The 960,400-nt window shown below is 40.2% G+C and overlaps 5 protein-coding genes, 3 long non-coding RNA genes and 4 pseudogenes across 56 annotated transcripts; 9 read left to right on the plus strand and 3 right to left on the minus strand.

The window, feature by feature from the left end:
• Nucleotides 1–42,144: 42,144 nt before the first annotated feature.
• On the plus strand, nucleotides 42,145–43,035 carry LOC145513839 (cleavage and polyadenylation specificity factor subunit 7-like; annotated as a pseudogene).
• A 51,653-nt stretch (nucleotides 43,036–94,688) lies between these two features.
• On the plus strand, nucleotides 94,689–108,205 carry TMX1 (thioredoxin related transmembrane protein 1). The gene is made up of 8 exons (XM_081507326.1): nucleotides 94,689–94,914; nucleotides 97,707–97,822; nucleotides 99,395–99,440; nucleotides 101,460–101,588; nucleotides 103,478–103,523; nucleotides 103,624–103,725; nucleotides 103,840–103,906; nucleotides 106,585–108,205. The coding sequence occupies exons 1-8, from the start codon at nucleotides 94,763–94,765 to the stop codon at nucleotides 106,761–106,763; spliced, it is 837 nt and encodes a 278-aa protein (XP_081363452.1). The 5' UTR covers nucleotides 94,689–94,762; the 3' UTR covers nucleotides 106,764–108,205.
• Nucleotides 108,206–207,179: 98,974 nt separating this feature from the next.
• Nucleotides 207,180–210,520, minus strand: LOC145512816 (uncharacterized). Its single transcript, XR_014058814.1, has 2 exons — nucleotides 208,144–210,520; nucleotides 207,180–207,373 (listed from the first exon to the last, which is right to left on the minus strand). It is a non-coding gene; the product is annotated as an uncharacterized LOC145512816 (long non-coding RNA).
• Nucleotides 210,521–212,106: 1,586 nt separating this feature from the next.
• FRMD6 (FERM domain containing 6) lies at nucleotides 212,107–596,608 on the plus strand. 43 transcript variants are annotated; one of them, XM_081507304.1, is made up of 24 exons: nucleotides 212,107–212,165; nucleotides 214,327–214,768; nucleotides 227,708–227,820; nucleotides 248,741–248,885; nucleotides 292,722–293,082; nucleotides 329,237–329,303; nucleotides 338,535–338,602; nucleotides 339,268–339,347; nucleotides 426,651–426,714; nucleotides 488,550–488,624; nucleotides 495,411–495,525; nucleotides 554,442–554,686; nucleotides 561,487–561,577; nucleotides 564,423–564,502; nucleotides 565,481–565,557; nucleotides 567,946–568,132; nucleotides 571,693–571,848; nucleotides 575,802–575,867; nucleotides 576,749–576,817; nucleotides 579,477–579,651; nucleotides 584,152–584,487; nucleotides 585,212–585,343; nucleotides 589,580–589,671; nucleotides 592,021–595,007. In XM_081507304.1, the coding sequence occupies exons 12-24, from the start codon at nucleotides 554,588–554,590 to the stop codon at nucleotides 592,303–592,305; spliced, it is 1,845 nt and encodes a 614-aa protein (XP_081363430.1). In that variant the 5' UTR covers nucleotides 212,107–212,165; nucleotides 214,327–214,768; nucleotides 227,708–227,820; nucleotides 248,741–248,885; nucleotides 292,722–293,082; nucleotides 329,237–329,303; nucleotides 338,535–338,602; nucleotides 339,268–339,347; nucleotides 426,651–426,714; nucleotides 488,550–488,624; nucleotides 495,411–495,525; nucleotides 554,442–554,587; the 3' UTR covers nucleotides 592,306–595,007. The 43 variants fall into 43 exon arrangements, with proteins under 43 accessions (XP_081363430.1, XP_081363446.1, XP_081363411.1 ...); XM_081507320.1 differs by lacking the exons at nucleotides 292,722–293,082; nucleotides 495,411–495,525; nucleotides 592,021–595,007 and adding an exon at nucleotides 595,095–596,608; XM_081507285.1 differs by lacking the exons at nucleotides 214,327–214,768; nucleotides 292,722–293,082; nucleotides 495,411–495,525 and adding an exon at nucleotides 230,506–230,652 and having other exon boundaries at nucleotides 564,423–564,526.
• GNG2 (G protein subunit gamma 2) lies at nucleotides 595,185–807,746 on the plus strand. 7 transcript variants are annotated; one of them, XM_081507330.1, is made up of 6 exons: nucleotides 595,185–595,246; nucleotides 613,098–613,190; nucleotides 624,502–624,607; nucleotides 706,076–706,116; nucleotides 784,166–784,279; nucleotides 804,488–807,746. In XM_081507330.1, the coding sequence occupies exons 5-6, from the start codon at nucleotides 784,193–784,195 to the stop codon at nucleotides 804,614–804,616; spliced, it is 216 nt and encodes a 71-aa protein (XP_081363456.1). In that variant the 5' UTR covers nucleotides 595,185–595,246; nucleotides 613,098–613,190; nucleotides 624,502–624,607; nucleotides 706,076–706,116; nucleotides 784,166–784,192; the 3' UTR covers nucleotides 804,617–807,746. The 7 variants fall into 7 exon arrangements, with proteins under 7 accessions (XP_081363456.1, XP_081363459.1, XP_081363458.1 ...); XM_081507333.1 differs by lacking the exons at nucleotides 595,185–595,246; nucleotides 613,098–613,190; nucleotides 624,502–624,607 and adding exons at nucleotides 674,315–674,414; nucleotides 691,713–691,869; XM_081507332.1 differs by lacking the exons at nucleotides 595,185–595,246; nucleotides 613,098–613,190; nucleotides 624,502–624,607 and adding exons at nucleotides 686,290–686,429; nucleotides 691,713–691,869.
• Nucleotides 601,149–641,848, minus strand: LOC145512814 (uncharacterized). Its single transcript, XR_014058812.1, has 4 exons — nucleotides 641,824–641,848; nucleotides 631,041–631,198; nucleotides 629,844–629,962; nucleotides 601,149–603,693 (listed from the first exon to the last, which is right to left on the minus strand). It is a non-coding gene; the product is annotated as an uncharacterized LOC145512814 (long non-coding RNA).
• Nucleotides 807,747–845,007: 37,261 nt separating the features above from the next.
• RTRAF (RNA transcription, translation and transport factor) lies at nucleotides 845,008–860,767 on the plus strand. The gene is made up of 8 exons (XM_081507327.1): nucleotides 845,008–845,163; nucleotides 846,873–846,997; nucleotides 850,086–850,185; nucleotides 855,272–855,361; nucleotides 856,231–856,319; nucleotides 858,366–858,434; nucleotides 860,286–860,334; nucleotides 860,447–860,767. The coding sequence occupies exons 1-8, from the start codon at nucleotides 845,103–845,105 to the stop codon at nucleotides 860,599–860,601; spliced, it is 738 nt and encodes a 245-aa protein (XP_081363453.1). The 5' UTR covers nucleotides 845,008–845,102; the 3' UTR covers nucleotides 860,602–860,767.
• Nucleotides 860,768–860,891: 124 nt separating this feature from the next.
• On the minus strand, nucleotides 860,892–946,653 carry NID2 (nidogen 2). The gene is made up of 20 exons (XM_081507256.1): nucleotides 946,320–946,653; nucleotides 945,380–945,688; nucleotides 936,526–936,758; nucleotides 929,724–930,409; nucleotides 919,057–919,206; nucleotides 918,384–918,629; nucleotides 916,935–917,135; nucleotides 915,393–915,623; nucleotides 881,545–881,688; nucleotides 880,722–880,850; nucleotides 879,669–879,812; nucleotides 872,215–872,334; nucleotides 868,625–868,846; nucleotides 867,835–868,004; nucleotides 865,841–865,970; nucleotides 865,297–865,468; nucleotides 864,484–864,641; nucleotides 862,753–862,876; nucleotides 861,887–861,996; nucleotides 860,892–861,610 (listed from the first exon to the last, which is right to left on the minus strand). The coding sequence occupies exons 1-20, from the start codon at nucleotides 946,542–946,544 to the stop codon at nucleotides 861,600–861,602; spliced, it is 3,915 nt and encodes a 1,304-aa protein (XP_081363382.1). The 5' UTR covers nucleotides 946,545–946,653; the 3' UTR covers nucleotides 860,892–861,599.
• LOC145512815 (uncharacterized) lies at nucleotides 861,565–866,744 on the plus strand. Its single transcript, XR_014058813.1, has 2 exons — nucleotides 861,565–861,632; nucleotides 865,094–866,744. It is a non-coding gene; the product is annotated as an uncharacterized LOC145512815 (long non-coding RNA).
• LOC145512439 (NADH-ubiquinone oxidoreductase chain 5 pseudogene) lies at nucleotides 901,558–903,108 on the plus strand (annotated as a pseudogene).
• On the plus strand, nucleotides 904,431–906,138 carry LOC145512440 (cytochrome b pseudogene; annotated as a pseudogene).
• Nucleotides 907,511–914,026, plus strand: LOC145512441 (NADH-ubiquinone oxidoreductase chain 1 pseudogene; annotated as a pseudogene).
• Nucleotides 946,654–960,400: the final 13,747 nt, after the last annotated feature.

Genomic DNA, 960,400 nt, shown 5'->3' on the forward strand with positions numbered 1-960,400 from the left:
TTCAGAAGACCTTTTTTGGGGTAAGAGACTGACAAGCTGACTCTAAAATCTACTTGAAGATATGAAGAAGTTAGAACAGCCAAAAGTATTTTGAAAAAGATACAACTTGAAGATTTATATTAACTGATTTTAAGACTTACTATGAAGCTACAGTAATTAACTGTTGTGTTAATGGCTTAAGGATAGAAATATATATCAATGAAACAGAATAGAGTTTAGAAATAGATTCATATGTATGGTCAATTAATTGTAAATAAAGATTATAAACAAGCTTATGGAAACATCTATTTAAGTTAAAAACATCAATAAAGTTAAAAAGTTTGAAAAGTGAGGAGAGATGCTAGCTTAGTCTTTATATACTGTTCTAGGTTATTTCACTTTTTATAACAAGCATGTGTTATAACTTGAAAATATCTAAAAGATAATTCTTAGAAGAAGTTCAAAATAATTTCTGAACGAGTGTGAGCACTATTACTTGGAATTCCCTTTCTCTTATCTAGTCTTCATTGTTACATGCCAGAATTAAAAAAAAAATCTCATGTTCCTGATCTTAAATTTTGGAAATCTACTTTACATATGCTGTTACAGTGTTAATCTGACTTTATATCATTTACTGTATCCTAATTAGAAATCAGAGCTATTAATACTTTCTCCTAAGTGCCTAATACAGTTCTAATGCCATTGTTCCCTGTGATGTTCTCTGGAGGTGTCTTCCTGCATAATTTCTCTACCTTCTATAAGTTTTCAAATATTTTACCCCTGTCTTTAAGAAGCAGATAGTTTTTAGGAAAATTAACTTGTCCATAGAATTTTTCTTTAGGTGTTCGTAAACACTGCCCCAAGCTCTTCTCTGTTTAAGCCTCAAAGTCAGAAATCATTCACAATTTCTTTTACATTTAGCTGTTACCACTTTTGGTAATGCTGGAGGACCAATATAGGAGAATATAGGATATAGGAATTCTTCTGTTAGGATTTTGAATTTGGGAAACCGAAAGACTGAGCATGTTAATTGGAGGTGCTAAACAGAAAGGTCATGAAGTGTACTAGAGGCCAGATTAGCCGATACAGTTATATGGAAGCTAGTTTCAAGGAACTTGTCTGGGGGAACAGATGTTACCAGTGCTTAATAATACCTTTTACTTCCTGGATATAGGGGAGACTATGAAACTTTTTGTTTTTAGGCAAGACTTTGTTGGCCAAAGAAATATGTGCAGAAGTGATATATGTGACTTCCAGACTGAGTTCATAAAAAGCTCCCACACAAAGTTATGGAAAATGCGTTGAGATATTATTGAACCATGGATCAGAGCTGCCTGGATCACTGAATCTGCATACAGAAAACAGCTGTCAGAACTGGTGATTCACTGCCTAAAGAACAACTAAGGAAAATTGGCTTTTGCAGTGTTAAGCCAGAGATGTGAGAGTTGTGTGTTACTATCACACAGCACAGCCTAACCTGACTAACACAGCAGTGAAGAGAGATGAATGGAAGAGATAGGCAGAGACAAGTCATGAAGATAGCCTTTGAAAGAGACACTTAGTGCAGAAACCTGTGAGTTTTTGAGAGATTTTTCTAGCCAAGGGAGCATGCTCAGCTGAGACACACGGGAAGGTTGGGGAATTAATGCCCCTGGAAACAGCCCCAACAAGTGATGCTGGGTGGGTGAGGGGTTGGTGGATAAATATCTAGGTTCCTTACATCTCTTGGTTGAGATCATTTTGAGACTTGCTTCACACTGTCTCCAAGAGGTCTCCAGTGGGATCAGTTCACCTGCCCAAGTGAAAGTGAAAGTCGCTCAGTTGTGTCCGACTCTTTGCGACCCCATAGACTATACAGTCCATGGAATTCTCCAGGCCACAATACTGAAGTGGGTAGCCTTTCCCTTCTCCAGGGGATCTTCCCATCCCAGGGATCGAACCTAGGTCTCCTGTATTTCAGGTGGATTCTTTACCAGCTGACCCACAAGGGAAGCCCAAGAATACTGGAGTGAGTAGCCTATCCCTTCTCCAGCAGATATTCCCGACTCAGGAATCGAAAAGGGATTTCCTGCATTGCAGGCAGATTCTTTACCAACTGAACTATCAAGGATGCCCTACCTGCCCAAAGTGGCTTAAAAATTCACCCTTTAGTGGGTAGCTTCTTGTCTTCTTACTTCATTTCCTCAACAGTGTTTCTTAGGATCATCCCCTAAATAAAATATTTGCACTTAAATTCATGTCTCCAGATGTGTTTCCAAACCAAAATAACCATTTTGTGTGCATAACTAGGGAATGAAGGGAAACCTCATCTCATGAAATTGTCACTTACTCCTTCATTTCTTTGTGAAGTTAGGCCTGTTCTTCCTTTTTTATTACCTAATTTCAACTTCAGTTGGTTCTTCTTTAGTTTCTATCTTTGTTTATGCATTGTTTTGTTCATACATCATTTTCCTGATTTCCTTTAATTGTTTATCTGTGTTCTATGCACAGTGAACTACTTTTGAATTCTTTGTCAGGTAATTCATAGATGTCTGTTTTTTTTTAGGGTCAATTTCTGGAGATTTATTTTGTTCTTTTGATTGGACCATATTTCCCTGTTTATTTTTGTATGCCATGTAATTTTTTTTCCCTCTGAGAGTTGGATACTTGAAAAAACAGCCACCTTTCCTAATCTCTATGGAACAGTTTTGTACAAGGCAAGAACTTTCCAATCAGACTGATCAGAGATTCTGGGAACCTCTCAAACATTTCCAGGGAATTCATGTTCTATGGGCTTATGCAGGTAATTTCCCAATAAGAGAGGTTTTCTGGCTTACTATTTAGGAGCTTGTAATGACTATGCCAAAGCCTTTGACTGTGTGGATCACAATCAACTGTGGAAAATTCTGAAAGAGATGGGAATACCAGACCATCTGACCTGTCTCTTGAGAAACCTGTATGCAGGTCAGGAAGCAACAGTTAGAACTGGACATGGAACAAGACTGGTTCCAAATAGGAAAAGGAGTACGTCAAGGCTGTATATTGTCACCCTGCTCATTTAACTTATATGCAGAGTACATCATGAGAAACACTGGGCAGGAAGAAACACAAGCTGGAATCAAGATTGCCGGGAGAAATATCAATAACCTCAGATACGCGGATGACACCACCCTTATGGCAGAAAGTGAAGAACTAAAGAGCCTCTTGATGAAGGTGAAGGAGGAGAGTGAAAAAGTTGGCTTAAAGCTCAACGTTCAGAAAACTAAGATCATGGCATCTGGTCCCATCACTCCATGGGAAATAGATGGGCAAACAGTGGAAACAGTGTCAGACTTTATTTTTTTGGGCTCCAGAATCACTGCTGATGGTGACTGCAGCCATGAAATTAAAAGACGCTTACTCCTTGGAAGGAAGGTTATGGCCAACCTAGATAGCATATTTAAAAGCAGAGACATTACTTTGCCAACAAAAGTCCGTCTAGTCAAGGCTATGGTTTTTCCAGTGGTCATGTATGGATGTGAGAGTTGGACGGTGAAGAAAGCTGAGCGCCGAAGAATTGATGCTTTTGAACTGTGGTGTTGGAGAAGACTCTTGAGAGTCCCTTGGACTGCAAGGAGATCCAATTAATCCATCCTAAAAGAGATCAATCCTGGATGTTCATTGGAAGGTCTGATGTTGAAGCTGAAACTCCAATACTTTGGCCACCTCATGCGAAGGGTTGACTCATTGGAAAAGACCCTAATGCTGGGTAGGATTGGGGGCAGGAGGAGAAGGGGACGACAGAGGATGAGATGGTTGGATGGCATCACCGACTCGATGGACATGGGTTTGGGTAAACTCCAGGAGTTGGTGATGGACAGAGAGGCCTGGCGTGCTGCAATTCATGGGGTTGCAAAGAGTCGGACACGACTGAGCGACTGAACTGAATCACTTGCTCAGGCTTCCCAGGTGGCTCAGTGGTAAAGAATCCGCCTGCAGCGCAGGAGACGCAGGTTGGATCCCTGGGTCAGGAATATCCCCTGGAGAAGGAAATGGCAACCCACGCCACTATTCTTGGTTAGGAAATCCCAGGGACAGAGAAATCTGGTGGGCTACAGTCCATGGGGTTGCAAAAGAGTCGGACACGACTTAGTGACTAAAGAACAGCAAGAATCTCTTGCTCTGTTTGTGGTACTGCAGGTCTGGTGCTGCAACAAGTCCCAGAGTTCTCTTTTCTTCTCTCTGAGCCCCAGGCATCCAAAATATCAGGAAGACAGAGCCAGTCCCTTGGGAAGCCTTGAGAACTCAGAATGTTAGATGTACATTCCATGCCTTTCTTTCCCTCCCAAGGGAGAAGCCACGAGTTTGGTGTTTCCTCCCTACGAGCTAAGCTGTGCCAGATGAAGTGAGGTGAGACTGCAGAAAGAATGCAATGGCTTTCCTTACCCATTTCAACATGGCTGTTCTTGGTTTCGCACTCACCCGGAGTACTGCAACTTCTTAACTGGTTTCTGGAGTTTTCATGAAGGCATTTGAGTCCATATATTTTTGTTGAGTCAGAGTCTCTGTGTGGGAATGAGAACTGGAGCTTCCTATTCTGTTATCTTTCTGATGTCATTCTTATCTTACATTTTAAAAATAGAATCTAACTGGTTTGTATTTCTACCCCACATAATTTTTGCTTTTAATTCTTAAAAACCTTTCAGGAGCTCACAGAATAATAAAAGTGCCTGTTCACTCCAAACTATATGATTTAATAGAAGATATTCACATTCATTTTCTAAATTATTAAAATTCTCTAAAGTAATTCAGATAGGCATCTTAATTTTACAAAAACTGGGACTTAAAAAAACCCTAGTGACTTATCCAAAGTTATGGAGCAGAGCCAGGACGTTAAGTCAGGACTTTTTGCATCTGGTTCAGTTCTCTTTCCCCTATGTCGAGCTAGCAGAAAAGCCAGAATTGTTGTTTGTTGTTTATATATTTTTTAATGTTGGTAAGGGAAAGAACAAGGTAAGGCAATTTGTAAAGATCTTAGACTTGAATATAAAGACCTAGATGTACTGATTCTTTCAACTTGGTTGCTGCTTGAAGAATAAAGCAGATTACACTTCCAAAATGAGATTTCTCAGGATTGTATGAGCTATATGATCTTGTGCATGTCCTACACTGTGTGGGTCCTAAATTCCCAAGTCTTAAGAATGCCTAGATGGTTCCTTGAAGCTCTATGGAACTCTGGCTTTAGTATCCACATTAAATTTCTGGGAAGAAGAAGGAAGGAAAAGAGAGGGGGATGAAGAAGTAGTATATTGAGGAGGGGTGAAGTGGGAGAGGAGGAGGGGGGGAGGAGAGGAAGGGGAAGGAGGAGGGGGAGAAAAAGAGAGAGGAGGAGTGGGAGGGAGGGGGAGGAGGGGGAGGAGAAGGAGAGGGGAGGGGAGGAGAAGGAGCACTTGCCCTTAGTCTTCAAGGAAAAAATGTTTCAGATCATTTTCTCCTCAGGCTGAATGAGAATGAGAATAGGCTCTGGGGGACACTTAATGCTTAAAGCATCCTGTACAAGTTTTTGCAATAAGTGAAAAATAAGAACCACTTGTTACATGATGACACCTAAATAAGATAAAATAGAGTTCAAACTCATTTGGTAGAAGAAAGTTGCTAAAATATGGCTGTAGTACTACTAGACATTTCATTATTAATTTCTGTTCTTTGATATGAAGTTTTACTCAAATGTCGAGAAGAAAATATTTATGCCTTAAAATAAAATACAAGTTTAATATAATAACCATATTGATTTAATATTTAAGCAGAGAATAAAACAGAATAATACACATGGTATGGTACCTATTTTTTACAAACACCGTCTGTATTGTCCGCCTGCCAATGCAGGAGATGCAAGAGACCTGAGTTTGATCTCTAGGTTAGGAAGATCCCCTGGAGAAGGAAATGGCATCCCACTCCAGTATTCTTGCCTGGGAAATGTATGGACAGAAGAGCCTGGCAGGCTAGTCCATGGGGTCGCAAAGAGTCAGTCATGATTGAGCATAACCCTGGTAAGTGACTTTATAGACACAGAGATGCTTAAAGGTTAAGCGGTGTGCCCAAGTTCATGAAGATGGTTTTGGGGTATAGCTCAGTTCATATACAGGAGTAGCCAAGCAAGCTGGTAAGATAATATTTTGTTGGTCTAATTTCTAATAGCATGCTACCATGCAACCTTTTCTTAGCTTCAGTAACATTTATAGGGTAGTCACATTGAGATGCCAGTTTTTATGAAGTGGTTAATATTTATTGCTCTATATTTCTCTTCTTTGATGCTGCCAATGAATACTATGTTAGAAGATTTCTGTGTAGATTCTGGGATAGTTCTACTTACTGCTGGTTTTTGAGCCCCGGATTTTCCAATTTTACTGATCTACTTTCATGCACTGGAGAAGGAAATGGCAACCCACTCCAGTATTCTTGCCTGGAGAATCCTAGGGACGGTGGAGCCTGGTGGGCTGCCGTCTATGGGGTCGCACAGAGTCGGACACGACTGAAGTGACTTAGCAGCAGCAGCAACTTCTGAGGAGAGCCTGAATGAGCAAGATCATTTTTCTTGCTCCAAATCCATGATTCCAATCTCTTTGAATTGCTTGAAATCACCTCTTAATTGATTGGCTGTTAAATTATTTTATAACACTTCACAAATTTGGATATATGTTTGGTTCTTCACTGCGACCTCCAATTATCCTGGAATAATTATTTGTGCAGTGTAGATGACAAATAATTACTTACGGGCTGAATGAAAGCCCTCTTTTACATTCTTACAGATTCAATAACTGTAACACAGGCTTTTATTTGAGTGGCATGTTTCTTTGTGGTTTTGAAAATAGCTGATTCTCTAAAATGACAGTTTAAAATAATCTGAGTGGAGATACTTATGGGCTTAATTTTTTAAAATAACACAATCAATTAAAATATTTATTGCTCATTTGCTGATTATGAGAGACCAAAGGAAGACATCCCTGCCCTCTCAGAGTGAATGTTTACTAGAGGATAAGACAAAATCATTCAAGATCACAGTATGAGACTATGAGTCCTATGAAAGGATTCCATAGTGTCATGGGGGTCAGAGGAGGGAGCATGTGTGGGTGAGGCTATGAAGCCTTCATGGGTTGGATTTCAGAAGAAACAGCTAGGATGGGGAAGAAAGAACATTAAGGAGGGAACATAGTAAGCAGAGAAGTTGGAGTTTGGGGCTTTTGAAGATAAAATTTGTAGTGAAAGGGAATCAAGCCAGAGTCATTATTTTAGTGTATAGGACACAAAAATATATGAATGAAAGAAGGAGAGGGATTTTTCTGAAAGGGCAGAAACATGTCCATGAGTCTTAGCTTCCTCTGAAAGATTCAGAATAATTCCTTGCTAACTAACAAAAATCTGATTATCTCCAGAGTCTAGACAGGAAAGTGGAATTTATTTTAAGTAAAAAATAATATAGGTTAATTGCTTAAAAGAATAAATAACTTAGAACCAAGAATTGAAGTACTCTTACTTTTGGGGTTCCTTTTCTATTTTATTGTAGGGCCAAGGCAGGGTCACATAGCATTTATTCAAGTTATTCAAATATTGTAATCTTTTCTATTTGAGTATCTCCATTCCAACTGCCATGTGAGGTGAAAAAAACCATGAATATTGGGATCAGATGGATACAGATTTAGACCCACTTACTAGCCAAAAGAAAATGGGCATAAATTCCATGAGGACACCGTTTTTCTCATTGCTATATATCCCCAGCATGAAAACAATGCTTGGGATATAATGTGTGCTTCATAAATATTTGTTGGATAAATTAATGATCTTTTTGAACCTCAGTTTCCTTATTAATATATTGGGAAACACAATACCTAACTCAAGGAATTGTATTAAGAAATTAAATAAGAAAATGTAGGGGAAATTCTCTAATACAGTATACAGCTCATGTACCAGGTTTCTAAACATGACTTTCTTTTCATCTTCAGATCAAGATATACTAATTGTATCTTTCATTAATTAATTGCTTTTTTATTTTAATGACTGTATATCTGGTTTTTAAAAATATGTGGTTTTCAATGACATGATCGATGAGTTTAGATTTACAAAAATGAAAGCAGGCCAGTTGATCTAGACTTTGTCCATTAATGCAGCTCAAGTTAGAAATAATTCACTTAAAGGACTAGCTCCTTTTCTTCAAAATAGATAAGACTCTTATACTAATAATTCCACTGAATTTTATTCAATCCAATAAAACGTGGGCCAAGAACTATGCTAGATGCTAGGGACACAAAGACAAATAAGAAACTTCATTCTGTTTTTAGATTCAGGATAAGATTGTCAAGTGACAAAGAAGAAATAGTGAGGCTTTGCCTGTGTAGGTCAAAAAACCTTTGAGAATAGTTAAGATATGCCCACAAAAGTGGCTACAGTTAGGCCCATGACTGGATAGGCCTCTGAGCAGTAATAGGTTGGCTCAAACTTAAAAATTAAAATCTCTATCACCATATCTTAGATGATCAGGTCAACCTCCGGCTCTAGAGAAAGGAGAAGTCCTTCCTCACGCTTATTGCAAGAACCACCTCCATTCGTATTCAAAGATGCTTGGCAGTGTACTGTTCTTTCCTGTCTTTAGAGACTGACAGGGAAGCAGCCATTCCCTTTAGGCATAAACAGGAAAAAAATATTCTTCTCCTGCTATTAAGGGCAAAGATAGACCTAATACATTATTAAACTGAACACTGAACATCTCATTTGGAATTTTGTGCATTCTAGTTAATGCTGACAAGGTGGTTTTCTACCAAACAAAGATGAGTATTTGCTTAGTTTGGAGAATTTCATGAAAAAAACCTGTTCCATGGCTAAAGAAAAAAGAACTATCCCTCTTCAATGATACTTCCCTAGTTTAAGTCTCCATCACCTGCTGCAGAAACTGATTAAGCCGCGCATCATAAGTGTCTGTGATTTATCAGTGACTGCATATCTGTGAAGGTGCAAACCGGAGTCACATTTTGGTACCTCCCTTGTCTCATAGTCTGTTAATGAGTATCTACTAATTGCTTATGAGGAGCATTACATTATATTCATTGCTTTTAATTTCATGTTATTCCTTTAGTTATTATTCTAAGGGAATTTTGTGATTGAGCTAGTCATAATTATATTCTCTGGTGGGTTCTTTTGCCTGTATAATATAATAGATCTGCTTATGAGAGCATATGAAGATTTTATCAGGTCCTGCAAGAGACAGCACAGGACATTCATGGCAGCTGTCACATCCAGTTATATCAATCCAAATTCCTCTGTGAATCACTAAAAAAATTCAGAGGATTACACTACTATCAGCTTTTGTCTTCTTTCATTAGTATAACCTAAAAGAATTTAAAAAATAAAAACACACTCAGTGGTTGATAAAATTGACTGATAAATTACAATGTGATGAAAGCAGAGCCAGTCAGTACAGAATAACATACAAAATCAGTGATGTAGGGAATCACTGAATCAAAGACTATTGGTGTGCACTTGCAAACCAAATTTACCCATGCATAGCTAAGGTAGTCTAGGGAGTGAGGTCACTCAAATGATTAGGGAAGCTTCTTAGGGACTGAAGGATGTAACCCAAAGAAAATCAAGTGTGGCCCTGTCTTCCACCCTCATGTTTCACTATAAGATTTAAACGTGGAGAGGCTGAGCTAAATGGACCTATTGATTTATCATTACTTAAGAAAAGCAGAAAACAAATACACCTTTACTGAGTTCAGCAATTGAGCAAAAATATATATGCAATAAAATTTCAGGTATAGCATTTGTAAAAACTACAAGTCAATTTTTCTTCTCTCTTCTGCTAGACAATGGGGAGATGTCAGGCTAACAGGAGCTTAGGGAACATGTCATTGTGGTAATTTCTGTTCCAGTGGAGATGTTGAGAAATGGTTTTCTGCAAGACTCATGTAAAGAATTATTTACAATAGAGAATTTCACTTGAATTCAAAGGCGGTTACTTACTTAGCCTCTTCTTGGGGAGAAAATAGAAGTCTAGAATATAAAATTTCTATTTTTCTTTTGTTAGGTTACTTCTTCCAGGATTTTAATGTATATTCATTTTGGGTGAATTTTGTTACTATTATTATTTTGGCTGCTCTGGGTCTTGAATGCTGAACTCTGACTTTCTCTCGTTGCCGTGAGCGGGGGCTACTCTCTAGTTATGGTACGCAGGCTTCTCATTGAGGTGGCTTCTCTTGTTGCGGAGCATGGTCTTTGGGTTGTGGTGTTCAGGCTTCATTGGCTCGCAGTATGTGGGATCTTCCTGGACCAGGGATTGAATCTGTGTCCCCTGCATTGGCAGGCATATTCTGAACCAATGGACTGCCAGGGAAGCCCCATTTTGGGTGAATTTTAGATTTGGGGAGATGCTAAATTATCAGGCTAGTGATATACTCAATAGCCAGGCTCCAGAGGCCTGATATTAAGAATGGGACCTGGTTCTCCCCTCCTTTCAGCCTCTCTAGTCAGTATTTCTTGTGCCTGTTGCACTGTGATAAGCTGTATTACACAAGGAAATAGATGAGAGATAGACAACTCATTGAGGAGGGGAGGTGTAGTGGACCCTGGGTACCAGAGAACAGATGAGTGAGTCTTGAAAGAGGAACGAGGAGGGCAAAACAGAACCCAGAACTGTGGGATGGGTAGCATTATGGACTCAAGATTAATGAAAGAAGATATCTTGTGCCAGAGTTGGGGTAGAGAGCCAAAAAAGGACAGATCTCTGCTGTTGAGAAGGAATGGCCAGCATAGACTGTGCACACTGGGAACAAGACTCAGAAGAAGGCTACCTCTGGTTTTATATTTTGGCATTATGTGCCTGGTGTTTCAACATCAGCTTTATTTCCATTTATAGATAAAAGCATAGGAAACACCTCGAAATATTCAGTAGATGCTAATATACTTACATCTAAACTCTCAGAACCCAGAGGTCCAACACAGCTCTATCCCTGCTTCTCTCAGGGATGCCAGGCATCAGGACACATCATATTGCCAGTGTAGATTGCCTTGTGGAAAAATAGTTTTAAGTGATCTGTTTCATTACCTTTTTTTTTAAAAACTGTGGGGTCAGAGAATGGTATCAATTTTAATGTTGTCTCCCTTCCCTATGTAGGGAGTTTTGATTGCTAGAGAATCATTTATACTAAAAATAACTTAAATGTTAAAAGACAGAATGTTTATTTGAAATTTAATGTGCCTGACCTGAAACCATAGTTATTAAATAACTGTCCTCCAAGTCAAGACATTTACCTAAGACCCTTCACTTAAGAGGCCTTCTCAGAAAATTAGGAACAAGCTACTTCCATATTAGTATAAATTGTTTAATAAACTAGTGGTTTTAGCATAATCACTCAGTTATTGAAGTTTAAATTTTATTTAATTTGTTGGTGCAGACTCTTATCTGTTTCTTTCATTGCAGGATGGATTTTCCTTATATTTTCCCATAATACTTGTCTATATTTTGGAGATCAAGACCACACCTGTAGCTTTTGATGCCAACTGTACGGGAATTAAGGGCCACTTAGGAGTGAGAAGCCACCATTTCAGTGTGATCCAGTAACAGATACTTTTTGAGTATCTGTGGTGTAAAGACAAGTGCTGTACTGAAGTACCCATTTTGTTCATCTGTATTTAGTTAAAATTCTACTTCAATAATAGTAATAATTGTACTGATGAAGTGCTAAGTGCCAGGTACCATGTAGACACTGTGCTAGCCAATAATGTATTTGTCTCATTTAATCCTCATACTCAAATGTCCTTCAATAGAGGAATGGATAAAGCATCTGTGTTTACATACATACACTGGAATGTTGGCCATAAAAAAAAAAAACAAAATAATGCCATTTTGCAGCAACATGGATGGACCTAGAGACTGTCATATTGAATGAAGTAATTTAGAGAAAGACAAATACCATGTTATCGCTTATATGTGGAATCCAAAAAAATGGTACAAATGAACTTATTTACACAAAAGAAATAGAGTCACAGATGTAGAAAAACAAACTTTCAGCTACCAGGGGGAGAAAGGGGAGAAGGGGTAAACTGGAAAATTGGGATTGACATATACATCTACTACTATGTATAAAATGGAGAGTTTCCCAGGTGGTGAAATGGTAAAGAATCTGCCTGCAATGCAGGAGACCCATGTTCGATCCCTGGGTCAGGAAGATCCCCTGGAGTAGGAAATGGCAACACACTCCAGAATTCTTGCCTGGAGAATTCCATAGACTGAGGAGCCTGGTGGGCTACAGTCCATTGGGTTGCAAAGAGTTGGACACTACTGAGCGAAAGAGCAAGCATATATAAAATAAATAACCAATAAGGATGTATTGTATAGCACAGGGAACTCTATTTAGTGCTCTGTAATGGCCTATTATGGGAAAACAATCTAAAAAAGAGTGGCTATGTGTATATGTATAACCGACTGACTTTCCTGTACACCTGAAACATTGTAAATGACATTGTAAATCAACTATACTCCAATACTACTTGTATTGGTCTGCTTGGGTGGCCATACCAATATACCATACACTGGATGGCTTACACAACAAAAATTTATTTCCTCACAGTTTTGGAGGCTGGACATCAAAGATCAAAGTGTCAACAGAATTGGTTTCTTCTGATACTTCTCTCCTTGGTTTGTAGATAGCTGTCTTCTTGTATCTTCACATAGTCTTCCCTTAGAACCTGTCTGTGTCCTCACCTCCTCTTCTGATAAGGACACCTGTCACATTGATTAAGATCCACCCCAGTGATGTCATATAACTTTAATTACTTCTTTAGAGGCCCTATCTCCAAATACAGTCATATTCTGAGTTACTGGGGGTCAGGACTTCAACATATGAATTTGGGGGGAACACAATTCAGCTCACCTCTTTTTAAGTCATAAAGACTATGCATTGCCTATACGAGGAAATATTAAGCCACTAGTCATTGATACTCTGGTATGAACTTGTTTTTCTACAACTAATTTCCTACAGAAAGATTTTGATGATGAAACTAACGCAGAAAGTTGGGGCACTGGATCCTTTAAAGAAAGAAGAAACATGAGCGAGAAAGGGGACCCAGGGATATTAGAAAGCTGGCATCTCCTAATTTTCTATTTTTGGTAGGGCCAGATTTATGGAAATAAATTAAACACAAGTGTTACTTTCTGTTTTTATTTCTATATTTCATCTTTCTAGCTTCTTAACATTTTTTTTTTTCTGAAAGTGTCACTGCTATCCATCCAAGCCAGCAGGCTCTTCAGCTCTTGGGAAGGCTTCTCAATAACCTCATTGTCACTTCTAAAATAGTACACACACACACACACACACACACACACACACATACACACACACACACACACACACCAGTTACAATCTGCTTGGGAAGGCTTCTCAATAACCTCCTTGTCACTTCTAAAATAGTACACACACACACACACACACACACACACACACACACACACACACACACACACACACACACACACACACACACACACACACCAGTTACAATCTGCTAGATTCTCTAACATTTAAAAGTAAATTATTAAAAAATTATAGTCCTCCATTGATTTGATTGGAATTCAGAAGTTGTTAGGACATATTTGGAATAGTTAATATAAATTCAAAGGGAGCCAATCAGGGGGGATGAGTTTTTCCTGGTGAGTTCCCAGTTTCCATCAGAGCTGTTTCAGGGAAAAGAATATATCAGAGGGTAAATCTGAGCACTGCTCATACCCTGCCTTCCAGAAGCCCTGATTTCTATCAATGTAGCCTCTTGGGAGCCAAGCCTAATGGGAGGGGGCAGGGCCTTCCCCACTACCCTCATCTATCAAGGGCAGGTTCTCCCACTACTTCTCCCACGCTAGTGAGTTTGCCTATGGATGCATCCTGCTGGAATTGCCACTTTTCCGGAGGCAAAATTAACTACCAATTTACTTTTGGACACCAAGTTCAGAGTTAATAACCCTGCCTGACAGCCTGTTAAGAGCTTCCTGAGTCAGGAAGGACTAATAGGTTTCAGTTTGCATGCCAACTCCAGATGATTGATTGTTACTGACTGTCTTAGAGAGGGTGGTGTTATATGAAGGTTGTGAGGCCATTTTTAAGAAGAAAGAAAGGCTTAATCAATTAGTGAGGTTTACTATTGGGAGAGAGACTAGTGGCACAAATATAAATTCATTTCCATCATTAATCAATTCAGAGCTGCAATTTACTGAGAGCTTACCCTGTGCCAGGCACTGGGTTTAGCCCTGTACATTCATCATCTCAGTGAATCTTTACAACTCTGCATGATAGGTGATATATATCCTCTTTGTAAGGGTAAAGAAACATAGGCATAGTGAAATCAAGTAATGAGCCCAAGCTCACCAGGCTAGGTAGAACCAGAGCAGGAATTAGCACCCTAGCAGTCATAACATAGACTCCCTGAAACAACACACCAAATGTGTGGATTTGTATTTGAACTGAGGCTGTCACAAGCAGAGGTGCTCCAATCATCACTAGACAATCACCAGCAAGGCCCATGGAGTGTCATTTCCTTATGTATGTCCTCTATACAGCCTTCCTGGTTTGTTGATGGACATGGAGATAAAGGTGGGATTTGGTAGAGAAGAACTTGTCTTTCTCTAGTTAAGTCCACACGTATTTGATGAGCACCTACTTGGTGGCAAGAATTTGGGGATACAGCAGTTTCCTGCCTTCAAGGAGCTTATGCCCAAGTGCAGAGAGACAGCCAATAAACTTAAATAACTTCAGACTCTAATAACTGTGATGGAGATGCTTAAACAGGGTTACAGGGTGGGACTGAGTAGGGGATTACTTTAGCCAGGGATGAAGGCCTCTTGAGTAAGGGGAGGAAGACAGCTAACGGAAATCTAGGGACAAGCACCCCTAAACAGAAGAAGCAGAAATTGCAAGGCCCTGACATGTAAAGAACTTGCCATGTTTGAAAGAAATAAGGCTCAGCTATTTGCTATTACCTCATTCAAGACTAAAGACATGGCCACGCTACAAGAATTGTCTGAAGTTTCCCCACACAAAACCGCTTGATAGGGGAGACAGAGGCAAGTGATTTGCCTTCTGTTTTCTCCCTTTCACACTCTAAATGTGTTATGTTGATAAATCAGTGAGAGGTCACACATGCCAAAACCTTCAGCTTTGGGAGGGATTAAATTCATTTGCTTGGAGAAGAATATGAATTACTGTATGCCTTGCCTGTAGTTCCTAGTTGATTTTTCACATACCTTCCTTTGTTTTACCCTTGCACTTGTCTTTTGAGATAGTTATTGGTGGTATCCCCATTTCACAGATGAAGAAACTGAGGCTGGGAGAGATCAAATACTCAAGACAACTAGTAAGGGACAGAAGCAGAGTAGGTCGTAGTTTAGACCTTGGACTCTGGAGTCAGACAGATTGGGTTTTTATTTTTGGTTCCAACTCTTACTAGTTTTGTAAACTTGGGCAAGTTCCTTACCCCTTCTAAGCCTCAGTTTCCCCATCTGTAAGGATAACAACAATGCCTTCTTCCCATAGGTGTTGTGTTAAATGAGAAATGTACTGAAGATGCTTACTAGCCCAGGGCTGGGACCACAGCATGTACTGAGTGAACATATCCTTTGCTATGAGGAGGCAGTGAGCTGGGACTGAATTCCAGCATTTCCAGCCCCTCAGTACAAGGCCCTTCGTGTGTGACTGTGAATGAGTTATTCAACTTCTCTGTGCTTCCGTTGCCTCGTTTGTAAAGGAGGGATAATATTAGTGGTTACTCACAGGCTGATGTGAAGACGCAGTAACTTACTACACATCCAATGCTTAGAACAGTGTGTGCACACAGTAATCTCTCTAAAGCAATGTACTCATAAAGGCTGAAAGATGGAGGTGGGGTGAGTTTAGCTAGCAGGCTTTTTCCAAGCAGCACTTGTCACTTCCATCCTGATGGAACAAATACCGGCAGGAACCTACACGTACATCATGCTCATCACCCACCTCACACTGTTGGGGGCGGCATTGAGGCCTGATTTGCAAACCTACCTCTGCCGCCTCTCTTGCACCTGTCAAAACTGTAGGGGCTGCTCAACAACACATGAAAAATCTAATTTGCTATAAAGTCATTTTTTCCCCCAAATACATCTGTCCATACTTGAAGGTGGCAAAAACACATTTGAGAATTTGCAATCCCGCATAGAGAGTATGAACTTGTCAGCTTGTTCTGTCAACAGGCTTATGTCTCAGCCTTGTTGTCATCACAGAGCGGCTTGTTATCTGCCAAGCCTGATCGTTTCTCTCTCAAGGGGCAACTTGAAGGTTCTCTAATGGGAGGAAAAAGCTTTACCAAGCCCTAGAGATAACTAAAAGTCACAGCCCTTGACTATGGAAAGTGGAAGGTTTGACCTCTGTGTTCTCAACTGGTTGAACTCTCAGGCCCTAAGGCTCTTGCCTGTTTCTCTCCTCGTCTCTCCACCTTTCCTTCTCTTTCTTCCCTTCCACGGCCTGCCTAATGGGGGTGGGAACTGGGTCAACCTTGTTTGCCACTCTGTAAGTTTCAAATTAAGTTTCTATTTATTGTACATCTATCAGGTGCTTAATACATGACCTTGTTTAGTCCTCAAACAACCCCTGAGGATTTGATTGGCCTACTTGATGTCAGAGCCAGGAATTTAAACCACAATGCTTCCTCTGAGTCTATGCAAAGAGCTTGCCTCTCTTGCCTGTTGAGTCATTGAAGTTTTGGGTTTTGTAATAGGGGACTGTAGTTTAATACTATACCTATATTTTGGACAACTGAGAAGGGTCAAATATAAGCAAATAGTAGATTAAATAAAAAAACAGGAGAAAATAATCCCAGATGCAGAAATTAAATTAGATGCATCTTGATGGCTTCTTGTAAGTGTCATTTAAGTGAAAGTGAAAGTATTAGTCGCTCAGTCATGCGGCACCCCACTCCAATACTCTTGCCTGGAAAATCCCATGGATGGAGGAGCCTGGTAGGCTGCAGTCCATGGAGTCACTAAGAGTCGGACACGACTGAAGCGACTTAGCAGCAGCAGCAGCAGCAGCAGCAGGACTGTATTTAGCCTACCAGGCTCCTCTGTTCATGGGGTTTCCAAGGAAAGAATACTGGAATGGGTTGCCATTTCACTTAAATAGATTTTATTAAAATCCGACTGGATAATAAGAAGGAGGTAGATCTCTGGCTGTGGGATCAGACCCAGGTGGGATCATATTTGAACTCTATGTGTTGTCTCGGCAAGTCATCTAAATAAGCTAACATGTGTAAAGCATCTGACCCAGGGCTACTCCTAAGTTAGTTTATACTTCCCTCTGTTTGAATCATACTTCTCTTTAGTGGATATAAAAGGGAACTTTTTCAACAACTTAAAGAACCACAGGATGAATGTAATTTTATGATGAAAGAAACAATAATCTTTAGCCATGACCTGTCCAGATAGGTTAAAAAAAAACTACTTAAAAACTAAAACTAAGGGGACTAATGAGGCCTATAGATACAAAATCATGACATCCTGTCACTGAGTAACAGTGGGTTTTGGCTTCCATTATAGCCTTTCAATTAATTTTTTTGGGAAACCATTGCTACATAGCAAAAAAGAAATTGAATTAAATGAATAGAATTTTCAGCTTCTTAGAGGAAGTTTCATTGGTATACAGCATAATTGCCAGAAGAAAGAAGGGTACGTTTTGAATATAGGCAACGACCTCAGGAGATCCAGACTGGACATAGAGAAAGAAATGGAAACTTAGGTCCTTTTGCTCTGAGAGATTCTAGTTTCTTGTACTTGATGTTACTCATGACCAGGTCCAGTATCATGGAAAATAAATGATGCAGATGTGGGCATCTTTTTGTTCCTTTGTTAGGTATAAAAAGGGCATGTGGACAAGTCTCTTTGGTAACCCAAGCGTCATAAAAAAGTTACTGGGGAATGTTACTTTTTCCACAGACTGACTTAGGGAGGAGTTGTTTTGAAAACCATTCTCTTCAAGCTGTTTAATAATAAGTGAAAATGTCAATTAATTTCATGGTGAAAAAAGAAACTTTAAAACAAAGATATGTTTAATGATGATTCAAGAAGTATTTTTCTTTCATTAGAGTGACTGTTCATCTCTTCCTCTTGGCAACTTCTGCCATGTCAATTTTAGTAATAACATATGGATAAATATCAAGTTCCATCCATTAGGTAAATGTGATTTATCCTTTAGCTTTTTTAAACCACATGGTTGGTGGTTTTCACAAAGGGAGATGTTTTGCTCTTGCTAAATGACTAATGGTACACTTTGTTTTATATCACAAGAAGAGGAGAGTAATTGACTTAAATGCTTGTTTAGAAAAGATTTTTGAAGAAGCCCTTCATCTTTTAAGAATGGGGCACCTGAAGCCTGAAAGAAGGTCCCAATCAATTCTCCTTTGTTTCAGAAAATTGAAGATTGTTAAAAAAAAAAAAAAAAAGAACAAAATGTAAGGAAAAGACAGAGATTCTAGAAAAGGTATTGAGCAGAAAGAAAAGCTGACGGATTTAAAAGTTAGGGATTTAAAATGTTAACACTGGCATCTTCTTTTGTAGTATCTGTTTTCTGTTCAGTTCAGTTCAGTCGCTCAGTTGTGTCCGACTCTTTGCAACCCCATGAATCGCAGCACGCCAAGGGCCTCCCTGTCCATCATCAACTCCAGGAGTCCACCCAAACCCATGTCCATTGAGTTGATGATGCCATCCAACCATCTCATCCTCTGTCATCCCCTTCTCCTCCTGCCTTCAGTCTTTCCCAGCATCAGGGTCTTTTTCAATGAGTCAGCTCTTCGCATCAGGTGGCCAAAGTATTGGAGTTTCAGCTTCAGCATCAGTCCTTCCAATGAATATTCAGGGCTGATTTCCTTTAGGATGGACAGGTTGGATCTCCTTGCAGTCCAAGGGTCTCTCAAGAGTCTTCTCCAACACCTCAGTTCAAAAGCATCAATTCGTCTGTGCTCAGCTTTCTTCACAGTCCAGCTCTCACATCCATACATGACCACTGGAAAAACCACAGCCTTGACTAGATGGACCTTTGTTGACAAAGTAATGTCTCTGCTTTTCAATATGCTGTCCAGGTTGGACATAACTGTCCTTCCAAGGAGTAAGTGTCTTTTAATTTCATGGCTGCAATAACCATCTGCAGTGATTTTGGAGCCCAGAAAAATAAACTCAGCCACTGTTTCCACTATTTCTCCATCTATTTGCCATGAAGTGATTCACGACCCAGACAATCACGATGGTGTGATCACTCACCTAGAGCCAGACATCCTGGAATGTGAAGTCAAGTAGGCCTTAGAAAGCATCACTACGAACAAAGCTAGTGGAGGTGATGGAATTCCAGTTGAGCTATTTCAAATCCTGAAAGATGATGTTGTGAAAGTGCTGCACTCAATATGCCAGCAAATCTGGAAAACTCAACAGTGGCCACAGGACTGGAAAAGGTCAGTTTTCATTCCAATCCCAAAGAAAGGCAATGCCAAAGAATGCTCAAACTACCACACAATTGCACTCATCTCAGACGCTAGTGCAGAGAAGGCAATGGCAACCCACTCCAGTACTCTTGCCTGGAAAATCGCATGGACAGAGGAGCCTGGTAGGCTGCAGTCCATGGGGTCGCGAAGAGTCGGTCACGGCTGAGCAACTTCACTTTCACTTTTCACTTTCCTGCATTGGAGAAGGCAATGGCAACCCACTCCAGTGTTCTTTCCTGGAGAATCCCAGGGACAGGGGAGCCTGGTGGGCTGCTGTCTGTGGGGTCGCACAGAGTCGGACACGACTGAAGCGACCTAGCAGCAGCAGCAGCAGCAGACACTAGTGAAGTAACGCTCAAAATTCTCCAAGCCAGGCTTCAGCAATATGTGAACCGTGAACTTCCAGATGTTCAAGCTGGTTTTAGAAAAGGCAGAGGGACCAGAGATCAAATTGCCAACATCTGCTGGATCATCGAAAAAGCAAGAGAGTTCCAGAAAAACATCTATTTCTGCTTTATTGACTAGGCCAAAGCCTTTGACTGTGTGGATCACAATAATCTGTGGAAAATTCTGAGAGATGGGCATACCAGACCACCTGACCTGCCTCTTGAGAAACCTGTATGCAGGGCAGGAAGCAACAGTTAGAACTGGACATGGACATCACGTCATGGCAAATAGATGGGGAAATAGTGGAAATAATGTCAGACTTTATTTTTCTGGGCTCCAAAATCACTGCAGATGGTGACTGCAGCCATGAAATTAAAAGACGCTTACTCCTTGGAAGGAAAGTTATGACCAAACTAGATAGCATATTAAAAAGCAGAGACATTGCTTTGCCAACAAAGGTCCGTCTAGTCAAGGCTATGGTTTTTCCAGTAGTCATGTATGGATGTGAGAGTTGGACAGTGAAGAAAGCTGAGCGCAGAAGAATTGATGCTTTTGAACTGTGGTGCTGGAGAAGATTCTTGAGAGTTCCTTGGACTGCAAGGAGATCCAACCAGTCCATCCTAAAGGAGATCAGTCCTGGGTGTTCATTGGAAGGGCTGATGTTGAAGCTGAAATTCCAATACTTTGGCCACCTGATGCAAAGAGCTGACTCATTGGAAAAGACCCTGATGCTGGGAAGGATTGGGGGCAGGAGGAGAAGGGGACAACAGAGGATGAGATGGCTGGATGGCATCACCAACTCAATGGACATGAGTTTGGGTAAACTCTAGGAGTTGATGATGGACAGGCAGGCCTGGCATGCTGCGATTCATGGGGTTGCAAAGAGTCGGACACGACTGAGCGACTGATCTGACTGAACTGATGGGACCGGATGCCATGATCTTAGTTTTCTGAATGTTGAGCTTTAAGCCAACTTTTTCACTCTCCTCTTTCACTTTCATCAAGAGGCTCTTTAGTTCTTCTTCACTTTCTGCCATAAGGGTGGTATCATATTTTCTGTAGGCTTTTAAAATTATGGAATAATCTGAGAAGTCTTCCTGAAGGAGGAGAAAGTTATATTGTGGGAATGAATGATATTTAATAGAGATACAGTAACTTACATAGGTTGTTCTATGATTTCTCTGTTTCAATCAATGACGATGTATCTATGAATCTACAAATTGGTCTATCTTGTGTATTTATACACACAGACCATGCAAATATACTTATAAGATGCAGTCTTAGAAATGGAATTGCTAAGTCAAGTAGCTTTATAAATTTTTGTAGATATTGTCAAATTGTCATCTAAACAGTTCATAGAAATGTATATTCCTACTAACAGTATATGAGATTGTTTTCCTCATGTTTATACTAGCTATTATAAAAGTTTTAAATCTTTGCTAATCTAATATGTGAAAAATAGTGTCTTATGATTTTTATTATTTTTTTAGTTATAAAGAAGATTAAGTTATAATATTTTCACACATACAGGCCACCTGTGTTGGGGGGTTCTGGAAGGGGAAAACATGTACACCCATGGTGGATTCATGTCAATGTATGGCAAAACGAATACAATATTATAAAGTTAAAAAAAAAATTGTCAGTTCATCTCTTCACTCATATTTTTTTTAAAAAAATTAAGGCTAGCTTTTGTTAATTCTTTGGCTTTTAACTTTCACTGTTGTTTATTTTAACTTTTGACCTTTATTTACTTTTATAAGTAAATACTTATAAAAGTATTGTAAAATAATTCATACTATTTTCATGTTAGTATTTTTCATCTTTACTCCAAAATAATCTCTTGTGTTTTTTTCTATGTAAATTTATTTATTTCATTCCTTTTAATTTTTAATTCTCTTATTTTGTAATTAACCTTTTGGTTGTGTTCTCCCCTTAACCACTGAACTTTCCTATTTAACTCAGGAAGGCAGGGTAGACTGGAGGTCACCTCTGCAGCTGCCCTGTTACTGCTCTCATCCCCTTCATGAACCTCTTATGCTTTCACTTTTACCTGGGAACCTTGAAAAATAGCTGCGCTTGCCCAGGACAACTCTAGTTTTCTCTTGGACAGATGGCTCTCTTGTTTTCCTGCAATGGTGATAGTTTTGATAACTCACACTATCTACAAACCATCTCCAAAGATAACTTCTGAATAGTAGCAGAGGGTCTGTGAATGGGAAAGGAGATGAGAACCTGTCCTTTGTACTTATCCTTATCTGCACTGTTGGAGGTGTTTCCATAACCAGGTAGTATTTTCATAAAATAAAAACTAGGAAATCCTGTATTCTTCAACATCTGTAGGCAATGGCCATGGGACAAAGCATGTCACTAGTGACCCACATATGGCATGAGAATTCTGGCCTCTGCTCTGATGTTGGTAGAAATGTCTTGATAGATACTCCTGGAATGTGGCACTACTGAACATCTGTACACAGGTGGAGGATAGACCCTAAATTGGCCCCCCATGACCCTGTCTTCTGGTATTCATGGCCTGTATAAACCCCTTTCCTTGTGACTGAGACCCAGGACCTGCTTCTAACTGACAAGATATGGCAAAGGCAACGGACTGGCAGTCCCATGACTGTGTTCCATTATACCAGATCACACTCCTTGTTGTTGACTCTCACTTCTGCTTTTCTGCTGCCTTTATAGAAGCAAGGAAACTTTGCCACTCCTTCACCATCCTTCCTGCATCCTTGTCCCTGAACTCCTGTGGCTACAGTTTCAGGTCACTGCTCTGGCTTCCACTGACCTCCTTTCTGGCATCAAGGGGTGTCCCTATTTTGTGTATGTGTTAATTTGGCTTTTCATTTATAAGAATTTTAATTGTATTTTATAAACCGTTTCTAAGAGTTGCAGTGGGAGGGTTTTCAGGTTTCTTAATCTGCCATATTGCTGAAACCAGGTCACTCAAAAGTAAATTTTTCTAAAGTTGTAAGTCATACTTCCTATCTCTGGAGGCCTTAAAGTTCTGTTTGGTAACAACCACTTCAATACCTTGAAGTGTCAGCATCACCCTGAAATCTTCACTCAGCATCTCTACTGTCCACAAATCACAAGAATCTAGACACCACTTGATAAAGTCCCACCTCTGCTCACCTTCAAATGCAAGTCCATGTATGAACACATGCTTACACATATGCATGTCTTTACCCCCTCTCAATAGAGTTTCTGAAAGTGTTAGTCACTCAGTTGTATCTGACTCTTTGCGACTCCAGAGACTGTAGCCTGCCAAGTTCCTCTGTCCATGGAATTCTCCAGACAAGAATACTGAGGAGTGAATACTGGAGTGGGTTGCCATTCCCTTCTCCAGGGGATCTTCCTGACCCAGGGATTGAACCTGAGTCTCCTGAATTGCAGGCAGATTCTTTACCCTCTGAGCCACCAGAGAAGTGGGGACACCAATGGACCAGAAGGTAGGCAGTGAGTTGTATCATAATGAACTCTCCCTTGTTCCCTGAGAGTGCCTTGTTCTCTTGGATGTTCTTTGAACTTACTATTCCCTACTTGGGCTATTCTCCTTCCTCCTACATGGCAAACTCCTGTTCATCATTCAAAACCCAGCTCAGTCATCCCTTCTGCAGAGCTTTTCCTACCCCTTATTAACTTGCATATCCTTCTAATTATTGGATTCATTACACTACACTTTTGCATTTGCATGTCGATCTTCTTCACTTAGCTTTGAGGTCTTTGTATCTTTAATGCCTAGCATGTTTCTGGTTCATAGCAGGCATTCAACAAATGTTTACTGACTTTAACTTACTAAGATTTCAGTGTGACATCAGGGAAATGTATTGGCAACAGGGATGGCAATCTTCCCCCATCACTTCAAAATTTGGGAAAGTGACACAAAGGTTATGTACTTTTAAAGGCATTAAAAGGGGGAACTTGATGTAAAATGCTACAGCCACCAGGGGAACCAGTTTGGTGGTTTCTCAAAAAGTTAAAGATGGAATTAGCATATGACTTAGCAATTCTAACAGTATGAACAGTATGAAAAGGCAAAAATATAGGACACTGAAAGATGAACTCCCCAGGTCAGTAGGTGCCCAATATACTAATGGAGATCAGTGGAGAAATAACTCCAGAAAGAATGATGGGATGGAGCCAAAGCAAAAACGATACCCAACTGTGGATATGACTGGTGACAGATGCAAAGTCTGATGCTGTAAAGAGCAATATTGCATAGGAACCTGGAATGTTAGGTCCATGAATCAAGGCAAATTGGAAGTGGTCAAACAGGAGATGGCAAGAGTGAACGTCGACATTCTAGGAATCAGCGAACTAAGATGGACTGGAATGGGTGAATTTAACTCAGATGACCATTATATCTACTACTGTGGGCAAGAATCCCTAGAAGAAATGGAGTAGCCATCATGGTCAACAAAAGAGTCCAAAATGCAGTACTTGGATGCAATCTCAAAAACGATAGAATGATCTCTGTTCGTTTCCAAGGCAAACCATTCAATATCACGGTAATCCAAGTCTATGCCCCAACCAGTAATGCTGAAGAAGCTGAAGTTGAACGATTCTATGAAGACCTACAAGACCTTTTAGAACTAACACCCAAAAAGGATGTCCTTTTCATTATAGGGGACTGGAATGCAAAAGTAGGAAGTCAAGAAACACCTGGTGTAACAGGCAAGTTTGGCCTTGGAGTACAGAATGAAGCAGGACAAAGGCTAATAGAGTTTTGCCACGAGAATGCACTGGTAATAGCAAACACCCTATTCCAACAACACAAGAGAAGAATCTACACGTGGACGTCACCAGATGGTCAACACTGAAATCAGATTGATTATATTCTTTGCAGCCAAAGATGGAGAAGCTCTATACAGTCAGCAAAAACAAGACCGGGAGCAGTCTGTGGCTCGGATCATGAACTGCTTATTGCCAAATTCAGACTTAAATTGAAGAAAGTAGGGAAAACCACTAGACCATTCAGGTATGACCTAGATCAAATCCCTTATGAGTATACCGTGGAAGTGACAAATAGATTTAAGAGTCTAGACCTGATAGACAGAGTGCCTGATGAACTATGGACAGAGGTTCGTGACATTGTACAGGAGACAGGGATCAAGAAAATCCCCATGGAAAAGAAATGCAAAAAAGCAAGATGGCTGTCTGAGGAGGCCTTATAGATAGCTTGGAAGAGAAGAGAAGCGAAAAGCAAAGGAGAAAAGGAAAGATATTCCCATATGAATGCAGAGTTCCAGAGAATAGCAAGGAGAGATAAGAAAGCCTTCCTCAGCGATCAGTGCAAAGAAATAGAGGAAAACAACAGATTGGGAAAGACTAGAGATCTCTTCAAGAAAATTAGAGATACCAAAGGAACATTTCATGCAAAGATAGGCTCGATAAAGGACAGAAATGGTATGGACCTGACAGAAGCAGAAGATATTAAGAAGAGGTGGCAAGAATACACAGAAGAACTGTACAAAAAAGATCTTCATGACCCAGATAATCACGATGGTGTGATCACTCACCTAGAGCCAGACATCCTGGAATGTGAAGTCAAGTGGGCCTTAGAAAGCATCACTATGAACAAAGCTAGTGGAGGTGATGGAATTCCAGTTGAGCTATTTCAAATCCTCAAAGGTGATGCTGTGAAAGTGCTGCACTCGATATGCCAGCAAATTTGGAAAACTCAGCAGTGGCCACAGGACTGGAAGAGGTCAGTCTTTGTTCCAATCCCAAAGAAAGGCAATGCCAAAGAATGCTCAAACTACCGCACAATTGCACTCATCTCACATGCTAGTAAAGTAATGCTCAAAATTCTCCAAGCCAGGCTTCAGCAATATGTGAACCGCGAACTTCCAGATGTTCAAGCTGGTTTTAGAAAAGGCAGAGGAACCAGAGATCAAATTGCCAATATCCGCTGGATCATCGAAAAAGCAAGAGAGTTCCAGAAAAACATCTATTTCTGCTTTATTGACTATGCCAAAGCCTTTGACTGTGTGGATCACAATAAACTGTGGAAAATTCTGAAAGAGATGGGAATACCAGACCATCTGACTTGTCTCTTGAGAAACCTGTATGCAGGTCAGGAAGCAACAGTTAGAACTGGACATGGAACAACAGACTGGTTCCAAATAGGAAAAGGAATACGTCAAGGCTGTATATTGTCACCCTGCTTATTTAACTTATATGCAGAGTACATCATGAGAAACGCTGGGCTGGAAGAAACACAAGCTGGAATCAAGATTGTCGGGAGAAATGTCAATAACCTCAGATATGCGGATGACACCACCCTTATGGCAGAAAGTGAAGAAGAACTAAAGAGCCTCTTGATGAAAGTGAAAGAGGAGAGTGAAAAAGTTGGCTTAAAGCTCAATGTTCAGAAAACTAAGATCATGGCATCTGGTCCCATCACTTCATGGCAAATAGATGGGGAAACAGTGGAAACAGTGTCAGACTTCATTTTTTGGGGCTCCAAAATCACTGCTGATGGTGATTGCAGCCATGAAATTAAAAGACGCTTACTCCTTGGAAGGAAGGTTATGGCCAACCTAGATAGCATATTTAAAAGCAGAGACATTACTTTGCCAACAAAAGTCCGTCTAGTCAAGGCTATGGTTTTTCCAGTGGTCATGTATGGATGTGAGAGTTGGACGGTGAAGAAAGATGAGCGCCGTAGAATTGATGCTTTTGAACTGTGGTGTTGGAGAAGACTCTTGAGAGTCCCTTGGACTGCAAGGAGATCCAATCAATCCATCCTAAAAGAGATCAACCCTGGGTGTTCATTGGAAGGTCTGATGTTGAAGCTGAAACTCCAATACTTTGGGCGCCTCATGCGAAGGGTTGACTCATTGGAAAAGACCCTAATACTGGGTAGGATTGGGGGCGGGAGGAGAAGGGGACAACAGAGGATGAGATGGTTGGATGGCATCACCGACTTGATGGACTTGGGTTTGGGTGGACTCCGGGAGTTGGTGATGGACAGAGAGGCCTGGCGTGCTGCAATTCATGGGGTCGCAAAGAGTCGGAGATGACTGAGCGACTGAACTAAACTAGCAGTTCTACTTCTAGTATATACCCCAAAGAACTGATACCAGAGACTCAAATAGGGACTTAACATCAATATTCATAATAGCATTATTGACAGTAGCCAAAGATAGGAACAACCCAAATGTCCATCAATAGTGGATCAGAAAAACATAATACATATACAACGTGCGTATGTTGAAGATAAATACAATGGAATATTATTAGGCCTTAAAAAGGAAGGAACTTCCGACACATGCAACAACATGAATGTACTTTGAAAACACTATATTAAGAGAAGGAAGTCAGACATAAAAGGACAAATATTATATGATTTCAGCTATATATAGTATCTAGAATAGGCAAATTCATCAAGACAGAAAGTAGAATCGTGGTTGCCAGAAAGTGAGGGGAGGGAGTAGTGGGGAGTTACTGTTTAATGAGTACAGAGTTTCTGTTTGGGATCATGAAAAAGTTCTGGAAATGGATGGTGGTGGTGGTGGTTACACAGCATTCTTAGTATACCTAATGTCACTCAATGGTACACTTAAAAGTGGTTAAAACAGTAAATTTTAAGTTGTGTATATGTTACCATAATAATAAAAAAGTAAGTTGGTCTCCCTGTGATGGGGGAAGGGTAAAATTAATCTAGAGAAAGGATCCACATCTGAGGGTCTAGCCTCCTGTCCCAGGGAAGAGTTGACATCTACAAGCAGAGCTTAACTTTGCTCTGCAAATTACTTGGGAATAAAGAGGGAAAGGAATAACTCTTTATTGCTTTTTCTGAAATGAATTTAGATTCAAATATTTCTCTTTACCATCTGGATTAACTCTTAATATTTCCAAGTAATACTATAGAGGTCGAAACAGCTTTGCTACTTAATCAATCACTCTGTATTTAGAAACAGGTAAATGTTACAGTATAACCAGAAATTTCAGCCAACCTGGTTAAGCCTAGGTCAGTGATTGGCTTGTGCTGCATTTCTTGCACAAGCTGGGGAGAAGGGCTTAAGCCTTCTTTGTTGCAGGTTAACTTGAAGACCTGGGTCAGAGAATGATCACACTTGCCTCGCCACAATTTCACCAGATAATCATAATGCAAACTGACAGAGGGAGTTGGAAAACACACTGTATTTGTCTTCATTTGGCCTGTGTTAAACACAGACAGCATGTGATTGCATTATAAACTCTTGAGACAGACCTGCTTCTGGAAACCTTTCCAGTCCTGTTGCTGCTGCCATGGCAACTGCTGGATCTTTCTGTTTTAGCCCTTCCTCCAGCACTTGACCGTGAAGCGTGACTTCTGGTTAGTGCTCTAGGAAAGTCCAATTTTGTAGACTGCTGCAGTCTCTGAATATCATAAGTGGAACTATGTCTTCTTGCTGCTCAGAGCAAAGTTGCTATTTGGGGTCTGAGCCTCTCTCTGTGGATGCTGCTCAGAGAATCTGGGTTGCTCCTTTTGGGTAAGTGCTTATGTAACCTGGAGATGTGATGGGGCCTGATTCTCTCCCATTGTGTGACTCCCACAGTAGAAACATAATCACAGTCATGGTGGTGAGTAACTAGGGGAAAACACAAAGAACTGAATGATGTGCTCTCTGGCATGTGTGACAGTTTTGAGGGGGAGATTCTCAAGTGGTGATGTCATTATAGTGCTTCAGGGTAGAAGCAACAGCCAATATTGAAAAATATCAAGCAGCAGTTCCGAAAATGTTGATTTCAATCTCCAATTTCATTAACACAATTTTCTAGGTTAGTGGATTAAATAGAATGGACAACCTAAGGAGTGGATTTAAAGCATCTTTTTAGACTTCGTCTTGATATACAGTATTTACAGGTCATTGTGGCATGTGACTGACAATTGTTGAGGCTGGAGGACCATTGTTCACTAGCAGTTTTTCGTAAAGAGAAATAATTTTGTAAGAAATTAGAAATAGACCTTTGTATTTAAAATGACTCCTTTCTTCCGGTTTTCATTTGTACATAATTAAAATTCAAAGAAGTGCGTAAAAAGCACTTTTTTGGGTCTAGAGATGGTCAGATCTTAATGTAGTAAGAAGAAATTAGTTTTCTGCATAGTAAGGGCTTAGGAATTTGTAATTTATGGCCTTATCACTTTGCTGTGCCTTATATTTTTGCATTGCTTATCACTGTGTATTAATGAATATTCATTAAATCCCTATGAGCAAGATCCCTTGAGTTAAAAGACTGATATCATCACTGTCTTACCTACTTTGTCAGAGGAGAGAAATGAAGATGGATTGAGCTTGTTCTTTCCTTCCTAGAGGAATTTGGTTAGAATAATAATTCACTTGCCTAAAACTGGCTGGAAACATGGGGGGGAGATGGACAGGGAAGAAGAAAGCCTCTATGTTTTAAAATTTGACTTATATTCTGACTCCCTGGAGATGTGAAGGAAGGCAAGGCTCTAGGCTTCATCTTGACTTTGGATCATGTTGCTTCTGCTGATGACTATGTAAATGAATTCATAGCACATAACACATGCCAACTAACGTGCCTCTTCTGTTTTCTTCTCACCACACTGCAGATCTGCTTGTTTGTGTTCTCTTGGTCTCCCTGGGACATTTGCCTCAGATGCCCTAACACCAAGGAGTCCTTTGATCAGAATAGTGGAGAGTGCAGCCCAGAAGCAGATGTCTGGGCTCAGGGAGATGCTCAGCAGGGAGAATCCCAGAGCACCTGTTCCCAGTCCAGAGGTCACTTCACCTGCTACACCATGGACATCCATCACATGACCCCTGTGAGCAAGGGCCAGTGCTCACAAAGCAATTGCCATCGTGTACCATGAGCTTCTCAAACCCTCTAAAGTCACCATCGCTCTTCCTTATTGACTTTTCTCTTTGGGTTCAACTTTTTGTGGTTAGTTTTGTTTACTAAATCTTTACTTGATCACATTCTATATCTGAGTAGAGTATCTCTGTTTTGAAATTGAAGTTCTATTTCATACTTTTCATATAACATTTATTCCTACAGATCAGATAAGCACATGTAGCAGGAAAAAAAATTGTTATTTTGAGGTTTCATGGAGAAATTAAGGAGGTGCAGGTAAAAGAGACAGGAGAGAGCAGTCTCTTTAGAGAGTGGAGAGAAAGAAATCAGACCTGTCAGAGATGGTAGGTGACTTTAACAACAGTGAGGTCTGATTTATTTATCTATACAATTATATGTATATATATAATTTATATGGTTCAAAACTCAAAAATTGGGATCTCCTTCCCACCTCATCCTCAATTCATCCAGGCCATCTCTTCCACTTTCCCTGCCCTAGTAACAACTGTTATTTTCCAGGAAAGTTTCCAGAGTTTCTTTGTGCATATCCAAGTAAATATGAATAAATCTATTTATTTATGTTTATTTAACAAATTATCAAGTGTTCCAGGCAAAAAACAGAGAGATTCCTGTCCCCCCAAAGATGACATTCTAGCTGGAATTTATAGATTAAATGTATTAAATTTTATAGATAAAAATCTTAAACTCAGGTTATGAAAACTGGTCAAGGTCACAAAGATTCTAAGGTCTAATTCTGAAGCTGAAGGTTCTGTAGTGGTTTAGGCTCACTGCAGTCTTTGCTTTGCAAGGTAAATACCAGGCAGAAGAGTCATGAGCCTTTTGTCCTTCATGTTTAGAGTAGGTGGGCCATGACTTTGAGTAGCACAGGTAAATGTGTATGTAATACATGGAATGCTATCATTCTGTGGTTGCTTACAGAATGTGTGATACTTGGCATTCAGCTTGGTATTTTTTTCCCTTTTGCTATAAAATATCATATCGAATCCACCCCTGTGAGGCCATCAAATGTCCTCATTGGCTGTCAAATTTCTATGCTTACCTGCAGGTTGCTAAGGTGGTTTTAAAATGAATTGCAAGGTTCCCACATAAAACTCATAGTCATTGTTTTGTTATGATGATAAAATAGTATAGCTGTCATTTAAAAGTTTTTAAGAACACATAATCTCACATAGCTTCCAGACCACTATTTGTCAGGTGACCAAATTCCTTGATTTGTTGCTGACTGAATTTACAGGAGCGAGAATAAGTTTTCAGTCAAGTAGATTTGCTTTAGGAAAAAAATAGATCCCGCTCACATGAATTGTAATGTAACGTAACTTACATTACAATTGTACCTCTGATGTTCCTATCTCTATCTGAATTCTACGAAATCATTAAACTCAAGAAACGTAACATCTTTATGGGCTAAAACCCACTTCTAGGCCAATGTCAGCTGCTTCATTTAAGCTACTGGAGCTGGACTGTCAATTCTGTAATTAATGCAGCAATATTCAGTCCTTCAAAATATGGTCATTTTTCTGTTCTTCTATCTTTCTCTTTGATTCTTAGAAAGCAAGATCTAAAATAAACTTAGCTTGTAACCTTGATAAGGAATTGACCCAAATACTTCTCCTTGTCATTGAAAATGTATTGATACTTTAGTAAGGAAACAATCATCCTTGGAAGTACTCCATTTTGCAGAAATGAAAGCTTGAGAAACTGCTCAGTTAAGATCTTTTTATATGTGACTAATTTATTAAGGTGGTGTAGTGGTAAAGAAACTGCCTGCCAAATGCAGGAGATGCAAGAGATGCAGGTTCTATCCATGGGTGGGGAAGATTCCCTGGAGTAGCAAATGGCAACCCACTCCAGTATTCTTGCCTGGAAAATTCCATGGAGAGAAGAGCCTGTTGGGCTACAGTCCAGAGGGTGGCAAAGAGTCAGACATGACTGAATGACTGAGCACACACACACTATTTATTAAGCAAATGCATCTGTGATTCCAAAAACATAATTTTAAGAAATACATCTAGTTATGGTTTCTCAATATGCCACATATTTACTTAATTTTTATGTGCAGGCTATTGGTCACCTTCACATAACAAATGGCTTTGTTCGTGCTCATTCCTGCTAAGTTGCTTCAGTCATGTCCGACTCTGTGTGACCCTATGGACTGTAGCCCACCAGGATCCTCTGTCCATAGGATTCGCCAGGCAACCATGTGATACATAGGAACGATATATGAAGAACAGAGATAGAAAAGAGTTTCTGACATTCTGTTGTGTTTTAAAAATTACTTAGAAGCAATACTCAGAAATATTCACTAAATAGTTGACAGCTTCAACATACATTTTGCAGTAAACTCCAGTTAGGTGACCAAAGATACCTCTTTATGGGAGGAAAACAAAAATCATAAGTGTAGAACCACTTGGCACTTTCTAAAAATCCTTATAAGCTGCCAAACAGTTCTCTCCTGTAGTGTATACATCAAAACAACTGAAATCAATCATATGGTTATAAAGGCAAAAATGTCATTGTTATTATGATTATTGATACTAAGTCTAGGAAAACTGCTTTCTATTGGCTTTAGGTGCAGGCTATTGGTCACCTGCACATAATAGATGGCTTTGTTCATGCTCATTTGTGCTAAGTCGCTTCAGCCATGTTCGACTCTGTGTGATCATGGACCGTAGCCCACCAGGATCCTCTGTCCATAGGATCCTCCAGGCAAGAATATTAGAGAGGGTTGCCATGCCCTCCTCCAGGGGATCTTCCTGACCCATGGATCAAACCTGCATCTCTTACATTTCCTGCACTGGCAGGCAGGTTCTTTACCACTAGCGCCACCTGGGAAGCCCAATTGATGGCTTGATAACCATTTTTTTTAAATGAATGAATGAATGCGATGTGTACGCTTATGGCTGAAATGGGAAAAGAGTTGGAGGATCTTAAACATCAGAGTTGCTACATCAGTTAGCATTACAACCCCCATGCTAAAGAGAGTCTTTCAGAATTATCTTTTCCCAAATTATTTCTTGCATGAATCGTTCTAAAGCTCTTTCAGACACAGTGGGACTCCCAAATGCCTATGATGTAAAGCCTCGGCAATGTGTGAATGTGTAGGAAGTGTTTGTAAGATTTTCTTTCCCAATCATCTTGCTTTTTGGCAGATGACACAATTGAGGTGCAATATGTAGGTGGACATTTTCTAAATTATAAAATATAGGAGGCTAGTGGGTGACTGCAGAGGCAATGACATTCACAAAGTAGAGAAGATCAGGTTTTTTATCTTTTCTTATAAGAGTCTGAAAAGGCACTTATTCTTCCACAATTAATAGAGAGCCATGAAATGTGATACTAATAGAAAGGATAAAGGAACCAAACATTCACCCAGTACTCTGCAGGAAGAAGTGCTAGATTGCCTTATTTTTTTATCCAAAATTTTCACTTTGTATGCTCTTCCACTAACCCAATCTCCTATTTTTGGATTTTAAACACACACACACACACACATACACACACACACACACACCCTTACATACAAAAGTATAGTGTAAGCAAATGCAATTTACAAAACAAAATTAGAGCATATAGGACCTTCTCAGTACAGTAAAAACTGGAAACTGTCTTCTTCGTGGAGGATTCTATACAGTGGTATTGAATGGTTCAGTCCTAAGTCACTGAGTTAGGGAGCTTGCCACTGCGAGCTTAGCAGCAACAGAAGCTTGATTCTCAGCCTTGGAGGCTGAGACCTGAGTTTGTTGTTACACCAAGAGTGGATCCGGAGATTGATGTGTAAAATCAAAATGCCAGTTTCTTACTGAGCCATGAAACAAAACTGTCACAAAGGCAGGAGTCCTTACATTGACATGTCCAGCTGGTTTTCTTCCTATAGAAAATCAACAACGGAAGTCAGACTGGGACTAGAAGATTGTAGGACGAGCATGGATACAGTACACAGGAAGTAAGACCAGCTGAGTAGCTGAAGGTATTAAGCTGGGGGCAGCCAGTGCAGATGTGTCCAGGGGTCTGAGAGGTAAATGAGCTGAGTGAAGATGCTGGTGGAGGCTATGGATGGCGGGAGCTGTCTGCAGGGGACAACTCTTACACAGTTCTAGCTGACTGTTGCCACATGGCAATGTGGGATTTTTCTCAAAAAAAGTAATAAATGAAGAATTTTATATAAAATATTTACATTTTAAAAGTTTCCAATTAATTTGAATATTGGGCTCCCCAGGTGGTGCAGTGGTAAAGAATCTGCCTGCCAAATGCAGGAGACACAGGTTCGATCCCTGGGTGGGAAAGATCCCCTGGAGTAGAAAATGGCAACCCACTCCAGTATTCTTGACTGGAAAATTCCATGGACAGAGGAGCCTGGCAGGCTACAGTCCAGGGGGTTGCAAAGAGTCAGATATGACTGAGTGACTGAGTACACACACATATAAACACACACACACACACACACATGAAAAAAGAACCTAACAGAACCAGACAAATCCAGCTGGGAGCAAGTTTAGGTGTCCATACTCCAGTCTGTGACCTCTGCCTTGAGTTTTCAAAGCCTGATACATCTGGCTCATGTTAGGAGTGATCTTTCCATGAGACTCAAGTAACTTAGAGCCATTTGTTAAGGCTGTTGTGCCCAGAACAGTGCGTAGACACACAAAGACAACACTTGTCTGAGCGACACTCTTTCCTATATTTCTATGATGGATCAGCATCACCTGCTCCCACACACTTTGGTGAACATACCATTTAGGTATCATAATATATTCATTCTTTCACAGCCCAGGCTTGCTGACCTGACAGCTATCTGGTTTTTAAGCAGTTTTGTATTCTCAGCTCTTATCACACTATATTGATTATAGAGTTTAACCCTCAAGCCAATCTTTATTTCCCTCATTTTCAAGTTCCAGGGAGATAAATCACTGTACATTCATGAACCTACAACACTGTCTTATAAAAAGTACATCATTTTGTCAGAAACATATTTTACTCTTAGTGCTGGGATAAATTATTTTCCCTACCTTCTAATAAAAATGGTCTCCCAGGTTGCTTATTTAAAAATAGAACCCATCAGTGGGCCATCTGTATGATATCTGTATTGCAGTTTTGAAAAGATAGAGTAACCTCTGAGAACTGTTTAGGCCAAAAGAAACTGCAGAAATGATTATTAACGTTTTCCCGTCTAATCACAGCTGGCTCATTAGCAATGCTATTTTTAAAAAGCAGCAGCATGGTCATAGAAACATTTTCTTCTCAATTTGCCACACCAGTAGGCATATGCTGCTGATGTCAGCATGACAAAATCGAGGCATCAAGGCCTTAAAAAACAACCCATATTATTAAGTTTTACTTTTGGTGCTAACTTGAGATTGAGCAGCTGTTCAAAACTTGTGGGAGGCATTTCAGAGACAGATTTTTGGTCTGGACCTGAAATTCTGCAGAATGGAATGGAAGGTTCTGTCCTATAGGTTACCAATCTGGGCATCAGCTCCTAGGCAGGACAGGTACTCAATGGAGCCTGTGGTTCACAGTCCCTAGCTCTCCACAGAGAAGTGAAAGTGTATTTTATTTGGTCAGTCTGATCTGAAAGAAGCATTGAGATATTTGGTATGCAGGGATATTTTATCTGACAAATGACACCTAGTCCTGAAGTCTTGGTTGACTTAAACAGTTAAGTTTTGGTTGACTTAAACAATTGTTCCATGGAGGGAGAATTTTCAGAGCAGTTCATTTAAGAGACAGAGAGCTGTCTGAGTCAACTGCACACAGGAACTTAGGGGTCCAGCTTTCTTTTGCTTATGAACTATTCATCTAAATCATGCCAGTAACTGTTTGCAATAGCCAGGACATGGAAGCAACCTAGATGTCCATCAGCAGACGAATGGATAAGGAAGCTGTGGTACATATACACAATGGAATATTACTCAGCCATTAAAAAAACACATTTGAATCGGTTCTACTGAGATGGATGAAACTGGAGCCCATTATACAGAGTGAAGTAAGCCAGAAAGAAAAACAACAATACAGTATACTAATGCATATATATGGAATTTGAAAGATGGTAACGATAACCCTATATGCGAGACAGAATAAGAGACACAGATGCATAGAACAATTTTATGGACTCTGAGGGAGAAGGTGAGGGTGGGACGTTCTGGGAGAATAGCATTGAAGCATGTATATTATCATATGTGAAACAGAACACCATTCCATGTTTGATGCATGAGACAAAGGCTCAGGGCCGGGGCAATGGGATGACCCAGAGGGATGGGATGGGGAGGGAGGTGGGTGGGGGGTGCAGGAAGGGGAACACATGTAAACCCATGGTTGATTCATGTCAACGTATGGCAAAAACTATTACAATATTGTAAAGTAATTAGCCCCCAACTAAAATAAATAAATTTATAAAAAAAAATCATGCCAGTAATAGAAATTACTTTTTATGGAAAATTTCAAACATGCACAGAGGTAGATGAGATAATATAATGACTCCCCCTATGTATTCTGCAACCAGTCTCACAAATTTTCAGCTTTGGCCACTTTGTTTCATTTATACACCTACCTGCCATTTCTATTCCCAATGTATTATTTTGAAGTAAATCTCAGGCATTATGTAAAATATTTCGGTGTACATTTTTAAATAATAAGATCTAAAATTAACGTCTTTAATTTGCATCTAAAATTAAAAGATAATACCTAAATATCATCAAAGATCTATTCAATATTCTAATTTTCCTGATTATCTCATAAATAGCTGATAATTGGTTTGTTCAAATTAGGATTCAAACAAGGTCCACAGATTGCAGCTGGGTGTTGTGGCTTCTAAAGTATCTTTCTCTCTTTTAAAACAATTTTATTAAACTATAAAAATAAAGATAGAAAACTACACAAAAATATATGACAGCTTATTTTTTATAAAAGTGAACAGTGTTGAAACTACAACCCCAGTCAGAAAATACAACTACCTTCTACTTCAGAAGCCCTGTCCACAAGACTCATTCCAATGATGAACACTTTCTTCTCAATTACTTCTACAGTAATTGTTACTTTGCAAATAACTTTATCACCCAATTGTGATAAAATGCCCCTGGATATTATAATTTAGTCCTATCTATAAAAATGTACTTTAATGACTCAAATGAACTCATTTACAAAACAGAAACAGACTCACAGACTTAGAGAATGAACTTATAGATGCCAGGTGGTTAGAATGGGGGGAAGAAATAGGGAGTTTGGGATCAACATGTGCATGCGTGCGTGCTAAGTCACTTCAGTCGTGTCCAACTCTTTGCAACCCTATGGACTGTAGCTCACCAGGTGCCTCTGTCCATGGGATTCTTCAGGCAAGAATACTGGAGTGAGTTGTCTATTCCAGGGGATCTTACCGACTTAGGGATCAAACTTGAGTCTATATGTCTCCCACAATGGCATGCTGGTTCTTTACCTCTAGTGCCACGTGGGAAACCCTGGGATTGACATGTACACACTGCTATATTTAAAATGGATACAAGCAAGGTCCTACTGTATAGCACAGGGAACTCTGTTCAATGTTATGTGGCAGGCTGGATGGGAGGGTAGTTTGGGGGAGAATGGGTACATGTATATGTATGGCTGGGTCCCTTTGCTGTCCACCTGAAACTATTAAAATCATAACATTGTTAATTGGCTATACTCCAATATAAAATAAAAAGTTAAAAGTGTATTTTAAGTTTTAAACTAACAGTCCCTTTCGTTTCCTTACATCTTATCTGCATCCTTTGACCAGCAGGGTTTCCCATTCTGGATTCTGCTGATTGCACACTTGTGGTTTTATTTCAACATATTCTCTGTCCTCTGTATTTCCTGCAAACTAGCAGCTGGATCACACTGATCCTGTTGTCAAGGCAAGGAGGTGTTGGGCACTTCTGTAGGGCACATCTGGTTGTCTCCTCTGGGGTGATGTCAGTAGCCACTGATGATGATTACTGTCTATATCTAGCCGTTCACTTGGCTTGAAGAATGCAGATATTCTAATTTTAATAATTTCTATTTCATTTCTTAGTTGAAATATTATTACAAAGAGATACTCCCCCTAATCTATTATTTGGTTACTCAGTTCAGTTCAGTTCAGTCACTCAGTCGTGTCCAACTCTTTGTGACCCCACGGACTGCAGCACACCAGGCCTCCCTGTCCATTGCCAACTCCTGGAGTTTACTCAAACTCATGTCCATTGAGTCAGTGATGCCATCCAACCATCTCATCCTCTGTCATCCTCTACTCCTCCTGCCTTCAATCTTTCTCAGCATCAGGGTCTTTTCCAATGAGTCAGCTCTTCGCATCAGGTGGCCAAAGTATTGGAGTTTCAGCTTCAGCATCAGTCCTTCCAATGAATATTCAGGACTGATTTCCTTTAGGATGGACTGGTTGGATCTCCTTGCAGTCCAAGGGGCTCTCAAGAGTCTTCTCCAGCACCACAGTTCAAAAGCATCAATTATTCGGTGCTCAACTTTCTTTATAGTCCAACTCTCATATCCATACATGACTACTGGAAAAACCATAGCTTTGACTAGATGGACCTTTGTTGGCAAAGTAATGTCTCTGCTTTTTAATATGCTATCTAGGTTGGTCATAACTTTTCTTCCAAGGAGCAAGCATCTTTTAATTCCATGGTTGCAGTCACCATCTGCAGTGACTTTGGAGCACCAAAAAATAAAGTCTGTCCCTGTTTCCACTGTTTCGCCATTTATTTGCCATAAAGTGATGGAACTGGATGCCATGATCTTAAGTTTTCTGAATGTTGAGCTTTAAGCCAACTTTTTCACTCTCCTCTTTCACTTTCATCAAGAGGCTCTTTAGTTCTTCACTTTCTGCCATAAGGGTGGTTTCATCTGCATATCTGAGGTTATTGATATTTCTTCCGGCAATCTTGATTCCAGCTTGTGTTTCATCCAGCCCAGCATTTCTGATGATGTACTCTGCATATAAGTTAAATAAGCAGAGTGACAATATATAGCCTTGATGTACTCCTTTCATTATTTGAAACCAGTCTGTTGTTTCATGTCTAGTTCTAACTGTTGCTTCCTGACCTGCATACAGATTTCTCAAGAGGCAGGTCAGGTGGTCTGGTATTCCTATCTGTTTAAGAATTTTCCAGAGTTTGTTGTGGTCTACACAGTCAAAGGCTTTCACATAGTCAATAAAGCAGAAGTAGATAGTGGTAGAGTTCAAATAGGAAGGCAGGATAGATTCTTTGTTTTTGCTTAAACCAGATATAAAGACAATACATTGATGTCCTATTACATTCTGTGTGTGAAAATCAGTCAGTCGTGTCTGACTCTTTGCGACCTCATGGACTATATGGTTCATGGAATTCTCCAGGCCAGAATACTGGAGTGGGTAGCTGTTTCCTTCTCCAGGGGATCTTCCCAACCTAGAGACTGAAACCAGGTCTCCCTCATTGCAGGTGGATTCTTTACCAGCTGAGCCACCAGGGAAGCCATCACATTCTGAAGGTGATTAATTCTTTTTGAGCTGATAGATTTAAACATATTTGATTTGCTTTAACCCATCAAAATTATTATTATCATGACTGAAGCTCCAACTGTCCCATCTTTGCCCAGTGAAATCTTCAGGTGGACTGGGAGCCTTTTTGAGATGATCCTAACAGTCTTTGATAACTTCCTTGGTATTTGAGAGACAATATATTCTAGGCCCTTCTTATCATTTTCTGCTACAGACTTGGAATCAGCCATTTTTTCCGCCAGAGTCTCTGGTTTCTTTTAGTGAGAAATAGTATTTCAAGACCACAGTTTGGGTCCTAGGAATGCTCACTGCTAACAGGACAGTCATTGTTTCTACTCTCAGTCTCTTTGTCTATTTCCATATATTTACTTATATTTATATATGTTTATAACTTTCATATGATACATATAATGTAAATGGTTAAAAATATTCCTTCCAAATCATTTAATAAGTTGCAAACAACATGATGTGTGCTAAGTCGCTTCAGTTATGTCCGACTCTTTGTGACCCACTGGACTGCAGACCGCTAGGCTCCTCTGTCCATGGGATTCTCCAGGTTAAAATAGTGGAGTGGGTTGCCATGCCCTCCTCCAGGGGACATTCTCAACCCAGGGATCGAACCCACGTCTCTTACGTCTCCTGCATTGGCAGGCAGGTTCTTTACCACTAGTGCCACCTGGGAAGCTCAAACATCATGATATTTCACCCCAAATGACACTCTCAATGACTTTCCACTCCTATTATTGTCATTCATAAGAAATTTAACATTGCTTTGATAATGTCATCTAACATAGAGTCCATTTATCTTCAAAATAGCATATACATATTTTTAAAATCCAGATGTATGCTTTATACTTGACATTATATCTCTTTCATTCTCCTTAATATAGAACACTATCTCTCCATCTTTTCTTTTTTCTTTCCTGACACTGACATTTTGAAGAATCTGAGTTGTTTTATTGAAAATAGCACAGTTCTAGATTAGTCCTAATGATTTGATTCATGTTAAACATTTTGGCAAAACTACTGCGTAAATGTTATTGTGCATTTCCCCCTATAGCTTGTGAGAAAGAGGTACAGAATATAAATTTGTTCTGTTATTACTGAGAAACAATTTGATCACTTGGTTAAGATATGTCTGCTAAATATCTTCACCATAAACATATATTTTTTCCTTCTTAATTGAAAAAGAATCTGTGGGGTAAAGGACCTGTGGAGTGATAACTATCTTGTTCTCCAACAAACTTTCACCCAATGATTTTAGCATCCTTTATTAATCCTTGCCTGAATCAATTATTATCCGAGGGTTACAAAATGATGATTTCTAATGAAATGATTTTGTTTTTATACCTTATGTCCTTCTCTGTAAGTTACTCTCTATAAAGAAGATCTTTTCCTCTTTCTCTTGAGTATCACTAGGGGAATCATGGATTTTTTAAATGATATTATTTAGTATGGCCAATGGCAACACTTTTGAGCTGGTTCCTTCAAAGAAGGAGTACTTGGTCACTACCAAGTATACTTTTTGTTTTTATGAATTTGGCTACTTTGATAACTCATATAAGTGGAATCACATAGTATTTGTCTTTTGTTTTTTTTCTAACAACTCACATCCCATTTCTCATTTTAAAATGTGTTGTTACAAAACTGAAGAAACACAATGCAGATTAAAAGACTGACAGCATCATCAAGTTTCTTACACAGTTTTCAACCTACCAGAAAGATAAATAGTGAACAACAGCAGGACAAGACATCTCTCCCCATTTGCTATCAGTAGTAATTAAAACTAAAAATTATATCTAGTAAAAACAAAATAAAGATGGGGTGAAAAAATCCTCTGGGTAAATGGTTTTTTCAGCCATTTTCTATTTTTTTTCTTGAATCATCACCTTATTTGATTATCTCTACATTTTAAAAAGATCCCCAGAGCTGCCCTTGAGGATAAGCACATTGTTTATGCCACTGGGCCAGTTGACAGGTACCCTGTCTTAAGGGGAAGTGAGGATGGGGTTGGGAACAGAGAGAAAAAGCTACAACCTGTAGCCTCTGACCCAAGGCAACATGGGTCTTCAACCCTGGAGAGACTCCCTCAGTGATTGATTAAGGGCTATGTTAGAAATGTTCAGAGAACAGAGGAAGAATTCAGTCCAATTTAGTCTCTCCCCACTGAGCCAGAAGGGTCTCCAGTGCCTCTACCTGCCACAAGCCAAGTCTCACCTTACATGCCCTGTCTCTTCTCATGTTAGATGCAGCTTGTCTGAAGATGCATGAAGAAGAATCACCCCCAGTGGGTACTGCAGGACCCTGTTGCCACGCCTCCTTCAGCTGGAACCACATCACAACTTGGATGTTATGGGAAAAGCAACCCCATTCATTGATATCCACCTCATAGCCCTCAGATGACAGAAGCAGCAGTACTGAGGCACCTCCTCCTGTTCACCAGGAGTCAACTCCAAGCCCAACAACGTCCTGCAGGTAATTCTGCATACCTACAGTGGCTGGAGTAATAGACAACCTGCTGTCCATGTGAGTGGGTTCTCCTGGTGGACTGTAGACCAGGTTCTGAGCCAGGCTATTCCCTTTGTAGGAGTCTGTGATGTGCTGGGGTTGAAATTTGCAGAGGATGGGGAAAATAGCCAGTGGGGGTATGCTGAGGTGGTGGCAGCCTCTGAAAACCCAGTCCACAAAATTATTGGAAACTCTTTCCAGAAAAGTACTTAATGGAGAAAAAGTGGACATGGGGTTAGCCACCCGGCAGACCTGTCATAATTTGAGGCAGAGGCTCAGAATGTGAATGCGTTTGAGTCTTGAGAGTGGAAATAGGTATAAAGGACCAACGTAGTATTCTAGTAATTCTGCTGATGGTTGGGCCATACATCGAGAACCTTGTACTCATATCTGCCTAAAAGGATAAGCCCCGCCATGTGCTGCCTGACTTTAATCGCTCTCCTTCAGTCCTTCACCTGATGAGTCTGGTCCCAGGCCCAATTCCATCCCTATAGCCTCTCTCAACATTTGGAGTCTTCCTCTTCCTTCTGGCATCTCCCATGAGCATCTCCCACCCATCCATTACCTCCGTTTGTAGCTGTACCTCCACCTGGGCCATTCCACCCACCCTTTGCCTCAATCCAGCCTTATATCCTCCACCAAATGCTACAGTGGGACCTCCATCAGATATTTACATGAAGGCCTTTGACCCCTCTATCCACCTTGGCAGCCAAGATTTGGGCTTTCGACCCTCAATAGTGAGTGAAGCTGAATTTGGAGAGATCATGAAGTAAACCAGTGCAATGCCAATTCCAAAGTGATTTCTGGAGCCAGCACAGGGGATTACAGTGACTCGACTGAGATGCTGTGCACAGCTATTGCTGTTATCAAACAGTCTCAGGTCACCAATGATGAGTGTTGCTGTGTCCTCATCTCCCTTGAGCGGTTCATGGCACTGAAGCCAAGTCCTACAGTGTGGGTGCCAGCAGGAGCTCTTCCAGGAAAAGACATCTGTTCTGGGAGAAATCGTCTAGCTAGTCCCAAGAAAGCAGCAGGACAGCAGGAGGCATCGGGACCTGCTTCTTAATAATGATCAGCATGTTAGTTATTTCCAAGAAAGGAACCAGGAGCACAAGAGATACCAGAATAGAGAATGGGGCTGCACTTCTGAGAAAAGAATCTGGTTGGAAGCTTTTTTTTTTTTTAATGGACTTGTATCTCTTCACCTTCATCAGGCATATTTTGTGGATGTACCTGAGAATTTCAAAGCCCTGGATTTCTCTAAGTGGGAAGAAATACTCCCCTCCATCTTCCTAGAGAAGAGAAGCTCCTCTTTGCCAACAGATGACACAAGGCTTCATCTGAGGTAGATGGAAGATGATACTTGTGCTTTTCAAGATTAACCCCATCTTCCATCATTGCCATCAGATTTTTTAATTGAAGTATAGTTGATTTACAATGCTGTATTAGCTTCAGGTGTATAGCAAAGTGATTGAGTTACACATATACACATATTCTTTTACAGATTCTTTTTCATTATATATTATCATAAGATATTGAATATATTGATAGTTCCCTGCGCTATACAGTAGGTCCTTATTGTCTATTTTATTTATACTGGTGTGTATCTGTTAATCTCAATCTCTGAATTTATCCCTCTCCCAACTCTATTTCCCCTTCGGTAACCATACATTTGTTTTCTTTATCTGTGAATCTATTTCTGCTTTGTAAATAAGTTCATTTGTATCATTTTTTTGGGTTCCACAAATAAGTGATATCATATGATAATTTGTCTTTCTCTGTCTGACTTACTTTACTTAGCATGATCATTTCTAGGTATATCCATGTTGCCTCTTTTTTATGGCTGAGTTGGACACGACTGAAGCAACTTAGCAGCAGCAGCAGCAGCAATATTTCAAATTATATATATATATAATATGTATATAATATACATGCACACATGCATATACACACACACACATACACATCTTCTTTATCCATTTATCTGTTAATGAAAATTTACGTTGTTTAGAGTTACCATCTGACCCAGCAATCTCACTCCTTGGCACATAGCTGGAAAAGATAAATCTCTTATTACAAAAGATACAAGACCCTAATATTCAGAGCAGCATTATTTATAATAGTCAAGACATGGATGTCACCAGATTTTAATAATTTGGGTCAGCTCTCTGTATAGCCCAAGTAGTCCCTGTGGCGGCAGCAGACAGCTTTCCTACTGGAAGAACTTCAGGATCTCACTAAAATGTAGTGACAGGAACATGTGTGGGATCTTGAGTGTGTTGGACGGAGGGAGGTAGAGTGTGGAGGGGAGCATGGTATAGGGAGCATTTATCAACCTAGGAGCACACTCCCAGGGTTCAGGGTCTAACTTCCTGGCAAGGACACTTAATAGGTTGCTGGCTGGGTTCTTTGTTGGTTGGACATAAAAATAGCTTACAACAAATGAGGCAGAGATGCCACAACTGCCTGGGTGAAGTGTGGAGAGAAGAGTCAGAGGGCCTGTTAGCGCTGGTTTATGACAGGACACTGAGACCCTAACCAGTGACTGTGCTTCCCAGGAAGAGGGTCCAGAAGACAGCCCCATGACTGAGGCAAGAAGGAATACTAGTGAGGGTGGCAGTGGCAGAGGCAGCAACGAAAAGTCAAGGCACTGTCCTCCGTAGGCCTAACTGAACCCTCGGCTCATCTGGTTCCAGCGCAGACCTCAGCAGGGGACCCTGAAGCTGGTCAGTGGACAGTCCCTGTGAGTGACATGTCTCACCTCAGGCACGTGCCTGCCCATCTCTCTGCTCTCTGCCTTGGGACTTTCTCCAAAGTCTGCTTGGTCCACATGGACGTGACGTAGAAGCGTGGGAGTGTTAATGCCTTAGAGGAGGAACTTTGGGGAATGAGGAACAAGCAGTGAGTGAATGACTCCCGCCACCCACCCCCCCACCTCCCCACCTCCCTGCCCTTCAGCAGGACAATCCTGGGACACGTTGGCCACAGTTTCTCTGAGGACCTGTGATAAGACAAGTCCTTGATGTCCAGTGGTAAAAACTCTCCCTGCATTGACCTCAAATACAGGCTGCTCTAAAGTCAAAAAGTCATCGTGTATTATTCTTTTTCGTATTCTATTTCCCTCTCTCAGCAGCCACACTCCTGCTCCTTGGGGCCACCTCCCAATTCAACTCCACACCCCAGTCTGTGTCTCATGCTTTGCTTTCCAGGGAGCCCCATCTAAGGTTCTTCTTCTGTGCTTGAACTTGAAGTTTCTAAAATTCATGTCTGGGTAGCACAGTATACTGGGAACCAGTTAGCATATTATTATTATGTTAAAACATTCTCAGTTGGAAAACATATCCCAGCTTAGCATTAACTGATTATTGGTGATACTGGCAATCTCAGAGCTACATTTCACTTTCTCCACCCCAAGTTATTTAGGGAAGAAGCAGTGTTTTTCCCATACCCTTCATGCTGTCCTTGATGGCAAAGCCAGGTAAAGCTCACAATACACTGTGGTGAACAAAGAGGCAGAACTACTGTATTTTATAGAGAGCGGTTGTTATTAAAAGCAATAAGGGGGCCTAATTAGGTCTAGCAGATCTGAAAGTAATTGCATTTTCTCCTGTAAGCATTTTAGTGTGTCCAAGTGCTTAGCCTTAATTCTCTACACTCTCACTGCTTGTTTGCTCTGCTATTTGCTAAGACCTGCCTTTTCTAAGTTATCATCCCTGTTTATTATGAATCTGTATTTTCAATCTGTAAAACATTAGATGGCTCTGCTTCCACCTTTACCAGGAAAAAGAATCTTTCCTGATGAAGATCCCAGATCTTGAAATGTTCTCTCTCTGGTAGACCCCAAGCCTCACCACTGCAATTTGAAAAGCTTCCAGAATCCCATTTCCTTCACAGATATCCCTCTGAGGAGCACAATATTGCACTGGATCCAGCCTCTGGAAACCTGGAATTATCCAGAACCCCTCTTTCCTGAACTCCCCGAGAGGCCCTCAGCACCTGGCAGGCACTGAGACCCAGATGGGTTGTTACATGCTCTTTTGTCCTCATTGTCATGGTTTTTAAACTAGAAATTCCTTGACATAAAAAATAACACTTTTCTAACTCAGTTCCTAGTACAAGGTCATGCACAGTGAAACACGATATAGTCTTTTTTTTTAATGAAGGTAGAGTCAAGAGTAAATTCAGGGAACACAAAAGAAAAAATTTCAAATGTGACATTTTAATACCTAGCAAGTGAACAACATTTTGATTGGGTTAATATTAGAAGGCTCAGTGAGTTGGTTCACAGAGCTATAATATAGTTCTTAATACTTAGAAGCCTAAAGTGATTTAAAAACAGACAGCAATAAGTTATATGTGCTGGAGAGAACAGCGTCACAGAGCCAATTATATTCCTATATAATTTTGAGTGTTCTCTATGGTATAAAGACAATATAGTAATAGCCTAGATGCATCATTATCATTTATGTACGTTTGTGTCTTATAGCCCTAAAGGGTATAAGAAAAATTACAGAACCAGAGAGGAACTAAGTCCACTAATCGAATATTTAAGAAATATTAAACACAGATGGAAAGATGGGATTATCTCATTCAACTCCTTGATTTTACACCTTGGTATTGTCAGAAGGATACAGGCCCAGCAGTGAGCCTTTGGTATCCTTCTAACACGCTGTGTGAATGCAGGAAGAAAGCTTGTTGATTCTCCTCATCTGCAGGTTTATCAGGAAGCCAGGAAAGGCTTTTAGGGATCTATATAGAAAGGAAAAAAACCCCACCAAACTGTAAACTAAAGCTTTATGAACACATACATTCACATCATAGGCTGTTTACAATAGCCGGGAAGCTAGAAATTACCTGAATTCTAATAGTAAGGTAAGAGTGAAGTAAATTATAAGATAACGCACAATGGAATATTGTGTATACATTAAAAGTGTTTCATTAAAAAATTAATACCATAGAAAAAAGCAGGATACTAAATTTATATAGAGAGTATTATCTTACCTGTGTAGATATCAATGCCTGCATAGAAAAAATACAGACAAAAGCATCCAAAATGGTAACTCTGGCTAGCACGTACCTTTGGATGCTGAGATGCTGGTGATTTTAATTTTTTAAAATAATGTTCTGTACTTTTCATAATGATTTCTAATGGGAAAATTTTTTAAGCAGGAACACATAAAATGATTTAAAATATATTAGTTAATAAAAACTATAAATTTTACATGAAAGATAGTTTCAATATCTCGGCATCGATCTTTTAAAAAATTTTTTATTGGAGTATAGTTGCTTTACAATGTTGTGATAGTTTCTGCTGTACAGCAAAGTGGATCAGCTGTATGTATACACATAACCCCTCTTTTTTAGATTTCCTTCCCACTTAGGTCACCACAGAGCAATGAGTAGAATTCCCTGTGCTATACACTAGGTTCTCATTAGTTATATATTCTGTATCAATCTTCGAATAAGAGAAAGTACATGTGGGAAGAAGCAAGACTTTTTCTCATAGTAACATGCTGCTGTGGATAGTTCTGACATGCAAAATACAAAGAGAAGTAACGTCACAAAATTTTACAGTGAATTTGTGACTCTTACAAGAAAACTATTAAAGTTCTAGATTTGGGTGTTTTGTTTTATTACTCTAGGCCCAGCATCAGGTTTTCTTGATTTTGTTTTGGGTGGTAGTGTAAAATCAAGGTCATTGTGAGTTCAAGTCCTCCAAGAAGTAGATGCCAAGATGGGGTAAGATGTGCAAAAGAGGGTAACAGCTGTAAAGGACAAATGGAGAGAGAGCAGGAGAAGGGAGAGAGAGCTTTCAGATGGAAACAAAGTCTGACTCTCATGGAAGGAGATGGGTAGGAAGGTTGGGTGGTGAAAGTCTCAGACTGGGTGTGGCTCCCAAAGAGGTTCAGCCAAGCCAATGGGAAGTTCTCGAACTAAGTTAGCCATTGAGGGTGTCTCTGGATGAAGCACAAGCTGGAATCAAGATTGCCAGGAGAAATATTAATAACCTCAGATATGCAAAAGACACCACCACTATGGCAGAAAGTGAAGAGGAACCAAAGAGCCTCTTGATGAAGGTGAAAGAGGAGAGCGAAAAAGCTAGTTTAAAACTCAACATTCAAAAAACTAAGATCATGGCATCTGGTCCCATCACTTCATGGCAAATAGATGAGGAAAAAATGGAAACAGTGAAAGACTTTATTTTCTTGGGCTCCAAAATCACGATGGACAGTGACTACAGTCATGAAATTAAAAGATTCTTGCTCCTTGGAAGAAAAGCTATGACAAACCTAGACAGCATATTAAAAAGCAGAGACATTACTTTGCTGACAAAGGTCCATATAGTCAAAGCTTTGGTTTTTCCAGTGGTCATGTATGGATGTGAGAGTTGGACCAAAAAGAAGGCTGACTGTTGAATAATTGATGCTTTTGAACTGTGGCATTGGGGAAGACTCTTGAGAGTCCCTTGGACTGCAAGGAGATCAAACCAGTCAATCCTAAAGGAAATCAACCCTGAGTATTCATTGGAAGGACTGATGCTGAAGCTGAAGCTCCAATACTTGGGCCAACTGATGCGAAGAGCTGACTCATTAGAAAAGACCCTGATGCTGGGAAAGATAGAGGGCAGGAGAAGAAGGGGGCAACAGAGGATGAGATGGTTGAATGGCATCACCTACTCAATGGACATGAATTTGGACAAGCTTTGGGAGATGGCAATGGACAGATAAGCCTGGTGTGCTGCAGTCCTTGGGGTCACAAAGAATTGAATATGACTGAGCGACTGAACAATGACGTGTTTCTTAGGAACAGAACACATTTGATCTTCATCATGCTCAGTCACTGACTAGAAGCAGCCTGTGGGAATTGTGGTGGTGGTGGTTTAGCCACTAAGTCGTGTCCAACTCTTGCAACTCCATGGACTGTAGCCCACCAGGGTCCTCTTTCCATGGGATTTCCCAGGCAAAGAATACTGGAGTAGGTTGCCATTTCCCTCTCCAGTGGGAACTGTGACCTTGGCACAAATGCGTAGGTACATTCAGAGGGGAAGCTAGTAGGGCAATACTCAACTATGCTCTCATAGGAGATATCTGAGCAGCACAAGTTCAGGGCCACCACAGTCATTAAGATGCATGTTACAAGAAGGAATAGTTCCCTAAGTCTTTAAACACAGAATGACTGACCTTGACGTTTTCTTTAAGTTCATCACTATAGACAGATGTGCCAAGAGGCATTTGTGGGCTGTTAATGACTATCACTTTCTAAGTACCTCACAGATATAGAAATACTGTGTTTATATTTAACTTCTCTAGATGAACTTTGGTTGGGTACAAGCAGCTCATCTATTCTGCTTTACCTGTGGCTTTGTTTTTGCTAATTCCCTATTTCAGGTAAATATAATAAAGATAATAATATATTGTAAATGAAACACCAATTCAGAACATTTCACAGCATTTCCTTTGGAAATATTGGCTCAACAGAGACTATAATTACTGGAAAGCAGAAATGCAATGCTGTCATACAAAGTGAAGTGTTTCTACTATATCTCTGAGGCAATTTAGTCAATTCAGCCAAAGCAATCAACAAAACCAGTTGTTTATTGTTGGAATTCCAAATCACCTAATGACAAACTGGGTTTCTTCAGATTTAATTGACGAGATGTTGAACTGCTGTGACAATATAAATTAGCATACCCAAATGGTCTTAAGGTGGCAAGATGGCAGAAAATGCACTATAGCTGATATTAATGAGTAAAACTCCTTCCAATTATTTTACACTTGAAACAAAACACTATTGCATTGTAAAATGGTCAAAGTAGCCAGGAAGTATGGATAATGTAATAAGTGCTAATTAATTTTTAAAATCTCCTTGCTATGATAACTGAGAGGTAATTGTATATTAAATCTTTGTCTCTGGGATCTTCTTTACCAGTGTGCCTTTGCATTTCTGGGACAGAACAATTCCTATACGCCCTGCTCATGCTATGAGTTCAATGACTAGTTCAATGACTACTTTTTTGTTTGTTTTCTTTTATTGTGGTAATAATATTTCGTATGAGATATACCCTCTTAGCAAAACATTCTCATTGACTATAGCTAAAGTGTTGGTCTCTAGAGCTTATTCATCTTGTTTAACTATGACTTTATGCCCATTGATTAGTAAGTCTCTATTTCTCCTTCTTCCTAGTCCCTGGAAACCACCATTCTATTCTTTGATTCTATTAATTTGATTACTTTTGATACCTCATATAAGCAGATTCATGCAATATTTATCTTCTATGGTTGGCTTATTTTACTTAGCATAATATCCTCCATGTTGTCACATATTGCAGAATTTTCTTCTTTTTTAAGGCTGAATTCAATTGTATATATATACCATATTTTCTTTATCCTTTCATTTGTCAATGGATATTTAGGTTGTTTCCATATCTTGGCTATTGTGAATAGTGCTGCTCACCCAGAAGTTCTAATAGCTCTTTGAGATTCTGATTTCAGTTCTTTTGGATAAACACACAGAAATGGGGTTGCTGGGTTATACAGTAGCTCTATTTTTAATTTTTTGAGTTATCTCCATGAAATGAGGGCTGCACCATTTTACATTCCCACCAACAGTGTGCAAGGGTTAAAGTTTGTCTACATCCTTGTCAAAACATGTTGTCTTCATAATAGCCATCCTAACAGATATGAAGTGATATCTCCCAGTGGTTTTGATTTTCATTTCCCTGATGTGTAATGTCATCGAGCATTTTTTCATACACCTGTTGGCCATTTACATGTCTTCTCTGTGAGAAAGGTCTGTTCAACTCCTTAGCCCATTTTTTAAATTGGTATATTAGGATTTTTTTCTATTGAATTGTAGGAGTTCCTTACATTTTTTGGAGATTAACCACTTATCAAATATGTAGTTTGTAAATATTTTCTCCTATTCCATACATTGCCTTTCTGTTGGTGGTTTGGGGTGTACAGAAGATTTTCAGTTTGATGTAGTCCCACTTGTCTATTTTTATTTTTATTGCCTGTGCTTTTGATGTCATATTTATGGAGCACTGCACAGACCAATGTCATTAAACTTTTCCTATATGTCTTTTCCCAGGAATTTTATAGTTTCAGGTCTTACATCTGAGTCTGTATTCCATGTTGAGCTGATTTTTGTGTGGTATAAGAGTCCAATTTCATTCTTTTGTCTGTAGATATCCAGTTTTCCCAACACCAGTTGTTGAAGAAACTAACCTTTCCTTATTCTCTATTTTTGGTGCTATTGTTGAAGATCAGTTGGCCATATATGTGTGGATTTATTTCTGGGATCTCTATTCTGTTTCATTAGTCTATAGGTCTGTCTTTGTACTGGTACTACATTGTTTTGATTATGATAGTTTTGTAATATATTTTAAAACCAGGAAGTGTGATGGCACAAATTTTGTTCCATTTCAAGATTAATTTGGCTCTTTATGGTCTTTTATGCATCCATGTGAGGTTTAGAATTGCTTTTCTATCTCTGTAAAACATGTCAGTGGAATTTTGATAGTGATTCCTTTGAATTTGTAGATTGCTCTGGATAACATGAGGATTTTAACATAATTAAAGCTTCCAATCTATGAACATAGGGTGACTTTCAATTTGTGTCTTCTTTCATTTATTTCATCATGTTTTGTAGTTTCACTATACAAATAACTTCCTTCATTAAATTTATTTCTAAATATTTAATTGTTTTTGGTGCTGCTGTAAATGGAATTTTTTTCTTAATTTCCTTTTCAGATTGATTATTATTAGTGTATGGAAACACAACTGAATTTTGTATGTTGATTTTATATGCTGCAACTTTACTGAATTAGTTTATTAATTCTAAGAGTCTTCTTGTGGAATCTCGAGGGTTTTCTATATATAAGATCATGTCATCTGCAAATAGGGACAGTTTAACTTCTTCCTTCCTGATCTGCATGTGTTTTATTTCTTTCTCTTGCCTAATTGCTCTGGCTAAAACTTTTAGTACTTTATTGAACAGAAGTGTCAAGAGTGTACATCCTTGTCTTATTCCTTATTTTAGAGGAAATCCTTTCAGTTTTTCACCACTAAGTATGATGTTTAAATGTGGGCTTTTCATATTTGGTCTTTATTTCGGTGACTACTTCTTGATCTGATTTGTGTTACTCCAGGAATTCTAAAGAAAATCAACCCTGAATATTCATTGGAAGGACTGATGCTGAAGCTGAAGCTCCAATACTTTGGCCACCTGATGCAAAGAGCCAACACATAGGAAAAGACCCTGATGCTGGGAACAATTGAAGGCAGGAGGAGAAGGGGATAACAGAGGACGAGATGAATGGATGACATCACCAACTCAATGGACAAGAGTTTGAGCAAGCTCCAGGAGCTTGTGAAGGATAGGGAAATCTGGCATGCTGCATTTCATGGGGTCGCAGAGTCGGACACGACTAAGCAACTGAACAACAAAAACTCTAGGAAAAGAAGGAAGGAACCAGACCATTTCTGTCTGTGATTCACTTTCAAAATGTGGTTCCTGGACCCAGCAGCATCAGCATGTGCCCAGGAACTCATCAAAATGCAAATCCTCAGGCCCACCCCAGACTTACCAAATCTGAAACTTTGAGAGTGGGGCTAGTAATTTGTGTTCCAACAAGCCATCTGGGTGATTACAATGCATGCTTGGAGGATGTCTGACTATTTCCCATGGTGTAATATTCAGAAAAGTATCAGAGACATATTAACAAGTGTTATGCAACAGAAGATTCCTTATTTGAATAAGGTTGGGAAATCTGGAGCTAAAAAGGTTAAGCAGAGCCTATGGCCCATGCCCCTTCACAGAAGTCCCCTATAGGTCATTCCTCCAGACCTGCCACTATGTACATGTGCCTATTTATGCCCCACAAATAGCACATCCCTTGTTCTTTCTCCAAGAGGCCAGTGCCCCATCTCTCTTAGCCACACACACACACACACACAGAGTTCCCTTTTCCTTGCTTCAAAGCCCAACTTTCTTTTTTCCACCCTGGTCTGACAGACAGGAAGGAATCTCAGTGTGGACTGATGCCCCACCCACTGCACTGCAAGGCAGTCACAAAAACAGTCAACATATTAACCAAAGTGTAGGTTGTGGCGCTTGCGCTTAGTCCTGTCTGACTCTTGTGACCCTATGAACTGTAGCCCGCAGGCTCCTCTGTCCATGGATTTTTCAGGCAAGGATACTGGAGTGGGTTGCTATTTTCTCTTTCAGGGGATCTTCCTGACCCAGGGATCGAAACTGCATCGGCTTGCATCTGCTGCACTGCAGGTGGATTCTTTACCAGCTAAGCCATCAGGGAAGCCCAAAGTGTAGGTTATTCAGTCCTAAATAACTATTCTTTGGGGACACATTCAGTGCAGTTCAAATATATATTTAGAAAAAAGGCATATTTTTACTGAAAGGACACAGTCTTGCTAAAGACATATCCAATTCCTATTTCTAAACTGAATGAAAACATTTCAATCTGAGGCATCTATATTTGTATTATTTCAGTGGTTCAGGGCTTGCTTTTCCAAAATTAATGTGGGATTATTTGTTTTACATCTATCCACAATGCAAAACGCTTCCCTGCAGAATAGCTTCTGTTTCCATTTTAATATGCAGAAATTAGTTATGAACCCCTAGATAGCTTTCAGTTTTGGCAACCTAAAATTCAAAATTAACCTCTAGCAACAAGAAGAAACTGCAGGCAACTTAAATATACAGATTTGTCTCTGAAATTGTGGTTACTCAGTAGGACTAAATGAGTGAGTCCAAATTACTTCTTCATCTACTAAAAAAACTAAAATACCCCAAAGCTTTAAAATTTTACTTTGTTACATTGTTGGGTCATCATTGTAAGCCAAAGAACAGGAGAACAAGCATGGAGAAAAAGGGATTACTCCAGCCTCTAAAGAAAACAATATTGCATTTCTTGCCTTCTTTTGCATCGGTCAAGAAATATCCCCACAGGATGAGCTAACTACAAATGTCTAGTGGTCATGTGTCCAAGAAATCTTCCAAAGCCTGGATCTTGAAAAAGCAGATAAAATCTGGGCAACACAGAACTTGGAGATTAACTCAAGCATGATTTGAGATTTAAAACCTCTGAAAGGAACATGCCAAATCATGCCAAGTTGCTCACGCCTGCTCATAATGAGACCAATTCAGTTCTGAAGGAGAAAGGGCGTTAATATAAGGGTTGCTGGCAGGGCAAACAATAGATGACGTCTCATCCCATTATATCCTATAATAAGTGTGTGTCATCCTAGCCTTTCCTCTAGTTCCTCTGACTCAAATTCATGCATTGTTAAAAACTTATTAAAATGCATTGAATCAGAGCTCTGCACACAACAAAAATAGAGGGAGTTTTTGACGCCAAGCCAAATAATTTTGGCTTTTCTTCCCAATGTTCATGTAAACAAACTGTCAAACACCCATACATATGAATGGAAAATTATTCATGAAGGGGGATGTTGACTGAGATTCTCAGAAGAGATACGACAGGGAACTAATGCACTGACGTGTTGTCTGTGGAGGGCTGTTCCTTCACTAGTGTCATATCTCATGAGCAGATATTTCACTTCACATTGTCCACCACTAAACACAAAACTCATGTGTAAATTACACTTATTAAAATTCAGGTCTTTCTAAGTAAAAAGTACTTAGATTTCCCAAGTACTGATTCTTCTTTCTCCATGAGAGAAAAAAAGAAAGAGAGAAAGATGTGTGGAATAATTGTTCTGAAAGTTTGGAGGTCAGATCTTAGAAAATGATCACTGATAAACCAATTACATCTATTTCACATGGAGCAACAAAAACTCCCACAGGAGTTTGAAGAACCGGAATCTAGCAAGATGACAGCAGTAAAAACATAACTAGACTTTGTGCTAAATAAATATATGCTAACGGTTGTGTTTTCATTGGATGAGGGGTTATAGATTCTAATTAACTTTTGAAGCAAGTCAGAAAATAAAATTTTAGTTGTTGAAGAGACTTCTAAATGCTTCCCATTATCTACCCTCCCCATTTTCTACAGTCATAGGATTTGAAGCTGGGTACATAGTCTCCCCTTGTGGCTCAGGTGATAAAGAATTCTCCTGCAATGTGGGAGACCTGGGTTCGATCTCTGGGTTGGGAAGATCCCCCGGAAAAGGGAAAGGCTACCCACTCTAGTATTCTGGCCTGGAGAATTCCACGGACTGTATAGTCCTCGGGGTCGTAGAGTTAGACACAACTGAGTCACTTTCACTTTCACGTGGTCTCCCAGTTTGTCTACATATCCCAGGCTCCCTTATAAGCCAGGTGTGACCTATGGCAAACTTCTAATCAAAAAGCAGGGAGAAGTGATTTGTGCATCTTCAGGGCTGTGCTCCTAAAGAAAAGGGGCATGCTCTCCACTTCCTGTGCCCCCCTCCACTGGCTGAAATGTGGATGAGGATGTAGGTTCAGGTGAGGGCAACACCTTAGCGACCAGGACTAACAAGATAGGATCCTAGGTCCTCGAACTGTGGTGTTGCCTAAGCAGCCCCTGACTGCTCACATATAATTAGAGAAATAAAACTATCTTGTTTTGGGCTTCCCTGGTGGCTCAGACGGTAAAGAATCTGCCTCCATTGTGGAGACCTGGGTTCGATCCCTGGGTCAGGAAGATCTCATGGAGAAGGGAATGGCACTCATTCCAAGTCTTGCCTGGAAAATCTCATGGACAGAGGAGCCTGGTGGGCTGCAGTCCATGGGGTCGCAAAGTGTTAGACATGACTGAGTGACTAACACACAACACAACATATTTATATGATCTTTCACAGAAGTTAAATGTATATTCTAATAAATGCAAAGTATGTTTGTTAATGAAGAATATAGAACTCCCAATCCTCTACAAACAGGGTTAGTAAATTTCAGGCACAGGCCAAGTCTGGCCTGCTGCTTGTTTTGTAAACAAAGTTTTATTGAAACACAGCCATGCTTATTCATTTGGGTATTGTCTCTGGCTGCTTCACACTCTAACATCAGAATTGAGGAGCTGTGACAGAGACCATATGGCTGATAGGGACTAAAATATCTATTATCTGGTCCATAACAGAAAAATTATCCTTGCTGTAGAGGGAAGAAAAAGAAGACTTCATTCAGAATAAGTCAAGAAAGAGGGACAAACAAATCAAATAGAAAAACATGAAAAAGAGAATTTAAAATATAAAGTCAAAAATATGACTAAATATACTAGTGGTGAAAATAAATGTGAGTGGGCTAAAGTCCTCCACTAAATATGTTAACATTTGTCAGGTAAGACAATGAGTCAAGCCTAGAATTGTTAGGGAATTTGGGGCATTTAAATAAAGAGTGGGAGAATGTCAGAGAAGCAACAACAGATGAGATCTGGTGTGGATAAAATCTTCCCCAGAAAGGGAGGACTTGACTTTCAAGAAATTGTGTAAAATCCCAGGTAGCTGTTAGGAATCTGACCATGAGAATCAGAAATCAATTCAGCTAAGAAGGAAGAGACCAAGAGAAAGCAGCCTTGGGCCAAAGAGCACGTGATGAAATGTCCTCAGAGCCACATGGTTATAGGAGAGGTAGGGGTGACCTACAGGCTTCCCAGGTGGCACTGGTGGTAAAGAACCTGATTGCCAGTGCAGGAGACATAAGAGACTTGGGTTTGATCCCTGGGTCTGGAAGATCCCCTGGAGAAGGGAATGGCAAACCACTCCCTTGGACATTGGAAATCCAATGGACAGAGGACCCTGGCAGGCTATACAAGTCCATGGAGTCACAAAGAGTAGGACATGACTATAGCGACTTAGCAAACACAGGTGACCTAAAACTAGAGTCCACCGAAGAACACATGCCAAGTTCAATTGAATGGGTCCAAGTGCTTGTAAGTCATCTGATTAGTATATACTGTAGCCTCTACCATTTCCTTACATTTAATACAAAACTGTATGTTTCAGTATCTTATGGATACTGGGAAGGATATTAGAGAATTATAGAGAAGGACCCATGATTCCAATGATGAGTAAAGAGAAACCTCCATTCTCTGATTCTGTGAGGAAGCCTTCAGTCTTTGAGCTTCTCTGAGCTTGTTCCATTTTTGTGCTGCCGGAAGGAACATGCCAGTATTCATGTCACTCATTCCCGTCTGCCGTGCCTTCTTTCTGGGGCCGCTTGGCTGGACTTCCTTCTAATGCCAGCACCTGTTATGATGTCATCTCCCCAGCCTCAGCCACTTCTACCAGAAAGGATTACACAGACTCCCCAATTATCCACAGAACCAAATAAGAGGATGCTGACATGAACTGAGCAGCTGCTGAGGAAGGCATGGTGAGGGGGATGGGGATGCAGAGATGAGACTTCACCTCCTCTCTCATGTCCCTGTTAGACACAGCAACACTCTTCAAATCCAGTGCCAGGGTAAAATTTTTTCTGGGATGTTAGAGGTTATACTTTGAGGAAATGGTCTTATTATCAGTTCATTCAATACGTCCTAAGTGTCACCTGTATGTAAGCTATTGTGTTTGGTACTGGGGATAGAAACGTGAATAAAAAGTGTCCCCTGTCTTTGATGAATCTACATCTAATGGAGAGAAGAAAAAAAAAACCTTCAAGGGTAAAATGTGTTTTGACTGTAAAATGTTTTATTGCACTACCTTGGTAGCTTCACTGCGTCTTACTTTGAGGTTTTAACCTTAGATTTTATCAAAGGTCAATATTATAAAATGGTTCTGGGGAGAATGATTTTGTATCTTTTCATAAATTACTGTTGAAAAAAGTCCATTCCTCTCTTTCTTACATAGACGTGTCCCTTTTAAGAATTTAGTATCAGAAAAATGTCTTCTGACAAACTGGTATCTTTTAACAGGAGATAACTATAATGAATCATTAATTTTAAAACTTATTTGACTTCAAGAAACTTGTAGTTCAATCAATGTTTAAGCATAGTCTATGTTTGGGGCATGTTTATTTTTTCTTTTCTGTGGTCTCTATATTAATGGTCTTAGGAGAAATGTCTTTTTTTAAATTATGGACCACATAATGTTTTCCTAGAAGCAAACAGAATATAAAATATAACTTTGATTAGAACATCTTATTCCTCCCAGAAGTATAAGTAATTTCCTAGAATCAGACGGAAGCAAATGACAACACAAAGCAGAGGTCATTATGATAATTTGGGGCAGGAAATAGCATTGGGGTAGATTATTTTGGTTGGGTGGTCTTTCAGAGTCCACCGAAGATCATTCCCAGGGCACAGTTTTTACAGGCCTACCCGCTGGCCTTGGCCAGGGGTCTCTATCTGTTTTGACTGTGTCAGCAAGACAGAGTTTGGTGAAAATCTCCTGGAAGCTTGGATAGTTATTCAAGATAAACATGAAAAGTGTGTCATTTTATAATCTTGTCTAGTCTGGAAGGTTATGCAGGCTAGACTCCATAAGGGGAGGAGGAGGGGGAAGGAGGACTTATCAACAAATACCCTGGATATAGATATTCAAACCTAGTTTTCATTGGTCTAAGTGCTATTTCTGTATCTAAAATGATGCCCTGAGGGAAAAAAATCAGGGCAACTAGGGCATGCCTGTGAACACCTGGGACTTTATAAGCATTCTAGGTCTAAGTAAAGGTTCTGTTTCTTTTATTCACCCACCCACCTCCCAACCTAATTCCTGGCTGATTCCCACTTAACTTAGAAGAAAACCTGCATTTAAAAAACACCTTCACTTTGGATCTCCTTTACATGATGTAAAATGGCCTCTTTTAGGATTTAATTCTGCACAGCTGGACAAGCAAGGGGGGGACGATGCAGGTTGCCAGAGAAACTGCTGTTGGTGCTAGGATTCTTTATACTTTGCTCCTAAAAATAAGATGTAAAATGTACCGAGGGTGTGATTAACGCAGCACAGAAGGGAATTTCTAAAAGGAGAGCCAAACCTCCCGCCCCCACTGGAACGGGGGTGTTCTTCATAGCTGGAAGAGAGGACAGAAAACTGGGAACAGATGCCCAACATGGTTCTTCCCGCAAAAGGTGCAGGGAAAGACAAATGGGGAAACTGGCTTTGGAAGAAGAAAACAATCTTCAATCAAGCATAATTCATATAACTTTCAAGGTTGAGATGTCCTGAGATTACCCAGGAAAGAAATAGAACTGTTCTCTGCAACCTACATAAAAGCCATAGAAACATGGCCAAGAGACAGAGTGAGACATTGTAGTCTGGTGTCTTGCCCAGAAGACAATGCTGTCACATGCGACCTTCGTCAGGTGGTTCCCCAGTCAGCTTGGACACGTTCAGTGATCTTTACTTTCTTTGGAGACATCTGACAACTGGACTTCTCTCTCTAAATGTTGTTGCACTCTGCCTTTCTGTAATTTCCACCCATTTGCTTTTGTTTACCTTCTGCAGCAAACAAGAAAAGTCAGCTGCCACTTTTTTTTTTTTTGTCTTCATATGATAATTCTTCATTTACTACTAAATGGAGCAATTAGCCCAATGGTCCACTCACAGCCTAGGTAGGCTGACTAAACTGACAAATCAGTCCATTTCATAGATATTGGTGCAAAATGAAATGGCATTAAAACTATCAACTCATGGTCACATACAGAAAATGTGTATGTGTTTCTAAGCACATTCAACAGCTACGACGGGCCAGGCACCAGGCTAAGTGCATATATCATCTCATTTCATCCAGTTATATGAGGTAAGTAGCTTTATCATCCCTGTTTCATAGAGAAAATCCAGTTCAGTCTGAATGGCAGCAGCCTCATGGGTATGTGCAGAGTACAGTGGAGGACACAGACTTCAGAGTCAGAGGGGGTTGAGCTTGAACGCAGTTCCTCCACTTGCTATATTTGTGATACTGGAGAAGTTATGTAACCTCTTTAAACTGGGTTGCTTATCTCTGAAAACTAGGATAATAAAATGTCATGAGTTAGTAAATGGAAAGAAAATTATATGCTTAAAATGTCAAGCACACAGTGGGGGCTCAATAAACCCTAGTTTTCCTTTCTTTCCCCTGGAATCCTGGAGGTCTCTACTACTGCGGTACAGAAGGGCTGTCAGTAGAAAGTCACCATATGCAATCAAGCCTGGAGAAGCAACCTGTATAGGTATTCAATCGTCAGACTGAGCAAATGAACCATTAAATGACTAAACTCTTTGCAAGCAGAACATCGTGAAATGATGCGAGCTATTAACATATAAGAACTACCTCCCTCAAACAGATGATAGGGAGATCTCATTGACTATTAAAATGGAGGGAAAAAATAAATATGTACACACTATCAAGGCAAAGCCTTAAACCATCCTTATGCTTGGTCCGAAATACCCTGTTGTGACTGCTATTTCTCATCCTTCTCTTTCTCAGTCTTCCCTGTGCCTTGTCTGTTGTTTATATCCCTAGAGGGACAGCAAGTCGGTACCCGGGCTCAAAGCTCCTTGGTCCTTCTGTCCTCACTTTCTTCCTTCCTGGCTGGACCCCATAGAAAGCCTGTTCAGTGAGACTTAGAATCCTTCTCTCGTGACAGTCTCCCTGGACCCCAACTCTAGAGACAGTGTCACAAACTTCCTACTCCCCTGATGGACTCATTTCTCTGTTAATGAGAGGATAAGGGAGGCCTGGGATAGAAAGGCCCCCTCCTGACCTTCAAGGGAATCTAATAAATTAAATTCTCAGGGATGACAATATCAGTTAGGACCTTGTTATTTTTATGTAAGTGTGAAACTTGTCTAAAGAAAAAGACATTTAAAATTTGAAATTTACACATCATTCTATTGTAGACAGATTGGGTTAAATCTTAATTGTGACACCCTGAGTGGAGCCTTGGGTCAACTGCTTCATCTATCTAGGCCTCAATGTCTTCACATGAAAAAAAAAAGAATGAGTCTAATACTAGCAAAATGTATCAGTTCAGTTCAGTTCAGTCACTCAGTCATGTCCGACTCTCTGCGACCCCATGAATTGCAGCACGCCAGGCCTCTCTGTCCATCACCAACTCCCGGAGTCTACCCAAACCCATGTCCATCGAGTCAGTGATGCCATCCAACCATCTCATCCTCTGTCGTCCCCTTCTCCTCCCGCCCCCAATCCTACCCAGCATTAGGGTCTTTTCCAATGAGTCAACCCTTCGCATGAGGTGGCCAAAGTATTGGAGCTTCAGCTTCAACATCAGACCTTCCAATGAACACCCAGGATTGATCTCTTTTAGGATGGATTGATTGGATCTCCTTGCAGTCCAAGGGACTCTCAAGAGTCTTCTCCAACACCACAGTTCAAAAGCATCAATTCTGCGGTGCTCAGCTTTCTTCACCGTCCAACTCTCACATCCATACATGACCACTGGAAAAACCATAGCCTTGACTAGACGGACTTTTGTTGGCAAAGTAATGTCTCTGCTTTTAAACATGCTATCTAGGTTGGCCATAACCTTCCTTCCAAGGAGTAAGCGTCTTTTAATTTCATGGCTGCAGTCACCATCAGCAGTGATTCTGGAGCCCAAAAAAGTAAAGTCTGACACTGTTTCCACTGTTTCCCCATCTATTTCCCATGGAGTGATGGGACCAGATGCCATGATCTTAGTTTTCTGAACGTTGAGCTTTAAGCCAACTTTTTCACTCTCCTCTTTCACCTTCATCAAGAAGCTCTTTAGTTCTTCTTCACTTTCTGCCATAAGGGTGGTGTCATCCGCATATCTGAGGTGATTGATATTTCTCCCGGCAATCTTGATTCCAGCTTGTGTTTCTTCCTGCCCAGCGTTTCTCATGATGTACTCTGCATATAAGTTAAATAAGCAGGGTGACAATATACAGCCTTGACGTACTCCTTTTCCTATTTGGAACCAGTCTGTTGTTCCATGTCCAGTTCTAACTGTTGCTTCCTGACCGCATACAGGTTTCTCAAGAGACAAGTCAGATGGTCTGGTATTCCCATCTCTTTCAGAATTTTCCACAGTTTATTGTGATCCACACAGTCAAAGGCTTTGGCATAGTGAATAAAGCAGAAATAGATGTTTTTCTGGAACTCTCTTGCTTTTTCGATGATCCAGCGGATATTGGCAATTTGATCTCTGGTTCCTCTGCCTTTTCTAAAACCAGCTTGAACATCTGGAAGTTCACGGCTCACGTATTGCTGAAGCCTGGCTTGGAGAATTTTGAGCATTACTTTACTAGCATGTGAGATGAGTGCAATTGTGTGGTAGTTTGAGCATTCTTTGGCATTGCCTTTCTTTGGGATTGGAAAGAAAACTGACCTTTTCCAGTCCTGTGGCCACTGCTGAGTTTTCCAAATTTGCTGGCATATTGAGTGCAGCACTTTCACAGCATCACCTTTGAGGATTTGAAATAGCTCAACTGGAATTCCATCACCTCCACTAGCTTTGTTCGTAGTGATGCTTTCTAAGGCCCACTTAACTTCACATTCCAGGATGTCTGGCTGTAGGTGAGTGATCACACCATCGTGATTATCTGGGTCATGAAGATCTTTTTTGTACAGTTCTTCTGTGTATTCTTGCCACCTCTTCTTAATATCTTCTGCTTCTGTCAGGTCCATACCATTTCTGTCCTTTATCGAGCCTATATTTGCATGAAATGTTCCTTTGGTATCTCTAATTTTCTTGAAGAGGTCTCTAGTCTTTCCCAATCTGTTGCTTTCCTCTATTTGTTTGCACTGATCGCTGAGGAAGGCTTTCTTATCTCTCCTTGCTATTCTTTGGAACTCTGCATTCAGATGAGAATATCTTTCCTTTTCTCCTTTGCTTTTCGCTTCTCTTCTCTTCCCAGCTATCTGTAAGGCCTCCTCAGACAGCCATTTTGCTTTTTTGCATTTCTTTTCCGTGGGGATTTTCTTGATCCCTGTCTCCCGTACAATGTCACGAACCTCTGTCCATAGTTCATCAGGCACTCTGTCTATCAGGTCTAGTCCCTTAAATCTATTTGTCACTTCCACTGTATACTCATAAGGGATCTGATCTAGGTCATACCTGAATGGTCTAATGGTTTTCCCTACTTTCTTCAATTTAAGTCTGAATTTGGCAATAAGCAGTACAGTGCTTAAATAGTACCTTTAAGCCAGGTACTGTTCTAAGCTCAGGTTAAAAACACGTATATCTAATCCTTGTGATTACTATAGTATTTAGAGTAAAAGCCAGAGTTGCTGTGATAAAGAGCCCCAATGATACAGAAGCTTAAAAAATAAAGACACTATGATGGTTAATTTTATGTGTTGATTGGGCTAAGGGACGCTCAGAAACATTATTTCTAGGTGTGTCTATGAGAGTGCTTCTAGAAGAGATTAACATCTGAATCAATAGACTGAATAAAGAAAATCTGCCCTCCCCAATATGGGTGGGCATCATCTAATCCTTTGAGGGCAAATTCTGTAGAGGGAAAATTCTCTCCTTCCACTCTTGAGCTGGAATGTTTGTCTTCTGCCCTCCCACACAGCAGCCCGTAATTCTCAGCTCTTGTACTTACACCAGTGTGTCCCCTCATCACCTCTCATCTCCCAGCCCCTATTCTAAGGCCTTCAGATTTGGACAGAATTACTGCAAACTGGTTCTCTGCTTTGCAAACAGTGAAACTGAGCATTCTGCAGGACCCTCCTGGGTATAAAAGCCCTGCTATGTCCCCCATTTCTTGTTTATAGAAAAAGGCTTTACTTTTGGAACTTACTGATAGTTAATGATGGAATTTTGTAAAGAAATGAAAAGCTAATTCACCTATAAATAATGATATTAGTACAGAAAACTATTACATGCTAGTGCATTTCCTGTATGCCTTCTCTGGCCCTGCAGTGCCAAGTCTTTTATACTATGCATATCTATAGTCTTAATTCTTTGGGGCATCATTGTCATGTAGGATCACCTTGAACTATTCATCTTTATGGAGAAAAGTCTGAAAGCCATTCACATGATACTACAGCCTTCCTCCTCAGAGTCTTGCTAAATATTTAATAAGCAACAAATTGTTAAAAAGGCAATAAGAAAAAAAAAAAAGATAACAAGGCTTTAATCTCCCAGGTCTTCCCTGAGTTCCAAAGAGCAGACACAAGTACTTACTAATTAGGGAAGTGAGGGAATGCAAAGAACAATAAGAACAATCAAGCAAGAAACGCAATGATAGTTTAAACAATTTCAGCAATAAGCACAATCACAGGACCCCTAGTTTCTCCTCAAGGGATATCTATAACAACCTGAAACATATCTTAGCTTTTCTGCAGAAATTAAGACCTCTACCCAGGTGAATGATAGTGAGTACATATTGACCACGAGCACGTAGACTTCAGACTGCTTGGGACCATAAGGATGATAATTAAGATTCCTAAAACAGTTACCTCACCACCAACCAACCAGAAGAAAGTCTTTAAGTTTATCATGCATGCTGCAACACTCACTCCTAATGTTGCCTTTAAAAGTCTTGCCCTGAAAGCAGCTGGGGATTTTGCATCTTTTGAGCATAAGCTTCCCATTCTCCTTGCTTGGCACCTGTAATAAATGCTGCCTTTCCTTCACAACATCCTGGTGTCAGTAGACTGGCTTTGCTGAGTGGCAGGTAAGTGGACCCAAGCTTGGTTCAGTAACAACAGCATTTGTCATTCTCCATAATTGTGTGAGCCAATCTCCACAGGAAACTTCCTTTAACATATCTCTATGTATGTATGTATGTATCTTTCTGTCTGTCTATCTATCTATATCTCTTACTGGCTCTGTTTCTCTAGAGAACCTTGACTAATACAGACACTGGTTTCTCTTACAACACTGCAATGCTAGTAGAATGGTTGTTCTGCTCTGCAGAGTCACCCATGAACCCAGGTCAGCAGGATAGCCCATCCTCAACCTTAAATGTCACCATCACCATTCATCACCTGTAACACCATTTTCAAACAAGAGGAAAGGGAATAAAGAGTGTAAGTCCAGAATAAGGAATTTCTTTTTAATCCAGTAAAGCCAGGGTAGTGCACATTGTTTCTGCTCTCAGGGCAAAACTCTGAGGTAAAGTAACAAGAATATTTGAGAACAGTGCTGTGCAAGGTAGGCATGGGCTATGTACTGAGACTGATTTGTGACAAGATAAGTATAGAAACTGAGCCAAGTCTTAGATTTTTTTTATAGTAACTTAATTTTGCTGATATCCAGTATCATTTTCTAGTAATTCATTTTCATTGTACTTCACCAAAAAGTTGGTCTGTGACAGTAGGGAAATTTTTTAAAAATCATCATTCACCACAGATACTTTGAGAAACACTAGTTTATAAGTCTCCTGTTGAATTACAGGATACACTTGGAAGTCTTGATTAAATAAGATGGTGAATGAATTGATGAATCTGAAAACATACAACATGGCTCAGTTTGAGGAAGGAATGAACTAGAAGCTGCCAAAGCTGATTAAACTAGAATATAACATGTTGTGGTAGGGCACTTTTAAACATCAGATTCTATCCTGGAACAAACTTGATATGGTTCTCCAAGTGTAAAGCTTGTTAACATGGAGAAGATCAAGATGTATTTAGATGGCTGCTTTCATTATTGTTGTTGTTCAGTCGTTAAGTTGTGCCTGAGCCCATGGACTGCAGCATGCCAGGATTCCCTGTCCTCCACTATCTCCCAGAGTTCGCTCAAACTCATGTCCATTGAGTCGGTGATGCCATCCAACCATCTCATCTCATCTCAATTTCCTTACCTGAAGGTAACAGACTAGAAGATCACCCCTTGGGAACAGTGCTCACCTTATATTCTTTTTATGGCGCAGAATATAATTAATTGGAAAGCTACCAGGAATAAAATTAGTAATATATGGATGGCTGTGTGCAGAGAAGAGTAGGAGGGACTCAGGGATCAATCCCAGAGCAGTGGTAACTGGGGTGACTAAGGCAGTGTATAATTGAATGCATTTTTGACTGAATTAGAAGATGAATGAAAGCGTCAGTCTCTAAGTGGCAGGGATTTCTTTCTGCCCCAGTTTTAGTTCTGATTCTCCCTCAATTCTTCTGTTGTCGAAATCTTAAACTGGTTTGGCATTTCCTTTTCAAAAGTGCCACCAGTCATGATTCAAGTAGCAGCTTAACTCCAAAATGCTAACTTTCTCTATGTTAGAACACAGCATAGAAAGAAAAAATATTTATCTCAGGGGATTTTAAACCTGTGACTTTTATCATTTTAAATGTAGATATTATGAAATATAACTATTAGTTATCTTCATTATTCATCCATTCACTTCATACTTTATGGTGTATTAGGAAATAATCCTTTGGCAAATGAATGGACTAGATGGATAGAAAGTAGATTGGTATACATTTAATTCTGAGGAATGCAGGATGTTCTTGCCTGTGGGAAAGGGGGGATTCCCCCCACCCCTCCTTGAATCTATTACACTTGGAAACATCCATTGTTTCACTTGAAAAATCCATTGTTCTGGATATTCCAGCAGTCAGTAGGCTAAAAAATGTAGGTATTCGGGGGTCCAAATGCTTTATGCTTACAATGTTTCTTATGAACACGGGCATGTTTTACTGGCTTTTTGAAAAAGACGAATCAGAGTTATTTCTTACGTAATCACAGGCACTGTAGAAAACATTTTGAACTGATAATCCATTATCCAACATTCTGCCTTAGTCAAATCGCTACTATGTCATAAACCAGACTGCAATATTTTAAATAAAAGTTATATTAAGAAAAATCTTTTTATTAGGTAGCTACCTCATGACCTTGTTCAACATCCAGTTTCATTGTATAATCAATCTTGCCTCCATGAAATTCTTTCCGTGTCTAGCTTGAATTTTTCCAGTAATTATTGAATCCCTCTTTAGCTTCTTTCAGGAATTACTTTGGTAAAACATGGCTATAGGACAGCATGTAGGACCCACATTCACAACCATTTGATAGTTTTTTGACTGAACTTGAAATTTGGACTTTTCTTACCCATTTGTATGATACAGGAGGCAAAGCAGGACTTTCTTGATGGGAGCAAAGCAGAACCTGAGGGAAGAGACAGAAGGAAATAAAGATGGTGGAGGTGGCTGTGCCTCCTGGAGCTTAGTCTCCATGGAAGGTTTTACATCTCCAAGGTTTCTTATGGTTAATCCCATGCTCGCCTGGAGCTAATCACTTCTGCCTATTTATCATATATTATTTCCAGAGAGAACATTGCTCTAAACAATAAATTCCAAAATTTATTAAGAGAAAGACTCAGAAAAAATGGCAAGCGGGTGAATGTAGAAGTTATTAATTACTCCTGGTGAGGTGAATTGTGGGTGAGCTTAATAAAGTCTTTCAACACTAAATTTCAAATGGCTGATAGACTTCCACAGGCTCTGTGAACACAAATGCACTTAGTATTTTCATTGATCATAACTTATGGAACTCAGCTTTCAAAAGTATGCAGCATAATCTACTGAACATAAAATACAGAATTCTTTCTTCCCATTAACTAAGTTAGAGCTCTTTTATGCACATAACCTTACAGTATTCTAATTTTGTGGCATTAAATGGCACAATAAGCTATTATACAATTTCCTTCTCTCCCAAAAAGACATTGAATGTTAAGGTATATCAATATTATTGATAGTTGTCACCAGTTAACTGTTGGTTTGAGGCTCTACAAAACGATTTATGTAAGTTTTCTCTCCTTACATTTCAAGAAAAAAAATTATAGGTTCCAACATTTGTGTAGTAGAAAGTTTGACTTTTGGCTTTTGTGACCAGGGAGACTGGAATTCCTAAGTATGTGTGTGTGTTTGCTCAGTTGTGTCCAACTCTTTGCAACCTCATGGACTGTATGTAGCCCACCAGGCTTCTCTGTCCATGGGATTTCCCAGGCAAGAATACTGGAATGGGTTACCATTTCCTTCTCCAGGGGATCTTCCGGACCCATGGATCGAATTCTTGCATTGGCAGGTGGATTCTTTACCACTAACCCACCTGGGAAGCAGAATTCCTAAATAACTGCACTCAATTTTGACATGTAAAATCTTATTTAATCTTTATTTTGTGTTATTACTTTTTTGTTACCTCTATTTTTGTTCTTGAAAATTCAACCTTTGAGTCCCCTGTGTACTTGGATTAAAACAATATGTAAATATTATATTTTACTAAAGATACAGTATCTTAAATGGTATCTCACTAAAGGATGATTACCATACTTATATTTCTTTTGATTAATTTAACTGCTGTCTGTCACTATTGGTATTTTGTAATACTTAAGTATAGAGATATCATTTTATTACATTTGTTGTAGTTATAGAAAATGGTGCCATTTGTATTAGAAACTTCTGAAAATTTTAATGAAATGCATTTATAAAATACAAAATAAATTTCACTTCTCTATGAAAATTCTAAACAGAAAGAAGTATCAATGAAAACTAAGTTTAATCTAGATAAATTTCCTTTGTCATTTAAGAAAAATAATGTCATTTAAGAAAAATAAATTCATGCATTTATCACATTTGAAGTCTGGTGCTTTTTTCCATAATGGGAAAGAAATAGTACTTATTTTTCTTGGCTAAACAATTTTGCATACAGTACTCCTTTAAAAAAAAATACCAGAAAGCCTGGCTTCATGGGCATGCCAAGCCTCTGGGTGGTCAGCTTATAGCTACCTGTATGTGTTCCCTAGTTTCAATGGCATTTGACCTCAGCAGTCCCCTCTCAGTGGAAATATGGAAAAGTGAAGACTTCTTAAAGCCATGGAGGGAAAAATGTGCATCTCTCCTGGGATGAAAACCTCCATGCATCCAGCACACATGACAGAGGGTTGGGAGGCCCAGAGTCACCTGCTGGCTTGATCCAGCCAGTCTCCCTCAGAAGGAGCTTTGCCAAAGGCAGCTCAAAAGTAGGGGGAGATCCTATGGCAAAAGCAGGTTTGTTCCATTCTGCTGGAGCTAGTTCCTTCTTTGCTGTTTTTTTTATGAAGTTAACATATGCTGCACCAGTGGCCACATGGGCTGGTGGTAGCAGAGGAGAAGGCTGAGACAAGAGAAGATGAGTGAAGTGATGATGAATGATTACATGTCCACTCTGTCCAGGAAAGGTGTCTGCAGGGCCCTACTCAAAGAACAGGGATAGGCTCTGCATTTCCTGTTAAACTGCTGATGTAAGATCAGAGACAGAACTCTGTGCTGCCCCCAGAACTGAGTGCCAAGGGATGGTATCTCCTTGATCTCAGAATCCAAATTCCAGATTAAGAAAAATTACCATGTCCTTGAATCAATTTACATGACTCAATTTACATGTTTGCAAACTTGAAAGTTCAGGGTGGCTCAGAGACCTCCTTTGAGTGAGTGAGTTTTTTTATTGTTTTCCTTAAATATATTGAAAACATACAAAGACAATATAACTTTAAGTTTAGGTCACTGGTGGAATTTATGTATATTGGGAAAATAAAAGGGTAGAGACTTAATTAGTTATGGTCATCTGAATACAAAGAGCCTGAAATGAGTATCGAGGACTTTAAGGTATCTTACCTATTTATCTTTCGCTAATGTTTCAATTTGATTGGTTTGGTTCCTGAATTTTAATAGTCACCATTTTCAGCTGTTTCATTGATTGTCTCTCATTTGTTTTCCAGAAGCCATGTTTTCTTCAAAAGCACCTCATAAATCACTTTTTCCTATTCTCCTTTCAAGCAGGGTATGATCTTTTCTACCCATAGATATTGTGGTATCATTTGTTCTGAATCCAAATGATATAAAACAGGCTGTGAGCCACTGCTCAAATTTCTATTTTTGTATCTGCCCCTGCTTTTTGTAAAAGATACCTCCTGTGAACACAGCTCAGATTTCTGTTCTTAGTTATATTCACACAACATCTTAAGCTTAATTTTTTTGTTGTTGTTGGAAGTATTTTCAGTTTATCTAATTTTCATAATCCTTGCATTTCATCAGGGTGAACCAGAAGTTCTGCAGAATCATATTACTTAACAAAGGAGTAGCTAACAAACCCTTAAAATGTTATTTTACTTCTTACGGAATGATAATCATCTTTAATGTTGATTGTCATCATAGGAGGATGCTGCAAGAGGAAGCCCACTGATGCACTGGCAGACTGTTGCACTTTATAAAGATGAGCAGGTCTTGAGTTTGGGAGTTTGGGTTTTAATTTATGCAAGGAGTGGCTAATGTGCCAACATCCATTCTATACATCTGGTCTGACTGTAAGAACTGCCCTTCCCTCCTGTGTGGGATCAGGATGGACTCTTGCCATGGATGGTGGCTGCTTGGCCCATGCTTCCTGTCTCCTTTTCCTCCTCTCTCTACACCCCAGCTGCTGCTCCCTGAAGGCCCAGACCAACTGTGTCTTGAGGCCCATACTAATCAGATTGGAGCCCATAAAGCATTTAAATAGATGGACAAGATACTCTTCTCAGTTTGCCAGAACCCCAGGGGTCTAATCCCAGTTTCTAAGCCCTTTGCTAGGGGGAGAAGGAGAGCCCCAGACTATGACTTGAATTTTGAGATGGAACTTGCAATAGATGTTCACAAACCAACAATATAACCAATGATGCTTCTGGTGTCCAGGACTATGAGCACATTATTACAATTTACCTGTGTAATTCCTACGACAACTGGAGAGATCCGACAACGGAAAACACAGAAAACTGTGCTCTATTTTCATGGAAGACTTCTATCACGAAGAAATTTTCTAATCACACTGAGGATTACCAAAAGCTGTCAATGTATTTACAGATCCAGTTGCTCCTAAGCGCAATTTATATTTCCAAGCCTATTTCCTATGTCTAAATGGTATTTTCCCTTCAGAAAGAAACATTATAATCCAATTATAAGATTTTCTCTGATAGTTGTAAGGTGTTTCCTTCAGTTTCTGTCACCTGTATTTCAAGATGGAGAAAGCTACTAGTAATTTTCCAGCCTGTTTGAAAGACATAAGAGTAGCAGACAGATCACTCAGATAACACATAACATACTTCAAAAGCTATATAAAGGCTGCAAATGGTTCTACACCTACTCCCTTCAAAAATATGAACAAGAACTTCTATGAAACAAAAATGTCATTCAAAGGAAGTCAAGGCAAAGTAATACACTTTAGATATATACTACATTCATGAAAGAATATTAAGCTCTGGTAACACTCTTAAAAAGTTCTGGATTAACGATGGAAGAATCTTTTACTAATGAGATAATCTGATCTTTGGGGATGTGATTTTGAGTAGAATATTGTCTGACTGCATTATATTTTGTAGAGAAGATATTTTACATTTTGAAAGATTCATTCCATTGGATCTTTTCGGTATAAAAGAAGAAGTAGCAGGTTTTACAGTTTTACTAAGTAAGTGAATGAAAAGCTTATCGTACTCCCAAATATAATATACTTAAATCTCACATTAGACCACACCAAGCAGAACAAACAAGTTACAGATCTTCGATTTTAATTTCAGCTTCATACCATACCGGGTACCATTCCCTACAAGCATAGTGTTAATGTATTTTATGTGAGGTATTAATCAATGACACCCTGATGTGTCAGGCAGCCAGTTACACCCACCAGGTTCCTACAGCCTAGCAGATGGCCCACTATTCAAACACATTGCAACAACTGTTCTTTAGGGGGCTTCTCACCCAGGCTTTCTCCCTAAACTCAAAGAAAACTTTTTTCAACACTTGTAGAAGTCATTCCATTATCTTTTATTACACAAATAGATGGTTTATATTTCAGATCTCTGTTGGTTTGGGGAGAAGAGCCGGAAGAGAATGTTCTTGAGCCCCCAGTAGAGAGGTTTTCATTTGTTTCTGATTCTGAAAGCTTCAGAGAGTTGTGCTGTGGCCTATAAGCAGATGAAACCATGGGGTGGGTCCCCAGGAGCTACCCTCTGCTCACTGCACCATCTGCTCTGCAGCTGCGACAATATCGGGGCAGGTCAGACAATTAACTTACCCTGCCGAAGGCCACCTTTAACCTAAAAAGCAACTACTAAATTGCCCCAGATGGTGGATTAATGCCAGTACATGGCCTATTTAAGATGATATGGGCAGCAAAACCTTGAGATAAAGTGTTTAACTGATTTTTTTGGAAAAAAAAACAACTTTAAGGGACTAGTCATTAAAGGTCTTACTTTAGAGTTTCACTTTTAATCTACAATTATTTGAAGATACAACTGTACATATTTAGATAAAGTATTCCCAGTGGCATAGATAAAAGAGCCAGTTATAGAACCTTAAATTATTTTGATCATGAGGAGCACTAGGAAGATCACTGGGGGTTGTGGCAAAAGTCAGGCATAAAAATCCCATGGAGGAAAACGTAATCCCTTGGATGATTCTCTAAAATTTGGACTCTATAACTGACTCTGTTTACCAAAAGTAAAATCATAGGCAGTAATTATTTCATTGTTATAGCAAATCAGTATTTTTACATGTTCAACTGCAACTCAAAATTCGTATGTTACTGGTAGTTTGAATTAGGGCAAAATGGTAACCTATACTTTAAAATAGAAGGCAGCCAAGACATGGTAAAACTAAATCCCAAAGATCGTCATTAAAAGGCAAATTAATGAAAACAGAATTAGGCCATGAGGCAGAGGGATATCTAATTGTAAAATGAACCACAGCAGGTCATTAAATTGACAAACAGGATGAATATCTGATTCTCAAAACCAGAGCCCATTTGACAACAATCGCTACATGGGAAAGCTCTTGACTAGGCATATAAAAGAGAGACAAAGGGCAAAGATGAAGCTTCCAGAACTGGGGACAAATTAAAATCTTAGTAACATTATTATCTGCATACTTCCTCACAGAATAGTCTACTGCTGTTTACAGTTTCTTGAGCTCATTTAATCAAATATATTCTCTAGAAAATGTTCTAAACCCTTGTAGTGGATCGTAGGAGTGGTCTGAGAAGGGCAACAGTGTTGAAAAGCAACAGTTTGTAGCTGTAGCTTTGACTTTCTAGAACCAAATGGGTCATGAGAGTGTCAGAGTGAACAGAAGGAAGACTGCAAATAAATGGGGTTCTGGGGAACCAGTGTTAAGTCAGATGTATCCAGTCAGTGACCTGGTGGGGCAGGGCTTAAAGTCAAGTCAATAGAGATGAAAGGGAAAGAAAAAGAACCTAGAATGGTTTCCAGTTATTGTCATATCTCCCCATAAACCCTACTTTGGGTGTGGGAGTGGGGGAAGGGAAAGAGAGAGGAGAAAAAGAAATAGAACTCAAGGAGAAAGGGAGGAAAGAATATAAATGTGAAAAATGAAATAAACACACCTCAGAGATACTAATGGCTAACACATTTTGACAACTTACAGTGCCAACCATGCTATTTTGGTTTTAAATAGGTACACACATATTTAACATACTTACATTAATATATATTATAAATTGAACTTATTCTTTAGGATGACAAATCCTAAAAACAATATGAACTGGTGATGTACTGGTGTACTAATTAATGTTTAACAACCAACACTCAAAAAAAAAGGCCTGAGTTGTAGTGTTTGCCTATTTCCACGTGTACATACACTCCACCACAGCCAATTTCAAGCGACCAATCTGATATCACTGAATATGGGACTTGGTCAGAAATTCACAGTCGCCCACCCTTATATGCTATTTGCACCATATAGATTAAATAATTGAAATAATCTCAGAAATATAGATAAATGTAAAACTTAGTAAAATAATTAAAAAGTAATAAGTTTTGAGTATTTGCTACCATTGATTTAATATGTTATTTATTAAATTATATAAAAAAATTTTAATACAGGCTATCTTTAACAATAACTTGCACAATTTCTGAAAATGTAACAGTTGGCTTTTTCACGCCATTGCTTATGAAATAAGTACTCTTATTATCTCTGTTTTATGTTAATAGAAAAATGACTCAGAGAGAAGTTTAGCGATTTGTCCAAGTATCCTTAATTTGTGAATGACTGAGCTGAGAGGTAACAAACTGGCTCCAATGCTTTTCTGCTTCTCTGCTGGGGAAAGTGTAGACAAAACAGCCCCCAGTGACCCCAAATTCATCTCTATATACATGCTAATTACTGGTTGTGGGAAAAATTATTTTGTAGCGCTCTAGTGGGGAGGGTAGTTTTAAGAAGGGTTGGATGACTCTCCAGCCTGGATGGTTAGAAGGTTGGTGAGAGGGAATCCCCAACTAGCTAAAAAGGACTGCTTCTTTCCTCTGCCCCCAGAAGCAGGCTGCATCTGAACTCAAGCTACGATGCAGAATATTGTTGAATATTCTTTGAGGAGAGTAGCAAAGTAAACATACATTTCTTCTTAAATTAACGTAAACATGAGATGTCATTTCTGGCTAAGATGAATGAATTTATAGAATTATAACAGCCTTTTGGGCTAAAGCCATATTTTCTCCAGAATCCTCACAGTGATTTCTGAGAGGGTCATAATTCTTAATGAGAAAGACACAATATTTAGGGGTGAGTAAGGAAATGTTACCATTCAAGCAAAGAATTTGTTATGAGAATTAAGTAAACAAAGATGGTCATCACTATTACCAACACTAAACTGACAACAGTAAATTACTTTCATTCATGACTTTTGATGATTCTCATTTTGTGTATATATTTTGAAATTATAATTATTATTTCAAAATTTAGAACAGAATATATATATCTTATAGAATAAGTCAAATACTTTAGAATAGAGCTCTAATATTAAGGTTGATATTATGTATAAGATTTTCTTTTCATTATAACTGCACATTTTAATGATCTGTAGCTCATAAAAGCAATTTATATCATTAAACTGCTTTTTTGCTATGACATTTTGTGATGAACTAATTAATAACTTTAGACTCATAAAATGAATATCTCAGTGAATTAATTTTGTATTTATAACCTATGATCCTAGGCTGCATATTTATGAAACTTAAGCAAGTAAAAAAATCCATATTCATTTTTTGACAAAAATATAATCACTTCAAAAATTATTTGAAGTGAATACATATATAAAAACATTCATTGCTTGAAGGATAATTCATTTGTATTATGAATTTATGAAGATTGTGCCTCCTGTGGTCTCCATGGTAACAATAATAAAACAAGTTAACTAAAAGAGGTTTCTCTTAATCTCCATAAAAGGGGTTAAGGCCCTTTTATAACATATTCAGGTTTGAAGCCATCAAATCAAATTTATATTCAGTCAGCTTCAAAGATTAAAAAGGTGATCAATACACTTGAATGTGATTTTCAATAACCAAACAACACAATTATCAAATTCAGCACTAGGCATGTGTCCTTCATAGAATAAGGATAAAAACAATGTTGTAATCTATTTCAAATATCACTAAACTATTCACTAGTACATTTGCTTAATGAGCCTATAGCCTCATTAATTTTCTTATTCAGGTTGTCAGTTTTCATTCTACTAATGAATATTGGCCACATTGATTGATCATGAGTTCTCTGGCTGCCAGAGGTGGAGGCCAGGTCATGCTAAAGGCAATGCAAAGTGAACCCAAAAGAGAGTTGTAAAGGTGGCAGAAGAGCTTTCACTGTGGTATCTAGGCAGTGCCATCAGTGGACTCAGGTAAATCTTAGCCCCTGCTTCAGCTACTGTATATCCATTTTTCCTCTTTCATGCCCATCCACAGCCAGTGTCTGCTCTAAAGCCTTACAGAGCCATGTAACATTTGAGACGTCTCAGTAACAGAATTTACTAGCCAGGCAAGGGCTGTTTCATGATCAATAAAACCTTTTCCTTTACCTCCTGGTTACATGGCTAAGCCACAGTTCCTCATCTCCCTTGAACATGACTGAGCTATGGCCAAAAGAGGGCAAAACCATGCTGACCATTTCTAGGCCTGACCTGCAAACTTTCTATGTGATCATCCGTACACATTTCTATGTGAACAGAGAAATCAGATCCTAGTGAATCATAGCCACATGGGGGAAGCAGACCTTGAATGACCACACTGAAGGCCATCTTCCAATCCAGAATGCCCTCATTAGATTTTAAAAGAGAGCAAAAATAAACTTTTCTTGTGTTAAGCCACTGACATTTTGAAATTTGACTGTCATAGTAGTTAGCCTTATTTACTCTAGTGCAATGAGGAAGGGGAAGTAGTTTTATACAATATGAACTTTTTTATTCTTGATGCCTTTGGCAAGGCTACTCCCTTTTTGTTAAAGCTACATTACTGTTTTCAGTGGAGTGATGACCCATGACACTTAGCTAACCAATAGCTATTTTTAGTAGGAAAACAAAAAGTGTTACAAAGGCCCAGTGAAGGTGAAAAAGGTACAGATAAAAATACAAAACATCTGACTTTTGTGATTGCATTGCATAATAATACATATACAAGTCATGAGAAACATAAAAATACAGCCTGTAAATAATGAATAGATAAATAGAATCCAACATTTAACTGGTGAAATTTCCACACAAAAGTTGCTGCGATGAGTTCACACTCCTTTCCAGGGGCTGAATATTTTAATGTCATCCATCTAACTCACAAGACTCTTGAGAGTCCCTTGGACTGCAAGGAGATCAAACCAGTCAATCCTAAAAGGAAATCAAGACTGAATATTCATTGGACGGACTGATGCTGAAGCTGAAGCTCCAATACTTCGGCCACCTGATGCGAAGAACTGACTCATTTGAAAGGACCCTGATGCTGGGAAAGATTGAAGGCAGGAGAAGAAGGGGATGACAGAGGTTGAGATGGTTGGATGGCATCACCGACTCAATGGACATGAGTTTGAGTTTGAGCAAAATGGCATCATTTTCTGATAGTGAAGGGCAGGAAAGCCTGGCATACTGCAGTCCATGGGGTTGCAAAGAATCAGACAAGACTTAGCAACTGAACAACAACAGAATATAGAAAGGAAACACAAGTAAAAAGATATTTAGGAAAACTTTATCAGTTAGAAGGAGGTCCAGCCCTATGAGATTTCCTATGAATCATGTAGCCCTGTGATATTTCCACATGATCACTGCCCCATTTCAGATATATATAAAAGTCACACACTGCCACAAAGCCTAACATTAACCAGTATTGCCTCCATAATCTCTCACTTTTCCCATTATATCTTTCAGACTGTTTTTAAGTTTTTTTTGTTTTTTGTTTTTCTGAAATAAGGAAAAATGCTTCTTTGTTAGGATGGATGCCTTCTGCTACTTTGAGGCTTTAGATAATAGCATCATTTTCTGAAGATGAGCATTTTGGATTGCAAAAACCAATTTTTTAATGACTCATCTGATTTCACTTTATTTTCTACACATGTACATTGACATCATTATAATATTATTCTTGTCAATTACACAGCGACAGGGGACTTAATTTTCTTTTGACTAGAGAAAAGTCTATAAAACACTGGTGAAAATTTGGCTTTCATTCATAAATTATCTTTTCTTGACATTCAGGCACAATGGAAAGAAGGTTTTGAGAGAATGGATTAAACATGATAATTTGGAATTAGGTTCAAATGGTGACTAAATGGAGAAAGAGATAAGAGGCTGGGTCAACACATCTGTTAAATCCTTAATAAACTATTTCATAAGGCCTGTAAGGACTAAGCTCATAGATATTATAATAACATCTAAATCATGATATCATAGAGTGGTTAATTCTTCTTAAAAAATTTAAATATTTTACCAGTTCTGACAGTCTGTGGAATGAAGTTGTTAATCCCCAGGTGCTAAAATCCAACAGACCTGGTTTGAATCTGGTTTCTGCTGCTTATCTGTGTCTTGGGCATTTTGTTTCTTCTCTTTCCAAGACTCAGATTTTTATTCTGCAAAAAGATTAACAGTGTTTGCTTCCTCTGGCTGCTGTGAAATTTAAACAGCACAATATCTGGACACCTCTTCATCTGATGTCTTGTACACAGTTATCATACAATAAATGGGTGTGGTTTTTATATTATTATTATTGTTATTGTTACTATAATATAGGCAATCGGCCAAAATTGCTACCTTCAGGGCCATAGGATACTAGTAACCTATGAAGTGAAGCTTTTTATGTCTTCTAAAACCTGTTTCCACCAGAAAATATTTTTCAGGCTTTCCCATTGTGATAAAAAGAAGCATCCTCTGCCACCTAGTGGCTCCTTATGACCAGTCAAGAAAAAACATAAAAAGATACCCTCCAATCCCCACAAGAGCCACCATATTTATTTTAACAAAGGAATCACGCTGTAGATTTTCGAAAGAAGCAAAACATAGTAGAAAAAATTTAACATATTAAGTTGAATTGATTGAATTTAATATATTATTTCTTCTTAATAATTTTCTATTGATCAAATTGTGTTTCATTATTTAATTGCTAACAGTATCCCTGCAGAATGACTGGGAGCCTTTATGGTATTTAGGGGCACAAGTAAATTCCCCGGTTTCTTCATGATAGAGGTGGTACATAAACATAAGGATTTCATCTTCAATGCTTTTAAAATACAAATATCACAAATGCTGATTTTGTTTTTTAAATATGGAGATCTCAGGGGACTTCTATTTCTATTTCTTAACCTGTAAGAACATGTTTTTATTATTATTATTCTTCTTTAATTAAATGTATCTGTTTTACGCAAGAATGATAGTTCACTGGCAAAGGAAACAAGAAGAGTCATCTAGGGAGAGGGGACGCTGGAAGCAAAGGCAGTATTTGTGTCACAGCAAGTTCTGGAAACTGCAAGTAGTTCTACATGTTCTACATGTTCTACATGTGGGCTGTAAGGTTCGTAGTGAAAGCAGTGGGTTGAAAGGTAGGTGAGGCCAGATTCCCAAAGGCTCGGCATGTGATGTATCTGGATTTACATCTGTGGGATATTAAGATGCCACCACAGATCTTTACAATAGAAATTGTTCTTGTTGTTTAGCTGCTAAGTTGTGTCTGACTTTTTGTGACTCCATGGACTACAGGCCTCCAGGATCCTCTGTCCATGGAATTTTCCAGGCAGAGTGGATTGCCATTTCCTTCTGCAGGGGATCTTCCAGAACCAAGGATTGAACCCACACTTCCTGCTTGGCAGGTAGATTCTTTACCACTGGGCCAGCTGGGAAGCCCCACAACAGAAATTAGATGAGGCTAACACTCCAGTGTTCTTGCCTGGAGAATCCCAGGGACAAAGGAGCCCAGTGGGCTGCCATCTATGGGGTCACACAGAGTCAGACACGACTGAAGTGACTTAGCAGCAGCAGCAGCAGCAATAGAAAATATTGATAAAGACAAAAACTACCAGTGAATAACTACCTCCTGTATACCAGACCCCTTTTGTTCTAAATGTTGTTTCAATCCTTAAAATAACCCTTGAAAACTCCTCCTCCACTCATTTTACTTCATGGAAAACTGAGGCTCATGGAAGTTAAGTAACTTATTTGAGATCACACAGCCAATAAGATAGGAAGTTTGAATTTAAAGATAATCTATCTCTAAAGAATGAGTCCATTCTAGTAAACTAGAATATGCCATGCATCCTGAATATGGTCACATTTGTTTTAGGATAGTAATTAGTGTTCTCTTAGTTTGATTGACTTTTTGAGAATTGAGGAATATACTTTTAAGGTAAGGGTTGTGTCTTTAAACGTGTTTGTCCACCACTGAACACAGTAAGTGTTCAAATGCTTGCTGGATGACTCAATACTAGTCTCTAACTCTAGAAAGGGCAAGTGGAAGGCATCAGAGTGAAGCATTCTCAGATGTTACTATATATTCACCCAGTTGCTCATAAATGCACAAGGAGGCATTGTTTGAACAAACTTCCTAGGTTTTCTGTCCCCCTCATATAATAAATCCTGTGTTTTGAGTATGTATTGCATATATTAACTCATATAAACCTCACAATAGCCCAAGACTGAAGCACCGAGAGATTGTATAACTTGCCTAAGGTCTCAGGTCACTGACTGGTAGAGATAGGATTCGAGGTCAGGAATCTGACTTTCAAACCCTAACTCTTAAGCACCTTGCTATGCAGTCCCCACTGTGCTAGACTGCCTCTCAGTCAAGACTTGCTCTGCTTAATAGGATTCAGCAGGATAGTCATCTCCCAGAAGGACAGCAGAAACATGGGTGGCCTGTGGGCAGCACAAAGGAAGCAAAGATTTCCACTGCTCACTACTGTGCTCCAGGGTTTCCAGCCAAAGGCTGAGTGAGGCTCAAATTCATCTTGTGTCCTGCAGAACACAAGACCCTGCTGTCTCTGCCAAGTCAAGTCCCCTGCAGGGCTTCCTCTCCCAGGAGGAAAGGTTTCCATTTCCTAATTTACCAGACAGGCACCAGACACGCCAGCAGGCCAGCATGAGGATCTGACTTGCCAGGGAACAGTGGGTGCAGACAGAGGTAGAGTGAGTGTGTGGAAGAAATGACTAACCTTCCAGGAGAATTCCAAAAGTTGAAAAGTCATAAAACACGATCTTCTGCTTCAAAATTTGGCCTAGAAAGATCCAAGGCACTGCTCAACCGTTAAAGGCTCTTTAAAAGTCAAATCTTGAATGAACTTAAAATGACCAGTTTATAATACATTTACCTGTCCTGAGGGAAGCCTATTCATTTGGTGGGGAAAGACCAATTTTCAGGTAGGGCCCTTCAAAAAAAAAGTCATTTATAGGAGACAAATCCTCCCCTTGCACTTCCCAGTTTCATTACTTGTCAGAGCATTTCAATTATAGCTCCACAATCACAGCTTTGCTTTAAAGTATTACTGTCTATTTCCTATAAATGACAAAAGAATTTGAGAAGAGTCAGTACCATATTCCAGGTGGTGCTGTGGTGAAGAATCCGCCTGCCACTGCACGTGATGCAAAAGACTTGGGTCAGGAAGATCCCCTGGAATAGGAAATGGCAATCTGCTCCAGTATTCTTGCCTGGAAAATTCCATGGACAGAGGAGCCTAGCAGGCTACAGTCCAGGAGGTCACAAAGAGTCAGACATGACTGAGGGGCTGAGCACACACACAAAGCTCCACATACATGTGAGATATTTAGGTGGTCAGGGATGATGGGAAGGATGTAGATGATGATGACTGACATCAGCTAGGATTTATTGAACTCATGATGTAGTGGGTCAAGCAATGTGCTGAGTAACTTGTATGTATTCTTTAGTTTTTAAACAAATATTTATGAAACATGTACTCTAAGCCAGGCATACTTCTAAGCATTAAGGATAAGGTAGTCAATGAAATATAGTATTTATGGACTCACATACTAATGAAAGAGAGCCACATAAATCAAAATAGGCAAACAAATATATAATAAAATGTCAAATAGGGATAAGCGCTATAAACAGAAAAATAAAGGACAAAGGAATGAAAGGAATGGCCAGGAGGGTCTCTGGGGAGGTAACATTCAGGTAGGGATCTCAATGAAGTGAATAAATGATCCATGAAAACATACAGGGAAAAGATGTTCCACATAGAGGTAACAGCAAGTGCAAAGGCTCTGAGATAGGAGAGAACTTAACATGGGTGAGCAGAAAGGAGGCCAGTGGATAGAGTGGAGTGAGGAAGGGAGGCAAAGAAACCAGATCAGAGCTAGATTAGGTAGTGGTGGTGCTGGTGGTGGCAGTAGTAGTAGTAGTAGCGGCTAAGTCAGTTAGTAGCTAGGTCTGGATCTGATAGACTAGTTAAATTCCAAGTCTATGGGAAGCCACTGGAAGATTTTGAGGTATAAAATGACATGATCTGACAGAAAGGACTATTCTGTGATCATTAACTCATTTAATGCTCATAACAAACCTACGGGATGGATCTACTATTTCCATATAACAGATGAGGAAACAGAGGATTAGAAAGAGTAAGTAGGTAGGCAATTAAAAAGAGAATGCTTGTCTATCCAATCCCAGAACCAGGTTCTTTGCCATGAGATTTAAGCCATTATGACCATGAAAGTGGAGCTATTAGGTATGGTAGTCAGCCTCCACAATGGCCCCCCGTGATCCTTATCTACGTGTATAACTGTCTTGTATGATTCTCTCTCACTATGAATAGGTCTGTCCTTTAAGACCAGTGGTATATTGCAGAAGCAACCGATGGTTAGTGGTCTCTGAGGCTAGGTCATAAAAGGCATCACTGGTTCTGGCTTGCTTTCTTGGATGGCTTGCTCTGGAGTCATGAGTTTATGGACAGACTTATGTGGAAAGATGCTAAAACCTCCCACCAATCATCACCAACTTGCTAGTACATGAGAGCCACTTGAGAAGTGGCTCTTTCAGCACCACTTAAAACTTTCAGATGACTACCATGGTCAACAGGTTGTCAACAACCTCATGAAAGACTGAGCCAGAACCACCAGGAATTAAGCCACTTATGAATTCTGAAACTGTGAGACATATACAGAAACTGTGCGAGATCATGTTTATTGTTTTTAAGTTACTAGTTCAGTTCAGTTGCTCAGTCGTGTCCAACTCTTTGTGACCCCATGAACTGCACCACGCCAGGCTTCCCTGTCCATCACCAACTCCCAGAGTTTACCCAAACTCATGTCCATTGAGTTGGTGATGCCTTTCAATCATCTCATCCTCTGCTGTCCCCTTCTCCTTCTGCCCCCAATCCTTCCCAGCATCAGGGTCTTTTCAAATGAGTCAGTTCTTCACATCAGGTGGCCAAAGGATTGGAGTTTCAGCTTCAACATGAGTCCTTCCAATGAACACCCAGGACTGATCTCCTTTAGGATGGTCTCCTTGCAGTCCAAGGGACTCTCAAGAGTCTTCTCCAATAACACAGTTCAAAAGCATCAATTCTTCAGTGCTCAGCTTTCTTTATAGTCCAACTCTCACATCCATACATGACTACTGGAAAAACCACAGCCTTGACTAGACAGACCTTTGTTGGCAAAGTAATGCCTCTGTTTTTTAATATGCTGTCTAGGTTGGTCATAACTTTTCTGTCAAAGATTAGCGCCTTTTAATTTCATGGCTGCAGTCACCATCTGCAGTGATTTTGGAGCCCAAAACAATAAGATCAGCCACTGTTTCCCCATCTATTTGCCATGAAGTGATGGGACCAGATGTCATGATCTTAGCTTTCTGAATGTTGAGCTTTAAGCCAACTTTTTCACTCTCCTCTTTCACTTTCATCAAGAGGCTCTTTAGTTTTTCACTTTCTGCCATAAGGGTGGTGTCATCTGCATATCTGAGGTTATTGATATTTCTCCTGGCAATCTTGATTCCATCTTGTGCTTCCTCCAGCCCAGCGTTTCTCATGATGTACTCTGCATAAAAGTGAAATAAGCAGGGTGACAATATACAGCCTTGACATATACCTTTCTTTATTTGGAACCAGTCTGTTGTTCCATGTCCAGTTCTAACTGTTGCTTCCTGCCCTGCATACAGATTTCTCAAGAGGCAGGTCAGGTGGTCTGGTATGCCCATCTCTTGAAGAATTTTCCACAGTTTATTGTGACTCACACAGTCAAAGGCTTTGGCATAGTCAATAAAGGAGAAGTCGATGTTTTTCTGGAACGCTCTTGCTTTTTTGATGATCCAGCGGATGTTGGCAATTTGATCTCTGGTTCCTCTGCCTCTTCTAAAACCAGCTTGAACATCTGGAAGTTCACAGTTCATGTATTGCTGAAGCCTGGCTTGAAGAATTTTGAGCATTACTTTACTAGCGTGTGAGATGAGTGCAATTGTGCGGTAGTTTGAGCATTCTTTGGCATTGCCTTTCTTTGGGATTGGAAAGAAAACTGAATTTTTCCAGTTCTGTGGCCACTGCTGAGTTTTCCAAATTTGCTGGCATATTGAGTGCAGCACTTTCACAACATCATCTTTCAGGATTTGAAATAGCTCAAATGGAATTCCATCACCTGCACTAGCTTTATTCATAGTGATGCTTCCTAAGGCCCACTTGACTTCACATTCCAGGATGTCTGGCTCTAGGTGAGTGATCACACCATTGTGGTTATTTGTGTCATGAAGATCTTTTTTGTATAGTTCTTCTGTGTATTCTTGCCACTTCTTCTTAATATCTTCTGCTTCTGTTAGGTCAATACCATTTCTGTCCTTTATTGTGCCCATTTTTGCATGAAATATTCCCTTGGTATCTCTAATTTTCTTGAAGATATCTCTAGTCTCCCATTCTATTGTTTTCCTCTATTTCTTTGCATTGATCACTGAGGAAGGCTTTCTTACCTCTCCTTGATATTCTTTGGAACTCTGCATTCAAATGGGTATATCTTTCCTTTTCTCCTTTGCGTTTCACTTCTCTTCTTTCACAGATATTTGTAAGGCCTCCTCAGACAGCCATTTTGCTTTTTCGCATTTCTTTTTCTTGGGGATTGTCTTGATCCCTGTCTTCCTGTACAGTGTCACAAACTTCTGTCCTTAGTTCATCAGGCACTCTGTCTATCAGATCTAGTCCCTAAAATCTATTTGTCACTTCCATTACATAATCATAAGGGACTTGATTTAGGTCATACCTGAATGGTCTAGTGGTTTTCCCCACTTTCTTCCATTTAAGTCTGAATTTGGCAATAAGAAGTTCATGATCTGAGCCAGTCAGCTCCCAGTCTTGTTAAACCTTAGGTAATTTAAGGCAGCAATAGATAGCTAACATATTAGAGAAAGCCAGGGCACAGCCAAAAATAAAACTAAAACAAAGCAAAACAAAACAGATACTCCTATGCTACTCGGTCCAAATATTATCTAGAATGGAAAAAGAAAAGCATATTGGCATATGGACTTGTCTTAAATTTTTTTTTTTTAATGACAGTCCTAGTCTGTTCAGGCCACTGTAACAGAACACCACAGACTTTATTTAAATATTAGGCATTTCTTTCTCACAGTTCTAGAGATGGGGAAGTCTAAGATTAAGATGCCAGCAGTTTGGGTTCTTGGTAAGGACCCTCTTCCTGGTTTGCAGATGGTTGCATTCTTGCTGTTATCCTCACATGACAGAGAAAACAAGTTTCAGTCTCTCTTCTTCTTCTTATAAGGGCACTAATTCCATCAAGGGGGGGTTCCATCTCCATGATCTCACTTAAACCACTTATTTCACAAAGGCTCCATCTTTGTGGGTGGGGCAGAGTGGGGTGGGCTAGCGCTTCAACATATGAACTTTGGGGAGACACTCAGTCCATAACAACAACAAGTGGTCATTTTCCATAGTTACTGAATTTCAGAGTGAGATTTACATGTAAGTATGATATTTCTGTGTATACATATAAAATTTGATACTTATTATAATTAATATGATAGTTAAAAATAAGTTAAGAAGCAATGCTGCTCTATATTAACTGCCAGCTCTCACAGGCAGGGCAACTGTGAGATCCACGGTATGCTCAAATAACCATTTCTGTCCTGATTTAGTTCAAGCATTTCTTGTTGTCGTGAACTGCATTACTTATGATCCTTTCTATGCCTTGAGCCATCTATGTGGGAAAAACTGCTACTTGTGTCAGAGATTTTAATGCTAAGTGAACACACTTTCTTTCTCCTCCTCAAATTAGCCAGACTTCAGAATTTAACTCTGGTATCTATAGCTTTAGCTTTCCTCACACTTTTGGACAATTGCAATAACATATATTAAGCTAACCTTGAGCTACAAATACTCTGTGACTTGCCAAGTAATTATGTCAGTGATTAGTAACTCCTTAGGTGGCCAGATCTTCATTTGTTAACTCTAATTTAGGGTTTCACATGACAGTACCCCTTTGAAAAGCTAGAATTTTCTCTAGCTAGGTTGAAACATTTTATGCATGAACATTATAAAATATTTAATAAGCTTCTTTAAAGTTAAATTTTAAAGCCAACCTCATAAATTTAGAATAATCCTTACTTTTGCCTCTCTGTATCCAGATGGGAGAGGAGAATAATTAATCTTCTTAATCTTGACTTAAAGAGGTGTCAGACCATCTGAGGATGTTAGCTCACTGTTAACGTATCAGTAGTTGTTGGAGAGTTTGACTAAGCTACTATATAATATTGCTGCCTTGGCATCCATTTTGTGTCACCCAGCAGCCTGCAGGGGCCTTGAACTAACACTAGCCCCTCCTGTGAATGTATGCCATAGATAACAACCCTGAGGGTGACAAGTGAATGTAAGTTACTGATATGACCCCCCTCCCAGTGGCTCTTGTGATAAATAGTCCCATTCATCCTCTCAGGGGCTTCACTGTGTACCTCTTAGATAAGACCCCTGTGAAGCTTACCAAAACCATGCTCTTCCTAGTTTAAATTGCCCAGGAATTCCAAAGCACTCTACCCATTGACCCTCCTAAAAGTATGTGTCCCAAGTCCTGCTTCTCTCTGCCTGCACCCTGCCTCGCCGTTCCTGTGCGGGCCCTCAAGGCATGTTGCATATTTCCTTCAGGACTTGTGAATAATAAACTTCTCTATTTCCATTTCCTTAGTGGTCTTTGGTTGCACAGCAGCTATCCATCCAACACCCCAGAAACTCTAATAACAAAATCACAGCAAGTGGCTCCACTAATATTAGACAAAACAGACTGTAAAAGAATGTTGGTAGATATAAAGAGGAAAGTTTTATAAAAGAATCAATCCATCAGAAGTACATAACAATTATTAAGATATAGAAAACAGAGCCCACAAACACATGAAATACAACTCTCAGAATTGAGAAGACAATAGTTGAAGACTTTAATACCCCACTTGCAGTAACAGAAAGAACACTATTAGGCAGAAGGTCAGAAAGGAATTAAAAGACTTGAACAACATTATACACCATCTTGACCTAACAGACATCTGTGGAGCACTCTGCCCAATCGCAGAAAAATGCAAATTCTTTTCAAGGGCTGGAACATTCTCTGGAATAGATCATATACTAGGCCATAAACCAAGTGTCAATAAATTAGAAAGAAGTGAAATTACACAAGTATGCTTTTTGATCACATTGGAGTGAAACATTAAATTAATGACAAAGAAATTTGGGAAATACAAAAATATATGGAAAAGAACAACAAACTTCTAAATAAACAACAGACAAAGAGATATCAAAAGGAAAATCAGTAAATAGTTTGACATGAATGACATGAGGGACACAATATAACAAAAATAACAAAAGTTATGGGATGCAGTCAAAGAAGTGTTGAGAGGAAACTCAGAGGTTCAAAGCCTACATTAAAAAAAGGAAGAAACATTGCAAATCAATAACCTAGCCTTCTACTTTAAAATACGTTAGGGAAAGAGGAAAAGCAAAAATAATTTAAAGCATGCAAAAAGAAGAAAATAATGAAAAAAAGAATAAAAACATTGAGAAAACCAACAAACCAAAAAAGTTGGTTCTTTGAAAGCATCAACAAAATTGACAAACTTTTAGCTAAACTGACCAATAAAAAAGAGAAGACTCACATTATTAAATTTAGGAATGAAAGAAGAGACATTAATATTGACCTTACAGATATTAAAAGGATTATAAAGGAATATTGTGACTACTTCAGGCTAACAAATTAGAAAATTCAGATGAACTAGACATATTCCTAGAAAGACACAAACTACCAAAACTGACTCAAGAATAAATAGAATATCTGAATAAATCTATAAGAGATAATCCACAATGAAAAACTCAGCTCCAGATGACTTCACTGCAGAATTCTACCAAACATTTAAAGAGGAAGACAACAGAAATTCTTCATGAATACTTTCAAAGAATAAAAAAGGAGGGATCATTTCTCACCTCAGTCTATGAAGTGACTGTATCAGTATGAACTAATACAATCTAGTATTAGCCTGATAACAAAATGAAATAAAGACATCACCAGAAAACTACAGATCAGTATCTTTTGTGAATACAGATATAATGATTTTCAACAAAATGCTAGCAAACTGGATCTAGCAATACACACACACACATATCCCCAATACCATACCCCTAAATACCATAACTATAATAGAGATGAAGAAATCTGACTCCATATTGGATCTGCCTCTTTAATCTTTGTATTCTATTGTTTTTGCCACAAGTTAATCACTAAAGGGATTTTGCTGATAGCTTAAAGTATACATAATGGCCCACCTTCAGGGACTGCACCTCCCATGCCTGAATGTCAAGCTAAAATTCCTTTGTTTAAGCTCACAGTAAACATGCTAACCAGACCCAACTGTGAATGACTGTAGGAAGTTCAGTTCAGTTGCTCAGTCGTGTCCGACTCTTTGTGACCCCGTAGACTGCAGCACGCCAGGTTTCCCTGTCTATCACCAACTCCCAGAGCTTGCTCAAACTCACGTCCATTGAGCTGGTGATGCCATCCAACCATTTCATCCTCTGTCGTCCCCTTCTCCTCCTGCCCTCAATCTTTCCCAGCATCAGGGTCTTTTCAAATGAGTCAGCTCTTTGCATCAGGTGGCCAAAGGATTGGAGTTTCAGCTTCAGCATCAGTCCTTCCAATGAATATTTAGGACTGATTTCCTTTAGGATTGACTGGTTGGATCTCCTTGCTGTCCAAGGGACTCTCAAGAGTCTTCTCCAACACCACAGTTCAAAAGCATCAATTCTTTGGTGCTCAGCTTTCTTCATGGTCCAACTCTCACATACTGGAAAAGCTATAGCTTTGACTAGACGGACCTTTGTAGGCAAAGTAATGTCTCTGCTTTTTAATATGCTGTCTAGGTTCGTCATAGTTTTTCTTCCAAGGAGCAAGCATCTTTTAATTTCATGGCCGCAGTCACCATCTGCAGTGACTTTGGAGCCCGCAAAAAATAAAGTCTGTCACTGTTTCCACTATTTCCCCATCTATTTGCCGTGAAGAAATGGGACCAGATGCCATGATCTTAGTTTTCTGAAAGTTGAGTCTTAAGCCAGTTTTTTTCACTCTCCTCTTTCACTTTCATCAAGAGGCTCTTCAGTTCCTCTACACTTTCTGCCATAAGGGTGGTGTCATCTGCATATCTGGGGTTATTGCTATTTCTCCCGGCAGTCTTGATTCCAACTTGTGCTTCATCCAGCCTGGCATTTTGCATGATGTACTCTGCATATAAGTTAAATAAGTGGTTAACAATATATACCCTTGACATACTCCTTTCCCAATTTGGAACCAGTCCATTGTTCTATGTCTGGTTCTAACTGTTGCTTGTTGACCTGCATACAGATTTCTCAGGAGGCAGGTCAGGTGGTCTGGTATTCCCATTTCTTTAAGAATTTTCCACAGTTTTTTTGTGATCCACACAGTCAAAGGCTTTGACATAGTCAATAAAGCAGAAATAGATGTTTTTCTGGAACTCTCTCTCGCTTTTTCTATGATCCAACGGATGTTGGCAATTTGATCTCTGGTTCTTCTGCCTCTTCTAAATACAGCCTGAACATCTGCAAGTTCACAGTTCACATACTGTTGAAGCCTGACTTAGAGAAGTTTGAGCATTACTTTGCTAGCATGTGAGATGAGTACAACTGTGCAGTAGTCTGAACATTCCTTGGCATTGCTTTTCTTTGGGATTGGGATGAAAACTGACCTTTTCCAGTCCTGGGGCCACTGCTGAGTTTTCCAAATTTGCTGGCATATTGAGTGCAGCACTTTCACAGCATCATCTTTCAGGATTTGAAATAGCTCAAATGGAATTCCATCACCTGAACTAGCTTTACTCATAGTGATGCTTCCTAAGGCCCACTTGACTTCGCATTCCAGGATGTCTGGCTCTAGGTGAGTGATCACATCATCGTGATTATCTGGGTCATGAAGATCTTTTTTGTACAGTTCTTCTGTGTATTCTTGACACCTCTTCTTAATATCTTCTTCTTCTGTTAGGTTTATACCATTTTTGTCCTTTATGGTGCCCATCTTTGCATGAAATGTTCTCTTGGTATCTCTAATTTTCTTGAAGAGATCTCTAGTCTTTCCCATTCTATTGTTTTCCTCTGTTTCTTTGCATTGATTGCTGAGGAAGGCTTTCTTATCTTTCCTTGCTATTCTTTGGAACTCTGCATCCATATGGGCATATCTTTCCTTTTCTAGTGTGCCTTTAGCTGCAGGAAAGAAGTTAACACATTTTCTCTGGAGTCCAGCTGGACCCAGGAAATATTTACAACTTATTTTGTACGACTTTTTTTTTTTATTTTAAGTTTACTTCCTTACCTCCCAGTCTTTGTTCTATAAGAGAAATTAGCATCCAAACCTGGGCAAGATAGTTCTTGGGGGCACTCGTTCACCACCTTCTTGGTCTGCTGGCTTTCCAAATAAGTCACTATTCCTTGCTTCAACAACACATCTCGAAGTTTACTAGCTTGTCATGTGGCAAGCAGTATGAGCTTAGACTCAATGGGATTGATATAAAAAATGCAAGGTTGGTTTAACATTCAAAAATCAATTAATAAACCATGTTGATAGAATAAGGACAAAAACTACATGATCATTGCAATAAATGCAGAAAAAGCATGTGATAAAGTTCAACATTCCTTCAGGATAAAAATACACAACCACCTAGAACAGAAGGAAACTTTTCAACCTATAAAAGGCACCTTTAAAAAACCTATACTCATATCATACATGTCACATTCATCATACAATAAAAGGCTAAATGCTTACCCCCTAACTGTAGGAACAAGACAAGGATGTCTTCTCTTGCTGCTTCTATTCCAACTGTATTGGAGGGTCTAGCTAGGGAAATTATGTGTGTGTGTGTATGTGTATGTGTTTCAGTCACAGTCGTCTCTGACTCTTTGGGACCCCATGAACTGTGGCCCATCAGGTTCCTCTGTTCATGGAGTTTTCCAGGCAAGAGTACTGGAGTGGGTAGCCATTTCCTCTTCAGGGGATCTTCCTGACCCAGGAATCAAACCAAGGTCTCCTGCATTGCAGGTGAATTCTTTACTGTCTGAACCACAGGGAAATTAAGTTAAGGGGAAGTTAAGAAATTAAGAAAATTAAATAGAAGGCATCCAGATCGGAAAAAAAGAAGTAAAACTATCTCTATTTGTAGATCACATAATCTCATTTATAAAAAATCCTAAGGAATCCACTAAAAATTATCTAATAATTTATTAGCACTAATAAACACATTCAGCAAACTTGCAGGATACAAATGAATACCAAATTCTACTGTAATTCTATATAGCAGCAATGAACAAAACAAAAATAAAGAAAACAATTCCACTCATATTAGCATCAAAAAGAATACTTAAGAATAAACTTAATAAAAGAGGTGCAAAACTTAGAACTTGAAAACTATAAAATATTGCTGAACAAAATTAAGAAGACCTAAATAAATGATAATACTTCCCATGTTCATGCGCTGGAAGGCTTAATATTGTTGAGGGCAGTATTCCCTAATTTGTTCTGCAGATTGCAAAACCCCAGCATGCTTTTTAATAGAAATTGACATGCTGATTTTAAAATTTATATGGACAGTCAGGGATCCCAGAATAGTAAAAAAAAATCTTGAAAAAGAACATAGTTGGAAGACTCACACCTCCTCATTTCAAAACTAAAGTAATGAAGACAGTGTGCTATTTGCATTGAGAGATGCACAGATCAATGGAACAGAACTGAAAATTCAGGGGAAAATTAAACCTCCTCGGATATCTGTGGTCAATTTTTGACAAGGGTGTCAAGACCATTCAATGGTGAAATAATAGTCTTTTCAACAAACGGTATTGGGACAACCAGTTATCTACATGCTATGCAATGAAGCTGGACCTCCATCCCACACCATATATAAAAATTAACTCAAAATGGACCAAAGCACAAATGTATAAGCTAAAAGTATAAAACTCTTATATGAAGACACAGGTTACCCTGGATTAGGCAATAGTTCCTTAGATATTGCACCACAAGCATTTCCATTTCAAGGTGTGAGCCCACGAGAACATCATGTCCCAACAAGAATTTGTATATGAATGTTGATAGTAGCATTACTCATTATAGTCAAAGAGTAAAACAGATCAAATGTCCATCAATTAATGAATTGATAAACAGATATATTCATAAAATGCAATGTGACTCAGCAATCAGCAGAAATAAAGTACTGATACATACTACAACATAGATGAACTTTGAATACATTATGCTAAATAAAAGAAGTTAGTCACAAAGGATCACATATTAAAATATTCTATTCATATGATGTGAAATATCTAGAGTACACAAAACCAGAGGCAGAAAGTAGCTTGGTGGTTGCTTAAAGCTGGGGAAACCGGTGGTTGGGTAGAAATGGGGAGTGACTGCTAATGAATATGGGTTTCTGTTTAGGTGATGAATATGTTCCAAATTTGATTTGGGTGCACAACTCTATGAACATACTAAAAACTGTTGAATTGCACTCTTTAAGTAGGTATCCTGTACGGTATATGAGTTATATACCAATAACGATGCTACAAAAAAAAATAAAGAAACTCTACAGACTCCAGGAAAAAAAAGATGATGACATATATCCAAGCTGTGATAACAGATTTTAGATCAGTTTAGGAGTTAGCATGCACAGGACTTGATAACTTAGTTGATTAGTTAGGAGGGTTAATCTGATTTTAGTGACTCAAATTTGATAATATTTCCTTGAGGACTTTCATGGTAAGATGGAGCATTGATGAAGATCATCAATGGCTCCTCCCCCTAAACCTAATGAAATAAAACAATGAAAAACTAGTTGGCAGAGATAGTTATTCAGTTACATTGTGATAATAACGTTACACCAGTGGCTAAAATACTGAAATACTTTCATGATGGTTGGTGAATAGCTGCTACCTGGAGCCACCTACTTTCACCCTCCACACCTCAGCTCCTATGAAATATGAGCACATTAGTTGTGATTTTTAAAGAGTAGTTTATGTGCACAGAAAGTTCTGAAATTATACAAAAGAAAATGTTAATAGCAATTGCTTAAGGGGTGCAGAATCTGGCAGGAGATCTAAACAGAATCTAGAAGATATTTCTTTTCACTTTCCAACCTTTTGTACTTTGCACTTTTTAGTCATAAGGCTGCATTTCTTTTGTAATATAAATGAAATATTAAAATGAAATCGTCAAAATAAATTGTCATGAATGATTTAGTGTAAAGAGAATATTCATGAACATAATTCATTTTATAATTTTACCAACTCCATGAGGTATAAATGGCAGGTATTGCTCCATATTACATATAAGAATATATTTATGTCCTTTTTACCAGTGCAGCCCATACATTACAGCAAAAGCACAGTATATCTATAGTTATAATTTTCCTCATTAATTCATTCATTCAACAAATATTTATTGGACATTTATTATGTGCCAGGTTCTAATGTGACTTGGTATTAAACCTTGTAGGTTACAGTAATGAACAAAACAGGGAAGTTTCACGTCTTATTGGGTGAGAAAAGAAACTAGAGAATAAACACAGATGCAAATCAGTTTAATACTATATAGAGAATTACCATGGACAAATATGATGGATAATGTGATTCACAGGCTGATCAGTTAGAAATCTATTATTGATTGAGGCAAGAGATGATAGAAATTTGAACTAACCAGTCTGTGGAGATGTAAAGTAGAGAAAGTAGAGTTCATTGGACTTGCTGATGGAGTACATAAAGAATGTGTGAAAAGAGAGAACAATAATAAAGAATTAAAATGTAAATTTTTGTCTTGCATAACCAGATGGACCTTGGGGCTCTTAACTGAAATGTAAAACTAGGAGGAGAATCTAGAATTTTACTTTTTGATCCTGTTATATTTAAGCTATGTATTAGATATCCAAAAGATGTCCAGCAAAGAGTTGAATATTGTTGATTAAGAAATGTCTCAAAATGGAGTTATTTGTCCCCGTGACAGCAAACCAGACTTAAAGAGGCAATCTCAAGATAAAAACCTTGCCAGTTCTTTTCCCCTCAAAATGACCTGAAAAATAATACTTTACTTTTGCTAACTCCCTCCTCTCACCCTTCTTCCTACGAAAGCCTTCCATTTTGTACAACTTGAAGGAGAGCTCTTCTAGCTGCTGGACAGGATGCTGTCTGGTTCAAGAATCACCTAATAAAGACAAGTGGATCTTTAAATTTATTTGGTTGAATTTTGTCTTTTAACAATATACATGTCTGAAGTACCAAGAAAGGTGAGAGCTGGAACAACAGACATACTGATGGCTTTTAAAGCCAGAATTAAGGTTATCTGGAAGAGTGTGTGGATATAAAAAAGAGGGGGCCAGTACAGCATCCCACAGCAAGCAAATGTCTGGAAGTCAAGTACAGAAGGGCTTCCAAGAAGTTTCAGAAGGAGCAGCTATGAGAAAAGGAGGGGGGAAGAAAAAAAGCAATTGAGGCACCACATTGCATCTTTCAAGAAAAGTATGTGACAGAATGCTGCTGGCAGTCAAGTAAATTACTAGTGTCCTACAAAGGGCCTTGCACCGAAGGGGGGCGGAAATTAGCCAAATGAATTGAGTTTAGGAGAGAATGTGAGGCCAGGAGGTGTAATGGCAATTATTCAATTATTTTCATTTGACTGATTAATACTTTTTAAAGACAGCGCTTATTTTGATTTGCATTTGTATTTACAAGTGCTTGGTAAAAAATCTTAAGTATTTGTTACAAACCTATATGTCTTGTCCCATTTTGAATTCCTGATCTAGTATTTCTGTAACTAATGATTTACAAAAAACTGAGGGATAACATACATCCTAAAGTGCATACAAGTGCATGAAACATGTACAGGTCGATGGTTTTTAACATATGTGTACACCCGTGTAACTACTTTTCAGACCAAGATATACAATATAAAGGGAACCCATGAAGTCTCCCTTATGCCCCTCCAGCCTCTCTCTAATCCTCCAGAAGTAAACCGATATTCTGACTCATATAAACATCCATTGGCTTTCTTACGTAAATTTTCAAATCAAACAAAAGAAAACTCTGACGAGCATTTAATTGGAAACTGCTTTAGTGTAAACTTACCAACAGTATTCTGTAAGTATAAATGCCAAACATTTGGCGCCAAAATCCTGATGCAAACTTTTAAGCCTTTCCTCTCCAAAGTCCCGCCCCATTTTGTACACCACGCCCTCGGTTCATTCTTCTTGCAAAACGGCTCTGGGGCAAAGCAGAAAGTAGGAAGAGAAGCTTTTCTGTCATGCGCACTAGGGGCGCTCCCTTTTTCTTTCCTCAACCAATCCACTCGGACCCAGCTTCGTCCTGCGCATTGCGCATCCGCAAGGCGCGCGCGCGCGCGAGCCTTGCCGTGCTCATGCGCACAAACTGATCAGCGGGCGCGGGCGGAAGTGAGGAGCTGCGGCGCGGAGGTGGGGGCCTCCTCGCTTGCTGTGGGTGGGCGAAACCGCCGACATGGCGCCCTCCGGGAGTCTCCGGATCCCGGTGGCAGTGCTGCTACTGTTGCTTTGGGGAGCTCCCTGGGCTCACGGGAGGCGGAGCGACGTGCGCATCATCACGGACGAGAACTGGAGAGAGTTGCTGGAAGGAGAGTGGATGATAGAATTGTGAGTGCGGGGCTGTGGTCTCGGGGCCCCTCGGTGGGCTGGGGTCCTAGATCCAAGTCTGGACCCCCCAGTATCATCCTCATTCCTCATGCGGATCCCAGGCTGCCCGGGACTGCGACTCTGAGCTGTGGGGCGGGAGTCCCCCGACTCCTCGAGATCCCCTGACTCCTGTTGGGATCCTCCACTGCATTGGTCTCACCCTCTCCTCGTTTCTTACTGGGGAATGCTCTTAAATTTCCTCTAAAGTGCATCCTAGTTTGGTTGCTAGGGCTGAGGTGCGTCTGTGAGGTTATGTTCAGCTTTGAATTCTGTCAACTTTTCTTCCTGGCTTTGGGGTTGGGGGAGGTGGGTCTCTCTACTTCCTATGTAATTATTTATTTGAGAATGAGTCTTCAGAGACTCACAGACTTATTTCACCAAACTCTACAAAAGAGGGAATTGAACTGAAGTCGCCTCTCCTTTTCTCTAATTACCCTTAAAAAGTAGTCCACTTAGAATGTTATAGTTGGAAACTTTTATTTTAAATTTTATTTTATGAATTAGGCATATTTTAAATGCCAAATAAGTTCAAGTTGGGTTATTTAAAAAAATCCTCATTTCCTTTATCATTGATTTTTTTTTTTTTTTTGCTTTTCTCTTCCCACATCTCATTTTTTCCTTTGGGTGTGTTTTTGCAACGTACTGAATGTTATGGGTTGTTACTCTTATGTATTGCATTAGTGGTATTGCATTAAACATATTGTTTGAATAAAGTCGTGTCTGTGCTAATTCCGTTATAATAATGTCCCTTTTGTATCGGTAGATAATAAACTATTTGCCTTTGTTTTTGTCGCTAAATTGGTGGTGACAGTATTACTGATATCAGTGGTATTAGTGATATTAGTAGAAAACACCCATCTTGAGTGTTAACTGGTGATGGACAGGGAAGCGTGGACTGCTGCAGTCCATGGGGCCGCAAGGAGTGGGACGTGACTGAGCGACTGAACCAAACTGAAACACTTCTAAGCACTTTACATACATTATCATATTAAATTATTTACAAATTCTGTAAGATAGGTCTTATTTCCTGGATTTTACAGATGAAAGACATAGCTTTAATTAATATGTTCAGGTATTGCCATAGTGGCTTTCTTTTTGTCTCCAGAAACTAACACAGTGTAGACATGCAAAGGTTATTAGAACAACCACCTTCCTTAACAAGGTTCAGGTGGGTGTTTTCTGTAAGGTTGGGTTGCCAGTTAAGGAGGGAGGTGGCGGTGGACAACCGCAAGGGAGAACCCGGAAGGCCAGATCAATAACTCAAGTCGTAAAATCAAACAAGGCATAGAACATTAGGGGAAATGTTTATATAGTATGCATATAGTTTGTAACTCAGCGAAACAATTTTCAGAAACTGTTGAAGATGCAGGGGTTAGGAAATATAACCAGGGACAGCATTTGTTTTTCATTGTCCTCAGTAACTTATTTGAGATTGTGCCCATAAGATACTCAATAATTTCATAAATAATGTGTTGAGCAATTGTGAATTCATATGCAAATTACAATCCAGTATTACTCAAGGAGATTTTTTTATCAACTTAATTGATCAAACTGTATCAATATAGCAGTCAAAAGTGAAGTATTAGGGGATTTGAATTAGAGCATCTGTATGAAATAAAGAATACATATACCATAGTATTTTTTTCCCTTGGCTTACTGAATATGAAGTTAAACCTTATAAAAAGCACCTAAGAAACAAAAGGAACTTGAAAAAGGGTTTAGTATTTCAATAATAGTCTGCTTTTATTACAGGTTAGTTTTCTACATTAAATCTATCTTATCAGGAATTATATTACAGACATGCTTTGATTGTAATTCAATTTATTGTTGTGGACTTTGGCTTTTGTGTGTGGTACTAGTCTTTTCCCACAATGCCAGTTACTTTTAGAAGTTTTATTTTCCTAAAACAAGTCAAGAAAATAGAAAATGAAGTACAGAAACTGTATTTTTATTTTAACAGGTATAGATTTTATTCTAACTGGTTCCATTAAAAAAAAACGGTAAATTATGAGATAATATACAATATGGGAAAAGTTGAAAGATTCAGGGCCTTTCAACGGAATACCAGAAGAGTAATTAAAATGCTTAGTGTGCTTGGCCACAGATTTGAAAACCCGAGGTTGACCAAGGTCTGGCCAAAGAATTTCATTTGGCCTGACTAGTGTTTGTGTCTGGGTTAAGTTTTGAGGTAGCATTTTTACATAAAAATGAGGATTTTCAGCTCCTTTTAAATTAGAATAGCCTGCAGTCCTGGGCCTGCTTCCCTGGGGCCAGCTGTTCCCCTGACAGTCAAGCTGGGTAGTGTTTCCCTCTTTAAAATGAGGCACGTGTTCCCTATTCACCACAGCACTGGGTGCTTCCTTTTTTTCATACTGGCACTTTGCATTTGTGACTCTTGCACATAAAATTATTAAAACTGATAATCCCAAATTCGGCTTTGAGCTTTCTGGCCCAATTATATAGAGAAATCCAAAGGTTTTTAAAGAGCTGTTTTGCACATAAAAAAGTCCCCTTGTGTCTTAAGAACTTATTCTCAGAATTACTTTTCTGTGATTAGCATTATCAATTCATAGTTCTTGATTTCCAGAGTGTTAGATTCACACTTAAAACCTTTTCATCTTCACAAAGTTAAACCACTTTGCTATCTTGTTTTTAATATAAGATTTTCTTTACAAGTTATACATTTTAGAATTTTTATCCCCAAATGCTCATATTAGAGTGTTTAACTTTTCTTTTTAAACTGTATTTCTTAGTTATGCTCCATGGTGTCCTGCTTGTCAGAATCTTCAACCAGAATGGGAAAGTTTTGCCGAATGGGGAGAAGATCTTGAGGTTAATGTTGCAAAAGTTGATGTCACAGAGCAGCCAGGTACTGTAAGTCTCTGGTTCATTTTGTTTCTTTGCAGGTTGGGATGTGTGTTGACCCTGTTTTCCACATTACATGGTCTTAACTTGGCCTTTCATGGGTTTTATGAACAGCTGGTTAAGCTGATTTACCCACCTCCACACTGAGGGTTCAGTGTGAAGTGTGTTCCCTGGTTGTGTACGGCAGCTTAATTCTTTTTTGTATTTCTCTAAGGGAACTTGGAGGCATCTCCCTCCCCTCACTCTTGCCCATGTAACTACCTCTGATCTTTTTTCCTTTGCATCCCAGGCCCCAGACAAGTATGTAAGACATCTGTGAGAAGCCCTAGAACCTTGTGGCTCAAGTGGACCTTGGTCACCCCAGCATTTACATCTGTACCAAGCTTAGAATAAGGAGCATGCGGTTGAAGTTCTTTGTAGAGTCCAGGGCACATTCCCTGACAAATTATCTAAATCTCTGCAATTGGGTTCCAAATTTAATCCGTTAATAATGATTTGAGGATGTGGGCTCTTAATTGCAAAGCCCTCATGGTTGTGGCCTCCTGACTTGGCTCCCTGGACAGGTGTCAAGCTCTGCCCTTACGTGATGCTTCCTACCTGTTCTTGGCCACAGTAAACTTGGATTCTTGACTCTGCCTCTATCCCAAATGGGAATAATCTCTACTATTTGGTGAGCACTCACTATTACTATCGGAGAAGGCAATGGCACCCCACTCCAGTACTCTTGCCTGGAAAATCCCATGGATGGAGGAGCCTGGTAGGCTACAGTACATGGGGTCGCTAAGAGTCAGACACGACTGAGCGACTTCACTTTCACTTTTCACTTTCATGCATTGGAGAAGGAAATGGCAACCCACTCCAGTGTTCTTGCCTGGAGAATCCCAGGGACGGGGGAGCCTGGTGGGCTGCCATCTATGGGGTCACACAGAGTCGGACATGACTGAAGCAACTTAGCAGCAGCAGCACTATTACTATAGGAACTGCTCCAAGTGTTTTGCGTTTATTTTGTAGTCCTTACACAACCTTGTAGGATAGATAATATCCCAGTTTTACAGATCTGAAAGCTGAGCCATAGATTGGTGCTTCGTCATTTTAGTGTTTAACACGTGGTTAATGTTAGCTGATATTGTTGCTGCCCATTTTTTGAAAGAGTCATAACATTTTCCATTTTTAACAATACTTTAGAAACTCTGTGCTTGTTTTTTGATTATCAAATGCAGTTTCATTGGATTTTAGGCATAAGACTAGTGATATTATGCTGTCCGATGACTCATTGCTAGTAATCTTATAATAGTTTAATTGGCCAAATGTTTATTCACAGATGTCTTCAATATTCAGATTTTACATACTTTTAAATTAAGATAATGTATAGTATTTTTTTAAGTTGCTTTAAATATGTAAATGAAATTTCTTTCATTGTTTATGTTATACAGCTAAACTATTTTTAGGTGTAATTTCATTTTCTTTGCCTATTAGTATTTAAATAATCGAGTCAACTTTTCAGTAGTAAAAGATCGGCCCATGTAAAACCTGTGTGTTCTTTCTTGTATTTAGTTCTAATCTTTCTCATTTGTAGGATTAAGTGGACGATTTATCATAACTGCTCTTCCTACTATTTATCAGTAAGTATTTGAAGATTCTATAGTTATGAGGGATGATGCCTCATAGCATAATCAGAGTAGTAGCCTCTAGCCTTGATCATGTTTAAAGAGCATTATATTCAGTAAGTTTATTAGAAGGTTTGTTTTGCTTAGTGCTATCTTAGGTGCCTTTAGCTGGATGAATGAGGTATGAAATGATCCGTGATCTCAGGGATTTCTAATTGTCTTAGAAAATGAAGTGCATAAGAAATAGTGGCATAAGTGATTATGAGCCCAGAGTTGTAGTAAGTACTGTAGGAAATTTGTTAAGGGGGGAAATCACTGCACTGGACTGGTTCCTGGAGAATATGGAGATTAAACTCAACCCTGGAGGTAGAATTTTTTTAAGAGTGCAGAGTAAGTGTTCCATCTGAGGATTGTCTCATAAATAGTCATAAATAGGAGCATGGAATGTCCACACATTAGCTCAGAAAGTGCTGTAGCTCAGCCTTGGGAACAGTGGTGGGTGAAACAGTTGTTAAGTTAGAATAAACACAATTATGTAGTCTTCAATGTAGGCTCTTTAGTTTGTCTTTATGTTCTAAATTAGCCATAAGAAATCTTAAATCTCTGTATCTGCCCTGAACCTTAAGCTGATGTGTTGACTGCCAGGAGGCAGTTATTTCCTAAAACAAGAAGTCAGCGGTTCTGTGTGTATCTTGATTTTCCTTGTCTTTTTTTTCATATTCATATCTGTTTTCCCTTTTTATTTCTGCCTTGTATCTGTTTAAATACCTGTTCTCTATAAGTACTTCTCATCCTTTTCATGCAGTCCTTTTCTCCACATGCCTCTTAATTGGCTAAGTCAGTCTCCTGCCTTTCTCAACACTCCCTGAAATTTTCTAGAATTTCCTGCCCTTTTCTTTTAATCACATTGTTTATCATGCCCATTCCCCTAATTTCTGCCTGTTGAAATTGTACTTATCCTTCAAAAATAGCTCAAATGCCATTTTCTCCAAAAATCTTTGGTTTTTTGATTGGGGGCTAACGTGTAATTTTTTGGATGGATAAAGGGTCCTGTAATCTTACTATAAGTAGTGGGGAGTTTTAGCACTTAAGTGATCAAAACAGAAGTGTTAAGTAAGTAGGCCTAGACTGGCAGTATTATTTAAGGTAGATTGGAAATGGTGAAGATATGGGAACAGGGAGAGCACTTACGATCCTGTGGCAGAGCTCCATACGTTGGAAATGAGAAGGAGGAGGTGGGTGTCAGGAAGAACACAAAGCAGACTGTAAAATAGAATCACTGCACTGCACCAGATGCCTCCAGTGACTTAAAGCTTGATGGCTGAGATGATGTGATTATGATTGAAAAGACCAGAAAAATGCCTCAAATTGTTTACCTCTAGTTTAATAGTAGCTAATTAATAAATGTTAGACACTATTCTAACCACTTTTTCGTGAAGTTATCTTTTTAATGTGTGTATTGTGGCTTAAAAGTAATTTCTGAGATATACCTTCATACCAAATTTCTTTTTCTCCTCAGTTTTTTACTGAGATATAATTGACATATAGGGTCTTCTTTGGTGGCTCAGCGGTAAAGAATCCACCTGCTGGTACAGGAGATGAGGGTTTGTTCCCTGGTTTGGGAAGATCCCCTGGAAGAGGAAATGGCAACCCACTCCAGTGTTCTTGCCTGGGAAATCCCATGGACAAAGGATCCTGGAGGGCTACAGTCCATGGGGTTGCAAAAGTTGGATGCAACCTAGTAACTAAACAACAAATTGACGTTTAACTATTAATACTTACTGTGTTCTACAGTTTTATTATTTGGAAGAGTATAATAAAGTCTTAAAGCTTATGATTGTTTAAAAATAAAACCTCAGTGGTTAATGAAATAGGGGGCTAAGATGTCAAGGGTAGGTAATTAGTGTAATTTGCTACTTGTGTATTGCTCATTGCTGATTTTGAGTATCAGCATTGATTGTAAAATGAGGTTATAGAAATAGCAAAACAAAGTTTATTTATTCAGTGCTAATATTTACTTCTGATCTTCATTAGTTGTAAAGACGGTGAATTTAGGCGATATCAGGGTCCAAGAACTAAGAAGGACTTCATAAACTTTGTAAGTGACAAAGAGTGGAAAAGTATTGAACCCGTTTCATCGTGGTTTGGTCCAGGTTCTATTTTGTAAGTATAAAAGGTTTTTCTCTTATTTATTTCAGAATTAATTGGATCATGTATTTCATGTAAATAAAACATTTATACTTCGTTTTAATTCTAGGACTGTTACAATATATTCAGATTTACTATGTGATATTTTTAGTTTGACTTTTATCTTTCTAAGTCCAACGGGTAGTAGTGTGGTCTTTTTTTAAAGTAGAGAGAGGCATTCTATAGAATTAAGCTGAAAGTCTTGTTGGGAATATTTTAGCTCTGTAAATATGGTCATTTGTATCATCAAAATAATTCCTCTAGAAGTGACATAATAGGTAAAGCTATCATTCAAGCTTAATATTTGAATGAGAAGCCCCAACCATATACTGACTTGTGCTGCTTTTAGATTTCACTTCTTGTTTTAATGTGATTGAATTATTCCACCTGTCTGATAACTGCTTGTGTGAATAGTATGGATGAGCATTGTCTATGGGGCAGTAAGGATTGGGCATAGCAAGAAGGTTTTCTGTTACTTTCTTGGGGAGCAAGGCCTCACAGGTCATTTGAGAGACCTCTGGGAATATTGAGTTTTTCTGAGGCCATCGTGGACTCATCCTAGTCCAGCTAAGCTATCTCTTCCTGTCCTCTTACCAGTCGTGTCTTTGGAGGATGGAGAATTGGAAATACCGGTATATAAGAGAATGCTCTGGATTCTGGGAGTGCAGGAAAGTTTATCCCTAAACAGTGTTTTAAAATAGAAGTTTATCTTTAGGACCTTTTCCTTATACCTCTGAATTGAACTGTTAGAACCCCCCCGCTGAACCACCATCCCCACCAAATCCAAGTAAGGTACCTAATGTTCCTGATAGAATCTAATTAGCACAGGCTGCAGTGAGCCTGCACAATGATTTATGTTTTGGTTCCTTGTTCCTATTCCATTTTGTGTTTTAAACAACAGAAGCAACATGATTAAAGTATGTTTCTCTGTTGGACTGAAAATGTGACTGATTTTATTTGAAATCTCGTATCATAAATGATTCTTGCCCTTTCTCATCGAAGAAGTGGGGGTTGCTTGGAAGTCTCTGTTGACTTCTCAGGGTAGCAGTTCATACCGTTCTTGTTAGACTGAATAAAGGGTACTCCTAGGGTCAGCTTGGCAGGGGCGCACGCCTCCCCCGCCCCCGGACTGGTGATTGGATTAGGCCATTCTGAGTCCAGGTGCTCTGGCTTATGTGTGAATTAGTATGTGTTGGTGGTGCCTCTTATGCTAGAGAGAACCCACAAACCTAATTTTTGGAGCATACCTTTTTTCTGACTGCCTATCAAAACTACTTGGATTTAAGTATGTGAAAAGTTATTTTTACTTCTGTGGTGACTTATTTCTTAGGTAATTATTTTGTTGTTATTAAACTGTATCAAACTAATACTATTGTCAGTTCTATTTAATTTTAATATGAAAGGAGGGTAATTCTTAGGTGAGAAGGATCAACTCAGCAAGTGCTCCCAGTCTTCCTTCAGGCTCCCTTCTTTATGTGTTCTTTGGAGGATTTTAAGGATGAATAAGAGTTTCCATTTGCTTATAGTGTGCCTAATATCAAACTAGCTGGTTCCATAGAGCTCAACCCTTATTCACAGTACATTGGAGAAACCATCAGGTGAAAGGTTAAAGGCAAAACAACAGGAGAAAAGAGAAAAAGATAAAGCGTTTTGTTTGAGGGTATTACATAGTGGCAAAAATTCAGAAACTGTTGATTTTCACTAATAAGCCTTCTTATGGGCCTGAAATCACTGATGTATCACAAATCTTGAGTAATATCACCGTTAAAATCTGTTGTGTTGGAAATTACAGAGTAAAAGAAAATATAGATAACATACATGTATTCTACTTCAGAGCTGTGTATCTGACTTGGTTTTTATTTTAGGATGAGTAGTATGTCAGCACTCTTTCAGCTCTCTATGTGGATCAGGGTAAGGGCTAAAATTTATTTCTATTTTAAACATTTGGACACTGTCACTTTTTAAGAAATGGCTATGGGTTTTAGTTTATTTTTTCTTCTTTTGATTTTAGACTTGCCATAACTATTTTATTGAAGACCTTGGATTACCAATTTGGGGATCATATACAGTGTTTGCTTTAGCAACTCTGCTTTCAGGACTATTATTAGGACTTGTAAGTTCTTCATTTTTAGAGTACTAGGAAGAAAAATATTTTAGAATTTTGTAATTTAATATAATTGCTCTAGCTTTTTATTATACATTCAAATTCTTATGTTTATTATTGCAGTTCATGATATTTGTGGCAGATTGCCTGTGTCCTTCAAAAAGGCGCAGACCCCAGCCATACCCTTCCAGTAAGTATATTTTTTTAATGTTTTTTTATTCACTGTAATCCCATTCATTTCTGTAATAAACACAATCACACACATAACAGGTTGCCTTTCTAGCTAGAGTTTCTAAATTTGGAGTAGTGGCAGAAGAGAGATATATATTTCATGTAAGAATGACATGACAGCCCAGTACATTTAGGAACATAATAGTCATTATTTTGGTTTTTATAGTGTGGAGAATTTTAACACTGCATGTACCTTAACAGATATTTGATAACAATTGATCTGATGTCAATTTGTTTGAAAATTCCACAATATTCAGGGACCCGTTTGAGTATCTTTGGGTCAAAAAAAAGTTGAATATATTCCAGTCTTGAAGTCATCTCATTGGTATAGTGACCACATTTGAGGCTTTTTCTTTGTATGTTGATCAAGTCTAAGTTTTTCTGTTAGGATATTGGGAAAAGCAATTCCTGTCATGGCTTTAGGATTCTCGTTAGCTGTGTATTTTACTACAAGGTGGGAATCAGAATATTCACTGGTATTTGTCTTAATATAATTTTACCTACCTGTCATTTATTTTTAATTTTGAAAATTATGCTGTTATGAAGGTCTTATTTACTGTTTGTAAAGAACTTTCACTTTCTGTCATCCCATTTGCTTTTCAGCAGCTCTTTAAAGTAGACTGCATAAGTGATACACTTCCCATTTTGTGATTGAGAAAACTAAAGCTCTGAGAGATGAACTGTGTTTCCAGGTTCACACAGAAATGACAGAGCTGAGAGTAGAACCTAAATTGAACTCTTAGCCTGACATTTCTGTTGTGCCGCCTTCATGACTGAGGACTTAACTGAGGTCAAAACTCCTGAAATGAAATAGAGCAAGCGCAAAGTCATAGAGAACTGAGCAATTTAGAAACATTTCAGTGAAGATGGCAGTACAGTATTCATTGTTGAAGAACTGATAGGGTTTTTTAAAAAATTTCTTAGATAATTGCATCGATATCAAAAAGCATGCATGGAAGAGGGAATAATTTTATCCACCAAGGGCCACTGACCTGTAGGAAAAAATACAATAAGCACAGATTGCTTATTGGACAGTTAAGTCGGTGAATGTATGTTTTATTTATGTTTTTTGCTTAGAAAACCTTAAACCTAACAACAGATTTGTCTTAGGTAATCTGTTACACTGCTGATGTTAATCCATACTTTAATGTGATATTGCCCCTTCTATACCAGGCTTCTGGATTTGAGTTGTTTTCCATTTTGTGTTTTTGGCTTAGATTTTAAGTTGCTGGGAAAAGACCCAACTGAGTGTAATTTTAAGCAAAATAGGAATTTATTGGTTCATGTAGTGGGGAAGCCAGAGGGCAGAGTTGACTAAATCCTGGTGCTCAGATGTTTCTGAATTGCTCAGTTCTCTATGACTTTGTGCTTGTTCCATTTGGGGCTCTTTTTAGTCCTGAGCATAGAATAACTATAGAAAGCTGTAGCTCATAATCGCCGAGTAAGAAGGAAATATACTTCCCTCTGTACTCACCTATCTTTTGAAAAAATTCTGGTGTACTCTGCTTGTGTAGAGGGCTCACTTTGTTTTTTTTTTTTTTTTACTGTAAATCAGAATTTCACAACATTGACACTGTTGGTCTTTTGAGCTGGGTAATTCTTACTTGTGACAAACTGTCTTTTGTACATTATTGAATCTTTAGCATCATCTCCCTGGTTGCCAGTAGCACTGCCTCTCTCAGTTGTAGCAATCAGAAATATCTCCAGACAGAATCACCCCTGGTGGAGAAGCACTGCTCTCAGCTGTTGTTTATACTCAACTACAACTGCATGGGATGGGGCATAGGGAAGGAGTTAACCCAATAGAAAGAGATAGGCCAGACAGATCAAACAACAGATTGTCCACTGGATGGGAATTCCTTCCTGTGGTCTCTTCTACCTTATACCCCCATGTTCTTCCTGCTCCATTCTGTATCGCGTAGGATTAGGGATGGTCTTGGACCACTGAACAGAGAAAAGCTCGTTAGCCAGATTCTGTGTTCTGTATCTCAGTAACATGGTGTGTTATAAGTGTTGTAAGTTTAAATTAACTTGCAATAGTTCCTATTAACAACTGGGGTGGGGGGTAGTGTGCGTATGTACATACTATAAAAGTGATTGAGCTGTATACTTAAGATAGGTATATTATGTTGTTTGTAATTATGCCTCAGTAAAATTATACATATGGAGAGGAGGAAGCACATTTATGAATCCAGTTAAAAAAAAAATCATGTCTAGGAAAATAGCTTTCATCTGATTGCTGTTTGTCTGGGAGCTGAAACAAGGGTACTATTGAAGTTTGTCTTAGTATCTTTATTAGCTAGAAGATTTAATAGTAAATTAATATAGTTTTATTTAATGCAGTCTATTTTCTATAGGCATCCATATTCTCAGCGTTAATTCTGATTCATTAATTTCAGTTCAGTTTATGAATAGGTGGGTAATAAGAATGAATTTGGTAAGTAAAATGGACCTTCCAAACCAGTTATTTTTACAGTATCATTTGTTCTTGAATACAGCTATTTCCTTTTGGAAATCCAAACATGATTGATAAATCATTGCCAAAGCAGTTCATGGGCATACAGATTGTGTCTTGATTGTACTCTAACACAACTCTAATACATCAACAACAAAACACTTCTGGTTTTTATCTTTAAGAAAAATTACTACCAGAATCTTCTCAACCCTTGAAAAAAATGGAGGAAGAGCAAGAGGCTGATGTAGAAGATGTTTCAGAAGAGGAATCTGAAAGCCAAGAAGGAATGAACAAAGACTTTGCACAGAATGCTATAAGACAACGCTCTGTGGGTCCTTCACTGGCCACAGATAAATCCTAGTTAATTTTTACAAATATTTTCGTATGATTTTGGCGAAAACAGAAGATCGATCATTTGTTTTGGTTTGAAGTGAACTGTGACTTGCTTGTACATTGCAGGATTCAGTCTAGATTGTTGTTATGTTGAACAGTCTACCTTCGGAAAATAAAAGTAGCACTGTGAAAAAATAGGATTTGAAAACAGTATGGTGGTTCAAACAGTTCTTTCATTTTTGGAAAATCTGGTGCCAAGCAATAAGATTTCTGTATGTTTGTTTCAAGTCTGAGTCGAAAAATTACATTTCCCAAGTATTGCATTATTGAGGTATTTAAGGAGATTACTTTAGAGAAGAAGATTTCTCATTTGATATAATTTTTCTCAGTTTCACTGTGTGAAGAGAACATATTTCCCATTAATGGGAACTTTGCCCATTGTCTCAAGAAATGTGTATTTCAGTAACAACTCTGAAACCCTTTATCTCCTTTAAAGTCCAAAATTTATTCATATTTTTAGATTATGCAACTAATAAAAACTACCTTACTTCAGTTACAGTTTTCTACCCATGATAATGCAGGATATGTTTAGAAAGTTTATAAAGGTTCGTTGCCCTTTTTGTTCTCCTGTGTTCAGTGTATGATTTGTATTTTTCTTACCATGGGTTACATTTTTTATTTTCCAAATTGGATAATTTCCTGGAAATGTCTTTCATGTTTTAATAAATTGTTTCAAACTGAAGTTTACTGAAGAATACTTAAAGTGAAGAGCCATCTGATAACTTAAAATCTTGGCTACTTGTTTCAGATTTTACATCATTCTTGTTGAACCTGTACTTGAACTTCTTTTTTTGGGTGTGAAGGTGAGCATTCCTGATTTTTATTTGGTTTTGTGGAAAAGCCTTGGTATTTTCTATTTTGAAAATTCACAGAAGCTTAATATGATATAAAGTTAGCATTCTACTCAGGAAAAAGCATCTTATAGTGTGTGTTTTCAATGTGTATTTGTCCTCATCCAAAAAGTTCTTAGTTGATTGTACAAAGTCAACCTATGTTTGATGATTTAAACTCATAAAGGTTTATGTTTTTGAAAAGACAAACTGTATTTTCTACTTTCTATTGTGGTATTTCACAGATGAGTATCAGCAAGATGGGACATTTAATGTATTTTTACTCCTTAAAGAGAATAGTTTTCACCTTACAGCAAAAGAGGAAGTGGGCGGAGTTGTGGGGCAGCAGTAAAGAAATGTATTAGCTGCAATAAAAGGAAAAACCATAGATACTCTGAATGGATCACCTCTCTGTTATGGTAATAGACAGTTTCTATAATGTCCCGTTTAAAGGCCTCTCCTTTAGAATATTAAATATTCTACCACTGAAGAGTTTGGATGTGTAATAATTTTGTGATGCTTTAGAAAAATCTAAGCAAAAAATAAACTTGTCTAAGTGCTTCACTGAAGCTGAAGGCAACTGTGATTTCTAATTGATGCTTAATTAATATTTAATATTTAAATATTTAATTGATGCTTAATATGTATTTAACAGTGTTCAAGTGAATAGTGTCACTGTATACGTACTCGATACATGTAATCAAAAGGCTAGAGTCATATATCTCTTTGTTATCTGAAGTGATAGAGAAATGCTGCTCATTGATTAAGCATTCTGTTTTTCTAGTCTTACACATCATATATTTTTAAGTATTTAAGTGATTAAAAAATCCAGTATGTACAGAAAGTTACAGGTAGACTGAACATGTAAACTTGATATTTCAGTAAAGAAATGTATCTTGTATTTCTTCAGGATTGTCACTGCAGATACCTGAATAGTCCATTTTCTCTCACACCAGAGGCTTACTTAGAGAAACTATTGGCATCATTTTACTTTTAACAGACCCCTTTTGTTTCTGCATTGGTTTAAAGGGACTCCACATGGCAACTTAGCTCCAGATCATCTCAGGAGTGAATAAGACGCGGGATCAGCATCCTGGGGAACCCTGCTCCCCTCCCTGCCCCGGGCATTCAGCTCCATCATTGAAGTATTGAAATCTGATCACTAGAAAATACAGCATTTACTGTGTACTGCCTAAATACTTAAATGAGCAAGACTGACAAAAGTTTTTAATGATTCCATAGGTAACATTTTTCATTCATTGATTATTGGAGTGGTGCTATTTTTCTGTGATTATTTAGTTTACTGCAGTATGTGATAGCTGAGCCTTATATGTCATTCAGTTGAAGGCTCAGAGAATTGGCAGAAATAGGTAAAATTTGAATCGACAAGATTTCAAGTGTTGTACTTTTCTTCAACACTTCAAGTGTGAGTACTGCACGTCTAGCAATTTATATATGAAAATACAATTTAGAATTTTACTCCTATCAGAATATTGCAACAAATGCTATTAAGAAATAACCAGAACTCAGTACTTGCAGTCCTGTGTCATTGAGTAATATATAAAGAAGGTTATTACAGTAAATTATGCTCTTGAAAGAAATTTTCTCTCAAGGCAGTTGTGTCTTTATTGAACCCAGTGCATAAAAATGCATAGTTCTGGACTTGTGTGAGAGAAACATTTTTGAATGAACATTTTAACTCATTTTAGAGTTACCTAGGATATTCTGATTTATCGTGGTAGTTAGAATTCTTTCAGTAAGTTTTTTCCCCAGCTTTATTGAGGTATGATTGACAAATTACTTTTGATATGAGTCTTTTATTCATAATTGTTAGGGTTTGAAATTTAAATGAATGGTCATATTGAGTATAATTGTATAACCCTAAAAGTAAATTTTACATTGACTATCCTACTGCAGTTTTAGATATGTTGGTGTTGCACACCCAGCAACTTTTGTACCTGTTTAGAACTACTGAAACTAGAAAAACATTAAGTTTAAATTGGAGCTTTGATAATCTGTAGGTAGTACTATTTAATTACATACTTGAACTAACATCTAAACTGTTCCTTCTCCTTTAATGATTTTTACATACTTGAACTAACATCTAAACTGTTCCTTCTCCTTTAATGATTTTTTTTTATGTTGATTCATTCATTACAAATGGTGATAATACCAGTACTGGATTGTGGCCATTAATAGAATCAGCTGTCCTTCCTTTGTACCCATTTGACTATGTGTGACATTAATTATAAGCTTGTTTTCATCATAATATCACAGCTCAGACTGGTTGAATCTTGAAAATGAAGTTGGTTGACCAATTAGAGGTTTGATATATAGAAAACTTCTTTTAAATCTAAGTATAATTGAGAAAGTCCTGTTTTAAATTCATTGAAAGTATGTCCACTTTGAAGAATAACTTGTATTTTTTTAACTTTTCTAAGCTTCAGTGTTCTAATAAAGCATATAGTAGAAATAAGGTTGCTAGTGGATTAGACTATATCAATTGAAGTAAGTACTTACAAAGTTTCAACATGCTGCTACCAAGGCATTCCTAAGAAGCTTTCTTTAAACTTAGTCTTTTTGTTTCACCAGAATCGAGTATATACTTGATTGGAAATTTTAAATGCTCTTAACTCTGTCTCTCCTGCCCCAACCCAGCTAATGTTCCTGAAACTTCTTGAACAAATGAAGCTATTGTTCTGTGAGGCTATCTTATTACATGTTAGTTCAAGAGTCAGCTCAAATCCTATGAGTCCTTTCTGGCCCACAGTCATTTATTTCATAAATAAGCTATTTTGCAATTTTTACCATTTTAAATGCCATACTACTTTCTAGTATTTCTTCTCTTGGATTTATTTATACCAATTAACTGACATTGAATAAATCACAATACATCTCTAGGCCTCAGTTTATGAGTAAAGTGATTTCTGAGGTTCTCTACCTTGAACAAGATAAACATCGCTGTCATTGAAGGTGAGTCTCTTTCTAATAACCAGCACCTTAAGAAGTATTAGACTATTTTAAAAGCTACTTATTTTGCTAACTGGTCTTAATTGGACTTTGGGCTGAGAGTTAGAACCCTTACTGTATCCAAAGCACTAAAATCATGGTCCACCCTCAAAGCATGTGTGTGTGTTAAATCACTTTGTTGTCTCAAAAACCTGATTGTTACCCCTTTGAGGCCTGACACTTAGTTTGAGACAAAATACAGTGTTAATGGGGAGACTTCTGGGCAGAGGTCGAGCGACCTGGCTCCAGATCTTGTCTCTCCTCCACATCATCAAGGGATGTGACTGCTGCCTTTCTGGACATTGATTTTCATGTTTGTGAAATGAGGGTGAGTTGAGTAGTCTAGTATTCCCATAAATGACTTGGGGAAATTCTTGAACATTGACATTATTTGTAACTTCAGCTTCCTGGGCAAGTTTCGTAGAATATTAATGCCATTTGAATGAAGACAGTCAAGTAGTAAAGCTGTTAATGTTGACTGTAAGCTGTGTGAGTGTCGCTAGGAGCTAACTTGGGTCCTTAGTCTACTGAGATGGGGGAGCAGGAAAAGAGAAAGACTCTCCTGCCTTTACTCTCACAGTTAACACTGATGTCATCCTTCACACCAGAGCCCAGATTTTAAATTCTCCATTTCTTCGCATCCCTGTTCTTGAGAGGAAGCAACTCCAGCTTCACGACGGGCAAGTTTAAATCCTATTTTATTTGGATTTTGTGTTTAGTGAGCATATTCTTACATGTCATTTTTGACGGCAACTTGAGTCTTCTACTGAGAATGGGAGCAGCGTAAGTTTGAAAGTTACGAGAAAGAATTACTTGGGCTTCCCTGGTGGCTCAGACAATAAGGAATCCACCTGCCATGCAGGAGACAATACACAGCCTTGATGTACTCCTTTCCCGATTTGGAACCAGTCTGTTGTTCTTACTAGTATGTTGTTAAAATATAATTAATATTATTATATTAATTATTAAATTAATTAAATTTAAAATTAATTATTAAACTAATTATTATTAATAACCAGTCTGTTGTTAGTATAATAACTTTTCCTTTATCATGCTACTCTAATTTAGTATGGGATTTTTGTATGATACCTTATAATTTAAGCTTCCTACTCTATTGTCCTATGCTTGCTCCCTGAAAATACACCAGAATCATCCTGTTAATAAACCAAAGTTGAGTTTATTGCTACTATATTTGGTAAAGACAGTCATTACAATGATAAGTCTTAGTAGTGTCTTGGATAGAGTCAGGTTATGGCGTTCTTTTGGGATTCTTTTTAAGGTGTTTATTTTATGTCTTATTTGAGGGCTTGTTTATAATTGGACATACTAGAGATTATTTTCAAAGTGAATCTTACAAAGTAAACAATCATCCAGTGCCATTTATTGTTCTGAGAAGGAAGTACATACTTTGCTGAGGGTAAGTTGAGTAATCTAACATTCAGGTAAATGACATTGAGGAAGTTCTTGAACAGTAAAGCTATTTGCAACTTTAGCTTCCTGGGCAAGTTTCCTAGAATAGTAATACTATGTGAATGAAGACAGTCGAATAATAAAGCTGTTGATGGTTAACAGTAAGTTATTGGTTTCAGTTCTCAGTATGGTCCCCTTACTGCCATTCTTTGGCCTGAATTGAAGGATTCACAACTGGGAATGTGATCTCATGATCTTAACGGCAGAACTTCAAAACTATTTGTAGCATCATGGTCACGTGTCAAGTTCCCCACATGGTTGTTTCAACATCCATAAGTTAGATTTTTCTGTTCTTCTACTGGGTCATTTTTTAAATCATGTGGTGGATGTCAGCTGCATGTCATCTGTTTCATAGATAAAACTTGAGGTCTGTAAAACTTGTAGTCACCCATCTGAGCCACTATATAATTTGTAGAATTTGTAGTGCTAATGCATGAGCCACAGCAGCATATATCCCAATGCATGAGCCAAGAGTGCCCCAATTTAAGCTGAGAGAACAGATGTCATTTCTGTTGTAATGAGCCTGCAGTACCAGATATGGGATTATTAGCCAAATTACCCAATTTTGTAATTTTTTCATTAGCTTACCAGATCTCTTCAGTAGTAATAGTGATGCCAGAAAGTTTTACATGGATATAAGCTTGCTGTTATGCCCTGCCTGCCCCAAACAGGACATGCTTCTTTTCAAGACACCACTTATATGTATCTGATGGGCTCATTCCATTCAATTTCCTGAGCCTTTTGGATGAGTTCCTTGGTGGAACTTTATAGCTTTGGTGGCTTTATTTAGCTCACCTGTGTCTGCTTTTCTCTGAACCATAGCGTGTAAGATGTCTCCCTACTTCTAGGCCTCTTGGACGGTGAGGTAAAGAGTCTGGAGGAGAAAAAAAGCAATCCAGAATTCCCCAGGAGTTGTTAGGGTTTCAGTTGTCCAGTCAAGGCCCGATTTTCCTCTTTATTAAGTTACCTAATCTCTAAGAGGGAAATTGATGAGTCAGAATGAACCCTGGTTGATGTCAGGCTATCCTTAGGGTAGGCTTCCATTTAACCAAGGCAACTACCCCCATCCATAGAGTGCAGGTTGTAGCCAATAGGCTTTTGTGTTTAAGAAGTAATTGTGTTACAAATTGAATTTTGTGTTACAAATCTAGTCATTGGTGGCTACCCAGTCATCTGTTTTTCCTCAAAATATCCCTATGAGTTGTCAAGTAGTTTCTTTATAGTTTGGAGGCCACCTATGAAGACTTGTCTGGCTCCAGGTGTTAAGGGTCAATAGCTTTTTCTTTTTCACTTAAAGAAGATCCTTTAACACATCAGGTAAGGTCAGTATCAATAAACTCTTGTTTGAGAAGCTCTTTTATCTTTCCTTCAATTCTGAATGATAACCTTGCTGGGTAGAGTATCCCTGGTTATAGGTGTTATTCCTTTAGCACTTTAAATATACATGCCACTCCCCTTTTGACCTGCAAAATTTCTGCAGAAAAATCAGCTGATAGACTTATGAGGGGGTACCTTATATGTGGCTCTTTGTTTTTCTCTTGCTGCCTTTAGAACTCTCTTTAACTTTTGCTATTTTATTTATGATGTATGTGCTTCCTGTACCTGGGTATCTGTTTCCTTCAGGTTTGAGAAATTTTCAGCCATAATTTAATCAAATACATTTTTGACCCTTTTCTCCTTTTCGACCCTTATGTAATGCAAATGTTAGTATGCTTGATGTCACAGAGGTCCCTTAAAGTTTGTTTTTCTCTTTGCTGTTCTGATTCAGTGATTTCTATTCTGTCTTCCAATCACTTATGCCTTCTGTATCACCTAATTTGCTATTAATTCCCTCTAGTGTATTTTTCATTTCAGTTATTGTACTCTTTAGTTCTTTTTGTTTTCTAGTTCTTTGTTAAAATTCTCCCTGTGTTCATCTACTCAAGTAAAATTATCATTCTTATTACAGTTGCTTTGGACACTTTATTACGGAAATTATCTCTGAGTCATTAACTTTTTTCTCCCAGGGTTTTTTCCTTGTTGTTTTGCTTGAAACATATCCCTCTGTTTACTCATTTGAACTTTTCTGTCTCTAAAATTAGTTAAAACAGTTGCATATCCCAGTCTTGATGGCATGTCCTTGTGTGGAACCTCCCTATGTAGTCTTCACGTGCCCAGTGGCTTTAGTGAGAGAGCTGAACCTGGAGTGAACGCTGACTGCATCTCCCCCTAGGGTGTGGTGGCAGCCACAGTCTTGGTAGGGGGTAGGGCTAGAGTTGGAGGAGCTAGAGCTAGAGCCAGGTGCAAGCTGGGATTTCTCCTAGGCCATCACCATCCTATGGAGGAAGGGGGACTGATCAGTGCCTGAGGTTCCGGAGCAGGAGCCCTGACGGAGTTGGGTTTCTCCTAGGTGTGATGGCAGTGTCTGCCGTGGTTAGGGGCGTGACGGGCACTGAGGGCTTGGGTCTGCATTTCTGTGCTGGTTTCCTTTACTCCCAGTGGATGTGCCTTGGTTAGAAGCTGGATTGGGGCTGGAGGGGTTGGTACTACGTTACTGAGCTGGTTTCACTCCCTCCCAAGTATATTCACTGATGCACACACTGGCAATGGCTGCTTCTGTCCTGGTCAGAGGCAGGGCTGGGTCCAAGCAAGCTTCATTTTCTTTGACTGTACACACTTCCTGGTAGCCTCCACCTTAGTGGAAAGCAGCACAGGAGCAAGAGAGGATGGAGGAGGAGCCTGTTGTGGGCTGGGTATATGATAAGAGTGGTCCTGGGAGGCAGGCGAGAGAGCCCCAGGCAGTTTTTAGTTTCTTGCATCCACACTGTGACTGTGAATAACCAAGTCTGTGCACATGCCCTTGTGGAGTTTTGGTTTTTTACCGCCCTCCAGTAAGTCCCACTCATTTTCAAACCAAATAAGGGGGCTTGTCTTCCTGGTATTGGACCTTGTGGCTGGAACGCCTAATAGGTGGATCGAACTTCTCGCCATCCTCCACCCCACCCAGGAGGATCCTTGAGCCCGTGATATATCTCTCCTTTTCTATGTCCCATACTAGGGGTATGGGTCTCAACCAGACCCCTTGCCCTTCCTATGAGACTGTGTAGATCTTTCTTTACAGACTTGGTTATAGAAAAGCTGTCCTGCTGGTCCCCAGGTAGATTTTAGTGAGAGTCCCTCTATATGTAGTTGTAGTTTTGAGGTGTTTGTGAGAGGAGGTGAGCCCAGTGTCTTCCTGATCTCTCCTATAACCATGCATGTTCTACTGGTCCTGTTTCTTTGGAGGACTCTGACTAATATAGGAACCAACGTTGATTCAGTCCAGTGGCCACAGTGGCCAATATTTCCTTACTGTGGTGAGTAATTTCATGTAAACTACAACATTCCATGCTGGGAATACCAGAGATGATCCTTAGTTCAGTTCAGTTCAGTCACTCAGTCGTGTCCGACTCTTTGCGACCCCAAGGACTGCAGCACGCCAGGCTTCCCTGTCCATCACCTCAAACTCATGTCCGTTGAGTCAGTGATGCCATCCAACCATCTCATCCTCTGTCATCCCCTTCTCCTCCTGCCTTCGATCTTTCCCAGCATCAGGGTCTTTTCAGATGAGTCAGTTCTTCCCATCAGGTGGCCAAAGGATTGGGAGTTTCAGCTTCAGCATCAGTCCTTCCAATGAATATTCAAGACTGATTTCCTTTAGGATTGACTGACTTGATCTCCTTAAAGTCCAAGGGACTCTCAAGAGTCTTCTCCAACACCACAGTTCAAAAGCATCAATTATTTGGCTCACAGCTTTCTTTATAGTCAAACTTTCACATCCATACATGACTACTGGAAAAACCATAGCTTTGACTAGATGTACCTTTGTCGGTAAAGTAATGTTTCTGCTTTTGAATATGCTGTTTATGGTGGTCATAACTTTTCTTCCAAAGAGCAAGTGTCTTTTAGTTTCATGGCTGTAGTCACAAAATCTGCAGTGATTTTGGAGCCCATGAAAATAAAGTCTGTTGCTGTTTCCCCATTTATTTGCCATGAAGTGATGGGACTGGATGCCATGATCTTAGTTTTCTGAATGTTGAGTTTTAAGTCAGTTTTCACTTTCATCAAGAGGCTCTTTAGTTCTTCTTTGCTTTCTGCTCTTAAGTGTGGTGTCATTTGCATATCTGAGGTTGTTGATATTTCTCCTGGCAACCATGATTCCAGCTTGTGCTTCAACCTTACATGATTTGTGTCCAGATTTCTCCCAGCACCTCTTTTCAACTCTGAATCTAATTGCTGAAATTCTGTAATAGCCTCTTTGAGCTGCTCCAAAAATTGGGTCTTTGGGGATTTCATGGATGCTAGGATCTTAGCAGGAGATGCCTGTGTCACACACTGGCCAGCCGGGTTGTTTTGTTGAGGGTTAGTCATTTTGGAGATGGGTCCCAACTGTTTTAATAACCAGCACCTTAAGAAGTTTTAGACCACTTAAAAAGTTACTAATTTTGCTAACTGATCTTAATTGGATTTTGGTCTGAGGCCAAGAACCCTTATTGTATCCAAAGCACTCTGAAACATGGTCTACCCTCAAAGCATGTGTGTGTGTTCAGTTGTGCCCGACTCTTTGCAATCCTCAAAGCATATCGGCTGTCAACTTATATATCAATGCTCTTTAAATACGGAGAAGGCAATGGCAACCCACTCCAGTACTCTTGCCTGGAAAATCCCATGGACAGAGAAGCCTGGTAGGGTGCAGTCCATGGAGTCGCAAAGAGTTGGACATGAGTGAGCAACTTCACTTTCACTTTTCACTTTCATGCATTGGAGAAGGAAATGGCAACCCACTCCAGTGTTCTTGCCTGGAGAACCCCAGGGACCGGGGAGCCTGGTGGGCTGCCGTCTATGGGGTTGCACAGAGTTGGACACTACTGAAGCGACTTAGCAGCAGCAGCAGCAGCTCTTTAAATAACCAAGAAGCTCTGGTGAGTGTAATGAGTTCTGCCATCTAGGCAAATTTTGCCTCTTGCAAGGGGTCATATTCTGGAGATGAAGTGAGACCTGTTATGGTGTATCTCTGTTGGTATTTTTTTTCAATGTAAGTCTTAATATGTGACCCACCAACAGAGAAAGTTTAAGTTTGGATTTTCTAATGAATTAATTTGGAGAATAGATCGTTCACACATAGAGATTAAATAGTCATGAATTTCTCCTTCTCCAGGTAATAGAAGAGTTGTGTTGTTGTTCAGTTGCTAAGCTGCAGCCTCATAGACTGTAACATGCCAGGCTTCTCTGTCCTTCATTACCTCCCAGAATTTGCTCAGATTCGTGTCCGTTGAGTAGGTGATGCTATCTAACCATCTCATCCTCTGCCACCCCCTTATCCTTTTATGAAGGTAAAAGGCATCAGGAACTAGCATCAGGATCTTTTCCAGTGAGTTGGCTCTTCACATCAAGTGGTAAAAGTATTGGAGCTTCAGCTTCAGCATCAGTCCTTCCAATGAATATTTGGGGTTGATTCCTTTAGGAATAACTGGCTTGATCTCCTTGCAGTCTAAGAAAATAAGAGCAGCATCATTTAAAATCTTGTAACAATGAATGGAACGTGTGGAAGAGAAAATAATAGGATTTCATATGGGGTAAGCCCACTTGCTCAGAAATGTGTGTTTTCAGCAAGCAACAAAGATTATGCAGCATAAGACACATCACGAGGCTTCAACAGTACATGAACCGAGAACTTTCACGTGTTCAAGCTGGATTTAGAAAAGGCAGAGGAACCAGAGATTAAATTGCCAACATCTGCTGGTTCATTGAAAAAGCAAGAGAGTTCCAGAAAAACATCTACTTCCGCTTTATTGACTATGCCAAAGCCTTTGACTGTGTGGATCACAAAAAACTGTGGAAAATTCTTCAAGAGATAGGAATACCAGACCACCTTACCTGCCTCCTGAGAAATCTGTATGCAGGTCAAGAAGCAAGAATTAGAACCAGACATGGAACAACGGACTGGTTCCAAATTGGGAAGGAGAACGTCAAGGCTGTGTACTGTCACCCTGCTTATTTAACTTATATGCAGAGTACATCATGAGAAATGCTGGGCTGGATGAAGCACAAGCTGGAATCAAGATTGCTGGGAGAAATATCAATAACCTCAGATATGCAGATGACACCACCCTTATGGCAGAAAGTGTAGAGGAACTGAAGAGCCTCTTGATGAAAGTGCAAGAGGAGAGTGAAAAAGCTGGCTTAAAACTCAACTTTCAAAAAACTAAGATCATGGCATCAGGCCCCATCGCTTCATGGCAAATAAATGGGAACAATGGAAACAGAGACTTTATTTTCTTGGGCTCCAAAATCACTGCAGATGATGACTGCAGCCATAAAATTGAAAGACACTTGCTCTTTGGAAGAAAAGCGATAACCACCATAGACAGCATATTAAAAAGCAGAGACTACTTTACCGACAAAGGTGCAGCTAGTCAAAGCTATGGTTTTTCCAGTAGTCATGTATGGATGTGAGAGTTGGACTAAAAGAAAGCTGAACACTGAAGAATTGATGCTTTTGAACTGTAGTGTTGGAGAAGACTCTTGAGAGTCCGTTGGACTGCAAGGAGATCAAATCACTCAATCCTAAAGGAAATCAGTTCTGAATATTCATTGGAAGGACTGATGCTGAAGCTCCAATCCTTTGGCCACCTGATGGGAAGAACTGACTCATTTGAAAAGACCCTGATGCTGGGAAAGATTGAAGGCAGGAGGAGAAGGGGACGACAAAGAAGGATATGGTTGGATGGCATCACTGACTCGATGGACATGAGTTTGGGCAAGCTTCAGGAGTTGGTGATGGACAGGGAAGCCTGGCGTGCTATAGTCCCTGGGGTCACAAAGAGTTGGACACGACTGAGCGACTAAACTGAACTGAAGACACATCAAGTTTAAAGGAGAGCATGAAACAAAATTCACAGAAGCCTTCACTGGGTTAAATGCTATAACTGTGGCCCTTATCAGAGCAGTAGGTTTTGCCAATAGGTCAAAAAGAAGATTGTGGTAAACCTTTGACCTCTTGATTCCCATGAAATTAAGTCAAGAACATTAAAAGCTTGTACACATTGCTCTTGTACAAATAGATTTATAGTAACTAGGAAAACCTACAGTGAGACACTGTAGAAGAGTTCAGCTTTGCTGTTGTAGCACAAAGAGAGCCTTGGACAGTGTGTAAAGCAAGTTGTGTAACTGCATTCCAGTAACGCAGTATTTATAAAACAGATGGCTAGATATGGACCTTTTATTGGAGAATATAGTCCTTTAATATTTATTGTTGTTACTGATATATTTGGATTTATCTCTGCCATCTTATTTTGTGCTTTGTAAGTGTCCTGACTTTTATATATAAATTTTCTCTTTTCTTTTGGATTGATAGAGATTTAAGAATTAAAAAAATATTCCACCTTTCTCCTTTGTTGAATTTGATGCTATTTTAATTTTTTGTGGTCCTAACAAGCACGGTTAACTTAACAAATTCAAAAGCACTATTTTTGCCCATCTCCCAAATTATATAATTTTAAAATTTTAGTTATCTATATTTAACCCCACAATTTAGATATTACTGTTGTTGCTCTCTTATACAGTCAATGTTAATTTAGATTTTTCCACATCAGTTCAGTTCAGTCGCTCAGTCGTGTCCGACTCTTTGCGACTCCATGAATTGCAGCACGCCAGGCCTCTCTGTCCATCACCAACTCCCGGAGTCTACCCAAACCCATGTCCATCGAGTCGGTGATGCCATCCAACCATCTCATCCTCTGTCATCCCCTTCTCTTCCCGCCCCCAATCCTACCCAGCATTAGGGTCTTTTCCAATGAGTCAACCCTTCGCATGAGGTGGCCAAAGTATTGGAGCTTCAGCTTCAACATCAGACCTTCCAGTGAACACCGAGGATTGATCTCTTTTAGGATGGATTGATTGGATCTCCTTGCAGTCCAAGGGACTCTCAAGAGTCTTCTCCAACACCACAGTTCAAAAGCATCAGTTCTGCGGCACTCAGCTTTCTTCACCGTCCAACTCTCACATCCATACATGACCACTGGAAAAACCATAGCCTTGACTAGACGGACTTTTGTTGGCAAAGCAATGTCTCTGCTTTTAAATATGTTATCTAGGTTGGTCATAACCTTCCTTCCAAGGAGTAAGCGACTTTTAATTTCATGGCTGCAGTCACCATCAGCAGTGATTCTGGAGCCCCCAAAAATAAAGTCTGACACTGTTTTCCACTGTTTGCCCATCTATTTCCCATGAAGTGATGGGACCAGATGCCATGATCTTAGTTTTCTGAACATTGAGCTTTAAGCCAACTTTTTCACTCTCCTCCTTCACCTTCATCAAGAGGCTCTTTAGTTCTTCTTCACTTTCTGCCATAAGGGTGGTGTCATCCGCATATCTGAGGTTATTGATATTTCTCCCGGCAAACTTGATTCCAGCTTGTGTTTCTTCCTGCCCAGCGTTTCTCATGATGTACTCTGCATATAAGTTAAATAAGCGGGGTGACAATATACAGCCTTGACGTACTCCTTTTCCTATTTGGAACCAGTCTGTTGTTCCATGTCCAGTTCTAACTGTTGCTTCCTGACCTGCATACAGGTTTCTCAAGAGACAAGTCAGATGGTCTGGTATTCCCATCTCTTTCAGAATTTTCCACAGTTTATTGTGATCCACACAGTCAAAGGCTTTGGCATAGTGAATAAAGCAGAAATAGATGTTTTTCTGGAACTCTCTTGCTTTTTCGATGATCCAGCGGATATTGGCAATTTGATCTCTGGTTCCTTTGCCTTTTCTAAAACCAGCTTGAACATCTGGAAGTTCACAATTCATGTATTGCTGAAGCCTGGCTCGGAGAATTTTGAACATTACTTTACTAGCATGTGAGATGAGTGCAATTGTGCGGTAGTTGAGCATTCTTTGGCATTGCCTTTCTTTGGGATTGGAACGAAGACTGACCTCTTCCAGTCCTGTGGCCACTGCTGAGTTTTCCAAATTTGCTGGCATATCACGTGCAGCAATTTCACAGCATCACCTTTGAGGATTTGAAATAGCTCAACTGGAATTCCATCACCTCCACTAGCTTTGTTCATAGTGATGCTTTCTAAGGCCCACTTGACTTCACATTCCAGGATGTCTGGCTCTGGGTGAGTCATCACACCATCGTGATTATCTGGGTCGTGAAGATCTTTTTTGTACAGTTCTTCTGTGTATTCTTGCCACCTCTTCTTAATATCTTCTGCTTCTGTTAGGTCCATACCATTTCTGTCCTTTATCAAGCCTATCTTTGCATGAAATGTTCCTTTGGTATCTCTAATTTTCTTGAAGAGATCTGGAGTCTTTCCCAATCTTGTTTTCCTCTATTTGTTTACACTGATCACTGAGGAAGGCTTTCTTATCTCTCCTTGCTATTCTTTGGAACTCTGCATTCAGATGGGAATATCTTTCCTTTTCTCCTTTCCTTTTCGCTTCTCTTTTCTTCCCAGCTATTTGTAAGGCCTCCTCAGACAGCCACTTTGCTTTTTTGCATTTCTTTTCCATGGGGATTGTCTTGATCCCTGTCTCCTGTACAATGTCACGAACCTCTGTCCATAGTTCATCAGGCACTCTGTCTATCAGGTCTAGTCCCTTAAATCTATTTGTCACTTCCACTGTATACTCATAAGGGATTTGATCTAGGTCATACCTGAATGGTGTAGTGGTTTTCCGTACTTTCTTCAGTTTAAGTCTGAATTTGGCAATAAGTAGTTCATGATCTGAGCCACAGTCTGCTCCCGGTCTTGTTTTTGCTGACTGTATAGAGCTTCTCCATCTTTGGCTGCAAAGAATATAATCAATCTGATTTCGGTGTTGACCATCTGGTGATGTCCATGTGTAGAGTCTTCCCTTGTGTTGTTGGAATAGGGTGTTGGCTATTACCCGTGCGTTCTCGTGGCAAAACTCTAGTAGCCTTTGCCCTGCTTCATTCTGTACTCCAAGGCCAAACTTGCCTGTTATGCCAGGTGTAAAAACCTATTTTTCCATACAGGTTCCATTTATTTTGCCCACCGTTGGATTTTGCATCATGTACCATGATTTTGGGCCTATTTTACTTCTTCCTGAATTTTAGAAGCCAGTTATTAGACTAATTTTTTAAGGGTAACTTGTCTTTTTTCCTCTGCATATATGACCTACCTTTTGTTGTTCTGTGATGTTTAGGTGTGAATCTCTTTATTTAAGCTTTTCGGGATTCATCCAGATTCTTAAATCTGAGGATTTGTGCGTTTTATCATTTTTGGAAAACTTTTCAGCTGTTATATCTTTGAATGTTGCTTCATCCCTATATTCTCTATTAGCTCATTCTTACACTCTTATTAGACGTATGTTAAGCATTCTCCCTCTGTTCTCAGTATCTATTCCCTCTTAAATTTTTTGTCTCTTTATTATTCTTTCCTTATTCGAGTATAGTTTTTTCAGACCTATCTCCAGTAGTAATTCTTTCTTCAGTCATGTTTAATCTTCTGTTTCATCTCTTCATTGAGTTTGTAAATTCAGTTATATTTTAATTTCTCTATACTTACAAAATCTGCATGTTCATACTTTAAGTACTATCTTTTAAACATATTCAGTGTAATGATTCCCAGTCATTGTGAGTCAGATGCACTTGTAGTCTGTTGAGTGTCAGTCGTGCATGCTAATTTGTTTCCTTCTGTGCCTAAGAATTTTGATCTCTAGGTCTTATTTATCTGTAAATCTTTGGAGGCCTGGCTTTCAGATATGTTCCTCTAGGATCTGCCTTTATTCCTGCCCGTCAGTTGGGGTGTTAAAGCTAAATTCTCACCATGCATTTTTTTCCCACGTAAGGGTAGTACAGAGTTGTGCCTTTGTGTGCAGGGCCAACATGTGGATGGAAAGTTCCAGAGAAGACTTTTCCTTTCCCCCAGAGTGAAGGTGAAATAGACACGTTTTCTGACGATGTCTGTGTTCCCCTTATCTCTGAGGGAGCTGTTGGCAAGTCTCATCTCATCTGACCTGCCATCTTAGGGTTTTTCTCTGGTGCCCCTGTTTTTATAAAGACCAAAATACTGGAAATCAAACCTCCCAAAGGTGGGCAGAGGCTTCAGTGTGAGTTGTTAGCTGTAACACTTAGCTCTCTCATGGATTCAAGTCTTTGCTTTATGTTTGGCCTGCGAAGTGTTTCTCCTTAAATGCCCAGCCAAAAATTTAAAGAGATAAAAAACATTTTGTCTGGACCTTTTAGATAACTGTCTTAGGCGTTTTTCTTGAGTTATCCACTCCACTGAATTGTATAAAACAGGAGTACTCTCCTGTTCTATTTGATATTTTGTAGATTTACACTTAAAAAATCTCTTTACCATTACTTTAGCAGTGTTTTGAGAAAATTAAAGATGAACAAAAATGTTTTGTTGTGGAAGATCATTTAATTACAACATTTGGGGCCATCTTTATGCTGAAGCATAAGGGTGATGTCACAAAAAACAGAACTGAGTTTAAATTTATAGATGCATTTATAACTGTGTGATGCATCAGTTTGTGTGATGCTTTTATTCTTCCCTTTCATTGTTAAATATTATTATTAAATCAGTTGGGTTTGACAGATGAATGTACGTATCTAAGGAATTGTTGCTGTACCATTTCACTCAGTTAAGCTGTGCTAACTGATAGTTTCAAATGATAAATTCTACTAATTTTAGTGAAACTTTAAAATCATACAAAGTAGATATCAGACCATGGGCTTACGAAGAGTAGGGCATGACTTACCAACTGAACAACAACAAATGCTTTCTATTATATCAGCTCTTTATTAAATTTATAAAGGTCACAGAGTGATCTTTCATGGGACAGAAGAGAAATTGTAGAGAGAAGAGAGAATACTTGGAAATTATTGTGTTAAAATCTAATTTAGATAAAAATCTATCTTTTGCAGCAGAGAACTAAATAATTAATTAACTTGGTAAAGATAAATTTTGTTTTCCCTTGAAGAAGGCACATTTGTAATTAGTTTTGTGCCTCGGGTTGGATTGACTCAGCAACAAATTGTCAATCCTCGTTGTTTGATGCGAACCTCATTTATTTGGATAGAAATGAATAAAGCAGGAATTCTAAACTTGTGATCTGGGCCTCAGAAAGTTTGAGATCCCCTGAAATTACAGTTTGTACACTATATATTCCTACAATTTCTTGGGGCCAACCAGCCCCTTCCTTGGCCCTCACATCCCCTTGGTACATTTGTGCAGTGCAAGCTGTATAACTGTATATGGTGGTTAGATTTCCTAAAAGCTTGCATCCTATAGTTTGAGAAACTGAAATAAATGAAAGCAACATGATTTGGCATATTGAGGAAAATTTGTCTCATGGGGATGATAAATCATATCTATAGAGTTTAAGTTTCTAAATCAAACTTAAAAGTTATCCTCATCAGGTGTGTTAAATATGGAGATGATAAGAGTAAACTCTCAGAGTAAAACATCATTTTTTTAAAAAATTAAGGCATAGTTAATTCACAATGTTGTGTTAGTTTCAAGTGTACAACAAAGCTCCCTGTGCTATATAGTAGGTCCTTGTTGTTTACCTATTTATATATATAGTGTGTATATGTTAATCCCAAACTCCTAATGTTTTATTAGGATGTATAAATAATGTATAATAGCATTATTTTTTATTTGTTTATACTAAACTCCTTTGTACATGTGTTTACCACACCTGGGAGGAGCCATTCATCCCAGGAGAAGTAGCTGTCTTACAAATCTTTAAAACCTTGCTGGATTTCTTGACCAGGTTTAAGATACAATGTGTTGAGTAGTTGACTGTTTTTCCAGCTGAAATTTCAGATTGGCAAGGAACATGGTTACCACAGTCTTAGTTCACAATTCCTATTGTTTCTTCCCAAGGGGAGTACCTAATACATCTTTTAAAGAAAGCAAGCTAATGTATTACTATAAAGAAAGGAAATTCAGGGAGAAAAGAGCAACAAAAGTTTTGTGTTCCAAATATAGAATAATGTGACTGTGATTGGCATAAATTGATAGCCAGCTGTTTTGTTTAAAAAACTGTTTTAGTATCAATAGGGCTGAATTTATTTTTATAAACAGGTTGGATGGAAGTTTTGCTTAACTATTTCTTTTAGGATCCTCTGACTTTTTTGTTCCTGAGTAAAAAAACCAAGTATTTCCTATCTGGTATTCCACAAAAGAAACCCGTCCCTTTAAAAACTTGTAGGACTTATATAAACAAGTCAGAAATAACATCTTTTTCCTACCCAGGTCAAAATGTTCTCATTTTTCATCTTTGCTGGCTAATAATGGACTTCTTTCAAAGCTCATGTACATAAAAAGTCCTTGAGCAGTGTTGGTGAAGTCTTTTGACAGTCTTGTTTTCCATGTGGCAAAAAGAAATCCGGTTCCTGAGTTGTCTCTCCATGGATGAGGAATGCCCTTTGCTTATTCTATCACTCTCTCAAAGAGTTATTACTCCTTCAGGGATCAGTTCACAGCCTCCCTCCATCTGGAACAGATTGTTCACTGGGTAGAATTCTCATTATGGACATCTTTATGACTGTTTTATGTACTTGGTAATATACTCCCACTGATTGGTGTCCGTTTCATACTTGTGTCTGCAGTTTATACTTAAAGGTAAGCCCATAACTTTTTAGCTTGTGTCTCTACCATCCCTTCCTCCACGCCTCCCTCTCACCCTGTTCTCCCTGACCCCCAAAAGCAGAGCTCAGGACAAAAACTGGTGAGTAAGTAATTTGTTTGGAAGTGATCCCATTGAGCAAGGATGGGGAATCAGGGGAACTGAACAGGAAAGGAGAGAAAACTAATACAGTGAAACACTATCAAGTTTTCCATTCCTGTGGGTCAATGGTGCTCAGTATTGATAGGAGATTCTTTTAAACGTGTCGCTGAACTACTTGCCTGGGAAGCAAAAGGGGGAAGCATTTGTTCACTGGTTTCTGCCTCCTGTTGGTTCAGGCTGACCCATGCAAGTGTTAACTCCATAAGGTGGGACCAAAAGGATTTACATCAGTGCATAAGAAGTGTTCGTTAAAATTTCGCAAACCTAACAGGCCCCAACTCAGTTTTGAGTGCATAGCATGCACTAGTGACTACTGGGTTATATTTCTGAAAATATGGAAATAGCACAAATAGCTCATTATTATTCCTAGTTCCCCAAATCTGCTAAATAAACAAATAGGCTCTATTTTATTTTATGATTTTTTTTTTTTTTTATGTTCTGCTGATGTTTTCTCTGGTGTCCAACATTCTTCCTACAGAATTTACATATTATTATCTGCAGAGCATTTAAGGTCAGTAATTATGGAAAGGTGTTACACATGTAATACCCTTCAGAAATGTGCCACACGGACATGTTTTCATTTTACAGCATCACTTCTTAATCCTTTAAAAAGCTTTTTTTTTTTTTTTTAAATTGTAGACCTACAGAAAAGACTTGTAAAAATAATACAGAATGTTCCCATATAACCTTCCTCCAGCTTTCTCTCAGGTTTACACTTATTCAACAGAAAAAATAGGAAATTAACATCGACACTCTGCTATCAACTAATCTATAAACCTTATTCACATTCAGTAATGTTCCCACAAATGTTGAAGAAATTGTTCTTCTGGTCCTGGGTCTAGTCCAGGATCATGCATTGTATTTAGTTGTCATATTTCTGTTACCTCTCTAATATTCTTAGTTTTTCATGACCTTGACACTTCTGAGGAGTACTGGTCAGGTATTTTGTAGAATGTCCCTTGTTTGGGTTTGTCTAATGATTTCTCACATTTGGACTGAGATTTTGCATTTTTTGGTAAGAATATGGAGAAGTTACGCTGTGCCCTTCTAACTGCATTCCCTCAGGGGTGCACAATGTCACCATATCTTATTACTGGTGATGTTCACGTTGATCACCTGATTAGGATGTTGTATGCCAGGTTTCTGCACTGTCAGGCGACTGTTTCTTCCTTTGTAATCCTTAAGTATCTTGTAGGGAGATACTTTGAGACTATGGAAAAACCATGTTTCTCATAATACTTTTTGCCTACTAGTTTTATCATCCATTGATGATTCTTCTGTGTAACAGTTATTAGGTATGGTGTTTGCCGAACCCTGATTCTCTATTTCCATCATTCCTTCCACATTTATTAATTGGAATGCTGATTTTCATCAATTGGAGTATAATCAATCACTATCATATGGATTGTTGCTCAAATATCAAAATGTGTGTTGTTCCTGTCTTAGCTCCTTCCAGTTGGCTCCTGCATCCTTTCAGCACACCCCTGTCATTCTTTGAGCTCTCCTTACTTTCTGGCACCAGGAAATGTTTGAGGTGCATCTTCTATTTTTCCTGTCCCAGGCTTGGATCCTGCCATTTCTCCAAGGAGCTTTGGTTCCATTCATTGGAGAGTAGTATTTGCAAACCAAAATCGTGGAGTGAGGTGTGCTCCTTCATTGCTTCTAGGCCCTCTCAGAGGATAGAGCTGGAAAATATATGTATGTATATTAACCCATGCACACACACACATTTTCATGTATTAATATTTTCATAACTATCCATCTGTACACATATTAAAAAGTATGAGTTCATATTGACACCTCCAATTCCAGTCCAATTCCATAGGATTCGTTTCAGCACTTCACCTCCAGTTCCTTATTTGCAATGTCTTTGATAACAAGAAACCTGGCTCCTATTCATAATATATTTACTTGTTTGTTCACAACCAGTATTCACAACTTTACTAAGTGTAGAGTACAATATTGTGCACATTTCTTTTTACTTCTTTTTGTAGTAGATAGTCAAAATACTGCATCTTAGGATAGTTCTTCCTTTTCCCACCTCCTTCAAATGGGCACATTATCCATCTGTAATCTCGTTAAGTTCATTTGTTATTGCTCATTCCATTTGGGTTCTCCCCACCTCCTAGTTTAATCATTTATTTATTTTTGGGTATGTGAAACATTACGTTGTTTTAAGTATCAGAGTTATTTAAATCAAAGTATACCCAGAATACTTCCACTCCTCCCATCACTACCCTGTTTCTCTTTCCCCATTTGTTTCTGCCCTGTTCCCAATCACTATAGGTAACCAATATCACTAATTTAGAGTTTATTTTTTTGACATTTTCTTTGTACAAATGAATATATATTGAATTCTATAAATGAGTATTTTATATATGTATATAACTTATTTTCTTTCATGAAATGAGATAAAAGTGTTATGCGTGTGCATGCTCAGTCGTGTCTGACTCTTTGATTCTCCAGGCAAGAATACTGGAGTGGGTTGCCATTTCTTCCTCTCCAGGGGATCTTCACAACCCAGTGATCGAACTTGCATTTCCTGCAGCTCCTGCATTGGCAGGTGTATTCTTTACCACTGAGCCCTGGGAAGGCCTAAAAGTCAGTTATTCAGTTTGGATGAATTTTTCAAAGAGTGCGCTCATGTTTGCTCAGTTGTGTCTGACTCTTTGCAACCCCATGGGTTGTATTCCACCAGGCTTCTCTATCCATGGAATTTTCCAGGCAAGAATACTGGAATGGGTTGCCATTTCCTACTCGGGGGATCTTCCAACCAAGGGATTGAACCTGTGTCTCTTGACAGGTGGATGCTTTACCACTGCATCACCTGGGAAGCATATATATATATATATACATACACCGCACAAACACAGCCGATATATATATATAAATATTCCCATCTGTCTTATATGGAAGATAGCATACTATAGATATTCTTGCATTTTGCTTTTTAAATTTATATTTTCTGAGTGTCCTGGAAAGAAATCACTCCATATAAATTGATCTTTATTCTTTTTTATAGCTGCTTAGTACTTCATTGTATGGATATATCATAGTTTATCCATAGGAGACTTTAGCCACTCTCTGATGTATGGCATTGAGCTTCTAGTATTTTGCAATTAGTGTTGCAGTGAATAATCTTGTAAACATTTATTTTGTATTCTTGGAGAGTTATCTTCTTCGGAAGATTTATCTATCAGTAGATTCTGTTAAGTACATGTATAGATTTTGTTATTGTCCAGTTTCCTTCTAGAAGAGTTGTACCAATCTTCATTCTTACCAGCAATGAGTCTTGCCAACCTAATGTATTACCATATTTTCTCCTTTTTTCCAGTCTTATAAGAATTTCAGTATTGTTTTAATTTCTCTAGCTATAATTTTTTTCATATACATAAGGGCTGTTTTATATTTTTTGGGTGAATTGTCCTTTCTTCCTTGATTTTTAAAGAGCTCTTTACATATTAGCGGTATGTCTGTTGCAAGGATTTTCTCCCATTTTGTTAGCTGTCTTTCACCTGTGTTTAAGGGGTGGTATTTTTCCCCCATGCTTTATATTTATTTTTGTGTGGTCAGATCATCTATCTTTTCTTTTATTGTCTCTGTATTTTAGATCATTGTCTCAACACTGAGATTGAAGAGGAATTTACTCATTTTTTTGTAAAACTTGCATAGTTTTATTTTTTATATTTTATGTTTATATAAATCTGATACATTTAGAGTTTATTCTTTGGTATGACATGAAATAGATCTAACTGTACCATTTTTTTCCTAAATGGTTACCCATTTTTCCTGACACCATTAATTAAAAAGTCCATCTCTGCCTCAGTGAATTAAGACATCACTTTTTTCATATAATAAATTGCTCAGTGTCTCCTTTAAAAAATTCATGTTTGTTCTTTGTCATGGTGTGGCCTGTCTTATGCCGTCTGTTCATTGCCTGTGGCCACAAATAGCATCCCAGATTGGTGTTTGTTCTTCTGAAAGTATAGTTAATTGTTAATTATTGCACCAGTAATCTTCAAAGCTAGAGAAATGTACCCTCTGGCTATGTATTTATAAAACACTGTTACCCAAATTGAACCAAAGCTATGAGATGTTGCTCCTTCTGTCCGTATGTATCAGTATCTGTTATAATGTAAAATCATGAGGCTGAAATGAAGCTTTCTAAAATTACTTTCAGTGCTACTTTGGACTCACTGTCTTGAAACCTTGAAGAATGACCTCAGGAGCATCAGCTTTATTAAGGTTTGTTGTCTTTGGCTCCTTGACTTGTTTTCTTAATTCAGCTGCTGGATCTAGGTAGACAAACTGTAACACTGCGATTACTGCCAGAGTAGAGTCATTAGAATTATGAGGTCATTTTAACTTTTGTGTGCACCTACATCTGGAATCCAAAGTTGCCTGGCAACAATGATATCCTTGTTAAAATACAGAAAACCTGGAACAAAATCCAGACATTGTCCTTCCAGAATGACATTAACATTGAATTGAGGAAGAATGCCATCGGACAGACTCCTGTTTTCAAAATAAACAATGAACAATTTGGAGAAATAGATTAGTGAAGGCTGATGCAATATTATAACCTTTCCCCATTTTCTAAGGTATTTGATTAGTACTGTAGGTCTGGCTTTGCTTACAAAGCACCCTGAATTCTTGGTCTTCAAATTTCAGAGTATGAAGAAAGTGCTGGAAAGCTAGAGGAGCCTTAATTTCTTGTCTTTGTTTTGTTCTTTTGATACTGACTTCTTTATTTTTTTCCTTCTATGTTTTGGCCACGCAGCATGCGGGACCTTAGTTCCTCAACCAGGGATGGAACCTGTTTCCCCTGCAGTGGAAGCACGGAGTCTTAACCACTGGACCGCCAGGAAAGTCCCAGTACTGACTTAAAGTGAAGGAGAAAGGCACAGTGAAAAATGAAGCCATGGTTCCTAGTACAGTGAATTTTCTTTTGCAGGCATGTTATTCATGACCTTGACCTCCAGAGGGAGCAAGAGGGTTATAGTTAAGTAATACTGCCGCTGCTGCTGCTGCTAAGTCGCTTCAGTCGTGTCCGACTCTGTGCGACCCCATAGACGGCAGCCCACCAGGCTCCCCCGTCCCTGGGATTCTCCAGGCAAGAACACTGGCGTGGGTTGCCATTTCCTTCTCCAATGCATGAAAGTGAAAAGTGAAAGTGAAGTCGCTCAATCGTGTCTGACTCTTAGCGACCCCCTGGATTGCAGCCCACCAGACCCCTCCGTCCGTGGGATTTTCCAGGCAAGAGTACTGGAGTAGGGTGCAATTGCCTTCTCCGTAAGTAATACTAATTCCTGAAAAACAAGAGTTCCTCTTTCTCTTTGCCTCCCATCCTCTCTCTCCTCTCTTTTTCTTTTTTCTCTTCCCTTTGTCTTTCCCTTCCACCCTGCATTTTGAAGAATGATGTCCAATTCACCATTTTCTATTTTCCTGGTACTTTTATGTGACATTCACATAGGTTTCCCTAAACCTCTATTAAGCCTGTCTGTCTCCAGGTTGTCAGACATCCACTTCCTGATGGTGGAGATCTCTTACTGTTTCAGGAGAGTGATTCTAAAGGAATCTAGATGGAAATGGGTTTCCGTAGGTAGGGCTATTTCTTTGGAAACAGTATATTCATCCTTTCACCCCATCCCTCCACTCTGCCAGCTTCCCTTATTTAGTGAGAGGAGGCCTATGCATTCTTCTCCCCTTGTTCCTACTCAGCAACAAAAACGTATGAGTGTATGGTGAAAAACCAGACCCAGCGCTTAGGTCTTTTTCAATAGTTAGACAACCCAGCCTCTAGGTAGCTTCTGGTTGAGAGGTTGGTGCATAACCATCTCCTTTTTGAGAAAAAAGTCGGGAGAGAGTGCTTTGTTTCTTGTTGGTCTCCTGCTTGCACAGGGCATTTGCTCCATGATGATAGGTCCCAAATGTATTTGTTACTTTCTCTGGGATATAAGTCTATGCAGAATGCATGGCCTAGTTCCAACATACACATGCTCACTCTCCTCTGTGGTTATCGCTAAAATCAAGTGGGTTTGTGGTGCCTGCATCTGCACCTTAAGTGTTATGCTGCCTCTGAGAGCTTGCCTTGAGAGAGATTTGGATTGAGTCAGGATTTCTCCTCCCTATCCTGACATGGCTTGGCCTACAGAAGCTTCCAGCCCTGGTATAGTCGTTCATGGACCGAGCCTTTTTTCATCCCACGGTTGGGCTTTATGTGCTATCTGTATGTTGTTGATTTCCAAATTATTATTATCATTTCTGACCCCCCATTCTGAGTGGCCTGTTGAACATTATCTCTTGGATGTCTAACTGAAATTTCAAATTAACTAGATGCAAAACAACATCTTTGACTTATCCCACCCTGAACCTGTTTCTTCCCCAGGATTCTCCATTCCAGAAAAGTGGACCACTGTGTCTGTTACTCACATAGGAGTCATTCTTGGTTTCCCATTTTCTTCACCCCTTACCTTCCAATCCATCAGCCAATTCTATTAGTTCTCCTTCTGAAATATTTTCCACACCTGCCTACTTTTCTCCCCCTTTCCTGCTCTCTCCTCCACTTCCACTAGGTAGCAAGCTGTACTAACATCTCAGCTAGACCATTAAGATAGCTTCTTAACAATGGAATGTAATGATGGGCTCTCTGTATCCCCTTGAGTTTCAGCTAAGATACCACCTCCTCAGGGAGGCCTTCCCTGACTGCCTACCATTGCACTGCCCACGCCTGCATCCTGCCTCCTGCCTTTCACTCTTTGTTGTTTTTGTTTAATCACGAAGTTGTGTCTGATTCTTTGCAACCCCATGGACTGTAGCCCTCCAGGCTCCTCTGTCCATGGGATTTCCCAGACAAGAATACTAGAGTGGGTTGCCATTTCTTTCTCCAGGGGATCTTCCCAACCCAGGGATCAAACCCGCGTCTCTTGCATTGCAGGCAGATTCTTTACCACTGAGCCACCTGGGAAGCCCACCTTTCACTCTTTATCACAACGTATTTTTAATTTCTTGCATTACAGTGACCATAATCTGACCTTGTCTTTTGTTGTTTCATGTTTGTCTCTTCTAACTAGGTTTTAAGCCAAGAGCAGAAGGAATCTTGTCTGTTTTATGCCTCACTATGTCCTTAGCACCCAGAATAGAGCTTTTATGTAGTAAGCAGACAATAATTGTTTTTTGGAGAAATGAATGAACCAATTTTTCTGGCTCCTGAGAAGCCTGGATCTCAGGGTTGACATGTGTGTGGAGGTGTCACCAGCAAATCAGGAAGTTGTCTCCTTTCCTTAAACCTTCATTACATCAGGTGCCAAGAATATTTCTGAGGTACTATTTGTTAACTAGCTCAACCACCAATACAGGAAGTAGAAAAGATAATAATTGTGTTTCAGATCAAGCCGTTTTATTGGAAACATGGAAATGCATCCTCTCCCTCTGTTGCCTTTAGCTTAGTTCAGGTGTATCCAATCTCAGCTGAATAAGGAAGCTGCTTTGTATTTCTTTTAAATCCTGAGACCATGGAACTGGGGTTGGTGCCAAAAGAATAGAAAAAAACTTCTTTCATGCCAGAAAATGGAGAGTGGGCTCTGAGAGGGCTATGTTGAAATGCTCAGGCTGTGTAAAAATACTAAGATGAGTGCTGGGCAGTGTAGTTCTCACCATTAGCTGCTGGTCTGAATCACTTGTGGAACTTAACATGGCTCTTGGGCTGCTTCCCAGGCCCATTGAGTCATACATTCCAAGAGCTGGGTTCAGGAATCTGTACCTTTTAAGTTCCACAGAACTTGTGGGACAAAGCCAAGTAAGAGTTCCTGGACTGGTGCAAAGAGGTTGAGCTCTCTATGTCATGTTAGTTGCTCAGTTGTGTCCAACTCGATGTGACCCCATGAACTGTAGCCCTTCTGGCTCCTCTGTCCATGGAATTCTCCAGGCAGGAATACTGGAGTGGGTTGCCATTTCTTCCTCCAGGGGATTTTTCTAACCCAGGGATCCAACCTGGATCTTCTGCATTGCCGGCAGTCTTTACCATCTGAGCCACCAAATTAGTTCCATAAATTCAAGGAGCTAATTGTGTTTTTTATCCTAGCTTCTAATTTTTTTTAAATTGGAGTACAGCTGATTTACAATATTGTGTTACTTTCTGCTGTGCAGCAAAATGAATCAGTTATACTTACACATATATCCACTCTTTTTTTAGATTCTGTTTCCATATAAGTCATTACAGAGTATTGAGTATAGTTCCTTATGCTATACAGTAGGTTCTTATTAGTTATCTATTTTATATATAGTAGTGTGTCTATATCAATCCCAATCTCCCAGTTTATCCTTCTACTCCCTACCCCCTTGGTAACCATAAGTTTGTTTTCTACATCTGTGACTCTATTTCTGTTTTGTAAGTAAGTTCATTTGTACCATTTTTTAGATTCCACATATAAGCCATGTCATATAATATTTGTCTTTCTCTGTCTGACTCACTTCATTTAGTATGATAACCTCTAAGTCCATCCATGTTGAAAGAATAAGTTGCTCTATATAAACTTGGAGAGATTCTTAATATTTTGTTGCTGTTATTGTTTTTATTGTCCTTAGGTGGGGAGATGAAGATGCAGATAAATATCTATGGTAGGTTCCATTTTCATTAAAGGAATGTTAAACATACTGCCCTCCAACTTCCAGTTTGGTCTGGACAAACTGCAGCAGTTTCAGGAGATCAGCAGGTGGGAGGAGCGGGAGGTCAGGGGGTTACTCCCATACCACTGCCCATCGCCTCCTTGCTTGGCCCTGGTTTAGGCAGCTGGTCACAGCTCCCACGAGGCAGCCTCTCTCTCACAGCCGTGAGCCTGGTAAGGTTCTGACAAGGTGACACCATTCCTTCCTGTTGCCCCTTAGGCTTCAGGGTGGTAAATGTCTCCTGCTATTTCCAGTTGCTGGTTGTCTTACCATTCTCTTACCCCTGCCCACACCTTTTGTGAAACCACACCGTTGGTAAGCTAATAATGCTCAACCACTCACTACCCTATACCCTGCTTTTTGGTGCTGGGCTGTGACTTTGCAAGTTACACCCTTATTTGGGACAGCTCCCCACCAGTTCTATACATGTAGGCTGCAACAGGGAGCTTGTAGGAGCCGAAGGACCTGGTCTTCAGTGGCCTCACAACAGCCTGTTTCCCAGCAGCAGGGTCCAGCCCTCTGCCTCTTTCTGACACTCCCAGGACTGTCCTCAGTGCTTTCAAGTGCTGGGTTATAACAACCCCAGGCTTTACCCTTCATTCCCTAGCCCCAGGAGTGTCAGCTGCTTTTTTATAGCTACTTTTCTGTGTTACCTCACAGAGTCCTTTCACATATTCAGATCTCCAGCCCTTTTTTTCTTTTTATCGTGGTATAAAACACAGAAAATTTATCATCTTAAACATTTTTTTTCCGTCTTAAACATTTTTAAGTGTCCAGTTCAGTGGCATGAAGTAATCTGTTTCCCATTGTTGGAAAACACATCTCCAGAACTTCTTGATCTTTTAAAGCTGAAACTCTGTGTCCATTAACCAATAACTCCCCTACCCTACCTCCCCCAACCCTTCAACCACCCATCTACTTTCTGTCTGGATGAATCTGACTACTGTAGATACTCCATGTAAAGATTGACTCTTTAAACATTCTCTTTATTAAAATATTTGGCCCTGCTTCTGTTGTCCTGATTGGACTCGGACATATCTCTGGAAACAGTTCCTTCTTTAAATAATTTTCAATTAAACTCGTTAAGTGTTTCCCAGATGGCACAGCGGTAAAGAATCCATTGCCAACACAGAAAACGCAGATTTCATCCTTAGGTTGGGAATATCCCCAGGAGAAGGAAATGGCAATCCACTCCAGTATTCTTGCCTGGAAAACTCCATGGATAGTGGAGCCTGGTGGGCTACAGTTTATGGGGCTGCAAAGAGTCGTATACGACTGAGCACACACGCACAGACTCCTTAAATGAGCCCGCTGATTCCTCCTGGGATCCTGACTGATATATTTTCATGGTTGGATAACAGTTGTTAAAATAACAGTAAAGGTGAAAGCACTTTTTAAAGTAAAAAATACTATGTGTGCTAATTTGCTTCAGTTGTGTCAGACTCTTTGCAACCTTATGAACTATAGCCCTCCAGGCGCCTCTGTCCATGGGATTCTCCAGGCAAGAACACTGGAGTGGGTTGCCGTGCCCTCCTCCAGGGGATCTTCCTGACTCAGGGATCGAACCTGTGTCTCTTATGTCTCCTGCATTGGCAGGCAGGTTCTTTGCCACTAGCGTCACCTGGGAAGCTCCCCAAATGCTGTGTATTATTACTAGTACTAGCAGGGGTAATATTTCAAAAGAGGCCTCTCCTGCAGCGTCCCTTGAAGCACCAGCATCCAGGGAAGAATGATGACAAATACTAGAACATGACTGCAGTCTCAGAGTTTCGATAGACACTTCATGGCACTAGGCCTGAAGGTCAGAATGAAAAGCCAAGACAGGAACTCTGTCCCCTTTGCTGAGAGGGTGTGGGGAACATAACAGAAGTTTCATATTTATACTCACAAATTAATGTGAGGAAGAAGCCGGAACGTCTGTGTCCTTAAGTGATACTGAGGCTCTGGCTCCAATCAAGGCAAGGCTCTGATCCCAGATGTTGGTCCCCAGTGATTCAGTGACACTTCAACATCCTGACTTAAAATGAACAGTCTGGTTGCTTTTCCAGGGTAATAAATGGCTGGAAAATCCCCAAACACCAGCCAACTCACAAAGGCCAGAAAATCCTTGTAGCCATATCCCTGGCCAGAGATTTCCCTGCAGGGTGAGGTCCCCTAGCCTCTTTAAGAAGAACCCTCCTTTCTGCCTGGGTCAACTGCTACAATGAAGCTTCAGTGTCTCCCAGGGGCTGTAAAGGGATGAGGAGGCTAGGCCAGGAGGTATCATGGGCCAGTGCAGTGAGGAGAGGCTTGGCTTCCTAGACTAGAGTGCCCTGGCTGGCTGGAATACAGTCATCCTCTGCCAGGAAAGAGGGCCTCAAATCACCAAGTTGGAGGGAGAAGAGTGAGGTGTTTCTGGGGCATCAGTTAATCAAGAAAACCTGGGCAGCAAGGGCAGGCTCTTGCTTTCTTCTGGAACTGTTTGACTGGCTTGGTTGGTCTTTTTGTACTTGGATGGGGTAACCGTGAGAAAAAGCTCATATATGTGAGTTTTGTGGCCGGATGTTATAGGACACCCACGTGAGCTACTCCTCCAAAGTCCAGGAGCTCTATTGTTGCTGTTGTTGTGCTGTAGCTCAGTTGTGTCCTACGCTTTGCAACCCCCTGGACTGTAGCCCGCCAGGCTCCTCTGTCCATGGAATTTTCCAAGCAAGAATACCAGAATGGGTTGCCTTTCCTTCTCCAGGGGATCTTCCTGATCTGAGGATCAAATCCACGTCTCCAGTATCTCCTGCATTGGCAGGCATGTTCTTTACCACTGAACCACCTGGGAAGCCCCCAGAGTTCTATAACCCCCCGAAATTATTTGCAAAATTGTGTGTGTGTGTGTGTGTGTGTGTGTGTGTGTGTGTGTGTGTGTGTGTGTGTGTGTGCATGGGCATTTGGAACAATTTTCTGGGGCCTATAAATGTCATCTGATTCACAAAAGGGTCATTGTTGCTTCTCTGCCTCTTTCCCCAGCCCCAGGTTAAGAACAGCCCTAGATTATGAGTCCCTAGAGGGCAGGCCATGACTTTCATCCTTGAATCTCAAACAGCATCCTGCGTGGTATGATCTGTGCATAGTCTTTTTTTGTTTTTGTTTTAAAAATAAAATATAGATTTTATTTGCCTCTGGAAATCTTAGTATTTTGTATTTCTTTTTTCCCTGGAATTGTTAGCTATATATAAAGTTGAAAAATGTTATTTTTATGAAAAATCTTATGGGCAATTGCAAACACTTTTGTTTATCATTTAAAATGTAATTATTTTTATTGAAGTGTACTTGGTTTACAATGTTGTGATAGTTTCAGGTGTATAGCAAAGTGACTCCGTTTTTTCAGATCCTTAATTTGTGCAGCCTTTTAGTGAGTATTTGCTAAATTGAGCATATTTAGCAAACTTCAACTTCTAAGGAATTCACAATAAATACTTTTCATCTTGAGGGTGGACTTGTGATGGGAGGCCCTTTCCAGGGTCACAGTAACAGGTTCTTCTGTCTGTGAAGTGACTGGTCCAACGTGAGTCAGCATCAGAGGACATAAACCCTAGTGTGAGAGGCTGAGTGCTAGTACTGGCTTCTCCACCAATACTCCATGCTTTTAGTTTTTCCTACTTTCATCATCTGAAAAATCATAGTCTCTTCCTGTTTCTCTTAGTACTCAATCAAGTTTTATGAGGAATCATGATAAAAATGAGAGGAAGAAATTTTATTTTAAATTCAAAGTCATGGTACTAGCCCAGATACATGACATAGAAGTCGGGTACTTGCTTTTACTTCCAGGTTATCAGAGAGGGAAAAAAAAAAAAAGACAAATTGAGGAAGGAAAAAGAGGTGTAGTGAGATACTGTCACTAAGACAATTATAAAGTAACATGATATAGTGTAGGTGAGTAGGGAAGAAAGATAGCTTTGAGTCCCTCACTTTAAGATAAAGCAGTAGAAATGAGTCAGATTAGTGAAAAGACTATATATATTTTAACCATTATCATCTTTTGATTGGAGTTATTTTCTTCCTCTTTTTAGTTATGATTCCTGGTCTAAGTGAAATGTTAAGATGATGGGATGGGATAGGGAGTGGGCACCATATTTCATTGATTCTAAAAGGCACATTTTCTACCTTCTAGCATCTCTAGGGATCAGTTGATGGTGTCAGCTGGGCTCAGTGGAGATGCAGTTGTAAACAGTGCTCCAACTTGGACATAGTCGCTCATGTTGCCATCCAGTCAGTCTAATTAAGTTCACTATTGTTACTGAAGGTGTTGAGTTGACATTTAAAAGGTCCTTAAAAAGATTACACTATGACTTGGCATTGAAATGAAAAATTACCATGTGTGCAAAAATTTGTGGAAACAGAGCAACAGGTCTTTGATATGGGTGAAGCAGATATGCATGGTTGGAGGAATGAATACAAACTCATGGTTTTTGCAGAGCACCCACTGAGCGCTTTCTGGATGCTAGGAGAGGAAGAGCCATCCCTGAAGTAGAAGACACGGGTACTGAGATCCATAATCGGGTTGCCATCACAAGCTCAGCTGAGCGACAGGAGACAATATCAACCCTTCTTGAAGGAAAACAAATGTCAAAGCAAAGACAGGTTTGCATTAACTGTGGAGTCTATCGTTAAGCCATAGTTGAATGGACAGTGTTTTTTCCTTCGTGGTACATAAGGAAAGATGTGTCTTAGAATCAATGGTAAATGGTACAAATGCAGGCTTAGGATGTTCAGGGAGTCACTATCATTTTACAGAAAGGGAAGACAGAGCCCCAATGCCTCCTTTGCTGGTGGGCTCACTGTTAGGAGATTTGACACAGAGATGGGAGACAGTTGGCCGTGCCTGTGAGAGTCAGGGCATCTGTATGTGGGTGGCAGTCCGGGTGGCTAATGAACAGGAGATAGCATGTCTCTCAAGTATGGAGGGCAAAGAACCAGTCCTCCTCTTAGACATGTGACCATGAGATAGATGAGGGATTTAAAAAAAAGGCGTGGATTTTTATTTAAAGAAAATGTTAACAGTTCTGAGGGTACTTACAGTAAAAATTAAACCTAAACACTTAAAACAGTGTAGTAGTTTCACACCCCACCACAAATATAAACTATTTTAAAGTCAACTCGACCAGTAAATATTGTTTTGAAGATGATGCTTTTAAATTTGCCAAGCATGATTATGTATGTGTGTGCATGCTAAATTGCTTCAGTTGTGGCCGACTCTGTTTAAACCTATGGACTGCTGCCCACCAGACTCCTCTGTCCAAGGGATTCTCCAGGTAAGAATACTGGAGTGGGTTGCCATGCCCTCCTCCAAGGGATCTTTCTAACTCAGGGATTGGATCTATGTTTCTTATGTCTAACCTGCATTGGCAGGTGGGTTCTTTACCACGAGTGCCCCCTGGGAAGCCCATGATTATGTATAACCAGGTTAAATTTTATATAGTTAGTCCATGATTAATATCCCCCAAGTAACAAGATCACTTCAGATTAATAAAAGCACAAGAAAATTAATTATTGCACATACCTACATTTCTGCCAAATGTCTATTAGCAAACAGAACATGAATAAAAAGAATGGAGACAACTTGTCTCCTTATCCATCAAAAAACCCATCCCCACCTTGACTTTCCTCACATTTGGATGAAAAAGCCTCGACAGTTCTGGTTCTTAATCCTCCATCATGTTTATGATAGTTCTTAAGCTGCGGCTCAAGAGCAGAGGTCCATGGACGGGCTCCAGTGAGCCTGTGTGCCTCTGAAGTTATATGAAAAATCCTGAGTATTACGTGCATTTTGTTGGTATTGAGTAGAGGAATTCCGGTTGTCATCAATTTCTCAAAAGTGTCCATTTTTTGAAAAAGAATAAAATAACCCATGAACTGGTCAGCATTGTGGGTCAGTTGTGACCTGGCCCTGGGCCCCTCATGACTCTGGGCACTTTGGCAGGAGTTTTGACTCAGCAGGAGGCTGGGTGAGACCCAACAGCATCTGAGGGTGCCTCTTGAGACACAAGACACCTGGAAGACGAGCTTTGTGATTCTGTCTTGATTTGGGGAATTTGGCTGTTCAGATGTCCCTGCTCTTCCTCAAAATAAACAAAGACAAACCACTGCATTCCTGTGCCATCCAGGTCTAATCTGGTACTTTGAGCTATTTTAAGTGACAAAAACCAGGTCCTAATCCTTTAGTTTTCCTCTGGCAGGTCAGAGATACCCTGACTGTGATAAGGAGAAGCTTGTGGGTGCTGAAGGGGCAGAGATCCAGGCCACTTGCCAGGGGTGGTGACTTTTATGCTCCAAATTGAACATGTAAAAAGGTTAGTTTGGATGGATTCTCATTGAGTTCCATGGAATTCCTCTGTCTCCTGGGCCTGGTCTGGCTTACACTGATGCTCAGCCTCTGAAAGTTCCAGGTTAAGAGGGGACTTGAGAGCTAAGACTGACCCACACTTAACCCAACATCAGAAATTATTGAAGAGCTGGTTTTAAAACACAGATTTCTTGGATCACCCCTAGAGATTCTGCTTTAGTAGGTCTAGGGTGGAGTCCTGGAATTGTTAAATTTGTTTTATATATATATTTTAAGTTTATTTGTTTTTGTCTGCGCTGGGTATTTTGTTGCTGCATGCAGGCGCTCTCTAGTTTGTGGCAAGCAGGGGCTACTCTCTGGTTGTGGGCTTCTCACTGTGGTGGCTTCTCTTGTTGTGGAGCATGGGCTTTAGGGCATGTGGGCTTTAGCAGCTGCGGCCTGCAGGCTCTAGAGCACAGGCTTAGCAGTTGTGGTACATGGCTTAGTTGTTGCCTGGTGTGGGATCTTCCCGGACCAGGGATTGAACCTGTGTCCCCTGCATTGACAGGTGGATTCTGAACCCCTTGACCACCAGGGAAGTCCTTATGTTTGTTTTTAAAATTAGTATCTCCAAGGGATTTTGAGAAAGGGACCCTGAAAGATTTTATTCTTCCAAATGTTGTGAGCTGGAATGAAGAGAAGGATATCTGGGCCCTCAAGCATTTGGTCCTTCTTTGATTCTGTTGGGTCTGGGAGCTCTCCTGCTTGTCTTCAGAGAAGGGAGCCCAAGGCCTATTTCTGCCTTCTCCCAGATCTGATGTGAAAGCCAGGATGACATAGGTTCTGGGGCCATGGCTCCCTCAGGGTCTTCAGCTGGGAAGCTCCTGCTCGGCCCTGCCACTTCCAAGATTTCAGCTCTTCTTGCCACAGAGAAAATGCCTCCCCAGGAAGGGCACTGAGTATAGCGTGAAACATCGTGGCTAAATCCATAACCAAGATTTGTCTGATGGGGGCTGCCTTTTTCCCGGATCCCACCGAGGCTGTGCACTGAAGACCGAAGAAGAGAATGTCCTAGTCAGCAGTTCCTGTGTAAAAGCACCAGTCGCAGAGTGCTGTTGTTCATTCATTCACTGAACAAAGACTTAATTGCTTACCATGTGCTAAGCACTGTGTTAGATTCTGAAATTCAAGGGTGAACTTGACATTGTCCATGCCTCCATGGAGTGCTTACCCTAACAGTGTGAAAGACACTGAAAAACAACTCTGAAGTTTCTACAGGGGCAGGGGCAGGGGCTCCAACCTGATTTTAAGAGAGAAAGGGAGTGGTGTAGAGATATATCTTGACGATGATTTTGGGTTGCAAAATGCCTGGTCCCCTCTCACTTTGTTTATTTGGGGTAGGTGGAGAGGAAAAGCTGATGGGGACTGCCCAGTGCCCCCCTCCCCCAACATAACACTGAGCCAGCATCAGAGATTATCTAATTTATTTAATCAGCCATTCAATCAATCAAATGGTTAGTTAATGACAGTTGTAAGTGCTAAGAAGTATCCAGCATTGTGGGAGTTCTCAAAGGAATCCTTTAGGACTCCCAGGACTCCATAGGACTCAAGGAAAAAAATTCTTCAACAGGTAACTTTTAACCTGAGACCAGAAATAAGAGGTATGAAGTGGAACAGATTGAGTGGTATGTTGAGGCCTGGCCAAAGGGGCTGAAGCTGATGAAACACGAGGGCTAGGGTCATTGTGAGGTTAGGGAGAAGCAGGGTAAGATCCTGCAGGGGCCTCTGGAGTTTCGTCTTTCTACTTGTTGGTATGTGATTTTGAGAAAGTTTCCTACGTTCTCATCTAGAAAATGGGGGACACATTCAACCTGGCAAGGCTGCAGCAAGGATGGAAAGCTGCCTTGTAAAAATTAGCTTTCCAAAAACAAAATGGTATGAGTCCTCAGGATCTGACAGGTCAGTTGACTCACTTGAATGTGACAGACTATTTGGGCAGGAGCCCAGGTGGGCCCCTCCTTCACTTGGACCTTCCTTCACTCCCAAAGCCTTTCTGTGTCAGGGAAGGAGGCAAGTCTGCCCTGTCCCCTCAAACCTGGCCCACGTCTGCTCAGGATCATCCCTGGGCTCAACCAGAGGTGGCATTTCCTCCAATAGGCTGACCAGCCTCTGGAAGTTTCCCTTGGTTCTGGGTGTGCTGTTGCTTTCATTTACTTTTGTGATTTCTCTGACTTAATAAGATTGTAACTCATTCATTTTGCTGATTTTTAAAAAGTAAGTTTGGGTAAACAACAAGGACCTGCTGTATAGCATAGGGAACTATATTTGATACCTTGTAATAAACTATTATGGAAAAGAATCTGAAAAAGAATATATATATACATACACACACATATATACATATATTTATCTGAATCACTTTGCTGTACACCTGCAACTAACCCAAGACTGCAAATTTACCATGCATTCTTTGAAAAAATGGTTAAAAAAAGTAAGTTTGGGAATAACAACCTGTGATTAAACAAGCCTGCATTTTTTATAACTCAGTAAATCCATATTAATGGAATCTGTGGACATTGATGAAGCAACATGACATTTGTGGCATCATGGAACAGGAACGGAACCTAGCATTTATTTAAATTTTATGTATTAAATATCACATGGAATACAAATGGTCAGTGGAAATGTTTTGATGAAATGAGGATCTGTCTGCTCTTCACTCTCTCTCTTTAACGATTGGGTAAATCCACACATGCAGAATTTCTAGATTGGACCTGATTGTCTACCCTGAAGATCTTGTCAACTTTATGAGGGTTTATATAACACCTCTCTTCCATGAACAGATGTACCCTCCCATTAGCAGTTCTCCTTCTTGATTTCATATGTGTTTACTAAGATTTAGTCAGGAAGGAGATTTCTCTGCCTTAATGATAAAGGGGGCATAGGAAAACAAATCTCTGGGCTGAGTCAGGGGCCCTGAGTCCTAATGTTGGCTTAGCCACCTGTATGTGTAATACCACTGGGATGCAATTGACAACAAGCAACAGAAAATTCTACAAGTGGCATCTTACACAAAGAGAGATTAATTTTTTCCCCGGAACAAGAAGGCTAAAAGGAAGAAGTAACTGCTCAACTCATCTACCAGCTCAATGATTCTTCCAGGTACCCCGTGTATTTCCTTTTTACAGTCCTTAGCATGTGGACTTTTTTTTTTTAATGAATGCTTCAGATTTTAAACATTTTCTAGCAATTCAAATTTACTTTTTTAAAATTTAATTTTAACTGGAGGATACTTGCTTTACAAGGTAGTGTTGGTTTCTGCTGTACAACAAAGTAAGTCAGCAGTGTGGGGACTTTTAATCTTCATGCTTGTAGCTTTATTATTACAAGATGCCCACCCCCGCTCTAGACTACTCAGGCAGAATAAACAGAGACTCTAATGTCTGGCTTACATTCCCAAGGAAACAGTTTTCCAAGAAACCCTCCTGGTAGATGCCACTGGTCAGAACTGTCAGATAGAGACTCAGCTGCAAGGGAGACTGGGAAAATGTTTGATTGTTTCACCTTGTAAAGTGGAAATATCAAGGGATGAGGGGGCTGTATAGGATTAGTCAAGGGGCAGCCTCTGCCCTGGTGTCCTTGGACAATTTATGTCATTTTGGACACTGACTTTCTCAGCTATAAAATGAGGTGGTTTAACCAGGATCTAGGTGATCTCTGGGGCTCCTTTTAGTTCAAAAGCAGGAATTCTCAAACTTTAATGTGCATTCAAATCACCTGGAGATCTTGTTAAAATTCTGGTTCCAGGGGTGGGGTTGTTGGGGTAGGGTGCCCAAGAGTCTGCATTTCTAACAGGCTCTCTCTCAGGTGATGGCTGGATCACACTTTGATTTGCAAGGTTCTGTGAATCCTTAGATACCGTTCTGCTTTCCTTAGTAGACAAGCTAGCTTAAGGCAAAGACCGTACAAATTCCTTAAGTTGCCTAGAATGACTTTGAATTCTCAGAACTGTGTGTGCACATTCCTCCTGTTTTTTTCTGCTAGCATTTCTAGATACCGAAGAAGTGAAAGAACTAGAGCCTCCACCTTAAAGGCAGTATAAGTAGTTAGAATAGAGACTAGGGCAGAAGAAAGAGCTTTTCTAATTGAATTTTCACAATAACCCTGTGAGGTCAGCGTCATTGCTCTCATCTCACACGTGAGGAATCAGAGACTCAAGGTAAATTACTTTCTTAAGATTGTGCAGCTGGTTTGGATTTTAACCCAGGTCTCTGACTACAAGGCCATGTTGGTACATTTCACTATGCAACTTCTTACAGAGGCCCATGTGTGAGAGACAAGGGTGAATACAAGTGTGCCGCCAATTAATTGATGATTAGCTTGGTACAAACCAGTCTGTGCTGCTTAGTCTCCATTTTTCTCTCCAGTCCCATTCTCCACCATCCTCTGCATATCTGGGGAGACTGACCTACGGCCTGGCCTCTGGCCTGCAGTTGGGACTGACCAGTAGAATCGCCTCCAAGAGACTGGAGTGTGGAAGAGAAGGAGGTTGAGATATATTTATTCACCCCTTACCCCGTGGTTTGGCAGTCGCTCTTTCTCAACTTTAAAGCCACAAATCGGGTGCCCACTTTTGTGCCTCTCACTGGTTCCTGGTAAGTACTCCCTGCCCCATGCCCTCAGGCCTGGGGGTAACGGCTTCCCCCTCCTGATGGTCCCTGGGTGCCTCATTGTCCCCTTCTGTTTCCCTTTGCCCTGCCCACTCCTCTGTAACTAGTCCCTTGATTGCCTTTTTGAGGTGCTGCTTATTTTCTGATGACATTGTGATTCACTGACTCATTTCCCAAAAATGTCCAGGTAGTGGTGTGTGTGTGTGTGCTTAGTCAGGTCCAACTCTTTGAGACCCCCTGCACTGTAGCCCGCCCTGGAATTTTCCAGACAAAATTACTGGAGTGGCTTGCCATTTCCTACTCTAGGAGATCTTCACGACGCAGATATCCAACCTGCATCTCCTGCATTGGCAGACAGATTCTTTACCACTACACCACCTGGGAAGCCCCAGGTAGTGGTAGAGATGGTCAAATATTTACTACAGACAGTAGCAGGAGATTTGGGAGGCTGCAACAGGCAGACCTTGGGGAGAAGGCAGGGCTTCCCCTGGGTAGTGGCAGGTGGGGAGGATTTGTGGAAACAGCGGAGACAGAATATTTGAGAAGAGTATCAGGCAAAGGCAAGGATTAAAGGGGCCTGGGGAGCTGCCTGCGTTTAAGGATCAATTGTATAGTAAGTTGCCTGGGGTGAAACCAAATAGGAATGGCTTATAGTAATAAGAATGCTAACATTCTGCAAAGCTGTGTGTCACTGTGTTCAAAGTGCTTTACTTGAACTCCCTCATCTCCAGCAGTCCCAGATTAGCCTTGTTTTTAGAGAGGAGGAGGAAGTGAGCCACAGAGAGGTTAAGAACCAGTACAAGGTCACCCAGTTCCAGGATTTAACCCTTGGTGGTCCGGCTGCAAGCCTGCCCTCGGAAGCACTAGGCTGCGGAAGGCACAGATGGCATTGACTGTTTTGCAGCAGGGATGAAATCTGAAGGGAGCTGTGTCTAAGAGAGGGAACCAGGGCATGCGGGGGAGCAGGGGAATCAACTGTGCTCTCCCCTTCCCAGAGGGGAGTTTCCGCAGAGCCTTCAAGTGTCAGGGCAGCTGGCTCTGGGTTGCGTAGCAATCAGATTGGTTAATGCTTTTCATGCTGCCGGTTTCTGTATGTGATGACAGAAGTCTGTCTCTCCTTTCCACGTGCCCCAGATCAGAATCCTGTTTCTTTGCCTCGGTGGCAGGGACAGGGCCTGGAGGAAGACGATGCCCCAGTCCTGGCAGAGCTCCTGTGTCTGCTTTGTGGGGATTTAGAGACAGCCTATTAGGTATTAGCATAATTGCTTTTGTTTTTAATCTGCTTGGAAATGAATTTCTTTAGCAGCCTAAATAGCTCCAATTGGCCAATTTGTTCTCTTTCTAGTTTCCATGTGGGAAAGTAGATTTAACCCGAGGCTAATTTTCTCCGTCTGTAAAATGGTGGCAGTAACACGCACCTGCTGGTCACATGAGTACACGTGAAGGCCACATCGCAGAGGCTGCCCTAAGGGAGGAGTTCACAGATGTTAGTGGTAAGTTCTGCCCCAATCCACCTTCATTCTTCCCATTTAGTCATTGTGAAATGATAGGAAAGGTATTGGAGGGTAGTTTCTCTCCCTTCCATCCTCTCCTTCCTTGACACTCCTCATTGGTGAAAACTTTCGAATATACCTAAATCTAAGGAGACAGTGAAATGTACCTTCCTTCTTATCTAAATTTAATGATATTCAGTGGCTTGCAACTTTTGCTTATCTAGTTCATTTTTGTTAAAGTATTTAAAAAACAATCTCAAATGGCATACATTTCACTTCAAATATATCAGCATGCATTTCTAAAAAAGAGATTATTTTCTTAACTTAATACCATTAATACACCTAACAAAATGGAACAATAATCCCTTAATAGCAAGTCATACCCAGACCGTATTCAAATATCTCCAGTTGTCTCGTAGTTGAATTGAGTGTCTCAGGATCCCAACAAGGCAGGGCACAGAGCAAAGAGCAACCAGTGACACAGGGCCCTGTTTACAGTTCTGAGAGTTTAGGAATTTCTTTGCATTTTGCACAATGACTCAGCGTTGCTGGTAAAGTGCACCCTAACATTTGTAGTTTTGACTGTCTGGAAACAACTGGAGATGTCCATGACGTTTAGCAGTGTCTGTCCAGGCATAAATTTTAGCCCTAGACCCTTGTGGGACTGTGCCTGGAGAGAGTGTCCAGCGAGAGTGTGCCTAATTGGGAGCTGGCACTTGGCATTTTAGTGATGCGTTGTTCTCACTTCTTGTTCTTTCCTGATTTAGGATTTCACAGATTGTACCAATGAAAAAAGATTGGAGTCATACATAGAATGATTGGGGTTTTATTTTGCCAAGTAAGGTTATTAAAAATGATCTCCTATCACCCATTATTTCATAAAAGGGCTTTCGAATACTAAAAGAGCAGGACTGATATTATCTCAAAGGGTTGTCTTCTCTGGGAAATGATAGTTGGCCACCTGATGTTGAGATATATATGTATATGTATATACACATATATCTGTGTGTGCAATGTGTGAACCACACATTCCATGGTTCTGGTTTTCCCATTTTCCATTAACTGGTGAGGACTTTGTCATAGTTTGGTATTTGGGAAACATTCTTCTACTCAAAAGTTAGAAGAATGGATAGTAAAAACTTGTAAAATGATAAAAATGTCATTCTTATTTGAAAAATAGTCCTTGAATGGACTTTAGTCCTTTAGATGAAACTTGAGTGAAAGTTGAATACAAAGTAAGCTTGCAATGTGGAGCAGGCACAGGAGAGATGCCATGTTTTTGAACTGTGGTTTGGGGAGCATGTTGGAGCCAGGTGTAAACATTTCCATATTGTCCAATAGTTCTGGTGTTGGATCAAGGGCTGCCGAGAATTATTTTCTTAAATCATTACACTTATTTTGGCTCACAAACATTCTTGTTGATCTTGCTCACATTTTCCAAACCTACATTCCCATCCTAGTTCTGTAATATACACTCCTTATCCCTTGTGTGAGACCCCAGCCATTTCCTACAACCCTGAACCTCTCCTACAGCCCAACGCTAGTACTTGGTGTGTATCTCTCAGCTACTCTGCTCTGAGCTTCAGACCAGTGATTCCACTTGCCCTTCCTCTTCTCCACACAGAGCTCCTGCTCAGCTGCCTCAGTCTGGCTCCTCCTCTTGCTTCCCCACGTGCTTCTGCATGAAGTGGAGAAGTTGCTCCTGCCAGAACCTGGGGGTTCTTTCTGACACGTCCATCACCCTACATCCACCCTATTACCTAGTCCTGAAACAATTACTTCCAAATATATTCCCAGTTGAGTTGGTTATGCTGTGACCACTGCTACCACCTCAGTCTTGGTCACTGTTACCTCTTGCCCAGGTTACTGCAACTGTTCCTCTTAATCTCGAATCCCATCAGTCCATCCTTCACACAGTAGCCGGAATAACTTTCTTATAATGGAAATTATGTCATGATGCACTCCCTGTTCAAAACTCTGAGGACATTTGGGACAAAATGAGAAAAAGAAATCCCTAACAGGGGCTACACAGCTCAAGTGGTCTATTTCCCAACTCTAACCTCATCTCAAGCTGCTTTCCTCTCCATTTATCATGTTTAATTGACACCTGCTGGACTTTGATTGCCTTGAACACTCGAGGCGCTTTCCTGCTTCAGGGTAGGAACACATGCTATTTCTACTACTTTTAAAGTCTCCCACACCCTCCCCACTCTCTGCTGTTGACCCTCTGCACTCTGCTTGCTGAGGGCAGACCCTTGACTCTTCCTCTCAGTAACGAATAGCCAACATCTAGCATAGTCCTAGGCAGGGGGTGCTTGGTAAATCTCTGTTGACTGAGTTAATGACTCTTCCAATTAATGCCAAAATTCTTCCCTCCCTATAAAAGGACAGGAAGGAGATGCTGAATGTATTTTAAAAAGACAAAACCCATATCTTTGATAGATCGACCAAATTGGTATTGGGCCTTGAGTATTCAGGCCAGCATTTATTTTTATAGTTATAATAATGGATCTTTCTGTAAAATAAATCATATTTTAAGTGAGTGCTAACTTCAGTTCCATTTAATCAGCATTCCCCAAATTGCCAAGGTTCCTGTAAAGCTCCTATAAAGGATGACCTCTCTGTCTTTAATAGGGTGCTAAATCCATCCATTTCTCTGAGAGACAGAGACCTATAATACATCCATTTAAAAAATCAGAGTGCCTTATTAGTGCTGGTTATTGGGAAGGCTAAAATCAAATATACTTAAAATGGCCCTGTAACTTAGGTTCACACTTCTATTACAGTTTTAAAAGAGAAGACTCAGCATATTTGTAGAACCATTTTCTAGAGTATTTTTCAATAGATTATATAATTTAAAGTTTTCTTTTATATATCAGAAATGAGATGTCCTCTGAGAACTGTAGGTCCACACTGAACTCCCCCTTTTCTAATTCCCTTTTAACACTTTGTCTGAGAGCACCATATCTTGTTTGCTGGTTATCTCTACTTTCCGATTCAGCTTTTCACTACATGCTACTCTAGTCCCCATTTTTATTTTGTGGGTATGATTTATCTCCTCAACTATATTATAAGCTTCTTGTAAACAAGAAGTTTGTGTCTCTTTTTCCTTATGCACCCCCAGAATAACAGCCAGGGTAGGCTAAGACATGTAGCAGTAACAAAACATTCCCAAATCTCAGGGGATTTATTTCCTACTCCATTTGCACTCTAGTGTGGGCCAGCAGGGGGCTTCAGATGATGTGGGTCATGGGTCTCTCAGGGACCCAGGCTCATGAAAGACTTCATCTTGACACTTGCTTGCCTGATGAAAACATAAGAAACCATACTGTTGGCTTTTAAAGCTTCTATCAGGATATAGGACATATCATTCCATAAGCATGTCATTGGCTAAAGCAAGTCACGAAGTTTTGCACACCTAACTTCACAAGGGGTAGGCAAGTGAAACCTGACTGTGTACCTGGAAAGAGGCAAGTCAGAAACACCAGAGGGGCTGCACTCAGTACCTGCAGAGCCCTGCTCGGTTCCAGGCTCATGGTGGAAATTATATGTGTTTGACTGAAGATTGAGAGCATCTGGAATACATGTGAATACAGATTAAGGAGAAGGCAGTTGCTAGTTAAAAATGAAGAAAGTATTGTTTCAGTGTATCCTTTCTCCTAGTTTTAACTCCCCTCTTAACATCTGGAAATAAGGAACGCCCTGGGGAATATTTCAAAATAAAGGACCCAAGTGAATACCTGTTATTATGCAGCCAATAGCCACGTACTGGCAAGTGATCTGGTCTGCCCCCTAACCTTGTACACTTCTCTGCCAGTGATTTGAAGGACTGCAGATGCTGACACACAGAAAACACTTGCCAGCAAACACCATGAATCTGGGAGTGGGGTGAGGGATTTGGTGAAAGAATTATGATCTAAAACTGGACTCATGGGTTAGAATAATGGGTTCATTCTAAGGGATCATTGTGTGAAGTTTGGGTCTAAAGACTAGTTTTGCATAACTACAGGATGGCAGAGCTTTGAACAGCATGTGTGAAAAATCTTCAAGGCTTTCTATTGACATGAATCGTACTGTTATTCATAGTGGAATGGGGTTGCCAAATGAGCCAATGGAATGTCAGTTTGTTGGCATGGACAGGACAGGGCAGGGACTCAAGGATTCTACACAGCTAGAGTGTGGAGGCTTGAGCTCAGTTTGGGATGTCACCATCTGAGTAACCTTGGCAGATGAGCTTGCCCAGTGGAGAGTAACGGGGTTACCATTGGAACAGGAACACTCAAGGACTGGATGGAAAAACTGATCAATTTAACCTAGAAAACAGAGAGATTGGATTGGGGGAGTACAGGATAAGGGAAGGCGAGGACTACCAAGGAGAAGAGGGAATATACTTTTGTTTTGCTGATGAAGACAGAATAAGGGTAGTTTATAGGGACACAGATTTGACTCATGATTGGGAAAAGAACCCTGTGAAAATTAAGTCTCTTGTAGGTTATATCCTTGAGGAGATATATGGATCCAAAGAGAGGAGTGAATGGCTATCCCAGCTTGCCCAAGACTGAGATTTTCAGTGTTAAAATCAGAAAAAATCTGAGGCAAACCTGGATGAAGAGATCACCCTACCAAAGAGGATCACCCTTAATGTCATCTCAGGTCTCTTTCCTCTTAGAGGTTTTGTAATTTCTGGGATAGACGGTATGTTGATTTTCCCAGAAGAATTTCAGGCAGAGCAATGAAATACAGTATTTTTGGTTTCTAATCTCTGATTAACTTAATCACATAGGACTTTTTCGTGCTCACTGAACAATTGTCCCACACTTGTATTTAAGATTTAATTATTGCTGCTCAGTTCATGCCCTAAAATTGCATCACATAATCAGGTGAACATTTCCCTGCAAGTTCAAGGTCATTCATTACATAAGTGAGCATTTCAGAAACAAAGAGCTGCACCTTTCTTAGGAAATCACAGTGGATAATTTCTTGATTGTTTGAATTGTTGTTATTTTTAGAAAAACATGAAGGAGGTGAACGGAAGTGCAGGAAGTTAAATATTTCCATTATAATAAAATTTTACTTAGCTTATGCACAATGAAAGAGCTGTGTGTGTTTAACACATCCAAGTAAAATGCTTATTCTTTTAATCATTTATTGGTATTTGTGCTTCTAGGATAAGTTTGTGAAATCAAATCCCAAACTTGCAGGTTTGTTTATTCTTTGGGGTTCAGTGTTTGTGCATTTAGGACCAAGAACTCTGCCAAGAGGTTCTGTAGGTTTCTTGTGTTATTCTTTAACGATGTGCTACCTACCCATTCTAGCTGTTTAACGTCAATAAAATCATAAGTGATAGTTACCAAGGTGAGCCAACTTTCCTGTCTTTTCGCTTTTAACTCACTTGATAACACTCTGTAAATAGAACCCTTTGAGAAGAGAAGAGTAACTGGTGAATGGGCTCTATTTTTGTCTGTTTGGTATTTTATGGAGAAGAGGAGTCCTTTCAAGTTCCTGGCTTTGCACCCAACCCCAAAACAGAAACCCACAGAGGTGAGAGGATCACGGAAAGATTCTTGATGTGGCTTAAGGGAAATGGCGATTAAAAGAAAAGAGGAGAGTAGTGGGAGACCATCTGCTCATTGAAACCCATCCCAGCACATGCTCCCTCCTGCTTTGGTTTGGCATCATGCCTTCTGGGAATTTTCCTTGAGTATGCACCTGACTCCTCTCTGCCTCTTGAACACACATCACCCTCTGTTCTTGGACTTGGTGCTGTTCATTGTAGGTTTTGGTATAGTAAGTTTTAGACTACAGAGCCAGGAAAAACTTGTCATTCATGATAATAAAAGCAATAATGGTGAGTATGGTTTTGGATATTCTACTCCTTTAGGTGTCATCCATGCAAGTGAGGCACACACCATCTTTTTTGTGTAGCACAGTGTATACTGTGTCTCTAGAGCCCCTGAAACTCTAGTTAGTAATATGACCTGAGTAATGCCATGAAGAAGGACAGTCATGCATCCCTTGGAAGGCCTCATGGAGTAGAGATACATTTGTTACTAGAATCTTCAACCCTACTCACAGTCTCAGCAATCTGTTATTGTTCAGTCTCTCAGTCATGTCCAGCTCTCTGTGACCCCATGGACTGCAGCATGCCACACTTCCCTGTCCTTCACTATCTCCCTGTGTTTGCTCAAACTCAAGTCCAATGAGTCAGTGACGCCATCCAACCATCTCATCCTCTGTCACTCCCTTCTCTTCTAGATCTCAATCTTTTCCAGCATCATGGTTTTTTCTAATGAGTGTCAGGTGGCCAAATTATTGGAGCTTCAGCTTAGCATCAGTCCTTCCAATGAATATTAAGAACTGATTTCCTTTAGGATTGACTGGTTTGATCTTCTTGCAGTCCAAGGAGCTCTCAAGAGTCTTTTCCAACAACACAGTTCAAAAGCACCAATTCTTAGATGCTCAGCCTTCTTTTTGGTCCAACTCTCACATCAGTACATGACTACTGGAAAAAACATAGCTTTGACTCTATGGACCTTTGTTGGCAATCTGCAATCTGTTAAATTCTCACAAAGAGCATTCTGAAATATCAAACTGGGCACAGAATTCTATGCTTACCTTGTGCAGACTTCCTATTGATTTGTAAAGAAAGTCGGGACTATGAATCTTTTGAGTGAATTCTGCCCTTTTGATCCAACATCTCTCTGAACTTTTTATAAATCAACCTAATGGTAAATTTTGGAAATCCAGAAAAAGGCTCACTACAGGTAAATAGATAGTGTGTTCATCAGTGATCATTAGCTTTATTTTGTTCTGCAGTATTTCAGCCATTTTTAAACACTCATGGGAATGTGATTGCCCTTTTTCTGGTGTGTCTCTGAAGTTGTCTTTATGCAATAAAGATGGATTCCACCCCCCCGTCCCATTCAAGTGATTGCTCACTTCTCTCTTTTCTCTACTCATTTCTCCCTGGATTCACATCCTTGTTTCACACTGTTCATGTTGAGGGAAGGTGAATTTCTTTTCCCTATTACCCTTGATTGGGATGGAGATGACACTTGGTTGTGTCAATAGAATGGAAACCTGCTCTCCAGAGTGGTAACCCAAGGTGTGAAAAATTGAGAAATAGTTTATTTGTGGGATAAAAGAGTATGAGAGAGACTTCTAAGTTTTGGGTCTGAAAACATAGGATGGGGAGGATGATGTGGATGAGTAACTCGTTATCACAGGATGGAGCAGGATGGTGGTGTGTCCCTTGTGGCAGCCCCTTCTGTGGACCCGTTGTGGTGGGCTGTCACTAACCACCTAATTGTGATCCCCATGTCTCTTCCCATAATGGATATAACATGATCTTAGGTTTACTGTGATTGTACTTTTCAAAGGACAGTGTTTTAAATTTATGAATTTATTATGAAAGACAATGGATTGAATTTATACCACCCATCAAGAAGTTCTCCTTCACTACTATATATAAAACAGATAACTAATGAGAACCTCCGTATAGCACAGGGAACTTGACTCAATGCTCTGAGGTGACCTAAATGGGAAAAGAATCTAAAAAAGAGTGGATATATGTATATGTATAACTGATTCACATTACTGTACAGCAGAAACTAATACAACATTGTAAAGCAACTATGTGCTAAGTCACTTCAATTGTGTTCTGCTCTTTGCGACACTATAGACTGTAGCCAGCCAGCTCCTCTGTCCATGGGATTCTCCCAGCGAGAATACTGGAGTGGGTTACTGTGCCCTTCTCTAGGGGATCTTCTTGACCCAGGGATTGAGTCTGTGTCTCTTATGTCTCCTGCATTGACAGGCAGGTTCTTTACCACTAGCACCACCTGGGAAGCCCTGAAGCAGCTATACTCCAGTAAAAATTAAAAAAAAAAAAATCTCCTTCCCAAGTATTCAGGGCATCACAGAGCTCAGTTATCTCCATGCCTAACTGCTTTTCATATCTGCAGTGTTTTCCTATAGGCTACCTGTCAGTGTGATGCTTACATGCCACCTGTCCTGTCATCTTTAATCTATCCCATGCCTGAATTGCACTATCAGATTATAAATCCATCCAAAGGTTCTTGTTTTATTCAAACTGGCATCAAGGCAGAATTATCTGAAGACAGCCAAGCTGTTTTTCCTTTCCTTGCTTTCAAAAAGCTTTATAATATAATAACATGCATGGTTTACATTTATAAATTTAGTTATTCTAGGAGGAACAATCTCCAAGTTATTGTTTGTTTTATAACTTTTTCCCTCACAGCGTTATCAGATGCCTGAAATAAAGAGCTAACAGCAGCCTGCCCTTTTATTTCCTATGTGATTTTGTCTGGGTTCCCTATATGATTCTCAAGCACTTAAAACAAGTTCATGCTCCATCTGTCATTTTCATTAAACCTACAAAATCACTGCAGGTGGCGTTTTCTCTTGTACACTAAAGTTTCAAATGAGGTATTAGGTCCAGCGTCTGAGGCAGTCAACACAACCATGCTGATTCCTTTTTAAAAAAAGAATGCCTGCAGACTGCACAAAGATCGGCCTCTCATCTCATTTGTATTTATTATTACACATGAAGGTTTTACCAGAGACAGCAAAATTTGCTTAACACAGTCTCTTTGGTTCAGAGAATGAGTGTGTGTGTGTGTGTGTGTGTGTGTGTGTGTGTGTGTGTGTATTTTAACGTAAAGAGAAAAAGTAGTAATGAGAAGAGAAAATTTTCACCGAAATCATTTGGAATGTAATAAGCCGATAGTGTTCCTTAACATAAAGCATATCATACTCTGATATGCTATTTTCCTACCACATCCTAGAATGGCTGGGTTGTAAACTGGGATTATGTTCTATTGATTTTGTGATCATTGTTAGACCCTTATCCTGATAATTAGCATTCTCTCTATGTGTTTGTGGATTGCAGCTTTAACCCTGGACATATTTCTCTTCAGATGAATTACTTTGGAGTATAAAGAAGAATTTCTCTGATTATGTGTATTAAAACCTGTCCTGCTATCACTTTTCTTTTTAACTAGCAAATACTTATTGAGCTTACTCTTGCACATATGAATGTAACATATGGGGAGAATCTAAAACCCATGATTTGTGGTGTGCTCATGACGTTTCCACATGGGTTCACATACAGATTAGAGGCACGAATATGAGGTTATTAAAAAGAGGCATTTTTAAACTTGTCAGTGAAATGTTTCTGCTTCCTGTGAACAAGGACAAAAACAGACACTGCCAATGAATAAGTTAAATAAACACATTTAGTTAGGTTAAGGTCATATGAAAAGTTTGTTTGTGCATATTCTTTGTACAAACACACATGTGTATATGTACATGCACACACACACAGTTATTTAGATCAGTAGCTTTCAAACATATTTTATCTCTTAAAGTAGTAAAGACTGGCCGAAGGGAGTGGGCAGCAGAAGTCTTACCCTTGAAGCTCTTTATGCCACTTCCTGTCTACATCAAGTAGCCTGAGCTTAAACTAAAAAGCCCTGGCTTGGACTGTTAGATATACAAACATTTATCTTAAAATATTAAATTACTACAGAAACTTCCCTGGCATCCAGTGGTTAAGACTCTGCACACTTCCAATGCAGGGGGCAGTTGTTTGATCCCTAGTTGGGGAACTAAGAAACCCCATGCTGTCTGGCCAAAAAAAATGTACATTAAACTATTACAGTTGCGATTGATTTACACAAAGATGATTCAGTACACAGACTTGAAGTAGTCCTAGCGGTTGATCGCCGTGTTGCTTAAGTAATCTTGGTTCTAATGTATTTGCTGCTCCTCCTTAATTCAAGCCTTCCACTCATTTGGTCTTCAAATTCTGCTGTCTCTGACAGTTGATGTTTTGGGAGCACAGCAGTGATGATGCTTTGATCCCTGGATTTCCATTAACAGCTATTGTAACCTACTCTTATCTCTTTGATTTTGGCCCTTTCCTCACCAATCTCTTAAAGGTTTTAAAACTTTTTTTTTCTTAACTTTTGCATGGAGTCAAAAATATATACTGTCAGAAGTAGGATTCTTTTGTCATTCTCTTCAAATTGCTAGCTGTTCTCCACTATATGAGAAAACTCTATCAGAGAGCTTGGCACAGTGGCTAGTACCTTTGCCAAACCTGATTGTAAATGGGAAGTTATAGGTTGTAAGATAAGTAGCTTCAGTGGGACTTGGAAGGTGATAAGAAAGAGTGGTCTAACTTTGTAAAGGGCATGAAGGTAGAATTGTTGTATTTTCAATGTATTTCATTATAAAATACTCATTATGGAAAATTTGGAATATACCAAGAAGTGGATAAATAAAAAGAGATGTAAAAATCAGATAGTCCTACCACATAAACAACTACTTTTACATTTTGGTTAGTCTTGATGGGAGAGTAGAGAGCATGTGACAGATGAACACTGTCAATAAAAGTTGACTTTGGTGGAGAAGAAGGTGAGGTATCTGTGATGGGAGTTTGAGACTCTCGCCCAATAGATGCTCAGGCAATATAAGGCAAAATTAGGAAGGAAGTTACCATTATAGTTTAGAGGATTCATGTGCTCAAGATGATAAGTGAAGTGGCTGGGATTTTAAAGCCCAGGGCAGGGCACTCCCCAGGTGGTCCAGTGGTTAAGAATCCTCCTTGCAATGCAGGGCGTTCAGGTTTGATCCCTGGTCAGGGAACTGAGAGCCAACATGCCATGGAGTAATTAAGCCCATGTGCCAAACTAGAGAGCCCGTGTGCCAAAACAGAAGATACCACCTGCTGCAACTAAGACCCAATGCAGCTAAATACATAAATAATAAAAAATAAATGCATGCCAGAGCACTGAACCAGGGCTGAGGAGAGAAAGGAATTTGAGCAGAAGCAGCTGATTTGGAAGAAGGCTTGGATCCAGGACAGGAATGTCTCCTCCACAGAATTTCTGTGGCCAGAAAGGGGGGATTCAGGTAACAGTAAGACAAAAATATCATATAAAAAAAGGCTGACCTCAAGGTCCAGAGAGAATAGGCAGTTTCTTCTCTGATAACCCAAAGTATGGCCTCCAAGGTGCAAGATGGTGAAGTCATCTGGGGGGAAAAAGAGGACTCCAAAGAATGGTGTCTAAAGTAGGACATTTGGACTAGAGATTCAGGGAGTTGGAAGAGGGGAGTAACTCTAGGTCTCTATAATTTGCCATCCAAATTAGGACACTCTTGGGAACAAAGGAGTGCTATTAATAATTGTATCAGGACAACTTATTTTGTCAGTTAAGTACCTCAACCATTCACAGTTTATGACATCACTATAGAAAGTTTTGTAACCAAACTGGCTTTTGGACTATACATACCTAATTTATTTTCCTAATAAATAACTGTGCTCAGTTCAAGATCTCATCATTTTTTCTTCTGAGCTTTTAGAAGAACCTCTGAACTAGCTGTCCATTCTCTAAGCTGATATGTAAAGCCATCCTCTTACTCTTTGTTACCAGAGGGCTATTTCTAAATCATTAGTCATGTCTTGTTCCTCTCTGCTTAAAATTTAGTGCTTTGCATAGTCCTTGAGATAAAGTTCAAACTTAGCATGGTATACAGTTCAATGCGTTCGGTTTCTGGTGACATTCAGAATTCAGGAACCATGTTCGAGACTGCAGTCCTTCCTCTGACCTCCTCTCTCTGCTCATCCCTTTGTGTGTGTGGAGTGATGTTTTGCAGCCTCCATGCCTTGGTACGAGCTGTTCCTTCTGCCTGGCACAGCCTCCCACGTGCTTGGCTCATTCTACCTTTTTTTTTTCTTTTTAAAACTCAGCTTAAGTTTCACTTTTTTTTTTTTGTTAGAATCATTTTCTGATTGTTCCCGGACTAAGGGTACTTCCTCTGTGTTCTCCCTCTCCACTGAGCTATATATATGTGCCAGCATATATTTTTTGTTAGAACTGTATTGCACTGATTAGTAACAATTTTCTGTCTTCTCAAAAAAATGTATCCCTTTGAGGTTGGGGCTATTTCCTGTTTATGTTTTTTCCCCCTCTTTATTATACCATCTAGCAAGATGACTCTTCTATATATTTTATTTTTTTAGAAAAGTATGAGCTTGAACCTATCTCAGTATTAATCTCTGAGAGATTCCCTTTGTTATTAACTGAATGTTTGTGCTCCGAAATTCACATGTTGAAGCCCTAATCCTCATGTGATGGTGTTTGGAGATGGGGCCTTTGGGAGGTCATCATGATTAGATGAAGCCATAATGCCCCTGTGATGGGATTAGAATTTTATAAGAAGAAAAACCAGATAGCTGTTCTGTCTCCATGAGCAAGGAAACACCATGTGAAAATCAGGGAGAGGGTGGCTGTCTGCAGACCAGGGAGGATCCTCACTAGAACTCGGCCATGCTGACACCCTAAATCCCTCCTTAGCTTCCAGAACTGTGAGAAATTAAATTTCTGTTGTTTAAACCACCTGGTCTATGGTATTTTGTTATGGCAACTGAGCAGACTAATACATCTTCAGAGGAGGATTCTGTTTTACCATTTTGTTTGCTGTCTTGCTGTAGGAAACATTTCTTCCAGTTCCATAACTCAATATGTAAAAACATTTTTTCATTAATTAAAAAAGTAATATATGATCAATGCACAAGATTTAGAACATAAACATGTACACACACACACGCGCGTGCGTGCACACACACACACACACACACAGGTGTCTCAGTTCAGTCGCTCAGTCGTGTCCGACTCTGAAAAATCCCCCAGAACCCAGTACATAGAATAACTGTTAATATTTTGGGGTTTCCTGAAACTCCTAGAGGAAAACATAGGAACAGAGGTCCTTGATGTGGATCTTGGGAATAATTTGGGGATATGATACCTAAAGCACAAGCAACAAAATAAAAAATAAACAAGGGCAACTGCCTCAAACTAAAAAGCTTCTTCACAGTAACAGAAACCATCAACAAAGTGAAAAGACAACCTATAGAATGAAAAATATGTAAACCATATATTTGATGAGGGGTTTATATCCAAAACATAAAAAGAAATCATAAAACTCAATAGCAAAAACACCAACCCAATTAAAAACGTGCAAAGGACCTGAATAGACATCTTTCCAAAGAAGGTGTATAAAAGGCCAATAGGTACATGAAAAGATGCTCAACATCACTAATCATTAAGGAGATGCAAATGGATACCACAATGAGATATATCTCACATTTCTTAGAATCACCATCATCAAAAAGACAAGAGATAAATGCTGGTGAAGATGTGGAGAAAAGGGAACCCTTGTGCACCGTTGGTGAGATTGTAAATTGGTACAGGCACTAAGGAAAACAGTATGGAAGAGCCTCAAAAAGGTAAAAGAACTACCATCAGTCAGTTCAGTTCAGTCGCTCTGTCATGTCCAACTCTTTGTGACCCCATGGACTGCAGCACTCCAGGCCTCCCTGTCCATCACCAGCTCCCGGAGTTTACTCAAACTCATGTCATCCAACCATCTGATCCTCTGTCGTCCCCTTCTCCTCACACGTTCAATCTTTCCCCACATCAGGGTCTTTTCCATTGAGTCAGTTCTTCGGATCAGGTGGTCAAAGTATTGGAGTTTCAGCTTCAACATCAATGAGTATCCTTCCAATGAATATTCAGGACTGATTTACTTTAGGATGGACTGGTTGGATCTCCTTACACTCCAAGGGACTCTCAAGAGTCTTATCCGACACCACAGTTCAAAAGCATCAATTCTTCAGCACTCAGCTTTCTGTATAGTCCAACTCTCACCATATATGACTACTGGAAAAACCATAGCCTTGACTAGACGGACCTTTGTTGGCAAAGTAATGTCTCTGCTTTTTAATATGCTGTCTAGATTGGTCATAACTTTTCCTCCAAGGAGCAAGCATCTTTTAATTTCATGGCTGCAGTCACCAACTGCAGTGATTTTGGAGCCCCCCAAAATAAAATCTGTTACTGTTTCCACTGTTTTCCCCATCTATTTCCCATAAAATGGTGGGGCGAGATGCTATGATCTTAGTTTTCTGAATGTTGAGCTTTAAGCCAACTTTTTCACTCTCTTTCTTCACTTTCAACAAGAGACTCTTTAGTTCTTCACTTTCTGCCATAAGGGTGGTATCATCTGCATATCTGAGGTTATTGATATTTCTCCCAGCAATCTTGATTCTAGCTTGTGCTTCATCCAGTCCAGAATTTCTCATGATGTACTCTGAATATAAGTTAAATAAGCAGGGTGACAATATATAGTCTTGACATACTCCTTTCCCTATTTGGAACCAGTCTGTTTTTCCATATCCAGTTCTAACTGTTGCTTCCTGACATGCATACAGGTTTCTCAAGAGGCAGGTCAGGTGGTCTGGTATTCCCATCTCTTTCAGAATTTTCCACAGTTTGTTTTAGTCCACACAGTCAAAGGCTTTGGCATAGTCAATAAAGCAGAAGTAGATGTTTTTCTGGAACTCTCTTGCTTTTTCGATGATCCAATGGATGTTGGCAATTTGATCTCTGGTTCCTCTGCCTTTTCTAAATCCAGCTTGAACATCTGGAAGTTTGCGGTTCATGTAGTGTTGAAGCCTGGCTTGGAGAGTTTTGAGCATTACTTTACTAGCGTGTGAGATGAGTAGAATTGTGTGGTATTGTGTGTGAGTTTGAGCATTCTTTGTCATTGCCTTTCTTTGGGATTGGAATGAAAACTGACCTTTTCCAGTCCTGTGGCCACTGCTGAGTTTTCCAGATTTGCTGGCGTATTGAGTGCAGAACTTTCACAGCATCATCTTTTAGGATTTGAAATAGTTCAACTGGAACTGCATCACCTTCACTAGCTTTGTTCATAGTGATGCTTTCTAAGGCCCACTTGACTTCACATTCCAGGATGTCTGGCTCTAGATGAGTGATCACACCATCATGATTATCTGGGTCATGAAGATCTTTTTTGTACAGTTCTTCTGTGTATTCTTGCCACCTCTTCTTAATATCTTCTGCTTCTGTCAGGTCCATACCATTTCTGTCCTTTATTGTGCCCATATTTGCATGAAATGTTCCCTTGGTATCTCTAATTTTCTTGACGAGATCTCTAGTCTTTCCCATTCTATTGTTTTCCTTTATTTCTTTGCATTGATCACTGAGGAAGGCTTTCTTATCGCTCCTTGCTATTCTTTGGAACTCTGCATTCAAATGGGTACATCTTTCCTTTTCTCCTTTGCCTTTTGCTTCTCTTCTATTCATAGCTATTTGTAAGGCCTCCTCAGACAACCATTTTTCCTTTTTGCATTTCTTTTCCTTGGGATCGTCTTGATCCCTGCCTCCTGTATGATGTTATGAACCTCCATCCATGGTTCTTCAGGCACTCTGTCTATCAGATCTAACCCCTTGAATCTATTTGTCACTTCCACTGTATAATTGTAAGGGATTTGATTTAGGTCATACCTGAATGACCTAGTGGTTTTCCCTATCGTAAATTTCAGCAATTCCACTTCTGAGAATACATGCAAAAGTAACAAAAAGACTAATGAGAAAAGATATCTGCATACCATTCAATCCATCACTATTTACAATAGCCAAGACATGGAAACAATCTGAGTGTCCATCAATGGATAAATAAACAAGTTGTCCTATATATGTACAATGGAATATTATTAACCAGTAAAAAATGATGAAATCTTACCATTTGCAACAACACGCATAGAACTTGAAGGCACTGTGCTCAGTGAAATAAGTCAGACCATGACAATATATGATGTCGTATGTGGAATCTAAACAGTAAAAATATAACTCATGGAAAAAGAGATCAGACTGTGGTTACCAGAGGTGAGGGAGGGGGCAGGTAGGGGAGGGGCAATAGGAGAAAGGCAGACAAAAGGACAAACTTCCACTTATAAAATAAATGCTAGGGATGTAATGTCCACAGTTAGTATTACTGTATGATATATAGTGAAGTTGAGAGTAAATCCTACGAGATCTTATTACAAGCAAAAAATCTTTTCCTTTATTCTTTCTTTTCTTTTTATTGTAGCTAGATGAAGATGGATGTTATCTGAACCTACTGTTGTAATCATTTGACAATATACGTAAACCAAAGCATCATGCTGTATACTTTGAACATATACAGTAGTATATATCAATTATTTCTTAATAAAACCGATGTTTGGTTTTTAATATTCCATCATTATAATATACATATGTTATATATTATGTACTTATGCACATATTCCACAAAAGTGAGATCATTCTCTATTTATCACTTTGGAGACTGCTTTTGATCCATAGTGGATATTGACATTCTTTGGCAACATCATTTTGGCTACATAGTTTTCTAACCGATAAACATGTAACTCAACTTTGGAATTAATTCTTGGTGTATATTCTTCTCTAAAGTGATTAGAATTTTATTAGTTTAGTAGTCTCCCCAATACAATGGGTTTTTCTATGCCCATAAAATTTAGTTTCTACTAGTTTAAGTCTGGCAGTTTTTAGCAAGAGTATTATGGAGAATCTTAAAAATAATTTGCTCATTCACTGATTAATATACTGCATAGTAGTAGTATGGTTGTATTTCTGGAGGAAAAAAATCAGCAGTATGTAGCAAGAATCCTAAAAATATGCATTATTTTTGTTCCAGTTATTGTACTTTTAGAAATTGATCATAAGGAAATAATCATAGATGTGCTGTAATTTATAATCATTACAGCATAGAGAGTAAAAGAACGAATGTGACATAAACCATCACCAGTGGAGAAATAATTGAAATAATTGTGGTCCATCCATAGGATGCAATAGTTTTCAGCCATTAAAAGCACTGTTTTCAAAGAGTATTTAAGGATGTGGCAATTGCTTAGGATAGAATAAGTTTTAAAAAGTTTACAAAATTATGCATACAATATATGATCCTAGTTTTACACAAAACCAAAAGTATGTCATAGAATGTAAGACAAAACACCAAAATAATGATAGTATTTTCTCTAATACCTGGATTCTCACGAGTTTTAAAATTTTTCCTTTATCCTTCTCTGAATTTTCTAGGATACCTATGGGAAACTGTTTTACTTTCATGATTTAAAAAGTTTTAAGTAATTAAAAAACATTCAGGATATTTTATTAATTTTTGAGAAATGGAGCACCTTGTATTAGAATCATTGTTTCATTCTGGTCAGATGAAATGCTTCAAAAGCAAATTGAGGACTTGCCTATATTTATATATCTATTTATGTATAAATAAATATATATATATATACTATACACTTGTCCTTCAAGCTCCAGGTTCCGGGAAATTTTCTCCACACCCTGCCCCAGCACCACAAGCACAAATCCAGTTTACCACCAATCACACTGCATCGCAATGATATGTTTCTTTTCCTTCCTGGTCTATGCTGCTGCTGTTAAGTCGCTTCAGTCGTGTCCGACTCTGTGCGACCCCATAGACGGCAGCCAGCCAGGCTCCCCCGTCCCTGGGATTCTCCAGGCAAGAACACTGGAGTGGGTTGCCATTTCCTTCTCCAATGCATGAAAGTGAAAAGTGAAAGTGAAGTCGCTCAGTCATGTCTGACTCTTAGCGACCGCATGGACTGCAGCCTACCAGGCTCCTCCGTCCGTGGGATTTTCCAGGCAAGAGTACTGGAGTGGGGTGCCATTGCCGTCTATAACACTCAGTAAAACACTGAAAGCATGAATGCAAAAATGAATGACTCATCGAATGCCAGTGTTGCTCAGTCTCTCTTTGAAACACCAATATCTGAGCAAACCCAAGCTAGCACTTTGGACTTGGTGGAGTGATATCAACTTTGCCCAGGAGAAAAGCTACTCAAGGTAGGATAAGGGATGGATCGTGGCATTACAACCTCAGTGAATATTTTTCATTCGTGCTCTTTATCCTTACTCTCCCTAGCTCTTGCATTCCCTATATGAGCCTTCACCTTTTTTTTAAAAAAAAATATTAATTTATTTTTATTTTTGGCTGCACTGGGTCTTCCTTGCTGTGCAAGCTTTTCACTAGTGGCGATTTTGGGGGCTACTCTCTCATTGCAGTGTGAGGGCTTCTTATTGCAGTGGCTTCCTTTGCTGCAGAGCTCTGGGCTCTGGGGCTTGCCAGCTTCAGTAATTGTGGCTCCCGGGCTCTAGAGCACAGGTTACATAGTCGTGGCGCAGAGGCTTAGTTGCTCAGCGGCACGTGGGATCCTCCCAGTTCAGGGATGGAACCCGTGTCTCCTGCACTGGCCTGCAGATTCTTTATCACTGAGCCACCAGGGAAGCCCAACCTTCACCTTTCTGAAATGAGAAGTGTAAAGCAGAGAGGAAGCTGCCTGCTCTGTTGGTCAACTTCCTGCGTCATTTGGTCTTTGGCCCTGTAGTAGAGCTAATCTGTGTTCACATACCGAGTTGTCATTTCCAAGTGGGTCGAAGGAGGCTGCTGGGGTCCCTCAAAAGCGTAATGAAAGAACAGTCATATAGGGACTTCCTTAGTGGCCAGTAGTCAAGACTTGGCATTTCCAATGCAGGGGACATGGGTTCCATCCCTGGTCAGAGAACTAAGATCTCACATGCCTTGTGGCCAAAAAAGGAAAAAAAAAAATCAACAAAAAACAGTCATATAGTATAGACATTGGGAAGAGGGGCTACTGACTAAGGTGGTTTTTTTTTTTTTTTTTTCTGTGACAGCATAAAAAGATAGGAGTAGGGCCAAGAAGTAGGAACCTTGCTAACAAACAGGGAGCCCTATAGAGCTCTGGCTGCCGTTCTCATGTGAAGAAACAGGAGTCAATGAGCAGATGGCTGGAGCACAGGACTCTTTCTGTTAGCTTCAAATTCCATTCCTATGGTGTAGGACTGATTAATAGGACATGGGTCACATTCTGGCTACCAATGCCATGCCCACAACTCCTGCTGGTATCAGTGGGAATGTGGGTTCATAGCTGAGGGCAGTTTGGTTTTCTCGGATCGAGAGCGAGAGAGAGAGAGAGAGAGAGTGTGTGTGTGTGTGAGAGAGAGAGAGAGAGGGAGAGGGAGAGAGAGAAAGAAGAAGGGAGGGAGGGAGAGAGAGAGAGAGAAATACTGAATATTAGTCTTCTTCAAGAGGAAGGACTAAAAGACATCCCTGTGTGTTTGGGATGGTCCTTTCTTTGCTGTTGTGAATGGTTCTACTAATAGAAAGAATTAACAAATATTCCATCTGTCATAAATCTCATTTAATATTCATGCCTGAGGAACTGAGTTCTTGCCCTAATCTGGCTTGCTGTTACTTTTCAGCCCCAGGGAAAGGGCCATCCCAAAGGGATCTCTTCCAAATTGGAGAGAAGAGGGTGGGCGTGGAGACAATGAGAAGATTGAGTCTGCCTTCCAAGGAGTTTAATTAATGCCCCTGCCCTCTAGCCCCGAATTGCTTTGTGGCAAATGGCTCATCTTGGTTTTCTGAAGCATACCGCCTCCTGTTAACAAAGGCCATTCAAGGTCACCATGATTGGCCTTCTGTCTCAAATATCTTTCTCTGCTCAGCCAGGGCAATTCTCAACCTCTATTTTGTCTCCTGATAAGGCTGCCTTTCTGCATGGGATTCTGAAAGACTCATATTTGATACTCAACTCTGGCCTGGAGAATTCCATGCACTATATAGTCCATGGGGTTGCAAAGAGTCAGATAGGACTGAGCGACTTTCACTTTCACTTTACAGATTATCGCTGAGAAGCTATTTCCATTGTCCAGACAGAGAACTGACTCCTTTTTCTATTTAGTTTAGGAGCTTTTTGTGGAGGGTAGTGGAGAATTCAACTTTATGACTTGGCAAAAACAAACTGACAGTAGATTTGTTGTCAGTACCCTGAGGCAATGTAGGGCCTATAAAGGTGGTCCAGGTGAGGTGTCTCCCTGTCTCCCCTCCCCAAGGTGAACTTTAGCGTCAAGAACTTACTTTCTTAATTAGTATAACTTGAAAATAAATTTTATCTTATAGGAAAAATGCCTACACCTTGTTTTTCTTCTTTAAAATTGTTTTAGATATTCTTATTCCTTTGTTTTTTTTATATTAATTTTAAAATTGTATTGTCAGGTTACAATTAAAATTATTTTGGGTTTTGATTGCACTTTTGTCAAATTTATAGAAAAATATGAAGAGAGTTATCCTCTCTAGGATATTAAGCTCTCCTCTTACATGATAGATTACTCCATTTATTTAGTCTCCTTTCATATTTTTCAGGAAAAGTTAATAATTTTCTCCATGAGAGTCTTATTCTAGTGAATAATTCAGTACCTGGTACACAGCAGATGCTTAGCACATTTTTACTGAATGTATATTTTTGATGCTATTGTGAACAGAATGAGTTCAACAATATTTTTTATACTGATCTCATATCTAGGAATCTTTCAGAAGTGTCAACTCTAATATGGTACATTTTCTTGCATTTTCTATGTATATAATAATATAGTCTGAAAATCAGAAGTTTGTTTTCTCTTTCCAATCCTATGTATGTAATTTTCTTTGTTGACTTATTTTACTTAATATGATCTCCAAGTCAGTGTTGAATAGAAAAGATGACAGGGAATCTGTTTCTTTTCAGATACTTGGAATGATAATTCCCTCATGTATTACATCTGTTGGCATTCCCTCTTGGTAGTTTATCCATTTCATTTGTTGACTATAATACTTTATTTTGAGCTCATTATCACCAGGGGTGTTTGCTTTTGTGTATGTTTTCTTATGGGACATCTGTGAGCCTAGGCAATTTAAATGTCTTTACAGGGAATAGCTAGAACATGTTTTCAGCAAAGTTATGTATTTCTTGAGATGGGTTATAACAGAGAAGAAAGAGCTCGCAGTAACAGAAAGACAGGTTCCAAGTGAGAGAGGACAAAATTGATAGCGCAAGATCCTGGAGAAAGTGAGAAGCTAGAAGATGAGGAACCCAGGTATAACTTTATAAAATATAGTAAGACTATTTCTTTTTTGTAACAGGAGGGAAGATTAAACTGGTGAAAAATACAGAGACTTTTCTGAGTAAAGAACTTGAGAGAATCTCAAGTTTTCATAAAGGTAAAACATAAGCTTGTCTTTACAGTTAAGTCAGTCAAACAGACAAATGTCTGGGGAGACGAATGCTATTAGAACTGGCATGTGACAACAGGAAACGTTAACAAGAAAGACTATCAGTACGGGGTTAGAACCCAGCCAGGGTTTCGAGAAAGTGGCCACATGGGTCACTTTGGTGATTTGTCCACATCGCTATGAAACAAGGGGAAGAAAAGGTAAGAGTGTCCCAGACTGATGGTTGACAGTCCAGCCATAGCTTGGGAAAGAGCAGTTTTCAGGTTCTGGAAAGTATCTTGTTTAAATAATTTTCTCTGGAGTCCAGGATGGGTAGGGGGCAAATGGAGCCAGGACACTGATGAATGAGGACATGCGAGAAGGATCTAGAGAATGGAGGCTCAGAGAAGCTGGGGACAGATGCAGCAGGCATGAGAGAGCTGTCAGATGATAAGTCAGGAAAATTTAGGGCAGGAAGAGGAATTTTTCAGCTTGAGGTTTTGGCGATGGAGCAGGTCACAGTGCCCAGCACACCAACAATTATTTGTGGTTCCTTTATGTCCTAGATACTTGCTATCTGGAGGAAAAGTTAGTTGCTCTGAGCTGCAGTATAGGAGGCTCTCAATTGAAATTTCTTTTTCTGAAAAACGTGGGAATAACCAGGCTTGCAGAACTACTATTCTACCTTAAAAAAGAAAGAAAGAAAGAAAGGAAAACAAAGGTATATGTTAGGTGCGCATCAGTTTACAAAAATCTCCAAGGATTGTGTCTAAAATCTTCATAGCCTTTGAACCTTGGCTTTTCAAGCCCTTGCTCGTAATTCCTGGAATCTCTACCTTCTGGTTGAGGTCTCGGTTGAGGACATGTGGCAGATGTTAGAGCCACTCCCTCAGAGCAGCCCAACCTCGCCTCCCCTCAGCCATGACTGACTTTTTCCTCAGTGAGCCAGCTGTCCCTTCTGCAGCTGCCTTTGGAGCGCTCCTCCAGAGTGGTGACTGTCATTGGCAACCCTGTGGCTTGGCTGTTGTCAGTGCCAACTGTGATTGCATCTGCTCTCCTTTTCCATAAGATGTACTGGCTGGTTTGGTACTTTACCAAATTGCAGTGGGCTCTGTGGGTCCCTGTCAGCATTTCTTTCCTATTTGTCCTCTTGATCTCCGTTGTTTCTGGGAGGGGGTAGAACTTTGTCGCTGAGTCATAGCTGGCTGTGATGCAGTAAGTCAAAATAGTTTTTAACCTTTTCCTGTTAATTTGTAACCCCTACGTTACCTCCCTGTGGAGCTCTGAGGGTGCCTTGAGGGGGAAGATTCATAGGAAGGAATTGATTTAATGAGGAGGATAATAGCTGGGGATGGGATGTAATTCCTCCCAGCGCAGGCTTTCTGCCCAACTTGCAGTCGACTAGCTCAGTGCTGCTTCACTGGGACTTGCTTTGGCATCAACGTAAATGAGATACATGCAGGAAATGCAGAGATGAGATTGCATTCATTCTTGAAAAATTGTTTATTTGTGACTGACCTACTTAGAAAAAAAATGGAGTAGAAAAAGAAGGGAAGTTTTGATGCAGAAAGAAAAATAAGATAATGGAAGGTAGAAATAGAAGACCACAGTGAAAGGCCAAGCAGATGGGCTGCGTCAGTTTGAAAATGTCCCTGGACAGAACTCCTGCTGGCCGTGCCCTGGGTTTTCCATTCCTGCTGACATTTCCAAGTCGTAAGTTAAGGGGACGTATTCAAAGAGCCATCTGATTGTGCTGGAATGTGCATGTCCGGGAAAGCCTCTGGGTGGGGTAGGCTTGAAGGTACTGAGGTGGCAGGGTGAGAGTGGAACAGCAGGGAGGGGTATTGGACAGGGTGGCCATTGCCTGTGGAGTCCAAGATCTCTTTTTTTTTCCAAAGAAACTTTGGGGTTTTGGCCCATGAAGGACAGCCTGGTGAGTCACTTCTGCTGAGTTGGGGGTGGGAAACTGCAACTCTGTGCTCCCTTAGGATTCTAAAAGTCTTTAGGAAATTTGCAACCATAGATGTTTTTTATTCCCGCTTTATTTATTTATTTGTTTAAACTTCACAATTAACAAAACCTTCCCCATTCTGTCCCAGGAGGATCAAATCCTTTTTCTCTCCTTTAACCCACAATAATCTTTATCACCATCTAGGCACTTTTCAGATGAAGAAGCTGTGGACTGCCCTCAATCCTGCCCCCAAAGTCAGTTTTTCCCCAGTTTAGGACCAATCCCTGATCAACAGCTTCACTGTTTCAGGGCAGTCATGGCTTCATTTTTGCATGTCCTGACATTTGACATGGACATTCGTCGGAAGGGCTTTCTCTCTGGAGCTCCTTAGGACGATTCTTAATTACTTATTGCCAGATGAGAATTAATTACGTGATTCCCAGTGGTAAAGAATCCACCTGCCAATGCAGGAGATGCAAGAGATGTGGGTTTGATCCCTGGGTAGGGAAGATCCCCTGGAGTAGGAAATGGCAACCCACTCCAGTATTCTTGCCTAGAAAATTCTGTAGACTGAGGAACCAGGTGGGGAGGGAGGTAGGTAGAGCCATGGGGCTGCAGAGAGTCAGACATGACTGAGTACACATACCCAGACACAGTGTTTTTGTTGTGACCGTGTGGCATGCTAATCTCTAGATATCCATAGTTTAATTTTTACACCCCTAATGAAGCAGGGATTATTATTATTATTCTCATTTTATAGAGGACTGAAATGAAGTTCAAAAGTGTCATGAAGGCAACCCAACGTCATGCAGTTTTAAGTGCCCAAGGCAGCCTTTGAACTCAAATCTGTCCTACACTGAAGCCTAAGGTCCTAATCCCTCTGCGGAAAACTCTCAGTCTAGAGTCTGTGCCTCTGTCTCCCCTAAATTCCATGTGAACTTTTGTGTATGTGTTTTTTTTATGGGAAGAAGAATTATGGCCTATATAAGATTTTCAAAGGGACTGTGGTCCCACAAGGCACTGAATTATTAGAGTTGGTGGATCAGTTAGGATGTTCTTGGTTGCAAACAAAAGATAATCTACCTCAGGCTGGCCATGTGTCAGTTTTCATACATGGTTTCATTAGGATTCCTGCTTCATTTCTCTGTTATGCTCTTGGTTCTGCCCTTCTTCATATGTTGGCTGGTTCCTCTGGCTCCTCTTATTGGTACCAAAATGCCTGCAACAGTTCCAAGTACAATGCTGTTCACCACTGGAGCGTCTCTCTCTCCCCATCATCCTACACCACTTGTGAACTTCACTCCGATTAGACCTTCTGAGGTCATGTGCCCCTTCTTACCTGTTCACTGGGGTGGATGCTGCTGCTTCTGCTGCTGCTAAGTCACTTCAGTCGTGTCCGACTCTGTGCGACCCCGTAGACGGCAGCCCACCAGGGTCCCCCATCCCTGGGATTCTCAAGGCAAGAATACTGGAGTGGGGTGCCATTTCCTTCTCTAATGCATGAAAGTAAAAAGTGAAAGTGAACTCGCTCAGTCATGTCTGACTCCTAGTGACTCCATGGACTGCAGCCTACCAGGCCCCTCCATCCATGGGATTTTCCAGGCAAGAGTACTGGAGCGGGGTGCCATTGCCTTCTCCAGGGTGGATGCCATGCACTAATTCGTTGAGGCCTGTGTTCCCTGCCCATTCCTGCATCAATCTCATTTGTAAAGAGAATAAGATTACAGTGAGTGCCTGAGGCCACTGAGAACCCACTCCTGGGGCTGGGGAAAGGGTCATTGTTACTCAAACTGAGAGGGTAACAGGCAGGAAGGCCAGGGGTCTCCAAACGGGGGAAATAGGCTGCAAGTGTCAGACATTTTTTATCTCTCTCTTAAGCAGCAGGAGGAAACAAACTACAAATGTCAGATTTTTTGTCCTTCTCTATACAAAATTAAAAGGAGGTTTCTCTTTTTCTTTTCTCAAGCCTTGGGCTGATAATAGCTCAACAAACCAGTATTCATATCAATTGTTTTATAGCTGGGGGATGACACATCTCATGCCATCCTCTCTCAAAAATGCATATTATGAGAAAGGGGCCTGGTGAAACTCCCTCAGCCTCGAGGTGTCTCTCTTATCTGGTTAATAGCTTTCTAACAGACATAAAACATATGGCTAAATACTAGCAGGGGGGCATTCTTTCTGCCCCCTTTGATGTCTATGTCAGAAGCTTTGTCTATCTCTTTTACACTTTAATAAAACTTTATTACACAAAAGCTCTGAGCTATCAAGCCTTGTCACTGGTCCCAGGTTGAATTCTTCTCCTCCAGAGGCCAAGAAACACGGTGTCTTTCACAGCTCAGCAACAACCTTTCAAAACCACATTTCTGTTTCATCATGGTCCAGGAAAGGGTGAAATTGATGATGGGTTGTCATCCAACAATGCTGATACAGTTAGTATTCTTCCCTCGATATCTCAAAGTTCTTAGAACGAGCTCCCTAATCCAATGGGTCAGGATGAAAGCAAATTCAGCTTCTAGGAGGAAATGTTTTGGCATTTCATTGTTCTCTTTGATTTGAGGAGTTTAATATCCTGCCTTCTCCCATCCCCAATCAGAGTCTATTTAGTGAGACAGGATGCCCCTACCAACTCGGAGATATTTCCTTTTGATGCACTTCTCATTAGAGTTGCTGCTTCTGAGAAATGCTTTTATGCCCTGAGTAATAGAATCTTTTGGCATATTTTCTGACTTGTTTAAGAGTGTATAGTCTCGGACTCCAAAGGTGGGTGGGAAAGAGGAAGAGCATTTGAAAATGAGAATGTGAAGGAAGACAGCAGTCTTTCTATGAGAAACCAGAGTGATGACTCCATGTGTCTGAAAATATAATTATCCTCTTTTGTTTGCTTGATAGAGTTTTGATAGATAGAATCTTGACAGCTCTGTTATGAAATGTTAAAATGTAATTTAGGTTAAAAAATCATAATTATTTTAAATTATAGTCTGAAATCATTTTCCAGGCTTTGATCCTTTTATCGTGTGTGAAACAGCAGGAGCTGCAGGTGCAGCAATTCCAGCTGCTGTGTTTGCATAAAAATATGAAAGAAGTGGTTGATTGGCTCACTGGACACCCCTGGGGTGGGGGGAGTTGATATAGGCACAGACAGGAAACCAATGGGATTCAGCTCCTGCAAGGAAATCCCTGGATGATGCTCTTAAATTAAGAGCCAAGGGGGTATGGAGGTGCTTCCATCCATTAGAGAATAAAGCCCAAGCTTCTTAGAGCAATATTCAGGCTCTTGAGGACATGGCCTTCAACCACATCCTCAGGCTCCAGGAGATTGATGATGCAGTGGGGAAGAGTGTGGGCTTCAGAGTTAGATAGTGGACTGTTACCTCTCCATCTGGCTTGCTGAGCAATGCAGGATTTACTATTTAAGCTCTCTGAGCTTGTTTCTCTGTTTACTATGAAAGAGAAAAAGACACCCTAACTTTCCTTGTGGAGCCAAGTTATGCCAACACACCTCTGTCCTCGCTTAGACATCCCCTGCCTGCCTCTCCCTCCCTTATATTCCCCTATTTTTATTTCCTGAGCTCTCTCCCTCACTCACCCTACCATTAAGGAGACTGGACATTCATTGGGGCAGGGGCTGCACGTCTACCCCTCCCCTCTTCACCTCTAGTTTCAATAGAGTGATTTGTAACTCAATTCATGGTTAAGTGCTGGATATAACTTTGTTAAAATGGAAGTTTACTAGCATTTTTCATTATTCACTTGCCCTTCTTAGCAAATGTTGATAAAAATAAATAAAATACTGAAGTGAGTCAGGAGGAGAGTGGGTTGGTTAAGGCAAGGCATGACTTTGCAGCATGGGCACTGGAGTCGGAAAGTCCTGGCTAAAATGCTGGCTTTGGGCAAGTGACCATTCAGTTTTCTCTGGAAAATGGGATGATAACAGGGCTCATTTCATTGGGTTGTATGAGAAAAAGCTAAGATAAATATAAAATAGACTTAGAGGAATATTACTTAACATGTACTGTTAATAATTATTAACAGTAATAATTAGTTCTGTGAGGTAGATTAGTTCTGTGAGATAAGAACTTTGTGTACACTCAAGAAATTCAGTGAAGATCTTAAATTCTTTCATGAAATGAGAATGAAAGAAAGAATGGAGAAAGGCTTTCTCTTCACTTTGCCCAAGGTAGAGGCCAAGATGCATCTCATTGGATGTCTCCCTCAGCCAATCTGAGCATTACTGGTGGGCAGTGGTCACAGGGACTGCTGTGCCCAAGCACGCTGCTTCCTGTGTCCCTGTGTCAGGAGACTGCCAGCCTCTGAAGCATGGCCCCTTTTAACATCTTCAGAAGACACTTATCATGAAGAATAAATCCTGCATCCATATTCTTTAGAGTCAAAGATCAGTATTGTACAACAGACACAATGAACTCATTGTAGCTCAGACAGCAAAGAATCTGCCTGCAATGCAGGAGACTGGGTTCAATCCCTGGGTCAGGAAGATCCCCTGGAGAAGGGAATGGCAACCCACTGTAGTACTCTTGCCTAGAGAATTCCATGGACAGATCATGAGGTTACAAAGAGTTGGACATGAGTGAACAACTAACACACACACATAAGAATATTTAAAAGACATTTTTTATGAATATTTTTATGTAGGTTAACTCATTTAATAGTCACAGCCGTCCCTTAAAGTTATTCCTGTTTTAGGCAGTCAGGTGGTTATGACTCTGTGCTTCCAGTGCAGGGGCATGGGTTTGATCCCTGGACAGGGACTAAGAGGGCTTCTCTGATGGCTCAGCAGGTAAGGAACCCAGTTGCAATGCAGGAGATGCAAGAAACATGAGTTCGATTCCTGGGTTGGGGAAGATCCTCTGGAGGAGGACATGGCAAATCACTCCAGTGTTTTTGCTGGGAAAATCCTATGGACAGAGGAGCTTGACATGCTACAGTCCATGGGGTTGCAAAGAGATAGACATGACTGAAGCAACCGAGTATGCAGCACAGTGAACTCAGATCCCACATGCTGCAGCCAAAAAAAATGTTATTTCTATTGTTATCCCAACATCACAGACAAGGAAACTTAAGCACAAGGCAGTCAGGTAAACTGCCCAAAGTGAGCTAGTTCAAGGTAGTGGAGACAGGATTTGCTCTTAGGCTGCCTCACTGTGGTCCCCATGTTCTTCTCTACTGTCCACAGGCCCTGCCAGTCCTCCACTCATGATGTTTGCATCCTAAAAGGTAGGTACCTCTGGATGGTACCCAATCCACTGATACCCAAATGGGTGCTCTTCACTCCAGTTGATTGACTCAGTCTCTGACCTGCTATTGAATGGTGATCAAAGTTACTGCATCTTTGGACTTTAATGCCACAGCTATCATTTCGAAAGGAGAACCATAATTTAAAAGAGGTTTAGTGAAGTTTAATGAAAGGTAACTCTTCTCATGCTTGAGGTAAGTTGAGAGAGAATTCAATATAAGCCAATCAGTTGCATGAAATGATTTTGCTTAAGGCCTGCATGGGTCTAGTGAAGGCAACTGAATAGGGCCAAGTGCAGGAATGGGCAGGCACCCATTTGTTTCCCTTCCTCCAACACACGTCCTTACTCTCAGTCTTCCCAGATACTCTTCCCACTCTACAACCTGCCTCCGCCCCCTGCCCCAGCTCAGAAACCCTGCACACCTGCAGGAAAGCAAGAACCAGTTATTCAGTAAACACATTGCATGTGTTTATGCAAACCCCAGAGCGGAATCAAGCTTTGGAGGAAGAGAGAACAGTTGTTTACCCTACAAAGTTCTCAGATGCCAACAGACTAAGTGCTAATAATCCTATAAAAGTTGTTGTGGAAAACTGCTTGGGCTCAGGCCTCCGTATACAACATGCTAAGACACGCAGAAGGGTTACTCAACCAGGGTGCCAGCAGGATCTAGGGGAGCTGAGATGCCCTATTTAGCTCTGCCCAGCTCAGAAGATTTCTCTGTTCCCTTGCTTTTGACCATGAGGCTGTAAATTTGAGAGCTTACTGAGATGTCAATTTTGAGAGGCCAGATTCTGTATAACGCTGCATATGTGATATTCCAGACTTAAAACCTTTAAAATAAATGGAGGTATAAGTACTGGAAGGGCCAAATAAGGAAAACTATGAGCTTAAGAAAGTCTGAAACAAGATGTGACAAGCCTGATACGAGCTATTCATAAATCCATTCTGATTCATAGCAGGAGCTAAAACAATCTGGAGCCCAGGACTTCTGCTGGTTGAGTGAGAGTGCTGACATGATTTGATTTCTTCAATAAGGACAGGGCAAATGGAGGCCTTTGGGAGGGAGATTGCTGCAGATAAAAGTCATCCTCCAAGGCCAAATGGTCTTTTGGCTGAAGAGCTCAGAGATTTGGTAACCAGAATTGGACTGAAACCACAGAGTTGACTGAGGAAGTTCTCAGCCAGAGGCCACCTGGATAGACTTGTCAGGGGTGGTGGGCCCTTGCCTGCCTTCGCTCACACACTGCAGTATGTCTCCTGAAAGCAAGGTTCCCAGAGCCCAGTTTTCCTTAGAGTAGGGGAAACTGTATATTTCACAATGACCTAGACCGTTTGTTAAAATGTGCATTTTAGGTGTCATCCTAGACTCCCTGATTGAGAAACTGTGCCAATGCAGTTGGAAAATCTGCTTTTCTAGAAAATACTCCAGATGACTCTTTGTATTTAAACCACTGCTGAAGTCTATGGGCTTCCCTGGTGGCTCAGATGGTTAAGAACATGACTGCCAATGCAGGAGACGCAAGAGACATGGGTTCAATCCTCAAGTGAGGAAGAGCCCCTGGAGAAGGAAATGGCAACTCATTCTAGGAGTCTTTCCTGGAAAATTCCATGGACAGAGGAATCTGGCGGGCTATAATCCAAAGGGTCGCAGAATTGGACACGACTGAGCATGCACGCACACCTCACTGAAGCCTAATCGACAAATATATTCTTGGGCTTTGGCATATAATCTAACTTTTTTTTTTTTTAATTCAGACAGGGAAGGATCTATAATGGTCCAGGTTGGACATAAAAGGGTAAGAATTTTATGCATCTGAATAGATTTACTTGGTTAGAAAAATGAACTGGCAAACGTATTTTGCTGAGAAATTCTGAACATAGAACAAGTGTTCAGCAATGTGTTTATTGATTTGTTATGTCACCACTGAGAGATACCCAGGTTCTGTGGCAGATTCTTGTCCTCCAAAATTTTTCACTCTCCTTAATAAGTAAAGGCCAACACTGACAAAGCATTTATGTATCCTGTGACATAACATATAATTGGGTACTAGATTTCCTGAGGTAAATGTAAGCTGGATTGTGAAAAATTGGCAGATTTGGACTTGAGGAAAGAGGACAGGACATGCCTGGCAAGGGGAACATAATATCTGGTGGCCAGAAGTATAAGTGGGCTTGGAGGCTGATGGTACAGTAAGAAGACCTGAGTGACTTGAGTTAGGGGGTGTGGAGGTGTGTCGGGAGGTACCTAGGATGGGCTGGGTCACCAAGGGCCTTAGAAGCAGGTAGATGAATGTGGGTGAGAAAAGAAAACTACAGAAGCTATTGAAAGCTGTTGAGTAGCAGAGACAATACCATTTTATGGACCCAGCAGGGCTAAGAGCCTCCCTAAGCTGGGTGTCACTTGCATGCTCATGGGAAAAACGATATGAAGTCAGATACATTTGGGAAGAGTCAGTTCAGAATCTGCATTTGAGTTGGATGCCCAGGGAAGATGGGGCAGTGCAGAGCAGTTCCAGGGCTCCTAGGCCCTGGCTGGCTGGGGAGAGAGGCACCAGATCAGCCCAAGATGACTGGAGCCAGATACAGAGTTGAGTCAAGGTCACGGGCTGTGGAATCTACGGTGGAAGTGGCCAGAGCTTCCCAGGCAGGGCAGGAGGCCAAAGCAGACATTGGAGCTAGCAAGTAAGGAAAGACTTGGCACAGCAGAATCTGTGGAATTAGTCTGATTATCCACGGTGAAATGAGGCTCATGGGATATGTTCTTTGGAAATTCCAACCAAAAGTCATTGTGGGGTCTTAAAGGGCCAGCCCTGCCCCCTGCATGGACATGGTTGGGGCAGGGCTCCACCCAGCTGTGGGTTATAGTTAGGATTGGTTTTCCTCCACATGGCACACTGGCAGGACCCATCCGTCATTTGCCCAGAGCTGTAGTGATAAAGGGCATTGGACTATAGGTGCACATGACTGCTTTCTAGGAAATTCATGATGCTCAACTTTCTGGTGATGCTAGCCAGTGAGCAAACCTATCCTTTGAGGCAACTTATGTCATAGAGGCAGAGACTAGTCAAATAATAAGGGAGATTTTAGACTGAAGCTCGGGGGTTGCAAAGATGTTTTTGTCTCCTGTACCAACTGCACTGGTCTGATGGTGGTTGTGTGGAGTCTGGGTTCCACAGGAAAGAATGTACTGATTGATCAGGGATGTTTGCCATGGGCGTAGGGAGAGGGAGTGAATTATGGCAGCTCCTGCCCTCCTGACTCATATGTGAGGAGACTGAAACCCATAGATGGGGGAGTGTGTGACCCACAGCCACAGAACTCAAGGGCAGAGCTAGGGCTGGACCCGCGGTCTCCTGACTCCTGGTCCAACGTTTTTCCTCTGGATCACACAGCCTTCCTTCTCTGCCCCTCTCCACAGGCTGTCACACTCACTTCTTTCTCCCAGTCCCACCCTTGGCTTATGTTAGACTTTGCATTAGGAACTTGGCCACAGAACTGATTTGCACAATGGCTAAACTTGTTTCACATGTGATCAAAACTCTTGGGGAAGGATTCTAGGAAGAGGAATTGCAGATTGATTCAGAATTCCCAAGTGCCAAAGAGGCGATTAGCTAGGGGGCTGGCAGGCGTTCAGTGAGTGGAGGAGCAGGAATAATGAGGAAAGGTTTTCTAAGGTAGCAGCAGTGGGTCGTCTTTACTGTTACTGAGCTGAAGATCGAAAATTGAAGTTGAAGGCTGTGAGCTGCTCAAAGTGGGCGGTGTGGGGTGGGTGTGTGGTGAGGAGAGGACCTGAGGAGCGACTGGGAGAGGTAACTGGAGTCTTGGAAAGCACATGGGCAGTGGCTCTGCTGGTGTAGGCTAGGCACACAGAAAATGTGAGCCAAAAATCCAGCCGTGTTTATTGCATCTCAGCGTCATAGTAACCCCGAGAGTGGCTGTGATTAGCCAGATTTTACAGAAATGGGAAATGAGCTGTGTCTCCAAATGGTTACTTCACTCATGCAGGGTCTACAGGTGCCTGATTGCACTGTAGATCCCAAATCTCATCTCCTTCTCCTGGGAGTGAGAATGTCTTCCCAGGCACCCTACTCCTTAGGAGAAATAAAAGGCTCGTCTCTTCTGCTTATTGCCCTGCTATCCAGGGGGGTGAGAGGTGGGGGTGGGGTGGGGAGGACTTTCAGCTTCTAGTCTAGAGAACAGAAATCTAACCTTATTTCAAATGCCTAGAGTGGAGACCAGGTCTGTGTTGTGTTTCTTCTTGAGCTGTGTGAATGTTTCATTGACAAATTAACTTCAGAAGAAAACGGTATGTTTGAAACGTTCATACCTCTATCCGTTGTTTCTGTTAGTGGACCTCATCTCCTCTCCCCTACACTGTTTTTTGGGTTTTTTTGCTAAAAGAATCAGTGATAAACTATTTGTTTAAAGAGATCTGCATCAACAGGGTCCTACTGTGTAGCACAGAGAGCTATATTCAAATCCTATGGTAAACCATAAAGGAAAAGAATAAATAAAAAAGAATGTGTGTGTATGCATATACATACATAACAGAATCACTTTTCTGCACAGCAGAAATTAACACAACATTGTAAATCAACTATATTTCAATAAAGAGTAAAATAAAATAAAGAGATGCAGCCTGCTAAGTCCAGACTGCCCTCAATTGCTCATGGCATTTTGAGACATTAGATGTTGTTATTTGAAGCTGTTCACAGAGGCTTCCAGCACATGCCCAGCCAGGCACGGCCTCAGGGTGGACAGAGCTCAACTCCACCACTGGCTCCATCAGGCTAATAACGGGGTAATGGCTCCTGTCTTGCTCTCAGCTTCAGAAAGTAAATCTGAAACTCTAGGGCCTGGCTGGAAACCACCCTGTCCTTCTCCTGCCAGTTAGGAGCTGTGCCCTTGAGGCCTATTGGCAGAGGTAGTATGGCCACATACAGACATTAAAAGCAAGCCACCTGATTGAAGCCATCTATTGCTGCAGGTGCTGGCTGCTGGCAGGGAAGGTGGAACCTAGATGGGGGCTAGTCAAGAGTCACCCCCCAGCCCTCATCTCTCTTCAGTCTCACAACCACACTGTGTCTAGTTTAACTTAGTCTAATGGTCTTAGAACCACACTATGGAGTAGGGAGAGTCCATCAGTCTCATTTAACAGACAAGGAAACCAGGATACAGACCTATTAAGTGTCCTGTTCAAGGCTACATTAAAATTCTAACATTTGTTTTTTGCTTTAAATTTTTTTTTTCTTTTCCAGTTTTATTGAGATGTAATTGACAAATAACATTGTATAATTTTAAAGTGTACAACATGATGATTAGATACATGTATATATTGCAAAATGATCACTACTCTGGAACTGTAGTCATCATGCTATACATTATATCCCCAGGACTTGTTTATCTTATAACTGGAAGTTTGTACCTTTTGACCACCTTCATCCATTTAGCCTACTTCCACCACTTTGCAGCCACCAATCTAATCTCTGTACCTAAGAGTCTGGTTTTTTAGATTCCATAGGTGATATCATACAGTATTTGTCTTTCTCTATCTGACTTATTTCACTAAAACCTTAACATTTAAAAGTAGGAACCCAACTTCTCCATGTCTATAGAGGTGAGTCTTTAAATGAATAAAAATCACCAAATATTATTTTAATTGCATCGCTTCTTTCTGGGAGGAGATACTTGCAATGAAAGTAAAAACGAAAGAAAAAAAATTTGAATACTGCTTTTTTTCTGAGTAGAGAACCAAATGAAATCTACCAGATTAACTTAACCACATGATATGTCAACACTAGACTGTCTTGCTTTAAAGACTTTGCAAGTGTTACATATTTTTACTTTTAAAAGACTGAATCCAAAAGTCTTTGCTATAATGACTTTTTGAAATTTTGCATATAATTTTATTAAAAGAATAAATTCACAGTAGAAAACTTGAAAATTGCTATAAAGACAGAAAGCAAATACCATCCTAAAGTAAAAAGTCAGAAATAACTGTTTACATTGCTATATTTTTTTCAGTCTGTTTTTCTAGGCTTAAACATATTTCTTTAGGCAAAATTAAGATTTTGCTTTATACAGTTTGGAGCCCTAGATTTTTTTCACTTCACATTACATCATCCTGTTTCTGTAACATTAAGATTAAAATATATTATTTTTCTTTTTGAAACGTTTTCTTCATTTGGCTGGGACATTTCTCTTTCGGTTATCATGAGAATCTTCTAAATCTCTTTAGTGGAAGCTCTTCATCTCTCTAATTTCTACCAGTGGGAGGTGCCCCCAAACTCAGTCCTAAGGCCTCAGGCCCCCTCCCTTGCCAGGTGGTCCCATCAGGTAGCATGGCTTCAGATACCATCGATCCAATGCCAGCTCCCAAATTCTAGCCTCAACACTAGACACACGTACAGCTGCCTATTTGCCACCTCCACTTAAATAACTAATAAACATAATTTAGTGTGCCTGAGAACCCGCCTGCCAATGCAGAAGGTGTAAGAGACGAGGGTTTTATCCCTGGGTCAGGAAGATCCCCTGGAGGAGGGCATGGCAACCCACTCTAACATTCTTGCCTGGAGAATCTCATGGACAGAGGAGCCTGGTGAGCTACAGTCCATGGGGTCGCAAAGAGTTGGACACAACTGAAGCAACTTAGCATGCAAAGCTAAACTCCTAATGAACACGCACCCCAGGTTCCCTTTCTTGGCAAATGGCAACTCCATCCTTGAGCTGCTCATACCATGTCTGAAGTTTTCTCTGACTCTTTTCTCTTATATCACACAACCAGCCCTTCTGCAAATCCTGCCATCCCCGAACTTCTTGTGGGGTCATTTCACGATGGATGTAAATCCAAGCATTATGCTATACACATTAAACTTAAACAATGTTGTATGTCGATTCCATCTCAATGAAACTGGAAGAAAAAAAAAGACCAAAGCTAGAGGAAAAAATAGTGTCAAGCTAAGATGAGGACCAGACCCTAATAAATTACCTAAGGGAAAGCAGTCCTTGGATGTGGACAGCTATACACGTTCAATCGGATTGCTTTTCTTCTGAAAAATAACCTCTCATGTTGAAAAGTCATCTATCATTATTTCTTGATAGTAATAGTCTGATTTCTTGATGCTGGGATTAGTTTTCACATGTCTTAGATTTGCCATGTTGCTGCTGCCACTGCTGCTAAGTCGCTTCAGTCACGTCCAACTCTGTGCGACCCCATAGACAGCAGCCCACCAGGGTCCGCTGTCCCTGGGATTCTCCAGGCAAGTATACTGGAGTGGGTTGCCATTTTCTTCTCCAGTGCATGAAAGGGAAAAGTGAAAGTGAAGTCGCTCAGTCGTGTCCGACTCTTAGCCACCCCATGTACTGTAACCTACCAGGCTCCTCCGTTCATGGGATTTTCCAGGCAAGAGTACTGGAGTGGGGTGCCATTGCCTTCTCCTTGTATGGTTTGACTTAATGTGATGTAAGTAATTGGTGTGGGCATCTTCTCTTTTAAGGGTAAACCTTTTATTTACATGCATAAAAACAAACAGCAGTAGTAAACAGAGTTACTATTTACTTTCTATTTCATTTTGTAAAAGTTTTATTGAAATATAGTTTATTTGCAGTATCGTGTTAGTTTCAGGTATATAGTAAAGTGGTTTATATATATATATATATAAATGTATGAAAATGAAAGTGTTTATTATTCAGTTGTGTCCGACTCTTTGTGACCCCATGGACTATAGCCCGCCAGGCTCCTCTGTCCATGGGATTCTGTCCATATATACATATATATACTTTTTTACATTCTCTTCCCTTTCTCTTCCCTTATAGATTATTACAGGATATTGAGTATAGTTTTCTGTGCTATGCAGTAGGTCCTTGTTGGTTATCTAATTTATATATAGTAGTGTGTATATGTTAATCCCAAACTCCTAATTTATCCCTCTGCCCCCACCCCTTTTAGTAATCTTAAGTTTGTTTTCCCCGTCTGTGAGTCCATTTCTGTTTTTCAAGTACGTTCATTTGTATCCTCTTTTTTAGATTCCACATGTAAGCAGTGTTATATGACATTTATCTTTGGCTTACTTCACTAGTATGATAATCTCTAGGTTTGTCCATGTTGCTATAAAAGGCATTATTTCATTCTTTTTGTGGCTTAGTAGTATTCTGTTGTTAAATATATATAAGTATATATACACATATTACATCTTCTTTATCAATTCATTTGTTGATGGACAATTAGGTTGCTTCCAGGTCTTGGTTACTATAAATACTACAGCTATGAACATTGTGGTTCATGTATCTTTTCAAATTATACTTTTCTCCAGATATATGCCCAGGAGTATTTTAAGTAGTCATAAAGAAACCATCCAAAAGTAATTTTGAAAGCATTTCAGAATGTTTATTTTTTAAAATTTCTGCATCTTCATATGTAATCTGGTGAATGCATTTTATTGTGATACCTTGTTATTTTAGAAATTAATTTCTAAATTTCTATAAAATCTCTCTTGATTAAGAAAAAAATACTACCATTTCTCCAGTTTGTTCTGCCTTTCAAGTTGTCCAGAATCAGATGAAAGTCACCCCTTGTTTCATCTTTACTGCAACCACCCTGGCTCACATCATCCTCATCTCTTGGTTGGATGATTTCTGTAGCCACCTAAGGGGTCTTCATCCTGATTCTATCCTGGCTTCATGCCAGTTTATACTCGAAAGGATTCTAATCTCACTTCTAGTTAAATACTTCTATGTTCCATCACTGCCTCCATCCCCACCCCTCTGGCCCTCATCCACTCTGCTCTACCCACACTGGTATCTAGCTTGCTGTTCCCCCTGTAGCTTTGTTTGACTGTGTCCTAACTGGATAGATTCTCCCCCAGAGAGCTGCTTGTCTGTTTTCCTTTGCTTCATGTTTCTGTTCAAATACCATCTTACTTGTGAAGCTCTCCTTGAGTAATATTTATACACAGCATTCTCTCTACCCAATACCTCCTCCCCACACTCATATTTGTTTTTGTTTTCTCCATATTGCCTTATCTAGTTAGTATTTGTATTAGAGTCCTAAGGTTGCTATAATTAAGTAGCACAAACTGGGTGGCTTGCAAAGTGTGAATTTATTCTTTCCCAGTTCTAGGGACTAGAAGTCGAGAATTAAGGTGTGGGCAGAGGTGTTTCCTTCTAAGGGTCTGAGAAAGTATCTGTTCATTGCCTCTGTCCTAGCTGCTGGTGATGGTCAGCAGTCCTTGTTGTTCCATGGTTGATAAATGCCTCACTCCAATCTCTGCCTTCACCTTCACATGGCTGTCTTCCTTCTGTCTCTCTCTCCTCTTCATGTAAAGATAACCTTGTATTAGACTAAAGGCAAACTTTTCTGTAATATGACCACAGTTTAATGTAACTAATTCCATCTGTGATGATCCCATTTCCAAATAAGTTCACATTCTGAGTTAGGGATTCAACATATTTTTTTGGGGGGAACACAATTCGGTCCATAACAGCATGCAGTTCAGTTCAGTTCAGTCGCTCAGTTGTGTCTGACTCTTTGCGACCCCATGAACTGCAGCACGCCAGGCCTCCCTGTCCATCACCAACTCCCGGAGTCCACCCAAACCCATGGCCATCGAGTCGGTGATGCCATCCAGCCATCTCATCCTCTGTCGTCCCCTTTTCATCCTGCCCTCAATCTTTCCCAGCATCAGGGTCTTTTCCAATGAGTCAGCTCTTCGCATCAGGTGGCCAAAGGATTGCAGTTTCAGCTTCAACATCAGTCCTTCCAATGAACACCCAGGACAGATTTCCTTTAGGATGGACTGGTTGGATCTCCTTGCAGTCCAAGGGGCTCTCAAGAGTCTTCTTCAACACCACAGTTCAAAAGCATCAATTCTTCTGCGCTCAGCTTTCTTTATAGTCCAACTCTCACATCCACACATGACCACTGGAAAAACCATAACCTTGACTAGATGGACCTTTGTTGGCAAAGTAATGTCTCTGCTTTTTAATATGTTCTCTGGGTTGGTCATAACTTTCCTTCCAAGGAGTAAATGTCTTTTAATTTCATTGTGGCAATCACCATCTGCAGTGATTTTGGAGGCCAGAAAAATAGTCAGCCACTGTTTCCACTGTTTCCCCATCTATCTGCCATTAAGTGATGGGACCAGATGCTATGATCTTAGTTTTCTGAATGTTTAGCTTTAAGCCAACTTTTTCACTCTTCTCTTTCACTTTCCTCAAGAGGCTCTTTAGTTCTTCTTTACTTTCTGCCATCAGGGTGGTGTCATCTGCACATCTGAGGTTATTGATATTTCTCCTGGCAATCTTGATTCCAGCTTGTGCTTCCTCCAGCCCAGCGTTTCTCATGATGTACTCTGCATATAAGTTAAATAAGCAGAATAATAATATACAGCCTTGAGGTACTCCTTTTCCTATTTGGAACCAGTCTGTTGTTCCATGTCCAGTTCTAACTGTTGCTTCCTGACCTGCGTACAGGTTTCTCAAGAGGCAGGTCAGGTGGTCTGGCATGCCCATCTCTTGAAGAATTTTCCCCAGTTTATTGTGATCCACACAGTCAAAGGCTTTGGCATAGTCAATAAAGCAGAAATAGATATTTTTCTGGAACTCTCTTGCTTTTTCGATGATCCAGCAGGTGTTGGCAATTTGATCTCTGGTTCCTCTGCCTTTTCTAAAACCAGCTTGAACATCTGGAAGTTCACGGTTCAGGTATTGCTGAAGCCTGGCTTGGAGAATTTTGAGCATTACTTTACTAGTGTGTGAGATGAGTGCAATTGTGTGGTAGTTTGAGCATTCTTTGGCGTTGCCTTTCTTTGGGATTGGAACGAAAACTGACCTTTTCCAGTCCTGTGGCCACTGCTGAGTTTTCCAGATTTGCTGGCATCTTGAGTGCAGAACTTTCACAGCATCATCTTTCAGGATTTGAAATAGCTCAACTGGAATTCCATCGCCTCCACTAGCTTCGTTTGTAGTGATGCTTCCCAAGGCCCACTTGACTTCACATTCCAGGATGTCTGGCTCAAGGTGAGTGATCACACCATCGTGATTATCTGGGCCGTGAAGAACTTTTTTGTACAATTCTTCTGTGTATTCTTGCCACCTCTTCTTAATATCTTCTGCTTCTGTTAGGTCCATACCATTTCTGTCCTTTATTGAACCCATCTTTGCATGAAATGTTCCCTTGGTATCTCTAATTTTCTTGAAGAGATCTCTTGTCTTTCCCATTCTATTGTTTTCCTTTATTTCTTTACATTGATTGCTGAGGAAGGCTTTCTTATCTCTCCTTGCTATTCTTTGGAACTCTGCATTCAAATGGGTATATCTTCCTTTTCTCCTTTGCTTTTCGCTTCCCATCTTTTCACAGCTATTTGTAAGGCCTCCTCAGACAGCCGTTTTGCTTTTTTGCATTTCTTTTTCTTGGGGATGGTCTTGATTCCTGTCTTCTGTACAATGTCACAAACCTCCATCCATAGTTCATCAGTCACTCTGTCCATCAGATCTAGTCCCTTAAATCTATTTCTCACTTCCACTGTGTAGTCATAAGGGATTTGATTTAGGTCATACCTGAATGGTCTAGTGGTTTTCTCCACTTTCTTCAATTTCAGTGTGAATTTGGCAATAAGGAGTTCATAATCCGAGCCACAGTCAGCTTCTGGTCTTGTTTTTGCTGACTGTATAGAGCTTCTCCATCTTTGGCTGCAAAGAACATAATCAATCTGATTTCGGTGTCAACAATTTGGTGAAGTCCATGTGTAGAGTCTTCTCTTGTGACCAGTGTGTTCTCTTGGCAGAACTCTTTTAGCCTTTGCCCTGCTTCATTCTGTACTCCAAGGCCAAATTTGCCTGTTATGCCAGGTGTTTCTTGACTTCCTACTTTTGCATTCCAGTCCCCTATAACGAAAAGGAGATCTTTTTTGGGTGTTAGTTCTAGAAGGTCTTCTAGGTCTTCATAGAACTATTCAACTTCAGCTTCTTTGGCGTTACTGGTCTGGGCATAGACTTGAATTATCGTGATATTGAATGGTTTGCCTTGGAAACGAACAGAGATCATTCTGTCGTTTTTGAGATTGCATCCAAGTACTGCATTTTGGACTCTTTTGTTGACTGTGATGGCTACTCCATTTCTTCTAAGGGATTCCTGCCCACAGTAGTAGATATAATGGTCATCTGAGTTAAATTCACCCATTCCAGTCCATCTTAGTTCTTTGATTCCTAGAATGTCGATGTTCACTCTCGTCATCTCCTGTTTGACCACTTCCAATTTGCCTTGATTCATGGAGCTAACATTCCAGGTTCCTGTGCAATATTTCTCTTTACAGCATCGAATGTTGCTTCTATCACCAGTCGCATTCACAACTGGGTGTTGTTTTTGCTTTGGCTCCATCCCCTCATTCTTTCTGGAGTTATTTCTCCACTGATCTCCAGTAGCATATTGGGCACCTACTGACCTGGGGAGTTCATCTTTCAGTGTCCTATCTTTTTGCCTTTTCATACTATTCATGGGGTTCTCAAGGCAAGAATACTGAAGTGGTTTGCCATTCCCTTCTCCAGTGGACCACATCTAACAGCATGCAAGGCATTTATTTTTTGATTTGACTAGTACCTGTCTTTACCCACCAAAAAGCAAGCGATTTTTTTGTTCACTAATGTGTCCTTCATGCCTGGAACAGTACCTTGGACAGAGTAAGAAGTAAATAAATATTTTTAGATGAATGAATGATTATGAACATGCCATTTCCTAATTTTTTTCTCAACTTCTTGCAATTTAGTAGTGTTGGTCCATACTGAATTAACAAAGAAACGTTATCCATTCAGATTTTTTTTTTTCAATTTGTGAAGGAAATTTAAAGGAAAAGATGCCCTGGTTCATTTGTGTCAAATATTGGCTGAGTAAGGGTTGAGTCAGAGTTTTAGTGAACAGTAACACCAGATCCCCAGCTGACACACCACTGAGTTTCCCACCCTGGGCCAGTTCTAAGATCTGTCAATTCTGTGCATGTGTCTGGGATGCTGAAGAGACATCACTTACCACAGAGATAGAAGCCATTACTCATATATTTTATGCACTCTAATCTTATTCCAGCCCCACACTGCCTGGTAATTTTCCTCCATGGTTTCCTTCACGGTTGGCTCTCTCTCCTATTCTCCACAGTGCTCAATTAATTTTTTTCTACCCTCTTTATATTTTGTCATATTTCCTCCCCCAGAACCTAAGTAAATTTTACCTTCTGCTTCACAGATAAAATAGAAACCACTGAACAGACACTTCCTCAGCTTTCTGACACACACCTGCAAACTAATCTGTGTCCAAATTCACGCTTTTTTCTCCCTTCCTGTCATAGTGTGAAAAGTGTGTCTCCTCCTGGCCATAGCAAACTTCTTCTATCTGGGACCACAGCCCCTGGCTGTCTTTTCAAGGAATGCATTCCTGCAGTTATGCCTCCTCTTCTAGTATCTTTGAACATTCTCCTCTGTTGGGTCCTTCTTAGAAACATCTAAAAGTTATCATCTTTTTCATCATGAAGTATGTTCCTTTGATCTCTGGTTACCCTCCATCAACCACTTTATCTCTTTTCTCCCTTTATAGCCAAATCACTTGAAAGTGTTATTTGTAGTTGCTCTCTGTCCCTCCTCTTCTCCTAAGTACATTTCAACTCATCACAATCTGACTTTTAACTTGGCCAAATTAAGAAAATAAAAATTAAAAAAAAAACTAGACAGAAAACTGCTTCCTTGTTGCTGAAATAAACTAATATATTTTATGTTTTTTTTTAAATTTTATTTATTTATTTCTGGCTGTGCTGGGTCTTTGTTGCTGCACATGCTTTATTGTAGTTTCTGTGAGGAGGGGCTACTCTCTAGAAGCCATGTGCAGGCTTCTCATTGCGATGTCTTCTTTTATTGCGGAGCACAGGCTCTAGGGCACATGAGCTTCAGCACATGGGCTTAGTAGTTGTGGCTCCCAGTCTCTAGAGCATAGGCTCAATAGTTGCTCTGGGGTATGTGGGATCTTCCCAGACCAGGAATTGAACTTGTGTCCCCTGGCAGGCAGATTCTTTATCACTGAGCTACCAGGGAGGCCCTAAACTCTGATATTTTTGACTACTTATTTCTTGAAACACTTTCTCTCCCCATTAATTTGCAGGATATCTTCTCTTCCAAGAAGCAAATACTTTTTTTCTCCTTCAGGTTCACGTTCATTCTCTCTCTTTCCTTCTCCCTCCTCCAGCAGCCACCTCTGCCCCCACCCCCCCACCACCCTCGTTACTTTTTTTAATCATTAGCTGGAGTTCTAGTTCCAAATCTCAAGATTCCTTTTCTCTCTTCTCTATAAGGGATACCTTTTTCCTAACTGTATTAGTATGTTTGGGCTGCCATAACAAAATACCATTGACTGGGTGAGTTAAATGACTGAAATTTATTTTTTCACAGTTCTGGAGGCTAGAAGTCAAAGATCAAGGCATCAGTATGCCCAATTTCTGGTGAGGACTCTCTTCTTGGCTTGTCAATGGCCACTATCTTCATGTGTCCTCACATGGTGGAGAGAGAGCAAGCAAGATCTTTGTTATCCCTTCTTATAAGGGTACTAATTTCATCATGAGAGCCCCATGCTTATCACCTTATCTAAACCTAAGTATCTCCCAAAGTCTCCATCCCAAAAAACAATACATTGGGGATTAGGGCTTTAACATATGACTTTTGTGGAGGACACAATTCAGTCCATAGCACAGACTATCTCTTAATCCCATTTCCCATGAGTCTGTCCTTGGTTCTCCCCTCTTCTCATACTACATGTTCCCGTGGCTTCAGAGAATCCAGTGATGGTTCCCAACTCTGTATCATCATGCTTTTACTAATTATAAATACTATTAACACACACACATATATCTATATTTTTTCCTACTTAGGAGTTAATTTACCTTTTTCCCTCAAGTTTTTGCATAGTTTCATAGTTATCGTTAATGGCTAATGATAGAAACTTTAACTTTCTTCACTGATCCTATATTATAGGTCATTTAAATAGTTTCTAATTTGGGAATATTATGAAAAAAAAGTGAAAGTGTTAGTTGCTCAGTGATATCCAACTCTTTGTGACTCAATGGACTGTAGCCCGCCAGGCTCCTCTGTACGTGGAATTTTCCAGGCAAGAATACTGGAATAGGTAGCCATTCCCTTCTCCAGGTGGTCTTTCCTACCCGGGATGGAACCTGGGTCTCCTGCATTGCAGGTGCATTCTTTACTGAGCCACCAGGAAAGCCCAGGGATACTATAGATAACACTGTAACATGTTTTCAAATATATATATTTTTTCTCATGTTATTTCTCTATAGGGTAAATTTTTAAGAGTCAAAGAGATTAAATATTTTTATAGTGTTTGATATGTATGTCCCTCATTTGAATCACAAGGTCTGGAGGAGATATTCAAACATTTTTAAAGACTATTCACATACACATCCATCTTTTAAGAAAAATGGCCTCTCCACTTTTTGTCATTGTTATAATTATTAACTAGTTCTTTCTCTCTTAGGGACAGAGCCTCCTATTAACTGGCTACCACCTATCAGACTTAGGTCAGATCCAGAATCTGAAAGCCATGCTGTATGGGCTTTGTGTGAGGGAACCAATCACCTTTGGAAGACTGGGAGAGGGTGTACCCATTACATCCCTCTATACCATGAAAAGCTAATCAACTTCCTATTTTTAAAAAGTGTTTTAAAAATATGAGATAATCAAAGAGAAGGCCAGTCACTCAGCTGAAGGTTGTTGCTTTGTCTGGAGTAAGAGTAAGCCAATGGCACTAATTATTAATGAAACTGCACATTGCAGTTGGTCCTGAGAATCTATGCTGCTGATGGATAATGCTTCCCCACTGCCTTTTGCTGAGCCTTCCCATGCCTCTCTGCAAAAATCTTTTATGTTTGTTAATAACTGGTGCACATATCCTCCTTATAACCCTGAAGGACTTGACTAGCAAAGCCAGTACACTATTGCTTTACAGAAGGGACATGCCACTTGACAATCTCACCAGTGTTAATATCTGTGGATCACCTGGGTCACCACAACCTTACCAATTCTAAGGTTTGGCATGGAAACCTATTCTAGGGAGTTCAGTTCAACAACTGTAAAATTGTAGCTCAGGGTTGATTTATTTGATTACTTGTTTGAAAAACTCAGTGTTTAAATTATCTGTAACTTTCACTTTCACTAGTTATTGTAAATTAAGTTCATTCATAAAGAATCTGGCCTCCAGAAAATTAAATATTGTTGTTCTGTTCTAAACAATATTATTCATTTACTGGGAATTCATCTCATATTGATCTCAAATTATTTACTAATGAAATCACGAAACGACCTTAGACACAAAAGTCCTCAGATTTACAGAACTGGAGGCTCCACATTGTCTACTGGAACCTCTCATTTGATTTCTGTTGAGGTTGGTTCTTAGCGCTGTGACCAACCTGAATGTGTTCATGTTTCTGTGTGGTATTGACCCCTATGCAGAAGACAACAGTCTCCTCCTTGTATAATTCCCTCCCCTTGAGTGCTGGTAGAGGGTGTGAATTGGTTTTAGCAAACTAAATATGGCAAAGATGATGGGACAGTCACTCCCACAGTTATGTTACTATTATAAAGAATCCATTGAAGCAGACAAGAGAAAGTCTCCTTTGGCTTTGAGGAAGGAAGCTGCTGCTGCTGCTGCTAAGTCACTTCAGTCGTGTTCGACTCTGTGTGACCCCAGAGACGGCAGCCTACCGGGCTCCTCTGTCCCTGGGATTCTCCAGGCAAGAACACTGGAGTGGGTTGCCATTTCCTTCTCCAGAAGGAAGCTACCACATGGCAATGAACTGTAGGCAGTCTCTATAGCGGCCCTCAGCTGAGAGCCAGTGGACTTGGCTCAAAAAATAGAGACCTCAGTCTTATACCTGCACAAAACCAAATTCTGCCAAAACCCATGTGAATAAGGAAAAAGACCCCAAACTCCAGAAAGGAGCACAGCTGGGCTGACACCTAGATTTCAGCCTTGAAAGACCCTGGGCTAAGGATCCAGGTTAACCATGCCTCATCTCCTGACCCCCAGAAACTGAGATGGTAAATTGAGGTGGTTATAAGCCACAAACTTGGTAACAGAAAATTAATACAGTCTCTTCAGGGTAGTGTGTAAGAGGGTGGGTTTAAATCTCAGCTCTTCTATTTATTAGCTATTCAGTCTTGCTGCTGCTGCTGCTGCTAAGGTGCTTCAGGGAAATTATTTAACATCTCCGAGCCTCTTACTTTAACTATAAGAATAGTACTTATTTCAGGGTGTTAGAGATTGAATGAAATAATGCATGTAAGTCACTTGGGATGGTACCTGACACATAGTAAGTTCTTAATAAATGTTTTTTCTTGCCAACAGAGATTGGATATTTTTAGTTTCATAATGCCAAGCATTTTCCTTATTTCTTTCTTCTATGTACCCCATGTTTTGAATATTTTTGTCCATTATATTAATTTAATTTGTTAAGTAATCATTCATCTTCCCATCTATTTCTAATTAATCAGATACTTAGAACATCTGATCAGCTTGAGATATTATAAATAGAATATTTATAATTAATATAATTTGGCTAAAAGCAAAGACATTTGGTGTTATGGTTAATGTAATTCCCATTAGCTTTTGAAATATTAGGAAAGCGTGGTTGAATCTTGTTAAACTATAAGATTTGGAACCAAAATGTAGTGGATTGATGGTGGGTAGACCTTGAGTGACTTTCTGAAGTTAAGCAAGGTGATCATGCTTTCTTTTATAAGCTACCATATTTGATCATTGTTGAATGAGTGAGATTGTGGAAAGAAAACTTAAGTTCAAGTGAAAGGAAAAAGTGCCAAGAAAGCAAAAGAAAGACCTAAGATACAATATTAAAATTATTTAGATACTTAATGCCTGGAAATTAACTTAAAAATTGTGAAAGTTTTAGGAACTATGCAGTGTGGACATTAGTGTTATGGTAAAGTGAATATATACATTCTATTTATGTTCACCATTATATTTAACTGTTCTTATTTTATAACTTATTTTGTGTATGCTGTGCTGTGCTTAGTCGCTCAGTCATGTCCAACTCTTTGTGACCCCCCATAGTGCCCACTAGGCTCCTTCCTCCATCTATGGGATTCTCCAAGCAAGAATACTGGAGTGGGCCGCCATGCCCTCCTCCAGGGGATCTTCCCAAACCAGGGATTGAACCAGGGTCTCCTGCATTGTAGGCAGATTCTTTACCAGCTGAGCTACCAGGGAAGCCCGATTTTGTGTATAGCACTCGTATTTGAGGTATGATTGCTACTCTTTCATTCAAGCTTTATTTCCTTTTTGAATATTGTCTTAAAAACTATATTTCATTCTATTACTAGTAGCAAGTCCTAATATATTCAGGTTTTAGCTAAACACTTTTCAAGTTGATCACAGATTAATAGGCATTTGTACTTAATAGAAGTTTCTTCTTTAAGCTTTAAGTTAAACTTTAGTTTGTTTTCTTTAAGTTTCTGTAAGTTTCTTTTACACAAACCTAGCTAAAATTCTGATGAACAGAAATAGCTATGTTATAAGGAACTCTGTCATCTAGTCTGAAAGTATATTAATTTATTAAAATGCAGAAAAATTTTAAGTACATATGAAAACTTGTTTAAACACATAGAATTTTCCAAGTTTATACTCTGTATAAACTCAGAAAAACACCAGTTCAGTAATATAACACACACATAGCACATGCAGCAGACACAATATATACAGCACCCACAGTACACACACACACACACACACACAAACACAGATGGCAATCCACATTAGCATTAAGTTCTCTGAGAAATTCTGCAAGAGGAAACTATTGAACTTTGCTTAATTGTGTTTTCCTGAAATTAATCTCACAATCCTTCCTCCCTCTCCCCACAAGAAACCTTGACTCCTGATGACTTAGTGCTCCTTGAAACATACTTTGTGAATGACTGCTCCAGGAGATTTCCCCCCATAGAGTTAACTATTATATAGGATAGCCATGAGATGCCCCCACATTTATGGGTGGAAGATACACACCATCATTAAAGCAATCAACAAATGAGAAACAATACCTCCAAACTATGTAGAGAAAGTTGAGGATTATGGAGGGTACTGAAAACTGTTAACTTCCTTCTAGAGTCATATACATATAAAGCCAGATTTGGCCACAGGCTGTCACTGTACTGATGTTTTCTACTCATGTAGGTAGAGAGTTCCTGTTGGCGTCAAAGATGGTCATCTTCTGCAAACTGGGTCAGGAACCCAAAGAGGGGAGTTTCCCTGACTGGCATGCTATCAACAGCTGTGGAGTTGATAGCACTATGCTTTCTTCTTTCCTGGCCCAGAGAGCCAGAGGCAACTCCCTATCAGCTCGTACCCTACTCAGTTTATTTCATGAGAATCAGAGAGGAATATATTTCAGCATTTCAAGAATATTCAGTAGGGCATCTTACTTACTTCAGAAAAGTTTGCTTACTCTGAAGAGTAAAAAAGGTTTTGTTTTCATAAGGAACCTTTAATATTTACTGTCAGGGTGCCAGACCATAATTCTGTATAAGCTTTCCTTAAGGTCTGATGGATAATTGTTCAGTTTAATTGACAGGGGCCCCTTATTGCTGAAGTGAGAATAAAAGGTCTACAGTGTCTAGTGAGTTTTTAAATTTTGAATAAAACCATGAGTTGCACAGAGTGACTTCTACTCTATTTAAAAAATAAAATATTTTGACAACTCCTAGATAAGCCTTTTAGTAGTAAATTACCTATTTATTAAGGTACAGAGAAATGAAAGAACTTGCTAAAAATAAATATATTGATTCAGTTTACTCAACATTTGAATACAGGCAAAGTATTTTGCTGGGCACTTTGCCTATGTGCTCCATAAGCAGAAAGTAAATATAGGATACCTTCATTCTTCCAAGATAATTTCTACTCACTGAAGGTCTTATTTGGCAGGTATTTGCAGGCTGAACACACACCAGAATCAACCTGTCTTTCTTCTCAAACACATAGAAATAATCAGGCTGGAAAATAGTAAATAGCACTGAACTAGGCCGGTTTCATAGAAATTTTAACATGTGAAAGGACAACATCTATTCAGAAATCAGTTTATAATAAAATAAAAAAATTTCTTTATCTCTAATGTTGACTTGACATTTTCACCAGCCTCTTCTAGCCTTCTTAGTCTGGTGTTTTGAATTGAAACATCAGAGCCTATACTTTGAAATGCACACATGATTCAAGAAACTGCATGGCTGATAGAATATTCCTGCCCTATCAGAAGTGGAGACAGGAGATTCCTTAGCCCTTCCATTTGAGATCATTTCTAGAGAGTGGCTATTTCCAGAGACTCAGGTTTGGGTGCTGGGATCCAGATGCTGCCTCTCAATTATCAGAGGGTGGGTTGCAATAGGTAATTTTATGTGTCAATTTGGTGAGGCCACAATACCTAGATATTTGATCAAATATTAATCTATGCATTTCTGTGAAGGTTTTTTAAAAGATGAGATTAACATTTAAATCGGTAGATTTCGACTGTTGTTTGTTGTTCAGTCACTAAGTCATGTCTGACTCTTTGCCACCCAGTGGCTGCAGCACTCCAGGCTTCCCTGCCTTTCACTATCTCCCAGAGTTTGCTCAAACTCACGTCCATTGAGTCTGTGAGGCCATCTAACCACCTCATCCTCTGTCATCCCCTTCTCCTCATGCCCACAATCTTTCCCAGCATCAGGGTCTTTTCCAAAGAGTTGGCTCTTCACATCAGGTGGCCAAAGTGTTAGAGCTTCAGCTTCAGCCTCAGTCCTTCTGATGAATATTCAGGGTTGATTTCCTTTAGGATTGACTGATTGATCTCCTTGCTATTCAAGGGACTCTCAAGAATCTTCTCTAGCACCACAGTTTGAAAGCATCAATTCTTTGGTCCTCAGCCTTCTTTTTAGTCCAGCTCTCACATCTGTACATGACTACTGGAAAAACCATAGCTTTGACTATGCGGACTTTTGTCAACAAAGTGATGCCTCTGCCTTTTAGTATGCTGTCTAGGTTTGTTGTAGCTTTTCTTTCAGAGAGCAAATACCTTTTAATTTCGTGGCTGCAGTCACCGTCCACAGTGATTTTGAAGCCCAAGAAAATAAAATCTGTCACTTTTTCCAGTTTTTCCCCATCTCTTTGCCATGAAGTGATAGGACCAGATGCCATGATCCCAGTTTTTTGAATGTTGACTTTTAAGCCAACTTTTTCACTCTCCTGTTCACTTTCTGCCATTAGACTTTGACTAAAGCAGATTATCTTTCACGATGCAGATGGGCCTTGTTCAATCAGTTGAAGACTTAGTTGAAAAAGACTGATCTCCCTAGAATAGGGGAGAGTTCTGAAATATCTGCTCTTCCCTAGTTCTCTAGCTTGTCAGCCTATCCAGCAGGTTTTGGACTTGGCAGCATGCATAATCATGTTAGCCAGTTCCTTAAAATAAATCTATACATATATGCATCCTATTGGTTCTATTTCTTTGCAGAACCCTGACTAAAACGTGGCTGGAGTTTTTAATATGCCTCATGGTCAAACTCATGAGCAGCTTCATTAAAGTGATGAGGGATGTTAAGGGAGACTTGACAATCTCTCTTGGTCCCCAGATTTGGCTCAGTGTTTTTTTGGACTTCAGCCTCTGGCTGCCTCTTGAAAATCCTGGGACTCACCCTCAGACTGGCCTTATACATCAGCTGAATCTGCCCTTTGAATAATAAATGAGGCTCCCTTGTACTACCTGCATCTAAGCCTCTTGACATGTTTCTCTCCAGATAAAATTACATGTGGCATGCTCCTAACTTTGTACAACTGAAGAGTCTATTCAAAATTTAAAGAGTAAGCAAGTCTGAGTTCTAATGTCATACAAGGTTAATCAGTTCATAATTTAACGCTCAAACAACATTTTCTTGTATTTGCCCTGTTCTATCAAAATGCTGTTTTACACACTTTTTCTGTATTTCTGTTCATTTCTTTCCACTAAGCCCTTTATTGGAGAGTACAATAAAATACCTAACTATGGTGTCTCATGTGAATACAATATTATATGTAGATGAACTGAATGGTGGTCATACAATTATTATAGTTATAATGCTCAAGTTTACTGAGTACTTATTATGTGCAAGGCACTGTCTTACAGGTGCTAAGTCCTTTAATCTTCATGACTGTCTTAACTGAGGTAAGTGCTCTTATTAGTGCTCTTGCAGATGAGGAAACTGACTTCATGCAAAGGAATTATAAGTAGCTAACAGCCCCAGGATTGTTCCACTGTACTTGTTGGGGAGGCATTCTTGATAGCCATGGAGGTTTCCCCTTCTGATTTCATCCACAGTGCACACAGCATAGCCATCCCCTAAGCCAGCCTTTGAGGACCCTGCCCCGAGGAGCAGAGCAGATGGCTCTTTGCTCTTTTTACTCACCAGAGAGCAAAGCTCTTCAGGTTGGTTCTCTTTTCCAAAGTTGCTGTGGTTTCTATTCTAGTATCTGATTTGTCATGATTCTCTTTTTTTCTACCCAACCCCTTTATTGTTGTTCAGTTGCTAAATCATGTCTGACTCTTTGTGACCCCATGGACTGTAGCATATCAGGCTCCTCTGTCCTCCACTGTCTCCTGGAGTTTGCTCAGATTCATGTCTATTGAGTCAGTGATGCTATCTAACCATTTCACCACCCTCGCCCCTTTCTCCTCCTGCTGTCACTCTTTCCCAGCATCAGGCTCTTTTCCAATGAGTCAACTCTTTGCATCAGGTGGCCAAAATATTAGAGCTTCAGGTTCGGCGAAAATCTTTCCAATGAATATTTTGGGTTGATTTCCTTTAGGTTTGACTGGATTGATCTCCTTGCTGTCCAAGGGACTCTCAAGAGTCTTCTCCAGCACCACAATTTGAAAGCATCAATTGTTTTGGCACTCAGCCTTCCTTATGGTCTAACTCGCACATACATACACGATTACTGGAAAAACCATAGGTTTGACGATAGCAACTTATGTTGGCAAAGTATTGTCTCTGCTTTTCAATACTCTGTCTAGGTTTGTCATAGCTTTCCTTCCAAGGAGCAAGTGTCTTTTAATTTCATGTCTGTAGTCACCATCTGCAGTGATTTTGGAGCCCAGAAAATAGAATCTATCACTGTTTCCATCTTTTCCCTATCTATTTGCCATAAAGTAATGGGACCAGATGCTATGATCTTAGTTTTTTTTTAGTGTTGAATTTTAAGCGAGCCTTGAGAGTCTCCTCACCTACATGACCCCACCCCTAAGTGACCCTGTTTTGCTGGGTTTCTGTGTCCTGTCCCTCCTCCAGCTACTCTCAGTAAATGTCCCTCTGGGCTCAGTGTGCTGGGGCTACAGTTCCAGCAGAGCCTGCGTTTCCCCTCAGCTTCTTGGTCTGACCTATCCTGCATGACTGTGGGCTCTGGAGAGTAGAGATTTTTCCATCCAGACAAAGACTACACTGCTTCCCATGAAAAGATGCTCAACATTGCTAATTATTAGAGAAATGGAAATCAAAATCAAAACTGCAATGAGATATCACCTCACACTATTCAGAATGGCCATCTTAAAAATATCTACAAATAATAAATGTTGGAGAGGATGTGGAGAAGAGGAAACCCTCCTACACTGTTGGTAGGAATGTAAATCAGTGCAGCCACTATAGAAAACAGTATGGAGATTCCTCAAAAAATTAAAAATAGAGTTACCAACAATCCCACTCCTGGACATATATCTGGAAAAGAAGAAGACTCTAGTTTGAAAAGATACCTGCACCCCAGTTTTCATAGCAGCACTGTGTATAATAGCCAAGACATGGAAACAACCCAAGTGCCCATTAACAGATGATTAGATTAAGAAGATATGGTATTCATGCATAATAGAATATTACCAAGTCATAAAAAGAACAAAATACTGCCATTTTTAGCAACATGGATGGACCTAGAGAGTATTATATTTAGTGAAGTAAGTCAGATAGAGGAAGACAAATATTATATATATCACTTATATGTGGAATCTAAAAAATAATACAAATGAATCTATATACAAAATAGAAGTAGACTCAAAAACACAGAAAACAAATTTATGGTTCCCAAAGGGGGAAGGGATGGGGAAGAGATAAATTAGGAGTATGAGATTAAGAAATCTTCCCTGGGCTTCCCTGGTGACTCAATCAGTAAAGAATCTGCCTGCAATGTGGGATACCTGGGTTAGATCCCTGGGTTGGGAAGATCCCCTGGAGAAGGGCATGGCAACCCACTCCAGTATTCTTGCCTGGAGAATCCTCATAGACAGGTGGGCTACAGTCCACGGGGTCACAAAGAACTGGACAAGATTGAACAATTAGGCACATACATAAAATTCTTTGGTGCTCTGCCTTCTTTACGGTCCAGCTCTCACAACGTAGGTGAGGATGGCATCACCGATGCAATGGACATGAACTTGGACGAACTCCAGGATGTGGTGAGGGGCAGGGAGGCCTGGCGTGCTGCAGTCCATTGGGTCACAAAGAGTTGGACACGACTGGTCGACTGAATAACAACAACAATACATAAAATAGAGAAGTAGCAAGGACTTGCTATATAGCACAGGGAATTATATTCAATATCTTCTAATAACCTATAATGGAAAATAATCTGAAAAAAATAGCTGAATTACTTTGCTGTACACCAGAAACTAACATGTTGTAAATCAATTATACATCAATAAAAAAACCCCAAAGGAAACAAAAATAATATACTTTCTTCCTTTCTTACACTGCTTCCTCTTTCTGATGTGTATATAGGATTATTTAGACTCTAATTTCACATACCTTGTTCTATAATCAAAGTTTGAGGCTGCCCATTTTATTTAAATGTTGCTTCCCTGAACTTATTACAATTATTCTCAGTGATTCTGGTTAGATCCTTTTTTAACCTTGAGAGGGTAAACTTCTCTTGCTGTAATACACTGAAGAAATCTTCCCCAGGTTAAATGAGCCCTATCCATGCTTCTCTCCCTGGAGCAGACTTCCATTGCGCCTTAACATATTCCTCCCTTTGAGCTGAGGCATGCTTCTCTGTGTCCTTAAATCCTCTTATACTCCAGGAGCCCGTGGCCTGATAGCTGTGACGTAGCTTAAAACACAGGACCTTCCAAACAGAATAGCTGTTACCACCCAGCACATTAATTCCTGTTAGAATTGCAAAGTATGAGTCCTGCTTGCTCTGGGCAGGCAGAGCTCTCACTGTCAGGAGGCAGAAATAGTCAGCAAAGAGCTGATGGAATTTGACACTTAAGAAAAGTCAGAAAGAGAGGCAGTGGCTCCTGATGATGGCTGACGTGGGCACCAAGGAATTAATGGCCAAGTTGGAACCGGAAGAGAGAGCAGGGAGCCAGAAGTGGAGGTAGCAGAGACAGGAGAAAGGTGAGCATAGGCTGATTTGAGTTCTAAATCCAGGCTGAGAAGACAATGTAATGAGGCCTGGAGCATTTATACTTGTGCTAAGTTGCTTCAGTCGGGCCTGACTGTCTATGACCCACGCACTGTAGCCTGCCAGGCTCCTCTGTCCATGGGATTCTCCAGGCAAGAATACTGGAGTGGGTTGCCATGCCTTCCTCCAGGGGATCTTCCAGACCCAGGGATCAAATTCATATCTCTTATGTCTTCTGCATTGGCAGGCACGTTCTTTACTACTAGTGCCACCTGGGAAGCCCCATTTATGCTTATGTTTCCTCAAAGAGCACTGGCTCTTCTGAGTTGATGTGAAGACTCCCATTCTCTGGGGATTACAGGCTCTGATTGTACTGCAGCCAGGACAGGGCACTCTTCATACCATTAGTGATGTTTTTGATGGCACATTTATGTTCTTTTCTAAAGAAGGAATTTGGATGTTCCTGGAGCATTGAATTGAACTGATGAGAGAAAGAGAGAGACACACAGAGAGAAGAGGCTTTAACCTATCTCTGAAATGCATATTTAAAACTTTATTTATCTGTTTGTCTCCAATCATAACATTCCATTTAGGAAAGGAACGGGATCTGTTTCATGAGTCAGAATTTTTAGTTTAACCATTTCATTTGTTATTCCTCTCACAGCAGAGGAAAGCAAAGTAAACTGTATAATGGAATAATTGTATTTTCTTTGCTTGGGCGGCACCTTTGCTCTTTCTTAATAGCATTAGAACAAATTCAATGAAAACTCCTTGTATGAGTACAAAGGGTAGCAGCTGTTAAAATAAAGACTAGATCTCTGCTTGTGGGAAAGAGGCTGTACTGTCCACAGATAAGAGAGATACAGATCTAGAGAAAACAATTTTTGAAGCTTCTTTAAAGATATTCTTCCAACTTAATCTATAATTATAGCATTCCCCACTTATTTTGCTGGTGCTCCATCATTCTGTCCCCTCTAGAGAAGTATCATCTCTTCAATGAGGTATTTAATTCTCTTTTACCTCCAGAGTTGCTGGGATTCCCACACATGAACCTGCATAATTAGGGGCCCACAAAACATCTACATTCCTTCCCTCTATCTCTCAAAAACATTCATTCATTTTCAGTCTCCCTGAAACATCACACATGTTCTTGCCTTCCCTTCATTCTGCCCAGGCCCCAATACCCTGCCTCAGGGCTGCACACTTTCTAGAACTTTCCTGAGACATGGCATCTCTATCAAAATGCCTGTGGCCTGAGTTCTGGTAAACAATGAAAGGCATGTGAGGACCTGTGGGCATAAGAAGAGTTTTGTCTTTGTGCTTTTTGTCAGTGGGAAGCCAGGAGGCTGGCCCCTTTTCAACCTCTAGACTTTCTTTTTATGAAGATAATGATGATCCCAGAGTCATATTATTGGCCTCCCTGCAGACACTCAGAGGCAGCCAGCCTGATGCTTTCACGTTCCTTTGCCTTTCATTTGAAAACGACATGTCGGGGCACATAGACTTGGTCAAGATATTTTAAGAGAAGAATTTCTGAATTTAATTAAATAATATTTAATAATAGTATCATGAGCTCATTTGCACAGTGTATTACAACACGCAGAGTCCTTTCATATGTATTGTGCATGTCATACTTGACATATTGGACCTGTCTTCAAGACCATACAGATATTATAGCAAATGTTTTCCTCTATTTCCATGGGGAAGGGTGAGAGACACTAAGTATCTGCCCTTGACTCTTGCACTTGCCATCCTATTTTTATGCCTTTCAGTATAGACTAAATCCTTCCTTAATCTAGTGTCCCTCCAAAGCTTCTTGTAATTTTACTTTTATAGCCTAGCATTTAACCTAAAAATTAGGATTCAGGGCCTTATGCTAGCTAATATCCTTGTAAGAAGGTGTGTTTCTGTTGTGTTAGCAACTTGTGTAGCTCATTCTTAGTCTGAACTTGCAGCTAGCAAAATCACAGAGTAAAAGGAAAGTACAGGTGGGCTGGCCTACAGGCCATTCTTTCCTCTTCTTTTCTGCAACAGCTTGCATCTCAAACAGTCCCCCAAGAGGATTATTTACTGAAATTTTGGCATTTGGAAAATATAAATAGACTGTAAAATGGTATGGACAAGAAGAGATTTTTTTGAACTAATATATGAGAGAGAAAATGAACAACATTGAAATGGGAATTGGATCCATAAACTCAAACTGAAGAATTGCTTTCTTTCTCCACTAAGACTTCAAGATATTAAATGAACTTTGTGCCAATAGCTCCTCAGTGGGCTATGCTAAGGAGCTAGGAAGCAAAATGAGGGAAAAAAATGTTCATTTTAATAAAAACCTCTTTTTATTGACCATAACATACATACAAAAAAAATGTGTGTGCATTGTGTATGTGTGCATATTTCCTAGCCCTGCTCATGGAGAAGCCTTAGAAACAATGACCAACCCAGTAGCTATGATTATCCTTGAAACCAAGCAGGACCCTATGGTGCCCTCCAGGTACAAAAGTCTTTCTGTGTCCACCATTTCATGTTTTTTGGGAAAAGGCTTCATCCTCCTATACCTTCCCTGAGTTCTGAAGGGCAGGTTCAAACAGTTACTAATTAGGAGAGAGAGGGAATGCAGAAACAATGGTGGAGTCGAGAAACAAAAGTGCAAGTGAAGCAGGGTCCTGAGTCTTCCTCTGAGGATATATGTAACAATACATCCTGAGTTCTGCAGTAACTAAGTCCCTCCCTGCCCCACCCTCCCCCAGGTGGAGGATGGTAACTTCAGCCTAAGCACAAAATTCCTGGAACACTGCCCTATCAACCAATCAGAGGAAGGTCACAGACCCTGCAGTCCTCCCTCAAAATTTAGGCCATAAAAGCTCTTCCCTGAAAACCACCAGCGAGTTCAGGCTTTTGAGCATGAGCCACCCGTTTTCCTTGCTTGACCCTTCAATAAACCCTTTTCTGCTCCAAACTCTGACATGTCAGTTTGCTTCACTGTGTAAAGCCACGTGTGTTGGGCACACAGACTTGGATTCTATGACATCCTTAATGCCCAGATTTGTAGTCTTGAAATGTCATTTCCACTAAAGGAACCTAGACAAATGTCTGTTTCCGGGTTTGGGATAGAAAATGTAGGAGACGCATCTGGAACATCTAGTCATACTAGATAGCCAGGGAGCTGTCATGTGCCACCAGAGCCATGTTAGAAACATCCCAGCGCCAACTTGAAAAGATTTCTATTGGCCAAAGGGCAAAAATATGAGCTTTAAAAAGAATAATTATAATTACTTGAAGTCCATCAAAGAAGTTGAAAGCTGTGACCTCATAATGATTTATTAAAAAATTGACCTCTTTCAGAGGATGATGGGGAACTAGTTGTTTTTGTGAACATTGGTCAATGAAGAGAAAGAGTAATTTATTCTGTTTTTCCTATATGAATGCTATCATGGGGTACCCAAATAGTAGGTGAGGGAAAATGTGTATATATATATATATTTCGTTGTGCCGGGTCTTAGTTGCAGCATGTGAACTCTCACTTGTAGGATGTGGGATCTAGTTCCCTGACCAGGTTTTCAAACCTGGGTCCACTGCATTGGGAGCACAGAGCCTTAGCCACCAGACTACCAGGGAAGATCCGGAAAATTTATATTTATTAAAGTGTTCCAATGAATGGATTAATAAGTAGAAAAGAAATGATAGAACTAGAATATCACCCTTTGCAACCCCCTTTGGATGATTAGGTCTTGGCATTAAGCACCAACAGCTGCTATCATCACAAAAAGAGAGAAACACACATACCACATGCTCTTGGTGAAAGAACAAATCAGCACCTACAGTCCTGCCAAGAGATCAAACCTAGGACCGACCAAGTGTCTGGATCCAGCTGTCCATTTGCAGGAAATAGAGAAGACAGGAGCATGGTGAACTGCTCTATGACTGTACAGTTAGCAAAGCCCAGATGGTGGGAGTTCTACAGGGCAGATTCCCAAAGAAGTTGTAAGAAAAAGGAAAGAGATAGAGAGAACCTGTAGAACGTAATAGACTTAAAAGACATGTCAAATTTACAAATGGGTAATGTGTACTGTTGTACACAGTGATGCATACTTAGGGGATAAAACTACAATGAAACACAAGTATGGTATGATTATTTTAAAAGTCAGGGTAGCAATTACCCTTGAGGAGGAAGACACATTGACCAGGATGGAACACATGGAGGGACTTAGGTGGTGGCTGGTAAAAAAGCAGTGGTGGCTCTTTCTTGACCTGCATGGTAGTTGCTAAGATGTTTACCTTTTTCTAGTTCATTAAACTATCCCCTCACTTTGCTTAGTCTTCCGAATCAGTTTTATAATAGAAAATTTGAAAGAGAAGAAGAAAATAAGAACAGCAATTTTTAAATAATTTACATTTCATGAATGCCATAAAGAACTTTGACAGTCAAGAGCAGTGCGTGTCAAGAAACAGTATAATGGTAAAGAGCATGGGTGTGGGGGCCATCCTGACAGGGTCCACATCCTAGCTTGGCCGCTTAGCAGCTGGGTAACCCTGGGCAAGTTACTCAGCCTCTTTGAGTCTAGATTTTCTCATCTGTAAAATGAGTGCATTATAGTTTATAAATCATGAAGTTTAAATGCAATGGTATATGTGAATGTTTAGAATACTGCCAGGCACATATTAAGAGCTCAGTACCTGTTAGCTATGCTATTTCTTCCTGTTTCTTAAAACTCTCCTTATTTTCCTCTTAGTTTTCCTCACACACTGCAGCACTCTTAAAAAATCTGGTGATGTGGGGGTGGGGACATTGTCCCGTAGCCCTAGTTTGTGCCTCTTTGTCCTTCCAATCCGGTGATGTGGGGGTGGGGACATTGTCCCGTAGCCCTAGTTTGTGCCTCTTTGTCCTTCCACCCCTTTGCCCCCCATTCTGTATTTAAAGACTCCCAAGGAGGAACCTGGCAAGTCAGGGAAGGAGAGAACCCAACTGGGTAGAGTCAGAATCTGTTTAATGGTGGAAAGAGACTTTTCTTATTTGCCCCTGGCTCTTCAGTGTCTAGGATGGTATATGACATAGGCATGTAATAGACTTGAAGGATGAGTGAGAGAACTTGTAGAACATGATTTAGAAAGAGCTGTTCAAGTTTTTTTTTTTTTTTCCACAAAGAGTCTGAAGTGGTCCATGCTTTATTTCTGCCTCATTTTTATCACACTCTAACATTTTATAATTTACTTACTATGTTTACTTTTTTATTGTCTCTCATTCCCAGAATGTTAGCTCCAAGAGGATAGGAATTTTTATCTGCTTTTTTATCTTTTCCACTGATGCATCCCAACACCCCAGAGCCATTGTGTGTGTGTGTGTGTGTGTGTGTGTGTGTGTGTGTGTGTGTTTATGCATGGATGTGCTTAGTTGCTCAGTTGTGTCTGACTCTTTGCGACCCCATGGACTGGAACCCACCTGGCTCCTCTGTCCATAGGATTCTCCAGGCAAGAATACTGGAGTGGGTTGCCATTTCCTCCTCCAGGGAATCTTCCCAACCTAGGGATCGAACCCGTGTCTCTTGTGTCTCCTGCATTGCAGGGAGATTCTTTACCCACTGAGCCATCTGGGAAGCCCTGCTAGAATCATGCTCAATAAATATTTGTTGAATGAAATCACATCTCCAGGGTCCTTAGCTCAGTGTCACATGCCCTGCTTCCTCATTTCAGTGTTCATGGCTTTGTATGAGTCAGTTAGTCTAAATGTTTCTCTTGGCAAAATGTATATATTGCACTTGTTCTTTCTTCAGAAAGTCACATGTTGACTCCAGCCCTACATCTGCCAACTGTCTTGCTGCTGCCCCTCGGAGCACCTTCCTGCCCAGAAGATCCGTTCATTCTGTCCCCTCTCCCTCTGATGTTCTTGCTATCATTGTTCCCATACCTGGCACCTTCCCATCTATGGGCACAGTGTAGCTGTGTTCATTACAGCAAAGCCTTTCTGGACCAGCCCCTTATGGGTAAATGTCTCTGTCGCCTGCTTATCCAATCTTTCTGTTTTCCTTCAAAGCACTTGCCATGTGTTCTATTGTTGAATACATGGAGAAAGAAATGGCCATTTCAGTACATAACAAGATCCAGATATAATAATGGAAGTTTGGGGATGGGGGGTTTCCCTGGTGATTCAGTGGTAAAGAATCCACCTGCCAATGCAGGAGACACATGTTGGATCCCTGATCTGAGAAGATCCCATGTGCCATGGAGAAACTAAGCCCATGCACCACAACTATTGAGCCTATGTTCTAGAGCCCAGGAGCCACAACTGCTGAGTTCATGTGCCACAACCACTGAAGCCTGTTTGCCCTAAAGCCTATGCTCCAAAACATGAGAAGCCACTGCAATGGGAAGCCTGTGCACCACAACTAGAGAGTAACCCCTGTGTGTGGCAACTAGAGAAAAAGCCCACACATCAACGAAGACCCAGCACAGCCAAAAATAAATAAATAATATTTTTTAAAAAGTTTAAAAATGGTCCACCCACATAAAAAAAAATCTTAAAAAAAAAGAGTGGAAGTGGGAATGTGAGTTGATTTTCACATTGTCTCTGCCATAACTTTCAGGAAGGTACTAGAGGGTTGAGCTTACTAGTTTCTGGTTCTTAGTGGGTGATCAGTAAATACTTTGTGAATAATGGATAAACAAGTGGATAATAGATATAGCCTCAGACTTGGAGTTCGGTGGGTTTTTCTACAAGGTGAAGGATCAGAATCTCATTGAGGAGGTAGAGCAAGGAGTTGGGGAATCCAAGGCAGAGGTGCTCACAACCTTAAGGAAACATGTAGTTTTAATATAGTGAGGAGGAACACCCCATGGCTTTATCAGAGATGGACTGGAAGACAGGGCTTAAGAACTGGGGCTGAGACCAAAGCCAGGGACTAGGACCTGCGGATGGTGAGCAGGAAGTCTGGGCTTAATGAGTGCCCAGTGGGCAGTCCTTAAGACACTGACTCTGACAGGCATTTCTGAGGTTCCTGAGAGAACTGATGACTAGGTTCCATCAGAGATGTCAGCACGGCCTGCCCTTGACAGGGTGCTATAGAATGTGGGGTGGCCTGTACTTGCAGACAGAATAGAACTTAGAAAGGCTTGACTTTGAACTTTGTTTTTGTCACTTCATGACTGTGGGAGCAAGGTCTTAACTTCTCTGAGACTTGGCTTCATTGTCTATAAATTGAAGATCAAAATACCTACCTTCTGTGGCTGTTTTGAAGATTAAATGAAATAATGTGAAATGCCTTATCCAGTTTTGCTCACACCTGGCTATGGGGGTAGATTTAACAAGGCACACACACCTGGGGCTGGCAGTTGGCAATTCTGACTTGGTAATTCTGGGGTACGTTCCAGGCATCTGTGGTTTAGAAAGTGTACAGATGACCGCAAAAGTCAGGCTGACTTGAGTAACATTGAATTGGCATAGTAAGGCAACAAGAAATGGTAGTTTCTTCATCCACCTTCTCCTCCACTGCCATCACCTCCAACTCTTTCTCATCTTTTTCTCCTTTTATTCCCCCCTTTGGTATTAGGTGTAGGCATAAATGGACTCAGTCATGGGGTGCATGGGGAAGCAGAGGCATGAAAAAAGAGTAAAGGCTGACAGCATTCCTGTTGGACATTGATTCTGGTAAATGCTGGATGAAAGTTACAAGGCTAGTAACTAGGTCCTGCCACTAGTTCAGTTCAGTTCAGTCGCTCATTCGTGTCCGACTCTTTGTGACCCCATTAACCGCAGCACGCCAGGCCTCCCTGTCCATCACCAACTCCCGGAGTCCACCCAAACCCATGGCCATCGAGTCGGTGATGCCATCCAACCATCTCATCCTCTGTCGTCCCCTTTTCCTCCTGCCCTCAATCTTTCCCAGCATCAGGGTCTTTTCCAATGAGTCAGCACTTCACATCAGGTGGCCAAAGTATTGGAGTATCAGATTCAACCTCGGTCCTTCCAATGAACACCCAGGACAGATCTCCTTTAGGATGGACTGGTTGGATCTCCTTGCAGTCCAAGGGACTCTCAAGAGTCTTCTCCAACACCACAGTTCAAAAGCATCAATTCTTCTGCGCTCAGCTTTCTTTATAGTCCAACTCTCACATCCATACATGACCACTGGAAAAACCATAGCCTTGACTAGACGGACATTTTTTGGCAAAGTAATGTCTCTACTGTTTAATATGCTGTCTAGGTTGGTCATAACTTTCCTTCCAACGAGTAAGCATCTTTTAATTTCATGGCTGCAATCGCCATCTGCAGTGATCTTGGAGCCCAGGAAAATAAAGTCAGCCACTGTTTCCACTGTTTCCCTATCTATCTGCCATGAAGTGATGGGACCTGATGCCATGATCTTAGTTTTCTGAATGTTGAGCTTTAAGCCAACTTTTTCACTCTCCTCTTTCACTTTCCTCAAGAGGCTCTTTAGTTCTTCTTCACTTTCTGCCATAAGGGTGGTGTCATCTGCATATCTGAGGTTATTGATATTTCTCCCGGCAATCTTGATTCCAGCTTGTGCTTCCTCCAGCCCAGCAAACCCATGAGAAACTCATGATGTACTCTGCATATAAGTTAAATAAGCAGGGTGACAATATATAGCCTTGACGTACTCCTTTTCCTATTTGGATCCAGTCTGTTGTTCCATGTCCAGTTCTAACTGTTGCTTCCTGACCTGCATACAGGTTTCTCAGGAGGCAGGTCAGGTGGTCTGGTATTCCCATCTCTTTCAGAATTTTCCCCAGTTTATTGTGATCCACACAGTCAAAGGCTTTGGCATAGTCAATAAAGCAGAAATAGATGTTTTTCTGGAACTCTCTTGCTTTTTCGATGATCCAGCAGATGTTGGCAATTTGATCTCTGGTTCCTCTGCCTTTTTTAAAACCAACTTGAACATCTGGAAGTTCACAATTCACATATTGCTGAAGCCTGACTTGGAGAATTTTAAGCATTACTTTACTAGCGTGTGAGATGAGTGCGATTGTGCGGTAGTTTGAGCATTCTTTGGCATTGCCTTTCTTTGGGATTGAAATGAAAACTGACTTTTTCCAGTCCTGTGGCCACTGCTGAGTTTTCCAAATTTGCTGGCATATAGAGTGCAGCACTTTCACAGCATCACCTTTGAGGATTTGAAATAGCTCAACTGGAATTCCATCACCTCCACTAGCTTTGTTCATAGTGATGCTTCCTAAGGCCCACTTGACTTGACATTCCAGGATGTCTGGCTCTAGGTGAGTGATCACACCATCGTGATTATCTGAGTCATGAAGATCTTTTTTGTACAATTCTTCTGTGTATTCTTACCACCTCTTCTTAATATCTTCTGCTTCTGTTAGATCCCTACCATTTCTGTGCTTTATTGAGCCCATCTTTGCATGAAATGTTTCCTTGATATCTCTAATTTTCTTGAAGGGGTCTCTAGTCTTTCCCATTCTATTGTTTTCTTCTATTTCTTTGCATTGATCACTGAGGAAAGCTTTCTTATCTCTCCTTGCTATTCTTTGGAACTCTGCTGCTAGTTAGTCAGCTTTAAATGTCTGGAACAGTGAAAGTGAAGGTGTGAAAGATGGTACTGCCAGTACTTTGTCTGCAGGAAATAACTCTTACACATGCTTTTCCAGGTTTTGTATATTTAAGAAGAATGATTTTCTGCTAGAGTGCTTTAGACATCGCCAAATAAAGCAGACCCATTTTAAGATAAAGGTTGTAGAGTGGTTTAATTTACTTGTGCAATGAAAATTTACCGAGTGCTTACTAGGTACATGACATGGGCTAAGGACCATGAAGATATGATTTCATTCAACAAATATTTATTGAGCGTAGCTCTACAGTGTTGGGATGTATGAGTGAAAAAAGATAAAAAAGCAGATAAAAAAATCCCTACCCTCTTGTATTCTAATAGAGAGAGAGAGAGGCAATAAAAAAGTAAACATAGTAAGCAAATTATAAAATGTTAGGATGTGATATAATGTTAAAGAATATTTTATAAAAGTATTTTACAGCAGTCCCCAACCTTTGTGGCACCAGGGACCGGTTTCAGGGAAGACAGTTTTTCCAAGGACCAGGGGTTAGGGGGCTGGGTGATGGTTTGGGAATGATTCAAGCACATAACATTTATTATCAACTTTATTTCTATTATTATTACATCAGTTCCACCTCAGATCATCAGGCATTAGATCCCAGAGGTCAGGAACCCTTGTTTAAGAAGATTCATTGAGTGACTACTTGAAGAAGGGGCAGAAGTTTTACTATGTGAGTACCTGGAGTAAAAATATTCAAAGCAGAAGGGCCAGTTAGTGCCAAGGCCTTGAGGCTCCCAGAGTATGTCTGAGGAACAGCAAAGGGCACAGGATTGTCTCTGTGAAGTGAGAGAAGTTGGGTAATAGGGGATGAGTTCGAAGAGAAAATGGCCAGATAATGTCAGGTCTTGAAGGGTATTTCAGGACTTTGGCATTTACATTAAGTGAGATAAAACAACACTGAGGGGTCATGAACCGGGGGAGGGGGGAGGCTTGGACTTGTGTATTATAACAGGATCACTCTGTAGCAGCATTGAAAACAGATTGTAAGAAGGCAGGGCTACAAAAGAGGAGACAGTGAGGAGGCTCCTGCAGGAATCAGGGAAGGCTCTCAGAGGGTTGGACTAAGATGGTGGCAGTGGAAATGGTGAGAAGCGGATTTATTTTGGGGAAAAATTCAGCAACATTTCCTGACAGGTTGGAATGGGTATAAGAGAAAGAGTGGAACTGCTGACACTACATATTTTGTTTTGTTTTCTCAGTTTTGCCTGAGCAAAAGGACAGAGTTGCTTTCAAGTGGGGGACCATGGGTGAAGACATCTGGGGAAAAAATGCTTAAGTTGGCTTCTGGTCATTGGCGTCTGACCCTCAAGTGGAGGACATTGGATTGGGTGTCCATGGATAGGACATGGATTGACGTAAGGGTCTGGAATTAGGAGAAGCCTCTGGGATGAAGGGCACATGTGAGATCCATCAAGGTAGAGATGGTGCTGAAGGCCAAGGACTGTGTGAGCTCATGGGGCTGTGCAGATGGGGAGCAGAAGTGCAAGGCCTGAGGTTTCTGGAGAAACCAGCAGAGGCTGATGGGGAACCTCCAGCAAAGTGAAAGGGAAATCAGGAGAGTGCGGTGCTCTGGAAGCCCAGGGAAGTGAGCAGGGAGGGAAGAGGGTGAGAGGAACCACACCAAACACTGCCAGAAGGTCAGGTTAGAGGAGGGCTTATAATAGACTGCCCTACTGTGCATTAGCATCCTGCCCTGCTGTGCGCCGTTATGCCACACCCTGTTACTAGGCAACAGGTCCCACTCAGCCATTGGTCAGCACTGCAGTGGGCCCCACCCACAAGCAACCAACTGACAGTGAGCGACCGTTAGTGGTCCTGCTCAGCCACTGGTTGGTGCTGCAGTGGGCCCCGCCCACAAGCAACAACTGTCGAAAAGCCACTGTTAGTGAGGGGATTTAGTCAGTGGTTGGTGGAGTGATGGTCCTCAGGTGGAGAGTGAGGTAAGAAGCAGATCCTGACCTTCTCCCTGGGGCCCTCCTTGGGCCAGCAGGTGAGCTGGGGGTGGGTGTGGCATGTCCAGGGAAGAGTCTGGGAGCTGTGTCCTGCAGGACTCCAGAGCCTTCACCAAGGCCACCCGCTGGCCAGGCCCAGGCTTTAAGGCACCGGTAAACCTCTCCTCCATCCCTGCCTCTGTGACCCAATAGCGGTGGCCATCTGTATAGAGTGCAGTCTGCGGCATCTGACCCCGAGGAAGCTGCCAAGATATGCCTCCTCTTAGCGGGTCCAGGACCCTGGAAGGTGAAAGTTGTGCCTGAGGACCTTTCCCTTTCTTGTCAGAACAGAGAATAACATTCATTTGGTAGAGGTTTACAGTAACATGGTTACCTGATTGTGACCTGACCTCAAGAACAAAGGATCTGACACCAAGAAGTTTGCCACAACTAACCATGCCCCTCCCTCACCTTTCCTATAAGAGGGCTTTTCTGAAAGTTTTTGGGGAGTTTGGGGGTTTTAAGGCATGAGCCACTCATCTCCCTGCATGGCCCTGTGATAAACCTTTTTCTGTTACAAACTCTGATGCTTTGGTATCTTTTGGCCTTGCTGTGCATCAGGCACTTGCATTTTGATAACAGGTTGAGAAGTGACTGGTAAGTTAAGTCAAGGGGAGGCCATCTGTTACCCTGACAAGAGTCTGTGGTGTAGAGGGTAAGAGCCAGTATGGATGAGTTTCAGAGACGAGTGAAAGTGAAAGTCACTCAGTCATCCAACTCTTTGCGACCCCATGGACTATACAGTCCATGGAATTCTCCAGGCCAGAATACTGGAGTGGGTAGCCTTTACCTTCTCCAGGGGATCTTCCCAATCCAGGGATCGAACCCAGGTCTCCCACGTTGCAAGCAGATTCATTACAAGATGAGCCACAAGGGAAGCCCTTAAAAGAGGAGGGGAGGGGAGGAACTGGAGACAGAGTAGAGGGATGGGAAGCAGCTAGTAGGGGATGATGAACAAAAGAGGGTTTTTGGTTTGTTTTTTAAATGGGAGTGATTATAGCATTTTTATGTGATGATGAGAATAATTGAATAAGAAGAGGAGGAATTCTTGGTACTGGAGAGAGAGGAGGTGGTGGAGCCATGTTCTTGAATAGGTGGGAAGGGATGGATCTAGGGCAGAAGTCCCCAGCCTCCAGGATCTAATGCCTGATGATCTGAGATGGAGTTGATGTAATAATAAAAGGTACACAATAAATGCAGTGTGCTTGAATCATCACCAGACCTCCTCTCTCCAACCCCCCTGAACTCCATCTGTGGAAAAATTGTCTTCTGTGAAACTGGTCCCTGGTGCTAAGAAGGCTAGGGACCACTGATCTAGAATATGGGTGAGGGGTGGCATTAGATGGGTGACAATGGTCTTGGGGTTGAGGGAGGCAGGACACATAGGTATTGTTGTCAGAGGGTGGGTAGCGGACCGAGTCAGTGGATTTCTTTTCTGCGGGCTTAAACTTTCTTAGTGAAACAGGAAACAAAACCATCACCTGAAAGTGGTGGAGAAGATATCAAAGGCATGAGGAGAGTGGATAAGGTATTACTTGGTTGTCTCAGAGAATAGGAAACATACACAGTTGCCTGGCAGGGGAAAGAGGTCACTGATGTTCATCACCATGAAGTTGAAATGGGATCAGTGAGTGTGGTTGTGAGTTCTCCCCAAGCCATGTTTAGTTGTTCAGGTGTAGGCAGTTTGCTGTCTTTAACCAGGGTTGTGGTTTTGCCAAAGGACAGGCTAGAGGGGCAAGAGGCTAGAGGGGTGATGACTGACCAGGTGATTTCAGTGGGCAAAAAAGAGAAGAGGGTGAGGGACAGCAAAAGATAGTAGGATCAATGGATCCTATAGTGACTGAAGGCTTGTAGTTGAGGCACAAGGTGAACTGGAAAGCTAAGAGGTAAGGGGTCCAACACTGGGATGGATGAAAATAAGAATGTGGATGGTCATTATTCACCACCAAACATGGCTGGACTACACTTTTTTATTTCTCCTTAGAGTTAATATGGCCAGTGACTGGTTATAGAAAATGAAATGTGGGTGGAAGGGTACCCTATTTCTAGGCCTGACCCATAAGAAATTATCTTCTGCAATCCTATATCCTCCCTCTTTTCTGTCTACCAGCTGGATGCAGAGAATACAGCAAAAGAACCTCAGACCTGGGAAAGGACTGCACCTCAAGTTAAAGGATCCTGGGTCCCTGAATCACCACATGGAAGGCCCTCCACCCAACCTCAATATGTGATATGCCATGACTTAGAAATAAGCTCAGGCCATGGCTATTTTGTTAGATTTTGTGGTATATCTAAAGCATTGATCCTACCCTGGCTAAATCAGTGATGCTGAAATTATATTGATCCAGGAGGGTTTGTTCATGGAAGTGAGTGGTTGAGGGAAACGTCAAACACAGTTATTGGAGGAGAGGCTTCAATTGCCTAAGAGGACACGCTGGATGTTCCATTTATGTCCACACTTATCTGTGCATGAAATCACCAAGAAAAGGAGGAGAGATAGTGCAGGAGAGAGTGATCGTGAGCCAGAAGCTAAAGGAATCCAAAATGAGCAGGTGCAGTCTGGGAGAGGTAGCAAGTGATGGGTGACTGCTTGAGAGAAAAGCTCAGGGTTTTAGAAAGGGAAAATGGTATGGAGGCAGTTGCGGGGGGGTGTCCAGGAGGACATGCACTCCCTCTCTAGGCCCAGAAGAAGAAGGGGAAACACTGCTGCCATCTGGGAGGGTGGCAGGGGAGCAGTGCTCTTGGGAAGGGCCCCAGGTGGAAGAAACATTCAGAGAAGAGGCTGAGGATATAAGAGAATTGCTGAAGAAGGACTGTGAATCCAGAGGGCACAATGCACCCTGGAGGGGTCTTGTGGTTTGAGGATCTTGTGGTTGGAAGGTGGATATGGCATGAGGGAGGTGAAGAGCCTGATGGGAAGTCAAGAATAAGAGAAGTGGGATGACCTGGGAGCCTGGACTTCTTGTGGCCAGTGATACAGACAAGTCTAAAAAGCAAGGTGCAATTAGTCCTAGGGGACACTCTGGACTGAGTTTTGAGTCCTGCCAGCAGATGCAAGAGAAACATGGGATTAGTCCCACTCAAAGCCTCTTCTCCAACCCACAGGCTCCTTTCTTAGCCCTGAGGATGAGAAGAAAGATGGTTCAGTGGAGTAGGTCTGAGACATGTGGTAAAGATACTGTCCCACTCTCAGGATGCTCACCTTTAGAGAGGAAATAGGTACTCATGCTATGATGCTTCAGTGGACAAACCAGAGCAGAGGTCATTGAACAGTTTGCTCTGTGCACATTACAGAAAGCAGAGTCAGCATGTTGTCCAGCATGTTGTCGACCTTTCTGTGTGTGGCTGGGCAGCTGTGCATGAGCCCCACCCAGGTGAGTTTTAGGGCTAATTCCCTAAGCCCTGTTGCTCACCTCTTCTGGACACTTGATAGAAATGCAGGAATTACCTCCTAGCTACCCCTAGCTACACTGAATCGGTATCTGCGTATGAACCAGATACTCAGATGATTCATAGGCACAGTCAAGTCTAGAAGCACTGTGAATGCACTTCTTGTTACTAGGAGGGACAAAGCAGGTGCTTCCAAGAAGAAAAGGCAAGTGTCAGAAGCAGCCCCAGGAATGATTACATGTTACTCATCAACCTAAAAATTTCAAGTTCAGTGCATTTTTTTTTTTGAGCCCTGGCAATGTGTTGGATTCATGTGAACTTCATTAAAAAATAAACAGAGTTCTAACTTGCGTGACTCAAAAAACATTTCATTGTTTCTTTAGGGAGAAATAGATCAGAACAGACAAAGTTGATTATACAGAATAAGGAAAAAACAACTCTGAACTTTTAACCTGCATGAGTTGTAATTAGAATCTTGGAATCATGGAATTCCAGAATGTAGAGCAGTAGTTCTCCATGTTAGCTGCATATTAGCGTCACCTTTGGAGAAGGCAATGGCACCCCACTCCAGTACTCTTGCCTGGGAAACCGCATGGACGGAGGAGCCTGGTAGGCTGCAGCCCATGGAGTCGCGAAGAGTCGGACACGACTGAGCGACTTCACTTTCACTTTTCACTTTCATGCATTGGAGAAGGAAATGGCAACCCACTCCAGTATTCTTGCTTGGAGAATCCCAGGGACGGAGGAGCCTGGTGGGCTGCCGTCTATGGGGTCACACAGAGTCGAACACGACTGAAGCAACTTAGCAGCAGCAATAGTGTCACCCTGGGAGCTTTCAAAAAGCAAAAACCAACCAAACAAAAAGTCCCAATGCTGAGCCCCAACCCCAGATATTCTGATTGAACTGCTCAGGTGTGAGAGCCTGGAGTCTGGGAGTATTTAAAAGCTCTGAGTGATCCTAATGCAGCAAGAGTTGAACCTTACTGGTAGAAATAGAATGCAAGGCACATGTGCAATTTTAAATGATTGAATAGCCGAATTAAAAAGATAGAAACAAAATAAAATTTTAGTAATATGTCTTACTTAACCCAATATGTCCAAAATATTATTTTAACATGTAATCAGTATAAAACACTAATACGAGATAGCTTGTATTTCTTGGTAAAGCTTCTGAGTCTGTTGTGTGTTTGCATTTGCAGCACAGTTCAGATTAACTGCATTTTAAGAATTCAGTGCTAGAGACATGTGACTAATAGCTCTCGTGTTGGACAGTGCAGCTTCCAGGAAAGACAGTAGTGCCCAACCATGAAAGCTCGATTTCCATCTCTGGAAAACAAAATGAGTGCCCATTTAACATAGACGTGATGGTTCAGGAGACCATGAGGTATAATTCTGTGTTATTTCCTGTTTGTCAACAGCCTCTTAAAGATCATTGCAGAAGTCACTGAGGAGGCAGAATTTAGAAACTTAGCAAAGTTTCTTCCATAAAGGGAAATGTTGTCTGGGATTTACGTGATATATACCAATCCTTCCGTGATGTTGTATTAAAGTTCAGAAATGAATAGTGTGCTGAGTTTCTCAGCAGCTATGATACTGGGAAATACTGAGCTTCTACTGATTTTGATCTCAAAAAAAAAAAGAAGAATGCAGTTATTGGCTACATTTTCTTTTCCTCTCCTGGAATCAACCAGTATTAAGGACAAGCATCTTTGGGATTTTCATATCTGCACAGCTGAGTCACTGCTGGAATCAGGGATGTGGAACGATAAAATTCTGAGGCTTGGCATTCCTGGCCCAATCCTCCTCCTCAGAAAAGAAATCTTACACACTGATCTGCTATACCAGCTGTTGAATATAATAAATATCTTCCTAGTGTTAGCATTAGATTGGATTCCTAGGGTCTGATTTTTACCATGGGATTGTTTTTCCCTAAAGAAATTAGAGAAATCACTTAGCCATTGGCATATGTTAAACTGTAACCAGATCATGTAGCTCTTCTGCGCCTGAGGCAAGTTAAACAGAAAGTGTTAGTGACACGTGCTAAGAACTAGGTTAAACTCATTTCTCAGGACAGATCACAATAGTTTCCTGATGCTGACAGGGTAGAATAGAGACACTCAGGAAGGTTGGTCATCCCCCCAACCCTGTCCCCTATCTGTCCAAGTGCTTCTGTTCATATTAAGGCCCTTTTTCACTTTTCACCAAAATATCTTTGCTTCCACCAAAGATACTTCCTTCCCAAAGCTGACAAAGGTTTTAAAAAAGAAGACACTGAGATGGACAAAATTGATCGTTGGCCCACGTAGCCCCTCTGTTTTGTGCCCTTCCCTCACCTTTGCCAGGAATACTCCCTTCTCTTCTGAAGATCCTGGAGTATTATGTCTGCTGTCAAAACCCTTCTCAGCAGAGAGTTGTGAACTTATTCACACCATAGAGTAGCCTGTTAACAATAAGGCATACATGACACATAGCTTCTCTCTCTCTCATAGCTTCTCTTAATTCCCAAAGTAATAAAGAACTACCTGAAAAATATCAGGCATTGTCTAGGTAGTTGAGGATTTTTAAAAGATGGGTAGAAGATTAGAACTAATGGCCCCTGAAATAGCACTGTGTCTATCAAATGTCTATCAAGAACTCAGGAAAGGATGAAATTGGAGAGTCCTCAAGGAAGTACGGCTTCCCGGGGGTGCAGTGGTAAAGAATCTGCCTGCCAGTGCAGGAGACGCAGGAGATGTGGTTTGGATCCCAGGGAAGATCCCCTGGAGTAGGAAATGCAACCCATTCCAGCATTCATGCCTGAAAAATTCCTGCCTCAAAAAGACAGAGGAGCCTGGCGAGCTACATACAGTACGTGGGGTTGCAAAGAGGACTGAGCGACTCAGCAGGAAACAAGTATAAACCTGCAATAATGATAGGCTGCCACCAGGGGGCACTTCAGTGCCTTGATTGCGGGGCCAAACTATCAGACTTAACCATAGAGAAGAAGCTAATTTTTACTTTTTTAAAAATGTAGAATTTAAATAATATTACCAAAATTAGGTTTAAATATGATTCATATGAGTAAGTTCTTATACAAATCAAAACCTAAGAAAAAATTTGCTACCTGCCTCACTACCCTTAGGCTGCTTTCATCATTCAGGGTAATCCTGTTTATAGCACCGGATGTCATGACTACAGTCCTCCTGACTCACACTGAATTCTTATTTGGGAACCATACTCTTTTATTAGGACGAGGGAGAATATTTAAAGGGATTTTCACAATTTCAACAGCCCAAAAGTATTCTGTAACCTTCTTTTTTCCTGTTCTACTGCTATATGGAATGGAAGGAGCAGTTTTATGTGTTAAAATGCGGGGATTATTTTGTAAATGTAACTGTGGAAAACAGTCACATGATTTTTTTTTTTTAAAGATGAGGTAATCTTAGCTGATATCTGCAAGGTGTTTTAGGAACTTCTCAGGCCAAATTACTTTAAAATCACCCACTAAGAAGAGCGTGACAATTGTTAAGACAAAATGCATGTGACTTAATCTGTCTGAAACCCTGCAGTGGTCCCCTTGCTTAGAGATGAGGCATAAGTGTTTTCTGCTATGAATGAGTGTGGGACACACACAATTAATTTAAATGGATGCTGAAAGATAAGGTGAGGACATAAAGAAATCTTAATGTTTTGATTTAGGAGGTTGCTCTTAATCTGGTTAGGTAGTAGGGAGCCATTAGAGGTTTTTGAGTGAGGAGGATGATATTCTTGGAGTGTACTTTAGTGGCAAAAAAAGTGAAAAGAAGGAAAAAAAGCTGAAAGGCTTGGTGAAAGTCTTTAGGACCAGGTAATAGGTTAAATGTGGAGACTAAAGAAGAAGGAGGAATTAAAGATGACTCAGATGTTGAGCACAGGAAGATGATAGCACACTGAAAGAACAGGGAAGCCAAAAGTCGTTGAAGAGAAATTAACTTGACCTTGAATATGTAGAGTATGAGGATCAAATAACGTATGTGAAGCATATTCTCATGTGAAGCACTATTCTCATATAATAATACAATAACAATACCATTAATTGCACTTGGCACAAGTATTTTAAGGGCTTTGCCAGCAGCCCAGTGGTAAAGTATCAGCCTGCCAATGCAGGAGATGCAAACAACATGAGTTCGATCCCTGGGTCAGGAAAATCCCCTGGAGAAGGAAATGGCAATCCACTCCTGTATTCTTGCCTGGGAAATCCTATGGACTGAGGAGCTACAGTCCATGGGATCAGAAAAGAATCTGACACAACTTAGTGACTGAACAACAACAACAAAGTATTTTAAGTGGCTCTCCCAGATAGAGGCTGACACTCATTGTCATGAGATGATCTTTGAATCCAGGAGGAAGAACCTCTGGGCAGAGGGAAATAGGTCCTGGGCTTACTCATCAGTTGGGGCAAAGGAGAGAAAGCATGATAAAGTAGCAAAGGGCACAGAAGAAGTAATGTAATAGGAGGTCACTTCAAAAAGCACAGCAGCTTGGAGATGATGACTTTCATGTGGACAAGCACCTGGATTTTCAAGTGGGACTGGCTGAGTTCAAATTTAGATGCCATAACATAACTAGCAAGATTATCTTGGCAACTTGCCCTTTGGATGCCTCCATTTCCCCATGTGTATAAACGGGGCAATTAAAAGTGTCTGCTCATAGGGTTGGTGTGAGGATTAAATAAGATCATGCTTGAAAGCACTGAGAACAATGCCTGGAATACAGCAGAAATTCAAAGCTATTAATGGTGCCAGAGGCTATAGAGGACTCCAGGGTAATGGGGAGAAGACAAAGACCATTCTTTCCATTTGGCAAAGGGAGGTAAAGAATGATATTTTGGAAGAAAGTTTTCTTAGAGTGGTGGTAGGAGAGGACAAAGTTTGTGTTTAGAATGTTATATTTCAGCTACAATGTAGAGTAACAGTAATAGCAACAACAATGGGAAAAATAACATTTAATTCTTTCAAAGTTGCCTTCTGATGGGATTTGATATAGGAGAATTGTTTTCAGAATTTCTCATGCACATGAACTGAGACTGATAAAAAATAACAATATGTAAAAGTAGATATTCAACATGTATAACACTATGTAGTATGTTTGCTTTCTCTCAGAAAAAAAAAAATTAACAGTATAATGTGCCAAAGAAAAAGAAATGCAAGAAGGTAAAGTGGTTGTCTGAGGAGGCCTTACAAATAGCTGAGAAGAGCAGAGAAACAAAAGGCAAGGGAGAAAGGGAAAGACATACTCAACTTAATGCAGAGTTCCAGAGAATAGCAAAGAGAGAAAAGAAAGCCTTCTTATGTAAACAATGCAAAGAAATAGAGGAAAACAATAGAATGGGAAGGAGTAGAGATCTCTTCAAGGAAATTGGAGATATCAAGGAACATTTCATGCAAGGGTGGACACAATAAAGGACAGAAATGGTAAGGACCTAATGGAAGTAGAAGAGATTAAGAAAAGTGGCAACAACACACAGAAGAAATATACAAAAAAGGTCTTAATGACCTGGATAATCATGAAGGTGTGATCACTCACCTAGAGCCAGACATCTGGAGTGTGAAGTCAAGTGGGCCTTAGGAAGCATTACTATGGACAAGGCTAGTAGAGGTGATGGAATTCCAGGTGAGGTATTTCAAATCCTAAAAGATGATGCTGTTAAAGTGCTGTACTCAGTATGCCAGGAAATTTGGAATATTCAGCAATGGGACTGGATAAGGTCAGTTTTCATTCCAATCCCCAAGAAGGACAATGCCAAAGAATGTTCAAACTATCATACAACTGCGCTCATTTTGCATGCTAGTAAGACAATGCTCAAAATCCTTCAAGCTAGGCTTCAGCAGTACATGAACTGAGAACTTCCAGATGTACAAGCTGGATTTAAAAAATGCAGAGGAACCAGAGATCGAATTGCCAACATTCATTGGATCATAGAAAAAGCAAAGGAATTCCAGAAAAACATCTACTTCTGCTTTAGTGACTATGCTACTGCCTTTAACTGTGTGGACTAAAACAAACTGTGGAAAATTCTTAAAGAGATGAGAATACCAGACCACCTTACCTGCCTCCTGGAAACCTGTATGGAGATCAAGAAGCAACAATTTGAACCGGACATGGAACAATAAACTGATTCAAAATTGGGAAAGGAGTTCTTCAAGACTGTATGTTGTCTGCTTATTTAACTTCTATGCAAAGTCCATCATGCAAAATGCTGGACTGGATGAATCACAAGCTAGAATCAAGATTGCCAGGAGAAATAACAACATCCTTTGATATGTAGATGATTCCACTCTAATGGCAGAAAGTGATGAGGAACTAAAGAGCCTCTTAATGAGGGTGAAAGAGGAGAGTGAAAAAGCTGGCTTGAAACTCAACATTCAAAAAACTAAGATCATGGCATCCAGTCACATCACTTCATGGCAAATAAATGGGAAAAAAGTGGAAACTGTGGCAGATTTTTTCTTGGGTTTCAAAATCACTGTGGATGGTGACTGCAGTCACAATATTAAAAGATATTTGCTTCTTGGAAGGAAAGCTATGACACACCTAAATATTGTTTTAAAAGGCAGAGACGTCTCTTTGCTGACAAAGGCCCATATAGTCAAAGCTATGGTTTTTCCAGTAGTCATGTATGAATGTGAGAGTTGGACCATAAAGAAGGCTGAGTGCTGAAGAATTGATGCTTTTGAACTGTGGTGTTGGAGAAGACTCTTGAGAGTCCCTTGGACTGCAAAGAGATTAAACCAGGCAATACTAAAGGAAATCAACCCTGAATATTCATTCGAAGGACTGATACTGAATCTCCAATACTTTGGCCACCTGATACAAAGAGCTAACTCATTTTAAAAGATCCTGATGCTAGCCAAGATTGAAGGCAGAAAGGAGAAAGGGGCAAGAGAGGATGAGATGGTTTGATGGCATCATCGACACAATGAACATGAGTTTGAGCAAACTTCGGGAGACAATGAAGGACAGGGAAGCCTGGTGTGCTGCAGTCCATGGGGTTGCAGATAGTTGAACACAAGTTAGGGACTGAACAACAACAATGTGCCAAAAGAAAATAATCTAATTATCTTGTTCATTGTTGAATAGCATATTATCACACCTAGGAACTGTGTTGGTGAATATTTAAAAATGTATTCTTAATACACAGTTTCTAAAACACTGTTTACTCTGAGACTCTATTTCCTACTAGAATACTTTCCCTGGAATTTATACTAGGTATAGATTAGTGATTTAACTGAATTATTTTTAACAGATACCTGTTTTAGTGGGGGACTTAGTCTTTAAATTCTAGTTGGCTCTATGTTAGTATCAAAATTTGGTTTCTTGGTGCAAGAACATTTACTATTTACAGATTTCAAGACTTGCTTCATTTAGCAAATGTAAAATTAGAAAAATAACACAATCACAGTTTTAGTAAATACCAAAAACTAGTTATACTACAATTCAATAAACCACTATAAACAATTTGGAATATTTCTTTCAGGCTTTTTAACATATATTTCTTTTTATATAGTTTATATATTTATATATATATATATGTGTATATACACACACACACACACACATATACACATACATCTCCCATATATGCAATACTGGCCCTGCTCTTTAATATAAAATTATGAATAAGTTTTAGTTGCTTATATAAGCTGCCTGGTCCCTGGTGGCTCAGTGATAAAGAATCCTGCAATGCAGATGATGAGAGTTTGATCCCTAGGTCAGGAAGATCCCCTGGAGAAGGAAATGCAATCCACTCCAGTATTCTTGCCTGGAGAATCCCATGGAAAGAGGAGCCTGATGGGCTACAGTCATGGGGTTGCAAAGAGTCGGACATGACGTAGCAGCTAAATAACAGTATTGTCACCAAAACCATTGCTTTAATTATTGTATAACAATTTATTAAGTGTATATACTATGATTTACTACATTATTCTCTTCTAGCTGGACATTAGTAGTTTTTATTTCCATTTTTACTGTTAAAAATTATAGTATTTAACATATGTAAGGATGTAGCTTTTTCATATTTAATATTTTTCCTTTTTCTTGAAAGTTGAACTGTGGATCAAAAGGCACATGCGTTTACATAGCATTTGATATATACTGCCATATCATTCCCCAAAGGATACACACTTTGTGTGTGTGTGTGTGTGTCTATGTAGGGGGGGTGGGTGTGTATAACTTGATTAATAGAAAAAGATGCCTTGGTTTAGTTTGTAAATCTGATTGCTTGTGAGTTTCAAGCCTTTCCTAATTGTGTTCCTCTAAGGTTATTTGCTTGTTCAATGCTTTTGTGTTGTTGGTCTCATTTCTAGGAAAGTGATTTTTTTTGGTTAAAGTTGATTTAAGGCAAATAGTTACAATAAAATTAGGTTGTTTATAGCTTTCTAATATTCATTTTATCTAACCACCAAAATACAGATTGCAGTCTAGAGCTATGCTTTTTACATGTAACCACAATATCAATGAGCTTTACCAAGTTTAAATAATGTTTGTACTGAAACAGAATGAACCACCTGAAATCCTTCCCTCAAAAACAGCTTCAGAGGTCCTTGGAAAGAAAGATATCTTTATGAAGCAAAGTGTGATATGATATATGAGTGGCTCAAACAACTTACAGAAAACACTGGGACAATTTTAAAGCTTTTCTTAAAAGTAATCAGGTTTTGACAGACTAATGAAAATCTAAATGCCTTGGCACCTCATGCTACAAAATCAGTTATCTCTTCTTTCTATGTAAACTGTACCTTTTCCCTATCAAAAATACAGAGAGGGATAAATGTGAGTCTGAGGGATGGAAAATGACAAATGAGGGGGCTGTGTACTCTCGTGTTTGCTACCTGTTGCCTTTGGCTCATTTATTATGTCCCTCTTGCCTTGGTGTGTTAATCTGTCTGCAAAGAGCAGAAGTCAATTCTAGCAAAAAAGCAGGACAAGGGAGAAAGGAGATTTCCTGGCAGTTTAGGGAGATATCTCATGGACTCCAAGGGCGGATGGGACTGGACCTCAGTGAGAGACTTAGGGGCAGGGCTCTTTGGGAATACCTCCTTTCCCCCAACCCCTATCTCAGCTTCTCTCTCAGTGCCACCTTTATAATTTTCCTTATGGTGCTTCAGTCATGGGTCCAAAATTCCTAGGAAAGGAACTAGTTGGCTAGTTTTAGTAGACTAACTCTAGCCCTAATCATGTACCAGTTGATTACAGTTGTAAGGGTGAAGACTCCAGAGTTCAGAGACATGGCATTTTCTGCCATGACTATTTGTGTGTCAAGTGAGTCAGTTAAAGCAGTTTCTAGAAAAGAGATGCAGGGCAAAAACTTAAATAGTGTACCTGCTATTCCTGCTCCCGTATTTTCCTTTCTGTCAGCTAACTGCAACTTGAACTTTGCACAAACTCTTGGTTTACTCTAACTTGTCTGTTCCTCCAGTGGGCTAGATGGTAAGACTTCTAAGAATATATATGTGTGCTTATGACATGGAATCTTCTTTCTGTACATTTCTCTCCATTTATTAATATAAGAAATGTTTTATAAATGCCTATGTATCTATCTTGTATGTGTATAGATAAAGAACTCTTTATCTCCTCAATTGTGCCTGTGAGAAATGTCTCAAAAAAAAATAATGTTCTTTGGTCAAATAAGTTCTAGAAGTAGTTAGCTAAACAAAGATAGACAATTTCTCTATTGCATGACTTCTCAGAGTTATTAGTGTCCTGCATACCAATAGGAGAGAGAGAGAGAGAACATTAGTTTCCTAAACTTACTGAAATATACATATATATGTGTGTGTGTGTGTGTGTATGTGTATGTATGTGTGTGTATAATACTTGAGGAATATATGTAAATACCTTGCGTATTATCTAGAATGCAGTTTGAGAAATGCTGGCTTGGTTTCTAAAATAAATATGAATTTTCTGATATTTTGTTAATATAAAAAGAGATTCTGATTTGTTAATATAAAAGCCCAAGGGGAGAGGGATCTGGAGGAAATGGGTACCTTCAGGAAAAAGTCAACCAGAGGGAACATCTGAGTTCAAGTCCTTAACGTTTTCCATTGACTTATAAAGACAGGTGAGCTGTGAGCTCTACTTCCTCCAGCATAAAACATTAGATGAAAACGTCACTCTTCTGGACACCAAGTGTATTTTTCATTCTGTTTGTAATGATTTATGAAACACTGTGCCATGAAATTTAAGCCCTCTTTGAAATATGTTTCTGTGTAAGTTTAGGGTCCAGATATTGTTCAGAAGCAACAGCAGTTTTATCTACTCTTTCAATTGTATTGGTTGTAACGTTATAACTGGTAACTAGATCTTTTGACCTCCTTCTTTCTCCCTCTTTCTGTGTTCTTACCTGTGTCAAGTTCTTTCCTTCCACATCAAAGGAAGGAGGTTTTTTAGAGGCTACTCCTTTCACAATAAATTCCTGACAAAAATTGAAACTACTGTTTGTAACTTTCTGTGATGCCAGCTGACAATGGATATATAGGACTTTAAGGAATATTTATCACACCTTAAAAGTTAGTCTAACTTCACATACAATCATTTATTCAACCACTGTTTATAGTGTACTTATTATGGGCCTGGCTTTGGTCTAGGCATGGGGGCTACATGGAGCAATGAATAAGGCTGATAAAACCCCACCCTCATGGAACTTGTGTGCATGTGTGCACGTGTGTGTAGACTGAGTACAAGTTAACAAGCAAACAGGCAACATCATATCAAATAGCTGAGTGCTAGGAAGGAACATAAAGCAGGATAAAAGACAAAAAAGTGACTGAAGGTGCTATTTGGGATGGAATGACAGGGAAGGTCTCTTTATTTAGTTAACATCTAAGCAGAGACCTAGACTAAGAGAAGGAATCAGTCACAAGGCTAGGTAAAGGAAGAGACTTCCAGGCATCTGGGAAACAAGTGTAAATTTCCTGAGGTGGACACTGCTGAGTGTCTTCCAGGAGCAAGCAGAGGCCACAGTGCCAAGAGCCAGGTGACCAAAGGAAAGAGACATGGGAATTGGGGCATGTGTGTGTGTGTTGGGGGTAGGGTCTGATCATGAAGAACCCTGTAGGCCATAGAAATCATTTATTTTATTCTAAGTGTGACAGGACATACGTAATAACTGTAAAACACCAAGAACAATATCATATATATTCTTTTATTACCCTTTCTTCCTTCAATCACTTTAGCCAAAAATTTCTTACACGAAAGGGAGAGAAACACATGTACTATCTGGCAAGCACACTGGGATTAGAGCCACCAGAAAATGGCAGCGCTGCAAGTGTGAGAGCCACAATGAATGGGGGCCTCCCTAAATGCATAGGCATAGCTGCCCCTTGGAGTTCAATTTGTTGTCTATAAATATCGCTGTTAATACAACCCATTAACTTAGTGACAGCGTGAAGAAAGGCAAATTGCACCAGGTTGGAACTGCCTAACGATGAGTCAGAACAGCTCTGTTCCTACCTGCATGCCTGAAATGAATGGAGAGCTATTTGTAGGCACATAGAGGGCATGCTGGCACAAGCTGGGTAAGAGCATAAGTCAAGTTGACACCCAAGACTTACCGGTGTCAGGAGCAGAGAGAACTTTTTCTGTACTCTCAGAAATCCACTTAAGATGTACAATAAGTCCTCTACATTATTCACTGAATTAAGGGTCCACTGTTCTACATAATTCTATTTCATGAAATGGCCTTAGAAAACATATTTTCCCTGTACTTATTATCATCATGAAAGCAGCAGTACTAATAATTTATTGAACACTCTGTGCCATGTGTCATGATTAACAAGTCCATAATCTTCCAAGGCTCAGTTTGTTCAATTATAAAATAGAGCCAATACTATGTTGTATTAGAATGTAAAGGGCCCAGCAAAGAACTTGGCATTCAGAAAGCACATGAGAAGTGCAGTAGACCTTGGGAAACAGTAAATAGGGACTGAGCCTCCTAGAATTATCACTTGAAGATTGGTTGAACTTGAGGGTAGTTTTTATATACTGCTTGTATTTGAAAAGTTGAAATTTAGCTATAAAATGTGTACAGTTCCTCATTCATGCTTCCAACTAAACATTCATTTCTATCCTTCTCATTCCAATAGTCTTGCCCAGTTATAGGAAGACAGAGAAACTAAGATTTACTAAATACCTACCATGGACGAGGAGTTTTACATTATCATCTCATTTGATCATTTGATTCTCATGACATTGTAAAGTAAGTACTATTATCCTCATCCAAGAGTGGAGAAAGCAAAGCTCCTGAAAAACTAAGAATTAAGAATTTACCAACTGATAAAGTGCCAGAGATGGAGTTTCAACCTAAATCTGCTTGAATCCCAAACCTGAATTCCTTCCAGGACCCTGGGTAGTCTCCTGAGAGACTACATTGCACATTACCATTAGCAACTACTCAGTGTTACACTAGAAGAATCCTGTAAACAAAACATGGGGTGTGGAGCCAGGGGTTTGACCCTTCTGGCCTAGTCTCTGAATCTCATTGGATTCTGTGAATAATTAGTGTCTCAGAAATGAGGCCAGTTTTGCTGTTGATGATTGAGTATAAATCTGTTCTTGGGCAACACTGGAGAAAGATACTTTTAGCCTGTTTTTTAAAAATCAATTCCCCTTCCTGGCAATCTGGCCCAGAACCCTGCAGTCCTTACAAATGTCCTCATTTTGTGCCTCAATCCCCTTCAGAAGGGAGCCGCCACCACTCCTTAATAGCCCAACCCAGACATGAAGATATCTTCAGTCCCACTGTAGACATCTCTTTTATAAAATAAAAAGCTCTAGTTCTTTTAAATTTCTCATAAGACCCATTTTCTTAGCCTTTCAATAATTTTCATAACTTGTTTTTTTTTTTTTGGCCACTTTTCAAACTTTACTTGCTTAAATTACTGATTTCAAAACTGGACATTTAATTCTAATAGAACTCTGAGAAAAATGAACTGAAGAACCTATTTCCTAGTCCAGTAATGTCCATGCTTATGCAGAGCACTATTGAGTTTTTTCCCTCAAGTGGAGAAATGCCAGCTTTGGAAGAAAGCATTGAAGTAGGAAATCAGGGATTTTTAACAGTATTTCATAGAGTTACAGATACTGTTAAGGTAATGGTCAACATCTCTACTTACCCTTTTTAATTCTAAGAAGGAACATAAAAATGAGTGATTTTTTTTTTTTTTTTTTACTAGCATCAAGAAGTTACAAAAGATGTCAAACAAATGAATCAATTAAATGAACCTAACTACTATTTCTGGCCCAAGAAGAGCAAAATCCTTAGTTAATAACAATTTGAGAGGGACCCACAGGAAATAAGCAAATAATCTAAGATAAAGACTGTATAGCACAAGTTGTTTTAAAGTTTTTTAAGAAGTACCTAGATTTGGGTTTTTAAATTTTGGGGGAGTTAAAAGGGAATACTTGGAATAAAGGAATAAGCTGCTTATTACTTTACAAAATACTTACCTATATTTAGCCACAGGGAAATATGCTTACAGTTTGATATTTGAAAGTTTAGTATTTGATTGTGTTAATTGCTTTGAATGTTATTATCATCATTTCATTAACATTTTCTTTCAGTTTATGGATTAGAAGATCTTTCAAAATTCTTATATGTGATGTTTTTGTTGCATCTTTGATCTGTATTTTTTCTCTTTGGAAGTATATTTTCAGTTTCTTGGAGCCAGTGAAAAATAAAATGCAATTTACAGAAATATGTTATCTACCAAATTGATCATAATAAGTAGATAGATCTGGCTATAGATCCTATCTCCCACACTGACCAGCACTGTGACCTTGAGAAGATGACTAAAACTCTCTGTGCCTTCAATTTTTTTGTGAGCATAAATGTATGTGAAGTTCTTAGTATAGGCTTGGAATATCTAACATCTCAAAAAATAATGTTCTTGTATTTGTTCAGTTAATTTGAATTCTAATCCTTCAAAATATTAGTCATCTCACTATTTTAACAATTTTGTAAGAACATGAAATGTCAAATTAACAACCCTTTGAAATACAGTTGAAATATTGCTTCTTACAAAATTGAACTATTTTTTTGCTTTTTTTCTGACTATATCTGAAAAATATCTATTATTTCTTCATGAACCATCATTAACTTGTGACATTTCCTCTCTTAGGACATTTATGTGTGCTTTATGTCTGTAAATGTTTTTTGCCAACCAGCATGTCTTGATTTTCATCTATAATATAATCATCCCCTAATCCCCTAATCATATGTAGGGGTTCCCTGGTAGCTCAGCTGGTAAAGAATCCACCTGCCATGTAGGAGATCCCGGTTCAATTCGTGGGTCAGGAAGATCCCCTGGAGAAGGCAATGGCTACTGCTCCAGTATTCTGGCCTGGAGAATTCCAGGGACAGAGGAGCCTGGTGGACTACAGTCCATGGCCTCATAAGGAGTCAGACATGACTGAGCAACTTTCACTTTCACTTTTTCAATCATATGTGTACCTCTTCTTTGCCTGTGGTTCCAGGATAGTTTGTTTGTTAAATAAGAACTTCTATTCTCCTGATTTTATATACCCATAGAATATAATTTTTTTCTCTCATAGAATTTTTTCTCTGACAATTTTCCTAAACCAATTGAAAACTTAGGAAACATTGGTATTAAGTTTCTGGCTAATAAAAATGTAGAAGTTGTCAGTTAACACCAATTTTCCATTTTTATCTACTAGTGGAAACAAAAATGATCAAACTGTATGGTAAACTGTTTCTTTGGTGGTCAACAATGAACCAGGATTCCTGGTTCTAGACTTGGCCATGAAACTGACCAAGCTGACCCTGGACTCAGTCAAGGAACCATCTTTGGACAATGAGACATTAGCAAGTATAATGCAAGTGGAAGCTTGATAAGTGCTATCATACTTGGGTTTGTTTTCTCAGAATACTTGCTCTTGGAACCTAGCTGCCATGTTATAAAAAAAGCCCAAGAAGCCACGAGGACAGACTTCGGGAGGGGAGGAATGAAGCTTCTGGCCGACAGCCCTAGCTGAGATCCCAGCTTACAGCCAGCACTATCTTGACAGCCTTGTGAGTGAGTCATCTTGGAAGTGGACTATCCACCCCCAGTAGAGCTGCCCCAGCTGAGGCTATATGGAGCAGAGACAAACGGTCCCCAATGGATCCTGACCAAATCACAAAATTTTGGGCAAATAAGTGATTGCTGTTAAGTTGCTATGTTTCTGGGAGGCTTATCTGTGGCAGCAGATAACTGATCATACAATCATTCTCATTCCTGACCGTAAATACATCATCAAAAGAAATGGGCAGCAAATCGACTCAATGCTCTATCGATGCTTGACAAATGTAAATCTCTCCCACCAAAGGCATAATTAGATCTTGAGAACAAGCAGGAGTTCAAGGCTTAGGTGAGCATCAATTGGCACTTTTCCAGTGGGAGTAATAGTGTCATCTCGCCTCCTCCTCCTTCCTTTTTCCTTTTCTGACACATATTCATGGGCCACTGACAGTCAACAAAACACACAGAGTTCCTGCACTGATAGGGCATGTTTATCCTCCAACCACTTCAATTCTTTCTCAGGATGTCATCACCTTTGATGGATTGAAGTCTGACTTATTTTCTCACCCCTTACACAGTATTAAATTGTTGACAAATGACCGAAAAATGGCTGGGCAGCAAGAAAGAGTGTCATCAGCCCATTTTCAGAGCCAATGACTGACACAGATGAGAAGAATTGAGATCTTACATATGCTACATTCATATTTACCAGACAATTCATCCATGCTTATATTAACTGAGGGTGGAAAAGCTTTGTACTTTCCTCAGTGGGTGGCATGTCTCTCTCAATGGTCCCGTGACTCCAGACTTCCCTGTGGAATGTTTCCTGGCACCTCCTGGCTGTAAGGCACGGTGCTCTTCCGTACTCATCAAGTCTGTGAGGCCTCTCCAGAGACCACACATACCTTGCTGTGTGAGAGAGTAGGTGGATTTTCATAGCTGGGCGGGCCTGAGTGGGAAAGCAGCTTTTGGCTCTAGCTGAAGAAGAAAATAAATTAGGTGGAGATTCTAGGTTCCTCCTATGCTAAGCCAGTGACAAAAAGGCCTGTTTTGGAAATCCTAAAGAGGAAGGAAAGAGTAGAAGAGAGTCTGTTGCACTATACATACTTTGTTGACTCCCAAGCAGAGCAATCACCTGTCATTTCATCAGACAATTGAGGATTAAGATGTTTTCCTTTTTAATCTGTAGGAAGACAATGCAGTGTAGTACTTGGAAGGATAGGTGGGCCCTGGGGTCAGATGCCAGGTTCTTAGTTATCCTGCCATACTGACAAACCCCATCATCATGTAAGTTGTTTACTATCACTAAACCTCAACTGCCTTAATCTATGAAACAGGAAAAATAATACCCACCTCATGAGTTGTTGGGAAGAGCAAATGTGCATAGTAAATTGTCAATAAATATTACCTGTTAGTATTGGCTACTAGGCCTTTCCTCAAACATTTAGCATTTTCCTTCCATTGACTGAATATGTTCTTAACTCTGCAAAGCAGAGATAATCATTCTGGCTATTCTACAGACAAACTTTTTTGGATGCATTCTGTTTTCTCATAAGAAACTTTCCAGTTGCAAGTTTAAAATCTTCTAGCTTTAGAATACCTTTATTTCATCTAAAAATACACATTTTCAAGCCATATCATGTCTTTTCATTTGTAAGTGTTGAGATGATCTGTGTAGTCAAAGATCTAAAGCAAAGCATATTCTTACAGTGTAGAAGTGAAGTTTGTGAGGCAGCCTTGAGTCATCTCTGGCTGTGGGAAGTTTTTGATCATGCATCCTTTTTGGAAAAGTCCACTCTCCAGGGAGCAGTAGGATCACTATGATATAGAGAATCTTCAAAGAGGTTCTATGTTAAAATCTTTATTGTCAAGCCAGCCAAGTTCATCTATATGCACACAGGCCAGTTTATTGACAGAACTGGACAATAACTGCACTCTCTTTCCCTTCCCATTCTCTTTCTCCCCCTACCCTCCCTCACCCACTTCCTGCCCCTTCTCGCCCCCCTCTCTTCTTGTGCCATCATCTTCTCCTTCTTCCTCCCCCTATTTTCCCCTCACTCCTCCTCTTATCATGTTAAACCTTGCATTATTTTCCTTCTTACATACTTGGGGCTGCTGGGGTTTTGTTACCTATAGAACAAGCGACAATGAAAATCATCTCTGTAATCTTTCAACTTTACCCTGTAAAATGGGAACTTGCCCCCTTCTATACTCCATTATATGCAGAGTACATTATGAGAAACGCTGGGCTGGAAGAAGCACAAGCTGGAATCAAGATTGCCAGGAGAAATATCAATAACCTCAGATATGCAGATAACACCACCCTTATGGCAGAAAGTAAAGAAGAACTAAAAAGCCTCTTGATGAAAGTGAGAGAGGAGAGTAAAAAAGTTGTCTTAAAGCTCAACATTCAGAAAACTAAGATTGCCCTGGGATGTGGGAATATAAGTTTCTTGGACATCAGAGTTTGAGGGGAGACGCAAATGAAAATCATTGGAGAGGGGCCAAGGGGGCCACATCGGAGTCCTAAGATCACTGCTAAAAGTGGCCTAGGAAAATGCTCTTCCTGTCAATCATGGTACCTGTTACAGGGCTGGGAATTTGGTGGAATAGAGAAAAAGAAGGGGAAAATAGAAACTTATGCTTATGTCCCCTGTGTGACTGTAAGGTTGATCCATGATTGACATCTGTGGAAAGGAAAAGCAAAGAACCAGGACCACAAGAAAAAATTGAGGTGGTTTTCAGTTCCCTCTTCCCATACTTTCTTTTGTATATTGTCCAGACTTCTCATTGTATAGATGAGGAAACTGAGGATTACAGTGGCTAAGTGATGTCTCTAAATTATCTAATCAGCTATAGAGCTGGACCTAAAATCTGGTTGTCAGCTCTCCAGGCCATCCTTGTTTCTATCAGCTTCTTATTCTCTCCCTCAGTCCCATTGTCAGAGACCTCCTCTCCTGGTCCCTCTCACCATTATCATAATAACAATCTATGGAGAATTTACCACATCCCAGGCACTGTGCACTTTCTATGTATTTTATTTATCCTAACAACTTTATAAGATTGGCACAATTATCATCCCTACATCATGGATGAGCCAGCTGAAGTTTAGAGAGGTGAAGTAGCTTACCTGGGGTTCCATAGCTATTAATAACACTGAGTCCGAAGCTCATGTTGTTAAACAGTGTGCCCCAGCATCCCTGCAAGGGGCTTGATTTTCACATGGTCTCCATTCCTGTGGAATCAACAGGGCTTGCTTTTTTTCTATCAATAATTCATGTTTGAGTATTTATTTGTTTTCTAGGGGCTTCCCCAGTGGCTCAGTGGTAAAGACTCCACCTGCAATGCAGGAGACACAGGAGATGTGGGTTCGATCTTTGGGTCGGGAAGATCCCCTGGAGTAGGGAATGGCAACCCACTCCAGTATTCTTGCCTGGAGAATTCCATGGACAGAGGAGTCTGGTGGGCTATAGTCCATGAAGTCACAAACAGCCAGACATGACTCATCAAGTGAGCAACACACATTTGTTTTCTAAGGCTGCCATAACAAAGTACCACAAACTGGGTGGCTTAAATCACGAAAATTTATTCTTTCACAATTCTAGAGGCTGGAAATTTGAGATCAGGGTATTAGTATGGTTGGTTTCTTTCAAGGCCTCTTTTCTTGGCTTGCAGACATTTGTCTTATTCCAGTATCTTTGCATGGTCTTTCTTCTGTACATGTCTGTGTCCTAATGTCCTCTTATAAAGACAGCAATCATATTGGATCAGGGCCCACCCTAAGGACCTCATTTTAACTGATTACCTCTTTAAAGACCCAGTCTCCAAGTACAGTCACATTCTGAAGTATGGGGCATTAGAACTTCAACATATATTGAGGGAACACATTTCAGTCTGTGACAGCTAATATGTCCCTTTTGAGATATTTTCATCTTGAAGAAATTCTCTTGGATACAAAAGCTCAAAGCAATAACCTGCAGTGGGTGGTTCCAGCACCAGAACAAATGCAGTGTGTGTTCTGTTTAAGAGGAGGAGGGAATAATACAGGTTTTAACTTCACTTCCCATTTTATTGGCCAATTCTGACTCACAGATAACTTGCATTTATGAATTATGAATTCTCAAGTCATCTTAAGGGACTTGGATTATCAGAAAAACAATTTACACAGGTAGTGCCTATTCATCAGACCCTAGATTGTCAATATGTACTTCTAATAGTCATTCCTTCTGGAAGAATCTGTAACCATCAGAATTTAATGTGATTAACACCAGTTTTCAAATTACAGAGGTATCTTGGGTAAATCCCCAGGGTCAATGAATGACACGTCCCCAGAGCCATTTACTGTTAGCTTGAGTGCTATTTGCTTCTTGTGCAAATAATCATTGGCTCCTGAATGAAGAGGGGCCAATTCCTCTTTCTCAGGAAGGCCCTCAAGTTCTGTTTATAAGTCCTCTTTAGCAGAAAATCCAGATTCAGAGAGCCTGCAGTTACCCTCTGACTTCTCCCTGTGACAAAATAAAATCAAGGACAGGATAGGTAAACAGTTCACGTGACTGGACTTCAAGAGCTGCCTACCAACCCAGAGCCCCTGAAATCAGGAGCCAGTGAGGAAGGAGTGGTGCAGCTTAGTAAGCAGGGGCCTCGGGGCTTCTCTTGCCGGGTGATGGGGGGCACACAGTGGCTCTATTGCCCCCAGAAGAATGAGGTGCCAGGCTGCTGTGCTGAGAAGAAGTAGAAACTTCTTCCCCTCTCTTCTCTTCTTGCATGTCCCCTCCTCCACCTTGGCACCTGAACTTGTTGTTCAGGTCTGGCAGTTTGTGCAGATGGCATGGTATTTTATTGGACCCATCAAACCTGTGTCCAAAAGGTGTCTGTTCAGTGAAATCAACACTGGCTGATGTTTCTTTTCTCTTACTTCCATTCCCTACTACCCCAAAAGCCCTGGCTTTATTTCCTTTTGAAGAGTACCTGGATTAAGGCTGTTACCTTTAATTTAAACCAAGTCAGTTTCTCATGATCAGTCACTCAGTTGTGTCTCACCTTTGTGACCCCATGGACTGTAGCCCGCCAACCTCCTCTGTCCATGGGATTTTTCAGGCAAGAATACTGGAGTGGGTTACCATTTCCTTCTCCAGGGGATCTTCACAACCTAGGGATCAAATGCGTGTCTCCTGTATTGCAAGCATATTCTTCACCTGCTGAGCCACTGGGGAAGCCCCAAGATGACGTCAAAAATAAAATTCCCACCCTTGGTATCTAATCCCAACCCTTCTGTAACTCAGTGTGTGACCAGCGTTAGTTGCTTGACCTTGCTCACCCTCATGAGTCTTCCTTCTGTAAAATCATCTCAAAGTTTCCTTATAGCTCTGTCTCTACCAAGAAATGAACCAAACAGTGTGTGGCTTATCTTCAAACTGAAGACTCTGGGAGACCCAGCAGTCCCTCATCCCCACTGTTTGTTGGGGACTGTCAGTTGATTCACCCTGTCACTGGGTGAGGTCAGGGGGCAGTGGTGCCACTGGCTGTGGGCTCAGCTCTGCCTCCCAGACAATCCTCCTGAGACAAGTCTGGGCTTTTCCCCAAATGCTTGTGAAAGCAAGTCAGAGCCTGAGAGATAGGGTGGTCACAGGACAGGGGAGTGTCCCACATTTGTTTTTTATCCCCAGAACACAACAGATGGACTTAGGATAACTTGGGATGTGTAAGTGAACATTCTTGTCAAAAGGCCAAAGAGGACAGTGCCAGAAACACTCTGTGCCAGATTGTGCCAAAGGCTGCTGCTTCCCCATGGAGGCTGGGAGGCTGAGGGCTGTGCTCTGCTTCGGGGAGAGGCAGATGTGTAGAAAGCTCTAGCATTTCCTCATTTTGTTCACATCTTGTAGGTACTTCGGCTAGCAAAGGACCGGGCATTCTTCCTCCCTTCTCTCTGTTCCTCCTGTCTTTTTTTTTTTTCTCTTTGAAGAAAGCATTCATTTTCTCTTTTCAAAGCCATAACAAAAATGTTTATTGCTGTTTCTAAATAAGAGGGTCAAACCACAGTGAAAAAATTAAATTACTGCTTCATGGAAAATCCTTTCTTCAAAATAGTGATGTGTCTAGCATTTGAACACTGAATAATCTTTGTTGCATCATTGATAACTATTTAATGCACATTATTCAGAAAACCTGGAGAGATAAAAATTTGAATGCTATGTATTTTTCTGTATACTTGAGAAAAGTATACGAAAAAGTATACTTTCTGTATACTTCCGTATACTAGATGTTTTTTTAGCCATTTATGCTGTCACCGATGTACTCCTCATTTGTAAATAACACGAAATATTTGTTCATGGAGGTGGAAGGGATTTTCACATGATTCATAACCATCTGGTTATATAGCAGGAAATGAGATGTTTGGCAGATTTTTTTCTATCATTTTTTGGCCAGTGCTTTTTTTTTTTTTTTTCCTGAAGAAATTAAACATGTGTTCCATGGCCTACGACCTGTAAGAGGCCTCATACTATTTCTCGGTATAGTCTGTAGGCTAGCAGTACATACGTTGCTAGGGAGCTCAGCGACCACTGAACACAGCTGCCTGGAGTTAATGATTCAGGAGCCACCATCTGTGCTAAGTTCTGTCTCCACATTTGCCATGCAGAAACGGCCAGAGGCCAAGGCAGTGCTTAGGCTCACAAACTAACATCCTGCTCATCAGAAAATTTCCCAGGGAAAAGGTCCAGCCTTTGGAATGTTATAACTTCAGGTGAGTCATTAGAGTCTCACCTTTGGGGAGTCTGTTGGCCAAGTTAGTCAGCCAGACTATGACACGTTAGCCACTAATATGTAAAATGGCAAGCCACAGGGGCCTGACAAATCAGTTAGCTCCAACAACCTCCTTTCTTATATGCAAATCCAAATTTCTCTTTATAGTTGTGCTGAAGAGGCTATAATGTGTTCTTGGTAGTTAAGGATAAGCATTAAAGGCCTCTCATGTGTGGAGCTGAAAGGATTTATCCTTTGCTTTGACTGCTTTTCACTCACCCTGTGTGAATTTTCTTCTAGAAGGGGCCCATCTTGGACTGGGAAGATCTGGCCTTTGGGTTGGTGGGTGAGGAACAGAGAAGGATATGAGAGATGGCATTTTAATCTGCAAGAGAGGCTGGACCACAGATCTAGGCAGGCTGCCCACTGAGTTGTCCACCCAAAAGATTTGGGCAGGTTCTAGGTAGATGATATCAGGAAGGAAACTAAGGCAAAAAGAAAGAGTTTCAAGGAGAGGATGAGGGGCAGACATCCTGGGTAGGCTTCCCCTCTCATAGGGCACAGCTGTGGACCCCTTTTCATAGGATATCTGTGGTTTATGCTGTAGGCAGGGAAGGAAATGTTAAGATCAACAAATTAGCTCATATGCTTCCCCTCTGACTCCAAAAGATTGCACACAGGTTCAGACCTAGAGCTTGAAACAAAATATATGAAGTTTTCAGAATTTTTGAAATATATATTGTGTACATAATAGAGTTTTGCCAAGAGAATGCACTGGTCATAGCAAACACCCTCTTCCAACAACACAAGAGAAGACTCTACCAGATGCTGAATACTGAAATCAGATTGATTATATTCTTTGAAGCCAAAGATGAAGAATCTCTGTACAGTCAGCAAAAATAAGACCTGAAGCTGACTGTGGATCAGATCATGAACTCCTTATTGCCAAATTCAGATTTAAATTGAAGGAAGTAGGGAAAACCACTAGGCCACTCAGGTATGACCTAAATAAAATCCCTTACGATTATCCAGTGGAAGTGACAAATAGATTCAAGGGATTAGATCTGATAGACAAAGTGCCTGAAGACCTATGGATGAAGGTTCGTGACATTGTACAGGAGACAAGGAGTGAGACCATCCCCAAGAAAAAGAAATGCAAAAAGGCAAAATGGTTGAGGAGGCCTTACAAATTGCTGTGAAAAGAAAAGTGAAAGGCAAAGGAGAAAAGGAAAGATATACTCATTTGAATGCAGAGTTCCAAAGAATAGCAAGGAGAGAGAAGAAAGCCTTCCTCAGTGATCAATGCAAAGAAATAGAAGAAAACAATAGAATGGGAAAGACTAGAGATGTCTTCAAGAAAATTAGAGATACCAAAGGAACATTTCATGCAAAGATGGGCACAATAAAGCACAGAAATGGTATGGACCTAACAGAAACAGAAGATATTAAGAAGAGGTGGCAAGAACACACAGAGGAACTGTACAAAAAAGATCTTCATGACCCAGATAATCATGATGGTGTGATCACTCACCTAGAGCCAGACATCCTGGAATGTGAAGTCAAGTGGGCCTTAGGAAGCATCACTACAAACAAAGCTAGTGGAGGTGATGGAATTCCAGTTGAGCTATTTCAAATCCTAAAAGATGATGCTGTGAAAGTGCTGCACTCAAGATGCCAGAAAATCTGGAAAACTCAGCAGTGGCCACAGAACTGGAAAAGGTCAGTTTTCATTCCAATCCCAAAGAAAGGCAATGCCAAAGAATGTTCAAACTACTGCACAATTGCACTCATCTCACATGCTAGTAAAGTAATGCTCAAAATTCTCCAAGCCAGGCTTCAACAGAACGTGAACCATGAACTTCCAGATGTTCAAGCTGGATTGAGAAAAGTCAGAGGAACCAGAGATCAAATTGCCAACATCCATTGGATTATCAAAAAAAGCAAGAGAGTTCCAGAAAAATATCTATTTCTGCTTTATTGACTACACCAAAGCCTTTGACTGTGTGGATCACAATAAACTGTGGAAAATTCTTCAAGAGATGGGAATACCAGACCACCTGACCTGCCTCCTGAGAAATCTGTATGCAAGTCAAGAAGCAACAGTTAGAACTGGACATGGAATAACAGATTGGTTCCAAATAGGAAAAGGAATACGTCAAGGCTGTTTATTGTCACCCTGCTTATTTAACTTATATTCAGAGTACATCATGAGAAATGCTGGATTGGATGAAGCACAAGCTGGAATCAAGATTGCCAGGAGAAATATCAATAACCTCAGATATGCAGATGACATCACCCTTATGGAAGAAAGCAAAGATGAACTAAAGAGCCTCTTGATGAAAGTGAAAGAGGAGAGTGAAAAAGCTGGCTTAAAGCTCAACATTCAGAAAACTAAGGTCAGGCATCTGGTCCCATCACTTCATGGCACATAGTTGGGGAAACAATGGAAACATTGACAGACTTTATATTTTTGGGCTCCAAAATCACTGCAGATGGTGACTGTAGCCTTGAAATTAAAAGACGCTTGCTCCGTGGAAGAAAAGTTATGACCAACCTAGACAGCATATTAAAAAGCAGAGACATTCCTTTGCCAACAAAGGTCCATCTAGTCAAAGCTATGGTTTTTCCAGTGGTCATGTATGGATGTGAGGGTTGGACTATAAAGAAAGCTGTAAGTAAGTAAGTGTTAGTCGCTCAGTTGTTCCCAACACTTTGCAACCCCGTGGACTGTAGCCCTCCAGGCTCCTCTGTCCATGAGATTCTCCAGGCAAGGATGTTGGAGTGGGTTGCCATTTCTTTCTCCAGGGGATCTTCCCAACCCAGGGATCAAACCTGGGTCTCCTGCACTGCAACAGATTCTTTACCGACTGAGCTTAAGAATTGATGCTTTTGAATTGTGGTGTTGGAAAAGACTCTTGAGAGTCCCTTGGACTGCAAGGAGATCCAACCAGTCTACCCTAGAGGAAGTCGGTCTGAATAGTCGTTGGAAGGACTGATGCTGAAGCTGAAACTCCAATATTTTGGCCACCTGATAGGAAGAACTGACTCATTGGAAAAGACCATGATGCTGGGAAAGATTGAAGGCGAGAGGAGAGGGGGATGACAGAGGTTGAGATGGTTGGATGGCATCATGGACTCAATGGGCATGAGTTTGAGTAAACTCCGAGAGTTGGTGATGGAGGGGGAAGCCTGGCATGCTGTAGTCCATGAGGTCGCAAAGAGTCGGACACGACTGAATAACTGAACTGATATTGTGTATATTGTCCAAGTATATAGTATGTATTTGTAGCTGTGATGATTTGGGGGGGTGAGTGGGAGCAAAACAATTTTACATAGCAAGCCTCTCTGAAGATGGCAGGAAACTGGATGATTGAGAATAAAAGTCTCAACCAAGGACAATGGACACCATAACCTTCTCAGTGGTCACCTGGTTTTCCTGACTCTAAACCATCCTCCCCACTGCTGAGTAAGACCTCAAATGGAGGTCTGCTCACTCTTAGGCTCAAAAAATGTCTGTGGATTCCCCTCTTACAGAATAAAGCCCAGCCTCCCTGGAATGGTCTCCAAGTCTCTCCCTGGTCTGGCTGCAGTCCAAGTCTCCAGTCTTGTTTCCCACACATTTGCTCATCTTCATCCAGGCTGGGCACACCCTCGACTCGCAGGAAGCTGCTCATGGCTCTCTAGGGCAAACCCTTTTCCTCCACGCCACCATTGCTTATGTGCGTTCATTCACTGATGCCCTGGCCCAACTCTGCTCTTGGAAACCTTACCCTGTCTTCATTCCCTGAGTCACAGTCAACCACTCCCTCATCTACTCTCAGACATTACAGTGGGGCTTCCCTCTGCTAGTATTAAATCCATCTGTCTGTGTGCATTTCCCACACCAGTCTGGTAGGCTAGTGCTTTGAGGAACTATTTGTAACTAATCTTTCATTCTTCACAGTCTTGAAAATAGCCAGTGCTCAATAAATGTTCAATCTTCTGCTTTCCTGTGGTGGACATTAGCCACCATCTGAATGTACTAAATCTTTTGTTATAGGTATGCATTTATGCCTATGATTATTAACCAATAATCTAGGTTAAAGTAGAGCTACTAGCCTGAGTTAGGAAAGTTATCTGATCACTAGAATATTATTTCTAAAATATAACTATTACTTTTGAGTATCTGCAGTTATCAGATAAAGTGCTGTTTCTTCTTGAATTGATCCTGATGAACAATTTAAAATTATGATATTCTAATAGCCTTAACAGTGCCCATCTATGTTTCAAATTCAGTAAAATTATTTTTTATAATGACAACTGTAGGGTTTTTTTAAAAAGTATACTTGATTTACGGTGTTGTTAGTTTATGATGTACAGCAAAGGGATTCATATATATGTATGTCTATATATATATATAGGGCTTCCCAGGTGGTGCTAGTGGTAAAGAACCCACCTGGCAGTGCAGGAGATGTAAGAGACGCAGGTTTGATCCCTGGGTCAGGAAGATCCCCTGGAGGAGGAAATGGCAACCCACTTCAGTATTCCTTCAGTATTCTTGCATGATATATATTCTTTTTAAGATTATTTTCCATTGTAGTTTATTATTACAAGATATTGAAGATAGGTCCCTGTGCTATACAGTGGGACCTTGTTATCTGTTTTATATGCAGTACTTTGTATCTGCTAATCTCAAACTTCTAATTTATCCCTCCCTCCAACCTTTCCCCCTTGGTAACCATAAGTTTGTTTTCTATGTGAGTCTGTTTCTGTTTGTATATAAATTCATTTGTATCATTTTTTAGATTCCACATATAAGTGACATATGATATTTGAATTTGTCTGATGTACTTCTCTTAGTATGATAATTTCTAGGTCCATCTATATTGCTCTTTTTTATGGCTGAATAATATGTGTGTGTGTGTATATATATATATATATATATACACACACACACACACATACCATATTTTCTTTATCCACTTATCTGTCAATGGACATTTAGGATGCTTACATGTCTTGGCTATTGTGAATAGTGCTGCTATGAACACTGGGGTGAATCTATCTTTTTGAATTGTTATTCTCTGGACACATGCCCAGGAGTGGGATTGCTGGATCATATGTTAGCTCTATTTTTAATTTTTTAAGGATTTAAAAAATCCTTAAATCCACTGTTTTACATAGTGGCTGCACCAATTTACATTCCCACCAACACTGAAGGAGGGTTCCATTTTTCTCCACACTCTCTCCAGTATTTATTATTTGTAGAAATTCAGTAAAATTATCAGTACCTAGGTGGATACTTCCAAAGTGTTTATCTAACTAAGAGAAGTGTTTTCTTTGAATTTTTATTCCAATTCTATTTATATTATTGTTTTGATTCTCACAGAACAAACTTTAGCCCAGGTTTGTTCTTGTCAAAATTAGTGAAATTGTTGAATCAATTTAGATAGAAATGCAAGATTTTATTATGTAAGGCAAAATACAAGGGAATAAGAAAAGTGATAACTTTGGATTTGTTATTTCTTTTTATGCTCAAATGTTCAGGGAATATTGGTTCATTGAGTTAGCAAATATTCCCTGATTACAGATCATTAATTATTTGAGAAGATTTCATCAAGACTTATAGTTTTATGCTAGTTTCAGATAATAGTGATATTTCTGATAAGCAAAATAAAAAGATGACACTTCAGCATTATGATATTAATGATTAGCTATTTATTATTTATCTTTTGTCGATTTAAATTAATAACCAGAGTTTAGTCATTTGCAGAAGCCAACTTATATGAAACACATAAAAAATGTCTATATTTTATAAGTGCTGGTACATATATAAATAATAATAACTAACACTTCATGAATGCTTACTATGTGCCAGTCACTCTTGTAAGTATTTCACATTTATTAACTCACTTAATCTACTGGGGGGCGGTGCTTCCCTGTGGCTCAGCTGGTAAAGAATCTGCCTGCAGTGTGGGAGACCTGGGTTGGGAAGATGCCCGGGAGAAGGGAAAGGCTACCCACTCCAGTATTCTGGCCTGGAGAATTCCATGAACTGTATAGTCCATGGAGTCACAAAGAGTCAGACATGACTGAACGACTTTCACTCACTTAATCTGTGGAGTAATTTAATTTCTGTAGAATTTAGGAAACATGATAAAATTGTCATTTTATTTTAGAGAAGAAATAATAGGCACAGAAAGGTTGAGCAATCTTCCTGAAGTCACACAGCTGGTAAGTGGTAGAGCCAGGGAACAAGGGCAATGCTGCCCAAGATAGGGATTAACTGAAACACCATGGGAGATAAAGCAGAAAATCCAGTCCTTGCTTCAGGGATGCCATGGTCTAATAAAGAAATGAGACGTGTACCCCAAATTCCAAGGGGTGAAACACACAAGGGACATTAGAGGGATTCAGATAAAGGCTGATAGAAGTCAGTAGAGGGATCAATTGCTTCTGGATGGGGAGCTGAGCAAGACTGCCTGGAGGAGGTGGCATGTTAACCATGTTGTCCAGAAGGAAAGACTTTCACATAGAGATGATGGATGTGGGGAAGGAAGCAAAGAAAGCAGTGACCTATGTCAGAAGAGTCGGATGCAAACTCGGAGACTCCAAAGTGAAACCTGGGGTACATGAGACTCAAGTTGGAAAGGCATGTGGTTCCACACTGTGGAAAACTTTTATTGCCCACAGAAAAAATATGTATATTCCTAGGCAGGAAATGGGGAGCCTTGGGGGATGTCTGAGCAGAGAAGGGACATGCTGAAGTAGTCCTTATAAAAGAGAACTCAGATTGCTGCTTTCAGAGTGATTTGAAACAAAAGGCCAAAAGCTTTGGGATAGGTACTAGGAAGTATCATGATGCTCTGGAAGGAGGTGGACCATGGAGGGGTGGATAAGGGAGGAGCAGGGAGGCACCCCTGCAGAATGGGAAACCAGAGGTCTTGAGACCAACCTGGGTTTGGTACTGGTATCCTCACTGTCTAGCTGTGTATACTTCAGCGACTTCATCTTCTCTGAGATAAACATGGGGATAATCATCACTCCCCTCACAGTTTGGTTATGAGATCATGTGTGTAAGCCCCCAACACTGTGTGTGCACACAGCAAACCCTCATCATAGCACCTAGGAGGATTGTTGTCATTGCTGTCCTTGTTGTTGCTGATACTTGAGGGTGAAGAGACTCTCAAAGGTGTCTCTAAGGTCTTAAATGTCTCTGAAAAGAAGGATGGGGTGGCTTTGATAGGACTAAAAAGCACAGAAGGTACAACAAGCTTGAGGAGGGAAAGATGAGCTCAGTTGAGCAAAGATTGTCCTTTGCTTTTGATGGGGCTCTGGAGGGTGTGGTGGGAGCAGAGAGTCACCTATAAAAGGGTGATATTAACCCTATTAGCAGGACAAGCTGGGGAAGATCCCAGCCCTGCAGGCCCAAATACATAGTCTATGATCCCAGGTGAGCCACCGTTTTTCTCAGCCTGAATTAACAATCTGCATCAGTGTTGGAGTCCCACCTCATTCTGCATAAATCAGTGTGTATGGAGGGAAAGAGAATGGGAGGGAGTGAACGTAACAAGCCTTCTCCGTACACAGGAGGCTTGGGAGGATGACCCAGGCTGCGGAATGTTGCAGATTCTTGTCTACCTCCCCAAGGAGGAAGATGTTAATCAGCCTCCTCCTTGGACATTGTGTATCCCAAGGAACAAAAGAGCTTTTAAAGTGAAGCTTCTGATGCTAGAAGGCCCCAGGAAAAGTCTGGTGGCCCTGGAACTAGGCCTGCGGTGGTGTGACAGGAAGGGCCCTGGGCCAGAAGGAAGGAGAACAGAGTTCTGATACTGCATCTCTACTCCAATTGGAGGAGTGACCTTGGCTCAGTCATTTACTTCTCGGGATATCAGTTTTTTTCCCTTACAATTTCTAGGCTGGACTAGAATCATAATAACTGAATCATATAATTCCTTTCAATATACAATAAAAAGAAAATCATACAATTCCTTCCCACCCCCAACCTTAGTCATAATGGTGGATTAGATATGAAATGGTTTCTAAACCAGGATGAGAAGCCTTAATGTCTTTCTTACATCTCCCTTCGTATTCTCTGGTAGAAAATGGCCAAATCTCTTCTTGTCCTAATGATTTAATGGTTTATGATTAATTAGAAGGAACTTGTAATTTCAGTACATAGAATAGAAACTCTAGGATTCTGCAATTATATAGTTAACTCTTATAAAAATCTGCTATGCACTACATATACCAATACATGCTTTTTAGCAATCAGTCAACAATTATTTAAAGGCTGCTACAAGATCATAGCACTTAGCACTTATGATCATATAAGTGCTAATATGATAGCACTTATGATCATAGCCCACACTGATCATAGCAAACACCCTCTTCCAACAACACAAGAGAAGACTCTACACATGGACATCACCAGATGGTCAACACCGAAATCAGATTGATTATATTCTTTGCAGAGCTCTGTATAGAAGCTCTATATAGTCAACAAAAACAAGACTGGGAGCTGACTGTGGCTCAGATCATGAACTCCTTGTTGCCAAATTCAGACTTAAATCGAAGAAAGTAGGCAAAACCACTAGACATTCAGGTATGACCTAAATCAAATCCCTTACGATTATACAGTGGAAGTGACAAATAGATTTAAAGGACTAGGTCTGATAGACAGAGTGCCTGATGAACTATGGATGGAGATTCGTGACATTGTACAGGAGGCAGGGAGCAAGACCATCTCCATGGAAAAGAAATGCAAAAAAGCAAAATGGTTGTCTGAAGAGGCCTTACAAATAGCTGTGAAAAGAAGAGAAGTGAGAAACAAAGGAGAAAAGGAAAGATATTCCCATCTGAATGCAGAGTTCCAGAGAATAGCAAGGAGAGAGAAGAAGCCTTCCTCAGTGATCAATGCAAAGAAATAGAGGAAAACAATAGAATGGGAAAAACTATAGATCTCTTCAAGAAAATTAGAGATGCCAAGGGAACATTTCATGCAAAGATGGGCACAATAAAGCACAGAAATGGTATGGACCTAACAGAAGCAGAAGATATAAAGAAGAGGTGGCAAGAACACACAGAGGAACTGTACAAAAAAGATCTTCACGACCCAGATAATCATGATGGTGTGATCACTCACCTAGAGCCAGACATCCTGGAATGTGAAGTCAAGTGGGCCTTAGGAAGCATCACTACAAACAAAGCTAGTGGAGGTGATGGAATTCCAGTTGAGCTATTTCAAATCCTAAAAGATGATGCTGTGAAAGTGCTGCACTCAAGATGCCAGCAAATTTGGAAAACTCAGCAGTGGCCACAGGACTGGAAAAGGTCAGTTTTCATTCCAATCCCAAAGAAAGGCAATGCCAAAGAATGTTCAAACTACTGCACAATTGCACTCATCTCACACACTAGCAAAGTAATGCTCAAAATTCTCCAAGCCAGGCTTCAACAGAACGTGAACCATGAACTTCCAGATGTTCAAGCTGGATTGAGAAAAGTCAGAGGAACCAGAGATCAAATTGCCAACATCCATTGGATTATCAAGAAAGCAAGAGAGTTCCAGAAACACATCTACTACTTCTTCATTGACTATGCTAAAGCCTTTGACTGTGTGGATCACAATAAACTGTGGAAAATTCTTCAAGAGATGGGAATACCAGACCACCTGACCTGCCTCCTGAGAAATCTGTATGCAAGTCAAGAAGCAACAGTTAGAACTGGACATGGAATAGCAGACTGGTTCCAAATCGGGGAAGGAGTACATCAAGGCTGTATATTGTCACCTTGCTTATTTAACTTATATGCAGAGTACATCGTGGGAAATGCTGGGCTGGATGAAGCACAAGCTGGAATCAAGATTGCCAGGAGAAATATCAATAAACTCAGATATACAGATGACACCACCCTTATGGCAGAAAGCGAAGAAGAACTATAGAGCCTCTTTATGAAAATGAAAGAGGAGAGTGAAAAAGCTGACTTAAAGCTCAACATTCAGAAAACTGAGATCATGGCATCTGGTCCCATCATTTCATGGCAAATAGACAGGGAAATAGTGGAATTAGTGGCAGACTTTATTTTTGGGGGCTCCAAAATCACTGCAGATGGTGACTGTAGCCATGAAATTGAAAGACACTTGCTCCTTAGAAGGAAAGTTATGACTAACCTAGACAGCATATTAAAAAGCAGAGACACTCCTTTGCCAACAAAGGTCTGTCTCTTCAAGGCTATGGTTTTCCAGTAGTCATGTATGGATATGAAAGTTGGACCATAAAGAAAGCTGAGTGTTGAAGAATTGATGCTTTTGAACTGTGTTGCTGGAGAAGACTTTTGAGAGTCCCTTGGACTGCAAGGAGATCCAACCAGTCCATCCTAAAGGAGATCAGTCCTGAGTGTTCATTGGAAGGATTGATGTTGAAGCTGAAACTCCAATACTTTGGCCACCTGATGCGAAGAGCTGACTCATTGGAAAAGACCCTAATGCTGGGAAATATTGAAGGCAGGAGGAGAAGAGGATGACAGAGAATGAGATGGTTGGATGGCATCACTGACTCAATGGACATGAATTTGGATAAACTCCAGGAGTTGGTGATGGACAAGGAGGCCTGGTGTGCTGCAGTCCATGGGGTTGCAAAGAGTTGGACACGATTGAGCAACTGAGCTGAACTGAACTGAAAAGCCTGGAATGACTTAGGCCCATTTCAAATAAAAAAGTATCAGTGACAACACAGAAACTGGAATTTGTTACGCTGCAGGGAATTTTAGGGATGACCTCGTCTCCAACCCCATTGAGGTTACAAATGAATGAGTTGAAGCCCAGTGAGTTTAAATGTTCTGCCTATGATCATGGAGCAAATTGAAGTCAGGACCAGGAATAGAATAACTCAGAGGAGATAAGGCAGAATTCACGTCATGCTTATGCTATGGTTGGACGGTGGTTCTCAGACGTTGGTGTAGCTAGAAACCCATGACATTCTTGGAAAAATGCAGCTTCCCAAGCCTCCAACCCTAGTGTTGATTCAGTAGGGCTGGAGTGAGGTCCAAGAATGGGCATTAATGACCCCTCAGTTCACTTGAAGGAGAATCCCCAGGGGCAATTTTCAAGAACAATATTGAATTTGATTGGCATATTATGTCCTTAGAGAAGTTCATATGGATCAGTTAAGTCCAACCGATGTCAACCACAGTGGCCCCCAACCACAGACATGGGCTGTCATGAAGATGAACTCCGATGCCAGACAAGAACCCTTGTCATTTTTCAGCACTCTCCTCCAACCTTGACAAGCCATAGACTCAGATCTCAGGTTGGTAGGGACTTGCTGTTTCTTCCAGACCCTGAATGTGCTTTTACATTTTCTGATGTTTATTCCTTCTCAGATTCAAGATGAACACCCAAAAGAGAATGGACCTTTCACTTATTTATAACACAACTTCAGGGGAACTACGAGTGCCACTGAAGGTAGTTAATGAACCCTTAGACTCATTTTTTTGCACCTGTGCATCAAGATAACCTGACTTTCAGGTGAGTGTGTATACTTGTTTGTTTTTAAAGTGAGTCTGTTTATTAGCAGTCTATATTATTTTAAACTTGTTTTTGCTGTAACAGAAATCAAGTTTAGGAAACTTAGCTTAAGCAAAAATGAGGAATTAATAATATGAGTGTCTTGGAGAACCACAGCCAGGAATGTTCCCAGGCCTCAGAAAAATACTGAAACCAGTTACCAGGCAAAGAAAATGGAAGCAGAAGGCTGATAGTAATCTCCTGCATCTTTTGCCTTGTCAGACATCTCTGTTTTGGTCACCTCCCTCTATAGACAGCTAAATATGTTTCATGTGATATTCCACAGCCAAGTCACAGCTTGCCATAATGCTCACCCAGAGATAACCACTGATAGCATTTTACTTTTTACTGAAGTGGGTAGCCATTTCCTCCTCCAGGGAATCTTCCCAGCCCAGGGATTGAACTTGCATCTCCTGCATTGGCAGGTGGATTCTTTACCACTGAGCCACCTGGGAAGCCCCACTGACAGCATTTCAGAGTACATCCCTTTAGGATAGCAGTTCCTAACCTTTCTGGCACCAGGGGCTGGTTTTGTGGAAGACAATGTTGCTACAGAATGGAGTGGGGGGATGGTTTTGGTATGATTCAAGTGCATTACATTTATTGTGCACTTTATTTCTATTATTATTACATCAGCCCCAGTTCAGATCATCAGATATTAGATCCCAGAAGTTAGGGACACCTGCTTTAGGGTTTTTCTCATGCATTAATATATACTTTTAAGCAAATTCAGGATTATACATTATATATTCTGTAAAGCAGAGACATTACCAACAAAGGTCCGACTAGTCAAAGCTATGGTTTTTCCAGTAGTCATGTATGGATGTGAGAGTTGGACTATAAAGAAAGCTGAGCATCAAAGAACCGATGCTTTTGAACTGTGGTGTTGGAGAAGACTCTTGAGAGTCCCTTGGACTGCAAGGAGATCCAACCAGTCAATCCTCAAGGAAATCAGTCCTGAATATTCATTGGAAGGACTGATGCTGAAGCTGAAACTCCAATACTTTGGCCACCTGATGGGAAGAACTGACTCATTGGAAAAGATCCTGATGCTGGGAAAGATTGAAGGCAGGAGGAGAAGGGGACAACAGAGGATGAGTTGGTTGGATGGCATCACCGACTCAATGGACATGAGTTTGAGCAAGCTCTGGGAGTTGGTGATACACAGAGAAGCCTGGTGTGCTGCGGTTCATGGGGTCACAAAGAGTTGGACACAACTGAGTGATTGAACTGAACTGATTCTGCTATAACTGATTTGCTGTACCTATCCATAAATGTACCACAAATAGACTTCCATTTCATCTTCTATTTTTCTGTGTGCTAGGCTTCCCTGGTGGCTCAGACGGTAAAGCATCTACCTACAATGCGGGAGACGCGGGTTCAATCCCTGGGTTGGGAAGATCTCCTGGAGAAGGAAATGGCAACCCACTCCAGTATTCTTGCCTGGAAAAGCCTGGGAGGCTACAGTCCATGGGGTCACAAAGAGTCGGACACGACTTAGCGACTTCACTTTCATTCTATCATGGGGCTTCCCTGGTGGCTCAGATGGTCAAGAATCTGCCTACAGTTTAGGAAACCCAGGTTCGATTCCTGGGTCAGGAAGATCCCCTGGAGAAGGGAACGGCAACCCACTCCAGAATCCTTGCCTGGACAATTCCATGGACAGAGCAGCCTGGCAGGTTACAGTCCATGGGGTCATAAAGAGTCAGACACAACCTAGCAACTAACATACACACACACATTCGACCATATGGATGTTCAGTAGAATCTCTCATATCCAACTTGATTAGATTCAGTAGAATCTCTCATATCCAGCTTTTATTCTAACTTACAATGTACTCTAGGTCATTTATTTTAGATTAAGAAATATTTACCAATCTAGAGAAAAGACTTTGGCATTGTTAAAGTTTTCTCCCTTATTATTTTACAGTTATTCATTACCTAACTCAACAGCATTTTTAGAGGATGGAGCTCAAACTTACTCAGTCTTTCTAAAATATCCAATATGGTTTTTTTTTTTTCCTTTGAGAAATAAAAATCTGTCTTTTGTCGTGGAATTGGTGTACATATTATTTAATTAAATTACATAATTACAGCAAAAGCTGTAACAGCATAAATAGGTTTGGGAACAAACACAACTGCATCCTGGTGAGCATACAACTCACCTAGTGGGAGTGTGAGCCTGTGGGTTAGCTAAAGAGGGTTTCCAGGGGTGAAAACTCAGCTTGCTGGGGCATTAGACAATACGTTTAGGTACAGAATAGATTGTGATGGTTAATCCAGGGGGCTGTATAGATCTTAAAGAACACTTCTACTATGCAGTGATTTATTTAACCAATTTCCTATGTTGGGTATCTAAAAGTTCTTTTCTTTCTGTTAAAAGTATCCATGCACATAATTCTTTAAGGCGCTTTCATAATGATTCCCGGAACTGGAAATACTGGGTAAAATTATATACCTTTTAAAGAACTTAAATGCACTCTTTCAAATTGTCCCCCAGAAAGGTTTCCCTGAACTTAATATTTTAAAACACAATTTCAAATAATTAAGTAATCTTTTAGCAGGGAGTCTAATTAAGCAACCAGCTTATTTTTCTGCATGTGGTAGGAATTTAAGTCTGATTTTTAATCCTCAGTGACTTCACTCCTTTCAAGACATGGCAGAAAAAGACCTTCCCTTTGTTTTCTGAGACAATAGCAACAGTTCCCACAGATGAAATTTATTTTTACCTAGTAATTCAATCCACTTGGTTTTAGGATATGACCAGGCAAAATGAGCCAAAAATGCAAGATGAAGGCAGCTTGATTTTTAGGCTGTGTATATAGTTGAGCTTTGAATTTGGCTGACACAAACAGTTTCCATGGTTTGGGAGTTTTTGTTGTAGCAACAAGTTCTTTGGGCAACAGTCTGTAAAATGCAAGGTCCCTCTGTGAGGAACATTTTGAACTTGAAGAGTAAAAGGACCAGATCAGGTGATGTCTTGGATGGATTCTCTGGAATGCCCATCCTACCCAAGCTTAGGCCAAAAGTAAAACAGTCGTCAATTTCTCTAGAGTTTTTCCATTGTTTGAAAGTTCCCAGTGGGAGCATTTAACTTGCTAATGTCAGCAAGGCTTAAATGGGGGGACACTGGCAGAGGTACATGCTTCAGATGATATGAAATCACTATATTATGGTGAATTTGAAGGAACTGCTCTCCTCTATATTGGGGATGGGGAGGTAGGTGTCTCAGGGGGCCAGACTTGTTCCTCCCAAAGCTGTCTGTGGTGATCACTGGTGCTTGAGGCTTGGGAATGGATGATGGAGGACAGACTGAAGCGGGAGGGAAGTTAGAGAAAGTGCTGAAGATGAGGCAGAAACTCGTGGCTCTTATGATCATAAGAGCTGAACAAATGTCAAGAACCAAGGAACTGGGTTAAAACGAGTGTGTTTGAGCAACCAGGAAAGTTGGTAGGCCAGAGGAGAGGAGGTCTGGGCAAATTCTGCTGAGGTGAGACAGCATGCCTGTTGAGGCCTTTTCTACAGGTTTGGCTAACCCTGGGTGGGTAAATGTGCCCATTTACAAAGGTGAGGGAGAAATGGGCCATAATGACCTCGAAAAGAATGCCTGCAAATGGCAGTGGGAGAGTTGGGGAATTTCTTTAAATTCCAAGTTTTGCAAAAAGTGGGAGAACAGGAGAGTCAGAGAGACCTATTTCTGGGAAGGCACGTCATTCCTAATACCCACACGTCAGGGATGAGAAGTTTCCCTGAATCCTAAATTCCTTTTCAGTCTCTTTCTGAATTGCTTATAAAAGTTTGAAATGTCCTAATAGAAATTCACTGTTTTGAGGAATATGTAACATCTAAAAGTAGCTTTAAAATAAAAGATACAAAATAGGTAAATAAGATAAAATGAAGAGTGAAAAGTAGTTCATCATTGTCTTTAAAGTCCTTTGCAGTCTTTTCCTTCTCAGAGAAAACTGTTATCCTGATTTTCACGTTGATCATCACCTTGTTTTTGCTTAAGGTTTTACCTTTTATGTTTAAACATATTGTTTGGTTTTACCTATGTTTGAACTTTATATTAAGTGGAATTATACTATGTTCTTCAACTTTAAAAAATCAGTGGTATATCTCAGGATTCATCCACGTTCTTGGTTTGTGTGTGGTTCATTTGTCTCATTGCTATATGTAATTGTATTGAGGGAATACGCCACAATTTAAATTGTATTCTACAGCTGATGGATATTTGTACTGTTTCTAGATTTTTGCTATCACTAAATAGTGCTGCTGTGAATATTCTTTGTATGGGTCTTCTGGTGCATATGTGCCAGAGTTTCTCTATGTTTATTACTAGAAGAGAAGATGTAGAATCATAGGGCTTGTGCAACTTCAAATTCATTAGAAAATGCCAAATTATTTCCCAGAGTGGTTGCACCGATTTAAATTTCTATCAGTGTTGTATAATATAAGTGTTAAAATCATCACAAATAACGGCTGTTTTTCGAAATTTTTGATTTTTGCTTTTGTCATAGGCATGGCATGCTAATTGTAACACTAATTTGCAGTTTTCTTACTGTTACTAAGTTGATATTTTCAAATTTATCGATATATTTTTTCCTTTGTAATGTCTATTCAAGCTTTGGCCATTTTCTTTGTTTTTTATTTGTAGAATCTCTTCATCAATTCTGAATATTAAACATTGGTAGGTTATATATGTTGCAAATATCTTCTTCCAGTTGATAGTTTATCTTTTTACTCTCTATGATATCCTTCAATGTGTAGAAGTACTTAACTTTAATATAGTTGATGCTTGCTGAGTCTTTCCTTTATGGTTTATGTTTTTAAGCCTTATTTAAAAAAATGTTTTCTTATCTCATCATCATAAAGATATTGTATTTTTTTCCTTCAAATGTTAAAGTGTTGCCATTCTCTCTTAAGTCTCTAATTCACCTGTAATTGATTTTCACATAACCTGTGTGGAAAAGATCCAATTTGATTAGTTTTCCTCATGGATAACCAATTGTTCCAGAACCATTTTTTTAAAAAGTTCATCTTCCCTTTACTGTTCAGTAATCTGTCTCTGCCATAAACCACGTATGTGCTATGTTCTGCATTATCCCTTACTCATACTCTATTGTTTTAACTAAGGTAACTATGTAATAATTATTGACGTGCTATTAGGTAAATTTTTCCACTCCCAAGCAATTTTTACTGAGATAATCCTCACTACTTTTAGTTCTTTGTACTTCCACATCCATTTTAAACACAGCTTAAATATGTACCCACACACTTACAAAAGGAAGAATCAAAAATAAATCTCCTGGGATTTTGGTTTGCTTTGCATTGTATTTATAGATTTTAGGAGAATTGGCATCTTTACAATATTGAGTTAAGCAATTCATAACATGGTCTAATGCTATATTTATTTTTTCACTTTGAAATAACATTTTTGATTTTCTCTATGAAGGTCTTGCACATTTTTTGCTAGATATATAGCTCTCTATATTTTTATCAATTTTTTATTGAAGTATGGTTGATTTAAAACGTTGTGCTAATTTCTGTTGTATGGCAAAGTGATTCACTTATGCATATATATATATACACATATATATGTATACATACACATATTATTTTTTATATTCTTTTCCATTATAGTTTATATAGGATATTGAATCTAGTTCTCTGTGCTATACAATAGGACTTTGTTGTTTATCCACTCTAAATACAAAAACTTACATCTGCTAACCCCAATCTCCCACTCCATTCATCCACCAACTCTTTTCCCCTTGACAACCACCAGTCTGTTCTCTATGTCCATGATATCTGTTTGTTCTCTATGTCTGTTTCTGTTTTGTATTGTAGTTAGGTTCATTTGTGTCATACTTTAGATTCCACATATAAGTGATATCCTATGGTATTTGTCTTTCTGACTTACTTCACTTAGTATGATAATCTCTAGTTGTATCCTGCTGCTGCTGCTAAGTTACTTCAGTGTCCGACTCTATTCGACCCCATAGATGGCAGCCCATCAGGCTCCTCTGTCCCTGGGATTCTCCAGACAAGAACACTGAAGTGGGTTGTCATTTCCTTCTCCAATGCATTCATGCATGCTAAGTTGCTTCAGTCGTGTCTGACTCTGTGCGACCCTATGGACAGCAGCCCACCAGGCTCCTCTGTCCACAAGATTCTCTAAGCAAGAATACTAGAGTGGGTTGCCATTTCCTTCTCCACTAGTTGTATCCATGTTGCCGCAAATGTCATTATTTCATTCTTTTTATGATTGAGTAGTATTCCATTGTATACATGTACTACATCTTTATTCATTCATCTGTCTGGACATTTAGGTTGTTTCCATATCTTGGTATTGTAAATAGCGCTGCTATGAACATAGAAGGCAATGGCAACCCACTCCAGTACTCTTGCCTGGAAAATCCCATGGACGGAGGAGCCTGGTAGGCTGCAGTCCATGGGGTCGCTAAGAGTTGGACACGACTGAGTGACTTCACTTTCATTTTTCGCTTTCATGCATTGGAGAAGGAAATGGCAACCCACTTCAGTATTCTTGCCTGGAGAATCTCAGGGACAGGGGAGCCTGGTGGGCTGCCATCTGTGGGGTCGTACAGAGTCGGACATGACTGAAGCGACTTAGCAGCAGCAGCAGCAGAACATAGGGGTGGATGTATCTTTTCAAACTAGAATTTTGTCTGCATATATGCCCACTAGTGGGATTGCTAAATCATATGGTAATTCTATTTTTAGTTTTCTGAGGAACCTCCATCTTGTTTTCCACAATGGCTGTACCAACTTACATTCCCAATAATGCAAAAGGATTTTCTTTTCTTCACAGTCTCTCCAGCATTTATTATTTGTAGAATTTTTAACAATGGTCATTCTGACCTGTGTGAGGTGGTACCTCACTGTAGTTTTGATTTGCTTCTCAGGTGGTTCAGTAGTAAAGAATCTGTCTGCTAGATGCATAGAACAGTCTTATGGACTCTGAGGGAGAAGGTGAGGGTGGGACGTTCTGAGAGAATAGCACTGAAACATGTATATTATATGTGAAACAGAACACCATTCCAGGTTCGATGCATGAGACAAATGCTCAGGGCTGGGGCAATGGGATGACCCAGAGATATGGGATGGGGAGGGAGGTGGGAGGGGGGTTCAGGATGGGGAACACATGTAAACCCATGGCTGATTCATGTCAATGTATGGCAAAAACCACTACAATATTGTAAAGTAATTAGCCCCCAACTAAAATAAATAAATTTATTTAAAAACAAAAGAATCTGTCTGCTAATGCAGGAGACATAGGTTTGATTCCTGGGCTGGGAAGATCACCTGGAGAAGGAAATGGCAACAGCTTCAGTATTCTTGTCTGGCTCAGCCCATGGACAGAGGAGCCTGGTGGGCTGCAATCCATGAGATTACAAAACATTCAGATATGACTTAGTGACTAAACAACAGCAAATAATTAGAGTGTTGAGCATCTTTTTATGTGCATATCAGTCATCTCTATTTCTTCTTTGCAGAAATGTCTAGGTCATCTGCCCATTCTTCAACTGGGCTGTTTATTTTCTTGATACTGAGTTGTATGAGCTATTTTTATATTTTGGAGATTAATCCCTTGTCATTTGCATTGTTTGCAACTATTTTCTCCCATTCTGTAGGTTGACTTCTCATTTTGTTTACAGTTTCCTTTGCTGTGCAAAAGCTTGTAAGTTTGATTAAGTCCCATTTGTTTATTTTTGTTTTTATTTCTATTGCCTTAGGAGAGTGACTTAAAACTCATTGTTATGATCTATGACAGAGAATGTTTTGCCTGCGATTTCTTCTAAGAGTTTTAAGGAGCTACGTTTTATGTTTAAGTCTTTAAACCATTTTGAATTTATTTTTGTGTATGGTGAGAGGGTATGTTCCAACTTCACTGATTTACATTTTCCCCAGCATCACTTGCTGAAGAGACTATCTTTTCCCCATTGTATATTCTTGTCTCCTTCATTGAAGATTAATTGCCCATACGTGTGTGGGTTTAATACTTAGCTATCTCTTACATCCCATTGATCTGTTTTTGTGCTGATATCATGCTGTTTTGATTACTGTAGCTTTGTAGTATTGTCTGAAGTCTAGGAGGGTTATGTCTCCTGTTTTTTTTTCTTTAGGATTGCACTGGCAATTCTGGGTCTTTTATGGTTCCATATGAATTTTAGAATTATTTGTTACAGTTCTGTGAAAAAAATGTCATGGGTCATTTGATAGATATCCCATTAAATCTGTAGATTGCTTTGGGTTCAGTTCAGTTCAGTTCAGTCACACAGTCGTATCTGACTCTTTGCAACCCCATGGATTGCAGCAAAGCAGGCTTCCCTGTCCATCACCAACAACCGGAGCTTGCTCAAACTCATGTTCAGCAAGTCAGTGATGCCAACCAACCATCTCATCCTCTGTTGTCCCCTTCTCCTCCTGCCTTCAATCTTTCCCAGCATCAGGATCTTTTCCAATGAGTCAGTTCTTCCCATCAGGTGGCCAAAGTATTGGAGTTTCAGCTTCAGCATCAGTCCTTCCAATGAATATTCAGGACTGATTTTCTTGAGGATTGACTGGTTGGATCTCCTTGCAGTCCAAGGGACTCTCAAGAGTCTTCTCCAACACCACAGTTCAAAAGCATCAATTCTTTGGTGCTTAGCTTTCTTTACAGTCCAACTCTCACATCCATACATGACTACTGGAAAAACCATAACTTTGACTACACATACCTTTGTAGGCAATGCCTCTGCTTCTTAATGTGCTGTCTAGGTTGGTCATAGCTTTTCTTCCAAGGAGCAAGTGTCTTTAGATTTCATGACTACAGTCACTACCTGCAGTGATTTTGGAGCCCAAGAAAATAAAGTCTCTTACTGTTTTCATTGTTTCCCCATCTATTTGCCATGAAGTGATGGGACTGGATGCCATGATCTTAGTTTTTTGAATGCTGAGTTTTAAGCCAACTTTTTCACTCTCCTCTTTCACCTTCATCAAGAGGCTCTTTAGTTTTTCTTCACTTTCTGCCATAAGGGTGATATCATCTACATATCTGAGGTTATTGATATTTCTCCTGACAATCTTGATTCCAGCCTGTGCTTCATACAGCCTGACATTTTGCATGATGTGCTCTGCAATAAGTTAAATAAGCAGGTTGACAATATACAGCCTTGACATACTCCTTTCCCAACTTGGAACCAGTCTGTTGTTCCATGTCCAGTTCTAACTGTTGCGTCTTGAACTGCATACAGATTTCTCAGGAGGCAGGTCAAGTGATCTGGAATTCTCATCTCTTTAAGAATTTTCCACACTCTGTTGTGATCCACACAGTCAAAGGCTTTGGAGTAGTCACTAAAGCAGAAGTAGATGTTTTTCTGGAACTCTGTTGCTTTTTTTATGATCCAGTGGGCGTTGGCAATTTGATCTCTTGTTCCTCTGCCTTTTCTAAATCCAGTTTGAACATCTAGAAGTTCACAGTGCACGTTCCGTTGAAGCCTGGCTTGGAGAATTTTGAGCATTACTTAGCTAATGTGAGAGATGAGTATAATTGCGCAGTAGTTTGAACATTCTTTGGCATTGCTTTTCTTTGGGACTGGAATGAAAACTGACCTTTTCCAGTCCTGTGGCCACTGCTGAGTTTTCGAATTTTGCTGGCATATTGAGTGCAGCACTTTCACAGCATCATCTTTTAGGATTTGAGATAGCTCAACTGGAATTCCATCATCTCCACTAGCTTTGTTTGTAGTGATGCTTCCTAAGGCCCACTTGACTTTGTATTCCAGGATGTCTGGCTCTAGGTGAGTGATCACACCATCATGATTATCTGGGTCATGAAGATCTTTTTTGTATAGTTCTTCTGTGTATTCTTGCCACCTCTTCTTAATATCTTCTGCTTCTGTTAGGTTTATGCCATTTCTGTCCTTTATCGAGCCCATCTTTGCATGAAATGTTCTCTTGGTATCTCTAATTTTCTTGAAGAGATCTCTAGTCTTTCCCATTCTATTGTTTTCCTCTCTTTCTTTGCATTGTTCACTGAGGAAGGCTTTCTTATCTCTCCTTGCTATTCTTTGAAACTGTGCATTCAAATGGGTATATCTTTCCTTTTCTCCTTTGCCTTTCACTTTTCTTCTTTTCTCAGCTATTTATAAGGTCTCTTCAGCCAACCATTTTGCCTTTTTGCATTTCTTTTTCTTGGGGATGGTCTTGATCACTGCCTCCTGTACAATGTCATGAACTTCCATCCTTAGTTCTTCAGGCACTCTATCTATCAGATCTAATCCCTTGAATCTATTTGTCACTTCCACTGTATAATTGTAAGGAATTTGATTTACATCATACCTGAATGGTCTAGTGGTTTTCCCTACTTTCTTCAATTTAAGTCTGAATTTTGCAATAAAGGCTTCATGATCTGAGCCACAGTCAACTTCCGGTCTTGTTTTTGCTGACTGTATAGAGCTTCTCCGTCTTTGGCTGCAAAGAATATAATCAATCTGATTTTGGCATTGACCATCTACTGCTTTGGGTACTATGGCCGTGTTAACAGTATTAATTCTTCCAAACTAAGATATTGCTCTATATTTTTAATTCTATTGTAAAACAGCATTTTTAAGATGCTTCAGAATTCTTTGTTCATATATTATATATCTGAAATTGTGAACCTGAGCATACAGTGCTGGTGAGAAATGATGGTGATTTGAGCTAAGGTGGGGGACATAAATATGGAGGTGGTGAAATAGTGTGTGTATATTAAAGATCAAGTCATCAAGATTCATTGCTATAGTAATAAAGTGTGATATGTAGATGGGAAATTTTTTAAATAAGAGCTCATATTTTTAAAACTTAATCTTTGGCAATATTTTGTACCTAGGTCAGAAATGATTTGCATCAGAGAGAATTTTCTCTTGTTTCTGCCAGGCTTCTGGGCAACTACTGACCCCAAAACACTTTTAAACAAATATTCATGTTGAGGAGTTTTGGATGGTCTAGGAAGCATGATGCTGCATGAAATCTGGCTTGAGGTTAAGCCTATTTAAGGGAGATTTCCCCCCTTTTCACCCTCCCCACAGTTGGAGACAGGTACTTTTCCATACATTACCCAGGAATGGGAGCAGGCTTATTTCTAAACCAAAATTTAAGTGAGTATGTAGCCCTGTGAACCCCAGTTTTAATGGAGATCCCTTATTAGGCTCCCCACTGTCTGTGTAGCGTCTTTTTCCCTAAGCCCTTTGCAGCATGAAAACTGAAACTCAGTTTTAATGGGGTTTGGCAAATCCCTGAGAGCAAAAGCCAACGTAACTGCTCTGCTTACATTTCTGACTTCTTGCTTTAAATTTAGGTGTTTTGACCTCAGAGAGTGTCTTCCTTTCTGGACAGCTCATCAACAAATTTACAAGATGCTAAAAGATATTTAATCCAGGATTTAGTTGTTTCCAGTGATAGAATTGATCAGGGTCTCTAGCCCACCATGCTATCAGAAGTGAATACTGACTTCACTCCTTTAAGTTGAGGCTTTGTGCTCAGTCACTTTGGTTGTGTCTAACTCTTTGCAACCCTGTGGACTATAGCCTGCCATGCTCCTCTGTCCAAGGGTTCTCCAGGCAAGACTACTGAAGTGAGTTGCCATGTCCTTCTCCAGGAGATCTTTTCCACCCAGGGATAGAACCTGCATCTCTTGTGTTTCTGGCATTGCAGGCATATTCTTTACCTGCTGAGCCACGTGGGAAGCCAAAGTTGAAGCTTTGGTTCTTGTTAAAATGCAAATATCTATGCTTGAGATAGCCCCCTAAAGCAGTCCTTCTCACAGTGTCATCTTAAAACTAATTCCATAAAAAATCATCTGTCATGCTTGTTAAAATGCTAATTATGGCCCACATTTCCTGATATAAATCTTAGGATGGAAGGAGGAAGAATTTTTAACCAAGTGTGCCAATGGAGAATCACATGGTTATCTCTTATACCTTTGTAAAAACTAGTTTCAGGACTCTTTTCTGAAACAAATTTTCACAACAACAGATGCTTGATACTGATATCTGGAGGAATACTTGATATCTGGAGGAAAAACGCTTTCTGATATGAGACTAACAGTCACCAATTCCATTTTTCCTGACTGCTCTAGTGGGGTGCTGCCAACCATTCTCACCTATACCTGTAGATTATATAGTCTCAAAGTCAGTGGTTGACTTGTTTTACTGGATTTTCTTGAGACCATCCAAGGAAATGTGAAGGAGATTCATTTTTGAGTCACATTTATAGAGAAACCATAAAGCCACAGAAAAGTTAAATACTCTTTTTCTAGAAGAAGGGAAAAAAACCCTTTATACTTTATTATAAAATATGTTTGAGTATAACTCCAATTATTCCCTTAGGAGAAATTCTTTGACATGGATTTACTAGGATACAAGGTATACATATTTTAAGACTTTCCATCCCCTAATAAAAAATAGTTTTATTGTCCTGATTATAGAAAAAATACTGAAATAAGCTCAACGTTAGATATTTATAGGCACTTCAGAAAGACTGAAGAAGAAATTAAAATTATCCCAACCTGCAACCCAAAGAAAATCATGGCTCAACATGTTCTTATGTTTTATATTTTGTTAGATTTTCTCTTATGCATACAAATATTTTATTTTCAAAAACAGAATAATCCTGTTTGTAAACTGGTATTTTAAATCAATGTTATATTATTAATCTCTTTCCATGCCTGTAAATGTGGGTTTTGGAAAAGTGCATCGTAGTTTGTAGGTGTCCTACATAATGTGCTTAGTGTCTAGCAGAGCATCTGATACTAGCAACAAACATTTGTAATCCTACTTGCCATGCTTGCAACTCCTCCTGGGCAGTCGACTCCTACCCTTGCAGAAAGGGCAGATATTGAGCATCCATATTTTATACCATTTGTTCCTTCTTCAGTCTTTGCCAGTTGAATAAGAGGTTCACAGAGGCCCCAGAGAATCCACAGGCTGTCCAGGGGACCTAAAGGTGTGGTCTCATCTCATAAGCTAATGATATTCCGTTTCTTAAGACTTTAATTTCAAAATACGCAGAAGAAGAAAAAGCACAGCAGGAGAAGAATTGAAAAGTCATCTTATACTGCAAGAATGGAGAGGTTATAAAGGAACAAGCTTAGGGCACAAAGAACCAGAAACTGTAAGATAAGGATAAGATATGGAGATGGAGGAAGTCAGTTGGAAGAGTTCAAAAAGAAATGGAGGGTACCTGAGTCAGTTCATGGTGGAGCACTAGAGCAAAATTTACATCCTCAGTCTGCTGGTCCCTCCCGTGAGTCACCTCCCACTTGGACTGGGGGCGGCCCACTCTTACAGTGGCTCCTATTGTTTGATTTCTGTTTGATCTCATCTCCCTAGGATTCCAGGTATTCTTACAATTCCATCCATTAATTCATCCACTCATAGATCGAAGTTTGAGTGAGTATTCCCTGAGGCTAAAGAATATAAATAAAACAGTTACTCTGATCATTTAGACACAACAGTTACTTAAAGAAGTGGATTTTTGGTCTTAGGGTTATAGCTTTTATCTTATGTAAGTATGTGTATGCTAGTGTAAATTTTTTGTTTAAATATATTTATTTCTAATTTCATCACAGTATGATTAGGAGGTTTTTTGTTGTAGTTGAGAATATTATACATTTCTGCATATGCTAAAGAAATGTTCATTTTCCATTTGAAAGTAAAATATTTTATTTTATTCATTTATTAAATTTTTTCCATTAAAAAAAACTTTTAAATTGGAGTGTAGTTGATTAACAATGTAGTGTTGGTTTCAGGTGTACCGCAGAGTGATTCGGTTATACATATACATATATCTATTCTTTTTCAAATTCTTTTCCCATTTAGGTTATTACAGAATATTGAGCAGAGTTCCCTGTGCTATACATAGATCCTTGTTGATTATATATTTTAAATATAGAAGTGATAGAAGGGTGCAGATGTCAATCCCAAACTCCTAATTCCTCCCCATCACCTTCTCCTCTGGTAACCTTAAGTTTTTCTCTCTATCTGTGAGTCTGTTTCTATTTTGTAAATAAGTTCATTTGTATCATTTTTTTTAGATTCTTCATATAAGTGATATCATACTTGTCTTTGTCTATTGACTTATTTTACTTAGTATGATAATCTCCAGGTCCACCCATGTTGCTGCAAATGGCATTATTTTATTCTTTTTTTTTTAAATGTCTGAATAGTGCATGCATGTGTGCTAAGTCGCTTCAGTTGTGCCTGACTCTGTGACCCTCTGGACTGTATCCTGCCTGTCTATGGGATTCTCTAGGCAAGAACACTGGAGTGGTTTGCTATTGTGAATATGAGCCACATTTTCTTTATCCATTCATCTGTCAGTGGGCATTTAGGTTACTTCCATGTCTTGGCTATTGTAAATAGTGTTGCAATGAACACTGAGGTGCATGTATCTTTTCAAATTATGGTTTTCTCTAGATATATGCCCAGGAATGGGATTGCTAGATAATATGGCAACTCTATATTTAGTTTTTTAAGGAACCCCCACTGCCAGTGCAGGAGATGTGGGTTCCATCCCTGGAGAAGGAAATGGTAGCCTGCTCCAGTATTCTTGCCTGGGAGATCCCATGGACAGGATCCCAGGATCCTGGGATCCTGGTGGGCTATAGACTGTGGAGTTACAAAGAGTTGGATATGAATTGGTGATGAAACAACAGCAAAAATACTGTTCTCCATAGTGGCTGCACCAATTTACATTCTCACCAACAGTGTAGGAGTGCTCCCTTTTCTCTACACTCTCCAGGGTTTATTGTTTGTAGACTTTTTATGATGGCCATTCCGACTGGTGTGAGGTGATGACTCATTGCAGTTTTGATTTGCATTTCTCTAATAATTAGCAATGTTGAGGATCTTTTCATGTGCCTCTTGACCATCTGTATATCCTCTTTGGAAGAATGTATATTTAGGTCTTCTGCCCATTTTTTGATTGGGTTGTTTGGTTTTTTTTTATATTGAGCCACATGATCTGTTCGTAAATCTTGAAGATTGATCTCTTGTCAGTTGCTTTGCTTGCGAGTATTTTCTCCCATTCTGTGGGTTGTCTTTTCTTTTCTTTTTTTTTTTTTAATAAATTTATTTATTTTAGTTGGGGGCCAATTACTTTACAATATTGTAGTGGTTTTCGAGTGGGTTGTCTTTTCATTTTGTTTATGGTTTCCTTTGCTGTGCAAAAGTTTTTGGGTTTAATTAGGTCCTATTGGTTTAGTTTGGGTTTTGTTTCCATTATTCTAGGAGACAGGACCAAAAAAATATTGCTGCAATTTATGTCAAAGAGCATCCTGCTGATATTTTTCTCTAAGAGTTTTATAGTTTCTGGTCTTATATTTAGGTCTTTAATCCATTTTGAGTTTATTTTCTGTATGGTGTTAAAGAATGTTCTAATTCTTTTTTTTTTTTTTTTTAACATGTAGGTATCTTTAACATGTAATTTTCCCAACACCATGTAATGAATAGACTGTCTTTTCTGTATTGTATATTCCTGCTTCCTTTGTTGTAGATTAACTGACCATAGGTGCTTGAGTTTATTTCTGGGTTTTCTGTCCTGTTCCATTGGCCTATATTTCTGTTTTTGTGCTGGTACCATATTGTTGTGATAAGTATAGCTTTGTAGTAGTCTAAAGTGATGGAGCCTGATTCTTCCAGCTCTGTTTTTCTTCTTCAAGATTGCTTTGGTTATTTGGAATCTTTTGTGTCTCCATACACATTTTAACATTTTTTGGTTCTAGTTCTGCGAAAAATGCTATTGGTAATTTGATAGTAATTACACTGAATCTGTAGATTGCCTTGGGTAATAGAGTCATTTTAACAATATTGATTTTTCCAATCCAAGAACATGATATATCTTTCCATCTATTTGTGTCATCTTCAATTTCTTTCATCAGCATCTTATAGTTTTCTGAGTACAGGTGTTTTGCCTCCTTAAGGAGGTTTATCCCTAGGTATTTTATTCTTTTTAATGTGATGGTAAATGGGATTGTTTCTTTAATTTCTCTTTCTGATCCTTTGTTGCTAGTGTATAGAATTGCAGCAGATTTCTGTGTATTTATTTTGTATCCTGTAACTTTAAAGTTACAACATTTTAAAATTAACTTCATGAGATATATTTAAAAATACTCTGTGTTTTTATTTTTGGTTTTCTAATGAGAAAGTAAAAAGTAGTTTGTTAAAGTCTTCACAACTATACTTTTTCTGCCCATCTTTTCTTCTTATATTTCCAGTTATCACTATATAATTTGATGTAGTATTTAATTCCCTTAATTGATTTGTTATTTAATGTCAGTTCCCTTCCTACTTTTTGTCTGATGTTAATAATATGACCACCTTGCTTTCTTTTTGTGTGTATTTTTTGGTATGTCTTTAGTCATCCTTGTGTTTTTAAGTTTTCTTTATCACGTTTTTTCCTTATGTTTCTTTTATCAAAAGTATAGAGATTTTGTTGACATTTTTTTTTGGACCTATGTGAATATCTCTGGAATTATTAGGATGAGTTCAGACACTGTCTAGTCATCTCCAAGAGCATTTGATTTTCTTCCTGGGCCCACAGTTTCCTTTGGTGTTGCGTGTGAGCATATGACTGAGTTCTGGCTAACAGAATATGGTGAAGGTGAAGTGTGTCATCATTTTGCTCTTTCTGGTCTGCATGGCAATGCCCAAGGCCACCTTGTAAACCACAAATGAATTGGCAAAGTCTCTATTAATCTGAGTCCCTGAATATCTGCATGGGGCAGAGCCCCTCTACTGCCAACGGGATTATATGTAAAAGCAAAGTTATGTAAAGCCACTCAGCTGCTAATATCATGGCAGCTAGTGTGAACTAACATAAGAAATGGTAAAGAAAGTGGGTTCTACCATAACAACAAAACTAAAACACAGAGTACTATCTTAACAGTTGAGAAAACAATAATGAAACTGATATTGAAAGTTAGAAGATGGAGACTCGTGATTCACAATGGCAAAATGTTTGGGAAAATTTTTGTTAGTGATAGTTTTTAAGGTAGATAAAGTGACTAATAACCCATAGTTCTATGGGAAGAAACTGAACAAAGAATATTAGAGCTGTATGCTAGTTGACAGTGGCTATATTTTGTAAGGTTTTAGGAGCAAGAGCTCAAGCAGGAACTGCCTGGCTCAAAAACTCAAAAGAGACTAGAGAGAGTCCAGAAATTTGAAGCTTTTCAAGTAGGAAAAGTTGACTGTCTTTTGAGCCCAGAGGGTGGGAATCTAGGTTGACAGAAGCAACTAAAATCCCTTAAGACTCAGTCTCTTTAAAACAACAAAAAAGAAGACTCAGTCTCAAGACAAAGAATTCATTAAGGATGTGATATTCCCTCCCCAAATAGCCACCATTAATTTGAGGAAAAAGTGGAAAGGAGTGAGGAAAAAAGTAAATTAGATTTGAGAGTTATGTCCAGGAAAGAAATTTGGTTGTGGTTACTGACATATAGAACTTGCTGGAAGTAAGTAAATTAGACACTATTAAGGGTTTGGAGAAAATTGGATAGCCAAAGAATCATAAGAATCTGGATGTCATTAGAACCCTCACTGACTAGAGAGGATGGTGGATGGAAGTGACATGTGTGATCATAATATAGCAGTCAGAGACTGCTTTATAGTGGCCAAAGTGGCCAGTCGCAGTTGGAACTCTTTTCAGGCAGTTTCTGCAGTTTCATAAAGCTGCTGTACAAGAGGCCCTTCTGTCCATACATCAGAGAATCCACAGCACTGGGAGCAGCCCGGGGCTGCAGGCTCTCTCTTTGCTGTGGCTGCACTCAGCCCCAGGCCTTCTGTGTATCTCCTATAGAATGCTGTTGATCTGCATCAGGAAAGAGGTTTCAAGGGAGCTGACCTCATCCATCCTACAGCTGTCTTTCACTCCCCACCCCCAGCCAAATGACTAGGGTTCCCTACAACTCCCTTCGCTTCTTTCTTTTTCTTTTTCTTTTTAATTTTTAACAGCTTTCATGAGACCTAATTCACACAATATACAATTCACCCATTCAAAATATACAAGTCAATGATTTTTAGTATATTCACAGATATGTCCAACCATCAGCACTGCAGATCACCTCAAAAAGAAACATGTACCCCTTGTCTATCACCCCATATGCCCCATTCCCTGCTCCCTAGCCTCTAAGCAACCTCTAATCTACTTTCTGTCTCTATAGACTTCCCAATTCTGGACTTTCATGTGAATCATATAGTATGTGACTTCTTTCACTTAGTATAATGTTTTTAAGGTTCATACATGCTTAGCATGTATCAATACTTCATTTCTTTTATGGACAAATAATATTTCATTATATGAATATATCATATTTTTTTATCCATTTGCCTGCTGATGGGCACTTGGGTTGTTTCCACCTTTTGGCTATTGTGAATAATGCTGCTCTGAACATTTGGGTTCAAGTTCCCTTTGCTTGGAAAGTCCTCTTCTTTCCTATGAAGAAATTTCCACATTGCCACCTAAGGCTTTCCTTTAATTTGCATGTGGGTACCAATCAAGATGGTAGAATGGAGCTCACCTCCTCCTACACATACTGGGTTGGCCAAAATGTTCATTCAGATTTTTCCATAGCATCTTATAGCCAACCCAATACATTGGGAATTCCTTGAAGTCCTGGCATATTGATGGTACTCTTTCTCCTTTCCAGAGCTAATACAGGTTTTCCCCTATTTTAATATTAATTTGATAATTTAGTTATGATCTGGAAAGGAAAGATTTTTGCTGGCCTTGCTTTAAGTATCTCTACTACTGAAGTCTATTCTTGTACCCTTACCAAGAGGATAGTGAATATAAGTTAACTATTTTTTAACGACCCAAATTTCTCATCATAAACCTGAATATTCACTGAATTAATTACAGGTCCACTGATATTCATAATTCTGTTTATTTCAAGAAATGGCCTTAGAAAACATGTTTTCCCATATTTATTATCATCATGAGGGCATCAGTACTATTTATTGAGCCCTCAGTATGTAATGAGTAAAGGATGGCAAATGGTAGGTAGAGAATAATATCTATATATTTTAAGTCTTCTATGCTATAATTAGGACTAAAATTATACCAATATATTGTATGAATAATTACAAATAATGATAAATTCTATGAAAGGAATTAACAGGGTGAAGAGAAAGAGGACAAGAGGAAGGAACCTACTCTGTTGGAGCATTCTGGAAAGAATTGGCCAAGGAGAATTTACCATTTAACCACTTATTGCAATAAAACTGATTTAGTAAGATTAAAAAAATGTTTTAAATCTGAATCTTTTCATTAAATATTTGGGTGATGCTTCAGTGATGAAGTGAAATTAGCAGGCAAGCAGTTTTCAGTTTTGCCCTTCTGGAGAAAAGATTTTCTCAGTGCTGAATGAAGTAGATCCTGACCTGTGGGCAAGCAGGTCTTCCTGTGGTGCAGGTGGCAGTCGTTAGCACAGTTCACAAACCTTTCTGTCCAGGAAATTGGTGGGATTCTGCTTCACTGCCCTTTTGAAGCTGAGCGTGGCCACATGATTTGCCTTGACCAATGAGATTTGAGTAGAAGTGATATGGGTCACTTCCAGGAGGAAGCTTTGCCAAGCACCCAACTCTTATAGTTCTCTTTCCATCATTGGGTGAACAGGCAGCCTTCATCAACTTCGCTGCTTGAGTAAGGATGGCAAACAGAGAGCCCTGTGCCAGCCAGCTTCCAACCTGCAGTGTGAGCAAACTAGAAACCCTTATGTACTAGGCCACTGAGATTCTGGAGTTGTTTAGCTTATTCTAATTCAGCACATGAGGCTCAGAATATGGTCACTTTATAAAATAGGGAGAATCCTGTCCTTTCTAGGAGTTGTCTGTTCCCCCACATCCTTACAAGTCTCAAAGTTTGGGTTTTTAGTGGCTCTTTCCTTACTTGGGTGCACCACATGGCCGTTGCCCTGTGAAAGAACCATGTGCTGTAGCCTTCCTGGTCTGGATGTCCACCCGCCATGGAAGGGCTTCTTCTCACCTCGGCCCTTAGCTCTTCTTGCATGGACCTTGAGCCTTAGCCTCTTTTGGCTGATGGTTTACTAGGACCAGAAACATTAGCGCTGGAACAGAAACTGAGCTCCTGAGATGACCCACCCTCTTCTCTTCTCATTTCAGAGCAACTTTTCATCTTCTCCTTCTCACCTGTTAGGGGACACTCCTCCTAGGTTGTTACTCCCCATGTACCAGACTCTGAGAGGAGAGCTCAGCCTGCTGCATCCCTTTTGAAGGTTACATATTCTGTCCCCACCATCTCAGTGAATCATAGAATGATTCTGGTCACAACCTTTTTTCTTCTGTATCAGCAGTGGGGGATGGGGAGGGGGAACCCTGCTTCACCAGTTTCACCTGTTTATCTAACTTCATCTTCCCTTTTTGTCTTACTAACCACTTCTTAGAGTTTAGTAATAAGCTTACTCATATGTGGAGAACCAGGCTATTACTCTATGTGAAAATACATCTCTCACTCTCCTGTGCCTTGATACAGGAAAATTTTAAAAGTGAAATGCATAATCCTTGAGTACAAAATGCTTACAATTTTGTTTGAGAAAGAACTTGTATATGTGAAATAATGCATGAATGAAAGAGTATTACATTTCAGCATTGTGTCTATATCAATAAATTCTATGCCATATTGTTTAGACAGTTGGACAATTAAGCAGTAGCTGGTTGGGTGCAAACTGCATATGGTTGGTTTTATTAAGGTAAACAAACCTTGCTGAGGTGTTGAAGGGAGAAACTGTTGCATTCTCTTTCTTACCCTCTGGGATGTGAAGGAACAATAAAGCTACTGATTGGATTTCAGCAGACATAGAGAAATAGAACATTTTGCTTCATTGCGTGACAGAATCTGTACTGAGACAGACCACTCAAGTCCACATGTGTGTACAGACAGACCAAGCACTTTAGTGAAATTGTTTTCTTCAATTTCTGTAAGAATTACTAAGAGCATAGTGAAGGTGAAAAACATGGCAAAATCAGTCATTTAAGTTCAGCTCCTTGACCTGCACTGTATGGAAGTTACAGGCTATGCATCAGGGTGCATCAGTGGAAAGGCAAATGCAGCCATTTTAAAAAAAATAATTTTATTTATTTTACTTTTGACTGTGCTGGATCTTCATTGTTTCCTGGGCTTTTTTTCTAGTTGTGGCAAGTGGGGGTTATTCTCTAGTTGCAGTGCACAGGCTTCTCATTGTGATTGCTTCTCTTGTTGCGGAGCAGGGGCTCTAGAGCACAGGCTCGACAATTGTGGTGCATGGGCTTAGTTTTGTGTGAGATCTTCCTGGATCAGGGATCGAACCCATGTCTCTTGCATTGGCAGGTGGATTGTTTACTGAGCCACTGGGGAAACCCAGGAAGTCATTTTTCTTAGCCTCCTGTGGATACTCAAATATATTCCAGAAAGCATTCTCTCTTCTAAGGATATGTGACTTGTATACTCTCCTCTTTTGGAAGTCCCCCACAGCATCATGCTGTTAAACTCATCCTTGCAGCTTTAATGTTATTGAAAATAGTGTTCCAAAGGGGAATTTCTCTTTCTCATTCTTGCAGATTTGAAAGTTTTCATGTGTTGTGTTTCTCTGTAGCAACAATCAGCAAAGCCTATGGGAAAACAAAGTGTCTCCAAGAACAGGAAAGAAAAGTGTGAGAAAAAGCAGTTGTCATCACACTCCTAGCCTTTCTGAGCTATTACTTTAGTTGTAGATTTCTCCAGAGCAACTCCCTTCTCTATCCCTGCTCTACTCACTCAGGGGAGAACAAAAGGTCAGCATTTTCTGTAAACACGTCATGCATTTTGACTTGGGCAGGACTAGCTTTCATACAAAACAGCTGAAATCGGGAATTCCAGTCCATGTTCTTCTCCTCCAGGGCCATCTGTATCTGCTTCAGCCTGGGCAGCATTTGCCCCAGCCTCTTCTTCCTTTTGTTTCCTGAGGCTCCATGCTTGGCTTGGTGCTCTCACTGGCACTGCCCATGCTTTTGTGCAATAGACATGGTTTTGGGTTTTCTAGAGATAGCTACCCAATCTTATTACCTGTCCCAGCCTTGCTCCCTTTCTTATTATCTTTGCCTTTGAAATTTTGCATGAATTCCTATTATTAGCTCTCTCTCCTCTACCACCTTGATTCTGCTCCTCAATTCACAGGTGGACTTGTGACCTCTGATCATTCCTAGGACTGACCCTACATGCCCCAGAATCTTTTTGATCCTATTTCCATGTCTCAAGGGTCTGTGTAATTTCAATCCCTCCCCTTAGCTGTTCCCTCAGAAGCACTGCTTCCCCATCACCTCCATACAGGTGATCTCCTTTTCTGAACTCAAGTATAGTGTTTCCAGTGATGGCTTTGTTATCTTCTTCTGTGGGCCCATTGAACCCTCATCTACAATTTCTTAAATTAACCTTTCCTTTTCCAACTCCCATGCTCCATTTCAGCATCACCTCTATTTCAGCCACATAGCTCCCTCCTCCTAGACGGCATCTCCTCCCCCCTGCTCGAGCCCCATTCTAAGAATAGCTCCCCATCCTCTGGGCTCAGTGTAAGTTCACCTGCACAGAGAATCTGCCCCAGAGCACCCTCTCTGCGTAGGGTCCTCCTCTTGTCATCTCTCTTGTCACTCTATTAACTTCCACCATAGCAGTTATCACCACCTTGATTATTTATCTTTTATTTGTCTGGGATCTGATTTCCTGAATAAATTATAAGTGCCATAAAGCAGAACCCAAGTTTGTTCTGCTCAGCACTAAATACTTCAAGAACAATGGCTGACACATAGCAAGAGCATCGTGATTCTATGGTGATTGGATGGATGAATTTCCCTGCCCCTCAGACCCTGAACTTCACAGACTTACTGACTTTCTCCTCTTGCTTTCTCTCCATATTGAATCTCAAGACTGTTAACTTTCTTGCTCAAAACCTTGCTTATTTCTGGATTATTATAGTTAGTCTTCTAACTAGTGGTCCATTGGATCTGTTCCCTCTACTGTCTTCATTGCTCATTACTAAAATATTTGTCATAACTATTACTTTTCATTTTCAAAAATCTTTACTTGTCTTGCACCTTAACCAGTCATTGTACCTTAGCCATCACATATCCTCCTGGGCCTTCTATCTAATAAGGTTGCATCTCAGTTGCACCATTTATACCTTGTCAACCTGCATGTGCCCATGTATGCCATCACATGTACCCTCCTCCATATTCCCTTATCCATCAATAAGCCCCCACCTCCTGCCAGAGTTAGATCCTGCTCTCTCTGAATTCTCTGAAGATTTTTATTTATATTCTTCAGTGACATATTACTTTCTTCCTTGTACTGTGGTTGTTTATGTATACATTGTTTTCCTAAGTGGATTGAAAATATCTCAACAAAAATATCTCACATGTATATTTTTTTGCATTTTATTTACTCAGTGCCTAGAAATTTTTATATCAACAGATATTTGCTTAATAAGTGCACAGATGATGTAATAATCTCTAATGCAGATAAACTACACGAGTGGGATAAGAGATGCCAGACACTGTGAAATGTGAGAAGGGGAACAAGTAAGATTCTGAGGTTTAGTCCATCATAGCTGTCCTCTCAGAGGATTTATCTACCATGGAGATGTTTATCTTGAGGTCATAGGCTTCTGCTTTCCTTCCTTCTTCTTTGGACCTTTAATGGCAGTGGGGACCCGAGCTCAGAGACCAGTGTCAGGGATGGCGTCTGAGGACTGGCTTCACATCCTCATGTTTCACACCACTAACTTAGCTGAGAGCCAACAGAGCAACATTTGACTGAGATCAAAATGACCGTAAGAAAATTAGATCTGCCCTGGAATTAGTCTGATGGGAAATGGAACAGTTACCAATTTTTCTTTATCTTCCTTTTCATCTCTCCTTCTCAGACTTTAAGGTCTAAGTTCTGTTCAAATTATAAAACAGAATTTTATTTGTAATTAGAAAGGTTTCTGAAACCTGGTTGCTCTTTTTTCCCTTGAGGCTCAGAATCCTTTATTAGCAGAGCTTATAGCAGAGTGGAAAGCAGGTTGATCTCATGTACTGGTTCCAGTTAGTTGGTAGAGGCTTCCTGGAGTGCCATTTTTTTCAAACGATTTATCCTCTAATATCCAAGTGTCATGATTCATTATTAATGTTTGCCGTGGTTGCAGTAGGAGGGAGCGGGCACATATGTTCTCCTGTTTGGTCATCATGTGATTGCCAAGGTGTTGCTGTATGTCAGGCACTTTGCTGATCTCTGGGGATGGGGGAACAAAAGGAGAGGAGTGATTCTGCTCACAGACTTGTGAGGAAGGCAGCCAAGTAAATTCTGCAAGTGTGAAGAGTCTTGAGATAGGAGAAGTTCATAGCGCTTTGAGAGTACATGATTGAAGAAACTTAAACCTTAACCTTATAAAATGAAAATTAATGTGTTACTTATGAAAATTTTACTTATGAAAATTAATAAGTGCCTTTATGAAAATTATTGTGTTTTACTTATGAAAATTAATGTGTCCAGGGTCATATAGCTAAAAATTTGCAGAATTAGAATTTTTACCCATGATAGTCTTCCTTCACAGCTTCTGTTCCTATGTTATTATTGTGATTTTTCACATCATATGAAGAGAAATGGTACGCTAGAGTCAGCCTGTGCTGTCTCATGAGAAGTGATTGTGTGTTTTCAGAAATTTTGCACATTCAAAAAAAAAATTTTGTTGGAGTTTTGTTCATTTAGAATATTGTGTTAGTTTCAGGTGTGCATTGAAGAGAAATTTTGCATGCTTTTTGATGTAGTGTCAAGCTTGAAATCAGTCAGTGTGGGAATATTTATACCAGAGAAATTGGCATCCACTATAAATCAAGTTTATTTTACTTCCCCAAAGAGCTGGTTGTTGAACATTTATTAGTATGCCACTGAATGTGCAATACTACTACATTCTTTAAAAGTTCACAAAATACAATTGGATTTTTATAAAGATCCAGTAGATCTTCCCAGCTGGCGCTAGTGGTAAAGAATCTACCTGCAATGTTGGAGATGCTAGTTCGATCCCTCGGTTGGGAAGATCCCCTGTAGAAGGAAACAGCAACCCACTCCAGTATTCTTGCCTGGAAAATCCTATGGACAGAGGAGCCTTGCGGGCTAGGGTCCATAGGTCACAAAGAGTCAGACATGACTGAGCACGCACACACAACAACAGTGGATCTGAAATTTTTGTAACATAGGAATCATTTTGGAATATTTGTTAAATGGGTTTGGGTTCAATAGGTCTAGACTGAGAATAGAAATTTGCATTAAAAAAAAAATCCAGGTGATTAGATGCTGTCAGAAATGAGAACACACTTCAGGAAATTAAGTTTTCAAGTAACTATTTCCTCTTTTTCATAAGAAAAGTGCAGGGTGAACTCCCTAGGTCAATGTGTCCAACTCTGGCTACACACTAGAAACATCTATGGGAGACAATATACAGTATAAACACCTGGGTTCCACCCCAAACCCCATTAAATCAGGATACTAATCATGGAATTAATGGCATGTGCCCATTGTATTTCAGAATTTCTACGGACAAGTTACTTCTCTGTGACCGTTGTTGCCCTCCCTCCCTGTTTTAACTTGAGTGACTACTGCAACTATTTATCTCAATGTGATCATTATATTTTGAGTATAATGGGTAGACAGGTTGGCTCTTTAGTTGACAGTTTTCAGATTGAGAAAATCACACCCGATTAGTCTAATCTGTACCCGGATGTAATTTAGAAGAGGAAATTCTGGATCTCCATTCTGAGCCTGATACTATAATGAGATGAAGCTATTGGAGATCATGGGACAGAAGGAGTATATTTTGTGTATAGGAGGATTGGAAATAAGAAATGGTTGGAGGATGGACTGTTGTAGATTAAAGATGGCCATAAAGTCTTTGGTACTCCTTCTACCAAGAAGTGGGATCTGTTTTCCCTCCCTGTGATTCTTGTCTATAACTGCGTTCCAACAGAGAATGGCAGAAGCAACACTGGGCCAGTTATGAGCCTAATCTTGAAAAGGAAATGGCAATTGTCAGCAGTTTCCTGAGACTTGAGCTACCATAGAAAAAGTGTGCTATGTAAGAAGGCTGTATAGATTCACTGAGATAACATGGGAGAGAGACCAGATGGGCCCACACTCCCATTTGTTCCCATCAATGCACCAGGTGAGTGAGTTAAGGCATCTTGCATCCTCCAAACCAGTCCACCTGCCAGCTAAAAACCATCCAGTAATCCTAGTTGACACCCCATGGAGCAGAAGAATCAGCTGGTTGAGGCTTCCTCAGATTCCTGTCCTTCAAAATTGTGAGATCTAATAAAATGGCTGTGGTTTTTAGCTGAGTTTTGTGGTAGTTTGTTACACAGCACTAGATAACCAACACTCTCCCCTAAGTGATTCTAACGTGCAGTCTAGACTGCTTCAGAAGTAGTCCTACCTGGACACCTACAGTGATTTTTTTCCCTTAACCCCTTATCCATATATTATCCACCATTTACTTCATTTACTTCATTTTTCAATTAAGTAATTATGTGGCAAAAAGACATCTCATGCATTTGGGAGAAATAATCCGTAACATTCAATAAAGTGTAATGGACTTATAAAGAGACCAAACACTGGAATATGAGTCCGGAAACCTTGACTTTATTCCCAGGTTTGACATTACTAGTTCTTATGACCTTAGGCTAGTTGTTTATCTTTTTTCAGTCTTATTTTTGATGTTTGTAAAATGAGGAAGTTAGACTACATTGTCTCTAAGTTCCCTTTCTCTTGCAGGATTTCTTGACAATATGATGATGTGTAGAATAGTAACTATCAATAGGGAGAGATTATTTTCATGAGAAACATGCTACTCATCAATCTGCTTTTGATCACCACTGACTCATCTAGGTTTACACCCAATATCCAGGGGTGAAAAGCTCTGTGTCTACATCACTAGCACATCTTCAGGCACTAAACTTCCCGAGTAAGTGTGCCCATCTTAAATGCATCAAGTTCAAGAAGAAAGAAAAAATGAAGTAGAGCATCCATTCTTTCATCCCATAAAATTCTGTAGACTCTTTGTCCTCCATGTGATTATGCTAGTCCAAAGACACTGTGCCATGGGCTCTTCCTGTGGAATGAAAGATACAGTAATGAAATTCATGTAAGTTTGGATTTGGAATTTGGCAACAAATCCCTCTGAGTCTTCAGAACTTATCCACCTCGACTTACTGACATGTTAAAAGCAGAAAGAAAGCCCTCTTTGTGTGGAAAACTGAAATATGCTCCATCCCAGGACTATAAATATAGTCACTCACTTCCTCCAGCTCCAGTTAAGCCTTGCTGACCTTTCCCAAAGTGTTCTTTCTTGGCCTCCAATTAATGGCAGAGGATCTAACCCACTGCTGTTAACAATATGCATTACAGTTGTCTGGAAAGATGAATAGTGGTAGCTTCATGCAAAGTGAAACAGTTCCTTCAATTCCTTCATTTTTAAAATTCAGACATAACCTTGTGTAGAAGTTCATGTATTCCTAGTAGTTAAAATTAAAGTCAGACTTTTTATATACCACAGGGAATCATCTAAAGAACCTATCCCCACCCCATACCCACCCCCCGCCCACCCCAGTAAATCAAACCAAAGGGACTCTCCAAGAAGAATATTTCTCTCATCTTTTTCTCTGGACAGAAAGCAGCAGTACAAAACATGAACTGCATGGTGTTTGCCTCCCTTGGGTGGCAGCTGCTAGAATGCAACATTGCCATTTGTATTCAAGGGACCTTTTATTCCCAACTGCTTGAGCCAAGCCACAGGACTTGCAAGAATGCTTGGGATGCTTCCTGTGAACTTAGAACACAAAGGCTCTGTGGTGTGGCTGTGAAATAGGAACCACTAAAGAGAGAAGAGACTAAAGGAACTTTTATTATACTTGTACAGCCATTGCTGTTCGTGTACAGAGTATGTTGTGTATGCAGAAGATAGCTCATGTGTTTAAGAGGAGATACATATATACATAAATATGTACACATATATTATATAAAATGTCTTTTTTTGAGACAATTGAAGTTATTGTTTTCAACGTCTGACCAAGGAGTGTTGGAATGACTCAGTGGGCACTGAGCCATTATACCTATGATTGACCAAGTTCAACAAGGGAATCGCAGGATTAAAGTAGCCTGTGTTTTTCTTATTAATGGTTAAACCATGGCCCCTGATAAAAGCTCTTCAAAGTTTACAAATAGGAACATGGTCACTCCAGCTAGAAATTATTCCAAAACAGACTCCCTGTTTCACATAATATTGAGCAATTTTGGTATGTCAGGGGCTCTGATAGAAGTTGTTTCCTATGAAACATTCAAATTGAAAAGTTTCCAACTCATTCTGTCTCTTTTCAAAGGGCTGTGAAAAGGTCACCAGTAATACCACATGGTACAAGAAGTGAAAGGTGTGGAACATTTTCATTTACATCAAAGTTAGAGAAAACATCACACATCGTAAAGGTCTTTGAGATGACTAATGCCTGCAGTTATAGCTTCTCTTTCATTAACCGAGGCTGTAGTGAAAAGTGAACTTGAGTTTATAGTTCATGGTCCTTAGCTGAAACATCATAGATTAAGGTATTTAGAAATATAGCTATAATACAAACAAGACCTTGAATTTCACCTGAAGTCAGTGATAGACTCTGTTAGCTATTTTCCCCTTTACCTATTTTTCCCAAATTATAGATGGATTTAAGAGCAGTTTGGGGTAAAGGGGACCCCGAGGATAGACTAATTTTCCTCAATGTCATCTAACTAAAAAATAGCAGTCATATGCAAGTAGAATGGTCTTTATGTTTCAGGTTAGAGTTCTTGGTGAGATTGCTTATGTGGAAAGGAAATGCCTCTTGAACACACCCTCTTTGTGAGGGTGCTTTTAAGCTGTGTGATCTGAATAAGGTTTGTACTACAGTACTCCCCTTCCAGATCTGGAGATGATCAGCAAAGTAAGATTTGCTTGTTCAATTTTATAATAGTGCTAAATAAGAGCAACAACAGCAACAATCTTTTAATTTAGAGAATCAAAAGTAGACAAGAAATTAGCAAAAAGGACTGATATTGAGATACAGTAATGGCACTGTTATTCAAATTGATTCAGTTCTTACTGATGCAATATTGAAAAGAGAGTAGCAGAAATGCTGCCTTTGGTGAAGGTTTGGATTTTGAGGCTGAAACCCAGCTTCCTTTCCAGCTTGACCACATACACAGAGCTGGTGCCTCAGGTGTGGATCCCAAGGCAGTTAAAAGTAAATCTGTGATTTATGTTTGCTTTTTTTTTTTTCTTCCTGAAGAGCTTTTAAGTGTGATTAATTCGAATGAAACTCAGAAAAATTCCCTTTTCCTTTTGCAGACAGAAAGGTAGAGGAATTCATGATGATCTGGAAATAAATTCATTAGTCATGAGGTCATTCTCCTGCTTAAACCTTTGCAAATGATGAGTTGAATGACCTTTCCCAGCAGGAAACATGAGAACTAAGACCTGGAACTCAAAGACATCCAGGGCTCATGTTAATTGTTAACTTCATGATTTCCAAACACAGGTCTTACTCTTAAGCATCTCAAAAAACAGTTTTTTATTGACAAAAGAGATGTAAAAATAACATGGCCTTGGATATACATATCATTGAGCCTGGTCAGGGCACCTATCGAACTACTGAATCAAGGTCTCAGTCAGTCTCTGGGAGGACTTGAATTCTGTTTCCTAGGCATGCTGGGGGTATGGAGAATGCCAAGGAAGCAGGCAAGTCTAAGGTATCCATGCCTGGTGCTCAACCCAGAAGATACTAGCTGACAGATCTGAAAGTATTGTGGCCATTTCTGCTGCTGACTTTTGCATTCATGAACAGACAAGTCACAAGGAAAAGATATAAAATAACTTTTATATCCATGAAACTTAATTACACTCACTCATAATTAGAGGACTACAATGAAATTAACATCAAGATACCATTTCTCACTTATTTGATAGGCTAAAATTAATAAATTTGACAACATATTCTGTTGGTGAAGCTCAGGGGAAATAGGGATTCACATACATTGCTTGTTGACTACTACAGCCTTTCTAGAGTGAAATTTTGCAATACGTTGCAAAACTACATAGGCACTTACTGTTTGACCCAGAAATTCCACTTTAAGAAATCTACTCCCAGAATAGCATTGAAACATGTATATTATCATATGTGAAACAGAACACCATTCCGTGTTCGATGCATGTGACAAGGGCTCAGGGCCGGGGCAATGGGATGATCCAGAAGGATGGGATGGGGAGGGAGGTGGGTGGGGGGTCCAGGAAGGGGAACACATGTAAACCCATGGCTGATTCATGTCAATGTATGGCAAAAACTATTACAATATTGTAAAGTAATTAGCCCCCAACTAAAATAAATAAATTTATAAAAAAAAAAAAAAAAAAAGAAATCTACTCCCAAATGCACATCCCAGCAATATGAAAATACATGTGTACAAGGTTGTCCACTGAAGCATCATTTATAAATGAACAGTATTAGAAAAAATCTAAATGCCCATACATAGGAAAATGATTGAATAAACTAAGTCATTTACACATGGAGTACTATGTATCTATAAAAAGGAATAAGTAAAATCTATGAAATGGTAGGTAGTAATTCCAGGATAATATTGTTGAATGAAAAAAGTGAACTCCAAAAAATATCTATAGTATTGTTCTTCAGTTAAGGAAAAAAAACCAGAATATTAAGAGCATGTACATATATCTGTTCATTTATGTGTAAGTAGTAATACAGCTCCAATAAAGCAGAAGGGAATGAGATTCATTATCTGTAGGAGGTGAATGAAAACAGAGTGGAAAGAATGTGCAAAGGAAACGGAGTAGTAGAGACAAGGCATGAACTGTACTTCTCTGAATACACTTTCCTGTATAGCTGTGACTTCTGGAACTTTTCCCTCTCACCCAGTAATTAATTAAATTCAACTAGGATGTTGGGAGAACCCCAGATAGAACAAGTAGTAAGAAAAGACTAACCTATGCAACTTTGGAAAGCTTATAGAGTATATACTATAACACTAAAGGCAAGAAGAACTGGATGTAGATATTGTAATCTAGTTGATAAATGTGTTTCTCATGGGGCGGTGGTTTAGCAATTCTAAAACTATGTGTCTACTGAGATTGAACAAAAAATAAATACATTGTGAGTAAAGAGAGCTACGCTTCTCAAAATGGCAACCCATTCCAGTATTCTTGCCTGAAAAATTCCATGGACAGAGGACCTGGCGGGCAATAGTCCATGGGGTCACAAGAGTCGGACGTCACTGAGCGACTAAACCACCACCACCATGCTTCTCATAGTAATTAATAGAAAAAAGTTACAAATAAAGAAGGGGGAAGCCAGAATTAACCCAGTGGTTAGAGCAGAAGGTATCAGCATAAGTTGATGACTCTTTATATATATATATATATATATACATATTATATAATATAGGTTACATATATATGTATACATACATACATGGATAAGATGAAGTAAGTAGATTGTATATGTATGTGTAATATAGATGCCCATGTTTTCTAGCTCATATTTCCTATACATGATATCCCAGTAGTCGTGAGCAAACTTAGCACCTGAATCTTGGGTCCTAAATACCATTCTTCAAAAAAGGAACCTGAGTTCCTTGGAGAATTAGTTGATGCCAATATGAAGTCAGAGAAAATATAAGATAGGGTGGGATATCTTGTGGGGCCAGAAAGTAAGAAGGACTCAGAAACTGAAGGGGACATGCTGAGAAGATACAGAAACTTGAACGAGCTCTACATGGTAAAAACTGGGACAATTTGAGCAATAAAATAGTGATACTAATGGAGTATACCCCATGAAATAAAATATCTATGAGTCCAAATTGATATAATTAATGGAATGAACAATTAAGAGGGTGAAAAAGGACCACTCTTCCTTGCAATAGGATTCCAATTAATAAATGTAGAAGAAGTGATGGAAATAAAGATCACTATTACACAAAGAATATTAGCTGTTGCAGGCAAGAACCATCACTGTGTGCTAAAATTATTGGATAAAATTACAATAAGCAATAAGGATTATTTGCATAATTTCAAAGTTTCTCTCCTAAAAATTCTAAAGGGAAAATTAATGTCTTTTCAGTGGGAAACCTGACAGATGTCATCCTAACCAAATCACTAAAGTTAACATCACCAGTAATAAGACATATGGATATTGTGTACACCTTGATATGGCACACTGAGAAGGGCACAGCATACTTCTATGGTATGTTTGCAAAGATAATACATAATTATGAAAAATTATCAGAAAAACCAAAATTGAAGGGTATTCCACAAAATAAGTGGCTAGTACACTTCAAAGGAGAAGGAAGTGGCAGCCCACTTCAGTGTTCTTGCCTGGAGAATCCCATAGACTGTAGCCTGCCAGGCTACTCTGTCCATGGGCTCGCAATAGTCGGAGACATTTAGCGACTAAACCACCACCACCACCACCACCCTTCAAAAGTGTCAAAAAAGACTAAGGAACAGTCACAAATCGGAGGTAACAATTAACTGCAATACATACAGAATCCTAGATTGAATCCTGAACCACATCTTATTTGGATTTTCCAAGTTTTCCTACTTGTCTATAGATTACTTTCTAGTATTGTGCTAATGTTAATTTCCTGGTTTTGATAGTTGTGGCGTAGTTATGCAAGATGTTAATGTTAGGGAATCTGGGTAAAGTATATCAGGAAACTCTGAACTATTTTTGTAACTTTTCTTTAAGTCTAAAATTATTTCAAAATAAAAACTTAAAAAGAAATTGCTGGTAAGAAAGAACAAAGGATGACACAAGTAACCATTTTTGGCTTTTATTAGAAACCTAAAGGGGCAAAGTTTTGGATTTTCACAACTGAAAATAATACCAACCTTATATAGTCATGTTTACCTTAATGTAAGTCATATTCACCTTAATGTAAGTCATATTCAAAACTATTTATACTAAGAGAATGCCCTTAGCAAAAGTGACCCTAACAGTTTGAGTAATTTTTCCTTACCTGGTGAAACAGAAATAAGAGATAAACCAGAGACATTTTGCACTCATGTCTCAAATTCTGTGCCCAGAAGTTATATGCTTTACTGCAAGGAAATGCCCTCAGGCTTTATTCAGAGCTGGTGCTTTCTCAAGTCATACAAAGCTCTATCAAGGCTAGCTCTCTGGTTTTCTAGCTCATAATAGGTGAGCAGGAAGTAGTCCTGCATCAGATTACTACAGAAGCAGATACATAGTCATAAACTCTAGTAACGTGCTCACCAGATCATAAGACTGCTAAAATTTGTAAAGATAAAATGTGTTAGCCACAGTCGATTAAGTCTGCCTGTTGCCACTCTGACTTGTCCTCCATGTTTCACCTCCTGTCAGATAGCACTGGAGTGGCTGCAGGCATTTCTGAGCTCCAGTTAAGTGAATTTGATTAGGGTTTATTGGGATATATTTGTTTATTTTACTGTTCATGGGGTTCATACTGTCCTATCTTATGAACCCCATGAACAGTAAAATATAGGAATCAAGACCATCCCCAAGAAAAAGAAATGCAAAAAAGCAAAAGGCTGTCTGAGGAGGCCTTACAAATAGCTGGGAAAAGAAGAGAAGTGAAAAGCAAAGGAGAAAAGGAAAGATATACCCATTTGAATGCAGAGTTCCAAAGAATAGCAAGGAGAGATAAGAAAGCCTTCCTCAGCGATCAGTGCAAAGAAATAGAGGAAGACAATAGAATGGGAAAGACTGGAGATCTCGTCAAGAAAATTAGAGATACCAAGGGAACATTTCATGGAAAGATGGGCTCAATAAAGGACAGAAATGGTAAGGACCTAACAGTAGCAGAAGATACTACGAAGAGGTGGCAAGAATACACAGAAGAACTGTACAAAAAAGGTCTTCAAGACCCAGATAATCATGATGGTGTGATCACTCACCTAGAGCCAGACATCCTGGAATGTGAAGTCAAGTGGCCTTAGAAAGCACCACAATGAACAAAGCTAGTGGAGGTGATGGAATTCCAGTTGAGCTATTTCAAATCCTGAAAGATGATGCTGTGAAAGTGCTGCACTCAAGATGCCAGCAAATCTGGAAAACTCAGCAGTGGCCACAGGACTGGAAAAGGTCAGTTTTCGTTCCAATCCCAAAGAAAGGCAATGCCAAAGAATGCTCAAACTACCACACAATTACACTCATCTCACACACTGGTAAAGTAATGCTCAAAATTCTCCAAGCCAGGCTTCAGCAATACCTGAACCGTGAACTTCTAGATGTTCAACCTGGTTTTAGAAAAGGCAGAGGAACCAGAGATCAAATTGCCAACACCTGCTGGATCATCAAAAAAGCAAGAGAGTTCCAGAAAAACATCTATTTCTGCTTTATTGACTATGCCAAAGCCTTTGACTGTGTGGATCACAATAAACTGGGGAAAATTCTTCAAGAGATGGGCATGCCAGACCACCTGACCTGCCTCTTGAGAAACTTGTATGCAGGTCAGGAAGCAACGGTTAGAACTGGACATGGAACAACAGACTGGTTCCAAATAGGAAAAGGAGTACATCAAGGCTGTATATTGTCACTCTGCTTATTTAACTTATATGCAGAGTACATCATGAGAAACGCTGGGCTGGAGGAAGCACAAGCTGGAATCAAGATTGCCAGGAGAAATATCAATAACCTCAGATATGCAGATGACACCACCCTTATGGCAGAAAGTGAAGAAGAACTAAAGAGCCTCTTGAGGAAAGTGAAAGAGGAGAGTGAAAAAATTGGCTTAAAGCTCAACATTCAGAAAAATAAGATCATGGCATCTGGTCCCATCACTTCATGGCAGATAGATGGGGAAACAGTGGAAACAGTGGCTGACTTTATTTTTCTGGGCTCCAAAGTCACTGCTGATGGTGATTGCAGCCATGAAACTAAATGATGCTTACTCCTTGGAAGGAGAGTTATGACCAACTTAGACAGCATATTAAAAAGCAGAGACATTACTTTGCCAATAAAGGTCTGTCTAGTCAAGGCTATGGTTTTTCCTGTGGTCATGTATGGATGTGAGAGCTGGACTATAAAGAAAGCTGAGCGCCGAAGAATTGATGCGTTTGAACTGTGATGTTGGAGAAGACTCTTGAGAGTCCCTTGGACTGCAAGGAGATCCAACCAGTCCATCCTAAAGGAGATCAGTCCTGGGTGTTCGTTGGAAGGACTGATGTTGAAGCTGAAACTCCAATATTTTGGCTACCTGATTTGAAGAGCTGACTCATTGGAAAAGACCCTGATGCTGGGAGAAATTGAGGGCAGGAGAAGAAGGGGACGACAGAGGATGAGATGGCTGGATGGCATCACCGACTCAATGGACATGGGTTTGGGTGGACTCCGGGAGTTGGTGATGGACAGGGAGGCCTGGCGTGCTACGGGTCATGGAGTCACAGAGTTGGACACAATTGAGCGACTGAACTGAACTGTATATTTTATAGTCACTTATGTGCTTGTTGGGCTTCTCTGGTGGCTCAGACAGTAAAGAACCTGCCTGCAGTGCAGGTTTGATTCCTGGGTCTAGAAGATCTCCTGGAGAAGGAAATGGCAATCCACTCCAGTATTCTTGCCTGGGGAATTCCATGGACAGAGGAGCCTGGTGGGCCACAGTCCATGGGGTTGTAAAGAGTAGGCCATGACACAGTGACACACATGTGTCTTGTTAGCTGACCTAGAGTGGCAGTGTCTTCCAGGAATACTTACCATGTTCAATTTGATTTCCAATTTTGTATTTGTCATTTCGTATTCTTTTTCTTAAAAAGCTTCCCCTTTACTCTTGCTCAGCAGTGTGGATTTCAGGCCCCTAAACACTTAAATCTGCCCTTGGCAGTGGCACTAATGTTTGAGGGAAGAGCTAGTTAGAGATCTTATAACAAGGAATTCAGTCAAAGGAAAAAAAACCCTATTAATTTAATGCAAAGAAAAGGCTAGAAAACATAGCACTCTGAGGTTATTTAATGGGTGGATTAAGATCCAGCTAACTTCAGTAGATCCTATTGTATTGAAGTATATGTGATACCTGATGTTAATTGTAATGTTCCTGAGACTTGAAGTAAAACTTAAACTATTGAACACACAGTGTTTAAAAAAAACAAGATTTTTGTATAAGGATATAATACATTTGTATTATATAAATGTATTATAAGGATATAATACATTTGTATTATACAAATGTATTATAAGGATATAATACATTTAAAGGTATTTTTTTTTTAAATATTCAAAATTAAAATGTTGATGGTTATACATCTAAATTGTTAATGATCCAGAAGACATACCTAAAAGTAATTGTTCATTCAAGGATTTAGATGGCTTGGGTTTCACTGTAATTTGGTTAGGTAAAGCTAGAATGGTGGGTTATGACCCTTATTCTAAAAACAAAATAGTGTATTAGACCAATCAGTTGGATCAGAAATCCCATAATCCTGACCTGAATCTATCCTGTATGCATTTTTAGCACCGTTCTCATAGAAGAGTTGCAGCGGTGGTAGGCCATTCCTAGAAAGCCCCGAAGAACCAAGATTTTTGTGGAGGCAGAGTGTTGTCAGAGAGGCTACTATGGGCCATACAGCCAAAAAGACACAGTCCTAGTTGTTAAAAAAAAAAAAAAAAGTCAAACAAAATAGGACAAATACTATTTCACTTATATGAAGTAGCTAGAATAGCCAAATTCGTAGAGACAGAAAGTGGACCAGTAGTTGCCAGAGTCTAGAGGTAAGAGGAAATGGGAGTTACTGGTTAATGGGTACAGGGTTTCACTTTGATAAGATGAAAAATTTCTAGAGGTAGATGGTAGTGGTAGTTGTGCATCAATATAAATATACTTAATGCTTCAGGACTGTATGCTCAAAAACGGTTGACATGGTAAATTTTACGTTGTATATTTTACCACATTAAAAAAACAAAAAGCAGCAATCAATTGTTAACACAGATTGACTGCATACAATGTTTCAAGCACTGTGTTAATATTACTTCACATATTATGTATATTGTATTTAACCAGTGCAATAACTCAATAAAATAGGTATTAATTAGTCCCATTGTGCAGGTGAGGAAACTGAGGCCCAGAAAGTTTCAGTAACTTGGTGAAGGTCAGAGAATAAGTGATAGGGCCAGAACTCAACCCTAGGCCATATTCTAGAACTTCAAAATTGGACAGACCTAGATTTGATCACCAGCTATATACTTGGATATACTTTGATATCTATAGTAGATTCCTAAGAAATCTTAAAAAAAAAGATTATCATCCTTATTATGTAGACTGTGCATGGGAATTTGGTTTTTTCTTTACTAACTTTTACCTAAAACTCAGTGATGTTTCTTTCAGTGTAACTGAGGTGCTAAAGCCATGATAAAGGGTCAGCATGGAGTTGTGCCTGCAATTTAGGCAACATAGAAAAGAGTTAGTTTGGAGTGATAATTTAAATGAGAAGGCAGCTCTTCTTTTTTTCTCTCTTCAGTGAGCTTCTGACAAGAGTCACCTGAGCTGGCTCTTAAGGCCTCTAGAGCTGTTGTGCAGCCAGGCCTCTGCACATACATGGACTGCATTTTGATGACTTAGGTTTACTGGAAAATTCTTTGGGGCCATTTAAAAGGGACCCTCTTGAACCACCGAGTGGATTTAAAGCATTCTAGAGCAGAAAAGCACAGCAGTAAAGTCAGCTACAGAGTCCCGCCTTAATTCTGCTGTCGCCAAAGTTGGGGAGACAGTCCCTTGAGGTCCCCGGACTGGAGGCAGAGGCTCAACCTGACAAACTAGGTCAGCTAACCTTGTCACAGGTAAGAGCTCATCACATACTGCCCTTCCTGTAGATCTGTTTCCCTTGGCCAGCCCATGAGGATTGCCTCTCATGAGGCTGAACCTTAGACTAAAAGCTAGTCATTTTCTCAAATGGCTGCTAGGAAGACTCTAAGTATTTTAACCTAGGTCTTTAACATTATAAGCCTCATGCTCTAAACCAGTAGCCTTCAGCTTTTTTTGCATGTTGATTTCCTCTCGATTGTTACTTAATTCTGAATAGAAGTTTTCTAACCAAGCCAGTCATTTAATGAAGAACTATTAAATTATGGTGGAGGGATGGGGCGGTAAAAACTTCCTTTGAAATGCGTTGTTTCAAAAGACTTTCCAATCTAATTCACTGAGTCATGAGAACATCCCCAGGGGCAGGTTTCTCCAAATCACCAGTCATTCCCCTTTTGGAGAAATCTATCCTGTCTGAGATCTGTGGGTATCTGTGTCTGTCCATTGGTCTTCTCTCATTTAGGTCCCGTTTTCACTCTACTTGACCTCCATTCCTCAAGACTGAGGTTTGGAGTTGTAGCTATCTCCTAGTTTCATTAAAAAAAGTACAGTTTTTCATTTTTCTATTTCTAGTTCTTTAAAATTTTTATTTGGCTTTAAAGAAGGGAGTTGATCTGAAATATCTTTATTCTGTGATCTTCACCTGGAGGCTTTGATCTAGCTTTACTTCCTGTGCCATAATACTACGAAAGAGAGAGAGAGAGAGACAAAGAGACAAAGAGAGAGAGGATGAATGTCTAAATCTAAGCACTTAGAGCTTTGATATTTTCTGCCCCTCCTCTTATATTGAGGATAGAATTAAGTTAAAGAAGTTACATTAAGGTCATTGTAGAACTAGTGAATTTCAGAAAAACGTATAAAAATCTCAGTTGTGGGAATAAGATAATGATGCAAAATTGCTTTAGAAAATTGCCATAAATATACAGTGCATTAAATGTGCCTGATAATTATATGCTACTTAATGACATAATTAATCTTTTCTATCTGTCTCCACTCTGATGAATATAGAAACAAACTCTGTGCTCTATCTGAGCACCTGAAAAGTCAAGGTTCCCAAGGCCCTGCCCTGAGGCAGCCTGGCTGTCCTCTATTTGTGTGCTCAAATCTTCCCACCATCAGACAGCCTATGGAGGCCTCCCGCAGGACCAGGTGCAAGGATCGTTTTAATTTAGCTTATTCTGTGAAGTACAACAAACGCTTCTGATACAATTAGAGAACTTGAAAGCATTTGTGGATGACAGTGACTTTAATAATTCTGATATTGGTAGAAAGTACTTAGTGGCTTCTGGCGGGGGGGCTGGTGACCTAAGTTGGAGATCCCTTTTTCATCTTAATGTCTCTCTTTCTCTCCCCAGTCTCCCCTTCCCTTCGTCCTCTGAACTTTTCTTTCTCTTTTCTCCCTCCTTCTCTCTCTCCCCTTTTCCCTCTCTCCCTCCCCTCCTTTCCTCTCTCTCTGTCTCTCTGTATGTCTGTCTCTCTAAAACACATATGCACCTATGCCTCTTTTTTCTAAGCCCTGTAAAGAGTTTCCATACCTTGAGAAATAATAATTTTGGAACTGTCCATTATGATGTTGTTGTTTAGCAGCCCAGTCATGTCCAACTCTTTTGTGACCCCAGGGATTTGGATCTTCCAGGCAAGAATACTGGAGTGGGTTGCCATTTCCTTTCTCCAGAGAATCTTCCTGACCCAGGGATCAAACTCAAGTCTCCTGCCTGCGTCTCCTTCATCACAGGCAGATTCTTTACCACTGAGTCCCTGAGGAAGCCATTATAGTGATAATTAAATTAGACATCCAAAATGAAGGCTAATCTTGAAACTTGCACCTAACAGAATAAATGGCCTTGTGAGTTGCTTCTCTGTCTGATTTCACATTGACAAACTCCCAGAGAGCCTCTGGCTTTGCTTGCCTCAAGTTTTACTCTGTTCTAATTGCTAAATATTTATCTTCTGCCTTCCCCTCACATTCATACCAACAAATATTGTAAGCTCCCCAGGGCAGGAACTATGCCTTTTAAATTTATACTCTTCTAGAGGCTGCTTAAGAAATATTTGTTTACATACTTAACATGTTGACTCTCCCAGGTTACCTAATGTCTATGGCTTGGAAGTAAACATCTCTGGTTGGTTCTCCTGCCTCCGAGGCAGCCTCCTTCAGGGTAGCTCTATGCCAGGCTTCTGGAGTGTAATCATTTTGGTATAAAGCATGTTGAAACTCTATGCTTCATCTCAGAAGAACAGCAAGAAAGCCAACAAAGTAATGCATCATTTTGTCAGGAAGGCACAGAGTGCAAAAGAGAATTCAACAGTGTCTGGCCTTGCACCCTGATGTTTTCTGAGCTCTGATTCATGGTGCAAGAATCACTGGGTTGACTCTGGCTTCCCTGTATTTAGTAAGATCATGAAGGCACCAGAATGGGATTAACACCATTGGACTTCAATCTGATGGCCAATGGCCATAAGCATCTCTCCCTTCTTCCCACCCTTGGCCTAGGAAACACACATTTTACCTGGTTCTCTGTTTTCAACCCAGGTCTCCTAATCTTGTATATCAAAAATACACAAACGCTCAAAATACACAAAGGCTCTTCTTTCTCTGACTTTTTCTCATAGCCAAGACAGCTAAGGAAAACAGCATAGCCCAGCAAGAAGTTGGAAAAGTCCAAGGCATACATTTTGTATTTCTTCTCCCCAAATCTTTCTATTTATATTCTTTGGGTGTCAGAATTGATGTGACTCAGCTGTGATACACCAAAAGATTGGGCAGCGTGTAATTCAACCCTCACTCTCTCTCAGCATATGGCAAGGTTTGTGGCTGCCAAAAATGATGCAGACTCTTACCTCCAAAAATATATGAACAAAAACCCCCTGTGTTTCATGAAGCTGCACCCTCACCAGTTTACACTGCACATGTAGTCCTTCTGGACCTGATCAGGCCAAAGATCCAGATGACTTCCCGCACCAGTAATTGGTTTTCCTATGTGGCTTCATGCCAGACCCTTCTCTCTGAATGCCTGAACCTCTATAGCCTCTGTCTCCAACTTTCAAGAAAAAGGATACAAAAGATCTCTCTTTGCTAAGGCACTTTGAAGCAGCCTTCCCCTTACTAAACAAACAGGGAAGCGTTTCCTCAGCCTTCTCTAGCATGCTAGAACCTGGCTTATCTCCCTCTAGCAGAGAATAGCAAAGGTGATTGCTTTTGGGGAGAAAACTTTGTAGGTGAGTGTATGGGGTACAGTGGGAGGAGAATCCCCTTAAAGTTATGAGGTCCCCCCCCCACCAGGTGTGAGTTTTTGTCTGACAGAATGTTTTTCCTGGTCAGTGCCGGCCCCACCGTCAAGAGATTTAATGATAATTTTGTGAATATCTGACCCTCTTGAGAGTCTCCTTGAGGGCTGCCTGAGACTGGGAGGGTCTGAGACACATCCCCACATTGACACATGGAGAGTTTGTTGGTTCAGGGTTGCCATGAAATGAAATGGAGGTTCTGTTTTTGTTCAGTTTTTCCTCTCCTGTTTTCCCTGGGACAATCTGTTGCAATTTAATTGTTAGCAATATATGTGACAATTCATTTCATCAAATTCCAGACTACACTTGTGGGGCTTATGACAGATGGGAGAGAGCAAGGGAATCTGGACTCATGGCCCATCTTTGTTAGGCACTCCAGAGGCTCTTTCTGCCTTGGGTGGTGCTGGCGCAGGCCAGGAGGAGAGCCAGCTCTTGGTCCTGGCAAGGAGTTGCTGAGTCCTAGTCTCCCTTAGGCCTTATTCTCAGATTTCTAAATGGCTTTCTAAAGTGCTTTAGTGAACAATGCTTGTGCAGCTGCCAGGGAGTGGGGGTATCTGTGTGCCTGAGAGCTCTTGATTGTCAGTGTTGGCTTTCAGGGAACCCACAGCCTGGGGTGAAGCAGCTCCTCAAAGATGTTCGTTTTAAATGGGTTTTCCCCTCTTCTTAATGCAATGTGCGTGAAAACTTCAGTGATAATATAATAACCACATTGAAATGCTTTAAGAGCCTGGAGCTGGCTCAGCTTTGATTAACTGTTTATTTTTCTATTTGTTTAATGGACCCAGGGAGAAGGCAAGGATTTGTGGCCATCCAACTGACCATCCAAGCCTCAGTGAATTTCTTCATAGCCTTTCTCTGTGCTGGGAGAAACTGGACTATTCTATAAAACAACAAGAGGCTGAGTAGTTATTCTTTAGGTCCCAGCCTAAAAGCATCTCTTTGCTCCTGATCTGCACTCATAGCCAGTCTGATTTGGATGGGGGCTGCAGCTGGGCCCCCATAGAGACCTCAGGCCCACCAGCCTTCTTGAGAATCACATGCTTGCTTCCCAGGTCTGCAGAGAACTCTTTTCCCTCTGTCCTTTTGTAAAGCTAGTGGTTGGGTCTGGGTTGAGGGGTCTGAGTTCTTCTTCTTTTGTGACCTCAAAAATGAGTTTTAGACTTCCCTGGTAGACCAGTGGTAAAGAATCCACCTGCCAATCCAGGGGATGTGGGTTCAATCCCTGGTTCTGGAAGACCCCATATGCCATGAGGCAACGAAGCCCATGTGCCACAACTACTGAGCCCATACTCTAGAGCCTGCGGGCTGCAACTACTGAGCCCCCGTGCTGTAACTTCTGAAGCCCACGTACCCTAGAGCCCATGCTCCACAAGAGAAACTCCACAAGAGAAACCCATGCACCGCAACTATAGAGTAGCCCTCCCATTCACCACAACTGGAGAAAAGCCCACATGACAACGAAGACCCAGCACAGCCAAAAATAAATAAATATTGCTTTACAAAATGAATTTCCTGTGGGCTTTCCTAGTCCATGAGAAGATGAGTGGGGAGAAAAGCTGCTGAAACAGAAGTGAGAGTTTTTACTAACAGCCAAATCCCCATGATTCTATAACCATACAGTGTTAGTTCCAGAAGGAACCTTGAAGATCAACTAGCCAAATCATCTGGTTTGAAGTGGAGGAACTGAGACCCAAAAGGATTAAGAGACTTAATTAAATAAGGTTTTTTGATACCTGCTAACCAACATCTTATCAGAGACATCTTACAGTAACAAATATTACCAGGAAAAGGTGAGAATAGAATATTCCCCCCCCAAAAAAAATCATCTCAGGTGTTTTTCATCTTTGTACCCTCAGAAACTTACACAGAGAAGGCTCTGGATACTCTGTATTGATATGAAAAAGAACGTCCCTATCAAAGGATTGTCCAATCATGTGATTTCACTTTTGCCTATAATTAATTTAATAAATGGGGCTTCCCAGGTGGCTCAGTTGTAAAAAATCTGCCTGCCAATGCAGGAGCTGCTACTGCTGCTAAGTCGCTTCAGTCGTGTCCGACTCTGTGCGACCCCATAGACGGCAGCCCACCAGACTCCGCCATCCCTGGGATTCTCCAGGCAAGAATACTGGAGTGGGTTGCCATTTCCTTCTCCAGTGCATGAAAGGGAAAAGTGAAAATGAAGTCGCTCAGTCGTGTCTGACTCTTAGTGATCCCATGGACCGTAGCCTACCAGGCTCCTCCGTCCATGGGATTTTCCAAGCAAGAGTACTGGAGTGGGATGCCATTGCCTTCTCTGCCAATGCAGGAGACCTGGGTTCAATTCCTGGATGGTGAAGATCCCCTGGAGAAGGAAATGGCAACGCACTTCAGTATTCTTGCCTAGGAAATCCCATAGTGGGGTCCACGGAGTCACAAGAGAGTTGGATTCAGCTTAGTGACTAAACAACAAAAACAATTTTATAAATATTTTTAAAGTAAATATGCTAGTTCACAGTTCTTTCATTTACTATATGTCAGGTATCTTTAATGTATTATTTCATTTAATTTGCACACCAGTTCTATGTGGTAGGTAGCCTTACCATCTCTTTTGTATTCTAGAAGAGCCTCATCCACCTTGAAGTTCCTGACTAGCCTTCTCATTTTGCCGCCTTTCCTGCTCACAAAAACAACTGTTCTTCTATGTAGTCCAATGCACAAGCTTGAACACCAGGAAGAAGACATACTTACTGGATGGAGATACCAGAGTCTTTCTATTGTTTCCTATGGCTTGAACATACTAGAACTTCCATGTGTTCTTGGAATAATTTGCTCAGACTTCTCTGTCTGGAGCACCTCTGTACAGGGCAACAAGATATCTATGTTCAGATGGTGCCCTGTGTAAAGGCTTAGAGCTGAAGAGTCAAAGGAGGGCTGGCATCTCATGTAGAGCCTACACTCATGGAGCAGCGTTGCCTTTGAGGTAGGGCCTTTTTTTTTATTTGAACAAAGGATCCTAAAACTAGCTGCCCTGCAGCCCCTCTCCCCCAGCTGCCTAAATCCTGTCCATCCATCAGGGCCCAAATCTAGATCACTCCTCAGCACTGCTACAGTGCAGAATCAACTGTTCCTTCATTAGCTTTCTCAGAGCTCCTTATTTACAACTTGATTACAATCTTATCACAGCTGAAATTGTTTTATGTGTTTTGAGGGCATATGATGCTTGAAGGTTATGCAGTGCTTGAAGATATCATTTCCTCTTTTCTGGCTTCCAATAGTGTTGTGGGATGCTAAGGTCATTCTAATTGCTCTTTCTTCAAGGAATGTGTCTTTTCTCTCTAGGTGCTTTTAAGATTCTCCATTTTGATATTCATAGTTTCATTTTGATGGGATTATTTGCAGATTTTCTTTTATTTATTCTACTTGTTTTTTAATTTTAATTCCTGATGTTTGGAAAATCCGTAGCTAGTATCTCTTTGAACACTGCCCTTTCATCATTCTCTCTATAATCTCCTTCTAGATTTCCAAATAGATACATGTGAGACTTTTTCACTTTTTTCCCCTTTAAAGAATATTTCCATTGTTTTATACCTCTGGATTGCATTTGGAATATTTACTTCCATATTCTAGTTCACTAATCTGTACTTAGGTGTTTCTATGCCTAATTCAGACCACCTTACTTGCCTCTTGAGCATGCAGGTCAAGAAGCAGCAGTTAGAACTGGATGTGGAACAACAGGTTCCAAATTGGGAAAGTAGTACATCAAGGCTGTATATTTTCACCCTGCTTATTTAACTTACATGTAGAGTACATCATGCGAAATGCCAGGCTGGATAAAGCACAAGCTAGAATCAAGATTGCCAGGAGAAATATCAATAACCTCAGATATGCAGATGACACCACCCTTATGGCAGAGAGCGAAGAGGAACTGAAGAGCCTCTTGATGAAAATGAAAGAGGAGAGTGAAAAAGCTGGTTTAAAGCTCAACATTCAAAAAACTAAGATCACGGCATCCAGTCCCATCACTCATAGGAAATAGATGGGGAAACAATGGAAACAGTGACAGACTTTATTTTCTTGGGCTCCAAAATCACTGCAGGTGGTAACTGCAGCTATGAAATTAAAAGCCTCTTGCTCCTGGGAAGGAAAGCTATCACCAACCTAGACAGCTATTAAAAAGCAGAGACATTACTTTCTCGACAAATGTTCATATAGTCAAAGCTATGGTTTTTCCAGTAGTCATGTATGAATGTGAGAGTTGGACTATAAAGAAAGCTGAGCACTGAAGAATTGATGCTTTTGAACTGTGGTGTTGCAGAAGACTCTTGAGAGTCCCTTGGACTGCAAGGAGATCCAACCAGTCCATCTTAAATGAAATCAGTCCTGAATGTTCATTGGAAGGACCGATGCTGAAGCTGAAGCTCCAATAATTTGGCCACCTGATGCGAAGGACTGACCTATTAGAAAAGACCCTGATGCTGGGAAAGATTGAAGGCAGGAGGAGAAGGGGAAGACAGAGGATGAGATGCTTGGATGGCAACCACCGACTTGATGGATATGAGTTTGAGCAAGCTCCAGGAGTGGGTGGACAGGGAAGCCTGGCATGCTGCAGTCTGTGGGATTGCAAAGAATTGAATACAACTGAGCAACTGAGCTGAACTGATGCCTAATTCTACGTACTATATCTGTGAACTCTTTGAGATGAAGGACTACAAATATTTCATCTTAGTTGAGTTTCTGTGACATAGCCAGTGATCAATAAGTGTTTGCTGAAATGAATCCGTGTATCTGAAGAGTAATTGTTGGCTTGATCTTCTTGTTCAATCCAAGATATAAACACATGCTGAAATGCAAGTTGGTTCTTGACAAAGAAAGTGGGGAGGATGGGGGCTCCTTGCTTATGATAATGACATATAGAACTGGTTGGACTGTACTGTTCCATCTATAGTCAAAAGGGCTGGTTCAGCCAGGCAGGAGCACGTGGCAAACTTGCCTACCTACCACAGCTAAACCAGGCTCTTTTTTTCAAACATAACTGCCAAATATCATCCCGCTTATGCAATAAGATTGGGACAGGAAGCAAGACCTAATGCCAAGTTACAAATTTAGGGAAAAGCTGCTTTTGAATTGGGTTACCTCAGCCAGTTTGTTGTAGGTTTGATCTTGACATTCTTTCTCACTTAAAAATACATGAAGGGAGGTTACTGTCGAGAAAAAGGAGTACAGTAAGTCTGAGAAGGCTTGTTCAAACTAGTAGCTTATCCCGGGCACCAGGTAATTGGGGCAAGGTAGGCAAACAGTGGTTGTAGTCCACCCTTAGAAACACCAGTTGCCAGTATTAATCAGAGCAGTCCATCTTTTAAGTCTCATTAAAATGAAGATTCATGCCTGCAGTCTTTATGTAGCAGATGTCTGCCCTTCAATTGCTGTCCCCAGATGCTGTGGCCATGGTCATGCACAGGCAGCGTTACAGTCCAGAGAGATATGCATGACTTCAGAGGGAGTTTCCCGGAGTGTTTTTGGCAAGAGGGGCAGGGCTGGTGGGAAGGGTGAGTCTCTCTCTGTGGCATTCAGCATCTGGCAGTTGGCCATCTTTCACTGGGAGGTTCCTGGAGAGAAAAGGAAAATCAGTCTTCAGGGCAGTTCTACAAAAGGACATGTGGTGAAGCTGCTGATTTTGAGATTCCACCCAATGAGAAAGGAATCTCTGAATACAATTAATTTTTCCCTCATGGCCTATGTGGTTATCAGGCTAGGCAGTGGCATCAGTGCTGCTATAGAACAGTTTCAAAATCACAAGAAAATAACTAGCCCATTGTTCCAGGGTGTGCTAAGTGGCTTCAGTCATGTCCAATTCTTTTCGACCCTAAGGACAGTAGCCTGTCAGGCTCCTTTCTCCATGGGATTCTCCAGGCAAGAGTACCAGAGTGGCTTGCCATGCCCTCCTCCAGGGGATCTTCCCAACACAGGGATCGAATCTGAGTCTCTTAGGTCATCTGCATTGGCAGGCAGGTTCTTTACCACTAGCGCCACCCAGGGCAGGCCATCTAGAATAGAAGGAAGCCCTGTAGTCCCTGATCTGAAATCCTGACCTGGGTGTGCTTGTTGGTATCCAAAGCGATCCCAAAAAATGTCATAAAATGATCATAGTTAGACTCAGTTGAATTAACTTTATTATTGTTAATAAATACATATTATAAAGCAAATAGCAGAGATGTCTGATAGAGGTGACCATCATAGGATGATGGTCAAAGCCTGGAAGTCAGGGACATTGATGGAATTCAATCCCAGTAAAACAGAAACTCACAGCTGGACAATTCCCTGGGTCTCACGGGAGCCACAAGCTCTAAGGTCAGAGCGGGAACAGACGGCAGCACCAGTAGGTCTGATTCTGATTTCCTCTGCCTGGAAGTCTTCTGCTTTATCTCAGCTGGGGATTTCAGTTCTTCCTGATGCCAGTGATTTCCATCTGGGCCTGTGGTGAAAAATAAACCTCTGAACTATTAAGATTCGTAAAGCTGTTAGCAGTTAAGATGTAAAAAGCTCTCGAGGTGTATTTGTGCATGTGATGGTTGTCTGTTTTGTGTGAAAACAATCACACTTGTGGAGAAAATTCAATATAGTTATAAAATTGAAATCTCTCATGCCAAGACCCTGTGATTTATTGTCCCAGAGATGAGGTAAGAATGGAACGACATAGTGATGATGAAAGTACTACTTTGAAGATTGTAATGTCACTACTACTTCTTGTGCAGCTCTCTCTTGGGAAATATATGGGAAGAAATTGGAGATCAAATTCTTTGAGTTTCAAAAATTGAACAAGGAATTATAGTACAATATAATGGGTTCAATATTAGATACAAATCTATAATGACAGAAAACCAGAGCAGAAGTCACCAGCCATGGTGGACTTCTTGCTGATCCAAAATGTTCTAGGACCACCAAGATGGTCTTTGACCATTTCTTTAATGAAAAGCAGCCACACACTTGCTTTTCACAGCATCTGGTAGCTCCCCCAAATAAAACTCAACAAAAAAAATTGCTCCATACATCTCTTTGAGAAGAGAGCAGAGCAGACACAAGGACCCTGTCCCTGGGGTTTACTGCTCCTTCCAGAGTCCAGGAGGTAGGCTGATAATGAACTGGGAAGATATGAGCAAATGTCCTTTCTAATGAGGTCAGTACCACAGAAAAATATGAAGGTCGTATTTTCAGGTACTTAGACTTTAAGAGATTCAAAAATTTTAAGTTTTTAGATGAGGTCTCCAGATTTTTAAACACTAGTGTTGAAAAAAATCATGTGGGTCAAATAAACCATGATTATGGGCTAGGACTAACCTGATGGCTGCTGGTTTGCATTCCAAATAGAGTTCCATAAATGTCTGTTGAGTTCTGCGTGTGCTAGGCATTATCCTAGATGTTGTCTAGGAGGTGCCTGTATCTCCTCCTGGCAGTTCACAGCCCAGAGGGGAAGAAAGACCAACTGGCAAATCTGAGTGCACTGTGCGCAGTGGTCTGGGGGTTGGAGGGGCAGCTAGAACATCTGTAGACTGTGCATGTCACAGAAAGCCACTTTGCAGCAATTATGCCAGAGGAGTTGAGTCTTGAACCTGAGTTGAATGTTGAGTGTAAATCGGGTGAGGAAGGCAGTTGGGGTAAAGAGATAAGGGCATGGCAGGGAAAAGTCATAGGAATAACCAAGGATGAGCAGTCTATACTGTGGAGACACCCACACAGCTCAATGAGTGACATGAGGTGAGGCCAGGGCTGGAGGGACCAAGGAGGACTTTTCCATATTAACATGTTTGGGCTTTATCTCAAGGGCAATGGGTAGCCCATGGAATATTTTGAGCAGGGTAGAGATTTGGTGAAATTTCTGCTTGAAAATTCTCTTCAGCAGGTATGTGGAGCATGAATCTAAAGGGGAAGAAGACTGGCATCAGAGATATACTTAGGTTTCAAGGTGGGTAAAACAGGCAAGAGATAGTAAGGGTGTGAGCTTAGGGTGGAAAGGAGAGTAGGAATTTGATAAGTACTTAGGAAATGAAATTGGAAGGACATGCAGATTGAAGAAGGGAAAAGAGAGGACAGAGATCAAGGCCCAGATTCTAGACCTGATGATGGGTGGGTGGTGTTAGGGTGACATCCCTGCCTGCCTAGGACTGTCGTATTAAGACTGACAGTCCCACATGCTGGGAAGTCCCTTAGTCTAAGGAAAATAAGAATAGTTGATTACTCTAGTGATGGTTCTTCAACTACAGGAGGAATAGTAGAAGATGTAAGTTGGGGAGATAAGTTGATTTGGAGCATATTGAATTTGGAGTACCCCTGGACATCCAGATGAGGGTATCCAGCAGGCACTTGGAATATGAGTCTGTAGCTCAAGAATGGGAGAATTTTGACCTGGAGAGAGTGGATTTAGACACCACCAGCATAAATAGGGATTGTTTGGGAATACCGTGAAAGTGGGTTTAATCATCCAGGGAATCTCTGTAGAATAAAAAGGGAAGTAGATCTAGAATGAAACTCTGCAGAATGACACCTGAAAACTCCAATATTTAAGGGACATAGAGAGAAAGAAGAGCCTATAAAAGAGGCTGAGAAGGAACAGTCATAGGGATGTAAGGAGAATAGATTAAACATGGAATCTGGGAAGAAAAGTGAGCAGAGTGTGTCTCAGTGTATGAGCAATCATCAGGGTCAGAGGCAAGACATCCAGTACCATGAGGAGAGAAGACTGTGCCTCAGCATTGATGATCTTAGCTGATGCCTTCTTAGTGGTTTGATGCATAGAAGCCAGGGTTACTCCTGGGAAGGAATATATGTAAGTTAAAAAAATGGAGACAGTGACTACTGTCTAACCACTTAGAAACTTGAGGTAAAGGGAACAAGAGAGGTAAAAAAGAAGGCAGAAGACCATGTGTGGTCAAGGGGGAATTAGTTTCTTTGAGATGGGTAAGAACTGAACAAGCTTATAAACTAAGAGGGGAAAATTAGTAAAAAGAAGAAAGTTAAAGATACAATGCCAACAGAGGTAGTTGGATCAGGACCCATGGGGAGATGAAATGACATGGAATGGACTCAAAGACACAAAGGAAGAGACTGGCCTTAAACATGGGGGAGAAGGATATTACCACCCAGGGACTGTGGCAGAGAGAGCAGGCTGCTGCTGCTGCTAAGTTGCTGAAGCTGTGTCTGACTCTGTGCGACCCCACAGATAGCAGCCCACCAGGCTCCTCCGTCCCTGGGATTCTCCAGGAAAGAACACTGGAGTGGGTTGCCATTTCCTTCTCCAATGCATGAAAGTGAGAAGTGAAAATGAAGTCGCTCAGTTGTGTCTGACTCTTAGCGACCCCATGGACTACAGCCTACCAGGCTCCTCCGTCCATAGGATTTTCCAGGCAAGAGTACTTGAGTGGGGTGCCATTGCCTTCTCCAGAGCAGGCTAGGATGATCATAAAGGAAAGGAGGAGAGTCTGCCTGGAACAGGGAAGGCACAAAACAAAGGGTTGTGCTTAATGTCAGTAAGGAAAGAGTAAAAAGTGAAGAAGTATTGAAGGAAGTGATGGAAATGTTGAAGATGTACTTTAGCCACTACTTTTAAGAAGAATGCATATAGTTAAAAGATTCAGAGAATTTTCAGATAACAGTGGACAAATGGTTTTTGGAAAACTTCAGTAAAAAGATTTCCAAGAACTGATTAAATGCATATTATTTGATTGAGAGGATTATATACAATTGTTCCCTTTAGAGTGAAATGATCTGTTGTTCAGTCTCAGTTGTGTCCAACTCTTTGCGACCCCATGGACTGCAGCACGCCAGGCTTCCCTGTCTTACATGATCTCCTGGAGCTTGCTCAAACTTGTGTCCATTGAGTTGGTAATGCCATCCAACCATCCTCTGTCATCGCCTTCTCTTCCTGCCTTTTATCTTTCCCAGAAAGATAAGGGTCTCTTCATATGAGTCGGCTCTTTGCATCAGGTGGCCACAGTATTGGAGCTTCAGCTTCAGCACCAAACCTTCCAAAGAATATTCAGGTTTTATCTCCTTTAGGATTGAATGATTTGATCTTTTTGCAGTCCAAGGGACTCAAGAGTCTTCTCCAGCTACACAGTTCAAAAGCATCAGTTCTTTGGTGCTCAGTCTTCTTTATGGTCCAACTCTCATGTCCATATATGACCATTGAAAAAATGCTTGACCATATAGACCTTTGTCAGCAAAGTAATGTCTCTGCTCTCTTTTTAATATGCTGTCTAGGTCTGTCAGATTCAAATAGCATCCATTCACACTGTTAAAAAGACTGGAGTACCAGACCACCTTACCTGTCTCCTGAGAAACCTGTATTTGGGTCAAGAAGCAACAGTTAGAACCAGACATGGAACAACTGACTGATTCAAAATTGGGGAAGGAGTATGTCTAGGTTGTATATTGTTACCCTGCTTACTTATGTGCAGCGTACATCATGAGAAATTTCAGGCTAGATGAATCATAAGCTGGAATCAAGATTGCTGAGAGAAATAGCAACAACTTCCCTAGTGGCTCAGCTGGTAAAGAATCCACTTGCAATGTGGGAAACCTGGGTTTGATCCCTGGGTTGGGAAGATCCCCTGGAGAAGGGAAAGGCTATCCACTTCAGTATTCTGGCCTGGAGAAATCGATGGACTATATAGTCCATGGGGTTGCAAAGAGTTGGATATGACTGTGACTTTCACTTTTCAGATATGCAGATGATACCACTATAATGGCAGAAAGTGGAGAGGTACTAAAGAGCCTTTTGATGAAGGTGAAAGAAGAGAGTGAAAAAGCTAGCTTGAAACTCAATATTCACGAAACTTAGATCATGGTATCTGGTCCCATCACTTCATGGCAAATAGATGGAAAAAAAGTGGAAACAGTGACAGATTTTATTTTCTTGGGCTCTAAAATCACTGTGGAAGATGACTACAGCCATGAAATCAAAAGACGTTTGCTTCTTGGAAGGAAAGTTGTGACAAATCTGAACAGGATATTAAAAAACAGAGACATCACTTTGCCAAAAAAGGTCCGTATAGTCAAAGCTATGGTTTTTCCAGTAGTCATGTACAGATGTGAGACTTGGACTGCAAAGAAGGCTGAGTGCCAAAGAACTGATACTTTCAAACTGTGATGCTGGAAAAGACTCTTGAGAGTCTCTTGGACAGCAAGGAGATCAAACCAGTCAATCCTAAAGGAAATCAGTCCTGAATATTTATTGGAAGAACTGTTGATGAAGCTGAAGCTCTAATACTTTGGCCACCTGATGCAAAGAACTGAGTCATTGGAAAAGACCCTGATGCTGGGAAAGATAAAAGGCAGGAGGAGAAGGGGACAGCAGAGGATGGGATGGTTGGATGGCATCACTGAGACAATGGACACGAGTTTGAGCAAGCTCTGGGAGATGGTGAAGGACAGGAAAGCCTGGTGTGCTGCAGTTCATGTGATTGCAAAGAGTTGGACACGACTTAGTGACTGAACAACACACTGTTATCCACCCAAAATTGATATGTTGAAACCTAATACCCAGGGTGATGGTATTAGGAGATGGGGCCTTGTTTAGATCAGGAGGGTAGAATCCTCATAAATGAGATGAATGCCCTTATAGGAAAAGACACCAGAGAGCTCCCTTGCCATTTCTACCATGTGAGACAGTGAGCCCTCATCAGACACCAGTTGCAATTTCCAGGACTGTGAGAAATAAATTTCTGTTGTTTATAGGCCACCCAATCTGTGGTGTTTTTGTTATAGTAGCAGAAAATGACACATACGTACACACACAAACACACACTCATGCACACAGACACATACACACCTTATATGTAAACAATTTACTATCTGCTTGGACTCCAAAATAGGGATTAAACCTCTAAACCTATTGCTTTCAGTGTGGATGTGACTGGTGATAGAAGCAAAGTCCGATGCTGTAAAGAGCAATATTGCATAGGAACCTGAAATGTTAGGTCCATGAATCAAGGCAAATTGGAAGTGGTCAAACAGGAGATGGCAAGAGTGAGCGTCGACATTCTAGGAATCAGTGAACTAAGACGGACTGGAATGGGTGAATTTAACTCAGATGACCATTATATCTACTACTGTGCGCAGGAATCCCTTAGAAGAAATGGAGTAGCCATCATGGTCAACAAAAGAGTCCGAAATGCAGTACTTGGATGCAATCTGAAAAAAGACAGAATGATCTCTGTTCGTTTCCAAGGCAAACCATTCAATATCACGGTAATCCAAGTCTATGCCCCGACCAGTAATGCTGAAGAAGCTGAAGTTGAACAGTTCTATGAAGACCTACAAGACCTTTTAGAACTAACACCGAAAAAAGATGTCCTTTTCATTATAGGGGACTGGAATGCAAATGTAGGAAGTCAGGAAACACCTGGCATAACAGGCAAATTTGGCCTTGGAGTACAGAATGAAGCAGGGCAAAGGCTAATAGAGTTTTGCCAAGAGAATGCACTAGTCATAGCAAACACCCTCTTCCAACAACACAAGAGAAGACTCTACACATGAACATCACTGGATGGTCAACACCGAAATCAGATCGATTATATTCTTTGCAGCCAAAGATGGAGAAGCTCTATACAGTCAGCAAAAACAAGACCAGGAGCAGACTGTGGCTCAGATCATGAACTCCTTATTGCCAAATTCAGACTTAAATTGAAGAAAGTAGGAAAACCACTAGACCGTTCAGGTATGACCTAAACCAAATCCCTTATGATTATACAGTGGAAGTGACAAATAGATTTAAGGGACTAGATCTGAGAGAGTGCCTGATGAACTATGGACAGAGGTACATGATATTGTACAGGAGACAGGGATCGAGATCATCCCCATGGAAAAGCAAAATGGCTGTCTGAGGAGGCCTTACAAATAGCTGGGAAAAGAAGAGAAGCGAAAAGCAAAGGAGAAAAGGAAAGATATTCCCATCTGAATGCAGAGTTCCAAAGAATAGCAAGGAGAGATAAGAAAGCCTTCCTCAGCGATCAATGCAAAGAAATGGAGGAAAACAATAGAATGGGAAAGACAAGAGATCTCTTCAAGAAAATTAGAGATACCAAGGGAACGTTTCATGCAAAGATGGGCTCAATAAAGGACAGAAATAGTATGGACCGAACAGAAGCAGAAGATATTAAGAAGAGGTGGCAAGAATACACAGAAGTATACAAAAAAGATCTTCACGACCCAGATAATCATGATGGTGTGATCACTCACCTAAAGCCAGATATCCTGGAATGTGAAGTCAAGTGGCCTTAGAAAGCATCACTATGAACAAAACTAGTGGAGGTGATGGAATTCCAGTTGAGCTATTTCAAATCCTGAAAGATGACGCTGTGAAAGTGCTGCACTCAATATGCTAGCAAATCTGGAAAACTCAGCATGGCCACAGGACTGGAAAAGGTCAGTTTTCGTTCCAATCCCAAAGAAAGGCAATGCCAAAGAATGCTCAAACTACCGCACAATCACACTCATCTCACACGCTAGTAAAGTAATGCTCAAAATTCTCCAAGCCAGGCTTCAGCAATACATGAACCGTGAACTTTCAGATGTTCAAGCTGGTTTTAGAAAAGGCAGAGGAACCAGAGATCAAATTGCCAACCTCCAATGGATCATTGAAAAAGCAAGAGAGTTCCAGAAAAACATCAATTTCTGCTTTATTGACTATGCCAAAACCTTTGACTGTGTGGATGACAATAAACTGTGGAAAATTCTCAAAGAAATGGGAATACCAGACCATCTGACCTGTCTCTTGAGAAACCTGTATGCAGGTCAGGAAGCAATAGTTAGAACTGGACATGGAACAACAGACTGGATCCAAATAGGAAAAGGAGTATATCAAGGCTGTATATTGTCACTCTGCTTATTTAACTTATATGCAGAGTACATCATGAGAAATGCTGGGCTGGAAGAAACACAAGCTGGAATCAAGATTGCCGGGAGAAATATCAATAACCTCAGATATGCAGATGACACCACCCTTATGGCAGAAAGTGAAGAAGAACTAAAGAGCCTCTTGATCAAAGTGAAAGAGGAGAGTGAAAAAGTTGGCTTGAAGCTCAACATTCAGAAAACTAAGATCATGGCATCTGGTCCCATCACTTCATGGGAAACGGATGGGGAAACAGTGGAAACAGTGTCAGACTTTATTTTTTTGGGCTCCAAAATCACTGCTGATGGTGATTGCAGCCATGAAATTAAAAGACGCTTACTCCTTGGAAGGAAGGTTATGCCCAACCTACATAGCATATTTAAAAGCAGAGACATTACTTTGCCAACAAAGATCCGTCTAATCAAGGCTATGGTTTTTCCTATGGTCATGTAAGGATGTAAGAGCTGGACTATAAAGAAAGCTGAGCGCTGAAGAATTGATGCTTTTGAACTGTGGTGTTGGAGAAGACTCTTGAGAGTCCCTTGGACTGCAAGGAGATCAGTCCTGGGTGTTCACTGGAAAGAATGATGTTGAAGCTGAAACTCCAATACTTTGTCCACCTCATGGGAAGAGTTGACTCGTTGGAAAAGACCCTGAAGCTGGGAAGGATTGGGGGCAGGAGGAGAAGGGGACGACAGAGGATGAGATGGTTGGATGGCATCACCAACTCGATGGACGTGGGTTTGGTTAAACTCCAGGTGTTGGTGATGGACAGGGAGGCCTGGCGTGCTGTGATTCATGGGGTCACAAAGAATCAGACACAACTGAGTGACTGAACTGAACTGAATTGTTTTCAGACATAATCAGGCTGAAGAGAAGTTTTTCTAGGTGGGAGGCCAGTGCATAAATACAGAAAGGCAATAAAAAGTCTCTTTCCATTTAAACTTGTTTATTCAGTTAGGTTGTTTAGAAATCATTGAGGAGTCACTCAAACACAATATTGAAACACATGCTTTGAGTGAAAATTATGGAAGGCAGTCAAGCAATGCTCTGCTCCTTGCTAGTCTGTGGGTGAAGCCATTGCAGCATGAAGTGGATCAGTGGGGCCAGTGCCCTCCCAGCACCCAGCAGGGTGGTCTCCACGCTGCCCCAGTGAGTCATCCTTGCTCACAACCAGCACAGGGAAATGTCATGACATTTCAGTAGTTCTACTTGTTCTGATCAATGACTAGGAGCCACGTGGATGATGCTTTTCAGTGTATGAATTTACCTTCTGGTGCTTCTTTTTTGTTTTTCTTTTTAAATAGTAAAACAATTTTTTGATTTTTTCTTTTTGTTTGTTTTGCTATAAAAGGAATATATGCCCTTTGTAGACATTTTGGTCAATGAAGGAAAATAGAACAAAGACCAAAAGAGCCCCTCTATGTGGAGTAGTGTTCACATTTTGGCCTATTTCCTTCTTGTCTTTCCAATGTGGTTTTCAGATGACAAAGACTGGACTCTTCCTTTCTGAGAAAAGCAGATAATTCCAGGACAGGAAATCTTCTTGGCAAAGGCACCAAAAAATCCTGGTCATAATAACAGCTCCACCAGAGTGGAGTTTGTGGTCTTGGCAGCTGCCAGTCCTCCTGAAGCTGCTCACCAAATTCATGAGAAGGTGACATCAGTTGGCTAACCTCTAGAGCCTGTTCCAGCACACAGATGTGATGGGCCTGTGATGGCCTGACTCCCTAGAAAGGTGTGCTTTTTTATATGCTTTCTTCTTGAGCAGTTATAGTCTCCCCTCTGAAATCCAGAGTCTGCTGAAGCTGTGACTGAAAGACTTCAAAGGAAGGCATTTTCAAGTGATGTGATTATGCTCCTTCTTGTCAAATCCTGCTGCTGCTGCTGCTGAGTCGCTTCAGTCGTGTCCGACGACCCTATAGACAGCAGCCCACCAGGCTCCGCCGTCCCTGGGATTCTCCAGGCAAGAGTCCTGGAGTGGGGTGCCATTGCCTTCTCCGTGTCAAATCCTAGAAAATTTTAAATACGAGGACAACTGCTTTACAATGCTGTGTTGGTTTCTGCCACACAACAATGTGAGTCAGTCATAAGTATACTTATGTCCCTTCCCTCTTGAGCTTTCCTCCTACCCCCACCCCATCCCACCCCTCTAGGTCATCACAGAGCACCAAGCTGAGCTCCCTGTGTTATACAGAAACTTCCCACTAGCTATCTATTTTATACCTGGTAATGTATATATTTTAATGCTACTCTAAATTTTTTTTAAAAAGCATTGAATAAAGATGCATTTCAGTACAGGGCATATATCAGATATATCATATAATCTCTAATGACACAAGGTTTATGATCATCCAGTTAACCATGTAAAGCCAGTGGCCTGCTTTGTTCTAGCTAATAAATTGAATTAAAAAGTCAAGAATTAATTAAACTGGTTAACTAAATCTGGTTAAGAATTTCTCAAACTGTTTTCTTAGAAAAAAGAGGTATTCTCTAGTAAAACAGAGTAGTGGTCAGGTAAGTTTGGGAAAGATTAGTATAAATCAAACGTAATGGGCTTCTTTGCTGTACAATTTCTTAAAACTTGAAATATGCTTAAGTGCATTGAGACTACCAAGGAGGAGATAGACTGTGCCTCCTAGTTAATCTGATCATGGAAGTGCTTTGTCAAGGCAGAGTAATTCACATCCCAGGAGCAGTAATTCACATCTCAGGAATATTGATATTCCATAGAACATAGCTTAAGAAATACTGTTGTAGCTCCTTTTACAGATTCCCAAAGAAGTACCTTTTTGAGGCATCTTTCGATAATTATATGTGAGTGCTCTAGTCACTGTGGTGATATCCTGAGCTGAGTTTTTAAAACCCATAATCCCCTTCATCTCTTATACTACATTTTCTAAGTTTTGCAAGTTCTTGTGTTTGTAGGCCAGTATTAATTTTCTCGGATACATGTTTATCAACTAGTGCTAACTTGTGCATAACACTGTACCATCACTGATTTTTGCCTCTGTGCACCTATATGATCTTGGGTGATTCATTTAATGCCTTTAAGTAGGGTGAGGTGACTTAGGCTGGGGTCCAGGAGCAGCGAACACTGGGCAGGGAACTGCTTCAGGAACTGGCAAGCTCAGTGTTAGCATTCCCAGGATTTGAGGATGTTAAAGGAAAAGCAAAGGTCTGGGAATCCTGGTTGGGGGAGGGAAGAGGTGGGGAAGGATGTAAGGCAGAGGTAGAGGGATTTGAGCTCTCTATCCTAATTGTTGGGCTTTTCTCAGAGTCAGGTTGTTGCAAAGGATCTGCAGAGGCCTCATTGTCAGGAGGAAAGTTAGGGGTCAAAATTGAGGAGAAGTCTTGGAATTGGGCCTGATTAACCTGTCACTTTCTAGAAGAGCAAGAAACAGGCTGGTGCAGTAGTCAGGCTGTACCTGTAGATATGTGAGCTAAGGATCCAAGGAGGGAAGCCGTTCCATAACAAAAGTTGGAAGTTTCCGATTTGGGGCAGGTGAGGGCAGGGGTTGGGGGGGGCCCTCTGGGCAGGTGTTTGTTTTTACCTAATTCCTCATCCTATGAGAATATTTATAGACTGTATAAGCCTTTTATAGATAGGGTTTGAGGCCAGCCTGAAGTGAAATAATGCGACTACCAATATGAAGTACTTAGCAACAACATGTGTATATATATATATTTTTAATCAAAACTGTCTATCAGTGTTTTGGGACATGGTAGAAAAAAGAGGCTTCCACAGATAATTAGTAAAAATAAAACTTATTCTTGACTCTCCCTCCAACTCCTCCATCCTCTCTTCCTATTCTGTTGTCTCCTCCCTACCTTTGGCTGTGAACTAGCCTCCCACTCCTCCAACTCTGGGGAGAAGTGTGTGCTGTTTCCCAAGGGTCTTGACTCACTTTTGTGCCATTTTTGCTGTTATCCAGACCTTTAGATTGATCATATGCTGTGCGCTGTGCTAAGTGGCATCAGTTGTGTCCAATTCTTTGCAACCCCACGGACTGTAATCCGTCCGTCTCCTCTATCCATGGATTCTCCAGGCAAGAATACTGGAGTGGGTTGCCATGCCCTTCTCCAGGGGATCTTCCCAATCTAGGGATCGAACCCACATCTCTTATGTCTCCTGCACTGGCAGACAGATTCTTTACCACTAGCACCACCTGGGAAGCCCCTTTGATTGATCATAGCCCCTAAACAACCAGACTTTCTGGCTTCAGTTCCTGAACTCCCTGTATCCCTTTCATCCTTCCACCAACTTCGAAGACCTGCTGTGTGAGCTGGACATGGGGCATGAGACAAGCAAGACAGACATAGCCCCTGACTTCAGGCATAGACCTTCTGCCTCCTGCTTCCCCAGGCTCTTGGAGTCATGGGATGTGTCCCAGGCTGTCTGACCCCCTGACCTCTGGCCTGCCTTGATCCAGCCAGTCTGTCCTGTCTTCCTTCTTTATTTCACTTCTGACTCTGCCCCAGGGCACCTGCTCCTTCATTCCCTCCCCATCAGGTCCTTCCTTTGTCTTCCACCTCCTTTCTCTTCCCTCTGCTTCCACCCCACACTAATTGTAGTCTGTTCACAATTCTGACTGAATTCTGGAATTCCGACTCATCCTGTTCTCCCTGGCTCTGCTGGGCCTCTGTTAATTTCACCTATCTTGCTGCTGAGGACTTGTGGCGGGACCTCATTTCCTGGCCAGGAGGAGCTCTGTCTGCCAAAGTGGATTCCGTTATGCTTTCTGTTCCACTCTAGGGAGCAGCACAACCATCTGCTGACTGCCTTTTTCACGGGAAGTCCGTTTCCAGAGGGCTCATTAATTCAGATACAAACGTACAGAAAGCTTCACAAATTCCAATTTGTTAGGTAAAATATGTCTGAACTAAAGCATTAACATGTCTCAATTATAAGGTATTTGAAATAAACTATAGCTCAGCTGGTAAAGAATCTGCCTGCAATGCAGGAGACCCTGGTTCAATTCCTGGGTTGGGAAGATCCACTGGAGAAGGGATAGGCTACCGACTCCAGTATTCTTGGGGTTCCCTGATGGCTCAGTTGGTAAAGAATCTGCCTGCAATGCAGGAGACCCTGGTTCCATCCCTGGGTTGGAAAGATTCCCTGGAGAAGGGAATGGCTACCCCACTCCAGTGTTCTGACCTAGAGAATTCCATAGACTGTATAGTCCATGGGGTTGCAAAGAGTTGGATATCACTGAGTGACTTTCACTTTCACATACATATATATGTGTGTATATATATATATATATATATACACACACATATGTATATATACATGAACTTAAACTTAATAAATGAAGCTGTACAAAACACTAGAAATACAGTAGAAATAGAAAATAGTGTGAACATGGGATCTGGAGAGCTGAATTTCTAGGCCCCACTCTGCCTCTAGCTGTGTGATCTGAGGCAAGTCACTTCATTTCTCTGGGCTACAGTTCTACAATCTCCTCTCCCTGCAATGAAAAGAAGCATTCAGACTATATATAATGTTCCTCCATTTTATAATAGCAGTTGCTTGCCAAAACAACAAAAATGAACCAGCTAAGCCCCTTTGGAACCTTCACAAATCGTCAAGTGATGGTGCCATGCTTAAGAGTTTTTACTGCAGTAATAATTGGAAACCCACAGAAGCAATTTTTAAAAGGCTATAAATCTTTAAGTGTGTGATGATTAGGAAGAAATATGATGAAAGAGTGGGTGCTGTGGTTGCCAAGCCATACTAATTTGACAAACTACAAGTTCCTGTGACTTCAGTTCCTTTCTTTGTACTACATTTATTAAAGCACTTTGGGAACCTTCTATTTTCCATTTGAAGCTAATGATATGGCAAAGAATAAAAAAAAAAGTTCTCCATTCTCCACCTTACAAATAAGCTTCTTGAACATCCATCATTATTAAATATCACAACTGGATTGTGCTTTATAAAATGCCCTAGTCATACAGTAGGGCCCAGTTGTTAGGAATTGGGCAGGTTGTACCATAGCTTCTCACTATAATCAGATGAAGGCCCTAGTCAATGGGTAAAACAATATCCCTTATGGGAGTGTTCGACAGGGCAAACTGGCTGATTTATAAAAAGCTTGAATGCTTTAACATAGAACAGATGTTTATTAATGTGGAACAAACTGATGAAGTCATGAATATTTTGTAAATCATGGACCCATGTAGCCGAAAATGACCTTGAATGTTCGATCTGGGCTTTCTCTGACATCTGCTTGGGTTCTGGCATGATTGTTTGTTTACTAACCTTTTTAAGGTGCCTTGGAATGTGGGCCAGATAAAGTGGGTAAAAAGGAGACCTGTGGTCGATATGAATAACTTGATCCCTTTGTTTCCAAAATTCAGCTATTCAATCTTTGACCTATACTGCTTGCTATGTTGTAATTCTTAATAATTTTTGAAGAGTGAAAGAGAGTTGTGTTGTTATGATATGAGAGATCCATACCAGTAACTCATTGCCCTTCCTTTCTTGCATGGCCCTTTTCCCATCCCCTCTCCCTCACTCTAACTCTTATCTGTCTGGGGAAATGTTCACCAAATGACTGATTAGACTTCCACAGTAAATTGCATTTTCTGGAGATGATCCTGATAGCATTTTCACAGCTTCCATGGAAGGTTCTGAGATTATGTATCTTATCTTCATACTTTTGGTATCTTTAGTCTAAACTGCCTGGTATCTCTAGGGTTTAAAAAAATTTTTTAGTGTGTTTTAAATGGACAATCCTTTGAAGTTAGGGGCACGGTTCTTCCCTGTTCTTTATAAACCCAGTCAATACCACAATATCTTGTGGTATTTTTCTAAACCACTATCTTCCCAAACCATTAGTGATGCAATTCCAAAACCAATTGGATGATTGATTATTTATAATTAGGAAAACTAGAAGATAAACAATATGAAAACAAAGAATTGAAAGGGAATCTGAACTGTGTTCTAGTCTGCATACTGATTTTTTTTTTTTTTTTTTGGCTTGGCCTGGGGTTGGGTGAGCAAAAGATAAGTCACATAGTGCTCAGTTGTACCCAGAGTAGCCATCCCCTGCTATGGACTTTGATTCACAAGCCATGATGTACTCTTGGTCTTTTTCTTGAGATGTCTGCAACGGTTTTAGCTGCATAGACAGTTGGTGATGGAAATGAAGAGGTGTGTTACTGAAACAATCAAGCTCCCTGGTTCTGAAACCATGGCTGTGACTGTGCAGCTTGGGCTGCCAGAGAGAATGAAAGAGCCCCCTTTATCAGGGATGGCAGAGGTCTTCTGAATGAACATATCATCCCTAGTCCTCCTTCATCATCTCTGCAGATCACAGAGCATCTGTGGTGACAAAAGCAATGTAGGGAAGCACTGAATGGGGCTTGTAACTGGCTAAATATTTTCCCCCCTTACTTTTTTTCTTTTCTAATTAATTTTTTTTATTGGTGTATAGTTGATTTACAATATTGTATTACTTTTTGATCTACAACAGAGTGAATCAGCTATACATATATCCACTCTTTTGTAGATTCTTTTCCCATATAGGTCATTACATAGTATTGAGTAGAGTTCCCTGTGCTATACAGTAGGTCCTTATTAGTTATCTCTTTTATGTATAGTAGTGTGTATGTCTCAATCCCAGTCTCCCAATTGATCCTTCTCCTCTCCTCCTCCTCCCTGTAACCATAAGTTTGTTTACTACATCTGTAACTCTATTTCTGTTTTGCAAATAAGTTCATTTGTACACCTCCCCCACCTTTTTAAGAATCCACTATAACTTCCCTCCTTACATTGACACTCATATCTATTTATAACTGAAATTCATTGGTTTTGCTTTGGTTCTCTGTAGCAGCAAAGAGCAAATATTACTTTCTCTGACAATCCCTTACCCTCTTCAGTCTTCCATTATTATTTTTCTGCTTCTCATAATCTCTCAAAGATGACTGTCAGTGATTCTGAAATTCCCTGAAGCCCTGTAATCCAATTCATACTGACCTGGATTCTTGAGGCCACTTGAAGTGACTAGGCTGTGTCTCACTAGCTCAATAGGCAAAAGCCTATCTGGAACTGAAATTCCCTCTTTGCGTTGTTTGTTTTACCTTCTTTAGGGTTGAACACTGGGCTGCCTTGTTGAATAGCACAGAAGGAAAAAGTCACTGGACGCTTCTGCTTTCTCTCTTCCCTCCTTTATCACTACACCAAATTCCCAAATGAAGTTCTTTGCTTTTGTCCTCGCTTTAAATATATCTTGAAAAAGCAATTAATGGCTCCTTAAAAAAATAAAACAAGTCTTAGAGAATGCTCATCTTTAGCTTTTGTGACATTATTTGAACAAGTTCATGCTAAACAACAAAAATGGTACCTAGGAATACTATAGGTAGCTTAAATACTCTTGTCTTTCTGTTAGTAGAATTTGACATCCTAACTTTTTCACTCAGTGTTATATCATGAGACTCTCTCTAAGTCATCAGAATTAATTTATATATACTGTGTTCACTCATTCCATTAATACTTATTGAGCAGTTACTATGTGCCAGAAACTATGCAAATGTTGGGATGCATTGAAGAAAACAATAGAGACAAAACTTAGTGTTAGAAATTACTAATTACACAAATGCTTAATCATAATAGTGCCACAAAGAAAATAAATACATGTGGGTCATGAGAGGGACTGGATGGGGGAAACTGACCTAGTCTGGCATGTAGAAGAAGCTCATTGGAAAAGACCCTGATGCTGGATAAGATTGAAGGCAGAAGGAGAAGTGAGCAGCAGAGAATGAGATGCTTAGATAGCATCACCAAGTCAATGGACATGAATTTGAACAAACTCCTAGAGATAGTGGAGGGCAGAAGACCCTGGCCTGCTGCAGTCCATGGTGTCACAAAGAGTTGGACACAACTTAGCGACTGAACAACAACATTCAAAGTTGTCTTTCAACTGATGTAGATTCTGGAGATGCTGATTAGTGGTCTGTGGTAAGTACAGAAGTTGAGAATTAAATATTTAAAAATCTCAATGAACATGAGTTTGAGCAAACTCTGGGAGATGGTGAGCGGCAGGGAGGCCTGGCCTGCTGCAGTCCAAGGGGTCACAGAGTCAGACATAACTGAGTGGCTGAACAACAATGGCAATATGATCAAGTGATTTTATGTTAAAAAACTGGAATATGTATATTGTCTGTTACTTTTTCATTTTTCTCTAGTAATTCATTATTTTTTTAAAATTTAAACAGCAAAAGTGTTTGTTCATGATACATTGGGAGGGAAAAACAAGTCCTCTCCCAAACATAGTTTGCATGAAAGCTAGTAGAATCCCCTTGCTCAAATTTTCCTTAATGGGTCCAAAGTTCCCTAATGCTATATAATGATTTTTTTCCCCTTTCTCATGGGAAACCAATGGAATTAGCAAATTTTAAAAACATACATGTGTATTTAAACCACACAAGATCTATGAATTCCTTTCCCAGAAAGATAAAACACACCTAATGCAACAACTGGGATGTGTATTGTTTAACGAATTTCTGTGAGAAATTTCTCAGTCTAGGAATTGCATTGCTTGCTGTTTTATTTTTGCCCTTAGACTATAGCATGTTACTTAACCACTGAACTTCTGTGCACTGAGACAACGGAGTTATGGTTACATGAATTACGATTAGATGCTACTGCTCCCGTTTATTTCTTTCCAGAAGAAGTAATGAAAGATGTCAAAAAACTTTCCACCTCTGAAACCTTTCTCCAGTTGTGTCCATAGGGTTCAGCTGTGGGTCAAAGGCTGCCACCTTTGTGTCCACATCCCTAGTAACAAAGACTGTTTAGACATTTGATATAATGAAGAAATCTCACTGTTAAAGCCCTGAAGCCATTGTGGATAATACCTGCATGGCATTTAGCACTGTACTGGATGGAAAATAAAAGAAACTACAAAATGATTTTTTTTTTTTGCTGTTTTGTCTTAAAAAAATGAAAACTAGACCTAGCTCAGAGAAAGGGCTCATCCATAATATTGAGGAGATATCCAACAGATGAGAACTGTGTTTTGTTAAAAATCTGCCTACCACCAATTTGCTGGTCAGTATAAAAATAAATGTTTTTGTTTTGCTTTTGTTCAGTTTGCATTAAAAGAAAGCAAGGTAATAATCAGTGTCAACTCCAATGTCAGACTGCCTGGGTTTATATCCTAGACTCTACATCTTACTAGCTGGTGACCTAGTTTAAGTAACTTTCCTCCCAGTGCCTTTTTCCAACAACATATTGGAGATAATAACAGCAAAGAACAAATCCATGTGAGGTAACTAACACACACTGTTCTGAATACAGCACTCAACAAATGTTAGCTGTCCCCGTTTTCATGATAAAACTCATAAGAAGAAATTCTTTTGAAAGGATGAGGAGGAAGGAAGGCAGTAAAGGAGACGACAAGGGAGGAAAGGAAAGAAGGAAAGAGAGGTCACAAGGCAACTGAACTGTTGTCATGGACTTCTCATGGGATGTTAGAGAAGAACATGGGATTCGGATTCACATGACTTGGGCTTTGGGTCTGGCCCTGCCATTCACTTAAGTGTATGAGTCAAGCAGTCATGTGGCATCACTGAACCTCGGGGCCCTCTTCTCTTCTGTAAATGGAATGGTATCAATAATATCTGTCTCATGGAGTTGTCCTGAGTGGAGATGAGCTGATATATGATTAGGACCCTTGTGAGTGATAAGGATGATGAGGGTGTGGTTATGTGTCTCAGTGACTCTTCCTTTGGCAAGGATTTTCTTAGGCATGTGCCTGCTTGAACTGGCTTCAGGAGGAGCTGGATCCTTCTTGAGTTTGAGGCTTTGGGCTGGGGCTTTCCCCTTCTTCTGGACCTATGTGCAGCAATTGTTCATTGAGATCAAATGTGTGTAGACCCCACCTACCTGGTTCCTGGTAATGGAGAGGTGAGGATCACTGCTGGATATCAATGTGTGTATGTTTTCTGAATTGCTTCATCAGAACAATGTGCCTATAAATGAAGAAAAGCTTCCTCTTGGACCATTCTGCATTTGGTTTATCAGTGTAAACTTCTTAGGAAATGGAATTGGAGATTGACCTATAAGTCAATTTTCCTTACAAAAAAAAGAAAGAAAGAAAGGTTGACTGATGAAGAAACAAGTTGAAAATCCAGAGGCCAAGATTTCCAGTCTCATTTGTGCCATGACTTGCTGAGTGACATTAGGCAAGTAACTTAATCACTTTGTAGCTTCATTTCCTTGTTCATAATATGTGGCATGACAGTACTAACCTACCTTGCTAGTTTGTTATAAAAATACAATTTAATATTTGCCATGTCTTTTTCAGCACACACTGCTTACAAGACTACCTGGTTTGGGATAAGTTGGAAATAAAAAAAAGGACAACTTTTCTTACCGCACATCAACTGTATTCACAAGAATATTTTACTTTTTCTATATGAATTTTCCAAATTTGCTGGCATATTGAGTGCAGGACTTTCCCAGCATCATCTATAAGGATTTAAAATAGCTCAACTGGAATTCCATCACCTCCACTAGCTTTGTTCGTAGTGATGCTTCCTAAGGCTTGCTAGACTTCACATTCCAGAATGTCTGGCTCTGGCTGAGTGATCACACCATCATGGTTATCTGGGTCATGAAGATCTTTTTTGTATAGTTCCTCTGTGTATTCTTCCCCCTCTTCTTAATATCTTCTGCTTCTGTTAGGTTCATACCATTTCTGTGCTTTATTGTGCCCATCTTTGCATGAAATGTTCCCTTGATATCTCTAATTATCTTGAAGAGATCTCTAGTCTTTCCCATTCTATTGTTTTCTTCTATTTCTTTGCATTGATCACTGAGGAAGGTTTTCTTATCTCTCCTTGCTATTCTTTGGAACTCTGCATTCAAATGGGTATTTCTTTTCTTTTCTCCTTTGCCTTTCCCTTCTTTTCTCAGCTATTTATAAGGCCTCCTCAGACAACCATTTTGCCTTTTTGCATTTCTTTTTCTTGGGTTTGGTCTTGATCACTGCCCCCTATACAATGTCACAAACTTCCATCCATAGTTCTTCAGGCACTCTATCAGATCTAATCCCTTGAATCTATTTGTCACTTCCACTGTATAATCATAAGGAATTTTATTTAGTTCATACCTGAATGGTCTAGTGGTTTTCCCTATTGTCAGAAAACTCAGCAGTGGCCACGGGACTGGAAAAGGTCAGTTTTCATTCCAATCCCAAAGAAAGTCAATGCCAAAGAATGTTCAAACTACTGCACAATTGCACTCATCTCATACGCTAGCAAAGTAATGCTCAAAATTCTCCAAGCCAGGCTTCAGCAATACGTGAACCGTGAACTTCCAGATGTTCAAGCTGGATTTAGAAAAGCCAGAAAACCAGAGATCAAATTGTCAACATCCATTGGATCATCAAAAAAGCAAGAGAGTTCCAGAAAAACATCTATTTCTGCTTTATTGACTATGCCAAAGCCTTTGACTGTGTGGATCACAATAAACTGTGGAAAATTCTTAAAGAGAAGGGAATACCAGACCACCTGACTTGCCTCTTGAGAAATCTGTATGCAGGTCAGGAAGCAACAGTTAGAACTGGACATGGAACAACAGACTGGTTCCAAAGAGGGAAAGGAGTACGTCAAGGCTGCATATCATCACCTTGCTTGTTTAACTTATATGCTGAGTACATCATGTGAAATGCCAGGCTGGATGAAGCACAAGCTGAAATCAAGATTGCCAGGAGAACTATCAATAACCTCAGATATGCAGATCATACCACCTTTATGGCAGAAAGTAAAGAGGAACTGAAGAACCTCTTGATGAAAGTGAAAGAGGAGAGTGAAAAAGTTGGCTTAAAACTCAACATTCAGAAAACTAAGATCATGGCATCCAGTCCTATCACTTCATGGCAAATAGATGGGGAAACAATGGAAACAGTGAGAGACTTTATTTTGGGGGGCTCTAAAATCACTGTAGATGGTGACTGCAGCCAGGAAAAAAAAAAAAAAAAAACTTGCTCCTTGGAAGAAAAGCTATGACCAACCTAGACAGCATATTAAAAAGCAGAGACATTACTTTGTTGACAAAGGTCTGTCTAGTCAAATCTATGGTTTTTCCAGTAGTCATAGATCTGAGAGTTGGACTATAAAGAAAGCTGAGTGCTGAAGAATTGATGCTTTCCAACTGTGGTGTTGGAGAAGACTCTTGAGAGTCCCTTGGACTGCAAGGAAATCAAACCAGTCAGACATAAAGGAAATCAGTCCTGAATATTCATTGGAAGGACTGATGCTAAAGCTGAAACTCCAATACTTTGGCCACCTGATGCAAAGAGCTGACTCATTGGAAAAGACCCTGACACTGGGAAAGATTGAAAGTGGGAAGAGAAGGGGACGACAGAGGATGAGATGGTTGGATGGCATCACTAAGTCAATGGACATGACTTGGCTCTGGGAGCTGGTGATGGACAGGGAAGCCTGGTGTGCTGCAGTCCAGGGGGTCACAAGGGGTCAGACACAACTAAGTGAACTGAACTGATATGAATTTTTTCAGTTCCATTCTGTCAGCTGGTTAGTAAAGAATACTACCCTGGGCTTCCTTGGTGGCTTAGATGGTAAAGAATGCAGGAGACCTGGAGTTTGATCCCTGGGTTGGAAAGATACCCCAGAGAAGGAAATGGCAACCAACTTTAGCGTTCTTGCCTGAATCCCATGGATAGAAGAGCCTGGTGGGCTACAGTCCATGGGGTCACAAAGAGTTGGACATGACTGAGAGACTAACAGCAACAACTGACTGAAAGTATTTCTTATGCCTCTAAAAGCCTTGCTGTTTCCACATTAAAAATATATGACCCCTTCCCCAAATAATAAAAATAAATGCCCAGAATCAATCCACAGGAAAGATTCTGGGAGGCTCTAGGGAAACATTGAAACAGAAAGTGGTGTTGACATTGCCAGAAATCCTTAACAATGGTCTTAAATTGGTATCGGTGAGAAGTCCCAGTGAGCATGCTGCACACAGACAGGCTTCTGGGCTTCTAACTCCTGGCTCTCCACCAGACACATGGATGGCCTTTGGAGAGGGTGTATTGATTCACTGCCCACAATAACCTCTTGTACTTCAATATTAAAATCATTTTTTCCTTGAGGTTTCAATAGAGAGCAGTTATACTACTAATATTTATCTCTGCTCCAACCAAACCTCAACTTTAATGACAGTGAAGGAATAAAGTATGTGTAAATACTTTACATAAGAGAAGAAACAACAGCAGAGAAGATACATTTTTGGAAGACGGAAAAAAGAGAAAGTGGTATCTAGCTTGGAACACAGAAAGCAGAATGTGTGTTTAAAGCCAGCTAATTTGTGCTGGAGAAAGGCTGGAGAATTAGACAGTCAGGTTTTTCTGAAGACAGGGATGGGGGTAGAGCTGTGAGTAGGTTAGCAAAAACTAACCCCTCCCCTAGTCTATGCAGCTGACCTTCCCCATCATAGCCAAAGGCAGGGATCCTACACTACCTCAAGGGGTGTGGTCTGAGTGGCTCAGCACTTGGGAGCTTCAGACAGAACCTGGGGTGGTAGTGAGAGGGAGCAGGGGGCAGTCTGTAAACAAGAAGGAAGAGCTGCAGAAGGATCTTACCACCTCATCCAACTTGATATCAGAATGCGGGCAGCCAGGGTCACATACATGGAGCTGGAGGCCAGAGGATTCCTCTCTAGGGAGATAGGCAAGCCCAGGAGAACTGACTGGCCTGCAGAAACTGAAATTTAGGATTCCACCAACAAAACGCTGGATCCTTGCTAGATCATTAAATGAAGAAATCTACTTGCGATTAAGCTCATCTTTTGCTACACACACAATGCTTCCAATCAACCAAAATTAAATACCAATCCACCAGAAATTAAAAAAATGACAATTTTAAAAAGGAAACCAAAATAAAAAGGAAAAAAAGAAACCGAAGAATGGGAAACAATGTAAGGAACAGATGGGAAATAGGAAGAAAAGTGTAATTAACATTCTTAGAAAATGAACACATTATCATTTGGTGAAAAAGAAAAAAAATGCTATTTTAATTTTTTGACCCACTAGAATAGTTGTTTCTGGTTTTATTTTTGCCGTATTATAAATTTATTTATTATTATGGAAAATAAACTGCATATTTAAAATGTACAGTTTGACTTTGAAATTTGTAGCACACATGAAACTGTTGTGAGTCAAGAAAATGTATATTTCTATCAGTCCTAAAAGTTTCCTCAGACTCCTTTGTAATTCTATTCTTCTCTCTACTCCTATCTCCAGGTAACCATGATTTCTTTTTAAACTGAAACTGTAAGTTGCACTTTCTAGAATTCTAAGTAAATGGAGTCACACAGATACTCTTTTTTTGTCTGTTTTCTTCCAGCATGATCATTCCAGCATGATACTGCATTTATCAACAGTTTGTTCCTTTTGATTGCTGGGTAATTTTCATTAATATGGATATCTATAACTTGTTTACCCGTTCACATGTTGATGGACTTTTGGATTGATTCTAATTCTGGGCAATTACCAAAAAAGTTGCAGTGAACATGTTTAAGCCTTTGCATAGACACTTGTTTTCATTTCACTTTGGTAAATATCTGAAAGTGGAATGGCTGGTTGTTTGGTAAGTGTTTGATCATTTCAAACTGTTTTCCAAAGTGGTTGTACTTTTACATTCTGTCAACAGTGTATGAGAGTTCCAGTTGCTCTATATCCTCTCCAGACTAGATATGGTCAGGCTTTTAAATTTTAGTCATTCTAATGGGTGTATAAAACTTCACTGCAGTTTTAATTTTCATTTTCCTGATGAATAATGATGTTGAATACATTTCCATGTGCTTACTGGCTATTTGAATGTCATATTTAATGAAATGCTTGTTCACATCTTTCATCCACTTTTAAAAGTAGGCTGTCTTGATATTGATTTATAAGAATTTTTTTATATACTTTGGATACAGACCTTTTATATGGGTTGTAAATATTTTCTTGTATTTGCATATTTAACTTCTTTTGAAGAGCAGAAACTTTTACATTTGAAAAAGTTCAGTCTATCGATTTCTTTCTTTTGTGATTTATGCTTTGTGAGTACTAAGAAGCCTTTGCCTATTACAAGATCACAAAGGTTTTCTCCTATATGTTTTTGATAAGGTTTATACTCTAAGGTCTTACATTTAGGTCTGTGATCTAGTATTTTGTGTTAGCATTTGTGTGTGGTGTGAGATGAGGATTGATATTCATTTTTTTTTCTATGTCTATACCCAGTTGATCTGGCAGTATTTGTTGAAAAGATTTTTCTTTCCCTGTGAATCATTTGGCACTTTTGTCATGAATTATTTGATCATATATGTATAGGTTTATTTCTGAATTCTCTATTCTATTTATTGATTTATGTGTCTATCTTTTCACCAGTATAAAACTCTTATTATTATTGTAGTTTTGTAGTAATTCTTAAAATTAAGGAATCCAACTTTATTCTTCTTTTTTTTAAAAAGTACTGCGATTATTCCAGGTTCTTTGTAATTCCATGTACATTTTATAATGGATTTGTCAATTTCTGCGAAATAGTTTGCTGGGATTTTGGTAGGGATTTCCTTGAATCAATATGGGGATAATTGCTATCATAATAAACATGTTCAATCCTCCAGTCCATGAATATCATTTATCTTTCTATTGCAGTCATCTTTAATTGTTGTCAGCAATGATTCATAGTTATCAGTGCAGAGGTCTTAGATAGAAATATTTTGTCAGATTTACTCCTATTTGATTTTTTTGGCACTACTAAAAATTCAATTTTTTGAAAGTTTATATTTAAATCATTAGTTATAAGTATATAATATATAAAAATTATCTATCAGTAAATAAAAAAGTTTGTGTGTCAGCATTGTATCCTGTGATTTTGCTAAATTCACTTACTAACTCTAACAGGCATTTTGTAGATTTCCTATGTAAACCATCATATCATCTGAAAATTAGGACAGTTCTACTTCTTTTTTTGCAGTTTTTTTCTTTTTTCCCCCTTTTTTGGTTTTGGCCTTATTTCTAGAACCTCCAGTACAATGTTGAATAGAAGTGGTGTATTCTTGCTTTGTTCTCAAATCTTAGGGGGAACAATTCAGTTTTTTACCACCATGATGTTAGCTGTAGAGTTTTTTTTTTTTAAAGATGATTTTTATCAGTTTGAGGAAATTCCCTGCCTCCCAGGCTGTAGTGAGTTTTGCTTTTTCTTTCTATAGTCATCAATAGGTATTGAATTTTGCATACTTTTTCATACACTGAAATGGTTTTTCTCCTTTATTTTGTTAATATCATAATCATGGTAAATTACATTAATTTTTTAAATGTTAAACCAATCTTGATTTGGGGGATAAAATCTGCTTGATCGTGATGTAATATTCTTTTAAAATATTTATGAATTTAATTTGCTAATATTAAGAAATTTTATCTGTGTACATGAGAGAGAGTGGTCTTTAATTTTTTTTCTGTGATTTTTGGGTCTGTTTTTTGTGTTAGGGTTATTCTGGCTTCATAAAATAAGCTGGGCAATGTTGTCTCCTCTATATTCTGAAGATGTTTGTGTAAGATTGGTATTATTTCTTCTATGAATGTTGAATTCACCACTAAAATAATCTGCACCTAGTTTTATTTTGGGGAAGATTTTTGTAAGAAATTCAATTTTTATATAAAGGACTATTCAGATATTCTGGTTTTTTTGGTATCAATTTTGGTAAATTATATTTTTCAAGAATTTTCACTTAATCTAAATAGTTGAATTTGTTGGCATTAAGTTTTTCATATTATTATTTTTATCCTTAAATGCCTGTGGATCTGTGGCGATAAGCCCCCTCTTTACCATTATTTTAGTGACTTGCACTCTCTTTCTCTCAATCAATCTGGCTTGGGCTTTGTCAGTCTTATTGCTCTTTTAAAAACCAAATTTTGGCTTTGATAATTTTCTGTTTTATCTATTTTCTACTCCACTAATTTCTGTCCTTATCTGTTACATTCTCTGATTTTTACACTTTTTCTCCTTTTATAATATACACATTTTAAAGCTCTTTTAGCTGAATTCATTTTCATCCCACTCAAAATATTTCCTAATTGCCTTTATGATTTTGTCTTTGACACATGAATTATTTAGGAGGGTGTTTAACTTCTAGGTATCTGGGGTTTTCCTAGATACTATATTGTTATTGATTTCTTATTTAGTTCTGCTGTGGCCACAAAATACACTCTGCACATTTCAGTCCTGTAAAACGTATTAACCTGTTTTATTGTCCAGCGTATGGCTTATCTTTGTGAAGGTACTCTGTACACTTGAAGAGAATACATAGTCTGCAGTTGATTGATGCTGTGTTTCATAAATGTCAATTAGGTGGTGATTGATAGTGTTGTTCATATCTTCTGTGTCTATGCAGATGTTTTATCTCATTTTTCTCTGAATTGCATACTGATTGATGCTAAAATCTCTTGATATAATTGTGCGGCCATGTTCTCCTTAATTCTGTCCTTTTTTTTCTGTGTATCCTGAAGCTCTGTTATTAAAGGCATACACATTTTATGATTGTTATGTATCCCTAACAAAACTATATTATCACTATAAAATGCTTATTAATTTTTAAAAATGCATTCAGAACTCTTGGAAAATGAAGGTATGATAAACTGAAATTTTAAAATATTTGTGTTAAAAGAAGATTCAAAAGATAAAGTTGTAGAAACCTCCCAGCAAGTGAAACAACAACAGCAAAGAAAACAACAGTGATGGAAAATGGTAGATAAATAATAAGAACCTGAGAAAATTGCTCTGGGAGATCCACATTCAAATAGTAAGAGTTTTTTTTTTTAAAAAAAGTATAAGTGGAAGTTACCCAGGGACTAATATAAGAACATTTCCTATAAGAAAAGGACACAGTTTACCAGATCCAAAGGGCCTCCCAGGGTCCAGAGTAATGTAGGCTGAAGAACTACATGAAGGTGCTTGTGAAATTTCAGAATATCCGGGTGTTCTGTGGACCCCTTTCCTTTGCTTGACTGCTGAAGGAATGGTTTTAGCCCTGAGAGAAATACTTGTTCTAGGATGAAAAGCAGGGACCTTCCTTTTCAGTTCCTGAGTCTTGTCCTCAGCTCACTTGAACATAGACTCACAGCCCCGCCAAGAATTCAGAGCAGCCCAGTTCCCCTCACCCAGGTTTTTGGTTTGACTGGAGTCGTGTGAATCTTTGAAATGTCCTTAGTACTCAAGCACTCAGGTGCCAAGAATCTTTGTTTAACCACTTTAGCAAGTTAATCCCCAGACTGTGTTTTAAGTCTGTTATCAAATTCATTAAGAATAACGTACTGTATGCTTCTGTAGGGAGAATATTTGCCCCTGCATGTGATAAGACCTAATGGCTACCCCTAGAACACTTATGAGTTGAAACCCTTGAGCAGTTTGGGAAATAATTTTCAAATTAAGTATAATGAGTTAAGTCATTTTGGAGGCCATCCAAATGAGGGCACCAAGACCAACAGTGGAGGCACTGGGAAAAAGCGAGGGCCTGAGATTATGCCCTGCCAGTCCTGTGCTTATGCTCCCCAACTCTAGGATAATTATCTACAACCACAGGTTCCTGGGGCCATACCATTAAGGACAATCAGGACTTGGCCTTAAATCATGCTTCTATGTGGCTCTCAGCCACCTACCTCTCAGTTTTACTTTGGTTTGTTTTCATACCCCATTTCATTTTAAAAGGCTTCCAGTGAAGGGCAATCTTTACCTAGCCGGTGGTTAGTGTCTGCTGCAGTTTCCAACTCCAACCCTAAGCAGCTACCACCATTGCTGCTCCTCTGCTTGCCCAGCTGACTCTGAACCTGACAGCTCAACTTCAGTTATTACAGCTTCTGACCGTCTAGAGCGATTGGGCCAGTAAGTGAGCACGATGCTTCACATTTCCAGAAGGACTCTTGTTTTTCCTGTTTGACACACCCTTGGTTGAGGAAACTTGAACAGGTTGGAACCAGTACTCATACCATTTGAAGACACTGTCTGGAGTCTCCTCAAATACCTCTGGCTGGTTCTGGACTGATGTCCCCGGTTAGGGCATGGGCTTTGGGCTACATCTCAAGGAATTTTCTGCCTTCCTATAGCAATAGTCTCTCCCCTTACTCTGTCTCTTCCAGCCACACACATGTGAAGTGACAGCATCTTTGTCTCTCACTTATTACCAAGGACTGATAATCCTGGTCTGATGGCTAATTTTGATGCTTTGATTACTTTTTTCTTTTATCCCAGTAAGCCTTCAGATTTTAGGCAATAAAATTTCTCCTCTCCTAGAGCTATGCCAGAGTTTCAAGGAGTGACACAGATAAAAGCATCCCTTGGAACTATTCTTCCATGTGTGGGGTGCTGTGCTAAACACGTCACTGACATCATCTCATTTAATCTTAATCAAAGCCCTGTGACCTACCCATTTTAGAGATGAGAATATCCTGGCTTAGAGAATCAAATAAGCTTGCCATAAGAATGTGGAGGAAAAAAAGCAGAGATTTGAATCCAGGGATTCTCTGAACTCAGAACCCATACTCTTAATCACGGTGCCATGTGTTCAGCCTCAGGAAAGATGGAGAATACCACCCACTTCACTGCAAAGAGTCACACAGTAGATCACAGCCAGGTCTGGATTTTAACAATGTGGACGGATTTAAATTTCATTTCATTAAAGAAAACTCTTGGGTGCTTGTTTGTTGGCATCACTGTGATTAGCACAGTAAGGATAGTTCAGAAGGGAGTTCAGAAATTTCCCTGCCTTTAGAAATTTGAGAGACTAGTAGTGTAGTGTAGTGGTGTTAGTTGCTCAGTCATGTCCAATTCTTTACAACCCCATGGACTGTAACCCATCAGGCTTCTTTGTCCATGGGATTCTCCAGGCAAGAATACTGAAGTAGGTTGCCATTCCCTTCTCTAGAGGAACTTCCCAGGGGTCGAACCTGGGTTTCCTGCATTGCAGGCAGATTCTTTACATACACAAATAGTTAAACACTATGTAATACAGTTTTATTCAGCTTAGATAACAGAGAAGAGAATGCAGTAATAATGAAGTCAGTAGGAATCTACAATGACAACTTAAGACTAGAAAGGAAAAGTTAAGCCTCAGAATGCTAGGCAGTATATCCGAAATGCAGAAACTAGTGGGTCTAGTGTAGCTGGAGAAGTTTTTATGGTGAAAGGTGGACTTAAACTTACCCTGGAACCAATGAGATTTTGGTTAGTGGAGAAGAAGAGAGAGGGCATTCCAAGGAAGAGAAAGTATGATCAAAGGTAGGGAAGAGGGAATGAATGTAGATGTTTGGGAAGACATCAGGATGGGCCAGACTATAAAGCATGGAGGATAAGTTTGAGAAGCATCTTAAGAGTAATACTCAAATTTGGAATTGAGTTTGAAGGCAATGGGGGATCACAGAAGGCATTTGGATATAGGAAAAACAGGCCAAAAAAAATTCATGTGGAATATGTTTCTCATAGCTTGGGTCATTTCTCTATATCAAATAACTATGGCTGGAGTCAAGATGTTAACACTGAACTCCAGAATTAGGGTCTGTTTTCTATTCAGCATTAAAGCCACATTCTTCCTGCCCAGATTTTTTCCCTCAACTGAGAGAAAGCCTCATATGGAAAGTGAGAACTTGCTTACTGGCTCAGAATAAAGGATCTAGATGGTTTTAGTAATAGAGTCATCAGTTCTGATCATCTCCTTTTCCAGTATGGGGATGTACTTGCCAAAAGAATGACAATGCTTGTTAAGCTAGCCAGAACAATTCTGCCTGGTTCAGATCCAGAACATGTTCTGTCTTTTATGCAGGGCTAAAAACTCACCGACAGATTCCTATTCTCTGCTTCCCCCTTTCCTAGAGTCCAAACAGACTAACTATTTTTCATTATTTCCTCCATCAAGAGAATATGCACTTTCCTTGGTTATAAGTTGAGTGACATTAACAACATTCAAATCCTAAGAATGTATATGGATCAGACTGGCTCTTTTTTGGGTATTGAGAAACACTTCAATTTTCTTGTTTCAATTGAATGAACAAGCTGTTCTCCTTTCTGTAGAATTGGGAAACACTGTAATCTCAGGAGTAACTTTTGCAGGGGGCTGATTTCACCCATTCTAAATTGTTAACACTCTCAACTTCAGAGAATGTTCTTACCCCTAGGTCTGGAAAGGTTGTGGTCACTTTGCATCTTGTAGTTTTCACTGTCTCTCTGCCTAAAGCATGAGCCATTATGGTGCTATTAGCATAATTAATGATTTATCTGTCCTTTTTTTTTATTTTAACTTAATTTAAAAATTTTTATTGAAACAAAGTTGATTTACAATGTTGTGTTAGTCTCTGCTGTATAGCAAAGTAAATCATTATACATATACATATATCCACTCCTTTTTAGATTCTTTTCCCACAGAGGTCATTACAGAGTATTGAGTTGAATTCCCTGTGCTATACAGTACATCCTTATCTATGTCCTTTGAATCTGTAAGTGATGAGAAAATCTCTCTGTGTTTCCCTTGTGTTGCATTCAAAACCTAATATAGATATGCTATTATGGACTACCTGTACATTTTAGCTAGCAATATTACAATTTTTTTATTTACAAACTTCTCTGGTCATCATAGGTGGAGACAGGTAATATTTGAGATGTTTCATCCTAAAATACCAATGAAACTGCACAGAAAGAGTGAAGAAAAGGAAGGAAAATAAATGTAAATTTAAGATGGAGAAAGACCATGTGCTTAAATCCATAGGGAATGTCTACTACTGTAATTTTGTCAATAGGATGGATTGAGAAGCATATTCTCAAGATTACAAGATGCATGGCTCACACACTGAACCAGAGAAGACCAGTTGGTGCTCAAGGAGAATGGAAAGCAAGTATACCTGGCCCCCATCATTTGCTCCCAACTGCTTTAGGAACTTGGAGATACACTGACCAGAAAAGCAAACATTCCAACTGGGAAGAAACTGTCTTCTGAGCCAGCCAGAGTCATGTCCAGAGTCAAACCTCCCACTCAACCCATCAATTTCTCCTCCCACATCCCTTAAAAGACTATGGCTCCCAGTCCACAGCCAGGCAGGATGTAGATGGAGACAAGTAGAGGTAGGTTGTGTCCTGGAAGGGCTAGCTGTGTAATAAAAAGTACTGTAGGATATTTTAAAGCAACTATCCTCTAATTAAAAATAAATGAATTTAAATTAAAAAACAATAAAAAGTACCGTAGGGACTTTCATGGTGGCTCAGTAGTTAAGAATCTACTTTCTGACACAGGAGACGCAAATTTAATTCCTGGTCAGAGAACTAAGATTCCACATGTGGTGGGGCAACCAAACCTGTGCATTGCAACAAAGATTTTGCAAGCTGCCTCCAAATAAATAATTTCTTTTTTAAAAAAGTACTGTAAATTGGAGAGAGACAAGAAGAAGGGGGAGGACAGTGCATGCTTGGAGGGCATGTGATTTTATGTGCTACCCTTTAAAATGGAACAGCAGACTCTGTTGTCTCCTACTAGTGTCTCCTGCTAGTAGGAAATTACAGCAGTTAGAGCAACAGCCCCAATCTAATGCCCAGAGATGTCCATAGGATTCTCTAGGCAACCCACTGGAGTGGGTTGCCATTTCCTTCTCCAGTCCACAATAGCTAAGTATCTGTCAGATCCTGAAAGAGGAGGTGGGCACTTCTGTGAGTCAGTGTGCCCTTCAGATCCGCTTTACTTGTGCCCAAGTAAAACTGAGGGACAAAAAAGACTTCATCAGGACTGTCTACTAGCAAGTGCCAGGCTGGAACATACTGTTCTCTTTTGCAGAGAGACAGAAAAATGCCCAAAGGGGCCTAAGGAAAGAATACTGCAAGATAAAGGAAAGGAAGCCTTTCTGTTAAAACTTGAAGCGAGATTATATCACTGAAAATAAATTTCTCCAGGAAGGAGAGAAACATTTTAGCAGACATATTTTTGGTTGTCTCAGAAAGATGTGGGAAGGCCTAGCCACAATGAGATCAGAGTCAGGGGCCATCTGGAGAAAACAGATTGGGATGAAGTAAGATTTACAAAGGCTGAAATGAGAAATGAGGGCGAATATGCCAAAAGTATAATAGAATTAAACACCTGTATGAAAGAGTGTCAATACAGAAAAGACATAGCACAAATCAAATCAGTAAAGTAGAAGACAAAATAAGGGAAAGGACCAAGATGAAAATGTTGAGAGAGAAGACAGAAAACACAGATCTAATCTGAGAATTACATTTATTCCCAATGAAGAAATGGAACAAAATACTGGAAACAGCAGTCAAGCACATGTCAGAAGAAAACTATTCTGAGCTGGAGAAGATTTGAGACAAAAGTAAAATGACCAGACCCATATAGAGACATATTTTTTAAAATATCAATACTTGAGTTTTCAAGTTAAAAAAGAATCTTTCAGGCATTTAGATAGATGTGAACAGGTTACTAATGAAATAAACATCAAGTTGGGCTCAGACTTTCTCAACCCTGAGAACTGTTCCAGAAGACAAGGTTGTGGCTCAAGAATTCCACATTCACCCAACATGATGTTTACATTCAAAGGCTGTAGAAATTGATTTTCAGATTTACAGGGAGGCTATAAATATATCTTGCATGGCCTTTTCTTGAAAAACATTATCTGAATTTCCTGTCCAATTGATCAACAGATGAATTTGTATAAGGAAACACATACACAAAATGACTTGCAGAGAGCACTGGACACTATTCAAAATATAAAAAATAATAGTTTTAAATGTGATTCCAAAGCTGTATGCAAAACTTAATACCTACTATTGAAAAATGATTTACTTGGATCTAAAAACTGAAATTAGATAAAGACTGATAAAAGAGGGAGGAGGAATATGTTCCAAGTTATCCACTGTGAGCTGGTGGTTTTTTGTTTTTTTTTTTTTTTTTTTGGTAATTAAGGAGAAATATATAAAATGTCATTTAATGAGAAATCATGTTTTCGGTGAGTAACTTTAGTTTGAAAACTGACTTCTCCAAGAGAATGCTTTTTGACAGCTTATCTCTAAAACTGGAATTATTATATGGCCATGTATCTCATTTCTGATCCTGATAAAGGAATCTGAAGGAAATCCTGACAGGAAAATGAAAGAAAATGAAGGAAATCCTGATAAGCTGAGGTGTTAAGAAATTACATAGACAGACAAGATACATGAATGATTTTCTTTCTTCTTATCTATTTTTTTTTTTTCCAAGTTAAGAAAAGTGCTGGCATCAGGGAAAGTGAGCAGTAGTCAGTGGAAACTCAACTAGCATGACTTCGGTAAGATAAGTTTTCTTATTTGATAAGTTGTTTTTAAAAATTTGTTTCTTTGTTGATTATGAGAGTTTGCTCAGGAATTCATGAATTGCGCTTGAGCCAATATAAGAACTTTGAAATAAATTTTTTTCTTTTGTTTTGGCTTTTGTTGAAGCTTTGATTTGAAGTAAGAGGGAGAGGAATCTCAGGAATTCTTCCATGTGGTGCTCTTCATACAGTGGGTGTAGAAATGAGAAACTGGAAATTACGCCTATGCTGAATATCAGAAATAATTATGACTTTAATAAAAGTATTAAAGCTTCAGTCTAAGTCATAATCTTTTCCTGTCTTTGCTGTGCTGTTTATCTTTGCTGAAGTTATATCTATACCAGTTATAGTTGTTAAAGGGGAAAAAAAGTGCTAGAAGAATTTGGGGAAATTCCATCATATTGTGGTGCAAGTACTTGGTTACTTGGGGAAATATTGCTGCCTCCTGATTTTCAATAAAAACAGAAGATCCAGTTCTTGACCAGGATAGAATTAATAACCTTTCCTGCAACCCTCAAAACATTCTAATTCATTTTGTCATTGATTGCTGACAACTCATCCATGGTCTCCCATCTTTAATGTGTTTCTAAGCATATAAAGGATAGATGCAGTAAGGGTAAGTTAGACAGAATCACTTAAGGCCATTTGTAGACTATGAATTGTCCCAAACCACTCATTGCTCTTCTCTAAAGGGTTTGTTTAGTATTTATTTGCACCTTATACAAACAGTGGTGCCACTCTTACAGGGTAGGAATTTTAAAAGTTGTGTAACATCAGTATGTACAACCAACGAACCAAGAGTCCTGATGACTCACAAGGCATGCAGACTCCACAAATTGTGTGGAAGACATGGAATAAATATGAATCTTAGTCTCTGCTCTTGGTGAAGTGTAAAGCTAGTTTAGGCAGAGCAGTATGACACAAATGAAATGATTAGCAAACCGTCAGGTGTGAAGCTGAATTGTACTGTCTTCCTTGTGCTTGTGTTTCTTCATCTACAAAATTAGAAAAGCTACTTATAATAAAACTACTTATCCCAATAGGACCTGGTACATAGTTAGTGCTCAACAGAGCTTAGCCCATAATCACAGTTATTTAAATTACTGTTAATTTGTAAATGTAATAGGAGGTAAGAAAAAGAAGTGATCAGGGTGTGCTGCAGCAGTGGAGAATGTTTAATTCCTGATTGTGATTTGAGCTGGGCCTTTGAATGATATGTAAAATTTAGCTAGCTGGTGACTTAAAGCATTGGGGAGGTCATACGAGGTGGGAAAAATAGTCATTGTAGAGGCAGGTAGATTGCTGCCTCTACAGTTAAGATAATAGCCTCATTGGTTCAGTGGGTATGTATAGGACTTTGTGGGAAACAAAATTGAATGGATAGGGTGGGGTGAGATTATGGAGGCTTTACAAGTCAGGCAAAGGAGTTCAGATTTTGATAGGATCAGCAATGAATTGTCTCTACTTGAGTGGGAGGAGTGATATAACAGAGAGGAGTCTGGTAGCAAGAGGCAGGATGATTGGAGGGAGTGGAGGGCAGGGAGAAGGCTGTTAACACTGCCCAGTGAGCTGTGATCAGGGCTTAGTTGACAGAATGGACAGTTAGACATAGAGCCAAGAAACTATGAAGGAAGAAGTGACAAGTGGGAAAATAACAGGAAAATGAAAGAACAGTAGTGTTTTGAAATCTAGTGCCATATTTTCTGAGCCCAGCACCCGGATACAAGGTTGACAAGTATGTGTGTATTCATGAAACAATTGAGAATGAATAACTGAAGATGCCCCTGAAAATGAGACATATGAGGAGCAAACTACATGGCCAGGCAGAGAACAAAGACTAATAAAACTGGGAAAGGATATGAAGAGGGAGCTATCCAATCCAGTATTCTTTTAGCTTATATCTATTGTGTATCTGCATGCCTGCTGTGTAGGAAGTGTTTGCTAGGAAGCAAACGGTTTAAGAATCCAGGGCTGTAATGATCTACTTCCATGTGTATATCTTGCACAGGTCTATTGGTGCTTGAGGGTAAAATGGCACCATATTTAAAAATAGTGACTGTATCAGTAGGTAATAGCCTGGTGTCCTACCTAGGTTCAAATCCTGATTCCACCACGTGTAACTGTATACTCCTGAATGAGCTACTGGAACTTTCTATGCCTCATGGGTAAAATGGAATAATAATAATAATAATATCTACTGCATAGTGATATTGTGAGACTGAAGTGAGATGATACATGCTAAGTGCTCAAAACAGTGCCTAGAGGGTGCCAGATATTATCTAGGAGGAGTTGTAAGAGTAGTCTTAGTGGTGAGTCACAGTGCAGGTGAGCGGAAGTAGTTCACTTTACCCTGCTGAATTTAAACATCATAACCTTCAGGAAACGGGTCTCCAACCAATACGCTGAAAGCATAGTTTTCCAAGGTAATTCCTGTGAAACTACATGTTTAAGACTAAAAGTACAGAGTGAATATTTGGGATTGGGGGTTATCTATTAAAGCCCAAATCTCAGGTTTCAGGGAGTGTCACCTGGGTTCTTGCAAAGACCATGTAATTAAAGCCGTACTCTGCAGATTGCATTCCTATAGGCACAGCACTTGAAAGGTAAGAGGGAAAACACTAGGTACCTACTGTTTGCAAAAGTATAAGATATAAAAGACACAGATACTCTACATGAGTTAATAACATCTGGATTCCAGGTTGAGCTCCCTTAGATTATGTTTTCTCTGTCACTCAAGCTGGATTTTATTATAGCTCTTATGCTGCAGATAAGTTGTATCCTAGGTTGGGATAAGTGGCCAGCTTACAGTAAGTGTGTTCTGTCAAAGGAAGATTCCAAGTCACTTGATTGAAAACTGAAAAGCGTTAGAGTGCTTTCTGGCACGTGGGCTTCTCCAAATGCTTTCTGGGGTGGGCCATTCAGCCAGTAAATCAGTAACAGAGACTAGGGCATATGCAAAACAGGCCCTCTTGTTTTCCCAGGAACTGGCCCCAATTTGTATTATGTTTTAATTTGTTTGTTCAAATGAAGCTTATAATTGTGCTTTTCCCTGGGTATACCAGAAGGCAAGCAGTATGGTTATGGGAATGTCAACTCTCGCCATTTTTCAAAGGAGTTGGAAGTTGCAGAGACTGTAGAATGGAGATCATTTCAGTATAGAGAGGAAAAACAAGTCTAGCCAGGGATGGCCATCTGAATTTGATTAGTGCTTTTTTTGACATAAAAGAGATGCTGCCTCCAATAGACTTATATGGTTTTGCCTACTTTGGGCTCAGATCGACATGTTCCCTAGAGCTGTTTACTGACCACCTGAAATGTTGATTGGGGCTCTTGTCATGGCACAGGACAGGATGCAGGCCCTTTTGCTGGAGCCAGCCTGAGCACATGGTGTAATGGGGACTGAAGCAACTCACAACCACATTTGGCCTTAGGCCACATACTCCCTGCAGGGCCCATGGAGGGGCTCCTCAATTCATGTCTCTAGAACAAAGCTTGAACTGCCACAGGGCAGATTGGAAGAAGGACTCTGCTGGTTTTTCCATACCCTGTTTTTTTCCCCGGGGAGTCAGAATTGTAGCTTTTATTCCATCTCTGCTCATTGAGAATCCCTGGGAATAGTAAAATTCAGGAATGCCACAAAAATTCTTACTAAGTGGGAGAATCTGTCTAAAGAACAGAAATAGGCTCAACACAACTATAACGGGAATGTGTTGTTCAGTCTCCAAGCTGTGTCCAACTCTTTGTGACCCCATGGACTGCAGCACGCCAGGCTTTCCTGTCCTTCACTATCTCCTAGAGTTTGTTCAAAACTTATGTCCATTGAGACTGTGATGCATCCAATCATCTTGTCCTCTGTCGTCCCCTTCTCCTCCTTCCCTCAACTTTCTCAGCATCAGGGTCTTTTCCATAAGCAGGTTCTTTGCATCAGGTGGCCAAAGTATTGGAGCTTCAGTTTCAGCATCAGTCTTTCAAATGTATATTCAGGATTGATTTCCTTTAGGATCAACTGGTTTGATCTCCTTGCTGTCCAAGGGACTCTCAAGAGTCCTCTCCAGCACCACAGTTTGAAAGCACCAATTTTTGGGCGCTCAGCCTTCCTTATGGTCCAACTCTCACATCTGTATATGACTACTAGAAAAACCATAACTTTGACTATACTGACCTTTGTTGGCAAAGTGATGTCTCTGCTTTTTAATACGCTAAGTTTGTCATAGCTTTTCTTCCTAGGAGTATGCATGTTTTAATTTCATGGCTGTAGTCATCTTCTGCAGTGGTTTTGGTGTCCAAGAAAATAAAATCTGCCACTGTTTCCACTTTTTCCCCATATATTTGCCACTAAGTGATGGGACCAGATGCCATGATCTTAGTTTTTCTTGAATGTTGAGTTTTAAGCCAGCTTTTTCACTCTCCTCTTTTACCCTCATCAAGAGGTTCTTTAGTTCCTCTTCACTTTCTGCCATTTGACTGGTATCATCTGCATATCTGAAGTTGTTGATATTTCTCCTGGCAATGTTGATTCCAGCTTGTGATTCATCCAGCCTGGTATTTCACTTGGTGTACTCTGCATAGAAATTACAGCCTTGATGTACTCCTTTCCCAATTTTGAACCAGCCCTTTGTTCCATGTCCGGTTCTAACTGTTCCTTCTTGACCTGCATACAGGTTTCTCAGGAGACAGGTAAGGTGGTCTGGTATTCCCATCTCATTAAAAATTTTCTAGTTTGTTGTGATCCACACAGTCAAAGGCTTTAGTGTAGTCAACGAAGCAGAAGTAGATGTTTTTCTGGAATTCCCTTGCTTTTTCTATGATTCAATGATGTTGGCAATTTGATCTCTGATTCCTTTGCCTTTTCTAAATCCAGCTTGTACATCTGGAATTTCTCGGTGTTAAGACCTTCTAGGCTTGCAAGGAATTTGAATTTTTTTCTAAGTACCATGAGAAAATTTTAGAGGATTTTAATCAGGGAGATGACAAAATTTGGTTGAAAATGACAGGCAAATACTGTTAAAGATTACTCAAAATTTATTTTTTAATAAATATTTCATTTTTACATGTTTTAGGAAAAATGAAGGGAATTGAGATTTATTGAACACCTTTAATGTACTCCATATTGTTTTGGGTATATCTATGTTTCATGTAACTTTTAGAACAATTCTAGAGGCAATCCTTAGTATCTCTGTTCATCCTGATGATAAAACTGAAACTTGGAAAGATTAAGTAATTTACCCCAGACCACATGGATAGAGCAAGCCAAAAATCAATTCCTGATGAAGAGTGCATGGTATTTCCATTATGCCATGTTGTCATAGTGCTTGGGTGTCTAATATAGTGCCTTGAACATAGAGGACATCTAATAAATCTTTGTTAAAATATGAAAAGAGCAAACATTTCCATTTAAAAATTTTATCTTCAATATCAAATGCCAAAATGATAGCTTAGCATAAGAAGTAAATAAAAATAATAGCATTAGCCCTACTTCAGTGAGGGTCTGAAATGTTTTAGAAACTATCTAGAAAAACTCAGGACTTGGGTTTAAATTAGGATCTGAGTCAGGGTTCAGTCATGGGAAACACAATCCACTTTCTGAAGCAGAAAGAAATTTAATCCAGGATTTCAGTACATTCAGAATTGTTGGAGAGTGATTCCTGACCTCTTCAGGACTGTGACTGAAATTTGAGAAGTCCTGGCACCTGAGTCACCTGAGAAATTTATGGAGAGTGACATCAGAAAGAAAACAAACTAGATTTTTGGTCCTCGTCAGAGAAACAGCAACCAGCAAATACTAAACAGACAAGATGCCTGTGTGAAGATATCAAAATTGTTGGGAAGGTTGGGAAAGGGGCTGCAGGTCAGGACTCCTGGCTGACCCCCAGGGTAAATGACTATCTGACCTACCAGGGGAAGCGCCCTCTGCCTCCTACTGCTACTCGGGAGCAGGATATGACTAGAAGTTCATGGACTAGACTGAACACATCACCTTAGCAGCAATGAAACAACCCAGAAATCACCACCACCACCAGAATAGCCCCTCAGCAGTCACACAACTGAAGCCTGGACCCTGGACCCCGGGACATTGCTGAAGAATAGCTCCTGTCTGCCAACAGCAGAGTAGAAGCAGCAGGAAAAACAGTCCCACCCTTATGTCCATCTTCCAAATCTCCCACACATGTATCTATAGGCAGGAATGATTTGCAAACCATACCCTGGCCACAAGGAGCCTGTAGAACATAGCTTTCAGCTTTCCAACCTCTGCGTCAAAGGCAAGTGGGATGGATGGTAGATACCAAGTTCTCACAGTGACATAGTCTTCCCCTTTCTGCCAAAATGCAGTATCTGCCACTTGGCAAAGCAGTTGTGAAACTCTTTAGGAATGTAGCCAACATGGTAGGGTTTGGGTTGACACCAGTCAGAGCAATGAAAGGCTGCATTAGCAGCTTCCTGTGTGAGAAGCTTCTTGGGTCTGTCTTTGTCCCATGATACTTCTTCTGTCCTCAAAGAGAAATGAACAGAGGACTTAGATTATGCCCTGGAAGGTCCCCAGAAGAACACAGTGTGATTACAGCTTACATGATGTCTCGACTAATCTTGCCAAGTGTTTAACCAAGTTCACAACATCTGTGGATGGTAGGATTTTAAGAAGCCTCAGACTGTGGGTCTTAGACGGCCTCTCACCAATCACCAGCTTTGAGAAAGTGGAGGATATCTTTCCTTTGCATCACAGCTCCCTTATATGAGAAGTTTATTTTCAGAGTTGACTTGGCATGAGATGAAGATTAGACAAAGCAAGTCTAGTAAGTCATACCATACCTTACTCCTCAGAAGTTTGAGCTGAGAAATTTGAGAGCATTCCATGCCAATTGAGGATGCAACTCTTTTCCCCAAGTCCTCACAGAAAGACCTGGACTTGACTCTTGGCTTTAAATATAGAAGTCTGTAATTAGATTCTCATGTGTCTTTAGTGGCGACCTTTACTTATCTGTAGACTCAAACACAGGCTGCTTATTTAATGTTGCAAATGATAACTCCAGTGTTGAGGTTGCTTGTCCTTCTTCTGAAGATGCTGGTGATTCCCTTCTTTGTCATTTGACATATATTATTATATTAGCCAAAAATCTCTGAACTTGCAGCCCTGAAGAGGAATGCTGTAATGCTATGTGGATGACATGGAAAAGTTGTAAGATACAGTATTAAGTGAAAAAAAGCAAGGTTCAGAGTAGTATATATAGTAAGTATATATGTATAGTATAAAACCATTTTTATTTTTGAAGCACTGGTGAAATGTAGCATCAGCATTGCCCAGGAACTTGTTAGAATGCTGATTCTTAGGCCTCATCCCTGCCCCTCCCACCACCCAGCACCCAGCCATACTACTGAATCGGAAACTCTGGATGTGGGGCTGGCAGTGTGACCTCTAGATGGTGGAGAACCACAGCTCTAGTGTGTCCTGTCCTAGGATTGTTTGCTACTATATGTAGTGTCCTAGAGTGTGTATCCCTGCTCCCAGGTGGCGCTAGTGGTAAAGAACCCACCTGCCAAGGCAGGAGACATAAGTTTGATGCCTGGATCAGGAAGATCCCCTGAAGGAGGAAATGGCAACCCACTCCAGTATCTTTGCCTGGAGAATCCCATGAACAGAGGATCCTAGCGGGCTACAGTCAATGGGATTGCAGAGTGGAATCACGACCAAAGCGACTTAGCACATACGCAGGGTATGTATGGGTTTTTAGCACCTTTATAGTTTGCATATGATCCCAGTAAATGAATTACTTACATTTGTAAAGGATTTTGATTTCATTCTTCCAGATTCATTGTACCCATATATGTCTTTTCTTTACAAAATCAGTAAAAATTAAAAAAAAAAATTAAATGTGCTGGAAAATGAACTAGAAGAAAAAAAATAGAAGAACTAGAAGAAAAAAAATAGAAGAAAAAATATCTAGAGGACTATATATTAGGCCAAGGCTTTTCAGCCCTTGATGTCCATACAGATTTCTGGGGGGCCTCATTAAAATGTGAGAATGGATTGAGGCCTGAGGTTCTGCATTTGTAACCAGCTCCAGGCCAAAGCATTGGTCTGTGGATCACATTTTGAATGGCACACCACTGAAACATCAGCCATGGTTATTTCTGGAAGGTAAAATTATGGGAGATTTTAACTGTGTGCATTTCACCTTTGTGCATTGTTTGAATTTAATTTCTTGAAAAGAGCTATATTGGGAGAGAAGAGTAAAGAATTTAAAAATCTTTCATCAGAATTTGTCTTACTTCTATCTCTCTCTGCTCTGTAGGCTTAGCCTTTAAAAATAGCAAAAATTTCCAAGAGTACATCAAAAGGAAACTGATTTATTGGTCGCATCCCCATGCCACCCAGCTTATTGCGGATATAAATAATAAAGAGAAATGTTTTTTAAAAGTGGTGTTATGTGGTAGAGGGCACCTGAAAAGGACTCATATTAGCTGAAATTTTTTTCAGTGGAAAGCATCAGAAACCTAAACAAAACAGGCTTAAGGAACCAAAGGAAATTTTCAAGAAATCCAAAGGAAATGATATTAATAGTTTCAATCATTGCTGAATCTAAATCTTCATCAAATGACATCCTTAGGAGTTGGTCTCTTGCTCTCTCTAAGCTCTCCTTTCCTCTGCAATGGCTTTGCCTCCATGTAGTCCCTCTTTCCCTAGGATGGCCACCAGAAGCAAGAGGTTCTATTTCACCAGATCAGCAGCCACAGCAAGATGAGAACTCCTCTTCGCAGCAAGTCCCATCAGTGACTTCTGCTGGCGTGAACTCCTCTCTGGACCAATCTCCCCATCAATCTGACTCTGACTAGCTCAGCTTTGCCACAGTTACATTTCTGAAGAAGCCTAAGGGTGGTACAACCCCACCCAAAAAAACTGAGAGGAAGGGATGATTCCCCAGAGGAGAACTAAAATGTTGATGTAAGAACAAGGCAGATAGATGTCAAAGTGATAGATGATGTTATATTACTGTGCAGATCTTGCAGCGCAGTATTCTTTTACTTATTTGGAAACCAGAGTAAGTCACAATAGTAAACAGTAGACCCAAGATTTCCCTATTTCTACCCCTTTGCTGTAGAAACCTCTCTACCGTGTTACCTCTTCTTCTTGGAAACTAGAAATGAATTGAATATGAAGCCTCTATAACACATGCTTACCACTGAAATGTCTTCTTAAACACTGTATTTCAGATATTAAACTTAGAGGAGCTGTAATTGCACATCAATCATCTTTGACTTTCCTACATCGACTGCTCATAGTAAGTAAGAAAACCACATTCCTTCTGTAATAGTAATTCTTGCTCCTCCTTTCCTCCTTGGACAAACAAGTTGAAGCTTGATGAAGTGTAGCTGCTGGTCTACTTGGAAAAAGTTTGAGTCCTAACCAGGTGATTCCATGAGTGAGGCAGATGCCCTATGGATGGAGGAGCTCACAGAAATCTCTGATCTTCTTTTGTGGCATATTTTATCTCAGGAACTTGATTAATAGTCTAGACTTTGTCCTCCCTTTGGGCGGGCTTGTTGTCCTCTCAATTTTCCCAGCCACAGCATTATCCCTGTGGACAGGTACAGGCATGCATCAGAAATCTGGAGGCTCGCCCAAAAAGTATGTCTGCTGTTTGTAAAGGAGCAATGTAGTAATTACTTGTGAGTAATGCAGTGACAGCTCTTCCATGAGAAATTAAAACTGAAAAAGAGGGCTTCCCTCTGCTCGAAGGAAGGGTATTGGGTGAGCGAATTCTTGCCCTGGGAACTCTCTCTTCTCTTTTCCCCCAAACTCTACCCCTTTATCCCCAGACATCCTTTCTTAAGCACCCTACTCTGGCACTCAGCAAGCCATGGGAATTAGGAAGAATTGGCTGGAAGTAAACAGTCTGCTTGCTCATAGCAATTGAAAGTTTTCTTCTGACGATTCTGGTTCCAGGGGAGGGAGCTGAAGATTAAATCCTGAAGCCTGCCCCATTTGGAGAGCAGCAGCCTGGCTTCTGGTGGCCACAGCAGCAGGTAGGAAACGAATGGTTGTTCTTACTTTTTGTTTTTTGTAAAGCATGATTTGAAGGCAAATTTCTTGTTAAGTATCAATATATTTGGCACAGAATCAACAAAGGATTTAAATAATATGATTTCTGTCCATCAATCATCCCAGACTAATGAGAGGATTGATTTCTTTTTTGGGGAGAGGTTGGCTTGGGTTGTCCAATATAATAGCCATTGCAGTCTATGCCAGGAAGAAATCCATGCCTTGATGAATTAGACAGTCTCTGCATTCTCTGGATTTTCCCTTGTAGTGTGTGTAAACATAAGTGTTTACATACTCCAGACAAACAGTCGACTTTTAAGAACACTCAAAAGCACAGATGATGATCTGACCAGAATACAGGCCCCCTCTGATGCATTGTTTTGTTCTAAATTTCTCAAGAGCCCATCAATGGACTTCTTGTAAAACACTACCATACATTTTTTAAAAAGGAAGTTATTTGGAGATATCAATGTTAAATAAGTGTCAGTTACATTCATATCAGTTACACTCACACTCTTTGGGTTGCAAAAAAAGACTTTTATGTATTTTTGGGGTCATGTACTTCTGTATAGGAGATATAACTTAGTAAAACTAGACAAGAGACCATAGAGGGAATATGATGAGCTGTTACAGAGTTTGTCATAACCAGATCCCAAATGTTGTAAAGATAAAATATGAGGTGTGCATGATAGAATGAAGGAATAAAGGGAATATGGAAAAGAACAAAATGGAGTTCTATGAGAATTTTCAGATCTATCTTTTTTAAAGAAACAAAGTTTGAGAGTCAGCAACCAGAGAATCAATTCCTAGAGAAAATATTTGTGAATTGTGTTATTATGTTATTTTTTAAAATGACCATATATTGAGGTTGCCTATTGTTTGCCATTTTATGTGTATGTTTGTGTGTGTGTGTGTGTGAGAGAGAGAGAGAGAGAGAGAGAAGGCACTCTCCTGATACATGGACTTACAGATCAGTGCTGGGCTTTTTTTTTTAGTATTTATTTATTTTATTTTGCTGTACTGGATCTTAAGTTACAGAACTTGGGATCTTCCAGCTTTGTTGCGGCATGTGAACTCTTAGTTACAGCACATGGGATCTAGTTCCCTGACCAGGAATTGAACCTGGCCTGCTGCATTGGGAGTGTGGAGTATTAGGCAGTGGATCACGAGGAAAGTTCTGATGCAGGGCTATTTTTAAATGTACTTCAGTAAACACTTATTATGCAAACATTAATCAGCACCTCTGTATTCTGGGCATTGTCCTAGGCCCTGGATTATACACACACACACACACACACACACACGCACACACATATATACATATATATACATATACATACATATATGTATATATATATCATGCTGAATTTCCTCTTGAGTAATCTTTTGTGTGTGTGTGTGTGTGTGTGTACTCAGTCATTCAGTCGTGTCTGATTCTTTGAGACCCCATGGACTGTAGCCCACCAGGCTCCTCTGTCCATGGGATTATCCTGGCAAGATCACTGGACTGAGTTGCCATTTCCTGCTCCAGAAGATCTTCCTGATCCAGGCATTGAACCCATGTCTGCTGCATTGCAGACAGAGTCTTTACCATGAGACAGGAAGCCCTCAGTAATCTTTATGGAGTTGTCTTTTGTTGGTAACACCTAAGACAAAAGTCAGAAAACTTTACTTTCCTCTTATTTGTGTTATCAAAATAGAGAGAACTCCAGAGATTTAGTGCAATTACTGTAACACAGCTTCTAAGGTGACCTGGTTATCAAAATTACTTGTGTACTGATCTGCTAGAAAAGCATATCTTGTCTTCTAGTTGGAAATGACAACTTGTTGAAACCAAACAGTACCTCCCCAGCTTCCATAAAATCCATTGCTCTGAGGCCAAGGAATAGCAGAGCTCTACTGTTTAATTTGGGTCCTGTTATGAGTCTCGAGTTCCCTGGTTGAGAGTGAGGTGCTGGTCCTTGACAGGATGTTTGGCCCCAAGGCAGGGGTGATGCCTTCTCTGCACTGTTTTCTCCCCCAAACCCTGTGGGAGTGAGAGTTGGGGAGGGAGGTGGACAGAACTCCTGCCCCTATGGAGGAGTCTTCTCCATATGTCTCCCAGGGGACCTTCTTCATTATACATCATGTGTGAATGGCCCGTGTGTGTGTGTATGTGTGTGTGTTAGTCATTCAGTTGCGTCCGACTCTTTGCGACCCCATGGACTGTAGCCCACCAGCCTCCCCTCTCCATGGAATTCTCCAGGCAAGAATACTGGAGTTGGTTGCCATTCCCTTCTCCAGGGATTGAACCTAGGTCTCCCACATTGTGGGCAGACTCTTTACCATCTGAGCCACTAGGGAAGGCCGTGAATGGCCCCTGAGCCCTCAGCAAACGTGACTGGATCTCCTGGAAGACCAGCCCTGATGCCTCTTCTGCCCTGAGAAGCTAACTTGTAAGCTGGCCGAGACAGACTCAGGAACTAGGCTGATAGATGTGGATGCTGCATCATTACCAGCACACCCCCTTCCTCTTCACTTCTCCCCTGCAGCTGCCACTTTTTGTGGTTGACATCAATAATACCTAATTCCTCACTCTGGAAAATGTCTGAGTCGGTCATGACAAAGCCAAGGGCAGAATCAGCAACAACAACAGAACAAAAATAATAATAGCACCTACCATGTGTGAGCACTGGCTGTGTGCCAGCCACTGTGCTAAATGCTTTACATACATGATCTCATTTATTCTTTACAACCATCTATGAAGTAGGGAATGCTGGTATCCCCATGATACAGACAAGGAAACTGAGGCTTAGCCATTTACCTGTTGTTGGGAGATTCACATCTGAGTGCCAGACTCCAAAACATTCAACCACAGCTGTGATGTGAGTGATGATCAAGTTTATAAACACTTAAACATTAACTAAGAGAAGATAGAAAAACAGACCTGTGAGGAGGGTGCTGGGGCAGGTGGCTTTCTGGGTCCCTTGGCTTCCCTGCTCTTCCGTGATGCCTCTGGAAAGGTCTGCCAGAGACCACCAGGGAGACCAAAGGGCTCGCCCTGCTGCCTGTGGCTTCTCTCTGCAAGTGGCCTGTCATCCCTTCCTTTGAGGTCTGGCAGCTGACATTTATCTTGGTTTTTGTTTACAAACAAGGGTCATGCATCCTGTTCTTTCTTTGCTATTTGGGGCTGACTTTAATTCCAAAGGAGCATATGTTTTACTTCCACTGTGCTGGTGTTTTTGGAGACAGACTCCAGCCTTAAGAGGAGTCTGAGAGAGTCTATAACCTCTTCTTTCCCTTTCCTTGACTTTCAGCTAATATATTCCCCAGAACCTACCTGGAAGCTGGAGGAGTTTTCTGACAGGGATGGTTTCTGTTTCACCAACTACCACTGTTAGTACCATAGGAAATTCCTCTGAGGAAGAGATTGTGGTCTCTAGTCTGTTTACCCGTGGGCTCCACAATTCACAAGTCATGTCACAGGCTTGTTTCTGGGGAATACTCTCACGTCTTGAACGCTTTCTGTTTTCAACCTGTAGGCAAACTGTTCTGTCTCCCAAGACTAAGGATGCCAGGGAAGGGCTCAAATCAGAAACCTGTGCGGTTTCAGGCCTCCGCACAAAAACTGTTTGATGGCCCTTTGGTTAACTAGAGCAGCACAACAAGACCTCACACCCTTAGACTTACAAACTATTTTTATTGTATGACTTGGTAATGAACTAGTAAAGGATCACTTTTTTTGAGATTTGGCCTTAACTTGCTTGTTTCCAGTTTCAAAGGGTTTCCTTTGTCTTTCATTTTATTAGGAGAGATTGAAAGGGTTGCAGATTTGAGGTAACAAAAAGGAAGGGAGCTAATATTAATTGAACATCTACTATGTGCTGAGTATTCTACTAACCTCTGACATATGCTGGGCTTCTCTGGTGGTAAGAATCTGCTTGCAATTCAGGAGACCCAGTTTCAATGCCTGTGTCCAGAAGATCCCCTGAAGAAGGAAATGACAACAGAACCTGGCAAGGTAGAAAGGCCCATTTTCAGTTGAAGAAACTCAGGGTCAAAAAGAGTTAAGTTAATAAGTATGGTGGGTGTGTAACACAAACATAAGGCAGAATGCAATGCCCAGGTTGCTTCCTTTGTTCAGCACTGCCTCTACCTGAATTCAAAACCCCTTCCCAGTGGACAGGATGGACTCAGATTGTTGATCTCATCTAGTCTTCTGAGACTTAGGTATGTGACACCTATTGGATGAAGAAGGAAACCAAGACTCAGAGGGTATTGCTTGGGTTAATGGAAATCAGCTTCGATTAAGATTTGATAGTTTCCTACTCATCTCAAAGATGAATGACTTCCTGAGGAAATAGTCTTCACATGAAAAGGTTTAACTGCAAAGATCCTAATCAACTGTAATCCATTTGTATCACCTTTGATTTTCCAGACCTTGATCTTAGCAATGTGTCTTTACTTACATATGCCCTACTTTGTGTTTCTAGCATAGTTTTATTCCATAGACACAGGTCAGTGTCAATGAAATGACAGGCTTGACACTTACGTTGATATAGTTTTCTGTCCTGTTACACAGGCCAATTCTTTGTTATTGAGGATTTAAGATGGTTCAAAGATCACTTTTTCTATTTGTCATTGTTATTGTTGTATTTGGAGGTTATGTTTTCCAAAGAGGACGTTAGTGAATGAAATAGTATGACAAATATTTATAACAAATCACTGAAAAGATTGCTTTCCTCAGAAACCTTACATTGTCATCAGCAACAAACACGGGAACTTGTTTCCTCACAATTCCATGTTGGCCTTCTTTTTACTGAGCTGAAATCATTTATAGTTCTCCTCTGCAAAAATTTGGGGAGTTCTGATATTGGAGGGTCTCTCTTCCCATCATGGAGGCCTCTACCTGAGGACCCCGCTGAGTCAGCTAACTGCTGCAATTGCCTTCAGCTAGTCTTGAAGACCTGAAATGCCATGTTCTGTGGCCTGATGAAATTGGAGAGGGGGATAACAGGTGAGGGATAAGTTGAAAAGTAGAGAAATGGGTAAAACTCATGATAAATAAGTAGGTCAGAGGAGAAATAGAGGATATGGGAAAACTAGCCTCTTGGAGATTCTTGAAATGAAGACTAGGATATGAAGTACGTTTATTTGTTTCCTAGTTTATGTTGTAGTCAGCCTCCTGGGTGGCCCCTAATGATCCCTGTCCCCTGATATTAGCACCCTAGTGGTCCCTTTCCACATTCCATCAGGGTTGGTCTGTGTTACCAATAGCGTACAGGAGAAGTGATGATAAAATATATTGTGGTTTCCATTTTGACTACTTTCTCCCTCTCCTGGTGTGCTAACTCTGGGGGAAATCAGCTGTCATGTTGTGAGCAGCACTTTGGAGAGGCCCATGTGTTGAAGAACATGGTAGTAACAGCATCACAACCACAGTAGAATCCAAGTGACACCTCTGCCAGAAAGCCTGTCCCATCTGCTCCACTCTATTCCTTGTTAGACCATGGATAGATACTAGTTATCTGTTGTTGTGGAACAAATCACCTCACAGTAATGGCTGAAAACAACAATGATTCATTGTTTATCAGGTTTATTATTATTATTTATTAATTCTTTGTCCAGCTGAATTGTTCTTACTATGGTTTTTCCTGGACCTATTCATTTGATTGCAGTCAGATGCAGATTTAAGATGGTGACACCCTCACATCTGGGGCCTCAAATAGCAAGGGATGGAACAGCTAGGGTGGCCTTTCCTTTTGAGCTTTATAAGAGTGTGGTATTCTCAGAGTACCCAGAAGACAAGAATAGAAGCTGTAAGGCCTCTTAAGGTCTGGGCTTGGGGATATTGCACAATACCACTTCACCACATTCAACTGGACAAAGCAAGTAAAAAGACCAGCCCAGATTCAAAGGGTGGGAGGAGTAAATTCTACCTCTTTCTTTTTTTTAATTAGTTTATTTTCTATTTTTTAACTTTACAATATTGTATTTGTTTTGCCATACATTGACATGAATCCACTATGGATTAAACTCTACCTCTTAATTAGAAAATTTTAAATAATGTGTGGTTAATTGTAATCCATCAAGTTCACCCCATGGTCACAATTATTTAAATTCCTCCCATAGGAAAAATACACTGCCCTCCTAAGACCCCTGAGATCTCATCCAATGACCCCATTAGACTCAAAGGCCATGATCTTGTCATCTGAATCTGGTACAGATATAGATAGGGTTTCTTGTGGATAGCTCCTCTGCAATCAGAGATTAAGGTTAACATTCTGGCCTAACAAGTCCTATGTATTTCCTCTAAATTCTGCCTGTAAACTAAACCATACACCCAATATAAAGTGTTGAAACAGGGGCATGGTAATCCCAATAGATATTCTCATTAAAAATAACACAATAGGAGACAATAACAGTAATTGTTCCATAGAATAGCAATTCTGAAATCTATCTGGGTACATATTATCAGGTTTTTCAACTCAAGCAGGCAAGCTTTCTTGATAAGGGTCTAGGTTTTCTCTGGATTCAGTCCTCTGGTTCTTGGCTCCATCTTCTGAGATGTCATTTCTTTTTAAATACAAATGGCCTATAATTGCAGCTAAGTAGCTTTCTCAGCCTGCATACTGATTGTAGAAAGTTGGGTGGTCTAGAAGTCTCTTATCATTTTAGATACTTACTTGAATCTAACAGGATTCCTTTAAAAACATTATGGATTTTCTATGTACATCATTATTGTTCATTTCATTAAATAAAATCTATACTTAAGATTCTTCTTGGGACAGGCCTTTTTCTACGCTAGTGCTGTCTAATAGAAATACAATGTAAGTTACCAATATGAACCACATATGTATTTTTTAAAGTTCTAAGAGCCACACTTTAATAATGAAACAAATGGAAGTAATTTTAGTAATACATTTTGTTTAACTGAATATATCCAAAATATTACCACTTCAATGTGGTAATCAATATAATAAATTATTAATAAGATATTTTGCTTTTTTCCTACTATTTTTTGAAATCTAATGTATATTTTACACTTAAAGTACCTCTCAGTTTGGATTAGCTACACTTCAAGTATGCACGCAGTGGTCATATGTGGTTAGTGGCTACTGCACTGGGCAGCCCAGCTCCAGATTACTTAGAGCTATTTTGAGATTAGGCATCTATTTATCTTAGAAGTGCTTTTATCTAGTTGAAAAGATCTACTCAAAGTCTTTTAAAGGTCATAATAAAGGGTCTTATAGCCACAATCTTGAGTAATCTTTACACTGAGATAATTTCTTATGTTGAGAATCCTTTGCCATCTGGAGAGGATGGAAATGAGGAACAGTTTTATTTCTAAACCCAGCAAGTTCCAGGTCCTCCTAATTTCCTCTAAATTCTGCTTTTAAACTCAGTGGTTCCTTCTTTAACTCATCCTTCTCTCTATGAGTACCTTTTTAAGCAAAGTTTAAAAAAAAAAAGCTATTGGCACTTTTAGCATTATGCCTGAAAATTTCTTTAGCTCAGGCCCACAAATTTATTAGATATGTGTTTTTTGCCTTACAAATGACTACAGATTATAGTTTTACAGATTGTTTCAGCAACTCAGGTGGCCTATTTTCAGCCTCCAAAAAAAAAAATTCCTAACTGCCCTTTCAGCCTCTGCCAACTATCTAGTCCCAAAGCCAATGCCTCATGTTTTTAAGTTTCTGTTATGGAATCACTGTACCCACAAATTTCTGTTTTAGTTATTCTTTGCAGAGTAACAAATAACTCTAAAACTTAGTGACAACAATAATTTATTGTTACTCATGATTTTGTGAGTTGACTGGCTCTTTTAATTGCTGGTGTTACCTGGGCTTGTTCAGGTTAACTACCTTCAGCTGGAAAACAGCAAGGGGTGGGGATCAGCATGGCCTCTTTCTCCCTGTGCTCTTGCATCCTTAAGGAGGCTAGACTTTGTGACAGGGAGGTGGCAGCATTCTAAGGATGCAAGGTCTAATGTATAAGCATTTACCAAATTTCTACTAATCTACACTTCTTGGTCCCATTGGCCAGAGTAAGCATGTGACCAAGTCCAGAGTCAATATGGGGGGAGTTGCACAAGAGCAAGGGTCCAGGGAGGAATGTTTAGTTGAAGAATAGCTAATGTAAATCTCTTATAGGTATCTTATGGATTACATGAGAGGATTCATACATAAAGCATTTTTTAGCATAGTAATACTGCTTTAAATCTGCCCAAATCCCCACAGGCAGACTCTGGAATTTGGTTCCAAAGTTGCTCTTATTTCATATTTGGAAAGATCCATCCATGTTCTTGTCACAGCCTAACAAAGACCAAGGGTTGAGCAGAGGGAACAGATTATGTCTAATATCAGACATTGTGCAAAAGACATCCACTGTGTTCTCTCATTTAATCCTCAAAGCATCCCATTTTACAGATGAAGAAATAAAGCACAGAGAAACTAGTTAATGGCCCAAGGTCACACAGAAAATAAGCCTGGTCCTGGGCCCAGGCAGCCTGGCTCTGGGGGCTGAGCTTGTCATCACTTGTGATCACTGTTGCACAGCTGTGTACACACAGGGACAGCAGGAGAAACAATGAAAATGCGGGAAAACAAGATCTGGGGTGCAGAAGGAATCAGGGCAGCATCCCAGAGTCTGTATATTTTTCCCCAGTGTTTGGCCCTTTGGGTTTTCTGTAGAAACTCTTCTTCTAGAACCCTGACTTTTCTTTGGCCATCAGCTTTCCCATTCAGGACAAATAGATGAGAGATTTTTTTTTTTTTCCTAGTTGATCTTATTTGATTCTCGTATCTGAACTGAGCTTGTTAAGTTGAAAATCTTCTGATATATTATTATAATAATAGCTTGGTAGCCCTGAATGTTGGCCAGAGTGTGCTGTGTCTCAGAAGAACTTGGCAGGGCTCACTGTCACCCCAGTGGAGAACACACAGATCCCAGCAGAAAACAGCCACTCTGGTTCTGCTGCTGCTGTTTCAAGATTAATGACATGTGAAAGCGCCAAGTTTGCACGATGAGAAAGAAGCAGCTCACATTCACAACCGTGTCTTTTAAAATCTACCCAAATGTTGCTGGTGTTGCACTTTAAAGGGTCATGGTAGTTACACATTTGGGGAAATAATGTGGAAATGTTAAAGAAATAAACTAAGTTTTCCCAGGTGGCACTAGTGGTAAAGAACCTGCCCACCAATGCAGGAGATATAAGAGACAAGGGTTAGATTTTGGGTTGGGAAGATTTCCTGCAGTAGGAAATGGCAACCTACTCCAGAATTCTTGCCTGGAGAATCCCATGGACAGAGGAACCTGGTGGGCTACAGTCCACAAGGTCGCAGAGTCAGACATGACTGAAGCGACTTAGCATGCGCAGGTGAGAGTACTATAATGGAGTGCGTCTGTATAGAGAAAAGCTTTGAAGGAAGCGAGATCTGTGCTACTCAACTGCTTCTGGAGTAGTCTTTGTTTATGTGAACACTGAAGGGCCTGGGTAATTAAATGTGTATTCAGTTAACAGAGAAAGAAGGTTTATGAAGGTAAAGCAACATGGAAGCCATAGAAGATGCTGTGTTTACACAGATAGGTGTGAGTCACTCACCTTCAGTGCCCTGAACTTGGAAGCCCATACAGTGAGCAGAGAAGTAAGCTGTTTTGAAGTTAATTTCTATTGCAAGTGTCAACAGTCTCAAAAGTGTTGCCTTACATTACAAAGCTCTTTTGATCTTTGATACCACAGGGATTTTTGCCATGAATACTTAAAGGAGCTGTGCCCGCTTCTCAGGGTGGCCTGTCATTAAGGAAACTGATGCCCCAGGGAGTTTCCCTCTTCCTCCTTCATAATAGAAATCATTTCCTCTGCCTGGGAACTCTAACCATTTGGGCTTAGAACTGTGTTATGGACTGAATAAGAGATTGGCATCTCTCCGTGTCCTGTTCCCTCTTGCCTTGCCTCCTCCTTTGAGGTGTTTAGTGAAAGAAAGTGTTAGTGGTCAATCTTGTCCAACTCTGCGATCCCATGGACTGTAGCCCACCAGGCTTCTCTGTCCATGGAATTCTCCAGGCAAGAATACTGGAGCAGATTGTCATTTCCTTCTCCAGGGGATCTTCCCGACCCCGGGATTGAACCTGGGTCTCCCACATTTCAGGCAGATTCTTTACGGTTTATCTTGTGTAGGTTCAGCACTGGATGGGAGACATTTATTCCCACGTTCTGCATTGTTGCTTCCCTGCATAAGTGCATGGGATATGTTTTCTGTGCCATCCCCCTACACCTCAGATGCCTAATTTATTTAAGAAACCTTTTGTTTTTTGACTTGCAGTTAATGACATCCATATATTTGTAACAAGGAAAGCCATGAAGTAATACAAATCATGGAGCAAAATATTGATCTAAGATACATCCTTTCTAGTTAAGTCCTTACTACTGAAATAATAGAGGTGTTGTTTGTTCATTCATCAGTTTGGGTGAGTGGGGTGCATCCACTGCAGACTCATTTCCCGATGTGCCTGGAATGATGTCTATTGAAGCAGTGGGTGGGGTTGGCAGTCCCTGTCTGATTCCCTGGGAACAGCCAGAGCTGCATTTCCAGATGCAGTAGGCACCCCTGATTTGATGCAACAGACAAAGAGAGTTTGAAGGGAGCCAGTGAGAAAAATAGACAGGATTAAAGGAAAAAAGAGTGATTTCTAGTCGAGTCAGAGTAAGGTTTTCTGGGTCTGGAGACAAGCTAGAATGTCAGCTGCTGAAAAATGAAGCTGAGAGCTGATACACATCTCCATCCCTGAAGACTCTCTGAGGCAATTTTAGTTTTTCTAGATGAATATATATTAAAATGCTGAAAGATGAGAACCTACTGTATAGCACAAGGAAATCTACTAAATGCTCTGTGGTGACAAAGAGGGGATATGTGTGTACATATAGCTGATTCACTTTGTTGTACAGTAGAAACTAACACAACATTGTAAAGAGACTGAACTCCAATTAAAAAAAAAAAAAAAACCAAAAGATGCTGAAGAGAACAAAGTAGGCTAAAATGACCCAGATTTGTTTTATTGTGTTTCTACTTAAATTTAGACAGCCACTCCCTGTCCTTTTAATTGAGCTTTTCAAAGCATAACTGAGAAGACACCCAGCTGATGGCACCAGGATACACCCCCTGTTCCTTTTCAGGTCCCAGGGCTTAAACCTGGCTCCTGGAAGTAGGTCTCTGGCTGCAAAGCTCTCTCTTACGGCAAACTCAAGTTATAAACGCTTTCTTCAGAGGCTGGCAGTGCTTTGAATTTTGAATCTCTAACAGCAGAACAGAGCCCCCAGCACAGGGCAGGGTTGGATGGTGGTTTGTTGACATGACCTGGCAGAGCTCACAAAGGCTTTGGTCCTCCAGATCTCTCCCACCCAGTTACCACACCACTAAGAAGTCATTTCTTTGTGTTAAAAAATACCTTTTAAACAAAGACTTACTGTTTGTAACGTAAGAGAAATAGCTTATTTTTTTTTTTCCCCAGTTTTTATATGAATTGGCTACATTTGATCTACTCTTTCCTAGTAATGAGCTGGACACCTCTGAGAGAAAGAAAAGGGGCTCACAAGCTGAGGACAAGGACAAAGCGGTCATCTGGCTGTCTAGCCTGTATGGGGGTGTAGGGACCCCTTAGGGAAGGGCTCCTGGCAATCAGTGTGTGGATTCTGTGTGCCCCTAATCCCCTTGCCTGTATCCATAGCCACAGCAGCTCTCCGGGGTCCCAAATCTATATTTACACTTTCCCTTTGGCTGTATCTATCCAAAGTCAAATGGTCACTTAAGTATAGCATGTTCAAAATGGAATCCATCTTTTCTTCCTTTTTTTCTTTCTTTTTTGCCAAAGCTCATACCTTCCTTCTGTTCCAGTTCTTCCTGAACTTCTCCCCTGCTTCTCCTACTCAGTTACCGGTCTTGGAAATTGTATGTCACCGTTCCTTTGCTCCCTGCCTGGCTGCCCTGACCTCCTTCCAGCCCTCAGTGTCTTCACACAGACCATTGCAGCAGTCTTTTTATTGGTCTTCCTGCTTCAACTGCTCTCTCCCACTTCCTTTCCTCCTTCACACCACTGCCAAAATGAACTTTGTAAACACGTATTTGATCACTGCTCTCCTCTAAAACCCTTCCTTAAGCTTTGTCATCACTATAGAATAATCTAAACTCCATTGTGCAGAACAGAGAGCTCATATCAGCCTGGTCATCCGTCTCCCGGTCACCCTGGAACACAGGCCTCAGTGACTTTGCTTATACTCTTTCCTCTGCATCAAACAACCTTTTCCTACCCATCCTTCTGTCACCATTTCATCAAATCTACATAACTATCTCCTCCTCCCTGAAGCTGTCATTCTTCCAGGCCATCCCTCCACCCCCAGAGCACTTGAGATGGTGCTGCTCCAGTAGCACTGATGTTCAGCCCAGTCAGTGCCTACACACTGGAAGTGCTCCGCTGATGCTCATCAGTGATGGAGGGGATGCTAATGGAGGAAGAACTCCAAGAGATGACAGAGGAGAAGAGGAAACACTGAACACTGAGTTCAAACAGCAAATAAGATCTATCATTTAAAACCATCAGACTAAAAAAGGTTAAAACAATTCATAATGCTGAGTGTCCAGGGCAGGGGAAGGGGAGGAAAATGGGTGGCTTCATTGATTTTTGGAAGGATGGAATATTAGTAGATCTTTGCTTGTGATAGGAAAATTTTGAAAGGATGCATCAGTGCCTTTAAAAAGATAAGCAGATTTGACCCAGCAATTCTATATTGCAGAATTCATTTTAAGAGAATGACCTGATAAGGATTCAGTGATGTTTATATAAAGACCCTTGTTTCCATCAGCAATAATCTGGTGATAACTGAAATTATCTAACTACAGGCAATTGGTTAAATAGATCACAGCACATTTTTATCCTGGGTTATTAAACAGCTGTTAAAAATAATAATATAGTTCTATACTTATGAATGTGGAAGGATAATATTTGTGATAAATTGTAGGGTAAAAAAATTTGGTTATAAAAATATATGCATCCTATCATCTCCCATCAAAATATAGTATGAAGAATCATGAGGAATGTGTGCTATCAGGCCAACCATACTTGTTTCCAGTTGATGGAGTTCTTTACATTTTTCTGTATTTTCTGAATTTTTTGAAATGATCAGGGATGAGTTGTGTACACACACACACAGAGGCTATTCCATTAGGGGAAAGAGCAGAGAAAGACAAAAGCAGCAGTCTAGCCTGCTTAACTTGCCCACCGGTTTCCAGCTTCATTAACAGCCTCAAGGCATCCTGGCTGGTGGACATTTAAGGCAGCAGAGAGGCAAATGTGTCCCAGACCCTTTCTGTTGATATCCAAGCTAGTCAAGAATCCACATGAGAGTATCTGGAAGACACTGGAGACTAAATCAGTGGGTGACCCTGAATAATTCATGGCCATAGACCTTTTCCAAGTTCTACCAGAGGGGAAAGTCACTTTTTAAAGTCTCCCTATCAGGAACCCTAATCTGACTGAGCGAAAAGTTAGCAAGGAAGTTGGCAGTAGCTTCAGAAGCTGATGGCCTTGGTCCCCTTGCCCCCTCCTTTCCCTACCAACCCACACTGCAGTTCATGGAGTGCCTGCTGATTTCCAGTTCATTAGAAGTACTCCAGAGTGAGTGTTTGTTGAAAACACTATCCAGCGGAAGCTGCAAGGGGCAGGCTGGGCATTGCTGTGGTGACAGTGCTGAATGCAGGGCCCAGGGAAAATGGCACCAATCTTTGCCTCTGGATCATTCCCCAAACCTACCCTATGGATTGCTCAGATCCCTGGAGCAGGCTAAGAGTCAGGAGACACAATTAGCTTGGTGCTAGAGGACAGGGTTGCCTTGCCCTCCAAGCTGTTCTGTGCAGCTCAGAACAGCCTGTGCCCTGGGCCAGCTCATGGGGACTGCCCCATCCTTTATTTCTCGTTCCTGGCATTATGACCACTCAGGTTCCTCCATCTTGGACCTGGGAGCCAGCTTCTCCCCTCAGCAGCCCCTCAGCCCGTCCACAGCTGTGTCAGTGGCCCAGAGGCCTGGGCAACGATGTGGTTGGGAGAGCACCTAGCCTGCTCTGTGCGTGACCCATGCTGGCCCTGCCGGTGCTGCACTCAGTCCTTCCCTCCTCCCCTCTTGGTAGCGCACCCTCCCCAGGGCCCCCCAAACCCATCTGGAGGCCCCAAGGCCCACACTGCCAGCAGTTTAGCCGGAGTCTGTCCCCAGAGCAAATTGTCTGGGAGCTCTGCCAGCTTCTGAAGAAAATCTGCTTTGTGAACAGGGGAAGAAGCCTCTTTTATACTTTCTGTTAATCACTTTATTCACATAAGAGGACTCTGCGTGCTTCCTTCCTTTCCCACAACTCCTCCCCCTCAAGCCCCTGCTTCTCCGGGGACCTTGAGGAGACAAGAGCAAAGAAAGGAACAGGTGGTAAATGAGCATCCGAAAAACGAGGGCAAAAGCAAAATAAATGTTCTCCTAAAAGGTTCAGTTTTTCGAAAGGTTGAGGTATTGTACTAAAGCACATTTTCCCAGAGCAGAAGAAAAAAATGATTGGGGCTGGACTGGGAAGTTTATTGCAGCCCATTATAAGCCCTCTCCCCCCTTCCACAAAACAAATAGCAGTATGAGTTATGTCTTTAAAAGCAAACTATAATTAAGGTCTGTTGTCTACAAGGTAGATTTCTCTGTGATGTTTCTAAGCTGGTTTGATTTTCTCTGCCTCAACTTGCCCTTTCACTTTTGGTGTTTCTCTCTCTTCCCATCCTTTCCTTTCTGCCTTTGGCCTTTCCCTCTTCCTTTCCTTCCCAATGTTCACTGTTCCAAAAGTGAATAGAGGCCAACAGCGCAAGTATGACTATGAGAGAATGACTTTTATGTTTAAAAAAATATTTTAAAAATCAAGCTTAGATGAGGGACATCCTTCAGGTAATGAGTTCAGGAAGCCATGTATTTAACATCATTGTCCACATTATTCAAGATGTTTATACAAATCCTCATTTAGAATTGCCTTTGGGGATGACTTGCAAGGCACACACACAAAAAGCCATCTCCTCTTGTCCTCTCGATTATGTTTCTTCTTCGTTAGGTTTAGCTCTAAATGACAGATTTCTGAAGGGAAAAAATAATTTTAAAGTAAATTGTTGTTGGTGGCCAAGATTGGCTACCAATAAAAACACACACGTGTGTATAGTTTAAGTAAGCCTTAAGGGCCTTCACAATGGAGATGGTCTAATATTATTTTGTGGAAACAGGGCAACGTTGGAGTCAGGCATAGCACCCAGAGAGGCCACAATGGAAAAGAGTGTTTCACTTTCATGTATCAGTTCAGGGACATTGCATGTTGTTTAGTTTTTATCAGTCTTGTTGCCATATAGGGAAGGCTGCTGTGACCTGTGATGTGCACTATTTTATTGTGTGCATTCTGTGATGTGCCAGGCTCCACACTGAGCATGTTCTGTGCAGCATCCTATTTAATTCTCTCAGCAGCCCTGGGAGAAAGCTGAGGCTTTGAGAGGCAGGGAACTGACCATGGTCACACAGCGAGAGAGACGCAGACCCAGGACTTGGACTTGTTTTGCTAATTCCAGGGCCCAAATTACCCACTTGCCAACTTGAGACAGGTCATTTGTTTTCTTTGTGCTCCTAACACATCCAGGTGTTTAGAGCCTTAAATAACATACCACATCATAAACTGCTCAGTGTTACGTGAGTGTTCATGCCTTTCTTATATAGCTGTCTCTCCTTAATTCTCAGTAGTTTCATTACTTACATTCCCCCCCCATCTCAGAAACTTATTTCTCTATTTTTGTCCTAGAATATTATTCATGATTTCTAAAAGGTATCCCAAGATTTTTTTATTTCTACAGATTTTCACTCTAGCCATTTGTAGATGTTTCTCACTTGCCTCATAAAGGAGATCTCTGTAGAAATGTTTTATCATTGACATACTACAAACAGTATACATTATTTTCTTTGTAAATCTTAAAAGAAATCTCAATATATAAACATATTATATCATGTATTCACAGTTCCATCAAATATGCTTGCTAATTGGTACCTCATCCAGAACTTGCAAATCTGCCTTTCTCTCAGGAAGTAAACCCCATGACTGACACCTGAAGGATCCACCTTGGGTACCTTCTTTAGTCTCCTCATTTTCTCATAGCTTTTGTGGTGGCAACATTCTCTCTGACCTTTCCACGTGTGTGCGCTTCTCTGTTTGGCTCATCTTGAAGTTGTATGTGGATCTTCTCTTTATCTTGATCTCCTCCATGGCCCACAGCTCAGAGTGAATCTAGAGGACTGCTTGGCAAAGATTGTTAATTTAGCTGCTTTATTCCTCTGCAGCTCTGTCCCAAGTCCCTCTAAGCAGCCCTACTACTTTTTAACCTATCCCCAGGTAGCTACTTCCGATTCCACATATTAAATGAGAAACTGATGTTCCTCAGAGTAGAGGCTGAGATCAATTTTAGGACCACCAACAATTTTGGGTCTTAACTATAGTTTCTTGTTTCTAACCTTGGTGGTGGTTTTAGTACCAGCTTTCCACAAAAAGAAGAATTGTGACTGGCTCAGATAAGATAGTATCATACAAGCCAGTGGCCATGAACTAAAATGAAGAGGAAGGAAATTCTGATAAAGTGAATAACAGCTTTGATCATAAAAATTCTTTAAAGTTAAGTCCCATATTAGGATAATCCATTTCAAATTATGAGGTGATGCTGTCTCACAGAGAAACATGAATCCTTTTCGGAGGTTGTAGAACATTCCACCTGACAAGTCGTCACCACTTATGATGAAGTAACCTAAGCAATTGTGTGTATGCTTAGTTGTTCAGTTGTGTCCAACTCTTTGCAACCCTATGAACTATAGCCCACCAGGCTTCTCTGTCCATGGGGATTCTCCAGGCAGGAATACTGGAGTGTGTTGCCATGCCCTCTTCCAGGGGATCTTCCCAACCCAGGGATTGAACCCAGGGCTCCCTCATTGCAGGTGGAATCTTTACCTTCTGAGCCACCAGGAAAGCCCAATGTAGGTGATTAGGGAACCCCATTAAAGATAGAAAAACTGAAACAGAATGGAGCTAAGTTTCTTGAGAGGGAAAAATTGGTTAAAAGGTAGGATTGATATCATAGTTTAGTTAAGTTGTAAATTCAATATACATATTTTATTCTTCTTTTCTACTAATAGTACTTCACAGTGTGTATATGCATAAGTATCATATGGTCATCTTCATCATTTTTAGCCCTCTGTAGTACTAGACTAGAAATGAGGGACATTGAATTTGGGGCTTACCTCTATGATAAGCTCAGCTATTGAAGTCTAGCCAGGCTGTCCTTCAAGTTTCTCATCTTTAAGTGTTGGCACAGAGCTAGAGATGGTAGATGGATAATAATTATGCATGTGAAGGTGTTGTGGCAATTTAATTACTATTTTAAAGTACCTGGAGATCCTTAGATGAAAGTTGCTTATCCAAAGAAAAATTATCTTATGATCCCACCCATGTTCCTGCTCCAGATTTTTGGTCCAAAGTGAAAGGGGTTAACCTAGAGGCTGGCAAGCTCCACTACTAAAATTGTGATGAGAAGCATAGACATGAAGCTTGTCAGCCCTTGTGCAGAGTGATCATTTATTTTGAGTTGCCACAATGCTGCAGCAAATCACCATGTCCCCAGGAGACAATGTCATATCATCCATCAAGCCTGCCACTGGGGAATTTTCTGTCTCAACAACTGCTTGTACTTAAAGCTGGCTCACACTAAGAAGTAACAACCTCCTTCTGATGGCGGGTCTCATGAATCCGTTTTTTTTCCAAGATGGATATGAAAAACTAGTCTTCAGGATGCAGAACAAATTGGTGGGTTCTAGTAGCTGTGGAGGAGAGCAACTGGGAGAAAGAACAGGCTGTAGGTCCCCTCTTTTGTTCCTCATTTCTGGAACCCACTTATCTCTGCTCATGTGATTAGAATGAAAGAAAAATAAGGCTTAGGGCTCAGTGGTAAAGCAACTGTAGCTGCCCTGACAAAGTTCCTCTCCTGCTGCCTCAGTGTCTCCTGGGTTTGACCCCAGAGCACTGGCCACTGGGCACCTGGAGTACCTTCTCCTTCCCTGCACTGGACATTGGTGTGTGTGTAGGAAAAGCGGGTATTTGAAGTTTGTTGGGGAGGCTTTCCACCTGCACCCTCTCAAAATGAGGAATGTCCAATATCAATTCCACCCAGACAGACGCAGTGATATTAGTGGTGGGTTGGGGTAGGGGAGTCTATGCTAGACTTCCCCAAAGTGTCCCTACAGGACCCTATTGAATCAGAGCCACCTGCAGAGCACCCTGAATCTGGGGGCTTGGGACTCTGCATTTTCACAAGGTCTCCAGATTTCTTGTACCTGGAACAGGGAAAGGGCTCAATAAGTGATGTAAGGTCCCTTTTATCATCTATGGCATTTGGATTGCCTCCCCCACGTGTCTCTGCCTGCTTGTTGAATCCCGGATGCAGCCAAATTGGACAGCAGACTCCGAAACACAGTGTAGTTGCACAGAGAGAAAGGAATAATTCTCCAAGCTTTCCCCTACCCTAACACATTCTTTAAAAGTAATCCCTCTCAAAGATCTTTAAGATATTAGTAAAAGCAGTTATTAAGACTGGTGATAAGGAGAGAGAGGGGGAAATAGAAGATGCAAGACAGATAAAGAAGGCAACTGTGGATATTGCTGTTCCTTTTAACCTGTTTTCTCTTCCATCAACCAACCAACAGCAGAGTATTCACACTTACTCTGAGTTCCTGATCCTCTGGTTCAACCACGGTGTTGCCTCCACCCTTATTCTAGAGGCTTGTTGTGCCGCTTTTCTTAGATTGTGCTATAAGATAGAAATAGACCCACACCACACATTCCCCCGCATTCAGCCTCTTCCTTCAATGGTCCAGTTCTGATAACAAAACTCTGCCCCTTGCTCCCAAATGCCCAGGCACTCCACCTCACCTGTATTCCCCAAACCCAGATCTTAGCTGTATCTGTACAGCTGAGTACTGAGTATCACAGTACAGATTACTCAGCTACAGCTGTACTCCCTGTATCTGAGTGCTGGTTCTGGAACATCCGTTAGTCCCCTTTCTATCACTCAGGCCTGCCCATTGCTAACAAGTCTCTTTGCCCAGTGGCAGAACCCGCATCCTCTACCTGGTGATACAGCCCTGCCTAACTGCCTGAACGTCAACATTCATTGTCAAATTTCTCACGGTTGGGCTCAGCCTACTGTCGGGCCCTTACTTTGAGAACAACTGGTGCCATCCTCTGTTGCAACCTTGTACGGAGCTACCCATGCTTCCTGGACAGTATCTTGGTTTGGCAGAACCTCCACTGTCACCAAAGCCTACCTCCCACCAGCTTAATCGCAAATTTGATGCTTGTCACTTGTGGTCCTCAGTGTCCTGCTCTAGTCAGGGCGTCAACTGCTGGGAATAGGCAGCCGAGGGTACAGAGAGACTGTCATCGGGAGATGCATAAACTGAGCTGCTGCTGTTTCCAAGGAGACCTATCCACTGGCTGTGTGAATAACTGTGTTGGGGAAAACCCATCAGGGAGGCTGAATTTTTACCATTAAAAAGCATAAAACCTCTTTACCAAGAGCCTTGCCAACAGAGTTTGAATCTCCCACCCCCCCAAAAAGCCAGTACTAATACCAATAGAATGTGAGAAGCTTTAGAAAAGCAGAACTTTAAGCTCTAGGAGGCTAAGATGCTGCAGAGTAGTTTCTATAGTAATTCAGAGGGACGGCAGGCTGGAAGAAGCACTTTCTAATCCTCTGGGCAATTGCTGTACTGTCACTACTCCCAAACATCAGGACAGGTTGGCTGCAGTGCTGTTTAACTTTGTCTCTGAACTGAGCCCTGTGCAGGGCTGAACTGGGGACAGGAGAAAGTACCTCTACATGGTGTATGGGAGAACATGGAGTTTTCTCCCCCTACCAAAGATCTATCTGGTTGTCAACCTTGTACCTTGAATTCCCTCCACTAAAGACTAAACTCAGCTATTATGTATCCCCAGGATGCATGCTCAGTTGCTTAGTCAGATCTGACTCTGTGACCCCAGTCACCTGGGGAGCCCATGTATCCCAAGACACCCTCTTAAAAACCTAAATGTGTTCCACTTGAGTTGAATAATAGACCCTCCATGTGCAGCGACTGGTTTTTAAGTTACCACTTTGCCATCCAGGCAATTAGACATAGGTCAGGTTCATTTGCACTGGGGACCCAGGGGAGGAAAGAGTGCAGGCATGCGTTGATTAAGGTGTACAGCTCAGGAGTAGAAGACATTAGAGACAGGGAGGGAGCTGGACAGTCAGAAGCCAGCGAACAAACAAAATGGCATCTCCAGTTTCCTTCAGAAAGGAGCAGAGGGGGTGTGTGTGTGGGTGTGTGTCTTGTTGAGTGTGTGGTAGATGAAGTGAGATACTAACTTCCATTTGTCTATATTTACAACTCTTTAGAGCCACATCATCTTGGGTGTGTAAACAAACGAGAAAGTGCTTATCCTTCCCTAAATACAGGCAAAGTGGACTGATTTTTAGTCTCAGATACATATGAAAATCTGTGGGCTTAGAACTCCGCTTGTTTATTTTTTGATGGCTCTTGGAATAAAATGTTCCAAATTTAACATTTAAAAGGGAACAAAGTAACCCGTTATGCAAATGGCATTATGGGATAGAGTCTCTGGGCCAAGGAAGATGAATGTATTCATAATTCTGTTTTAATCCTCTCCACTGGAAACAATTGCTTGTCTATTCTAACCTAATTTTGCCAATTTTTGAGTCAAGAGATGGTCACTTGAGTCTAGAACTTGGTCGAGATGACTATCAATTGCCTAACTATAAAGAATCTTGTAATTTTACCTCCAAATTGTAAAGTCATTTCTAATTCCCTTTGTCATTACAGAAAGATGTTGTTTTAAAAGACTGAATGATGAGCTTTGTTCCCTACTTTTAATTATTTTTGTTATGAAAAATACCTAAAATTTGAAACTGGGAAATAACAGGGACAATTAAGAAAACAACCTGCAATTGATATACTTCTCCCTCTAAATTACATTTTCCAATGGTTTATTTATAAAAGTTGACCAATCCAGTTTGAGTGTTTCCATATATACAAGGCTATATTTCTCCCCTGAGGAGTTTCCTGGCAGTCAGGCTAAGAACAGTAATGAGTTTTCCAATCCAGACCAGCTGGGATCAAGGCTCCAAGTACTTTATTCTGTGCAAAGAATGCACCATTTGTCACACAGATATAAAAATTCTTAATGAAGCATTAATAAAGAGAGCTCTTTATTGAGCCCTTCATGAGCTATTATAGAGGCCAATAAGAATGTAGAAATATAGCTGTTTGAGAAAGAGGGATTAATTGAATTTTTCTCAATCATCTCTCTCAGCTATTGGTGGGAATAAGAGAAACTCAAATGTTGTTCAGTTACCCAGTCCTGATCCTGAACAAAGTTGAGTTTTCCTTCCTTAGGACCCAATTACAAAGCATACAGTTACACCATTGTCACTGAGGCAGAGGCAAACACACTTCATCTTCTGCAAAGCAATGGCCTGAAATGTAATCCTACTACAAGATTAATGTCAAGCTACAGTTATTTCACTGATGGCTGTGCTTGCAATTGAAGACTGTTCTCCAAATGTGAGCAGTTCTCTAGTATATCCAGATGTGATAGCTCACACATAGTGCTGCCTCACTTTGCTCCTTAGAGGACTGAACTGGCGTGATTAGTAGCTCAAAGATCCTTCCTCCCAAGCTCCTGTCTACAGCTAACAAGCCAAAGCAATAAAATTCCTGAATAGATGTGTCTAGATTAAGGAATTCCTCCTGGACAAGTATAACATAAAGACAATTTAGGGTATTTTAGGACAGCACGGAGATCAAACCACTCAATCCTAAAGGAAATCAGTCCTGAATATTCATTGGAAGGACTGATGCTGAAGCTAAAGCTCCGATACTTTGGCCACCTGATGCGAAGAACTGACTCATTGGAAAAGACTCTGATGCTGGGAAAGACTGAGGGCAGGAAGAAAAGGGGACGACAGAGGATGAGATGGTTGGATGGCATCACTGACTCAATGGACATGAATTTGAGCAAGCTCCGGGAGTTGGTGATGGACAGGGAGGCCTGCTATGCTGCAGTCCATGGGGTTGAAAGGAGTCAGACATGACTGAGTGACTGAACTGAATAGAAAACAGTCATCTCAGCAAATTCCTGTTAACACCTTATGAAATAGAGTTTGTATAGAAAAAGGAATTTGAGGGTTCACAGAGTCATGACTTCTGTGGGGCTCATCCCCATGGAATTCGGTGTCAAAACTTTGCTTAATAATCGAGTTTTCTTTACTACTATGCAGAGTGTACCTTCCATAAACATACACTATAGTAAGGATAATTTATCTCATTTCTTGGCACACAACCAAGGAATAATAGTTAAAAATCATGGGAAACAGAGACTACCCTTATGACACACTGTCAGTAAGGGGGTTATCCTAGAAAGACAGTAAAAAGGGTACTAGAGCCCAGCTACTCCATTTTGCTGCTGAACCTCATCTCCAGCACTATATAGTGGGGGTAGGTATACCAATACTACTTGTGGCTATCTCCCAGGGATATTGGGAAGATCCAGTGGGAAATTGTATATGAAACGGTTTTATAAAGTGTACCAAATACTATTTGTTATAGTGGTAGTCAATATTCTTTTCATTATTGAATTTACCTCTGATTTAATCTAAGAAGAAATTATTTTCTTGTGACCCTCTTCATGTCCAAGGTCTGGCGCATTATCTTCCACTTGGGAAATTTTAAACATTAGGAATCAAAATGATACAAGCCTTACTCAGAGAATTAGTTGACTTCCTCACCAGGATGTTGGTAGAGATCTGGATTATCATTTTCCTGGAGTGGCTGTAGCTATTTGGTTGTAACTCTCCCATCATAAAAAAAACTTCCATCATAGAAAATATAGAAAACTCAAGCAAAGCAACTCTCTGACACTTTGCTCATGCACACATACATACAATCATTCAGACATTATCTACATTTATTAAGTACCCATATGTCAATACTGAACACAGAAGAAAGAATAACATTTCTGTTCTTAAGATGCTCACTGTTTTCATTAACAATAAACTAAAAGACATGATACATACTACTCTAGACATTTCAGGCTTTTCTAGTACCAGTGCTGGGGATATAGTGCATTTTAACAAATACTGAAAGAAATGAATAAATCACAGGCCACTGGTTTTCTTAGAAGAGAGGATGAAGTCACTGAGTTCCAGTTTTGAGAGTCAACAGGAGGTTTGTGTTTTCTGAGTCAATGTATCAGAGATTACTCTTCCTGAAATCTAGAACAAAACCAAACTTTATGTTACTTTTCCAATGCAACAAGGAGGTCATGGTGACCCTTGCATTGCAATGAAAAGGTGTTTGTACTCACTGCCTACTCATCCTTTTTTATGAAGAAGACTTTCCAATGAGATGTATTGGATAGAAAGGAAAGAAAGGAATGAAGGGGTTGTTGAGTTTCTGTTGAGACAGAAACTCCTGGTAGCACAAATTTGGGGTGATATATTGCTGGTGAGTTGGGGCTTGATAAACTGGGACTCTTTGCCATAGATATATTATGAATAATTGTTAAATAGGCAACATAATTTGCCATGGCACAGTATCATAAGAGATACTCCCTGCACTTGTTAGCGAAGCTTGTTTGTAAATATAGGTGCCCATTATGTCCTATGGAACGTTATTGTCAAACACTTCTGCTCTTTAAGAAAATGAATTAAGTATGAATGAATTAAGTAATGAATTAAGCATTAAGAAAATTAATAAGTGAGCCATGAGATGGGGATAAAACCCACAATATGTGTATCTGTCAAAGAATTTTTCTCCAGATATGTAAAGAATTTCTATAACTAAATAACAAAAGGACAAACAACCTATTTTAAAAATGGGCAAGAGATTTGGACAAATACATTGTTGAAGATATATATGAATAGCCAATAAACACATGAAAAAATGTTCAGCCTCATTAGTCATCAGTTCAGTTCAGTTGCTCAGTTGTTCTGACTCTTTGCAACCCCATGGACTGCAGCACACCAGGCTTCCCTGTCCATCATCAGCTCCCGGAGCTTGCACAAACTCATGTCCATCGAGTTGATGATGTCATCCAACCATTTCATCCTCTGTCGTCCACTTCTCCTGTCTTAAATCTTTCCCAGCATCAGGGTCTTTTCCAGTGAGTCAGTTCTTCAGATCAGGTAGCCAAAGTTTTGGAGCTTCAGTTTCAGCATCAGTTTTTCCAATGAATATTCAGGACTGATTTACTTTAGGATTAACTGGTTTGATCTCCTTGCAATCCAAGGGACTCTCTAGAGTTGTCTCCAATACCACAGTTCAAAAGCATCAATTCTTTGGCTCTCAGCTTTCTTTCTATAGTCATCAGGGAAATACAAATTATATGCCATTATGAAACACCACTATACACCCACTCAGTTCAGTTCAGTTCAGTCGCTCAGTTGTCTGACTCTTTGCAACCCCATGAATCACAGCACAGCAGGCCTCCCTGTCCATCACCAACTCCCAGAGTTTACCCAAACTCATATCCGTCGAGTCGGTGATGCCATCCAACCATCTCATCCTCTGTCGTCCCCTTCTCCTCCTGCCCGCAATCCTTCCCAGCTTCAGGGTCTTTTCCAATGAGTCAACTCTTCACATCATGTGGCCAAAGTATTGGAGTTTCAGCTTCAACATCAGTCCTTCCAATGAATAACCAGGACTGATCTCCTTTAGGATGGACTGGTTGGATCTCCTTGCAGTCCAAGGGACTCTCAAGAGTCTTCTCCAACACCACAGTTCAAAAGCATCAATTCTTTGGTGCTCAGCTTTCTTCACCATCCAACTCTCACATCCATACATGACCACTGGGAAAACCATAGCCTTGACTAGATGGACCTTTGTTGGCAAAGTAATGTCTCTGCTTTTAAATATGCTATCCAAGTTGGTCATAACTTTCCTTCCAAGGAGCAAGTGTCTTTTAATTTCATGGCCGCAATCACCATCTTCAGTGATTCTGGAGCCCCTAAAAAATAAAGTCTGACACTGTTTCCACTGTTTCCCCATCTATTTCCCATGAAGTGATGGGACCAGATGCCATGATCTTAGTTTTCTGAATGTTGAGCTTTAAGCCAACCTTTTCACTCTCCTCTTTCACTTTCATCAAGTGGTTTTTAGTTCTTCACTTTCTGCCATAAGGGTGGTGTCATCTGCACACCTGAGGTTATTGATATTTCTCCCAGCAATCTTGATTCCAGCTTGTGCTTCTTCCAGCCCAGCGTTTCTCATGATGTACTCTGCATATAAGTTAAATAAGCAGGGTGACCATATACAGCCTTGACGTACTCCTTTTCCTATTTCCCACTGGAATGGCTTAAATTAGAAAAGATATGTAGCAACTAGTGCCGTTATACACAACTGATGGAAAGAAAAAATGGTGCAACCACTTTGGAAAAGTTCAGCAGTTTCTAATAAAGTTAATCACATAGTACTCTATGACCCAACAATTCCACTCTTAGGCATTTGACTCAGTGTAAGTGAAAATATATGTGTACACAAATATTTGTACATGAATGTTCACAGCAGCCTTTTCATTAATAGGCAAGAACTAGAAACAACCCAATGTCCATCTTGGTAAAGAAATATACAAAGTGTGATATAGTCATATAATGGACTTAAACTCAGCATTTAAAAGGAATGAACTATTCATCTGTGCAACAGTGTGGATAAATCCCCAAAATTATGCTGATCAAAAAAGATAAACACTGTTCTATTCCCAGTTTTCCACTGCTGGGCATACACACCGAGGAAACCAGAATTGAAAGAGACGCGTGTACCCCAATGTTCATCGCAGCACTGTTTACAATAGCCAGGACATGGAAGCACCTAGATGTCCATCAGCAGACGAATGGATAAGGAAGCTGTGGTACATATACACAATGGAATATTACTCAGCCATTAAAAAAATACATTTGAATCGGTTCTATTGAGATGGATGAAACTGGAACCCATTATACAGAGTGAAGTAAGCCAGAAAGAAAAACACCAATACAGTATACTAATGCATATATATGGAATTTGAAAGATGGTAACAATAACCCTATATGCAAGACAGAATAAGAGACACAGATGCATAGAACAGTCTTATGGACTCTGAGGGAGAAGGTGAGGGTGGGACGTTCTGGGAGAATAGCATTGAAACATGTATATTATCATATGTGAAACAGAACACCATTCCATGTTCGATGCATGAGACGAGGGCTCAGGGCTGGGGCAATGGGATGACCCAGAGGGATGGGATGGGGAGGGAGGTGGGTGGGGGGTCCAGGAAGGGGAACACATGTAAACCCATGGCTGATTCATGTCAATGTATGGCAAAAACTATTACAATATTGTAAAGTAATTAGCCCCCAACTAAAATAAATAAATTTATTAAAAAAAAAGATAAACACAAAAGAATATGCATTTCATGATGCCTAAAAAAGATATATCTAATTGTAGTAATAATTATCATTATTATAGCAGGTAAATGGCTGCCTGGAGTTGGTATTGAGGAGCATGTTATCTCATGGGGATTTGAGGAACTTTCTGAGGTGATGGAAGTGTTCTGTATCTTGATTGTGGAGGTGGTTACACAGACTATTGGTGAAACTGTACACTAGTATAGGTACATTTTGTTATGTGTAAGTTAGGGTTCCGTAAGGTTTTTTTTTTAACTGATGTTATGGAAGGACATACATAAATGTATTAAAGTAGGACTAAGAGTAAGTATTTTCATTATGTATAATTTTTAGTAAAGTAAGTATTTTTGGTATAGTTGAATATAAAGAGCTAAAATAAGATCAGAGTATATAATTTGAAAGAAATATTATCTCCATATTCTTTCAACAACCATAGTGTGATATGTCTCAGAGAAGATGAAACACAAGGCACTTGAATCTTCAGGAAACATTTACAGATTTATGTCTTTTATCTTCCAATAGAGAATATACAGCCTTAAAAACAGAGACTGGCATCGTTGTTATTTAAATTCATGGCAGAAAAGCATTGATGTGTTGATAAGAGGTGGGCAGGTTATGAAACTTAAGTGCAAAAACCCTAGTCAAAAGTAGATCTTAACCTCAACCAAAAGAAGAAGAAACAAAAGAGACTTGCAGTGGCCAGTGTTTTGAAATGATAAATTTCCACCGAAGAGATGTTGTGATATGATAGATTAGTCTCCCAGGGATGCCAAATTCATTGAGTTGCTCTGTGTACTTTGTAGACAGGCTTCAGTCTTGGTGCCATCTATTCCTTGTCTTCTCCCTGGAATACATCTTGGGTCTAAGTCTCATATCTATTCTATGGAAGACCCTGAGATTCAGCTCAGACATGAGCCAGTCTAAGATACAGATCCAGAGTTTACTCACCTTTCTCAGTGGAATCTTGGCATTGGAAATGGCATGTGGCGAGTTTAATACATATTCTAAAATGATCAGGTCTTATTTCATCCCTAAAATTCTGTTTCCCTACTTTTCTTTAATTCACCAAGACAAATTTGTTAAGAGCAGAAGAGATATTTATATAGTGTAAGAGTTTATCTTTGGACAAATCATATTTTTGGCCACATCTGGTTTAAACCTACTTATTTGTATAGACCTTTCTCTGAACAGTGTTGAGAACTCAATGCACAATTGAAAATGTAGTATATAGAATGAATACTTTTAATTGTAGTAATCGCTTTAAATGTGCCAAGATTAAAGGTCATTTAAGTGACTCATCTGTGAAAATATAAACTGAAAAGATGACATTCTTAATTTAGCTGTTTCTTAGATTTATTCTTTAGCAGAATCTTGAAAGTGATTTAGATACACCACATACTATTTATCCAAGACCATCAAATCAAAAGTGGGTTCTTACATAAAACATCTTTTTTCTAAATGTCAGAAAATAATCTGGCCTTAACTTAGACGATGTTAGGTTATGAATGACATGCAAACAATATAATTTTAGTTGCATATTTTATGTGTGGCTATATTTCTGTGAACACATAAATCCACAAAGGAGGGACAGGAGTCAAATAACAAGATGATGAACAATCCAAATTAGCCTTTTCAAACAGGTTTACATGTTTCAGTTAGCTTTGCCTTTCAGGTGTCTGTCCATCATATTGCTGTTATAAAATCCTACAGCACTATGTTTCAGGAGTAGTAGCACCATAATGAGAATGCCTGTTTTTCCCTTCTACTTTTTCAGAAAGGGCTCTCGGAAATGGAGCATGAATTTAAAATTCAGTCACATGGATCTGCATCTCAGCATCGTCATAAAACCATGGATTTGACAAATTTGCACAAGTGCACCCCTTTGGGGATTTGGAAAGAGAATGCTACATGTCCCCCTAGACTGAAAATACTTCTTATGCCAGAAATTTCTCCAGCAACTAGAACAAATTAGATTTGGCCTGGAGGACTCAGACCAAAAAATATCCTGCTGTGGGCAAAGTTAAAATATAACAGAAATTGAAAATGCAATGCATAATATAAAATTTAACCTACATTATTTTAGCTGCATGTGTTCAGATTGGAACAATGTGGGGACATTAGCATGGTACCCATAAGATGACTTGCACATCCTTGTAAGTGCTTCTCATTGTATAAAAATGTAAGCTAAAAACGTGATCTGCATAGGATAAAAGCTATACAGAGATAAAGCACAATGTAAACAAGTAATTACCCTGAGGAATGAGGACTACAACCTCTCTGTACTTTTAAACATTTTAAACAGTAAGGGTGTATAAATACATAATCAGAAAAAAGCATTTAGGTATAAAAAGATATGTTCATTCAAGCTATTTGACTACCTAAAGATAAAAACAGAATTGACCAAAAGTGAATTAAATTTTTTTTTACTTTAAACCAAATACCTCAGGGAAATGATTTTCAAGTTATTTTGAGTACTGAAAGCTTTTGTAAATATAAAATGCTGATGCCCAGCACACAAAACAGAGAAGAGAGGAATTGCTCTGGAGGGATAGAGTAGAAATAGAGGACGAGCTGAACCATCTCTTCTTTCAGCCTCCCATTCCCCTGGAAGGCAACTGGACCAAATCTGGGACACTCAGAATACACCTGGGAAACCAGTGGCTGTGGCCATGGCTTGTGAACTAGGCAGTTAACTCTCAAAACAGAACCCATATAGCTGATATCCCTGGCACCTAACACAATGCTCTTGATATGATTTGTCTTCACTATGGTCGCCTGGCTAGCTTATTTCCATTGGCCATCTGGTCTTTGTGATACAAAATAGTATGGTAACAGTTTCAAGGTCCTTCACAAATTGTTTGCTTTGGACCCTCCCCGCCCAACACCTGATAACTCCTGAGAGGATCAAGGAGGCATTTAGAGCCTCACATCTCACTTACCAAGTGAACTGCTGGTGCACACCTGCGATTTAGGCTCTACCTAAGTGTAAAAGCAGACTTACTAAAATTGCCTGTATTCAGTGTTTGTAGTCTGGAAGTGTGTTAATGACAATGCTGTTGATAGAATTGTGCACAATAAAATGTATATGGTGGGAAGCAGGTGATTGTTACAAAAATGATGTAAATGTACTTTGGAAATTATTTTGTGCTGGCAAGGTCAGGGGTAAAGCCTCCAGAAAGATGTGGCATTGGGGAAAGGGCCCAGCTGCTTAGATCAAGCATGCTTCTTGCCAGTTTTAGAGTTGTCCATTTTCATATACACATGCACACACATAAATTAGCATTTGTGTACTAAAATATACAAATTAACACATGTGGTTTGCAAACATAGTATATTAGCCATTAAAAGGCCGATTCTCGATTCAGAATTCTTGAGTTCAAATCTTGCCTTTCCCTCTACCTAGGCATGCATGTCACTTTGGGCAAGTGAGTTTACTTTTCAGTGCCTCAGTTTTTTCTTCTGTAAATTGTGGATGAAAATGTAACTATTTCTGTTGTAGATTAAAGAATTTAGTATCTATCAAGGTCTTAGAATAGTGCCAGACACATAGTAGCCACCCAATAAATATTATCTATTGTCATTTTATCATCATATCATGCTATGTTCTGGAAGGAATTATACAGAACTTTGCTAGGTGTTTCCTGGGGGAGAGGGTCTGCTGTGGATCTGGAGAAGTCCTTTCCATTCTGTACTATTCTCTACCATTGAATTTGCTGATCTTTTATATGGATACTTTTATTTTTAATGAGAGCAGAGGTTTTGGTACAGGGAGAGTTTTACTTTTTCTTCTCTATACCTCTCTATTAAAGAACACACAATCTAGGATGCTGTTAATACACTTGCTCAGTGCAGCCTAATGTCAGGGAGAGGGGGATGAGCATTTTAGCTCCTTTTCTATCAATAAAACAATGGCATAAAATGTAAGAAAAAACTAAACAAAAAATAAGAACACACAATCTAGGATGGATAGATTAATAAATACATAGTTAGATAGATGACATATAAATACAGATTTCTAAAAGTACAAATGGAAGAAGAAATGAGTCTTAGGCTTGGGTTTAAGGGCCCAGCTTTCTTCATATGATATTATATTTTTTAAAAAGTAAATATTTCTTATTTATTTGTTTAGGCTGTTCTGGGTCTTCGTTGCTGGGTGCAGACTTTCTCTAGTTGTGGCGAGCAGGGGCTACTCTCTAATTGCCGAGTGAGGCCTTCTTCCTGTGGTGGTTTCTCTTGTTGCGGAGCACACAGACTCAGTAATTGTGGTGCACAGGCTTTGCTGCCATGTGACACGTGGGATCTTACCAGAGCAGGGATCAGACCTGTGTCCCCTGCATTGGCAGGTGGATTCTTTACCTTCAGACCACTAGGGAAGCCCTGACGTCGTACTTTTCACTGCTTGATTTTTAACCCCTAGTACATATCTATTTGGTGGACCTCACTTCCCTTCCTGATGTCTCTTTTTGTGCTCACTGCATAATCTCTGACTTAAGATTTTCAGCTCTTCTTACATTTCCTCTGGAGTAGGGCACACCTTCACCTTCTCCCATACGTTTGCTCTAAAGGGAAAGTCATAAAATAGAAAAGATTTCTTATTTTTGTTCCTTTAAAAGAAGGTCACATGCATCACTTGAAAGATTCTCTATTGGGCTCAGAATCTGCCTTTGGAAGTCAAGTCTTTTGAAGGAGAAGGATGAGTAAATAAAAAGTCCAAGTAGATGTTTTAACCACCATGAAAGTAGTGAGCTCTGAGTCCTGCAAGGGACCTAGGAGGGTCAGGGTGAAGGCCGAGGAGGAGACTCCTTTTCTAAGCCATGAAGGGCAAGAGGAGATTGCTGGATCTTTTGTCAAAGTATGAGCAGTCGCTTATAACTTGATCTTTCCTTCTTAACCAGTCCTCCACCAGGGCTGTCCCTGCTCTTAATAGCAACTGTTGTCTACTGACTGAAATCTACAGTTAAATGGTGTCTATAAACCAGAGAGTCAAGGGGATGCACTAGAGAATATAGTACTTTGCATTCCAATGGTGATTTTCTTTAAAAGTGGAGCAGTTACTGTGCCCTCTTTATTCAAAGACTTCTTCTGGTGTCTGCAGCCCACCTTGCCATACACTCTACAGGCAAGAATTACTGCCCCCAGGAGCAGTCTCCTTCAGTAGCTCAACCTTGTCCCTTCCGGTAACGGCTCTGAGGTGTGTGTTTCCCCAGAAATGATCCTGGTTGGCCACAATGATAGCTTCGCTCCCTTCCCTGTCTCTCTTTCTTGTCACCCATGATGCTTTCTTTACTATCCAAATAAATCTCTTTATAAACCTCAAATCTTTGCCTCAGCATCTGCTTCTGAGGGAACCTACATGAAGACTCATGAACAAAAAAGTACATTTACAAACAAATAAAGCATCACTTTTAATATTGTCCCCACACTCCCTTTACTGTCCATTGGACTCTCTCCTCTCCATTTACATGTGTGGCTCTATCTTTAAAAAAAAAAATTATTGGAGTATAGTTGCTTTACAATGTTCTGTTAGTTTCTGCTGTAGAGCAAAATTTATCAGGTATCTTAAAGTCTGATCATGTGTACTTGTTCCGCCAACTCTCTCTGAATCCTAAGGGCTTTGAGAACATGCATTATGTCTCTCATCTTTGTATCTCCAGGACTCAATACCTGCTTGCTAGGTGGATTTCCTATAGGCTCTGCCATCCTCCTTGAGGAATAATGCATAGCTCAGAATATTTTACAAAATTCCCAACAAGAGAGACAAGGTAGATGAGTTTGGGGGCCAGTGTCCTGGAAGAGAAGCAACACTGATAACTTTTCCACAGGTAAATTTAACTCTTGCCCTGTGGGTAAAGCATGTGCATTATGATGTTTCAACTTGTTGGTCTCTAAAGTGAGGATTAAATAACACTTGCCATGATTTATTGTCAGAAAAGTGCTTTGAAACTTCAATGAGACTCTATATGATCAAAATAGTAGCCACTGTTTCATCATTTAAATAATCTCATTGGCAAAGACCATGCATTAATCATCACAGCTGAGTATTTTTATATTCACTGAACATCTTTCATCTGAGAACATCACCATGGTTTATAAACATTAACTCAATATTACCCTCATGAAAACCCCTAGACTGGTCCTTGCCATGAAATGATAAACCAAGGCCTGAGATAGTTAAGCAGCTTATTCCAAAACATCCAGATTTGGGGGCAAGAAACTGGTTACCGCTAGATGAGTTAGTAACCAAGAGAGAGCCCTGTGTAAATATTTGGGTGGATGAGACAAATAGATCAGATAGGCAGACCCAGAAGGAAAGTAGCACTGTCTTCTTTCTCTGCTCTTCATAGAGTAATTGGGGATTCCTGATTGGGTCTCAAGAAAAACCTTCACAAATAACAGGTTTCATGAATTATGAAAACCTTACAAAATATTTAACAGTTGCTTTGTGCCAAGCAGCTACTCTCTGTGCATTCCAAAGAAGCTCTTTCAAGTGACTATATATTTTATGCACCTGACAATAAAAATAACTGTACCTTCCAGCCAGATAAAGAGGGAAGGTTGCTGCACCTTTATGGCAGACAGATGGGCAAGGCGTACATTAAAATGGCTCCATTACAGTAAAATATGATCCCTCTGTCTCAGCATCTGTTCCCCAGAGTGGAACCTTTCATCAGTGCTGGCAATTGCTGACGCCAATGGTCAGCAATTGCTAGTTGCTCCTGCTTGAGCCCTGGCAGGTGAATTCCCACTTTGGTCAGCAGGTCACCAGTTGAGAAGTGTGAGGGACCCCATGGCTCACAGACACTGGGTTATCTGTTTCAGACTGGTCCCCAGAGAGCACCGAAGTCAGTAACACCAGGATATGAGTCACAGAGAACTGGGAGCACTAGGAAATGGCAGATTCTCAGCCTGGTTGTGCCTGCTGTGTGGCTTTGGGAAAATCACTTTATCTTTCTGTTTTTCAGGTCCTCAGTTATATGATGAGGCATTTAAAACAGAACTGTAATTTTCCATCTGTACCACAAAACCCCTGCATTTTAGATTTTTCAGGAGCCATGAGAAGGTTCCCAAAGACAGAGTACCACCAAAGGCCAGAACAGAAAAAATCTTGCTCCCCCTCAAAAGGTTTGAAAACCACTGCTTCTGATATCTGTTTTTCCTGATTTTGAGAACATAAAGGAAGTCAGTCATTTGATTGTTCTGCTACCTATGATTCCTTTGTAGCAGAGTAATGAATCAGATGGTAGAGAATCCACCTGCAATGCAGGAGACCAGGGTTCAATCCCTGGGTTGGGAAGATCCCCTGGAGAAGGGAATGGCAACCCACTCCAGAATTCTTGCCTGGGAAATCCCATGGACAGAGGAGCTTGGCCGGCTACAGCCCATAAGGGGTCACAAAGAGTCAGACGCGACTGAGTAACTAAGCACACACACAGAATGGAATTGAGTCATGTTGGGGCAGAGAGACCTGCCCGCAAAACTGGTCAGTCAGTGGAGGAGTGACCAGGAAGCTTTGTCGAGTTAACCCTCCCACGGCCACCAGTCCCCACTTGCCATGAGGGCTCAGCAGTGCTTTTCCAGCAAAGGGTGCCACTTCCTCCTCTGCCAGCTTCACTATGAGGGCCCTCCTGATCCACAGCCCCCAGGCCTCCTACTCAGAAACTCACTGAAACCATCACAAGCAGTCTTTCAATAGTCTGCTTCGTGGGATGTGCTGGCAAAATAGCCATAGACCTAGGAACACGATGATTTCTGTTTCTCTTTCATGCCTTTTCTCTGAATGAATGAGGAAGAAAAGTGACATTTTATAGTGTCTATAAAATAGCATACTAATTATGGTGGTAGACAGCTTGGGGTTAATCCTGGCTACTATACTTCCTAGTAGCTTTTTGGCCCTGGGCAAGTTACACAACTGGCCTATGCCTTAGTTGACACCTCTATAAGAAACAAGGATAATAGTAACAACAATAACAACAGTAACACCTAGATACCTTTGGGATTGTTAAGACAATTAAATAAGTTAATATGTTTTAATGGATGTAAAGTACTGCCATTTAGTTAACATTACAGATGTGTTTGCTAATTTAGCAAATACAAATGCATATATTCATATGCATACATATACGTATCCTATATCTATATCAATCGATCAGTCAATAGATAAATATAAAAGAGTGCCTACTACTTTGTTCAGATACTAGGCTGGGCATTTTATCAATATTGCTCATATCTGTGTATGTATTATATACCCACTAGCAATCATCCCACCCTTATGGATGAGGTAAAAGAACCAAAGTTTCTCCCCAAGCAAATGGTAAGTATAAAATTAGGATTTTGTTTCCTAGTCCCAGCATCTCACACAGATCCCCCTATGCTGAGAGACACATCTTAAACATCTTGCCTGGCAGAGGTGCCTGGCAGACCTGTCTTAGAATGAAGAACCAACACAATCATTTATACTCCTCTTCTCATTAAAGCACACATTTTCTGTGGTTGGAACAAATGCCAGACCACAAGGATCTGAGAGAGATTTTGCTGCTCACTCTCAACTTTGTGACAAGACGCCCTGGAAGGGCCACCTGGTTACAGACAACAGCGCCTGCCGTCGTGTCTGGAGTCGCTCCTGCTGAGTCATGAAAGCTGACTATGACATTTTCGGGAATTGCGTGAGGCAATTGTTAAACACAGCCACTATTAAAAATTAAATTTTATAAACTCAAATTTTATTCTAAACAAAAGTAGTAAATACTCATCCCTTCCTACTTAGTGCATACATTTTCCTGCTATCTATGCACTGGAGGTTATTGGCAGCCATACTATACAATGATGTGCCTCTGTGTAGCCCTGCACACCTCCCCTTTCGGCGGCATCACACTGGAAGCTTCGTACTAGCCATGGTGGTTTCTGCGGTGAGTATTTACATCACAGAAACTGGCATATGCTACAAGTCATAATTTGACTTGTTTTGTGGATTATATAGCATCAGTAATGCAAAAATATTAATGCAGATTAAACTTAAAAATATGTTGCATCTACCACAAAATACTTATCAAGTTTTGTAACCTTATAATGTAGAGACCTGGTAGATACTACCTTAACCTTAGTCTGACCCTTTGATCAGTCTGACCCTTTGATCAGATTAATATCACCAGTAATAAGATATACGGTTATTATGTACTGCTTGATGTCTTCAGCCTGACTCAAGCTACTTTTCCAGGTATAAGAGCTACCATGTCGTCTGGACCCACTTTTTACCTTCTTGCCTTTTATACCTGGCCATCACTCCCCTCCTGGCTGGAATAACTTCTCCCTTTATCCCTGATCAGGTTAATCCTGTCCCTTTACCAAGTACTACATCCATTCTTTCTTTCTCTTACATGGAGCTCTCCATAATGGTCTCTGCAATTCTCCTTCCTGCAACTCCTGTGCTATTTTCTGTACAATTATTTCCTACAATACCATTCATTTGGAGATTACATGATATTTTGGATTGTTAGATTGTGTTTGTGTGTGTTTATGTGAAATCCTCCAACATGACTTTAAGTCTCTAATTGCAGAGACTAACTGCTTCATTTGCTTCCATAAATCGTGCCAGAAACTCACTATGTGTTCAGTAAATATTTGTTGACCACTTTTAAAAACAAATGACAGCCACCACCATTGAAGTCCTAGATTTTATTACTTCCTTCAATGTTAAACTTTTATCTTTAAGCAAATTACTTGTCTTTAGGAACTTTTTACATCTGAGCCTTTCAGATAGAAGGGTCAACATCATTATACCATATTTATGTAGGACCTGTCATCCACTGGTTTTTTCAGTTCTAAAAGCCACAATTAACCATCAAATGGTGATGGCATTAAGAAGACAGAGCTCAGCCTTAGGTGATCCTAAAGCCCACTCAACCTCATTTTGTAAATCTTTGTCAACCCAGTGCTGAGCATACTGGCTGGCTCTTAGTAGGCCTTCAGTAAATGTTGTAAAATTCAGCCCTTTGAGGTCACTGAAGAATGCTTCCCTAGAACTGTTTGGAAAGTGGTATGTCCTACAAACAGTGACTGTCTCCTGTTCCATGTTGGCCTGTACTTGGGTTGCACAACTTTAGCAGCTCTCTCGATTTTTCCTCAGTGTAACCCAGTGATGAAGAGAGTACCATTCAAAGGAATTGCAATGCCGTGTGACCAAAGCCAAGATCCACTTCAGTTTCTATTGCGCTTCAAGAAGCGCAGGAAGTCGTTCTGGGAAAGGGGAGGTTGGTGGTGGGGAATTGCTCTACTTAAGAATCTTTGGCAATTACTTAGCAGGGTTTACAGGATTTATTTCTCAAGGTGGTTTGATTTACAGAAAAGTTGTCTTAAAAAAAATGCTGGGTAAAAACAAGTTCCACATTGTATTTGTATGAGTTGCCCTGAATGGCATAAATTATTTTTCCTGAGGCTATTAGCTCAGAGTCTGAGTAACACACTGGGATTTTATGAGAGCCAAATGCAGGGAGCTCATGGCTGCCTCTGTCTGCATACTGCTGGACCTACTGCTCAGTCTCACCACATGCTTGTCATCTTCAACCCATTCACCACGGCGGAAACATTGAAGTAGTTGTCTTCAGATATTTCTATCCTTTTTGTCATACCTACTAAGCCCATCTTTAAAAAAAAAAAGAAAAAAAGAACCTCCTCTTGAGCTATATCCGTAAATGTCATGTTCTCAAAATGAGGACGTTGCCAGGTTCTCAGGCCCAGTGTTCCTGCTCTTTCCTAGGCTGCCATGCATCTCTTCTGCACCATGTCCAGAAAGCATCTTCTGGGTCCCAGCAGAGGCTGTGCCTCCTGTCGCTGTACACTGGTTGGCTCCCCCCATTTCCAGTGTTCACTGCCGGAGACTTTCCTCAGTGCAGATCCCTTTATCTCTGTCAATGGCAGTGAGACCCACAGGAGGGCATTCTGAGGACCAGCAGAATTGTTGCTCCTGGGAGGGTGGGGAGAGAACTTAATTTGAAGCCTTGAATTGACTGATGTTGTGCTCGGGTGAGGCAACACTGCTAGCTCCTTGCACAACCAAGGAGGCAGTCAGTGGAGGGTGGGGGCACACAGAGGACTCACCCCATTCTTGTCTGCCTGCACAGACTTGTTCACACAGTTCGAATGGCTGTAGATCAGTTCATTCTGAAGGCTACTGTTATTTTTCCCCTGAACCACATGCTTAGACCATCTTCCTCCACATAAACAGCCATTACACATTTAATATCACTACTGAAGGAGGGGGGATTTTCTCCTCCCCACCAGCAGTGTGTGATTCAGTCATCAGTACATGAATGTCAGTCACAACAGTGCCAGATGGTTGGACCTTCATTGGAAAAGTACCTAGAGCCTGGCTACAGGGAATTCCTTCCCTGGGGGACCATTGAGATGCTTGATTTTGAAAACCTTCTTTCTACTTTTCCCATTTTGAATACCTGTCAGGTCTATGTAAATATCACTATCTCTCTCTTCTCTGCCCAGACACCGTGACTTTATTTAGCTTTTCCTTCTAAAACATTTTACTTAAAGGGGTTGTCAGTATCACTATGCTTCCCCGGAAACTGGGGATTAAAATTCTCAGCCTTCCAGGACGGGTGAATACTTGCTTTGTCATGAGAAGAATCAATATCTGCAGCCACAGGAAGCAGGGCAGGGAGCAACTGGACAAAGCCCTGCTCTTCAGCTGAGTAGCAGGGTCACTTACATGACCCGAAAGGTTATGCTTTCCTGCTTGTTTTACAAAAAACTAATGAACTGGGCAGAGGAACAGGAGCCCAGATAAGACAAGAAGTGTGTGCCAGGTACTCTCCAGTGGAGAGCATGACCCTGGGAGCAGCCACTCTGCTGGATGCAGTCCTGCCGACCCAGGGTGAGCCTCCTGAGGAAATGAAGTTCCCACTTCGGGGAAGGGAAGCACAGTGGACAGTCCATCCACAGGCTGTGGAAACCCAGCCTTTCCCCACCCTATGTGAACTGAGCAGTTTTTATTCATTCTGGGCAGTTCTCTCTTCCAAGGCTCAGGGAGCTGCAAGGACATTTTGAGCCTGTTCTGTCATTTTTTGGTTGAAGCAGGGAAACTCAGTACCTTCTGGCCTTACAGGGCCTGAAAAGGTCTAGTATATCCACCTTTTGAACCCCACTTAAAAACAAAGTTGAGATATTTTTTATTTATTTTATTATAAAAAATAAATTTTATTTCTTTATTATTTTATTTCTACTATTTTTTATTTATTATGATTTACATGCATACATACATAAAATTCATCCCTTTAAAATATTCAGTAGAGTGGTTTTTAATATATTTGCGGATAGGTGCAACTGTCACCACACTTAATTTTAGAACATTTTCATCACCTCAAAAAGAATAATAATAATATCTGTATAACCTGAGTTGTATAGATGTGTGAATCTGTCATTGAACTATATTCTCAAGATCCATGCATTTTCCTGTATGTAAGTATCTCAATTTTAAAAAGATTTAAAAGTTGAAAAAAAAAAGATATTAACCAAAGTTTTAAACAGCACTACTCCTGTTCTTGAATACACCTTCATTTTATTCTAAACTACTTTTATATTTTAAGGATTCCCAGATTTAATCAAATATTTTTTAAGAATATAACAAATATGTATGTACACACACACACACACAAATGTGTAAAGGAGCTACAGAATGAAAAAAGCCTCATGAAGAATGATTTAAACTTTGTGCAAAATAAGGTGACTTAGAATACATCAATAAATAAAATAATATGAACTGAAAAAAATTCTACAGAGTTTAGCTATCACAACTCTATCCCCCCTCCGCCCACCCACGTAAGCAGCCACTAATCTACTTTCTGTATCTATGAATTTGTTTACTCTGGACATTTCATGTAAATGGAGTCATATAATATGGGAAGATTCCCTGGAGAAGGGAAAGGCTACCCACTCCAATATTCTGGCCTAGAGAATTCCATGGACTGTTTGATCCATGGGGTTGCAAAGAGTCGGACACAACTGAGTGCCTTTCACTTCACTTCACTTCATAATATGTGATTATATGATAGTGACTGTATTATTTCATTCAATATACTATCATATTTTCAAGGGTTTTTGCTATTGCAGCATGCTTCAGTGCTTCATTCCTTCTTATCGCTAAACAATATTCCACTGTGTGACCACACCACATTTTGCCTATCCATTCATCAGGTAATGGACTTTTTGGCTCTTCTCATCTATTGTCTGTTATGAACAGTGCTGCTGTGGACATCATGTACATGTCTTTATGCAGACATGCCTCTTCATTTCTCTTAGACTGAAATTGCCAGTATATAGTAACTCTGTGTTTCACTTTTTGAAGAAATGCCAAACTGTTTTCCAAAGTGGTGCTGCCATTTAAAAATTCTGCCAGTAAGGTATGAGGGTTCTAATTTCTCCACATCGCCCAAAATAATAAGTCAACGCTTATCATCTGTCTTTTTAAATTTTGGCCATTCTGGTGGATATGAAGTGCCATCCTATCATGGCTTTGGTTTGCATTTCTTTTGTGAGTAATGATGTTGAATACCTTATCATGTGTTTATTGGCCATCTGAATATCATCTTTGAAGAAATTTCTATTCAAATTCTTGTCTATATTTTTTTAAGTTTTTGGGAAATATTTTAGTTTCTAGTTTTGATCACTCATAAATCAACCTAACAGTTTTAGGGAGAACATTTTGCATAGTGGAGTAATATAGGTAATGGAGTTTTTAAATTTATTTGGGTGAGTTTTCTTTTTAAACATACTTTTAAGAGAAGTTTTTAAGTTCACAGTAAAATTGAATGGACAGTATAGAGAGTTCCTCTGTACCTCTTACCCCTATACATCCACAACTTATATCACTATTCTCCATCCTCCCTATCCATCCCTTCTTCCTCCCAACCCCTGCAAAATAATGATCTTTTTTTTCTGTCTCTATAGTTTTGCCTTGTACAAAATGTCACATAGTTGGAATCATACAGTATGTAGCATTTTTCAGATTGGCTTCTTTTACATTGGAATATACATTTAGCTTCTTCCATGTTTTTTCATGGCTTGATTGCTCATTTCATGCTGAATAATTTTCTATTGTATCGATGCACCTCAGTTTATTTATTCATTCACTTGCCGTTGGACATCTCAGTTTCTTCTAAATTTGGACAATGAAGCTGGTTTTAGAAAAGGCAGAGGAACCAGAGATCAAATTGCCAACATCCGCTGGATCATCGAAAAAGCAAGAGTTCCAGAAGAACATCTATTTCTGCTTTATTGACTATGTCAAAGCTTTGACTGTGTGGATCACAATAAACTGTAGAAAATTCTGAAAGAGATGGGAATACCAGACCATCTGACCTGTCTCTTGAGAAACCTGTATGCAGGTCAGGAAGCAACAGTTAGAACTGGACATGGAACAACAGACTGGTTCCAAATAGGAAAAGGAGTACGTCAAGGCTGTATATTGTCATTCTGCTTATTTAACTTATATGCAGTGTACATCATGAGAAACGCTGGGCTGGAAGAAACACAAGCTGGAATCAAGATTGCCGGGAGAAATATCAATAACCTCAGATATGCAGATGACACCACCCTTATGGCAGAAAGTGAAGAAGAACTAAAGAGCCTCTTGATGAAAGTGAAAGAAGAGAGTGAAAAAGTTGGCTTAAAACTCAACATTCAGAAAACTAAGGTCATGGCATCTGGTCCCATCACTTCATGGGAAACGGATGGGGAAACAGTGGAAACAGTGTCAGACTTTATTTTTTTGGGCTCCAAAATCACTGCTGCTGATGATTGTAGCCATGAAATTAAAAGACGCTTACTCCTTGGAAGGAAGGTTATGACCAACCTAGACAGCATATTTAAAAGCAGAGACATCACTTTGCCAACAAAGGTCCATCTAGTCAAGGCTTGGTTTTTCCAGTAGTCATGTATGGATGTGAGAGTTGGATGGTGAGGAAAGCTGAGCGCTGAAGAATTGATGCTTTTGAACTGTGGTGTTGGAGAAGACTCTTGAGAGTCCCTTGGACTGCAAGGAGATCCAAACAGTCCATCCTAAAGGAGATCAGTCCTGGGTGTTTGTTGGAAGGACTGATGTTGAAGCTGAAACTCCAATACTTTGGCCACCTCATGCGAAGAGTTGACTCATTGGAAAAGACCCTAATGCTGGGAAGGATTGGGGGCAGGAGGAGAAGGGGACGACAGAGGATGAGATGGCTGGATGGCATCACCAACTCGATGGACATGGGTTTGGGTAAACTCCGGGAGTTGGTGATGGACAAGGAGGCCTGGCATGCTGCGATTCATGGGGTTGCAAAGAGTCGGACACGACTGAGCGACTGAACTGAACTGATAAATAAAGGTGTTGTAAACATTTGTATGTAGCTTTTTGTATGGACATACGTTTTGAACTCATTTGGATAAATAACCAGGAGAGCAATTGCTGGATCACATGGTAAGAGTGTGGTTGGTTTTATAAGGAAGTACCAAACTCTATTCCAAAGTGGCTGCTGTATGATACATGTATGTTCAGTCATGTCCAACTCTTTACAATCCCATGGATGGTAGCCTGCCAGGGGTCCTCTGTCCTTGGAATATTCCAGGCAAAATAACTTGCCATTTCCTACTCCAGGGGATCTTTCCAAAGAACCCACGTCTCTTGTGTCTCCTGCATTGCTAGGTGTATTCTTTACCACTAGCATCACCTGGGAAGCCTATATTCCCACTCATTGAATGAGAGTTCTGGTTGCTCCAAAACATTGCCAGAATTTGATGCTTCAGTGTTCTGGACTTTGGCCATTCTATTAGATGTACAATGGTGCCTCGTTTTAATTCACCATTCCCTAATGACTTATGATGTTGAGCAACTTTTCATATGCTTAATTGCCATTTGTATATCTTCTTTGGTGAGGTGTCTGTTCAGGTTTTTTATCTAGTTTCCAAATGAGTTTTCTTTTCTTTTTTTTGAGTTTTTAGTAGTTTATTGTATATTTTAAAGAATAGATCTTATTGGGTGTATCATTTGCAAATATTTTCTCCCAATCTGTGGTTTGTCTTTTCATTTTCTTGACACTGCCTTTTGCAGAGCAGAAGTTTTTAATTTTAATGGAATTTAGCTTATCAGTTATTTCACAGAGTACACTTTTGTTGTTATATATAAAAAGCCATTTCCATGCCCAGGGATTTCTTCTATGTTATTTTCCAGAAGTTTTATACTTTTGCATTTACATTTAGGCCTATGATCTATTTTGAGTTAAATTTTATAAATGGTGAAAAATCTGTGTCTAGATTTTTTTGTTGTTGTTGACTCTGCCTGTTTTTAATTGGATTATTGGTCTTTTTTTTTTTAATTGTTGAATTGTAACAGTATTTTGTATATTTAGATATAAGTCCCTCATCTGATACACAATTTGAGAATATTTCCTCCCATTCTGCAAGTTGTCTTTTTACTTTCCTGATGCTCTGTTTTGCAGCACAAAATTTTATAATTTTGATGAAGTTCAATTTATCTATTTTTTCTCTTGTACTTTGTGAATTTGGTGTCATATATAAGAAACCATTGCCTGCTTTAAGTTTAAAAAGATTTACTCCCATGTTTTTGCATCATAGTTTATAGTTTTAACTCTTTGTTTAGGTTGATGATATATTTTAATTTTTGTATATGGTATAAAGTAGAAGTCCAACTTCATTCTTTTGCATGTGCATATCCAGTTGCTATGGTGCAATTTATTGAAAAGACTATCCTTTCCTATTAATTTCCTATTAATTGTTAAAAATCAATTAACCATAAAGGTAAAAGGATTTATTTCCAGACTTTCAATTCTATTTCCTTGATCTATGTCTGTCTTCATATCAGTACCACACTGTCTTGATTACTGTCTTGTTACTGTTTTGTGTTTTTTTTTTGTAGTAAGTTTTGAAATTGGAAAATACACGTCTCTCAACTTGTTTTTCTTTTCCATTGTTTTGGCTATTCTGAGTTCCTTGATTTTCCATAGGAATCTCAGGAACAGTTTGTCAATTTCTCCATAGAAATCATCTAGGATAGTGACAGGGATTGTGTTGAACCTATAGAACAGTTTGAAGAATATAACCATCTTAATATTAAATCTTCCAATTCATGAACATGGCTGCCTTTCCATTTACTTGAGTCTTCTTTAATTTATTTCAACAACGTTTCATAGTTTTCAATGTACAAGTCTTACACGTCTTTTGTTAAAAATTATTCCAGAGTATCTTACTCTCTCGAATGTTATTGTAAATGAAATTGTTTTCTTAATTTCATTTTCACATTGTTCATTGCTGGTGTGTAGAAATACAATTGAATTTTACACATCTTATATCCTGAAACCTGACTGAACTCATCCATCAGTTGTAATAGATCTCTGTTTTGGTGGGTCTCATTTTGCACCATTCTCCCCCATCTGAATTCTACCCTCTCCGATATTTCACTTTCTCTAACTTGTTAACGTCCCTCTTGTCACAGGATCTTAGTACATGCTATTCCCCCTGCCTAGATCTCGCCCTTCTCCTCTGTATTTCTACCTGGTTGACTTCATCCTTAAGCTCTGTCTCCTTGAGGTGCCCCCACCTCAGTCCATATCTGGTTCTTTTATATAAGTCATCACAACACTGTATTTTTCCTCAACCGACACAGTTGATGCTGTCATTTGTGTTACACACTGACCACTGTTATTCTTCAACAGACTATAAGCCTCTGCTTGATTTTTCTCACTATTATAATTCTAATCACTGTGCTTGGCACATAGTGGATGTTAACAACTAAACTACTTGTCATATGAAAAAATGATTGAATAGTTAACCTTGGAGAAATATGGCCATCATTCAGAACTTCGGGTGGGGTGCAGAGGGCAGTGGGTAGAAGAACAGATTGAAGGTGGGGCACATACCATCTGTATATCCAATCTGTTCTCCTGGGGAATTGAGTTCTGGCATGGAGTTTTCATTGTCTTTGGAGAACAGAGCCATTGAATGTGTAGCTGGTAGCATGGGTTTTGCTTTCTTTTTTTCCCATTTAATCTCCTTGCATGGTGATGGGAAACCCAGAAAGAAATACCCAGTCATTTGAGTCATTTGTAGATGAATAACCACAGTCTGACTTCTTATTTGCTTTTTACCTTTCCTGAGGTACAGTTGACTTGTTGGGGAGGGGAGAGTTTTAAAGATTCATCTATTTACTTGCCAAATTAATTCAGTCTAACAAAATTAGGGAAATCCCCAACCAACTGTTCTAGTGACTAGTGAAATATTTTCTTGGAACATTGCAACAGAAAACACAATTTGTGTGCTGGTCTCCTGAGACAGTGCTCTGGAGCCTTCCAATTCACGGCCCATTCTGAGTGCTTCATAGCTATTACTGACAATAGTTAGAACATGGTTTTGTTCCTTAGATGGAATTCTCTTCAAAGCCTCGATTCAACTCTGGTGCTTCAGGTGGAAGTATTAAGTTAAGAGTAATAGAGAACAGAGGAAAGAGTAGCTAAGGGACCTGAAAAATGAAGCAAAGATGAGGAGGCCCTGCAGTTCTGTTGGAGTGTGATGAACTTCCTGTCCTATTCTTGAAATGCTTATTCCAGTTATCAGGCCACACAGAAGGAAAATATTTGCATGTTGTGAAAGAAGGTTGGGAAGAAGGGATTCCTCACTTTGAGCTGTATTTTGGATGATCCTTACACATCTGAAATCAGATTTTGTTCCTGGAGTTTCGAGATCTTTTAGATATAGTGAAACATTACCTGATGAAGCTGCAAGACCATCATGGTGGGGAACACTCTGCTTTGTCTTTTATCGATGTCATCTAGCACAATGCCTGGCTCAGAGTATGGGGCTCAGGGAAAATTCAGTTCAGTTCAGTCGCTCAATCATGTCTGACTCTTTGCAACCCCATGGACTGAAGCATGTCAGGTCTCCCTGTCCATCACCAACTCCCGGAGCCTACCCAAACTCATGTCCATTGAGTCAGTGATGCCATCCAGCCATCTCATCCTCTGTCATCCCCTTCTCCTCCCACCTTCAATCTTTCCCAGCATCATGGTCTTTTCCAATGAGTCAGCTCTTCTCATCAGGTGGCCAAAGAATTGGAGTTTCAGCTTCAACATCAGTCCTTCCAATGAACACTCAGGACTGATTTCCTTTAGGATGGACTGGTTGGATCTCCTTGCAGTCCAAGGGACTCTCAAGAGTCTTCTCCAACACCACAGTTCAAAAGCATCAATTCTTCGGCACTCAGCTTTCTTTATAGTCCAACTCTCACATCCATACATGACTACTGGAAAAACTATAGCCTTGACTAAATGGACCTTCGTTGGCAAAGTAATGTCTCTGCTTTTTAATATGCTGTCTAGGTTGATCATAACTTTTCTCCCAAGAAGTAAGCGTCTTTTAATTTGATGGGTGCAGTCACCATCTGCAGTGATTTTGGAGCCCAAAAATATAAAGTCTGGCACTGTTTCCATTGTTTCCCCATCTATTTGCCATGAAGTGATGGGACCAGATGCCATGATCTTAGTTTTCTGAATGTTGAGTTTTAAGCCAAACTTTTCACTCTCCTCTTTCACTTTCATCAAGAGGCTCTTTAGTTCTTCTTCACTTTCTGCCATAAGGGTGTTGTCATCTGCATATCTGAGGTTATTGATATTTCTCCCGGCAATCTTGATTCCAGCTTGTATTTCTTCCAGCCCAGCGTTTCTCATGATGTACTCTGCATATAAGTTAAATAAGCAGGGTGACAATATACAGCCTTGAAGTACTCCTTTTCCTATTTGGAACCAGTCTGTTGTTCCATGTCCAGTTCTAACTGTTGCTTCCTGATCTGCATACAGATTTCTCAAGAAGCAGGTCAGGTGGTCTGGTATTCCCATCTCTTTCAGGATTTTCCAGTTTATTGTGATCCACACAGTCAAAGGCCTGGGAAAATTAGACCATCTTAAAGAAGACAATGCAAGCAAAATCAGTTTTGCAAATTAGATTTTATAGTCCAGTGAACTAAGCTCCTTTCCCATTTAAAAAAAATATTTATATGGCTGCACAGGTCTTACCTGTAGGACTTGGGACCTCTGATCTTTTTTGCAGCATGCAGGATGTTTTGGTTGTGGCGTGTGGGATCTAGTTCCCTGAGCAGGGAACAAACCTGGGCCCCCTCCACTGGGAGGTAGAGTCTTAGCCACTGGACCTCCAGGGAAATCCCTCCCATGTATTTTATCTCATCCTGTTGCTCATGCCTCCATTCTGTCTCCTATATCACAGGGTGCAAATATTTAGAATATTTAATTTTAGTTGTTTAGAATAGGTAATTAATTAATTATAGATAAATTCCATAGGTAAAGAAATCAAATCATTGTTTTACTGTCAATAAAATAATATTTGCATGCCTGCCTGCTAAGCTGCTTCAGTCATGTCTGACTCTGTGCGACCCTATAGACTGTAGCCCGCTAAGCTCCTCTGTCCATGGGATTCTCCAGGCAAGAATACTGGAGTCAGTTGCCATGCCCTCCTCTAGGGGATCTTCTCAACCCAGGGATCAAACCTTCGTCTCTTTTGTCTCCTGCATTGGCAGGTGGGTTCTTTACCACTAGTGCCACCTGGGAAGCCCAAAATAATATTTAAAAGACAGCAATTCAGAAGTGAAAAATACATCTTACTAGCTGTGGTTTTCCCTTGTCAAAAGAAATTTTACAGTGCTAGGCATTTACATTGAAACAAGGTGAAAGAAGTTTGTGAAAGCACAATACTCAAATGTGTTTATATACTTTCATAGACTGATAGGTTAAGGCAAACACCATGTAAAAGCTACCCTCTCTTATCTTCCTATTTCAAATTACCTCTCTAATTAAAGACCTAAGTCACAATTAGAGTCCTTTCTTCTCAACCTTTAAAATCTCTGTCAATAATATAGATGCAAGTATCTCAGACCAGAAGTTTTTGAATATTCATGGAGAAGTTTCCAGTTGGTACTGAACAAAATTCTCTGAGACAAAAATGGTGTCAGACCTCCAAATCAGGATGACTTTACTTGAGTTTTACAATTTGCAAACTCTTACGTCTCTAAATGGATCAAGATCACTGAATGTGGATTTTCTTCCTTAGAATTCCTCTACTCTCAAAGCATTGCTTATCATTTACATGCTGTTGTGAGTCCATAGATAGTCACTGAACATTGATTATGGTGCTCTTCTAGATTCAAGGGAAAGAATAATATTTACTTTGTTTTTGCCTTTTAATTTAAGGCACAAAGTTCCTGTTATCATGGAGTTTATATCCTGGTAGAGCTTATTATAATCCTGATCTGGTTAAGAGCTTGGGATCTAGAGGTTGTGTTTGATTTTTTTCTTGAACATTTGCTGCCTGTATGACCTTGAGTAAGTCACTTAACAATTCTAAGACTCATTTTCGTTGTAGTAGAATGGAATAAAAATAGCACAATCTCCTAGAGGTGTTCTGAGCACCAAATCAGGATAGGGTAGGTGCGTGGAAGGCAGAGGGAAGTGGAGTGAGAAGCCACCCAGTGGCTTTTCAAGGATCTTGGCGCTACACAGATTTGAGAGGAGGTTAAGGAAGGCCCTTTATTAGAATGCAGAGACATGTACATGGTTTTAGGCTGTGAGGAAGGAAACAGTAGGAAAGAGGATGAAAGCCTGAGAGAGGAAAATGATGTCAGGGGACATACCCAGGTGGTGCTAGAGGTAAAGAACCCACCTGTCAATGCAGGTGACATACGGGACGAAGGTTCAATCCCTGGGTTGGGGAGATCCCCAAGTTGGACTTGGAAAACATCATTTTTTATTTTGGTAAAATATTAATACACAAAACATAAATGTTACTATTTTTACCATTTAAAAGTGTAAATTCAGTAACAGAACATTCACCATATAGTGCAACCATCACTGTTTCCAAAATGTTTTTACCACCCCAGAAGGAAACCTCACACCCATTAGGCAGTCCCTGCACATCCCCCTGGCTTCTGACAACCACTGATTTGCTTTCTCTTTCTATGAATTTTACTATTCTGGATATTTCCTAGAAATGGAATCATGCAATATGTGACCTTTTGTGTCTGGCTTCTTTCACTTAGCACATGTTCAAGGTTCACCCATTTTGTAGAATGTATCAGTGCTTCATTCCTTTTTCACGACTGAATAATGTTCCATTGTATAATATACCACTTTTTTTTTTTTTATCCAGTCATTAGCATTAGCTGATAGACATTTGGGTGTTTCCTCCCTTGGCTATTGTGAAAAGTGTCTCTATGAATATTTGTGTATCAGTTTTTATTTGAATACTTTTTACAATTCTTTTGGTTACATACCTAAAAATGGAATTACTGGGTCATGTGGTAATTCTGTGTTAACTTATTAAGGAACTGCCAAACTACTGTGCACAGTGGTTGCACCATTTTACATTCCTATTGGCAACATATCATGTTCTAATTTCTCCACATCATCATCAACCCTTGTTATGTTGTCATTGTTTTTATTATAGCCATGCAGTGAATGTAAAGTGGTATTTTCTTGTAGTTTTGCTTTGCATTTCCCTAATGACTAATGATATTGAGCATCTTTTCATATATTTGCTTTGCTGTCTGTTTATTCATCTTCTTGGGAGAAAAATCTATTGAGGCCCTATGCTCATTTTTTTCAGTTGCATTGTTTGCCTTTTTGTTCTTTATATTTTCTGCATACTAGACTCTTGTCCAAGATATGATTTGCAAATAGTTTATCCCATGTGGTGAACTTTATTTTTACTCTCTTGATAATATCCTTTACTAAAAGTATTTTTAATGAAAACCAATTTATCTACTTATTTTTATCCTTGCTTGTGCAAAAGCACCCAAGTTGATTTTTTGATTGTGGTTGTACATTAAAGCAATACAATCTTGTACTGAGAGAATTACCACATATTATAACTCTCTGTTGAGGGTCATGCTAGTGCTCAGCTGCTAGTAGTAGTAGTAGTTCAGTCGCTCACTCGTGTCCAACTCTTTGCGACCCCATGAACCGCAGCACACTAGGCCTCCCTGTCCATCACCCAAACTCATGTCCATCGAGTCAGTGATGCCATCCAACCATCTCATCCTCTGTCATCCCCTTCTCCTCCCGCCTTCAATCTTTCCCAACATCAGAGTCTTTTCAAATGAGTTAGCTCTTCGCATCAGGTGGCCAAAATACTGGAGTTTCAGCTTCAACATCAGTTCTTCCAATGAACACTCAGGACTGATTTCCTTTAGGATGGACTGGTTGGATCTCCTTGCAGTCCAAGGGACTCTCAAGAGTCTTCTCCAACACCACAGTTCAAGAGCATCAATTCTTCGGTGCTCAGCTTTCTTTATAGTCCAACTCTCACATCCATACATGATCACTGGAAAAACCATAGCCTTGACTAGATGGACCTTTGTTGGCAAAGTAATGTCTCTGCTTTTTAATATGCTGTCTAGGTTGGTCATAACTTTCCTTCCAAGGAGTAAGCGTCTTTTAATTTTATGGCTGCAATCACCATCTGCAGTGATTTTGGAGCCCCAGAAAATAAAGTCAGCCACTGTTTCCACTGTTTCCCCATCTATTTGCTAAGTCATGTACAACTCTTTGCAACCCCATGGACTGTAGCCTACCAGTGATTACCCAAGATTACCAGGGATTACCCAAGCAGGGATATAGGAATGAGTTAGTATATTCCTAATAGTCAGATTTTTTTAGATGTGTATATATTGGATTGGCCAAAAAGTTCTTTCAGGTTTTTCCTGTGGATTTCAGAGTCTTGAGGAGATAAAAATGTGAGAGGAGAAAAAGATCATGCCAGATAGGAAGTTTCTATAAGGGAATTAAGACCAAAGTGTTGTGGGGTTACAGAAGAAACACTAATTAAGGCAGTGGGGTCTCAAAAGAGGTTTTCTGAGCAAGGGAATTCCACAAATAAACTTAGTTTTTAGAAATATAACTTTGGCAGCAATGTGAGAGTGGATTGGACTAGACTAGACAAAAATTGGTCAATAAGATCAGTAAAAATGGGTATTTTGGCAGTAAATTCTTCTCATATCCTTTTTTAAAAGTTTTATTTTGTTTATTTATTTATTTTTGGCTGTGCCAGGTCTTCGTTGCTGCACACGGGCTTTCTCAAGTTGCAGTGAGTGGGAGCTACTCTTCACTGTGGTACACAGGCTTCTCATTGAGGTGGCTTCTCTTGTTGTGGAGCACAGGTTCGAGGCACGCAGGCTTCAGTAGTTGTGGCACACAGGCTCAGTTGCCCTGTAGCATATGGGATTTTCCAGGGCCAGGGACTGAACTGGTGTTCCTTGCATTGCAAGACAGATTCTTAACCACAGAATCACCAGGGAAGCCTTTCCCATATCTATTTATTCAGCCCTTAGGAATGTTCTACAGTGTTTGAAATATCGGTATGAGGTGTGTTTTCTTAAACTTTCATTATGGAAAGCTTCAAACATCTAAAAACTCTGACTAGTAAACAGACTCCATGTACCTATCAGCACAGATTCAATTTTTATCCACACATGGCCAATCTCATTTTATCTATGTCCTCTACCAACATCTCCTTTCCCAGATATTTTAAGGCAAATCCTAGACACCATATTATTTCATCTGTAAATACTTTATTATGTGACTCCAACAGATAAGAACTCTTTCAAAAAATACAATCTCAATATGATTTGTTGCTGTTGTTCAGTTGCCCAGTCACATCCAATTCTTTGCGATCCCATGGACTGCAGCGTGCAAGATCTCCCTGTCCTTCACCATCTCCTGAAGTTTGCCCAAGTTCATGTCCATTGCATTGGTGATGCCATCCAACCATCTCATCCTCTGATGCCCTCTTCTCCTTCTGCCCTCAATCTTTTCAGGCATCAGGGACTTTTCCCATGAGTCAGCTATTCGCATCAGATGACCAAAATACTGGAGCTTCAGCTTTAGCATTAGTCCTTCCAATGAGTATTCAGGGTTGATTTCCCTCAGTATGATTATCCTACCTAAGTAAACTTAATTTCTTCATAGTATGAGGTTTTAAAAACTAAACAATTGACGTAAATATTCACATATAAAATTGCATCCTATTCCTATAGAGAACTAGTACCTTTGGTAATGGATAGGGGTATGATCAAGTTTCCTGAAAAGTAATGGCCAGCTAAAAATTGACACTTGCCATCTGCCTCTATAAGGATTAAATCACAAGCTACTATGACCACTGACTTTCAATATCCTCTGAAAGAAGTTCAGGGTGGAGATCAGGAATGAGGCACTCTGTGCTCTGGGAAAAACTGGCAGAACAGGCCTTCAGATAGTTAGATATTTTCAGGAGAAGGTTTTATGAGCCCAATTCTTGCATTTTCTCATCTCTGGAGAAGCAGTAAAATCCTTCATGGTGATGTCTGCTCCTCGTGACTAGCAGTAAACTTCTGCAAAAATATATGCTTGATTGCATGTACTCCCCCCTTCACCAAAATCACATATACACTGACCCTACCTCTTTGGAGCAGTTTTTCAAGCTATTTGAAATGCTGGCTCATGGGCTGTAGTCCTCACTTTGCCTCCAATAATTAACGCACAACTCTCACACTGTATTTTTTCAGTCACCACTAAAAATGATGCTTCTTAAAATATACACAAAATATATAACTCCTAGATCCACTTTCGGAGAAGGCAATGGCAACCCACTCCAGTACTCTTGCCTGGAAAATCCCATGGACGGAGGAGCCTGGTAGGCTGCAGTCCATGGGGTCGCGAAGAGTCAGACACAACTGAGCAACTTCACTTTCACTTTTCACTTTCATGCATTGGAGAAGGCAATGGCAACCCACTCCAGTGTTCTTGCCTGGAGAATCCCAGGGACGGCGGAGCCTGGTGGGCTGCCGTCTATGGGATCTCACAGAGTTGGGCACGACTGAAGTGACTTAGCAGCAGCAGCAGCAGCAGAACCACTTTTAGTTATTAGTTCTATTACATGTATTTAGTGGGGAAGTTTCTACTTTGTTATAATTTACTGTTTAAAAATAATGTGTATAAATTGAGTTGCAGAGAAATAATCTTTGAGATTTTTTTTTCTTTGCTCGATACTAATTCCTTACAGTTGTGCAGTGCCTTGAATTTTCCAAAGTGCTTTTATGCCTGTTATCTAGTGAACACTAATAGCTCTGCTGTGCAAAGATGTCAATTATCTAATGTGTATAATTGTTATCAATTTTACTTTGCTGTGGCTTTTAGACTTAGATTGAAATAATGCACAACATATGCAAAATCCTTTACTTATGAGTAAAGAAAGACTGTAGTCAGGCCTGCATGGGTGATGAGAGGGAAGTACTGTGGGTTATATCTAATCAGTTATAATTTACTGAATTTTCCATTGTATGGGAATATTTGGTACTAAAGTGCATGCGCGCACACACACACACATACACACAAATACAATGACTTTAAATCCATAGTTTTAACTCTATATTTTTCATGGTCTCAAAACCCACACATAAATTTCCTGGAAACCTCTTAGAAAGGCTTGTGGTAAAATTAAGACACATGGCAACACTTGAATTGGGACAGGGTTTAGTGCTGAAACACTGATAAATCATCCTTAATTGGTGCTCCATTCTTTTTTAATCATTTCTTCAATTTTCATTAACATTCCCAGACATACTAGACATAGAAAGATTATCTTCAAAACACTCTGTAGCAGAAGAGCTTGGTGACTGTTACTCATAGTTGTTAATACAAATGCTATATTTATTGTAGATTCTTGGCTCTTTATTGGTAAAATATAGAAGACTCGGATGCTCTTTAAATAGTCCCACTAAATATAAGTTATCTAAATGCAAAGGATATTTGAAATACTTTTGCAATCCCATATGCTTTTCTCAAATAAACAGTGAAAACCTGCCCCATGATTTGAAAGAGCTGTAAAGATTGGGCTCTGGAGTAACACAGACCAGGGTTTACACATTGCTGGGTTTGGGTAAACTGTATAGTCTCTGGGATTCCAGTTCCTCCAGTATTGTATTGGAGTCTATTAGACTGGTTGCCAAGGGCTAATCGCTAAGTATGCAAGAATTTTTCAAGTCACTGTTTAAACCATTGGCTGCTTAAAATCAGCTATTTTGGGAGGATTTATACCACAGAAATTGGCAAACTCTGTAAAGCAGGGTTTTCTCCCTAAATTAGGTCCCTGGACCTAATTCTAATATGTGTATTGGTGAGGTGGGGGTGGTTTCCCTCATGAGTGTGCATGTGTTCAGTCATGTCAGACTCTTTACAATCCCCTGGATTGGTAGCTCACCAAGCTCTTCTGTTCTTGCGATTTTCCAGGCAAGAATACTGGAGTGGGTAACCATTCCTATTCCAGGGGAACTTCTCCACCCTGTGATCGAACCTGTGTCTCTTGCATCTCCTGCATTGGCAGGCAGGTTCTTTATCACTGTGCCACCTGGGAAGTCTGGTTTCCCTCATACCAATAAGCAATACTTGGGACACCAGTTGCGTGTCCTACAATTCAACTTGATTCTATCTACCAGAAATAACATCAGATTCCACAAATTAAGGGTTTAGTCCTACAAGACTGCCCCTTACTCGCACCTACTTTTGACAGACTGACTTAATCAGGAGGTTCCCAAGACACTTTCCTCAGTTTTGAATAATTTTCTAGAGTGGCTTACAGAACCCAGAGAAACATTTTACTTACTGGATTACTGGTTTATTACAAATGGGTATCACTCAGTAACAGCAGAATAGAATTGATGCAGATGGCAAGGTATGTGGGAAGGGACATGGAACTTCCGTGCCTTCTTGGAGTGTTCCTTTCTCCCCAAATCTCTATGTGTTCACCAACTTGGAAGCCCTCTGAACCCAGTCCGTTCAGATTTTTACAGAAGCTTCATTACACAGCCATGTTGATTAAATTGTTGGCGCTAATGTGATTGATTCAACTTCTGGCCTCTCCCCCATCCCCAGAGGCCAGGGGATGGAACTGAAAGTTCCCACTCTCTAATCAGGTGGCTAGTTCCTCTGCAGATGAGTCCTTGTCCTTAGGTGACCTAGGAACATTCCAAAAGTCACCTCATTAACATAACAAAAGACACCGTAATCACTCTCAGCACTTAAAAAATTCCAAGGGAACTCTGTGCTAGAAACAAGGACAAAGAGCAAATATGTATTTCATATCATAAATCAAAATATCACACTCTCTATCCCCTGGAATTGGCTTGCCAGCACACCACTGCCTCCTAAGTAGGTTTAAGGATAAAATGAGTTAATGTCAAGCATTTTGCATTTTGTTCCCCACACAGAAAATATTCAAGAAAGGCTACTTATCATTATCATCATCATCATCATCATTATCATTATCATTCTATTAAAAACAAATGCAACCAACTTTCAATTGTTTACTTATCAAACTGGTAAACAACTATGTTCTTTTTATTTTGCCCCAGTTTAACAATTTTACTAACAGCACGCCAGGAACTATGCTTAGACACAGCTAAAAAAAAAAAAAGGCAATGAAAATCCAATCAACTCATTGAAGTGCTTATTAGCATCTTAATCCTGACAAAATATTTGATGAAAGAAAAGAATGAAAGTTTTGAAAAAGGGAAAACAAGATTATATCTAAATTGAAAATGTTCACCTCCCCTGCCCCCACTCTTTTGTCTTCCTTGAGAGAGCTCATTGAAATTTCATTATAAGTAGCAAGGGACAAAATAACAGTTTTTAACACCTGGTAGAAAAATCTGACAATTCTGGATTTCTGTAACAAATCGCAGAATTCCTGATCCAAGATATCTTAGGTCAAAAAGTGAATTATTATTTCCAGAAGTAAAAATCCAGAGATAGATATCTGTTTTCCAACAAGCTTACTGCAGGGCTCTTACCAGCTTGTGATGCTGAATTTCTTTGCCTTCTACTCTGTGGGCCGCATTCCCAGTCTTCACGGGGCATCCCCAGCAGTTTCAAACTCCACCTTTAAAGTAGAAAGATCTTTCTGAAATTACGCCCACCAGGAAAGAGAACATCACTTTTCTAATACTTCCTGCGAAACTCCGGAAGTTCACTCTGATTGAACTACCGCATGCCTGATCCAGTTTGAGAGCCCTAGTAGACTGTACCTAATAGGGTGGGGATAATTCATCCATAGAGGTACTATTACACTAGAAAGATGAGATGGAGGCAACAGAAATGTATTAGGCAACCAAAAACCAATTGTCCACGTTAAATCATCTTCACTATAATTGAACAGATACTGATAATAACTCTTGTCCACTTGTAGAGCCTAAGTACACTGCTTCACAATCTCCATCTCAGGCTGGGTTTCTGCCTTGAGTACTTCTGATGCCATTAAAAGTTTAATTGTAAAGAAGCATAAATAGAGATAGTATCTCTATAGGGAACTGATTTTGAGAACCCCAGGTGAAAGTGTTCAAAAGCAAATGCTAGCAAAAATTTTTATAACACTGCCTGTCAGGCAGATTTCAAATTGACAGTTCGGATAGGTGAGTCTTCCTAGTACTTTCTTGGTGCCTTCCTTTTTAATTAAGAACCAGAGCCCCTACATTCTTAGAGGTTTGGGAAGCAGTAACATAGGTAAATTGAAAGAGGTAAAAACTCTGGGTGTTCTGTAATGGAAACAAACCTGTTGCCTTGTAGAAATCTCACAGAGTGTTTGACTGTCGGTTAGTTTTAGAGTTTTCATTCCAGGAAAGTAAGTTGTAACTCTAATGTTATGGAGAAATTTAAATATCTGCATCAGAAAAAAAAAGGAAAGCATAAAACCCTCTACCCACAGAGGATCCACCACTGACAGGTTTAAGATTTCTAGTATTTAAGGTAACACATGGGGCTCTGATGACTCCCCCAGTGGCTCAGTGGTAAAGAATCCACCTGCAATGCAGGAGACGTGGGTTTAGTCACTGGGTTGGGGAACATTCCTGGAAGAGGAAATGGCAACCCACTCTAGTATTCTTGCCTGGAGAATTCCATGGACAGAGGAACCTGGCAGACTATAGTCCATGGGGTCGCAAAGAGTTGGACACGACTTAGCGACTAAATAACAAAACATGGGGCTCTGCTTCATGGTCTCTTCTGGGAAGTTGATGCTTCTGGTTCTCTTGGCTGCAAGTTTGTTCAGCCTGTACCCAATGGCACCCTGACTCCTAACCCTTTCTTGAAACCACAGTCTGTAATGCCTGAGTCACAGAGGTTAAAATGCAGCCTTTTCTGGTTTATATCATAGGCACATTCTGTAATAGTCTTGGAGTGACATTCCATGAGGCATGTCCTAGCCTGGTGTGCCCTAACCAGATGCATCTTCTGGCAATGGACGTTGAGAGCCCTACAGTGCTTATTAGTATGGAGTAATTTAAGTAAATCATTTTTCTGTTCTCTGAGAACTTTCTATCTTATAGTGCCCTACTTAAATGTGATTTGTTTTTAATCACTGTGGTGCTCACCTTTATCTTCACCATTAAATTAACAAATTTTTATTGAAGTATAGTTGATTTATAATGTATTAGTTGCAGATATACAGCAAAGTTATTCAGATGTTCTTTTTCATATTCTTTTTCCTTATAGGTTATTGTAAAATATTGAGCATTGTTCCCTGTGCTATATAGTAGGTCCTTGTTGGTTATCATATATATATATATATGTATGTATATATATATATATATATGAAGTGAAAGTTGTTCAGTTGTGTCTGACTCTATGATCACATGGACTATACAGTCCATGGAATCCTCCAGGCCAGAATACTGGAGTGGGTAGCCTTTCCCTTCTCCAGGGGATCTTCCCAACCCAGGAATCAAACTGGGGTCTCTGCATTGCAGGCAGATTCTTTACCAACTGAGCTATCAGGGAAGCCCAATATATAAGTGTGTATATATATATACATACACACTTTGAACCCCACATATATATATGTATATATTTTTACGTATATAAGCCAGACAAAGACAATATATGTGAAATCTAAAAAAACAATGATACAAATGAACTTACATATAAAACAGAAACAGACCCACAGTCATAGAAAACAAACTTATGGTTACCAAAGGGGAAAGGGGAAGAGGGATAAATTAGGAGTTTTGGACACATATATATATGTCTTTGTCTGACTTACCTCAGTATGATAATCTCTAGGTCCTTCTGTGTTGCTTCAAATGGCATTATTTCATCCTTTTTATGGCTGAGTAGTATTCCATTGAATATACATGTATTCACCATTAAATATGATGTAATAATCTTGTGACAGTGTCAAGGAAACAACAACTAAAAGAAGGGTTTATTTTACTAAAAAGAAGTATATCTGTGCATTTTGGAGTATGGGCATATTTCCCAAAGATTTTGAGATTGAATTGCACTCTCTGTGGCCCTGAAAAAATAACTTGAGTCTTTTGTAATTGAACTAGAAACTGTGTACCAATACAGGCTTTGTAAACAGTATCATAGAATATTCTTTGTAAAGTATGCAGAATGTTAATGAGGTATTGCTCTGAAATCATCTTTTACTAAAAAAAAAAAAAAAAAAAAGTGTGTCCAACCTCAATTGGTGAAGATCATTGTCAATTTCTTTAATCCTAGGAAAGAATGACACCCAAAGATTTCTGGATCTTAAAGGAATTCCCCTTATTTGCAAAAGTTACATGAAGGCAGTGCAACTACGGCACCAAAGGACAAGTGCCACTTAAAAATATGGCAAAATTAAAAAGAGGCATTGCCAGAAAATAACTGTGAGTGCTCATGATTGCTAAGCCCTGTAAGTAATGTAAACATATCTGGCATCTGTCCCCACTTTTTTCCTGGGACCTTTTTAATGAAAGATCCATAATTCATTCTTAATCACCCACAAGCTGTTAGGTACCCGGTGGCTTGTAGCCATCAGAATGAATTGCAGGTGCCTCTGCGGGTCTGCAGTACAAGACAAACATGATCATGATGGATTTCTAACACAACCTGCAGGCTTAGGGTGATTAGCTCTGGATCCCCACCCCATATTCTGAAGTGCTTCTAATTCGCAGAGGATTTCTGAAGCCACACTCTGCCTTTCTTGAGAGAAAATTGAAGAAGCCCTATGAAACAGAAAAAAAAAATTCAACTGAACTCTTAATTTTTGGAAGGGAAAGTGTGGAGGAAGGTAGGGGTTATATATAATAAGTTAAAGCCTAAACCACTTTTATGAAGATGTTTCCCTGAAACAGGATAAGAAAAGTGAATTTGGTGGTGGTATATCTAAGCTTGAATTTGTGAAGACTGGATCTTTCTGATGTACAAAAATCTAGAATTTAATGTCATCTCTATGTACTGTAAAATAAAACTTGGCTTTCAAAGCATGGTCCAAGGACTGACGATATAAGCATTAGTGTGTTTAGGTTAGTGTTAGTTGCTCAGTCGTGTCCAACTTGTTGAACCCCACAGACTGAAGCCCTCGGGGCTCCTTTGTCTGTGGAATTCTCCAGACAAGAATACTGGCGTGGGTAGCCATTCCCTTCTCCAGGGGATCTTCCCGACCTGCATTGCAGACGGCTTCTTTACAGTCTGAGTCACCAGGGAAGCCCTGGGAGCTAATTAGAAATGGGGGCTCTGGCTGCCCAGATCTGCATCAGAATCTGCAGTTTAACAAGAACTCCAGGTGATTTGTATTGACATAGCATCTGAGAACCACTGATGTATTCATGCTTGTGATATTTAATCATTTAAAGGGATTATCATTATGTCTAGAGGTGCTTATATTCCAGGAATGATTGCCAAGTAGACCCACATGGAAGTGGGTACTCTGAAGGCAGGGGCCATGCCCCATGGTCTCTGGGTTCCTGGCACATAGCTCAGTGTATGACATATTGAGGTGGATGTTTGATCAAATGGATGGCTTAGTGGATGGATAGAAGAATGGATAAAAGGATGGATGAATGGTGGACAGATGGGAGATTAGATGGGTGAAAACCATAATACCCATCCCTAATCTTGAAAAGAAGAGAAGTGAAAAGCAAAGGAGAAAAGGAAAGATATACCCATTTGAATGCAGAGTTCCAAAGAATAGCAAGGAGAGATAAGAAAGCCTTCCTCAGTGATCAATCCAAAGAAATAGAGGAAAACAATACAATGGGAAAGACTAGAGATCTCTTCAAGAAAATTAGAGATACCAAGGGAACATTTCATGCAAAGATGGGCTCAATAAAGGACAGAAATGGTATGGACCTGACAGAAGCAGAAGATATTAAGAAAATGTGGCAAGAATACACAGAAGAACTGTACAAAAAAGATCTTCACGACCCAGATGATCATGATGGTGTGATCACTCACCTAGAGCCAGATATCTTGCAATGTGAAGTCAAGTGGGCCTTAGAAACATCACTACGAACAAAGCTAGTGAAGGTGATAGAATTTCAGTTGAGCTATTTCAAATCCTAAAAGATGATGCTGTGAAAGTGCTGCACTCAATATGTCAGCAAATATGGAAAACTCAGCAGTGGCCACAGGACTGGAAAATGTCAGTTTTCATTCCAATCCCAAAGAAAGGCAATACCAAAGAATGCTCAAACTACCGCACAATTGCACTCATCTCACACGCTAGTAAAGTAATGCTCAAAATTCTCCAAGCCAGGCTTCAGCAGTACCTGAACCGTGAACTTCCAGATGTTCAAGCTGGTTTTAGAAAAGGCAGAGAAACCAGAGAACAAATTGCCAACATCCACTAGATCATCGAAAAAGCAAGAGAGTTCCAAAAACATCTACTTCTCCTTTATTGACTATGCCAAAGCCTTTGATTGTGTGGATCACAATAAACTGTGGAAAATTCTGAAAGAGATGGGAATACCAGACCACCTGACCTGCCTCTTGAGAAACCTGTATGCAGGTCAGGAAGCAACAGTTAGACCTGGACATGGAACAACAGACTGGTTCCAAATAGGGAAAGGAGTATGTCAAGGCTGCATATTTCCACCCTGCTTATTTAACTGACATGCAGTGTACATCATGAGAAACGCTGGGCTGGAAGAAACACAAGCTGGAATCAAGATTGCCGGGAGAAATATCAATAACCTCAGATATGCAGATGACACCACCCTTATGGCAGAAAGTGAAGAAGAACTAAAGAGCCTATTGATGAAAGTGAAAGAAGAGAGTAAAAAAGTTGGCTTAAAGCTCAGCATTCAGAAAACTAAGATCATGGCATCTTGTCCCATCACTTCATGGCAAATAGATGGGGAAACAGTGGAAACAGTGTCTGACTTTATTTTGGGGGGCTCCAAATCACTGCAGATGGTGACTGCAGCCATGAAATTAAAAGATGCTTACTCCTTGGGAGTAAAGTTATGACCAACCTAGAGAGCATATTAAAAAGCAGAGACGTTACTTTGCCAACAAATGTCCATCTAGTTAAGTCTATGGTTTTTCCAGTAGTCATGTATGGATGTGAGAGTTGGACTGTGAAGAAAGCTGAGCGCCGAAGAATTGATGCTTTTGAACTGCGGTGTTGGAGAAGACTCTTGAGAGTCCCTTGGACTGCAAGATCCAACCAGTCCATCCTAAAGGAGATCAGTCCTGGGTGTTCATTGGAAGGACTGATGTTGAAACTGTAACTCCAATACTTTGACTACCTGATGTGAAGAACTGACTCATTTGAAAAGACCCTGATGCTGGGAAAGATTGAGTGCTGGAGGAGGAGGGGACGACAGAGGATGAGATGGTTGGATGGTAATCACCAACTCAATGGACATGGGTTTGGGTAAACTCCAGGAGTTGGTGATGGACAGGGAGGCCTGGCATGCTGCAGTTCATGGGGTCGCAAAGAGTCAGACACGACTGAGTGACTGAACTAACCAATAAATCTTGAAAAAGTTAGTATAAAAATTAAAGTCAAACATTTGGCTTTTGTTATCACTAAATAATTGCTTGGGCTTACCAGGTGGTGCTAGTGTTCAAGAACCTGCCTGCCAATGCAGGAGACATAAGAGACATGGGTTCAATCAGTGGGAGAGATACCCTGGAGGAGGGCATGGCAACCCACTTCAGTATTCTTGCTTGGAGAATTCCATGGACAGAGGAGCCTAGTGGGTTAAAGTCCATGGGATCACAAACAGTATAATATAAAATGTCTGGCTGAAAAAAGTCTTAGGAACTGCACGGTTCTAGGCCTTCATCAACCAGTGTTCTTCATTCACTCAAAGAACAATCTGTGCCCTTCCTTTGTCATCCTTAAATTTCCCTGCTCACTGTTATCATGTCCTTTGAAAGGATGAAGAATGTTCTTTTAAACTGGTTCATTTTGTTTCTTTCAAAAAATTGTTGGAAGTTAGAGCCAGAAAAATGGTGGAAATAGGGAGAATGATAGAAATGCAGTCTGCTTCTCTGGCATGGGAGAAAATAGCATTTGTGCCTGTGTGTCGATGCTGCCCTCAGGAAAGTGTTCTGTCTGAGCAGCATTGCCAGTGCTGGCTTCAGCAAAGAATAGCCAAGAAGGAGTCAATCCATGACTCCAGCTTGAATGGATTCTTGAGACAATGCTTCATGATGCAGAGCTACAAATGGGGCAGTAGAGTAAGTGGGAAAAGCACTAGGCATGAAATCAGAAAACTTGGGTTTGAATTTCAACTCTCCCACTCACTACCTGTATGACTTGGGCAGCTCTCATAATGTTCATGAAAACACAGGGTGCAATGCCTGGCAGGTAGGCCATGCTCACCAAATGCTATTTTTCTCTGCCTGTCTGAGCCTCAGTTTCCTCACTGTGATGAATATTTTGTTCTTTAGTACTTGGCACGTTGAACATGCATCACAGATGCTATGCATTCCCTCCCAGTTGGCTGGTCCCTGGTGCCACCCACACTATTTGGCACCCCTTGTGCTCGACCTCCTTGGAGTCATGTGTTCTACTAGATGATTTCCATTTGACCCTCATTGAAATGGTCTGAAATCATGGTCTGTCTCTCAAGCAGACTTTCTTCCAACATCTACAATAGTTTCTGCCCAACCCCGGGCACCACTACATCCCTGGTTTACCCCAGGACCTGTATCTAGATTCAGAACTTGCTTATTCTCAAGTAAGTAACTTGTCTCATTTGCCACAGCTAAGTGACCTGGAGACAAATATCAGAACCAGAAGGCTTTATTCTTGGGGTACTTTTTTTTTCAAACTTTAATATTTTTGGCATTCTTGAAGCAAATATTTTTATAAATAAATTTCTTTAAAAATAACTCAAACCCATATATGAGTCCATTATAGAAGAAAAGTTTTAAAAAATTCAGATCATCAAAAGGAAAAAAAGAACCAATTGTAGTTCTATCATACATGCAGAACGGAACTGTTATTGGCACCTTGGTGATATTGAATAGACTTTGAAATATAGTATATGTTCACGAACATATACTATAATACACAAATAAATCTACTTTACATGAATAAATTTACAAACAAGTTTATGTAATATAGATATATTAACAAATATCATGTAAATATGTGAATGTACTTTGATTATATATGTATGTATTTGTTCCATTTGCCACTAACTGTTCTATAAAAACTATCAGAAACTACACACATACACACACAAACACACACATCTATTTTAAAGGTTGCTCTCCATTTTTAGTTATTATAAAATATTGGCTATATTCCCCATGTTGTACATACATCCTTGAGCCTATCTTTCACCAAACTTAGTCCCTCACACTCTCCCACCTCTGTATTTCACCCTCACCCCCAAATGGTAACCACTGGTTTGTTCTCTCTATCTGTGGGTCTGCTTTTTTTTTCTTATGTATTCACTAGTTTGTTGTATTTTTCAGATTCTACGTAGAAGTGTATCATACAATATTTGTCTTTTTGTAACAATTCACTTAGAATAATGCCCTTCAAGTATACCCATGTTGCTGCAACTGGTAAAATATTGTTCTTTTTATGGCTGAGTAGTATTCCATTGTATTTGTGTTATATGTATGTGTGTGTATATATATACAACAACATATATATATATATGTGTGTGTGTGTGTGTATTGTTTTGTTCAGTTGCTAAGTCATGTCTGACACTTCGCAACCCCATAGACTGCAGTGCTCCAGGCTTCCCTGTCTTTCACTGTCTCCCAGAGTTTTCTCAAACTCGTGTCCATTGAGTTGGTCATACCCTCCAGCCATCTCATCCTCTGTGGCCCCCTTCTCCTCCTGCCCTCAATCTTTCCCAGCATTAGGGTCTTTTCTAATAAGTTGGCTCTTTGCATCGGGTGGCCAAAGTATTGGAGCTTCAGCTTTAGCGTCAGTCCTTCCAATGAATATTCAGGGTTGAATATTCCCTATTTCCCTTAGGATTGACTGGTTTGATCTCCTTGCTGTCCAAGGGACTCTCAAGAGTCTTCTCCAGCAGTATAGTTCAAAAGCATCAGTTCTTCAGTGCCAAGCCTTTTTTATGGCCCAGCTCTCACATTCATACATGATTACTGTAAAAACCATGGCTTTGACTATATGGACCTTTGTCAGCAAAGTAATATCTCTGCTTTTTCATATGCTGTCTAGGTTTGTCATAGATTTTCTTCCAAGGAGTGAGCATCTTTTAATTTCATGACTTCAGTCACCATCAGCAGGGATTTTGGAGCCCAAGAAAATAAAATCTGCCACTGTTTCCATCCCCATCTATTTGCCATGATGTGATGGGACTGTATGCCATGATCATAGCTTTTTTATATTCAGTTTTAAGCCAGGTTTTTCACTCTCCTCTTTCACTTTCATCAAGAAGCTCTTTAGTTCCTCTTCCCTTTCTGCCATTAGGGTGGTATCATCTGAATATCTGAGGCTGTTGATATTTCTCCTGGCAATCTTGATTCCAGATGTTGGAATTTTGATTCCATCCCAGCATTTCACATGATGTACTCTGCATAGAAGTTAAATAAGCAGGGCAACAATATGTGTGCATGTGTGTGTGTGTGTATACATGTGTATCACATCTTCTGTGTCTTTAATTTGTTGATGAACACACTTGGGTTGTGTCTGTACTATGTGCTCTGCTAAGTCACTTCAGCCATGTCTGACTCTTTGCAACCCTATTTACCATAGCCCACCAGGCTCCTCTGCCCATGGGATTCTCCATGCAAGAATATGGAGTGGGTTTCTATGCTCTCCTCCAGGGGATCTTCCCAACCCAGGGATTGAACCCACATCTCTTATATCTCCTGCATTGGCAGGTGGGTTCTTTATCACTAGTGCCATCTGGGAAGTCCAGGTTGCTTCTCTATCTTGGCAATTGTAAAATGCTACTGTGAACATTGTGGGGTATATATCTTTTCGAGTTGAGGAGTTTTTTTCTTTTTTGGATATATAGCCAGGATTGGGATTGCTGGGTCATATGGTACTTTTTTTTTTTTAGTTTTTTGAGAAACTTCCATACTGTTTTCCACAGTGGCTATATCAATATATATTCCCACCATCAGTATATGATTGTTCCCTTTTCTCCACATCTTTGCCAACATTTGTTATTTGTGTTCTTTTTGATAATAGCCATTCTGAGAGATATTAGGTGATATCTCATTGAGGTTTTGATTTACGTTTCCCTGAAGATTAGCAATGTTGAATATCTTTTCATGTGCCTGTTGACTGTTTGCATTTCCTCTTTGGAAAAATGTCTATTCAAGTGTTATTCCCACTTTTCAGTTGAGTTGTTTTGGGTTTAGATGTTGAGTTGTATAAACTGTTGGATATTCATGTTGGGTATTCATTTCTTATCAGTCATATCATTTGCAAATATTTTCTCCCCTTCAGTAGATTGTCTTTTCATTTTGTCGATAGTTTCCTTTGCTGTACAAATGATTTTAAGTTTAATTACATTACATTTGTTCATTTTTGCTTTTATTTCCTTTAATTCAGGAGACAGATCCAAAAAAAATATTGCTGTGATTTATCTCAAAAAGCATACACACATGATCTCAATGTACTTAGGATTTTATTATCTTTTTTCACTTGATTTTTTGTTCATGGTGCTATTGAATATAAATGATAGCTTAAACAAGTCCAAGCCTAGAACATTTCTTAGCCTGCAGCAGTAAGTACATATAAATACATATGTGATAAATGAGCAAACATACCCTAATGTATTTTTGTTTCGAGTTTTTTATGTTGGATTTTCATTAAGTGGGGGAAATTGTCAAAAGTTTTACATGAAAGAAAAAGTCTCATTCTTCACTAAGGTGAACCACCAATAAAAATGGGTCTTTACTAATGTGAGTTGATAGATTCCTATCTATCATAACTTTTCATCCCAGAACTGCACACAGATTTAGAATTGGTATCCTGTTTAGACTAACTCAGCACTGTAAATGTAAAAAGGATTTTGTCTGAAATTGGGGGGGTTTAAGTGCAAGGGGATTTATGTTTTCAGGGACTGGGCAGTTACAGGGGTAACAAGTAATACATAGATTCCCTGCCAAGAGGCATAAACTCTGATGCCTCTAGAGACCAGGCAGGGATTTTACACCAGAATTGAACTGGACATGATGCGGATGTAAACCCACTATAGTCACTCTGCCGAAATATGTCTACTTCCTTCCAAAGGGCAGACCTGCTGAGCCCCACTTATGGGGCCCCAGTGGTCCCAGAGCTTCTGATTTTTTCAAAGGGAGCCAAAATTTTGAATGTTTATGTGAAGTTCCTATTACTAAAATAATGGAAACTCATTTAGTTTACATTTATTTTTTAAACTACTTCATTAAAGTACGATTGACATACAAAAAGCCGTACAAATTTAATGTATACAGCATGATGAATTTGGAGATAATATGTTTCCATGAAACCATCACTACGATCTGTACCATAAACATATCCATACCTCCAAGATTTTCTTCCCATCCTCTTAATTTATTATTAGTATTGTTATTACTATACTTAATAACAATATGTATATTGTTATTACTACTACTTCAATTATTTATAATAAAAACACTTAACAGATACAAGTCAAACAGCATCTACCTAGAAACTTTAAGCTTTCAGATTAGGTTAGGGAGCTATTTAAATAACCAGAAATGTGAATGCCAGGTGCAAGACTGCTTCAAAAGACTGGCTGTACCTGCCAACATCAAGGGTACAACATGTCATTCTTGTAAACCAGCCCTGGTTTACAGTGGCTCTTGCAGGGCTAGGTTAGGTGGATGGAAGGAATCCATAGACACCAGTTCTGCTAGCCAATTACCATAGGTGATGTCAGTCCAAACGGAGGAGACTGCCAACATTTTTGACCTGGCTCAGTCAATTGGGAAGTGGATCAGGGAGAGGTCTTAATACATTGTGAATAAGCTCTTCTTATTTCAAAAAAGATCCCTGGGAAGACATCATAAAAACCTTCCGATTTACCTTCTCTTAGAGGTCTGCTAAGAGTTAAGAGTCTGTCTACAGCATTTTAAGAGGGAAGCAAATGTCAAAAACAGACAGATCACAGCCAAGTGATGGGAAATGCCATTTGGGGGTAATAGCCTTAATAGCATTTGCACAATGGTCATTAAAATATATTCTTTCCTATAAATGCCCTTAACTCTGTAGGATGGAGACATGGCTTTAATCAAACAGATTCTTAGATCAAGTTACGCCAAGATACAAGCAGGGGATTATGTGCTGCCTGATCAACATGGGAAAGGAACCCAGAACATTTTCTTTTAGAAAAATGTTTTATGAAGGAAATGGATAGTTATCATTATTATTCAGCATCTGCAAGTATTAGAGTTAATTGAAGAATGGAAGTTGACTGGTCTCTATCCTGGAAACTTTGAATTTAATTTCAAGGGACAAGGGTCATCAATCTACAACTATAAGAAAAGAATCATAACAAAGGTGCACCCCAAGTAAGTGATACTCAATGGAGTGGCCACTTTGGGACAATGGGTACATGTGACTCTGCTCCCAGTCCTGAAGTTGCAGAGGCACTGTTAAACTATTGGGTTCAAGCCTGATCAGGTGGCCAGTTCATACACCATAATCCATGCTCCTCAGTGAGTTTGGGTCATAACTAGGCTGATCCCACAGGACTGGAGAAACTTCAGGAACGGACCTTTCCAACATATGAAAGATGCTGGGAGTTACTCCATAGAGAATGTGCCTGAATGAGAACTCCTGTGGAGCTTCCAGAACCACACAAACTACATGCTGAATGAGGCAGGAAGGGTTGCCTTCCCTTAGGTATTCTCCAAACCAAGCACTAGTTACGGTGTATAGTGTATTCCTTTTGACCCAGCCTGTTCCTAAACCAACCGCTGCAATGCTTCAGGAACCTAGGGAGTCCCAAATGATTTGGTCCTGTACTTGGGGAGGTTGGGCTGATTTTTAGTTTATTATTGGACACTTTGTTTTAGAAATGATGGATCTGATGGTTGAATTCCTTTTTTCTTCATTTTGTGGCATTCCTCTATCTGTGTATTCTTTCAATATACTTTCAGTGATTTGACTACAATGTGACAGGCAATGTGCTAGGTGACAAGGATAGAAAAAGTAATCTGGACACATGCAATTCCTGTCCTTATGCTGCTTACAGTCTAGTGGAGACATATTAAATATTCCCACAGGTGGTGAATAATTATAATCAGGATAAATGCTATGCCTCTGACACCTCTTTTGCATCTCTAACATTCTTTCAGCCAACCATTGCTGTGACAACACATTCCAGACAGCCTTTGACTAACTTTACAGAGGTATAATTTGACAGTGTCTCCCTAGACCAATGGCTACTTCTTGCTCTTTGCCTATGGCTTCTCTAATGCTAAATTGTGAGAACCTGTTCAGAGTTCACAATTATCCAGCCTAGGATGAGGGTAAGTTAACACCCATGGGGACATCTTTAATCAGTGGGAGACTAAAGCTAATAAATTAATGCCTTCCCTTTTACTCCCATCAATGGACAGTTTGGAGATGTTTTTCATAAAACTCCTCAAAATGTTCAAGCAGTATTAAGTATCAGTTGCCTATAGCAGTGGCCAAATCAATAACATTGATATATCCTTGTACTGGCTTTCCTCCCTCCCTATTTCATTCTCCTAATCCCTAAATTTCTGCTTTCTAAGGTCTGCTAAGTCGCTTCAGTCGTGTCCGACTCTGTGCGACCCCATAGACGGCAGCCCACCCTGCTCCCCCGTCCCTGGGATTCTCCAGGCAAGAGCACTGGAGTGGGTTGCCATTTCCTACTCCAATGCATGAAAGTGAAAGTGAAGTCTCTCAGTCTTGTCCGACTCTTAGGGACCCCATGGACTGCAGCCTACCAGGCTCCTCCGTCCATGGGATTTTCCAGGCAAGAGTACTGGAGTGGGGTGCCATTGCCTTCTCCATTTCTAAGGTCAGTACCCAATTAAACTACCTTCATGAAGGCCTTTCTTGGGCTTTGCTTTTAAGGTTGAAACATGCTATGAAGAAGTATAATGACGCTGAGAGTATGTGTTTGTGTGTTTGTGTGTGTGTGCATATGCAGGGGAACCTAATTTAATCTGGATTATAAAAGAATATAATAATGCTTTCCTTGCTCTACTCCTGCACATTTTTGTTGCCTACCTAATAATCATCTCCTTCCCTGCTAGTAGAATCTTGATTTTATTCGGTTATCACCCCTCCCCCCACCATCACCCAGGGAAGCTCAGAGATATAATCTATTTGGTCTAAACCAATTATGATAACTCCATTCAAATTACCAATAACTGATCTAGAGGTGAACATGTGACCCATTTGGGGCTTGTATCTCCTTATTGTGAGACATAAGGAGTCTTCCGGGGGATTCTAGAAATTTTTTCTCATACTCTGAAGGCAAGAAATATTTCCTTATTGTTTTAGCTATTTTAAGCTGAATTTTCAGTTAGCAAGAAAAGATTACCTTACCTAGGAGGTGGATACCTGATACTGCTGCCAAAAGAATCAGAACTGGAACACTTACTGAGCGGTAGAAGAATGGGTCATATTTGCTCTAGGTGTATTTACTAACTACTTCTAAGAGATACAAAATTATCTGAACGGCATGATTTTTCTGGTGACTCTAATGCTGCTTTGTCCCTGAAAGAGCTGCTGCTCATGAATAGCTAAGAGAAGAAAAGGAATGAGGTTTACTAGGAGGAGGAAGGACAGGCAGTGAACTTAGAGAGTAGGAAAGGAGAGGTCAGACTACAAGAGCATCAAATGGCAAACAAAGGATCCAATTAAAAGAGCTCCCAATGACCAAAGCTGGAACAATTTGACAACAAAATAAGTAAAGTAGTATTTAAATTATAACACAAAATATAAAATAAATATCCATGAATCCATACTGATATAAATATATGATTGAATAAAAAGTAAGTAGGAGAGAAGAAACAATTTCCCATGCTGAAAAATTCCATGAAGTTCCTGTAAATATTCCAACCTCAAGGAGGTGCAGCATAACTCCCCATTCTTTAAGTGGAGACTCTGCATAGAGACTTCTTTCCACAGAGAACAGTATGACAAGAGGGAAAAAGAATAACTTTACTATGAAAGCTTTACAAACACTACCCCAACTGGGTGATTAAGATCAACATCAACAGTGATGTCATCTTGATATTATGTACCCTTGATGTGATGCGATGGAAATGGTACCACATTTATGGTATTCTTCCCCAAAACCCGTGACCACAGTCTGTTCATGAGAAAAACATCAGGCAAAATCCAATAAAGGGGCATTCTACAAAATAACTGTCAAGTCACAAGGAAAGTCTAAGAAACTGCCACAGGGAGGAGGAGCTGAAAGAGGCAGGACAACCAAATGTAATGTGGTATCTAAGAAGGAATCCTGGAACAGAAAATTCACATTAAGTAAAAAATTAAGGAATTCTGAATGAAGTATGAACATCAGTTAGTAATAATGTATCAGTATTAATTTGTCAATTATGATAAATATACCATGCTAATGTAAGATGTTAACAATAGGGGAAACTGGAAATGGCACATATAGGAATTCTCTGTATTATTTTCACAATTTTTTTGTAAATCTAAACTTATTCTAAAAAATAAAATTGATTAAAAAGCATCCTGGGTTGAACTAGAAAACACTAACACTTGGTAGTCCACGTCCTGTGGACTCTTCTCTCCAGTGCGGGATATCTCAAGTAACTTCTTGGATAAAAGGGCAATGATGTGAAAACTTAAGCATCATTTACCTAAGGATTGCTGGCATCTGGCAAAAGCATAGCACTTTGACTTTCTAGTTGAATTAGATGATCTTTAGATACATGTCGAGGAGTGTTTAACCTCCAAAGTGAAAATCGCTCAGTCGTGTCCGACTCTTTGCAACCCCATGGACTATACAGTCCATGGAATTCTTCAGGCCAGAATACTGGAGTAGGTAGCCTTTCCCTTCTCCAGAGGTTCTTCCCAACCCAGGGATCTAACACAGGTCTCCTGCATTGCAGGCAGATTCTTTACCAGCTGAGCCATCAGGGCTCTAAAGAAAAGTTCTACTGCTTATGTCTAATTAATAATGTGAGAGTTTTAACAGTTTGTTTTTTTTTTAATAAATTTATTTATTTTAGTTGGGGGCTAATTACTTTACAATATTGTAATAGTTTTTGCCATACATTGACATGAATCAGCCATGGGTTTACATGTGTTCCCCTTCCTGGACCCCCCACCCACCTCCCTCCCCATCCCATCCCTCTGGGTCATCCCATTGCCCCGGCCCTGAGCCCTTGTCTCATGCATCGAACATGGAATGGTGTTCTGTTTCACATATGATAATATACATGTTTCAATGCTATTCTCCCAGAACGTCCCACCCTCACCTTCTCCCTCAGAGTCCATAAAATTGTTCTATGCATCTGTGTCTCTTATTCTGTCTTGCATATAGGGTTATCATTACCATCTTTCAAATTCCATATATATGCATTAGTATACTGTATTGTTGTTTTTCTTTCTGGCTTACTTCACTCTGTATAATGGGCTCCAGTTTCATCCATCTCAGTAGAACCGATTCAAATGTATTTTTTTTAATGGCTGAGTAATATTCCATTGTGTATATGTACCACAGCTTCCTTATCCATTCGTCTGCTGATGGACATCTAGGTTGCTTCCATGTCCTGGCTATTGTAAACAGTGCTGCGATGAACATTGGGGTACACGCGTCTCTTTCAATTCTGGTTTCCTCGGTGTATATGCCCAGCAGTGGGATTGCTGGGTCATATGGCAGTTCTATTCCCAGTTTTTTAAGGAATCTCCACACTGTTCTCCATAGTGGCTGTACTAGTTTGCATTCCCACCAACAGTGTAAGAGGGTTCCCTTTTCTCCACACCCTCTCCAGCATTTATTGCTTGTAGACTTTTGGATAGCAGCCATTCTGACTGGTGTGAAATGATACCTCATTGTGGTTTTGATTTGCATTTCTCTAATAATGAGTGATGTTGAGCATCTTTTCATGTGTTTGTTAGCCATCTGTATGTCTTCTTTGGAGAAATGTCTGTTTAGTTCTTTGGCCCATTTTTTGATTGGGTCATTTATTTTTCTGGAATTCAGCTGCAGGAGTTGCTTGTATATTTTTGATATTAATTGTTTGTCTGTTGCTTCATTTGCTATTATTTTCTCCCATTCTGAAGGCTGTCTTTTCACCTTGCTTATAGTTTCCTTTGTTGTGCAAGAGCTTTTAATTTTAATTAGGTCCCATTTGTTTACTTTTGCTTTTATTTCCAATATTCTGGGAGGTGGGTCATGGAGGATCCTGCTGTGATTTATGTCAGAGAGTGTTTTGCCTATGTTTTCCTCTAGGAGTTTTATAGTTTCTGGTCTTACGTTTAGATCTTTAATCCATTTTGAGTTTATTTTTGTGTACGGTGTTAGGAAGTGTTCTAGTTTCATTCTTTTACAAGTGGTTGACCACCAGTTTTAACAGTTTTAAGTGATAAGTTAGTGCATATCATAAGTATACAACTCAGATAGCTCATAGCAAATTTAAAGCAAGTTTTATGTTCTGTTTTTCATTCAACAAAAAATGTGCCTACTATTAAACAATTCAACTAATAAACAAGCAATATTAATGTATATAAATATATAACTATCAATATATATAATCTTTATATATATAAACAAATAATTATATCAGATCATTATAGATTTATTTATTTTACTACTTATTATAATAAATATAGAAATACATATAAATAATATGTCTGTGTTTCTTACAACTAGGTCATGTAGAAATTGCCTTTGGGACCAATAATTCCATGCTGTTATAAATTTGTAGCTTTAGTCAGATACTGATGTGGTTTGCCCCTGGTTACAAAGACAACTGACAAATAATAGTGATGTAAAGAAGACATAATATTGTTGAAGTTGCTGTTTACTTAATCACATGCTAGGCTCAGTTTACTTCCTATGGAAGGTCCGAAATTCACTGGATGATTTGTTGGAAGTTTGGAACAAGAAATATGCAAAGATACTTTACAATCACCCCCTTCTGATTTAGCCACTACCTCAGCTACTCATAGGGTTTCCCAGGTGGTGCTAGTGGTAAAGAACCTGCTTCCCGATGGTGGAGACGTAAGAGACATGGGTTCAATCCCTGGGTTGGGAGAAGGGAATGGCAGCCCACTCACTCCAGTGCTCTTGCCTGGGAAATCCAAAGGACAGAGGAGCCTGACTGGCTACAGTCCATAGGGTCGCAAAGAGGCAAACACGCCCGAAGTGACTTAGCGCTCACACACACAGCTGTCATAGCTCTTCCAAGCTGGGACTAAACATTAGCCACCTTTGTATCTCCTATGTATCTACCAAAGGGTGTTGCGTAAAGTAGATGTTTCATACATTTCGGTGAATGAATTGAAGAGTTTACCTCTGTTGCTCCTATGACTTAGCAGGAGACTTGATGGGAACTCAGAGCACACTCAGAATAAATACACCATCTTGATCACCACTTCTCACTCACAAACATCAGTGGTAAAATTTAGAAAGCTTTTATTTGCTTGACTTAACAGATTGATGTATCTTATTGTACTATACATTATGTCTTTTAATGTACTTTATTGATTTTTCATATTAATCACTGAATAATTAAAAGATATTTCTTTTTCTTAACAAGTATCAAAACATTTCATAGTACCAGTTTACTCTGCAAAATATTACATCGTGAATAGGTGATCTTAATGGTCAGAGTCAAACCCAAAGTACTGAAATTTGCTCTGTGGTAATATTTGCTTGATTACTTTACCAGATGGAAGCTCAGTCAAGCTTGTCTTTCTAAGCAATGCTTATTTTTTTTATTCTATTATACAATTAGACCAAGTCCTGGGTGGGCAAGACTTCTGTTCCAAAGGAAAGTTAGTCCCTAATTATGTCCAAATTTCCCAATTCATAATTCATCCTAGTTGTTACGAGGATTAACGTGGATCTTGTATGTAACACAGTAATGCCTTATTTATCATTATTGCATGAGGCCACTCCTTAGTTCTGTCCTGAGCTGCCCTATCCCCTTCTCTACCCTCTTTAATGTACTCACATAGCTTCAAATGAAACATCTACACAAGTGGCTCCCAAATTCAAATCTAGAACTCTGACCTTTTTTCTAAACTCCAGATGCTTGCATTTCTAGATTCTCACATTTTGCTTTTGGAAGAACTGTATTACTTTCTCCTGAAACTTAGCATGATGCCTTGCATGCTATAAGGAAAGTAATAAATAGGCAAATGTATAAATGAATATATAATAGGGAAAGCCAAAGCTGAGTTTCTCCTCTGCTAAAAATTTAAGCCATTTAATATCAGAAGCCTTCAAAAATGTCGTAATTCCATGTCCTATTCAGTAAAATACACTAAAAATAATTTAACCATTTTTTTAAGCTTAGAGATCATAATTATGAATATCAGTTGCTGTAACACCAGAACCACAGTAGCCCATAGGTGTTATTAATCATTAGAGACAATTTGTCCTTCCTCTAAGTGAATCCTTCTGTCTGCCTCTCATATTCTTTACTGTTAGGATGTTAGCCATCATCTGTTGCTGCCTCCTGTATCTGTGCCCCCAGCATCTGTCCCCCACCCCTTGACCTCCTACTGCACTTCTCCTTGCCAAATTTTATGATTTAAGCTGCTATGAGTTAAGAAACCCAATAGCTAAGTTTTTAGACATTTCTGAAACAAAACTAAACAACTTTGAAGCAGGGCCCCGAGGATTTATTTTATCAGAACAGTGTGGATTTGCTTAAGTCAGTTTTGTTCACTTTACAGCATTTTTTTGGCCCCACTTCTTAGCTTAGCTGTGTTCTAGATGAATGAGGTTACTATGTAACTATACTCATTAGGTTATAGGTTATACTATATATATAATGAGGTTATCCATATATTAACCCTCACTCAGAAAAGAAATAAGATCTGTAAATTCCCCAAGATAATATTATTTATTCCTTCTATCTTTTTTTGTTTAAAGGTTATGATTTTTGCCTTTCTCTGCAAAACCTCAGCAATCATTTTTTTCAGTATCTCTCCAAGCATGGTCCTTTGGACCAACTGCATCAGAAAGATTCAGAGTGCATGTTATTTTGGTGATTTTTGGTCCTAGCCAATCCATTCAGAATCATTCGGTAGTGAATTCCAAGTATTTGCTTTAAAAAAAAAAACAAAACAGAGAACAAAACAATTTCCCCTGGTGATTGATTTTCAGACATACTAGAGTTTACATGCCAAGCTTTTGTCTACTCTGCATGTTTCACAAATCTCCCACACCAACCTTCCTCCTGTTTCTAAGCTTTCTTTTCCTGTATCATACATTTTGCTTGTCCACTTTATCTTGAATTTTCTCCAGACCCTCCACTTTCAGTACCCTCAAGTATCTTTCTTTGGACATTCTCTATCTCCTTTATTAATCTAATGAAGAATAAATGTGGTAACCATTTTCTTCCTGCACATAGAATTCCTGCCATCTGCTTGACCACTTTACTGAGCCTGCATGTATAAATGGGTTACATAATGTTGGAAACACCAAGTGAGTTGAAGCACCTTCATGTTCATAAGTAGAAAGAACCAGACGTAGTTATAGTCTTCTCATTGTAAATACTGATTTATTATTTTTTGTCCTCTTCCTTTTCTGACATTTCTGCTAGTCTTTTGTCTTTATATTTTGAAGTTTCTTTTATCTTAGGACTATGTTTTATAATCCTTTTGTATCTCACATTTCAGTGGATGCTAGCGATCTGCTATATACTTACTGGGGTAATTGTGTGGATTTATATTTTGCATCATTGTTTTCTATATGCTAATCCAGATGTGAGAAAGCAGACTCAATTATTACGATGAAATAGGCATAACCCAACACAAAACTAGTGTAATTCTGTACTTATTTAAATGTTCTCTGATAAGAAACTCTTAAAATTTTCATATCAGCATCCTACATATTTGCATAGCAAACTGCATACTGAATGGAGCGATCATAGTCAGAAGTGTAGTAATATCCATGGAGGCAGATAATAGTGTGTTAGGAGCAGCCTGGGAAAAAGTTCAACCCTGATGGATTTGGTGTTAATATAATGGCCAAGTGGGCAGGTGATCTCTGATGAATCCTACTTCTTTGCCTTGATCCCTCTTTAAGTATCCAAAGTCCTCCAAAAGGGGTCCTTTCCATATCTCTACCCTGACTTGTCCTTCTGTGAATTTCTCCAAACTCCAAATACTCTTGATACCTCCTTTATAAACTCCAATCCATCAGGTTGGTATTAGGGAGAAAGTAATCTGATGTTTTCACTTTAAACAACAAAGTTTATTGAATGACATTTTGGATCATCATATTCTTGAGCCCCTTTTCCCACCATCAGAAGACTACAGGTCAGCAACTTGCCATCCCAAAATGTCAGTTTGGGGGAAGATTGAGATAAATTCTGGGTACAGATATTTGTCTGCTGAATCTAGGTAATTCTTTTCAGATGAAGTCCTTCTGCAAGACCCATTTATACCAGCTGCCTTCCAAGGATGAGTCATGAGGACTCAGATGACTCTAGCTTGCCATTCACGATTACAGAGGAAAGAAATTAATGTAACTGTGATTCCTGTATATAAATTATAGCATCAATTTCTCAGGCTATCAATATAGTTGTTTTCTTGTAGCCTCTAACCCTAACCCTGTTACAAAGAAAACATGTTTAATCATTGGGGATTACATTACAAAATTTTAGTGAAAACAAACAATGCCATTTGAAGAACCCTTCAACATTAGAAGGGACTCCTTTGTACTAGAGCTTGCTGTGACCCAGAGGTAGGAATGTGTTGTAAACCACCAGTGTGTAGAGCACAGGAAAAAATTACCTTCTGTAGACTGCAGAGTCTAAAGCTATGAATCATGCATTTGAGTAACAGAGCTGTGGGCAAACAGCAGTAGACTTGTAAGGAAAGATGATGTTGAATTTGACAATAGGCTTAGGTGGCTTTTTAATGACTTCAACCTAAGATTGACCTGATGCGCTTCAGAAGAATAGTCTTGAACCAAAGAGCACTTACTTCCCAGGAGGGAAGGTTTCCATGTTAATAGATATGCCAACTTCATTTAGTGAAAATGAAGGTCAAAGGCTTCTGAATGATACCTATGGTCCTTTCAGTTCAGTTCAGTTCAGTCGCTCAGTCGTGTCCGACTCTTTGCAACCCCATGAATTGCAGCACGCCAGGCCTTTCAGGCTCTTTTAATTGAGTTTTCCAAAATATGATTCATTGAAAAAGGAAGAAACCAGCATAGACTCATTTTTAACCTTATCCTAATTGAAAAAAATTATAATACTTAGTTCATCTTTCCTGGAAAATCTGATCTTGTAGAAAGATTCTGGTGTTAAACCATTTTATAAAACCATGTTTCAAGCATTGCCAATTCACTTTACTTTCCTATTCTATAGAATTTGACCACATCTAAAGATTTCCCCTTTCATCTACTTTATTGGCCAGGGTCCAAGTTTGGTACCAATTTCTCCTTCAATTTCAAGATGAGCAGAGAAATTACAAATTGAGAAGCATAGACCACTGCAAAGTAAATATCCATCACATACCTACATATCTCTATCCTGCCCAATCCCCACATCCTCAGATTCTATGATCTAAAATGAATATCTTGCTTTCTTGATCAGAATGTAAGTATTAAGCAGGGATTGCCTGGATCTGGGGACTTATGGTATAAGTCAGGAGGTTGAATCTAGATCTCATCCAGGGAAGGACTCATGCATGACGTCATTTATCAGATGAAGAAGGACGGACACATGGCACCCTGGGATCTTCAAGGTGGTCTAGGTATATACACTCTGGAGACATAATTTTCTGAAAACCCTGGTTCCAAAGAGGCTCAGAATCAGTAGGAATGTAAGTCAGCTGTGCGTGGTGACTGTGAGACCCCCTGAAGTGTTAGCCTAGTTGAAGCTTCTCCATTTTATTTCTTAGAAAAGATAATCCAAATCATTTTCCTTCTTTCCCCCTAACCAAAATTCAATTTATCTAAATCACACTGGGTTGGGAAAACATACTACGAAGGAGACTGGAGTCACTACAGGTTTTCTCCAGCATAAGATTTTATAACCTGAATTGAATTAAACACAAAGGATTAAGAAACACAACTTACACTATAGTCATTATGAATGGTCTAGATACTATTGCTACATCACAAACAACCCCAAAACTCAGCAGCATGAAACAACCATGCATTGCTCTTTCAGATCCCATGGATCAGAATTCATATAGGACACAGCAAGTCTCTTTCCACAATGTCTGAGACCCCAGCCTGGGAGACTTGGGAGCTGGACTCGATGACTATGGGTTGAAATGATCCTGAGGCTTCTTTCTGACACATCTGGTAGTTGATGCTGACTGTGGGCTGTGAGACTGCGGGCTGGGAGCTCAGTAAGGCTGCTGATTGAGGTGCCAACAAGTAACCCCTCCAACATGACAGTCTCACGATAGGCAGACTTCCAGCATGGTAGTGAGCTCTCCAAGAGTGAGTATACCAGGAGCAACAGGAGGAAACTGCATGGCCTTTTCCAAGGCAGCCTTGTAAAGCATCTATTCCACAGTCATGGGATAATTGCTTACAGCCCAGACTCAAGGGGTGGAGTTAAACATCCCACCTCTCAACATGTCAAAGAAATTTAGATATGTCTTAATATTTTAAAAAATCATTTCATTTGTATAAATAATAACAATCAGCAGCTAGAGTCATAAGAAGGAAAAAAACTACAGTGATTGCAATACAACTTTGATTAAAAATGTATCTCAGTAACATTTGGTGATGAGGAAGATGAAGGTCTATAATACTGACAACCATTGGAAATGCTTGATAAATCAAGTTTGGTAAAGTCTAGGCTTGCTCACCAATATTAAAGTTTTATCGCTATACACTTAGAGGTGTTTTAAAAGAGCTCTATTTTCAGAATTCCTATAAGATAAATAACTTACAATTACAAGTCATAAACTTCCTAGGTTCTAATTCCCTGTATCTCTTGAAAACCATTGTTTCATAACTGATTTTTAAACTTTTGATTTCAGAAAATTTCTTCTTGGAATGTACCTATGTACCAATTGCATTATTATAGCTCTGGTAACTATTTGTACCACATACTCAATATTACCTCACACTCCACAGAAAGGCCCTCATTTCTTTACAAGACATATTTGGTCACATTCAAGGTTTACACTCTATTTTATTGAGTCTCTGCACCATATTCATGTTTGCCATCACTTTTAAACATTTACATTCCTAAACCTGCATAGACTTCTCATCAGAGCAAGAGAACACACATTTGTGTTGATGTCTTTGATCTTTGAGGCACTACATGAATCAAGTTTGTCTCAGGTCCTCAATTTCCTTTCTACAATAATGAATTTGGGAAGAAACCTGTATAACCTTGTTTTAGACAAAAATCTCTTTCTTATGGTTTTCAAATGATGAGATAAAAAAAAAAAATTGGTTCCTTTGAAAAGAGAGGAGGTAAAATCGAGTGACCTGCAGGAACCCAGGGAGATTAAGTGGCCTCCATTTTGAGCATGGAGCTCTGGGATCTGAGCAGAGCTGACAGAGGACAACTCTGACAGAGAGATTATGGACTGCAGCAGCTCAGAATAATAGGCAGTTTAAAGGAGGTAATTAACAACCTTCCTCTAAAGAGCAGAACAACAGCCTTAGAGAGAAGGGTCAAGGGCCCTTTTTAAAAGGCCCCAGGTCACTAGCCTTCTTCCAAGCATAAGAGAATGCAAATGTTTAAATAAGCAGTTTACCTCCTAGTTACAGAGTGACTTCACTTACATGTGGGAGCTTGTATTTGCTAAAATTATGTACCACATCATTTACAGAAACAATCAACATGTGTAATATTTTTCAAATTAAGAATATAGGGAAAAATATGTGTCTATGTCCCCTCTGTGTCATGTTTGTAGAGAATAAGAAACACAGGGAAATTATCTTTCGTAAGAAGAATGATCCCAGACCTGTTCTTGTCACTGAACTTCTTGATGGTGTACTCCCCAGCTTGGATTCATTCCTGTTTGTAAAGTCAGTAAAAGTCTTGAGTGAAAGTTTCCGTGGAAAAGCTTTTATAATTCAAAAGTCATCATTCATTCAAAACCCAGACCTTGCTTTGGCTCCTTGGATGGCACTGTCTTGGGGCCTCCTCCCTTTGTTCTGCTCTGCACACAGAGAGAGGAGGTGGAGCCAAGGAAGATGCAAGTGTTTGACACTAATGCCTAGCAGGACAAGTCAGGCAACTTTCAGAACAATGCAAATTAAGTGGCCAAATTACTCATTTTTCCCAAACTGAAATGACTTCTTCACCAGAAGTGGTTGTATTTGGTATGAACTTGCCAAACACCACTGTAATCCACTGGAGGACAGGTATAGGTTTCCATGTGGTGCTGGATAGTACTAGCCTACCAGATTCAAAAACGGATGGTGTGAAGTGAGGAATACTCTTACAGGCTTCCTGCTCAAGGGAAGTTTGAGGTTTATTTTTAAATACTTAGAAACAGTCTTTCTTGCTTTTTGTCTTCAGAAATGGGTAGATTTTCTTGATAGTGGTCATAGGGTTCTTGGTGGGATGGTTGTCCTTGTTTCATTTGGGCAAATCACCAAGAACCAGAGAATGTCATGGCAGGAGGGCACCCTGTGGCCTAGCCCAACCCCATGTGTTCACAATGAAGGGAGAGACACTTCGAAAGTAGCAGCAGATCTGGAAGCAGCGAGGCCTTAGATGGAAGTCATGAGCAAGGCCCATGTTAGCATTACATCTAACGTGACTGATTTTTTCTGGATCTTATTCTCTTTTATGATAGACTTTTTCAAAATAAGCAAAATCTTAGCTTATGTTTAAACAGCAACCAGGTAAAACCAACTTTTCAGTTGATCTCCGTTACTGTTAAAAGTTTAGTTCCTGAGTTTTAGTCCCATGTATGAACAATGACTTGTGCTCATCAAATGATGGAAGTATTGTTGCGTTCTAGTTGGTTGAATTTACTTGTCATCCAGTTGGTCTGAAAATCACTCATCCTTAAGTTATAACAGCTGTTGCTATGAGTTAATCGTATATGGATATTATGTTTTTCACAGGTTCTGAGTTTTAACTTATTTTAAATTATTACTTGGATTCTACAATTGAAGTGCTCCCAAATACACTGTATTCCTTTTAAATGTAGCCAAAAATATATTACATTTATAAACCTTATTTACATGAATTATGAGGGAATAATGTATGATGTTTACATAGCTAAATTTCTGTGTCAGGGAAGGTAAATGTTCACTTTCCTTTAGCCTATATTCTTCATACTAAAGGTCAAAGCATGACTAATTTGTTTAGCGTGTTTTGATCAATAGTTTTAAAAAGAGAAACAGAATAGGATGGAATGGCATGGAACATAATAAGGTAGAAAATGCCAGAATGCATGTAATAGATGTGAATACTGTTACATGTAACTCTAATTTTATTTTCATGTGTAGATATGAAAGTGGATTCTGGGTTACAATGTAAAAGTCATGTCTTTCTAAGGGTCACAATAAAAAAAGTTTTAAATTCTCTTTGTTAGCCACTTGTTGGTCTGGACAGTCTCTAGTATTTGCCAAATTGACTTTATCATCAAGTCTTATGGTTATTGGATAAGCAATAAAGCTTGAAGAATAAGCCCAGAAATCCAGATATTTTACCCTCACATTTTAAACCAACAACTGTGAATACTTCTGTGAGGAACTACTGGGAGATTCCTGGCACTATTCCATTCCTAATTTCAGTTTCTTCTGGTCTCCATGTCCCTCATCGCCTTTCAAACCAACCTCAGAGTAGCTAGTTGTTTGTTTGAGCTTCTCAAGAAGAGTGAAGCCTGCCAGGTAGGGAAGGGCTTTGCCTAGCCTGTTACAATTGCCTGGTGACTTGCCTAAGGTTTAAAAAATGAGAAGGGAAATAGAGGAGGAGCAGAATAGTATACCAAAATAATTCCAAATGGATCCAAAAATTTCAAGGTGAAAGGTGAAACCATAAATGTGCTGGAAGAAAATATGAACAGGACTTTTTGCGTACAGATTCTTGAAGAGTAAAAATATTGCCCCTCCCCCCAAACACCAAAACAATAAAAAGAAGTCATAAAAGAAAAAGTCAGTAAATTCAACCACTCAAAAATAAAATTTTCTACCTAAGTGAATGTTAAAACAGTGTTAAAATACAAAAGCAAGCCAGGAAAAATGTTTGCTACACTTTGTGAAGTAAAAGGGCTAATTTCTGTAATATGTCAGGGACTCTTGTAAATAGAAAGGAAGGAAACAATGTACTCAGTTGTTCAGTTGTGTCCAACTCTTTGCGACCCCATGGACTGTAGCCCACCTGACTTCTCTGCCCTTGAGATTTTCCACACAAGAATATAGAGTGGGTTGCCATTTCCTCCTCCAGGGGATCTTCCTGACCCAAGGATTGAACCCACATCTCCTGCATTGGCAGGCAGATTTTTACCACTGCATCACCTGGGAAAAGCCAAAGAAACAGTAATCTGATATAGACCAAATAGAATAAATGCATGTGAATTGATGGTCTTTTAAATATGCCATATTCACTTATAAGAAAATGCAAGTTAAAATTAAACAGACATTATCAGATTTATCAGTTATCAGTTTGGCTGGAAAGAGTAAAAAGTTGAGTGCAATCTCAAAAACAACAAAATGATCTCAGTTTGTTCCCAGGGCAAACCATTCAACATCATAGGAATCCAAGTCTATGCCCCAATAAGTAATGCTGAAGAAGCTGAAGTTGAAAGGTACTATGAAGACCTAGAAGACCTTCTAGAACTAACACCAAAAAAAAGATGTCCTTTTCATCGTAGGGGACTGGAGTGCAAAAGTAGGAGGCCAAGAGATATCTGGAGTAACAGGCAAGTTTGGCCTTGGAGTACAAAATAAAGCAGGGCAAAGGCTAACAGAGTTTTATCAAGAGAACACACTGGTCATAGAAAACACCCTCTTCCAACAACACAAGAGATGATTCTACACTTGGACATAACCAGAAGGTCACTACCAAATCAGATTGGTTATATTCTTTGCAGCCGAAGATGGAAAAACTCTATGCAGTCAGCAAAAACAAGACCTGGAGCTGACTGTGGCTCAGATCATGAGCTTCTTATTGCAAAATTCAGGCTTAAATTGAAGAAAGTAGGGAAAACCACTCATTCTTTCAGGCTGTTATGACCTTCATGAACTTTCAGGCTGTTATAGCCTTTATGACCTAAGTCAAATTCCTTGTGATTATACAGTGGAAGCGACAAATAGATTCAACAGATTTGATCCAATAGACAAAGTGCCTGAAGAACTACGGACAGAGATTCATAACGTTGTATAGGAGGCAGTGACTGAAACCATCCCGAAGAAAAAGAAATACAAGAAAGCAAAGTGGTTGTCTGAGAAGGCTTTACAAATAGCTGAGAAAAGAAGAGAAGAAAAAAGGCAAGGGAGAAAGGGAAGGATATATTCAACTGAATCCAGAATTTGCATGAAGTGATGAGACTGGATGCCACGATCTTCATTTTTTGAATATTGAGTGTTAAGCCAGCTTTTTCACGCTCCTCTTTCACCCTCATCAAGGTCAAGAGACCCTTCAGTTCCTCTGCATTTTCTGCCATAGTTTGTATCATCATATCTGAGGCTTGAGTAGGCATATTTTACTGTGTACTTCATATGCTCTTGTAAATTTTGAACTTCATACAATGTGAATGGATCACCAAATGAAACGTTATGATTTTATTTAAGAGAAAATGGCCAAAAGGAAGGAGTATGAGGGAGAAGCATAGAGAAGTGTACATGAGTTGTGCTTCTAATTTGGGAGATGACAAAGTATTTCACAACCAGAAACCCCTAGTAGTCTACCAGTGGATTATAGGGCCAAACAGAGGGGAAAGGGCAACTGAATGTGGAAAACCAGAGTAGTCTTCCTGGTGGCTGCAAGTTGAGCATCAGTTAGCCCTACCACCGGCTGCACACTGACCATGATGGACAGAGATGTTCAAAGTCAAACCACTACAAGTCAACCATAAACTCAGAACAAATTATTCTCCTTTTATTCTAGGCACCTCAGGTGGAAAATTGGCATGTTTCATCTTTAGGGAACTTTGAGATAATTTAATATGATTTCCTCATTTGAAGAACCAAAACCAGCAGAGATTAAGGGATCTGCCCAAGTTCACAGAGCTGATTAATAGAAGGGCTGAGACAAGTTCCACTGGGCCAAATAAATACATTTGGGATGGCCTAATGAACAAATGAATGACTATTCCAACACCAGCATGAAACTAATTCCAAATCTGACCTGCTGAGCATTTGGATGCTCCGTACATTTCCTCAGTCATACAATAAGGAACTGATTGTCCACAGTAAATATTCACTCAGATGTGCCCCACTTTATAGAACATGCAAGGCTACTTTACGTATAGATCTGACTAGATTTCAAATATATAAGAACAAATCTTTTTTTTTAAAAAAAAAGTAAATTTTCTGAAAAAAGTATAATCCAATTCATCTGTTATACCACTCCAAATTTTCATACATAAAATTTGCTTGCGTGGGTCTTCCTACACTAAGTGAACTGAAAGAGTTAATTAATAAAGCACCCATCCTTCCTGTGCAAACAGAGCCCAGAAACCCCCACTGTAGATTGTGCATTTGAGTGGCAATTGCCAGTGCACTTGCAAAAACCAAAGCTCAACTCTCTGTATGTGTTGTCCATGATATTTTTCTCTGTAGACTGAGCATAATATTTTATAAAGTATCCTTCTGTGTGTAAGTCACTTTCCCTTTCTAGGCTGAGAGGGCAGGATCACTTGTTGTTTTGATTGAATTGGTTGGAGTGGAACATTTGTCACAGCCTCCTCCACCCCACCCCATGCAGGAGGCCCTGTTAACATATAGCAGGGTTCATGAGCTCAGCTGTCCACAGGGTCCAAGTAGGTGATATTCCCAGGTAGCGCTAGTGGTAAAGAACCTGTTTGCCAGTGATCTGTGGGTGGGAAGATCCCCTGGAGGAGGAAATGGCTGCCCACTCCAGTATTCTTGCCTGGAGAGTCCCATGGACAGAGGAGCCTAGTAGACTACAATCCATAGGGTCACAAAGAGTCCAACACATGACTGAAATGAATTAGCACGCATGCAGGTGATATTCAAAAGTGAAGCAAGTTAAGTGGTGGAAGCTTAGGGATTGGTATGGGCTGTGGAGACTGGAGAGCTAGTGTTCCATGTAATGGGGGTGCATTTTACTCAACTCTAATTCGTTGTTACCATGTAGAAATGTGGGCCAGGTTCTGGTAGACTCTCCACTTTGTTTAAGAGAAAATAGAAATTATACACTTCAATGTAAAATCTTTCAACTTAATGTTGACAGCTAATACAAATTTGTTTTAAAACATTCCAAATGTTGGTAGAAGAAAAAAGTACTTTGGCCCATTGGTTACCAGTTTGAGACTTCCAGACCCTTACAATGAGATTTAGTGAGTAGTATTAAATTGTGTAAACTTGTGCATTATAAATAAAACACAGAGAAAGACCACCCATCTTTTTATACAAATCATATGCATCCTTTAATCTTTACCTATTCACTTGTTTCCTAAAGCTCTTCCCAGCTCTCTGACATCATACATCTGTACTGTCTGCACTGCTCAGTTCATGTTTAATGCTATGCAATCTTTCATTGTTTCTGATTTCATATGTGTAGGCTTAATTCTTGCACTTAAACTTCATTGTAAACACTTCCAGGGCAAGAATCATATCTAATACTTCTTTTGTGCCAACCTCAAAGCTCAATAAATGTTTGCAGTTGATACTTTTTTCATTAAGGGAAAAGGAGAATAGTCTTTGCTGACACACAATACTAGAAATGAGCTTAGTGTCTTGAAGTTCCTGAATTTCTAGCCTAGGCAGGCTAACAAGTTCAAATCTGTGGGCACCTTGCCCTGCTGAGCTGAGAAGCACTGGCTTGCCATAAGTTTTTAAAAAGAAAGCGCTTCGTACAATAGGTATGAATTCACCATGGCTCTTCTAGAATAACAGTATTGTAGGATGTATTTAGTCCAATGGAGGTGACCCCATCTTTTACAAGTGTGACTTTAAGTGTAAAATTTTCTGAGCCAGCTCTTATTTATAGGAAGCCTCTCAGTTTAGGCAGTCAGAGAATGGCAGGCTCAATTAAAAGAGGTCAAACTCACATTTCACCTTCACAAGTCAGAACTCTCTGGGCCATTTTAGAGTGACTTAGTGGAGTAGAGGCATGAGCTATAATCAGCCTTAATCCAGAAATGGGTGTGGTGGGGGGGGCGGAGAATTGGAGCTAGCATTGAACTCCAGAAATGACTGACAACTACCTTTGTATCCACATGGAAGTGGGGATGGGGTGGCTGAGATATGGCACGTACTGCAAGCCACTTTTTGCAGTGTTCTAGACATTAAAGTTATCTCTATACTGCCAAGAGCAGGCTACAAAGCCAGAACAGGCGCACATGTGTGCCAGGAGGCCTGTGAATGTATCTGGGAGTGGGCCTAGCATTTGGTTTGAATCGACCAAAACTATCTGAAAAGGAAGAAGCTGGAAGAAGTGTAGATCCCCTGTGGATCCCTAAGTTCCTTGAGTTTGATATGATGGGAATTACAAAGGAAAAGGTGAAGAGACCAACTCTGATGAGAACTGACTCCCTGGCCAAAAAAGAAATTGTATTCTCTCCCTAACTTATAAATAATTATAAAATACTTTAAAAGTGCTTTTACTGAAAAATCCTAGCCTCCATTTTCCTTAGACTCACAAGCATCATGCACATGTGCCTCTCAGACATTTCTTTGTAGTTCTTATTATTTATCTATATTATTTGATAATCTAAAAAAAGAAATAAATCATCAAATAAATAGATCATATCATTGCACTAGGAAGCAGATTTGGGGATGCAAAAAAAATTGTAATACTTTGGTTACTAAAATAAGCACCTCCACTTGGACAAACAATACTTAAGTCAAAATAAACATTAATTAATGTTTTTCAGAATGTTTAGTTGTAACTCTGATATTGTCACTTTCTATTCAATAAAATTTATTGCTAAATCACCAAATTTCCTTTTGTGCTAGTCACTGTGTTGATCCAGTTGCATCTTCTTCATCTGCAAATTTAAGTTGCTAATAAAAAGTGAGGTAGAAAATACAACTCATTTATCCTTGGGATAATCGTGTTTACTCAGTCCAAAGTGAATATTAATTATAATGATAGAGTAATTTATATTCCTCTCTTGATTGCCTCTTATCCTTCTCTCAACAGCCTTTCCATCCATTTTTTTTCTCATGAAGCTTCTTCTGGTTGGAAACTTGTCAAATTTCATCAGGTAAGAAGTACTAAGTGTGAGCCTGTAACATATTTCAAAAGAACTCAGGTTTAGGAAATCCAGTGATGATGTCAGCTTTGGACAAATATCTAGAATGTAAACTAGGAAAGATCCATCAGGACCCCCAGTCATTTTAGAGCAGTGGCTCTAAAGTGTGGTCTCCTGACCAATAGTCAGTATCAGCAGCACCTGGGGAACTTGTTAGATGTGCAAACTCTCAGGCCCTTTCTTATGCTTTTAACAAACCTGCTAGGTGATTCTGATGTACATGTGAGTTTGAGAACCTCTGTCCAAGATAGGCTTCATGGACCAAAGTAACAGAAATCCTCTGGATTGATGGAATTTGATGGATTTGATATCTCTTCTTCCTTTCTTTCCTCCTTTGTCTTTTCCTCCTTTCTGCAGATTTATCCATTCTTCATTTAGTAACCAAAATTGGCTTCACAGAATCATACTTCATTACAAACACACAGTCTTTATGACAATGTAAGTGCTAGCTAATATGGAACTCCATCAAAACTAAGCATTCAGTAGACGTTATCAACTAATTAACTGATTTAAACCCTTGTTTAGCATTGAGAAGGAAAGCTTCTGTATACAGTTATAAACAGGTGCCTATCTTCTAAGATGGTTGCCTTTAATACCTGGTATCCATGAGACATGCTCTCTATAAGGGAAGTTATTATTTTTTTGTGGGCTGAAAGCTTTGAATTGTTACCTCAAGAGTCATCTGCAAAGGATTGTGTTTTCAAAAGGAGCTCATGTTTTCTTGTATTTAGAATATGTTTGAGGTCTATACACTATCCATTATCTCCAACTCCAGTGGCCAGTCTAGATAGCTCTCCAGCAGCCATTTCATGTCCAGCCTTACTATAATTTGGCATAACCCTGGGAATACTTGAGCCACCTGGTGGCTCAGATGGTAAAGAATCTGCTTATAATGCAGGTGATCTGGGTTCGATCCCTGGGTTGGGAAGATCCCCTGGAGAAGGGAATATTCTTGCCTGGAGAATTCCATGGACACAGAAGCCTGGCAGGCTACAGTCCATGGGGTCACAAAGAGTCAGACATGATTGAGCCACTAGTTAGCATGTAACTGGGAATACTTATGAATTAGCTGCTAAATCTAAAATGAATGTGCATGAGGATGCTGTCATTCTGAAATAACTGCTAAATGCTGCCCCCTATAATACCTTTGCTGAAGATACCCCTCATTTGCAAATATATATGTGGTTTATTCTCTATGCCAGGCATACTTCTTTAGCAAGTAGGCAGCAGAATCTCTAAAACTCAGTTTCTTCATTTGTAAAATGGAGATAATAGAATCTACTTGTTAGTATTGTAAGAAATAATGGAGGTAATTCAGGACCACTTAGCACAGTGCCTGACTCAATACATATTTAGCCATGATTAAAGATCATTTTATTAATAGAATTATAAATTCAAATTTTTCACATAAAAAAATGTCACTTCAGACTTCATCCTATTAAAACCAAGCACATCAGGGAGAGATAAAGTGTATCTCCCTTGCATGATTCTACCACAAGTACATTGTATATTCCATGGAGATTTGTTATTGTTATTGTCAGCTCCTTGCTTTCTGTTCTCCTAGTCCCTTGGCCAGTGCTGGGATTCTAGCATGGTGCCAGGTAGAATTAAGGACACGAGTTAAGTGTGGAAATCCATCATCCATAGCCCACCTGTACGGCTAGGAGATCATGGAATAGTGCCTGATATTAGTTTTGCCCTTTGGAGCAGAATACAAAAGTTCACGTGCAGGCATCAGAAGGTCAAAGGACCTGAAGAACACCTTGAAAGGTGATTTACCTCCCAGCCTCTATTCAACTTACAAAGCAAAGCATGTATCCAATTTTTAAGGATTTCTGGAAAAGAGAATTTCCCTAACCTTTCATTAATGCTATTAATGCCATTCTATTAATGCTAATAGAAATAGATAAAAGCTACATATGATTATGAAATCTCATAATGAAATCATTATGAGATCTCATTTTGACATAAGTTTAAATATTTCTTAGAGAGACTATAGGATATGCTAGCAAGATCCAGTTCCATCTATGAGAAATAGATGGCTTTGTCAAGAGAAGGGATGCAGAGATAGGAGAGGAGATTCTTAGAAGAGAGGTTATGTAAAGCATTAAGCTTATATACATGTGCAATAAACAAGAGATTTCTGAGTTTGAATTAGTGACAAGGAGAAATGAGAAACATCTGGAATCAGTACTTATTTTTCTGGTCAGAAGCACAGTTTTGAGGTCCTTTGTTGAACTGTTGACTTTGTAAAGACTTATTAAAAACAAATGCCTAAGGTGACTGAGAAGGGAATGTAGTTGAATTTGGAACACAAAGTCCTTAAAGGGAAGGCTTTCATTTTAAAGAGTTTTTACTTTCCATCAACTCAGCTTAATGCTGTCTCCTCAAACAAGTCCTTTTGTTCCATTTCAATACACACTTGAAGAGTCAAAGGGTTATAGACCATTTTAATTTAATAGTAAATTTTTGAAGAGAGAAAGGGGACTCATTTTCTTCATATGCTTAAGTTATATGGTTTGTCCTTAACCAATCCTCTCCCATCCACACGCACACAAATAATTGTCTAAGGGAAAGGGGATCTACTAGATGCTAGCCTTTATTTTTATTATGGGCACAGCTGGGATTTACAAATAAGGTTGTTTCCCTCTTTGGTTTCTGAAGAAGACTAGTTCTGTGGACAGATTAGTTCTGAGCCTTCTAGCCAGGATAGACCAAGAAGTACAGCAATGGGTTATGGGTTAACCCCTCTGGGTTCCCAGTTGACATTCTCACTTACCCTTGCTGGGCCTGGAACTAGTCACTCGCTATAAGAAAAGCAGGTGTTCCAGAATAAGGAGGTGAACTTGTGTTGAGATTTAGAGGGGGCCACCTCTAAGAATTATTTCCTGCTGATGCCCTGCTGTGCCCTTTATTACCCCTTCGGCCTGTATGAAGTGGGGGAGAGGGTGGGAGGAGGTATGGTGAAAAGGGACAGAAGAAAGGTTTTGAGGTGACATAGATATTCCAGGAATACTCTCCTCCCTCATTGATTTGCTACTCTCCTCAAATACTTCACACAAAAATAGGAAATGTTGGAAGGAGCCAGATCTCAGGCAGGCCATAGAATGGAATTGTACATTTGGCATCACAAACTGGGATAATGAAATTCTGGTAGTGTGGTAAATTCCCAGCATGCTGCTGCCGAGCCAACCTCATGCTGGTCTTTGTATTCAAGTTACAGTAATAAATACGGTCCCCATGTCTCCTATTTTTTTATACTCAAGTTATTAAATTCAGCAGAATGGACCCCTTACTTTACAGGAGGCAAGGCGGAGGGCAGATGACCACTTACCAAGGCCAACATTCTCATAAAAGAATCAAAAAATTGCCATATGTGGATCAGACCACAGGCCAGGCTATTTCTCTAGCTAAGTAGCCTGATTCTAAAATGACTACCTGGGACAGTTGGTTGGGGGATAGGGGAAGATAAGTTTGCTTTCTATAGGCATTCCCACAATCCCACAATATTTAGTTATTGTTAAATTCATATCCTCTTCAACTTATTTTTTTCTAATTGGAACATCTCTTGTTCCAATGGGTAGCAGAATTACTACCCACTGTGTGAGTTCATGATTTTTTCATTTATGCAAAAGCTACCTTTGACTAATCTTTGGGGAAGGTCCATGCTGTGTTCACCCTACCCTGTTCTTTATAGTTTTGTAAACATTAGTCTTCTTTGCCTTCAACCTTCATCTTTTCAGACTGAAAGGTACAACAAGCTCTCCCTCACCACAGCAACTATGTAGTTCCCTCTTCTGGACCTGCTCTGGAGTTGCCCGAAGTATTCCAAGCATAGAACAGAGTATATGCAGAAGTAGAATATAAATATTCACAGAGCCTTTAAAAATACCCTAGAAAAAAAAGGTCTCTCTTTTTAGATCTATATGCATTTTGTATTACTAAAATAAAATGTAAACCTATTCTTTTATGTGAGACCAATTTGGATTTTTTCATCATGGTACAGAGCACATAAAAATAACTTCTTTATGCCTGGAGAAGTAATGCCCCATCAGTGACCCAAAATGGCTAGCAGGAACAGGTTTGAGTCCTACTTCATTTCTGAAAATTGTTTAAATTGTAATTTTAAGATGATTTATTATTTGAATTTTAAAATATGGCTTACGTTTTAATTTTAGTGTCCAGAGACAGTCTAAAAATTTGGAGGAAAAGAATTAAAGCCAATATGTGATTCTACCTTATCTAATGAGATAATTTTTTGAAAGACAGGCTGTGACTATAAAGGTGGCTTTATCTGTACTCCTTGAGCATCAGGACTTTTTTGCATCATCTGGGTTGGGGTGGCTTTCACTTCCCCCACAGGTGCTCCCCAGCAGGAGGGAGTGGAATTTCGCTTCCCCTTCCGGGGCCTCCTGAGGTGAGGGCTGTAAGAAAGTGTCCTCCGGGAACTTGCAGGGTACCTACCAAACTGTTCCCCATGCTCACCAGATTTACAGAACTTTAAGATTTTACAGAACTTTTGGTCACAAAAATGTTTTCTTTGGGAAATGCTAAGGGATTTGCTTTCCCTCTTCACCACAATGGCAGGAATACAGAGCTTTCTCATGATTTTTTAATAGAATACAGCTGCCCAAACTGCAGTGCCTTCTGCTAGGACTCTGCCTCATTTTTCATTTGCAGATGCCAAGAATTAACTCTCCATCTCTCTCTCCCTCTCTCTCTTTGTTATACCCAGCGAAAGCTCAGGAACATGAATGTATCTTTGTGAACATGGACCTATCAGTATGTGTTCCCAAATGGAGCAAATGCCACCTTATTTCAGGCAGTTTCTGGTCTGCTCCCACATTCTGTAAGAAAGTAGATGTCCACTGGAGACCCCTGTCAGCTCCAGGCAGCTGGCAGCAAGTGGGTGTGGTCAGGAGCCAGAGCGAGTCCAGCGTGAGCCCTGTGGTCAGCAGTGGGGAAGGGAGTGGCCCACAGACTGGAGACCAAGGGGAGTCAGATGAGCCAAGGGTCTGAGCAAGCCTGGCACCCAAGACCCAGGAGAATGGTTCATAGGAAGAATATCCAAGATTAGGGCCCACAGAGTCTATAGGAACCAAAGGGACAAAGCAGGAAGAAGCACAAAGCAAGCTTATATGCCAACCCTGAAGAAGGCATTCTAATCATTTGCTGCTTCAGGATTTATCATCCTTCCTGTAGTGTGGACACAAAGCCCAGCATAGGTGAGAACAGGGCACCAGGATGGGGTGAACAGGCACAAGGGATCAGATGTATCTCTTAGTGACATCATGACAACACAGAGAAGAGGTCTTCAAAATCACGATCAGAACATTAACATGGTTTGCCAAGGGAATTCATGTCAACTGAAAATTCCCCTGTCTTCTAGCCTCACACGTTTCTATCTCATCTCTGTTTTTGATGTAGAATGCATTCAAAATTTTTTTGATCCTGTAAAATTCAACATATGACCTCCTTCTGTGACAGAGGTTTTGTGGTCTCCTTAAGTAAGCATCACCGAGAATGTCCTTCCAGCCCTGAACTCATGTCCTCCATCTTTTCTCTGACCTCAGCACGTTGTCCCTTGGCCTAGTCCTTGGGGTTTCCTTTTCCACCATGTGTAAAAGCCTCCCTGTCTTCATAGTCCAGATCTGGGCACACTGTGGGCAGGAACCTCTCCAAAGCAAATTAGTTACTCTGACCTTCTTGTCTGGCATGTTGTGTAAATATCGTATGGAAAACAAGGCCTGGTCTTGATTTCATCTTTCATTGGCCATATGCATGAGGCAAGTCCCTCCTTTTCCTGAGCTTCTCCTGACTACTCCCATGAGCTGTTTTAAGAATCAAGAAAAATAATGGAAGGGGGAGGATTATAATTTTAAAGCACCTCAGGAGGCATTCTTAGAATAAAATATAGATACTTGGCTCATCCTGGAGTAGACCTGAGCCTCCTCCAATCATTTTCTTGGCTGGTTTGTGTAACCTGTGGTGAAATGATAATCATTGTCACTAAGTGGCATAGGTTTCAGCACATCCTTTGTTTCTTCTGTGGCTTTCACAGGGCAGTCCCATCTGCTGTGAACTGATACTTCTGTGAAGGGATGGGGTAGAAAGGCATGTAGTTAAAAAAAAAAATTGAGGCCTCTGATTAAATGAGACACCTTAGGAGTAATTTTGGCTTCTTCAACCCAGGAAAGAATAACAACAGTGATTATTACAGAACCCAGAGTATAAACTGCCAATAGCCTAGCACTGTGGTTCTTAACATTTGAAATTTCCATTCATCCATATCTGTCTCTCATAGCCACCATCATCATGAACATCAAATTTAACTGAGGTCCTGTCAGTTTGATTAAATTTGAACACCCATTTTCACCCATCAAATATGTGCCAAGCCCTATGATAAGTGTATAATGATGAGTAATTTATAGACTCTTCCTTGAGAAACTCACATATGGTTAAGCATATACATAAAAAAAAAAACAAGGTTTAATGTGATCTTTGCTATAGGGGAGGTATATTCAAGTGCTATGGGAGTAGAGAAGAGGGAGCAACTCAACTAACTGTAGGGAAAGTTGCAGAGGAGTTAACACATGCGCCATAGCTTCAGGTTTGCATGGAAATTGTCTGGAGTGAGTACAGTGCAGTAGTTGAGTACAGGGGCTGTGGGGCCAACCAGAGTGGTTCAGATCCTGACTCCGCCACTTCCCAACTCCGTAACTTAACTTAGGGACTTATCTTTTGATGCCTCAGTTTCCTCACCTCTATAATAGGTATGATACTAATAGAGCCTAACTCAAGGGCTCTCATGGGCAAAAATGAAGTAAGGTATGGGGAGAACTCCGAGCAGATTCTGTCATATAGTTAATTACTCAATGAGTAATAGCATTGTTATTGTTATTATTTGTTCTTCACTAAGTGAACAAGCAGGAAAGAGATTCCTGAAGCTCTTAGAGTCTTAGTCTCTTAATTTATGAGATTTATAAGATAATTATTATCATTATTAATAACAAAGTGAACATTTATATGCCATGTCCTAGATAGTTTATACATGTAGCTTAACTTAATTAGTATAATAAACCTGAGACTCAAAAACTTCACACTGAAATATCAGTGACACCATAAAGAATATGAAGTAAATGAAAAATAAGTTCACGTAGGGTGGATGAAAGAGAATTATATAAGGAGGAATATTTACAGTCCAACATGAGGGTGCAAAAGTCAAAGGGACTTTTGATTGATGGGCTTAAGCCAAATGAGATCCCTCGCATGATTTTGTGTTTGTTTATTTTCATTTTCATTTTGTAGTTTTTCTTGTTTCTTTCTATGTTCACTGCCTCTAAGCAGGGCGTATCCTTTACAGTCTGCTTCCCTTCTCACCTCTCATCTCATGCCCAGCCCTGAAAACATTTGTGTTCTGAAGTTTGTGACGTGCAGATGAGGATCTGGAACTTAAGTTTGGCAATTGCTTACATTTGTTGAATGTTTTCCATGCCAGGCTCTGTGCTAGGTGCTTACAGACATATGATCCACATAATATCCTAAATGAGTCCATGGGTGAGGAAACTGAGTGTAAGAGAGGTTAAGCCTTTAAAGAAGAACAGGACCAGAGGCATTGAAGCAGGAAAGTGTAGGACTTGTTCTGAGACTTGTTTGGCTGGAAAGGAGGATCCATGTAGGGGACTGGTATGAGTTTAGGCGGAAGTGGTTGGATGACCATGAATGCTAGGCTCAGGAATTTGAACGTGGCTACAGGAAGCTAATAAATGATAGGTTTCCTTTTCTTTACAGCTTTATGAAAACTCACCCACAACAAATATATAGGCTGCCACATGGTTCACTCCGAAGTGAAAGGGATGCTAGGAAGCCCTGAAGATGGTCAGGTCTCTTTGGAAAATGCCCCATTACAGGCAGGGATAGTCCTTCACCTCTTAAGAAAACCAAAGGGAGGTGGGACCTTCCAATAAATATTCTCAGTTGAGTTTTCTTCATATATTTATATCATTTTTAAAAAATGACCACCCAACTTCCTTCCCTGGATTCCAGTCCTTGAGCTCTGATGCTTAAGCTTTGTGCTGCTGAATGCCCTCAAAATCAAGAACACATAACCTTTGATTCTAAGAAAATCTTCATGATGTTGTTCCTGATTACTTTTCTTCTTTTACTCCCCTTCACCCCCATGTTGTACCCCAACCACATTGATCCTACTGCACCAAATTTTCTGCAAAAAAAGTCTTCATCAGACCACATACCATGCCCTAACCTCCATAATGCTTTACACTTCTAGGGTATGATTTCTCATTGGGAGCATGGTTTTTGTCTACATTAGACCATATCCTCTCTTATGGTAGGGACCCTTGTTCTCTCCTGATTCCTGCCTGTAACAAACACATGCATGTGTATAGTCAATGCTCAACAACAATTTGTCAATGAATGAGTAAATGAGAGAATGTGTTCTAACGCCCTCATCCTTATTCATTGTTGGACTCTGGTCTTCAACTTGCTAGGGAGTTTCCCTCTCTGATCATCTACCTGTCCCTAGACTCCCCATCACCAACTTGGTCATGAATTTCCATGTCACTCTCCACATTTAGTGTATTCCCCACCCCATTTACAATCTGGCACATGTGCACACTCACTACCACCAAAAATGACAATGAAACTTGTCTTCTGTCTCCTTTTTAGTGGTCATCCTTTGCCAAAACTCATTGTTACCTGTCAGAGTTCTGTTACTCACATACAGGTTCTAGGCCTCCCAGTTCTCATTTCCCTCTTTTTTTTTTTTTTTTCCATTTTCCTCTTAAATCCAACAATTATGTTTCCATGGAACTGACTGGAAAAAGAGACAGGGAAAGGAACCCTAACAATATCTTGATGTTATATGTAGTTTTTGGCAGCTCTGGAATAGAGAAGATATGTGTGTGTGCCTAAGGTATGTGTATGTTTGTGATATAGCTACCCACAGCTGGGAATGGGCTGGTTAAGTCTCAAGGAATGAACAGCCTGGATATATCCACCTGCCCATTGGAAAGGGACAGGCCTTAGATGGGCAGTCCTGGCTGTAGGGGCTCAGGAATTCTACCCAGCAGACCAAACCTGATGGTCTAGTACTAGCAATAATAATAATTTTAGCAGCCTAATTGCCTTTGCTTCCGTATACTCCCTCCATTCTAATCACTGTGCTAAGTTCTTCACAGAGATTATTTCAATTATTTCTCACATCATTCCAATAAGGTGGAAGCTCTTATTACTCCTGTTTTATAGGTAAAGAAACTGAGGCACAGAGAAGTTAAGTAGCCTACACAGGATCACACAGCAAGTGATAGAGCCAGGATTTGAACTCAAACATTCCAACATCAGAACTCCATCCAGTATGAAACAGTTCAAAGCAGATGCCCCATGATCACTGAGAGTTACAATGTGTGGAAGCAAAATACACATGCACACAAATGCAATTTGTTTTTACAATAAAACTCTTCACAACTGAGGAAGATGGAGAGCTCATTAGACCTTAAAGAATATGTAATAAGTAGAGAAAGGATAGTTAAAAGTACCTCACAAAAAGCTGTATTTCTCAGCATGTTTATAAATTTGTAAATATATTCCATTATGCATATAGGGAGAACCATGGAGCTCAGGGCTGCCACAATTGTCCTGCATGTGGGCATCTCCTGGAATTGTGCAGTGCACAGACTACTCATCCTTACATGGTGGGCCCCCAAAGCAGGCTTCTTTATGCCTGTAAATTAATACAAGGCCCAAATGGAAGCCTATTATGAGGCCTGAGTTAGTGTGGCCTTAAAAAACTAAGTAAAAGAAAGTGCTGAAATGATAAACTGACTGTCACAGGACCATGGAAAGCAGACATCTATCCCAATGTGGCTGCAGAGTCTCTGACAGCACACTTTCCCATTCAGCCACTATACCAATGTACCAGTGTCCCTTAACCTGCCACTGTGCTCCACACACACCCTCCCATACTACCCAGACTGTAAAATTGATTCACCTTCCTCCTCAGCCTCTCTCCCATCTTTACTCACTACCTCCTTCTTGAAGACCTAGACATGCATCCATCCATCATTCCTCCATTCATTCAGCCAACATTATTTGAGTACCTACCATACCCTGGGTCCTGAAATAGATGCAGAGTAACACAGATGGGGAAGGCATCCTCACCATCAAACTGCACCCAGTTTAGAACAGGAGTTAAACAAATAAAGCAAATTCTCTCCAGGAAGTTTTATAACTATTCTCTTTATTCCCCAGTTAGAGGAATTCTCATGTTTTGGAAGCATTTACAGTGCATATCCTTATGGATTAAGCAACAATTTGAAACACTTAAAGCAGAACAAATACATTGTAGAGAAACAGAAAATATTGTGAAAGCTGTAAATCAGTAAGTTTATATGTCTGTATCTCTTCTGGGTTCATTTTGTGAAGAGGCAATAAAATGCTAAGTTAAAGCTCAATTGATTTTCTCCAGATACTTGCCAAATTCTTAACATCACACGCTACTATGTTTCCCGGATTCAGAGAGTCAGCTGAGCAAAAGTAACTTATACCTCCTTCTAGCCTGGGAATGATTTCTATTTTTTCATTAAATGTGTGAGGCTTGAACCAGACAGCTATACATAGTGTGAAAATAATTTCATCCCCAAAGACATAAAGTAACAAATTACCTACTGGGACAACCGCAGGTGAAAGACTTTTTTTAAAAAAATCCTTTGTTATGAATATGAAATCCCAGCTGGCCATGCATGTTCCACTGAGACTTGAAGCCTTATCTTAGTAGACTATAGTAAGCTCCTTTAGAGCAGAAGCTATGTCTTATTTACTTGTCTAGCCCAGGAATTCAGCTCAGGGCTCAGTAAGTATTTGTGAATATTTTATACTGCTGATAAAAGCAGAAGTCTGTGTCATTCTCTGACGTCTTGTCAGACTCGCTAATATTCTGTAGAGTGGTATTAGAGTTTGTTTTGTTTGGGTTTTTTGGGGGGCATTGGCGAGCATAGGGGAATTGTTTTGCTTTATTTTTTTAAGTTGAAATATAGTTGATTTACAATGTGTTAGTTTCAGGTGTACAGCAAAACAAGTCAGTCACACACACATATGTACACATATATGTACATATATATTCTTTTTCAGATTCTTTTCCATTATAGATTATTACAAGATCGTGAATATATTGGATTAGTCAAAAAGTTCATTTGAGTTTTTTGGTGAAATATTATGGAAAAACCTAAATGAATCTTTTGGCCAACCCAATAGTTCCCTGTGCTGTATAGTAGGACCTTGTTGTTTATTTTATATATACAACAGTGTGTATCTGTTAATCCCAAACTCCTAATTTATCCCTCTCCTCTCCTTTTCCCCTTTGGTAACTGTAGGTTTGTTTTTTAGTGTTTGTGAGTCTATTTCTGTTTTGTAATTAAGTTCATTTGTATCATTTTTTTAGATTCCACATGTAAGTGATATCATATGATATTTGTATTTCCTCTGTCTGACCTCATTTAGGATGAAAATCTCTAGATCCATCCATGTTGCTGCAAATTTCATTCTTCTTATGGCTGAGTAGTATTTCACTGTATATATGTATACCACATCTTCTTTATTCATTCATCTGTCAATGTTTTATTTTGAGATATGTCATAATCCAGGAGAGACCAGGATGAAATTAGTGACCTTGTCTTTCAAGATAGCTTAGATATTGACCACTGATTATTCCATTTGATGAGTAGGGCTATTAAATGATCTTATCTGCCCTGTGATCAGCACTCAAGAAAATAATTGTATCTCAGACTTTAGTACACTTATTGTTGTTGTTGTTCAGTCACTAAGTTGTGTCCAACTCTTTGCGACCCCATGGACTGCAGTGCTCCAGGCTTCCCTGTCCTTCACTATCTCTGGGAGTTTGTTCAAACTCATGTCAAGTGTGTTGGTGATGCCATCCAACCATCTCATTCTCTCTTGCCTTATTACCTTAAAGTTTTGCTGTACTTTCAACTCAGGAATTGCAACCAACCCCTTCTACGACTCTAGACTTCATATCTCTTCTAAAGGCTTTACAAAAGCTATGAGCATTCTCCTACCCCATGCTACCACAGCAGTATTCCCTGGTCTAGATTCCCCAGGAAATCCATGTGCAAACAGGAAGTGGCTTATGAAGCCATGCTTGGTCTGAAAAACACAATATATATGTCATCTCACCTTCAACAGAATGTAATATTTAATGTCACAACCCTCTTCCTGTTCAGCTTGTCACTGGCATTTTGTTTGGCATGGTGGTGAGAAATGTAACAAAACTATGTGAAGTTTTCCTTCCAGAGCACTTCTAAGGGAACTTGGTTGCTTTACAAGAAATTCCTATTGCGTAGTATTCGTGAAATGCCCCTTCAGTCCACTAATGAGAAGATTCAGGGCAAAATAAACACATTTCATCTTGACCTTACTTAGAACCCACAATAAAAAGGAGTAAAAAGATAAGCTGATGAAATTTTATCTTCATATTCCAACATATTATTCACTTTCTCTTTTTTATTGTAATAACTTCTTAACATGGGCTTCCCAGGTGTTTCAGTGGTAAAGAATCCACGTGCCAATGCAGGAGACACCTTTTTGATCCCTGTGTCAGGAAGATCCCCTGGAGAAGGAAATGGCAACCTGCTCAAGTATTCTTGCCTGGAGAATCCCATGGACAGATGAGCCAGGCAGACTGCAGTCCATGGGGTCACAGAGAGTCAGACCCGACTTAGTGACTAAACCACCAACTTCTTAACATAATGGCACTTATATACGTTTTCAAAGGATTTTCGTTTTATTACGTATTGAATTACATAGTGCCAGTAAATCCATTAGAAATTCTCATTCCCAACTCTTGTGATTTGACTATAAAGATTCAAAAAGAAACTAAGACATTACGGAGAAGCTAGTGGCTACAGCTGCAGGATCTTACATTTGTTTATGTCGTAAACTTCTTCCTCTGCCAAACCAAAATGGTTTAAAATTGTGGCATATCATGTTGGTCCTTGATGACTACCTTCAGGTGTGTGTTTGGAAGAGCAGCTGCGGTAGCCATCCTCTGAGTTCCCTTCCCTACCTCACCTCAGCAACACATCCTCTGAACTCTACCCTGTTATCTACTAGGGCAGGTGGGGCTGCTGCATCAACTCCCTGCCAATGCCCTTCTAAAAGCACAGTGACAAAGGGGCCTTATTGACCTGAAACAAATTTTTCAATTTTAAACTTAGGCAAGTGGTGGTAAAATAGAAGTATTTATTTTTAAAAAAGAATATGTGTTAAAGATGTATGCCAGATACTCAAGAGCTGTAGTTTTTCAGTTCCTGCTTACACATTACTGTTTTCCTATTTTTCAGTCCATCATAAGGATTAAATGTGATTTTCAGAGAGTCATGTTTAGATGCCTCCTACAAGCCAAGCCAACTCTTCCTAAAAGTAAAGAATACTCATAAATATAGAACTGATATTGGATTGATTTTTGTTCTCCTTTCGTTTTTCTTGATCCTGAAGTGGTAGTGTAGTAACTAAGTCGTGTCCAACTCTTGCAACCCCATGGACTGTAGCCTGCCAGATAGGTTCCTCTGTCTATGGGATTTCCCAGGCAAGAGTACTGGAGTTGGTTGCCATTTCCTTCTCCAAGAGATCTTTCTGACCCAGGAATTGAACCCAAGTCTCCTGCATTGCAGGTGGATTCTTTATGTCTTCCTGCAAAACAAGTTACAGTAAGATAGAAACTAGGCAAACTGGCATGTGGTACATGAAAGAGGTCAGGTGTATCTAGGCTCATTCTTGCAGAATTATATAAAACTGATCTTTATACCTGCTTCTCCTTCCTATTAAGTATGGATGGTAACTCATTCATTTTTTTTCATTCATTTACTTAATCCATACCTTCATTCAAAGTACTAACTAGGAATCAATAGTTTGCTAGAACATGAAAAAAAATAGAAAAAGTGACAGTCCTTACTATTTCTTTGGGGAGACAATATCTACATTCATGAAACAATTTAAGATTTATTTAAAATATGTAAAATTTAATTATAAAAATAATAAAAGTTGACACTTATATAGTGTTTACCGTGTGCCTGAAACTTTGTGTTTTATAGATATTAATCCTCCCAACAACCTTGCCAAGTAGCTTCTCTTGTGATCTCATTTTACATGTGTTGAAACTGAGGCCTAGAGAAGTTAACTAACTAGCAGTTAGTAGCAGAGTGAGGATTTGAATCCACAATTTAATCTGGTTCCAGAGTTCAGGCTCTTTGGCCACAGCCTACCATGCAAATTTTTTTCTTTGAAATAGGAACAACAGTCATTTTTGAAACACTTTCCTGAATCATCAACAGAGACGCATTGATTATATTTTAAAATTCAACCTAAAGGATGTATCAATAAATGTGTTACTCATAAATGTTTACCTTTTAAGCTTCTAGATTAAACTGTTTTCTGATTTGATTGTGATTAACATTTGTGGAAAAAAATGATAAAATACAAAATGGTCAGGATCTATATAAAATTTATACAAATCAAGTCATCACAGTTTTACTTATTTCTTTTTGCCTCTGTTCTTATAGTTCATTACTGTAAGAGTATAAGTCACATTTTTATTTAGGGAGAACCATGCACATACATTTTCTGTAGAATGAAACTGTTGTATCCTGAGGTCACGCTGGGAAGCCAAGAGCAGAAGATATGAGCAGAACCTCAGTGATGGTCTAAGGTTCAGGCTATTAGAATTTTTAGAAAGCAAGAATAGCAGGAAGAAAAGCCGGGATTTGGAAATAAATGTAGATAGCATGATAGGAGGAATGACTGTCTTACACAATAATGTGAGAAAACTTTTATAAGCGGCCTTGAGCACCAGGCTGAAAAGTTCAAACAAAAGCCCACAGACAAGTATAAAAGCAAAGAATTGACTCATTCATGCATTCATATAATTACAACACTGGAAGGGACCTTGAAGAGCATCCATTCCAACTCCTCCTTTTAAGATCATAGAGTCTAAAGACCCAGAGGCCACTTCCAGTGTCACTTACTGAGTGGCAGAACTAGAACAGTGCACAGCTGTCCTGATTCCTCATTTAAGGTCATTGCCAATGGCCACTCTGGGAAGCTCACCTGGAAGAGGCATTTGGTTCAACGCAAGGGAGAAAAAGAGGCTGGGGGACCTGTGAGGCATTATTGCAAAATTCAGGTAAAACACAAGAGGCTTAGTGGAGATGGTAAACTTTCTGAGAAAGAATTGAGGGAATTTGATTGAATAACATTAGTAAAGAGATGGAAAGCACCAAGGTGCCTCCACACTGGCATAGCTTTGACAGAAATGGGGAATTTGGACAGAGATGTCACTTGGGCATAGAGATCATCAGTTCAGATTTAGTGCCTGTGAGAGTGAGGTGACATATTACACCCAGTTCATGTGGGATCTTCTGTAACATGATGATCAGATTCCAGGGCCCTCCGTAGTTTCTCCATTAAGCACTTACCACCATCATTAGCATGTGAGCAAGTCCTTGCCAAGACTGTGAGATGACACTGAACTCAGTTTTGCTTTGATAACCATTGTCTGCCCTACCCTAGGTATTGTTGGTGGTTTCTTCTAATGCCAGTCTCCTGTGTATTCACCTCCCCCAGAGGCTGAACAGCAGAGTGGCAAAGAGGGTCAGCTCTGAAGGCAAATGGACTGAGTTTGAACCCTGCCCTACAACTCTTTCCTTGTGTGATTTGGGAAAACTTCTCAACTTCTTGGTAACTCTTTCTCCTCACCCCTAAAATGATACCATGATCAGTACTTACCTTCTAGCACTGTGAGTATTAAATGAAGTAATACATGTAAAGCACAGCAAACACTCAATAAACAGCAGCTCTGACTGCGGCAACTCCATGATTCCTCTCTGCTCTATTACAGTTCTGGAGGGTTTTTTTCTCTACAACAGCCTGGAGGGCTAGAATATTTCCTCCCTATCAGGTACCCATTCCCTGCAGCTGCTGTTGTAACCTTAGCGTGTTCCATTCACTGCAAGAGTCCCCCTCTGCTTCTCCAGAAAAGGTCCCCCAGGTCCCCTGGATCCTTGGTACATCTGAGTCTCCCACCCAGTGAACCACCTTTCCCCCTCACAAATAGGTAACTCAGGTTTGTTCTGGGAAGGGGAATGACCCCTTTCTCCATAGTCATGCAATCTCACAATGTAAAACTGTGGTTAGACCATCCAGCTTCCACCAAAGGGCTCTCAGATTTGACAGATCACCCTATGCTGGAGTTCATCTAGCTAAAGGCTCAAAAGTAAATCCTTTGCCTCTGAAGCAGGACTGAAAAGGAACTGAAAGCAGAGAGGCCCCTAAACTGAGATTCAAATCCAGGCTTCACATTTACTAGCTATGGGACTTTGGATCATGTAGCACGTCTGAGTCTTGGTTTCCTCACTTGTAAAAATAGGAATATTAATACTGATTTTCCTGTGGTAAGGATGTGAACATGTAGTACCTGACACATAGTAAATCCTCAACAAACTCTGACTCTTGCTATTCTTCTTTTTCTTATTATCATCATCATTACTGCCATGACTCCATCATCCCCCACTTATGAGTATACCCAATATTTGAAAATGGAAACATCTTTCAGCAAAGTGAGATCTTGTTTTTGGATTTAATAACTCAGCCAGTTTGTGGCTGGTGATGACAGGCAACGTCCAACATCAGAAGCCATCAGAGTAGAGTGGAAGACAAACCGTAATCTCACATTTTTATTTCATCTTCAATGTTGGCTCCTTAAGCTAGAGGTGCCGATGCCAGGACCAAGAATTTCAGGCTTGTTTGTAAGGCCAGAGAATTTTAATGCCATGGGGTGCTGAGCTAAAGCACAAAGAGGAGTTTGAGGAAACTAATAACTACTATAAGGTCTCAAGTCAATATGGTGATACTACTGTCTGCTTTATTTTTCTATAGTCTTTATAAAGATATCATAGATCACACAGTAGTTTTAGGCCTTTTCAAGAGCTCCTTGAGGTACATAAACAAGCTAGAGATGATATATAGCTTTTTGGTTTCGTCTGCCATTGAATTTTAGAAATAGAGTGAGGTGACCTCTCTAGACAAACAAATGAGGGGCAGCGACACCCCTAAATCCCTAACTGGCCCTGTGTAAGTGACACCTTTCCAGTGTATGAAGATAACCTGCAGTTAGTCTGAACTGCAGTAGCATTCTTATTCCTCCTCTGTACAGTCAACAGAAAAAAAGCAAGGCTTAGGTTTGTAACAGAATGGAAATTAACTCCCCTGGTCCCACTAGTCAAGGTTGTTTGGGTTAGAATTCTAGCAGACTATTCTTCATGCAGAACATCTTTCTTTTTTGTTATGTTCTCTGGCATTTTTACCATTTGTATTACTCTGTTCTCATCTAATTTGATCTTAGACATTTTAAAAGATGAAATTACATTAGACCCTCACAAAACTAAGCACTGGGAAAAGTTTAAAATAAAGATGGTCTACAGGTTTCTACTCGGTTATGTAACAAAAAATATAAATTATAAATACAGTGGGCAGAAAAGCTGCCCTCTGATGAAATATTTTCTGGATTCTGTGGGAATAGGACCCAGACAAGTATTCTAGTTCTACTCTCTTTAAGTTAAATTTCAGTTGAGAGCCTCAAACCTTCTAAAGCTACTATTGCCCCAGCGTGCCCACATCCCCCCCTCTGATCTGTCACATCTGTGCCTGTCACAATTCTCACTTGTTTGGGCTCTGACTAAGCTAAGCTGTAAGGAACTAAATGGAAGTGTATAAAGAAATTCACAGGCTCTACTGAAATGCTAGAGAATGAGACTCAGAATCCAGATAGGGAAGTGCACAGCCCAGCTCTCACATCACATAAGCAGCTTGACTCTATCATTGCCATCACTAGGGACTATACGCCGTGGCTGGCACCACTACCATTGATCACAAGGAGCCCAAAACTTTCCAGGCTTCTCTGTGCACTCACTCCAGTATTAAAGCCCCACCGTGGGGACACCCAATTGGCCTCCTACCAAACACACAGTAGTGATGTCCTCAAACACAGAAAAGAGATTCAGAGGATGGGCAGCCAAAAAATGATGTTCCCTTTCTCTTCTGTTTTCCTCTACCTGCTCCCATTCTACCTTAAATTTAGTATAAAGCTTCTTTTTTTCATAAAATCTTTTTTTTAATCCCTATTTTTCCCGTTTCACAGATAGGAAACACAAGCATCTTAATTCAGACTTCCATAACAAAATGCCATAAACTGGGTGACTTAAACAAGAAGCATTTATTTCTCACAGTTTTGGAGGCAGGCAAGTGTAGGATCAAGGTGCCAGAAGATTTGCTATCTAGTGAGGACACACTTTCTGGTTTATAGATGACCACCTTCTTGCTGTATCCTCACAAGGCAGAGAGAGCTCTGGTTCCTTCATCTTCTTATAAGGGCACTAATTCCAGGGGGCTCCACCCTCATGACCTCATCTAAACCTAAACACCTCCCAAAGGATCTACCGCCAAATAGCATCACATTGGGGATTAGTGCTTCATATATGGTTTTTGGTTTGGTTGTTTTGGATTTTAGGAGAACATAAACATTCAGTTCATAGTACTAAGCCCCAGAGAGGTTAAGTGACTGTAGAAGTTCATGAAAAGTGAAAGTCATTCAGTTGAGTCCGATTCTTTGTGATCCCATGGACTGTAGCCTGCCAGGCTCCTCTGTCCATGGAACTCTCCAGGCAAGAATACTGGAGTTGGTAGCCGTTCCCTTCTCCAGGGAATCTTCCCAACCCAGGGATCAAACCAAGGTCTCCTGCATTGCAGATGGATTCTTTACCATCTGAGTCACCAGGAAAGCCCAAGAGTAATGGAGTGGCTAGCCTATCCGTTCTCCAGGGGATCTTCCTGACCCAAGAATCGACCTGGGGTCTCCTGTATTGCACATGGATTCTTCACCAGCTGAGCTATCAGGGACAGAACAGCACATATCACTTCTAGATTGTTGCTACATGCATGAACTTTAAAACACTACTTTCCTTTGTCTTTTATTGTTGCTTTAAAAAAGATAATTCTGTTTTTGTTTTACCAGTGGAACCTTTAAAAAATTTTCTAGTGAAATTTAGGAGACATCTCAATTTCTTAGGTAAACAAAAGCAGAGCTGCTTGGGTTGAAGAGTAAAAGAGCACAGAAGACAATCTGCTCAGAACCCAGATAGGGAACAAAGGAAGCTCACAACCTAACTCAAACATCACATAAGCAGCTTGGCTCTGTCACTACCATCACTAGGGACTACACACCATGGCTGGTACCACTGCCACTGACCAGAAGGAGCCCAAAACTCTCCAGGCTTCTCCGTGCCACTCACTCCAACATCAAAGCCCCCAGTGGGAACAATCCTTATTTCAAACACACAAAGCACATAGAGGTATGAAAACTGCTGTTGCTTCACTCAGTAAGAGAGTTCGGCCATCCCTAGTCCATTTCCTGTCACTGCCCCTCCAGCCCTGGACTCAGGGACAGGAAATAGCTCTGAGTTTAAATAGAGAAGTAACTGTTCGTACCCAAATTTGTCCATGGCTGTGGTCCAGCATTTCTCAAAACATGTTCCATAGAACGCTTGTTCATCAGGATATTAATAAAAAATAACTGAGAAGAATAAAAATGTTTCATTGGATCTCTCACCTTGGCCAAGTTTATGAAAAACAATAGTTTTGTAAAAATTTTAAAAGTTTCTTACCCATTAGGAAGGACTTTCAGTGTTGTGACACTCCAAATAAGAGGTATAGTGTCTAGAATTTTCCAAGCATTTGATCAGAAACCTATTGCATTTCTTAGAGCCAGTCTCTGGAATTTTTTGGTTTAATTGTACTCTTTATTGCTTACTAACCATTTGGCTATTTTTAGAAGCAGAATGAGTTGGTTCTTATGCAGCCATTTTTCTTACAAGAATTCTTATAAAACTTGTAAATCCCAGAGGAATTGCTAAATTCACTCAGGAAAGGTAGACCCTTATTGCGCCCTTATGTCTGAAGAACGTGGTTTAGGTAGGAGCATTTCTCTATAAGGTAAGGGTATAGACAGTAGCTCAGAAACACTTAGAAAAATCTTAGGCCTGGCTACTCTCAAGATAGTAACAACAGTATTACAACTTGCTAATTAAAGAAGTCTGTAAAATGCAGTTATGAAACGCAATGAGGTGAAGGGAAATTTGCTTTCAGATCCACTCTTTTTAAATCTGGATGATTATCCTTCAAAGGACATGGAGGTGTCTGCAAAGGTCTAATTCAAATGCAAGAAAGGACCAAAATTCTAGAAAAGAAATGATTTAGCCAGGTGGAAGGCACTGAGCTTCCCAGGGCAATCTATTACATCCATCAGTTATCATTTGACCCTGTTGAAGTCAAATGTGTAGCCTGATTTATCAATGTCTACAGTCCCCTATTGCCTTTTGCTTCAGATAAAACCTGCTCAGCCTGGCATCTAATCCCTCCCTCAGCCGCATCTTTATCTCAACAATTCATTTCTTACCTTAGATAAATCACTATCTAATGCAAGCCTCAAGGCTTTTTTTTTTTTTTCGTATAAAATTGGAATAATCCTAACTTCTCTGTCAACTATCAATTCTGAAGTTGTGTTGAGAATCAGTCATGTTGATCAGGACCAACACTAGCCTATACTGAACCTTTGTGCTAATTAGAAAAAAAGTGCCCTTTCTGGAAGTATGCAGCCTGCTGGCTCAGGCTCAGCTAGTGGCATAGACTAGCTTTCAGTCCCACATACCTTGGAAATCTTGTACCACCCACCCAATTGCATATCTATTATCAATGGATATATAAGAATTATATAAACTGAAAAATGCTTTCATCAGGCAGTCTTACAGAGTGGTCAGTGGCAGGACCCAGAGATCTGGGTTCATTGCTGGCTATGCCACAACAGCTGTGTGACTTAGGCAAACTCAGGGACCTCTTTGAGCTCCAGTGTCCTCATGTGTAAGAATGGGAATGACAGCACCTAGGAGTTGAAGATTGAGATCATGCTCGAAAAGTACCCAGAATATATAGTAAGCACTTAATAAATGTCAGTTGCTACTATTGTTATTTTTCAAAGCTTAGAAAAATGGACTTTGGAACATTTTTATTCCAACATAGATCCTACATTCTAGCCAAATCTTCTCCTTCTTCTTGACATAAAAACGTACACCAGCCGGTCTGTACCTTTCCCTGTGCTGCTTCTTACTGGGAAGCAAGTCACTCTGCCAGTCCATAGCTCTCTTTTATCATTCCCTTGGTATTTTCCCAATTACATACATTAGTCTACAATATTACTAGAGAGTAGCAAATAACTTATAATGCTACATTTGAAAAAGCAATGTATAAAATTATATTTTCATGACCTCAATTTTGTTAAAAATATAACTGAAAAATATATATACACACAGGCAGTCCATGCTTTACACAGCTTAATATACATAAATTTCAGTTACCATGGGCTAGGTAAATAAAAGTGATCTCTCAACAACTCAGTTCACAGTTCAGTTACTTGAGCATATTAACCGTGAATAATTCTTTAAAAATTCACCGCTAGCACTTTAGTCCACACATTGTGTAAATGACAGATACATTTCATATTCAGTAGCCAATCATATCACTGCTTTCCATGTCTGTCCATCATTGGCCACTGTGCTTCTGTTATTCAGTTCATGTACAGATAGCAAAGTGTATGGTTGTGTTGCCTCCTTGTCTCCCAGCAACAAACTCACACAGCATTTTTTAAAAAATAAATAATTCAAGAGGAAGTTGGTTAAGAGTGGTGCGAGTGCCCACAGAAATGAAAAGTGATAGCAGTAAAATTTGAATCAATGTAACCGGAGTTATAGGAAAACTATCTAACCATGGAATGTTGACCCTGCTGCTATTTTAGAGACTCTAGATATGGCCCCAGCCAGAGCACCTTAGGGAATGTAAAATTGACAAAAGTGAAGAAATTGGAGAAAAAAGATGGAAATGTCCCAGAGAAAGTGATGATGGCAAAAAAAAAAAAAAAACCCAAATAAAAAACGATAACAATAACGACACTTTACAAGAATAATTCTAAGAGATACTTCACATCAATGAAAGTGCAAAGGATAAAATCTGGGAAGCTCATCTAAGCTTAGAAGAGAGTATGACAGTTTGCCAAGGCATAGAAAAAATGATTGATCTGTATCATAGCTTTACAATGAAAAATAGGCAAGCATTACTCAAACTGCAAGGAAATAAAATAATTTAATTCTCAGTGTTTCTAATATTTTAAATTACAGAGTATTAAATATTTTAAATTGCTATTTTCTATTTTCCTGTACATTTTTAACCAGCAGTAAGAGAGCTTTCAATGTTTTGACCCAAAATGCTAAAAGTCACAGAACACTTGGATTTTTCCCATTGATGATTAAAATGACCTTGCATGGTTTTAGCTTGCATAGTCACTTTTATGGTCAAATACTTACATGAAATAACTATCTGTACTTATATCTCTATATAAAAAAATGACTAAATGAAAGTACACCAAAAAGTAAACATTGGTATTAGAACTATAACTGATATAAGTTTCTACCTTGGAATTTTCAGTATATTCAAATAGTTCTTTAATTAGCACATATTACTTTTATAATCAGAGAAGAAATTGTTATTTACCAAAAGATTGGTATACGTATAAGCCACCCTTGGTTGGCCCTCTCTCCCCTTGGCTCAGGACCTCTCAACCAAAATATACATAAGAAGCCTTGCTGCTGATTAGTTCTTTAAAGGCCTTTGGGTTGTTGTCTGTGATTTTTTAGTGATCCCAACAAGACAGACATTTCTTATGTATAGAGACCGTATATAGGAGGTGTTACCTTCTCTTTTCCTAGAGCCCTGAACAGTGTTCTGAATATATAATAGGTGCTCAGTAATATTTCTAGGCCAGCTCTCAAAACCTGCCAGCAGTTGCTGGGGGAAAATTAACCCCAAAGCAGCAAGGAACAATTAAATGATATTTAAAAACATGTTAAGAAATTTCATAAAAAAGTTGTTAGGTATTGTAATTTAATTAAAAATTTATCTTTTTCTTCTATGTACAACACAATGGTTGAGAATCTAGAGGACCCTATATCCTGATGGCTACATTTTCGGTTTCCATAGTTACTTTAATTCAGTCTCAGAGTCTTGCCACGTTTCTTTGGATTGCAAAAAATGGAGTTAAATTCTTTATCTACATATACATAGAAAAAGAAAAATTATGATTGTTACAGAAACCACAACTTCTATTTCTTAAATATCATTCGTTAAAAACTAACAAACTATCTCACAAATGACTTTTTAAATGTATGTCCTTTGTTAAAAATAGATGAAGTGCAATGAAAGACAAAATTTCTGTCTTCCTGGTTGAGACACCTGACTTTTTTTTGCAGATTTCACCCTCCAAGTCAGTTCAGGCGTGGGAACTGAGGGATGTAGGCAGAAGTGGCAGGTGTATAATGCCATTTCTGTCACTCGATTTAGTACACAATGCATCTCGTAGTTTCTACTTGAACCGCCTTTTCATTTTCCATGGTATCCTGATAAACTGCATTTCACTACCTTGCCCTCAACTTAGAGGGACATCACTGAGGCCTATGTCATCACATTCTGCCTCCAGAAGGAGGTGAATTGGTCAGAGGAAGAACAGGCAGAAGGACCCTCATGTGCTGCCAGAAAAGCACTCCAGATTTTCCCTTTTGACAAAGAGGTTTTTGTAGTATAGCTTCTAACCCAGCCAAAGAAACTCTGTCTTCCATCAGAGACTTTATCATTTACCTTTTCCTAAAGAATAGGAACAAGTGAAAGCAAAGGCAAACAAATTCTGATTTCACAATGTATCTGGAATTTTTAGCTCCCCCTACCCCCAGCCTTTTTAATGAATAGCAGCCCCCTTCTCCCAGGCTTACTAAATTGTGCCTGTCACAATATGGAAATAAATGACTGTTTGCAGAGTTGTGTCCATACCAGCCGGTATTTGGCTGCTGCACGTAAATTCCAGTACATCTCAGGGGTCTTTCTTCAGGTCCCTGCCCTCAGCCTTGGGAGGCAGCACACAAATGTATCAGACAGAGTGAACTGCTTTCCAGTGGCAAATCCAGTTGATTCTGTCTGCCCTGCTGGAGTTTGTGAGTTTCATTCCTAGAGAGAATAATCTACATAAACCCTGACTCCCACTCCTGGATACCAGAATACTTGTTTGATATTTTAAGTACAAAACTCAAGATGATAATTTGATATGTGTTTAACACACATTTATGAAGCCCACCTTTGCACCTTTAAGAAATTTCCATTCCTCCGTCCCAAGAATAGAATCCCCATACTTTCTGAACCAAAGATAGGTCCAAAGAGGTTGGCATTCACACATGTACATTTGGGGACAGCAACACAGGGTGTGCGAAGTGGAAATACCAGACTGCATAATTGATGGAGCCTAGATGAACTCAAGGCATTTCTTATACCTCTTCCAGGGACTTAATAAGAATAAGAAGTGATTACATGATGTAACCCTCTTCCACAGCAGGAACCCAACTCACCGTTACACTTGGAAATGGGAAATTAGAGTGGGGAAGGTCTTTGCTTTTTAGAGGTGGCAGGACTTGAATCAGAGCTGGTAAGCAAAAACAAACTGCTTTGAATTTTCATTTCTTCGATTGAAGAAGGTGCTGTAAGAAAAACTGCCAGACCATGTATGGAAGAGAAAGAGCTGAGTGATACCCCATTGGGTTGATTCTGGATAATCTAGTCTCAACAGAAGAGAGAGTCTGGAACTGTGTTAGAAATGGAAAGAGGGAGTTTTGGGGTGTTCTTGCAGCCTTTGTATCCCCATCCTCATATTATCCCTGGAGCCCATGTGGACCAGTGAACCAAGATTCTTAAAATAGATGGACTAGATAGATGCCTATAAAATATGACTTGAGAATTTCTGATAGACCTATCTTGCCAAAGCTACTTCAGTCCCCTCACTCTGAGAGCCTGAAATTCTACCTTCTAGAGTTCCAGTTTTAGGCTCAAGAATCATTGCCAGAAGATCCTCTTGAACTCAGATTTGTTGCTGGGAACATAATGTATATTATTATCTCCCATTTCTCCAGATTAGTTTATGAAACATTTGAACTTCCCTTGTACAGAGACTGGAGAAAAAAGCACTATGGAATAATGGGACAGAAGACTGGTAAATTTTGATTATATTAGAAAGGATGAGAAGAAAACCTGTTTCCAGAGTGAACAGAAATATGAAAGTATCTTTGACAGTGTGAAGTTTTGCCCCTGGAGTGAAGTGTCAGAAAGAAAAAGAATACATATAGAGGAGAGCCAAGGGTGAAGCCTGACAGCATCCAATCCACCTGCATCTGCCAAATCAAAGCAGGCAAGGGGAAGGCCTATGTTTCATAGAAAAGACAATTGGCCAGAATGAACTGAAGATAATGCTTCTTATTTATTGTCATTTTGATGATAGCCATTCTGACAGGTGTGTGGTAATATCTCATTGTAGTTTTGATTTGCATTTCCTGATGATTAGTGATTTGAACATCCTTTCATGTACATATTGGCCAACGCTATGTCCTCTTCAGGAAAATGTCTATTCAAATCCTCTGCCCACTTTTTAATTGGGTTTGTTTTTCTCATGTTGGCTTGTATTACCTTTTTGTATATTTTGGGCCTGAAAGTGAAAGTTGCTCAGTCGTGTCTGACTCTTTGCAACCCCACGGACTATGAAGCTCATGGAATCCTCCAGGCAAGAACACTATAGTGGGTAGCCATTCCCTTCTCCAGGGGATCTTCCCAACCCAGGGATCGAACCAAGTCTTCCAAATTGCATGCAGATTCTTTACCAGCTGAGCCATCAGGGAAGCCCATGTTTTGGATATTAACCCTTTATTGGATATATCCTTTGCAAATATCTTCTCCCATTCACTAGGCAGTCTTTTCATTTTGCTCATAGTTTCCTTTCCTGTGCAAAAGCTTTTTGGTTTAATGTAGTCCCATTTGTTTACTTTTGCTTTTCTTTTCCTTGCCTGAGGAGACATATCTAAAAAAAATATAAAACTGATGTAAAAAAAGCACACTGCCTGCATTTTCTTCCAGAATTTTTGTGGTTTCAGTTCTTACATGTATTAATCCATTTTAAATTTATTTTTATGCATGGTTTGAAGAGTAGTCTTTTTTTTTTTTTTTGGCATGTAGCTGTTGTTTTCCCAGCACCATTGTTGAAGAATCTGTCTTCCCCCTTGTATATTCTTAACTTCTTTGTCATAGACTAATTGCCCACATAAATGCAGGTTCATTTCTAGGCTCTCTATTATGTTCCATTGATCTATGCATCTGTTTTTACGCCACTCCTATACTGTTTTGTTGACTGTAACTTTGTATTATAGTTTGAAATCAGGGCATGCGATACCTCCAGTTTTGTTCTTCTTTCTCAAGATTGTTTTAGCTATCTGAGGTCCTTTGTATTCCCATACAGATTTTAGAATTATTTGTTCCAGTTCTATTAAAAAAAATGTTGTTAATATTTTGATAGAGATTGCACGGAATTTGTAGATTGCCTTGGGTAGTATGGTCATTTTAACAATATTAATTCTTCCAGTCCAGGACTATAGTATATCTTTCCATCTGCTTGTGTTGTCTTTAATTTCTCTCATCAGTATCTTATAATTTTCCAATTATAAATCTTTTACCTCCTTCAGTTTATTCCTAGTTATTTGATTCTTTTTGATGTGATAATAAGTGGGATTATTTTATTTTTTCAGTTTCTAATAGTTTATTGTTAGTGTATAGAAATGCAACCAGTTTCTATATATTAATTTTATACCCTGCAATTTTTTTAAATCCATTGATGAGTTTTAGTAGTTTTTTGATGATATCTTTAGAATTTTCCATGTATAGTATTATGTCATCTGCAAACAGTGACAATTTTACTTCTCTCTTTCTAATTTGGATTCCTTTTATTTATTTTTCTCATCTGATTGATGTGACAGGGACTTCCTTTACTGTGTTTAAGTATGTTCCCTCTACAGGCTTCTCTGGTGGCTCAGATGGTAAGGAATCTGCCTGCAATGCAGGAGACCCAGATTCAATCCCTGAGTTGGGAAGATTCTCTGGAGAAGGGAATGGCTACCCACTCCAGTATTCTTGCCTGGAGAATCCCATGAACAGAGTAGCCTGGTGGGCTACAGTCCATGGCGTTGCAAAGAGTTGGACATGACAGAGCGACTAACACTAATACTCTATGCTCTGTCTGTACCCACTTTATTGAAAGTTTTTATCATGAATCGATGTTGAATTTTATCAAAAACTTTTCCAGCATCTTTTGAGATGATCACATGATTTTTATTCTTTGTTAATATTGTATATCACATTGATTAACTTTCAGACATTGAATCATCCTTCCATCTCTAGAATAAATTCCATGGTAAAGGATCTTTTGATGTATTTTTCTGGCATGGTATAGGATCTTTTGATGCATTGTTGGATTCAGTTTGCTATTATTTTGTTGAGGATTTTTGCATCTATGTTTATCAAAGATTTGGGCCTGTAAGTTTCTTTTTTTGTGTGATATCTTTGTCTGGTTTTAGAACCAAATGATGCTGACCTCATAGAAGGAGTTCAGAAGCATTTCTTCCTCTGTAATTATTGGAATATTTTGGTAAGTGTAAATTTTGGTAGTATTTACCCGTAAAGTTATCTGACCCTGGACTTTTGTTTATTGGGAGTTTTTGAGGTACTGATTCAATTTCAGCACAGGTAATTGTTCTATTCATATTTTTATTTCTTCCTGGCTCAGTCTTGGAAGATTATACATTTCTAGAAACATTCTGAATTTAATACTAAAATTTTGCCAATAATTAATTAATAGTATTTGAATGTGAATGAAATATAAGTTCTAAATCTTAAGTTTATAGTTTTTTTTTTTAGACTTCACAGAATTTTGTATGTGTTTTGGTTTGATTTGTACTTGTGAAAAATGTTTTACTTCCACTAGTGATGAAATCATAGCCACCCACTGTTTCCTGTAGCTATGAAATATTATGTCTTGTTGCTTGCAAAACTAATGTTCTTACTGATTTTCCTTCCTCACCATTTTGATTAAAAAGCAGCAACAGTGAGTGACAAGGCCTGAGACTGAGAGTTGCCCATTATTTTTATGTCTTCTCTTGTCATAGTAATTCTCAATCTAGACTTCACATCAGATTAAACTATGAAGCTTTTCAAAATTGTGATATTTTCAAGGGGAGAGCCTGCTCTGTGTGTGTGTGTGTGTGTGTGTGTGTGTGTGTGTGTTTTAAATTCCACAGGGAATCTTATGCACAGAGAGTCAAGAACTCTCACTTTATTGATGTCAGTGAATATTTGCAAACAGTTTAATTCTGGGGTTAGGAGTTGATTTAAACCTCTATTTTAAACAGATACTTACTAAGTAAGGATCCTGCCAAATGATCAGATCAAAATATTTTATGTGTGCTCCTCTCTCTGCCTAGTTGTTTCTCCTGTTGCTTACACAAAAGTAGGAGATGTAACCTCGTTTATAGGTTACCTGTGTAGCTGAAGGTTCAAAGTATCATCAAGAATGACTTTTTAAATGCACTACTTTATACAAGGGAGAAATTGTTTTGTGAGTGTTGGTTCTGAGCTGTGGCTGAGCCCCAAGCCTCATGGTCAAGCAGTGACGCTTCTGTGGCCTGTGAACATAGCTCACTGTGTGGACACATTGGTGGATGAGAGAGTCACCCAGAGTGGAGCCTCATTGCCCTGGTTCAAAAGTTCATGGGCCCAGAAAGGATGGTGGTAGAGTAGAAGCCAGACAGAAATGCTTTCTTTCATACAAGGGAATGCAGAGAAGCAATGTTACTCCTGGTTCATCTGGGCAGACAGCACCCTGAATGTATTAATATACACGGGGGTCATCAGATTTCTTGCTGTGTTGGTACAGGTTTATACCCTATACAAATGCTTTCCCCCATGGGAAAAATTGCATATCATTTGACAGGTATTGTAAAAATTCATTTTGGGAATATGTATTTGATATAGCCAATGAGCTTAATTCCATTATGTAAAAGAAGTTAACGGTTCATGAAGTAACATAATATATAGTGTGCATATTCATTCAGGCATTTTCTCTGACATGTGATAAATACTGCAACATAGGTATAAGCCCAAGTCACAAGCTAGGAAATGAGCAAGCACAGAGATAAATCAGATATGCATCAGATCAGAGTGCTTAGCTTAAGATTTTAAAGATAAATGCTTATAAAGGGCAGAATATGGCACATGCTACACAGCACAGTTAAAGTTCTTTGCTGTTTCAGAATAAGGAGATTGACTCTCACTGAAGGCAATCAGGAGAGGCTATCTGGAGGAGGCAGCCTTGGATCATTGAGGGTGGGGGGATTTGGACAACACCGGGCTTGGGGGAGGTGCAGCCGGGTAATTTTCCAGGCATAATATGAAATGTGTAAAGAGGCACTTACGAATCTTCTAGAGGTCCATCTTGGGCACTGAACCTCTCTGTGCACAGTTACCTCATCTGTAAGAGGGGGATGATAATACCACCTCCTTCAGAGGGTATGTGAGAAACAAATGAGTTAATATATGTAATGTATTTAGAACATCCTTTGGTACATAATGTCCTATAAATGTTACAGAGTTAAAATGTTAGATCTGTGTTATTATCAATGAGAAGGGTAAAGAGATTCTAAGACCAGATAGCTGTAAGGTCCTTCTATCTCTAAGGACTCAACATGCAAACCCACCAAGAGTTTTGAGTGACCTCCTAAGGGAGGATGCCAGCTTCTCAAAGCTATTGCACCACCAAACCTGGAGACAATTTTGGAGAACAGTGTGAGAAGAGACAGAGGCCGCGGACAAAGAAGGCTCTGAAAACACAGGGCTGCTGCACCCAACTTTGCTGCTAATATTAATATGGAATTGAAAGAAAAGAAAAGGAAAGGAGCCCTGTTAGGTCATCCCCCTTCCTCCCAGTGGAAAATTTCCTATTTTAAATTTCCTTTGGCTCTTTTTTTGTGTCTTCTTTGGCAAATAAAGGATTAAAAAAGAGAGAGAGAGAGAAACCGTTTTTCTGTGGATAAGAGAAAAAAAATAAAAAAACAACCAAACTAAAATGAAAAAGCAAAACATACAGAAATCATCATTATAGTCAATAGTCACAGACACAGAAAGTGGTCCCAAGAGCCAAAGCTTCATCCATTCCTTTCATGCCCATGGCAGAAGCCCAAGAAGAGTAACTGAGAACCAACAAGACAGGTTGTCAGGTGCTGGGTGTGAGGCTATCCCCTCTCCTTCGCTTGTTGTCACTTGTTGTTGTAGCTCACTGCCTTTCCAAGGCAGGTATGGGCTTTCTCAGTCACTTTTGGCCGTTTTACTTCAGGCTTGGGAGTCAGTTTTTTTTTTTTTTTTTTTTTTAAGAAGGGAATTCCCCAGTGCTGGTAACTTGGGTCTGAGCTGTTCTGAGCCACACCCAGTAGAGCTGTCCTCCACAGAACTTTCAGATGACAGCAAGCTGTGAGAAAGCACTTCAGTCTGGAGGCCTTCCTGGAAGCTTTCTACCCACTTGGGTGAGTATCTGTGTGACATAGATTGGTGATGGTTAGGAGTATTTACCATATTTGCCAGCTTGTGGACTAAGCGTGGGCTATTTTTCCTACCTCAACTTTCTGCTTTGATCTCTGAACCTCTTCACTTTTAAATGATAAGTGATCTCCCAGGTAAAATTCTCTTTGTTAAATGCTGAAAGAAATGCCGCTGAGACCCTCCTAGTTCACTGGGCATGATCCCTTTGGAATCTGCTCTCCCCTCTGAGTGACTGCCAGGTCCTCAGGCTTCAGAGGGGGAGCCAAGAGTCCTGGTTTCCATTTCAGCTCCCGTGGCCATTCTGATCTCCATCACACAGATTCCTGACTATTCTCACCTGCAAAAAATAGTTGTCAGAAGACAAGAAGGCCCCAGTCTGAAAACCCCTACACTTTATAACTACAAGGTGACATTGTTACCATTCTAATTTTAATTACAGCACTCTAAGTTTTTTTCCAGAAAAAGCTATAAACAGGAAGACAAATTTGGTTTGTATTTTTTCCTCTATCTTACCTCAAGCGCTCCTTTAAATTGCCAAGGGGAATGGGTTACTTGAGCATAAACAGAGTTATTATAGTGGATAGCAAAATAAGATATGCTAAAGCTCAAGGGCTTAGTTTTTTGCTTCGTTCAGTAACATATTTCAAAAGAGCAGCAGTGATTGGAACATAATTTATTTATCAACGGGTATCTGGATTACTCCCTTGTAGTTGACTCTGAAATCCATTTGACTCTTGCAGAGACCGATAACCAAGGTGAGAAAGGCTAGAAACAGACCTAGAATTACAATTAACAAAGGGAGAAGAGTTCACCATGGATATTTATCTTCACTGGCATCTGGCCACCAAACTCTGGGTCTTTCTTCACAGCTCCTGACACATCCATTTGTAAAGCAGGTTAATAATAGCATCATACCTACACCCCCACAGTTACAGCTAAATAACCATTTCTATGATAAGCCTTTATTTTCCGGCAATTTAGAATTTAAGACAGCAATTGTATCTACAATATCTAAGCCCAGAATTTATTTTTGGCTTTCTCAAAGAAAGTTGTACCCATTTAACACTGCCTGAAATGAAAGGAATATGTTTTTAAAAACTAAAGAGTTTAATTAGCTCAGCAATTTGCCTTTCTCTAAACCATAATGCTCTATGCCATGGGAGATCAGTGGAGAAATAACTCCAGAAAGAATGAAGAGACGGAGTCAAAGCAAAAACGACACCCAGTTGTGGATGTGACTAGTGATGGAAGTAAAGTCCAATGCTGTAAAGAGCAATATTGCATCGGAAACTGGAATGTTAGGTCCATGAATCAAGGCAAATTGGAAGTGGTTAAACAGGAGATGGCAAGAGTAAGCATCGACATTTTAGGAATGAGTGAACTAAAATGGACTGGAATGAGAGAATTAAACTCAGATGACCATTATGTCTACTATTGTGGGCAAGAATCCCTTAGAAGAAATGGAGTAGCCATCATAGTCAACAAAAGAGTCTGAAATGCAGTACTTGGATGCAGTCTCAAAAATGACAGAATGATCTCTGTTCATTTCCAAGGCAAACCATGCAATATCACAGTAATACAAGTCTATGCCCCGACCAGTAATGCTGAAGAAGCTGAAGTTGAACAGTTCTATGAAGATCAACAAGATTTTCTAGAACTAAAACCCCTAAAAGATGTCCTTTTCATTATAGTGGACTGGAATGCAAAATAGGAAGTCAAGAGACACCTGAAGTAACAGGCAAATTTGGCCTTGGAGTACAAAATGAAGCAGGTCAAAGGCTAACAGAGTTTTGCCAAGATAACGCACTGGTCATAGCAAACACCCTCTTCCAACAACACAAGAGAAGACTATATTCATGGACATCACCAGATGGTCAATACCAAAATCAGATTGATTATAGTCTTTGCAGCCAAAGATGGAGAAGCTCTATACAGTCAGCAAAAACAAGACCGGAAGCTGACTGTGATCAGATCATGAACTCCTTACTGACACATTCAGACTTAAATTGAAGAAAGTAGGGAAAACCACTAGACCATTCAGGTATGACCTAAATCAAATCCCATACTATATACGGTGGAAGTGACAAATAGATTCAAGGGATTAGATCTGATAGAGTGCCAGAAGAACTATGGATGGAGATTCATGACATTGTACAGGAGGCAGTGATCAAGACCATCCCCAAGAAAAACAGATGCAAAAAGGCAAAATGGTTGTCTGAGGAGGCCTTACAAATAGCTGTGAAAAGAAGAGAAGCGAAAGGCAAAGGAGAAAAGGAAAGATATACCCATTCGAATGCAGAGTTCCAAAGAATAGCAAGGAGAGATAAAAAAAGCCTTCCTCAGCGATCAATACAAAGAAATAGAGGAAAATAATAGAATGGGATCTCTTTAAGATCTCTTCAAGAAAATTAGAGATACCAAGGGAAAATTTCATGCGAAGATGGGCTCAATAAAGGACAGAAATGGTATGGACTTAACAGAAACAAAAGATATTAATAAGAGGTGGCAAGAATGCACAGAAGAACTATACAAAAAAGATCTTCATGACCCAGATAACCATGATGCTGTGATCACTCACCTAGAGCCAGACATCCTGGAATGCGAAGTCAAGTGGGCCTTATGAAGCATCACTGTGAAGAAAGCTAGTGGAGGTGATGGAATTCCAGTTGAGCTATTTCAAATCCTGAAAGATGATGCTGTGAAATGCTGCACTCAATATGTCAGCAAATTTGGAAAACTCATCAGTGGCCACAGGACTGGAAAATGTCAGTTTTCATTCCAATCTCAAAGAAAGGCAATGCCGAGGAATGTTCCAACTACTGCACAATTGCACTCATCTCACACACTAGCAAAGTAATGCTCAAAATTCTCCAAGCCAGGCTTCAACAGTATGTGAACTGTGAACTTCCAGATTTTCAAGCTGGATTTAGAAAAGGCAGAGGAACCAGAGTCCAAATTGCCAACATCTGCTGGATCATCGAAAAAACAAGAAAGTTCCAGAAAAACATCTACTTCTGCTTTATTGACTACGCCAAAGCCTTTGTGTGGATCACAACAAACTGCGGAAAATTCTTAAAGAGATGGGAATACCAGACCACCTGACCTGCCTCCTGAGAAATCTATATGCAGATCAGGAAGCAACAGTTAGAACTGGACATGGAACAACAGACTGGTTCCAAATCAGGAAAGGAGTACGTCAAGGCTGTATATTGTCACCCTGCTTATTTAATTTCTATGCAGAGTACATCATGCGAAATGCCAGGCTGGATGAAGCACAAGCTGGAATCAAGATTGCCAGGAGAAATATCAATAACCTCAGATATGCAGATGACACCACCCTTATGGCAGAAAGTGAAGAACTAAAGAGCCTCTGATGAAAGTGAAAGAGGAGAGTGAAAAAGTTGGCTTAAAGCTCAACATTCAGAAAACTAAGATCATGGCATCTGGTCCCATCAGTTCATGGCAAATAGATGCGGAAAGAATGGAAACAATCACAGACTTTACATTTTGGGGCTCCAAAATCACTGCAGATGGTGACTGCAGCCATGAAATCAAAAGACACTTGCTCCTTGGAAGAAAAGTTATGACCAACCTAGACAGCATATTAAAAAGCAGAGACATTACTTTGCCAACAAAGGGTCTGTCTAGTCAAAGCTATGGTTTTCCCAGTAGTCATGTATGGATGTGAGAGTTGGATCATAAAGAAGGCTGAACACTGAAGAACTGATGCATTTGAACTGTGGTGTTGGAGAAGACTCTTGAGAGTCCCTTGGACTGCAAGGAGATCCAACCAGTCCATCCTAAAGGAAATCAGTCCTGAATATTCATTGGAAGGACTGATGCTGAAGCTGAAACTCTAATACTTTGGCCACCTTATGCAAAGAACTGACTCATTGGAAAAGACCCTGATGCTGGGGGTAGAGTGAAGGTGGGAGGAGAAGGGGATGACAGATGATGAGATGGTTGGATGGCATCACCGACTTGATGGACATGAGTTTGAGTAAGCTCCAGGAGTTGGTGATGGACAAGGAAGCCTGGTGTGCTGTGGTCCATGGGGTCACAAAGAGTCAGACACCACTGAGCAACAGAACTGAACTGAACTGAAATCATCAAACCCTGGCCATTGCCAAAGGCAGGGAGCCAGATGAAGTGCAACCATAATGAGATACAGGAAGGCAATATCAAGGGTTTGCAGTGAACCCCAATTGCCAATAGCCTGGGTTAGTAATACACCTATTATTTTAATGACCTATTAACACTTGTCATTGAAGTGAAAACTGGGTGATTTAACAAATAAGAGGGTATCTGGTCGATTTTTAGAATATATAGGGAAAGTGCATTTCTCACTGTTTGCTTTCAGAAGCAGTCTGATGCTCAGATGTTGACCTTCAAGCTGCCTCTCCTGGCTCTGAGGCTTCCTTCCCCTGGCAATTCCTGGGCAGACCTTTCCTAGCCTCCCCTGCACTGGGGTAGCTGAGCTCTACCTCATGGCTGGGGTTGGGCAGAAGGCAAGCAAAGATCACTGCAAGGGAAACCACTAGTGTATAGCCATTCAGTCCAAGCTTGGTTTTGTTTCTCAAGGCCACCTTTTTGCTCTGCCTTTCTGTGATACTTGTGAGAAAGCTTTCACTGCCCTGAAGTTTAGGCTGTGTCTTTCAGGAAGGAAGGTTCTTGTGACTTTAGTAATTTCTTGTGACTTCTGGGTAACCTACCTTCCTCCACCTCTTTGGAGAGAGGACACCTTTGCAGGAGATGTTTTCACATCAATCCCTGTTGCCCTGTTTCCAGTTGCTTGTCCAATGGTTGCCTTAGAGTTAGTGGTGAAACTTCCCAGCTCAGTAACTAAAGGGCTTGTGAAGGCATTTCATTTGGTGCTTTACAAATCTCTGGTTATTTTAAGGAAAGACTTAAGAACTGCCTCCAAGCTTAGGTTGCTGTTTCATACAATAACACCAGTAAAAGGATAAAGTAGGGATTCTAACTGGATAAAAGCCATGAGCCCCTGGGGATGCTGTGAAGTCATTATCCATGAAAGGCAAAGGGTAGGGCCCTATGCTTACCAGTGAACAGACTATACATAGAAAGGTCCCCAAGTTTCTGTGCTTGATACTATTGGGCAATTATTTAAGTCACTAACAGAGCTTAGCTATTTGATTTATTTACCAATTCTTGACAGTTAATAGCCTCTGGTTTGAATTTTTGACTTTCTTTGTCTGCTTCCACAATTATAGTTGACCCTTGAACAATGGGAGTTAGGAGGGGATTGGGGCATTAACCCTTATAGTCAGCCCTTTGTATCCACATGTTGCATTTATGGTTTCTCCATATTCCCAGTTCCATCCTCAGATTCAGCTAGCTGTAGATTGTGTAGGACTATGGTATTCACTATGAAAAATAATCCACGTGTGTGTAGACCTTCACAGTTCAAGCCTGTGCTGCTCAAGGGTCTACTGTAGATAGTAAGTTCCCAGTAGACTGAACATCTTAATCTTCTTGGCCAGCCTCATAACACCAAAATCAATATCCTGAATGAAGAACTGGATATCCTGCTACTCAAAAATGTCTTCCCCAATATCCAGCTATATACATCTGTATGTTTTCTTTTAAATGAAAATTCCCAGATTTTCTGGGAAAATTCCCTGGCAATCACTTCTTAACGGGAACTACTTTGGTCAGATAATCAGATGCTCCCAGAAAGAAAATTCAGGAAAATGGAAGTAAGTTTTCAACTTATAGAAGAACTCAGGGAGAAGGTGGCCAGCCTGTAAAGAAAGGACTTTGGGGCAACCAGATGTGTGTGTGTGTGTGTGTGTGTGTGTGTGTGTGAGAGAGAGAGAGAGAGAGAGAGAATATTCAGGAAAAGAGAAGGAAGGGTTAGAAGGAGAATTCTTGTTGGTTCTATAACATGACTCTGGCGATGTTCTCCAAGCCTGAATGGATGATTTGTAGCAAGGGTTGGCAAATTGCAGCCCATCACCTGTTTTTGTATGGCTCACAGATCAAGGATAGTCTTTATATTTTTCAATAATTTTTAAAAATAAAAAGAATAGTATTTTATGACAGATAAAAATCATGCAAAATTCAAATTTCAGTGTCTGTAAATAATTTGGTTGACACACAGGCACACTGATTCATTTATGTATGGTCTGTGGCTGCTTTTGTGCTATAATGGCAGAGTTGACTAGTTACAACAGAGACCATAAGGGCCACAAATCTGAGATATTTACTACCTGCTCCTTCATATGCAAAGTCTATTAATTCTTGACTTTGATAAAGCTTTATGATTGGTTCTTTTTAGCTTTAATGCTTTTGAGTGGAAGCCTTTTATCATTTATAAAACAAGCAAATAATATTTCTTTGTTTTCATGGCCTACCATTTGGTATTGGTTTAAGTGTGGTACAATCGAACACAATCGAATGTTCTGGAATCATTTATTGGCATAGAACTTTGTCCAACATTAACTCTTTGCATGAACCCATAAAAATGGTTCCAATCAAAACTATCTTCAAAGATCTAGACCAAAATTTACACAGGCTATATCTGAGTGGTGGGATTACAATTGATTCTTTTCTTTTTGAGACTCTATATTTCCTATACAATTTTCAGTGAACAAATATTACTTTTATAAAAAGGAAGAAAAATATTGATATAATGATAAACTCTTTGTCCTCTGATGGTTAGACAAATACAACAAAATTATAATACATTAGGTATTTTTCATCCTTCTCTAAGGGGAAAAATTTGAGTTTCCTGGGAGACACTGCAGAAAGGGCCTTGGCATCAAATCTCTGCCAGGATTCAGAAACCAAGTCTGTGTGTCACTAGTTCTGTAATCTGGAGTGAACTGCTAACTCTCCCTGCAACTTAGTTTTTCTCCAGTAAAAAAATAAAAAATAGAAATCCTCTTGGAGCTTTTTCAAGCATTAAATAAGACAACGCTTTCAAAACAACTAACAACTCAGGTAGTGACAGGCACATTAGCATTAAAAAAACTGCCAGTCTCCAGCATATTTTATGGAGAATATTTTCTCTAAAGATGTCCTTTCTTCTGCAGCAGCATCTTTGTGACAAGTTCCTAAAGTGATGCATGTAGATCAAGGAGTGGGGGAGGGGGGCATGGGCAGGAGGACAGCAAAGGCATGAGAATGCCAACTCTCCTGAGGACGAAGGAAATGGAGTGGTTCAGAAGAGCCCTGGGTTTTGTACTCTGGTCAGGAGGCTTCCATTTACAACCATAGTGTTGGGGACAGCTAGCTCGCTGAGGGGAGAGAGGGTGGATGTGGGCAAAATGTGGGCATGTGTGTGATGGATCAGGTCTTGGAGGAAAATTGTTCCAACAGTCCACCATGGAGCTTGAGTGTTTCGAGTGTCCGTTAGAAGGAAAGCGCCAGGCATCCTGGACTTCAGAGAAAGTTAAGTCCCTCATGGTGGATTGAGAGAGGGGACTTTGGGGAGAGATTTTGGGCAATTGATCACTTGTGTATACACCACATTTTCTAGTTCAAGTAAATAGCATTCCAAGGAGTGCTTTCACACTCAGGCTTAGCAAAAACAAAGATTATTACAACAATAGATAGATAGATAGGTATAGATATAGATAAAGTTACAGATATATGATATATGATATGGCCACACCACATGACATGTGGCATCTTAGTGCCCTGACTGGGGATTGAACCCATGCCCCTTGCAGTGGAAGTTTGGAGTCTTAACCATGCCACTAGACCACTAGGGAAGTCATACAACAATATTCTTAAAATAACATTGTTTTGAGGAAGTGATTGAGCCAGGAATAAAAAGAGTCACTAAAAAATCTAAAGATAAGTTTAGGGTGCTAGATGTCAAGAGCTTAAGAGAATGAGAAAAGGTGAAGAGAAGATTAAACATCAAGGAGCAACCCTTGGGTGGGATAATGCCAAGTGGAAACTACAGTGTGCCATCTTATTCTCCCTGTCCTTCTTGTTTCACAGGGAAAAGCTCACTTTCCACCTTTACTCTCTCCTAGGCCTTCTCCATATCCATTTGTTCCCAACCTCCTAGACTGGTGCTTACTCTTAACACTGACATGTGAATATGTCCCAGTCCTTGAGATTCTATCCTTGACATGTCAACGGCCTGTATGAGCTGCGATCTTGAGATATCTGAGAGGTGAAACAAAAGAAAACCAGCCAAAAACATAACCATTTTTCATAAACTTCACTCTATCTCTCCTTGCCCTGCATGGCCACTCATATAATGCATTACTCGGTCATTTTTTTCTATGCTATATACTTCTCTGGAGGTTTCTTTACATATATTTGTAAATAATATGTTTCTTTACATATATTATTCTAATTTTAGGATGGGTCAGGCAGGCCTTTGCTATATCAAAGAAGAGAAATAAATCATCTTCTCTTGATGCATTCGTGCCTGAAATAGAGTCTCTGTTGCTCATGTCTTACTCCAATACAATATCATAGTATTGTGAAAACTTCCAAAAAATAAGGGTTAAGTCAACATCTCTCCAGTATCTGGCCCCCTCCTCTGAGATAGTTTGCAGACAGTGTATGGTCGTCTAGACTGTAGACTGTCTGTCTGGTGACATTTTTTCCTGACACAAATGGTACCCAATGCACAAACTGTCTTACAACTTGCCTTCCTCCCCCTTAATTGCATGTCTTAAAGGTCTTTTTATTAAGTGTTTTATTAAGTGATTTTTTTATATGAAACAAGTCAGTGAACTCCTAGGGGTGGGGGCTTTCCTCTTCTCTGCCAAATGCCACGCTGTGCTTGCGGTTCTGTCTGAAATTCCCGATTCTGGGCTCCTGCTTTTTCCCATCTGATGATTACAACACTCACTTTGCAGCGTCTCTGGGCTCCTGCCTGTCTGCTGTGGCCATGTGAAGGAAGCAGAGTCGTCTTACTGTAATTATTTGAGGTTCTGGGCAGTTTTCTGTGCATCAAATCCAGTAACACAAAACAGAAGAAAACCATTATGCCCCAAACCCAGCTATTTACTCTCCCACACAGCGTTTTCTGGGAAAGGGAAGCCTGCAGTCATTTGGGAAAGACAGCATCCACAGCAGAGCCCCCTAGCTGTGATACCCAGCAAGAGCCAACCTCTGGCAGATGGGAATTTTTTCCAGGAATACTAGCCCAGTGATTAGAGCCACACAGATCCCAAAACCATTTTACTAGCTCTAGATCCGTGGGTTAGATACTTATGTAGACACCTCATCTTTTCATTTAGAAAATGGATGCAGTAAAAATTGTAGCTATTTTTGTGGGGGTCTTATGAAGGGTAAGTGAGGGAATGCATGACAAGTCCTTAACACAGGGTCTGGCACGTAGTAATTCCTCACAAAATATTAACTGCTGGCTGAGCTCTCCCCTCCCCTTTCTGCTCTTCCGGTTCTTCTCAGTGGATCCACCCACTTGTGTCTGCCCTGCTTATCACCATTTCTCTGTTCAGGCAAGCTGTCAATAGCTGGACCCTGCCTGCTGCTTCAGCCTGGCCCTTTCACTAGAGGAGTACCCCCAGGATTTGCAGTCACTCAGCTTTTCTACAAACCCCAGAACTAGTTACTACAGAGTCTCGCTCAACCTCGAGCCCAGCTGAAGCTTGTCTTCACTTCCTCAGGTGTTCATTGTTCATTCTTTAAATGTATATGTGTGTTAGCACCTAATCTGTGCCAAACACTGTGAGAGGTGATGGGGTGGAAAGAAACACAGTCCCAGCTCTGAAGGAAGTCCAGCCTACTAGGGGTTATAGATCCATCAACTGGCCATGACAATGCAGGGTGACAGATACCTGCTCTGGTGGGAAGGCATGTCCAGGATGCCTCAAGGAAGGACATACATACCAGCCTTGGGTGCCTTTTCCACTTTCTAAGAGTTCCTCTGACTGTCCCTTCCAGATCTCCTATTGAATTTTTTTTGTCATCAATTACATTTTTAATTTCCAAGTCTCCTTCCTTGTTCTGATTATTCTTTTTTTCACAGTTGTTCTTTAAAAATGAGTAGGAATCAGCCAGAAATGTGCAGTTGGACCAGGACAGATTCTAACAACCTGAGCAAGGAGGCTTGTTATGAAGATGCAGTCTCTCAAGGTCAGGTTCTCTGTAAGATCCAAGGAGACAAATGGCCAAGTTGATAACTGTAGTCATTCCCTCCTTCGTGCATTCCACCCAGTCAATTCACTGCTCTGGTGTCATCATAGTCTGCTGTTGCGGGTTATGGTTTGGGTGGTGAGGGCATGGTCTGTGCTTTCAAGAGTTCACTGATGAATGGAAGAGACTAGCACAGGAAGAGTTGCAACACCAAAGCTTAAGTACTGTGTTCACAGGTGAATGGAATTGATTAGGAAAACATGGAGGAAGAGACTGGGCCGGTGAAGGGGGCAGTGGACACAGCAGAAGAGATGATTTTATTGCTGAGTCTTAAAGGATAAGAAGTATGCACCATTCACAGCAGGGCCTGAGGAAGTGGCAAAGGGGGAATAGCATTTTTGGCAGAGAGAAAGGCGTGTATTAAATCAAAGTTGTAGTTAAGAGCTTATGGCTCTTGAGACTGGTGAGAAGGTCTCTGGAACCCAGGGTTCAGTGAGCGTGGGAGGATGGATGGGGAGAAGACAGTGGGAGGAGATGAGGCTCTGGAGAGGTCGGTGGGTCTGGACGTGCAGAACCTCACCTGTCATGTTAAGGAACTTGTTGTTTGTGGTTCTTAAGCACTTATCATGGACCCTTTTGAAAACATGATGAAAATTATAGACTTTCTCACCTGAAAAATGCACACACACACACACAGAGTTTCTGAGCTTAAAGGATCTGAAAGTCATTCTTATCCCTCAACTTTGGCTGTGGGGAAGCCCCAGACAATTTTAAGCAGGAATGTCCTATTCAGATGCGCGATTGAGTTCTGACTCTTCCATTTCCAGCTGTGTGTGGCTATTGTGTCATCTCTGGTGCCAGCTGCCCATCCCTGTAGCCCACCTTCAATTGCAGCAGCAGTTGAGATGGATGGTTCTGTACAAGCTCGGACATGTCCTTACAGTGGCAATTGTACCCCCAGTGACCTATGCAAGGCAGATCCTGACCTAGGGACCTAGGGGAGAGGGGTATCCTTGCATAAATGCCCCAGCTTCCCTTTGTCCAGGTCACCATCCTTCTAACCAATTTCTATCTTCCAGAAAATTCCAGAATATCTCATACGCTAATTTGATACATCCATCCCATTCTCTTTTTATACCTCAAAAAAACACTTTAATGTGTTGTGGTTATCAAGAGGGAAAAGAAGTAAGTGCTTGTACTCAGTTGGCAACGACTGGTGAGACATCTGTTTAAAATTTTTTGTACTACTTAGAGTATAAAGTTTAAAATATAAGCTTTTAAAATAAATGTTTAAATTTAAAACAAATATCAAATTGAGGTTAAACATTGAAATAAATTCTGGAGGAGGAAATGGCAACTCAGTTCAGTATTCTTGCCTGGAAAATCCCATGGACAGAGGAGCCTGCCATGCTACAGACCCATGGCATTGAAAAAGAGTTGGACATGACTTAGCAACTAAACAACAACAAACTGAAATAAATTAGAATGAAAATTGCTAAAATCAATAAAACTGTAATTAAAGATGAAAACATTTAAAAATCACTTTTCATTGACCAAATAATAATGCCATGTGCCCAGTGTTCCATTATATTTTCTCTACAAAAGGCAAAATATTCAGAGTATGTGCTATGATCCTAGTTTATGTAAAAAGGGAAAAAGTGCTGAGTCCTAGTTTTGAAAAAGTGTATCCTCCTCCTCCTTGTCCCAGTATTCAGGATGGCTCAACATTCTGCAGGACTAGAGGGCCAAAGGCTTCCAAGTTAGCTCAGGTGTTTGTTTTTTTAGTGGTCAAGTCATTGAAAAGAAAACTGAGGAAAACAGTTCATGGCTGTGACCTTGACTTTTCTGTTAACCTAAAAGAAAGTTGAGCCATTACATAGAAAGAAGTTCCCAAATCCTCTGCCTTGCCTAAATACACACATATAGGAGAAATTGGATTTGGGGATTGAAGGTAGGAGAAGGTGCTAGAACAAATCAACTTACCGAGAAGAATTCGAGTATTCTTTCTGCTGCTTCTTGGTTTTGTGATATAGGAAACTTGCTTTTTGTGGTCTCTGAGTAGGATCTCCAGAGTCTGTCATAGACAGGAATCTCTTGGGAGAGGACCAAAAGGGAGAAGGAGGCTAGGGAGGGGCAGAAAAGAAAACATAAATGGGAAATTTAAAAAACTTTTAAAATTTAAATTTTCTTGAAAGCATTGTCAGGCCTTTGTTTCCATTGTTGTTCTCTTTTTCTCTCTCTCTCTCTTTTTGCTTTGTCTAGTTTTACCAGGATTTCCCATATAAATGTATAGGATGACCTTGTAACAGGAACTCCAGCACTAGGGAGAGAGAGCTGCTAAAACATCTCATCAGTTTATGGTAGGGTCTCAGTGCCTTCTTCTGTGGCTTTTGAGCAGGTTGAAATCACCAGGGCAGCATTAAAAAAGACAGATGTTTTGGTCCCCCTGCTAGAGAGTCTGATTTAGGCTTGAGTGTGACCAGGACATCAGTATCTTGAAGATCTTTCCACGAGATCTAAAGTGCAGCCAAGGTTGAGAACTCCTGTTTTCACTTACTATCTCATACATATTATGTAAACACAAATCACCTGGGTTTCTAGTTAAAATGCAGATTTGAATTCACTCAGGTCTGGGGTAGGGTTTAAGAGTCTGTTTTGCTAACAAGCTCGCAGGTGATGTAGATGCTGCTGGTCTGAAGACAATACTTTGAGAAAGATGGACTAGAGATCTCTGGGGTCCTATTGAGCTATTATTCTACCAAGTTGCTGGATTTCATGCTTTTAAATATCACTCAGTTAGGACTCAAACAACTCTGATTATTATGGTATAATTAGTTGATGGACTGTTATGCAGCCTTGAAAAGTTATGATTATATAGTAATAATGAAGAAATGTTTTTGTCATCATGAAATGAAAAAATTATGGCAGATTAAAATTTCATATGCTCACAAATATGTCAAACAAATAAAAATTGCATCATTGTCATAATGTGGTTCTTCCCACTAAAACATTCTGTTTCTTTGTGAAGATATCATCTTCATGTCTGTTGAATAACTCAGGGAGCATCTCAAATTGTAAGTAGTCATGTGAGACAGGAGAACAATGACTCAGGAAAGTACAAGGACAAATTTATGTGTAATCTCACCAGGTAACTAGCTATCTATGTGACCTTGGGCACATTGCTTAAATGCAGTGAGGCTTCAGTTTTCTCTTTTGTAAAATGGGTATTAATAGAAGAGCCTATTTCATGGAGTATCATGAAGATGAAATGAGATCACAGGCACTCAATAAGTGATGACTCATGTCTAAGCATCTTGATTTGCTCATCAGGGAATGAGAGAGTAGACTAGAAAATCTCTAAGGTTCCTCAAACTCTGACTTGTGAGAGTGGAGAACTTTACTTTTGGAAGATTTATAGAAACAAGATTACTTGGAATTGCTCTGGATATCCAATAAGTTCTTATAGTTTTTAACACTGTACTAGGCAGCACAGACAAAAAGTGAATAACTCGGAGGAGCTCATAGTGAAACAATTCAATACAATATGATGTGTGCCCTAACAGAGGCATATACAAAGTGCTTTGAGCATCTCAGAGTGGATGTAGAAGAGATGATGATAACATAGGTCTTGAAAGGCAAAGGGAGGAAAAAGCATTCAGGCAGAGAGAAGCACATGTTCAAAGACTTGGAGGCATGAGAGAAGTTTGAATGTCTGGCATGGCTGGAGTATATATGGGTGGGGTGGGGGATGGAATATAAAGATGAAACCTGGATTAAGGCAGTTTATGGAGCACACTTTTAGCTACAGTGATGACTTTGTGACATACTCTTTGAACTAGGAAGTAATATAGTCAGATTTCTGATTTTAAAATGAACTCTGCATTGAGGAAGATGATCTTGAAAAATGGAGGCAGGTGGGAGATTATGACAATAATCCAGGCAAGGGTGACAAAGAAACACAAAAAGATGTATTAGAAAGATCGACACACCTTAATAGTTGCTTGCAGTGCTGGTGTGGGCAGGAAATGAGAAGAAAAATTCAAAGATGCCTGTGACCCAGATAGAAAATCAAGAGGGCAAGGTTGGTGTAAAAAGTGCTACAACAGATATTTTTAGTTGGAGAATCCAGGAAGACAATGCAGATTTGTGGACATGTGTCCCTCTAAGACTGGGGGAAGAGAGCTTACAGAATCTGTGTGCCGATGGTGAAGTGATGGGTGCATCAATGTTTGTTTCTGGAAACATCACCAGTGTTAGAGGTTTCCACAGCAGCCTGTCTCCAGTGTGGACCAAGGACACCCTTGCAAGCATCAGAGCACCCAGTGCTGGGCTGTTTGCTGAGACAGAATCTGCAGGATGAGAGATGAGCATTTATATCTCAACAAGTCTCTCTTTGCTCTAAGAAAAAGAGCTCTTTAAAAACTGATGAAATCTATAGGCACAGTACCATCCAATAGAAATATAAAGTGAGCTAGTAAGTAGTCTTGGTCTTTCTAATGACTATGCTAAAAATAATGAAAATAAGCAGGTAAGATTAATTATTTTTATTTAATGGGATACATATAAATATTATAATTTCAACATTAATCAATAAAATAGTTATTAGTGAAATATTTTACATTCTTCATAACTCTACATCTTCAAAATCTAGTAAGGATTTTTCTTGAGTTATCTTATTTATTTATTTATTTATGCCTGTGCTGGGTCTTCATTGCTGCATGGGCTTTTCTCTAGTTGTGGCCAGAGCAGGGCCTACTCTGTAGTTGTGGTGTGCGAGCTTTTCATTGTGGTGACTTCTCTTGTTGCTGAGCATGGGCTCTAGGGCACAAAGGCTTCAGTAGTTGTGGCACGTGGGCTCAGTAGTTGTATCTCCCAGGCTCTAGAGCACAGGCTTGATAGTTGTGATGTATGGGCTTAGTTGCTCTGCGGTATTTGGGATCTTCCCCAACCAGGGATCAAACCTATGTCTCCTGCATTGATAGGTGGATTCTTTACCAATGAGCCACTAGGGAGGCCCTCCAGTAGGGATCTGAACGCAGCACATTTCAACTGAAGCAATAATACATCAGGGACTCAAAAGCCATGCAGTAGTAGCTACTGCATTAGACTGTGTAATTAAAAATACCTCCCACTCCTTTGCTCCGAAAAAAATACATACACACAAAATTTTTCTAGAATTTCTAAGGATGCTTATATCTCCTGAAGCATATCTATACTTGATTAAGAACTCATGTTTTTCAGGTCTTTTGGCTTTTTGAGACTGATTCTGAAAATAGATGTCTTTCTTCAATATTGTGAGGTTGATTTTAAATATTCTAGTCATGTAGAATATAAAGAAAGGTACAGTGAAAAGTGAAAGTTGCTCAGTACTGTCTGACTGTTTGTGACCCCGTGGAATATACAGTCCATAGAAGTCTCCAGGCCAGAATACTGGAATAGGTAGCCTTTCCCTTCTCCAGGGGATCTTTCCAACCCAAGGATTGAACCCAGGTCTCCTGCATTACAGGCAGATTCTTTCCCAACTGAGCCACAGGAGAAGCCAGTACAGAGTGATAAGAATTCACTCTTGCACATTAGAAAGGATTAGACAAAGCTTTTTGTTTTATAGTTCTATAGTAGACTATCTACTCTAAAAGGTGGGTTTTTCATTTTCACAGGAAACACTGTTGGTTACAGTCTTGACTTATTAACTCTGTGGATACTGTTTCTAGGCTGGACAGAAACAAAAGGTTAAATGCAACATTTTCTAGGTGGATCATTTTAAACATGCTTTTTAATTCAGTGAATTTAAAAAATTGGTTTAGGTGGTTTCCTTTCCACTCGTCATGGTTATAGACATATCTCAGAGAAATGGCCTGAGGCATCGGTCCTTTTTCAAACTCCTATGTACCATTGCTTTAAAGCAGCACTCTTATAAAGATTTCTTTCTGAGTCTCAGGCAGAAGTATTTTTAGAGAAATCATCACGTTGTATTTGAAAGAATGACCCTTCCTGTAATTGGCCTGTTGGGATGATTTGGTTGTGGTCTCACATAATTATAGACCCGTGCCAACGGTCTGAGGGCCATCAGCATATTTCCAAGGCCTCTAAATCAAGGGTATTTGGTTAATTGCTCACAGGTGTTTTCCTGTGCTTATGAATACACTCAGTCTATGAATTTTACAAAACTTGGCAGAAGGAAGGGCCATGCAGCCAAGGAGTTTCTTAGATTTACTCAGCTAATTAATCAGGCAGGGTAGGGATTTGGTTATTCTGTTAAGGGAGCTAAGCGTTTGGAGTCCGACTGAGGAGTAACCTATACTTTTGAAGGAGAGTTTAAGAGGAAAACAAAAGGAAATAGGAAAACTTCAGTAAGCGGCTGCCGGCAGGAGCTCAGCATGTTGATGCACCCTGCTCTAGCAGCTTTGCACAGCAGGGTCAGCTCTGCCTCTGCAAAGAAATGGTGCTGGCTTCTAAAATAAAGCAACTGTGTCAGGGTGTGAATTTTAACTTCTAAAACTGCATCTTAAGTACAAGCCACTGTGTTGACTCTTCTTTCTTCTGGTTACCCAAGATCATTATTGCTTGGGCAAGGGCCTTGAAAAATGTGGAAATTCTGAGCAGAGGATTCCTATATCATATTTGTTTAGAAATTCATCCTGAACAAGTAAATATGACAGTATTCTGTGGCATAATGTGAAATCCGAAAGAATGTCTTAATAATTGCTGTAAGTCCTTTCTAGGACAGTCATTCATGGGGAAAAAACGTGTGGGGGCTTGGTTAGATGAAATTCATCTGCAGCCAGCCAGACCACATTATTCTGCCCAAGAAACTAGATAGAAACTAGTTTTGCAATTCACTTCAACAATCATAGGTGAATTTCTACAAAAAAGCCAGGAAAGCCAGATACTGATGTTAACAAAGATGAAAAGGACATGGTTTCTGTCCCCAAGGCAGTTACATTTGAGGGGAAAGGAGAGAAAAATGTTTCAGAGGATCAATTGAATATACTACATACTATGGAAGAATTTTTATCCAGTGAGCAAATCTGGGACCCTTTTGTGGAGGGTGTAGCAACTGTGTCCAATTATGAAAGATTAGTAAGAGTAGAGCTGAGAAAGTTTGGTATTCGGGGAGAATATTACAAAAAAAGACAAAGAACGCACCTCACACCTGTCAGAATGGCCATAATCAAAAAATCTACAAACAAAAAATGCTGGAGAGGGTGTGGAGACCCTCTTGCACTGTTGGTGGGAATGCAAATTGATATAGCCACTATGGAGAACAGAAGGGAGATTCCTGAAAAAACTAGGATTAAAACTACCATATGGCCTAATAATCCCACTACTGAGCATATACCCTAAGGAAACCATAATTGAAAGACACATGTCCCCACTGTTCATTGTAGCACTATTTACAATAGCTAGCACATGGAAGCAACCTAGATGGCCATTCACAAATGAATGGATGAAGAAGTTGTGGTACATATACACAATGAAATACTATTCAGTCATAAAAAGAAATGAATCTGACTCAATTCTAATAAGGTGGGTGAACCTAGAGCCTATTACACAGAGTGAAGTAAATAAGAAAGAGAAAGACAAATATCATATATTAACATATATATATATGAAATCTATAAAGATGGTGCTGATGAACCTATTTGCAGGGCAGCAATGGAGATGCACACATAGAGAACAGACTTGTGGACATGGCAGGGAGGGTGGGACAAATTGAGAGAGTAGCATTGAAACATACATGTTGCCATATGCAAAATTAGATATCCAATGGAAATTTACTGTATGACACAGGGAGCTCAAGTCTGATGTTCTGTGATAATCTAGAGGATGGAGTGGGAGGTGGGAGGGAGGTTCAGGAGGGAGGAGACATATGTGTACCTATGGCTGATTTATGTTCATATGTGGCAGAAGTCAACAAAATATTATAAAGCAATCATCCTCCAAGTAAAAATTAATTAATTAAAGACTACAAAGAACTTAGTGGAGAGTGGATAGATGTGAGGCTGGAAACAGAGAGATAACAAGCTCCATGGATACCTGTCGAAAGACGAGGTGGATTTAATCTTGCTTATAATCTAAAGGGGAAGATCCAGTAGAGGGGAAGAGATTAGAGATACAAGCATGTCTTGGAAGTTCTTGGAAGATATGGGTATAAAGAACATAGTTGTCCTGAAATAGAGGGGTGGCTCGACTACTAAACCAGAGAGAAAGACAGCAGGCTGGGGTTGCATAGAAAAGCTTGTGAGCAGATAAGGAATTTGAGATGTTGGTACTTTACTGCCTCAATTTTCTGATGAAATTGGAAAGTTCTCTGCTTTAAAGCAATGGTTCTAATCCTTGGCTATACACTGGAATCATCTGGGGAGCTTTAAAAGCAAAACAAAGCAAAATTGATGCTTGAATCCCCTGCCAGAGTGTCTAATATAATTGGCCTGAGATGCAGCCTAGGCACCGGGATTTTTAAAAGGTCCTGGGGTGATTTTAATGGGTTGCCAAAATTGAGAACTCCTGGCTTAGACTAGAGTAAGAGGGCCAAGGAAAGTAGTGAAGAGGTCTAGAACAGCTGTTAAGGTCTGGAAAAGGGAGTTGAGGAAAAGCAAAATAATTGTGAGGCAATCTTAAAGCCAGGTGAATTGTGAGAGTCCCAATCTTCACCGGCTGATTTCTTCCCCCAGTGGCAGAGTTATGCTAGCAATGAGGCTGGTTGTGTGGCTGGTCCTGAAGTGGGCTTTACAGAGGTTCCAGGCAACAGAGAAAGGGATCAGGTCATTTTCTGTAGTCTAGGATGGGCTTGGGGAAAAGTGAGGCAGGAAACAGCCCAGCTCAATTCCACCACAACCCTCTATTTCTACTAGCTGACGTTCTTATGAGCAGGAATTTGGACCAAAAAATTAAAAACCAAGTAAACAACTCCTCCGGGAGAAGCCAGGGGACCAGACCTTCCAGCACATATATAACTAATTGCTGAATAACCTAGAGGTGAGTGTACACACTGACTACAAATATGTATGCGATTGCATGTCAGGAACTCATTTCATGCCCATCACTATTTGAAAATCACCTTTCATGCCCATGAAATAAAAAGTCAGGATGTGGGTGCTGGTGGGTAAGGCTCTCCCATTTGTCATAGAAAGCTTATCCCAGGTCACAGGAGAGCTGTGTGCCAGCCCCCTTATTTCCCCTGGGGATGAGCAGCATTGCTCTCATGAGGGCAGTGACCTATTATTGAACCGTTTTGCATGTATACAGTGAGTCACTGTTCTGGCAGAATTCCCCGCTCTCCACACACATTTTTACCCACCTTTGGAATGTGAGAACACTGACCATGTATATAATAGCCTGGCAGAAAAGTGGCTCTGTCAGAGGTTTTCCTACTAAACAGCCCGAGGGGAAGCCAGGAACAGGAGAAGGGATGGAAGAGGGAGGGTAGGGAGAGCCAGGGCAAGAGGTATAGAAAGAAAGAAATTTGAAGAGGAACTAGAAATCATGCTCCCTGCAGTGTTCCTCACCATAGGAACACACTGACTGGGTAAAACTCAATGTCAGCAAGATAACCAACATGATTATGTATGCAGAAAGCATTTACCATAAAGCGCATATGTATATATTTAAGACCCTGGGCGAGTTACCTAACATCTAGTTTCTCAAAAAAAGAATATTCCCTACCTAACACAGTTGTTACAGGAATTAAATGAGTTAATATTATTGGAACATTCCTGGAACATTGTAAGAGAGCAAAAAATGGCAATCATTGCTGTTGTTGTCATTATTTTCTATGTATGAGGCTGCTCTGAACTTGAGGACATTGTTACCTTTCCTAAGTTATTTTTTTCTTTAAGTCTATTTTACTGTCTGTAAAAGGGGGATAAAATCATCTGGTTAATAGGTACATAAATTTAAGGGAATTAGAACACTTATGCCCCTAAAACTAAAATAAAACATGCAGTGTACAAATTCATTACAATGACAATCTATTTATCCACAAGTAGTTATTAAACATTTATTATATGCCTGCACTGAGCCAGGACATGCATGGTGTCTGCCCACATAGGGCTTATAGTCAGCAGGAGAAGCTAGACTTTACATATGATAGAATAATAAAATGTATATTATAAATAAAAAATTTAGAATTGTGATACGGTTTAGAAAGAAGAACCAGTTGTTTTGTTTGAGCATTACAACAGGAACTGCATTAGTTTGGGTGTAAAACTTTTCTGAGTATGATATTTAGTTAAGATGTGCTTGATAAAGAAAGTAGATAGAGGTGGGGCTGGAGGGGAGGAGGAGGAAATGTCCCGATCAGTTTACACACCAAAAAAGGACCAAAAGCAGCTAGGGTTTAAGGAGCCAAGTAGCAAGAGATCTAGGCTTACATTAAGGAATTTGAAATTAGAGCACAACTTGCCCCTGTTTTTTTCTCTGAAGGTCACCCTGGTTGTTTTGAGGAGAACAGATTGGAGAGAGAAGAGGGTGGAGGAGAGAGACCAGGTCAGGGAAAAGAAATTATGGTGGCCTGGGAAAGCTGGAATAGATGGAAATGAGGAGCAGCATAGGCAGAGCTGAAACATATTGTGGAGGTGAAATTGGCAGGACTTGGTGACAGACTGAGTGTGAAGGGTGAGGGCTGAGAGGTGCCAAGAATGGCTACCAGATTTCTACTCTGAGATGTTGAGAAGATGGTGCAGCCAGCAACGGAATGAGGAAATCTCTTGGAGGGACAGGTTTGGTGGGGAATATGATTAGTACGAGTCATTTGTTTTCAAAATCATTTCATTGAAATGCAATTTTAATCCATTGCAATCAGTAAAGAATTATTATAATACAATTATTAACTTATGTTTTAGAAGTTGTAATATAAATATTATAACTTTTAGTATATAAAGTTGTAATATAAATATTATAACTTTTAGTATCTAAAGTTGTAATATTAAGGAAATCTGGATGATTCTTGGACTCCATTTGTATAAAGGACTTCAAGTAATTAATTGTGAGGTAAAAAATAGAATCAATCATCTGGTGACTTAGTACCCCTTGACTATTGTTTTGGCATCATTTAAACTTAAAGATTATAGCTCTGCAAATAAAACCAAATTTCTCATGACAGGAGTTCCATACTAAAACCTCCTAGCCTTGATAATCTATAAAATAAAGAGTCTTCTTATATCTATATTAAAAGATGAATATTCATAATATCAACATGAAAGCTGGGAAAATGAAGGAGCCCTTAAATTTCATCTATGCACTTGAGTTCAAGGCTCAACAAGTGACCAACAGATAACAGTATCCTTCCATAAGCTGTGGCTGTAGGTGACTGTTTATTAAATCACAGTTGAGCTTTGAGGAACAAGAAGGAAAAGGAGGAGGAAGAAGAGAAAAGAAAGAGAAAAATAAGGAAGACAAGTAGGAGAGAAGGGAGAGGGAGAAACGAAGGGTGGTAGTAAGTAAGGAGAGAAAGAGGGAGGAAGGAAGAAAGAAGGGATGAATGAAGAAAAGAAAATGAAGGGGAAAAAAGGGAATGAATGAAAAAAAGAAGAGAAAATACTGACTTTAACTTCTAATGAATCTGAGGCCAATACATAAAGGAAAAAACACCATTTGGAAGAGTTGTCATAAATATGACAAGAAATATTTCTTTCCCAATACTCCATAAAACAAACCTCCCTACCATCTACCACCTTCAGTAACTACTCTTAAAGCACCAATGACAGATGAAGAGTCAGAGAATATTCCAAACTCAGAGCATAAAGGTTTACAGCTAATGGACAATTTATGACTGGAACTTTGGACACAGATCAGTCCAGATGTTTGGGGAGTTTATAGTTTCCAACAGCTGGTCCCCTTACCTACCAACATTACACCATCGACTTTGTGTACTTTTTGGAATATCTGAAATATCTCTTCAGCTGGATTCCACATGTTCTCTTCAGGGATGTAACATTACTCCATGAAAACAAGTTAAAAGGTGAAAAGAAAGATGAACTTAAGAAAAATAGATCAAGCTTTTGCTTATGACAGCTGTACTTAATTTGCCCCAGAAGACAAGCAGGTATTTTCCCTGTAGTCAACACTGTCGCCCATGCCCTTTTCACTTTCAGGGGTGACTGGTGATCAGGCAGATTAATTCATCTTTACGAGCCTCAGGTCCATCGTTGTAAAACAAAGTGACTGAACGAAATGGGCTCCATGAGATCTCTTCCAGGTCTGTCCTTCAACTTTGACTAGCCTTCCTGGGAGCACTGTGTTTAAACCTCATGGGAATTGGCTTGACTTCTCTATGGAGGTCATCCAAACCTGATTTCCACTCAGCTTGTCCTGTGACTTCTAGTTTTAAGATGGCCTGGGAACTTCTCCTCTAAAATTTCAACTGGATGAAATAAATCCATCAAGGGCGGCTAATTAGAATGAATATCATTGCCAGCACTAACTTATGAAGGAAGTTCTGTGAGGATAAAGGGAAATGATTCTCCCCAGATGCAAGGAAAGTTCCACTGATCTGGCACAAGGGTGGGGATCAGGTGCCAGGATGTGGGGCAGAGGGTTGATTACTAGGTCCTTTTTCCCTGAGAAAGGCACGATTCCAAAGAGGACAGGGATAAAAGAGGCCCTATGTCCTTGTATTTAGGATGCAGTTAGACTTCAGCGGTCGGATATTTGCCTGGACCTCTGAAGGCAGGGCTTCCGCAGCCAGCGGCGAAGAGCCATCATCTTTACTTCCAGGGATGTCACCCTTCTCAGGAAGCCTTGCCCACATCATCAGCCTTTCTCAGGCTGAAATTCTCCAGCATGCTGAGCAGTGACTATGCAGCCTCAGCAGGATCCAGCAAGACAAGGTAAGACACAGACTCAGGCCCCTGACACTCTCATCAGCCTCAGCTATTTTCCAAGGGCTCACACTGAACATGAGTGACCACAGCTACTATCGGCCAATGTCTACAAGTCATGTCTCCGACATATTGTTGTTGGTTTTGACTTTCCCAGAGACAGTTCCCAAATAAGAAGCAGTAAATTCAGGGAGAAGCAGGATATGGGCCAACTGACTTGCCAGTTTGCTGATAGAATCAACTTTGCTGCAATGGGGCTTTCACATCACCACATTCCAGTGCTATAGTATAATTACTTTAAACACAGAGTGACATCTAACCACGCCACTGTTTACGTGCCCAAATCAGCACTCAGAGGACACTTTTTGATGTTACCTCGACATTGCATGTGACTTTGGCAGGGAAAATAATCCTGTTTTTTTGTGCTTGACGTCTGATTCAGAGGCTCTGAAGTGGTGTGTTGAATCCAGTAGCCTGCCCACCGCAGAGCTGTGTTGTCGTCCTCACTGGTTCAGCCTGCAAACCAGCTCCATGTGGGGGCGGAGCTTTCCTGCCTGGCTTTCCTGCTTGTCTTTCTCTAATAGAGATGAACTGACACAGTGTGACCCACCAAGGCCAAGCTATTTCCGCATAACACTTCCTTAACTCCACCAGTACATTCAGATGCAGTGTTTCACCCAAAGGCCAGACACCCAGCTGATCTTTTTAACTAGGCCTGACTGTCTTACTGCTCCACCCTGTAGGTTGTTGAACATGGGTGGATCTTCATGAAAGCATAACAGAGAGAACTAAAGCAACTGGATTAGATAGTATTACTTTCAGATTCTTGGATACCTAAATGAAAGAGGGCTTACACATCTTTGACAATTTTTTTTGTCTTAATTTATATAATACCAAAGCAATGGCTTTTAAGAAGATAGAAAATACACAATAGGAAACTTCCTTACAACTTACAATAAGTAGGTCAATGTGATTGTCGTTGCTTAGTTGCTAAGTCATGTCTGACCATTTTGCAGTTGTGTCTGACCCTTTTGCAACCCCATGGACTGTAGCCCACAAGGATCCCATATCCATGGGATTTCCCAGGCAAGAATACTGGAATGGGTTGTCATTTCCTTCTCCAGGGGGTCTTCCCGATTCAGGGATACAACCAGTGTCTCCTGCATTGCAGGAGGATTCTTTACCTCTGAGCCCGGGGAAGCCCAGGTCAATGTGATTACCCCCACTTTGAGACTGGGAAACAGAGATTCTACCAGACCTACTTGGAGCAGAAAGGTGATGACGATGCTAAAGTTAGAATTGAAAGCCCCCACCTGGGACCAGCTTATGTGGTCACAGAGGTGTCCAACATAGATCGGGTGACCATACACTTTATCAGGCAAACCAGGACTGTTTTTTTCAGAATGAAAAGGAAATTATCAAAATTCAAACATGGACCCATGTCTTATATCACTCACAGAAATTAACTTGAAATGGATTAAAAACTTAAATGTAAGCTCTAAAACCAGGAAACTCCTAGAAGAAAACATAGGAGCAAAACTCCCTGACATGCATCTTGATAATGACATTTTGGATTTGACACCTGAAATACAAGCAATAAAATATAAAATAAACAAGTGGGACCACATCAAACTAAACAGTTTCTGCACAGCCGTCAATAAAATGAAAACACAACCTAAAAAGTGGGAAAAATATTTGAAGACCATATATCTGATAAAAGGTTAATATCCAATGCATATAAAGAACTCAAAACCCAAAATAACTCAATTAAACAACAGAGAAAGGACCTGATTAAACTTTTCTCCAAAGAAGACAGATGAAAGGTCAACAGGTGCATGAAAAGATGCTCAACATCAGTGATCATCAGGAAAATGCAAATTAAAACCACAGAAACATCACCTCACATCTGTTAGAATGATCATCATCAAAAAGACAAGAGAAGACATAACAAGTGCTAGTGTGGATGTGGAGAAAAGGAAACCCTTGTGCACTGATGGTGCACTATGTAAACTGGTATAGCCTCTATGGAAAATAGCATGGAAGATCCTGAAAAAATTAAAAATAGAACTTCCATATATGATTCCCTAGTTTCCCTTCTGGGAATATATCTAAATGTAACAAAAACACTAACTCAAAAATATATCTGCACCACCATGGTCATAGTAGCACTACTTACAGTAGCCAGACATGGAAACAACCTAAGTGTCGACTGACAGATGAATAGCTAAAGAAGTTGTGGTGTATATATGTATAATGGTATATTGTTCAGCTATCAAAATTGAAGAAAACCTAACATTTGTGACAACACAGAAGGACCTTGAAGGCATTATGCTAAGTGAAATAAGTCATACAGAGAAAGACAAATATTGTATGATCTCACTTGTATGTTGAATCTGAAAATGGCAACAGTAACAACAAATCAGACTCATAGACAGATCAGACTTGTGGTTACTAGAGGTTAGAGGGGGATTGGGAGGGGGGAATTGGAGGAAGGTGGTCAAAAGATACAAAGGTCCATTTATAAGATGAGAGGGTTTAATACTTAGGATGTAATGTACAACATGATGACTATTGGTAATACTGCTGCCTGATGTTTAAGAAAGTTGTTATAAGAAGATCCTAAGAGTTCTCATCACAAGAAGGTTTTTTTTTCCTTTATTCTTTTCTTGCTGCTTTTTATTGTAGCTAGAGGAGAAGATGGATGTTAGCTGAACCTATTGTGGTAATCATTTCACAACTTATGTAAATCAAACTATCATGCTGTAAGCCTTATACAGAGATGTATGTCAATTATTTCTCAATGAAACTGGGGAAAAGACTTAAACAAGAATAACAGGCATAACCTGGGACTTTCTGGCAAACCAGGACACACATCCAAATCATCCTCCAGGATCTTCTGTCAGTGGTACCTCATCTGGGTGAACCATGAATCCAGTGAAGCATAAGCTTCAGGCCACTCGCTTGCACTGGTCCCTGTGTATGCTGGGAGGAAAGCAGGCTTGTAGTGTTATAGGTTGAAGGGAAAGCCAAACACAAGCAGGAAGCAACTGTATGGAAGCAATGCTGGTAACTCTCCTAAAGATATTTTAGGAAAAGTCCCAGATCCCCAAGGCTTCAGGTACCTATTAAGATTTCTTTCCTAAATAATTATGTATGTCTGTATTTAATATTGGGCTTTCCTGATAGCTTAGTTGATAAAGAATCTACCTGCAATGCAGGACCCTAGTTCGATTCCTGAATTGGGAAGATCCACTGGAGAAGTGATAGGCTACCCACTCCAGTATTCTTGGGCTTCCCTTGTGGATCAGCTGGTAAAGAATCTGCCAGCAATGCAGGAAACCTGGGTTTGATCCCTGGGTGGGGAAGATCCCCTGGAGAAGGGAAAAGCTACCCACTCCAGTATTCTGGCCTGGAGAATTCCATGGACTGTATAGTCCATGGGGTCACAAAGAGTCGGACATGACTGAATGACTTTCATGAATAATTTTTTTTCTTCTTGAGTATCCTCCTTTCCATCCCTTACCTCTACCCAAGTTATCTAAGCCTCAGGTTTCATATTCAGCGCCAAGGGCACCTGCTAAGGTGGTGCAGTCTTGGGAGAGAAGTAGGGATCAACAGCATCCCACAGGGTACAATCCCCTAAATAATATTCCATTGTGTGTGTGTGTGTATATATATATGCACCACAACTTCTTTATCTGTTCATCTATCAATGGACACTAGGTTTGTTTCCATGTCTTAGCTACTATAATCATGCTACTATGAACGTGGTGGTGTAGATATATTTTTGAATTAGTGTTTTTGTTACTTATAGATGTATTCCCAGGCTGTTTCTTACCCTCACCATGTTTATACCAATGAAACTAGGATAAAATGATCACTAAGAACGCTCAAGAGAAGAAAATCTCCCAGCTGGAGCTGAGGGTCATAGATGACTCCTAATCCTTAGTTGTAGGAAGAAATACAGAAGAAAATGGTTTACTGTATGTTTGTGAGCTTTAAGTCCTTCTGTAGTCCCTCTGATAGAGTTACTTTCTGCCTTAGCGCTTCACTCAGAATCAGTCCCTGATCCAGCTTCTGCTGCTGCCCAAACCTCCGCTCAAACGAGCTCTGTTCCTGTCAGGATATTGGCTTATATTCATAGTATTCTGGTGGTTCATCCAGTAAAGAATCTGCCTGCAATGCAGGAGATCCAGGCTCAGTCCCCAGGTCAGAAAGATCCCCTGGAGAAGGAAATGGCAACCCACTCCAGTGTTTTTGCCTGGAGAATTCCATGGACCTAAGAGCCTGGTGGGCTGCAGCCCACGGGGTTGCAGAATTGGACACGACTGAGTGACTAAGCACACACACACTCTATCCTGAAGATTCATCCCCAAGCAAGTTTTGAGAGCCCTTCAACCTAATCCTTTCTCTGCACTGACTCATTTGGTGGCTTTGTCATTTGTCATACAACCCTCAGTTTTCTTGAATGTGCAATGAAAATAAATAATGCCAGCAGCTCCTTGGGAAGAAAATAGATCAAAATTTAAAATCAGCTGATCTTCATGCATTAAAGCAATACCTTAGGTGCGTGGAATATGACAAAAGAACATGTGATTGTCTTGGTGAACTTCCTGATCATACTTCAAGAAATGAGGTGAGATACTCTTGTTTTGTCACCAACTAGATACTTTGCAGTATCTTCGCCTCAGGGAGTTACGCATTTTTAGCCATGCTGCCAGCATGTTTCCTGACTGCCAGTCAAGGAAATGTCCTTTTAAACAGACTCCGGAATGCCACACATCCAAACACTCAAATTGATTAGATTGTGAAAACTGGCTGGTGACTCTGAAAGCTATGATTCTGCAAATCCCTCGCATCTCTTCCAGTTCTGCTGTCTTTCATCTTTTTGCGAAGATGATGCATGTTTTCTCATGCCTCTGGACATGTGGTTTCTCCAGTTAGAATGCTCCTTTATATCTTCTCCACTTGGACCACTCCTGTTATCCTTCCCAGTTTTCCCAGCTATCATAGTCTCCAGGAAGTGTTCCTGAGAGCTGCTGCTCTCCACACATCACCATTACACCTAGGTCCTGATCACATCACCGGACTCTGCACTGTTTGTTATCTGTCTCCTCCACTGGACTGGAAACAATCGGAGTATGGGACTGTGTGCACTATAGTTATATTCAATAGTCAAAAAATGTTGAATAAATGAACAAGCGAATGAAAGCAAGAAAGTATTGTAGACCATTAATAAGACATGAACTCTGGTTTAGTGGCTCCGGAAATAGATTCAAAGAATTTCCTGTGAAACTTACTTTGATTTATCCCCAATTTGGAGAATGTAGCCCTTATTGGGAATACCATAAGGACAAACTATTCACAGATTCAAATAAAATCTCAATGGTCTGGGAGAGTGTGAATGATATACAAACAAGTAAATTGGACTCTCATTTCTGGCTTTTAATATTATTGTCCTCCTAAAAGCAAGATGGATCTGTAGGGTGAGTGTGGATGGGTATATTATCCCATGATGGTATATCTCTCTCTCTCGTGTGTGCATTGTTCTGTCTTTTTATTTATTTTATTTTTTGAGATTAATTTCTCAAAAAATTTCAAAATTTCAAAAAATTCCATTTTTATTATTATGTTTATTTATAATTTTTTAGTTTTAAATAAAACAAAGATGAATTTTTTAATGATAAAAGGTACAATTCACAAAGAAGATAGATATCATAAACCATTAGACACCTAACAACAAAGAAACAAAATTACATAAAGCAAAAATCAGAAGAAACATAGGGAAAAGAAATATATATATAATCATTGTGAGAAATATTGACATTTCTCTGAGAATATTTTATCAAGTGCAGAAAAAGTAAGAATAGGAGCATCTTGGATAATATCATTAATAATTTAAATATAATAGATTTCTATTTATATTGATTAACATTATTCTTATATCCTACACAAATATACTTAAAATTTTGTATCTCATATGTTGTTAGTAGATGTCCATAAGACATTTAGAAAAACTAGCAAAAAGATAAAGAGCTCTGTGTTTTTAAAACAGTCTCTGCTTGGCACTGCTTACTGAGTGAGTGCAAGCAGAGTCCAGGGCTTCTTCCATCCAGCCCTAAGAGCCCAGAGGGATGTTTTTCACTTGCCCTTCTAAACTGCAGCACTGAGATAGCTAAACATTAGCACCAAATATTTTATGCTCAACAAATTAGTAAAATGAATTTTTAAAGTCCAAATTAGAACCAAGGGGGCTTGGGAAAATTTGTCTGGAAGGCTAACTTGCTTTGTCAAAGCTCACTTACAGAATTGTTCACCCTAATCTTGCACAAATTAAAAACTGTGTAATTAAACACATTAAAAAGTTTTCATGTTGTCCAGGTAGCAGGATAATCATAATGACAATAATTGTATTGTATCTAGAAATTGTGCTTGAAGACTATAAAGACAGTTAACGCTATGTCTTTCTGTTACACTAAAAGATGTCAACATTGCCATAATTTAAAAACTACATTATTTACTGCCCACCCTATCTCCAGCATAGTATGAGCTGTAAAATGGGTATAGGGATGCAGCAGTGAAGCAGGGCAGTCTAGGGGCACTTTCATTACTAAAATCAGTAATGAGAAAATCTCCTATCTCCAACAATCTGCATGCTTAGAATGGGATGAATTTGCTTGTGTGTTGGGAGAAGTGGTGATACGCTTTTTTCCCATTTAGCAGAAACTGATTCAGAAGAGGTTCAGTAATTTCTACTGTTGCATTTCAGAGAAGAAATGACTGAAAATGAAAACAGAACCCAGAAATTCTGATTTCTAAACCTATATTTGTCCCATGACCCTTCTGGGATTCCCCTTACTTTTTTTTTCTGAATGGGGGCAAAAAATAGACATATTTCTACTTATGACAGGAAGCCGTACCTTGGATAACTATTCTCTTGACCCAGACTGGAATGTAACTTCTTCAGTTTTGTAACAAGCTGCCATAGGGTAAATCACTATAGTGTTAGAATCCTTTTGCTCCCTAGTACAAATTCCATCACACCAACCAGGCTGGTGTCCTTGCTGTTCTGGGACTCTGCATGCTCATTCCTTGTTCCAGGAATGGTCTTCCCTCTCTTCTCTGCTCATCCAAACTGTATCTTCTATCAGATTCACTGAGGCCTCACTTCATTTTAGGAGGGTACTCCCTTTCTCATCAACTCATAACTGAGCCCCTCTCTGGATTCCTCTAGTACTTACTCTCTAAATCATTCTTCTTAGAACTTCATTCTCTTCTCTTTTTATCTTCACTGAGCTGTGAAGCCTAGAAAGCATGGTCCATGCCTTACTTTGGAACATTGTCCTTTCCTATATTCATTAGACATTAAATAGGCAACTTACAAATGGTTGTTCAAACAGCCCCCAGAATCATCTTGTCCTTAGTGGAACTCCAAAGCTTGATGAAGAGTGAGAGAGCATGATGGGAAGCACATGAATTTTGAGTCAGACAGAATTTTTTAATCTCTCTTGGTCCTAGTTTTGTCTTTTTTTCTGCTATAAATAGGAATAAGAGGACCTAACTTGCCAAGTTGTCCAGATTAGAAGTAATGTGAAATGTCAATTACAGTGCCTTCTGTATAGTAGGCTGTTAATAAATGGAAGCTGTTCTTGGTTGTATAATAAGACCCGGAAAAAAATGATTTTATTTTGTATTCATTTGCCAAACAGATGAGTTTTGAGATTACTCTCATCAGAGGAAAATAAAAAGTATTTGGCAATATTATTTGAACTCATGATTAGAGAAGTGTGGAAGGGAAATGGGAAAGATTTCTGGCTGTGTGAATGTTTTTTACTCATCAACATCAGGCTCAGAACTGGGGTTTTCTGCATTGAACATACCAGCAGTCACATCTTCAGAATGAAAGGTTTTAAAGCATATTCCTCTGCAACTCATTTCATTCTATTCTCAGGATTTGTCAGGCTTCTCTGCTACTCTTGCCTGATAAACAATTTTAAAACATACCAATGGAATATTTTAAAGAAATTTTGTATATAATGATTTCTCTTTAGCCAAATGGTTTTAATTACTTAAAATATGTGCCTAGATCACCATGTGAGAATGTTCTTGATCCATAATCTCCTGTCTTTTTCTCAGTGGAACAGATGCCAAAATCTTTGCATTGACTGTAAACCAAATGAAGTTGCTACTTAATTAGCTCTAGCGACCTGATAGCCTGAACACAAATGGTCCTTTTATTTTCAGACACTCCAGTGGTTTCTAGCAAATGAAGACCCTGAAACATTATGGCTGTCTGGAGAACCTATAACTGAAAGTTAGGTGAGTACCCTCTAAAAGAAGAGAGTCCTATTCAAGAGAGTCTTATAACCTGATGAACAGTTTATAAAACACTGAAGAGGAGGCCCACAAGCCTCAAAGACAGAAATCTATGAAGAACTGACTTGATGCCTATTCTTGGTTGAGTCATATGCCCTTGTCCCCTTGTGGCTCCTCCATTTGTAAAAATGAGGGTGATGTTTTTATGAGATATTATGATGAGGTCTATTTAGATGTGTGGAATAGTGACTGAGGACATTGGCTTGGAGTCAGAAAGACCTGAACTTAAATCCTTGGTTTATTACTTATCAATGGTCACTTTGAGCAGAAAACCTCTTTATATCTTACTTTTGTTGTTTGTAAAATTGGGGTAGTTATTGTTCCTATCTCATAGGGTCATTATGAAGATTAAATAAGGTACCTGGAATATCACAATAACTCAATAATTATTGGCTATTATTTATAGAGTAAGCTTCTTATAGAAAAAAACCCATATAATTCAAAATCCAAAGTATTCAATTGGCAGATAGGTTTGGGAAGGCAGTTTCAGTTTTAAGTAGATTTAAATAGGCTTCCACTTTCAATGAGCACTATATGCCAAATTACCTCAATTTTCTGTGTGAAATTCACACATTTCCTGGTTATTTTTTGTATGCTTGTAGAATTACAACTATCAAGATTATGTGATTATGTGTCACATTCGTCTGCATAACATTGCTCCCTCTCTCGTGATAATTTCCCTGTGAAATACTAGGACTAGATGAAGTAAAAGGGAGAATTATTAAATTACCAAGCCCTGAACTAGTCAAACTTGACAGTTCTTTGAGATTCTCACCCACATTCACTTTCAATAATGTAATTTCATACTAATGATCTTAGCTTCTTAGGTATATGTTTGTGAATGAGACCTAGAAAGAAACTTTATAAGTAACTGAAAAGTGATAATTGAAAGATACAGTTTTCCTTGGTTTGAACTGTTACCTACAGGGGTTAAGGCACTTCAGAAAGTCTAGGCAGATAGGACACACTGGTGCACAGATGACTGAGGGACAAATAGATGGAGAAGCATAGCCCAGAGGAAGTTGGAAATGAGAAAAAAGCAGGATTGGGAGAGGGTGGCGCAAAGAGAGACTGCTGGCCAAGACAGGAAGTGGCTGGATGGGCATATTGGTTTGGAAAAGATCAGTGCATGCTGATGTGTGCTGCCACCTCTGTTTCTGATGTCAATGAGTAGAAGTAGCTCCAGTCTGCTCCTCCTCCCTCGGTGTCCTCTCTTCTGTGGCTGACATCACCCAATACTGCTCCCCTCCTCCCCTCATAGCTCCATGCCTTACCCAGCTGGAAAGTTGGAGCATTGGAGTTGTTTACCATTAGAGTCAGAGTATAATGAATATTTGAGCTGAAAGACAGATGCGTGTCTATTCTAGGAATACACCCTGATTATCATATTCTCACCAACCTCTGAATGCTTCTTTTGATAAGGAGATCACCTCATTAATTGCACATAACAATAAGCTGCTTATTTTTAAACAGCTTTATTGAAGTATAATCGACATATCATAAAATCTATTTTAAAAGTACAATTTAATGGCTTTTTAAAATAAATTCAAAGGGTTGTGTAATCATGACCACAATCCAGTTTGAGAACATTTCCAACTCCCCCAAAAGATCTCTTACGCTTGTTTTCAGTTATTCTACATTCCTACCCCTAACACCAGGTGGTCACCAATATGCCTTCTGTCTCTATAGATTTGCCTTTTCTAGACATATACATGAAGTCATCCAATATGTCTTTTGCATCTTTCATTTAACATAATGTCTTTGAGTTTCATGCTTGTTTTTATCATGCATCAGTAGTAGTCATGTTTTTTTTTATTGCTAAAGAGTATTCTATCATCCAAGCACATCTGATAGACATATGAACTATTTCCAGTCTTTTGCTACTACAAATAATGCTAGTGTGGACATTTACATATATGTCTTTGTGTAAATATATGTTTTCATTTCTCTTGGGTAGATTCCTAACAGCAAAATTGCTGATTGAGACGGTAGGTTTAACTTCTTAAGAAACTGCCAAAAGATTTTTCAAAGCAAAAAATAAATTTTGCGTTTCCACTAGCACTGAAAGAGGATTCCAGTTTCTCCACATCCTTGGCAACACTTACTATTGTCTGTCTTTTAAGTGATACCCATTCAGTAGGATCATAAGCATCCTAAAATGACCAGACATCACTTATCAACTTGAAACAGGTCCTTTGATGTGCATTTAAGAAGAAATAGAATGCTTATTTGCTATTTCTTGTTTTGGTCAAACAATTAGAATAAGTGTGTGTGTGTGTGTGTGTGTGTGCGCGCGCGCGCACACACACACACCCCTCGCCCTTGATGTGAGCAAAGGTAGAAGCTCAACGCTGATTGTCTTCTCCACCCAGCCAAAAGGCCAGCTGCTTCTCCTGTACAACTCCTCCTCTGTTCCAGAAAATTGAAACAGATCCCTTTAGGCTGAGCCTCCCATACCACATGGTATTATTTCAAAGAAAACAATCAAAAAAATTCAGGGAAATCATTTATTGATTTTCTTCCCATAATGATGGAATCAGGTGATAAACAATGCAAGCAGAAGCAAAGAGAAGAAAGTAGAGGACCCAACATTTGTCAATTGCCCATGTACTGAATATGAGTTAAGCCTTTTCATATTTTTCACATCATGAAATTCTCATAGTCTTTGATATAATTTTATAAATCACCGTTTCACATTCAAGAAGTGAAAGTGCAGAGAAGTTAGGTCAATTGCATAAGGTTGCACGGTGAGTGAAGTTACGTTTTAAGACCAGGTCATTAGTTCTGAGCTGATTTTATTTCACTACCCCAACTGACAAGAAATAAACAGGAAAGGAAAAATTTTAAGGAACAGGGAGCAAAAAGTTAATGTAAATGTTAACTACTGAGAGAATGTAACAAGATTTATAATGGTCTAAATTATACAACCAACAATTGGTTTGTAGTGCAGGGGTTCTGCTATTTCCATGCTTTGATGCCTATGACATATACAGAGTCCAAACCCTGGGGACTAGGAATCAAACTCGAAGTTTTAGGAAGGATGGGGAGGTATGGTATTCCTGCTTATTTGATTTTCTCCCAGCTAAGAAAAGATTGCTCATCCTGAGCACTTGCCCAAATAGTGCAGAGAAAATCCACAGAGACATTTTTACCACCCAGGGTGAGAAACTGAGAGGTTCCAGAATTAAACTAGTACATTTTTTTGAGTAATAGTTCTGCTTCCCTTGGATAAGCAGAATCTTTGCTGATGTCATCACCACCCACCACCACCTGGCATCCCTGCATGGTGGTGGTCAGAGCAGTGGAGAAATGGGTGGAGCATTTAGAAGAGATTACTTGAAGGAGCTGTCTCCAAGAATCACGTTTACAGATTCTACAGAGAGGCCTCCTTAATCTCTGTCTTTAGGAATAGTTGATGTATGTGTCTCTTACTCCATCTTTTTCCATAAATGTTTATATGTCCATCATGAAAGGAAAAGTGGTAGCTCATCTTTAGGATGCTTAGTTTCAAGGGAAATGGCACTGCCTCCTTTAGTCCTTCTATTCCTTAGAGTGTCAGGCTAGGGGTTGATCATCCTTAGGTTGGGCATATGTAAAGGGGACAGGGGATGAGAGATGAGAAAATGAGCAATATTCTGTGAAATTACCTTTTCTCTAACAGCCAATACAACTCTAGTATTTGGGGATTATTTAGATTTTTGCCAATTAAAGTCTTCAAATTTTAAGGCTTTAAATTAAATCCTGACTAACAGCAACTTGTTACTCAGCTCGTGTTATTGATATGTACTTAATAGCTCTTATCTTTGAATGGTAATAAAAATACCAGTGTAGGCCACAGGATCTCAGAGTGAGAGGAAAAACTAGCAAAAGCAATTACAAGGTGCTTTGCCAGAACAAATGTCTATTGATGTACCCAATAAAAACACTAATAATAGTAGCACAGATCAATGCTACTTCCCAAACTAGGTTCCAAAACATACTAATAGGTGATCTGGGGTGGTAGGAAAACCCAACACCATAATCAAAGACATTTGGGAAACACTGAGTGGAATTTGTGCAACACTAAAAAGACTTTAATGTATTAAATGTGCATTATCAGCCTTCAAAAGGGGGATACCATATGGGGATTTTCTGAGCTGCTTGAAAAGACAAACATTTAATCACAGGAACATGTTGTAAAACATTTGGGGTAAAGATGACATGGAAAATTTGCTATTGCTTCAGGGGCATATTTCCTTGTCTTATCCAAAGTTCACATATCCAGACCACTCTTCATTTCACCTACCTTCTGCCTAATATCTCCAATAAGGACCCAGACTGGTAAACATATGGAGCATAGGAAGATACTGAAAGAGGAATGGTATCTATAATCCTTTCTAAATCTGAATTATCTTCTGAAAGCCAAGAGCTGGTCTGATTGAGGCACTGGTTAATGGTGGTTTCATGTGAAAAGGAAATTCTTCATTAAAAAACAAAACTAAAAAGCAAACAAACAAAAACTAATTTATATAATAACTACATGCAGTACATGGGACTTGTTTGGATCTGGATTCTAACAAACCAAGTATAAGAAAATATTTGGGGGATGAGTGGAAAGTTTGAAGGCTAAGGAATTATAATTATCATGTTAAGCATGATAATGGTATCTGGTGCTCTAAGGACATATGCTTAGTAGTTTAGTGTGGAATATCATGATGTTTAGGATTTACTTTAAAATAACCCAGGGAATTCCCTGGCAGTCCAGTGGTTAGGACTCCATGGTTTCACTGCCAAGGGTGCAGTTTCAATCCCTTGTCAGGAATGAAGATCCTACAAGCCATAAGGCATGGCCAAAAGATAAAAATAAAAAAATAGAGGAAGCAAATATGGCAAAATATTAATAACTCTTCAGTCTAAGTAATGGAATATAGAGAGTTTTTATATTTTTTGTCAGTTTGAATTTTTTTATGTTAATTTTTTTTTCTATATGTAGTATCAGCTAGCTGAGATGCTAGCTTCCTCTGGACTGTGATAACCTTTGCACATTACCCTGTACTTCACAACCCAGTACTTGGCAGCGAGGTTGGTGTGCGAGGTGATTTTAACACAGAAGAAAGCCTATTGCAGTGCTCCTGAGCAGTGCTTGGTATGAAGCTTCAGGTCTTTTCCAGTACTGAGTAGGCCAAGTCTGGCATGGTCCAGTGTGTGGACCCAGAGACATTTTGAATTACATGAGCCCAGGTACTGGGAAACAAAATCATTGGCATATAAGCAAAGGCTTTTGGTTTTTCAATTTTAAAAGAAGTATATTTAGAAAGCAATTTAAAATGCTCTCATTTCCTTTAAAATCTTAAGTAAATTTTTTCACAAGTCTGTACATTTAGCTGTTAAGAACTATTCTCTGTAATACACAGTTGCACATCTTTGAATTAAGAATAAAAAAGTGAATAATAATTATGAAAAAGTCATAATTAGAAGGTAACTATAAAATTATAATAAAAGTAATATTATATTGTGCAAGTATAACATTTTAAAGCAAATGTAATAACTTTAATCAATTTCTAACATGGGTACCTAAAAATTAGTTCTTTAAAGAGAATGGCCACTCTTGAGTGATTAGCATAATAAAGTTATATATTATACTTCACGTACTAAATGACTGTCAACCTTCAGAGTTGACATTTTGATGTATCTTTTAAAAGAACACAGAAGAACACAGAAATTCACTACCTGCAGAATCCATGCTATTAACCCATACCATCTATACTCTCAAAAACCCATATCATCATAACTTTCTAAATATTCTGGCAGAAGGCTTACAGAACAGGCCTGAGTATCACGCTGTGGTGCATATGGTCTGCAGAAAGTGGATCACCAGCATAATTGGCCATGTTCTAAGACATCACATCCATTAAATATAGGTTTGTGAGCTGTTTTCATTTTTCTAAAATACACTGAGATGGCCTCATAGCTGCCTTTTTAAATGCTTGTCTGTTACCATCTAAAATCATGTAGCATACCAGAAGTGGTACCTTTAATACACCTTGGGAAGCATCAATCTAATTTAAGTGCAGCAAAATTAGATCCTTTGCTGATAGGAAAGAAAGGGAGAAAATAATTCCTAAAGGGGAAGAAGTAGGTCATATATATTACATTTGTTTGACCTGTATCTAGAACAGTGCCTAAAACAAATAGGCATGCAGTACAAGTCTGTTTGAGTAAATGAATGAATGCTCATCATGTCTCCAAATTATCTCTAGTCCCTATTCTCAAAACCAGTTATTTGTCAAGATAAAGACTCTAATGAGAGCTCTTAGTCCATGAAAATTAAATTGCTGAGCCTGGCCCCTTTGTAGGAAATGTAAAACTCAAAAAATTCAAGTAGTCTTGGGAAATCCAAACACATTTTCATTTACCAGTGTATATAATTAAGGCAAAAATAAATTTAGATAAATTTATTTAAATACATGGATATTAGCTTTTGATATTTCCTAAAACACTGGAAAAAGAAATGGAAAATTCTCTCTCATAAGGATTTGGAGGCTGCTTATTGTAACTGAAAGAATACAGACGGAAAGCCTGGGCTCGAATCCTGAGTCTGCTGTTAGTTAGCAGTGTGTAACCTGGTAAAGTCATGTAATTTCTCTGAGCTTCAGTACTCTCACTTTATACAATGAGAAGGTGAGATTTAACTGTTTATAAGTTTCCTTCCAGCTCTAAAATTCTGTTTTCCAATTCTTCTTCTCCCAGAGACTCCTGAGCAGTGCTTGGTATGAAGCTTCAGGTCTTTCCTAGGACTGAGTAGGCAGAGTCTGGCATGGCCCCGTGTGTGGACCCAGAGCCATTCTGAATTACATGAGCCCAGGTACTGGGAAACAAAATCATTGGCATATATGTAAAAGCTCTTGGTTTTTCAATTTTGACGCAAGTATATTTAGAAAACACTTTAAAATGCTCTCATTTCCTCTAATATTTAAGTAAAATTTATCACAAATCAATACATTTAGTTGTTAAGAACTATTTTCTCTAATCAGATTGTTTGGGACTGAATTGTAGCTTTAGAACTTGGACACAGATAGATGTGCTAACTAGTCTTATTGTGGTAGTCATTTCACACTATATATGTCTACCAAATCATTACCCTCTACACCCTGAACTTTCACAGTGTTATATGTCAATCATATCTCAAACCTGGAGAGAAAAGATCTTAGCACAAGGGACTTCTCCATGACTCAATTACCTCATCTTTTTAAAGTGATTACAAAAAGAAAAAACACCTATCTACTTAAGGGTTTGTGGGAGACGTAAGAATTAAATGAAAAAAGAAACTTGCAAAGCACTTCAGAGAGCACTTGACCTAGTAATCACTCAACAAAGCAGCTACAACTGGTCTTTTTCAAATATCCTTTATTTAGGAAACAACTTTTTTTCTTTTTTAAGAATACAATAAACATGTTCATTTGGTATGTACCTACCGCCTTCACTTTGGAGAAGGAAATGGCAACCCACTCCTGTATTCTTCATGATCCATGGGGTCACAGAGAGTCGGACACGACTGAAGTGACTAAACACGTACCCCTTCACTCTGACCTATTTTTGTCACATCTGCAAAATAAGTGAGGAAGGCAGGCAAGGATCATCACCTGACTGCTCCTGGTCACTCCGACCCTAGAGTTCTGTTTCTCTCTGCAACTAAATAAATCGCTTTAGTCATCAAATTTGCCTAAAGTTGACTGGTTGCGTGCTATTGACTCATTCTGAGCAGCTCTACGGAAGTGGCCATGTGAAATGCCGACTTGGGTTGAAAACGATGGTTCAGGAAGCCCATGTCCTGTTTTTATGAGGCCCATGAGATAATACCTGTGGTTTAAATGCTACAAAATGCTTTTCAAATGCCACTTATTATACATAAGGTCCAATTTGAAGATAAAATCTAAAGGGAAAAGGCCAGATGTGGAATGTGACCTCTGGAAGATCTCTCATTATTATAAGGCACAGTGCTCATGTCCCATGCATCCCGGAGTGGTTGTCTCTCTGTACTGATCTGGCATAATGAGAGGGATGACCTGAGGGGGAAGAGGAGAGACCCCATTCCCCAAGAGCGCTGGGAACAAAAAGAGGAGGCAACCATAGGGAAGAAATGGCCAGGTTCATTTTGAACTATTACCTCACAATCATAAACATTTTAAGTAAACAGTAATTGTATTTTACATTTAAAAATAAATGTTTTTCTTTAAAATAACTGACAGGAAATTCTTATGAATATGTCTCCTCTTAAAGGGAACGAATAAACATTTGAATTAACAGCCATTAAATCAAAATCCTTTAAAAACTGGTTTTACGCTATAACTGATGTTTTAGAGTAAATGTAGATGAATGATGTTAAATATATGTGTCATTCCTTTATTTTAGAAACACATTTTTGCCATTTTTTTTTTTTTTCTTTTTTAGAAGCAATACATAAGAGTGATACCACTGGCTGGAAATAGTTGCTGGGGGAAAACTCTGACATCAAGCAAAAGGCATGTAATCAGCCAGAACAGTACAATTAGCAGCAGTATTGTGCCCAACCACACAAACTTGCAGTGCCCTGTACCTAAAAACAAGTTTTAAGGGAATGCAGAACAAGGAAAACTTGTTTGGGTTTTTTTTTCCCCTGTTAATTAGCATAATACACAAAGCTAAAAGGATTTTAGTTTGAAATAGGAATTATAGATAATGGGGAAATCTCAAAAACTGAGGATAAAGATTAAATTCACAAGATGAGTTGATATCTTTATATCTTCATGAAGGTAATCCATAAATCCATCTAAAACCATTTTTAAAAAATCATTCCAATTTAACTCATCTCTCCCCAAATCTCTTTAAAAAGTTTTAATGCCTGGCTTTTCCTGAAACTCAAGGATTTTTAGTTCTCCAAGTTGCCAAGAGTAACAGAGAAATCTTTGATTTAAGAAATGGAACGTTTGCCAAATTCTTTCCATGGGTTTGGAGTGAGATAGGATAGCATGGTGTCTTATTCACATCTTCAACATCAGTGGGAACAGTAATTCAGTCCCTACCACCCCCCATTCAGATGGGGAGCCTCCAGCTGTGGGTGGTTCTGCATTTTTCTCATTCCTCCTAGAGGGCTGACAGTCCGTCACTCTGCTAGCCACAGCTGACAGTAGACTCCTGTCGCATGCTGCATTTTACTGCTCGGCTCTAGCAATGATAAACAAAACCAGAGGGACTAAAGGCAAAGGTGATTCCAGGACACCCATCAGTTCCCCACATGGACCCTGAACTGTCCAGCTCTCTCCTTGATGCTGTGTTTATGGCTCAGATGAAGTAACTGGAAACTTGAAAAGGAAAAGCTAAGCTGCCGATAGAATGCGGAGTTAGTAGCAGCTTACCCGAGAGCTTTGTCATTCTTTGTTCAGCTTATTAATTTAAAACCCAGGCAGACTCTTAAGCTGTTAGGGTGGAAGGGGTGCTATCAAGCACTGCCCTATTGACACCTTCTTGTTAAATGACATACAATATAATTCATATAATTCTTTATAATTATTTAAAAACAGATCTATCCATTGGAAACAGGACTGTGAATTTTGTCCCCAGCCTTTCTTCTCTCAAATCTGGGTTTCCATCTGTTTGAGTGGGCACATATCTTGGGTACTTCCCAATGTTTACTGATACCTACCTTGCTCTTTGAAAATTAAATGCTTTACTAAAAAAGTGGACACTGCAGTGTCAGGTTTTTAAATTTTTCTTAAATGTAGGTGTTTCCATTATTTTCATGTGACTTTTTCCATTTTGCTTTAAAACATTATTTAGAAACTCTAATATTAAGGGTGTATTTAAATTGGGGTATGTTATCTGTACCCTGGTTTCCTTATTTATAAAAAAGGAATTATGATGTTACCTATCTCATAGGGTAACTGTTATGATTAAATAGGATGATAAACAGAAGACCTGACACATAGTACCTACAACACAGTACCTACAACACAGTAAGTAATCAATAAACAATCAACTGTCATTACTGTTTTAAATGCATTCCATTCCCAGAAACCACTCTTTTGAAGTCACTTGTCATTCATAGACAAAATAGTATCTATCCATGGAAACTTGCACTTATCTATGAGGTATCACCTTCCAAAGCCCTGAGTGGGTCAGTTCAGTGGGGATGAAATTTATAGATATTTATTAGGCAGCATTAACAGAACAAAAGTATGAAATGGGAAGAAGTAAAAATTGGGATGCTTATATATTCTATTCAATCTATATTCTATTTCTCAGAGTTGCCCTGCAGCATACTTATGGAAATGTTGAGTAAGGCTGTGATTCACTTATACACTATTAGATTCATGTGGAAGTTTCTGGGGATTCAATATTATTGTGATGTTTCTGGGGATGCATTATTCACTTTATTCAATAAGACTAGTGGGCTCCATTGCTTTATCTTTAGTGGAATGACTTTGTAAAAATTAATAAACAGAAACCTCAATTAAAATAGAGTTGGGCTACAATGTGCTACAAGGAAAACAGCCCAAAAGGAAGAAAGACTTCCTCTTCTTGCCTGAGGAGAGCTCAGCCAATGACAGACTCAGCCAATCAAAAGCCACTATACTTTGAATTCTCAATTCTTCCAGTGGACTCCATTTACGATAATCCTCCCAACTTCCTTTTACCCTTTATAAAAGAGATATCCTCTTCCAGCTTTGTGGGACTTTCAAGTGCTTGCCATGGTTGCAGACCCCAGATTGCAATTCTTTGCTGGTCATGAGTAAACCCATTTTTGTTGGAGAAATAGCTGGCAGTCTGTTTGTTTAAGGTCAACACTTTCTTATTGACCAAATTAACTATCACAGTTTTAGTTACTCTATTCACATCACAAAATATTAAAAATAGGCAATCCTTCCTGAATTTGAATTGGATGCACTGACATCAATATCCTTATTGTGAAACACATCAACATGTTACCTCCCCCTCATAATGCACATTTTATTCATTGGAAGAAGATGGTGAAGTAACAGTACCTAAAGTATTTGGGGGCTTTAAAATGAAACATTTCAAAAGTATCTTGAATTTGGCCTCTCCATTTAAATCTTACTTCAGCGTCAGTTTTAATAGAACACCTACCCAAGTGGTCACAAATGGGTGTCAGAATAATTTGGTGAGTTTGCTGCTTTTTTTTTTTTTTTTTGAGATTCCCAACTTTTTCACTAGGTCTTAAATGTTTCTGATCCATTTATAGGTTTGGAAACCATTATCTAAAAGAAATGGGCTAATAATAAGTCTAAGTGGAAATCAGGCAATATTTGTGAAAGGTGCTTAATTATGTCTTTTTACAGCTATTCTGGGGTTTTGCTTTCATGAGAATTTGAATATATTAGAATTCATACATATATTCTTTATTATAAATGCTAGTGATATAAAGAATAATGGAAGGAAGTAGAGAGATAAGGAAGTGGTTGCAGTATGTGCTCAACATGATTTATGCAAGTAATACTTGATAGCCCTAATAATCCTTTCAAAGTTTATTTCTGTATCGTATTTGGCAGTAGTTATTTGTTCAAAACATACATTTTCAGTGTTTAAGCTATTAAATACATTTCTACCACACTACTTTAAAATAAAATTTAGCAAATGACTGAATATTTGCTATTGAATATATTGAAATATATTGAATATTGAATAATTACAATTATTATATATTGTATGAGCTAATAACTAGTCAGGTCTGGTTAGATTATAAAATTATACTTTATTAATATAATTTTTCCTTAAGATTAATTTTATTTCAGTAAGTTGATTCTTCACTGAAGTGAAAAGCTTTAGTATTTACAACTTTAAAAAATTTTTATTTATTTATTCACTTGTTTATTTATTTTTGGCTGTGCTAGGTCTTCGTTGCTGCATGAGGGCTTTCCCCAATTGCTTTAAGCAGGGGCTACTTTCTAGTTGTGATGCGCGGGCTTCTCATTACAGTGGCTTCTCTTGTTGTAAACCACGGGCTCTGGGGCACGCAGTCTTCAGTAGTTGCAGTGAGTAGGCTTAACAGTTAAAGTTCCCAGGTTCTAGGGCACAGGCTTAATAGTTGTGGCACATGGACTTGGTTGCTCCGTGGCATGTGAGATCTTCCTGGACCAATAATTGAACCTGTGTCTCCTGCATTGGCAAGCAGATTCTTTACCACTGAGCCACCCGGGAAGCCCCTCCAACTTTTTTCATTTCTGACATCACTGTCATTTAATATGAATTAAAATAAATCTTGCCATACCTCTGCTGACAAAGAGGATGTGTTCTACCACCTTAGAAATGTTATTGCCCGAGATAGAAATTATGCTAATATAAACGATGCTTTCAACAGATAAAAGCTTATCCTATTTTCTTTTCCTCTTCAAAGTCACTGTATACTTAAAGAAGTGATACAGGACAACATAAAATGTGTATCAAGTCTTGGGGCTGAGAAAGAGATCCAGGTAACATTAGAAGAGTAAATGGAGAAACTAAACCCAAATACCTCTCTCTGTAGGTCCCAAATGATCCCTCATCTCTAGCGGTTCTTTTCAACAGATCTTCAGCAGGATCAGCTGGCATCATTGGACCAACTCAAGGAGCACCTAACTGTTCCAGTCATGGTCACCCTTTAGGTCAGCAGTTCTTTTTCATGGGGTGCCCTGCGCTGTAGAATGTTTAGAAGCATTTCTGGCCTCTATCCACTAGATACCAGTAGCATTACCCAACTCACTCACTACCATCACATTATGACAGGGGCAAAATCACCTTCTGGTTGAGAAGTGGCAAAATAGGGGTTTGAAAATTGCATGATCTCACAAATATGTGTGCATGCTAAGTCGCTTCAGTCATGTCCGATTCTTTGCAACCCTGTGGACTGTAGTCCACCTGGTTCCTCTGTCCATGGGATTCTCCAGGCAAGAATACTGAAGTGGGTTGCCATGCCCTCCTCAATCTTAAAAATATCTCTCCTTTTAAAATTGCTGAAATTCCTGTAATAAGGTCTTGTGTCTTTCTTTCCACAGTCACAGAATACAAAGCTTACACTTGTACCTTTTCTTGTAGAGGTATCAATGTGAGGTAACTCGTGGGAATGCATTTATTTTACTGAAGTGCAACTAGTCAGTCAATAATGAAAAAGGTTGGTTTTCAGAACCTTCCCAGTTCTGCTCAGACAGAAAGATGGTAAGAGCTAGAGGCTCATCTCAAATGAGCCACTTTTCAGAAAGAAGACTAAGAACAAACTTCCAAACCTTGATGATCTTACCTGGAATTGTTCATTCACCTATCCAGCACATACTTCCTGCCTTGTAAGGGGTGGTGCTGAGTGTAGTATGAAATAAACAGTAACTTCAATATTCTGTAAGTGGGAAGAAGGGTCTAGGAGAGGATCAGATTTTGGATATTTAATAGGGAGAACGGATAATTCAAATTTAACTCCAAGGTGGGAGATTAGGTCTCGTTTACCTCTGTGTCCCCAACACCTAGCCCAGAATAGGTACTTAATAATAATTTGCTAAATGAATAAACAAACACATGATGGATAAGGCTCTCAAGCAGTGGGGGGACTTGGGATACAGTTTTGGTAGGAGGAGATTGACTGAGAAGAGTCAGAAACAAATAAATGGCCCAAGAGGAAGATATGTGGAAGCTTGAAGGTGGAGGGAACTAAACCCCAAGTGAGAAAATGCCTGATCAACTCTGCACCAGCAGCAAGACAGTTTAGAGAGAAACTATGACTTGAATTCAGATTTCCTGAGTTCAGATCCAGACATAACCACTGGTTTCCTTTGAGATCTTGGGCATCATAATCCAGGGATAATGACAGTATCTCCATCAAAGGGCCATCATGAGGATTCAATGAGGTAATACTTATAAACCTTTTAGACTGGTGACCAGCCAAGAATCCAGAGAAGGCAATGGCATCCCACTCCAGTACTCTTGCCTGGAAAATCCCATGGACGGAGGAGCCTGGTAGGCTGCAGTCCATGGGGTCGCTAAGAGTCGGATACGACTGAGCGACTTCACTTTCACTTTTCCCTTTCATGCACTGGAGAAGGAAATGGCAACCCACTCCAGTATTCTTGCCTAGAGAATCCCAGGGATGGTGGAGGCTGGTGGGCTGCCGTCTATGGGGTCGCACAGAGTTGGACACGACTGAAGCGACTTAGCAGCAGCAGCAGCAGCCAAGAATCAGTCTAGATCGACTGTTGAGAGTGGCAGTGTTTCAGAGTGGAATGAGGGTCTCGAGAACCATAAAAATCTAAATGGTTATCATGGTGAAAGGAAAAGGGAGCTACCCAGGAGCAAGTAAAAAGTTGACCAAGCATCTGTGAGCGCTCCAGTGATGCAACGGTTGTCTTGGTGATGTGACTAATAGACTCATTTATTTGATTTTCTTTAATCTTCCTCAGTGACTTTAAAGCAAAATGGATGATTAAGTTGACCTGAATTGGGGGATTGTTAAGACTGCATTAAAAGATCAAGAAGCTATGGGACAATGAAACTAGAGGGAGGATATATTCAAAAGTGTGAACCCATGCATTAAGCTCAAAGGGAAAGAAGGGAAGCCAAAAACAGCTAACAAACTGAAAGAACTGGGGGCGGGGAGGTGGTGGTGACTGAAAGTCTCAAGGTTAAACAACAGCTCTGGTGGAAGAGGTGGAAGTTAGGACATGGTAGACAGAGCAGTTTCCAGTATTTAGAGATGGAGCAGATGACACAAGGGCCAGTGAAACTTCACATGGAGTTGAGGGGACTGAGCAAACAGAAGAAAGGCCACTTAGGTTCCCCTTGCTTAACTCAAGCCACTCTGCTCTTAAGGGTATCTCATCAGAATGTTTTTGCTAGCAAGGAATTCAATAATTGATCAACTGCTCTAGCAAAATCCTTATAACATTCTTCTTAGTATCTCAGAAGGCTGTAGGGTGAGTATTTAAAGGCAGGGGGAAGGCTCACACAGAAATACAATATACATTAAGGAATATCAGTAGAGATAAAATACTGATAATTATATGTATATTTTTACCTCAAATATAAACATTAGATGAACTGGCTGATGTATGAAGCCTCATTCAAATCAACCAGAAGTCTTCTTAAGGGATTGATCTTTTCTCATTATTAGCTGGGATATCTCAAAAAATGTTAATCCTCTCCCATTCTCATCTCAGTGCCTACTCTCTTTTCTCTACCCTACTCTCAAGGCAGCTGTGTACACACACACACACACACACACACACATACCCTTCTTACATAGTTTATGGGATTCATTTATTCAACAAATATGTACCAGACACTGTCCTAGATGCTGGGGCCATGACAGTCAGAGAGGTTAGATCTGTGCTCACATGAAGCTTACATTCTAAACAGAGAGACAGTTGACAAACAAGTGAACATATTTATAAATAATTTCAGATAGTGAAAATGCTACCAAAAAGAGTGATGATAAAATATTTTATATTCATTTGTATATTGTCTGTATGTCTATGAAATTATCAAGGTATGTATCCTCATTATCCTTTAAGAAATTGGAGTTAAAGTGACAAAAATTATTGTCCAATATAGAACTACTGGCAGAAGAGAAAATCATTAATTTGATGATTCTGTTTTTCTGCTCAAGAAATCACATAGAATATTTGGCTTAATTATAAATGAATCACAAATACTTTATTAAAAGTTTTTAACAGAAAGCAAGTTTAAGAAAGCCTATTCTCCCCCAACCCCAAAGGGTCTTACCTTCAAAGCTGGATCTAGTTAAGAGTGCTACTAACCAGCACTTTATTCTCCTGGCCTGTCAAAACTGAACTTTGGAGTCTGAGGTCCTTTGGGAACAATCTAAAATCCGTGATTCCTAATTCCAACGCCATAGTCTAACTACCAGTGTTCCTTCCTCAAAGAACTGGAGCCTAAGAATTCTGTTTAGGCTAATAAAATGATACATTAGGCTACCCTTGAAAAAGAAAAATGGAACCATTGCTTTGCCTGTATAAGAATTTCTTAAGATTTTTTTGGCATTGAAGTTCCACAGCCAAGCCAAACAAGAGTGAATGTAGGTTTTGTTTCTAAACTAGGATCAGGTGCAAGGGAAACAGTGCTCTAATATGGGTGTTCATAAATACTTTTTCCTTTTTATTGTACCAGTTAATGTAACCAGAAGGCCAGGACCTTGTGTTATAGCCAAAATCCAAGCCACTGCAGATGGGTAGGATGTCTCTTGGAAACCTTCAACAAAGTTCTTTAGCCTCAGTGAATTTCCCGTGAAATTCCAGAGCAACTACATCTTATTTGCACCTTTGTCCCTCATTACTTTTTAAGCAACTAAAATCAAGCTTAAGAGCACATTTGTTATGCCTACAATCTACTTAAGGTAACCAAATTAAAACAGACCAGACAGATTTCATAATCTTCTTCATAAATGGAATTTCCATCAAGAAGACCAGCATTGACCAGGCTGTAAGTCTGTGTTTGTTTCCCCATTCTAGTTCAGTATGTCTCATGTGTCTCGGGCACAAATCAGTAAGATGGCATTACATATAGAAGAGAATTTCAGTGACATCTGTACTGTTACCATTTCTGTTTGAAAGTGATGCCACCTAGGATGCCACCCAAGATAAAAATCATCGGAGTGTGACGGAGGCATAACTCAGAGTAACCAGTCTGTTGCCAGAGTCCTACTTCCTCTCCTTTCTCATCTGTCTCCCCCAATAGGGAGTGGAGGGTGTTGCCTCCCATCTCTAAGGCTTAGGAATATTTTCTTTTAGCTTTTTGTAGAGTAATCAAGGAATCTGGGCTGAAAAACTGCTCTGGGGCTTTAATGGCCTATAGCATAAACATATGAGTGACATACATCAGGTTTTATACTGTAAGGAGTCTCCCCCTTATCTTGTTCTTTCTGCTAGACATTTTTTTTTGTTCAAGGGCCCTTCTGCCTGTCCTCAATCTTCTCTAGAATGTGAAGCCCACGCATAAGGCAGCAGTGCTCTTTTCACACTTAATCCCTCACCCTGTTTTAGTGGGCAGCAGTATCCCTCAAGCCAGCACTGCCGTTGTCACTGTGCCTTTCAACTAGAAAACCTCAGGGCAGTTCTCCATGCTGGGCTGGCTGTCCTACCTCTTGTAGCTCATGTCTCCCCTACACCCCTTAGAACAGCCTCTCCTGAAGAGTGAATGGCCTGGCCTGTGAGCCCCCGTAATGCCCCCCCTCACCCCAGTCTTACGGAAACTTTTGTCTGGAGTATTCAAGTATTCAAGCCCTCAAGGAACCGGAATGTGGTGTTTGTGGTGAAACTAAAACCATACTGGAATAGAAAGAAAGTAACTCTTCAAATATGTCTCCTATAAACTTCTATATACTATATTAAAACCAAAGTTTGTCCCAGGATAATCAAGTTAAACTATTTTAAAATAGTGTCTCAAAACTTGATGGCCAAGAGAACAGAATGTAATGAATTTAAATTTTTTTCAATTTTGTATCTGTAAATTGGGTAAAGGTAAATCTTCCTGAGTTAGATTGGTACATAATATTAATTCCAGTGCTGTGCTGCCTCTACAAAATACAGCTGACGCTTGACCAACAAGGGGTGGGGTAGGGTGTAGGGGCACCCACCCTCCATGCAGTCAAAAATCCATGTAAAACTTATAGTTGGCCCTCCAAGTATATACATATACCCTCAGTTCCTCCATATGTGTGGTTTCTCTGTATCTGCAGTTCCATGTCTGCCAGTTGAACCAACAGTGGATCCTGTTGTTGTTCAGTTGTTCAGTTGTGTCTGACTCTTTGTGACCCCATGGACTGCAGCATACCAGGCTTCCCTGTCCTTTACCATCTCCTGGAGCTTGCTCAAACTCATGTCCATTGAGTTGATGATGTCATCCAACCATCTTGTTCTCTGTTGTCCCCTTCTCCTCCTGCCTTCAATCTTTCCCAGCATCAGGGTCTTTTCTAATGAGTTGGTTCATTGCATCAGGTGGTCAAAGTATTAGAGCTTCAGCGTCAGTCCTTCCAATTAATATTCAAGATTGATTTCCTTTAGGATTGACTGGTTTGATCTCTTTGCAGTTCAAGGGACTCTCAAGAGTCTTCTCCAATACCACAGTTCAAAAGAATCAATTCTTTGGTACTCAGCCTTCTTAATGATGGTCCATCTTTCACATCCATACATGACTACTGTAAAATCCTGTAGTACTGTAGTGTTAACTAGTGGAAAAAAAATTCACATATAAGTAGACCTATGCAGTTCAAACTTGTGTTGTTCAGAGGTCAGTTATAATTCTTTCTATTCCTGGTTAGGGACTCCTAGTACATAATAACGAGACAGCAGGATTAAATGACTGTTAATCAAGTCTCCTGACTTCCCTTGAGAATTAAAATCTCTTTTGGTGTTTTATTTTACACAACATAAGTTATATACTAGCTGAGAATAATGAGTACACTTTGAGTTTTTGTCAGTGAAAACCAGGACTACATCCCTGTACTGTTTGTTTCCATGTGTGATTCTTTTTTCTTTCAAAGTAATATATGTTAGCTAAAGGGACATTTGGGCAGGAATCCACCTGCAATGGATGGATTACAGGAGGCTTGGGTTTGATCCTTGTGTTGGGAAGATCTCCTGGAGGAGGGCATGGCGGCCCACTCCAGTATTCTTGCCTGGAGAATCCCACGGACAGAGGAGCCTGGTGGGCTACAGTCAGTAGGGTCAAAAAGAGTTGGAAAAGTGACTTAGCATGCATGCAAAGGGATATTTAAGACCTTCGAGCAGGACTTAAATTTATTTGCTTTAAAATCAATAGTTTTGCTTTTTCAATGAACTTTAGTAATTACCAAAGAGAAAAAGGAGCCTAATTTCTTTATTATGACCTTCAGTCAGAATGATGAACAGAATTTAATTTGGAGAAAGTATTCTTTAAAAGCTAATATGTCAATTTACTGGCTCCTCCCTTTGACTAGAATTTATATTTCAGCATTAAAACATACTGTAAGTTCCAAATTCTCTTGAATTATGTGTAAAAGATGAAAAAGAACTAAATTATTTTCTTCTAACATACTGAACTGATCTTAATTCTTAAGGTACTCTTCTGGTGTTTGGAAAATACTTTGTATAGGGATGTAAATTATAGCAGTTCACGTCTCTTCATTTTCTATGTAACTGTGTTTCTTACATAAAAATGTGTAACTATCACCCACCAAAGCTTAAGCATGTTCAATTACAAAATGAGGCTACAGCCATTGTCCTTTAAAACTATGCCTCCGTGCACCTGCTCATTCTGTGCTCTCTTCCTGAGATACTGTAACCCATAGTTCCCACATGTGTCTCCACATAGAATAATATGGGCATCTTGAAAACATCCCCAAGTCCAGATCATATCCTAGGCTAATTAAATCATATTCCTGGAACACAGGCATCATGAGTTTTTAAAATCCCTAGGTGGTTGCAATGTGCTACCAAGTTTGAGAAACACTACCTCAACCAACTTGTTCTCAAACTTTCATTCATCCTTCCCATCTCAGTTGACAAGGTATGTCTGAAGCCCTCTCTTGGCCTTCCCATTATCCCTCCTGCATATCTCTACTATACCAAGCATAAAGTTCATCGGTTCCCTCAAACTATAATAAGATGCTACTTTTAGGTTTAAATCCCAGAGTCTAACCCTGTGCTTGTGTAAGGGAGCACTCAATAAATAAATTTATGGGGCGAATAACTTCTTCCTAATAAAACTAAAGCTGCTGCTGCTGCTGCTAAGTCGCTTCAGTCGTGTCCGACTCTGTGTGACCCCATAGATGGTGGCCCACCAGGCTCCCCCGTCCCTGGGACTCTCCAGGCAAGAACACTGGAGTGGGTTGCCATTTCCTTCTCCAATGCATGAAAGTGAAAAGGGAAAGTGAAGTCGCTCAGTCGTGTCCAACTCTTAGCGACCCCATGGACTGCGGCCTACCAGGCTCCTCCATCCATAGGATTTTCCAGGCAAGGGTACTGGAGTGGGGTGCCACTGCCTTCTCCGAAAACTAAAGCAAAAACATACAATATTTATATTGCTATGGAGAAAGTTTAAGATGTGTTTTAGGATAATGTTTCACTTGATGGTCAACATCTCATTTTTAGGAAAACATCTCATTATACCAATGAAAATAAATCTATATCTAAACATCAAAGAGAATCATAAAATATAACTTTAATTACCTACAAAACTGCATTATTTATTATAATAAGCACAGAAAAACGTTTCCTGTGGTAAGAAACACCTAAAACAACTAATCCTTTCTCAGTTCCAGTTCCATCTTGAGTGGATTGTGTTGTTTTCCAAAGTAGTCCTTTCTGAATTTTATGTTGTTTCAGGGGTTTATAAAACTGATTTTTAAGAATTTTAAAGTACTTAGTTTGTACAGTATAGGATGTGAAAAGTCTATGTTTATCATGGTATTCATACTAATAACACGATTATTATGATTTTTAAAATTCATATAGTAAATTTTGCTATAATCAAATCCTAGACAATAAACCCAATCTTAAACACATGTTTTTAAAAGATGGTTTAAAATATTTTACTCCCTGGGTTACCTAACTACTTCAAATTGCAGCAATGCTTCACAATCCAATGTTATTTTTTATCTGCTACATTTTTATGCATGAAGCATGAAAAAAATAATCAGATTTAGGAACTGTTTTCCATGATAGTGTTATATTCCTCACTTGTCTCATTTATCTTCACATATGAACATTTAGGTTATCTCATTAGATATCAAATTAAGACCTTGTCAACTGTTGTTCAATATGCACTGATTCTGAATGCATATTAAAGACAAAAATGAGAGGAAAAAGTATAAACCTCCACTTTTAAATGTCAACGTTGTAATCAACTACTAAACAAATTTTTAAATTTAGTCTATTAATTAAACACAACTAATTCAAACGGCAGTCCTTGGAACATAGTTCTTGTCCTCCTTCCCACAATGGAGTCATGACTTTAAATCATGAGTGCAATAGCCTTAGAAACTGTTCTGCTTTATCCGAAATAAGCTCCGAATGGATTATAGATTGTGGAAAGACAAAAAAGATCACCATCCCCAATATTCAGTTCTAATGTCATTGTTCCCAAAATGTAAAAGCTGTGAATGAAACAACTATTCCTAGTAAGCTTCGGCTGTGAACACAAACCGGAATTTCTTTTGCCATGTAAACAAGGCACAGAGGCATGCCTTCAACAGGTAACTTTATTTTTGGATCAAACTATATGTTTGGATCAAAAGAGCAGGGCAATTTTAAAGCTGGCTTCTGTTAGCATAACTCTGATTTGGGGTAGTGTCCTTTGTCAGGTCCTCTGTTTCCTTGTCTCGTTGTCACTTCAACACTCCCTTAGTGAGGGGCCCCGTGGGCGTTACTGCCGCCCCTGGCGAGGGCTCACCGGATTAGCAGGCAACAGAAGACCTAGGAGGGTAGAAGCCCCGGAGCAGGGAGAGGGTAGTTCTGTGGGTTGCAGGCCTGGGGGGCCAGGTGGAGGCTGGTTCTCCTCTCTTGTCTCCAGTCCCCAGAAGCTGGTCCAAGTGGCGCAGTCTGGCTGGAAAGGCGTAACCTACTCCTTCCCTAGACCCAACAATTAAAAGGTGGCCCAAAAAAATCTCCATCTCCTATCTTGAGTCTTAGTGCCCTAAAAATACCTTCCATTGGCCTTTTGCATCACTCCCTCGGCTACCCTCGGCTACCATCGACAGCAGAGCGGGTAAAAATAATTTCCGAGAGGTCACTGGCGCTAAAACCACAGCGGACAGAGGCTGTGTCTACCTGAAGACCTGGAGAGGCAGTTGGCGGGGAAGGCTTGACTTCCTCGGCGGGGCCTCCTCCATCCAGCATAAAACCGGCGAAAGACCGGAGTCCCGAGTGGTGGATAGGCAGGTGGGTGCGGGACAGGAGGACTGGAGGGAGTAAGGAATCGCTAAGCCGCCTCCGCTGGGACCGCCTCCTCACCCGGTGGCCTGCCCTTCGTCGTTCCGAATTACTAAAACGAAGCTCAGGCCAAACTGCCGCCCCCGGCTAGCCCGACTGGGCTCGGGAGGCAGATACCGGGGAGCGAAGGCCGGGTGTCAGAGGGGCCATTAGGCCAGAACTGGGGGGAGCTGATAGTGTCCCCTCGCGCCTCCGTCTCCGTTTTGCTGGGAAGAGCCTAGATGGCTGCGGTCCTAACATAGCATCTATCTGCGGCTCGCCTCCCTCCCCAGGACCCCGGAAGCGTAGCGAGCTCAGCTTTCTCCCGCCTCCGACTCGCGGCACCCCTCCGCGGGACGCTTGGTTGGGCCCGGGGCGGGGCCTGCTAGCGCTCCACGTGCGGTTGCGAGCTCCGCGCTGGGCTGCTGCCGCTTTGCCACTGCCCCCGCCACCTCGGGGCGGGCTGGAGGCGGAGCCTCAGGGGGCGGGGCGGGAGGCGTGGGCGGGGCGGACGCGGAGCGCTCGTCTGGCTGCCCAGGGCAAGGGGCTGAGAGAGTGGGGCAGGCGCGGCGCCGACAGGAAGGCAAGGAGAGCTGGGAACAGTCGGATGCCCGGTGCTGCGGACCTTCTCCGAGGTAAGAGAGTCGGGTACCCGGGGACTCCCCTGGCCGACCCCCAAGACCGGCCACCGCGCCCCGGCCGCTCATTCTGCCCCCTGCCGGCCGGGCGGCGGCGGCGGCTGGACGGGACTTCTGGAGGGCTTCTAGAAGTCGCGAGCCCCAGCTCAGGCGGTGTCCCCTTCTCCGTGTCTTTTTTCTCCTCCTCGCTCTCAGCTCTGGGCGTAGGGCACCGGACTGGAAGGAAGGTCGCTTCTGGCGAGTCGGAGCTCGCCCACGCCGGGAAGGGAGGACGGGGCCCCGGGGCAGCCCAGCCGGGCAGCATGGAAGGCGCAGAGCCTCGGGCAGCCTCTGCGGCGAGGGGGGAGGCCGGCCGGGACTGCAGGCTGCGACCCCGGGATCGGTGCTCGCGCTCGGCTCCCGGGTGGTCGGGCTGGGGACGCCTGCCCGTCACGCCCTGTTGCTGTCCCCGGGCAGCGGGGCCAGCTCTTGAGTCCTGAATTCCTGAGTGCCGCCTGTTGTGCCCGCGCCGGCCCGGGCAGCCCGGGTGCGGGAGGGGACCTGAGCGCGGCGTCTGTCCCACCGTCCCTGGTCGAGGGAGCTGGAGACTGAGCTGGCGCTCGGCGACGCCGGAAGGGGGCCTCGATGGGATGGGAGTGGGGGGCGCGGCCTGCAGTATTTGGGTTCCTGGAGGAGCAGGCGGCGCGCAGGCCCGGTTCCGGGCCGAGGAGACCCCCAGCTTGTGCCCAAGGAGGGCCAGGAGCTGTCAGGGATGGACAGCTGGGGGCCACCCGAGTGAGGTCCACGGGAATTACAGCAGCCCTCTAGTCCCGGGACAGCATAATCTGATGGTGAGGGCGTTTTCTTGAAGGCAGGAAGAAATGGAAAGCTGTCAAAATAAGCACATTTTAAAGTTGAGATGCAAGTTGGCGAATTTTCAGGCCGTGCAGTTGTTTAGTTAGTGTCCAAAGAAGTATTAGCTCCTTGACATCCCTTTCGTTTGGAATTCTAGCAAAAATCTGTTTTACCAGTATTTCCCTCAGGAGTTGTGCATTGCCCACAGCAGGGAAGGAAAACTTCAGCAAGCGTTCTCAGGTTGCTTTTAACTTCAAGTTTGTGCTCCCTAACCTTTTTGAGTGTTCAGAAAAAGTATCTCTTGCTGGATTTCTCATGTAGAATTCCGTCTCTTTTTCTCTGGGACCTGGCAATGTTTGTTTATTGGTTTTTATAAGCATCTATATAAATTTAGTCCTTGCACGAAATATTCCCCCGTTGCCACAGGGTGTAGTTTAGGGATTAGAGAATACTATTGGAGAAAGCTGCTAGTGGCTTCATTTTCCAAGAATGTAAGTCATTTCCTTTCTGTGATTTCAGGGAGTTGATATTTCACAGCATCAAAACTTTGTGGGGAAAATTTTCCGTAATACATCTGTCATTAAAAAGGCTTTTGACTTTTGGATTTCTCTTAGAACAGAGCATAAGTTTAGGCTCAGCACTGTTAAGGGATCAGAAGTTTTTCAGAATCTACAGCATTATGAAACTATTGGAAAGCAATTTTAACAGGCACCAAAACCTACAAACCGCCTGCCGGGTAGAAGGTGGGGGAGGGGAGAAGAACTGAAGAGAGAGGCAGGAAAACAGATGCCTGTGCTGTTGTCCTTTGTAGTAAAAAAAACGTCTAGCACTTAATCATTTTTCCTTGGGTGTGGTTTTGAGAAATAGAAGTATTACGTTAAAAATGAAAATCACAATATGAGACAGCTGACATTTGAATGCTCTTTCAGCATGTTTGTAAATATATTGGATTTATATTTCATATTAAAATGGACTTCTGGTATTATTAGATGAGAAGGGTCCCCCAGGGGATATCTGCTATCCAGTTATCTGCGGGATATCTTTTCCAGAAAGCAGACTGTCTGTAATATGAACTAATTCTCCACCACCACCCCCCAAACCCCCACTTTGAATTGCTTGTAAGAGTGCCTGAGATCTGGCACTGATGGACCACAGTAATCAGCAGTTCTTGCAGGGCCCCAAACACTTTAAGGAACAGGAAATCTGTCTCTGCTTCTACCCCCTCCTTTTTGGGGGGCAACGGGGGTGGGTAAGCTACTAGCTTCAAATGCATAATTTGAACTTGAGAATTAAGATGCTCCTGGCTCTACGGGAAAACCTAATGGGCCAGGATAAAAACTGTTGCTTTTGAAAGGGAAATGTCCATGTGCTAGGTAGTAAGTTTTAGCTACAAGTTCTTTAAAAACTCATTCAAATGGACTAGCTAAATTGGAAGGGGAGGTGGGGAAGTGTAGAGCTTTTTGAGATTCTGAACTTTGTTTCCACTTTTAACTACACTTATAAAGCTTTTGGATTTCAAAACTTATGACATAATAGACTCTGTAGCCTTTTGTGGCAGATGCTTGAAATGAAAGTTTCAAACAGAATTGTTTTTGACTAGGCTATCAAGTTCAGAGTTTAGTGTAAATGAGTCCTGTCTCACAACCAACTTTTTTGATAAAGGAATTCTTTGTAGTTTTCAACTTGGATGTTGCCCATTTTGATTTCTGAGGCTGTGGGTTAAAAAAAAAAAGCTAAAACCTGCAAACAATTATTTTAATACATGAAAGCCCGTACCAAGGAAAGATTCAGTCCAGATGTAAAAATGTATGTGAATTTTAGATTTGTATGATCTCAACCAGTTTCCCCTTTTGTTGATGAGGCTGCCTGGATCCCAGATGGCATTTGCAAATTATCCCTTAGGTGGTTTTCTGAGTTCAGAACTAAATTTCACCAGCCTTCTCTAGTTATTTTAATATTGCCTCAAGTCTTCTAAAGGATAGAAAGTTTTCTGCATTTATGGAGAGATGAATTTTTCCTACTACTCATTAATACCAACCCCATAAATGCCCTGGTTTGGTAGATGAAGACTATGGGGAAACTGGAGGTGTTAAGTAATTATTATTATTTTAAAATATTAAAAATACATTATTAAGAGGTACAAACCTCCAGTTTAAGTATTATGTGTCCTTTGGGCAGAGTACAGAAGCTTTGGGTTTTGTTTATGCAGTTACAACTTCTTTTAAGGAAAAAAAAAGTTTTAAGTGTGTTTACAATCTTCAATAGAATCTTGTTGTAACACAGTTTGTGGTTTCTGATATAGCAATTGTATGACATACCTCTACCCTTCTTTCTCGACAAGAAACAAGAAACACAACTTACAAGAAAACTCCAGTGTGTTTTTATCTTGTACTCCCAATAACAGAGTTATAAAGGGTGTGTGTCATACATTAGCAATGATATATTTTTAGGAAGTCTTTGTATGACTATGGAATTATACATTTTGAATGTTTGATTACATTGTAATTGTGTGTGAAACAATCTAGTGGAGGAGGAGGGAAAGGAAAGATTTAGTGAAGGAATTTATGAGTGGTGAAATTTTAGTTAAAATATATCTTTTCTGAAACCCAAACAGGAAAAATGGTATTGTTGGCTTCTGTAGTTAAACTTTGGTATAGGGAGTAGTTGAGAGGGCCTGTTGAATTGCACATTATCCTAAGGAAGAGGCTTTGGGGGCCTATAAAAATAAGTAGGAACAAGTTAAAGGGATAATTTGAGAGGAAAGAAGAAGTAGAAAACTGGGCATTGAATTGCAAGGAAAATCTAAACTTAGAAGGATGAGTATTGAGGTAAAGACTGAAGTAGGGAAAGCTTTATATTTATAAGTGGAAATTAAAGAATAAGGTCTTCTCAGTTGAGAGAAAAAGGTTTAGAACTAAGATGCACTATAAGGTCTATATACAACATGAAATAGTGCTTCTGTCCTGGAAACCTTGCCTGCGTTTGTGTTGGATCACCAGTTTGGTGTTATAAATATTGCATTCAGAGATTGGATGCTTATCACTGTCCTTTCTTCCCCTACACCCCCCTCCCACCACTTCGCATTTCAAAGGCTGGAAGCATTTTTCATCTAAACTCGGATGATTTGAGAAATATTTAATTAGTTCTCTAGCATTTGGGAGATCTGCTAATGCCTACCCCCTATGCTCTGGGTCCAGAGGGACTCTCCAGCTGTAAGGGCTGAATTTATCATTAAGTTTTGAGTGAAAACAAGCAATCTGTGGTTCCAATTATCTTGTATGATTTAGTGGTGTAATTTCTTCTGATGGAACATTGTGTCCTATCACTTTTCATATGTATCAGATGGACCAGTCATGCAGTATACAGTACTGATCAAAGAGGGATCACAGAACACTGGGGAAGGGAAAGAAATCAGTGGTCTGACAGCTGGTTGTATCACGGAAAGAGAAAAATGTTGTGTCGAAACATTCACAGATGAGCCAAACACTGTGCAAAGGAGATGGCATTGTTTCCCAGAGCTTCCTTGGTGTTGTCTGTATCACAGCATTTTCTGGAATGCCTTTCCCCATCTATGTGGCCTTACCCAGCAGAGTTTATCTATACAGCAAGAATCTAGGTAGAGATGTAGTCATTAACCAGGTCATTTCATTAATGCGATAATGATAACTCTTGACCAAAAGTATCTACTTCGAGCTTCAATATTCCAATTAGATTATCTTTTGATGTTTTCAGATGTTTTCTAATACCATTTCCTTTGTTCACAGACATTACAGAAGTTTGAGCAGTAATGTTTTACGGGCATATGAAGATATATGGAAAAGCAATATTTTATACTCCCTTATAGCCGCATTTTCACGTGAGGGAGGAAATCATTATAAAAATCAAGCAAATTCTGCATGAAGATTTTAGAAAAATTAATGAAGCTTCTCATTTAACTTCTCAGGTAGTTCTTTGTCTGATTCACATTAAGTGAAATGTAATTAATTTTCTCCCCCTCTGTTAGCAGCACTTATGCTGCCCAGTTTTAGTACATGGTTTTTGTTTGAAGAGAGTGGGTGTCCCTGTGGCTTTATTTCTTTGAACTTGTTACTTAGTAATTACATACAGCCAGAAAAATGCACAGATCAGAAGTATACCGTACAAAGTGATCATATGTAGGCAACCAGCATCCAAATCAAGAAACAGAACTTTTCCAGGTGCACATCCCCTTCCCCCATGCTTCTCCATGCAGTCTTAAACCTTGCCCCAAGGATGGCCACTATTCTGACTGTTATTGTCATGTTGTCGTTGAGTCGCTATGTCCGACTCTTTGTGACCCCGGGACTGCAGCATGCCAGGCTTCCCTGTCCTCCACTATCTCCTGGTGTTTGCTTAAACTCATGTCCATTGAGTTGGTGATGCTATTTATCCTGTTCTTGGGCTGCATTTAAATGCAATCAAATATAAGTTCTTTTTCATGTCTTCTTTAACTCAACATAGTGTCATGTCCAAATTGATTTAGGCAGCAGTACTTCTTTTTTCTTTTATTTCTGTGAATAAATATACTGAGTTTATTTATCCATTCTGTTGGTAGACATTGGGTGGTCTGGGGCTGATCTGTGGAGCACGACCTTTTGATGGCTCAAGAAAGAGCACTTTGGAATTGAAAGAATAACCTTAAAAATTAAAAAAAAAAGTAGGGGGGAAGAAGAGTAAGAAAAAATGCATCAGAAATATGAGAGAGAAAAAATGCAATATCCCAGAAACACTAAAGGCTCAAGTGTCTAGATTCTGTCTAGGCCCACAGAATCCTAGTGTTTCAGGGACACATTTTGGAATATACAACTGGTTGTTGCATTTCACTTGAGAGTTGGCAAGAAGAAAGGGACCTTAGGTGACAGCTAGCCCCTTCATGTTTTAGAGGGGAGGGAAACTAAAGATACAGAAGACTGAGTGACTCAGAGTCTCACAGCTCATGACAGCGCCAAGAGTAGAAGCTGCTTCTGACTTGCAGTTTCATTTAGACTAGTGCCATCTGAGGGCTGGAACTCAGCCCCCGACTCTGTGGTCCACTGGCCTGGAGGATGGGGTGCCCTTTCCTGAGCCAAACAAAGGTATGCTATGGCTCTGTTGAGGTAGAGGCAGACCTACCCAGAGGAAAGGGAGCTATAGCCAGTGAAGCAGAATTGTACTTCCTCAAGCCTCCTCTGTCTCTGCCCCCTACACAGAGCCCTTGGAATTTTTCTTTAATCCTCTTTTCCTTCTGCCCTCTCTGTTAGGGCTCTCCAGTGAGACTTTGGGTTGTAAGTGCCAAGTAGGTGATATCTTGAGGTCCTTCCTGGCTCATTGTTTTATTCATCCATGAATAGTCTAGTGTGCATGCTAAGTCACTTCAGTCATGTCCGACTCTGACCCCATGGACTGTAGAGCCTGCCAGGCTCCTCTCTGTCCATGGGATTCTCCATGTAGGAATACTGGAGTGGGTTACCATGCCCTCCTGCAGCAGATCTTCCCGACCCAGAGGTCAAACCCACGTCTCATATGTGTAACCTGCATTGACAGGCAGGTCCTTCACCACTAGCACCACCTTGGAACCCCAAATGGTCTAGGATGGACCCTAATTTCAAAGGACTGCTTTCTAAATATTTTCAGAAGTTTATTCTTAAGAGTAAGAATATATGTAAATCACATACATTTTTGCTTCTTCTTGCCATTATGTCCCCTCTTCTACACACTTTTCTCCTCTATCCCCCCTAATCCCATCAAGTTATCATTTCTTAAATAGCCTTGGAAATATCCAGTTTCTGATTTCTGTCTACTGAAAACAACAGTGAAATTCTGATGCTGAAGTCTATGGCCATCCCCAGGAAGCACTTATTGTAAAACATAGGGTTATGAGAAATCTAATAGATAAAGTGCTCGTGAAGGAAGACTTGGGTTTTTTTCGTGTTTTCCTCAAGAGAAAAAAGACATTTTCATGTTTTAAGAAAAGACTCAGAATTTCAACTTAGGCTCATTAGCAAGATGGGGAAAAGGTTAAAAAAAAACAAAACCTGAAGTTTTATAAATGGGTAGTAAATAATATATCCTGCTCAGATCAGATATTGCTTATAAAAGCAAAAACTTAGCATATATAATTTTAGAAAATAAAAGATACCTGGGAAAAGAATGTTCAACATAGGGCCTGACAAGCTACTCACTGAAATTGCTACAGAAAAGTGTAATAAGTTCTGAAGACAAAATGGAAAAGAGGCAGTAAAATATAAATGTTAAGAACAGGATTTTTGAGATTAGTTCCCTGGGGTCCAAATCTAGGCTCCACTGTTCTCCAGGGTGTAATCCTTAGGGAAGTTATTTAACTCTCTGAACCTCTTTTTCCGTATCTATAAAATGAAGATAATAATAGCAGCTATCTCATAGGCTTGTTTTGATTAAGTGAAATAACAGATGTAAAGCAAGTGGCAGTGTATGACATATAGTAAACGAAGTTAGCGCTTAAGACAAAAAGAAGTGATGTATAGGAAGATTTCTAGTTCTTGGAAGCCCCTGTTTCTGTTTACAAGCAATTGTTCACAGATTTTGTATTTTGATCACATTAAATAGGCAACAAATTGTAGTATTTCTCAGTCACAGATGTTGGGCAGTCTATACTGTTGCACTAAGAACAGCTGGCATGTCCCACTGATCTCTAATTGATCAAGTTATTTTTCCTAACTCCTATTTCCAGCAGTCTCATTCCCCCAACTTCTGTCTGCTTGCTAATGATTTCTTTCCAGCTGCCAAAAAATAAATTCAGAGATTTTAAAAATTCTCTTTGTAACAAATAATGTTATACAAAGTACTTTTAGACTTAAAGAGTACCAGTGGTCCATGTCTTTTTCTCTTGTACCCTGTAGATTTCATGTGAGTCCTTTTTAAGAAAGCCACTGTTACTGGAATGAGGCAATTATTATTTCTCCAGCCCCAACTCCTACCATTATCACAGTTTATATAATGTGAGTCAGACCATGTTACCATTTTCTGTTAGCCCCAAAGCTTAAGATTTTTAAACCATTCATTCAAAACAAATTAATAGTCTGAAAGTTTCAAAGAGATATTTAAGAAAAACAAATTTAAGCACATTAGAAAGACATTTACATCTAACTAGCATAGTTACAAACCTAGTCAAAATAGGCATAGGATGCTCCAGAATAATCATGGAGTATCATTCATAAAAGGGGGAGCATATACCTCAGATAACCCTGTGCCCTGTTATGTGTTGTATAATATCTTAAACTTAATAAACCTAGTACTTTAAAAATGTTCGCCAAGTCCATCAAAAAACAGCTTTTACTTCTGCATGAAGTACTGAGTACTGTGCTGACTACTTGGTGCAAATCCTGCAGAATTGTTTCTTATCTAGGTGGGAGAGCGAAATATATGTGTTTGGAGATGTATTAGATGTTTCCCGATAAGGACTAAGTGGACTCCTGGAGGAGAACTAATGTTGGCCAAAGATAGGATGGCTCTGGCTTCCCTGGGGCTGCTGCATTTGTGTTGGGTCAGGAGGTCAGGCTGAGATCTTTGTAGTCTTCAAATACAAAGGAATTTTTTTAGAAGCAACAGAAATGTTCAGGATTTGGTAAAAGTCTCAAATTTTAGAAGAAAATAATGAAATTGAAATTATTAAATGTTTAATTAGATTCATTCATTCATTCAACGTAATACATGCCTTCTGTGTGTGCTAGGTATTGTTCTAGACTCCAGAGCTACAGACAGTGAACAAAATAAAGAAAAGAGTCCGGCCTTTGTAGAGCTTATATCCTACTAGGAGATAAACACTGAACATAGCAAAGCTATATAGTACTTTAGAGAGTAGTAAGTGTATTTGGAGAAAGATGAAGTAGAGCAAGGTAAGGGACATTGGGTATGCTGAAGAAGAAAAGCAGGGCCTTTGGCAATTTCAAATAATGTGGTCATGGTAGGGCTCACTGAGAAGGTGATTTGAGGGAGGAAGTTGGCCATGCAGAGATACCTGGGGGGAGAGTGTTCTAGCAGAGGGACCAGTGAAGGCCTTGGGCAGAAGTGTGCATGGTCTGTTCCAGGACCAGTGAGAAGGCCACAAAGTAGTAGTAAATCAAGTTATGAATGTTTGAGGGGCTCATCATGTAGGTCTGCCTGGTGGACCATTATAAGAACTTTGGCTTTTACTCTGAATGAAACAAGAAGTCACTAGAGAGTTTGAAGCAAAGGAGCAAGGTGCCTTGACTTGCATTTTAATAGAATCACCAACCACTGTGTTGAGATAGAAAAATAGAGTAGGGTGATTAAGGCTGGAAGCAGAGACAAGTTAACAGCTGTTTGCAATAATCCAGTTGAGAGACGCCACTAGCAGTAGAGGAGATAGTGAGAATTGACCAAGATTTATTTTACAGGTAGAGCCAATAATATTTCCTGGCCAACTCTTTGAGGAATATGAGAGACATCAGAGGAAGGATAATACCAAGGCTATTTGCATAGTTATGGAGTTGTCATGAACTGAGGATGGGGCTCTGATGGAGGAACTGGTTTGGGAAAGATAACCAAGAGCTATTTTGAACATGTTATGTTAAGCTTCCAAGCAGAGAAGTTGAGCAGCTTGTTGGATTCAGAAATCTAGAGTTTAAGGAAGAGGTCCAAGCTAGAGATAGAAATTTGGAAGTTGCCAGCAGACTTTGGATGAAATCATATAGGGAGTGTACATAGACAGGGAAAACAGTCCATGAACCAAAGCTTAGGTCATATCAGTATTTATAGTTTGTAGAAAAGAGAAGAAATTTCATAAGGATGTATCTTAAGCCAAAGGAAATATGCACATATTTCTGACATAGTGGACCTAATTGTTTCCATTCTCTAAGTAATAGTGTTATTATTAGTGGATGTTAATTCTGTTGACCCATACTATGGGAGGAAGGAACTATGAGTTACTTTTTCTGTGATGAAGGACTTGGGCTGAGCCTGAGGCATTTCAGGCTTTAGAGGGTGAGTTGATAAGGTGCTAAGTTGCTTCAGTCGTGCCTGACTCTTGGCGACCCCATGAACTGCAGCCTGCTAGGCTCCTCTGTCCATAGGATTCACCAGGCAAGAATACTGGAGTGGGTTACCATGCCCTGCTCCAGGAGATCTTCCCAACCTAGGGATCGAACCTGCCTCTCACATCTCCTGCATTGGCAGGTGGGTTCTTTACCACTAGTGCCACCTGGGAAGGAACAAGTAAAGATTACTGAGAAAGAGCAGTCAGAGGGACAAGAAGAAAATTAAAAGCATATCCCTGAAATCAATAAAGAAGGAATCTCAGGGAGGAGAGAGTGAATCAGTGATGTCATGTCAAGTAGCTTGAAGACTGAGGGTTGCTTATTGGATTTAGCAACCTCAGGGTCACTGGTGAACTTGACAAGAGTTATGATAGTGGAGGGATAGGGACAAAAACCTGATTGGAGTAGGCTCAAAGATGAAAAGCCAAGCCTCAGAATGGTAGAAAATAATAGCAAATGAAACGAAGGATTAATTTCCAAAATATACAAGCAGCTCATACAACTCAGTACCAGAAAAGCAAACAACCCCAAATCAAAAAGTGGGAAAAAGACCTAAACAGACATTTCTCCAAAGAAGGCACACAGATGGCTAACAAACACATGAAAAGATACTCAGCATCGCTCATTATTACAGAAATGCAAGTCAAAACTACAATGAGATATCACTCACACCAGTCAGAATGGCCATCATCAAAAAGTCTGCAAACAATAAATGCTGGAGAGGGTGTGGAAAAAAGGGAACCCTCTTTCTCTGTTGGTGGGAATGTAAATTGATACAGCCACTGTGGAGGATGGTATGGAGATTCCTTAAAAAACTTTAAGAATAAAACCACCGTATGACCCAGCAATCCCACTCGTAGGCATATACCCTGAGGAAATCAAAATTGAAAAAGACACAAGTATCCCGTTGTTCATTGCAGCACTATTTATAACAGCTAGAACATGGAAGCAACCTAGATGTTCATCGACATATGAATGGATAAGGAAGGTGTGGTACGTATACACAATGGAATATTACTTAGCCATAAAAAGGAACACATTTGAGTCAGTTCTAATGAGGTGGATGAACCTAGAGCCTATTATACAGAGTGAAGTGAGTCAGAAAGAGAAAGAGAAATATCGTATTCTATCACATATATACGGAATCTAGAAAAATGGTACTGAAGAATTTATCTACAGGGCAGCAATGGACAAACAGACATAGAGAATAGACTTATGGACATGGGGAGAGGGGAGGAGAGGGTGAGATGTATGGAGAGAGTAACATGGAAACTTACTTTACCATATGTAAAATAGAGAGCCAACAGGAATTTACTATATGGCTCAGGAAAGTCAAATGGGGGCTCTGTATCAACCTAGAGGGGTGGGGTGGGGAGGAAGATGGGGTGGAGGTTCAAAAAGGAGGGAATATATGTATACCTATGGGTGATTCACATTAAGGTTTGACAGAAAACAAAATTCTGTAAAGCAATTATCCTTCAATTAAAAAATAAATAAATTTTAAAAAATCAGAAAGGAAGAAATAAAATTTTAAAAAAAGAATGAAAAGCTTATTAAGACAATTCTTATTTTCAGTTCAATTTCTTATACTATAAATATTCACTATTGTAAGTGAATATATTTTAATATTTCTGATAAAATGTGGGTAGGGACTTCAGAATGCTGGAGGCTATGAGGGTCTTCAACAGGTTCTGACAGAAATAGGGAGCCTCTGAGCTTCCCACTAATAGAGTTATGGTAGAATTGTTTTGTTTCTAGTGACATGTTCTTAAATTCAACCCATGATCATTTCTTATTCAAAGGATACAGTAGAACCAAGGTGACACATGTGCTTTAGCTTTTTTTCAGTAACGATGATAGATTTGAGTTGACCAGTCTACACATTATGGTACCCTACAGGCCTGAAAACTTTCATTCATGGAGTGGATGACTCAGGTTAGGGGTTCCCAGGGACTGGAGCAAATTGAGTAGTAGAAACATTGCTTGTTTAATGTTTCTTTTATACTTTGATGACTTTCATTGTGAATATTTCAAGACATGTGATTAAGCAATTTTCATAGTTCTGTATTTTATATCATAATTATGCACTAAGAATTTTCTCACCTGGGAATTACCTTTGAATTATAATTCTAACTTTCTGTAATACTGTCATCAAAACGAATCAACAAGTCTCTGATACTAATTATCTTTTCTTTCCCTAAGCTTATTGAAATGCTAAAGCATAGGCCTTTAATACCTAAGTATTGTTTTTGGATAGCTAAAAGCTTATAGTGATTGGTACAATTAAAACATTGTTACATTTATTTGAGTGCTGCTTGGTAATGAAAGTATACTGTATAGTAAGTCTTTAGAAAGTTGCTAATTATGGGAAAATGCTGGAAAGGGTATGAACTTTTCCTTTGTAGTAGATTATGGCACATGTTTTTTGAGAAGTGGAGCTCCAGTGATTATATGTGTGTTTCTAGTGGGTTGTGGTGTACACATATAATGTCAGCATTCTCTTAGGTCCTGCTCCATCAACACTGTTTTATTACTGTCATTTCGAATGTTATTTCAGCTGAAGCTTATAAGTCACTCTTCAGTTAGTTAAATGAAAGAAATTGGCCTGTAACAGAGAAATACTTACACAAGGCCAATGTGAAATAATTTGGCAGTGCTGAGTGTATTACATGATACATACTGGACTGTGCAGAGGTATAAAACTAAGCAAATTATGAAATAAATGTGAAATCTCTTAAGTCAGTGACTGCAGGATGAAGTCCAGATCTCTCATGGTGGAATTCCACATGGCAAAGCAGTGTTGCAAGCCTGTGGGGCACCAGCAGAATTGGCTGCAAACATGTTTTGGTTTTAACATGGTATTGAAAACATTTATTTTCTAGCATTTAAAAAGTGAGAAATTTTAAATTTAAAAAAATTGAATTTTACACCTTTTGTTAAAAAATTGGGAGGTGTGTCAGCGATCTGTTGGAGCAACATAACAGCTTCCCTTTTTATATGGGTGTATGCTCCATAGTCCCCACTGTCCCCGGCAGAGATCCTCTTGCCTCCAACATTGAGGCCAAATGGCTGTTCGTGTTTTTCATCCTGCAGGCTTCACTCCTTTGTTAACTGCCCCTGTCAGTGAGTGAGTTTGCTATCCTTCTGTTGTAGAAACTTATTTTCTAGTGTCATCGCAAAGCTCCTTAAGTCTGTCCAAATTGTTCTCCTCTTTGTCCTGTCCAGCACATATACACTTAGTCTGGGTCCTGCTTCCTCCACTCCTTCCACTGAACTGAGCTGTTTATTGCCTGTATCACTTCATGGGAACCAAGCACGTGCTGCTGTGTACAATCACATATATAACCTTTTATATGTATATACTGACTTTTCAACTGTGTTAGAAGTCTCTTGAGGGCAGCGACTATATCTTTCAATTTACTAGTGCCTATCAAATTTTTAGATTTAATAGATTAACTATTGTTCAGATTTAGCTTCCAGTATATGGTCATGTATGATTATGATGCTGTAAAAATATGAGAAAATATAAAAATCTTGTATAAAATCTACTTCTTCAGATAGGCCTTTCTTAATTTACTGTGTCCATTCCTCTGTAGCTTTGTAATCACATTTATGTACTCTAGTTGAGTATTAATTCACTGAACACCTCATTTATTGCCAATTCTCTGATTCAGTGGCATAGATGGATGAAGTTTCCAAGTATATAGGTCATTATACATACCATTTTATTTATTTTAGACGTGCCTCTGAAGGCTATTACTGTTTTATACATCTTATTTTCCCATTCATTTGGCAAATAGTGTGTCTACTATATGGAAGGCCTTGGGGATGTGTGAACCTGAGAAACATGATGGTAACATGATGGTACTGGCTCTTCAGAAGCTTTTACCTTTTAGCTGGAAAGGCAGGTTTAAATAATGGAGTATATAATTGTTCAATTTTGATAAGTATGACTAAGAAGTAGGGCATTCTCTGAGATCTTATAACAGAGCACTGTGATCTGGAAGCCGGGGCTGTAGTGCGGAGTATGACACAACTGAATTCTAAACTCCTTGATTTTTCATAATTCCATAGCAGTTTGTAAAATATTCTGAAGGTAAAAACTTTACCTTAAAAACAAATAAATTAAAGGGTAATTTATTTAACAAAATAAGAACTTAAAAAAAAAACTTTTCTAAAGGATATACCATTGGCTATAGATCTTACATTAATGATAAGGAATTATAATTTATAGCACTGTGATCTTTGTTTGATACCTGAGTTGAACTCTGTTTGAATATGTAAAACAAAAGTGGGAAGCAAAAAGAAGTGGGCTGGAAGTAAGCAAAAAGTAAGCAAAAAGAAGTGAGCTGGAAATTTCAGAAATAGCTAACTTGCAAAGCAATTTTTGTTTTATGAAACTATTTCAAAAGTGTAGTAAGAACTTTTCTTATGGCTTTCAAAAATAATATATAAAAAACTAAACTGATTTATTCCTTTGAGACTAGTTAGTGGATAGTACTTTTATTTTATACTTCCAAACCCATGACTGAGAAATACGAATGGGTTTATCTGTCTGATCTTGGAGTGAGGTACCGTGGTGTTGTGAAAAACCTTAACACTATAGTCAGTGACAAATGCGAGCCAAAAAAGAGTGGAATTTTATGTGGTTGCATATATTTTATTACAACAGACATGCTTTAAGTATTTTTTTCTAAATAAAATATAATTTTATGCCTTATCTATCAAATATAGTGGTAAAATTAATTGTTTGCATGGTTTATTGTCACACTGAAACAAAGGTCGGCCGCACTGGTGCCATTTCTGAAGTCTTTGTTAAGAAACTCATGTTACTTGTAATTATAGAAGACAATTCAGAAAAATCAACATGATTAAGGAAGTTTTAATTCAAATAAACCCAAGATTTTTAAATGTGATATTAAAGAAATGCAAGGAAATCAGATCAGGGAGATGTTTTTAAGAAACGTCAAATGTCCTGTGGAGTTTAAAATAAATTCCAAATAAGTATGTTTAAAATAAAATCTTTTTATCTTCAAATATTGATTAACTGAGCCCACAATCACTTTCAAATTAGTGAAAAGGCTGTTGAACTGATGATTTGTAATTTACTAAATTATTTGCTTTTACTGATGCCTGGAAAGTGAAAGTGAAAGTCCCTCAGTCTTGTCCAACTCTTTGGGGCCCTGTATAGTCCATGGAATTCTCCAGGCCAGAATACTGAAGTGGGTAGCCGTTCGCTTCTCCAGGGGATCTTCCCAACCCAGGGATCGAACCCAGGTCTCCCGCGTTGTGGGAGGATTCCTTACCAGCTGAGCCACAAGGGAAGCCCAAGAATACTGGGTAAGCTATCCGTTCTCCAACGGATCTTCCCGACCCAGGAATCGAACCAGGGTCTCCTGCATTGCAGGTGGATTCTTTACCAACTGAGCTATCAAGGAAGCCCAAATAAATAAATAAAGGAAGGTAAGCATTTCTTTCCTTCAGCTAGATTTTCTAGCATCATAGTAACATGTATCTGTAGCACATTTTGTATTTTAAGTGGAACTTTTGCTTGTTTACTTTATTTGATCCTCAAAATACTAGTCTCCATGTTATAGATAAGGAGGTTAAATGACTTGCATAACTTGATGCCTTTACCTAATTCACCTCGTGACAAAACCATAACATGATACTCTTCTGTCTCTGAGACCTGAGCTTTTTTTTGCCACCTCAGTCGTAGCCACTCTGTTGATAAAACATTTCTGGAGTGTTTGCAACATATGATACAACATTTTGATTTGTTGTTATTGTTGTTTGTTTTTTAGCTGCCTTATGTAAGTTTAGTTTCTGCCAGATACTAAATCAATCTGTGGTCTTGAATTGGCTTACACTAATTTTACCGTAGAGAATTTTTCGGTCGCTCTGAGCTAGGTAGGACAATCTTTTCCAACATATTCTACTTCCCATGATAATGCATTAAACCTGGCACAAAATTCCAGATCATCAGATTTTGTCTTAATAAAACAAGATATGCATGAAATTTCACACTATTAATCCTTTGTTCAGAACAGCTATTATCTTGAAAAAAACTCTACTAAGTTGTAGGATTGGTTAGTAAAAGCGAAATTAAAATAGATTTTTTAAAAATGATTGCACATTATGTATTTAAAGGTGAGACATTACAGTTTCCTGATTTCTCTTTAGAACCTTATAATCTTTAAATTGAAATAAAGAAGGCTCTGAAGCATGAATGAATAGTGCTAATGTTTCATGGAAGCATATCTACTATACGCACATCTGTAGGGAGTTTTACTTACATGTGGACTCTTCAGAAGAAACGTAATTTAGCACAAGAACCTCTGCAGTTCATCTTTTATTCAACAATCATTTATGTGCCAAGCAGTTTGCTGGAAATTCAGTGATGAACAGGGCATGGACTGTCCTCTGTATAGCGGTCCCCAACCTTTTAGGCACCAGGGACCGGTTTCATGGAAGACAGTTTTTCCCCAGACCTGGGGAGGGTGGTTTGGGGATAATTCAAGTGCATTACATTTTTTGTGCACTTTGTTTCTATTGTTATTACATAAGCTCCATCTCAGATCATCAGGTATTAAATTCCAGAGGTTGGGGACCCCTGCTTATAGAAGTTAGAGCCTGAATGATGAGGGGAGAAAGACAAACAAATGAACAATTGCACCATGTGACAAGTGAAATACTACCTATTAAAAATTCTGCTATTGCAATTTTTGTTTACCGAGGAATTTCTTTTGCCTTTCCAGAATTCTTACTGGATGATAAACTTTGTAAACATAAAAGACCAACGTTTATTTTTACTTAGTATTCTTTAAAATTATAGGTCTTTTTTCAAATCACTGTAACTTCCTACATTTTAATTCTAAGGTCTGTTTTAAACTTTTTGAAGCCATTGATTTAGCCAGTTTACCTAATGTATTGTTTCACTTTTGTTTATACCCTGCATCATGCAGCAAAGGGTTTGAGATGATGTATTACTTAACCCCAAAGGCACTTTAGTGAACATGTAGATTCATTAAATTTTTTTAAATCAACTGTATTTATTATTTAAATTATATACAATAAAGTCCACAAATTTTAAATAGAAAATTTTGTGACTTTTGACAAATGTATGTAATCAGTGTCACAATCAAGATAAAGATAATTTTAGTCATACCAGAAAGTTTTTTTACAGCTCCCTTTTAACTTCTCCCCCCACCACCACTTCCTCTCTGCCTTTTCCCCTTACCTCCCCATCCCTGACAACTTCTCATCTTTAGTTTTGCCTTTTATGTAATTTTATATAAATAGAATCATATGGCATGTAGTTTTCTCTGCCTTGCTCTTATATCTGGCTTCTTTCACTTAGCAAAATATTTTTCAGATTCATCAGTTTTGTTGCATATGTCAGTAGTTCCTTTTTATTGTTGGATAGTTTTCAGTTGTTACAATAGGTTTTCATTCATCTGTTATTAATGGATATTTGGATTGTTTCCAGTGTAGAACTATTATGAATGAAGTTACTATGAACATTCATGTGTAAGTCTTTGGTGGAATATCTTTTCATTTCTTAGGGCAAATACCTAAGAATGAGATATCTGAGTTACATGGTAAATGAATTTAATTATATGAAAATTGTCAAAATGTGTTCCAAGATAACTATACCATTTAACATTCCCACCAGTGGTATCTAAGAGTTCTAGTTTCTCTAAATTCTCACCAAGACCTGGTATTCAGTCTTTTAATTGTAACCATTCTTTTGAGTGTGTAGTGGTATCTCACTGTGGTTTTTGTTTACACTTTCCTAATGACAATGAATGACAATAATATGGAATATCATTTCAAATGCTTATTTGCTGCTTCTATATCTTCTTTGGAGAAGTGACTATTTAAGTCTTTTGGCCATACTTTTAAGAGAGTTATCTTCTATTGGTTGTAAGAGCTATTTATCTATTCCGGATTTGAGTCTTTAATCAGAGAAGAGATATAAAAAAGGTTTTCTCAAGCCTGAGGATTGCCTTGTCATTTTTATGTGACTTTCAAAGAACAGAATTTTAGATTTTAAAGAAGTTCAATTTATCTTTTTTTGAAAATGTTTCATGATTTTTTTTCCCCCTAAGAAATAGAAGAAAACAATAGAATGGGAAAGACTAGAGATCTCTTCAAAAAAATTAGAGATACCAAGGGAACATTTCATGTAAAGGTGGGCTCAATAAAGGACAGAAACAGTATGGACCTAACAGAAGCAGAAGATATTAAGAAGAGGTGGCAAGAATACACAGAGGAACTATACTGACCTGGATAGCCACAGTGGTGTGATCACTCACCTAGAGCCAGACATCCTGGAATGTGAAGTCAAGTGGACCTTAGGAAGCATCACTACGAACAAAGCTACAGGAGGTGATGGAATTCCAACTGAACTATTTCAAATCCTAGAAGATGATGCTGTTAAAGTGCTGCACTCAATATGCCAGCAAATTTGGAAAACCTAGCAGTGGCCACAAGACTGGAAAAGGTCAGTTTTCATTCCAATACTAAAGAAGAAGCAATGGCAAAGAATGTTCAAACTACCATACAATTGTGCTCATTTTACATGCTAGCAAGGTAATGCTCAAAATCCTTCAAGCTAGGCTTCAGCAGTACATGAACCGAGAACTTCAGATGTACAAGCTGGATTTAGAAAAGGCAGAGGAACCAGAGGTCAAATGGCGAACATCCATTGGATCGTAGAAAAAGTAAGGGAATTACAGGAGAAGGTGGCAACTGAGGATGAGATGGTTGGATGGCATCTTCCACTCAATGGACGTGAGTTCGAGCAAACTCCGGGAAATAATGAGGAACAAGGAAGCCTGGTGTACTGCAGTTCATGGTATCACAAAGTGTCGGACATGACTGAGTGACTGAACAGTGAACAACAAGAAGCCCAAGATCACAAAGATCTTCTTCTAGAAATTGCTGTAAGTTTTGTAGTTTTAGCTTTTACATTGGGATCTGTAATCCATTTCAAGTTATTTTTGTATATAGGTTGAGGTTAATTTTTTTCCATAACGATGTCTAATTATTGCAGCACCATTTTTCGAGAATTCATTCTCATTGAGTTTCCTTGAGAAACTTTATCAAAAATCAAATGACTTTTTATGTATGACTCAATTTCTGGACTATTTGTCCCATTCCATTGATCTAGATATCTGTCTCTAGGCCAGTATAATACTGTTTGGTTTCTGTTGTATCCTTTATAATATGGCTGACAATCAGCTAGTAAGTCCTCCAGCTTTGAATGTGAGTTGTGAGAGCAGACATCCTTGTCTTGTTTCCAGTATTAGGGGAAACCATTCAGTCTTTCACTGTTAAGTATAATATTAGCTGTAGGTTTTTCTTGAACTGTCATGACTTCTTACACTCTTAGAGCAAATAATTTCCAGATTATAGGCAGATTAATTCCTAACCCTAATTGGAAGATGTTTTTGAAAGAGTTGACAGAATTTCAGGATTTTATCTCCTGAATTTCCTGAGACTTTTACTGAAGTTGCAAGGACAGTAGATAACTTACAAGTTTCCAAATCTTGTGTTAGAAAAGGAATTCTCCTCCAGCCTTCCCTAGAAAGCCTGTGTCTAGGACCAATACCATGTTTTCTTAATTCACTCTTCCAAATAAGAGTCATGAAGCAAAAGAGATGCCTCTCTTCTAATGAGTACTTTTTGAACACTTGAATAGTTTTGCCTCTGGACCTAAGATGAGATGATTCCACAGCAGTTGTTGGCAAAATATAGCCTTTTGCGGGGGGTAATGTTGATGGACAAGAGTTTTGGTGGACTCTGGGAGTTGGTGATGGACAGGGAGGCCTGGCGTGCTGCGGTTCATGGGGTTGCAGAGAGTCGGACACAACTGAGCGACTGAACTGAACTGAACTGAACTGAACTGAATGCAGTGATGTACTATTGGTCTTATTCAGTTGTCCTGCTAGAAGTAATGGAGTGTGACCTTGGAATAAACCGCTCATCTGATTTCTCTAGGATAAAAGTGTGTAGGTCGGTCTCAGGACTAGTTGCGTTTTCAACATGGTTAGAGCTGTATAGAAAAGCGGTCCTGAGCAGAGGCAGGGTGGTTTCTGTTTTTTTGTTTGTTTGATTGGTTTGCTTATTTGCTTTTAATTAACCTTCAAGGCTGCACTGTGCTTCCCTTTTTCATAGAAAATTAACCTTGTTAGTGTAGGGTGAAGTGTAATTCTGATTTCCTTCCTCCACACCCTTTAAAAATCAATCTTTAAGTCTTTCTCACAGCGTTAGAGGATGATTACTGTAAGAGGCATGCTCTGTTTTGGCAACAGGCAAGGGGGGTACACAGCACAGACCAGAAAATCCAATGAATAGGCAGGTCAAATGGATTATTTAGTGACTTACTACTGGATTTTGTTGACTTCACACACCAGGAAACTCAGAGGTTCAATGTTAAGTGGCTTTTATTTCTATTCCCTTTGGAATATGTGGGTAATAATTTAATGACCTTGGTTCTTATTTTATTTCAAAGTCCTAGTTTAGAAGAGTTCCAGAAATAAGGCCTGTGGATTGATATATGGGAAATAGAATGTTAGTATATAGGTAAGTACCACTGGAAAATGAGATTGCATACTTGATGAAACTGACAAATTCATGGTAGCTGTCTTCCAGAAGCTATGGGAATTAAACACTGGATGGCAGGTAGAGGAGAGCCAGCTTCTCATTGAAGATGCCTTTGGGAAAGACATAAGGCTGCAGCCCTGACTCCCAGTGAAGTTCCCCATAGCAGTCTTAACAGTCTTGGATTCATGTTTCTCCAGGATAATATTGGCCACTTCCATCTCCTTAGAGTAGATTGGCTAATGATTTGTTGATGCAACAGGGGAATGGGGGGTGGGGTGGATGTGGGTTATTGTTGTTCAATCTCTAAGTCCCACTCTTTGCAACCCCATGGACTGCAGCATGCAGGATTCCCTGTCCTTCACTATCTCCTAGAGTTTGCTCAGACTCATGTCCATTGAGTCGATAATGTCATCCAACCATGTCATCTTCGGTCACCCCCAACCCTTAGTCTTTCCCAGCATCAGGGTCTTTTCCAGTGAATCAGCTCTTCCCATCAGGTAGCCAAAGTATTGGACCTTCAGCTTTAGCATCAGTCCTTCCAATGAATATTCAGGGCTGATTTCCTTTAGAATTGAATTCCCCCGAGTCTTCTCCAGCACCACAATTTGAAAGCATCAATTTTTCGGTGCTCAGCCTTCTTTATGGTCCAGTTCTCACATCTGTACATGACTACTGGAAAAACCATAGCTTTGAGGTCAGCAAAGTGATGTCTCTGCTTTTTAATATGCTGTCTAGGTTTGTCATAGCTTTCCTTCCAAGGAGCATGCATCTTTTAATTTCATGGCAGCAGTCAACCTCAAGGTAATTTTGGAGCCCAAGAAAATAAAATCTGCCATTGTTTATACTTTTTCCCCATCTATTTACCATGAAGTGATGGACTGGATGCCATGATCTTAGTTTTTTGAATGTTGAGTTTTAAGCCAACTTTTTCATTCTCCTTTTTCATCTTCATCAAGAGGTTCTTTAGTTCCTCTTCACTTTCTGCCATTAGAGTGGTATCACATGCATATCTGAGGTTATTGATATTTCTCCTGGCAATCTTGATTCCAGCTTTTGATTCATTCAGCCCAGCATTTTGCATGATGTACTCTGCATATAAGTTAAATAAGCAGGATGACAATATACAGCCTTGAAGTACTCCTTTCCCAGTTTTGAACCAATCCATGTCTGGTTCTAACTTGTTTTTTGACCTGCATACAGGTCTCTCAGGAGGTAGATAAGGTGGTCTGGTATTCCCATCTCTTGAAGAATTTCCCACAGTTTGTTGTGGTCCAAACGGTCATAGGCTTTAGTATAGTCAGTGAAGCAGAAGTAGATGTTTTTCTTGGAATTCCCTTGCTTTTTCTGTGATCCAACAGATGTTGGCAGTTTGATCTCTGATTCCTCTGTGCATGTATGTGCTCAGTCATGTCCTACTGTTTGCAACCTCATGGACTGTAGCTCACCAAGCTCCTTTTTCCACGAGATTTCCTAGGAAAGAATATTGGAGTGGGTTGGGTTGCCATTTCCTCCACCAGCGGATCGTCCCAACTCAGGGATCGTCCCAACCCAGGGATCAAACTTGTGTCTTGGCAGGCAGATTCATTACCACTGTGCCACTTGGGAAGCCCTTTGTAAATTCAGCTTGTACATCTGGAATTTCTTGGTTCACATACTGTTGAAGCCTGGTTTGAGCATTTTCTTGCTGGCATGTGAAAATGAGAGGAATTGTATGGCCATTTGGACATTCTTTGGCATTGCCCTTCTTTGAAGTTGAAATAAAAACTCACCTTTTTCAGCCCCACGGCCATTGCTAGAGGTGGGTGGGGACATGTTTTTAAAGTTTAGATTGTTGGTCTCTGGTAACTGAAACTACTGAAATCTTTATTAGAAATGATGTCTTTTAATGTACCAGAGATGAATCCCTATATGACAATAGCAACAGTAAATGTTTTATAAAACTATAATAAATCTAGAAGAGAATATATATATATTGCACATATACATATATAGCATATATATATATATATATATTCTGCATATATATAGAAAAGACAGAAACTAGTTTAAAAAGATACATGCACCCAAGTGTTCGTAGCAGCACTATTTACAATAGCCAAGACATAGAAGCAACCTAAGTATCTGCCAAATGGACGTGTCCAATTAATGGATAAAGAAGATGTGGTGTGTACACACACAGAGACAGACACACACACACACAATGGAATATTAGTAAAACATGCAAAGAATGAAATAATGCCTTTTCTAACCTCATGGATGGACCTGGATTATCATACTAAGTGAGTCAGTCAGGCAGAAAAAGATAAACATATGCTCTTATATGTGGAATCTAAAAATTAATACAGATGAACTTATTTACAAAGCAGAAATGAATTCACTGACGTAGAAAAGAAAGCCATGGTTACCAAAGGAAAAGGGGAGGGGTAAATTAAGAGTTTGGGATTAAACTATACATAAAATAGACAAATAACAAAGGTTTACTATATAGCAATAAGAACTGTATTCAATATCTTATAATAACCTATAATAGAAAAGAACCTGAAAAATAATAAATATGTAAGTTTATGTATGTTTAAATATGTATTTAAATATATATGTATAAATAACTGAATTACTTTGCTCTACACCTGCAACTATTAGAATATGGTAAATTAGCTATACTTCAGTCTAAAAAAGGAAGCCATGTGTAAAACAAACATTTATCGTTTCTCTTAAGGGTCTTTCAAACTGTAAATCAGAGTTCTAAGAAGGGTTTTTTTTTTTAATGATTAAAATAATCATTGTTTTTCTTTGACTTTTTAAGTTGATATTTTCAGGTGTCTTTATGTATTTGTGTGACGGTTTGTTTCTAACTTACATAGTTACAGCAAAACCCCCAAAGGAATGTTAAATTAAGACTTTTGTAGCACTATAAAGCCACATTAGAATGTCCAGAGGAATCTTTTACTTTGAAGTCTATAGACTGTGCTTTTGATCTTTTACTGTAGAGGGTGCCTGGCACTGTGAGTCTCACATCACACCATTCTGCACGTTTCACACGTGCATAGTATGTATGCGAGTGTGAGGGTGTGTCCAGGTAATGCAGCTCATTTGGGTGTGCCCGGCCGAAATAATTTTGGCCCATAATTTATATGTATAAGTGTAAAATTGGATTCTTAGCATTTCAAAGTCTTTTTCTGGCTTTGTAAAAAATTTTTTTTGACATATAAAATTCTACAGCTAGTAGGATGAAAGGTAGGTTTTGCTAGCATTTGTATATGTTTACTTTAGTGAATCATTTTAGTATGTTTCTAAACTTTTTACTCAAATGTATAAAATATGAGCTCTCTGAAAAGAGACTAGTTTAAATTGTTTCTTCTCCATGAGAGTTTTTGCTAGAATTTAGAGAAGAAATACTCTGGAAGGAAAAGCACACCAGCTGCCTAACCCTGCCTGTTATCATCTTGGCCCAGTCATTCTCTTGAAGTGTCAGTTTTTTAACCTGTAAAATTAAGGAATTGAACTAGGCCGTCTTTAAGATCTGATTCATTGGTAAGATTTTCATTTGATTACACTTTATTGCATTACTTTTTCATTTAGTAGTAGAAGTCCATGCACAATCCACTGCTGTTGTAAAAACACACAACGTGAGAGTTGTGAGTTTGTCAGTTTAAGTTTTATTCTCACTGAGAACTGTATAGCCCAGGAAATAGCCATTCAGTAGCTCTGAGGAAACTGTTCTGAAGAGGCAGGAGAGGAGCCAGTATATATGAATTTGGGGGCTAGGAAATACAGATAGTCAAGCATACATCTTGGTAAAAGATTACTACTAATCACAAAGAACAGACATCACAAGTTAATGATTCTAATGCCTTTCTGAGAAGATACAAGAATCTGGGGTCATTGAAATTCTTCCCAAGATATGCATCTAACTCTCTATGAGTTTGTTTATCTGAAACATGGAATGCCTCCTGTTTTTTCATCCTAAATTCCTTTCAGGATGCATTGTTGGTTGGTGACTACCTGAGTTCTGACTTAACTTTTGTATAACTTGTTGTTACATATCTTTTTAAAGTTTAATCAGTAGTATGTGTTTATTCACAGCATTTTAACATCAGTTCAGTTCAGTTGCTCAGTCGTGTCTGACTCTTTGCGACCCCGTGAATTGCAGCACGCCAGGCCTCCCTGTCCATCACCAACTTCTGGAGTTTACCCAAACCCATGTCCATCGAGTCGGTGATGCCATCCAACCATCTCATCCTCTGTCATCCCCTCCTCCTCCTGCCCCCAATCCTTCCCAGTACCTCTGACTTTATTTAACTTTGATAAATTGTGAAATGTACATAGTAAAGTGTTTATAAGGTCTCTGTGCATTTTAAGCAGTAATAGTTATGAAAGAACACAATTGTATTTACTTCTAAGCTTAAGAAAAAGACTTTCTGTAGCACCTTTGCAGTCCCTGCCCATTTCTGAAGACATTCCCTACCCCAGCCTCTTCCATCCCTCAGGACCACTATTGCAATTTTAAAGTTAATTGTTTCTTTGCCTTTCTTTACAATCTTAACACACAAACACACACACAACACGTATTCCTAAATAAATCATTGGTTGTCTGTTTTTGAACTTTCTCTTCATAGGAAAGTATAATAGCATATATAGTCTTTTGCAAGTTGGCTTTTTTTGTTCAACACTGTTTTGGGGATTCATACTTGCTAATGTATAGCTGTAGTTCATTGTTTGCTGCTGAATTGTTTTTGTGTACTGTATTTTTTATTTTCCTATTCTGCCAATGGACTTTTACATTTCCAGTTTGCATGTTTATTTCATTCTTGTTATTAAGGACCATTTCATGACATATAAAATCATTTTGCAAGGTTTTAAGAAAGCTAGCAACTTCCCAAACACTTCATTCATTCTTTAAACATCTCAACCAGATAATGAGAATTTCACAGCAAAATTATTATCTAGAAAACTGCAGTTCCTGTGTCAGAGGGAATTGAGTGCAAGTCCCATGAATGAAGGAATCAAAGATTTCATTGTGGAAATTAGAAGCAGATGCTTCTAAGTTGGGGGATTTTCCCTGAGAACAGCACTTTTTGTTGGCTGTGTCATGCTAAAAATTCATCTTGGTTGAAAGGAATTTTTGCGCCTGGTTGCTAAACCTGATACGACTTTTGAATACAGATGACTATGACTATGAAAAAATAAAGTTTATGTGGTTTGAAATTCATGAATTTTCACCATTGCCTTTTTTTCTTCTTGTTGGTTGCTTATCTAGCGTCTCCCCTCATCTCCCAACTTCCCAAAGGTACCCATGTTTTTGTTTTGATGTCCACGCACTTCAGGGGCAGTTGCCCCCACCTCTGGCTCTGGAGGTGGGCCTTGGGAGGCCTCAGCTAATCTGCAGAGTCCATGCCCCTTTGTCCAGTGATAGAGAGCTTGTAACCCAAGACATCCAGTCAGATTGAGTATCAGTACTCTTGTTTGCCTCTGCATTCTGGTTGATTAAGCTGCTCTGAGAGATGCCAGCCTTAAAGTGGAGTTATTCCAAGGTACCAAGAAAAAACTAGGCCCTGGATGACATATCAAGCTACCATATCAAACCACCTACAAGCTTACCCTTCCTACTTCTAAGCTTTAAGTTACTTTAGTCTTTATAAATTCCTCTTATGTCATTTAACTAGTTTAATTACCAGTAGTTAACTCTCATATAGGGCCTGCCATATGCCTTATAGCATCCTTTAAAGTAGATACAGTTATTATTTCTATTCTACAGATATGGAAGCTGAGATGTAAAGAGGTGAAGGGACTAGTCCAAGATCATACAGCTAATGAATAGTCCAACCCAGGCAGTGTGGCTCCAGAGTCCAAGTTCAATTTAGGTATCTTGGATACTTGCAACTTAGTGCATGCCAACCGATGTATCTTTATATATGTTTTTCACACGAGTTGGCTTACCCTGATACACATGGAGACTTTCCCCAAAACTACTTTGTTGACAGTACTGACATTATGTTTGTCCCCTAAATTTAAAGACAAGAGAAAAAAGGTGCCCCCTTTCACCTATAATTAACATAGAGAAAATATTCAAGAAGCTGTAACCAGTACTGACACCCTTTGCTGGGGTGGGTTCCTCTTAAAGAACCTAATTTTAATCTTAATTGCTAGGGAATTCATTCACATTTTTGGTGAATTTCTAAATAATTTATTCAACACACCTTAGTAGTAGTAATAGTGTTCGTTGCTCAATCGTCTCCAACTCTTTGCGACCCCACGGACTGTAACCCACCAGGCTCCTCTGTCCATGGGATTCTCCAGGCAAGAATACTGGAGTGGGTTGCCATTCCCTTCTCCAGGGGATCTTCCTGACCCAGGGATCGAACTTGAGTCTCTTGCATTGCAGGCAGATTCTTTACTGTCTGAGCCACCAGGGAAGGGTGCCTTTCCTGGGTGCCTGTTACAGACCCCGGACTACTGTAGGCATTAGAAGCATAGAGATGCTAGCAGATTCTCCCAGTACCCTTTGGGGAGACAAACTCGCCAGCAAGTAGAAAGGTGATTAGGAATGCAGGAGAAACACTCCTCAGCTGCCTGCTGATGTGGAGACGTGCTTCGCAGACCGTGTCTTGAGTTTTCCAGAGAGAACAAAAATGCTTTGCTGTTGTTCTTTTGGAGGTGGGTGAAATAATAGGCAAGGAAACACTGTGGTCAAAAGTATGGAAATAAGAGAGCAAGACTTGCTCAGGGAACCATAAGGAGAAGAATTTTGACAGTATAAAACTTGAGTGGTCACACTGGGGGAGGGGGGGACCTGATGATGGAAGATGGCTGTGCCTCAGAGTTCAGATACTGTCCTGTGGAGTTGCTGTAGCTCTGAAGTATGTGAGCTGGGTGTGATATGCAAGTACAGTTTAATAAGTTTCACTCTGGCAGCTTTGCGGAGGTGATAGATTTAAAGAATGAGACAAGATATTTGGAAATCTAGATTAGAACACAGTGAGGAGGTATGACAGAGGAGGTAACATGACTAGAATGAGACTAGACAGAAGGAAGGTTTTTTTTTTTTTCTTACTAAGTTTATTTTTTATATGTATGTATAATGACTAAATCTATCCCAGTGTTTCAGCCATTGAGGATTGTTATCCTTCCTCTCTCCCACCTTCCTGGGCTTTAGGTTTGGAAAAACTGTCTTATCAAAATAAATTTCAGTCATTTCTTTTCTTTTTTTTTTTTAATCTGGCAGGTAAAACTAATTGTGCTGTCAAAATAAGCACTTAAAATGATATTAGGTTAATGCAAAAGTAATTGTGGTTTTGCACTGTTGAACTTTGCCATATGATATTGGAATAGATTCTTAAATACATGTGGTTATGTTATACATCATTTGAATGCACATTTCTTGCTTTATGTTTTTTTGCTAATGACTTATTGCTTGCTGTTTGTATTCTATTAGACTGTAGAAATGATGTTAGACAAAAAACAAAATCGAGCAGTTTTTTAATTCAGCTTCAAACTGGATTGTAAAGCAGCAGAGACAACTCACAACATCAACAACACATTTGGCCCAGGAACTGCTAACGGATGTACAATGCAGTGGTGGTGGTTCAAGAAGTTTTGCAAAGGAGATGAGAGCCTTGAAGATGAGGAGCACAACGGGCAGCCATTGGAAAGTAACAACAACCAACTGAGAGCTGTCACTGAAGCTGATCCTCTTACAACTACATGAGAAGCTGCCAAAGAATTCAACGTCGACTATCCTACAGTCATTCGGCATTTGAAGCAAATTGGAAAGATGAAAAAGCTCCATAAGTAGTGCCTCGTGACCTGACCAAAAAAAACAAGTCGTTTTGGAGTGTTGTCTCTTATTCTATGAAACAACAAACCATTTCTTGATTGAATTGTGATGTGCAAAAGTGGCTTTTATATGACAACTGGCAACCACCAGCTCAGTGGTTAGGCCAAGTAGAAGCTCCAAAGCACTTCCCAAAGCCAAACTTGCACCCAAAAACGGTCATGGTCTCTGTTTGGTAATCTGCTGCCGGTCTGATCCACTACAGCTTTCTGAATCCCGGTGAAACTGTCACATCTGAGAAACATGCTCAGCAAATTGGTGTGATGCACTGAAAACTGCAGCACCTGCAGCCGGCATTGGTCAAAAAAAAGGACCCGATTCTTCTGCATGACAGTGCTGAACCACACATCACACGACCAACACTTCTAAAGTTGAACGAATTGGGCTACAAAGTTTTGCCTCATCTACCATATTCACCTGACCTCTCGCCAATTGATACCACTTCTTCAAGCATCTTGACAACTTTTTGCAGGGATAACGCCTCCATAACTAGCAGGAGGCAGAAAATGCTTTCTAAGAGTTCATTGAATCCTGAAGTATGGATTTTTATGCTTCAGGAATGAACAAACCTATTTCTCCTTGGCAAAAAAATGCGTTGTTTGTAATCGTTCCTATTTTGATTAATAAAGATGTGTTTGAGCCTAGTTACAAAGATTTAAAATTCCCTGTTCGAAACCACAATTACTTTTGTACCAACCTAATAATAAAGTTACTTAAGTGAATGATCTTTTAATTTCCCTTGAGATATCACCATGGGTACATATGCCAATTTTATTAGACTTTTAAAAATATTTAAAATAACTCTAAAGATCCGCATTACTTCTTTTATGAACTCCAGAGGGAAGCCATTGTAATTATTGATTTAAAAAATTATGCTTATAACTGTTCCGCTGAGGGAGTGTGTACCAGAATGCTGCTTTGCAGAAATGTGTTTTTAATCTCATGTGTTTTTTAAAAAGTGGGAGTTTCATTTCCCCGAATATCGCTGTTCCCATTGTCCTTTGCTTTGCCTCTGTAATTGAGTGAATAAAATGAGTAGGGGTGTCGTTATACTATTCAGTTTACTTCTGTATATATTTAAAACTTCCCAAATAAAGCTTTTTGTTGAAAAAACACGGAAAAAAAAAATGAGTATGGTCATAGCAAAACATAATGCCAAAGAAGGAGAAATTCAAAAGCCTAGGGTTCTGAATACCGCAGAGTGCAAAACCACTGCCAGAGCTAGAGCACAGCTTTGAAAAAAACCACCCACTGTGTGATGGTCCCATGACTCAGAAGCCCCTCAGGGTACTGAAGAAAGTGTCTTAGGATGAGTGTTCCCTGGCCACCTGGTTTCATCCATCAGGCCTTGCAGGAAGCCCAGGCTTGTCTCCTACCTCCCCTCCCCACCCAGGGTCTTAACTGGGTTGTTCTCCACCCTTAATTCTTTCTTGTCTCCACTGCATACAAATCATTTCCCCTCCCTCCATGAAATTGGCCTGAATGCTGCACTTCCCTCAGTTCTCAGCCTTTTCTCAAATCACACAATCTTTATTTTACAGCCCAGTTTAGCATTTAACTTAAAATACAATTGTATTTCTCTCTATTGTTTCTACTCTGTTAATTTCAACACTTCAAAGAGATTATAAAGTCTCTAAAGGCCAGAGTTTAGAAATGGTATGAGAGACAAAAAGTTGTAAACTTTAATGAAGTGCTTCAGACCTCAAATCCAGCTGGATAATGATTGTTCATTGACTGACTGCTTGTGATACTTGTCATCTTTTTTTTTCACCCCCCTCTCCCACCTCTTGGACTTAGAGACTGTTTTTTTTTAAGTTCTTTATTCCTGAAAGTTCTGTTCTATAAACAGAACTATATATGTAATGAAACAGGGTAATTTTCAGCTATAGTTGGTATTTGTGATTTGAGGGGATTGTGCTCAGTAAATGCAGTTTTTTATTATTGATACTACTTTAAATATACCATAATTTACTAATCCATTGCTGTTATTAGACTATTTAGATTTTTTTTTTCCAGTTTTTACTCTGATAGATAATGGTTCCTTGAGTGCTTTTGATCAGGTGTGGTGCTTTGGTTCAATTATTTCCTTCTTATACATTTTTCAAGTTAGCTTATTGGATCGAAGGGTATGAACATTTTTATGCTTCTTACTACAAACTCATGCTGGTTGCAGTAATTTACTTTGCTAACTGCAGCTTATGAGTACATGATTTTACTTATTTTTTTCCTTATTGCAATCCAAGGCTTCTTTGCCTGTCTTTCCTATATTCTCCCTTTTCTGTAGCCAAAGACTAGCCATATAATTTTATTCAGTAAAGTATGATAAGCGGTACTTGGCACCAATTCACATCTACTTCAATTGGAAGGTTCTTTTCCATTCCCAGTCCCAAGATACAGCAAATCTCATTGGTTAAATACAAAAATGAAATAATCTATTAGCTACTAATAGGAGAGAAATACTGGTTTTTGTAGAACTCAAGATATAATTAATGACAGAATAGAGAATGACCAACACATATTACCAAAAAGCAATTCTTCCACTTGTTTTCTATAATAGGAAATCAGGAATGTTACCTGGTAGTAAATGAGTAACTCAATTAATAATGTCCACAACAGTTCCATTTCAGAAGTGAGAAAAATTGACACGAGGAAGTAAAGAGTCTTGCCCAGGGGCACTGGCAGGTGTCAGGGCTGGCATCCAAATTGGAGCAGTCAGGCTCCATGGTCCAAGCTTAAGCAGCACATTATATTGCTTCTTTCCTAACCTAAACTTTCTATTGGTTCAATAAATATTTTCAAGTGTAGTTATTGCTTGTATTATACATACATATTTACATACACATGCTATTTATGTAAAAATAATATGGTTTCCCAGGTGGCTCAGTGATAAAGAATCAGCCTGCCAAGCAGGAGAAGCAAAAGATGTGGGTTTGATTCTGGGCCAGGAAGATCCCTGGAGAAGGAAATGACAACCCACGCTGGTATTCTTGCCCGAGAAAGTCCCATGGACAGAGGAGCCTGGCGGGCTACAGTTCATGGGGTCACAAAAAGTTGAATACAACTTAGTAACTAAACAAGAAATACGTATACTTACATTTTAAAATAGATACATACATGTGTTTGTATATTTTCACACTTTACATACAATAACTGTATATTACAGTAACTGCATTTCATACACTTACTTATATAGTATGTTGTTTTCGTTCTTCAGTTGCTAAGTCATGTCTGACTCTTTGCGACCCCATGGACTGCAGCAAGCCAGACTTCCCTGTCCTTCACCATCTCCTGGAGCTTGCTCAAACTCAAGTCCATTGATTTAGTGATGCCATCCAACCATCTCATCCTCTGTCATTCCCTTCTCCGGTCTTCAATCTTTCCCAACGTTAGGATCTTTTCCAATGAGTCAGTTCTTTGCATCAGGTGGCCAAAGTTTTGGACCTTCAGCTTCAGCATCAGTCCTTCCAATGAATATTAAGGATTGATTTCCTTTAGTATTGACTGGTTGGATTTCCTTGCAGTCAAAGGACTCTCAAGAGTCTCCAACACCACAGTTCAAAAGCGTCAATTCTTTGGCGCTTAGCTTTCTTTATGGTCCAACTCTCACATCCATACGTGACTGCTGGAAAAACCATAGCTTTGAATAGATGGACCTTTGTTGGCAAAGTAATGTCTCTGCTTTTTAATATGCTATCTAGGCTGGTCATAGCTTTTCTTCCAAGGAGCAAATGTCTTCTAATTTCATGGTTGCAGTCACCAACTGCAGTGATTCTGAAGCCCAAGAAAGTAAAGTCTGTCCCTGTTTCCATTGTTTCCCCATCTATTTGCCATGAAGTGATGGGACTGGATGCCATGATCTTATTTTTTTGAATGTTGAGTTTTAAGCCAGCTTTTTCACTCTCCTCTTTCACTTTCATCAAGAGGCTCTTTAAAAACACATAGTGGTCTCTAATAAGAGAGGACTATTTACCCACAAATTAGTATTCAAGATGAGATATTCTTTTGTTGCTGAAAATTATTATTATGAATTAATTGTCCTGTATACTTGGTTTGCCTTAACTGAATGTATGCATTATACCCATAAAGCACTTGCTCTATGTAGTGCTCCTAGAGATTGGTGGTATCTGAATAGCAACTCAGTCACCTAAACTTTTCATTTATTCATATCTGTTTTTCCGCATTTTGTCTTCTCTGCTAATGGTGAATATTCTCCTTTGTTTTAGAATCGAGAAAAACTTTAAAACTTAGGCCAATGTCTTTTTCAAGTAAACATTGGTACAGGTAACCAGTGATAGTAGGCATTCAGTGAATTAATGAATGAATTTATCAAGCAGTAAATCAGCTTGATTGAATGGGCTGTGTTAGAAAGGACTCATTTAGTTGCAAGGGGCAGAATTAGCTGAAGAGAAAGGATAGTTTATTTGCTTTACATATGGGAATTCCTCGGAATAGTTTGTGGCTTCAGACATAGCTAGACATAGAAGTTCAAATGATGTAATCAAAATGCTTTCTTCAGGAAAGTTCTTACCACATAAAGATGGTTGCCAGCAGCTCTAGGGTCATATCATTCTCACAAACAGCAATCCAGAAAGAGGTGCAGCCTTCTCCATGTGTATTACAGATTTCATGGAGGAATTCTGGTCTTGCTCAGGTTATATGTTCACCCTTTAGACCAAGCTCTGTGACTGAAGAGTGATGCACTCTGTTAGACCAGCCTTGAGTCACAGCCATGCCTACATCATCTCTTCACCCTTCCACAGAAGAGTATACACTGTGACCGATATAGCTCCACTGGAAATATCTGGGAAGGAAGAGGGGCACTCCCCAGTTGAGAGATGGTACCAAACAGATGGAAACAGATGTTTTTTACATCCTGTCCTTTGGTCAGCCAGCACACACACATACATACATTTTCTTTTTCAATATATTAAATTTCAAAGGAGTTACCACCTTATATAACGCAGCTGTCCCATTTACAACCAACAATACACTCAACTTCCCCACCCCAAAGTAGACATTCCAAAGTTTAGCCCTGATGCTGCATGTGGCTCTAAATTTTAGATCTCTAGGTGGTATGTATTTTTGTCAGTCACTTGTAGACGTATCTTCTCATGAACTGGCAACTCATGGCTGTTATTTTAGTGAGTATCCCCCCAACAACCTGATATCTAGTGCTTTATATCCATTATCTTGTTTAATCTGACCAATAATCCAAGCAGGCCAGCAGTACATATTTTACTGAACAAGAGTCAGGCTCAGAGATTAGGTTCCTTGCCCAAGGTCATACAGCTCATATTGTAGATTCTAGATAGGATTTTAGGTTTGACTGATTGGGGAGGTTAAGTCAATCTTCTTAATCAGTATTCTGCCCATATTGTCTCTAAACATTTGAGGCTCAGTCATATGTGAGGTGATCTTAAGCTTTTCACAGTCCCTCATTTATCTACCAAAACAGTGGTTAGAGATGGGGAAGAGACAGCAACAGAGAATCTGATGTTCTTTCTAGAGGGTTTGGCTCCGGATAGTTGATAAATATCAGCTACTTTCTTTTTTAGATAAAGCAGTAACTGCAAAATAGAGCATGAAGTAGAAAATGTTCAGTTTACTTACTATTCAAATTAAGTGAGGAAAATAACTCTGTGGTTGCAGAATGACTCTTATAAACAAATGACCTTACTTAAGAAAAAGAGGTCCTCATAATACAGAGCGTACAGACAAATTGATAATCAGGTATCATTTATTTCTAGGTCAGTTTTTATATTTCTAGGTACTGGGATTAAACTATAGGGCTTTCCAACAACAGGTACCTGGTAATAATGGAAGTCTACTTACATGAGAAGTTTGGCAGTACACTCCATTAAAACTTGAAGTTTCAAGAAGGCTAAATTTCAAAACTGTTCTGAAGCTAGTGGCCATTAAACATTTTCAAGCGGTTGAAAAATTTAAGGTTCAAGCCAGATTTCTAAGTTTGAAACTAAGTTGCTGACATTTAGTTGGAAAATGTATGTTTGGTAGGAGTTGGCTTCCCTGGTGGCTCAACTGGTAAAGAATTCGCCTGCAATGCAGGAGACCTGGGTTTGATCCCTGGGTTGGGAAGATCCCCTGAAGTAGGGAATGGCAGCCCACTCCAGTATTCTTGCCTGGAAAATCCCATGGACAGAGGAGCCTGGTGGACTACAGTCCATGGGGTCAGAAAAGAGTCAGACACGACTGACTAACACTTTCCTTTCACTGCTTAAAAAATAACTGGATGGTAATAACAACCTGTTGTGACTCTATAAGGAAACTTGTTCTCAACGATTGGCTCTCAGCAATGGGTGATTTTGCCCCCAAGTTGATATTTGGCAATGTCCAGTGATATTTTGGGTTGTCACTACTGGGAATTGAGGGGGATTCTCCCTGTATCTAGTGGGTAGAGATAAGAGATGAACGTTGAACATCCTGCAGGGCACAGGACAGCCCCTCACTACATAGAGTATTTGACCCCATAATGTCAGTAGTGCCAAGGTTAAGAACCCCTACTGTATAATCTTCCTTGTCCAAGGACATGTGTGTAGTAAGCCAGTCAAGCCACTTTTAATTCGTATATACTTATGTACCTGTCATTGGAAATTAAACACATACACACACACACACACACACACATACTCACATTCTCACAGACTAGTGACCCTGCTCTAAGAAGATCTGAATAGAGGAGCTAGACCAAAAAAAAATAAAAATAACAACTACAAGCTACTGAGTTATTCATGAGGCAGAACTTTGAGCATGAGCTAGTCACAAGGCCAGCTCAGATTCAAGAGAAGAGGGAAATAGATCCTACCTACCTCTTCATGGGAAGCATGAAAGAGTTGTCGGTTTTCTTTAATGTACCATGAGTACTTAATATCAGCATTTGGCTCAATGGTAGAGAATCCACCTGCTGATACAGGAGATGCAGGTTTGATCCCTGAGTCAGGAAGATCCCCTGAAGAAGGAAATGGCAACCCACTCCAGTATTCTTGCCTGGGAAATCCCATGGACAGAGGAGCCTGCAGGGCTGTAGTCCATGGGGCGCAAAAGAGTCAAACATGACTTAGCGACTAAATGCAACAAGTATGTAGTCAATGTTAGCTATAGTTTTTACTGTTATTTTACCTTTTCTGAAGTGTCAGTGAGCCTTGGCACTTATTGTCCCCTCTATTTGGAAAAAATTTCCCTGGGTTGGATGGGGGAAGAAGGGAGAGAGGGGAGGAAGGAAGAAAAGAAAGAAGGAAAGAAGAAAGAAAATAAATTACATCACTCTCTTAATTCTTATATCTGCTCAAATATCAGAAATGCTTATCAGAAATGCTTCCCCTGAGTACCCTGTATGAAATAGCATCCACATGACCACAGTATCTTCATCAGCTCTCTCGCCTACTCTGAATTTATTTTTCTTCACAGTACCTGTCACCATCTACATTATATATTGTCTGTCTCCATTAGAGTTGAATGTTTGTTTTATTCATTGCTGTGTATTCAGCACTTACAACAACGCCTGGCACATAGTAGCTGTGTATGCTGAATGAATAAATGAACAACAACAACAAAGCCATTTTGATATCACTTTTAGGAAAACATTGAGTAAAAGACTGTACTTTTTATTCAAAGGTGTTGTTAGCCACAGTATTCATACACCTCATGCTGTCATCTGTTATGTCTTTCCAGAAGTGTCCATCAGAGTCTGTGTGCTCATGGGAAGGAGAGACATAATATCATCATTCTAAGCATCCTGGCCCTGTTGTATCCCTAACTTGATGGTGAATGCGTGGGAATAGGGGGCACTCTTCCATTGCATTTGCAAGTAAATACCACAATGCTGTGTATATAATTTGAGTTTCATGACTATGTAGTGATTAAATTAAAAGACAGGGCTGTCTGCCATCCAGCTTTTCAAGATACCATTTGCCTTATTGTTGTTAGGTAATAAAGATACCTTATTGATTGTTGAAATATGCCTACTAACTATGCTAACGTTATAGTAATTTTCTTATCAAATTACCACCTAACTTTTTTTAGAGTGACAGTCTCAGAATTAAGGATCTTCCTTTGACTCCATTCAAAATGAGACTATACCTGTTGTATGAGGAGGAAATTTCTGGTGACCTAGGCTTTTTTAAATAAACTTTTTAACTTTAGAATGCTTTTAGATATACAGGACAGTGCATTTTAGATATACAGGACAGTGTTCCTCTAAACCCATAGTACCCACTTTCCCTGTTGTTAACCTCTGGTAAGAGTATGAGATCTTCATCACAACTAACAAACCAACTGATACATTATATTGAAGTAAAGTCCATACTTTTATTCCAAGGTGACACAGTTTCAAAGGCTATATCCAGTAGTTTCCAAAAACTGAAAATCAGTATTGAATGTCCATACCACATGTGAGCTTCCTGATTCTTAAAAGAAATGAAGTAACTTTATAATTAGTGGGCTTATCAGGAAGTAAGGAACTTAAAATAATGTGGGTTTAAAGTTGGAGTAGGGAAATGTTATAGATTAACAAGTAATTTGAAACTTGGGTATTCATAAAGATGTCAGGAGAAACATTAACAACCTCAGATACGCAGATGACACCACTCTAATGGCAGAAAGTGAAAAGAAACTAAAGAGCCTCTTGATAAGAGTGAAAGAGGAGAGTGAAAAAGCTGGCCTAAAACTCAACATTCAAAAAACAAAGATCATGGCATCCAGTCCCATCACTTCATGGCAAATAGAAGGGGAAAAAGTAGACGCAGTGACAGATTTTCTTTTCTTGGGCTCCAAAATCACTGCGGACAGTGATTATGCAATGAAATTAGAAGACGCTTTCTTCTTGTAAAGAAAGCTGTGACAAACCTAAACAGCGTATTAAAAAGCAAAGACATCACTTTGCTAACAAAAGTCTGTATAGTCAAAGCTATGGTCTTTCCAAGAGTCATGTATGGGTGTGAGAGTCGGACCATAGAAAAGGCTGAGCACCGAAGAATTGATGCTTTCGAATTGCAGTGCTGGAGAAGACTCTTGAGAGGCCCTTGGACTGCAGGGAGATCAAATCAGTCAATCCTGAAGGAGATCAACCCTAAATATTCATTGGAAGGACTGATGCTAAAGCTGAAGCTCCAACACTTTGGCCACCTGATGTGAAAAGCCAACTCATTGAAAAAGACCCTGATGCTGGGAAAGATTGAAGGCAAAATGAGAAAAGGGTGGGAGAAGATGAGATGGTTAGATAGTGTCACTGACTTAACGGACATGAACTTGAGCAAACTCCTGGAGATAGTAGAGGACATGGAGGCCTGGTGTTCTGCAGTCCATGAGGTTGCAGAGTCGGACACAACTTAGTGACTGAACAATAACAACAACAAAGATGGCAGGATGGCGTTTGATCACTGTATTAGCTATTCTTTTGTTGTTTGGGAAATATGGCATTATAACATGGTTTGCTCTTCATAGATAATCTGTCCCTAGATTATTGAACACAAGGGCTGCCCTGGAGTAGGAAATGTGCCCTCCTGGAACTGCTTTGGGACTTAGGATGCAGAATAAGTAGCCAATGGCTCAGAGGCTAAATTCTATGGTTAAAATTGATATAAAATTAGTCTTAAGTCTTTCTCCTAGGACTCTGTAACTTAAAATTAAATTTTATACTGAAGCACATTAGAGATATGGGAATTTTGCTATTTCAGTGGAACCTTTTAATCAGCTTTAATGCAGGCTTGGGTAAAGTAAATCTTAATACTGTCTCTCTCTATCAGGGCTTTGCTAGTTTGCTATCGTCAAAGCAGAAAAGCATCAATGAAGCACCACTGCTTCTTAAAAACTCTGCTTTTATTAAATTTTATCTATAATCCTCTTCTAGTCCTTTCTTATACTGTACTATTGAACCATAAGCAAACTAGTAAATAAAAATTGTACCCATGGAATTTTAAATTGTTTTAATGAAGCTCTGGAAGCATCCCCATGTCAGAAGATATTTTTCTCTAGTTTGTTTTTTAAATTCTAGGAAGTAGGTCAGTAGAAATAAACCCCTTTTAATTGGTTTAATTAGAAATGGAAAATTATATGAGTAGCTCAATTTGAAGTATAGATTTAAATAATTTTACTGGGATTAATATCACTTAATGGCTTGAATTTAAATAAGTTGCATTTAATCATAGCTTATAATTTCTTGAAAAGATTTTAATATCAGAAAAAGTGAAAGTGAAGTCACTCAGTTGTGTCCAACTCTTTGTGACCCCATGGACTATACAGTCCATGGAATTCTCCAGGCCAGAATACTGGAGTGGGTAGCCTTTCCCTTCTCCAGGGGATCTTCCCAACCCAGGAATCGAACCCTGGTCTCCCACCTTGCAGGTGGATTCTTTACCAGCTGAGCTACAGAGAAGCCCAAGAATACTGGAGTGGGTAACCTATCCCTTCTCCAGCAGATTTTCCCAACCTAGAAATCGAACCGGGGTCTCCTGCATTGCAGGTGGATTCTTTACCAGCTGAGCTATCAGGGAAGCTCCTATTAAATATCTCATATTTAATATCAGAGAGGAGGCCTAAGTGTTGGACTATATCTATGCCTAGGGAAAAAAGTTTGCCATGAAATATAGCATTTGACTATGAAATTATTTTAGAACTGTATTTCTCAGATAGTATGCCTGAGAATATTATTCTCAATTCAGTCGCTCAGTCATGTCCAACTCTTTGCGACCCCATGGACTGGAGCACACCAGGCTTCCCTGTCCATCACCAGCTCCCGGAGCTTACTCAAACTCATGTCCATAAAATCGGTGATGCCATCCAACCATCTTGTCCTCTGTTATCCCCTTCCTTCCCGCCTTCAATGTTTCCCAGCATCAGGGGCTTTTCAAATGAGTTAGTTCTTCATATCAGGTGGCCGAAGTATTGGAGTTTCAGCTTCAACATCAGTCCTTCCAATGAATATTCAGGACTGATTTCCTTTAGGATTGACTGGTTTGATCTCCTTGCAGTCCAAGGGACTCTCAAGAGTCTTCTCCAACACCACAGTTCAAAAGCATCAATTCTTTGGGGCTCATCTTTCTTTATAGTCCAACTCTCACATCCATACATGACTACTGGAAAAACCATAGCTTTGACTAGATGGACCTTTGTTGGCAAAGTAATGTCTCTGCTTTTTAGTATGCCGTCTAGGTTGGCCGTAACTCTTCTTCCAAGGAGCAAACGTCTTTTAATTTCATGACTGCAGTCACCATCTGCAGTGATTTTGGAGTCCAAAAAAAATTAAAGTCTCTCACTGTTTCCACTGTTTCCCCATCTATTTGCCATGAAGTGATGGGACCAAGATTGCCTGGAGAAATATCAATAACCTCAGATATGCAGATGACACCACCCTTATGGCAGAAAGTGAAGAGGAACTAAAAAGCCTCTTGAGGAAAGTGAAAGAGGAGAGTGAAAAAGGTGGCTTAAAGCTCAACATTCAGAAAACTAAGATGATGGCATCTGGTCCCATCACTTCTTGGGAAATAGATGGGGAAACAGTGGAAACAGTGTCATACTTTATTTTTTTGGGCTCCAAAATCACTGCAGATGTTGATTGCAGCCATGAAATTAAAAGATGCTTACTCCTTGGTAGGAAGGTTATGACCAACCTAGATAGCATATTAAAAAGCAGAGACATTACTTTGCCAACAAAGGTCTGTCTAGTCAAGGCTATGGTTTTTCCAGTAGTCATGTATGGATGTGAGAATTGGACTGTAAAGAAAGCTGAGCGCCGAAGAATTGATGCTTTTGAACTGTGGTGTTGGAGAAGACTCTTGAGAGTCCCTTGGACTTCAAGGAGATCCAACCAGTCTATCCTAAAGGAGATCAGTCCTGGGTGTTCATTGGAGGGACTGATGTTGAAGCTGAAACTCCAATACTTTGGCCACCTGGATGCGAAGAGCTGACTCAATGGAAAAGACCCTGATGCTGGGAAGGATTAGGGGCAGGAGGAGAAGGGGACTACAGAGGATGAGATGGCTGGATGGCATGACCAACTTGATGGATATGAGTTTGGGTAAACTCCGGGAGTTGGTGATGGACAGGGAGGCTTGGCATGCTGCGGTACATGGGGTCGCAAAGAGTCGGACACGACTGAGTGACTGAACTGAACTGATGGGACCAGATGCCATGATCTTAGTTTTCTGAATGTTAATTTTAAGTCAGCTTTTTCACTCTCCTCTTTCACTTTCATCAAGAGGCTCTTTAGTTCTTCTTCGCTTTCTGCCATAAGTATGGTGTCATCTGCATATCTGAGATTATTGATAGTTCTCCCAGCAATCTTGATTCCAGCTTGTGCTTCATCCAGTCCAGCATTTCTCATGATGTACTCTGCATATAAGTTAAATAAGCAGGGTGACAGTATAGAGCCTTGACATACTCCTTTCCCAATTTGGAACTAGTTCATTCTTCCATGTCCAGTTCTAACTGTTGCTTCTTGACCTGCATACAGATTTCCCCGGAGTCAGGTAAGGTGGCCTGGTATTCCCATCTCTTGAAGAATTTTCCACAGTTTGTTGTGATCCACTCAGTCAAAGGCTTTAGCTTAGTCAGTGAAGCAAAAGTAGATGTTTTCTGGAATTCCCTTGCTTCTTCTGTGATCCAGCGGATGTTGGCAATTTGGTCTGTGGTTCCTCTGCCTTTTGTAAATCGAGCTTGAATATCTGGAAGTTCACAGTTCATGTACTGTTGAAGCCTGGCTTCGAGAATTTTGAGCATTACTTTGCTAGCATGTGAGATGAGTGCAATTGTGCAGTAGTTTGAACATTCTTTGCCCTTGCCCTTCTTTGGGATTGGAATGAAAACTGACCTTTTCCAGTCCTGTGGCCACTGCTGAGTTTTCCAAATTTGCTGGCATATTGAGTACAGGACTTTCATGAATCATTTTTCAAGACTGAAATAGCTCAGCTGGAATTCTATCACCTCCACTAACCTTGTTTGTGGTAATGCTTCCTAAGGCCCACTTGAGTTCACACTCCAGGATGTCTGGCTCTAGTGAATAATCACACCATCATAGTTATCTGGGTCATTTATACCTTTTTTGTATAGGTCTTCTGTATATTCTTGCCACCTCTTCTTAATATTTTCTGCTTCTGTTAGGTCCATACTGTTTTTGTCCTTTATTGTACCCATCTTTGCATGAAATGTTCCCTTGGTATCTCTAATTTTCTTGAAGAGATCTTTAGTCTTCCCCATTCTATTATTTTCCTCTGTTTCTTTGCATGGTTCACTTACAGCTTTCTTTGCTTTGGAATTGTTTAAAGTGTGCATTCTACAACTGAATGGTTGGATTTGAAGTGCAGTTGGTTTGTGTTCATAGAACACATAGGCTAACCATTCCAGCCATCCTGTACTGGAGAGAACTGTAACACTGACCTCGGGTTACCCTGTAGGGTGATGTACTGGCTACAGCCTAATGTGAAACAATTGCCATTATGCTTTAAGAAATGTAGAATACTCCTAAGGTGCTTTTGGTCTCCTTCCTAAGGAAATACTATACATGTTTTTACTTAGTTTTGAATAGCTCCCTGGTGGATGGTATTTTATTTATACTTTAAAAAGAAATACTAGTTTACATTTACTTATGGTGCCATCTAAGAGTATATTCTCTCCTGTCTTCCTGCTGATAACAGATGGACATTGCACCTTAAATAAATAAGCCAAGATTCTGCCTCATTTATGCTTTGATTTATATGAGCAGTGATAATAGCACTTCTATTAAAACTATATGGTTATGCTTTCTGCCTGATAAAACTAATCCATATTCCTGGAAATTCCTACATACCCTACAAATGTAGTTGTAAAGGAACAATATAAATGATTACTGCTGGTTTGACAGGCAAGTTGTCTTAACATATCTTGATTGAATAGTATCGTATTAAGAATAATATATGAAACACTAGATACATTCATTAATAGTAGAAAATATCCACCAGTGTTTTAAAATTATTCTTAAAGTCTTGCCAATGCAGTGAGACATGAGACAGAAATAAAAAGTGTGGTTATTGAAAATTGATGATAAGGTCTTTATTACTTACAAGCAAAACTGTTTACACTGAATATCTGAGAGAATTTAAAAAGTAAAATTACATGGTTTAATAAACCGGTTAGATATGAGAAGTAACCAAAATCCACCATATAAAATAAATACAAATATTTATTGTATACAATCATGTTATTTCTATGTGTTAACTGGTTGGTGAAACAACAGAAAAATAAAGGTTCCATTGTCAGGTTAGAGAATGAGAAGAGAGGGCAGCAGCATAAAAACTCAGGGAGAAAAAGATTGTAAGGAGGACTTAACAGCCTTAGTAAGTGTTGCACATACTGAGGTCAATCAAAGTGAATGCTGTGGTTTCTCCTCGTGGTCTTGATATCACTGGTTTCCTGTGGCAAAGCCATGCTAGTTAGAAGAAGGAAATGGAAGCCAGACCACAGTGGTTGAAGAAGGAATATAAAGTAAGATCCAAGACATTTATTTGAGTTTGATCATACTGGAAGAAAAAAAGGAGAGGGATTGAGAATTGTGTCATTACTGCTGCTTTGTCATTTTGTTCGTTTATTCCAGTACCCTTCAGTGTCTCCCATATGAGACTGGAAACTTCTCAAAGGCAGGCTCTGTTTTTGAAAGCCCTGCAGTACACAGTACCACCTTGAATGTAGAGACATTCATTGGCTTTGTGTTTAATTCATAGCTTTGAATGTAAGTTTTAAAACACTTGGCAGTGGGTAAAGTACAGAGTTCGTGCCCGTGTGTTCTCAGTGATTAGACAAGGAGGGCCTCACTGTGAGACGTGCTGTGCCCTGTCCTGCTGCTGCTCCTCTCCCCTACTGTCTATTCCCCAATCTTGCCATCTTCATTCACAACCTCCTTCCTTTTGGACTTTCTTTTTTTTTTACAGCTATGAAACCCATGTAGTCGAATATCACGATGCTTCTCCTGTAGGGAGTGTGATGAAGAGCAGAGTTTGGCTTTGGAGTGCTCGGAACCAGAGGAATTGCCGAGGACTCGGAGCCCAGCCCTGACCACTAGAGAGCCCACAACACAATGAACAAATTGAACTTCCATAACAACAGAGTCATGCAAGACCGCCGGAGTGTGTGTATTTTCCTCCCTAATGATGAATCTCTGAACATCATCATAAATGTGAGTAGATCCTACTTTAGAAATGCTTAAATGATGATGTTCCCACCAGTGACCACATTCAAATTATGACTTGGCTAATGATGAGATCCTCACAGAATGAGACCGTTAATAATGCTGGAGAATTGGGGTATTAAGGCTGTCTACACAGGTATAAACTTTGAATGATAGCTTAAGTTCAGCTGTATTCAGCATTCTCTTGTCTGGTAAAATTAGAGAATATTGGTTACTATATTATATATAGAAAAATAAACACTTTGCTTTTTAAAAAACTTTTATTGAAATATAATTTTTATGGATATCTGAGTTTGCTTTTTAAATACTTTTGAGTTGTCACCTACATGCATGAAATGTAATACATAATTGCTAACTTTTTAACATGCATCTTGATCATTGTTTTGATAGTAGGCTGTAGCCTAAGTCTAGCCAATTTCAAGAATAGGCTGTGTATTTGTACATTAAACTTGCTTATAGTTCATGAGCTGGAGTTAACTCTCATAGTTAACCTGGACGTTGAGGAATATAACACTTTTGATTTTTTGTTTTTACTTTTAAAGTTGAGTTATAATTTACTTACAGCAAAGTATAGGAATATTAAGTGTGCAGCTCTGACTTTTTCCCAGTGTATACATCCAAGTAACCATCATTCAGCTTGAGATACAGTAGGTTTCTAGTGGCCCAGAAAGATCTTTTATGATCCCTCTTAATCAATAATCTCTACCAAAAGATAATATCTATTTCCACTTCTATCACCATAGGGTAGTTTTCTTATTTCTGAATTTCATGCAGCTAAAATTATGTGGTGTGCTCACTTTTATATCTGGCTATATTTTATATACTCAATATTTGGCCTGTGAAAGTCATCCATGCTATTGCATGTGACAGTAATTCTTTTTTTCATTATATTTCATTGTATGACTATGCCCAATTTCTTTTCCAGCTATTATTGATGGGTATTAGGTTATTTTAAGTTTTGGAAGTATTATAAATAAAACAGTTATGAACATTTTATGTATATACATGTATGTATATGGGCTTCCCAGGTGGCTCAGTGGTAAAAGAATCAGCCTGCCAGTGCAGGAGACACAGGAGACATGGGTTCAACCCCTGGGTCAGGAAGAAACCCTGGAGGAGGAAATTGCAACCCACTCCAGTATTCTTGCCTGGAAAATCCCATAGATGGGAGAGCCTGATGGGCTACTGTCTGTGGGGTCATAAAAGAGTCGAACATGACTTAGCGACTGAGCATACACACACACACACACATATACATGTCTGGACTCATACCTGGAAGTAAACCGTGAATCATGAAGTATGCATATATTGAGCTTTGGTAGAGACTGCTGCATAGTTTTATGTGATCACAGTCATGCCTAGCATTTGTCAACCCCTCTCCCTGTTGTCAACTTTCATGTTCTTTCTTTGTATTCTGTTGGAATTAAGGAAAAAATTTCCTCAGTTCATGCCTTGAGTTAGTTCTTGCTACTGTCTTTTTAACCCAATTGCCATATAAAAAGAATGTTTCTAAATGTTATACTGAATCTATATGACATTTAAATAGCTCCATTAAAAATTTAGAGGAAAAGATTCTGCTTATCATAATTATTTTGGTTTCATTCTGTCAGTCACCACAGTTTCTTGATTTACTAAGGTAGCCTTGTTTTTGCTTAAAGGAATTGTCTGAGTATCAAACCTGCCTATTGAGTGAATTTTATCAGTCTCTTAGGCAGAATTTCTTTGATTTAGCTCTTTTATACTCAGATTACCCAAAGTTGTTTTGGATGTGTAAAGTGATAAACTGTTATTTTTCCAGCATTTGGTTTTTAAAACCTAGTTAAAATTGGCAACATTATCTCTCTTCTTCAGTGTGGGCATTGTCAGAATATATTAAAATATAATTTACATGTATACATGAATATGCTGTTTGAGTTCTTTTAACAGTTATATAGAGAAGGTAGCAACTAAAACTTTAAACTATACATAAACATATAGTGTAAGCACTTAAGAAACTTCTCTCAGTTCCATTTCTGCCTTTTCACCTGGTCAAATGTGTATAAATGTGTTCATGTATGTGTACACACATACAGTATATGGAACAAAACCTTACTGACCTCAGGTAAGTTAGAAGGAAGACTAATCTTATTTCATGAGGAATACTACGAGCTGGCTATAATTTTCTAAGAAATTAATTTATACTGAAATCTCAGTTGAGGAAGATAGTTATGGAGAACAGACTGACAGATAGGCAAACCATTTGTTCCTATAGATCAGTGATTTTACAACTTGATGTCTAAAGAATTATCTGGAGAGCTTGATAAATTCTCAGACTACTGGACTCCTCTCCTTGGCGGTGCTGATCTAATAAGTCTAGGGTGGGACGCAGGGATCTATGTTGAAATCCCTACTTCACATCTGCAACCTTGGGCAAATTAGTTCTTTGCTTTGGTTTCCTCTTCTATAAAGTGAAAATAATCTGCTCTCCTCACAGGCACATTGTGAGGATATAAAGACATAACATGCATACATGCTTGCTGCCATGTCTGGCCTCAGTGAGTGAGCACATAATAGAGTCACACTTGTTTTCATTTCTTTCAGCTGTATTCTCACTCTATTAATGAAACTCAACTTCTGAACACCATGGAGACCTGTCCTTATTCCAGGGTCCATGGACAGCCCTGCCATGTCCAGACTCCTCATTAGCAAGCAAACTGCTGGACCAAAGGAGGGAGAAGGAGGAACTGGGTTAAGTAGCTTGGGGTCCCCTCACTGCTAGAAAGCCAACTCAGGGCTGCCAAAGACCTGTCATTTTCTACAAAGTGTCATTTTTATCTTCAGAAAATAGCAGTGTGTTTGTAAAGTTGTGGTAGAATAAATTAACTGTAACAAAAACTCTTTCATTAATGGTCTCTTTTTTAAAAATCATTTCTAAACACTTTTTTTAAGCAAAGAAATTTTATTCCCTGAGAAGTGTAATTGATAGAATATTGGCTTTCTGCATGGGGTAATTGTAAGTTTTTATCATTGTAATTTTTCATGAATTGAACAAATAGGGATTGTTCTAAATTATTTTAATCATTGGGTAAATATTAAACATGGAAACTTGGAACATCTATTTCTGCCTTATTGACTATGCCAAAGCCTTTGACTGTGTGGATCACAATAAACTGTGGAAAATTCTTAAAGAGATGGGAATACCAGACCATCTGACCTGTCTCTTGAGAAACCTGTATGCAGGTCAGGAAACAACAGTTAGAACTGGACATAGAACAACAGACTGATTCCAAATGGGAAAAGGAGTACGTCAAGGCTGTATACTGTCACCCTGCTTATTTAACTTATATGCAGAGTACATCATGAGAAACGCTGGGCTGGAAGAAACACAAGCTGGAATCAAGATTGCCAGGAGAAATATCAATAACCTCAGATATGCGGATGACACCACCCTTATGGCAGAAAGTGAAGAAGAACTAAAGAGCCTCTTGATGAAAGTGAAAGAGGAAAGTGAAAAAGTTGGCTTAAAGCTCAACATTCAGAAAACTAAGATGATGGCATCTGGTCCCATCACTTCTTGGAAAATAGATGGGGAAACAGTGGAAACAGTGTCAGACTTTATTTTTTGGGGCTCCAAAATCACTGCAGATGGTGATTGCAGCCATGAAATTAAAAGACGCTTACTCCTTGGTAGGAATGTTATGACCAACCTAGATAGCATATTTAAAAGCAGAGACATTACTCTGCCAACAAAGGTCCGTCTAGTGAAGGCTATGGTTTTTCCAGTAGTCATGTATGGATGTGAGAGTTGGACAGTGAAGAAAGCTGAGCGCTGAAGAATTGATGCTTTTGAACTGTGGTGTTGGAGAAGACTCTTGAGAGACCCTTGGACTGCAAGGAGATCCAACCAGTCTATCCTAAAGGAGATCAGTCCTGGGTGTTCATTGGAAGGACTGATGTTAAAGCTGAAACTCCAATACTTTGGCCACCTCATGTGAAGAGTTGACCCATTGGAAAAGACCCTAATGCTGGGAAGGATTGGGGGCAGGAGGAGAAGGGGATGACAGAGGATGAGACGGCTGAATGGCATCACTGATTCAATGGACATGGGTTTGGGTAGACTCCAGGAGTTGGTGATGGACAGGGAGGCCTGGTGTGCTGTGATTCATGGGGTCTCAAAGAGTCGGACATGACTGAGCCACTGAACTAACTAACTAATGTAGGAGTCACAAAATTTTTAAGTGATATAAATTGTGGCTAAGAGATTATATCTCTTCACTGAGACGAGAGTGAAGAATTCTTTTTCTGTAGAATATTTTAGACATTCTTGCTCAACAAGCCATTGACATTGACAATTAAGTGTTGTTTTTATTAAAAGTTCCGGATAAAGTATATTTTTAGATAATGCTTTCATTCTTATCCCTAATACCTTATATTCTATGACAACTTTTAAAGTTCCTATTGCTCCTGAAGATTAAAGAACTTGAAAAATTTCAGTCAACTAAAATGTAGCCTTCAAGACTCATGATATGCAAATGCAAAAAACTCAAAATTGTTTTCACAGTAGGTAAGACTTCAGAGCCACAGCCTTACTTCCTTGCAGTTTTTAAACAAGAACATTGTATTTCCTTGATAGTTGTTAAAGAGCTTTATTAGGCTCCAGGTACTTGATTTAAAACTAGTGGAACAATAATAATTATATAGGATGTATGGAGGAGATACACAGATTATTTGAATGACAGTTATACAGAGGTACAACATAGTTTATTTTGTATACAGCTTGTGGTTTGGAATTATTCTTTTAACTTTTTAATCATATTTTATCCAAAGTACTTTGTATACGACATTTTAAAATACAATCAAAGCTAAAGATTAAAGTCCTAGACTTCTCTAAGTCTCAAATTTGTAGTATGTAGTTCAGTTTTCTTTCACCTTAAATACTTTTCCCATTACTTTATCATTTTCTTTATTTAAACTTATTTATAAAGTGTAGCTTCAGTAATACAGAACTCAAATCCCAAGTATTTTTAGTGAATGAGGTGACACTGATTTCCTATTGGCAAGTATATCCCCTCAGTGGTGTTGGTGGATGTATATTGATATATTTTCCCTAAATTCTTGAGTGGCACAGTATTAAATGATCTGCTCAGTGGGCCAGAGTACTGTAGTCTGTAGTCATAGACCAGAAGGAAGGTGAGGAACCCACAGGAAATCAGATCCTTGGCTTTCATTCATCAGACATTTACTGAATGCCTGCTGTATATCCTGAGTATAAAATAAGACACTGTCCCAGCTTCACGGAATTCCTGTTACTTCTAAACAGCTGAAATGGTGCTACTTGGCCTTACATAAATACTTTTTGCACCTTCTAGTGGATAAGGTGCTTCAGATTGCATATGTGCTCAGTCGCTCAGTTGTGTCTGACTCTTTGCAATCCTATGGACTGCAGCCTACCAGCCTGTTCTGTCCATGGGATTACCCTGGCAAGAACACTGGAGTGGGTTGCCATGCCCTCCCCCAGGGGATCTTCCCGACCCAGGTATCGAACCTGCGTCTCCTGCATTGCAGGCGGTTTCTTTACTGCTGAGCCACTGTGAATTCACTATTCACATTAATAGTGAATGTGGAAAAGAGCCATAAACCTATCTTTCTTATTCCAGTTGACATTGTCACCATTCTGAATTGTTTTACTCTCAATTATTAAGAGATCTCAACATGTTTTATTTTCTGAATCTAAGTTATATATTAAAGTATGATAAATCATTAATTCAGAGTTAACTAATTCAGGATTTGTAATCATTAAAACTGTAACTGGCATCATTATTGAAGAAAGAAGTTGTAAGTTACTAGTACAAATATGAGGGGAAATGCCACACATAATATATGTAGCTAGAATGAACTGTCATGTTGCCCATATTTTAATAATATATACATACAAAAATATTATAATACACAAATAAGCAAAGTCCTTTGTTACTCTCTCTGATAATACTAAGTACATGACTTCAGGCTCTCTGGGTTTTCTTTTATATGTCTATCAAATGAAGAAATTGACCTATATGGTCTCCTAATGTCAATCCTAACACCAATAAGCTTTAGTGATTCTGAGTTCAACAAGGCAAACTCATTAGAATTATGTGTCCCCCCAAATACTTCATTCAGTATTTGAAAAGTCAGTAAAACTGTGTCTTTTAAAGACTGTTTTATCTTTCAGCGTGTGACTTTTCAGCATAACTTAACCTTAACTCCATGTTCCAAATTAATATGATTTTGTTGTCATACTAGGACTCAGAAAAGAACCTGGTTTAGTACTTAAAAGATATGTCAATGAAAGTGATTGATTAAAGTAAATAAAAGCTAGGTATTTACTCATTGTGTGGTATATGAGCATTTTGTTTAAACCACCATGACGAAAACTTTCCTTGTAAAAATACTTGCCAAATTAATAATTTTAATAATTAATAATTTTGATCATTTGATTAGATTATTTTGGTTTCCTTCTGAAATACATATTTATCGTGCACCACGGCTATAGAGTTAGGCCTTGTCCATGTGTCCTAAGATTTGTGAGTCTTGTACAAGATTGCACTGGTACTTTATTACCATGTTGTAGAAATTTGTATTGTGATCATCATTACTGAAACAGCTATAGATTAAAGTGATTTCCATAAACCAACTGTTGTTTTGCTAGTGTCAGCTTGTCCCTTCTGCATATATTTAGGATGCATTACATTGCCTGATTGTGGCTCACTGTTTGGACTTGGCTGAATTATTAAGTTGTGTTTGTTTTATCTTTGTCTTTTTTCCCATAGGTCAAAATTCTGTGTCACCAGTTACTGGTCCAGGTGTGTGACCTGCTCAGGCTAAAGGACTGTCACCTCTTTGGACTCAGTGTTATACAAAGTAAGTCTCAGTCCTGTCTCTGATGGAGTTAGCCAACTGTCCCTGAGAAAATGGCATTTTATAGCTGTAACTTAATTGAGCATATTGTTATGTAATTGTGATTGTCAAAGTACTTGTAATCATGGCTTTTATCTAGTATTCATATTTTAAAGTCAACTGTTGTATCTTTCTTCTATGATCTAGAATTTTAGGTCTTGAATTTATTATGGTTTGAACTCAAAAACTGGTTCCTCTTTACAAGTCTAGATTTTATGCATTTGCTCTTTTATGTTTTAATGAACCCAACTTGATTTTTGTTTCTTTGCACTATAGCAGATTACCTTGGTTATTTTTGTAATTTAATTTGTTTTTTAATTTTTGACATTAAAAGACATATGGACATAATAAACCTGACTTTTCTCTATTCCAGTTCTCTTACTGATGAAGATATAGTATAACAAAGTGATCTATTAACTTACTCTTATTTTCTTTTTTCCTTCCTTTATCCCTTCTCTTTTTTTCCAGTCAAAACATATAACTTGGAGATGTGGGATCGGTTTCTTCTGTATACTTTACATGGAGAAGATTTTCAAATAAAGGGCTCCATATAAGCTTTCTCTGCCAGTGACACCTTAGTTAGAGTTAAGTTCCCAGAGTTTAAGTGTAGCCGTTCCTTAAAACTTTTTTCTTTCAAATTATACTTTAAAATTTCTCTAATTTAGTTTCCTAGATGCCAAAAAACCTTTCAGATCTTTGCTCAGTTTTCCAAGGAAACCTTTTTTTGTGAAATGTAGCTGTATTTTGTATTTGGATATGAATTATTTTCTACTACTGAAATTGGTTTCAATTTAAAGGTTTATGATATCTTGAGAATCTGGTTAGTACCATAAAATGCTCAGATCTCCCAAATTGGAAAGTATATCATGATGAGCTGATCAATAAGTTCAGCTCCAAAATGTGAGCTGTTTTCATTTATCTAAAAGGACAGTTCTGAAGAGGCCAGAGACCATGAAGCAGGGAACACATCAAGAAGAAAGGAACCAACCATTTACTCTTCAGTTTCTTCCTGTGATAGTGGAAGCAGTAAAAACACAAATGCTCAGCTCCATCTGTATATTAGTACACACCTCAGTCATTCTTTCAAGGAAGAGCCTGGGGGAAATAAGATGCCCTACAGAGTTAATTCTTCTTACTCCAACTACAGGCAGACAGTTGATCTTTGCTGTTCAGCAAGTCAATCTCATAAAATCAGTTTCCTTGGTTTTCAAAATAGGAGTTTTTGAGATGTGTCTTTTAGAAGAGAGATTGCAGGATGGTGCAAGAACTTTGGAACAGGCATCAGATGACCTGGTTCTGATTCAGGTTCTACCACTAGCTAGCTATGTGGCTTTAGACATATCCCTTGCCTCTCTCCATTTCAGTTTTCTCTCATGTCAAATGGAAATCACTGCTTCACCTGCTTTGCAGGATTGATGTGTGCTTGAGAAAGTATACAGCTCTGGTCAAACTGCTGGATGGTGAAAAACAGAGTGGTAGTTTAAAAAACTATGTATATGCCATTATGGCGAGCAGTCTCAGTTCTGTTTATTATGTTGCTTCTTCAGACAGGAACGCAAGCCAAAAACAAATCAGTTTCAACAGGCAGGTTGTCTGATCTTGTCCATTTCATGTTTTATTGGTAACATAGTAGAAATGGAAGATGGTTTTAGTTCATGTGATAAATGGATTTTAGTAGCATCTTCTTATCTCTAGGACTTCTTCTTTACCCCTTTCAACCACACTGGTTGACTTATTATGACATTCATTGACAAAGAGTGGCTTTACCCTTCCTATTCTAGTCAAACGTTTGACTTGTTCTGTCAAACTCCAATATTCAGTCATGAGTGACAGTGTGGGCATGTGTTTTATCCTTGGAGCAGTCAAAGAGACACACTTTTCTTCCACAACGAGTACATTCTTATGCAGGGCTTTCCATGAGCATGACCCCAGGTGATGGTTAGAGGAAAAGGAAGGAGTTCAAAAAAACAAAATTGAAAACTTTGTACAAGATAGGAATACTTTTCATATGAAATACCTCTGTTTAAAAGAGTCCATTTGGGAAATCTGAAAATTTTGGCACTTTTTGCCAGCTAGTTTTCACATGTTTAGATCATTTTTACATAGGTTACTTAGCAGTCTTATTTTCTGTTCATCTTAAGAACATCATTCCCTTGAAGAAATATTTTGGCATCCATTCTTGTTTTGCGTAAGATTATTTTCTTCTTACCACAAGATCAACCGCAAAAGCAGTGCAAGTAATGCTTTATCATTTTGTCATTCTGTGCTTTATGTGGATAATGCAGAGAAGGAATAGTATTAGAGACTTCTCTTCACAAAACACATGAGTCAAGTTCCTCACTTGGAAACAAATCGGTTATCATCAGTTTTTTTTAGTTTCTTACAAAGCAATTAAGATGCTGTTTCTGCCTTTTTTTATTACTTTGCACTTATGAGATGAATCCTCTGTGAACCAAACAAAAGCATGTTTTTCTAAGGCTGAGTAACACCCACAGTGTTGGAAGTTAAACTATAAGTTATAATGACCATGGAAACTAGGTAAAAGCAAGAATAGGAATCTAATATTTCTTCTAAATGTTAACATTTTCAATGATACATGTTCTGTATTGCAAAAGCAAAATAATAATGTCATTAATAGCTATCCCACAGAACCTTTTATCTTTTTATGTTTTGAGTTTTTTGGTGATATGTGTGTTCAGAGTACATTCAGAAAGCTTCAGGCTTTTTTTGAAAATCCCATGTCTTTGTATATTCTTTTCTTTAAAAAAAAATCTGTATCACCTGGTTTCCTTTTTTTTTTAATGTGCAGATAATGAACATGTGTATATGGAGTTGTCACAAAAGCTTTATAAGTATTGTCCAAAAGAATGGAAGAAAGAGGCCAGCAAGGTACGACAATACGAAGTCACTTGGGTGAGATTACATTTATCAGCAAAATTATTTTGATTTTTAAAAAAGGTTTATTTTAGCTGTTATACATTAGGAAAACATCTTAACACTTTATATAGTAAAGATTTGGGAAGGGATATGAATTATAAGTTCTAAAATATCACATTAGTGAAGGATTAATAGCTTATAGCATGTAGCAAAAGATTTTGAACATCTGCTAAAATAATATTGGACAATAACTTTTCCATAACCTTGGGATAATGTTTTGAAATGAAAATCATGGAAAAAGTATTTGTTCCTCTTCTTTGGCCACATTAGTTGTCAAAACTGACTGTCTAGAAATTATTAGTCGTTTTAAAATCTGCTTTTACTGTCCTTACCTTGATATTTTATTACTTTATTGAACCCGTGCCTTGCATTTGCATAGGAGACCTTTCACTGGGAATTTACCTAGTGTTCTCAAGATCACCCTCACAAAACAGTAATAATCCCCAGTGTGTAATCCTTGATCCTCCAATTTGTATTTAAGAATTCTTGGAGTAAACCGAACGCTACTTCAAAGCCAACTACAAAGTAAGGAACATGAATGTCTAAATAAACAAACAGCGTGTTAGAATTTGATATGTGGGATGTCAGAGGACCAGGAGAACATCGTAATGAGAAGCAAATGGTCGCCACAGGGGACAGAGCTGGGAGAGGAGCTGGACCTCAGCTAGAACTCTCCACTGGCATTTATTTTTATCTTCCCTTATGTTGTCACTGGCTTTACAGTGAATGAGTATCAGATAGTGATGATGCTTTATAACTTCCTGTTTCTGCATGGACAACTGCATACCTACCGGAAGCCCCTACTCATTAGAAGTAGATCAAACCTTTCAATGTTTAAAAAGTGTCTTGAAAATGATATTTGTTGTTTTTGAAACCCTGATTTTTGAAGTAACTAAAAACAGCCTGATTTTTATGCGTGTCTTTGTTTAGGGAATTGATCAGTTTGGACCTCCTATGATCATCCACTTCCGTGTGCAGTATTATGTGGAAAATGGCCGATTGATCAGGTATGAGGACAAGGAGAAATTCCAAACCTTTCATTTTCCACAGCACTCATCTTCTAACATATCAAATAAAGTACTTGTGTTTATTGTTTGTCTCCACCTGCTAGAATATAAAAGAGCAGGGAGATTTTCTGTTTTAATTAATTTACTTGGCTGCACAGGGTCTTAGTTGCAGCACACAAGCTCTGAGTCTTAGCTTGTGGGATCTTAGTTCCCTGACTAGGGATCAAACCTGGACCCCCTGCATTGGGAGCACAGAGTCTTAACCACTGGACCATCAGGGAAGTCCCAAGAACAGGGGTTTTAAAAAAAAAAAAAACTTTTGCACACACATATGTCTTCAGTCCCTAAAACAGAGGTAACAGTAGATACTCAATACATATTTGTTGAATGAACGAGTGGTAATGTTAGACTATCAGTGAAATTGTTAACAGTATCACCAGCTCACATTTTCTCTACTCTACATTTTCCATAACAGATCAGTCACTGAAAAGCTACTTCCTTTAAGGAAGAACTAGCACTTTGGTGAAAAGAGGAGAGGTTGGTTAATGCATTGTATTCTTTTCTGTTGGTGGGATGAGAAAACGGACAGCAGCAAGAACTCTGTCCTATAAAAATGCATGGGGGTTTATATCGCCTGGTTTTCTTTTCACCTTTGGGGTCTTACTTCTGTTCTTGGCAGTATCTTTAAAGCTAAGATTACACCCAATGGAGCTATCCTGTGAGAATCTTAGATGCAGTTTGGCAAGGGCAGGTAACTGATTCCTTTTCTGGAGGTGGGTGCCTGAATACTACTCTGCACATGATACAGACCCAGAAGTCACCAGTTCAGAAGCTCAGATTAACATTTGTATAGGAGGATTCAGTGCTGGAAGACTTTCAGAGGTGATTTTGCCACCTGACAGAAATTACTAGAAATGTGAACTCTGTGTTTCACTGACTTATTTTTAAATTTTGAGAAACCCCCATGTAAAAGGGGACAAAGATACATTTAGCTAATGAGTTGTATCTGAGATTTGCTCTTAATATTTATATTATTGCCACATGCAAATTAAAAAGTAAAAAATATGAGCCCATAAAGGATGTTTTTAAAGGCAGAGAAACCTTTTTAGTTATTCTCAGTTTGTATAAAATCTTTAGTCAGTGTACTTAATTGGAATGGAATGTGCTGGAAAGAAGAAAAATATAGTATTGAGCCACTAATTAGCCCCCTGGGACTAATGAATGTTTCATTAACCCCTATACTTCTGCCCTTTTCTCCAGTGATGAGCTAGTCCAAACGCTGTGTACTCAGCATTATACAAAGAAGTGCTCTGAAAAGTACTCTGTCGCAAGGGGAAAAAATTACATAAATGCTTTATTTTTAAATTCTTCATTCTTAAACATGATCTTGGTTAAAATAAACACATATGTTTTTATTATCATCAACTAATGAGCTATGAATCTCAGGTAAACATTCAACCTAAAATAATAGGGAGGCAAATACTCATTAAATTCACAACACAAACACACACATTTTTTTTTTTTCCTTTGCATTTTTACTTTGATCACAGAGGCGTCCTGTTTGCCTGTGACATTTTTTGGAGCTTGACTATGTTTTTACCCAGTCAGCACTCCTTAGTGTATTTAATGGGGACTATATTTATTTCTGACCTCAACAGATCGTAATGAGTGCACTATTACTATTTCCATTTGTGAGGACTATCATGATTTTGTGGCATGTACCTATAAAAGCACACCCATAAAGTAACATCTGCTTAATATTTTTTTAAAGGATTTTAAGAGAGTTTTCAGTTCATTCATTTTTAGAGGGAAAAAAAACTATAGTCAAGCAAATTTTTTCTAGTAGAACATATAAATAGAAATATTTTTAAAAGGGCCTAATATATTTGTAATTTGCTCAGATGAAAAACAAAACAAAAAAGGATGCATGGCATTAAAACCAGGATTGTCCCCATATTTGTCCTTATTTATGTCGTGTGTGCAGCATCATGGTAGCAAAGTTATTTTAATACAGACAACGAATGCCTAGGCTTCTCTTCTAATACTTGTTCAATGTAGTATTTATTTACCACATTGGAGTGGAATGATTCAGATCTTTTTTCCATCCTCTGAATGAATCAAATGCCGTAGGCCTCCGGAAGTGTTGCTTTTGCAGTCTGGGTAGTCTGACTTGGGGTCCTGTCTCCCTGAGACCTCAGTGAAGCAGCCATTAGGCAGCAATCAGATATTGACACAACCTCCCCCTTTGCAGCAAGTGAAGTGGGGGAGGAGGAGGGAGCAGAACAGAAGAGCTCCTGTCCCCAGATAGACAGCGGGATTTGGGCTCTGTTTACATGCGTTTAGACTGTTCCATCAAAATGTGAGTTCTGCTTTCTTTTATTTTCCTAGTGACAGAGCAGCAAGATACTATTATTACTGGCACCTGAGAAAACAAGTTCTTCATTCGCAGTGTGTGCTCCGAGAGGAGGCCTACTTCCTGCTGGCAGCCTTTGCACTGCAGGCTGATCTTGGGAACTTCAAAAGGAATAAGCACTATGGAAAATACTTTGAGCCCGAGGCTTACTTCCCATCTTGGGTAGGCACTGTTTTCAGATCTAAAGCATTTTCTCTAGCACATTTCTAGTACATTGTTCTATTTCGATAGAGACATATCAACCCATAAAATGTCTACCCTCTATGTTAGACACATTGTAAGGCAGAATGGCAATGACAGAGAAACCAGTAGTGACCAGAAATAGTCAAGCTACTCATGCAGCTTCAAGAACTGGAAAGCCAGGTGTTTGATGGCCCACACACCCTCCATGACACCCGGGTACACAGTTCACACTTGAGAGCATGGCACACACAGTCTCTCCACGGACTCAACCTGCACGTAGGTAGTGAGGAAGAGGATGGCTATCCATCCTAAAGATGCTGGAACTGGGAATTTGTCAGCCTTCTTTTGAGACTTACTCAGCCTTGACTTCCTTATTTACTCTTAATTCGAGCAGCATTTTTCCCCTTCAGAAGAAGAAAAACACTATTCTTTAAAAAGTGACATCATTCACAACTTCTCCTGTGCTGAGAAAACAAATATAAGTGGACTGTTTGTGCTGACCACCATCTCCTTCACTATCAAAAGAGGAGCCACCCCCTTCCTTCAGCAAGAAAATGTAGGTTATTTGAGCACTGACTGTCTCAGCCATCCTTCCTCCACCATACTCTGCTACATTACTTCCTGTTCTTCCTCCAGGTCTCTGCTGAGGCATCTCTCTCTTCTGTATCTTCAGCCTCTACTCGAAATAATTCCTCTTAAGTTAGAGCATACTTTGGTTCACACCTCCCTATCTTCAGGGGAGGAAGGAGAGAGGGAAAGAAGAACTACCGATCTCTCCTTCCCTTCTCAGCAAAGCTTCTTGAAAAAGTGACGTAAATTTGATGTTTTAGCGTCTTTACTTCAACGTGTTCTGCTCAGCCAACATCTATCTGCCTTCTTTCCTCACGAGCCCCTCAACTCTTGGCATTGTCCTTAAGGCCACCAGTGATGTTTAAGTTGCCAAATCCAGTGGACACTTTTCACGTCTTTTCCTGGGTTTCTCTGCTGTGATTGACACTTAGTCACTCCTATCCCAGGAGATCTCCTCCAAATTAATGCTTTTTACAACCACTTATGTGCTGGCACCTCCCAAATCTGTTTCTTTCCCTTATGTCTGTAAGACAGATGTTTACCCATAGGCACCTCAAACTCACGGTGCCCCAGATCGAATTTATCTGCTTCCCACCTCAGTTCTGTGTGTTCCTGCCCCTGTGTTCTTAACCTCAACCAGTGGCCCTGGTCACCTAGAAACTTAAGAGTCATTCAGGCTCTTCCTTAACACTCTTCTTTTACCTTGCTCCATCCAGTCATGAGAACATCCTCTAATATAAACCCTTGATTCCCCATCACCCAGCTTAGGAAATAAAATTCTCTTGTATTTTTGTTGCTGTTAACTTCCTAAACATTATTGCATCCCCACCCCAACCCAGGTCATGATTCCTCCTGTTTCCCAGGTGCCAGCTCTCATCAGCACTCACCAGTGGACATTTGTCCCTGCTCCAGGGGGACAGGGACAGCTTTCAGAGGAGTCGATTTAGCTTCTGATTTAAACCTTCACCTGCAGAGTGAAGGCCTGACTGCCAAACATGACCTAGGAACTTCCCAGCTCATGGTCCCTGCCAGACTTTGCAGCTTCCTTTCTGGTTGTCCTGAATCTCGTGTGTTGTGCTCTGGCAACACCTAGCATTACTGTGTCTGCACACCTCCTGTAGTTAACACTTTGGGCTTTTCTGCCTGCAGCTTCTTTAGCTGGTGAGGCACCCTCCCTGTTTTACCTGGCTACTCCTGCTCATCGGCCCAGGTGTGTTCTCTGGAGGGACTGTCTAGGTGCACAGTGCCCTTCCTCTGGGCTCAGTAAGACCCTGAACAAAAGTACTTTATTTTCGAATCTTCTGCTTATCTCTTGCACCCAGTAATCTGAGTGTTTCTTAGGATATTCTAAAGAACAGGTGTAAACTTAACCTTTTCTGTTTCTTCAGCATTTCACATCATGGTACTCAGTACAAGCTTTTGTTTATGGGGTGACTGTGCTTCAGTTGTTGAAAAAAAACCACAGAGGGTGTCAAGCTATTACATAGCAGTGCCTGCGGGACCAAAAGTAGCCTGTATTTCCATTCTCTAGTTATCATCAGGTTCTCATGGACTCTTGGTCTTTAAAACAGAGCTTCCCAATTAGTGTGCCATGGCACCCAGGGTGCTAAGATACCAGCTTCCTCGACCCTTGTGATCACCAGAACCACCTATTATATATACTTCACTGCCCTTTCAAATACTATTTTCTAGGGGTTCTTTGACCTGAAAAAGGTAGACAAGTACTGATTTAAATGATCTCCATGTAAAAGGAATCTAGAAGGAAAAAAATCTATAATGAGTTTCAGCAAAACTTGATTATCGGCCAATAATTCAGCATGTTTAATTCTCCTTAAAATATTCATAGGAAGAAAAAATTGTCAATAACTATAAAAACTGATAAAACTAAAAATTCTCTAATTTTTAAATTCTGATCATTTTGAGCACTAAAAATGCTTTTTGTTCACTTTGCATACTTCTTTCCATCTTTTATAATCTTCATGAAGTCAGCTAAGACTTTTAACTTATCAACACCTTTATTTTGAGCCTGTAGCTACTGGACACTATATATTTTTGAAATTTGAAAGCTTAGACTACTGTCTGATGAAAACTGAAGTCACAGTAAATTGTAATGAATATTTGAGTTAAATTGTTTTCTCCTAAGCATTTGAGTCGGAGAAGGCAATGGCACCCCACTCCAGTACTCTTGCCTGGAAAATCCCATGGACGGAGGAGCCTGGTAGGCTACAGTCCATGGGGTCGCTAAGAGTCGGATGACTGAGCGACTTCACTTTCACTTTTCCCTTTCATGCACTGGAGAAGGAAACGGCAACCCACTCCAGTATTCTTGCCTGGAGAATCCCAGGGACGGCGGAGCCTGGTGGGCTGCCGTCTATAGGGTCGCACAGAGTCGGACACGACTGAAGCGACTTAGCAGCAGCAAGCATTTGAGTAGAGTGTTCACATCAGCCTCTTATGCAGAAACCAGAAATGTTTCTAAGAATTTGTTGCTGTCCTCTGGCTTCTTTGGATTAACATTTAGAGCCTCCCACTCAGTGGCTGTAATTTTAGAAGAGTTAAGTAGGATCCAGAACCTGAAGATGTGCTAACAGTAGCTGTATTTCATGGTGCCAGTAATTCTGCAAGCATAAACAATGATGTGGACAAAATTGTGCAAGTTTGCATGGTTTTTCTTTGTTAGTGATTTTAAAGTCAAGAGAACATATTTTTCCCATTTCTTGTGATTTTTCTTCTTAGATATGAAGTACTACAGCTAAACTGACTCTGTACCTTCTAGTATTAGCTTGTTCAGCCTAGTAACGTCACAGATGATCAAAAGAGAATCAGCGTGAGAATTTTCTAGTGGAAATCAGCCAGTTTCAAGGGCCTATTTTCAGTTCTCGGCCTTTCATCATTTGCGGGGTGAGGGTCGTGTTATACTTGAATACTTCCAACAAATGTTGCATTGCGCTCCCGTTGTATCCCAACAGGTTGTTTCCAAGAGAGGGAAGGACTACATCCTGAAGCACATTCCAAACATGCACAAAGATCAGTTTGCACTGACAGCTTCTGAGGCTCATCTTAAATATATCAAAGAGGCTGTCCGACTGGATGACGTCGCTGTTCACTACTACAGATTGTATAAGGTACAAAACTGCAATAAGTCTGCAGCTGTACCTTGTTGATCAGGAAAAGCTTTTATTTAAAGTTTTGATTGTTTTTAAAATGGGTTTTTAAAAGAGTTTTTATTTGAACTGCTGTTTGTCATCATAAGTCAGTCTTGGAGTCAGTGATGTTTTTCCTCGGGCCTGGGAGCAGGATTGAGTCTTTTTCGTGGGTCTGATATTGAGATGACAAGTGACAGTAAATTGTGCTTCTGGCTTTTCAGTGATTATGAAATAGTTATTCTCCTCCTTCCCAAATCTGCATTTCTGCCTTGGGGAGTAAAGTTTGCTACTTCTTTGATCAGTAATTATTTAATAAGTGAAGCCACACCTGCATTGTATCCATTAGTAATAAGAGCACCACCACAACAGCTAATGTTTATTGAGTTTTGTATTTATGGGAACACTTCATATCTATCCTTTTAAAAAAAATACTCATAACTCTATAAGATAGGACTGTAATCTTCCTTTTACAAACAAGGATACATACCAAAGATCACAAAACTAGTAAAAGACAGGAGTCAAGCCATGCCCGCTTAAAGAACCTTTGTGCCTGAATCACTGACTCTCTTGCTTCTCTCACTCTGAAGTTTGTTCCTTCTTGTGTCCTGTGTCCTTGTGTCCTGTGTCCTTGTGTTCTGTGTTCTTGTGTCTCTAGCCTCATTTTTCCATTCTGAGTCAGAGGTCACACATCCAAATAATAACTGGGGTGGGTCTCACAGGGAATCACTGGCAAAACTATTCACCACATTCTGTCTTCTCTCCCTCTCCTCCGCCACACTCCTCTCCCTATTCCACAATTAACACTTCCATGGTAAGAACCCTTCAATTCCCACCTAAGTATTCAAAGGCATATTTATTCTCCAACCAAATAGGATGAAGTGGTTCAGAGTGTGGTCTGTTGTATCCAGCTTGCTGGGATTAAATCCCAGCTTCAGTCCTTACTATGTAACCTTAGGCATGTTACTGTGCTTTGGTTTCCCTGCAGATAAATGGAGATGGTAACAAACCCAATAAATTCTGAGGTTTATTAAAGACTAAAGAAATTAGTGGGTGAAAAGTGCTTAAAACAGTGCCCAGCACATGTTAAGTATGATGTTAAACGTGTTTCTGTTACCACTGTCTTTGGTATTATTAGGTTTGTTATCTCTGCTACACTCTTGTGGTAAGATGGGCATAATTAGGCCATTAGATAATGGACCATAGATCAGATATATTGCTGGGTAATTTTCTTGGCTGTTTCAAAAAACTTAAAAAGAGAGCAAAGAATGTTATTTTTTCCCCTTTCATGCCCAAGAGATGCTTTGTTAATGCCCTGTCATCTTTGAAAGACAAAGACTTCCACAAGATCTCTTCAGTTAAATTCCTGAAAGACTGAGTTCTCGTTTTTCTTTTAAGAGAGTTCATTGTGACACCTCAACTTACAAGAGAAAATGAAAATTAATGACATTTTTGACAATAAGTTTATATTTTAAAATGTATTAGAAGTATGAATGATACATTGGAGAGAGTATGGCTTTAGAGTCAGATCATCAGTTAGAAACCCTCCACCAGCACTCACTCTTGCTGGGATCCTGGGGGACTGTCGCTGCAGTCCTGGGCATCTGTTCAGTGGGAATGATCCTATATGTGTCACAGGTCATCAAGAATTCAACAAGATGATGAATCTGAAATGGCCAGATGGCATGCCTGGCACATTAGTGAGTGCTCAGTAAATATTGGTTGCTTTCTATTTGCTAGGGAAGCTTTGGTATTTTAAAGAATCCTATGAAGAATCCTTTAGTAGATAACGTAGATATCTCTAATTTATCTTTTATGTAAAAATTAATTTTTCAATTTGCTCCAAGTGTGCTACTTTTGCATGGCATAAAAATCACTGTGGCCTCCTTAAAACAAGATAATGCTAACGAACTGATTGAGGTGGAGAAATAGATATTTTTTTCCTTATGGGGAGAATTTTCATTCTTTTAAGAAATTAAGTGACTTCCATTAAAAGTACTTCATTTAAGACCTGTTTATAAAATGGAGACAGGAGATAGGAAATTTAAAACAACAACAACAACAACAAACCTCTGTACCTCTTGCCCAGTGATACATACTTCATACACACACAACCAGCATTTTTATGAACACAATCTTATTTCTGGAAGCAATCAGAACAGCCTTGAAAGGGATATTGGCCTAAATTCATAGTGATGAATTGGTTTCTCCTGTTAAACCTATACTGTATGTGCCTTTCTTGATGTAAAGAATATTAGTGGGGGAAAAAAAACAGCCCCAGTAATGAATATAGGCTCCATCTTCTCTTTACTATGCCAGCTGAGGATACATTTTCTAAAGATACTTCTTTCCATGATCCTGCAAAAACTGGCACTGAACATAATAAAGAGCTGTACATACTCATTTATTTTTTTTATTGAGAAATCTCATAATGAAAATACTTTAGTGACTTAGCAATTTTATTTTCTATTTTGAACTTTATATCTTACAACCACTTGTTACAGATGAGTGCTTAAAAGATGTGGCTAAGTACAGTATTTTTTGCTTATACTTGTTGTGGTTTTTTTTTTTTTTTTTCAGTTTATGGTTTAGCTGGTTGAATGTATATCATATTGGCAGGTGATAACTGAACTTCTTAAAAATAAGTGCCTTTTCCAAACTAACATGATGTAAAGCTTTATAGCTCTCAACTATCTTCATGAGAGAGCATTAACTATTCAGTTCAGTTCAGTTCAGTTTAGTTGCTCAGTCGTGTCCGACTCTGCGACCCCGTGGACTGCAGCACTCCAGGCTTCCCTGTCCGTCACCAACTCCTGGAGCCTACTCAAACTTATGTCCATTGAGTTGCTGATGCCATCCAACCATCTTATCCTCTGTCGTCCCCTTCTCCTCCTGCCTTCAATCTTTCCCAGCATTAGAGTCTTTTCTAGTGAGTCAGTTCTTTGCATCAGGTGACCAAAGTATTGGAGTTTCAGCTTCAGCATCAGTCCTTCCAATGGATATTCAGGACTGATTTTCTTTAGGATGGACTGGTTGGATCTCCTTGCTGTCCAAGGGACTCTTAAGAGTCCTCTCCAACACCGCAGTTCAAAAGCATCAATACTTTGGTGCTCAGCTTTCTTTGTAGTGCAACTCTCACATCCATACATGACTACTGGAAAAACCATAGATTTGACTAGACGGACCTTTGTCAGCAAAGTAATGTCTCTGCTATTTAGTATGCTGTCTAAGTAGGGAAGCCCATTAACTATTCAGGCTTGCCTCTAACTTTTGTTTCAGAGTTGGGAGATTTAACCAGTTTTAAATACACAAAATCTACTGCACCTCAGAATATAACTATGACAGTATATTCAAGATTCTAACATCTGAGAAAAGATGTTAGATAGAAGGTTAAAAGGGGCTTCTCAGGCAGCGCTAGTGGTAAAGAACCCACCTGCCAATGCAGGAGATGTAAGAGACACTGGTTCGATCCCTGGGTAGGGAAAAGCCCCTGGAGAAGGGCATGGCAACCCACTATGGTGTTCTTGCCTGGAGAATCCCAGGCTACAGTCCATAGGGTCACAAAGAGTAGATACGACTGAAGTGACTTAGCATAGCATAGAAGGTTTAAAAAAAAATTGATGTAAAAGCAGCAAATAGTCTTTCCAGAGTTCTCAGTAACACACAAATTTAGAATATTGTCAGATATGAAAGTGTTTATAATATAGTAAAAACATTAAAACTCTGAAATCTCAAAGATTTAAAAAGTAGAAAATACCATTATTGATTTAGTATGTACCCATGATTTTCTTGTGTTTTACAGGAAAAGAGGGATGCAGAAAGGCAAAGCTATTTTAACTAAAAAGCTTTCTAATACTGAAATTTATCATTCTTTGGTGCTGAATTGTTTCTTACAGAAGAAAGACACACTTTTTCCTATAATTTTATTCCTACAGGATAAAAGGGAAATCGAAGCTTCTCTGACCCTTGGATTGACCATGCGGGGAATACAGATTTTTCAGGTTAGTTAATGGGGAGTAGGTGTCAAATGGTATCCACTATGTCTTAACTCTGACAGTGTGCCTGCTGGGTCCTGGGCTATGTTCACTGGTCCTATTTCCAGCCGTTGACTGGTTACTACTTCTTATTTGTCCAGCACAGATGTGGGTGATGTGGGATAAACAAAGTTAAACAGTCTGATCCTTGACTTCAGTAAGTCCTCTAGAACAGAAAACAACAAACCAAAGATTGGCCCACATTTATGACTCATAGATCATTAATATCCAGACATTTTTCTTTGTGTGTCATTAATTTTTAGCATTCTTTTTTTATCATCTGGTGCATCTGTTAACTACGGAAAGAAAAATGACTTTGTGATAAAGTATCTGACCCAGATGTTTTAATTTCCATTACAATTTTCCGATAAAACTCATCTGTTGAGTAAGTAGTTCCTGTCATCCTTCTGCAGGTGGGATGGTGTTATCATCCCACCATCAACAGGGGAAAGAGGAGGTCTGTGAGACCTGGGAGAACATAAGGATGCCTTATCTTTGGTATAGGCAAAATATCCAGTTATGAAAGTCTGAGTGCCTTATCTCATCTCTTGAATGCCTGAGTCTTCTGGACTTTTTATTTAAATTTAGAGATGGGCCAGAAGGGAAAAGATTGCCTTGAAAGGCAACGTAGTCACCGAGGAACCCAAAGTGGCAGAATTGGATCATTTCTCTTTTAATTACTGTCTGCATGTCTCTAAAGAGTTGGGGACCTCTTTCAGATTTTAATTACGGTACTTTAGTTTTCTGGGAAAGAAGTTAGAGCTATTTTAGAGTATCTGTCAGTTTCCTCGGTAGCTCTATGTGCATAACGTATACGAGTTATAAGTAACTCATCATTCTTTCCACAGAATTTAGATGAAGAGAAACAATTACTTTATGATTTCCCTTGGACCAATGTTGGAAAGTTGGTGTTTGTGGTAAGTTTAAAATAACTGACTAAAATACTCATCTATTTGTTTTTGTGGACTTTTGTTTTTTAAACAAAATATTGTTTCAGGCACAAAACTTGATGTTTTCTCAAAATTGAAGATGAAAATAGTTAGCTTTCTTAGATTCTTATGCATGTGCTGTAATTATAATCCTTGCCACTTTTCAGTAGTGAACCTAAAATCACAGAGTCTTACAGCAAAAGAAATCACCAATTTTAATTTGTGTGTCTGGTCCCCACCACTCTACCCTAGTTGCAGAAAAAATGTGATGGGAAAAGTTCAAGATGAATTCATCAAACAGAATTATTTTTTAAAATGTACAGCAGAGGGATTAGAAAACAGAAAGCTGTAATCAGAGGGTACATTATTCTTTGCATGGGGGTTGGACCGTTCTTTTGGAAGTTAACTTCTCTTGAATAGAGAATAAAGAGTGATATAAAAAGATGTTTCTATTAATATCTGTCTGTTGAAAATCATCATTATAAGGAAAGGGCTACAACTCTTAACAGGAAAAGTACTTTTGTTTTTAGATTATTGAGAACAATACACTTTCTTTTGTCAGAGCAAATTCTTGTTTTTTCCCAGCTGTTTCAGTCTTTTGCCAGCTGTATCCATTTTGGGGAAGAGTTCAAAGAATTACAGTTAATTATATGTCTTTCTAGTGGTTATTAAAATTCATAATTTCGCTTTGTTCCTAAATTGCCAGAAGAAATACACAAAGAGAGGAGGAAGATAAGAATTAAGACACATGCTTCTTTCCAGCAGGAAGATGGCCTGTATAAATAAAGAGCTCTATTGCCAGATCGCATTTGGGCACTGATCCCATACTGCCCTGTGAGTTAAAAGACCCGTTTCTGAATTTAATTCCTTGGGCACAGTTCAATCTGATTTCACTTCACTCATACATTAAATGGGGCCTGACCTGCCTCCTCCTCACTGGCTCTTTTTCCTTCAAGCTTTTTGTGAAAGGAGTGGAGCTGTTTGTAAATGAGAAAGTTATTAACCCACTTGCCCCCTTCATGTCTCCAATTAAGTAGTAATAAAATACATTTATAGAAATTGAATTTTTAAGGGTCCTGTACCAAGTGGTTCCTGAATCTAGTTGTGCATCACCTTCATCTGAGGAGCTTGTTTAGATTTCTGGGCCTCACCCTCCTCACCCAAGAGATTTTTGATTGAGTAGGTCTGGGGCAGAGACTAGGAATCTGTTTTGGCAAACTTCCCAGATGATTCTTCTTGCAGCCAGCCCAACCTTGCCCAGTTGTATGACTCTGGGCATATCACTTAACATTTCTGTGCATTGGTTTCTTCCTGACAAAATGGGGATAATGGATCACCCCCTTGGGCTTCCCTGGTGGCTTAGATGGTAAAGAATCTGCCCACAGTGCAGGAGACCTGGGTGCTATCCCTGGGTCAGGAAGATCCCCTGGAGAAGGGAATGGCTACCCACTTCACTATTCTTGTCTGGAGAATTCCATGGACAGAGGAGCTTGATGGGCTACAGTCAGTGGGGTTGCAAAGAGTCGGACATGACTGAGTGACTAACACTTTCACTGGCCATAGACTTGTGAGGACTGAGTGAGTTTAATACATGTTTAGTGCTCATGAAGTGTAAGTTATAAGCATTGTATCATAGCGTTGAGATCCAGTGGTGGTTCCTTCTAAAGTGGAAAGTCAAGAGGTAAGAAATTCCATCCATGTCTGAATTGCTTTGTGCTGACTTTCAGTGTGTAGTTAGAATACACCTCCCTCTTTGCTTTACCTGTCGTCTCCAGCTGAGAATCCCTGTGTCTGGAAGACTCCTTTCTGTAGTCCTGCTATCCTATTCATTGTCAAAAAAGTTAAAGGAATTCATAATATTCTGTAACTGGAAGGAACTTTGCCACACCCTCTCCCTCAACTTAGAACTTCAGGTTAATGATCCCAAACCTGGTGAATGAAATTCCTCCACTGACAGAGAGATATTTACGTAACACTTGCATATCTTATTTCTCCTTCCTGTCTCATCCCTCCAACTGTCCATCTGGCTTCCAATTCCCTCTTGTATCTGACTAAAGAGTTTTTCATTTTTTCTAAACCCCAAATAGGTATTTTGTATTGTTTACTATCGTAACTCCTTGTTTATTTCCACCGCATAATTTATCATAAGCTGTAGTTATTTTGTGTGTTTATTTACCATCTCTCCCACCAGAATGTAGCAACAGGAAGGTAGGGACTTGGTCATATGCACTGCTGTTTTCTCAGGAACTAGAAAAGTGTTTGACACCTTGTAAGCATTCAACAAATATTTGGATGCATTACTCTTCTAGAGCTTGTGGTCTTGTTTACTGAGTTAGGGTGTTGGGATAACATTTGAGAATGCTTTCATGATGGGCCCTTCTCTTCTCCATTACGTAAATAGCCTAGCCAGCTGGAGAAACCACAGATGGAACCAGAAGACCCTGGCTTGGCACTTCCCTGAATATTTGGTAATCCTCTATCCTGTGACGTTTTTGAAAGGGAAGACAGTAATGTACCCCTCAGGGAACTTTGGATGGAGCCTTAAGCATCTATTTCTGAGTCTGTAGTTTTCCTTACTTACTAGGAAAGAAAGTGGACCTTGACACATCAGAGACTTGTCTTCCTGACTTGTTCTTTCCCTCCATAGGGCAAGAAGTTTGAGATTCTCCCAGATGGCTTGCCTTCTGCCAGGAAGCTCATCTACTACACGGGGTGCCCCATGCGCTCCAGACACCTTCTGCAGCTCCTGAGCAACAGCCATCGCCTCTACATGAACCTACAGCCCGTTCTGCGCCACATCCGGAAGTTGGAGGAAAATGAAGGTATCACAGGATCTTGGGCGGGAAGCAGGTGGTACTTTCGCCACCCATGGCCCCTTACTCTACAGCTGCCAAGAACTGGGGCTTTAGTCTCCTGAAGAGTGGGACCTGGGGACCCCCAGCCTCTCCAGGTTCCCAGCAGCATTGCTTTTTCCATCTCAGCAGTCCTGGAAGGCCCACCCACAGCCTGGTCAGCATATCTGAGATTATCCCTGCTATTTAACTGTCCTAGCTAACAGTCTTTTTAAAGTTTCCCTGCCCTCACCTTGAAAGTCCTTGTGGAAAGCCACTATGTGGAAGCACAGGCTAAGGTTTATCTGCATCTCAGAGCTTTGTTTATACACTGGTCCACCTTGGGGCTGTTATCTACAGGCTCTCTGAAATTCCTTCCAGTGTGATTATTCCTTATGTTAGAGTGACAGTAAAGGTGGGCCACAGAATATCTCCAGCCTCTTGTTGACAAGTAGGAAGCCCCTTGTCTAGCTCAGCAAAAAAGACCAACAAAGGAGAGAAAAGTTTACAGTTGAGGATCTTGTCAGCCTGTCCTGTTGGGGAGCGGGGGCGGTTTGCTGAGACATAGAATAGAGCAGTGCATTTGGGACTTCAGAGTTCTGAGCCATGAAAAGGGCAAGTCTTGGTGAGGAGAGGAAGACGAAGTGAAGGCTTCTAACAGTAGACTTCAGCTTCACAGTATTAACCTGATGGTTAGCTCTTTTATCTCCTGTGGTTACTCTGTACAGCACACTCCAGTTTCACACCCAAAAATGCTACTTTACATATTTGGTCTTTCAATGTCTTCAATTTTTTTGCAAACTCATGTTATAGTAATTGTTGGCAATTTGATTGGATTTGATTTGGGGTATTTGCGTGAATTAGGATTCAGATTCATATTAACTTAGGTCCATGTCGGAAACACATTTTGACCTCTCAGACCTCACTTTTCCTATAGAAACAAGACAAGTACCTGTCCTCTCTTAACAAACAAAAATCCTTATAGAGGTTTAAACAAAATCTGATGGATGTTTCTCAAAAGTTGCCTCTCAATTTAAATGAGGCCCAGTTTGGAGATGCCATTGTAATTTAAGTAGCAATTAGAACATGAATCATTTTCCACTGTCTGCCACCAAGCTGCATTTGTCTTTGGAGAGAATTAGTCTCACTGTCTAGTGTATTGGCTTCCCCTGCTGCCAGACTGCCAGTTCTTCCCCATGATGACTCATCAGTATAACAAATGCATGTATCTGTCTGACGCTGACATGAAGATAAGGAATATAAATGGGCAGAAGCACCAGGAAAGCTTGTGTGTAGAGCTTAGGAGCAGAGCCCATCGTTTGCCAAGTTGTCTTCATTCCTAAATGGCCAACTCGCAACTTTGGGAAATTCATTTATTCCAGCAGGTCTCTGCCCACAGCATTTTAGTAAATTCTTGTTTAGGTGACTGTAATGTGAGCCCCATGAACCCTGAAAGAATTAATGAACCTCCCCTATAGGTTCTGAAGAAAAATTACAAAGGATGTTGAGTTGTTAAGAGCAGAGGGCTTGTCTCTTATCAAGTGTAGTACCAAGTGCATGTGAGGGCTCATGTGAGTGGGGCGGTGAGAATGACAGTGATGCAGATTGGGTCTTTGATGTGGGTATGTGTAGATACATTTTGCAGACATGGCTTTTTTTTTTTCTTCCATGTCTTTACTTTCTTCTGCTTAGAAATCCCTCCAGATCTGAAGAGACCCTGAAACTAAGTTCCTCTGGACTAACCTTGGCCTGAATTCAGTTATTTCACCCACACTTAAGGACTGCAACATTTTAAACAAACAAACAAAAAAAGCTATTAACATTAGCCAAAATCACAGCATGAAAAGAATCTTTATTTTTCTTAATTAGATTTCATCTAGTGTCACCTTGTCTGAGACACTATTTTTGTATTTTATAGTAAAAATGGTCACAAGAATCCTATTGTTTTAAAAGAGATGGATATGGAGAAGGCAATGGCACCCCACTCCAGTACTCTTGCCTGGAGAATCCCATGGATGGAGGAGCCTGGTGGGCTATGGTCCATGGGGTCGCTAAGAGTTGGACACGACTGAGCAACTTCACTTTCACTTTTCCCTTTCATGCACTGGAGAAGGAAATGTTAACCCACTCCGGTATGCTTGCCTGGAGAATCCCAGGGACGACAGAGCCTGGTGGGCTGCCATCTGTGGGGTCACGCAGAGTCGGACACGACTGAAGCGACTTAGCAGCAGCAGCAGCAGCAGCAGAGCTGCAGCTGAGACCTAGTGCAATCAAATAAATAATTTTTTTTTTTAAGAAAAAGAAAAAAAGATGGATAAAAAATGCTTCCTGTCATGAAATTTTTTTTTCAGCTCGGTTTTACTCAATAGCTAGGGCTTATTCTTAGGTTTTATGTCAAGAGGGTGCATTGACTTGCATTATGGTCCAAAATAATGCAAAAAGTTTGGTGTTCTGTGGGCTTTTACAACAGGTGATTTGCATTGTTGACACCAGTGATTACTAGGGGGTGAGCAGTTGCATTTTGTATTTCTTAGAATAAATTTCAAAATTATTTCAACATTTCCCTCATTTTGTAACTGATTGGTGTGAAACTTCTTAAATGTTTGCAGAAGATCTAAGAGATGAAAAGCACGATGACAGGAGTAGAAGCCAGCACGTGGAACACCAAGGCTGTGCTGCCATGGTGACAGGAAGTAATTCAGGCTAGGCTCCTATTAGATAGAAGACAAGTTGGCAACGTACTTATTTTCTAGTGACTATGTATGTGAGTATAGAATAACTAGTTGACTCCAAATCTGTCAGAAATTTGGGAGTAAAAGGGCTATTTGTAAAGATATAGAAAAGTTTTTTTAATTATTAGAGCCACTATTATCAGTTGTCTTAAGGCTTAAGACTTTTTTTTTTTTTTACTTTTTCTCTTTACTTTTTACCTTTCCAAGGGCTACGTGCCTATTGTGTTGAAACTACAATGAATAGAAAGCATATGGGAATTTTGCAAACCCCTTTTAGCTCTTCATCTCAACTCCTGCTGCCTTAGAAAATAGGACTCATTAGAACCCAGCCTAGCCCTAAAAAGATGGGCTGTAGATGGATGTACTTTTGTAGCAACAATGTGTGGTTAGGCCCTGATGTCTGACTCCATTCTGCCTCACTGTGAGTATGGCTACACACACCTCTTTGCTTCAGCTTGAGTCCTTGGAAGTAACATGAATAGGCTGGAGCCCAGAAATGTACCATCATCTCCAAGCATGGCTGCCATTTTGCATCCTGGAGTGCATATCTTCTCTTTCTGCTGATGTTCCTTTCTTCTCTGGGGAAGCCTGTGGTGATTATACTTCAGGCTGGATTCAGACATCAAGAGTACAAGTATTTTCACTTAACCAAGAGACAAGACAAATCCATTAGCAGACCCTTGAGAACCCAAATAGTCTAGTTTAGTTAGCAGTTTCTGAAATAGTATCAATTCAACATTCCCCAAGTGCACTCTTGCTTTTTAACATTGTTCTGATGTGTTATTTCTCATTAGTATTAAAAATACAAGGCTCTTTTCTTTGTTTTAAATTTCTGAGCTCAAGCACAAAAATACTATGTTTGTATCAGTTGTATACCTGTAGCCCAGTTGTAAGTTTGGGCCTTTACGTAATGGTTAGTTTAGCATTTGATAAAAGAAACTTTCCAGTATTGTGTCTTTGTCTGCATTAAAGATCTGCACCAACTTGTTAAATAACAGTTTTATCAGTCAGAGGCTGTGTGGGTATAAATCATCAAACCAGAGTGATTACTATGTTTTCTTAATAGATCGTGAAGTCTCATTAGTTCAGCCTAAATGGAGGAAAGCTATCTTAATCCGTGAAAATCTCAGTCCTGGAATTTTTTGAAAGAAATTCTCATAAAAATAGTTTTATTTTAAATTGTCTTCAACAGTTAGAGCTAAGCTAACAATGGACCAAACTGAACAGATGAACAAATCAAATGAAAGGCAGTTAGCATAAGTGTACTTATGAAACCATTTCTATAGCAGAGTTTCTGAAATTATCTATGGGGAAGGACCAGATTTTTAAAAATCCACCGTGCACTGATACTTTTGCAAAGTTCAAAGTCTCATTAGTGGATGTCCTGGCAGTATCAGATCGCTCTGAAAGTTTCTAAATGTTTATTCTCAATTCCTAAACTTATTCCATTGTGGACAAATAACAGTTTTCAGACAAGAAGTGGTCTTATCATCCACATTGAGTAGCATTCTTCTGCAGTGTTTGAAACTTTAAAACTCTTTGAGTAGTTGAATACCTGCCTCAGATCTGTTGTACTGGGTGTTATTCATTTTGCAGTCTTCTTACACAGAGTTCCTATCAGAATTATCAGCACTTTCCAGTCACTCACTTCTGAATGTGAAATTATACTTGTTCGTGGCCTGATGGCTGCCCTGGGCTAACCAGCGGTTCCTCCTGCCTTGGTTGACTGTAATGACGAGCTGTGTTCCTCACCACACAGAGAAGAAGCAGTACCGGGAGTCTTACATCAGCGACAACCTGGACCTTGACATGGACCAGCTGGAGAAGCGGTCCCGGGCCAGCGGGAGCAGCGCTGGCAGCATGAAGCACAAGCGCCTGTCCCGTCACTCGACCACCAGCCACAGCAGCTCCCACACCTCGGGCATCGAGGCCGACACCAAGGCCCGGGATGCGGGCCCCGAGGACGCCTACCCCGGCAGTGCCATCCACCGCAAGCTGAAAACCTGCAGCTCCATGACCAGCCACGGCAGCTCCCACACCTCTGGGGTGGAGAGTGGTGGCAAGGACCGACTGGAGGAGGATTCACAGGATGATGGTAACCTGCCCCCCAGGCCCTCCAAGCTAACGGTGCTGACCCATCATCAGGGCCCCTCTGCTTTTTCTCTCCCAGTGCTTTCCCCAGTATTGGTTCCATAGGATTGATGTTGTAATAGAGAAGAGGGCAACACAGCATTGGCTTCTTCACCCTGGGTTAAAGAGATAAGATGAGATCTATAGCCTGTATCAGCATTTGGGTGCATCTTTTTTTATTGTTTTTCTGTTTCAAATAATTGCTGTAGCATTCAGGTTTGGGGAAAAGATATGCTGACTCCATTGAGGAAAACTGAAAAACATATGTGTGCTTACTGTAGAATTCATGTGGATCTCAAATCTCGTTAAATGCTCCAAGAGATGGCAGAGGTGGGAGACAGAGAGCTTCATGCACTATTCATTCTGTGTTTGTCAACAGTCTGCTTTGGCATGAGCCAAACGACCCATCAGCCTCAGCTGGCCCTTTGTCATCACAGCATGCTAGTTTTTCTTAAAGAGAAAAAATAATTGATAGTCAGATCATGGCATTAGCAGACATGTAGATAACACAACAGTCCTGAGAAAAAGAGAAGCAGGATCTAGTCGAGAATTGTCACTGGAATTTCCTATTGTGGAGTCTCATTAGCAAATTTATTTTTACATGTAAATAATTGCATAACCTCCATCAAGGTGTGGCTGTGAATGGTGACCATTTCCTTTCGGTCACTAAATGTCTTTCCCTTCTTCAGAAATAGAGATGTTGGTTGATGACCCCAGAGACCTGGAGCAGATGAACGAAGAGTCCTTGGAAGTCAGCCCAGACATGTGCATCTACATCACAGAGGACATGCTCCTGTCACGGAAGCTGAATGGACACTCGGGTGAGCTCCCGCAGAAAGGACCTCTCCTTACCCGGGGAGTGGTCCTGGACTGGGAAGCAGGCGCCCAGGAAAATAGAAGGGATGGGCTGGGGGCTCCACGTCAGTGTTATAGACTGTGGGATCTGTGGAGGAAAAGGAAAGGGAAGCTGGAGAAGCACTCAGCATTGGAATTAGCATCCTCTACCTCATGCTTTGGACAAAGCTGTGTAATTGGGTTTTATCTTTCTTTTTTTGCTCTTTTAAATGATAGTCAGAGAGTTATGTGATGTATCTGTTAAGAGGCTTGGAGACCCTTCAAACTGGCCTTCTTCTTTCCATAGACAAGAAAACCCATGGATTAGAGAGGACAAATGCTGTGTGGCTAAAAACAGCAGTCAGGTCTTCAGGTTTACTTTGTTTTGTTTTCCCCCGTACTATATTATATGGACTTCCCAGGTGGCACAGTTGGTAAAGAATCTACCTGCCAATGCAGGAGACGTAAGAGATGTGGGTCCAATCCCTGGGTCAGGAAAATTCCTTGGAAGAGGAAATAGCAACCCACTCCAGTATTCTTACCTGGAAAATCTCATGGACAGAGGAGCCTGGCAGGCTTCAGTCCAAGGGGGTCACAAAAGAGTTGGACACAACTGAGCGTACGCGTGCACGCACACACACACACACACACACACACACACACACACTGTATCATACAGGGTGTAGGAATCTGGAGAAAAAGTGTTAAAAAAGGTTGGCATAAAAAAACTCTTAAATTCTATATTTGGTGACATCTTTAAATGTATTCACTATAACCCTTTTATAGAGTTACATAATAATATATTTATTTCTCTCAAATGAAAGTTGGCATCTTAAAAAAAAAGTAGTTTTTTTAAAAAAAAAACCTCAGACTTGTAATTGCTTTTGTGACATGTCATGAATTAGTCTCTGTTCTTTAAAGAAAATGCCTTAGGAGCCAGCACTGTCAAAATGACTTCAGTGCGAAGTGTCTTGCCACTGAAAGCACTGCTTGAGGGAGAGATCCTACTTCAACTGGAGTGACCTGGCATTGCCCTGTCATGACCCACAACCTCGGATTGTGATCCTCTGCCATGCGTCAGGGGATTAGTGATGAAAAGGTTAACAGACGCACTCTTTGTCATTCTGGCAGTTCTCTAAAGAGTAAGAGGAACCTTTGATGGCAGAATTCCACTTGCTAACCTAGCAGAACCGTGGCCTTCAGAAGCTTAGCCAGAAACAGACCTGCCCATGGTTGCTGAGAATCACTCTGAGCAACAAAGACCCAAGAGGCTGATTGCTCTAGTCATGCTCAGAGTTCTTGTACCAAACTTTGCCCCTTTTTGTCCATTTACTTTATTATGTTGAATTTTTTCCTTACAAATATGTTTTAGTATATATACGCACATTATAGCTGTATAGAGAGCATGTCATCACTCACTCTGTGTGTGTGTGTGTGTGTGTGTGTGTATGTGTTTGTGTAAAGAAAATTCTCTAAAGTGGGCCTCTGGGAGGGGAGATGAGGCATGCAGACTTTTACTTTCTATTTTTTTATTTCTGTTTGATTTAATTAATTTTGTAATTTTGTAATTTTAAATATAAATTAAGTTTGTTTAAAATTTAAAAAAATAAGATGGCCTTTGAAAAGATTTATGTATAAAAAATGCATATTGAAATGTCACATATAATAGAAAAAAGAACCTAAAGTTTAACAATGAGTAAAGTTATGTTCTATTCATGAAAGTGGAATATTATATAGCCATTTAATAATGAGATTTTCTTTCAGAGGATACTTAATAATATAAGAAACATAGGTAAGAAAAACAGTATAAATTGTTTAAATAGCATGATCTCAAATTATAAAAATGTTTATACATATAGGATAAAAATATTAGTAGCCTTTTTGCTGGATGATGGGGTTATGGATGTTTTTATTTTCTTCCTTGCATCATCCTAGTTTGCCAAAATTTCTATAATCTGAGCCTTTAAACATTGCTTTAAAAACACAGAGCTAAGATTGAGTGGTGATGTAGTGTACCACTCTCTCCTTCGTTCTTGTGGAAGTTTGGCAGGAGCTGGTTCAATGTTCTGATCATCAGGCTTGATGCTGAGTTTTCTAGTGCTGGTTCTGGGTTTTAGAGCAGATGATTTACAGGCAACTAAGGGCACATTTGGGCTCCCCTCGTGGCTCAGACAGTAAAGAATCTGCATGTAATGCAGGAAACCTGGGTTCAATCCCTGGGTTGGGAAGATCCCCTGGAGAAGGAAATGGCTACCTACTCCAGTATTCTTGCCTGGAGAATTCCATGGACAGAGGAACCTGGCAGGCTATAGTGCATGGGGTCACAAAGAGTCAGACATGACTGAGCGACTAACACACACACACACACACACACACACACACACACAGGCATATTTACAAGGAAACCCAAAAGGAACCATAGCAAGTGCCAACCAGTGCCCTAGTCCACATCTTCTTCCTGTGAAGATTCACTCAAAAGTTTAATGCTGGGACTGCCCTGGTGCTCCAGTGGTTAAGAACCCACTGATTGACATAAGTTATATCCCTAATCTGGGAACTAAGAGCCCACATGCCGCAGGGCAGCTAAGCCTGTTCTGTGCAACAAGAGAAACTACTGCAATGAGAAGCCCACACACAACAACTTGACAATAGCCCCTTCTCGACACAATTAGAGAAGCCCTGCACAAAATAGCAAAGAACCCAGCACAGCCAAAAATAAGTAAATAAATATTTTTTTTAAGTTTAATGCTTTTTAAAAGAGTATGAGCTTTCTAGAGAAAGATCCTCTGCTCAGGCAGTTGGTACCAACCCCAAAAACATGAGTGTCATCTGAGAATAAACTGTCTACATATAAGCCAAGGAATGTACGTATATCATTTTTTATTTTTTTTATTTTTTTATTTTTTTTCATATATCATTTTTTAATTGAACTAATCATCAAACACTTAATACATGCCAGACACTGGATTATCATGAGACCCTTTTAAAGAGATAGCATACAAAAAGTCATTTCTATGGATTACTAGCAGTGGTTGAATAAAAATCATATTACTTACTCAAGGTTCTTTTTTTTATCGGGTGGAAATGTACTTAAGCCATTTAGCCTTAAGGCTCTGGGGCTTGACCTTCACTTGCTCCATCTGTTTGCAAGAAACATGAGTGGCCTCACTTACATCGCCAGTTCTTGTTGACAGTTTTACCTCCTTAAACATTTTTTCTGGGTGCTTTATTCCTATGCCACAGTCTAGGGAAGTTTTAGCCCTGGATTTCTGTTTCTGAAATACCGTCAGGCCCCCTGAGCTCTCAGTGACAAGGGGCTGTGGTGATCTCAGAGGTCCAGAGCTTGACTTCTCACTGTAGCCTCCCATTTTTGGTGTCAGGCCAGTAAAACCTGTTGCAGGAGGCCTGTGCCGTGGCCCTATCTTCCCGGAGGTACCTCCGAAACAGAGTGTGTTCCATATGCAGGCCCTGGACCTTGCCCTTTTGTGGGCGTTTGCTCTTCAGCTGGATGGGTGCTGTGCTCAACCCCATTTGTAAGAGGACACTGGCCAGGACACACAGGTCCTTACTTGCCTGGACCCAGTTCCCACCATTTACCCACTGCTCATTTAAGTAGAACCAAGCCTAGAGGCTGCATCACTGTTCAGAGAGTCATATTCAAAGTCAGTGTTGTATGGAGAGTAGGGGAGCTTTAGAAACCACTTTCACCTTCAGCCTTTGTTTTTGTTTCTAACTGCATCCTAAACAGCTTAATTAGAAGTTTGTTTTAGAGAATGCAGTTTTTAACCTCCGTGCTATGCTTTAACCCCTCATGGATCTCACCACTCCCTGCAACACAAGGAGTGGCTGTGATCCATGCCTGTCGTCCGCCACCAAAGGTCCACAGGGAGGTTCGTCGGCACTGGCTAATATTTGCACTTTAGTTCTTGGTAGTAGGGTCGCTCAGCGGTAAGGAATCTGCCTACATTGCAGAAGACGCAGAAGACCAATCCCTGGGTCGGGAAGATCCCCTGGAGAAGGGCACGGCAACCCACTCCAGTATTCTTGCCTGGAGAATCCCCATGGACCGAGGAGCCTGGAGGGCTGCGGTCCACAGGGTCACAAAGAGTCAGACACAACCAAAGTGACTGAGCACAAGCACACAGTAGTTCATGTCAGATGCGTGGCAAGAAGGATAAATAATTTGAGGTCTTCACTGGTTTTTCTTCTGTGTTTTACTTTAGGATTGATTGTGAAAGAAATCGGTTCTTCCACCTCCAGCTCCTCAGAAACGGTAGTCAAACTGCGTGGCCAGAGCACGGATTCTCTTCCACAGGTACGGGAGGAGTTGAAAAACTTAAATAAGGAGCTGAAGTTATAGACAGTTTTAAATAGGGGCTTAAACATTTATAATTATGTAAATGAGCAGAAATTTAAAACCTTCAGGAAATGATACCTAGTAGATACATACTTTCTAGTGCTAGTCTGAATTTATTTCCATTTATTTGCTAGTTCCATTTCTGTTTGAGTGGGATTTTTATTTGGATGAACTGTGTGCTTTGTTTCATACTTCATATGGGTGAGAAGCCTCTGGTCTTTAGGTTTCAGGTTAACTCTGTGTGTGTGTGTGTGTGTGTGTGTGTGTGTGTGTTGATCTCAACAACTGGGAGAGTAATTTTCTTGTCAGGTATGTTGTGACAGAACATACTCTTAATTATTCCACACTCTTAATTATTCCATTCAGTTTGAATTTTAAAACTGTGCTAAGCTAGAGTATTTGATAACCTGTAATCACTGGTTAGACGATTAAGCTATCAGAAGATACAGACAAATTCAAATACTCTGAAACTCACTGTTGCAGCATTTGGATGGAATCTACAACTGATACTCACCTCTGTCTTCTGAGCATTCTTTCTCTCTTCTTATATGCCGTCTGTTTTGGGTGCTCTATGGGTCTGTTGTTTTATTCACTCTATTTTCTTCCCTCTTTTTTCTTTCTTTCTCTTGTATTCTGGCAGTCTTTGCCTCCTACATTTTTCTCTCTTTCTTCCCTTATTCACTTTTGTCTTTTTTTTTCCCTTCCATTTCAGTAGCCATAATATGAGTGTGACATTTTATGAAATATTCTCCTAGCACTTCCAATGAGAAGTATTTACAGCTGTACATTAGCATGATGATTAGGAGTATAAGCTCCAGGGTCAAACTGCCTTGGTTTGCACCCCACCCCTGCCACTCAGTGTTTGCTCTTACATGAACATTTGTGGGGCACAGCTAAGGATCAGATTCTACACACATGAGATGGGGGGATGGGTGCCTGCCTTGACGCTTTGTGGCGATGACCTGATGAATTCTGTGTGAAGTTTTGGTAGATCCTCAGAAGACACCATCAGTACGAGGATCATCACCTTTGGGGGGCTCTCAGATATGGCAATTCCAAGTAAAATGTTGTTGGGCTCAGACTCAGTTCTCTCCTGCTGGTAGCAAAAGTGGTATCTTATTCTAACAAGGCTGGCCTTTGTGGTTGCAGCAGCAAAAGTAGGTTAGAGCTGTAACGGTTTATTTCCATAAGTAACCCATTAAAGATCTTCTATTCATGTAATTATTGGAACCATTTTTTAACCTGCTTATATTTTCAGCCAGTAACACCTCTGAGGATAATGAATTTGGAAAGTCTGTCACCTGCTGTGTGCAGCATTTGGCAGAGTACAACTTCTTGCAGTGTTTAGGAGCCACCTCTTCATCCTGGGGCTGCCTCCCAACCTTTTCTACACCAAGAACACTTCATGTTATTTTTATACCCAAGAATTCTAGCTTTTTTTAAAAAAAATAGCTTTTTAAACTGTGTTTCTTGAGTAGTAATTGGTTTGTTTTCCCATCTCATAGTAAAAGAATAACACATTAAATAATAAATAAAATATTTATTAAAAATATTTATTAAAAAATAAATAAAAAAGAATAACATACTAAAAGAATAACATAATAAAAGAATAATAATTAAAATAATTAAAAGAATTAAACGAATCGCCAGTCCAGGTTCACTGCATGATACAGGGTGCTCGGGGCTGGTGCACCGGGATGACCCGGAGGGATGGGAGGGGGAGGGAGGTGGAAGGGGGGTTCTGGAAGGGGAAAACATGTACACCCATGGTGGATTCATGTCAATGTATGGCAAAACCAATACAATATTGTAAAGTTAAAAAATAGAAAATAAACTAATTTAAAAGAAAGAAAAAAAAGAATAACAGACCTCAGCACAAGAGTGTTGCTATGCTGAATTGCCATATCCTCATGGAAAAGCAAAGAAACAATAGGTTTACCTCTGCAACCTGATTTTAGGAGAACTGCTTGGTTTCTGAGATGCTGGAGACAGTTGGATTCATGTTGCATTGACTTCTCTGAGCCTTGAGTTATTCTACGGAGTGGGTGGGGAAGATCATTGAGTTCCTAGGGCCTAGCACATAATAATGGCTCAGGAAATGTTAGCTACTATTATTGGTGGTAGTAGCATTTTTTCCTCACAGGGCTTCAGGGCCCAGAAAGCACAGATTGGAAGCCACCCTCTAACAGCTAAGGATTCCTTAACATTCTCTGATTTGGCAGCTTTTCTCTGTGCAGGGCACAGAGTGCTGAACTTTCACATTAGTCTATACTGTTAAAGTCGTTTCAACCTTCCCTTGTCTTGTAGACTATATGTCGAAAACCAAAGACCTCCACCGATCGACATAGCTTGAGCCTCGATGACATCAGACTGTACCAGAAGGACTTCTTGCGCATTGCAGGACTGTGTCAGGACACTGCTCAGAGTTACACCTTTGGGTGTGGCCATGAACTGGATGAGGAAGGCCTCTACTGCAGCAGCTGCTTGGCTCAGCAGTGTGTCAACATCCAAGATGCTTTTCCAGTCAAAAGAACCAGCAAATACTTCTCTCTGGATCTCACCCATGATGAAGTTCCAGAGTTTGTTGTTTAAAGGACCTCTGCGTGCAGCTGTCTGGACAGCCTGCTGCTTGCTAGAGGCTGTGAAAGCCATGGGTTCTTTCTTTACCTATTACTTGTGCCATATTTTCTTCACCCCAGACATATCTCTTTCTTTATAATAGTTGTGATGGAAATAAAAGCCGTGGGACAGTTGCACTTTAAGTATTACACGGGAGGAAAAGGACTACAGAGAATGTACAGCAAGACAAGTGCCCGGAAGTTCACTGATATTTTGAAAGGAAATGTGCTTTACTGGTTACCAAACCTTCAGGATATCAGACTGCAGTGTGTGCGTTCATTGTTTTGTTTTCCAGTTCAATTACGTGTAACATCACTTTCTTTTTTCTATCATGTGAAAGATGTTGTTGTGTTTCTTTGTTTGCTTGTATGTTTTTTTTTTCCTACCACTTCCTCATGAAATGCTGGTGATTTGAGGGAGGAGAGAGAGAAAAGAGGCTCTCATCTTTTAAGAGAGAGACAGTTGCCCAGTCATAGCCATTGCATCCCTGCTGGGGCTGTCCCAAAGTGAACAGGAATGAAGCGGTTCCAGCATGCCAAAGATGCGTCATCACAGAAGTGCAGCCCAGGGTCAACAAGATGTGAATCAAGCAATAACCAAAAGACGGTGTGGTGAGGCCTGTGATTGCTTCACGCTGGTCAGTGCCACGTCCTCCTCCTCTTCCAGAAAGCTCTAGGACTCAGCCAAGTCCCTTGTCCAAGTAACAGATCGCGTGTGTTCATGCCATAATGAATTTTGTGGAGTTTCCAAAACTAATTTCTGTTAAAACTGTAGAAACGTCTTAGAATATGTTTATACTTGGTGGTTTGTTTTTTTTTAATCAAGAATAAATTATGGTAATGTTGGTTTCTGCTTAACCAAAATACCCCAACTATACATATATGTTATACATATATAAATACGTAAGATTGTGTGTTTATATGTGTCTGAAGCTTACCACCTTTTCACCTATGAAAGACAGCTCCCATGTCTATCTTACATACATGGTCTTTCTTGTTTGGTACAGAGGATAATGCTGTTTGGTGTCACTGAATGAATGATGCCTACAGACAATCAGTTGATAGATACACAGTTAAGAATGACTATTTTCTCATGTGTCTTTTGCCATAGTTCTCAACCCTAGTTGCATCATGGAATTATCTGGGGAGCTTTGAAAAAACTAAAAATGTCTGGGTACCACCTCAGATGAATTAAATCAGTGTCTTGCGGTGAGACCCAGGTGAAAATTGCCTTTTCTTTTGAAGTTTCCAGATGGAGCTAGTATGTAACAGGATTGAAAACCACCAATCCCAAGGATCTCTTTTTCATTAACTTTGACGTATACAGAAAATGTTAGTGTTTGAGAAAAGGCCATTTTTAGGACAGTTACTGCCACTGCTGTTAGGATATATAATAAAATCAAGTCAGGAAAGTGAACTTACTCACCTTCAGATGTACAGTAACAGTGTTGCTCGCACTTCAGGAAAGTACTTTAGCACAATGTCTTTCTACGAGATGTTTTTAATGATTTCCTATATTTACAACATTTGTTTACCATATTTTGATATACCATTTTTTCTATCTACCAAGTTTTATTAAAAAAACTATATTATTTTCTAAAGAAACAGTCATATTTTTATACAAAATTAAGTTTTCAGGTAACAAAGAAATAGACTTAGGGTACAGCAGAACCTATAGTGTTCCCCATGGATGGGGGTCAGTATTATAAACACATGGAGAATGAAAACAAGCTCTAGCTGTGTTGCCCCTCACATTTTCCCCCCCTGTGATATGAAAGGGCAGTGGGTACACACAAGCCTGGTCAACTTGGTTTAACTTGACACTTTAAAAGGAAAAACATTTCTATGGAGTGCTATAGTCAGGAAATTATTTTGCTTTTATCAAATGTTTGAAAGAACCAAAGTTTCAGATGTCAGAATGTATTAAAGTATCTCAATCTTTGTATATAAAAGGATAAAAGGTATGAAAGGATCATCTAATGACTATTACTTGTAAGTCATTAAATAATCCACCATTTCTTATAGATGCTTAAGAGACAAATTCTGATGAACTTTGACCCTAAAAAGCCCAGATCATAAATGTGGTGTATTTCCTTAGCTCTTAGTATTTCTTGTTTAAACATCAAAAAAAATATATTTAATTAAGTACATAATGCTTTATACTTTTATTTTCTATCTACTTCAAACAGAATCAGGTCTTTAGGGTTTTGCCAGCATCGTTAGTGGTTTTGCACACCCTCTTTCTAATTGGATTTATGAATAGTCTTGTGGGTTTTCAAAAATGAGACATGCTAAGGACATATTTTTGCTTTTTGATCCACTGCGGCAGAATTATATATATGTATATGAAAATCCATTTGAATATCTACATTTTATATTTGGAAATTGTTTTAAAAAATAAAGGAAAAGTATAAACCTGATATTTATTCTGCATTTGTTAATATCCATTGCTAGTCAGTATACCAGTTTGGTATATATTGCCTCTACACGTCTGCATTTGTATCTGCAACAATGAACTTTATATCTGCATAAATTGTAAATAATCCTTTCTGTGAAAGGATCATCATGTTAAGATGATACCAAAAGTGTGTTTTAAAAAACTGCATTATTTTGTAATTATTCTTATAAGGACTTCATGGTAAGATTAGCAGTCAATAAAGTTACTTTTTATTTGTCTTTGAAGTGCCTTTTTAAAAATTATTATTAGAGTTCTCCATTATGCAAGAGTGACTGTTCTCTTTATGTTCTTCTTTCCTATAATAGAGCACGTTTAAGGACAACCTGATAGAATTCTGAGCAAAGTAGCCCTTGTGTTGATGCCAATAGCTGATGCCAAGCCCTGCCGGGTGCCAGAGCCTGCTCCACGTGTGTCAGAAGCTCATGTGTTAACTGTTGAATCCTCGTATTCCCATAAGGCAGGTACTGTTATTCTTCTCAATTTAGAGATGAAGGAAACAAGGTTCCGAGGCTCAAGGGTGTGGCAGTCAACCACTATCCAGTCCCAAAGTGTGGGGCTTAAAGGTCTCTACTTCTTTATTTTCATTTTTTTAAAATAACTACATGAACTTTTGCCCATTCAACAGTCATTATTGGAGTGTTCTAGTTTCAGTAAAATGAGTGGTTGCATTTAAAAGCATGCATTCACAGATCGAATGTGAGGGTAGCATGGCGTAAAGCATAGAGCCCAGAGCTTAGAATCAATAGACAGGATTCTGTAAAGCCTGTCTTACCTCCTAAAGGAGAATCCAGTGTCTTGTCTTTGCTCCAGCTTTCTTGGCTATAAAACAGGAATAATTCACAGGACTGTTGCGGATTAAATACAGTAATGGGTATAATATGCCCCTGATGACTAGGGTGGGAGAGAGTAGGGTTCTCAAATCTTCTAACAAACATTTAATTTCTGTATAATTGAGCCATTTGATCATTTTGAAGCAAACAGTACAAAAACAAACTTTCCAGTTGGGTGTCATTCGTGAACTTTGCAGCATATCTGGAAAATTGTAAGTTGGAGGCAAGAGGAGAAAATATATGGGCACTGTCTGTGTGTCTGATATTACACACATATCTAATCCTCACAACCCTTCAAGGTGTTGTCACCCACATTTTGCAGCTGAGGAAATGGTTCAGTTTGCCCGATCCTGTAGGTAGTAAGAGATAGAGAAAAGTTTTCAACCTAAATTTGTCTCCAAAAGCTTTGCTTTTTTTTTTTTTACTGCATACACCATGTTACCCACTTAGAGAAAACTCAGAATCTAATAGGAAGCACAAAATTACAATTTCGATAATGTGATAAATGGAATTTATTTGTTCACAAACTTTTTTTTTTTTTGAGCACCCACTGTCGGCCAAACATACATAAGGCTTAATCAGACATTGCTTGGCACAGACGGTGAAGACCTTGGAGATGGGAGTGGGAGGTGGGAAGAGCAGAGATGTATTCAGAAGAGCCTTGAATGGAGACTTCTGGCAGAATGGGTGAGGTGCAAGCTGTCCAGGCAGGGGCTTAGAAGCTGGAGACAGCAGTGCTCATTCAGGGACCTGCGAGGGACCCTTTAACTCGAGTAATCACCCTTCAGCCTACATGAGAGAGGCTTTGGATACCCAGATGAAGACACTTGAGTGTTTGCACAGCAGGGAGCAACTGGAGGGGTTTATAAGAAGAAAGAAACATGTCCGAAGTTTGAGAGAAATAATGGAAACAGTGCAGGTAGAAGTGGAGACTAGGGAGAAGATGAGGATTTGAAATAAGAATGTGGCAGCAGGCTGGAAAAAGAAAAGATTCAAAAGCTATGTAGGAAGCAGAATAGCAGAATTTTCTTTCTCTCTGTCCCTCTCTCACACACACCCAGAGCTGTCACCTCCAAAGCTAAAAACTGGAGAAACAGGCAATTTTGCCATACTTGGCAATAATCTTGAGAGGACTGTAGAGTTAATTACTGCTTTATATGATGAACTAAAATCTACTCTGCATGAATACTTTGAAAATTGGCACAATGGCTTCAACTTCTCTAGTCTCCAGCAGTGGTTCTCAGCCTTGATTGCACATTAGAATGACCTGGAGAACAACGCCTGGGGCCCAGACCAGAGCTGCTGATTTATTTGGTCTAGGGTGGGCATGGTGCTGCTAAAAGTTCTGCAAGTGATGCTAATGTGCATTAGGGTTGCAACCCAGTGGTCTATAGATAAGCCCAAGCAACATGGACCAACCAGTTACCTGCTCCTGAACTCTGACCCCCACTTGGGATGGGTTAGGTCTCCAGTGTGTCCAGGTGTGTTGCATTTTGTGCGAGCAACATTGATTTCTTTTTGCCAACATAGCTGTCAAGGAGTGAACCTGTGTTCAAGTGAAGTACTGAACCCATTTCAGAAAGTGAATGCACCCACATTCTAGAGCCCTGGGTGTTATATACATATGGTCTGACTAAGTATGAGGGTGGAGGTTATATGAATACCAGGAAAATATTTTAAAATCTCCTCCCTTTCACTCTTTTATTTGCCTCACCATTTCTCTGATGCTTTATACAAGTTGATCCCCACACAGAGGTGTAATGAAAATAGTAAGCTGAATTCCACCCAACCCTTTGATTCTTGCATCATATATTGTGACTTAATGGAGCAGCCTGTGCTCTGAAACATCCTGCTTAGATGCTATGAGCCAATGCAGGTGATGGAGTTATATACACTCAAGAAATTAATCAAAAGTCTATAAACATGGCACAGATATAATGAACCAACTCATTATTTAGGATGGGTGTTTACCCATCTGGTGTCAGCTGTAGTCAGTTAAGGTCTCTTCAATTTATTACTGTCATTATGGCAAGAGGTGGATTTCATAGGAGGAGATAGTTCCTAGCTTAGGAAGGAATTACATTCCAAGTTTGCTCCTAAATTTGTTGTTTGATATTTAGAATAAACATCCCCAACTTCCATAATTAGCCCACAAATGCCTGTTTATCCTAGAAATATTATTAGAGATGATTTATTTTCTGTGCATAAGGAACTATCTATCAAAGGAGAGGCTCAGTGTATAAACAAGGCAGGTGGAGTGACCCCACAACCAGAGATGATAGCACCCCCAGTAGACCAAAAGTTGAGTCCTCAGGTTCTTCTCAGAGTACATTCATGCCCAACTATACATAAAAGTAGAAGCAAGCTTCAGGCAAACCATGCCAAAATGGAGCAACTCTAAGCCAGTTTCTCCCTCGGGTTGCATTAGGCATGATTCTAGTGTTTTCTCATGCATACCCCAGGCTCCATTCTCAAGCTGCTCAACCCTCACCTGCCGTCATGAAAGAGTCAGCTGGATTGAGGCCAACTCTAAGATCAGGTCACAGGCTCTCTTCTGATCTACAGGCATGGGAGGAAGTGGGTCAGTGTAAGAGCTTCTTTGCAAAGCAGAAGCCCCTGGTCTTCTTAGACTCTATCCCTTATTTGCTACAGGGTATTAACAAGGTGCTATAAGAGAGAAGACAGGGAGTCTATACTGGGACCTTTAAATGCAACATCAATATAAATGTGGAAGACCATAAAATCCATTGGAGAAATTAAAAGAAGGCCTAAATAATATATCATGTTCCTAAAAGGAAGAACTCAATAATCTGTGTCGATTTTTCCCATCAATTCCAATCAAATCCCAAATGAAACATTCTAACCATAATGGAATAATTGGAACCTGTTTTACCCTCTTACCTTAAACAGATAAAAACCTACCAAAGGCATATAAATGTTTCTTAAACATTCAACAATAGATAATGCAGTAGAATAAAGCCCCCAAAGGAGAAACAGACGAACCTTATCACTACCCCAGCTTACTGCCTGGAGAGCGTTTCTGAACCACAGTGAGGGAGGAGTGGTCTCCCTGAGAAGGCAGAGTGGAGAATTTGGGAATGCTAAGGTAACTAGAATTACTCTGGACAGAGTACAAGAGAAGAGAGAGCTGTACAGAGCAGGAGAGGGAAGGAGAGAGAGCATGCTCTAGAGATTTGCAGAGGGATCCCCTCAAGTTTGCAGCTGAGCACTGATCAGCATGTGCACATGACGGAAGCACTATGGGAAAGCGACTAAACCGTCTTCTTATATAGGACCAGAAATAGTTTGTCCCACCAGCTAGAGTGAAAAAACCTTGCGATATGTGGGGCATCTTATAAAGTACTCAGAAGGGTATTTTCCAAGACTAAAGGTTGTTCTGGCCCTCCTAACAAAGCATAAAAAGCAAGCCTTTTTCAATTTTGAAAGAAAAGTACTGTCAACTTAGAAGTCTATACCCAGCAAAGTCTCTTTCAAAGATGAAACTAAAACTTTTTCAGGCTTACAGATGATGAAATAATTCAATACCAGCTGATCTGCACAAAAAATGTTAATAGAAGTCTTTGGGGCAAAAGGAATATATCAGATGAAAAATTTTATCTGCACAAAGAATGAAGAGCCCCAGAAATGGTAAATATGTGGTTAAATATAAAACACAATTTTTCACATTTAGATCTAAAAAGATAATTGAAAATAATTGATAATTGAAAAATGTTAAAATAATTGATGATTTAAAGCAAAAGTTCCACTCATCTCACACGCTAGTAATGCTTAAAATTCTCCAAGCCAGGCTTCAGCAATACGTGAACCGTGAACTTCCAGATGTTCAAGCTGGTTTTAGAAAAAGCAGAGGAGCCAGAGATCAAATTGCCAACATTCACTGGATCATCGAAAAAGCAAGAGAGTTCCAGAAAAACATCTATTTCTGCTTCATTGACTATGCCAAAGCCTTTGACTGTGTGGATCACAATACACTGTGGAAAATTCTTTTAAAGAGATGGGAATACCAGACCACCTGACCTGCCTCTTGAGAAATCTGTATGTAGGTCAGGAAGCAACAGTTAGAACTGGATATGGAACAACAGACTGGTTCCAAATAGGAACAGGAGTACATCAAGGCTGTATATTATCACCCTACTTATTTAACTTATATGCAGAATACATCATGTAAAATGCTGGGCTGGATGAAGCACAAGCTGGAATCAAGATTGTTGGGAGAAATATCAATAACCTCAGATATGCAGATGACACCACCCTTATGGCAGAAAGTGAAGAAGAACTAAAGAGCCTCTTGATGAAAGTGAAAGAGGAGAGTGAAAAAGGTGGCTTAAAGCTCAACATTCAGAAAACTAAGATCATGGCATCTGGTCCCATCACTTCATGGCAAATAGATGGGGAAACAGTGTCAGACTTTATTTTTCTCGGCTCCAAAATCACTGCAGATGGTGATTGCAGCCAGGAAATTAAAAGACACTTACTCCTTGGAAGGAAAGTTAGACCAACCTAGATAGCATATTAAAAAGCAGAGACATTACTTTGCCAACAAAGGTCCATCTAGTCAAGGCTATGATTTTTCCAGTGGTCATGTATGGATGTGAGAGTTGGAGTATAAAGAAAGCTGAGCGCCAAAGAATTGATGCTTTTGAACTGTGGTGTTGGAGAAGACTCTTGAGAATCCCTTGGACTGCAAGGAGATCCAACCAGTCCATACTAAAGGCAGTCAGTCCTTCGTGTTCATTGGAAGGACTGATGTTGAAGCTGAAACTCCAATACTTCAGCCACTTGATGCGAAGAGATGACTCATTTGAAAAGACCCTGATGTTGGGAAAGATTGAAGGCAGGAGGAGAAGAGGACGACAGAGGATGAGATGGTTGGATGGCATCACTGATTCAATGGACATGGGTTTGGGTGGACTCCAGGAGTTGGTGACAGGGTGGCCTGCCGTGCTGCGATTCATGGGGTCGCAAAGAGTCAGATACGACTGAGCGACTGAACTGAACTGAAAAGCAAAAGTAAAAATGATGTAGTGTGGGGTTTAAAGCACATATTAAAAGTAAATTGTACGGCTGTAATAGTAAAAAAGACCAGGCAGGGAAGAAAAATGAAAGCATACTGTTACAAGTTTCTTATACTGTAGTGTACTTGAAATGATATAATATTATTTAAAGGTTGATTATGATAGCCTAAAGGCATATCATATAAACTCTAAAACAACCACTAAAAAAAAAAAAGCATAAGAGATAAAATAGAATAATAAAAATTACTAAACCCAAAAGAAGACAAAGAAGAAAAAAAGGGACCAAGAACTACTACGACAAGTAAAAAAAGCAAATAGAAAGTTGGTAGACTTAAACCCAACCACATCAATAATCAATTAAATGTAAAATTCACCCAAACACATTTGTAAGGAATAGCCAAGAATTTTTCAAAATACAGACCCAGTGAGAAGATCCAGCTGCAAAATACACAATAGAGGTCCTGTTATTGATAATACTGATGCAAGGATTGGCTTTTTTTTTTTTGTAAAAGATCAAATAAATATTTTAGGCTTTGTGGGCCATATGGTCTGTGTTGTAATTACTCAACTCTTCCATTGTAATGTGAAAGCAGCCATAGAAAATATGTAAAAAAATGAGCATGGCTGTGTTCCAATAAAACTTTATTTACAAAACAGACAGCAGGCTGGATTTAGCCCACAGACTGTAGTTTGCCAATCCCTAATTTAGAACAGAGAGGCTAGATTTAGAACAGAGAGGCTACAAGTGGGCCAATCTGTAAAAAGGAACTTAGTGTATAAAATAGGTGGCGATTCAAATCATAGGATACCAAAGGATACTCAGTAGTTAGTGAAAGAAAAATTTGCTATTTCTTTTGAATCATTCACAAAAACAATTAAGAGGTAAGTATTAAAAGTGAAAGTGTTAGTCACTCGGTCGTGTCCAACTCTTTGGGATCCCAAGGACTGTAGGCCACCAGGCTGCTCTGTCCATGGAATTCTCCAGACAAGAATACTGGAGTGGGTTGCCATTTCCTTCTCTAGCATTTGAAAATAACTATAAAAGTAGAGAGTGGAGAAAAAAATCTATTTATTCACTTGGGGTGGGAGAGGCATTCCTAAAGTTAACACAACAGTCACAAGTCACAAAAAAAAAGTTGATAAATTTGAATACAAGAAAAAATATTCTAAAAAAGAAATATTTTTAGACTTTCCTGTATACCACCTAAAGGTAGGAAAGACAAAGGAGAAAATATCTGCAGCTTTTTAAAAACAAACAAATAATTGGCATTTATAGTATAAAAAGCTTCTATAAATCAATAAGAAATTGCAACAGTAGAAATATGGAGGAAATATTATTGGGAAATTCATAGAAGGAGAAATTTTTAAAAAACAGCTAATATTATAAATACATGAAAAGTTGTTCAACCTTACTAATAACAAAGTAACCCAACATTAATTAGTATACTTTTAGTCTTTTTTTGGCTATTGGCAAATCAGCTGACCAAATTGGCAAAAATTAAAACAATTTATAATATCCAATATTTGTAAGACTGTGAAGAAATAGATCCTTGCATAATTTTTTACAGGAGTATAAACTAGCATTATAGGACAATGTTGAATAAAGTTAACTTACAACGCAGCCACTTATTTCTAGATATTTATCCTATAGAAATAAAACATTTTAAAATAAGACTTAACAGTTTTGATTTGAAAAGAGAAACACATAATGTGATATGAATGTCAATAAATATTGGCACAATTTTATTTTAACATAGTTTATAATAATAAATAGATGCACAGACATTAAAAGATCTTTAGCATATGTTAAGTACGAAAACAAAGGCACAATGCAGCACATTAGTGTAGCATGAAAAGGGCAAGGTATGTAATTATATGTACATGTTTAAATTAACTAAGCACATGAAAAATGACCTTGAAGAACATCTAACAAACTAAACTATGGGGAACTCTGAAGATGAGAGTGATTAAAGACAAGGTAGGAACGGGGACTTAGCTTTTTTTGTTTAAGTCCATACTCTTAGAAAACAAACAGAGATACTGCAGAGATTTTTTTCTGGAAAAAAACAATGTATTGCTAGTATTCTCAGAGAGGGAGAAAATATTACACTCAGAAAATTGGAAAAAACTATGAGACTAGACATAGAATTGTAAGAGCTCTTTGAAATATGATAGCCAAAATAAATGTTCCCATGACGGGAGCTGGAACATAAAGTAAATCTCTCAGAAAGCAGAATAAAAACATCCAATCATAGATGTTAACATACCTGCATCCATATGAATAGATAGCTTATGTACATATGTGAAGAAAAATTAAAAGAAAAATTTTCAGAACCAAAACATATGCATTTCCAAACTGGAAAAAAAAATGCAAGGAATGCCCATAAAATAAGTAATAAAGACCAATCCAGGACATACCATAAAATTTTAAATACTAGGGATAAAGAAAAGATCTTAAAAGTATTCATATATTCCCTCCCTCACCCTTGTTTGACTTTATTGGGGTGGGGGGAGTTTTAGGTTAACAACAAAATTGAGGGGAAAGTACAGAGATTTCCCATATACCCTCTGCCCCCACACATTATAGATTTTTTTTTTTTAGGAAAAAAGGAGGGCAAGAAGGAGGAAGAAAGGGAGGGAAGAAGGGAGAGAGAGAAAGAGGGGGATGGGAGAAGGAGAGAACAAGAGAAGGGAGAAAAAGACTGAGAGAAAAAGAAAATCGTCATATGTAAAGAATCCAGATACATAATGAAATTAGTGTTTTCGACAGTAACACAGGAAACTGGAAGCCAGTGAACAATGCTTTAAAAACTGAGGGAGGACTTCCCTGCTTGTCCAGTGGCTAAAATTCTGCACTTCCAATTCAGGAGGCCTGGGTTCGATCCCCAGAGAAGGCAATGGCACCCCACTCCAGTACTCTTACCTGGAAAATCCCGTAGACGGAGGAGCCTGGTAGGCTGCAGTCCATGGGGTCGCACAGAGTCGGACACGACTGAAGCGACTTAGCAGCACCAGCAGCAGCATACGTATACCTATGGCTGATTCATGTTAAGGTTTGACAGAAAAGAACAAAATTCTGTAAAGCAATTATCCTTCAATAAAAAAATAAGTTAAAAAAAATTTCATTCTCAATAGCACAAAAAAGCAATCTAGGAAAAAATTTAACCAAAAAAGTGCAATACTTGGACACTGAAAATCGTAAAACATTGTTGAATAAAATTTTGAGAGGTTTAAATAAATGGAAAGATACCCTGCTTTCATAGATTGAAAGATTTAATATCACTATGATGGCAATACTCTCTAAACTGATCTGTAGATTCAAAGCAATAACTTATCAAAACATACCAGCTTTTTTTTTTTACAAAGGTTAACCAGCTGATCCTAAAATTCTTATGATAACACAAAAAAATCAAGAGCCAAAACAATCTTGAAAAAAGGACAAAGCTGCTGCAAAGCTACTATAATCAGGACAGTGGTACTGGCATAAGGGCTATCTAGATCAATGAAATAGAATTGAGAGTCTAGAAATAGACCCAAACATCTGTGGCCAATTGATTTTTAAGAACGATAACAGACAATTCAATGGGAAAACAATAGTCTTTTTAGTAAATGGTGCTGGAACAAATGAATATCCATATGCCAGATGATGAATTTGAATGTTTACCTCACAACATACATGAAAATTAACTCAAAATGGATTACAGATCTAAATTTAAGAGCTAAAATTATAGAATTCTTAGAAAACAAAGGAATAAATCTTTGGGACCTTGAACTGAGCAATGATTTCTTAGATACAACCCTGAAAGCACAAGAAACAGAAGAAAAAATCTGACAAATTGGACTTCATCAAAATTAAAAACTTCTGCATTTCAAAAATAAGTCCATTCTGATATTTCTAGTTCAAATTTCATATTACAGAGTTTCTACTTACTTGGTTTTATAATTGTGCATCTTTTCTCTTACTGCAAATCTTGCTCTCTAACATTGTTATAATTACATATATTTTATGTTATTATGAATAGTGGTAAAATAACAATACCAAATTATTAATAATAAGATAACTGAATGCAATTTAAGATTCCTTTGATGCTCTTCTCTTCCTAGGATATAGTGCACTGATGATATATACAGTCAAAATACAAGGATTTAGAGATACTAAAAATAATTCTTCGTGTGATCATGGCCCAAACATAATATAGTTAGGTTCATTTGTTTTCAGTTTTAAGGGTTGTTTTTTTTCTTTTTGATCTCATTTTGTTTCATAATTATATTAAACGTTTAAATGGTTCCAAACTATAAACCACAAGCATTCAGATAAGTCCTAACTTTCATTCCTGTACCCTCTCTACCCAGCTGGTTCCCTTCATTCCATTAGCAATAACTTTTATTAGTTTTTGGTTTATCTTTCCATTATTTTTTGAAAATGTAAATAAATACACAAATATGTTCACAACCTCATTCCTTCCATAGAAAGTAGCATACTGTGTACACTCTGTCCTCATCTTGCTCTTTCACATAATATATCCTAGAGATAACTCCAGGCAATATTAGCGATCTTCCTCAAACCCTTTTATAATTACATAGTAGTAATTCTGGAGAAGGCAATGGCAATCCACTCCAGTACTCTTGCCTGGAAAATCCTATGGACAGAGGAGCCTGGTAGGCTGCGGTCCATGGGGTCGCTGGGAGTCGGGTACAACTGAGTGACTTCACTTTCACTTTTCCCTTTCATGCATTGGAGAAGGAAATGGCAACCCACTCCAGTGTTCTTGCCTGGAGAATCCCAGGGACGGTGGAGCCTGGGGGGCTGCCGTCTATGGGGTCGCACAGAGTCGGACACGACTGAAGCAATGCAGCAGCAGCAGCAGTAGTAATTCACTAGGCAGCTATACCATAATTTATTCAACCAATCCCTCTCTAATGAGCATTTGGATTGTTTTTAGTCTTGCCATTACAAATACTGTTGAAATAAATAGCCTCGCTCCTGCTTTATTTTGTACTTTTGCTAGTGAATTTTGAGGATAGAATCACAAAAGTAGGATTGCTGGTCAAAGGCTAAATCACACATCATTTTGCTAGATACTGCTAACTTCCCCATAAGGTTGTAACATTTCTGACAACCTTTTATCTATTTTCCCTTTTCACCCTTGTCCACCTACAACTCTCTCTCCATTGTATCTTATAAAATCTTGTAAGATACAAATTGGGTCATATAACTCTTCTGCTTAAAACTTCAGTGGCTCCCCATTGCATTTAGAATAAAATCCAATCTCTTTACAGTACCAATAAAAACTTAGATGATGTGGATACTTCCTGTCTGTATCAGTTAGAATTAGGTCTGGACTATGAGCAAGAGAACCAAAGAAACAACAGCTTAAATAAGACAGAAATTTACATCTCTGATACATAAGTCTGAAGGAAGACCAAACAAGGCTGGTGCTGGAGTTCAGCTTCAAGAAACCCTCAGAGGGACTTCCCTGGTGGTTCAGAGGTCAAGAATCTGCCTTCCAATACCAGGGATGCAGGTTCCCCGGTTAGGGACCTAAGATCCCACATGCAGCAGGGCAACTGTACCCACACATGACAGCTAGAGATGCCTGTTCTCTGCAACGAGGAACCCACGACCAGCAATGAACGACCAGCAAAGAAAAAAAGAACAAGAAGTCCTCAACGCACAAACCCCTTCCAGGCCACACTCTGCCATCCCTAGGACCTGACCCCAGTGACCTAAAAAAGCAGCCAGAGAACCAGTCATTATGTGCATTCCAAACAGCAGAGCTGGAAGAAGAATTACAAAGGACAAGGGGTCCGTGCCTGCTGTTTATTAAGAACATTCTTTGAAGATCTATAGACACTTGCATTTTTATGCCATGGGTCAGAACTTAGTCATATGACTATATCTACCTATAAGAAAAACTAGAAAATGTTATCTTTATCCCGGGTGGCCACATGCCCAGTCAAAATCTGGAAGATAAAACACCATGGTAGAAGCCTCTGCTGCACAGTCTCTTTAGTTTCATCTCATACATACTACTCCACCCTTACTTGCCATGCTCCAGCCACTCAGACTTCCTTTGTTTTGTTCAAAGAAGCCAGGCTCTCACCTGTCTCAAGGCCTTGGGTCTTGCAGTTTCACCTGCCTAGCACACACTTCCTCAGATCTTCCTACAGCTGGTTCCCCCTCATTATTCAGGACTCAGTTCAAATGTCACCTCCTCAGAGAGAACAGGATATTGAGAGGGGCTTTATAGTTCTGTGAGGAATATGGGAAAATTTGTTGCTCTACATACAGAACAACTGAACAGACAAAAAAAGAAAATTAACTCCAAGAAAGACAATTAAAGAAAAACGTATCATAATATTTTATAATTGGCCCAACAACACTTGCATAAGCATAAAATAAACATTGCATAATATTGATTTAACAACAAATATGATGTCACTATGACAGAGTGAATGTAAAAACACTTTCTCCTCATCTTCCATGATAGGAAGTTGACAGAGAATATTCCTGATTGGAAAAGCAGTATACACATACATATTATAAGGATGTTATTTAGAACTATGAAGGTAAACACTTTTCTTCTTAAACCACCTTAAGAATTGAAAGTGTTAATTTAGCATTTAGGGAGGGAAAGAAAAGTTGTTTTTTTTTTATTAGAAGCTTTAAATAGTACATTCGACTGTCAAATTATGTAAATGTATATTACTTAAAATTTTTTTAAATTCTTTTAAAGAAGATAAAACGAATTTCAGTCACCAGTGTAGAACCCTGGATTCCTAGAGACCCTAAAGAGTACAGGACTCTTCATTTTGAGGACTGGGTTGTAAATTTGAAGATAGTAATGGGTGCCGAGCCCAGGAGGCGGAATAGGAGAGGGAGAGCCAGGCTGTTGTTCTGTGGACGTGGGCTTTTCCTGACAACGCTCGCAGGCTATTCTGGGGCTCGAGGGAGTCACATGGGAATTGTTTGCAGTGAAGGCACCAGAAGGCGGGGTGGATCTCCCTTCCTCCCACACTCAGGCTGGCAAGTGTGGGGCCGATGCCCAGTGAAAGTGATCTGGCCCCCGTCTCCTTGGTGAGGACAGCCAGCAGATGGGTGTCTGGTAACTAAACGCCTTCATTGAACAGGCCTGAGTCAATTACTCCACCTGGCCTGGTGCTGACTCAGGTTTCAGCCCCTGGGGGTTAAAGACCCAGAGTGGGGCGGAGGGAGACTGAACCTGAGGGAACTGGGAGACATGGAGGATGTCAGGATGGAAGCTAACTAGGGGACTGTTGATCAGTCTGTCCCCTAATTCAAGGGTTCACAAACCTGAGCGACTTTCAGAAAGACTCACGAAAGCCTTGTGGAAGGATTCATGCATTTCCAGGCCTCCCACCACACCTGATCAGAACCTTCAGGGTTAGAGCCCAGGATGCGGATGCACACATTCAGCCCCCTCACCACCCGTGGGAGCTCCGGTGCAAGCTCGTTCCAGACCAGTCCTGCCCATGAGGCCAAGGCTGCTGCTGCTGCTAAGTCGTATCAGTCGTGTCCGACTCTGTGCGAACCCATAGACGGCAGCCCACCAGACTCCCCCGTCCCTGGGATTCTCCAGGCAAGAACACGAGAGTGGGTTGCCATTTCCTTCTCTAATGCGTGAAAGTGAAAAGTGAAAGTGAAGTCGCTCAGTCGTGTCCGACTCTTGGCGACCCCATGGGCTGCAGCCTACCAGGCTCCTCCGTCCGTGGGATTTTCCAGGCAAGAGTACTGGTGTGGGTCGCCAGTGCCTTCTCCAGAGGCCAAGGCAGTCCTCACTGTATTTGAGCTGTTCCTCTCCTTTCTTCCTTACAAGCAGTTCAGATGCGAAAGGAAATCTCTGAAACGCAGGAGGGAGTGTCAGCTTTTTGAAGGGGTTTGACAGTATCTGTCAGGTATGAATTTGTGCTGTAGGAGAAGCAGCTGCTTCCTGGGATGTGCAGGAGCAAAGCTCTCCTTTAGACTGTTGCCAGCTTTATTCCCATCATTCATCTTCAGTGAGAACCTCTGAAAGGCGACTGAGAGGTTCAGAAACAAATATTTCTTTCCCTGTGACGGCCCCCAAGGTCTGAGAAGTGTGTGCAGGGGGCCATCAGGGGCTGTGTTTCTGCTCTGCACCAGGAGGAGGCACCAAAGATGATGACACGTAAATGGATCAAATTCAGTTCCAGATGTGAGCTCTGCCTTTGGAACCGTCTCTTCTCACCCAGATCTCACAGTCCGGGATGATATGAGGAGAACGCTGAGAGTCAAGAGCCACAAATGGGTAGGGCATGGTGGGGATTTTTTTTTCAGAGCCCCCACATGCTGTATTCAGGCTCTTAAAGGTTTTACCATTGGGTCCTAGTGTTTGTGGCCATAAAGCCCTCCCCATTAAAGCCATCCTAATCCACAGTCTGAGGAAGGCTGTCTTCTCTCTCCTTGATATTCTTTGGAACTCTGCATTCAAATGGGAATATCTTTCCTTTTCTCCTTTGCTTTTCACTTCTCTTTTTTTCACAGCTATTTGTAAGGCCTCCTCAGACAGCCACTTTGCTTTTTTGCATTTCTTTTCATGGGGATGGTCTTGATCCCTGTCTCCTGTACAATGTCACGAACCTCCGTCCATAGTACATCAGGCACTCTGTCTATCAGATCTAGTCCCTTAAATCTATTTCTCACTTCCACTGTATAATCATAAGGGATTTGATTTATGTCATACCTGAATGGTCTAGTGGTTTTCCCTCTTTCTTCAATTTAAGTCTGAATGTGGCAATAAGGAGTGCACTCATCTCACACACTAGTAAAATAATGCTCAAAATTCTCCAAGCCAGGCTTCAGCAATACATAAACCATGAATTTCCAGATGTTCAAGCTGGTTTTAGAAAAGGCAGAGGAATCAGAGATCAAATTGCCAACATCCGATGGATCATTGAAAAAGCAAGAGAATTACAGAAAAACATCTATTTCTGCTTTATTGACTATGCCAAAGCCTTTGATTGTGTGGATCACAATAAACTGTGGAAAATTCTGAAAGAGATGGGAATACCAGACCACCTGACCTGCCTCTTGAGAAACCTGTATGCAGGTCAGGAAGCAACAGTTAGAACTGGGCATGGAACAACAGACTGGTTCCAAATAGGAAAAGGAGTACATCAAGACTGTATATTGTCACCCTGCTTATTTAACTTATATGCAGAGTACATCATGAGAAACGCTGGGCTGGATGAAGCACAAGCTGGAATCAAGATTGCCGGGAGAAATATCAATAACCTCAGATATGCAGATGACACCAGCCTTATGGCAGAAAGTGAAGAGGAACTAAAAAGCCTCTTGAGGAAAGTGAAAGAGGAGAGTGAAAAAGGTGGCTTAAAGCTCAACATTCAGAAAACTAAGATCATGGCATCTGGTCCCATCACTTCATGGGAAATGGATGGGGAAACAGTGGAAACAGTGTCAGACTTTATTTTTTTGGGCTCCAAAATCTCTGCAGATGGTGATTGCAGCCAGGAAATTAAAAGATGCTTGCTTCTTGGAAGGAAAGTTATGACCAACCTAGACAGCATATTAAAAAGCAGAGACATTACTTTGCCAACAAAGGTCCTTCTAGTCAAGGCTATGGTTTTTCCAGTAGTCAAGTATGGATGTGAGAGTTGGACTGTGAAGAAAGCTGAGCACAGAAGAACTGATGCTTTTGAACTGTGGTGTTGGAGAAGACTCTTGAGAGTCCCTTGGACTGCAAAGAGATCCAACCAGTCCATCCTAAAGGAAATCAGTCCTGGCTGTTCATTGGAAGGACTGATGTTAAAGCTGAAACTCCAATACTTTGGCCACCTCATGCAAAGAGTTGACAGTTCCCAGCATCATGCTGGGAAAGATTGGGGGCAGGAGGAGAAGGAGATGACAGAGGATGAGATGGCTTGATGGCATCACTGACTCTATGGACATGAGTTTGGGTAAACTCCAAGAGTTAGTGATGGACAGGGAGGCCTGGCGTGCTGCGATTCATGGGTTCGCAAAGAGTCAGATATGACTGAGTGACTGAACTGAACTGAATCCACAATCTCAAATATATATCTTGTGATGAAGAAGATAAATAGTAAATGTAGAAATAGAGGGCCAGCTGAACTTTATCTTTAAAAATTTCACCTGGTTTTAAACTTCCTGAGGGTGGAAACCATGTCTTTCTTGCTCACAACTGCATCCTGAGGGACCAGCATCACCCTGGCATAGAAAAAGGTGCTCAATAAATGCTGAGCTTAGCAAAGAATGAAAAGTCTGCAGCCATGGGCCAAGGTGCCAGACAGGCTTTGTAGAAACCACATGAAAGTCCTCTCCACCCAGAAAGCTCTTCCTCTGGTTTTTCTCTTTGTATCAATCTCAGTTCCATGTTGTTGTTGTTCAGTTGCTCAATTGTGTCTGGCTCTTTGCGAGTCTGTGGACTGCAGCATGCCAGGCTTCTCTGTCCTTCACCATCTCCCAGAGCTTGCTCATACTCATGTCTGTTGAGTTGATGATGCCATCCAACCATCTCATCCTCTGTCACCCCCTTCTCCTTCTGCCTTCAATCTTTCCCAGCATCAGGGTCTTTTCCAATGAGTAGGCTCTTTGCATCAGGTGGCCAAAGTATTGGAGCTTCAGCTTCAGGATCAGTCCATCAGTGAACATTCAGGTTGATTTCCTTTAGGGTGATGCCTCCTCAGAAATGGCCCCTGAACACCCTATCTGAAATCAGCCTCTCTGTTACATCTCTACCACATGACCCTAATTGGTTCTCTTATAACAAATGTCACTATCTCTAACTCAGATTCCATAATTCATTTTTTATTCTTATTTGACTACCTGCCTTCTACACCAGCATATCAGCACTGCTCAACCCTCTACCCTCAGCACCAGGAACAGGTTCTTGGCCCAGCAAGCAGGCACTCCGTGAGCTCAAGTTGAATAACAATGCAGCATTAGATTATGAGAACAAGAGAGATACTTTTCTCCATTTTATTGATTCTGGATCTGTGCTGCATCTTACAGCCTACATGTGTATGTGTTGTTGCCTTTCACTCCTATCCTCCCTGAAAAGCTGTGAGTGCATCAGGGTGCTCATGTTGTAGACTGTGTCTTAGCACCAGTGAAGGACAACAAGCATTGTCCTGAGCTCTCTAGCTTGGCTGCCTCTAAATCCAGGATGCTTTTGCTGAGCACTGAGGAGGAGGGAGTCACATCAAAGGGGATAAAATAAGGAAGCCAGAGCCCAGAAATAGTCAGAAGGAATGAGGGACACACAGGGCATCTGGAGAGGGCATGGCAGGCTGGCAGCGGTCCTCCTCTGGCGCTGGGCAGTACCAGTTGTCCTTCTTCTCCTGCCCCCTTCCTTCCTCCTTGGGTGCTTGTTAATGTGCCAGGAGTAGCTGCATCACTGCTGGTGTGCCAGAGCCCAACATGTGTGATGGCTACAGCCCCGGGGTTGCAGGGGACATGGGCCTGGTCCTCTGCCTCCTGGAGTCCTGGACATGATATGGGGGCAAAGGCTCCACGTAAGGACAGTTTGGATCAGAACAACAGCTTCAAGCATTCTGCCAAAGTGTGGTCCTGCACTGCTTGCGTCAGAACTAGAGTTGGCCCATTGCAGATTCTCAGGGCCAACCCTCCACCCCAGAATCAGCTCCAAGAATCTGCTTTTTCATAAGCTCCCCCCACCTGCACCCTCCCACTACCCCGCTGCATGATTCTTCAGGTGAGTGGTTCTCAAACTTAACAAATGAACATGAGGGAATATGATCCACCTGGGACCTATCCCAACTCCAGGCAGCTCCTCTTACAAATGGAAAAGGAATCCCACAGGCCACTGCTGATGCACTGGGTTGGGGCTGGGTGAGCTCTAGGGCAGGCAGGGCAGGGGACCAAACGGAGCTTGGCTCCCGGGCGTCCGCAGCCTGTTCCTGGCTCTAGGCTGACCCCTGGTGGTCAGAGCGAGTGGTTTGGTAGGAGGGACCCAGAGTATTTGCAGCAGGGGTAAGTGATAATAAACTCCACCTGTGCGTGCAAAGGCTCTATTGCCAAGACTGGGATGGTTTGAGGAGGGGGTGATTCGCAGGTTATAGATTTTCCAAATTCTTTGTTTGCCCCCACTGACTCATCTTGTCAGTGTTCCTCCCCAAGTACCTCTGGGTATCATTTTAGCTGCATTTCTGCATCTCATTGGAAGGGGCAGAGGGAGAGAGAAAAGGACAAAAAGTTGGGTGTTTTCACAACACAGTCTCTTTTTTAAGGTTGGGGGTGTGGCCAAGGTTAAAAAAAAAAAAAAAACTGGCAACCAGACACAGGTGTGCCTCGTTAGCCCAGGTCCCACTTTGCCTCTCTGACCAGCAACCCTGAACCCACTGAGGATGGAGCAAGACGGCCAAGATGGCTGCACTGCTCCAGCAGACCTTTCTCTGTCCCTAGGGGTCTAGAGTGACTCACTCAGCTTCTGGACACTGAACCTGTCAACTTGCTGAAACTCAATCTTTCCCAGGATGCAAGAGGCCATAAAAACAGGTAATCTAAATAAGTCCCTCCAGTGCTATATTGCCATCTCCTTTTCCTTTTTTAATTCTTGGACATTTATAACCAACAGAAAGAGATCATTTGACTTGAATGATGAATAATAATTTGCTTTTGCACTTCCAGAACTGAAATACAGACCCAAATCAGGGAGTTATGAGTCTTTCATCCAGCGACTGCAAAGCAAGATGAGGTAGTTTAAAAAGGGTAGAAAATGCAGAGAGGAGAAAGCTCGATCCAGAGAGTCAGGAAGGGAAGTGACCTGAAAGGCAGGACCCTGAACTGGTCCAGGGTTGACTATGTGCAGTCCAGTTACTCAGGCATTTAATGCACATGACCAAGAGCCTTCTATGAGGAAGAGACTGAGCTGGATGCTAGGAAGACAGAGAAAAGTAAAACGTCTGGCTCTACCCTCAAGTTATTGCCAGTCTTTCAGGAGACAGTGAAAAGACACATAGGAGAAAACATCAAACTATTTGGACTGTGAATTTATCTGGAGTATTTAGCTCTCTGATTTGCTGTGTGATCATCATCATCACTGTCATTCACCAAGTGCATAAAATTTCATATAATTCTCACCATAATCTTTCCATCATTTATTATTCTCCCCATTTTATAAATGAGGAAACTGAGTCCTTAGATCAGATAACATGACGTAGGTCAAATAGCTGGAAATGGGGGAACTGGCATCAACCTGACCCCAGAGCCCATTGTCACCCACCAGGTGACAATGTCCTCCCAGGCCTCCACCTCTAATCTCATTTCCTGACACTCTCTTGTTTGAGTCCACTTCTCACCTTTCACTTACACTTATCTCTTCCCACTCACCCACGGTAACATCCTTTCCTCCTGTCTCCAGGGATAAGGCACGCAGTCGTCACAGCTCATTCATCACTCCACCCCTTCTTGTCCAGCCCTTAGCACTGTCCACTCACCTCCTTTCTCCTGCACCTTCAGTTCACCACCTCTGCTCGCTTCTTCCCCTCAGCCCACAAACGTGTCAAAGACTCTCCTTTGCTCAACCCACAAACAAAACAGCACAACAAAAGCTTCCTTTATCATATACTTTACCTGGGTCTCCTACATTGCAGGCAGATTCTTTACCATCTCAGCCATCAGGGAAGCCCTATACACCTATTGGAACACCTGTTAAAACAGCTCAAATAAAAAAGTGACAATACCAAATGCTGGTGAGTGTATGGAAAAACTAGATCTCACAAATTTCTTGGGAATGTAAAGTGGTATAGCCTTCTGGAAAATAGCTTGGTGGGTGACACTAGTGGTAAAGTGTCACTTTGCTAGTATGTAGCCTACCAATGCAGAAGACATAAAAAAATCCTTTTACAGGTTCGATCCCTGGGTGAGAAAGATCCCCTGGAGAAGGAAATGGTAACCCACTCCAGTATCTTGCCTGAAGAATCCCATGGACAAAGGATACTGGCAGGCTACAATCCATAGGGTCGCAAAGAGTCATACATGCACATAGAAAACTAAACATATACCTGCCAGATAACACAGCAGTTGCATTCCTAGGCATATATGCCAGAGAAATGTGAACTCATGTCATAAAAGTGTCTACATGATGTTCATTGCAGCTTTATTTCTAATAGCTCCAAACTGGAAACAACCCAAATGTTTTCAGCCAGTAAATGTCTAAACTAAGTGTGGTGATAATCATATAATGGAATCAGTTCAGTTCAGTCACTCAGTCGTGTCCTACTCTTTGTGACCCCATGAATCGCAGCACGCCAGGCCGTTCTGTCCATCACCAACTCCCGGAGTTTACCCAAACTCATGTCCATTGAGTCGGTGATGCCATCTAACCATCTCATCCTCTGTTGTCCCCTTCTCCTCCTGCCTTCAATCTTTCCCAACATCAGGGTCTTTTCAAATGAGACACCTCTTCTCATTAGGTGGCCAAAATATTGGAATTTCAGTTTCAACATCAGTCCTTCCAATGAACACCCAGGACTGATTTCCTTTAGAATGGACTGGTTGGATCTCCTTGCAGTCCAAGCGACTCTCAAAAGTCTTCTCCAACACCACAGTTCAAAAGCATCAGTTCTTCTGTGCTCAGCTTTCTTTATACTCCAACTCTCACATCCAAACATGACCACTGGAAAAACCATAGCCTTGACTAGACAGACCTTTGTTGACAAAGTAACGTTTCTGCTTTTTAATATGTTGTCTAGGTCATAACTTTCCTTCCAAGGAGTAAGCACCTTTTGATTTCATGGCTGCAATCACCATCTGCAGAGATTTTGGAGCCCCCAAAAAATAAAGTCAGCCACTGTTTCCACTATTTCCCCATCTATTTGCCATGAAGTGATGGGACCAGACGCCATGATCTTAGTTTTCTGAATGTTGAGCTTTAAGCCACCTTTTTCACTCTCCTCTTTCACTTTCCTCAAGAGGCTCTTTAGTTCCTCCTCACTTTCTGCCATAAGGGTGGTGTCATCTGCATATCTGAGGTTATTGATATTTCTCCTGGCAATCTTGATTCCAGCTTGTGCTTCGTCCAGCCCAGTGTTTCTCATGATGTACTCTGCATATAAATTAAATAAGCAGGGTGACAATATTACAGGCTTGACGTACTCCTTTTCTTATTTGGAACCAGTCTGTTGTTTCATGTCCAGTTCTAACTGTTACTTCCTGACCTGCATACAGGTTTCTCAAGAGGCAGGTCAGGTGGTCTGGTATTCCCATCTCTTTCAGAATTTTCCACAGTTTATTGTGACCCACACAATCAAAGGCATAGTCAATAAAGCAGAAATAGATGTTTTTCTGTAATTCTCTTGCTTTTTCGATGATCCAGCGGATATTGGCAATTTGATCTCTGGTTCCTCTGTCTTTTCTAAAACCAGCTTGAACATCTGGAAATTCACGGTTCACATATTGCTGAAGCCTGGCTTGGAGAATTTTGAGCATTACTTTACTAGCATGTGAGATGAATGCAATTCTACTCAGTAATAAAGAGAAACAAGCTCTTGATACTTACCATGGTACTGATAGATCTAAAGGGTATTATGCTGACTGAAAAGAGGAAGCCAATTTGGGGATGTTACATTCTATATGGTACCATTTATATAATATTTTCAAAATGACAAAATCATAGGGATGGTGAACAGATGCTTGTCGTCAGGGATTGTAGCAATATGAAGGAGTTCTTTGTGGTGATGAAATAGTTCTGTATTTAACTGTAGTGGTGGTTACACCAATCTATGCAGATGACAAAGTTGTGTAGAACTGTTCATATACACATATGAATGCATGTAAAACTGTTAAATTTTGAACAAGATCTGTTCAGTTCAGTCACTCAGTTGTGTCCAACTCTTTGCAACCCATGGACTGTAGCACGCCAGGCTTCCTTGTCCATCACCAACTCCCGGAGTTTGCTCAAACTCATGTCCATCAAGTCGGTGATGCCATCCAACCATCTCATCCTCTGTTGTCCCCTTCTCCTCCAGCTTTCAATCTTCCCCAGCATCAGGGTCTTTTCCAATGAGTCAGTTATTCACATCAGGTGGCCAAAGGATTGGAGTTTCAGCTTCAGCATCAGTTCTTCCAATGAATATTCAGAATTTATTTCCTTTAGGATGGACTGGTTGGTTCTCCTTGCAGTCCAAGGGACTCTCAAGAGTCTTTTCCAACACCACAGTTCAAAAGCATCAATTATTCTGTGCTCAGCTTTCTCTATAGTCCAACTCTCACATCCATACATTATTGTAGCAATGTCAGTGTCCTGGTTTTGAAAATACATGCTACAGTAATGTAAGATGTTACTATGGGGGGAACCTGGGGACCGATACATGGAACCTCTCTGTACTGTTTTTGCAACTTCCTGTAAATATATAAAATTAAGTTTTTTTTTTAAATACATGTACTTAAAAAAACAAAATGAAAAGCACTCAGTTGAATCCAACTCTTTATGACCCCATGGACTGTACAGTCAGTGGAATTCTCCAGGCCAGAATACTGGAGTGCATAGCCTTTCCCTTCTTCAGGGGATCTTCCCACCCCAAGGATCGAACCCAGTTCTCCTGCATTAACAAAACCCCAAAGCTTCCATTACTCTCTATCCAGTTCAGCCCTGCTGGGTCTCCACCCCATCTCTCTCTCTCTTCTCACCCAGGGCCATCCAGAAGGTAACCTTCCCTCACCATCTCCTCATCCTTATCTTCTACTCACTCTCCAGTCCCCTGCAGTCTGACTTTTGCAAGCCCCCCCATTGCCAGATACTGTGGAGAGTTTGCAATCTTTACCTCGTGAGCCTCTTAAAACTATTGAATCCTTCCTCTTTGGGAGGTCTTTAATCATTTGGTGTTTATGGCAATGCACTTTTCTGTTTCTGCTTCTGCCTGTCTGACCATTATTCCTTCTCTGTCCCCTATATCTAGCAGTGGCCTATTTCAGAGGCTGTTTTTCAATTAATTTCACTCTCCAACACAACACAACTGCCTGTGAGGGTTGCTTGCATTTGGCTGTTCCTCCCTCCCACCCGTCTTTCAATTCTGTCTGAGGAGAATGCCTTTCCTCATCCCAGCGCCACTCCTGCACCCACCTAGACTTAACTACTCCTGCTCAGTCTTTGGAAATCATCTCTCACCCATCCTCTCCACCCCCTCCTGTTTACATTGCAATTAATTGTCTATGTGTCTAAAGTACGGAGAAGGCAATGGCACCCCACTCCAGTACTCTCGCCTGGAAAATCCCACGGACGGAGGAGCCTGGTAGGCTGCAGTCCATGGGGTCGCTAAGAGTCAGACACGACTGAGCGACTTCACTTTCACTTTTCCCTTTTGTGCACTGGAGAAGGAAATGGCAACCCACTCCAGTGTTCTTGCCTGGAGAATCCCAGGGACGGCGGAGCCTGGTGGGCTGCCGTCTATGGGGTCGCACAGAGTCGGACACGACTGAAGTGACTTAGCAGCAGTGTCTAAAGTACATTTCCTAAAAATTTAATTAGGAAAGATGATACCAGATTTAAATGCAGGTTTTTTTAAATTACTTTAAGCAATTAAAGTTCCCTGGTAGCCCAAAAGGTAAAGAAACTCCCTACAATGCAGGAGACCTGGGTTCGATCCCTGGGTTGGGAAGATCCCTTGGAGGAGGGCATAGCAACCCACTCCAGTATTCTTGCCTGGAGAATCCCCATGGACAGAGGAGCCTGGCGGGCTACAGTCCCCGGTCGCAGAGTCGGACACGACTGAGCGACTAAGCACAGCACAACGTGCCTTTCATAAGCTAGTAAGAAGGTGAAGGACCTGGGAAGATGACCGCCCTACCAGCAGAGGGCGACATGGAGCCGTGGTTCAGAGGCTAGGCAAGACAACTGCCGCTCAGCTCAGGCTGGATGTATCCAAGGTGAAATGGAGATTCAAGTTCACTCCCATCATCCTGTATCGGCCTAACAGCAACAATGGATAATGTCTGAAGTGGAGGATGTGCAGCAGCAGAGAAGATAGGGGAAGTGTAAAAAGCATGCCTTTGTCATTATGGGAAAAGATAAGAAAAACACTCCCATCTTCAGGCAAGTAGAAGAGTAATTCAGAATTTTTAGTCCAGTCAAGGCTCAAATAGGCCCTCGATCACAGAGACCTCAAGTGTAGCCCAGTTTTGGAGTTATGAGCTTGACAAGAATACGGACAAAATGGGAGGTGACAAGACCAAGCGTAAACACCAAGAAGACGAGTCCTTCAGCTTCTAAGCAACCATCCCGGGTCTCCCCACTGCAGTCTCCCCTTCTCCTCTCGTCTCTTGTGCCTTAGCAGAGATCCTTTCATGCTCTTTGCTTTGTTCTTACCATTTTAAGAATGAGGGAGGCCACTCTTTAAAATGAATGTATTTTCATCCGATTTGAAACTTTCCAGGCTTCCAAAGGCTTTTGCGCCCTTTCTCTTCTGAAAGAAGAGAGTTGAGTGCCATCTTGTGGTAGAGGGCCGCCATAACAGCAGCGGTACACCCGCAGCACCCTGCCCGATTCAGCAGGAGGGTTACCGGCTCTGGAAAGGGTTCCGAGTCAGGGGTGATAGTAGTCAAAGAGATGGTGGGGGCTGAACTGGTCATGAATAGCATTGGAGTAGGGTCCAGAGGGATTTGTGCTGATCTCCCAACCAATATGATTTTAGGCACCATTTTTTCCCTTCGTTGATAAATGAATTCTGATCTGTGATGGTTTCTTAAAAAATGACCTTGCGCAGTGGCAAGAGTACCAGACTGAGCTAAGACCTCTGGTATCTAATTGCTGCCCACTCCCCCTTCCCCAGCATACACTAGCCAGGCAAGCTAGCAACAAAGAACAGTGAAAAAGGAATCAGACCCGGGTCAGGAGCTTTCTACTCAAGCACTGCTGCAGTCTAGTGTGTTACCTTGGGGAAACCGTGGTACTGAGCATCTTCCCTGTGTCAAGTGCTGCCAAGGTGCTTTACCTGTTTCTTCCTCATGGTCATCCTATGGGATAATGGGTCTACACGTGAAGAAACTGAGGCTCAGCAAGAGGAAGTGAGTTGTCCAAAGCCACAGACCCAGGGAGTGATGAGTCAGGTGTGACTCCAAAGCATATGTCTTTATTTTTTTTAGTATATTTTCTTTTCATGATTTTTGTCATGTGAGTGTAGAGGGTGAGAAGGTCACACAAGGGCTAGATAGCTTGAATTTATTGCGTCCTTTGATGACAAGGGTAGTGCAATTTTCACCTGAGTGCTCTGCAGAGCTACAGATGGTGGGCTGTTGCTTTGTAACCGCTTGTGTGTTATTTCTCCCCAACTGACTTTGTTTATAAAGACGTTTTAAGAGGTTGAACCACCTTACTTTCAAAAATCACATCCTATGACTGCTGAAGATAAAAGATAGGACCTCAAGAGAGAACCCTGTCTGCAGGATCAATAGGAAAATGAAACTTTTTACAGAGAGGACAAGATGCTCTCCCTGCTTGATACACTTGCTGCTTCTCTAAGGGCTGTTACTACAGGGTCTTGCCTGATACAACTCTCCATGGGTGTGAGAGGCTTGTTGTTAGGTGTCCATTTGATCCCCAAGGGAACTTGGGTTCAGAGAGATTAAGAAATGTGTTTGATGCTATGTATAAAATAGATAAATAACAAAGACTTATTGTATAAGCTCAGGGAACAACTCAATATCTTGTCATCTATAATGGAAAAAAATCTGAAAAAGAACGTATGTATAATTAAATCACTTTGCTATACATCTGAAATTAACATGACACGTAAATCAACCATGGTTCAATTTAAAATGTCTTTACTTAAAATGTTTAAAAGCAATGTGTTTGAGATCATTCAACTATGATTAGAAGTCAGAGCTTTAAAAAAAAAAACTTTATTGAAGTATAATAGGCCGTATGTTTTCACATGTATAAAATGGTGAAACCATCACCACAGTCAGGATAATAAACATGTCCTTTATCCCCATGAATTTCCTCAGGCCCCTTTGGAACCCCTCCCCCTTCCTTACCCCCTGCATTCCTCTCCACCCCCACACTGCCTTTTCCAGCAAAGTGCCTTCTGTCACTGTAATTTTCATTTTATACCATATTATATAAATGGAAACATACAATATACACTATTAATATACAATAAACCAAGGTCTTGAGCCTTGGTGTATTTTTTTAAGAAGCCTGATATAAGAGAAAGTGGATACAACCTCACCTTTAAAAAAAAGATTTCATGAAAAATTGTTTCTCTCCTTATTACTTATTTCTCTCCTTATTTACTCCGATAAATGCTTAAACCCCATCCCTCACTCCCTGATGAGAGGTTACTAAATGTAAAATTTCAAATTCCCAAGTTTTGATTCTCATACATTAAATCTATTTCTTTGGTTCAGTTTTTCATTAAGGAAAGTTACAAAAAAATATCATGTCAAGCTTATTCATTTGAAGGTGGTGGAAAAAGAGCTGTTTCCTCTATAATTCTGATATTTCATTGATTTCCTAGTATAGAGGATACAAGCCATTTAGTGTGAAAAGGACTAGTTTTTCTGATAAATTTTATCTTGTCCCCAAGCAGAAAGCAGAATCCAGAACTGTGAGACATTGGTTGTTCTAAACAGAAATACTAATGATTTACTGTATATATTGGGCTTTCCCTACCATCATAGGGAAAAACCCAAATGAATTTTTTGGCCAACCAAATATTTAGCTTGACTTCATTAACCTTTTGGAAACAAACCTGTTGGGAAAGCTAATCTAATGTCATCCATTAAATAAGAAAAATAGAAATTAAATCATTAAAGTGAATGTGGCTGGTGCCAAGGTGAGCATAATGAAAAATGCATTATTACTCTTCCTTATTTCAAAGCAGTCCTTTAATTAAGGTTTCTTCCACCAACAAAACTAATTTCACAAGTTTGTACAGCCAGCATATTTCAATTTACACTTCTAGAAAGTGGTCCCTTTGCATTATAGGGAATTTATTTTTATTACCCAGGAAGAAAAGGAGGTCTAAGGGCAAGGGAGACACCTTAGTATGTTGGGGTGACAGCTGTCCTCAGCCTGGGCAGGCATAAAACGTAGCATTTTCAGTTCCTTGGACCCAATTTATTATTATCTATTTTTTACATTAACAGCCGCTCTAAGAAATATTATTGACAGTATCAGGCTGGTGCTGGATTTTATCGCTCCTTGAATGTGTTGATGAAAGCAGAACCCGGAGTACCTGTCACATTTCTAGTTGCTGGCTTCTGTAAAGATGGAGTGGCTGAAATTCAATAACTGTTCAGAATATTAATTTAAGCTTCAACCTGACAGCCAGTGATCACTAGAACATATAGTACTGACCCAGCTGCTCAGCTCTCCTAGAAATGACTTAATTACACAGTTGGAATGGTTGCTGGAGCCAGCCAAAGGTGCTGGGAAAAGAAAAGGAAAAATAAGGCAGGATTAATTTGTGGTCTAACTCATTAAGACCTCCTGCTATCCTCCTCTGCCAAGCGACTGAGCCTTCACTTTTTAGAAAACGATCACATACTTCCATGTACTCTTTCTAGTTTCCATGATTTTGCTGAAATCATAACACCCACCCCCAGAAATCGTTAAAAGCTCTGAAGCATGTAATTTGTTCAGAGTAGGAAAAACCTTCCCAAGGAGCCCAGTGATGGTCCACAGGTGGTGTTAAACAAGTGACTACATGTGCCCAGGGTACTGGTCACATTTCTCCCATCCTCCCCTCCCCCTTTCTTCTTTTCTCATCTTGTTTCTTCCCTCTTCATTCCATTTTCCTTTTCACCCTCTGGCTGCTGGAGTGAGGCTGAAGATAGGGTGTCAGAGACATAGCCAGATCTGAAGCTTCTGTCGGCGAACTTACTGAGTGATCTACATACATCACTCATTTAATCTTTACAAGAACCTTAGGAGGAAGCACTTCTCTCCATTATGCAGGTAGAAAAACTGGGGCTTAAAGAGGTTATGTCACTTCTGTAACGCCATTATATGGGAGATTACACCATTTCTTTCCGTTTTAAAACCTCTCAGCTCTGCTCTGCTCTGTAATGTTGAGGCTGGGACTCTGAAACCACATCTCTGCTTTGTCCGTAGCTGTTTGTAATCATATGAGAAGGACAGGCTTAGGCTGGATGAGAAAGAAGGGGCTTTCTTCTTCTTATTTGCTCCCTGGTACTGTCAGCATCACCCCATGATGATTTTTTCACAGTAATTTCCACATTCCTAGAGCCAGCCCCTCGGAAGTACCGGCATCAGTTAACCAGCACCCTCTTCCCAGAGGTCTGGGTCCAGTTATAAAGAGCCCTACTTCGAGCTTCCAAGTTCTAATAACCTTATTCTTTTCTCTTTCTGCCACTAGCCTTGGGTGCAGGAGCTGCTTCCTAAAGTTTCCCTCTGGTGCCCCAGTGTCTCCTTTTACCTTTTCAAGTCTCTGATGATATCCTTTTAACCAATTCCCTCTATTAAATTCTTTTCTGTTAAAATTACTAGTTCGGTTTCTGACTAATACACATAGGAACAGTAAGATTCAAAACCAACTATGTCTGCCTCCAAATGCAGTCCCTTGGTTTTTGTTCTGGGCTCTTACCCCTACCTCCACCCCCATTTGCAACCTGGTGACAAGGATTCTTTTTTTGACCAAACTTTACTCAGGCTCCTGAACCTTCTCCTAGGCCCCCCATGCACTGCCTTGGCAGTTTTACCAAGAACCTGCTAAGTCAGTTTAACCAGATCCCTGCCCCACTTGATATCTGGTCAGTTCCCTCATCTTCCACCACCTCCCAAATGATGCCTGATCACCCTGGCCTACGATCAGCAAGAATCCTGTTAGGTAAGTTTAGCCACAACCCCCTTTATCCCTAAGGTTGCCTCTTAATAATTTTCCATCCACTGACAACCCCTCCCACACCCTGTCCTTGGCTACAAATCTCACTTGCCTTGGACCTGGTTCTTCTCCCCCACTGTTAAATCCCATTGCCGTGGTCCCTATACCCTCCTGATGGTTCTGCATATAAAGTCTGCCTTACCATCTTTAACAAGTGCCATTACATATTTTTTCATTAACACTGACAGCCAAAAATCACTTTGAATCAAATGTAACTAAGAGCTCAAATTATAGTCTTTCAGTACACTTTGGGGGGAAAGTTCTAAATGTTGCATTGATGATTGAACATTCCACCCAGGGTTAAATGGTTTGGAAAGCACCTGGTTTACCATAAGTGAATATAATAGCCTCAGCTAAATAAGATGGAGCGCTGATTAATATGTTCCTAAAAAGATCACAGAATTGACACATTTGCAAGTCATAGCAATAATAGGAACTTACCAGCCCTCTGAGTTTCAAACTGGAAATCTCATTTCTATAACAGCAGAACACATGACCTTGTCTTGCTGATAATTTCATTTTACTGAGGAAGAGGAAGAAACAAAAGGAACTTTTCTTGTAGATTTAATTCTGACCTCCCAGGAAGCATTGCTTATTGAAGCAGGAATACAGGAGCCCAGGAGACTAGGAATCAGAGAGTATCTTTCACATGGGGGATTAAAATGCCCAAGAAAAGCAGTTTGGAGAGGCTCTGACATGAGTCCTAAATGTCAGTATACAGCTCTCAAAAGCTGAGAGGAAAGTGTAGTCTGATCCCATTACTAGACAATTGAAAAGGGAAAATGAGAAATGGCAAGATCTCAAAAATAATATTCTGGGAATGTAAGAGTGTGGCCCTTGATAAGGAGTGAAGGGGATTGACCAGTGCGACGGCACAGAGAGCTGTTTGATGGGCTTAACGTATTAAAGGGCAAAAGATGGAAGAAGGATACAGCTGATGATCTGTGAATGCCTCTTTGTTTCAGGTACTGTCTAGAGATGAGCAACCCAGGTCCAGGAAGGAGACAGACAATAAGCCAACAACAACAACAACAAAAAAACAACCTACCTGTAAATATATAAGGATGACAAGTAAGTACAATAATGTCATATGTGTGCCCTGAAACAACTGAAATTGACAATATTCTCCCATTTTGACCTACACGAACAGCAGTTCTGTATAGCAGCACCTGCAGTACTGTGAGGAGGATGAGATTCTACATAAAGCTGTGAGAAAAGGCCTCTCAGAGAAGCTGGTGTATGAGCAGAAACCTGGGCACAGTGAGAAAATGAGCTGTGTAAAAAACTGTGGGAAGAGCATTCCAGACTTAGGGGCAGGCAGTTACAAGATTCTGAGGTGGGGATGTTGGGCCTTTGGCAGGAACATCCAGAGGCCCAACGTGGAGAAATAGGGGTGTGGGAGCAAAGAACAGTAAGAGGTAAGATGTCAGTGGCAGGCAGACGTGGAGACAGTTTACACAGGGTCTTACATGACCTACAGGCCATGACAAAGACTGCGAGTCTCGTTCTGGGAATAAAATGAGAAGCTCTTAGAAGTATGAGAACAGAGGTGATGTGATCTGATTAATACTTTTTTAAAGCTCAGTCTTGGGAACCCTACGGAGATTTTCCTGTAGAGGGACAAGAATGGAAGCAGAGTGCCTACTTAGAAGTCATCACAGGAAGCCAGGAAGGAGCTGATGGTCACAGAGGAAGGTTGTTAGAAGTGAAGGAGGCGAGATGTGGTCAGCCTTAAGATGTATTTTGAAAGTAGAGGTGGCAGGATTTGCAGATGGAATTAGACCTAACAGTTGAGATTGAGGAGTCAAAGAATACAGTAAGAAATTTGACCTGAGCTACTGGATAAATGATAGAGTCATTTACTGAGCTAGGAAAGAAAGAAGGTGAACATTTACTTGGGTAGAAAAAGATGAAGCATTTGATTTTAGGAAAGTTCAATGCAGCATTCTTCTCAGACAAGCAATCTGAGGCACTCTATTGGCAGTTGGATAAACTAATTTACAGTTTTAGGAAAAGGACAAGATGAGGTATACATTTGGGAGTTATTAGCCTACAGGTTTATTTACTGCATAGGCCTGGTTGGAATCACCTAGGGAATGAAGGTGAATAGACCAGAGAAAAGGTCTAAGAGTGCCAGGGACCCCAACACGTAGAGGCTGTGAGGCAGCACTCCAGCACAAAAGCCCTGTTTGCAGAAAGGTCTCTCCAGAAGACACAGGGAAGCTAGAGGAAAGGGGAATCCTCAGGCTCCAACAGTTCAAATAAATGTGAGTGCTCAGCTACAGAGTTACTCCCTCTTGTGAGATAAACCCCTGTGCTACCTCCACTTCTTCCCACCTCAAGTGACAAAAGTCACATCTACACATCAAATAAGCTGGTCTGTCAGCCCGGATATTTCAGGCATTAAAAAACCCTCTGGACCTTCCCACGGTCACAACAATTATAACTAACAAATAGACATCAAAATGCAGCTCACCCTCTGAAAGTTTTTCAAAAATCAGCTCCCTGCCTAGGGTGTGAAAGGTCTGGGTACAGGGAAACCCGGCAGACATATTCTCAGACACATATTGGCAAAAATAAGAGACAAATGATTAAATTAATTAGAAGACTAGATGAGGGAGGAAATAGGAGAATTCAACTAGCATGTCAAAGATGAAGTAAATTGCAAATAAAGAGCCATCCTGGACAGTGCTGTTTGGAGACCACCTCTAGAATAAACCTACAGAAAAGCCCTCCAGAAGAGATCAGATCTCTGTCACTTAGGGTAATTAAGTGTGTCACCAGGACTTGCCCCTCTGGCTACAGAGCTGAGCAGGGGGAGCTACTTCCCCATCCCAGCCTGCCTCAGACACCCAGAAGAATAATAGACCTGAAGCAAGAGAGGAGCAAGGTAGGTACAGACAGCAAGAGAGGGGCCAGTCAAGGTGCTGTTCAAAACTACCTCTTGACTCAGGGTGCTTCCATCAGTTGCAAATTAATGTTTCCATTCTAAATACCTATGTAGGTAGATAGATAGACAGACAGACAAATGCTAGTCTTGGGGTCATGTTGTTGTTTGCGACCCCATGAACTGCAACACACCAGGCTTCCCTGTCCTTCACAATCTCCTGGAATTTGCTTAAGCTCATGTCCATTGAGTCGGTGATACCATCCAACTACATGGGATGTGTACAAAAGATACTCAGAGTCGATAGATTTAAAATACAAATAAAATACAGTATTTACCTTGTGCATTACTGATGGGAATATAAAATGGTATAGCCCTGTAGAAGACACCATGGCAGTTTCTCAAAAAAAAAAATCAGATATAGTATTACCATAGGATTTGGGAATTCCACTTCTAGGATTCTTTTCACTTCTATATTTGTATACCCATGTCCATACCTGCAGTATTCTCAATAGCTAAAAGGTAGAAGCAATATAAATGTCCATCAACAAGTGAATGGATTTTAAAATGTGGTATACACATACGACTCTTTGTAATCCCATGGATTGTACAGTCCATGGAATTCTCCAGGCCAGAATACTGGAGTGGGTATTCTTTCCCTTCTCCAGGGGATCTTCCCAACTCAGGGATCGAACCCAGGTCTCCCACGTTACAGACAGATTCTTTACCAACTGAGCTATCAGGGAAGTGTATACACATGCAATGGAGTATTATTCCACCTAAACAAGGAAAGAAATTCTCACACATGCTACAACAAGGATGAAAGTTGAAGAGACCATGCTAAGTAAATTAAGCCAGCTACAAAACACTGTATGATTCCATTTCTATGAAATGGAAATCCATTTCTATGAGGTGCCTAGAGTACTCAGATTCATAGAGACAGAAAGTAGAACAGTGATTGCCAGAAGTAGAGTGCTGGGATAAGGAGGTATTCGGGAGCTACTGTTTCACAGGAATAGAGGTTTAGTTCAGGAATATGAAAGAATTCTGGAGCTCGATGGTGGTGATGGTCACACAGAAGGATGAAGGTACTTAATGCCACTGAGTCATATACTTAAAAATGATTAAAATGGTAAAAACAAAATTATAGTATTCTAAGAGTATAAGCTTAAAAAAATGATTATTAATTAGGCAAAGGTATCTCAAAGAATTATTAAAATTGCTTGGTTGGAAACAAAGATCCCATTGTTAATACTTGAAGAAGACATCTTTTAAAAATATGCAGTAGTATGTATGTGCAAAAAATGGCATGTATGTGTTGACACATAATTTTTGTGTGCATTGCCTTTAAGACTCTATTTCTTCTCTTTGTGTGAGTGCTATAAATGCATCAATGAAAAATTACAGATTTCAGTATGATTCTGATAGCTAGGGGACAGGTATGCTGGGGGAAAAAAAAAACTGAACTTTAAATGATTAAGCCAAAATGATCATGTTAATTAACTTATATCCTTAATCACTAATTTCTCCCCTGACTTTTGGGGAAGGAATAATTTTTGTCTCAAAAGCAGGCTTTAGTGACCTAACAGTTTGAAAAGCAACTAGAGATAATGAGGCAAGGATATTTAAATGGAAACATGCCAGCAATTACTAGTTAATTGAAAGCTTTTATGATTTTGGCCTGAACTCAGTCCCTTTTCCTGCCAGGCTATAATGTGGGCAGGTGAAGAGTAAAAGCATTGTTTCTCTTTTTAAGTGAAAGCATCCACTAAGTAATTTTGAAGCTTTTATTGACTTAAAAATGTAAAGTTGGTAAAAACAAATATTCTAACAATTTAAAAATCTGTCCTATTTCAGTTGAAGGATTTTTTCTTTCTTTTCAAACTGAGATATAATTGGCTTGTAACATTGTATTAGTTTAAGATGTACAATGTAGTGAGTCAATATATGTATAAATATACTGTGAAATGGTCACCACAATAAGTCTAATTAATCACCACACATAGTTACATGTTTTTTCTTGTGATGAGGACTTTTAAGATCTACTCCCTTAGCAACTTTCAAATACACAATTCAGTATTTTTAACTGTAGTCACTGTATATACCTTCTATCCCTAGAACTTTTTTATAACTGGAGATTTGTATCTTTTGACCTCCTTCATCTATTTTTCCTCCCCACACCCATCTCTGGCAACCACTACTCTGTTCTCTGTGTCTATGAGTCTATCATTCTATGTAAGCTTTCTGAGTAAGAAAATAACCTTGTATTCTGTAATCTTGTATGCATTCACTAAAAAATCTTTATTTGCATTTTATTATATTTCAAATTAATCTAATCTGCCAAAAGAAAGCCTTTTGAGCAGGATTTGCTTTGCCTAGTAGGTTACACTTCTACATTTTAAGTTTCTGAAGAAAAAAAAAATCCTTTATTTTATATCTTTAATGCCCTAACAACTGATTGTTAAAATACAATACTCCTGATTTTAAAAAAGGAACCAAGGGTGAATTAACACAGGCTCAAAAATAAAATGAAAGAATGTTACCCTAAAAATTCAGATGTTATAAAGATTATAGGGGTTAGGATAGGAAAAAAGAGAAAGTCTTTATACAGCAAGGAAGACAAAACAAAAAAAAATGGACATAAAAACTCCACACAATGGATAGGGCATTGACATTTTACAAAAAAAATGATATCTAAATAGCCAAGCACTACATGAAAAGATGTTCAGTTGCATTCATCATAAGGAAAATACAAACTGAAACCACATGGCAATACCACAATATACCCACCGTTATGGCTACAAAGAAAAATATGGAAAATATCAAGTGTTGGTGATAATGTGGAGCAAATGGAACTCTTTGACATTAATGGAGGGTGTGTAAGTTGGCACAACCAATTTGGAAACCTGTTTGGCATTATATACTAAAACGAAACATTTGCTTACTTATGACCCAGATATTCCACTCCTAGGAGCCAACAGCAATGCATACATGTGTTGCACACGTTCCCCAAGAGATATTTACAAAAAGGTTTATAACAGCACTATTTGAAGTAGCCCCCATAGAAACTGTTCATATGTTCATCAGCAGTGGGATGAATAGTGTGGTATATTCATACACTGTGATACCCTACAGCAATGAGAGTGAGGGATCTACCAGTTACTAAACAGCAATATGAGTGAATCCACAAATACAACATTGAGTGGCAGAAACCAGACGCAAATGAGTACACCCTGTATGATTCAGTTCATTCATTCAGTCGTGTCCGACTCTTTGCAACCCCATGGAAAGCAGCACGCCAAGCCTCCCTGTCCATCACCAACTCCCAGAGTTTACTCAAACTCATGTCCATTGAGTTGGTGATGCCATCCAACCATCTCATCCTCTGTCGTCCCCTTCTCCTCCTGCCCCCAATCCTACCCAGCATTAGGGTCTTTTCCAATGAGTCAACTCTTCCCACGAGGTGGACAAAGTATTGGAGTCTCAGCTTCAACATCAGTAGTTTCAGCTTCAACGAAAGAACAGACACAACTTAACAACTGAAAAACAACAAAATACAATCTATGCTGTTAAAAGTTACTAGAATGACTCTTGGTTGGGGTTAGGGTAGAGACTGAAAGGGCGTGCCAGCGGATTTCCAGTTCCAGACATGGCCATGTCTCATTCTAGATGCTAGCTGCACAGACATAGTCAGGTTTTTAAAGTTCATCAAGTTACACACTTCTGTGCACTCTCCTGTATATATGTTATAGTTCCAAAAAATGTTTGAAAAATAAGAGCAGAATGAAGAAATGACACTACTAACAGAAAAACGTAGAAATTTTTTCCATAACAAGGACTCTTCGTGCCAAGGCTGCCTGCCCTTGAGATTCCCGTGGTGCCGTGGGGAGGTTGGGTTTTGTCTTCTTCTTCTAAAAGCTGGTGCTGCTTTTGGGTGGCACCAAGCAGTAGATCAGAGACTCTGCACTGTGTGGGTTTGGTTTCTAGACATCTGAGCTAGAAGTCAAGGAGGAAGGGGGAACGAAGGGAAAGAAAAGCACGACCACCGCACTTTGCCATGAAGTTTCCATCATGGACTCTGTTCATAAGTCGTACCGGTCAGCCTACAGCCTGAAGTGCAGCTGTAAATGCTGGTTCATGCAATGTGGAGACTCTCCCTCCCATTCTGGGTAGCGCTGTAATTCAAGTACAGGATTTGGTGTGATACTCTGTAGTACAGTGTCAAATTTTATAGGAGTATATACAATCATGTATATATATATGTGTCAATATATACAAACAGGTTGGAAAGTTACCTATGTGTGTAACAAGATATTATAAAACCAAAGGGAGGGAACTAGAGCAGGTATTGATACACTGAAAGTATCCACATGAGCTAATACTCTAGGCAGTTTCTCATCCTGAGCACTACTGACATTTGGAGCCAGATAATGCTCTGCGGTGGTGATTGTCCTCTCTGTACTGGAGAATATTTGGCAGCATCCCTGGCCTCTATGCATTAGATGCCAGTAGGAAACCACCCCCCACCCCCCAACCTCCCCCCCAGGAGCCTCAGTCAACTCATGTAGAGTAAAAATGTTCCTGGATAAATGCCTCCTGGGGGACAAATTCACTCACATTGAGAACCATGCTCTATGATACATTGCTGCTGTGTTTCTGTCATTCCTGCAGTCAAAAGTCATGGTCACACCAGAGTGCAGCGTTGACTCCACATTCTGACTGGTCTCATCATTTTCCACTGAAAGGAGCCAGAGTTCCTTGGAGGATGTTGGAACCTGTATTAGAGGGAAAGCAAGATAGACTGAAAACATTTTGAAACTGTCAGAAAGGAAGAATACTTTTGGAAAGTTCTAGACCAGCATTTGAAAAAAAAAAGTATTACCGCTGTTAAGGCAGGAAAATCTAAACAAATTTACAATAATAATTACTAGTGATAATAGTGAAAGTCAACTGGAATAAGTTATGTCTGTCAAAAGCATTATGATTCAAAAATGAGCAAGTAATATAAAATGTATATAGGGAGTTTGTGGTATACAGGAGTTTCCAATATTGTTAGCACTTCCCCCAAACTATTAATCCACTTAAACTAGTAAAATTTCTGCTCTAATTTTAGACAGTATCCACTATAACAGCCACAAATGGTAAATAGAAATAGGATGGAAAACATTTTTAGGGTTGCTTCAGACGGTGAGGACTCCACCTGCAAAACCAGGATTGATCCTTGCGTTAGGCAGATCCCCTGGAGGAGGGCATGGCAACCCACTCCAGTATTCTTGCCTGGAGAATCCCCATGGACAGAGAAGCCTGGCGGGCTACAGTCCATGGGGTCACAAAGAGTCGGACATGACTGAGTGACTAAGCACAAGCACAACACAAATCTCACAATTTTGAGTTGCTGATGAGTCTTAAGTGGGGGATTACTAGGACATACGTTGACTATTCAGAATGGAAATGAAGTTCGGAGGGCAAAAACTGTCATAGCCATTTTGCTGCCATGAAGGGAATAGGCATGATGATAAAGAAAAAAACAAAAGATATGAAAAACCAAGACTGAGAGTTTAAATCTCTAGATCTTACTGTACCTGAAGCCAGAGGTAAATTTGGACTATTTAGTTATACATGTCAATTTTCTCCAAGTTTTCTTTTTAAAATTTAAGCCAATATGCAAAGAGTTTTTGATCACTTGCAACATAAAGATCCCAAATACAATACCTTCAGGAAAATTTTAGAAGGATACATATAAAACACGAAGCTCAACAATACAGTTGCCTCTATGGAGAGTCACTGGGAATCTAGCTCAGGAGGAAGACTTACTTTCCATTGTAAGTAAACTATTTTTATTTTTTGTTTGCTTTTTACTATGTGTGTGAGTTTTTTCATATTAGAAAAAAAGTACGTTAAATTTATAATAAACATGTCTTGAATCTGTGGTTGCTTAACTTAAGGCTGGACGCATCCAGATCACCTCCATGTGTACACAGTCACTCAGTCGTGTCCGTTCAGTTCCCATGGACAATAGCCCTCCAGGCTCCTCTGTCCATGGGTTTTCTCAGCGAGAATGCTGGAGTGGGTTGTCATTTCCTTCTGCATCTGAATCACTTCCAGGAACTAGCTTAAACCACAGGTTCTCCTTTGGACAATCTGATTCAGTAGGTCTGGGGTAGGAACCAAGACCTACAACGTTTAAATTTCTCTATCTGATTCTGAAAGCCAGCCACCTGAGAACATCATTCTAGTGTGTGGTTCTCAGCCCTGGCTGCACAGTAGAATAGCCTGGGAGAACTTCCCAAAGTACCAGTGTGTGAATCCTGCCCCAGGAGAATCACACAAGACTCTCTGGGGATGGTACCTTATAATGCTCCCTGTGCTTAGTCACTCAGCCGTGTCCGACTCTTTGTGACCCCATGGACTGTAGCCCTCCAAGCTCCTCTGCCCATGGGATTCTCCAGGCAAGAATACTGGAGTGGGTTGCCATACTCTCCTTCAGAGGATCTTCCCAACCCAGAGATCGAACCCGGGTCTCCCACACTGCAGGCGGATTCTTTACCATCTGAGCCACTGGGGAAGCCCATACTGCTCCCTAAGCATAATTTTTAAAATTGGAGAAGACATAGACCAACTTGAACTCTCATACACTGCTAGTAGGAATATAAATTAATATAGCCATTTTTGGAAAATGTTGGACAGTATTTACTAAATATAAATATATGCTTTCCTTATGACCCAGCAATTCCACTCCTATGTATATGCCCAAGAGAATTTGACACCAAAACACATGTACATATTTATTCACAGAAGTTTTTTTCATAATAGCCCCAAACTGGAAACAATGCAAATGTTCATCAATAGTAGAATGAATTTCCAGAATCAAGACACAAAGACTTAATTTTTTTAATGGTATTTTTTTGAAGTATAGTTGATTTACAATGTTGTGTTAGTTTCTGGTATACAGCAAAGTGATCAGATATAGATGTAGATATAAATATAAATATTATTTGTCATATTATTTTCCATTATGGTTTATTATAAGCTATTTAATATAATTCCATATGCTATACGGGCTTCCCTGGTGGCTCAGCTGGTAACAGAATCTGCCTGCAATGTGGGAGACCAGGGTTCGATCCCTGGGTTGGGAAGGTCCCCTGGAGAAGGGAAAGGCTCCCCACTCCAGTATTCTGGCCAGGAAAATTCCATGGACTGTATAGTCCATGGTGTCACAAAGAGTCAGACATGACTGAGCAACTTTCACTTTCACTTCCTATCCTATACAATAGGACCTTGTTGTTTATCCATTCTATGTATAATAATTTGCATCTGATAATCCCAAACTCCCGTTACAACCTCCCCCTTAATTGTCCCCCCACCCCCCACTCTGAGAAATCACAAGTCTGTTCTCTCTGTCTGTATGTTTTGTTTCATAAATAACTTCATTTGTGTCTTATTTTAGATTCCACATATAAGTGATATCATGTGGTATTTGTTGTTCTCTTTCTGACTTACTTTGTTTAGTATTATAATCTCTCGGTCCATCCATGTAGCTGCAAATGGCATTATTTCATTCTTCCTATGGCTCAGTAAAATTTTCCATTGTATATATATACCATATCTTCTTTATCCATTCATCTGTCTGTGGACATTTAGGTTGTTTCCATATCTTGGCTATTGGAAATAGTGCTGCTATGAACATAGGGGCACATTATCTTTCTAAATTATAGTCTTGTCTGTATATATGCCCAGGAGTGGAATTGTTGGATCATATGGCAACTCTATTTTTAGTTTTTTGAGGACCCTCCATTCTGTTTACCACAGTGGCTGCACCAATTTACATTCGCAGCAACAGTGCAGGAGGGTTTTCTTTCCTCCACACCCTCTCCAGCATTTGTTATTTGCAGACTTCTTAATGATGGCCATTCTGACCTGTGTGAGGCGGTACCTCATTGTAATTTTGATTTGCATTTCTCTAATAATTAGTGATGTTGAGCATCTTTTCATATACCTATTGGGCATCTGCATGTCTTCTTTGGAAACATGTCTATTTAGGTCTTCTGTCCTATTTTTTATTGGGCTATTTGTTTTTTTATGAGCAATTTATATATTTTGGAAATTAAACTCTTGTCAGTTGCATCATTTCCAATTATTTTCTCCCAGGCTGTAGGTTGTCTGTTTTGTTTATGGTTTCCTTTGCTGTGCAAAAGCTTTATAAGTTTGATTAGGTCTTATGTGTTTATTTTCGCTTTTATTTCTATTGCGTTGGTAGCCTGACCTAGGAAAACATAGATATGATTTATATCAGAGAATGTTTTGCCTATGTTCTCTACAAACTGTATATACAACATTGATGAATCACATAATTATCTTTAGTTTAAAAAAAGGTGCATAAAAGTGTATATTGTATGATCTTATTTATATGAAGTTTATGAGTGGGCAAAATTGTCCATGGTGATAGAAGTCAGGAGAGCAGTTATCCCTGGAGAGGCTTCCAGGGTGCTAGAAATATTCTATATCTTATCTGACAGTGTACACAGGTAGGTGCCGTTATAAAAGTTCATCAAACTTTCCACTTAAGATTAGTGTATTTCATGGAGAATATGTCATATTTCAATAAAAAGTAAAAATAAAAACAGGAGAAAAAACTCTAATGGCAACCCACTCCAGTATTCTTGCCTGGAAAACCCTATGGACTGAGGAGGCTGGTGGGCTGCAGTCCATGGGGTCAGAAAGAATAAGACATGACTGAGCAACTGAACAACAATATGCAGCCAGAATTGAAAACCACTATTTTGTAGCCTCCAGTCTCAAAACAGCATTTAACAAATAGGTCGTGCTCTGCTTTGCTAATGAAATTTACTTTGTACTTCTTATTTCTCTGAGATCCTTCCTTCATTCAGCCTCACTGAAATTTGCCTTCTTGTGTATTAATCCCCACTGGCCTAAGGGTTAGTAGGGAGGAGTGAATTAAATGCTGAAATGTCAAACTACTTCTCTAAACTTATATTTTGAATTATAAGAATTTCTTCTACAATGATACCACTGAAAGAGAAAACTGAAACCCAAAATTTATCTGGATGTTTTCCTCTTCTGTGGTTATTTTCTAAACTACAATGTGGATGACGAGTTTCCTTTTAAATGTTGTACAGTGAAGAGATTTGTTAGCATCATTGGCTGATCAAATGCAATTGATCTTAAAATATCTATACCTGATTTCAAATTACGTTCACAGCAATCCGACTAGGATGCCAATTTCATTAACAGCATTACAACCCCGGCTCCAGCACCTTCTTGATAAAGTGCTGTATTTCAGGAGAGAGCCAGTGTGAGGCTGTCATTCCTCACTGTTCTTAATTCAGCCCAGTGTCAATATCTGACAAGAAAACAAGTAGTCACATTTTACCTTACAATATAAGCTGCCTGTCCAGTTCCTGGAATGAACTGAAACCCTGTTCAAAATGGGGATTATGAAATTCTTAAGATCTCCACTATTTAAGATTGGAATCTTTTTTCTCAAGTAGTGGGTTCATCACTCACCTTACTCTTCACTTATTTCAACAGTAATTATAGCAGCTACTCTGTGTAAAGCACTGTGGTCAGAATACAAAGCAAGTAAGGCCCAGCTTTAACCCTCATGGGGTTCATCAGGGTCGTGTGACATGTGCAAAAGTAAACTTACTATGACACAGACTAGGTAAGTGTTAAAACAAACAACAAAAAAGTAGTTTAAACAAAGTGCCCTGCGGGTTCAGACGTGGCTGAGATCACTTCAGCTTAGGAGGAAATGGCCAGAAAACCCTCTTCCCAGGCTCTGCCTCATGCTCCCTCTAAACAAGGAGTAGTTAGAGGGCAAAGATAGCTGAAGAGCCATCCAAGCCCTATGGGACCTCTTGAAAAATGTCAAAGAGAATACAAAAGATTGACTAGGGTAATTCCAGTGCCACTCTTCATTTATATTTCTGACACTTTCTGACTCCAAGAGCCAAGCAAGCAAGAGGGTGGAGAATGAGACAGGCTGAGCCAACACTGTGCTAATTACTCTTCTCCTGTAACAGATGGCTTATGTCATCTTCTACCATAAACCATTGATGTTATTGCTCCTCTTTCCTCTCTACCCTTCAAAACAATAAAAACACTAACAACTAGCACTTGGGTGATACTAATGATATGGTTAGTCCCAGTATTTTATTTTATTTTCATTTAATTTTTACAACCACCCTGTAAAGTAAATATAACTCATGTCCACTTTATAGATGAAGAAACCAAAGCATAGAGGAGTCAAGTAGCTTGGCCAGAGTCCACAGCTGATACATGGGATAGCCAGACCCTGAATCTGGAGTCTGAGCCTGTGCTCTTCAACCTCTAAATCATATCCATGATCCAGGGTGCTGCTTCTTGAGAAAGGCTGCTATGACCACAGGAGCTCACACTTATGATTCATATTTAGTTAATCTCAAAGCATTTCTTTACATTAATCTCTTGCCTTAAACCAAAGCAATCCTGAGCAAGAAGAACAAAGCAGGAAGCACATATGGCTTGGTTTCAAAATATGCTACAAAACTATAGTAATCAAAACAGTATGGTACAGGCCTAAAAGCAAATATTTAGAACCCCAAAACAGAATAGGGAACACAGAAATAAATCCATGCATATACAGTCAACTGATTTTTGACAAAGGTGCCAAGAATACACAATTGAGAAAGGATGATCTCTTCAACAAACAATGTTGAGAAAACCCAATATCCACAAGCAGAAGAATGAATGAAATTGTACCCATATCTCACATGATATATAAAAGTAAACTCAAAATGGATTAAAGACCTAAACTTAAGACTTAAAACTACTAGGAGAAAATAGGGAAAAAGCTTCTTGACCCTGGTCTGGCCAATTAATTATTTTGGATACTACCCCCAAAGCAAAAATAAACAGATGGGAGTGCCTCAAATCAAATAGCTTCTACACAGCAAAGGAAGTAATCAACACAGTTAAAAACACAACCTATATAACATTATTCACTGTGCCAAGATATGGGAACACCCTAAGTAACCATCAACAGGTGAATGAATAAAGAAAATGTGTATATGTGTGTGTGTGTATACACACACACATATATACACATATGCTCTATATATGTGCTCTCTCTATATATATGTGTGTGTGTGTATATATATATGCTCTAATATTATTCAGACTTTAAAAAGAAGGAACTCTTGTAATTTGTGATAACACAGATAAACCTGGTGGACATTATGCTAAGTAAAATGGACCAGACTCAGAAAGACAAATACTGTATGATGTCACTTATATACAGAATCTAAAGAAGTCAAACTCTTAGAAGCAGAGTAGAATGGTGGTTTCCAGGGACTGAGGGGTGGAGAAAATGGGAAAATGTTGTTCAAAGGATAGAAAGTTCATATATGCAGGATGAATGAGTTATAGAAAGCTAATATACACTACAGTGACTATAGTCAACAATACTGTATCGTAAACTGAAAATTTGCTGAGAGTAGGTTTTAATCATTCTTATCAAAAAAAGAAAAAGTAACTGTGAAGTGATGGATATGTCAATTAGCTTGTGATAAACATTTCAAAACGTATACATATATCAAAACATCATGTTTTATACTTTAAATATGTTTCTATAAAAGCTGGAAAAAAGTACCAGTAACATGAATAGGCTACTATTCATGTGTGTACATGCCATCTCCACTCTACATTAAAGCTATTGAGGACAGCCTATTACTTCCAGGGCCCATTATAAATTCGGTATTGTTAGGGTGCCTGACCAGAGTATGGACTCAACATCTGATCTCTTTTCCTATATCCCACTCCACCCAGTGCCTAGCATAGTGCTATATCCATATTTGATGCTTCAAAAATATAACTTGAAGACAATAAAGTGAAAGTTGTTTAGTCGTGTCCGACTCTTTGCTGCGCCATGGACTATACAGTCTGGAATTCTCTAGGCCAGAGTACTGGAGTAGGTAGCCTTTCCCTTCTTCAGGGGAGAAGGGAAAGGCTACTCATTCCAGGATACAATAAGGACACAAAAAATGTTATTTCAGAGTTTTAGGTCTAAGCTCTACATACTGCTTTCATCTTTCAGACTACACTTTGCCTGTTTTGTGCTGTAAGACAAATAATAATTGCAGGAAGTCTTATTACAGAACTTTCAGATAAATTAAGGCAGACTAATAGCAATCTTATCCTGAAATAACATCTGAATAACATCTGAACTAATGGATTAATATGATTACCCTCAGCCTCAGTGAATTTAGTTTTTCCCTCCTCTCTCTCTCTTAGAGCAAAGATTAACCTGTTTGTAAAAGAATGGGACGGGAAAGATAAGACTCACAGGCACAGAAAATGACTAATGGTTAGAGAGATGGGCTAGCAATGTCCACAGAGGTCTGCCCTTGGCCCCCAAGTCATTCTCCCCAGCTCTGCCCACTCCCCTCACCACACAGTCTGTGTGTTTGGGATTCTGTGTTCTGTCATGGATTTCCTGTCCAGACTCTGCTGCTATAAATCATGGCTGCTCGGGGCTGTATGCTGTGTGCCAAGATCAGAATTGTCAGTCTCTAGAATCCTGCAACTTCTGCTGTAGGCTTCTCCTTTGGATTTTGAAAAGTGCCCTTGTTAAAAGAAAAAAAAGGTGTTCAAGTGTTCAAGTATTGCGACTGCTAAGTCGCTTCAGTCGTGTCCGACTCTGTTCGACCCCATAGATGGCAGCCCACCAGGCTCCCCCGTCCCTGGGATTCTCCAGGCAAGAACACTGGAGTGGGCTGCCATTGCCTTCTCCGTTAAACCAGGAAAACTGAAATTTAGATGATTTTGAGGTTACCTTTTAGGCCATAGGTTGTAGGATTCAGCATTACAGACTTAGTGGTTCTATCTCAGCAGAACACTTTCAGAAGCTGAGAAATAAGCACATAGATGCCCTCCCCTGCCTAAAATAATCCTCACGTAACCAACTAAGTCAAGGCATATTGGTGCAAGGATGGCACCTTAGGGATTGTATGTATCTCTTCCTCTAATACCCTCTGCCATGGAGCCTAAACACCAGGTCCAGCCTGACTCCTCTGTGTTCTGTGCCAACTAAGAAAAATTAGATCAACCAACTGTCAACAATAAGTGAAAGTCGCTCAGTCATGTCCGATTTTTTGTGACCCCCTGGAATTCTCCAGGCCAGAATACTGGAGTGGGTGGCCTTTCCCTTCTCCAGGGGATCTTCCCAACCCAGGGATCGAACCCAGGTCTCCCGCATTACAGGAAGATTCTTTACCAGCTGAGCCACAAGGGAACAGATAACACTTATAAAGCACTTACTAAAGCCAAACAATGTTCCAACACTTTGTATTCACTCATTTAATTCTCACAACAATCCTATGATGTAGGATTTATATCCACCCTGCCCTCCATCCCCCAACCTACGGTTGAACAAATTGAGGTATAGAGAGGTATAGTAACTTGCTCAAGCTCATAGGTAGCTGGTAGATTTGGGATTCAAATATAGGCAAGTCCAGCCCTGGGACCCACCTGAAACACTATAATGTGACTGTGCTGAGAAGGAGTATTGAGTAGAGGTGGGAAGAATAAGGGGAGGACATGTGTAGAAGGAATGAGACCGCCTGGGTAATTAAAGATGGTCGCAGATTCTTTGCCACTCCACCCTTCAAGAGATAAAGTCCATCTGGACTGGCCCTGTGGTTTGCTCTGACCAGTAGAATGTAGCCGAAGTGACATTGTGTTGGCTACAGGCCTAAGTTTGAAAAGGTCCAATAGCTTCTGCTTTTCTCCTGTTGGAAGCCAGCTGTAAAGGATTCTAGTTTATCCTAATGTAGAGAGAGAGGCCACATGGAGGAGCCTGGAGGATGCGAGAGACATCTCATGGATGGAGCCCTGGAGGGTGAGAGAGACATCTCATGGATGGAGCCCTGGAGGGTGAGAGAGACATCTCATGGATGGAGCCCGTATGGAGCAGCCTGGAGGCACCCTAGCTGACAGCATGCAGCTGCCAGTCATATGAGAAGGGCCTTAATGAACTTCCAATCCAGCCCAGCTGCCAGACAATAGGATCATATGAGTGGTCCCAAGTAAGACCAACAGAAGAACCACACAATCAGCTCACAGAATGATGAGAAATATGTTTTAAAGCTCTAAGTTTTAGGATGTTTTTTTACATAGCAATAGTTAGCTGATGCAGATGGTTGTTGAATTACTTGACCTTAAAGTTCTCCCTTCTTACCGTGAAAGTTTGTGAATCAGTTAAAGGAGATAAGCAAATTTGGTTGGAGCAGAGTGCCTGTGTAGGGAAAGAAAGGTTAGGAGTAGGTGAGAAATTTGGACTTTAGCTGGTAGGTTTTAAAGGTGGAAGTGAAGGAGTATATGACATGAGCAGGTCTTTATTTTAGGGAGACTAATATAGTGGCAGCATATAGAACAGACATGTGAACGTATAACACACATGTGAAAAAAAGCAGTCAAGGGGACATGGTTGCTGAGGCAAAAACATGCAATTAAAAATTACTGAGCAACAAGGCACCAAATGCAGAATTGATCATTAAGTCTTTAAAGCACAGATGTTTTCTCTTTTAACTACAGAATCTATCAACTCTTCCTTTTTTCCTATTGTAAGTGTTCTTCCATGGGAAAATACATGGTATGTGATTAAGAACCTGGGTTTTGTTTAAGAAAAACGTGGTTTGAAGCCTCTTCTCTGCTACCTTCTAGCTAAGTGACAGTGTCTTACCTTCCTCATAGTTAATTGGGCCTAGTGATACTTGCCTCATTTGGGTATTACAAAGATAAGAAAAGGTGATATCTGATTTTGGTAAATAGCTGAAAGTGCCCACATAATGCAAATACTCTGATGACTGTGTCTGTTTCACAGAACAGTTCATGTTGGGAGTGTCAGGTGGGCGGGTCGCTCGTCCTATCTCCATGTAGGAACTCTTGGTAAGAGCCTTCTTCTACACATGCCTTCCAAGGTTATTCAGGTCATGACCTTTCCAAATGGAAGGGAGGAGGATGAGTATGGAGGAGCCTAAGAAGTTGTATGGGACCGGCTCAGAAGTGGTACATACTTCTACTCACATTTCATTGGCAAGAACATAAGCGCATAGCTACCCAGGCTGCAGAGAGGGCTGGCAAGTCCCAGCTACAGTCCCACTCAGTGGAGGACAGAGGCAAGAGAGAACTGGATAGTAGTTAACATGACCAAGCTACCCAACCAGCCTGACAATATCTGCCATGAGAAAACACCCAGGACGATTAAGTCAGCATCTTTTTGGAGCATCAGAATGTTTTAAATCTCCTTGAGTGACTCTAATGTGCAGTAAAGTCTGGCAGCCGGCTTAAGCCACCCCTGCTTGGGTTTGATTACTTGCAGCTGAAAGCATTTCTAGCTTACCGGTTCTCTGGGGCTGTGCTTCTCTACCTTTATGCACAGTATACTTACCTAAGTATGTGTGCTCAGTCATGTCCAACTCTTTGTGACCTCATGGACTGTAGCCCACCAGGCTCCTCTGTCCATGGGATTTTTCAGGCTAGAATACTAGAGTGGGTTGCCATTTCCTTTTCCAGGGGCTCTTTCCTACCCAGGGATGGAACCCATGTTTCTTGCATCTCCTTCATTGGCAGATGGATTTTTTACCACTAGCGCCACCTGGGAAGCCCTATACTCACCTGGGGATCTTTAAAAATTTTCAGTGTCCAGATTGCACTCCAACCCCATCACATCAGAATTTCTGGGAGTGGGACTCAGGCACTAGTGGTGTTTAAAGCTCTCCAGGTGATTTCTGTGTCAAGGCAGTTTTGAGAATCGCCATACTCAGAAAAGGAAAATTATTAGAAACTTACCTCTGCACACTTCTCTATCTCATGGTTTAAGACCACACTTCTCAAGATTTAATGAGCAAAGGAGTCATTTGGAGTCCTTGGCTAAGGTAAGATCTGCTAAATGTCTCCCTTGCTAAAGGAACATCCTCTTTCTTGGCAAATAAATACTCTGTCTGTACCATGATATTATCTAGTCTCTCAACTACCTTTCACCCGATAGCTTTACCATCCATTGATCTTTCTTGCCGTAATCAAATATTACTTAGAAGTTACAAAACGGTTAGTTTTCTAACTATCATGTCAATATTTCTTATCCAGCATATCTTCTTTCCTTTTTCCCTTTTTCTCTCCTGTCATAGTCATTCAGCATGTTGTCATTTACTACAGTCATTATTATTTTTGATGCTCTCATTGTTCTAAATTTAGCCAGTTGGAGCCATTTGAGCCAGTTCCTGGAACCTTCTGACACAATCCCATTTGTCTTTGAGTGTCCCCATATTTTCTGAAACAACAGTATGTCAAAGCTCACCTTGTTCTTTTCCTGCCTTAGACATGGACTCAGCCATTTCCCCCAAAGAGCCTTAGTTCTTTTTATTGGAGAGTGAATTTTTGTTGTTTTCTGATATTAAAAGCAATACATGCTCATTTCAGAAAAATTAGAAAATAAAGTATAAAAAGAAAATGAAAACCACATATTACTCTACCATTTAGAGCTAACCACTCTTAACATTTATTGTGTACTTATTTCCACGGTTTAAAAAATATGTATCTGTAAGTGCATATTTTAAATTTAAATTTTCACTTAATATTGTGTATTCTGTATTGTACTATGCTTTTTTATCAACTATATCCATGCCATTAGATATTCTTTGAAATCAGGATTTCAGTGGTTTTTATTATAGAAACTATGCCTTAAAGTTTTTGAATCTTTCCCAGAGCATCACAGCTATCTATTGTGGTAAAATTAAAACCATTCTGCAGCTAACTTATTCCTCACTGAGGAATTAGGGCATTAGCCGAGTACTGAAAAAAATAATAATGCCATGCAATGAAGACATCCTTTTGGAAAACAAAAATTTCTAAAAGGCAATGTATTCATGTGAGATTTACTCTATTAGTTACTGTGAGTGGATACATTTCCTTGAATCCAGGTATTTTAGTGTCTTAAAGACAACCACCTAATAAATAAAACACCAGGGCATCCAAGTGCCCCCAAACTGAAATCAATTTTTTAAAAATATGATTGACTGACAAATAAAAAGAGATGACTCTTCTACTTATTCCTTGCTGTATGATGTTGGGAATGTTATTTAATTGCTCTGAGACTCAGTTTTCTAAGTCTGTAGATTAATAGTAATTTCTCCTACATAGCATGATTATGGCAACTAAATAATAATTAAAGTGTTTGTCATAGTATCTGGCTCAGTAAATGTTAAGTGTTAGAATTATCACTGCAAACTAGAATGGTGGATAGGATTTGAGCTAGCATTAAAGGAAGAGCAGGATTTAGGCTGATAGTGGCTGGATTGAGGGGCATTCTGGAAGCAAGAGAAAACCCTCATACAGAGCTCAGAACACCAAGTTCTATTGAGTGAAGCTGTTGAGCTGGCTGGGGATTTCTGTGTGAAGATTAAACAAACTTGCTCTCACTGATACCAGCCAGGGTTCTTGGCCTTCCCTGACCAATAGAGGTTGACTAGAGGCCAAACAGGAGATTCATGCAAGGCTTTATTGGGGCCCCAAGTAACAGATTCCCTTGCTTGCTTGCTCCCTAAGCGGAGGGGGAGGAGGTGACAAGCTTGCTCCTTATATTGGGTGAGGGTAGGGGTGTTTTCAGGAGTCAGTTTGGAGAGGTGTCTTAGGTGTTTTTCCCTCCTGTTAGGTGGCGTTGAGTTCAGGAGCATGTGCAGTACCTTGCTTTTTTGCTCCAAACTCTTCAAAAGTGGCAGCTGGGTTTTTTGGTCTCTTTCAATATTTTGTCCAGAATTTGCCCTAACTGAACATGCATGCAGTTATTTTTAGTCCCATTTAGTTTAGCTCCATTTTGTTGGTCAAGGAGAAGTGTGTCCAGGTGCAAGCACTGCAGCGGAGCCCAAGGTCCCGCTTGTCTCATTGCGATAACACTGCAGTACAGAGTAATCATTTACCTTCCATCCTCTTCGTCATACATAAATCTATCGTTTCTGTTGACTTAGATCAAAGCATTGGAGGCCTTTTTAATAGGGAAAGAGTTGAAAAAGACTCATTGGAAAGCAGACGAAATATTAACCAAGCCCGTGCCTGCCTGGATTTTAATAGTACCCAAAGCTTCTCCAGTGGCTCAGTGGTAAAGAATCTGCCTGCAATGCAGGAGACACAGGTTCAATCCCTGGGTCGGGATGACCCCCTGCAGGAGGGTGTGGCAACCCACTTTAGTATTCTTGCCAGGAAAATCCTATGGACAGAGGAGCCTGTCAGGCTACAGTCCATGGGGTCACAGAGTCAGACACGACTGAAGTGACTGAGCATATCAAAGAGACTTTAGCAGCTTTGAAATATTTTCAGTGTTTATCTCATTCCATGTTCCCTCTACTCTTCTTTCCTCTTTCAGATCTGATGAGGTTCTTAGAATTACCCTAAAAGGTGACCCTGGTCACCCTGACCGGGTTATAAAGTGGTCAAGCATATTGTAGACTACTTATAGCTGTGTGACTACAGGAAGATTAGTCTGGGTCCTGACTATCTCATCTTTAGAATCACAACAATAGTGTCTACTATATAAGGTCATTATAAGAATGAAATGCAATGTCATATATGTAGCATCTAATACCATGCCAGCAACTCCTATGTATATAGGATAAACAGCAAATAGTAACATTTATATTTATGATGATGTATTTAAGACTGAACACCCTTCTACTTCTTGCTTTCAGATCCTCCCTTCCTTTGCACTGTTTCTTATCAAATTTGTAAGTTATAATCTCTGTCAGATACGTTGCCTTATGTATGAAGTAATCATATATTAGGAAAGAAACTCCTGTGTCCTCCACTCTAGTTATCCATAAAGTTTGTTCATTAATTTCACAAACATGTATTGAGTATTGTGCTTCACTGTGACAGATCCTGGGCATCCACAGAAGGGCATATGTCTGAGAAAAAGAGAAAATAATCACTCCTGTGACTATGTTCAGAATTGAAAATGGGAAATATATGTCTGGAAATGCTGATTATTAAGCAAGTGTAAAATTAGAATAATTGAAAGATTTTAGCCATTTAAGGAGATACATCTTGCAGAGAGCCTCAAAGGCAAGGTGGGCATTTGACAACTTTATCTGGGAACACACCCTCCAGATTACCTCACCACAAATGGGAAAGATATGGCTATGTACCCGAAACGTTTCCAGTTCCTTCTGGGGCAAAAGGGAGAGTCTTATGCAGAGGTCTTCCCAGAAGAGCTTGACAGACTTAGAAACCAGAGCCAGCAACGCATATTTAAATTCTGGGTTGCAATATTTTGTAAAGGGTCTTCCTCTAGCCCATAGTTTCTAAAAATGTCCTCAGCTTTTGGTTCATAGGATTTAAGACATTATACTGTGGAATGTTTCTGAAATAATTCAGTGAGCCCAGACAGGCGACTCCAAGTCACCCTAAACCACCTGCATGGTTCAGCTATATGTAGCAATGGACATATTTAAACAAAGAAAAAATGATTTGTTGAATTAATGGTGGAGGAGAGGAGGATATAGAAATGGTACCACTTGCCTGGCCTCCCTTGTTCACCCATTAAACACCAGGTTTTGAGTGCCTTTTGTGTGTCAGGCACTGCGCCAGGTGTATGAACCTGGCAGGTTTCAAAGCATTCCTCTCCTAGAGATGAAATGACTCTGAGACCCAGTATTAACTATCAGCACTAATTGATTAGTATTCATTGTACCAGCCACAGATATTTTTCAGGGTCCCTATCTTTACGGTCCCAGGGGGAACTGGGAGAGGGTTGGGGATCGGGGAAGACCAGCTGCAGCAGCCCCAACTCCTATGAGGAAGGGAGCACTGTTCTCTCTTCCTCAAGTCTCCACAGAAGTGAGCATGTTATTTCTCACTTGCTCACTAACCCCTAAAACCCCATCAGTGAGGAAATCATCTATTATTATTGGCTCAACTTCTCTACCTTCCGTAGGGACACAAGTTTAATAAATCTGAGCATTCTTCCGGCTGGGTCAAGTTGACCAGGATAAAATTAAAGTTTGCTTCAGGATACATTTTGATCTAAACCATTCTCTATAGCTAAACTTTCAAGAGGGAGGAAATAGCATCATACTCGACATTGGAAAATGCTATTAATAAACACACAGGCTGAGGCTCTATCTACCTTTTCTTATAAAAAGCTCAAGTTAGACAGGCACAAGCAAAACTTTTAAAAATACCCTCATTATCTGTAAAGATGCTTTCAGGAGTAAGTGACAAAACCCCCAATTCAAACTCCACTGAAAAATAAAGAATGACCCTGCAGCAGCACAGGAAGTGCAAGGGGCAGGCAGCCTTCGAGGCTGGTGGATTCAGTGAGGCAACAACGTGTATAAGGATCCCAGGCTATTTTTATCTTTTCACCCACCATCTTCTGTGTTGGCATCATCCTCAGGGGAGTAGCAAGGTGATTACAACAGTTTGGTTATGAAACCTAGACAGCAATATTCACAAGAAGGAGGGAGAGAGACAGGTCTTCTTGCTGCTATATCATCAGAGTGTTGCCCCAGAAGACTTAACAGATTTCAGCCTCGATGTCTCATTGGCTCCTTAACTCAACACTAGCAGAGGAAATGGGATTGCACTTGGCCCATGGACACCACCCCTGGAACTGGAGATGGAATCAGCATCAGCTGGGGCACCTAGCTGTATAGGGGAGGGATGGAGATCTCAACAAAGCTGGAGGTCTCTGAGTAAGAAGGTGGGGGAATGGGTGCTGGGAAAATTACATTTATTTGCTGGAAACAGAAAACCTAACTTACAAAGGACTTAGGCAAAAAAAAAATTTCTCTCATAAAGCAAAGGATCGTGTTAGCTGGCTGCTGTCATTGATTCAGCAGCTTGGTGAGGTCATAGATGGAAACTGGGTGATGCTGTTGACCTCCCCCTCCCTCATGTTTGTCACTTCTTGACTTCAAGATGGCCTCTCAAGTTCCATACATCATGTCAGGATTCAGAGCAGGGAGAAGGGGAAAGGGAATGGGCTCTACAAAGTACCGTGTGCTGAGATTGACAGAGAAGTAGATTTAACCCCACTGTCTTACAAGGGACTACAATTCACACAGGGGAGCAAGACACACAATGTCAGTGTCAAGAGAAGGATGCAAACAGCTATTGAGGAGCACCAGAATGCACATCAGGGCTGCCTGCCCCACCCCCGCATCTGGTCCCCCACCCCCCCGCCACCGAGTGTGGCAGTCCTGCTGTTACTGGCCTTGCTTCAGCTCCAGGCAAGCTTCCAGGAATCATGGTCTGCACACTTGAAGTGAGCAGATCTTTGTCTACTTATCCTTTAAAGGGACACTGCTTTTTCTGTTGGGAAGATAGATAAATAAATGAGTTGGAGGCTCTAGGATGACAGTATTGTCCTGGCAGGGGTCCAGGGTGGCTGGGAAGAGACGGCATTTCATGGGTCTGGCAGCAGAGCAGTCGAGGTGTGACTGAATGTAACAGGGGACTAGGACCTCTTTGGTGATGACACTATCTGAGCTTAGGTGAGCTTGCAGCTCAAGTTTCAGAGGGTCAGGCATCCCTTGTTGGTAGCCATCCGGGTGACATATTACATTCTGTAACCATGAGGTAAGTTGGGAAGAAGGTTAAGGAAAGTGTAGTTATTCTTTAGGCAGTCGCTTGGGTGTTGCCTGTCTCCCATAACATCTTAGATTCAGGCAGCCTGGGGGAGGTATGTCTTGCTTGCCTCGAGGCTATTACCCTAACCTCTGGTGCATGGGCTTCCTCTTGCCTTTAGGAACACACTCCAGGCTCCTCCAGTGCCTTCACATCACACTGCCCCCTTGCTTTCCCCAGATTTCTTCTTCTTCCCCATCTCTCCAGCTTCTCTTCCTGCTCACTTCCCCTTCATACAGTTTGGATAAGGAGTTCTGGTTCCTAAAGTGGTCCTTCAGCTCTCATTCTCTGGCCCTTTTCACTCAGCACCACAACTGCAGCTCCCTCCCCCTTGGCTTGTAGATCTCACTCTCTCCTGGGTTCCGTTCCTTGAACAGTTCTTATCAAGTGCCTCATTAGATTTTCGTTTCCCTCTGAGCGCTGTCCTGGACTCTGCTTTATTTCTCACTCTCCATGTCCTGCCTGGGTCCTTCATCCAAACTTACAGTTAAAACCTCTGCTTCTATCTCAGTCGCAGCTCTCTCTCCCAAACTCCACATAGATCTCCACTAGCCCAGCCCACAGATGCACTGAACTCAACAGGACCAAGACTGGGGACAAGCTCCAAGTGAGATCCCTCTCTTTCTAAAGGACACGCAGCACTTGTAAGCCAGAAGCCTGCAAGTCATCCTAGAAGCCTCTGTGTATATATCTCATGCAACAGTCACCCTTATGAAGATGCTGCCATCTGACTCTGTGGGATATTTAACCCTTCCTTCAAACCTTCCATCACAGTGTGTCATTATTTGGTGGCCCTCATGTGACAGGAGCTTCCCAGGTGGCTCACTGGGTAAAGAATCCTCCTGCAATACAGGAGACACAGGCAGACATGAGTTTGATCCCCAGGTGGGAAGACCCCCTGGAGGAGAGCATGGCAACCCACTCCAGTATTCTTGCCTGGAGAATCACATGGACAGGGTAGCCTGGTGGGGCTACAGTCCATAGGGTCACAAAGAGTCAGACATGACTGAAGAGACTTAGCATGCATGCGTGTGACAGACCCCTTTCTGCCTCCCCCCCTCAGAGCCTACCTGAGTGAGTTACCCTGCCTCTGGGACCTAATAGCACCAATAACCCCCAGCCTCTTCTTGTGTAGAACTTGTGATTAGATTTTTTTAATTTTATTTATTTATTCTGGGCTGTGCTAGGTCTTCATTGCTGTACGGGCTTTCTCTAGTTGTGGAGAGCAAGGGCTACTCTCCAGTTTCAGTGTGCGGGCTTCTCACTGCAGTGACTTATGCTGCTAAGCACGGGCTCTCGGGCACAGGGGTTTCAGTAGTTGCATCACATGGGCTCAGTAGTTGTGGCTCCCAGGCTCTAGAGCACAGGCTCAATAGTTGTGGGGCATGCTCCCAGTTGCTCTGCAGCATGTGGGATCTTCCTGGACCAGGACATGAAACCCGTGTCTCCTGCATTGGCAGGTAGATTCATCATTGAGCTACCAGGGAAGTCCTGTGATTTTATATATATATGTGTGTGTGTGTGTGTGTGTGATTAGATATTTTAATCATGGGTTTCCTTCTTCCTCGTCTGTACTAGGCTGTGATTTCTTCCAGGATGACTCTGTCATGACAGTTTTGAAATCTCCACCAACCAGCATTATAGGGCCTGACACACAGTAGTTTGTTGCATGAATTATTCAACAAAAGGCTAACAACAATTTTATACTATAAAAGATCATTATTACATTTTGGTCCACATAGAAAGGCCTTCCTAGGTAGCTCAGTGGTAAAGAATCTGCTGCCAGTGCAGGAGATTCAAGAGATGTGGGTTCAATCCCTGGGTCAGGAAGATCCCCTGGAGTAGGAAATGGCAACCCTCTCCAATATTCTTGTCTGGAAAATTCCACGGACAGAGGGGCCTGGCAGAGCTACAGTCTATGGAGTCACAAAGAGTCAGAGATGACTGAGCACACACACATCACATAGCAAAGAAGAGAAAAAAGCCACCAACAGTCCCATCACCCAAACTTGAACTATAGTCACACTTGGGTGTGTTTTCTTAGCTTTAGTTCTATGGATAAGATTTATTTTTACCCAAGCATAATCATACTGCACTTGTGATTTTGAATCCTGCCTTTCTACTACAAACACTTATTTTTCATATGGTTAAATATATTTTCCAGATTTCTTGAGATATAACTGACATATAGCATTATAAAAATTTAAGGTATACAGCTTGATGATTTGATATTCATATGTATTGTGAAATGACTACCATGATAATAGTTAATACCTCTGTTACTTTACAGTTATCTTTGTGTGTGTGTGGTGAGAATATTTAAAATGTTCTTAGCAACTCCAAGTGTACAGTACAGTATTGTTAACTAAAGTCACCCTGCTCTATATTAGATCTCTGGAACTTATTCATCTTCAAATCATAAGTTTGTACCCTTCAAACAAGATCTCACCACTTCCTTCTCCCCAGCCCCTTTCTACCACAATACCACTCTGTTTCTATGAGTATAGCTTGTTCAGATTCTACATATAGATGAGATTATACAATATTTGTCTTTTCCGTCTGACTTATTTCACTGAGTATAATGCCCTCAAGATCCATCTATGCTGCTGCAAATGGTAGGATTTTTCTTTTTTATGGCTGAATGATATTCCATTATATATAAGAAGATATATAATATCTTATTGTTTACTCTTAAATGTAATAATTTTACTTATATATGGATTTTGCTGTTTATGTAGTCAGTTCACTATTTTCCTCTATGATTTCTTCTATTGATTACAACCTTAGAAAGGACTTTTCTATCCATAATTCAGACACATATTTAGTCATCTTTCCTTCTAATATTTTTATGTTTTGATGGACTGGTATGTCTAATGCTTTTATCCACTTGACTTTGTTTTGGCATGTCACATAAAATAAAGGTCTAACTTGGTCTTTTTCTCCTCAAACAGTCAGGTAAGCATCATTTTTAATAAAGTTACAATGTTTTACATTGTATTGCATTTCAAAACAAGATTGCTAAAAGGAACTCCTGATAATGGTTCTAATGAAATAAATCTCATAATGTAATTTGGAACATAAATTAAGTGTATGACTTCCGGGAGGTGGGGGCAGGGTGGAGCCAAATATATGAGCTAGGCCTTGGAAATGCAAGCAACTCCTTTTGGGGGAGTATCTTTTAGGCTGGTATGTGAGCAAAGAAAAAAAGCAGGAATATGGTTATGGACCCCTTAACCCCAGGAACATTCACATGTACAAAGGATTGGTTTAGTAATGCCTAGATATGATGCTGCCACTTCCATTTTTGTGTGTTAGTCGCTCAGTTGTGTCCGTCTCTTTGCAACCCCTTGGGCTGTAGCCTACCAGACTTCTCTGTCCATGGAATTCTCCAGGCAAAAATACTGGAGTGGATTGCCATTTCCTTCTCCAGGGGATCTTCCCAGCCCAAGGATTGAACCCGGGTCTCCTGCATTGCAGGCAGATTCTTTACCATCTGAGCCATTAGGTCTATAAATACAGTATGATACAAAGAAGAGAGAACAGATGGTGAAGATATTATTTTACATTTGCATCACTTCACATTCAAACCTCATATCACTTCATATTCAATCCTGACCTTGTGTTAAACAATGACTCATATCTCCACAAGTTGCTAATTATTTTAAAGACCATAGGAACCCATAAAAGCTGAATACAAATTGGTCCACAAAAACCTAGGCTACCATCATTAACGTGTTCAATTCATATATTTATTCAAAAGTCATGGTGACTGTCCAATAGGAAAGGAATCACTCATGAGGCCATGCCCTCCACCACAGTGTGGATCAAGAGGGTCAGTATACACGATGGTGGTCTGCCTTCACTTTGTAGATCTGGGTTTTATTTAGAAACTCAAGCACAGCACTGAGCACCAAGGGCCTCTGGTTGATTTAGTAGCACTAGTTAAGCTAATGTGCCCATGCACAGTACTGGAAAATTTGCCTTGTGCCCTTTTTTAGCCATCATAACAGAAATACTTTACTTCTCATAATATCAGCATTGTCATTTTGCAGAACTGAGTGTATCAGCAAAAAAAAGAAAGAAAACTTTGCAGCTGCCTACACACACACACACATTTGGCTCAGCTTTACTGATGAGATCTTGACTTGGAAATGAAGTAATTTTTCATTCATACAACTTATAAAACCATCACTAAATAAGTAGTTGTCACAGAACCATAGTAAACCCTTAAGCTACTCAACCACAGCCTATATACCAGCTACCCAGATTTTCCTCTAAAAAAGTGGTCAGGAAAAAAAAAAAGTGGTCAAATGTTCAAGTTGGAACAAGGAAGGGATGCAACTCCCTTGTCTTACATTTTGAAATTTTCAACTTGATTTTACAATGCCTTTTTATCATTTACTAATTATTAGCTACCTCTGAGCTCTCTTTCCCAGCCAGGTTCCAGATTCTTTGAGTGTGGAGGCTGCCTCATGTTGGTGATGTGGCTCTCCAGCCTAAGTGCCTCGTGCATGAAGGATGCCCAGGGGATGTAGAAGTCCTGGTGCTTTACTTACACCTTTCGGTGCAATCCCAGACAAGAAAATACTAGGTTGGCTGAGAAGTTCAGTAAGAGTTTTTCCATAACATCTTATGGAAAAACTTGAACTTCTCGGCCAACCCAATACCCAGTGGTACATCTATTAATAGTCCATGTTGTTTGATGGCCTTTAAGGATGAACAAGACAGGCTTTAACAATTAATATATGATGATGGTAAAAATAACTGGCGTCTGGCAAAAAAATGAGTTATCTACCTTATTATTCAAGAATGATGATCCAATTTGTGGATTGTCTGGGCCACTGGGTCTCCTGTCCTTTGTAAGTGGAACAGAGGAATGCAGACTTTTCAGTCTGGGTGTAGACACCAGTTCCTCATATCACGTTGGCCAAACACAGCTTCTGGAAGCCTTTTCTCTGTGTCTAGTCTATGACAATCAGGGTTCGGGGGAAGGGGTGATTATTTCTTATGCCATCTTTGAAAGTCTCTACTCATGTTTTATTTCTAGGAATTAAAAATAAAAATTTGGTTTACTGGTAATTTAAAGAATTATGAATCGTTAAGTGTTTTGAAAGATAGCTTTATCAGGGTATAATTAAAATAATCTAATTTTAGAGCACTGTTATCACCTCAGAAATTTTCCTCATGCCCATTTACTGGTATCACAACTCCCAACTCTAACCCTAGGCAACCGTTGATCTGTTTCTCCTTCTATAAATTTGCCTTTTCTAAGTACTTCATATAAATGAAATCAGACATACAATATACAGTCTTCTGTGTCTGCCCTCTGACACTTAGGACCATGTTTTTGAGGTTCATCCATGTTGTAGCATGAATCAGTAGTTCTTTTTATTGTTGAATATTATTCCATTGTGTAGATTTACCATAGTTTGTTCATGAATATTTACCATAGTTACCAGTTGATGGATATTTTAATTTTCCAGTTTGGGTGATTATGAATGATGCTCCTCTGAACATTCATATCTGTATCTTTTTGTGGACATATGCTTTCATTTCTCTTGTGAAGATTCCTAGGAGTAGATTGTTAGATCATATGGCAAGTTTATGTTTAACTTTTGAAGGAACTGCCAAATTGCTTTCCAAAGTGGCTATATCATTTTACATTCCAACCACCAATGCGTGAAAGTTTCAATTTTTCCACATTCATACCAACACATGGTATCGTCTTTTTGATTCTAGTCATTCTAATGGGTGTGTGATTGTATCTCATTGTGGTTTTAATTTGCGTTATCCTTGTGAACAGTGATATTGAGCATATTTTCATGTTCTGATTTCCATTCATACATCTTTGATAAAATGTCTGTTCAACTCTTTTTCCCATTGAAGAATCTGGATTATCTTCTTGTCATTGAATTGTAAGAGTTCTTTACTTTTTCTGGATACAAGTTCTTTACAGATATATGATTTGTAAATATTTTATCACAGTCTTTGGCTTATCTTTTAATTTTCTAAATGGTGTCTTTGCAGCACAAAAGTTTTTAATTTTTTTTTTGATGTGGACCATTTCTAAAGTCTTTGTTGAGTTTGCTAAAATATTGCTTCTGTTGTTTATGTTCTGTTTTTTTGACCATGAGGCATATGAGTTCTTAGCTCTCTGTCTAGGGATCAAACCTGCACCCCCTACATTGGAAAGCAAAGTCTTAAATACTGGACCACCAGGGAGGTCCCAGAGGTTTATAATTTTAAGTGTTAGTCGCTCAGTCGTGTCCGATCCTTTGTGATCCCATAGGTTTTAGCCCGCTAGGCTCCTCTGTTTATGGGATTCTCCAAGCAAGAATACTGGAGTGGGTTGCCATTCCTTTCTCCAGGGGATCCTTGATAAGGTCTAATTTAGCAATTTTTTTCTTTTAAGTATCATGCTTTTGAAGTCAACTGTTTTTGTATTATATTAAAATTTTATATAAATATAATTAACATATTTAAAATATGTGATTTTATGTAAATATAATGTGTAATCTTATTTTAAATATATGTTAAGAGGAAAATTAGTTCCAAAGATTTCTCTGTTTTTTCCTCCTGACCTTTTTATTTTGAATAGAAGCAACAATAGTACTCTTTGTAAATTGGTGTTAAAGCTTTTCAAATCCACAGTGAAAGATAACCACTGTTTATCACCCAGCTCTGGAGCCCCAATCTGCCACCTGGGCCACAGTACCAATACAAGGACACTTCCTAAACCCAGCTTGATTTAATAGTCAAGCAAACAAAACACACAGACACTCTTCTATTGCTTTGTTGATTTCCTTCCTGTACTGTGCTTCCGGAGTGTATTTTTTCATTTTCCTTCATTTTCCCCCCTGCCTCTGCTGGGGTTGTCACCATGTATGTAGGAGACCCTCAATCCCTAGACAATTGGTTTCCCTAATGGTTGATGGATTTGTTGTTTTTTCCTTGTGCTGACAGAAGCTATTTGCCTGCCTTTTGTTGAACATTAAATACATGCTGGAAGCAACAGTATCATTAATATAATGCTGTATGCTTCTGAGACAGCTTTCTCATTAGTGTCTAGCATACTGAGCAAAGAAGTCAATTTCTAGAAATAAAGAGAAGTGTGGTGTTGACAGTGCAATCAGAGTCTCCTTTTCACGTGGAAAAACAAGAGAAAAAAAATAAAGAATTCTAAATACCAAATCCAAAAACCTTTACTGGAGGCATTTGGAAGAATTTACTCCTTGCCCTGAATCAGCCATCAGTGGACAGCAAGAGCTGATGATTGGAACCTGGGGTTAAGTATGAGAGAGAAGAAAGAAAAGAGGGACAGTCAGAGCTTGGAGAGAGTAAGAGCTGAAGCAGAGGGTCCAGAGCTAACAGAGAAGGGATAGTTGAAGATATATGGAAAGAGCACCTTGCTATCATGGTAAATGCCAGCGAAGTGTGGCGATTTGTGTGGGAGTGTAGAGGCATTGACCTTAAATTGGAGTGGGAATACATCATCTAAGCTGAAAGGATAAAAAGAAAGTGGCCACATATAACTGTGTTATTTGGGTGGAGTATACAATAGAAAGAGAGTATGCCTGATGGAAGCAATTTTACTTGATGAAGTTGGAGGTGAGGTCATCTGGAGTTCACGTAGGGAAATTGGAATGTGAAGTTTTGGGATTACTAGTGATTATCTCTAGTCTCCATATCTAGAGAGAACCAAGGTTAAGTTAAAAGATCAGTTAATGAGGACAGCTAGGATGAGCCAGAGAACGAGGGGGCTATGTAGTTTTCTCCATCCACATTTAATATCTGGTATTTAGGAGCAGTGGGAAAATGAACTGACGCAGGTATGTGGGTCCCTGGGGAAGAAGGCTGACGCAAGGATACAGAAGATGGGAGGTATAGTTTGGATGATTAACTGTATCTTTCAGATTGAGTAGGAGAGGTAGGGAGGCTAGAAGATGTTGATACCAGTGATTTCCAGACTTATCTGTACATAGCATCACCTGTGTGTGCTTGCGTGCAAAGTCACTTCAGTTGTGTCCAACTCTTTGTGATCCCATGGACTGTAGCCTGCCAGGCACCTCTGTCCATGAGATTCTCCAGGCAAGATACTGGAGTGGGTTGCCATGCACCCCTCCAGAGGATCTTCCCAACCCAGGGATTGAACTCACGTCCTCTTTTGTCTCCTACATTGGTAGACAGATTCTTTATCCCTAGTGCCACCTGGGAAGCCCCACCTGAGGATCTCTAAAACTCCAACGCCCAAGCCACATTTCAGGTGAATTAAACTACAATTGTGGGGCATGGGATGCAAGCACAGACACTCATACTTTCTGAGGCTCCCCCAAGGTAATTTTAACATGAAGATAATTTGGGAATCACTGACCATATACATTAGGACACTGGTTCTTAAAGTGTGGTCCACACACCAGCAGTGTCAACATCTCCCTGGTACTTATTAGAGATGCAAATTCCTGAGCCCTACCCCCTACCCATCGAATCAGAAATTCTGGTGTTGGAGTTCAGCAATCTGTGGCCCCACAAGTCTTTCAGGTGATTCTGATGCTTGTTAAAGCTTAACTAGCACTGAATTAGGATGAAAGGAAGGAATCTTAGGCTTGGCTATCTCTTGAAGGTCTGGTATCCTTTGTTGCTAAAGATTTTCAGACCATAACTAGCTCAGCTTTGAGACTTGAAAAGGTCAGGCAACTAAACACTAGTGTTTTGGATGGGCATCCACAGATAGGTTTAAACATCTCAGAATTAGGTCAGGATTTGGCATGGTGAGAAGATGTCTACAACACACGTCTAGGTCTTCAGTGTTTATAGGAAATAGAAAATGGTAACCTCAAGTGGCACAAGCTTTGATGGGGTTTCACCAGGGAGCCGGGTGAATCCTGACCCCAACCCCTGCCTCCTGTCTCAGGGTGTGTGGGAGAAATGGCAGCCTCCACCAGAGACGGAAGTCAGAAAACGCACACCTTTGGGAGAAGGTAGGCTTCAGTTGATAGTGGAAGAACACTATAGAGAAGAAAATATTGAAATACTCATTGTCTGAAATGGTGGCTCCAGAGGGCATGATGGAAATGGGTGAAGGGTTTGGAGAGAGGGACTGACTGTGGAGGAGCAGAAGGAAGCATAAAGCTGTGGAAGGTAGAGAATGACACAGGCTTGATGTTTGGGTATGGAAGAATGGGGAGGAGGCAGGTACCACTTGCCTTTGGGCCAGTGACTATGGGTCAGTGGTATAAAAGGCCTTGGGAGAAATGACTGGTTTCCTTCAACATGAGTTATTTGGTGCCTGTGTGGTTGATGGTCCCAGACAGTCTTGTCCCCATCCTTCAGAGAGCTGAGTCACCGTGTGGTAAAAGCCACAGTCTCCAGCAAGGCTGCTTTGTGTGAGGTGGAGAGGCCACATGCCTTGGGAATCAGCCTCAAGGTAGATGCGGAGTCGAGGGGCCTACCAATTTTTTTCCTTGAGCTCTTTCACCTGCACAACTACCCCTTTCCCCTTTCCCTCCCCCCAACTGCTGCCACACCCACCCTCATCCCCCAAGCTCTGGATCTTGGTTCCAGGGCCCAGTTATTATTGTAAAGGAAAGCAGGACCAGGAGAACCTTGAAATCTCTTAGATAGTACTTATCCTGGCTCTGGCTGATAAGTGAGGCTGGAGGAGAAAAGGAGGAAGGAATCAATCAAGGAATCATTAACAAAAGCAGAGGAAAACAAGTCCTTTTTCCTGGGCTAAGTAGTTCGGCTGATGATTTCTGTCTGACTCACAGCCACACTGGGGCTTCTGGAATGAATTATAGCCAGGTATGAATCAGGCATCCTAACAGCCACAAGATGCAGCTTCGTTTATAGACCGGGTTCAACTGCTTGGGCTGGTCCAAGGCAAAATTGTGAGGCTGGCTTAATTTGTTCTGAATTGCACTCAGTTTGGGGGGCCTTTTGTCTTCCTTGAGAAATCTTTTGCCTTGGTTTTTTCTCACCCTGTAGTGCTGCACCCACCCTTTAGGAGCATGCTGAGGGGCTCAGGCAAGGGACAGCTTGGAGGTTCAGCCTCCTCCTCCTCCCCTCAGCAGGCAGTCATTGTAGACCCTTCCTTCCTGATGACTTGTAGCCCACCATTGTGCTCTCCAAACATCCCAGTCCAGTTCTTGCAAATATCACGTTCACAGTGGTGAGGTTTTCAATTCTTAGACTCAGGACTCATCCTCAAAATATTTAACAACTCATAGGGCAAAGGCACTAACTGATGAGTCAGAATAGACACCAGCTGTGAATACTTCAGTAAAGCAGCAAGGTACATACTGGCTCTAGAGCTGTGTCCTGCCCACCCAGCCTCTCAGCCCTGCAGTGGCCTTGGCCTCTCCTGCCTCCATTGTCCACTCCCACGGGTATTTCCTGGACTGGTCATTACTATCAACAACGACCCTTTCTCCTTTCTGACTTGATCATCCTCTACTGACCTTTCAGCTTATCTCCCCTCATCCAAGAATGATTTAGTTCCAGCAGCTCTCCAATATACCTACAAGCTGTTGATCGTACCAATTTTTCTCTAACCCTCCAACCCTCCTCCCTCTTATCTAGCTCAGATTCCATAGCTCATCATTATTATCACTCCTTCATACTCTCATCCTCCTTACCTCTCTTACTCCAGTGTACTCAAATGGGTAACCACCATCCTAGTTAAACCCAGTTCATCACATACTGCAGACTCATGTTTGCATGACTCCTGTTTCCTACCATCATAAAAACAACCCCCACCTTGATGCCACTTCACCTTCTAGCCACTGACTCATTCCTCTCCTCCCTTTTATAGTAAGATCCCTGGAAAGAGTTGTCTATCTTCACATCTCCAATCTCTCCTTGCGTTCTGCCTTAAATCCACTCCTACCGGGATATTCCCCTCCACCATTTCAACAACTCTGCTCTCATCAGAACCACTAGCCATCCACTACAAAATCCAGTAGTCACTTCTCCATGTTCATCTTGTTGGATGGATAGGTAGTTTCATAGCTCCCTTCTTCTTGAAGCATTTTCTTCTTTTGATTTCCAGGATTTCACACTTTCCTGATTTCCCTCCTCTGTCATGAGCCAGTCCTCCTCAGTCTTTGCTCACTCTTTTTTATCTTACTGAGTGCTAAATAGTGAGATGCTTCAGAGTTGGACCTCTTCTCTATCTATATTTACTCCCTGACTGAGCTCATCTTTTCTCATGGCTTTAAATACAAATATGTTGCCTTGATGATTCCCAACTTTATATTCCTAGCAAGGACTACTCACCTGTATTCCACTCTCATATGCTAACTGCCTATTGGGAATCTCCACTTGATAGATAATAGGTGTCTCATATTTAACATGTTCATAATGGAGCTTTTTTGACCTTCCAGTGGTTCCTGCTGTAGTTCTCACAGCTCAGAAGGATAGTAACTCTATCCTTCCAGTTACTCAAGAAAGAAATCAGAGTCATCTATATGTCTTTTCACTCTCAGACCCTGCATCTAATTCATCAGCAAACTTCAGTATATATCTAGAAGCTAACCGCTTCTCATCAGTCCAGCTATTTCTGCTATGGTCCCAGGTGACAATGTTTTTTGAACCTAAATTATTGCAATAGCTTCTTGATTGGTCTCCCTGCTTTCATTTTTTGCCCCTCATCCAGTCTTAATTTCAAGACAGTGGTGATTCTTCTCAAACATTAGATGGCAGAGCTCCCTCTTAAAACCTCCCCAAAGTTCTATTTCATAGAAACCAAAAACTAAAAATTATAATGATTGACAAGGCTCCATAACACCACCTGTTTCTCGTCCCCCATTCTCCTCTGACCCATATCTTACTGTTCTCCCCCTTTGTTCATGTCACACAGTGGTCTCCTTGCTAGTTCTCAAATGTGCCAGGCGTGTTCTAGCCTCAGGCCTTTACACTTCCTGTTTCCTCTGCCTAGAATACTCCTCTCTGCTTTGCTAATAGCTCAACTCCAAAAATTGTTTTACTCCAACAGCTTTAATGTAATCTTCTTTGCTGGCACTTCTCATCCCTCTTGGCTTTTAAAATTTCCCTCCAGCACCTAATCATCATCCAACATACTGTATTTACTTGTTTGTTTATTTCAGGTGTTTCCCAGTATAATGTAATCTCCATGAGGACAGGGTAAGAATTGATACCTGTTTAGAAGAATCTCTAATATATATTATAAGCCTAATAAGTATTTTCTGAGTGGATGAATATTGATGAAAAGGACAGCAAGGACAGCCTTGATCTATAAAACCTAGATTATCAGTATCAGAAACCACAATCCATAGGGAGAAATATTATAGTAAAAAGGATGACCAAAGAATAATAGGTTCCATGAACAAATAATCCTAAGAAAAGGAAGGGAGAAACTAATTTCCTTCTAGCAATCAGATATTACCCGGTGCTTTTTCCTTCTCATCTCAAGGCCTGTGGGGAGGTAGACTTCAAACATTAACCTGAACTCAGATTTAACAAAATCTGGAGAAGACTTTATATATAATCAAATTACCTCATGGTCAGTGCCAACATAGTGTTACATACATAAGAAATCACAGTGCAACATCCAAAAAGTTTTTTCTTCCAGTTTTGTTGAGCTATAATTGACATACACCACTATCTAAGTTGTACAGCACGGTGATTTGACATGTGTATGTACTGTAAAATGATCACCACAATAAGATTAGATAATACCCATCATCTCATACAGTTAAAAAAGTTTTTTTCCTTGTGATGAGAACTTTTAGGATCAACTCTCTTAGTAGCTTTCAAATATACCATACAGTGATGTTAACTAGGGTTTCCCTTGTGGTTCAGATGGTAAAGAATCTGCCTGCTATGCAGGAGATCCTGGTTCCATGTGAACTAATCAGCATGTTGCACATTGAGTCAGTTCAGTTCAGTCGCTCAGTCGCATCCGACTCTGCAACCCCATGAATCGCAGAACGCCAGGCCTCCCTGTCCATCACCAACTCCCGGAGTTTACCCAAACTCATGTCCATAGAGTCAGTGATGCCATCCAGCCATCTCATCCTCTGTTGTCCCCTTCTCCTCCTGCCCCCAATCCTTCCCAGCATCAGGGTCTTTTCCAATGAGTCAGCTGTTCGCATCAGGTGGCCAAAGTATTGGAGTTTCAGCTTCAACGTCAGTCCTTCCAATGAACAGCCAGGACTGATTTCCTTTAGGATGGACTGGTTGGATCTCCTTGCAGTCCAAGGGACTCTCAAGAGTCTCTTTCCAAAACCACAGTTCAAAAGCATCAATTCTTCTATAAAGAAACCACTCAGCTTTTTTTATAGTCCAACTCTCACATCCATACACGACTACTGGAAAAACCATAGCCTTGACTAGAAGGACTTTTGTTGGCAAAGTAATGTCTCTGCTTTTTAATATGCTGTCTAGGTTGGTCATAACTTTCCTTCCAAGGAGTAAGCATCTTTTAATTTCCTGGCTGCAATCACCATCTGCAGTGATTTTGGAGCCCCCAAAAATAAATCTGACACTGTTTCCACTGTTTCCCCATCCATTTCCCATGAAGTGATGAGACCAGATGTCATACGCCGCCAGTATTTATTTATTACTGGGAGTTTGTCCCTTTTGACCACCTTCATCCAATTTATGCCCCCCTCTCCACTTTTGGTAACCACAAATACGTTGTGTCTGAGGGTTTTTTCTTAAGAGTTCACATATAAATGAGATCATACAGTATTTGTCTTTCTCTTTCTGAAGATCTGTGGCTCAGCTGGTAAAGAATCTGCCTGCAATGAGGGAGACCTGGGTTCCATCCCTGGGTTGGTAAGATCCCCTGGAGAAGGGAACAGCTACCCAGTCCAGTATTCTAGCCTGGAGAATTTCACGGACTGTATAGTCCATGGGACTATACTATACAAAGAGTCTGACATGATTAAGCGACTTTCACTTTCTTTCACTTTTCTGAAATTTTACTTAGCGTAATGCTCTCAAGATTTATTCATGTTATAACAAATAGCAAGGTTTCCTTTCTCTCTCTCAGAGTGTGTGTGTGTGTGTGTGTGTGTGTGTGTGTGTGAGTGTGAGTGAGTGTGTACATATCACATTTCCCTTATCCATTCATCCATTGATGGACACTTTGGTTGTTACCATGTCTTGGATGTTGTAAATAATGCAGCAATGAACATGGGGGTGGTGGTGCAGATATCTCTTTGACATAGTGATTTAGTTTCCTTCAGATATATACCCAGAAGTAGATTTGAACTGAACTGATAATAGTCCTATTTTTAATATTTTGAGGAGCCTTCATACTGTTTACCATAATGGCTGCAACCAACTTACATTCCCACCAACAATGTATAAAGGTTCCCTTTCTCCACGTCAACACTTACTTTTGTCTTGCTAATAATAGCCATCCAAACAGTTGTGATGCAATAGCTCGTTGTGGTTTTGATTTGCATTCCCCAATGACAGTGATATTTAGCACTGTTTTATGTACCTTTTAGCCATCTGAATATCTTCTTTGGAAAAAATATAGTCAGATTCTTTGTCCATTCCAAAAATTGAATTGTATTTTTACTATAGAGTTGTATAAGTTTTTTTAATATTTTAGATATTAACCCCTTATCACTTATATGATTTGCAAATATTTTCTCCCTTCTCATTTTGTTGATCATTCCTTTGGTTGTGCAAAAGCTTTCTAATTTGACATAGTGTGATTAGATGGCAAATTTAAAAAAATTTGCCAAGACCAATATCAAGGACCTTACTCTCCTGTTTTCTTCTAGGAGTCTTCTTTTCTTCTAGGAGTCTTCAGGTTTTATATTTAAATCTTTAATATATTTTGAGTTAATCTTTAGTTAGTTTTGTGAAGGGTATAAGATAGGGGTCTAGTTTCATCCTTTTAAATGTGAATTCAGTTCAGTTCAGTTCAGTCGCTCAGTCGTTGACTCTTTGCAACCCCATGAATCGCAGCATGCCAGGCCTCCCTGTCCATCACCAACTCCCGGAGTCTACCCAAACCCATGTCCATCGAGTCATTGATGCCATCCAGGCATCTCATCCTCTGTCGTCCCCTTCTCCTCCTGCCCTCAATCTTTCCCAGCATCAGGGTCTTTTCCAATGAGTCAGCTCTTTACTGTATCAGGTGGCTGAAGTATTGGAGTTTCAGCTTCAACATCAGTCCTTCCAATGAACACCCAGGACTGATCTCCTTTAGGATGGACTGGTTGGATCTCCTTGCAGTCCAAGGGACTCTCAAGAGTCTTCTCCAACACCACAGTTCAAAAGCATCAATTCTTCAGCACTCAGCTTTCTTTATAGTCCAACTCTCACATCTATACACGACCACTGGAAAAACCATAGCCCTGACTAGAAGGACCTTTGTTGGCAAAGTAATGTCTCTGTTTTTTAATATGTTATCTAGGTTGGTCATAACTTTCCTTCCAAGGAGTAAGTGTCTTTTAATTTCATGGCTGCTGTCACCATCTGCAGTGATTTTGGAGCCCAGAAAAATAAAGTCTGACACTGTTTCCACTGTTTCCCCATCTATTTTCCATGAAGCGGTGGGACCAGATGCCATAACCTTAGTTTTCTGAACGTTGAGCTTTAAGCCAACTTTTTCACTCTCCTCTTTCACTTTCATCAGGAGGCTGTTTAGTTCTTCTTCACTTTCTGCCATAAGGGTGGTGTCATCTGCATATCTGAGGTTATTGGTATTTCTCCTGGCAATCTTGATTCCAGCTTGTGCTTCCTCCAGCCCAGCATTCCTCATGATGTACTCTGCATATAAGTTAAATAAGCAGGGTGACAGTATACAGCCTTTACGTACTCCTTTTCTTATTTGGAACCATCTGTTGTTCCATGTCCAGTTCTAACTGTTGCTTCCTGACCTGCATACAGGTTTCTCAAGAGGCAGGTCAGGTGGTCTGGTATTCCCATCTCTTTCAGAATTTTCCACAGTTTATTGTGATCCACACGCTCAAAAGCTTTGGCATAGTCAATAAAGCAGAAATAGATGGTTTTCTTGAATTGTCTTGCTTTTTTGATGATCCAGCGGCTGTTGGCAATTTGATCTCTGGTTCCTCTGCCTTTTCTAAAACCAGCTTGAACATCTGGAAGTTCACGGTTCACGTATTGCTGAAGCCTGGCTTGGAGAATTTTGAGCATTACTTTACTAGCGTGTGAGATGAGTGCAATTGTGAAGTAGTTTGAGCATTCTTTGGCATTGCCTTTCTCTGGGATTGGAATGAAAACGGACATTTTCCAGTCCTGTGGCCGCTGCTGAGTTTTCCAGATTTGCTGGCATATTGAGTGCAACACTTTCACAGCGTTGCCTTTCAGGATTTGAAATAGCTCAACTGGAATTCCATCACCTCTACTAGCTTTGTTTGTAGTGATGCTTCCTAAGGCCCACTTGACTTCATATTCTAGGACGTCTGGTTCTAGGTGAGTGATCACACCATTGTGATTATCTGGGTCATGAAGATCTTTTTTGTAGAGTTCTTCTGTGTATTCTTGCCATCTCTTCTTAATATCTTCTGCTTCTGTTAGGTCCCTACCACTTCTGTCCTTTATTGAGCCCATCTTTGCATGAAATTTTCCCTTGGTATCTCTAATTTTCTTGAAGAGATCTCTAGTCTTTGCCATTCTATTGTTTTCCTCTATTTCTTTGGATTGATCACTGAGGAAGGCTTTCTTATCTCTCCTTGCTATTCTTTGGAACTCTGCATTCAAATGGGTATATCTTTCCTTTTCTACTTTGCTTTTTGCTTCCCGTCTTTTCACAGCTATTTGTAAGGCCTCCTCAGACAGCCATTTTGCTTTATTGCATTTCTTTTTCTTGGGGATGGTCTTGATTCCTGTCTTCTGTACAATGTCACGAACCTCTATCCATAGTTCATTAAATGTGAATATCCAATGTTTAAGCACTATTTATTGAAGAGACTATCTTCTCTGTGTATTTCTTGGCTCTCTCATCAAATATTAGTTGACCATTTAAGCATGAGTGTATTTCTGGGCTCTTTTTTCCCCTCATTGTTCTATGTATCTGATTTTATGCTGGTACCATACTGTTTTGGTTACTATAGCTTTGTAATATAGTTTGAAATCAGAAAGTGTGATGCTCTCAGCTTTGTTCTTCTTTCTCAGGATTGCTTTGGCTATTTGGGGTCTTCTGTGGTTCTATATGAATTTTAGAATTATTTCTTCAAAAAGTAAATTTTTACTGAAGTCTCACAAAGAGATACCAAAGTGAAATACATTACACAACAGGTGGCACAATTCCTAAAGATTCTCTTCACTGTCAAAGTATTATTTTCAATTTAAAATAGCAACTCTTATAAAAATATATAGTGATTGTGGGTCAAAGGTTTTTTTTATCATCAAAATGATGATGAAGCCAGTTTAAGGATGATAAGAGAATATACTGAATATATAGTTAGCGAAACCAAAAAATGAATGTTTAAGAATGAGACTACTAATACAAAATTAATTTATTTACCACAGGACAATAAACCATTATCTTTGGGGTTCTCTTTTCTACTTTCAGAAATAATTTGTGTTTCTACAGCTCAAAAATTATTCACCATAGGTGTCTTAGCTCAGGCTCCCATAATAAAATACCATAGACTGGGTAGCTTAAGCAACAGAAATTTATTCTCTCAAAGTTCTGGAGTCTAGAAGTCCAAGATCATCATGTCAGCTTGTCTAGTTTCTGGTGAGATTTCTCTTCTTGGCTTAAGGATGCCCATCTTCTCCCTACGTCCTCAAAAGTGAACTCTCGGGTGTCTCTTCTTATAAAGCCACTAATCCCATCATGAGGGACCCATCCTCATGACCACACCTAAATAAAATAACCTCTCAAATGTCCCATCTCCACATATGATCATATTGGGGGTAGATCAACATACAAATTAGTGGTGGAATGGAGACAGTTCTTTCCATGGCAGTAGGCAAAAACATTTACATTAGCAGTTTTCTTTAAAGTTTAAATTTTACACTTATAAAATGGTAAAACATTCTAATAAATAATTAGTAAGTTGGACTTCCCTGGTGGCTCAGTGGTAAAGAATCCACCTGCCAATGCAAGAGATGTGGGTTTGATCCCTGGTCTGGGAAGACCCCCTGGAGAAGGAAATGGCAACCCATTCCAGCATTCTTGTCTGGAGAACCCCATGGACAGAGGAGCCTGGTGGGCTATAGTCCATAGGGTTTCACAGAGTTGAACACGACTTAGTGACTGAACAACACAGCAACAATTAGTAAGTCAAACAAATTTACACCCTTCTGAATTCAGATGACCCTTATGAAGACTTATTAAAAAGGACCCTGGCATGACAGGGAAGGCATTTGCCTTTTGGGACTTGGACAGTTTTTCTTAACATCACTCATTTACTTCTGAAGACCTACTCAAAGTTCAGATTTATGAGTTCTGAAACTTACACAGTTTGGGAGGGAGGGATATTCTGTATATAGAAAAATATAAAGTGAGCATATAAATACAGTATGTGGGTCCCAGGGACTTAGGAGGAATCTTTGCTAATTAGAACTTCATGGAAAATCCATGTCCAGTCCTCCTCTTCACAGCAATTTTCACAGTTTCCCCCTAAATCTCTCTTTCCTTCTACACGTTCCATGAAAATCTTCATCTTTCATTGATTCTTCTTTCCCCACTCAAGACTCTTTTCCAGCTCCTTTTGGCCCAATGAATTTCTTCTAATATCTTTATAATAGAAATCATTTTAACGTCTCCAGGTGTCTTTTAATTCTTGGTACCCAATATCTCTACAGCAAGAGGCAAAAAGAGTCCTTAGAACCAGGAGTAGGGGAAGACCATGAACACAAACTCAGTCATATTTATTCCTTCAACACCTAGCTTTAGGTAAAGACCGTTACTCCTTTTCACTAAGGTGGAGATGGCTGAGGAAGCCTAATGGCTACCTCCCTAAGGAATTTTTAACAATAGTCAAGGAAGCCTTAAATCAAAAAATGTGAAAACCATTATTTGTGCAAGTTCAGGCAGAGGGGATGAGGTGTGTGAGATTTGAGGGGCATAAAGAATGGTAGTATTGATTTTTAGAAAAACTCCCAGGAGCACAAATTCTGCAGAGCATCACTCACCTGTCACTGTAGCCAGTTCATCATAGCATGCTTCCTGTGTGTCACCTGCTGGGACGATGAATGAAATGATCATCACATCAGTACTGTTACCACTCCCCCCATTATTGTTTCCCTCTTGTTATAATGATATTGGTGGCTGTGTGGTTAGCGTGGGATATAATGTTTTCATGGCTTACAGTAGCTGGCTTGAGACCCACTCAACATGAGTGTCAGAATGCCTTTAAGACCCCCTCATCGTGTAGTACCAATTGAGTTAGAAACATAGTCTTGCTCTCTGGAAAATTATTGGAAGAGACAAAAAAATTGTCAGTTACAAAAATTTGTAGAATGCTGACTTTATTTGGCAAGTGCGTTAAATAAATAACACACTGAGGCTTCTGGAGAAGGCAGAAGGAAGATGTTCTAAGGGCTGACAGGAGAAAGGAAAGCAGGAATTACCTCAGCGGATTCTTGTCTTTCTGTTAGCTAGAAGGATGCAAATACCTATTTTTCTATGTATAGAAAATCCTCCAGAGTGTGCCTGGCCTCAGCGTGTAGACTTTGCACAACGGTGTGGGAGTGCCAGCCATGCTCTGGTCTCCATCCCAGGGCTTGCCTGGCTTCTGTCTGCCTTGGGCTCCCTGCTGAGGTCACAGCCATGTGGCAGCCAGGCCTTCCCTGTGACTAATGACAGAGCTTGTCAACCAGCTGGAAGACAAGAGTTAAGTGCCGGGGAAAGAAGGCAGATGAAAGGCTGGCTTGGTGCTAATGTGACTCCCTCCAGAGGGTAGCAAGTCAGAAGAAAGCCTTCCCTGCTTTGTGCAAAAAGCCTTGTGCTTGTGTGCTGTGTGGATGCCCATGTCCCTGAGTGGTGCTTAAGGAGAAACACATGCTGCTCAACACTGAGGTCATTAAAGCCACTTTAATTTTCTAGGAACATCCTTTTCATGGGAGAGAAGGAAAGCATATGGGATATTGCCCAAGTGGGTTCTGAGAACACAACTAGGGCTTTAACAAAAATCATTGAGTACATGGCCTGAAGTACTCATTAATAGAATGCAAATGTTCTGGAAATAGATTTTCTTTCCCATTCCCTTTAGGGCATTCCATTTATTTCTGCTATGTCCAAAGAGACCCATTTTCCTTTGTAACCCATGGGTTACAGAGCAGGTAACCCATGCTCTGAGTTACAACTCTTTATTATATGCCTAGTTTAAAGATAGCCTAAATGTCCACCCCGCTACTGTATATAAACAGATAACAATAAATTCCATGCTAAAAAGAGCTGGGAACTCTGATGGTCAGCAGGGTCTTCACCTAAGTAGAGGAACGCAAATGAACAGAAGGTCAATTCTGTAGGGTTAGGCTTTCTCTCCTGGAATTACTAGCAAGACTCAGCTTCTTTAATGCTCTCTCTGAGGGATGAGCCAAAGAGACAAGAGAAAGCTTCAGGCTAACCTAATGTTTATTAATGGCTGAGGGAAAGAGCTGAGGGTGAGATTCAATAATTACCATGGGAAGCAGAAAGGAACACTGAGCAGATACGAGTTATAAAGCACCAAAAAATACAAAATGAAGACAAAGCATTCAGAGTTTTTACTCTCTCCAAAACCTAACTTCTTACATCATTTCTTTTATCTTCAGAAGGAGGAAAATTACTTTTATATTCAGACCTCCATATCTCCCAGCTCTCTTTATGTATAACATTTTAGAGGTCCATGGCTATCTAGGTAAATAAGAGGGATTTTCACGTGATCCATCCTGGTTCCCTCTTCCTTCCCCACAGCTCTGGAGCATCTCCCACCATTGGTTTGAGATAGGCTGACTCAGGCATATCAATCCACTCGTCTTTGCCCAGGCTCTGCGTTCCTCTACAAACACTTAAACTGAAGTACCTAAAGAAAAACGTCTTGGAGGATGGGATAGGGTGGCGGGGGGTATATTTTAAGGCAGATGAATAGGATCATCCACTCTTGCTCCTTACCTGCAACTTTCCAATTAAGGAAAGACCCAAATTTATGAGGCTCCCAAAGTGTCTTCCTTTCAGAATGGGAAGTAAATGTAAACATAAACATAAAGTGAGGAAGCAAAACATGAAGGCCCATGGAAGAAAAAGAGTAGGCAGAAGTGAGAGGCAAATGAGAAAAGCATTCTGTAGGAATTAGGAGATCATTGTGAAAAACAGACATGCCTTCCAGCATGCAGGTCTGGGGACAGATTGGGTGGAATGCCCTTCTTTAGGGCAGTACAAGAACAGTGGTGATCTCAATGACAGCCCCCAGATAATGCAAATTCTGTCACAAAAAAAGAGTAGATTGTATCTAATACATGAAATAGAGACAAATACATTTAAGAATGATGTTGAATACGAATTAACTTCACACACACAAAGTCCCATCGAGGGAAACATACTGATTTCTGAACATTCTGCCTCAGGAAGTTTTTATTCCACTGCATGTTATTTTCCCATTGTCTGCAAGACCTCCTTTTTTGTCTAACCTATGATGTCATGCTTATTTGCCCTCTCCTGACCTAAACAGTAATGAAGTCTTTAAAAAAAGAACTCTCCTTTTCAGAGCCAGGACACTAAAAGCTTGTTCAGATATGAGACAATTGTCTCAATAATATCTAGTCTAGACACAGGGACTCATGAAAAGAAGGTACAATTACAATCTTTTAGTCTGAAGTTGATGTCTTCAAATAAGTTTTCTAAAAATCTGATGTTAATATGTGTTATTTTTATCAAGATGACGAGAGAGCAAACGTCTTTTCCAGGTCTTCACCAGAGCAGTTAATTATCTCTTCTTTCTGCATCCTCTAGAACTGTCAAAGTCAGTAACTGACCCTGTGATGGGCAGGCAGGATGTCTCAAGCAGCAGCTCTGGGGCTCTGAGCACCTAAACAAAATGCTGAGAATCTGACCCCTCACCATCCCAGTACAGGAGAGGTGCTTCCTGAGTTCCCACCACCAGAAGAGTCATGGACCTGTTCAAGGTCCAAATTAATTTAACAAAATGTCATTTTGGCCTGTGTTGCCAGAGTGATGGCCCATGTGTGACCATTTTTCACAGAGCACAGGTATTTGCCAGAATTGAAGTCAGGAAAAATAAATTCCTCTTCCTCCTGAGATCTCGGCTGCTAATCTTGGTGCCACTGAAGTAGCAAACCGAGATGTTCCAGTAAAAGGCCCACCCATGTTCTTATAAAGCAGAAATGACCAACAACTCAGTTAAGTTAGAATTAGCTGCACTATATCAAGTGCTGCTAATCAACACCATTCTTACTATAAATCATAGGCAAGATCTTTAGGACAAAGAGAGAGAGATGTTGCTTTTATATTAATGCAAACAAACAATTGCTGAGTGGATAGATGAAGGCGCACCCATCTACTCTGGGTGTTTACTCCTGAGAGTACTCCTTGCCTCCTCTTTCTTCCCCTCTCTCCCTTTTACCTCCTCCCAGATGTCATCAGACACTTGACCATTGAGTGCTGTGGAAACCACTCGAACATTTTGTGTGTCTACTCTGCTCTTGCCTTCCACCCTACTCCCTTTCAAAGCCAACCCTACATTGTCACAGAATGGTTTTTCCAAAATGCTAACCTGATCATATCAGCCTGACTAAGCTCTTCTCTGCTTCCTCCTTTTCCTGCAGTGATTGAAATGTCCCAAACCGCCCCCATCCCACTTTTTCAACCCACAGTGGACTCCACCAACACGCCCCAGCCATTTGTTCCCACTATACCAACCCCTCGTGGCTCTGTCCCACATCACACTTCTGAACAGGCAGATACCTCAGCCTGAAGAGTCCCCTTTCTCCCACTCAGCTCTCAGCCACTGTCTCAATTGCTATATCTGTTCTAAAGACTCGCCTGGAAGCCCAGGCAAAATAAATTCATCGCCTCCCTATGCTTTTTCTTCTCAATGTCCCCTATCAGTGTTCTAGTAGGGTTTACATGGCCGTTCCAGCTACTCAGCCAGTTTAAAGACACTCAAGCTGGTGAAGTACAAACATGGATCTGTTTTATCTTTCAAGTGGCTGCTACCAGCTTTGTTGCAGTTGACTCTCCTATCCTTCGAGCGGCAAGCTCCCTTAATGGTACTTCATTCTGTCCCATAATCCTTCAGTCACTTCACATCTCCCTAGGGCAAGCGGGGCCAGGTCAGGGGGCGCATCTGCTCTCTGACATAGCCCCTTTATGCATAAAGTATTAGAGTAAGGGGCAGTAGAAAGGGTTTCCTTTTCTCACTGTCTCGGCAGTGGTGAGGTTGCTGACAACTCGGTTGTTTCTCACAGCTGGTAGGTGGGGGTCATTGTATAAACAATCAGTGTGGTCCGATGGAAGCCCTAAAATGTCCACTGAAGAGGACTCATTTCCCGAAAGATACCCTAAGCATTGATGGTTCCTCCCCAGGTGAATCAACAGCAACTTCCAGCTGACACCACTCCCCTCCACTCTCCTCTATTCCCCATCCCCAGAGGTATCACTCACATCCCTCTGATGTCTGTTCCTCTTTGCCTCTTGACACAAATTTGGCTGAAACAACTGGGAGCTCTTGTGGAGTTTATTGTTAGAGAATGTTGCCTGTTAGACCTATGGAAGCTATAATAAAATCTTGAAAAGAAAAATATGTGCTCTTGTCCTTAGGTTTAAAGTAAATATTCTGAAAGTCACCTGATTTACTGTAGATCCTTTTTTTAAAATTCTTTTTTTCTTTCTCTTGCTATCTTAGGAATCTGGCTACAGGCTAAATTAGATAATCATATGGAGCCAATCACTTCTTTAAATCTTGTCATTTTAAATCCTAAAAAGCCATATGTCTTTAAATTACAGTTAGAGAAATTAGGCCCAGCATTTCTCAAAGAACTGCTGAAGAACCCAAGAGATGTTCTGTGAAGACATGGCTCAGTGGTCAAATACATTCGGGAAATATCATATTCTCTAGGGCGTCTTCCTGTTCTATTCTGTATTCTATTTATTTTCTCTGGTCACCATCAATATTGGCATATCAAAAGCTCCAAGAAGTTCTTCATCAAATGAACCTGTGTAACATTATTGAACCTAAGATTTTGTAAAATTATATGTGCTCTGAATTTCCTGCCCCAACTTTTTACCCTGTGTGACACCTATTGACCCAGTTTGGCTTTTGTGATGAGGCAGAGTGGAATGCCGGAGAAGGCATTGGCACCCCACTCCAGTACTCTTGCCTGGAAAATCCCATGGATGGAGGAGCCTGGTAGGCTACAGCCCATGGGGTCGCTAAGAGTCGGACACGACTGAGCGACTTCACTTTCACTTTTCCCTTTCATGCACTGGAGAAGGAAATGGCAACCCACTCCAGTATTCTTGCCTGGAGAATCCCAGGGATGGTGGAGCCTGGTGGGCTGCCTTCTATGGGGTCGCACAGAGTCGGACACGACTGAAGCGACTTAGCAGCAGCAGCAGCAGAGTGGAATGCCAGAAAGAGTATTAAGAAATGACAGTTACCGGGCGGGGATCTATCCACCTTGTACCCTGGAGCACCCCCTCTGTCACTTCTCTGGCATGCGTCAGCTCATTGCACCGCCAACCTTCCATAAGACAGGCATTCAGAAATGATTTCATGCTTTTTTATGGCTAAAAATAGAAAAAAAAATGATTTCGTGATTCAGCTACTGATAGCTAATAGTAAAGCGTGTTAGTAAAAGCATATTAGTCTAAACTAATAGTAAAGCAAACTAATAGTAAAAGTAAAAGTGATATAAGTACTTCTGTGTGTGTGTTTTTCAGCAAATCTATGAAAATTCTGCCTGGTTAGGTTTTTAAAAGCTTTATTTGTTTTAAAATTTGTCAAAAGCAGGAAAAAATTCCTAAAGAACAATAGATTAATTTTAAACCATTTGACTCTAAGAAATGAAAAGTCAAGAAAGTAAATGATCAACAAATTTAGTTTTGTATACATAGAGTAGTATGAAATATATTTTACATGCTTTTTATATACTTATGCTCTTTGTAGTTGGGTTTAGTTGCTAAGTCGTGTCCAACCCTTGCGACTTTATAGACTGTAGCCTGCCAGGCTCCTTTGTCCATGAGATTTTCCAGGCAAGAGTAGTGGAGTGGGTTGCCATTTCCTTCTCCAGGGGATCTTCCCAACCCAGGGATTGAACCTTGGTCTCCTGCATTGCAGGCAGATTTTTTATCGACTGAGCTATGAGGGAAGCTCTTTGTAGATATTACTAAAGACAGGTAACACCCAAGCTATGAAAACTATCAAAATCTGCATTAATCAATTTTTGAATGTGGTTTTATCAGGGTGTTACAAATTTTTTAAAAAAGAAAAAATAACTGCATTTTGTTATTTCTCCAAAGTTACTGGATAGAAATAAAAATCCAACAAGTGTTACAAGTTAGAGCATTTGGGATCTTAATTTTAAAATTAGGAAACTATACAAATAAGAGTAACTCTAAAAAGTGTCCATGAAACCTCTTTTTTCTGTTTTGTTTTCAGTCTAACTTAATTCTTCCACCCCAGTTAAATATTTCAGATTTCCTTAGTGGGCCTCAGGCTCATTATTGAAGGGTTCTAGCCACCTGAGAATGGCATATGTCTTCCTGTCACCATGCCAACTCCATGGGCAACAAATGAGGGATTTCCCCTTTTTTTCCCCCTAGTTTTGCCTCCATTGAGGGAGAGTTATGCTCCTACTGCAGGAAGAGTACCATTTCTTATTACAATTGATTCCTTTCCTCTGCTTTGTGTGAGAGAAAGGCTTGAGATGAAATCCTTTGTCTTTTTAGATATGATTTTTGTTTTCTCACTATTCTTACTGACGTCTTTGTGTGGTGCAGTGGCTGGGATCCCAAGGCATTTACATGGCAACCAGGAAATCAGTCATTCACAGTTGCCATGGTAACCAGAGGGGGCAGGGAGGAGAAGTCCATTTTATCACAGTCGCTGTGTCCCTTCCTGGAAGCCTACAGAATTTTTAGGCAGAGGTCATTATGAACACAACAACAACAACAACAACAAATGCCTGTTGGCATCAAGACAGCTGTGTCCTGGCATCACAAAACATCCTGTAGAGGAGGGTGTGGGTGAGGCAAACATCACAAGGAGGCCAAGGGCGTTGCCTTCTGCGCTCAGAGCTCAGGGTGCTGACTTGGTCTCTGAGCAAGTCTGTAGAGGGAGGGCTTTGAGCACCAGCTTCACACTGAATTGCCCAAGCTTCTCTCTAAAGCTTCGGTCTGCAAAGAAAAAGCAGGTAACCACTGCTGTATAGGAGCCTTAGGGTCTCAGTGTGGGTGGGGAAGCACAGCTCTGCTTTTATGGTAAAAGGAGCCCCAAACTGCGGAAGTAGAGCAGAGGGTGCTGTCCCAAGAAAAACGGAAGTGTCTGTCAAGTTGTTTCCTCCTGCATCTGCTTCTGGAGCTGAAGGTCGTCATATTTCAATTTTTTTTTAAAAAGTCATCTGAGATGAACCAATAAGATTATCTTTTATAAACATGATTAGAATCCTTAATCGATAGTCAGAGGATGTTTTATAATAGACAACAGAAGCCCTGGTCTCCAGGAACAGACTTGGTTCCTGGATTTATCTAGTCTCCTCTTTGGGGAACCAGAAGTGACCTATGAAACAATCACATTTATAACTGAAGTTGAGAATGCACTACTTGATTTTAAAAGTCTTCTAAGGGCACTCTCCTAATAGGCTAGGAGATAGAAATGCTATGCTATGTATGTAGATCCTTTCCTTTGCAAAGTGAGGGGAGGACCTCTCATCTCCCTTTTTTTCAACAGCAGAGTGTTCTTCTTTTCCTCTTTTGACAATGAAATGAACGAACTCTTGATTTCCACCCCTCCTTCCTCCAAATTGCTCCTCTCTCCCACCCCACCCCCTAACACACATTCCCTTGTGTTCGTCTCAATAAATAGCTCCAGGCTTCATCATTCACTTTAGAGTCTTCCTTACTTTTACTTCTCCCACATTCAATTTAGCAGCAAATTCTTACAGGTCTAGTTTCAAGATATATCCTGAATTCAGTCATCTCACCACCTTTATTCATCATACCCAAGCCTCCTCGTCTTTGTAAATTCTACAAGACCCTCCTTACTGTTGCCTGAGTTTCTATTATGTCTACCTACATCTTGGTCTCATAATGCAAGTCAAATCATGCAATGTCCCTGTTCAAACCACTCCCCACTAACCCATAGCTGTACCTAACACTCAGAACACAACCATAACCCACAGAATGCTGCCTGACCTGGCCCCTGACTGCCTCTCTCCTTCACTTTCCTGTTTGTGAATTCTCTTCCACTGAGGCTGACCTCCTTGCTGTTCTTTGAACACATGGAACATTTCCTCATCCTAGGGGCTCTGCATTTGCTGGAACGTTCTTCCCCCCACTTTAGGAGGCCTCCAGCCCTCACTCACTCCCTGCAAGTCTCCAAATGTTGGCTTCTACAAGGAGGCCTCTGTATCAGCCCAAGTCTTGGTAGGAAATAGAAAGCACACAATTCTTATGGGGATGAAGGGACTCAGTACAGAAGTGTGTACATGGTTAAGGAACCCAATGGCAAGATTTGATGCCATGACTAGACTTGAAGGGGCAAAGAGAAGGAAGAGTGTTGCAGAAGCGCTAAGAGAGCTGCAGTTCTGGAGGCCCTTGGGGCTGCCCAGAGAGAGCTGTGGTGACTGTGGGAGGAAACTAGGACCAGAGCAGAATGTGGTGGAGTAGAAACACTCACCTCACCTTCTGTGTGTTGGCCAAACACAGCTGGAAACCAGAGTCCAAGTCTGTTGGGTACTATACAACTTTTCTATTGTCGCATCACAAATTACCCCAAAGCACAGAAGCTTGAAACAATAAACGTTTATTAATCCCTCCCAGTTTCTGTGGGTCAGGACTTTGGAAGCAGCTTATCTTGATGCTTCCAGCCCCAGGTCTCATATAAGGTTGCAGTCAAGATGTCAGTTTTTTGAAGGCTTGTCCAGAATGGAAGGGAGCTTCCCATGGACAGAGGAGCCTGGTGGGCTATGGTCCACAGGGTCACAAAGAGTTGGACACAACTGAAGTGACTTAGCATACACATACACACAGCACACTGGAGTGGAAGATTTGTTTCCAAGGTGGCTTATTTAATGTGACTGGCAAACTGTTGCTCATTTTTGGCAGGAGGCCTAAAATCTTGCCCCCACATGGGCCTCCACATGGCTCCTTAAGTGTCCTCATAACATGGTACCTGACATGGTACCTGGCTTCCTCCAGAGTGAGTGATCCAAGAGCCCACGGTGGAAGCTAAGAGCCTTTCATGACCCAGCCTGGGAAATCACACATTGTTATCTTGGTCCCATAGATCCACCTGTGGGATGAGACCACATCAGCTGTGAATAGCAGGAGCCAAGAATAATTGGGGCCATCTCAGAGATACCACTGGGCACAGAACACAGCAAAGAGGGCAGAGAATGAATTGAAAGGAATGGGTAAAATGTGGAAATCAGGGACTAATCAGCAGCCTTCCTGACCATCCTACTTAAGATATTGTATACATTCCTGCCACTCTGTTCCCCTTTGTTATTTTTCTCTACAAGACAAAGCTATTTGACATACAAAATACTTATTTTTTTGCTTTTATTTTTCGATTCCCTTACTATCATATAAACCGGCTGGCACCTGGTAAGCTTCCAATAAATACTTGTGTACTTGAATGTATAAATTATATCCAATTTGAGACAAAAAGTAAATGCTTTTAAATAACCAATTCCAGTGACATCCCCACATTTTTTAAACTAAAAGTTTATTTTGCTCCCCCCTCGCCCACCCTCCCCTGCCCAAAAGATCCTGTTCAGTGAATTAGAATTTGCCTCTGGGAGTCTTACAAGCAACACAGTTGCTTCTTGGTCTTTTCTTCCTCTTCATCTGGTGGTGGTGATGTTTTTCCCTTCATTTTACAGTCAAGTTTTCATATTTTTTTTCCTCTTAAAAATAAGTTACATTGCCTTTTATTTATTTGGCTCTCAGTTGAGTTCTGTTTTCAGAGGTCTTATTTAAAAAAATGGCTCTTATGAGAAAAATAAACCCTTCCCTCTAATCTTCCCCCTTGTTTTCCCCTCTTCTATTTATTCCTGAAACCTTCCAAGGGCACCTGTGGGGATTTCCGTGGCACCTATGAGGCTAAAGAGATTGCTGGCCTCTGGTTACTGAGGGTTTGAAGAGAACAGGTTGCAAGCAGAGAACATTTCTCCTGGGCCACCCTGGAGCCCGTGTTCATGATATTTTCTCCATTGACTGACCATGAGGAGAAGTAGGCAGCCCCAGGAACTCTGTGCCCAAATCTAGGATGGGTGGAGGATGGCTTTTCTCTTCCAGCAGCCCTACAGGGTGTGTTATTAACACCTTTCCAGATACGAAGTGGGAGAAACTGATCCCTTGTGTCATGAAGCAGCTTCCCTTGGGGTGGAGGAGACAAGCTAGTAGTCAAAGTGGTAAAAAGACACAGTTTGATGCCACATGTGCACATGTATCATTCTGCACATCTACACAGAAGCATTCACTCATAATTCGGTACACCTTGTTTCACCATCCGTACCAGAATCAGCAGCTTTCATCTCTTGCTAATACTAAATCTAATCCCGGCTGCCAACTCAGTTGGTTAGAGTGTGCTGCTATTTCATAAACCTCATCATTTACATATATTATAATATAAATAATGAGTAATTCTTGTAAAATTCATTCATTTAACAAAGATTTTTTTTTAGTGAGTGTTTACTGTGTGTCAGGTGCCATCAAGATAAGCAAACAGTTATTACTCTAGAAATTTAGGGGTAGAAAGGTGTTTTTATTTTCCCATCCGATGAGTGTTGTAAATGGTGGGACTTTGAAGAATTTCCTTAGATTATTATTACAGAATAAAATGGGAGTGTGTCTTGAAAATCCGTTCATTCTGGACACTTTAATTTCTTCCTTGAAATCTCATTTTTCTCTAATGGTATCCCCTCAGCTAAGGGCTTCCCTGGTATCTCAGTTGGTAAAGAATCTGCCTTCAATGTAGGAGACCCTGGTTCGATTCCTAGGTTGGGAAGATCTGCTAGAGAAGGAAACAGCTACTTACTCCAGTATTATGGCCTGGAGAATTCCATGGACTGTATAGTACATCTATGGGCAAGTACAACTTTTTTCCTTCTTGACTATATTAGTTGAGGTTATTGTTGCCACTTTGTTCAGATGTAAAACCATTGATGTATGTAATCCTTAAGTAAAAGTTCATGTCATGTAGTTTTCCATACTTATATCAGAGCACCAAGTGTGTTTATAAGGTATTGGTGGGATTTCTTTTTTTTTTTAGTCATATTTATGCTGTCAGTTTTCAGATAATATAACTCTACTTTCTAGATGCAGAAATTTGATGGTGGAAGGTTAGGGGGGATGTCTGCAAATATTTAATAGCAAACAGATGGCTTGGCTGTGGTTTGAATCAATTTCAGTATTTTGTGCTGGGAGGAATCAATGACAATCACTGGTCTTGAGCAAGTAACCCAGTCTTTCCACTTGAAAACAAAACCATTAATGGCAATGTGTAAATAGTGATAAACTTGCTTCCTAACATGATACAATAGGATTTTTTTTTTTTTTTTTTTGGTTGTGCCGAGACATGTGGGATCTTAGTTCCCTGACCAGGGATCAAACCTGGGCCCCCTGAGGTGGAAGCATGGATTTTTAACCACTGGACTGCCAGGGAAGTCCCAGGATATAATTTTTTTTTTAATTATAAATAAAACTACAGATGTTTGGCTTATAATCTTCCTCCTAAAATTAATCTCTGTACCTCACTTGAAATGCTTTTGCTTTTACCCATAAATGCAACAAATAATTATTGTGCACCTATTATGGATATGTACTGAGCATTTATTAGAGACACAGCACAAGTAAGACATGACCTGTGTGTTCTAGAATTCCACACATGGTGGAGGATAGAAGAAGGGGAACACACAAGGACAATACAGTGTGATAAGAGCTATAACCAGGATAAGCAATAGGGGATTTGTGGAGGAGCAGGGTAACGACTAACCCAGCCATTTCCTTTTAGAAAACTGTACGAGTAAAACTAGTAATTTGCTAAGAAATCTTATTTATTGACTATGTTTGCCAAGTCAGTCATTTGAGATTTTCAAATTTACTATATACCATGCAATTCTTTTCTGCTGAAATTACCTGTGTAATGGTACAAGTAATACTTAAAGAATGTTGAATAACTTCTTACAGAAGTAACTGAAATCATTTTTGTAACATTTCATTGGAAGTTATAGCAAATTCTTCACATTACTAAAAATGCACCTTCCAAGTTTACAAATTGTAAAAAGAGCCATCAACTGACACCTTCATAAGAGCTTTTTACATACACTGAGACTTCATTATCATCTTAGTAAATAACAGATATTGCTTCCTGATATAAGATTCTTATTTGGTTGGTAACTTCAGAGTCTTTCCTGTTTCAATATCAATAGCACATTTTCCTCCTTGCCACATCCTCTTCTCAATTTCTGATTCCCAAGGACATTTTGGGTCATATTTTAAGCAGCCTTGGTGGTTTGTTTGTTCATTTGCTTAGAATTTTGTAAAATGTATGCTCTTACATCTTAAAAGTGGTCAGTAGTACTCATAACTTTCTTCCACAGGACCTAATAGTTTTGATTCATTTCAAGTTAACCAACTTGTCCTGAGTACACACAGTTTACAGAGAGCAGAGACACAGCCCTGCCCCCAGGAAGCACTCAGTCTGGTTAGCCTCCAGTGAACTTAAGAGGAGAGACATTCTCACCACCCAGCACTCACCATCACATTGCTCTCCTCACCTCCTATGGTTCTGTTTCCAAAATTCTGTCACAGGAAAATCCAAGGTGAAAAACTCAAGACTTAGGAGAAAACTAGAGCTGGGGAGACCAAGGTCATAAGCAAACCTGTGAATGTTCTTTGCAGTAGGGAAATCGCCTAAAACACAATGACAGAAGGTCCTTAAACATCTTTTATTGTCCAGCCTTTTGCCAACTTATTTACCATCCAAATAGATCATCCTGTCTGACAACGCATTTGGCAGAGAAGAATCAAATCTTGCCCTTCTGCCTTGTCTGCAAATTATTGGAGTTATTATCATATAGCTTTTCTTTCAAGATACTTCAGAATCATTTACTTTTGTGACATTAATCTCACTGGTTCATATCCTTTAATTCTGACCTTTTCAAAGGCTTGTTTTTCCCAGGCTTTGCTTGTGTACAGTGTTCTCTAACCTCTGCCATAGTTGGTTGCTGACTCCCTCCTCTTGATCTTGTTGTTTCCTGCTGTTTCTGCTTTTCTGTGTGTTTCTTCAGAGACTTTTTAGAGGGGACGAGTTGTATTTTGCAGAACCATGCTTTGTTTTTATGGTAAGAATGCATTTGGTTTCAACTCTTTCATCACCCTGATGGACAGCCCAGCTCTACTTGCCTCTAGTTGGGGGTTTGAAACATTTTCTGCTTCTGGGAAGACACGAAGCAGGCAACATCCACTCAGGGAGTATCTGGCCTTTGTCCCTGCTTACGCTGGCCAAGCACTCCCTACACACAGCTGTTTGGATCCACAGCCAGGCCTCTATGGCTCTTTCTTGCCTGCTTCCAGCTCTGACTCCTTCCCCATCTCTTGCCTGCTTCCTGCTGTTGTCCCTTCACACTCGGTGTCTTCTTCCACAAGACCTCCTGCTTCACAGTTAGCCCTCCTCCAGTCCCCCTCAGGTCCTATCTACCTTTGGCCTCTGAGGCACACCCTCTGGCCTTCCCTTCCCATCAATACTTGTATTTGTTGTTGCTCTTGTTCTGTCCTTCAGTAGTGTCTTTGCGACCCCATGAACTACAGCATGCCAGGCTTCCCTGTCCTTCACTATCTCCTGGAGTTTCCTCAAACTCATGTCTACTGAGTCGGTGATGCCATCCAGCCATCTCATCCTCTGTTGCCCCCTTCTCCTCTTGCCCTCAATCTTTTCATTTCTTGAACTCATGGATTACTGTCAACCTCCCCAGGGCTGTATGTAGTACAAACATATAGACATTTGAGTTAACAACCCAAATGGGTTCAGTCGTGGTGACATGTCAGGCAACTTAAGGGGGAAATCGGGGAGCATTTAGCTCTGCCCAGTGCAAAGGGAAAGGAGAACTCATGCTTCTCTGGAGGAAGACGAGGTGGCCATCCCTTGGCAAACCCCTTGTCCATTAACTTTTGGGCTGGGATTCACTGCAGAGACCGACATGTCCCATTTGTAAGGGTCAGCCACTCTCTCAAGAAACACTAGTTCTACCCACCCTGACCCCTGACTCTCTATGAACCAAATATGATTCGGTCTCCTTGGCTCCTAACAGCTGGGGATAGGCTCAGATGTCTCGGGGGAAGGAATGACCATGTGACACACAGATCAGATCCTGATTATGCCTTTTTCAAAAAAAAGTCTTTAGAGAGACTTCTAGTCTTTCAGTTAATCCAAGAAATGCCTGGAATTCTGGATTTTCTATGATAAGATAACAGCTGAGTGATTCATTTATTTATACTTGATTATTATTCAGCACCACAATTAAGCCATTAAGTGTACTATTGGTGCATATAAGTGGACAGGGTTTGTTAACATACAAATTCACCTTCTTATTCCTGTTTTGCTCTTCCCTCTCCAGCTCAGCCCACACATGCCCTCCAGGAGCAGCAGTGTTGGTAGTTTCTGGTTCCTTCCTAAAACAATAGAATAAGGAAGGGGAGAGAGAGATTCAGACTGAGACATGGATGGAAAAGCAGAGAGGGCTTAGCCAGAGAAGGCAAGTCAAGCAGAATAATAAAGAAATAGCTGGACAAGGCAAGGGAAGAGGACAGAGGGAGGAACAGTATTTAATGTGATTAGAGGGAGAGTTTGGAGAGTGAGGGGCTCTGGGACAGCTGTGAGTTGGCAAAAGCCAGAAAATGCAGGAGGGAATGTGACAAGGGTTTCTGGCTTATAAATTAGTTTCTTTTAAGTTTATCCAGAAATGCAAGTAAAGAATAGCTTTCTTTCCTTTTTTTTTCCCTGCTTCTTTTTAAAATTTATTTTCTAAATTACATTTTCGTTGCCAGACTGTGCTTCTTTATAAGCAATTCAGTGCAGAAATGAAACCAGGAGTTACCCCAGATTCTTCAGGGTTACATAGAGAACAAATATTCAGAATGTATGTATGTACCCTGGCTTTCTGCAGACAATTTGGAAACAAAAAAATAGTAGAGGGATTCTTATTTCTTACCCCATGATCAACTTCTCAAATCAGAAACTTCCTTTTCCCCTCTCCCCCATGCACCCAAAAGAAAACAAGAGCACTTTTGGAATCTCTGCCACTGATGTTCTTTCATTACACAAGCATCTGTTAAGTACCTGCTATGTGACAAGTAAAAATGAACGGACCATGGCCCTAGCCTTTAGGGCTAATATTGATGAGTGAGGTGGACATTTTAACAACTCATTAAAACACTGCAGTTAGTGCTGCTATGGAAACAGAGGCTAGGCCCTGTGCTCTCATGAGGCAAGGAAGACATACCTGCATGCATGGTAAGGGGAGGCTTCTATGAGAAGCTGAGTTTACAGGGGTAAGTGGGAGTCACTAGCAGACAAGATGGAAGAAAGAATAAGGGCTTCTGGTGAAAGGAAGAGCATGTGCTAAGATGTGGAGGAGAGACAAGCATGACCCCAGGAGAAGCCATGAATGTGGATCAGATTGTAACTGGTTAGCTAATAAGGTTGGGATGGAGGTGAGTGCCATTATAAAAGGCCTCCTGTGCCATGCAAAAGAATTAAGACTTGTATCCTGCAAGCAATGAGAAAGAGAGATTCTGAAAAATTTTAGCAGGACTGTGACTTGCTCACCTCCTCATTTTAGAGACGTACTTCTAGTGAATATGGCTTAGAAGAGAGACTGGAGGTAGAGGGACAAAACAGAAAGCACCGCAGTCATCTAGGGACAACCAAAGCATTGTTGGCCAGGGTAATAGACAGGAGGAGTTTGGTTGAAGAGCTAGTTTCATGGTGGGTATGAAGGATGAGGAACTTTAAACCAGACTTAGGGTTGAAAAGATAGATGGTTCTGGTATTGTTCTTATATTCCTGCTGAGGGCAACTGGTTTGTATTCCTCACTGCATGAAATAGAGAATATAGGAAGAGGAACAAGCTTTGGATGAGGCAATGTATATAATTTGGGAAATGTTGATATTAAAGAACTCTAAGGAACATCCAGCTAGAATGCTCAACAACACAGTAGAGATACCAGGCCAAAATCATGGCCTCCTTACCACCTTCTCTGCCAAGTAAATGTAAAAAGTACAAGGTATCCGTGCCTACAAACAGAGCCACTGATGACTGTTGGAGCATTTTTAGAGGCTTCTGTCTTATTTATAGGCTCATGTTCATTTACTGACGGTGTGAACATGTCATGGTGAGATGTAACTGTATCTCCTAAGAAATGGACACCTTGCAGACTCAGTGTGCGTATTTCCTGTGATTGTGTTAAGAGCTCTGAACTAGGTTAATCTTCTCTCTTGACCCATCTATACCCCATTTTTCTTTCTCTCCAGAAGAAGAAGCTATTAGATCAGTTGAAAGCAATGAGATTAATGACAGAAAGAAAAGATCTTAAAATCTAGTTTTTAGCTTTGAAGAGAGATTGGTTACTACTTTCTAGCAATGGGCAGGTTAACCCACTGTCTTGGGGCCAGAGATGGAAGAACTGATCAGAAGGCAGCAGGCCAAATTCCTAGAGGCTTTAGTGTCTGAAAGAGATTTCCCTCTGTAGACATAAAGATGAGGACCAGCCACTCTCATGGTTGAGAGAGAGGAAGTAAGAAGGGTGGGAGAAATGATTTAAACAACACTAAGAAAAAGAGACCTGTTTGAATCCAGAGTTCATGCCAGCATCCACTGCTAGTTTAAAATTGACCAAAGATTTGTTTCAATAATCTCTCCAACCATTCATACTTGTGCTTCTCATTTTTCTTAGACTTGATATCATATATATTTAAATTTTCATTTAAAAGCTTCCAGCAACCTTTGGCACCAAGATTCCTGACTTGGAGGTAGTCCATGTCTGATCACTGGGCTATAGGAGGCTGTGGGAATTGAATGCAATCCTCTCCCACTGCTAGAGTTCTGGTTACTGGTGGTTCAAAAGTAGCTCCCCATTTAAAATCTTGAAACAATCCATTCATAATTTTCTGATGTTAATGAGTTGATTTCAGGGTCCTTTTTGATAAAAGATTTCTAGGTGGAAATAAGCAAACTCTTATTCATGGAATATCAAGTCAAAACAAAGGGTATCTGGGGACTGTCTCAGAACATTTCATAGAAATTGAATTCTGTATCTTCCAGGCTAATGTGCTGTGGTCTGCTAGGTGGGATAGGAAGGCTCACCTGACAATAGTTATCCTGCATCAGCCCTAGATTTCCAATGTTCGTTGTTAGTTTACTTGCTAGAGGGGTGAGGCCAGGCTGGGCTAAAATGTAGAGTTGAGAATTTACTCTGTTGCCCAGGAAGATTTCCAAGCACTGATTCTTGAGGAGAGGTTTCTTAACGATGTTGCCTGGACACTAGAAGGTTTCCCCCCACCCCTACCCTCAGCCTGTATTTAATTTGTAGCTTCTCCAAAGCACCTTGTGTTCATAATGAGGAAGAATGACTCACAAGATGAATAAATTCAGAGCCTCAAGAGCACTGAGGTTTAGTGGTGAATATACTAACCATGGGGAATCAGAAAACCAAGTGCTGGTCCTGGTTTGGCTGCTGACTGCTAAAGTTACTCACCATCTCTGAGCTTGTGTCCTCTAAAAATTAAAAGAGCTCTTATATGTCAAACATATCTTATGTTTTAGGAAAATATTATTATCATTTTGTGCATCATTTCATTTAATCCTCAAATTTCTGCTAAATTTAATCCTCAAATTTCTCAAATTTCTCTGTGCTCCGTTGTTTTGGTCATGTCCAACTCTTTGCAACGCTATGGACTGTAGCCCGATAGGCTCCTCTCTTCATGGGATTCTCCAAACAAGAACACTGGAGTGGGTTGCCATGCCCTCCTCCAGGGTATCTTCCTGACCCAGGGATTGAACTCGCATCTCTTGAGTCTCCTGCATCAGCAGGTGGGTTCTTTACCACTAGTGCCATGGGGTATGACTTTAATTACCTCTATTTTTGCAGATGAGGAAATTGAGGCACGTAGAGGTTAAATAATTTGCCCAAGTTCATAGCCAGTAATGACAGCTTGGACTCAAATACTGGTGGGCAGACTGCCTGCAGTCTCTCCCCTTATTGCTAACACTCCACCACCTCCTAAAGTGAAGAGAAAGGCCAAGAGAATGGTGAGGGTCCTTTTAGTCCTGCTAATGTGGGGCAGAGGGCTCTGTTTCTGGGGTGAGAAGATCCAGCATTCAGCCCCACTTCGTTCCTTCCCACTACTGAGAATCTTTTGGGGAATACTTCTTCACTACTAGGTCACAGGTAGCATTTCAGGACTTGGCTTATCTCCTATGCCCCACAAAAACACATATCAGGGCCATTCTTTTCTAAGCACATGGGTTAAGCCAGAGCTCAATGGTAGTGGGGCCTTGGAGAAATGAAGCATCCGGAATGTTGGCCACAGAGAGAAGTGTTTCAGCAAGAAGCTGCAAGCTCCCAGCTCGCTGGCTTGGTAGGGACCCCAGTAAATCAGGTTAAGCCATGGAGGCTGGCACTGGATCTCAGGGGCAGAATGTGTTCAGGAGCTGTGGACCCCTCAAAACAACAGCAGCAGCAGCAACAAACCAAGTTCAAGCTAAGAAAGCAGACTGTGTGAGGGCGAGGGGGCCTAAAGCATGAGGGAATGAGGGGGAGGAAGGAACAGACAGGACCAAAGGGACCTGGAACAAAAGGGGGAAGAGGATTCTAGTCACATTGCCCAGAGACAGGGAAACAGCTCCAGTGAGCCCTGCAATGGAAGGAGAGGGAAAGAAGTAAGCAGCTCTCAGTGAGCTAGAGGAGGAAGTGGGAGATGCGCTGCTTCCTGTAGAAAGACTGATGATTGAAGACAAAGCTGGGTGGGGACTAGTCCCTGGGCTGCAGGCGCTGCTGCTACACATACACACAACGGCTGCCGCTCAGTGGGCAGCTCCTACTACTGCGGGGCTGGGCTGGGCGGGCTGCGCCGGAGCTCGCCTGCACACAGCGGCGGAGGGCGGAGGAAAGCCACTCTCCTCGGACCAGCCTCGGGAGCCAAGGTAAAGGAAACGCTTTTCGTGCTGCTCCTTGTTAAGTGACAAAAATGACCACCGCCAGCGGTTTTAAGGGCAGATTTCGAAGGGAAGAAAGGCACATTGTTCGGGGATGGGGGGAAATGATCAGGATGGGTTCTGTTAGGAGGACTTTTGAGAAGGACCAAATTTGTGACACCTTGGTTTGAAAAAATAATCCTCATTAGTGCTTTGCTTCCGTGACTCATCAGGAAAACACGCTAAATATTAAGAAGCTGTTTGCACAGTTCTCTTGTAAGAAAAGCAGAGCCCAGGCGAAATCAATGGGGGCTGTGAAGCTGTGGGCTGACCATCTGAGCGTCGCAGTCCTGTTTCAGGGGTGTAAGTGGTGTAAAATGTTAATTGCATTATCTTTCTTACACAGAGCACTGGAGTAGTCTGTCTTGCAGCATAAGGATTGTGTTTGGCTTTTTAGGTTGTTTGTTTGTTTGGGAGGGTAAATCCTTTTGTACTCAGAATTTTCCAACAAAGGCTGGAATTGCGTATGTGAGGGGCAGTATTTACCATTTAAAAAACGGTATCTTCCTCGCTCTGCGCTCTGCAGCTGCTCTCAGGATAACCTTAGAAACAGCTATCAGTTGCCAGTGGGTCTTTTACTAAAGTTGCATCCTTTCTCAGAGGAGTGTGGGGAGTTTAAGTTGTCTAGAATCAGATAGGAGTGTATATATGGATTTTATGTTTATATAGATTTTATTCAGCTCTACGTCAAGGTACATATTAGCCTCAGTGAGGGACAACATGTTAAAGTGTTGCCGGAGTTGTTTCCTTACCTGCATATGCTGTGCATGGACAAAATAGTGAAATCAGAACATGATTTTTATTCTTTGATTTTCTTGAGCAATGGGTCTCTTATTGAGAGTCTGTGGCTATGACTTGTTCATATTTGTGAATGATACATACAAGTGCAGTAAATAGGTCTAACGGATTAGAAATGAAATTGTGAGATTCCTTTCACAGGGTATGTAGGAGGAAGAGTTTAATATCCCAACATAGCTTGATTTTAAAAATTAAGCTTTGTCTCCAATAAGAAATATGGTTAAGCAATAAATGATCATTGATAAAAACAGTTTGTCTTGCATTTTTATAATGAAAGGAGATACATTTTCAAAGGAAAGAAAGAACTGCTTATAGTGGAGTAAAAATAATAAAAAGGTCATATTTAGACACTCATAAATTTTTTAAATGTGGGTTTTAAATACTAAATATGCCATGGAGAGTGTATATGCTTCCTTTTTTATCATTATTCTCAATTGTGAAGGGCTATAGTTTCTTTTAATGTCATCTTTATGAAATTGATTTGGCTTCTCAAAATATGTGGAACAACAGCACATTTCAGAAATAAGAATTTTGGGGTCCTTAAGGAAGAAAATGTCTAATTTTCTGAGCTTACTTATGATGACTAACAGGCAAAGTATTACTGGTGTTGAAACCATGGAGCTCCCCTGACAAATCTGTTGAATTTAATCAAACCTGTGGGCAAAACAAGTCATGCCACGTATTCCATGGCTCCAGTTCCTATATGTCTCCTAGAGTAAAATAAGTAAAGATCATTCTCCCAAAGAAGAGATCTTGGGTGGATCTTGGATCCAGAATGCCCCTAATTGGAGCTGTGTGCTTGAGCTGCCTGTCATGAAATGGAAAGTTGGGAGTCTGGGCTATATGAATGAAAATGGGACTCACCCTCTGGTACTTACTCATCTACAGTCTGGATTCACTAGGTAATGCCAACACCCTGCTTTGTGTGGGGATGTGGAGACAATCTGCCTTACTTCTCTCTGTGTTTCATAAGAGTAAGAAAATGAAACCTTGGGTCATAGACACAGGGGAGTCCAGAAACCCCCTGCTCTCTTTTAAAAACGTTGAACAGGAGATGCCTATTTTCTGCATAGCCCAAAACGTTTTCTTAATTGTTAAATTCCAGCTTGAAGCACAACATGAATGAGTAACAGCAGATCAGTAACTATGATGGTAGGAGGTTTAGGAAAAAGATGAAGAAGCTCCTATCCTGTAAAATGGGACTATTTCCACTTCTTCTGGTCATACGGAATATAAAAAGACATACTGCTTTTGTCCAGAGTGTTTGGAGTCAGCCGACACTGAAATTTTAATTGTGTGTGTGTTTTTTTTCCCCTGCCATATGGCTAATGGCAGAGTGGAAACACGACTCCATTATTTCCTGGCCAGTCCTGGGCCTCATGGTGGGCTCCTAGTGAATGCATTTGGTTGACTGACTTTTTTAGCCTACTTCAGAAGGCAGGCTCAACTTTTAAGTATAAAAGCTCTATAGTCAAAGCACAAAGCCTCTTCAAAGACAACTGTGGGAGCAGAAAACAGCATGGTGGAGTAAAAAGAACACAGGCTTCGAGAGGCAGGCAAATTTCCCTTTGAATTCTACCACTGGTTCTTACTCCTTGACCTTGTACGTTAACTTATGAAACTTGCTTTCTTCACAGTAAAGAAGGGTTAATAATCAAGGTATTTTTCATCATTTGTTTCTCATGTTATGGTTTTATTTGGTTTTTGCTTTTATGTATGACTTGTGAGGGCCTGTCAGGTACATAGTAGGTACTCATGTCCTTTTTTCTCCTGCATCAGGAAAAGTTAGTCTATTATTCTTAATCTTTGCCACTATCTCAAAGATTCCAGGAGACTTTTTTTTTTATTGTAGTTAAATATATATATAAAACATAAAATTTCCCATTTTAACCATTTTTAAGTATGCCATTCTGTGGCATTAAGTATGTTGACATTGTTGTAACCATCACCACCATTCATCTCATCTTCTCAAACTGAAAATCTGTTGCATTAAACAGTAATTTCCCATTCTCTCCTCCCCCTAGCAACCACTATTCTACCTTCTGTTCATGAATCTCAGTACTCTAGGTACCTCATATAAGTGGAATCATGTGGTATTTGTCCTTTTGTGATGGCTTAACTCATTTACCAAAATGTCTTAAATGTTCATCCATGTTGTGACATATATTGTAATTTTATGCCTTATTTAGGCTGAATAATATTCCGTTTTACGTATATACTATATTTTCTAATCCATTAATCTATTGATGGACATTGTGGTTACCCTTGTTTTTGTTTTTGTGAATAATCTTACTATGATCATGAGTGTACATACATCTGTGTGAGTCCCTGCTTTCATTTCTCTTTGGGTACCCAGAAGTGTTAAATGTTGTGTTATATGGTTCAGTTCAGTTCAGTTGCTCAGTCCTGTCCAACTCTTTGCGACCCCACGAATCGCAGCACGCCAGGCCTCCCTGTCCATCACCAACTCCCGGAGTCTACCCAAACCCATGTCCATCGAGTCATTGATGCCATCCAACCATCTCATCCTCTGTCGGCCCCTTCTCCTCCTGCCCCCAATCCTTCCCAGCATTAGGGTCTTTTCCAGTGAGTCAGCTCTTCACATGAGGTGGCTGAAGTGTTGGAGTTTCAGCTTCAACATCAGTCCTTCCAATGAACACCCAGGGTTGATGTCCTTTAGGATGTACTGGTTGGATCTCCCTGCAGTCCAAGGGACTCTCAAGAGTCTTCTCTAACACCACAGTTCAAAAGCATCAATTCTTTGGCGCTCAGCATTCTTCATCGTCCAATTCTCACATCCATACATGACCACTGGGAAAACCATAGCCTTGACTAGAAGGACCTTTGTTGGCAAAGTAATGTCTCTGCTTTTAAATATGCTGTCTAGGTTGGTCATAACCTTCCTTCCAATGAGTAAGCGTCTTTTAATTTCATGGCTGCAATCACCATCAGCAATGATTTTGGAGCCCAAAAAAATAAAGTCTGACACTGTTTCCACTGTTTCCCCATCTATTTCCCATGAAGTGATGGGACCAGATGCCATGATCTTAGTTTTCTGAACGTTGAACTTTAAGCCAACTTTTTCACTCTCCTCTTTCACTTTCATCAAGAGGCTCTTTAGTTCTTCTTCACTTTCTACCATAAGGGTGGTGTCATCTGCATATCTGAGGTTATTGATATTTCTCCCGGCAATCTTGATTCCAGCTTGTGTTTCTTCCAGCCCAGCGTTTCTCATAATGTACTCTGCCTATAAGTTAAATAAGCAGGGTGACAATATACAGCCTTGACGTACTCCTTTTCCTATTTGAAACTAGTCTGTTGTTCCATGCCCAGTTCTAACTGTTGCTTCCTGACCTACATACAGGTTTCTCAAGAGACAGGTCAGATGATCTGGTATTCCCATCTCTTTAAGAATTTTCCACAGTTTATTGTGATCCAAACAGTCAAAGGCTTTGGCATAGTCAATAAAGCAGAAATATGGTAACTGTGTTTAATTTTTGAAGAATGGCTATACTGTTTTCCATAGCAACTATGGTGTCACCAGTGGTAAAGAAATCACCTGCCAATGCGGGAGACACAGGAGAGGAGGGTTCAGTTCCTGGGTCAGGAAGATCCCCTGGAGGAGGAAACTGCAACCCACTCCAATATTCTTGCCTGGAGAATTCCATGGACAGAGGAGCCTGACAGGCTATAGTCCATGGGGTCATAAAGAGTCAGACACAACTAAGCAGGCATCGCAATGTAACAGACACAACATATTTCCATTGCAGTACATTAGGGTCCCAATTTGCATTTCCCTGAGGATTAGTGATGTTGAATGTCTTTCATGTGCATATTGGTGATTTGTTGTCTTCTTTAGAGAAATGTCTGTTCAAGTCCTTCACCCATTTTTTTAAATTGGGTTGTTTTCAAGGAGATGTATTTAAATGGTGGCATCTCTTAACATGGTGTGTCAGAAAGATCATGACTATAATATTTGTGTTTAATCTCTTGGATGCACCAATATTACCCCTGCCCAAGTGAAATGCTTCTCTCAAAAGTAACTTTTAAACTGGAAATGAGAAAGAAGATCTACATAGATCCTGATAATTGGTAACATCAAAAACCGGATAGTGAAATTCAAACCCTTATTGTAGACCAGTGATCCTGCTGGCCAGGTTGCCATAAAGGAAGCAGGAGGGACCTATCACTTCAGTGTCCAGCTAGTCTCTACACATTAGCTTCAGGAGAAAAAAATGCCCAAAAGGTAGCAAGTTCAACTACAGTACTAAATTTTTCTTGAACTTTTTCTAATAGAGAGGATTAATCTTGGAAAGGCGCTATAGTAGTTAAACAACAACAGATTCTGAGAGAAGTTTCTACTAACGAAATGTGATTCTAATCCAAATTTCACAACTTAAAATAAAGAACCCTGTGTTTCATTTTCCACCACAGATTTCACTCTCTATTCCAAAACCAGAGAGGCAGGGTATGGATGGGGCTGAGGACATCTGAGCGGAATGATTAGGGAGGATTCTGAACAGCAATGATACCTGAGATGGTGTGATTGAAGATGTTGACCTTGAATGATTTGAAGAGCTCCTGAAAGATTGTATGTTAATTTGTATGTTAATTTTTTGTAATACACTCTGTGTGTATACTAAGAGGTTGGATAATGGCCCCCAACTTTTTAAAACTTGCAAATCTGTTGATTCTACAGTTACTGGGAAGACCTATGACTGGCTTTACTAAATCCAGATGGGAGAGGGGAATTACAGCGCTGGGTTAAGTGTTTGTCCCAGTCTAGGCTAGGACATCATGGAATGAATGGTAGAGCTAAAAACTGCCTGAGAACAAACCTATCGTATCAACCCCTCAATGATGGATAATAAAATAGACCCAGAATTTACCTTTCTGGAACTGCACAGTTGATTAATACCTCATTTCTCAATTCAATTTCCATTTTACTTTCCTCCATCATAGAGAAAAGGAATAGAGAAAGTCATTATACTTTGTCACTTTAAAAATTGTTTGGAAGACCATATTATTTTGTTTAAAAAGAAGAAGGTAATGTTTACATTTTATATGCTATGCTTCTCTGTTCAAATTTGTTCACATGTAAAGATGTCACTGTGGAACTGAGATTCAGATTTTTAGCTAAGAGCATTAGAAATATATGTGGTTCCCTAAAACTCTTATGTTAAAGAAAACAGATTATGTTTAATGGGAGTCGATGTTCATACAGTGTTCAGAATCTCCAGAGGACTTCATTAAACTTTAAAAAAGAGAGAGCTCAATTCTCAAACTCTAGTGGTAACATGTTTCTTAGAAGTGAAGATACAAAACAGAATCAGCCCTTTTATCTCTTGGCAAATATGTTCAAACGGTCAGCTCTTAATGTTTGAAACATTTAGAAAAACTGGGTATTTGACCCTTCCTCCCCATTTCCTTGGCCTTCCATTTGTCCCCTTGTCAGCCTGGTTGTCAGGGTCATACTTTCCATGATCCTCTGCCCCAGTCACCCGGCAATAGAACTGAAGGAGGAGGTTTGGAAACTGAGGTGATGGTTCCACTTCAGAGTCCTTGCAACACCAGCAGGAACTTTGCTGTTTTTGCAAAATCCTTTTCTTTTTTATTTCACTTTTTTACTCTACTCTGCATTTTCAGTGAAAACAATGAAATCCAAACCCCCACTTCCTTTATTCTTGCAGGTCACTTTTTGTTTTTCAGAGAAAGTATGTATTATGGAATTCTTCAACCTCATTCTTTACCACCTCATAATTTCTCATGTATTCCTTCATTTTCTTCTCCTCCCTCCCTAGGTCAAATTAGCACAGCCTTTCTTTCAATCCAGAAGTCAACTCTTTACTTGGAACTTGTCAGTTCATTTCTTTTTTACTTTCTAGGGAGCTATGTTCTGATAATAATTCTATCTCCTTCCTACATATTTGGTTTCTTCTTTTTATTGACCCTTTCCTCTGCCTGCAAACTTGTTTCAGTTCAGTTCAGTCGCTCAGACATGTCTGACTGTTTGCAACCCCATGGACTGCAGCACGCCAGGCCTCCCTGTCCAATACCAACTGCCGGAGTTTACTCAAACTCATGTCCATCGAGTCGGTGATGCCATCCAACCATCTCATCTTCTGTCATTCCCTTCTCCTTCAATCTTTCCCAGCATCAGGGTCTTTTCTGGTGAGTCAGTTCTGTGCATCAGGTGGCCAAAGTATTGGAGTTTCAGCTTCAGTATCAGTCCTTCCAAAGTATACTCAGAATTGGTCTCCTTTAGGATGGACTGGTTGAGTTTCCTTGTAGTCCAAGGGACTCTCAAGAATATTCTCCAGCACCACAGTTCAAAAGCATCAATTCTTCGGTGCTAAGCTTTCTTCACAGTCCAACTCTCACATCCACACATGACTATGGGAAAAACCATAGCTTTGACTAGATGGCCCTTTGTTGGCAAAGTAATGTCTCTGCCTTTTAATATGCTGTCTAGGTTGGTCATAACTTTCCTTCCAAGAAGCTGCGCCATTGCCTTCTCCTTCCAAGAAGCAAGCGTCTTTTAATTTCATGGCTGTAGTCACCATCTGCAGTGATTTTGGAGCCCCCAAAAATAAAGTCTGACACTGTTTCCACTGTTTCCCCATCTATTTGCCATGAAGTGATGGGACAGGATGCCATAATCTTAGTTTTCTGAATGTTGAGTTTTAAGCCAACTTTTTCACTCTTCTCTTTCACTTTCCTCAAGAGGCTCTTTAGTTCTTCTTCACTTTCTGCCATAAGGGTGGTGTCATCTGCATATCTGAGATTATTGATATTTCTCCCAACAATCTTGATTCCAGCTTGTGCTTCATCCAGCCCAGCATTTTGCATGATGTATTCTGCATATAAGTTAAATAAGCAAGGTGACAATATACAATCTTGACGTACTCCTTTTCCTATTTGGAACCAGTCTGTTGTTCCATGTCCAGTTCTAACTGTTGCTTCCTGACCTGCATACAAGTTTCTCAAGAGACAGGTCAGATGGTCTGATATTCCCATCTCTTTCAGAATTTTCCACAGTTTGTTGTGATCCAAACAGTCAAAGGCTTTGGCATAGTCAATAAAGCAGAAGTAGATGTTTTTCTGGAACTCTCTTGCTTTTTCGATGACCCAGCAGATGTTGGAAATTTGATTTCTGGTTCCTCTGCCTTTTCTAAATCCAGCTTGTACATCTGGAAGTTCACAGTTCACATACTGTTGAAGCCTGGCTTGGAGAATTTTGAGCATTACCTTGCTAGCGTGTGAGATGAGTCCTATTGTGTGGTAGTTTGAGCATTCTTTGGCAGTGTCTTTCTTTGGGTTTGGAAAGAAAACTGACCTTTTCCAGTCCTGTGGCCACTGCTGAGTTTTCCAGATTTGCTGGCATATTGAGTGCAGCTCTTTCACAGCATCATCTTTTAGGATTTGAAATAGCTCAACTGGAATTCCATCAACTCCACTAGCTTTGTAGTGATGCTTCCTAAGGCCCACTTAACTTCGTATTCCAGGGTGTCCTGCTCTAGGTGAGTGATCACACCATCATGATTATCTGGGTTGTGAAGATCTTTTTTGTATAGTTCTGTGTATTCTTGCTACCTCTTCTTAATATCTTCTACTGCTGTTATGTCCATACCATTTCTGTCCTTTATTGTGCCCATCTTTTCATGAAATGTTCCCTTGGTATCTGTAATTTTCTTGAAGAGATCTCTAGTCTTTCTCATTCTGTTGTTTCCCTCTATTTCTTTGCACTGATCATTGAAACTTGCTTAGTTTACACTACAACTAAAATTTAAATAAACCTGTTGCCAACAAAGCTTCCCTTTGACTTTGGTAGCCTTTGCTAACTTCGTTTTCTTCCTATCTGTGGGGGAAGAAAAACAGTTTTCCCTTCGCCCTTCTCAGTTCTAGGAAGCCTGTAACAAAAGATTGACAAGGGAAAAGAAAGCAGACATTTATTAACTTGTATAACTCATCTATACATGGGGGATACCAAGGAAGAATGAATAGCTCTCAGAAGCAATTTAGAACTCAGGCTTAAATATCATCTTGAGCTAAAGATAAAATTGAGAGGGAGGAGTGGAGGAGGTCAGTTATGGGGAGGTGGCCAGGAAAATTGAGGTAAATAAGAGTAAGAGTTTATACACATATTTAAGTTGGTGCCGGTCCTTTGACTAGAGTCTCTATCAAGTTAATTATCCTTCTTTCCTAGGACCAGAGAGGGAGGCATTCTTACAAATGAAAATTTCCTTTATAAATGTAAATTTCCCTTACAAAAACGTAACTTCTAGCCAGTTTTCACAATTTCTCCTATTTCCCAAAATAGTCTGCTCAAAATAATTCTTATGCCCAAGAGACATATTTTGGGGTGGTATATTCTACCACCCTTCATGCCTGTCTGAAGGCTCCCAACTTTTCCATTAACTCCAAGTTCTGCACCTCAGATATGAGTGTTTTCGAGATTTGATTCTTCTGCCACTTAATTTCTCCCTCCTCCTTTATCAAATCCTTTTCTAAGATTTCTGTCATTGTCACAGGGGTGGAGAGCAGTTCCAAATCTAATTCTGCATCCTGATCTCTAACTTACTGTAAATTTGCATGTCAAGCACCTTACGAGCTTGCCAGAACATGAAACCCGCTGAAACTGAGACCAGAATCAGTGTTTGCCATTGCCTTTCCCCACTCAGAACGAGTTCTTCACCTGATTCCATGACTATTGATGACACCCCATTCTCTTCGTCTCTCAATTAGGAAAACTCAATTCCATTATTTTCCTCACCAATCAAGTTGGAGTCAGTTGCTCAGACCTTTGCATTGTCGTTGAAAACATACCTTGATACTATCTGCTCTTTCCCATGTTGGTAGTTGGTGTTTTAGTTCTAGTTCTCCTGACCTCCAGACGGGCTGATTGGTTGTTGTCTTGCCTCTCCCTAGAAGAACTTTCCTGCTTCTCCTAGACTTCACCTCTATAGTTTTGCATCTCTGCCTCACCAAATTCCTTTCATCCTGTAAGACTCAGTTCAAATGCTACTTCTTCCGTGAAGTTTCCTTGGTTTCTTCCTTCCCCAATGAAAAGCAGTCTTTACTTCCCCTGAAGTCTGTTGCTCTTTCCTCTCAGCAATTAGTGCATTCTAGTGTGTATAATGGCAATGGCAGTCTTATTTTTTTTCTTCTTTTGCCAGCTCTTTGAGGACAGCAGCCACACCCAGTTTCATCTTTGTCTTCCTTACAACACATGAATACAGCTTGGGTTTTTGTTTGGTTTTAATTTCAGTTTTAATGAAATGTAATTGTCAAATAAAATTATAAGATATTTAAAGTGTTCATCATGGTGATTGGGTATACATATATACTGTAAAGGTATTCCTCCCAACTAATTAATTGACACATTCATCAACTCATATGTATTTGTGGATTTGGTGAGGTTTTTGCCTGTGTTTTGAGTGAAAATCTTTGGGTTCACAAATGCAGTTTATCATTTGTTTAATGAACTTTCTTGGGTCACTTACTTTTTGACATAGAGTGGGCTAGATATTCTAGGAGCTCATAAACTACTGGGGAAACAGACAAATACTGATAAAATGACAATACAGTTAGTCAGTCTGTCCACAAGTCTTAACTGAATGTTTGCAGTGTGCCTTGTGACCTTTGAGGGCCAAGGATACTTGGATGAACAAAACAGGCCAGTTCTTTGTTTTCTTGGAATTTACATTGTAGTGTTGGGAGAGACCCAGTAAACACGTAAATCAGCAGTTTTTCAGATCTGGCTGCACATTAGAAATCACTGAGAGGTACTTTGAAAACAATATCTGTGGCCCAACCTCAACCCAGAATAATTAAATCAGAATCAGTCGGGATTGGACTCCACTGACAAAAACAAATTACAATACGAGAAAATACCAGGCAGTGATAAGTGCTGAGGTGGATTAAAATAGAAATAGACTAAATGATAGAGAATGTGTGTGTGATGGTGTAGTCATGGCGATTTTACTTTTGTTGGGTAATCCCTGAAGGCCTCTCTGAAATGACATTTGAATTGAGACCTCTATTATGGTGAGAAGTAAGCCATGTAAGGAGCTTTGGGGAGAGAATTCACAAGCAGAAAGTACAGGTATCTTTCTGAAATAAGGGTGAGGTGGACTTCCAGAGAAGTGTGACCCTTTTCACACACACCTGTGCAAGAATCTATAGAATGTCTTTCCTCTGCCGAAAGCAGTTTTTCAGTTGAACTAGGTAGACTACAAATGCAGAACACTTGGCTTCTCTGTTGAGCATATGTGGGTGAGATTGTATTTAGATCAAAGTGATTAAGTAGTCAGAGTAGTCAGGAAGACTACTCTGTTTAATAATATTCTTTTACATTGCCACCAGCACTACGGGGCTTGTTGTCGGAATTAAACACCAATCTTATTGTTTAAATCACCTTAGGTATTCGGTATGATCTCTTAGATGAATAAAGTAGAGAAAGTAGTGACTTCTGCCCTTAACTCTACTTGGGGGAACCAGGGAAAACCTCACAGGGGAGTCATTCAAACTACACAGCACCAAGCACTCACTCATGTCCAGGTGAGTGAAGATCAGTGTGTTTCAAGAATCAAGTCAAGAACTAGCATTTGTTGAACATTCTGTTTGAGGTTCTGTGCACTGGAGACTTTATATATGTTACTGTTTTCCATTAGCTTTTTCTTTAAATTGAAGTATAGTTGATTTACAATGTTGTGTTAGTTTCTGGTGTATAGCAAAGTGATTAAGATATACATATATATATATTTCATATTCTTTTTCGTTATGGTTTATTGTAAGATACTAGATATCGTTCCGTGTTATACAGTAGGACCTTGTTTATTTTATATACAGTAGCATAGATCAGTTAATCCCAAACTCCTAATTTATCCCTCCCCTACCTCCTTTCCTCTTTGGTAACCATAAATTTGTTTTCTATGTCTCCATTAGCTTTTAAAGTTATCCTATGAGATGAGAACAATAGTTTTCAATCAGGATACTTTTGGATGCTGGTGAAAGAATACCCTACCAAAACGGTGTAAGGTTATTCCTAGCTGGACAGTGTTCCTAGCAACCTTAAATCTTTCTCTCCTCCTATTCTGACATCCTGAGCAGGTTGGTTTGTCTTCTGAGGCCAGCTCTCTTCACTGTGCTGAGATGGCTCCCATACAATTTCAGAAATAGAGGCTGATTTCAGTTTCACTAGAGGCACAGAGAAGTGCCCATATACCTCTTTTTAATGTTACAGAAAAGCTGCCCACAGCAGAATTCACCTTCACAACTCACCGTGCCTTCCCTATTAGTAGCAAGGCCGACAGAACTGCTGAAATTGGCTCATTTGTTTTCTTGTGAGGCCATGGCACAGCCCTGCCTCTCTGAAGAACATGGTCACCAGACCCCAGACAAAAGATCTGAGTCAGTTAACAAGGATGAAGGGCTTATGATTATTGAGTGGGCAGTCAACAGAGTCTGCTGCTATATTATTTCCATCCTGTACATGAAGATACCAAGGCTCAAAAAGGTCAAAATTATCAAGATCACACAACTTTGAGTTGAACAGTGTTTCCATGCATTCTCTTTTCAGAAAAACAAACACACACATATGTATTCCCAAATGAAAAGCTTGTTTTTTGTTGATAGTGATGATGTAGGTAGATTAGAGAGAGTCCTGGAAGAAAATACAAAATGGCTGCTGTGAGATGAAGCAAAAAATCACCTTCTAAACAAATGATTCCAGAAGAAATTACACCAGGTCCTGGTAAGCATTAAGAATGGCATTTAATTTAGACAACCAGTCCTGCATTTCTGCACTGTAATTTTATATATATATAATTAAACTGAGTGCTGCTGACTGGTCGTTAAAATCAATTTGATCTAAAGAAAATCCACCATGGACCGAGAAATGAGCAAGGGAGGCCAAGGGTTCTGTGTATGTTGTCTTTCAGACTTAAATGAAAACCATGTTTTCTCTAGAGAACTATGCATTTTGTTGATGATGGCATGTGTAAGGGAGGAAAGAATAATCTCTGACATTTCTAATTATGAGTTATTTTGAAAGTAGGTTTTCACTTTCCAACTCCAGAGTCAACATGCAGTTTGATTATTACTGCATTTTCTTCATGGTTTCTTCACTTCCCATATGATACTTCCTTTCAGAGGCTGGGTTTGTAAGACAACAGTAGTGAAAAGAGAAATTGCAATGGAGCTGCTGTCATCACAGTGTTTTGACGGCTTTGCCTCTAGGTGTATTTCTGTGCATTATCATTGTAACAGGTTAGTGTTAATGGTGGGAATATCTTCTCTGTAATAAATGATTGAGTGCTTCCTACTCGTCTATTTGCATTTTTAAACAGGAAAGTAAATGTTAATTTCTAGCCTTTTCCAACAGAACTGTGTTTAAGAAGCGTATTTATCTGATCTGCCCAGAACCATATGAGAAAAACTGTGAAAAAATTTAAACACAAAAAATAAATTAACTGTTATTTTAGAGTCTTTGATGGAGAACTGAATTGATCCTTTGCGATTTTTTAAACTTCATGAATTGTGGTTGTGTTTAGAGACCTTACTGTATATAAGCATTAATTTCACTAATAGTTTTATTATGATTTTTTCCTTTGAGGGCAGAAACTTGTTATTGAGCAGTCCCAAGATTTTCTTTTAATTAAGCTAACAAAAAATTTGAATAAAAAAAGTGAAAATTTCTAAGCAAAAAAACAGAAAAAAGATTTTTTACTATGTTTTAAAATAATCCCAAAATACTATAGTGTGGAAAATAATATTCTAAGGCTTAATTCACAGGAGATCATAGTAGTTAAAGAATATTGGTTTGGAATCAGAATATCTTGGACAAGTTCCTTATACTATTTGTGCCTGTTTCCTTATCTATAAATTGGGATATAATGACAATACCTACTTTACAAAATTGTCAGGAGAAGATTATATAGTGTGTGTAAAACGTTTATTTAACATAGTGCCTGACAAATAGTAATTAACTATTCAGAATTGTGGCTATTATTAGTGTAATTATTATTGTTACCACAAAGATGGATGTGAGTATCTTTTATTCTGGCTTTGGGGTTTTTAGCAGGTTTTAGCAGAAACAATTAAGGTCCAGTAAGAGCCACAGGTGCTCAGAACTTAGAGTAAAGAATCACCCAAGGAAGCCTTCTTCCCTGGCATAGTCAGATGTTAGTGTTTTGATTTTAAGTGATAGTCTCAAGCTTGCATTATTTGTTCACCAATGCATGTGCTTAGTCATAAATATTTCTAGTTTTCCTTCCCAAGTTATGATAGACTTGCGCATCTCTGTCTACTTTAGTTCGGTGTAGCCATGTGTCTTGCACTGGCCAGTGAAACGTGAGCAGAAGTGATGTTTGTCACTTCTCGGGAAAAGCTTAAAAGAACCAGGATGTGAGTACATTGCTTGGCAATTGACAGTGGTAGAAGCGCAAAAACAGTGGCTAAGCCCTTAAGCCTGGTTCTTAGAATAAAGACAACAGAAATGGTCTCTCCACTGACCTACAATGGACATGTAGAGAGAGGAGAAATGAGTTTTTCTTTCTTAAAGGATTTGGGGGTTGTTAGTTATGACAGTATAACCTAGCCTATCCTATTCAATACACTCTAGTTATCCCTTCAAACTCTAGAGAAAAGAATATTATTGGTAACAGTACATAAAATATGTAGCACTTTGGAGAAATTAATTTTTAATGACTATTGTGTGTGTGTGTGTGTGTCTGTTTGTGGTAAATTATACCATAAGTAAGCCTTAGGATACATCACATTTTAATTTAAATAGATTTGTATAAAATTTACTTAAATCTCTTTTAAAGTAGGGTTTATTTCCATTTCAAACAGAGGAAAATCAGTATACCAAAATTACCAACATCTGTTCTTCTTTGAAGAGAGTCACCTGTGATGCCCAAGTCAGGACTGAATTCTAGACTCAGTGTGATCACTGGGTCATGGTTCCTCTGACTTAAAGCTCACCCAGAATGGTGCTTTGTGACACAGAGGATCTTCTGAGAGAAGATAAGAGACTAAACCATGCCCATGGCCTTTGTCTCCAGTAGGAAAATAGTCTTCCCTAAGCTCTATTGCAATGTTCAGTTATAAACAATGGTGCTAAGTACATCGAGGGTCTTGAACACATATTGATAGATGGATGGAAGTGGTCTACAGTTCTTCCAAATGCTAGACTCTCTCATGCTTTCCTTTTAAAAATGAACCTTTATTTTAGACCTTGGTTTAAAAATGTCTCGGCACTAAGACTTACGTTTACCTTAGAATCAAGTTATATTGTTATGATTAGACAGTGTTAAGGAAAAGAAAATTCATTTTAATAAAAAAAGACATTTATTCTTTTAAAGCATTTTACATGTACACACAGATGTAGGCTATTTTATTTTATATTTTTTTACTACTGATTTTTTCATCTGATTATTACATTTGGGTCTCTAAAACTGCATTATGAAATACCTTAATTATTTAAATTAGGAACAGATTCATTATCTCCAGTGTACAAACTCAAATTAATTTCATTATTAATCCAAATTTTAAATTGGTTAATCTTGGAGTGTTTAAGGAACCAAGAGCGATTTTTTTTCATCCTTAAAGAAGAGGACATATTGATTTGATGACTCTCTCTCCATCACACCAGTTATGCTACAAAGTGCAAGAAATTTGTAAGAAACTTTGGATAGATTTTAAACCAGCCAGAAACCTGTTTGTCTGGGGCTTCTAGGGGAACAATCTGTGAGTCATTTTAAAAAACAAACACACTCATAATCACAGCGCATGTTGTTACCATGGTTATCAGGCCTGTGGAGTTGGGTTGCTTATGTTCCTGTAAAGGGAAGAGGGGAAGAGAAAACTGAGAATTCAGAGCTTTGACTATCAGCTTCAATTTGACTATTGCGAGAGAGAGTGTAAGGGTTTCTTGAGAACATGCTGGCTCAGTCATCCTGAGAGGGAAGTGAAGAAACTCTGGCATCCTCCCTTTGTTATTGAATATAAGTTAATCATATTAATGTTAGGTGTTGTGATTCACAGGGGAGAAAAGGACCGTTTGGCGTACTCTTGGGAAGATGGGGGAAATAGGTCCCTTATCTGCTATATGATTACATGTAATTCTCTAAGGTCTGCCAGGGAAGTGTCTGGTGCAGGTGCACAGGGCTTTAATGAGCCTCTAAAAGGTGCCAAATGCCACCGGCGTAATATTATTACAGATTTGAAGGATCCTTAGTGCATTATTCTGATACAGTTAGAGACGGGTTTTAGTGAGGCCATTGTTTCAAATCTGGTCCCCAAGTAGACCAGGTCTCTTTTCTCTATTTTATGGAGGGGTATGACTCCTTTGTCTTGTACAGTCATCTTATAATACAGGCCTCTGGGTCACAAAGGTGATCAAGGAGGTTATGTGAACTCTGTCAAAACTGTTATTCCTCCAGGGGAAAGTGAAATTAACATGCTTTTTTTTTTTTTGATGCACAATCAACAAAGTGGGATTACTGAGGAATGATTCATTATGATTCCATATGGAGAACAAACACCCTTAAATTAAAGGTATAGGTTGGTACACATACAATACTGGTTTTCAAGAATATTTTAAAATTTAAGAAGCTTCGGCATCCTCTTAAATGGAAAAGTATAATACATTGACCTAGAGGTTTGTTTTTTTTTAACTTGGGTTCAATCCCTGGGTTGGGAAGATCTCCTGGAGGAGGGCATGGCACCCCACTCCAGTATTGTTGCCTGGAGAATCCCCTTGGACAAAGGAGCCTGGAGGGCTACAGTCCACGGGGTCGCAAAGAGTTGGACACAACTGAGTGACTGAGCACAGCACAGAGGTTTTTTAGAGTATTCCTTATGCAGATTTTATTTCTGTAACTTTTCCTTATTAAAACTATTTTTTTTAAAGCTTGGAATGAAGTGCCATGGGATGTGATTAAAGGGTGATACAAATGCAGGGAGTTTGTGTACGATTTTGCCCTGGCATATGGTGTAATAACTATTTCTCAAAACTGTAGATTTCATTTCTCCTTTCATATATAGAAAGAAGGCACATGTTACCTAAACTTCATTCTAGGCTGTCTTAATTTTTCTTAAGATTAGTAAACAGTGCTTAAACTTTTTTTCTGATGATGAAAGTAATTCATTGAAAATTCCGAAAATACTTAAAGTGTAAAAAATAACCTAAGACTGACCCTTTCCATTAATCAAGTTGTTGGTTGAACTACATGTGATTTCACAGTGACTGACAGAAGTTAGAAGTTATTTGTCTTTCACATAACAGTCCAGAAGTGTGTGGTCCAGGGCTGGTAAGGTAACTCTCCTTGACAAGATCTCCCAGGGACCCAGGCTCCTTCTGTCATACTGTTACATCATTCCTATCATGTTTTCCTTGCTTTGTGGTCTGAAGTGGCTTCTTGCCATAAAAACCTCACTGTAACCAGTAGGAAGAAAGGAAGTTGGAAAGGGGAGGGCATGACCCAGAAGTTGCATGGATCACTTTTGCAGCCTTCCCGTTGAACTTTGTCACATGACCACATACCTAGCCACAAGGGAAGGTGGGAAAAGCACTTATTCTTGACTTAAATGTGTCTAGCTTAGAATGGAGGAAAGCAGATATTGAGTCATATCTAGCAATTTCTAGTACTTACATTTTCTGGGCATAAAGGACAATACACTTAACATTTTGGTGTGATCCTTCCAATCTTTTTCTAGAAAAATATGTATCAGAAAGATGTTATATATAATATTTACTAGAAAATATTATATGTGTTGTACTAGGAGAATATTACATATGAAAAATATTAAAGAAAATATTAGAAAATGTATATATAATATAAATGTTAGAAAATTAGCTGAGTTCATACTATATATATAATTTTGTATTCTTTTCACATAAGTTTATTTCATATGTATTTTCCTCAGGATTTAAATCTTTTGTATTTATCATTTCCAAGTTCCATTGTGTGTAGTTTTTTTGTTTTACTTAATAGCTTGTATTATTAATATTTAGGCTATTTCTAACACCTTGGTAATAATTATTTGTGTATATTTAGCATTTGGGGGGTCACATCAAGGAGTGACCTCACTAAGACAATGGCTGAGAACATATTTGAGATCTTGATATAGTGCCTAACTACTTTCCAGAGAGATCGTGCCAGTTTATGCTCCCCCAATAGTGTATGGGCTTCCCTTGTGGCTCAGCTGGTAAAGAATCTGGCACAATGGGCTTCCCTTGTGGCTCAACTGGTAAAGAATCTGCCTGCAATGTGGGAAGAGCCCCTGGAGAAGGGAAAGGCTACCCACTCCAGTATTCTGGCCTAGAGAATTCCATGAACTGTATAGTCCATGGGGTCACAAGGAGTCGGGCACAACTGAGTGACTTTCCCTTCACGATAGCGTATGAGAGTGCTACACTCAGAGCTCCCTTCAAGGCTAGTTTTGCAAGTCCCACTAATCATTGTTGTCCCTAGGGTTCATTCTCTCGAAATAGGTTGTTTTTTGCCCTTGGCTTGTTTTTGTTTCCTTTGCTGTCGTTAATCATGAGGTAATAGTTTTCTAATAACGTTGGCTCATTTAAAAACATGCTCCCTTATAGTCATCTGGGAATATGAGCAGTTGAGCTGAGATTTTAGCACACATGCCAGTCTCAAACTTTGGACAATCTCTAGAGACATTGATGTTCATTTGGTCTTAGGACCCAATATGAAAGTGATTTCCACCCTCAGTCATAATACTCTAGATGCCAAATATCTCTTAATTCTGAGACATAACAAAATAGGAATGATAGAGCATTCCCTGAGGCTTAGGTAGTGCCCTTTGAGCTGACTGCTTGATATCTTTTCAGAAGTAAAGAAGCTCCTCTACATGGGAACTTTCTCTGATATGAACCACACTCACACTCGGCAAAATTAGGCCAACTCTGCTGAACGTCTTCAAAGGTCATTAGTGGCTAGGGGTATAGGTATTTCTACCTCTTTATTTATTATTATTTTGGCTGTGCTGGGTCTTCATTGCTGTGCATGGGCTTTCTCTAGTTTCCCTGAGTGGGCTTCTTACCACAGTGGCTTCTCTTGTTGCGGAGCACAGGGTCTAGGCGTGTGGGCTCAGTAATGTGGTTCCAGGTCTCTAGAGCATAGACTCAATAGTTGTGGCTCACAGGCTTAGTTGCTATGCAGCATGTGGGATCTTCCTGGACCAGGGATCATACCTGTGTTCCCTATGTTGGAAGGCAGATTCTTAATCACTAGACCACTAGGGAAGTCCGTGTTTCTACTTCTAAATAGCCTTTTGCTTTGGATGGTAAAGATGTTTTTTAACCATAAACTTATTCAGCCTACCCTCTTAAAGGGCTAGATGCACACAAAGGGAGCCCTACCTCTGTCCCTAATACCTGACAAAAGAACATATCTGCACTTTGGTCCTGCTGGGAGCTAATCAAGTTAGGTCAGGAGGAAAGCTTGTTTCACCTCACCTGTACACATTCTCTCACCAAGAACTCTGCTTGCCCTAGGTTCTCCAGGCTGACTTTTGTGTTTTCTTGTAGGCTGGGAATGTTCACAAAGAAAGGGACTCATATTTTCACAAATCTGTTTCTTCAAAGAAAAAGAGTTAACAAAATGTTTCTTCGCTCAGAAATGTAAACCTGTGAACCCCCCTGCCCTTCAAGCTATTTAGCCATCACCACCAAACCCTATTTACAGAAACATTTATTTGCTTGTTCAGCTTTTATGTATCATGTTATCTCTCCTTTTTTTAATAAAACACTTTGCTCTCTGTTTTCTCAACAGCCAGATCTGCCAGTGAGCCTCAGGCTTTGGGAATTGAAGAGGTAAGAATTCTGAAATATTTTCTTCTAGGATCTTAAATCTAACCAGAACTTTAAGAGGAAAAAAACATCTTAAGTAAGCCTATAGGTGAAAGCATTTAACATGAAATGTTGATCAAGAAGAAACATTTATAGTCTTTAGCAATGTTGATTGCTGAAGGGGATTTAAAGGGGAAAGAAAAGACTCTTCTTAATGATTGCTAAAGATCAGATTTCTCACCAGAACTCCCCCACCCTCTTCTCCCCTCTGCCCCCCCCCCCACTTTTTTCTAAAAACCTGAGTTTGGAGACCCTTTGAGATGACTGCCTTAACAAGTATCCCTATGGCACCAAACATGATTAACTGGTGGCACCCATTGAGGATAGTGAAAGACAGATGTCAGAGTAAATTAGACTGGAAAAGGGTAGGGAAAACCCTGTTCTTAACTGGTTTTGATGTTATAAGGGCTTTTCCAGCAGCAACAACAGTAACAATAAAAGATCTGTTTAATACTGGTGGGGTTTCTTCTTGAAGAAACTGACTTGGCTTTTGAAACTGACAAAAGTCATTTGAATCTAGCTATAGACTTGAAAAAAATGAAAGTTGCTCAGTTGTATCCGCCTCTTTGTGACCTCATGGATACATCCATGGAATTCTCCAGGCCAGAATACCGGAGTGGGTAGCCTTTCCTTTCTCCAGGGGATCTTCCCAACCCAGGAATTGAACCCAAGTCTTCCACTTTGCAGGCAGATTCTTCACCAGCTGAGCCACAAGGGAAGCCCTAAGGTCACCATATTGCTGAGGCAGGTGATAATGTATTCTCCTTCTCCAACCAAGACATAGTTTCACCTTCCATCCTGATATGGACTTTCTCCCCTATTTTAAAATTTAACTTCCTTATGATAAATTTCAAGCATATACCCAAATAGAGAGGATAGTATAATGAACCTCCACATCCCTGTCACTCAGTTTTTGTAGTTATTGACTCATAACCAGTATTGTTTCTTTGTACCCCTACCTACTTCTCTTCTTTCCCCATTGGATCATATGGCAATGGCTTAAATATGGCTGTGGGATTTTTAATTGTTTATTTACATAACTGTTAGTGGCTACAACAAAATGCGAATAAAAAATAAAACCTACTTTTAACCTTAGTTTACTGAAGCTAGCCATTCATCCATTTACTCATTCAGCCAATATTTAGTATTTACTAGTATCAGAACCTTCTTAGGAGAAGAAGTAGAGAGAAACCTCATGCCAGGGAGACCAGTATATATCTTGGGTTGGGAATGATGGGCTGGATATGTAAGAACTGATGGAATTGCTGATTAAAGATGAAGGAGGACATCTAGAAAATCTGCCAAGTTTCTCTTTTGGGAGATTAAGTGACAATGATAACTGGGCTTCAGATACAGGAAGAGAGGAACAGATTCAAATCTGTGGAGTGGCCACATCCAGATGCGTGTGTCCAGTAGACTGCTCGAGGATGGCACAAAACAGTGGTTCTCAGTCCTGGGTACATATCAGAATCTTCAGGGATATGTTTGAAAGTACTGACCAGTTGAATCAGAATCCCTCGGGGTAGGAGTCTGAATATTTGTAGTTTGTAAGAGCTCCCAGGTGATTATAATGTGTAGTCAAGATTGAGAATTTCTGGTCTAGAGATTATTAGAAGAAAGGTCTACGTGTGTTTTGTGTTTTTAAGACCATGCATAGCTTTTGCTACCCCATAATGAGATTTTGTTTGAAGTATTTAATATCTTTCAGGTGAGGGCTGAGCCATCCCTACCTTCTACCAAATACTATTAATAATGAAGACTTTTAAAACAAGTACTTCATGTTCTCTTTCTGAGTTGGTGTTGATTTCTTTCATACTAATGAACATACTTAAATGTTTCAAATTAATTCAAGTGAATTTCTCAATGGGAGTTGCTATTGTGTTGAATGGGGCAATTCTTCATTGTATTCCTTGGTATCATGCCCTTGGCTCACAAAAGGCCAGTGGCATCTTCCAGCAATCTGGTATTCAGAGTGCCCTAAGGATACATTGAGGACTGCTATGTCTTTACACACCTTTAAAGAAGTTATTTGTCATTTTCACTCTTCTGTACAAACACTTTTGCTTCATACAAAATTACTGGTTTCAGTTATGCAAAGAAACTCCTTATATAAGTGGTCTCTGTGCTAAAAACTAAAGAAAGAAACTAAACAGACATTTAAAAAAAATATTGTTTTGCACTGTTGGAGGGATTTTGAGCATATTTATTCTAGTACCAGATCTAATTTTTATGCTGTACAGAGATGCAAATTAAGCAGTAGGTAAGAAATGGTCAAATATTGAGATTTAAAGCAAAATACTGCAAGTGTTATGCAAATTGAACAGCAGTGATGAAGATGTATTCATTTCTTATTTGCTACTATAACAAGTTATCACAAATTTTGTGGATTAAAATAGTACAATATATTATCTTACAGTTCTGCGGGTTAGGTTCTATAGAGATCTCACTGGTCTAAAGAGCTGTGTTCCTTTCTGGCGGAAAGGAGAGAAAGAATTCTGGAGAGAATTCTAGAGTCCCCCTTCCTCCATTTTCAAAGCCAACAGCCTTGCATCTCCATTTGTCTTTCACCCATAGTCATTGCTCTGAACTGAGCCAGGAAGTGTTCTTTGACTTTAAGGACCCATGTGATAAGATTTGACATATCTAGGTAATTCAAGATACTCTCCCCATCCCACAGTCCTTAATTTAACCATATCTTCAAAGTCCCTCTGTCCATGTAAGGTTGTATATTCACAGGTTCCAGGAATTAGGGGATGGACCTATTTGAGGGCTATTATTCTGCCTCCACGCATGCTCAGTTGTGTCTGACTCTTTGTTACCCCGTGGGCTGTAGCCTGCCAGGCTCTTCTGTTCATGGGATTCTCCAGGCAAGAATACTGGAATAGGTTGCCATGCTCTCCTCCAGGGAATCTTCCTGATCCAGGGATCGAACCTGCATCTCCTGTGTCTCCTGCATTGCAGTCAGATTTTTTTACTGCTGAGCCACTGGGGGAAGCCCATTATTCTGCCTACTACAGAGTAAAAAAGATGAATTGTTCAGAAAGGTAGAAATACTTCAGGTAACAGAGATCAGATTATCTTACATTTCATTGTATAGGGTTGAGAATGTTTAAGGTTCCCAAGTTGATTATGTGAGTTCTTGTCTTGACTCTGCAAATCCTGTTTTGTGGATACGGGCACTAAAGGGTTTTAGTTTTCTTGGAGTATTTGGTGTTGGATCAAGTGGACAGGTTGAAGTCCAGTGGCTCCTCCCTTGGCCAGACTTTATGGTGCTGTGGGTGTGGCCTCTGGAGGACTGTGCTGCTTTTGGCGTTTCTCCAGCTCTGGAGAGTTTGCCTGCAGTGTGCAAGTTCCAAGGTCTTTGAATAGCACCAAAGAAATGTGAGATTTTTATTTTATGCTGTTATGTCTGCCCGTCACATTATACTATATTTATTAGGCTCTAACCTGTGGAAATTGGAGGAAAAATAACAATATTCTAGAACTTTACCGTAGTGGTATTTATTCTAGCTGATTTCTAAGTGTGGTTTAATTTCCATACATTAGGTAGGTCATCCCCACAAAGCATAAAACCATTGCTTGCCTAGTGAATGAAATGGATCACTGGATTATTTTTTAAAACCATCTCAGCAGTAGGATATAGCCAGAAATTTTTGATGGAGATTTTAAATGTTGCAGCTAATTTTGTAACAAGTCCCCTCTGTATTCACTTCTAGACAGGTCAGCAATACAGATCTGAAGGTGAAACTTAGGGCTAGCTGTAGAATAACAAACCATCCTGATTTTGTCCAAGACTGAGGGATTACTGGGGAGTTGGGATCTTTAGTGCTAAAACTATTAGAGTTCTGGGCAATTTGGGACAGTTGAGCTGAAGTTTAACAATTTAAAACACTGGACTTTTTCCACTTCCCATGGGGTAAAAGTTGTATCAGCTAAGTTGGAAAGTTTTTTTAATACTGTGTAGTAGCGATCTGCAATTGGGTATGACAAAACAGAAAGAGTCCAAATGTTGCAAGTTTAATGAAATGTGAGCATGGTAACAAATTTCATATATAGAAATGTCTTTTATTAAAACATTTCCTTAGATATTTCCAAGTGCTGCCAGCTGATCAAAGTGCGACAGGTACTTATTTTAAGGGATGTCTACATAGGGGTAAAATGGTAAAACTTTAAGGTTTTTAATTCCTTCTAGATTTAGAGACAACTTTTTTGACCTTTTGCAGAGATGTAACTAGGCAACCAGGATAGCATTTAGCTGGTGCACAGCATCCAAGCTTTGTAGCTGTTGCATCATTTTTTTAAAATGCTATTTAAATCTGTCTTTTAGTTTTGGCATATGCTGCCATGTAACCTTTAATTCCTTAGAAATATCATACAAACCCTCCACTGTAAGATAGAATTGTTCCTAGAAGCCTAGCATCCTCTGATGATAATAAACAGCAGTAAGAGAGTAGAGAGGTAGCCGAATGTACTGTTTTATAATTGGACATTAAGAAGGTAGTTTTTAGTTTTGGTGTGAAAAGGTGTAAGAATTTAAAACCATATCCTCAGCAGGTGGTTATGAGCATTCCTCACAATATGATGAAGGGAAAATGTACTTTTATAGAAATTAGAGCTGGCTTTTAGTCTAGTGAAGTGGACTTGACTTTGCTGGATAGGTGGTAACTAGAAATAGTTTGATCAATAAGCAGGAAATACTGAAAGCTTCTTAAGTGTCAGACACTATATACTATGTTCATTTTCTGTAGTAACCAACCTTGTAATTTTTCAATTTTTTTTTATTATGAAAGGAATATGTGTGTAAGTTTTTTAAAAATTTGAGTAGTAAACACAGGAATAAGTAAAAAAGAGAAGTTCTTCCTAAACACCAACTTATAGCCCACTCCTTGGAGGTAACCACTCTTAATAGTGGTCTTGTGTCTTCCAAAAATTTTCCATCTCGTGGTTAATCTGTACTGAGAAGGTACGATGAGTGCCATTAAACCATCTGTTTGTAAACATTTCTGTGGGACTAAATCTTTTCAAGACACCATTTGATGCTTCTTAAAGAGTGAAAATGTCAGAAGCAACGTGATGCTAACAGAGGGCTGGTGGTAGGGAGAATGATGACTGAAGACTGTTACTGTGTAATTTTAGCTTCTGTAAGATTTCCATACAGAATGTAAGTGATGAACCTTAAGGTAGTTCCTTATCATTTTCAAAGTCATCTGGAGTATGTTATCACCCTTTATCCTTTTGATGACCCTGTGATGCAGAAATTGTTTACTTTGCCTTACAAAGAAGGAAGCTGTGGTTCCCAGAGGTTAGGTAACCTGCCCATGAACACAGATGATGAGTGACGGAACAGGACGAGCATCTGAGATCTTTTCCAAGTCTGGAACCAGGCTGCACTGGCAACCGTGAGGAAGAGAGGAACTCTGGAGGGTCTCTGTAGTGAGAGGCCAGAAGTGAAGGAGAGGAGGTTAGGCTTACAGTCTGAAGATCCAATTGTGAAGTCATTCTGATTCTGCTCCTTGGGCAAGATGCAGTCCACACACCCCGCTCACAGTTCCCTAACTGGCTGTGTCTATCCCTGTTTTGTTTGTTTGGGGAGTACTGGCCAGAGGAGTTGATTCAAAGGGTGGGCATGCAACCCATCAAGGGTCAATAGAGTCTTTCTCTGAAATTTTTCAACTCAAGTTGAGGGAGGCGAGGTCCCATCCTTTCCTGCCTCCAGGTAGTAAGAATCACTAAGGCCATGTTTCAGTCTCCTGAGAGAGTAAAGTCTGATGCACAGAGGGGAAGCAAAAGAAAGAAAGACAGAGAGATAAAGGGAAGGAAAGAGAGCCCAGTGAGAGTTGGAGTCCATCCATCCAGTTGAAGGGAGCCAATTTATTCCCATTTTTTTACCTAACCTAATTCAAGTTGCTACTGAAAGAATCCTGTTATTTTGGGGCCTTTGTTTCCTCATCTGTAAAATGGGGGTTTTAATATTTTCTCTGAAATACTGTAAAGGTGAGTTGAGGTAATGAATAGGAAGATTCTTTGTAAATTTTAAAATGCTATACAAATGCAAGATAGTATTATTCATTGATATGTTGTATTGAGCTAGGAAACAGTTGAAAGAATGAAGCTACCACTCATTTAAAAAATAAGAGTTGAGAGCTTTGTAAGAACCATCTGGTGTTATGTAGAAGGAAATGAAAGCTGCCAGAATTCCCAGATTTTCTTTTGGTATCCCTTTACTCTTTAAGTTCTAATAAATACCTATCATAAATACAGGGGTAGATCTTTCCTCACTGGCTCAGGTTAATCCAGTGAGTTCCTCTTTTCTATCTCCTGTCCTAATCTATGGTAAACACAAACCAAACAAAAATGAACGAAGCATCGTATTAATATTTCAACATTTTATCCTTTTCACTTAAAAGAGCTTTACAGATTTTAAATGATCTTTTGGCGTCATCAAAGAAAATCAACCTTAAAGTAGTTATTCTGTTTAGTTATGATATAGTTGAGGCAGTTCTTGGGATGGGAGGTTAGTTTGGGGCTTAGATAGAATCAAAATCCATCTTTTACCTTAATGGACTTATATCTTTGATATATAAACTCTAATCAAAGTCTACTTGAGATTATACCTTATGCATGTCACAGGAAGCATCACTTCACCTCTACAGCATTATTTATCTCTCAATGAGAGAAAACAGATGGCTCCTCTGAAATCTGTTCTCTTTCCTCGATTTGCTGTTTAGGCAATTTTTATTGTAACAGATATATCTTTCTTTATATTTGACTGTTAAAACAGAAAGAATGGTTTAAAGTCTCAATCTCTGTAGAATGTCATATGCAGAAAGGTCGAAGGCACCATGGAAGTATGATCAGTAAGTGTAAAGAAGCATGACATAGAAAACTGAATGTCAAACATCTCTCACATTTTATTTTATTTTATTTTATTTTATTTTACGGAATCTCTCACATTTTAAAATCCGAAAAATACATCCACCACCTTCACTGTTCTTACAAATCTATACTTTTGCCTTACAGAATTGCCAAGGCAGGAAGGGCAAATTGGTGCTGTTTGACCACCCTACTCCACATCTCACCTTGCTGTTATTTATTTTTTGTCTGGGCTTGATTTCAACCCCATAAATGTCAGTGTTTTCATATAAATTGAGGACTTGGAATCCAAGTTCTTTTTCTGAATAAGCATAGTCTTAACCCTCAGAAACTGTCAGTTGCACTGAAAGCAATTGACATCGGTAAGTCATTAATTTTAGGAGAGCTTAATAAAGAGAATATTTATAAGGACATGAACAGAGTTCAGGGAAACCACAAGGGAGGATGTACCTTCTCAGGGCTCCTTTACCCCCCTAGACCTGGAGGGATGAGGGCTAGGAGGAGAGGACCCTCCTGTGTGGAACTGTGGCCTCCAGGAAAGGGGTGTAGCCGGATTATAATGATCCTGCAGCAGGGTGCTGGGAAACAAATACCCTGAAATAATTCTCTCTCTTCCTATCTTCTTGTGCTCCCTACTGAACAAACTCAACTGGAAGACAGTGAACGAGGAAGCTGGCTGCCAAGTCCACAGTTTAGTCTTTTAGGGTGTAGAGCCAGGTAGAATGGAATGGAGAATGGGTTTGGAGAGGCAAGTAGAAGATATTTGCCACAGTAAATCATCATCGTGAAGGTCTTGCATGAAAGAAATAACACCCTTTTCTCCCCCAAATCTAAGCTGTCTTATCAAAAAATTGTTTTAACCAACTTTCACTTTTTCAATAATTGTATTTAATCAGTTTCCTAGTCCATGTTCAAATGGACCCAGGTGTGATTGGTAGCATTTGGAGAGACTTCCGTTGTTTGTGTGGTAAAAACATGATCAGGAGGAGGTAAGGAGGTGATGAAACCACCCTCGTGCTTGTCCTGCTCAGACATGGGATGGCAACCTCAACTCAAAGTTCAAGTTTAGAGGAAGGGGTGGTGAAAAGTAAGTAGACACCTCAGAGCAACTCTGAATAGTCCACATTCTTGGGCCTCTCATAATCAAAGGAGTGACTTCTGTCCCAGAGAAGTACAGCATCCACCTCTGGTGGGTTGAATAGGCAGTTTTAATTTTCGTCCAGCTTGCTTCTAATCTCAGATGAATTATTTTCACTCCTTTGACCTAGGGACCAGGATTACTTGCCTTGATCTAATCCAGATTAACCACTCTGATCCACTGAGAATGAGTAAATCAATTGAATCGGATAAATCTCCATAATTGGAAAGGTATTTGTGGCAGCATAAAATGATGGGCAAAAGAAAACAAATTTGGAGTACCACCCTAAAGCATACAGTTCTGTGGACCAGAAAATCCCTGACTTGGGAAATGCTTGGACCAAGGATCCCAGAACAGAGTTGGGTCTATAACAGAAACAGTGAAAGGCAGTGTGGTGTAATGAAAAGGGCATGGATTTTGAGATCTCGGCCTGGTACTGACTGTGACCATCTTGGAAAACTTCTGTGCTTTCACATTCTCAAATTTCCTTGTGTGTAAAATGAGAGTAGTTTAACTTGTTACAGAATTAGTTGAAACCATATCTGCAAACTAAAGGTAGTGTTTTCCACATACTCACTTTTTTGGGTGCGTGCTTAGTTGCTTCAGTTGCATCCGATTTTTTCCAAACTTTTGGACTGTAACCTGCCAGTCTCCTCAGTGCATGGGATTCTCTAGGCAAGAATACTGGAGTGGGCTGCTATGCCCTCCTCCAGGGGACCTTCCCAACCTAGGGATCAAACTCATGTCTCCTGTGTCTTCTGCACTGCAGGCAGGTTCTTTACCACCGAGCCACTGGGGAAGCCTACTTTTTTGGAGGGTAGGGGAGTAATATACTCTGTTTTTAAAAAATAGTGTTTCTTAACAGCTCTCTTGAAATATAATTGACATGCAATATAACGGACATATGATAAATGATACATATTTAAAGTTGAAGAATATTGGCTGCATACATCCATGAAAGCATAGCCACAATCAAAACAGTGAACAAATCCATGTAAAAGTTTCTTCATGCTCAGTAACAGTCTTTCCTTTCGGCAACTAATGATCTGCTTTCTGTCACTCTAGAAGAGTTTGCATTTTCCAGAGTTTTATGTAAATGCAGATATATATTATATTTACTTTTGCCTGGCCTCTTTTGCTCAGCATAATTACATGGAGATGTATCCATGCTATATGTATCAATATTTTATTCCTTTTATTACTGAGTAATATTCTAAAATATTGGTATGCCACAGTTTATCTGCTTACCTATCAAAGGAGTTTACTCAGTTATATTTTAATTCTATTTCCCTTCTTCTTCCCTCAATAATAGTATAAGAAAAAATTTTATATCTCATGTTAAGACTGCTGACATTTCTACTAACATAATCTAGGAGTAACATGATTTATAGGAATGGAGTGTAAAAGCAGGTATTACAGTAGTTGTCTATTAATCCCAGGCTTAGGTTTAGTTCTGAGCTGAAGGCTGGTTCCTTCTGCTTTCTAGACTTTCTTTTGTTCTTTATCATAAATTAGCAACCCAAATGCCCATCAACTGATGAATGGATAAAATTATGGTATATATATACAATGGAATATTATTTGCCATGAAAAGGAAGTACTGATTTATACTACAATATGGGTGAACCTTGAAATCATTATTATGCTAAGTGAAAGAAACCAAGCGCAACAGGCTATGTAATCTATGGTTCCATTTATCAAAATGTCCAGAACAGGAAAATCCTATAGATACAGAAAGTAGATTCATGGTTGCAGGACCTGGGGTGGGGGAAGGAAAAATGGGGATTGACTGTTTAAAAGCTATGCATTTTCTTTTTTGGGTGAAGAAAATGTTCTGGAATTTGATGCTGGTGATGGATGCATATTTTTTAAATTTTCTAAAATCACCGAATTTTGTATACTTTAAAAGGGTTAATTTTTATGTGCATTGTATTTCAATAAAGCTGATTTTTAAAAAAAAGCAATCTGTGCAGCTTTGCTGACGGAAATGTATTCAGGCACAGCAATTAATTTAATTTCCCATTTTTCACTTGCTAAAGAGAAAACTTAGAGCTGCTTACCTCATTGATCATGCTGCACCTGCATTCACGAGCATGAAGTGGAACTTTCTAGCATGAGAAAGGAAAAATGTCATATCTGTAAATAAGTCATGTTTGGGGAGGTAGTTCAATACCATACTGTTTTGGTTTACTTGAGATGGTGAAGGGCCTGGAGCCACTTTGACTTTTTTGTCTTTTCCTTTGCTTTTAAAAATAACATGCTTTCAGATTGTCTAACCACTCTTTCCTCTAGCCTTAGTTAACCAGATACAGGATATCCTGTCGGTAAAACATCTTAGCTAAATCAGATTATTTACCAAACTCCTAACAGCAATAGACAGAACAGAGTGACAAAGTAGACGTCCAAATATTCAAAATAATCCTTGGGAAAGGAAAGAAGCCAGTAGCATAGAATTAGCAGTGATTCAATTAGAGGAACAGCTTTGGTTTCCAGCAGCTGTGGAGGATGGGAATAAGGACAGACTTCCTCCCTTTCTAATTGTCTTCCTTCACCTGGTAAAACACCACCTTATATAGAAGGCTTTTAGCTGCTCCACTGCTGTGAATCAGGACCAACACTGTAATATCTGGAAATAGAGCTTCATCTGGTCTATTCCCAATAAATCAGTGTTTCCTGGGTACTCAACATTTGTAGTCGAGAAATGGCCTGTTTTCCCCCTGCTTTTGAAAATCTTACTAGCCGAGACTTGAGTTTTGGTGTCATGTAGTTTAAACTAGAAAGGAAATCAAAGGATTACCCCAGGGTGAAAGTAAAACCCATGTAAGTCTACCCAGAAATGTTCCCTTTGCTTTTTGCTGTGATTTAACAAAGTTTTCCCAAGGTAATTTGAAAAATTTTATGTCAGTGTGTGTGTTTATCTTGGATTTTCTGATACAGTCTCGCCAGTTTCTGGCGCACTACAAAAAATTGTGTAAGAGAAATTTCCACATTTTACCCTGACTCTGGAAGAACATGACTCCCAGGGCTGTTCCTTTGAGTATTACTCTAAAATATATGTTGATTTATATATTAAACATCTGCAATGCAAAGCATTCCTGTAAGATGGTTAAATGACTTCTCTAGTAATAGGATGGGCTTTGTAGGCATGGGCAAGCATAGCTCTAGATTCTGTGTGCACATGTGTGTGTGAGTGAAACATACCATACATCTTGAAAATATATGGATGTATATACATATACACATTAAAGACTATTAGTGAAACACTACATACATTTCCTGACTTTTCTCCCTATCTTTAAAGACTCCTGTTTGCTTCTTCCAGCCCCTCCTTTCTCCTTCTTCCTGGAAAGCCATAACCTGGATTTTTTTTCTTTTACCTGTCATTCCCCTGCTTTTTCTTAAATTGTTTAGTGTCACGTCTTTTTGAAATGGAATCATACTTTTTCTCTGGCTTAGATTTTTACCCAACATTGTATTTTGAGATTAACTAGGTGAATAAATGCAGCTGAAGTTCACTCATTTTCCCTGCTATTTAGTATTAATTAGTACATCAGTATTTCTTCCTGTGTATGAAATATCCCACACTTTTTCTGTTAAACCCATTTGGGACATTTGGGTTGCTTCCAGTTTTTTGCTCTCATGAAAATGCTGCACGGTACACTCTGTACCTGTGTCTTAGTCCTCATCCAGGGGTTTTTCTAGGATGTATACTTTGGAGTTCAGTTGCTAGGTCATACAATATGCAATGCTCAACTTCATTAGGTAATGCCAAGTCATTTGAAAGTGATTACACCGATTCACTTCATTAGCAGTGTAAAAGTGTGATTTTTGTTCCACTTGTTGACACTAAATGTTCTCTGAATTTTTGTTTTTATTAGTCTTATTGCAAATTCTGAAGTTTGTTTTGGTTAACAAATATTTGGTTGGGTTTTTATTTTGCACCATCCAATTGAAAGAGACAAGAAAATAAATGTGTTTGTTCACTACATTTGATAAAATTAAATGGACCATTGCCAGAGTCTGCCAATAGATACACTTCCAAGTAATAGCCAGCCTGAGAGTCTTGTTCCTTTCCTGTTTTTTCTTTAAGTTTTTCTTTATTAGATATTTTTGATATGCAAAAATTTCAACAAGTAAAACAGTGCAAAGATGTATGAGGAAGCTAATTTCTCCTTTCCTCTCTTACCCTCCCCCCAGCAGGTTACCAGTATTAATGCTAGGGTATATCATTCCACATTTTTTTTCATATTCATAAATATGTAATAGGTTTATGTTAGATTGTGACTTAGATTACCATTTTATTAGATCAAAAAGAGTTGAATATCAGCAATTTCATACAGTTCAATCACACATGCACACATATCCTTTGAGGACTTTTCAAATATAAGCATTACCGTGCAGCTGTGTTTTCGTGATAAATGTCACAGACACTCATCCAGCTCATAGGCATGGCTCTCACTCACTCATGTTAATGATTGCATCATGTTCACTCTCTGTCCCTGTGGAGAAAAATTACCATCTCCCATGGTTGGCTTGTGGTGCTTCACCCTGGTTGAATCCCAAGATGGGGGAGGGACAAGGGGCTGAGTCAAAGGACACATGTATCTCCAATTTAAAAGTATATTGCCAGATTCCTTTCCCCAAAAGTTGTAACAGTTCAGGTTTCCATTAGCAAGTGTGAGACTGCTTGTTTTCTGTATTTAGTCATCACTGAGTATTATTACTCTTCTGGGTGAAAATTGGTATTCTATTTTCACTTATATTCCCGTGAATTTTGGTGAGCTGAGCTTGTTTGCACATGTTTTATTGTTCTTTTACATTCTTCTGTGAATTGTTATTTCATATGCTTTGCTCATGCCTCTTTAAGATGATTTGACTCCTCAGTTTGTTGGGAGCTCTTAGTTTATTAATGATAGTAATTTTTTGTTTGTTCTATATGATACAGTTGTTTATTTCCCAGTATATTATTTGTCTTTGATTTTGTTTACATTATATTTTGCTTTCAAAAAATTTTTTAATATTCAGTCACACATATCTGTCTTTTCCTTTATGGTTTTTATCTTCGAAGGCTTCTTCTGTCTAAGCCAGTACCCTTCTAATTCTTCTTCTAATGCTTGTATTGATTTATTTTATATATATATATATATATATAATCCATCTGAAATATATTTTGTATATGGTATGACATATGAGTATAACTTTATGTTCTTTCAAATGTATAGCCAGTCTGATGACACCATTCATTTTATTTATGAGTTCAAATGCAACTTTAGTCCTATATTGTTCCACATATACATCTATCAATTTCTGTACCTTGTATTATATTTCCTGGGTCTGTTTTCTATTCCTGTATCAATATGATACTATCTTGATTATGATAGTTATATTTTAGGCTTTAATGTATAGAAAAGCAACTGAGTCCTATTTTACTCTTCTTTTAAAATATTTCTTGATATTATTTGGCATTTTTTCCCATATAAGGGTTAAACCGATTTTTTCAATATAAAATGTCATTGGAGATTCTGCTTAAGACAGAATTAAAATTATAGATTAATTTGGAAAGGATTAACTTTTTTATATTCAGTTTTTTCCATCCAGGAATCATGTCTCCCTGTTCAAGTCTTATTTTATATCTTCTAAAAATACTGTCAAATAGTTTTCAAATAAGTACAGAACTTTCTTCTAAAATGTATTCGTCGGTATGTAGGAGTTTTTATTTCTTTTGGAATTGGAAATTTGGTTAAATGGTTAGATAAGAAATAAATATAAATAACTTTTTTAAGGCTAAAACTTATTCTCAGGCTAAAATTCAGAGGAGTCCCTAGGTCCCACCTCCAGGGATGGATGTGGCAAGCTGACTTAAAGCCTGTTAAAGAAGAGCTTTGTTCCGCTTGACCTCATTCCAGCTTTGCTGCCATGGGGCAGACAGAGGCTGTGCTCTGAACTTTGTGTGGTTTAGGTACGTCATTTCTTCTCTTAGTGCTAGACTGGCCATGACTTATTTAAAGGTGGGTCTTAGAGGAAACTAAGGACTGTACTTACATTTCTGTTTTCTTTGAAGCATACTTTTATCTGTTTGCACAGAGGTTCATTTGAAAATAAAACCTCAAGATATGAAGTAGATGAGGAGTATTACTTATTGGATAATAACTTATCATCAGTTTAAAAAACATCTACAGTAGTCCTGTATTTACTTTTAAAGGCTAGAGTTTACAAGTAGAAATATATTTACTTCTTGGAAAACAGTAGCCTAAGTAGCAGTGTAGACAGCCTTCTTCATATTAAACCTATTAAAATGTCAATGAAAAAGAAAAAAAATGTCGATGAAAATATCACAAAGAAAAACTTTCAATAGTACAGCCTCAGTATTCAGAAAACAAATCAAAGAAGAGTTTTCAAAATAACTAATATTTAACTGTTACAGTCACAAGGAACAAAATTACAAACAATAAACTTTAAAATTGTCTGATTCAGAACAACAAAGTCTCAGAGTTCAAAAATGATTTAACTATGCTCTAAATAATAAGAAAGAAGATACAAAGCTGTGATGCAAAGGCCATGTAGTGAAACTGCAATACCATAATTAAGGACATGTCTAGAAGTAGTAAAGAATACATTGATAACTGCTAAATATCAATAGTTAATTAGGGAAGTATCTTATTAACTACTAAATGAATTCCAAAATTAGGTTGCTTAAATAAATAAGCATAGACAGTGGTGGATCAAAATAACTCATTTCTAGAAAATTGAACATAGTATTTCAACTTAAAAATAATAAGTGAATACTTGAGCCAATAAAAGAAATACATTTTGAAAAATCAATAATTTAAGGTAAAAGTATTTTCAGAATTGATTAAAGACTTGGCCTATAAATGAAAATGAATACCCCGAGAAAGATATCAAGACATTTACTATTCATAATATCTTCAATCTTCAGTGAAAAAGAAATTTTAAAACATTTGGAAAGAAAGTCCAGATAACTTTCAAATAATGATTTCAGATGCAGCCACAATTAAGACCATGAACTCCCCAAGGAAATGAAACAACATCTGCAGTTCTTTTTATGGAAAAGAATGATCCAGGCAAGATATCATTCATTCGGGAAAGCTAAAGAAAGATTTTCACATATCCCACCAACCCCAAATTGTCACTGACCTTACACTTTGATCCAGAACAAGAACTTCATGTTGTAGCTGCCTTATCAACTCAAGATGGGAGACTGAAAACATCAACTGAGGAGAGATCAATGCTTCTGACCACATCATCCCATTTCAGAATAGGACTGTGATCTAAAGCTTAATAGGAAGAGAAGAAGGGAACTAGTACTTAGGGAGCAACTATTGTGTATCAAGTTCTTCACATTTTTTAATTTACTCTTCAAAAACCCCGATGGTATGATCTTGTTTCGGATGAGAACACAGTCTCAGAGAGATTAAGGAACTTGCTTTGATAAGTGAAAATGAAAGTGGCTCAGTCATGTCCGACTCTTTGCGACCCCATGAACTGTAGCCCACCAGCCTCCTCTGTCCGTGGAATTCTCCAGGCCAGAATACTGGAGTGGGTAGCCATTCCCTTCTTCAGGGAATCTTATCTACCCAGGGATTGAACCCAGGTCTCCCGCATTGCGGGTGGATTCTTTACTGTCTGAACCACCAGGGAAGCCCAAGAATATTGGAGTGGGTAGCCTATCCCTTCTCCAGGGGATCTTCCCGACCCAGAAATTGAACCGGGATCGCCTGAATTGCAGGTGGATTCTTTATCAGCTGAGCTACCAGGGAAGCCCTGCTTTGATAAGCAGTAGAGTTTGAACTTGAATTCATGTCTTTCTGACCCTCTAAGAAAAGCAGAAGTTTCAGAGTAATAGTTAAAAACTAAGAATAAGATAAGATAGGTAAGGACTGAAACCTGTAACTCTATTTGTTTTTTTTACTTATGCAAAAATGTCCAAGGATATGATGTTTATTATATGGCTATATGTAGAAAACAACAGAAAAATGAATTTGATGATGGTCATGATTGTGTGTGAGTTGGTGTACAGATGTGGTTTAAGTGAAAATCGTTTTCCTTAATGCTTTCCAACAAACATTTCAAAAGAAAGGAGAAAGAAGTATATATACAGTGTTTAATACCAATGGCGTGTATTAAGCATAAATAAGAAATAGCAAAAATAAGATGAAATAAAGAAAGATAGTTGATTGTCCAAACATAACAATCATAACAGATATAAACTTAATTAATCTGCGTAAAACAGATGTACTTAAAAGTTCATTAAAATATAAGGCAGAACTATGATACATTAATTAAATTATAAGGAAATGGAGAATAATAATATCTGAGAATATCACAACAAAATGGATAAAGAGGGAAACCTTTAGAAGCATAAAGAAGAGTGTTGTTTTGTTTTTTTTTGCATTCGTGGTCACTTGTGTCTGACTCTCTGCAACCCCATGGACTGTAGTCCGCCAGGCTCCTGTGCCCATGGAATTTTCCAAGCAAGAATGCTGGAGTGGGTTGCCATTTCCTACTCTAAGGGATAGTCCCAGTCCAGAGATCAAGCGTGCATCTCTGGCACCTTTTGCATTAGCAGGCGGGTTCTTTACCACTAGTGCCACCTGAGCAAATAATGTTAAAATGTACAAGTGGTGACACTGGAATGAGGTCTCTTCGTGGTGAGGCAGCATTCCCAGAATGAAGGTTAACATCATCGGGTATAAACCAAGAGCCCTCGGGCCAGGGAAAAGCTTTGGCCTTTTGAAATTTAAGAGTAAATGTTGTATACCTCTGGGTTTACTAAGTAGAGTTGGAGAGTCAGGCTTTATCTGGAGTGGATATAGTTGAATCAAACCATTCATTTATAGTTGGGAAATACATACATTTCCTTGGCTTAATCATCTTTGGGAACAAAGAGACTTCCTAAGGTCATACAGCTGTAAAAGTGATGGCTCCTGTAGCTAATAAGAATGAAGACAGATGTGGGAGGCAGCGTTATGTCACTCACAACTCCAGGGTGGGTTGTGGGAATGAAGCTATGATGTAGAAAGGATAATGTTAGAATTAAGAGATGTCTGTTGAGTAAGGTTTACAGATGGAATCATGTTTGCAGTTGAATCAGAACTTGCGTGGTCGCTTCAAGAAGGAGAGATGGATTGAGAAGTTTCACTGATGAAAAAGTTACTGGCTGGGTAAATGAGTGATCACATTTGCTTTCCAGGGACAGAAGCCTATTTGTAATATGGTCTGTATTTTCCTGAGGAGATTATTACCAGACTGCTTGGGTCCCTTCTTATCTGGTATTGGAGGAGGCAGGGAACTCCTTTGGTGAAAGGCTAGATGGAACTCTTTGGGGTCAGGTAGACGGAGCATGGCTTTGGCCCTACCATGTTTGAGGCCAGGATCTCATAGCTTATAACAACTGCATGTCCTGCAATGTGTTGAAGGAATAATGTTTTAAAGGAAGACCATGGGAAATACCTGCATAATAATGACGTTCTTTCCTAGTCCTGCCTTGAAATGAGGTTGTTGGGAGGCAGGTCAGTATGAAAGGGAGAGAGACCCTCTGACTGTGGATTTAACACTCTGAGTGTTCTCTATAAGGTTCTTGCTCTCAGGGTATTGTTTCCCATTTATTTTATTTTCCATCTATGGCCCTGGTTTTTCAAGTGAATTGTCTCTGAACTGTGGTAACCTATGTTAGAGACCACAGATTCTAGTTTACAGATCTCATATTCTGAAAATTTTGTAGTGGTATTATTCCAACCTTTGAGGCTAATATTACTGCTTACAAATGATTGTGAAGTATTTAAATTATACAGGAAAGGACAGAGAATTTCTTTATTTCTAAGTGGTTCTTTTGAAAGACTTGCATGAATAATTTTAAGGATAGAAATAGCCCCTGCATTTAGGTTTTGCTGGGTCTGACGTAGATGTGTGTTAGGGTAAGTATAGGCAGGAACACCACAGATCTGGCCAGGAAGAAAGATTGTCCCCAGAGTTCTTTCCTTGCTTCCTCATCCCTGTTTAATAAAAGTGAAAAATACAAGAAAGTAACATGAAACAAAGCTGAAAAGATAACTCACTTAAAAAAGAAGGGACTTCTGTGGCAGTGCAGTAGTTAGGATTCCATGCTTCCACTGCAGGCGACACAGGTTCTATTCCTGGTCGGGTAACTAAGATCCTAAGTTCCTGCATACGGCAGTGAAAGAGAGGGAGGGAGGGGAGAAGAAGTAAAGAAGAAAAAGAAAGAAAAAATTGTGAAAATAATAGCTCCAACAAAAGCCCAATGGGCCAAACAAAATAGCCGCAAAAGACCAGGGAAGGTTCTTTGTCTGAATTAAAAATAGCAATAACAACAACAACAAAAAATGTTAGGACGTGCATTGAATACAAATGTTCATTTCATTGCACAGTCCTTCAGTTCTGTAAGTTTGCAGCCTCTGCCACCACAGGGAAGCACTTACCAGACAAGTGTTGCTATGGCCAAGTCACTGTCCCTTGCTTTCTTCTTTTTTTATTTAAATTGAGACATAAATAACATACAACACACTGATTTAGAATGTACGACATACAATGTAATGATTCAACGTGTGAATATATTGCGAAAGAGTCACCAAGATAAGTCTAGTTTACATGCATCATCATACAGTTACAAATTTATTTTTCTTGGGGTGAAAACTTTTTAAGATCTTTTTTAGAAACTTCAAAATATACATTACAGTACTGTTAATGCTAGTCACCAAAAATCCCAGGACTTATTTATCTTATTACTGAAAGTTTGCACCTTTTGACCATCTTCACCCATTTCAAAAACCCCGTGTCCCCCTCCTCACCTCTAGCAATCACCAGTCTGTTCTATCTATGTATTGGGGGAATTTGTTTTGTTTTATGATTCTGCTTATAAGTGAGAGCATATTGTGTTTTCCTTCTCTGTCTGACTTGTTTTACGTACCCTAATGCCCTCTGAGTCCATTCATGTTGGCATGAATAGCAAAATTTCATTGTTTTTTATGGTTGAGTAATATTCTATTGTATGTGTATGTATCACATTTTCTTTACCTCTTCGCTGATGGACATTTAGGCTGTTTCCTTGAAAGTCTTTGCTACTGCAAATAATACTGCTGTGAACATGGGGATGTAGATATCTTTTCAAGTGATGTTTTTGTTTCCTTTGAATAAATATCCAGAGAAAGAATTGCTGGATCATATGGTAATTTTATTTTTAATTTTTTAAAAAAGATTTATTATTTATTTATGGCTGTGCTGGGTATTTGTTGCTGCACATGGGCCTTCTCCAGTTGTGGTGAGCGGCGGCTAGTCCCTAGTTGTGAAGCATGGGCTCTACGTGCATGGGTTTCAGTGGCTGTAGCAGGTGGGTTCAATAGTTGGGGTGCATATCTTATGGGTGGAATATTCCCAGGCCAGGGATCAAACCCATATTCCTTGTGTTGGTGAGCGGATTCTTCACCACTGTATCACCAGGGAAGCTCCTCTTATTAATTTTTTGAGGAACTTCTTCCTACTGTCTCTGATAGTCCTCTACAGCACATAGACATTGTCAACTCTGCCTTCTAGGTCCTAGCTGTGAAACCATGAGGATTTGGTGAAAATGAAATAGAAAGGGTGATCCAGACTGCTATTTAGGGTAACCCTTAAAATTCTGTTTATTTACCCTTCAGCCGCTGTGAGGAACGGCAGAAAAAAGGGGGAGGAAGGGTAGTAATGATAAAATCTCCATCTCTGACAGTGCCTTGTCAGCTTTCTGGAAACCTGACTCTACTCTAGAATTCGTCTTCAAGGACTAGACTGTTTCTGAGACTTTCCCCTGTCTCTGCTGCATGCTTCTGGTCTTGAAAATTAGCTGACAAATAAGCATTTGCTTCAAGGCTCTTTGAGGGGTACTCAATGTCTTTCCCTCTCCCAGCACATTTCTTCCCATCAGCTCTTGCTTGGCCTTGCCTCAGCTAAGGTTTGGGCCATTCTCTGGTTGAGCTCTGAACAGCCTCTTTCCTGGGACTTGGGCCATCCCCAGCCCAGGCCTAAGTTGGAAGGAACTAAAGCAAGGACGGTACCAACAGTAAGGCAGAATTATTACGATTTATGACAAAATTAAAGGTAGAGAAAGGGAAATAAACATCTTGGGTTTTTTTCAGGTTTTTTGTTTTTAAGTTGTGGTAAAATACACATAACATAAAATTTACCATCTTAACTATTTTTAAATGTACAGTTCAGTGATCTTAAGCACATTCTCATTGTGCAACCATCATCTACTTCCAGAACTCTTTTCATCTTGCAAAACTGAAACTCTGTACCCCTTAAACAGTAATTTTCCATTCCTTTCTGCCCCTAGCCCCTGGCAACAGCAATTCTACTTTCTGTCTGTATAACTTGACTATTCTAGGCACCTCATATAAGAATATGGAAAGTGGAAAATGTTAGTCGCTCGTTCAGTCGTGCCTGACTCTGCAACGCTATGGTCTGTCCGTGGAATTCTCTAGGCAAGAATACTGGAATGGATTGTCTTTCCCTTCTCCAGGGGATCTTCCTAACCCAGAGATCGAAGTGTCCTGCATTGCAGGCAGATTCTTTACTATCTGAGCTACCAGGGAAGTCCATATTAGAGTATATATACAGTATATTTGTTCACAGTAATTTTTTTGTGACTGGCTTATTTTACTTAGTATAATGTCTTCAAAGTTTACCCATGTTATAGCATGTCAGAATTTCTTTCTAAGTCTGAATAATATTCCATTGTGTGTATGTGTGTATCAAAGTTTATTTATCCATTCGTCTACTGATAGACACTTGTTTGCTTCCACCTCTGGGCTATTGTAAATAATGTTTGAGTATACAAATATCTCTTCAAGACCCTATTTTTGGGCATATACTTAGAAGTGGAATTGTTGGATCATATGATATATATATTGTTAATTTTTTGTGAACCAGCCATATTGTTTTCCATAACTGTATCATTTTATTTTTTTATTTTTTATTTTTTTTATTAATTTATTTATTTTAGTTGGGGGCTACTTACTTTACAATATTGTAATAGTTTTTGCCATACATTGACATGAATCAGCCATGGGTTTACATGTGTTTCCCTTCCTGGACCCCCCACCCACCTCCCTCCCCATCCCATCCCTCTGGGTCATCCCATTGCCCCGGCCCTGAGCCCTTGTATCATTTTATATTCTCAGCAAAAGTACACAAGCAAAAGCATATTAGTGTCACTGAGCATCTTTTCAAGTACTTGCTGACCACTTCTGTATCTTTGGAGAAAAGTATATTAAGTCATTTGCCCATTTCTTAATTGGGTTGTTTGTTTATTATTATTGATTTGTAGGAGTTTTTTAATATATTCTGGATATTAACTCCTTATGTGATTTGCAAATATTTTCTTCCACTTTATGAGTTTTCTTTTTACTCTGTTAATCGTGGGTTTGGCTGCACAGAAGTTTTAAATTTTGACATAATCCAATTTATCTATTTTTATTTTTGTTGGCAGTGGAAAATGTTTTTCTCAGACATATAGGAAGTTCCAAAAGTATATTCTTGAACACATAGAAACTTTCAATAAAGAAAAAAATTTAGAAAATATACATAATACAACTCACCCAAAAGTACTTGTAGTAAAAATTCTGTATATAAAATAATTAGGTCATAGGCAAGAAGTACAAAGGGAGAAATTTATCACTTTCAGGGTTGTTTGATTCTTTGTTTCTTCTGGGAAATAAAGAAAACGGTTAATCAGATAGGAAAGAGGAGGGGCTACCATGTTTGAGAATGGGAAGAAGGGAAAAGGCAGTGGTGTTTTGAATTATATGCAAATTGACAGGTGATTTGCATATGTTGTTTTACTAATTTCTTATACCAGGCTTGTGAGGGAGACATTGCTGTTGCCATTTTACAGGCCAAGGCTTGATATCTTGCACAAAGCCACAGGGTTACTCAGCAGTAGAGCTGGGATGGGAACCCAAGAACTCTTTTTCCCCTAACTCCTCACCAGGTGAACTAATAGTTAAGTAATAGTTAATTACTTTATGACAGGACACTTTATGGAATATAGCAAAATTATTTTAAAACTAATTGGTGAGAATTAATTTTCAAACTATCAAAAAATAGCAAGGATGATTTAAAATGTCTCACAGTTCAGCATGGTGTGATACAGAATTAAAAATGGAAACATAGATTATTGTGACAGAGAAGACCTCAAGAATAAGGCTTCGTATATGTAGGATTTAATATGGAATACTCTGAATATAAACAATTATTGGGGGAAAAGCCACTCATCATTTTATCAAGGCTGCGAGTTCTATAAATCCACGTGTAGAAAAAGTAATAGACTGGGGTCTGACACTTGCCAGTAGAAATTTCGTTTGACCAGAGATGGGTGTGTATCTGTGCGTGTATGTGTGTATTTGAAGGCTCCTATGTGGAATGTTGAGACTACAGTTTGCCAGGGACTCTCCATTTCCTTAGCATCCTCATCTTATCAAAATTGCATCTTTGTCCCTGCCTGGCCCTTTTGCCATTTGGGCTTGTGGTTTCTGATGTGTACTCATTCTCGATGAGTGAGTCTGGTAAAAACGAGCAAAAATCACAGTCACCTCAGGTCTTGTTAAAACACAGATGGCTGGGCCCCACCCCAGAGTTTCTGCTTCAGTAGATCTGGGATGAAGCCCAAGAATTTGCATTTCTAACAAATTCCCAGATGAAGTAAAGTCCCTGGACCTGAGAGAAGTACATAAATTGAGCAACTTTTCCACTTTTAAAGGAAACTTCTATATTGCAGAGCAATTTGGATTCTGCTGAATCTAATGATTTTTTAAAAATGGGCCTTTATTTTCTGTGGTTCTTTTAAAATTGCATTTTCCTGGAAATGTATTTTTATTAAATTTTATAGAAGTATTGGTCCACAGGGATTGAAAATCAAAAACAAACAAGTGAACCAAAGACATGTCCAGAACCACAAAGAGTTTGAGAAGCACTGTCACCAGAATTATGACCAGCTGGCATTTCCCTTGGTGGGATCACATGGTCTGGGGTCAGCCACAGCTTGCAGGCCTAGAAACTTGATCTAGTTGAAGAACCAGAGTTGACTGAAGTCACAACACAGACACACGCTGTCAGGTTCCACAAAGAACTGGAATCTAAAACCACATGCCAATGATAATTTACTAATCTACAATGAAAAATGAAACTACAGACTGGCTGGGTTACTCATGTTGGCCTGACCAATGAGTCAGTTCCCTGCCTGAGAAACCATTTTATAATCCAGAGGTTACTCAGTGAGCATGAAAATGAGAAAAAGGGAGCTCAGTATATGGGTTGAATGTTGGTGGCATCAAGCTGATCACCTACTGAAGACATAAGCATGTACCTGCCAAGTGGACCACATCCCCTTGGTCATTGCTTTGATGGATGGACATTTACTTATGAAGCTTCCACTGCTGGCTCACCTGTTTCCCCTTCCTAACTGACAGGTAATGATATTAATTCAGTCAAGTCACTGCCATCGGTCTAGTCAGATCTGTCTGAAAGTACGTAATTCTGTCTCTTTGATGATGTCTTTGCAAGTCTCCACTGCACCCATTAAGCTATGACTGTCAAAGTCAATTTTGAAAAAGTTACAAACATGAATCTCATCCAAATGCGTAGTGAGCACATGTCAAAGAGTTAATTAACTCATTAAAGGAAAGAGTGAATGAAAAAATTTATATAAGAAGTATGTATAGTCTATGAGAGAAAGAATGCTGAAATAATATTTTCAAGTTATATATAAAACTGGTTAATGTCCTATAGGGCAATAAAGACGTAAGCTTTGGGGTTATTTTTTAAATCAACTAATGTGCATCTCTACCAGAAAAAAATCCCATTTGTAATTTACCGATTTTCTACAAGTGACTGTCTAGCTTTACAGAGTCAGGCCCTAATCAATAGTAAGTAAAAAAAAAAAAGAAAAAAATCTGTCTTTACAATGATCAAATGAGCTTTTTAGACAATGCTCTTGTGTGACATTGAAGGATACACAGTAATCATTCTGCCTTATTTCTGAGTTTTGGAAGACTTTTCTTAACAGACTTAATAGTTTTACTCTCAGAGAGCTATCCCGTTTCCATGTCTCCAAGTTCTCTGAAAGAAGAGAGGTCATCTAGGGAAGAGCAGAGAGAAACTGCTCAGTCACTGAACTTTCACTGTGCTCAGTTCTTCCCAGACAATGGGACTCGACCTTAAAGAATTTGGATCTATTGGTTGTCTAATTGCAGAAAGACGAACTCAGTATTCACAGTGTGCCTCCTGGCATTTAAATGTTCTCATCAGCTGACTTTGGGCTTGGTTCATTTGGGTCAGATATTCAGCCAGTGCATGCAGAGTTCAAATATGGAGCAATTTAAGGATGATTCCAGTGTGTTCCTACATCGTGCCAAGTTGACCGTCTAAAGTATTTGGGAATGTTTAGGATCTGTTATCTAAGCAGGTGTCAAATCTGCAGGAATTATGTTTCCGAATAATCATTTCATGTAAAACATGTCTTACAGGGTAACCAGGGCTAATCATCAGCTGATACAGCAGAGCTGCATTGAGTGTTCAAATACTACAGTGTTTTCCTATCAGTAGGTGAAGAGAAATTATCCTTGGCTGAGGTTATAAGAACCTAACGATGTTGCCTATCAGTGGCCATGGAGGTGGTAATGGACCTGGGAGGAGTGCCAACTAGAGGCTGGTGGTCTGAGGGGCAGTAGGAGAGGCAGGTCCTCTCTTTGGCGCAGGGCTCCCTAGAGTGCAGGGGTAGCAGGGCAGACAGAGGCCATCCAGCAACCATTGGCACGCAGCTCTCTACCTGCAGTGCAGGGCCCACAGCATGCCCAGCTGCAACAAAGACACCAGAGTTTCTGTGACTGCCAGTATCACGATGACATCATTGATGTGGATCTATAGTTTGAACAGGGGCATCACTTAGCTAAGGGACAGCTACATCAACTTAAGATCACAACGATTTGTGAAAAAATCAACAATTGATTTGGAAATCTCTAGAATATTTTGGTAAATCGTTTTCTGTATAACATGTCATTTATGCATATTTTAAGATGTAGTTAATTCAGCAACTAAAAGGAATGTTAAATATATTTTGGTTAAATATTTTTGGCTTATTATATATTAATATTTTATCTTGCCAGTTGTTAAATATTTTGATTATGATTCATTTCTGGCTATTTAAAGTTAAAATTATTCGACTTAACCATCAAAATTAAGGAAAAAAATTAACTGGGAAGCTATTGGCATTATAATAGGTAAAGATTTATTGTTTGAATTTAGATAAGTGTTTATTCAAAGATTAAGAGATGACACAGCCTCCAATAGTCAGACAGCTGAATTTTAATAGGCAGTTTGTATAAAAGTAAAGGCAGGCAGAGGGGAGGTTCCCCAAGGGCAGAAACTGTATCTAAGTAAACCTGGTCTCTTGGTTGCCTGGTAGGGACTTGATAAATGTTAATTGACTAAGTGAATGACTGAATCAGTATATGAAAAAGCTCTTTATCTTCACCAGTAGTTACATAAATACTAAGACAATCATGAGATACAATTTCACAGCAATTAATTAAGCAAATTTAAAGAAATAAAAAAACCAATGCTGAAGAACCACTGGGGAAACAGGAAAGCTCATCATCACTTTCTGAAGGGACTCACTAGTAATCAAGGATGCTTACTTTCTTCACCCATTTTGGAAATTTATCCTCAGGAAAAAAAATGTTTACAAAAAAATGAAAACTTTTCTTTAAAAATGTTTATTGTAGAGCTATTTAAAATAGCAGAAATTGAAGGTGAAAGTTGCTCAGTCGTGTCTGACTCTTTGCAACCCCATGGACTATACAGTCCATGGAATTCTCTAGGCCAGAATACTGGAGTGGGTAGCCTTTCCTCTCTCCAGGGCATCTTCCCAACCCAGGGATTGGAAGCTGTCAAAACATTTGACAGCTCAGTGGAATATTGTACACTCATTTAAAATGATACACATGAGAATTTCATGGAGAAGTTTAGAAGAAATGTTAACTAATACACATATTCTGTTTGCAGCCGTGTTTAAAAACAAAACATCTATTGAATGAAAATGTGAGAGGCAGTGGAAAGCATCCAGATGAAAAGCTGGTAGGATGTCTTTATTAACAAGCTCCTTTCTAATGGATGAACAAGAAATCTTAAAGAAATATTTGCCTCCCTTATAGATTGCCAGTATAGAAATTACCACAGATCATTCTTAGCACATTAAAATTTAACCCCAAATTAATTTTCTCAAAACTGAGGATTGTTTTCTCTTTGCAATTTACATTGCTCCTACAGATTCATGACACATAAATTCAAAAGGGTGATGTGGGATAGCAGTTTTCAAAAGCAATTCACGGTATGTAGGAATATTTCTGGGAACAGAGCACAGTTGTTCCTTTATTTGCAAATTCCATACGTGTGAATTTGCCTACTTACTAAAATTTATTTGTGGTCCCCCAATCCAAACTCAATAGCATTTTCACAATCATTCTCAGACATAAACAAAGGAGGAAAAATTTGAGTTGCTCAACATGTATAGTCCCAGCTTAAGCCAAACCAAAGAGACACTCTGCCTTTTTGTTTCAGCTCTCATACTTTAAACAAAGTGTTCTTTTTATGGTCTACTTAGTGCCATGTTTTTCACATTATTGTGCCCTTTTTTTGTTGTTGGTGGTAGTGATTATACTATTCAAAATGTTCCCCAAAGCATAGTGCTGATGTGCTGTCTAGCATTCCTAAGTGGAAGAAGTCTGTGATGTGCCTTATGGAGAAAATACATGTGTTAGAAAAGATTCCTTCAGGTATGAATTGTAGTTTTGTTGCCCCTGATTTCAGTATTAATGAATCAACAATATATATTAGGGACTTCCCTGGTGGTCTAGTGGTTAAGACTTCATCTTCCAAGGCAGAGTGTGCATGTTCAATCTCTGGTCTGGAAGCTAAGATCCCACATGCCTCAGGGCCAAGAAACCAAAACATAAAACAGAGCAATATTGTAACAAGTTCAATAAAGACTTTAAAAATGGTCCATATAAAAAGCCAAGCTATATATTAGATAAGATGTGTCAATAAACAGAAACATACATAAAACAAGGTTATGTGTTGATCAGTTGATCAAATGTTGTGACCTGAGCTCCCAGGAACTTAATCCTGTATTTCCCCTGGATGCAGTGCTTCAGTATTTGCTCGCTTATTATTTACGGCAACTTAAAGAACACACTGCCATGAACAATAATTGACTATAAGAACTGACTGTATATGGTTCTAGTGGGAGCATAGACTTAATGTATTCACATTTGGTCAGATATCATCAGTGTTACTGAAAATCTTGGGCAAAGTGGAAAAAGACATCTGTTTTTAGGTTATTGTCATTTTTGCTTCCCCTTGGCAGTGGGCACACACCTTTCCAGACCCGCATGGTTTTTAGCCTTTTGTAGAGTTTTTCAGATCTCTTGTTCTCTTTTTTTTCCTCTAAGATCAGCAAGAATATTGTCAGTCAAGTAGTGTAGACATGCACAATAAATCCTAAGGAGATGACAAGAACCTCAGAAGATGTATCCAGTACTTTTCTTTATGTCCCCACAAGATCAGAAACTGATAAGTACTACAAATTCTGTAGTTGGGAGGAGCTCAGTGACATAGTGGCTATGACCTGACTCCTAATTAGATGGCCCATACTGGACATAATGAAGACTCAAACCTCAGAGAATGGTGTTCTGTTCCCAGGTCTATCCACTGTGGGCATTCTTAGTTAAAGCAGTAACAACTAACTTGGGCAATTAAAGCAGTAGCAACTAACTTGGGCATGAAATGAATTTACCAAAAGGATAGATACACTCAAAGAATCTGGAGGATCTTTACATATGGAGCTTGCATAGTCAGACATGCACCCAAATTATACTGTAGAGCTGGTCCAGAGAAGACGCTACTACTGCTTCTATGGAATGCAAACACTGGAGTTCACACAGCTGGCACCCGACACTGGGAGCTTGAACCCTGCTGCTAAACTGCTGCCATAGCTGCTTCAGAAAGCCCAGAGTAGCTGCCATCACACCCACATCCAGCAGATTCCATTCTCCACATTGCTCGCTTCCTTTTCAGATTCTAAGCAGCAGCTTCGGTGATGTACTTGTACAATGGATTTTTTTTCTAATTTTTATTAAAGTATAGTTGATTTAAAATATTAGTTTCTACTGTACAGCAAAGTGAATCAGTTATACATATACATATACATACATATATATATATACCCTTTTAAAAATTATTTTCCCATATAGGTCATTACAGAGTATTGAGAAGAGTTAACTTTTTTTCCCTGTGGTGTACAATAGGTCCTTATTATAATAATTATCTGTTTTACATGTAGTAGTGTGCATATGTCTCTCTGTCTCAAAACTTGGGAAGAAGCAAGGCAAAGCAGGAAAATGAGTGATAAAAGTGCCTTACCATCTTGCACAGTCCTTTACAAAGAGGGGCTCACTTGTGGTGACTCAGGCCACCATAGAGACAGACACATTTTCTTTCACCCTTCTAAGCCAGTAAACACAGAGGGATTATTGCTGTCCTAGGTCCACTAAAGTTTCTAGAATCTTCCATATGAGGCAGGAGTTTCTACTCCCTGCCTTTCCTACACCTGGCCCTCAAAGGCCATACTGTTTCTTCTTTCCTTCTTCTTCCTTCTTTATTTTACAATTTCATATGAAATTTTCTTTACCCAGTAGGAAATATGACATTATGATACATTTTGTATACCATACTTTATAATGAAACTGCTCTTCTTTCTTCTAAAATGTGTATTCTGTAAATGTAAATTTATGCATAGAGCATGATTTGCTTTAATCAATATACAAGATTTTCACATTCAAGCAGTGAGTGAAACAATCAGAATGCAGTTACATTTCAATGGAGAACAAGAATTTTTTTAATCTCCCTATAGCATTTCTAGAACTACGATTCTCAACATGTCAATTGGAAAAGCCATATTTTAAATAAAATTTTACAAATCTTAGTGATAGTATGTAATAGAAGCCAAACTTTTCATATCCAGCTCTTAACTGAATGGAGGGCCTCCCTGGTGGCTCAGAGGGTAAAGCGTCCGCTTGCAATGCGGGAGACCTGGGTTCAATCCCTGGGTCGGGAAGATCCCCTGGAGAAGGACATGGCAACCCACTCCAGTACTCTTGCCTGGAAAATCCCATGGACAGAGAAGCCTGGTAGGCTACAGTCCATGGGGTCACAAAGAGTCTGACACGACTGAACGACTTCACTTTCACTTTCTTAATTGAATGGTGTTTTTAAATGAATTTGCATTTGATGTATCACACTGTCATCTATGTATTCTTGTGAAAACAGAACAACACATAGGTACAGAATATACTTTATGTGCAGCCAGTTGTAGAACCCTTTGTAGGGACTCTGACTTTGTTAGTAGGTCACACCAGAGGCACAGGCATGACAGTTCCTGGATTGTAGTCAGGCTGGCATCCACTGCCAAGTCTCCTTGCCCCAAGCTGGCAGCAAATTGATGGTGTCTTGGGAGAGGTTGGTTCCCCCTGCCCTAATATGCTGGCCTTGCTTTCCAGCCTCTCACTGGCTTTTGAGGTGGTGGTTCATACACATGGTTTTTGTTTTTTTCAGTTATGCAAAAATGCCTACTACATATGCAAGCCATTTAGAAACAGAAAATAAAAGCCATTCCTAGAATAATTTAAACAGATGCTTATGACTGGATTAAAAAACCATTAAAAATAAGGGTCTTGAGTGGAAGCACACTGACAAAGCAGAAAAGATTATAATGGTGAAAGCTCATTTCCCTCACTGCACTGGACATTGAGCATAATTAAACCCACGTGTGAAAGCAGTTCATTTCTTCTTTCATCAGAGACCCTCACTTACAAGGAAATAACAGACAGTTCTTTCGGCTTTTCTGTTCTTTTCTCTTTGTTATGGATGTCCTCTTGTGACATTTCATTTGAGTCACTACCTGAATCAATAAAGTAATGGTTTAAAAAGATGAAAAGCTTTTTAAAAGCACAGAATTTTAACTTGAAGGTCTGAGACCAAATCAGTTCCAGGCTCTGGTGACCTCCGTTGCACTCAGCCCCCCTTCCCTGATCTTTATTGGACCCCTCCGGAGGATGGAATAAAATGCCTGATACTGACTTCCGTTGCTGGTGTTACCAGTTCAGAGTTGATGCAGAATGGGAACCAATGTGAGATTAAGTTTAGAGCATAAAGATGGTCATTTAAAAGGCGATACATGTAGACTGGAGACAGGCTCTAAAAATTACATAGTTGATTGGGTCCTGTATTAATTATCTATGGTTTGTAACATTAACTCAAGCATAGTGTCTTCAAACCATAGACGTTGATTATCTCACAGTGTCTGTGAGTCGGGCATCTGGGGGGTGCTTAGCTGTGTGTCTGTGGCTCTGGTGCTTTCAGCAAGCTGCAGCTTAGGTGTCAGGCGGGGCTGCAGTCCCCTGAGGCTTGACTAGACAGGAGGATCTGGTTTCAAGATCATTCATGTGGCTGTTGGCAGGAGGCCTTAGTTCTTCAACTCAGAGGCCTCTCTGTACAACTGCTCGTGACATGGTTTCTCCCAGAGCAAGGGGTCTGGGAGAGAGAAATCCCAAGACATAAGCCATAGTCTTTTAGAAGTAACATGTGACCATTTTGGCCACACTCTGTTTGTCTCTCAAGGGTGTGAGTACCAGGAGGCAGGAATTATCGGTCCGAATGACCACCTTTTTTGGGAAGTACAATTGTATAGCTACATTCTTCATAAGTCTAAGAACAGCTGCTTGATCAGATTAGTAATAATCATCTATCATATTTTGAAAACAAATTTTGTATCTTGGTTTAAAAATGTAGACTACTATTATTATAATCAAGTAAAATACAGTTATAAAGCTTGTAAATAACAGGTAAAGGTGTACAATATAGAAGTTTAACGTTTCAGATAAACTTATAGTCACAATAGTTAATATAACATATTTATGTATCACCATAAAAATGTATTTATTTTAAAAACTATAGTTAATAATATTATATAACACTATAAACCACAGTTAATAGCATACATTTAAATGTCACTATAAAATAAAATTTATTTTAAAAACTTTTTTCACTTAGTAGTATTTTGTAAATCTCTTTCAACATTAAGATATAAATTCATTATTTTTACTAGCTGCATAATATTTTATTGAATGATCATAATAGGATAACTGTACCAGAATTATCTAACCATTTCCTACTGTTGGACAGTTGTTTTTCTCTCATCTTTTGATGAAGTGAGAATCATGTTTATTGTAATATATCTTTGCATGTGTGCGTGGGTGCTCAGTCTCTCAGTCGTGTCTGATTCTTTGTGACCCTGTGGACTATAGCCTGCCAGGCTTCTCTGTCCATGGAATTTTCCAGGCAAGAATACTGGGGTGAGTTGCCATTTCCTTCTCCAGGGGATCTTCCCAACCCAGGGATCAGCCTGCATCTCTTACATCTGCTGCACTGGCAGGTGGATTCTTTACCACTTTACCACCTGGGAATCCCATGTCTTTGCATGCTGTGTAAGAATTCTTCAGGGTAAAATTTCAAAGTGAATTCATGAGTAAAAAGATATGTGCATTAAAAATTTAGTAGATACCACTGAGCTGTCTGCTGAAAACAGTGTACTTACACTCTTTCTAGTAGTGACAAAACCCCTGCCTTCTAATGTCTGCTTTATTTCCTGTTGCTATACTTTACAGTGATTTTGAGGAGAGCATTTTATTTGGCAGAGAAATCTGACAGAAAGGAGAAAGGCCTGCAGTGAGACCAGGGCAACCATCAGGGAGAGTGAAGAGGAGCCATGAATGGCTTATCCCCAGGTAGCAGAAACCCCTCTGCACATAGATCCAGAACCCAAGTTTGGCTTCTCCACCTTGAGTATGAACACTGGGAATGTGTATCCCTTGCTGAGATAACTCTGACATCTTCAGGTGTCTGTGCATTGGTGAGGACAGGAATAGAGTAGATGAGAAGAGTGTTATAGAAAGCAGCTTCCCTAGTTCTTGTCAACAGCCTGCCACCATTCCTGCTGAAAACCTCACTATTGCTTTGCTTGACACCTTGAACTCAAATTATCTGAGGAAAGTAATTCATTGATACCAGCCACTGATGTGTAAGTCGAGGTTAATCTTTCACATTAGTTGAAGAGACCATTCATTCATTGATTCATGGGTTCATTCAACAAATAATACCTATTGAGTACCCACATAGTCTCTGGGTATATAATCATGATCCAAAACAGGCATCAGTATGGAACTGTCAGTCTAGTGGAGAGGATGGACAATGATCAAATAATTCCAAATTCAGTTACAAACTGTAATTCTGTCTAGGAATAAGCCTGGAAGGTGGAAATCTAAAGATGAGTTGAGGTCATTAGGGTTGACTGCTAGACAGAAAACAAAGTAACAAAAAGCATAGCTGCAAAGACCTTGAGGTGGGAAGGCATTTGGCTGTTTTGAGAAACTATAAAAGGCCAGTGGGGGCTTAGCGAGAGATGAGGCTGGAGAAGGGGCCTGGGGCCAGGTCATGCAGGGCCTATATATCTCGCTAGAAGAAGCAGTTTGAAAAAAGGAATTCAGAATTTGGAAATGTTCAAAGAGGCAGACACAGGGATTGGAGGGGAGTGATGGACATTGGACTGGGAAAGAGAGATGTCACGGGATAAGAAGGCCCCAACAGCATCCTTAGCCACGTCCGTCCTTCCCCTCATTAACCACCTTGGCTTTGTAGGCAGAGCAGTGTTGGGCTAGGACCCCCTGCTGCTCATGGCACTCACTGCAGGGGCAGAGCAGACTTACCAGGGCCCTCCTTTCTACCCTCATGGACTTAAAAGTCTGCGCCCCACTTTGCCTTTCAGCCGCCTGGGAGGATTCCAACAGAAGTCCATCTCTAATTCTGTTAATTGAATTACAGAGGAAAGGCCCTAGTGCATTCAGCAAACCTTAATCCAACTCCACGTAACCTTAGAACGCTCCATGTTTTAAAAAGCCCACTGCAGCATGCCTCTAAAGCGGCACTTAATTGACATAATATGGGTCACCTGTCTACATGGAATTCACTGGCAGAGCTTCCAGAACAACCTACTTTCCCTCCTTTTGGCCTCTAGTTCTTGAACTTCTGAAATGCGTAGCTGCCACTTGAGTCTGTTATGAGTCATTATGTAACAAAGAGGCATAAGGTTGAAAACGCCTAGCTTTAGGGTTGGTCCAGCGATGCGGTTGAGGGGTGAGAAGGGAATGTGGTTGGGGGCTTGGGAACTGGGCCAGGAGCCTGTCAGTGCTGTTCAGCAAACTGATCAGCTTCAGCGTCTGTAAACACACAAGACAAAAAGTATCCCATGGCTTGGTGTGCTGCTTTCATGGTGTCATGCTTGTAATGTCAGGCTTTATTAAAACTTGTGCACATGTATGTGTTTAGGGTGGGGACAATAAATGAGAAAATTCTGTTATGGGGCAGGAAATGGAATGCTCAACCAGCCCTGGAGAATAGAATAGTCCCTGAGCATTACCTTGGTGTCCCTGTGCCCTGACCTGGGAGGTTGCAGAACTGAACAACCAAGTGTGTGTGGCCTGGGAGGTCCACCGTCTGAGCTCAAATCCTGGCTTGGACCACTGCTCAGATTCTTAACCACTTTGCCACACTGGCTCTTAGCCGTATATAAATGTTAGCTTTCATTATTACTGTGAGAGCAGTAAGAAAGGATGGGGGAAATATGGCAGAAATGGCCAGGAGTGGAAGGTGAGAGTACTAAATTCCTTTGGGCAGCACTGTGAGCCTCTCTGCCACCACACCTCTGGCCCTCTTCATCCCCTACCCCCAAATCTTTTAATTCTAGTGGGTCAGACCAAATACCGAGTATGACTTGAGAGTATTACACCCTCACTGAAACCTCCTGAGCTGACCTAGGTGAGGGAGAGACTGTCACTTTCTGCTGTTGCTACAGCTGCCCAAATTAATGAAGGCTGCCAAGGGTCTGTCCAGGGGCTCCTGCCACCATGGCCAGGGCAGAGCCCCTTTTGTGGATTGAGTCATGTCCCCTTTCATTAGCCAGGAGTGAAATTCTCAGAACAGAATTGCAAAATTGACCAAATCTGACATTCTAGAGAAGAGTTATTCCCTGCAGGGTTACCACATAGATTCTTTCTTCTAATATGTCAGTAGTTCTAGTATAAGGCCAAAGTTGCCACACAGGGGAACATCATATGGGCAGTTCTTCCCAAGAGTCTTACACCAGATATCTTGCTGCAGTCTGCATCTCAGCTACTTGGCTTGATTTTGTTTTTTTTTCCCTGAGGTGGGAGATGGCCTTGGAAAGGCTAAAATAAATATTTAGATAAAACTGCTGAAGTTCATTCACTCTGCTGGGAGTTTGCTTAACCTGTAATCTTAAGAGTTTTGCTTTCAAAGGGATGCTGCTGCTGAAATGTTCAGACATAGAGCCGTCTGATATTTGCTGTCTAGTTTCACATGGTGGGTAGGGAGACAGAGAAGGCAGAAGTGACAGTTGTTAAATCTAGGTGGATGGTATATGGTTTTATTCTTTCAACTTTTCTGTATGTTTCCAATTTTAAAAAATAAGTTGGGATATCGTATGGTATTGCTTATATGTGGAATCTAAAAAAAATTATACAATTGAGCTTCTCTACAATACAAAACAGAAATAGACCCATGGACATAGAAAACAGGCTTACAGTTACCGAGGAGAAAAGATGGGGAGTGATAAATTAAGAGTTTGGAATTAACATATGATATATATACTATTATATGTAAAATAGATAACCAACAAGGACTTACTGTGTAGCAAAGGGAACTATAGTCAATATTTTGCAATAACCTATATGGGAAAAGAATCTAGAAAATGTGTGTGTGTGTAGCTAAATCTCTCTGCTGTACACTTGAAAGTAATGCAACATTGGTAAGTCAGCTGTGCTTCAATTAAAATTTAAAAGTTTGGGGAAAATAGACACACATAAAAATAAAGTTTATGGAAAGAATGTAAAACCACAGTTACTACTGGTGGGATCTGTACAATGAAAGTGTGATACAGGGTTTGGTGGTCTTTTCTCCTGTCATCCACAGGACCAGTAGAGACCTAGAGAGGCTGCAGGGAGGGGAGGCAACAGATGGAAAGGGTGCTCCAAATAAAGGGATAAGTTTCATGGCTGTTAGTACTGCTGCAGAACTGTAAATTTCTGTGGGAATGAAGTTTACAACCTTTAAGTAACATTTTTATATCTCATATTAAGATCCAGGCCTTCCATATATATTCCCTTGAAACTGATCCAACAACAACAAACATTTTGCATGTATATATGAAACATTTTTTCATTAATGTGTTTCATCTCAAATATTTGAAAAATAATGGAAAGAATGTCATTAAAAATTTATCTCTACATGGTTGGATTAAAGATGCTTTTTATATTTTTCATATTAAACCTCTCTGGATTTTTCCGATTTTTTTTCAAGTGACATGTACTATTTTATAATCAGGAAAAAGTTGGTATTATATGAAAAAGAAATGTCATATAGGTATTAATAGTACCTCTGTTGTTTTCTATGTAGTTACATGGAAACTATCCACAAGTTTTTATAACTATCCACAAATTTCTACGTAACTTGTTTTCTGTAATTACCACTATTAATAACTACAACATCAAGTGGAATGTATCTCTTTTATTCAGAAATTAAAATGATAAATTTCCAGAGAGTCTGTCCAGTGTCTTAACAGGAGTTGATAAACCTTCGATGACTTTATTCATACTTTTACTATTATGAGTTTTAACTGCCTTAAAAATTTGCCCAATTTTGAGGCATTTTTCGCATTTACTGATTTTAATGGTGCTTTGGCCAATAGCTACACAATTTCACCCTTACTTTCTCTTTAAAACTCTTGAGTAGAACCATCTTGGCCTGGTAAGTTCTCTAGATGCAATTAGTCAGTCCGGTCGAGAGTGTTATGTGCATTGACCACTGTTTGACTGAATTGCTCAAGCATTTCTCTTTCCCAAGATTATCTTCAGATTGAATCTCCCCAGTGGTTTCCTCAATAAAGACCAGTGCCAATAATTCATTTAGTTTCTTGACAAACATATTTTCATCCCTAGGCCCATGTCATGTCTACAAATAGCCAAATGATTTATTTTTAATTTGTATGAATGAATTTTAGAAGGGACTCAAAATTCTTTCTGGCCCAATTTCAAATTTTTACCCAATTTGCCATATTTAGTAGATCTATTTGAGCTATGTTTGGGTAGGAATTTCCAGTTGTGTGCTTAATACTGGGAGTCACTGTTTTGAGTATAATGTTCAAAGCTTTTTGGTTTTGTTCAGGGTTTTGCTTGCTTGCTTTTTTATATACTTTGGCAGGAGGTATTTAAGTTGCCATCATCTTGTTTCTTGAGGATGTGGTGGTTCCATGTTTGCTCTTCTCTGTGTCTGTCTCCACTCTTCTTCCAGCTAGAGCTGCCGGACATGGCAGCATCATTGTATGGGGGTCATTGGGCAACAAGAAACAGATATCAGAACAAGGTAAAATGGAAGAGGATTGCCATCCTAGACAGCTTCAGTAGGCCCAAAGAGATGTGGATAAAGAAACACTGACCTCGGTGACCATAACTCCTGCTTAATCCTGTCTCCTTGAATCTTCTTGAAGAATCCTTCCTGCTAAGGATGCCCAGGATGGAGAAGAAATTAGAATAAATGGAAACTATTTTGATGGGAAGTTTGGTGAATCATCTTGGGTGCTGAGCCCCATGTAACACTATCTGAAAGTAATGAGATGTCCTCAGTTTTTATGTAGCTAAAGCTTTAAATAGACTATGTGAGTAATGTACTCCAGGTGCTTATCACTCATTCATTCATTCATTTGCAAATGGAATACTTAAAGGAGTTTAAGGGAGCTCCTTTGTAGGTGTGGTCTGGTGTGTCCAGTAACAGAGAGAAATGTTACTCTTGGCAGATGAAATTTGTTGCACAGATTCCCACTTGTCAGTTAGCTTGATTACACTTTATTTGAACATTGGTTTGGGTATTTTTTTCTAAGTGTGATACCGGTTTGATTTGGTCTTTAATATTGACCAGAGTCACTCACATATTCATAGCTTTGGAAGAAAGCTGAAGATAGTATGATCGGAAACTCTTTCAGTAAGACAGGGGAAATGGGCAAAAGATACCCATGGCTCCCTGTCATGGCTCACTTTCTTGCCCTCTGCCATCAAGAAGGGCCGAAGAGCCTATCACTTCATGATTTCCCCCTGGGGTTTAACTTCAGGGGCATTTCTTCCTATTTATGAGTGCTTTGTTTTTGCCTTGTCGGAAAACTATGCAACTCTGGAAAGTACTCACCGTTGTGCCTCAGCTATTCAGAAACTTTGATCACATTTAGAACTTAAAGTATATTAATCAGTTCAGTGATCTGTTCCCTATGCTCCCTTTCACCTTTGTTCTTTTCTTAGAATAAGGACCTCATCCTTAAAGGAAAAGAGCCTTGCAAAGCTGTTAACTAGCTTGTGGGTAAGAATGGCAAATTTATGTTTTATCTTAATGTGCCTCTGCTCCATTATGAGGGAAAAGGAAACATTTGAGTGTAGCAATTATGACTGATTTATAATGTGTTTTGTTCCTTGTAAACTGCTACTGCCTCAAATAAAATGAAAAGAACAAAGAGCATAAATGAATTCACAGAAGACATCTAAGTTGCTCTCAGGATATGGGGGGATTTACAGAAGCAGCAGGAAAACAAATTAAACCTGGGATAAATGGAAAATTAGGGGGAAATGGGTAAATATGATACATTAACAGCTGCCTGTTCTCTTCTGTAGTAGACTTGTCACTATGGGGTGGGGCTCACACCACTCTTCAAGCAAGCTCCAATCCTTGCCGATGCCTTCCTTCCTAGCTAGATTGAAGTGATATTTTTATTGGAAAAAAGACTTTCTATGAATGTTAGGCCCTTAACATAATTTCTGCTGAAAAAATATTAATGTTTTTCTAAAATGTTTTGTGATGAAATGCTATTTGGAAAAATTCACATTGTTCTGAATTAGTTCTTTGAAAGGAACATATACTTAGCATGGATTAATCATTTTTGCCTGCATTTGTGAAATAAAGGTCATGTTCTTAGCACTTTGGAACCAAATGCTATACTCTTTTTCTCAGGTAGAAACACACTGCAGAACTCCACCTCTGGGCTTTTTCATTCCCCTGGGAGTATGATAGTAGGTGACACGTAACAACAGTATTTATTGTAAGAATAACCTATAATTACTGTCATTTTTAGAGAAGGAGGCATTAGAAATACAAAGGATACAGTGGAGCTTTAAGAGAATATAAAACTCAACCTCAAAGATAAATTCCTTGAGAACAGGAACTCTTCCTGTTTATTTCTTTGTTCTCTGCTATACAACATACTACATAGAGTAGGCATCAAATGAATAAAGAATGATTCAGTTAATGAAATCAGGCATCATTCTATCTACATAATCATTTTATTTCTATATGTAAGTTCCTTGTGTTGAGTGGTAGCTGATAGTGTTTAATGAAAGACTAATTTTAGCTAGAAAGCCGTGTTTTAGCTCTATTATTATTTTAGACAGAAAAAAAAACACAGAGATTGAGTGGGCGCTGGAATGTCTCCATTATTTGCCCCCAAAGATGTATGGAATAGCTGAGAATAGTGCCCCGTTGGCAGAATATGGTAGGAAAATTTGCATATTGGCTTCCCACAAGGACCTATTCTGTGCTGTTATTTCATATTTCAGTCTCCAGGATACCAATGTTGTAACATCTTAAAGTGCTAAAATTTTACCACCAAAATAATCCTGAAAAAAGAGAAAGAAGTGGAAATTAATCAAATTAAACACATTCCCCTGGGAGAACAGGATTTGTAGCTAGTGCAGCTTCATCAGAGGTCGGAGATAGAGGAGAAAGCCAAGAGCATAGGAGTGGGGCCCAGGGAGACCCAGCTTCCTGCTGTGTGTTGGAGCAGGGCAGGGTGCCTTGGGCCACAGTCAAGTTGGTGTAGGTATCCCAGGGGTGCCATGCAATGAACCGGGGATGTCAAGTAGTGAATTGTGTCAAGGTTCCAGGCCCATCTGCCAGCTTGAAAGCTGCTTCTTTGCTGCTGCTGCTGCTGCTGCTGCTGCTGCTGCTAAATCACTTCAGTCATGTCTGACTCTGTGCGACCCCATGGACAGCAGCCCACCAGGCTCCTCTGTCTAGGGGATTCTCCACGCAAGAATACTGGAGTGGGTTGCCATTTCTTTCTCCAGCTTGCTATCTAATAGCATTTATTAAGATTCAGGAAGGAAGGTAGGGCCACTGGGGGTTGAGGCCAGGCAGAAGGCCCAGCCAAATGGGAAGGATGCAGGCAACATTACCTGGATGCCCCAGGTGTTCTCTGCTCATGAAGCTTAAGAAGCAAAATCTATTTCAGCCCTTACCCATTGCTGGAAATCTGATTTTATATACACTGCTACATTTGTCCGGGGCTACTTGGGTAACAGGTAGGCAGAGTCTGCCAAGAGTAAGGCAGATTTTTACTTACACAAATATATTTTCTAAAAACCAAAGAGCAGTTGGTAGCTAGAAAGGAGGAGGGGGTGGCTAGGGAAGGCATGGTCTAATGGATTTCCTTAAGCCTTTGGTAGCCCTCGGCATGTGAATGCAACTTCAGCTAATCCCTCTCCCTTTCAAATGATACTGCCTTTCTGAAATTTCTTCCTTCAAAAGTGAAAACAGTCCCCAAATGCTCTGGAGTCAAAATACCAGCAGTAGCAACACTTCCCGGCAAAACCCAGCCACTGCCAGGAATAGTGATGGAGAAGGATTGATTTTTTCATAGATGTACTTGCTAAGCCCCAGGAGGAAAACACAAGAAAATTGCATCCCATTTGTTGGATGGCAATGATGTGGTTGGTTTCCTTCACACTGCAACGTCCTCTGGCATCTTCCTGCAAGACACAACACTTTCTATGGGATTAGAGCCAGAAACTTAACCTGGTGCTGAGTTTATTAGAACTGTGTCTTTTTTATTACTTAAAATTGGCCAGGCTTCTCTGTCCAAGAATACTGGAGTGGGTTGCCGTGCTCTCCTCCAGGGGATCTTCCCGACCCAGAAATTGAACCCCATCTCCTGTGGCTCCTGCATTGCAGGTGGATTCTTTTACCGTTGAGCCACTGGGGAAGCCCACTTAACATCTAGAGAATGGTATAAATCTTGCATGTACTGAATGTTCTCTAATGAAAGGCATTTAGAATTAATCAAGGGTGTTTTCTTATTCCCTGAAAGTCAAAATCAGGCTGTAAAACAAAAACCAGAACCATACCATTGAGCAATTTAGCCATATGTGTTTCAATCAAAAGCAAATCTGGATTTTTGATCATTTATTAATCATCAGACACACTATATTATATTAAAAACTAACAACCAGGCCCCACTTTTCTCTCCAGAAAAGGAAAGAAGACTGAAGCTACAGGGTAATGAGCCAGAAGTGATGGGGAAAACAGCTGGATACAGTGGGATAGAAATGATCCCCAAAGAGTTTTTATTTGACAGTGTCAAAGGCAGCTGCCAAGGTTGTGACCTAGTAAGATTTGGCTGTATCATCCAGATGTGGTTGTACATGTTGGTAAAGAGCTGCACTCTCTCTGCACTGCACAGAGCAGCTTTCAGCCAGTTTTGCTTCTTAGTAGCTCCCATGTAAACATAAGTCCCAGGAGAGAACACTTTTAAAAATATAAAGTTGACTCCTGTCTTCATTTTAAAAAGAGAGCAGACTTTTCAGTTTCACCTGGATGAGATGAGGCTAAGGGATGAGTCTAAATTTTTTAAATATCTATCCATCCCAACTAATTCAATGGTATTTTCTTTTCTTGATATTTTTTATATTTTTTACTTCATTTTTATTGGAGTATAGTTGATTTACAGTGTCTTGTTACTTTCTGCTATACAGCAAGTCAAAGGTATTTTCTAAAAATAAAAGCAATTGTTCATCTTTGGCAGGGTCCCTATTAGAGAGTGCTTACCTTATGTTTTGTAGACTCTCTTTCCAATAATTTGGGCTTGCCTGGTAGCGCAGCTGGAAAAGAATCCGCCTGCAATACAGGAGACCTGGGTTCAATCCCTGGGTTGGGAAGATCCCCTGGAGAAGGGAACAGCTACCCACTCCCGTATTCTGGCCTGGAGAACTCCATGGACTGTACAGTCCGTGGGGTTGCAAAGAGTTGGACACAACTGAGCAACTTTCAGTTTCATACTTTCACTTTCCAATAACTTACACTTTTCAAAATAAGTAACTAAATAAATGTACTAACACATATAGCACAAAAATAAGACAGCTTTTACTCAGATCCAGCTATAGAATAGAAACTAAAGCAGATTGGTTACTTACGCACACAACTAATGCTGCTTGTTTGAATATGTTGTCTTCATTGTGAAAGAGTTAAAAAACAAGGCATTATCTTGTGGAGAAATTCTTATATATCATCATTAAGGAAATAGAAGTTAGAAAACTTTTTATAATTCAGCTAGAGTAAAAGCCTTGTTAATTTAAATTCCATTAATTCATAGTTGGTTTCATTTCAGATAGTGACTGGATTGACATTTAATTTTACTCAGCAAAGTTTTTCCTTGTGTATAATAATGCAAGTGATTAAACAACAGATTGGGAAAGACTAGAGATCTCTTCAAGAAAATTGGAGATACCAAAGGAATATTTCATGCAAAGATAGGCTCGATAAAGGACAGAAATGATATGAACCTAACAGAAGCAGAAGATAGTAAGAAGAGGTGGCAAGAATACACAGAAGAACTGTACAAAAAAGATCTTCACGACCCAGATAATCACGATGATGTGATCACTCACCTAGAGCCAGACATCCTGGAATGTGAAGTCAAGTGGCCCTTAGAAAGCATCACTACGAACAAAGCTAGTGGAGGTGATGGAATTTCAGTTGAGCTATTTCAAATCCTGAAAGATGATGCTGTGAAAGTGCTGCACTCAATATGCCAGCAAATTTGGAAAACTCAAATTGGCCACAGGACTGGAAAAGGTCAATTTTTGTTCCAATCCCAAAGAAAGGCAATGACAAAGAATGCTCAAACTACCGCACAATTGCACTCATCTTACACGCTAGTAAAGTAATGCTCAAAATTCTCCAAGCCAGGCTTCAGCAATACATGAACCGTGAACTTTCAGATGTTCAAGCTGGTTTTAGAAAAGGCAGAGGAACCAGAGATCAAATTACCAATATCCGCTGGATCATCGAAAAAGCAAGAGAGTTCCAGAAAAACATCTATTTCTGCTTTATTGACTATGCCAAAGCCTTTGACTGTGTGGATCACAATAAACTGTGGAAAATTCTGAAAGAGATAGGAATACCAGACCATTTGACCTGTCTCTTGAGAAACCTGTATGCAGGTCAGGAAGCAACAGTTCGAACTGGACATGGAACAACAGACTGGTTCCAAATAGGAAAAGGAGTACATCAAGGCTGTATATTGTCACCCTGCTTATTTAACTTATATGCAGAGTACATCATGAGAAACGCTGGGCTGGAAGACACACAAGCTGGAATCAAGATTGCCAGGAGAAATATCAATAACCTCAGATATGCAGATGACACCACCCTTATGGCAGAAAGTGAAGAAGAACTAAAGAGCCTGTTGAGTAAAGTGAAAGAGGAGAGTGAAAAAGTTGGCTTAAAGCTCAACATTCAGAAAACTAAGATCATGGCATCTGGTCCCATCACTTCATGGGAAATAGATGGGGAAACAGTGGAAACAGTATCAGACTTTATTTTGGGGGGCTCTAAAATCACTGCTGATGGTGATTGCAGCCATGAAATTAAAAGATGCTTTCTCCTTGGAAGGAAGGTTATGGCCAACCTAGATAGCATATTTAAAAACAGAGACATTATTTTGCCAACAAAAGTCCGTCTAGTCAAGGCTGTGGTTTTTCCAGTGGTCATGTATGGATGTGAGAGTTGGACGATGAAGAAAGCTGAGCACCGCAGAATTGATGGTTTTGAACTGTGGTGTTGGAGAAGACTCTTGAGAGTCCCTTGGACTGCAAGGAGATCCAACCAGTACATCCTAAAGGAGATCAATCCTGGGTGTTCATTGGAAGGACTGATGTTGAAGCTGAAACTCCAATACTTTAGCCACCTCTTGCGAAGAGTTGACTCATTGGAAAAGACCCTAATGCTGGGTAGGATTGGGGGCAGGAGGATAAGGGGCCGACAGAGGATGAGATGGTTGGATGGCATCACTGACTCGATGGACATGGGTTTGGGTAGGCTCCAGGAGTTGGTGATGGACAGAGAGGCCTGGCGTGCTGCAATTCATGGGGTCGCAAAGAGTCGGACACGACTGAGCGACTGAACTGAACTGAACTGAATGCATAAGCAAGATTGTAGGAGTAGCATTTAAAATATTAAAAGAATAATCTGTTTTTGAAGATCCTTAAGGTTTTTTGAAACAACTCTTTCCATATAAAGAGTGAACATACCAAACACAAGTTATTTTATCTGGTCTTTGAAGCAGGTCTTCAGAGAAATATCTAGCAGAAAACTCTGCTCACATACTTTAAGTTACCCTGAAACTTAAAAGTAATACAGTTGACCCTTGAACAATTCGGGTTCAGACTACATGGATCCACTTATAAGCAGATTTTTTTTTTATAGTAAATACTATAGTACTACACAATCTGTGATTGTTTGAATCCTCAGATTTGAAACTGTGGATGCAGAGGAACCATGTGTAGGAAGGGGTGACTATAAGTTATACTCGATTTTTCAACTGTGAGGAGGGTTTACTCCCCAACTCTCAAGCTGTTCAATGGTCAGTTATACATTTTCCGCCCAGTATATCCCATGACTTAGGTGTTTTAGACTGGTCTCTCCTTCTACTTAGTTTGATGATTGAGGTTTAACAGTATAGCCAGTCCCACTCAGTGGGTTCCTGGACCCCGAATGAAAGATAGATTTGTAAGGCAACTAGGCCTCTGCTACTTAAAACTTTGACTGTTAGAACATTTTTTAGCCTTGGGAATGGATGTGGTCCATTGACTGGGTAAAGGTAACAGGCACTGAAAAACAGATGTCTGTTAGGCAAAATATGGAGCAGCCTAACGTTATCTTTTAAAACTGTTGCTGAGTTTTCGTTGTATGTTCATTTAACAAATATTAATTGGACACCTGTATACCAGGTTCTAGACATTTATAGGCAAATAAAAACAGATAAAGCCCCTTGTCCTCATGGAGCTTACAGTCTAGCTGGGGAGGCAGAAAATAAAAACACACTGTGTGTGTATGTGTGTGCATATATGTATTTGCAAATTGTGATACAGAAATCCTCAGGAGGATGGTAACAGGGTGCCCTGATATACAATAGGAAGACAGGTGAGCGTTAGGATTTTGAGCTCTTAGAATATTCTCCCTTGAATGGTTCTTAGTCTCTTCTCCCTTTCATTCTACTTGACAATGGAAGATAACACGAATGCCTCAATAGTGAATTTTTCCTGTGTTACTGCCAATATTGATCTTTCTTAACCAAGATATAATGAATTTACAGAGGCCTGATGAAACACGATTGTTGGGGTCATGGAAACATGAAAGGCAATGTGGAGTCTTGAAAAGGGTACCTAGCTCCTTGTTGTTGTTGTTCAGTCGCCCACTCGTGTCCAACTCTTTGTGACCCCACGGACTGCAGCACACCAGGCCTCTGTGTCCCTCACCATCTCCTGGAGTTTGCCCAATTTCATGTCAATTGCATCGGTGACGCCATCCAGCCATCTTATCCTCTGAGGCCCTCTTCTCCTTCTGCCCTCAATCTTTCCCAGCATCAGGGACTTTTCCAATGAGTTGGTCTTCCTAGCTCCTTAGGAAGACCTAAATTCTGCTAAGGATCAGGGAGGGGGCAGGGAGAGAGGAAAACAGTATGTACAAATTTCATTAGGATTGGAGTGATGTTGGTTCTGCTGTGGACTTTGCTGAACTTGCTGTATGTCCCTAAGTTAAGATGAGTCTCTTAACTTCACTGAATCTCATTCTTTCTTCTATAAAATGAGAGAATTAAAATGAGATAATTTCTGAAGTCCTTTTAGATCCAAAGTCTTGAAAGACTATATAGTATAGTATATAATTTAGTACAGACTCTGAAACCAGATTGTAAGGATTTAAATACCAGCTCTGTCACCTACTGGCTATGAGCTTGAATAAGGTTCTTAACTTCTTTGTGCATTCATTTCCAAAAATGGAAGATAATATTAGTACCTACCGCATAGCAGGAGAACTCTATGAATTAAGAACTTAGAGCAGTTCTGCCTCATAGTAAGTACTTAATAGAGTGTAACTATTATCAATATTCTCTGAAAGAAAATTAACTCTAAAGTATGAGACTCCAATAGAGACAGAATGCTCAAGACACTGGAGCGAACATATAAACTGAACAGTGTGCAGGTTCCAAGATTCACATTTCCAGTGTTCCTATCACACCTCCCTTTGTTTCAGCATGGTTTAAAGGGGCAGTTGCTTATTGCTGGAAGAGGGGCTATAACCATAGAATGCTCTATTGGATGCCCACAGGGCCTCTTCTTTCTTAGGATACATGAAGATAATTAAGTTTCTGGGTATGGGATATGTACAGGATATTAAAGTGCTTTCTTCATAATTCTGTCACACATGCAGTGCAGCCAGTACCATAAGGAAGTGGAGATAAATGCCAGGACCAAAGGTGCTGAGATGTGGATTCTTTTAAGGCAATGAGTTTTTTACTTTTAAGCAACATAATGAGACCTCATTAATTGAACTTGGGAAGGAGTTTTCAAATCACAAAAAAGTTCATTTAAAAATTATAAGCATTAACTTTGGCTGACTTCTGTCTGCTGCAGATTCTGTGTTAATGAAGCTAATGCAGAATTGTAATAAGCAGCATCATTTTTCTCTTCATTTCTTCATGCGTTTAAATCTCTGGAATCGTATCATTTTTTTCTTTGTACTATTTTCATAAATACTACCTGGATTCAGTTGGTACCTGAATTTTTATGAATTATTTAATTAATAAAGAATAAATTGATAGCTTGTGTATATCTTTTTCCCTGTGTGCATATGTATATAATCATGTGACAGCCAAATAAGGCAAACTGTAAAACTCTACACAGCCTTTTCTTACATATTCCTTAGATTGAGGGATATCCAAAATAGTTTAGAACAGCTTAGGTTCCCACCTCTGGAGTCTAATGCCTGATGACCTGAGGTGGAACTGATGTAATAATAATAGAAATAAAGTGCTCAATAAATGTAATCCACTTGAATCGTCTGAAAGCCATCCCCCTGACCCCAGTCCATGGAACAATTGTCTTCCTCAAAACTGGTCCCTGGTACCAAAAAGGTTGGGGACTGCTGGTTTAGAAGATCTTGCTTCTTTAGTAAAAAGAGACAAACTAGGACAGTATGATGGGAAGAAAATTGTTTGTGAATCTTGTAAAATTTAATATGTAGTAGCTTTCCTGGTGGTCCAGTGGTTAAGACTCTGCCCTTCCACTACATGGGGTAAAAGTTCGATCTCGCGTTGGGAACTAAGATACTGTGTGGCACAGCAGGGGGAAAAAATGTAGTTTTTTAGATAAAAAGCAAAGAAAAAACAAACAATTAACTCTACTTAGAGCAAAACCAGTTGCCTGACATTTTTCTGGAGACCAGGGCACTAGGGTTCCTCTTTATTGTTCCTTGCAGAGATTGACCCTTTTCTGGGGGAAAAGACCCTGAGAGATTGTGACCAGCCAGCAGGCCTTAGCCCTGACCGCGCACCAGGACCCCACTCCCAACCAGCCACCAGACATGGGAACATTTACTCAGAAAAGCCTCCAGTACTTCCCACTGCCCCACCATCATCCCCAGTCGCGTAGCATCTCTGATGAGCCTCCTCCCCATCTTCAATTTCTCCTCCGTCTCCAAAGACTGTTCACAAGGAGCTCAGTTTTTCCTAAAGAGTAAGAAACAAAAAAGTCTTTATGTGAGAGTCTGCTTAAGAAATAACCGACTCCAATTTATAAAGGCTTCTTTCATTCTGTTTGCTGGTCTGTGCTTCCTGAGCAGCCGCGGGTGGGACAGCTCAATGGAGCCTAGTCACAGGCTGCAACTGCTAATTTCCATCCAGGACTGTGCCCGGGAGGAGGAGGGAAGGGTGCATGCCGCCCTGCAGACGCCCTTCCAGAGCAGCCCCAGGAGCTCTGCCTTTAAACAGACCAATGCACGTTTCCTGGGCGAGGCGGTCCTTTCTACCAAATAACTTGTTTAATGATTTCTCGTGTACAGAGTGACTTTATTTTTCATAAAATGCCTTACTTAAAAATAACAACCGATCAGAGAAAATAATAGGTATTAAGTAGAAAATGGTTGGAACCTAAGGTTTCTTTCTGTTGCAGGTCTGCAAAGTGGTACTCTGCTAAACCAGTCTGTGACATTTCCTTTTGGAACCATCAGGGTGGTGCCCCAAGTGAGGCAGAACTATTCTGAGAGAGTTCCCTCTTGGTCTTGGGTCTTAGGTTAAAATTACATAGAGGTCATCACACAGTCGTGGGGGTAATGAGATGGTTGGTTTTTCTGACTCTCAACATTTTTTTGAAAGCTGTGAAATCAAATAGTTTTACTTTTTTTCATACATATACAATACATATGTATATACATTTTCATTTTTCCATTCTATATTGATAAATATGTATTTTGTATCTATATTTAAAACATAAATATATAAATTTTAGAATATATAAAATATGTAAACATTTAAAATATATTTATATATTATGTGTATGTTTTAGATTTAAATGAAATAACATTTGTATGTGGGACTCCAACTGAATTTCATAGCACCTTTATAAACTGGGAGAATACAATCATGTACCAGGATTAATATGGTAAAAGTTTCACTCTTATTTCTATCTTATTTTTTAAAATTTTATATTAAACATGGAATAGAATGCAAAATGGATGAGACTTTAAGATAAAAATGGAATGTAACCCTTGCTTGTAGAAGAAAAGGCCCAGATTTTTAGGGGCACAGATTTCTTCTTTTCTCTCAACCCCAGCAGATACCCTGAGACACTGGACAGCAAAAATCAGAAAGATTCTCTACTCAAAGCTAGTTAAACCCCCAGCCCCACCTTCATTCTGTAATTATACATTCTATAGCCTTTTCAGGTCTCTCTTTTTAAAAATCTCTTTATTTACACTGTTGGTCCTTCATATCTTTGTTTCACTATGTTGAATTACTTTAAACACCAGCTTTGTGTCCTGATTCACTTCACAGACCAACCCAGAAGCCCTGAGTTCCTAACGTAGGGTCCACTTAACAGTTTCATGGACTAGAGGAAGTCAGTTCATTCATTTAAACCCTAGTTTCCTAGTCTGAAAATAGGAATGATGGCTATTGATCTGCTTTGCCATCCCAGAACAGCTATGAAGTCAAAATGACATAATATACATGAAAGGCCTCTTGTCAATGATGAAGTACTACTTAAATATCAGTCATCCCTATGAGTGATTTTAGTCGAGATCAGTGGTACATCATTATACTTAGTAATACATTTTACTAATGTATTAGTTAATAGATGAAGAAGAACTGTGTAGGGGGAGGAAATTTTGAAATATAAGCCATCTAAGAAGATCAGGTCTATAGTGTTACCTCAGTGAATGACTTCATTATTTGAAATTATCACATATCAGGAGAGAGAAGGAAGAAGAAAGAGATGAGTAAATGTCAGAACAAAGCTCTGCTCTGTGGTTCAGCATTGGGAACTTGAAGTCAAAATAGCCCCTGATGGTCCAAATCGCTATAGAGGAAAAAGTCCTTAGATGATACTTACCTTCAATTATTAGACAACCCCAAGACATGGACCATGGAGTTCTGAGTATAATATTTCTCACAGCAAGGATCTGCCCAAACTGTAAATATGTCAACAGTAGCCCCACTTAGCTTTCAAAATAAGTAATGCTCTTGTCTACTTCTGCTGGGGCAGCCTGTCTCTCCTCCCTGGTGTTCATAAGAACAACCAGAGGTTGTTAAGCATGTACTGTGTATGGGGCACTATTCTAGCACTGTGCAAACATGACTCATCTTATTTTAACCTCACAGCAACCCTAAGAACTAGATACGTTCATATTTCCATTTTACAGTTGACGAAACAGAGGCTGAATGTTTAAGAAACTCAACCAGTGAATATAGGGCAAAAGATCCAACTGAAAGACAGTAGTGTGACTTTAAACCTGGATGGGTTCTGTGTCTCCCTGTACTTCCAACCGGTGGCATGGTGGTTGCAGAGAAAGTGCAGAGGACATGCCCTTCTTGAGGCCTGCTGCTCAAATTCTCTTATGCAAATTCTCTTATCAAAAGCCTTAAGTATACTTGGAGAGGTGAGGACAGAGTAGAGCCCAAAAGGGAAAGGATCCAAGGAAGTGACGGATTGTGTTTTTATTTTGGAAGCTAAACGAAGGTTTGAGAAGAACAGAGATCTCGGAACATTGAGAATGAAAATGTCATTTTTTAAAAGGTGATCTGTTCATATTTAGTGAGCTCTTAGATCTGCTATTGGCCATGATAAGTCACAATGGGTTGTTTTGCTGTCTTCCAAATCTTCTGAAATCCTCAGTTTGACATTATGTTTGCTTCTAACACTCTGCTTCACTGACCGCATTTAAGTTTATTTAGAGAAAAATCATGAAGAGCAAAGCAAAATAGTGGATTTTAGATCTTAACTTTTAAAAATATCCCATCTCTTCCCTTCTAAGCAAGTCATAGAAATTATAGGCAGAAGTAGATTACTATGTTAGGGTAACAACAGAAGGTTTATATCTGACTCTAGAATGAGCTTTGGACTAATGCGAGTGTGGGGGTGTAGTAGGCAGATATGTAGGCCAAAGTTTCATGTTCCAGTATATGACTAACCCAAAATGGTCTTTGACACAAGAGCACGGTGACTCCAGTGCTGATCCTGTTACAGATTCTGATTTTTTGAATGGTTACTTTTGTTATCCTTCATCAACTATTGATATGATTTTTAAGTCAATAAAAATTAGACTAACATTTATGATAGTTAAAATAATTATAACAGGGTTTCCCTGGTGGCTCAGACAGTAAGGAATCCGCCTGCAATACAGGAGACTTGGATTTGATTCCTGGGTTGGGAGGATCCCTTGCCTGGGAAATCCCATGGAGAGAGGAGCCTGGCGGGCTACAGTCCATGAGGTTGCAAAAGAGTCGGACACGACTTAGCGACATGCACTTTCACTTTTCACTATAATAGTCTTGGTATTAAAATCACCAAAAGATAATAATCCATTTGAGAAAACACTTGGATATAGGTGCCAGATGTCTGTATTTCTCTGTTTTCAGGCTCATTGTTTTCACTCGTGGTCTGATCAGTAACTCAGTGTGTGGGCGCCTTTCACAAGGTCTTCTCCAATCAGAAAGAGGCAGCTGGTGGAGACAGATACTCTGTCTGAATTGGGTCAAGTTGGCAAACATACTTCATCTGATTTCTTTCCTTGGGCTGTTAATTAAGAGAAGAGTCTTCTCTCCTTCTGGGGCTGTGCTGGGCTCATTTTTTGTCTCCTCTGACCGTTAGTGGTTCCATTTGGTCAGATAATTCTGAGTGACTAGTCAGTTCAGCAATATGGGAAATAGTTTTGTCTGAGATCAAATGTCTGTTGCTTATTCAGTGCTGAGGTCATGTTAAGTTATAATCACCACTCTTCTCTGATTCCTTTTCCCAATTTTATAGTATTAAAAGTCTTCTTATTCAGATTTTCTTGTGTCAGTCAGGGTCTCTGGTTCAATTAAGACCCAGCTGCCATTGGATAAGTAACAGTAAACAATATTAGAACTCCAAAGTCAGGAGGGTGTGATTCTTCGTGTCACTGGCTCAAATTGCAGTTCCACTGGTTCAGTTTGTCTTGATCATGTATGTGACCAAGGATCAATTATCAATTCATTTCCAAAGCTGGAGAAGACTGTTGGCATCTTTCTTTTCTGCTTCTCTTATCAGCTTTTGTCACATACTTAAGTTAAGTTCCATGCCTTTCTCACTTTCACTTGGACCATTTCATTTAAGTATATGACTTGGTCCAATTATGTACTTGTGTACTGAGCATGCTGTCAGTGCTTTGCATTTATTAGCTAGAGAAAAATTATTATTTTTTGTACTTTAGTGTTTTATTATTCATGATTGAGTCACAATGTCCCCAACACAGGTATTATGAAACAAGTTTTTATTAGTACTTATTTTGATTTCCAGGGGGGCTCCTTATGTACCAGATTCTTTTTTTCTAGCTTTATGGAGATGCAATTTGCATGTAACATTGTGTAAGTTCAAGCTGTACAATGCAATGATTTGATACATCAATAACTGTGAAATAATTACCAGAATAAAGTTAGTCATATGTATTGCCTCACATAATTACCTTTTTTGTGTGTATATATGTTCTAAGAACATTTAAGATCTGCTCTGTTAGCAATGTTTAAGTATATAATTCAGTATTGTTAACTATAGTCACCATGCTGTACATTAGATTCCCAGAACTTATTTGTCTTATAGCTGGACATTTATGCCCTTTGACTGATGTCTTCCCATATCCCTCACCCCCAGCCCCTGGCAACCACTACCCACTACTTAGAGAGAAATTCTTACTTAACAGATCACTGTATTTCATGTGAGTACTATAAACTCTAATTTTTTTTTCTCTTTCTCTCTTTCTGGAAAAGAAATGTGTTAGATGCCCTTACTAGGTGCCTTTGTTATACCCTGGGCTTTCTCCTATCGTAGTGCACAAGATGCTTGAAATTGCCTATTTATGGGTCTGTCTTTACCTTTAGAGTGTGACCTCCTTGGAAACTGAGTTGTGTCTAGCTCTCTGTTCTACCCCTGGCTCCCCGTACTGCTTGACACATTAAGTAGGCAAACCCGAAATCTCTTGATTACACTGAGATTCCAAAGGAAAATAGTGCCAGAAGTCTGGCAAGATTTCTGTGTAATATACAGTTACATTAAATCAGGCCACCCAGAGTGATATTGTATTCTTTCTTCCTGGGTCATATGCAACTGCTGCTGAAATCTTCAGTAGAAGATTGCGGTAAAATTTTCCAAGTTCTCCGTTTCATCTACCGGGAGTGGCATAAACTAGCAAGGGAAAATTTGGTACTAGATTGCTGCTGCTGCTAAGTCACTTCAGTCGTGTCCGACTCTGTGCGACCCCATAGACGGCAGCCCACCAGGCTCCCCTGTCTCTGGGATTCTCCAGGCAAGAATACTGGAGTGGGTTGCCATTTCCTTCTCCAATGCACGAAAGTGAAAAGTGAAAGTGAAGTTGCTTAGTCGTGTCGGACTCTTAGCGACCCCATGGACTGCAGCCTACCAGGCTCCTCTGTCCATGGGGTTTCCCAGGCAAGAGTACTGGAGTGGGTTGCTATTTCCTTCTCTAGGGGATCTTCCTACCCAGGGATCGAACCCGTGGCTCCTGCATTGGCAGGTGGATTCTTTACCACCAGGGAAGCCCCCATAGTTGCTGAATAAAAGCCCTCAAAGATACCAAGTTCTAATTCTGGAATCTGCAAGTATTACTGTGTAAGGATACAGAGTCTTAAGTTAAGGTTCTTGACAGGAAGTCATCATCCCAGATTATCCTGGTGGATCCAAAATTCAGTGTTAAGTATCCTTACAAGAGAGAGGCAGAGGTAGATGACACACAGAAGAGGAGGAGGCAGGGTGACCACAGAGGCAGACGTCAGGTTGACGTGGCCACAAGTCAAAGAAATCCAGCCGCCACCAGAAGCTGGAAGCAGCAAGAAATGGATTCCTTCCTGGAAAGTCCAGGGTAAATCATGGCTCTGATTTCCACTTAGTGGCACTGAGTTTGAACTTCTAGCTTCCAGAACTGTGTGTAAATTTCTGCAGTTTCAAGCCATGACATTTATGGTAATTTGTTACCGCAACCACAGCAAGCTAAGACCAAAGTCAAGTAAGATGAGGACTGAGAAGTGACCACTGGATTTGACAAACTGGGAGCTGGACCAGCTGGTGACCAAGACAAATGTAGTTTTTACAGAGTGCTGGAGGAAAGGCTATTTGGAGTGAGTAGAGGAAAGAATTGGAGGAAGAGAAATGGATACAGAGAGGCCAGACAAGTTTTCCAGGTCATCTGTAAGGGAAAGGAGAAGAATGGGTTGGCAGAGGGCATGCAGAGTCAAGGGACAAGTTTTATTGTTGTTGTTTTTCTGAAGGTGGGAGATGTTTTAGCATATTTGTATGCTGATGTGATTGCTCCAATAAAGAGGAAAGGAAAATTGGTGATGCAAGAGAAAATGAAAAAAACAAGGCAAGGGTCAAGTCCTTTAGTAGATAAGGGTGGGAGCCCAGGCTGAAGTGAAGGGGCGCCTCACCAAGAGAGAGAAAAAATCAGAGCGTGAGCAGTTCGTCATCCAAGAGAAGGCAGAGGTTGTGAGCATAGAAGTGCAGATACACATAGGTTGGGAGGGTTGGTCATGGTGGACTATAGGTGTTCTCCTCTGGATGCTGCTGGTTTTTCAGTGAGATTAGAAGGTTAGCAGCTAAGAATGAGGATGGAGAGAGCAAAGAAGTATTAGAGGTTGAAGGACAGAGGAGAAGGTATGAGAAAAGTCACTGAAAGTTGACTAAGGAAATGTAGAAGAAAAGCTGGACAACACTAAGGACCCACTTTAAGTTAATGTCTGTGAATCTGTGATGATTTGTTTACTCAACACTCTTAGCTGCTTAAGGGTAGTTTGGGAGTTGGATGCAACCAGGGTTGGGGATTTTAGCAGCTGGTGTGATTGAGGGAGAAAGAGGCAGAGTTGCTGTTTGTTTAAAGGGAGTGACCACATGCTAGACCATGGAATAAAGGCCAGGTAAGGTGGCATATGAGGACATGAGGGTTTTGAGTGATAGTGAAAAGGCAGCAGGCTCAATGGATGAGTGTCCTGAATTCTTAGAATCTGGGTGCAGTGAGAGTGATCTGGAAAGACAGGAAATGAACTTGAGAGAATGGGAAGCTTGAAATCTTTCTTTCAGGAGAGGCTGTTCTCTTCATCATGGGGCTTTTCTTCATATTTATCTGCTTTCCTTGAACATTTAGTTTTGGAATTTGGGTTGAAACTTAACTAAGTTGAAAGAGTTGTAGAGCTGTGGAATTTAATGATAAGAGTGACAAGAGTGAAACTACTTGACTATCTCTTGAACAACAAGCAAAAAGAACTAGAAAGGAATCATGCAAGCATTCACCTCAATCTTCATTTTCCAGAAAAGGAAACTGAGGCCCAGAGGAGTGAAAGGACTTCTTTCTGATTTCTCAGCAAAGTTGCAACTTGCATCCAGACCTCTAGCCTCAGAACTGACCGCTCTCTGTAATATGCCCACGCTGGTTCTCACATTTTCTTCATGAACACCAGTTCAGTACCTTGGAGAGCCATGACTGACAGCTCATTAAGCATCGTCATGGCCTGTTACTTCCATGCCCCTCTGTCTTTCCCTCCACATTTCCATCCAGAAACGCCACATTTACTAAAAAGAGATTGCCTCTAAAAAAACTCCTTGGAAATCTACCCAATTATCTGTTTCTCCCTTCCTGCAACATTAAACCTGTTTGATTGAAATGTAGAGATCTGCTTAGCAAATACTATTCACTCACTAATCAAGGAAACTTTGTAGTCAAATTTGCTGGTTATTTACATTCTTTACAAAAATAGGTTTGATGCATGATACAGGGCGCTTGGGGCTGGTGCACTGGGATGACCCGGAGGGATGGGATGGGGAGGGACCTGGGAGGGGGGTTCTGGAAGGGGAAAACATGTACACCCATGGTGGATTCATGTCAATGTATGGCAAAACAAATACAATATTGTAAAGTTAAAAAATAGATAAATAAACTAATTTAAAATAAAAAAACAAAAATAGTACAAAATATAACTAAGCTGGAAAAATCAAGCTCAGTTTCTCTGGTCTGATCGATTAGAATGTCTCACTTTTGGGTAGTGATCACCATAGGGTATTGAGGGGTCAATTGAGAGAGAGATATTATTTTTATTTTGTTGACCCCCCCACACTTCCCCTCCCATTCTCCTAATAGGGTTTCTCTGTGGTGACCACACATGGAGGATGTGAAGCCTGTGAAACTTAGTGAGAAATCTGAACCTTTATAATGCTTCCAGTGTAGGGGGTACCAAAGTGTTAGAAATACTCAAGAAACAGTGAAAAGTACATCTAACCAGGTATCTTAAAACCAAATTTAAGTTCTTGGTTCTGACACTGGGTTATAACTGCATTTTCTAAGGCAGTTCATTTTGTTTTGTTTGTTGATCTGTGACGTTAGGGTCTTGGTTCAGAGGGTTTCAAATGTCTCATATTTGTGTGTTATATGTGTTAGTCACTCAGTTGTGTCCAACTCTTTGTGGCCCCATAGTCTGTAACCCACCAGGCTCCTTTGTCCATGGGATTCTCCAGGCAAGAATACTGGAGTGAGTTGCATTTCCTTCTCTGGGGGATCTTCCACCATATTTAAAGTCTCATATTTAGCCTATCTTTAAGGGTTAGTGGCATAAATTTGCAGAGGAGCCATTTTCTAACTTGCTTATTCCTAGAAAGATCTTCAGCCCTAATCCTGAAGAAGCCTTCCTTTTATGAGCCCCCAGGGCCTGCCAAAGCTGGACCAACTTGTTAAATGGAACACAGGACCACTCTGTGTTCCACATGTTTATAGATATTTCTAAGCCTGTGTCACCAGTGATTAAAGTGTATTAAATCAGTGGCTATAAAAAAGATTTCTGTTTTGGGTAGAGAGTTCTGCAAGGTAACTTCTGAGTCCTGCTTAACTCTGAGATTTAATAACACCATGAACTCCATGGTATATTAAGTAAGGTCAGTCAAGTTCACAGCCTTTCCTTTCTCAGAACTGCTCTTAGTACCTGGGGACCAATCTCAAAAGTGTTCATTCTGAGGGCAGGCTAGAAAAGGAAAAAAGTTAGCGGCCAAGGTGGTTAAATAGCTCCTAAAAATAGTGTCTGCAATTGAAGTGGTTTCAGAACTATATATACACAATGGTCAAACCTTTTCATCAGCACATGAAAAAATGAGTGAATTCTAATGTGTATAAATTATACCTTGATAAATCTGACTTTAAAAAAAAAATAGAATCTGTAAGATGACTATTTCCCAAGTCAACATTTTAGACAGTTCCTTGTACCCTTTGGAGATGGCAAAAAAAAAAAATAGTTGTCCTGTGGAGAAGAGTCCTTTTCTTGATTCTCCTCCCCTCCAGCCCAGGGTATTTTTGGGCAATTGTTGTCCTTACTTTGTGACAGTGTGGGCAATTGTTGTCCTTACTTTGTGACAAAGTAAAAAAAAAAAAAAAAGGCTATTGTCCCTTTCTCTTTAATTTCTTACATTTTTCCTCTATTCACTCCATGTAATCAAAGGGATATTGGTATGGCAATGTATTTTATGCACCTAGGGCTGTAGTTTTAAAAATGATGTTGGCTAAAAGAAGAAAAAATGACTGTGTACTATGTATCAGAGCTGTGTAATAGCCTTAAAAGATGTGGTATAAAGTTTGTCAGTTGAGTAATGCGGAAACATTAAAATAACTTCATTTTCTTAAGAATGTGGGGGCTGGCGGGAAAGGATAAATCTTGCAGAATGGGTAATGAGAGAACATCTCAGAAGGTCAGCATTTACGCAGGTGCCAGCAAATGATTATATATATTAGTTAATATTATCTTCCCAGCACGATATTACATACCAAAAATAAGCACTTCAAGTAAGGGAAAGGCACTTGAAAATTACTGTGAAGGTGAACTTGGTTGTCTTCGGTGTTAAGATTATAGGAGATTTTTGTTTTCTGAACCTCTGTGTTTCCTGCTTTTCAACGGCTATGTATTTCTTTTAAAAGAAAAAAATACATAGTTTTTAAAAAGTGAATTGTTCCCTGCTGCCCCTGAAACTCAACTAATAAAAGAGAGATGAGTCCTTCTGATTTGTGTTCTCAGGGCTGTGGGGATTCTCAGTTGAGTGGTCACAGGTTGGTTGAGAGGGTGACTCGGAGCCAGTGCTACAAAGGAGCTCTCAGTATCAGATTAATGTTTACGCTTTCAAACTGAGTGTGTGTGTAATTTTGCACCTGGGAAAAGTTATTGATGATTTAGTTGTTGCCCAAAACAACCCTAAAAATGTTGAGAGGGAAGAATGTACACCAGTCTCAAGCTTCTCTTTTGCCCCTAGAATGGGAATACCTGAAGATCAGATGAGATATAATTAAGAGTCTGGGAGGCACCTTTTGGGGAAACATGCTGTGTAATCTTATTTGCTCCTAACGAAAGCCAATGTAAGCAATCTGTATCCAGGAGCATCTGTTTGATGGGGCTGCAGTGAGGGGCATGGATGATGCTGTGTATCAGGCACTCATCCTCAGAAGCAGCAGACCTTACTGAGGATCTAACAGGTGCTGGGTATACAGTGGAGGACTTTCATTAAAAAAAAAAAATAGTAGATGCTCAAAGTAGTTGAGCACCTCCTTTGCTCTAAGTTAACATCTAGAGGAGGAGAGAGGCTGATGATCAATAAATTGATTAGATAATTCCAGATTATTATAATAATTGAAAACAAACAGGGAGATGTGCAAGAAAATGACAGGCTAGGAAGGGGTCCTTTGGATAGTATGATCAGGAGGAGACTTGGTGTTTGGATATAGGTCAGAAGAAGAAAGTAACAGCCATGGGTGTCTCCTCCACCCAGGAGCCATGCAACATTGCAAACAGGGGAGACGGCAACTCTGAGGGCCCTTGGATGAAACCTAGCTGAGGCTGTTTAACCAGTAAAGACAGATTTAGAGCAATTTTGGAGATAGAGAGGCAGGTTGAATAAATATTTATGAGAACAATGGTTGGACAAAATAAAGATAATTATTAACACAGTCAACATGCTGTATTTTTTTAAAGCCAGAGAAATAGCTTGAATCATACTAGCACAGGCTCCTAGACTGATGTGGCCTTGAGAGGGGGCTAAGGAGAGTGCTGCAGTCACTGAGGAAGATTCCTCAGTGGAAAAGATCTGAGCTGTACGACGCAGATGTGTGTGGAGGACGAGAGAGATGGCAAAGCCGTGGCTGCCGAGGGCCCGAGCTGTGTTGGGAGCACAGAGAACAGGCTGATCTGGCTGAAGATGAGGGCTGGTGATGTGGAGCGGCAGCAGGCAGTGGACGTTTTGATGGAAACAGTTGCTATGTGTGCACAGACACTCTGCTGGCTTTACATCCAGGAAATTAAATCAGCCTGAGGAGGAGGCAGAAGCCAGTCAGCCTCAGGTACTAGGCTTGCAAATTTATTCCATGACCACAGAAAACCTTTACCAGCACTATAACTGGATATGGGCTTTTCTATCCAGAAGATCCCAATGAAAAAAATTGCCATCCTAGAATTATGGAGGTGGCCCACGCACACTCACATTCGCCCAGTGGCTGGTTTCCTTCGAAAGTTACTGAGCGTAGCAAGTGCACGTTCTTCTGGGTCACGCACATTAAACGCTCAATAAATCCTCGTTAACTAATTTTATGTCACAATTGATTTTCAGATAATCACACCTCTTTAAGGTTGTCAACACAAATTGGAAATTTCAAAATTGGTTGTAAAGATTTACCCACCCTTCTCCCCCTGAAAAAAAAGATTTCCCTCCCTCTTTGGATTCTTTGTTGAGTTCTTGCTTAATAGTCACAGTTGGTCATGATCATAGATTTTCCCCTTGGCCTTTCTTAGTCCCTGATTTCCTTTCCATGTCCCTTCTTGTGAGAATTAGATATTATGTATGTAATCCTTCTAGGACACAGTGCTTAGTAATTGCTAAATAAATGATGCTGTTCATTCTCCCTATTCATGCCTGCTCCTTGTATGGCACTCCACAATGTTCAAAACGCTGTCACAAATGTTAGACACACGTGTGCAGTCTTGGAGTTATTATCCCCACTTGACTGCTGAGACACGGAGGCCCAGAAAGATCGAATCATTATCCTGCTGTAAACAGCTGGGAGTATCAGCATGGACTAGAATCCAGGTCTCCTCCTAGTTTCTGTTTTTCTACTTTTGTACTATCTCTCATTGGCATCACTGGGAATATTCCCAGACAACACCATGATTAAAAACAAACCTGAATGGTGGAGGTTTGATTGTTATTGGGGGGCTGTATTGAGGAGCTCTGGAGTGAGAAATGGCAACCCACTCCAGTATTCTTGCCTGGGGAATCCCCACGGACAGGAGAGCCTGGTGGGCTGCAGTCCATAGGGTCACAAAGAGTTGGACTCGGCTGAAGTGACTTAGCATGCATGTATGCATTGGGGAGCTCAGCCAAGGGACTTCTGGTGTTACCATTTTGTAAGTCTAAGGAGCCATGTGAGCAGTGGCCAGGAAGTCCACGGGGGCAAGTCTTCCTTGCAAGATTAAAGCTGTGGGTTTGTTGTTTTTTTAAAGAAATTAATTAACCAATAGATAATTTCCTACAAAAAAACAGAAGGCTGCTGCTTGTCCGATCTGCCTTGCCTGTTGTGCTGGAGTATTAGATGTCAGTAGGTTCACAGAGCCATTTCTATGGAAACAGTTTCGTTATTTCTCTTTTGTTGAAACCCTAGAGATTCATGGTCTGGACTTCCATATTAAAAAGAAAAGAAAATCCGACATACGCCATATAAAATACTAATCTTGTTTCCTTGGAGTGAACAAAGCCCATCTAACATCTAAAAATGTCAGCTTCCATCTGTGGACACAAGCCGTTTCTTGGTCCAAGATTCAGATAAGAACTAAAAGCTTAAATGTCATTTCTTGAGCTGCAACATGGCCTGTTCACTCCTGTTTCGTTTTACAAAATCCCGTGAAATCCATGACTTTGAGTCAACATTTTTCAAGGGTTTCATGTTTGTCAAGGTCATTAAAAGCAGCTAACCAGTGATCCTCTTTGCAAGAGGAAGGCTTGTGTCTGTGGAGATGTTGTTTTGAAAACAACAGTTTACTGCAAAGCGGAGAGTTGTCATTTCAGATAATGGATTCTGGCAGCCAGTGAGAGAGGGAAGCTTGCCATATCTTACTGTTCACCTCCACAGCCTAGACGGTTTCCGTGCTGATTTGAGGAAGTCAGGCATGATCTTGTCTTTCTCCCATTTGGAAATTGGCGCCATCCCAGAAAAACCACATGGAAATAGTACACAGTAGATTGATTGCTTCCTTGGTTCATTCTCTTCCCTCTTGGCCCCAGAGCGCTATCGATTGGTGCGGCTTCCACACCAGCCCTCATTCACGTTAGCTCTCCCTGTAGCTGCACAGACCATGAAAATCACTATTCGTTTGTGAAAATGGCCAACCTATTCCATAGCCCCCAGATCAGGATCAGTCTGCTGCCTCTAAAAATGTGAATTGAGATAGGCTAAAGGAAAAACCTTTCCCTGGGGAACTTGCTTTAGAAACAGCCTTCTTGCTCACATTCTGACTTAATCTTAGTCTCTTCCAACTAGGGATGTGGTGCTTATTAACTTCCCTAGGATTGTTGTGAGGATTAAACAGGATAATGTTCTAGAGCACTTGGCCCAGTTCCTGGCACATGGCAAGCCCTTTGTTTATAAGCTAATATTCATTTTTAGTCTGAGTTCCTAGTCCTCTGCTGATAGAACAGAGATTTAGGCTTGTAAAATCAATTTCTCAGAAATAGGAAGCCCTTAAAGATAGGGACAGGAGGAGGGGAAAGTCACTTGGAGGGCTCCTGTTTTGTTTTGTTTACAAATTCTTCACTTAAGCCAGTATTGTGGAGTCTGGCTTTCTGGATTCTGGCAGCCAGTGAACTCCTTGAGGCTCCCAGTCCCTGCCCCGCCCCACCATCTCCCGGAAGCTCACCTATGCCTCCTGGAGTCCATATCATTCCACAACCTCTGCCTCCGAGTCCTTGCATTCCTAAGCCTGTGTGCACACACCCTACCCTACCTCCTCTCTGTTCCCCCCACTTGCTCTGTACTTATCTCTTTTCTGAGCTCTATACCGCTCCTCAAAAATGAGCAAAGGCAAGTGAAACCACGACACTGTGACATACAAAAGAAATCTTTGCAACGTCTCCAGTTGTTGAAACACATGATTGGGAAAAAATGAGCGAGCAATATAAATTCTCCCCCCGATGCCCTGGGCCTTGAAAGTATTGAGGGGAAAGCAACCAGCTTCACAAATAAATCCTTTATTGATTTTAAATATCACTTGTGGCTGGAGAACCAAAAAGAGTTTGGTGTTTGCTGAGGAGTAGAGATTGCAATGTGCTATTTTGTTATCTTCAAGTCAAAATGGCCAACTGGTATGAGAGGATAATGCCTGACAAAAAGCTACCCTGAAACGTGGCAGGCTATTTTACAATTCTTATTTGATTCATTGTGTAGCCAACACTCATGCATTTACTAGTGTTTTGACTCTGAAGGGCCTTTACAGGAAAGAATATTTAACAGTCCTTCCTATATAGCTCTAATCCATTTGATGATGACATACTTGTTGCAGAATAAATTAGAGTAAGGATCACAAAAGTGAGTCACAGAATGACCAAGCTCAAATTTTGGTTGTAGGTCTGAACAGTTAACAAATACATTTTTTCAGGTGACTAATTGTAGAAACTCTGAAAAATTCTAAATTGGAATAGTTTGAAATTGTGTGTTATGTGTTAGTTGGTCAGTCATGTATGACTCTTTGCGACCCCATGGTCTGTCCATGGAATTCTCTAGGAAAGAATACTGGAGTGTATTGCCATTCCCTTCTCCAGGGGGTCTTCCCCACCCAGGGATCAAATCTGGGTCTCCTTCTTTGCAGGCGGATTCTTTGCCCTCTGAGCTACAAGGAAAACCCAGTTTGAAATTAGTCCTCTAATTTAAAAGTAACTACTAACCAATCACCAATGCTAGGGCTAACTGACAAATGAGAATAATATAAATATCATCAAGTGACTAGAAGACTATAACCTCTAATTTGTTTTCTAGACTTAGAAATTGTTTGTTTTATTCCCAATATAATTTTAACCTGAAAATATACAAAACAAATAAATCAAACCCCCTCAGCACCTACTGCAAATATCAAAACACAGTTCAGAGAAACACACAGTTGTAATTAAAATGAAAGGCCTCAAGGAAGCCTGCCTGGATCCATGCTTAAAAAACACCATTAAAGTATGGAAAGAATGGAATCCTCCACAATTAACCTACAGTCTCTAAGGCAAAGATCCCTCGATCAAAACATTTATTTATCTTTGTGCCACAGAAATAAGGGGTTGTGTGTTTATTCCCAAGCCTAAGTGACAAGAAAATGTATAGTTTCTTAACAGAAAGTTTCCTCCTGAAAGAAACTAAAATACTGGGTGATTTTTTAGAGAAAGAAAACCATCTGATGGTTATTATTCCATAACAAGCCTGACCCTCAGGAATGGAGGTCCACTGTCCTCAGTTAAAAAGAATAAAATGTATTCTGTTATTACTCTTGGGTTTGGAATCCAGGTGGGATAATTAGGACATTCTTGCAAAATTCCACTGATCCCTCACATACAAGCTAATTGTTCTAGGGGTTTTTGTTGTTTGTTTTTCCCCTCACTGGCAGATATAACTCAGAGTAATCTCATTCCACCAGTACATTGCAAAAAAGAGACTATGCTCTTTTTAAAAATGAACATGGACCAAATATCCATAAAGCAAAATAATGCTAATGAGAATTATGAACACTTATTCTTCACTGGGAAGATAATAGGGATCATAAGACATAAGCATAAAAGCCCAGTGAGTTGAACCTTTTCTTATGGAGTTCTTTCTTTGAGCAGATTTTTTTCATGCATGGCTCTATGGCTATTTTTTCAGAGTCCTTTCTCATTGAGGGTACTGTGGGCCTTTTAAACAGCATGATTCATTGTTGCCTGGCATTCTGCAGGGCATGAAGATTTCCTGCCTCTGCTCACTAAATGCCAGTAGCCCCTAGGTATCGTCAGAACCCACCCACACCTGTACATTTCCAAATGCCTCATGTTGGATGATACCTCCCTCGGCTGAGAACTACTGCCTGTGGTTCTAGTGTGAGGCTTGGAAAATAGATTGAATTTCGAATTTCCTGAGGGTAGATTTTTAGAATTTTAAGAAGAAATAATGCTGTAGGATTCTGAAAGAATTTATCTGCAGCGTTATAGTTCCTGATTCAAATTCAGGGATATGTAATCGCTCATATTCTGTGCTATAACTTGGTTGCCAGGCTGGGCCCCTACAAAGGTACACTGCAGTACATCAGAAAGCAGTCCAGACTAGGTTGATAGGGTGAGGGGGAGTGAAAAGTGAAAGTGAAAGTTGCTATCATGTCTTTGCGAGCCCATGGACTATATAGTCTATGGAATTCTCCAGGCCAGAATACTGGAATGGGTAGCCTTTCCCTTCTCCAGGAGATCTCCCCAACCCAGGGATCGAACCCACGTCTCCCACATTGCAGGCAGATTCTTTACCAGCTGAGCCACCAGGGAAACCCAGCAATACTGGAGTAGGTAGCCTATCCCTTCTCCAGGGGATCTTCCTGACCCAGGAATCGAACCGGGGTCTCTTGCATTGCAGGTGGATTCTTTACCAACTGAGCAGTCAGGGAAGCCTGAGGGGGAGTGGTCTAGAGAAATTAATCTCCCTTTCTTATTAACCTAAAGGGTTTTTTGTTATTGTTTATTTTTAAGAAATGTGTGTGTGTGTATTTTAAAGCTTTGTCTGCATGATCTTTTTAGGACAATTTTACTTTTTCTTTTAGCTATTTCAGTTGTCAATGCATTTAAACCATTCCCTTGCCTCTTAGAAAAATAGTTTCTTTCTAGTTTGGGTTACACATAAAATGAAACAGAAACATTATCAAAGAATATCTGTGCTTGCCTAAGAAGCTTGTCTAAGTTGAAACTGCCTAAGCATCTAACAGGATTCTGTCAACACTTTTTCTTGGCCCCATTGTATTCACAAGGCACACCTCTCCTCAACAACACTTCTCCTTGCATGCAATTACTCTCAACTCAGGTAACTCAGGTAGGGGTAAAGACAAACAGTTTCCTCTTCCCCATTAAGAATCATTGGTGTAGCAATTCTATACACCAATGATGATAAGCAGTCTGGAAAGGAAATTAAGAATACAATTCCAGTTCCAATATCATGAAAAAGAATACAATATTTAGGAATTAAATAAGGAGATAAAAAACGTGTACAATAAAAGCTGCAAACATTGCTAAAAGAAAGAAGTCATAAATGGAAAGACACCCCATGTTCATGGATTAGAAGACTTAATATTGTTAAAATGTCGGTACTACTCAAAGCAATCTACAGATTCTATGCACTCTGTAATAAAATTTCAGCAAAATTTTTTGTAGAAATAGAAAAAGCCATCCTAAAATTTGTATGGAATGTCAAGGGCCCCGAATAGCTGAAAGAATCTTGAAAAAGAACAAGTTGGAGGACTCACATTTCACAGTTTACTTACAAAAAGCTAAAGTAGTATAAAAATTATAGCACGGGCATAAAGATAGACCAATAGAATAGAGAGACCAGAAATAAACTCTCACATATATAGACAAATAGTTTTCAACAACAATGATGAGACCATTCAGTAGAGAATGAACAATCTTTTCAACAAATGGTGCTGGGAAAACTAGATATCCACATGCAAAAAAAAAAGTTAATAATAATAGAGTTGGACCCTTACCATATACAAAAATTAACTCAAAATGGATCAAAGACATAAACATAAGAGCTAAAACTATAAAATTCTTAGAAGAAAATGTAGGGGAGGAAAACTTTTCGCTATGATTACCTCCATTTCTATCAAAGATAACCATAAAAAGACTAACTTGTTCACAAGTATAATTTCAATAAACATTGCCTGATTATTTACTTACTTGCAGCAAGAATAGTATTAACCATATAGACTCTTTCAAAGTTTGCCTTGCTGAAACTTTTTATGAAAAATCTCAGATTAAACTCTTAAAAGCCTCTCTAGGCTAAGAAGCATGCAAAAGATTTTCCATCAGACTGCCTGCAGTACCTGTAGATTTGGATGCATTTTTCTCTTTTTGAGATCTGCAAAATATCCTAATGTTCCCAGGCTTGCCAGGAGGTAACCTTCCTTACTCACCAGACAAGGCTGCCAGGAACTTTGTAAACTGGATTGCCTAATTTTTCCAAAGGGCTTTATTGGCTCCATAAAGTCAACCTTAATTCCTTAAAGCTTTCTGGTCATATTTGAATCTGTGTATGTCTCTCTCAAGACATTCTAATCAAAGCCTTGGTAATATAGCCAATGTTTCTAACTGTGTCCTTTTATAAGGAGAACAAATTCTTACTGAATTTGTGCAAATAATTATACTGCCATGAAAATAAGAATACTCATTGAGAATTTCTTAATTCTGGAGGGATGAAATAGGGAGAAAAAGTAAATGATTCATCTTTGTTCACAAAGTTATACTGTTCCAAATTGCTCTAAGTCTTGAATAGCTTGAGAAAAGAAAAAAAACGTTTCCTTGAATCTGGAAAAACAAAACATTAAAGAACTAGCAATGTTTCAAAAAAAAAGTATTAAAAATTATAATCATCGTCATTCCATCCCATGTAATTAATTCTTGATCTTGATCTTTGGTTAGCAGTTTTATGAATCCAGTTTTCCTTAGAGTTCTATAAATCCCTGCCTGGTTCAGTGGTATGATCTGAAAGTTGTCAAAAGCCTGTAATCCACAGAACTCCTCAGAGCCCTTTCCATGAATTTCTCTGAATATGGAACACATTTGTGAAAGTCATCAAAGTAAAACAATAACTGTAAATGACAAAAGACTTTATAATGTCCAGGATTAAAGATCTAATGAGAGCTAATTACAATACTGTTAACAAGGAAATTTTGTTATTTCTGTAACATACATTCTAAGATAATAACTAGTGATCACATTATGCCTGGACATACCAGATTTCTAGAAATTTCATATAATTTCTGGAATATACCTATACATATATCATAAAACACACTTGTATGTTTTATAACATACAAATATAACATAACATACAAATATAAGCACAGTGGAGGAAGCACAAGCTGGAATCAGGATTGCTGGGAGAAACATCAATAACTTCAGATATGCAGATGACACCATCTTATGGCAGAAAACAAAGAAGAACTGAGGAGCCTTTGATGAAAGTGAAAGAGAAGAGTGAAAAAGCTGGCTTGAAACTCAGCATTCAAAAAACTGTGATCATGGCATCCAGTCCCACCACTTCATGGCAAATAGATGGGGAAACAATGGAAAGAGTGATAGAGTTTATTTTGAGGGGCTCCAAAACCACTGCAGATGGTGACTGCAGCCGTGAAATTAAAAGACACTTGCTCCTTGGAAGAAAAGCTATGACCAACCTAGACAGTGTATTAAAAAGCAGAGATATTACTTTGCCAATAAAGGTCTGTCTAGTCAAAGCTATGGTTTTTCCAGTAGTCATGTATGGATGTGAGAGTTGGACCATAAAGAAAGCTGAGCACCAAAGAATTGATGCTTTTGAACTGTGGTGTTGGAGCAGACTCTCGAGAGTCCCTTGGACTGCAAGGAGATCCAACCAGTCCATCCTAAAGGAAATCAGTCCTGAATATTCATTGGAAGGACTGATGTCGAAGCTGAAACTCCAATACTTTGGCCACCTGATGCGAAGAACTGACTCATTTGAAAAGACCCTGATGCTGGAAAAGATTGAAGGCGCAAGGAGAAGGGGACGACAGAGAATGAGATGGTTGGATGACATCACCGACTCAATGGACATGGGTTTGAGCAAGCTCCAGGAGTTGGTGATGGACAGGGAAGCCTGGCGTGCTGCAGTCCATGGGGTTGCAAAGAGTTGGACATGACTGAATGACTGAACTGAACTGAATTTTACATAAGCACACTATTGATATTAAAGTTTGTTTTTTAAACTTATATTTTAGCCAACTTGATTACACAAGATAAAATTCTCTCCTTCTCACTTCCCAACTTTCTATTTTCAATTTAGTTTCTTTGTTTCTCTTTCTCCCATTGTGAAATAACCAACCTTAATTTAGGATAAAATTATCTTCATTTCTCTTAACAAAAATGCATCTTCATACTGCATACTATTTTTTACCTAAATGCAACCAACTTTCCTTGCATAGAGACGTTTTTCTTATTATCTTTAGTAATTTCAATTACATTTATTAATTAGAGTTTTTAATTCTTAAAAGCATTAATTTCTAGTGAAAACCAAGAAGTAAGCAGTTATGAACTGTACATTATACCAGTATTCTTGGATTGGCAAATTTATGAATACATTTTATAATTTCTGGAAACGTGTTTCTTTGTATTGTAACCTTTCAATGTGATACATATGTTTACTAATAGACCCAAATATCTTTTTAGTTTCTCTATCATAAGAAACCAAAAGTTTAAGAATTGATATTCATGTGTCTTATCTTATTTGGAAATTATGTAGATATTCAATAAATTTCTATCATTTAATTTAACTGAGCAAAACTCTAAGAATGTAAGTTACCAAAGAGATTTGGGAAACTATTTAAGATGACATCTTAAAACATAATTATTATTGAAAAATTCACTTAAAAATTTTTATCCTACTTTACATTTATTTAATTCAGTTGTTCCCAACAGTCATATCTAGATCACTCATGAAAATTTCATAAAACAGCAAAACAACCAGCCATCATTTTAAGTTATTTTTCTTGTTCACACATTTTTCAGCAGGGATATCATGAACTTACTTGGCTAGTAAACCCAGGTACAGAGGAACCTCGTGGGCTGCAGTCCATGGATTCGCAAAGAGTTGGGCATGACTGAGCGACTAACACACACAAACCCAGGTAGAATAAAAGTTGCATGTCTGCATTATACTTAGTGCTGATAACTCTGAAGACATGCCTATTTTAATTAAGCCAACAAACTTAAGCTAGTGTTTACTTAGCGAAGATTATCCCACATCACATGCACTTGAAAAACATTTGAGTTAGTTTCTTTATTTCTGAGTTTTAGGGATGCTTAATTCATAAGAGCTAAAGTGTAAGCCAGTTAAATAGAGCTCACTTGCAAACTGATTTTGTCAATACCATACAGAGGTAGGAAATATCACATATACATAACATATTTTTATAGACATATGTAAACATGCAGACAGATTGCAGAGACTTTATAGTTTTTGTTCTAAAACTTGAGCTGTGAATCAGGTACAATAAAATAACACTCACTAGTTTATAAATAACAGTTGAATTCAAATTATATCTCTGTCAAACAGAACGTGTTAAGGTTACTCTCTCAAATGGCTAAAGCTTTCTACTAATGTTTGTGCAGAAGACTTTTAAGTTTGTGTTTGTCCTTGACAAGATCGTCCTTGACAGTCTTTTGAACACTTCGGACTTGATTTAGGCAAGTGAGTTTTATAGCAGTTTATATTTTTAAAAACCTCCCCCCCCACCCCCTTTTTATCTTATGTCTTAGGCAGTTGTGAGCAGTGTTTATTTACCTAATGAGGTATTTTCATTATAAATACATGATAAGATTTACATCTTCAAGGGACAGGGAAAGAATGTAAGTTTTCTCCTAGGAATTTTGGTGTATCTTTATTGTCAGAAGTCTAGGATAATTGTTGTTTAATTTTTTTCTTCTTTCCCTTAAGCCAGGACAATTGTACTTCCAGTGTCCTGATTTTTTTTTAATAATATCTGCAAGCACCTGAAGGCAAATGGGAAAAGGTCTAAGTAGACTTTGAGTTACTTTCAAAGTTATGCTTTTGTTTTTCTAAAGATTCAAGTGGATAAATCAAGTATTGTTGATTGTAATTTCTTTTTTCTCCTGCATTCCTGCAAGCTATCTTTAAAGAATTAGGTAGCTGCTTCCATCACAATGCTTAGAGGTTGACTATCCATCCAGGACTTTTGAATTTGCCTTGTTAAATTTAGGAGAAAATTTCCTATTAAGGAAGAAATGGAAAGATTTCTATATTCTGGATCTTCAGGGCTTAATGCAATATGCCTTTGAAAAGTCTGTACAAAGCATGTAACAAAGGCTGTTGGACATTCTCCTTTTTCTAAGTGTATAGCTTAACCTTAGACCAATCCGTGTTGGATGGAAAAGCCTCTACCTTTGCATATAATACTTAAAAAGACGTAATATTGATACATTTGCTAAACATCAGCCTCCAGCTGATCCATTTCCTGACCATTTAATAGGAGGGCCTGGGAGAAATTCTGGTCATCTGTTTTCCTCTGTAAAAAGGGTTGTAAATGGCCACTAATCTTTTTAATACCTCTTTAAATTTGGTAGGATCTTCTGAAGGTGGAGATAAAAGGGTTTTGTAATTTGAAAGATCTGTTGCTCTCCAGGGGATATGAATTCTTTGTGGTGTCCATGGGGTAGGGTAGAGGTAGGGGATACATCTGCAAAGGGCAAAGGACATTGTATGGAAAGACCTGAAGCTGGCAGACCCTGATGATAAAGTCCCAGAAAGCAAGGAGCTATAAGGGATAGCAAAGAGAACCTTACTCTCCATCCTGGGTGCTTCTGTTAAATTTACTTCTCAGCTTTCATCATTTACAAGAGTAACCTATATATTTGAGGCCTAGAGATCAGAGTGTTCTCTATAAATCTTTTAGAGAAAGGGAGGTTCAAACAGGCAGCTGGGTGTTCAAGGGATTTTCTGGGAATATGGAGGAGTTGGGGAACTAGGAGAAGTTGCTGAGGAGATAAAGGGGAATTTATGTTGGATGTGGTTTTTAATTTTTGTTCTAAGTCTAATGTCTGTTCTTTCATCTTGCTAAGAGAGTCCCTAAGGCTATGGCCATTGTGTTCCATTGTGTTCTCTTTTTAATTTGGTCTTTCCATAGGTACCAGTAAGATGTTGTTTCGGGTGAGAGCCTCCTTAAAAAACTCTTTTTTTTTCTAATATGGCCAGTTCAGAGAGTCCTTTGTCTGGTCATTGATGAGTAGGAACTTATATTGATCACAATAGTGACTCAAACCAAAAAGCCTTTATATGGTTTAACCGTGGATGCAAGAGGCATCCCAAAGGAAAGTGCAAAAGATACAGCCCTCAGAAGATCCAGAAAGTTTATTCCCAGATTTAGCCTAAGAAAACAAAGACCTTTATTGTCCCAGGCAATAAGAACGGTGTATTGCAAAGAGTGTCTCTAGTCTCTGACAAGAACTCAAGGCTCCTCTAGTCACAGACCTACTAATTTGCAACACCAGGCAGGCATTAATAGAATGAGACTTCTCCAGCACTAAGTAGACAACAAAGGCTGAGATGACAAAGACCCCTTATGGACGAGGACCCTTTATAACAAACTCCCCTGAAAGCTGAAACGGTTGGAAAAAGAGCACAATGTGTGTGACTTCATGCCTTGGAGTTCAGTCTATTAAACTGGCCACCATATGCAAGCTATTATTTGTACCCTCTGGCTAGCAGAAACCGGAGAATATTCTTACTGGTCACAGAGTCATGCTCTCAGGATGTAGAACAAGATGAAAGGAAAACTTTACTCTCTGACATTAGAGAGCCCAGAGCAAAGTTTGTCTAAATAGATGCCAGTCTGATAAAAACCATGAACTCACCAGGGTGTGAAGGCAGCTCAAACAACAGGCTTATAGAATTATGCCTGCATTCTACCCTATGGTTTTTCTCCTTAGGTGAAATGACACAAAAGTTGGAGGAAAAGGAAAACAATCACCATCTCTAGAAGAAAAGGAATCAATAGATAGCAAGCGTATTCATAACAAATCTTTACAAGTTGCTATACCCTAAAAACTAACTCAGACAAATATTTTCTCCTACTAATCTGAATTTAGAAAAAGAAAAGGACTCTTACCATTCTCACTTCTACCACACGTTGCAGGCAGAGATCTGGAAGACTGATTTGGTAAGAATTCTTTCCTCCTGCCAGCACTTGCCAGAGGTCCCAGGATCTCTCCACTGCAGCAGCTCAAAGGTGAACAGTGTCCAGCCAGGGGAAAGCCCCACTTTGGGCACCTAAGCTGTAGAGGATGAACACTTTCCTCTTCTTCCATTCTTAATTCTTTGATTACTCTAATAATTAAATTGACATAAGATTAACAGGAGAAAACCAAATTTGATTTTGTACATACAAGAGCCCATAAAGATATGAGACTCAAAGAAGTGACCAGAGCAGGCAGCTTTTATACCTTTTAGCCAGGGAAACAATATGTTTGTGAAGAATTGACCAGACAACAGAGTTCGGGTTTGGGGTAGCAAATTAAGGAAGAGGTTACAAGGTTTGTCGATACAGCCCTCTTGGCCCTGAATTCCCCATCTCTGGCAATGAGGATAACTTCTACCTTCCTGGTAGAGGGTGGGTACTTTCATATGGGAGACTTATTTCTTGGTTTCAAGGGGATAAAGAGAGTGAGAGTGTTCTTCTTTCATGACTGTTTTCTTAAGTAACTTGAATTCAACATCATCAATATACCATCGTGATATATTTTGAGGTTAGTATATTCTTCTCTCCTTCAAAACAATGGAACATAACCTTCACAGCATTGGAGTTGGCAGCGATTTCCTGGGTCTAACATCAAAGGCATAGGCAACAAAAGACAAAATAGAAAAACTGGACTTCACAAAAATTAAAAACTTCTATGCATCACAGTACACTATTTCCAAACCATATGTCTGATTAGAAGTTAATATCCAGAATATACAGAAAACTCCTAAAGTTCAACAGTAGCAAACCTGATTTTATTATAAAGTGGGCAAAAGGCTTGAATAGATATTTTTCCAAAAAAGATACCCAAATGGCCAATGAACACATGAAAAGGTGCTCAACATCACTAATCATTGAAATGCAAATCAAACTGCATGAGATACTACCTCACACTATTAGGATGTCTACTTTCAAAAAAAAAAAGAAAGAATGTGTTTATAAGGGTGAGGAGAAACTGGAACCCTTGTGCACTTTTAGGGATAATGTACAATGGCACTGCTGTTGTGGAAAACAGTATTGCTATCCCTCAAAGAATTAAAAATAAGCTTAGCCAATGATCCAACAACTCTATTTCTAGGTATATACTCAAAATAGCCAGTCAGTCAGAAGTACAACCTGGGCTTGCAATTGAGATCTGAACTGTGTGTTGACATGCATACCCTTCACACAAAAAAGCAATCCTCTCATGCAGTTAACTGCCCTGCAATTTAACTTAATTCTTCAATTCTCACATTGTCTGCCCAGGGACAGCATCTGGTTCCATAGGTTAAGGGTTGAATCCTACAAGACTGCCTTCTCCCCACTCCCCCAACCTGGGTATAAATCAGAGGTTCCCATGACCTCCTCCTTGGTTTTGGTGATACGAGATGATATCATCAATGGTTTCTATCAAATATTTAGGCATACACTAGTATTACACAATACCCTCCAGAAAATAGAAGAGGATGTAACTCTTCCCAATTCATTTTAAGAGGCAAACATTATCCTGACACCAAAGCTAAAGAGAGGTAGGAGGATAAAAAAAAGAGAGGGAGAAAGAAAGAAGGAAGGAATAAAGAAAAAGAAAAGCAGAGCTGAAGAGAGCAATAATCTCATGAAGATTGATGCAAAAATCTTTAACAAAATACTTGAAAATATAAAGTACTTGTATTTGATTAATTTACTATTACAGAACTCAGAGAAACATTTTACATACTAGGTTACCAGTTTATTATAAACGAATGTAACTCAGAAACAGCCAGATGAAAGAGATGCAAAGGGTAAGATGTGGGGACAGTGTGCAGAGCTCCAGTACCCTCTCTAGGTAGACCGCTCTTCCAGGATCATCACGAATTCATCAACCAGGAAGCTCTCCGCACTGTGTCCTTTTGAGTCTTTATGGAGCCTTCTTTATATAGTCACAATTAATTAAATCATTGGCCACTGGCCATTGATTCAACCTCCAACCTTTCTCCCTTCCAGGAAGTTGGGGTGGGGGGTAGGTACTGAAAGTTCCAACCCTCTAATTACATGGTTGGTTCTCCTGGCAAACAAGCCTCCCCCACCCCACCCCACCACCAACCCCAGGTTGCTTAAGGGCTTTCAAAAAGTCACTTCATTAACATAATGAAAGACATTTATTCGAATTACCAAAGGGGATTACAAGGGTTTTAGGAGCTCTGAGCCAAGAACAGATCAAAGACCAAATATATTTCTTATAAATCTCAATATTACATACTTCTTTGGAACACTGGTCTAGGACTCTATAGTTCTTTCAGTTTTTGCGAAGGGGATTTCTTCATCGCTTTTGTGGGAAAGCAGCTGGAGGTGAAAAAGAAGAAAATACACTAAGTGATTCTAAAAGTGGCCTTAGATTTTTGGGGGTCATATGGTAAAACAAAAATATGCAGGATCTTTCTAAAACTAGAAGCACAAACCAAACCCTTTGTCTACTTATTTTCTTAAGACTGACAGGGATAGAATAGCATAGTTACAGGTAGTTGTAGAAGTCCTGGTAGGAGACTATAGATAGAGAAGGAAACCTAGGAAACTTTAGGAGGCCACTGTAAGTTAATGATCACTCAAGAAACCTATTGGAACATTGTTCAATGAAGCAGGCTTGCTTAAGTTTAAAACCATGAACAAAACCACAATGTATGCCCCAGGCCATTAGATGGAAGAAAAATGTTACCACCCTTCCTACATACCATAATTCTAGGCCTCATAGTGCGTGCGTGCTCAGTCACTTCAGTCGTGTGATTCTTTGCAACCCTATGTACTGAAGCAGACACGCCTGAAGCGACTAAGCAGCAGCAGAACTGTAGCCTGCCCAGTCCCTCTGTCCATGGGATTCTCCAGACAAGAATACTGAAGTGGATTGACGTGCCTTCATCCAGGGGGATCTTCCTGACCCAGGAATGGAAGCTGCGTCTCTTATGTCTCCTGCCTGCATTGGAAGGCAGGTTCTTTACCATTGGCACCCCCTGGGAAGCCCCTGACCTCAGAGGGTCAGACACTTTCCTGCCTAATATGAAGGAGGAGCTAGTGATGTATGCCTTATGTCTGCATCTATGTCTACTTGAAAAAGGAGGTCTTTCCCCTCCCCCCTTTTTCATTATAAATTGTAACTCACTTAATCCTCTGGGCAGAACTCCCTTGCCTGCCCTTTGGCATCTCTTACAAGCATCCTATATTAGTAAATCTACTTCTTGCCTGTCACTTTGCCTCTCACTGAATTCCTTCTGCTCTGAGACACAAAGAACCTGAGCCTCAGTACGTTCAGACATCAGGTAAGTGTTTCTAATTAAAAGATCATGAGTTCAAGTCCCAAGCAGGGTTTTGGCTGGATTTGAGTCCTGGCCACGTGGGTTTGAGTCCCAAACTAGGCTTTGGCTAGGTTCATATCCTGGCACATGGGTTCAAGTCCCAATCTGAGGTGAATGGTTTCAAGACCATTTAGGTTTTATGAATTCGTTCCCCTGCATTTCTAGACTTGTCCTGTCTCATCCCTCTTCTTTTCCTCTCTCAACACTCCACCTTCTACCTGCACAGAGGTCTCCTTCCGTGGTAGATAGAATAAAGGCCCCCCAAAATGTCTGTGTCCGCATAACTGGAACCTGCAGATTGTTGTGTTACATGTCAAAGGGGATTTGAGGTTCAAATGGAATTAAGGTTGCTAATCAGCTGACCTAAAGATAAAGAGATTATCCTGTATTATCAGAGTAGATCCAGTGTGGTTACAATGGTTCTTAAAAGTGGAAGAAGGAGGCAAAGGAGAGTCAAAAAGAGAGGTGACTACAAAAGAGGTCAGAGTGATGAAGAATAAAAAGGAGTCAACTCACTTTTGTTGGTTTTGAAAATGAAGAAAAAAGCCAAGAGCCAAGAAATGTCAGCAATCTTTAGAAGCTAGAAAAAGAAACATTTTCCCTTAGACCTGCAGAGGGAATATCTGCCAATATCTTGATTTTAGGCTAGTGGGACCTATTTCAGACTTCTAACCTCCAGAACTGTACGATAATAAATTTATATTCTTTAAGCTAGTAATACTAAATTTACAGTAATATGTTACAGCAGCAATAGAAAACTCAACACGCTTTCCTTCTCAGCCTCCTAAGGACAGCTGTGCCTTTTCTGGGAACATAAACAGGCATTAGGACATAGACTTTTCCCGGATACTCAAATGAAAATAATGGATCATTTAATCAGTTAATGGCGGATGTGTCAGCTAACAGCAGAGAAACCCTTAATAATAGTGGTGTAAACAAGATAAGTGCTTATTTCTGTTCACAGAGATGGCAGCCAGTTCACAGCTGACATGGTGGCTCTGCAGTATCAGTAAGGACCATCCCTTCCTGCTCATTCTGGAGTGTTAGGCCAGTTGTTCAAGGTGCAACCCTGTGCTGAACATGACTACCTTCTAGGCCAGCAGCAAGAAGAAGGGGAGGCAAAGAGCACATCCCTTTCCTTCAAGGACACTTCTGCTTATGTCTCAGTGGCCATAACATAGTCAAATAACCATATCAAGCTGCAAGGGAACATGGGAGTGTATTTTTCAGCAAAATATACCCAACTAAAATTCAGGGTTCTTGTGGTCTTTGTTAAAAAGAAAAAAAAAAAATGTTATCACGGATGAAGACAAGGAAAAGCGGTATTGGAAACAAGCTGTGGTCTCTGCCACAAGTTACTGTGTGATCTGGTTTAGATTCAAAGCCAGAATCATAGCTGACCAGTCTCCCACAGCTCCCCCAGGTCCAATGAGGATTTGGAAATTCTGTGATAGTCTGTATCCTAGTGTGATAAATTCTAATTTGGAGGAAATATTAACTTCCCAGAGCAGTTTCCATGGTCCTGTAGATCATGACTCCTTCCATCTTTGGATGAGTGGAAGAGTTACACTATGCTACTGGATAAGTGGGTTCAATCCTTGGGTTGGGAAGATTCCCTGGAGAAGGGAAAGGCTACCCACTCCAGTATTCTTGCCTGGAGAATTCCATGAACTGTATAGTCCATGGGATCACAAAGAGTCGGACACGACAGAGCGACTTTCACTTTCTTTTGCTTGGCCCTCTGAAGTTTTATGAGGTTGTAAGATGTTTGTTTGATTTGGGGCATATAATTTATCTGTGGGGCTGAAATGATTCCATCCCTAATCATGCTGATGAAATCATTGTTGTTGTTAAAGCCTCCCTTTTGTTTGTTTTTATATGCAATATCCCTCCCTTGATCTTCAAGCATTTGAAACTAGAGTTCAGAGATCTTCCTGGCTTCAAAATTCTTTCAGCCTTCCTTCCCATTTTATTGTCTCAAAACCCTTTGAAAATAAATTGAGAGAACAGTTAAAAGTGTTAGTCACTCAGTCATGTCCAGCTCTTTGGGACCCCATGGACTGCAGCCCACCAGGGAGTGGGTTGCCATTCCCTTCTCCAGGGGATCTTCCTGACCCAGGAATCGAACCCAGGTCTTCTGCATTGCAGGCAGACTCTTTACCATCTGAGCCACTAGGGAAGCCCCTGAAACAGTTAACTATCTTCCAATTTATACTGTGTGCTGTTGGGTTGGCATTTGCAGTATTCTTTATAAAATAACATTCTCTATGCAGAGACCTCTTTGTTCACAGAGAGTTCTGTCTAATTACTTCTATTGTCTTGAAGAACTAGATATCAAGAAATAAAAACCAAAGGAAATAATTTGTAGACTTTTGCTTTTTTGGTAATTAAATAAAAATTGTTTCCTGATTTTCATGAATATGGAAAAACCTATGTACTGAATTTATTATGGATTATTTTTCTTTCTATAGGTTTTCTATGTGTCTTTCCTTTTTGAAATTGTAGCCTGAGCCTACTTTATCCCTAGATTAAAATATTCCCCAAAGCTAGTGGAAGTCATGGTTTTTAATATAATATCTTCCGAATAAGACTCGACTGGTGTTGACTTAAGCAGTGTTTAATGCTTCTCATTTATGGGGTCATGCACTCTAGTTAAATTGCAGCTCTCAGACATTGCTTCAGTGACCTAAAGGGCAGATTTACACAGACGGTCCAGAAATAGCATATGGCACCTTGACATGGAGGAAGACCTGATCAGAATATGGGGGAAGTGGGCACTGAAAATAAAATAGGATACTTTCTGAGGTGAACAGCAAGAATAAAGTGAGATGGGAGGGGTCAAGAAATAATTAGAAGAGAAATAAAATTGGGATAGGATTTGAAGGGGGTGGGGGGCAAGGATGGAAAGAGGTCTGGCAGAGCCAGAGACAAAGAAACCATCTCACCATCTACATAGGTACAGAACTCCACTCTCTAACACAGTATCTAACAATAGCAGTACCCAATAAATAACAACAATAATTATGCATACTGTCACCTTTACCATTTTGAACTTATTTCATAAACTTATTTCATAGATTCAATTCAGTTCAGTCACTCAGGCATGTCAGACCCTTTGCTACCTCATGGACTGCAGCATGCCAGGCTTCCCTGTCCATCCCCAACTCCAGGAGCTTGCTCAAACTCATGTCCATTGAGCTGGTGATGCCATCCAACCATCTCATCCTCTTTCATCCCCTTCTATGATAAATTTCATAAATTAAGATAACTTTAATAACTTCTTCATGTGGCAGTTTGTCTTAGCTGATTTAATGAACATTTGTCTTTTTTTCCCCCTGAAGAAAGAATGGAAGGGGGAGAGAGAGATAGGGAGGAGGAAGAGCAATCCTTATCTCTCTGGTCTGCTTGCCCCTCAGACACAGTGCTGGATTGGGGATGTAGGTGGCTGGAGAAACCTGGCCTGACTGCAGTCATTCTTTTGGGATCTCCCAGTTATGGTGAACCCACACATTTGGCAGCTCGTGATTTCTCTGATGTATTTTTCCTCCTTGTTTTCTTTCCTAGTGTATCTGAAACCCACCCAGCATTCCAATGGCCAGCAACAATACCGCCAGCATAGCACAAGCCAGGAAACTGGTAGAACAGCTGAAGATGGAAGCCAACATCGATAGGATAAAGGTGAGAATGGCGTCACCCACAGGCTCAGCTGGTCTTGTCAGGAGTATAACTTGTAGCCAGGTGTCATTTGACTACTCTTCTATGGAGAGAGGTGAAACCAGAGATGGTGGGAGAGAAACTTAATAGTTAGGCAAAAGTTCATTTTCTAATGTGCCTTTGCCCTCTCTGGAATTTTCCAGAATAAAATGATAGTATAAATTAAAACTAGTTCGCAGAGTAAACTTCAAAGCAGACCTTGGGCTCATGGCTGAATTCTAGCCAAAGGATTTGGAGAACCCACAAAACATAGCAATCGACCAGTTCACTTCTCTGACCCTGTAAAGAAGTCCTTCTCACTTGGGTTTAATTTTTCCATCCTGATGTATGTTCTAATTTTTAGTGTCTATCTTCAGGTCTAGTCCTTCTATCCATCATTTTTATTTTTGCTTTTTTTCTCTTTTATTCTCTTGGATTTTTTTCTTCAGAACACAAAAACCACTCTTCGTCTCCCTGAGAAGTCAAACAGCATAAAGGTTTCATGGAAGTTAATAATCTACTTCTTTCTTTCTCTCACTCCCCAGATCTAACCTGATAGCTTTGCCTTAAGTTGGACCTAACATATTGAGCCAGGACTTTAAGTAGATTGTTGGCAGATTTTCAATGTAAATAAACCTACATAGATAGCTACCACAGGTAGTAAATTTTTGTCAACTATCAAAGCTTCACTTCCTCAGAAGATCTGAGCATTTTATGACATGGAACTCAGCAGCATATTTCATTTTACTAAAAGTAGAACATTCTTCCAAATGCCTTTTTTAAACTGGGAGATTTGTCCATACCTGCCTTAGCAACCTGAACAATCTAGACCTCCTTTGGAATGTGCTTCTAGAGCAAGGGTCAATAAATTATGGCTCATGAGCCAAATCCAGCCAACTGTCTGTTTTTGTCAATAAAGCTGTATTAGCACACAGCCTCATCCACTTGCTTACATCTTGTCTGTGGCTCCTTTGATGCTACAACAGCAGGGTAGAATAGCTACAACAGAGAACACTTGGCTCAGAAAAGTCCTAAAACTTTACTCTCTGGCCTTTTAGAGAAAAACTTTGCTGAACCCTGGTCTAGAGGAGTGATTCTCAGCACACCTGTACATTCAAATAACCCAGGGAATTCTATAAAAAGAACCATTTCTAAGACCACAGTGTAGACCAGTTAAATTAGAATCTATGAATCAGTTCAGTTCAGTTCAGTTCAGTCGCTCAGTCGTGTCCGACTCTTTGCCACCCCATGAATTGCAGCATACCAGGCCTCCCTGTCCATCACCAACTCCCGGAGTTTACCCAAACTCACGTCCATCGAGTCAGTGATGCCAGCCAGCCATCTCATCCTCTGTAGTCCCCTTCTCCTCCTGCCCCCAGTCCTTCCCAGCATAAGGGTCTTTTCCAATGAGTCAACTCTTCGCATGAGGTGGCCAAAGTATTGGAGTTTCAGCTTCAACATCAGTCCTTCCAATGAACACCCAGGACTGATCTCCTTTAGGATGGACTGGTTGGATCTCCTTGCAGTCCAAGGGACTCTCAAGAGTATTCTTCAACACCACAGTACAAAAGCATCAATTCTTCGGCGCTCAGCTTTCTTCATCGTCCAACTCTCACATCCATATAGGACCACTGGAAAAACCATAGCCTTGAATAGACGGACCTTTGTTGGCAAAGTAATATCTCTGCTTTTTAATATGCTATCTAGGTTGGCCATAACTTTCCTTCCAAGGAGTAAGTGTTTTTTAATTTCATGGCTGCAATCACCATCTGCAGTGATTTTGGAGCCCCCCAAAATAAAGTGTGACACTGTTTCCACTGTTTACCCATCCATTTCCCAAGAAGTGATGGGACCAGATGCCATAATCTTAGTTTTCTGAATGTTGAGCTGTAAGCCAACTTTTTCACTCTCCTCTCTCACTTTCATCAAGAGGCTTCTTAGTTCCTCTTCACTTTCTGCCATAAGTCTGGTGTCATCTGCATATCTGAGGTTACTGATATTTCTCCCAGCAATCTTGATTCCAGCTTGTGCTTCTTCCAGCCCAGCGTTTCTCATGATGCACTCTGCATATAAGTTAAATAAGCAAGGTGACAATATACAGCCTTGATGTACTCCATTTCCTATTTGGAACAAGTCTGTTGTTCCATGTCCAGTTCTAACTGTTGCTTCCTGACCTGCATACAGGTTTCTCAAGAGGCAGGTCAGGTGGTCTGGTATTCCCATCTCTTGCAGAAGTTTCCACAGTTTATTGTGATCCACACAGTCAAAGGCTTTGGCATAGTCAATAAAGCAGAAATAGATATTTTTCTGGAACTTTCTTTTTTTTTGATGATCCAGCGGATGTTGGCAATTTGATCTCTAGTTCCTCTGCCTTTTCTAAAACCAGCTTGAACATCTGGAAGTTCACAGTTCGCGTATTGCTGAAGCCTGGCTTGGAGAATTTTTAGTATTGCTTTACTAGCATGTGAGATGAGTGCAATTGTGCGGTAGTTTGAGCATTCTTTGGCATTGCCTTTCTTTGGGATTGGGATGAAAACTGACCTTTTCCAGTCCTGTGGCCACTGCTGAGTTTTCCAGATTTGCTGGCATATTGAGTGCAGCACTTTCACAGCATCATCTTTCAGGACTTGAAATAGCTCAACTGGAATTCCATCACCTCCACTAGCTTTGTTCATAGGGATGCTTCCTAAGGCCCACTTGACTTCACATTCCAGGATGTCTGGCTCTAGGTGAGTGATCACACCATTGTGATTATCTGGGTCATGAAGATCTTTTTGTATAGTTCTTCTGTGTATTCTTATCACCTCTTCTTAATATCTTCTGCTTCTGTTCAGTTCAGTTCAGTTGCTCAGTCATGTCCGACTCTTTGCCACCCCATGAACTGCAGCACGCCAGGCATCTCTGTCCATCACCAACTCCCGGAGTTTACCCAAACCCATGTCCATCGAGTCAGTGATGCCATCCAACCATCTCATCCTCTGTTGGCCCCTTCTCCTCCTGCCCCCAACCCTACCCAGCATTAGGGTCTTTTCCAATGAGTCAACTCTTTGCATGAGGTGGCCAAAGTATTGGAGTTTCAGCTTCAACATCAGTCCTTCCAATGAACATCCAGGATTGATCTCCTTTGGGATGGACCGATTGGATCTCCTTGCAGTCCAAGGAACTCTTCAAGAGTCTTCTCCAACACTAGAGTTCAAAAGCATCAATTCTTTGGCGCTCAGCTTTCTTCACCGTTCAACTCTCACATCCATACATGACCACTGGAAAAACCATAGCCTTGACTAGACAGACTTTTGTTGGCAAAGTAATGTCTCTGCTTTTAAATATGCTATCTAGGTTGGCCATAACCTTCCTTCCAAGGAGTAAGCGTCTTTTAATTTCATGGCTGCAATCACCATCAGCAGTGATTTTGGAGCCCCAAAAAATAAAGTCTGACACTGTTTCCACTGTTTCCCCATCTATTTCCCATGAAGTGGTGGGACCAGATGCCATGATCTTAGTTTTCTGAATGTTGAGCTAGGTCCATACCATTTCTGTCCTTTATCAAGCCCATCTTTGCATGAAATGTTCCCTTGGTATCTCTAATTTCCTTGAAGAGATTTCTAGTCTTTCCCATTCTGTTGTTTTCCTCTATTTCTTTGCGTTGATTGCTGAGGAAGGCTTTCTTATCTCTCCTTGCTATTCTTTGAAACTCTGCATTCAAATGGGAATATCTTTCCTTTTCTCCTTTGCTTTTTGCTTCTCTTCTTTTCACAGCTATTTGTAAGGCCTCCTCAGATAGCCATTTTGCTTTTTTTCATTTCTTTTCCATGATGATGGTCTTGATCCCTGTCTCCTGCACAATGGCATGAACCTCTGTCCATAGTTCATCAGGCACTCTGTCTATCAGATCTAGTCCCTTAAATCTATTTGTCACTTCCACTGTAGAATCATAAGGGATTTGATTTATGTCATACCTGAATGGTCTAGTGGTTTTCCGTACTTTCTTCAATTTAAGTCTGAATTTGGCAATAAGGAGTTCATGATCTGAGCCACAGTCAGCTCCCAGTCTTACAACAGTAATTTTTTTTTTTACCTTATCAGTTAGTTTTAATGTATAACTAAGGTAGAGAACCATGGTCCTGTGGGAAGAGGTTTGCTCCTTATACCTCTCATCAGGTCTGTGCTAGAGTCTAAAAGGAGAACTTATTTTCCTCTGTAAGTAAGCTGAGCAAATAACCATAGACATTTTCCCATCTTTCCTTAATCTCCTTTATAAAATTTGAATCCTCATAGTGAGCCACAAAATGTAAACAGCTTCTTTCTTGCAGTTGCTTTAATTCTTCTTTATTTATAATGTGATAAAGGGTCCTTATCATCTATTTTGTACCTTCACTACCTTCCTCTTCTCCATTTTCCCCTTTACCTGTTCTTTTTTATTTCCTGTCTTAAAAAAGTACAATGTGGCAAGTGAGCATAGTACCTGCTGGGAGAAGTGAGGTCATGCAAAGATTGTGGCACCAAAACGAGTCATTCAGTTCTTTTTTTTTTTTTCCTGCTGGGAGATGTTCTGCGTGTGGGCCTCTGGAAAATGCCACTTTGCCTTTTGGGGTGGCCCAGTGAAGATGAAAGTATTTGCCAAGCCCCGTTATGGTTGGCATTTTCTAGTACAACTCAGCATCCCCAGGCCCAAGTCCTGAAGCAACATGTGATGGTGTAGGTGGTATGAAAAGCTGACAGTGGGAGGAACCGGGCAGAAACAGACCTTTTCAGCCATAGGTCAGAGTATCATCACCTCTCACCTGAATTCCTGACTGCACAGTGCACTTAGCTGACCTGTGCAATCCCTTCTCCATCACAGTCCATCCCCACCATCACTTGTCCTCCATGTGGCTGCCAAAGACCACTTGCTGCAAGAAAAGCTCATTAGGTTCCTCTCCTGTTGAACATCTTTTCATGACTCCTATCACCTGGAACTTGAAATTCAAACTTTTCAGCAGAGTGTGTGTAAGGTCCTTCTGGCTCCTGCCCCTCTTTTCAGCTTCGGTCCCTTCCCCTCACCCCCATGCCATATTGAACCATTCTTAATTCCCTTGATGGGAATTTCAAATGGTTGGAACATTCAGTCTCCTCCTCTTTACATTTCTGCTTTCCCAACTCCCATGACTTCTTGAAGACTCAATCATTATATCCTTTAAGATGGTTTCCCAGACCTTCATCATAAGAGTGGATTTTTGCTATTTTTCTGTTATTTATTCCTTTATCCAATAGATATTTAGTGAGAGCTTTCTAAATTGCCAGGCCTTGTTAGGTCTTAGAGATATAGAGGTGGGTAAAGATGAAGAAATGATTCTTGTTCTCAAGGATCTCCTAGTCTAATAAAGGGTTACCAAAAAAAAAAAAAATGAACAAGACCTATTACTGATACAAGTAAGACATCCAAAAAGCATAGTTACCAAGTGTATCAGAAAGAAGCCAATACCTCACCCTGATTACCTTGGTATACTACTTGTGAAGAGACCAAATAAATCAGTATCTCTTTGAGACATAAAGCACTGGCCTAATAATCTGAACAATGAGTGATTGCCTTCCTAGCTGATTGTAACTGTCAAATCTCTCAATTCCTCTTGACATCATTGGACCTAAAATTGTTGGAAATAACAGCAGCAGCCTGTATTTCAGCATTTGTTCTGCACATCAGAGCCAGGCAGGCATGCTATGGTGAAGTGTCAGGTTATTTTTAGTTTAGCTCTTGGAATAAAACTGCCACTGGTTTAGGACTAGTTTCTCTGCCTTTTGGAGTCACTCTCAAGGTTTTGAGCGTTCAGGTTTCTCCACCTACTTTCCATGCATGATCCTGTCAGCAAGAAGGGGCTTCTCTCTGAAGATTCCCAGGTTTGTGATTTTTTGAATCACAGCAGTGGCCTCTTCAAGCTCTAAAGGCTGCAGTGGCTTGATGTCACTCTGGCAGAGCCTAGTGTAGCTGAGGCAATAGAGAACAAGGAAAAGGGGGCACAGCTGACACTGGCAGTGTCCAGGATCCCTTCCACAGGGAGTGGCCTTATCTCTCCTGTGGCCTCTGGAATATCCTTGGCTGCCTAGAGTAGCCTTACCATGAGAGAGTCTGAAGAGCATATTCCTTTTTAAGCCTTCTTGTTTCCTATCCCTTTGTACCACAGATCCTGGGAGATTTGGGCTAATGAACCCATTATCTGTTCATAAGCCTCAGGCATATATAAATTATACTCCCAGCCTCTCCGTGTTTCTTTGTTAGCATTTCATTCAAGGACAGAAAGGAAAGAGAAGCCAAGGAAAGCTGGGATGGGCCCTGGTGAAAGGGGCAGAGAGAGGTTTTGGAGACTGTGACACTCAGATGTATGAAACAAGAAGATATGCTGCTGTTGAGCAAAGGCCAGTGAAAGAAAGCTTGTCCTGAGAGTGCAAGTCAAGAGAGCACGTGTGAAAGCAAAGGACAGTAACAGTGAATCTACTTATTCGTCACTATATTAGGATTCTGGGTTTCTAATAATAGAAACCTAACCCAAGCTGGCTTAAGCAGAAAGGAGAGATTGATGATAAAAGATACAAGGCGTCTCAGAATCTGAGAGGAGAAATGTAGTTGAGTGAGCATGGGGAGTCAGAGCTGGAAGGCCAGCAGGCACTGTGGGTGCTCTGGGATGTCTCTGCTTCTCTCAGCCTCTTTCCTTTCCCAGGAGGAATAGATTTCTTAGCTGCCTGTTGCGTGTGGTGGACACAGATGGCTGCCCGCAACTCCCAGGATCACACATCACACTTTCAGCTCCATGAAGAAAGAGGTAGACTCATGTCATCCCTTTTAGTCTCACTTCCTAGAGTGGTACATTTGTTCTACCAAGGATGAGCCATCTGCAGCTTCAATCAACTAACGCTTGAAATAAAGCATATCGCACAAACATGGCTCCTAGGAATCCACCCACCCATAAGCATGGGAAAGGTAGTTAAGAAGGGGTGAGAATTGTCATAAGCTGAAAGGAAGCCATTTAATGCTTGGCATTGTTGGCATCATGAATAATATATATGTAAGTGCAAAAGAAAGCCAAGGCCAGGAACGTGGGTGAAATGATTGCTTCTTAACTAATTGGATGCTCCTTATATTGGCCTCACATATAAATGCCAAAGTTATTTCTCATTTCTCCCAAATGGTTCCAATAGACCTTTCCAACTGGTGCTCTTCACTGTCTAAAGAATATGCTGTGCAGATTCCCATCTCTCTGGTTATTCTGAATCCCTCAGTGAGAACACTCTTCCCCTTATTCTTTTTCTATTTGTTGTTGTTATTCAGTTGCTCAGTCATGCCCGACTCTTTGCAATCCCATGGACTGCAGCATGCCAGGCTTCCCTGTCCTTCACCATCTCCTGGAGCTTGCTCAAACTTATGTCTGTTGAGTCGGTGATGCCATCCCACCGTCTTGTCCTCTGTCGTCCCCTTCTCCTCCTGCCTTCAATCTTTCCCAGCATCAGGGTCTTTTCTATTCTTTTCCTATTTATTGTAGACTAAATGTTTGTGTCCCTCCCCATATTCATACATTAAAATCCTAACACTCAATGTGGCAGTATTTGGAGATGGAGCCTTTGGGAAGTGATTAGGTCATGAAGGCAGAGTTCTCAGGAATCGAATTAGTGCCCATATAAAGAGGCTCAGCAAGTTCCCTTGCCCTTTCCACCATGTGAGGTTATAGCAAGAAGATAGGTATCTGTGAACTAGAAATTGAGACCCAACAGACACTGAATCTGCCAGCACCTTGATCGTAGACTTTCCAGCCACCAGAACTGTTGTTTACAATCCACCTGGTTTTGGCATTTTATTAGAGCAGCCCAAATGAACTGGAACATTATCCGAATCTTACTCCTCTATTACAGGTCAGCTTAAATCCGCACTTGTTCATGAATCTTTTCCATTCTGATCCTACTTATTAGTTAGTTTACTAAATAATTTTACCTTCATCAGATAAATTTTTCAAACTAGTCTACACAGTCCTCAATGTCAAAGACCTTATTGTCTACTTCTTGGTGATGAGATAGGCAAGCAATGAGAAAACACTTTTTTTTTCAGTGGATAGCTTTAAGTTCATGTACTAAGTGTGTCATATAACAAGACATTAGGAACTGTATTTTGCATGACATTTCCAATTACATTTATGGTTGGGGAAATTCCAAGCATGATCTCACTGGCCAAATAAAACTCATCATAATAGGAGAAAGTTCAGTAAAATGCCAAAAAGTAGGGCAGAATTGATCATTTTAAAATAGGTAAATTGTTTTATGTCAAGTATATGAATATAAGTAGCCAGTATTTATAGTATACCTTCTTTTTGAAAACAGCTCAGCATAAAAAGAACAGACTGATTTTCATAACTGACAGAGTTGTATAATTATTGAGCCAAATGTGAACGTTTCTAATAAATAAATCATCTTTCTGACGATTGACTCATAATACATTGGAACTGAACTTCAGGGAAAGTTGTACTGAGACACAAGTCAGTTAGACATCCTGCTTCATTCTAGAGAAGGGACAGACATCCTAGGTTTGGGACTTTTCAAATACTTCTCCAGCATTTGAATCAAAAGTTTTAACATCCCTTCCCTAAAATTCTTGCATTCAGTTTATTAGGAAGAGTAAGTCTCAACCTTACATATACGCCAAACTGAGACTATTTTCAGGGTTAACAAAACAGGTATATTATGTCTGGAACTTATAGAGGAAAAGGCTGTGTTCAAAGATATCCAGTTTTAATTCATTTGATTTGCTGAAAGTGGAACAAAAAATTTAAACTGAACCCAGGCATATATTAATAATTGAGCATAAAACTTCATTTTTATGAGGGTTGATACAATTTTCAAAATTCAGTAGATGTTTGTTAAGCACCAAGTATATTCTTAGCCTTGTGCATTATACGTGGGAGCTAGAGAAGCAGTACTGCTAAACCTTGATAATTCAAAATCCCTAGAAAATGAATTTTTTTGAATAACCTAGTTTCCAGGCCAGAGGAAGCTCTTCCTTCTTCAGAATATAACTACTTTGGATAATTTTGAATGTCTTTTTTTTAAATTAAATTGAGTAAATTAAATATCATCTACTTTTCTTGATGACTGCTTTGAAAATTAATTCTTCTATTTCCTTTTTTAAAAAAATCCTATTGATGTGTATCATCAATTTAATATCACCTTGGACAAACAGGGAGGGCAAGATTATTTAGAATATTTACATTTTATTTTACAAATTTAAAATGATAGGTATTTATCCATACAACTTTACTTTCTCTAATATCACAATCAAAGTTTGATACTGGGTGCTTTCCACAATCATAATGGAGAGATCCTTTAGACTCACCTTCGACCAGCAGCAGTGGTGTGGGCGCCCTGGTGATATGGGACATCATGGTGATATGGGACATCATGGTGGTATGCTGCTTTCCATTTCTGGCATTCCTAATGTTGCTAAGCATACCAACTGTTGTGTTTTTCAGTATAATTCCAAGGCACAGGAAAGAATACAGACAATTCTTCTGCATTTACTAAGGATCAAGCTAGATGTTTAAATTTTCCCTTACTTGAATTACATATGGATAATTCAATGAATAATAAAGCCTTTACTGTAGCCAACAGCCTTTGACCTGAATAAAAACATCTTTCTAAACAAGTGCAGGTCAGTCTCTCTAGTGTGAAAATTTTATGATCTCTTCCCAGAGGTGTTACAGTTTCTTTTGCCTTCTGCTGTCTTGCCAGGCTTGTGACAGGCAATGTTCAGTCTTCAGGATAACTTCTCGTTCTAAGTCTTCATCCCAGTGTGATCTTTGAAGTGCTTTTAGGAGTCAATTTGAAACTGTCAATCCTGGATGGCTCCAATAGTGCAGGCAACACAACTGAAGGAGCGATTGAATGATTGATACCCTTAACACATAGGCAGTTGTCCATGGGCAAAGGCAGTGATGACCCATCAGGGGCTTGCAAGCATTTTGCAGCATTAATTTTAAGGTGTGTTTCAGTTTCAGGATGTAATGAAGATGAAGCTTACTTAAGCCTTGCTTACAGTATAAATTCCCGGGTCTGGTTCTTATTTTTACTGACAACTACTACTACTCAGAGCTGTAAAGGTGTCTGCCTAGAGTAGATTCCTGTTTTTCAGAGCCCAAGATTATAATCTGGTGGTTTTTATCGGGACTACCTAGAGCCCCCCTTCCCTTTCTCACTGATTCTAAGCCCCAGTCCAGTTGGGTGAAGTGCCTGGGTAGTTGGGTTTCAGCAGCTGTCAATCTATGGAGATGCTTGCTCTTATCAAAAGTAAATTCGTTCATTGCACAAGAGATCTCATGTCCCTTATTAGGGACATGCTTCAGCAGTTTGCTGCTCATTCTGAATCACCAATTTTGATTCTTTATTTCATCATTTCCATCATCATTCAAATATAGTGTTATTTGTACATATTAAATAAAATTTAAATTTCTTCTCTTGAACTCCTCATTTCCTCCTTTAGCAACTGCCTCATTTGTTTGCTCTGCTTTGAAGCTTAACTTCTTGAGAAAGTTGTTCATACTCAGTATTTCTAATTTCTTTTTTCTTTAGAAAAAATATTTTTACTCTGGAAATAACCTCAAAGGTACAGAAGAGTTTCAAGTACAATGCAAAGAATTTTGTTTTCCCCTAAACCATTTGAGAAGAGTTGTCAACAGGTGCCTGTGACCTCTGGATACTTTTAATATTTCCTATCAGTAAAAACATTCTTTTACACAATCATAATATAATCATTATGTACAATTAACATTTATACATTTATACATCACCACCCTCTACTCTTCAGACCCCATTGAAGTATTTCAGATCATCCCAATAATGTCCCTTTTAGCAAAAGAACCCAGTTCCAAATCATGGGTTGTATTTAGCTGTCCTGTCAGGCACAGTTCCTTAGACGTCCCTGACCCTTAGGACATTGACAGTTTTAAAGATTATAGGCCATTATTTATAGAGTGCCACTCAATTTTGGTTTCCCTGGTATTTCTTTATGATTTAATTAAAGTAACAGAAATCTGACATTAATATCAGAGAACTGGGGGGCTATCCATCTCACTGCTTCCTTCTGTCAGTGATACATGATTTCAAATTGTCGCTTATTGGTGGTGTTAACTTTAATTACTTGATTAAGGTGGTGTCTTCCAAGTTTCTCCATATAAAGATATTTTTTTCTTTGTAGTTTACCCTGCTGTACTTTTTGTTTTCTTATAAAACAGACTATCATCTAACATCCTCTATAGCTATTAATTATGTTTTATTTTCTGTTCTCTCCATCCTTCTACTCAAATACTACATAAGCAATTTAATTATGCTGTACATTGATGTAGTTTGATTCATGGTTCTTCATTTGGGTACTGAGTTATTTGAAACTGTGGATTTGTAGTTTTTATCAAATTTGGAAATTTTCAGTTATTATGTCTTCAATTATTTTTTCTATCCTTTCTTCCACACACTGCATTTCTCCTTTCCTTCATAGACTCCAATTGTATGATTATTAGGCTACCTGAAGTTGTCTCCTAGCTCAGTGGTCTCTGTTTCTTTGTTTGTTTTCAGTCTGTTTTCTCACTGTGCTTCACTTTGGAGAATTCCTGTTATTGTCTTCAAGTTCATTACTAATCTTTTCTTCTGCAATGTCTAATTGGTGCTAATTCCATCCAGTTGCTTTCTATCTCTAAAAATTTGATTTGGGCCTTTTTAATATCTTCCATGTCTCTTTTAATCGTGTTTTGCTTTCCTCTATTTCCTTGGTCATGTAGACAATATTTACAGTAGCTATTTTAACAGCATCCTTATCTATTTATTTTATCATCTATGTCAATTCTGCATCTTTTTCTCCTCGTTTTGGGGTTAATTAATTTGTATTAATTTTTTCCTCGTTATGGGATATATTTTTCTCCTACTTATTTGCATGCCTGGATTTTTTATTAGATTCCAGAATTTGTGGATTTTTTTGTGTGTGGCATACTGAAAGTTTTTGTAGTCTTTAAATATTTGGAGGTATTGTTCTGTGGTCCAGTTAAATAACTCGGAAACATTTTGATCTGTTCTTTTCAACTTTGATAGGTGGGTCCACCTTAGCCTTTAGTCAAGGCCTACTTGGCACCACTACTAAAGATACCCTTTCTAAGACTCTAGTCAATCCCCTATGTGTATGAGATCTTTCTGCTCTGTCCAGTAGAGGCACAAACTACTCCAGCCCTGTGTGATCACCAGGGACTACGTCACTTGATCCTTTCTGAAATTCATTTCATAGTCTCAGGCAGCTTTCTCCCACATATGTGCTGATCAGTATTCAGCTGAAGACTCGAAAGGAATCCTCTGGAGGCCTCCAGAGTGTGTGCTTGTTCTCTTTCTCTCTCTCTCTTTGTCTCCAGTGTGTGTGTGTATGTGTAGGTTTTTCTTCTCTGTCACTCCCTCATCAACTCAAGGAGGTTTCTGAAATCTGTTTGGGTAGCCCCTCCCTGTGCTGTGGCCTAGAAATCTTTTCAAGCAGTAAGCTGGGACATGGGGCTTATCTTGCCTCCCTTCTCTCAGGGATAACTGTCCTGTGCTGCCTACTGTCTAATGTTTTAAAAAACATTTGTTCATTTTTTTTTCCAGTTTCTAAGTTAAAGCAGAAGGGTTTAGTTGGTCCCTGTTACTCCATCATAGTCAAAATTAGAAGTCTAGAATACTACATTAGTTCTGCAAGGACAGGAATCTTTATTTTGTTCCCTAATTATTTCAACCTTCCAGAACTGTGACTGGCATATTAGGTACTCAGTAAATATTATTTGAATGGAGTATTTGTTGATTAAGATTATATTTGACAACTTTTTCAGCAATTATTTGAGTCTTTCCTATATGCTGGCACTGATGACATAATGGTGAATAAAATAGATATGATTCCTACCTTCAAGGAGCTGAATGCCTGAAGGGAAATATCAGACATCAAATAAACAAGCAAGAGTTGTAATTATAAATTGTGATAAGTGTTTTTCAATGGAGGAAAAGAGTGGGGAGGCAGAATAGGTGAGGAAAGTGATGACCTCATCATTATTAGATAAGATCATCAGTCAAGACTCTGCAAAGAGGCAATATTTCAACTGACTTCTGAAGGGAGAGGAGGAGCCAGCCTGGTGAGGAGATGGGGAGAAGAGTGTTCCAGGGACTTGTATGTGTGAAGCTTCGAGGCAGAAAAGAACTTGGAGCTTTCACAGAATTAGAGGAGACCACTACGGGAGGGGAATATGCTACAACGTGAAATTGGAGAGATGGCAAAAGTAGGCAGGACCCACAGGCTGTTTTTGTGATGTCTTGGCTTTCTACAAAGTACAGTGAGAAGCTCTTGAAAGTTTTAAATAGGGAGTGATATGAGCCAATTTATATTTAAAACTATTTTTCTAGCTGCAGTATGGAGAATACTACTCCTGGCACAGTTGTAAAAGAGAAGTTATTTACAGCTGAGATTCTTAAAATTTTTTGTGCCCCTAAGCTTGTTTGGCGGTCTGCTGAAGCATATGGTCTCCTTCACAGAATAATGTTTTTTAAATTACAAAGGAAATGAATTATATTAAAATGTAGTTCATCAGAATATTTTTAGGAAAACTTTTGTGATACAGTTAAATATATACTTCTTTATTAACTGATTATGTAGGATATAAGAGTGGGTATGTACTTACAAAATGAAAGAACATAAAATATTGATATATCTATACTAACTAATATGATGGAAAATATCTGATTTTTATTGGTGACTAAATCACAGAAACTGTTAATACTACTTGTATTGTCTACATCTATAATGGAAAGAAATATTAGATTTCCATTTGAGATTGGTGAAAATAACGATGTCATTTTTTTTTATCTTTGAACTTCACAGACCACACCCTGAATTCAGTTCATCAAGCCCATCTTAGTCCATTTGAGCTATAATAGAATAGCCAGTATAATAGAATACTATAATAGAATGCCATACACTAGGTGGCTTATGAACAAGAGAAATTTATTCCTCACATTTTTGGAGGCTAGAAGTCTAAGATAAAGGTGCCATAGATGTGACATCTAGTAAGAGCCTGTTTCCTGGTTCATAGAAGACCATCTTCTCTCTGTGACCTCACATGGGTAAAGGGGCAAGGGAGTTCTCTAGGGTCTCTTTTTATAAGAGCACTGATTCCATTCATGAGGGCTCTACTCTCATGACCTAAAAATGAAAATGAAAGTCGCTCAGTCGTGTCCGACTCTTTGCAGCCCCATGGACTGTAGCTGTCAGGCTCCTCTGTCCATGGAATTCTCCAGGCCAGAGTACTGGAATGGGTAGCCTATCCCTTCTCCGGGGGATCTTCCCAACCCAGGAATCAAAAGTGAACCAGGGTCTCCTGCATTGCAGGTGGATTCTTTACCTGCTGAGCTAGCAGGGAAGCCCCTCATGACCTAATCACTCGCCAAAGACCCCATCTCCAAACACCATCACATTGGGGATTAGATTTCAGCATGAATTAGGGGTGTGGGGAGGAGACACAAACATTCAGTCTATAAAAGATCCCTTGGAAATTTTTAGTTAAGCGATTATTTTAGTAATTGTGGAAAAGAAGATGGAGGCTTGGGCTAAGGCATTTGCAGAAGAGGTGACAATAAGGGGACCAATTTGAGATGTTTTTGTGGGAGCATCCCTATACAGTGTGAATGTACTCAATGGCTTTGGTAGGAGAGCTGGATTTGGCATGAACACAAGTCACATCTTTCCTCAGGGTGTGCTGGCAGCTGTCACCTTGGTAGGAGGGTAGGGTTGGAGGTGAAGGGGATAAGACCAGGGCTTCCCGCCTGCTCAGTGGCTGTTACTGCCCTAATGGGGGTGCAGGCAGGTCCCAAGTTGCTGGAGCAGAAGCTCTGAGGGTCAGGTCCAAGCGGGCTCTATTCCCTTGAAGTGTGAACTCTCCCCTAGCCCAGCACCAGCACCCTTGGGAGCAGTGCTAGAGCAAGAGGGGCTCATTTGGGCTCTTGACATCTGTCAGGGTACAAGCTGCAGTGGTCCAGCCTCCGAGTTCAAGGCTGCTTCTGATGCACTGCCTGTGAGAGTGCCAGTAATGGCTGCCCCCACCCTGCTCACACAGCGCTTCTGGTCAGAACCACCTCTGCGTCTTAGAGCAGAGTTCTCTCTGACATGCAGCCCTCACTCCAGTGTAGAGCTATGACATGAATTAAGCAGGGCTGGAACATTCACTCAGCTCAAGCTGGGGTGCTCTGGGGCAGTCATGGGAAACCAACCAGCCACCAATGCAATTTCAATCAGCCCTCTCCACTCTGCTTCAGGAGAAAGTGAGTGCATACATGCATTCGTCCCAAGCAGACAGAGTCTGGGCTTCTGCCAGCCCTCATGTTAGTCCTCCCAGTCCTCCAATCAGTCAAGGGAGCCTGTCTTCACTGGGCCAGACTTCAGGACTCGTGCCTGCAATATGTGGCTTGAACCATTTACTCCCCAGGGAGGATCTCTACCCCTGTAATCTCCCTTTTCTTCTGAGTCCCCTGCCTGAGCCACAAGTCCTGACCTGATTGCTTCTCTTCCCTTCCTACCCAATTCTGTGTAGATCGTTCTTTCAGCCTTGGTAGTATAGGAGACTTTGCCAGTTTCCAGTTAGTTTTCAGTGCCACATGTAGATGTATTTTTGATGTGTTTGTGGTGGGAGATAAGTTCCAGGTCCACCTACTCTGCATCTTGATCATCTCTAAAATTTAAGATATTTTTGTAGAAACAATCAACAGAACAGAAAAGAGAGAGGTTACCTAAAGTTATTGGGGAAGTCTTCATGGAAGAACCAGGCCTAGGAATGTGAAATGTGAAAGAATCTCTATGAGAAATGTTAGCAGGGATGGTTAGAAAGCCAGAAGATTTGCCAGGCAGGCTATTGCTGTAACTCATTGAAAGGTAAGGAGAAAGGATAATACTAAGTGTTAGAAAGAAAGAGCATTCCTAAAAATTAAGTCAAGAACACTGAGACTCATGACTCTGGTACTCACGAGCTGTGAGAACTAGGGCAAACACTTACCTAATGAAACCTCAGCTTCACATATTAAAAGTGAGGATAATAATAATAGCTTGTGACTTATAGTGTTGTTTTAAGGATTAAATAAAATACTGTGTGTAAAGTAACATGTATCAAGGGCAGATAAATATTAGCCATTGTTCTAATTACTGCTAGGATTCTGGCATTGTATTGGACCGTCGCCCACAGGAGATTGCAGTCTAGTTGAGGAAACATGGTAAAACAGGTAATATATTTTCAGAAGGAAATTGTTCAGAATCAAGTGTTCAAATACAAGATCTAAGCAACTCTAAGCTATTAACACATTATTGACCAGAGACATATTAATTCATTTTTTGTTATCCAAATGTTATAGACCAGAGATGTTTCAGTATTCCCTTACATAACAAATCACCAGCCACAGGCATTAGTTTCTGCAAAAATTCCTGTCAATAATATGTTAAATTTTGCCCAGTATAGTGCTTTCTGTACCATAAAAAGACTGAAAATTCCTGCTGCACATTTGTATGTGAGCATTGCAAATGAGTAGGGACACTGCTGTATCTCTTGTTAACAAGGAAGTTTTAGATATTACTATTGTCTAGTCTCTGCTGCTTGCAGCTAAGCTCCTGTTCGGCATAATAATGACTATGACTCAAACAATTAAAAAGCCAAAACAATAAAAGTAATTGAGATTCTAAAAGTCTGTTCTTTGCTTTCATTTAGAGGAGCTAAGACGAGAACAGGCTGTTTCCTTTCATTCTGTCATAATAGCATTTCAAAAAGATGCACAAAGAATTTCAATTGACCTTTGGAACTAGCCCTGCATTTGAGTAGTTTGTATGTAGAAGGCTTTTTGAGTTGTTTGTATATAGATGGCTGTGGCTTAATGGCTAAACATTAATGTTCAAATTCTTTTTCTGCAGCATACTTTGCTCCTGTAATGTGTTGAGCCTAAATTTTTAATCTATAAAAGGAGGATAATAGGTCAATAGAGAAAACTTAATGTCTGTAACGAAATAGAAACACAATAAAAATACTTTAATAATCAATGTAATGCCTATTAAAGAGTGAGGATTTAAGCCAAAACTTATAACAAAAGACAAAGAAGTTTATTATATAATGATATATGGGTCAATTTGCTATAAGGATACAACAATTATAAATATATATACATCCAAAATCAGAGTGCCTAAATACATTAAGCACATATTCACAGAACTAAAGGGAGAAATAGATAATACAATCATAGTTGGAAACTTTAATACTTTACTTTCAACAATGGGAAGATCATCCAGACAGAAAATCAATAAGGAAATGTTGAACTTGAACTCTACTTTAGACCAAGTGAACCTAAAACATATATAGAACGTTGCAACCAACAGCTTCAGAATATACATTCTTCTTAAGTGCACACAGAACATTCTCTTGGATAGGTCAAATGACAGATCATAAAACAAGTCTTGGCAAATTTAAGAAGGTTGAAATCATACCAAGAATCTTTTTCAATCGCAACTGTATGAAACTAAAAATCAGTAACAGGAATAAAACTGGAAAGTTCACCAATATGCAGAAATTTAAAAACACACTTGTAAACAACCAGCCAATGGATCAAAGAAGAAATAAAAAGAGAAGTTAAAAGGTACCCTGAAACAAATTAAAAAAAAGAAAAAGGAAACACAACATATCAAAACATATGGGATACAGCAAAAACGGTTCTAAGAGGGAAGTTTATAGTGATAAACACCTGTGTTAAGAAAAAAATTTTAAAAGATATCAAATAAACAACCTAACTTTATACCTCAAGTAACTAGGAACCAATTTTAAGCACAAAGTTCGTGAAAGGAAGCAAAAACAAAGATCGAAGCAGAAATAAATGAAATAAAGACCAGAAGGACAAAAGTCAGCAAAGCTAAGAGCTATTTTTTGAAAAAGTTAAACAAAATTGACAAACTTTTAGCTAGACTAAGGAAAAAAAAAAAGATAACTCAAATAAGTAAAACTTGAAATGAAAGAAGAGACATTATAACTGATATCACAGAAATACAAAGGATCATAAGAGACTACTATGAATAATTAAATGCAACAAATTGGATAATCTAAAAGACATGGATAAGTTTCTAGAAACATGTAACTTACCAAGCTTGAATAATTAAAAAAGAAATAGAAAATCTGAATAGACCAATTACCAGTAAAGAGATTGAATCAGTAATTGAAAATTCTCACCAAAGAAAATCTCAGGACTAGACGACTTTCCTGATGAATTCTACCAAACATTTTAAAAATTAATGCCAATTCTTCTAAAACTCTTCCAAAACACTGAAGAGGAGAGAACACTTCCAAATTAATTTTACAAGGTCAGCATTACCCTGATACGAAAGCCACGTAAGGACACTATAAGAAAACTGTAAGCTGATAGCCCTGATGAATATGAATGCTAAAATTCTCAACAAAATTAGCAAACCAAATTCAACAGCACATAATGTGATACATCACATTAATAGAATGAAAAATAAAAATCACATGAGCATCTCATTAGATACTAGAGAAAATTTAACAAAATACAACATCCTTTCATGTTAAAAACTATCAATAAATTGGGTATAGAAGGAATGTCCCTCAACATAATAAAGTCCATATATATCAAGCCCACAGCTGACATCATACTCAATGGTAAAAGATTAAAAGTTTTTCTTGTAAGATCAGAAGCAAGACAAGGTTACCCACTCTCATGACTCTATTTATCATAGTACTGGAGGTCCTAGCCGGAATAATCAGGAAGGAAAAAATAAATAAAAGTATTGAAACCGAAACCAAAAAAGTAAAATTGTCTCTGTTTGCAGATGATGATCTTATATAGAGAAATCCTAATAATGTCACCCCCTCAAAAAACAAAACAAAACAAACCTGTTAGAACTAATAAATGAACTCAGTAAAGTAGCAGAATAAAAAATCAACATACAAAAATCAGTTGTGTTTAAGACTTTGATGGCAAGCTATGCATTAGTTCTTGAAGCCTCTGCCCCAAAGTGACTCATATCACTTCTGCTTATGTCTCACTGAGCAAGTCTGATGCCTTTGCTGGGTATGTATAACCCACATGTAGGAGGGGCAATGAATCTTTTCAGAAATAATCCTGTCTCCCCACTCTTAGAGAGGACTGTCTTCCAGTAGTCACTTTGAGTTGCTGTTGTAGTAGTACACTGATGTGGGAAAATGTTTGTATTGATTTCCAGAGCAAGTGTATTATGTCTTGTAAGAGACTGACTCTTGACTTGATGGTTTTTGACCCCCAGATGGCATTCTCCAGGTAGATAATCATCCACCTAGGCCTAAGATGCAGTTACAAATGACTTGTAATTTATTTCCTCATATTAAATTCCCCTTCAGTAGTGAAAATTTGCCACTGTCAAAGCTCATCAAAGGAAAGCACTCCAGAAGACATTCAACAAAGAGCTACAGAAATGTTGTGAGAAATGACAGCATCACTGAGATCACTGACCAGCCTCCCAGTGGAATTCCTTAAAGCGTGTGATGCTTGGTTGAAGTAACACATATAATATGTGTAATAAATTACAATGTAAGATTATCATATATATAAAGTTACCTGAGTACATATATAATACCTCTCATGTATTTGTTAAAAAGAAATCAACATGGCTTTAGGCATCCCTAGCTCAATTTCTGAAGCAGAGAGACACAACTACAGAATGAAAATAATGGATAGCCTGTGTGAAAAGCTTATAGTGTTCTAGGCACTAAATGATTTATGTGGTTTACCTCATAAGCCCTTGCAGCCAGGGCTGGGACTGGGATGAGGGAAGCAAGCAACCTGCCTGGGGCACAGAATTTAAGGAGATGCCTGGACAAATACAAGGTTGATGCTTGCTTGACCCTGGCCATGAATGCCTCCTTCAGTGTACTCTCAGTGCCTCACTCACCCCACACTAATCCTGGACCTGCTTGTAGCAACCCTGTGAGGTCAAGATCATCAACTCCCTTCTTCACAGATGAGGAAACAGTGGCTTTTGAGGATGAGTATCTTGCTTCACTTGAACCCAGGCAGCGTGGACACCCAAGTCTGAGCCTTGACTCACTGAGCCTGCATCAGTGCCTTCGTCGACGCCTCATCTAAAGTTTTGGTTGTTTTTGTCGTCTTTTCCAGGTGTCCAAGGCAGCTGCAGATTTGATGGCCTACTGTGAAGCGCATGCCAAGGAAGACCCCCTTCTGACACCTGTTCCGGCTTCAGAAAACCCATTTAGGGAGAAGAAGTTTTTCTGTGCTATCCTTTAAGTCTTCAGGAGGAACCTGAGGAGCCTCGGGGCTCCAGGGACACTGATGTAGAGTTTTTAGCAAAGTGGGCGCCTTTCTAGTCCACAGCATTTAAAGAGAGGGAGGAGAACCATCCTGGAGTCTCCAGGCTTATGCATGTTTAAAGAACTGGTCCCCTTTATGAGTATGAAAGCTGATCCACACCCCAAGTTAAGAGATCTGATGTCTGGAGAACTGCCTAGAGGAGGGGAATATGTAAAGATAAAATTGGTGTCATTTCTTTCCTGCTATCCCTCCCCAAACCTTATGTTTCTGCTTCATATTTAAAAAAATAAAAATTAAAACAGACAGCTGTACTGAGCTCAGATATGTATGACCTTCTTGGAATGAATATTGCCTTTAGAATACCCTTTGACAAGCTGAGTCGTCCAGTGTAGCCGTGGTTCGGTTCAATGGCGTTGATGTTTCGTCTTTGTTTTTTTTCTTTTTCCCTTTTCCCCTACCCTTCCCTCCACCCCCTCCATTAGAGTAGTGAAGAGATAGGCTGGATTTGTCTGTAAGACTGAACTCGAAGGATGAGCACCCAAAGGGTTTAGAGAGATGTTCCCCGTGGTTTATCCTCATGGTAATAACAACAACAAATGCCGGTTGTCTGTGTTCTTTTATCACTATTCCTAACATTTGTACATGATAGCTTTGATTCTGCAAGTAAAAGTAAATCATGTGTTGTGACTGGTGCTTTCATATATTTGTGACAGTTTTTGAGTAATACTGCATGAAAATGTCCCCATGTTACATCCATTCAGAAGTTTTGTTGTTTTCCTATAAAGTTTGGAAAAAGAATAAAAGAGAAATGAAGCTAGGGAGGACAAGACTCAGTATCTTGAAAACTGAGATGACTTCAGAGCCTTAGCCATGCCTAAAATACCTCCTAGTTAACAGAGGCGTCAGTGCTTCTTCAGCATATTTTCCAGAATCCAGAGCATTTTGATTTGGTCCAGGATCCAGGGCAGCACACGTAGCAGCAAGCTGTAACAGAGGCAAGGATTCACCTTGAGTTGGGAAGCGCTGTGGTCACAGAGTCAGAGCAAATTCCCTTTTTGCCTGAGTCACCAAAATTCTAGAGTGAAGGAAGGCTTTCTGTGCTCTTCTTAACAAGAAAAAACATGGCCCTCATTTGTTCAAGTATCAAGAGAAATAACCCTTGACTCCAAATCAAATCCATTCTCAGAATCCAGCTGTTCACATGCCAGCGAGGAAGGGTCAGGTGCCACCCCAAGCAGCTCCACCAGAAATAGTTCTGGCTCTTTTTTCCACTGAGATAGCCTTTGTTTTTCACCTAAATTCTCAATAGAGTCTTTTCTTTGTGTTTGTTCTCCGCTTTGTTGGTTAGAATCTCTCTGCCTTTGTTTACAACTTTCTTGTGGCTCTAGCTCTCTCTTCCCAAGAGATGTGTTGAAAGTGATATTTTTCTTTTTGGCTCCAGCCTCCACCAGTATTGGGAAACTTGGAAGTCTTTCTCACTTTTTTCAGTGTTGTTCCTAGGCAGATGAGTGCTCTCTTACAACTCTTTCTTAATTCTGAAATTCCAAAAGACGATTTCTGAATTAACTTTATTCTCTTTCCATTCTCTTCCTGCCATTAAAAAAAAAAAAAGGAGGACAAGGAAGGAAAAAAGAAAATAAAAATCTGCCCAGGGACGGATTTTGAAAGAAACTTGATAAATACTTTGCTTAGCTTCTTGTATGGGCATGAGGGTAAAACAATAAATGAATTCAATTAAAACTCATATTTGGGTTGGGGCAGAGAATATTAAGACATTGTGAAATTCATGAATGCACTCCTGTAACCAGATACTTATGTTCAAACTTTTAGATTTTGTTACAGTCAGTGGGACTCTGATGAAGATTTAGCAGGCTGAAAACCCTGGCAGAGTATTTATTAAACTACAATATTGGCTTACTACCGTTGGCTTACTAATGCTGTGGAATCAACTAAAACCCAACCACATTTTTAAAATAGGCAAAAATATGAATTGAATATGTGATCACATAAAAACAAATGTGAGTAAAGCACTCTTTGGTGGTGATTAAGGCATCATTGTAAGACTCTGATGCTTTTCATAATTCACATCATTTCTTTTTCTCAGAAGGAGTCTATATTTTCATGTAAAGCTAGCTCTTTGGAGCAGTTAAAATGGAATTAAAACTCATAGGAATACAGCTCTGTTAATTAAAAGTTAAGGAAATGTCAAACTGCATGTGACCTTGTTTATCAAAGAAGAAAGAAGGCAGAAAAATCACAGGTATTTTGAAATTAAGCTTAAGAAAAACATTTGGCTCATTCATAATTTCATGTCCTACAAAAGGGAATTATAATCCCAGAGTTTTTATATGAGTTTTGACTTATTGGTATTTTTACTTGTTAAGGGGGAAATAACCTTTTGATTACTTATGCCTCTAATGAGTTTTAATTCTTTTAGAAATTTAACAATCATTTTCACCAGCATAATTTTATCTTAAGGGGTGACTAATAGGAAAGCTTAGCTTAATTAGTCAAGGCCCTAATTTATGTATATAGTATATTGGGTAGTAATGAAAATCTGCCATGAAATTCGTTAAACAGTAATTATAACCCTCTACTTAGAATGCAAACTCTATTAAGGAAAAAAACAATCTTGTATCATCCTCAGTATTAAGTCTGCTTTCTTCTTTTTTTCTTTCAATTTTAAACCAAGTGCTATTTAAGTCAGAGCTTGTGAATAAGTACTTTGAACTGAGCTAACTTTGCTCGTAATATTTGAAAGAGATTGCTTACCAAGGAAAAATTTAAAACCATTTCTTCGTATACTTAAAATCACAAAAAGAATTTTGAGAAATCAAGCATGCTGTCTTATGGGATTTTTTGGTACTTTTTTTTTTAATATTTGCTTCTAGCTGCTCCTGGCAATGGTGAATTATTATACATATACATTAATGTTTTCCCAGCCCTAGAACTGTTCACATTTTTTCCTATATAAGATCTATGGAGTGTATCTTTCAAAGAGAGAGAAATACAGAAATGTTAAAGCAGAAAAACCTGAATGTGATGTGTACACTTTCATCCCCCATAGACAATGTATTTGTTTTAATAAATGGAATTTTCAGATTCATTTCCATATGCAGTTGATTTTATTGTGAAAGCCTGTGGACCACCTCACACAGCGATTCTATGGTTAATTTGGGAAGGATGATAACATATAGCAAGATGGATGAGGAAATAGAAGTCCATGGATTTTCTTTAGGGTTTTCTTAATAAAGGCACCCAAGGAGGGAAGAACTCACATGAAGCTCTTGGAAAGCCTTTCTCCCAGGGGATAGTGCCTGGGGACAGAGAAAGGATACAGGAACGAGTCCAGACTGGCAGGCTGGACCATGAAGACAGATGAGCTGCATTTACACTTGAACATCCTGTGGGTATGTCACAGGGAGATTTTTCCTTTACCAAAAAAAAATAATAATAATTGAACAGAGAACGTGCTGTTCTCTGTAAACTGCTCATGGTTTAAAAGAAGCAGTAGAGAAGATAAATGCTTAGGACTCTAGATTCATGGCTCCTTGGATATATTCTCAATCAAGAAAGCCTTCTGTATGTCCCCCAAATTATGCCAGTGAGTAATAGACCCTGTTAATAAGAAGCAGGGGCTTCCCTGGTGGCTCAGAGGGTAAAGAATCTGCCTGCAATGCAGGAGACCCAGGTTCAATCCCTGGGTCAGGAAGATCCCCTGAAATAGGGAATGGCAACTCACTCCAGTATTCTTGCTTGGAGGAGACTCTGGACCTCAGGAAGTGTGCCTGCAACAAAAGCATCTTTGAACCTCTGATGAAGGGGCCACTTGGAGTTTGTGCATTTGTTTACTTCATCATTGTTTCTCAGACTGTGCTCTCTGGATCCCCTGCTTCAGAATCACTTGGAAAGCCTATGACTAGTTCACAATTACTAGCAGTGGCACTTAAGACCATGCAGGGGTTGCATGCTATACAGTCTGAGGACCACTGATTTTAGTACTTACGACAGCTGGCTTTTCATCATGCCTCTTGAAAGGCACACACTAACTGTCAACATGCTGGCTCTTGTTCCCACAGCTGCAGGAAGTGGTCGCCCTAGAGTGAACCGTGGCTGAGAATTTCGGCAGTTCCTGGATGTGAGACACTGGGAGGAGGAAGCTGGTGGGTTTTAACTCTGCTCCTGTTCCACTGAGCCCCGAGGGAGGTTCGCCTCTAGCTCTGGTTCTTTAATAAGCTGCTCACATTTTAGATAGCGCTCACAGTGACGTGGGAATTGGAGCTGGGTCAGCTCCAATCCACAAATTGCAAATAATTTGCCAAGGGAAATCCCTTCCCCTTCGGTTCTGCCCCAAATCTACATTCTCTTCTATTTAGAACCAGGAGATTCAGGCAGAATTTATTTTTAATGAAGGGGGTCACGGGCTCCCAGGCCTTTCCTCAGTAACAGTTCCTATGTTTCTCCATGTCCATGATAAAAGAAGCCCAGAGGCAGGGTGTCCTTCCTCATCAAGGTGATGGAAAGATGGTGCCCGGTGACCTCGGTTCATACTGTGGGCAAGCAAGAGCCCATCCACAGTGAGCTGGAAAACGGGAACGGGACCCCAGAGTTCCGTGTGATCTTGGCCGAGTCCTTTAACCTCGCCATGCTACAAAATGGGGGCAGTGTACCTGATTCACTTGCCTCGCACAGTTGTCTAAGCCAAATGAAAAAGAGCAGGTGAAGGGCATCATGAAGGAAGAGGTGGTAATCACTGGACCCTGCTTGCACAACTTTCAAAGAGAGGAAAAGTCTAGATGGTTCCTGCTCTTGACTCGCTGCCTTTTCTCTCTACCCCAGGGTGCCATGGTTTAGACCCTCAATGCCTCGTGTCCATCCACTGGTATAGCCACTCTGACTCTCATCTCCTCCACTCTAAGCCATCCTACTTACCCCTGAGCATTCATTAATCAGGACTCTCCTCTGGTTACCAGTGGCAGAAATCTTGCTGAAAATGGCTAATCACCAAAGAGCTCAGAAACAGACCCACTTCAGGCTCAGCTGAATCCAGGTGCTCAGATGATACCATCGGATGTCTGTCTCATTCCCTTGTCTCTGCTTTCCTCTGTGCTGGTTTAACTCTCAGACAGACTCTTCCCCTGCAGATTCAGAATAGTTTCTGCAGCTCCAGACTCACATTTCACCCATTTAGCAGTCACAGAAGAAAGATCACAACAGCACCAGCAAAAGTTCCTAGCTGTATCCCCAAAACACTTCCTAAGATTTTTATTGGCTGGATCTGGTTCATGTGCCCAGCCATCCATGAACCTGAGCACACAGGCAGGACAGTGGTTCCCAGAAAATTGAAGCACTTATGCTAGAGGATCAGAGATTGAAGGTTAAAGGCAAAAATAACTGGTGCCAATCACATCTTGCCAGACTCACTGATGTAATTTAGGCCTCCCCACATGCAGCCACCCAGAGTAATCTGGCTCATGGAGCTCTTTATCAGCCTCTCTGGTCCACATGCAACTGCCTGACTGGTAAGGCCCTGGGGAGTCAAGGCCACCCGGCTATTCCTACTTTGTTTTCTAAACTCTGCTCTGGTTCATCCTGTATCCTATAAATACAGCATCTTCAACCCTAGCTCCATGCCTTTGCTTATGATGTTACCCCCTCAGGAATGCCATTACTCAGCTCCTCCAGTAAACAAATCTCTTTCAGTTTCAAGCCCAGTCTGAATTTGATGCTACCTGTGAATGACTTCAGGGAATGCTTACCTCCTTCCTCACTCAACTCCTGTTGTCCTTGTCATCATCACTGAACAGACGAGTATTTGACTGAGTTTGAGGCATTGTGCTAAGGCAGACCCCACAGGCCCTGCCTTTGTGGAACTCATGCTTTAGTGGACAAAGTAGACAAGTAATTATCAGTCATGGTGAGAAGTTCTCGGACACAGAAAGCAGAGGGGAGGAGGGCAGAGGCGGATCATCAGCTACAGAAGGTGATGTTGGAGTTAATGGCTTATATGAGAATCTTGTCTCTCTGGGTGAACTGTCATTTTCTAGGGAGCAGAGAACGCCAGCTGGGCAGGTCGCTCTTTAATCCTCCTCAGCACCTAGCTCAGCAGGTGGGGACACAGGCAGTACTCTGCAGTGATGGCTGATGGATTGAGCACAGGGCAGATGTCTGCAGAGAAATGAGATGAGGCAGAGACACAGCTATAAAAGTCAGTCTTATTGTGAGCTTCCCAGAGGTGACTGAGAAGGAAGTGCTCCCCGCCCCCCCATGAAGGTCAGTGTGACCTCTCCTCCCCAGTTGGTGCCAGCTCCTGACTCCAGGACTTCATTCTTTTTAGCTAGCAGCCCCTTGGCCTAGAAGATACCACTACATTCCAACCTGGAAGTGAGATTTGGGGGCCCGAGGAAATCCTGCTGGCTACATTGCCTTAATTTTAGCTCTCAGTTCAGTTCAGTTGCCCAGTTGTGTCCGACTCTTTGAGACCCTGTGGACTGTAGCACGCCATCCTGTCCATCACCAACTCCTGGAGTTTACCCAAACTCATGTCCATTGAATCAGTGATGCCATCCAACCATCTCATCCTCTGTCGTCCCCTTTTCCTCCTGCCCTCAATATTTCCCAGCATCAGAGTCTTTTCCAATGAGTCAGCTCTTTGCATCAAGTGGCCAAAGTATTGGAGTTTCAGCTTCAACATAAGTCCTTCCAATGAACACTCAACACTGATCTCCTTTAGGAATGACTGGTTGGATCTCCTTGCAGTCCAAGGGACTCTCAAGAGTCTTCTCCAACACCACAGTTCAAAGCATCAATTCTTCAGCGCTCAGCTTTCTAGGGAGGGTCCGTTAGCTCTCAACTGAGAACACAGTCTTTAATTGCCCTCCACCGTGTTTACTTGTGGCCCTTTTCAAAAATTGAAGTATGGTTGATTTACCATGTTGAATCACAGTAAAGTGATTCAATTATATATATAGAGAGAGATATTCTTTTTCAGTTTCTTTTCCAATGTAAGTTATTATAAGATACTGAGTATAATTCCCTGTGATATGCAGGGTCCTTGTTGTTTCCATGTGGCTTTTTAGGTTTAAATTAACTAGAATTGAGTAAAATGAAATATTCAGTTTCTGTGCACATTAACCATATTTCAAATCCTCACTGGTCCCCATGTGCAGCCAGTGACCAGCCTATTGGACAGCAGAGACACAGGACATTCCCTACATTCGGGAAGTTCTATTAGCAAATGCTGCTCCAGAGCAATTGTTAGCAACCTTTCTTCCACCCCATGCAACGGACAGAATATGCCTTCTCTTTGTACCCAGATTTTGACGACAACACACACAGACAAAGGGAGAAAGTAAAAACACTGTAATAAACCACATTATTCATAATAATTGGCCATAGGTCATGGTAAATCATGGTATGAAAGAGACAGGCTGTGGATAATCTATCATTCCTGGAGTCCTCTAAGCCATAAATTTACCCCTGTCTCTTTCATTCAAGAAAGTATAGTGACAATAACCATGATGACAATGATAATAATAACAGCAGCAGCAACAGTAAAGTGAACACTTATTAAGCACTTAACTATGTACCAAGCATGATATTAAACATTGTGTAGACATCATTGCATTTAATTCTCACAATAACTCTGTGACATGAAGATTATTGATCTCCCATAGCAGGCATCTTTCTTGCCTCATGTCATATCCGGTGACCCACTTCTGACTTCAGCTGCAGCTGCAGTAGAGACTCCTCCTTCCCTGGAGTGGGGATGGGAGTGACTTGCCCTCAGAGATAATCCTCAACCAGTGAGGGATGAGGTGCTCCCCTTTCAGAGGCTAATTTAGGGGTACATTTTGTAGGATTTCTCAGAGGGTCTCGGGCAGGCCTAACTCTCGATTGACCAGGCTAGTAACCAACCTAATAATACAGCATATTAGTTTTTTTCTTGTTATCTGTTTCATTTTCTTACCTCCTTCATTTCTGCTTTCTGAGATCACTGTCACCACCAGTCCCAATGAGTTAGTTACCTGCACTCAGACTCTGCATTAGGGCAACTCAGACAAATTCACTCCCATTTTATAGATGAGGAATTTGAAATTTAGACCAGTTGACATTTCCCAAAGTTCCCACTGTAATTAAGTGGGAAATTGAGGACATGAACCTAAATCTGCCTTAATTCCAGAAACTTAACTCCCAGTTACTATCTTATAATGCACATTAGAATACAAGTGTATCAGAGGGAGGTGATTAAAAAAAAAAAGTTCTGAATCTGCTCCTATTTATAGAATAAGCAGATTGTTTGTAAACTTCAATCTCCTGAATTACCTCTCTGGAATGAAGAAATCAGTGAATTCTTTCTTAACAATACTTGCCTTTTCTTCACTGTAGTCATTTGGTAACTAGGAAGTATTCACCTGGCTCAGAAAATATTTCCTGGTATGGAGAAGCCTTTGCAAGGAGAACCAAAAAGGCTGATTGTAACAGGGAAGTTCTGGAGTGTTTCTTTTCCTTCAAGGCTTTCAGGAGAGGGAAAATTCCTTCCCTTCCAGCAGCTGCTCCCCTGTAATCTCAGAGCCCAGTGACCCTCCAATGGTCAGAAGCAGGATCTGCGTGGCAGCGGAGGCTTCCAGACGTTTCAACGGTGAAAAGCCCAGCCAAGGGCTCTTGCAGTGTAGCTTCAAGGTCTCACCCAGTCTGTCTTTGGGAAAGGATGAGAACGGTGCTCATTTCCTCCCCCCAACCTCCACCCCATGTCCTGTCCCTACTCCAAGAATATGCAGTATCCCACTCAGACTAGGAACGCAGAATCCCAGCACAGATCAGCAGTCAGTGCTGCTCTGGCATCTGCATGCATGGAAGGAAAATTTACTGTTCTATAATGCTTGCAAAAGCAAACTGTCGCCTAAGAAAGAGGTCAGCATGAGGTACTCGTACATCCCGCTGCCAAAAATCACTACATCCTCCTGCAGGTTATCTCCATTTACTTTACAACAGCAGTTCTCAAAGAGTGTTCCAGGAACTCATAGGGGTTCTTGAGAGCCTTTCGGCGGTCTGCTAGCTCAAAATTATTTTTATAATAATACTATGGTGTGAGTTGCTCTCATTCATAATAATACTAGGATGTTATTAGTAGTTATTCTCATTCATGAATGTAGGGTGGAGATTTGAGAGGCCCCATGATATTGATAGGGCTTCCCTGATAGCTCAGTTGGTAAAGAATCTGCCTGCAATGCAGGAGACCCTGGTTCGATTCCTGGGTCAGGAAGATCTGCTAGAGAAGGGATAGGCTACCCACTCCAGTATTCTGGCCTGGAGAATTCCATTGATTATATAGTCCATGGGGTCACAAAGAGTCAGACATGACTAAGTGACTTAAAAAAAAAAAAAATATTGATGTCACAACAGACTGAAGACAAACACACATATGAGAATTTAGCAGTCTTCTATTAAGCCAATCGGTAAAAAGATTTTCAAAATTGTAAAACAAAATCATTCTTCTCATTATGTATTTGTTTCTTATTTTGGACAACATAGTTATTTATGTTAACACGTAATGGGTTTATTATTGTTATTTTCAATGAATTAATAGATGCATAAGTTAAAAATTTTCAGTTTTAATTCCTAATATGGTAAATAGCAATAGATATAATCCACCTAAACCAAATTCTTCATAATTCAAGGAGGTTGTCAATAATTTTTTAAAGTGAAACAGAGTCCTTAGACCATAAAGTTTAATGTTGCCCTATCAACAGTTTTCTAGTCCAACTCCTTATTTGGCAGGTGGGAAATTTTACACATCATTTAAAATCATATCACTATTTCCTAGCAGAGTTGTGAGTAGAATATAAGAAGAGAGATGATGATTTGATTCAAAAGGGGGAGACAAAGTGTTTCAGGTTGTCCCCTTGGATACTGTTCAAATGTTTTCTAGGAAAACATTCCTGAATTCAATTTTACAATTAAAGAGCAGGTTAAGAGATAATTTTCTACCTAAAAACAGGTAGAATCATGACTGTCAGGCAGGTATAAAAGAAACATGTGGCAAAGATTTAATGCGTTGATAAGGAAACGATGTTATAGTAGGTTAAAAGCAAAAGTCAGACAGAGACATTTACAGATCAGGAATACTGTGGAATACTGAAGTGGATTTGCAATGGATATACAATTAGCCTCTTTCACAAAGAAGGAGAGAAGTGAATTGAACCTCCTCTAGACAGAGTGTAGTTGCATGTCTAACTAAGAGCTATTTCACATTGCCATCAGTTATCTACAGCTCACAGAGTCCTAAAGGCAAGGAAAGGGACAGGGCCCCTGGGAACCAGAATGAGATAAACCCAGAGGAGTGTGCTTTCCAATGAAGCACAAGTTTTCCCCTACAGTTGAGATCCCTTTAGATGCCAGCCACTGAGCTAATCTGAGTAAGAAAAACGAGGAACTTGGTGTGTACCCTGCTGTCCAGTCCATGGGGTTGCAGAGTCTGACTAACACAACAACTGCTCTCAAAAGACTCTTTCAATCCATCTCTATTACCATGTGCTATAGACTGGATGTTTGTGTTCCCCTCAAATTCATATGTTGAAAATCTAAGGTCCAGTGTGTTGGTATTTGGAGGTGAGGTCTTTGGGAGGTGATTAAGTCATGAGGGTATAACCCTCATGAACAGGGTTAGTTTATAAACAAGACCCCAGAGCTCCCTCATCCCTTTCACCAGTGTGAAGATGAAGAGAAGAGACAGCTGTCTAAGACCCAGGAAGCAGGCTCTCTCCAGACACCCAATCTGCTGGCACTTTGATCTTGGACTTTCCAACCTCCAGAACTCTGAGAAGCAAATTTCTGTTGTTTATAATTCATCCAGTCTATGGTATTCAGCCCAAATGGGCTGCTGTATTCTATGGTAGGGCAGCCTGAATAGACTAAGACATTGTATAACCCACCACTAAAACTGGATCATATCCTAGTTCTCATACGCAGATATTTAGGTGTTTCTTAGGATTCATCGCCATCTTCTGGGTGATAAAAGCTGTCATCTATTTTGGTGCCTGCAGTGTTTCAGGTTGTTGACATTCTCCTTAAAGCCCCATCAGAAAGGTAATAGTATCTCTCATTTTACAGATGAAGAAAGAGAAGCTGAAGAAGTTGTCACACACACACCCAAGATCTCAATCTCTAAGGGTCTGTTTAGGTTCAAACCTTGGTGTATCAGGCTCCACTTTTGCTCTCTCCCCTAGGTCAGTGCTGATCCAGCAGAGCCTCTCTGGCAAAACTTGCACTTTGCAGTCAATATTCACGCCAGAAAAGAGCAGTTAGTTTTGTTGAACCTTGAGAATTGTGTGGTTTCAATAACCTCTGAATTTCTAACATCAGACGTTACTTTGCCAACAAAAGTCCGTCTAGTCAAGGCTGTGGTTTTTCCAGTGGTCATGTATGGATGTGGGAGTTGGACGGTGAAGAAAGCTGAGCTCCGCAGAATTGATGCTTTTGAACTGTGGTGTTGGAGAAGACTCTTGAGAGTCCCTTGGACTGCAAGGAGATCAATCCTGGGTGTTCATTGGAAGGACTGATGTTGAAGCTGAAACTCCAATACTTTGGGCACCTCATGCGAAGAGTTGACTCATTGGAAAAGACCCTAATGCTGGGTAGGATTGGGGGCGGGAGGAGAAGGGGCCGACAGAGGATGAGATGGTTGGATGGCATCACCGACTCGATGGACATGGGTTTGGGTAAACTCCGGGAGTTGGTGATGGACAGAGAGGCCTGGCGTGCTGCAATTCATGGAGTTGCAAAGAGTCGGACACGACTGAGCGACTGAACTGAACTATGCTCAGTAATAGACATAGTAGGACCTCAAAGAGGTGTTTGTTTCCTTCATCTTTCTTGGAGACTGAATATTTCTAGATGGGTCCCAGGGAGAAAATTTTACAAAGATATTCTCTCAGAGAGATACAGAAATTACAGATGGAGTCCAAAGTTTGAGTCAAGAGATAGTTTAGAGCAGGAGTTGGCAAACCACAGTCTGTGGAACAAACCCGGCTGGGTTTTTTATGGCTATAAGCTAAAAATGATTTTGCATTTTTAAATGGTTGGAAAAAAAGAAAAATTATATTTGTGACCCGTAAAAATTATATGAAATTAGATTTCAGGGTCCATAAATTAGGTTTCATTAAAATACAACCATGCCCACTCATTTTATATTTTCTGTACCTGCTTTTGAGCTACAATAGCAGAACTGAGAAGTTGTGACAGAAACTATATGGCCTACAGAAATGAAAATGCCTATTATTACCAGAAAATGTTTGCCAACTTCTGGCTTAGAGTCACTTTCTGTTTGAATGTTGAGAAGAGTTCCCCAGGAACCCAGAGTAAGTAGTTTTGAAGGAGTTCAACACGACATGACCTAAATATGGCAAGTTTCAAAATTACTTGGGAGGAAATTCTGTTATTGCAGGGATGTTGGTAAGAAGGCAAAACCCTCTTGGAGGCTTCAAATTCTCATCTAAGCACCACTTTGGGTAGGTTCTCCTGCTGGGTTTCCTGCCTTTGGCACCTCTCTCATTCCGTAGCTGTTCTGGTTTATGTCCTGTGGAAGCTCCGCTTGCATTTACCATTAATTACAATAATTAAAATTAACTGGTGCCTCCTGTGTGGGAATTTTCCAGTCCCTAACAAGACGCTTCCAAAGGCGTCTTCTTTCTCAAGAGCACCCTCTGCTGGTCAGTTCTCCGAAGGCACCTCATCGTCACATTCACAAGCTGCAGGTGGGTTTTGCTGCCAGGAAGAAGCCAAAGGCCGATTTTCATCTAGAAACAAAGGCATTTGGGGGGATTGTCTCCATGCCTGGCCAAGTTTTTCACAGCACACAGGCATTAACTGAAGAAACAGAACTTGGTGAGAGAATAAAACTCACATTGAATGCAAACTAACAAACCCCTAGTTAGGCTGCAGAGGCCTGGAGTACACACAGGCCTGTTGAATGCCGACTTTCAAAAGACCTGTTACTATGGCAAAGCTGTGTTCACTATCGTTTACCACCATAAGGAAGGCTGATAGTATCTTGATAAGGGAAGGGCAAGGTCTGTTTTATTAAGACTTTGAGGTCTGGTTGAAGGCAGATCAGAGAGGCCTGATTAGGATTGAGAGAGGATTGTGGTGTAACAGATTAAGATTGTGGGCTACAACAATGTAAGGCGAGTCTAGGAATGTAAATTTACACTGTCTGCTGATGACTTGAGACTTGCCAGGAATTTCTGCAAAGAAACAAAGATTTGCAACCTGCTTTTCCAAGGTAAGAGTCTCTGCACTAGTAAAGTTATGCTAATGAAAGTGACTTGTTAATGTAGACAGGTTGGGGGATTGCTGGTTTGGGTTCTAGGCTGACTGAAAAAAAAAAAAAATGCAGAACCTGAAAGTTGAGAATTCTGTTTTATTTGGCAGGCAAAACTGAGTACTTAAGCCCAGGACTCAGTCTCTCAGCTCTGAAGGACTGCTCCAAAGAGGTAAGGGAGAAACCAAGAGTTTTTGCAACAAAGACCAGGTAGTTGGAACTTCAAAAGGTTACTGTTAATTTACAAAAAAAAAATAAACTTAGATATCTCAAGTTAATGAATTTAGCACTTTTCTTTGTATGGGAACATGTGAGAGTCTGGGCTCACTTAAATCATTTGTTCGGTATGCACTTCAGCTATCTAGGGCCAGTATCCTGTTCTTGGGGTCAGCTTTAGTAGCCTTGATAGCTGTAACATCCTGTCTTTACTCACATGCCAAGCAACATTTTTCATTCACACATCTTAAGATGGTGAGTGTCGTCTAAGAGGCCTAGTGTGGGTGGGAGGTGGGTATGCCTAATGCCTTTGTGACTCCAGACAAAATGTGGTTGGTGGTTGCTCTGAGTTTCCACATTTCTTTGGTAGTGAAGGGAACTTTGTTACTAATTCGTGCTTGGAGGTGGGCACTCTGCAAGTACAAGGGAGCTAGAGCTGGTGAAAAAAAAACAGTCCATGTCACCCCAAAATATGCCTCTGACATAAAAAATTATTTTGAGCTGAAGGCAGTTAAGAAGCTGCAAACCCAGGAAAAGCTCTCCCTTGTTTGCCTGAAGACAGAAAATAAAATTCTCCTCTTATTGGATATAGACTCTTATCAGCCCATAGAGGGCACTAAAGGAATCTCCAAACAAACCTTGTTAAAGGAACCCTTATCCTTGTTGAAGAAGATAAGGGTTACCTGGGCCTCCTTGAAACATCCTTAGTCCAAACTCCTTTGTGTTGTTAATTCTTCACACATTTATTGTTTAATTGTCAGAAAAATATAGAAGTTTCCTACTCTGGTCACTTCTTTGAGTCTTCATTCTCTGGTGAGGAATCCCACATACATGTAAAAAGATTTATCTTAATTTGTATGCTTCCCTCCTGTTAATCTCTTTCTCAGTTTAAGTTTCAGACCCAGCCAGGGACCCCAAGATGTCCCTGGGGGAGTTTCTCCTCCCCCAGCACCTGTCAGGAAAAAGGTTGATGTCTATAGGCTGTGTGAGTGCCCGTTTGATAGGAGTATATGCCTTAGGCCCCGAGGGGGCCAGGGTGAGTGAGAGACCACCATTCTCCTCTGCAGAGGCTCTGCCCTCACTGAAGAGATCCTGAAGGTACTGAGGACAGGGCATAGGCTTGGCTGGATGCAGGGAAAAGTCAGGGAGCCTGCACAGGGTTGACGTGAGACGTGGGATTCCAGGGGTGATGGGAACTCACCAGACTAAGAAGGGACAGGCTGCCAGAAGGTGTCCCAGGCCTGAAGGCCAGAAAGCTCCCAGCATGTCCAGTGTGCTTTGGGAACAGGCAGGAAAGGAAGTCTGGGGCTGGCCTTATTTGCAAAGGTGTTGAACTTGATCTTTTAGGTGGTAAGAAGTCCCTGAAAAAGTTTTAGCAGCAAAGTGCTAAATGTGCTAATGATTTTACTTGCTATTTAGAATTCTACTCCAGTTTGGAAGCTGTAATAACAAAAACAGAGTGAGGGCCTTCCCTAAGAAAGTGGCTGTGGATGGAGAGGAGGAAAGATTCTGGATGAAGAGATAGAATCATCATGCCCTGGAGAGCACCCCGAATAGGGGAGGGGGGGTCAGGAAGAGAGAGGGTTCTCTAGCCTGGATGCTACCGGAGACTTTGGTCCCATTAGCTGAGATGGGAAATGCAAGAGAACAAGTTCATTACAGACAGCGGCTCTTTGGTATAAGGATTATTCGAGCTGGTTATTTTTTAAAAACAGCAGATACCAGATAAGCTCTGAGAGTAATACAAGTTACCCTCTTACAAGGTAAACTTATATTTATAAAGGAACTCTCCATTTGTGAGGGTGTCTCCTTCTCTGTACCAGGAAGAGAAGGGTGACCCTAAAGCACTAGAAACCCTTATCCAAGGAGAAGGCAGTGATTTAAATCTGCATCACAAACAACCGTGCTTTTCCTGGCCGTTGTCCTCATGACTGGCCTTCCCCACACCCATTTTTTGGTTTTAGTGAATATGAAGATGGTATTTCAGCCTGAATTCTAAGCCACCTCTTAGAGAGTTACTTTTTCTTTTTTCATGGGTTTCTCGCATGTCCGCATACACAAGGTGCACCTGGGAATTAACTTGCTTGTGTTTTTCTCACTAATCCATCTCTTTGCCAACAGGGCCCCTGCTGAGATTTTAGAAGGTTAGAGGTAAACGGTTTTCTCCTTCTCCACAGAGGTGATCGATTCAGCTTTGCAATTGCTGGCTGTGAGGTGCAGAGGATGGGGCTAGCCTGGAAAATGCAGAATTAGAGCTTCTCTGGGACGTGGGGATTGGACACATGGGTTCAGGCTTCTTCACAGCTGAAGCTACAAAATAGCTGAAGTCAGCAAAGGAGAGAGTCAGTGCATGTGGAGAACAGAGGTGAAAAACCCTGAAGGAAACAGTGGTGACTTTGCTGTAGCATCAGTGGCAGAGCAAAACCAAATCCTTACAAGGTCCTATGCTTCTTTCTCCAGGGACTGAGCCTCTGGTCAAAGAACAAGAAAGTGTCTTCAAGCTTCTGTGGACAACTAGGGGCCTTGTGCCCTGCCTAGAGGAGAATGCTGTCGACCACATGAAGGATCAAGCTGGGTGAAAGAGCGACAAGGACTCACCTACCTCACAGGACAAAACGAGGAAGACAGAGAAGGTAATCAGTTTGTATGGAACAGAGAGTTTGACCTATTTCTGCCTCTGAATTTAATCAACTCAGTGCCTGAAAGGTTGGGAAACAATAGAAGTGGGAAGGAAATTGTACCAAAAGAAGCTGCCTCTGGGGGATCCAGCCGTGTGAGCTGCAGGAAAGGCAGGTATGTGCTCTCATGGTTGTTCCAGTCTCGGTGGTTGAACAAGGACAAGTGAATGGCCCTGGAGGAGGCGGGGCTGAGCTAGGCCTCAGGAAAGGGTCTGAGTTAGGAACTTCTGTGTAGAAGCTCATGGGAGCCCAGAAAGGTCTCCAACAGCTGTTCCCAATCTTGAGAGTATCACCTGGAGGGCTTGTCGAAACACAGCTTGCTGGCCTCACTCTCATAGACTTGGACTCATTACATCCAGGGTGGGGCTGGAGAATGTACATTTCTAGCAAGTCCCCAGGAGATGTTGGTGCCACTGGTCCAGGGATCACTCTTTGGGAACCACTGGTCTATGAGATCCCCAAAGAGTAGTGTGCATACCTGTACCCAAAATGTTGGTAGACAGGTGAACATTATAACAGTTGTGTATATATTTTCAAGTGTATTTAAAAAGTACCACTTGCCTAAAACATTCATGGTTTAAAAAATATTGTGATTTAGAACAAGACTAAAGTGGATATAAACAAAAAAGCAAGTCAATTTATATAAAAATACTTAGCCAAAAAGTAGTATAGGTAAAATGTGAATACAGGATAAACCAGAAAGTGGTATGCAAATAACTAATGTTTAGTAAATATGAACATAAAAAGGAAATGACCTTACATTTATTCTTACTATGTAGTTAGGGGTCAGGGTGAATGTTCAAAAATTAACAAATAGAAAGGCATGGACATTGCGTAATCAGAACAGACACAGTCAAAAGCAGTGAGTTATGCAGTAGAAGTGAAGTGAAAGTTACTCAGTTGTGTCCAAATCTTTGTGACCCCATGGACTATACAGTTCATGGAATTCTCTAGACCAGAATACTGGAGTGGGTAGCCATTTCCTTCTCCAGGGGATCTTCCCAACCCAGGGATCGAACCCAGGTCTCCACATTGCAAGTGGATTCTTTACCAGCTGAGCCACCAGAGAAAACCAGGAATACTGGAATGGGTAGCCTATCCCTTCTCCAGCAGATCTTCCCCACCCAGGAATCAAACCAGGGTCTCCTGCATTGTGGGTGGATTCTTTACCAGCTAAGCTACTAGGGAAGCAAAGTAGAAGGGAATGCAGCTAATTTCAGCCCAGGGCAGCTGATTGGGTCTCCTTTATAGATGAGGGAACTGAATTTTTGAGAAGTTGTTTTCCAAGATCACAGTCAAATTAGTAGCAAAGCTACAACCACTGCAATGTATAGAGCATTGCAGCCATAACTGCAAAATGTGCCCAAGACGTGTGTGTGTGCTAAGTTGCTTCAATTGTGTCTAGTTTTGCGACCCTATGGACCATAGCCCACCAAGCTCCTCTGTCCATGGAATTTTTCAGGCAAGAATACTGGAGCCGGTTGCCATTTCCTCCCCCCTGGGAATCTTCCCAACCCAGGAACTGAACCCACGTCCCTTTCATCTCCTGCATTGGCAGGTGGGTTCTTTACCGCTACCAATAGCACCACTGGACACTGACATGGAAAGGTGGACACACCCCTCTGTTAGCACTGTCCCTTCCACCCAACCCTTACCCTCAGAAATAGAGAGCTTCTTGCTTCGTACCATGGCCCTCCTTCCTCTCCTATGGACCACCCAGGCCCTCCACAGGGGTCATTGGCCCACATGTACATAAGTATATACAAGCCCTGTCTATAAATCATTTTGATTGTTTGCATTTGTTCAACAAATATTTCTAGAGCATTGCTGGAGCCAGGACACTGTGCTCGATGCAGGATACAAAGCAATGAAACACAAACCCTGCCCTCTGGGAGCTCACAGTCATTGATGGCAGCTGGTAAGAAAGGAGTACATGGAGTCGTGATGGACTGAGTTGCATACCACCAGATGGAGAGAGGGTGACCCAAGGCACCCCAAAGGTGGTGACCTGACCTGGGTTGTGAAGGCAGGAGGATATGAGGCTATTCCAGGCCAAGAGGGGAGCAAATACAAAGAGACAGAGAAGTCATGGTGCACTGTGGGACCAAAACTGATTCAGTCTGATTTAAGCACTGAGTGTGGGAAGGTGTGATAGGAAAGGAGTGTAGCATGTGCCAGGCACTGGTGTAAGCACTTTGCACATGCACACACACACGGAATTTTTGTAAATCAATTCATATATACATATACATGTGCAAATAAGTTAATGTATATCATTAACATATGCACATATCATGCACGTATATGCAATATATGTACAACATATATTGATACAAAGAAGTTCATATACACATATGTATACATGTATCCTATATGTAATGTTGATGAATAAGTAAAGTTAATTTTACTTTCATTTCTATTTGTTTTATTTTTGGTTGTGCTGGGTTTTCGTTGCTCCTCACAGGCTTTCTCTAGTTGTGGGAAATGGGGGCTACTCTCTAGTTGCAGTATGCAGACTTCTCATTGCAGTGCGTGGGTTCCAGGCACAGCATGTGGGCTCAGTAGTTGCGGATCTTGGGCCCTATAGTATGCAGGCTTCAGTACTTGTGGCACACTGGCCTAGTTACTCCTTGGCATGTGGAATCTTCCCAGACCAGTGATTGAACCTATGTCCCCTGCATTGGCAGGCGAATTCTTATCTACTGTACCACCAGGGAAGTCCAGTAAAATTAACTTTAATATTCACAAGCCTACCAGGTGAGTACTGTTATTATTCCCGTTTAATAGATGAGAAAAATGAGGCACCAAAAGCTTGACCAGTCTTCCCAAAGAAAATTATTAGTAAGTAAAAAAAAAATTGGTAGTAAAACTATTAGTATCAATAATTTTCCAAGGAAAATGACTAGTAAGTGGCACAGCTGTGATTTGAACCCAGGCCATCTGATGCTAAAACTTGAACTCTTATTATACTGGACTGATAGAATGAGGGTGGGAAGAAATGTAGACAGGCTTCAGATTGTGGGGGCCCAGATCCCATGGGGAACAGACAGACCTTTATCTTGAAGCCTGCCAGCTTGAAGGATTTTAATTAATGGAGCAACAGGATTCATATATTCGGTCAGTCAACATGTATTTTATTAAGTGCCTATATTATGCCAGGTACCATATACTAGACCCTGGGGACAGAGCTGTAAACAAGGTAGAAAGGATCCCTACAATCAGGCAGGGGGTTTCTGCTAGAGGTAGGGACAGTCATTAAAAGAAAAAGTCCACAATTAATTAAATCCTGACCATGGTGTGGATAAAGACTTTGCCTGCTGATGTAGGAGCTGTGGGTTCGATCCCCAGGTTGGGAAGATCCCATGGAGGAGGAAATGGCAACCCACTCTAGTATTCTTGTCTGGAAAACCCCATGGATAAAGAAGCCTGACGGGCTACAGTCCACAGGGTCACAGAGAGATGGATGCAACTGAGTACGAACATAGACAAGATGGTAATAAACTGAAGAACAGACCAAGGCTGGATGAAAGTGTGCAGCCAAGAGCCTAGACTGTTCTAAGGATTTGGTAGCAAATCCTGGAATAAAAGAAATGCCATCTTATAGCTGAGTAGATGGGAACTGGGCAAAGGGAACTGGGAGGGAAAGGTGAGAGGGAGTTTCAGCCTGGGAGAACTGCATATGCTGGGCCTCTTCACAGCCAGTGGGTCTGGAGCACAGAATCAAAGAGCGAGAAACGGCAAAGGAGACAGAAGAGTGGGCTTTATTTTGGGGAACATTGAGCTTGAGGTATCAAGAGAGGGTACACAAATTGAAATGTCCAGTGGGCACTGGGAACTGAGATTGGGGACAAGGATCTGGGTTTCAAGACAGAGGCTCGACCAAAGGGTACAGATCTGAGAGTCAGCGAACATGGCAATTGGAACTGTAAGAATGAATAAGACTGTTGGGGAGTGTTTGAATAGAGAAAACAGCTGAAAGTGTTTCCCAAGATAGACTAGGAGGTAAATATCTGAATTCTTTGGGGGCAGAAGGGAACCTCATCAGCCATAAACCATCAGAAGTGGGTCTTCCCACCCCTGACCTCAACCCTCAATCCCAGGCCTCACACTCACAGACAGCCTCACAAGCAGACTTTTAGCTTTATTTCTACATGAGGCTAGATCTGCAGTCTTCTTATGTATGTGTGTGTGTGTGTGTGTGTGTGTGTGAAAAGTGTTAACTTGCTATCCACAATTTTTACATGGCTTGATGTTCCTTGATTTTGAAAACATACCTAAACCCTCAAAAACTGGACATAGTCTGACCTCCCACAACTTCAGGAAGGCCCTGAAAGGGTAGGCAGGATTTTCCATGTCTTCACTATCCCTCCCAAGCAGCCCAGTTCCTTCATTGTTCTGGCCTCCAGGGTTTTCTTTTCCAAGCAGAGTCTCTCTGAGGCTGGGTGACCCTTGCCAGCATCCCCCTTAGTAACACCCCTTTGGGGTCTCAGTCCTCTGGAGTCCCTCCACCACCACCCCCGCCACCCCCGCCACCCCTGCCACCTTTTTTAAAGCTGGAAAGAGAACCAGGGATGACCAAATCTTGGGTGAAAGTGAACCAAGGTCAAAGAACATGTGGATTCTAATTCCAGGGCCTTTTCATCTGCTTCCTCTAGGTGCCTGAGCCTTTGTTCATATTTGGGAAAACAGATTGTCAAATTTCAATTGGCAATAATAAATAGACCTGTGTTTTCTTAATCAGATTTTCTGTGATGCTCTATAATAGAGATCTCAAGTTGTCAGGCTATATTTGTGCAAATTCATGAGAATGAAATTAAGACCCCAAAGCCCTGAATTTTGTTCCCACTTCTGCCACTAACATTCTGTGAGCAACCAAATGGCATCTTTGGTTTTTTTTTTTATTTTTAACTGAAGTATCAAATCAGCAAATGTGTGTTGAGAGCCTATTTGATATAAGGCTCTGTGTTAATACCATGGGAAAAAAAGTCCTCAAGCTCAGGCAGTGGAATATCAGGTAAGGGTATAATGATTCCAGTACACCATGACCATAATGCAGTGTCCAAAGGTTGACAGTCTATCTGTGTTCCGTAGAGGCTCAAAGAGCAGGAAAGATGCCTCCTAGCAGAGGTGGCATTTGAAAGGACCTTGAAAGATCAAGAGGACTTCCCTGGTGGCTCAGAGGTTAAACCGTCTGCCTCCAATGCGGGAGACCTGGGTTCGATCCCTGGGTCGGGAAGATCCCCTGGAGAAGGAAATGGCAAACCACTCCAGTATTCTCGCCTGGAGAATCCCATGGACGAAGGAGCCTGGTAGGCTACAGTCCACGGGGTCGCAAAGAGTCGGACACGACTGAGCGACTTCCTTTCCTTTCCTTTCCTTTGAAAGATCAAGAAGTCTTGAGAAGATGAGCATGGTAATGAGGGCCAGGGGAGGCAGGGAGGATGGACAGTGATGGGCACAGCTTTCCAGGCAGAGAAACAGCATCAGCAAAGGCACAGAAGCAGAGAAGTCTGGGGATTGTTCTGCCATGCTTGTAATTGTTACTGACCCGGGATGAGTTAAGTAGACGACTGAGTGAAAGCTTTTAAAAAACTTATATAATAATATAAGCGAGTAATTTTTCCGTTCAAACTAATAATTTTTAAAAAATGAACTTGTGTTTGTGTATGTCCTTTTTATTTCATTTTTGGTTTAGTGTTAAACTTTTTTACATTTTGCTGTGTTTTAGGTGAAATTTTTTATTGAGATATAAATGGCAGGGTACTTTGTGTAAGTTTAAGATGTCCAACAAGTTGATCTGACACATTTACATGTCGCAATGTGATTGTCACCATAGCATTAGCTGACATTCTGTAATATCACATAATTACCATTTCTTTTTTTAAATGAAACAAAGATGAATATTTTCAATGATAAAAGGTACAATTCACAAAGAAGATAGACATCATAAACCATTAGACACCATAAAAATAGAAGAACAAAGATACATAAAACAAAAATCAGAAAAGAAAAAATATAAGGGAAAAGAAAAAATAATCATAGTGAGACATTAACATTTCTCTGAGAATATTTTATCAAGTGCAAAAAAAATAAGAACAGGAGCATCTTGAATGATGTCATTAATAATTTAAATATAATAGATTTATATTTAATTAATTTATATTAATCAGATCCCACACAAATATCTTTAAAATTTTGTGTCTCACATATTGTTATTAGATGTCCATAGGACATTTTTAAAAACTGGCAAAAAGATATACCTTGCTAAATTTCAAAAAGTAGAATCCTTTTTTGTGTGTGTAATTCAGTTATCAGTTCAGTTCAGTTCAGTCGCTCAGTCGTGTCCGACTCTCCGCGACCCCATGAATTGCAGCACGCCAGGCCTCCCTGTCCATCACCAACTCCCGGAGTCTACCCAAACCCATGTTCATCGAGTCGGTGATGCCATCCAACCATCTCATCCTCTGTCGTCCCCTTCTCCTCCCGCCCCCAATCCTACCCAGCATCAGGGTCTTTTCCAATGAGTCAACCCTTCGCATGAGGTGGCCGAAGTATTGGAGCTTCAGCTTCAACATCATACCCTCCAATGAACACCCAGGATTGATCTCTTTTAGGATGGATTGATTGGATCTCCTTGCAGTCCAAGGGACTCTCAAGAGTCTTCTCCAACACCACAGTTCAAAAGCATCAATTCTTCAGCGCTCAGCTTTCTTCACCATCCAACTCTCACATCCATACATGACCACTGGAAAAACCATAGCCTTGACTAGATGGACTTTTGTTGGCAAAGTAACGTCTCAGCTTTTAAACATGCTATCTAGGTTGGCCATAACCTTCCTTCCAAGGAGTAAGCATCTTTTAATTTCATGGCTGCAGTCACCATCAGCAGTGATTCTGGAGCCCAAAAAAGTAAAGTCTGATACTGTTTCCACTGTTTCCCCATCTATTTCCCATGAAGTGATGGGACCAGATGCCATGATCTTAGTTTTCTGAACGTTGAGCTTTAAGCCAACTTTTTCACTCTCCTCCTTCACCTTCATCAAGAGGCTCTTTAGTTCTTCTTCACTTTCTGCCATAAGGGTGGTGTCATCCGCATATCTGAGGTTATTGATATTTCTCCCGGCAATCTTGATTCCAGCTTGTGTTTCTTCCAGCCCAGCGTTTCTCATGATGTACTCTGCATATAAGTTAAATAAGCAGGGTGACAATATACAGCCTTGACGTACTCCTTTTCCAATTTGGAACCAGTCTGTTGTTCCATGTCCAGTTCTAACTGTTGCTTCCTGACCTGCATACAGGTTTCTCAAGAGACAGGTCAGATGGTCTGGTATTCCCATCTCTTTAAGAATTTTCCACAGTTTATTGTGATCCACACAGTCAAAGGCTTTGGCATAGTCAATAAAGCAGAAATAGATGTTTTTCTGGAACTCTCTTGCTTTTTCGATGATCCAGCGGATATTGGCAATTTGATCTCTGGTTCCTCTACCTTTTCTAAAACCAGCTTGAACATCTGGAAGTTCACGGCTCACGTATTGCTGAAGCCTGGCTTGGAGAATTTTGAGCATTACTTTACTAGCATGTGAGATGAGTGCAATTGTGCGGTAGTTTGAGCATTCTTTGGCATTGCCTTTCTTTGGGATTGGAATGAAATTTGGGATTGGAATTCAGTTATACGTACATATTATTTTTGAAATTATTTTCCATCTTAAGTTATAAGATATTGACTATAGTTCCCTGTGCTATACAGTAAACCTTTATTGCTTGTTGCAGATCTACTTTTTTAAATTAGAAATCTAGCATTCTATTCATACTAAGTCAAACAAGTAGAATCAAAATGTCAAACTTTTTAGTTAGGCAAAAATTCATAAGTTTTCTAAAATACATATATTATACATATTATTTATATTTAGGTATACAAAAGCTTTTCCACTATGCTTGATAAAGCTTGAGAAAGAACATTTAAAAAAAGATATGGAGAAATATGAAAACATAAACTAAATGAAATGGGAGCACTGAATATGAAATAGAAAAGTGAAACAAACTAGATAAAAGTAAAATATCCTCATAAGTCCAGTTGTTTTTAAACATGATTGCGCATTAAAAACATATCTGGAGCTCTGGCAAAAAAAAAAGAAAAATACCTGGGCATTTGTATTTTTCAGAAAATTCCAAGATAATTCTGATATGCATTTGGATTTTAAAAAGTGATTATAGGCTTTTCTATTAAATGCTAGATTTGGTGATACAGAATTCTATAATTTTTCTGTTGACCAATCATGATACAATGATATTAAGTAATAGTTACATAATCACAGTAGTAAAAGATGTTTGTCAGTTTTCACAATCAATAGCCAGACAAAAAATAAAAGGTGATTACAATTGCAAGCCATAAGGGGAACATGATTAACCTAACAATATAAAATAATTACATTCAATTTGGGGGATCAAGCAGAGTGATGTGGTCAGTGGAAGTGCATACATGGACATGTTTTCATCTGCTCAGTCAGTCTGTCTTTTGGTTGGTGCATTTAATCCATTTATACTTAAGGTAATTATCAACATGTGTGATCCTATTCAGTTCAGTTCAGTCGCTCAGTCATGTCCGACTCTTTGCGACCCCATGAATTGCAGCACCCCAGGCCTCTCTGTCCATCACCAACTCCCAGAGTCTACCCAAACCCATGTCCATCGAGTCGGTGATGCCATCCAACCATCTCATCCTCTGTCGGCCCCTTCTCCTCCCGCCCCCAATCCCACCCAGCATTAGGGTCTTTCCCAATGAGTCAACCCTTCGCATGAAGTGGCCAAAGTATTGGAGTTTCAGCTTCAACATCAGACCTTCCAATGAACACCCAGGATTGATCTCTTCTAAGATGGATTGATTGGATCTCCTTGCAGTCCAAGGGACTCTCAAAAGTCTTCTCCAACACCACAGTTCAAAAGCATCAATTCTTCAGCGCTCAGCTTTCTTCACCGTCCAACTCTCACATCCATACATGACCACTGGAAAAACCATAGCCTTGACTAGATGGACTTTTGTTGGCAAAGTAATGTCTCTGCTTTTAAATATGCTATCTAGGTTGGCCATAACCTTCCTTCCAAGGAGTAAGCGTCTTTTAATTTCATGGCTGCAGTCACCATCAGCAGTGATTCTGGAGCCCCCAAAAAATAAAGTCTGACACTGTTTCCACTGTTTCCCCATCTATTTCCCATGGAGTGATGGGACCAGATGCCATGATCTTAGTTTTCTGAACGTTGAGCTTGAAGCCAACTTTTTCACTCTCCTCCTTCACCTTCATCAAGAGGCTCTTTAGTTCTTCTTCACTTTCTGCCATAAGGGTTAGGGTTACTGTTTCGTTAATTGTTTGGGGGTTCCTTCTCTTGTTTTCTGCCTAGAGAAGTTCCTTTAGCATTTGTTATAAAGCTGGTTTGGTGGTGCTGAATTCTCTTAACTTTTGCTTGTCTGTAAGCTTTTGATTCGGAGAAGGCAATGGCACCCCACTCCAGTACTCTTGCCTGGAAAATCCCATGGATGGAGGAGCCTGGTAGGCTACAGTCCATGGGGTCACTAAGAGTCGGACACGACTGAGCGACTTCACTTTCACTTTTCCCTTTCATGCACTGGAGAAGGAAACGGCAACCCACTCCAGTATTCTTGCCTGGAGAATCCCAGGGACGGCGGAGCCTGGTGGGCTGCCGTCTATAGGGTCGCACAGAGTCGGACACGACTGAAGTGACTTAGCAGCAAGCTTTTGATTTCTCCATCAAATCTGAAGGAGAGTCTTGCTGGGTAGAATATTCTTTGTTGTAGGTTTTTCCCTTTCACTTATATTTCACATATTTAGTCATGCCATTCCCTTCTGGCTTGTGGAGTTTCTGTTGAGAAATCAGCTGATAGCCTAATGGGAGTTCCCTTGTATGTTATTTGCCATTTTTCCCTTGTTGCTTTTAATAGTTTATCTCTGTCTTTAATTTTGTCAGTTTGATTACTATGTATCTCAGTGTGTTCCTCCTTGGATTTATCCTGCCTGGGACTCTCTGTGCTTCTGGGGCTTGGTTGATTATCTCCTTTCCCATGTTAGGATTCAACTATTATCTCTTCATATATTTTCTCAGGTCCTTTCTCTCTCTCTTCTCCTTCTGGGACCCCTATAACACGAATGTTCATGTATTGAATGTTGTCCCAGAGGTCTCTTAGACTGTCTTCATTTCTTTTCACTCTTTTTTCTATGTTCTGCGGCAGTGATTGCCACCATTCTGTCCTTCAAGTCATTTATCCATGCTTCTGCCTCAGTTATTCTGCTGTGGATTCCTTCTAGTGTATTATTCATCTCTGTTCTTTAGTTCTTCTAGGTCTTTTGTAAACATTTCCTACATCTTCTCAATCTTTGCCTCCATTCTTTTCCCAAGATCCTGAATCATATTCACTATCATTACTCAGAATTCTTTTTCTGGAAGGTTGCCTATCTCCACTTCATTTAGTTGTTTTTCTGGGGTGTTATCTCTCCCTTCGTTGTGACATAACTTTCTGCATTTTCATCCTGATTAAACTTCTGTAATGTGGTTTTGTTTTAGTTGCTGTGGGATTGTGGTTCTTCTTGCTTCTTCTCTCTGCCCTCTGATGGAGGAGGCTAGTGTAAGCTTTCTTAGAGAAGGGACTGGTGGTGGGAAAAACTGGGTCTTGCTCTGGTAAGCAGGGCCTTTCTCAGTAAAAAGTTAAGTGTAAGTGAAAGTGAAAGTTGCTCTGCTGCTAAGTTGCTTCAGTCGTGTCCGACTCTGTGCGACCCCATAGATGGCAGCCCACAGGCTCCGCCGTCCCTGGGATTCTCCAGGCAAGAATACTGGAGTGGGTTGCCATTTCCTTCTCCAATGCACGAAAGTGAAAAGTGAAAGTGAAGTCGCCCAGTCGTGTCCGACTCTTAGTGACCCCATGGACTGCAGCCTACCAGTCTCCTCCGTCCATGGGATTTTCCAGGCAAGAGTACTGGAGTGGGGTGCCATTGTGAAAGTTGCTCAGTCGTGTCCAATTCTTTGCGACCCCATGGACTACACAGTCCATGGAATTCTCCAGGCCAGACTACTGGAGTGGATAGTCTATCCCTTCTCCAGGGAATCTTCCCAACCCAGGGATCGAACCCAGGAATCCCACATTGCAGGTGGATTCTTTACCAGCTGAGCCACCAGGGGGAGGGTAGCCTATCCCTTCTTCAGGGGATCTTCCCGACCCAGGAATCAAACCAGGGTCTCCTGCATTGCAGGCAGATTCTTTACCAACTGAACTATCAGGGAAGCCCAGGAAGCTACTCAGTTAGGTTCAGTTCAGTCATTCAGCTGTGTCCTACTCTTTGAAACTCCATGGACTGCAACGTGCCAGGCTTCCCTGTCCATCTCCAACTCCCAGAGCTTACTCTACCTCATGTCCATTGAGTTGATGACACCATCCAACCATCTCATCCTCTGTTGTCCCCTTCTCCTCCCACCTTCAATCTTTCTCAGCATCAGGGTCTTTTCTAGTGAGTCAGTTCTTCACATCAGGTGGCCAAAGAATTGGAGTTTCAGCTTTAGCATCAGTCGTTCCAATGAATATTCAGGACTGATTTCTTTTAGGATTAACTGGTTGGATCTCCTTGTAGTCCAAGGGACTCTCAAGAGTCTTCTCCAACACCACAGTTCAAAAGCATCAGTTCTTCAGCACTCAGCTTTCTTTATGGTCCAACTCTCACATCCATACATGACTACTGGAAAAACCATAGCTTTGACTAGATGGACCTTTGTTGGCAAAGTAACGTCTCTACTTTTTAATATGCAGTCTAGGTTGGTCATAGGTTTTCTTCCAAGGGAAAGCATCTTTTAATTTCATGGCTGCAGTCACCATCTGCAGTGATTTTGAAAGCGAAATTCGCTCAGTCATATCCGACTCTTTGCAACCCCATGGACTTTACAGTCCATGGAGTTCTCCAGGTCAGAATACTGAAATGGGTAGCCTTTCCCTTCTCCAGGGATCTTCTCAACTCAGGGATCGAACCCAGGTCTCCCGCATTGCATGTGGATTCTTTACCACTTGAGCCACAAGGGAAGTCCTTGCAGTGATTTTGGAGCCCAAGAAAATAAAGGAAGCTACTCAGTAAAGTTTTAATCCAATTATCTGCTGATGGGTGGGGTTGCACTCCCTCCCTCCTAGTTTTTTGGCCTGAGGCGACCCAGCCCTTGGCTCTATGGTCAGGTTAATAGTGAGCTCCAAGAGGGTTTCTGCTAAAGGGGACCTTCCCAGACAGCTGCTGCCAGTGCCCCCGTGCCTGTGGCGAGCCCCTGCTGACCCATGCCTCCACAGGCGACCCTCCAACACTAGCATGTAGTTTTGGTTCAGTTTCCTGTGGAGTCACTGCTCCTTTCCTCTGAATCTTGGTGCATGCAAGGTTTTGCTTGTGCCTTCCAAGACTGGAGTCTCTGTTTCCCCCATTCCTGTGTAAGTCTTGTGATCAAATCCTTCTGGGCTTAGGTCAGATTCCCTGGGGATCCCCAGTCCCTTTGTCGGATCCCCAGACTGGTGAAGCCTGATGCGGGGTTCCAAACCTTCACAATAGTGCAAGAACTTCTTTGGTATTGTTCTCCAGTCTATGGGTCACCCACCCAGTGGGTATGAAATTTGATTTTATCATGATTGTGCCCCGCCTACTGTCGCTGCAGTTTCTTGTCTTTGGACATGGGGTATCTTTTTTTGGTAGGTTCCAGTATCCTCCTGTCAATGGTCATTCAACAGCTCATTGTGACTTTGGTGCTCTTGTAGGAGGAGGTGAATGCATGTTCTTTTTTACTCTATGTTGACCCAGACTCCTATATTTTACTATTGCAATCAATTGGAAATTTTTTGAATTGATCCATTATCACAAACAGTTTAAGAAGCACTGGGGTTCAAGCAGTGTCAAGTCTCTAGCTCCATATAGTGTCAAGTGTAAAACAGAACTGGAAAAAGTAAGCTTGAAGAGGTAGTTTGAGGTATATTGCAGGGCAATGGCACCCCACTCCAGTACTCTTGCCTGGAAAATCCCATGGATGGAGGAGCCTGGTAGGCTGGAGTCCATGGGGTCGCGAAGAGTCGGACACAACTGAGCGACTTCACTTTCACTTTTCCCTTTCATGCACTGGAGAAGGAAATGGCAACCCACTGCAGTATTCTTGCCTGGAAAATCCCAGGGACAGGGGAGCCTGGTGGGCTGCCGTCTATGGGGTCGCACAGAGTCGGACACGACTGAAGCGACTTAGCAGCAGCAGCAGGGGATGGCTCTTTAAAGGTCTATTTGTGGGTTCAGAGAGGCAAGGAGACAGGAACGAATGGAAGGAGGATCTGAAATATGTGAAAGCTTCTGATTTCTAAGTGTTGGCTCTAATTTTAATTTTTTATTAGTACACATGAAACAAAACACATCTGAGGGCCACGTGTGGGCTGCCAATTTGCAGGCTGATGTAAGCAGATGAGGCTGAGTTACTCAGTGAAACAGGCCACGGCAGAGGATCAGCCCTGTGGCCCCCTGGATCCCAAAGGCCTTGGAAATAGAATTCTGTTGCTTAGATGGCACAGGAGCAGTGAGATGGTCCAAAGAACTGAGGGCAGCACAGCAAAGAAGACCTGGAAACCTAGCTTGGACACGAGAGGGCCAGCAGTGACTTTTGCAGAGATGGACAGAAATGAGAACAACAATCAAAGACTGGACAGAAATGAGACCATCCTGGGGTACCAAGGAGGGGCTCACTGAGGACACTGATCCACCACCCACTCCTTGGCATTTTAGAATGTCCCACCCGCAACACAGGCAAAACCCTGGGAAACGAGGTCAAAACAGACTCAGTCAACAGACCCATTAGATTGTAAGTTGATTGTGATTCAGCTTCTACCACCTACCACAACAGGAAAGTAGGTCCAAGCAGAAGTTCGGTTCACAAATGCAGACTGTTTTATTTCACTTTCTCTAGCAATACTTGGGTCAGACAGGCTGCGACCTATTTTATTTCCCATGAGCACTGTCAAAGAGGCCCATTGTCAGAAGCAGATCTGGACTTTAAAAGAACAAATTCCAAATACTTCCAGACTGTGAGAAAAGAGTGCAAAAAAGGCAGCATCTTTAAAGACACATACTGCGCTGAACTCTGAAGCCTCAGGCTGCCAGAAAATTGGCTCATTGGGGGAAATAACTCAAACCCTCATTAACAATCTGAATTATTTGTTCCTACAAAGTCATTAGTGGGACCAGTGAGGTCAGGTCTCAGGTTCTGGCACCACCACTGGGGAGACTGGGTGATGACAGCTGGAGAGGGAAGCAGGAGAGAGCAGGCTGCCCTGGGGCTGAACACACCTGTGCCCGGGATGGAGTGTCACGTGTCACGTGTCACTGAACACGAAATTCCCCTGGAGGCTGCTGCCACTGCTCTCATTTGCCAAAGCTAAGTAAGAATGACACAGCAAATATAGGAAAAGTAAAGAGAAAGTGTTCAAGTGCAGATGAGTATGAAGAACAAAATTTTTCCTCTTATTAAAATCCAAGATAGTAACATGTTTGCCATATTTTCTAGGGAGCTTTGTAAAACAAAAAGCCAGTGGTTTTCCTGAGCTGAGGAGAGGAATTGGGGCCTGCATCTCACTGGAAAATAGGAGATCTGTTTGAAGTAAGAGTCACAGTGGAAGAGCTGAGGAATATGTCTTAACTGATAGTGGCTATATTTCTCACTTTCTTTCAAATGTGCTCTTCAGAATTTATTTTACTATAATGGAAAAATTACCCAGACAGATCTCCAGCTCTTTCAGAAATGCTGAATAATAAACAGGAGGTATAAGAGTGAACAGTTTGCAGGATGACTCCCCATTCTTAATAATGATGGCTGAATAGAGGGGAAAGGGTAATTTGCAACAGTTAATCCCCTCTCCTATACATGATAGTATATCTGGCAGCCTGCTCTGACATTCCCTCTGCTCCCTAACTACTGCAGCACCCTCCTAACTGACCTCCCAGTTTCTTACTATTTTTCTTTCCCTTCTTTTTTTTTTTTTTTCCAACATATTGGCTGTGCTGCATGGTATGTGAGGAAGCTTTCCAGGTGGTGCTAGTGGTAAAGAACCCACCTGCCAATGCAGGAGAAAAGAGACGTGGGTTCGATCCCTGGGTAGGGAAGATTCCCTGGAGGAGGGCATGGCAACCTACTCCAGTATTCTTGCCTGGAGAATCCCATGGACAGAGGGCTCAGGGGGCTATAGTCCATAGGTTGCAAAGAGTTGGACACGACTGAAGTGACAGCATGCTCGCATGGTTTGTGGGATCCTAGTTCCCTAACTAGGGATCGAACCCATGTCCCCTGTGGTGGTGGACCACCAGGGATGTACCCAGTTTCTTACTCTTAACCAGCTGCATTCTGTTCGCCTCCCAGTACCCAGGAGGATCATAAAGCCCAAGTCACAACTCCTCCCCACCCCTGCCACCATTTAATACCATCAATAGCTTTCTTCTGCACTTAGAATAAAACGTAGACTTCTTGGCCTTCAGGGCACCCCTGACCTGGGTCATAAATAAAGTCAGATGCTAGCTAAAGTGGTAAGGACAGATTTTAATCAGTTACACATTTTCCAACAGGAAAGAGTCCATCATGAACAGAACTCAACCTGGATTGGTAGAGGTGTGAGGGTGTTTTAAAGGGAGAATGAGGGAGTAGGGAGAGGAGGCAGATGGGAGCTTAATACAATCAGGGAAGTGCAAGATTACAAAGGGGAGTGAGTATCAGTGCAACTAGGCTAGCTGTGTCTGCTGGCCAACCACTATGGAAGTTAGGATTTTACCATCCAATAGAGATTGAGAGACAAAGGCCCTGTCGTCAGGCGATGACCAGAACCGACAGCACATTTCTTGACAGCCTTGAGTTTTCTCAGGTAGGTACTTTAAGTGGAGGCTAGGGTTATCTTAGGGATATGTGGCCTTGAGCTATTAGAAAACATATGCTTGTTTACGTCTTTAGAGACCAGGCTTAAGACCTAGTCAAGGAGGGGGCTCAGAGGAACCTGACTCTAGTTTTTCTGAGAAGAGAATCTTTGTCACCTGCCCTTTTCCTATCATTATCCCCTCCCCACTTAACACACACCCACCCACCTTGCTCATCCCCTTTTTCCACCATGGCCTGCCTTCAGTTCCCTTCCTGCAAAAGGGATTTTTCGCTCATGCTATTTTCTCTGCCTTTTTTTTTCATTTGGACATACAGTAATAGCTCATATTTTATGACTCAGCCCAAAGGTCACCTCCTTCAAGAAGTCTCTCCTCACCACCTTGTCTAAATCAGATCCCTTTCTGTTCATCTCTGTCTCCTTTGCCTTGTTGCTGATTTCTGTCTCCCTGTTGGGCTGTAAATTCCATGAGGATTAAGATCAGATCTATCTTCATCATCACTATATCCCAAGTATCTAACTGGTACAGAACAGAACAGATGCTCGGTAAATATCTGCTGAATGAATGAATAAATGGATGACTGGCCTCCACCCTCACCCAGGTCTCACTTCCTCCTGGATTGACCCTCTGTGAGGTATCTGAGGTTTATATGTCATCAGAGCACAGCATAGTTCTGTGAGACTTTGAGGTAGAAGGCAGAGAATCTTGTGTTCTTGAATCAAAATAGAATTTTACTTCAAATGTTCTCATATCTGAGAGCCAGTGTGGGATTCAGGCAGATCTGGAGGAGTTCCTCATCCCCTCCCTTCTTTCCAGCCTGCAGGCTGTGCTCCAGTGCTGTGGTTCACAGGGAGGAACCCTGGGAAGTCTGGCCCCAGCGTGAAGCCTGCATTTGGAGCTCACTCGGTAGGACAATGCCCTTTACAAGATGATCAAAGGACCTTTGAGAAACCTGACATCCCAACACTATAGGGATCCCTGTAGTAGCAGTCCCTGTCCAACTCCTACCATCCTGAGGAAAGCCTAGTTTGCAGAAATTTGAAAAAAAGGAGGATTTAGCCAGTACTATGCTTACTGAAGGGTTTCCCAGGTGGCTCAGTGGTAACAAATCTGCCTGGCAATGCAGGAGACATGGATTCTATCCCTGGGTCAGGAAAATCCCCTGGAGGAGGAAATGGCAAACCCACTCCAGTATTCTTCCTGGGAAGAGGAGCCTCGAGGGCTATAGTCCATGGGGTCCCAAAGAGTCAACCATGACTTAGCAACTGAGCACATATACATATGCTTAGTTAAATAAGTCAGATGGAAAAAGACAAATATTGGATGATACCACTTAGATGTGGAATCTAAAAAATAAAACAAACTAGTGAACATAACAAAACACAAGCAGAATCATAGAGAACAAACCAGTAGTTACCAGTGGGGAGAGGGAAGATGGAAGATAGGGTTAGGGGATTAAAAAGTACAAACTACTATGCATAAAATAAATACACTACAAGGATATATTGTACAGCACAAGGAATGTAGCCTATATTAAATAATAACTATAAATGGAGTATAAACTTTAAAAATTGTAAATCACTATGTTGTACCTCTAAAGCTTGTATAATATTGTAATTCAAATACACCTCAATAAAATAATAATAAATATTTGAAAATCAGGAAATAACTAAGCTTTTGTGGGTGATTCAGAGAGTTAGCAAATGTACCTGAGGACTCACTGGGGTGTTGAGAAGAGGAAAGGGGGAATAAGAGTACCCACAGGAGATCTGGCAAGTTATTTATTTAAAATATTTATCTGACTGCGCCAGGTCTTAATTGCAGCACTCAGGATCTTTTTAGTTGCAGTATGCAGGATCTTTAGTTGCAGCATATGAATTTTTAGCTGGAGCATGTGCGATCTAGCTCCTGGACCAGGGATTGAACCTGGGCCCCCTTCATTGGGGTACCAGAGAAGTCCCTAAAGTGAATTATTAAATCTGTATGTTAATATATGAGATCATAAGCTCTGCCTTATTCATTACTCACCTGCTTTCAAGCCTTCAGAATTGGCTCTTTTATAATATTTAGGGGAAGCTTCATCAAAGTTCTATCACTCAAATGTTGATCTCTGTTGCCCTGTTCCCAACTCGGCCTCTTTCCAAATCCTCTCTTCTCTGCCTCTTGGATCATGACATTCCTGATTTTCTTTCTCCTGCCAACCACTTTTCTCACGAAAGTCACTCTCCTCTGTGATTTTTCCTCCTACTCCCACTTAAATATGAATCCCAAGCTTTCCTAAGATGCAGTCACCAGCCCTCTTTTCTTTCCATGGTTTCTCAGGGAGCCCATCCTCATGGTTCAACTACTGCTTTACACTGACAGCTCCTCAGCTGACATTTCTGCCTGGACCACTCACTCAGGCCCATTCCAGAATCTCAGGAGTGTTCACAGGTGTAGGCAAGCAAACATCATAATTTTCCCTCTACCCTGTGAGTTCTTGACTGAGACCCCTGTAACAACAGTAACAACGACAACAAAACAAATGACCTAGAGAAAACCAAGTCAGTTATTAATACATGCAGCACACGTAGGAGAGCCTAAACCAAAAGTAACTCAAAATGGTGAATTAGAATTCCAGATTATAGAGTACCTTCAACGGAGAACAATACATTTGTAGAGAAATGATAAGACAGAGCAGTTTTAGTCTTCCAAACTGAGGGAAGGTAAATATATGGGAGGAAAGTAAGGCAATGAGGTTTGTTTGCAGGTTTCTCTGTTGCATCTCTGAGCTGATGAGAGTCCATCTTGAGTAAAAGGAGAATTTATATCCTCAGTCAGTTCAGTTCAGTTACTCAGTCATTTCTGACTCTCTGTGACCCCATGAACTGCAGCATGCCAGGCTTCCCTGCCCATCACCAACTCCTGGAGCTTGCTCAAACTCATGTCCATTGAGTCGGTGATGCCATCCAACCATCTCATCCTCTGTCATCCCCTTCTCCTCCTGCCTTCAATATTTCCCAGCATCAGGGTCTTTTCCAATGAGTCAGTTCTTCAGGTGGCCAAAGGATTCGAGTTTCAGCTTCAACATCAGTCCTTCCAATGAATATTCAGGACTGATTTCCTTTAGGATTGACTGGTTGGATCTCCTTGCAGTCCAAGGGACTCTCAGAGTCTTTTCCAACACCACAGTTCAAAAGCATCAATTCTTCAGCACTCAGCTTTCTTTATGGTCCAACTCTTACATCCATACATGACTACTGGAAAAACCATAGCTTTGACTAGATGGACCTTTGTTGGCAAAGTAATGTTCCTGCTTTTTATAATGCTGTCTATGTTGGTCATAGCTTTTCTTCCAAGGAGCAAGCATCTTTTAATTTCATGGCTGCAGTCATCATCTGCAGTGATTTTGGAGAAAAAAATAAAGTCTGTCACTGTTTCCATTGTTTCCCCATCTGTTGCCATGAAGTGCTAGGACCAGATGCCATGATCTTAGTTTTCTGAATGTTGAGCTTTAAGCCAACTTTTTCACTCTCCTCTTTCACATTCATCAAGAGGCTCTTTAGTTCTGCTTCACTTTCTGCCATAAGGGTGGTGTCATCTGCATATCTGAGGTTATTGATATTTCTCCCAGCAATCTTGATTCCAGCTTGTGCTTCATCCAGCCCGGCATTTTGCATGATGTACTCTGCATTATAAGTTAAATAAGCAGGGTGACAATATACAGCCTTGACGTACTTCTTTCCCGATTTGGAACCGGTCTGTTATTCCATGTCCAGTTCTAACTGTTTTATATCCTGCCTTTAGGCAAAAAAGGGAGGGAACTTTTTCTGGGTTTGCTGCTTCTCAATAACCTTCAGCTCAAAATAAGTTTTATGTCAAAGAAGCATATCTATTTTGTGGTGACATATTCTGATTTCCTTCACATTTACATCAACCATCACCTCAAACTCAGCAGGTCCCAAACTTGATTCTTCATATTCCTCAGCTGGTTCATTTCTCCCAGTGCTTCTGTTTCTATGACTGCATCCACTATTTTTCAAATCTCTGATATGTGACATTCCTGAGGTCACCTTTAAGCCATCCCCTTTTCATCCCATGCTGAGTCCCACCAACTCTGGACTGTTTCTTTCAACCCTCTCTCTGGCATCTGTCCTCATGTTAGGACTATTTCATTTGTAAGTGAAAAAAAAAGGCAACCTGGCTCATGGACCCAAAGGAATATATGGGCTCACATATATGAAAAGTAAGACATTTTCAGGAATTGTCTTTCTCCACCTCTTGGTTCTGTTTTCTTTGCATTGTTTTCATTGCCAGGCAAGCTTTTCTCCTGAGCATCAAATGTGGAAGGTGGATACTTCATGCTCCCTAGATGGCTAAGGAAATTCCTATTCATTCCTATTCCATTTCTACCATTAAAATTGAGCTTCATTGACCTGATTTTTGCTTTTAATGCTAAATCATGAAATTCCAGAGCCTGACCTTTAAAAACAAAAGGAATGAAGATGTTCTATCTCCAAGGAAGAAGAAAGACTCTCTGTATTCACAATTTGTTTAAAAAAAGATCTGATTTAATGGGGCATTAAATTGATAGCATTCATTTGAATATCAAACTTATCTTTCTAGGCAATAGAGACTTCTGTAGAAGTGTTATCATTTTGTTCTGTTCATTGTTTTTGGAAGAATAATTTGAACAAAGGGGTCTAGTAAATCTGCTAAGACTTTATTAAAAACGTTGCAAGTCATGAAAATAACCTTCCAAGAGTAGCCTGTATCTCTGATTTGTTGTTTTACTTGATAGCGAGTTGGCCTGGTAATAATGTTGAAATTGCTGCCTCTGCATTTCTGAAACCATGCAAACTCTCACAGATACTCCAGGCTTCATGAGCCATGTGGTCCCTGTCACCAGCATTCAACTCTACCCTTTAGCACCAGAGCAGTCAGTGAGCACACGGTTGTGACTATGTTTCCAATACCACTCTATTTAGGGACACAAAATTTGAATTTCATATAATTGCCATGTGTTATGAAATATTCTTCTTTGGATTTTTCAACTATTTAAAAATATACAAACCCTCCTTATCCCTCACTTGCACTGAGGACTCTGTCTAGAACTGTCTTAATCCTGTGTCTTCATGTGGCTAACTCCCTTACCTTCTTAGGTCTCTACATTTTACCTTTTTTTTTCTCATATTTATTTATTTGGCTACATCAGCTCTTAGTTTTGGTACTCAGGATCTTTAGTTGTGGCATGTGAACTCTTGGTTGGGGTGTGTGTGATCTAGTTCCCTGACCAGGGAGCAAACCCAGGGCCCCTACATTGGAAGCATAGAGCCTTAGCCACTGGACCACCAGGAAAGTCCCTGTATTTTACCTTTTCTGTGAGGCCTAACCCGACCATCCTCTTGAAAACTGCTACCTGCATCATTTCCCAGTGCTTCCGCCATCCCCATCTCCCCTCCTTATTGCCCTTATCTTGTTATGACTCCGCCATAGGACTTATCATCTCCTAAAGCATGCAATAATTTGCTTATTTATAATTATATAGTTCATCTTCCCTTGCCAGATGGCAGGCCCTCAGAGGGCAGAGGTTTTTGTGTGAAAGTGCCTAGAAGACTGCCTGGCACACAGGCAAGACTGAATAACTTTCTTGAACAATTAAACAGATGGATTAATGACCTATCAGCCCCTTGGCCAACTGTTAGATTGGGGTTCAGGTCATTTAATTTAAAAAAATAGTCAATTTCTCCTTCTTGATGTATATAAAGGACTTAGTCTTCAGAAGTGGAATTTCCAAGATTCATTTCCTGTTGGACACTAGAGGCCAAGGGACTCCTTCAAATGCAGGGGGATAAAAAGACAAATGGTTTGTAAATAAAAAAGAAGTTGAATGCTTATAATCTTCTATACTTCTTTTCCACAATTAGTTTTAGCCCCTGCTCGAGTCTGGTGGTTCCTGCAGCATTCTGTGTGTCTGAATCCTCTTCCAGTGTTCTCACACCTGGGGGTGATGACCAGAGAGTTTCAGGTGGCTGATAAATTTGGGCCTGAAATAGAGAGACATGGTCAAGAGCAAAAAACGTAGTTTTTTTGCACTAAGGAGTCAATTCCAAAAAGCAAAATTTAAAAGCTGCTTTTCCCCACTTTTTAAAGAAATGCATTATCTGCAGTTGCATTAAGCATTCCTTTATTATGTTCCCTTTGTTTATGGGTTCTGGTCATTTTTCTTAATTTTTGGCTAGTACCTCATTGATTATACAACTAGTATATACCACAGTATGTGACTAGGGCCGTAGCTCTGATCAAATTTTGTTTGAGGCAAAACACTTGGAGCTGATTTTCCTGATTTACTCAGTAAGCATCTTGTTTGGAAAATATAGATTTTCTCACAGTTCCTCCTTAAAGCTGTATTCTGACCTGATAGCACACTTTGCACTTCTTAAAATTTATCACTTTGTAACTCTAGATCATAAGCACTTATTTACATGCCTATTTTTGCTTTTATACTTGAACTTCCTGAAAATATCTAACTCATTTGTATGCCCCACAAATGCTAACACAGTGTTTAATTATAATCTGTTGAAATGAACTTTATGTAATTGGCTTACCCCTCAAGAACTTCAATAGTTCCCAGTAGCATGGCATGAAAGATCTTTCTTTATCAGGTCTCTATCCAAGTCTCATCAGCTGTCATTCTGTCCTACCCTCCAGCTCCCATAAGTTCTAGGCCCTCTGGGCCATGCTTCTGTTTGTATATCCTCTTCCCTCAAGTCAAGTTACCCTTTTGACCTCATGGTGAACTCACCACCTTCAAGTCATAATTTAAGCTTGCTTGTCTGTTAATTGCTTTTCTTCCCTCAAGGGCTTATAAACTTCAGGAAAGTAGAGGCTTGGTCTGTCTTGCTCACTGTTGTCTCTCCAGTATCTGAAAGCAGATGGGAACTGAATCAGGAAGGATCTTAAATATGATAAGAAGTTTTGATTATTGCTAGAAGGCAATGAGGACCCACTAAAAGATACTAAGCATTAAACTGTTATGGACAGGTTTTTGTTTTAGGAGGTTTTTATTTTAGAAAGTCACTATCATTGCTGTGGGTCGGCGGGGGGGGGGGGTGGCGGAATGGGCTGGAGAAGGCAAGACTGGCTCTAAGAAATCAGATAATTAGAGCAAGCAAAAATTATGAAGGCCTGATTTGAGGTAGCAACAGTGAGGTTGGGAGGAGGTGAGGAATTTGAGAGGCAGAACAGCAGGAATCAATGAACTACTGGATGTTGTAACTGCCGTCAGAGGGAGTAAAGGGTAAGTCCAGGTTTCTGGCTTCAAAATTTCGTGGTTGCTAGTCATGTCAGGAACTATCACGTAGTATTACAGCTGTATGTTTACCTGTGGACCACTCCTAACAAGTCATGTGTATGCATACTCAGTCGCTTCAGTCGTGTCCGACTGTTTGCGACCCTACAGACTGTAGCCCGCCAGTCCATGGAATTTTCCAGGCAAGAATACTGGAGTGGGTTGCCATTTTCTTCTTCAGGGGATCTTCCCGACCCAGGGATCGAACCCACGTCTCCTGCATTGGCAGGCGGGTTCTTTTACCACTAGCGCCACCTGGGAAGCCGAAGGAGTCATAAAGTGGTGGTTTAGTCGCTCGCAAAGGCGTGTCCGACTCTTGAGACCCCATGGACTGTAGCCCGCCAGGATCCTCTGTCCATGGGATTCTCCAGGCAAGAATACTGGAGTGAGTTGCCATTTCCGTCTCCAGGGAATCTTCCCAATCCAGGAATCGAAACTGGGTCTCCTCCATGGCAGGCAGATTCTTTACCGACCCAGGAGGGAAGCCCGAGTCATAAAGGGACCTTGCTGAAAGTCTTTGTATTAGCCTTGTTAAAAGAGCACCTATTATGTAGGAAGCATATAATTAAATGAATGAATGAATACACTGAAAATACTAAACAGTTTGTATGATCCAATAAGAAGTATGGCCGATAGCAGAAATTCTAGAGATACTGTTCTCTGCGTGCTGTTACCAAGACCGCGAAGAAAGCAAGCGATAACTGGGTTTCTCAGTTGCTTTCTGCCTATTGTACAACTAGAAAGCTGACAATAAAGTTTATTTAAGCGTCGACGTGCCCCGACGTGGCCCCGCCTCCCCAGCCAGAGCCGCGATTGGTGGGCATTGTCCGGCGGCTGCCGTTCCTAAGCCACGATTGGTTAAGGCCGCCGTCATTTCGGAGCTCCCGGCTCTCGCCCGCCTTCTCGCCGCGTCTCCTGTGTCTGCGCCGCCTGCTCCTCCTCGCTTCACCTCTCCCGGCCGCATCCCGGGGGACCGGAGCGAGCAGCGGGGACCATGTTCCGACGCAAGTTGACGGCCCTCGACTACCACAACCCTGCCGGCTTCAACTGCAAAGGTGAGGAGGCGGCCCCGGGCCCGCAGCGCGTCCGTGACCCGCCGGCCGCCGCTCTCTCAGCGCCCGCTCCTGGCCTCTCCACCCGGACCGTCCGCGGCCTTGTCTCCCCGCGGCGCCCCTCTCCTCCCGGCCCCGAACACCAATGCTTTCGCCCATCCTTCCTTCTCCGCTACTCACTGTTGCCTCGGCATCGCCACTTTCTGCATTTGCTGAACTTCAGACACCAGCCGCACAGCCCTCGCCGGCACCCTCAGCACTCTAGAAGGAAAGTCTTCGCTTTCTAACTTAGCGCTTCAGCTCCGTGTCTCACGGGATATTGGGCGATACCCTGAGCACCTGCTGGGGGTCAGCACAGTGCTAGAATCCGAGGAAAATGCCGAGTAACTTGACTCTTTCAGGGAACTAAGGAGGGAAGGGGGTAGGAGTGGGGACAGTCAGAATCCATCCAGCAGTTTGAGCCCAAGACGAAATGAAGTCCAGGACTGACAGTGTTGGGGTGGGCGTGTGTATTAACGAGTTAATTACAGTGTGGAGGTTGTGGGCGGGGGGGCAGTTAATAGATGAGCGGGGCGGTTGAATTGTACATGCAAAGGTACTTGGGATTTCACAGGTTGAAACTGTAGAAAGTATTAAGATTGCTACCCAGTGCTACTCACCTGCCGCCCACCACTACTCATTTTCTTCCAGAATTCTTGGCCTGTGGTAGACTAAGTTTTAAAGGGATCAAGTAAGACCTGGCATGTTAAGACCATTGTGTATTTCTCAAGACTTTGGGGAAGCTTGAATTTGAACTCAAGGTTGAACTTGGAAATTGAAGATGATTTCCAAACAAGATGACAGTGTTTTGTCATCTCCTATAGAAGCATGTCAGCTTACAGAATCTTATTTTTCTGCTTTGCCTTTTATTTAACAAAAAAAGGTTCAATAGGAGTAGAGCTTAGATCTGGATTTGAAACTTTGAGCCTCAACTTTTTCACTGGTAAAATGGGGATATTACTTACCTCAAAAGCATATGGGAGGATTAAATGAAACAACATACATGCTATTTCATGAATGTGTTTAATGTCCTTAATAGCAAATGACAGTGATAGTCGGTATCCTCATTCTGATCGCCATTTAATTTCTTGTACTTTATTGTTGCTATTAATTTAACCTTGGTCAGTCCTCATGGGAACTGAAATAATAACTGACTCTTAAGTAGCGAAATTGTGTGCCAGGCACTGTTTTTATTCTTATTTTATTTAATCTTTCATAACAAGCCTATGAGGTAAGTCCCCATTTTTTAACTCAAGAATCTGAGACACAGAAAATTTAGGTGATTAGCAGAATTTGAATTCAGGCCAAGATATGAACAGAAGTTAATCCAAAGTCTGTACATTCAGCTCCTACTTCAAGCAGCTCAATTAACTTATGATTTTGCAATTAAAAAAATAAATTCTACAAGACTATTTGTGGAGAAGGAAGTGTTTTACCTAGTGCTTCTCATGGGCTTCCCTTGTGGCTCAGCTGGTAAAGAATCCGCTTGCAAGGCAGGAGGCCTGGGTTCAATCCTTGGGTTGGGAAGATCCCCTGGAGAAGGGAAAGGCTACCCACTCCAGTATTCTGGCCTGGAGAATTCCATGGACTGTATAGTTCATGGGGTGGCAAAGAGTCGGACAAGACTGAGCGACTTTCACTTTCTCGTGATGTATATGGTGTTTTTATTACAGATGAAACAGAATTTAGAAACTTCATTGTTTGGCTTGAAGACCAGAAAATCAGACACTATAAAATTGAAGACAGAGGTAATTTAAGAAACATCCACAGCAATGACTGGCCCAAGTTCTTTGAAAAGGTAATGAATTAGAAAGTAAAATGTACAGAGAGCTTGTCTATGAAGACAGCTTTTAAAATAATATAATTTTTCTTTTAAAATAATATAGCTGGATAAAACATCCACCCAAACTTATTTGCAGGGCAGGAAGAGAGATGCAGACTTAGCAAACACACTTTTGAATACAGCAAGGGAAGGAGAGGGTGGGACAGATTGGGAGATTAGGATTGATGTATAAAAACTACCATGTGTAAAGTAGATAGTAGGAAGTCAGTGTATACAGTGCAGGGAGCTCGACTCAGTGCTCTGTGATGACCTAGATGGGTGATGGGTGGAATGGGGGGTAGGGTAGGAGGGAGGTCTGAGAGGGAGGAGATACACACACATACACACACACACGTCATTGTACAGCAGACACTTACACAACATTGTAAAGCAATTATACTCTGAAAAGCTGGATTTCAGGTATGGAACTTTTTTCTTACCATATTTTTAAAGCATATTATCTCTTCCTACCAAGCATTCAGTATTAGATAGAAATAGTATGGTGAATCATCAGGCATGAGGGTGGGGGCAGGGGTATAGGGGATGAAGAGTTTGAACTTGATCCAACTAGGGAGCTCTCAAAGTTTTAGGTGATATGACTGGACTAGTGTTGCCACTCCTCAGCTTTCCCAACCAATCCCTGGTTTCTTAAAACTGTCAACATGAAGCTAATGTATCTGGAGAGCAGGCCCTTATCCCCAGGACTTAGATGAGTGCCTGACATGCAACAGAAAGACCTGTTTCTTTCATGAAAATATATATTTATGAGTGTGTATTTGTATACATATGTTATGAATATAAATGAGTGAATGATATGTCAGTATTCATTTCTGCATTTTCCCTATAGCAAAATTTATTCAAATCCTCTAGGGCCCTGTACCTGACTAGCAGGCTGCCCATTGAAAACTAGCTTTATAGACTATTAACTAATAAAAGTAGTGGCACAGTTAGACACTCAGAAGAAATAGTTTAGTCCAAAAAACACAGAGACTTCTTAATTAAACAGTGACACATATTATATAAATAGTAAAAATGGCCAAAATCAGATTTTTTACATTACATTAAAAATGTAGCAGAAATAGTATTATATTAAAATAAGGCATTATTGACACACTTGAAATCTAAGGTTATCTCTTGTGTTTCCTTATATTTAACATACACAGTTGTCCTTTGTTGTGTACAATAGAAATAATACTTTAAAAAAAAACGGTATTATTTTTGTGGCTGGAATAACTTTTTCATTGACCTGGTTTAATTTTAGTAACATTTTTGCAGAAAACAGTTTTTTCAAATTAGAATGAAAATTACATTTTACAGTGTCATTAAACACTTTTATCAGCTCTGTTACTTTGATGAGATCTTTTCCTTTAAGAATTTGAAAATGATTTAATTTTTCATTTACTGGAACAGAGTGTTAGGTAAGCTAACTAAAGGTAGCTAACTTTCTCCTTTTGTGGACTAGGAAATTGGGTAAGTTACGTACTATCTTTGTGACGATGAGTAAGTTTATTAACTTTTCTATGGCTCAAGATTTTTATCAATAAATGGGGATTAACAGTGGTATCTCATCTCAGGAGTGGCATATTGTTAATGAAATATACCTATGAGCCTGTCACAGAGGTGCCTGGCCCATCGCGAGTGCTATATGTTTGTTAATATTCCTGTTTCTGCTACTATTACTGGTACCACTAGATCATTTTCCTCTACCCTTCAAAAGTGTATTTTGAAAATTTTGACAGACTTCTTGAGACTTTGAAGTACATTATTAGAATTTTATATTTGTTTTTATCACATTTTACTTAATGGTCTACTCGTGTACAAGACGATACAGAGTTTCACATGTGGAAGGGTGTTGAAGAATAATAAACTTTCTGATGAAAAAAATCCCAGAAATGACAGTCAAGTAGTATAACCTAAAGATAAATTGGAGAAGGCGATGGCACCCCACTCCAGTACTCTTGCCTGGAAAATCCCATGGACGGAGGAGCCTTGTAGGCCGCAGTCCATGGGGTCGAGAAGAGTTGGACACAACTGAGCGACTTCACTTTCACTTTTCATTTTCGTGCATTGGAGAAGGAGATGGCAACCCACTCCAGTGTTCTTGCCTGGAGAATCCCAGGGATGGGGAGCCTGGTGGGCTGCCGTCCATGGGGTCGCACAGTCGGACATGACTGAAGCGACTTAGCAGCAGCAGCATTGGCACTTACACAGATACTGTCCTTAAGGTGGTCTCTTAGGAATGATGATGTCATTGCTTAAAGCATATTTAGAACTTCTTTTGGAATTACTTTTAGATCAGGAGACATATTTTGAATATTAGCAGTTTTTTATACTTTGAAGGTGGGTTTGCTTTTTGTATCATGACTAAGTCTTGTGAATGAAGTGCTTTTTTTTTTTTTTAAGCAGGTGAATAAAATTTTTGGTTAGAAAATAAATTATGGTTAAAAAGTGCTGACTCATTAGGTATCCCCAAAAGGATTTCCAGAAGGTTTGAGTTATAGCATTGTTGTGGGATTAGATTTTAAGCTCCTGAGAGATTTACTTTAAGGACATGCTCATTTGAATATATCACTTCTGATGTTTATCCAGAACACCTGTATGTCACATAGCTTACTCTGTTGGAAGCATTCCAAAATATGAAAGCTAAGGTTTGTATAATAATTGGGTTTTGTCTTTTGATGCATGTTTTTGTTTAACTACTCTGTGTATTGAGACCTGGAATCATATGGTTTAGATTCAGGTCCCTGATTTAAGGTGTGTAACTGTCAGGAAGTGTTGACCTGTAGGTTTCAGTTTTCTCATCTACAAAATGAAGTTATTGTAGATCAGTGGTGCCCTGTCTGGAATCTGCAAAAGTAAAACTTTCATAAAGCATGATGGGAGTACTTAATTTTTTTCCTAAGTAGTATATACTTAAATGGGTTATATAATTGCATCAAAGGTTTAGTAATATAAATGTTACAAGAAATTCTTAAGAGATCCAAACTCAGGTCTCTTAATTCTACCATGTTTTATTTTGTGACTTTTATAGTAACAATGAAACAATTTTCTTTTTCCTTCACAGTATCTCAGAGATGTTAACTGTCCTTTCAAGATTCAAGATCGACAGGAAGCAATCGACTGGCTTCTTGGCTTAGCTGTTAGGCTCGAGTATGGAGATAATGGTATGTTTTGTGGGGAATATGTTGTTTTAAAGAGAGGGAGAGAAAGGGTGGGAAAGGAGGGTAAAAATGGAGGAAACTTGCCCATTTGTCTTAGATTGTTTTACCTTTGATTCAAGTTTTGTACATCCTCATCTCACTTTGCAGTATCTGATTAAAATTTTACTTTTGTTTGTAGTCATTCTAGATATTTTTTTTAGAATTTGAAGGTGATGTCCTCTCACAAAGTCACATCACTTCAGTGAATTTGCCATCTTGCACACTCTGCACCTTAGCCTTTCAAGTTCACTTGTTGCTACTATCCCAGAATTGATAGAATTTCAAGTCTTGGTTGCAGCAGCCAATTTCACTAGAGACTGAAATATAAATCTAATGCAAATATGCACTATAAGCCAAAATATATTTATTATTCATGTTTAACATTATTTTATTACAGATACTTACATCATTGAAAGATTTTGAATATTAGTACTTAGCATGAAAATAGTTTTCCAATAAACCATTTTCTCTCATTAGGCCATTTCATTTTGAAAGGCCTACTAACATCTAAACGTTAGATCTGATTATCTTATCTCCATTCTCTGCATTTATGTTGTTCTCTTTCTTGCGGCTATCAATTCCAGTCTTAATCATTTGCTTTTGAAGCCTTTTTAATGCCTTTTGTTGTTTAATCTCTTAAGTCATGTCTGACTCTTTGGGAATGCATGGACTGTAGCCCACCTGTGTCCATGTAATTTCCTAGGCAAGAATACTGGAGTAGGTTGCAGTTTCTTGCTCCAGGTTTAGTTTTAGTGTCTTTGGTCCCTCTTTTCTTCCCATCCATCTTTTCCTTTGTCTGTTGTATTTTCCCTTCTCCATCTCCAGTGCTGTCATCCTAATTCTAGCTCTTGTCCCTTTCTCCTGAGATTATTGTAACACCTTTCATAGTAGTCTCCCATCTGTGTCACCCTCTGTTTTCATCCACATGGCCCCCACCAAGCTAGTTTTTTGAAACATAAATGTTTTTAGGATGCTACACTTTGTCTCCAAAGAATAGTTCCTTTTATATATTCACTAACACCATTGCTTCCCATTTTCTACAAAAGGAATTCCAGGCTCCTTAGCATGATATTCAAAGTCTTTAAACTAGTATTCATATGCTTGCCACCCCAGCCAAACTGGAGTAATGCTGTTTCCTCTTTCCATCTCCTTTTTTTCCCCCCTTCTTTCTTTGCTTTCACTTTTCCCTTGGCTAATATGCCATTTCAGTCTATCTCTACACATATAAATCCTGTCTGTCCTTGTAAGATCCAGCTCAAATGCCAGCTAGCAGCAATAATACTTCCTTCTTAACTTTCACGAGATGGGAATACCAGACCATCTCACCTGTCTCTTGAGAAACCTGTATGCAGATCAGGAAGCAACAGTTAGAACTGGACATGAAACAACAGACTGGTTCCAAATAGGAAAAGGAGTACGTCAAGGCTGTATATTGTCACCCTGCTTATTTAACTTATGCAGAGTACATCATGAGAAACGCTGGGCTGGAAGAAACACAAGCTGGAATCAAGATTACCGGGAGAAATATCAATAACCTCAGATATGCAGATGTCACCACCCTTATGGCAGAAAGTGAAGAAGAACTAAAGAGCCTCTTGATGAAAGTGAGAGAGGAGAGTGAAAAAATTGTCTTAAAGCTCAACATTCAGAAAACTAAGATCATGGCATCTGGTCCCATCACTTCATGGCAGATAGATGGGGAAACAGCGGCTGACTTTATTTTTCTGGGCTCCAAAATCACTGCTGATGGTGATTGCAGCCATGAAATTAAAAGACACTTACTCCTTGGAAGGAAGGTTATGACCCACCTAGATAGCATATGTAAAAGCAGAGACATTACTTTGCCAACAAAGGTCCGTCTAGTCAAGGCTATGGTTTTTCCAGTAGTCATGTATGGATGTGAGAGTTGGACGGTGAAGAAAGCTGAGCGCCGCAGAATTGATGCTTTTGAACTGTGGTGTTGGAGAAGACTCTTGAGAGTCCCTTGGACTGCAAGGAGATCCAGCCAGTCCATCCTAAAGGAGATCAGTCCTGGGTGTTCATTGGAAGGACTGATGTTGAAGCTGAAACTCCAATACTTTGGCCACCTCACGCGAAGAGTTGACTCATTGGAAAAGACCCTAATGCTGGGAAGGATTGGGGGCAGGAGGAGAAGGGGACAACAGAGGGTGAGATGGTTGGATGAGTTGGTAATGGACAGGGAGGCCTGGCGTGCTGCGATTCATGGGGTGGCAAAGAGTCGGACACGACTGAACTGAACTTTCACAACTTTTACCTCAATACCTTTTTAGGTCATTTGCACTTTCCATTTTGCTGGTCTTACTTGCCTCACTAAATTGTAAGGTGATACTCGGCTTTGTTTTCTACACAGTACCTCTATTAATTTCCTGTTGCTACTGTAACATATTGCCACAAACTCAGTGATTTAAAAGATAGTATCTTACAGTTTTGGAGGTCAGAAGTCCAACACCTGTATCAGGACTGAAGTCCGTTTGTTGACAGGGTTGGTTTCTTTTGGAGGCTCTAGGGGAGGATTCATTTCTTTGTCTTTTCCATCTTCTGGAGACTGCCTGCTTTCCTTGACTGTGTTCCCTTTATCTTCAAATCTAGCAGCACAGCAAGTTCTAATCTGTAATTCTGCTTTCATTGTCACATCTTCTCTGACTCTGACCTTCTTGCCTCCCTCTTCTAAGGATGTTGTGATTTCATTGTGCCCACCTAGATAATCCAGGGTAACCCGCCACCCCCAATTTCAAGGTCCTTAATTTAAATTTAATCACACCCACAGAGTCCCTTTTGCCATGTAAGATACCATATTCATAATTTCTGGGGATTGCAGTATGGCCATCTTTTGCGGGGAGGGAACAGTCACGATTCTCTCTGCCACAGTGCCTGACGTAGTTTCTTGTGTACAGTAGATGTTATCAATTTTAATAAATCCTTGGTAAGTGCAATATATGAATGTAAGTACAGTTATTTCTCAGTGATAGCATGGTTTCTTTTAATGTATAAAAAAGCTGAGTTTATATCTGAAACACTGCCCCTTATCAGTAGGAGGCACTGTTGTTCTCTTATAGCTTTACATTGGTGAGTTCATTCTTCTTGACTTTTAAGTTATTTTAAATTTTTATTTTTGATAAATTATGAATTTTTATTATTTATGCCTTAATATTTTGTAAAGTCGTTAGCTTGCTTGTCAATTAAGGTGATTAAAATCTGACTTAAGTTCTTTTAACTTTTTTTGACAATTTCAAATTTATGGAAATGTTGCAGGAATAATAAAAAGAATTATTACATAGTCAAACTCTGCAGGTGTTATTAACATTTTACTTCATTTGCCTTATCCTTCTCTGTGTATTCACATACTCCTAATTTTTTTCTAAACCATATGACACTAAATTGTAGATGATTTCTCTTTTACTCTTAAGCACTTAAATGCACATTTCCTAAAAGAAAAAAAAGGCATTGTCTTACATAGCTACAGTATGCTTATCATAATCTGGAGATTAACTTTGATCCTCTGCTGTTGTCTGTAGGTACTACTCACATTTCAGTGTTTGTCTCAGTAATGTTCTTTATGGCAAAAACAAACAAACAAAAACCTCCAAAGCAATCCTGGATTGTGTGTTTTGTTCATTCTCATTCATCTCTTATGTTCATTCTCCTACACTCTGGAACGATTTACTCAGTCTTTGTGCTTTAGGGACAGTGACATTTATTTTGTAGAATGTCCTTCAGTTTGGGTGTGTCTGGTTCCTCATGGTTGGGTTGAGAGTTTGTAGTTTTATTAAGGATAACACAAGTTATGTTGTATTCTTTTTAAGTACTTCATATTAGGATGCATGTGTTAGTGATATACCTAAATGTTAGTCATTTTTTGATCACTTGGTTAAGTTTTCTTCAGTGTAAAGTTACTGTTTTCCCCTTTGCAATAAATACATATCTTTTTTTTTTAATTTTTGACTGCACCTCACAGGACGCAGGACCTTGGTTCATCAAACCCCATGCCCTCTGCAGTGGAAGACCAGAGTCCTAGTCACTGAAATTCCTTAGATACATATCTTGGAAAAGACATACTTTGAGATGATTTCTCTGTGCTTTTCCTCCTTAAACCTTAGCTTTATTATCCATTTGATGATTATGGCCTGAGTCAATTATTATATTGATTATGATGGCCAGAAGGTATTTTTCTAATTCCATCATTCTTCTACATATTTTTTGGCTTTCCACTGAAAGGAAGAGCAGTTCCCTTCTTACCAATATATGTTTTTATTCAAATCAGTGTAGATATGTGAATTCTTATTTTACTCAGTGGGTTTTAATCCTTATTTGTCATCGTGTATTTAAATGTTTGTTCCAAATTTGGCTAGTGGGGACTACTTTCAGCTAACTTCTATCTGACTTAAATTTTCATGCTTTTATTTTCCCTTTTTTTTTTTAAGCAAATCATAAAAGCACTATAGCCAAAGATGGCTTTGAGGGCATTAAGTTTAGTGAATTACTATTAAATATTTTTAGTTGTAAAATCTTAAAATATTATTTTTCAAGTAAAGCTAATAAAATCTCTTTTTGGAATTCTGCATTTTTAAGACTCAAAGTTTAGCTCTGTGTATCATGGTGTATTTGAAGTGCTGTTTTTTCTAGAAAGCAAAGTTTTTGATTCTGTATACAGCATTCAAAAGAAGATTTGGGAAGAAACTTCTTACTGAGTTTGTGTTTAACCTCATGTGACCTATATTTACCCACTTCCCATTTTTCTACCCTTCCCAAGTTTTGGAGGAAGCTGAAAGGCAGACTTTCTCTCTCGAAATTTAGATACTTAAGAAACGTTAATGAAAAGATATTTGTGTTGGATAATCATTTTAGCTTAATTAAAAAAATAAACTACTCACATTGTCTTGTAGAGTTTTTTAATAGCAAAAAGTAATTTTGAATGGATGAGTTGTCTATGCTTACAACCAGTTTGGCTTAGTTAAATTCAACAAATAAGCAGTGTTTGTTTTACCTTAAGTTGAAGTCCTACAAATTTTATTTTTGCCTATCTTTACAGCTGAAAAATACAACAAGGACTTGGTACCTGATAATACAAAAAATGCTGACAATGCAGCTAAAAATGCAGAGCCATTGATCAATTTGGATGGTAAGTTTATAAATGCATAAAAATTATCAATATTTTTGGTTTCTTAAATGTTTTTTACTTCTAGAATGAAGTCTGGGTTTACTTGGTTTTAGTAGATTGAGAATGTTTCATGCAGACATACATTTGTGTTCATATTTTTTTATTCTTTATGCTGTTTTTTATTGTTGTGACAGTGTCCTTTCTCCCTTATATAGTTGAATATCTGAAATTCAAAATGCTCTTCTTTCATCTGTTCATAGTAACTTGGGCATTTGATTTGTATTTAATTATAATGGTGATTGCTTTCCTAGGTGCAGAAAATATTAAATCTAATGACTATGAAACAAGTGTTAAAATTTTTCATTTTTGTAAGTCCCAGATGTCTTTAAGTAGTTCTTTCTCCTTTTAAAAGTATGAAGATTCTAATTACTTATGTTAAATATTCTTTTGCTGACTAATGGTGACCTGTTATTTATGAGTTACCCTTATGAATTAATAAGCTGCTTGGACACTCTAGGGCTCCTGCTCAGAGAAAAGGTTTTGGGAAAACTGTCCTTTGAAGGGAATCTGTGTATTAAAATTAATAGCTTTGTGAGAAAAGTTAATTAAAAATGCTACATAAATAGGCCTTGCAGAGAAAGTTACAGGACAAACCTCATGTGAGTTAGTCATTTGTTGGGTTGTTCACTTTGGTTGATTAGTAGGAAAACCATTGATCTCATCAATTTACCTAATGATGATGGCCCATACTACTTTTGTCAGCATTAATTTTGGAAATTAAGAGAGTTTTTTGTTACTAGAAAATAAAAATGTTTCTAATGTATGCTTACATTTATGTCTGTAATTACATGCTTACAGAGCTATAAGTTTCCATTTTTAATCTTTTATAGTAAATAATCCTGATTTTAAGGCTGGTGTAATGGCTTTGGCTAACCTTCTTCAGATTCAGCGTCATGATGATTACCTGGTAATGCTTAAGGTCAGCTTCATATTTTTGATTCATACATGTAACAATTTTAAAAACTCATTTTCTAAGTAATTATATATTTATATATAATTTTAAAAATATTCCTTTTCTAAAAATAATTATGTTTGATATTTAAATCTATGGTTGAATGAGTAAAATGTGGAGGAATGTAGGACATAAACTGAATTTAATTAGTTCATTGGTTTTAGATTACCTAACAACCAATATTAAGGTATTTACTATGTACCTGCCTCTGTGCTAAATCCTTTGCAAAGATGATCTCATTCAGTCTTCCCAACAATCTAGAGGTAGTTAACTGGTATCTTTTTAAAAATATGTATATGAAGGAACTGAGACTGAATGATAATAGATAAATAATGTTCAAGCTGACACAGAAAAGGATAGTCAGGATTTAAACTAGATAACTTGACCTTAAACTAGACAGTCAGTCCAGTCTTCCTCCTGTATCACCCCACCTCTTTTTAATTAGTCCTTCTAAAGATTCATGATCTGTAATTCATTAAGATCGTGGAAAATGCCAACCTAGTAATGGTGCATTTGGTCAAAAATACCCCCAAGTCTCTTTGAGGAGTGAATGTTTCTGTCCTCCATGCCCCCCATCCTAGATAGGCCACTCAGTTCAATCCTTCCATCAGGGAATCTGATGGTCTGAAAGACTTGTCTTATTTCTGAGAGGAAAAATCTACTCTTGCTTCAGACAATTCATGTTGAGTAACTAGGATAGTCTGGTGGGGGAGGGGCAGGGGAGTGGTCCTTAGGATACCAGATTTGGAAGTTATTTTAGAAATTATTATTGATTTTTATGAGAAATTAAAGAGCTTTAAATTAAGCTCCTTTGCAGGAAATTAAGTAATTTTACTCTCCCCACAAGAGATTAAGCCATAATTTATTCTCCTTTTTAGAATTGCATTAAGTGACAATTGTAAGAAGGGGAAGACTGTTCTATTCCTAGATTATTATAATTCTTTTTGCTGAATGTGAATGTTAACTTGGATTGTCTCAACTCCGATTGGATGCCAAGAGACAAAAGTTGTTTTTAGTGAAATTTAGCTCTTTCAAAGGCTTGTTCCTTTCTTGGGCAATTACAGAGATTTTCTTGGAATGGTTCTACAGTGGTTGTGTCAGCTTTAAACATAAACTGAGAGGGGAAAATAGTGTATTTGGGATGCTAAAGTATAAGTCAGTTATAATCAAAAGCTATAAAATTCTAATCCTAACTGCATGTTTGTTCTTTTGAGTTAATTGAAGCAAACAATACATGACAATATGGACATCTTCATAGGTTTGCTAGGTGTGCTGTCTGGCAGCTGGACTATGTAATATGTTTGCAGTGACTGTTAGATTGGTTTAGTTATTTTTCAAATGTATTTTTACAGGTTTTTTTCATTAAAAATAATTTTTCACACTTTCACACTTATTTTGGAGTTTTCACTAAAATTCCTTAAAAAAAATCTTTTTTGAGTGTGTGCAAGTGCATGCATGCACTTGTGTCTGCAGTGATAAAATGTCTTGATAATGAAAAAGTCAATGTGTCCTATGAATAATCTGAAAAAATTTTACTATAATGAAATGAACACAAGGACAGTATTATACACAACTCTTTGTGTCAGAGATCGTGTGCGTGCACACATGCATGTGCATGTACCCCTGGTGACCTTGTAATTTGATAGAGACTTTGAGTATATAGAAGGATCTGGTAGCAGTAATTGTTTTCTGAAACGATGACTGAGGCTTGGGTAGAAAGGCGACATACTTTTTTTTACCATGTATCCTTCTTTATTAAAAAATTTTTTACTACACACAAATTACCTATTCAAAAAATGTAATTGTTATGAACATCATTCTACATTATTAAATGTTAAAAGTGAAAACTTTCATTACAATAGCTATTTTATTTATCTTTAACTTGCTGGAGAGTTTGTTACTGAATTAGGTATTTCTAATTTCATTATATTGAGCATCCTTATTCTATATATTGAGAGAAGAAAAGATAACAGCCAATAAAAAATAAAAATAATATTTTGGGGGATTTCTTAGGCAATTCGCATTTTGGTCCAGGAGCGCCTGACACAAGATGCAGTTGCTAAAGCAAATCAAACGAAAGAGGTATGTTGGGTTTTTTTTTAATCTAAATAAATTCTAAGTTACTACTGAACATTTCTTTTGGAGTTTGAACTTTGCTTGACAATGCTTAAGATATTCTGTGTTAGAACTTCCCAGAGAAAGAACAGATTACTTCAGCAGGGTTGAATTGGATTCTTAAGCAAATTGTACCCAGTCACTTTTATCTCACTTCATTACTTTTAAGAAGCTACGAATAGCACATTTACAGTCTACCAGAATAAAACTACTGTGTGCACTCAGTTAATTTAAAAGAACTTACCCTTGTGAAATTTACTGGGTTATTTTGACTAACTACTAGAAAACAGGACACACCTCCTGTTTGTTACTCATTAATTTTCCTTTTCTACCTAAGTCTTTATCTTACCCTTTTGTTTCCTCAGAGAAATCTCATTTCTTACCATAAACCATGATAAAGTAACTTGTTAATAATTTTAGGATAGTTTCAGGTGAATTGTACCAAAAATCCAAATGTCCCTAAAGTCTTCTTGAGTATGGGTCAGGGCAGACAGTGCCCTCGGGTTAGCAGCTGCAGATATCTGATAATGCCCCTTCCCGCTACATAGATGAATGTCTTGGTTACAGTCTACATTCTGAACGCTGGTCCTTCGGTCATGCCTCCCTCACCCTCTAATTCCCCAGTGTCTATTGTCCTCTGACCTCATCTTTATCAAAGCCCAGTAGTTTTGAAAGGTTATTAATGCCAGGGCAGGGTAGTACCCCTCTGAAAGACACTGTTTCTTTTAAAGGTTCTTATTGGCTTATTAATTATGTGTGAATCAGGCTACTGGAAACTAAAGATCAGCTTATTTCACCCCCACTATAGAACAAACAGTAAGTTGTTTTGGCATAATAAAATCATTCATAATCATTCAGCAAAACTATGCCTTTGGTTTGGAAGGCAGTGCAAATAAGGCCATAACCAAATAATCTTTGCTCTTATTTGCCAAGTAAAATTCAGTTTATTTTCAGTGTTCCAAATAAATCGTACCTTCAGTGTCATCTCAGAAGATACTATGCTACAATAATAACAGTAGAAGAGTTCTATAGTTTCTTGTTTGCACTCATTCCTTACACTGGATTTGGGGCATGAAGTGAGAAGTGACAGCTTAGCATTTGTAACATTGAAAATATTGACTTTAACTGGTAATGATTTTATACAGTATATAATAAGCAGAAAGTCTAAACCGCCTTCCTTATTTTTGATAGTTATTGTGAACTTTATATGGTTTGGCATCACACCAAAAATGGTGATTATGATACAGGTACTGACTGGTTAACTAAATGGTTTAGATTCTGTTCATTTTCCTAGACTATTTCAAAGTAACTTTTAAATAATACATGATCTGATAAATGTCATAACCAGAAAAAATAGTTATGTATATTTTAGATTTGTACAGTTCATAAAGACAAATTAATGTGCTCAGAAATAAAGTTGAGGAAGCTCATGAATAGAAGTAATCCTGTTTGTTCTGTACACTGGCTGCTTACTGTCACTAAAGTGGGACAAGAGCAGCCCTGTTCAACCTTTGCTCCGTAGCTGTAATGATAGCACTGCTGCAGAAAGGAGCTATGCTTTTACATTGCCTGGTTTTAAAGGATTGGATTGTGTTATGAAACTAGCTTCTTACTACATGGAAAAGCCTTGGGGTTTTTTTTGGTAGTAGGAAAAAAGTCACTCATCAAAAAGCATACTTAAAGAGAAAATTCTCAGGCACCTTGCCACTGCAGCTAAAAGGGCTAAAATAACAGACTAGCTAGCTGCTTTTCAGTTTGAGGTAAGAAAATATAAATTTATAACTATATATAGTCTGATTTTTGTCCTTTTTCCTTAAGGGCTTGCCTGTTGCCTTAGACAAGCATATTCTTGGTTTTGACACGGGGGGTAAGTGATTTTTGTTTTAATTCAAACTTTTTAGAGACTTGGTGATTATTTGGGGTGGGTGAGTGAATAAATGCAAAAGTTACTGATTAATGCAGTATTTCTTATGAAACAGATGCAGTTCTTAATGAAGCTGCTCAAATTCTGCGATTGCTGCATATAGAAGAGCTCAGAGAGCTACAGACAAAAATTAATGAAGCCATAGTAGCTGTTCAGGCGATTATTGCTGACCCAAAGACAGACCACAGACTGGGAAAAGTTGGAAGATGAACATTTTAGGATTTCAGCTTCTCACCTACTTAGTACAGTTGGGAACCATGTAAGCTTTAGCATGTGTTTGGAAATGTCATGTTTTCGAGGGAAGAATCCCAGAAAATTGACTATGTTCTAGAGATTTACCATCATTGCTTTTTCTTTAATAAAGTTGGGAAGGTGATTTTTTTTTTTTTTACTGTGTGTTTTATGTATTTGTAAAAGTAATCTGCTTCCTCCCTTGTGGTTTTAAGTTCATGCCACCCCCCCAACTTCATTATAGACAATACAAATCCTTAAGTCATAGGAAAACTTAAAAATATATTTTATTGGAGTAATCTAGAAAATTTGAGAACTATTACATCTTTGGTATTTATATATAAATGTAGTAATTTCTGTGGGTAATCCTATAGAGGGACTTACAGGATCAGAAAATACAAATTGAAACATTCTAGCACCTTTTAATATAAATAGAAATGCATTGATGCAGAGGTAAAAAAAAAACTTAGAACTTTTGTTGGGAAACTATAAATAAATTGGTTATTTCCCATCAGTTCTGCATTAGCCTTCTCTTAACTATGTCAGGGTTTATGATCTTTTAGGATTGTATTTTTATACTGATGACATGTGCTTTAATTTCTTGTCCAGAAAGCAAAAATCAGATATAGGGTCTCAGCATGCTCTAATTGGTTCTTAGTTGAATGAATTTGACCTTTTAAATGACATAAATGTTTATGGAAAGTTGCTTATAAGCAACAATTAAAATTCTGTTGCTTATAAGCAACAATTAAAATTCTGTTGCCTTTTTTAATCTTGAAAACTTGTTTTTTAAAAATACAGTAGTAAAGATTGAGGTATAAACTTTTCACAAAATATACTTAAGTCTTTTTGCACTGAAAATGTTCATCTTGTATGTCCAGGAACTTCTAATGGCCAATTCCTTTTTCACTTTCACCTTTGTTCCTGGTAAATGTTCTTTAGGGTCCAGATTCCGATTGTAAACTCCAAGTCCACATTTACTTTCTTCCTGTGGAGGGAGGGAACAGTATGTGAGTATTTTATATCTATTTGCAACAGCAAGTCATTTTAAAGGGAAAATATCCTAGTAGGCTGACATTTTTTGTGTACAGTTAAGCCTGGTAGACTTAAGGTAGCAGAATGGTCACCCCTATGTGTTGGCCATTAGCTTTTCTAGCTCAGAGTGGCTCTCACTGGTGGTGGCAGCAGGCCAAGAGTGATCAGCTTCTAGATCTATCATCATCTACCCAGCTGATCCAAAGGAGCTGCCTGAGCAGCTGTTTACCTGGGCAGTAGGGGTAGACTGCAGTTATCCCATAGAGGTGAGATCGCTGCTCTGGGAGATACTCATCAGTAAACTGGCCCGTGTCTCTGTTTACTGCTATAACACCATCCCTGGTAACAGAAAGGAAAAGTGAATTCATAGGATTTAAGACTGGGGTAGAAAAAGTCATTTTATCAATAAGCGAAATCTCTGCCAGACTTCTCAAATACATTTTTTAAATTAATTTAACTGTGATTTTTTGACTCAGATTCTGAAGATCTGTCTGTATCAGTGGTTCTCAAAGTAGTCCTCAGATCTACATCATCTGGGAACTTGGTAGAGTACAGATTCTTTGGGCTCCTACTCGGATTCTAGAATGGGACTGATCAATATGCTTTGACAAGAGCACGGTATAATTCTGATGTCATGCTAAAGTTTGAGAACCGCTGTCCAAACCAGAATTGTTGGGGTACAGTGGAAGGACATCTACTTATTTTTAATGTTTCCCAGTTCCTCTTTGCAAACTAGTGTAAACTGTAGTATTTTTCATTCTCCTGGGGAACAACTAATATATCCGTAATGTCATTTTTTTCTTCTCTGAAGATCAGATTCCGACTAATGTCCTTCCTTTTTGGATAGTTTATTACAAAATAGTATTGCTCACATGTAACTTAAAAATGGCAGAGCTATTAAATTTCTGGGTGTTATAAAAGTATGCTTTTAAAAGCAGTAACACTTGAAGAATGTTATTTACTAATGAAGAAAGAATGAAAAAAAAAAAGCATAGGGCTTAATTACTAAAGTCACTTACTAACATGGTACAACAAGTGCTGTGTCCTCCAGAACAGTTTGCCTTTTCAGGCTTGTCCAGAGTGTGTCAGGCTTACCTTCTCCAGTCGGTGTGGTAGAAGTGATCTGCATAGCTCACAATGTTGAAGGGGTAGTTGAGGTTGTTTTGAATGACACGCCGTCCAGTTCCATCAGGTAGTATACACTCCAGTTTTTTAGTTCCTTTTAAAACAAAGAGATCCTTTTATAGGATGAAAAAATTTTTTTCTTTTACCAAAAACAGTGGCAAGTAAATTCATTCTCAAAGAAAACAAAGGTGGAATACATTATCCTCATTGCAATAATACAAATTAAAAACTAAAATTTTCCTGTTCTGTTACCAGTCTTCAGTTTGTTTAAGAGCATTCTAGTTTTTCCTGGAATTTAAACTCTTAATCCTCTTTTGGAAAACAGGATTGCATTTACAGAAACCTGGCTAAGTTTCTCCCAGAGGAGGAATAAGAGATGAAGTCACATCAGTGTTAAAGAAGTTTATGTGTGAGCTCATAAACTGTTAAAACATTTGGAAAAATACCTGCCCTTTGTAAGCAATGTATGATAATAGCCAAGGCTGCCTTTTAACTAAAATCCTGTTTTTTTAGACTATATTATTTTCTAGGCAGGAATAAAAAGTAAAATGCTAGCTTGACTTGTATTTTTCAATGTAAATATTTTAATAGCTAAACAAGGCAAGAATTTCCAAGTGTGACCTCATGGACTGTGTATCCCACCAGGCTCCTCTGTCCATGGAATTCTCCAGGCAAGAAGACTGGAGTGGGTAGCCATTCCCTTCTCCAGGGGATCTTCCCAGCCCAGGGATCGAACCCAGGTCTCCTGCAGTGCAGGCAGATTCTTCACCAGCTGAGCCACTAGGGAAGCTCTTTTCTCATGGAATCCTTAAGTAAATTTCAAATACCTATTAAAAATATCACTGTTGCTTTGGGCAGCTGGGTTGTAATATTGACCCACCTGCATTTGAGTCCTTTTTGTTAGAATCAAATTCCTCAAGAACAGCTTTATTTTTTAGTATCTAATGTAACATAAAGTATCTTTTCAGTTGTGCTAATAGTAACAAAGTTACACAACAGAGAGAACCTGGGAACAGGCAGCCCAAATTTATTACTAAAGGAAGCCATCCTGCCACATCACTTTTCAAAGAATGTCCCCAGCATAACAGCATACTGACTGTTAGACTAACAGATATTTATAAATGCTATAATACTGGCACAAGGAAATAATAACCTCTGTTCATTTATCTAAGCCTGTCAATTCCAACAGTGTATCATACTTACTTTAACCTAAAAGATGTGCCAAGTGCTCATGTTGGGGGAGGGAAAGCAGTTCAAAACAAGTTGGACATCCGGTACTAGCTCTCAAACTTACTGCGTCATTTATACACATAAGACCTCAGGAAGTTCACTATAAGAATCGTTACTAAGTGTCCTTTAAAATAGGGATCCCAAATTTCTGGGATCTAATGCCTGATGATCTGAAGTGGGGCTGATACAATAATAATAGAAATAAAGTGCACAGTAAATGTAACATGCTCGAATCATCCCGAAACATCCTGTCCTCCCCCATCCGTGGAAAAACTGTCTTCCGTGAAACCAGTCCCTGGTGCCAAAAAGGTTGGGGACGGCTGCTGTAAAAGGAGTAGAGCATTTGCCGTAGTGTTATAAATTTAAACCAGAAGTTCTAAATGGTAGGATCTGGTTTTACTGTAAAATCAGGGTGCGCTCACTTAGTGCATGCTGTAGTGTTCTGTATTTGCATTCCATCAGTAGTAGTACCTGCATCTGCCCAGCAGAGCAGTTTGGAGAAGGGGTCAAAGGTTAAACCATTGGGTAGTCCAATGTCTTTATTCACTAGAATTCTTCTGTTTTCTCCATCTAAAGATGACATTTCAATCTTGGGTGCTTCTCGATTCCAATCTGTCCAGTACAGGTTGCTGTGGGTAAATGAAATGGAGAAAGATAAACCTTACTCAATGTATAGAATCCAAATTTCAGAGTCAAAAACACTGCTGAAAGTTAAAGCTGAAGGTTATCTTTATATATCCCAGTTGATGACCTTAACAATTATTATAGACAGGAAACACTGTTCTGTTAACCACTGCCACTGTGAAAATGGGGCCAGAGGAATAACATGTCTGGTGTCTGAGTTTTGCTTACTTGCGCCATTTTACACAGGTAACCCCACTATGGGTTTAACAACTGGGATTTCCTAAAATGTTGCTGGAGGGGAGACCCACCTCATTCCAGTTGAAGTTGCAGGCCTGGCCTGATCCAAAGTAGCCCCCAGTCTCTCTCAAATACTCTTGAATTCTCTACATACCACATCACAGGCTTAGTAATTTCCTTGTTATTCTGTTATTCATTAGTTTACCGTCTTATTTTCTAGAACATAGACTTCATGAAAGGACAGACCCTGCCTTTGCCTAAACAGCGCCTGACACCTAGTAGATCCTCCGTGAATACTGTTGTTAAATTAACATGTGCACTTTTATGCTCATGTTCTGACCCTCCCTACACTGTACTTAGAACCCAAGGGCTTCAAGTGAGGATCAACAGGTAACAGAGGAGAATTAGGGAAGCCCGGCCGACCCCTGGATTGGATCCACAGCGATGGCACGAGGGTTCACCAGGTCCGTGTGGAAGAGAGCCCGACGCTCAGAGCCATCCAGCCTGGCCCTCTCTATCTTATCCAGGCCACTGTCTGTCCAGTACATTGTTCTACGGAAGTGGTCGATGGCAAGGCCTTCGGGGCTTATTAGACCTGAAATAAAACAAAGGCAAGACTGAAGCAACTGCAGCTATGAAGGGAGAATCTGAAGCAGAGAAGTCTACTATGTTCCAACAGTTGAGGGGAAAATCTTGAGAATCTCTAAAAAAAACAGACTTAATAGAGGAGTAGGTCCTTTGTAGTTTTCCTGCCACGTCTAGTTCACTCTAGCCTCACAAGACCCCCCAGCCTGGTGGCACCAAGTGTCCCCAGGGCTGGGGCCACTCCCAAGTTCCTACATAAGCCCTTCCTGTTCAAAGTCCTATCTAGAAGGTAGATGGGAGACTTAGGCACAAAACAGGCAAATAACCTGGACTGAGTAGAATGAAATGAAATGGGAAGGGTCTTCTGGGTGGAGCTGCTGACCTGAGTTAATGACCGTCTCGGGCTCTGCTCCTGGTTCCAAACTGGCGCGGCTAATTGCCCGTCCAGCAACATCTGTCCAGTACACCATCCTCTCCCGGCAGTCATAGTCAATTCCCACGACTATGGAGCCCTGTGTGACCAAAACACAGAATTGAAAAAATTAGGATTCCTTGCATTTCCCCCGACTTCATGCTCAGCCACCTCACTCATTCGTTCATGGCAACATTGACCAGCCCTGCACTGTAGGGTTTTATGGGCAGCTGGGCACAGTGAGTAGAAGTACAGGCGATAGAGGCTGGCTTCCCTGAGCCAATGCCAGGCTTGGCCACTTACTTCGGCACTACTTTCATTTTGCAAACGAGGTGACAAAGGCATACAGAAGTTAGCAGCACCTACTTCGCATGGCTGCTATCAACATTAATCCCATAAAAGCTTATAAAGTATCCTAACCAGTGATGAGTACATTGTCAGCTTTCAATAAGCATTATTACTGTTGGTAAAAACAAAAGTGATTTCATGAAAAGATCAACCCATTCAGTGATTAGAGGACAAATGTTGGTCTCAGCAAAGTAAGTCTTTTATATTTCACTGGACAAAAACTGACTCTGTCAAATGTAATCCAGCACTTTTTGAAAAAGCCTCTCTAAAATTTGCCAACATATAATGAAATCAACCCTCCCCTGCCCTGTCAGTCAGATCTTTCTGCTGTTGGAGGTACAGACACCCTTACCCTCGTCTCTGCTTCTCTGCATCTTACTACAAAGCAACCCTTGGGCTGCACTCTAGTGTAAAAGAAAGTCTGTTACAACTTGAAGGAACTGGGGAATGGTGGCCACCTGACTTCTGGCTTGGGAGCTCTCCCCTCCTTCCTTATTGCTAAATAAATGACAAAATCCTTTTTTAAGTGCTGAGTCAGTGATACTCCTTTCCAAAATTCTGCACAGAAGTTACTTCATTGAATTTTCAGCCCAGACTCCTGCTCTGAGAAGCCCAGAAGATGTGTAAAGCCAACACTGAGGCTGTACCTGAGGTCTTGCAAGCTCCCTGCTTGCCTAACAAAGCCTCCTGGGACTGGCCTACTGGGAGAGGAGTCAGGACAAGAAAAGCAGGATTAGGCTACTGTGGGAAAGTGGGCAGTTTTATATAGGAGGATTTTAATTTTCAATCTTACTTGAAAATTGAAAGTTATCTGTCTTGGGCAAGGGGGCACATCCATATAGGCTTCCATTAACCCAGGGAATCATGGGATTCATTAGCCCGTTAATGATTTCAAGGTTTCTTGGAGAAAAAAGTCCCACTTAAATCTTGTAGAGAAAGTAAAAATCAGCAGCTAGCGTCTGGAATAATACACAATTCAAATCTTAAAAGGGGGGGAGGGGAACCCATTATAAGTGTCAATGCCTTTCTGGTGAACTCTCTTCCCTTTCCTCCCATCTTAGTGAAGAAATCCCTGCACCAAAATGGAGTGTGTTGACCATAGGGAAGCTGTCAGCTTGGGAAGCAGCCAGCATCCCTTGGGGAAAGTCCTGTCTACTCCTTTCCAGGATCACGTGCTCCCCATATTTTCATCTATGACAGATTCAGAGAAGATAAGAAGCTGGTCAACAGGACCAAACAGGAGGGCAGGGGTCTGCAACAACAAGGCTGTCACTAGTTGACTTCCAGAATCTGCAGAGATGTCTATGGCTTAAAGAGAACGCTGGGGGCTGGGGTTAACCTTCTGTCATTTTCCCTTGGATCCCCAGTGCTGCCTCAGTATCCTGACAACTCTGAAATTCGCTTTCCATATAACGGAAACCCCACACACCAACTGGAGAAAGTGGCCTTTATCAGTCAGGTGCAGCTCCCAGCAACAGCACCCCTCCCTTCTGTGTGTAAGGTTCCCGAAGACGACTGCCAAACAGAAGCCCTCCAGGAGCGCCCCCGCACCTCAGGCCTTGCCCAGATCTGATAATCCAATACAGTCCCACCCCCAGGGGAGATATCCACTTTACATGCAGCGACAGCAGGGTCTTGGCCATGTCCTTCTGAAGCCTGGTACCATTGAGGGGCAAGTGGCCAATCTGCTGGCCCTGGGCATAGAGCAGGAAGGTGCCCACTGGTGGAGGGGTCACGTCGGGCCGGGGTGTGGGCCGGACTGTGGGCGGAGCCACGGTGGGTATACCTGTGGTGAGGAATAGGGAGGTAGAGGAGCAGAGTGAACGAAGGAAACGGTCAGTGGAGAGAAGAAAAGTTACTTTCCCACTTGCCAGAGCCTCCAGAAACATCAGAAGTTCTTTACCCTGGACAGATGTGCCCCAGATGTTCCTTAGAAATTCTAATTTCCAGGGTTTTTTCTCCCAAAGATCAATTTACAAATCACTGCCAATTACTGGGGAGGAAGACAACAAAGTATTTCCCTTTGAACAAAGCAGAACATCCCCCATTTTTTAAAAAAAAAGAAAAATATCCAGAGCCATTGTTGTGTCAGCTTCTCTTTGGGGCCCCAGGGTGACATATGTCCCCTTACACCAGGGGCTCAGAGTAGTGGGAGCAGGGGGTGGGACTGTATATTGAACTGAGCTCCAAATGTTCTAATTACAGCAACTGCTGATGACAAAACCAAACGTTAAATCCACATTGGGATCTGGGGCGGACAAGATTATAAATCAGCACAGCCCATCAGAGACTTCTTCCATTGGACCTGATCACCCCTCATTCGCCCACCTTCACCCACAGCTGGCAGCTTCCCTACAGGGACCTCAGCATGGCAGAGGGGAGGGAGGGCTGCCCCAGGGTGCTTACATGCAGGGGTGATGCCTGGCTGCGAGCGGGTGCCCTGCACCTCTCTGCCATCCTGGTCGACACACCAGCAGAAGTCACTTTTGCCATGGCACTGCAGTGGGGTGAAGTGGCCCAGGTCATCGCACTGAGGCACGTACTGGTCGTCCCTGGGGGTGCCCCCATAGTGCTCCAGCAGGCTTTCCCTCCAGCGCTCACAGACGGTCCGGGGCCTCTGGGTGGGCTCTGAGCAGATGCGGACAAAAAGCCTTTGAGTGTGAGCCAAGGACAGACTGTAGCATGTGGTTCCAGATCCCCAGGCCTGGCCTCCTGGTCTTCTTCCTCCTCATGTCCATAATGAGGCCTCAGCCAAGCCCCTGGATTCTGGCCCTGAGCAGCAAAGTGCTCCAGGAGGTTCTCCTGGGGATCGGGAGAAGGGGTTGTCCTGATGCTCCTGTGACCCTCAGGCCAGGAGGACTGTCATCAGGGCCCAGCCACATCAGGAAAGAACAAGAGGCGGTAACATCTGGGGTGCCGGGCTTGCTCAGCCTGGGAAAGGGCCTCTGCTAACAGCACTTCAGGGGACTTTCCCTGGGGACTCAGTGGCCTACATGATACTTAAAGCCAATATTTATCCTTTCTTGTTTCAAACTCCGGGATCTGCATCTGAGAGGTCTGTCTTGAGACTGGCCAGTGTATCTTAGGAAGTATTACCGAATGCCCCGCTTATGTGTGGCCCTATGTATCTGTCCACTGGAAAACTATATTGAGTAAAACGGACTATAATTAGTATGTGTGATCATAGAGTTGGTGGCAAACAACTTGATACTGACTGTGCAACACTCCAGCTCCCTGAAGTCCTTTGGCTACCCTGCCCTGGGTTTATCTCCAAGCTGAGGCCCCAGCTTCCCACCATGTTGCTCTGTCCCTCCCTTTCTCTAGCATCTTTCCCCATCCTTCCTTCCTTCCTTCTTCACTACCGTGCTGAAACTCTTGTTAGCTTCCGTGGCAGAGCAGCTTCCCTACCAGCAGTTTTTTCCCAGACTGCTTCTACAGGGCTGCCAAGGCTCTGTCCCAGTTACAGCAGTTCTCTGAGAGGACTCGGCTTGAGGCGGTTTAACTTGACAGTCTCCTAAGATAAGATGCCCTACAGGAATTTTAAGTACTGATAGAAGGTATTGCTCCTTCATTAATTCCTGCAACTCAGAGCCTGCAGGATCACACAGCCAAGTACCTACTTCTATCACCATGTAGATGTGTAACGGATCTCAGAGGAGAACAAAAACTGGGCTTTCTCCCCCCAAAGCTTCTCGCCCCTAGACCTCTCCATATCAGTAGACAGCGTCACCATCTTCCCATTGTTCAGGCCTACTAAACCCTGACTCCCTTCTCCCACTCCACATCTGATACATCAAAAAATGTCAGCTGATATCTTCACATCTCATCACATCTACCCCTGTCATCTTGTGTCAGGATTACTATGTATGTTAGCCTTCTTATTGGTTTCCCTGCTTCGATCATCTTTCCTGCTCCCCACCCCCTGCCCTGCAGTAAACTCAACCAGCAGCCAGAGTCTGTTTAAAAAAAAAAAGTCATCTCATGTCATTCCTTTGGTCAAAACCTCCAATGACTTAAAAGAACAGCTGGAAACATGACATTTGAGCACCTGGAAAGCCAGAAGATGGTGAATAAAATCTTCAGAGCTCCAACCAAAGGAGCACAACTCCAAGACTCACAGCGTTTGGGGCAAGCTGATGCCCTTCAGGTTGCTGCTGGAGCTCATAACCCACAGGCAGCAAAGCTTTTTTTAAAACATCATGGAAAAAAAGACTGATTTCCTCACCCAGATGTGTCTCAGAGGACCCAGAGAGAGAAATACCACTTCCTCAGACACTCGCCATCGTCACCGGGTGGGATTCCCTGAAGAAGTTCCCAGCATCGCCCCCGGTCCACATTCCAAACTCAGAGCACCAGTTCTCAGGGGACCACCCGACAAGGCACACACAGCAGGCAGCCTCTGGGAAAGGAGTACCTCACGTCACTTACACGTGGGCATCCGTCATTGCTTACTATTTCAAGCTGTTTCTCAATCCAGTCATGGACTTATTTCTCTTTCTGGCTGGCAGGGTTTTAAATACTTTTGAATTTAGAGCACAGAGTGTTCTCTCACCCTTGAAAGCGGACCCTATTATGCAGATGAGACTAGTCAGAAATGGCGACCAAGGCCAAACCAGCACCAAAAGAGAGGCCTAGTCATGGCAGAGTCTGCACAAAGGAACATGCCCCTCTTTCTGTAATTAACGTCTCACTCTCTTGGCTCCCTTCTGGATCACTGTCCTTAATACACGCCTATCTTAATAAATTTAACAAGATTCTGAACCATTCTGTTTGGGCACCTCCCAACCATCTCATTTCTTCAAATCCCAGCTGGAATTTAATCAAGACTTTTTAAAGACTAGGCATGAATGAAATGGAATTTCTCTGTATTTTTTTTTTTTTTTTTTGGTGGGGGCGGGGGTGGGGGACCTGAAAAATCTTTCCCCAGAAACAGGGAAAGAAAAAGGAGTGTTATAGTGGAAGCAAGGGTATATAGACATCTAGATCAAACATTTGGAGAAGGCAATGGCACCCCACTCCAGTACTCTTGCCTGGAAAATCCCATGGACGGAGGAGCCTGGTAGGCTATAGTCCATGGGGTCGCTAAGAGTCGGACACGACTGAGCGACTTCACTTTAACTTTTCCCTTTCATGCACTGGAGAAGGAAATGGCAACCCACTCCAGTATTCTTGCCTGGAGAATCCTAGGGACGGCGGAGCCTGGTGGGCTGCCGTCTATAGGGTCGCACAGAGTCGGACACGACTGAAGCGACTTAGCAGCAGTAGCAGCAGCAGATCAAACATTACCAATGTTTACTTATATGAATCTTAGAAGCACTAATGTCCTGGCCATAGCAATTCATATTATTAAAAGGATCAAAACTGGCAATGAAAATCAAAACTGTAATCAAAATTACAAAAATAAAGTAATTCTCCATTTCTTACTCTCGTACATTAAAAGCCAAGACTGGTACTTATGGAACCTGCCTCATTGGTAAAAACTGATCTTTGAATAGTGAGCTCATGGATCTGTATAGGAATTATTTTGGTTAAAATGATACCAAACCAAGCTGTGTTTCATTAATAAAGTTCTTCTGTATTAAAAGAAAAAATTCCCATCTTTGAACAACCCAACAAAGGAGCAGTAGTCTGCCTTGGCAACCTACAGTTGGCATGAACTCGAGTGCTTGGAAACCATACCCAACGCCCCACGCCCCATGCAGATGGGGAGTGCTTACCATAACAGACGAGTTCATCAGCAGTATCTCCGGTCTCAAAGGTGAACAAAACAGGTCCCTGCACCTCTTCTATAGGTGGCAGGAGCAAGAGTGATTCCCCATCAACACGTTGGGAAGAGGGCTGAGGTTACTAGCTTAAAGCAAACTACCAGGATCCACCTTCAAGGGTCATACTTACTTTCCCCATTGATATTAAAACAGCCTTCAGACTATTTCCTGCACTCCACAAGTCAGAGTTAAGTGATACAAAGTTACATGGGGCGGCCTCCCAGACCTTACCAGGTGTGCACTGAAATCCATCCCCGTAATATCCAGGTTGGCAGCGGCAGGAGAAGGAGCCAGGGGTATTGGAGCAGGTGGCCGAGGGGTGACATCTGTTTTCCGAGCATTCGTCGACATCTGCAGCGGTCAGGGACAAAGAGGGAGGGAAGGAAGGAGCATGATTTCACTGCACACAGACTGTGCTACGCATGCCTCAGTGTGCGTGGATCGACACCCAGGCGTCCACTTCAGAGGACCCTCGGGCAGGAGCAGAAACACACTGGCACCTTAAAGGCGAACTTAAGGGTACAGAGTCAAGGGACATGTTCAGTGTAGAAGTCAAACGTGGTCTCTCACACAGAAATATATCCTGGCATCTTTCATCTACAGTGAATTCCAGGAAGTTATTACCTTTGAACTAACCTTTAGCCCATAAACCATTTCCTTTCAGTAACACTACAATAAATACATGTAACAATAGTTTATTTTTTCCTTTCCTTATTGGCACTATCTCCCTATAATACTGATTTATAGATGCAAAGGAACCCAGTGAAGCTCCAACTTAGCTTCTCAACTAACAAACACATTCAGTCTTACATAATCAGAGACTCCTACTACCTAGAATGTCCAAAAATTTTCAGAAATTAAAAAAAAATTTTTTTTAATCAGAAATTTACTTTCCACCTTTAGAAGAAATATAGAAGTATAACAAAAATATTATCAGAGGATTTAAGACAACACATAGAAAAGAAAATTCAAATTTGTCCAGATTTTCAGCACAAACAATTCAGGTCCCAACATTCTCTACACAGTACCACATGGATTAATTTTCATATTTCTCATAGCTTCCTGAAACTTCAAACAAAGGTGGACTTACATTCCTTTTATTTACTAAAATCAGTGCAGGCTGACAATAGCAAGACATCCCTCCTACCCTCCCAGCCACCCTGCTGCCAGGAAAAAAAAGTCTGACAATCTAATGGCTGAAACCAATGGCCAGTAGTTGAGATAAGCCATCTTCAGAGACAGGAAGTCTTCCTGAGCAAAGAGGGGATCAAGGGTGTGGATCTGATCAAGGCTCCATGGAAAATAAAGCAAAGTAGTCACACCTGAGCTAACATACAAAAAATGTTTTAAAAATGTGTGAAGAGGGAAAAAACATGGGACGGGATGATCAGCAGTAAACCAAGAGAACAGGCGTCACGGAAAGAACTACATCAATTCTGTACAGCTTGTGACAGAGACACATGGCACCCTGGAAGCTGGAGACTTATAGCCCTGAATGTGACATCAGTCAGCTGGGGACAAACATGGCTCCTCGCTCAGCCTCCCAGGTCCCAGATGAATTCTCTCCTGGGGTAATCAGTGCCACCCCTGCTGTGACCACGTTGCGCTGAGCCACCTCCCCGTCACTAAGGGCTTTTCCCATCTACCAGTAAGTAGACATACTGGACACAACACAGACTCTGTTCAGGGGAAAGGAATAGCTCTGATATCGTAATTAGCAATGTAATCACTTACATTGCTTATCCTCTGGATCTGGCATGTAGCCCCCATAAATTATTTCACTCTGAAGTCTGAAAAACCTTGAATGCCTGACACGACCAAGGTTAATGCCACCTAGAGAGACTCTGCCTAGATGAGCATTTGGCCTGCCTGGTTGCCTTCCTTTCACTGACAAAGACAGGACAGTGGTTATAAATTTATCTGCAAGGTTAAAGTGGTTAGCTCCTCAGTTAACCAAAACTAAACCAAATTAATTACAACAACTAGAAACTTATCTCCAATCTGGTCAGTCAGGGCTGTATATTGTCATGTTTCCTTATCTTTGAGGTTGGCTCTGTCCAGAAAGACAATGCCAATATCCAGTTGGCTAAAGTTGGTGCCCATTCAGTTTCTTGTGCCTTCTATGATGCTATAAAACCAAACTGCAAAAATTAACATCCAACCAAATGCAGGAAATTAAAGCTATTCATAATGCATATGCTAAAAGTACTTCTCATGGTAACAGGAACCCCAGGCAATGGCAGGAAGCAGGAATTCCTGAGACACAGGGCCTATTTCTAGAACCCATAGATCAGTTGCTTGTGATTACTTTTGTGAACAAAGAGAAAGAGGATTCCCCAGAGGTTCTGAGTTATGTTCTTAAAGTCTGTGTCTTGTGAATTCCAACCAGACCTGAAAGAGCAGCCATCCTCCCAAAGGCAAAGTCGTGGGGAGACAATAACTTACGAATGAACAGGGAGAAAGTCTCTGAAGAGACTGAGAGCATCACAGGTGAACAATTCCCCTCCCGCAAAGCTGGAGAAGCTTAAGATTCCCTGAAGCAAGCTCCCCATCTCCTCCTTGGAGGCTCTCGCACCATGTCAGAGAATTGGAGCCCCACCAGCCACTCCAGGGCCTAAGTGCAGAGCAGGCTACCCGCCTTCCTCAGAGGGCCAACCCTGAGGAGTGTAGGGGGAACCAGAGCTTTTGAGTCAAGAAGTCTTCCCAGCTTCCCAGGGGATCAGGTGTCAGCAGAAAGTATAAAGACACTTTGAACTCCTTAGCAAGGGAGGAGTTTCTTTTTATACCCCTAGGGACAGGGGCCTGCTTAACCATCACTGTCAGTATCTTCAGGGGCTGGTAGGTCAAGGCAGCAAGGTTCAAGGCACAGGAGAGTCCCTGGCCAGTCAGACAATGCCAGATGGCTTAATCTCAGCCCAATTCTCCATTCTATCTGCTACCAAGCTGCTGAAAACCTCTTTGGAAAATGTGTTTAAAATTCTCTATTTTGAGTTCAGGCTTTGGTGCTTCAACGTTCTTCTCCCTGCCTTAATTCTGAGTCCACACCCAAAACCCAGCTGAAATCCCTTCAAAACAAACCCAGCCCCTGGACTCTAGCTTTCCCCCCTCTGACTCCCCTGGTTTGCTTTCAAACCACCCGGTGAAATTCCCTGACTCCAACTCTCCTTGATCCCGCTCCAGACCCCAACAAAGGCTTGGCCCGTGAGTTGTCACTCCCCACCTACTCGGTCAGAACCCAGATTCTGACTGTGCCCACAGGGTCCTGCATGGCATGCAGGACCTGTGAGTAGAGTCAGCTTCTTCCCTTCAAGTCTTGGTCTCTACATCGCTTGTGGCCACACCAACTTTACTATACCTTATCCAGAGTCTACACTCCTCCCACAAAAGCCATGTGTGAGAACAATGTAAGAACCTCTCCTCACAGCCCTTCTGTAGGTAATGGGCCATCTGTAACCCAGTTCCTCAACTCACATGTGCTCCTCCCTAAAAAGGTCTCAGCTCACAACAATCTGCTTTTCCATCCAGCAGAGTCACTAAGATCCGCAGGGACAAACGTGCCTGAGAAATATCCAGCTCATACCAATGCAGGACTGAAATCAATCCTGACTGAGGGGAGCTGGAAAAGATTCATTCTGCTTGCATAAAAATAATTCCTGCTTGTGACTCAGGCTAGATCGAGAACCCAAAGCCAAGGGCAGCCTCCCCAGGGAAACTGGTTTTTAAAAAACTGGCTGGAGAAAAACCCACACACTCTTTCAGTGCCAGTTTGATGGACTGAAAACAAATGTGTGCTCTAAGTGTGTTCACTTTTCACAAAACAGAGCCTTCATCGCTTTCTTTTTCTCTCTCAGTTGTCACTGGGACACATGCACTGTGACATGCCTTTAAAACTGTGCACACACACACACACACACACACACACACACACACACACACACACACACACACACACACACACACACACACACATACATTTACAACTTATCCTGCAAGCTACCTTCAGGATTAGCCCAGCCTGATTTATGCACAGCAGAGGTCTTTAGGAAAATGACTGTTATTTTCTATTGCCCCGAAGCTTGGACGGCAACCACAGGGTAACTGACTATGAGAGGCAGCCTCTCAGCCAGTCCCAAAGATCCCTTCCTCCTGGTAATTCAGGGTCTTCTATAATCCCCTCCCTTTGAGTAACTGGCTTCCAACCAAGACACTAAAGCAATACTGAAGAGACATCACTTTTGTGGTCACTGCCAACCTGCTAGTAGGCCTCCTGCTGCTGTCATTGATAAAGGAAGTTACCTTGTGGGAGAGGTCTGAGTGGCAAGAAGCTGAAAGTCGCCTCCAGGCAATAGCCAGCAAGGACCTGAAAGTCCTTGGGGAATGGAATCCTGCCAATAACCACGTGAGCCTCTTTCCCCACCTGGACCCCAGCTGAGACCCCAGGTCTGGCAGACCCCCTGACTGCAGCCTTGTGAGGATCCTAAAGCAAATGAATGAGCTAGACCATACAGATAATAATACTGTGTACTGTTTTAAGCTGCCATGTGTTGGGGTAAATGGTTATGCTGCAATAGATTACTAATACACTGGGGAAGCAACAGATTGGCCTGGCATGCATTTGAGTTTGTGGGTTCCAGAAAGAATCCCTAAAGTAGAGAAGCAGAGATGAAATAGGGACAATTGAAAATGTCCCTGAAATCAGAAAGAGGGCAACCATAGCAAAGAATTACAATCCTAGAAAACTCCCAGCATGGAAAAGTAGCTAATTTCAAGGTCCTACTACAACCCCAGAAGGTAACCCAAGTCCTCCAAGACAAGCAGAAGTTAAAAGAAGGGAGAATGATTCTCAAAGGGGTTAGGACAAGCAGCAGCTCACCTACATTAACATTCTGATTTTAATCCTCATCACATCTAAGCGGCAATTAATTTCAACTTCTTTGTTTTAAACCAGAGACCTAAAGAATGAAATACTTTCGAAACACCAGACCTGAGCAGCCAGATGTTTAAATGTGAAATTCTACTGACAAGATTTTTTTCTCTGTGCATTCTCATTTCTGAGAGCCAGTAGTGTGTTAAGTCAAACTGAATGATGAGTTTCCACAAGGGAGGAAAAAGCAGTATTCCTACCATGGGGCTCAGCAGAAACGCGAGAGGTTTGTGCGCATCACCTGATGCCTCCTCCCACCCCCCACCCCCAGACCTAGAGGGTGACTCCATCTGTGTAGAGTATCTGTTGCAGATGGAGCTCTCTGGCTGGTCAAAGGGGACAAGCATCTATGACTTACACCTCTACTCCATCCTAATTTGAAAAGCACTTGAGCTCTGTCTAAACCTGGGGTTGTTTTTAGGGAGAAAAAACAACCTCAGGGCTGAACTGAGTCACAGTTTTGGGTCATTTCAATATAAACTGTGTTTTCAAGAAAGCCATACAGCTAAGCTTCTGTACATCAGAAGTGGAAACGTTCAAGAGCCAGGTTCAAAAAGCCCCACATCTGGAAAGGAGCGGAGGGCTCTGCTGCCCTGACACATCTGTTCTGTCAAGAACACATGGCTTTAGGCTGCTGGTCCATTCAGCCTATCCAGATGAAACCAAAGGGAAAGGGGAGGAGAAGAAGAAGCCAATGGCTGGTGAGGAGGGTGGGGCCAGGCTACGTGATCTGTTTAAGAAGATCTGATCTATCTAAGAACAGGCTATTTGATCTGTTTGAGAAGGAGGAGAAGGGGACAACAGAGGACAAGATGGTGGATGGCATCACCAACTCAATGGACATGAGTTTGAGCAATCTCCGGAAGATAGTGAAGGACAGGGAAGCCTGGTGTTCTGCAGTCCATGGGATTGCAAAGAGTCGGACACAAGAGGGACTGAACAACAACAAAGAAGCTCCTAGAGTTATAAGGCTGTTTTTAGCAAATTTCCTCAGTGGGCCCAGGTATTCCGGGACAGATGCAAAAAGCGGTTTGATAAGAGGGGAAAGCCTGCATTTTAGATTTCTGTCCCTAAAACTGACTCCTTTCCCACCATTCTCTCATTTCCAAGTATCTCATTTAACCATTATTTGTGTTTTTTACTGACAGATGTTTTGAAGATCTTTAGTGAATTATGTAGGCTTACTGAATGATCTCTATATTAAGGTACTACTAATCCCAGTATGGAGAAGGCAATGGCACCCCACTCCAGTACTCTTGCCTGGAAAATCCCATGGACGGAGGAGCCTGGTAGGCTGCAGTCCATGGGGGTCTCGAAGAGTCGGACGCGACTGAGCGACTTCACTTTCACTTTTCCCTTTCATGCACTGGAGAAGGCAATGGCAACCCACTCCGGCGTTCTTGCCTGGAGAATCCCAGGGATGGGGGAGCCTGGTGGGCTGCCGTCTATGGGGTCGCACAGAGTCGGACACGACTGAAGCGACTTAGCAGCAGCAGCAGCAATCCCAGTATCATAGATAGTTTCCAACCTAGATAGCATATTAAAAAGCAGAGACATTACTTTGCCAACAAAAGTCCGTCTAGTCAAGGCTATGGTTTTTCCAGTAGTCATGTATGGATGTGAGAGTTGGACTGTGAAGAAGGCTGAGCACCGAAGAATTGATGCTTTTGAACTGTGGTGTTGGAGAAGACTCTTGAGAGTCCCTTGGACTGCAAGGAGATCCAACCAGTCATCCTAAAGGTGATCAGTCCTGGGTGTTCATTGGAAGGACTGATGTTGAAGCTGAAACTCCAATCCTTTGGCCACCTCATGTGAAGAGTTGACTCATTGGAAAAGACCCTGATGCTGGGAAGGATTGGGGGCAGGAGGAGAAGGGGACAACAGAAGATGAGATGGCTGGATAGCATCACCGACTCAATGGACATGAGTTTGGGTAGACTCCGGGAGTTGGTGATGGACAGGGAAGCCTCAGTGTGCTGCGATTCATGGGGTCGCAAAGAGTCAGACACGACTGAGCGACTGAACTGAACTGACTGAATCCCAGTTTCATGAACATTTATAATCAGAGTATTATGCCTAGTTTTTCAGTAGCAACCTCATACATCTTCCAGTTAAATTTGAACAGTTAGTCCTGCTTTCTGGCTTAGTGATTTTATAAAATATGGTATAAACTCTTAAAGATAGTTAGATTTCTGGAAGGAAAGCTTTGAATACTTAGGTATGCATTAATATCCTTTTATATCTGTGGATTTTTCTTCTCTCTTTCCCTTTCCCCTTTTAGAGAGAGAGAGAGAAGGAATAAATTAAACATAAAGAATTGTATGTATGTTTAGAGATTGCTTCAAATACCACTTCAAGCAGGGGAATAGCAACTAAAAATTGGGCAAGACTTGGAAGTGCTGAATTAAGCCATTAGCTAAAGAGACTGAAGGATGGAGACTTCCTCCCAGGGAAATATACAGTTTCCCCTCACATCCCTCCAAGCTACACTAGCTCCAGGCAACAGGAGACTGCAAGCTGGCAGGAGCTCCCCACTGCTCTAGGCACGTCTCCTCCAAGGACAACCATACTCGCTCAACAATCTGGTGCCAAGGCAATCACATTTGGCCTCTGAGTCAAAGGACACCTTTTTTCTTTCTCTTCCAGCAGTTCCAGGAGGTGTGAGTCAAAGGAAAGGAGAGGTTTCTGAGAGGCCCTGGGGATGTGGGGATGTGCATCCAAAGCAACTTTCAGGGTCACTGAGCCGCCCACAGGTACTCACCGGTGCACCGGTGCCCATCTCCGGTGTAACCAGGCAGGCAGGTGCAGCTGAAGGAGCCGTCTCCATGGTGAATGCACTGGGCCTGGCTGGCGGGAGCACAGTTATGACGGCCATCCTCACAAGGGTTGGGAGGTGGGGTGATCGCTGAAGAGAGAAGAAGGCAAAGGTGTCCAAGAGCCCAGGCCTGCAAATGGGTGAGCCCTGCTCTTTGCAGTGTGATCTGCACACCAACAGCATGGGGAAACCTGGGGGCTTACAAGGAATGCGGTTCCCAGACCCCAACCCAGAGTCAGTGAACTGGAATAGGAATTTTAACAAGATCCCTGGATGGTTGTATGCAAATTACAATCTAAGAAGTGCTGGTCTTGGTTTATGGCTATAACACTAGGCATGAAAATAAGTCATCAGCAAATGTCTTTGACTAAAGCAGAACACTGCTGCTTGGCATGCCTGTGTGTACATGTACATACACCCACACACACGAGTCTCTATGATTGCTGCTACCTTTTCATCTCACTGGATTCAAAAGTGGGTTTTCTCTAATATCATCTAGCTCTAACAATGGAATGACTTTGGAATTCTAGTTCTTTTGGATACACTCTTATGTCAAGTATTTTTCTGAAACTCTAGAAAGGGTGTATTTATTACCAATGGAGCTTTTGGTCAGTCAAATAGGACAAGCCTCTTTGAATTACAAAATCCATGTCATTCTGATTTGAGAAACACTTGACCTCTACTTAGAGCTGTTGGTATTAGAAAAGTTCGTAGTCTTACTACATGATTGGGCCAAACATCCAGCTACACAGCAGTCCTGACAGAGGTGAACATCCTTCCATGACTTACACCAAAAATTTCTATTTAGATAGATACATAGCACAACACAACAACAAAAACCCAAACAAAAACAAAACCCCAACACACAGGACTGAACTGAGCCATAGCTTTGGGTTCTTTCCATGTGAATTGTCTGTTTCCTAGAAAACCATGCAACAGTGCTTCTGTAGAGCCACAGTGGAAACAGTCATGCATCCCGGAGCACGGGTGGGCACTCACAGATGCAGGTATGCCGGTCGTCTGCAAACTTGTAACCACTCCGGCACTCACATCTGTAGCTCCCCAGCAAGTTGACACACACAGAGTTGGGGCCGCAGCGGTGGAAGCCAGTTGCACATTCATTGACATCTAAGGAGGATTAAGAACAGAAAGGGCTGCTTAAACCAAAGGCCCCACAAGTGGAAGGTCTGCAGACTCAGAATTCTCTCACCCCTGAGAGGTTTCAGTGGGACTAGAGGTCGGTAGACTAAACAGGGGGCAAAGTGCAGGCTGCCTCAGCACCAGATGTAGATGCACATTGCAGACCATCATAAAAATAAACATTTATTTCAAGTCATTCAAGTATGAGCCCCAGGGAGATGTGTTCTGAACAAATATTCTGAGAATTCTTTAAACATTTAAGCAACTCTGAACATTGAGAAGAAAAACACACAGAGTAACCATGTTTCTTTTCAAGTGTAAAGAAATCTCCATGACTGCTTTTGAGATACAGTAACTGAAAGAAATGGATGAAATGGATGTCTGAAATCTGAAGGTAACCAGAAAAATGCACTCTTTAATGAATGTAAAAAATACTTGATTCAGGCTCAAAATGACAATATTTAAGACTATAAAATATCCATGAATTACAATAGCCCTAAATACCCACTCCAAACTACTCTGTAAACCTAACCAGAATATGCCTGGTTTTTAAATAGCTGGTGTTTTTAGATGAATAGCTGCTAAACTCATTGATCCATGGAGATGGCAAAGCAGACACTTGTCTTCTATGGACAGAATGCTGGAGGCCTTCCTGGAGGAACACAGAGCACCAGGGTCTTACCCACGCAACTCCGTCCATCTCCCTGGTACCCAGATGCACACTCGCAGGTGTAGTCCACACCTGTCGCTGGGTGGCACCGAGCTGTGGTGGCACATGTGTGGCTCCCATCATAGCAGGGATTCACTGGGGTGGGCTCGGAGTCCCCTGGGTGGGTAGAGAGAAAATACAAAAGAAAAGCACAATTTGGCTGTCATCAAGAGAATGGCCCAGAAGGAAGAAGATTGGCAAGTGGAACTGGCTGTGGACTTCTAAGTTTGAGGCCTGCCTGGAGACCTTACTAAATTATTAATATCTAAAGTGAGGGTGGATCATCTGCATTGCAGTTGTCAATTCCAGAATGGCTTCCTCTCGCCTACTCTGCAGATAACTAACCTTTTCTTATTTACAGCAGCTTTGTGTCCAGGGAATAAAAATATCCAACACATAGCATCCTTTTATTTAAAAGTACTTTCATTCTATCATCTCCTGTGATTCTTGGGATAATTCTGTGAGGCAGGCTGTCATTCCTTTTATTGGTAATTTTCACCAATAAGGAAAATAAGCAAGAGACATTAGAAAAATTGCTCAAGCTCAGAAAGCCAGGAAATGGGACAGCAAAACTTATACCCAAAATTTCTGCCTCTAAATTGGGCAGTCTCACTAAGTGTACTATTCTATGGGTCAAAATTCAATTAATAAGAAAATCTTGCCTTTTTTTTTTTTTTTAAGATTTATAAGACCAAATAAATGGGAATAACTTGTACAGTATTTACTCTTTAGTATTAACCTTGGCATGGCTCCATCTGACCACTAGGTAGTGATGACATTAACATCTGAAATCTTCCCTGAATCTACTAGATTAAGTGTAAGAGTAATGCGTATTAAGCACTTATGTGCCAGGCATGGTTCTAAACCATTACCTACTCTATTCTATTAATTACACATGACTACACTGTGAGGAATGTATTAGCATCTTCTTTTTACTGCAGCACAGAGGTCAAGCAACCTGACCAAGGTCACACAGCCAGAAGAGGTGGATGGGTCCAAAATCAGGCAGAAGCCATGCTCCCCAAATTACACAGGCATGCTTGGATGTCCCTCATCCCTTCCTTCTGATTCTCTTGCCAGACAGTCTAGAAGTATAGCATTTGGGTTGTGGTGGCAGGGTTAACTTGATCTTACTGACCAAGGTCCTGAGTCAGTCCTCAGTGTGTGCTACAGTTGAAAAACAACAGGGTCATGTCTTCACTGAAGCCCCCACAAGAGACAAAGACCTGACTGCCTCCCATTATTCTCTCTCCATTTTAGGAGAAGGTTTTGTACCAAATTCCTGACCTACCCAGCCAAAGGAAGAAGTGAGCTTTGAGAGATTTTAGTTTATAAATACTGATGGCTTAGCCTTCTTGTTCCGTGTTCTCCAGCATCAAAACTTCACCATGGCGCATTCCAGCTGAGATTAGTGAGTATACATAATGTGAGGAGCTTACCAGCCTGAGGCATTAAAAGGAGAAAAAAAAAAAATGCAGCCCAGAAGTTGATTGGCAAACTTGGGCAGGATACACTGCTGCTGCTGCTGCTAAGTCGCTTCAGTTGTATCTGACTCTGTGCGACCCCATAGACGGCAGCCCACCAGGCTCCGCCATCCCTGGGATTCTCCAGGCAAGAATACTGGAGTGGGTTGCCATTTCCTTCTCCAGTGCATGAACAGGAAAAGTGAAAGTGAAGTCGCTCAGTCATGTCTGACTCTTAGCGACCCCATGGACTACAGCCTACCAGGCTCCTCCGTCCATGGGATTTTCCAGGCAAGAGTACTGGAGTGGGGTGCCATTGCCTTCTCCGCAGGATACACTAGCCTACCTGAAATTGAGGAGAAAATGTGAATACCTGCATCATACCGACTTAAAATAGCCTTCACTGCCAGCACTGCCACATCATTTGCTGAGCCCAATGCAAAACAAAACTGTAGAACTATTTATTCAAAAATTATTAAGAGTTTCAAGACAATGACAGCACAGCTTTAAACCAAGTATCAGCCAATTTCTGAGCCTGAGGCCCTATGCTCAGAATTTGGTTTCCAAAAACACTATATTAAAAATCCATTTTTAAAACTGTGAGTCTATTCATTCTCTGTGACTAGTTAGCTTTTCTCCTATTATAGTAAGTAAAGAAGAGCTGTATCCTTCTTAAGACATTTTCTTTTTCTCCCTCACCCTCTTGAACAGTTTGACTCTGTGACAGAGGATCTGGAACTAATTTAGTCATTTAATCAAGAGGAGAAGACTGGCTTTCCTTAAAGGAACAGTCCGTTCAGCTTCAATGCATGGCCCTCTGCCCAAAGGCTCCTCAGCTGGAGAGCTGAGCCCTGAACTGGGAGCAAGGGCAGGAAGCATTCCTGGGTCCTGTCCTGCGACCCCACCAACACCAGCCAAGCCACACGGGAAGCTCAAACACTTGGGCAAGGCAGGGGGCTGGCTGGTGGTTGAGGAGGAGAAGGGGCTCCCTGGGAAGACTGCCTCCTGAACCCTGGACACCCAACTCCGCGAGCTCCCACGTCAGGTGGGGCTGCTGTTTTGTTTCACACACATTCCAGCCAGATCATCGCTCCCTCTGGAAAAAGGAAAAGGCTCTTAAGATATCTGCAGGCACTGAGAGAGGAAAGAAAAGAGGCTGTGTTTTTCTTTTTAATTTTCTTCTTTCTTCCCCATTTTTCTCCTATTTGGATAGAATGAACAGTATTGCTGTTTTACATAGGGGTGGATGGATGAGCAGGGTTGAAACACAAAGGGTAAACATCCACATTCCTTCTTTTAAAATTTGATCTATGTTACAAGGCAATCCTGGAGTCTGTGGGGTCCATGGGGAACAGCCATGAGTGAGGGGTGAGAGTGGGCTCTGGGGCTGGGGTCGGATTTGAGCCCCGGCTCAACTCTTCCAGCTGTGACCAGGCAAATTACTTCATGTCTACACCATTGTCTCTGTAAAAGGGAGTAACAATCCCTTGACTGGTACAGTTGTTGTGGGGATTTGATGAGTTAAATTCATGAAAGGTACTTAGAACAGTGCTTGGCATCAAGTAAAACTGTCCTTTACTACTACCACTACTAACGCTACTAATTATTATTGAAATTAGACCCGGGTAGAAGGGAAAAAATCATGTCATTCTAAAAGCAAATTAGCAACCTGGTATGCGCCAGTTTGTGGGCTTTCTGACCTTTTGCTACTCCCTTAGGGTGTGTGTCTCGAGAAAAGATACACCCAGAGATCTGTCTTTTCCATAAATGATTCCAGAGCCTGAATGGGACTCTGGCCTGGGAGGTTCTCCCACTAAGTTACTTTTCTTACAGATCAGATTCCTACACCTAGCGAAGGGCTGAACTGGGCATTCAAAGGTGAAGGTCATTTTCTCCAGGTGTTTCTGTTGAAATCTCTCCTTGAGAAATCAGCAAAAACTGATCTTTTCCTTCCTTCTGAGGTACATGTTTCTGTAAAGTCAGCTGACATTTTCATACTATTAATTCACTACCTTATAAACCTGTCTTCAGACGCTCAACAGCTGTGCCCCTGACCAAGTTTCCTAAAACCAAACCAACCAACCAACCACACCAACAAGCTCAGGATTCCCGTTTCAGGTCACCTCTACATTCCACAGGAGAGCCTGGTCCTCCATATCCTGTTATCATACTGCTGAAGTGACACCTGCCCAGAGAGCCTGAGGAGGTGGTAATGGAGCCCTCGGCTCCAGTGGTAAAATATAGAATTGCTCGTTATGAACCCACGTGTCAGAGGTGCAGATTCTGGGCTCAGCAGTATCAATACAGAGCTGAAGGGACATTCTCATCACATGCCTCTAGTCTTCAAGAACAAAACTGCCTACTGGCTTTCAGAATTAAAATGTCCCCTTGATCTGACAAAGTCATTTCCCATCAGTAGAGTTCCCTGACTTCCAGGCTCAACCTCTGGCTTGCTTAGAACATTTTTTAAAAGTTTAAACACACTTTATTTTTAAAAACAGTTTTAGGTGTATCAAAGAGCTGTGAAAAGAAGAGAAATGAAAAGCAAAGGAGAAAAGGAAAGATTCCCATTTGAATGCAGAGTTCCAAAGAATAGCAAGGAGAGATAAGAAAGCCTTCCTCAGCGATCAATGCAAAGAGAGGAAAACAATAGAATGGGAAAGACTAGAGATCTCTTCAAGAAAATTAGAGATACCAAGGGAACATTTAATGCAAAGATGGGCTCGATAAAGGACAGAAATGGTATGGACCTAACATAAGCAGACGATATTAAGAAGAGGTGATAAGAATACACAGAAGAACTGTACAAAAAAGATTTTCACGGCCCAGATAATCATGATGGTGTGATCACTCACCTAGAGCCAGACATCCTGGAATGTGAAGTCAAGTGGGCCTTAGGAAGCATCACTATGAACAAAGCTAGTGGAGGTGATGGAATTCCAGTTGAGCTATTTCAAATCCTGAAAGATGCTGCTGAGAAAGTGCTACACTCGATATGCCAGCAAATTTTGGAAATTCAGCAGTTACCACAGGACTGGAAAAGGTCAGTTTTCATTCCAATCCCAAAGAAAGGCAATGCCAAAGAATGCTCAAACTACTGCACAATTGCACTCCTCTCACACGCTAGTAAAGTAATGCTCAAAATTCTCCAAGACAGGCTTCAGCAATACATGAACCGTGAACTTCCAGATGTTCATGCTGGATTTAGAAAAGGCAGAGGAACCAGAGATCAAATTGCCAACATCCGCTGGATCATCGAAAACACAAGCGAGTTTCAGAAAAACATCTATTTCTGCTTTATTGACTATGCCAAAGCCTTTGACTGTGTGGATCACAATAAACTGTGGAAAATTCTTCAAGAGATGAGAATACCAGACCATCTGACCTGCCTCTTGAGAAACCTGTATGCAGGTCAGGAAGCAACAGTTAGAACTGGACATGAAACAACAGACTGGTTCCAAATAAGAAAAGGAGTATGTCAAGGCTGTACATTGTCACCCTGCTTATTTAACTTATATGCAGAGTACATCATAAGAAACGCTGGGTTGGAAGAAGCACAAGCTGGAATCAAGATTGCCGGGAGAAATATCAATAACCTCAGATATGCAGATGACACCACCCTCATGGCAGAAAGTGAAGAGGAACTAAAAAGCCCCTTGATGAAAGTGAGAGAGGAGAGTGAAAAAGTTGGCTTACAGCTCAACATTCAGAAAACTAAGATCATGGCATCTGGTCCCATCACTTCATGGGAAATAGATGGGGAAACAGTGGAAACAGTGTCAGATTTTATTTTGGGGGGCTCCAAAATCACTGCTGATGGTGATTGAAGCCATGAAATTAAAAGACGCTTACTCCTTGGAAGGAAAGTTATGACCAACCTAGACAGCATATTAAAAAGCAGAAACATCACTTTGCTAACAAAGGTCCATCTAGTCAAGGCTATGGTTTTTCCAGTAGTCATGTATGGATGTGAGAGTTGGACGGTGAAGAAGGCTGAGCACCAAAGAATTGATGCTTTTGAACTGTGGTGTTGGAGAGGACTCTTCAGAGTCCCTTGGTCTGCAAGGAGATCCAACCAGTCCATCCTAAAGGAGATCAATCCTGGTTGTTCATTGGAAGGACTGATGCTGAAGCTGAAACTCCAATACTTTGGCCACCTCATGCGAAGAGTTGACTCATTGGAAAAGACTCTGATGCTGGGAAGGATTGGGGGCAGGAGAAGGGGACGACAGAGGATGAGATGGCTGGATAGCATCACCAACTTGATGGACATGAGTTTGGGTAAACTCCGGGAGTTGGTGATGGACAGGGAGGCCTGACGTGCTGCGATTCATGGGGTTGCAAAGAGTCGGACATGACTGAGCCACTGAACTGAACTGAAGCAGAAAGTACAGAGTTTCCATAGCCATTTCCTAACCAATTTACACAGTTTTCTCTATTATTACTATCATGTATTAGTGTATACATTTGTTATAACTGATAAATCAATATTGATACATTATTATTAACTAAAATCCATAGTTTACACTGGGGTAGACTCTTTGTGCTGTATAGTTTTATCGGTTTTGACAAACGTATAATGATGTGTATCCTCCATTACAGTATCATAGATGGTTTCCCCTGTGCTCCACCTATTCATCCCTCCCTCCTTCCCCTTGAGCCTCTGGCAACCACTGATCTATTTACTCTCCCTACAATTTTACCTTTTCTAGAAAGTCTAGAATCACACAGTATGAAGCTTTTTCATACTGGCTTCTTTCACTTACTAATATGCACTTCAAGTTCCTAGAACAAGTTGGCAGAGTAGAGGATGAGCACTCATCTTCTCCTGAGAGAACACCAAAATCACAGCTAGCTGCTGAACAATCAAGAGAATGTTGGAACCCACCAAAAAAAAGATACCCCGTGTCCAAGGGCAAAGGAGAAGCTGCAACAAGACAGTAGGACGGGCCCAATCATGTTTAAAATCAAACATTATACCCACCAGAGAAACTTCGAGGGCACAAACAAAACCTTGTGCACACCAGGACTCAGGGAAAGGAGCAGTGACCCCCCGCAAGAGACTGAGCCAGACCTGCCTGTAAATGTTTGAGGGTCTCCTGCAGAGGCATGGGTCAGCAGTGGCCTGCTGTGGGGAGAGGGGTCTGGCTGCAGCAGTCCTGGGAGGCACAGCATGTGGCATTAGTCTTCTTGGAGGAGGTCGCCATTAGCCATACTATAGAGTTGCTGGGTGGGCGATCCACAAAAGTTCTCACACTGTTGTGAAAGTTCTAGGCCCCACAACAGACTTCCCAACCTGGGGATCCAGCAGAGGGACTGAGAATCCCCAGGGAATCTGACGTTGAAGGTCAGCAGGATTTGATTACTGAATTTCCACAGGACTGGGGAAACAGAGACACTTGGAGAGCCCAACAAAAACTTGTGCGCGCCAGGACCCAGGAGAAAGGAACAGTGACTCCACAAGAGACTGAGTCAGACTTGCCTATGAGTGTTTGGGAGTCTCTGGTGGAGGCGTGGGTCAACAGTAGCCTGCCACAGGGCCAGGGGCACTGACAGCAGCAGTCCTGAGAGGCATGGCATGCTGGTGTAAGTCCTTTTGGAGGAGGCTGCCATTACCTCTTCCATAGATTGGCCTCAGGCCAAACTACAGGGAGGGAACACAGCCCCACCCGTCAGCAGAAAATTGGATTCAAGATTTATTGAGCATGGCCTTGCCATAGCAAGTTCCAGTTTTCCCCCAAGCCAGTCCCTCCCATCAGGAAGCTTCCATAAGCCTCTTATCCTCATCCATCAGAGGGCAGACAGAATGAAAAGCACAATCACAGAAAACTAACCAAAATGATCATGTGGATCACAGCTTTGTGTAACAATGAAACTATGAGCCATGCTGTGTAGGGCCACCTCAGATGGACAGGTCATGGTGGAGAGTTCTGACAAAACGTGGTCCATTGGAGAAGGGAATGGCAAACCACTTCAGCATTCTTGTCTTGAGAACCCCATGAACAGTACAAAAAGGCAAAGAGATACAACACTGAAAGATGAACCCCCTAGGTTGGTAGGTGTCCAATATGCTACTGGAGAAGAGCAGAGAAATGGCTCCAAAAAGAATGAAGAGACAGAGCCAAAGCAGAAACGATGCCCAGTTGTGGATGTATGTGGTCGTGAAAAATAGTCTGATGCTGTAAAGAACAATATTGCATAGGAACCTGGAATGTTAGGTTCATGAATCAAGGTAAATTGGAAGTTGTCAAACAGGAGATGGCAAGTGTGAACATCGACATTCTAAGCAATCAGTGAACTAAAATGGTTGGGAATGAGTGAATTTAATTCAGATGACCATTATATCTACTACTGTGGGCAAGAATCCCTTAGAAGAAATGGAGTAGCCATCACAGTCAACAAGAGTCCAAAATTCAGAACTTGGGTGCAATCTCAAAAATGACAGAATGAACTCTGTTTCCCAGGCAAACCATTCAGTATCACAGTAATCCAAGTCTGTGTCCCAACCACTAATGCTGAAGAAGCTGAAGTTGAACGGTTCTCTGAAGACCTACAAGACCTGCTAGAACTAACAGCAAAAAAAAAAAATAATAATAAGATATCCTTTTCATCATAGGGAACTGGAATACAAAGTAGGAAGTCAAGAGATACCTGGAGTAACAGGCAAGTTTGGCCTTGGAGTACAAAATGAACAGGGCAAAGGCTAATAGAGTTTTGCCAAGAGAATGCACTGATCATAACAAACCCCCTCTTCCAACAACACAAGAGAGATAACTCTACATATGGACATCACCAGATGGTCAATACCAAAATCAGATTATTATATTCTTTGCAGCTAAAGTTGGAGAAGCTCTATACAGTCAGCAGAAATAAGACCAGGAGCTCACTGTGGCTCGATCATGAACTCTTTATTGCAAAATTCAGACTTAAATTGAAGAAAGTAGGGAAAACCACTAGACCATTCAGGTATGACCTAAATCAAATCCTTAATAATTATACAGTGGAAGTGACAAATAGATTCAAGGGATTAGATCTGATAGAGTGCCTGAAGAACTATGGACAGAGCTTTATAACATTGTACAGGAGGCAGTGATCAAAACCATCCCCAAGAAAAAGAAATGTAAAAAGGCAAAATGTTTGTCTGAGGAGGGCTTAAAAATAGTTAAAGGAGAAAAGATATACTCATCTAAATGCAGAGTTCCAAAGAATAGCAAGGAGAAATAAGAAAGCCTTCTTAAGTGAACAGTGCAAAAAAATAGAGGAAAAAAATAGGTTGGGAAAGACTAGAGCTCTCTTCAAGAAAATTAGAGATACCTAGAGAACATTCAATGCAAAGACAGGCACAATAAAGGACAGAAACAGTATGAACCTAATAGAAGCAGAAGATATTAAGAAGAGGTGGCAAGAAAACACAGAAGAACTGTACAACAAAGGACTTAATGACCTGGATCACCACGACGGTGTGGTCACTCACCTAGAGCCACACATCCTAAAGTGTGAAGTCAAGTGGGCCTTAAGAAGCACTGAAAGAAGTGAAGTGAAAGTGAAAGTCGCTCAGTTGTGTCCAACTCTTTGCAACCCCATGGACGATATAGTCCATGGAATTCTCCAGGCCAGAATACTGGAACGGGTAGTCTTTCACTTTTCCAGGGGATTTTCCCAACCCAGGGATGGAACCCAGGTCTCCCTCCTTTCAGGCAGATTCTTTATCCACTGAGCCACAAGGGAAGCCCAAGAATACTGGAGTGGGTAGCCTATCCCTTCTCCAGCGGATCTTCCTGACCCAGGATTCGACCCCAACCCAGGGATCTCCTGCATTGCAGGTGGATTCTTTACCAACTAAGCTATCAGGGAAGCCCTAGGAAGCATTACTATGAACAAAGCTAGTGGAGGTGATGGGATTACAGCGGAGCTATTTCAAATCCCAAAAGATGACACTGTGAAAGTGCTGCACTCAGTATGCCAGCAAATTTGGAAAACTCAACGGTGGCCACAGGACTGGAAAAGGTCAGTTTTCATTCCAATCCAAAGAAGGGCAAAGCCAAAGAATGTTCAAACTACCACACAATTGCATTCATTTCACATGCTAGCAAGGTAATGCTCAAAATCCTTCAAGCTAGGCTTCAACAGTATGTGATCCGAGAATGTCCAGATTTACAAGCTGGTTTTAGAAAAGGCAGAGGAACCAGAGATCAAAATGCCAATATCTGTTGGATCATAGAAAAAGCAAGGGAATTCCAGATGAGCATCTACTTCTGCTTCATTGACTAAGCTAAAGCCTTTGACTGTGTGGATTACAACAAACTGGAAAATTCCTCAAGAGATGGAATACCAGACCACTTTACCTGCCTCCTGAGAGACCTATGTGCAGGTCAAGAAGCAACAGTTAGAACTGGCCATGCAACAACAAACTGGTTCAAAATTGGGAAAGGAGTACGTCAAGGCTATATATTGTCAGCCTACTTATTTAACCTCTATGAATAGTACATCATGCGAAATGTTAGGCTGGATGAAACTCAAGTTGGAATCAAGATTGCTGGGAGAAATAACAATAACCTCAGATATGCAAATGATACCACCCTGATGGCAGAAAGTGAAGAAGAACTGAAAAGCTTCTTGATGAAGGGGAAAGAGGAGAGTGAAAAAGCTGGCTTAAAACTCAACATTCAAAAACTGAAGATCATGGTATCCAGTCCCATCACTTCATGACAAATAGACGGGGAAATAATGGAAATAGTAACAGACTTTTTTTTTCTTGGTCTCTTTTCTTGCACTCATCTTCTCCTGCCAGAGCACCAAAATCACAACTAGCTGTTGAACAACCATCGACAGGATGACACTGGAACCTACCAAAAAAGACACCCCACATCCAAGGACAAAGGAAAAGCCACAACACAATGGCAGGAGGGGAACAATTACAATAAAATCAAATCCTATGCCTGCCGGGTGGTGACTCACTAACTGGAGAGCAATAATACCAAAGAAATTCTCACACTGTTGTGAAGGTTCTAGGCCCCACGTCAGGCTCCCCAGTCTGGGCATTTGGCCATGGGACTGGGAATCCCCAGGGAATCTGACTTTGAGGGTCAGTGGGATTTGGTTACAGAGCTTCCATAGGACTGGGGGAAACAGAGACTCTTGGAGGGCACAAACAAAGTCTCGTGTGCACAGGACCCAGGGTAAAGGAACAGTGACCCCACAGGAGACTGAGCCAGACTACCTGTGAGTGAGTGAGGGTCTTCTGCAGAGGTGTGTGTTGGCAGGGGCCTGCTGAGGGGACGGGGCACTGACAGCAACAGTCCCAGGAGCTGCATCGTGACATAAGCCCTCTTGGAGGTCACCAATAGCCCTACTACAGAAGCCTATAGACTCCAGGACTGGGTCATTTCAGGCCAAACAACAAATAGGGAGAGAGAACAGCTCCACCCATCAGCAGACAACTGGATTAAAGTTTTACTGAGTGTGGTCCTGCCCACCAGAGCAAGAACCAGTTTCCCCAGCAAGTCCCTCCCATCAGGAAGCTTGCACAAGCATCTTCAGAGGGCTGACAGAAGAAATAAGAACTACAATCCCATCAGCTTCCAGAACTAATACCACAATCAAAGAAAGCTACCCAAAATTAAAAGAAATAGGATTATGTCCCAGATGAAGGAACAGATAAATTTCCAGAAAAACAACTAAATTAAGTGGAGATAGGCAACCTTCCAGAAAAAGAATTCAGAATAATGATAGTGAATATGATTCAGGATCTCGGAAAAGAATGGAGGGCAAAGATTGAGAAGATGCAAGAAATGTTTACCAAGGACCTAGAAGAACTAAGAAACAAACAAAGATGAACAATACACTAGAAGGAATCAATAGCAAGATAACGGAGGCAGAAGAATGTATAAGTGACCTGGAATACAGAAGGTAGAAATCAGTGCTGCAAAACAGAATATAGAAAAAAGAATGAAAAGAAATGAAGGCAACTTAACAGACCTTTGGGACAACATTAAATGCACCAACATTCACATTATAGTGGTCCCAGGAGAAGAAAGAGAAAGGACCCTAGGAAATACTTGAAGAGATAACAGCTGAAAACTTCCCCAACATGGGAAAGGAAATCGTCAATCGTGTCCAGGAAGCAGAGAGTCACCAGGATAAATCCAATGAGGAACACACCAAGACATATGGCAATCAAACTGACAAAAATTAAAGACAAAGTTAAATCATTAAAGCAACAAGGGAAAAAGGCAAATAACATACAAGGAAAAACACATAAGGTTATCAGCCGATTTCTCAACAGAAACTACAAGCCAGAAGAGAATGGCAGAATATATTCCAAGTGATGAAAGGGAAGAACCTACAACCAAGAATGCTCTACCCAGCAAGACTCTCATTCAGATTTGATGGGGAAATCAAAAGCTTTCCACACAAGCAAAAGTTGAGGTTATTCAGCCCCACTAAACCTGTTTTACAATAAATGCCAAAGGAACTTCTCTAGGCAGGAAACACAAGAGAAGGAAAAGTTCTACAAAAAATAAACCCAAAACAATTAACAAAATGGTAATAGGATCATACATATTGACAATTACTTTAAATGTAAATGGATTAAATGCACCAACCAAAAGACATGCACCAACCAACAGACTGGCTGAGTGGATACAAAAACAAGACCCATATGTATGTTGTCTACAACAGACCCACTTCATACCTAGGGACACTTACAGACTGCAAGTAAGGGGATGGGAGAAGGTATTTCACACACAAATGGAAATCGTAAGAAAGCTGGAGTATCAATACTCGTATCAGACATAATAGACTTTAAAACAAAGACTGTTATAAGAGACAAAGAAAGACACTACATAATGATCAAGGGTTCAATCCAAGAGGAAGATAGAACAATTATAAATATATATGCACCCAACATAGGAGTACCTCAATATGTAAGGCAAATACTAACAAACAGAAAGGGAGAAATCAACAGTAACATAATAATAGTGGGGGGCTTTAATACCCCACTTTCATCAATAGATCATTCAGACAGAAAATCAATAAGGAAATGCAGGCCTTAAATGACACTTCAGATAAATTGGACATAATTGACATTTATAGAGCATTCCATCCAAAAGCAGCAGACTACACATTTTTCTCAAGTGCACACGGAACAGTCTTCAGGACTGACCACATGCTGGGCTACAAGATGAGCCTTGGTAAATTTAAGAAAATTGAAATAATATCAAGCATCTTTTCTAATCACAATGCTATGAGATTAGAAATAAACTACAAGGAAAAAAACTCTAAGAAATACAAACATGTAGCAGCTTAACAACCACTAGATAACTGAAGAAATCAAAGAATAAATAAAAAAATATCTAGAGACAAATGAAAAGGAAAGCACAAAGGTCAAAAACTTATGGGATGAAATACATGTCAATGTATGGCAAAAACCACTACAATATTGTAAAGTAATTAGCCCCCAACTAAAATAAATAAATTTATTTAAAAAAAAAAAAGAAAGAAAAAAAATAGATAAATAAATTAAAAAAAATACTTAAATAGTACTCTTTTAACTTATTGGCATCAAATAAACTATTTAACAGAAAAAAAAAAACTTATGGGATGCAGCAAAAGCAGTTCTATGAGGGAAGTTTATAGCAATACAGTCTTACCTCAAGAAACAAGAAAAATCTCAGATAAACAACCTAACCTTACACCTAATACAACTAGAGAAAGAAGAACAAACTAAACCTAAAGTTAGTTGAAGGGAAGAAATCATCAAGATCAGAGCAGAAATAAATGAAATAGAGACAAAGAACACAATTGCAAAGATCAATGAAACTAAAAGCTGGTTCTTTGAAAAGATAAACAAGATTGATAAACCATTAACCAAACTCATCAAGAAAAAAAAAGGGAGAGGACTCAAATCAGTAAAATTAGAAATAGAAAAGATGTTACAACTGACTTCACAGAAATACAAAGAATCATAAGACTACTATGAACAACTTATACCAATAAAATGGTATTTTTATTGGAATTACTGGAAGAAATGGATAATTTCTTAGAAAGGTACACTCTCCATAAATGAACCAGGAAGAAACAGAAAATATGAACAAACTAATCATCAACACTGAAATTGAAACTCTGATTAAAAACCTCCCAACAAACAAATGTCCAGGACCTGATGGCTTCACAGGCGAATTTCATCAAACATTTAGAGAAGAGTTAACACCTATCCTTCTGAAACTATTCCAGAAAGTTGCAGAGGAAGGAACACTTACCAATTCATTTCATGAGGCCACCATCTGATATCAAAACCAGACAAAGATACCACAAAAAGAAAAAGAAAATTACAGGCCAATATCACTAATGAACATCAGTTCAGTTCAGTTCAGTCACTCAGTCGTGTCCGACTCTCTGCGACCCCATGAATTGCAGCACGCCAGGCCTCTCTGTCCATCACCAACTCCCGGAGTCTACCCAAACCCATGTTCATCGAGTCGGTGATGCCATCCAACCATCTCATCCTCTGTCGTCCCCTTCTCCTCCCGCCCCCAATCCTACCCAGCATCAGGGTCTTTTCCAATGAGTCAACCCTTCGCATGAGGTGGCCAAAGTATTGGAGCTTCAGCTTCAACATCAGACCTTCCAATGAACACCCAGGATTGATCTCTTTTAGGATGGATTGATTGGATCTCCTTGCAGTCCAAGGGACTCTCAAGAGTCTTCTCCAACACCACAGTTCAAAAGCATCAATTCTGCGGCGCTCAGCTTTCTTCACCGTCCAACTCTCACATCCATACATGACCACTGGAAAAACCATAGCCTTGACTAGATGGACTTTTGTTGGCAAAGTAATGTCTCTGCTTTTAAACATGCTATCTAGGTGGGCCATAACCTTCCTTCCAAGGAGTAAGCGTCTTTTAATTTCATGGCTGCAGTCACCATCAGCAGTGATTCTGGAGCCCAAAAAAGTAAAGTCTGACACTGTTTCCACTGTTTCCCCATCTATTTCCCATGGAGTGATGGGACCAGATGCCATGATCTTAGTTTTCTGAACGTTGAGCTTTAAGCCAACTTTTTCACTCTCCTCCTTCACCTTCATCAAGAGGCTCTTTAGTTCTTCTTCACTTTCTGCCATAAAGGTGGTGTCATCTGCATATCTGAGGTTATTGATGTTTCTCCCGGCAATCTTGATTCCAGCTTGTGTTTCTTCCAGCCCAGCGTTTCTCATGATGTACTCTGCATATAAGTTAAATAAGCAGGGTGACAATATACAGCCTTGACGTACTCCTTTTCCAATTTGGAACCAGTCTGTTGTTCCATGCCCAGTTCTAACTGTTGCTTCCTGACCTGCATACAGGTTTCTCAAGAGACAGGTCAGATGGTCTGGTACTCCCATCTCTAATGAACATAGATAGATGCAAAAATCCTCAACAAAATACTAGCAATCCATATCCAACAATACATTAAAAAGATCATACATCATGATCAAGTAGGATTCATCCCAGGGTTGCAAGGATTTTTCAACATCTACAAATCAATCAGTGTGATACACCATATTCAACAAGTTGAAGAATAAAAACCATATGATCATCTCAATAGATGCAGAAAAGGCTTTTGACAAAATTCAGCACCAATTTATGAAAAAACTCTCCAGAAAGTGGGCATAGAGGGTACATACCTCAACATAATAAAGGCCATATATGACAAACCTACAACTAGCACCATACTCAATGGTGAAAAGCTAAAAGCATTCCCTCTAAAATCAGGAACAAGACAAGGATGTCCACTCTCACTTTTAGTCAACATAGTTTTGGAAGTCCTAGCTACAGCAATCAGAGAAGAAGTAAAGGGAATCCAAATTGAAAAAGATGCTAAATTGTTACAGTCTGCAGATGACATGATACTATACAAAGAAGATCCTAAAGACATTACCATAAAATTACTAGAATTCATCAACAAATTTGGTAAAGTTGAAGGTCACAAATTAATACACAGAAGTCTGTTGCATTTCTATACACTAACAATGAAAGATCAGAAAGAAATTCAAGAAACAATTCCATTTATCATTGCATCAAGGCAAATAAAATAACCTAGGAATAAACCTACCTAAGGAGGTAAAAGACCTGTACTCCAAAAACTATAAGATGCTGATGAAAGAAATCAAAGAAAACATAAACAGATAGAAAGATACACCATGTTCATGAATTGGAAGAAGCAATATTCCCAAAATGACTATACTACCCAAGGCAATCTACAAATGCAACACAATCCCTATCAAATTACCAATGGCATTTTTTCACAGAACTAGAACAAAAAAATCTCAAAATCTGTATGGAGACACAAAAGACCCCAAAGAGCCAAATCAATCTTGAAAAAGAAAAATGGAACTGGAGGAATCAGGCTCTTGGACTTCAGACTATACTACAAAGCTATAGTCATCAAAACAGTATGGTACTGGCACAAAAATAGAAATATAGATCAATGGAACAGGATAGAAAATCCAGAAATAAGCCCATGCATCTACAGTCAGTTAATCTATGACAAAGGAGGCAAGACTACACAATGTTGGAAAGACAGTCTCTTCAACAAATGGTGCTAGGAAAACTGGACAGCCACATGTAAAACAATGAAATTAGATCATTCCTTAACTGCATGCACAAAAATAAGCTCAAAATGGATTAAAGACCTAAATTTTGGACCAGATACTATAAAACTCTCAGAGGAAAACACAGGCAGAACACTCTCTGACATAAATCACAGCAAAATCTTTTTTAATCCATCTCCCAGAAAAATGGAAATAAAAGCAAAAATAAACAAATGGGACCTACTTAAACTCAAAAGCTTTTGCACAGCAAAGGTAACAATAAACAAAACAAAAACACAACCCACAGATAGGGAGAAAATATTTACAAATGATGTGACTGATAAGGGATTAGTCTCCAAAATTTACAAACAGCTTATGCCACATAATAGCATCAAAACAAACAATCCACTCAAAAAATGGGCAGAAGACCTGAATAGACATTTCTCCAAAGAGAACATACAGATGGCCAATAGACACATGAAAAGATGTTCAAAATCGCTAGTTATTAGAGAAATGCAAATCAAAACTACAATGAGATATCACCTCACACTGGTCAGAATGGCTATCATCAAAAAATCCACAAACAACAAATGGTGGAGAGGGTGTGGAGAGAAGGGAACCCTCCTGCACTGTTGGTGAGAATGTAAATTGGTACAGCCACAATGGAGAACAGTATGGAGGTTCCTTAAACTTAAAATAGAGCTATCATATGACCCTGCAATCCTACTCTTGGGCATATATCAAGAGAAAAACGTGGCCCAAAAAGATACATGCACCCCAGTGTTCATTGCAACACTGTTTACAATGGTCAAAACATGGAAACAACCTAAATGTCCATTGACAAAGGAAAGGACAAAGAAGATGTGGTGTATATCATATACAATGGAATATTACTCGGACATTAAAAAGAATGAAATAAGGCCATTTGCAACAACATGGATGGACCTAGAGAGTGTCATACTGAGTGAAGTAAGTCAGACAGAGAAGGAGAAATATCATATGACATCCCTTATATGTAGAACCTAAAAAGAAATGATACAAATGAACTTACAAAACAGAAAGAGACTCACAGACTTAGAAAACCAACTCATGGGTGCTGGGGGGAAGGGATAGTTAAGGACTTAGGGAAGGTCATGTACACACTGCTATATTTAAAATGGATAACTAACAAAAAAATCTATTGTACAGCACATGGAACTCTGCTCAATGTTATGTGGCAGCCTGGATGGGAGGGGTTTGAGGGAGAATGTATACATGTATATGTATAGCTAAGTCCCTTCACTGTTCACCTGAAACTATCTCAACATCATTAACTGGCTATACCCCAGAACAAAATGTTTTTGGTGTTAAAAAATAAAAGTAAAAAGTAAAGAAAAATGACAAACACATAAACAAAACAATTATTCCTACAATTATACTAACACCACAAACATGACTATCAAAGAACATAATCTGAATTAATACCACAATCCATTGCTTATTAATTACTCATAAGCTTTTTCGTCTTAATTTAATGACAGTAGCCTTAACTTCTCACTAATTTTTTTTCTCTAACTCCTTAGTCAGTACCATTATTAATTTTAACAATGACTCATGATTAACATTAATAGCCAACCAATTTCGCCTACTCAAAGAATCATTAGCTTCAAACAATATTTACTATACTAATTATATTACAAATATTCCTAATTATAAAGTTCACAGCCACAGAATTAATCTCATTTTATATTTTATTTGAAGCAACACTAATTTCAACACTTATTATCATTACCCAATGGGGTAATCAAACAGAACATCTTAAAGCAGAACCTTCTCACTTTATACCCTAGTAGGAGTTCTTCTACTCTTAGTAGCACTAGTATATATTCAAATCATCTCAGGTTTGGGACTTCCCTGGAAGTTCAATGGTTAATCTTCCAAGTTTCCACTGCAAGGGGCATAAGGGAACTCAAGATCCTGCCTAGGATTCTGCATGCTGCACTGCATGGCCAAAACAAACAAACAAACAAAAACTGTCACAGGCTCACTAAATTTTTTAATACTTCAATATTGAACACAAGCAACATCCAACTCTGATTCAACATTTTCACATGACTAGCATGTATGATAGCCTTTACAGTAAAAATACTCATCTACAGCCTTCACCTTTGCTTACCTAAAGCACAGGCAGAAGCCCCCATTGCAGGATCCATAGTCCTAGCAGCTGAACTAGTAAGATTCTGAGGCTGTGGTATATTGTGACTCACAACAATTTTAAACACATTAACAGATTTCACAACATACCCCTTTTTCATACTCTCCTTAGGAGGAATAACCATAACTAGCTCAATTTGTTTATGCCAAACAGACCTGAAATCACTGATTGCATATTCTTCTGTCAGTCACACAGCACTTGTTATTGTTCAGTTCAGTTGCTCAGTCATGTGCGACTCTTTGGGATCCCATGGACGGCAGCACACCAGGGTTCCCTGTCCATCACCAACTCCTGGAGCCTACTCAAACTCATGTCATGTCAGTGATGCCATCCAACCATCTCATCCTCTGTCATCCCCTTCTCCTCCTGCCTTCAATCTTTTCCAGCATCAGTAGCTTTTCCAATGAGTCAGTTCTTCCTATCAGGTGGCCAAAGGATTGGAGTTTCAGCTTCAGCATCAGCCTTCCAATGAATATTCAGGACTGATCTCCTTTAGGATTGACTGGTTGGATCTCCTTGCAGTCCAAGGGACTCTCAAGAGTCTTCTCCAACACCACAGTTCAAAAGCATCAATTCTTTCGTGCTCAGCTTTCTTTATGCTCCAACTCTCACATCCATACATGACTACTGGAAAATCCACAGCTTTGACTAGATGGACCTTTGTCAGCAAAGTAATGTCTCTGCTTTTTAATATGCTGTCTAGGTTGGGCATAGCTTTTCTTCCAAGGAGCAAGCGTTTTTTAATTTCGTGGCTGCAGTCACCATCTGCAGTGATTTTGGAGCCCCAAAACAGAAAGTCTGTCACTGTTTCCATTAATTCCCCATCTATTGGCCATGAAATGACGGGACTGGATGCCACGATCTTCGTTTTTTGAATGTTGAGTTTTAAGCCAGCTTTTTCACTCTCCTCTTTCACTTAACACCTTCAAGGTTATATAGGAGCCACAAATCTAGTAACTGCCCACAACCTCACATCATCCATATTATTCTGCCTAGACAATTAAAATTATGAAAGAATTCACAGCCAAACAATAATTCTAGCATGAGGTCTACAAACATTCCTCCCATTAACACATGATGACTACTAGCAAGTTTAACAAACCTAGCTCTAACCACCAACTATCATTCTAACTGGAGAACTATTTGTGGTAGTATCATCCTTCTCATGATCAAATATCACAATTATCTTAATAGGAATTAACATAGTACAATAATTACTGCCTTATCTTCCTACACATATTAATTGTAACACAATGAGGCAAATAAACATACCATATCAGTAATATTAAACCATCATTTGTACAAGAAAATGCCTTATAACTGCTCACATTTGACCTCTCTTACTCCTATCATTAAACCCTTGAATCATTTTAGGGTTCTTATACTGTAAATATAGTTTTTTTAAAAAAAACATTAGATTGTGAATCTAGTAACAGGAGACTAAACCTTCTTATTTACCAAAAAAGTATGCAAGAACTGCTAATTCATGCTATCACATATAACAGCATGGCTTTTTCAAACTGTACAGTAGTTATCCCATTGGTCTTAGGAACCAAAAAATTGGTGCAACTACAAATAAACTAAACTTATTTACCTCTTTCACACCACATATTTATACTAACTGTATCAATTATAATAACACCAACATCTACAAAAGTAACATATATCCATCCTACGTAAAAACCACCATGCTTCTATCACCAGCTTAATTCCAATAATATTTATTCATATATGTCGAGATAATTATCTCAATCTGAACCCTTAAATCATCACTTAGCTTCAAATTAGACTATTTCTCAATATTTGTTCCAGTAGAATTATTTCTCACATGATCAGTTATAGAATTTTCAATATGATACTTAAATACTACTTTTCTTATCACAATACTAATTCTTGTCACTGAAAATAATCTTTCACGACTTTTCATTGGGAGGAAAGGAGTCAGAATTATATCTTTCCTACTTATTAGGTGATGATATGGATGAGCAGATACAAATATAGCTGCTCTTCAAACAATTTTATATAATCACACTGGAGACATTGGATTATATTGGTAGTATAATTTCTATTTAACTTCAACCCACGAGACATACAACAAATCTTGATGCTTAACCTAAATCACTCAAACCTACCTCTAATAGGACTTGTGTTGGCTGCAACTGGAAAATCCACCCTATTTGGCCTCCATTCATGACTTCCCTCAGCAACAGAAGTCCCTACTCCCATTTTAGCCCTACTCCACTCAAGCACAGTAGTTGTAGCAGGTATTTTCCTACTTATCCACTTTTACCCTTTAACAGAATAATAAATTTATCCAAACAACATGATATTTGGATAAATATCACTACATTATTTACAAAAATATGCACTCTTACCCAAAATGACATTAAAAAATTGTTGCCTTCTCTACTTCAAGTCAATTAGGCCTTATAATCATTAATAATCAATATTAACCAATCTTATGTATCATTTCTCCATATTTGCACACACCCTTTTTTAAAGGCCATACTGTTTATATGGTCTGGATCTATTATTCATAGCCCAAATGATGAACAAGACATTTGAAAGTTAGGAGGTTTATTTAAAGCAATACCTTGTACCACAATAACCCTTACTATCAGAAGTCTCTCACTGTTGGGAATACCGTTCTTCACAGGCTTCTACTCTTAAGACCTAAATTATCAACACTGCTAATACATCATATATCAACACCTGAGCCCAAGTCTTATCACCACATCTCTTACAGCTGTCTATAGCACCCCATTATTTTATTTACACCATTAGGACAATTCATTAACTTTAATTTATGGAAAAAACCCACTCCCAATCAATTATATTAAACATTTACTGGTGGGAAGTATTTTCACTGGACTCATTACTTCCAACAATATTCCCCCAACAACAATCCCACAAAAACGACACCTTATTACTCGAAACTAACTTCCCTTGCTGTGACCATCCTAGGTTTTGCTCTGGCATTCGAAATCAATCTCACTACACAAAACTTAAAATTTAAATACCCTCAAATTTTTCAAATTTTCCTGCCTCTTAGGATATTTTCTCATTATTATTCATCACTTCCCACCATACTTAAGTTTATCAACAAGCCAGAAATCAGCATCATCCCTCCTAGATTTAATCTGACTAGAAAGAATCCTACGAAAACTACTTCCCTTATTCAAATAAAATTTTCTACACTAGTGTCAGACCAAAAAGGCCTAATCGAACTATATTTTCTTTCATTCCTCATTACACTCACCCTAAGCATAATCTATTTAATTACCATGAGTAACCTATGGTTTTTCCAGTAGTCATGTATGGATGTGAGAGTTGGACCATAAAGAAAACTGAGTGCCAAAGAATTGATGCTTTTGAACTGTGGTGTTGGAGAAGACTCTTGAGAGTCCCTTGGACTGCAAAGAGATCAAACCAGTCAACCCTAAAGGAAATCAATCCTGAATATTCATTGGAAGGACTGATACTAATGCTCCAACACTTTGGCCACCTGATGTAAAGAGCCAACTCATTGGAAAAGACGTTGATGCTGGGAAAGATTGAAGGCAGGAGAAGGGGATGACAGAGGATAAGATGGTTGGATGGTGTCACCGACACGATGGACATGAGTTTGAGTAAGTTCCAGGAATTGGTGATGGACAGGGAAGCCTGATGTGCTGTAGTCCATGGGGTCACAAAGAGTCAGACACGACTGAGTGATTGAACTGAACCTTTATAATAACCACAACACAAATAAGCAATGATACACCAGTAACAATTACCCACCAAGTACCAGAGCTGCACAACACCCCAATTCCTATACCTCTTCATCAAAAAACTCAGAATCACCTATATCATAAATAACCCAGTCATCTATCCCATTAAACACAATCTCCCCTTCCTCATCGTTTAAGACACAGAATACTATTGAAAATTCTATCATCAACCTTGAAAGAAATATACCTGAAACAGTCTTACTAGAGACTCAAACTTCAGAATACTTCTCACTAGCCATAGCTGACGTATAACCAAATACTACTAATATTTTGCCTAATTAAATAAAAATACTATTAAACCCCGAAATGAACCACCAAAATTCAACACAATCCCACAACCAATACCACCACCTACAATCAGTCTCAGTCCACATAATTAGGTGAAGGTTTTGAAGAAAACCCTGCAAAACTAATTACAGAAATAGTTCTTAAACACAATGTATGTTATCGTTGTTCTTACATGGACTCTAACCATAGCCGATGAAATGAAAAATCATCACTGTTAATTCAGCTATAAGAACACAAGGGCTTCCGTGGTGGCTCCGTGGTGCACAGAAGAATCCGTTTGCCGGTGCAGGAGACACAGGTTTGATCCCCTGGTCTGGGAAGATCCCACATGCCACAGAACAATTAAACCTGTGCATCACAACTCTTGAGTCTGTGCTCTCGAGTCCTGGAGCTGCAACTACTGAGCCCACATGTCACCACTACTGAAGCCCATGTGTTCTAGAGCCCTTGCTCCACAATGAGAAGCCTGCATACCACCAACTAGAGAGTAGCCCCCGGCTTCCCACAACGAGGGAAAAGCCCATGCAGCAATGAAGACCCAGCACAGTCAAAAATTAATTTTAAAAAGAACATTAATGGCCAACATCCAAAAATCACACCCATTAATAAAAATTATTAACAATGTAATTATTGATCTCCTAGCTCCACCGAAGAATTGATGCTTTTAAACTGTGGTGTTGGAGAAGACTCTTGAGAGTCCCTTGGACTGCAAGGAGATCCAACCAGTCCATCCTAAAAGAGATCAACCCTGAATATTCACTGGAAGGACTGATGTTGAAGCTGAAACTCCAATACTTTGGCCACCTCATGCGAAGAGTTGACTCATTGGAAAAGACCCTGATGCTGGGAAGGATTGGGGGCAGGAGGAGAAGGGGACGACAGAGGATGAGATAGTTGGACGGCATCCCCGACTCGATGGACATGAGTTTGGGTAAACTCCAGGAGTTGGTGATGGACAGGGAGACCTGGTGTGCTGCGATTCATGGGGTCGCAAAGAGTTGGACATGACTGAGTGACTGAACTGAACTGAGCTCCATCAAACACCACATCATGATGAAACCTTGGTTCCCTACTGGGCATTTGCTCAGTTCTACAAATCTTGACAGGTTTATTCCTAGCAAGACATTATACATCAGACACAATCATCACTTTTTCATTAGTAACACATGTCTGCCAAGATGTAAACTATGGATGAGTTATCCAATATCTACATGAAAATGAAGCCTCCATATTTTTTATTTGCCTATTTATTCATGTAGGACAAGGCTTATATTACTGATCCCACACTTTTTTAGAAACATGAAACATTGAAATCAACTTATTTACAGTCATAGCTACAGTATTTATAGGCTATGTCTTACTGGAGGACAAATATCTGAAGGGCAACAGTTATTACTAATCTCCTTTCAGCAATTTCAAATATTCACACAAGCCTCATCAAATGAACCTGAGGTGACTTTTCAGTAGATAAAGTAAATCTTACACAATTCTTCACCTTCCATTTTATTCTCCCATTTATCATCACAGCAGTAGCAGCTGTCCACTTACTATTCCTTCACAAAATAGGATCTAATAACCCCACAGGAATCTCATCTCATATAGACAAAATCCCATTTCATCCCTACCATACAATCAAAGGAGCTTCCCTTGTGGCTCAGTTGGTAAAGAATCTGCCTGCCAATGCAGGAGATGTAGAAGACCAAGGTTCAATCCCTGGGTCAGGAAGATCCCTTGGAGAAGGAAATAGAAACCCATTCCAGTATTCTTGCCTGGAGAACCCTATGGACAGAGGAGTCTGGCAGGCTAAAGTCCACAAGGTTGCAAAGAGCCAGACATTACTGAAGCGACTGAGAATGCACACATGCATGCAATCAAAGACATCCTAGGTGCCTCATTACTAATTCTAATAACATTAGGATATTTTCACCAACTTACTAGGAGACCTACACAACTACACTCCAGCAAACTTACTCAACACACCACCTCGTATCAAACCAGAGTGATATTTTCTATTTGCCTATGCAATTCTACAGCCATTTCCTAATAAATTAGGAGTATTGGCCCTAATCTTTTCAGTTTTAATTCTAGCATTTATCCCAATGTTTCACACATCCAAAAAATGAAGTGTAATGTTTCGACCTCTCGGTCAATACGTTTTTGAGTAGTAGTAGCAGACCTGTAACACTGACATGATTTGGAGGACAACCTATAGAGCACCCCTTCATTATTATCCAACAATTAGCATTCATATATTTCTTTTTAATTCTAGTACAATGCCAGTAGGGCTTCCCAGGTGGTGCTAGTGGTAAAGAATCCACCAGCAATGTAGGAGACCTGGGTTCAATCGCTGGGTCAGGAAGATCCCCTGAAGGAGGGCACAGCAACCCACTCCAGTATCCTTGCCTGGAGAATTCCATGGACAGAGGAGCCTGGCTGGCTATTGTCACACCGAGTTGGACATGACTGAAGAGACTTAGCATGCATGGACACACATAATGCCAGTAACTAGCGTCATTGAAAATAACCTCCCCTAAAATGAAGAGTCTTTGTCATGTATCTATAATACTGATCTTGTAAACCAGAAGAGGAGAATAATACGTCTCCTTAAGACTCAAGGAAGTAGCTCCAGCTCCACCATCAGCACCCAAAGCTGAAATTCTATTTAAACTAGTCCCTGAAGATTTGTTATGGGACATTTACAAGATTTACATTTACTAAGTACCATCTCAGTGTTAAAATAACCTCTCTTCACCATAAATTACTATGTACTTCGTGCATAACATGTATTACCACATTAATAAGTACAAATACATATTATACATAATATACTACATGTATAATTATTTGTTATTTACCCCATCTTATAAGCATGCACATGAATCTACTGATAGTACATAATACACTATACATAAATTCATTATTTATTCCATGCTTAAAAGCATATATGTTATACTATTATTACATGGTACATATTATTGGTTGTAGATAGCACATTAAGTCAAATCAATATTAGTCAACATGTGCATCATATCCAATAGATCATAAGTTTAATCAGAAAGTCACATGAAATCATAAACCTCTCTTGGCTGGCATCCCTGCTCTTGTTCCAGGCCGATAACCTGGGGTGGTTTCTGTTAATGTCTGAACTTCATCAGATATCTGGTTCTTCAGGACCTAAAATGACCTGCCCTTTCCTCTTAAATAAAACATCTTGATGGACTAACAACTAATCAGCCATGTTCACACATAACTTTGGTTTCACGCATTTGGTATATTTTTAATTTTTAAAGGCATGCCATAAGTTGCTGTATAACACAGGGAGCTCAGCCTAGTGCTCTGTGATGACCCAGAGGGTGGAATGCGGGGGCAGGGAGGGAGGTTCAAGAGGGAGGTGATATACATATAATTATGGCTGATTTGCACCGCTGTACAGGAGAAACTAACATAACACGGTAAAGCAATTTTCCCCCAATTAAAAATAAATGAAAAAAAGAACCATAAAGGGATGCTGTGACTCAGTTATGGCCATCTGAGACCTTAACACAGTCAAATAAACTGAATGTTAATTGAATATTACAGAATATTATTTACCAACAGCAACCATAAGGTGTTAGTCAATGGTTACAAAACAAGGAAATTACACACATGTACATACATGTACAGACTGAACAGGTAAATGACCTAAATGTAAATGACAAACTCCCCTTACTCCTCACTAAATCCCATGCTCTACATGCCCTTAATGCCCTTTCAAACCCCCAAAACAGGGCAGAAACATATAAATACATAGAGTTTAATCTATCCAACAATTTAATGTGCAAAATAGACCTAGAAAATAAGCATTAATCATACCAAAGAATTACTTATTTACCATTTATATAGACAGATATCTCCCAAGATCCATCAACCATTTTAATAAAAATTTTAATACTAAATTTAGCAAAAATCACACAAAACATTATATACATGTTACTTCACTATATAAACACATCTTGTCAATGTAGCTTAAAACCTAAAGCAAGGCACTGAAAATGCCTAGATAAGTTTATCAATTCCATAAACACATAGGTTTGCTCCCAGCCTTTCTATTAGTTTTTTTTTAATTGAAAGATAATTGCTTTACAATATTGTGTTGGTTTCTGCCAAACATCAACATGAATCAGCCACAGGTATACATATGTCCCCTCCCTCTTGAATCACCCTCCCACCTCCCACCCTTCTAGGTTGTCACAGAGCGCTGGTTTGAGCTCCCTGCATCATACAGCAAATTCCCACTGGCTATCTATTTTTTTTTTTTTTATAAATTTATTTATTTTAGTTGGGGGCTAATTACTTTACAATATTGTAATTGTTTTTGCCATACATTGACATGAATCAGCCATGGGTTTACATGTGTATCTATTTTACATATGGTAATATAAATGTTTCCATACTACTCTCTCCATTCGTCCCACCCTCTCCATCCCCCTCTGTCCATAAGTCAGTTCTCGACGTCCACATCTCCATAAAACTACACATGCAATCAGCCACACCTAGTGAGAATGCCCTCTAAATCACTAAGATGTAAAGGAGCCAGCATCAAGCACCCTAATAGTAGCTCATAATGTCTTGCTTAACCACACCCCCATGGAAGCCAGTAGGAATAAAAATAAAGCCATAAACAAAAGTTCAACTAAGTTATATTAACTGCTGCTGCTGCTAAGTCGCTTCAGTCGTGTCCGACTCTGTGCGACCCCATAGACGGCAGCCCACCAGGCTCCGCCGTCCCTGGGATTCTCCAGGCAAGAATACTGGAGTGGGTTGCCATTTCCTTCTCCAGTGCATGAAAGGGAAAAGTGAAAGCGAAGTCGCTCAGTCGTGTCCGACGCTCAGCGACCCCATGGACTGTAGCCTACCAGGCTCCTCCATCCATGGGATTTTCCAGGCAAGAGTACTGGAGTGAGGTGCCATTGCCTAGGGTTGGTAAATTCTATGCCACCACCAAGATCATACGATTAACTCAAATTAATAGAAATTTAGTGTAAAACATGTTAAAGAGTAATATAAAGTTAAATTTCAATTAAGCTGTAAAAAGCCATAGCTAAATAAAAATAGACTAGGAAAGTGACTAGTATTTCCTGACGACATGACAACTAAGACCCAAACTGGGATTAGATACCCCACTATGCTTGGCCCTAAATTCAAATAATTATAATAACAAAATTATTCACCAGAGTACTACTAGCAACAGCTCAAAAATCAAAGGAGTTGGCTATGCCTCACACTCCTCTAGAGGAGCCTGTTCTATAATTGATAAACCCCACCAACCCTTGCTAATTCAGTCTATCTACCACTGTCTCTAGCAAACCCTAAGAAAGGAATAAAAGCATAATTATCATAAATAAAAATGTTAAGTCAAGGTATAACCTATGGGGTGGAAAGAAATGGGCTGTATTTTCTATCTCAAGAATATATTTCTCACTACACGAAAGTTTTTATGAAAACTAAAAACCAAAGGAGGATTTAGTAGTAAATTAAGAATAGAATGCTTGAGTTTCCCTGTTGGTCCAGTGGTTAAGAATCTGCCTGCCAATGCAGGGGACACAGGTTCGATCCCTGGTCCAGGAAGATCCCATATGCCTCAGGACAACTAAGGCTGCGTGCCACAACTAGTGAGCTCACGTGCTGCAACTACTAAAGCCCACGTGCCTAGAGCCTGTGCTCTGCAACAAGAGAAGACACTGCAATGAGAAGCCCAAGCACAGCAACTAGAGAGTAGCCCCCACTCACCACAACCAGAGAAAACCCACACACAGCAACGAAGACCCAGCACAGCCAAAAATAAATATTTCTTTTTTAAAGAAAACAGAATGCTTAATTGAATAAGGCCATGGAGCACACACATACCCATCACCTTTCCCAAGTACTGTAATGAATAGTAAGTATATGAGAGGAGACAAATCAAAACAAAGTAAGTATACTGGAAAGTGTGCTCAAATAAGTCAAAACATGGCTTAAATAAAAGCATCTAGTTTACACTTAGAAGATTTCATAATTTATGAATACTTTGAACTAAGTCAAGCCAAACCTCCACAAGTTTTACTAATATAAGCAAATTAAATAAAACATTCACTCAACATTTAAAGTATAGGAGACAGAAATTCAAAATATCCTCTGGCACTATAGAGAAAGTACAGTAAGGGAATAATGAAAGAAACATTAAAAGTAACAAAAAGAAAAGTTTACCCCTTGTACAGTTTGCATAATCATTTAACTAGCAAACATTAACAAAGAGAAGTTAAATATTATGAAACCAGAAGAGCTACTTATGAACAGACTCATCTGTACAGCAAAATAAGATCTATAAGTAGAGGTGACAAGTCTAATGAGCCTAGTGATAGCTGGTTCTCCAGGAAAAGAATTTTAGTTCAACTTTTAAAATTACCAAAAAATTAAAAATTTTAATGTATTTTTAAATGTTAATATAAAAAGGTTAGATTTGAGACATGGATACAACCTTATCTAGAGGTTAGAAACAACACCACAGTTGGCTTAAAAGCAGCCACCAATTAAGAAAGCATTCAAGCTCAATAACTTTATCTTAATACCAATAATAAGCAAACCAACTCCTAGCTCTATACTGGACTATTGACCAATAGGGGCAACAGTGTTAATATGATGATGAAAGTAGCACTCAGCCGTGTCCAACTCTTTCTGACCCCATGGACTGTAGCCTGCCAGGTGCCTCTGTTGATGGAATTCTCCAAACCAGAATACTGGATCAGGTATCTGTTCCCTTCTGCAGGAGATCTTCCCAACCCAGGGATGGAACCCAGGTCTCCCACATTGCAGGCAGATTCTTTACCAGCTGAGCCACCACGAAAGCCCAAGAATACTGCTGTGGGTAGCCTATCCCTTCCCCAGTGGATCTTCCTGACCTAGGAATTGAACTGGGGTCTCCTGAGTTACAGGTAGATTCTTTTGTTTTTAAATTAATTTTAATTGGAGGATAATTTCTTTACAATATTGTGGTGATTTTTGCCACACATCGACATGAATCACCCACGGGTGCACATGTGTCTCCCCATCCTGAACCCCCCTCCCACCTCCTGCCACACCCCATCCCTCTGGGTTGTCCAAGAGCACGAGCTTTGAGTGCCCTGCTTCATGCATCGAACTTGCACTGGCCATCTATTTTACATATGTTAATATACATGTTTCAATGTTTATTCTCTCAAATCATCCCACCTTTGCCTTCTCCTACGTAGTCCAAAAGTCTGTTCTTTACAACTGTGTCTCTTTGGCTGCCTTGCATATAGGATTGTCATTACCGTCTTTCTAAATTCCATATATATGTATTAATATGGGCTTCCCTGATAGCTCAGTTGGTAAAGAATCCACCCATAATGCAGGAAACTCTGGTTTGATTCCTGAGTCAGGAAGATCTACTGGAGAAGGGACAGGCTCCCCACTCCAGTATTCTTGGGCTTCCCTTGTGGCTCAGTGGGTAAGAATCCACCTGCAATGCGGGAGACCTGGGTTTGATCCCTGGGTTGGGAAGATCCCCTGGAGAAGGGAAAAGCTACCCACTCCAGTATTCTGGCCTGGAGAATTCCATGGACTGTACAGTCCATGGGGTGGCAAAGAGTTGGACGTGACTTTCACTTCAAGCATTAATACACTGTATTGGTGTTTCTCTTTCTGACTTACTTCACTCTGTAGAATAGGCTTCAGTTTCACCCTCTTCATTAGAACTGGATCAAATGCATTCTTTTTTATACTTGAGTAATATTCCATTGTGTATATGTACCACAACTTCTTTATCCATTTGTCCACCGATGGACATCTAGGTTGTTTCCAGGTTCTAGCTATTGTGAACAGTGTGCAGTGCATTCTTTACCAGATGAGATACCAGGGAAGCCCTCAATAACTTTATCTTAACACCAATAATAAGCAAATCAACTCCTAGCTTTATGCTGAACTAATCTATTGACCAATAGAGGCAACAATGTTAATATGAGTAACTAGAAATATTTCTTCTTACATAAATTTACATCAGTAACGAATAATATACTGACACATGCATGTATGCTAAGTCACTTCAGTCATGTCCAACTCTTTGCAACTCTATGGACTATAGCCTGCAAGGCTCCTCTGTCTGTGGGATTCTCTGGGCAAGAATACTGGAGTGGGTTGCCATGCCCTCCTCCAGGGGATCTTCCTGATGCAGGGCTCAAACTGTAGTCTCCTGTGTCTCCTGCATTGGCATGTGGGTTGTTTACCACTAATGTCACCTGGGAAGCCCAATATACTGATAATTAACAGCAAATAAACACAACTCAAGATTATTTGGTAATTATGCTATTAATCCAATACAGGCAGGCACTCAAGGAAAGATTTTTAAAAAATAAAAGGAACACAGCAAACAAAAAACATCACCTCTAGCACAGCTAGTATTAGAGGCCCTGCCTGCCCAGCAACAGCTGGTAAATAGCCATGGTGTCCTGACTGTACAGAGGTACCATAATCATTTGTTCTCTAAATAAGGACTTGTATGAATGGCCACATGAGGGTTTTATTGTTTCTTACTTTCAATCAGTGAAACTGACCTCCGCGTGAAGAGGCAGCAATAGCAAAACAAAACAAGACCCTTTGGAGCTTTAATTAACTAACCCCCCAAAAAACTAACTAAACCACTAAAGGATAACAAATTTTTATATGGGTTGACATTTTTGGTTGGGGTGTCCTCAAAGAATAAAAATATCTCCAATGATTAAAGCCTAGACTTACTAGTCAAAATATTATCCCTTATTGATCCAAAAATTGATCAACAGAACAAGCTACCCTAGGAATTACAGTGCAATCCTATTCTAGAGTTCATATTGACATCACATTCCTTGATGTTGGATCAGGACACCCCAATGGTGTAACTGCTATTACAAATGTGTTTGTTCAACAATTAAAGTCCTACATGATCTGAGTTCGGACCAGAGTAATCAAGGTTGTTTTCTATTATATAGTTCTTCCAGTGTGAAAAGACAATGACAAATAATGCCCATGTGAAGAAGCTGCCATATATATATATATATACACACACACACACATATGTACAACCAATTAATGATGTAATTTAATATATACAAAATATTACCCAAGAACAGAGTTTATTAAGGTGACAGAATCCGGTAATTGTGTAAAACTTAACCCTTTATAACCAGAGGTTCAAATCCTTTCCCTAACAAAGGTTTATAATTAACACCTTAATATTCATCATCTCCATTCTTTTAGCCATGGCATTTCTTGCATTAATTTAGGCGAAAATCTAAGGTTACATGCAACTTCCAAAGAGACCAAATATTGTCAGGCCATATAGCCTATTACAACCTATTGCTGACACAGTCGATTTATTTATTAAAGAACCACTATTCATTAAGGAACCAGCTACATCTTCCATTTCTATACCAGTCCTAACTTTAACCCTAGCCCTAATCATACGAATTGCTCTACCCATACATTATCCCCTCATTAATATAAATCTAGGGGTAATATTTATACTAGCTATGCCAAGCCTAGCTCTATATTCCATCTTATGATCCAGATGGGCTTCCAACTCAAAATATACATTAATCAGAGCCTAATGTGCAGTACACAATTTCATATGAAGTAACACTAGCAATTATTCCCCTATCAATCCTTTTAATAAACGGATCTTTAACCCTCTCAACCCTCATCACAAGAACATTTATGAATAATCTTCCTATCATGACCCCTAGCTATAATCAATTTATTTATATCTCTCTAGCAGAAATTAACCTAGCCCGAGCCCCCTTTGACCTAACAGAAGGAGAATCTACACTCACATTGGGTTTCAATGTAGAATATGTAGCAGGCACACTGGATATATTTTTCTTAGCAGAATATGCCAACATTACTATAATAAATACTTTCACAATAATCTTCTTTCTAGGATATTCCACAACCCCCACATACCAGAACTATATACAACCAACTGTATTAAAAAACACTATCAACAATTTTTTTGCTATGAACTAAGACATCCTACCCTTGGTTCCCATATGGTCAATTAATATATCTACTCTGAAAAAACTTCCCACCACTAACACTAGACCCCATGCATATGACACATCTCACCACCTATTATAACATCAAGCATCACCCTCCACAAACGTAAGAAATGTATGATAGGGACTTCCCTGGTAGTCCAGTAGCTAAGAATCTGCCTGCCAATGCAGGGGTCACAGGTTCAACATCGGGTCCAGGAACTAAGATCCCCCATGGCCTAGGGCAACTAAGCACATGCACTGCAACCACTGAGCCCACGCACTCTAGAGCCCATGTTCCTCAACAGGAGAAGCCACCACAATGAGAAGCTCATGCACCACCACTAGAGAGAGCCCGCCCACAGCAACAGAGACCCAGTGCAGCCCAAAATAAATTCAAAAAATAAAGACAAAAAGATTCTTTAAAAAAAAATGTCTGATAAAATTTACTATGCTAGAGTAAGTAACAGAGGTTTAAACTCTCGTATGTCTAGAATCATAGAAATTGAACCTACCCTTAGGAATTCAAAATTCTTTGTGCTACCATATTACACTATATTCTACAGTAATGTCAGCTAAATAAGCTATCAAGTCCATTCTCTGAAAATGTTGGTTTATATCCTTCCTGTACTAATAAGCGCCATCATCTTTATCATCATCCTAACAACAATTACCTCAGGTACCATAACTGCAATGACCAGCCCCCACTGACTACTTGCTAAGTCACTTCAGTCGTGTCCGACTCTGTGCGACCCCATAGATGGCAGCCCACCAGGCTCCGCCGTCCCTGAGATTCTCCAGGCAAGAATACTGGAGTGGGTTGCCATTGCCTTCTCCAGTGCATGAAAGGGAAAAGTGAAAGTGAAGTCGCTCAGTCGTGTCCGACTCTTAGCGACCCCATGGACTGTAGCCTACCAGGCTCCTCCATCCATGGGATTTTCCAGGCAAGAGTACTGGAGTGGGGTGCCATTGCCTTCTCCTACTGACTACTTATCTGCATCCAATTCAGGCACTGGCTCTTTGTCCCACCTTGATTTGGTGAAATCCTTATCACCCTTTAACTAGCTTAAATGTCACTTCCTTGGGGACATCTTCCCTGAAATTCCCAACTAGGCTCACAGCACCCTGTGCTTATCACTATCACAACAAATATTTGTCAGCATCATTCTCCCTCCTAATTTGGCCACACCTTGTTCACAGGTGTGTCCCCAACACAGATGGGTGCACACAATTGGGTGTTGCAACAAACCAGCCTCAAGTATAATGCTCTATTCCTCATCTTGGCAGGAACACTATCTAAAAGCTCCATTTCTACCTCTGTCTCCACCTCAAGGACAGGATCCTGATTTATTCATCCTTACACCCAGCACCTAACAGAGCCTGGCACTCAGTTACCCTTAGTAACCTATGTAAATCGTTCTGAGGCCCTAAAAGGAAATGAAGAGAGAAGGTTCAATGTAATTTTTGCCCAGTAAGAACAGAAAAGGGAAACCATACCTTCAACAGGGCCAATTTGATTGGTTACGGCGAATCTGAGCACTTTTTCTTCATCCGAGTACAAGGCAAAGACCCGGTCAACATTCAGCTGCTGGGTGATTGGGACGGCCCAGTGTCTGGGGGCATGCCTGCACACCTGGTAAGTGATGTTCTGGTGGATGCGGTAGGACCGTGTTTGGTTGATGGCACCAGACATGAGAGAGTAGGTTCTGGTACTTGTGGAGGTCACAGCTGCAACAGACATCATTCAGTCAAACAAAAAAATTTGCAAATATTAAAAACAGAGGTTTTTTTTTAATGTGGGTTGAGTTTCTTGCCACAGTTTTTATGTAGTTGCTGGAATATGTCCCCCTCAGAAGTTCCTGAGTTTAAACAGGAACCTGCGAGGCAACCCCAAGAACCGGTGTAAAAGTAAAATCAAAGTGCTAAGAGCAGGAGATATAAACCCTGCTGTCAATATTCACAAAGCATACACTATGTAACGTGCCAGCCATGCCCAGCACTCTGTATGCACCGCCTCATTTACTCCTCACAGTAGCCAGTAAGGTGGACCCTGCCATCTTGTATGGAGAGACTTACAGAAGTTAAGGAGTAGTTAAGAAGTAGTCTAAGACACAAGGCTGGTAACACAGAGTGGTAACTGGAATTCAAGTTGGCCTGACACTACTTTCCAAGTTTTCAGCCAATCCATCCATCAGTGCACAGAAAAGAAGCTTTCTGACACCTTGCACTTAAGTCTGAAGGCTTCTGGGGAAAGGAAGTGGGGGAGGGCATCTTTTATCTCCATCTGAGTGCAGAGTAGGGAGGCCTGACAGTTTTCTGGCCGTCAGTCACCCTGTGCCCAGGCCAGGTCTCTGCTGCTCATTCTCTTCCCTATGCCTCTTGCCTGATTTCATCACAGAAGAAGCAAAGGCACAATCAAAACCCTTGTGCTGCAGGACAGGAGCTGAGATCAGGGCAGCATCTTGAAAGCAGGTGGTGTTTTACAGAACACATCACACTTAGCACGTCACCCATGTGAGACAGACAGAAAGCGGGTTATTATATAGAGATGAGCAAACAGGCTCTCTGATGTAAGTGACCTTCTTCCCACATTCTTTAGACACGTTATGACAAAAATTCCTATCTTCTGACTCCAAATTTAACAGTAGTTTTACAACACTCCAGCTCCAAACAAGGTTACAGAACAAGTATAAATTCCAATAATCAGTATTTTTTCATGGTCTAGAGAGGACGAGAGTTAAAAACCGTACATAATTATACCATCCCTTCCCACTCCGCAGACAAGGTTGTAACTGATTATGTTATTATTACTTGCAAGTACTGGGTAGGGATGTTGATATCCTTGTGTACAACAGCCAGCACTTTTCTCACACTAACAAAATAACAAGAATAATCAAACCAATACTGAACTCATTTCATGGGCCACTCACTGTTCTAAGGACCTTCCATGCAGTCACTCACATCATCTTCATAACTATCTTGTGAGATGTGTACCATCCCCCACTACCTCGGACAGATGTGAGAACTGGCGGCATGCACCTGAGTCTGCGTAGTGGTAGAGTTCCTTGTAGGGAGCCATGTGGGTGGAGAAGTTTGCCGGGATGTAAGGCACCTGGCCTTGAATGTTGGTCTTAATGCTCAGGTAGTTCTCTGGGTCCAGCCCCTCAGCAGTTTGAGTGATTCGCACCCTCTCCTCTCCTGGGTAGAAAGTAACTTCCACGTCATGGATAAAGGTAGCACCTGGAGAGAAAAATAAAAATTCAGCACAGGAATGAAAAGAAGCTCTGCATCTTTCAGCAATAATCACCACTTCCCAATTTCTGCTGTTGTTGGAGACAGTACCTAAGGACATCTGATAACCAGGATAAAGTACTATCAGCTGTTGATTTCATGAGTTCCCCAAACTTTCTGTTCAAGAGTGTGGTTCCATCCTATCCCATCTCACACTGCTTCTTTTTGTAGGAACTTGTTTTCTGTGAAAAATAAACCCCTATGAACATCCTTGACCTTTCTCTTTCTAAGGCTGCCAGACTAAGCAAAACCAAACAAAACTCCCCAGAATACCCATTTATGTTTGAATTTCAGATGAATAAAAACCAGATTTTTAGTATAAGTTATGTCCCATACAATATTTGGGGCATACTTACAGAAATTATTCAAATTAATCATTGTTTATCTGAAATTCAGATGTAACTAGGTATACTGTATTTTATTTATCTACTTTTGATTCAAGGTTTTATCAAGCCTTGATTAAAAGCAAGACCCTACAAATGGCTATTGAGCTCTGTAGCTGGAGGTGGGCAAAGAACTTCTCTCTCACACTTTATGTGCAATAAAGATAAATCCACTAGGGAACAAGGTGTACTGAAGTGAGAAGCCGGGATGTATTCCCTATACCCTTGCTATCAAAGGGTGGGCCTCAGACCAGAATTATCATCTCCTGGAAGCTCGCTAGGAAAACAGGATCCCAGATACCCCTGGCCCCTGTTCCCTGCACCTTTCTCCTCCCCCCACTTAATCAGAACCTACCCTTTCCTGAGGCCCCAGGTGATGTGCATATGGGTTAATGTCTCAGGAGCGCTGTCTATACCATTATAGGTACGAGTCATCAAGGGACAAAGAGGAAAGGCACCCCTCCCCATGAAGTGAAATCACCTCCAGCTGCCCTAGAATTTTTCACGTGCATCCCATTTGACAGATATGCACATGACAACTCAGTTACATGGGGTGTGACACACTGGCTTCAACAAATGGGGTAAGAGACCATGAATGATCCAAATGGAATCATCCTACTTCTCAGAACAACCTGGAAAGCATTTAGAAGGAATCATGGGTCTTAAAAACAGTCCTGCAAGGCCAAACCATCCCCCACTACCTCAGACAGAACAAGCCCACCGATGTGGCTCTGGAGCAAGTGAATCCTCTTCCACTGAGTGGAAACCCAAGCCTCCATGCCACCAAAGCAGTGCTGACCACGACCTTGCTCACCTGTGAGGCTGAAGCCGTTCTCCCAGCCTGGTTTTTCTAAAGCAAAGAGCCAGCCAAATAGGCCTCCAATCGGCATGAGTGGGAGAAGGGCCTGGGCAGCGGGCTGCGGGATGTGGCTGATGGCGGTGTAGGCTCTGCCATCGTTGCCCACCACGTAAGCGTGCAGATCCACGTCGGTGAAGTGCACGGGCGTGTGGCCCACGAGGAGGTGCCCACTCACCTTCCCATTGACTCGATGAGGTGCCCCTGAGAGATAGCAAACCCTGTCAACCTTGACCATTGTCCAGGCGCACAGATAAAGCCACCCACCAACTCCCCAGTGTCCATCTTCAGCCCTTTTCCCAACTCCTTAACATCCCACTGGTCATCTAGGTGCCCGACAGACCTACCTTCCATCTTTCTCCTCCCATCCTCCCTCTCTCCCATCCACTTTGACTCTAACGCACTAGCAAAATGGGAGGAAACATTTCTGGTTAATCCTCAAATTGGGAAATCAGCTCAAACGTGTTCATTACTCAGACATTTATGGAGCACCTGCAAGTTGCTAGCACTTTGATTCAAACGGTAGTGACACAATGTCCATAAGCAGAACTTATGGTGGCCGCTAGAAAGAGCAAGTGGCAGGAACAGATCCAGAGCAGCCCCCTGCCCCAATCAAGCCATCACCCCTCACCTTCGGGTAAACAGTGCTTCCCGTTTCCGTAAAACCTGGACTGGCAGTGGCAGCAGAAACCCGTGGCATAGTCAGTGCAGAAGGCATGCCGGGAGCAGCGCTCGTGGTTGTGTTCACAGGTCTCCTTGTTGGCAGCATTGTATGTGAAGACTGGAAAGTAAAACAAACTTGCATGAAAAGGACTAAGTGATTCTGGTGTCGTGGCTGCCAAGCTTCATCATGGACACAGCATCTGCTCTATAAAATCCATTTAGAGTGTGATAACAAATGTGGTTTTGATGTTTAAGAGACAGGGAATGAACGCAGGCAGAATGAACTTGCTTGGTCTTCTGGCAAGAAGCACTGCTGACTGCTCGCATCTGGTCTCCCTGCAGAGCTGGTGAGCAAGGATGAGGCTGAGACCCTCTGTGTGGGGACAGGAAAGCCAGCCAGGAAGTAGGTCTTAGGCTGAATTGTACAAAACGGCCGTTTTCTGGGTCAAAAAATGGCCAAAGGTCAGCAATTTTATACGGTTCAAACTACTAGCAATGAGTTTCTGAGACGATGATCAAAGAGAAAAACTAACAAATGCAGTCTCAAGTCTAACCATTCTTCTCTTCTTTTTGGTAACCCTGAACTTGAGAGAGAATAACCTATAGCTTGTCTTACTACCCAGAAAAAAAAAAGTGTTTTCCTGAAAGAGACGAAGGGCATTAAAGAAAGAACACACATACACGCACACCCCCTAAAGAAAGTGTATGGGGAGGCAGGTCGAGATGGAGGGGAAGGAACAGGGAACACAGGCGTGAAAAGTTCTGGGCCTTCGCAGGGTTTCCTGTGGTATGTGTGACCCAAGCGGGATGTCTGGGCCGTAGTGGAGAGCCTGGCCACAGTCACCCCTCTCTAGGAAGCCATGTGGCCCCAGGTGAGTTCAACGTTCCAGTAGCTGTCCTTCCATCTCCTGCTTATTCTGCCCATTAAAAAAAGAAAACAGACCATTTGTGCTGCCAAGAAAGAAAGGAACTGGAGCAGATTCCATTGTCACTACAGCGAATGGCCAAGGAGGTGGGGTGTGGCCAGGAGTGCTGACAGACGAGAGAAGGCTTTCCCCCGACACTGGGGACGATGCCAGTCCCAAGCACGGCCACCAGGAGGCAGAGCGGCTGTGCACACCTCTGCCGCCGCATCCCCTGGAGGTGGAGACTCTAGGGCTAAACTCCGGAGCTGCTGTGAGGAACACAGATAACCTGCTCTTTGGAAAAACTGAGTGGCAACTGCATTCCAGGCCTAAGTCTGCAAAGGAGGAATTGGGAAGGGGAGGAAGAAATGGAAAAATCAATACTTACCCAGTATTCCAGAAGAGAACAGAAGACAAAACTGGGGGGCGGGGGGGTGGGGAGGAGGTGTACCACCACAGAAGTTAACAGTGGAGCCAGCATAAAGACTTGTACCAGCAAGTGAGAATATAACAAAGTGAACATTGAAACAGTGCCTAATAAATGCCAGGTACTTTAAATGCTAGGAACTTTAACTTAATTGTTTTCAGTTTGCACAAGAGCAGGGGCTTTTTCCAAATTCCTATATGCAGATAAACAAGTTTTGGCACAGATTAAACTGACTCTCCTAAAGTCACACAGGTGGCCAACGTGGGATTTGAACCCCGAGACACTTGCTCCAGATTCTTAACAGCTGCACCTGACCACCTGCTGGTGCGGCCCAAGGACGTCTATCATGAGAGCCAGGCAAAGGAGCTGGTCAGGTAACTAGCAATAATCAACATAGGCTTCGACCAGGAGAGTTTGAGTCATACTTCATGAATCAGATGGAATGGGAGAAGACAGCAAAGATCCCCCAGAGGGCTACCTCACTGACAGAAAAGCACAGGTAGGAGAACTGAGTAGCAGCAGTCACTTCTGGACAGTATCTGACTGCTGTCTACAGGTTCCTGAGAAAGCAGCGAGCTGAGGGTTGTTGGCAGGACAGATGATCTTGACTCAAGTGGAATATCTGACTGGGAACAGAAAATAAAGTTGGTGAATCAAGATTTGGTACTGGGCCTTGATGACATGGCTGAGAAATTCCAGTTCGTTAAAAATAGAGAACTAGGCATCACTCTGAACATTTGGGAAAAAATAAAAACAGGAAAGTGACACAAAACTCAATGCAGAAAAACAAAACAGATAATAAAAAAGATTGTAAGGGTGGCTATGAGGAAAAAACTGTGCATCATTATTTACCATTGGTTTAATAAGAAAGAGGGGAGGAAATCCCAGTTTGAGTAAAAATAAACGAATGTAACTTGTCAAAATCTCGGATTTCTCCAGCTCAGAAAGTTATGACTAAGTGTTAAGAAGCGGCCCCTGGAGGGACTGGCACACGTGTGAGTGTGTTCATGGCCTCAGCTGCCATCAGGACCCTCCTCTCCCAGAGCACAAGGGAACTGGGCGGCAAAGCGTCCCACGTCTGACACTCAACAGCAGCCTGGCTCAGACGGCTGTGCGGAAACCACAGAGATGCAGAGTCTGTTTCTTCCTCTCCAAAATCAGGATGACCCCACACACACATACACCTCGTCACCAGAAATCACACCATTTCTTAGGGTACTTCTGGGTGCAAAGGTGAAAAGGTGATCTGATGCAGGACTAAAGGGTAGTCATCTTCAGGAAATTCAGGTAAAAAAAAGAAAAATTGGTACAGATGAACCTATTTTTCCAGGGCAGGAATAGAGACGCAGACGAGAGAAGAGGTATGTGGACACAGAGGGAAGGGTAGGTGGGATGAATTGGGAGATTGGGATTGACATATATACACTACCATGTGTAAAACAGATAGCTAGCAGGAACCTGCTATAAAGCACAGGGAGCTCAGCTCGGTGCTCTGTGATGACCTAGAGGGGTGGGATTGGGGTGGAGGGAGGCCCAAAGAGGAAGGAGATATATGTGTGTGTGTGTGTGTGTGTGTGTGTGTGTGTGTGTGTGTGTATCTATCTATCTATCTATATATAGCTGTTTCACTTCATCGTACAGCAGAAACTAATCTTGTAAAGTGTTTGTATTCCAATTTTAAAAAAACATTGTTCTGCCCTCAAATTAATAACTGATGGGTTTGTATTCAGTTCAGTTGCTCAGTTGTGTCTGACTCTTTACGACCCCACTCTTTGAGCCTGCCAGGCTCCTCTGTCCATGGAATTCTCCAGGCAAGAATACTGGAGTGCGTTGCCATTTCCTTCTCCAGGGGATCTTCCTTATCCAGGGATTGAACCCATGTCTCCTGGATTACAGGTAGATTCTTCACCATCTGAGCCACTAGGGAAGTCCTACAGATGTGTAGAGTTGGGTTAATTAAACTACTAGGTGGAGGCATGGCTATTCTATGGGTAGAAAGAGAGGCTCGGCAGTGTAGCCAGCAACGTACAAATGCAACTGTGCCAAAGTTTAAAAGTTTGTGGGCACACTGTCTGCATGTTTCTAACAAAATATAAGTCAGACCCCCATGAAAGTCTATTACATGACTGAAGCTATAATTATAATGGGTTAGCTACTGGTAGGCTGGTTTGGGGATCTTTTAAAATGGTGTATGGGGGCGGGGGAGCTGCATGCTCAGGATGGGACTTGCTGAGCCAGGAATACAAGCTGTGCTTTCCAGCCCATGCAGGTCACACCAGGGGAACATGGGTATGCCCCTGGTCAGAGGAACATCCAGTCCCTTTTCTGTACCTGCCTCCACGTGCAGATGAGCACATGTAATACTGACAGTATCAACTTAGGAGAAAGGCAAACGCTACAATTTTCTTTCAGTAATTCAAACAAGTATTTACCAAAATCTCCCTATGCGCCTGGCCCTGGAATAGGAACTGAGGATACAGCAGGGAACAAGAGAAACAAAAATTCCTGTTCTGGACTTCCCTGGTGGTGCAGTAGATGGGAATCCGCCTGCGTTGCAGGGGACATGGGTTCGATACCTGGTCCGGGAAGATTCAACATGCCTCAGAACAGCTAAGCCAGTGCGCCACAGCTACTGAAGGCTTCATGCTCTAGAGAGGCTGTGCCCTGCAGCAAGAGAAGACACTAGCAAAGAAAACCCTGCACACTGCAACCAAGAGTAGTTCCCCCTTGCTGCAACTACAGAAAGCCCTCGTGCAGCAACAAAGACCCAGCATGGCCAGAAATAAATTTAATTAAAAAAATAATTTCCTGTCCTGAAGCTTATATCCCCCTCCCTAGACAACAGTCAACAGACAGGTAAATTATTCGGCATGGTAGATAATATCCACGGCTATGCAGAAACTTAAGTCAGGGAGGGACAGGAGGGCGAAGGTGACTTTGGGCAGAGGCCTGGAGGAGGGGAGGATGAGTGAGGGCAGGCACGCCCTGTCAGGCAGGCAGGCATGTGGGAGAAATGGGGGCAGGGAGAGGGGAGAAGGCTGGAGAAGTAGCCCTGGCCACTTCTCTCCTGTCAGGCCTGGGGAGGATCTGGGTTTTAGTCTGAGCGAGGTGGGAAGCTGCTGGAGGGTTTGGAGCAGAAGGGTGATGCTGTGTGGGAAGAGGGCGGTGGCTTGGTCATTGGAGGTGCTGATGGAGGGGATGGAGAAGAGACCAGATCTGGAGTGCTGTGAGGTGGAGCTGCCAGGGTGGGCTGACGGACCAGAAAGAGGGAGAGAAGAGGAGAAGGAGTCGAGGGTAAGGTAGAGAGAGGGGAGGCGGGTGGGGAGGAGAAGAGGAGAAAGAGAGGGCTCCACAGGGATGTTCATTTCCTGGTGTGGGAACTGGAAGGCTGGAGCTGCCGCTTCCTGGAGGAGGTTTGTGGGAGGTCAGTTCTGGCAGCACCTTTGAGGCACCTGGGAAGCTCCACTCTGCCTCTGACAGGGACTTATACCTTCAGCATGGTGCCAGGCAGAGGGAACGCTGCTTTCCTTCCTATGGATTCTGGGAACTCCTGCATCAGAATCACCTGGGATCCCAACTAAAAATGCAAATTCCTAGGGCACATCTTTGACCTACCAATTCAGACTCAGTGGGTGGATCCCAAGAGTCTGCACCTTAGCCACACCTGAGGTCTCTTATGCCCATGGATGACAATGGTCAGCATATTTGCAAACCTTCCCTTTCTGAGTTGGAGAATGCTGTTTCATGTAGTGAATGAATTTCATCTGACCAATTAATTAGCAGCTCCTGGGGTGGGTGGGATTTCAGGGAAAGCTTTAGCATTCACTCCTGCCCTGGCTGAGAAGCAGGACGCTGCACTGGATGGCCCACTTAGGCTAAGTCCCCAAATGTAGCACATGAAGATCCTTAATGGAGGAAACCAGGCACCCAGGACCCAGGTCTTTATCCAGGCAAAAAAAGCCAGACTTCTGGCCAACGTGACTTCTCAAACTTCTATGGGAACTGCAGGTAGATTCAAGGATGCTGAACCCCATGGAGGTGAGGAATCAGTGTCTGAATCCCAGCTGGATGAGATGTGCAGTGAGTACCTTTTCTTTCTCAGTGGTCATTTCTATGCCTCTTTATCTCACAATTGTAAATGTGTTTTCACACACTTTTTTCTGTTCCACAAAGATTATATGATCTTCTGGCTCTAAACTCCACACTCCTTCCCTCATATCAGCAATACTCAATTGAAGTGGGCTTCAGAATCAATAGGGGACCTGGCTTAAACAGGCAGATTCTGGGTCAGAAGGTGGAGGAGGGCCATGAGAGAAAGCCACAAGTGGACTAGAGCCACACTTCAAGAAATTTAGTTTTCATCCCACAGATTCTGCTCTCCCAAATTTTACCCACTGGGCAGACTTCAGACCCTCTGGGGACCCACATTCTGCCTGGTGGCTCCTGTCACAAGAGAGGGACAAGTCTGCTGGCAACTTGGACCCCACAGGAGAGTGGAGGGCAGCCATTGTGAATAGGCTGTTTGCAGCAGTTTTGTTAAATGAGTAGACAGTTGCTAAAGGAATCTCCCTATGAGGATTTAAAAAACATCATTTCTTTTTTTTCACTGAATGCTTTTTCACTCTTTTCCTATCCTTAATGGAAAGAAAAAATGGGGGTGGAGTCACAAGGCTATATCAGGAAAAAGAAGGAGAGGCACTGCCAGGGCACTTGTGGCTTGTCCTAACTGGGAGATTTTCACACAAATGGAAAACTCCTCCTCTGCACTTATTCTGATCCATCCTTCCGTCTTCATTTCTCCAAAAACCCTTAAGCACTCGTCTTCAGCCCTGGCCTAGTCATGTGGAAGACAGGCAGGCTCCAGGGTGCAGACCAGATTCACCATGCAAACGGGGACCAAGGGCTTTCCTGAGTTGGCCCTGCCTCTGGCACCTGGGCTGACCTTTACTTTAACAGCTCTTCCTGCTACCTCAAGATAAAGAACCTACATTTTCACTGCAGGACAGATTTTTTTCTAAGTTTCCCACCTCACAGCATGATAGACGAATTAAGCAAAACCACATCCAGCTTTATAATGAAAAACAGTGGTAGGCTTTTCCCTCCAGTGTTCATTTGTTTTTGGTGTATATGTGTGGTACATAGTGAAGCTGGCTGGGCAAACAGGTATTAGGACCCTGTTTTTTGTTGGAGGGAGGGTTACATCTGACCCTAGAAGGCTCTCCCTTAAGGTGCCTTCAGCGGTATGGGCGACCCTCTTGTTCACATTCCCTCAGCAACCTGGGTGTGCCCCCTACCCCTGGAGAGGGGCTTTTGTGTCTGGAAGGCTGGGTTGGGCAACAGAGCCTGTTTGAGTTCATCCCAGGGTAGAAGCTACTTGAGACACATCCCTAAGGCCTTTCCCAAGGCCAGAAGCCACAGGGAAATCCTATTCACATCCTGGGCCTTCCCTGCATGACTGCCATCTAAGTACAATCAACAGGATCGCAGGACAGAGTGAGAACGCCTGAGGGTGCTGAAAACCAGGTGTCCCCTTTCCAATTCATCCTGCAGACTGAGGTCAAATTAAGCTCCTCATTGCACCACCTGGGCAGGTAGGTTTAAGAATCTTAAGAATCTCTATGGCCCCTGTGAATCAAGCTCATCCCTGCTGCCCACAACACTGGCAGGCTCCAGGCAGCGAGAGCCTTGCTGGCAGCTGCCTCTTCCACCTACCCTCTGCAACTCTCTCTCTCACTCTCCATTTCCACCTTACAACCTCCACTCTTGTCACTCCTCTGTCCAGAATATGCCCCACTTTCTCTCTCCCAAAACTGAGGCTTTGACCTCAAGGCCTGGCTCAAGTTCTCCTTCTCCAGGAAGACGTCCCCAATGGCACCACAGGTGGATTTGCCCTACATGGTGCTTGCTCTAACCTTCCATGGATCTGCTGCAGCCCTGGTGTGCCTCTTACCCAGACAAATCACTCAGTACTTCAGGCTTCCGTCTCCTTCTCTGCACTGTGGGAAGGATCTACTGCACAGGGCAATTCTGAGGATTAACTGTGCTAGTGCCGTCCAAGCAAAGTTCCCGCTCAGAGTCCAAGTGGACACCCAATAAATATCAGTGAAGACTTCCACTAGTGCCCTGATTAGAGGGCACTGCTCAGGTAATTTTTGGTTTGACAACAAGTTTCCAGAGTTGCTTGGAGAAACAATACCCCTGAATCAGAGAAAGTTTGTGCAGCCAATTTACAGCTGGTTTTGTGGTCTACAAAAAGATAACAAAGAAAACAATAAGCTTGAGGCTAGAACTAGAGTGAAATTGGGACATTCTTGCTTGGTGTGGACATGATCTAAAAAGAATCTAGACTTCTCAACAAAAAGTCTATAAAAATAGTCCCTAAGTGAAAAAAATTTTTTTAAGAGAAGGGAAATCTATTTAATTTCTTGGTTTAGCAAGTTAACTACTATGAAACTTAAAGGCGAAAGTAAAATCTACTGGGCCTGGTGCTTCCATGCCCAATTTTAATTCTTGCAACTCTTCAATGAGGTCCCAGGTGGCGATAGTGGTAAAAAACCTGCCTGCCAATGCAGGAGATATAAGAGACGTAGGTTCGATCCCTGAGTTGGAAAGATCCCCTGGAGAAGGGCAGAGCAACCCACTCCAGTATTCCTGCCTGGAGAATCCCATGGACAGAAGCGGGCTACAGTCTATAGGGTCGCAAAGAGTTAGACACAACGGAAGCAACGTAGTACACGCAGCACACACACATTATCTCTGCTTCAGAGATGAAGAAAATGAGACTCAAAAAGAGCAAATGTCTTATCCCAAACCACATAACAGAGCTGGAAATCAAACTCAAGTCCACTGAAAACCAAAATCCACACTCCTCCACTCCATCATTAGAAAAAGCTGGCAATATGGCTCAAGGCTGGCATTTTAGCAGGCAGTGTTCAATGTGAGTCTCGGCCACCCCATCCACTAACTTTCCCAGAGGGAGTCCACTTTTGCCTGATAGACCTCTGGGATGCTAATGTTTTGTTTGAAAAAACAAACTTCACTGCCAAGAAAAACCAAGTAATTAATAGTTGCACGGTTCTATACAGTCAACCCTCTGGTATCCGCAAGTTCTACACCTGCATATTCAAGGAGCTGAGGATCCTGTGCTGTGTTTAAGATCCACCGTTAGGGGAACCTGCAGTTGAGGGAGCTGAGGTTGCAGAACCGGGGATCCGAAGGGCTGACTGAGGGCCTTGAGCATACATAGATTTTGGTATCTGCACTGGGAGAGGGGATCCTGGAACAAATTCCTCGAGGATACTGAGTCTTCCTAAAGCCCAAGATGAAACCAGAGGTTCAACTATTTTTCATTTCTGCTTTCAAGTTTTAAAGCTTTCCCTCTCTGCTAATATGGTGGCTGATTTTTCTTTCTTCAAGGTTCAAAAACTTAGTTAGATTTTTTCCCCCTAAATGTCTCATTGTATTACCCAGATGTTTCAAACGCATGTTGCCATTTCCGAGATGTCAGGGGTAGGCGTTATCTAGCAGCTGGTAAATATCATAGTTCATGCCCCATGAGAGTTATGGCTGCTGCCTCTGTTCTCTATGACCAGTTCCCTAGACCTCCTACAGTTATGCCAGCTTCTCTCAGCCCCTCGGAGCTCAAAACAGGGCCGGCAGCCCGTTCTTTTTAACCCTTTAACAAATCACTCCAGGAATCTGCTTTCTAATATTCCAAGCTCTTCTCAGGGCAGGAAGTCACAACCCACAAATGAAAAGACCACTTTGGAGCATATCTATACCTCAAAATCTCTTTGGTCAACAGAAACCAACACAATATTGTAAGCAATTATCCTCCAATTAAAAATAAAAATTTTTTTAAAAAAGAAACAAGTTTTTGATACTTGGCTTTATATTTTCTTTAGATATATGGCACTTATGCTGAAAATTCAGGAGACTAGACTAGAAAGGTGTGAAGGTTCTGAAGCCTCCCCATAAAATTCACATCTCTGACTTGAGAGAAATGCGGTCCTTAGGCACAGATTAAGGCACAAGTACTTAATAAGCCCACTCTTCGTTGTCTACCACCCCACCCCCATTCCGACTGCTTTAAATCCTCTATAATTAGTAAAAGCAGCCACCACGTATTAAGATCTAACTAGTACAGACACTAACCTAAGAACTTCATTATCTCTTTCAATCCTCTCAACAAATTTAGGAGAAACTAGAGGTTTGGGGGTTACATGAAGCCAGCATGACAGCCAAGATTCAACCCTAAGTCTGACACCAATGTTTTCCTTGTCATCATTACCCAGCATCACCTCAGTCACAAAATAGTTTCATCCCCCCACCTCCCAAAAGAAGCACTTCAAGCAAATTCTTGCAGGTCAGGGGCCACCGCAGAACCACCTGAAAGACCTTTTGCTACATCAACCTGCTTTACCATAAAAAGTATGGGAAACAGGAAAGGTGAAGAAAAAATACAAAGGTTCTCAAGAATGCTTTCACCTCTGACCTCTTGCCTCCTGTCAGAGGTCAGATGAGCAATCCCTGGAACAAATGGGATAAATCTGTGGCCAGTTTCCCATTCAGGTGTTCACATCTCTGACTGGGAAAAAGAGCTGACCTGACAAGTCTCGCCTTCAAGAGGCTCCGTGTCTGTATTAATTAACCGAGGCCTCCCCTGGGCATTTCTCTGCTGGCCCCTCGCTCTGGTCAGTGAGTCATGAAATGAGGACAAGGCTCCAGGGAGCTGAATAGCACAGCTGCACAGCCGTGAACCAGAAATGACAAGACACAGGTGGTTCGAAGTTTTCTCCCCAGGGGTCCCCTCTCCCACACACTCCACCACCATGTCCCTAACTGAGGGGAGCACTGAGGTCATCCCATTATGGAGGAAGAATCTGGAATGTTCATCCCAGCCAGCACAACTCACCACTTGAAACTAAAGCCCGAAGCCCTCCACCACCATAATGTGTGCGAGGCCTCAAAACGCTTTACCTTTGTTGAACTTTCAGACTAAAATACTTCATTCCACTTGAGAGCATAGCTGGCACGAGCAACCCCCAGTTCTTCCCCACGTGCTTCAAGAAGCCCCTTTTTTTAAAAAAAAAATACTATTAATGGTCAACAGATTCCAAACAGAATTTGCCTGCCAAGATTTCTTTGGCAAAGGAGAGATACTTGGGTTTTAAAAATAAGTCCCCAGCTTCTTTTTGCTAAACTCTTCATCTATTTGCTTGAAAGAAAATTCATGAGTCTCTGCAAGACCAGCATTTTTTTTTTTCAGTGAATTCTTAGCACCCACGGTTCAAATCCACTTACCTTCAGTGTTGGAGCTGATGTCGTCCTCTACCCCGACCACTTGCCTCCGGTGACCCAGGTGTGGGGCATGGTCGGGCCCAGGGTAGTTGGGAAGAGCCGCCTCTCCTCTGGGATGGGCTGGAAGAGCATCCTGGTCCACTGGCCCGGCTCCTCCCTCTGGGGAGGGCGGCGGGGCTTCCCCAGGAGGAGCAGGTGAATCTTCTTCAGTCTCGGGAGAAGCAGGGACTCTGGTCCCTGGCTGTTCAGAAGACTCGACCCGCCCTTCTAAATCCGGGGCATCGGTTTCCCCCTGAGGTCTCCTCTCTTTGGTGTGAGGGTCCAAGGGGGAAGATTCTGTTTCAGGCCCGCCCCAAGATGCTAAATGTGGCACAGGGGAGGCCAGGTCAGAATCTGGAGCAGAGATCCTACCTCCTAAAGAAACATCGACTGAGCTGTGGCCATTTGATGCCTCCGCTGGCTCACTAGGCGGGTATTCGATTTCCTCCTCATTCTCATCATAATCGTCCAAAGTGTCCTGAGTGTAGTCATCCTCTAGGGCCACAACATGGCTGAAGGACTGTCCCAGGGGAGCCAAAGGACGGGCTTTGGAAAGGTCTCCTCCAACGGTCGCTGGCCTGACATTGTCCAACGGGGAAGTGCTGCCTATGTGAAAAGCCCACACTCCAGGAATGCCCAGGTTGCTGTGTCTAAATAGGAAGGAGAAAAGATATTGTAGCATACATGTCCACCCACCACATTCCTACAAAAGTGAGCAATTTATTTGAAAACTGAAAGACTATTCAGATCAGATTAAGTTTTCACTGGCAGGGAACCAAACAAAACCAGACTTACATGATAACTGAAAAGCATTATATTGGAATTTTGATGCAAACAATCTCTTATTAAACAATGGGTTTCAAAGGCCATATGTCTACTGCCGGACACTCAAATCAGAATTCTGTACTACATGTTTTATCTAAATGGCTATTTGAAAACACCTAGGGAACAAGGGCTTCCCTGGTAGCTCAGACAGTAAACGATCTGCCCGCAACACCGGCGACCTGGGTTCAATTCCTGGGTTGAGAAGATCCCTTGGAGAAGGGTATGGCTACCCACTCCAGTATTCTTGCTTGGAGAATTCCATGGATAGAGGAGCCTGGCAGGCTACAGTCCACAGGGTGGCAAAGAGTCGGACACAACTGAGCAACTAACACTCCCTGGTGACTCAGTGGTAAAGAAGCCTCCTGCCGATGCAGAAGACACGGGTTCAATCCCTAGGTTGAGAAGATCCCCTGGAAAAGGAAATGGCAACCCACTCCAGTATTCTTGTCTGGAGAATTCCATGGACAGAGGAGCCTGGTGGGCTAGAGTCCATGGGGACACAAAGAGTTGGACATGACTTACCTACTGAACACACGCACACACACACTTTCAACAAACTCAAGAAAACATGTGCTTAAACATTTCTGCCAAACACCTAAATAATAATCAGTCCTTTTTATTTGAGAGTTAATTACATGCCAAGTGCTTAACATTCTTCAACACAACTTGCAAGGTAGGGGCAGTGATATGCCTGATTTTTCAGAGGAGAAAACAGGTTTAGAGAGGTTAACTAATCTTCTTAAGGTTGCACAATAATAATTGCCAGAGTTTGGACTTGAATTCAGCAATAACACCAAAGCCCATGCTCTGAACATCCATGTCATGTCAGAAAATCAGTACACTATAGTCAGTCCACATCCTAATTATCTTACACTACAGAATGTTATAAACATTTCGCTGTTTAGTCACATGGATTATTCAATTAACTAATTCACAAACCCTGGTAAATCAATGTCAAAAAATTCAAAGAAATAGAAATACCTAAGTATCAAAAATGTTGAGCAAATGTAGAACAAAGGTAATGGGGGGATAAGAAAGCAGGTTAATAACTGCCACGGGTCACAGGTGAGAGGTGTCCAGAAACATTTGGAGCCAGGGAGCTCACCTGTACACCTCCACTAGAAAAGAACACAGGCTCCATCCAGTCTTCCAAATATCCCAGCAATCCATTATTTTAGTCAATGATACATTCTAAAGAGAATAACCCCACAAACAATAAAAAAAATAAGTAAATAAAGGAAAAACCTGAAGAAAGAAAGGGTCCGGCTGGCTTGAATACACACATTTCTATAATCTCTGGTATATGGAGCAAACACCAGGCTCTCAGTCTCTCAGGTTGTGGGATTTTCTCCACAGTCAGTCCATGAGAAGTCAGTTAATGACTAATAATACAACAGGAAATTCACTGACTCATATGAGGACAAGAGAATTTTGCTCATTTGGGCTGATATTCATCACCTTCATGTGGCTTTCTATAGCAATAATATTTATTAACACAATTCCGAGAATCAGTCAACCAGTCCCCACGCCCTCGCATGTTGTTATCACCACTGCTGTTGTAATTAGTTTAGGGAAACGAGTGTAGAAAGAAAAACTTTTGATCCTTTGTGCAATATACTATGTAAACTTGGTAAGTTCTAAGAATTAAAGGCTGGTGCTTTCTGGCAGGCAAGCAAGCAAGGAATGCCAAAGAAGATAAGAGAGGATTCAGAAGATCTGAGGATGTTGAGTTTATTATCACATCGGAGGTGTTGCAGCTGTGAAATTTCTTCTTGAAGTTAGAAACAGAAAACTATAAAAGCTTCAAAGAGTAGGAAAGTACAAATTATGACAGATAAAAGCTAAATAAAATAGTATTCTAATTAAATATGAATCACTACCCTGGCTTTTGTCATTGTGCATGATAGGAAAGTAGCCCATTTGAGTTTATCCTAAAATCCAAGGTCATTTGGAAAGCTTAGCGATAGAAAGAACTTAATTTATTTCCTAGAAAGAAAACAAGGCTACAAAATGAGATGGACAGTGCCTTCCTCCCTGGGGTATTAGGAGGATTAAGCTAGAAAATCATATAAAATGTTCAGCATGGGGCCCTGCATATAATAAGTGCTTAGTAACTACTGTCTTCTAGGAGACAGAAAAGAATAATCTCAAAAAATACAAATGTGTGCATTCATATTTAAATGTGCAGAAGGAGAATTATTACAGACACACTATGAATTATACAATTTATGACCTCTAAACTTGTAAGATAAGTTTGAGGAAGAAAGCAATTCTATTCACTAGGAGAATAATTTATTTTTAAAAAATGCATACTGAAGCACTGAGGGGTGAGTGGCATGATGTGTGTTGCTTACTTTAAATGTTACATAAAAAAGAAAAAAATTATTAAGATGGCAAAATGTCAGCATCTTGTAAATCTAGATTACCTCTACTTTTCTGCATATTTTTGAAATTTTAAATAATGAATGCTGGAGAGGGTGTGGAGAAAAAGGAACCCTCCTACACTGTTGGTGGGAATGTAAATCAGTACAGTCACTATGGAGAACTGTATGGAGATTCCTTAAAAAACTAAACATAGAACTGCCATAGACCCAGCAATCCCCCTTCTGGGCATATATGCAGAGAAAACCATATTTTGAAGAGATACATGCACTCCAATGTTCATAACAGCACTATTTACAATAACCAAGACATGGAAGCAACCTAAATGTCCATCAACAGATGAATGGATAAAGATGTGATGGATATATACACAACGGAATATTGCTCAGCCATAAAAAAGAATGAAGTAATACCATTTGCAGCAACATGGATTGACCTAGAGATTATCACACTAAATGAAGTAAGCCAGACAAAGACAAATATCATATATTACTGATATGTGGAATCTAAAAGAAGAGAAAGACACAAATGAACTTACTTCCAAAACAGAAAGACACAGACACACAACACAAACTTATGGCTACCAAAGGGGAGAGTGGGAGAGGGATAAATCAGGTGTTTGGGGTTAACACATACACACTACTATACATAAAATCGATAACCAATAAGAATCTATTGGATAGCACAGGGAACTGCATTCAATATCTTGTAATAATGAGAAGGAAAGAAAGAAAGGAGAGAGGGAGGGAGGAAAGAAAGAAAAGGAAGGAAGAAGAGAAGGAAAGAAGAAAAAAAAAAGTAAAATAGAAGGTTAAATTGGGGAACCTTTCTATTATTTGGAGGTAGAAAAGGCCTTCCTAAGAAAAATACTGAGATCTGAAATCATAAAGGAAAAGGCCAATAACTTTGACAACCCTAAAGTTATACATTTTAGATCGTAACTACCTTTAAAGATGAACAACTGGATAAAAATATTGATGGCATTTAAGAGAAAATATTTTTACTAGATTTTTTTTCTTATTTGTAAAAGATCTCTGTAAATACCTCAGTAGAAAATAGCAAAGAAATGGCTAGTAACCATTAAAAAGGTGCTCAGTTTTACTAGTAATCATAAAAATTAGAGTGAAAATATGAACATTTACACCTATCAGATTCACAAATATTTAAAATATTCGAAGCCTGTAGGAAATGAACATTGTCAATCACAGCTCTCCATTATTGGTGGGATTGTAAGCTGGTGCAGGGTTTCTGAAGGGTGATTGGTTAACGTGCACTAACATGTTAAACTGCATATACCTTTTCTCAGCAATTCTACTTTTAAGAATTTATCTTTAAGACAAATGAACATCTGAACAATGTGTATTATTTTGTTTACTGCAACAATAATTGTAAAAGGAAAAAGCAGAAATAGTTTAAATGTTCATCAATCAGTTTATTGTTTTAATAATACAGGCCATATATGATGCCATGTTTTATAGCCTTCAATAATAATATAAACATATCTTACTGAAAGATGTCCATAAGACAGTGGTAAATGGGAAGATTCCATATGTATAACAAAAGAACCATTTTGGTTTTAAAAAGGTTTTGCATACACCTAAACTTCTGAAATGACTGTTAATAATGGTTATCACTTTGAAGCAGTGATAATGGGTGATTTTTACTTTTATTTCACAATTATCAGCATTACTCGCACCTTATTTTAGTTTTGATACTAAACAGATTCTACTAAAGAAAACCTCTTCCGCCAGTCACTTTGGCCCCCTATCTTCCACTTTCAATCAAGCAACTCGGAGTTTTCTAGGAAGCGAGAAAGACAAAGATGAAGTAGCATTGTTGCTATTGTTTAGTCACTAAGTCATGTCTGATTTTTGTGACCTCATGGACTGTAGTCTGCCAAGTTCCTCTGTCCATGGGATTTTCCAGGCAAGAACACTGGGGTGGGTTGCCATGCCCTCCTCCAGGTGACCGTCTCAACCCACAGATCGAACCCACATCTCCTGCATTGGCAGGTGGATTCTTTACCACTGAGCCACATGGAGGAAGGAAAATGGAAGCAGTGTATATGTGTACATGTCTGCATGTCCATGTGTGTCTATGTGAGTTCTTAGGGGCCTTTACGGCTGTGGCAGGGAAGCATAACTGCTTTTTCCCACAGGCTTTTTGGCCTCCACTGCCTCCTGTACCCTGAGGAGGTGTTAGCACCTAGTCCCATGCTCTGTAACTGTCTTAACTGTTCCTCCATCTAGCCTAGGAGAGTGCAGGCTGCTAGTATACAGGGCCTAGGCCTTAGACGTCTTTGTCTTTCCAGCGCTTGGATAATGTCTGAAAAGCAGAGAATCCATGGGCTCCAGGGAAGAGGGTGGTGGAGCCTAGGCAGAAAAAGCAAAGAGCTAAGTTTTCTCCAGAGTCAAGACTAAAAGGCAGCCTCAGTGGAGCCCATAAGATGCCCAATGTGAGTCCTGAGAATGGGAAAGCAAGCCAGGATTCAGCATTAAAAAAAAAGTAGTTCAGAGCTCCAGACTCGTGCTTGAATTTTGGCTTTGCCACTTCATAACTTTGAGATTATAGGCAATTTAACTTTCCTAAGCTCATTTGTCACATTGACAAAAGAACAGAACTTACCTCCTGAGACTCTTGTTGAGTTTTAATTAAGAGAACTTCTGGAAAGTGTTTAGCATAATGTTGGCAAATAGTAAGCTCTCAATAAATGTCAATTCTGAGTAACTCTGTTTGGCTGTAGGTCCCGCTCTCTGGTCTCTGAGTAGAGTGGATGGCATGCAAAAGTGTGAGGTTTTCCAGTACCCAGTAATCCCATTCTGTCCAGCTTGTAGACCAGTATTCAGGAAAGCATAAAAGCAGAGACATTTTTTTAAAGCCCAGAAATGAGTAAATATCAACTGATGCTAACCCAGATACTGGGCATGATGTGGACAAGCAGACTGGGCTCATGTGATGGGACTAAGGAATGTGTCCAGTTCCAGGCATTTCATGAAAAATCCATCAGGATGATTTCAGATAATGAGGCCATTGAGAAATCCCAAGACTTCCAAAACCCTAGCAATCTATTTGTTGGTTTTTCTCTTTTTTTTTTTCCAAATTACACCACCCTTAATTTAACTTTTAACACCTATCTGTTTAAAAGACTAACTCACAACATTTCCAGTTGTGAAACGATTAACCTGGAAAAACCACAACCTGGGCAGTTATATTACTGAATATTTTCATGTGGTTCCAAGAGCAATGTTTTCCATAGCAAGCCTCAGTGGCTGTGCTAACACACACACATACATACACAAACACACACACACACATATACTCACACACATAGTTTGGTTTCTGGTATCTCTAGCCAATACGGCAGGAAAAATAAGGAACCTTTTATATTTTGGTCAACTTGCTCCTCCCAGGGTCTAGTCTAGTTCCCAGTTTTGACATTGATGCCTTGCTTAATTAGAAGCCACCAAGATATTATTTAATGGTCTTAGAGCCACTGAAGTTTGGCTCCTAAGGGTCCTTACATTCCAACAGGAAAGGGCTTAAGCCCTATGCTACTTACTGGTAGAGATTTTTCACAGACTGTTCAGTGCTAGTCAAGCTGAAATATGATCCCTGTCTATTCAGGTCATCAACCTCTCCTCGGCAGAAGCCCACCCGGGCTGGAAGCTGGAGCTGGACGTTGTAAGATTCTTTGGGGCGTGTTCCAAAGAAGTGAAGGCCATTGGCAGGATAAAGAAAGAGGGCGTAGGTGTCAGATTCATCAGATGCCAACACTGCCTGGAAAGTATTCAGCTGTGAAAAAAATAGAAAATATTCTTAATAAAACAAACAAACAACAAAGAAAAACTGCAAGCAAAGCAGTATGAAATGCAAAGGGTTGACCCCCTTCTCAGGATTTCTCTAAATTATTTTAACATAATATTCTTTTAAATTTCCTCTCCAAGTTATAAGCATAATTACATAAGCTGTATTATTATAATCATATTTTATCAATTTAGATTAATAGTTGAAATATGCATAGGTTAAAAAAAAAAAAAAAACAGGTTAGGACTTCCTTGGTGGCACAGTGCATAAGAATCTGCCTGCCAACGCAGGGGACACAGGTTTGATCCCTGGTCCGGGAAGATCCCACAACTAAGCCCATGCACCACAACTACTGAGCCTGTGCTCTAGAGCCCATGTGCCACAACTACTGAAGCCCATGAACCTAAAGCCCATGCTCTGAAGCAAGAAAAGCCACTGCAATGAGAAGCCCACATGCTGCAACAAAGCGTAGCCCCCACTCGCTGCAACTAGAGAAAGCCTGCACGAATCAACAAAGACCCAGCGCAACCAAAAATAAAGAAGTTTTTTTAAAACACAGGTTAAAAAAATAGAACTATTTTTTAAGGTTTTGAACTTCTATCATTCAAGCTTCTTTCAGAGCTGAGAGTAAATAGCAAAATTAATGTGTACATTCCCATAGTCACTGCCCTAATTTACTGCTCTGGGCACTTGTTGGGATCATTCATTCATTCATTCACTCATTCACTTATTTATTGAATTCCCTTTATGGGCAGGGGTGGTGTGAGGCACTGGCTGATCAAAAGGCCTCATTACTGTTCTCATAGCCTCTATTCTCTTCCATCTACCATCTGACACCAGCACCAGAGTTATCCTACCCTCATTTCTCAGATGAGGAAGCCAAGACATAAGGGCTAAGAGATCTGCCTAGGGTTAGGCTGTTAGTATGCGGTGGCAGGCCGGCCAGCTCCAGGATCCCTGCCCTGCACCACCAGGCCGTCCCAACCACTCCTTGACCTGCCACTCCAGGTGATTTATAAGCTGCAAACTCTCTTTCCAGGCTCACATTTGCTGTATCTTCACCAGATTATTTAATATTGCCCATCTGTCCCATGTACTTTGATGCTTCTGAACATTTATTTACTCACGCTTTCCCGTGCCTAGAAACACTCCTGACCTTCTAGTACTGTCCTCTGAGGGGTTTCTGAGATTCCCTGTAGATTTATTGCTGTTCTCTGACCCTCCACAACATCTTAGTGAGTGTTTCTAGTTAGTAGTCACCTCGTTTATTCTGGTTAGCTGTTTACATGTTTGTAAACTTGATTCATTAATTCATTTGTACATTAACTCAGAGAGCCAGGTGCCAGCTAAGCACTGGACAGTATGCTTGGTGGGAAGAAGCAAAGGGGCAAAGGATGGAAGCCTCCACCCAGGACAGTCTCAGAGTTTAGGACAGGGAGCGGCCATGGCTGGGATTCCAGGAGAGTTGCTGGAGAAGGTAGTAGAGGCCAGAGAGGAAGGCGTGGGCCCCAGACCTCAGGGCTGGAATGGGCAGGCATCGCAGAGGCTGACTATGAATGGTAATAAACACTGCAGGAGCCAAAGCAGACCAGAAGGACAGGCCAGGAGCCTGAACTAGCCACAAACGCAACACCCAGGTCCTTACAGAATCACTCCTTAAAGTTCAATTTACTCTAGTATTTTCAACAGGACACTTTTTTTTTTTTGCCTTTACCTACATTCAGCTATCTCCCTCACAACACACAAATGATCAGTTAATGGTGCTTGAATATCTTTTTAAAAATGTTATATGAAGGCCTCTGAGGATACCCCTCTCACTAAATCCCTTTCGTTTTACAACTTAGCAGAGAGCAGGAGAGGTATTTATAAATACCACTACTTCCTAAATAATGTGACTCCTAGAAAGATTATTTACTGGTAAGGAGCAGTGTCTCCCCATTTTGCTAGACACACAAAGTTAGGCAGAGAGAAACATATCACATTTTACTAAATAAAACAGCAGACAATAGCTATGGGCCTGTCCTGCGTCCTTCCCCAAATGGTGGCCAAGCTCTTTTCTAATGTTAATTATTCTTTTTTGATGTTTAATTTCAAAGTATAGTTTGGATGGTTTGCTTACAAGATAAAGTTTAGGTGTTAAAATGTTTTTCCAGAAAAAAACCCAAAATATTATCCAACTTTTATTCTAGATCTCCAACATAGAAAAGGTCACCTTGCTTGACTCGGCTTTTTGCTTTCCTTTAAGTTCAGAAACTTAAAGACAAGGGGGGGCCCTCATATATTTGTTATTGTTGTCATTGTTGATTGTTTCAGCCGGAAAGCTTGACTTTTCCAAAAACAAAAGGCAAGGGATGTTTTCTAGAATTTCTCAAAGCTCGGAAGCCATAACTTCTGCCAAATGTAAACAAAGGCCATTCTGTATCATGTCCATACAGAATGTATACATTATCGATTAATGGCAATTCAGTAACTTCAGAGTTTTACTTTACTCAGAATAAATAAAGTTCAGCTAGAGAAAGAAAGGTACTCAAGGAAAGGGACTCTGTTTTAAGAAGCAAAGCTTTCAAAGCTTCTGGCATTGATTGCCCACAATAAATGTCAGATAGGAGGAATCCTGGTTCTACATCTAGAGAAGCTCTGTGAGATAAGGAGGTCCTATAGATTGTGAAGGAATTGAAGGGGATGGGAAAGGGAAGGAAAAAGTAAACAGAGCTGGGAAGGGGGGAGTCTGGCTTTTTACTGTGGGGTCTGGGTATTTAGCTAATCAACAAATTTTATTCATTCTTTTAGCCAGTGAGCAAATTTATTTCAATGAAAAGTTATTCAACGTCTTTATATGCCATCCTTGAGACAAGCACTTATTACAGGTGGCAAGCATTTATTTAATCTACTTGTCTTCACTGAAATAGGCAAATAGAAGAATTTTAAATAGAATTTAGGATCCCAGAGTACCAGCCAAAAAAGTCTGGCTGTTTAAAAACCACCCACACACCAAATGATCACGTTTAAAGTTCTCTCTCAGTTCCATAATATTCTACACCTAATCGCTAAAGAGCCCACTTCATGATGTCCTGCAGGGCTCCTCCTCCTAGAACACTCCTAGACTGGCTTCCTAGCCGGAAAGGTCTACACATTCCTGGAGAAAAGACTTTGCAAGAACCCCACATGTTCTGTCCCTGAAGGGAAAGCCTCAGATGGGCTGCCAAACCTCACAAAAGGGTCACCAGTTTCCAACTTCCTCAGGATCCCAGGGAGGAGAGGAGCAGGGCCCGTGCTGCGCAGCTTCAGGATCCACCTTCCTGCTATCAGAAAGAGAAAAGCCAGAGCCCTCAGCAGAAATCAGACAGCTTCGGGCTCTTCCTTCCAGGTGCAGGGCATCACCAATCAGTGCTAGCTTGATACTTGGCAAAGCCAGGCTGATGGATACAAAGCATGCTCCTCAATGAGTTCCTAGTTTATGCAATTTACTTAATTTCAGCCATCTGGCCAAATATCACAATACCATCCATTGTCCCAAAGGGTTTGCCTAAAGTGGCTTACAAAAATTATAATGAAAATTAAGAAGTAGGGTCACAAAGTTCCCCTTCCTGTCTTCTTTAGGTTCTCGTGCTCTCTACACTCCTAGCATTATTAGCTTCTCATCTCCATTGTTTGGTGTGAATGCTAATCTCCATTCCTTAGTATATTTCTCTATTACCTGTACATCACTGTCACTTGCATGATTTTTTCTCATTCATTTTTTCTGCCCTTAATCCTACAGATCCTGCCAAAAATACCAAAATAAATGCCCAGTACTATCACATCCCTAATATTATAGCCTTCCTAACACTTGGTCTTTCACAAAACTTCAGCATTTCTTTAACCAATTTCCATATATGTCTCTGTTCTCTATGTCTTCATAGCTAGATGTCAGACACAAGCTAAACTCTCTGACAGACTGTAGGCCTCCCTTCTTTGGGACCTCGGCTTCAAAATTCAAACAAAAACTACAACCATGTCCTGCTTTTACTTCTCATTTTCTCACTGGATCCAACCCCCTCCATCAATGACTATCATTCTTTGAAACACGTCAGCATATCTCACTCCCAAGGTGAGGCCTCCACTGGGAAGCCTTCTGCTCATCTTATTTTACTGCCCACACCTGCCTTCATCCATATCTTCAGCCTTAGCTCTCTTGGCCTTCTTCCGGGACACATCTTCGGCCAGCACAATCTGTCCTGCTGTCCCATTCTCAATATCCGTTATTTTAGCCCAACTTAAATAAAAGTCAACAAAACATTCCCTGTACCACACAGATTTATGAAGCTCAGTTTTCTATGCCCCTTCATCCCTCAAACAACAACATGCTCACCCACACCACCCTCGAGAAAAAGACACAGCTAAAGTAAACATTAGTCCTCTTTATGTCTCCTGTCAGTAAGTTCTTTGAAGGTCAAACTGACTCATTGGAAAAGACCCTGATGCTGGGGAAGACTGAAGGCAGGAGGAGAAGGGGATGACAGAGGATGAGACAGTTGGACGGCATCACTGATTCGATGGACAGGAGTTTGAGCAAGCTCCGGGAGTTGGTGATGGATAGGGTAGCCTAGCGTGCTGCAGTCCATGGGGTCGCAGAGTCAGACACTACTGAGCAACTGAACTAAACTGGGACTTTGCTGTGTGATGTACTTATGACAATTCAAGGAGTCTCAGATTGTGTTGACAAACACTATTTGGTCATAGCTTTTTAGATACAGTAACACCTTGACATTCCTACAGTATCAGGTACCACATCCTGTTATATCCATCACAAATATCCATGGTGAGAAAGGACAACATCTGAAACAGTTTTAAAAGGTAAAAATGCCTTTCCTCTGATATCTTCAAGTTTCTGGTAACTCTGCAACATGTTATATGCTAAGGTTTAAGAAGGCCATGTAGAACTCACACAGTCCTTCAAGCAAAGTAGATTACTGTTTGCCAAAATCTATTTCCAAAGAACTATTAAAACAACAACTCATGTCACAGGGTTCTTTAAAGTATTCAGAAGGAACCTTCGGTGTGGGTAATTAAAGAAACATCCTCTCTCCAAACAGAATCTTTATCTCCTTTCTAAATGAAACATTCTGAAGCCAGCTCAGCATTTGGCAACATTTCTGAAGATTAATTTTAATTAGAAAAGTAAGAGATGGATTCTACAAATCTTCCCACACTCCGCCCCCACCATAAAGAGGCCCAGACAGAAGTTGCAGTGCAGAAAACCTTGTATTTAAAGAGTCCTTAAGTAAAAGACTCATATCACAGTATCCTTTCAAGATAGAGAAATCAAAGAATTAGAATCTGGTCCTATATCAACCCCATGTAGGGGAACACAGATCTTCTGAGCAAATGCATCTGCTAAGTCTAAGGGACTATGATTGCTACTTTAAAATGTCCCCTTAGTGAATTCTCACAACAGCCCTGTAAGGTAGGCATTGCTACCTCATTTTACAGGTTAGTAAACTAAGACTGAGGCTGGATCATTGCTAAAGTCACTGGATAACCTTTCATAAACTAATTCTTTCAAAACGTTTTTTGTCATCATCTTCACATCAGAAGCATTATTTCCATGCTACAGATGAAACTGAGAAAAATATTTGTCTGCATTATAATTTTAAGTTTCAAATAAGTTCTGATAAAATTGGAATCCTAAAGCTCTAAGAGTGACTTCATCACCCCATAGGTTCTGTGCAACTGCTCATCTCTCCAATTCATCTCATTCAGCTCAATATTACGTTCTTTTTCTCTGTTGAAAAAGTAAGACAGATGCAGCTGAATTCATTTCAGACCACTGGAATACTAATTTGAAAGTAATAAGGCATCAATAGTATCCTTGGCAAATTTCATTCTGAGTTCAAGCTTCCTTTGAATGAGATATGAGTTCAAGGACTCTTCTGGTACTAAGATCACATCAAAACAATAAAACAAGCCTCATTTACTGGAAGTCTTTGGAAAAGGCATAACTATTGTTGTGTCTGCCTACATCACTTGTGCCAATGGAATGGGTCCTGCATGAAAAGTCTGGGTAGAAGCAACAACAACAAAAACCTAAGAATCAAGAAGTTTATATTATAGGGACTTCCCTGGTGGTCCAGGGACTGGAACTTTACGCTCCCAAAACAGGGAACCTGGGTTCAATTCTGGTCAGGGAACTAGATCCCACATACTGAAACTGAGAGTTCACATGCCACAACAGAGGATCCCACACACCACAAAAAAAAAAAGTCTGTATTCTAAACCTGCCTTTGCCTTACTATGCACAGAATTCTGCACACTCACCTTAACTTACTAGGTAATGGCAAACAGTAAGTCTTGCTGTACTTGTCTTGCAGCAGTGTTGTGAGAAGACAGCATGATATAATCATTGTCTAAGTAGTCAGTCTTTCCTTTGAACCCTTACCTTCTCAATAGTCAAAAAGAGCACTTTTTGAAAAACAAAAACTTCTATTTAAAATCCTTCAAGAGCTGCCCAGTGCCAAAGAACCAAGTGCAAACTCTTAGCAGAGCATGATCTGCCCTTAACCCATGGCCTTCCCAGCCTCATCCCCACCATCCTTCCTGTTCAGTAATAGGATACCACGTGTAATGCCCTGAAACACATTAACAATATAGTACGTGGGTGATACGTTATATGCTACCCCTTCTAGAGGGACTGTTCAACTCTGCTCAACTCAGATTCAAAGACAATTGCTCACTGAAACTTTCCCAGATTAGGTTCCCTAACCAGTGAGGGGTGGAGTTAGTCTCCTTAAGATGTCACTTCACTTACATTGAATCATAATCAATGTCCTACTAAACTCTGAGATCCTTGAAAGTAAAGAATGTGTCCTTTCACAGTGTTACACATCCTGACATACAGTAAGTGTGCAAAAAAGTTTGTTGGATAAATAAATCTCAGCTATGTTTAAATATAAATTACTTACACATGCATATATTAATATATCACATATATATGTTTAGAAGAGAAGATTGGAAGAAAACAAAATAGCAGTGGTGACCTCTGATTAGTATAATTATAAACAGTGTTTATTTTCTAAACTTTGTATTATAGGTATGTTAAACTTTAAATATGTTTTTTAAACTATGGACAAAAATAAATGAATGAATCAACATACTTACCTTATTTATCTTTATCCAACCCTCCACCTAGCCCAATGCCCTGCACAAAGAAGGTGCTCAATATGTGTTTGAATTAAATACACTCTGTTGAATTGAATAACTGAAATGTCATATCTATGCATTAAAAAGTTATTCAATAAACAAAACTAGATGTTTCAAAAAAATTGGCAAAGATCAATTCAAATGATTTTTTTAATCTTTAGATCCTCTTTGCTTAGTAGAGTCTTTAGAAGATACTCCTTTCACTCAGGGAACACAGAATAAGAATGGTCACCATCTTGAATCACTCAGGGAGAGTGTGCAAGCTACTTAACCTCTCTGAACCTAAAGGAGGATATGAACCATCTCTATATAGCTAAAAATCACATTAATGAGTTAAAATAGAGTTAAACTGAAAGAGTTTCAGCCCTTGGAGTATGACATTTTAGATTCAAGTTGAATTTCATGGAGGAAGCCCTTACCTACCCCAGGAATGAGGCAACTACCCTTTTGCCAAACCACACTGACCCACCTGATAATCCATTTGGAGTACCTCAGTGAATGAATGGATGCAACATACTTACCTTCTTTATCTTTCTCCAACCCCCCACCTAGCCCAATACCCTGCACAAAGAAGATGCTCAATATCTCAGGTGGAGACTATACAATGGATCAAGGGCAGTCTCCTGTAAAGTAGGGAGCATGTGAACTGGTACCTGAGTGACAGTTTGGCAAAAATTATCAAAAACTTCATATAAAATGCGTCACTCTGGCCCACCAATTCCACTTCCTGGAAAGTCAAGTGGTGACATGGCATAAAGATTTAGCTTAAAAAAGAAAAAGTGCTTGACAAATTTATAATGATGAAAAATTGGAAATAACATTGCTGACCACTGGGCACAGTGAGAAATCCACTGGATGGAATATACAAACATTAACGATCATGTTGTAGAAATATATTTATTGACAGTGAAATATATTCACAGCTTACTAAAAAAGTTACAAAACAGTATGTGGAGTATGAATCCATCATTAATAGACAGAGACACATACAGAAATGGGTAGGAAAAAGCTCTGGCAGGTGCACACAAAACTGTTTAATAGTGGTTACCTTAAGTGGCAGGAAAATGAGTGGTTGTTCTTTTCAAAACTGCCTGCCATTTTCTGATGTTTTTCCTTCAATGAACATATAATTAGAAACAATTCTTGTATATATGAGGTGATTCTAAAAATAATCAAACAATAAACTCCCTCCTGCATCTGCACTGGGACACTCACATCTCCTAAGCAGTTCTCCTTGAAAGAGTGACCACTTCTCAGACCCTCAGAGAAAGCCTGGAGAAAATCAAGCCACTTTAGCCCTGGTGCCACCAAACGGTACATCAGGTTCATTGCGAGAGCAGACTCAGGAGAAACTTCAAGCCTGGGTTCCAGCCCATAATTCAAGCCCATCTTTCAATAAGCACAGAGGCCAAGCATCCCTGGTCGCTTACCTCTCCTGCGGGTGGGGCACCACGCTTGGCTTCTTCGTAGGCGCCCACCTGCTCCCAGGTGGCCAGAAAGGCGTGGGTGGGAGTGAAGTGCGCGCCGGAGAGGGGGAAGCCTGCACGCACGTAGCTGGCAGCCAGTCCCAGCACCGCCGGAGAGGTGTCCTGGCGGTACAGGATCCGGCCCCTGCCGCCACTGGTGTCAATGTCAGCCAGGAAGGGGGCGATGGCCGGGAAGTCTGTGGGGAAATCGTCGTCCACATACTGGGTCTCCCTGGGGAAGTCCTGGGTGGAGATGATGCCGTTGGTGCCCACCTGTGGAATGAGGGGGACAAAAAGGTGACCGTAGGAAGCCCAAGGACGCGCGAGCCTACCCTGGCACCTCAAGGAGGGAAGGGAGCCCTCGGCGCATGAAGCTCCCCACTTCCCCATCCTCTGGAAGCCTGACTCCTGGTTCAGAGTGACTAGTGCAACTTCAACCGGCGTCGCCCCACCGCCACCCCCACCCCCCCATCCCACACGTGCAGTGCAATAGGTCCAGGAGCCAAACTCCTTCACGTATCTTTTCACTTCCCCGCACAACCCTGGGGAAAAAGCTCTGGGTTAGAGGAAGGAGCACCCAGTTCTGCAAACTTGCACAGCCCTCTAGCTGAACTTAACTTTAGACCCCACTGGCCGCCTTAGGAATCCCACCTTCTTTGCTGCCTGGGACGCTTATGCGGCTGCGAACAATTCTTGCTGTCCCCTTGTAGCAGGGGAAAGCAGTGCGTTTGGCAAAGGCAAAAAGCCAGGTCACACCCCAAGGGCGCTCGGGGACAGCCGACCATGCGGACTATTTCCTCCCCTCGGAAGGCAGGGGTCCGGTAAGATCCACACTACCAATGACCCCTGTTCAGAAGCTGCTAGAAATCTGCCGAGTCCCGCACCATGAAGAAGCTAAACTTACGTAGAGGTCGCTGAATTGGGCATCGTAGAAGCGCAAGGAAAGCGTCAGCTTCACAGCGGCTGAGCTTTCGTCGTCGCCTTCCTGCAGGAGCTGGTCCCCTCGCGACTGCCCGTAGGGGAAGAGCTCGCTTGGGTGCAGCGCCGTGGCCCGGGACAGCAGCAGCAGCAGCATTAGCAGCAACGGCGGCGGCAGCGCCGGCCGCCCGGCCGCCCGGTCCCCCCGCATGCTTGCTCGGCCCTGGGCTGCCCCGCGACAGACCGCGTCCCACCCGGCCCGCCAGCCCACTAGCTGCGCCGAGCGGGCCTCAGACCTGGATCCCAGCGGGTGCCCGGGCGGGGCGGGACACTGGGCCCTCCCAAAGCGCTGATTGGCCGCGGCCTTGGGCACGGACCCAATCGCCGGCTCTGAGAAAGTTCGACAGCGGCCGCCACATCTGGTTCTCGTTAAGTTCTCTAAGGCAGCGGTCACCGGAGCGGCGGGGGCTGGAGAAGTGAAAGCCCCCGGCCAGGGGTGATCGGAATTACTTCTCCTCCGCCTCCGCTCCCCGAGACCTCGCGGGGCGGGGAGGTCATCTCCGCCCTCCTGACGGGGCTACCCGGAGATCCTGGCGAGTTCCGCCCCGTGGACCAAATGGCCCGCACGGTTCGAAGGCGGCGGCGCTGCAGGAGATGACCTCGGCGCCAAGGGGGACCTCGAGGCGGCGTGTGCAGCTGCTGGCTGGCGCGACGTGCCCCGCCAGCCTGGCAGGGCGAGGGTGGTGGGGGTTACGGTTTGCGCCTTGCCCTGGGGTCCCGGGCGCCCGTCGCCCTGGACGTCAGGCTCTCGAGCCGAGAAGCAAAAGGCACTGTCGCAGCCACAACTTCCCCCGCGGCCGCTTCTCTTCGCCCAGAGACGCGCTGCGGAGAACCGCGGCTTTGTGTAAAGACTGGGGACTGACTCCTAAATTCCATCTCCCTCCCGAAGGTTGCCTCCCAGGAGGACGGGACCGCCCGGAAGGACTGGGCCACCGGGCCGAAATGCCTGCCAGTCCGAGTCAAGAGCGTTGTTTACCTTCCCCGGGGAAAACCGCACCCGGGAAGGGCATGAAACGCGACAGTGTGCGATCGGCTCTGTTTGGGGCGTGGAATAAGGCATCCGGTTTGGACACCAAGCAGAAACGGGCTAGGCTCCACGGTGGAGAGACCCTGGGTCGGGCATCGAAGCTGCTCTAGACCGCCGCCACAGAGGTGGTAACCCGAGCTCTCCGCGGAACTGGAAACCTCACAACCGACAAACCAGATGCCCTGAGAGTGTGGGGGAACCCCATTTACCATAAGTGTACCCTCCAGTAGCTGGAGGAGATTTTACTACCAATTTTATTATCAAGAGCTTGACATTTCCCAGATAGTCTGTTTTCTCTCTTGGGATCTCCCTGGGGTCTTTGGAAGCAAAGGTATTTTAAAAGAAGGGAAAAGCAAACCCTTGGAAATGCCTTTAGGAATGCTCAAAAAACAGATTTCTTTCTGTGGGTGTTATTCCCATTATACAAATCCTTACCAGCCCACAAGGCCAAGCCCTGAAAACTTTAAAAAGATCAGACTGTGAGACTCACAGAATCAACACAAAACGGAAAACTGGCCTAAAGTAGTTTGCTTCCTCAAACTGTGAAGACATATATTTGATGTTACAAAAATGTATTTGTGTTTGCATATATTATGTTCTCCTTTCTTTTGGAGACAGATTATTTTCATCGTACTGAGGAGGAAATAGCTCAAAGACATTAGGTGACTTAACTTGCCCAAGGTCACCTAAAGTTACTCTGTGATATGAAATCCTTTGCTGATTTTTGTAGCTCTTGCAACTCTCTCAACTGAGAATAATAATAGTTAACATTTATGAAGTGGTAATAAGCCATAAGTTAGTGAGGCAGGCAGACCCTAAGATGGCCCTCAATGACCCCCATTTCCTAGTGTTCACTACCTTGTATAATCTCTTCCCCTGGAGTGTAGGCTGGTCTAGTGACTTCTTTTTTTTTAATATAATTTTATTTATTTATTTTGCTTATATTTGGTTGCACTGGGTCTTCATTGCTGCGTGGGCTTTTCTCCAGTTGCGGTGAACAGGAGTTACTCTTTGTTGTGGTGGGTGAGCTTCTCGTTGTGGTGGCTTTTCTTGCTGTGGAACACGGGCTCTAGGGCACATGGGCTTCAGTAGTTGCAACTCCTGGACTCCAGAGCACAGGCTCAGTTGTTGTGGCCCACAGGCTTAGTTGCTCTTCCCAGATCAGGTGTTGAACCCATGTCTCATGCATTGAAGGTGGATTCTTTACCACTGAGCCACCAAGGAACCCCCTAGTGACTTCTAAACCAAAGAATGTGGCAACAGAGTTGAGAAATCATTTCAAATATTAGGCTAAATCTGTCTTGCTGGCAGACTCTCTTTCCCTGGTTTTGATGAAGCAAGCGATTATGCTGGGAAGGCCAGCATGGCAAGGAACTGGGGGCAGCCTCTGGCCAACATCCAACAAAGCACTGAATTCTGCCAACACATGTAAGTGAGCCTCGAAGGAGATCCTTCCCCAGTCATGTCTTGAGTTGTTGTTGTTCAGTTGCCCAGTCATGTCCGACTGTTTGTGACCCCATGGACTGCCACATGCCAGGCCTCCCTGTCCCTCGCCACCTCCTGGAGTTTGCTCAAGTTCATGTCCATTGCATTGGTGATGCCATCCAGCCATTCATTCTTTGCCACCCTCTTCTCCTTCTGCCCTTAATCTTTTCTAGCATCAGGAACTTTTCCAATGAGGAAAAGTTCATTGGAACAGGTGGAACAGCCACCTGTTCACATCACGTGACTAGAATACTGGAGCTTCAGCTTCAGCATCAGTCCTTCCTATGAGTATTCAGGATTGATTTCCTTTAGGATTGACTGGTTTGATCTCCTCGCTGTCCAAAGGACTATCAGGAGTCTTCTCTAGCACCACAGTTCGAAGGCATCAATGTCTTAAGACAGCACCTTAATTCTGGCTGACACTTGGACTGCAGTCTTGTAAGAGACCCTGAAGCAGAGGACCATCACTAAACAAGATTCACGTTCAGAACCCATAGATACTATGAGAATTTAATAAAATCATGTTATTTTAAGCTGTTATGATTTGGGATAAATTTGTTATGCAGCGATAGTTAAGCCACAGAGCTAGACACCACGCTAAAGAAATTAAGACTTGATTTCTGGGTTAAACACACACACACACACACACACACACACAGAGTTACTGCTACATAGCTAGTAAGTACAAGAACTGTGATTTGAACTCAATTTTGTCTGATTTCTAAACCTCTGCTCTTTAGTACTAAATCACATTGCCACGAGGCCCTCTGCAAGGCTGCTCAGGCCTACCTAACTTCAGCTCTGGCCATGGTTATCCTTTCAGCTGAGACTTTAGTTCTCAAATGCAAGCTATATTATGGTTAGGAACATCCTTACATGCTTTTCCCAATTCATCTCATCTAGCCAAAACCTACTCATCATTCAAGAGTTGAATCAAAACCCTTCTCTTCAGGAAGCCTTCTTGGAAACCAGCCTAACACAGAAGACCCTTCTCTGTCCCATATGCCCAGTGCTTGTCATTATCATATCTTCTGTCATCCCTAGTCTCTGCATGTCCCCCTCTCCACCACCACCATGCTTGGAGAACGGGGACTTGGTCATTCAGGGCCTGCTACAGTGCCTGCCTGGCCTGTTGGAAGATATTTAAGGAAGTATTTGTTGAATGAGTGAAGCCAAGCAAGGCAACCTAGGGCTAGGATCCATGTCTGTGGCTCAAATGAGACATTCTTGTCCCTACACCACCTTTCCTGTTAATCCGACCTGAGTTTTGTAATTATCTTCGTCAGGCTGTCTAGTGACTTACCTACCATTGCTCTCCAGTTTTTGTCATTCTTTCATTCATTCATCCACTCTACAACTATTTCCTGGGAGTTTACTACGACAAATATAACTCTGCAAGAAATAATGGAGTGCAAAATGTGACCCTTCACCTTACATATCGCATAATCAGTTGCAAAAACAAAGCAGGAAATATGAAAAAAAAGGACCAATGCTGCAAGGTAACATGCATTTAATAGAAAAACAGGCAAAAAAAATGCCTTTGAACTGAGAGACTGTCACTAGGTGTGAATCTGGTGTTATCTGAATACAAAAGAAGTAGACTCAAAGGCAAGAGGTTGAAATGAGCAGTCCTGACTCCTGTTTGCATTAAAGTGGCCAAATTCTTTTTGAAATATGAGGCTTTGGACAGCTGTGCTTGAGCAGATATTCCTTTGAACTTTTATTCTAATATTATTTTTAAAAGACTCTATGGCACCCCAAACACCCCACTCCAGTACTCTTGCCTGGAAAATCCCATGGATGGAGGAGCCTGGTAGGCTGCAGTCTATGGGGTCGCTAAGAGTCGGACACGACTGAGCGACTTCACTTTCACTTTTCACTTTCATGCATTGGAGAAGGAAATGGCAACCCACTCCAGTGTTCTTGCCTGGAGAATCCCAGAGACGGCGGAGCCTGCTGGGCTGCCACCTATGGGGTCGCACAGAGTCGGACACGACTGAAGTGACTTAGCATGGCACCCAAAGAGTGGTTTCTTCTTTAAAATGTCACTTTGGGCCTGGAGGAAAAGAAAAAAAAACCAAAAACCTGGCATGGCTATTTCAATGGTCAAAGTAAATACTGAAGAAATATTTCTCTTGTATCCTCAGCTCCAGAGTAGAATTTCCATGACCTGCCAGACTAGCTAAAGAGGCAGAGGCCCCTTTCTGGCCAGAAGTTATAGAGGACTTCTTTAGACACTTTTAGTCCTCTTGGATTGGATCTTCAAATAATTGCTTGAGAGAGAAGATTCTCAAGTGTAGGAGTTTTTATTCCAAGCCAAGGATGGTACCAGACACCTTGTCAATAGACCTTGGCAAATCTCCAAAGTTACACACACACACACACACACAAATATATATATATATATATATATATATATAGTGGTTATATTTTTGTTATAAATACCAAGACTGCAAGAATGATGATACTTCGTATTATTTTAATCAAGAGAATGAAAACACATTTGCTCCACAGTGTGGCAAATAGATTTTGGTATTCAAGGCCAAGTTCTATGTATAGAATGGACTCGTGTGTGTACATGTTTATACTGGAGATGGCCTTGGCAGAAAATGTTCTGGTTCTTGTCACTCGCAGTGATTCTTTGCATAACTTTACTCTCTATTAAATTCCAGGCTGGGTGTTCTAGCATGTAGTGAAAATAGAGTTGTACAAATTAGCATGTCTCCGCAGACTCAGGATGGACTGTAATCATTCATAGGCCTGAGAAAAACCATTCACCACTGAGACATTCCTAGTGCTTGGATTATATTTGAATGTTATTACAATGTAGGTGGGATGCTCTACTTTCAAATGACCTCCAAATATATCCCAACCCTAAATCTTCGCTTGAGTTTTGCATTTATATTCAACTCCCTGCTGAACATCCTTGGGAAGACACCGCAAATCTAGATTTAAGTGTTAGGGATATTAAAATGGAGGTAGTCCTGTTCAGGCTTCAGAAGCAGGATAGCAGGCCTCCGACCTGCTTCTGACCACCCTAGACACTCCCCAGATTCTGTGCCTGCCTGTAAGCACAGCAAGTTAGGCAGCACTTCAGATAAGAAAAGGAGTAGGTCTTGGAATCTCTTAAGCCCCTAAGGGCCTGGCCAGCCCCTCAGCACTGAAGAAGTCATATGACTCACAAAGTAAAACAAACAGCATTGTAAAATTTAAAAGAAATACCAGAAATGACACTTAACAGCATCGAAACAAACAACCCAATCAACAAGTGGGCAGAAGACCTAAACAGACATTTCTCCAAAGAAGACATATAGATGGCCAAGAGGTACATGAAAAGATGTTCAACATTGCTAATTACTAGAGAAATGCAAATCAAAACTACAATAAGGTATCACCTCACACTAGCCAGAATGGTTATTACCAAAAAATACACAAACAATAAAGGCTGGAGAGGGTGTGGGAATGTAAATTAGTACAGCCACTAGGAGAACAATATGGAGGTTCCTTAAAAAACTAAAAATAGAGCTACCATATGACCCTGCAATCCCACTCCTGGGCACATATCCAGGAAAAATATGGTCCAAAAGCATACATGCACCTTTGCAGCACTGTTTATAGTAGCCAAGACATGGAATCAACCTAAATGTCCATCAACAGAGGAAAGGATAAAGAAGATGTTGTACATATATACAATGGAATATTACTCACCCATTAAAAAGAATGAAATAATGCCATTAGCAGCAATATGGATGGACCTAAAGATTGTCATACTGAGTCAAGTGAGTCAGAGGAGAAATATTGTATAACATCTTTTATATGTAGAATCTAAAAAAGAAATGATACAAATGAACTTATAAAACAGAAATAGACTCACAGACTTAGAGAATGAATTTATGGTTCCCAGGGGGAATGATGGGGGAAGCACTCATTAGGGAGTTTGGGATGGACAGTGTACACACTGCTGTATTTAAAATGGATAACCAACAAGGACCTACTGTATGGCACATGGAACTCTGCTCAATGTTGTGTGGCAGCCTAGATGGGAGGGGAGTTTGTGGGAGAATGGATACATGTATATGTATGGCTGAGTTCCTTCTCTGTTCACCTGAAACTATCACATTGTTAACTGGCTAAACCCCAATATAAAATAAAAAGTTATAAAAATATATAAAATATTTAAAAAAAAGAAAAACAGGAGCTGTGTTTTTGTATGCAAACTGATGATGGTAGGACCCTACCCCCCCAAACGGCAATTTGAAATTTCATCCATGGGATGGATGCACTGTCCGAGACTGTTCCCAGTTGGGACTCCAGATTGCTGTTACTCAGGGACTTCCTAGCACTGTTTAAGTCTGGATGTAGGTTGGCCCAATTTGATGATGTATACACTGCTACTTCTCTCTATTGTTTCTATTTCTTCTCTTTTGTTCATTGTATATTAAAATTAAGTCAAAAAATCTGTAAAAAATTGAAATTATTCATTTGTGAGTAATGAGTGGTTTCTTTTGTTAATGACTCCTTCAAATCTAAAATTAAAGTAATACTTTTGGCAAAACATAAGTTGGTGTATGAGCCGGATTTGTAAAACAAAATGCAACTTGTTAAGAAGAAAGAGGTTAAAATTAATGAGGCTTTTATTCCTAGATGGGAAGATCTGCCTTACTGCTTGTTAGTTGCTATAAGGGGCACATCCACTGGATTGTGTGAGAATTGGGCTCAATTAAAGCCCAAATTAAAGTGGGCTGAACCTTTTGAAATTATTGAATGTTTGCAGCTCGTGTCAATTGAGAAAGGACAAAAATGTACCATGTTGGGTCTGAAAGGCTGGATTCTCCTCTTTGCATATCGTAAGGTACATGAAGCCAAATTAAAATTGGTTGAAGAGAAGTCAAAACTAGTGAAAGAATTATGTGATTTGCAAGGATGATTGTCCATGTTACAATGTCAAAATTATATTTTAGGTGACTAAGTCTCCACTTGCCAGTCAATAGTGGAAAAAGCCGCTGTCAAGGTTGCACAAGCTACATATCGAAAGCAGCACAGTAAGGTTAACAAGAAGGTAGTTCATCCGGCGATGGCTAAATCGGGGTAGACTGGGACCCTGACACTTGGGATATGGATATCTGGGATGATAGTTCAAATTCAGAGGCAGAGGATGATGCAAGTTCGAGAGCACAACCTAGCTCTACGCAAGCCAAGGAGGAATCAAACCCCCTAATTTTTATGCTGAGTCGGCATAGTGTGGAAAATGGAAACTGATGCCCAAGAGACTGTCATAAAGAAGGATACCCTTGAGGATAACACCCAGTATGAAGTTAATGACATTCTAAGCAGATTTATGCAGAGGCCTGAAGAGCCCCTTATTTCTCAGATAGTGTGTGTATACGACACCGGGGCAGCTGGAATCCTCATACATGGGGTTGACGCAAATAAATTTGGCATTATCAGCAATAATTCTTTCGTGCAACAAGTTTTTAGAAATAAAAGTCAAAGTCCTGGAGACTCAATTCTGCTAGAAGTGGTGGTTGAAGGGTGCATTAAGAAATATCCTTTAAAATCTACCTCGCCTGGGAGTGATCGCCCTTGGTATGCATTAAAGGATTGTGTTCAGAGACTGAAGAAAAAGGCTATGACAAGTGCCATCTTTGCAGAGCACACGAATGAGATGTCACAAATGCCTTTAATAGTACAAATGAGAAAGAAGATCTTTAAAATGGCCCCTCCAAGCTACAATCATGCCATTTTAACCCTATTTTAAATAAGATGAACACTTCCATTAATTAAGTCATTGATAAAGTCCAGCAACTGAGTGATTTAGGAGAATGGAATTTGGAAAAATAGGAGGACAGAGGAAAAAAAAATAAAAGCAATAACAGAATATCTAGAAAGGACATGTTTATGGCTCACCTTAAAGAGAGTGTTCCTAGAGAGAAAATTGATGGAGTAACTACTAAAGAATTATGGGAAATGTACTGTAAGAATGGATTTGATATGAGAAAGGCTTCCCAGAAAACTGTTAAGGGTAAGGAACAAGAGGAAAGAAAAGGGGGACCAAGAGGAAATAATCCATTTAATGATGATAATGGTAAAGATGAGTCTAAGTACTCAGATTTGTTCCCCAACCCCATTTATCCTTGGACAGATATGGGGAAAATTAAAAACAAACAATGACTTGTTGGGACAAGCTCCAGTAAATTCTTGGGCTAGAAAAGATAGGCGGCCTCATTTTAAAGTAATAATTTTTTTGAAAAATGACTCATCAATTACTTTTAGGGCATTATTTGATACCAGGATGGAAGCTTCTTTAATCTATGGGAATCTCAAGAATTTTAAAAGACAAAAAAGTAATAATAACAGGCCTTGGATGTAAACAGACAAAAGCTGTACAAACCAAAACTCAGTAATGACTGTTCCTATTCCAGAATATATAAGTGGGTTTGACATTGTGGCAGGCATGACTTTAAATCTTAAAGCAGGAAGATATCAATTTGGAGAACAAGCCCTACAACTGGCATCTGTAATTGTGAGAAAGTTAATCACGCCCCACTAAAACTGCTGGCTGCTACCAAATTAATTCAGCTAAAACAATATCAAATTCCTAAGGGACAGACTGAAATTACTAAAACTATACAAGATCTATTAGGGGCTGGAGTATTAATTACTACATCTACTGAATGGGATAACCCTTTATGGCCAGAAAAAAAAAAAAGATGGCTCTTGGAGAAAGACTGTAGATTATTAGCAACTAAACAAGGTGGCAGGTATGACTTTAAATTGTCTGCTGCAGTTTCTGATACTATAACTTTAATAGAACAAATACACAGCCATTCGGGACAATGGTATGCAGTAACTGATCAGGCCAGTGCTTTCTTTACTATATTCATAGAAAAACAATCATGGAATCAATTTACTTTTACATGGCAGGGTTGACAATATATGTTCACCCACTCGCCATAGGGTTATGTGCCCAGTCCTACTATTTGTCAGTGACTTGGAGCTGAACATTTAGATCATATGGAAATGTCTGATGATGTAAAAATAACTTATTAAATTAATGATATTATGATACAAGGACCAACTGAGGAAACAGTGTTAAAACTCTAAACCAATGTGTTAGTATTTTAAAGAAACAAAGGATGGGAGATTAATCCCTCCAAAATTCAGGGACCTGGCCAGGCTGTAAAAGTTTTGGGAATACAATGGGTTAAAGAACATCGAGAGATGTGGTCCCTCACCTAGAGCCAGACATCCTGGAATGCGAAGTCAAGTGGACCTTAGGAAGCATTACTGCAAACAAAGTTAATGGAGGTGATGGAATTCCAGCTGAACTATTTCAAATCCTAAAAAATATTGCTGTTAAAGTGCTGTACTCAATATGCCAACAAATTTGGAAAACTCAGCAACAGCCACAGGACTGGAAAAGGTCAGTTTTCATTCCAATTCCAAAGAAAGGCAATGCCAAAGACTGTTTAAACTACCACACAGTTCGATGCATGATTCAGGGTGCTCGGGGCTGGTGCACCAGGATGACCCGGAGGGATGGGATGGGAGGGAGGTGAGGGGGGGGTTTCAGAAGGGGAACACATGTACACCCATGGTGGATTCATGTCAATGTATGGCAAAACAAATACAATATTGTAAAGTTAAAAAATAGATAAATAAACTAATTTTAAAAAAATTAAAAATAAATAAATAAACTACCACACAACTGTGCTCATTTCACATGCTAGCGAGGTAATCCTCAAATCCTTCAAGCTGGGCTTCAACAGGATGTGAACCAAGAACTTCCAGATATACAAGCTGGGTTTAGAAAAGGCAGAGGAACCAGAGATCAAATTGCCAACATCTGTTGGATCATAGAAAAAGCAAGAGAATGCCAGAAAAACATCTACTTCTGCTTCACTAACTAAAGCCTTTGACTGTGCGGATCACAACAAAATGTGGAATATTCTTAAAGAGATGGGAATACCAGGCCGCCTAACCTGCCTCCTGAGAAATCTGTATGCAGGTCAAGAAGCATCAGTTAGAACCAGACATGCAACAACAGACTGGGAAAGGAGTATGTCAAGGCTATATATTGTCAACCTGATTGTTTAACTTACATGCAAATTATCCTGCTTGTTTAACTTATATCATGTGAAATGCCAAGCTGGATGAATGACAAGCTGGAATCAAGATTTCTGGGAGAAACATCAATAACCTCAGATATGCAGATGATACCACTCTAACAGCAGAAAGTGAAGAGAAGTTAAAGAGCCTCTTGATGAGGGTGAAAGAGGAGAGTGAAAAAGCTGGATTAAAATTCAACATTCAAAAAACTAAGACCATGGCATCTGATCCCATCACTTCATGGCAAATAGATGCGGAAAAAGCAGAATCAGTGACAGATTTTATTTTATTGAGCCCCCAAATTACTGCAGACAGTGACTGCAGCCACAAAATTAAAAGACACTTGCTCCTTGGAAGAAAAGCTATGAAAAACCTAGACAGTGTAAAAAAGCAGAGACATCACTTTGCCACATATTCAAAGCTATGGTTTTTCCAGTAGTCGTGTATGGATATGAGAGTTGGATATGAGAGTTGAAGCTGAGCTCCAAAGAACTGATGCTTTCAAACCGTGGTGCTGGAGAAGACTCTTGAGAGTTCCTTGGACAGCAAGGAAGTCAAACCAGTCAATTCTAAAGGAAATCAACCCTGAATATTCATTGGAAAGACTGATGCTGAAGCTGAAGCCATACTTTGGCCATGTAATGCGAAGAGCTGACTCACTGGAAAAGACCCTGATGATGAGAAAGACTGAAGGCAAAAGGAGAAGGGACGGCAGAGGACAAGGTAGTTATATAGCCTCATTGACTAAATGGGTATGAGCAAATTCCGGAAGGTAGTGGAGGACAGAGGAGCCTGGAGTGCTGCAGTCCATGGGGTCACAAGAGTCAGACATGACTTAGCACCTGAACAACAACAACGAACATAGAGAGATTTTACCTAAGGCAAGTGGTGCTAGTGGTAAAGAACTCGTTTGCCAATGCAGAAGACGTAAGAGATCCAGGTTCAATCCCTAGATCAGGAAGATCCGCTGGAGTAGGGAGTGGCAAACCCACTCCACTATTCTTGCCTGGAGAATCCTATGGACAGAGGAGCCTGGCAGGCTACAGTTCATGGGGTCACAAAGAGTTGGACATGACTGAAGGGACTTAGCATGCACACAAACAAAAGATAATGAAATTTAAAAGTCCCCAGACAAACAAGGGAGGCTCAGAAATTTATAAGGCTATTTGGTTTCTGGTGACAGCGTATTACATATTTGGGCCAGATATTAAGTCTACTTTACAAAGTAACTAGGAAAAAGTATGAATTTCAATGGCCTGATGAGCAACAGCAGCTTTTTATGCCACTAAAAGTGCAATTGTTGTTTAGTTGCTAAATTGGGTCCAACTGTTTTGCAACCCCAAGGACTATAGCCCACCAGGCTCCTCTGTCCATGGGATTTCCCAGGCAGAAATACTGGAGTGGGTGGCCGTGCCCTTCTCCAGGGGATCTTGCCGACCCAGGGATCCAACTCGTGTCTCCTGCTTGGTAGATGGATTCTTTACTACTGAGCCACGTGGGAAGCCCCACTGAGGAAGGTAAAAGTAGCCAGTTTGCAGAGTTATATGCTATTTATCAGGTATTAAAGCACTCATGGTGGCTCAGATGGTAAAGAATCTTCCTGCAATGCAGGAGCCCCAGGTTCAATCCCTGGGTTGCGAAGATCCCCTGGAGAAGGAAATGGCAATCCACTCCAGTATTCTTGCCCAGAGAATTCCATGGACAGAAGAAACTGGTGGACTATAGTCCATGGGTACACAGAGTTGGACATGACTGAGCGACCAACACTTTCACTTATCAGGTATTAAAGCAAGAGAATTTAACTAAATGTCATGGTCAGTAGCCAATGAGTGGCTACTTGGCTTCCCCTATGGGTAAAGGATAACTGGCAAATTCATTCCAAAGCACTATGGGGAAAGGAATTATAGTCAGATATTTTGGAAATTGCTCAAACTACTTATGTTTCAGTCTTTCATGTAGATGCTCATAGTGTTCCAAATTCTACAGAATGATGGTCTAACTCTATTACAGATGAACAAACTAGAATTCAAGCATTAGAAGTCAATCCAGAAGCTAGTGACTTAAAAGGTTTGACTCTGCAGACACACCAAAAATATAGCCATCTGTAAGAAAAACCAACATACAGGTGGGCTCAGGATTAAGGTGTTTCTTTTAACTACAGCTCTCATTAAATCTGTTATTCTAACATATCCGATCTGTCAACATATTAAACACAGAAGCTTGCCACAACTAGTCAAAGGAAAACTGGCACATGACAAGCTGCCTGGGCAAATATGGCAAATTGATTATATTGGTCTGTTAATTTGAGATAAAGGATGCCAATATATATATATCTTCTGCTGTGGACAGCTATTCTGTATATTTAGTAGCCACTCCCTTTGGGAAAGCCAATCAGACTGGTAATATTAAAACACTGAAATAATTAGTTTATATTATGGTGTTCTACTCCAAATTCAGAGTGACAATGGGTCACATTTTAAAGGTAAGTTAATATAAGAGTTTGCCCAGGAACGTAATACACAATTGATTTTTCATATTTCTTACAGTCCTCAAGTTGCTGAGGACTGAAGTTCAGGTTTGACTGAAAGAATGAATGGTTTGCTTACACAACAATTAATTAAACTTAGAGAGGCTCTTTCAAAAATTGGAGGACTAACGTGAATGCTGCTGCTGCTGCTAAGTCGCTTCAGTCGTGTCCGACTCTGTGCGACCCCATAGACGGCAGCCCACCAGGCTCCGCTCTCCCTGGGATTCTCTAGGCAAGAACACTGGAGTGGGTTGCCATTTCCTTCTCCAATGCATGAAAGTGAAAAGTGAAAGTGAAGTTGCTCTGTCGTGTCTGACTCTTGGCGACCCTATGGACTGCAGCCTACCAGGCTCCTCCGTCCATGGGATTTTCCAGGCAGGAGTACTGGAGTGGGTTGCCATTGCCTTCTCCATGCCCTCAATATTTTAAGTAACAGACCTATAGGAGTATCAGAAACTCCTTTGATGAAAATGACTATTCCAAACCTACAGATTCATAAAGTAGACTTCCATCCTGAGACAACTGGGTATCAGAAAATTATCCCAGGAGCACCACAGCTCCTTTCCAAGCTCCTTCTGGGGCCTCCAGGCTGGATTTCTATCTATATCTGAACATACACTTACTAAAAGATTGATATGTGCTATTTCAACTGGTATTGGAAATAAAATCCCTCCTGGACACTGGATTAATTAAAGAACACTCCAGTTTAGTGTTAAAAGGGATTTCTGTCCATGGAGGGGTTATAGACTCAGACAACCAAGTAGAAATACAAGTAATTTTACAAAATAAAGGAAAGGATGATCTACTTATTAATACACAGGATTGCATTGCCCAGTTGCGGATTCTTCCATGTGTAATT

The sequence above is a fragment of the Giraffa tippelskirchi genome, chromosome 7 (genome assembly GCF_054371585.1).
Source record: "Giraffa tippelskirchi isolate mGirTip1 chromosome 7, T2T-mGirTip1v1.2.pri, whole genome shotgun sequence".
Lineage (NCBI taxonomy): Eukaryota > Metazoa > Chordata > Mammalia > Artiodactyla > Giraffidae > Giraffa > Giraffa tippelskirchi.

Coding starts and splice junctions, on each gene's coding strand:
- TMX1 (XM_081507326.1), top strand. CDS start 94,763: ATGGCGCCCTCCGGGAGTCTCCGGATCCCGGTGGCAGTGCTGCTACTG. Junction 97,823..99,394: donor TGATGTCACAGAGCAGCCAG/GTACTGTAAGTC, acceptor TCTCATTTGTAG/GATTAAGTGGACGATTTATC. Junction 103,524..103,623: donor AGCTCTCTATGTGGATCAGG/GTAAGGGCTAAA, acceptor TTTTGATTTTAG/ACTTGCCATAACTATTTTAT.
- FRMD6 (XM_081507285.1), top strand. CDS start 554,588: ATGAACAAATTGAACTTCCATAACAACAGAGTCATGCAAGACCGCCGG. Junction 575,868..576,748: donor GGGGAATACAGATTTTTCAG/GTTAGTTAATGG, acceptor TTCTTTCCACAG/AATTTAGATGAAGAGAAACA. Junction 576,818..579,476: donor TTGGAAAGTTGGTGTTTGTG/GTAAGTTTAAAA, acceptor TTCCCTCCATAG/GGCAAGAAGTTTGAGATTCT.
- GNG2 (XM_081507330.1), top strand. CDS start 784,193: ATGGCCAGCAACAATACCGCCAGCATAGCACAAGCCAGGAAACTGGTA. Junction 784,280..804,487: donor CCAACATCGATAGGATAAAG/GTGAGAATGGCG, acceptor CGTCTTTTCCAG/GTGTCCAAGGCAGCTGCAGA.
- RTRAF (XM_081507327.1), top strand. CDS start 845,103: ATGTTCCGACGCAAGTTGACGGCCCTCGACTACCACAACCCTGCCGGC. Junction 855,362..856,230: donor GCCATTGATCAATTTGGATG/GTAAGTTTATAA, acceptor AATCTTTTATAG/TAAATAATCCTGATTTTAAG. Junction 856,320..858,365: donor ATTACCTGGTAATGCTTAAG/GTCAGCTTCATA, acceptor GGGATTTCTTAG/GCAATTCGCATTTTGGTCCA.
- NID2 (XM_081507256.1), bottom strand. CDS start 946,544: ATGCGGGGGGACCGGGCGGCCGGGCGGCCGGCGCTGCCGCCGCCGTTG. Junction 919,207..929,723: donor CATCAGCTCCAACACTGAAG/GTAAGTGGATTT, acceptor TTTACTTTCCAG/TCTTCACATACAATGCTGCC. Junction 865,469..865,840: donor CGAGACGGTCATTAACTCAG/GTCAGCAGCTCC, acceptor GTTTTATTTCAG/GTCTAATAAGCCCCGAAGGC.